Source organism: Giraffa tippelskirchi, chromosome 9, assembly GCF_054371585.1.
Source record: "Giraffa tippelskirchi isolate mGirTip1 chromosome 9, T2T-mGirTip1v1.2.pri, whole genome shotgun sequence".
Classification (NCBI taxonomy): Eukaryota; Metazoa; Chordata; class Mammalia; order Artiodactyla; family Giraffidae; genus Giraffa; species Giraffa tippelskirchi.
In genome coordinates, this window is record NC_137283.1 from 111,624,892 (window position 1) to 112,778,324 (window position 1,153,433).

At 37.8% G+C, this 1,153,433-nt stretch overlaps 3 protein-coding genes, 6 long non-coding RNA genes and 1 pseudogene across 40 annotated transcripts; 5 read left to right on the forward strand and 5 right to left on the reverse strand.

The window, feature by feature from the left end:
* Window positions 1-6,168: 6,168 nt before the first annotated feature.
* On the forward strand, window positions 6,169-54,697 carry POPDC1 (popeye domain cAMP effector 1). 7 transcript variants are annotated; one of them, XM_081529328.1, is made up of 9 exons: window positions 9,808-10,323; window positions 10,398-10,461; window positions 18,351-18,587; window positions 21,291-21,415; window positions 23,958-24,145; window positions 24,832-24,940; window positions 33,678-33,845; window positions 35,048-35,189; window positions 51,032-54,697. In XM_081529328.1, exons 3-9 carry the CDS (start codon window positions 18,362-18,364, stop codon window positions 51,154-51,156), a joined length of 1,083 nt encoding a protein of 360 aa, XP_081385454.1. In that variant the 5' UTR covers window positions 9,808-10,323; window positions 10,398-10,461; window positions 18,351-18,361; the 3' UTR covers window positions 51,157-54,697. The 7 variants fall into 7 exon arrangements, 6 of the variants coding, with proteins under 6 accessions (XP_081385455.1, XP_081385456.1, XP_081385450.1 ...); XM_081529330.1 differs by lacking the exons at window positions 9,808-10,323; window positions 10,398-10,461 and adding an exon at window positions 9,649-9,726; XM_081529324.1 differs by lacking the exon at window positions 10,398-10,461 and having other exon boundaries at window positions 9,789-10,323.
* Window positions 54,698-67,078: 12,381 nt separating this feature from the next.
* On the reverse strand, window positions 67,079-205,545 carry LIN28B (lin-28 RNA binding posttranscriptional regulator B). Of its 5 annotated transcripts, XM_081529356.1 has the most exons (6): window positions 204,991-205,545; window positions 195,995-196,043; window positions 187,774-187,961; window positions 120,097-120,281; window positions 98,049-98,090; window positions 67,079-71,918 (listed from the first exon to the last, which is right to left on the reverse strand). In XM_081529356.1, exons 2-6 carry the CDS (start codon window positions 196,026-196,028, stop codon window positions 71,558-71,560), a joined length of 810 nt encoding a protein of 269 aa, XP_081385482.1. In that variant the 5' UTR covers window positions 196,029-196,043; window positions 204,991-205,545; the 3' UTR covers window positions 67,079-71,557. The 5 variants fall into 5 exon arrangements, with proteins under 5 accessions (XP_081385482.1, XP_081385484.1, XP_081385483.1 ...); XM_081529358.1 differs by lacking the exon at window positions 98,049-98,090; XM_081529357.1 differs by lacking the exons at window positions 195,995-196,043; window positions 204,991-205,545 and adding an exon at window positions 188,271-188,390.
* LOC145520484 (uncharacterized) lies at window positions 174,154-174,902 on the forward strand. The gene is made up of 2 exons (XR_014064500.1): window positions 174,154-174,250; window positions 174,586-174,902. It is a non-coding gene; the product is annotated as an uncharacterized LOC145520484 (long non-coding RNA).
* Window positions 205,546-230,960: 25,415 nt separating the features above from the next.
* Window positions 230,961-234,717, reverse strand: LOC145521816 (eukaryotic translation initiation factor 4E-like; annotated as a pseudogene).
* Window positions 234,718-268,208: 33,491 nt separating this feature from the next.
* Window positions 268,209-390,649, forward strand: HACE1 (HECT domain and ankyrin repeat containing E3 ubiquitin protein ligase 1). Of its 20 annotated transcripts, XM_081529339.1 has the most exons (25): window positions 268,209-268,535; window positions 274,090-274,144; window positions 274,851-274,999; window positions 275,195-275,284; window positions 276,208-276,312; window positions 282,579-282,654; window positions 288,835-288,966; window positions 303,487-303,569; window positions 310,401-310,497; window positions 311,694-311,795; window positions 315,560-315,666; window positions 326,328-326,478; window positions 332,833-333,167; window positions 341,497-341,565; window positions 341,800-341,887; window positions 348,477-348,588; window positions 348,683-348,780; window positions 348,963-349,050; window positions 354,053-354,202; window positions 354,757-354,953; window positions 372,784-372,915; window positions 377,278-377,376; window positions 377,656-377,726; window positions 388,924-389,037; window positions 389,840-390,649. In XM_081529339.1, exons 3-25 carry the CDS (start codon window positions 274,971-274,973, stop codon window positions 389,940-389,942), a joined length of 2,628 nt encoding a protein of 875 aa, XP_081385465.1. In that variant the 5' UTR covers window positions 268,209-268,535; window positions 274,090-274,144; window positions 274,851-274,970; the 3' UTR covers window positions 389,943-390,649. The 20 variants fall into 20 exon arrangements, with proteins under 20 accessions (XP_081385465.1, XP_081385474.1, XP_081385472.1 ...); XM_081529348.1 differs by lacking the exon at window positions 288,835-288,966; XM_081529346.1 differs by lacking the exon at window positions 276,208-276,312.
* Window positions 390,650-414,441: 23,792 nt separating this feature from the next.
* LOC145521162 (uncharacterized) lies at window positions 414,442-897,474 on the forward strand. 3 transcript variants are annotated; one of them, XR_014065185.1, is made up of 9 exons: window positions 414,442-415,277; window positions 478,648-478,724; window positions 604,520-604,632; window positions 608,569-608,666; window positions 640,055-640,160; window positions 745,872-745,942; window positions 769,755-769,828; window positions 876,672-876,733; window positions 897,251-897,474. It is a non-coding gene; the product is annotated as an uncharacterized LOC145521162 (long non-coding RNA). The 3 variants fall into 3 exon arrangements; XR_014065184.1 differs by lacking the exons at window positions 604,520-604,632; window positions 745,872-745,942; window positions 876,672-876,733; window positions 897,251-897,474 and adding an exon at window positions 779,184-780,017; XR_014065182.1 differs by lacking the exons at window positions 414,442-415,277; window positions 604,520-604,632; window positions 608,569-608,666; ... (1 more) ...; window positions 876,672-876,733; window positions 897,251-897,474 and adding an exon at window positions 423,111-423,201 and having other exon boundaries at window positions 640,055-640,326; window positions 745,872-746,150.
* Window positions 486,057-498,229, reverse strand: LOC145521166 (uncharacterized). Its single transcript, XR_014065189.1, has 2 exons — window positions 495,789-498,229; window positions 486,057-486,888 (listed from the first exon to the last, which is right to left on the reverse strand). It is a non-coding gene; the product is annotated as an uncharacterized LOC145521166 (long non-coding RNA).
* On the reverse strand, window positions 844,502-962,011 carry LOC145521161 (uncharacterized). The gene is made up of 6 exons (XR_014065181.1): window positions 961,894-962,011; window positions 937,671-937,735; window positions 935,944-936,034; window positions 901,357-901,466; window positions 862,719-862,765; window positions 844,502-844,721 (listed from the first exon to the last, which is right to left on the reverse strand). It is a non-coding gene; the product is annotated as an uncharacterized LOC145521161 (long non-coding RNA).
* A 4,446-nt stretch (window positions 962,012-966,457) lies between these two features.
* On the reverse strand, window positions 966,458-985,574 carry LOC145521163 (uncharacterized). The gene is made up of 4 exons (XR_014065186.1): window positions 985,434-985,574; window positions 982,745-982,827; window positions 967,687-967,784; window positions 966,458-966,653 (listed from the first exon to the last, which is right to left on the reverse strand). It is a non-coding gene; the product is annotated as an uncharacterized LOC145521163 (long non-coding RNA).
* Window positions 985,575-985,663: 89 nt separating this feature from the next.
* LOC145521165 (uncharacterized) lies at window positions 985,664-1,096,332 on the forward strand. The gene is made up of 4 exons (XR_014065188.1): window positions 985,664-986,586; window positions 986,884-987,013; window positions 1,005,970-1,006,102; window positions 1,093,894-1,096,332. It is a non-coding gene; the product is annotated as an uncharacterized LOC145521165 (long non-coding RNA).
* The last annotated feature ends 57,101 nt before the right edge of the window (window positions 1,096,333-1,153,433 follow it).

Genomic DNA, 1,153,433 nt, shown 5'->3' on the forward strand with positions numbered 1-1,153,433 from the left:
ATTTCTCGTCTCTAGAAGTAAAGGTACTTACCATGGGATTCATAGACAGGCTTCAAGGGTCTGTCGTTTTCTAGAAATTCCCAAAAGGGAAAGAACAAAACACAAGAGAGGTCTTGGCAGTGTCTGTTGCCTGACTTTTGAACCTGCTCTTGTGGGAGATCTGTCTGGGAGGGATCCATTTTTGTTGTAAGAATCCAATACAGGTCAGGCCTTGAGGCTTCTTTGGGATTTGACTGTGATTTTGATATTTCTCTGACCCTCTTTTCACACTTTGGAAAAGGTCAGTTTTCATTCCAATCTCAAAGAAAGGCAATGCCAAAGAATGCTCAAACTACCACACAATTGCACTCATCTCACACGCTAGTAAAGTAATGCTTAAAATTCTCCAAGCCAGGCTTCAGCAATACGTGAACCGTGAACTTCCAGATGTTCAAGCTGGTTTTAGAAAAGGCAGAGGAACCAGAGATCAAACTGCCAACATCTGCTGGATCATCGAAAAAGCAAGAGAGTTCCAGGAAAACATCTATTTCTGCTTTATTGACTATGCCAAAGCCTTTGACTGTGTGGATCACAATAAACTGTGGAAAATTCTGAAAGAGGTGGGAATACAAGACCACCTGACCTGTCTCTTGAGAAACCTGTATGCAGGTCAGGAAGCAACAGTTAGAACTGGACATGGAACAATAGACTGGTTCCAAAAAGGAAAAGGAGTACGTCAAGGCTGTATATTGTCACCCTGCTTATTTAACTTATATGCAGAGTACACCATGAGAAACGCTGGCTGCAGGAAGCACAAGTTGGAATCAAGATTGCCGGGAGAAATATCAATAACCTCAGATATGCAGATGACACCACCCTTATAGCAGAAAGTGAAGAAGAACTAAAGAGCCTCTTGATGAAAGTGAAAGAGGAGAGTGAAAAAGTTGGCTTAAAGCTCAACATTCAGAAAACTAAGATCATGGCATCCGGTCCCATCACTTCATGGCAGATAGATGGGGAAACAGTGGAAATAGTGGCTGACTTATTTTTCTGGACTCCAAAATCACGGCAGATGGTGATTGCAGCAGTGAAATTAAAAGATGCTTACTCCTTGGAAGGAAAGTTATGATCAACCTAGACAGCATATTAAAAATCAGAGACATTACTTTGCCAACAAAGGTCCATCTAGTCAAGGCAATGGTTTTTCCAGTTGTCATGTATGGATGTGAGAGTTGGACTATAAAGAAAGCTGAGTGCCAAAGAATTGACGCTTTTGAATTGTGGTGTTGGAGAAGACTCTTGAGAGTCCCTGGACTGCAAGGAGATCCAACCAGTCCATCCTAAAGGAGATCAGTCCTGGGTGTTCATTGGAGGGACTGATGTTGAAGCTAAAACTCCAATACTTTGGCCACCTGATAGGAAGAGCTGACTCACTGGAGAAATCCCTGATGCTGGGAAGGATTGGGGGCAGGAGGAGAAGGGGATGACCGAGGATGAGATGGCTGGATGGCATCATTGACTCAATGGACATGGGTTTAGGTGGACTCTGGGAGTTGGTGATGGACAGAGAGGCCTGGCGTGCTGCTATTCACGGGGTTGCTAAGAGTCGGACATAACTGAGCGACTGAAGTGATCTGAACTTTTCACACTTTAAAAAAAAATCACTATTCTGTTATGCTTAGTTACTTACAATAAATTATTCTTTTGGAAATAACTTTCTGAGAGATTAGGAAATCCTATTAAATGCTTCATCTATGGCCTTTGTTATTTTAATATTTTAAACAAATAATTCACAAGTGCAACTCTGCTGTTTTAGAAGGAAAGTTATGTAAGGAAGAACAGACAGAGGGAGTATCAGGGGTTCAAGTTTCTGCCTAGAGTCGCTCTGTGCACATTTCTGTCGATGTCCACACAGTGAATTACTGTAACTTAGTTCTCTGAGTGCCTAGTTTCTAGAATGTGTTCTAGTACATATTTTATGAATTTGCTTCTGAAGCCAATATCTGATTTCTGGCTACTCCGAGGAAATCCCAAACCACCAGATATTTCAGCATGAGTCAAAGTCTTGCAATCTACAAATTTTGTTTGAAATCTCTAGGTCTTGTATATGCTTATGTTTCAGCTATTAAAGCAGGCAAATAACACTGAAGATGAAACTACATCTTCATTTCATATGTTCACAGACTATTTCAACCATTTCATCAGGGAATTTTGATGATGGGAATTCTAATCATTTTTATTGACTGTGTGCCATGTGCAGTGCACTATAAGTGGGGTAAAAAGGTGTACAATTAAGCTACCAAAAGATGGATGCCACACTCATTTTCTCTTATTGTATTTTTAGCCACGCTGCATGATAGGCATGTGGTTCTTAGTCCCCCGGCCAGGAACTGAACCCAGAGCCCCCGGTGTTAGAAGTGCAGAGTTTGTAACACTGGACCCCCAGGGAAGTCTGAGGCATTTTTAAAAACTTTAATTCTGAAGATTAGAATTTTCAAATAATTCTGTCAACTAAGAATAATCTTTGAAGTTTTACAAACAAGCAATTTAGGCTCAGAAAAGTTTAATAAATTATCTGAATTTACCCAGTTTACTAAATGTAAAACCATGATTCACATCCAGCTGCTAATTCCAAACACCCTACTCTTTTATAATTCACTGTCCTCTTAAAGTACTGGGTCACTTTTTTTAGTTTCAGTTAGGTTTTGTTTCTTTTAAGGGTTGAACCCTTCGGGTAAAAGCTCATTGTTCAATGAACAAAGTATAATCCAACTTTTTAGGCAGCTCCTCCCAGAATTGAGTATTAGAAATATTTAGCCACTGTTTTAACCATTTTTAAGACAGTGGGCCTTTGGGATGCAACAATGATATGAAAGATTATACCCTTTTGCTTTGTTATTTCCTGTTTTTTATTTACCCAAGATATAAAACACTTGTTCAGTGTATAACCTGAAAAAAATTAACCAAGTGAGTCAATGTAAAAAGCAGAAAACACACCTGGCTAAAATCCAAAATCATTATTGCAAAATTCAGACTTAAATTGAAGAAAGTAGAGAAAACCACTAGGCCATTCAGGTATGACCTAAATCAAATCCCTTACAATTATACAGTGACAGTGACAAATAAGATTCAAGGGATTAGATCTGATAGACAGAGAACTATGGAAGGAGGTTTGTAACACTGTACAGGAAACATTGAACAAAACCATCACAAGAAAAAGAAGTGCAAAAAGGCAAAATGGTTGCCTGACGAGGCCTTACAAATTGCTGAAAAAAGGAGAGAAATGAAAGGCAAAGGAGAAAAGGAAAGATACACCCATTTGAATGCAGAGTTCCAAAGATAGCAAGGAGAGAGAAGAAACTCTTCCTCAGTGATCAATGCAAAGAAATAGAGGGAAACAATAGAATGGGAAAGACCAGAGATCTCTTCAAGAAAATTAGAGATACCAAGGGAACATCTCATGCGAAGATGGGCTCAATAAAGGACAGAAACAGTATGGACCTAACAGAAAAGTGAAAGTGAAGTCACTCAGTCATGTCCGACTCTTTGCAACCCCATGGACTGTAGCCTACTAGGCTCCTCCATCCATGGAATTTTCCAGGTAAGAATACTAAAGCAGAAGATATTAACAACAGGCAGCAAGAATACACAGAAGAACTATACAAAAAAGATCTTCATGACCCAGATAACCATGATGGTGTGATCACTCACCTAGAGCCAGACATCCTCGAGTATGAAGTCAAGTGGGCCTTAGAAAGCATCACTACGAACAAAGCTAGTGGAGGTGATGGAATTCCAGCTGAGTTATTTCAAATCCTAAAAGATGATGCTGTTAAAGTATTGCACTTAATATGCCAACAAATCTGGAAAACTCAGCAGTGGCCACAGGACTGGAAAAGTCAGTTTTCATTCCAATCCCAAAGAAGGATAATGCCAAAGAATGTTCAAACTACTGTACAATTGCACTCATTTCATATGCTAAGCAAGGTCATGCTCAAAATCCTCCAAGCTAGGCTTCAACAGTACATGAACAAGAACTTCTGGATGTACAAGTTGGATTTAGAAAAGGCAGAGAAACCAGAGATCAAATTGCCAACATCCGTTGGATCATAGAAAAAGCAAGAGAGTTCCAGAAAAACATCTAATTCTGCTTCACTGATTATCCTAAAGTCTTTGACTGTGTGGATCACAACAAACTGTGGAAAATTCTGAAAGAGACTGGAATACTAGACCACCTTGCCTACCTCCTGAGAAACCTGTATGCAGGTCAAGAAGCAATAGTTAGAACCGAACACAGAACAACAGACTGGTTCCAAATTGGGAAAGGAGTCCGTCAAGGCTGTATATTGTCACCCTGCTTACTTAACTTACATGTATAGCAAGCACATCATGAGAAATGCTGGGCTGGATGAAGCACAAGCTGGAATCAAGACTTCGGGGAGAAATATCAATAACCTCAGATATGCAGATGACACCAGCCTAATCACAGAAAGTGAAGAGGAACTAAAGAGCCTCTTGATAATGGTGAAAGACGAGAGTGAAAAAGCTGGCTTAAAACTCAACATTCAAAAAACTAAGGCCATGGCATATGGTCCCATCACTTCATGGCATACAGATGGGGAAACAATGGAAACAGTGACAGACTTTATTTTCTTGGGCTCCAAAATCACTGCAGATGGTGACTGCAGCCATGAAATTAAAAGACGCTTGTTCCTTGGAAGAAAAGCTATGACAAATCTAGACAGCATATTTAAAAGCAGAGACGTTACTTTGCCAACAACGGTCCATACAGTCAAAGCTATGGTTTTTCCAGCAGTCCTGTATGGATGTGAGAGTTGGGCCATAAACAAGGCTGAGTGCTGAAGAACTGATGCTTTCAAATTGTGACATGGAGAAGACTCTTGAGAGTCCCTCGGACTGCAAGGATATCCAACCAGTCTATCATAAAGGAAATCAGCCCTGAATATTTACAGGAAGGACTGTTGCTGAAGCTGAAGCTCCAATACTTTGGCCAACTCATGAGAAGAGCCTACTCAATGGAAAAGACCCTGAGGCTGGGAAAGATAGCACACAGGAGAAGGGGACAACAGAGGATGAGATGGTTGGATGGCATCACCAACTCAATGGACATGAGTTTGAGCAAACTCTGGGAGTTAGTGCAGGACAGGGAAGCCTGGCATGCTGAAGTCCATGAGGTCGCAAAGAGTCAGACACGACTGAGTGACTGAACAACAACAATGCAAGATGTTAACAGTAGGGGAAACTGAGCAAGGGAGAAAGGGGTATATAAGAGCTTTCCACACTATCGGCTTGATCATCTGTGAACCTAAAACTGCTCTAACAAAACCATGTCTATTATTTTTTTAAAAAGGAAAATAAATTTGAAAACCAGTGAGGTTGGTTTTCAAACTGGTCAATGAAAGAGTTAATGTAACATTTAATGAGCTTAAGTACAGAAAGAATCTAATCAAAAGGGAACCGTCCTACACTGCTGGTGGGAATGTAAGTTGGTGCAGCCATTATGGAAAAAGCAGTATGGAGGTTCCTCAAGAAGCTAAAAATAGAGTTGCCGTATGATCCAGTAATCCCACACCTGGGCATATATCTGGATAAAAGTAATTCAAAGAGGTACATGCATCCCTATGTTCACAGCAGCACTATTTACAATAGCTAAAACCCAGAAAAAAACTAAATTTCCACAGATAGATTAATACATAAAGAAGATGTGCCATAGATCACACAATGGAATACTACTAGGCCACAAAAGGAGTGAAACTATGCCATTTGCAGCAACATGGATGGACCTAGAGATTATCATACTAAGTGAAGTCAGAAAGAGAAAGACAAATACTATATTGTATCACTTATATGTGTGATCTACAATATGACACAAATAAATTTACATATCAAATAGAAACAGACTTGCAGACATAGTGGCTGCAGGGGAGGAGCATTAGGAATGGATTGGGAGTTTGGGATTAGCAGATGCAAATTATTACATATAGACTGGATAAACCAAAAGGCCTTACTGTATAACCTAGGGAGCTATATTCAACAACCTGTAATAAACCATAATGGAAAGAACATGAAAAAGAATGTATGTGTGTGTGTGTGTGTGTGTGTGTGTATGTGTGTATAAAACTGAATCACTTTGCTGTACACCAGAAATTAACACACTGTAAATCAACTATACTTCAATAAAATAAAAACTTTATTAAATTACTTTACCAAAAAAGAAAGACTTTAATCAAATTACCATTTAATTGCTGATCAGAACTGTCTACCCCAAGACCACACCAGAAGCTACGACCCTCATGCAGTTGGGAGTAACATTTGAAAGAAAGTCTATACCAATGTAACAGAGGGCAGATAGAGGTAAGGAAGGTAATGCTACATAATTTTAAAACCAGTGACTTCCTCAGGTCTTGATTTATTTCCATGAAACTTATTCTATCTGAACTTATAAATTTCATCAAGGTTTTGTTCAAATGATAAAAGCAGATTATGATGCCCATAGAGAAATAAAGGTAGAAACAATTATTTATATCAATCCAACCTGTACTAGCCAGAGCTTTTGCAGAGGAGGCAGGTTTCCCTACATTTTGCTATTTATGCCTCATATCCTTTCATTCTACATTTCTGTGCAAGCTACCCTTCTGCATTTGTTTCCACACAGTGCTCAGAATCTTTCAATCTGATCTTTCCATGACCAACAGAAGGAGACCAGGGAGACTAGCCACTCCCAAACCTGAGTTTTCATGTCTAGAATTCTTATTTCTAATTTTATAGAGCTGGTATTCAAATATCAACAATGAGAAATTTAAAAATAAAATTATGCTTTGAATCCTTAGACAGGTTATAGTGAGGGAGATGGGTTAAATTCAGTCTGATCGTTCTGTGGAACACAGACTCCAAGAAAACAGGCTCTATCCAAGGCCAAGACTCAAGTTTGATGATATCAAATGCAGTGCTCTTTTCATAAAAGTATGCAATCGTGACATGATTGCATCGCAGACATCTTATCCTGTTAGGTAAGGAGTGAGGATGTCCTGTAACAGCTGACTCCATAACTACACCTCTGGAGTCTGCCATTCCAGTATGCAAAAGCCAGAACCTGGGCTCTCCTATTTTAGTAAGTATGTGTTTAAATTTTAACATATAATAATCATAGGAAATTTAACAGCAGCAGCAGCAGGAGGAGAGGCAGGAGAGGTTGGAAGATGAAGAGGGAAGGAAGGAGAGAGAGGGAGGGAGAAGAGGAGGAAAAAAAGAAAAATCATGTACAACTTCTGTACCCTGAGGTAAGAAATGTAAGTACTTTAACATCCTGGGTGATTTATAATGCTCTCCACACTCTTGTAACTTGCCTTTTTCTATTTAACATCTTTTTATGGGAGGCAGTATAGGCAGTGACAGAAGTTGGCAGGAACTGCATAGGTAGTGGACAGGAGCATAAACTCCAGAACTAGACTCCCTGATTCACATCATGGCCCAGCTTCTCATTAGCTGTGTGACTCTGCGCAGCCCATCCCACCTCTCTGTTACCCCAGCTTCCCATCCACAAAATGGAGATAATAATAGTAACTACTTCTTCATAGTCCATCATGAAGATTCAGTGGCTTAATATAGCTACCTACATCCACTTATAAAAGTGTCCGGCACAAAGTATACTCTATATTGAGGGGCAGTAAACTTTTTCAGTAAAGAACCAGATAGTAAAAACTTTAGGCTCCACAGGATCCTATAGTTTCTATCACCACTCCTCAATATAGCCCAAAAGCAGTCATAAATTAATGAGTTGGGTTCCAATTAAACTTTATGAAGACTGTGCTTGAATTTCATATAATTTTCACATCATGAAATATTTTTCTTTTGATGATCTCAACCATTAAAAAATGTAAAAACCATTTTAGATGGGTAGTTGGCTGGGTCTCTGGGCCAAAGTTTACTGACCCCTGTTCTGTATAATTTACAGACATTATTATGTTTCTAATATCTTTCTATGAATTATTTTTAATAGCTGCTTAGAACAATTATAAGTAATTGTCTGAATGACCTAAAATTTACTTAGTCCCCTATGATTAGAATTTAGGTTATTTCCAGTGTTCATTACTATAAGCCATTCTCCAATGATTATCCGTGCAAAATCTTTGTGCGCATTTACAATTAAATCTACATCTTAAACTGCATGTAGTGGTAGCTACCAAAATCGCTAGCAGTGAATCTAAAAAGAAACAGACTCTGAAGAAGCAGCCCTGAAAATAAATTTTGGATAGATACAGCAAATTTCAAACATGTTAGAGAAGGAGGTCTATAAGTAGAATATGTGGCCATATACACAGAACTTGATCGGTACTACATACTAAGCCTTTTATGCACATTAAATCAGTTAGTCTTCCAAACAGTCCTGAGACAGGTGCAATCGTCATCATCATCATCCCCAAGGTATAAAAGAAGAAACTGAGGCACAGAAAAGCTAAGTAACTTCCCCAAGGCCACACAGCTGGCTGGTGGTAGAGGCAGGATTCAAACCTGGTCTTTGCAGGACTCTGAGCCATGTTCTTGAAGATGTGGCACTGCTTCTCCACTGGAGACACCTGGCAAGGGTGCACACTCAAGTACTCACTTCATAATGTACCCGTGGTCTTTGGAGCATGTTTGGCACACATGAAAGACCCCACACTCTAACAATCGGCACAAATTCTGTCCGTCAATGGAACACTTGGTGCGGAAACTGTGAATGCCCAGCTAATATTCCCCTTCTGTCCTCCAACTCCTCTTACCTATTTTTCATTAATTTGTCCTGCATTTCTTACTCCAAACAGTTGTCCTCTATGAACAGTAAAGATTGATTGGAGCATACTTTCATAACCTTGCTTTTCAAATTAAGGTCCCGAATCTGCCAAGTCCACGTGGCAAATTCGTGTGGAGCTTCGCCTACAGTGGAGGCCTGGCGTTGCCACGGATATGTAAATTTCAGATCCGTACCTTCTTTCGATGGAAACAAAACAGTGGCTGGTGTCGAAGTCTCCCGCGTGGCCCCACAAGCAGCAGCAGGGCCGGCTCCCCGAGGGCGCCATCCCGCGTCCGCCACGGTGGGGACCAAACCGCCGGCTCCGCCGCCAGGCTCAGACTCCAGAGTTGCGCGCTCTCCCGGTCCTTCCGCCTTGTGCTCAGATGCGAACGACTATCCCAGAAAGGAGTTATGCGACTTTGTGGGGAAATGATTCTAGCTTTCATTTCTTCTCCTGGTTTTTCTCCCTCCTGGGACCGGACAGCTCGAGTTATCCCCATGAGGATGAACAACCTATGCCGCTGGCCCCAAGATGTTGCCCGCCCCTCACTCGTGCCCAAACAAGGGCAGAACACAGGAGAGAAGAAACCAGGAAAGAAAAAGCGGGTGTTTCAAATGGACCATACTTGTGCCGACGCAGCCGCGGAGTTGGACGAGCCGGGAGGGGAGTCCTGGCCGAAGCCGGGGACTCCGCCCGCCGGGGGGCGCCGGGACGCCGGGCGCGTGCGCGCTGCGGCCCCAACCCCAGCCGCAGCTGCCGCGATGCCTATTTTAGTCAAAGCCGCTGCGGGCGCCCGGACCCGGCACTGGCGGAGCAGCATCACAACCCGAGATCGGCTGAGGTTTTCGCGTCGCGCGCCCGTCGGGTGGCCAAGTCTGTGTCCCCCTCAGCCGCCGCTACTGCCCCAAACTTTGGCCAGCGCCGCCTGGGCTCCGCGCCAGGGACGAGCCAGGTAAGGAGCGGGAGGAACAGCTGCCTCAGGCTCCCCCAGGGCCCCCGGTTATTTGCAGGCTCGTGCTCTCTGGGCTAAATTGGGAAGTGAAAGTTGGATCCCTGCTCCGCTGGGAGCAACTTTGTCCTCCCGGGCGGTGGCTGCGGGATCTCCGTTCCCGGACCACTGGGAACCCCGCCCTCTCCTCGCTGGCCGCGCCCTCGTGGGGTTCCCTGTCCTTGGAAGCCGCCCTTCACCCGGAGTCTGGACAGCACGGTCACAGACCCTCAGATGTCAACTGCTGCCACTCGAGTCTGGCAACACCAGGGTCCTCGGGTGCCCGTTCCCGCGCTCTGCTGCCAGTAAGCCCTGGGTGAGCTCGACCTCTCCACTTCCCGCAACGTTCCCAGGGCTCCGCACCCGCGAACCTAGTACTGCTCTTCCTCACCCCCTGTAGGGCCTCCGGGTCCCGCAGCGCGCAGCCGAGCGCACCGTGTCGCCCGCCCTGGACTGCCGCTGGGAATGCGAGGTGAATCAGGGCGCTCACTGCACACCCCTTGGGCCCGAGAGCTTCGGACCAAGAACAGTTGATATGGCCTTTCCTCTTTAAGGAGCGAGGTGAGCCGGGCGCCTGGGGAGTGCAGATGGATAGGCGACCGGTGATCCACCCGAGCCCTCTCTCCCTCGTTTAGGAGGCTTTGGGAAACCGACTGTCGGCCAGACAAGTCCCAGAAACTGCTGGCTTTTGAAGCAGGAGTAAGTGCGAAAAGACTTAGTAACCTGATGCCCTTTGCCATTCCGAAAATAAACAAAGGTTCAGTTAGGATTATGGAATGAATTGAGCCAGTCTAGGAGCACAAATTTTGCTCATTGTTGTTACTTTTTACATTTCTGCAGTTTGGTAAAGGATTAAGGTTAGTTTCACCATTTAGCTACTGAGCCCCGTACACACCTATTTGAAAACCATCAGATCAACAAGACTTTACTAGAACTAGGAATTTAAGAAATTAGATTCCAAGGAACTAATAAAAGAAAGAAAATTTCTCTTGATTTAGTCAAAATTAATGTGAATGCTTATCATTTTACCAGTCTAACCTCTCTCCATTAGACCTGTGCATTCTCTGCATAAGGATAATTCAGTGTAAGCCACATGAATCCATTAGGTAGTGGTCAAAAGAAATTGAAACCGGCAAGATCCTATCAGTATTTGTTGACAGTAGATCACTGGCATTTCAAAATAGACATACAGTTAAGTATATATAGATAAATAGTAGACCTACAGATAAATAGTAGACATATAAACATACAAATAAAATGAATCATATGTTAATAACTATACAGTATATAGTATATAGACTATGCATTTTAATAAGATTTACTACATCAAAATATAAGATTAACTCACCTTTTAAAAATTCATGTTACTGTGTCCTTGGTTCTTGGGCTAGTAGATCATAGTTTTCCTGTCATTTTTCTTGACCATTAATTGGTATTTTTAGTCCCACTTGGAGAACTTTTAAAAGCCTGAAATTGAATTACAGTGGATTAGTTGGCAATGCAGGTGTAATCAGGTGGATGTGAGGGAGAATATGTATTAATTAACTGACTGTATAAATCCATTAGAGCCACAGGCTATTAAAACTTGAAAAAGTTTCAAAGACCATCTAGTCCAGTTGTCTCAATTCCCAGGAAGAAGCCCACCCAAAGAGCAGAAGTAACTTTCCCTGATTTATGTCGGCTTTCCTGGAGCTTATAGTATAGAACCTCTCAACCTCAGGAAGGCTTGGCACTCTCCTGCCTTTACTACTAGGCTTGCGGAGACTGAAAGGTGATTTCTAAAAGTGTTTGTCATTTTTGTGTACCTTGCATATGGCTTTCACCTCTGCCTCTGGCATTCTCTACAGAGACTAGGCTTGGATATACCTAGATGAATATAACATAGTCTGCCTTGTAGGGAACATAGGGTATTTTGAGGAACAAATGGGACAATGGGAATGAAAACACATTCTAAAATACAGTAAAAATGGCAGTTAATTGTAGCTTGTATGATACTAATGCATAGGCTGATGTTGACATCATGAGTGATAGAGGACATTTAATATCATTCTCCCTCTTGAAAAAATTGTGAGATTAATTCTGATTTGGTTCTTGAAAACAAACTTTGTATGAATTGAGTTAGTAAAATAATGATTCCACCATCCTAATAGGCTTATATTTTTATTGATTCAAATGTTTGGAAAGTAGAGGATTAAGAGGTACAAGCTACTGTATATAAAATAAGCTACAAGTATATATTGTCCAATAACAGAACTATAGCCAATATTTTATGATAACTATAAATGGAGTATAACCTTTAAAAATTGTGAATCACTGTATCATACACTTGTAACTTATATAATATTGTACATCAATACTTCAATTAAAAGGTAGTTGAATTTTTATGATTTCTTTCCTTTTTTGCAGCAAATCAATATCTAAGTCAACTATTTCTCATATGTATGAACTGTTTTAGAATTATGAGGCGAGATCTTTGACTTGTTTATTTTATTTACATTTGTAAATTTGTTTGTAAATTTAGGCATGTTTGTTTTTCTATCATCTTAAGAGATGTGAAATTCTTTCACATTAATGTATTAATAACATCTTTGAAAAATTACCAGCCTGATACCAATGACCTGCCTCTTAAGAAATCTGTATGCAGGTCAGGAAGCAACAGTTAAAACTGGACATGGATCAACAGGCTGTTTCCAAATAGGAAAAGGAGCACGTCAAGGCTGTATATTGTCACCTTGCTTATTTAACTTATATGCACAGTACGTCATGAGAAACGCTGGGCTGGAGGAAGCACAAGCTGGAATCAAGACTGCTGAGAGAAATATCAATAACCTCAGATATGCAGATTACACCACTCTTATGGCAGAAAGTGAAGAAGAACTAAAGAACCTCTTGATGGAAGTGAAAGAGGAGAGTGAAAAAGTTGGCTTAAAGCTCAACATTCAGAAAACTAAGATCATGGCATCCGGTCTCGTCACTTCATGGCAGATAGATGGGGAAACAGTAGAAACAGTGGCTGACTTTATTTTTCTGGGCTCCAAAATAATGGCAGATGCTGACTGCAGCAATGAAATTAAAAGATGCTTACTCCTTGGAAGGAAAGTTATGTCCAACCTAGACAGCATATTAAAAAACAGAGACATTACTTTGCCAACAAAGATCCATCTAGTCAAGGCTATGGTTTTTCCAGTGGTCATGTATGATGTGAGAGTTGGACTATAAAGAAAGCTGAGTGCCGAAGAATTGATGCTTTTGAACTGTGGTGTTGGAGAAGACTCTTGAGAGTCCCTTGTACTGCAAGGAGATGCAACCAGTCCATCCTAAAGGAGATCAGTCCTGGGTGTTCATTGGAGGGACTGATGTTGAAGCTGAAACTCCAATACTTTGGCCACCTGATGCGAAGAGCTGACTCAATGGAAAAGACCCTGATGCTGGGAAGGATAGAGGGCAGGAAGAGAAGGGGATGACCGAGGATGAGATGGCTGGATGGCATCATTGACTGGATGGGCATGGGTTTGAGTGGACTCTGGGAGTTGTTGATGGACAGAGAGGCCTGGCTTGCTGCCGTTAATGGGGTCGCTAAGAGTCGGACACGACTGAGCGACTGAACTGAACTGATACCAATGATTCTACCACCTAAAACCTTTACTTCAGTATGATGAAAAAGAAAGAAATGGAAACATATGGCTTATTGTGTGAACTTATTGGAAGGAAATTCATATTTTTAAATGAAATTTTTAACATATTTTGGGTCTCCATTTGGAATTCTTTCCGTGAAACAGAACAATTCCCTTATTCTGTAAATCTACACAGTTTTTGTCCAGGACCAATTTGTATAATTAATAATAGAATTTTTTAAGTACAAGAGAAGACTGATCATATAGTCATGAAGTAGTGCCATTTTATGTTAAGGTTTATGTAAACATGTATAAAATGTATTTTCTTTGAAATGTATTTGCTACAGATTCTAATATTAAATAGTCAAATGCATACTCATGACCCCTCCTACATATGAAGAACCTGGAAATTTGCTACTTTTCAATTTGTTAGATGCTTCTAACTAGAATTTTTATGGGAAAGAAAGTAAATGTTTAAATTAGACTGTTAAAGGAGTAAATGTTAACTCTCTCTGTATATATAAATGACTATAGTAATATAGTTATTATGTGTGTATATGTTAATGTCTTCCTCATGGACCACAGCCTTATGGCGAAGGTGCTTATGTAACTCAGTGAAGCTATTAGCCATGCTGTGCAGGGCCACTAAAGTTGACCGGTTCTATGAAAACCTACAATGCTTAGAACTAACACCAAAAAAAGATGTCCTTTTCATCATAGGGGACTAGAATACAAAAATAGGAAGTCAAGATATTTGGAATAACAGGCAAGTTTGGCCTTGGAGTACAAAATGAAGGAGGGCAAAGGTTAACAGAGTTTTGTCAAGAGAACCTGCTGGTCAGAGCGAATACCCTTTTCCAACAACCCAAGAGAGAACTCTGCACATAGACATTACAATATGGTCAATACCAAAATCAGACTGATTATGTTCTTTGCAGTCAAAGATGGAGATGCTGTATATAGTCAGCAAAAACAAGACCTGGACCTGACTGTGGCTCAGATCATTTTCTCTCTGTTGCAAAATTCAGGCTTAAGTTGAAGAAAGTAGGCAAAACCACTAGGCCATTCAGGTATGACCTAAATCAAATCCCTTATGATTATACAGTGGAAGTGACAAATAGATTCATGGGATTAGGTCTGGTAGACAGAGTGCCTGAAGAGCTATGGATGGCAGTTCCTAACACTGTATAGGAGGCAGGGACCAAAACCATCCCAAAGAAAGAGAAATGCAAGATGGCAAAGTGGTTGTCTGAGGAGACTTTTCAAATAGCTGAGGAAAGAAGAGAAGCAAAAGGCAAAGGAGAAAGGGAAAGATATACCCAACTGAATGCAGAGTTCCAGAGAATAGCAAAGCAAGATAAAAAAAAAAGCCTTAAATGAACAATGCAGAGAAATAGAGGAAAACAGAATAAGAAAGACTAGAGATCTCTTCAAGAAAATTGGAGATGTTAAGGGAACTTTTCATGCAAGTTCAGTTCAGTCATTCAGTCATGTCCAACTCTTTGCTACCCCATGGACTGCAGCTCGCCAGGCTTCCCTGTCCATACCAACACCTGCAGCTTGCTCAAACTTGTGTCCATTGAGTCGGTAATGCCATCCAACCATCTCATCCTCTGTCGTCCCCTTCTCCTCCTGCCTTCAATCTTTCCCGGTATCAGGGTCTTTGCCAGTGAGTCATTTCTTCGCATCAGGTGGCCAAAATATTGGAGTTTCAGCTTCTGCGTCAGTCCTTCCAATGAATATTCGGGACTGATTTCCTTTAGGACCGACTGGTTTGATCTCCTTGTAGTCCAAGGGACTCTCAAGAGTCTTCTCCAACACCACAGTTCAAAAGCATCAGTTCTTCGGCATTCAGTTTTCTTTATGGTCCAACTCTCACATCCATACATGACTACTGGAAAAACCACAGCTTTGACTAGATGGACCTTTGCTGGCAAAGTAATGTCTCTGCTTTTTAATATACTGTTTAGGTTGGTCATAGCTTTTCTTTCAAGGAGCAAGAGTCTTTTGATTTCATGGCTGCAGTCCAATCTGCAGTGATTTTGGAGCCCAAGAAAGTCTATCACTCTTTCCATTGTTTCTCCATCTATTTGCCATGGAGTGATGGAACCAGATGCCATGATCTTAGTCTTTTGAATGCTGAGTTTTAAGACAGCTTTTTCACTCTCCTCTTTACTTTCATCAACAGGCTTTTTAGTGCCTCTTTACTTTCTGCCATAAGGGTGGTGTCATCTGTGTATCTGAGGTTATTGATATTTCTCCCAGCAATCTTGACTCTAGCTTTCATGCAATGGTGGGCACAATAAAGGACTGAAATGGTAAGGACCTAACAGAAGCAGAAGAGATTAAAAAGAGGTGGCAAGAATACACAGAAGAACAATACAGAAAAGGTCTTAATGACTTGGATAACCACAATGGTGTGGTCACTCACCTAAAGCCAGACATCCTGGAATGTGATGTCAACTGGTTCTATATGAAGCATTATTACAAACAAAGCTAAGGGAGGTGACGGAATTTCAGCTGAGCTATTTATGATCCTAAAAGATAGTGCTGTTAAAGTGCTCTACTCAATATTTCAGCAATTTTTGGAAACTCAGCAGTGGCCATAGGACAGATAAAGGTCAGTTTTCCTTTCAATCCCAAAGAAGGGCAATGCCAAAGAATGTTTGGGCTTCCCTGGTGGCTCAGACGGTAAAGAATCCACCTGCAGTATGGGAAACCTGTGTTCAATCCCTAGGTTGGGAATATCCCTTGGAGGAGGACATGGTAACCTATTTTGGTATTCTTGTCTGGAGAATCCCCATGCACAGAGGAGCCTGGTAGGCTACAGTTCATGGGGTTGCAAAGAGTCAGACACAGCTGAGTGACTAAGCACAGCACAGCAAAGAATGTTCAAACTATTGTACAGTTGCATTCATTTCACAAGTTCACAAGGTTATACTCAAAATTCTTCAAGCTAGGCTTCAGCAGTATGTGAACCAAGAACTTCTAGATATTCAAGCTGGGTTTCAAAGTGGCAGAGGAACCAGAGAGCAAATTGCCAACATTCACTGGATCATGGAGAAAGCAAGGGAGTTCCAAAAAAACATCTACTTCTGTTTCATTGACTACGCTAAAGCCTTTGACTGCATGGATGACAACAAACTGGAAAATTCTTCAAGAGATGGGAATACCAGACCACCTTACCTGTCTCCTGAGAAACCAGTATGCAGCTGAAGAAGCAACAGTTAGAACCAGACATGTTTCAAATTTAGGAAAGGAGTACATCAAGGCTGTATATTATCACCCTGCTTATTTAACTTATATGCAAAGTACATCATGTGAAATGCCAGGCTGGATGAATCACAAGCTGGAATCAAGATTGCCAGGAGAAATATCAACAACCTCAGATATGCATATGGTATGACTCTAATGGCAGAAAATATAGAGGAACTAAAGAGCCTCATGAAGAGGGTGAAAGAAGAGAGTGAAAAAGCAGGCTTAAAACTCAACATTCAAAAAATGAACATCATGGCATCTAGTTCCATAACTTCATGGCAAATAGAGGGGGGAAAAGTGGAAGCAGTGACAGGTTTTATTTTCCTGGGCTCCAAAGTCATTGCAGATGGTGACTGCAGCCATGAAATTAAAAGACACTTGCTCCTTGGAAGGAAAGCTATCACACACCTAGACAGTGTTAAAAAAACAGAGACATCACATTGCGGACAAAGGTCCATGTAGTCAAAGCTATGGTTTTTCCAGTACTCATGTATGGATGTGAGAATTGATCCATGAAGAAGGCTGAGCACCAAAAAATTGATGATTTTGAATTGTGGTGCTGGAGAAGACTCTGGAGAGTCTCTTGGTCTGCAAGGAGATCAAACCGGTCAATCTTAAAGGAAATCAACCCTGAATATTCATTGGAAGTACTGATACTGATGCTGAAGCTCCAGTACTTTGGCTACCTGATGGGAAGTGCCAACTCACTGGAAAAGCCCCTGATGCTGGGAAAGATTGAAGACAAAAAGAGAAGGGGGCGGTAGAGGATGAGCTGGTTAGACAGCATCACTAACTCAATGGACATGAATTTGAGCAAACCCCAGAAGATAGTGGAGGACAGAGGAGACTGGAGTGCTACAGTGCAAGGGGTCACAAAGAGTCAGACATGACTTAGCAGCTGAACAACAATATGATAATATAGCACATACGTATGTATGCTATAGTGATTAAAACGGCATTAGTGGTAAAGAATCCACCTGCCAATGCAGGAGATGCAAAAAATGGAGGTTCTTTCCCTAGGTCGGTAACATTCCCGGGAGTAGGAAATGTCATGCTGCTCCCGTTTTCTTGCCTGGAAAATTCCACGGGCATAGGAGCCTGACAGGCTTCAGTCCATGGGGTTACAAAGAGTTGGACACGACTTAGCGACAAAACAACAACAAAACATCCTAAGCCTTCAAATAGTAAATAATAAGGTGTTAATTTTTCAAAGTATTCAAAAAGCCCATTTTCTAGTTATTTTTCCTGTGTTTGTATTCAGTGTCTCTAGTGGCAGCATAATAGAAAACTACACTAAATAACTTTTTAATTGCTGTGGTTTATGAATATTGGTGATTGTTTATAGGCTAGTTAAGTCCCTCCTTCCTCTCTACCCCACCAAGTATGTTTAGATACAAACATATTAATAGATAAATGTATATATATATGTATATATATAGGTATATATATCAGGGAATAGTTATGCGCCATCTTAAGCATTTTATATATTTCATCATAAAGTCAGTGAAGTACTATCATCATTAACAGATAAGAAAATGGATACATTTAATATGTGACAGAGTGGGAATTTGAACCTAAGTCTGTCTAATTCATAAGCACCAGACAAGTCTATTTACCAACTTCTAGTTCACAGAAGTAATTTTGGTATAATACCCATAGGGGTGGATGATAAGATACAGCTGTCATTTTTTGACTGTCCTTTTTTCATTTTTACAGGAATTTTCAAGATGAATTATACCACGTCCAGCCCACTGGCAGAAGCAACTGCAATAGGTTTTACACCTGAGTTAGAAAGAATCCTACCTGTGCCTTCCAATGAGACCACTTGTGAAAACTGGAGAGAGATACATCATCTAGTTTTTCATGTAGCAAACATTTTTTTCACAATTGGATTGGTTATTCCAACTACACTTCACCTTCATATGATACTTCTTAGGGGGATGTTAGCTGTAGGTAAGATACTTAACTGATATTATATAGAATTTTTCTATAACTTGCATCCAATGGGCTTTGTGTTGGGGAGGGTCTATAGCATACCAAAAATATGAGCCTTCATTAGCAAATTAACAGTACATCGAGTAAGTTAGAACATAAGCCTTCACCCTTTTGTACTTTAGATAAAACTAACAACATGTTCATATGTTGTTTAGATTTTCCAGACATCAGAAATCAATTCATGTGTAAGAGTACAAACTTTGGAGCCAGACTGTGTTATTACAATCCTGGTTCCAGCACTGGGGCAATAAGCTTTCTATACCTCAGCCTCCCCAGGTGTCAAATAAGGGTGAAAATAATACCACCTCCTGGGGGTTGAGAATTAGGTGTTTATGAGTATGTGTGTATGTGATATTTGACTTATAATAGTGCCTGGCATACAGTAAATACTCTGTAGTTTTAACTATCATTACTTGAACAGGCATTTACTTGCTGGGAGCAGTAAAGCAACACTGGGAACAAAAATAGTTGTCCAGACACAATAGTTCAAATAAAATTTTACGGGGATACTCTTAACCCTGATGAAGCAAGTTAAATTAATCCGTATGAAAATACTAAAACAAACGAATTTACCATTTTGCCAGTGATTCTGGACAAATTACTCTCTATGTGATTATGTCCCTGGTGATTCATTTATTCAGATGCATTTTTGAGCACCTGTAAAATGTCAGATAGAAAGTGAACAATGAAGTCTCTATCCTCGAGAAAGACACTCTTTTGGGGCCAGAAACAAGTGGGCATTCACATAGGACACCCCGGATGCTGTGATGCAGGTAGGCATTCCAGTGCCAGGGAGAAACGGACAGGGTGATGGGCTCAGTGGGAAAGCAGACCATGGTGCACTGCAGACACGATGAACAGGATTCCTCTGAGTGTGAGTGTGTGTGTTATCCAGGTAAAAGGAGAGGAGGGGGAGATCTAGCACATTGAAAGAGGATGAAAAGTAGCTCACTGTGCCCGAGATATACGATAACGACAAGGAAGGGTCAGAGAAAGTGCTGGAAGGATGGCTGGAAGGTAGGGCTTCCGTGGCTATTACCTCTGGGTCTGCTGCTGCTAAGTCACCTCAGTCGTGTCCGACTTTGTGCAACCCCATAGACGGCAGCCCACCAGGCTCCCCCGTCCCTGGGATTCTCCAGGCAAGAACACTGGAGTGGGTTGCCATTTCCCTCTCCAATGCATGAAAGTGAAAAGTGAAAGTGAAGTCATTCAGTCATGTCCAACTCTTAGCGACCCCATGGACTGCAACCCTCCAGGCTCCTCTGTCCATGGGATTTTCCAGGCAAGAGGACTGGAGTGGGGTGCCATTGCCTTCTAGGTCAGGTAGGGATTAGAGCAGGAGGAACAGAGTATTGAGGCAAGGAATAAAACCATACCCTATAAAAAAGCAAAAGCTAATTATGACTTTTAAGACAGAGCTTTGGAGGTAGAACTGACCAAGGGAGATCACCTAGTCCAACACTGTAGAAACGAAGCAACTGAGGACTTGGAGAAATCAAATGAATCATCCAAGGTTAAGGCCAGAGAAAACTAGCCAAACCAGGACTATAATTCAGGTTCTCCAGCTTCCCACTCAGTCCTTCCATCATGTTACCCTGTCTCCTTTAAGTAATAAGATTTTACATGTCTTCAGTATTTGCTATGTAATATTATCTAAAGAACATTAAAATTTTTACACTTTGGGTTATTATTCAGGTGCGCCACATCGTTTTGATGAAATTTTAAAATTGCAAGTGAATAACTTTTTAAAAATGGAAGATTTAGTTTTTCTGTATGTGCTGTTGATATATTTGTATTGATAACTGATATGGATAATTTTAAATTTAAAATATATACTGATTCTCCCATCACAAAACCAATCAAAAGAAACTTCAAATTTGCACAAATCTTTTGGGAAACAGTCCTTTAATGTCATCAGAATCTATAAAGCTTATTCCCTTAGCTCACTGTTGGGTCATCCACCCTAAGCAAGTAGTCACAAGAACAGATATATTTTTATATATAAAGCTGCTTTTATAAAAAATTACAGGGACTTCCCTGGTAGTGCAGTAACTAAGACTCTGCGCTCCCAATGCAAGGGGCTCGGGTTTGATCCCTGGTCAGGGAAATAGATCCTGCATGCCACAACTAAGACCTATGCAGCCAAAATAAATAATTTTTTTTTCAATTAGAGCCAAAATATTTCACCTGTCCGCCAGCAGGGAGATAGTTAAATAAATTATGGTTTATCAGTTACAATCAATAAAAACTATGTATATGAAGTGCTTTAATGAAATGAGAAAATCACTGCAATAAGTAAAGTAAGTTTTGAATTGTGGATTCATTAGGTTTGCCATCAGTTAAAAATACAGAAAAACTGTGAGTCAGTATTAACTATCAACAGTGGCTATCTTTTAAGTAGTAGAATTATGAGGTTCTGTTCTCCTTTTAAAAATGTTTTTTATACTTTACAAGTTTTCTGCAACAATATGTGGTTTGGTTTGGTTTGGTAATCAAACAAAAACCAAAATGTAACAAAGTGATATTTGACAGGTATTTCCAAGATGTGTTTGGTTTATTTTATATACAGAGAATGACAAATGTATTAAGCTACACGCTGAAGCTACAAGACAAGCTTATTAAGCTACAAGACATCTAACATGTCCACTTCATTATTCACAGGATGTGCCCTTTATGTCGTCTGGGCCACTCTCTACCGATGTGCCTTGGATATCATGATCTGGAACTCGGTGTTCCTGGGGATCAACATTTTGCATCTTTCATATCTTTTGTACAAGAAAAGACCGGTAATTACTAACGATTAATTAATAAGTAAGAGATTTTAAAGCTAATCAACTACTTTGTTCACATTTGAGAATGAACATCTAATATCCTTAAGCCCTTTAGTATCATTTTTGTGAAGATGAGACTTTTTGTGTACATATGCCTGAAAATGAAATATTTGAATATCATGAAATTTGTTCCACAAACGAGTTTTTAAAACATTTTTAATCATTAGGACAATTTAGACATTAGAGAACATGACAGTATTCTCTCTTTTTAGTCATCTAAGTTCATTATTTCTTCTGCCTATTGATATTCAAATGTCATTTGGTAATATCTTTGCCTAGTTATAAAATTAAGTGCTCATAGACAACTTTCAGGAACACACTAATGATTTACAAATAGCTCATGTTATGTTTTATGCTAGTTTTTAAATGTAATAGCTTTTTTTTTCTATGTCCAAAATACTCATTTAAGGAAATCACCGTTTTTCAGTGAGTTGTAATGAAAACAATAATATTTAACTTTTTCTTTCCCACTCCAATTTATCTTGCTGTGTTTTCTTGGTCATACCAAGAACAAATTGATGCTAACAGAAAAGGAAAATAGCATGGCCTCTAGTAATCACTCCATAGCTGTTTGTTGACTGTTGACTGTCCAAAGCACGTACAAATATTCAGGAGAGCAAAAGATAACATGCTTGCTCTAATCTTATGTTCAAGGCCAGACATGCACATAGAAAACTATTAGAAACAACAATTCACAGGAAATTACAATTTCCCTGATGCAGATTGATATGTGTAACAGACATTCCACTCGATTGTGACCTCCTCAAACATTGTAACCCACTCTGTTTTGCTTACTGTACCAGTCAGTTTTCACTACATTATGCTGTCTAACAGTCTGGAAGTCTCAGTGCCATATAACAGCAACAAGTTTTTTCTTCACTCACCTAATATATGGACTGTGGCAGCAGTGTACAGCGGTAGTTCTGTTCCGCGTGTCTTCTTCATTTCAGGGTCTCTGCTGAAGCAGCAGGTTCTATTTAGACATGCATTGTCATGGCAGAGAGAAAAATATAAGAGAACAAAAGAAACACTTATTGTTTCTTAAAACTTCTGCTCAGAAGGAGCATATATCAATTCTGCTTGCCAGAGCAACTGACATGACCAAGCCTGATGATGTGGGAGCAGGATGGGGTGAGAGGATATACGATCCTCTTTCAGGGGTGGAAGCAGCCAGTAGCTGCAAACAATAGGATCATCTACCACACTTATTGTTGTGTTCCCTGTTCCTGCCAAGCATGGCTGGCACGTAACTGGTGCTCAAGAAAACCGTTGGTAAGTGAATGCTTTCAAAGAAAGGAATTTAGAGGGCTTCATGGAAGAACTGGGACTTGAGCTAAGGCTGGCAGGATGAGCAGATTATGAATTTAAGTCAGTTTTTCAGTTCATAAGTTCATCATGCCACACTGGCTAGTGTGCATGTTGAAAGTGAGACAGATCTGTGAATTAATGAAACACTCATTACGAAAGCTCTAGAGTGGAGAAGGTAGATGATAGTAATAATAAGGACTTTAGCTTCTCTATATCAGAACTTACTAGAATCCCACGTTCAGTAGCTGTTGTTGATGTGATAATGCCACCAAGGAAGTAAATCACTCAGTATGTGCTTTTTGTTTCTTCTCGGGCTATAAGCCTATCTTTTTGAAAAATATAAATGCTAATTCTGCATTAAAATGAAACAGCAGTAAAGTGAGACTGTCAGAAAGGCTACAGTGACATCTGAGCAGCCCTGATCTCCTGGGTCTGCAGCTTCATGGCATAGCTGCCACAGATTTCATTGAGATGGATGATCACTTGAACATCAGAGTTCATTTGCATGCAGTACAGATTTCCCAGACTAATGCTGGGCACACGGATAGGCTTGACTTGGGCCTTGGATAGTCTGACAACAGAGGCGACTAAGCCATTTGAATTTTACATTCTTCACTTTGCTTTGGAATAAATACATGAGAAGTAGCAATTACAGGTAAGGATATTTGATTTCCTGTGTTAACTCACTAGATAATAATTGCACATAAGTAAAACATTTAATGCATCAATCTTCATAAATTTGTTTCCAAGTTGATTCCTAATTTATGTACTTATTTCCTTGTAATATTTCAAAGTTAGTGTAACTGCCTTCTGTGAAACAGCAATGTTCTAAAATGAAAAGCTTTTATTAATATGTTATTTATAGAAAATGCTAAGATGGGCAAGGTGAATACTGTGACCACAATCAGAACCTTCACGGTTGCTTGATAGTGCATAGAAAGAGATGTAATCAACAGTGCAGATCTTCACCATATGCTCTCAGAGTTCAGCTTAACTGCAAAAGTGCCCTTTTAGCATCTAAACTTACATCACCACTTACTCTCGGTGTCAGATTCCACTGACCAAAACATAGAAGGGTGATGGCATGTATTGCAGATCCGTTTATTCTCAAAACTCTATTGAGACCACAGTAGCTGATGTTTCGAGGTTGCTGCATTAGATGTGGCATTCGGTCACTGCTTCCTTTCAGGTAAAGATCGAAAAGGAACTCAAAAGCATCTACCGGCGATTGTTTGAACCCCTCCGTGTGTCTCCAGATTTGTTCAGAAGATTAACTGGACAGTTTTGCATGATCCAAACGTTGAAAAAGGGTGAAAGCTATGCTGTAGAGGATCTAACCTCAGTTGACGACCGTCTAAGTATTCTCCTGAAAGGAAAGTAAGTGCTCTATGGAAATCAAAATGCCTTGTCTGCCTGGAATCTTCTGGCCTCTGGGTAGGAAATGGATGAAAGGGAATGTTGCCAACTAATGGAGTAAGTGGTCATGGAGGTGAATTTTCATCTGAACAACTGCATTATAGAATGTTACAGAGTAACGTGGTAAAGTTGTGCAGGATTTATCTCAGTGAATCATGTTGCTGTCAGGATTCTTACTTGTGAATAGTTTTCACCTTTTTGGTAAGTTTAATGAGGCAGAACTGGAATAGGTTTAAATTGGGTATTAAAATTTAAGAAGCTTATGCGTGTTTCAGAGGTGACTTATTTGTTTGAATATCACAAAAATTCAACTTCTAGGAATATCAGCCTCCTGGGGAGACAGCAGTGTCTGTTCTCTCTCAGAAGTGTACCAGTTTGAAAAATGAATTATATGGTCACTCCAGCTAGACACTGATCAAATTAGACATGTCTGCTTCAATATGGACACTTTTTTCCCCTTGTTGTTAGTGAAACTTATTTTGAAACTAATACTTGTGCTTCGGGAAGTGCTTTTTAATTATGTCAGTCTCCTGTGGGATATTTAAGTTTTTACAAAATAAAAAACCCATAAGATTATGGAGATTTTAAGGCTTGTCATGTTATGTGTGAATTATTATGCATTTATTAACACTAATTTCTGTTATCAGAATGAAGGTTTCCTACCGAGGACATTTTCTGCATAACATTTACCCCTGTGCCTTTATAGATTCTCCTGAATTTAGATCAACTGAGATGCACAAAGGTGAAAAATTCCAGGTATGTTTTGGCATGATTTTTAAGAAGATTGAAATTAGTTAATGTATTACTCAAAATCCAAAGAATATGGATGGGAAAGTGGCCGTGATTTATTGAAAAAAGAGATTACCATATGGTATATATAGTATGATCCCATTTTTGCAAAAAATTTTTAAAATTATTTTTGGCAGTCCTGGGTCTTCATTGCTGCATGCGGGCTTTTGTCTAGTTGCAGAGAATGGGAGTTACTCTTCATTGCAGTGTGTAGGCTTCTCGTTGAGGTGGCTTCTCTTGTGGCAAGGGCTTAGTTGCTTTGTAGCATGTGGGATCTTCCTGAACCAGGGATCAAACCTGTGTCCCCTGCACTGGCGGGCAGATTCCTAACTACTGGACCACCAGGGAAGTTCTTTGTAAAACTGAAAGTGGTGTGTATTGGTACACAAGAAGAGGTCTAGAAAGATATACCCTGTTTTAGCCATTATGTTAACACTTATTTCTGAGTTGTAAGTTTGATATCTTTGTTTTCTTCCTTGTTTAGTTGAATTTTTATAATTTTTCCATAGAGAACATCTAATGCTTTTGTTATGAAAAAAAAGGAAAAGGTCAGTTATGGATAATCAGTGTACTTAAAACATGTAATTGGTAACTTTACTGGGGAAAAGCAGAAAACTGATTTTGCCCTAGAGAACCTACTTTGTTAATCCTCATGAAAAAAAATTAACCACTGTACTCTTTTAAATGTAATGAATATGTTTAAGAGCAAAGAATGAAGTTCTTTACAGTTAGAATAATTTGAAGTACTCAGCCTGATTCTTTTAGTAACTTTAGGAAAAAAACGCTCCATTATGTGATACTTTGTTCTGATTCTTCCTATAAATGTCCAGCTGTCCAATTTTATTCCCCTCAGTATTGTCAGGAAAGTAACCAAGAAAATGGATGAGAGTTTCCTTTAGTCTGAGCCTCTAGATAAACAGCAGTAAGGAAGTATCCTGAGAATAGGGTTTCTTACGAGCAGGAGGGTAAATGTAAATATTTAGGTGGAAAATGGAATAGAAGGGAATGCTACCACCTGATGAAGGAAAAATCAGTGTTTCTTGATGACAAAGTCTTATCAGTGAGTCTCATTTTGAGATGCCACACTCTTGGGGATGCCACATGGAGATTCAAGGGACAGACACTAGTTAAGTGGATTTACAATGGTTTCAGGCCTGTCCTGCTGCTACCCTTGCTCAGTAACACACAACGTGTTAAAGTTATGTGCATTTACTAGAGGGTCTCATATAAATTTACTACCCGGCTGCAATGCTGTCCCTAGGCTTGCTGAGCTAAAGATACAGAAGGAAAAACAGATCCTACATCCTGCCTCCTCTAACTTACACACTTCCTTGGGTTTTTCTGGGGTCAGCTCTGCACTGAGATTTATTCTTACAGTATCTTTAATCACCACCATCTATAAACTGGTCCAGGACCACTTCTTTCCTCTATCCCTCTTTTCCTCTGACCTGCTTCCAATTTCTTCCAAAGCCCAACATTTATCTGCTGCATCTATTTCTCTGTTTATAGTAGCAAGTGATTTTACACAATAACTGTTTCATAGGATCCTGAAGAGACTGGCATTTGGGGAAGGGAAGGGGACTGAACCTCCTGTGTTTCCAGTGTAGCCCTGGGACATAACATGTACTGTCTTTAACACCAGACTTCAAATTATATGTGTAATTAAATTATATGTGTAATTAAATTAACAAACAAAGAAATTTCTACCACTCATCACAGTTCTCCTGCTTCTTCAGGACAGGGGATTGGGATTTGGCAATTGAGAAATAGTCCTCATGATTGATTTGCTTCTCATGTTTTTAAAAACATGACCAAACTCAAGGTTCCCTAACCTGGTGAAAGATATTGATTCAGCCTCCCCAAGCACTAGTTAGCTTTTCTCTGCAGAGAGTCTGGTGTGGCTGATGGATCAATGGATAAAAACTACTCTGGCATCATCGAGCCTAAGTCCCATACAGTTGGAGAAGACTCCCATCAGAGTAAGCCCTCAGGAGAGATTCTGTTTTGATTGTTCACCAAATGTTCCTATTGGCGGACACTCAAGAGTAAAAATAGCTGTTGCACATCTGTGTAGGAGTATATTGCCTCTTCCTGAAGCGAGTTCCCAGATGAAAACCATCATGTGCTCCCAGGATCAGCTTTTCACTCTCTATGCTAATGGCAGAGGACACTTGAAATTGTCAGTGGCCAGACTTCTGCACCCACATACCCTTTTACCTGCTAATTTCATTTTTCTCTAACTCCCAGATAGTTATTAAGTGTTCTGACAAGGTGCTGCTTCCTTTGCATTTTTGTTTCTTTAAATTCATTCTTTGGTAGGGGTGCTAGTGAATTCAACAGTAGGATGAAAGGAGGAAAGGAAGCCAGTAGAATTGGTGACCGTCCCTTGAGATCACACAGTGAATGTTGTTCGGGAACGTGCAGTAATTAGGAAGACAGGCAGAGTGACAGAGCGGACACAGCAACTCTAAACATCCAGCTGCTCCCTTGGTGCTCTGCTAGGACTTACAGAGCCAGGCTGCTGCTGAGAACTCTTGGGAGAATCTTGAGTATCAATATCGCAAAAGGCAGAAGTAGTGTTTTGTGTCTTATTTCTTCTTTGTACAGTCATTTCATCTCCAGTGAGCTTTGCCATTTTCATTTTTCTTTTGGGTTCTACCTCCCGCTGTTGCCTTCCCATAATCGATAGCACATCCTGTGCTGTGAAGCTTGAAAAACAAACCTTTATTGACTTTAAGGGAAAAAGAATGTCTTGGAGGCAGATGTCCAGGCTCTGGTGAAATAAAGGAACACTGAGCTTTAACTGGCTTTTAAATAAAACCTTCTCTTAGTGTTAAGTAAATCTTTGGGTTAAGTTGCAAAGCAATTTAATCTGCCAGCCTTGGCTCTGCTGTGTTTTAGTGTGGACAAGAACTCAATAAAAATTAGCTGAATGGACCACTTCTGGGACATTTTCATGTGTGAAATGTTGTGCAGTACGCAAAGAAAATAATAAATTCTCCCCTGAGGACAGTCAGTCAGTCATAATGTCAGACTGCCATTTCCCATGCTAGCACATTCAGCATTTCCTTCCAACACCCTGGTTCTTGATAAGGTCTTTTCATTAAGTGAGGGTGTAGGATTGGTTTGGGACTAATCCAGCAACTTGAGTAATTGCAGCAAACCTGGTTACAAATGCTTTGTCTAATTCTCTACTTGAGAGAAATTCTTTTGTGTCTTCCAGTACTGTGTAGGCTTTTATTTCTTCTGTAAAATTCTTCACAAGAACTCAAGCATGGCATTGCTGAGATACCCTAATAATCTAAAAAGCAAGTGTATTTCATGAAAGCTTTAAGAATTCCTAGGTGCTTAAAAAAATTCCTCATTAAAGATATGTTTCACTTGGCCGCTGTGACAGGAAATCATTAAGTAAAACTGTCTACTTGACAGAAATGAAGCACTAGCTATCGAGTGAAATCATCTCAGTCATTATGCTAACTACCTGCTTCCAACTAAATGCTTGCTCTTGTGGACTTGGAAGACTCAACTTCCCAGGTGTCGCTAGTGGTTAAGAACCTTCCTGTCAATGCAAGAGACGTAAGACTCAGGTTCCATCCCTGGGTTAGGAAGATCCCCTGGAGGACGGCATGGCAATCTACTCCAGTATTCTTGCCTGGAGAATCTCATGGACAGAGGAGCCATGGGGGCTATGGTCTGAAGGGTCACAAAGAGTTGGACATAACTAAAGTGACTTAGCACGCATGCAGAGCTTATTATATGAATACTGTTACTACATTTAAATTGAATAATAGTTTAAACAGGTTTAAAGTAGTTTTCAACCATCAATAAAAAATAGTTGCCTAGTCACATGTAAATCAATTAACTTAGAATACACCCTCTCACATACACAAAGATAAACTCAAAATGGCTTAAGGACTTAAACATAAGACATAATACCATAAAACTCTTAGAAGAGAACATAGGCAAAACATTATCTGACATAAATCATACCAATGTTTTCTTAGGTCAGTCTCCCAAGGAAATAGAAATTAGAACAAAACAAACAAATGGGGCCTAATCAAATTTACAAGCTTGTGCACAGCAAAGGAAACCATCAACAAAATGAAAAGACAACCTATTGAATGGGAGAAAATATTTGCAAACGATGCAGCCGACAAGAGCTTAATTTCCAAAATATACAAATAGCTCATACAACTTGACAACAACAAAAAGCCCAATGAGAAAATGAGCAGAAGACCTAAATAGACATTTCTCCAAAGAAGAAATACAGATGGCAAATAGGCACAAGAATAGATGCTCAACGTCGCTAATTATTAGAGAAATGCAAATCAAAACTACAATGAGGTACCATCTCACACTGGTCAGAATGGCCTGGAGTGGGTGTGGAGAAAAGAGAACCCTCCTACACTGTTGGTGGGAATGTAAGTTGGTGCAGCCACCATAGAAAACAGTACAGAGGTTCCTCAGAAAACTAAATATTGAGTTACCATATGATCCAGCAATCCCCCTCCTGGGCATATGTCCATACAGAGCTGTAAGTCAAAAAGATACAAGCACCCCATTGTTCATTGCAGCACTATTCACAGTAGCTAAGACATGGAAGCAACCTAAATGTCCATCAACAGATGGATGGATCAAGATGTGGTACATACATATAATGGAATATTACTCAGTCTTAAAATAAAATGAAATAGCACCATTTGCAGCAACATAAATGGAACTAGTGATTATCAAACTAAGTAAAGTAAGTGAGAAAGTCAAAGACAAACACCATATGATGTCGCTTATGTGTGGAACCTAAAATATGGCACAAATGAACCTATCTATACAACAAACAGACTCACAGACATAGAAAACAGATTTATAGTTGCCATGGAGGAGGGAGTTAGAGAGGGGTAAAGTGAGAGTTTCAGGTTAGCAGATGTAAGGTATTAAGTATAGAATGTTTAAACAACAAGGCCCTACTGTATTGCATAGGGAACTATATTCAATATCCTTTGATAAACAATAATGGAAAGGAATATTAAAAAAGAATGTATATATGTATAACTGAATAACTTCGCTATACAGCAGAAGTTAAGTTCAGTTGCTTAGTCACATCTGACTTTGCAACCTCATGGACTGCAGCACACCAGGCCTACCTGTCCATCACCAGCTCCCGGAGTTTACTCAAACTCATGTCCATTGAGTCGGTGATGCCATCCAACCATCTCATCCTCTGTCGTCCCCTTCTCCTCCTGCCTTCAATCTTTTCCAGCATCAGGGTCTTTTCAAATGAGTCAGTTCTTCGTATCAGCTGGCAAAAGTATTGGACTTTCAGCTTCAGCATCAGTCCTTCCAGTGAATATTCAGGATTGATTTCCTTTACCATGGACTGGTTGGATCTCCCTGCTGTCCAAGGGACTCTCAAGAGTCTTCTCCAACACCACAGTTCAAAAGCATCAATTCTTCAGTGCTCAGCTTTCTTTCTAGTCCAACTCTCACATCCATACATGACTACTGGAAAAACCATAGTCTTGACTAGATGGAACTTTGTTGACAAAGTAATGTCTCTGCTTTTAAATATGCTGTCTAGGTTGGTCATAACTTTTCTTTCAAGGACCAAGTGTCTTTTAATTTCATGGCTGCAGTCACCATCTGCAGTGATTTTGGAGGCCCCCAAAATAAAGTCTGTCACTGTTTCCACTATTTCCCCATCTATTTGCCATGGAGTGATGGGACCAGATGCTATGATCTTCGTTTTCTGAATGTTGAGCTTTAAGCCAACTTTTTCACTCTCCTTTTTCACTTTCATCAAGAGGCTCTTTAGTTCTTCTTCACTTTCTGCTATAAGGGTGGTGTCATCTGCATATCTGAGGTTATTGATATTTCTCCCAGCAATCTTGATTCCAGGTTGTGCTTCATCCAGTACAGCATTTTGCTTGATGTACTCTGCATATAAGTTAAATAATCAGGGTGACAATATACAGCCTTGATGTACTCTTTTCCCAATTTGATGTCACAAGGAACATTATTCAATCTTATAATAACCTATAATGAAAAAGAATCTGAAAATGGAGATATATATGTATAAACAAATCCCTTTGTTATATACCTGAAACACTAAATCAACTAAACTTCAATTTTTAAAAATGGTTCTAAGCAAACTATAATATCATATTAAAACTATTTTTGCCTCATGGAAAACTTTAGGTTATTACAATCGTTGAAAAAATGTTAAATGCACGTGCAGTACATCACCTGTGCAATGGCTTCTTCTTTTCCTGGATGATTTCCAACTCTTCCTTTACTTCTTCCCCCACTGTGCATGAATTGTATCTTACAAAGGCATGGATGATGTCTTTGCAGAATGAAGGGACTTCAACTCTCCTAACCCTTTCTTCAATGCTTCGGGGCAGAACTGGGTCACCCTGAGTGCCTGGTGCTCACCTTCTCTAAAAATACTCCCTCCTTGAGAATATTATTCAGTCGCCTTTTATTTACATATACATCTCCCACTGTTTCTGGGAACTCCTAAGGACAGGCTTCTATGTCTTTTGATCTTATACTTCTCTTCCTATAAATCTTCTTGTTCTTGGTCATGTAGCCTTACTTATTACCAGCTTCCTCCACTAGAATGTAGGCTTTATGACACTATGTTCAGTTGTTCTTTACACAGAGGATTCTCGATGGTGAGTCAGCCTTATGCTCACTTCACCAAATGGCTTTCTCGGTGATTGTCTTGATGAATCTAGAACATATTAGACTTCCCACCTGGTGGAAAAACATGTCTGGGCTGGAAGTCAGAAGCGCTCAGTCCACTGTTCATTAACATGTGTCCATATATAAATTTTTTGGTGCTTATTTGGCATCTGGAAAATGAGGAAAAATGTTATTTGTCTTATCTCAAAGGCAGTTTTAAGGATCTGCTTACATGATAGATATAAAAGCACCTTAAATGTTTCAAAATACAATACATTCTTAAAGGAAGGGCATAATGTGTACCTAGAATTTCCTAGTCATTCTCTTCCATTTTCCCCGTCCTGTAATTTGTCAAAACACTTACTGCCACCTGAGGTTGTCACATTTCTTTATTATCAACTTCCTCCACTAATGCAAGCATCACAGGGCAAGGTCTTGTCTTTCTTGTTCACCATGATAACCTCAGTGCCTTGAACTGGGTCTGGCATAAACTACCAGCCTAACAATGTATGTTGAAAGAATAAATGAAATTTAGTGTTTTATGGAACCATAGAGCTGCTGATGCGTTTTTAAATGCCAATGTGTTTGGTTTGGCAGATTTATTATTTAATATTATTTAATATAATAAATAAGTACAGTTTTATTTTCCTGGGAACACTGACCCATCTTTTGTCGTCAAACCCTCTGATTTACTGAGGATCAGATTTCAGCCACTGACACAGGAGAGAAGCTGGGTTTTCTGTTTTCTCTCCTATAGAGAGAAAACATATCTTGTTATCTGAAATACATTTAGTTTTCTGACTAACAAAGGGTAAAGAGCTCCTTTGGAAACATTTGCTCTGAGCCCAGATATGACTTCATGTCAATTTTGAAAACTTTTATTAATCTCCCACTTGGAAAGGCATTAGGTTTAATATTAAAGATATAAAAACACTTTTTGCCTTCAGTAGTATTTGTGTTCATCTGTCAATTCCTTCATCAGTAAATCTGCACTGAGCACCACTCTGTGTTGGAAGCCAGGCAATCAGTATGAAGATGCACAGTCCCTGCCCTCAGGGTGCTCAGGAGAGAGAATGGACCACAGATGAGCTAGAGTTCAGTGATAGGCATGCCTTGTGAAGCTGATGGAAGGACCTGCATGGGAGGAAGGGCATCCTCACACTGAGCTCCTCGTTCTGGAGAGAGGATTTCTTTAAGGAATACTCGAGCTCTGCACAGTGCAATTACAATGCTCTCCCACTTTCTTATGTAATGACACTAAAGGAAAGCGTATGGTTTCCCAGTTCTGAGCTAGCTGGAGCATCTATTCGTGTGTCCGCATTGTACTACCCTTGGTAGTTCACACACAAGAAATACCTATGACAAAAGGAACAAAATAGGACCCTTACTAGCCTTGTTCATCAATGACAATCTGGATCCTAAAATCAATTCACATGAGTTCATTTTTTCATTCTCTAGTATAATAATCCAGGTATAAAGAAATATTTAGCCATATTGAACACCCAACTGGGACATCAGTCTAGTACACTCTAGCAGTACTATTGACATGGAGGCCAATCTTCTATCATCAGACCTCACAAAACGGAACAACAAAACTTGAAGACTTTATTTTCACTTAGTCTGCAGATTGCGTGCTCAGTTGCTTTGGTCATGTCCGACTTCTTGAGACCCTATGGACCATAGCCCACCAGACTCCTCTGTCCATGCGGATTCTCCAGGCAAGAATACTGGAGTGGGTTGCCATGCCCTCCTCCAGGGAATCTTCCTGACCCAGGGATTGAACCTGCATCTCTTATGTCTCCTGCACTGAAGGCGGGTTCTTTACTGTACACTGGGAAGTCCAGTGTACAGACTGTTTGATTTTAAACATAATGTTATATTTATAGAAGCTTGTGTTTATGAATCTTATTTTAACTCATATGATAAAACATTGCTATAATAATACCACTAAATTATTCCACTCTTCCCTTTCCCCAAGTTACTGACATCATAATTCATATTTTTCTTTCTGTTTCTTTGGCAGGTCACCATTATTGCAGATGATAATTGCAGATTTTTATGCTGGTCAAGAGAAAGATTAACTTACTTTCTGGAGTCAGAACCTTTTCTGTATGAAATATTTAGGTATCTTATAGGAAAAGACATTACAAACAAGCTCTACTCATTGAATGATCCCACCTTAAATGATAAAGTACGTATTTTTCCGAGTCCTTTGTTAAATACATATGTAGAGTGAGGTATCCCTCCTTTATGCAGTGTATAGTTTCCTGAATCTTCATTAACTAATCATTAATTAGTTCTATGTTAAATGAAGTGGGGATGCTTATAATTGAGACACTCTTCAGGGGATCATTTCTCAAGAATGAGGAAATACCATGCAATTATTACATTTCTCATGACCTAGTGAGGTGTCTCGGAGAAGGCAATGGCACCCCACTCCAGTACTCTTGCCTGGAAAATCCCATGGATGGAGGAGCCTGGTAGGCTACAGTCCATGGGGTCGCGAAGAGTCGGACACGACTGAGCGACTTCACTTTCACTTTTCCCTTTCATGCATTGGAGAAGGAAATGGCAACCCACTCCAGTATTCTTGCCTGGAGAATCCCAGGGACGGCGGAGCCTGGTGGGCTGCCATCTATGGGGTCGCACAGAGTCGGACACGACTGACTTAGCAGTAGTAGTGAGGTGTCTACACATGCCAGACACCTCATGTGTAGTGAGGATGTGCTGTCCTCTTCATAAACTGTCTTTCAAGGAACCTAAAGAAGATGGTAAGTGAGATGGAGGACTAAGGGTGATGTGTGTAGGCCAGGGAAGGCAGGGCAGACTGATAAATGCTGATCAACCCCAGCAAGCAGGAGCTTGGCATTTTAACCCTGTGTCTTCCAGTCTTGCACATCCTACTGATCAGGTCCCTTTCCAGAAAGCCCATAAGTGACGAGAGGTATAGGATGGAAGCCTGTGGCCATTCAGTTAGGCATTTCAGAACTGTATGGATCTTCAACAATTTGCAATTTGATATTCATTTTCCCATGTTTGCTGAGTAAGAAATTTAAATGATTACAGAAGAGAACTTGCAAAACATTGTTTCCATAAGTACTATTCCCCAGGGACTATGAGTATGGGTGTGTGCACTCTTCAAGTTATCTTGTCTAGACTGTTATCAAATTAGGTTGGTGCTTAGCATTTTTCAGATTAATAAATAGTCCAGTGAGTATATTAAATTTTTATAATGTATTTGCAGTAATAGCTTATAATAAAAAATTATAGCTACTATTTATTTGTCACTATGTACCAACAGTTCTCTATTTCAAGGAAAAGTAAATGCTACTTACAGGAAAGCTATGATCTAAGTCACATAGCTCTCAGAAATCTTAAAACTTTGCTTTACAGAAGATCAAAAAGTTGGACCGCCAGCTCAGCCTTTGCACTCAGTTGTCCATGCTGGAAATGAGGAACAGTATAGTCAGCTCCAGTGAAGACGAAGACGGCTTACACCAGTTTCTTCGGGGCACCTCCAGTGTATCCTCTCTTCGTAAGTTATCCCCACCCTGGGATTCTGATGGATGTTGCTAGAAAAGGACAAATGACAAGTTTGATCAGAAAAGTAACTTTTCAAGTTGAAATTATTTGACAACCTAAAGGTAACAATAAAAATAATCAGTTTTCCTAGTTTTCTGTATTGCCCATCAGTTAAAATCTAAATCTAGAACTCTTATTTCCATTTCAGAAGTTGTCCACTTGTTTTGCCATATACCTTTCTCAAACTATTGAGTGGAATAGTATGAAACAGTCCGTATGGATTTCTGGGCATGGTCTTCTTGTTTTCATGATTTTCATGGAAACTACACCCAGTGTTTAAAATGGTAGGAAGCAACAGCTGGAGGTTATACTGCCAGCTGGTTATCTCAGTGTAAGCACCCAGAGTTAACAGGTGATCAGTTAACAGAACTTTCCCTAAGATGAAGGAGGCCACTCAGCTCCACTGTGAGTCACCTCATTCATACTCCCACCAAAAGGCAAGTTTTTCAAGAGTCTGCTATAGCTTAGATTGCTTTTAAACACTTTAAATAGCACTAATGACACAGATGTTGAGGTTAATAAGATGAAACAGAATTATTTCAAGAGATGCTTAATGTTAATGCTTGAACTTATTTTATAATAAGAATTATTCCAATAATGGTGGTGTAAGAATGTTGAACCAATTCATGAGAAATAGCAGACAGGCAGATTCTCTCACTGCATGAACTAAAAACTATTCATCTTTGCAATCATATATAAAACCAAAGTAACTTTTAAGAACATCCGGATACACATTCAACAATCCTAAACATGTATGTAAATGATCTTGTAACTTTGGATGCTTTAGAGAAAATGGATTAAGTATTTTAAGTATTGCACAGTATTGCTGGAATTGACAAGGCCATGTAATTGGTGTAAGTGTCAAAGCACAGTCTAGGCACAGAAATGCATTTGGGCCTAAAGGAGATTTCAGAAAGAATACAAATGATAACCTGGAAATGGCTATATTTTATTCCAAAGTAACTTTTCGAAAGTACAACTGAGGTTGACCAAACTCTGAATCTACTAGCATATCAGATGTATTATCTGCCTTGTTGAAACAGTTTGGTGGTCATTAATAAGCATTTTACAATGGACCCATCTTAATTACTTGTACAGTGATTTCTAAGAAAGGCCAGCGAAAGGGGATTTACACTGAAACATTGTATGTGGTTATTTTTTCCTGTAGAACGGCTTTTTTTGTAGTCTTTATAGCTCTGCCGTATTGCTGAGGAAGCCCTGAGAACAAGCAGTATATGGGATGGCCATTCATTTTCTTAAAATCAGATTTGTTTTTCTGTAGTATTTTATTGTATAATCTAAAGCTTTTGGACATTTTGAAAGTGAAAGTGTTAGTTGCTCGTTCATGTCCGACTCTTTGTGACGCTATGGACTGTAGCCCGCCAGGCTCCTCTGTCCATGGGGATTCTCCAGGCAAGAATACTGGATTGGGTTGCCATTTCCTTCTCCAAGGGGTCTTCCCAACCCAGGTATCAAACCTGGTTCTCCTGCATTGTAGGCAAATTCTTTACCATCTGAGCCACCAGGGAAGTCCTTTGGACATTTTAACATTTTAGAAAAGAAAACCTTCTCTAGGATATGTTGTTTAAACAGAATGAGAACATGTTTTCAAGATTAACATCTGTACTATACTTGCCTCCAGAAGCCTAGATTTCCATGTATTTTGTGTATAGATCACACATCTTGTACATACAGACCTGGGTCCTTGCTCTAATAATAATTAGTTGTATGACTTGGAATAAATTGCATGACCTTTCTAATCTGACATGAGCTGTCATATCAGATTTGCAGGGCACAATTCTTGGTCTGTTTCCTTCCCTCTTCCTTATAGTGAATTGTGAGTTTAATCCAAATGGCTGTTTCTTGCATGAGTAATTGAAACTTCCATGTCTGAAGAGGCAGGCAGCCCCGGGGGACAGGGTGGCAGCTTTACTTCTCAGTTCCCTTGTTCAGGTGCACTTTGCTGTACTGAAAATGTGTACAGCCTGCTTATGTTGTTTATTTGATTATTAAATATATATTTTACCCTCAGGTTTATTATATAAGCTCTTACACGTTATGATGTAAATGCATAGAGTCACATATATGCAGTTTTGAGTGTGTGCATGTGTATGTGTGTGTGTGTGTGTGTGTGTGTGTGTGTGTGTGTGAACTGCACAGCAAATGGACATTCATCCCTGCTTAGGGGTACAAATCTGTGCCAAGCTGAGTTCGTTTGCATCTGGTTAGTATTCTTGTCTGTTATGACTAGGCAGCTTATCTGATATAATGAGTTTCTCTCAGCTCTCTTATATATTTCTTTACCTGGACATATACAAAAAGCCAATTCCATCTTCTGAGTTTCATGAAATAATCTTTTCAATCCAATCTGTATTTCGTTTCCCCTGTGAACATCTGTAGGCTTACTAACAGGATTATATGGAGAGGTGGAAAGGCAGCAGGGACCTGGAGATGAGCCTAAGAACTGTTCTGGGACCCACCAGAAGGGCTAGTGAAAAGCAGCGCCCCCACTTTGTAGATGAGTAGAATGCAGCTTAGGGAGGTTAAATAACCTGGTCAGGGCCGCTCGCCAGCCCTGAAACTAAGAAGTACTGAATTGGTTCCAAGGTCTTGCTTTGCCTTTGACCTTACAAATACCCATGCATGAGTGTAAACTTGTTTGGGAATATTCAGCCCCTGTTGCAGCCGCTGACACATCCTGACCATTGTCATACATGTTCTCATTTCATCTTCACTTACCTTCGCAAGGTAAGTGTTGTATTTCCCCTTTTTCATGGCAAGGAATATGCCATTCATCTCTTCTGGGACCTTAGTGCACAACCTCCTCCTGGCTGGGGGACCATCTCCAGGGCCCCAGCCCTCACCAGTCCTTTAAATGGCCTCTCTCCTCATCCAGCATTTTCTCATCTGTAAAATGACTGTAAAGGGATTTTATTGGGCTGTGTACTTTCAGTCTTTTAATAAAATAAAATTATCAAGTTAATATACAGTAATCAAATAATTAAAAATTTTTTTTCAATGAAAAGAACTGACCCCTTCCAACCTAACCACTCTTTAAGAGCAATTATATTGGAACAGTTTTTGTCCAAAATGCTAAATAGTGTGCTGTCATTTATTGATTTATCCTCCTAACCTTTATCTTCTAATCTAACTTACCTCACTTTTAACTTCCCTTCCCACTTCTGCTCAGTATAAAATATGACTAGTTTTTATCCCTTCATTGTTTATATTTGTAACATTAAATAATACATATAAACCTCCATTTCTTTTTCTCTCTGAAGCACTTCTAAAGGTGAGGACATTAGCTTCCTTACAGTTACTTATTTTTTCCCCTTCTACCTTCAAACTCCTGTCTCTTCTTTAACTTTTCAATAATCAAGGTTGAGAACATATTTCTATTCCTTCTTTTTTCTTATTTTTTAATTGGAGGAAAATTGCTTTACAACAATGTGTTGGTTTCTGCCATACAACAATGCAAATTAGTCAATGTTTTTTATATATATATATATATATATATATATATATCTCCCTCCTCCCTCTTGAGCTTCCCTCTCACCCCATTCCACCCCTCTAGGTTATCACAGAGCACCAGGCTGGGCTCCCTGTGTTATACAACAACTATTCTCAACAGCTATTTTACACATGGTAGTGTAGATATGTCAATGCTACTTTTTCAATTCATCCCACCCCCTCTTTCCTGCACTGTGTCCACAAGTCCATTCTCTATGTCTGCATCTCCATTCCTCCCCTGCAAATAGGTTCATCAGTACCATTTTTCTAGATTCTATATAAATATGCATTAATACACAATATTTGTTTATCTCTTTCTGACTTACTTCACTCTGTATAACACGCTCTAGGTTCATCCAACTCACTACAGCTGACTCAAATTCATTCCTTTTTATGGCTGAGTTATATTCCACTGTGTGTATGTACCACATCTTTATCCATTCATCTGTTGTTGGACATCTAAGTTGCTTTTATGTCCTGGCTATTGTAAATAGTGCTGCAGCAAACATTGGGGTACATGTGTCTTTTTGAATTGTGGTTTCTCAGGGTATATGCCCAGCAGCTGGATTGTTCCGTCATATGGTAGTTTTATTCCTAGTTTTTTTAAGGAATCTCCGTACTCTTCTCCATAGTGGCTGTATCAATTTACATTCCCACCAAAAGCTCAAGAGGGTTCCCTTTTCTCCACATCCTCTCCAGCATTTATTGTTGTAGACTTTTTGATTATGGCCATTCTGATTGGTGTGAGGTGATACCTCATTGTAGTTTTGATTTGCATTTCTCTGATAATGAGCGGTAGTGAGCATCTTTTCATGTGTTTATTGGCCATCTGTTGTCTTTGTTGGGGAAATGTCTGTTTAGGTCTTCTGCCCATTTTTTGATTGGGCTGTTTTTCTGATGTTGAGCTACATGAGCTGCTTACATATTTTGGAGATTAATCCTTTGTCAGTTGCTTCCTTTGCAATTATTTTCTCCCATTCTGAGTGTTGTCTTTTCATCTTGTTTATAGTTTCCTTTGCTGTGCAGAAGCTTTTATGCTTTTTTAATTGGAGGAAAATTGCTTCACAATGTTGTGTTGGTTTCTGAATTGTTTTTTAATGTGGTAAAATACATGTAACACACAAATTACCCATCTTATCCATTTTTTAAATGTACAGTTAAAAGGTATTAAATATGATTATTCTCTCTGCCAACTGCAGTTAGGTCTTCCTTGCTTCATCCATGGCTTGTTTTATAAAGTTTAAAGCAAATAAATAATATTGACATTACTCTCTATTCAGAATTTGATAGTGGGCTATGACTACATTGCTTTCTTTGGGTTCCAATGTCATCATGATTCCTGATCTGTTCAAAGGAGACTGTTCCTGATAAGTTCAAATGGATTCTCCTTTTGTAAAAACACAAATAAATAATGCCACTTCCTGCATTTTAATGCCATTTCCTGTAGTTTACTTCCTGCTATGCCTCTCCTTTTTCTCTCTAAAGTCTTTTTTATGCCTTGCTGTCAGGATCATCTTATTCACCAGATCCTCAGTATGTATTAGCTGCTTTTTGTTTTGGGTGAATTATTTCATTTCTTCTTAAAGTCTGAATAGTTATTTGATATTTGAGTCATGCCTTTTCCTCCTGCTTTTTGTTTTCATGGGTACCTCTAGTGGCCTCTCTTCTTCCTTACCCTTACCATTTTGGTCTCACGTCTTCATTCTCCCGGGCCATCGGTCCCACGTCCCCTCTGTCTCACACCTTCCTCTCGGAGCCCCCCGCCCTCCTACCTCACCCCAGACTGGTGATTCTCTGGCTCTGCTGCACGGCCGCCATCCTTGAACTGCCTTCCCTGCTCCTCTGAGCTTATCCACCAGCTCTGCAACCCTAAAGCTTTCTCTTTAGGGCAGGAGAGGACTCAGGCTATTCCTTGGCTACTCACACCTGTTCCCGGGCATCTCAGGGCTCCCAACCACCCATCTGAGAAGCCAGACATTGATCTGAGAACCTCCTCCTGAGAGCCACTAACCTCCTCATCCTCCCCATTTGCCATAATCTGTATCATTCTTTGCTGAGTTCCTTTAAGGAAATTAGGTCTAAAGGCATACCTACTCTTCAGCATTATTGTTCAGAAAACTTCCATCCAAACTTAGTTTCTACAACCTGAAATAATCTTATGACCTCAATGAAAAACATGTTTTTTAAATTCAACAAAGTCTTATAATATACATAAGGCAAAGGCATAAAGGGGATGATAATCCTTTTCTAGCAAAAAAGCCATTACATTTTTCCCCATCCTCATACATCAAAAAATGTATAATCTAATTAAAATTCTAAACCCCTGTAAGGTTTTTAATTACTTGTTAAAGCAGTTGGCCAGATGGTTAAACATAATAAAAGAACACTTTAAAAGGAATGAAGAAAATGTCATCAAAGTTAACAAAGGAAAGGGGAAAAACATCTTACCACAATTATACTGGAGAGTTTATAAAAGTGTCACTCCTTGTTAAAATTTCTGAAGCAGAGAGAGAAGTCACTTGACAAACTTCATATCATGGTCCTTTGCTTACTTAAAGATCAAACTTGAGGTCACTTACTCATTCTCTGGAACAAGTGTGACCTTCACTCTGGATTTAATAAGAACAACTATGTCTGTTTACTTTCTCCTGCAAGGAGAAGCCCTCAGGCCCTCATGTAATCATAAGCACACCAAAATAGAAATAAGCTCAATAAGGATAGAATTCTGTCAAAGGGCATTTCTCCTACCTAATTTTTTAGCACTTATAGCAGAGTTTGGATGGATGGTTATGTAAGATCCTCTGGGTCTGTGTATAAAAAGGCTTCCTGTGTTTAACTCGGGACTTTAAGGTACAAGGCCTGGCAGGGCAGCCTGAGCCCATCCTCTGTGGAGGCGCCTGGCTGGTTTTCCCCCGCCGGCAACAACCCTCCAGGACACAAAGTGTGTCTTCACTGCCAGCTCCTTTTCTTTTCAGCTAGGATCCAGCACAAGCTGCTGTCTAAACAGGTGTGCTGAGAAGAGACTCTGCTTCCTGGATCCAAAGCCGCCTGTGGGTATTCTCCTGTGGTCTGGCATGAGTAGAGGTGCCCACTGTTTGGTTCAGAGCTATTCCTCCGTCTTCTGCATTTGCTCAGAGCCTGTGTTTTTTAGTTTTACTCTCTTACCCTTAGGATGCCTACCTGGTGCTCCCATTCTCTTTCCCACCTAACACACCAAATTGGCACCCAGCTCAGAGTCGGTTCTGCTCTGCTGGCTGTGCGTTCCCCAGGCCTTGCTATCTATGGAAGCAAGTATATGTCTTCTTGGCAGAATTGGTTTTTTTGCTACGTGGTATACTATGAAACGTCCCCCAAGCAAAAGTAACTCTTGATGTAGCTGTTTAACAAGTTCACACCTGATAAGTCTGGATTGAAGTTCAGTCTGAGATATTTATTTACTGTAAGAATAAATTGCGTTAATTGTCAGCCAGGGTTAATTGGATGATATTGATAGCTAAAAGACAAAGATAATGCTAGTTATCTCTTCTTGATTACAATAAATATCAAAGATACAGTTAACCACTTCTGTCTCTCAACTGTGGAAGTGGCTTTAAAAGGATAAAAATCAGTTTCCTAGAAAATTTATGGAGATGGAATTATTTGCCCCTCTAGAATTTGGAATAAATGAAAAGTGAAGCATTATACAGAGGTCATGAACCTCATAGTCATGTCCTCGAGAGGCAAAAGTAATTTGAAAATGCACTTAGCTAAAGATAAGTTCAATTTCTCCCTCTGTTCTCTCCTCACGCTCTCACACTCAGGGAAGGTATTGGGCCTTCTGGGCAAAGTTCTGATGATGCATCAGTGCACTAGGTTAGTGAAAAACTGGGCAAACTTGTAGAATTATTAATGTTCAATTTTTGAAATATAACTAGTCCCCTTGAAGCAGAATATTCTTTTTTGTTGTTGTTGTTCACACTCCAAATTGGGTTTGGATTAGTGGACAAAAATGATTTCTGGCAGCATGGTGATGGCCTCTGAGTCTTTCCACTGAACCAGTGGTTCTCCTGCAGAGGGCAGAGAATACCAGGTCAGGGTCAGCGAGCTCCTTCTCCAGGAAGCTCCTGGCTGTGACTGTGGCCAATTCCCAGGTAGGGCCAGATGAATGTCATACTTGGCTCTTAGTGGTACAGAAGCCAGGCCACCTGAGGTTGAGACAAAGAGTGGGCTCTCTCTGAGACTCTGATTTCTCTCGGGGGTCAGACAGCCGGCTGGCTCTGGTGGCTTCTGGCAGCTATAAGTCAAACTTCATTCCTTTCACCTTCCAGCGCATTGGTCTGCTCAATGGAGAAAAGAGCAACAGGCACCATGGTGGGAACTGGGATGAGGGGACTTGTGGGCTCTAATGCACCACAGAGCCTGAATTCGGTCTTTTCCGTGTGGAAAAAAAAAATCATTAGCTGTCAGTCTTGCTGGGCTGTCAGCATCTCCTGCTTTACCGTGGCCAGTTCTGTTTCTCAGTGGTTCCCTCTCTGGTGGGAATGGGGTTCATCCACATCATCTCCCAGCTATTCTTCTTTCTTAGATGCCCAGGTTGTCTCTGCTTTAGCCTGAGTATAATGTAGAAATACTGATATGGATGCTGTGAGGATGAATTGCTCCTCTATTGTACAATGGAGTTTCTGAGAAGCAAGAGAGAGGCAGAAACTAGGTTTGGTTTGCTTTTATTTCCCCAACATTTAACCTAGCCTCTTGCACAGTGTAGTCCCTTGGGGGTTCTCTAGGCTGATTGCATAAAAACTCTGTAGCAGGTGACAGTACTGATGCACCTCGCTGATGCTGACTTGGAGGGACGGTACTCCTGCCTGGGCTGTAAGCACTGTCGAATCATCAGTGATATGAAAATGATTTCCCTCAAGGCACGTAGTACAGAAGATAGTGATAACGATCACTTTTTGCAGTGAGGAGTTACTGTAAACTGAGACCTGCATGCATTTGAGGGCCACTGGTGGTGCCCCACTGGCAGGACTTGGGCTTGACCCATCAGAATTCCAGTGTGGGTTGTGTGGTTTCCCCACGTCCTCAGGCTCAGCTTTCTGAAGGCCCCATGCAGAGTTTTGGCGAGGGATTTTTCTCATGTACTAAGTAGTTATCAAGGACCTAGCTACATGTGGGTACTTCAGAGAGGCTGCAGGAGAGAAAAGGCTGTGATGACAGCCCACAAGATGCCTGTTTTCTAGTAAGGGAGGGATGCAAGTACTTGTCTTTTGGTGGAAAACAGAATCTCCCCAGAGAAGGAATTAGGGAAGACTACAAATGAAGGAGGTGGGGCTTGAGGCCCACCTCCTGGAGTGGAGAGGAATTTGGTGGGTAGAGCGGAGAGTGGAGAAACCAGTTCACGAGGAGAGAAAAGCAAGAGGAGAAGAGGAACGCGCTGGTCTGGATTTGGGGCACTGAGAGTTTGCCAGAGCTTGGCTGGAAGGGAAGGGGGCCCCTGGATGTCACCCCAGGACCGGAAGTAAATCTTGCTTTACTTTTTAGTGTTACATCCTAAGACTACAGTTCTTCCTTTCTCGGGCAAATAGAGTGGGAACAGAATAAATTCTTTCACAGAATAGTGGAAAACACAATCTGCCTGCCAAAGCAGAAGATGAAAGAGATGTGGGTTCAATCTCTGGGGCGGGAAGATCCCCTGGAGTAGGGCATGGAAACCCACTCCAGCCTTCTTGACTGAGCACACATCAATGAAAAAAATGCTTCCTGTCGTATCAGTAAACAAAAGATATTGTAGTCGTCAAGTCATCTCATTACAGCCACCCTGATGGTGAGCCCTGAGGGAACTCAAGATTCAAAACAGGATGCCTGCCATGTAGCAGTCAACCACCAGAGCCACCCTGATCACACATCCTGAGGAGGCTCAGGATGAAAAAGCATAGGACGCTGGCCCCAGACAGCTGAGGTGCATGTCAAAGGAATGATTTCAGTCAGTGCAAACTCTTGCATCTTCTCATACATAGAAAAGTGCCAAATTACTTGATGTCTGGTTTTCTTTAATAGTAATCTTTAGATATTCTGACTACCTGGTCTTTGTTGCAAAAAATCCTATATATCCAGGCCCCTCCCTTCCCTCTTGGGACTAGTCTCTCAGAGACTATGTCCTGAGCTTAAGTCCTCAGTTTTGTCTGCCAAATAAAACATAGTTCTCAACTTTTAGTTGTGCATTTTTTTTTCAATTGACAATAGAGAAGCTAAAAGTTCTCCCCAAAGTTTCTCTAGGTCATTTCTAGTTGTATTGGTTCCTCTCTTCATTCTCTCTCAACAGAAAAAGACAGTGATTGGTGAGGTAGCTAAAGGGGCAGATAACATTTTGGCCCCAACATGGATAGCTACCTCAGGTTACTATAGAACCTGTAGTTCCATGCATTTGGCTTGATAGTTCTATACATTTCATTCTCTGGTTTGATAGGTGGGCTTAAAATCTACAGACCAATTCTCCCCACTTCCCCAGCCAAAATGCACCGGGCATGTTTCACGTTACGTGTATCGTACGTCCTCGTACGTCCGGATGCTCTGCGTAATTGATTTGGCATAATGCTCTTAGCCATGCTGTTTTGCTTGTTCTGAGGGTTTATCTGATTGTAGATACTCAGCCTAAGTTAATATGTCATGAGATTCAATCATACTTGAAGCTGCAAATATGATGGAAGTCATGGCTATTGTTTTTCCTAAAAAAATAATAGACAATTTTGCTGCACTCTTACATCGAGCAACACAAAACGCTATTTGAGCACAAGCCTCATTTCCTTTATTTGCTATTCCTATGAGCGATGATGAATTTTAACAAGTTTTCTAATGATTTAGGCCATTGCTCTCCTAAGACCATATTATTAAGTTAATTTACTGACTTATATTTACAAAGGGATTATGATATCCTAGGCACAGATATAAGAATTTAACAAGTTTGAGTCATGTAATCCTCTTAACAACCATATGAAATAGATGGCATTATTATGACTTCTATTTTACAGATAGAGAAATTGGGGCACAGAGAATTGAAGTAACCTCCCCAAGGTCACACAGATAGGTTACATTGCCATTTGAATAATTCTCATGCAAATTCCAGGTTATGTTTGGTATATCTGCTGTAACCTGTGTGAAAAAGGATAAAAAGAATATGTCTGAGAGATTCTCCCATGCTGTGCTCAGAGGCAGAATTGTGTTCCTAGACTATTTTAATAAAAGCTAATTTTCTACCAGTTACATCAGTAGTTGTCTCCCTGTAAACTCAGTATTTTAACTAACTGCAAATGTTTGGAAGTGAACAATTTCCATTTATATATGACAAACACACTAGCTCTGCCAAAGTCCAGCCCCGCACTGTGTAATTATGATCTTTTACGTTGAAAGATATAGCTGTGGATCATGACATCTTCCAAGATGGCAATGACTATATAGTTAACAATAAATGACAGTTACTGTATATAACTTTTTGCTTCCCCTTGTCCTCCTGAAAAAAACTCAGCCATAAAAAGGAATGAAATGTTGCTATTTGCAACAACATGAGTAGACTTGGAAGGTATTAACACCAAAGTGAAATAAGTCACACAGAGAAAGACAAACACTGTATGATATTACTTCTCTGTGGAATCTAAAAAAAATACAGTGAACTGGTAAATATAAAAAAAAGAAACAGACTTAGAGAAAACAAATTAGTGGTTACTAGTGAGGAGAGGGTAGGGGGAGGGACAGTATAGAGGTAAGGAATTAAGAGGTACAAACTTCTATGTATAAGTTACAAAGATATATTGTATAACACAGGAATATAGCTAATATTTATAATAACTATAAGTGGAATATAACATTTAAAATTGTAAATCACTATATTGTACACTTGTAACATAGTATTGTACATTGACTATACTTCAATAAAATTAACAAAAACTTTTTTTAATGTTTATGTAATGGTGTTATATGAATCTCTAACTGGAAAATGGTGATAAATGTTATATATGCCAAAGAGACTTAAGTGAAAAAAATTTATATGTAAACAAATCCTTTCTTTGATGATACTGATGTTCTAACAATGGTGACCCATTCTGAAGCTGTCAATGGAAGAAACAGAGCCCCTAAAAGTCACTTTCCCAAGTATATTTATCCTGATCTCAAAATTTGAGCTAAAATAAGCAATGTGCACTTTTTATCCAAGTGAGTAAAGTTGAAATAAATATATCTCTTCAAAAAAATGACAGCAACATTTTCCATATGCCCAGCACTGTGCCAAGCACATTCCGTGATTATTTTGTTTAATCCCCTGAACAACCCCATGAGGCAGGTCCTGTGAATGTCTCCTTTCCACAAAGATGGAAACAGGCCTAGAGAGGTTTAGTAATGGAGAACAGGTCACAGGCTAGGAAGCAGCACAGCAGGGATCTGAACCCTGGAAGCGTTTCCTGAGCCTCTGGTCTTGACCACTGTGCTCTGCACCCCCATCCCCGTGCGTGGAGTACAGAGCTGCCTCTGGCTAGGGATTAAGAGCTGATCCTGATAAATTTCTTGTTGCCTTTTTGTGTCTTCGTAAGATCCCACTACTGTTCTTTGCTATAGAGCAAGTATTTGAAAAGTCAGATTTCTCCCATTGTTCCTCCTTCATCAACCTTACACTTAGCCTGAGTTCAGGATTTGCTGATATATTGATTGCTAACTGACCTCGCCCTGCTGGAGGGCAGAGCAAGAATATAGCACAAGCCTGGGTGGGGCCAGGGGAGACCCTCACAAAGTGGAGCCTGACACAGAATGTGGGAACTATACAAGACGGAGTTTGTGTGTGCTATAATAGTAGGCACCTTGAGAAGCCTATGCACTCATTTATGATAACTTCTACTCTTACTTTTAGACAGTGTTTTTTCCTCCATCAAGCATGGTGTCCACTATAGTAGATGCTCAATTAGCATTTGGTGAATGCATGAATGAATGAAGGACAGACAGAATGAATGGGTTGTTTATTTGGTTTCTTTGATATAAGGGCTTCTGCTGCTTTTCTGGGTTATATTTGCTCCATCCAGCTCTTCCCTCCTGCAGGCCTGGATTCTCCTCCTTGCCACCCCCTTCTCTCTCTCCCTCTTCCCTGTAAGTCCAGAGAGTGACTGGACAGGTGGTGGCAAGAAATATTCTTTTGGGTGATGTTCCAGATGGTGGAGGTTCTAGTTTCAGAGTAGAACCATTCCTTAGGGAAAGGAGGAGTTAAATTCACCTTCAAGGGACTAAAATTACCATCTATGATATTAATGTAGGAACATGCATTCTGAGTCCTAAGCTGACTTTGGGGCAAACCACTGGGAACTGCATATGTTTGAGAAGCTCATACCATCCAAGCACCTGCAGTGACATCCTCTCTACATCTGTTCTCATGGACTAACAATGGCTTCTTGACTTGACTGCCTTGCAGAACATTGGTCTATAAGACATCTGGTCCATGCCAAGGTCCTTGATATTTACAGCACCATGTAGTGCTGTCTAAAATGTCCAAAAGACATTTGGTCCATGCCAAAAGGTCCCTGATATTTGGTCTTGCCCAAAATGATTTGGCATGCACAGCAATCAGAGAAGTAAAAGGGATCCAAATTGGAAAAGAAGTAAAGCTGTGACTGTCTGCTGATAACATGATACTATACATAGAAAATCCTAAAGATGCTGCCAGAAAACAATACTAGAGCTCATCAATGAATTCGGTAAAGTTGTAGGATACAAAATTAATACACAAAAATCTGTTGCACTTCTATACACTAAGAAAGAAAGATCAGAATGAGAAATTAAGAAAACAATCGCATTTACCATCACATCAAAAAGAATGAAATACCTAGGAATAAGCTTACCTAAGAAGATGAAAGACCTGTACTCTGTAAACTATTAAGATACTGATGAAAAAAATTGAAGATGACATAAACACATAGAAAGATATACTGTATTCTTGGATTAGAAGAAACGATATTGTTAAAATGACTGTACTACCCAAGGCAATCTACAGATTCAGTGCAATTCCCATCAAAATACCAATGGCATTTTCCCCAGAACTAGAACAAAGAATTTTATGGAAACACAAAAGAACCCAAGTAGGCAAAGCAAACTTAAGAAAAATGGAGCTGAAGGAATCAGTTTTTCTGACTTCACACTATATTACAAAGCTACAGTAATCAAAACAGTGCTGTACTGGTGCACACACACACACAAAAACCAGAAATATACATCAGCAGAAAAGGGTAGGAAACCCAGAAATAAACCCATTAATATGTGACAAAGGAGGCAAGACTATACAATGGAAAAGAGACCGTTTCTTCAATAAGTGGTGCTGGGAAAACTAGACAGCTACATGTAAAAGAATGAAATTAGAACATTCTCTAACATCATACATAAACTCAAAATGGATTAAAGACCTAAATTTAAGAATGAATACTATAAAACTCCCAGAGGAAAACATAGGCAGGACACTCTTTGACACAAATCACAGCAATATATTTTTGAATCCATCTGCTCCAGGGAACAAAATAAATGACTGAGACCTAATTAAACTTAAAAGCTTTTGCATAGCAAAGGAAGCTATAAACAAAATGAAAAGACAAACTAGAGAATGGGAGAAAATATTTGCAAGTGGTGCAACCAACAAAGGATTAATCTCTAAAACATATAAACAGCTCATGCACCTCAATATTAAACAAATAACTTTAAAACTGGGAAGAAGATTTCAACAGACACTTCTCCAAAGAAGATATACAGATGGCCAAAAGCCACATGAAAATTTGCTCAATATCACTAATTATTAGACAAATGAAATCAGAACTATGATGTATCATCTCACACCAGTCAGAATGGCCATGATCAAAATGTCTACAAATAATAAATGCCGGAAAGGTTGTGGAGAACAGGGAACCCTAATACACTGTTGGTGGGGATATAAATTGGTACAGTCACTATGGAAATCAGTATTTAGGTTCCTTAAACTGAAAACAGAGCTACCATATGATCCTGCAATTTCACTTTTGGGCATATATCCAAAGAATACCATAATTTGAAAAGATACATGGACCCCAGTATTCACTGCATCACTATTCACAATGGCCAAGATGAGGAAGCAATGAAATGTCCATCAACAGAGGAATGGATAAAGAAGATGTGGCACATATATACAATAGAATATTACTCAGCCATAAAAAAGAATGAATGAATGCCTTTTGCTGGGCTTTGCAGGTGGCACTAGTGGTAAAGAGCCCACCTGCCAATGCAGGAAATGTAAGAGATGCAGGTTTAATCCCTGGGTCTGGAAGAGGGCATGGCAACCCATCCCAGTATTCTTGCCTGGAGAATCCCCATGGACAGAGAAGCCTGGTGGGCTATAGCCCATAGGGTTGCAAAGAGTTAGACAAGACTGACATGACTTAGCACACACACATGCAGCAACATGGAGGGACCTAGAGATTATCATACTAAGTGAAGTAAAACAAGTATTATATGATATCACATGTGAAATCTAAAAAAAGATATAAACAAACTTACTTACAAAGCAGAAACAGACTCACAGACTTTGAAAACAAGCTTTTGATTACCAAAGGGGAAAGGTGGGGGGAGGAGGGATAAATTAGTAGTTTGGGATTAACATATACACACTCGAGCTCAGTTGCTTCAGTCATGTCTGGCTCTTTGCACCCTTTGGACTGTAGCCCACCAGCCTCCTCTGTTTGTGGGATGTTTCAGGTAAGAATACTGGAGTGGGCTGCCAGTGCCTATTCCAGGGGATCTTCCCAACTCAGGGATCAAACCTGACTCTCCTGCATTTCAGGCAGATTTTTACTTGCTGAGCCATCAAAAAACCTCTACATATACACACTACTACATACAAAATAATCAATAAGGACTACTGTATAGCACAGGGAACTTTACTCAATATTCTGTCATAACCCATATGGGAAAAGAATTTGAACTAGGGTAGATGTTATATATAACGGAGTCACTTTGCTGTACACCTGAAACATAACATTGTAAATCAGCTCCAAAATAAAAATTCAATTTAATGTTGATGTATGGCAGAAACCAACACAACATTGTAGAGCAATTATTCCCCAATTAAAAATAAATAAAAAATTTTAAATTAAATAAAAAAAAAAGAAGATGCAGTATTAGGGAAACTGCATTCCTGGTACCAGCTATAGCTTCCCAGAGAGTTTTATTTTCCAGTTGGAGTTTTTCACTGATACATCATGCCAGCATCAGGGCAGGCTGTACATTAAGTGGTTTTCCTTTCTGTGTCTTTGACAGAGGTACCATCCCCACACCAGCGAGCCTCAGCCAGGATGAAACCAATAGAAGAAGGGGTAGAAGATGACGACGACGTCTTTGAACCTGCATCTTCAAATACATTTAAAGTTCGTCAGTGGCCTTGATCCCAAGAGAGGATCCAAGTTACCAAGAGGGAAACTGTCTTGGAGAGATCCTGAAAAATACCAGCACTTTCTCACGGCTTTTAGATTTTTTTCTGCTTTCATACACCCAGCTTGGTAGAGTCTGAGGGCAGGAAAGTGAGGGAGATTCAAAAATGGGAAGGTTACCTTCTCTTTTTACTGGTCAGCTTTCAGTTTCACTGAGCCTTCTGACTAAAACGTGTGCTATTTTTGAGAGACATTTTCACAGTGTTTTCTAGATATATTATCATTTAAATTTTAAAAAATCTTAGTGCTTTGTCATTTCAAACACCTTCACTTATCTTGCCAAGTTGTTGTTTGCTTTCATCAGAGAGTTTATTCTCTGCTGTGGCAATGGGGTTGTCCATTTGATTGAGGTGGAGGGAATGTTAAAAAAAAAAAGGGGGGGGAATCTCAGGCTTTGCTCAATGGATTTTCTGGCTGGAAAATTTTAAAGAAAGATGTGACGTGACTCATGTATATTTTTCTCTCAGGCCGGATACATCATTCTACTAGAACATCTCACCTTTGTGGGCACTGTATGGATAGGTTGATAATGGACAAAGCTCGTCCGACTTTACTCACAGTACCCTGATATTACACTGTTTGGAAGTTGGGATGAACCCTAGAAGGTAACAGTGGAAGCAGTTCTGAGCTCAGGGTCGCCCTTTGGCTAAACCAGCTCAGCTGTGATGTGGAGCCATCTCGCCCCATGCTCTGCTGTAGGAAGCACATTACTTGGGGGCAGGAGGACTGCAGAGTCAAGTGGCCAAACAAGTGTCACAGAATGATGAGGCTGACAGAGCTCCCGCACTCTCTGGCTACTACTCTGATGTTCACATGGCTCCTCCAGGGGCACAGATGGCTCCTCACTGTGTGTCTGTCAGATACCAGATGCCAGGGCTGCAAACGGATACACAGCTATGAGGCAGACGGTCCACCACAAGCTCTGCCGTGATCACCCAACCTAGAGAGTGCTGTGAGGACCTTGATTCTAGATCTCTCTTTTCCACCAGTTGTGATTCCAAACACGGTGGTACTTGGAAAATTTGTTTAAATCATCAAGTGGGTCAGTGTGACTGTGACCCTTCACCAGGCCACCCATTTGGGGGAAGCCTCCCTTGAATGGTTGTGCTCCATCATGCCCCACTACCTTTATTTTGTGTACCCCAACTCTGAGTTAGTCCCATTATGTTAAATAACAAGTTCCATATGAAATTATTTTCAGGTGAGCTGAGCAAAAAGCATCTTTTGCCAAGAGATGATTTCTATGAGAGAAGATATAAAAATTAACTACTCCAGGGTGACTTCATTTTCCTAAACTCATTTTTTAAAGCCAGTTATTTTAGTAATTTCACTTGAGTCAAATTTACATGCTTGATCACTCACTGAGAAAAATTCCACCGACTGGGTATGAATAGCTTATTAACCTCACCATAGAAAGGCTGATTTCACTTTCTGCTGTAGTGGTCTTTTCTGTTTGCTAAATTAAGATTTTATTTTGGGGAAATGAAACGAAGGTTAATGAATGACTTTACCTTGACTTTAAGGCTTAAGATATAGCAGGTTGAACTCTTTCTTTCGGTGCCTGAATCAACTGTATGAAGTAATGGTGTTAATACCACTTTAACTATTGAAGTGACGCTATGTAGGCCACTGAGTTCATACATGCATAGGACTAATTTATAAAATCATTCAACAGAGTAATTAGATATTACATCCTTGTCAAAGTAGAAAGCAATTTTAGATTCTACAAAAGCCATGTTTGTAATGTTCTGTGAGTGCACAGAACCTTGAGATTTTCTTACCCTGACCCATTTTCAGACGCGTCTCACTTAGTCAACCTTAGACAGCAGAGGGGAGCATCTCTAATGACCAACCTGGATGTGTTTAGAGGTTATTTTCGGTAGTGCTGGAAAAGCACACTGTTTAAAAGCACACTGCTAAAATTAGGTGATATGAAGTCATTTACTTTTTTTTTTTGATGTGTCTGTGTGTGTCAGTGCCATCGATAACGAAGATTATAATCTCAAGATTAGGAATCTTCAAAGAGCCACTTATCTTGAATAGGAAACATAAAACTATCTGTAAATACATCCCTCTAAGGATGACAGTGAAGGAGCCAAAGCCATTGAGTAGTCCTCCCATTAGACTCGATGGCAAAGAAGCAGATAAGAAAACATAAAAGATCTCCTATGGATGATTTTTGTAGATTCATGGACACAAGTGTATCTTTGTATAACATGTAGATAAAAAACACATTTGTTGCCAAGGCGACAAATAAAATGCTTCCTGTGTTTTTTGGCCTTCAGTTAGCTGTGACCAAGGTCCAGAAAATGGCCTACAAAAATTACACTATTTTTCACCCCAAATCCACTATGTTGAAATGTAACATCAAGTTCCTTGTATGAAGCTGGAGTCAACATTTATACCAGAATGTCTGGCATTTATAATATTCTGCAAGCTCTCATAAATGTTGTATTTATAAAATAATAGCACAAACCCTATGATGTTTATAGATTTAAATTAGTAATAATGGGTGCTATATAATTATTTTTCAGTTACCTCCTTGGCTTTCTGGGATCTCTTCTGTTTCTCTGTGTAGTTCATTTCAGTTTAATCATTTTGTACCTTTGTGCTTTGCTGCCAACAGTGTGCTGTGCCCACTGGGAGACACCACCTTCTTTGCATCTGGTTCTCCTTCCACACGCCTGAAGCTTTTCTGATTTTGCAACTTGGAGCTGCCGATTCTTGCTTCCCAGGTCCTATCGTGGCCTCAAAGGCAGAGTCACTTAGATGCTAGAAAAAATATTTAGTAGAGAAAATTATGTAACTACACACTTAGCTCTGTCCGTGGTGCACCCAGGTGTCGACCTTGCCCTCTGGTGAGGATTTAATGCTAGTGTGTGTGGCACCCAGCTGAGCCCTTGGGCATGCTGGTTGGTCCAGACCCTGGGGTGCAGCTCCAAGGATTCACTGTCATTATTTTTAAAATCCATTTTCCTTGGTCATTCATAAAGCCGCTCTGCAGAAACCGTTGACTCTACCGTGTTTCCCCTCCCTTCCCTCTTTCCTAACCTGGTTTCACAACCTTTTTCTAATTATGCCCAACTAGAGTGATTAGAAATTCCCACCCACTCAATTCCTATTCCCCAGGATGTGAAGGGATAGGACTGTGCAGGGAACTCAAGGTTGTTTCACCTCACGACACATCTCATTGACACGCTGATCATTACAGGACCCTCATGACATATTGTAGGGGAAGTTTAAGAAACCCACTTTAAGTACTATTTATAGATTTTACCAATATACCTACAACCTCGTTTTAAAGTACCTGAGAATTTTGTGAATGCTTTATACAGACATAGTATTTATAGGAATTGCATTCTTTCTGCTTTTAGGTGCCATTTACATGGATATCATTTTACTTTATAATAAATTTACAGTTTGTCTGAATAGAGCTTTATAGTTTATCTTCATATTTTGTCATTTGATCAAATAAACTTCTTACTTGGAATATGTACACTTTTTAAAATTTCATTTCTCTTATATGTAGCTGGTTTGCTCTAATGCCATGCCCAGAGGTTCAGGAAAGACCCTTCGGAGGTTATGGGAATTGCTCTGGTTTAGGCAGTCTGAGCAAACTTGCACAAGGCATGCTCCTGGGTTAGCTCCACTTAGTTTTGAAGGCCTGCTATCCTGCTGCCTTTGGTCATGAAAAGGGCGGGCCACGAGGTAGTGGACAATTCTGCCTGGAGGCAGTGACTGAGAAGCCTCCAGAGTTTCAGTGTGAAGATACATATATTTCAAATTTTTAATCCACTGTATTTGAAACTTCACTTGTAGTTTCATAAGGTTCAGCAATACAAGGAGTCACATGAAGGGGACAGAACATATCCCCTGCATCTACTCTGTGGTGGGCCATCTTTCTGTTCATAAAGAAACTCATATTTGCTCCCATCACCTGTGCTCGGTGTTAAAAAGGGACTGGACAGCCCATCTCTTGGCCATTTGTAGTAGGTCCTTGACACCTAATTAACTTGCCCTGATCAGTGCCAAGACAAGACCCAGCTGGACCGGGCATCTTACACCACTAGTAAGAGAATTAATTCTCTTGCCCGATAAGCCATGTCATTTAGGCCTAATGTCTGGTTCTGAGCCCTGACTTTCAAGCTGACCCATCTTTGGGGCAGCTTCCCCTCACCTAGCTTGTGCTGTGAGACTTTAAAGAGTTTCCCATTCTGCCCACGAGGCGTTTTCTGTGGATGGGTGTGGGTACAACCCAACATGAAGTAAAATCGACAGGACTTGGTTCCAGATTTGTGGGAGCAGAGATGGTGGTGAGAGAGGAGAGTGTCAAAGAGCTCCAGCTGGAGTTGCTGCTGGTTACTCCCTGGTGAGGACCAGGTTTGAGTGGAGAGACTGTTTCTTTCATGCTGAGTTTGAGGGGCCTCTGGGACAGCAGAGAGGTGTCAAAATCTGGAACTCAGAGGAGGGGTTGGGGCTAAGGATACAGATTTCTGAGCTGAAGATGGCACCGTGAGCTTAACAGCTTCCTAATATGTAAAAAATTTTCTGTTAAAGGGTGTGTGTGTGATATGAACAAATATACTACACCAATATTTCCTTAATATGGATGGACCTAGAGATTATCATACTAACTGAAGTCAGAATGAGAAAGACAAATATATGATATTGCTTATATGTAGAGTCTAAAATACACAGATGAAATTATTTACAAGTCAGAAACAGACTCACAGACATAGAAAACAAACTGATGGTTACCAAATGGGAAAAGGGATAAGGATGGTATAAATTAGGAGTTTGGGTTTGGAGATACAAATTACTATACATAAAATAGATTAAAAAAAAAACAAAAATAAAACAAGGTCCTACTGTAAAAAAATTTTTTCCTTGCTATTTACTAAGGGCAGATATATCCCCACTGACCTTCAGGTTCTCCCAGCCTCCTTTGTCATCCTGTCACAAGATGATTCCCATCTTCCCAGCTTACAGCTAAGCTTTCTGCCCCGTTTGCCTGGTCCAGCTTCTTGGTACAGGCAGGACCCCACATTGCAGGACCGACCCCAGATCTGCTCCTGGGGAAGAAGCACCGTGGCTCAGGATTTCACCCTCTGACTTCTTGCATGACAGGCCAGCAGAAGCAAATGTGGCTTGAATGAAGCTAAACTACCTTACAGCTGAGTAAATGAAACCGCACAACCAAAACCCGACTGGTAGAGGAGGGAGCCTTCAGGGAAAAATGAGTAGCGCCATTTACCTCTTGATATTTCTCTGCAAATGCTGAAAACTTCAGAGCTGCTCCCGTTCCTTGGTGGTTATATATGATTAGGTCATTTGTGTAGAGATGGACTGAAGTGAATCCTGGAGTGCCCTTGAGAAAGTCCGGACAGGAGCCAAGTTTCAGGTCCCGGCCTCCCACGGGGGCCACGCTGCACAGAAAACAGAACAACGGTCAGCTGCTCTGAATTCATTTCTCTTTAAACGGTTTCTGTTATCTTGGAGGCCTCCCTAATGTTTTTCAGTGTGCTTACCACTATTTTCTGCTGTTCTCATCTGACCTCTTTTAACTCTTCTCTTTATTAGTACTGATACATTTTGCTATAAGAATAATTACAATATAATCTAGTAATAATAGCTGTCTATTGAGTGTGTATTATTTACCAGAGACTGCTAAAGGCATTTAAAACACACAATTTAGTATTTTCACAAAAATCCTGGAAGGTGGTTAACACAACAGAACTGAAGTTCAAATAGGCTGATTTTGCCAGAACAAACGCGCCAGTAAAAGCGCCGTGCTCCATCCCAGATCTCTCAGCCTATGGACCTGCTCACCCTGCTGCTTTCTCCAGTCCTCTTAGACAGGAAGCCTGCAGTGGCCACTACCACCTTGTTCTCAGCTTCTCACCTCAGGTTATCAAAGGAGTTTCCATGCTGAAATGAAAGACTGCAATACTTCATATTTTTTGTGCAAAAAAATATGTATTTTTCAGGGAGAGGCTTTTTTTTTTTAGAAAAATGAAAAGCCAGGATTTGATACTGACTTTAAACATAATCTATCAGCTCATGTGAAAATATAGGGTCCTAGATACATGATGTCCCAAACTGGTTTCTAATCTCTGCTGTCCATCTCCACCTCTCTTAGGTCAAAGCACCGACCTGAAAAAGGAGGCAGTGTCTTTGTCCTTAGACATGACTTCGAGGGCAGACAGATGTAGTTCTGAACATGGACTCTGACCATGTGATCTTCACCAAGTCCTTACACCTTTTAAAGCTGCTGTGTCCTTACCTGTATTCTAGAACCTTTCCAAAGGCATAGTTGGCACAAAGTACAAGTTTGTTCTCATCCCCTTTTCCCTTTGGTTGCCACGATGAATCCTTAATGATTCTGGAGTCTCAGTAACCACAGTTCTTCTAAAGAGCCAGAGAGTGGGTACCAGCAGGACCTGAAGGACAGGCAGGCTAGGGGACAGGCACCAAGGCCCCTCCTGCTCATGGCAGAAATGTCTGCAGGCCTGGGCCCAGTTCCCAGGCTGCAGTCTCTCTGGACGTCTTTGGCTGAGGCAGAGAGAGAAGCCCATCTCGACTTCCACACTTGGCCCCAGAAAGCTGGAGGCGGGGAGAGGAGGCTGTAGGCGCCTCTCGCGGGAGGTTGCTGTGAGTAGGAAATGCCAGCATTCAGTTAAATGAGGCTCTAGAGGAGGTGAAGAGATGACCATCTTCAGCTGTGGTTGTTTTGAACAAATACTTTTTGTTGAGCTCCCCACGGGGACCACGTGAGAGCCAAGAGCAGGTGCGCTGGATACGCATGGATGGAGAGCAGTTCCTCTAGATCCCAGAGAGTAAGGGTGCAAGGGGAGTTCTCAAACACTAAGGAGATGTGTATTCCTAATGCAGTTTGATTATTCAAGAATGCTAGGACCTTGGGCAGCTCACGTCTCCTAGGGGGGCCCCAGTTTTATCTGTAAAAGGAGGTGCAACCAGATGAGGGATATGCCAGTTCTGGTACTTTAATTCCCGATGTGTGGGCTTCTGAAGGGCTGCCATGAGGTCTTCTTGATCCACGTGTGCCTCGTGGGCCAAGTAACTCACAACTCTTTGTTTTGTTTTTGCTTGAGGATGATTTGGAGGGTTAGGCAAAGTCTCACCTGCTGTCTTTCTCTCCAGAGTTCCCCCATCCTTGGACTGTCCTTCACAAATGCTGTTGTCTGTGTGAAGCTGGAATAGTATTATCATGATAATGACTCGCATCACCACGCAGTCTGCGTTTCTGGTGTATCATTTAAAGTTTTCTCAAAAGTTGTCTTCAAAACAGTCAGCCTGCTGACAAATCCCTTCCAGACCTTTCCAGAATGGTGTGGATTGTGGTTTTCCTTTGGAGGGGACAGAACTGTAGAATTTTAGAGCAGGGAGGTAAATTTCACCAAGATCACCTGGAGGCCCCGATTTAAAAACCAGCTCCGGCGCAGGCGCGGTGTTCTGCCTGCCCTAAATGTCTTGCAAGTTCCGGCCTCTTATTGGTGTCTTTTGATGCTGCCCTGGGTTCTGCCCTCAGACCTCAAAGCCCTTGATGAACAGTATGTGAAGGATGCCTGGAGAAGGAAATGGCAACCCACTTCAGTATTCTTGTCTGGAGAATGCCAGGGGCAGAGAAGCCTGGCAGGCTACAGTCCATGGGGTCACAGAGTTGGACACGACCAAGTGACTAAAACACACACACACACACACACACACACACACACGATGGGGCTTCCTGGGTGGCTCAGTGGTTTAAAAAAATCTGCCTGCAATGTAGGAGCCTCAGGAGACTCTGGTTGGATCCCTGGGTCTGGAAGTTCCCTTGGAGGAAGGGACGGCAGCCCACTCTAGTATTCTTGCCTGGAAAATCCCATGGACAGGAGTCTACAGTCCATGGAGTCCCAAAGAGTCGGATATGACTGAAGCAACTTAGCACGCACACCTGAAGGACAAATTTAGGAAACATAGGACCATTGGTAATAAGAAGGCCAAGTGATTCTTGCAGGAGTGCTATAACAACAAGCTAATGAAAGCAGACAAATGCAACTATAAAAGCATGTATGGAATCTCCCTACCAGAAGAAAAACTTAATGCTGTTTGTGGTGAACAGATTGGCAAGTTGCAGGAGCTGATGCAAGAAGCCACTAAACCCAATGGGCAATTTAGTACTAGTGAGTCTAGGAAACCAAAATTTTAGTCTATACAATAAAGTTCAACAAAGGGGAAGGGGTAACAATTCACTGGACACCATCCTAGAATTTGATTCGGTATAGCTGGGGTAGAGACTGAATGCTGCAATTCTAAGTTCCCAGATGATGTTAATGCTGCTATTAAGGGGACCATTCTTTGAAGTCCCCTTAACTAGTCCAACCCCTTTATTAGCAGATGAGAAGGGTGTGGCTGAGAAAAATTGAACCCAAGAAAAACTAGAACTCAAGTATCCTTTTCCATAGTCCGACGGCTTTCAGTTAAAAAAGCAGCTTTTTTTTTTGCTCTAGATCAATAGTTCCCAAACTTTTAACGAGTTAATTAGGGAGTCAGTTAAAATCTGGCTCCAGTAACTCAATACACCTAGAAGAGTGAGTCTTAACCTTGGCAGCACATTGGAGTCAGAGATTCTGAAGTAATTTATCTGAGCATCAGGATTCTTAAAAGCTCCCCAAATAACTCAAAGGGTGTAATAAATTTGAGAAGTTTTGGTCTGGAGGAAGGTCAGAAAGCTTCACTAGCCCAGACATCCCAGGTAACTGGCTGTAGCTGCAGGCTGGTCTGTATTTCGCAGGCAAAGGTTTTCCTGATCTTACTTCCTGCTTTAGGAAACAAAAAAACACTGAAGTGTTAGTGTGAAGTTTGAAGAGTGAATACCAGAAGCATAGATGGGTCTATTTTCCTATGTATAACAATATTTATTTTTGGAACATTTAGTCTCTTTTTATTAAGACATAATTAACCTAGAACAGTATATTAATTTCAAGTGTACAACCTAATGGCTTGATATTTGTATATATTGTGAAATCATCAAAATATGTCTGATTAACATCCATCACCACACATAGTTACAAATTATTTTTCTTGTGATGAGAACTTTTAAGATTTACTCCCTTAGCAACTTTCAAATATGTAAAACACTGTTTTACTAGAGTCACCATGTTGTACGTTACATCCCCAGGACTCATTTGTAGCTGGAAGTTTGTACCTTTTGACCACTGTTGGTGTGTGATTTTGATCCTTCCAACTCCCTTACTTTCTTTGGCTCCCTATGTAACAGAGTTAGAAAAAAGCTTTCTACCTGGTTTTGGTGTTTGGGAGAAAAAAAATTAATTAGAAGCAGAATCCTGAAGTGTCTTTTCTAGTTCCAAGTCTGTGTGACCTGAGCAGTTAATGTTATCTCCCTAAGTACAATCGTACATTTCTTCGTAATACAGAAATAGTTATATCTGCCATCTTGACCTTACAAGGGTTTTGTAAGAACCAGATGTCAAAGCCCATGTAAATTATAAAACACTATAAAAGTGAAAGCTATTATTAAATTAACCAGTGACACACAAATGGAAGCTTAAAATGAAAGAAATATCTCTTCACTAAACTATGCCTGGGAATTCTGTTGGAACTTGTGTCTAATTTGTCCTTGCTCTTAGACTCCAACATTCAAACCCCAAATCCAGAAGACCTGGGTATGATAACATGAGCACTTTAACAAAATATGGTTTCTTCTCAGATATTGGGAGCATAGACAGACTTAGTAAAATGTCTAAAGTGAAAAAAACATCACCAAAGATTTAGGTAATAAAATACCAAACAAAAAATTTAAAAGTCTTATATTTCTTAAAGCTTCAAAGGTAGATGAGAATTTCTGGGATAATAATGCAACATGAGTTTTTAATTCTCTAGGGTTGTTTACCGTTTTGAAGTTTCTTATTACAAGAAAACTTAGAAATAGATAAAATACTTTGTTTGAAAAAAGTTAGCATTATCAGTATCCCTTCAGCATCATGAACTCCACAATGACAGTCTCTCTTTTGTTCATAAGAGCCTATAAAGCCATTACTTATAAGTACGCATTTTTCTAGGCAGAAATTTTCCTAGATAAGTTTATCAATCATGATCAGAAATTCAAATATGTAGTACCTGAGGTGATGCAAAGTGAGTGAAGAGCGCCCTCTGGTGGCATCATGCATACCTGAACTGTATCATGGTGGTTTAGTCGCTAAGTCTTCTCCGACTTTAAGACCCCGTGGACTGCAGCACGCCAGGCTTCTCCTGTCGGTGGGATTTCTCAGGCAAGAATACTGGAGTGGGTTGCCCTTTTTTTCTCCAGTGGATCTTTCTGACCCAAGGATCATACTTGGTCTTTAATTGCAGAATTACTATACTACTGTTCTATAGTTTCTTAAAAATCAGACTTTCATCTTTTTTTCTTTGAATAGTTTTATTTATTTTGGCTGTGCTGGATCTTTGCTGCTGTGCTGACTTTTCTCTAGTTGCAGGGAGTGGGAGCTACTCTATCTGAGATGCACAGTCTTCTTATTGCGGTGGCTTCTCTTGTTACAGAGCCATCATGGGCTCTAGGGCGGGGGCGGGGGGCTTCAATAGTTGTAGCACGTGGGCTCAATATTTGGGGCTCCAGGGCTCTAGAGCACAGGTTCAGTAGTTGTGGCACACAGGCTTAGTTGCTTTGTGGCATGTGGGAGCTTCCCAGACCAGGGATTGAACCCATGTTGCCTGCATTGGCAGGCAGATTCTTTAGCACTGAACCACCAGGGAAGCCCCAAAATTGGAATTTCATCCTAATTAGAGAGAATTTTTACACCACCGAAGGCCCATTGTACAATGGACTGTATTAGAACACACTTTTTTTTTTTTTTTTATAAATTTATTTATTTTAGTTGGGGGCTAATTACTTTACAATATTGTAATAGTTTTTGCCATACATTTATATGAATCAGCCATGGGTTTACATGTGTTCCCCTTCCTGGACCCCCCACCCACCTCCCTCCCCATCCCATCCTTCTGGATCATCCCATTGCCCCGGCCCTGAGCCCTTGTCACATGCATCGAACATGGAATGGTGTTCTGTTTCACATATGATAATATACATGTTTCAATGCTATTCTCCCAGAATGTCCCACCCTCACCTTCTCCCTCAGAGTCCATAAAATTGTTCCATGCCTCTGGGTCTCTTATTCTGTCTCGCATATAGGGTTATCGTTACCATCTTTCAAATTCCATATATATGCATTAGTATACTTAGAACACACTTTTTAATTGTTGTGTTATTAGGTTATCTTTTACAGAAGTCCTAAAGAAAATTCTAATTGAGACAGTGTTCCATTAAGAAATAATTTTTATCTTAATTTTAAAATAATTTTAATTTAATTATTAAATTAATTTATTAATTTATATATTATTTTTAATTTAATTTTATTTTAATTTTTAAAATATTTTAATTAAAAAGAAGCACTGTAGGTTGATAATATGGCACCTCCAAATGGAATCTCTTAATCTGACCCTGGTCCAGAGTTTTTTCTATTGCTTATTTGTTTTGGTTTGGTTTTGGGTTGAGTTAGGAATTGTGTTGGAACATTTAGACATTGTTGTAGGGTTTTTACGGGACTTGTTGAATCTTTCCTGGCAGGATTGGGAATACCATCTGGGATGATCCATGTGATCTAGGCAAAGACAGAATATTGGGCCAAATGACATTCTATGGTCTCTTCCAACTGTTTTGTTCTATGTTAAACTTTCCTTGGCAATCTGATACATTTCCGTTATTGCTGCGCAGTATTAACAAGTAGAAGGAAAATAAAAACCTAAGGAAATAGAATGATCTCTGCCACATCTCCAGAATGGTTCTGCAATCGCTGCTCACACTTTGGCCCCTCCTCTGTATTTTTTCCAATTTTTTACCATGAGAAAGTTTATTGTGGTTGTAATGAGATTTTATTATTATTGTTTTAAATGGATTGCCCTGAATGAGTGGCAGAAGCAAGTTTAACACAGGACCGGCAAACTAATATCTGGACTAGCTAATGAAAATTATTTGTTCAGAATTAATTTCATGAAGAAATGAAAGAATTTGAAGAGCCCATGTGAAGATAACTGTTGTGGCTTGAATACCTGAAATGACGATCTAAATGAAAGAAGTGATTATAAATAGGACTTGAAATATCTGCCATAAATACTTGAGGCCACATTCCTAGAGGAAAATGTGGAAAATAGTAAGAAAGTATCACATGTCAATAATACACATACCTGAACTAAGTCAAATGCAAATATGTTTTGCGTCTTAAATTTGAAATTGTCTTTCACTATACCTTGATTTTGCAATATTGCTGCTGCTATAATACTTAGGTGTGAGTCCAGTTTTCCTGACAAAAGAACAGAATGAACCATGTCATTGGGGTGTAAGCAAAACACTCAAGGTTGGAATTGGTACTTAAAAGAATTTTTACAAACTGGAGCAGGCAGCTCTAGATGCTAGGTGGCTCAGAAATTAGCTAACAATTGAGGCCCTTGACCTTGAAAAAAATAATTCATGTCTTCAAGAAACTTCATTAATTTTAGAAACAAAGTACACATACATGTGTCCTAAAGTCAGGAATCTTTTAAAGTGGAAATACTGTGCTAAGAAACATGCCTGATATGCAGCCTCAGAAACATTTATCATTTTTCAGGGTACCTAAGACACTTCAGAAAGTGTATGTGTGTGTGTGAGAGAGAGAGAGACAGAGAGAGGATTAGACAGAGTAACATACGATGATTTCTATACTGAAGATGGCCAAAATTACATTTGGATAACAGTAAAGGCTTTTCCTTTAAATTTCAATTGTTTCTAGAAAGCAAAACAAAGAATTCATAGAAAGAATTTTTGAGGGGAAGGAAATCAATTTCATGAAAATAACAAGAAAAAGGAGCAGGATTTAGCCACAAAATGGTAGACAGGCAAACAAGCTTTTTTTTTTTTTTTTTTAAATTTAGTAGCCTGGCAAGCAAAAGATTCATATAAAGGCTCTTGCAAAAAGCTTATTCAAGAGGTGGCTCATATGCAGTGTTCTGTGGACACAGAAGGATAGCCTAGGATTCTGGGGCTTCCTCTTATCCTGAATCCTGTTCTCTGTAAGGTTGTTGTTGTTTAGTTGCTCAGTCCTATCTGACTCTTTTGTGACCCCGTGGAATGCAGCATGCCAGGCTTCCCTATCCTTCACCATCGCCCAGAGTTTGCTCAAACTCATGTCCACTGAGTCAGTGATGCCATTCAACCATCTCATCCTCTATCGTCCCCTTCTCCTCCTGCCTTCAATCTTTCCCACCATCAGTCTTTTCCAATGAGTCAGCTTTTCACATCAGGTGGTCAAAGTATTGGATCTTCAATTTTAGCATCAGCCCTTCCAATGAATATCCGGACTAATTTCCTTTAGGATTGACTGGTTTAATCTTCTTGCAGTCCAAGAGACTCTCAGGAGTCTTCTCCAGCACCACAGTTCGAAGGCATCAATTCTTCTTTGGCGCATGACCCTTATTCCTAGGGTTCGCCCTGCTGGGATACAGACAAAAAGCTCGGGTGTTTACCAAGGCCCATCTCACTCTCTGCTACTTCAGATTCTGTCTCTCTCCAGCAAAGATGGCTGAGGAAACATACGGTAATTCCCTCAGCCTCCCAGCCAGCGGCTGCACTAGGACCGGACAAGGGTGCTGCCTCAAGCAAGGGAACCTGCCTGAGAGTGAGCACCTCCTGAAGTTTTACACTCTAGACACCTCTCTGGCCTCATCCTAGTTGTGACTCTGCCCTCAACTGCTGTTTTCTGCTGGGTCTGCAGATTGTCAATGACTTGGAAGGAATCTGTATGAAGATTTTGGGGGCTCCCTTCTTCATGAGCCCTCCTCTCTGGGATTTATCCATTTTCTGTTGCTCCGGTAGCCCTGCCTGTGTTTCCTCAGCTCAGAAAGACTGCCACCTCTGGTGTGGCCTGCCACCCTGTGTCACCTCCAAGACCTGGGAAGTGACCACAGGGGAAAAGCCTGGGGGCAAACGTGCTCACCTCTCATGCTTTTCCATTTGCAAACTTGGACACCCCTCACATGCCCGGTTGCATCAGTGGCCCTCCCCTACATTCAAAATGTTGCTTTTTAAAATGCTTTGTTTGGGACTTCCCCAGTGTTTCAGCTGTGAGACTCTGCCCTCCCAATGCAGGGGGCCCAGGTTTGATCTCTGGTCAGGGAACTAGTGGAGAAGGCAATGGCACCCCACTCCAGTACTCTTGCCTGGAAAATCCCATGGACGGAGGAGCCTGGTAGGCTGCAGGCCATGGGGTCGCTAGGAGTCGGACACGACTAAGTGACTTCACTTTTACTTTTCACTTTCCTGCATTGGAGAAGGAAACGGCAACCCACTCCAGTGTTCTTGCCTGGAGAATCCCAGGGACGGAGGAGCCTGGTGGGCTGCCATCTATGGGGTCGCACAGAGTCGGACACGACTGAAGTGACTTAGCGGCAGCAGGGAACTAGATTCCACATCCCACAACTAACACTTAGTGTAGCCAAATAAATAAATACTTAAAAAAATACTTCATTCCACCAAATTCATCCCTTTACTGGTTGATGAAACATGCACTGCTTCGACTGGATTCCGACTTTTTGTCTATTTCTTCTGTTCCAGATTCTCTTTTTTCACCCTCCCAACCCATCTTCCTGCCCCACTGAATCTCACCTCAAACCATACCTGCACCTATCAAAAATGTTGATTTTGAACAATTTTTACTTATATGACAAACATTATAAGATGTGAAGGGAAAAGTGTAAAGTTGCAAACTATATATAATCTAATTTTATATTAAAATTTTATTATTTATATTAAAATATCTGTATGTAATTTATTGAAAAAAAGACAATGAAGAATGTTAATGGTTATTTATAGGTGATAAGATTATATGTGTTTAAAAGGTTGTCCATATTTGAAATTAATAAAATTTAAATTTAGAATTAGAATTAAAATTAGAATGCAGGTGATGGGATTATATACCATTTTCTTTCAAAGTTCTCCATATTTTCTACAGTACAGCACTACTTTTATAACAAAAAGCTACTATTTTAAATAACAATCAATGAAAGTAAACATGTTGAAATGTTTACTTAATAAGCTTCTCATGAGCATTCATGATCAAGCCCTTCACATCACTCACTGCTGCACAAGAAGGTGAATATACTACATACTGCTGAACTGTACACTTAAAAATGGTTAAGATGGTAAATGATGTTATGTTTTTCACTTTTTACCATGATTAAAAGGTAAAAAGAATCCAGTAGACCACAGCGGGGAAAAAGTGAATCATCCACGTATAGACTGGAAATGAAAATCTGTGTGATAGTGAGGCTGGCCAATTTATAGAACTCAGCAGTTTTATAAAGTTGATTGTAGAGTATATCAAATCTACATTCATTGCTTAGATATTTGGTACTGGTGTCACATGTCCTTAACTGTTCTTTTCAAATACTTAAATACTTGGAAAAAAAATTGCAGGAAAAGTCTAAAATGGTTTCTCCAAAAGGGTGTGGACACTTTTGCTCCAGGCTACTTTTCCTGACCCCAGAAAGTATGTCTTGATTCCTAAGCTTGCACAGTCCATGCTGGTTGACACAGGATGATTCCTAATGAGGACAGGACCCACCTTTTCTCCTTCACTCAGGTGGAATTTATTCGCCATCTGTACTGTCACAACTAAGTTTTATATTTATAATCACTGCGATTTGAGGATATGTTAAAACTATTTAATTGATACTCATTTTGGTGTAAATACTAAGTAGCCTTTTTACCCATTCATTAAATTTAGCCACCACACAAATCATGAAAACTCTCCAACACTCATCATAAATGCCAACGTTATATGTTTTATTTTTAGTCAAGTAATTTCTTTAAACCTCAAAATATCCATAATTGACAGAATAAGACACTAGGCATGAGATGATAATATAAAATCCACGGTCTGCAGAAAGGCAAACATTACTTGTAGTCCATCGAGTTGACTGTACACAAGTGAAACGCCATTCCGACCATCTATTCCTTTTTTTGTCCTTTAAAAACATACAGTTCAAGTGTTTTTTTATTTTCACTTGTAAACAACATGAGCCAAAATGGACAATGAGGTCATCTAAAGACTACACAGGATAATTGTAAAACACTAGATAAAACACCATATTAAAGTCATATAGAAATCAGTGTTCACTTTGGTCTCTATTGTGGTTAAAGTTGTTAATACCAAAAAAGCAATACATACTAATTAAAGCCAGCTGGTGGTGGGTGCCAGTGGTTGGTAGCTGTAAGTAATTCAAGAGGTAGTCAACACCATCATTTTCAAGCTGGTTAACTCTCACACATGTGAAGCCACAGATATATTCAATGTTGCAACAGTTTCTCACTGTACAGTACTTGACCATAACTTTGCAGCTTTGCTCCAAACAGACAATTTAACAATGATTCAGAGGTCAACCTCTCACTCTAACTGAACTATGACACAGATCACACAACCACCACATCTGAAAGAGGCTGTTGACAGCGATGTAAGACAGAATTTGATGCTTGTAACAAGTTGTTCTTCCCTAAAACAAATAAATCTCATTAAGACATCTAGACAATTAAAGTCCGTGCAGCTGCACGTGTACACACTTTTCCAAATTTTATAACCAAAGGGGAAATACACATATATATTTTATGATAAACATTTCTTAGAGAAAACAGATAAATTAATTTAAATTATCTTTAAGACTTAATGAGATTTTCCATGTCCTGTATAACTCATCTTACAGTGAAAGTAACAAAGTCTATTAACACTTATGGGCTCCTATTCACAAACTACATACAACTAGCAGTAACTTGGGGCCACATTGGTGCAAAATAAAACTGGGCCAAAAAAAATATATCGGCAATAGAAACACCTTTATATTTATTTGTAGATGTACCAATGCTAATAACATGATGTTTCTTGATCTTTTCCCATACATTGCACGCCAAATTTCCAAGTTATAAGCAGGTAAAAATCTTTCTAAATCTTTCAACTGTAAAAATACATCCAAAGGCTTCTCGTAAAGACGAAAAATGCAAGTATAAAAATGTTTCTACTATAATCTGCCACGTAGCAATGAATAGCTCACAGGGCTAGGAGACCAGTCATGCATCTTTTCCTAGGAATTACATTTGTGTTGATGTGGGTGGGGAGAGGTCAAAGGGGAACTATTTCACAGACCTCCTGCCCAACCCATTGGCAACTCCAGTAAACTGATGCTTCACATAGATCCTACCCCTCAGTAGCTAGAAAGGGCATTGCACGTCCACTGTATGTTCACTCCTTGGCAGCCAGTGCTGTTAATTATGTGCCTGGACAACAATGCTGCAATCACTTGGCCTCAGGGCAGCACAGACACAGACGAAGGAGATTGGCATCTTTGATACTTTTGCCCAGCACACATACACTCATACAAGCACCCTCACTTCCTGACTTCTTCCCACTACTGACCTCTGGACAAAGCAGCTATTTCGAAGATTGGCTTGTGTGCTCTGTCTTGCTTCAGTAGAAGAGTCTATGTCTTTAAATACATGGTCACTTGAAGGAAATGCTCCGAGACTTTGCTAACTAGATGAGATGCTTCATTATTCACAAGTGTTTGTCAGAAACATGCAGTTATGAATTGCTATCTATACTCTAGATAAAAAGATTCTGTACCAGAGAATTATCAGCCACTGTAAGGCTGGAGCAGCATAAAGGTGTGCTATGCATCAACTATGAGGTAGCCTTTTGCTGTAAACAGAATATTTCACCCATGTAAATGGACACTGTGCTTACGTCAGTGATATTCACATCTGAAAGGAGTGGAGGAAGTCTCCTTGAGTAATTTTCACATGAAATTAAAAAAGGAGAGCTGATAATTGATATTTGGACATTTTGATCTATGTCAAACTCAGAGGTAGTTATTACTAACATCAGTACATAATACTTACATAAAGGTCTAAGTTATTTGGTTTGTTTTGAGTAAGCAGGACTGTAGACTATTCTGTAAAGAAACAATTATTATACGGTATGTTCCCTGAGTGAAGTTCTTTGTCCTGAGTATGTTTATGTAATAGTGATAATATTTTTATATAAAAAATAAACCCCAACTTTTCATCAAAGATAGGTTTGGTATGTGCTTAGTTCAGTCTGGTGAGATGCTGAAAAATGATTTCAAATGGCACCCATAAGGTCCACAGTTATAAAATGTTTCTTTTTTTAAATCGTGATCTCAGCTCTGAACTTTTTATATGTAAACAGGGAATGTCCAATTCTCAAGTCCATAATTTCCTATTTCTAATAAGGTCAAGGAACTTTGGTTTGAATTTTCAAAGTGACTTATTACATTTTGCATTTTTACTGTTAACCTGCTTATTATACCTGCTAAAAATTAAGCAATGCCACTTTGATTTGTCTACATAATTTAAATAAGCTTACACTCCTCACATAAGGCAAGGAAGTACTTCTCTATAGCTATTTATCACATTCAATATCGTCAAAGGTAAGCTTTGCATCACAGCATACCGAGATTTCAGTACATCCCATGGAGACTCTCACAAACACTGTCAACTCAAGCTGAATTGGGAAGGGCTGGTGGCCCAGCCCCAGGCTTGCTTGCTCTCCTTCCGCGTGGCTTGCTTGCTGAAACGGGGGCAAAACCGTACAACAAGTCTCCCTCGGCAGGACAAGTCGGGAGGGAGCAGAAACTGTTCAGCAGAACGTGTCTCATTTGAATCATGCTATTTTCTGTTTCTGATTATCTGAGCTTACACCAACAGGCTCATACAAGACTCTATTTACTGCCAATGTTCAGCCTTACTACTAATTGGTACCTTCTTGGAGATGTTCCCAGAATTCATCCATAAGATCTAGAACCAGGATGACAGCAAAATGAGTGTTTTTCATGACTGGAAGCTGAAGGGACCAATACTGTGGTTGGCCCCTAGCCATTGACACTACTCTGTCTCCATCACTGAATGCTCATCCTGAATCTCCCATATTTGTCCCTTCAGTAGCAGTCATGAGGGAATTCTCATAAGATCAACTGCATTGTATAAAAAACACTCTGCTCTCTGGTAGGAGAGGTTTGGGAACCTTTCACCCTAGGTTCATCACTCTAGTCGCCCGCCACCAAACATGATACTTTTTCATATTATTCAAGGTCATACATCATGGGCAATTGTGAGCATCCACTCAATATTCATTCTCAACCCTGGCATTTTACTATGCTGTTTTGCGTGTTTGTTTTAGAAACAAGTAACTCTCCAGGGGGAATAAAAACAGCCACCAAAAACATACACCCAACGACTGGAGTTTTCCTCCAAGGTCTTCAGTAGTAAACAAGGAGGCGCCTGCTCGAAGTGATGGTTAGAGGATTGACTCAGTCAAGGGAAGCTGCTCTCGCCACAGTCCCTCAAAAACCTCACAACAGGTTAGAGATTACAATGAGCTGGTAGCAAAATACCATTGAAAACAATCACATCACTACATTTATACATTGCCCTCCCCCTTCATTTCTCTGAATAGGCATCTAATTTACAATCAAAACATTGGAATTGAAAACACTGAAATATCGGCACAGAGATTACACATTCATTGTCTTTTCTGGTTTGTATCCCAGATTCAAAAAAGTTTAAACGGCAGTCGGAGGCATATGGAGTTAAGGTACTGCCTTGAAAAGGGGTGGGGTGGGGGGATACACTGTACAGATACCAAGAAAAAGAGGCAATCCCAAATTCGGGAGAACTGATGTTTTAAAAACTTTTAGTACCATATGACTGGCAGCTCTGAGATCTGAAGTATATCCTTTGGTTCACATAAAAGGTAAGTCTTTTTTTCCTCTAATGTAATATAAAGGGAATGGTATTTCAAGAAAAACTCCAAGGGTTATTTTCAAAACCATCTAAAAATGCTTCACTGTGGGTTTTCAATTCTTGCGGGATGTCCAGTTCTGTGAGGGAGAGTGTGTGCTTGTATCTCCATACACACATATATAAAGATAAGCCCTCTTTATATATATGTCTACATGCTAAAGAAAATCCTCCTACACACACACAGACTCAGGCTCGCTCCCTCTCACACGTGTACATACAGATAACAGCATCTCATCCTCTGAGTCACATAACACAGGACACCCTGCTCCAAGGTAATTTGCTTAGAGTGATTTGTCTGTTTAAAAAAATTCACAGTTCCTCAACAGTAGTTAAAAATCCCAGGTCAGCTGCTGTGTGTGAAATACTGTTCCCCTGAATTTGCATGAGGTAGACTTCCCAACCGGGGAGAGAAAAAGATACGTTAAAGAAGGGTTATGTCTTTTTCCTTTTTTGAACGGAAGGCCCCTTTTTGCTTTGTTCTTCCGGTGCTGCAGAGGACTTGGTGGAGGAAGCTTCTGGAGGGGACCTGCGTGGCCACTCTGAGAGCTCGGACCTCGCCTCCTGAAATGATGTACAGCCGTGCCCTCCCCCCACCTCTCGAGGGAACGTCGACGTGCACGGCTGGGGCTCCGCTTCCTGTCTTCCCTGAGAACTGGCTGGTGGCTGCACCGCAGTTTTGTGGGGGCAGTTCGCCACCATGTGCGTGATGCTCTGACAGCAATGGCACTTCTTTGGCTGAGGAGGTAGACTACATTCCTTAGCATGATGATCAAGGCCACCACAGTTGTAGCATCTGCAGCAAGAACAATGAAAAACATCTTAAGTAGGAGCAGGTATATCATAAAATATGTCAGAAATCAAAAATATGCTAAAATATAAAGACTGTCAAAGAGATCAACTGATTTCAGTATGCCTTCTCCACACACACACAAAACGTGTTGTATTAAACACAAAAGTCAATGAAAAACGAGAATCTGAAAGCATGAAAGACTAATCACTTCCACAGATAAATGACTCCTTGAGAGCTGAGTCAGGTTATTGTCAAGGAAGTTTAGTCCATTAGAGGGCAGCCGCATTCAACAAAAAACAACCAGCTAGCTTGAAAAAAAGTTTAAAAACCCAGCAGTTGACTTAAAATGCAACACCAAGTCAATCAGCAAATGGAAAAATTATAGAGCAAATTAAATTTTATGAGTTTAACAGTTCTTCGGGTGTTAATTATTTTGGCTATGGAAATTAGTTGAACTGGAGGAATTTTTTTCCCTTTGCACAAATGAGTGCAGTGAAATTTGATAAATAAAAAAGACATCTATGGTGAATATCTGGGAAATTACCAAGTAATATTAGAGCAAGATAGAAAGTGTCTGATTCAGAAGAATGCTATAAAAGAAAGCTTCTAGATACCTACGTCAGATTAATAAAGGTTGATGCTAGTTCAGGTATGGGAAAATCTTTCTGTAAGAAGTTAAGTTTTCCTTCAGGGTAAATTCTAAATTGAGATAAATATAAATCCATCTTTAATTAATCAATAAATGCACACTGGGGGCACAGCTTGTACTATGTTTGAAATTTTGACTAAGATTCTAAAAGCTGAGAAGTTATTTGGAAGATATATTTCAATCAGATTTTCTTTTAAAATTTAATATTAAAAACAATAAAACATCAAGTGGAGAAAATAAAGTTTTATATTTGTGAAGGTTTTTAATCTACTTAGTTACTTAATACAAAATTTGTTTATCTGTCTACAAATGAAATGTTTTAAGGGTTTTTGTATTCTAAATTTATTTTCCAAATACATTTATGATTCCATTAATTCTCATCATGAAATACACACAATAGGTCATTTTACAAAATGAAAGCAAAATAGGTGGTAACTCTGGGAATCAGCTTAAGATCATAATGACAAAAGAGTTAGTTATAATTAACTAGCCAGCTAGCCTGTGTGAGACTAGCAGGCTTAGTAACTTATATTACCAAGTATTTCCAAAACAAGCTACTATTAACTTACTGGGAAGTACATGTAGGATTGTTGTTACTGTTACTGTTTAGTAGCTAAGTCATGTCTGACTCTTTATGACCCCATGGACTATATATATCTAGCTCATCAGGCTCCTCTCTCTATGACATTTCCCAGGCAAGAATACTGGAGCTGGTATGCCATTTCCTTCCCCAGGGGATCTTCTCAACCCAAGGACTGAACACGCATCTCATGCATTGGCAGGCAGATTCTTTAGCACTGAGCCACCTGGAACATCTGTTAATTAACTAGATGGGAGGAATTCTTTCAAAACACATATATATATCAAATCATCACAATGTACACTTTAAAAATCTTACAGTTTTACTTGTTGACTACATGTCAATAAACTGAGGTGGGGATGGGGCTTAGAATGTTTCCCTTAGAGGGCTTTATGCCACCTTAACACTTTTTATCTTCTCTCTTAGTTTATATAACATTGCTACTTAATTCACTGGGATAGAAACTCATTGAGACAAAGGTTAGGAAACTTCGACTCGTTTTTAGCTCTACTATTCACTAACTCTCCATCTCACTTGCAAGACAGTGCTAGGACTTGACATCTCTTGATTCTCTTCCAACTTTATCTATGATCTTGGTATCTTCTCTACCTTTATAACACACAACTCAGTCTGATTTTATGACTTTTCCAAGAAATATCTGCCAGCCCTATAGTGGGCAATGGGAGGTAGAAAGGATCCAAATTTATCTAGAGTTGGAATTGGGAAGGTGGATGATGGGAAGCGAAAAAAGGATGAGGGAGACTAGTTTGCTCATAAAAGTGTTATTGAAATGAGCCAGTCCAAGCTGGGAAGAGAGACTCCTGAGACCGCAAGCATCAATAGTCTTGATCTTCTCTAATTTCATTACCATATCAATTATACAGTCTCAATTCCAGAACCTCTGGAATTGAGATTATATCATAATTATTGATCAAAAATGAAATTATTTAATAATTGTCACTCAATTGCCCCATGCAATCCTAGTGCATCCAAAGCTGTTGGCAGAGAAAATCTGTTTAACATTATTCTGTTCTACCTCCAGAATAATATATTAATTACACAATTAAACCATTTTCTGATAATTGACAAATAATCATATTGAATTTAAGGCTTTCATAGAAAAAATAAGAAAATTGAAAAATGATGTGATCATCTAGAAGGATGATAAAATAATTAAATAAATAATGGCTATTTCATCATCCTTGTTATTGCATTGCCCAAAGTACTGTCTGATCTTTCCAGAAGGTGTAAAAGACATCAGGAGACAGGACTTTTGTTGTCTTTTTTTCTAATTCTTTATTGAACACAGTTAAGAATTCAAAATTTTTTGTTTTCTGCATAATAGCAAAGAGAAAAAACTGACAAGACATTTTGCAATTGTTAGATGGAAAAAAAAATACAAATACAAAAAGACAGTAATACTGCAGACTCTAATGATGATGATGAAATTAATCATGTAAGCTAAATCTCAGATTATGAGTCTTCACATACTATATCCTAGAAATATATTTTATCAAACTCAAGAATCAATGAGTGAATAATATATGTCTATGGACAAAAAGGAAATTTGTTCCTTAGTTAATTCTTCAGGGAAGATGTCATCAAGCAATATTTTTTGATGATACATGTTTGCTAAAAGGTCATGCAACAGTATTCTTTCACCTTTTATCAAGTTTGTGCTAGGGAATTTAATTGACATGGTTGTTCATAAGTGGAAAAATGCTGAGGCACTTACTGAAAGGAGGTGAGTAGCTCGGAAATGAAAAATCTCACTGAACTGATCATTCTAATCATATTTAGGAATATATATTTTATCTTCTAAAATAAGTTACAAAATGAGTTTTTTTTTTTTTAACGTAGCAAAAACTAGGATAATGAACACCCTGCTTCTCCTTTTATCAATATTACCTTGTAAATTTTAGAATAATGGAATCACAAGATGGGCTTTTATTTTTTTCAGTAATTAACAAATACTTACGTCAGGAAAAAACAGTATCATATCTTCAAAAATTAAAGGGAAAAAATAAGAAATCACTTTTTAGAATTAAATTATCTATTACACACTTTAATAGAATAAATTAATGAAATATTACAAAGCAGATTCAATATTGTTTTGGTGGTATGTTCTCAGAGATAATGCAAAATTAAACAATAAAAATTACTCACTAATGCTTCAAATTCAGGGTCCCCAAATATAGTCTAAAATGGCATCTTTGAGAAGTATAAGCCTATTATTTATAATAATGCTTTTTCACATACTTCTCTCCTATAAGAGCAAAGTGAATTCTTAAATTTGCCCATCTATAAAATACCTTCTTTTGAATTAAACTCACTTCCTTGAGGATAACACCCACTTAGGAGCTCATTTCTGAAGAGAGAGAAAATAAGTTAAAGGCTGAGTAATAGAGCCGCTCTCCCACGGACACATCAATTTCATCAGTCACTGTGGAATGCACACTGTTATCCAATTCAGGGAGCCACTTGCCCGCTCATTTACCAAGGGCCTCATGTCAGGATTTCATTTTTTTTCAAATGAGGTCTTCCATTATATTCCATATGTACATTTACCACTACATTTATTTGGGTTCTGAAAGTTACTTTTAAGGACACTGCATCATTTTGGTTTCCTTGCATTTTGATCTGCATAGTTATCACTCCCTTAGCTTTTCAGATTCGTTCTAAGATTAGGCCAGACTGCCTTCCATGATGAAAAGACTTGCATTCAGTATATATGTGCTTAGCTTTAAAGGGGAGGAGTGGTATGTATTCTCCTTTTCTATTTAATCATTCAACGCCAATCACTCTTCCTAAGAGTGCAGATCACACCCCATTAGGAAACCACTTCCTTCCCTAGGGACTGACACCAAACTGGAACAGCTCACAAATAATACCACACCACATTCTCCATATAAAGCTCTGCATGGTACTAGTCTCCTTTGTTCACTCTCGAAACCCCTCCAAATCACCTTAATTTGAATGAATTTTATGTTATGATGCAAGCATTAAAACAAGTCCAAAAAGTGATTTTAAAAAATGAGGAGTGACACTACACAGACAGAAATCCAGTTTTGTTTGTCTAAAAATGTAACAGAAAAAAAAAATGTAGGTGCTTCTAAATATGTGAAAGTCTTAATAAGAAGATATATAGAAACTTATATTCTGAGAGCTAAGAGGAAGGCATTAAAGATAATGATACAGGCACTTCCCTGGTGATCCAGTGGCTAAGATTCCAATTCCCAGTGCAGGGGGCCTGGGTTCGATACCTGATCAGGGAACTAGATCCCACATGCTGCAACTAAGAGTTCACACTGCAGCAACTGAAGAGCCCGTGTGCTACAACTAAGACCTGGTGCAGCCAAATAAATGAATATTAAGAGAAAAAGAAGATAAGGACACAGTGATCTGTAGGCTTCAAAAGAGGAAGGAAATGTTGAGAGAACATAAGAAAGGCAGTCTCAGTGAAAGAGAACCAAGTGGGAAAAGTGCAGGCAATAGGGCAGGAAGGAGGGATAGATACAGGAAAGGAGTACATAAAAATCCCTGGAAAACAGAGATGAAAGAAAGGATGAATCAAATTTCAAAATGGGAGTATAGAGGGGTAAAGAAAAGTCAGAAAATGTGGTTCATCAACGTTTTCTAACTCTCCTCTTGATATTTTTTGGAGTCCTAGGGAGTGAATAAGCTATACCCAGTTGTGAATTTAGGTTGCTGGGAAACTTTCAGACAAAATGGGGCCTTCTGGAAGCTTGGCCTAGGAATCTGCCTCTCTTACCCTCAGAAGGTACAGGGGTGGGCAGATTGCATCTGTCACAGCAAGGCTGAACATACTGTTAAAAAAGAGTTGAAATGATCATTATAGGGATACTGAAGTTTGATTTATTAAGAGGTTACTGACTTCCCTGGTGGCTCAGATGGTAAAGCGTCTGCCTACAATGCGGGAGACCCCGGTTCAATACCTGGGTGGGAAAGGTCTCCTAGAGAAGGAAATGGCAACCCACTTCAGTATTCTTGCCTGGAAAATCCCATGGACAGAGGAGCCTGGTAGGCTACAGACCATGGGGTCGCAAAGAGTCGGACACGACTGAGCGACTTCACTTTCTACTACATTCCAGACACTGTGCAAAAGTTTTTTAATATGTATAATAAAACTGAATTCTCCCCTGAACCCTATGAAGTAGGTACTACAATATCAACATTGTATCAGGGATGCCCTGATGGTTCAGCGGTAAAGAATTGGCCTGCCAATACAGAAGACATGGGTGTGATCCCTGGTCTGGGAGGATCCCACGTGACGCAGAGCAGCTGGACCCATGCGCCACAACCATTGAGTATGTGCTCTGGAGCCTGGGAGCTGCAACTACTGAGCCCACACGCCACAAGCGAAGTCTCTGCGCTCTAGAGCCCACGCTCCACAACAAAAGAAGCCATTGCAATGAGAAGCCTGAGCACCACAACTGGAGAGAAGCCAATGTAGCAGTAAAGACCCAGCACAGACAAAAATAAATAAATGAATAAATATTACTTTAAAAACTCACAGCTTACTGCTCTTTATTAAAAAAGCAAAACAGTGTGTGGATGAGAAAACTAAGTCTCAGAGAGTATACAGAGAAGGAAATTTTAACTGAAAACAATACATTTCACTTGTATTCTCATTACATAAAAACATTATACCCAACAATACTGATGTAAATGTAATCACATGTAATCTAAAAAATACAGCGTCCTGAATTTAAAACACCAACAAACACACAGATTTGAAGTTGATTTTTCTTGAGACTTGGTTATTGTTCTGTCACTGTGCTATGAGGAAGTGAGCTTCTCTTTCCATCTATAAAATGAAAAGCAGCAACTAATCCAGGCCAGAGTTCTGACTGCCAATGCCCAGTTTTTTTCCTACTCCTCTTGTACTTTTTACTCCTCTTCTACTGTCCAAAATTTTTGTCTAAAAAAAAAAATCAGTAAAATAATTTTTCTATTCTTCTTAATCATATGTTTAAGACCATAAGTTGGAACTTCAGGTTAATAAGCTATAATCAGAGCTATTAAACTAACTCAAAGAAATTCCAGCCAAAATAAAGAAAATGAATTCCAATCACTGTAGTTGGAACTGCAGTTTCCATGTGGTAGTTCCCATTGTAGTGCCCATGCGATTGCACTGTGATATAAACAATGTATTCAGGCCTTGAAATACAAACTGCAATGAGATTCTATTGGCTAAAGCAAATATAAATTGCTCTTGGAGGAAAATGTGATAGCATAATTCAAAATATTAATATGTATCTTCTCTGAGCCAGCAACTCTAATTCTAGGAATTTGCCCCACAGGAATATTCACCGATAAGCACAATGATCTAGGTACTAAAATATTAACTACAGTGTTGTCCATACTGGTAAAAAATTGAAAAATTAAATGTTAATAATACCACCAACAAGAATAAATATTTATAGTCAAAACCAGGTAGTCTGGTTACAGAATCTTTGCTCTGTAACAGTGAGCTAGATATGTGAAAATGAGAAAGAAATTAGAACCCATATACTGAGAAACACTCTACAGATATTAAAAGGAATGAGGTAAAAGAATATTTTTTAAAATAAGGTAGATCTCTATGTACTGACATGGAAAGATCTCCAAGATAAATTAAGTGAAAAAAGCAAAACACATAATAATACATAAAAGAAGGTATGATCTCCTTTATGTTTCAAAAACACTGTATACAAGTAAATGTATACATTTTTAGATGCATAGAAAACCACTGGAAGTGGTTACATCTGGAGAGAACACATGTAAGGTAAAGGGGAACTTTCATATAAGAACTCCATAAGTTCTTTATAGTTTCTTTTTAAAATAACCAGAAAATTTACAATTATTTGTACAACTGAAAAAGGAAAAAGAGCAATTATAAAGCTGCATTTCCATTTTATAATTTGACCATTATTATTGTCAGTCATCTAACAGTTAACTTGCACATGAGCAATTCTAGGACCACCCTGGAAGCTTTTTAAAAAACATCTACGCCTGGGTCTTATTCTAGACCAATAAATCAGAATCTTTGAGGGCACACCCCAGACACCAATACTTTAAAAAAAAATTCCTTGTTGATAGTGAGCAGCTACTTGAGAACCACCGCTGCATACAAATCTGAGTTTACCACTGACAACCGTGATCAAGAGATCACCTCGTAATCCCAACCACAAGTAATGTGGTTCAAAACTGAATACTGAATATTCCCCAAACACTGTTGCAACAGTTCACTGATGCCTGGAAAGGAAGAAGGCAGGAAGGAGGAGGGGAGAGAGGAAAAAGGTTATGTATGGATCTTGTTTCTTTACTATGAACTAAAAATGATTCCCTGAAACTTCTGATTCTAACAGCACAAAAACCTACATCTTTTTATCATCACTGTGTATGTCAGTCGCTCAGTTGTATCCAACTCTTTGCAATCCCACGGACTTCAGCCCACCAGGCTCCTTGCTGTTCATGGAATTCTCCAGGGAAGAATACTGGAGTGGGTGGCCATTTCCTTCTCCAAAGGATCTTCCCAATCCAGGGATCAAACCTGGGTCTTCTGCATTGCAGGCAGATTCTTTATTGTCTGAGCCACCTGGGAAGTTTCCTGCTTATTTTGGGAGGAAAAGACTGCAAAAATCTATGGAGTCTAGGTTCCAAAGTAGTTTCTCTGTTTCTGAGGCCATTATTCAATTCTTATTTCATCCTTATGGGTTCAATGTGTATGCACCCATATCATCAAAACAGGTGATAATTTACAGCGGTTGAATCAACTGCTCCTTTCTCTAAATTTCACTATTATTACCAATTGATATTTATTGACTTCTCATAATAATTTTTAATTCTCCATTTCTGTTGCCTCCATCTATAATAATTCTCAAAACCATATAAACTTTTTTCCTATAGAGATATTCCTGGAAATATTTCTAATGGCCAAATTCTGTTGGCTATTGCATACAAAATTAATATAAACATAATAAAAAGATCTCTGCATTTTATAAAATGTTAGCCATGGAATTTTTAAAACCTCTAAAACGTAAACTACATTTTACCTAAAAGACTGCCACTGATAAAATTACTCCTGCCCATTGTGTTTTTTTAAACTTAGAGATAAATAAAATGTATAATAGATGGTATTGTTGTTCAGTTGCTAACTTGCATCTGACTCTTTGTAACCCTACGGACTGCAGCACACTAAGCTTCACTGTCCTTCACTATCTCCCAGAGTTTGCTCAAACTCATGTCCATTGAATTGGTAATGCTGTCTAATCATCTCATTCTCTGCTGTCCTCTTCTTTTGATGTCAATCTTTCCCAGCATCAGCGTCTTTTCCAATGAGTTGGCTCTTTGCATCAGGTGGCCAAAGTATTGAGGCTTCAACTTCAGCATCACTCCTTCCAATGAATATTCAGGGTTGATTTCCTTTAGGATTGACTGGTTTGATTTTCTTGTAGTCCAAGAGACTCTCAAGAGTCTTTTCCAGCACCACAATTAGAAAGTATCAATTCTTCATTGCTCAGCCTTCTTTATGATCCAACTCTCACATCTGTACATGACTACTGGAAAAATCATAGCTTTGACTAGATAGACCTTTGTCAGCAAAGTGATGTCTCTGCTTTTCAATACGCTGCCTAGGTTTGTCATAGCTTTCCTTCCAAGGAGCAAGCATCTTTTAATTTCATGGCTGCAGTCTCTGTCTGCAGTGATTTTGGAGCCCAAGAAAATAAAGTCTGACACTGTTTCCATTGTTTCCCCATCTATTTGCCATGAAGTGATGGGACCAGATGCCATGATCTTAGAGTTTTAAATGTTGAGTTTTAAGCCAGCCTTTTCACTCTCCTCTTTCACTTTCATCAAGAGGCTTTTTAGTTCCTCTTCACCTTCTGCCATAGAGGGGTATCATCTGCATATCTGGGGTTACTGATATTTCTCCCAGCAATCCTGATTCCAGCTTGTGATTCATTCAGCGTGGCATTTCGCATGATGTACTATGCATGTAAGTTAAATAAAGAGGGTGACAACATGCAGCCTTGTCATACTCCTTTCCTGATTTTGAACCAGTCCATCGTTCCATGTCCAGTTCTAACTGTTGCTTCTTGACCTGCATACAGGTTAGACCACCCTAAGGTTTGGTGTTCAATGCTATTTTTAAAAAGTGTAACTGAGTCTAACTGCCATTCAGTTCTTTCTGGTGAATAAATGCTAGATGTTTGGATGGCTCTGTATTGCCTAGTGTTAGAATGGGTCAGTCTGATGAAGACAGAACTAATGTGAACTCTAAACTCTAAAACTACTGGCAGAGGAAATGAATATGCCTCTCCCAAACCTCAGTATCCAGACAATTTACTAAAGCTGAGTTCCAAGGGTACTTTTTACTTACCAACTGCTAACCTCTTTTTACCACCTGATTCTATGATGTGCAATTATCTAGATACCTTGCCTGTCAGTGGATTCAATTGCTTACAATAACCAAGAAATCATTTTCATAAATACCTATAAAAATAGAAAAAAACTCAAACACTTAAGAATATCTATGATGATTATGACTTCATATAGATACTAAAGAAATGTATGTGAATAGTTAGCTAGATGGTAATATATACATACGTGTGTGTGTGTAAAATCTTGTTTGATGTCTTCGTCTGACTGCTTTTTGGATTGCTTATGTTTATTAGTTTTTGGACACTCTCTCTGATTAATGCCATGGTCTGTCATCTGTATCATAACACCAGCTAAAAATGTACCACAGTATCTTGACAACCAGCTAAAATATAGTAATAGCTCTATTCGCAAACCTTTCATCATCTTATAAAAACAAGAAGATAAGATGGAAAATGTGTGGGACAGACATGTGATGAATGATGGTGCAGGGTCAAGAGAAGTAGGGACAGAACATACAGCAGATTTTAAAGAGTTGAGGACATGAAAGGGGAGAGAAAAAAACCACTGGAAAAATTGGGGCAAAGGGAGCCTTTTTCATGTAAGGGCCCTTCCATCACTTATAAGCATAAGCCAGCCATTTTTGTATTTCATTCCATTATATTTAAAAGTACTTGGAGGTCATGTGGCAATTCCATGGAACAATAATTGTTTGTTGAGAATTGGCTACTTTGTACCATAACTTGAGAGGGAGCATTATAATGAATTCTAGGTCATAAGTTAAATCTGTATTTGGAATAGAAATGTTATCTCTCTTTTAGGTGGCAAACAACATGCCACACAGGTAATCTCTTCTGGCTAATGGAAAAGCTGAAAAAAACAAGGAGAAAGATAGACTCAAACATAGATAACTTACTGCTTTCCAATTTCTGGGGAAGTCAAAACAGTCATTATAAAATAGGACCCAATCTCACATGCGGTGGGCACTGTGACAGCACAGCTTGCACGATCCCATCACAGCTAAGAAGTGTCCAGGTCAGGACAACACGCAGACACACACACACAAAAGTCACTGTATTTTTGAAGTGGCAGAGTTGCAACTATCCAAACTGCTGGTTTAAATTTGTTCTAGTTGGAACCAAGGTCAATTTATCTACCATTTTTGGTCACACTGAACTTTAGGTATAAAGTGTTTTTAGAAGGTTAGTGCAGGTATTAAGGTGAAAGAAAGACATTCAATATTTATCTTGAGGTGGTTAAAATTAGGTATTTACTTTGATGAAAGAATCAGATTATAGTAATCTGCTTACAGCAATGTGAAAATGTTGGTTCATTTATCTATTACAACAGTCCTGCTGAAAACTTAAAACCCCAGTGCTGCTTGTTTTCCACCAGACCATTTCACATTCACCAGTGTCACAGGTATGACACCTGCTGTGAATAAACACTGGTTTGCCCTGAAGAAAGACAATTCCACCACTGCTTTTATGTCAACTTTTATAAATTTTTTTTTTTTTTTTTGCTCATCACATGATTTCTTTTAGGCACTGGCTCAGAAAACCAGCTTTATTTTTATGGTCGCCATATGTCACAAATCATTCTAAAGTGGTATCTTTCTCTTTATGTGTACATTGAATTTTTTATTAAACATTTGGTCCAAAGCACAAGAAATTTAAGATGGATTTCATTATGATTACTTGATAGGTGAAACAATTATTTGTTATCTAGAGAAGTAGATACAAATATAAAAACAATTTTTGAGATAATTTAAACACATACTAAAAATACTTAAAGATTAAAACACCTTAGGTACTCAAATAAGGACTGTAAAATTAAAAAGTGACTAGCTCCTATTTTGTCACACACACCTCCTCAGTTAAAGTATAAAAGGAAGAGACAGCATGAGAAATTTCAAAGGAAAGAATGATGTATAGAGGTCAAGAATCAATTTTAGTGGCATGACTGATGAACTGCACAGAATAAGGTTGGATAACAGTTCCAGATTTATGCTGGTTATTTGCAGGCTGGAAGCAAAAAAGAGGGCTGGATTAAGATGCAATCCTACTTTTAGCCAACTGAGGTATTGTTGTTGTTTTATTTAGCCAAATTGACTATTTAAAGCTTTGAAGTTACCACGGCTTAATTACCTTTGATGCCAATAATAATGTTGGTAGTGTTTGAGTTTCTATGAAGGTAGTGTTAAAACAATTCCCTATCATTACTGAATCAATATTTTTCATATTAACACTGAACTGTTGCTATATTCCTGAATTAATAAGAACTACTTGTAAGCTTTCCACATTGACAATGTTTATATGAGTCGTATTAAAATTTATTTTTAAAGGACCTATCACCCTAGAGCATGTTGCTTGGTGTGATCTACCCAAAAAGTATTCTCAGGATTAATTCATGTGAAAGATGCAAAAGAAGATTGTGCCAAACCATCTTTCATCACTACAGCTACTCAAGAATCAGAAGGAGTTAAAAATTATTCTGCTGAAATCACCAAAGAAAGGCTTCTACTGATCAATAAGTTTGATCTCCTCCTGTTCCAGCACCAGCTACTGCTGGTGCAGTAGGAAAATAATGAAGAACAGATGAGATGTAAATGACCTCTGTCCACATCTCCCTCCAGCCCAATTGGTCTTCCTGCGACTGGCTATATAATATTGCGCTTTGTCAAGAATCAGCAGTTCTTGTACCGTTTACCATGTCGGTATGTAGGTAAACGCAAACTGAACAAAGAAAATCGCTGCTATGTTCAGACAACCTTCATAAACTGTGATATTATCCCCTCTCTGTGTAGGTCTCATTCGGAAAATTAAAGCTTAAAGTCATGTAGGGCTTCCCTGGTAGCTCAGCTGGTAAAGAATCCGCCTGCAATGCAGGAGATCCCAGTTTGATTCCTGGGTTGGGAAGATCTGCTGGAGAAGGGATAGGCCACCCACTCCAGTATTCTGGCGTGGAGTAGTCCATGGGGTTGCAAGGAGTCGGACATGACTGAGTGACTTGGCTACTTCTTGTTTTCCTCCTTACTGGTTGCTGCTGCCCTTCATGTCATCTCACCTTTTTGTATGACTAAAGATTGATGGCCAAGCTGCTAAGGTATTCCTGCAGATCTTCACTGATCCCTTAAGAAATTTTGATTCCCTATTTGAGCATTTTAAGGCTGTGATTCTGTGAATACACAGCCACTATTGCTAAGAGTCGGACGCGACTGAGCAACTTCACTTTCACTTTTCACTTTCATGGATTGAAGAAGGAAATGGCAACCCACTTCACTGTTCTTGCCTGGAGAATCCCAGGGACGGGGGAGCCTGGTGGGCTGCCATCTATGGGGTCGCACAGAGTCGGACACGACTGAAGTGACTTAGCAGCAGCAGCAGCAGCAGCATTACAAAGAGAGACAACTGAGGAGCCAAGGGTGGAGGTAAAATACGAAGTATGAGAAGGGCAGATAGATCCATGGACACAGCTAAGCCAGGACTGCTTAGCCACATCCAGATACTTTAAAAACAAATATTAATTTATTTATTTGGCTGCACTGGGTCTTAGGCGTAGCATGTGGGATCTTTAGTTGCACCATGTGAACTCTTAGTTGCAGCATGTGGGATTTAGTTCCCAGACCAAGGATTGAACTCAGGCCCCCTGCACTGGGAACACGGAGACTTACGTCACTGGACGACCAGGAACATCCCCCAATACTCTTAATAAGTCTAAACCATTAGGACTAGATTCTGCCCATTAACAAATTTATGTTTGCAAATTCTATAAGCCAAACTATGGCTTGCCTTGGAAACAATTCCTTTAACATTTGAATGATACAGTTTTCATCTCCTTTGGTCATCCTTTAAATCTGGCTGATAAAATTTACATGAAGAATCTCGTTTATCTTCTCAGTGGGACAAAAGAAATAAAGCTACTGAAGAATTTCTCTATGTTTCTCTAGCAAAAAACTCTTTTTTTTTCGCTGTGCCACACAGCTTGCAGGATTTCAGTTCCCCAACTTGGGACTGAAACTGGGTCACAGCAGTAAAAGTCCAGAATCCTAACCACAAGGACACCAGGGAATTCCCTAACAAAAAAAATTCTTGAAAAATATCCTGGTAGAAGTGGTAAAAGGAGGTGACCTTCTTTGGATAATACTTGATCTTTTCACTATAAAAATGTATGTATTTCAGAGAACAAATAAACATTGAAAAATATGACAGGTGCAAGTGGCAAAATGCTATTTATCACACTGAGTGTGAAGTTCTCTTTATATGTTTTATTTTTCTAATTAATTGAATACATGTGTGCAAGTGTGCTCAATGGCTTCAGCCATGTTCGACTCTTTACAACCCCACGGACTGTAGCCCACCAGGCTCCTTGTCCATGGGATTTTCCAGGCAAGAATACTGGGGCGGGTTGCCATGCCCTCCTCCAGGGGATCTTCCTAACCTGGGGATCAAACCCCCATGTGCCTGCATCTCCTGCATTGCAGACAGATTCTTTCTTTACCCACTGAGCTACCTGGGAAGCCTGAATACAACATATGTGTAAGGAAAAAGTAGTGCTTCAGTGGAAAACTGCATTGTCTAGACCCAGCACCCACAATTATGGATTATCTGATTCTGATTCTATGGGAGTTATCTTACAGCTCTTTAAATTGCCAATAACTGCAAAGTTATTCTTGCCCACACAGCGGCAAATTCTGCCCTGTCAGGTTCAATTAACTTTCCTTTCCCATGTGGAAAAAGCTAGTGCTGCCTCTATTTGCATGCTAATCTCAATATTTCTCATCTACACATGTGTCTGTTCTTTGGATTCTCCTTTGAAAGTTTGTAACATCTTCTTGTTTCCCTCATTTGACTTTAAAAAAATGTTTAACACTTGCTTATTTTATATCTGTATGAAAGTCATGATGTCACCTTTTGCTAAAACTATCCCGTAATTCTCACACAGTAAATCTATATAGAAGCCACTGTATGAGATGCAAAGATCATTATGACATCATGATGACCTTGTTCTTTAAGCACATAAAATCTAAACGAGATTAGATACATAAATGCACAACTAACTTTAACCCTCAGGTTTTTTGTGTTGTTGTTGTTATTGTTTTGGTTGTGCTAAATCTTCATTGCTGTGCAAGGGCTTTCTCTACTTGCAGCGAGTGGGGGCTATTCTTCATTGCGGCACATGGGCATAGTTGCTCCACAGCATGTGAAATCTTCCTGGACCAGGGACTGAACCTGTGTCCCCTCCACTGGCAGGCAGATTCTTATCCACTGCATCACCAGGGAAGTCCTAACACTCAGGGTTAATGGATCCAATTTAAGTTTTTGTGTTTCTCTTCAGGGATTTTATTTTTCCTATACCTTGAAACATTTTGCTCTTTCATAATCCTGAGAAGTGTATCCAACTGTTGTAAGGAGTTGAAAAAAGTAAGAAAATTTAAATTTTTCCACAGAAGACATACAAATAGCCAACAGGTACAAGAAAAGATGCTCAATATCATTAATCAGGGAAAGCAAATTAAAACCACAATGAGATTATCACCTTACATCTGGTAGAATAGCTGTCATCAAAAAGACAAGGGATAACAAGTATAGACGAAGATGTGAAAAAAAGAGAAAGCTTGTGCACTGCTGGTGGGAATGTAAATTGGTGCAGCTATTATGGAAAACAGCATGGAGATGCTTCAAAAAATTAAAAATAGAACTACCGCAGGATCCAGCAATTCCACTCTGGGTATAGGCCTAAGGGAAACGAAATCCTTACCTTGAAAAAATATCCCACTCTAACATTATTTACAATAGCTAAGACATAGAAACAACCTAAGCATTCACTGACGGATGAATGGATAAAGAAAATGTGGTATTTTTATACACACAATGGAATATTATTTAGCCATAAGACAGATCCTGCCGTTTGCAAAAACAAGAATGAACCTCAAAGGGATTACACTAAATGTAAAAAGTCGGACATTGAAAGACAAGTACTTACACATGGAACCTAAAAAAAAAATGGTCAAACTCATAGAAAACAGAAAAGTGGTTGCCAGGTGTTGGAGGGTGGGAGAAATAGAGAGATTGGTAAAAGGATACAAAGTCTCAGCTATAAGATCTGAAGATCTAATGTCTAACATGGTGACTACAGATGATAATGCTGTATTGTATAACTGAAAAATGCCAAGAGAGTAGAACTTAAATGTTCTTACAAAGAAAAAGAATAAGAAAAATATGTGAGGTGATGGACGTGTTAATTAACTAGATGGGAAGAATTCTTTAGTAATGTATACATATATCAAATGATCACAAAGTACATTTTTAAAATCTTACAATTTTACTTGTTAACTGCTGCTAAGTCGCTTCAGTTGTGTCCGACTCTGTGCGACCCCATAGACGGCAGTCCACCAGGCTCCGCCGTCCCTGGGATTCTCCAGGCAAGAATACTGGAGTGGGTTGCCATTTCCTTCTCCAGTACATGAAAGGGAAAAGTGAAAGTGAAGTCGCTCAGTCGTGTCCAACTCTTAGCGACCCCATGGACTGTAGCCTACCAGGCTCCTCCGTCCATGGGATTTTCCAGGCAAGAGTACTGGAGTGGGGTGCCATTGCCTTCTCCTTACTTGTTAACTACACTTCAATAAAGCTAGGGTGGGGAGAGGACTTAGAATGTTTCTTTTTCAGGACTTCATGCCACTTAATGCTTTTTCTCTTCTCTCTTATTTTATATAACTTTACTATTCTCAATTCACTGTGCTGGAAACTCACTGAGACAAATATCAGGAGACTTCCACTTTTGTTTTTAGCTCTACTATTAACTAACTCTACATTACCCCCCATGCACTTGCTGGGCTTCCCAGGTGGTCCAAGTGGAAAAGAACCTGCCTGCAAAACAGGAGACATAAGAGACGCAGGTTCGGTCCCTAGGTCAGGAAAATCCCGTGGAGGAGGGCATGGCAACCCACTCCAGTATACTTGTCTGGAGAATCCCATGGACAGAGAAGCCTGGTGGGCTTCGGTCCAAAGGGTTGCAAAGAATTGGACACAACTGAAGCCACTTAGCACGCACACACATCTCCGGTGCTAGGACTTGACTTCTCTTGATTCTTTCCCAACTTAAACTGTCTATATCTCTCTACTCTCATAATGCACAACTCAGTCTGATTTAATGATACTCTCTGAGAAATATGTGCCAGACCCATAGTGGGCAATGGTAGGTAAAAGAGACTCAAATTTATCTCAAGTTGGGGTTGGGAGGGGACCAAAGGATAAGGGGGACAGTTTGCTTATAAAAGCACTACTGAGATGAGTTTATCCAAGCTGGGAGGGGAGGTACCTGAGATCAGAAGCAACTCAGAGGATGAAAAAAAGGGGTGGGGGTGGGAGGGAGGATTTTAAATACCTAGACTCAAGAGTCTCAATCTTCTCTAATTTCATAACCCTAAATATCAATTTATTTGATAATTTATTTCAGAAATTTGGAAAACTCAGCAGTGGCCACAGGACTGGAAAAGGTCAGTCTTCGTTCCAATCCCAAAGAAAGGCAATGCCAAAGAATGCTCAAACTACTGCACAATTGCACTCATCTCACATGCTAGTAAAGTAATGCTCAAAATTCTCCAAGCCAGGCTTCAGCAATACGTGAACTGTGAACTTCCAGATGTTCAAGCTGGTTTTAGAAAAGGCAGAGGAACCAGAGGTCAAATTGCCAATATCCACTGGATCATCAAAAAAGCAAGAGAGTTCCAGAAAAACATCTATTTCTGCTTTATTGACTATGCCAAAGCCTTTGACTGTGTGGATCACAATAAACTGTGGAAAATTCTGAAAGAGATGGGAATACCAGACCATCTGACCTGTCTCTTGAGAAACCTGTATGCAGGTCAGGAAGCAACAGTTAGAACTGGACATGGAACAACAGACTGGTTCCATATAGGAAAAGGAGTACGTCAAGGCTGTATATTGTCACCCTGCTTATTTAACTTATATGCAGAGTACATAATGAGAAATGCTGGGCTGGAAGAAACACAAGCTGGAATCAAGATTGCCGGGAGAAATATCAATAACCTCAGATATGTGGATGACACCACCCTTATGGCAGAAAGTGAAGAAGAACTAAAGAGCCTCTTGATGAAGGTGAAAGAGGAGAGTGAAAAAGTTGGCTTAAAGCTCAACGTTCAGAAAACTAAGATCATGGCTTCTGGTCCCATCACTTCATGGGAAATAGATGGGGAAACAGTGGAAATGTGTCAGACTTTATTTTTTTGGGCTCCAAAATCACTGCTGATGGTGATTGCAGCCATGAAATTAAAAGACGCTTACTCCTTGGAAGGAAGGTTATGGCCAACCTAGATAGCATATTTAAAAGCAGAGACATTACTTTGCCAACAAAAGTATGTCTAGTCAAGGCTATGGTTTTTCCAGTGGTCATGTATGGATGTGAGAGTTGGACGGTGAAGAAAGCTGAGCGCTGCAGAATTCATGCTTTTGAACTGTGGTGTTGGAGAAGACTCTTGAGAGTCCCTTGGACTGCAAGGAGATCCAATCAATCCATCCTAAAGGAGATCAATCCTGGGTGTTCATTGGAAGGTCTGATGTTGAAGCTGAAACTCCAATACTTTGGCCACCTCATGCGAAGGGTTGACTCATTGGAAAAGACCCTAATGCTGGGTAGGATTGGGGGCGGAAGGAGAAGGGGACGACAGAGGATGAGATGGTTGGATGGCATAACCGACTCGATGGACATGGGTTTGGGTGGACTCCGGGAGTTGGTGATGGACAGAGAGGCCTGGCATGCTGCAATTCATGGGGTCGCAAAGAGTCGGACACTACTGAGCGACTGAACTGAACTGAAATATCAGTTATACTAAATTATCACTCAACTGCCCTGGCGCAACCCTGGCATCCAGAACTGTTGGCAGAGAATCTGTTTAATATTATTCTGATCTGCCTCCAGAATAATCTATTAATTATACAATTAAATAACTTTCTGATAACTGGTAAATAACCATACTGAATTTAAAATTTTCACAGAAAATAAAGGAGAAAATTTAAAAATGATGTGATCATCTAGAGGGATGATAAAATAATGAAATAATCGCTATTTCATCATCCTTGTTATTGCATTGTCCAAAGTATTGTCCGATCTTTCCAGAAGGTATAAAAGACATCAGGAGACAGGACTTTCATTGTCTTTTTCTTTTTAACTCTTCACTGAACAGTTAAAAATTCAGAAATTTTCACCTTTTGCATAATGGTAAAGGGAATAAAACTGACAGAGTATATTTTGCAGTTGTTAGTTGAAAAAGAATACAAATACAAAAAGACAGACAGTAATACTCCAGACTGTAATGATGATGATGAAATTAATCATATAAGATAAAGCTCAGATCATGAGTTCTCGCATAATATATCCTAGAACTATATTTTAGCAAACTTATGAATCAATGAGTGAAAAATATACTTCTGTAGACAAAAAGGAAATTTGTTACTCAGTCTTTCAGGGAGGATGTCATCATGTAATATTTTTTGAAAAGACATGTTTGCTATAAGGACATGCAACAGTATTCTTTCACCTTTTATCAAGTTTGTGCTAGGGAATTTACTTGATATGGTTCATAAGTGCACAAATGATGAAGGCACTGACTGTAAGGAGATAAACAGCACAGAAGTGAAAAATCTCATTGAACTGATCATTCTAATCAGCATCTAAAATGAGAATATTTTGTTGCTACTGACTGAGGAAAATTACCACACTCTCTTCCACAAAACTATGAACCATAAAAGTTTTTAAAGCACTGTATTTTGACGATACAAGTACAAGAAGAACCAGAGGTAATAAAAAGCTGGAATTCATAGAATATATTTGAAATCTGGATCACTATTTGTAAGATGGCTATGTTCCAAGCTCATCCATGAGCAGTTACTTTCATTCAAAGGATACTGCCCATTTTGGATGTGTATATCTTTACACCAGAAAAATATGGAATAAAATTTGAGTTTGTTACATTTAAATTCTTATTAATTTCCAATTCAGTTGTTTTTCACAACATCCCTTCATTTTTGTATCTGTAAATGATTTATAAAATGATTTTTAAAATATGTTTTACAAGAGGCCACTGAACTCAGAGAGTAACTGGCGATGACTATTCTTCCTGGTATGCTGGTGGCTAATAAAATGTAGAGTTTGACAAATGGTGTAAGAGATAGAAAATGTTATATCTTTTCAAGGTTAGACATGGTCACAATTATTAGGAGCAATAAGAATGGTTTTGTAAGGGAGCTGACCTGGCTACAAGAAGTTAGTCAAAAGCTACTTAAAATAAGTAAGATTTATACAGATGGAAGAGAAAAAAAATTGGAGGATATATCTAGGAAGGCAACTGGTTAGCTTGCAAAAGCAAATGGAAACCAAGATTACTGAGCAGAATATTAAATATATTTTATAATTTAATATTTTTAAATCTTTCATCTTAAGAGTTGGAAAAAAATTGAATTTCAAAGCTGATACATGCATTGCTCATGAACACAAACTTAATAATGGACAGCCCAGGATTTCCCTCTACAACTCTAGTGATACACGATAAATCACTTAGTATCTCTGGGTTTCTGCATCCAAAATAAGTTTCATCATTTAGGAATCCTTTTATAAAGATGATAATGATTCCCACTTACTCTTCATGGTCACTGTTGGTCTCAAGTGAGATAAATATTTTAAAATGCTTTGCAAACTACAAAGCTCTATATAAACAGTAGGTACAATTTCTCTCCCTTATCTTGGACATTATATTCCTGAAGCACTTCCACTTCATTGGTGGTGAGATAATGGTAGAAGAACTGAAGTTCTCATGAGTTAGGGTAAAGAGAATGCAAAAACGAATAACAAGAGAAGCTTAAAATATCTTTCCCTTTTCAAGAATAGTGAAGAAAACAAACTAAATAGCCTAATAATAATATTTTGCTCATCTTATAATGCTCTATATTTAGTTTGCATTTACCATTCCTGGTCCACTGGGATTTTCTTTACTATCTCTTACTCTGAACTTTGAGGAGCTATTAGAAAATTTATTTGGTTTGTTGCAGATAGCAAACATTTTTTCTTGTATATAGATAATTGTTGAAATGTTCAGTATTTTTCTGATTTATATCTTGGAGTACCTAAAAATCAAATGTAGAGTAACTTTGTTTTAATAAATTCTATCAGTAATTCTATAGATGAAGAAAATTATAAAGACATTAATCTGTGTATACTGAAGTTTTATGTATGGCAAATTGGCTTACTATTTGCATATTCTAGAAACTATTTTTTTTCATCTAGCTCTTAGGATACTGTCATAATGGCATACTTTCTACCTTTCTAACATTATTTTCCTAAGTTATTCTCAGTATCTTCTTGGATTCATCAATATCTAAATGTATGCTTATCTATTATCATCTCTCCTTTGAACAGCTGATCCATTTCCTTAAGCAATTTTTTTTATGCTGATCACTCACAAATTATTTCCACTTTGATGTCTTTCTGTAATCTCAAACTCAATTCATCTCTTCAAGGCCATTTGACCCCTTGTTTCCAGATGTCTTCCAATATTGATTAATTTTCCTGTTAGTTCCTTCATTTATCACTGCATTTCACAGTGTCTACTGTCATATTAGTTGGTTGCCTCAAAGAAAAGGAAAAGGTATTATTAAAATCTATACTAACTTTTTGTCCTTTAGAAGCAAAATGGAAACATAAAGCTTACTCTTGGGTCAACTTTCCTAAACCTATAAACAGTCTTCTCAAGCACCTTGTCCATTTGGGGATAGATTTCTGGTCTTCCATCTTGATGTCATACCAAAGACTGGTCATTCTAAGTGATATTCCAGGTACATCTATCAACCCCCCTGGTCCACTCAATTACCAACCAGTGATGACCATGTTAGTATTACCTTAAATATTATAAGTGAAATAAAAATGTATTAAGTTAGTCACCCTGTATTATTTTTAATAGCATGATAAAAAATTAACAGTGAAAAGGAAAATTACTATGAGCTGCTGGAACCTGAAGGTGGAAAGAGAGAATTTAGTACCAAAAGGGCATCATTATGAAAGTGACTGAGGTATAGAGTAACTAATGTCAAAAAAAAAAAAAAAGAAATAAAGGCATGCCTTCCCACCTAACTTTACTTTCTGTACTGTCATTACTATCGTGTATTCTAGACAATATTGCAGAGGAAGAGGCACCTACTAGGTTGTCATATAACCCGAGGCAGCAGCCTCATCTCCTGGGCAAAAACTACCAACTCAGCTCAATTTCCTAATCTTTTGACAAGTCTTTTGGACTACTGACTAAACTTCAGTAATCACTACATAAGGAGTTTGCAGAGACTTCCTGGTGCTCCAATGGTTAAGAATCCACCTTCCAATGCAGGGGATTCAGGTTCAATCCCTGGTTGGGGAACTAAGATCCTACATGCTGGGGGGTAACTAAGCCTGTGTGCCAGAATGAAAGACCCCGTGTGCTGCAACTAAGACCCAATGCAGCAAAATATATCAGTAATTTTTAAAAAGGAGTTTCCAAAGAAGTTGTAATGGAAGAACTAAAAGTTATCTGTCAGCTGACATGCATTCTGGAGGTACTGCTATTCTGAAACTTGAGGAGGTGCTAAGGCTGAAGTCATGGATTTGGCAGACATCACTGAAAGGACAGATGGTAGTTTAAACTGTAGGACAGAGGTCAACCAGCAAAATGTGAAGAGTGAGAACAGATCTGCAGACAAAGTTTTTGGAGATATTTCTATTTATAATCTTCAGGTGGAAGAACCAGCGAAGTGTCTAAGAAGAAACTGTCAAAGGGGTAGCAGTGTTGACTGAAAAAAATTGCACAACCTAAAAATTGAGAGTTATGTGCAAATTTTTTTCCCGTTGACAGCAGGAAGGCAAGAAAAGAAGGGTTTCCCCAGTTAAAAATGAAAATAGTTTTGTCGTGGAGAAAATGGCCAATAAGATGAGGTATTAAAATAATAGGTTGATGAATTTAGCAATCAGGCAGTAGTGAGAAGCCTCAGATAGAAGATATTATAAAAACAAAAGAATTAAGGATCTAAAATTGAACTGCAGTGCCAGTATCAAGCTTAACTTCCTGAAAGTCAAACATGCATATCTTAGGAAGTAGAAGTCTGTCAGAGAGTGGAGAAAAACCCCTTTCCAAAGCTGCACACACTTTTTTGGAAAATCATCATAATCAAATAGAAAAGAAGGAAAAAAAAAAAAAAGAAAGAAACCACAAACACACACAAACAGGAAATTCACAAAAAGAGAAAGAAAAATGACATAAAAAATTTTAAATACACTAGCAAAAATAAAATTTTTTGAATCAACCATACCAAAAACCCCATAACGAATTATATTCCCCTCAAAGTAGCATATAAAAATACTCTGACCATACCACCAAAAACGACTAAAAATACTGGACAAAATATTTTTAAAACATCTTTTGAAATGCATTACTGATCAAGCAAGAAAATAAGGAATGCTTAGAAGTCAAAAAGGAAGCGAAAACAGGAAACCAGGGTAGTAAGTGGAGCATTGAAACACTCTCACCCTGGAGGCATCCACAGAACCCTGCAAACCTTAAGCTTTGACCTTGTAAGGGGGATGATAAAACAGAAGGGGAGGAAACAAACTCCAGGATCTGCCCGGAAGTTGGGGCTGTCAGAGGAGATCCTGTCCCAAGAGCCGGAACCCCCTCAAAACTAAACCCACAATGAAAAGATAAATGAAAAATAAATTTGCCCTGAAGAAGGGGATGGCATGGAAACTTTCCTACCCCCTCAACATGATGCTGGGAGGAAGAGAAACAAATCTCCCCTGGGAAGTGATAACCACAACCCAGACTGCAGCTCACGTGGGGATGTGGCATGAGCTGAGCATGTCTTATAAAATCGTTCCCAGTTGGTACAAGTGTCTCCAGGCAAACACAAAAAATTCCCAGAAAAAAAATATATTTTTCAAGCCAGGAGCTAAAGAATTCCTATAGGTGAAAGTCCAAGAAATATGATTGGTTAAAAAAATCATGAAAAACAAAAGGAAAATAGAGTACCATGAACCAGCCAGTAGAATCTGACCGAAAGATCTCAGTTTTGCATTGATTAAGATTCAAACTGTAAAATAAATACATTTTGATATGTTTAAAGCAATGGTTTTTATCAGGCCCATATCTACTTTTTATAATAAATATTTTTGTAATGTGCCTATTGTTTTCATGAAAGAAATTTAATATAATCTACATACACATTATGTACCATATATTTATAAATACATATATGCAAAGTATAAAACATAGGAGAAAAAGTAATTAATAGTAAAGTAATATATATTTCAATAAAAAATGCAGTAACAAAACCACACTAATGACCTAGTAAAATTGTCAGTGGATGATACTTGTTTATGAGAAATAAATCTGAACTTAAGAGAAGCCATTCTATACAAGCAAAGGAAAATGAAAAAGAAGAGGTACAGAGGAATACTAGAAAAAAAATTAGTGTGAATATACTATACACAATGAGAAAGGGAATGACCGTAATTGAAGTAACATAATGTATCAAGGCAAGTTTGAAAACAATCAACATATAAAATATGAGAAAATAACACTCTTTAAATGAGCTACACCTTATTTATAATTGCAGTATCCCATTCCCCATACTGTAACATGGTAGACAATCGTGCTGAAATACGGCAGAAAACCTACATCTTTCAACTCGACCTCATAAATTCAAGACATAAATTCAGTGTCAAGTATATAAAAAGACCTTGGACATTATGCCTTTTAACTGGTGACAAGAAATAGCTGATGAACTGGAAAATAAGATGATAATACAAGAGCTTATAGAAAAATTGTTTCTGGAGACAGTATCACAGTAGGTCTGATACACAGCCTGCAACTCCCAAATAAATAATTTCTATGTGCAATTTTTAAATCTCTATGTTATAGAAAAATTAAGATTATACAGATTCAGTAGGCTTCCGACCATGACAGACTCACTAGACTTGCTCTTCTTCAGTAAACAACTAAACAACTGAGAAAGGTATATGAGGTAACTGTTTACAGGCACTGGATGGGACAACAGGCAGTGAAAACCTGATGCTTTATGGAAAAGTAACATTCAGTGTAAGCACCATCTGGCTTCTCAAGCGGACTTGGGACTAAGTCAGAGAGACAGAACCCAGGCATAGCACAGTGATGTCAATGATCAGAAGAATTAAAGATTTGAGTTAAAGGTTTACAAAGCAGTTGAAATTGTGGAACAAGCTACTGGATAGAAGAAATCGATGCAAAAGAGCATCCCCTACCCCCATACACAGAGTGAGACTACTAAGCACAGCAGAAAGAGGCTGTTATTTGGTGGAAATATAAGCAGATACCCAAGGTCACACAGTGCTGTAAGATACAGGAGTTCTGCACAGACAAAGTAGTAAGACCGCACTGGATTCTTAATCCAGTACCTTGGGCATTCAACTGAGATCCCAGTAGCTAATACATTAGGAATAGGGGCATACCCTAGAGGAAGGGCTGCATCCTAGGACTAAACACAAAACCAAAATAGATCTACACTAAGTTAGAATAAAAATAAGGCTGGCAGAATTAAAAAAAAAACAAAAAACTAACAGTAATTCAATTGCCCAGAAGAAAACTCAACATCTTATAAAGAAGGTTAAAAACCCAGACTCCCTACAACTATCAGCAGCAACATTCTGCATTTAAAAAAAAAAAAAAAAAATTACTAGACATATAAAGAAGCAGGGGGGAAAAAAAGGCAGACAAAAGATGCTGAAAAGACCCAAATGTTGGAAATAAAAGAGCTCAACACAACTATGAGAAATATGTTCAACAACATAAAGGAAAAGAAAGACATGCCGAATTTTAAAAAATGGGGAATCTTGGCAAGAAGATAAAAAAAATAAACTGACTGGAAATTCTAGAACTTAAAATTGTATCTAAAACAAAAATTGCACTGACTGGAAATTTCAGAAAAAGAATCAGTGACTTTAAAAACAGACTGCAAAATAACATGAACTGGATTTCAGATAAAATAAAGGACTGAAAAACATGAACAGAGTGTCTGTGATATGTGAGATAATATGAAATGGTGTGTTATATATGAAAGTCGTCCTGGAAAAAAAGGAGAGAATGGAGCAGGAAAAAAAATACTTGAAGAAATAATGGCTAAAAATTTCCTAAATTTTATGAAAAACATCTTGGATCAACAGATTAAAAATGCTCAGAGAACCCCAAACATGATAAATGCAAAGAAAACATACCTTAGCACATGATACTTACTACTAAAAATCCAAATATAGAGGCAAGGGGAACAAAAGGACACATTTCACACCATGGAACAAAGAAATGAATGACATTTAATGCCCTTTCAGAACTAACGGAGGCCAGATAACAAACAACATCTTCAAAGTAGTAAGACAAAAAATATACACTTTCAATTGAGTATTTTGAATCTATTAAAAATATCCTTCACAATTGAGGATAAAATAAAGATACCTGAGAGAACTTGTGGCCAGCAGACCTCCATAAGAAGAAATGCTAAAAAAAAAAAGGAAAAAAATTTCTTCAGGCTCAAGGGAAATGCTACCACATGAAAATTTTGATCTATACAAAGAAATGAAGAGAAATGGAAATGGGCAGTGTGTACATAAACATAAAATGCTATTTTCTACTCTTACTTATTTCTAACATAAATATCAATCTAAAGCAAAAGTAATAACACTAAATTGTAGAATTTACAAGTTATATCAAAGTAAATATATGATATAATAGGACAAAGAATGACTTAATAGCACAAAGGGTGACATAGGAGGGAATGAAATTACCCTTTTGTAAGTGCTTACATTTTACAGCACATTAAACAATATACAGCAAAAAAAAAAAAAAGGGGAATGAATAAAGAGAGGAAAACAGCAAACAAATAGCATAGTTGTAGACTTACATCTAACTATATCAATAATTAGATACAAATAGTCTCAGTTCTCCAAATAAAAAGCAGATTGTCAGGTTTGATTAAAAAAAAACATGTTTTTAAAATCAGTTTTTTATTTTAAAAAATCTGGTTCTGTGTCCTTGGAGCTCTCTATTATATTTCTATTTATTAAAGAAGTTGAATTAATAATAAAAATTTTTTTAACAAGTCCAGTGGTTTTACTGGTGAATTCTATCAAACATTTCAAACATTCAAAGAAAATATCTTAAATAAATTATACAATATTACAAAATATTTTTCATTATAAGGAGGGAAACTGTTTATAAGATCTAAATAATCCTAGTATCAAAGCCTCACAAATACATTATAATAAAATAAAATTATATACTTATATACTTCATGAATACACAAATCATTAGCAAAATATTAGCAAAAAGAATCCAGCAATATAAAAAAGACTATGTATCACGACCAACTGAGGTTTATCCCAGAAATACATTATCTGTTGGTACTATCATTGAAAAATCAATTAATTGACTTAAAAGTCATATTAATAAAGGAGATAAAAACAGCTGATCATTTCAGTACATTCACAGAAAAGCACTTGAGAAAATCCAACATTCATTCACGATTAAAGATTTTCAGAAATTAGAAACAGAAGCAAACTTCCTCAAGCTGGCAAAGGATTATCACAAAATAATTAATACTGAAATATTGAACACTTTCCTTCAAAGAATGAGAAGGTAATGATGTCCATCACTCCTAAGGAGAAAAATAAAAAATAAAACCAAGAAAAAGGAAAGAAATAAAAGGCATAAAGATGGAAAAATGGTTATCTTCATTGGAGACAATATGACTGTTAACATATAAAATCCTAAGGAATCTACAAAAGATAACAGAATTAATAGATAAATACAGTACTTAAGAAATCAATTATATTTGTTATATACTAGCAGCAAACTGTAAACAAAATTTAAGGAAATCATGTATAATGGCATCCAAATACATAAAATACTCAAGAAAAAATTTAACAGAAGATATGGAAGGCTTTTAATACTAAAAACTGTAAAACATTCCTAAGAGACATAAAAGAAAGCTTAAATAAATGGTTATACATCAGATTAATGAATCCAAAAACTCAAAATGGTTAAGATATAAATTCTCACTGAATTAATCTATAGATTAAATGTAATCCCAACCAAATTTCCAGTTTACAACTTTATTTGTAATTTCTATAAAATGCAGAGGACCTTAAATATCCAAGGCAACTTTGAAAAAGATAAACAAGGTTGAAGGACTGATACCACCTGATTTCAAGAGTTACTGTAAAGATACAGTTTTCCTGACCCAAGGACTGAATCCACATCACCTGGGTCTCCTGCATTGTAGGCAGATTCTTTACCCACTGAGCCACCTGTGAAGCCCAAAGATACAGTAGGGTTCATCAATCTCAGCACTATGACATTAAGCCAGAAAATTCTTACTGTGGGGCTGTCCTATGTACTATAAGATTTTTATCAGTGTCCCTAGCCTCTAAGCACTAGATGCCAGAAGCAACCCGGCTCCTCAACTGTAACAACCAAACATGTCTCCAGGCATTGCCAAATGTCCCTGCCAGGGCAAAATCAACCCAACTCTCATATAATAAACAAGACAGGGTGATACTGGCACTAGGATGGACAACTAGGTTAGTATAAAAGAAAAGAATCCATAAACATTCTACCTTTGTGCAGCCAGTTGATTTTCAACAAAAATTGAAGTTAAACCAATGAAACAAAGAAAATCTTTATCAAGAAGACATTACTAAAATGTAGGTAGGACAATGTGTGGGTCCTCTCAGACTGTCTGACACACTGAACTCATCTAACATTCCTACACAATAGTTAACTACCCCTTCCCATTACCGACCAAAGTGGCTAAATCGCTTCAGTCGTGTCCGACTCTGTGCGACCCCATAGACGGCAGCCCACCAAGCTCCGCTGTCCCTGGGATTCTCCAGGCAAGGATACTGCAGTGGGTTTCCATTTCCTTCTCCAGTGCATGAAAGGGAAAAGTGAAAGTGAAGTCACTCAGTTGTGTCCGACTCTTAAGCAACCCCATGGACTGTAGCTTACCAGGCTCCTCCGTCCATGGGGGTTTCCAGGCAAGAGTACTGGAGTGGGGTGCCATTGCCTTGTCCTGACCAAAGTGGAGGAGATAATAAAAAAACCCTTTCCCATCACTGACTACCATTTGTAGGGAAAATAACCAAATCTCCCCCACAAATTTCCAAATATCTTCTGTGTGATAGAACTGTGCTCATAAAGAACCTCTGATCTAGAGAAATAACAAAGGACTGAAAATATGATCATGAGCAAAAGGCAAACAGATTAAAAAAATACACAGAATACCTAGAAATTTTTAAAAATGTAATTGGAACTAAAAACTAAATGGATGTTTTAAAAAGTAGATCAGAAACAGCTGAAGAGAACATTAAGGACTTCTGCTTCCAGCAACATGACCAACCAGGTTCTCTAAACAATGCACAGATTAAAAAACAAACAAACATACATACTGGGCTTGCAGAAAATAAAGGTTAACAGCCTCCCCAAATAAAAAGGTAAAGTTAGAGCAAGGAGCAGTGAGCTGTAAGCAAGCTGGAAAGGCAGAGCTTCCCTAAGGATGAATAATATTAGTGCTGTAATAGGTGACTAGACTGAGTCATAGGCCCTGCAGCACCTAACTGTCTTCTATACCAAGGCAAAGATTTTTGAAATTAGTTATAATGATCAAGGCTATGGAAAGCCATAGTTCCAGGCAGAAGCAAACACAATTCCTTCTAGAGGAAAGTTTTCTCACTTTAAGCCTGTACTATTTCCATAGATTATAATCAAACACATATGACCTTAAAATTAAAGATGATGAGACACCAGGAAATAAACCACCATGAGGTAAGGGTCAGTAGAAACAACAAACCACCAAGTTCGATTTCTAAAATACTTAAATTGTAAAGAACAGCTTATAAAATAGCTAGAGACAAAGATTATAAAGAAATAAAAGATGAAGTTATAAAAATGAATAATCAGCAAGAGACTAGCAAAAATAACCAGGTATATTTGAAAATACAAAGTTCAATAGAAATGTTAGATACCAAACCAATACTGCTGACATTTCAAACTCAGTGGAGTTATAAAACAGCACTTAGACACAGCTAAAGGTTAGATTAGTAAGCTGGAAAATAAATATGAAGAAATTGCATGGAATATAGCATAGACAAGTAAGAGTAAAAATTTAAAAGAGTTTAAGAGATATTGAGAATAGAGTAACAAGGTCTAGAGTACATCATAAACATGTGTAAGAAAGAGAGAGAGAGCATAGAGAAAATAAAGGAAAGCAATATCTGAAGAGATAATGGTTGAAAGTTTTCCAGAAGGGATGAAAAACTTGGAATATACACATTAAGGAACTATTATTTATACTAAGCAAGACAAAGAGAAATGAATCTACATCTATACATAATACACTGAAACTGTAAAAACCTAGGACGAAAAGATTTCGCAAGCAGCTAGACAGAAAAATCATCTGCAAAGAAACAGCAACTAGACTGATGCCAGATATCTTAATTACATTAATGGAAACCAAGAATCAGTATCATAATATCTTTATAATGCTGACAGAAAATATCTGTTAGTTAGAAATGCATACCCTGTGAAACTAGTTTTTAGGAATCAGAGTAAAATAAAGATATACTGAGATAAAAACAATAGAGTTTACTACAAACATGTGTACTTATGGAAAATTCCAAAAGATATATATTGAGAAAACTTATCCCAGAAGGAAAGTCAGAGATGTAAAAAAAAAAAGAGTATACAATTCATTAAGCATGTATGTAACAATGACTGATATAACATAAAAATTATAATAATGATAATTATTTATAAGGTTAAAAAATAAAAATTGAAACATAACCAAAAGGTTTGGAGGAGGTTCCTAGGCTTTACTCTAGTATTATTGTTTGATGGAAAGGAATCAAAAGCAGAAATAATACTAAACATATTTAACAACTATTACATCATAGATACTAGCCAATCAGAATGATCAATAAAATAAACAGTATGACGACTCTATCAGTGCATTACTGATGAACATCAGCCTTAGTTAAGCTGCAGACTAACTTTAGACTTTGATAACTTATGTTAAACATGGTAGAATTTCAACAGAATCATAAAAGACTAGAAATACATTGTATAACTTCTATACAACTGAGGGGGAAAGGTGAAAGAAACAAAGAGTAAATGATTGAAACTTCAATCAATGAAAGGAGAAAGGAAAACAACTTTAAAAAAAGAAAAAAATCCAAAGTGAATAGACAGCACAAAACCTATAGTAAAAATATATCAGCATTAAATGTGTACAGACTATATGTACAAGTTTAAATACTGATTGTTAGACTAGATTTAAAAATATAAAAATCAGATATATGTTTATAAGGAACATATAAAACAAATAATATAAATAGATTGAAAAGAAAGAGATGGAAGAAATTATATTAGATCTTATGTATCCCTTCCAACTGCAGATAGTGACTGCAACAATGAAATTAAAAGACGCTTGCTCCTTGGAAGAAAAGTTATGACCAACCTAAACAGCATATTAAAAAGCAGAGACATTACTTTGCCGACAAAGGTCCGTTTAATCAAAGCTGTGGTTTTTCCAGTAGTCATGTATGGATGTGAGAGTTGGACTATAAAGAAAGCTGAGCGTCAAAGAATTCATGCTTTTGAACTGTGGTGTTGGAGAAGACTCTTGAGAGTCCCTTGGACTGCAAGGAGATCCAACTAGTCCATCCTAAAGGAGATCAGCCCTGGGTGTTCATTGGAAGGACTGATGTTGAAGCTGAAACTCCAATACTTTGGCCACCTCATGCGAAGATTGACTCATTGGAAAAGACCCTGATGCTGGGAAGGATTGGGGTCAGGAAGAGAAGGGGACGACAGAGGATGAGATGGCTGGATGGCATCACCGACTCATTGGACATGAGTTTCGGTAAACTCTGGGAGTTAGTGATGGACAGGGAGGCCTGGTATGCTGCAGTCCATGGGGTTGCAAAGAGTTGGATGCGACTGAGCGACTGAACTGAACTAAACTGATCCCCCTCAAGGGGCTTCCCAGATGGCTCAGTGGTAAAGAATTCACTTGCCAATGAAGGAGACATGGGTTCTATGCCTGGTCTGGGAGGGATCCCCACATGCCACAGGGGAACTAAGCCCATGCACCTGTGCTCTAGAGCCTGTGAGCGCCAATTACTAAGCCCATGTGCCACAACTACTGATGCCTGTGCTTCTAGAAGCTCATGCTCTGCAACAACAGAAGCCACTACAATGAGGTGCCCATGCACCGCAACTTTAGAAAGTAGCCCCTAGAGAAAAAAGTTTGTTGCAACTAGAGAAAAAAGCACGCTGCATTGATGGCCCAGAAGAGTCCAAAATAAAAATAATAAATATTACACACACACGCACACACACATATATAGTAACCAAGGTTAAATAAAGTCTTAAGGTTGATTCTATAATCCAAAATGACTAGTACCCATATAAGAAGAGGAAAACACCAGGATATGAGGACATAGTGAAAAGGCACCATCTGCAAGCCAAAGACAGAGGCCTCGGAAGAAACCAAAACTGCCTTGATCTTTATACCTTGATCTTGGACTTTTAGCCTCTAGAACTGTGAGAAATAAATTATTTGAACCACCCATCTGTGTATCTGGTTATGGCAGTTTTAGCAGACCAGAACATCAGACAAATATTAACCAAAAGAAAGCTGATTTTATTGATATTCACAGTAAAAATATACTTTGAGGCAAAAATATATTCTTAGGAATAGAGGAAGATGCTACATAATGAAAAATAGTTCAATTTATAAATGCTTCTATACATACATACAAAAATGGACAAATACAGTGGGAGAAATTCACCACGTTAGATACTAATTATGTAAACCACCTGAAGAGGACATTTTGCAGTTATTTAGAGGAAATTTGAATATGGTATGGGTTTCAGTTAAGATGAAAATGTGTAACAATGGAAAATAGATTAATGACTAAAAATTATCAGGTTATGAAAGAACCATATATTTAGGCAAATATGGATATATACATATGTTGACAAACACCCACACACAGACACTGGAAATATTTACCAACCACTAGTTATATACCACACTAGGTATACAATAAGAAATAAGGAATATCAGATCCTATTCTCATGGATTTTATATGTCAAAGTAACTCCGATTGTAGGCCTTATGGCCTTCTGATCTTTCTATGACACACGCTTCTCTTAAACTTTTAAAAAAGTCCTTTGAGAGGACTGAACACAAAGCTAGAACAAAACATTCTTTAAGAATTCAATTATAACTAGGTGTCCCCTGATTATCTATTTCTTAAAAATTGAGTTATAATTGACATACAACATTATAGTAGTTTCAGGTGTATAACATAATGATTCACCATTTTATATACTGTGAAATGACAACCACAAAAGGCTGGTTAATATCTATTACAGAGTTACAAAATATTTTTCCTGTGATGAGAACTTTTAAGATTTACTCTCTTAACAACTTCCCATTATAAGTGCATTTTTTTAAATTTAGATATACCTACTTAGCCTAGATGAGTCTTACATACCTTTTACATCATTTGTAAAATACAGTCTTACATTTTATACCATGTATTGAATTTCCTAATAAAACAAAGGGGCTAAATCAACATTTCTCAGATATTTTGGTGATCTATATCTGACTTAAGAAACAAATTTTGTAAAAATTAATGGTCCTATAATTGACCTGGTAATATAAAAGCAGTGGATTTTAAAACATTAAAATCCACTTAGTATTGATCAAAATTATAACTATAAAAAATGCCAAATAGAAGGAAAACAGTTCATGAATGAAAAAATATGGAAGCTTCAGACTTTTTAAAGAGCAGTATTAGATAGCAAAGACATTGTATACTGACCATTTGGAGGCATGTGGTAAAGTTTATATATCTGAGTTCTGGCCAGGTTTTGCTCAGCATCCAACCAACCTGGCTTTGAAAAGGAGCGTGGCCATTCATGACAAGACATCAGACTTCCTTCCTGAGCCAAAAAATGAGTGATTTTTTAAAAGCACAGCTCAAGTGTTTGCCCCTGGTTTGGGAAGATGCCCTGGAGAAGGAACTGGCAACCCACTCCAGTATTCTTGCCCGGAAAATTCCATGGGCAGAGGAGCCTGTCGGGCTACAGTCCACAGGGCCACAAACAGTTGTACACGACTGAGCATACAAGTGTTTGCAGATGTGATAACTTTTTAATTTTTTAAGAAAATACAATTTAAAATGAGTGGGTAAAGAATCACTCAGTATTTAATTAAATAGACCTACCTATATAAAATATACCTAGAATAGACAAAGAAACAAACGAAGCCTTCAGTTACTCCCATAACTTTCAGTCTGTGATGGGATTATTTACCTGCTTTTCCTGTTTCTAACAGTTTAACTGCTATACATAAACAAGTACCTATAGAATTATTGTTCCCTTTATTTAAAAAAGTGTATTTATTTATTTGGCTGTGTTGTGGCACATGGGATTTTATATCTTTGTTGCAGCACGCGAGCTTCTTGGTTGTGGTATGTGGGATCTAGTTCCCTGATCAGGGATCAAAGCCAGGCCCTCTGCATTGGGGGTACAGAGTCTTAGCCACGGGACCACCAAGGAAGTCCCCTCCCTTCTGTCTTTAACAACATCTTTCTAACACACCAGAGATCCAAATTTACTTACTACATAGAGGTAAATTATTTTTAACAAATATAAAGATATTAAACTGTTGCTATTAAAGCAATATCCAATAACTGTATTAATACAATTCTTAGAGCATGAAAAAAACAGATCAGTATATAAAGTAATAGTTTACAGCTATGATCAGACTTATAACTAACTCTATTATGAAAATTTAAATTTCTATTTATAGTATTGTTCCTCAGATGTATCAATTGTAAAGCTGGGATTCCTGTACCTCAGGAATGAATAAAATGACTTGAATTCCTATCAAAATACCAGTGGGATTCTCTTGGTAGTGACGGGAAGACCTAACAAAGAGATTTAAAGTTCATCCAAGAGCTACAAGAATATTTTAGAACAGTAATAAAGGGAGATTTGTTTTCTGGGCATTAAAAGGTATTAAAAATACAGAGAAATAAAGACAACTGGATAAAGAAAAATCAAGACAAACAATAAAAAAATAGAGTCCTGAAACATACACACTAGAAATAATAATAGAAGAACTCATTATATAACAAAAGAGACTTCATAAATTAATGGAAGGAGTTCAAACAAGAGATGCTGAGTATGGGGAAATTTAGAATGAAGCTTTATTTTAGGTAAATTTTCAAATCAAATTTTAGATGAATTTAAGAGTTAAAAGAAATAAACCAGAAAAAACCGTAGATCAGTATTTATCTGATATATAAGAGACAAAGGCAGAAACAAAATGCAGGAACTCAGTAAATGAAAGAGCAATAAAATTAGATACACCAAAAATTATCAGAGATGAAGTAGAATTATTATTTGTAGGCGAAAACATTTCATACATGGGAAACCATAAATACTTTGAAAATTATTAAACACAATCAATTCTATTTAGAAAAAAAGATGATAAAAATAAAAGAAGGAAAAACTGTCACTTTTAATAGTACCCAAACACATATACAATGATAATATAATCCAGGATAGATTTTAGACGAGTTTACTTTTCTTTTATGCTAACAAAGTATTCATTTTCTCTATTTAGGTCCTGCATATTTCTTATTAAAATTTGTTGCTAAGTGTTTTCGTGTTTTGCTCCTTTGGTAAATTAAATACATTCTTCAGTAAGCAGAGGAAGATATAGCTTCTTTCCTCTGCCCTCCACCCCCCCATCTCCCTATCTCCCTTAGCAGAAGGGTCATGTTTTCAGTCTACTGACAGCTCAGAAGAGCAGAAACTATGCCTTTCACAGCTCAGAAATTTGCCTCTACTCAAGAAATGCTAAAAAGCACCTCTGTATTCTTGTTAAGGGAAGAAAAACCATGACCTGAGAAATAAACAGTAGGGAGAAAAACATACAGACAATGTAATCTGATTAAGAAACACATACCTTTAGAAAATGTACCCACTGAAATTTCCCTGAAGAAAATTTTAACCTAAACCAGTTAGTTTAGAACAGGGGGGAAAAGTCTGTCTGGAACTAAAAGCATGATTTTAAATTTAAATAGAAAGTACAGCGAAGGGAGCAAGTAACCCCTGAGAACTCAATATTCTGGAAGTTCAAGAAGGACAATCTTACAACAAAAAGTAAGACAGGAGATGGAAATGCTAAGGAAAGAAGATAGGAAACTTTAAAGGCCAATTTTGGAACTAGTGGTTGAATAAAGGGGCTCTAAAAAGAGAAAAAGGAAACAAGGAAACAAGAAAAGAAATATGTGAACAAATTACAGTAGAAAATTTCAAAAAAAAAAAAAGAAAATTTCTAAACACATAAAGAAATCGATATTTAGCACAGGCAACCCTGATTTTATCAGTGAAGGAAGTAGCATGTTTTACATCATGGCACAAGTTCCTAGTGTTGTTGAAGAACGGAAGCAAACAGTTTGCAGACCTGCTTCTCTGGATAGCACTGTTTTATGGGTATCAATTGTTTTTGCCTAACTCATCCAACATTTCTTTTCATAATAGCACTTTGGTTTTCTTTTGGAGACTTCTCTTTCCTCTACTTTAAATCCTTATGGTTTGGATGGGGCTCACCTCACTCCTCGGCTCAAGGGTAGGCAAATGACTTCTGTTTAACAAATTAGAGTCCCACATTACAGGTTAGCCATAGACTCAATCCTGGGCTTCTGCTAGAACTGCTGTTAATTCTGTCCCTCCTGGCATGTGGATTGAGCACTTCAATTCAGATGTATTTAAAGCTATCCTAATTCTTGGAATTATAAAATTATGTGTTAACACCTTTCCTCTTTTCCTCCTTAAGGAGCAACCAGTGGTTTGCAAATTTCAGAGTACATCAAAATTACCTGGAGGGTTTGTTAAAAAATAAAAGACAGATTTCTGAGGTCCACATCCTGAGGTAAATCTTGATGAGGCCTGAGAATCTGCATTTCTAAAAACATTTCCATGTAATGCTGGTACAGTGACCACTGCCTTTATGAGTTGGTTCATATTACTTACACCAGAAAGATTAGTAACCAACATATCTCCAGCCAGATGAAAAACAATGAAATAATCCTTGAAGCAAAAATGAAAGTGTTAGTCACTCAGGCGAGTCCGATGCTTTGCGACCCCATGGACTGTAGCTCACCAGGTTTCTCTCTCCATAGAACTCTCTAGGCAAGAATACCAGAGTGGGTAGCCATTCCCTTCCCCAGGGGATCTTCTTGACTCAGGTGTCAAGCCAGAGTCTCCTGCACTGCAGGAAGATTCTTTACCCTCTAAACCACCAGCAAGCAAAATGAACACTCAAATGAAAATTTTAAGTTATCTAGAAAATAATTAGAAATTTATACCAAAAACTATAAAACACAGTGAAGTTTTTGTTAAAGGAATACTTAAGTGAAATCTTTACTGTTGATAAAAATAATGACTAAAAATAAGTTAAATTCTCAACTTCAGAAAATACAAAAATACAATAAAGTTAACAAAAGCTGAAGACTTTTTACTGTAAGATCTGAAAGTAAATAAGTAGAGAAAACCAACAAAAGCAGCAGAAACTATAAATAAGATAAAAGCTAATTCCTTGAAAAGGTAAATCCTCAAGAAGCCTAAACAGGAAGAAAATAAAAATGTAAAATCCTAGAGATTATTAAAATCCAACTGTATAATGGAAGAGACTAAAAGAATTAAGAGACTCTTATTGCAACTTTATGGCTATATATACCTGTGGCACTAGTGGTAAAAAATCCATCTACCAACGCAGGAGATGCAAAAGTTGAGTTCAATCACTGGTCAGAAAGATCCCCTGTAGGAAGAAATGGCACACCACTCCAGTACTCTTGCCTGGAAAATTCCATGGGCAGAGGAGCCTGGTGAGCTACACTCTATGGGGGCACAAAGAGTTGGGTGGGACTGAGCACATGAGAAAATATAAAGGAAGTAAATAATTCCCCAGCAAAATATACCAAATTTGACCAATAGGAAGCACAAAAACCTAATAAAAAAGACTCTGAAAATTAAATTTTTTAAACTAAAAAAGGCAAAGATGTTTTGTAGCTCCATTCTATAACCTTCTAAGCTGTGGGTTCCAAGTCATTTTGATCACACACACTTATCAGTAAAATATTTTTGAATATCCATCCTAATATACATATATTTGTTTGTATTCATAAAGTAGATACATGTGAAAGTCGCTCAGTTGTGTCCGACTCTTTGCAACCCCATGCACTATACAATCCATAGAATTCTCCAGGCCAGAATACTGTAGTGGGTAGCCATTCCCTTCTCCAGGGGATCTTTCCAACCCAGGGATCGAACCCAGGTCTCCCGCATTGCAGGCGGATTCCTTACCAGCTGAGCCATGAGGGGAGCCCAAAGTAGACGCATGCTACTATACATAATAAAACAAAAAATAAAGTAAATAAAACAGTATCGTCATATTTGTTTCATGTCTGAAGAAAATCAATCTATTATCTTGTCTATCTATTAGAGTGTAGATTTTCCAGTTCGAAGACCAGTACTTTAGTTCTTGGGGTTTCCCTGATCGCTCAGTGGTAAAGAATCCACCTGCCAACCAGGAGGCCTGGGTTTGATCCTGGGTAGGGAAGTTCCCCTGAAGAAGGAAATGGCAACCCACTCCAGTATTCTTGACTGGGAAATCCCATGGACAGAAGACTGGCAGGCTATAGTCCACAGGGTCGCAAAAGTCGGACACAACCTAGTGATTAAACAACAACTTTAGTTCTTATGTATATTAAAATCCCTTACAACACAGAAATAGAAACCTCCCCAAAACATGAAATAAAGTAAACTTAATAATAAAATATGATGAGGAAAACACATTTTAAAGACCAAGTTCATGAAGACAAATAAACATTATGAAACTGAATATGTTAGCATGTCATGACTAAGATGGGTTTCTCTGCCCCCAGGAATATAAGAATTATTCAACTTCATAGACTTTGTAGATGTAATTCATTTTATCAATAACTTGAAGTAAAACATTATAGAATTATGTTAACAGATGAAGTCTTTTGATATAATCCAATGCTATTCACAATAAAGAGAAGGGAAGTAATTAAAATGATGATTACTAACTGAAAAAATTAACAGATTAAATCTGAAATTTAATACAATTAAATTTTAATTTTTAAATTAAATTTGAAATATCAATATTTTAAAAGTAATCCAGATTGATAAAGGTAGCTGTTTATTTGCTCATTTTCTGTTGAGCTTTTACTTCTTTTTGATTTGTAGTCCTTTATACATTATGGATATTAATTCTTTCACGTTACACGCATTGCAAATATCTTCTCCCACCTTTTATTGTATTTTCTGACTTGGTTTACACTGTTGGTGCTGGACTATTTTATGTCAATTTGGTTATGTGTGGTAACTATACTTCCCAGAGTCTTTTTCCTGGATGATTCCAGGTTGAATAATATTGCATGGATCACTCTGTAACTTGCTTTATTATTCAACATTATAGTGAGATTTTTAAAAAGCAATCCAGATTGATAAAGGTAGCTGGAGTCAGCCAAAAGAGAAACTGGTATCCTACAAGAAAGCAAAAATAAAGCAGAAGCCACAGTTCTTGGAAGGGTATCATGGTGAGACACAGGAGCCCACACAGGTCTGCCCGGCAGGTCCTAGTGTGTCCTCTATGGTGCTCCGTACCTAGCTTGTCTTCCCAAATTTGGTCCTGCTGACCATCAGCCTGATACCATCGCTTGTTTGCAAACCCAGAGCATGTGCATGCTCAGTGACTTAGTCATGTCCGACTCAGATCTCATGAGTTCTTTGAAAACCCAGAGAGGTTGTGGCAACACAGAGGCAGCAGATTCCACAGCTCCCCCCAGTTCCTCTGCAATACCAGATATGCTTGGCTTTTCGGATTTCCCTGAAAGCTCTGATCTGTCAATCTAGTTCAGGGCTTCTGAAGACTGGTTAGTGAATAGTTCCCTAATGTGCTGACTCTTCCCTTCCCCACCAACTCTCCCACATTTGTCTAAGTTCTAAATCTACGGGTTTTCATAACCCTTAAAGTGGTACTATCTTCCTGACTTAAATCTTTGCCAGGTAGAAGTTTTGAATTCTGAAGTAGTCAATTTAACCTTATCCCTTACAGTTTGTGTGTTCTGGGTCTTGTTTAAGAAAACTAAAATCTTTCCCAAATCTAAGAGCTGTAAAGTTTGGCTTTACACTTTTAGATCCTTAAATATCAGAATTTAAACACACAATTTCTACTTATTATGCGTTGCTTCTGGACCTTTTTTTCCCCAATAGACATTACTTTACTATTTATTTTGCTTAGAATAAAGCAGAAATCAGAAAATCAACCTAAAATTGTGATTATTTGCCACTTGGCTTCTGACCGTTTTTATCAGTCATCTTGGGAGACCTATGCAGCGCCAAATGAAACTCAGCCCACACAATGTCTTGTGGAGGGTGATGAGAACGGCACATTGTCTGCCTGGTCTGAACAGAGGTCACAGCAGGGAGAGCATCTGCTAAGATAATGTGAGTGAAGGAAACAACCATAATTGCCTCATTAAGAGATCTCTAGCCAAGTAATCACAAGAAGAAAGGAAACACCCTAAAATTAAGTTTATATATAATAAGGAAAATTTGGGGGAGAATAAAAAATGCAGGAGAATTAAGGAGACTTGGGTATTCCATTCGTTTTACTAATTTCCTTAGTCACTGTATGAATGAATGGAAACGTGGACTCAACAGTTCAGTTATTCAACTCTAGTCCTTGCCAGTTATTAGCAGGGAAGCAGAAGATGCAAATTCACAGCTGTCCAGGCTACAAACAAATGTAAAAGGGTGGTGGGAATTGCTTACTACAGACCAAAACTTAGATATTAAGATTTAAAGTTTATTTTGAAATTACAATGAAAAGCATACAATTAAAGACATAAGCAGGAAAGAGGTAAAATATAAAAGAGCAAAGTCTAGCAACAAGGGGAAAAAAAAGGAAATTGTCTCCACTTAACCAACTTCCTTTCTTCTATTTTCTATCTCTACTTTTTAAAAAGAGATTTTTCTTAAAAGTCAATAGCATATAATTACAACTAAAGCCTTGGTCACTTTAAATTATATATAACTGAACATATATTTTATTCAACATGCTGATAAAATAAAATTGTTTCACATTCAAAGCTAAGGTAAATATGTTCCCAACTTTAATTTAAATTAAGCATCTAAGTTGAATGAAAAACTAAAATGTATTGAAATTGTGACATTTCCACATTTCCTGATATTTCAAAAGATTAAGCTTTATTAATTTATGTTATAGTTAATAATATATAAATAGAATCTTGAGAATTATGATTATTAAAATTTTCTGATTCCAAAAAACACAGTAAAATTAGCTTGTTACAACCACAAGCCAGGTTTAAAATAAGCAAACTATTTGATGACTTTGATGTTTTGCACCCAAAATGTGCTGGCTAATTTTTCCATTCCATTTACCATTCCAGTCTTTAAACTGCCTTAATCTCCTGCCCTCAGATGTTGACCTTGTAAGAATAGGGGTCATAGGTCAGACTAGACAGACCTCAAAGGATCTGGACTATCAATTCATGCCTGAGAGATTTCTCTTCCACAATAGGAACCTACTAAACAGCAAATTCCTAAATCTAATCACACAAGGATCAGGGTGAAACAGTTATTTATTGGAATTTGTTGATTTACATTTTTCAAACATCTTCAGCATTTTTCTTTTTCTTTTTGGAACAGGTTCTGGGACATAATAAATATGAAAAAAAAATCACTGAAGGAACTTTTAATATAAAACAGCACCATAAACCTAGGTATAGCTTCATTATTTCTGGAAATGCTTTGTGGATTTCAAAAATATAGCACTAGAATTCCTAACTATAAAGTACCTGGAAAACTTCAAATTATACCACAGAGATAATATGAAGAGATTATTTTGCCATAGAGGTTTGGGGGGAGAGGTGTGGAGGCGAGTTACCACCAGTCAGTTTTGAGCCCCCTTGCTCTAAAGGTGAATGAGGGCATTAAATAAATATTTTTTCTTTTTAATAGACAAGTGAAAATATACAGTCCTTCAATGAGGACAAAGTAAGTAGATTAAAAACAAAAGCAAAAAAAAAAATCATTAAGACTTCAAAACCTTGCAAATTTAAAGAATTTGAAATCACAAAACCAGGACCCTGTAAAAATAACTCTTCTATCATACTGCTTTAATTTTTTTTAAAAGGCAAGGAAGATCTTCTGAACAGAGAATAATTTAGACATATATAATGAGTTTCTATTTGCATTCACCTTGTTCTGGCCATAAATGGTAATTAACACATAATGTAACATTCTAACACCATTTTAATACTGAACTATAAGGATTTTCAAATTTCATAATCAATTTGTAAGTCTAAATGAAAAACATCCTAAAAAAGATAAATTAATAAGTATTTCTAACTGAACAAATGAAAGGAATTTCCTGCACTTCCATGCCAAAAGCAGTAATACTGAACATCATAACGATTAGCCTTCTTTCTAAACAAAAAACATTTAAACTTCAACTCATGTAGAAAATCAGGAAGCTTACTCATGTGCCAGTGCAGTGATGCAAACGTATTACTGCCTGAAATAGAATAAAAGCAACACAATGTTGACATTATTTTCTAAGTTATTTTGTAAATCTCAAGTCAACATTGTTGAAAAGGAACTTGCATTATTATTATTATGAATAGCACTTCTTGGACTGTGTGGTTGGGTCAAAAGATGTGGAAGGTTCAGGAGAACAAAGAAGATAGTCACTCTGCTAGAAAAAAATCAGAATAAAAGAGGAGGTTTAAAAAAAACATAAATTAAAAAAACACAGTTTTATGTATCACTCAATGTATGTATACCTATAATATATATATGCATTTCAAATATTTTTAAAATTACACATATTTTTGTTCTTTAAGGATTAAAATCATTTAACCTACATATAGAAACTTTATCATACCACTTATTTCAGTTCACATCCTTTTTACTAATGTAACACATCCATTAATAGGAACTAAAATTTTATTATATAAAATATTTAATTCTATATTATAGGTTGACATGATTATTTCATATAAATAGGAAAGAGTGACAAAAAAATCATTCTATCTTTCCCCACAATTTTATTCTGTTAGAGGTCACTTTTTTTCCTTAGAGTAAACTGCAGCTCTTCAAAGAATAAAATGATACCAAATATAGGCCAGTTTTTGAGGAAAAGTTTTTAAATCTTTAATTAACAACAATTTTTGTTTTATCAGTAGTATAAAGAGAGCTTTTATAAGATCATTAAATCTCTTTACTCTCTGATAATGAACATAGGAAAAAAGTAAACAGCAAATCTAAATAAAAAATTATTCCATGTAAAATATCAAGAGAATATTTTAAACAAGGAGGATTTAAAATAAAACAAGTTAACATGTACTGCTATTACATAGCTGGACACTACTATCGGCATACTAAACGGCATTCAGCAGAATTAAGACAGAATTAAAAAGCAAACCCATTTTCTTCTATTAATAGTTTACTTAAAATTGATAGATTCTTTAAAATTATTTTTACTTCTTGCCACAGAACATAGATCTTCACAAAATATAACTCTACTATATGTATATACATATATAGAACAAATAAGTTCTGAGTGATGAAACCAAATTTGAATGTGTTAAACATATTAATTCTATGTAATAAAACTTTAAAGTTTTAATCTTTTAACCTGAAATGATAGAAATTAAACTTTTTAATTTAAAAACATTTCAAGAGAAAAGATATAGTTTTCAACAGATGATGTTTCAACAATTCATGTTATTCAAAGGTGAAAAATGAGCCTAGACTTCAACCTCACACCTCACACAGGGGAAAAAACTTTGTAATTAATCAAATCTGGGGTTAATCAAAGATTTTTTTTAAACATGACATAGAGTAAAAGATTGATAAATATCTTTATTAAAATTTAAAACTTTAGCTCTGTAAGAGATTGGAAATATAAACTATAAACTCAGAGGTAAAAATATCTGCAAATCATGTATCTAAGGACTTGTATCCACATTTTATATAAAGAACTCTCAAAATGCAACAATAAGAAAAGAATCCAGTAAGAAATGGGCAAAAGGTATGAACAGACACTTCACTAATGAGGATACAAGGATGACACAAAAACATAAAAGGAGCTAAATATCAGTAGCTACTCGGGAAATGGAAATTCCATGATGAAATATCACCATAGATTAGAATGCTTAAAATTCTGTAAGAAGTGCTTACAATACTTAATGCTGGTCAAGATGCAGAGCAACTGGAATGCTCATATGTTGTTGGAGGGAATTCAAAATGGTACAATCAGTTTGGAGAAAAATCTGGCAGGTTCTTATAAACTTAAACATAAACTTACAACCAGATTATCCAGCAGTCTCACTGTTAGATAAATGAAAACTTATGTTCACACAGAAACCTGTACACACATGTCTGCAGCATCTTTATTCATAATTGTCAAACTGAAACTACCTAAATGCCTTTCAATAGATAAGTGGAAAAACAGTGTTATGTTCATAAAATGGAATAAACAACAATAAACAGGAATGAACTATTTCTTCATTCCTTCATTAGCCCCCATTGTCTGTGGGGGATATTAATATATTGTAGGATCCTGAGTAAATGCCTGAAACCATGAACAACACCAAACCCTACACATAAGGTGTTTTTCTATATACACACCTATGATAAGGTTTAATTTATAAACTAGGCATGTGTGCTTAGTCGCTCAGTCCTGTCTGACCCTGCAACCCCGTGGACTGCAGCCCTCCAGGCTCCTCTCTCCATGGGGATTCTCCAGGCAAGAATACTGGAGTGGTTGCCATGTCCTTCTCCAGGTGATCTTCCCAACCCAAGAATCAAACCCAGGTCTCTCACATTGCAGGCAGATTCTTTACCTTCTGAGCCACCAGGAGATTAACAACAACTAACAAGAGAAATATTACACACACAGAAGACTTCTTCATATCATCTATTAGTAACCTTAGCATATGATTTTTTTTAAGTCAAGAACTTTCTCCTTTTCACTTAAAAGAAGCACTTCGTGGATGTTCTTTGGCAAATCCAAATTGCCTGTATCACTACTCCTCTGCTTCGAAGCCATTAATAAGTTAAAAAAAGCATTATGTGAACACAAGCACTGCAATTATCATGACAGCCAACCTAGTATATAAGATGGCTACTAAGTGACTAATGACAGTATATGCTGGACAAAGGGATGATACAGATCCCTGTAGGACAAAGAAAATGCTGCAAGATTTTATCACACTACTCAGAAGAGTACATAGTTTAAAACTTACGAATTGTTTATTTCTGGAATTTTCCATTTAATGTTTTTGACAGTTGTTGACCATGGATAACTTTCTGGGGTTTCATGAAGCCCCAGAAAGCAAAATTGCAGATAAGAGGGAAATACTGTATTGATATATTCAAAAACTTGGATAAATTTCAAAACCATTATATTGAGTATAATAAGTCAATTTCAAAAGGTTGCAAATGAACTAAGTCCAAATTAGTAGAAAGAAAATAAAGATCACTAAATAGACAATAGAAAAGATAAATGAAACTGATATTTAGAAAAGATAAAAACAGACAAAGCTTGAGCCAAACTTAAGAGAACTCAAATAAAATTGGAAACAAAAGAGAAGACATTACAACTGATACAACAGAAATACAAAGATTATAAAAGACTACCATGAGCAATTATACACAAACAAATTAAACAAATTGGCTTCCCTGGTGGCTCAGATGGTAAAGAATCCTCCTGCGAATGCAAGAGACATGGGTTTGATCCATGGGTTGGGAAGATCCTCTGGAGAAAGAAAGGGCAACCCACTCTAGTATTCTTGTCTGGGAAATCCCATGAAGAGAGGAGCCTGACGGGCTATAGCCCACGGGTTCACAAAAGAACTGGACACGACTTAGTGACTTAGCAACACCACCAAATTGAAGAAACTAAAATAAACAGATAAATTCCAAGAAACTTGCAACCTACCAAGCCTGGATCATGAAGAAAGAAAATCTAAGCATATTAGTTACTAGTAAGAATTAGTAATCAAAAGAGACTGAATCAGTAATCAAAAAATCACACCTTATCATTCCCATCAAAATAAACAATTTCTTAATAGAACACTAATATCAATTCATATGAAAGGTCCCCAAGTCTCCTCTGGCAACCACCAATCTGTTTTCTGTTTACAAGACCTTGGTTTTTGTTTTTAGATTCTATATGTAAGGGAGATTATATAGTATCTGCAAGGTAAATCGTATCATATTTTATCATATACTATTTGATCAATATGGTATTTTACTTATATGTGTATTATGTAAAAAATACACACAAACACATATATACATATGTATATTTTACAAGTTGAAACAGATATTTCCTATCTATTTGAGAAAAAAAATTAATATAGTAAGTATACAAAGAGAATGTGAGATAACAAGAAATATATTGGTCTCTGCCCCTAGTTCCTGGCACAGAGCTCCTAAAACCCTTGTAATTTTATAAGTGATAAGAACACTAGGAGTACCTCTTTTTCTGGTATCAGTTTTTGACCTCTGTTCCTGACACAGGGCTCTTGAAACTCTCGTAATTTCCTACATGATAGGAGGGTCTTCTATTTAATGAAGTGACAGACACTGAGTGGGCTCCCAGGTGGCTCATAAGTGAGGGCTGGTCACTGGAAAGACCAAGCTATGATCAGAAGCTTGGAATTTTTAACCCTATCCCAATTTTCTTGAGAGAAGTGAAAGGGGCTGAAAATCAAGTCTACGTGATGAAATCTCCATAAAATTGCAAAAGTAAAGATTCAGAGAGCTCCCAGGTTGGCATACACATCCACACTGGGAGGATGAAGCACCCAAACCCCTGGGAACAGAATCTCCTATGCTCGAGACCCTCCTCGACCTCACCCTATGTAAAATATCTCTATCTGTATCCTTTATCTGCTGTTAACGTAATCTTTAGTAAACTGGTAAATGTAAGGGTTTCTCTAAGTTCTGTGAGCCGCTGTAGCAAATTAATCAAACCTGAAGAGGGGGTCTTGGAAACCTCTGATTTATAGCTAACTCAGAAAGAAGATGCAAGGCAATCAGCATCTGAAATATGAGAGGATGGTCCTGTAGGACTGAGCCCTTAACCTGTGGGTAGATGTTGTCAGAACTGAGTTCAACTGTAGAACATCCAGCTGGATTGTGGAGAATTGCTTGGTGTGGGGAAAAACCTCCGGACATTTGGTGATCAGAAGTTAAATGTTCTGTGTAAAAGTAATGGAGACACAAAGGAGGGAAACATAACATGGAAGAACTGAGTTTTCCCCAGCATAGGAAAGAGGAAAACTGAGATTTTTTTTTTTTCTAAAGAGAGAACTTAGAAATCAACAATAATAAATGAACATCTCAGAAGAAATAAGCAAAGGACAAAGAACATGCAATTCACAGAAGAAAAAAATAAAAATGAAAATTAACCTTAGTCAAAGGAGGCACAGGAAAAAAATGAGCTGCATTTCTTAACCTATGTAATTGGAAAAAATTTAAAAGATGACATTATTCAATGAACAGTCCCACTTTTAAAGGGGTTATCCATTGACCTTATTTCTGAAGAACAGTTTGGAAATAGATATCAAAATTTTTAAGGGCATAGTCTTTGATCCAGATTTTTCAGTATTAGGTATGTATCCCTTAATGATAGAATCAGACAATTTTTTAAATGTACATACAAGCATTCTTACTACGGTGTTACTGGTAAATTAAAAATATTGGAAATAGCCTAAATTTAACAATTACATTAATTTAACAGAGCCCTGTTTAAATTTTGTTACATTCACACAGTGGGAATTTATGTAGATGATAAAGACTGACATGAAATATGTTCCACAATACAGTGTTAAGTGAAAAAAAATGCAAAATCAAAAATATTGCACATATATCATGATTCCCACCCACCTGTAGTTATTTGGTGATTTTTTTATATTTGAATTTTCAGTAGTGAATTATCTGTCAAAACAGTTAAAACAATAAGTGTATTCTCATTTGAAAAAAAACAGGTGAAGTGTTAGGACGTACTGAGGGGCACTTACCTTTGTCTATTGGGAACTTCACCTCTCTGAATAGTCTGGTGGAAATAGTGGGTAAGGGACTGCCCAGTGCCTAATGCTGAAGGCTCAGTTAAGTATATTCTGCAGAGAGTTCAAATTGCAAGATAGCCTATATTTCTGATAAATTCTATTCAAACACTCAGTGGTGGCATTTTTTTCATTGTGGCTAGATTTAATAGCATAATAAAAATATAAATCAAGATTTCAGAAATCTTTTCCAAATAAAATAAACTCACAGACTAACAAAGTAAAATGATTACCTGTCTCCCTTTGGTTTTCTTTTTTGTAGTGTCTTCCCTTTGGGTCTTCTTTCGCTTCCTAAACAGGGACTCCCACCAGGTCCTGTTACCCGTATTGATTCAAGGCCTTTGGAAGATTTTTTAAATGTGAATTCCACTGGTTCTCCTTCTTTTAGGCTTCTAAATCCTTCCATGAATAATTTGCTCTGAGAAGAGCAGAAAAGGAAGAGAGAAAAAGAGATTATGATTATTATTAATGCTTTATAAACTATCTCATAATTTTAAGATTAACATAGCAAGACATCTCCAGTTATTCATTATTAAGTATAAAATCATTTTTTTCAAGTTCAGTGAAAGGCATACCATTTAAAAGTTTCCTTTTGTAATAATGCTGGCAGTGAAAGAATAAACTCATACCATTTCATAAAGAATCTGCCTGCTTCTGCTAATGCAGGAGATGCAAGAAGGCAAGGGTTGAATCAGTGGGTTGGGGAGATTCCTTGGAGGAGGAAATTCCAACCCACTCCAGTATTCTTGCCTGGGAAATCCCATCGTCAGTGGAGCCTGGAGGGCTACAGTCCATGAGTTCGCAAAGAGACTAAAGGGGACACAGCAACTAAACAACAATCACCCTAAAGTCCACCAATGGGAAACTGATTAAATACATTATAATAAAGCTATATAATGTAATACCACTGAGTCATTAAAAGATCTACATGTGTTAATGTGGGCAAGATAAATATGTAATACTGCTGAGTAGAAAAATTAAAGGGAAGAACAGTGTATCTACCATAATATTGTCTATACAGAGAAGTTTTTAAAAGGTACATGTTTACTTATATAGTTATGGGGTCAGGAATAACTGACAGCAAATTATAAAGTCATTCTCTCCAATCTTTTTTGGGGGGAAAGTGGGGAAGCTCTTGAATACATACATTATTGTACTGTTATAGCTTTTTTTTTTTTTTTGGAATTTGAAAGATAGCTTGATTTTTTTTTTTTAATTTCCTGATTGGAAAAATGTAACTTAGGTTACAAATAATAATCGGCTCTTTCAACCTATGTGCCAATGCAAACAATACTAAATTAGTTAGATCATTCTAATTTTATTTATTTTTTTGAATTCCTTGGTGTGCATTTAACAGATCTAGTTTCAGGTACCACGTAGCAGTTCTTAAAGACTTTTTTGAATTTGGGGGAAAAAAGGAAGCCAATCTGAATATGGTAGGTAGGAGACCCTGATTCAAATCCAATTCTTTAAGTCAACAGTCATGCAACTTTGAATGAGTCAATTATCTCTTTTTTGAATTTATCTGTAAATTTAAGGAACAGTGTTCTGAGGAACAATGGTTCGGAAAAAGATTTCATGAGAAAAGGATGCTGGTAAAATAAGTTTGTGAATTGCTGCTAAATGTAGTTTCCTCTTGGTTGGATCATGTATGTGTGTATGTGTGTGCTCAGTTGCTCAGTCATGTCCAATTCTTCTCGACCCCATGGATTGTAGTCTGTCAGGCTCCTCTGTCCATGGGATTCTCCAGGCAAGAATGCTGGAGTGGGTTGCCATTTCCTCTGCCAGGTGATCTTCCCAACCCAGGGACTGAACCCAGGTCTCCCAAATCTCCAGCACTGTAGGCAGATTCTTTACTGCGGTTAGCCTATTTAAGTCTCTGATATTTCATACTCTCCTCCACCACTAAAAAATCTTGTTTAACAATGTTTAACCCAGCAAATTCTCAACCTAATTGTTCCCAGAGACCTTTCAAGAGATATAACTATAGATGACTATAGTATTATAACTATAGTATGTTAGAGAAATATTTAGAGAAATGCTGAATCAGAGAAATCTCTAACTTTCCCAAGTTATGACTCTAAAGGCAGCTAAATAATTACATATAACCAAATAATTACATGGAAAAGATAAAACCAACACTTCAAATTCCAACGCAAAAGGAGAATACTCATTGTGAAAGTAAAACGATACACAAAACAGGGTTTTTTTTGCCACTTAATTTTTTTAATTGAAGGATATTTGCTTTATAGAATTTTGTGATTTTCTGTCATACATCAACAAGAATCAGTCATAGGAACACACATGTCTCCTCCCTCCCGAAACTCCCTCCCCATCCCACTCTTTTAGGTTGTCATAGAGCCCCCAAAACAGGTTTTGTTTTTTAAACAAGTTTTTGATGCAGGTAATCTGACACTGAGAAGTTCTTCATGTGGAAGTATAATTTGCCAGCACTTTTTCTGATGCTATGTAGGAATCAGAAGAAAAAAAAATCACCACTGCCTATACACTATACGATTGTTTAAAAATTGTTTTTAGAGCTTTATATAGTATTTTTAAATCTTGTATTTTTTTCTCCTAAGCTCCCTCCTCACTAATTATAAATAGTCCTTTACTTTCATTCCCTTTCTCCCTCCCCACTCTATAAAGTGCAGATTATCAGTTCAGATGAAGTGGAGCATAGGTCAACTACTACAATTAAGAAAAGGGAGAAATAACAGTTTTAATTAGAGCTATCATATGTTCATGCTTTGTTTGCATAATCAAAATTCTGTCACTTATTTCCTCATAGTTCCTAGTATAGGGGTGCACTTGATTTGATTTCATTTTCTACTATTACAATTCTTGATACAGATCATTTGTAATTGAACTGCTTTTCCAAATCTAAAGTAAAATCCTGCTCTTACTTCTATTCGTCATGATATTCTGAAAGAAAACTTTTTTCCAGTCTATCATATACTCCCATCCTTCCCCAAATGAGCACACAAGGCAATCTGGACTCACAATAATTGACCAAAAAAAGATCCCTAAGAAACTATAATGGCTTTGCAAGAAAAGGATGAGAATTAAGAGAATATTCTATCTTTGCTATTATACCAAAATTGCTGCTACATAAGTGGGAAGGATTTGTTGAAAGATAGAGAATTAGCTCATTTTATTTCTTCAAAAAAATCAACTTCTTGCCTCAGCAATTTTTATTAAAGTTGCCTCCATTTTTCCAGTCACACTGGTTCCAATCTTACATTTATCCAATCATTTATTGAATTGCGTGCATCCTTTCTTTCACCTGCCCCAACCATTTCATTGGATTGCCACTGCCCTACTTCTGGTCCTAACTACCTTCTGCCTGGATGAGTGTAGTAGTTTCCTTATTGGTATATTTCAGCATCAGGTCTCCTTTCTTATCCTTAGCTTATTCTACACCTGTATATGTTCTTTGAATAAACTGTAGCCAGTTGGTCTCCCTGTCTCAAAAATTTACAATACTTGTCTTAAACTGTAGGTGAGACCACTCACAATGTTACCTCTAGGTATATTTTCCACTTCCTTTTCCATTACTCTAATAAAACTGGCTGACTTAGCTTCCCTGATGGCTAAGTGATAAAGAATCCACCTGCCAATGCAGGAGAAGCAGGTTTGATCCCTGGATCAGAAAGATCCCCTGGTATGAGGAAATGGCAACTCATGCCAGTATTATTGCCTAGAAAATTCCATGGACAGAGGAGCCCGGTGAGCTACAGTCCATGAGGTTGCAAAGAGTCAGACACGACTGAGCGACTGCGCACACATGCACAACTTGTACTTTCCTAAACACACTTCATTTTCTCATCTCTGTATTTCAACTTAGGCTGATGGGGGTACATTATTCTCTTTGTCGTGGCTGTCTATCAAAATCTTATTCAAGAGTGAAGTATCATACTCATATGAACCTTTATGCATTCATTCTCAATTGCCCAGGTCAGAAATTCTCTTCTCTTTCACTTAATTGATTCTTTTATCTAGTTTTTACAATATACATCTACATGATGCGGTATTTGTCTATGCCTTTATTTGCACTTTTGGATTTATCTTCTCCAGAAGTCCAGGGACATATATATCTTAGTATTTCCCAAAGGACTTAGCCTAATACCTGCAAACGGCTATCATTCAGTAAGTACTTAAAGAATCCCAGATTTAGTATCAATAAGATCGTTGATGATTATTTAGTCCAAACCTCACTTGAAAAATGAGGTGGACTGAATTATAAGGGGTTAAGTGAATTGCTCATGCCAAGTCAAATTTCTCAGCTGCTACTTCTGCTATATAAAATAACTTCTATTTTTAGTGCCAAGGTGACACCACACATGGCACCTTTGGAATAAAATGTTGATAGGATTATAATGATTCATGGTAACACGTTATTCTCTGACTCCATTCAGAGGTTTAAAGTGAAAGTGTTAGTAGCTCGGTCACTTCCAACTCTTTGGGACCCCATGGACTGGAGACTGCCAAGGCTCCTCTGTCCCTGGGATTCTCCAGGCAAGAATACTGGAGTGGGTAGCCATTCTCTTCTCCAGGGGATCTTCCCAACCCAGAGATTGAACCTGGATCTCCTGCATTGCAGGTGGATTCTTTACCATCTGAGCCACCAGGGAAGCCATTTAGAGATTAATACGGATTTATTTTTCTTATTCTTCCTTCTTCCAATATTTTGTAATCACTCTCATTGATATGCTTCACAACACATGATATTCTGCATATAAGAACCAAGAAATGCAGATTTATGTAGATTTTTATTCAATCTACATGTAAGAGTTGCTTAAGGAGAAACATTTGGTGTTTGGGCTTACACTGTCATATGTGACATCTGTTTGGACAAAATAGGCATTTATTTTTTATAGGAAGGAATCACAGTTGTTGAATAAATAAATGAACAAAGGAATGACCGGAAAAATATAGAAGCATTTAGAAGCTGCAGACATGCCTGCTAAAGATATCAGGCACTTACAAAAGGGACAGGCTGATTTTTGAATGTGCACATATTGAATTAACCATGTAACACCTCTAAGATTCCCCTTTCTCCCACTTTCCTTTATTCCACATTTTAAAATTTATCTTGGAAAAAATTATTTCAGAATTATAAAAATACTGATGCTCAATTGTCTTGCTATATTCCCTTTCCTCCTCTCAATTGTTTTTAATTGACTTTCAAAGAATGATAGAAACATGGAGTCGAATCAGAGTGGTCCAAATACTATACTTTGTTTGCCAACTATTCTACCTGCGGTTCTAGTTAGTAATGAGATTCCTTATCTCTTTTGGCATATGCGTTTTCTCTCCAACTAGACTGGGAAGGCAATGAAGTGTTGCCGCAGTTTTATATGTGATTCTCCTTAGAGAAGCGTAAACTGACTTCCAACTTAAGATGGCAGGCTGAATAAACATGTCTCATGTTACTCTTTAAAAGCCATGAAAACTAACAATAAAATCATAAAAAGAAATAAATTCACAATACGGAAGAGAATAAGAGGAGTGCCATCAAGAAATAGCAGACTTAAAGAAATTTCTGGAAATTAGAGATTGCTGACTGATCAACCAAGTTGAAGGAGCCATACCCTAGGAAAACTCATAAAAGGACCTGCAGCAGAAGTAGCAACCAGCATTCCTAACAGAACTCAAAGAGACTGTGCTGAGACACTACATATACTATGAAAACAGAAGGGTTAATGGAAAGTTTGTATTTAGACTAGAGCCCATTTAATTCTCCCATCCCTCTCCCCACCTACACATGTGAAAACAGTCAAACAATATCCCAGTGCAAATAATGTGAGACTCTTCTCTTAGGAGACTAAAGGAAATATCTGGACAACTTGTGAAATATTGGATTCTGCACACAAATCTCTATTCATTCTGACAGTTAGGAAGCTGCTGGTAAATGAGCTGTCTCCCTACCTACCCACTCAACTTTAAATCATTCCTATCCCTTGTTCTTACATGTCCCCCATTCACACATCTGAAGGGTCAACCAAGAATCTCCAAACATGCAGCATAATGAAGAAAAGCCAAGATAAATGAAGAAACAAAAGAAATTTTATCCACCATCTAATTAATATCTCCAGATATTTGAGACAATATACTATCAATAAAAGAAGAACAAAAACAATCAGAGAAATTTAAAAATACACTCAGATAGTTAAAAAAGACTGTTGAAATTGTGAGAAATAAACATTTAAAAAAATCTCTCAGCACACAGAATAAACATAAATGAATCCCCAAAATATATGAAAGAAAGGAGAAACAAAGGATGAATCCAAAAGGGCAAATATCCAAACCTTGGAGTAGGGGATCCAGGAAAAAGAATACAAAAGCTGGAGGAAGATAAACTATGAAATGGATAGTATGAGAAAATTTCCCGGAACTAAGGGGAATGCCAAGGAGAAGCTTATAGTGGGTAAGGCATATTTTATGGAATATATATCATGGAAGCATTTACACGTGAGCTACATTTTTGCATGCGTGAAGAGAGAGTAACATTTCAATGGGGAGTGAAGACAGTAACCCAAAGTGAGCTGATGGTTTAACCATGTGCTTGTACAGCAGGAATAATTAAAAGATATTTGGGGAAGGCAAGAAGCTTACTTTAAGTGTATTAGTGTGAAAAGGGTGACCAAAATGAGTCTGGAAAATGCAAGTTAAGGCTAGAAAATGGAAAATTTTGACTGATATCCTAAGCATTTTATTCTGCGTAACATAAACAATGATATTTTTCTGCTCACAAGTTGCAAGATCAAATCCGTGTTTTAAAAAATGTATAACTTTTTTGGCAATACCATGGATGTATGGAGACATGAGGAATGTATGCCAGTTACAGGTGGATACCTGTTATAAGGTTAACAGTCACAGTCTTAGCAAGAGATGGTTACAACTGAACTAAAAAAGTAAAAAAAGGAACTGGTTTTGCAAACACATTCTGAGTCATACATATCACCTGCTATAAATTATTACTTGCCCCATGTAACAAATAATTGGTAAATGGATAGTTATGTTATACGAGTAACACAAACATCTTTGCAAGACTGCTCCAAGTGTTTCATCACAGAAAAGATTATCTGTTGATAACACTGTCCACTGGAAGACAGCAACTGTAAAAATCACAATTTGGCATTTTTTAAAACCACCACTCCCTGAATAGGCCAATTAATACTGTCTTGATAGTTGGCTTATTCTAATAACAACAGACTTAAGTGATTCACTTCATTGTTAGACAGTATAATAAGAATATAATTAAAAAATCAAGTTGTAGAAGAATTTCAGTCCAATAAAGCTGGGTGATAACAGGTTTGTTAGAAAAAAATTCTTTAATATCTGATAATATTAGGTAAAAGTGCTGAAAAGTCCAATATATTGTTTCTTTCAATATTTTTATATATTTTTATAAGGCAAAGACTATTTTTTCTAAGGTATCAGTGGAAAACTAAACAATTAGTGAAGGGCAAATATGCAGTAGAGATACTACACAATATGCATGAGTAGTAGTCAAGACTCTTAAGGACTATATGCTTTTGATCTGCACGCCAAGATACTCCAAGAATCATTAAGTCTGAAGTCTGAACAATAACAACAAAAATATCATGAGACTAAGTATTAGGAGATCTGGGATCTAGCCTTAGCACAATCTTGCACAACAAAATGGACAAACTGCTTACGACTGAATGGATCATCTTCTTTTCTGTTATAGGAAACAGGTCTCTATCCTTTGTTAAAACATATTTTTTAACTTCAATGACTTCACTCTGTCCATGTGGACATAAATTAAAACGAATGAGTATATATTTTTTAGTCAAAGCTCAAATTTCCCTTCATGCTTCCTTATTATTTCCCAATTTACTAAAGAAGAGCAAGACTTTAGTTCTTAAACTTAAGTCAACTCTCTTAACAAAACAGAAGCTAAAAGAAGTATGGTGGCGCTGTAGAAGTCAATGTTTACTGAGCTTTATCTAAACAGATAAAATTCAGTTTAGCCCCAGTCAAATCATTCAATTTCACATACATAGGATTAAAAATAGTGAGTTTTATACTTTTCTTGATATTAAAATAAATCTTAACTAAGTTCCTTCACCTGATCTGTACTTCAAAACTGAGAAGGCTACACTAAAACTGACAACACTGCTAGTCCAGTGGTTAAGAATCCACCTGCCAATGCAGGGAACATGGGTTCAGTCTCTGGTCCGGGAAGATTCCTCATGCCACCTAAGTCCATGCACTGCAGTTACTGAAGACCGCATGCCCTAGAGGCCATGCTCTGAATCAAGAGCAGCCACTGCAATGAGAAACCCAAGCACTGCAATGAAGAATTGCCCCTGCTGGCTGTAACTAAAGAAAGCCCACATGCAGCAACAAATAAGTAAAAATATAAAATAAATATATATTTTTAAAGTTTTTTTAAAAGAGACATAATGGAAAGCAGGCAGAGGTTAAAGCTGGATTTGAATACTGTTTTAAATCCTAATTCTACTACTTACAACCTCACATTGCATGACCAGAGACATGTTAAAAACTCCTGTGCCTAAGTTTCTTTATCTATCAACTGGGGAAAATAATATCATCAAGAAATAAAAAACCTCTACTACTCAGTGGACATGATTTTGAGCAAACCCCAGGAGATAGTGAAGGACAGGGAAGCCTGGCATGCTATATAGTCCATAGCATCAGAAAGAGTCAGACAGGACTGAGTGAACAACACCAGTTATTATTAGATTTTAAATAATTAATGTAAAATGCCTAGAACAGTGCTTAGCAGGCTGAATAGCAGCTCAATAAATGGTTTATACTATTTCTGTAAGCATCCACTCTGCATGTGGGAGAGAGGTAAAAAAAACAAACAGGTTCAAGAGTCTATTCAAAAACAAGCACTGTCTCCACTATAGTAAAACAGCATGGTCCTGGCACAAAAACAGATATATGGATCAATGGAACAGAATAGAGAATCCAGAAATAAACCTACACACCCATGGTCAATTAATCTTGACAAAGGAGGAAAGAACATACAATGGAGAAAAGACAGTTTGTTCAGCAAGTGGTATTGAAAGAGCTGGACAGTGAATGCAAATCAATGAAGTTAGAACACATCCTCACACGATACACAACTATAAAGTCAATGTCTTAAAGACATCATAACATTCCTAGAAGGAAATATAGACAAAATATACTTTGACATTAGTCATACCAATGTTTACTTAGTCTCCTAAGACAATAAAAATAAAAGCAAAAATTAACAAATGGGATCTAATCAAATTTATTAGCTTTTGCACAGCAAAGGAAACCATAAACAAAATGAAAAGACAACTTACAAAGTGGGAGAAAATACTTGCAAAATGCAGTCGACAATGGCTTAATTTCCAAAATATACAAGAGCTCATACAACTCAATAACAAAAATACAAACAAGTCAATAAAAAAAAAAAATGGGCAGAAGACTTAAATAGACAGTTCTCCAAAAATGTAGATGACCAATAAGATATTCAACATTACTAATGATTAGAGAAATGTAAATCAAAAGTACAATGATGTACCACCTCATACCAGTCAAACAGTCATCATTAAGAAGCCTACAAATAATAAAGGCTAGAGAGGGTATGGAGAAAAGGACAGCACACTACCGTGTTGGTGGGAATGTAAATTGGTACAGCCACAGTGGAAAACAGTATGGCGGTTCCTTAAAAAAACTAAAAATACAGTTGCCATGCAATCCAGCAATCCCACTCCAGAAAAAACTCTAATGCAAAAAGATACATGCACCCCTTTATTCAAAGCAGCACTATTTGTAATAGCCAAGACATTGGAACAACCTAAATGTCCAACAACAGGTGGATAAAGAAGATGTGGTATATATATATAGAATATTAATCGGGCATAAAAAAGAATACAATAATGTCATTTGCAGCAACATGGATGGACCTAGAGATTAACTGAAGACAGATATCTTCAGATATCTTCATTAACTGAAGACAGTCAGACGAAGACAGATATCGTATGATATCACTTATATGTGGAATGTAAAATAGGACACAAATGAATTTATTTATGAAATAGAAACTCACAGACATAGAAAACAAGCTAATGGTTACCAAAAAGGAAAAAGGGTGGGGGAGGTATAAATTAGGAGTCTGGAATTAGCAGATACAAACTGCTATATATAAAATAGATAAATAAGGTCCTACCGTATAGCACATGAAACTATATTCAATACTCTGTCATAAATCATAATGGAAAAGAAAAACAAAAACACAAGTACTTTCTGAATGCTTTCATTTGATCCAACCTACCCTTACCCCGACCCCCACTTGGCAAATGTCTGCACATTACCAAGTTTCAGTTTAAACATTATCTCATCTTTAAACTTTTTCATGACATTGTTGAGCAAATACAGGTACTTTTTAACCATATATGGCATATATCACCATTTTAACACCTACCATTCTGCATTATCATGTGTTTTCTTATAAGGCTACAAACTTCCCCAAAAGAAATACCATAAATTTTCATTTATATCCCCACCCCAAAACCATTCCTGAAACACAGCAGGGGTTTAATATACATTCAAGGCAGAGGAGGACGATCAGGCTGGTAGGGAGGGAGGAAGGACAAAGTATCTGTGACTCTGTCTCTTTTAGATGAGGACACTGAGAGGTAAAATCTGATTAGTGGTAGAGCCACGACTCAAAGTTAGATCTTTTGACACCAAAAGTCCTGTATGCCACAATGCCTAATGTAACATTCTCCAGAATATTTCAACTATCCTTCAATATGAAGGTCAAAAGATTAGGCTTAGAATCTTGAAGCTACAGGCCTTTGGCAGATCTCCCTACTCAACTCATGCTCTTCTTTCATCCCTCAATTGTTTGGTTAAATACTTTAAAAAAATGTTTGCAAAACTTCCTAGCTGATACATTGAATTGTAAGAGATCCCCTGGAGGAGGGCATGGCAACCTACTCCAGTATTCTTGCCTGGAGAATTCTATGGACAAAGAAGCCTGGCAGGCTACAATTCAAAGCGTCGCAAAGAGTTGGACGTTACTGAACGATTCACACTTCACTTCATCCATATTTAATCTATGTCTATTAAGAAAAAGTGATTAATTGTATTTGTCAAGATTTTCTTTTTGTCCTAAGTTATTTTTGTTCCAGTTCTATCAAGTGCTGTGAATAATATATTTAAACAACTTCAACTATGCTGGGCTTGTCTGTTTCTCTTTATAATTCTGTCAATGTCTGATTTATACCTTTCAGAGCTCTATTACCAGATACATATTTATGATTGTTATGATTTATTGCATGAATGTATGCTAAGTCGCTCCAGTCATATCTGACTCTCTGTGAACCTATGAACTGTAGCCTTCCAGGCTCCTCTGTCCATGGGATTCTTCAGACATGAATACTGGAGTGGGTTGCCATGCCCTCCTCCATGGGATCTTCCCCACCCAGGGATCAAATCTGTGTCTCCTGCAGCTCCTAGACTTCATTACAATTAAAAATTTCTGTTCTGCAGAAGACAGCGTCAAGAAAATAAGATATGCCACAGACAGAGAAAATTATGTGCAAAAGACACATCGATAAAAGATTGTTATTCAAATATAAAAAGAACTCTGAAAACTCAACAGTAAGAAAATAAACACTGATTTAAAAATGGGCCAAAGATCTTAACAAATATCTCACTAAAAGATATACAGATAGCAAATGAACACATGAGAAGACACTCCATATCATATATCATCAGGGAAATGTAAATTAAAATGAAATATCATTATATATCTATTAGAATGCCAAAATCTGGAACACTGACAATGCCAAATGCTGTCAAGGATATTTAGCAACAAGAACTTTTATTCATTACTAGTGGGAAGACAATTTGGCAATTATTTAAAAAAACTAAACATAACTCTTACCACAAAATCCAGCAACTGCATGACATTCCTTGGTGTCTACTCAAAGAAGCTGAAAATTTATGTCTACACAAAAACCTTCACACAGATGTTTAATGAAGCTTTACTCATAACTGTCAAAACCTGGAAGCAACCAAGATGTCCCTCAGTAAGTGAATGGATAAATACAGACAATGGAACATCTAGACAACCAAATACTATCCACCATTGAAAAGAAAGCAGCTATCAAGCCATGAAAAGACATGGTAGAACTTTAAATGCATATTATTAAGTGAAAGCAGCCAATCTGAAAAGGCTGCATACTGTATGATTCCAATTACATAATTTTGTGGAAACAGTAAAAAGATCATTATTTTCCAGGGGTCTGTGGGAGCGCGGCTGATTGAACAGCTAGAACACAGAAGACTTTTAGGGCAGTGAAAACACTCTGTATGATACTATAACAATGGTATATATCATTATACATTTGACCAAACCCCTAGAATGTAAAACAACCAAGAATGAATCCTAAGGTAAATTATGGACTTTGTACTATTACAATGTGTCACAGTAACACACAGCTATAACAAATGTGTGACTCAAGCAGGAAATGTTGATAATGGGGGAGGCTAAGCATGTGTGGGAGCAGAGGGTATATAGGAAATCTCGGTAGTTTTATCTCAATTTTGCTATGAACCTAAAGCTACCTTAAAAAAACAAAGTCATAAAGGATATAACTTAAGATGTCATAAAAATAATTTTTTTAATTAAAAAAATATAGCTCTGATTTTACTCAAAGTGTGGCAGGATATTAAGTCTATGTATATTATGAAAACTTGAAGAATGTACACTTTGAGACAAGTATTTCTTAACCTGTTCTTCATCATCCCCTCATAAGAAGCCTTTTTTATTTGTCTCTCCCATGAAATTTTAATAACACAGATATACTGATTATTAACTTATGTACTGTGGCTCTTTGCAGGGCCACAAACTAATACAATATCCAGGATTTTTTTTTTTGCTCCTACCCGTAAAACCAATTTACACATTCTTGAGATACCATCCTATTCGAGAATGCAAGCCGTAGAGCAACCACTGAAAATAATGTCAAAAGGTATAATCAAAAAGTCAATGGGTGAATTAAAATAGAACTTTAAAAATATCATACCAAGACAAAAGAAGGCAGAAATAGAATATAGGTACAAAAAAAAAAACAACCAAGATAGGGTAAACAAAAATAGCATAGTGATATCTAAATCAAAGCATATAAATAATACATTATATATACATAAACTTAACACTCCAACCAAAGCACAAAGATTGATAGAATGGATAAAAAGGCAAGATCTGACTATTGGTTGTTTACAAAAGATACAGAACACACAAAAAAATGTAGAGGATGGAAAAGACATGATGTGAAAGCAATAAGCAGTAAGAAGGCTACAGCCATGTTAATAACAGTAAATGTGACTTTAAGATAGAGTAGTACCAGAAATAAAAAAGGACATTTCAAAATGAAATAACACACAACTTAACAAGAAATCAGGGCTCCCAAGGTGGTGCTAGTGGTAAAGAACATGCCTGCAATGCAGTAGACCTGGGTTCGATCTCTGGGTTGGGGAGATCCTCTGGAGCAGGGCATGGCAATCCACTCCAGTATTCTTGTCTGAAGAATCTCACGGACAGAGGAGCCTAGTAGTCTACAGTCCACAGGGACACAAAGAGTCGGACACGACTGGAGGGACTTAACATGCACACATGCAATAAATCGTAACGACCATAAATAGGTATCTGATAATAGAGCTCTGAAACATATAAATGAAACATTGACAGAATTATAAAGAGAAACAGACAAAGCTCAATCATAGTTGGAGGGTTTTTAATATGTTATTCGAAGCAATTGATAGAGCTAGAACAAAAATAACTTAGGACAAAAAGAAAATCTTAAAAAATACAATTACTCACTTTGTCCTAACAGACATAGATATAAATATGGATGGAGTCAAGTATGAGTCACTCAGTCGTGTCCAACTCTTTGCAACCACATAGACTGTAGCCTGCCAGGCTTCTTCGTCTATGCAATTCTCCAGGCAAGAATACTGGAATGGGTAGCCATTCCCTTCTCCAGGGGATATTCCCAATTCAGGAATCGATCCCAGGTCTCCTGCATTTTGGGCAGATTCTTTACCATCTGAGCCACCAGGGAAGCCCATAAATATGGATATACAGATATTAGATAGATAGATAGATAAAGATAGATCACATACACACATAAACTACAAGATACAATTCTTTACAATTCCATATGGCCCATTCACCAAAAAAGAGTCTGCATTCATTTCAGATGATCTTACAGAGTATATTCTCACATCAAAACCATTAAAATAGAAAACAATACTAATTAAGAAATAGAAAAGTAAGTAAATGTAAATATTTGTAAGTAAACAAGATACTTTTGATTAAACTGGTAAAGAAGAAATTCCCCCAAATTAGGAATATGTTTTATATGAATGATAATGAAAAATACAACACAGCAAAATTTGTAGAATGTGGTTAAAACCATCCATAGAGAAAAACTTATAGATTTAAATGCTTATATCAGAAATAAAAGAGAGGTCTCAAATCAGTGTCATAGAGTTTCACCTAAGAATCAAGGAAACAAGAAAATCCAAAGTTAGTAAATGAAAAAATACTAAGAGCATCAGTTCAGTTCAGTCACTCAGTTGTGTCCGACTCTGAGACCCCATGAATTGCAGCATGCCAGGCCTCTCTGTCCATCACCAACTCCCGAAGTCTACCCAAAGCCATGTCCATCGAGTCAGTGATGCCATCCAACCATCTCATCCTCTGTCGTCCCCTTCTCCTCTTGCCACCAATCCTACCCAGCATTAGGGTTTTTCCAATGAGTCAACTCTTCGCATGAGGTGGCCAAAGTATTGGAGTTTCAGCTTCAACATCAGTCCTTCCAATGAACACCCAGGATTGATCTCTTTTAGGATGGATTGATTGGATCTCTTTGCAGTCCAAGGGACTCTAAAGAGTCTTCTCCAACACCACAGTTCAAAAGCATCAATTCTGCGGCGCTCAGCTTTCTTCACCGTCCAACTCTCACATCCATACATGACCACTGGAAAAACCACAGCCTTGACTAGACGGACTTCTGTTGGCAAAGTAATGTCTCTGCTTTTAAATATGCTATCTAGGTTGGCCATAACCCTCCTTCCAAGGAGTAAGAGTCTTTTAATTTCATGACTGCAATCACCATCTGCAGTGATTTTGGAGCCCAAAAAATAAAGTCTGACACTGTTTCCACTGTTTCCCCATCTATTTCCCATGAAGTGACGGGATCAGATGCCATGATCTTATTTTTCTGAACGTTGAGCTTCAAGCCAACTTTTTCACTCTCCTCTTTCACTTTCATCAAGAGGTTCTTTAGTTCTTCTTCACTTTCTGCCATAAGGGTGGTGTCATCTGCATATCTGAGGTTATTGATATTTCTCCCAGCAATCTTGATTCCAGCTTGTGTTTCCTCCAGCCCAGCGTTTATCATGATGTACTCTGCATAAAAGTTAAATAAGCAGGGTGACAATATACAGCCTTGACGTACTCCTTTTCCTATTTGGAACCAGTGTGTTGGTCCATGTCCAGTTCTAACTGTTGCTTCCTGACCTGTATACAGGTTTCTCAAGAGACAGGTCAGATGGTCTGGTATTCCCATCTCTTTCAGAATTTTCCAGTTTATTGTATCCACACAGTCAAAGGCTTTGGCATAGTCAATAAAGCAGAAATAGATGTTTTTCTGGAACTCTCTTGCCTTTTCAATGAACCAGCAGATATTGCCAATTTGATCTCTGGTTCCTCTGCCTTTTCTAAAACCAGCTTGAACATCTGGAAGTTCACGGTTCACGTATTGCTGAAGCCTGGCTTGGAGAATTTTGAGCATTACTTTACTAGCATGTGAGATGAGTGCAATTGTGCGGTAGTTTGAACATTCTTTGCCATTGCCTTTCTTTGGGATTGGAACGAAAACTGACCTTTTCCAGTCCTGTGGCCACTGCTGATCTCAAAAACGATAGAATGATCTCTGTTCGTTTCCAAGGCAAAGCATTCAATATCACAGTAATCCAAGTCTATGCCCTGACCAGTAACGCCGAAGAAGCTGAAGTTGAACGGTTCTGTGAAGACCTACAAGACCTTCTAGAACTAACACCCAAAAAAGATGTCCTTTTCATTATCAGGGACTGGAATGCAAAAGTAGCAAGTCAAAAAACACCTGGCGTAACAGGCAAATTTGGCCTTGGAGTACAGAATGAAGCAAGGCAAAGGCTAACAGAGTTTTGCCAAGAGAACGCACTGGTCATAGCAAACACCCTCTTCCGACAACACAAGAGAAGAGTCTTCACATGAACATCACCAGATGGTCAATTCTGAAATCAGATTGATTATATTCTTTGCAGCCAAAGATGGAGAAGCTCTATACAGTCAGCAAAAACAAGACCGGGAGCAGACTGTGGCTCAGATCATGAACTGCTTATTGCCAAATTCAGACTTAAATTGAAGAAACTAGGGAAAACCACTAGTCCATTCAGGTATGACCTAGATCAAATCCCTTATGAGTATACAGTGGAAGTGACAAACAGATTTAAGGGACTAGACCTGATAGACAGAGTGCCTGATGAACTATGGACAGAGGTTCGTGACATTGTACAGGAGACAGGGATCAAGACCATCCCCATGGAAAAGAAATGCAAAAAAGCAAAATGGCTGTCTGAGGAGGCCTTACAGATAGCTGGGAAGAGAAGAGAAGTGAAAAGCAAAGGAGAAAAGGAAAGATATTCCCATCTGAATGCAGAGTTCCAAAGAATAGCGAGGAGAGATAAGAAAGCCTTCCTCAGCGATCAGTGCAAAGAAATAGAGGAAAACAACAGATTGGGAAAGACTAGAGATCTCTTCAAGAAAATTAGAGATACCAAAGGAACATTTCATGCAAAGATAGGCTCAATAAAGGACAGAAATGGTATGGATCTAACAGAAGCAGAAGATATTAAGAAGAGGTGGCAAGAATACACAGAAGAACTGTACAAAAAAGATCTTCATGACCCAGATAATCACGATGATGTGATCACTCACCTAGAGCCAGACATCCTGGAATGTGAAGTCAAGTGGGCCTTAGAAAGCATCACTACGAACAAAGCTAGTGGAGGTGATGGAATTCCAGTTGAGCTATTTCAAATCCTGAAAGATGATGCTGTGAAAGTGCTGCACTCGATGTGCCAGCAAATTTGGAAAACTCAGCAGTGGCCACGGGACTGGAAAAAGGTCAGTTTTCATTCCAATCCCAAAGAAAGGCAATGCCAAAGAATGTTCAAACTCATAAATCAATATAATAGGAAAAAATAGAGAAAACTAAGAAACTCAAAAGTCAGGGCTTTCAACAAAACCAGTAAACTCTTACGTAGACTAATAATAAAAATTAAGAACAAAATTACTCAAAGAAGGGACCAAAGAACTAGAGCCTACATTGAAAGAATAATAAAGGATATCATGAATAAAAGATTGCCAATAAAATTGGAGACCCAGGAAAAGAGGACAGTTCTTTGAAAAATAGGACTTAACAGTTGAAAAAGAAAATAGTAACCCAAAATAAAATAAAACTCAACAAAAATTGTCAGCAAACTAGGAACACCCCGATCCATTAAATGACATGTATGAAAAAACCTAGCAAAATCAAACTGAATAAGTATTGAACACTTTCCTTGTCAGACTGGGGCTAAGCAAGGGTGCTCACTCTCAACACCTTTATTAAAAATTGTGGTGGAAGTCCTAGCCATTGCAATAAGAAAGGGGGAGGGAGAGGTAGAAATATATTTGGTCTTCATCCCAATTTCTGACAGAGCTCCTAAAAACCTTTGATTTTATTTAAGGTGTCTTTTGTTATGTTAATAAGGTAACTTTGGGATAGCATCCTAGGGGGAGGCTGGTTACCAAGGAAACCAACTCTGTGATTAGAGGGTTGGAACTTTCACTCCCCAACCTCTCATCAACTTCTGGGGATGGGAGAAGGGCTAGAGATTGAGTTCAGTTGCCAGTGGACAATAGTTTAATCAATCATGCCTTTATATTGAAGCCTCTATAAACACCAAAATACTGAGTTCTGATAGTTTCTGGTTTGATGAACATGAAAAGGTGATGGAGAGTGGTGTGCCTGAAGAGGTCAGAGAAGATCTGTCCCTCTTCCCACACACCTTGCCCTATGAATCTCTTCCACTGAGTTGCTCCTTACTGATACTCTTCTATAATAAAACAGAAATCTAATAAGTAAAATGTTTCTCTGAGCTCTGTGAGCTGCTCTAGCAAATTAACCAAAATCAGAGAGAGGGTCATAAGAGTCTCTAATCTAACAGTCATTAGGTCAGGAGCACAAGTGACAAGGTAGACTTGCAACTGCCATCTGAAGGGGGATTGCAGTTCGAGAGGACTAAGCCTTTAATCTGTGGGATATGATGCTATCTCCAGAAAGACAGTGTCAGAATTGAGTTGAATGTAGTACACCCAGTTGGTATCACAGAATTGCTTGGTCGTGTGGTCAAAAAATCCACAAATCTAAATTGGAGCCAGAATCTTATGGAACAGTTAAAACTATCATAAATTGTTGGTAGGAGTATAAAATGGTAGGTCTACTTTGGAAAAAACTTCTGCAATTTTTAATAGACTTAAATATATGCCTGTCATATGGCCCAGTATTTCACTCCTATGTTCTTATTCAAGAGAAATGAAAACATGTCCACCCAAAGATTTGTATGCCAATGTTTATAACAGGTTTATCCACAATAGCTAAAACCTAGAAACAGTGTCAGTACACCTCAATAAAAGAACAAATAAATGAACTGTGCAATGTATATACAACAGAACAATACTGAGAAATAAAAAGAAATGAACTACTAGTGTGCACATCACAATAATTGTCAAAAACTATAAAAGGTCTTTGCAAATTAAATGCAAATTAAAAAATTAGCCTGCTAAAAAAATTTCAGATTATGGCAGAAGGCATAGTACTACAGATTCACACACAAAGTACAGTTTATTATTCAAACCAGTAGTAGTAACCAGGGACTATCTGCCCCTTTATGCTGGTTCAATAAGTCCCTATTCCTACAGGGTGATGTGAAAAAGGTCAAATAAAACTTACACACTGTGGGTTGCATTATAAGAGAGAAACACTGACCTTAGGGAACCTGAGTTTTTATAATGGGCAGTAAGCATTACCCTTTACACTGGAAGGAAATATCTGTCTCTATGTTCAAAGGCTGTTTGCTATATAAGTATGCTTGAAAATATAGCCGAGAACAAAAGAGTGTCAGTGCCTCACATATAAAACAGGCAGCAACCTAAGAAACCAAGAGAAAATTGTCTCCCAATGGTACTGAGTGAAAGTAGATCTATACAAAAAGAGTACAGAATTGACAAGGAAGGACATAAGAGATCCTTCTGGAGCAATAATAATGTTCAATGTCTTAAAAGTGGCTCAGGTTATAAAAGTGTAGTCATTTGTCAAAGTTACTGAATCATGAACTTACAGCTCATGCATTTCATTGTATATCAATTTTTACTCAAAAAAGACACTGAACTTTAGTTAATGATCTGCATGCTGAAGGATTTAGGGAGTAGTACATTGATGTTTGCAACTTCTTTTGAAACACAATAAGAAGACAGATTGATAGATCCATATTAAAAGATGTAGAGTTAAATGAAAAAACAAATTAGGAAAATGCTAACTATACAAGCTAGATATTGCATATAATGGTTTACTGTTAAAATTCTTTCAACTTTTTTGTATGTTTCAAATTTTTCATTTAAAAATATTGTAAAAATACATCTTTGATAAAGAGATACTTTGAGAGAGATGTTGCCATTCTTAAAACTGTTTTAAAGTATTAAGTTGAAATGAAAGTTACCATTATTATATTTATAAGGCATTTAATAAGACCAGTTTGTATATGGCACTATATTGGTGATCACCCTCTAATTTTAGAAAATTAAACATTCTAGTGACTTCAGCATCTGACATTTTTAGGGACTGCCCTGATGGTCCAGTGGTTAAGAATCCACCTTCCAATCTGCGTGGGACTCAGATTTGATCAGGTTGGGGAACTAAGATCGCACATGCCACAACTAGAGAAAGCACACACACTGCAATGAAGACCCAGCACAGCTCCCCCCAAAACTTCCCCCCAAATCTGCCATTTTATATTACTTGTATAATTGGAAAAGGGGAGAGGTGGATGGTGGGGAGAAAGAAAAGATGAGTAAGAAATAATGAATATAAACATGATTGGAACTGAGAATAAATGAATACAAGAACTTTGGAATGAATTAGCAGAATTATTTCCAGACTCTACATTCTGGGCTGCTGCCTGAATTTGAAAGGCAACAGGAAGGTGATTTGGACAACAGCACAGAAGAGCAAAGATCTTGAACCTGAAGAGGACAACTAAGACAGGAATACTGCTCTCCATCTTAGCACATATTCTGAGAGGAATGACATTTGGTCCTTTCCTCCAAGGCAGTTTCTGCATGGAGCTGATTTGGGTTTAAGAACAATACGCTATTCACCTTTTACTACAATGATCATTGGCAGGGATGAGTAGCAGAGAAGATGAATTAACAAGAAGCACATCCACTTTCCCTTTAGAGCTAAGGAAAAAATTAGGAAATTCTCAAGCTGCACAGACGATAACAGAAACTCCGAACTTATCCTTCTAGGTTTATCCAATGCAGAAAAAAAATCAATAACTCAGGCTTTCCACAACTCCCCTTACTTACCGCCATCAGAGGCCCTTTGAAAGAATGACTCTAAAACTTTGTTACTGAAAAAACTCTGGAGTTCAGAGAAATACTTCAGTAATTCTACAATAATTGATTTGAATTTTTATTTTTAATTATCATTTTTAAGTCTGTACAGATCTATAACTTGCAACAATCATAATATACACTTAAATTAAGTCAGTAGGATGTCTAACATATTACTCAGTGCCACTAACTTTACACATTTTGGTGGGGGGCGTGCAGATTTCAGAAGTTTCAACTAGTATCTTTCAGTGCATATATTAAAACTTGGGCTTCTGATTTAAAACAGTACAGCCTTGTATTGCTCTTTCATTAAAGCTTCTGACTTGTTCAAGGCTACTCACAAAAAAATAAGAGCAATTACTTCTAGAGAACATGTGATATATACAAATGTGGCAAGACCCAGCCATATAATGTAAACTGTCAGCTGTTCATTAGCAAGTGAACACATAATAAGCTTTGTTATGATATCTTAAGTGTTCCTCTGAGCTGAATATCAATGCGATGTGAGCTGAAAATAACTACTTTTAAAGCTAAAAAGAATTTTCTATTTCTTCCCTAAAAGTAGGACATTTAAAAATGTGTTGAAAAAGTGTATACATAAATAATATATCTGAATCACTCTACTGTACACCTGAAACTAACACAATATTGCAAATCAACTATATCTGAATAAAAAATAATAATTAAAAAATGTTGAGTCTTTAGAATTAAGGCAAAACACATTTCCATTATACTGATAACAAACTAGTCAATCGTTTCCACTATGTGAATCCAAATGTGTCTAAATCTTTCACATAAAATCATCATTTAAAGGCAAGAAAATATTATACCATTATTTCATGATAGCATATTCTGTTTTGAAAATAAAACTTGCTCAAACATATATATATATTTCAAATAATGAGGCTGAACAAAGTGTTTGTATGGTCACTGTCAAGATACAATATCATTTTCTAAAACAGAATGAAAATAAAGCGGCTAATTTATTTTTAAAGGAAATTAAACAACTTACTGGTTTGGAAAACAAAGTTATATCATTTCTTTAAAAAGTACTAAATGGAGTATTTTGGAAAACAGTCATGGACAAGGAAAAAGCTTACTGAGTTAGCATGCAGTGTTGCAATGTCCCTGGGCTTACCAAGATAACACCAGCAGTAAAATTACAACAAAGTTTTAACATAAAGCACAAAATAAATGCAAGTTCGATAAAAAAAATTTATCTAACTGAAAAGGTAGTAAAATATTTGAAGTATTTTTTTAATGACAAGATAAAATAAGAATAATATAATTTTTAACAAGATATTTTTTAAAAATACATGTTTATTTTCAACCAAGACCATTTAAGTTAACCAAGGAATCTGGTTGTTTAAAAATCCCAATTGGATGTTTATAATTCAAAAATCAAGGCAGCTGTTAAATACTGCCAGTCATTCAACACAGAAACAACAATGTCCTACCATTCTCTCAAGCGTCTGAATCTTTCTTGAAAATAATGAACTGCTTTTGAGGAAAATAGTTCCTATCTTCAATACAATATTAGTGGGTTTATTTCTACAACATTTTTTGAACACATGCATTTTCAATAAGTTGTCAGGGGTGAGTGTCACTTTGCAAGTCAAATACCCATAAACTTTGAAGCTGTAAGGGAACTTAAGACATATTGTTCTCTTTTTTATGCCTTTTCATACGAAGCTATTTCAAATTCTAAAAGATGATGCTATTAAAGTGCTACACTCAACATGCCAGCAAATTTGGAAAACTAGCAGCGGCCACAGGACTAGAAAAGGTCAATTTTCATTCCAATCCCAAAGAAAGGCAATGCCAAAGAATGTTCAAATTACCACACAATTGCACTCATTTCACATGCTCGCAAGGTAATGCTCAAAATCCTTCAAGCTAGGCTTCAACAGTACGTGAACCAAAAACTTCCAGATGTAAAGCTGGATTTAGCAAAGGCAGAGGGGAACCAGAGATCAAATTGTCAACATCTACGCATCACAGAAAAAGCAAGGGAATTCCAGAAAAACATCTACTTCTGCTTTATTGACTAAGCAAAATTAGGCTAAAGCTTATATATAGTGGAAGTGAGAAATAGATTTAAGGAACTAGATCTGATAGACAGAGTGCCTGAGGAACTATGGACTGAAGTTCATGACACTGTAGAGGAGACAGGAATCAAGACCATCCCCAAGAAAAAGAAATGCAAAAAGGCAAAATGGTTGTCTGAGGAGGCCTTACAAATAGCTGTGAAAAGAAAGGAAGTGAAAAGCAAAGGAGAAAAGGAAAGATATACCCATCTGAATGCAGAGTTCCAAAGAATAGCGAGGAGAGATAAGAAAGCCTTCCTCAGCAATCAATGCAAAGAAACACAGGAAAACAATAGAATGTGAAAGACTAGAGATCTCTTAAAGAAAATCAGAGATACCAAGGGAACATTTCATGCAAAGATGGGCTCAATAAAGGACAGAAATGGTATGGACCTAACAGAAGCAGAAGATATTAAGGAGAAGTGGCAAGAATATACAGAAGAACTGTACAAAAAAGATCTTCACAACCCAGATAATCACGATGGTGTGATCACTCACCTAGAGCCAGACATCCTGGAATGTGAAGTCAAGTGGGCCTTAGGAAGCATCACTACGAACAAAACAAGTGGAGGTGATGGAATTCCAGTTGAGCTATTTCAAATCCTGAAAGATGATGCTGTGAAAGTGCTGCACTCAAAATGCCAGCAAATATGGAAGACACAGCAGTGGCTAAAGGAACGGAAAAGGTCAGTTTTCATTCCAATCCCAAAGAAAGGCAATGCCAAAGAATGCTCAAACTATCACACAATTGCACTCATCTCACACGCTAGTAAAGTAATGCTTAAAATTCTCCAAGCCAGGCTTCAACTGAAATAGCTCAACTGGAATTCCATCACCTCCACTAGCTTTGTTCGTAGTGATGCTTTCTAAGGCCCACTTGACTTCACATTCCAGGATGTCTGGCTCTAGGTGAGTGATCACACCATTGTGATTATCTGGGTCGTGAAGATCTTTTTTGTACAGTTCTTCTGTGTATTCTTGCCACCTCTTCTTAATATCTTCTGCTTCTGTTAGGTCCATACCATTTCTGTCCTTTATTGAGCCCATCTTTGCATGAAATGTTCCCTTGGTATCTCTAATTTTCTTGAAGAGATCTCTAGTCTTTCCTATTCTATTGTTTTCCTCTGTTTCTTTGCATTGATTGCTGCAGAAGGCTTTCTTATCTCTCCTCACTATTCTATGGAACTCTGCATTCAGATGGGTATATCTTTCTTTTCTACTTTGCTTTTTGCCTCCCTTCTTTTCACAGCTATTTGTAAGGCCTCCTCAGACAGCCATTTTGCTTTTTTGCATTTCTTTTTCTTGGGGATGGTCTTGATTCCTGTCTTCTGTACAATGTCACAAACCTCCAACCATAGTTCGTCAGGCACTCTATCAGATCTAGTCCCTGACATCTACTTCTCACTTCCACTGTGTAGTCATAAGGGATTTGATTTAGGTCATACCTGATTGGTCTAGTGGTTTTCTCCAGTTTCTTCAATTTCAGTCTGAATTTGGCAATAAGAAGTTCATGATTTGATCCACAGTCAGCTACTGGTCTTGTTTTTGCTGACTGTATAGAGCTTCTCTATCTTTGGCTGCAAAGAATATAATCAATCTGATTTTGGTGTCGACCATCTGGTGATATTCATGTGTAGAGTCTTCTTTTGTGTTGTTGGAAGAGGGTTTTTGCTATGACCTGTTTGTTCTCTTGGCAGAACTCTGTTAGCCTTTGCCCTGCTTCTTTCTGTACTCCAAGGCCAAATTTGCCTGTTACTCCAGGTGTTTCTTGACTTCCTACTTTTGCATTCCAGTCCCCTATAACGAAAAGGACATCTTTTTTGGGTGTTAGTTCTAGAAAGTCTTGTAGGTCTTCATAGAACTGTTCAACTTCAGCTTCTCTGGCATTACTGGTCGGGGCATAGACTTGAATTACCATGATATTGAATGGTTTGCCTTGGAAACAAACAGAGATCATTCTGTCGTTTTTGAGACTGCATCCAATACTGCAGTTTGGACTCTTTTGTTGACTATGATGGCTACTCCATTTCTTCTAAGGGATTCCTGCCCACAGTAGTAGATATTATGGTCATCTCAGTTAAATTCACACATTCGAGTCCATCTTAGTTTGCTGATTCCTAGAATGTCGATGTTTACTCTCATCATCTCCTGTTTGACCACTTCCAATTTGCCTTGATTCATGGACCTAACATTCCAGGTTCTTATGCAATATTGCTCTTTACAGCATCGAATCTTGCTTCTATCACCTGTCCTATTCACAACTGGGTGTTGTTTTCGCTTTGGCTTCATCCCTTCATTCTTTCTTATTTCTCTACTGCATATTGGGCACCTACTGACCTGGGGAGTTCATCTTTCAGTGTTCTATCTTTTGCCTTTTCATACTGTTTATGGAGTTCTCAAGGCAAGAATACTGAAGTGGTTTGCCATTCCCTTCTCCAGTGGACCACATTCTGTCAGACCTCTCCACCATGCCCTGACCCACCTAGACAACATATTAAAAAGCAGAGACATTACTGTGCCAAGAAAGGTCCATCTAGTCAAAACTATGGTTTTTCCAGTAGTCATGTATGGATCTGAGAATTGGACTATAAAGAAAGCTGAACACTGAATAACTGATGATTTTGAACTGTGGTGTTGGAGAAGACTCGTGAGAGTCCCTTGGACAGCAAGTAGAACAAACCAGTCAATCCTAAAGGAAATCAACCCTGAATATTCAGTGGAAGGACTGATGCTGAAGATGAAGCTACAATCCTTTGGCCACCTGAGATGAAAAGCAGACTCACTGGAAAAGACCCTGATGCTAGGGAAGATTGAAGGGAAGAGGAGAAGGGGATGACAGAAGATGAGATGGTTGGATGGCTCCATCGATGCAATGGACATGAGTTTCAGCAAACTCCAGGAGATAGTGAAGGACAAGAAAGCCTAGAGTGCTGCAGTCCATGGGGTTGCAAATAGTTGGACATGACTGAGCGACTGAACAATTCTTTTTAAAAAATAATTTTATTTATTCATTTATTTTTGGCTGTGCTGGATCTTCCTTGCTGCATAGTTTTTTTCTCTAATTGTGGTGACTGGGGGCTATTCTCTAGTTGCAGTGTGTGGGCTTCTCATTGCCGTGGCTTTTCTTGTTGTGGAGCACAGGCTCTAGGTCACTCAGGCTTCAACAGTGCATGCAGCCTGTGCACTCAGTAATCACAGCCTACCAGGCTCTAGGGCATACATTCATCAGTAGTTGTGGCACATGGGCTTAGCTCTTTTGAGACATATAGAATCTTCCCAGATCAGGGGTCAAACCCACATCTCCAGCACTGGCAGGAGGATACTTTACGCCTGAGCCACCAGGGAAGCCTAGGCATCCCATTCTTGAAAGATACATCTTTTGTACAATCCATGAAAATTCAAGAGCATAAAGAAATTAAAGAACATACATAAGTGGAATACCATTGTGATAGCTGTTACAGCTATTTACAAACATTCTGGTTGTTCTCTCCCTCAGTACAAATCGTAGGCTTGCACTTCACCACTGTCTTTTAAATTAGGCATGGCCATGTGACTAGCTTTGGCCAACAAAATGTGAGTAGAAATGACTTCTGTAACTTTGGGTAGAACTTCTAAGGACTAGTGGACAATCTGCTGTATTACCTACTCCTGCCTCATCAATTGGAGAAGGAAGTTTCATGATACAGCCTCTATTAGCCTGAGTCCTGAAGTGAGGATCATGAGTACAAGATCCTGCAGACCACACTGTACATATAAGAGAAAAAGACTTTAATTGTATATGTCACTAAAAATTTGAGGTTGTCTGTTATCAAACATAGATTCTCCTATGTGATACAGAAAAAGGAATCTAGAACTGAGTTATAACCATACCCCAAACCTAAAAGTATCTGCCATTAGCTCACAGGCTGGCAAGAGAGAGAAAACAAAATTATACTAGAAGGCAATCCATGCCATGTAGTGTCAAGGCATTCAGTGAAACTGCTGCATAACAAAACATCTTGGTCATTCTTAAGAATGGACAGCCAAGAATCACCATGCTTTCAACATGGGAGAAAGAAGTCAAAGTAGGCAAACAGAAAAAAAAAGTCTGAAGAAAACATGCCAAGTAGGGAGAAGAAAGCTTTAAAAATTTGCGATTAACATCCTCAGATACATAAAAGATTATATTGCATTCATAAAACAAGTTAGGGTTCTCCTGAAAACAAGAGCTCTTAGAAATTGAATATATGATTAGACACACTGAAAATTCAACAGAAGTGTTAGACATCTGAATAAATACTCCAAAAGTGCATAAAGACAAAAAATGATGGGCAATAAGAGTGAAAAATTTTAAATACAGCATCCACCTGTAGGAATTACAGAAAGAAAGAAAGAAAAAAGGAGGCAAGGACTTTGAGAATAGTTTCAATAACAGAAGGGCATGAGTTTCCATAAGGAAATAATCAAATCATGTAAAAAATTAATTTAAAAACCTGGCGCATCACTCTGAAACCTCAGAACAACCCAGGTTGGTGAGAGGGGAATGGCCTAAAAGTTTCTAGGGAGAAAGAAAAGAAAGGTGGAGTCTCATAAAAAGGGATAAATATCGGAATGGCATCTGAATCTTAACAGCAACAACAGACACTAGAACATGACAGAAAAATATCTGCAAATATGAGGAGAAACTATTTCCATATGAATTCTATTCCTAGCCAAACTAACAGACATGTGGAGTCTTAAAACATTTACCTCCTTTTTACTCTTTCTTAGAAAGCAGTTTAAGGATGTGCTCCATCCAGACATATGATAAAAGCAAGAAAGATGATGACATGAGTTCCAGAAATAGTAAAGAGGCAAAAAATTTCACAAAATGAGTTTTTTAAAAAAAGTATAGGGACAAGAGCTATCCAGTAGATCTTCATAGAACAACAGAGTTTAGACTGGAGCAAGAGTGTGGCAAACTCCAGGAGGGATGCTCCAAGAGAAATGAAATGAAATTGGCAAATGACCTGAGATGTCTGAAGCTACAGAGCAGCTTTCCAGTTCTGTTGAATATTTTGGAGACATAGTAATGATGTATACATAAAAAATTAAGAAAAAGGAAAAAGCAATTATTAACTCTAAAAGTTGCTTTAAAAAAGGGAAAAAAATCAGTACACTGTGATTCCTATCTTAACTTTCATGCACTATAATAAAATAATACTAAATACTTCTTTAATCAAAAATTGTACTAAACTTCCTTTTTGAAGACTGAGGAGGTAAAGGTAATTTTCTGTAGCAGAAAGTCTATAGATAGTATCTAAGAAGCAAAAGAAATAATTTTCAGTAATTCCAGAAGAAACAGCTGGACAATTTTGTTTCATTTCCTCTAGAAAAAGGAAATGGGATGAGGAGGAATGGAACACAGGATTGCTTTTCCTTGTCTACCTACTAAGCCTAACAAAACTATTTCATTTTTTAACCATTTGATTTTTTAACTATTATTTTGATAAAATTAATTTTTTAAAAATCAGTGAAAGAGAGGGGGAGAAAGATGAAAACTCACCATCTCCATTACATCTTCATCCATTTATTCCTCAGGTCTTGGTAAAGTGACCTCTGCCCTGAACTCTACAAAAACTGCTCTCACTGTGAATCCAGTGGACTCTTCAATCTTCGGTCTTTATCGTATTTTGTCAGCTTTACAGCATTTGACATCAATCATTCCTTCACTGGCCTTAGCATCCAGGATCTGAAGGCCTAATTTTCTTCTTTATGCCTCTGGTCATTCCCCTTTAGTGACACCCATAAGCCCATGTTTCTTGAATTATCATAGTTCCCTGGAACCACACTGTGGCTTTCTACTCACTACATCTGCTTCCCCTGGAAGAGTTTCTATATTCCATTAATTTCAACTACTACTTATATAAATATAACTCTCATTAAAAAAAAAAAAAGGAGAATTCCAGAAAAACATCTATTTCTGCTTCACTGACTAGGCTAAGGCCTTCGACTGTGTGGATCACAACAAACTGTGAAAAATTCTTAAAGAGATGGGAATACCAGAACACCTTACTTGTCTCCTGAGAAACCTGTATGCAGGTCCAGAACCAAGTTAGAAGTGGACATGGAACAACGGACTAGTTCAAAATTGGGAAAGGAGTACATAAAGGCTGCATATTGTCACCCTGCTTATTTAACTTTTATGCAGAGTACACCATGCAAAATGCCTTGTTGGAAGAATCACAAACTTGGAATCAAGATTGCTGGGAGAAATATCAACAACCTCAGATATGCAGATGACACCACTCTAATGGCAGAAAGTGAAGAAGAACTACAGAGCCTCTTGATAAAGGTGAAAGAACAGAGTGAAAAGGCTGGCTTAAAACCCAACATTCAAAAAAATGAAGATCATGGCATCAGGTCCCATCACTTCATGGCATATAGATGGGAAAAAAGTGGAAACAATGACAGACTTTCTCTTCTTGGGTTTCAAAATCAATGCATATGGTGACTGCAGCTAGGAAATTAAAAGACTCTTGCTCCCTGGAAGAAAGGCCATGACAAACAAAAATCAGAGACATCGCTTTGCCAATAAAAGTCTATATAGTCAAAGCTATGGTTTTTCCAGCAGTCGTGTACAGATGTGATAGTTGGACCATATAGAAGGCTGAGATGCTTTTGAATTGTGGTGCTCGAGGAGACTCTGGAGAGTCACTTAGACAGCAAGGAGATCAAACCAGTCAATCCTAAAGGAAATCAACCGTGAATATACATTGGAAGGACGGATGCTGAAGCTGAAGTTCCAATCCTTTGGCCACCTGATATGAAGAGCCAACTCATTGGAAAAGACCCTGATGCTGGGAAAGACTGAAGGCAGGAGGAGAAGGGGACACTAGAAGATGAGATGGTTGGATGGTAACACTGACTCAATGGACATGAGTTTGAGCAAATTCTGGGAGATAGTGAAGCACTCTGAAGCCTGGCATGATGCAGTCTATGGGGTCACAGAGAGTCAGACATGACAGAGTGACTGCACAACAACTCCCTACTATGTCTAAAACTTAACTAATTTGTATCCTCCATGAATAATAACAGCAAATACATACAATGATTACTTACCAGGCATTATTCTAAGCATTTTACACATACTAACGCATGTGTAAATGAATCTAATGAAAGAAACAGACAGACAAAATAACCAGTCCTGCACCACAAAGCTAATCAATGGCAAAGCTACGATTTCAGACCAGGCAGTCTGGTTCCGAGGTATAGCCTCTGAGACACACACTGTGTTACCTCACCAATCACATCACTGTTTTCCTTATCCAGTGAAAAGTGACCATCATCCATTAGTTGCTTCACACAGAGACATCCATCTCCCTCAACCCCACATCAACCAGTCAGCAACTCATACTGATTTTATGTAACACTTGTAAGCATCAGCTCTTTTCCCCTCATTTTCCTAATATGAGTTTTCCTCATATCTCACTTTAACTGGAATAATAGCTTCCTACTTGGTCTCTTTGCTTTTAAGCCATTCTCCACATTGCTTCAATAATGAACATCTTAGGGGTTTGTTCCTTATCTCCTCATACTTCACAATGATGCTCACGTATCCAGTCTTGAAACTTTCAGTGCACCTCTGCAGGGTTCAGCATGAAGTTTAAACTTCTTGGTCCTTTAAATTTCTAGCCCCTGCTTGTATTCCCAGGTTTAAGTTGTACCACACTCTTCTATTCCTTTTGAATGCTTCACCTACTTACCTTGCATCCCAGTGTCCACGAGCACTCTACTCTACCCGGAATACCCTTCCATTTCTCTCTTCCCTACCTTGGCCAGGTCTTAGGTGACAACCTTCCTTTCTGTTTTATAATACCTGGCACATATGTATAATAGACTTTCCCATCTATTACTATAATAGTGTGTCTTTCCCTCTGAACTGACTGCAAGTTCCAAGAGATATCACTTCATTTCACCCATACAGCTGGAAATGGAGACAGGCAGGTTATGTAACTTGATCACAGTCACACAGTTGTTGATCAGGGGAAATGCTATCTAAATCCATATCTGCATGAGAAGGTTTTTAGGAAGTTTGTGATCAACATGTACACATTGCTATACTGAAAATGAATAACCAATAAGGACCTACTACTGTATAGTGCAGGAACTGTGCTCAATGTTATGTGGTACCCTGGGTGGATGGGGAGTTTGGGGGAGAATGGATACATGTATATGTATGGCTGACTCCCTTTGCTGTCCACCTGACAATATCATAGCATTGTTAATTGGCTGTATGCCAATACAAATTAAAGTTTTTTAAGAAAGAAAGATTTTAGGCAGAAGGAGTGAACATAATGAAAACAATATTTTAGGGTAAACTGCTAGAACTTAAGACCAACAGAGCCCTTCTCATATTCCTGGGCAGTGGTTTCTCACTGCTCTCTCCTAAGATGACTGTGAACAAGGGCAGGTTCTCTTAACAGCTTCATCAACACCTCTTTCTCTTTGCGCTACCTCTTCCATCAGGTCTTTGATCAAAATTATATCTGAGGGAACAAAGGGCCCAGAATTTAATATTATAACAAAAAGAGATATTAAAAATATTTTATTCAAACCTATAATACAGAGATAAAGAAATTAAATTGCAAATTAACTTTGGAAAATTAAATGCCTAAAGTCTTATAACTAGTTAGTGGCAAAGCTAAGACAAGATCACATTTCCTGTCTTCAAAGTTAGTGTTCTTCTTTACTACCTACATAATGCTTTTTCCCACAAGCCCAACTTTTTGTTTTACAGCTTAGTACTGTAAATCTCCATTACTGATTAACTTGAATGAAACTCTCCTATAGTAGAGTTAGCTAACTCACAAATCCACTGCCATTGTAATATACCATCAAAGTTACAAGAACAACATCTGCCCAACTCGAAAAAACACAATGGTTTCTCATCAATAAACCTACACTTTAAAAGCTACAGATAAAGCAAAATCAGTGACTGCCTCAAAACATATATCCTCTAGAGGAATGGTGCGAGAAGGCAATGGCACCCCACTCCAGTACTCTTGCCTGGAAAATCCCACGGACAGAGGAGCCTGGTAGGCTACAGTCCATGTGGTCGCTAAGAGTCGGACACAACTGAGCAAATTCACTTTCACTTTTCCCTTTCATGTACTGGAGAAGGAAATGGCAACCCACTCCAGTATTCTTGCCTGGAGAATCCCAGGGACGGTGGAGCCTGATGGGCTGCCGTCTATCAGGTCGCAAAGAGTCAGACACGACTGAAGCGACTTAGCAGCAGCAGCAGAGGAATGGTGACCAATAGAATTTTATGCAGTGATAAAAATTCTCTATATTTCAGCCATCCAACATGGTAACTGCTAACTAGCCACATGTGGCTACTGAACACTGGAAATACTGTCAGTGCAAATGGGGAACCAAATATTTGATAATTTGTACTACTTTCAATGTAAATAGCCACTCAGGTTAGTGACTGCCTTCTTTAACAGTGCAGTTTTAGAATTATGTCAGAAATCTGACAGGTACTTTACAAAGGAGGTTTGAAAATTGATCACTATACTGTTTGACTGAGGTTTCTGTTGTTGCTTCTGGCTGCACAGTGCAGCTTGTGGGTTCTTAGTTCCCTGACCAAGGATTGTACCCAAGCTTTCGGCACTGAGAGCAGAGTCGTAACCAGTCGTAACCACTGGGCCACCAGGGAATTCCCTAGATAACTATACAGTTCAGTTCTATTAATGTAAAAGAATGAACACAGGTATGACCATAAGATAGTTTATTTTGAAATTTTTTTATCAACTGCATGACCACTTTCATTTCCCAAGCAATGTATCAGATTGTGGGGTATTATTTATCATGGGAGAAAATCTTTATGGCTGGTGCAAGATAGGGCAAAAAAATGAACAAACCCTCCTCCTCTAAAAAAATCAGAGGATCTCTTCAAGTGTCCAGCCTGCTCCAATGATCACAGAAGGGTCACAAAGCCCCAGGGGATCTTCCCAGGCATGAAACAAGTTCCATAACTCTGCTCTAATTCTTTTACTGGATAAATCACTGGATATATGTACGGCAATGCCCCAGGTATGCCACAATACAATCTCTACATTATTACAAATTATTCCAAATAATCAGACAGAAAAAGATGTAATCTTAAGCGAGGGCTTCATTAATTTATGATGTGCTACGTATTTTATCCTTCCTCCCCTTCTTCTCTATTGTTTAAATACTTGCTAAAAAATCAACTTCCAGCTAGGAATATGTTCTTTTTTTATTATCAAGAAAATCTTAGAGAAGGGCTCATATATCCCTTTTATTCACAGGGATACAATATTTCTACAATTAGCTTATCATCTTTCAGTAATATTGTTTCAGTTTCCATATTTTCACTAGCATGTTTAACCCAAAATTTATATTTTCCTCTCTTCCTTATCCAATTGTTCTGAATACTTCATTGCCCTATTTAATAATTCTTCCTTTCTCTTATGCATGTCCCATTTTCCCTTAGAATCTTTGTAATTTTTAAAATTATGGAAATGAATTATCTCTTCTTGAGAAAAAGCACATCCATAGAAATGACTGGTGTCTAAATGCACCTGGATCTCTCCCAACTTTTTTTACCTAGCTTTGTGAAGGCCCACAGGATCACAGATAAGACAGTATGTGAATGCTCAAGACAATCAGTTACTACCATAAATAACTCAGGCATAAATCTTACTGACAGTGGGAAGTCTGGACCAGGAAATAATACTAAAAGAAATGCCATCTTCAAATATAAAAAACTGATTTGTGTATGTTCCAAGGACAAATGACTTATACATGTTCCAGAGGCACAGTATATGGACACTATACATTTCTATATAAGTGTGGTGCTCAATTTACTTTAAAGCAAACATAGTAACTCAGGGCCATGCCTACCAAAGACAAGTTTCAAAAATGTTTTAATGAGAATGGGCATTGAATTGACTTAGAAGATCCTCTTAATTTCCTTTCTGCATAAGATAGTGGGAATGAGTGAAGCAACAGTAGCAGCAGGTTTTAAATGTTTCTAACAGGATGAGATAAAAAAACTGAAAATCTTTAGACTTCCCTATGGTCCAGTGGCTAGGACTCTGCACTCCCAATGCAGTGGGCTGGATTCAATCCCTGGTTGGGGAGCTGAATCCTACATGCCACAACTAAGACATAGCTCAATAAATAAATATTAAAAAACAAAATGAAAATCCAAACAAAATATAAAACATATACAAACATGTCGGTACGTTCATATATTTTGACATCTACCATCTGAGAACTATTCCTGAAATTTAAGGCAATTAGTATTATAAACTGGAATTCAAGGAACAGGAATTCTTTGAAAACAAGAGAAGATATACCCATGTAGTCTGAATATAACCTTGGTCATATTACTTAAGTTCTCAGTATATAATAAGAGTATCTAAATTGAGTTATTATAAGAATTCTATGAGTTAATATATGTCAACCACTTAGAACAGTACATGGCATATAGTAGATCTTATAATTAGTTATTATTCTTGGGTAAAGAAACATTTTCTATTTTTTTTAATTTAATACATATTTTTAATCCAAGTTCTGCTTATTTCCTTTACATATTCTTTAAACTTAAACCATTTTATCAATTAAAAATAGTAATGAAAGAGAAACTCAGTTACAACATGCCATTTATTATATAAAGGTCTCATGAATAGCTAGCCAACAAGGCCAAAACTAGTTCTGACCACATGCACATTTAAATGGAAATTTGTATGTAAATTTAATAACATTTTAAAAGTATAAGTAATTGCTATTGCCTTTTTTCTTATCACAAGTAGTACCTGTAAATTTTATAAAGTTAATAAAATAAAAATTTAATTAGAACATTAATTTTATAAAAATATAAAATCTACAAATACAAAAAACAGAGTAAAAAATCACCTGAAATTCTATCATACCACTGCTATCATTAAAAAAAAAATTTTGTTACTCATCATCATTAAGCTTCCATTTTTTTCATAGGCATAGACAGATAAGAGATTTGACTTTTTTCAACACTGAATGTTACTATAACCCAATGTTTCACACTACTGTTTTTCATTCAGCAATAACATGTGGAACTTTTCATTGCATTGAACCTTTTAAAGTTGCACATGCACTACCCTTTCTTCAGACAGACTCTTATTTGAAACTTTTGTATAAAAACACTACCATATGATCCAGCAATTCCACTTCAAAGTATTTCTAAAGAAAACAAAAACACTAATTCATAAAGATACATGTACCCCTATATATACTGCAGCCTTACTGATAACAGCTAAGATATGGAAGCAACCTAAGTGCCCATCATCAGATAAATGGATAAAGAAAATGTGGTGTGTACGCACACACACACACAATGAAATAGTACTCAGCTCTAATAAAGTATAGTATCTTGCCATTTGAGACAACATACATGGACCTAGATAGTATTATGCTACGTGAAGTAAGTCAGACACGAAAGACTAATTCGGTACCATCTCCCTTACATGTGGAATCGAAAAAACAAGACAAAAAAAGCTATCAAAACAGGAACAGTCTTACAGATACAGAGAACAAAGTGCTGGTTACCACAGAGGAGAGAAGGATGAGCAAAACAGATGAGGGAGATTAAGAGGTATAAACTTCCAGTTATAACATAAATAAGCCAGCGGGAAAAAAGAGCAAAGGGAATATAGTCAACAATACTGTAATGACTTTAAGGACAGGTGGTGACTAGATGTATTGTGGTGATTATCTTGTATATAATACTGAATCACTATGTTGTACATCTGAAATAAATATAGTATTGTAAGTCAATTATACTTTAATAAAAACAAAACCAAAAACAAGTAAGACAAAGCTGATGTGGTTGAAGCAGAATGAAGTCGTGTTCTGCCTCCTCCTCTCTGAGGGTCCTCAAACTTCCTCCAAAGAAATCAAGAGAACTTCTGAACACAGTTGAACAATCTAAGTTTGAAAACATCATTTTATAAAACTGGCTACATAGTATTACATTATGTGGGTGTTCATAATTTAATTACCTAATGATGAACATTTAATGGCTTCTAATGTTTTGTTATAAAAAGTGTTAGAGGGTCGTCCCCAGCGACCCAGTGGTTAAGACTCTGCACTTCCAAAGCAGGGGACATGGGTTCAATCCCTGGTCAAGGAACTAAAATCCCCTGTGAGAAGCACTGCATAGCCAAAAATAAAAAGACCCAAAAATTGCTTCCACTAGAGGGTAAGCATCCGTGGTGGGGGAACTTTAGTCCGGGGGTGGGGGGGAACTTCAGTCCCTATTGGGGGAACTAAGATTCCACATGCCAGGTGGAATAAATAAATAAAATAAAATTTAAAAAGATCCTATGATAAAAACATTTGTGTACATCCATCTTTACAGATCTTTGACACGTATTGTCAAATTATACCCTAGAGATTGTATCAGTATGTATCTCTGCCAGAGGTAAACGAGACTGATCATTTCTCTGCAACTTTACTAACATCAAGTATGATCATTAAAATAATAATAAAAATTCGCCAAACTTTAATGCTTTAAATGCTGCTTTAAACTTAATTTTTATATATACTTTTATTAATTTCTATGTTTCTGTCCTTTGCCCATTTTTACAAGGATGCTTGCTTTTTCTTACCAAGTCAGAAGATTTCCTTATACTGCAAAGATAGTAAACTTCTGCCTCTGCATTGCAAATAGTTTTCTTATTTTGCAACTTTCCTTTTAATTTCCTAACAAGTTTCTATAAGCTTTTTAAATCTAAGTAAAAATTAAAATAGAGTTAATATGAAAAAGATTCATGGTCATGGACAATATAAAAATAATCTGGTTTATCCTATTCTATATTGATTTATGCACTTTACTTAAATGTATATGACTCCAATGTGTAACTACACTGTAGTATATGGAATTAAAATATATTTGGAATAAAAGATTTCACTCATTAAATAGCTTTCACTACTTTTATAAACAATAGGTCATCTAAATTAAAAACTGACTTTAAGTGTCCATGTCAGTGAATGATTAATAATACTGGATTCTAAGAGGAAATGAATGAGCAAGAAGAAATTAATTTTTTATACATGCAGCTGTAACATGACACAGCTGGCACATCTGGAGAGAAAAAGGCAGTTAAATATAAGTGGTGATGGTCAAAAAAGTTTTAAGTTACAAATAATTACTTGGTTATTACTATCTAGAGTTAAAATTAGATAAAGTAAATCATCTAATCCTAAACTACTTTAAGGTATGTTCATTGTTAAGTATGTTTCCAGCTAAAGTTTAACATCGAATAATCTAAATAAAATGACAAAATGTTAATTTTATATCCTTCTTTTTCTGAACTTTATGAATGTAGTCTCAGGACTTGAATTATACAATAAATTGTACTGCAGTGAACTTCAACCATTTCCAACTTCTTTACGTATTAATTTTTATAACATGAAACACTTCTTAAAATTATGATCCAGGAATTAGACATATGAACTTCAATATTCTGTTATACTATGGTTTGATTTGTATAACAGTACTATATCTAAAGTTATCCTATATATAATTAGAACAAATAAGGTGGATAACAAAACTACTCATGTTTACAGTATAAAAACATTTAAAATAATTCTCTGAACAATCAGACTTCTCCAATAATGGAAACTTCCTATCCTCAGTTTATTAGTGTGTTTAAAGAAGACAGTTTTTCAAAGGCATCTAAAGAAACCACCTTATCAAATAGGCACCAGGGAATAAATTAAGGATGAAAGGCTAGTGTTCCTTCCGATGAATACCAACACTAATGGGGATGCTAGGCATTGAAACCTGTTAAGTGTCAGCCTTCACTAACGTGCTGACACTAATTTTTATGGTATGTGAACCCAGCCACACACAGATTACAAATTTTCAGTTCAGTGTAAGTATGAATTTCTTAGCACTAGCAAATTTTATCACCATCATAATCTTCTCATTGTCACCAAATGTCAAATCTTTCAACTAAAAACACATTTTGATAATCAGGCAGAGCTTGAAATTTTCAAGGTATCTTAACAGAAATAGCATTGGTGGGTATTACTTACTTTTGTTGATACTCTATTATTTAACAAAGAAACTATGTATATAGTGTGCTCAGTTGCTCAGTCATAACTCTTTGCGACTCCATGGACTATAGCCCACCAGGCTATGTTCATGGGATTTTATAGGCGAGAATACTGGAGTGGTTGCCATGTCCACCTCCAGGAGATTTTCCCAACCCAAGGATCAAACCTGCATCTCTTGAGGCTCCTGCATTGGCAGGTGGATTCTTTACCAATAGAGCCACCTGGCAAGCTCTAGTTTAAGTTTGTCATTGTCAAAGGTTCAAAATTTTTTATTCTTCTCTTCCTTTACTCCATTTATATGTAATAGAGGCTTGTTAATTCTTCCTCTAAAATGCTTGCCATTTACTTTATATCACTGTTTTTACTGTCTCTTCCTTTTTGAGAAAACTGATAGCCTCACATAAAACTATTGGAATGATCTTCTTCAAAAAAGATAAAGATGCAGAATAAAGTCTATCATGGTGCATTGAGCAAAAACTTTTTAAAATTCAGAATACAAAATTATAACTATAAAAGCGTAAGAAAGTATAGGGACAAGTATTTTTAATAAAAAGAGTTATTTTAAGTTACAGGAAGGTGAAATGTTCATTAAAATCATTTTTAGACATTTAATAATTTCAAAAGCAATTGTATTGTCCACAAAACATTCATTTTCATCATACCATGACCTGATCTAGGATTCTACCTTAACTATATTCTAAGCTGATCATTTAAAACATTTCACCAATGGTCTCTCCTTACCCTTCCAACCCTCCTAATCTTACTTACTATCCTTACTGTACTCCAACTACAAACTTACTAGAGCAGTTCCTAACGACATCCAGCATTTATCTTTTCTACCATGCCTTTCTATCTTTTCTACCTGTGTGTGGATACCTTTCTATCTTTTCTACCTGTGTGTGGATCACAACAAACTGTGGAAAATTCTTAAAGAGATGGGAATACCAGACCACCTGACCTGCCTCCTAAGAAATCTGTATGCAGGTCAAGAAGCAACAGTTAGAACTGGACATGGAACAACAGACTGGTTCCAAATCGGGAAAGGAGTACGTCAACGCTGTATAGTGTCACCCGGCTTATTTAACTTGTATGCAGAGCACATCATGAGAAATGCTGGACTGGATGAAGCACAAGCTGGAATCAAGATTGCCAGGAGAAATATCAATAACCTCAGATGTGCAGATGACACCACACTTATGGCAGAAAGCAAACAAGAACTAAAGAGCCTCTTGAAAGTGAAAGAGGAGAGTGAAAAAGTTGGCTTAAAACTCAACATTCAGGAAACTAAGATCATGGCATCTGGTCCCATTACTTCATGGCAAATAGAAAGGGAAATAGTGGAAACAGTGACAGACTTTGATCTTTTCTGGCTCCAAAATCACTGCAGATGGTGACTGCAGCTATGAAATTAAAAGATGCTTGCTCCTTGGAAGAAAAGTTATGACCAACCTAGACAGCATATTAAAAAGCAGAGATATTACTTTGCCAACAAAGGTCTATCTAGTCAAAGCTATGGTTTTTCCAGTAGTCATGTAAGGATGTGAGAGTTGGACTATAAAGAAAGCTGAGTGCCAAAGAATTGATGCTTTTGAACTGTGGTGTTGGAGAAGCCTCTTGAGAGTCCCTTGGACTGCAAGGAGATCCAGTCAGTCCATCCTAAAGGAAATCAGTCCTGAATATTCATTGGAAGGATTCATGCTAAAGCTGAAACTCCAATACTTTGGCCACCTGATGCGAAGAACTGATTCATTGGAAAAGACCCTGGATGCTGGAAAAGATTGAAGGCAGGAGGAGAAGGGGACGACAGAGGATGAGATGGTTGGATGGCATCACTGACTCAATGGATATGAGTTTGAGTAAACTCCAGGAGTTGGTGATGGACAGGGAGGCCTGGCGTGCTGCAGTCCATGGGGTCGCAAGGAGTCAGATTGAACGACTGAACTGAACTGAACTCAACCATGCCTTTGCTAAATTCTCTTCTTCTCTTACTACTGTTATAGACTGAGAAAGATATAAGCAGCTCCCGACAGCTGGGGGCTGGCCTGTCACTCTGAGTCAGGCTCTGTGATGCTGGCTTGGTACTCATAGCTATGCTATAGTGTGCAGAGCGTAACACTGTATTCTCAACACAAATGATTTCAGAACACCAACACCAGACAAGGCCACTCTGACTTTACCTGAACAGAAACCAAAACAAGAAACAAAATGAACTTCTAGATGAAAAAATGATTAAACACTCCCTTTTTCTGGCTAATTTGTGTGCTTCCTTACCAATTCCAGTCATAGCTACACTCTGTTCTTCTTGCCTTCAAGAAAAGTATTATTAATATTAAGATACCCATCATAGAATGATTCCTTTCTTTTCACAGCATCCATTCCAGAGCAAACCCCAACTTCCTTGACCCCTTTCCCAGATCACCTAACATAAACCAAAACCTCTAATCTTTTCTAATACCCCCTTACTGAGATGCTCCAACGCTACACATGATGTACTATGTTCCTTGCTGCCTCAAGATCATATATCTAATTTTTTTTACTGTTCAGGTGTATTCTTGATGGCAGTTCAGTTCAGTTCAGTCGCTCAGTCGTGTCCGACTCTCTGCGACCCCATGAATTGCAGCACGCCAGGCCTCTCTGTCCATCACCAACTCCCGGAGTCTACCCAAACCCATGTTCATCGAGTCGGTGATGCCCTCCAACCATCTCATCCTCTGTCGTCCCCTTCTCCTCCCGCCCCCAATCCTACCCAGCATTAGGGTCTTTTCCAATGAGTCAACCCTTCGCATGAGGTGGCCAAAGTATTGGAGCTTCAGTTCAGTTCAGTTCAGTTCAGTCGCTCAGTCGTGTCCGACTCTCTGCGACCCCATGAATTGCAGCACGCCAGGCCTCTCTGTCCATCACCAACTCCCGGAGTCCACCCAAACCCATGTTCATCGAGTCGGTGATGCCCTCCAACCATCTCATCCTCTGTCGTCCCCTTCTCCTCCCGCCCCCAATCCTACCCAGCATTAGGGTCTTTTCCAATGAGTCAACCCTTCGCATGAGGTGGCCAAAGTATTGGGGCTTCAGCTTCAACATCAGACCTTCCAATGAACACCCAGGATTGATCTCTTTTAGGATGGATTGATGGCAGTTACACATATATAATTATATAATGCTTTTTACTCTTACCTTTTAATCTTGTTCAAATCACATATTAACTAAAAAGTTTCCATTATCTGAAATCAAGCTATTTTTAGTTTCAGCACATACTTATATGGGTCATATTGAATTTTATGCATTTACTGATACATTAAATGTGTTTCCACCACAAGCCAATAAACATTTGTTCCTTAAAAAAAAGAAGATAAGCTCCTTGTGATCCAAACATTTATATCTTTATTTCACTACAAAGAAGGAAGGCACAGATATGTCACTAATCCCTTTTACTAATTGATACAGCCCCAAATTCTGTTCTGGCAGTAGAAATTGACATAACCACTGTAGAAAACAATTTAGCATTTCTGAATCAAGTTGAAAACACATATACCATATGATTCAAAAGTTCTATTTTGTGATACCGTCTAGAAAAATTCTTGCACGTGTGTACTGGAAGATTTACAAGGATTGTTAAATACACTATCGTTAATAATGGCACAAAAATATTTAAACATCAATTGATAATAATGATGATAATGTGGTATAATCATAGAAGAGAATGCTATATAATACCAATTATAGACATGAGAAAATCCGTATAAGAATATGGATTAACTACAACTATATATGATGTCTTTAAATATTAAGCACAAAAATCAATTTTAAAATAGTTTTTAAAAAGCTATAATAAACAATGTCTTAAACAATTTCTAGTCTCCTTCTATTATAGTGTAACTAACAAATTAAAAAATCCTTAAAATTAAAAGTTAAGCTGACAACTACTAAACAAATTATTTCCTATAAAATAAAAATGAATAATCTAAGTCAGCACTGTCCAACAGAACTTTCTGTGATGATGAAAATGTTCTATATTTGTACTGTGCAATACAATAGCTACTAATAATATTAGCTTCTGAGCACTTGAAATGTGGCTACTGCAACAGAGAAACTAAATTTTTAATTTGAATCCATTTCAAGAGTGATTTTTTATAAGTGATTTTCTTTATAAGTGATTATCACACTAACAGCATAGACTTAAATATTTCCTTCATAGAAACATAACCTAGAAGAATAATTATTCAATGCATAAAGTATATAGTTTTAGCATCTTAATAAGTTGTTGATTTTCTTTAATAGTAAGTCTATATAAATTTATAACATTCTTTGCTCTTCAACTTTCACCATTAAATCAAACATCAGATGTTGGATAGAAAGATGTTTCATTAGAAAAAAGACATTTTACATGTTTTTCTCTAGGTCCTCCCACATCTAAAAATCTCCACCAAAACTGTATAACTACTGAAAGCACACAACTAAATTAAATTTCTATTCTCCCACCAAAAATATAATAGGAAAGTCTCTATTGTCAGAGATGAGAATACTAGCTAAGGCACTTACTACTCTATGATGTCAGTCAAGTTTATTTAACCTTCTAAGCTTCAATCTTCTCATTTTAAAATGAAATAATCTCTAACCCAGATGAATACCAAGATGAAATGAAATGAAATGAAATAATATATTTACATTACACAGTGTCTGATCCTTATTAGAAACTTCTTAATTGTGATTTGCTCTTCCCACTCCTTCCCCCTGAGTAGTACGTTTTTGCTCTCTCCAAAATAAGTAAACCATGCTATTTTTTTCTCTCCTTTCTGAGTAAAAAGACTTTTTTTCTATTGAGACATTAGTTTGCTGAATAACTTAGGAAAAACATGATATTAAACTCTATGGCATCAGAAAAGTATCCCATGTTACAGATTACACTGTTTTAATATACAGCAGTTTATGATACTAAAACAGTTCTCAAAATAATTTCTATATCAGAAAATCATAACAGACATGTAATACAGCAGTTACATGAACTCAGCAATGTTTTATAGATCACCAGAGTATAAATGTTGGGGTTAAGAAAGAAATGTGTACAACCTCTTTACAAACATGATTAAGAAAACATAAAGGAAGGACTGACTGAAAGTTTTTGGGGAATTCCCTGGCAGTCCTACAGGTTAACAGCCTGTGCTTTCACTGCTGAGGGCACAGGTTCAATCCCTGGTCAAGGAGCTAATTTCCTGGAAGTCACACAGTGTAGCCAAATGCATTAAAAATGTATTTATTTTCAATTTTTCTATGTGTATCAGTAACAGTACTAAGATTGTACTTAATAAATTTAGCTTTGTAACACTTAACAGCTCATAAAGAACATACTCTGAGTCATTATTCTTCAAATTATTTTTTAATAACTAACATATTTTATCCAAAGCTGAGCAAAATGTTTGACACATAGTAGGTATTCAATAAATACTGGATGAAAGAATAGGCCTAAGTTTTTCCATTGTATGGATATATCATAATTTAAACATATGCTGATTCTTACAGATTTTCTTCATGTCAATATTTGCGCTATTATCAATAATGAAATAAGTTCTGCCATAAGCCATTGCTTAACTATTTCCTTATAAGCCTGACTCTTCAACAAAGAATAATTTTTTACCTATTATGAGTTTCAACCTTTTTCCCTCTACCGTGGTGAAACTCCCTCTTCTTGAGAAAGCGTATTAGCTGGACTACCTGTTCAGGCACAAGAATCTATATTTTACACAACTGTATTAGGTACCTACCTTTAGGTAGGTATCTTTAACTGATTTTCTGAACCAACATTTAGATGTTAAAAATAAGTTGCCTTTTTAATTAATACATTTTAATAATTACTACTTAGACTTCAGAATTAAATGCAATCTTGTCTTCATTATTTTATAAATGTTAATACCTTCACTCCATTATTTTAAGCTGCTCATTCAAGAGATTAAATTGTTATGTATACTAAAAATTAATTTCTATTCTGAAGGAAACAGCTATTGAGTTCAGATGTAATTTTTGTGTTAACATAGCCATCATTATATTTAAGTGAGACATGATGCATTTAGTATTTACGGTAGACAGAAGTCTGTCACTCACAAACAATCATCCCTAACCCTTTAATAATTCCCTCCTTGGTGAAGGTGATGGAATATCACTCCTGTCATTATGTTACATGGTTGTAATTACAGTTACTAACAGTTGACCCTGAGTTAATCAAAAGGGAGATTACAGGGTGTGTCTTGGGCTCTATATAACCACATGAGTTTTTTCAAAAACAAAATTTTTTTTCTGGCTGGTGACAAAAGGGGAAGGCAGAGAGATTTGAAGCAGGCAAAGAATGTGACCCACCATTGCTGACATGAAGATATTAGGTCCATGAGGCCTCTAGGACTCAAGAGTGGTACCTGGCTCACAGCTGATGAGAAAATGGATTCTTCAGCTCTATAGTCACAAAAAAATATTTTGTACTAGCAATAGGAATGATCTAGACGGACAGCACTGAGATAGAGATGAGAACAAGTTGATTGATACCTTGATTTCGGCCTTGTGATAATCTGAGCACCCAGCACTAGGGAACCCGGCCACACTGAGGAGACTTCCAACCTATAGACTGTGAGCTAATAAATGGGTACTGTTTTAAGCCACTAAGTTGGTGGTAATAGAAACCTAATTCAGTATCGAAGTGGGAGGAAGGAAAAAAGGAAGAAGAGAAATATAAAAAAACGTATCCCTCATAAACAGCAGGAAGCAGTGTACAACGTAGTGCTCTCAAGGACTATCTTACAGCTCAAAAATAACAGCCCTAGAGCAATAACAGCTTTTACACAGCAACTACCTACAAATGCAGTGTGGAAGGTTAAAAAAAAGAGACTACACAAAATTTTAAGTCTTTGGAGTTTGTTTTCTACATTCTTTCTTATCTGTGAGTGCCTTTCCTCATCCATTGAAGATTACAAAATTCTTAAGACTAACAGTAACTCACTATCTTGACCAAAACAGAAAAATATTTGAGTGATCCCTGGTATGTATTCACTGCCTAATAAAAATTAGCTTCATTCGGATGCTACTTACACTATCCAGGACAGTATTTTCCTTATAGCTGTGCAGAAACTCATATGACATTTTAAATACTGCATTGCAGAAATGTAAAACATAGGGACAATGTCAATGCTTGCAAGTTGTCTTTCTTGGGGTTCTTCCTTTACTCAGAGATGATACTCCTCTTATGAACTGACAGTTAATTACAAATACATGTCCTTACGTGGCAAAATAAGAAACAGGCTATGCAGCAGCATGGCAGAGCTGGCTCATACCAGCTAAAGACAGCTCATTGTTAAATTTGTAAGAATTTCATGAAATAGTTGTTAAACACGGTCAGCATTAAAAGTTAACTTATAAAGATAAAAGTAAATAATGTGAAAAAATGGTTTAAAAATACTCAAAAGTTATTACTCCCTAATTATTTTACTACCTTTACTATTACCTACACTGTGAGGTTATTTGCATCTTCTGAATATGTACAGTGGGACTACTACATAATTGTGTGTCACTGTGCATTTCTCCCCAGTTCCACATCACTGACATCACACTGATAGCTTCAGATTGGCTATGGTGGAAGTACTGATACCATGAAAACTGGCAAGTAGTACAAATCACGGCACGATGTATTGTTTTACTGATTGTCTACACACTTAGGAAAGTGATGGAGAAAATGTTAATAATACAGATTAAATATAAGTGATTCATTTCTGTAACTGTTACACTGTAAATAGCACAAAACTGAGGAAATATTTCAAAATATTCAAAATCTGTTATCCAGTTCAGCAAAAAAGTCACAATAAAACTCAAATACACATCTTTGTCTTTGTTGTTTGACTTCTGGGTTAATTCATTAGTGTAAAAATATCACTTAACATTCATGTACGAACTATATTTGTTCATCAATTGCAAGCACAGTTTGGCTATAGATAAAAAACAGTTCAGAAAAAAAGGAAGATATTCTGTGAGAATCAATTGGCCACATGGAATTTATAATAAAAAGTATTACATATTATTATTTGTAAATTGTATTCTACATTAGTAGAACTTATATCAGTAAAACTTATAAGACACAATTTTTTTAGAAAGCCAATTATTAAACAGTTAACCACGTTACCCTATTTTTTTTTTTTTAGTGTTTACTGGTCCACAAAAGTAACAAAATTACCATCTCTGAAACAGCACCTAAATTTTTAAACCATTTTTTTCTCTGGTTGTAGAATAAAAGGTTTAGTTCATAATAGGAAAAATTTCTGGCAGTTGTAAGTGGCGAGATATTTACCAGCTGAGAGCAGGGCGGAAGTGGTGATAATCTAGTAATAGTGCTAGTGCAGTCTGAGGATAAGTGCTGCTAAGTAAGCGGTTCATTACTGGACCATGACAAGCATACAAACTGAGAAAGGATTTGCACCAAGGTGTATCATCTGCAAGAGATCAGAAATTATTAACACTGAAAAAAAAAAAAAAGCTCAGAATCACTACTCTAGGACACCTAGAGTTTGCCAGGAGAGTACACCTGATATAATCCTGTTGAGTAACGGAGGTAGCCGCCTTCAAGCAGACTCTGCTACTACTCAAAAAAAGGGAGACAACCATAAAAAAGAATGAAATTTTGCTATTGCAACAACATGTATGGACTTGGAAGGTACTATGCTAAGTGAAATAAGTTGTACAGAGAAAGACAAATACTGTACGATAGCACTTATATGTGGAATTGGGATTCCCTGGTGGCTCAGACAGTAAAGAATCTGCCCGCAATGTAGGTGATCTGGGTTCAGTTCCTGGGTCAGGAAGGTTCCCTGAAGAAGGGAATGGCTACCCACTCCAGTATTCTTGCCTGGAGAATTCCATGGACAGAGAAGCCTGGTGAGTTATAGTCCATGCGGTCAGAAAGAGTCAGACACGACTGAGCAACTCAAACACACACATGTGTGGAACTGAAAAAAATACAACAAACTAAGGAACACCAAAAAAGGAAACAGACTCACAGATACAGAGAACAAGCCAGTGGGGAGAGGGAACAGAGGAGGGGCAAGATAGGGGTAGGGAATTAAGAGGCACAAACTTATGCTTAAAATAAATAAGCTACCAGGATATTTTATACAACATAAAGAATATAGCCAACATTTATAATAACTATAAATGGAGTATAACCTTTAAAAATTGTCAATCACTATGTTATACATCTGAAACATATAATATTGTACATTAACAATTGCTCAATTTTTTAAAAGTAAAAAAAAAAAAAAAGATGCAGGAAGCCAGGTGCCACGGGCCAGAGGCCATTCCCAGAAACTGCTAGTGAAAGACAAATGTGTACCATTTTTCTTTTTATTCCACTTAATACAGAACCAATTACAACTTTCTTATAATCACCACCAACACCATTTACCAATCTTGAGCTATCTTCACTCTCCTTTAAATGCCCAAATGCATGGCTAATGTTTTAAAACCTAAATGCTCACCTGATTTTAGTTCATCTGTTAGGCTATTTTTATATGATGAACCACCTCCTTCTCCCAGCTTTAATGGATGTCCTAAATATTATTTATATGTCTGGTTTTGTAAAATAAAAATATATCATTAAAATGTTTAGAAGATGTTTAAAAGACCTTTAATTTCTTTCAATTTAAGGATAAATTATGAGCTAAAGAGAAAAGATGTTAACATTTATTGATACACAGTATTATTACACAATAATAATTATATGGTAATTATAAAAGGAAATGCAACCCACTCTAGGATTCTTGCCTGGAAAATCACATGGATATAGGAGCCTGGAGGGCCACAGTCTATGGGGGTCACAAAGAGTCAGACACAACTTAGCAACTAAACAACAAATTAATTACTATTGATTAATTCGTGACCGTGCTGCAGTCCATGGGGTCGCAAAGAGTCAGACATGACTGCGCGACTGAACTGAAATTCGTGACTGTCACCCAAGAATTTCTCAGTTTGTTCTCATGGAACCATGCCCCATGAGATGCTTCTTTAAAAGAAAAAAAAAAAAAAAGAGTACCACCAAGGTGTCAATGTTCAAGTATGTAAAATATCATAATCTGCATCTTTATCTTAGAGGCTGATAGCATACTTAAGTATAATATGGCATTGAAAAGTCATATATTAAATGAATAAACTGGCTGAACTTTGTGTAACCAAGAATTTCCCAAAAAATGAGTAAGGACTTTTTTTCCCTTTCAGGGAACACTTACCAAAACACCATAGAATACTCATTTGCAAAACATGCTTTGGAGACATCATTCAATCTCACCACTGGGCCTGAAGTCATTCAAATTAACTCCTTCCTAGGAATAGTCTTGTCTATATCTAATATCACTATGTGTAAACACCTTTATATAATGCCTAAGGAATAATCCAAATACATTTTGGTCATTTTGTAAATTTTCTCATCAGATCTTATAAACCTTATTATCAGGCTAACTGGCAGCTCAAACTTGCCCATGACCTAAAGACAAATTCTTTTAACTCTGTATCTAAGTATAATAGTACTTGACATGTTTAAAGAAATACCTCTATTAAAGAAAAAGCAATATAGTAACTCTCCCTGGTTTCTCTAGATCTCACTGCATTAGTTTCTATGACAGCATGATTTTCTTTTAAGTGCTTTGGAAGTGCTTTGCCTTGGTTTTGTAGGAAAGTCAACAAGAGTTAGGAAAGAAATGCACTCATTTTGATTTGCAATCATTCCCTTCTGAATAGGAAGCAGCATTACAAATTAAATTGTGCAAGTATTAAAATTAGCTGTAATTGTCAAGGATGTATGAATTAAATGAAATTGGCTGTGCATCCTCCAGTATAAATGAGGTAACTGAAAGCCAAGATTTAAAAGTTTATAATAAAAAGCTAAAGTGATAGATAGATAGAAGCTTGGTAGCAATGGGCAAATGATTGAAATTACAAGCTAGTTTTCTTTTGTTAAAAGCAGCTTCTCCAGTAAAGAAAAATTGATTAATCAGAGAAACTGACAAGGATCACAGGAACCTGGTCAATTTCTCTTAGCAGCCAGCTCCATGTGTTAAAGACTTTGAAGCAGAAAGACACCGATTATCAATTTCCTACAGAAGCTCTTTACACCAGGAAGAGAGAGTGGGGGTGGAAATTGAGCAAGAGGAGAAACACACACACAACACGGTGAGAGGAGCAAAATGAGTGAAAGATTTCAAAACAGCAGTATTTTAGAAGAGATGGGGAAAATAATAGCACAAAGAAAACAAAGGCTAAGGTGAATTTTAAAGTGAGAAAGAATATATCCAGGATCCTTTGTGGTGCTTTTGTTTTACTAGCTAAAATAAGATGTTCCCCCCCAAAAAAAAATAAAAATAAAAAAATAAAAAAATAAAATAAAATAAAATAAGATGTTCCTGAACCTACTGTGAAGTCCAACCTCCATTGTGATTAGCATTTATCTTGAGAATGGGCCAAATATCCAGGAGACAAGAGAAAATTTACAGCATGAAATCCATAGCAGAAACTGATAGCAACAGGCGTACCTTTGAATATATGGTAAGAACAAAATTACTGACATTAGACTAAGGATGGACATTAGATTTCTCATCATAACTGTTCCTCGTGGTTGTATTGAGAAAATGAGTAGCCTAGCCAACAATTTAAGTGCACACAATATGAAAATGTTAATCCAATCTGAGTGTAGAAGGGGAATCTCAATGATTAAAGATACATGGGTGACAGCTACCAAATACATGGATGAGCAGATAATGAATCAATTGCTGTTGAGAAACAAACATTTAACAAGGGTACAATAAAGGCTATTTCCTTTCATATTAAGTGAAAATTAATATAGGTTCCTTTAATATAGGTTTTTAATTCCTATAGTGCGAGACAGACCTAAAGTATATTTATTTGCCACTGAAAACTAGGTCAGCATGTGATCTTCTGAGAATAAAAAAGGAATATATACTTTTGTGCATCTTTGAAACCAAATTGGGAATTTCAAGTTGAGAGGGGCTCCAGGGAAGAACTCCCTATGTCATATATAAAAATTTTCAAACTCAAAATAAGGACGGTTTTTACCTTTGACTATCTGCATTAATTTTCCTGCCAAGAATGTTTTTTTACTCTTTGCTCTGTGGCCAAACATCTTCCTTTCTAAAAGAAATAAAAACTCACCTTCTCTCAACTGCACATAACACTAACAAGGTACTTAATATGCTTTAGTTATATATATATATATATTATCAAAGCTTGTACAAATTGATAAATTTTAATAACGATTCTTTCATGGAATTTTACTTAAAAAATTTAAGATATAAAATTACAGAATTTCAAATAGTATATTTTAAAATGAAGGTCATCTCTAAATGTAATTAGCAGAATTGAATTTCACATCAGCTAGAGGAAAAAAACATTAACTTGCCTATGAAACTGAAAACTAGTTAACGATTTAATAAAGACAATCTAAATTTTTATACAAAATAAATAGAACATATCAATACTTTCTAATTTAGCATGCAAAAATTAAGACATATTAATATGCCATTGATTTTTTATTGAATTTTCCCAGATGACAAAATTTTCTATATTAATTTATAAATTTATTTTCCTATTATAATTAGTTTAAAATTTCTCTAATTTAAATTGGCAGTAATTTGACAATTGAAAGTTATTTTCCCCATTTGCAAAAAAAAATTTTTTTTTCAGTAAATAGCATAAAAAAATAAATGAAAGGTATGCAGTGGTTAGCTCTGGATGGTAGGATAATGGGTGATTCTTATTATATTTTCCTTTGTCTAAATTTCCCATAGTCAACATATATGACATTTATCATCAGAATGATACAATATGACATTCTGAAAATAAAATGTTAGAATGTTTCATACTTAGCTTTCAGTTCATACTGTTATTTAAATATGAATTTACTGGTCTTATCCCAAATGTTCAGGCCCTCTAAAATCATTTAGACTAATTCTGTATAAACAAAAGACTACAGATAATAATTATGAAACGTTAGATATTTAGTAAAGCACTTAACAAAGTTATTTAATCAGAGGTTCTCAAATAGGGGCAATTTTGTCCTCCAGGGGACATTTGGCAATGATGAGAGATGTTTTTGGTTAATGCAACTGGGGAGGTGTGTTCCTGGTATCTAGTCGATAGAGGTCAGAGATACTGCTACATAGTCTATAAAGCAAAGGATAACCTCTCACAACGAAGAATTATCTGGCCCAAAAGCTCCAACTTGGCCCAAAGTGCTGAGATTGAGAAATCCTGCTGTGAATCATTAACCTCTACTCTTTATTAAGAATAATACTATATGTACCTCAAAGTATAATTAATTCAGACTTACAGACATCATCTCATATGTGTTTTTATTTTTTTCTTTTCTATCAAAATAAAACCTTTTTTAATGCACATGTGCCAATTCTCCTGAGATTGTTTTCCAGAGTTCAAATATCACTCTGGAATTTCTTAGAGATACCGTATTTTGTACCGAGTATTGTTGGTCTGTGTCCCTATTTTTTAGTGAAAACAGAAGATAAACAAAAGGTAAGGGAATAAGAGTTAGTGCATAAAAAAGGTATTTTTGTTCATCTTCTGCTCATTGTTATATCTCACATACTAGGTGTTCAATCTGTTGAATGAACTGATGGAGCTAAGTCCCAGTGAAGACTGCCTACCACCAAGTCCTCTCTGGAAAGCGATCTACTTGCAGAAGCTAACCAATGGAAGAAAGACCTCAACATCTTATCTTATGCCTGTCTAATTCCAAAGCTTCTTTCTCTGATTTGCCTAACTTTCAGGTCTTTGTTCTTTTAGGTATGAAACCTAGGTAGCTAATCAAGACTAGGTTCTGATCATTAAGATCTCAAGTACAGATGATAGGAAGTTGTGTGACATTTTGAGATTATAAAAGCAGCAACAACAATTACTGGTTGGACATGAAGGATAAAGAAGAGACATGAGTCAGAAATGACACTAACTTTTCTTAGCCAACTAAAGCACTTTGGTGAATGTTTGAGATAGGGAGAAGTGAGAAAGGCATGTCCTCCAGACTGGAAATCAGTATACATGAAAGGAACCGGTGGAAGTTTTACCCAAGGAAAAAGAATAAAGTTCAAGCTCTCCGGACTTAAATAGAGAATGAAACATGCAGGTCCGTCCCCTCCAATATACTGCAGATATTTTAGACTTAGCAATAAACTGTGGCAATAAATGCAGCACAGAATCCACCATCTTTTCTGCTAAAAAAAGAGAGTGGCAGAAGCCCCAAAATGTTCTGGGCCCACAAAAGCAGAGTTTACCATGTATAAATTGATGCATAATGAACTTGTAAGAGTGACATTAAAAGGGAAGTAAATATAAGTTGCGGAGAAGGCAATGGCACCCCACTCCAGTACTCTTGCCTGGAAAATCCCATGGACGGAGGAGCCTGGTAGGTTGCAGTCCATGGGGTCACTAAAAAGTCGGACACGACTGAGCGACTTCACTTTCACTTTTCATTTTCATGCATTAGAGAAGGAAATGGCAACCCATTCCAGTGTTCTTGCCTGGAGAATCCCAGGGACAGCGGAGCCTGGTGGGCTGCCATCTATGGGGTCTCACAGAGTCAGACACGACTGAAGCGACTTAGCAGCAGCAGCAGCAAATATAAGTTGAACACTAGGTTTTCTTAAAGAAGAGTTTACATATGTTCTCTTGAATAACATCCATATCTTTTATTCAATGGAAGATAGGGGAAATGTTCCTAATGTATTACACTTTCTTAATGTTCAAGAAATATTTTTGTGTATGAATTATGAAAAGCATTATACTGCATGAAATACAAAATTTGGTAAGACAATTCCACTCAAGAGTTTATTTATAATTTAGTGGGAGACACAACAAAACTTAACAGAAGACAATCTGTGACAAACAGAGTTTTGAAGTTTATAAGAAGTAAGCAAGCAATTCTAGCTAGAATGATGAGGAAAGTTTTCAGCAAAAGAAGGATCTGAACTTGGGGCTGGATTTTCAAAGATGGCAAGAATTTCCAAAAGCAAATGTAGGAAGGAATTTAGGGGAAAGACAGTATTGTCTGTGCCAAGAGGAAGAGGCAAAGACATACAGGCTTGTGACATGACAAAGACAACAATTTAAATAAGTATGACAAGAAAGACTGTAAAAGTAGATTCAATCAGGTCATGAAGAGTTGGAATGCCTAGCTAAAAAATCTAAATTCTATGTAAAAACAAATAGCCAATGAAGCTTTGGGGGGGGCAGGAGTACTTTAAAGAAATTCATAAATAGCAATGTTTCAGGTAAGGACCAATGGATAAACCTGTCTGATCTCTAGCTGGCCTACCCAGGCCTGAGAGTTTCATCCTCCAGCATAGTTCCACTGTGCCCTTTGCCTATTCCTTCCACCCAGCAGGCATCTGGCACTCTACCTACACAATGGCCTGCAGAGGCTCTTTCACTTCTCATCTCTGCACAAGTATGATGCGAAATGCCTTCCCAGGCTACGAAGTTCCTAGGTATTTCCACAGCAAATCTCAAATGGCCTCTTCTTTCATCAAGCTTTTCTCACTACTAAAAGCACAGGCAATGCCTTAATGCTCTTATCCTAGCACTTATCACTCTGTGGTAACCACTGGTCACACACACAACACACACATATATACACATGCCTCTAACTACAAGCTTCTTAAAGACAGGGACAGGATATTACTGATCTTTTAATCCTAACACATTGTAAAGCTAACGTTCATTTTCCCTCCTGCCTCTCTATATTCTCCCTTCCTCTGCTGGAATATTCTTTCCCTTATTCATTATCTACTAATTTTTCTACTCTCATCACAAATTTACTACCCCAAAGTAGTCATCCTGACCCTGAAACTAGGTTAGAGCCCTCACAATTATATACTCACAGGACCATGTACCTTTTCTTCAAGGCACTCATTGTGGTTTTTATTTTACTTTCATTTATGTGGTCTGATTGTCTGTCTCTGCTACTGTTTTTAAATTCGTGAAGTCAGAATTAGAATCCCTGTCTGCTTGTGGCTCACAATTGAAACTGAAGCACTTAGCATAAGATAAGCACATCAATATAAAACTAAAACAGCTAAAAATGTGGCTGGAACCCAAAGAGTCACAAGCACCGCTCTGGAGTCAACTGTGTAAATTAGCCAATTCTAAGATCATTTTTTTCATCTGTAAATATGAGACAATAATAGTAACTATCTTTCAGACTTGCAAAAATTTAATGGATATAAAACACTTAGCATGGTACCCTGCACATGCAAACACAATAAAATTACATGATACTATTATCATTCTGTTGTTATTGATGTCATAATCACTGTCATTGCTACAATACTGATTGGCTGTAGCTGAATGGTCTCTTGTGTTGGCCGAACAGAAGCCTTGATACAGGGGAGTCTGGATGATGGGAAGACAGGGTCAATGATGGTAAACTGGGATCTATCCCCAGGAAATGGTAGTAGTGGGAACTTAGCATCAGCAGTGGCTAGAACAAACCAAATACAAATGTCTGTTGATCTGGAGAGGGGCTAGACTAACAGAAAGGAATATATGATTATATTCTAACTGTCTTTTTCAAGGTATTCTACCAAAATTTTACTTAGACTCATCATTTTTACATTATTTGAAATAGGCATGAAATTTTACTTTTATATTTGCCCTTTCAGTAAACATTCAAAAATTTCAAAACATCTTTGATTTACTCTATAAAACTTAAGTATTACACAATATTATTTATTATATTATTTATTTTTATCTTTCAGACATGAACTATAACTTCCAAAATCTTCTTTAAGTTCATTGTGAGATTCCATGGCCATGCTCTTAATTTTTTCAAAGAGTCAAAAGTATGAGAGACTTAAACACATGTGGAGCTAAGAAAAGGGATTGCCCTTTAAGGTGAAGAAACGCTGGCACAAGTATCTACAGCACAAAGAAACTTGGGCCCTTCAGCAAGCTTATGCCAAAATTTACAGTGTTCACCCTACTAAATCTGCATTTCCTTACTCATCCTGAAACCAACAAAAAAAGCACTTTATGAACAATCTAAGGAAGCAAATAATTAAAACGTTTCTAGATCTATCAGTATCAGTTTATTTTCACTGTTAGCCTACTTTATGAGTCAGTCTGTGGTTTAAAAAGCCTTCTAGGCAAAAATGCGCTAGACATACAAACATTATCTTTAGATGACAACTGACACTGAGTGAAACATTTCATATATACTTTCTTTCGGAAATTTAGGAAAATACTTCAAATAATCAGTAAGTGTTGAGAAATGTTAAAATTACCTAACCACTCATGGTTTTCATTCAGAACTCACTCTCTTCTTCAAAGTAAGGAAAACCACTGGCAACACCCTTTAGCAACAGTATAAAAGATTTAATCGAAGCTAAGAAAGGAAAGTGGTGAAGGACTAAATTTGACTTTGCTAATGCCTGAAACAGAAAAAGTTGACTTCTTTTTTCATAACACCACAATATTCAGCTGTACCAAAAATGTATTCTAAATGAATGTAAAGTAAATTTGATAAACTCTAATTAATCTGTTAACCTCTTCTCAACTACATGCTTCTCCAAGGGATGATACTTCTGCTAAAGACAGACACTTTCTGCTGAGTGATTGCTTTTCCTGGTATCTCTAGAGCCAGGGCCCCAGGCTTCCTTCCCGAAGGGGGGTGGGGGAGGGGAAAAGGGAGGCGGACACTAAAGAGAGACCACTTAAGGCAGTAATAATTCCTGGTGGCACAGCAAATGATAATGTTAGGGCAGGGAATCATTTTGGAACAACATAATACTTTAATAATTGAGGTAACTTCTTTTTTCAATTTATAGCTAAAAATGGAAATCTATACATGTGTATCAAAATAATGAATTCTGTTCTGTCAAAATCTTACTCTGAAGACATTATCCTATGTCTTAGGAGATATTGAAAAAAATCGTTTGAATTTTGTAAAGCAGAATAATTGAATACATGTTCAACACTGAATCTCATAGGGAATTATGGATTACCTTCAGGAATATTAATGACTTAACAGTGACCAGATACTTTACAAATAAAGGCAGAGAATCAGGAAAAGTGGTCAAAAACTAACAAGACAACTTCCCAAAGGTTACATATTAAGACTTTTTTATATTAGAATATCTTTAAAAGAAAATACCTCAAAGAACGTGTATTGAAACAAATATCCCTGTTTACTTGGACCTTCAGATATTTCAACAATTTGAAAAATCATTTCCCATTTACTATAAAGTTTATTTTAGGAGAAAAAAGTCCAGAAATCAAGTGATTCATCAATCATATATTTACAATAACCCTCATGAAAACAAGTAGCAATATCCCAGGTGGTATTACTCCCCACAAATAAACCTTGTATTAATACTTCTGACTGAACATGAAGAGACTTAGAGTCATCTAAATTCACTTAAAAATAACATTTCTCCACACAAGTTAAAGAAAACTTTAGCAGGAGGAAAATAAATGATAAAGGGTAAAGCACCCAACTTTTCACTTTTTGATATCAAAGTTTAAAAAAAGCATGTTACACAAAAATCCTGGTAGTAATCTTTTTTTAACTAGTCTTTATTTCTTAATCTTTTATGTTAAATTCAGAGCGACACTAAGATACTAAATGGATTATTTCAACCAAAAAATGCCAGCACTGATACAAATACTTAAAAATAGATTGTTGGTGTTTTATGAATACTGTTATCCAAATGGTAAATAAAGGAGTATCACAAATTTGAAAGATTTAGTATCTTAAACCTTTTCTCAAAGGAAAATTTTGCTGGCAATTTATAAACATTAAATAAGTATCAACAAATATTTACAAGTAACATTAATGAAATAATTGGAAGTTCAAATATTCAGTTGTAAAGCACATGCAAAATAAATCACTTACTATGAATTTTAATGCCAATGAAAACATGAACTAGCACATTACTGACTTTAAACCAGATCCTGGTTATTTACAAACTGATAATCCAGTATTGTTCAACTTAAGTAGTTTTTCTACATAACTTCACAAAATTTTCATATTAAAAAAATCTTAACTAACCAAATAACTTTGGATAATAGCAAAATCATAGCATTAAATATCATTGCCTTTTTTTATCTATTAGACTATGACAAAATGTAAGAAAAAATGCTTTTATGTAAGAACGTATTTTATTGAAACACATTTTAAATAAAAATGCATACAGGATTTTAACACAGAGAAGCATTCTTCTTAGAAGTCTTAAAAATACTTATTTGCAGGGAAATATCACTCTCAAAGAACACCATATTTTAAAAATCACTGACAGGATACTTCTTTTAGAACTATTGTTTTTAAAAATATTTTATTTATTATTTGAGGATAGGTCTACTGTTTACTAAAATAGATTTTAAAAGTTTGGGAAAACAGCTTAAAAACAGATTAACATAACTTTAAAGATTAAAAATTTAATAGTAAATTGTAACATCATGACTAAATCATCAAATTGAGACTAAACATCAACGAAAATATTCTAAGAGCTGGATGGCATTTTCCAACAGCTAGCTACACTGCTTACTATTATAGAGAGGTGAGAGAGAAGAGGAGCAAAAAGAAATATACCCAATTAGTTCCTTCTTGTATTTACATGCAGTCCTGTAACACATTTCTTTTTTGCTACCAGCAAATTTTCCTTGCTAAAATCATCCCAAATACCACTCCTACTTTTTTCACACTGTGAGTTCTGAGAAATAAGCTACAGTTTAGAAACCTCAAATGATGCTACAAGATAACTGAGAGAAAAATGAGTACACTAAGCAATTACCATGATATAGATAAAAAGATCGGTATTCTTTTTTAAATCTATTTAGTTATCTTTTTGGCTTCCTAAAAAACTGCATGGATGTAAAATAAGGTATCGTTATTCAAAACAAATATTTTAGTGCATAAAACACAGGAATTAAATAAGGGGCACATTTCAATAAATATTTCACATAACCTTTGATATCTTATGTATTTTGAGATTCATTTCAACTCTGTAACTAACTAATAGGGAAGTCACATGACTTACACAATGAGAAAGAAAGAACAGTTTTCTTTCCTTTCCTTTCTACAGGAAGAAACAAAAGCTCGGTATTAGCTATCCAAGGCCAATGGGTGGGGCCTGCAAGCCAAAAAGCTGTAATGGATTGAGGTTAATCTTAATGGACGCCCACTCTAACCTTCTGAAAGCATCAAAAATGTGAAAACTGCAACCAGCACTTGCGTAAAATAACACATATTTAATGTAAATTAGGTTTTTACAACAAGAAAATTCTACGGAGACGTAATTCAGTTTATAAACAACGGTGCTGTTTTGTTGGGCTAAAAGCACCTAACTGTGATTCCCTACACAGATACACACACCATCCCCCCACTGACACACAGATACTTCACAAGCTTCTTGAATAAATAGGAGTATCCAATGTCCAGGGTGATGGGTGGTCCTGAGGTCTTGAACCAGAGCTGTATACTTTTAAGGGATGCTGAGATAAGAACAAAGTGTTTTGTGTTTGTTTAAACCTGGGTCTATATTTAAAGTCTTTACACCATTATTGATACAGTTGATAAACTTGTGCTATAATTGATTCAGGCAAATTTTAAGTGTCAGCATACATGCTAGAAATTAAGCACTTCAAAACAAAATACTTTGGGGCTTTTTATAGATCTAATTCAAATTAACTAATTTAACTTACTTAACAGTAATTACTACATTTCAAGGGTGTTAAATCTCAACCTGAGATATAATATTATCTATCATACTTTCACTACCAAGAGGATACTTTTCTGGTGTCTAATGAAATAGCATGCATTTAAACAAAATTATGTACATCAAATAAGCTGTAATGCCATGAAAAACTTCAAAAAAAGTGAAATTAACCCATGTGGATTCACAATCAAGCATCAACTATTAGGTTTATTTTCATTCTCCAGACTTTATTATAAGTCTAATATAAAGAGATTTTTTGCAGAGCAGAAAGGCAGGATTTACAAGTGGCCCAAGGAAAAGATAAGCAATGAATAGTTCTGACCCTGGCTTCTCTGGCTTGATCAAGTGGGTCTGCAACCTGAGCCAAAGGGCGCAAATTCCTCCCCATTCAAAATTCTTCAATGGCATGGGGGAGGAAACAGTGAAAGGGGCAAACATGCAAATCCAACTGCCCTGAGATTTAGTATTCAACTAAAAATTTTAATTAGAGAGCTTAAAAAAAAAAAAAGTGAGGTCAAGACTGTGATTACATTTCTGACTCATAGTTTAACCAATCTTAAAGGAGAAGCTTTTTGTTTTTTCTGTTAAAATTGAAAAAGATTTATTCATTTATCTTTTTAAATGTATGGCTTACACTTAACTGTGTTAGGTACGTGTCTCTAGTATCATTTAATCTATTTAAAGGAGTTGCCGAAAAGTGGAATTAGTTTCCAAGCACCAGTGTTGCCATATTGTAAGCAAAATGATGCGTTATAAAAATCTGAGCTTCAGAGATAAGTTGATAGAATTCCAAGCTTTACAACACATCAATGATCTATTAAGTATTTAAAGTGATAGATATAACCTGTGTTGTCACACTTCTGTTACAGACTGAATTAAAGATAAAGATAATTCATTTGAAAGAAAACATGCTAAGATTAAAAAAAATTTAGAAATTATAGTAGCTAGGAACGTTCTAGTCTCTATCAATAATTACTTAGGGAATTGCTTACAGAGCTTAAGAAATGTTCATGAACAGATGAAGGCCAAAGTACAATTAATTTGAAATTAACAAGGAGTATTTATATAATATAGAATAAAACAATAAATATTTTAGCTATTAGCAAACATACAAGATTTTAAAATATAAGCTACCTTTAAGATTAACAAAGGTAATAAATTTCAGTGGGGTTTGATTTTTAAGTGTCTTATAACGAAAATTGGTAAAAAATTAAGCATATTATTAATAGCACAATAAAATAACTTGATTCTCAGCAATACTAAAGATAGTTTAGTTTCTATACATGAAATCTGAAAACTATATAAGACTTATGAGAATGAGAATGATTGTGAGAAATCATTGCATTTAGTTCAGAAGTTTAAAAACAAACATTTTTTTTCATCATAATTATCCCCAAATTACGGGTAGAGGAGCACAATTAAACTTTGTAAAAAGAAAGTGAATAGTACATGGGAAAATGAGTCTCTGCTCCATATCATGTATGAAAAGAATGTGAATTAATTGGAAAAATCTTATTAAGAAGTTTGCTAAAAGGAAGAAAATAGGAAGAACATACAGCAAGCAATCTGGAGAGCAAAACTCTTATTAAGTCTATCACCCAATAATGCTTTACACTTAGTATGTGATCAGTTAAAAAAACAGTTGAAGAGATAAACTACTGAACCATAGGTTTTTCTTAGAGTAACCATTTTCTTAAAAGTTAGTGTTTAGATACAGCCATCTTGCCGATTTAAAACTCTAAGAATATCTATACAAAAACTCAGTTGAGAAAGAAATCCATTAAATTTCTGACAAGAAATATGAATATCAATAAGCTTAATTATGTCCTTCAGGCAAGCAGTTTATGTGTGTGAAAAAGTACCGTTAGGATAAATGAAATTAAGATGGAAGATTAGTGAAATGTATACTAATTAATCTTACTTTCACAAGCACAGAAACTACTGGTGGGGAAAAGGTCACTGGCAAGCAGAAATAAAAAACAAACAAAGAACATAAAATAAGTGTGGAATGTATTTCATAAAGGATACTGGATTGTTGTTTATAGCTAAAGACACAAAGGTAAAAGAAAACAGGGCAGTTAACTAGTTAATATGACATCAATATCATACAGGAAAACTGAGCCTTTCTTCTTCAAGGATGACTACAGATGGGCACAGGGGATCTGTTTGGGGTGATGAAATGTTCTGTATCATGACAGTGGTGGTGGTTACACAATGTGTAAAAACTCGTCTCATTTTATACTTAACTTTGGTGAACTGTATTCTATATAAATTATACCTCAAGTTGACAAGGCAAAAAAAATTGACACGAGCTTAGTATCTTTTGAAAATTCTGACAATGATTTATTTGGTGAAAGTGTTACTAAAAATACAGTGCTTGAAATAAAGACTAAAACTAAACCTGGATCATTAGAATTCTTAAATGATTTTCATGTATGCTACCTCAGTTGACCCTTACCCCATCCCTCAAAAATAGAGACTGAAGTTATTATTTCCACATTTACCCATGAGAATACTGAAGCTCCTTGGAAGCAACTAGCCAAAAGAAAGAACTCCACCAAGTGGCACAGTCAAACTCAAACCTTCCTTTCTGGTATTTTCTCCCTCACTCTACCACATGACATCTCCTTTGTAAAAATAACTATGTACAGACACTGCTGAGTCCTTATGAGTCCAGCTCTGTGTTCAATGCTTTACCTATGTAATAACATTTAATCCTCATAATAACCCTATACAAATGTGGTACGTTCTTGTCCCCTCCTTTGTAAGATACTGAAACACTGACAGGGTAACTTACTTGCCCTACAAACATAATAAACTGGGATTTGAACACTGATCTATTTGACCAGACTCTATACCATTCTATCTCATGAGGATTAAATAATTATTAATAGAGCAATAGGTATTAAATGATCACAGTAGGTCTATTGAAGACAATATTTCATATCTTCTCCTTAGCTTACACTGAAGAATATACAAACTGAATATGTATACCTGAATACACAGGTAAAACCTCACGATATAACGAACCATTAGCAGTAAAACAAAAACATCACAAAATTAAGTCCAAGTCTCAGTTTATATACTGATGTGTTAAACAATATTAAACCATATTGTATACCATAAAATTATAATGATAAGACTTATAGTTCTCTGTCATTAAAATTAAGCTATCATATTATGCAATACATGTTGTCTAATTTGACAGAGAACACATAAAAGATACCAATTTAATTTTTGACCACAAATATATACTATTGAGTTATATATCATATACATAACTTACTCAAGATTTTATCGTGGTAAAGACTAGTTTACATTTTAGTTTATTTAGCCAACACATACTTGCTAGGCAGTTTATACAACAGAGCTCTAGTCTTCAAAACCCACCAAAAGTTAGGTATTTTTATTCCAATTTATGGTTGATTATAGAAAGAAATATAAGACTAAAGCTACCAATTATCTAAAAAACTTATTTGAGACAGTATTTCTAAACTGTCAAAATTTAGATATAGGAAGGGGGGCGATCATCAGATAATCTTCTAATTTATTGCCAGATAGAAGATAAGATTAATCCTGATGTATCAAAATGCAACACAATGAAAACTTTTGTTACTCAACTGATACTCTTCAAAACGTCATTTCTACATGTACTCCCACTAATCTACAATTTGTTTTTTAACATATTACTGTTATCAATTTTTCTGATTATGAGAAAATGTTACCAAATTATTTTAGAGAAGAATACAAATAATTTGTTTCTTACAGACTGTATATTACAATGCCATACTACATACTGAACAAGTTGAACTTCCAAGGGAGAAATTTCTTAACATTAAGTTCCAAACCAAGTCTACAAAATATCATATTTAAAGTAAAAATTTTCCAGTTTCTTTCATCAGAAATATCCTTACTTTACTTATTGAGGTTATACTTGGTTTAGAAATAAAAACTACAGTACATCATATTTTTAACTAGTAAGTTTAATTCCCAATACCAATAAAACTGCTCAGTTAAGATATACAAAACTATCTGCAATAGTTATTTAATTTCTGAACAGGAAGATAATTCAAATTCAAACCCTTATTAGGGTTCCTTGGTGTCAAAAGCAACAAAATTTACAACATATTGAGGGCAGGTAACAAAACAAGTTTTTAACTTCTTAAGAAACCCAAGAACTCTGAGATGAGTTAAAGATAGGTTAAAAGATGTTCCGCTACACTTGTAAGTGGCTTGCAACTTAACATATTTGTTTAAAAAACAATTCTTCAATTTATCACCATCATTTGCTATGAATGGTCCTTTTAAAAAAGGAGAATCAAAAATAAGAGGGAAATATTTAAGAGTTACAGCAATATTGCTTAAAATGAGGAGGAAAGACAATGTCTTAATTATGTACACAATTCACATTTCATGTTTAAACCGAATGAGAATATCACTTTAGAAGTATAAAAGGTCCTGAAAATGGATCACCATTTGAAAACCAGAAGGAAAGTACCCAGTATCTTTTAAAATGATTAAAGCCTTATAAAATTTTTATTTAAATACCTTTAAATGTGACTTTATGATTAAATAAAGCATTTCACTTGGGATTCTTTCGAATTGGTCAACTGGGTAATTCATCTTGAAAATTTGGTAGTTTTAGGAACCATTTTCAAAATGTTAACATGCATAACTCACTAACAAATTAGTTATAACTGTTACATGATCACATTTTAAATTTCCAAGATTTCAATCTAAATATATGTCTTTTTTTACGGTGACATTTCTCAACAGCACCAAGGATAAAAATAATCATATGTATTCTGAGTGTGGAAAATGTTTTCATACTAAACTATAACAAAAGTGATATGGCTAATAAATTAATAATTAAATATTATGAAAAACCCTTAAACATGAGCACACTGTAGTAAATCAGCGTTCATAACTGTGTAGCTAAAAACACTGAAACATGAATTCTGTTCTACGTCAGTTGAACTGTGTATAATACTTCAATTTTTATATATTTAAATATTAGCCATCTCCAAATATTTTTACATCCTATACTGTAATAATTACTTATTTCTTCTATTTCCATTATTCTTTGAAATGTTTTTGAGCAAAGTAATAAAAGGAACAGAAAATATATAAAATCTTTGTAATATAGGCATTTGTATTCTCCATAAACATCAAACTATAAATCACAAATAGAAAGCATAAGAAGAAAACATCAATAGTTAAAAGGTAAATAAAGACTTCAGAACCAAATTAAAATACTACTGAAGACAACTAAGAGATAATAGCTAAATGATGGTCATTTTTGTAAAAAATTCTTACGTAAATTGTGAAGCAAATGAGATCTTTATGTTAAAAATTCTTTGTATCCTAGTTGATGGCTAACACTCCCAAATATATAACTCAGCAAGAAAATATTATTATGCAAATGAGCTGTAGAGAGGGTAATAAGGAGAATGGATTCTATCCTTCCTCTGGACAAAACAAAGTTCAAATGATCATTTTATCTTATTAGTTGAGATAATGACTTTAAAAAAAAAGTAAAAATCTACATAAAGAAAAAGTTACATAATAACATCAACAGGTAGTTATTGGGTAATACTGCCCTCCTTCATAAAGGATCTAGTATTTAATTACCATGTGATTCATTTAAAAATATCATCACATATTAAGTCCTATTAAAAATTACAAGTTGTCAGAGACCTTTCCAGGTAATTTAAACATGTTACTCTACAATCTAACGGTGGATGCAAATTTTTAAAAACTTTTTAATAATAATAAACTGATAAGAGTATTATTAGCACTTACATAACTGACATAACCTGAGTAGGAAGCTATACTTACAAATCTGTATTAACCATCTATAGTCTTCTTTCAGTTGAGAAACAAAATTCTGTTTTGCACTGCTTGCTTAAGTAAGAAATTCCTACAAATTTATCCTATTTACAAACTAAATCGTTATCAAAAATTTTAAGGACCATCTTAAAACAGAGAGCTACGACAAAATTCACAAATATAACATTTACACCTTTTTGTTAAGTTTTAAAAAATACTGAATGCTATCAATGTTTCACTATTAACATGTGTCAAAATACATCTATTCATTACAAATCCATAAAAATACGATTATTTAAATCACCAGTTAACATCAGGAAGTCCAATAAAGACAGTCATTTTAAACCAATGGTCACATACCATCTTCAAACAGCAGTCTCATTATATTTATCAACAAGTCTGAAGATAGAGAAAGGACAGTACATAAGTCTTAGGTTTATTTTTCAGGACTTGGTGACATTATAGAAACTAAATCAAAGTTTGGCTGTATTGTTGCCAACAAATTTTAAACAGAATTATGTAACCAAAAATGTCCAGCTCTATTTTAAGAACACATTCATATAGTCTCTTAATTTTCACAGCAACTTATTGGTTTTGATGTGCAGTTCTTTGAAGTCAATATTTTTAAAGGAGAAAAAAATATCCTGGGTTCCTTGGCATGAATTTTTAAATATTATTTTAAAGTAACTAAAATCATTTTTTTTATTTCCCTGAATATATACTCTTAAAAACATGTTTCAGAATACTTTTTTAAAACTCCAGTAACACATGTACGTCTAAACAGTCCAAAAAACTCCATTATTTCATATATTTAAAATAATAATTAGATGCCACTGCAGTTAAACATTTAAAATTCCTAATTATCTATAATGCATTTTCATTACAAAATAATATGTATATAATGGGGAGAATCTAATTTATAATTATACATAAAATCCAGTATGCTTTCAAAAATGCTCATACAGTAAAAATGGCAGCTAAGAAATAATTTTTTAAATGTCTTAAAAACTTTTATAAAATTGTTATGAAACACAACCTGATTTTGTAAAGTGATGCTCACATGATACCTGTACATATCATTATGGCCATCAAATTGTTACCTGCAGTTGCCTGGCTGAAATCAGTGGAATCCTGCCTTCCTCAAAATTATTCATGAATTATATGCAATTTATATGTTATCAATATGAGACAGAAACCCCTTCACCTAGGCATCAAAGTCAAGAAGAAACAAAACCAGAAACAACAAAGAAACTGATTCAAAATAATTTTCCCTGGAGAAAATAAATATATTTTAAAATACAAATACTGTAACCATTAAAAAATGCTCTTAAATATCACTTTTTAATTTTAAATTTGAAGATTATTACTTCCCTGTTTTTTCTTACATCACAAAAATGCTAATACTTGAGTTTTACTGACTTTCACATACTTTTTCCTAAGAATATATCCAGACTGTTCTTATGAAAAATACACATATATTTGAGACATTTTTTAATCACATACATCATTTTAATACTCTTCTTTAGTAAATACATAATGTGTAACAGAAGATTAAAGTAAGTCTAATATAAATAATCTATGTTGTACTCTAGAAACTGTTCACTATTTATATTAAAAAAACTTTTCCAGCAATACAGCATTTAATTTGGTACATATAGGAATGCTTATCAACATATAACCATGAAATAGCTTAAAATTGGATGACTCATTGTTCTAAACATTAGTATCAGTTAATAAAATGTCTAATATTTGAATATATTAAAAGGTAAACATAGAAAACCAAATTATAACAAGGTGTGATAAGACAAAGAAGAAAAGGACTATTTTTTCATTCATCTATAAAACAAATTTATGAGATTGTAAAGAACAATTTAACAACCTAAAGAAGGTTCAAAGGGGAGAAAGCCAGAGCCTGAGAGAAAATGGATTTGTCAATGATTTCAGTCATTCTGTGTAGGGAGGAGAAAAGCAGAAAATGTGGCTTCATTCTGCCATATAAAATAGGAGGCATAAAATCCAGTAGCCAGTCTGTGGACTTCTATTTATGTATTTAAACCCTGTTTCAATTCACAGATTATGCTGATCCTTCCACATGTAAACAGCCAATAATGATAGCCAGGCCTTTAGGAAAGGAAAACACACCACACAGCAAGGTCAGGAAGCTACCAAGCACAGGACAACAGATCAAAACAAAATGGTTTCGTATGTTTCTATTGTTTATATACTTAATTTGAAGATGATATTCCTTAGGGAGGAAAGGAGGTTGTAAATTATTACCAGGAACATGCAACATACTATCAATCAAAACATAATTTTTTTGCAAATAACACTAAGTATTTCCTGCATGTATCTATGTTAGTCAACCTGTAGGACTGATATCCGTGCATTCAATTCTTTTTAACTTAGATGTCAAGCTAAAATAAACCTCTTTAGTTTTAAATCCCTTTACTTCGAATAATTCATTACAGATCATTTATATTTCTCCAACTTCTTTGGATGAAATAATCAAGCTTGCAAACTTGTAGATATCTTTTTTACTATAAAGAGAAGAGTGAAAGGGGAAGACGTATCCATTTTCTTGTTTCCGGATAAAATTTTGAAAATGAGAAGAAAAGACATCGTATTTGGTATTTAAGCATCTTTTAAAATTACAACACAATATAAGCAAGGGTGGAAATTTGCCCCAAGTAGCAGACTAGTACATTTTAAACACACAAACTAGAGCCGCCACTGGCCACATGCTTTTTCAGTTCAGTCTCTTAAAGAGACAGTATCCTTGGACTCATGCCCTACACGGAGCACATTTCTAAAATGTTTGATTACCAAAAATCCTCTCCTGCACTTCTTCATCTCTATACTAGATCAACAATGTCCGACTTTATTTTACTGTGAAATCAAATTATTTTAACTTGAATCTATAAATGACTACAGGCAAATATAAAATAATTGGGGAAGCTACCGTGATTAGAGGCGTCTAAAATAAGGGTACCTTGAGATTCTTACAGTAACAAATTGGCGGGTGTATTTTTTTTAACTTAGTATGATCACCGTTTCTTAATTCATTTCCCACTCATTTCCCAGACACAAGCCACATAATGTATTGTAACCAGTAACACCGGAAGCTATTTCGCTGTGCAAAGAAGAGGGGAAATTACTGAAGTCAACCAGCACCCAGAATTGAAATTTCAAAGATTTCATTTTCTGTTTAGGAAAAGACACGCAGGAAAGAGCCCATGCACATACCCTAAAAACTGCAATCACTTGTGATTTTAAAGAAGATTTTGAAGGACACATTATTGTAAGTCAGTTGACAAAACCACAGGTCAGCTCCTCCACATAGAAAAAGGTGAAGACGGGAAGCAAAAAAACAAAACTAAACAAAAACACCACAGTCTGGCTTACTTGGTGTACAAATACATCGACTGGAATATCCAAGGGGCTTCCCTCTCGGCTTATCATGGAGATGAATCCAAATCCCATTCGCACGTTGAACCACTTGCAGTGGCCAGTTCCGTGCAAAACCTGGGATTCGTCCTCTGCCTGCTCTGGCAGCTTCCCGGGCTCTTCTCCACCACCTTTGCCTGCCCCGCCTGAGTAGAACAGGACAAAAAAGTCAGTTAGTCAGTAGTCCCAAAGAGTTCACCGAAAGGGGGCGGGGGGGGGGGGGGAACCTGCTTGGGAGTGGGGATCGGGGAGAGGAAATGGGGGGGGAAAGTAACTAAATGGTTGATTCCTTTTTTCTGCAGAAAATAAATTAAAGGGTTAAAGGGGGAAGCGGAGGAGGGAGGAAGCCACAATGTTCTATCGATCACAACTTCCACGTTTCTGTACATACGTGTACTTTTTCATTAAACTCCGTTTTTCAGCCACATATTACAGTACAGCATGCGATACTTTACTTGCATATTGCTGATTTAATACTGATCTCATTTATAAAAAGAAATTTTCAGCGAAACTAATTCTTTCCGGCATGCACGAGGAGGAAAGAAATCGTGAAGATGATTAGAACTAGTTAATGCACATGCGGCAGCATTGAATCCAGGGTTATTTGCAATGTGCATTCCCCTCCCCCCCAATAACTTTCAATTAAAGTTGGGGTGGAATGGGGGAGGGGGCAGGTGTATAAAAGTTTTCTCGGGCTCACTAACTGAAACTGCGCTTAATCACACTCAAACAATTCAAACAATAGCTCCCTGAAAGCTTTTCAAGTTGTGAATCAGTGTGGGCGGTACAAAACATTTTTGGAGATCTATAACAATAGGTTGCAGAAAGCCCCATTGCGCGACGGGGGGTGGGGGTATTGCTCAGTATTGGGGTAAAAAGGGGAAGGGGGGGACGGGCAAAGAAGGGTGGGAGAGGGGGAGGGGGAGAAGGAAGAGAGAAAATCACAGTAAAACAATAGAAAAGAAAATTAACCTTCGGCCATGTTGCCCCACGGGCCCTCTGCTCCAAACTCGAGAGATGAAAACTTTCCCTTTGGAACGGAGTGGTCTTCTGCATCAATCTAACATCTTGATTTTGTGCGATCACAAATTTAGCTCGCATGGTCTAATGTGCTTTCCCTCTTTTGATTTTTTTTCTCGTCTCTCTCCAGTTTCTGGCCCCCTGAGCACACGTGACTTTGTCAATTACATGCTTTCTTGCTACTAATTTCACCTCGGATCCTTAAGGGGCTGGCAAGAGGAAGAGATAACCAATCGCCATTTCATCTATGCTGACATCAAAATAATTTATGAATGAACACGAAAAACTCAAACATGTTATCTTAAAGACAATTTGGGACGCTTCTTTACGATAAATCAGAATGCCGATTTCTTGCTTTTACTTAAACACAATGGAGGGTCCTTGTGAATCGTCGATTTAGAGAAACGGCACAGTCATATATGTGCACACGCGTGCCTTACACACAAGCCTGTCTAAATAATCTCATTTAGGGGGGAAAAGCCATTTAAATAAAGCAACCGATGTTATGCTCCCCGCCCCCCCCGCCCCCGCCAAGAATTCAACTGATCGGTAACAACAAACCTGCTTAGGATGCAAATTTCACATTTAATTCAATTCTTAGAGGAAAATATGTAATTTACAAAGGATCTAATTGAACCTAATTACACATCCATGAAACTTTATATAATGGTAATCTACACCCACAGTAGGAGAAATGCACACAAGTACCTGATTGTGCCCTGAAATATTTTTCAAATTTAAAATAAAATCCTACCGGAAAAATCGCTATCACCTTCATGCAGTCAAACTGTGTTTAGGTTTACCGTTTCGGAACATTTTGGAGGGGGTTGGTAAGGAATTGTACTTCACAGGTTTCTCCGCCATCTCTTTCCGGGGGAGGAGATGTGATTAATGACTTCCTAAATAACAGCCCAGTTTTCCAGCCTAACATAGAGTGAACCTCAATCAGTGGCGATTGTTCCCCAAGAGCAAGGCGACGTGTGTATGGGCAGGGAGGGGGAGGGGAGCGCCAGGCAGGCGAGGTGAAGAGGAGCCAGAGAAAGAGGTGGGGGAGAAACAGCGGGCGAGGGTGGGGGGAGGGGTGAAAAAGAGGGGCCAGTGGGAGGAAAAAGGTAAATTCACATCTTATTGACTGGACCCTGACATTTTAAAAGTCCACTGCCAGTGGATACAAGAGTTGAATAAACGAAAATTTAATAACGGATTAGGCTCCTACCGTCCCTTCCACGGCCAGCCCCCCAGTTTCAAAATGCTTATCCTTTTACCTTTCAGATTGTTACAAACGATTGTTGATTACTAGATGCTGACACCAATATTGCCTACCTCATCGACTACTACAGTAAATACTATAGATCAACTGGAAATGCTTGATTTCCTTTGTAATATAAAATAACACCGGTCTTTGAAACATTTAAACGCACCACTACCCTTTCCCCCACCCCACCCCCCATTTTCTTAAACAAGCAGTTTACCAAGAAACTGTACAGATACCACTTCCCTTCGGCAAAGCTACCGAGTTTACCCTCCCCCCTCCAAACCCGCAATCCACCCCCCACCCCAACACACTCCTAACTCTTAACACTGTTTCACACAAACTAAAACGTAGGGATTCTGAGTCCAAAAGCTTTGGAAAACCCACAGAATCCACCTATTTACACCTCCTCCCCATATTAAACAATGAAATGGACAATTATACTAATTAGTTCAGATCTGAAATAAATGGATGTATATAAATAAATGTTATTTTCAGCTGTTTGTGGTAAAAGGCTCCAATGGAGACTGATGAATTTGAAAAGATTTTTCGTCTGTTTCTTTCCTTTGTTGTTTCTCAAGAAAGGGAGCAAAGCTATCTCATTTTATTTACTTTGGTGGAGAGGGGGAGATAACCATGTGCCAGCTGGTAGGGAGTAAAGAAAAAGTGTAAAAATGCAAATGATTTTGCAGGAGTTCCAAAAGCTTGAAGCTCTCAAAAAAAAAAAAAAATTGCTAACAAAACATTTACTTGGCATTACTTTATTAGAAATCAACTGATTACACTGACCTATAATGAAATAACTTTAACAATGCTAATCCAGGTTAAATGTTTTGAATAATAGGAAATAAAAAAATTAATTTAAATCAATTGTGGGGGTTTTAATATTTTGAATGAAACAATCACTTCAAAAAAATCAACATCTGGTAACAGAAATAACATGAAAAGTATTAACGCAAACTGAGGAAATGTCATTATTTATGTAAAATTATCATAAAATTCACAGGCAGTATAATTTAGTTTTGTCACTGACACATATCTATGATAACCAATATTTTACCTATGTTTGTTTTTAATCAGAAAATGGCCTAATCAGCATAAACTCAGAAACATGTAGGTAGGTTCTGAATTCTTATTTGTTCAATGTGATGAAATTCAAACCTATAAATACATAGATGAAAAGTGGGAAATACCATAAGTGAACCACACTGGATGATACGGGTTATGAGATTCAGTTTTGCCGGAATGGGGGCCTCCAGTATTAGTGGAATTAAGGTAGGGTTCACTGGACTGGTCACTGGTGTCAGAGGTTATCGACTCATTCATTTCCTGAGAGGGACATCGGCCTTTCAAGTCGTGTAGAAAGCTTTTTCCAACCGGGAACTTTGAGAAATCCTCTAACATTCATTCACAGAGAATTTAAGGCAAATGCATTTACATACCTGGGGCAGGGAGGGGGAGTGTGGAGAGTAAAAGAAAGGAGAGGAGGGGAGAGGAGAGGGAGAAGCAGGGAAGGGAATGGGTAGGGAGGGAAGAGAAAGGAGACAGTGACATAGAAAATACCAGTTTCCATTTCAGGGATATGGCACTGACTTTGAAAACAGACTCATCTTTTCCTGCTCCCTGCCCTCAATCTTTTGAGCCTAAGATCCTTGTTTAAAACTAACCATAATCTTTTTAAGCTCATAGAGTTCTTCTTTCACCTAAAATGGTCCCTGGAATCTCCTAGAATGCTTTCCAATTTGTCACCTTCCTGAAGTCTTCTGGTTTTAATTTTTTTCTCATTTCCTACTTGTTTTTAGAGCCAGAAAGACCTGTGCTTGACTCAAAACGCATGTTTTATACTTGTGGAAGCCAAATGTTTCAGTAGCTTGATTTATCATACTTCTTTCAAAATGTCTTTAAAATGAGTTCAAGTAGCTACAAAGAATCCTCAACGCACTGTGGGTAAAAAAAAAAAAAAAAATTAAGGAAATAACCTATTAAATGCCCGTTGGTTATCACAATCTAAAATTTCTACGGTTAAGAAACGAAATACAAGATTTTTTCTTTCTTTTAAAAATTCCAACAGTACAATGCAAGGAGCCGAAAAAGGTTCCAGAGCCCACTGTTGTTGTTTTCAAGTAAAAGCAATGAGTGACTTCTATACAGCTGAAACAATGCTTCGGTTCTTCTTAAAACTAGGAGGAGGGGCTGCGGCACCACGGCGAGCGGCTCCACCCGGGCTCCCCTCCCGGCAAATGAGGCCGGGGTCTGCAGCCCGCTCTACCCTCGTAGCCCGGAGCTTCACGCGCAGCCCCGCGCCCCAAGGTCGCCGAGACCCCCAGATCAGCGGATTTGCCCCTTCCCTCCACCGCCCGCCCTTGCCACTTCCTCTCCCCTTTCTCTCTCCAGTCACCTTTTCCTTTATTCACCACATCACCACCTCAGTTCTAGAAGTTGAGCCCTTCCAAAGAAGGCTGAGGATTTTTTACTAGTTAGGGTACTTTCACATTTGTCATTTTGTCCCAACCAAATGAACACCGAACAAAAGGAACCCTTGCCTCCACTGGGATGGAGGCAACGCTTGGCACAATCTGCTACCTTCGTTGCATTTCCAGACATATATCATTTATAATCTGATCTCTTCATCAGTGTGATATGTCAAAGTCTCCGCAATCAGAAAACTGAAGTTGGCGCGGGGTGGGGGGGGTATCAGAAGAAGCCAAGAAAAGAGCACCCCACCCCCTACTCCCCGACCAGGCCATGCCTAAAATGGAGCTGTCTTCAGACCCCCGGCGCCGCCGTCCTTTCGGGAAGCCACGAAAACGTCGCCGTGCGCCTTTGCAGGGTCAAGAAAAGCCGTCTGTGGGGAAGGCGGTGGGGGGCAAATGGAGTGGATGGAGACCAGGGGCGATTTTAGGGAACCCCTTCTCTGGCCGCGGCGTGAGGTTTCCCGCCCAGAAGATGCGGACCCGCACGTCGGGCAAACTGTTGCCGATCCCTCCCACTGCGTTTCAGTAAACTCCTTTACTGGCAAGTAACTTTCTTGAAATTCTTACAATACGGAGTCAAATGAAAGGAGTGCCTCTGCTGTTGATCTTACAACAGAGGCACTTTAGAATATGGGTGCTATTTGTTTTTTTTTTCCCAGAGCACAATTCCGTTCTCATTTAATTTCCTTATCTGAAAGCAAAATGTTCTGTCTTAACACAATTGTTCCGATTTGGTAATTTTTACACAGCTATATAAACCTCTTAAAATTTTTCCTTAAATATTTTAACATATTTCCCCAGGTATAATTAAATAAAATTACGGAAATAGAGAAAACGACAGCATTTTAAGTTTGCCAGACAAATTGCCTCTATAGTTCAGGCACTGAACAATGCTTGAAAACAAGCATTTGCAAACGTTCTCTTCTTTTTGGTTAGTTAAGTATTTAGAACAACAAAATTATTTCAGAAAGGGGATATTACTTTAACACCATCATTCTGTAAAAGTTTATTTTTTAAAACGAATAGCAAAAAATCAGTTAACATACTTCAAGTAAAATAAAAAAATGAAAAATTTATTATCACTCATCCCAAATATGTTCTGAACTGTGCTAAACAAACACTTGGCTATGTAATTTTAATTATGACAGCAATATGTTAGAGAAATTATTTAGTAGTAAGCATTTAGTTGCCCAGAATAGCACAAAATGAAGGTTGTGTTTTATTTGAAAAAATGAGTCCCATGTTTTTCACCTGTACTACTTGAACAGGTAGGTATGCCTCATAATTTAAAGACCTTTTTGCAATAAATACTGAGTCCACAGAAATGACACTAAATAATGTAAGCATACAATTTTTCCCCCTCTCAAAGCAATGAATGAAAGTTTATTCTTTAAAACTTAATCTCATCAAAACAAATAACTAAGAGTAGGGGCTGTTTCCTAGATATTTCCTTTAATATCTTCACTTTCGGTTTATTTGGGGGAAAAGGATAGGTAGGAGGAAAATGGAAAGGGAAAAAACAGTACAAGAGCAAAAGATGAGGCAAATGAGAAGAAATCTTCAGGCTTTAAAGATGTCTGTGTGAGAGGCAAATCTGTGGAGAAAAAGCATCCAGCTACAAACTGGAGGCCAGAGTTCTGGTCCCATTTAATGACCTTGTGACCTTGGATCATTAAGGTTCTCCAGCCCTCAGTTTCCAGGACCTTGGAGCAGTTGATATGCAAGTCTTAGGCATAAATGTAATCTCTGACAATAATCTTTCTTTTGGGGAAAGTGCAACCTCTCCCTGGCCAACCCCTTTTTAATCACAAGGAAACACAGACATGAAACTTTATTGCACTCACTTAACACATTGGTGTTAACATTACTTCCAGCAGAAGAGAAAAGGGCCTCTGGACTGCCTCCAGTTTGCCCCCTGAGGAAAACCACAATGGACAGTAAGGGGAAACTAGTTGGTAAATTAATATATTGTAGCAACTTTTCAGAATCTTCTTTTTCATGGTACTCTTTAGAGCATCACCTCTATGTCAAAGGATTCACTCTAGAAAAAAAGTGAAGTGCTGTCAAAAGACAATACCAATCAGTGGTTTCCTCACTAAATCTTTCGATCCCTACTGCTTTCCTCTCTCTACCTACAATCCTGTATTTGATAAGCTTAATACTAGAATACTATCTTTTTACTTGTACTTATAAATGCTCATGAACTCTGTCATCATAGCTGTTAAGAATTTTGATAGCATTAGTCAAGAGAAGAGCCAAGACATTTAATCCACAAGAGCAGAAGCCAGAATAATACATTATCACATGCATGAATGCTCAGGGGCTCAGTGGGTCCAACTCTTTGCAACCCCATGGACTGCAGCCCGCCAGGCTCCTCTGTTCATGGAATTTTCCAGGCAAGAAACGTGGGTTGCCATTTCCTCCTCCAGGGGATCTTTCCCACCCAGGGATCGAACCCCCATCTCCTGTGTCTTCTGCATGGCAGGTAGATTGTTTACTGCTGAGCCAAGGGGGACGCCTGGCAATACACTGTTACTAATAAAACCATTAGGGAAAGAAGAGTACTGTCAGTTTTCAGTTAGTTTCAGTAATACAAGAGAATATTTATACATCAAAAGCCTAGGTTTTAAAGTACACCTAAACAAATGAAAGGATATATATTTTTGAAGTGTAGGTTTAAGATGTTAAAAGTTCACATGACTCATTTTGTATTAATAGTATGTTAGTTGCTTAGACATGTCCACTCTTCACAGCTCCATGGACTGTAGCCCGCCAGGCTCCTCTGTACAAGGAATTCTCCAGGCAAGAATACTAAAGTGGGTAGCCATTCCCTTCTCCAGGGGAACCTTCCTGACTCAGGGATCAAACCAGGTCTCCTGCATTGCAGGAGGAACCTTTACTATCTGAGCCTCCATGGAAGCCTATTAATAATATAACGAGCAACTAATTTGATACAAACTGGTGAAAAGCAAAATAAATGGGACTTTCCTAGATTAGGAAAATTCTCTAATTTCCTGAAAAAAAAGTCTAATATATCATACTATTTATCTTATAGTAAATTATTTAAAAACAGCAGCAAGTCTCTATCGTTAATTTAACAAATACTTGTGAAAGCCACTTTTCCTACAGGACTTACAAAAATGAACAAGTCACAACTACTTTTTATTCAGGTCCATAAGCATTTAAATATTATCTATTTTGCCTGAGACAGGGAAAAAGGAATCACAGAATTCAATACTGCTAAAATTAGGAGGAAAAAGAGTTAATTAGAAGATTTTACCCTTGCAATTCTGGTGGGAGTACAGTAGAATATATGGTACCCATTTTGCCACAGTGGAGAATTTCTGAGCTGTCATATTTTCTCATATGCCTCCAGTGATCTTTTTTTAATAGATGTTAGTTAAGTAAAAATGTAATTGAAAAAAAGACTAACCTGGGGCTGATGAAACCTGGTTGAATGACCTCATTGTCTTCTGAAGAACCTAAAATCAGAGAGCTCAAGTCAGTACTACATTAATTGCTCATTTAATTGACTCTTCTTCAGCTTAATGGCTCATTAGAAAGCAGTAAAATGCTTAGGTTTTGACTCTGTGAAGTGACCTGTAAACTTTTTTTTTTTTTTTACAATTTAAGACTCACCTGGCAAAATTAGATAACCAATTGGCATAAACTTGCCTTTCATTCCAATTCAAGGACAGTAGTTTAAAAAAATGTCTAAAACCTATTAAGATGTAGTCAAAGATCCAGATTTCAGAAGCAATGCAGTTTAAAAAATTTTTAATATTTAATTTTACACTGCAATTCAAGAATCCCATTCTTTTTTAACCACAGTTAACAATGAACCCAACCCACAATATTGTGTTCCTTGATGAACTTATTTGACTATTCTCTTCAGACATCTTTTAGAAGATAAATCATGAGACTCTTTAATTGTGATACTACACCACTGATCCGGTGTCTATTACATATAAATACTTGTGGAGAAAAAATGAACTTTAATGGTGGTAAATTTAATCACTGAATAAATTTAACTAAAGCAATCTAATGTGCATTAACACAGATTTTATAAAGAAAAAAGTTCTTTTTTAAAAATGAGTAATGATTTTCAAATATATCCACTGGCAGATGTCACAGTACAGTAAAACTTGCAGTAAAGAGGTCACCCAGTAATGAAATACAGCAATTGCAACAGAAACTCCTGATGACCACTGAATTACCAGTTTTATCTTCAGGTCAGAGTTATTATGGCTTGCAAAATAGATTGGTTTGAACATGCATCCACTCACCTGCTACAAGGATGTCATTCCCCTCTTAACTAAGTTTTATACTCTGTATCTACTAAATCAATTCACAAAAAATAAATTATGTGTAAATTCTCAAGTCACAATCTCATTTTTTTCTCAAAGCAAAATGGAGGTTTTTCCAAATTCAGAGTTCTATTGAATGTTGACCCAAGATTTTTCTTACAAAGGATGACAACCCCACTGAGTAAGATTTGAAAAGAATAGAGAAAGAATGTGAACAAAAGGCACGTGAACCTCTGTACATTAAATCCTTCAGTTATCCTCTGTTTACAACCCAAATACAGAGATAATGACAGATCCTAATGTTAACAAAATTCATTATCAAAACTTACTGAAGTACTTTTCCTTTACATTGAGCCTATATTAATTTTGCACATTTGGTTTAGGTGAGGGTGTATTTAAATATTATACATAAATTTCAGCAAAACCTAGCTCATATTTTTCTAATAGCCCACAGCCCAGGCTTAATTTTCTCTGCTTATATTTACAAAAAAGTTCAAAATAACATATTCAAAAGCTGTGAAAAAAACATAGAGGAAGTGTTTGCAAAAATTATTTTTTCAAATAATTCAGGTGCAAAATTATCATAAATGATAGATCTAATAAACTAAATAGTAAATGGTATAAGAATTAGCTAAATAACATTATTCAATTCTAAGATTTCTAACTAAGAGCTTTCTGGGTTTAATGAAACCCAGTTAATCTGAATGATCAAGATGTTCAGATTTTTCACTATCCAAACTTACATGTGATGTTTTCAGTTACTGATAGTTTTAATGTTATCATCCTTTTCAAAGGAAAAGGTGGAATTATTTCACAGATATCAGTATATTCCAATGATGTTAAATAATGATTTAAAATTTTTCAAAAACAAAAGAGTTGGAAGAGAAAGCAGAATTGTTTAAATACGAATATTAAAATCTACCTATATGAACAACTATGATAGGAATGATAGATTAATGTTATATAAAATATTCATAATATTAAATGTTCATATTACTATAGGTGACTATTTTTTGAAAAGAAATAATAATGATAAATAATGAAAATAATTCTTTAATGGCAACGAAATATTCCCAAAAGAGCTTTTTGTAATTTTATACATAGGCATTTTTATTTATTATAATGCATTTATATGCCCCTTCACTAGAATAATCCCTAATTATCATTTAAATCTCCACTTAGCCTTTTTCTTACTGTTCCATATTGAGTACAATGCCTCTACCATTCAGCACTGTGCTATAGTTAACTGTAAGTGCTCAACAAGATGTTGTTCTCTCTCCCAATTTAACTCTATGCTCTATGGTGGGAAGGAGAGTGTATATTTAGCTCATCATTGTAATCCTAACATTCTTTAGTGTTTAATACATTTTTTTTTTTAATGAATCAATGACAATGAACTTCTGAACTGGGGTTGACTATCTCTAGGATGCCCTTTATGAATTAAATGGACATATAGACAAATTTTTCTTAAAAACCATCTTTTCTTCAAGAAAATGTGATACACAATCATTTGATTATTGCAAATATAAAATATGTACATATAAAGTGACTTCAATAATTTTATTTTAAATATACTATAGACTTACCAATATAAAACTGCCTAATTTAACACCATTCATTACATTCGATTTCATATTTCCTCCTAGTAAAATATGTAAAATAATATTCTCAAGTACATTACATATTGTTGTTAATCCACTATTGTAACTATTTAATGTATAGGAAAATGATTACTACTGTGCATTATACACTATAATTTATTTAAACTGACAAGCTGTTAAGCCCAGAGAATTGAGTAATAATAAATAAAATACTGCTACATATTATTGAGAACTTTATTTAAATTCAATTTACATCATGTTAGCTTTTACTTCTAATATTAATAAAATGCAACAGTTACTTTAGGTTGGCAAAAAATGGTTTAGTAATCAAGAATATTCACCATAATAAAAGCAAATTTATTTCATTATTCTCATCACCATAATTTCTCAACATCTACAAAAAGTTAACAAATTTTTGTTTCTTATCATTAGTATTTTCAAAATAATGTAAGCATAAAGTACATTATAGTTTGCTAAATATTCACTTCATGCATGGCTTATAAAAAATTACAGTCTATTTACAGTATGTCTCAATCTGTCTTTGTAAAGCAAAGTAGGCAGGAATGTGACTTTCCTTGCTTAGAAGAACAGTTAGTTGGGGGTAAAGTTTTTAAATGATTACTTAAAGTCACACTGCAAACCTAGTACAAACACCAGAGTGAACACAGTATAAACATCAGAATAAAACCTAAAGCACAGTATTTACACTTACTATAACTTAAATATAGCATATACACATATGAAATAAAACATTAGATGTGGAAGTTCAACACTGACATGAATGTGTGCGCTTTATGAAAAATATTTTCTTAAATTGTCCTGTAAAGGAATGTTTCCTGTAAAGGAATGTTTCATAGGTAGGAAATGTTTCAGTGTAATTATTTTTACAAATTAGTCAATAGACTAAATTCAAATTCCACCCAAGCAAAATCAGGGTAAATTATTGTGTAATTTAACTCAACATCCTACTGTAACTTCAGAAAAAACTGAAAATGCTATACTTTCAATTAAACACAGATACAGAAAATTTAAAGAAATAACCTATTTGAAACTGAAGTTAAGACAAATATTTACTTGTGACTTTATATAATGGTTTTCCTGTTAAAACAGGAAACCTCACTGAACTATTTTGAAATTATCTTTAGAGCATGGAAAAAAATCAATATTACTTTAGAAAATATTTCAAAATTATACTTTTTATATTTATGAAGCAAATGTTATTGTTTAGTTTATAATATATTTAAAAAACAGTTAACCTTAAATTAGAGGCTATTACTTGTCATACTGCTACTCAATCAGAGATGAATTTAACTTTCTCGACCATTTTACATATTGACATTTTATTGATTTCACATAAAATATGGGCAGCTCTAGTCTTCTCTGCAACTACTGTAGTGAAAGATAATATATTCTAGAAAATAAAAAATTTCAAAGAGTAATCATTTAAGTCAACTGGCATATTGTCAAGATTGTTTAAAGGTACCAACCATAGCACAAATAATAATTGGTAAACGCAATTCTTCAGCTTAAATGTGAATGTTGTAACACAACTAAGCCATGGCACAGTTGGGTTTGCTAATGCAAATAGTTTGTATTTTCTACCATATCAAACAACAGTTTTATATATAATAAAGCTCACAGCTAAGTCATTTGTTGAGGTCATATTGAATAGGAGAAAAAAATTAGTGGTTTTAAATTCGAAAGAGTCAAAATAATGGCAGAAGTCCCATCTTAATGAAGCCGATCACATATCCTTTGAACTTTAAGACAAAAACTTTAAAATAGCTTCATTTTTTTTTTTTTGGATAGGTAAGAAGTGGATTTATTTAGAGAAACATACTCTACAGACAGTGTGGACATCTCAGAAGGCGAGAGCAGCCCCAGGGTATGGGGCTGTCAGTTTTTATAGGAGTGGGTAATTTCAAGGGCTAATAAGTGGGAGGAGTATTCCAGCTAGCAGAGCTTCTTGATATGATAAACAAAAATTATTCTAAGTAAACCTGAATACTTCTATATAAGTACAATATTAACAGGAAAATTTTATTTGATATACATTTTAAGTTTTGATATACATTAATGATGAAAAATTTATATCACAAGAGATTAACAACTAAATGAAAACTTTTAGTGCACTTGAAATAGTTTCAATAAATACTTTATAAAGATCAAGAGATGTTTTAGAGGCTGCTTACTTTTACATCACAGCCAGTGACCAAATAGTGTAATAAATGTAATTTTTTTTAATCAGGATTTTAACTAGCAAAGGAGATTATACCAAAAACCTAATGCAAAAAAGACAAAACATAATTTATACATGTCTTCTAAAAATCTTAACCTATAAAAAAGTAAATTTTGTTTTTAACTTATACAAATTATTTAGCTGAAATGTTTTTTTAGTGCCTGAAAGAAATGTTACATAAAAGAATTGTTTGAAAAATATAGTATTTTGGCTCTCGCATTCCCAAATAAGAAATATTGATTTGAAAATTTATAAAAAATTTAAAACATGTTTTCCCACCAATAGAACTGGCCGTTCAATGCTAAGTCCTTTTTCCTATATAATTAAGCTTTTGTTCAGCCATGAAAAAACTAGAAACTGATTGCTTGAAATGAGCTGCATGCCCTTTGTCCTGGTTTGTCACCTTTGACCCTTAATTTGATGATCCTGCATGTCAACCCAGTCTATTTTTAGGAAAATAATGTCAAAGTTCTATGCTTAAAATAGTATTTTTTACTGAAATATTAAACACATTACAACATTCCTTTCAGGTAATTTCTACAATGGTTTCATATCAGTGTTCATTTCACACAATACAGAACACAATAATATTGTTAGGGGTGACAGCCTGGTGTTTATCTTGCTTCAAACAATAGAAAATCCCCACAAAATGCTAAGTCAAGATTATTATAATTTCAAATTTATATTTTTCTCTTTATTTAAAAATGCATATATTATTATTATTTCTAGTAGAACTTATTTCATGAGTCATTTAATTTTATTATTTTGGTAACCACATGTTTTGATATTGGTTTTCATAGTGCCACTTTGACAGTGATATAAACCCAAGTCAAAAATTGCAAAGATCTAATTCATACTGAAGTTTACAGTGGTGTTCCCTAGAATTGTACAGTTTTTGAGAAAACTCACTGGTCTCTTAAATTGGTTTTAAAATCTTGTCTTCGTCTGGAAGTGGCAACTTTCAAAGAAAGAGAAAACCTCTAGCACTGATCCCAATGATTTTACTGACATTACCCAAAATCAATGTTATATTAATATACTTCAGAGATGAAATTTCTCTATTATAATTTTTGGTTGATTTTAATGATTACCAAATTTCATATGGGTAAAAAGAATATATAAAAAATTATATATATGAAATATATATAATTTTTTCTTACAGTGATGATGCTATTTGAACATCTACACAATTTCTGTGTGCTGTTTCAGTCAGATTTAGCAATGGCCAACATGGCTGTCTTGGTTCAGCACTATGGTCAGCGACTTCATAGAGAGTTACCGTCAGAGAAATCCAACACAGTGTACACGTATATACTGGGTAAGTTTCTCAAACCAATATAATTCTATACTTCATATATTCCTAGATATGATCATATAAATCAATTTTAAGTATTGTAATATAAAGAATTTTTAGTTATGTATGACAAACTAGAAATTCTTTACTATGTGGTTCATCAAAAACAGTTCAAAAACAATAGTTATTTATAATCCAAACACAGTTCCTTCAAAAGGCAAGAAAATCAAGTACAGGCTCTAAAGCATTTAAACATAAAACCTCAGGAGTATTTATGACTACAGATTTTTAAAAGAAAATAATACTCTATTAAAAATTACCAAATAAGAAAACTCTTTAGTTGACCAAAATTTTGTATAGTCCCTTTCATAATCAATAGCTTAATTACTTCTGAATTGATTCATCTCTGACTCTCCATTTTCCTTTTTCTCCAATCAGTTCCACTATGGATTAAGATAAATGTTAACAGATCATTTCCTGACTTGCGCTTTCTATTAAAGTCCCCAAAATTGGCAGTTTTGAATAGCACGTTGTTTAAAGAAACATCATCACTATACCTGAAGACTGTCATGAAGATAGTTACCTGAAAACATGCATACAAGTTTTATTTATTAACTTATTTTTCTCTTAATTATGATTTGTAAATTATGATAGCAGATGTGTTATAAATACAAAAAAGTTACATGATTAGATACCAAACATTATCAAACTATTAGGTAAGATCTGCTTAATCTCTTTGTTCAGAGTAAACAGCAAAAAAAAACCCCCACTTATATCCACTATTTTTATTAAAATTCTAGTGTTTGTTTTTTTAATTTACATGTACAACACACTTTTAAGTCATTCTGAAGATTAATTTTGAATACTACCATACCAAAACTTAATCTATTTCTCTTATACAGAAGTATAGTTCACTTCATTTACCCCCATTAATACAATTTTTAATCTAAATCCTGATTAACTTCACAAATTTTTCATTGTTTCTGAAAGAAATTTGGCACAGACATGTAATAAGACACTCTACAATTTGACAAGGATTAATGGGGCTTGATCGCTGCATTATTTGGTTCCAGATCTATTGAGGAGCATCAATAAACAGTTCTAATAACCAACATGAACTACAAATTGATTCATATCCTTAAATTCTCTCGATATTTTAATATCAAGCAATGATTAGCTGATCCTATTTGTAAAATGGAAAAGTCAAATAAAGCATTTTATTCATTTTTAGTACCTTCCCCTCTCCAGCAAGTACTAGAAAGAGGCCTATGTCAATTTAATTCTTAAAGCTCTTTAGGAAATTTGGGCACACTGGACTGCCCTATTTCATACATTCAGAGAGAAAGAATAATGAGAAGCAAGAGCTGTCCCCCAAATGAACAAGGATCTATTTAATCACTAATCTAAATGGAACAGTATTACCTATTGTGTTGTTCATTTATAATATGACTTCTCTATTACATTAGTGCAAACCCATAACAGAAAAAAACTAATGGCATAAATTCCATGATAATTAAATTTGTATTTTGAGAATCACACAAATTGGCATAAATTTCCAATAGTTCAATTTAAAATTTTGAAGTTTCCTTGAAGTCCTTAAAAAATTAAACTGTGATGTTTCATAACTTATTGTTGGACTTAAAAATATGCTTTACCATCAGATGCATTTTAAAAAGCGTTATTGCAATATCACCTAATACGCTAATAATCTGAACAAAAAAACGAAAGGATTTTTTTAATCCGAGTAAAAATCATTTTGTCATACTTTTCTAAGGATGGTGTTAAATGTTTTAAATTCATTCTAACATCAGTTGTCATGTGTAATTCTAACTTCCACAATATTTTGACCAAGAAATTAAAAACTGCAATAAGACACGAGTCTATTTTCCCTTGCGTTAACAGCTATAGGGATAAAAATCCTCAATGGAGAATTTAGTTCTATGAGCAGTAATAATATTTGATAACGTTAACATCCTGTGGATGAAAACAAATCCACAGAGAGATCAGAAAGGAACTCAAAGAAACACAGGAACCTAAGATTTCAGTCTGTGTTACATGAAACAATTCAAAATGGCGGACTATTACTTACATTTAAAAAATTTCCGCAATGAGGGCACTAAATACATACTGCAAGATGTTACTCGAAAACACTCAATATTTACCAACGTGTAGTTTAAAAAAAAAAGTTTTGGGAGTACAAATCCTCGTAAGGCACCCGCGCATTCAGTGTTCCAGTCAGTAGTCAGTTACTGCTCCTGCGAATGTATCGATTCTTCTTTGGCTTTTTTCCTTTTCAAAAGCAACCTAGATCCAAGTGCGTTTTTCTCTGTTCTCCTCAAATCCTTAATTTTAATTCATGAATTTACATTACCAATCCCGAGGCAAAAAGGATCCCCGACGCCTGCGGCTACAAAGCAGCTCCGCAGCGGAGTGCGCGAAGGGCAGGAGCCGACGCCCCCTGGCGGCGCAGCCCCGCGGGCCAGGGGCGCCCGAACCGGCCGCCAGGACTCCAGCCTGCGCCGCACCATCGCGCCCGAGTGGCCCGCGCCCCCTCCCGACCCGGCCCGCCAGCTCCAGCGGCCGGGCGGCAAACCGCTACGGTGAGACCTGGCGGCCGCGTAGGCAATGCCGCGCCGGCACACAGCGCCGACCCAGCGCCTCGGAGCTGGGAGAGAAAGGTGTGAACCCGGAAGTACATCGCCTGCCCGCATCTCGGTGGGAACACGGGGGCAATAAATCAGGGCCCGCGAAGGCAGGACACCACTCCGGCTCCCGAACAGCAACTTGCTGCGAGACCTGTTACTTTCCCACTTGGCCCCGTCCTTCCCCCTCCCTGGCGCTCACGCCTCCTCCCTTCTCCCGGCTGCGCCGCACCGAGCTCCCCTCGACGTTGCTCACGTGCCAGCCCCGGGGCCGCGAGCGCCGTCGGCACCCGCGCGCACACCCAGCCCCTCGAGCACTCGCCCGGCCGCGGGGCGCGCTGCTTACCTCCGGGGCCTCATGGTCGCGTTGCTCGCTCGGGTGGAGCGGGGGAGAGGGTGTGAGTACGTGTGTGGCGTTCAGTCCGGGGACGGGGCGGAGGAAGGGGCCTGGACTCTGTCACTTCCTGAGGGAGCGCGGCGGCTGGACACCCGGGATGCGCGCGGCGGAGCCGGGGCCGCTCAGCACATTGTGAGCCGGCGAGGGGACGCGGCGCGGAGGGGCCGGGGAGCGAGGGCGGCGCTCGGCTGCCGGACTGGAATCCGCTGTCGCCGCCGCTCGGCCGCCACAGCCCGGCGGGGAGGAGGGGGCCGGGCCGGGGTGGGCGGGGGGGGGCCGCGGGGCGCGGCGGCGGCGGCGACACCAGACTGCTCGACTGGAGCCCTGCGTCAGGCGGCGGCACGCGCACACCTGCCCGCCGTCGCTCCGGGCCGCACTATTGGCTGTCCGTGCGGAGCGCGCGAGATTGAACTTTCCATTCATTCTTGGGCCTGCCGGGCGCGCGCGGCGGCGGCGGAGCTTTCCCCGGGGGCTCTCGTGGACGCGCGCTGCCCGCCCCAACCCAAAGGCGCGCCCCCGCGCGGACTGTGGGCGCGCACGGTCGCTGCCGCCGGCTCTTCGCATGGCGGTTGCGAGCGTCGGGGCCTGTCACTCGGGTCCCGCTGCGCGCTGCAGGGGCTCCTGGAGGACCCTCAGCGGGCGGTCGCTGGGCTGCACCTGGAGGGAGGCAGCAGCGAAAGTGTAAAAAGGTACCAAATAGTATCCTCAGCCCCGTATCTGCTCCTTAACCAACACACCCTCTGGAGGTACTGAGAAATAATGAATTCTTAACAGCAGTTCAGAGCAGTGAGTAACGTATCTCAGAATCTAGTGAGCATCGTAGTGTCAGAAGTTTGGTGGAACCTACTATCAGTTCTACATTGTATTTCCCAAACAACAAAATACTGAACCTCAAATTAAATACAGGCATTGTCTCACACAATGCCCAAAGATCTGTGGCCAAAAATACTGTGCTGTGTGTATCTTTGGTACTCCCAAAATAACGCTTCCTTCGCCCCTGTTATTTTCTACCTAACGACTTCATAGTTGTTTCTTGTTGAAGATTCTCTTTTCTCAGGACCAGATGCGAAGTCCTGATCAGTCATTGTCTAACCAGCTACAAAAATGACAGCCTTGTGATTTATGAATGGATATGATCAAATATAGACTATTTGGTGGAACTGATTAAAAGGATTAAATATTTCAGCCAACTAAAAACTAGATGTTTATATATAGCCAATTAAGTCAAAAAATTTAAACATGACCAATAAAGACCAGTTAGCTGGACAACCTGTAACTAAAAGGCAAGCCTCGAAACCATTCCTGTATAACGTTGATCATATATTTTCCCTTCCAGCTCCTGGTTTAGGATTATTAGGAAGCCAGTTCATCTGTCAGGGATAACCACACTTCTAGCCTGGGGTTGAAGTAAGTGCAGACAAACTGCTGCTAAGTCGCTTCAGTCGTGTCCGACTCTGTGTGACCCCATAGATGGCAGCCCACCAGGCTCCTCCGTCCCTGGGATTCTCCAGGCAAAAACACTGGAGTGGGTTGCCATTTCCTTCTCCAATGCATGAAAGTGAAAAGTGAAAGAGAAGTCGCTCAGTCGTGTCCGACTCTTTGCGATCCCATGGACTGCAGCCTACCAGGCTTCTCCATCCATGGGATTTTCCAGGCGAGAGTACTGGAGTGGGCTGCCATTGCCTTCTCCGACTAATCAGAAGCAAAATCCCATTTGACTCCCTAAGAATTTTCCAGGACGACCACCTTTGAACCATTCCCTAAATGGCTGCCCAATTTTCCACTGAGCATGTGTACAACTTGACTGACTTTAAAGTTGCCTTTTCATTGGCAAATTCATAAAGTACTTCACATTACTCATGGAGCAATACTGAGGATTCTTTTAGATACAGTTCTTAGTTTTAACCATTGTATCAATCCATTGCAATTGATTTGCTACAATGCCGCATACTTTACAGTATGATTTCAAAGATAATTTAGTGGGAAAGGATGCAGACATTGATCACTGGGAATAAAAACAGCAATTAATTATATATCATCATCTAAAAGATATGATATGCTTTGATTTAAAAGCATTATGATAAGTTTTTATTTATGAGTAGAGCTTACAAATGATACACTTACACCTACCAGGACACTTAAGGTCCCTAGGCTGCGCCTAGAGGGAGTCAGCAGCTAAGTGGAGGAGGATACCAAATAGTATCCTCAGCCCGGGTGTCTGCTCATTAACCAACAAACCCCCTGAAGATACTAGGAGATAATGAATTCCTAACGACAGTTCAGAGCAATGAGTAACGTATCTCAGAATCTAGTGAGCATAGTAGTGTCAGAAGTTTGGGGGAAGCTACTATCAGTTCTGGGTTTCCTCCCCGCCAGTACTCTTAGATGCTTTGTAAGACTTTAAGTATACTTATGTAATATCTGTTTAAACTCTTGGGAAGACTTGTAATCAGAAAACAAAAATTAAAACATTAAAATATAACCTAGACTTAGTATTCCAAACAGTCACAAAGTCATCTTTCTTTTTTATTTCAAACTAATTATTACAATGGCTCCATGCCACTGTTACAAAAATGAAAAATGAGACATTGTAATGCTTAATGTATTATTTCATATCAGGTGACAGTAAGGGGAGATAATGAACTTTGATAGACTAAGAACTTAGTAAAGAATATCTTAGCATGATTAGAAGTGGATGAAAAGCCACAAGAGAAAGTTAAAAGCAAATGAATTTATCATTTGGGCATGGCTCATGGTAATTATTAAAAGTGTGTTTTTCTACTTGGGGCTGTGGTGATAATTTGTAAGTGAGTGAGTGAAGGTCGCTCAGTGGTGTCCGACTCTTTGTGACCTCATTTACTATAGCCCGCCAGGCTCCTCTCCATGGAGTTCTCCAGACAAGAATACTGGCATAGGTAGCCATTCCATCAGCAGGGGATCTTCCAGACCCAGAGACAACCTGAGCTTGGTCTCCTGCATTGCAGGTAGATTCGTCACTGTCTGAGCCACCAGGGAAGCCTAATTTGCTTTACTTTAAAAATTATATCTGATAATTACTCCTAGGGAGCACAAGTTTGTTGTTGTTTTTTTTTTTTAACCCATGTTAATATCCTCAACACCTACAACATTGCCTGACACATAGTAAATGTGAAAGAAATGTCATTTTTTAATTAGTGCATGAGGATGCATTCTGAATATATTTTCAAGCAATAATTAACAAGACATTTAGAAAATATAGAATGCAGTGTGTTATATCTCACCTTCCCCTTTTTTAGTGACTGTAGTATATGAAAATAAATCCCAGACATCATGACATTTTACCTATGCATTAGAAGTATTGAGTGTTATCATTTTGAAAAACTAGGCTCTTTATGTCTTTATTCTCCTGCTCAAAAACAATTTCTAAAGTAGAGTTTAAGAATAATGAAAGATTAGATTTTAAAAAAAGAAGGATAAATATTGTATTTGTTTGCTGGAGCCCACTCTAATTACTTCATCTTCATTTGATCATCTGCAAAGACCCTATTTCCAAATAAAGTCACTTTCACAGTATTAAGGGTTAGGACTTCAGCAATTTTTGGAAGGGGCACAGTTCAGCCCATACGGTATTGTTGTTAGAGCTAGATGATTTTGCTTCTTAACTGATAGCTTTCTGCAGGGTACTGACTAGATCCACATGGGATTTTTTCCCTCCATTTGTTATGGTAAGAGAAATAATTCCAGTCACGAAAGCTTGTTTTAGACTGCTATATGCCTACCACAAACATAATTTATCTTCTTTTCAAAATTAAAAGTTTATAAAGCAAGCACCGTCACCCAAATTGTAAGATAAGGTATCTGCTGAACTCTCTCTCTCATATACAAAAGAGAAAAATGAAAATGGACAGGAAGCTTAACCTTCATAAACGTTATGACCAGCTTGTGCTTGCCAATAGAACTAGCAAAAATCCTAGTTTGACAGCTCTGTGTTGGCAAGACTGAGTAAAGCACTACCTTCATACCCTACTGAGGTAGTGCAAAAGGGGTACGACATTTAGAAAGGGCAATTTTGTGACGTATTTTGAAATTATAAATGTAGCCTGTGACCTAGCAATCCCTCTTTTGGAAAATTATCCTACAGATATAAATGCCCACATGGCAAATTATGTATATACCTGGGTTGAACATTCTTATCATAGCAAATAGAATGGAAATAACCTGGATCCATCGACAGAGGTCAAATAAATAAAAAGCAATGGTACGTTGATACAATGGATGGAAAATTTCTCTGTGCACTTGCATGAAAAGGACTCCAGAATACATTATTAAATATGAAAAGTCCCATGCCAGATTCCACATATACTGCCTTTTGTGTGAGAATAGAGGCGATAATATGAGTATACTGCTTATATTTGTTGTTATTTGCATATAGAAACACTGGAAAGATACTCGGGAAATCAAACTTTTGCCTTTTGGGGATGAATAGGTCAGAGTGTGTAGACTAGGGGTGGGAGCAAGACAATACATGCCTGTTTAGTAGTTTTGATATTTGAACCATGTGAATGTGTTACTTTTTTGAAAAACTTTTAGTGAAAACAGTGAAGTATGACAAGTTATCAATCCTATTTCTATGAAAACAAATGCTACTTCTATGAAAACCACTATTTAAAATCTTTCTGCTTCTTGAAAACTCATTTGTTAAAAAATATCTCCAGAAAATGAGAGAGAATGGACTAATGAAGCAAATGTAACAAAACCTTAACTGTTGAATCTTGGTATAGGCATGTGGTAGTTCATCATATTAGTCTTTCTAATATGATGTGTTTGAATATCTTCATATTTCTAAAGTTCTCTCTGTTTATATATAGGTTTTCATTCTTCTCATTTATTTATTTATGGCTGTGCTGGGTCTTCTTTGCTGTGCATGGGCTTTCTCTAGTTGCAGAGAAAGGGAGCTACTCTCTAGTTGTGGTGGGTGGACTTCTCATTGCGGTGGCTTCTCTTGTTGAGGAGCACAGGCTTAGGTGCCCTGCAGAATGTGGGATCTTCCCAGACCAGGGATCGAACACATGTCCCTTGCATTGGTAGATGGATTCTTAACCACTGGACCACCAGGGAAGTCCCTCTAACGTTCTCTTAATCATTAGGATTTAGAAAATCTCATGAGTTATGTGAAAATTGGATAAATTTCTAAAAGGTTAGAGAAATCAGATGTCACTTAAAAATTGTTAATGCCGGGCTTCCCTGGTAGCTCAGTGGTAAAGAATCCGCCTGCCAATGCAAGAGACACAGGTTCAAACCCTGGTCCAGGAAGATCCCACTTGCCACAAAGCAGGTAAGCCTATGTGCCAGAACTATTGAGCCTGTGCTCTAGAGTCCAGGAGCTGCAACTATTGAGCCCACATGCCACAACCTCTAAAGCCCATGCGCCCTAGAGCCCATGCTCTGCAACAAGAGAAGCCACCTCAATGGGAAGCCAGTGCACCACAACTAGAGAGTAGCCAGCCCCCACTCACTGCAACTAGAGAAAAGCCCACAGCAATGAAGACCCAGCACAGCCAAAAATAAATAAATATTTTTTTAATTGTTAATGCGTAAATTTCTTGGCTTTGGAAGAGTCTACCTAATTCAGAGTTTTAAGGCAGTTGACTAGAAATAACTAGTAAAGCCTCCTTTGAATGGGTAGTCTGATCAAGTAAGCCAACCAGGAGAAAAGGAATGCTTGGTTGAAAGATTACTTATTATTACAGTATCTTTCTATATGCAACCAACAGCCTTGCCAATAGTATATATCATAGTCATACACAGAACTGTAGACCCCAACTTTTTAAAATCGAACTTCCTCGTCTAGCTCCAACTTCTAAAAGAATCATTATAGTTCATTTTAGAATTTTTAATTTTAATTGTATTTTAAATTATTAGAGCTATGGTATAAAAATTGTATGTTTTACCTCATCAATGAGCATGTATCTCCTCCAGTATATGTGTGTATTTATAGCATGTATGCATACTTGTGTACTAAAACCATTACACTTTCTCTTCCTGCTCTCCTTTTCCCAGCATGTGTAATTCAGTGTTTACATTATTGACTATGATTAAGAATGTTTATATAGTTAAGATTATATAACATAATCTTATATAAGTGATATTCTTACTCTGTACTGCTTTTTTATTTCCTTGAGTTAATAATTGACTTTGTTTGCATAGCTTTCTGCATACTTATTGCTGATTAAATCCAAAACTCTATGTTCAGACCATAAAAGTATATTATGTACATTGTAAAACATGTACAAAGTAGAAATTTAAGATAATGAGGTAAAAATCAAATTTTAATTTTGTATTTTCCATTTCTCATTGGATTGTCTTCTGCACTCATTCCACTTGGAAACCACTGGATTGGAGAATCCAAGTTGGATGCCAAGGACAGTGCACAGTCCTGATCCTGCCCTGCTATTGCTTAAGGGCACAATGAAAATAGAAAAGTCCAGATTAATAGAAAATGTATCCTCCTTTCTGAGCAAACTCTGGGAAGTAGCAAAGGAGAGGGAAGCCTGGCATGCTGCAGTCTGCAGGGTCACAGAGAGTAAGCCATGACTTGGTGAACAACAATATTATCCCCATTTCTTTACTTCTGCAAAACCAAGATCCAGGATTTAATGATGTGCATCGGTAGCATCATTTTTTTGTATTACAATATAATAATAATTTAGCCCCACGGGGACAGGTGTGTTTGCTTTATTTTTTGGAGTAGGTACACAAAAGACCAGTTGTGGATTAGATCCAATAGATGAATACTTGCACCAGTTTCACCCAATTCTCCCAAGTCTTTGAGACGGGAAAGGATTTATTAATACTAGCCAGAGAAGGTCCAAAATCCAGGGTCTTGCAATATTAAAAAGGCAACTACATGTTTACCTAATAAAGTAAAAGATAAAGAGTTTGAAAAGCTTTGGCTAATTAAAAATTAGTCTTGAGGGGCTTTCCAGGTGGCTCAGTAGTAAATAATCCACCTGCCAATGCAAGGGACACAGGTTCAATCCCTGGTCTAAGAAGATCTCACATGCTGTGAAGCAACTGAGCCCACATGCCACAACTACTGAAGCCCACATGCTCCGTGTGCATATGTAATCACAGGTAGGAATTCTTTTTATGTGGCTTCTCGCACAACTTCTCCTACCTTTGCTTACTAACTAGAAAGCAAAGGTAGGCAATTTTAGTTATTTAGGGAGGGAGGGGCTTCCCTCATAGCTCAGTTGGTAAAGAATCTGCCTGCAATGCAGGAGACCTGGATTTGATTCCTGGGTCAGGAAGATCCCCTGGAGAAGGAAATGGCAATCCACTCCAGTATTCTTGCCTGGAAAATCCCATGGACAGAGGAGCCTGGCGGGCTACAGTCCATGGGGTTGCAAGAGTCAGACACGACTTAGCGACTAAACCACCACCACCACCACCAGGGAGGGAGGGGGCAATTACTTCAAACTTTATTTGAGAAAAATAGAAGGTAAATGTATCAAAATAGAATAGAGGCTTGGTGGGTGGGGGATGGTGAGTGATGGCTACTGTGGGGTAGGCAGCTGGGTTAAGGCCTTTACTTTGTTGCAAGCTTCTGGGCCCCCGAGCTGGGCACACACTTGTAAGATGACGGTGATGGTCATCTCTGCCAGTGGGGTGGCCGGTATGGGCAACGGGACAAGAATTTCCAGGATGGACACATTTGTTCTGAGTTACTTGCAGGGTGGGGGGAGTAGGGAGTGGTATGTGAGCAACACAGGTGGAGGCCCCTTTGTTAATCTTCAAAACATACCCATCTTTTTTTACATAAAATTATGATTGATTCACTAGTCACTGAATGAAAAGGTTAACGAATGACATACATATAAAGATAAATTCAGGTACTTCCATCTCTCTTCAATAATATTACTCAGAACTTCTTCTAAATATAAATTGTAAGAGGTACTAAGGCAGTATAGTTCAAGGCTCCATTGTGTAATCATCATTGAATGCAGAAAAGGAGTGCCTGGCATCATCTGCTTTTAGTTTCGTCAGAAGCACAACATATGAGACAATATATTTTAAATAATTTTTATAATGGTTTTCTTATTTTAAACTGGAAGTGCCCTTCAGACTTGTAGGTGGTGATAGCCATGAAGCTGTATCTACTCATTTTTAGAGCCCATTTTCATTTAGATTTTCCCCCAACAAAAATTCACAGAGGGGTCAAGGACTGGCCTTAAAAATAGAATTATTGAGAAAAAAAAGACATTGGATTTATTATGTTGCAACATATTTTGAAATGTCAAAAAAAGAAAAAAAGGATGCCTCAAAACTTTGCAGATTTGCACACAGCTTTTCTTGTTATTTAACTTTAGCATAGATTACATTAAACACTTGACTTTTTAAAATATAGAGTTGATGCATGAAGAATTTCAAATTGAAATCTGCCCTGGGTCATTTTCTCCTTTAGTCTTACCTTAGTAACTGAAATTGCTGTGCTTTCAGCACTACAGATCAATCTAGAAAGCTAGTGTTAAAGTACAAATTGCACTTGGTATTTAAGATAAGCATGGGAGCTTAAATTCCCTTAGTATTTAAGGTAAGCATGGGAGCATCCCTTAGTGGTAAAGAAACCACCTGCCCGAGCAGGAGCCACAGGTTTGATCACTGATCTGGGAGGATCCCACATGCCACAGAGCGACTAAGCCCATGAGCCACAACTATTGAGCCTATGTTCTAGAGCCCTGAGGCCACGTGCCACAGCTACTGAAGCCCCTGCCTCCTAGAGCCCGTGCTCTACAACAAGAGAAGCCACCGCAATGAGAAGCCTGCAGACCACAAGTAGAGAGTAGCCCGCACTCGCCACAACTAGAGAAAAGCCCAGGCAGCAATGAAGACTCAGCACAGCCAAAAATAAATAAATCAAATTATATGTAAAAAGGATAAACATGAACAAGTTAGCTCAAATTATGCAACAGAATTAAAATATTGTGATAGCCATCTTGATTCCCATGTATTAGAAACGCAGTATAACAATGGATGTTAACCTGAAGCAGGTGATAAACTAATGTTAAGCAGTCAGTAAAGCTATTCAGAAGTAAATCTAGCTGAAAACCAGAATGTATTTATTGTAAAGTGAATAGGGAGAAATTATATTGTAATTCACCACTTTTTTGTATAGTGGAAAATAACTTCTAAAACTGAAAAGACGGGGTGTGGGTAAAGAATTAACATGTATTGAATCCTAAGTGCCAGACCCTGTTCATGGACATTATCTCATTTTCATCTCATAAGAAGTCTATGAAATAAGCACAATAGTTTCCCTTTAGAGAGGAGGATTCTGAGGCTACTCAGTGTTTCTCATAGATTACCTACACCAAAACCACCCAGAGAGCTTAATAGAAGTTTAAATTCTTACATCTCAAATGAGATTCCCCTGAATCACAATTTCTGGGGCACCTTCCAGAGAACCAAAAGGCATAAAATACATAAACTCTTTTGGTGAGTGGATGTTAAAGTTATCAGTTAATCTTTTTCTGTTCATGACAAAGTTCCTTAGTGACCAGTATCTGTATCTATGATTACATTTCTATGTTATAAATGGTCAATTACTAATTTTTCAACTTGTAAATAAAGACAGTGTAATAAAGAGGAAAGAGACCAGCATTCTAGACTTGTATGTTTACCTAGTCTCAACTGAGGAAGTACAGTTGACTGTCATGAATAGCATCAAAAGCAATTGTTAGTGCCATTCTTAAACCACACTAGTAGTTATTTTAGTAATATATCCTTTTTACTTTGCTTTCCTTATTTCAGTTTTTTTCAATTTCTTATTGTATACCAGTTTTTCTTCTTCCCTTACTGTGCCTTGAGTTTGTTACTAGTTTCTGCTGACTTGATGAGGTATTGAATAACACTCCATTCTACTTTCCCAGTTCTGAACCACTTAAGATATACACAGAGAAGCAAGACAGATGGAGATTAAAAAGCTAGATTGAAAACTAGGGCTTAGATCAACAACCAATCAAGCTTCCTAATACTTCTCACCATACAGACCTTGGAATGACCCACTTACCTGGAATCACTGCTTCAAATGTCGAGCCTGGAGAGTGGGAACAGAGACAAGAAGTAGCCTCCAGCCATGCTTTTAGAAGACAGTTTCAAGTCAGGTATGGGTATTAGTACAATTATATTGAGACATGTTTAGAATATGTATGAGAAAGTATTGTGACTATGTCGCAGAGAGTTCTGCTTTTTTTTTTTTTTTTTGCTGCCATGTAGCAGAGATAGAATAGTATGGATAGAATAGTATGACACAGTCTGTGGCAATGGTGACATTAATGGTGGGGTCACTCAGCTTCAGATAAAGCCTCCTAAAGTGGTATACAGAGAGGAATAAGACTGTCCCACCCTTACAGTGAGTAAATAAAGTGAGTAAATAAAGGAGGTAGGAAGAACTTATTTCATTAGTAGAAGTAAGAAGAGTGACAAGAGCCAACATTTACCGCATGTTCACTGTGTTCTAGGCGATCATAGCACTCAGTTGGTCCTTACCACAGACAGAATCAATTTTTCTAGGTATTAAAATAATTCTTTCTGTATAAATGGGTAAACTGACACTTGTTGGGGGGAGGGGTGGGTGGTAAATAGTTTGCTCGTGGACACACAGAATAGTAGGTCCTTAAGCTAAGATTTAAACTCAGGAAAAAGAATATGCCAAGTATTATGAACACAAAACCCAGAATATAAGATGGAAAGTCGGACTTAACTGGAAAGATGTGTGAGTATGGTGGCTTTCCTCAACAGACCAGCCCCTTGCCTGGAACACTGTAGCTCTTGTTGAATTGTGTGTGTGTGAATAACCATGATGAGCTTACCCTGAGTTTGGGGGAAGGAAGTGGCAAGAGTCACATTACGTGATTTTTGATTCGAGTCTGTGTTTCCATGTTTTGCTCCTGGTCTGAAGAGAGACAGAAAGGAGAGGGTTTAACAGGCATGCTTCAGAACAGACGGAAGCCAAATCTGACAGTAAGAGAAGTGCCAAGAAATCAGGTCCCAGAGATTATGGTGGGTTCAGACATAGATAGCTAGGGCAATTAGAATATGCAAGTAATTAGCAACAGCTAATTAGTTAACAACAGACTTCCAGCTTAAGCATTGACCACATCAAGTTGCAAAGCCACTGAAATAGCTAAAGTAAAGCTTTAGAACAATGTTCCCAAAGTAGAACATTTAAATTGAAGCAGCAAACATAACTGTGAACAGGTCCAAAATACCTGAAGTGGGATATTTCTATTTTTCATAGCGGTAGCAAAGAAAATTAAAGATCATCATAGATATAAGTTAAGATTTACTCTGAAAGCTATGTGACTTGTACCTAAAAAGATGTATATCTTTTATATCATTTTGTATATTTTTTCACTTTGTATAATGAGTAACTGTGGATTCACCAAGCAAAATTACTGGAGTGGGTTGCCATGCCCTCCTCCAGGGGATCTTCCCAACCCAGGGATTGAACCCAGGTCTCCCACATTGCAGGTGGGTCCTTTACCATCTGAGCCACCGGAGAAGCCCCCAATAAAAGTTTATTAACATTAAACATTTACTTTCCAATTTGTAGAGCTAACTTCTTTAGTTTAAAGAATTGTCATAGATTCCAGCTAAGAGCCTGTGCTTCTAAATCCTAGTAGGGCAGCCCAATGCTATCTTATATGAGGAACTATAAGAAATATCTGATGGACAGGAGATGCAAGGATACAGAAAGTGACATTGCTTATTAATCTACCCATGTGAATCTCAATGCAGGTGACAGAATTTCCTTTGTTGTTTAGAAACTCAGGAGCTCTTGGAGAAAACTTTGCACCTAACAGCTAGGTCCTTGTGATAATGAAATTAGTAAAAAGGGGAGATGAAATCCCTTCAACATCTATACAGAATGAAGGTTGAGACTGATGCATCAAGCAGAGAAAACAGTTGATCACATAGCAAAAGAGACGTTCTTGCTGATCATCAGGAAGAGAATATTCCTTTCAGCCTTTTTTTTTTTTTTTGTCTGTCATTCAGGTTCAGTGAATTTTGTTTATCTGTCCTTTCCTGTTTCCATCTGTTCTTGCCCAAAGGTGCCTGTGGGAGGTGAGGTAGAGAGTATGAACACCCTGGGCCTGGTGGTATTTGCCATCATCTTTGGTGTGGCCCTGCGGAAGCTGGGCCCAGAGAGAGCTGCTCATCTACTTCTTCAGCTCCTTCAGTGATGCACCCTGGTGCTGGTCTCCTGGATCATGTGGTAAGTGGTGGAAGGAGGAAATGTACTCCTTCAAACTAGATGGCCTAGATTCAAATTCAGCGTCAACTATTCCCTGGCCGTGTGACTTCGGGCAAGTGACTTTCTACAGAGTCTACAGACTTTCTACTACCTGTTTCCTCATCTATAAGATGGGGACAGTGCTGTATTCCATGGGAGCTAAGACTGATCCCAGAACCTTCTTGATCCTACTGGAAGGTAACAAAAAGACAGCCAAGCTGTGGCCACAGCCTAGCTGTGGGCCGTCTCAGTTTTTGAGATTTCAATGTCATCAAATGTTCACCTTTGGATCGATGACCAAAAATAGTGCCTGCTTGATAGGGTTATTATGAAGATGAAATGAGTGACTGAGGCATAAGTAAGGCACTTAGAAAGTGTTTTAAATGTCTAGCACCTACTAATCATTCACTTAATGTCGGCTACGATTATTACCATTATGTATATGCTTTTGTTAAATGGCCTCAGATAAGGAGGGAAAAAAACATGCAGAGACATTCAACTTCACCCTTGCCACTTCCCTCTGCCTTGTCTCCACATGGTATCACACTCATTCTCAGGACCCATCCTGGATCAGAAGATCAGAAATCAGGAGGCGAGTGATTTCCCTGAAGGGCCAGTGATTGAGACTCCAAGCTGCCAATGCAGGGGGCGTGGGTTCGATCCCTCGTTGGGGAATAAGGATTCCCACATGCCATGTGGCACAGCCAAAAGAAAAAAAACAAGAAATCCAGAGGTAAGTTAGGGCTTCTGCATTTTTACTGAGTCTTCCCCCAGTCCAAACCTGAGCCTGGGGTAGTTGATACCTAGGAAGTTGCTGTGTGGAACTAATAGAAACTCTTGGTGGTCAGGTCAGAGCAGGCTCTGCACCTGGGCAGCCTGGCTTCTCATCCCGGTGCTGCCATTTCCCAGCTCTGTGCCCTCAGTAACAGCAAGTTACTTATCCTGCTGTTCCTCAGTTTCCTCATCTGGAAAATGGACTTGATGGTACCAGGCACAAGTGAGTTAATACACGTAAAGTTTTTAGGACAGCGTGCCTATAGTAAACAAGCTTAGCTAATGTTTGTCAAGTATTTGTATAATTTTTGGGCACATCCCATTGGCTAGAACCTGGGCATTTGGCCAAACCTAGGTGCACAGGTGGCTGGGAAATGATGCTTTTCTTCTGTTATTAAAGAGGAAAAGAGGTTTGAAGACTGGTGGCTCAAGTGGTAAAGATTCTGCCTGCCAACCCTGGGGACATGGGTTTGATCCTTGGGTTGGGAAGATCCCCTGGAGAAGGAAACAGCAACCCACTCCAGTATTCTTGCCTGGGAAATCCCAGGGACAGAGGAGCCCGGCAGGCTACAGTCCATGGGGTCACAAAGAGTCAGACATGACTTAGCAACTAAAAAATTTCACTGCTTCTATTCTGTCATCACTCTACAAATGAGCTCATCCAGTGATTTTTTTATTTTGGTTATTGTGCTTTTCAGTTTTCTATTTTCCATTTGGTTCTTTTCCTTGTATTTCTTTGCTGCAGTTTTCTGTCTTTTCATTTGTTTCAAAGGAAATCATAATTGCTTTTTGAAGCATTTTTATGATTGTTCTCTACAGTCCATGTCAGATAATTCCAATATTGGTGCACCTCAGCGTTGGCATCGTTTCTTTTTTGTCTCATTCAGCTGGTGATTTTCCTGGATGTTAGTATTACAGGCGATTTTATGTTGTATCCTGGACATTTGGGCTGTTGTGTTAGGAAATTCCAGATCCTGTTTAAATCTTTTTATTTTAGCAGGCAGTCACCCTATTTAGGTTTAGCATGCAGAACCTGGTCTACTTGTAGCCTGTGGTTTTAATGACACTTTAATGTTGAGCCTTTGTTGTGCTATTTTAGTCTGCTTGGCTCCTCTGATGCCTCTAGGGTTTCCACTCATCCCTGCTGTTGCCACCTGTGGGGATGAAAGGCACTTCCCCAGTCCCAGCCACCTGGTCTCTGGGTTCAAAAAGGAAGTCTTCAGCCCACACCAATGACAAGTTTTTCCCCTGGGCCACTTATTTTTAGAGGAGCTTCCACTCTGTCCCCATTGCCAGTGCCACTTGTCCTGCCTGCTGTTATTGGCAGGACTCTTCTTTGACTTAGAGGAAGAATGAGTCTACCTGGGCCATCGTCTGCCATCAGATCAGGGTTTAGGAGATGTGGAGTATGAATTACTTTTTATTGCTGGATCAGTTCAGTTCAGTCACTCAGTCGTGTCTGACTCTTTGTGACCCCTTGGACTGTAGCACGGCAGGCTTCCCTGTTCATTACCAATTCCTGGAGCTTGCTCAAACTCATGTCCATTGAGTTGATGATGCCACCCAACCATCTCATCCTCTGTCATCCACCTCTCCTCCTGCCTTCAATCTTTCCCAGCATCAGGGTGTTTTCCAATGAGTCAGATCTTTGCATCAAGTGGCCAAAGTATTGGAGTTTCAGCTTCAACATCAGTCCTTCCAGTGAATATTCAGGACTGACTTCCTTTAGGATGGACTGGCTGGATCTCCTTGCTGTCCAAGGGACTCTCAAGAGTCTTCTCCAACACCACAGTTCAGAAGCATCAATTCTTCAGTGGTCAGCTTTCTTTATAGTCCAACTCTCACATCCATACATGACTACTGGAAAAACCATAGCTTTGACTAGACAGACCTTTGACAGTAATGTCTCTGCTTTTTAATATGCTGTCTAGATTGGTCATAACTTTTCTTCCAAGGAGCAAGCGTCTTTTAATTTCATGCCTGCAGTCACCATCTGCAGTGATTTTGGAGCCCAAAATTTATTGCTGGGTAGGGAGGATCATGAGATACTCAGCCACTGTGATGGTCCTTTAGTCTTGGGTCCCTAGACAGTCTGCCTTTCCCTTTTCACTTTTCAGAGTCCTCTATGGTTGCTTCTTTTGTTATTTCCAGGGTTTATAGTTGTACTTGGACAGACAAACCTATAACATTTTGTCTGGACCAAAAGCCCACCAGAAAGGCTATTTTTAAAGGCAGTGTTGTCGTAAATATTCTCCAGCCAATCCTTGAAGGACCTGTAACATTCACTGAACAAATATTGTTGAGCACTTACTATGTGTCACTTACTATGTGTGACCCCATGTCCGAGGTCAGGGGCATTGGCCAAGAGGAGCTACCCCACTTCTGAGGTCAGGGGTGGCGGCAGAGAGGAGCTACCCCACGTCCGAGGTCAGGGGCGTGGCCTAGAGGAGCTACTCCCACGTTCAAGGTCAGGAAGGGTGGCTATGAGGAGATACCCCTCGTCCAAGGTAAGGAGCAGTGGCTGTGCTCTGCTGGAGCAGCCATGAAGAGGTACCCCATGTCCAAGGTAAGAGAAACCCAAGTAAGATGGTAAGTGGTGCTAGAGGGCATCAGAAGGCAGACACACTGAAACCATAATCACAGAAAACTAGCCAATTTGATCACATGGACCATAGCCTTGTCTAGCTCAATGAAACTAAGCCATGCCATGTAGGGCCACCCAAGACAGCTGGGTCATGGTGGAGAGGGCTGACAGAATGTGGTCCACTGGAGAAGGGGATGGGAAACCACTTCACTATTCTTGCTTTGATAACCCCATGAACAATATGAAAAGGCAAAATGATAGGATAATGAAAGAGGAACTCCCCAGGTCAGTAGGTGCCCAATATGCTACTGGAGATTAGTGGAGAAATAACTACAGAAAGAATGAAGGGATGGAGCCAAAGCAAAAACAATACCCAGTTGTGGATGTGACTGGTGATAGAAGCAAGGTCCGATGCTATAAAGAGCAATATTGCATAGGAACCTGGAATGTTAGGTCCATGAATCAAGGCAAATTGGAAGTGGTCAAACAGGAGATGGCAAGAGTGAATGTCGACATTCTAGGAATCAGCAAACTAAGATGGACTGGAATGGGTGAATTTAACTCAGATGACCATTGTATCTACTACTGTGGGCAGGAATCCCTTAGAAGATATGAAGTAGCCATAATGGTCAACAAAAGAGTCCAAAATGCAGTACTTAGGTGCAATCTCAAAAACGACAGAATGATCTCTGTTCATTTCCAAGGCAAACCATTCAATATCACGGTAATCCAAGCCTATGCCCCAATCAGTAATGCTGAAGAAGCTGAAGTTGAACAGTTCTATGAAGACCTACAAGACCATTTAGAACTAACACCCAAAAAAGATGTCCTTTTCATTATAGTGGACTGGAATGCAAAAGTAGGAAGTCAAGAAACACCTGGAGTAACAGGCAAATTTGGCCTTGGAGTACAAAATGAAGCAGGGCAAAGGCTAATAGAGTTCTGCCAAGAGAACGCACTGGTTATAGCAAACACCCTCTTCCAACAACACGAGAAGATACTACACATGGACATCACCAGGTGGTCAACACTGAAATCAGATTGATTATATTCTTTGCAGCCAAAGATGGAGAAGCTCTATACAGTCAGCAAAAACAAGACCAGGAGCTGACTGTGGCTCAGATCATGAACTCCTTATTGCCAAATTCAGGCTTAAATTGAAGAAACTAGGGAAAACCACTAGACCATTCAGGTATGACCTAAATCAAATCCCTTATGATTATACAGTAGAAGTGAGAAATAGATTTAAGTGACTAGATCTGAAAGAGTGCCTGATGAACTATGGACGGAGGTTCATGACATTGTACAGGAGACAGGGATCAAGACCATCTCCATGGAAAAGAAATGCAAAAAAAGCAAAATGGATGTTGGGGAGGCCTTACAAATACCCGTGAGAAGAAGGGAAGTGAAAAGCAAAGAAAAAAGGAAAGATAAACCCATTTGAATGCAGAGTTCCAGAGAATAGGAAAGAGAAATAAGAAAGCCTTCCTCAGTGATCAATGCAAAGAAATAGAGGAAAACAACAGAATGGGAAAGACTAGAGATCTCTTCGAGAAAATTAGAGATACCAAGGGAACATTTCATGCAAAGATGGGCTCAATAAAGGACAGAAATGGTATGGACCTAACAGAAGCAGAAGATATTAAGAAGAGGTGGCAAGAATACACAGAAGAACTGTACAAAAAAGATCTTCATGACCCAGATAATCACGATGGTGTGATCACTCACCTAGAGCCAGACATCCTGGAATGTGAAGTCACGTGGGCCTTTAGGAAGCATCACTACGAACAAAGCTAGTGTAAGTGATGAAATTCTGGTTGAGCTATTTCAAATCCTGAAAGATGATGCTGTGAAAGTGCTGCGCTCAATATGCCAGCAAATTTGGAAAACTTAGCAGTGGCGACAGGACTGGAAAAGGTCAGTTTTCATTACAATCCCAAAGAAAGGCAATGCCAAAGAATGCTCAAACTACTGCACAATTGCACTCATCTCACGTACTGGCAAAGTAATGCTCAAAATTCTCCAAGCCAGGCTTCAGCAATACGTGAACTGTCAACTTCCAGATGTTCAAGCTGGTTTCAGAAAAAGCAGAGGAACCTGAGATCAAATTGCCAACATCTGCTGGATCATCTAAAAAGCAAGCGAGTTCCAGAAAAACATCTATTTCAGCTTTATTGACTATGCCAAAGCCGTTGACTGTGTGGATCACAATAAACTGTGGAAAATTCTGAAAGAGATGGGAATACCAAACCACCTGACCTGCCTCTTGAGAAACCTGTATGCAGGTCAGGAAGCAACAGTTAGAACTGGACATGGAACAACAGACTGGTTCCAAATAGGAAAAGAAGTATGTCAAGGCTGCATACTGTCACCCTGCTTATTTAACTTATATGGGAGTACATCATGAGAAATGCTGGGTTGGAAGAAGTACAAGCTGGAATCAAGATTGCTGGGAGAAATATCAATAACTTCAAATATGCAGATGACACCACCCTTATGGCAGAAATTGAAGAAGAACTAAAGAGCCTGTTGATGAAAGTGAAAGAGGAGAGTGAAAAAGTTGGCTTAGAGCTCAACATTCAGAAAACTAAGATCATGGCATCTGGTCCCATCACTTCATGGGAAATAGATAGGGAAACAGTAACAGACTTTATTTTTTGGGGGCTCCAAATTCACTGCAGATGGTGACTGCAGCCATGAAATTTAAAGATGGCTACCTCTTGGAAAGAAAGTTATGACCAACCTAGACAGTATATTAAAAAGCAGAGATGTTACTTTGCCAAAGCTGAGTGCCAAAGAATTGATGCTTTTGAACTGTGGTGTTGGGAGAAGACTCTTGAGAGTCTCTTGGGCTGCAAGGAGATCCAACCAGTCCATCCTACAGGAGATCAGCCCTGGGTGTTCATTGGAAGGACTGATGTTGAAACTGAAACTCCAATACTTTGGGCACCTCATGCGAAGAGTTGACTGATTGGAAAAGACCCTGATGCTGGGAAGGATTGGGGGCAGGAGAAGAAGGGGACGACAGAGGATGAGATGGCTGGATGGCATCACCGACTCGATGGACATGAGTTTGGGTAAACTCCGGGAGTTCGTGATGGAAAGGGAGGCCTGGCGTGCTGGGATTCATGGGGTCGCAAAGAGTCGGACATGACTGAGAGACTGAACTGAACTGAACTACGTGTCAGGAAGTGTCATGGAGATAAGGAAATGAACAAAGTAGATTTGGTACCTTCCCTCATAGAGGGGACTGACTTTTCAGTAGAATGGGGAATTATTTGATAGTACAAGTTATACTTGGAGACCAAAATGGTATCACTTAGAAAGGACACTTTATTATCTCTCTGTCTTCCACTGTAGGGTCGATACAACAAAGACCAGGAGCACGTTATGGCTAGAGATGCAAAGAAGTGTGCCGACTTCAGAATGATAGTGAAAATAGTAGCCCAGAAAGCATTGCCAAGGAACAGAATCCTGCAGTGTTTACCAAAGAAGAACATGAGCTACATGGGCTGGTCAAAGGAATGGACTTGAGAGTCCCAGTCCTGATAGTAGGTAGAAGCTCAAGCCAATTCTCATCACCTCCCAGAAACACGCTGGGGAGAGATGTAGAGGATGGTTTGATTAGTCCAAGAGTTGTTTGGACAGTAATAGGAAACATGTACAGGAGACAATTAAGGCTCTGATTCACACAACTAATAAGAAGCCAAATTGGGACAAAAATATTATCTCTGATATTGAGTCATGGAACAGTGTTTTTATCTAACAACTCCCTTTGCTGTGGTGATGCTCCTACTTTCAAAATAAAGCTTTGGAGCAATTGGCCAGAAAATAAACAGTGGATTCAAAGTGTTGTGGAGATGCTCAAAATCTTTAGACTCTCAAGTTTCTTCAGGGTTCCATAAAGGCTTGAAGCTCAGGCATCCCTACTAAGCTGAACAGGTAATCTGAAAGGGGTGTCAATAATGATTAGTGTATTATGAGAGAACTGTCTGATTCAGGTTATAATATCTGTGTGTTTGTGAGCATCTGCAATATAATCACCGTCTCATAGAAACACTTGGGAGGTTATTTCAAGGGCCAATAATTGATGCCTGTGGTCTACTGAGCTGGAATAGTTTTCTTGATTATTAGGAAAATCAGAGCACATCTATAAATGCAAAAGTAGTTCCAGCATCTTCAAATATTTGAATATTTGTAAAGTCAGTTAATTCAATAAGAGGCCCTAGACCCCTTTTTCTTGAATATTTTCTTCAAATTGATAGATTTATATTGAATACAATTTTGTTGCATTCCAATAAGATTAGTGCCCTTTCTCAGCCTGTGTACCTGTTCTAATGTATTTATCTTCATTTGGAAAAATTTTTATTATTGCTATTTCTTTTTAGTCATTATTCTATCCATTTTTTTCTACAAGGTATTTTCTTTTTATTTGCACATAACCATTCCACATGTAAATTTCTGATACTAAAATTTTATTTTCTAAATAGTAAAGCTGATTAATTTTCTAAACTTTAATCTTAAAGCTATTGAAATGAAATAAGTTTAGAACAGGATAGAGGACATAATGTACCAAGTAGAATTTTCAGAGATAAGAGTTTGGTATATACTTTTCCATAGCATCAACAAAGCATTCCAATACTTTTGGTCATTTGTAGTTGTTATCAGAAGTAAATCAAGATAATCAGCTGCCCAGTGTACCCCTATTTAAAAAAATTTTTGGCCGCACCGAGTGGCTTGAAGGGTCTTAGTTCTTGGGCAAGGGATGGAACCCAGCATCCTCGGCAGTGGAAGCACAGAGTCCTAACCGTTGGACTGCTAGGGGATTCTCTGTACCCCCATTTTGAAAGTGCATGACTAAAAGCATGGGCAGTAGGAAGAAAAGCAGAGACCAAGCTGCCTGGAGCCCATTCTCTAGTTCAGATGGTCAGTTGTAATAGACCCTGTGGTCCCCCAGTTCAATTCAGTTGCTCAGTCGTGTCCAACTCTTTGCGACCCCATGAACCACAGCACGCCAGGCCTCCCTGTCCATCACCAACTCCTGGAGTTTACCCAAACTCATGTCCATTGAATCAGTGATGGCATCCAACCATCTCATCCTCTGTCGTCCCCTTCTCCTCCTGCCCTAATCTTTCCCAGCATCAGCACAAGCTTCTTCCAGCCCAGCACTTCTCATGATGTACTCTGCATATAAGTTAAATAAGCGGGGTGACAATATACAGCCTTGATGTACTCCTTTTCCTATTTGGAACCAGTCTGGTAGCTACCATTAAAAAAATTCTCCAATCTGGATTCTTGGACCTTCTCAGGTGGCTCAGCAGTAAAGAATTGCCTTCCAAGCAGGAGACATGGATTCAGGATTGGAAAGATCCCCTGAAGAAGGAAATGGCACCCCACTCCAGTATTCTTGCCTGGAAATCCCATGGACAGAGAAGCCCAGTGGGCTTCAGTCCATGGGGTCACAAAAGAGCCCAACACGACTTAGTGACTAAAAATAAAAACAACCTGGATTCTTAATCAGGGCAAGAGGGCTCTGAAGCATGAGAGAGAGAGGAGTCTTATGTTGGAAGTCAAATTTACTGCAAAGGAACAAAAATGATGGGGTGAAAAAGGATCAGGAAAGAAAGAGAGAAGGGAGGAGGGGAGGGAGGGAAATGAAGGAAAGAAGGGAAAATGAAAATGGTTAACCAATCAGTGTCACACTGACCTGATTTCTTAACTAAAGTCTTTGGGGTTTTGTTGTTGCCACTGTTATTTGTTTTTATTAAAATATAGTTGATTTACAATGTCCTGTTAATTTCAGATATACAGCACAGTCATTCATATGTATGTGTACATATGTATGCATATATGTATATGTACTCTTTTTCCAATCTTTTCCCTTATTGATTATTATAAAATCTGTAGAAGTTAGGGCTTCCTAATGGCTCAGTGGTAAAGAATCCGCCTGCCAATGCAGGAGACAAAGGTTTTATCCCTGGTCTGGTAAGATCCCACATGCATAGGGCAACTAAACCTGTGCATGACAACTACTGAACCTGTGCCCTAGAGCCTGGGAGCTGCAACTGCTGACCCAGGTGCTACAGCTACTGAAGCCCACACACCCTAAAGCTCTTGTGTGTTCTGCAACAGAAGAGGCCACCCCAATGAGAAGCCTGTTCTCTGCAACTAGAGTAGCCCAACTCTCTGCAAGAAGAGAAAAGCCTGTGCAGCAACAAAGACCCAGCACAGCCAAATAAATATTTTTTTTTTTAATATTAAGGTTAGTTCCCTGTGCTATACCCATTGTTGGTTACCCATTATATATATATAGTAGTGTGTGTATTTAACTAAATTCTTTGACTCATCCTTAAAGTAGAGAAAAAGCTAACACCCAGGGACATTCCACTGAATAAGAACAATAAAATACTCTTCACAATTTGGCATACCTGGACAGTGGTGGAGTTTCTTTTTTTAACATAAAGCCATAACACGGTGGCTTCTTTCAGCCAGAGGCTTTTAACCCCATCCACCCTTCCACCCTTAGGCAACCAGGGAGCTGGTTGATTATAGGATGCTGCTGCTGCTGCTAAGTTGCTTCAGTCGTGTCAGACTCTGTGCGACCCCATAGACAGCAGCCCACCAGGCTCCTCCATCCCTGGGATTCTCCAGGCAAGAATACTGGACTGGGTTGCCACTTCCTTCTCCATGATTATAGGATGCTGCTGCTGCTTCTAATTCACTTCAGTCATGTCCGACTCTGCGACCCCATAGACGGCAGCCCACCAGGCTCTGCCGTCCCTGGGATTCTCCAGGCAAAAACACTGGAATGGGTTGCCATTGCCTTCTCCAATGCATGAAAGTGAAAAGTGAAAGTGAAGTCGCTCAGTCTTGTCCGACTCTTTGCGACCCCATGGACTGCAGCCTACCAGGCTCCTCTGTCCCTGGGATTTTCCGGGCAAGAATACTGGAGTGGGTTGCCATTTCCTTCTCCATGACAATAGGATAAAAGGCATCACAATGAAACCTCCACCTTTGTATTCTAAGGTAGTGATTCAAAGGTCCCCAGGTGAGTAAGGACATGCATTAAGATGATTCTACCACACTATTTTTTCAGCAAATTGCAAGAAACACTGCTATGAAACCTGTGCAAAAATGCTGGAACAAAAACAGAATGGACTAGAGGATGAAGAGCACACTTTGGAAGAACAAAATTTTACAAAATTTCTTTGATTCTCAAGAAGATTAAAGAAAATAAGGACTCTAAAAGCAAGAAAAGAATGTCAAATAACCCAAATTCTATCTCTAACTCTCCATATAGTATTTACTAAAACAAGTAAACAATAGCACTCTAAGAATTTTTTTCCTCATCTTTAAAATGTAAAGGAAAACCTATGATCAAGTTGTATAGGAAAGACCTGCCGATATACATTGAACCCACTTAAATACAGAATTAAGTTCAAATATCTCTGGTAATTATACTTAGAAGGCAGAATCTAAATCTTAAAATCACTAAAAGAAAATCTTGGTGTATAATAATAATTTAACTAGTAGTCTGGGACAAAACTCTCAGAGCTTGCAAACAAAATGTTGAGGCTGGGGAAAATGGAAAGCAGGATTAATGCCTTATTTTCCTTCTCTGTCATAAGACATGCTCAATAGAAACGTTAATTCTTTGTTGTGATTTTTGCCATCTTTTTATTTTTAAGTGAGAAAAGCCTTTTTCATTTTCTTAAAACTAAATTCAGGTGATGCAACAGACTAGCTGTTTTATAGAGCCTTGCATATTGTAGAACTGTTACAGAAGAGATCTCTGAGGCTATCTATGAAAATATCTAATGGCCTAACACATTCTATTGTTTCATTTCAGACACGAGCAAAATGATGCCAGTCAGCTGAGCCAAGTGTGTACATTCCTCACTCAACCCCAGACAGCTTTATAATGGTTCATTAAGCAGCTAATTAGACTTGCAGTACTTTCAGCCAGGCTCACAGACCCCGCCCAGTCAACACACCTTTGCCATGATCCTTTCTCTTGGTGCTTCTCACTTGGTTTTGCTGTTTAGAAGTGGCGCAAGAGGGATTTTTATAATCTAGGAAAAACAAGCAAACAACTTTTGTATTTTAAACACTCTGTCGGTGCAGTGATTTTTGGTTTGTTTTGTTGACTATGCAGCAAAAGTGGTACACTAGGGAACTCAGTGATTCCATGACCTAAATCTAAAAGAAGAGACTGAAAACAGTTGGGCAGGTGCCAAAAAGCTACACAGGCAGCACGTGTGCAGGACCATAACTAGTGTGGTTCTTTTGTGAAGAACATCTTGCTCTCATGACCTGAAGGAAATCCCAGAGACATAGATTCAGACTCCACTTTTTTGATTGAGATGATCGAATATTGCTTGTGGAGAATCCTTGCACTTAGAATTTTATCCTAGTCCTGCCTTGGCAAAGTGCCAGTTTGTGAACCTCCAGGGTCTGCAAACCAGTCACTTAAAGTGAGATTTTTGTTCTTGTTTTGAGAATTGTCATATTGGATTTGTTATTTTCTAAATATAGTATTTTATGTATTTCAAGCAAACATTTTATTTATTTACCAATTATCTTTTTTCATCAATCATAATAAAGAAAAAAAAAAAAATGAAACTGACCTCAGAACCATGGGCAGGATTGCAGTTCATAAGTGCTGACATCTAGTGGTTACACTTTAATAAAGTTCTTTATTAAAGTACTTTCCAGGGAGCCTTTTCTGCTAGTTCTATCGTAAGTGATTTATTTATTTATTTTTTGTCTAAAAGATAATTCATGGCACACATTTTATTTGCACTTTTGTACATTATCTTAATATGAGTGGGACTGCTTTTCTACTTTAGCTATTTTTTAACCAAACTGAAATAACCTATGTAGTACAAAATGTTAGAATACAGCATAAAGATACAAAAACAGAGATACTAATTCTAATTGGGGCTTCCCTGATGGCTCCGTGGTAAAGAATCCACCTGCAGTACAGGAGACGCAGGGGCCTCAGATTCAAATCCCCGGGTCAGGAAGATCCTCTGGAGGAGGGCATGGCAACCCACTCCAGTGTTCTTGCCTGAAAAATCCCACAGACAGAGGAACCTGGTGGGCTACAGTCCACGGGATCACAAAGCATCAGATGTGACTGAAGTGACTGAGCACGGCAATTCTAATTAGGAATGTAATTATCATGTTATTTTTTTTATACTCCACAATTTTGTCTAGAAAATCACACAAACATAGATCACTGATTTGAAAGAAATGCATAAATTTGTAGCAAGCCTTTGTAGTTACAAAAAACAAACAAAATTACCAAAGAATGCACAGATTAATGTTTATTTCACCTTTGTGTCATATTCCTGAACGCTTCACTAATGTTACATAAGGGAAAAAGAAAAGCAAAACAAATGAAAAACTGAAATCAGAATCACTAATGTTATCAAGTAGGGAAACAAAATCTAGCAGCCATCAGCAAGAGTACAACATAGACAATTCTGTAAAAAGAAACAAAATTGCTAGAAAACTGTGTGCGTCATATTCTTCCAAACCAGCAAAATGTGCTCCTGCATACAATGGAACATAAACAGAATTGTTCTCTAGAAGGCACAGAAATGCAAATTCGTTTTTACTATTGTAGGTGAATCAAATGTATTTGTAATGGTTAGTTAAGTTATTACAGAATGGACCAGGAACAACACATTTATGGATTCTGGAGATGATGCCTACTGGAATTCTTTAAGGACAGTGGACCTAGTGATCTAGACCTAGTGAAAGTCGCTCAGTTGTGTCTGACTCTCTGTGACTCCATAGACTATACAGTCCATGGACTTCTCTAGGCCAGAATACTGAAGTAGGTAGCCTTTTCCTTCTCCACAGGATCTTCCTGACCCAGGAATCAAACTCAGGTCTCCCTCATTGCACGTAGATTCTTTACCAGCTGAGCCACAAGGGAAGCCCAAGGATACTGCAGTGGCTAGCCTATCCTTTCTCTAGCGGGTCTTCCTGACCCAGGAATCAAACTAGGGTCTCCTCATGGCAGGCAAATTCTTTACCAACTGAGCTATCAGGGAAGTCCCAGTGGACAGTGGACACTCTAGCCAAAATTTTAAAAAATATATATAAACACAGAAGTACAAGATAAAGGTAACTAAGGCTTCTCTTATTTCTTAACATCATTTTGATGGAAATCAAATTTAAATGCAGTCTAACCTGTTTTTGAAGAGGCTCTGGTTCAGCTCTCAAATCTTGATTGCTTGACACAGTCTCCTATGAGAAGACTCAGAAGGTGTCTTCTTAAACAACAAGCCTATTTTTTATGCTGGAGTTGCTCTTAGTAGCTGTGTCTGCATGGGACTGATAACCTGTCACTATCTTTACAGGAAGTTCTAACCTTTCCTTGTCTACCCTCTCTATATGTGTAACAGCATCTCTCTTTTCACACTCAAGAGTCCATATTGCTATTTTATCGGTTTTAGCTCTAACAGTAACAACAGCACCACATATATCATCACTGTTCAGTTCAGTTCAGTTCAGTCGCTCAGTCGTGTTTGACTCTTTCGCAACCCCATGGACCACAGCATGCCAGGCCTCCCTGTCCATCACCAACTCCCAGAGTTTACTCAAACTCATGTCCATTGAGTCAGTAATGCCATCCAACCATCCCATCTTCTGGTGACCCCTTCTCCTCCTGCTTTCAATCATTCCCAGCATCAGGGTCTTTTCCAATGAGTCAGTTCTTCACATCAGGTGGCCGAAGTATTGGAGTTTCAGCTTCAACATCAGTCCTTCCAATGAACACTCAGGACTGATCTCCCTTAGGATGGACTGGTTGGATCTTGCAGTCCAAGGGACTCTCAAGAGTCTTCTCCAACACCACAGTTCAAAAGCATCAATTCTTTGGCCTCAGCTTTCCTTATACTCCAACTCTCACATCCACACATGACTACTAGAAAAACCATAGCCTTGACAAGACGGACCTTTGTTGACAAAGTAATGTCTATGCTTTTTAATATACTGCCTAAGTTGGTCATAACTTTTCTTCCAAGGGGTAAGTGTCTTTTAATGTCCTGGCTGCAGTCACCATCTGCGGTAATTTTAGAGCCCCCAAAATAAAGGCAGCCACTGTTTCCACTGTTTCCCCAACTACTTGCCATGAAGTGATGGGACCAGATGCGATGATCTTAGTTTTCTGAATGTTGAGCTCTAAGCCAACTTTCTCACTCTCCTCTTTCACTTTCATCAAGAGGCTCTTTAGTTCTTTTTCACTTCCTGCCTTAAGGGTGGTGTCATCTGCATATCTGAGGTTATTGATATTTCTCTTGGCAATCTTGATTCCAGCTTGTGCTTCATCCAGCCCAGCATTTCTCATGATGTACTCTCCATATAAGTTAAATAAGCAGGGTGACAATATACAGCCTTGACGTACTCCTTTTCCTATTTGGAACCAGTCTGTTGTTCCATGTCCAGTTCTAACTGTTGCTTCTTGATGTGCATACAAGTTTCTCAAGAGACAGGTCAGGTGGTCTGGTATTCCCATCTGTTTCAGAATTTTCTACAGTTTGTTGTGGTCCACACAGTCAAAGGCTTTGGCATAGTCAATAAAGCTGAAATAGATGTTTTTCTGGAACTCTCTTGCTTTTTTGATGATCCAGCAGATGTTGGCAATTTGATCTCTGGTTCCTGTGCCATTTCTAAAACCAGCTTGAACATCTGGAAGTTGACAGTTCACGTATTGCTGAAGCCTGGCTTGCAGAATTTTGAGCATTACTTTGCCAGTACGTGAGATGAGTGCAATTGTGCAGTAGTTTGAGCATTCTTTGGCATTGCCTTTCTTTGGGATTGTAATGAAAACTGACCTTTTCCAGTCCTGTCGCCACTGCTAAGTTTTCCAAATTTGCTGGCATATTGAGCGCAGCACTTTCACAGCATCATCTTTCAGGATTTGAAATAGCTCAACCAGAATTTCATCCCTTATACTAGCTTTGTTCATAGTGATGCTTCCTAAAGGCCCACTTGACTTCACATTCCAGGATGTCTGGCTCTAGTGAGTGATCACACCATCGTGATTATCTGGGTCGTGAAATTCTTTTTTGTACAGTTCTTCTGTGTATTCTTGCCACCTCTTCTTAATATCTTCTGCTTCTGTTAGGTCCACACCATTTCTGTCCTTTATTGAGCCCATCTTTCCATGAGATGTTCCCTTGGTGTCTCTAATTTTCTGGAAGAGAACTCTAGTCTTTCCCATTCTATTGTTTTCCTCTATTCCTTTGCACTGATCACTGAGGAAGGCTTTCTTATCTCTCCTTCCTATTCTTTGGAATTCTGCATTGAAATGGGTATATCTTTCTTTTTCTCCTTTGCTTTTCACTTCCCTTCTTCTCACAGCTATTTGTAAGGTCTCCTCAGACAGCCATTTTGCTTATTTGCATTTCTTTTTCTTGGGGATGGTCTTGATCCCTTTCTCCTATACAGTGTTATGAACCTCTGTCCATAGTTCCTCAGGCACCCTGTCTATCAGATCTAGTCCCTTAAATCTATTTCTCACTTCCACTGTATAATCATAAGGTATTTGATTTAGGTCATACCTGAATGTTCTAGTGGTTTTCCCTAGTTTCTTCAACTTAAGCCTGAATTTGGCAATAAGGAGTTTATGATCTGAGCCATAGTTAGCTCCTGGGCTTGTTTTTGCTGACTGTATATAGCTTCTCCATCTTTGTTTCCAAAGATTATAATCAATCTGATTTCGGTGTTGACCATCTGGTGATGTCCATGTGTAGAGTCTTCTCTTGTGTTGTTGGAAGTGGGTGTTTGCTATGACCAGTTCGTTCTCTTGGCAGAACTCTATAAGCCTTTGCCCTGCTCATTCTGTACTCCAAGGCCAAATTTGCCTGTTACTCCAGGTGTTTCTTGACTTCCTACTTTTGCATTGCAGTCCCCTATAATGAAAAGGACATCTTTTTTGGGTGTTAGTTCTAGAAGGCCTTGTAGGTCTTCATAGAACTGTTCAACTTCAACTTGTTTAGCCTTACTGGTCAGGGCATAGGCTTGGATTACCATGATATTGAATGGTTTGTCTTGGAAACGAACAGAGATTATTCTGTTGTTTTTGAGATTGCATCCAAGTACTGCATTTTGGACTCTTGTTGACCATGATGGCTACTCCATTTCTTCTAAGGGATTCCTGCCCACAGTAGTAGATATAATGGTCATCTGAGTTAAATTCACCCATTCCAGTCCATCTTAGTTTGCTGATTCCTAGAATGTTGACGTTCACTCTTGCCATCTCCTGTTTGACCACTTCCAATTTGCCTTGATTCATGGACCTAACATTCCAGGTTCCTATGCAATATTGCTCTTTATAGCATCGGACCTTGCTTCTATCACCAGTCACATCCACAACTGAATGTTGTTTTTGCTTGAGCTCCATCCCTTCATTCTTTCTGGAATTATTTCTCCACCTATCTCCAATAGCATGTTGGCCACCTACCGACCTGGGGAGTTGATCTTTTAGTGTCCTATCTTTTTGCCTTTTCTTACTGTTCATGGGATTCTCAAGGCAAGAATACTGAAGTTGTTTGCCACTGGAGAAGGGCGTGGCAAACCACTTCAGTATTCCATTATCACTGTAGTAATCATCAAAAGATTTTTCAATAAGGCACAGCAGCATCTCTAGCCAAAAGCGATCGAGATCACTTTGTCTCTGCTGTTTGTTCACTGTAATTAGCCATCGTCCTCCTTGTTTGTTTTTCCTATCTTCACACATAGGCTCAATTCCATCCTTAAAAAGTGAATGGTCACAGCCAGGCATTAAATTACTATGCAACTGGATATGGTTGTAAGGAGCCCAAATGTCTTCAAGAACTTAGAGATCAGTTGAAGGTTTACTTGACAAGTTTTGCTTTTATCATTTTTATAAAGCTGGAGTGCCCATCTGTTCTGTAAAGGATATTTAATATAGTGTGCTGGGTTAGCAACCTCCTGATTAGATTTCTGTTTTCTTCTGTAGGCGGGGATTAGGAGTAGGGGTGGTTTCTGGTTCCATAGTCACCATCTTAGATCCCTCTCCATAATAAGTGATTTTAAAAGTACTTACTTCAAAGCATGGGTTATTGGATTTCTCCTTATAGAACTCTGCATTTCAAATGCTTTGGTTAAAAGTCAATCTAAAACTTTGAAACTAAACACAGGATTTTCAACCTTTTTTCCCCTGCAACTATGCCCTTCACAAGTATGGTGCTTTCTCTTCATAACATCCTGCTCTATGCAGTGATTTTCAGGAGGGCCATGGAGGAGAGGTGATGAGTCCTAAGGTGCAGGTAAGGAGTTTCCTGAACCTCTTGAAACTTACTAGTTTTAAGTCAGTCTTTAGTTCCTGCTTTTGCATGTGGGTAGCATTGCTGGATAGTCGTCATGCTTAAATTTGCTGGAATTTTTTGGAAGCTTAGATCTCATACTACTTTGGTGATTTAAAAAAAAAAAAAGCCACTTAGAATAAAAACATACACTTAATAGGCATGTGCCCAGACTAGCCTAGGGATACAACATGAATTATTGTGAACCTTAACACTGAGAAATCTTAAGATCTGGAAAACAAATGTGTCATAAAATAATTTCGATTTAGTATGAGAGGTAATGCAATAGAATTCCAGTAGAACTATTCAAAATCCTAAAGTATGATGCCATCAAGGTGTTGCATTCAATATGTCAGCAAATCTGGAAGACCCAGCAGTGGCCACAGAACTGGAAATGGTCAATCCTCAATTCTCATCTCAATTCCCAAGAAGGATGGTACCAAAGAATGTGCTAACCATCGGACAATCGCACTCATCTCCTGTGCTGGTAAAGTCATGCTTAAAATCTTGCATGCTAGGCTTCAGCATTATGCGAACCAAGAATCCAGATGTTCAAGCTGGGTTTAGAAAAGGAAGAGGAACCAGAGATCAAATTGCCAACATTTGCTGAATCATAGAGAAAGCTAGGGGATTCCAGAAAATCATTTACCTCTGTTTCATCAACTATGCCAAAGCCTTTGACTATGTGGATCATAATAAACTGTGGAAAGCTCTTATGGAGATGGGAATACCAGACCGTCTTACCTGTCTGCTGAGAAAGCTGTATGCGAGTCAAGAAGCAACAGTTAGAACCCTGTATGGAACAATTGATTTGTTCAAGGTTGAGAAAGGAGTACGACAGTGCTGTCTGCTGTTACCCTGTTTGTTTATACACTGAGCACATCATGAGAAATGCTGGGCTGGATGAGTTACAAGCTAGAATCAAGATAGGTGGGAGAAACATCAACAACCTCAGATATGCAGATGATACCACTCTAATGGCAGAAAGTGAAGAGGAACTAAAGAGTGTCTTTTCTTTTTTTAATAAATTTATTTATTTTAGTTGGGGGCTAATTACTTTACAATATTGTAATAGTTTTTGCCATACATTGACATCAATCAGCCATGGGTTTACATGTGTTCCCCTTCCTGGACCCCCCACCCACCTCCCTCCCCATCCCATCCCTCTGGGTCATCCCATTGCCCCAGCCCTGAGCCTTTGTCTCATGCATCGAACATGGAATGGTGTTCTGTTTCACATATGATAATATACATGTTTCAATGCTATTCTCCCAGAACGTCCCACCCTCACCTTCTCCCTCAGAGTCCATAAGATTGTTCTATGCATCTGTGTCTCTTATTCTGTCTCGCATATAGGGTTATCGTTACCATCTTTCAAATTCCATATATATGCATTAGTATACTGTATTGTTGTTTTTCTTTCTGGCTTACTTCACTCTGTATAATGGGCTCCAGTTTCATCCATCTCAGTAGAACCGATTCAAATGTATTTTTTTTAATGGCTGAGTAATATTCCATTGTGTATATGTACCACAGTTTCCTTATCCATTCTTCTGCTGATGGACATCTAGGTTGGTTCCATGTCCTGGCTATCGCAGCACTGTTTATAAAGAGCATCTTGATGAGAGTGAAGGAAGAGTGTGAAAGACCAAGCTTAAAACTAAATATTAATAAAACTAAGATCATGGCATCTGGCCCCATTACTTCATGGCAGATAGAGGGGGAAAAGGTGGAAGTAGTGATTTCCTCTTCATGGGCTCTAAAATCACAGAGGATGGTGACTACGGCCATGAAGTCAGAAGATGTTTGCTTTCTGGCAGGAAAGCTATAACAAACCTAGACTGTGTGTTGAAAAGCAGAGACATTATTCTGATGACAAAGTCCATATAGTCAAGCCTATGGTCTTCCCAGTGGTCACATACAGTTATGAGAACTGGACCATAAAGAAGACAGAGTGCTGAAGAATCGATCCCTTCGAACTGTGGTGCTGGAGAAGACTCCTGAGAGTCTCTTGGACAGCAAGGAGATCAAACCAGTCAATCCTAAAGGAAACCAACCCTGAATATTCATTGGAAGAACTGATGCTGAAGCTGAAACTCCAGTATTTTGGTCATCTGTTGTGAACAGCTGACTCATTGGAAAAGTCCCTGATGCTGGTAAAGATTGAGGGCAGAAGAAGAGGGTGTCAGAGAATGAGATGGCTGGATGGCATCACTGATGCAATGGACATGAACTTGAGCAAATCTGGGAGATGGTGAGGGACCAGGAGGCCTGATGTGCTGCAGTCCATGAGGTTGCAAAGAGTCAGATGTGACAGGATGGCTGAACAACAACAGCAAATGAGAGGTAAAACTTTTGACTGTGCAAAGCACAAAGGAGAAAATTATCTAAGAGATGGAAAATCCTTACAAAGAAGTGATCTATAAGCCAAGTTTTGAAAATTATGAATAATTAACATAGGTGACAAAATAGAGGAATTCCAGACAGGCATTTATTCATTAGCCATTCAATAAATATTTATTGAGTATCTACCATATAGTAGGTGCCTCATGGGGTATAACATGTGCAAAGGCTGGAGATATAAATGATATTTAGAGTATGTTATTGCCAAAGCAGAAAATAGAAGAAATAGAGGGAGCAGTAGGAAATGAAGGTGTGTAGTGAGGAAAGACATATCCAAATTCAAATCCCATATCCACCACACTTACTTGGTCTATAGACTTAAGTAAATAACACAAGCTCATTAAATATCAGCTCTCCCATCCATACAATGTAAGAAAGACTGTTTATTAGGTTATTGGGAAAGTTAAATGAGCTTATAGTTGTGAAAGTTCATGACATCGAATAAGGACTAAAATATTAACTATATCTATCATCTTTTGCTGAATAATAACCACAAAATATTTGTGGCCTGCAATAATTAGCATTTATTTTCATGTTCATTGAGTCTGTAGGTCAACTGGCGATCAACTGATCTAGGCTGTGGTTGGCCAGGAAGCTCTGCTTCAGGCTGTCTATTCAACCCACATATCTCATTCTGGGCTCAGGTTGCAGGGACAAAGGCAATCAGAGAATGTTCTTCTTAGAGTGATGGCAGAAGCACAAGCCCAACCATGCAAGCTCCTTTCAAGCCTCTATTCATGCTACATTCCTAACATACCTTTGGTCAAAGCAATCACATGGCTAAGTCAAAAGTCAGAGGGCAGGAAAGCATTCTCTGCCTCCATGGAAACATGACAAAGATGTGGATGTATAATACAGAGAGGAATAAGATTTGGCAGTGATTTACTTTGTTTTATATATATAAATATATATATATACACAATATATATGTGTATATATATATTTTTTATAGCAAAGGCCTTGTGTATCATCCTAAGGAGTTTGAACTTCATTCTTCAGGTAATGGGAAAACACCTGATCAAACCTGCGATTTTATTTATTTATTTTTGATATTTATTTTATTTGGCTGTGCTGGGCCTTAGTTGTGGCATGTGGGATTTTTTTTTTTTTTTCATTTTTGACTGTGCTTGGTCTTTGCTACTGCACTGGGGCTTTTCTCTAGTTGTGGCGAGCAGGGGTGATTCTCTAGTTGCAGTGTGCGGGCTTCTCATCACAGTGGCCTCTTTTGTTTTGGGCATGGACTCTAGGGCACATGGGCTTCAGTAGTTGCTGCACGTGGGGTCAGTAGTTCCAGCTTATGGGCTCCAGAGCACAGGCTCAGTAATTGTAGCCCATGGGCTTAGTTGCCCTATGCCATGTGGGATCTTCCTGGACCAGGGATTGAACTGGTGTCCCCTGCATTGCAAGGCAGACTCCCAACTGCTGAACCACCAGGGAAGCCCCCCAGGCAGGATCTTCAATCTTGGTTGCAGCACATGTGCTCTTTTAGTTGCGGCATTTGGGATGTTTAGTCTCAGCATGTGGAATCCAGTTCCCCAACCAGAAATCAAACCCTCGCCTCCTGCATTGGGAGCTCAGAGTATTAGCCACTGGACCACCAGGGAGGTCCCAAACCTGATTTTAGAACACAAGTTGCTGATGTCATGGAGAAGAGAATTGAAGACAAATATGACTAAAAGCAGAAATACCCTGACTAAATACAAATAATATGTTGTAGTAATTTCTTAAAGATGACAAAGGCCTGAGCTAGAGTGGTGCCTTGGCCTGCATTGAGACAAGAGACTCTATTGAATAAAAAGAAGAGAGTAATACAGTAGGTTATATCCTGAGGCTGAATCTCAAAGAATTTATTAATTTTATTTTATTGCTTTGTTCTTTAAAATTATTGAATAAATCTGACCAGAGCAGTTCTTCAGGCCATGGAATTTAGACTTAATAAACTAGAGGCAATCTTTAATTGCATAAAATAGTCTCCTGTTGGATGATGTAGAAAGTGAACTCAGAGGTTTACTAGAGGCAGCTTATACTGACTTGGTAAGAACCAACTGCTAAGTTATCAGGAATTTTGTGAGCCAGTTGACTTACATATTAAAAATTAAAATGTTAATTTATATTATTAAAAATTAAACTGTATAAACTTACAATGGAATATAGTGAAAATAAAGATAATTACACTGCTTCTAGTCAAGATGAAGTAACAGGAAATGGATTGACTTGTCCCAGGTAGCGCTAGTGGTAAAAAACGCACCTGCCAATGCAGGAGATGTAAAAGACGTGAGTTCAATCCCTGGGTCAGGAAGATCTCCTGGAGGAGGGCATAGCAATCCAGTATTCTTGCCTGGAGAATCCCATGGACAGAAGAGTCTGGCAGGGTCTCAAAGAATTGGACGAGACTGAAGTGACTTAGCAAACACATGAAAAACAATTTTTTTTAACTTAGACAAAATATATGAAATAGCAGTTTTCTGGACATCTGGTAACAAACGACAGTGATCCCCAATAGATGAGAAACAAATGAAAAGAAGCCTGCAAGTGGCCCCAGCTTACTGCCCTGAGAAAGGTTCCCAGCCATGGAGCAGAAGGGAGCATGCCAGCAGAGCCCAGGACTCGCTGAGCTGAGGAGACAGACCTGAGTGTCCAGGGATAGCAAGGGAGCTCCAGTTCTCAGGCCAATACCAGGGGAGAGACCTGCAGGGAGAGAGCATCTTAGAAGTCTGGATAGGGTCCCACTGGAATATTATACAAAGTACCAACCAATACATGCATGTAAGAAAATAATTTGATCCTGGAAAAACAACTATCTGAAAGGATTACAGGAAATAGTAGTCTGTGCTCACACATGATCTGAAATAGTGCCTGTTCCCACAGCTGGAAAAACTCATAATTTGGATAAAATACTCAGAAAGGCCTTGCCTTAAGGGAACATTCAAATCTAGACTAAACACTGCTCTGGCATCACCTTAAAAACCCTGAAAATTGAGGCCTGAAAGGAACAAACCATTTTCAAATAACTTAACTACATCTCAGAAAAAAGCTCAAGAAGATGTACAGAAGTACATCAATATGCTGCACTCAACAAAGTAAAATTCAGAATGTCTAACCCAAGATTATAGGATTGCAAAGAAGCAGGAAAACAGGAGCCAGAGAAAGAAAAATTAATCAATTAAAACCAACTCAGAACATACAGAGGTCGTAATTGGCAGAAAGACTATAAAACTGTTATTTATTTTTGCTGTATTCCATGTGCTCAACATTTAAGTACAAATACAGATATTAGGAAGTTGGTGAAGTTGAATACATAGCAATAGTAATAAACCCAAAGAGTAAAAAGAAAATTTTTAAATGAGCATCACTGAACTTGGAGATAGAAACAATCCAAATATCTATCAGTAGGTAGATGGATAAACAAATTATAGTATGTTCATACAATGGAATATGACTCAGCAATGAAAAGGATAAGTTATTGATACGTACAATATGGGTGAATCTCAAAATAATTAGTCTCTGAGAGAAGTATCATAATGAAAGGGTATACATTGTATGATTCTACCCATATAAAGTTCTAGAAAATCCAAATTATAGTGACAGCAGATATCAGTGATTGCCTGAGGAACAGAGTAAGGATGGGAGGGGCAAAAGGAAGGGATTACAAAAGGGTACAAGGGAAGTTTGGGGAGTGATGGATATTCTATTGATGGTTTCATGGGCACATAAATATATCAAAAGTTATCAAATTGTACACTTTACACATGTGCTTTTTATTTTATGCCAATTAGATCTCAGTTAAAAAAAAATGTCTGACCCACAGTGGTGATTGAGTAAAATTTAGCTGTATTGAACACACACACACACACAGAGATAAGAAATATTCAGAACTTATCATTTCCTAATTATTTTTCCACATTCTGTTGTCATCTATGTTCTTGGGATTACTGTTTACATCTATTGTATCAGTATGGTGACATATGATATTGTGCCACTTTTCATCTCTGCACAATTCCACATTCACTGATATCATGCCGGTAGCTTGAAATGAGTCACGGTGGGAACATATACAGCACAGAAATTGGCAAATGCTACAAATCGTGGCCACTCACTTTCCACCCCACCCCAACCCGAATTCCAAGAGCTGTAGTTAGCTAGAGATACAGGTCTAAAACCAGGTATCCTGTTCCTAAGTCCAGGGATCCTTTCACCAAACCATGCTACGCACCTCACCAGCATAACTAAAAACTGCTCAGAGACACACAGGGGAGTGGCAGACTGAAGCTGAGACTGAAAGGGCCATTTCCTCTGCCTTCCAGCCAGAGGGGCAGCTTGAGTTAACACTTTGAGGCACAAGACATTTTCTTCATTGTTTTCTCTCATTTTCACTTCTTCCCTACTCTCTTAACTCCCTTTCCACCTTCTTTTCATCTGATAAAGAAACAGATCTGCTCTCAGACAGCAGTGCCTAACAAAAAGGGATACAGTATTTATAGTGGAATTTCAGCAATCTCTGGAAATGATTTTTCTTTTAGCAAGGGTTCTTCGCAACACTTCTTGATGAAAATATATGAATATGTCAACTATATTTCTGCTCCCAAATGGGACATATAATTTAAATATGAAATTTGTGCATTTCCACAGTTTATTTGAAATCTGGATTTTACCAGAAAATCCACACATGCCAAATTTCTGTCTTCACCAGCCTGTGTGTATAACAAATAGAGTTAAATTAGTTAGTTAAATGTTAATCACTTAGTCGTGTCCAAATCTTTGTTTCCACAGGGACTGTAACCCACCAGCCTCCCCTCTCCATGGAATTCTCCAGGCAAGAGTACTGGAGGGGATGGCCATCCCTTCTCTAGGGGACCTTCCCAACCCATGGATCAAATCCAGGACTCCTGCATTGCAGGCAGTTTCTTTACCATTTGAGCCATCAGGGAAGCCCGGAGTTAAATAAGGGATCAATCAAATTTCACATTCCTGCCCCCAACTTCTATCACTGGACTTCCAGAATCCCTCTGAATTCTTAGGGCATGTTTCACATCAGCTTAGGAAGTCCTCTCAAATGCTCTGGGGTTCTGATTACCTGGTTAATGTGTTTCTCAGGAAGGGAAGCCCCTGGAAGTGTTGCCTGGCACTGTTGCCTATGCCCAGTATAAGGTAGAATCTATTGAAGGTGCCATCTTTCATTGCTTTCAGAGCTGCCAAATCTGGAGGTGCCAAAGCACCCCTGTACTTTCTAAAGTTATTGCTGGTGATGCCAAGTCATGCTGAGCTGTGAAAAGACAAGTGGAGGATACCCCTCTTCCTGGATTATCTCAAGCTGTGTTCCCCTAGCTCCTAGAGTGCCATATAATACATTCCTTGGAATTTTTGGTAACTTTTCTTTCTGGAGGGCTCCAATAAGAACAAATGGAGTGGAGTCAGGGGACAAGTATCCAAGACACAGAACTTACTGTTTCTTCCATGTTTGGCTTCAGGTATGTGATTGGGAGGGAGGGGGACTCTGCAGGTGTCGGAGATGGCAGAAGAGAAAAGAAAAGTAGGAAAACAAGATAGAAGTCTGGTCCAGACATGTCTAAATGCTGGTTTTGACTCAATAGGGCTCTGCTACATCCAATCATGTGAATAACCTTTAATTTTTCCTATCGTGGTAAAAACTGGTCTCATTTAAACTCCTTGAACTAATTCTAACCATACTGCTGAGATGTCTGGGTGGCATATACAGAGATGGTCCGTGGTTGTTTAAGGAAATTATACAAGTGTTAGATCATATTGCCCAGTAGCTTAGCTTTTGTTTTGTTTTTTTAACTAATGATCCTTCTCATTCTATCACTGAAACTGGAATTTTTGTTTTTGTGGGAGAAAAACTGAGAAGAGTGCATTGAAACGGCAGGAAGAAATGCACAATAAAGAATCTTTTCTTTCTTTCAGATAATGTTAGCATTAACTAAGGTATAGAGCCTAGCAAATGAAATCAGTTTTATAAAGAGAAAAATGAGGCTCTGAGGGATTCAATGTGTTAAATTCACAAAGTCCTATCAGGCAGAGTTGAACTAAGAGTCTGTGTTCTTCGACTCCTAAATCAGCAGCCAACCCTCTGTGTTGGCTGCTTGCTTATCACTTTATATTATCTACTCAAATCACAAAGTCCAATCTGCTGATAAATGTTATGGAGGGACATCTTTCTCCATATATATATCAATATTTTGATATTTGTTCATGATTGCAACCCATGCAGTTGCTGAGGATTTTCACGTGTACAGCCTTTACGTGGTGGGTATTTGAGAAATCATGAAAGCGTTACAGAATGGTAAAGTAAAAAGTCAAGAGATACCTGGAGTAACAGGCAAATTTCACCTTGGAATACAAAATGAAGCAGGGCAAAGGCTAACAGAGTTTTGCCAAGGAGTTGCACTGGTCATAGCAAACACGCTCTCCCAACAACACAAGAGAAGAGTCTGCACATGGACATCACCAGATGGTCAATTCTGAAATCAGATTGATTATATTCTTTGCAGCCAAAGATGGAGAAGCTCTATACAGTCAGCAAAAACAAGACCAGGAGCTGACTGTGGCTAAGATCATGAACTCCTTATTGTCAAATTCAGACATAAATTGAAGAAAGTAGGGAAAAACACCAGACCTTTCAGGTATGACCTAAATCAAATCCCTTACATTATACAGTGGAAGTGAGAAATAGATTTAAGGGATTAGATATGATAGACAGAGTGCTTGAAGAACTATGGATGGAGGTTCGTGACATTGTACAGAAGGCAGTGATCAAGATCATCCCCAAGAAAAAGAAATGCAAAAAGGCAAAATGGTTGCCTGAGGAGGCCTTATAAATAGCTGAGAAAAGAAGAGATGCTAAAGGCAAAGGAGAAAAGCAAAGATATACTCATCTGAATGCAGAGTTCCAAAGAATAGGAAGGAGAGATAAGAAAGCCTTCCTCAGTGATCAATGCAAAGAAATAGAGGAAAACAACAGAATGGGAAATACTAGAGAACTCGTCAAGAAATTTAAAGATACCAAGGGAACATTTCATGCAAAGATGGGCACAATAAAGGACAGAAATGGTATGGACCTAACAGAAGCAGAAGATATTAAGAAGAGGTGGCAAGAATACACAGAAGAACTATATGAAAAAGGTCTTCACGACCCAGATAATCATGATGGTGTGATCACTCACCTAGAGCCAGACATCTTGGAATGTGAAGTCAAGTGGGCCTTAGGAAGCATCACTACGAACAAAGCTAATGGAGGTGATGGAATTCCAGTTGAGCTCTTTCAAATCCTAAAAGATGAAGCTTTGAAAGTGCTGCATTCAATATGCCAACAAATTTGGAAAACTGAGCAGTGGCAACAGGACTGGAAAAGGTCAGTTTTCATTCCAATCCCAAAAACAGGCAATGCCAAAGAATGTTCAAACTACCACACAAATGCACTCATCTCACATGCTAGCAAAGTAATGCTCAAAATTCTCCAAGCCAGGCTTCAGTAGTACATGAACCATGAACTTCCAGATGTTCAAGTTGGATTTAGAAAAGGCAGAGAAACCAGAGATCAAATTGCCAACATCGCTGGATCATCGAAAAAGCAAGAGAGTTCCAGAAAAAAAATCTACTTCTGCTTTATTGACTACACTAAAGCCTTTGACTGTGTGGATCACAATAAATTGTGGAAAATTACTGAAGAGATGGGAATACCAGACCACCTGACCTGCCTCTGTATGCAGAGAAATCTGTATGCAGGTCAAGAAGCAGCAGTTAGAACTTGACATGGAACAATAGACAGGTTCCTAATAGAGAAAGGTGTACGTTAAGGCTGCATATTGTCACCCTGTTTATTTAACTTATATGCAGACTACATCATGCGAAATGCCGGGCTGGGTGAAGCACAAGCTGGAATCAAGATTGCTGGGAGAAATATCAATAACCTCAGATTTGCAGATGACACCACACTTATGGCAGAAAGTGAAGAAGGACTAAAGAGCCTCTTGATGAAAGTGAAAGAGGAGAGTGAAAGAGGAGAGTGAAAAAGTTGGCTTAAAGCTCAATACTCAGAAAACTAACATCATGGCATCTGGTCCAATCAGTTCATGGCAAATAGATGGGAAACAATGGAAATAGTGAGAGCCTTTATTTTGGGGGCTCCAAAATTGCTGTAGGTGGTGCCTGCAGCCATGAAATTAAAAGACGCTTGCTCCTTGGAAGAAAAGCTATGACCAACCTAGACAGCATATTAAAAAGCAGAGGCATTATTTTGCCAATAAAGGTCTGTCTAGTCAAAGTTATGTTTTTTCCAGTAGTCATGTATGGATGTGAGAGTTGGAGTATAAAGAATGCTGAGCGCTGAAGAATTGATGCTTTTGAACTGTGCTGTTGGAGAAGACTCTTGAGAGTCTCTTGGACTGGAAGGAGAGCCAACCAGTTTATCCTAAAGGAAATCAGTCCTGTATATTCATTGGAAGGACTGATGCTGAAGCTGAAACTCCAATACTTTGTCCACCTTATGCGAAGAACTGACTCACTAGAAAAGACCCTGGTGCTGGGAAAGATTGAAGGTGAGGGGAGAAGGGGACAACAGAGGATGAGGTGGTTGGATGTCATCCCTGACTCGATGGACATGAGTGTGAGTAAGCTCCGGGAGTTGGTGATGGACAGGGAAGCCTGGAGTGCTGCAGTCCATGGTGTTGCAAAGAGTCAGACACAACTGAGCGACTGAGCTGAGAGAATCTTTTGATAAATCATAAAACCCCAGGAATGCATTATTGTTAGATAGTGTGTTTTTATATCTCCTGTAATTCTCCAGAGACACATCACTTGAAAATCAAAACTCGGAGCATTTAAAATCATACTTCTAAACTTCTAAAGCTGCAGAAGCAACTGAATGATTTAATTCAGACAGGGTTTGTAGGACTTGGTTCTAATATTAGACAAATCAGTTCCCTCATCTCTTGCTGACCTATTTGTTCATCCATCCAAGTCATTACCCTAATCTCTCTATAGCTTCTGTGTTCTGTGCAGTAATTAGCACATATGGGATCCATTTGTAGCAAGCAGTGTCACAGACTGTAGCAGACAGTCTTTGATAATAACTTTAAATACAAACATTTATGAAAAACTTCCTCCCCTAAGAGGAGCAGCAGATTGATTAATTAGAAACAGTTAAGGAGTACATTGGTTCCCAGGTGGTGCTAGCCGTAAAGAACCCGCCTGCCAATGCAGGTAGATGTAAGAGACGTGGGTTCAATCCCTGGGTCAGGAATATCCCCTGGAGGAAGGCATGGGAACCCACTCCATTATTCTTGCCTGGAGAATCCCATGGACAGAGGAGCCTGGTGGGCTGCTGCCCACAGGGTCACAGAGTCAGTCACGACTGAAGACACTTAGCACACAATCAGGGTGTACCTTGGCAATGGTTGACAAGCAAGTGCAGAAGTCTCTTCACTCCAGATATGAATACAATTGCGACACTGGAAGACCTCTTCGCTACATGAATGGGTATGTCCAGTACCTTATGGGGTGGGAGGCACTGATTGCAAAAAACTAGTTAACTAGATCGCTGTGCAATAACCATTTTTACTCATCCACTCATACTCTGTTAGCTCCTTTATATATCTTTCGAAATTTTATATGAAAGCTGTATTCTGCAAAAGTGGGAACTGCGAACTAGAGAAAATATGTAAATATAATTATATGTACACATATTTTATACATTCATTATTATAGCTGTGTATATATATACATATATAGACATATATTTTATCTATTTCCTATATCAAGTACACACACCTGTACTCAGAAGGTAAACAGTCTGCCTGCAATGTGGAAGACCCAGGTTTGATCCCTGGGTCAGGAAGATCCCCTGGAGAAGGAAATGGCAACCCACTCCAGTATTCTTGCCTGGAAAATCCCATGGACAGAGGAGCCTGTGGGCTATAGTCCATGGGGTTGCAAAGGGTTGCATATGACTGAGTGAATAACACTGACTGATGATACACATACATATTTTCTCCACGTATTATAGATAGAAAGTTTCTTCTCTCGAATTGTGCTTAAATAGCTCTGCTGTGAGGAAGAATATCAAGGATAATGATACTCCACCTGAGTCTGTCTTATTAATTTACTCCTCAATCTTTGCAATAAACACTGCTATAAACGTTGCTGGTCATATGGAATGGACATATCATATTCTTTTCGAAAGGACAATGTCAAAAACAAAACATATATAGCATGGCCTTATCATTCCTTTGATAAAAAGAGTGTCCCATCTTTAGAAAGTTATTTTATATTTCCCTGGTTTTCATTGATAGGCCCTCATCCCAGTACTTTTCTTTAGGCCAAGTAACTAATCTTCTAACCTTTTTCCTGGCAGGAGTTGATAAACTATTTCCCATGGGTCAAATCTGGCTTGTTGTCTGTTTAAGAATGTTTTTTTTTTTTTTAACTTTTTAAAATTGTTGTTTAAACACTTTTTTTTTTTAGTGAAGGAGAGTATGTACTGGAGAAGAATAGGGGGCTTACAAAGGTCTAAAAATATTTACTCCATGGCCCTTTATAGATAAAATTAGTTGATCTCTATTCTAGGAGTTAGCTCCAAGCCCCTAATCATTGCATGGGCAGAATGAAAATCATAATGGTCCAGGCTTATTTCTTGATAGTCCTAGTTATTAGGCAAGACCTGACTATCTAAGATAGTAGTTTAGTTTCCTCTATATCTCTGACCAGAGAATGAGTCTCTTATCTAGAAAGTTATCCTGTAACCAACAAAGTACAAGTTTGGCAAAAGTACACATGGAGCATTGAACAAGTTTGAACACATGCACATAGTCACATCACACCAAATCCACTGAGGAGGTCAATGAACTTATGTCAATACCACATTACAGTTGCATCCATGATAATTACGCAGGTGATGTAGCAAAATAAAGTGGGTATATGGTCCTCTACTATTTTTGCTTGCTCATTTGTCAAACTCTTGAACTTCTACTTCCAGTTTCTTTCCACTTAATTGGCCAGCATTGTTAATCTCTGAGGAAAGAGTCTCTGATGATAAGCATCTTACTTCTTATACTCTTGGTTTGTTTCTTTAAGACTGCCCTTTATTTAAAATATTTAAAGGTACTTCCCTGGTGATCCAGTGGCTGGGACTCTGAGCTGGGTTGGGGAACTGGGCCCCAGTGCAGGGGGCCTGGGTTGGGGAACTGGTCCCACATGCCACAGCTAGGAGTTTGCATGCTGCAACTAAGACTCAGTGCAGCTGAGTAACTAAATAAAATTAAATATTTAAAAATATGTAATAAGAGATTATAAGGATTCTGTTTTTACCCTTAAGTAAGGGGTGATTTTCTTCTTGGATGGAAAAAGAACTTTCCCCTATATACTCCACTTACTTGTTTATTTTTCCCAGTTGTTCTGGCATCCCTTTATCTATTTTGGATAAAATCAAGACAAAAAGGTCTTCTCAACTTATATGCATGTGTACACACACACACACTTTTGTGGTTTTCTTCCTAAAGCAGGTTCATATAAAGTCATTTTTTGTCTTGAGAGAAAAAGAAGTTAAAATGAAATTCCTCACATAAGGATGGGAATAATCATGTCAGTTCTCTTCAGTTTTCCCCATTCCCCTGTTACCTCACTTTCTTTTCATTTTTTTTTTTTAATCTTCTCTGGTTCCCTGGGTTAGTGCAAAATAATCAGTAGTGAATTAAGTTATTTGCTTCCAAAATGTCAAGACCATGAGGGCTCCAGAGGACCTACGTCACAGGTGTGACCTCCAATCAGTGGCCTCCAATTAATGGTGCTCATGACTGTGAGCACTGCAAATGTTAGCTCTTATCTGTCCACACAGGATCATTGTTTAAAATGATTATCTCACTATTATTGGTATGCATTGAGTAATTTTGAATTTGAATCAACTTGAATTGAATCAGATTAAAGGGCAGGAAGACCTTACTCTCTGTGCCCTGTTGTTGGCATCTGCTTGCCTGCTCCTTCACTTCAAAGTGCTGTTTCTAGTTCTCAGGTCTGAATGCTTTCCCTTTTCTATTTTATTCAGCCTCAGCTTGTACCTCAATCCTTTTTGTCCTCAGATTTGACTTTTCCTTTCCCCAAGTGTGACTTTTGGATACCTGATATTAAGACCTTTACCATGCCTCCGCCTGGGCTCTGTGGATGCCGGATTGGCCTCTGCAGTTTTCCGCTGAACTGTGTCTGTTCTGTCACTCTGGCCACTCCTGACTGATACACAGTAAAATATGCTTTTCTGTAAAAGCAAACTATCCAAAGTAGAGATGGTGAGGGTGCACACATCCCTGTCCATGGTTCTGAATTGCCACTGTACTAAAACGCCATGGTGGTGTCGTCTTCTCAGATCTGCCTACACTCCATTTATCTTACTCTCCAGTCTGGTTCATGGTCTTAGCCTCCGAGTTCTATTCTGTCAAGCTTTGGATGTGAGCACTATTTTTAAGTTGTGAAGCACCTCTAAGAGGATGCTATGTGGAGACCCTGAAATAGTGGACTTGGCCTGTATCTGCCACCTGAGTTTATCTTCATTTGATTAAAAGATGTTTAAAACCAAAGGCAATGGCTTGAAAGAAAATGTTGTGTGTGGGTAAAACTCTTAGATCTTTCAGATCTTTTTTCCAAGTTATTTTCTTTTCCAATCCCTCTATATTACTCAACACTTTAACTGTGCCCTGCCTGGGCTCTGTGTGTCAATGTACACTGATAGGTTTATGTACATAATTATCATTTTGGTACTTTGCACAGGATTTTTATTTATTTATTTATTTATTTATTTATTTGGTACTTAATGTTAAATAAGTTTGCCCAGAGAGTTGTGAAACTCTAATAAATGACTATATCATTAATGAAAGATGATTTCAAAGCCTAATGAACACCACTGAGAATGCTGAGTTGATAAGAATCCAGATATTTATAAATTTTTTCCAATTCAGCTATAAAGCTGAAGCAAATAAGAATAGGTTATATGAGTAGAGAAAGTAAAGTTTTCATTTTAGACAAACAAATTTGGCCATAAATTGATGATCATAGAAGCTGGGCTATCAATACATAGGGGCTTCTTACATATATTCCCTCTACTTTTGTTCATGTTTGAAAGACATAAAATTTTTTAAAGTTGTTTTAGATAGTTTGAAGTATGAGATTTATGAAAAAAATTATACTACATCTATATGCTAAAATACCAGATACATATTAAAATTATTTCTGAGTGTTTCATGTAAATAGGCTTATAATTAAGTCATAGAAACAGAGCTGTTAGAAACACGGGAAATTCTATCAAGTCTGTGTCAAAGTCTGTTTAACCAATTCATGAAGTTTTTTTGTTTTGTTTTTAAACTGGTAAGATTAATACTTAATACAACTTGGGATTTTGATTAAAAACTTAAAAAATATAAAGACATGAGGAGTATAAATTTCTGCATGTTGCCTTAACTTTTCTTCTCTTGATACAACGTCTCTCCTCAGAAGTGACACCTTTATCAGGTTCGTGGTATTATCCTTGAAGATTTTTTAAAAAGTGAATTAATATCAGTGTGTAAATTTATAAATACATAGTTCTATTATACATATATGTGTTAACACATTATGCAATGTTTTCCTGACAACTGAATTTTAAACTTAACTGTGTTTGGAAGATAGTAGTAGTCATTTAGAAGGAGATCACTCCTCCATTTAAAATACCTATTTCATCTTACAACTTGGTCTGTCATCTCATTATTCTAGTGACAAGATTCTGAGCTTTGCTGGTATAGAAGAGGGAAAAAAGGATGCAATTTTAAAGATAAAAGAAAATATTTACCACCTATTATTACCACAGTCCATGTAGGTATGACTAATTGTTAGCCTGAGCTAATAAAATACCTGGCAGTATTTTATAAGAAAATACTTCTCTAGTTTTCTGAGAGTCCTGGTACTGAGCCAAAATTAGACCTCCAATCATGGTGAATTTTGCTCTGGTCCATAATTACAGCCTAACCTGCAGACTCTGACAACATTGTACTGGGTCATCCATGATCTCAGACTGCTTGTCAGTTGTTCTCTGTTAGTTTTGTTGCACATACAGTTACTGCAATTACAGCATCGAAGCACTGTCAGGGACATAAACAATTATCTAATTTGCTTAATAAGGGTGATAGCATAAAGCCACATCACATTATTGACATGTCAGTGTTTTAAAACATTACCTGCTCCCTTAAATCCAAGATTATTTTTTCCTCTTGCATTAGCAGTTTTCTTTGTGTTTTTTCCCCATTTTATTGGGATGTGATGATGTAAGTTTAAGGTGCACAGTATATTGATTTGATACATTTATAAATTGCAGAATGATTACCACTTTTCTGCCATCACATTGTTACCATTTCTTTTTTGTGGTGAGAACATCTGAGATCTACTCTGTTAGCAACATTCAAGTATATGATACCATGTTGGTAGATTTAATCACCATGCTGTATATTACATCCCCAAACTTGTTAATTTTATAACTGAAAGTTTGTACCCCTTAACCAAGATCTCTCTCCTTCTCCCCACCTTGCCGTCCTCTGGTAGCCACAATTCTACTCTCTATTTCTCTGAATTTGTCTGTTTTAGATTCCTCATATAAATGATATTATACATTATTTGTCTTTCTCAAAACCCCAATTTCTTTGCCTTTGTATAAGTTACATCACCTCAAACATCACTGAGGCAGCTCAGCAATGGTGTTATAAGGTACTGACTTTTTTTTAAGAAGAGTTTTTTTTTTTGGAGCAGGGCTGTGCTGGGTCTTTGTTGCTGTGAGTGGGCTTTCTCTAGTTGCAGCAAGTGAGGGCTACTCTTTGTTGCAGCACTAAGGCTTCTCACTGCAGTGGTTTCTCTTATTGTGGAGCAGGCTCTCGGTGCAGGCTCAGCAGTTGCAGCCCATGGGCTTAGTTGTCCCGAAGCATATGGAATCTTCCCACACCAGGGATTGAACCCATGTCTCCTGCGTTGGCAGGTGGATTCTTAACCACTGGACCACTAAGGAAGTCCAAGACATTGACTTTAAAATATATTATGATAGAATTTCTGTGTATATGAAATTGATAAAACCTGGGTAACTTTTCCTGAGGCAATGTAGCCTCTTATCAATGAGACTTGCTGCTGACAGCAAGACCACTTGACAGACTTTAAGTAGGGGAATGATATGATTAAATATTAGAAAGAGACTTGTATTATAGGAGTATGAAGATTGATTGCAAAGGGTGAGGCCTAATTCAAGTGAATCAATAGAATACTATAGCAAATATTCAAGAAGAATATCCAAGAGGAAGGGATGAATGCCTAATTGTGGCCATGATAATGGGGATAGAGATAAAAGAATAGGTACAAGAAAGGCTTAAAGGATGGGGGTGGAGGAAATGGTGAAGGGGATCAAAAGGTGCAAACTTCCAGCTATATGGTAAGTAAGCTTAGGAGATGTAATTTACATCATGGTACAGTTAATACTGCATTTTGTAGTTGAAAGTTGCTAAAAGAGTAGATCTTAAAAGTTTTCATTACAAGAAAAAAGTGTAACTAAAGTGAATAAATGTTAGCTAAACTTATGGTGGTAGCCATTTTGCAACATATACATATATCAAATCAATATGTAGTATACCCAAAACTGAAAGTATTATCAATAGTGTCTCAGTAAACCTGGAGGGGGAGAAGAAGTTCTTAAGGGGGGAGGTAGGCAGGTGCAATAGAATTGTGAGACCTATTAGATATAAAAATAAACAATTCAAAGATGATGTGTGATTTCTGGCTTATGCCTTTGGATGGATGTAGGTAAATACTGAGATAAAGAATGTGGATAGAATAACAAGATAGTGGACATTTGTTGTTTTTGTGGCTGCCCAGCAGCAGAGCTCCTTTCTTCTTGGAGGGCAACTCTCCATAAGTCTTAGCTACAGTCAGCACCCACCTCTCACCATAGAAGCTAAGTACCAGTTCTGCTGTGGCATCCAGTGTTTGTGTCAGCAGCTGGCAGTTGATCGCAGCCGCGTGGCTGTGGTGCCTGGCATTCATCAGCAGTCACATTGGATTCTTTCTGTGGAGTGATCCGGCTGCTGCCTAGATCCCCATGAAATTGCCTGCTTCCCAAGCCTGGCTGTATGCTTTCTAATGTTTTCTCCTCAGTTTAAACCAGTCAGATAAGTTTCTGATGCTTGCAATTAAGTTCTTTGATGATACTAGCAAATTTGGAGGGTAAGTGTGTAGGTCTGTAGAGAAAATATTTTTATGTTTCTCTCTAGCTAGGGCTTTCTGAACAATGTTACTGGAACTTGCTCTAGTAAGCTCTTAAAAGTGACTTACGACTAATTAGATAATAAGAGAGTTCTGGAGAGATTTACCTCAGAGAGGCATGTATTTGGAGTTGGGGATGAGGCATGTGAAAACTAGGATGTTGGAGGCATCCCTGGGCTATAAAGCTGAAGACAATAGTCTCATCTTTTCCATGAGAGCTCTATTTTCAGAGAATAGGGACAAGGACCCTTCTCCATCCCACCTGAGAATCCAGGACCCTTTCCATCCCACCTCCAAAGAGACTTTCTGAAGGAAAGGGGACAGCTACCTGATTCCTTTATATAAATGTAGTAGTAGTAGTGTTAGTTGCTCAGTCGTGTCCAACTCTTTGCGATCCCATGGACTATAGCCCGCCAGGCTCCTCTGTCCATGGAATTCTCCAGGCAAGAATATTGGAGTGGGTAGCCATTCCCTTCTCCAGGGGATCTTTCTGACCCAAAGCTTGAACCCAGGTCTTCTGCACTGCAGGCAGATTTTTTACCATTTGAGCCACCAGGGAAGACCTATGTAAATGTACTGATTGCTTTTTGTTGGTGGTGGGAACTCCTTTCCTCCAACACAATCCCTTTATTTGTAGAGTAATATCTGGCTTTTGTTGTATTACCCCAGGGGAAAGAATAGGGACTTGGGGAACCACAGGGTGGTTATTTGCTTTTTGTTAAATTTAAAAAAATTATTGGAGCATAATTGCTTTACAATGTTGTGTTAGTTTCTGCTGTATGACAAAGTTAATCAACTATATGTATACATATATATAGAGAGAGCTCCCTCTCAGAGCTCCTTTCCACCCCATTCCCTGTTCTTTTGTTTTTAAGTGAATAATAAGGATCTGTCTCTCCTTTATAAACTTTATGTATGTGTGTATGTGTGTGTATTCAGGATAATATTAACAAACAAGGAAAGAGAGGAAGAAATAGTAAATATGTTCTTGTATCTTAGAGACATCAGTGGACTGAAGATAGCAATTTTCAGATGATCATAGAATAATGACTCAGTTCAGTTCATTCACTCAGTCGTGTCCGACTCTCTGCGACCCCATGAACTGCAGCATGCCAGGCCTCTCTGTCCATCACCAACTCCCAGAGTCTACCCAAACCCATGTCCATCGAGTCAGTGATGCCATCCAACCATCTCATCCTCTGTCGTCCCCTTCTCCTCCTGCCCCCAATCCTTCCCAGCATTAGGGTCTTTTCCAATGAGTCAACTCTTCGCATGAGGTGGCCAAAGTATTGGAGTTTCAGCTTCAACATCAGTCCTTCCAATGAACACCCAGGATTGATCTCCTTTAGGATGGATTGATTGGATCTCCTTGCAGTCCAAGGGACTCTCAAGAGTCTTCTCCAACACCACAGTTCAAAAGCATCAATTCTGCGGTGCTCAGCTTTCTTCACCATCCAACTCTCACATCCATACATGACCACTGGAAAAACCATAGCCTTGACTAGACGTACTTTTGTTGGCAAAGTAATGTCTCTGCTTTTAAATATGCTATCTAGGTTGGCCATAACCTTCCTTCCAAGGAGTAAGCGTCTTTTAATTTCATAGCTGCAGTCACCATCAGCAGTGATTTTGGAGCCCCAAAAAATAAAGTCTGACACTGTTTCCACTGTTTCCCCATCTATTTCCCATGAAGTGATGGGACCAGATGCCATGATCTTAGTTTTCTGAACGTTGAGCTTCAAAGTGGTGGCAAAAGATAAGAAATGGATTAAAGTTTTACTAAGAAAAAAATTGTGCTGGTAGAGAACTGATAGTTGGAGAGAAACAGGAGCAGAGAACTAAGGGCTTACCACCTGGAGGATACACATCCTCAGGGACAGGGCCTAATCCAAGTAGTTAGGAAATTAGAATAGGAATCCTTTCCCTCCTGAACCTCATTCTTGCCAACAAGTATTTGTGTGCCTACCCTTGCCGAGTACTATGCTATTTCCTGAAGATATCAGTTCAGTTCAGTCGCTCAGTTGTGTCCGACTCTTTGCGACCCCATGAACTGCAGCACGCCAGGCCTCTCTGTCCATCATCAACTCCCGGAGTCTACCCAAACCTATGTCCATCGAGTCAGTGAAGATATAGCCATGAGCAAAAATAAACAAAGGTCCTGCCCTCACAGATCATACATTCTACTGTGGGAAGATTAAATAAACAACTCTGTGTGTCAGGCAGAAATAAATATAATGATAAAAAGTAAGATGAATGATCTCAAAAATGACAGGAGGAGTCAGATAGGTATTGTTTAAAGATAAACTGAGACATGTTAAAATTCTTAAGGGTTTATTTGAGCAAAAATTCATTCAAATTGGGCAACACTCAACTGGAAGTGGTTAGAAGTGCTCCACTAACAGGAGCTGGGGCAAGACTTTAATAGAGAAGACATGAAAGCTAAGCAAGGAAATTATATGATGGCTATAGGTTGAGTGGTTGCCTTATTTGGGAAAGCCTAGTTGGTTATTGTGATTGGCTGTTCTTAGGTTTTGTCATCTTAAAATTGAGAAACTAACAGGCTTAGTATGTGTTCAGTGAATTAAAATGTGTGTGTCTTAATTGTTTTCTGTCAAGTATTTCACCTCTCTCTTATCTCCACCACCAGCTTTCACTTGCTCTATTCTTAAAGACAAAGACAACACCTTATATTTAACCAGTGTCTCCTTCAGCATGAGACACACATTCTGCCCTTGTTCCATCTATTGAGCACATGATGAAATAGGGATTTGGAGAAATAAAGATGTGTCAGAAGGATGAAAAGCTTTCTTTTAACCTTATAGTCTGATGATATCTTCCAAAAATGTTTAAACTTATAATCAACTCAATTATAAAAAGCGGTTCAGAAAAGAATAGCTAATAGAGAAGCTATTCTATAATTATATTAGAATAGCTATCCTAGAAGAGTGCTAGCCTACTGGCACTTCTCTGAGCAACATTGTAAGTGGTTCATAGTCATGTGGGTCTCTCACTGAGAATCTGACTTCTTCCCACCCTCAATACTCCTGGGAACACCCATTCCAGAAACGAGGTATTCAGAGCCATCTAATTTGATAATAGAAAGCTTGATCTGAGCACAGGAGTGTAGAACATCTGCCCCCCCACCCCAACCCAGACTATTTCTCAGACATCCAATCTGGAGCACCCACTTCCCCTTTCATCTGCCTTCTGCCCCAGTCCCCACCAAACCTCTCTCCACATGACCCAGGAAGTATAAGTGGACCTATTGTATTGAAATTCAGAGAGAGAGAGAGAAACTAAAGATTCTATATAAATTCATTCAGAAAATGAAAAGAATTCATCCCCCTCCAACCTATTGCTCAGCTAAGAAAGTATCATTAAACATCAAAGATTTACTATATCCTATTTCTACGTCTGCGTGCTTGCATTCCCAGGTATCCACACTTTAGGTAATTGTGAAGTAAAAATAAATCCAACCATCTTTATTGTTTTTTGGCACAGATTTCCATATGAAGTGAAGCCCTGGCCTTTGTGAATGCTATTGGTATACTAAGTCACAAATGTAATTTGAAGAATAAATGCCCAAAATGTTAAAATGTAGAGGTTAAACTGGACTGTGTGATTAGGTAGGAAGAAAGGTGGGGCTCCGGGATTCTCTTGGAGCTCAATCAGTACAGAATCTGCTTGCAATGCAGGAGACCAGGGTTCAATTCCTGGGTCAGGAAGATCCCTTGGAGAAGGAAATGGCAACTCACTCCAATATTCTTGCCTGGAAAATCCCTCAGACAGAGGAGCGTGCTGAGCTACAGTCCATGGGGTCGCAAGAGTCAGACACGACTGAGCAACTAATATAACAACAAAACAGAGTGGGGCCCAGAAATCAGTGGTTAATTGACTAAGGTTAAATAAGGACTTTGGAGTTGTGGTATGTATCCAGGTGACATAAAGCTGTAAGAAAATTACTCTCCCTTGATAACATGAAATACACCATCTCCGAGGCTCAGAATAGGGACCAAATATTCTGGGCCTTGTTTCAAATGGCTAATTTGGGTGAGGAGGCAGAATCTCCCATGATGGCTATTATGGAGGGAAGGTGGGACAGCAGATTCTGTTAGATCACCTCAGCTTACTTTTTTTTTTTTAACCCCTCCACCCCACCCCTTCCCCAAGTACTCAGGTATTCAATTAATCAAGAATTCCTGGGGGTATGATAGTGCTAAAGATGAAGAATTCAAGCGACAAATGCAAGGCTGGGAAAAAAAGCAAAAACAATTAAAAGAAGAAAAAAATAAAAAATTTGGAAGAATAGATGTCAAGGTTGTGCCAAGTAAGGATGTTATTTTCCAGACACAGACATAAGGTTGAATAAATAAATCTACTTCCTCTATATAGGCCAAAATAATTTTGCATCTCTCAGCTTCTGCATTTTGAGGAACTATAATACATCTCCATGCACATGGTTTCTAAGAAAACAGCCTATTTAAATAGTTTGACCCTGTGCTTTGATCCAGGAATGAGCCATCAAGAAAAGCTGTAAAATGTGAGATCATGTTTCCCACCATGAAATGCAGAATGAAATGAGTGAAATAAGACAGATTACTGGAATTACCCCCATTTTGCAAATGATGAAAATGGAGGTTTCCAGAGGTTAAGGAAGTTTTTTCAAGGCACATGGTTAGTAGGGATAAAGCCAGGAATTCTAATCGTAGATTGTTTCCCTCTAAGACAAATCCTGGTTGCAGTAAGCACTCAGTAAACACAGACAACAATTAAAACAAGCCTGGAAAGTTTGTTTGGGAACAGATTGTGTCAGGCTTTGGATAATTTGCTTAGGAGGTTAAATTATGGAGAATAAGAACAGCTGCATAGATTCTGAGGCAGGGAGCAAAATGTTTCCAGTTGTTCTTTAAGAAGATAACTCGGATAGAGACCAGAGAACATTCTTCTAATGGTGCCTCCTTCCCTTGGGGTCCTCAAGCCATCCTTTTTATTTTATATATGCTAGCTGAAGACATGTTTCTGTCACTTGCAACTGTAAAGTCCTGATTAATAAATTTCAGTTTGTAGATGAAGAAACTTGAAACCAAACAGTTGAAATGCATCACAGGTTTTTGGTGTCAACATCAACACTATGTCTCCAAAGAGAGTTCCAGAAAAATACCTACTTCTGCTTTATTGACTATGCCAAAGCCTTTGACTGTGTGGACCACAACAAACTCTGGAAAATTCTTCAAGAGATGGGAATATGAGACACCTGAACTGCGTCTTGAGAAATCTGTATGCAGGTCAGGAAGCAATAGTTAGATCTGGACATTGGAACAACACACTGGTTCCAAATCAGGAAAGGAGTATGGCAAGGCTGTATATTGTCACCCTGCTTATTTAACTTATATGCAGAGTACATTATGAGAAATGCTGGGCTGGAGGAAGTACAAGCTGGAATCAAGATTGCAGGGAGAAGTATTAACAACCTCAGATATACAGATGACACCACCCTTATGGCAGAAAGCGAAGAAGAACTGAAGAGCCTCTTGATGAAAATGAAAGAGGAGAGTGAAAAAGTTGGCTTAAAGCTCAATACTCAGAAAACTAAGATCATGGCATCTGGTCCCATCATTTCATGGCAAATAAATGGGGAACCTGGAAACAGTGACCGACTTTATTTTTGGGGGCTCAAAAATCACTGCAGATTGTGATTGCAGCCATGAAATCAAAAGACGCTTACTCCTTGGAAGAAAAGTTATGAACAACCTGGACAGCATATTAAAAAGCAGAGACATTACTTTATCAACAAAGATCCATCGAGTGAAAGCTAGACGGTTCCAAGGCAAACCATTGAATATCACGGTAATCCAAGTCTATGCCCTGACCAGTAATGGAGAAGAAGCTGAAGTTGAACAGTTTTACGAAGACCTACAGACATTCTAGAACTAACACCCAATAAAGATGTTCTTTTCATTATAGGGGACTGGAATGCAAAAGTAGGAGGTCAAGAAACACCTGGAGTAACAGGCAAATTTGGCCTTGGAGTATAGAATGAAGCAGGGCAAAGGCTAATAGAGTTCTGCCAAGAGAACGAACTGGTCATAGCAAACACCCACTTCCAACAACACAAGAGAAGACTCTACACATGGACATCACCGATGGTTGATACCGAAATCAGACTGATTATATTCTTTGCAGCCAAAGATGGAGAAGTTCTATACAGTCAGCAAAAACAAGCCCAGGAGCTGACTATGGCTCAGATCAGAACTCCTTATTGCCAAATTCAGACTGAAATTGAAGAAAGTGGAGAAAACCACTAGACCATTCACGTATGACCCAAATCAAGTCCCTTATGACTATAGAGTAGAAGTGAGAAATAGCTTTAAGGGACTAGATTCATAGACAGAATGCCTGATGAACTATGGACGGAGGTTCGTGACATTGTACAGGAGACAAGACCATTCCCAAGAAAAAGAAATGCAAAAAAGCAAACTGGCTGTCTGAAGAGGCCTTACAAATAGCTGTGAAAAGAAGGGAAGCAAAAAGCAAAGGAGGAAAGGAATGATACACCCATTTGAATGCAGAGTTCCAAAGAATAGCCAGGAGAGATAAGAAAGCCTTCCTCAGCAATCCGTGCAAAGAAATAGAGGAAAACAATACAATGGGAAAGACTAGAGATCTCTTCAAGAAAATTAGAGATACCAAGGGAACATTTCATGCAAAGATGGGCTTAGTAAAGGACAGAAATGGTAAGGACCTAACAGAAGCAGAAGATATTAAGAAGAGGTGGCAAGAATACACAGAAGAACTGTACAAAAGAAGTCTTCACAACCCAGATAATCACGATGGTGTGATCCCTCACCTAGAGCCAGACAACCTGGAATGTGAAGTCAAGTGGGCCTTAGGAAGCATCACTACGAACAAAGCTAATGGAGGTGATGGAATTGCAGTTGAGCTATTTCAAATCCTGAAAGATGATGCTGTGAAAGTGCTGCACTCAATATGCCAGCAAATCTGGAAAACTCAGCAGTGGCCACAGGACTGGAAAAGGTCAGTTTTCATTCCAATCCCAAAGAAAGGCAATGCCAAAGAATGCTCAAACTACCACATAATTGCACTCATCTCACACGCTAGTAAAGTGATGCTCAAAATTCTCCAAGCTAGGCTTCAGCAATACGTGAACCGTGAACTTCCAGATGTTCAAGCTGGTTTTAGAATGGCAGAGGAACCAGAGATCAAATGCCAACATCCGCTGGATCATTGAAAAAGCAAGAGAGTTCCAGAAAAACATTTATTTCGGCTTTATTGACTATGCTAAAGCTGTTGACTGTGTGGATCACAACAAACTCTGGAAAATTCTGAAACAGATGGGAATACCAGACCACCTGATGTGACTCTTGAGAAACCTGTATGCATGTCAGGAAGCAACAGTTAGAACTGGACATGGAACAACAGACTCATTCCAAATAGGAAAAGGAGTACATCAAGGCTGTACATTGTCACCCTGCTTATTTAACTTATATGCAGAGTACATCATGAGAAACACTGGGCTGGAAGAAGCACAAGCTGGAATCAAGATTGCTGGGAGAAACATCAATAACCTCAGATATGCAGATGACACCACCCTTATGACAGAAAATGAAGAAGAACTAAAGAGCCTCTTGATGAAAGTAAAGAGGAGAGTGAAAAAGTTGGCTTAAAGCTCAACTTTCAGAAAACTAAGATCATGGCATCCAGTCTCATCACCCATGGCAAATAGATGGGGAAACAGTGGAAACAGCGGCTGACTTTATTTTTTTGGGCTCCAAAATCACTGCAGATGGTGATTGCAGCCATGAAATTAAAAGATGCTTACTCGTTGGAAAGAAAGTTATGACCAACCTAGACAACATATTGAAAAGCAGGGACATTACTTTGTCAACAAAGGTCCATGTAGTCAGGGCTATGGTTTTTCAGTGGTCATGTATGGATGTGAGAGTTGGAGTATAAAGAAACCTGAGGGTAGAAGAATTGATACTTTTGAACTGTGGTGTTGGAGAAGACTCTTGACAGTCCCTTGGATTGCAAGGAGATCCAACCAGTCCATCCTAAAAGAAATCAGTCCTGAATATTCATTGGAAGGACTGATGCTGAAGCTGAAACTCCGATACTTTGGCCTGACGAGAAGAACTGACTCATTGGAAAAGACCCTTATGCTGGGAAAGATTGAAGGCAGGAGGAGAAGGGGACGACAGAGCATAAGATGGTTGGATGGCATTACCGACTCAATGGACATGGGTTTGGGTGGACTCCGGGAATTGGTGATGGACAGGGAGGCCTGGCGTGCTGCGGTCCATGGAGTGGCCAAGAGTTGGACACAACTGAGCGACTGAACTGAACTGAACTGAAACTACCCTACCGTGGGAAATTAGACCTTTTAATTTTTTAACTGCACTATTTGTCTCAAAAAAAAAAAAGTGAAGAAAATAATTCTTCTTCAGTGGAAATTGAAAGTGATATTTTAGTATAATTGAAACCCACACTAATATAGGTGTGGAAAACCACCATTCAGAAGCAAGAGGCATTTATTAAATATATCTAGCATAGGATTGTTCCATGGGTGTGTGTGTTTTCAGTCACTTCAGTTGTGTCTGACTCTTTGCGGCGCTGTGGACTGTAGCCCGCCAGGCTCCTCTGTCCATTGGATTCTCCAGGCAAGGATACTGGAGAGGTTGCCATGCCCTCCTCCAGGAGACCTTCCTGAGTCAAGGATTTAACCGGGGTCTACTGCGTCTTCTGCATTGCATGTGGTTTCTTTACTGCTGAGCCAGCAGGAAAGCCTCAGGATTATCCCATACTCAAGACTCAATCTTGATAAGGTTCTTCAGATTCTGCAATCTAATGGTTTGGAGTTAGAGATCAGGAATTTGCAACTTTTGAACAGGCTTTTTCCTCTCAAAATAACTTACCCCTGACTACCACTGATATTGGAGTCATCTTTCTCTCTTACCCATCTAGTCAACTGTTCATCTAGAATCAAGATTCTGCATCCTATCAATCTACAGTACTCATGTATTTTTCCTTCACTCCTACCTTAGGTACAGTTTTGTTTCCACTCACCTGTACAATTGAAGTGGTCTCTTAAATCATTCAACTGTTACCCTTCTTTTCCACTACCATCTTATTATGTTGCTCCCTGCTGCTTGCAGAACTGGCTTCAAGTTCCTGTTCATGACCTTCAGGGCTAACTGAAAGCTGACTAACACATGTTAGCCTTAATTCTCCAAATACTCACAAGCCTCGGCTAAAAAGCTATTGATGCTTAATAAGGATCAACTGTTAATATTTGTTGTTAATCATATTTTCCTGGTTGTTTCTATTTCCCATGTGTCAACATGACCTCCTTTCAAGCATGGAATTTTCCTTCATTTTACTCCCCCCGCACATGAAGTGATGATTCTCTCCCTTACATCCCCAGGGTTTTGAGCACAAGGTAAAGGACTCTCCAGTTTGTATTTCTATCAGATTCGTGCATTTTTTTTTCCTGAAGTTGAACTCCTTGAAAGTGAAAAAAGTATTACTCTTCATTGGACTTTCACCTTGCACCTTGCATATAAATATTTGTTTGCATTGAACTGGGGACTAAGTTACTGATGATGGAATAAACTCACCAACATTTTTTTATTTAACCCAAATTGAATGTTTTAAAAAAGCAGTTATTGAAATGAGGAAAATATAAGAATAATTTTAAATATACTCAAGTTCAGTGATGCTGGTCTTCTTGGCACTGTTATTTTATTTTATTTTTTGGCAGGAAACATTATCTTTCATATTCTCTTCAGTGATCACTAAGATTATTAAACTTACTACAAAATTTGGAAAATTCTTTCATAGTAATTTCATGGAATTACTGATTTTATCTCATTATGAAAGCCAGATTTCTACAAATGTATTAATGGTTTAAATTTTAAAATTCTCAGTGTGAGTCTCATTTTGGATGTTATCTATCTCTATGCATATACTAATGCCTCACTTTGGAAGACATAGCACTGCTCTTAATAATAGCATGAACATTACAAAGCAGAAATAGAGACACAGATCTAGTGAACAAACATATGGATACCAAGGCGGGAAGCAGGGTGGTGGGATGAATTGGGAGATTGGTATTGACATATATATACACTACTATGTATAAACCAGATAGCTAATGAGAACCTACTGTATTGCACAGAGGACTCTGCTCAGTGTTCCACGGTGACCTCAATGGGAAGGAAATCCAAAAAAGAGGGGATATATGTATACACATAGCTGATTTACTTTGCTGTATGGCAGAAACTGACACAGCAGTGTAAAGGAACTCTACTTCAATAAAAAATATGTATATTAGTAGGAACTGTGAAATTTTTGCAATAGGTGTATGAAAATTTGAAACATCAAGATTATTTTAGTCATACCACAAAGCTCGTACTTTCCACAATCCCAGTTTATATGGAAATCCCATACTTTACATCTCTCCCAAGAGCTAATACATTTTTAATCCTAAACTTTATATAGGCTTGCAGTAACCTACTCCTGAGAAAGTTCTGGTGGCTTGCAATTCATATCCATGAGAAACAGCTGCTGTTTGCATATTCTTCCTTCCCAAGGTTGATAGGCACTGAGGAGAATTGGTTTTTATAGTGCTTTGAATTCGTAGTTAGATATGGATTTTTTTTTTAATGGATGAAAGCTTTTTTTTTTTTTTCAAATCGAACGATAATTGCTTTACAGTATTTTGTGGTTTCCTGTCAAACATCAACAAGAATCAGCCAGGTACACTCATGTCCCCTCCCTCCCAAACCTCCTTCTCACCTCCTTCCCCATCCCACCCTTCTAGACTGTCACAGAGCCCCTGTTTGAGTTCCCTGAGTCATATAGCAAATTCTCATTGGTTATCTATTTTACATATGGTTTTGTAAATTTCCATGTTACTCTCTCCATACATCTCACCCTCTCTGTTCTCCATTACTCCCTAGATATGGATTTTAGATGTATATCCTCAATGTTTGTGGTGTGTTATCTCAGGACACAAGAAAATAGAAATAAAATTTATTGCAGTCATATTTTTCCAGAACTAATTCTTTCCCATGTATTCAGCATATATGTTGTCTGGAAAGGAGAACATCTTCCACCCTATCCACAGTTTACTCTGTTTACATTTTCTGTGATTATGGCCATAGATATATTAGGACTTATTTTTGCCATCTTATTTTTGTGTTTTGTTTCTAGAATGGTAGTTCTTTGTTCTTTGCTTTGTTCCGCTGATTTCTTCCTGTTTTTTAATTAAATTAATTGTTTTCTTCTTTTAAATGGAGAAACTTAAGCTAGGGTATATCCAATAAAGCCAATTTTCAGGTAGGAAAAAAATCCCCCCCCAAAAAAATAAAGTTAAAACTAGGGCACAGAAAAATCTAGATTCTTATCAGTGAAATGCTTTTGATAATGGATATTATGATACAAAATATCCTTTCAAAGCTTTCATTTGATATTCTTGGTGTTGGCTTCCACCAGCAAGTGAGAATCTTAAATTCTTCAACTATAATGTATGAGGAGCTATTTGGTTTTTTTGTTGTACTAATGGGCAGTTCCTTCTTGGTATGATAAACTGTTCTGTCCAATATGGAAACCAGTAGGCCCATGTGGCTACTTAATTTAAATTAATTAATTAGACTAATTAAATATTCATATTTAACATCTAATTGCACTGGCCATATCTCAAGCACCCAGTTGCACCATTTGGTTAGTCACTACTATTCTGGACAGTGCAGATTATGGAACATGGCAGTCATTGTAGAAAGTTCTATTGGATGGACAGTGATAAGCCTATAGTGGTACTACAGTTTCATATGCCTTACAGCAGAACTGTTTGAGAGACTGCATCACATTACAGAATTCAGAACTGACAATCCACTGCTGCATTCTGTAACTGTAATTCTTCCATCATCTTCTGCTCCTGTGGTGAATAGTGACCATCATAGGGAGTGATGCTCACTATGGAGGTTACTGCGGGCTTCTGCTCTGCACATGAACTCCAGACTTGGTGCTCACAGGGCATCAGAAATGATTTATACGGAGTAACAGCTTAAGGAGTGGCAGCAATAGAGACTGAGATGCTAACATCTGGAGAGCAGTGGGGATCTTGACTTTCTGAATGGTATGAGGAAGCCAAGAAAGGCAGGGGCATTTCTAGTTGAAGCTAGGTTGCCAAGGACTGCACATGGCCTGGTCCATAGTATTTGAATTCCTTTGAAGCTCTGACGTCTTCACCTTGTTTGATTGGTTTAGGTCTCATCTGAATCAACTGGTTAGCAGGTCTGTCCTGAGCCTGTTGCATCACTGGTACACATGACTGATGGTAGCAGGTTGGAATTGATTCAGGATGGCATTGGCAGGGAACACCCAGGCCAGCCACCATCTGCCCTTGTATATCCTGGCAAGTGAGATTCTCTTATGCCTCCTGGGCCAGCCAATATATAACACCAACATACACATGCTCATTCATTGCAGGATCAGCTTTGCCTCTTTGAGGAAGGAGAAGCTGAGAAAGACCAAGTTCTTTGGTTCTCTCTTAACTCCAGCATTATTTGGACACTGGTTCTATTCAAGAAGAGAAAATTTCTCCCTTTTTGTTGTCAGTGGTGTCAGTAGGCTCTTATTCACTTGACTTGGATTGATTCTTTCATGTTTTAGATGCTTAAAATTTGTTTTTATCCTGACTTGTGCTCAACTTCTGTGTAGAGCTGACAAACATGATTTTCCCCCATGAATTTCTTTGTAGTTCATTTCTTCCACACGTTGTTGGTACTGTCGAGTTCTTTGCAGCTCCCACAATCAGCCTCTGAATCTTCCGCTGGGATCTGTGATCACCTTGATGCTTTAGCATTGTGCCAAATAAACTAAAGTTTCTTTCAGGATATCATCATCCAGTTTTAACTTTGTATCAGGTGCTGTGGTAAATACGAAAATGCAAAGCACACGATAGAGTGACAGTTTTGCCCTCACGAAATCGCCCAGCAGATAATTAAGCTACAGTTAAGTTACTTGACTCTGTGGATCACAACAAACTGTGGAAAATTCTTCAAGAGATGGGAGTACCAGGGCACCTTACCTGCCTCCTGAGAAATCTGTATGCAGGTCAAGAAGCAACAGTTAGAACTGGACCTGGAACAACAGACTGGTTCCAAATCGGGAAAGGAGTACGTTAAGGCTGCATATTGTCACCCTGCTTATTTAACTTATATGCAGAGAATTTCAGGTGAAATGCTGGGCTGGATGAAGCACAAGCTGGAATCAAGATTGCAGGGAGAAATATCAACAATCTCAGATATGCAGATGACACCACCCTTATGGAAGAACGTGAAGAAGAACTAAAGAGCCTCTTGTTGAAAGTGAAAGAGGAGAGTGAAAATGCTGGCTTAAAACTCAACATTCAGAAAACAAAGATCATGGCATCTGGTCCCATCACTTCATGGCAAATATATGGGGAAACAATGGAAACAGTGGGAGACTTTATTTTTTGGGACTCCAGAATTACTGCAGATGGTGCCTGCAGCCATGAAATTAAAAGATGCTTACTCCTTGGAAGGAAAGTTATGACCAACTTAGACAGCATGTCAAAAAGCAGAGACATTACTTTGCCAACAAAGGTCCGTCTAGTCAAAGCTATGGTTTTCCCAGTAGTCACGTATGGATGTGAGAGTTGGACAATAAAGAAAGCCGAGCGCCAAAGAATTGATGCTTTTGAACTGTGGTGTTGGAGAAGACTCTTGAGAGTCCCTTGGACTGCAAGGAGATCCAACCAGTCCATCCTAAAGGAAATCAGTCCTGAATATTCATTGGAAGAAGTGATGCTGAAGCTCCAATACTTTGGCCACCTGACTCGAAGACCTGACTCACTGGAAGAGACCCTGATGCTGGGAAAGATTGAAGGCAGGAGGAGAAAGGGACGACAGAGGATGAGATGGTTGGTTGGCATCACCAACTCGATGGACATGAGTTTGAGCAAGCTCAGGGAGTTGGTGATGGACAGGAAAGCCCGGCTTGCTGCTGTCCATGGAGTGGCAAAGGGTTGGACACGACTGAGCGACTGAACTGAATGAAGGAAAAAGTATATTCTGCGTTTGCATTTGTTTGACTTTATCATTGTTTAAATCTGACATATGAAAATGTAACATTTCCAAAGTTCATGTTATCTGGAAAACGTACCAATACGGGAATGATTGAGGATGGATTTTTTTTTTTTAAGAACAATTGTGCAAATCCCCAATCGGCTGTATAATCGGATGGACTTGAAGGGAGCTGCTTGCGTAAAACTTCGTGGAGCAGGAAAAGAGGGTGTGGGAACACCCTGGAATTTTCCCCAGGAACTTGCGGGTACGCCCAGGTTGCGCACCGCTTCCCGCACACACCGCTCTACCCCGGCGTCTGCGTGGTGGAGGCGTGGAGCCTTGGGCGCACCGAGCGTGGCTCCGCCCCGGGCGCGCGGCTCTAAACTACTGCTCCCAGAAGGCTGTGCGAGTCCGAGAGGGAAGCGGCGGCGGCCGCCGCAGGAAGGGCGAGAGCGCCGTCTTCGTCGGCGGGTGTCTCCTCAGTCGTCGGTCCGATAGCCCCCGGACGGAGGGCGCGGCCCCGAGCTTTCCCCGCAGCCCCGGGAGTTAGTCCGGGCGAGCTGGCACCACCGCCCGCGGGACGGGCGCGGGGCGGGATGTAGGGCTCCGAGCGCGGAGGCCGCGGGCGGGCTGGGGGAGCACGGAGGGCTCGCCGAGGATGGAGAGAGCGATGGAGCAGCTCAATCGCCTGACGCGCTCGCTGCGCCGCGCGCGCACCGTGGAGCTGCCCGATGGTGAGCGGGCCGCGGGCTGGGGCCGCCGGGGGCGGGGCTCGGGGAGCTGCGGCGGGTGGGGGAAACGAACCGAAAGCTGAGCAAACGCCCACATTTACTTTCCTTGGCAGGGAGGGGCCGGTCTGGGACCCTTGGCCACCTCTCGCCCCCGACCCCCGCCCCGGGCAGGTGGAGTTTGTGGGAGGGGCCCGGGCCGTGGGGGTCCTGCAGCTGGAAGAAGCAGGACTTGAAGGCAGTCTCTCCAGACTATCGGTTAGGGGTTTCGGAGAAGGAGCAGAAATATCCGGATGGCGGAGACCCGGATTCAGAAGACAGCATAGTTGTTGGCCTTTTTCCATTCGCTGCCTGGAAATGCTGGAGGGGTGGGGTAGAGAGATTTCTCCTCTCCCCAACCCAAGTAGTATCGTTTACTTGAAGATGCTGACGGTCATTAAGCGGTCTTTTCTTTTTCAACATGTAGAGCACCATTTTATTTTTACAAGAAGCAGATAAATAAAAGGATGTCAGATGTCAAACGTGTACTTGAAGTACTTGTTTGTTTACATGTGCACACTTTAATATGCATATCCACTTCATCATTTATTCATTAGACAGGTTGGGGCTACGGTGCTTCTACAAAGGAGTAGTAGGGCATGGTCCTTGTAGTTTAGTAATTTTTAGTTAAGTGTGTAAGAGTTCCTTCAGGATAGATAACACACAAGTAATAGAAGAGGTGAGAAAGCCGTTTTGTTTGCAGGCTCATGAACGGTTTAGTGGTAGTGGGTGAGAGCCCTGCTGCCTCTAAGAGGCTTTTGATTGTGTACGCGCAACTGAGAGGAAGGGTAGCAGTTATGGCTGGTGATTTGTTTTTCTTTTTAATGCATTGTGTTAGGTTATATCCGCCCCCGCCCGGAAACTTTCTTTGAATTGCTTCTGGAGCAGTGATTTTTAAGTTAGGGAAGGAGACCTTGGCACAGAATCATCAGAGAAATGTGGACTGGGGACCTAGGGATGATTTTCCTGAGAAGATTTTCCCTTGTTTCTACCTATGATTCAGAACAGCATAATTTGAGTTGACTGTTTCTGAAAAGTAAGTTTGTACTTGGTACGTTGCTAGTATAAAGTAACAGACTGAAAATAATCCTGAAGTTAGGAACAAGACTTTTGCCTTCAGCTTACTCTTTCTCTGTTTTGTTTCCACTTTGAGTCCATTTTTTAAGTGCTTACTCATTTCTCACATTCAGATTTTTTGGTGTCTGCTGCTGCGTGTGTAGTTTCATTGACAGCAATTTGTATTGCTAAGCTTAAATCTCCCCTCCTTTTTTTTTTTTAACATAAATGTGACTTAGAATACTTGGATAATATTTCCTGGTTTTAAAGGTAATATGTTTTCATTGTAGAAAATCTTGAAAGAAAGAAAAATAATCTATTATTTCTCACCCAGTAATAAACATGCCTAGTATTTTCTTGAGTTCTTTCTATTATTATTTCTTTCTCTACCAAATTAAGATCATACTGCATATAGTCTTTTGTTATACTTTTAGAAAGCACAACACTTTTTATATCTTTAAACATGCTTAATGATTTCTTAGGCTTTCATATGATAATATGTAACAAACATTGAATCTAATTTTTTATAATAGATTTTATGAGGAACAGCTTTGATTTTTAAATCTTAGTCTGCCTTTATAATTATTTCCTTAGGATTATTACATAGAAGAATATAGGTCTAATTATATCAACATTTTAAAGACTAAGTATCAATCTCTCAAGTTACTCTCTGGAACAGAAAGTTCCACTGACAGTCTGAGAGTCCCTGGACACTAGAGTAATGAAAAATAAAACTTCTGCATGTTGCTTACATTTGTTTTTCTTTGAGTATAATGAGTTTGCTCATCTTGTTTTAATTTATTTCAAAATTCTGATGAATTTTTTTGAATTCTTTGAGATTGGCTCTTTCAGGTGCATGTGTGTGTATGTGTTATATTCCAGTTACAGAAATCCAGATGGTTGTGCTTACATTTTAAGGGCTGAACAGAATTGCTGAGATCTATCTAAATTTAGGAAATAATCAAATATTTATCTTGCCTTGTTAGAACTCAGTTGTTAATCATTTGATTGGAATAAATTATTAAGGTTAGTGTTTTTAATCAGACTTCACTCTAAATTTAACTTTGTTGCATAGGATTAAAGTGCAGATATTTACTGAATTGGATACTGGGAGGACATATTTATGTCCCCTTGAGATGATGAAAACCTGAGTATTCCCACTAAGTAATGGAGTGCAGGTTATTAGGCAGGGCTAACAGGAATCTTATGAGATAGGAAGTAAGGGAAAACAATAATTTTAGGGATATAGATTCTCAGTGCACTTTAAAAAGTTGGCTTATATTGTTCATTTATGTGGAAAAAAAACTGCTGCATGTACAGTGAATGTAATTTGTTTAATAAAATAATAGAACTTGAGCCCATTGGAGTATATGCTTGAATGATGATTAGGATAATTACCAATTAAAGAAAAACATTTTATGGTTTGAGGAGAACTTGAATATAGCATAGTGAATCTGAGCTTTCTGTTCTTTGAGGTTTTCCTTTAAATAGTTTTCTGAAACTATTAATAAAAATGGCCAAAGTATCTAATAAAGTGAGAGAAAGTTTAGTCTTACCACTATTAAGTGAGGGAAAGTTTAATCTTATCACTCTGAACTTTCATTATATACTTAATTCTCAAGATTTCTTCATGAGTGTGAAGAAGGAAGCACCTGACAGCAAATTTTATTCAGTATTTTCTTAGTATTTGCTGGAGAGTCTTCCTAGCATCATAGTTGTGGTTGTATTTGTGTCTTCATACCTTTTAGTGTATGTAAGCTATATTTTTTTTAATAAGGTTAGGTGTGACTTAAAAATAAGATCTATCTATAAATTTTATCTAAATAAACACTGTAAATAAACCCATGTGAACTTATGATGTTCACTTAAAATTATGTACTATCTTATTATATAAGTTTAAATTCACAAATAAGAGTATTTCCTGTTTATGACTTTTATTATGGAGTGACTTAATTGAAATTGTCTTGATTTTTTGGGGCAAGTGTTTTATAAGAAAGAGTGTTGCCATGCTGAGAGAGGCTCAGTCCAGTGTTTTTTCAAATCCTGTTGGTGATTCCCTGATAGATAATGAGAATGATTTAGTGATTGCAGTTAGCATTTTGAAAAAATCTAAATAGAAGAGAATAAAACAGACTGTGTTGTACATGTCAAGAATAAGTACTGTATTGAAGACCTTTTGGTTATTTACGTGTAGTGTATGGAGAAGGCAATGGCACCCCACTCCAGTACTCTTGCCTGGAAAATCCCATGGACAGAAGAGCCTGGTAGGCTGCAGTCCGTGGGGTCGCGAAGAGTCAGACACGACTGAGCGACTTCACTTTCACTTTTCACTTTCATGCATTGGAGAAGGAAATGGCAACCCACTCCAGTGTTCTTGCCTGGAGAATCCCAGGGACAGCGGAGCCTGGTGGGCTTCCGTCTATGGGGTCGCACAGAGTCGGACACGACTGAAGCGATGCAGCAGCAGCAGCATGTAGTGTATACTGTGTGCACTAAAATTTTTATAATGGGGGCTTTGGAATCAGCCAGCTTTGAATTCCAGTTTAACCACTTAACGCCACCATCACATACTTATTGCTTGACTAGTGCTTCAATTTTCTCATTTGCAAAATGTTGATAATACTAATACTTACTTCATAAGGTGCCCGTGAGGATAAAAGAGATGATGCATTTGTATGTGAAGTGTTTAGAACAGTGCCTTGAAGATAATGGTTTAAAACTTGTTGGCTGTTAGTTATTAATAGGATTCCTTGGTTATTAACTTTATTTTTATAGTGAAAGAACTGTTGCATTTGCACACTGAACTTGTGAAGTTTACTGGGACTAAATTGTTCTTCATGTCCATGCTCAAAAGTAGTTAAAATAATGAACAAAAATGTGCAGAAATGGTAACTTCTGTTCTATAAATACTTAAGATATATTTCTAAATATGCTTTTTCAAGGATAATCATGATACCATTATTACAGCCAACACAACAGTAATTTTTAATTCTCATCAAATACCCAGTTCATCATATTCAGTTTTCTCCTCTCAAAAATATTATCTTACAGTTGGTTTGTTTGAATCAGTATCCAGTCATAGTCCATACCTTAATAACAATAACATTTGGTTGTCTCATCTGTTAAGAATCTTTTAGTAACTTTTATTTCTCTTTTTTTTGTAACTTTACATTTTTAAGTAATTTTAGACTTACAGAAAAGTTGCATAAATACTACTCAGTCCTTGTATACCCTTCAGCCAGCTTCCCCTCATGTTCACATCTTATGCAACCAAAGTACAGTTATCAAAACTAAGGAGTTGATATTGGTGTAATGCTATTAGTATTTAAGACGTTTATTAGAGACATTACAGACATTTATTAGAATGTCAGGAGTTTTCCTACTAATGCCTTTTTTCTATTTTAGGATCCAATCCAGGATACCACATTGCATTTAGTTGTCATGTTTCCTTAGCCTCCCTTAAACTGTGATAATTCTAATTTTTCCTCATCTTTCATGGTCTTGAGACTTTTTTAAGAGGACTGATCAGGTATTTTGTGGAATTCCCCTTAATTTGGATTTGTCTAATATTTTCCCATGAGTAGATTAAAGTTAAAGATTTTTGGCAAGAAGACTGTGAAAGTGGCATGCTCTTCTCAGTGGAAACTCAAGTGCTGTGAAATATTGATATGTATTATTTCTGGTGATGTTACCCTTTTTGAGTTGATTAAGGTGATATCTGCTGGGTTTTCCACTGTAAATTCACTATTTTTCCTTTGTAATTAGTATTTGGGGGAGATGCTTTGATATGCAAATGCTTTTTCTCAAACTTTAACTCATTAATTTTAGCACCACTATTAACTTTTTAAGGGCTAAATGGGATGTATCAGGGTGGAGTTATTGTAATAAGTTAATAAGTTATTGTAAATAACTTATTAAAAAACATGAAGCTCTAAAATTCATTGAATTGAGGAATGACCACTAGTAATATATAAAAGTAAATGCAAACACTGGCTGAAATTTATGTGTTACATGAGATCATAGATGTTACTGACTTTTAACTTCTTTTGAATCATTTCTGTGAATTCTATAAGATAACTGAAATGTAAATTAAGTAATAAGTAAAAGTAAGACTTTAATGCTGTTTTATAAAAAGTTCTAAAAATTTCTTTTTAGAAAAAGGTATTGACACAAAACAACTTATGTATATTTAATGTTTTAAATTTATTTTAGCATGTATATCTTTGATATTCATATATACTTAAGATTCCTCCAAAATACTAGTAAGTATAATCAAACATTCTACATTTTTGCAAATGGTATGTGTAATACTTCTGGTGTTTTGCACTGTTCATAATTATCTTCCACCTCTTCTCCTAGCGTTTTATTTAGAGTTAAGAAAACTTTAAAATAGTCCTAAGTATCACCCTTTGGAAAAAACAGAAGATAAATTAATTCCTTTTTCTGTTTTTTTTTTAATACTTAGATAATGAAACTGCTGTTTATACATTAATGCCAATGGTAATGGCTGATCAACACAGGTGGGTGCCTATTTCAGAAATTTATATTTTTTAAGAATAGGAATTTACCTAAATGTTGTGTATATAAACATGGACACAGAGTTTGGACATTTTGACCTGGGGCAAGTTACTTAACTCTGTTATAATTTTCTGGCTGTGAAATAAGAAACAAGATTTTCCAAGTTCTTTATCAACTATAATATTCTATGGTTAGAGATTTTCTTTAATTTTTTTTAAAATTTACATATTTTATTGAAGTATAGTTGATTTACAGTGTTGTGAAGAGATTTTCTAAATGAATAGTCAAATTAAAGTAACTATTTGCTTGTTTACTGACAGTGAAAAAAATATGGTTTCTGTTAGAGGTTACTACTGATCTTTATAGCAGAAAGTTAGGCCTGATGGACAACTTATTCCTTAATATTCTACTATTTTGATGTTCTTTTTCTTTAAATATTCTTTTTATTAATGTAGCATTGACACTTTTTTTTAATAGGGCTTGTGTGAGATACAGTTGTCTGGCTGTGTGATAAGGTGTAACTTCTAACAGACAACTCTGCTGTGGTTAGCCATTGGGTAGTTTGGTATTATGAGGAGAAAGAGACACTGTATTTTGAAACAAATTTAAAATATAAATGATTTTTTTTTTTTTTTTTGCTTTGAAATTCCTGTCTGATAGTAAAATATGTTTGTCTGATTTTTTCTTATTTGGCCAAAATTAATATAGATAGGCTCAACTTTCTGCAAAGGGAGCAGCCAGCCCTACTGTCTTTGTTTCTCAAGAATCTAGTGGGAGCTGAAGCCAACTTAGGTGTCCTCAGAGCAGGTGACATAGTCAGAGCGGCAGATGAGGAACCCTTCAGCACCAGTTTATAGGTGAGGGCAGTTGTATTTTGGATGATGCTGCACTGGCTGCTGTGCTCTGCTTAGAGAGTAGTGCCTTGTTTTTTGGCTGATGTGAGACAAAACCTTTTGAATAATTGGTAAGAGTAACACTAAAGAGCTATTAACTTGAGTTATTATGTTTTTAAAAACTTTTTTTTTTAAACATTGACTCTTCTTTTTGCATAGGTCTGTTTCTGAACTACTATCAAATTCAAAGTTTGATGTCAATTATGCATTTGGACGTGTGAAAAGAAGCTTGCTTCACATTGCAGCAAAGTAAGACTAAATATTTTGGATTAAGCTCTGGTCTAAAGTAATGATCAGTAAGCTTTGAAGCAGTGTGATTCCATAGTAGTTATGGAGAAAGATGAGAAAAGATAACTGAGTGGTTCTTTGTCTTATTGAGGCCATAGGGTGCCACGGTTGCATCATTTCTCTAGATAGCTTTTTAATTTTGGGATTGGGCTCAAGTCGTATCTGATGTTTTCACTTGTCCTAGATCAGATTAGAGGAGGTTAGGCATGGGGTTTATCTTTCCTGGATATACTTAAGAGGGTGCTACTGCTGCTGCTAAGTCGCTTCAGTCGTGTCCGACTCTGTGCGACCCCATAGATGGCAGCCCACCAGGCTCCGCTGTGCCTGGGATTCTCCAGGCAAGAATACTGGAGTGGGTTGCCATTTCCTTCTCCACTTAAGAGGGTACAGTCATCAAAATTTTACTTTTATCCTACCAATATAAGATTTTATATGCTAATCGCATGTGAAGTTGTTGGCTTTATACTTTTTTCTTAGGTGTGAGAATGATTTTTATTCACAATGTTCCAGTGTGTAACTAATCAGTTTGTTGATATCACCTTTTAAGATTTAGGTAATGCTAACTTTCCCTAAATAAAATTGATTTTTCAATGTAAATTTGGCTTCTGGAAGGCCAAAAGTTGAGAGTATTATATGATTTCTTTTATGTGCTAATACTACTTTATTTTATTTCATATGAACTTCTCAAATACTTCATAGATTTTGTAGTAGAATGTGCCATCTTGAAAGTAGAGGTTATTTACTCTTTGTGACAGGAGTTAAATTGTAGGTCAGTATGGACCTCCAAAATAATGTGTTTAATAGAGCTTTTTGTTTTTTAATTAAGCTTTGTCAACTATGGCTGTATGTTAAATGCATCTGAACTGTTTTTAATATTGTTTTAGTTGTGGATCAGTGGAATGCTTGGTTCTGCTTTTAAAGAAAGGAGCAAATCCTAACTATCAAGATATTTCGGGTTGTACACCTCTTCATTTGGCAGCTAGAAATGGGTAAATATTTTTTCTTGAGCAGCTTGAGTTGGATTATCAGTTATGACATAGGAAAGCACTCTGCCTTCATGTGGTAATTTTTTCCCCCAATATTTGCCTTGGGAAGAGGGTCTTGGATTATTATGTTATCCTTTTAAATAACTATAATAATATCAATAATTTATTAAGTTGTTCACTAATATTTTTCTTCCTAAAAATGCCTTTGTCAGAGTTTATTTTTACTTATAATGACATTTTTTGAAAAGCATAATTTTCACCTCTTTGTTCCAGTGTCCTTTTTCCTGCTAGTCTTTTGCCACGTCCAACTCCATGACTTATTTTTCAAATTGTTTAGTTGATTTTATTAATGCAATTAAAGACAGAGTAAGTAAATTTTACCTAGTTTATAATTATTTATGAATGAGCATACTAACTCCTTGTGTGCTATTTTAAACCATACTGTACTTTTTATGGATTTCTCTTTTTTTGTTGAGAATTTCAGAGTCACATCTGTATCTGCCTCTACAATATTTTTCATTTCTTAAAATTCTCTTGGACTGAGAAACCGGACTAAAATGGTTGGAATTATGTTTACAATGAAAGATGCAGGGCTTGAGGAACTTTCAGAAAACTTCTCTTTGAAAAATATTTCTATGTGTTTATTCTTTTGATTACCCTGGAAAGTATTTTTGTTGACTATTTTGAACTGAAATTCTGGATAGTTAAGGTGGCTGCCTGAGTGAGATAGATATGGGGCTAAAATTGTCCACTTCATCAGTGTGAGACCAAATTTTTTCAGACAAGGATTAAAGTGGAACCAATAAAATAAGAACAATAGTGATATCTAGGTTGGACACGAGAGAGAGGCATAGTCTTTGACCCTGTCTGGTCTGTCCCATTTCCTGACTTAGCATGTGAACCAGTTTAGTTGTCCATGTTATAAAAGCCAACGTGCTGGTTAAACAATTGGTTTTTATAATAATTGGCCACATTAGGTATGTTGTGGGGTGTCAAAGCCAAGATTAGAGGAAACAGAGTAAATATAGAGTATTGGAGTTGAAGAGAATTGGACACGACTGAGTGACTGAACAACAACAACAACAAGAGTAAATCACTGCTTCCTTTGCTGCACTGATCTCAGGTCTAGTTCCATTATCCCATGTGTGGTAGGTTAGTGACAAAGCTCTTTTTAGAAGTTACATATAAAAAGCTGTCTCAACAACTGTAAATGGAAGGACAGGTTGGCGCACAGCAGGGATAAAACGTCTACTCCTGCTGTAGTAGGGGACTTAGTCATTTAGGAGACCATTGCTTTCCCCACCCCAGCTATGTTGAAGTATAATTGGCAAATAAAATTATAAATATAGTGTACATCATGATTTTATCTATACATTGTAAAAGGATTTCTCTCATCCATCACCTCAAATACTTATCTTTTTTTTTGGTGAGACATCCAATTTGGAGACCATTTCATTTTAAAGATGAAAACATATGACATATTATTTCATCATTCATATGGCAAATCAGTCAAGAGAAAAGGAATAAGAAGAGTCCATAACCCTTACATAGCATCTAATTTGGATGCATTTCATTCCTATAAAGATTACATTTGATATTCAGTACATGACTGTTTTGTTTTTTATTTACTAAATGGGTGCCTTGTACAGCTTAGGGGCACCTTGTTCAACTTAAAAGCTACTTGTTCCTGTAGCTTTTGATGGTTTCAGAAAATGTTTTTTCGTGTGATTTCTCTACAAATTCAAATTTGTCTAGACTGAAGCAGAAGTCATAGGTGAATTCTGCCCCTTTGGCTGGTCCATCTGATTTGTGGGATTTTTTTGTTTTGTTCCCTCATCTGTCATTGTCAGAAAGGTAGAATATTTCTCTTGGCCAGCTTTAGAGTTTCTATCTTCAGCCATCAGTGCTGGGTACGTTAGTACTAATGTACTTTCTAGTAGAAGACCCCTTAAGTTGCCTCAGAGCACTTGGATGACTGGTCCCTCTGTCCTTTGGGTTACCATAAACTTATAATTGTTGCAGTATCTAGACAGGAAAGTTGTTGCTTACTGTACAATAGGGTCCAGCATTGCTAATGATTATATGAGAATTTTAAAAGAGAAGACTTAAAAATTATTGTGTATCTTTAGGTTGCATATTGGCCAGATTTGAAACATTTTTCACTATTGTTTTTTGAGCTAGATTGTGAGCTCATAAAGGGTACAGCTCATGTATTAGTTAATATTTTAGCTCCATTCTAAGCAAAAGAGCTGAGCACTTAAGGGGTCTTTTTGATTTACTGAAGGTTATGGAAAATAGCAGTGATGATTGTTAACTAGGAATAAGGATGTATTTCATAGTGCCCTGTACCTTTTGCAGTTCATTTTTGGGAGGGGGAGCATTATGTTTTGCTGCTTCTCTTCAACAAACCTCTACCCTAAACACTTCTTTGGAAACCTTTCCCTGGCACAGTCCTACCTAAGTGTTTATTTTGACAATAGGCCAGTGGTCCACATCAGGCTTCTGAATAGATTTTAGAAGTCCCACATTATGGGTGCCATCACACACACACACAGGCATAATTTAAACAATGTAATATTAATTTTAATAGGATTTTGTGGTCTGTTGCCTCACAGTTATGAAGATTTATTTCCTAAGGTTTTCATAACTGTATTTGATGAAGAAACTTTGTAAAATGTTTGAACTTTTAAGTTTACTCAGAGCTTTATTTCCTTCCATTTCTTTGATTAAAATGCTGATTTTAGTTGAATTTAACTTCATTTTAGAAAGAAAGAGTCATAGGAAGAAAAGTAATTTGTTCTCTTTTAAAAGATTTCTTCAGTTAATAACAATTATAACTATTGTGTATACAGAGGATGAGACAGTTGAATGGCATTGCTGGCTTGATGGACATGAGTTTGATCAAGCTCTGGGAGTTGGTGATGGACAGGGAAGCCTGGTGTGCTGCAGTCCATGGGGTCGCAGAGTTGGACACGACTGAGCAACTGAACCAATAGCTATTCTAAGATTGAATAATTAGTAATTAGTTAGCTATGCTTAGTACTGAGTTGATTGAAGAAATGTGATAGTGTATGAAGAAATTTATTATCAGAGTAAATAGTTATTATATTACATGTATTATGTATATTCTCTATATGCCATATATTATTATATATGTATAGCATATTTGCAAAGGGTTCCTGGACCCAATTCCAGTGTGTGTATGTGTGTATGTATGTGGGAGGGCAGTTGTAGGCTTCGTCAGACCAACAAGGAAGTCTCAAATGACAGCAGTTTCCTAAAAGTCAGATCAATTCTGACACTATGATATACCTTCAGGTAGAAACAGATTCTGTCGGTCAAGGGCTCAGTCCTATAGACCACCTTCCACTTCAGACGCCAGTTGCCAGGTCAGTTTCAAGTAGTTCTCTGACTGACTGGCTACAGATTGGAGGTTCTGCCATCTCCTTCCAACTCAGGATTCCTGTCGAGAGTTCAGGTTGTAACCAGTACTTTTGACCAACTGACTAGAAATCAGAGTTTCCCGGGATCCCTTTCTTTGGCTTGATTAATTTGCTAGAAGGGCTCATTGAACTCAGGAAAATTTGTTGGTTACTCACTAGAGTACCGATTTTTTTTTTTTTAATAAGAGAGTATTAAAGGATATGAGTCAGTAACCAAATGAAGAGATAGATACACTGGGTGAGGTCCTGAACAAAGAGATTGGGGCATGGTCGCAGGTAGAAGCATTTTGGTTTCCCTCCATGGAAGCTGTTCCTGAAAAGGACAAAAAACTGTCCTTTTGGGTCTGTGGAGACATCATTACATAGTCATTATTGACTTAAATCATTGGCTCTTAGCAGCTGATTCAACCTCTGGTTGCTATCCCCTCCCTGGAAGTAGGAGTGGGACTGAAAAGACCCTCTAATATGTGGTTGATTCTCCTGGCAACCAGCTCCCACCGTTGGGTGGGACCCAAAAGTCACCTTCCCTGAATGGTTTTCAGGAAAAGAAGCCCATTGCTCTTAATTGTTTAGGGTTTAGAACTGAGAGCCAAGAATTGTGGATTAAGACCAAAAATATAAGTATATATTCTTGCTGTAAATCACAGTATCTCAGTATTCACATTAATACTATATATATGTTGTATAACATTATACATAATATGCTATTACACATACCTTATTTTATATTTTTTATGTATGTATATAATTATTTACTTAACTAGATCATGAACTTTTTCATGCCATAAATTAAATCATATTTTCTTAATTCATTACTGAGCATAGTTAAGCATATACATAAATTGTGTATTTTATATATATATACACACATACACATATGTGCATATATATATATATAGTGTGTGTGTATCACTTTGTTTCCAAAGCATGAGTTTTTATTTAATTATTAATGAAGGAGAAATTGAGGTAAACACTGAAGAGTGAGGAAGAATGGATCAGGCTAGGAGGAAACATTGTGAGCAAAATGACATGGTTAGGCAATTCAAAAGGCAGCAACATACTTTTGTAGATATTTCTCCAAGTAAGATATACAGGTGTCCAGAACAAGAAAAGATGCTTAATATCCCTAATCAGGGAAATGCCAGTTATAAAACTATCATGAGACACCAACTCAGATTCATTAGTATGGCCATCAAAAAAAACATGACAAGTGTTGATGAGGGTGTGGAGAAATTGGACCCCTTGTGCTCTGTTGGTGGGAAAGGGAAATGGTACAGATGCTCTGGAAGCTATTTCATTGCTTCCTCAAAAATAAAAATAGAATTATACTATGATCCAGCAATTCCACTTCTGGGTATATACCCCCCAAAATTTCATGCAGAGTCTTGCAGAAATATTTGTATACTTGAACTCAAAGCAGTATTATTCACAGTAGCTAAAATAAAGAAACCTAAGCATCCATTTGCACATGAATGGATAAACTAAATGTGGTATATACATACAGTTGAATATTATTCAGCCTTGCATGAGTGCTAAGTTGCGTCAGCTGAGTTCGACTCTGAGCGACCCTGTGGATTGTAGCCTGCCAGGCTCCTCCATGCATCGGATTCTCCAGACAAGAATACTGGAGTGGGTTGCCATACCCTCCTCCAGGGGATCTTCCCAACCCAAGGATTGAACCCGCGTTTCTTACGTCTCCTGCATTGGCAGGCAGGTTCTTTACTACTAGCACCACCTGGGAAGCCTCGTAAAAGGTAGGAAATTCTGTATCCATGTTGTATACTGCAATATGGATGAGCCTTGAGGAGATCATACTAAGTGAAATAAGCCAGTCACAAAAAGACAAACTGTATGATTCCACTTCTGTGAGACATTTAGATAAAGGCAAATTGTAGAGATAAAATATAGAATAGTGGTTGCCAGGGGCTAGCAGGAGAGGCAATGGGGAGTTTCTGTTGAATGGATGCAGAGTTTCAGAGAGCTGAAAAGCGTTCTTGAGATGGATGGTGATGGTTGCACAGCAATATGAATATACTTAATATTGCTGATCAAGTGATCAAATGTTAGTCGCTCAGTCATATCTGACTCTTTGCAACCCCATGGACTATAGCCTGCCAAGCTTCTCTGTCCATGGAATTCTCCAGGCAAGAGTACTGGAATGGGTAGTCATTCCTTTCTCCAGGGGATCTTTCTGACCCAGGGATCGAACCCAGGCCTCCTGCATTGCAGGCAGATTCTTTACTGTCTGAGACATCAGGGAACCCTATTATCACTGAACTGTACACTTAAAAATGGTTAAGATGATAAATTTATTTTATGTGTATTTTACTACAGTAAAAAAGCTGAAAAAAAATTAAGTGGATAAGGAGATGGATAGATAGCCATTTTATTAATTTGTTATTTTTTACAACTCATCTTAGTATTTTAAATATTATACAATCAAGAATATAGGATGCAGCATTCATTGAGACATAATTTTACTCTATCCATTCCCCTTCCATTAGACTTATGAATGTCTTACATTTTTAATGAAGATTACTATTTCAAATATTCTGTCAACACTAGAAATTTTATAGCATTTTGAATGATGAATTTGTCCCAATGGCATTAAAACCTCATTGTGCCTTTTTTAAATCCTGTTATCTTTGAGTGATAGAAACAGTTTTGTTTCATATGCTACATTTATTTATTGAAGTATTTATTTAAATATTGCAGATACAGGTTATTTGCTATCAATATTGAGTGTAGTTAATATTTCAGTAAAATAATTTTCATTTGTTTATTTTTCTAGTAACAGTTGTCTTTACTGTCTCTTTTTCTTTTCAGGCAAAAGAAATGCATGAGTAAATTATTAGAATACAGTGCTGATGTCAACATTTGTAATAATGAAGGTCTTACTGCAGTAAGTGCTAAGAGTTTTTGTTTGAGATTTTAGAAATACTTAAAAAAATAATATCAAAAGTAATAATAATGCAAAGTGTAGTACAAATATTTCTGCAGTTATTTCTTTGTGGTAATTGAGAAGATACAGAATGATTTCAGGTACACTTCTCAGCTAATTTATGCATATTGATGTTAAGGATGAAATATTTAGACTTGACTTGGTTTGTTCTGAACTCAGCAAAATTATAAAAGTGAGGCAATAAGAATGATGTGATGTTTGTTTGGTTGTGTTGCCTATACCGTCTCCCAACTACTGTCAAAATTCGTTGCCTCTAAGAGTCCTATGAGAAAAAGGCAGAAGAATATCAGTAAGAAAAATTGAAGGCAGTGGATGAGTTTCTTCACCCAGCTGGCAGAGTCAGAGTGAGACATGTATCTTCTGTATCCATCTCAGGAAATGGGAGTGCTAATGGGTACAGGGCTTCTTTGGGGTAAATGAAAATGTTCTAAAATTGATTGTAGTGATGATTGCACAACTCTGTGAGTATACTAAAACCTATGCTTTAAATAGATGAATTGTAAGGCCTGTGAATTGCTTCGCATTTTATGTCAAACAAATATACATCTACTTTATGACATTCTTCCCCTGAAAAAAAAAAAACATTCTCTTTGTTTTTCTTTAATTTCTTTTTTCTTTTGAACTTTTTATTTTTGTATTGGGGAATAGCCAATTAACAGGGCTTCTCAGGTGGCGCAGTGGTAAAGAATCCACCTGCCAGTGCAGGTGACGCAAGAGATGCAGGTTTAATCCCTGGGTTGGGAAGATCCCCTAGAGTAGGAAATGGCAACCCACTCCAGTATGCCTGAAAGATTCTATGGACACAGGAGCCTGGTAGACTACAGTCCATAGGGCTGCAAAAAGTTGAACATGACTGAGCAACTGAACATACATACACACATAGACGATTAACAATGCTGTGATAGTTTCAGGTGAACAGCAAAGGGACTCAGGTATATATATACATGTATCCTTTCTTCCCTAAACCTCCCTCCCACCCATGCTGCCACATAACATTGAGCAGAGTTCCAAGTGCTATATAGTAAGCCCTTGTTGGCTATCCATTTTAAATACAGCATGTATACATGACCATCTCAAACTCCCTAAGTATCCCTTCCCCTTATGGCAACCATAAGTTCATTTGGTAAGTCTGAGTCTCTTTCTGTTTTGTGAATAAGTTCATTTGTATCATTTCTTTCTTAGATTTCATATATAAGGGATGTCATATGATATTTCTTTATCTGACTTACTTCACTCTGTATGGCAGCCTCTAGGCCCATCCAAGTTGGTATAAGTGGCATTATTTAATTCATTTTAATGGCTAAGTAATATTCCATTGTATATATTTACCACATCTTCTTTATCCATTCCTCTGTCAGTGGACATTTAGGTTGCTTCCTGTCTTGGCTATTGTAAACAGTGCTGCAGTGAACATTGGGATGCATGTATCCTTTTGGATCATGTTTTTCTCTGGATATATGCCCAGGAGTGGGATTGCAGGGTCATACAGTAGCTCTGTTTTTAGTTTTTAAAGGAACCTCCATACTCTTCTCCATAGTGGCTGTACCAGCTTATATTCCTGCTAACAATGTAGGTGGGTTCCTTTCTTTTCATACCCTCTCCAGCATTTATTGTTTGTGATTTTTTTTGATGATACCTGTTCTGGCTGGCATGAGGTGATACCTCATTGTAGTTTTGATTTGCAGTTCTCTAATAATTAGTGGTGTTGAACATCTTTTCGTGTGCTTATTGGCCATCTGTATGTCTTCGTTGGAGAAGTGTCTATTTAAGTCTTCTGCGTATTTTTTGAGTGGGTTTTTTGTTTCGATGCTGTTAAATGTCATAAGCTGTTTGTAAATTTTGGACACTAATCCCTATCAGTCACAAATATTTGCAAATATTTTCTCCCAATTTGTTGGCTGTCTTTTCATTTATATTCTTTGTTTGTTTGCTGTGCAGAAGCTTTTGAGTTTAAGTAGGTCCCATTTATTTATTTTTTATTTCCATTATTCTGGGAGGTAGATCAAAAAGATGTTGCTGTGATTTATGTCAGAGAGTGTTCTGCCTTTGTTTTCCTCTAGGAGTTTTATAGTGTCTGGTTTCACATTTAGATCTTTAGTAACATTCTTTTGACCTTCCTCCTCAGCTTCCAAATTTCTCACTCCACAGTCAAATTTTCTCAGTTATTTTAATAGATTTAAAAATTTTGTTTCCTTATATCTAAAGAACATGCTAGTATTACTGCTTTTTGACTTTTCAGTTTTAGGCATCACCTATTGACTTTCTGGAATATAAAGTTAAGTGTTTCTTTTTTAGCCTCACCTCCTCTTATCCCATCATGTACAAGCACATTTCCCTCACACCCATCCAGTAGAGCTGTAATTTTTGTTAGGTCATTTTTCAGTGTTTTAATTTTTTGGCAAAATAAAAACTGTTCATAGTTAGGCCAAAAAGTTTACTACAGTTGTTTTATGGGGTGGGGCAGGCGCTGTGTTTTGTGGCATGTGGGTTCTTAGTCCCATGACCAGGCATCATACCCATGTCCCCTGCACTGAGAGTGCAAAGTCTTAACCATTGGACTGCCAGGGAAGTCCCTATAATTGCTTTTCTTTCTCTCACAGCATTTTGTTTTTCATGTGATTAGTAATTGTATTTTCAAAAATGAGATACTTGTAGATTCATATGCAGTTGTAAGAAATAATACAAAGAAATCCTCTGTATATTTTGCACAGTTTTCCTCAATGGTAACATTTTATAAAACCATAGTATAATGTTATGACCAGGATATTGACAATGATATAATTTATGTTCTTCAGATTTCTCCAGTTTAACTTGTATCCACTTTTACCTGTTTATGTATGTATGTTAAGTTTTAGACAGATTTACTACCTTTGTAGATCTATGTGTCCACTACCGCAGTCAATATTCTGAGTATTTCCAACTCCAAAAAGATGTTTTTTGTTGTTCTTTTATAACCATACCTTTCCTTTCCTTCATCCTATGCCTAACCCTGGCAACCAGTGATCTGTTCTTCATTTCTAAAATTTTGTCATTTCAAGAGAATAATATAAATGGAATCATAGTAGGAATGGGCTTTTGTGTGCTCATCATATTCCATGGGGGTGGATCTTGGTTGTGTGTATTAATAATTCATTCCTCTACACTGCTGACTGGTATTCCTTGGTGTAGCTGTACCACTGTTTGTTTAACCACTCACCTGTTGAAAGACATCTGGGTTGTTTCCTGTTTGGGCCTATTGTGAATAAAACTGCCATGAACATAGTGTACAGGTTTTTGTGTGAACATAAAGGTTTCATGTTTTAGGGAGTAAAATGCTCAGGAATACAGTTGCTAGGTTGTATGGTAGTTTCATGTTTAGTTTTAAAATGCACTGGAAAGGTTTTCCAGGTTCACTGTATCATTTTATACTCCCACCTGCAACATATGAATGATCTAGTTTTCTGTCGTTCTCGCCAGCATTTGGTGTTGTCACTGTATTTTATTTTAGTCATCTTGATAGGTATGTATGTAGTGATATCTCATTGTGGTTTTAATTTGCATTTACCTAATTGCCAATGTTGAACAGCCTTTCATGTGTTTTATTTGCCATCTATATATCCTATTTTGTGAAATGAGTTCAAGTCATTTGCACATTTTCTGTTTTTTTTTTTTTGAGTTGCTAGAATTCTTTGTATTTTGGAGATAGCAAACCTTTGTCAGGTATGTGACTTACAAATATTTTCTCCCAATCTTTACTTTGCCTTTTAAAACTCTTAACTAGGTCTTTTGTAGTGTGAAAGTTTTAAATTTTGATGAAGTTCAATATACCAGTTTTTACATTTATGGATTGTGTTTTTGATGTCAAGTTTAGGAACTCTTTACCTTGCTGCAGAGTCTGAAGATTCTCTCTTATCTTTTTCAAAAAGTTTTATAATTTTACATTTTATATCTAAGCCTATGATCTGTTTTGAGCTAATATTTGTCTGTGATGCTTAAGTCAAGGCTCATTTTTTTACCTATGGATTCCAGTTACTCTCGCACTATTTGTTGTAATGACTATATACTTCCTGTGTGAAATTAGGTTTGTATCTCTCTCAAAAATGTTTAGGCATACCTGTATGGGGTTATTTCTGGGTCCTCAGTTCTGTTCCAGTGATCTATGTGCATTTGCCATTATCACACTGTCTTGATTACTCTAGCTATATAGTAAGCCTTACTGTCAGGTAGAGTAATTCCTCCCACTTCATTTTTGTCAAAATTGTGTCAGCTACTTTGGTTCTTTCACCCATCTGTATAAATTTTAGAATAAACTTGTCTATGATAAAAATCCTGCTGAGATTTTTTATTGGAATTTCATTAAGCCTATAGATCAATTTGGGGAGAATTGACATCTTTACTATGTTGAGTCTTCCAATCTATAAACACAGTATGTCTCTCGTTTATTTAAGTCTTTGATTTCTTTCATTAGAATTTTATGTTGCTCAGCGTACAGATCTTGTGCAAGTTTTAAGTGTATAGCTAGATATTTTATTTTCTTTGTAGCAATTGTAAGTAACGTTATTTTTAATTTTGATTTCTGCATGTTTCTTGATAGTACATAGAGATACAATTACTTTTTATGTGTTGATCACATATCTTGTGACCTTGCTGAACTCACTTGATTAATTCAGGAGTTTCTGGTAGACTTCTTAGGATTTTCTACATAGATAATCATATCATCTGCAAATTAATTATAGCTTTTCCTTTTCAATCCATATGTCTTTTCTGTTTCTCCCTTCATTGCAGCTCAAAATTTTGTTTTCTAAATGTGTATTGTCAATTCATTACTAGAGTTTCCCTGAACTTTGTAAGTATCCTCATAACATATGTTCACTACCTTTCATCTTGAATAGTTTTGAAGGAGTCTGTTACGGAGACTGCTGTTAGATTTAAGTCATATTGGTTGATTTCTTGGCTTGCTGTACAGTGTTATTTGGAATATCTCTTCACCATCATCCTGGAGATGCCTTTGCCATTCTCTCGTTTTGGGTTTATTTATATACATACCTTGGAGATACTTCAGGTTCTGTTCCTGACCATGTTAATAAAATGAATACTATAGTAAAATGAGTCACACAGATCTTTTGGTTTCCTAGTTCATATAAAAGTTATATGTAACTAGGAGACACTGCAGGGTGCTTGCTACCTATTCTTGAGCTTTTGAGGAATTCTGTGTTCTGAATTTTCTTTCTTGGTGTTCTCTCTTACTGGTTTAGGGGTCATCTTTCTGTTCTGACAAAACAGATAAAAGCTTCCAAAATGTATTGCTATTGTATACTCTCCTGTTCTTTATCTTAATGTGCGTATTCAGTTGCTCAGTAGTGTCCGAATCTTTGCAACCCCTTGGACTGCAGCCTGGGAGGCTGCTCTGTTCATGGGATTTTCCCAGCAAGAATACTGGAGTGGGTTGCCATTTCCTCCTCCATTATCTTAATAGATCTGTTGTTTAAGAAAAAGTACCCTTTACTGTCATTTCAGTGGTTTGGGAAGAAGTAGGAGCTGATACTTGGGTTCAAAGCTACCATTTTAAAACAAGTTGCATGAAATATTTTTTTTTAATGGAAAAAAGGCAGATGAAAAATGCATGGACAGCATAGACCAAGTTATAGCATTATCTTTGAGTTGTAGACTTCTAGGTGTTGTATATTTTTTATCCTCTCCATGTATGTTATTTATGTATGTTTTATGCATTACATGTAAAATATAGGAAATAAAGAATATGACCCCTACTGTGTTGATTACTTTTTAACTTATGTTTGTTTCTGGGGGAGGGAAAACATTCAGTACCTCTTCTCTAGAGATAAACTATACATACAGTCATGGTCATCTAAGAAGCGGAGTATTAGTGATCCTCAGTTGAGGATTTTTAATTACTTTGAACACTGAAATGCTTGATTTTGAAGTACATGACTGTGTAACCTACGTCCTGATACATATTTTCCCCCATTTAAAATATAGGAAAAAATTATATTGGCTTAAATTTTAATTTTAATCTTTGGTATGCATGTAGTGCTCACAGTTGAGAAATAATTGCATTATTTATTTGTTGTTTTTATATGAAATACTCCTGCATAAATGTTAAGTAACTAAATGACTGTACAGATACACTGGCTGGCTGTGAATGGGCGGACAGAACTACTCCATGATCTTGTACAACACGTCAGTGACGTTGATGTTGAGGATGCGATGGGGCAGACAGCGCTGCATGTGGCCTGCCAGAATGGTCACAAGACGGTAAATTAAGCCTTAAGGACTTTAAGTTGCATGTGGTTTTTTTTTTTTTTTAAACTTTGAATTCATGAAAAGTTTTTCCCTGTGCATAATTGGAAACATAAAGCAAAATCTTAAAACATTTTCTGCATCATGTGTACTTCTGATTAGTATATTCTATGTGAATAAAAGGAATAGAAAATAGTGCTTTTAAATATGTCTAATGTAATTTGGATTTCAATTTTATTTTTGATTCATAGATTTATTAGCTGTATGTTTTAAATTTTAAGTGTTAACAAATAATTTAAGTTTATAATGTTTATTCTGTTCTCAGTTTTATCAAACAACTTTTTCATTTTTTTTTTTTTTTTACCATTTCCATATTTTTACCATTAAGCCTCAAGTTTTTAGAATGTGAAGAGAGTAAGCTCCAACTTTGCTTAAATAGTTCAACTTGGGTTATCATATTTTTCTACTCCCTTGGCATATAAGTACTAGAATCACACAGCTGTTTTCTTTCTTACTTTTGATTTCTAAAATCATGCATTTGTTTTATGGCAGTACTTTACTGTTATCCCTATGTATAAACATTTGGCTTTTAAAATTGCTAATAGTTTTCTTTCTCATTAGAAGACTGCTACCTTATTTAAAGATTGTTAGCTTAAGATTTTAGATTGACTTTCTCCTTTTTATAATTTCGTATCCTGGTTACTTTCCATTTTTTCCCACATTTAACATTATGGATAATAGAATATTATTTATCTGCTAACTAAGATAAAAAACCAACTGAAAACAAAAAAACACCACCGGCATCTACAAAGATAAAAAGTTTATGTTTATTATTTTGTACACATTCTGAGTCTAATGTTTTTGTTGGGAAAATTCTTAGTGGAATCTGGATTTCTGTCTTTGCAAACACTTTTTTCCTAACCTGGGTTCAGGATGTTGGCTCCTACATACTAAGATGCTTTATGTATGACCTCAATTCACAGAATATTGCACTTCTTTAAGGTAGTGAGCTCAAAGTTGACATTGTCATATGTTTAATAAGAGTTGGATTAAAGGAGAGATATATGAATATTTTTTTCTTTCCTGGCATTTCTTTTGAACACCAGTGTTCATTATTATTCTTTTGTCTTCTATCATCTGAAAACTAGCCCAGTGTTTTCAGGATTATTCCTTTTCATTACTTTTTACTTCCTGCAAGTCAGTATTACTAAATTTAAGAAGTATTCTAGGTGGGGAAAAAAATCATCTAAAATATTCTAATCTTAACAGGCCCCAGTAAGCAATTGTTGCCTGTTAGAGTCCTGCTGGTAGCTCTTACCCAACAGAAAAGCACCTTCTTTAATATTAAACACTCTGCTGAAACAAATGAGTGGCATATCATTTACTAAGATTGTAAACTGTATCTGTTGCCCAGTAACTTGTGTAGTAAAAAACTAAATTCAGATTAGGAATTATCTACAAAAGCTAATTTTAGGTGCCTTGAGCCAGTGAAGAAGCAAAAATTACTCAGAAAACCTTGGTTCAAAACATGTGCATTACAGGGTGCATTGAAAATTTAAAATTGCCTTCTGAAGTTATTGAAGAGTAGTTAGTATAAGTATAATACACTCCATATGGTTTACAACCTAAAGCAGGTGTGGTAAAGTAAGAGAGAATTGCTCATAGTCAGATGGCCTTTGAAGAACTGTATTTTCAGATTTATAGGTGGCCTGACTTCACGGTGGTGATGGGTTTCACAGGGTGAGATTTTACAGATACAGTATAGGAGGACGAGTATAAAAAGCCCTGTTGACTTGTGGTTGGTTGTATTTGTGAATGAGGTTCCCTTCTGACATATTTGGTCCATTTTAGTTACCTGTGAGGATCATACACAAAGGGAATGTTTAGCACTATTTTCCAATTATTGTATATATTTTTAATCCTTCAATTAGGGCAAGAAGGAATCTTGAAAAATTAGTCCATGTCCTAGCCTCCAGACAGAATTCCATCTCTAAAAGTCTGTGTTGATAGTTGTGTTAATATTACCTATTGTCATAATGTATTTCTGGGACCTGTTCAAATCTTAGTGGATGAGCATATTCTTTTAAGTTGAATTTGATTTAAGGGCTGAGATGTAAGTTACTACAGGGTGTAGGGATTATTGATTTTATTTATAACTGTATATCTTCCCACAAGTTGAACAAAGTCTAAAATGCTTTGTCAAGTATCAGCAAATGAAAATGGTCTTTGTGTTGTTTCAAAGTAGTTAACTTTTGTGTAAACTCATTAAAAGGTCTTCAAAATATATGTCCATGTAGACATATACCAGTCCACATAGGTTTTAAGATTCTATTTTTAAGTTTAGAATCAATACTGTGTATTGATTATATATTTTATGGGGCTTCCCAGGAGGCTCAGTGGTAGAAAATCTACCTGCCAGTGCAAGAGACAGAGGAGATGTGGGTTGGATCCCTGGGTTGGTAAGATCCCCTGAAGTAGCAAATGGCAACCCATTCCAGTATTCTTGCCTGGAAAATTCCATGGACAGAGGAGCCTGGTGGACTGTAGTGCATGAGTTGCAAAGAGTTGGACAGGACTGAGCATGCACACATATTTTATAGAATAAAATGTAAAACTTTAGAGAGGAAAAGAAGCTCCGTTAAAAATATTTTTAAAAGCATATCAGCTCTTTTCAAATTAAAAAGGATGATATGATAAAGAAATGCTCTGAAATTTACCTTTTAATCTCATTTTAGGGAAACTCTCAAGAATGCATGAAAAGATTTTGAACTGGCTAAGAGCTCTAAAGTTTTGTAGAATTTATAATTGAATACTGTATTCTTGCTATGATGACACATAAATTATAGATTTACATTACTTTTTTTTAACAGATAAAAGATTTGAAAGAAAGATTGATTTTGTCATATTTAAGAGATCAAGTAATTTTTGACATGATTTCATATAGATGCATCTGTTTTGTTAGAGGTAATTCAACATAAGGATCTTTTCATCCTCTTGCTGGAAGGAAGTGGTTTGGTCAGTTGAAGAATACAGTATGATCATTTTTGTCCTTGTGACAAAATAGTATTATGATTTTAAACCACTTCGGTTCCGACTCTTGCGACCCCCTGGACTGCGCCAGGCTTCCCTGTCCTTCACTATCTCCTGGAGTTTGCTCAAATTCATGTCCGTTGAGTCAGTGATGCCATCTAACCATCTCATCCTCTGCTACCCTCTTTTCCTTTTGCCTTCAGTCTTACCCAGCATCAGGATCTTTTCCAGTGAGTTGACTTTTCTCATCAGGTGACCAAAGTATTGGAGCATCAGCTTTAGCATCAATCCTTCCAGTGAATGTTCAGGATTGATTTCCTTTAGGATTGACTGGTTTCATCTCCTTGCAGTCCAAGGGACTCTCAAGAATATTCTCCAGCACTGCAATTCAAAAGCATCAATTCGTGGGCACTCAGCCTTCTTTATGGTCCAACTCTCATATCCATACATAACCACTGGAAAAATCATAGCTTTGACTATATGGACCTTTGTCATCAAAGTGACATCTCTGCTTTTTAATATGCTGTCTAGGTTTGTCATGGCTTTTCTTCTAGGGAGCTTTTAATTTCATGGCTGCAGTCAAAATCTGCAGTGATTTTGGAGCCCAAGAAAGGAAAATCTATCATTGTTTCCACTTTTTCCCCTTCTGTTTGCCATGAAGTGATGGGACCAGATGCCATGATCTTAGTTTTTTGAATGTTGAGTTTAAGCCAGCTTTTTTGCTCTCTTCTTTCACCCTCATCAAAAAGCGCTTTAGTTCCTCTTTACTTTCTACCATTAGAATGGTTTCACCTGCATATCTGAGATTGTTGATATTTTTCCCTGCAATCTTGATTCTAGCCTGTGATTCATCCAGCCCAACATATCAAATGATGTACTCTGCATAGATGTTAAATAAGCAGGGTGACAATATGCAGCCTTGTCTTATGCCTTTCCCAATTTTGAACTAGTCTGTTGTTTCATATCTGGTTCTGTTGCTTCTTTACCTGCATACAGGTTTCTCAGGAGACAGGTAAGGTGGTCTGATAGTCCCATCTTTTTAAGAATTTTCCACAGTTAGCTGTGATCCACAAAGTCAAAGGCATTAGCCTAGTCAATGAAGCAGAAATAGATGTTTTTCTGGAATTACCTGACTTTCTCTATGATCCAACAGATGTTGGCAGTTTGATCTCAGGTTCCTTTACCTTTTCTAAATCCAGCCTGTACATCTGGATGTTCTCAGTTCATATACTGCTGAAGCCTACGTTGAAAGATTTTTAACATTACCTTACTAGCATGTGAAACAAATACAATTGTACAGTAGTTTGAACATTCTTTGGCATTGCAGTGAAAACTGACATTTTTCAGTCCTGTGGCCACTGCTGAGTTTCCCAAATTTGCTGACACACTGAGTGCAGCACTTTAACATCATCATCTTTCAGGATTTGAAATAGCTTATCTGGAATTCCATCGCCTCCACTAACTTTGTTTGTAGTAATGCTTCCTAAGGCCCACTTGTCTTTGCACTCCAGGATATCTGCCTCTAGATGAGTGACCACAACATTGTGGCTACCCAGGTCATTAAGACCTTTTTTGTACAGTTCTTCTGTGTATTCTTGCTACCTCTTCTTCATCTCTTCTGCTTCTGTTAGGTCCTTACTGTTTCTGTACTTTATCCTGCCCATTCTTCATTCTTGCATGAAATGTTCCCTTTCCCCAATTTTCTTGAAGAGATCTCTAGTCTTATCCATTGTATTGTTTTCCTCTATTTCTCAGCATTGTTCATTTAAGAAGGCCTTCTTACCTCTCCTTGCTATAGTCTGAAACTCTGCATTCAGTTTGATATATCTTTCCCTTTCTTCCTAGCTTTTCACTTCTCTTCATTCCTTGGCTATTGGTAAAGCCTCCTCAGACAAACATTTTGCCTTACATTTCTTTTTCTTTGGGATGATTTTGGTCACTGCCTCCTATACATTGTTCCAGTTCTCTGTCCATAGTTCTTCAGGCACTTTGTCTACCGGATGGAATCCCTTGAATCTATTTGTCATCTGCACTGTATAATCATAAGGGAGATGATTATACCTGAATGGCCTAGTGGTTTTCCCTACTTTCTTCAATTTAAGCCTGAATTTTGCAATAAGGAGCTGATGATCTGAGCCACAGTCAGCTCCAGGTCATGTTTTTACTGACTTTATAGAGCTTCTCCATCTTTGGCCACAAAGAATATAGTCAGTCTGATTTTAATATTGACCATTTTGGTGATGTCCATGTGTAGAGTTGTCTCTTGTGTTGTTGGAAAAGGGTGGTTCCTGTGACCAGTGTATTCTCTTGACCAAACTCTGTTAACATTTGCCCTGCTTCATTTTGTACTCCAAGACCAAACTTGACTATTACTCCAGGTATCTCTTGACTTCCTACCTTTGCATTCCAATCTTCTCTGATAAAAAGCACATCTTTTTGTGGTGTTAGTTCTAGAAGGTCTTGTAGATCTTCATAGAACCAGTCTACCTCAACTTCTTTGGCATCAGTGTTTGAGGCATAGACTTTAATTACTGTGATGCTGAATTGTTTGCCTTAGAAATGAGTGGAGACCATTCTGTCATTTTTTAGATTGCACCCAAGTACTGCATTTTGGACTCTTTTGTTGAATATAAGGGCTCTTCCATTTCTTCTAAGGGATTCTCGCCCACAGTAGTAGATATAGTGGTCATCTGAATTAAATTTGTCCATTCCTGTCCATTTTAGTTCACTGATTCCTAAGATGTAGATGTCCACTCTTGTCATCTCCTGCTTGACCACATCTAATTTGTTCAGTTGCTAAATCACGTCCGACTCTTTGCAACCCCATGAACTGCAGTATGCCAGGCTTCCCTGTTCTTCACTATCTCCCTGAGTTTCCTCAAACTGACGTTCATTGAGTCAGTGATGCCATCAACCATCTCGTCCTCTGGCGTCCCCTTCTCCTGCGGTCAATCTTTCCCAGCATCAGGGTCTTTTCCAATGTGTCAGCTCTTTGCCTTGATTCATAGACCTATCATTCTATGTTCCTATGCAGTAGTCTTCTTTACAGTATCAGACTTCACTTGCAACACATCTACAACAGAGCATCATTTCCACCTTGGCCCAACTACTTCATTCTTTCTGGAGCTATTAGTAATTGCCCTCTGCTTTTCCTTAGTAGCATATCAGACACCTTTTGACCTGAGCAACTCATCTTCGGGTGTCGTATCTTTTTGTCTTTTCATACTGTTCATGTGGTTCTTGAGGTTAGAATACTGGAATCGTTTCCCATTCCCTGCACCAGTGGACCATGTTTTGTCAGAACTCTTCACTATGATCCGTCTGTCTTGGGTGGCCCTGCACGGCATGGCTCTTCACTTTATTAAGTTATACCAGCCCCTTCATCAAGACAAGGCTGTGATCCATGAAGGGGAGCTATACAATACCAGAATTATTGTATTGTCTTTGGATACTGATTTCAAATAGAAAATCGTTTGAGAATTTGGTTATTCATCTGGCTTACTATATAGTCTGGCAACTTTTTTCTTCTTCTATCCTCATCTATCTCCTAAGGTATATTCTGTCTACTGGTTACATAATTAAAGAAAGTGTTGTGAACACTTTGGAAGACACTTACAAGTAATGATAGTATTGGTACTGTTATTGCCATTATTAATATTGATTATATGAATCTGTAAGAACAGTACAAGGATCACTACCTGAACTCCTTAATTCATTTACTCTTGTGCAGTAAGCTAGGCCCAGTGTGTTGTTTGATTTTTAACCTCATTTTTAGAAGTATAGCAAAAAAAACTAATATTGTCGTGAAGGTGTAGTCGCTCGGTCGTGTCCAACTCTTTGTGACCCCATGGACTGTAGCCCATCAGGCTCCTCTGTACATTGGATTCTCCAGGCAAGATATATGTATAATTGACTCCAATTTTTTTGATGATGAGTTGAACTTACCTTTTGATAACTTTTCTCATTGTCTTTGAGTCTTTAAGATTTATTGACATGTTGAATTGCCACAAATGGTTGATTACTGTTTTCCTGGAATAACTTGGAGTTAGAAACTCTGGAGAACTGTCAGTTGGTTCAGTCTCAATTTATGTAAGTCAGAGTATATAGCAGGATTAGTTTTTGGACTAATTTCAGTTCACTTAAAAAAGAAATTTTATTTTTATCAGATAAACTTTATAGTGCTAAATTTATACAGTGATATGAAGGTTCACAAGCAGTATGAAATGATAGTTGAACTATGCTTAGAGTAGATGATCTTTGATAGAACTGACTGCATTTTTTTTTTCTAAAATTGTAGGCTTGTTAAGGAACAGTTCACTTACGTTCAGTCAGCTCTCTTGAAATTTTTAGCCAGCTTGCAAGCTTTTCATCCAGAGAATTATAGGACAGCCATGCAAACTTAATTGAAAGCTTTTGCAAAAACATTAACTGAATTCAGCCTTGAGGCACAATGGTAGATGTACTTAACATTTCAGAGTGTGTTTTTAGGTTCAGAGTAATTTTATTTATTCTGATGTTAGAATTTTCCTTTCATCACTTCTGAGAAATATGAGAATATAATAGAAAGTTCTGTTACTGTGGGTTTTTTTCTAACACAACTGGATAATACTGATTTTTGCTTGATATTACATATGGATTCAGTCTCGATAGGCTTAGGTGGTCAGGTTTCTAGAGAAGACCTTATAAACCAGTCACTGATTAGTGAGTTGGCCATTTTATTTAGTATATAAGTTGTTTGTGCATTGCTGTCCTGTCATCAGAATTACTTTTAACAAGAGATGAAAGATGCTTTTTTTTTCTTTTTTGATTAACATTGCTTTAGTAATGATAATACAGCAACTCAGATTTTTACTTATGGTTTAATATTGAGTATCTGTTCCTTTTTACTTTGATCATTGTTGTTCAGAGAGTTGACATTGATAAAGTAGAGCTGCCTTGGATTTCTTGCTTTGTAATTTATCAGCTTATTGGGCACAGGTGGTCTTGGTTAGCCGCTGCCTTCAATTAAATGACTTTTGAGATTGACCCAAACATTAGGTTTGCACATTAGTTTTCCACTCAGGATGTTGTTTTATCACTTGAAAGGTCATAAAGTCTGTTGAAAGTGTAGTTTCTTTTTATGGATTTCTTGAAGGCCATATGCAAATCCGGAAAATGCTTTTCTTTCAGGATTCCTTCCCAGCAGTTTCTTACTCTGTAAGGAGGAAGACTCCCATTGTAGATTACCTAGGAATAGGAGACTAGTGTGATGTTGTTGGGAGAAGGCAATGGCACCCCACTCCAGTACTCTTGCCTGGAAAATCCCATGGACAGAGGAGCCTGGTAGGCTGCAGTCCATGGGGTTGCTAAGAGTCGGACACGACTGAGCGACTTCCCTTTCACTTTTCACTTTCCTGCATTGGAGAAGGAAATGGCAACCCGCTCCAATGTTCTTGCCTGGAGAATCCCAGAGACGGCGGAGCCTGGTGGGCTGCCGTCTATGGGGTCGCACAGAGTCGGACACGACTGAAGCGACTTAGCAGCAGCAGCAGCAGTGATGTTGTTGTTGTTGTTTTAAAGGGAAGGGGGTTGGACAGGGAATTGGAAGGTCTGAATTATTTAAAAAGCATGTTTTCCTGATGTATATTAGGTACATAAAATGATTTCAGTTCAGTGTAGTTCTTCAAATTGTTATGTTAACTTGAAACATATAGGTAATCAGCTATCAGTCACAGAAATTTATGTTACTGTACCTTTACATGTTTACCTTTAGTAAACTGTAAGCTGCTAAGCTTATTTTTGCAAGTAAATGAGAAGCCATGAAATTTTGAAAATGGGAACTTATGACAATTGTAAATTACAATGATTTTTTTGGGGGGGACTTCATGACCTGTAGTCTTTTAAACAGATGCAGTGCAGTTTTCACAGAAGTATTTGTGTGTAGGGGCTTAGGGGTGAGAAATTTGCTAAAACAAATTGAATCCAGATCTGCCATAGAGAATCCTATCAGTTTTTCTGATAACGCTAAATCACTGTCTAGCACACTACATATTTTATTTCTTATGTCCCTTTGTTTTCCATGAGAATGTAAACTTTATGAAGGCAGATGTTTGTCCATTTTGTTCATTGCTGGGGCTCTTCCATCTAAAGTGGTCCCCCCTACTAGCACATACAAACTTTGAAATTTTTGATATAAGGGGGAATGGATTATTCGAATGCAAAATCATTCCAACCAGTGTTCTTCTGCCATTTTCTTTCCATTTCTGAATGTTTGTATTTTTTTCTTTTGTAACTTTAACAGAAGTGTATACTGATAGTGCTCATTCTTATAAAGGATTGTATCTGATTTGTTTGTCACTGAAAACTCCTTGGGAATTTTAGTAGCTGAATCCAGAATTCTCTTCAATTATGTTTTGCCTTGTGCTTCTGTATAATGTAAAATCCTTAAGTAGTATTGTTTGTTCAAGAACTTTTATGTTTTTAATTTAATAAATACTCAAGAGTTTCCTCCAACTGAATTTTCCTAGTTTCAGAGTTGTTTTACCCTTCATATACATATAGGTAGTTTAACATAGACTGGAAATTAAAAAAAATCCAAACTTTTAAGTTATGTGACTTTCTTGCTCCTTTTATTATGTAATTTAATTGATAATTAAATTCTGCATTATCCATTCTCCTTCTGTTATAGAGCTTTTACAAAAAGAAATCTGTGAACATTTTTTTTAAATCACAAAGATTGATGACTTTTCACTCATTTCAGTGCTGCAAGGCAATTTTTTTTTCTTTACCTTCAAATACCTTTATGTATTTTTTTATTCTTACTCTGAGGGAAGTGGATTCTTCTCCTTGTTTGTCTTCAGGCAACATTTCATCTACATGGGATCTATTGAAGCTTTAAAAAAATATATGTTTCTTTTAATAGTTGTGTATTTTGAGGCTCTTAATTGGGATAATTTTGTTAGAAAAGCAGAAAGATTTATGAATATAAAAGAAAATGCTGGATAAGTTTTTTCTTCTTTCATAATCATTTTCCTTTCTTAAGAACAGAATTTTTAATGTATTTGTAGAATATTTACTATGTACAAGGATATGATAGAAACATAACAGTTCATATTGTGCATCATACTTTCTTGCTATGATTTGCCTGAGGTTTGTCTTACTACTTTGTAGAGGAATATGTTAGTCTAATGGCTAGTTTATTTTACTGTGAGCTCTACAGTATAAATTTTAAAAATGTAGAAATAATGTGAAAACTATTTGGATTTAGAAATGGCATTATTTAAAAACTAAAGAAATAACTTGTGTTGGTCCTTGAGCTTGACTCCTAAGTAGGTATTTATAGGGAACTATTAGATCATCTACAATTAATGTAATTTAAGAAGATATTCCCAATTAACCATAATTCTATTTATTATTCTGAATTTAGAAAAATTAGAATTTCTGTCTTTTTATAAATTGTCTAGTGGTTATGACCATGGACTTAGGTTTTAATCCCTGCTCCCCTGTTTATTTGTGTATTGGGGTGCATATTACTTGACTCCTTTGAGACTGAGTTTTCTACTTGTAAAACTGGAGAGAACAATATCAACTTCCCCACAGCATGCAGTAAATGAAATGATAAATGCTTATTAGCACAGTGTTCAAGCACATGCTAAGGTTATTTGTATTATTATATCATTATATACTTTTAACTATTATATAATTTTTATGAATACATAATATGTTTTGTTAATTACTTTATTTCAACTCCTCTCTGGTTGCTGCATCTCAATTGAATATTAATATGTGTTTTTGATGTAATTGACTTCATCTCTTCTGTGCCTTTTGAGAGATGGCTTATTGTCTATATACTTTCTGTAACAGTCAGTGAACATTATTGCTGCTATCTGTCTCACTTCAGATTTGGGATCACACAAACACAGCTTCTAGGTCAGATGTCAAAAAGGCAAAAGCCATGATCAAAAGGTTCAAGTGGGCCTTGCCTTATAAAATAATAACCTAAGTGCTTATTTTCTTATATTTGAGAGTTGTTCTTGACTACTCCTCCTGAGTTTCACAATTGTATAGCTGATAATAAAGTTTAATATAATAATGTTGCTATTACGTAGATTTTTGGATTCCTCCTGAGATAGAAGTAAATTCAAATAGCAATAATACATGAATGACTTATCTCTTAAAATATTTTTATCCAAATCTTTGTAATAAAAAATTATAGTCCCTTAAATACCCTTCTTTCTCAATTCATGATCACTAGGCAACAATTTTCGATTCTTTTAGCTTCTCTTCTTGTATCTGTTTCCACATAATATTCTTCTATTGTTCTTTCTTAATTTATGACTTTTAGGTATTACTGAATCATTTCTTGTTACAGTTAGTGAGGATTTCAATAATTTAAATCCTCTTCCCATGCCCTATCTTCCCATTTCAAAAATTATCATATTTTTGTGAGACATATTAGTCGTATATAGTTTGGTAAATATTATTTACTGCTGAGTCAAGTAGTGTAATACAATAATATTTTCTCTAGGATAACTATTAACTTTGCTCAGTTTTTGTTTTTGGTGTGTGAATCAGTTGTTGTTTAGTCACTAAGTCATGTCCAGCTCTGTGGACTGCAGCATGCCAGGCTTCCTTGTCCTTCACCATCTCCTGGACATTGTTCAGACTCATGTCCATTGTGTCGGTGATGCCATCCAACCATCTCACCCTATGTTGCCCCCTTCTCCTCCTGCTCTCAATCTTTACCAGCATCAGTGTTTTCCAGTGAGTTGGCTCTTTGCATCAGATGGTCAAGTATTGGAGCTTTAGCATTCGTCCTCCAAATGAATATTCAGGATTGATTTCCTTTAGGATTGACTGATTTGATCTTACTGTCCAGGGGACTCTCAAGAATCTTCTCCAGCACTACAGTTCAGAAGCATTGATTCTTCAGTGCTCAGCCTTCTCTGTGGTTCAATTCTAACATCTGTATGTGACTACTGGAAAAACCATAGCTTTGACTATATGGACCTTTGTTGGCAAAGTGATGTCTCTGCTTTTTAATTCACTGTCTGGGTTTGTCATAACTTTTCTTCCAAAGAGCAAACGTCTTTTAATTTTGTGGCTGTGGTCACTGTCCGCAGTGGTTTTGGAGCCCAAGAAAATAAAGTCTGCCACTGTTTCTACTTTTTCCCCATCTATTTGACATGAAGTGATGGGAACAGATGCCATGATCTTAGTTTTTTGAATATTGAGTTGTAAGCCAGCGTTTTCATCTTTAGTTCCTCTTCCCTTTCTTCCATTAGAGTGGTATCAATGTATATCTGAGGTTGTTAATATTTCTCCCTGCAATTTTGATTCTAGCCTGTGATTCATCAAGCCCAGCATTTCACATGATGTACTCTGCATATACATTAACTAAACAAGGTGACAAAGTACAGCCTTGACGTACTCCTTTCCCAGTCTTGAGCCAGTCCATTGTTCTGTGTCCGGTTCTAACTGTTGCTTCTTAACCTGCACACAGGTTTCTCAGGAGACAGGTAGGTGGCCTGGTATTCCCGTCTCTTTAATAATTTTCCACAGTTTATTGTGATCCACACAGTCAAAGGCTTTAGAGTAGTCAGTGAAGCAGAAATAGATTTTTTTTTGGAATTTTCCTTGCTCTTTCTCTGATCCAATAGATGTAAATCAGTAATTCTTCCTATATGCTCCCACAAAACCCTTCTCAGTACTGGTTTCTTCAAAGACAAAATCATTAGATAACGTCACTTCCATTGTTTTTTTCTAAATTTGAGTATTTCTTAATCTCACCTATGTTTGATCTTCAGTATTCTAGATTCCACATCTTCTATTTTGATATATTGCATTGCCTTGTTTTTGAGGAGAATATCCTCCAGTAGCTTCTTGAGAACAGATGTGTTGAAGTTAATTTTTTTGATATCTTACATAGCTAAGCATGTTTTTGATTCAAAAGCTTATATTTGAATGATAATGTGGCTGGCTGTGGAATTTTACATTGAAAGTCATTCACTTTACACTTTTGGTGGTGTTTACATTTCCATGTTGCTCTTGAAAAGTTTAATGGTAATCTGAATTCTATTAATCTCTGGAATCTTATTATCCTCAGTATTATGAAATTTTATTTTGATATGCTATGTTGTAGGTCTTTTAATGTATTAAGCTGTGCACTGGTGAGCCTTTTCAATCTAGCAGTTATGTTCTTCAGTTCTTGGAGATTTTTTTGGTATTATTTCTTGATTACTTCCTTTTGGTCTCTTGCCTCCTTTATTTCCTTTATTCTTAGTTTCTATAACATGCCTCCTTGGATTGATTGGCTAGTTTTCTCTGCTCGTTTTTCTACTAGTTTTCCTGTTTTCTTTGTCTTTTTGATTCTTGCAGAATTTTTCAACACTGTATTTCTAAGCTTCTATTGAATTTTTGAGCTTCTCAAGTGGTGCTAGTGATACAGAACCCGCATGCCACTGCAGGAGACACAAGAGACCCAAGTTCTGTCTCTGGGTTGGGAAAATCCCCTGGAGAAGGAAATGGCAACCCACTTCAGTATTCGTGCCTAGAGAACCTCATGGACAGAGGAGCCTGGTGGGCTATATATAGTCTATGGGGTCGCAAAGAGTCAGACATGACTGAAGTGGCTTCGCATGCATAATATATGTTGAATTTTCACTCTTCCATCAAATTTTTAACGTCTTATTCTCTGAATATTTTTCCCCCAGAATCTTGTTCGTGTGCCATGGATAGTATCTATTCTGTCTTAGAGTATTAGTTACTTTGAAAATTTTTTTGCTATTTTCTTTGGTTCCCTTTATTTCTTTATTTTTCTTCCTTGTTCTGTTTGTTTTTCAGGTTAGAAGCCTGCTTCAGTTCTGTCTTAAATGTTGTCTGTCCATTCATGTTTAGTTATCCTATAGACATGTGATAACGTGTACCCTAGTACACATCAGATGATTGCAGAAGTAGAGCTTAGGGGACAAGAATGTATGTGAATGACCATCAGAGAAACTGAGTTGGCATTGGCTACAGTGAACAGTAAAGGACTTCTTAGCTTTGTAATATTTTGTATTTTAATTATTACGCTGTTTGAATTTTGAGAAGGTTAGAGCTCTGGTATCTACTTTTTATTTTTAGAGGCAAAAAATTCAGATATCTAGAGCAGCACTGTCTGGTTTACTAGCCGTATGTGGCTATTTAAACTTAGTTATAATAAAATAAAATTTAAAATTCCATTCCTCAGTTGTACTGGCCACATTTCAAGTCTTTGGTACCTGCCTCATGTGTCAGTGATTTTCTGGAACCTTCCCAGGTTAACGCAATTTACATTACATTGATAATTCCACAAATACTGGGTAGTGCCTGAGGCTCGGAGCTTACCAAAAAGTGTAATTTATTCAGCCATCATTATTGTCATGTTGCTACTTTTCTTTAAAGTTTTGGGTTGTGGTAAGAACTTTCCTTATTAAATGGATTAAAATTGTCATAACTGTCTTTGTTTGACTTCTTTGCCTTTAGTTTTGTTTCTTTTCTTCCCAGACAGTGCAGTGCTTGCTGGACAGTGGTGCTGATATTAACAGACCAAATGTATCAGGAGCCACTCCACTGTACTTTGCTTGCAGGTATGATATTTTATATTGCCTGACGCCCTCATTAAAGAATGTTGCATGTGCTGTATTTCCAAACACAAACATATTTTTATATTTTCTAAAACTCTTGTTTTCCCAGAAATACTGTGCTTAGATGACATGGATAGCATTATGGTTCTTTTAATTAACTGCATGATAAAAAGTGTTTTTTACTGCTTGTGTTTTCATATGTCGTAAGTGGAAGCTTTTGATTTACTTGATTACTTAAATTTTAGGCTAATTACTTGGTAAGTAATAAGAAAGGTGTATCAATAATCCGGTAATTTCCATCATTTTCTTTATCAAGTACCAACTTAGTTTCAATAGGATAAGCTATTAAATTATGCCTTAGTTCAGAGTCATGTCTTTGCTTTCTCTAAATTTGTAACTTAAAAAAAATTCTTGAATCATTCTTATTAAATATTAAGTTATGCATTAAGTTGTTTTTACACTTTTGTCCTAGTTCATCTTCTTTAAGCATACTTTTTGTTCATTGATTCAATCATGCAATAAGCAAACATTTATTTAGCACTCACTGTGTGCCATATTATAGGCATTAGTGATACAGTAATAAATAAACCCCAGTCCTTAAGGAGCTAACAGTATAATAATTATACACATATCCCTGCCCCCCCCACCCCATACAATATGTCCAATTAGTTGCAGTTAGGAGCAGTTCACAGTACACTTGATTTTTCTTTTTGGTTTATATTATAAGAATTATAGTATTTATTTAGGCTCCCTGTTTTAGCTATAATGCTCTCCAGGAAACTCTCTTCTTTTTCATGTCATTTTACCAGAGGTTTTAAAAATTTTTTTGGTCATACTATGTTGCTTGCAGTATCTTATTTCCTTGACCAGGGATTGAACCTGGGACCTGGCGGTAAAAGAGCTGAGTCCTAACCACTGGACCTCTTAGGAATTCCTTGGAGATTTGTTTTAGATGAAACATCTGCTTTTCTCTTTGTTTAGCTTCTCTTTTAGGGTCTCTGATGTTGCTTTGATCTGACTAATTCAAATCATTAAGCCTTAAATTAGAACACAAAAACTTCTGAATCTCTAGACTTCTAGATCTTCCCTGAATCCAGGTTTTTTCTCATGTTATACTTACAATTCAATTGCTTGGCTAGAACACCAGTTCCTTTTTTAGTCTCCTGAATTTATGAATAATATCATTGATTTCCTGAAATCATATCCTATCTTGAGGGCTTATCTCTAGATCAGACCTTTCTTTGAAACTTAGATTTGAATGTCCAGTTGCTTGATTTACATCATCACTTGGAAATCTCAAAGAATCTCAACTATTGACATATCCAAAATATTGCTTCTGATTTCCTTTTTAAGCCTTTTCTCCAGTTTTTCTCATCTCAGTCATTGGAACCCATATCTTCTCAGTTGTGTAAGCCAGAAACTAGTCATTATTTTTTATTTCTCTTTCTCTCTCTCTTTGACCCTCAACTTGAAATATATTAGTAAGTTCTATAATTTCCACTTTCAGAATACGTTCTGAATCTCATCACTTCACTCCACCTTGCTAAACCACTTTAGTTAAAGTTGTAACCTCTTGTTTAAAATACTGCAATAGCTTGTTAACTGGTCTTCCTGATTCCTCTGTTGTTTCCCTACCTTCTGTTCTTTCCTCAGAAGCCACGGTGACCTTCTAAAAAATGATTTGGCTGTTATCTCTTTGTGTTTAAACCTTGTATTTAAACTGAAAAGTGCCTCTTTATTGAATTTCCATTAAAATCCAAACCCCGCCTTCTTTCCTGAAGGAGAAATTGACAACCTGCTCTAGTATTCTTGCTTGAAAAACCCCGTGAACAGAGGAGACTGGCAGGGTACAGTTCATGGGATCACAAAGAGTTGGACATGACTGAGCAACTGAGCATGCATGTACGCCTTCTTTCACGAGACCTGCATGGTCTGACCCTGCTTAGTTCACTGTGGTTCAGCCACATTGGTTCTCTTTGTGTTCCTCAAATTCAGTGGATTCTTTCCAGCAGGCTTTTCTACATGCTGTTTGTTTTGCCTGAAATGTTCTTCCATAGACTTTCTATGTGGCTGACTCCATGTGCTTCACTGTTAATTTTTAGGAAGGAATTCCTGACCAATCTAAGTAGGCCTCTCTGCATATTTCCTATCACAGCATCATGATCATTTCCTTCATAGCACTTTGTATTGTATAGTGTTTATTTACTGGTTTATAATGTGTCTCCCCTGCTAGACTGAAAGCCCAATGAAAGAAAGAATTTTGTCTTATTCATTACTTTATATTCCTTGTGTGGTACAGTGCTTTGTGCTTAGATGCTTTGTAAATGTTTTTGAATGAGTGAATCACTGTAATTACATTTTTGAAAAATATCTTATGTAAAACAATGCCATGTGTACTGGTAAAATATAGGTATATAGTATTGTACTTAACTGTGATATTCGTATAGTTAGTCTGAGCATAGGGATGTGTAAAGGAATTTTTTAGAAGTGCTTTCTGCTAGTATTATATACCCGTCATTAAGTTTTAACTTGGCAGACATTCTATTTCATTGAACAAAGATGGTTAAGCAAATGCGATTAAAATTGAAACTAGAAAATAAATTCTTTTTGTAGCAGGATGATAAATATGGAACATGGAAGATGTTTCATTTTGTAGGTGGACTTCTCATTGTATTCATGATATCTAAAGGTATACATTAAAAATTACAAATTATCCCCAATGTATTGTCTCTGATAAAAGGGAAAGGAAAGTGAGAAATAGAACAAGTTGATCTTGTAGATAAGTTACGGGGCTCTAAGATAAAAAAAGCTGAACTTAATGTAAGTTTTTATTGTTGAGAGATGTTAGTAGGTATATCATCATGTGTCTCATTCAAGGATCAGCTGAAACAGGTATTTTTTTTTTAATTAAATTGAGAAGGTATTGAAATATATAGGAGGTGGGGTTCAAATCAGCCCCAAAACTGTGCAACTTTCTTGACCTCTGAAGCTTTGTTTCTTTGTGAAATGGAAATACTGATATATACCTTGTGGAACCATAGTGCTAATTAAATGAGGTGGTTTATTTAAAGTATCCTGCAGATGATTTTACACTTAGTAGTTGGTGGATGCTCACTAAGCCCTAGCACACTTTTCCACACCCAGTGAGCACAGAGTTGTTTTGTCCTCATTCAGTTTCATTGCTCTGCAGGTTTTTCTAAGAAATTTGACTCTTATCCCATAGTACAGGCAGGCCTTTTCTTTCTTCCTTTGTATTCTATTCTAATTCTGAGCACTATTTAATAAAATAATACTTTTGTGAGTGAGTCATTTCAGATTGCTTTTGAGCTAAAATTATGACAGGAACTATCTCCTGGCTACTTTTCCTTTCTAGGTATTTTGTACGAGAATTAGGATAATTCACTAGATTTTTTTCACGTGGACTATAAGCACACATTGACTTTCTCCTTTTGCCCAAATCTTCAGGTGCCTTTGTTTTCAAGACTTTTATATGGTATCTGCAAATGCTTCAGATCCTTAAATGATTAGGTTTGTTTTGTATTCAGTCATAATACTTCCCTTTCCCTTAACTTGGTTCTTTTAATAAAAGTTTGGATGTATAGTGGTTTTCAGATAGTTTCTATAACTGCAGATAACTTTTATTTTGTTAAGGAAAGCAAGGTTTAGCTGGGGTTATATCAATTCTGTAAATTAGAGAGATTTTTATGGCATTTTGGAGGTCTGTAATAAAAGAGAGAGATAAGATTCTGAACCTGGTTTACAGCTACTACCAGGCAACTCCTTTCAGTTAGGAAGTCCACTACAAAGTAGGTACATAAAACAGTCCATAGACTCAAAATTGCAAACTTTTAGAATAGGAAAGAACCATTATTAGAAAATATAGCCTCTTTATTTCATCAGCAGTTCCAAAAAATGTTGTGATATGTGTACTATATGCACATTAGCCAAGTTTTCAAATTGTATCACTGTAAAAGCCTAAAGTTGGAGACCTGAAAGTTCTTGAGAAATCAGTTCTAAGTGCTTTAGAAATACTACAGGTTTTTTATTAGTTAAATCTTTGCCAACTTCTTAGTTGCCATAAAATACATTGGCACTTACTTGAAGGGAGTTATCTCAATCAGTATAAAAAATAAGTTGAATTGTAAAGAATAGTTATTGAGCACATGTTTGTAGTTACTTGAACTGAAAAATCTTTCATGAAGCATTTTGAGAAGTCGCTAACAGGATAATCTTTGCAATTTTTTCACATGAGTCACTTGTGACCCTAATGAGGTTATGCAGATTTTATGTACTATTAGCGATTGTTTCTTTTAACTTACTTTTGAAATGAAATGCCACCTGGTTACAGATGAGATTTTAGTGTAGTTTTGGTAATTACTCCAGCTTCATAAGAATGTCATGGTGATATATTTTCCTTGATATTAATTATTCTTGTTGCTATATGTGGTAAGAAATTAATCCTAAATAAATTATTATTCAAGATTTTTGGTTGTTATTTTTTGGTAGCTCAGTACCTTATTTAATGCTCCATTGTCAAATGAATGGCAATCTAAAATTAGAGCCCGTCATATAACTCAACAGATACATTGAGTACATGTTATAAGCCAATTGCCCTGCTTGGTGCTATGTAACAAATTATTGTCAAGAACTTTACAGTTTAGTTGGGAAGATTGCTCATCTGACCCAGGTAGTGAATAATTGTAAAAGAAGTGTCACTAAGGTCGAACAGAACAGCTTTGTAAATCTGGGGTTTTCAGAACCTTAGTGTTAGTACTAGTACTAAGTGACTTCATTCGTGTCTGACTCTTTGCGAACCTTGGGTCCTAGCAAAGAAAATCATTGTTTCCCTAAGTTAAGTAAGCTCAAGTTAGTTTCTTTTCTCATAGTCCTTATTTTTAGGTATTATACAGAATAGGACAGTGCTATTTGTAAAGTAATTGCTGTTAACTATATAATACATAATGTGTTGGCCAGCACTTCCACCTGAAATGATGCTTTGAAGACTTTTCTTAATGTAGACTAGTAAACTTAGTTTTTGTTGCTTTTGGAGGGATTGCTGATTTACTTGGTTTCTTGATTTTCTGCTTTTTTAGAGTAAATTAGATACTGTTCTTAAGTTATTTTTCATCTGTTGATATTTGTTTTAAGGAAGGTAATCAGTATTATAATAAAGTTTCAAGAGAGTGATACACCTAATATCTGCCACTAGGTTAATACTAGAATGCTGTTTTTGAAATTAATTTCAGTTAAAATTTATGCAGTGTCATTTTGTGGAAAAGAATGAGTAGGTTGTTTATCTGTTTAAGTTTCTGATAATCTGTATAGTCTTTATTTCTATGAAATAACATACCTTTTTAGGTAATGGTACTGTGGAAAGAGTATTGGTCTAGAAAACCAGAGATATGAGTTCTAGTTTCACTTGTGCTTGAGTAGTAGTTTATTTCATCCACACAATAAAATTCTTTGACCAGATAATCTTTGAAACTGTATGACTTCTTTGGGCATTTTGGAAAAGTAGCTTTAAATAATGAAACCTAGAGGCTTTGCTGGTGGCTCAGTGGTAAAGAATCTGCCTGCCAGTGCTGGAAACATGAGTTTAATCCCTGGATTGGGAAGATCCCCTGGAGCAGGGAATGGCTACCCACTCCAGTATGCTTGCCTGCAGAATTCCATGGACAGAGGAGCCTGGTGGGCTACGATCCATGGGGTCACAAAGAGTCAGACACAACTGAGTGACTAACTCTTCCACTTTCGGGGGTTTCCCTGGTGGGTCAGTGGTAAAGAATCTGCCTGCCAGTGCAGGAGACATGGGTTCGATCCCTGGTCCAGGAAGATCCCACATGCCTTGGAACAACTAAGTCCGTGTGCCACAGCTACTGAGCCTGTGCTCTAAAACCAGGGGGCTGCAATTATTGAGCCCATGTGCAGCAACTGGTGAAGCCCGAGTGCTCTAGAGCCTATGCTCCACAACAGGGGAAGCCACTGCAATGAGAAGCCCACGCACCACAACTAGAGAAAAGCCCAAACAGCAAAGGCCTAGCACAGCCAAAAACATTAAATAAATAAAAATATTAAAAAAAATCTTATTAAAAAATAATGAAATCTTGAGTCTGGGAGTTGTTACTCCCAAAACAACTTCCTTCTGGCTTAGAGTGGTTGCTATACCTACTTGAAAGAGCAATTAGAGAGAATAGGGCATGTGGATAAGAATTTGTCATTGTAGTCTTTTTGACTACATTGTAGTCTTTTCATTGTAGGTCAGATTGAATAGCTGTCAGCAGAAACCAAACTGAGTGGGTTTATAAAATGAAGGTTGGAAATTAGATAGTATTTTTGGCTAATTAATCTCCCCCCATTTATTTATTTTGATTTTTGTCTTTTCTCCTTCTTTTGTTTTTATTTTTTACCATGTATATCAGCTTCATAAAATGTACACTTGTCTTTTGTATTGAGATTCTTTTGGACTAAGAAATCTGGAAACTTGGATCTTTGTGGTGGAAAGCAGGTCAGGCTGGAATTGAGAAGAAAGTGATTGAAAGAAAAAAACAGCATAAGCCTGAGTAGCAGGAACTTATATCAAAATGTTATGAGTTATTTTAATAATATGTCCCAAGTTCAATTCTAAGATTCAGTAGGTCAGTTTCTTATCTACATGATTAAAGTATGACTTCACATTGTTAAGTTTTTCTAACTGTTGAGGTTGTAGTTCAGATCTTCCTCTCAGTGTGTCAAAATTGTCATCCTCTGTTGATTGATACTAACTGTCCATAACTTATTGAGAAAGACATAAAAATTAAAAAGATCATATGTTAACTTGGTTCTGTTTCTGTACAGTCATGGTCAGAGAGACACAGCACAGATTCTTCTATTACGAGGAGCCAAGTATCTGTCAGATAAAAATGGAGTAACCCCTCTGGATTTATGTGTACAGGTATGTTGTTAATGTATAGTCTTACTGGAGGCTACCCATTCCAGTATTCTTGGGCTTCCCTGGTGGCTCGGCTGGTAAAGAACCTGCCTGCAATGCAGGAGACCTGAGTTCGACCCCTGGGTTGGGAAGTTCCCCTGAAGAAGAAAATGGCTACCCACTCCAGTATTCTGGCCTGGAGAATTCCATGGACTGTATATGTATAGTTCACGGGGTCACAAAGAGTCGGCCATGACTGAGTGACTTTCACTTCACTTCACTTTACTTTGTAATAGAAACTGAGACAGGTAAGATCGTTTTTTTTTTTTTTCCCTCAAGTGAGAGGATGGGTGGAAAGATTTTTATGCTGTTAAAAATATGATCTTTAAAAGGAACTGTGATAGTATAAAGAAATATATATTTGCCTATACCCCAGTTACTAACACAAGAGGTTCTAAGACCCTTGGAATCTCCAGAGTAATAAGAATGTCTTTCTGTGTATTAATGAGATGACTGGTGACTAAAAGACCCTAGGTAGCTTCAGGAAAGGGACTGGTTGACAGATGAGCCATCCATGTTGTTAGAGGCAGCCTCCTCTCCCATTCCTGGGGAGGGAGTTGAGCTCGAGACTGAGTTTAGTTACCAGTGACTGATAATTTAATCATTCATGTCTGTGTAATGGAACTTTCATAAAAACCCTAAACAGTGTGGTTCTCAGAGAGCTTCTAGGTTGTTGAACACATCAAAGTGCTGAGAGGGTGGCTTACCCAGAGAGAGCACAGAAGCTCTGTGCCCCTTCCTACATACTTTGCCCTATGCATCTCTTCTATTTGCCTGTTGCTGAGTTGTAGCCTTTATAGTAAACATGTAAGTAAAGTGTTTCCCTAAGTTCTGTGAACAGTTCTAGCAAATTATCAAACCCAAGGAGTAGGTCTTGGGAGCACCTTACTTATAGGTTAGTCAAAAGTATGGGTGACATGAACTTGTGATTGGCTTTTAAATTGGGTGCACACTTGCAGGACTGACTCCCTACTGTGTAGTATGCCCTAACTCCAGGCAGTTAGCATCATAATTGAATTAAACAGTGGGACACAGAGAACTGGACAGTTGCTTGGTGTGGAAAACTCACATATTTGGTACCAAACTTATATGTAGAAGAAACAAGTTTTCCTTTAGGAATTTTGTTTTTCAACCTAGATAATTTTAAATCTTGTTTTTAGGGTGGATATGGAGAGACCTGTGAGGTGTTAATTCAGTATCACCCTAGGCTTTTCCAGACAATTGTTCAAATGACACAGAATGAAGATCTCCGAGAAAACATGGTAATATAATTGTGCTAATAGCTTGTAAATGAACAAGCTTTGTTCATAAATGGTGCATATGGCATTTTACAGATGTGTTTAGTAATTTTATTATGTAAATATTTTAATAATTTGAATTGGCTTATCTGCTTATAGGATAAGTATGAATTGCATAGTAATTAATATACATTGTGCTAATATTTGGCCCTATGAGTCTTCTTTCCTCTGTACCTTTGATCTCTTCTTAAGATAATTAGAATATTTCCCATAGGTAGAGGAAAAGAACCTAAGAAAGAATATCATGTTATGATTAGTAATCACCAGTTTACTGAGCACTGTATTTGTAATACTCTACCCTTTGAATAATTATAGAGTTTACAGACAGGTCATGGTGGAGAGGTCTGACAAAATGTGGTCCACTGGAGAAGGGAATGGCAAACCACTTCAGTATTCTTGCCTTGAGAACCCCATGAACAGTATGAAAAGGCAAAAAGATAGGACACTGACAGATGAACTCCCCAGATCAGTAGGTGCCCAATATGCTACTGGAGATCAGTGGAGAAATAACTACATAAAGAATGAAGGGATGGAGCCAAAGCAAAAACAACACCCAGTTGGGAATGAGACTGGTGATAGAAGTAAGATTCAATGCTGTAAAGATCAGTATAGCATAGGAACCTGGAATGTTAGGTCCATGAATCAGGGCAAATTGAAAGTGGTCAAACAGGAGATGACAAGAGTGAACATCGACATTCTAGGAATCAGTGAACTAAGATGGACTGGAATGGATGAATTTAACTGAGATGACAATTATATCTACTGTTGTGGTCAGGAATCCCACAGAAAAAATGGAATAGCCATCATAGTCAACAAAAGAGTCTGAACTGCAGTACTTGGATGCAATCTCAAAAACGACAGACTGATCTCTGTTCGTTTCCAAGGCAAACCATTCAATATCACGGTAATTCAAGTCTATTCCCCGACCAGTAACGTCGAAGAAGCTGAAGTTGAACAGTTCTATGAAGACCTACAAGACCTTCTAGAACTAACACCCAAAAAAGATGTCCTTTTCATTATAGGGAACTGGAATGCAAAAGTAGGAAGTCAAGAAACACCTGGAGTAACAGGCAAATTTGGCCTTGGGGTACAGAATGAAGCAGGGCAAAGGCTAACGGAGTTTTGCCAGAGACTGCATTGATCATAGCAAACACCCGCTTCCAACAACACAAGAGAAGACTCTACACATGGACGTCACCAGATGGTTGCCACTGAAATCAGATTGATTATATTCTTTGCAGCCAAAGATGGAGAAGCTCTATACAGTCAGTAAAAACAAGACCAGGAACTGACTGTGGATCAGATCATGAACTCCTTATTGCCAAATTCAGATTGAAATTGAAGAAAGTGGAGAAAACCACTAGACTACTCAGGTATGACCTAAATCAAATCCCTTATGACTATACAGTAGAAATGAGAAATAGATTTAAAGGACTAGATCTGATAGACAGAATGCCTGATGAACTATGGATGGAGGTTTGTGACATTCTGTAGGAGACAGGAATCAAGACCATCCCCAAGAAAAAGAATGCAAAAAAGCAAAATGGCTGTCTGAGGAGGCCTTACAAATAACTGTGAAAGACGGGAAGCGAAAAGCAAAGGAGAAAAGGAAAGATATACCCATTAAATGCAGCGTTCCAAAGAATAGCAAGGAGAGATAAGAAAGCCTTCCTCAGTGATCAGTGCAAAGAAATAGAGGAAAACAATAGAATGGGAAAGACTAGAGATCTTTTCAAGAAAATTAGAGATACCAATGGAACATTTCACGCAAAGATGGGCTCAATAAATTACAACAGAAATGGTAGGGACCTAACAGAAGCAGGAGATATTAAGAAGAGGTGGCAAGAATACACAGAAGAATTGTACAAAAAAGTTCTTCACAACCCAGACAATCATGATGGTGTGATCACTCACCTAGAGCCAGACCTCCTGGAATGTGAAGTCAAGTGGGCCTTAGGAAGCATCACTACAAACAAAGCTAGTGGAGGTGATGGAATTCCAGTTGAGCTATTTCAAATCCTCAAAGGTGACGTTGTGAAAGTGCTGCGCTCAATATGCCAGCAAATCTGGAAAACTCAGCAGTGGCCACAGGACTGGAAAAGGTCAGTTTTCATTCCAATCCCTAAGAAAGGCAATGCCAAAGAATGCTCAAACTACCACACAATTGCACTCATCTCACACGCTAGCAAAGTAATGCTTAAAATTTTCCAAGCCAGGCTTCAGCAGTACGTGAACCATGAACTTCCAGATGTTCAAGCTGGTTTTAGAAAACGCAGAGGGACCAGAGATCAAATTGCCAACATCTGATGGATCATTGGAAAAGCAGGAGAGTACCAGAAAAACATCTATTTCTGCTTCACTGACTATGCCAAAGCCTTTCACTGTGTGGCTCACAATAAACTGTGGAAAATTCTGAAAGAGATGGGCATACCAGACCACCTGACCTGCCTCTTGAGAAACCTGTATGCAGGTCAGGAAGCAACAGTTAGAACTGGACATGGAACAACAGACTGGTTCCAAATAGGAAAAGGAGTATGTCAAGGCTGTATATTGTCACCCTGCTTATTTAACTTACATGCAGAGTACATCATGAGAAACTGGAGGAAACTGGGCTGGAGGAAGCACAAGCTGGAATCAAGATTGCTGGGAAAAATATCAATAACCTCAGATATGCAGATGATACCACCCTTATGGCAGAAAGTGAAGAGGAACTAAAGAGCCTCTTGATGAAAGTGAAAGAGGAGAATGGAAAAGCTGGCTTAAAGCTCAACATTCAGAAAACTAAGATCATGGCATCCGGTCCCATCACTCATGGCAAATAGATGGGAAAACAGTGGAAACAGTGGCTGACATTATTTTTCTGGGCTCCAAAATCACTGCAGATGGTGACTGCAGCCATGAAATTAAAAGACGCTTACTCCTTGGAAAGAAAGTTATGACCAACCTAGACAGCATATTAAAAAACAGAGACATTACTTTGCCAACAAAGGTCCATCTAGTCAAGGCTATGGTTTTTCCAGTGGTCATGTATGGATGTGAGAGTTGGACTATAAAGAAAGCTGAGCGCCGCAGAATTGATGCTTTTGAACTGTGGTGTTGAAGAAGACTCTTGAGAGTCCTTTGGACTGCAAGAAGATCCAACCAGTCCCTCCTAAAGGAGATGAGTCCTGGGTGTTCATTGGAAGGACTGATGTTGAAGCTGAAACTCCAATACTTTGGCCACCTGATGTGAAGAGCTGACTCATTGGAAAAGACCCTGATGCTGAGAAGGATTGGGGGCAGGAGGAGAAGGGGATGACAGAGGATGAGATGGCTGGATGACATCACCGACTCAATGGACATAGGTTTGGGTGGACTCTGGCAGTCGGTGATGGACAGGGAGGCCTGGCGTGCTGCGGTTCATGGGGTCGCAAAGAGTCAGACACGACTGAGCAACTGAACAGAACTGAAGTTTTTTTAACATTTTAGAAGTTTGACATTAATTTCCATAAAAAAACTTGGTTACTTCTGTTCTATCTATTTATACTTTTTCAGTGGGTGATTTTGAACAAAGAGTTTATGTTTTCTCTGTATAAGCTTTTGATTTTTTGCAAGGCCAGATAATTGTAAAGGACTTGATTCAGCTGATTGAGCTTTGGGATACTTACCAAGCTAATAAGTACTTCATTTCTTGACAAAGTTAATTGGATTATTATGTAATTATATTTTTTTATTTGTTAAAAATTTAGTTACGGCAAGTTCTGGAGCATTTGTCTCAGCAAAGCGAAAGCCAGTATTTAAAGATTCTAACAAGCCTTGCTGAAGTTGCCACAACAAATGGTCATAAATTGCTTAGGTAAGTGTTTAAAAATATACACAAATCAATAGGCAGCAATATCTGTCAGCTTTGTGTCTTTTTTGGCTTTTCTGGGAATTGTTTATTTTGTTGATGCCTTTTGTCAGTGTTAAGATGTTCTAAAAATTTGCTGAGTTGTCATTGTTTGTTTTGTTTTAAAGGACTAGGGCAATTAACTGAGGAGACTTTAGTCTGTCTAAAGAGACTAAAATAGAGACTGACTTAAGTGGATTTGGGGTTATGTGTCTAGAATTTTATAAAATGATTGCTTAGGCTAGTCATATATGTAAAGTGTTCATAAAAAAGTATCAAGAAGGTAGTTTATGAAGCTTTAATTTACAAAACTGGGTATAGGCAGTTCAACCCAGCAGTATTCTTTATGAAAAATCAACTTCATGAAGAATCAACCTTCATGATTCTTTAGAAAGTTTTCTCCCTGAACTGTCCCCCCTCAGTTCAGTTCTTTGTTCTTTCCAGTTCTGTGGTTTTAGTGGCTCATAACTAAGTCCATGAAGTTAATGCCTTTATAATATTTTCCTGTACCTCCACTTATTTGTATATGGTTAGCTACCCCAGGTAGGACTAAATATACATTTTAAAATAGTTATTTCTTAGCTTACAGATTTGGCCCACTTGTAGTTTGGACACTTTCTTCCTTTGTAGCTTTCTTTTTACTTCAGCTTTCAATATATTGATGGTCTTAGAATAGATCATGATCTTCTCTCACTTCTATGTGCAACTGGGTTTTGTTCCTCCCAGCTTGATGCTCCTTCTGTAAATCAGCTACATTGTCAAATCCATTATGTCAGCCCTTTATTCCTGTCTTCCTTCGTACTTTTCATATACTTCAGACCAGAATCATACTCTGTACTATTTGCTTAAAACCTTCCTTACATTCATGGTCCAAGATTTCTTTCTTGGATTTATTTATTATCTTTTAAGTCTTTCTTAAATAGTCCTACTCAGTATACCATTTGCTAATTTTTCCATTATTCTCTTTTACTTTTGAGACTGCTTTAGACACTGTCGTTAAGATTCATTGAATTCCAGCTTAACATAATGCTCTCCTTTTATTAGTCGTTTCTGTTAATCCATTTATATGATGAGGACCTTCTAAGACATACTGAGTATAAGTGTGTGCTGTGGAATTAGCTGGACTCAGGTTTAAATTCAGACATCACCATTGACTGTGTGTCTCTAGCAGGTAACTTTTTGGAGTTTCTCTTCATCATCCACCTATCTAGACAATCCATATTTTTGAGTGCCTGCTGTCCACTAGGCCATCTGCTACAAAATGATGATTCAGTTCAGTTCAGTTCAGTCACTCAGTCATGTCCGACTCTCTGCGACCCCATGAATTGCAGCACGCCAGGCCTCTCTGTCCATCACCAACTCCCGGAGTCTACCCAAACCCATGTTCATTGAGTTGGTGATGCCATCCAACCATCTCATCCTCTGTCGTCCCCTTCTCCTCCCGCCCCCAATCCTACCCAGCATTAGGGTCTTTTCCAATGAGTCAACCCTTCGCATGAGGTGGCCAAAGTATTGGAGCTTCAGCTTCAACATCAGACCTTCCAATGAACACCCAGGATTGACCTCTTTTAGGATGGATTGATTGGATCTCCTTGCAGTCCAAGAAACTCTCAAGAGTCTTCTCCAACACCACAGTTCAAAAGCATCAATTCTGCGGCGCTCAGCTTTCTTCACCGTCCAACTCTCACATCCATACATGACCACTGGAAAAACCATAGTCTTGACTAGATGGACTTTTGTTGGCAAAGTAATGTCTCTGCTTTTAAACATGCTATCTAGGTTGGCCATAACCTTCCTTCCAAGTAGTAAGCATCTTTTAATTTCATAGCTGCAGTCACCATCAGCAGTGATTCTGGAGCCCAAAAAAGTAAAGTCTGACACTGTTTCCACTGTTTCCCCATCTATTTCCCACGGAGTGATGGGACCAGATGCCATGATCTTAGTTTTCTGAACGTTGAGCTTTAAGCCAACTTTTTCACTCTCCTCCTTCACCTTCATCAAGAGGCTCCTTAGTTCTTCTTCACTTTCTGCCATTAGGGTGGTGTCATCCGCATATCTGAGGTTATTGATATTTCTCCCGGCAATCTTGATTCCAGCTTGTGTTTCTTCCAGCCCAGCGTTTCTCATGATGTACTCTGCATATAAGTTAAATAAGCAGGGTGACAATATACAGCCTTGACGTACTCCTTTTCCTATTTGGAACCAGTCTGTTGTTCCATGTCCAGTTCTAACTGTTGCTTCCTGACCTGCATACAGGTTTCTCAAGAGACAGGTCAGATGGTCTGGTATTCCCATCTCTTTCAGAATTTTCCACAGTTTATTGTGATCCACACAGTCAAAGGCTTTGGCGTAGTCAATAAAGCAGAAATAGATGTTTTTCTGGAACTCTCTTGCTTTTTAGATGATCCAGCGGATATTGGCAATTTGATCGCTGGTTCCTCTGCCTTTTCTAAAACCAGCTTGAACATCTGGAAGTTCACGGTTCACGTATTGCTGAAGCCTAGCTTGGAGAATTTTGAGCATTACTTTACTAGCATGTGAAATGAGTGCAATTGTGGGGTAGTTTGAGCATTCTTTGGCATTGCCTTTCTTTGGGATTGGACCGAAGACTGACCTCTTCCAGTCCTGTGGCCACTGCTGAGTTTTCCAGATTTGGTGGCATATCGAGTGCAGCACTTTCACAGCATCACCTTTGAGGATTTGAAATAGCTCAACTGGAATTCCATCACCTCCACTAGCTTTGTTCGTAGTGATGCTTTCTAAGGCCCACTTGACTTCACATTCCAGGATGTCTGGTTCTAGGTGAGTGATCACACCATCGTGATTATCTGTGTCGTGAAGATCTTTTTTGTACAGTTCTTCTGTGTATTCTTGCCACCTCTTCTTAATATCTTCTGCTTCTGTTAGGTCCATACCATTTCTGTCCTTTATCAAGCCTATCTTTGCGTGAAATGTTCCCTTGGTATCTCTGATTTTCTTGAAGAGGTCTCTAGTCTTTCCCAATCTGTTGTTTTCCTCTATTTGTTTGCACTGATCGCTGAGGAAGGCTTTCTTATCTCTCCTTGCTATTCTTCGGAACTCTGCATTCAGATGAGAATATCTTTCCTTTTCTCCTTTGCTTTTCGCTTCTCTTCTCTTCCCAGCTATCTGTAAGGCCTCCTCAGACAGCCATTTTGCTTTTTTGCATTCTTTTCCATGGGGATTTTCTTGATCCCTGTCTGCTGTACAATGTCACGAACCTCTGTCCATAGTTCATCAGGCATTCTGTCTATCAGGTCTAGTCCCTTAAATCTATTTGTCACTTCCACTGTATAGTCATAAGGGATTTGATCTAGGTCATACCTGAATGGTCTAGTGGTTTTCCTTACTTTCTTCAAATGATGATTAACACAGCCAAAATCTCATCCTATGTTTAATTTATAGTCTAGTCAACATTTAATTTCCTTGTTGAAAAATGATAGTAAATATCTTAATGAATTGTTGTGAGAATGAAATGTTAAGATGTTGTAAGCATACTGCCAAGCATTGTGTCTGGCACATAGTAGAGATGATGATGGTGATAATGATGGTTCTTTTTTAAATTCCTCATAATATCTTTAACCTGTTTTCCTACATTAGAAAACTTATTTGTTTTTTCTGCTTAAATATTTGCCCTATTTTCCACTCTTCCTAGTAATCAGAAGCTTTTATATTTTTTGTTTCTCTGTTTTTGTTATATGTTCACCTTTAATACATATCTAAGAAGCTTCTAATAAGCTATGGAATATTCAAATACATTATTTCCTTCAAGCCTCACAGTAGCTTTGTGATGTAGGTATTATTTCTATTTTATATATAAGAAAATTGGGAGTTCAGTGATTTGCTAGCTAGAAGAACCAGGACTTATATCCTTACTAATTAATGAAGAGCAGATCCTGAGCTCCAATTTAGCTCTTAAAAATGACAGGTTTATTAGTGGAACAGGGGAAACAGGGTAATAAAAAGGGTTCCATGGCCAGAACAAGTTCTAAAACTGCTTTGCTAAACTGTACTGCCTCACCACTTACAAAGATACCTATCATATATCTTATGGAATCCGTTATTTTGGCCAGTTTGGTCTGTAAACATCTCTGTTAGAATTGATAGTGAGTATTGGTTATTAGTACTGTGTTAGAATTTGTTGTATTGGTGCTGTCTTGGCAAAACCTAGTCCTCCTCCTGTGTTTCTCCTTTACTTTGACATACTACCACTTTTCACAACATTTCAGAAACGAAGTGTATGAATTTTTATTTCTGACACCAAGCAATTCTTTGGTAGGACACTTAGGATAACAGCTGGTGTCCTACAGTTTAACTCAGTTCTGACACTGTCTACCTGGAGAAAGCATCAGATCCCATAGGTTAAGGACTCAGTCCTAGGAGACTGCCCCCCTACCTTAGATACCAGTTTCAAATAGTGGATCCCCAGATTACCCACAACTTTTGTTACCTGACTACACAGTCAGAGGTTTTCATGATCACCTGCCATTTGGATTTCTAGAACAGCTCACAGAATTCAAGGAAACACTTACTTTTGTTTACCAGTTCCCTTGTGGCTCAGCTGATGAAGAATCTGCCTGCAATGTGGGAGACCTGGGTTTGATTCCTGAGTTGGGAAGATCCCCTGGAAAAGGGAATGGCTACCCACTCCAGTATTCTGCCTGGGGAATTCCATGGATAGTACAGTCCATGGGGTTGCAAAGAGTCGGACATGGCTGAGCGACTTTCACTTTTTTCACTTTGTTAAAGGATGCTGTGACCATCTCCAGGGGATCTTCCCAAACCAGAGATCAAATCCACATCTCCTCAATTGGCAGGCAGGTTCTTTATCACCAGCGCCACCTGGGAAGCGCATAATAAAGGACACAGATGAACAACTAGATGAATAGATACATAGAATGAAGTCTAAAAGGGTCCAGAGTACAGGAGTTGCCATAGAGTTGGGGTATGTCACCCTTGCACTACGTATATGTGTGTGCACGCTTGGAAGCTTACTGAACCCCCCATATTTTTGTTTTTTATACGGAAGTCTCATCACATAGATGTGTTAATCATTAATTCCATTTGCAGCCCCTACCCTTCTTTGGAGAATGGAGATTGAAGCTGAAAATTCCAAGCTTCTAATCATTACTTAGTCTTTCTAGTAACTAGCCCCCATCTAAAAACCCAGTAATAGTTGCCTCATTACAACAAAAGATACTGGTTTCACCCAAGAAGTCCCAGGGGATTTAGGAACTCTGTGTCAGGAACTGGGGTCAAAGACCCAATGTGAGAACGAAAGATGCTCCTAGTGTACTTATCAGTTTGGAAATTGTAAGGGTTTTAGGAGCTTCATACCAGGAAAGTGGGGAGAGGGGCAAAGACAATATCTATTTTTTCTACTATCTCACAGCTACCAGGTTAGTTTCTTAAGAAGACCTCAAATACAAATCATCCCTCTCTGCCAGTTTAGTTTAATGGTACTTTTTGCAGATTGTCTTTATTTTGTTCATTTATTTGTGAATCATTTTATGTTTCTTAACTCACGATGTGATGTAATTTTGGCCATTTTAAATGAAATTTTATTTAAAATAATACAATTATGTATTATTAATTAGCAACGATTGAGATGTTCTTTAGCATACTTTGGGAAAAATGGATAGCCTTTTGTCTAACTGATATTAGGAATATTTGTTAAAGATAAATATTTAATGAGGGCCCTTTTGCACGTAGTGTTGTATTTCACTAAATAAGTGAGTTATCTTGCTTCCTATATATTTATGCTTGAAGGTGAAGATAGTTATCAGTGTGCTATCTTCGTAAAAGAGAAATCACAGCTATTTGCTAAATAAGACATTGAATGAAAGTATACTCTTATATTAACCAAAAGTAAGTAGGTTGACAGGGCTTTGAATTAGGAAATTCACAATATAAAAGTTAAATTAACTTTTTAAAAAGTTAAATTAACTTTTTAACTCTTATATTGAGACCTGGTTGCTTGGGAAGAAATTACCATTTTATGATGAGCTGGAGAAGTTTGTGATGAAGTTTGGATTCTGTGATCTTTCTGTATAATATGAAAGATATTTCACAGGTTGGAAAGCAAAAAATGACATTGTTTAGATCAGTGTCTTAGCTTGGAAGAAGTTTAAACTGGGTAAAGTAATATTCATATAATCTAATAATCTTATATTAGATTATTTCTTGTTCTTGTTCAGTCGCCAAGTCATGTCCGACTCTTTGTGACCCCATGAATTACAGCATGCCAGGCTTCCTTGTCCTTCACTATCTCCCTTAGTTTGCTCAAACTCATGTCCATTGAGTCAGTGATGCTGTCCAAACATCTCATCCTCTGTCGCCTACTTCTCTTGCCCTCACTCTTTCCCAACAAGTCTTTCCCAAGCAAGATCTTTTCCAGTGAGTCAGCTCTTCCCATCACGTGGCCCAAGTATTGTAGCTTCAGCTTCAGAACCAGTCCTTCCAATGAATATTCATGCTTTATTTCCTTTAGGATTGACTGGTTGGATATCCTTGCTATCCAAGGGACTTCCAAGAGTCTTTTTCAGCACCACAGTTCGAGAGCATCAATTCGTTGGTGCCCAGCCTTCTTTATGGTCCAACTCTCACATCTATACATGACTTATGGAAGAACCATAGCTTTGACTACAGGGACCTTTGTTGACAAAGTGATGTCTCTGCTTTTTAATACACTGTCTAGGTTTGTCATAGCTATTCTTCCAAGGAGCAAGTGTCTTTTGATTCTGTGGCTGCAGTCACCATCTGCATTGATTTTGGAGCCCAAGAGAATGAAATCTGACACTGTTTCCACATTTTCCTCATCTATTTGCCATGAAGTAATGGGACCAGATGCCGTAATCTGCATTTTTTGAATATTGAGTTTTAAGCCAGCTTTTTCATTCTTCTCTTTCACCTTCATCAGAGGCTCTTTAGTTCCTCTTCACTTTCTGCCATTAAAGTGGTATCATCTGCATGTTTGAGGTTGTTGCTATTTCTCCCAGCAATCTTGATTCCAGCTTGTGATTCATCCAGCCTGACATTTTGCATGATGTACTCTTCATGTAAGTTAAATAAACAGAGTGACAATGTACAGCCTTGATGCACTCCTTTCCCAAGTTAGAACCGGTCTGTTGTTCCATATCCAGTTTTAACAGTTCCTTCTTGTCCTTCATACAGGTTTCTCAGAAAGCAGGTAATGTGGTCTCATAGTCCCATCTCATTAAGAATATTCGTTAGTTTACTGTGATCCACACAGTCAAAGGTTTTAGCATAGTCAGTGAAGCAGAAGTAGAAGTAGTTTTTTTGGAATTCTCTTGCATTTTCTATGATCCAGTGGATGTCGGCAATTTGATCTGTGGTTCCTCTGCCTTTTTTAAATCCAGCTTGTACATCTGGAAATGCTTGGTTCACATACTGCTGAAGCCCAGCTTGAAGGATTTTGAGCATTACCTTCCTAGGATGTGAAATGAGTGGAATTGTATGGTAATTTGAACATTCTTTGGCATTGCCTTTCTTTGGGATTAAAATGAAAACTGACCTTTTCCAGTACTAGGGCTACTACTGAGTTTTACTCCAAGGCCAAACTTGCCTGTTATTCTAGGTATCTCTTGATTTCCTACTTTTGCATTCCACTTCCCTATGATGCGAAGGACATCTTTTTTTGGTTGTTCTAGAAAATCTTGTAGGTCTTCATAGAATCATTCAGTTTCATCTTCTTCAGCTTCTTCTTCAGTGGTTGGGGCATAGACATGGGTTACTGTGATGCTGAATGATTTGCCTTGGAAATGAACCGATATCATTCTGTCATTTTTGAGAGTGCAACCAACTACTGCATTTCAGACTCTTGTTGACTGTGAGGGCTACTCCATTTTTTAAAAGGGATTCTTGTGCACAGTAGTAGATATAATGGTTATTTGAGTTAAATTCGCCCATTCTCATCCATTTTAGTTCACTGATTCTTAAGATGTCAGTGTTCACTCCTGCTATCTCCTGTTTGACGACATCCTATTTATCTTGATTCATGGGCCTAACATTCCAGGTTCCTTTGCAGTATTGTTGTTTATGGCATTGGACTGTACTTTCACCACCAGAAAGAACCACAGCTGGTCATCATTTCCGCTTTGGCTCAGCATCTTCATTCTTTCTGTAGCTATTTCTCTGCTCTTCCCCAGTAGTATATTGGATACCACTGACCTGTGGAGTACATCTTTCAGTTCACATCTTTTTGCCTTTTCATATTGTTCATGGGTTTCTCAAGGCAAGAATACTGAAGTGGTTTGCCATTCTCTTCTCCAGTGGACTATGTTTTGTCAGGCCCTGTCACCCTGCTTATTTAACTTATATGCAGAGTACATCATGAGAAACGCTGGGCTGGAGGAAGCACAGGCTGAAATCAAGATTGCCGGGAGAAATAGCAATAACCTCAGATATGCAGATGACACCACCCTTACGGCAGAAAGTGAAGAAGAACTAAAGAGCCTCTTGATGAAAGTGAAAGAGGAGAGTGAGAAAGTTGGCTTAGAGCTCAACATTCAGAAAACTAAGATCATGGCATCTGGTCCCATTACTTCATGGCAAATAGATGGGGAAACAGTGGAAACAGTGGCTGACTTTATTTTTCTGGCCTCCAAAATCACTGCAGATGGTGACTGCAGCCATGAAATTAAAAGACGCTTACTCCTTGTAAGGAGAGTTATGACCAACCTACACAACATATTAAAAAGCAGAGACGTTACTTTGTCAACAGAGGTCCATCTTGTCAAGGCTTTGGTTTTTCTAGTAGTCATGTATGGATGTGAGGGTTGGAGTATAAGGAAAGCTGAGTGCCGAAGAATTGATGCTTTTGAACTGTGGTGTTGGAGAAGACTCTTGAGAGTCCCTTGGACAGCAAGGAGATGCAACCAGTCCATCCTAAAGGAGATGAGTCCTGGGTGTTCATTGGAAGGACTGATGTTGAAGCTGAAACTCCAATACTTTGGCCACCTAATGCAAAGAGCTGACTCATTTGAAAAGACCCTGTTGCTGGGAAAGATTGAGGGCAGGAGAAGAAGGGGACGACAGAGGATGCGATGGTTGGATGGCATCACCGACTCAATGGACATGGGTTTGGGTGGACTTCAGGAGTTGGTGATGGACAGGGAGGCCTGATGTGCTGTGGTTCATGGAGTCGCAAAGAGTCGGACACGACTAAGCGACTGAACTGAACTGAACTATCAGGGACATGCCTTTAGCCACTCAGCGTAGCTGGATGGCGTGCCCAGTACCCTAGTTGTCCCACTGCTGGTCCTCATTGAGTGTATAATGACTATTATTAAACTATGTTAATCATTGATGATATTCATACTTCATTGTATAAGAAAAATACTTCTTACCTTAGGATTAACTCATGAAGTTCTCTAGATCGAGTACTTAAAGCAAAGATTTATATATTTGGTAATTTCACTGAGGAAAATTGAATTCACATCTTTCTCAGAAGAATTTGAGAGTCATTAGAACTAACATTGCAATAGCTGCAACACAAGAAAAGAAAGAAATATTAGTTTTAACAACATTCCTTTTTTCCTTTGTCAGTCTCAAGAGTCTTATGTTGTAGAATTAAAAGCAACTTTGTAAAGGCAAATATGTAAAAATCCGTGCAAGTTAAATTAACGATTCCATACGCATTAGATCCACAGTTACTAAAACAAAACCTTTTGCTAATGTGTTGTAGCTATCCTAGTCAAATACAGTATGGATGGCAATAGCTGTTATATTTTACTAACACTTGTAACTGATAGTTAATTTTTATTTATTATCTTTAATAATTTTTAGAATGAAGAAGCAGCATGAATGTTGAAATTAAAGTGTCATGAAATTTTGGTTCAGTTGTCATCAGAATAGAGGCTACCCTCTAATTTTTCACTTATCAAACCAGAATACTTAGAATAGGCATTTGCTATTTCTTCATTACTAATCATTGTTTTCAGCGTTAGAAAGAAAGAAAGAAAATCGCTCAGTCGTGTCCGACCGACTCTTTGTGACCCCATGGACTGTAGCTTACCAGTCTCCTCTGTCCATGGGATTTTCCAGGCAAGGGTACTGGAGTGGGTTGCCATTTCCTTCTCAATGTTAGAAGATACCCAAAAATACCATAAAGGAAGATTTTAATGAACTGAGGAAGGTAGGGTAAGCTTTGATGATTAAAACTGTACAAAGGCAGTCATACCATTCTGCCCAAATGTTTATGCAGCTCTTTACTCTGCTTTTGTGTAACCATTGTAATACAAGATAACTTATGTTGAAGGTTTCAAAATATTCAGAGTTCTAAAGAATCAGTTTAATGTATAAATATACTGTTCTATAGTGGTGATTTTCTTCATATTTTATACTTTGATCATTGATATATTCTAGTTGCTTAAAAGCTAATAACTCATTCATATACAATCCAAATAATGTGTATTTGCTAACTTTCTGGTAAACAAAACATTCCATCCCATATCATGATAAGAAAGAAATTTTACTCATTAAATTATCAAACAGATGGTAAGTGTATTAAAAATGTTTTAAAGTAAGTATTTTAAGATGAATTTGTTTTACTTCACCTAATCTGTTCATATTTTAATTTTTATTTTCAGCATATCTAGTAATTACGATGCTCAAATGAAGAGCCTTTTAAGGATTGTGAGGATATTTTGTCATGTCTTTCGAATTGGTCCATCCTCTCCCAGTAATGGAATTGATATGGGCTACAATGGGAATAAAACTCCAAGGAGCCAGGTGTTCAAGGTCAGAAAAGTATATGATGTTGTTAGGAAGATAGATGTAAAAGAGATGAATTTGACAAAGTAAACATTCATTAATCAGAAACCTCTTGAACAGTATGTAACTTTGGTTTATACCTGTGACTGACATTTTTTAAACTAAGACCTTTCCCCTTTCTTCTGTCTAATCAGCAGCAAGTCAGTTGGTGAGCTTTCTATGTTTCTCTTACAAGTGAAATTTTAATTCCACTAGTCTTTTATTCTAAGAGTAAAGATATTTAATGTTTAAATCTAATTAAATCTACTTTAAAAAATTGGATTATAGGTCTTAAATGTAGCCATCACGATTTTTTAAAAAGAAATGTCTAATTCAGAAAGAGAGAAAACATCCAGTTTTTATTTAGGTTTTATTATCATGTGTGTTGTGTGTGTGTATGTTTTTTAAAGTAAGTTTAATTTATTAGGTTTACTAGCAATTTCTGGGATAACGTCAAGTTAAGAAACATTGAGATATTTTCTTAATGTATTTTGTATTGCTTCAGCTCTGTATCTTTTTTCCCCCATTGTGCCATCTCCTGGAAGAAGGAAGTTGTGCATCTTGTAATTCATATTTTAGCTTTTCGGTGTATCACTTCCTTTAATAGTGGTTAGAAGAGATAATTTCCTGTCTTTGTAAAATTTGAATCTGAATTATTGATCTGTTTTGTTAGTGCTGTGATAAGTGGGTTTTACTGCTCATTCATTCACATTACAAGAAGTTGTTCTTAATGTGTTTCTTGTATGACTCATGCTGTTAGTTACTAAATCTACCCGATTGATTTTTCTGCTTGTTCTTCTATTCATCTGTAATGATAGGTGAACAATCAAACCAAATATAGATATAGTCACTATAGATAAACTGAGTATAGATTATATTTATTATTGTCTTTGTTTTGTTATGATTTCAATTTGCCACGTATTGCTAATGATATCAGAAAATAATTATGTGCTAATAAGTAACCTCTTTGTAGGCAGTTAGTGCTTGATTTAAATGTTATTTTTCTACCCAGCCAGTCAGTACAGATAAAACATAGTAGAAAAAGATATCATTGTTTATTTTAGCATTTCTCTTATGAAATCCAGACTCTTTGTTTTCATTGTTATATATCAATGAAGTATATAATATATTAGTTTGGTGCAAAAGTAATTGTGGTTTTACATGGTTGCACTTTGCTGTTTGATATTGGAATAGTTTCTTAAATAAATGTGGTTATGTTATAGATGATTTTAATGCACGTTTCTCGCTTTATGTTTTTTTGCTAATGACATTACTTGCTATTTATATTTATTTTAGACTATAGAAATTATGTTAAACACAAAGTAAATTCAAGCGATTTTTTAATTTGAGTTCAAAATGGGTTGCAAAGCAGCAGAGACAACTTGCAACATCAACCATGCATTTAGCCCAGAACTGCTAATGAATGTACAGTGCAGTGGTGGTTCAAGAAGTTTTGCAAAGGAGACGAGAGCCTTGAAGATGAACATAGTGTTTGGTCATCAGAAGTTGACAATGACCAATTGAGAGCAGTCATCAAAGCTGATCCACTTAAAACTACTACTAAAAAAATTGCCAAAGAACTCAGTGTCAACCATTCTATAGTCATTCGGCATTTGAAGCAAATTGTAAAGATGAAAGAGCTCAATAAGTGGGTGCCTCATGAGCTGACCAAAAATCAAAAAAATTGTCGTTTTGAAGTGTTGTCTTCTCTTATTCTGTGCAACAGCAGTGAACCATTTCTTGATCTAATTATGACATGTGATGAAAAGTAGATTTTATATGACAACTGACGATGATCAGCTCAGTGGTTGGACCAAGAAGAAGCTCCAAAGCACTTCCCAAAGAGAAATTTGCACCAAAAAAAAGTCATGGTCACTGTTTGGTAGTCTGTGGCTGGTCTGATCCACTACAGCTTTATGAATACTGGTGAAACCATTACATCTGAGAAGTATGCTCAGCAAATCGATGAGATCCACCAAAAGCTGCAATGCCTGCAACCAGTATTGGTCGATTGAATGGCTCCAGTTCTTCTCCGTGATAGTGCCCAACCACATGTTGCATAGCCAGCACTTCAAAAGTTGAACGAATTGGACTATAAAGTTTTGCCTCATCTGCCGTGTTCACCTGACCTCTCGCCAGCCGACTACCACTTGAAGCATCTCAACAACTTTTGTAGGGAAAACACTTCCACAACCAGCTGGAGGCAGAAGATGCTTTTCAGGAGTTCATCCAAACTGGAAGCACGGGTTTTTACACTAAAGGGATTAAAAAACTTATTTCTCGTTGGCAAAAATGTGTTGATTGTAATGGTTCCTATTTTGATTAATAAAGATGTTTTTGAGCCTAGTTATAATGATTTAAAATTCATGGTCCAAAATCACAATTACATTTTCATCAACCTAATATAAAGTTCTTTACTTATATTTTATTTCATTTGTTAGTATCTTTATTTTTCTTCTTGAGGAATTTTTTTTGTGTGTCATTGACAATTGCTTTTGTTTCTGACCACTTATTTTCTCTTAAATTTTGACCTTTCTCTTTGGTAAAACATTTTTGTTACAAAACTCAATCAATTTTTTTTAAAACATTAGCAAGTGTTGCTCTTAAGGAATTAATTTCTTTCTGTCTAATTTTATGAATTAATTGTGTGGACTCTTTGGAGGATGGCAAAATGATCTGCCCTCCCACTTACAAGGATAAAAAATAGAAACTACATTGTGATCCATATATTTAATGTCTTCTGTTCATTGTGGGATGAATAAAAATCTGAACCATCTGCTGAGTTGCTACAATGTAAGATTGGAAATACCATTTTAATTTTTACCACATTTTGTCTAAGGTAGCAGTTGATCCCTACTTTCTGTTTCATTAACTAGGTACTCTAACATGTCACTTTATTGTTGGGATTAGCTAATGGGTTTTCCATTAAGAATGAGTGGGTTTATAGGCCATGTGGTTTTAGTAGGTGAAATTGTTTAACATCCTGTTATTAGTTTTCTGATTTATCTTAGAAGTACTTTAAGTTAATCTTAACACTTAGCCATTCTTTCAGTGTTAGATTTTTATCTAGAGCCTTGCAAACTTTGAAACATCTGAAGGAGAAGGTAGTTCTGGTTATTGAAGCAGGGTGAGCGTGAGGAAGACAGTTTAGGCTTCTTGAATCCTGATACACTCTTTTTTTGTGAGTGGTAAACTGTGACTATTAATGGTTTCATAGAATTATAATTGGAGAAATTTGGAAGCTGAGAAAGATTGAGAAACTTTTAACTTTAAGATCTTATCTTTTGGATTATGGCATTTGACATTATGAGGTGAGAATAGACTAACAGAATTTCGAAATACTACTGATGAATTTAAGTTAATAATGCTTTCTTGTCAAATTTGTATCTAATTTGGCACATGGATTGTGAATTTTTTTTAATTGTCCAACAAGTTTGGGATTTTTATGTTATAGCTTTGACTTGTTAATTTGAAATGTTTTGAAAATCATGTATGATTGTCAAATCATTGATGTAATAGGTAGACTATAGTTCTGTGGTGAAAATCAACTCAGTAATAAGAAATGAAGTATTATTTTCATAGTGCCAAGAAGCCTAATATTTTCCATAGCCATTGACTAATTTTTCTGTAACAGTTGTAGGCATGGGTCTGTTTATCTAGTGTTTTTATCAGTATTATTTATGAATAGATATGGTTTGCAATTATTTAATTTTTAAAATTTATTTTAATCTTTTTTGTCTGTGACTGCTACTCCAGTTAGAAATTAAAGTTATTTTCACAGCATTCTTTTTGTTATTGAGGAATGAATTTTCTGAACAAGTCTTCAAAGGGACAACTCCCTAGGTAAAAATGCTTTAAGGTTGAGATTTCATTTTAGTGCACATATAAATGGAGAAATATACAGTGAGAAAAAGAGAAAATAAAGAAAGGCCTAAGATGACTGACTACTTCTCTACTTTTTTTCCTCATTCTCTTTTAATTCTCAGCTGTGCTACTTTATTGAAAACTCTTTCTAGCTTTTCTCAGTATCGTTATTGTCACTGTCATTTTTACACAGATCAGCTTTTTTGGATATTATTTCTGGAATTATTCAGACTTCACCTTTGATTTTTGCAGGCTGTCAGCTTTTGAGAATAGGATGGTTGCAGTTCAGGCTCAGTGCTCTCATCCACACGTGAGCAGTGGGTATCGCTTCCTGCCTTAGCCTTCATCTCCATCCAGTGTGGGGATTTTCTGAGTTTTGTTACTCTCACATAGAGGACATTTATTCCTTTTGCTTGAAGCAGTTTTTCGTCACCACCTGTTCTTTCTTTGGAGGGCGTTTATTTTTTTGATGTAAAGCTAAAATAGTTTTGCTGACATGAAAAGTTCTTTTCCATGTTTTATAGCAGGGTTAATGTTTTTCTCACGAAGAGAAGCTGTAGACCCAACCTGGATCATGATTAAGACATTTTCAGTGAAGGTACCATGTTAGTATTGATGACTGCTGGTGCTTCTTGGCCTTCTTTTAAGCAGTTCAGCCATCCTTTAAGAAGTTAGGCACCCAACTCCTAAGTCTTGGAAAAGCCTTATTTGTGGGAGAGAAGGGTACTCATTTCAACCTCAGAAAATGTTTCTCAGAAATTAGTTTCTCACTTTGTGAACCTGTTTACCTAGGCTGTATTAATTAAATATATGTTGAATGAGTGAACTGTTTTTTTGTTGATGGTGGAAGGGTTTTTTCCTTCTTGCTTTTTGATTTAATATTTAAGTGAAAACTTAGGGGTGATTTAAGTGTTTGCTGATTCAATAAGTAGAATAGTCTCAAAAAGAGGATGTTCTGGGAATCTGAAGATAGGCTGAAGGTAATGGTGGTGGGATTTATTAGATAATAATTAGAAAGAATTTCTTGGCAGAACAGAACTTTAGAAAAGTTCTAAATATGGTTGTATAATCTCTTTATAATACTGGCCTTTAAAAAATAAGAATCTTTTACTTGAAATAGTTAAGGGTGGGTCTTTCAGAAGCAGATATCTAGTTTGTAGCATTCTGTGATCATAAGAATCAAAAAGTAAGGTTAATTTTTATATTCATTTGTAGGAATACAATTTATCACTCTCATTAGGAATATTGAGAATAGTGTGGGAATGAAAGACCATTTAACTACTACTTCCTCTGCCCTCCTGTGCCTTCACTGTTCATTTTTATTTGGGTTTTAAAATGTTCTAGCAGGTCTTTTTTTCCTATGAGTTTTATTGAGCTGTAAGTGTTATATAAAATGTTGAGTAACTTCAAGGTATAGTGTGATGATTTGATACAAGTATGTATTGCAAAATCTTTTAAGTTTGGTTAGCACATCCTTCACCTCACATAATCACTACTTTGTTGCTCTTGTGCTGAGAACGTTCAAGCTTTACTCTCACAGTAGCTTTTAATTGTACAATACAGTGTTGATAACTGTAGTGATCATGCTGTACATTAGATCCCCAGTAGCATGTCTTTTAATAGTAGTTGGGATTTATATTTCTCCTTCTGTTAAAAACTATTTACTAGAGATGATGTATGTATTTCATCTTCTCCAGTCCTTAGTCCTGTTGTAGCATTTGTGATCACATAATATTTTAAAGATAAATTTTCATTTGCTATTTATTTACAAAAAACATTTCATTATTCTCAAAAGGAATATTTTAGATAGTGTAGAAATAATAAACTGTTTATTCCCATTTTCTTTTTTATTAAGCTGTTAATCTTTACTTCAAATTACGGATTTGCTAGCCAATATTTGATAATTACTATTATTAGTGATGAATTGTGTGTGATTGGGTATGCCTCTGTGTGTATGTGTATTTGTAAATGCTGTGATATCTAAAATTTCTTGTCTTAAATTTTCAAAATCTCGGAGATTACATGTAAAGAAAAAGTGCAGTAAACCAAATTGTTTATTAAGTTCTTTTTGAATACTTATTTTTTAAATTGAAAAGCAACATAATTAAAAACAGTCGACACATTAATACAGTAAAGATTTTAGGGAATTGTACTCATAAAAGTAATTATGGCTTTGAAACTAGTTGAAAATTTTTAAAAGAAGGAAGATTGCTTATAAATTTTTTTGTTAGAGTTTAGTTTTCCTTTTTTTATCCCAAGGAATAAATAAATGCAAAATAAGCTTTTGCTATAAATGAATTAATTATATGACATTTATATTTTTGTTACTTAAGGCATTGCAGTCACATAAACTGGAGAAAATAGAAGTATCTAGAGTAAATATTCTCTCTTATAATATTTGTCTGAGTGGGTTTCTTTTTTTTTCCTGCAGTTTAAGAATGATGGTTTTAAAAAAAAACACTTTTCTTTTTTTCTTAGCCTCTTGAATTGCTTTGGCACTCATTAGATGAATGGCTAGTTTTAATAGCTACAGAATTGATGAAAAACAAAAAAGACTCAACGGATATCACTTCTATTTTGCTGAAACAAAAAGGCCAAGATCAAGATGGTACTTCCATTCCTCCATTTGAACCTCCAGGACCTGGGAGCTATGAAAATCTGTCCACTGGCACAGGGGAATCTAAACCAGATGCTCTTGGAGGGAAACAGGAAGCCAGTGCAGACTGTCAGGATGTTATTTCTATGACAGCTAACCGGCTAAGTGCTGTCATTCAAGCTTTTTACATGTGCTGTTCTTGTCAGATGCCTCCAGGGTAAGAAAGTTTCTGCTTATTTTGTGTGCTGATCTCTGCCTATCAGTAACCAGTGTTGTGGCTGGAGCAGCCCTTGTGGTTCTTATTATGATCGCAAGACACCCTTCAGCAATAACCATCAGGAAACCTTGGAAAAAAAAAAAAGGTTTATTACTTACAGGACCTGGAAATTACATGACACACCTGGGGCCACACAGCAAGGTTGCCAGTAGAAAGAAAGCTTGAGGGCTTGGGGTTCTGTTTTTATTGGAGTTTAAGGTAGAGGCCTGGGGTTTCGAAAAGTCACTCTTTATTGGTGAGTTTAAAACATTAAGAGTGGGAATTCAAAGCATGAGAAAACACAAATGGCTCAAATCTTCAGTTACCAAAATCAATCAAGATCTCTGAAACAAAGGAGCTTGGAGATGAGGGGTGGCTCTTTATCTAGTTGTGGACCTGGAATTGTGTTTATTGGAGATAGTCATCTTTGAAGTGGACAAAGTGGAGGCAATCTGGTATATTTTCCTGGTTTGCAGTTTGAATGTATCTGGTAATTTTTCTTAGTGGCCCATCAAGCAATAGCCACGAAGGTTGTCCATATATGAGCTGTTGTGGTTATTTCTCTGAATTTTACATCAAGTTGTCCTAATCTATCTTATATGAATTTGGAAAAGGAGCAGTTTTAGTTCTCAGTGATTCCAAGTAAGAAGGGTGGGAGAAAAATTGGAAACATTAATTTGAAGAATTTTAGCTAGATACTGGAGGAAATGAAAATTCAGTATCCAGTTTAGTTTACAGGTAGGAAAAAAACCTCAAAGACAGTTGAGAGGACTAGAATCTGATATCTACAAGGGTGTACTGTAATTTTCCATTGAAATATAGTTTTTCTCTTTACTGTTGCCCTCATTTCTATCAGAGATAATCTAAGTAAGACTAGTATGTTTGCACAGTAAATCTAGTTTTGTTAAACTTGACCTGGTAATTTATATAGTAGAGGAAGAATAGTGATTGGTCATTTAGGCTCCTTTATGTCTGCTTTGCCAGAACTTTTCATAAGGAACTTCAGATTGAACGTTTAAAAGCCTCTGGAGGCTAAGAAGCCAAGCCAACGACTCACCATCACATTTTGCCTGCAGTACCTATAGATTTGGGTGAATTCCTGTCTTCTTGAGGTCCCCAAAATATCTTGAAGTTTCTGGGCCTGCCAGGAAGTGACCTTCCTTACTTACCTGGTAACTCTGCCAGGAACCCTGTAAGCAAGGTACCAGGTTGATTTTTCCACAGTTTTATTGGCTTCATAAAATTAACACCCTTAGTTCCCTAAAGTTGTCTGGTCATATCAGAGTCTATACATTCTTCTGTCAAAGGGAGACATACCAGTCAAAACTTTGGCAGTATAACCAGTGTTTTTGATTGTATTGTGTTACAAGGAGAACAGATTGTTACTGAACTTATGCAAGTAACTATATTGCCATGAAAATAAGGATACCCAGAGAGTTTCCAAATTCTGGAGGGATCAGGTTAGGAGAAAAAATAGTTGTTTCATGTTCGTTCACAGAGGTATGCTTTACCAAATTGTTGAGTTATCGCTTGCGTAGAAGGAAAAGTTTCTGTAAGTCTGAAAAGCAAAATATTGAAGAACTAGCGGTGTTTCAAACAAAAATTCATTAAAGTTGTAATCATCCTTCATGAACTCATTAAGTCCTGTATAATTCTTGATATTGATCTTTGGTTAGCAGTGTTATGAATCTGGTTTTCCCTTAGAGCTCTATAAATGCTTACCCAGTTCAGTGGTAGGATATGAAAATTATTAGAAGCTTGTATTTGTCAGAGTCCTTTCCATGAATCTCCTTAAAGACAAAGCACCTTTGCAAAAGCATCAGAGTAAAACAATAACTGTCTGTAGTTGGGAAAAGACTTGAAAAATGCCAGTGGTTAAAGATGTGATGCGAGTTCATTGTAATGCAATTGACAGGGGAATTTGGTTATTTCCGTGACACACAACATTTTAATATGATAGCTGGAATTATGATGAATAACATTACATATCAGAGTTTTAGGAATTTCGTATTATTTCTGGAACACATATTAATAATACATATCCAGATGAGGATATTGGTAAAGGAGGTTTAACATTATTTCTTATCTGATGTTTAATGTATCAGATAAGCTTAATTATTTTAATGTCTCTCATTTTATAAGGAGAGAAAACTTATCTTTTGAGATGTTCCAGGGGCCTTTTGAAAAATCCAGAAGTTACTTCTAGATCAAAAAGACTTCGTTTAGAATTTGATTTGGGGAAGTTTGTCAAAAAATATTAAAAAGATTTTAGACACGACTAAATAGGATCACAGATCACTATGAAATGATACTTAATTATCTACCTAACCAAAGTGACAGATGATTTTAAAGGCAAATGCAGATACTTACATTGTTGTGAGCAAATCTTAACTCTTCCTATTGAGAAGACTCATTTTTTCTTAAATAATCAAATAACCTGACTAAAATAGCATGGGACTTCCCTAGTGACTCAGATGGTAGAGTCCACCTACAATGCAGGAGACCCAGGTTCAAACCCTGGGTCAGAAAGATCCCCTGGAGAAGGAAATGGCAGCCATTCCAGTATTCTTGCCTGGAGAATTCCATGGACAGAGGGGCCTGGTGGGCTACAGTCCATGGGGTCACAAAGAGTTGGATATGACTGAGTTTCACTTAATCACTTAAAGACAGCACGAAATATAGGAAATTATTTTGATAAAATACAAAATCCTTGCTTTTCTAGCCAGATTACTTAGAGGGTAAAGGAAAACCTTTTACAATCTCTTTCTCTATCAGCAGCAGACAGATGCTGCAGGAAAACTGTCCTTTTAGCAGTTGAAAAAAATTATATAAACATATTATTGATAATAAAGCTTGTTGGGAAAAAAAAAAAAAAAAACCTTAGGATAACAGTTGAACTTTAGCCAGCCTGACAGTACAAGGTAAAATCCTCTCATTCTATATCTTTCCACCTTGCTGTCTTTTCTATATCATTTTGTTCTTCATTTCCCTCTTTCCTCTTCTGAAATAACCAGCTTTACTTTAGGACAAAATTACTTAAAATTCTCTTAACAAGGGGGTGACAGGACGCGATGGTTGGATGGCATCACTGACTCAATGGGTATGCTGCTGCTGCTAAGTCACTTCAGTTGTGTCCGACATGAGTTTGAGCAAACTCCAGGAGATAGTGAAGGACAGGGAAGCATGGCATGCTGCAGTCCATGGGGTTGCAAAGAGTCGGACAGGACTTAGTGACTGAATATTAACAACCTCATACCTTTCTTATTCCAAAACACATACTACTTTCCTTGCATTCAGAGACAGTTCCTCTGTTATTTTCACTAGTTTAAATTACATATATTAATCAGAATTCTTAACCCTTCAGAACTTTACTTTCTAGTGAAAACTGAGAAGCAAGCAACTGTAAGCTGCCTGCTATATCAGCATTCTTTGTATTGGCAATTTTATGAATAAGTTTCATAATTTCTAGAAGCACATGCTTCCTTGTAGTATAATTTTTCAGTGTGGTACAAGACATGTTTACTAAGGAGAAGCAAATTTATCATTAGCCCTTCTGTAATGAAAAGCTCAAAGTGGATAAACCCATGTTCAGTATTAATGTTTTACCTTATTTGGAAATGACCCAGATATTCAATAAATTTTCCATCATTTAACTTAGCATAACTCTGAAGTTTCAAGTCACCAAAGAGATTTGGGAAACTATTTTTAAGGAGACATTCCATAAAATATGTATGGATGTGTGAGTTGGACCATAAAGAAGGCTGAGCACCGAAGAATTGATGCTTTTTAACTGTAGTGTTGGTGAAGACTCTTGGGAGTCCCTTGGACTTGGGAGTCCCTTGGACTGCAAGGAGATCAAACCAGTCAATCGTAAAGGAACTCAATCCTGAATATTCATTAGAAGGACTGATGCTGAAGCTCCAATATTTTGACCACCTGATGTGAAGAATTGACTCATTGGAAAAGACCCTGATGGCTGGGAAAGATTGAAGACAGGAGGAGAAGGGGATGACAGAGGATGAGATGGTTGGATGTCATCACTGGCTCGATGGACATGAGTTTGAGCAGGCTTTGAAAGATGGTGAAGGACAGGGATGCCTGGTGTGCTGCGGTCCATGGGGTTGCAAAGAGTTGGACATGACTGAGCGACTGAACAACAACAACAAAACATAACTATTGCTGAAAAGTTTACCTAAACTCTTATTCTACTTATATCTGTTTAAATCACTTGTTCTTAACAATTATGTTTAGATTACTCATGAAAGTCTCATGAGACATTAGGCAAAATTGGTCATCATCCCAAGTAAGTTTTCTTGCTGACAAATTTTGTAACCTAAATAACATGAACTTATTTGAATAGTAAACCCAAGTAGAATAAAAGCTACATGTCTGTATTATATCTAATATTGATAAATTTGAGACATGACTTTTAATTGAACTAATAAACAAACTACCTTTTATTTATAGAAGATTATCCCAGATCACATGGAATTGAAAAATGTTTGGTTTAGTTCTTGTATTACTAAGTTTCAGAATACTTAATTCATAGTATTTATTTTTAAGCCAATTAAATACAGCTTTTTGACAAATTAATTTTGTCAATACTATCCAGAGAGAAAAAAAGTCACTTGCATGTAATGTGTATCCATAGGCATACAGAAACATGCAGCCAGACAGAACCACCCTATAGTTTCCATTCCAAAATGTTCCCTATGAATCAGTTGAAACAATATACAACTTACTATTTTATAGACTACCTTTGAGTCCAGATTGTGTCTGGTAGATGGAACAAGTTAAGGTTACCTGCTCCTGTGACTAGAGCTTTTTACTAGCATTTGTGGAGAAAAGACTTCTAAGATTTGTATTTGTCTTTGGCAAGTTGTCCTCAGGAGAGTGTGGACGAGATTTTCAGTAAGAGAGATTTTACAACAGTTTATATTTTAAAAGGCCTCTTTCCCTCCCACTTTTTCCTTCAGTCTCTGGTGATTGTGGGCAGAGTTTTAGTTACCTTCTTGGGTATTTATGTTTCAAAGACATGATAAGACTTAACATCTTCAGGGACAGAGGAAGAATGTAAGTTTCCTCCTAGGATTCTTAGTGCCTTTTGGATGGTTTTCGTATCCCAATGAAAGGTAGTAGGGCTACCTTGTACTTAGGGAGAGTGTCCTGTAAAAATAATTTTCTGGACTCAGAGTCAAATGGGGCTTATCCAGGGTTAAAAGTGAAGAGGCAGTCAATTTGGTCACTTTGGTCATGGACATGATGAACCCGTTGGACCATGCCAGTTTTGCGCAGTAGGAGATGGGCCTCATCTTAATATTTTTCATTCACAGTGAGCCTTAGCAGTGATCACTGTGATGGAAAAGTTGGCATGGGGTCAGGCATTAAATACCCAAGTGGGGGGAGGCAGTGCCCTGGTAATGAATATTGGTGGGTCTGGGGGCCTTTTGCCTTCTCATGTCCCTTTCTTTCCTCACTCACAGCCTTGATAACCCTGTCAGCTTTTGATTTGGCAGCAGGGAAGCCTCATGAGGCATGTTTCCTAGTTCTGCCTTGTGCAGGAGAAAGTGGAAAGTGGCTCAAGATATGTATTAGACTATTGTTCTTCTTGTTCAGTCACTCAGTCTTGTCCAACTCTTTGCTACCCCATGGACTGCAACACGACAGGCTTCCATGTCCTTCACTATTTCGCAGAGTTTGCTCAGACTCGTGTCTGTTGTGTCAACGATGCCATCCAACCATCTTATCCTCTGTCAGTTAAGGAGTAGTTTTTGATCTCAGTTTCTGCTTCTTGTTTTTTTTTTCCTTTTACCTTAATCTTATGTGTTGTTACTGGAAAATTTTAGATGACAACACTGTGAGCCCCTTTGTAGGTGGCGGCTTTCCTTTCCAGGGTGTCCCAAGGGAGCATTCCAGAATGGTGGTCTGTCTCTATTAGCATCATATGCTCAGGCTCTTGGGAAAAGCCCCAGGCTTCTGAAATGTAATATAAAATTCTTAGCATATTAGTATGCATGGCATTGAATAATGCCCAGGAAGTGGCCAGGAGGTTTGTGTTTATCAAAGAGCTAGTGTACATCCTCAGGGTTCCTAGGGGGCACTGGCACCAGAGGTTTAGAATATTTTTATTTGTCCATTCATGTTTTAGCAGCTCTATACCAGGGATTGGACTCAATGTCCCATTGGGTTAGGGGACAAAGAGCAATGGTAGTGAGTGAAGTAGTGACATGGGGTCCATAGTCTTCTCTGGTGGTGCCATTGGTTTCCATCGTGAGGCTATTTTACTCTTCTAGGTTAGGAGTCGTAGTCTAGGCACAACCTACTGACTCCGTGGTTGCAGGTGGGAGTCTCCCCTCCTCACCTAAGGGAATCTTCTTGTGCCTTTAGCCAGAGCCTTTCCTCTGGTGGTGGTGATAAGTCTTGCTATCCAGTTCACTCTCTTTGGCTCTTCTTGGCCTTGAGGTATGGAGAACCCTCACACACATTAATAGTCAATTAAGGTCTTTATGATTAGTGGTCTCACCATCTCATCAGACCATATGGCCTCGATCACACTTCTCTGAGGAGATTGTTGGATTATGGCATCCATGACCTTTTGGGTTGGATGCCTCAGGCAACACACGATGGGCACCATGTAAGAGGATGTTGCAGCAAGACAGACCCTCAGCAAGTGGTACTGTTTTCCCAGATTGTGTTACTCACTTGAGTTAAGTGGTAGTAAGCAAGCTGCAGCTAACAGGCATTCCCCTTGATTTACTGCAGTGGCAAGCATGCAGTCCTGCTGACTATGTCAACTGTTTATGTGCCAGTCTCCACGTATCAATAACCAGTGTTGTAGCTGGACTAATCCTTGATTCTTATTCTGATCACAGATGTCCTTCAGCGATAACCATTGGAAACCTTTGAGGGGAGAAAGATTTATTAGTTCTAGGACCTGGAAATGACCTGGCACACCTGGAGCCACACAGCGAGGTCATTGTAGAGGGAGAGAGAAAAAGTGCACATAATATGCCTGGGGTTGAGGGTGGAGCGGCACTCGGGTTTTGAAAAGTGAAAGTCACTCAGTCGTGTCAGACTCTTTGTGACCCCATGGACCATATAGTTTTCTTCAGGCCAGAATACTGGGTGGGTGGCCGTTCCCTTCTCCAGGGGATCTTCCCAACCCAGGGATCAAACTTGGGTTTCCCATATTGCAGGCGGATTCTTTACCAGCTGAGCCACCAGGGGAGCTCAAGAACACTGGATTGGGTAGCCTATCCCTTCTCAGTGGATCGTCCCAACCTAGGAATCAAACCATGGTCACCTGCATTGCGTGCGGATTCTTTACCAGCTGAGTTATCAGGCCCTACCATGACATGAATGAATTACATCCCAAGACACTCTGTTTCTCTTTAATTATATGGTCATCATGTAATCTTCTGATTTGTCCAGGGAATCCCAAGAATAATGGAGTGGGTTGCCATGCCCTTCTACAGGGGATCTTCCTAACCCAGGGATCAAACCCACGTCTCTTGTATCTCCTGCATTGGCAGGCAGGTTCTTTACCACTAGCGCCACCTGGGAAAGGTTTTGAGGACTAACTTTTTACTGGTGAATTTAAAACGAGTGGGAATATAAAGCATGAGAAGAGTAAAAGTCAAGTGATCCAAATGGTCAGTTACCAATGTTAACCAAAATCTCTAAACACAGGAGCCTCAGTGGGAGGCATTCTGGTTCTTTATCTAATTGTGGGACTGGTACTGTGTTTATTGGAGTCTTTCAAGTGGATGCCTCACCAACCAAGCCTTAAGTCAGGTACTTGCATTAGAAAGTAGAGAAAACCCAGTATCTGATGAAGAAAAGCTGTAATTTTTTGTAATTGCAGAAATAAATAATACTTTGCTGTTTTGGTTCTATTCTAATCTTCAGGATACTCATTGAACTAATCTGGAATTAATACAGAATATTTGAGTTTTAAACACCCATATATGTTATTAACATGTAGGATGGTGAATGTTACTTTCTATAGGATCATTTAATTATATGTTGGAAACAGAGAGATACTTAAAATTTCAAGGTTTTTAAAAAGTCACTTTATATCATCTGTTAATGAAAAGTTATTTTATTATCTATATCTGAGTATGTGTATATATTTATATATTTCACATTGTAAATTGACTAGGCATGCCTCAGAGTCTATAAAGACAATCCAAACCCCATTTTCTTTTTTGATTAGAATTCAATGCATAGTCAAATTTACCATATCACCAACTTTTGTCTATGTGTTCTGATTGTTTTTTACCCTCCACAGAATGACTTCGCCCCGTTTCATTGAATTTGTCTGCAAACATGATGAAGTTTTAAAATGCTTTGTTAACAGGTAAAACTTTCTTGGTTTAATGGACTGCTCTTGTAACTTTTTCTTTCTTAACAGTTTTTATCTCAACAGAAAAATATTACTTCTGTTATTATCTAAAAAATGTTTAATGACAAGTACGAGTATAGTAGGTGTGGGTTAATATGTATTTTTATTCTATTTCAATATCTGTGTATCTAAATTTATGTGTCACTTAATGCTTCCCATTTATACAAGCAGCGCATGTTTTTCTTTTAGGAATCCCAAGATTATATTTGACCACTTTCACTTCCTTCTTGAATGTCCTGAATTGATGTCAAGATTCATGCATATCATAAAGGCACAGGTAGTGCTTTTAAAATCTCTCTTTAGCCTGTCTAAGGAAAATTAAGTTTTTAATTTGAATACTATGCAGTAGAGTAATTACTAGAGACCACCCGCTCTAAGTGAAGTGACATTACCTTATTATTTAGTATATGGAGTTACCCTAGTGTGTTACTTTTGTATGAGGAGTAAATTTAAGTAATGTGTATTGAGTGCCTACTGTGTGCAAAGATAGCCCCTTGTCACATTCCTGAATGGAACACTAATCCTGTAAGGCCGATAGTTCTTGGGGTTTTATCCCCAAATACATTTGGGAAATATAACAAATGCCTTGTTGGGGATTTATAAAGCATATCAGCAGTTTACTAAAGGTTTTGGAAGCCCTTTGGTAAATATAGTGGTTTAACTTTGTTAATCCTCCAAACTTATTTGACCTGAGAGCTTTCCTCCCCAAGGGTTCATTCCGTATATCTCATTTTTTATGAGACATGCTTGGGAAAAGCTCATTTTGCTACTTACCAGCTATGTGACTTTGAGCCTCTTTCTAACATTCTTGAGCCTTGAGATCTTCATTTACAAAAATAGAGATAATGACTCTTTAACTTCATAAAACCTCTGTTGTGAAGAATATGTTTTAAATAGTGACTGGTATATATATATTCAATAAGTGGTAGTTGTTTTGGAGATCAAAAACATATGTTCTGTCTCCAAAGGGATCTTAATTCAGCCTAGCAGGGGAGATAATAAATGTACCTGTAAACTATTGTAATTGTAGTATCAACAGTTTTACCTAGTTCTTCAGGAGTTTGAGGGAGGAAGGGCTTGCATTTGGCTGCTGTAGTCAAGGGAGATTTTAAAGAGGAGGTGGATTTTAATCTAGACTTTGAAAAACGTGCAAATTTTTGATAGGAATAAATGAGGAAGATGAACATTCTAGCCAAGATATGGGTCAGGGCAAGTAGATGGAAAAGTTGGTTAAAGCAGGAATTTTGTGTAGGTGAGGCATGAGATATAATTCTGGGAAGGTAGATTAGGGTTATATTACATGGAACCTTGATTGCCAGATTGAAGAATTTTCATTTGCTAGGCTGTCAGGAGCCACTGATAACTTTATTTCAGGAGACTAACATGATCCTGCCAAAGTTTTAGGAAATAATTTGTCTGAAATGTAGGCTAGACTAGAGGCAAAGATTTGGTTATAAGTCATAAGGTAAATGCTATAGGTGTTTTAAAATGTCTTCAGGGACAGTGATCCCTTCAAAAATTAACAAAAGCTAAGAACTAAGCCTTATAAAGGGAGAAGGCAATGGCACCCCACTCCAGTACTCTTGCCTGGAAAATCCCATGGACGGAAGAGCCTGGTAGGCTGCAGTCCATGGGGTCACTAGGAGTCGGACACGACTGAGCGACTTCACTTGCACTTTTCCCTTTCATGCACTGGAGAAGGAAATGGCAACCCACTCCAGTGTTCTTGCCTGCAGAATCCCAGGGACGGGGGAGCCTGGTGGGCTGCCGTCTATGGGGTCGGACAGAGTCTGACACAACTGAAGCGACTTAACCAGCAGCAGCAGCAGCAAGCCTTATAAAATTATATGCATGTATATAGGTCTTCTTTGGCATCTGTTTAATAATGATGATATAAAAGAGAAAGTAGTGGTAATAACTTATATTTGTTGCATGTTAACTTTAGGTCAGGTTCCATACTTTTGTTTTATATAGATTATTTTATTTTCATACCAATCATATGATATAGGTACTTATTTACGGAAGAGGTTAAATAACTTGTTTAAATCATTCAGCTGCTTAGTGGGGGAACTAGAATCTAAAAAATCTTCTCTGGTTCTTAAATTCATTTTCTTAATCTACACTATTATCCATTCTAGGGTAAATGCGATTATAGGTAAAAGAAACTTATAGTTTTTGAAAGAGGTAGTTTGCTATTTTTAATACTGTCTCTGTTTTTCACTTCCTTTTCCCTCTTCTCTTCCTGAGTGATTCATTCAAAAAGCATCTGCATTAGCTATCCACTTTCTTGACTCACAGAGGGAGTTTTGTCACCTAACCAATACAGGTGTCCACATGCATAGTGGTGGCCCAGTGAGAGGTTTTGGAGCTTGGATGTGCTAAAGGAGGGTGTATGTGTGGAAGAGGAGCTCAGCATGGAGTGTGTGAGTTGGAGCAGTATATGGAGGATGTCCATTGTGCAAGCTGGTGGTCGTTGCTCAGAGTAGTTTGACAGAACTTGAGTGAGGTAACAGAGCTTGAGTGGGGTATAGGGTGTCTATGCAGTGAGTGGTCCACATCAGTGACAGAAGATTGATTATGTATGAAGTAGGGCAGTTGACTGAATTAGTAAGGATAATGGAAGCCTAGTGTCTTACTGTTGGAGAAAAGAGTTAAAAGATGGAGGAAAACAATGAATCATGTATTGTTGAATTGGAATTGGAGATACCAGTGTGAACTTAAGAGTTTCCAATGTCGGTAGATAGATATAGCAAACCTGGGACCCACTTTTTGGCCTCTGAATACCATTCTCAGTAAACTAGGGCCTGTTGGAGAAATGGCTAATTCAGGGAAAGTGTAAGATGAGCCTGGATCATCTTATTGTGCAAGAAAGTTGTTCAAAGAATGGTGAATGATGAGGTTGTGTCAAAATGATTCAGAAGCAGCTTGAATAGACTCTAGTGACCAAATCTGGAATAATTTGAACATCAAAATAAATAATGATGGCAAAATACTGCAAATAAAATTGAAGCTTGTAAGTCTATAGTGAAAGAATTAATGAATAAATGGAAACTATGATGAAGGGCGGTATATTTTTATAATCTCAAAGTATCTCATTTTAGAATACTAATTACAAAGATTAAAAAGGAACTTTACAGTGGAAAAGCTCAGCAATGATCCCAGCACACATACCAGAGTGCCAGCACTGAGAATATGGCATCACTTCTTAGATATTGCTATGAACGATTCACACCCTGAATTTAATCATGGGAAATCATGGTGGTTGTTACTCTGTCGCTGTGTCCCATTCTCTGTGACACCATAATAATCAGACTAACTCTAATTGAAAGGCATTCTACAATATAACTGACCCACAATCTTTAAATGTAGGTCCTGAAAATTAAGAAAGCACAGAACAACTGTGCCAAATGAAAGAGACAGCTATTAATAAATACAGTTCATGAGTCATTATGCTATACAGAATATTATTTGGAACTGGGCAAAACTTGAAATGGGGTCTGAAGATTAGATATATAATATATCAGTATTAATTTCCTGATTTTGATGATTGTGAACTGCTTATGTAGATGAATTCTCTTGTTTGTAGGATATATACACTAAAGTATTTTCTAGGACTGTCCAGACACCATGTTAGCAACTTACTCACATTAGGGGGAAAAAGACACCATTGTACTATACTAAGAACCTGGAGGCTTTGACAGAAAAAAGTAAAAACAACTACCTCTGCTAAGGGATTGACTTCTTCTTCTGTTGGTGGTTTTCAGGTGGCCTGGTAGTTAAAGGGAGAGACATTTTGTATTGCTGTACAAATACTGTTAAGAGGAGCCTCTGTTATCAGTCCTGTTTTGTGAATTATTTTATGGAAATACAGGTACTCAGAAAGTTTACATACAGAAATGTGTCCTTTGGTTTTGTAGGCATATGTACATATATGTGTTGGGGAGATATTTTGATCTTAACAGGTAACTCACTAGCTTTTTGTACCTTTTAATGTTAAATTTGAATTACTTTAAACAAAAGTTGCCATATGTGTTTATTTTAAAACTGGTTTTTATTTTCTAGATAGTGGATAGAGTTTAATATTTAATCTCTTATAATGGCAAATAAGTTTACTGTCATTTAAAATACTTATTTGCAGTCATTTTAACATTGGTGTGAGTGATAAGAACAGTATCTGTTAGCATTCTCAGTTCAGTTCAGTTCAGTCACTCAGTTGTGTCCAACTCTTTGCGACCCCATGGACTGCAGCACACCAGGCTTCCCTGTCCATCACCAACTCCCAGAGCCTGCTCAAACTCATATCCATTGAGCTGGTGATGCCATCCAACCATCTCATCCTCTGTTGTCCCCTTCTCTTCCTACCTTCAATCTTTCCCAGCATCAGGGTCTTTTCCAATGAGTCAGTTCTTCGCATCAGGTGGCCAAAGTTAGGATTCTGGGAGTTGAGTATTTGCACAAATTACCTAACCTCTTGGTGCTGCATTTTTCCCTTCTGTGAAATGGGGATAATAATAATGAGTCCCTTTTTCTCAGAGTGTTATAAGGGTTATATGTGAAAATGCATGTTAAGTGCTTAAAATAGTACCTGGCTCATAGGTGCTTTAGTAAAATGTTACTTAATTTATGATTATAATAATTACTGTCTTCATTTAATCCTCAGAATTAGCCCTTCCAAGTAGGTATGATTTTCCCCATTTTACAGGTAGGAAGACTGAAAGGATTACATGTAGGAAGTTCTGAGAGGATTGGTAATTGCCCTCAGGTCACAAACCTAGTAGTGATAGATTTAGGATTTCAAAACATTGTTTATCAAAATTCAAAGCCTGTATTTAAATACATTACTTCTGTGTAATGTTTTCTCCTCTTTTACCTAGATTTTAGGAATAATCAGCGTTAAAATGTCAAGCACTTAACATTCTAGTCTGTTTACTAAAAATGAAATATACCCAGTAATGAATATAACAACAGCAACAGTTTATTCAAAATGTGGAAAACTTCTAGAAGTATGGATAAAATTATACATTTGATTTTGGAAAGGGAACATATTTTCTTATTGGAAGAACAGATATTAAAAGGCAAAAATTAATCTTGCACAAGTTATTTTATAAAAATATTTTATTAAGAACTAGCTAAAAGTGGTGTTTAAGTCTTTTGAAGCAAAACTAATATTTAGCTCAGATAAAGAAATTCACTGGTGTCCTAAAAATTGCATGAGAGAGAACCTCTTTGTGGTGGATACTGATCATATTTATCTCTTGAAACTGTTGGCTTTTGTGATATTGCAGCACCCTGATTCTCCTTTGACTTTTCTAGCTGTGTGTATCATTTGGTAATAAGCAAATTCTCATTATTGACCTGTGATCGTAAACTTCTCCATTCTTGGTGTATGTCCCTGTATCTTTAATCTGTTGCACATGAGATATTACCTTGTCTCCTATAGTATCTTCATTCATGACTCTTTCCAGTGTCTCACCTGTAGAACATTCTAGTATTCATTTCCACGCTCTTAGTAGTTATATCCCTATTAACCTTAAGTTCAGAATTTATAAGATCTCATTTGTTATCTTCACCAGTACCTTCTAGGAATTGGGGTAGATAGTGGTGGGGCAGGGGGTTTCCCCTCTAAGCTATTTCGGATGTAAAGTTCTGTCCTTAGAGACCTTCTCTTAAAGGAGTAATGTCTTTCAGATTTTCTTTACTCTTCTTTCCTACCATGACCAGGACCATATCCCTCAGTTACTAGTATTTCAGCTGCTGTGTAGATGGCCTTCCTTTATCCTGGTACTACTCTCATTTTAATTACTGCATTTACCATGCTATTTCTCTGACCAGGTACCTTCAGTGGCCATTGTGTCTTGATTTGAAGGATCCATAATTATGTCTTGATTTATTTACAAAAACTTTTTTCCTTCAATATATATAGGGTTATGCTGGTACTTCCCTGCATCTTCCAGGGGGACATGGTTTCTTTTGTGCCTTTTTTCTTGTCTCCCTTAGCCTGGTGTGCTTTCTTTCCCTCCTGCTTGAGCAGATCCTACCCACCTGTAAGTCCTGGTTCAGGCCAGTATCTCATGAAGCCTTCGTACTTCACTCATCTGCACACTCTCAAGATTCTTAGTATACTGTGATCTGTGCATTACTGTTTAGAACTTGGTATCATTATATGTGTTGTATTGTTTCAGTGTTAGTCTCATCTCTTTATACTGAACAGTTTCTGGCAATGAAATTTTTACAGCTCTTGTGTTACCTGGAGTATCCGCACATACTAGGTACTCAGTACTACTTTCTGATTAATAAAATTACAAATCACTTACAGTTTGCATATCGGGCAAATGAACGAAAGGTAGAGACTATCTTAACTGTTCACAAGATCTTATTTTTCAGTTTTTCAGGTGGAAGAAGGAAAGAAAAAAGTTTAACAAATCCCATTTTAGTTGCTGCATATGTTCGAAGGATAGAAGTTAGAATTAGGTGTAAAGATTATTTTCATGGCAAATTAAATGGACTATGCAACATAATTTTTCTGGATATGGAAATTCATTCTTACAAACCTTTTTGGGTTTAAAAGAAATTGAGTGTGTGTTCAATTATATGTCTGATATTAAATTCTTTTAATTTATCAAGTCTTTTCTGTAGATAATGCAGGGAATTAAAAGAAATACACTATCTAGGTAGTCAAAATATTTCAGTTTAGATTGGCCTTTTTGTGAATAGTAGATGAAATGTCAAAACATTATTTAGAACTAATTATAAATGTATAAGAATGATTATTTGTAGAAAGGACATTTAGAATGCTAATTAAGTAAATCTGATAGTTAAGTGACTGAAATCCTGCTAACATATTTCACTGTTATTTGTTGGGTTAGCCATTTAAAGATCGCTGTGAATGGTTCTATGAACATTTGCATTCAGGACAGCCAGACTCAGACATGGTGCACAGACCAGTGAATGAAAATGATATTCTGCTGGTTCATAGAGGTATGTTTAGAAATAAAGTGATGTGTGTATAAGGCACAAAATACTAGTTTTAGTAAATTTTAGTATGTAAAATTAACCACTGCTACATATTTAGATTCTATTTTTAGGAGTAGCTGTGAAGTTGTGTCAAAAGCGAATTGTGCAAAGCTAAAGCAAGGAATTGCTGTACGGTTCCATGGAGAAGAAGGCATGGTGGGTATACAAATAAGTGTTGTTAAAATCAGTGTCTATAAAAGATTGAAAAGCTCTTGCATAAAGTTTAATATTGGTAATGGAAGAAATTGAATGTTATTATAATTTAATGTTATTATTATTTAGATAAAATTTCACCATTATATTTCTATTGATACTTAATCTTATTTTCTTGAACTCAGGGTCAAGGTGTTGTCCGTGAGTGGTTTGATATTCTGTCTAATGAGATAGTCAATCCTGATTATGCATTGTTTACCCAGTCAGCTGATGGTAAGTTGTACAGTCGAGATGACTTTTTCTGTAACTCGTCACATTTTCAGACTACACTACTTCAGTGCCTTTTATTCTTAGACTTCTACAGTAGCCTTGTGAGCTAGGGTGGCTGTTCCCTTTTCATAGATGAGGAAATTGAAATTCAGAGTTTTTGTCTATGATAGCAGTTCATGAGTGGAACCTGACTCAGCGTAGCATTCTTTCCTCTATAAGCAGTTGGTTCTCAAATGCTTATCTCAAGTACTGTTGCTGGCCTCAAGGAAGTTTTCATCAGTTATTTGTAAAATAAAACTAAAATTTATTCAATTTAAGGTTTGTCCTTTAGTCTACTTTTCTTGAATTAAGATTTCCTTTTATAAAATGGTGCTAGTAGATGAACTTTTAAAAAAATATAAGTCTTTGTTTGGAAAAATTAAAATTTGCTAACCCTATATGAGTTTCCAACTCTTGGAAGATTTTTGATCATTAAAAACAAAGTCTAGAAGTCATGGGGAAGATTTTTGATCATTAAAAACAAAGTCTAGAAGTCATGGTATTAAATCTTAACTTATAGTATGTTTACATTACTATAGTAACTTTGTTTTCAGTCCTTTTAAAAGATTGATGTGGTAACTAAAAAGCTTTTATTTAACCATGTAATACAGATAAAAAACTCTTCCTTACTGAAATGTTGTTTGCTGCCTACAGACTTATGATTTGATATTGTAGGCTAAAGGGCTTCCCTGGTGGCTAGATGATATAGAAATCTGCCTGCAATTTGGGAGACCGGGGTTCGATTCCTGGGTGGGGAAGATCCCCTGGAGAAGGGAATGGCAACTCACTCCAGTATTCTTGCCGGAAGGATTTCATGGACAGAGGAGACTGCTGAACTGCATCCATGGGTTCCTAAGAGTCGGACACGACTAAGCGACTAACACATACACATTGTAGACTAAATGGAAGTGGTTACTACCTCATGTGTATAACATATACCTGAGAGTTTTTTAAGTTAAGACTTACATCCAAGTGAAGGTGGGATTTCAGTTTTTAAATGCTTTGTACGGTTGCTTTTATTTTCTGAAAATTTTTTCTTTCTCAGTGTTTAAATTCTTCTGTAAGGAGAGAGTGTCTTATTAATTATAGTTTCTGATTGCATTCAACCAAGCCAGCAGAAATCTCTACTGAATAAGAAGGATGACTCTAAGAGAAGCAAGTGGGGCTGGGCTTCCTGATGCAAGGCAACTGCAGGAATTCACCTGTTTCATAGGCTCCTCAAACACACTTGGTGTGTTTGAAGTTATTTAGGAATATGGGACTTGCTGCTTTAATTCTGTAACCTTTTGATTATTTTCTCTGAGATAAATTGGCATCTTTGTGATTTTTATGACAAGTTTGATAAAGACCTGGTTTAGCTATTTAGGCCTAATCTTTGAAGCAAAGTTTAGCATAAAGACATTGTATTTTAGATTTATATCTTTTCTTTCAGTTCAGTTCTGTCGCTCAGTCATGTCCGACTCTTTGCGACCCCATGAACCACAGGATGCCAGGCCTCCCTGTCCATCACCAACTGTCTGAGTCTACCCAAACCCATGTCCATTGAATCAGTGATGCCATCCAACCATCTCATCCTCTGTTGTCCCCTTCTCCTCCTGCCCTCAATCTTTCCCAGCATCAGGGTGTTTTCAAATGAGTCAGCTCTTCGCATCAGGTGGCCAAAGTATTGGAGTTTCAGCTTCAACATCAGTCCTTCCAGTGAACACCCAGGACTCATCTCCTTTAGGATGGACTGGTTGGATCTCCTTGCAGTACAAGGGACTCTCAAGAGTCTTCTCTAGCACCACAGTTCAAAAGCATCAATTCTTCAGTGCTCAGCTTTCTTTATAGTCTATCTCTCACATTCATACATGACCACTGGAAAAACCATAGCCTTGACTAGATGGACCTTTGTTGACAAAGTAATGTTTCTGCTTTTTAATATGCTGTCTAGGTTGGCATGACTTTCCTTCCAAGGAGTAAGCATCTTTTAATTTCATGACTGCAGTCACCATCTGCAGTGATTTTGGAGCCCAAAAAAATAGTCAGCCGCTGTTTCCGCTATTTCCCCATCTATTTGCCATGAAGTGATGGGACCAGATGTCATGATCTTTGTTTTCTGAATGTTGAGTTTTAAGCCAGCATTTTCACTCTTCTCTTTCACTTTCATCAACAGGCTCTTTAGTTCTTCTTCACTTTCTGCCATAAGGGTGGTATCATCTGCATATCTGAGGTTATTGCTATTTCTCCCAGCAGTCTTGATTCCAGCTTGTGCTTCCTCCAGCCCAGCATTTCTCATCATGCATAAAAGTTAAATAATAATAATTAATTATAATTTATATAAATAAATATAATTATAAATAATAATAAATGATGCATATAAGTTAAATAAGCATGGTGACAATATACAGCCTTGACGTACTCCTTTTCCTATTTGGAACCAGTCTGTTGTTCCATGTCCAGTTCTAACTGTTGCTTCCTGACCTACATACAAGTTTCTCAAGAGGCAGGTCAGGTGGTCTTTTCTTTATAGTCCCGTAGTGTGAGCTATCTCTTTATTTTCATATCTAAGAAATATGTTTGGTGTGTACTTACTCATTCTTGCTGGCTCAGTTGGTAAAGAATCCACCTGCAATGCAGAAGATCTGGGTTTGATCCCTGGGTCAGGAAGATCCCCTGGAGAAGGAAATGGCACCCTACTCCAGTATTCTTGCCTGGGAAATTTCATGGGCAGAGGAGCCTGGCAGGCTACAGTCCTTGGGGTCGCAAGAGTTGCACACAACTTAGATATTAAACCACCACCACCACTTACTCTACAGAGTTATAGCAGATATATTGTTGAAGCACATAGACTATAAAGTTTGTGACTCATCCTTTTCGTAAGCCATGTAGGTTTTCTCTTTGGGTTATATTATTAATAAGTTAAAAAGTAAATGAAACATTTTCTTGTTCTAGAAAGTTACATTTAGGATTCCCAAATATGGGAGATGCTTGGGTAGACCTAATGTATACAGTAATTTCTTTAAAATGTGCTTCTAATTAAATTAAGATGCTTACTGTAGAGCAGTAGTCATGGAGTGGAGTGGCCAATGCCTTTGGTGTGTTCTACTGAATGTCAATTCTTGTGCTGTCTTTCTTTTCGCTATGATTTTGGGCTTGTAAATGTAATATTTCTGGAGCTCAATTCCCTTATTTGAAAATGATGATTACCTGTGGTTTGTAATGTAGTGGGAAATCAGCTGATGTGTAAAAATGCTTAGTCCAATGCCTGACACATAGAAATCAGAAATAAATATTAGGAGCTATTATTACTATCCTGTGAAAATGATATTTTCTTATCGAATAGGTTTTTTCTGAGATGATGAAATGTCACAGCATTATGGATTTGAACTTAAAGCATGACATAAACTTTATATTCTATCTTAATTCATTTTCAAGTTAGAAACTTATGCATTTCCTGAAGACTTTTCCCCTTGTTTATTTCCTTTTTGTTCTTTTGATTTCTCTGTATCTATTCTTTTTGATAATTCAGATTTCCCAGAAAGTACTTAAAGAAGTTATGTACAGACTTATGAGGGGAAATAGGTAAAATTGTGGTTATTCTCAGAATATTGTTACTTTTGAAATTATTATTTGTTTGTCTTTGAAGTCTTTCTCCATCTCACAAAACTTTGCTTTGACTTTTAATACCCAATCTCACATTGTGACTGGGAATGATTCTCAAAAGGTACTTAACAGTGGCTCTTTTAAGTCATTCAGCTGTAAGCATCCATATGTGTACCTTACATTTAAGTAAACTTACTGGTCATGGTAATTTAGTCCAGTGCCAGCACTGATAAAGACCAGCGAAGCACAAAAAGTTAAAGAATGTATGCTCCTGTTGAGTAAAGTTTCACTTGTGTATCTGTCATGTCATCCAGCAAGTGAGACAGAGACCGCCCTTGCCTTGGCCCCTTTCATGTCTGTAGTCCCCAGTGCTGCGCAGGGCTTAGAGATGATGCTCATCAATGGGTATTGAATAAATTTGGCCAACAAACAAAAATGTATGCTCGATAACCAAACATTTTACTTTCCAATACTTTACTTTTCCTTTATTTATTTTTGATGTTATTTCATTAGATTTATCAGTTATTCTTTCTTTTTGCCCAGGTGCCTAGAAGAGAAGTAAATAGCATGATATTAATAAATATTTATTGAGTTTATGAGAGAATTTGTAATTTGAGGTAGTGATCACATGAAAAAATAAGAAAGGAGGATTGAGATCTTGCTGTTTAGGTTTTTCCATTGTACTGGATTTTTTTTTTGAGACCGTTTCATTGTGGTAAAATAAACATAACATAAAATTTGCCATTTTAACCATTTAGAAGTGTATACTTCACTGGCCTTAAGTACATTCATCACTATCTGTTTCCAGGCTTTGAATTGCACTCCATTGCACTAGAGTTCGGCAGTAGTAACTATTACTGATACTGTTTTAACTTTTACACCTCAGTGGTACCTATTCAAACTTGTTTATTTGTTATGATGAAAACAGTGGTACATTTAGAAATTTGAGTTATTCTCTTGCAGTGCTCTATTCTTTGAGGAACAAAATGAGGTGAATACCTGCTACACTGGGCATGTATAGATGAATGAGACAATGTCTGCCCTAATTCATAGCCTAAGTAGTTATTTCCACACTGCTTGGGAAAATGTGAACACGTGTGCACGTGTGTTTGTTTATGTGTTTCTACGATCTCTCTGACACATCTTCCAGCTACTTTCAGTGAAAAGTATTCTAAAATTTTCTCTCTGCACAGGCTTACTTTGATAAGTATGTGAAAATTGCACTGTTGAATATTCCACACAGAACGTTCTTATGGAAGTTTATGCACAGTGTAACCTTAGCTTTGCTGAACTTGTCTGTGAGCTAATAATTTACCTGAATTGAAATGATCTCTCTTATACATGATCTTAAAAATAAATTATTTTATTTTGATTTTAATAGGAACAACTTTTCAACCCAATAGCAACTCCTCTGTAAATCCTGATCACTTGAACTATTTCCGGTTTGCTGGACAGATCTTGGGATTAGCTCTGAACCATAGGCAACTGGTGAACATTTACTTCACCAGATCATTCTACAAGCACATTCTTGGTATGGCTCTATTGTTATTTCCATAGACATATATTTAAAGTGTTTTTTTAATAGTCTTTAGAGAAAGCTAAGTAGATAAGTGGTGGCAGTTGGGTGAATAATTTTAATTTTGATTGGAGATTTATTTGATTGATGTTATTTTGCTCTGCTCCTGCTATTTTGCTGTCTGCATATGTAAGGCATTTGAGGGCCTGAGAGAGAAGAAAAAATTTTTGATAAAATTTTTTTTCCCATTTTAGTATGTATATGTTTATGCTAAAAATGCATTTTAATATGAATATACTTAAGAGAATTGGCACTTTTTAAAGTTTATAATAATTTTCTGAAGAATTCTTTCAAAGAAAGGCTACATTGTAGAAATGTGGTAGTAACATAAGCTTAAATTTACAGACTTCCAAATTTAGGAATTAGCGTTCATTTAAATCATGCTGTGCATTGTATTATAATATTTTGCAGTTTTACAGAGTGTCTGTAGAGGGCAGTGTTTCACCATTAAACAGATAAGGAAAGGCAGAAACATTTAGAATGTAACTGCTGTATGTTTGCATTTTTAGGTATTCCTGTGAATTACCAAGATGTGGCATCCATTGATCCAGAATATGCTAAAAACTTGCAATGGATTTTAGATAATGATATTAGTGATTTGGGTCTAGAATTAACTTTTTCTGTTGAGACTGATGTGTTTGGAGCTATGGAAGAGGTGCCCTTGAAACCCGGGGGTGGAAGTATTCTTGTAACACAAAATAACAAAGTAAGTATTCAAATTTTTACCTTTGCCATTGTTTGTAACTTAGCCCTGATATTTTGCTAATTGCTGTAAAGTCTTGGTACTAGCTAGAAAAACTTTTACTGTTAGAGTTTTGTAACATTTATAACAGATAAAATTAAATTGACTAAACCATCAAATAAACTTCAAATTATAAAGGATCATTTCTGTGCTGTGTTAGATATCCTGAGGCAGTTTCTTAAGCAGCCTAGAGCACAGTTCAGTTGATTGTGTAAGTTGGGCATGTGCATATCAAAACGTGCCATTAGAAATACAAACTCACATCAGTATCATATTTGCACTAAATCACTGTTTCATCTTTTAAAAGTAAAATATTGAGTTCTAACACAGAAAAAATTCCAGTGTTTAAACTTTGTACACACTTTTGGGATCCAGTGTATTCTGTTAGACCTGTGAATTTGGTTTTTTTTTAACTTTATAACTTGATTATTTTTATTTATTATTATATCTCCTTTTTGTATATATATTTTTAAAAAACTTGGTGCATGTTTTAAATTACACTGTTAAAAGTTATATTACTTTAATATATAATATGGGTTTCCCTTGTGGCTCAGCTGCTAAAGAATCTGCCTGCAATGTGGGAAACCTGGGTTCAATCTCTGGGTTGGGAAGATCCCCTGGGGAAGGGAAAGGCTACCTACTCCAATATCCTGGCCTGGAGATTTCCATGGACTGTATAGTCCATGGGATCACAAAGAGTCAGACATGACTGAGTGACTTTCACTTTCACTTTTTTTTTCAATATATAATACAATTTTATGTTTTGATAAATTAGGAAATTGAGAGTCAGAAAATCTGATTTTGGAATTCCAATTCGGTCGCTTACCAGTAGCAACTAATGGTAAAACACAACTAAAACCTTTTTCCTTTCTTTTCATTGTATTTTACTTCCAAGACAGCTTCAGGATCAGCTAACTATAAAAATAATATCATTGAATCATTTTGTAGACTAAAGATTTAATATAGGTTTTTGTTTGTTTGTTTTTTTTAAAGACCAAAAGACTTGGCCATATTTTAACGTTTTTGAGCTTCAGTTTCCTATTCTGTGTAACTGGAATAATAACACCTTCCATGCAGAATTGGTACCAGCATTTTGTAAACTGAAAAACACAACCCAAACATTAGTTGTTATTGAATAGTTTTCTATAAAAATAGATTCATGGGTTTCACATATCTATAGGAATGAAGACCTAAGTTAAGCTATGTAATTTTACTTTTTGAAACTTAGATACTATACATATTAAAAAAATACATGAGTAAATTTAGTTTTGGAAAATAAAATCAGGAGCTGAGTTTTTGCACATTTATACTTAGTAAAATTTTGGTCTACCCTCTCACTTTACACATGAAGACACTGAAGTCTGAAGAATTCATGGTAAGGCTGGAGCCAAAACCCAGGTCTCCTAGTTTCAAGTCTAATGTTCTTCATCCTGTTAGCAAAATTAATCTTGAGGAAGATCTTTTAATATATTTTTAATATAATGAATATATTTAGCTCTAGAAGATTAAAATGCTATTAAAATAGCAAAATTAGATTGATGAATTTGTCAGTGAATGGAAATATTTTAAAAAATCTAGTTATTAGATTATCTGTCTCATAGTACTTTCCAAGTGGCACTAGTGCTAAAGAACCCACCTGCCAATGCAGGAGAAATAAGAGATGTAGGTTTGATCTCTGGGTTGGGGAGATACCCTGGAGGAGGGCATGACAACCCACTCCAGTGTTCTTGCCTGGAAAAATCCCATGGACGGAGGAACCTGGTGGGCTACAGTCCATTGGGTTGCAAAGAGTCAGACATGACTGAAGCGACTCAGCACACACACACTCATAGTGCATTTATTATTTTATTTTACACTGGATACTTCCTCTCAGTTAGGGGTAATAAAGTCATAGAATAGAATCTTCATTATAAGCAAGAGATTGCTTTTCATGGGAGACCCTCACAAATGACTCCTGTCTGTAAATACACTATCTGGTAGGTGGATCTGTTATTCCTCTCAGATACATTTTATATGAGGAAGTGGACAGGCTCATTAGCAATTGTGTGATAAATCGCCATATTTATACTTGTATCTCCTAACAGCGTCCCTCCCACTCTGATGTGATTTTTGCTTAGATTTTTAAAATATGTTTTTTATTAATTCTTTTGCCTTTGTATCTTTCTATTGAAATCTAGAATGAAGGAACATTTTTAATAAATAATAACAAATACAAATACACTTACATTGAGGTTATACTCTTGATCATGGTCTAGCCTGAGGCTGGAATAGTCCTATAACATTAAAAAGCTTGGAAATTTTGTTTCTAAGTTTAACACTATACTATTGACATTGTTTTGTTAATGATAGGCTAACTGCTTTTTGTTTTTAATTGGAGAATAATTGGTTTACAATGTTGTATTGGTTTCTGCCATACAACAGGGTGAATCACTCATAACTATATGTACATCCCCTTCCTCTTGAGCCTTCCTCTCACTTTGCCGACCCCTGTAGGTCATCACAGAATGCCAGGCTGGGCTCCTTGTGTTATATAGCAGCTTCCCACTAGCTGTCTATTTTACATGTGGTGGTGTATATATGTCAATGTTACTTTCCCATGATGAGCTTCGGTAGTAGAGGTAAAAGCAGGATCTCAATCACTAGTATGTTAGTTCTCAGCTTTTGTTTTTCTAATATAAACAATTGCCACAATAAATTGAGCCTTTTCATTTTCTAATATTACCAGTAAGCAATAAGCAAGCTGACTTTTTAAATTAAAAATCTTTAGAAATATCTTAAATTGATCACTGTATTTAGAATTTAATTTACAAATAAAATTTTCAAATTGTCTTCTTTAGACATGTTATTTTTTAACATACATTTCTGTCATGAACTTTTGTTATTCTAGGGTCAGCCTTTTACTTATTTATCTTTATAGATGTAAAGTTATAATTGTCACATTTGGAGTCAACTTCAGAATTTGTAAGCATATTGAATCTTAAATGACTTGCCAAGCTTGTTAGTAAGAAAAAAGTCTATGTAAGCTGATCTCCACATGGGGGAGTCATTTATTCCTGTTTTATTGAAAGGCTTTGGTAATTATAGACTGAAACCAAACAGGTAAAATACATTTGTTTAAAAAAAGTACATTAATAAATACAGGTAATATAGGGAGAACAATATATATCAGTTCCACATTTGAAATAAAATGCTCTTTTAAATTTAATTTTGTATCTGTGATTTGTTTTAAAATCTAGAGGAAAAAAAACCCCCTTCCTTTCACTTTAGAAAATGACTGAATTACCAGGGGATGAACATTTACATTTAAATGATATTTTCAGCTTTTTAAAGAAGAGCTTTTTCCTTTTCACTTTTCCTTTTCAGTTTTAAATTCTTTACCAAAGGGTATTAGGAATGAAATATTTTTGTTAGTCCTTCAGTTCTAGCTCTTAGAACTGAAGAGTTAAAGCTTTGTGGCTTTTAAGCATTAACACCTTTACCCTACTAATCATAAAGTTCATTCAGGCTAGGAGGGGAAAAAATGAGGTGAGATGGGACAGGATATCAGGGAATGTAAGAAATAGCATGGAAGTTGAGTTGCAGAGGAAAAGCATTAAGTGATCAGATAAGAGTAATGAAGGGGAGAAAGAAACGTTCTGGTCTTATAGGAAGGCACAGAGATGATAGAGCATGGTATGTTTTGGTAAGCACAGGTAGGTCAGAGTTCTAGATGTTAGCTTAGATTGCAAAGTAAATGAATGGGAGAAGATGAGGTGGAGGAAGTAGATGGGCCAAATCCTGAAAGACATTGCATCCACAATTAGAAATTTGAAAGTTACTCTGAAGGCTAGGGGATGATTGCAGATGCTGTAGAGGGCAATGACGTGATTGAATTTCTGTTTTAAAAAAATTTTTTTTTTTTTTTTAAAGAAAAACAGCACCAATCTCAGCTTGGATTGTGAACAATGAGTTGAAATGAGGCGATATTGGAGTCAGGGCAACTGATAGGTGATGGTGGAATTGGTGTTGGGGAGCATGCATAAAGGATTTTATAAGACAGTGGGAGCAGAGATAGAGAAAATGAGAACTTTTTAGGATATAGAATTTATAGAACATGGTATCCATACTAACTGTTTGGGAAGGTGAAAAAGAAGAACTGGAGGATGAGCTGCTTAGGTGAATGGGCTCCAGAATGACAAGTGGTATTGTTATCCTCCTAGCCATTAACCTCATCATAGCATTTGTATTTTCTAGTGTTAGTAATAACCACTGCCTATTAAATACTTTGTGTATATTTTATGTATTTGAGCCGTGTTCTTTGTGCATTTCTCATTTACTGTAACAGCCTTTTGAGATAATTATTTCTATTCTTTCAGTGTGGAAACAGCTTTAATAATAAAAAACGTGATATTTATTAGGTGCTTATAACGTGCTAGGCACTGTTAAAGGTGTTTTATTTGTATGAACTTAAACAATCATATGAGGTCTAGATACCCATTTCTGCAGGTGAGGAAACTGAAGCATGGCGAGGTTAAATTGCTTTCCTCCAAATCTCAGGGTAATAAATGGTGGATGTAAATCCAGACAGTCTATAAATTTCAAGCCTGAGCTTGTAACTATGACACTATATTTCTTATAAGTTAAATAACTGTCTAAGGGCTTAAAATTGGTAACTGGTAGACCCTCAGTTTAAATCAAGTTCTGTATGGTTGTGTAATTGCTGGGTTTCTTATTTACTAAGACAGTGAATATGAACAAGGTAAAAAATACAAATTTAGTATGCTTTCCAAATTTATGGTTAGCAAAGGGTAAGGATGGGGAGGGAGGAAGGGATAAATTAGGAGTTTGGGATTAACAGATAGGTACTACTATATATAAAACAGATAAACAACAAGGACCTACCATGTAGCGCAGGAAACTATACTCAATATACTGTAGTAACCTATGATGGAAAAGAATATGAAGAAGAATATATAGATATATATATACACACATATGTAACTGAATCATTTTGCTGCACATCTGAAACACCATTTTGTAAATCAACTGTTCTTCAATTTAAAAAACTTGGTATAGTTTCCTCCATTTCATTTTTATTTGGTTGTACTCAGTGTGTATGTTAACTATGCTGTGCTCAGTCGCATCTGACTTTTAGTGACCCCATGGACTGTAGTTTGCCTGGCTCCTCTGTCCATGGGGTTTCTCCGGGCAGAGATTCTGGAGTGGGTTGCCATGCCCTCCTCCAAGGGATCTTCCCAACCCAGGGATCGAACCCAGGTTTCCCACATTGCAGGTGGATTCTTTACTCTCTGAGTCACTGGGGAAGCCCAGTGTGTGTGTATACTCATTATTATATTTTATTGCTGGTTCCATTTGATTTATTTCACATACAGACACATTTGATGCCTGTACTAGTACAAAATCCAGACTTCTCTATATAGATTATTGACTTAAAGTGGATTGCTTATATGTGTCTTCAGAAAAGTATACTATGAAAGATCTTTTTATACTCTGAAAACTTTTAAAACAGTTCAGGTCTAAAGTTCTCAATATTGAGTGTATTTTTCGATTTGGGTTTTAAATTATCTTTAGTATCTTTTTGTCAACAAAGGAGAATATACTTTTCTTTGCATTTTAGTTCATATATTCTAAAAATTCACTTTCAGTTCAGTTCAGTTCAGTTGCTCAGTCGTGTCCGACTCTTTGCGACCCCATGAATTGCAGCACGCCAGGCCTCTCTGTCCATCACCAACTCCCGGAGTCTACCCAAACCCAAGTTCATCGAGTCGGTGATGCCATCCAACCATCTCATCCTCTGTCATCCCCTTCTCCTCCCGCCCCCAATCCTACCCAGCATTAGGGTCTTTTCCAATGAGTCAACCCTTCGCATGAGGTGGCCAAAGTATTGGAGTTTCAGCTTCAACATCAGACCTTCCAATGAACACCCAGGATTGATCTCTTTTAGGATGGATTGATTGGATCTCCTTGCAGTCCAAGGGACTCTCAAGAGTCTTCTCCAACACCACAGTTCAAAAGCATCAATTCTTCGGCGCTCAGCTTTCTTCACCGTCCAACTCTCACATCCATACATGACCACTGGAAAAACCATAGCCTTGACTAGACGTACTTTTGTTGGCAAAGTAATGTCTCTGCTTTTAAATATGCTATCTAGGTTGGCCATAACCTTCCTTCCAAGGAGTAGGCGTCTTTTAATTTCATGGCTGCAGTCACCATCAGCAGTGATTCTGGAGCCCAAAAAAATAAAGTCTGACACTGTTTCCACTGTTTCCGCATCTATTTCCCATGAAGTGATGGGACCAGATGCCATGATCTTAGTTTTCTGAACGTTGAGCTTTAAGCCAACTTTTTCACTCTCCTCCTTCACCTTCATCAAGAGGCTCTTTAGTTCTTCTTCACTTTCTGCCATAAGGGTGGTGTCATCTGCATATCTGAGGTTATTGATATTTCTCCCGGCAATCTTGATTCCAGCTTGTGTTTCTTCCAGCCCAGCGTTTCTCATGATATACTCTGCATATAAGTTAAATAAGCAGGGTGACAATATACAGCCTTGATGTACTCCTTTTCCTATTTGGAACCAGTCTGTTGTTCCATGCCCAGTTCTAACTGTTGCTTCCTGACCTGCATACAGGTTTCTCAAGAGACAGATCAGATGGTCTGGTATTCCCATCTCTTCCAGAATTTTCCACAGTTTATTGTGATCCACACAGTCAAAGGCTTTGGCATAGTCGATAAAGCAGAAATAGATGTTTTTCTGGAACTCTCTTGCTTTTTCGATGATCCAGCAGATATTGGCAATTTGATCTCTGGTTCCTCTGCCTTTTCTAAAACCAGCTTGAATATCTGGAAGTTCACAGTTCACATATTCCTGAAGCCTGGCTTGGAGAATTTTGAGCATTACTTTACTAGCAAGTGAGATGAGTGCAATAAAAATCACCAAATCCATGTAATGGTCATCTGAAGAATCACTATTTTCAGTGACTGAATTTGTTCCAAGGAAACTGAAGTAATAGGATATTTATCATACTATCAATCTTTATAGCTTAATTTGTGACCTTAAAAATAATATACTGGTAAAGGATAAATTATTGGAAAATGTTACATTGTTTAAATGTGCCTCTTTTTTCTTATACCTACTTATTCATGCAGAAGAAACCTGGTGTCCTTTGAGTTTTCCGTGAAGAAATTTTCAGTAAGAACTCTTACATATGATAACAATAGTAATCAAGTGGATAAGCCCAAGAAAGAAGGTTTTATTGTTAAAGGATTTATATTCAAACAGTGAATTGCATTGTACCAGTTATAATGCCATTTAAACTGTTAATTTAAAACTAAAAATAACTATTTCAAACAATTTTACGGGTATGTCCAAGTTTATCAGTTTACTTCGAGGGGGATAAGAACATCTTGCTTTCACTGTTAAAAGTTAACTATTAGTTAAGTAAGTATTATCTTTTAAGAAATAGTGAAAAAAATTTTCAAGAGGAAAAATAGCTTTTAAAAAAGGTGTCAGTTTTCAGCATTACCACTACTCCCCATAAAAAGACATAATTTAGACTCAAAGCCTGAAAAGAAGTTAAAATTTTAAGGAAGATTTCAAGGGATGATATTGTTCATTCCACACAATCAGAAGACTAGGAGATTTTAAAGCAAAATGTTTCTGTAACTACCTATGTAATTTAACTAGAATATTATGTCTGAAAGCTGAATCTCAATCTTACTGTTTTTATTTTTTTCCCTTTGCAGTTATTTTTTGCTTACTGATCTTATATCAGTTATGAGGCTCAGGGGTTGAGCTTGAACGAATTTTCTAAGGCTCTTTTTTATTGTTTTTATGATAGCTTATGGTGAACGATGTGGGATTCGTGATCTCTGAAGAAGAAGATTGAGCTTAGGGACCAGGGACCAGGCTTGATCATTCAAGAGCTTTTGTGTAGCAGAGTTTTCTTAAAGTATGAAAAGGGGCAGAGAAAGCATCTGACACAAACATCAGAAGGGAATGGAGAGTGCCCCACTCACTAGTCTTAGAAAAGGGAGTTACATACTTTTTAAATTGCTTATTACAATAAATCAAAAGAATGTCTCAAGGTTGTAAAGATCTTACTAGACACACTCCCATAATTTACATTTTAAGATAGCAGGATTAGCCAGAAGGTGTTCAGGAAGGAGAAACTGTCCTCAAGCAGGATACATTGTTGTTGTATAATCCTTACTACAGAGTTTAAGCTGAGTTGTTTGTTGTGTAATCATCAGTTCCAGTCTTAAAGGAAAAAAATATTTTATGTGGCTAAGACTAAGGAATGTAGAGGAAAAAAAAGACATTTGTCCTTTCTTCCTGGAGAATTCCAGACCCTTATCTCCGCTTCGAGAGCCCTAGACCCCTTTCTCCTCTTCAGGGACCTCAAACTTCTTATCCACCTGCCTAGGAATTGACTCTCTCATTCCCCCTTTTTCTTTAAGGAGAATTATGTTGCCAAGCGAAAGGGGCGTCATTTTTGTTCCATAACTACTTTCTGTTGTTGAGGCGCATCATCCCTTAAGTGTTGAGGCAACATATTCTTCTAACCCTCATATTGAGGGTGTCTGATCCAGAGGCCCTAAGTAATAGTTGGAGAAGGCTGTGGCACTTGTAGGAGCCTGGACAACCATTTCTAACTTAAAAGCTTTCAGATGGTTAGAAACAAACCCCATTATAGAGTTACAGGTGTAAGGCAAAATAGTCATTAAACCAAGTTAAAACATAATCAAAATTAAAAGTCACATTATGTTCATAGTTACATCAGTCCATCTTAGGATTGTTAGATGTCATCAAATCAAGAAGAGGTCACATACAATTGTTGTTGGTGAAGGTATTCGCAGAGCTGAAGAAAGTCCTTTCCTTGAAGCGGGGACACCCACTATGCAAAGCCTTTTCCTGATGAGGAGGCTGAAAAGCTGAAAGCTGAGTCACATAGTTAATTCTAAGGCTTTGGAATCTATGACAATATCTGTGCACATAAAACAGTCTGCCATAGAGACAGTCAGTCCCTTCTTCTTAGGGGCAGTTTGAGCCCTCGTTAAAGCTATGGGTCAAACTTTGAACCAACTGTCTTGTGTTTCCTGAGTTAGCTTACACAGATGCCTCTGAATAATGTCATTAGCCTTTTCAACTTTTTCTGAAGATTGGGGTTGCCAGGAACAGTGTAAATGATATTCTATTCCTCGAGCTTTTGACACCCCTTGAGTTACAGCAGCTTTAAAGGTGGAACATTGTTGCTCTGAACTTTAGAGTTTAAAATCCCACTTACGTCTTGAGAAGTCAGTAGAGTAAGATTTTGCCCATTCATTAACCTTGAGCTTTAGTGGATACTGCTTTTGATGTGAAAATAGGTGAGGGTCATTGAGCTTGATAATGACAGGAAAGCATTTTGTGCTCAACCCATAGTTTTTCCATCAGCCCATACTCTAGGATTTACATTTTTGTTCAATTAATGGGAGAGAAAGAGCAGGCTTCATATTCATGACAACAGAGGCCTGGACCTTGTTCAGTATATCCCTCCCCAGAAGGGGTGAGGGAGACCCTGGCACAATTAGAAACTCGTGAGAAAAATCGTACAGAGTCCCAGTTGCAGCTTTAAGGATGACTGAAATAATAGCATTTGGCTTGTCCTGACAGTCCCATTACAGTAGTTAATCGGGAGGAAGCGGACCAGGGGCTTCAGTGAGCACAGAGCAAATTGCCTCAGGGTCCAAAAGAAAATCGACTGATTGGCCCCCACAGTTATTAACACCCAGAGTTCCTCTGATGTAATTAGGATGGGAGCTTGTGTGGGGACCCCCGGGGCACCTTCATCCTGATTGCCTTGAGAGTCTGACCCTTGGGACCTACACCTCGGAGGGCAGTCTCTTCTCCAATATGGTCCTTTGCAGACCGGACATGGAGCCAGGGGGTGGCTTAGATGCCTAAGAGCAATCCCTCTTGAGATGCCCCTCCTTTCCACAGTAATAATAAGTCCATCCTTTTTCACCTGGGTTCCTCTGGGCATTTTTCTTAGACTGTTTCAGAGCCGATCTAACTGCCATTGTTGTGGCTTCAGTCTTTTACCTGGTTCTTTTTTTCCTCCTGTTTTCTTCCTCATATTCTCTACCATAATACATTTCCTGAGCCAGCTACAATAGTTTTTTAAAGACTGATTTAGTCCGAACACCTGTTTTCATAACTTACGGCAGATACCTGGAGCTGACTGAGTGAGAATCTATCTTTTATGATTATTCCTTTCTCTGCACTTTTGCGATCAACATCAGAAAACTTTCAGAGAGACTCCCACAGTCTATCTAGGAATTTACCAGGAGTTTCCTGCTTTCCCTTTTATATGTCAGCCAACTTAGCATAGCGTCTTAGCACATGCTCACTTGAGCCCTACAAGAATACATCTGACAAAGTGGCTATGTAATGGGAACCGCTTGGCTCCCAGGAGGGAGGAGGGCTATTTTGTGTTCCCTCTTTCCCCTTGCCTTCAAGCCATTCATCTCCAAAAGCAGTAGCTGCCCCCAAAACTTGAGCTGTAAAGTCAGGAGTCAGCATCTGTCCCAAGACATATCATCTAAGTAGTCTACCAAGACTGAGGTAACCCCTCCTAGAAGGGTGCCCTGATTCTCAACCTGTTCAATTGGGAGCCCAGGATACAGGGCCAAAGTAAGAAGACAGGAGGGAGCTGAAGGTTTCACACCCAAATCTGTACCCTTAGGACATAAATCTGGCATGTCTTGCAGAGAGATAAAGAGCAACACATATGGTACTTCTACCCACTTCCCTTATTTTCTACAGAACTTGTCTAGATGTAAAATAGTATCATAATTAAGATCCTTCAACTGGTCAGCATTCCCCATCTTCCAAAGGATACTGTAGCCATTCAGTATCACACAAGAAGATCAAGAGTGTCTTTTTTAAACACTGGGGATCAAACTTGTCCCAGTTTTTTAAGTGCATTTTAAAGGAGTGGTTCAGTAACTGTTAGCTCCCATCTGTAAGAGAGAAAAAAGCAGCATCCACACCTATGGCTTCTTTCCACCAGAGGCATCCTTCCCTCCTCTAGATGGGGGTGTAGACAGACTTTCCACTGAAACTTTCCTTCCCTGGTCAGACTTGGTCTGTCCCTTACCAACACAGGCGCCTTACTTGTCCCTTCTGGTTCTACCACTGAGGCGGGTTGGAGATACTCCAGGGGTAGACTTGATGTCATCCCAGAATGATTTAGTTCCGTACCACCAGGATCTTTGCTTGATTTGACCTTTTCTCTGATGCCACCCAGAGTGTAACAGAGTAGCTTTCCTGGAACGTTTCCCAAGCTAGTATTACTAGGGGAAGCATCCGTGTTCTGTGTACTTATGCACATGTCTGAGTACAGTCCTGACTGCAGTAGAAGTGGTGAGTTATAAAGGGAGAAACAACAACCAAGATGTCCCTTCTGAGTGTCACCATGCTAGTATATGTGATAGCAAAAGAGGTGGTGGAGGTTAGGCCAGCGAGGAAAAGCTATTTTTGTCTGCAAGCTGTTGGGCCAATCCTTCCAGTTCATTTCCACAGATTCAACAAAAGAATATCTAAGGAGTTGAGACAAAAGCCATCAGAGAGCCTCCTCTGGTCCACTAAGAGCTAATGCTACCAAAGGAAGAAGCTCGTTGCATTTCCAGTCTTACCAGATCCTCCACTTCCCAGTCTGTGTCCTCAAAAACCTCATGGTCACCAGCAGTGCTTCTATCCACATAGATTGGACTCACTTTCAGGTTGCTTGCCCCTGAGGCAGGGAGCCAAGAGAGTGACCCTAGCCTGAGAGACGTTCCCGGAGCTAGAGCTCTGCCTCACTCCCAAACATGCTCTTGTAACTTTCGGCTCCTAGCAAGGCTAGGTGCTTCCATACATAGGGTCTAAGTAAAAGTACATAGTGACAGCATGGATCACAATTCCCTTCAAAGTCTATGATCTGACAGATTAGGTTAGTAGTTCTAATTCCGCACACAATTACGAAATGGTCAAAGGGACCAGGAAAAGGTGACCAAGAAAGGTTAAGTTTGGTCCACACGCTTTGCTCATCTCTTGCCGCTCCCTTCACAGGAAGGTTGGGTGTTTCTTGACATTGGCAGATCAATATAAACCCCCCAACAAGGTTCCTCTTTGGGGGGCTGCCTTCAGTCATTACGAGGCACAGCGAGACCACAGAGCAGGGCGTGTCATTCATTCACACAAACACATCGTAGAGTTAGTAAAGTAAAGCAGAAAACGTGTATACAGAGAAAGCAGAGAGGCTAGAGCTCTGAGTGTTCTCATCTTGTCTTGAGGATCCCGGACGAGCCCCCAAGATGATAGCTTATGGTGAATGATGTAGGATTCGTGATCTCTGAAGAAGATGATTTAGCTTCGGGACCAGGCACCAGGCTTGATCATTCAAGAGCTTTTGTATAAGTGAAGTCGCTCAATCGTGTCCGACTCTTTGCGACCCCATGGACTGTAGCCTACCAGGTTCCACCATCCATGGGATTTTCCAGGCAAGAATACTGGAGTGGGTTGCCATTTCCTTCTCCAGGAGATCTTCCCAACCCAGGGATTGAACCCGAGTCTCCCACATTGTAGGCAGACGCTTTACCATCTGAACCACCAGGAAAGTCCTCTTGTATAGCAGAGTTTTATTAAAGTATGAAAAGGGGCGGAGAAAGCGTCTGACATAAACATCAGAAGGGGGACGGACAGTGCCCCACTCGCTAGTCTTAGAAAAGGGAGTTACTACTTTTTAAATTGCTTATTACAATAAATCAAAAGAATGTCTCAAGGTTGTAAAGATCTTACTAGACCCACTCCCATAATTTACATTTTAAGATAGCAGGATTAGCCAGAAGGTTTTCAGGAAGGAGAAACGTTGTATAATCCTTAATCCTTACTACAGAGTTTAAGCTGAGTTGTTTGTTGTGTAATCATCAGTTTCAGGCTTAAAGAAAAAAACATTTTCTGTGACTAAGACTAAGGAATGTAGAGAAAAGATGTTTGTGCTTTCCTCCTTAAGAATCCCAGACCCCTATATCCACTTTGAGAGCCCCAGACCCCTTCCTCCTCCTTGAGGACCTTGGATTTCTTATCAACCTACCTAGGAATTGACTCTCTCATTTGCCTGTGCTGAGACTTTCTAAGTTGAAAACTTTCTATAATCATAACTATTTCGCCAGAACAGGTACTGACTCAGATTCTTTAGTATAGTTAATTCTCCAATTTAATTCTGTGATATCTAGTATTATTTTTATGCCCTCAAAGGATTAACAAAACTCGGGTAGGAGCAAATATTACTCCTAGGATGTGCTATCTGTTGGCGATGAGATATCCCTCACCCCCAAGTTATGTCATCTCTTTAAATACCTTAGAATTAAGTGAGATTTTAGGTTTCACTTATATTTCATGTTTATTTGAGCAACTCTTTATGCCAGTGTTTTGTGGACTGATGGTCATCTACATGTTGACTGTTTCCTTAGAGCATTTAAGATAGTTGATGTAGTTACTCAGGAGCATGAAATGTGGGGGTGAGTCACTTGGCCTTTGTACGTGGTGGGACTGTAGCCAGTGTAGTATTTCTTCACAGTATGAATAGTAGAAATGTTAGTGTATAATGATAGTTGATGTTCATAGTAGTAATTGTATCATCAAGAACATGTTAATATGTGTTACTATCTTTGAGGATGTGCTCTGTAAGGAAGCAGGGAAACATTTTAGAAACAGTTGGATTTAGATTTTTTTCTATTAAACAGTTATCTTTCAGCTATCTGGAAAACTCTTACTTTACTAAACAACTCAGAAGAATTTGTGCTGGCTAGGATTTTATTATTTTACTGAGAAATAACTTAGACCAAGATTTCTCCATATTTAAATTAATATGGAGACTGGGATTTGAAGGAACTGATTTTTCACAAATTGATATCCAATAACTGAGCCAGAGCTACAAAAATAAGTGTGGGAAATAGTATATTTGTGAAAATTAAATTTTAAAACAGAATGTATGTGGAAATAATAGGAATTAATTAATAGAAAAGTGTGTACTATTCAGATAAATATGGAGTGCAGTGGCAAATTAAAATAGATAAAACTATACTTGAGCAGTTCATACTTCATAATTTGAGGTCTTGATTAATGACTCAAGTGAATAGTACCTTAAGATAATAAAAGCAAAATCTCTTGAGAGAAATATATAATTAATGAGTGGAGCAGAAAAATTTTTAGTATTTTCATTAAGCAGTTTAGTTAGAGCAGACATCAATTAAAAAATAATCATGTGTTCAGTACAAAAATCATTGCTAGTTATTATGTGTATATTTTGTTTCTTAGATTGGATCCTGTGTTTCTGTTTGATTGGCACACGTTTCTATGTCCCCCTCTCTCTAAATACCTGGATGTAACTTGTAGAATCTGATTAATTACTATTCAATGGAGAAAAACTTTTGAGTGGTTGGGAGTGGGATTTGGAGTGAGAGTAGATTGAATAGTAGATGGTAGTAGATGGTAGCTTTCCCCATGCCAGGTTACAGAAGGAGCCATGCAGGGTTGGGGAAAGCTGTGAGCAATCCATTGTGACATTTCTATAGCTCTGAGATGTATGGACAATTCATGGCTGGAGTCATGTACAACGTGCTGGCTCAGTGCCTGTGGGTATTTCTGGGAGGTTAAGGGGAACAGTGTCAGATTAATACCCGCCCAAAAAAAATTAAAGCAAGGGTCCTAAAATAGGCTTTCTCTCTCTGTGTTTAGAGCACTCATTCCTGGGAGGTGAGAACTATATACATACTGCTTTTAATTCTTGAAGTTTAACTTAGATGGGCAATTTAAAATGTATGAATAATAATGGGAACTGGCAACCCACTTCAGTATTCTTGCCTGGAGAATCCCGTGAACAGAGGAGCCGAGCCTGGTGGGCTACAGTCCATGGGGTCGCAAAGAGTCAGACATGACTCAGTGACTAACACACACACACACACACACACACACACACACACGAATAATAACAGTGATAGAGTTTATATACAGAGAGATATGGTCATTCACTTTGATCTGAGCCAAAATACATTTTTTACTGCTAGTTAAATTTTAAGTGACACTATTCTTGATGATGTATGTTTTAAATGTGTCAAAATAGCTTACTGTAACTCAGAATGTTGTTGTTTAACTCAGAATAGGCTGCACTTAAATGAGTCATTTGATCAAGTTCAAAGTGTGTTTTAATTGAATTTATTGAATGTATACATTCATCATGTTATTTGTTGAACACAAAGCGGCAGCCACATTTTTAAGAGCTGAGGGTCAGTTCAGTTCCTAAGTCACGTCTGACTGTTTGCAACCCCATGGACTGCAGCACGTCAGGCCTCCCTGTCCAACGCCAACTCCCGGAGTTTACTCAAACGCATGTCCATTGAGTCGGTGATGCCATACAACCATCTCATCCTCTGTCATCCCCTTCTCATCCTGCCCCCAATCCTTCCCAGCATCAGGGATTTCTCCAGTGAGTCAGCTCTTCGCATCAGGTGGCCAAAGTATTGGAGCTTCAGCTTCAACATCAGTCCTTCCAACGAATATTCGGGACTGATTTCCTTTAGGATGGACTGGTTGGATCTCCTTGCAGTCCAAGGGACTCTCAAGAGTCTTCTCCAACACCACAGTTCAAAAGCATCAATTCTGCAGCGCTCAGCTTTCTTCACCATCCAACTCTCACATCCATACATGACCACTGGAAAAACCATAGCCTTGACTAGACAGATCTTTGTTGGCAAAGTAATATCTCTGCTTTTTAATATGCTCTTTAGGTTGGTCATAACTTTTCTTCCAAGGAATAAGCGTCTTAATTTCATGGCTGCAATCACCATCTGCAGTGATTTTGGAGCCCAGAAAAATAAAGTCAGCCACTGTTTCCACTGTTTTCCCATCTATTTCCCATGAAGTGATGGGACCGGATGCCATGATCTTAGTTTTCTGAATGTTGAGCTTTAAGCCAACTTTTTCACTCTCCTCTTTCACTTTCATCAAGAGGCTCTTTAGTTCTTCTTCGCTTTCTGCCATAAGGGTGGTGTCATCTGCATACCTGGGGTTGTTGGTATATCTCCCGGCAATCTTGACTCCAGACTTTGCTTTATCCAGCCCAGCGTTTCTCATGGTGTACTCTGCATGTAAGTTAAATAGGCAGAGTGACAATATACAGCCTTGACGTACTCCTTTTCCTATTTGGAACTAGTCGGTTGCTCCATGTCCAGTTCTAACTGTTGCTTCCTGACCTGCATACAGATTTCCCAAGAGGCAGGTCAGGTGGTCTGGTATGCCCATCTGTTTCAGAATTTTCCACAGTTTATTGTGATCCACACAGTCAAAGCCTTTGGCATAGTCAATAAAGCAGAAATAGATGTTTTCTGGAACTCTGTTGCTTTTTCGATAATCCAGCAGATGTTGGCAATTGGATCTCTGGTTCCTCTGCTTTTTCTAAAACCAGCTTGAACATCTGGAAGTTCATGGTTCATGTATTGCTGAAGCCTGGCTTGGAAAATTTGAAGCATTACTTCACTAGCGTGTGAGATGAGTGCAATTGTGTGGTAGTTTGAGTATTCTTTGGCATTGCCTTTCTTTGGGATTGGAATGAAAACTGACGTTTTCCAGTCCTGTGGCCACTGCTAAGTTTTCCAAATTTTCTGGCATATTGAGTGCAGCACTTTCAGAGCATCATCTTTCAGGATTTGAAATAGCTCAACTGGAATTCCATCACCTCCACTAACTTTGTTCGTAGTGATGCTTCCTAAGCCCCACTTGACTTCACATTCCAGGATGTCTGGCTCTAGGTGAGTGATCACAGCATTGTGATTATCTGGGTCATGAAGATCTTTTTTGTATAGTTGTTCTGTATATTCTTACCACCTCTTCTTAATATCTTCTGCTTCTGTTAGGTCTATACCATTTCTGTCTTTTATTGTGTCCATCTTTACATGAAATGTTCCCTTGGTATCTCTTTTCTTGAAGAGATGTCTAGTCTTTTCCATTCTATAGTTTTCTTCTCTTTCTTTGCACTGATCACTGAGGAAGAGCTGAGGATATATACTGGTAAGCAAAACAGAACCCCTGCTTGCAGAGAGATTACAGTTTAATGAGACATTAAAAAAAAAAGCAGTAAGTATATGGATGGTGAGACCTGAACAAGCTGTGTTTGGGGGATAGAGTGAGGGAACAGAGGGGAAAGTGGAAGGAAATGAGATGAGAGGGTAAGGCAGAGATTGGGTCATTTGGGGCCTTATGGACTACGGAAGGAATTTGGACTTTACTCCAAGTGTCATGGGAAGCCATTGTAGGGTTTTTGAAAGGAGGGTTATGTGATCTGAATTATATATAAAATATATATCTATACACACATAGTTTAAAAAGTCACTCTGATTTGGAGAAGAAGCAATACAGAGGCAAATATGGGAGCAGTGACACCAGATTGTCTAATATCCAGGTGAGAGATGATGGCTTGAATCAATGTGCCACAAGTGGAGATGATTCCACAAGGTCTGACTGAGAATATTTTTTGAAGATAGAGCTGATAGCACTCACTGATAGAAGGTGTGAGAGAAACCTGAATGATTGACTCCTAGGATTTTGGCCTAAACAGCTAAGTGAATGATAGATTACTCTTTTGCTGAGATGTGTGAACATTGGTGCCAAATTAATTCTAAACCTTTATTTCTAAAATGAGAAATGGTCAGCAGTGTCTTAAGTATGTGAAATTAAAAAAAAAAATCATCGCAGAAACCTTTTTTTTTTTAATAGGCAGAGTACGTCCAGCTTGTCACTGAACTGCGAATGACAAGAGCCATTCAGCCTCAGATCAATGCTTTTTTACAGGGCTTTCATATGTTCATTCCACCGTCCCTCATACAACTTTTTGATGAATACGAATTGGTAAGGAAAAGCATCAGTTCTTTTGCTGTTGTAATACAACACAAAACTCCATTTGATGTAATTTAGAAATAATTTTAGTGCAAAATAATGAATGGAATAATGTAGAAGATATGGTGAACAATTAAAGTGTTCATGTTTAGGGAGTTGTAAGGTTTGTGATTGTGCTTCTCTAAAGTTTAATAACTAGGTTAGCAGTTCTTAATGAGAAGTAGAGTATAGGTGGTGGTCAACAAAAATGGAATATATTTCCAAAGTCTTCCACATGGGAGAAGATGAAGGCCAATCTTCCCAGAGGCATTATTTACATTATTTCTGAATTTTTTAATTTGGTAAAGGAAACTTCTTGTACTTCCAAAAGGAAAAATTGATAGAAGAATTTTCTTGTTATATTTATGTTATCCTCTCCAGCTTATTTCATCATATATATAAGTTAGTAATTTTCCATCTTAAGCCTGTATGGAGTCCACTGTCTTTCCTTGCCTCTAGTCTCTAATGAATGTTTGTTTTGCTTCTTTAATTTGCCTGCTTTCTACTGTGATCTAACAGTTCTGATTTTATATAATTTATGTCTGCATTTTCCCCCATTTCTTTTCCTCTCTTTTATTTTTGGTATTAAATTACTTTCAAATTCTTGAGTTGTCTAACATCTTAATAAAAATATGCAGTGTTTTAAATAGAATATAGCTGTTTTCTCAGTTTAAAAAGTATAATTTGGAATAATAAATTTTAGGTTGATGGAAAAGAATTCATTGGTTTTTATTCTGTCTCATAAGTTAGTTTCAGCCTGTGCCTTTCATTTTAATACATGAATAAGTATATTGGTGTGTACTAGTTAATTTTACATATAGCAGTATTTTGAATTTATCACTCATAGTATATCATAATATAGTAGTGAAGAAAATTTAATAAATAATGTGGAAGGCCGTGGTGACTTAGTTTCACTAAATATCAGCTTTGAGTTTTTTTGTCCCTGTTCTTAGATTTAAGATGAATGGTTTTCTTTAGCATAGGAGCATATAGTTTTTGCATACCCATAAGAGTTACTATTTTTAGTATTTGAAAATGGAGGTGTACTTACGAGTTATTAAACAGAAAATTATATTATTTTTCTGGACCAGTGTATAAAAAACAAATAGCAACAATACAGATAACTGACAAAAACTTTGCCTCATAATTTATTGATACTGATAAGTTTTATGAAACTTCTTGTTGAGTTACAGTATGCTTGAGAACAGTATAACCTAACCCTAACATGCATCATAAATGTATAGCTTGATGAATTTTCACACTGTGTACACCCATGAAACAGCATCCAGATCAAGAAACTGAGAAATCCTAACACTCTAGATCCTTCTCATGTTCTCTTCCAGTCACTTTCCCCTCATGGGTATCTACTCTGCTGATTTGTAATGATATAGGTTAGGTTATCTGTTTTTGAACCTAATGTAAACAGAATAATCACCTAAAATATGTCTGACTTCTTTAGCACAACTTTTTGTTTGTGAGAATCATTTGTATTGTTGCATGCAGTTGTAATGTGTTCATTTTCATTGCTCTATAGAACTTCATTGTGTCAGTCTCTCTCTCTCTTTTTTTTTTCCTGTCCTTTCTACTCTTGGTAAACATTTGGTGGGTACTTTTCAGTTTCAGGCTGTTTAAACTGGTGCTGCTACAAACTAGTACATGTCTTTAGGAGAACATACATATGCATTCTGTAGATTATATGTTTTGGAGTGGAATTGCTAGGATTTCGGCTGTGCATTTATTCCGTTAGAGTAGACACTAGCAAGTAGTTTTCCAAAGTAATGTGTCAGTTTACACTCCCACCAACAGGTGTGAGAGTTCTGGGTATTCTGTATCCTAGTCAGCTTTTGTTATTTTTCTGTCTTTTTTATTGTTACCATTCTGGTGTAGAGTATTGGTATTTCCTTATGATTTTAATTTGCATTTCCCTGATGATCAGTGAGATTGAGTGTATTTTATATGTTTATTGGCCATTTGTATACTCTTGTTTTTGAAGTGTTTATTCAAGTAATTTTTCTATTGCATTCTTTGTTTTTGTGTTTTTTTACACTGATTTGTAGGAGTCTTTAGGAGAAGGAAATGGCAACCCACTCCAGTATTCTTGCCTGGAGAATCCTGTGGGTAGAGGAGCCTGGTGGGCTGCTGTCCATGGGGTCACACAGAGTCAGTCACAACTGAAGTGACTAGGATGCATGCACGCATTGGAGAAGGAAATGGCAGTGGCAACCATCCCTAGATGGTTCAAATAAAGAAACTTTAATGAAGGAACTTGCAGAGGCATGGGTAGGTTAAGAATAAATAAGATATGATTGAGGCATCCAGACAATAGCAACAGGAGAAAGCCTTTATCATCCCTAGAATTGAAGACACGTGGAGGAATTACTGTGAGGAGCCCTGTGAGAGTCTGAATCACCAGGTGGTAGCTGTAGTTGAGGAGGCATAGCTACTGCACAGATGTACTGGAGGAGGGAAGAGCAGAATATACTCTCACCTGCAGACTCCTGCCTGTTTCCCAGTGATAGAACCCAATCTGAGGCCAACAGACAAGAGATCCAGTCTGCAGGGATCAGCCACTGGGGCACAGAATGTGCAAAGGAAGATGAAAAATGTATTTGGGGGTGGTAAATGGACCCTACCAGAATGCCTTCATCAGTTAAAGTATTTTATAATACTATGATCAGTCGGTTCAGTTACTCAGTTGTGTCCAACTCTTTGCAACCCCATGGACTGCAGCACGCCAGGCTTCCTTGTCCATCACCAACTCCTGGAGCTTGCTCAAACTCATGTCCATCGAGTCGGTGATGCTATCCAACCAACTTGTCCTCTGTTGTCCCCTTCTCCTGCCTTCAATCTTTCCCAGCATCAAGGTCTTTTTCTAATGGGTCAGTTCTTCTCATCAGGTGGCTAAAGTATTGACCATAGCCAAATACTTAGTAAGGAGGACTAAAAGACACCCTAGACAGGCAATTATTAAATTATTTGGTCTTAAGACCCCTTACAAGAAAAGAGTTTATGTTGGTTATAGTAATTGATACTTACTGTATTTTAAATTTGAACAGAAATGTAAAATATCTTATTGGCTCATATAAGAATAACAATTCATTACCTATTAACATAAATAAGATTTAAGAAACTAAAGCTGCATATTCCAGAATAAAACAAAAATAGTGGGAAAGTATTATTGTTTTATATCTTTCCAAATTTTATGTCTGGCTTCATAGAAGAAACTGGGTTCTCATATCTGTTTTTGCTTATAATCTGTTGTGATATGTTGTTTGACTGAAATATATAGAGAAAATTCAGCCTCAGTTGGAAAAGGGAGAACCTTGCAGACTTCTTGAATAGATCTCAAACACCGAAGATTTCTCAGATACCACCTTATATTGACCTTCGTTAATCTTTTTCAGAGCACACTCTATACTATATATACCTTATATATTTTTGAGGAGTTGCTGTAGGAGAAGTGACTTTGAACCACATTGTATCTTTCTCTGCAATAACAAAATCTGCTGTTCTGGCTTGTCAATGTTGAGCATAGGCTAGTTATTGCCTTACTTTACTGAGTAAATGCATCCAACGTTGAGACATGGTCTGATTCAGAGATGTGGACAAGCTTTTTTCATGTTCTGTTTTCACTTGAGGAATACTATGGTAAAATACTTTTGCCATTCTTAATTTCATTCTTAGTTATTTTATTGATATTTTGTTTGTTTGATGATCTTCCTGAAAAAAAGGATACCAAAAGTCATTAGTAGGAAAATTGCATTTTTTTTCACCTTATGGAAATTTGACTTTAAAGGATTGGAATTTTTTCATAATAGAGTTCTTCCTAGGCCTAAATCTGTTTTGATATTTTTAAAAATAACTTTTTATTATAACTTCTTTTTTCTAGTGAGTAGAGTTGCTTGATCTTTTTCTTTGTTTAACTCAGATTTATTTAGGCCTCTGTTGTTACTTCTATATTGAGAGTATAGTATCTTTATAAAATTTAACAAATTCATAAAATATATATAAACCAAAGAGAATAATGTTCATAAAATTGTTGCACATATAAACTTGTGGCATATGTGTTTCTATATCAACATGAAGGATTATAGCTTATGTTTTAATTAAACTGTATTAGTGTAGCAACATCTCCACATCTCACAGTATTTGCTATTATCAGTATCAAGGGTTCTCTACCATGTAGTACTTGTCATTGATAACATGCAGATACTGTCACAGAAATAAATCAGTTTTACATGGGATTAGTTTCTAATTAAGACAAATTTGCTATTTAAATGTAATCTTTTTTTCCCCCAAAGAAGATTAATGAAATATTTTTATTCTTTCCCAAAGGAGCTACTGCTTTCTGGCATGCCAGAAATTGATGTGAGTGATTGGATAAAAAATACAGAATACACAAGTGGCTATGAAAGAGAAGATCCAGTTATTCAGGTAAAATCTCTCTAGAGCTTAGAATGAAGTTAAGTTTTGCCATTTAATCTTGTAAGCTTTTCAGCACTATTGAATGAAAACCTATATTAATTAACAAAGTAAAGTTTTTCCCTAAATTCTTCTCATGGGAATTCCATGTGAAAGCTTTGTATGAAATCTTTTTTGATAGATGAGTTTCACAGAATAAAATATGCTTTATGAATACTGCATATTGCTCTGGTACTAAAAAGCCTACAATTGCTCTGAAATGTGAGTTTAGTTTTTTATTGTTGTTTTTAGTGGTTCTGGGAAGTTGTGGAAGATATTACTCCAGAGGAGAGAGTTCTTCTCTTGCAGTTTGTTACTGGCAGGTAAGAAGTGTTTTTATGATAATGTAGAAAGAATTTAATGTATTCCATTTCTGATGGATTAGAGATAAGCAACTCAAAGTAAATTATTACTCTGAATTGTCTGTTTCTCACCTCCTTTTCTATTTTTTTAGACATTAAACAAAGGGTTATTTAGGCATTAAAGTTAAAATATATAGTAGCACCCAAAATATGTTTATTTAAGGTATAAAAAATTGTTTCTGTCAGAACTGTCAACATATATATTATTTTGTAACTTGGTAGTCTTTTCAATCTGTAAGTCAATAACAGTAGCCAATAGTTGCTGCTGGGACAACACACACACAGACACACATAATACATACAATACTCATACACAGCATTTTTCCTTCAATTTTTGTCAAATTTTAATGTTTTAAGATTTGTGGCCTAAAAAATAATTTGTGATATCATACATTGAAAAGTCTATATTTGGAAACAATTAAACATCATCAGTATTAGAAAACTAAATGAGTTAAATCTCTCTTAACTTATACTTCTGAAAGATGTAAAAGAAAGGTGTGATTTTCATTCTTGATAACTTAGAATTTCATCTCTATCCTTCTATTCATGAAAATATAGTTCAGTTGTTTCATTATAAATTTGCATGGTTCTTCTAAGAAAATTGGAACATAGAAAACTAAAAGAAATAAGAAAAACCATCACTTGCCAGCAATAATCATTATAAATAATTTGATATGTTTATTTTTTACTACCTGTTTTAAAAACATAATGTGTATATCTGTATTATATATATGTAACTTAAAGTCCATTGTTTTATTTTTTAAATTTTATTTATTTGTCTGCACTGCATTTTAGTTGTGGCATGCAGGCTATTTGATTTTTGTTGCAGCATGCAGGTTCTTTAGTTGTAGCATGTGGGATCTAATTCCCCAAGCCCCCTGCATTGAGAGCGCAGTCTTTGCCATTGGACCACCAGTGAAGTTCCCACTGTTTTATTTTTAAAGTAGTTTGTAACCATTGTAGAAAATTTGGAAAATGGAGAATATAGATAGGAGAAAATGAAAATCCCATTAAGTAATTACACTGTTCATAGATAACACTATTAGTATTTTGCTGTATTTTTTCGTGTTTTAAGTATATAGTTAGAAAAATAGTTGGAGTTACAATCTATACCTAATTTTGAAGAATAAATAAAACATGAATTAGTCACAGATTGTAGACTAAAAATATGAAACAAAATCTTGTCAGTTTTTTGTTTACTTGGCTTCTTAGTGCCAAGAAATCACTACAGATTTGAGTAATTTAATAAAAAGAGTTAAAAATTATTTTTTATATGTAGGAAGGTTAGACTAAATTTTTATAAACTCATCTCTTATCTCAGGCTCTGAATGTAATTAATCTATTTTGCTTATTATTCCAGAGTTTTTCTGACATATACAAATTTTTATTTTATAAAAACATTTTTCCTCTTTTATAACTTTGGAATTTAGCAATATATTGTTTAAAATGGATTCATTTATAGATCTAATTTTTTAAATGGCTATCTATTCTTAAATCTGTTGACCTTTCAGCAGCCGTGAAGAGATACCTCACATCCAAGGTAAGAGAAACCCCCCAAGTAAGACGGTAGGCGCTAAGAGAGGGCATCAGAGAGCAGACGGACTGAAACCACAATCACAGAAAACTAGCCAGTCTGATCACATGGACCACAGCTTTGTCTAACTCAGTGAAACTAAGCCATGCAGTGTGGGGCAACCCAGGATGGATGGGTCATGGTGGAGAGGTCTGACAGAATGTGGTCCACTGGAGAAGGGAATGGCAAACCACTTCAGTATTCTCGCCTTGAGAACGCCATGCCATGAACAGTATGAAAAGGCAAAAAGATAGGACACTGAAAGATGAACTCCCCAGGTCGGAAGGTGCCCAGTGGAGATAAGTGGAGAAATAACTCCAAAAGAATGAGGGGATGGAGCCAAGCAAAAACAACACCCAATTGTGAATGTGACTGGTGACAGAAGCAAGGTCCGATGCTGTAAAGAGCAACATTGCATAGGAACCTGGAATGTCAGGTCCATGAATCAAGGCAAATTGGAAGTGGTCAAACAGGAGATGGCAGGAGTGAATGTCGACATTCTAGGAATCAGTGAACTAAAATCGACTGGAATGGGTGAATTTAATTCAGATGACCATTATATCTACGACTGTGGGCAGGTTTCCCTTAGAAGAAATGGAGTAGCCATCATAGTCAATAAAAGTCAAAGTCGAAATGCAGTACTTGGATGCAATCTCCAAAACGATAGGATTGATCTCTGTTCGTTTCCAAGGCAAGCCATTCAATATCACGGTAATCCAAGCCTATGCCCAAACCAGTAATGCTGAAGAAGCTGAAGTTGAATGGATCTGTGAAGACCTACAAGACCTTTTAGAACTAACACGCCAAAAAGATGTCCTTTTCGTTATAGGGGACTGGAATGCAAAAGTAGGAAGTCAAGAAACACCTGGAGTAACAGGCAAATTTGGCCTTGGAGTACAGAATGAAGCAGGGCAAAGAGAACACACTGGTCATAGCAAACACACTCTTCCAACAACACAAGAGAAGACTCTACACATGGACAACACCAGATGGCCAACACTGAAAACAGATTGATTATATTCTTTGCAGCCAAAGATGGAGAAGCTCTATACAGTCAGCAAAAACAAGACTGGGAGCGGACTGTGGCTCAGATCATAAATTCCTTATTGCCAAATTCAGACTTAAATTGAAGAAAGTAGGGAAAACCACAAGACCATTCAGGTATGACCTAAATCAAATCCCTTACGATTATACAGTGGAAGTGAGAAATAGATTTAAGGGACTAGATCTGATAGACAGAGGGCCTGATGAAGTAAGGACAGAGGTTTGTGACATTGTACAGGAGACAGGGATCAAGACCATCCCCAAGAAAAAGAGATGCAAAAAAGCAAAATGTCTCTCTGAGGAGGCCTTATAAATAGCTGTGAAAAGAAGAGAAGCGAAAAGCAAAGGAGAAAAGGAAAGATATACCCATTTCAATGCACACTTCCAAAGAATAGCAAGGAAGGATAAGAAAGCCTTCCTCAGCGATCAATGCAAAGAAATAGAGGAAAACAATAGAATGGGAAAGACTAGAGATCTCTTCAAGAAAATTAGAGATACCAAGGAAACATTTCATGGAAAGATGGGCTCAATAAACGAAAGAAATGGTAGGGACCTAACAGAAGCAGAAGATATTAAGAAGAGGTGGCAAGAATACACAGAAGAACTGTACAAAAAAGTTCTTCATGACCCAGATAATCACGATGGTATGATCACTCACCTAGAGCCAGACATGCTGAAATGTGAAGTCAAGTGGGCCTTAGGAAGCATCACTACAAGCTAAGCTAGTGGAGGTAATGGAATTCCAGTTGAGCTATTTCAAATCCTGAAAGATGATGCTCTGAAAGTGCTGCACTCAATATGCCAGTAAATCTGGAAAACTCGGCAGTGACCACAGGACTGGAAAGGTCAGTTTTCATTCCAATCCCAAAGAAAGGCAGTGCCAAAGACCTCAAACTAATGCACAATTGCACTCATCTCACACTCTAGTAAAGTAATACTTAAAATTCTCCAAGCCAGGCTTCAACAATATGTGAACTGTGAACTTCCAGGTGTTCAAGCTGGTTTTAGAAAAGGCAGAGGAACCAGAGATCCAATTGCCAACATCCACTGGATCATCACAAAAGCAAGAGAGTTCCAGAAAAGCATCTATTTCTGTTTTATTGACTATGCCAAAGCCTTTGACTGTGTGTATCACAATAAACTGTAGAAAATTCTGACAGAGATGGAAATACCAGACCACCTGACCTGCCTCTTGAGAAACCTGTATGCAGGTCAGAAAGCAACAGTTAGAACTGGACATGGAGCAGCAGACTGGTTCCAAATAGGAAAAGGAGTACGTCAAGGCTGTATATTGTCACCCTGCTTATTTAACTTATATGCAGAGTACACCATGAGAAACGCTGGGCTGTATAAAGCAAAGGCTGGAATCAAGATTACCGGGAGAAATACCAGTAACCCCACATATGCAGATGACACCACCCTTATGGCAGAAAGCAAAGAAGAACTAAAGAGCCTCTTGATGAAAGTGAAAGAGGAGAGTGAAAAAGTTGGCTTAAAGCTCAACATTCAGAAAACTAAGATCATAGCATCCGGTCCCATCACTTCATGGGAAATAGATGGGTAAACAGTGGAAACAGTGGCTGACTTTATTTTTCTGGGCTCCAAAATCACTGCAGATGGTGACTGCACCCATGAAATTAAAAGACACTTACTCCTTGGAAGGAAAGTTATGACCAACCTAGACATCATATTATAAAGCAGAGACATTACTTGGCTAACAAACGTCCGTCTAGTCAAGGCTATGGTTTTTCCAGTGGTCATGTATGGATGTGAGAGTTGGACTGTAAAGAAAGCTGAGCCCTGAAGAATTGATGCTTTTGAATTGTGGTGTTGGAGAAGACTCTTGAGAGTCCCTTGGACTGCAAGGAGATCCAACCAATCCATCTTAAAGGAAATCAGTCCTGAATATTCATTGGAAGAACTGATGCTGAAGCTGAAACTCCAATAATTTGGCCACCTGATGCAAAGAGCTGACTCATTGGAAAAGACCCTGATGCTGGGAAAGATTGGGGGCAGGAAGAGAAAGGGGCAACAGAGGATGAGATGGTTGGATGGCATCACCGACTCAATGGACATGAGTTTGGATAAACTTCAGGAGCTGGTGATGGACAGAGAGGCCTGGTTTGCTGCGATTCATGGGGTCACAAAGAGTCGGACAGGACTGAGCAACTGAACTGAACTGAGTGGATATTGTCCTTTATTGCTAAATATCCCTGTTGATGAATAATGCTGAACAAATAAGGAATTCGTATGCTTTTTATACTGGTAGATCAGTTTCATTATTTTTTTTTCCAGTTTGATTATTTATGGGATAAATAGGATAAACATATAGAGAAAGTTTTTAAAAGTGAAATTTTTGCATGCAGAGTATATAAATTTTTATAACTTTGAGACATTCCTCACTTAAACTTCAGAAAGATACCATTATTGACATCTGCAGGGAATGAGAGGCTCTGTTTCTTTTATTCTGTCAATGTAAGATATAATCACTTTTATTTCCATAGTTTCTTATATGTATACTGTGTGTTGGAATAGATTTCCTGTCTTTATTTTTGTACATTATTCTACCATCATTTAAACAAATTTGTTTTTTAATGTCCCTAGATATACAGATAGGGACATCTATAACTCTGCAAATATTTTTCCCAGTTTAACATTTGCCTTTTAATTTTATTAAGTTAAACATATAGATTTCCATATAGATTATAAATTTAATTTATAGAAATTCTGTAATGAAGATTCTGAATTAGGTTACAAGTTGATGATTACTTTCCTTACAGTTTTTTTTTTTTGAATATATTTCCCTACTCCCAAGATTTTGTATATTTATATGTTTTTCTACATTTTTGGGGAACATTTTTGTTTCTGTTTTTACATACCAGTTTGTAAGTCATCTGGACTTTATTTTGGTTTATGTTATAAGCCAGAGCCAGGGCTCTTTAATTTTTTTCTAAGTGGTTTATATTTAAATGCTATTTAATAAATTACTATATTTTCCTTCATGATTTGATAGGTATGAACCTTTAAAAAAATTCAGGAAATAATTATTCAAGTTCTTTAGTACTAAAATTGTTAGTTTGTCTCTGTTATAGAATAAAAAACACTTGGATTAGTGATACACAATATGTCTCCTGTGTCTATAGTCATAGTTAGCAATGCTGAAAAGAACTGCACTGTTTGCTGTTTAACTGATAGAGAAGTACAGTGGCAAATCCATTTAAACTGAGCTGAAGGATTTGGGTGAAGAGTAGAAGCCAAGGAGGCTGAGGGGAAACTAAATGGACCTAAGCTTTACCTTCAAGTTGAAAAGTCCACTTTTCAGCACTTGGTCAAAATGGAGTCCTTGTTTTGAATTTAAACAGAGTAAATCTTAAGTTTTTTTAAACTATAACGTTCCTTTTACACTAGACCCAGTTATCAATAGGTATAGTGTTTGCCCTTCTACACCAAAACTATGTACTTTTTTCCTTTTTTTGCACTTTCTGGAAAATTCTGTTTATCCTTTATATTTAGATTGTAAAATGTCTTCCTCCATATCCATTATTTAATCTAGAACAACCTTACTAAAGAGTTGTAGGAGACTAGAGTTGTGTTCTAGTTGTAGGAGCAAGAATCTGTATCAGTAACTTTAAAATATTTTTATGGTGGTTACAGTATTTTGTTTATCTACAAGACAGTCTTAAATTTCCAACTTTTGTTTCATTATCTGTTAGTAATGAATGTCAGACTATATGACTACTTTGTATAAAATAGAAATATGTCATTTTTATTAACTGTAATTTTACATTGTATAATTCAGTTGTCATAATACTCAACCAAAGACAATTTCATTTATTTTTCTCATACATGCTTAAGCTTGATGAGACATAATCTTAACTTAAGATCCACTGGTTATTCAGGTAGGGGGCCCAGTCATTGTTTATAGTTTAGAAGAAGAGTAAGATTTCAGGTATTGTTTGTGAATATCAGTTTACAGAATATTTTCAGTTTAGATGTTAAAATTGGAGGCTCACCTAATTTTTCAAAATTTATTTATATGACTGTGATATTGAAATTCTGTGCTATAATTTGTGTAAGAATCAGTGTCAAGGCTCATTTTCTCACCTGTCCTGATGAAGTGGTATATTTGTATTTAAAATCTGCCTCTATTATCTTTCATCCCTTTTTATTTTTGGTCACGTTTGTTGATTTTTTGGGGAAAGGTTAATATGCATAGATAAACTAATGTTGAATTTTATTTCACTTTATAGACATATATATTCAGGTCTTTAGATATTCTCTTGCCCTAAGTAGGAATTGCTCATATGTTAGGGTTTTGTTAGGAAGATTCAGGCATCCTTTTAACATTCACTTGAATTTCTAAGGTAAGTTTGGGCATTTCATCAATAAAGTATTTAATAGTAACCAAACTGCTTCCTAGCTAGAAAAGAAAACTGCTAGTTTTAGAGATCTGTTTCTATTGGATTGTTTTTTTTCTCTGTGAATATGTGCATATCATCTGTGATTTAAATATTAATAGAAAACCTTGGTGCATTATTCGACAGTTTTTTTAGTGTTTGTGCTAAGACATATATAACATTTAACATTTTAATCATTTTTAAATGTACAATTCTGTGTACATTCACATTGTCCTACAACCATCACTTCCATTCATCTCCTGAGCTTTTTTATTTTCCTCAGTTGAAATTGTACCCATTAAACACTAACTTTCCATTTCCCATACCCCCAGTCTCTGGCAACCACCATTCTACTTCCTGTCTATATGAGTTTGATTACTTTAGGTCCCTTATAGGTAGAATCATATGATGCCTTTTTGTGACAGGCTTATTTCACTTAGCATAATGTCCTCAAGATTCATCCATAGTGTAGCATATGTCAGAATTCCCTTCCTTTTTAGGGATGAATAGTATTCTGTTGTATGTGCTTACCACATTGTGCTTATGGATGGTTACTTATGTTGTATCCACAATTTGGCTATTGTGAGTAATGCTGTTATGAACATGGCATGTACAAATATCTCTGAGTCTCTGCTTTCTGTTCTTTTGGATATATACTATAATTCTATGCTAAATTTTTTGAGAAACTGTCATAGTGTTTTCCATAGTTGGATGCACCATTTTATATTACCCTCTGCAGTTGCATAATGGTTTCATTTTCTGCATGTCCTTTCCAAAACTGTATTTTTTCTGATGCCCTTTTTTTTTTTTAAAATAACTGTCATCTTAATACCTGTGAGGTAGTTATCGCAGTGTAGGGTTTTTTTTAACATTAAAAAAAATTTAATTTACTTATTTTGGCTTTGCTGGGTCTTCATTGCTGCACAGGCTTTTCTCTAGTTGCAAGGATCAGGAGTTACTGCTAGTTGTGGTGTGCAGGCTTCTCATTGCAGTAGCTTCTCTTGTTGTGGAGCACGAGATCTAAGGCATGCAGGCTTTAGCAGTTGTGGTGCATGTGCTCAATAGTTGCAGGTCACAGGCTCTAGAGGACAGATTCAGTAGTTGTAGCACACGGGCTTAGTTTAAGCTCCTCAGCATGTGAGATCTTCCTGGACCAGGGATCAAACCCATTGGAAGGTGTACTCTTTACCACTGAACCACCAGGGAAGCTCTCAGCCCTCAGTGTGGTTTTGATTTGCATTTCCCTAATGACAAGTGATTTTGATTGAACATCTTTTGAATGCTTATAAGCCATTTGTGTCTTTTCTTTGGAAAAATGTCTGTTTGAACCCTGTCCCTATTTTTTAAATTGGGTTTTTGTTGTTAAGTTGTAGGAGCTCTGAATATTGGGTAGGGCAAAAAGTTCATTTGGGTTTTCCCATAAGATGTTGCAGAAGAAACTGAATGTACATTTTGGCCAATTTGGTATTTTCTCAATATTGATTCCTTGTCATATTTATGATTTAAAAATATTTTCTCCTGTGGCTCACCTTTTCATTCAGTTCATGGTATCCTTTGGCACCCAAGTTTTAATTTTATCTATTTTTCTATTTATCTATTTTTCCAATTTATCTATTTTTCTTTTGTTGCCTGTGTCTTTGGTATCATATCCTAGAAACCATTACCAAATCCAGTGTCATAAAGCTTTTTCCCTGGATTTTCTTCTAAGAATTTTATAGGTTTACCTCTTCATTTAGTTCTCTGATTCATTTTGAGTTAACTGTATACGGTATAGGGTAAAGGTCTAACTTCATTTTTTTGTAGTGAATATTCAGTTTTCTCAGCACAATTTGTTGAAAGGACTGTCCTTTTTCTATTGAAAGTTCTTAACACTCCTGTCAAAAATCATTTGGCTGTATATTTGACGGTTTATTTTGAGGTTCTCCATTCTATTTCTGTCTGTCTTTATGTCGGTACACACTGTTTTGATTACTGTAGTTTTGTAGTTCAAATTTCAAAATTAGAAACTGTGAGACTTCTGACTTTGTTCACCTTTCTGTAGTCTCACTATGTTCAGGTCAGTTCAGTCACTCAGTCGTGTCCTACTCTTTGTGACCCCATAGACTGCAGCACACCAGGCTTCCCTATGCATCAACAACTCCCAGAGCTTACTGAAACCCATGTCCATAGAGTCGGTGATGCCATCCAACCATCTCATCCTCTGTTATCCCCTTCTCCTCCCTCTTTCCCAGCATCAGGATCTTTTCAAATGAGTCAGCTCTTCACATCAGGTGGCCAAAGTATTGGAGCTTCAGCTTCAGCATCAGTCCTTCCAAGAATATTCAGGACTGATTTCGTTTAGGATGGACTGGTTGGATCTTGCAGTCCAAGGAATTCTCAAGAGTCTTCTCCAACACCACAGTTCAAAAGCATCAATTCTTTGGTGCTCAGCTTTCTTTACAGTCCAACCCTCATATCCATACATGACTATTGGAAAAACCATAGCCTTGACTAGACGGACCTTTAATATGCTGTCTAGGTTGGTTATAACTTTTCTTCCAAGAAGTAAGCGTCTTTTAATTTCATGGCTGCCGGAACCATCTACACTGATTTTGGAGCCCAAGAAAATAAAGTCTGCCACTGTTTCCACTGTTTCCCTATCTATTTGCCGTGAAGTGATGGAACTGGCTGCCATGATCTTAGTTTTCTGAATGTTGAGCTTTAAGCCAACTTTTTCACTCGCCTCTTTCACTTTCATCAAGAGGCTCTTTCTTTAGCTCTTCTTTCTTCTTCGCTTTCTGCCATAAGGGTGGTGTCATCTTCATATCTGAGGTTATTGCTCTTTCTCCCGGCAATCTTGATTCCAGCTTGTGCTTCATCCAGCCCAGTATTTCTCATGATGTACTCTGCATACAAGTTAAATAAGCATAGTGACAGTATACAGCCTTGACACACTCCTTTCCCGATTTGGAACCAGTCTGTTGTTCCATGTCCAGTTCTAACTGTTGCTTCTTGACCTGCATACAGATTTCTTAAGAGGCAGGTCAGGTGGTCTGGTATTCCCACCTCTTTCAGAATTTTACAGTTTGTTGTGATCCACACAGTCAAAGGCTTTGGCCTAGTCAATAAAGCAGAAGTAGATGTTTTTCTGGAACTCTCTTGCTTTTTCACTGATCCAGCGGATGTTGGCAATTTGATCTCTGGTTCCTCTGCCTTTTCTAAATCCAGCTTGAACATCTGGAAGTTCACGGTTCATGTACTATTGAAGCCTGGCTTGGAGAATTTTGAGAATTACTTTGCTAATGTGTGAGATGAATGTAACTGTGTGGTAGTTTGAGCATTCTTTGGCATTGCCTTCTTTGGGATTGGAATAAAACTGACCTTTTCCAGTCCTGTGACCACTGCTGAGTTTTCCAAATTTGCTGGCATATTGAGTGCATCACTTTCACAGCATCATCTTTTAGGATTTGAAGTAGTTGAACTGGAATTCCATTACCTCCACTAGCTTCATTAGTATTGATGCTTCCTAAGACCCACTTAACTTCGTATTCCAGGACATCTGGCTCCAAGTAAGTGATCACACCATCGTGGTTATCTAGGTCATGAAGATCTATTTTGTATAGTTCTTCTGTGTATTCTTGCCACCTCTTCTTAATATCTTCTGCTTCAGTTAGGTCCATACCATTTCTGTACTTATTGTGCCCATCTTTACATGAAATGTTCCCTTGGTGTCTCTAATTTTCTTGAAGAGATCTTTAGTCTTTCCCATTCTATTGTTTTCCTCTGTTCTTTGCACTGATCACTGAGGAAGGCTTTCTTATCTCTCCTTGCTATTCTTTGGAACTCTGCCATCAAGTGCATTCTCATTATGTCAGGTAACATTTAAAAAAATGCAAGGTAAGTGTACAGAATTTTCTAGTTTTCCCACTGTGTAAAAGAATACAAAACAAAAACCTTTGAGCCTAGATATTTTTCACAGACAGGGAAATCATTTTGGATTACACATAAAAGTCTCTGTTGCTTGAATTAATCCAGTAAGCCATTTATTTATTCAGCAAATATTTAATGAATGTCTGCTAGATACTAGTCATTTTTATAATTCGAAATATATCTATATCAAAGATTTTTCTTGCATGATTATAACTTACTAGATATGAACTCTTAGTTCCAGGGTCCCACATGGTGGATTTGCTAATATCATGGGTGGTAGTGGATTGCAAAACTTCACAATTGCTGCTGTGCCATATACTCCAAATCTTCTACCTACTTCAAGCACATGGTATGTTAAATTGGTTTATTTAAATGCACTGTGAATTGTTCTGATTAATTTTAAATGATCAGTGGTCTGACTGCTTATTTCTTCATTGAGAGGAAAATCTCAACAGTGTTCTCTGTTCATTTTGTAATCACTGATAAATAAAGAACTATATAGTAATAGTTTCTTGCCTTCCCCTTTGTAGGTAGGGAGAATGTTTGAGGGAACTACTTACTTATATTCTGTGTGTGCATGCGTGCTAAGTTGCTTCATTTGTGTATGACTCTTTGCAACCATATGGACTGTAGCCCGCCAGGCTTCTTTGTCCATAGGATTCTCAGGCAAGAATACTGGAGTTGGTTCCTTGCTCTCCTCCAGGGGATCTTCCCAACCCAGGGACCAAACCCATGTCTCTTATGTCTCCTGCATTGGCAGGTGTGTTCTTTACCACTAGCACGACCTGGCAAGCCGCACCTATACTCTAATTGAATACATATAGTTCAAATATCACTAAAGTTACACTGTCATAAGTATCACTGAGTTACACCGTCATTTCAAACTTAATTGCCCTATTGCTTGTTTATTTTAGACTGGAGGGAACTTATTTTTGTCTAGTACATTTGCATACTAAAGGAAACTGCAGTGCAGCAGGGTTTGGTGTGGTTTTTTTTTTCCTTTTTAAATACTACTTCAGGGTTTTCCAATTTGAATGCAAATTTGAGAGGGTGGTTTTATGTTAATTTTGAGTAGTGTTTTCACTTCTAGACAAAACAATAAAATCTTTCAGAGCTTTCCTATTTATTAGTGGTATATTTTTCCTTTAAAGCATCAACATGCTCAAGTTACCTGAATACCCGAGCAAAGAAATACTCAAGGACAGGCTTCTTGTGGCACTACATTGTGGCAGCTATGGTTACACAATGGCATAATGAAGTCTGGAAAATTCATCTGACTGCTGATGCACAATTCAGAGTGGCAGAAGTAATTTAGGAAACTGTCAACAGAAAAGCAGCCCAAATGCAACCCATAGGCAGGGCTGATGTTTAAAATTCATAAAGGATCAGGTTTTCTTTTTTTCTCTCTCACTTTCCCTTTTATGTTTTCTCAGTTTGTGATACAATTAGAAAATATAAAATCACAGTAGTCTTCATTTCAAAAATGCTAATTGAAAATAATAGAAACTGTCCTTTTTCACATTTCTTTAATCTTATCCAAGAGTGTGTTAAGGCAGCATCCTATTCTACATTCCACATCTCCTATGTACCTGTTATGTTAAAAAGGTGTTCCCTTTATTTTTCTATATAATAAATTGAATCAGGACATCCAGCCTGGTATGTTCTATTGCATGTAAAGTGCCGTTTATATTTTGGAAAACTACTGTATAGAATGGGTTAATTTACATTGTGTATAATGACACAAATATGTATTTTCCCATATTGAATCTATATTGCAATGATGTTTTTTAGCTTTTCAATATTTTAATATGTAAAGTTTAGACTGATGTGACTAATAAACAGCTGATGAAATGACATCTGATTTATATATTAAAGCTTATGCTGTATTGTATGCATTATTGTCTCAAAGTTATTATGCTTTGTTTTAATTATATTTTAAATAAAATTAAAATATGATATTTTACCATGTTTCTTTTCATTACTGTTGTTTTATCTGTGAACTCTAATGTCACATTTGAAAACATAATCCAGTGTGCAGATTACAATTTAAGTATGTAATTCTTCCTTAAATTTGCTTTTTATGATTAAAATGTTGAATTCAAATGATATATACCTAATACAGAGCATTGGATTTTTAAATTTTAGGGTGGGCTAATCAGTTTTCTTTTGAAAAGATGTATTTGAATAGCTACAGCATACCTTTTAGTGGGGAAGCAGGAACACTCTGACATTCAAAAATATTAATGGAGGAATTTGTAATGTTTAGGGCCTTGCCTCTGGAAACTAAAAATAGACTATCCAGTGGCATCATTATTGGTAAAATGACTCTTATATGCATATTTTCTCATATATATGCAAATACAGCAGCCACTGTAGTTGTCACTGACAAATATAGACAATGTATATATCAATCTAGACAAAATATATATATACACATGTATATAGGCTTATATGTTGAAAGCTTTGCTAAGTTTTAAAACTTCTTTAGTACATGTTTTTGGTCCTCTTCCATTATTGTTGGTTTTTTTAAAATGTTAAGAAAACATCTTTCAACAGATTACATTAGAAACAAAGAAATCTTTTAAAATTACTAGTAGCTCTAAAATTAGGGTTCAGATGCTTTATTTACAATAAATGAAGCTAGTAGTTTTTAAAACGTTGGGTTTTGAAATTTTTGTACAAGAGGTCATTGCCTTCTACAAATAGGTTATTTAATATTATGTTTATAATTTTAGTATTTATAAACATTTATTTCTGTTTATAATCATACATTGGCTTTGTCAGGCTGGTCCTTTTGCAGGTATTTATGGAGAGGAGATAATAAAACATTTAAAATCTCATGGTTTTATATCCATGAATTTGAATATTTTTGTATAGAGCTAGCAATTTTAGAGTTTATTCTTTTATATTTTTTTTTTCTAAACTTTAAGAATTTAGTTAATATAACAAGGTTTTATATGGATTAAAAATCCTATTTAAACTAGAGGCAGCAGGTCTCTAATTTATTCTGTTGCCACAATTTTTTCTGTAAGTAGATGAATATGTTGAATGCAAGTATAAAAAAGTGATTAGAGATTTTCTTCCCCTTTGGGTAAAAGAATAGGAAAATAACTCTTACAACATGTGGTAGTTTCATATAAAGAAGAAAACAGAAAAATACAGCATTTTACAGAAATGAAACTAGAAGGCAAAGGAGCATATTGTAGGAAACTGACTGATGAAAACATCTAGGCAAGAGTAATATTGATATTATTATAATCATTATATCTATAATATGATTAATTTAAAATAAGTCTAATTAAAGTTATTTGAGAGGACAGTGACCACATAGTTAATAAAAACCCATCTTCTAATTCATCTAAAAACAAAAGGTAACATAATCTAGTGAAATCTATGCTAAGCGTAGCCAGTTGTGGTGATGTCTTTGTTGACTTTGGTGGCAGAATGATAGCTTTAAACATAGGTAATGTGTTGGAGGTTCACAGATAATTCCCACTTACACATGTGTTTTGTTTGTCATGCCAATTCTAAATGTTGAATAAATTGTCAACATTTTAAAAAATCTGGAGATTTCACTTAGAAGTCAATATTTTTGACATTTGAGAAATCAGATAATTTAACGTTGGGCAGAGATTCCCTAGAAGGCATTTGTAGTGGGCTGGGATTGAGTAAAAGTCATTTCTTGCAATGCTGAACATGCTCTCCAATTTGCCATTTTCTTACCCCAACCTGTTTCACTGTTTACCTGGACATTGATGGCATTGGAGTTTGCTTTTTTTTTTTAAATTGTGTTGATTAGAAATGTTCTCTTGGAGTATAAAGTGAAACAAATTCTTTGGAAGGCAGTTTGGCAATATCAGACTTTTAAAATGTACACAAGTCTTTGACTCAACAATTCTACATCTAAGAATTCATCTATGGAGATACTTGTACACATATATAACATATTTGTACAAGAATGTTCACTGAAGACTTGTTCATTATAGAGAAAAATGGAAATAAATATCAGTAAGGGATAACTAATTGTGTTGTATCTATACCAATAGAATATTAAGTCACATTTACAAAGAATGAAATGGATGTGTACATCTGATACGTAAATGTTTCTTAAGTTCATTAAATGAAATAAGATGTATCAAAGTGCTGTTAATATTAGTGTGCAAATACCATTATATATATATATAGGGTTATATGCAAGAAAAGTTTCTGGGCCAGAGACATGCTATATCTGGGAAAGTGTAAGATGGGATGAAGACTTTTTCACTATATAATGTTTTTATCCTGTTTGTCTAAATCAAAGTTCAGTTCAGTTCAGCTGCTCAGTCGTGTCTGACTCGTTGCGACCCCATGGACTACAGCACTCCAGGCCTCCCTGTCCATCACCAACTCCTGGAGCTTACTCAACTCATGTTCATAGAGTTGATGATGCCATCCAACCATCTCATTGTCTGTTGTCCCCTTCTCCTCCTGCCTTCAATCTTTCCCAGCATCAGGGTCTTTTCAAATGAGTCAGTTCTTTGCATCAGGTGGCCAAAGTATTAGAGTTTCAGCTTCAGCATTAGTCCTTACAATGAATATTTAGGACTGATTTCCTTTAGGATGGACTGGTTGGATCTTGCAGTCCAAGGGACTCTCAAGAGTCTTCTCCAACACCACAGTTCAAAAGCATCAATTCTTTGGTGCTCAGCCTCCTTTATAGTCCAACTCGCATATCCATACATGACTACTGGAAAAACCATAGCTTTGACTAGATGGACCTTTGGTAATGTCTCTGCTTTTTAATATGCTGTCTAGGTTGGTCATAGCTTTTCTTCCAAGGAGCAAGCATCTAAATCACAAGCCTGTGTTATTTTCTATATGATATATGTATTACATGTCCAGTACCCTAAATCAAGAGAAATCTCAGTAGTAGGTTTTATTAAATCTATAAAATGCCACAGCAATAGTGATAAGTAATATTTTAATAATCACAAAACATTTTATAAAATGATTAAAATATCCTAATTAAATTCTTTTCCTAACTAACAAAGTCAAAGAAAAGAATGCCTCCTTGCCCACAAAGCTCTGTTTCCACGTTGCCTGATAAACAGCACTGTTTATAGCGCTCTTAAATTCTATTAATTAGAAATTTATTTGAATTTACACCTCCCCACTCCAATTTTTGTTTTTTTTAAATAACAGAAGTGGTACTTATTTATTATCATAAACTATGAAAAGCATGGATTTGTGTAGACTGGAAAAAGCACTAAATTATATGGCCCAATAATTGTATTTCCTTCTAATCTTTCTCAATGCATTTTTCCCATAGTTGAGTTCATAAAGGACATAACATTTAGTATCTTTTTTATTTATTCATCATTTATATTAAGCTTTTCCTATGTTATTGCAGCTTATTTGTAAACCTTTTGAAAATGATGGCACAATGTTCTGTCATATAGATGTTTCATAATTTACTTGACCAGATCTGTAAAAAAATTAACACTTAGATTTCTAGTATCTTTTGCTTTTATAAATAAATAATAGGTGGCTTCTTTTAGCACTAGTTCTATTCCAGGAGTAAGTAACATTTTCTGAGTTATTTGTTGAAATGTTTAAGTAGAAATGTTCATCAGTTGCTCCATAGTTGTGAAATTACTGTTTGAAGGCTCAGAAAGAGGCTATTGGGACGAGAACCCTTAAGTAGGACTGATAGGATTGTTCCAAAAGCACAATTAGGGTTGTGTACCCTCCCAGAGTGTGAAAGGGTTAGAAAGAGCTAGAAGGCTATGACAAAAGTAAATTAGTTTTAATAATTGCTTACTTCCAGTCTTCTCCCCAAGAATAGGGAAGGAAATTCATCTTGTATGTGACACAAGACCCAGTCTCAGGATCTGGAACTTAAGCATTTAATGTTATATAGTTCAGCTACATCAAGGGTCACTTAACGTGCTTATGTGTTAAACTAGAAACCTAGCTTCCATTTATAAGACTTTGCAAAAATGGACTCACAGTTTTTTTGGAGTGCAACCCTTTTGTCAATTGGAGAATGTGTAATAGCTGTGTGAGTGGGCATTTAGCTAATATCAAAATTTTGGCTAATTTCACCACAAAATTTAGGCATATCCATGTGTACCTATAGTCACAATTGCTTTTTCATGTGAAACATGCTCCTCTGTTTCCTATATATTCCACAGTTGTTAGGCAACAAAACGTACTTTTAAGGTTAACAGTAGTAACATAAATCCCAACTTTGCAGTTTGATTTAAGATATTTTAATGTGGACAAGATTTCTGTTAGAATGTCTTTTGTGAAATTCTTAGGTCTTAGGTTGTGGGTACCTGACTATTGGTCTGGTGTAAATTGGCATAAATTTGTTTATTTAATTTATAATTAGTCCTTTCATTTTACAGATGAGAAAATTAGAGACTGGAGAGGTGAAGACTTCCTTAAGCCTTCATGGCTACTTAATCAAGCTAGAATTTAGAACTTAGATTTTCTAATTTTCAGTCCACTAGGTTTTCTTTTACTCCATGCTGTCTCTTTATGACATAACTGCATTATAAAAAGACTCTTAGAAAAACACCTGCAGCCTACTAATAGTCATGTAAGACAAGCCTGTTGGGAAACTATAACTTAATAAGCTGATAGTTAAGAGTGATTAATTGGACTATATTTCTTCTCTCCTACTGTGCCACAATAAGCAAGGGTGGATATTTTACCATCTCAAGATGAAAAAGAACAGATGTATTGTCAGATCGTAGATCATGGGTAGTCATTAACTTTTATTATCTTTATAAAAGTGTTCAATTTCAAGCATACTTGGTGCTTGGAAAGACATTGTGCATCTAATGTTGCAAAGCCATTAAAACCATAAACTGAGAATATAACGACTATAATGGTGTATTCGTGTGAGTGAATTGAGTCTAGCTGAGTGAAATGGAAGAGAAGTCCTAGGTGGATGCTGGTTATATGGTTAGTGGAGAAAACTTTTCAAAACAATTCAACAAATTCCCTTAAATGCCTTCTATGTATTCAGTACTGGTTTAGGGACAGTGACTAGGTCACTCCCCTCAAAGAAAATAAAATGAAGTTGGGCAGATGGAAGGCCTACTTGGCGAGGTTTTAAAACTGTGGCATGTGGCATATGATGAGGGTAAAAATCAGTTACAGAAAGTATTAGTGAAGAGAAGAAGAGATTCATATAGACTTGAGTGTCCAAGGCAGCTTTAAGCATCTGGTCAAATTGAATTGTCAAATTGCCCTCTAGATTTCGAGACAAACAAATTAATTAGCCTGTTGATTGAGCAAATAGGTGAAAACGTTAAACATGATAAACTTAGAATGAAATAAAACTAATGTGTACTAGTCACTGAGTTTTTCTAAAGTTTTTCACTACTGTATTATTAGCTTGCTCAGTTCTGTGTTCTGATTATTCATTGAGAATTCTGATCTAGTGGCTTCCTGATTTGAAGGCTCTTGTGTCTGGCTGTCTATGTTTTTCTGAGAAGAGTGGCAATATCTGACTGTTTTTGAAAAGCTTATTGTAAAGGTGGGGAAGAGTTCTTAAAGTGGTGGCTATACAGTATTCAAGTAAAATTAATATTGTCATTCAAATTCCAAATTTCTTAAACATTATGGAGGTTCCCAGAAAATTAAACATAGTTACCATATGATCCACTAGTTCCAGTTCTGAATAGTTATCTGAAGGAAATGAAAATACTTGAAAAGAAATCTGCACCTCCATGTTCTTCTGCAGCATTATTTACAATAGCCATGATATGGATGCATAAGTGTCCATAGATGGATAAATGGATAAGGAAAATGTACATGTATGAATGGAATATTCTTCAGCCATAAAAACAGAAAATCTTGCCATTTGTGACAACATGGATGGACCTTGAGGGTGCTATGCTAAGTGAAGTAAGTCAAAAAGATGAACATCATATGATCTCAATTACGTGTGGAATCTTGAGAAAAAGAAAAAGTTCTCAGAACAGATTGGTGATTGCAAGAGGTAGGAGGGTAGATAGTGGATGAAATGGGTGAAATGAGTCAAAAGGTATAAACCTAAAGTAAATAAATCATGGAAATGTAAACTATTACATTTATCACATTTAAGTATTATAATTAAGTATTACAGTAATCACAACTTGGTGATTACAGTTCATAATTACTGCATATTTGAAATTTGCTAAAAGAATCAATCTTAACACAAGAAAAGTTTTTGTAATTATGTTACAATAATATGACAGATGTTAACTAGACTTACTGTGGTGATCATTTTGCAATCTATACAAATATTGAATCGATATGTTTTACATCTGAAACTAATGTAATATGTCAATTACATCTCAGTTTTTAAAAAGGAGACTTCCCTGGTGGCTCAGATGGTAAAAGCATCTGCCTACAATACAGGAGACCTGGGTTGGGAAGATCCCTGGAGAAGGAAATGGCAACCCACTCCAGTATTCCTGCCTGGAAAATCCCATGGACAGAGGAGCCTGGTAGGCTACAGTCCATGGGGTCGCAAAGAGTCGGACACGACTGAGTGATTTCACTTTCTTTCTTTTAAAAAGATAGCTATGGACTAGAAAATGGGAATTAATAAACAACATGAAACAAACAGTTAAATATAAAATTTCATATCTTGCTTTCAAAAAAAAAAGTTGAAAATATGGGGAACATGTGGCTTGAGAGTAATTAACGAGGGGGAAACTATCCTGAGGATTTTCGATGACTACTAACTAGCTTCATAGAAGCCAATACTGTAACATGAATGAATGAATACATAGTAAGATATCAATGCATTAATAACCATATTTATTTCTTGCCAAAGAGAAGTAGTAGGCATACTGTTGTTTTCTTTTCAGGCCATATACGAAGTGTATGTCCAGGGTTTCTCAACCTTCGTACTACTGATATTTTGGATACTTCTTGTTGTAGGGGGCTGTCTTGTGCAGTGTAGGATGTTTAGCAGCATTCCCAGCCTCTACCTGTGGGCTTCCCTGATGGCTCAGTGGTAAAGAATCTGCCTGCAATGCGGGAGACACGGGTTCAATCCTTGGATCAGGAAGATACCCTGGAGAAGGAAATAGCAACCCACTCCAGTATTCTTGCCTGGAAAATCCTATGGACAGAGGAGCCTGGCAGGCTACAGTCCACGGGGTGGCAAAAGAGTCAGACGTGATATAGCAACTAAACAAAACTGGCCTCTACCCACTTTGTTGTGGTTCAGTCGCTCAGTTGTGTCTGACTCTGCAATCCCTTGGACTGCAGTATGCCAGGTTTCCCTGTCTCTCATCATCTCCCAGAGTTTGCTCAAACTCATGTCCATTGAGTTGGTGATGCCATCCAACCATCTCTTCCTCTGTTGTCCCCTTCTCCTCCTGCTTTCAGTCTTTCCCAGCATCAGGGTCTTTTCCGGTGAGTCGACTCTTCACATCAGATGGCCATAGTATTGGAGCTTCAGCTTCAGCATCAGTCCTTCCCATGAATATTCAGGGTTGATTTCCTTTAGGATTAATCATACATTAGGTATGATCTCCTTGCAGTCCAAGGGACTCTCAAGAGTCTTCTCCAACACCACAGTTTGAAAAAATCAATTCTTTTTTCTTTCTTTCACTCAGCTTTCTTTATGGTCCAACTCTCACATCCACACATTACTATTGGAAAAACCATAGCTTTGACTATACAGACCTTTGTTGGCAAACTAACGTCTCTGGCTTTTTAATATGCTGTCTAGGTTTGTCATAGCTTTTCTTCCAAGGAACAAGCGTCTCTACCCACTAAATGTCGGTAGTATCTGTCCCTGGGTCATGACATTCAAAAATGCCTGCAGACGTTGCCGATTGTCCCGTGGGAGGCAAAACTGCCTCTAGTTGAGAACCACTGAGCTGGAGATGCCTCTGCAGACAGCTACTTTCATTTTCAAGGGGCACTTGGATGTGGTGACATCTGATTCTGAGGTTGGCTCCTTTAGGGTGGGGCTGCTTTGATTCTGCTAGGCATCTGGGTGCACCACCAACCCAGGATCATTCTAAACCCTAGTCCTACCTTGACGTTTCTTTGATACCTACCACTCCAATGGTATAAATTTGGACTAGAAGCCCTAATGAAGGTCTGTTTTGTGGTTACAAATTCTTAGAAAAGGCTTTTTCCTCTGCTACTAGCACTAGAGAATGAGAAATTATTAATAGATTTTCTTATCTGTAATGGAGGAGGCAGTGGATCTATGGGTCACTGAAGTCTCCTATTAGCCTTCCCACCTTGGTCAGGCCCTGGACTTTGACTTGTGTCTCCATCCCCACAACCCTATGAAATCAAAAGCAAGGTCCTCAGGATCAGGGAACATCATGAGTGAAGATCGACTTCATGGTTCAGCTTGCCTCTCTAGGCCCACATTTTCGTTTGATTTTAGGCACCTCAGTGTTCTCTACTTTCCTGCCAGCTTGTTAGCGTGTTAAATTTTTTTTTTCCATTTGAGTTTATGTATCAATTTTGGGAGTTTTTCAGTGAGATGATAAGTTGGACTGACCATCTGTGCTGTGCTATGACCTGACATGAAAATATTTGTTATTGTTTTTAGTAAGAAAAATGAATGTAATTTCTCAGAATTCAGAAAGTCTTCCCTAATTCATCATTACTGCCACACAGTAACCGGAGCACAAGTGAGAGAATCAGTTTGCCTAGGCTAGAATCTTTTTTTTAATATTTGCTAGCTGTGTGGAAATAAATGGAGAAACAGTGGAAACAGTGTCAGACTTTATTTTTTTGGGCTCCAAAATCACTGCTGATTGTGACTGCAGCCATGAAATTAAAAGACGCTTACTCCTTGGAAGGAAGGTTATGGCCAACCTAGATAGCATATTTAAAAGCAGAGACATTACTTTGCCAACAAAAGTCCATCTAGTCAAGGCTATGGTTTTTCCAGTGGTCATGTATGGATGTGAGAGTTGGACGGTGAAGAAAGCTGAGCGCCGCAGAATTGATGCTTTTGAACTGTGGTGTTGGAGAAGACTCTTGAGAGTCCCTTGGACTGCAAGGAGATCCAATCAATCCATCCTAAAGGAGATCAGTCCTGGTTGTTCATTGGAAGGACTGATGTTGAAGCTGAAACTCCAATACTTTGGCCACCTCATGCGAAGGGTTGACTCATTGGAAAAGACCCTAATGCTGGGTAGGATTGGGGGCAGGAGAAGAAGGGGACGACAGAGGATGAGATGGTTGGATGGCATCACTGACTCGATGGACATGGGTTTGGGTAGACTCCGGGAGTTGGTGATGGACAGAGAGGCCTGGCGTGCTGCAATTCGTGGGGTCGCAAAGAGTTGGACACGACTGAGCGACTGAACTGAACTGACTGAGCTGTGTGGTCACAGGTAAGTTAATCAACCTCTTGTTGCTTCAGTCTTCTCATCAGAAGAACAGTACCTATTTAATGTAGCTACAATGAGCATTTAATAACTAACATAAAGCATTTAGAATAATGGAAAATATTAAGTGCTTGATATACATTAGTTATTTTTGGCCCTGCTGCTTGGCTTGCAGGATCTCAGTTCCTCGACTAAGGATTGAACCTGGGCCCCGGTGGTGAAAGTGCCGAGGGCCACCCACAAGGGAACTCCTTACCTCTTATTATGACCATTCTTTCATATACCTTCTAGCCAATCTACTCTTTCATTGCCCTTTAAACTACATGTCAATATTTTTCTTAAAGCTCTCTTCCAACTGTTAATAAGTGGAAGTCATTCTCAAAGAACACTTGTCCCATCACTTAGGGAGAATTTGAGAATTTTCAGCACTGCCCTCTACCAAACCCCACACATTTACTGCTGCCTCCACATCTGCTCTGTTTCCTTCTCTAAAGTGTGGAAGTGTTCTCTGTAGGGAGCAGAAGGACTGGGACAGTGCCGCCCTACTCAGGAATAGGACCCTCAACACTGCTATCTCCCCTTAACCCAGCTACTCTAGACTGACACTAGAACCAAAGCTCAAGTAACAAGATTTCCAGCATTGAGAAGACCTCAAAACTCAAGGTCATCAGATCTAGGTTTGAGTTTCAGCCCTGGGAGTTTACTAATGGTGTAAATGATGCTACCATCTCTACCGACCTCTCAGCGCTGTGATAATTAAACAAGAAAAAGTACTTAAAGATCTTGATAACTGTAAAGCCCTAAATTGGTATTATGATTATTAAGAGTTTAGGAACCATTGTTTAAAAGATAGGGAGTCATTAAAAGCACCAATGCAAACATCTTGAGGAATGGAGCACACCATTGGTAGGTGCTTGTGAGGATAGAGGGTTATTACGACATGAAGCCTGGTGGTGGTTATATCATTAAGCATGAATTGACATCACCACACACAGGAGTGTACTCCTCCACCAGACCCAAAGCAGTGATCATTAACCTATGCACAAGAGGCTAGAGTTTGTGTCTCAACACAGAGTTCTGCTGTATGTGCTTATTCCTCTAAGTACTTGTGACAGACTATGTCAAGGGTTCAGCAGCTGAGTTTCACATAGGGCAGTGTGACTCATCGGGATTATTAGGATCCTCCAGGAATAACTTCCCTGAGTAGATTGCCTTTGACAGATCAGTTTGCTTAGATTAAAAAGCAATTGCTGCTGTCTAGTCAAATTTAAACACTTTGGCTAGAAGTAACTGAACTCTAACTGTGTCCAGCCTATAGAAACACCTTGATGTGAAAATTGCATCCGCTGTAGTGAAGAGAAAACTGAGTTAGCAATACTCTGGGGTATGGTTTTGTAATAATGCGAAGGAGTGTAAATGCCAAACAAAAGTGACCCTAGGCATATGCGAGGGAGGGAACAGTACATTGCTTTTAATAGCAACTTTATCCGTGCCCAATGTACTGTGAAGGTGGTGACAGATGTGTAAGGTACTACTCTGATCACATTTGTACAACACTGACCACTGTTAGAACTGGAGTAGGAAGGACTCACGTTCTGGCTGAACAATGGAAAGTATTTTGAGATATACGCAGGCGTCTCACAATTCCCCCTTTCTGAACATACCCCAGAATTTAATAGAAGAAACAATACTATCAAGAAAAAGAAACAGTAGTATGCTAAGATTTAAATCATCTTTTAAAAAGTGAGTGGAATATCTGATTTAAGTGAAATTTAAGCCTGATGTCTGAAATTACACCCCCATCCTGCGTTCAGTTCAGCTGAGTTGCTCAGTCATGTCCGACTCTTTGCGACCCCATGAATCACAGCACGCCAGGCCTCCCTGTCCATCACCAACTCCCGGAGTTTACCCAAACTCAAGTCCATCAAGTCAGTGATGCCATCCAGCCATCTTATCCTCTGTCGTCCTCTTCTCCTCCTGCCTCCAATCCTTCCCAGCATCAGGGTCTTTTCCAATGAGTCAACTCTTCGCATGACGTGGCCAAAGTATTGGAGTTTCAGCTTCAACATCAGTCCTTCCAATGAACACCCAGGACTCATCTCCTTTAGGATGGACTGGTTGGATCTCCTTGCAGTCCAAGGGACTCTCAAGAGTCTTCTCCAACACCACAGTTCAAAAGCATCAATTCTGCGGTGCTCAGCTTTCTTTACAGTCCAACTCTCACATCCATACATGACCACTGGAAAAACCATAGCCTTGACTAGACAGACTTTGTTGGCAAAGTAATGTCTTCTGCTTTTTAATATGCTATCTAGGTTGGTCATGACTTCCTTCCCAGGAGTAAGCGTCTTTTAATTTCATGGCTGCAATCACCATCTGCAGTGATTTTGGAGCCCAGAAAAATAAAGTCAACACTGTTTCCACTGTTTCCCCATCTATTTCCCATGAAGTGATGGGACCAGATGCCATGATCTTAGTTTTCTGAATGTTGAGCTTTAATCCAACTTTTTCACTCTCCTCTCTCACTTTCATCAAGAGGCTTTTTAGTTCTTCACTTTCTGCCATAAGGGTGGTGTCATCTGCGGGGGTTTTGATATTTCTCCCGGCAATCTTGATTCCAGCTTGTGCTTCTTCCAGCCCAGCTTTTCTCATGATGTACTCTGCATATATGTTAAATAAGCAGGGTGACAATATACAACCTTAATGTACTCATTTTCCTATTTGGAACCAGTCTGTTGTCCCATGTCCAGTTCTAACTGTTGCTTCCTGACCTGCATACAGGTTTCTCAAGAGGCAGGTCAGGTGGTCTGGTATTCCCATCTCTTTCAGAATTTTCCAGTTTATTGTGGCCACACAGTCAAAGGCTTTGGCATAGTCAGTAAAGCAGAAATAGATGTTTTTCTGGAACTCTCTTGCTTTTTCGATGATCCAGCGGATGTTGGCAATTGGATCTCTGGTTCCTCTGCCTTTTCTAAAACCAGCTTGAACATCTGGAAGTTCACGGTTCACGTATTGCTAAAGCCTGGATTGGAGAATTTTGAGCATTACTTTACTAGCGTGTGAGATGAGTGCAACTGTGTGGTAGTTTGAGCATTCTTTGGCATTGTCTTTCTTTAGGATTGGGATGAAAACTGACCTTTTCCAGTCCTGTGGCCACTGCTGAGTTTTGCAAATTTGCTAGCATTTTGAGTGCAGCACTTTCACAGCATCATCTTTCAGGATTTGAAATAGCTCAACTGGAATTCCATCACCTCCACTAGCTTTGTTCATAGTGATGCTTTCTAAGGCCCACTTGACTTCACATTCCAGGATGTCTGGCTCTAGGTGAGTGATCACACCATCGTGATTATCTGGGTCGTGAAGAACTTTTTTGTACAGTTCTTCTGTGTATTCTTCCCACCTCTTCTTAATATCTTCTGTTTCTGTTAGGTCCATACCATTTCTGTCCTTTATTTTGCCCATCTTTGCATGAAATGTTCCCTTTGTATCTCTAATTTTCTTGAAGAGATCTCTGGTCTTTCCCATTCTGTTGTTTTCCTCTATTTCTTTGCATTGATCGCTGAGGAAGGCTCTCTTATCTCTCCTTGCTATTCTTTGGAACTCTGCATTCAAATGGGAATATCTTTCCTTTTCTCCTTTGCTTTTCACTTTTCTTCTTCTCACAGCTATTTGTAAGGCCTCCTCAGACAGCCATTTTGCTTTTTTGTATTTCTTTTCCATGGGGATGGTCTTGATCCCTGTCTCCTGTACAATGTCACAAACCTCCATCCATAGTTCATCAGGCACTCTGTCTATTGGATCTAGTCCCTTGAATCTATTTCTCACTTCCACTCTACAATCTTAAGGGATTTGATTTAGGTCATACGTGAATGGTCTAGTGGTTTTCCCTACTTTCTTCTATTTGGCAATAAGGAATTTATGATCTGAGCCACAGTCCGCTCCCAGTCTTGTTTTTGCTGACTGTATTAAGCACCTCCATCTTTGGCTACAAAGAATATAATCAATCTGATTTCGGTGTTGACCATCTGGTGATGTCCATGTTTAGAGTCTTCTCTTGTGCTGTTGGAAGAGGGTGTTTGCTATGACCAGTGTGTTCTCTTGGCAAAACTCTATTAGCCTTTGCCCTGCTTCATTCTGTTCTCCAAGGTTAGCTGTAGATAAAAAAAGAGGTTGAGATGACGTTAAGCTGACATCCACTCTATCTCTGGTGAATCAGCAAAACAGAGTCCTGAAACAAGTGTGAGTAAGAGGAAAGTTTCATACACACCATCCCTTTTATCAAAGCTCTCTTTTATATTTAGGCTCCTTAACTTCTTTGAATGTGGAAGGTGATGCAGAGGAGGAGGAGATGAGAAGCCTGGCTTGATGGGCTCCTGTCTACTCTCTTAGAAGTTGAAGTCCCCTGAGAGTATGATCCTCACTTGGACCTAGGCTACAGAAAGCCTTGGTTATACAGTTTCAATTTTAGTGAATTTGTAGTGGATTTTTGTCAACAAACAGCATCATTACCATATTCATCTATTAGTATCTTTTGTCGACTTGCGTGACCATCATGATGACCTGAATTTAGACCATTTTCATCATCCCAAAGAAACCCAAGTATCAGGAATCAATAACTCTACCTGCATGGAGAATAGCAAAGATCCTCACAGTACCAGTCACCAGGAAGATAAATCGAAACACTCTGCCCACTGCATCTTGGTATCCGAGTCACCGAGGGAAATACAACATAGTCAAGTACTGAATGGAGCAACAGTGTCACTCACACAGAAGAGAGGGAGCAAGATGAACTTCTGGCTAGTGCTTCCCCAGCGGAACCTGACACCCGGTAATCGGCCTACACACACCCATCTCCAGCCACATCAGAAGAACCTCAATCCCTCCCCTGTGGGATCTGAAATACTCAAAACTGGGGGTGCACCTGAGGGCCACTGAGTAGAACAAAGGACATTCAGTGAGTCTGAAACAGCCAGGCCCACACGCAGATAGCGTGAGCAGCACCAGGGAGGTGGGGAGGAGGTGGCCACGCGTTGGACGACAAGAACCAAGTAGAAGAGCAGTTCAGCAGCCGCAGCCCCAGCCCCAGCCCTGCGCGTCCAGTCCGTGCGCCACCTGGGCTTCTCCAGCTCCGAATACGCAGGCGCCCTGCGGGGAGGAGCCCCGGGAGGCCGAGTAAGTCCTGGTGCTAGCGTGGGGCCGGAAGCTTCTGGAGGCCGCGGAAAGCCCAGGGGTGGGCGACCCTCAGTGGGCGACCGCTGGTGCTGGTGCTGCAGGGCTGTAGCAGGTGCTCGGGGGGCTGCGCAGCAGCTCCTTGGCCCCCAGCCCTCTGGGCAGTGTGTTCCGGGCATCGCGGGCGTCAGAGGGGCCCTGAGCTTCATTCGTTCACAACCGGCCAGGTGCACCTCTTAACCTGAGGGGCTCCTGCGAGAGGGTGCAGTTCAGCTCCACGGCCGGCGGTCACGTGCAGGTAGGCGCCCAGTCAGTCCGCCAGCGCTGGCCCCCACACGCCAGTTGCTTGCCGAGCGCTCGGCACTCGCTGCGTCAGGCGCCAGTGGTCCGCCACCTTGTGCTCTGGTACCGTCGCCGGCTCCACCTCCTGGCTGCGGCCGGCTCCGCACCTTATGGGCCATGGCTACCCATTTCTGGTAGTCCCTCTGGAGGTGCTCTGTGCCCACGGCCTGGGGTTCTCGGCCTGGGTTTTCTCCTCTGGACTCGAAAAGGAAGCAGGCCCAGGAGTGGATGACTGTGGCATGGTCCAGTCAGAGCCTCCACCGCTATCTCTGTGGCAGGGAGGAGCCCCCCGGACTGTCAGGCCCTGGCTCCCGGACTCTCAGTCCCTGGAGGGGGCCATGGCCAGCCCGGCCCTGCTTGGCACAGGTGTGCTCCATCATGGGCAAGTCCCGGAACTAGAAGGTGTAGACCGCGATGAATACCAGCCTCGTGTAGGCCCCTCCAGCTCCCAGAATGCTTTGAGCAGCTTTCACCACAGGTGTGTAGTAGACCTGCCTGGAAGAGCGAGAGGCAGAGCCTTGCTGTGACAGAGCCTTTCCGCGACCAAATGTCTGCGAGCCGCTCCCCCCAGGCTCTGGAGAATCATCTGTGACTTCGTAGGCTCTCTGTCTGCTGCGATGATCTCAGTCGATGCATTGACAGCCTTCACCTTCTTCAGCAGCTGCTTTTGGAATAAACCAGCACAGCAGGAGCTAGAAGGTCAGAGTGTGCAGCATGGACGGCTAGGTCCAGGCAGCGGCAGTGGGTGTGCTCCAGTCCCGCCCTAGCTGCACAGGCTGAGGGACCCCGCGGTGGCCGGGTGGAGGGGCAGGTACATGGCCCACATGTAGCACAAGCCCATAAAGCAGGATGAAGAGGAAGCAGAATATGGCCGGTTGATAGGAACTGCAGCCCCGTCTGGATGTGGCAGGCTCAGGGCAGCAGCGCAAAGGTCATCCAGCCCTGGTGGGTGATGCTCCACGCCATCATGGCAATAAGGGCACACATATGTCACATGAGCTGACTCAGGTGGTGCAGTGGCGGTGTCTCTCTAGATTCAGCCAGCCTGGGACTGCTGGATGGGATGTGGCCAGACTGGTCATGCATGGTGCAGTGCGATCCTCTGTATCAGGTCCCATAGGAATGGGCATCGTATTCTGGGCGGCCTCCTCCACTTTGGCCGCATCAGCCCTGGCCTGATCCATCTCCATCACCTCCTCTTTCCCCTCCTCACCACTGGCCATGCATTTCCTCTGATCCAAGGAGCTTCAGAAGGAGGTTCAGAAGCTCAACTGTAAGACCTACTGGGCCTTGAAAGAGATCTTTAAGAGACTGCAGTTCAAGGTCATGGGTCTGGAGCAGATTAGCCTGGACAAAGAAGATCTTCAAGAGACTGCATTTCAAGGTTGTGGGTCTAGAGCAGATTAGCCTGGGCGAAGATGATGCCTCAGCTCTCTTAGACATGATCAAGTAACTAGGACTGAACTCCCACCACACAACATCTCTTTGAACAAGCACATATGTGCTGGGGCCAGCAGGCTGCTCAGGACTGGGGCAGTAGACCTGTTAAACAGTACGCAGATATCCTAAGGTGAGCTTGGCATGGGTGCGTATTAAGTTGCTTCAGTCGAGTCCAACTCTTTGCAACCCAATGGACTGGAGCCTGCTAGGCTCCTCTGGGAGGACCAAAACCTCCCTTGATCTTGATATTCTGTATGAATACAGACCATGAAAGTGGAGCCTCATGATCTTGCTGACCTTTTGCATTTCAAGTAGGAGATGTCAAAAGAGTTACCAGAGGCATAACTGACTTGTGGCAGCCAAGTATTCATAGCGATGCTGTTCTTCCATCCTTCGATGTCGGCTCTTCTTATCATTGTGAAGCACACTTCATCAACGGTCAGATTGTTCACCCTGATAGAGAATGTGAGCTGAAATTTCACCGCGGAGAGACAGGTTAGTTTCACCCTACTGTTGATATGTTGTTGCCATGGTAATTCTGATTAGTTTAAGAGGAACCACCCTGTCATTTTAAATAATTCTGGAATTCGTTTTAAGTTCAAAGATGTGTACTGAGTTTCACACTTTTGAATTCTACTTTGCTAATGCAATCTGAATGGAAAAATTTAACAAACTTTCTACAGTCATATTTTAGACACTCAGAATTTTGTTCCTGGAAAGGTTTTGGAGATTATCTGGCCCAGGAATTACACAGCAGCCACTCAATGCCAGTCAGTGCCAGTCAATTATCTCTAGACTGGACTGAGGGCCTAGTGATGCTGGATCTTCCAATTAAAAAAAAATAACAGAAATCTGGAAATTTATGGGAAATCTTCAAATTTTTAAATAGCAGCAATGAATTAAAAACTCTTAAAATTTTGTTAAAGTCAGAGACTCTGCTGTTTTAGTTTATTTGTATCCTGCTTTGTCCTCAGCTTGCTATGAATTGGTGATGGATGTAGCTAAAGAGTATAATTGAAGGAGTTCTAGAAGTTGGTCTTGCTAGACCTTAACACTGACACACACAAGAAAAAAGTTATCAGCTGTAGCCTTTTAGTATAAATTTTGGCTATTTGAAGCCAGATAGGTATTAAGAAGCTACGTCAGTGAACTTTCTTCCCTCTTTAAACTTTCACACTCGATTAGCCAGTTGCTTATGAAGTTGGATATCCAAAGACACTTTATGTTAGCCCTGGGAGTTGTCCCCTTTACTAAGCTAGAACTTGACAAAATGCTTTAAAATCAAGCATCTCTTCTCCTACTCAGTTCAAGTTTTAAGGATTGGTATCTTATGGAAGTGAAGCTCTCATAAAGAAGCATCCTGGGCACTTTGACATTCAAGGTACATGGCCTAGGACACATGACCATAGAAAATCCAGGACCATTATTCAAAGCAGTATATTTATTTATTTATTTTAAAGCAGTGTATTTAAAACTTTCAATATATTTAAAGCAATATTTGCAAGTGACTAAAGATGCATTTTAAAAACTGAGAATGGGTGCTTTTTTGGGGGGGGGAGCTAGAGATAGAATATCCCTTGTGATCTTTTTCTTCTTGCTGATAATGGGATTTGATTTTTTTGTTCAGAAAGAGCTGGCTTGAGCATTTTGTGCTCGAAAGGGTTTTGAGCTCTCTACAGATGACTGCCATAGTCCTTGGTTTCCTGATTCCTTTCTTACTTGAGATTTCCTTCCTGGGGACTTTGTCTCACAGCAGAAGAATGAAGCCTCTGGCCACAACTTGTCGCTCTGGTGTGTGATCAGCCTTTTACAAATTCCAGGGAAAGGCAAGGTGAAGTAGGCTCCTAACTTTTGTCTTTTCTACCTATAAGCATTTAGAACTAGAAGCCTTTGAACCAACATGACTGGGTGTCTAAATATGTTTTGCCAAATAAGGCAGTACTTTTATTTTTTAAAAAATTAATTAATTTATTTTAATTGGAGTATAATTACAATCTTGTGATTTTTGCCATACATTGACATGAATCAGCCATGGGTGCACATGTGTCCCACCATCCTGAACGTCCACCTACCTCCCTCCCCACCCCATCCCTCTGGGTTGTCCCAGAGCACCGGCCTTGAGTGCCCTGCTTCATGCATCGAACTTGCACTGGTTGTCTATTTTACATATGGTAATATATATGTTTCAGTGCTATTCTTTCAAATAATCCCGCTCTCACTTTTTCCCACAGAGTCCAACAGTCTGTTCTTTACATCTGTGTCTCTTTTGCTCCCTTGCATATAGAATCGTGGAACCATTTAATGGTGAAAATGAAAATCTTGAACAATCAGCCCAGGAGAATGCCTGATGCTAGAAAATTTTTAAAAATGTGATGAGACCCTCTTACTGAAAGACTGAAGTGCTTTTTCTCCCTTGTGTGTGTTGTACTCCATTTAGGCACTATCGATTTCCCCCCTTAATGAATAAGCAATTGAAGTATACATTTTATGTGCTGGTAGGTGACTATGAGATGCTTCTGAAAATTAGCCACTAGCAAGTACACGTCATGTGTGAAGCAACCTTTTTGTGGCAGCTGGACTTAGCTTAAAATTGAGAATGTCCTAAACTGGCTTTCAGGATCATAAATTAATTCCATGTGGAACCCCAGCAAACCTTTTGGTGTTAAATGGAGCATGATATTAATGTTTGAAATGTATATCACACTTGATGAGATGGCTGGCCTTTCTGATAAAAATTGAGTCCAGAGGCTAGACATCTGGTGTTGTTGTTTATGCAAAATATATTGTCAAATTTCAGCATATAAAAAAGTAATGATTGTTCTCTTTTGTTGCCATTCCTCCCAGGAGCATGTTATTGTCTGCTTGCTAGTCAAAATTATGTTAAATGACAATAATAATAATAATAATAACAGATAAGCTTCACAGGGTTTCATACCATTACCAGTTGGTTGTTCTTAGGGAATGTGACTTATGATCTCTGCTTTGTGATGCTGGAGTTTCTTTTTCACACATATAGGTGAGATCCATTCAAAGGATAAAGGAGGAGGATGTATGTTTTTCAGATGCTGGCTTCCCCTTTACCACCTGGTTTTATTTATGTAAGAAAAGAACACATTGTATTTCTTTCTCTTCTGAAAGCAATATATTCTATTTCAGTTGGCTTTCCAGTTCTAGTTAATACTTAATTTGAAGGTATGTTTATAATTTTCATCAGATTCTTAGTTTTACTTTTGTAAAATTTAAGACCTGTGACGTCAAATTATTATTATTTCTTTACCCATTAGAAGTCACCTTTATGTGTTTAATCTAAAGAAGCTTCAAAATACTTAAGCTGATGAAGATAGTATGTGTTTCGGTGGTTTAAGTCTCCATGATAATTGTTTGAGATATTCTGAATTTGAATTTAAAGAATGTAGATGTGATTTTATCTGAATATCTTATCTATTTCCCATGCTTCAGAGTGGGAAAAAGGTGCTGGTTTCCATTCATCTCTATTCTGTCTGGAAAACATTCCAACCATTCCTTTGTACGTTTGTTAAATTCTACTTATCCTTCAAGCGTTTTGGTATAGGTAGCATTCATTACTTGTTCCACAAGCTCCTTACACTGATGCCCAAGGAAAACTTTCTTTCTTGCAAATGAAAAGTGAGAGTGTTAGCTGCTCAGTCATGTTGACTCTCTGCAACCCTGTGGACTGTAGCCTGCCAGACTCCTCTGTCCATGGGATTCTCCAGGCAAGAGTACCAGAGTGGGTAGCTATTCCCTTCTCCAAGGGATCGTCCCAACCCAGGGACCGAACCCGGGTTTCCTGCTTTGCAGGCAGATTCTTTGCCATCTAAGCCATGAAGGAAGCCCCTCTTTTGTGCAGTGTTCCTTTAAATATGGAAAGTTTTAAATGGGCCACCTTGAGGCTATCCTTTCAATAGCATCTTGAAGAGACTTTCCTCACCTTGTTACTGTCAAGGAGAACTAGACCTGTGTTAAAGGAAGCAATACAAACTAATTTATATTGGTGAAAAAAAAAATCTAAACTTTAGTGGAATCACTGTATTGTTCACCAACAAAAAACGAGACTATAATTTTGAAGACCTTTTCCAGTGACTGAACTGCCATTTGACTGAATTGTCCTGGCCTCCTGTGAGTGGATCCCAACCAATAAAGTGAAATCTTTGTGTTGCTTGAGGTTATAAGTTTTTGTTCTTTGATAATGATTTAGTTCAGAGATATTTCTTTACTGTAAATTTGTCTCCACTGAAGTGCTCATAAACAGTATCTGCTTCCATTACGGGTGGAAGAACCAAGCTCTAGCATCTTGTAGAGTAAGCATATGCACTAAGAATCAATATGTGTTTTATTAGCACTGAGAGACTCATTGGATTGATTTTTTTTTTTTCTTCTTTTTACCTTTATGGGCAATTGCTATAAAAAGGTAAATTAAAAAGTTAACCATCTGCTACCTCACTTTTCATTTAAAATCTTTTTTTTGATTACTCTTTCCAGGTAATCAATGCTTTCTATTTTGCTATTATGCTGGTTAGTGAATGAAGGTGGTTTTAATTTATAGCTTTTATTTGTCTAACAGTATTGTCAGAGTCACAGTCTTTATGCATCCTATTAGTAGTCTGGAAAATATTTCTTACTGCATCGAAACAGAGCAAAATTCAATTTAGAAATATAATTTCCTGCCATGGAGACACTTGATAACAAGGTGGAGATTAATGGAACCCAGTGACAGAAACTTGATTTAAAGCAGGAGATTAATACTGCTTTATCAGCCTACACTGCAAGTGAATTGGCTCTGAAAGAAAAAAAATCTGTTTGAAGTAGCTGAGTTGTCGGCTTGGTTGGTTGGGAAAAGGTCTCTGGACATTTATTTTGTTATTGCTGAGTATTTGCTGCATGCTTGTCTATTTGACAACATAGGAAGAAATCTGCACACAATACCAGCCTTGCTTACTTTACAGTAGTAACATGTTTCTTATTATTCCTTTTGATCCCACAGGAAGTTTGAATGCTGTGGAGGTCAGCTTCTGACTTAAGGGGATTATACTCAGTAAATCATGTCAAAATTAACGAATAGAATTGCGCTGACACTCTAGTTTGGTTGGATTTAAGTAAAATGTTTAAATGGTATTTTTAATTGCAAAGCTCCTGCCCCTAAATCCCATTATAAATACGTTTCCCCCCTATCTTTTATAGAAGTCATTAATTTCCTTTCCCAACTATAAAAGTATGAATCTTCCAAAAGAATTAAGTCAAATCTGAAGATTACCCAAGGGGATGGAATGCCCACTAGAATTGTTCTGAAACAAAATTTGGAGCTTGGTGAACTGAGTACTAAAGGAAATGGGTCCAAATTTTGATTTTTAAAAAAATGTTCTTCCCAGGAAATTTTAAGTATTTGTATAGCTGGGATTAAATCTTTTGAATTTATGCTTGAGCTATATGAATTTTTAAACTTGGTATTTGCCTAACAAATCCCTCCTGAAAAATAGAAAAGAAATAGAGTCAGTTCCTTATCCAGTAGCTTCACAGAAATGGCTACATATTTTTCAAAACTTGCCTCTTTACAGAATTACTTACAGATGAATTACTTAGTAACTTTATTACTGAGGGAGAGAGATATGTTTAACAACTTTTGTTTTAACTGACTGAAAACTTGAAGAAATGAACTGATACAAATTTTTCATTAATTTTTATTAAATTCTCTAATAGAGCATTTTGCTAGAGGTCAGAATATCTAGGCTGTAGTTTAAGGTCATTTAACAACATTGTGTTCTAATGGACATTTTAAAACCACTTTTCTTAGCAAGAGAGCTGAATAGTGATAATAATATCAGCTTTACTATATCACAGGTTATTGAGAATATCAAATGAGATGATTCATGCAAAACGTTTAGATATTAAAGGAATACAGAAATATAAGCAGTTTTACTTAAAATAGTATCCGTATATGTAGACTGCTTTAAATATATTGCATTTTGTATTTTGTTGGAGGAAAATGCTTTTTCTTGTAGAGTCTACCTTAGTATTATGTTGGTGTAACTAAAGCTATCAGTATTTTTTGGAATTGACCTACTGAAGGTGGTTTAGATATTTTTAAATATGTGGAGAGTAATTACCTATAGTTTGCTTCTCTTTGGAACTAAACACTTGGAATAAATGAAGTAAAATAAATTTAAGGCCACTTAGATTTGTTCATGGTGGGCTCTCAGTACAAGTTAAAAAATATGGTAATGAATGAAGGATAGTGAAGATAGTCAGCTTGGTGAATGTGAGTTCTGAGGATGAGTTTGGTGCTTTGAGTGGCACTTTGTATGATGTCACCTCTTGTGGCCTTTTTAGGTCTTATTAGCTTGTGGACTCGGTTTGTTTGGTGCTTGCCAAAATTGCATATGTCTAAAGGGAATAGTAGACCCTGTTAAAACTTTTCTTGGCTGAAGGCACGTATGAAACTCCCAGGCTTAAGCATCTTAAAAGTGGCTACACATTCACTCAGAGGGAAAGGAGTTTCAGGAAGGAATTTAAAATCATTTTCAAGCCATAAGAATTTAACAGAGAGGACAACCTTAAAGGGTCTTTAACTTCATTGAACATGCCTGGGCTTTTTTTCCATCTTGTTTCACTGATCCAGAGAGACCTTCAGTGAATATGCCCCTTTGACCTTTACCTAGTCATCAAATTACCCTCATCCTGCTTTTTCTCTTTTTCACTTCCTTTTCCAAATGGCCTTTCTTTGGTGATGCAGTTTAAATTGTGCAGTGCCTCCTCCAGACATTGCTACTTGGATTAATTTTAATCCCCTCCATTTTGGTCTTGCTGGGACGTGACCATCAAGCGTGCTGACCTCTTGGGAGCCAGTCTGGCTTCTGCCTGGGGTTCACGGCAACCCCAGATATATACAAACATTTTATTTTCCATAGTATTGAAGATTTTGCTTCTCTTTTGTTTTTCCTTTTACATCGCCTCTTCTCTGTGTTAAGAGTGACATTTGGGAACAGGAGAACAGGTATGAAGGTTACTGACTATGACAACTGTGTGGCCCTTGAGTCCGAGTTGGCAAATCAGATTCTGGAGACACAGACAGGCTTTAATCTAACACTCAGTAAGAATACTGAACTTTCTGGAAGGGAAGACGACAAGAGACCCAACAAGGAAATACAGCATCGTCAACTCATGGGGAGGCCTGGCAGGTACCCTAGTAGCAGCTTTTTTTTTTTGGCCCCCTCACCCATGCAAGGCCAAAGTGTGAGAGCCAAGGTGTGTGGGGTCACCTTGTTACAAAGAGGCCACAGTCTCCTTCCCCCCGTCAGTCTTGTATATGGTTTTCATCAAGCCTGAGATCTGCATTCCAGCTCACAGATACCCAACCCAGGTTTTTGTTTCAAACAGTAGAGAGGGAGAGACAACTGTTCTCTATTTATCTTAACTCTGCTGTTTCCAAGGAAACAGAGCCTTTGGAGACAGAGGTCATTCTCAGGCAGGCCTGCCTCAGCCAGGCCTGGGGTTAACCCTTTGCTCGCACTTATACATGCTGCTATAGAAATGGTAGCATCACTAGATGCGATGCTAATGCCAAGCTTCAGTGTGCCAGTAGAGTGTTTTTAGTATGAACATTTACCATTGTATAGTTTCCAGGGCACTGAATAGAGACAGTCTTAGATACTCCACACTCACTGAGTGTACACTACATGTCTCACTTGATTTTAGGTACTGAGGATGCAAAAATGGACAGGACAGAGACCTGGCCACTAAACACTTCAGAATCTGGAGGGCAGTTCTCTCTGCATTTGAGTTACTACAAACCTCCAAGTTCCATGTGGAACTGAGTGCTTTTTATGGGAGCATGAAGAAAGCAACTTACTCTTCTGCCATTATTTTGTGTCTTATAGATCTTATTCAGCCTTTCCTTACAAGCATGATCATATAAAATAGTAACTGATGTTCATAATGATGATTCTGGGATGTTGTAAGGTCATAAAGTGCCCTCTGAATCACTGAAAATAGAGTTTGGAATTATCTGTAATTTATTATATTCTAGACCACAAATATTCACATCATCTTTGTATTCCTCCCTCTATATGAAGACAGTATTGTGTGTCTAAGAAGCAAAGGAGAAAGACTTGTTAAATTAAGTCTGGATAATATCACTAGGAGCATTTCACAATATTCAAGACATTAAGTTATGGAAAAATAAACAAGAGTACTCCAAATCCAAACTTATGGAGCTTATGCCTTCCAAGACTTCATATGTGCTGAAAAAGCAGAATTACTGAAAACACATTAGGTAAGTCCATTAGCTGTAGTTCTGTAATGGATTATTGACAGGGAGAGTGTTAAGGCATGTTATATCCCTACTCTTGAAACAGATATCAAGGTACATAACCACTGCCTCATACAACCTGGGTCTGGATATCACCAGCAGATGCAGTTATAAGTAGGGGAAGCCAGGGATCTAACCCAGTACTTCTGGTTTCTTTACCTAGGATACTTTGTTTGTAACATTCACTGATGGTATTCATTTATTTTCCTTATTATCTGAGTAGAAAATTAATTCATGACTCTTTTGCTAGTGAGAATCCAGGGTTAATGTTAGCTGAGAACATGTTCAATATTCAGATTTTGTTTCAACAGTTTCTGAGTTTCTACTAAATGCCAGGCACTTCCACATGAATTATCTAATTTGACTCTTACTAGAAATAAGCCTTTTATAAGCCTTTTTCAACTGAGGACATTAAATTTGAAAAAGTTGAATAACTTGACTGAGTCACACAACTGGAAAATGGGAGAGCTGGAATTTGAACCCTTGTCTTTTGAGTCAAAAGATGTTCTATTTATTATGCCACCACCAACTGTAAATTGGGAGGAAAAAAGCAAGAAAAACTTTATGGGACTATTTAGAGGTCACTAGGTAAGAAGTTGTAAAGAAGCCATAAAAACATAATATCTTTTTAGCTCCTCAAACAAAGCAAATTTAGCACATGTTCCTTGCTTTGGTAACTTCTAGGTTTTTTGCAAGTCTCAACTCAAATGTGACCAATTCAGAGACCTTCTCTTTGTTTTCTATCTCAGTGTAATGTTTGTTTTCTTTATTGCATATTTCTTAATTTTTACTTCATGTTTACCTTCTAAAAATCTACTTCTTATCTGTTTTTGCCTTGAGCTATGAGGTTGATAAAAGCATTGTCTTTCCAGTGTTTAGCATGATGACTACCATACAGCAGACCCTTAATTGATGTTTGTGGAATTAATTAATGACTATATGAAATATGACCAATGAACAGGCCCAAAATAGATGTCTGTCACCTTTCATCCTGATTAAAAATTAGAATGGGTAAAATCAGAATTGTTTAAAATTGGCTGATTGAGCACACATATTTAAACACCATTCTCTCCCCTAATCCCACTAAAATATGAGTAAAAGGTTTTATCAAACAAGGAATACATCTTCAAGGAAAAGGAGATCAGGAGAAGACAACAGCCATGAAATTTCAGATGCTGGAGAACAGGATTCTTTGCAAATGCCGAAGCAGATTTGAGAAGTCTGAACCCTCGGCCAGAGTTGGGAAAGTTAAAAAAGCATCCTGAGTAGCACTGCAAAACTCTGATAAAGCCCCCCATTGGTGTCAAATATGCCAGAAGGAGATGTGGAGGTGGGCCAAGGACAGGGGCACTGATTGAAAAATCTGGTAAGTGTTAAAGCTTCTTTCCCCAGATCCAATCTTCCTTGCTCCCTTTTGGAACAGCGCCCCCTCATCACCAAGGTTTAGCTGAGCATGTGCTACCCAGAGAGCAATGGCATTTCTTGGACTTACTTTGCAGGGAGAGATGGCTACATGAATCAGTTTTAGCTAATGGGATGTGATGGGTCAGGCTTTTGGAAAAGAAATTAATTGCCCTTCAGTTTCTCTCTCCTCTCTTCCTGTGGGCTAGAATGTAGATATCATGCTGAGTTAACCTTGGCCATGCCCATACCAATGAAGAGGACCTCCTAGGAGAAGGTGGAGCAACAGTTAGAATGCACCTGGATTTTTCTTTTTCTATTTTTTTTCTTTTTTTCTCCTCATGAAGCACAGCCTACCCACCCATGACCATCTGTCAACTTCTGAACTATTTTTTGAGATAAAAATTAAGTATCTTCCTAATAAACAAAAAAAAAGATCTTAGGACCTTCTCTCTAACTCTGCACAGCCAGATGACTGTTTCTTGCCTACGTGGCAGAATACTGGAGGTTTATTTATCCAGGACCATACCCGGGTGGTATAGTAGTAAAAAATCCACCTGCCAATGCAGGAGACGCAAAAGATGCAGATTTGATCCCTGGGTCAGGAAGATCCCTTGGAGTAGGAAATGGCAACCCACTCCAGTACTCTTGTCTGGAAAATTCCATGGACAGAAGAGCCAGGCAGGCTTCAGTGCATGGGGATTGCAGATTTGGACACAACTGAGCGACTGAGCATGTCCACACGCATACTAAAAATAGAGAGATTAAGTGAATGTTTACATACTGGTAGTGTGGTTCCAATTCCCTTTTCACTTCTCCTGTCAGTTCCCAGGTTAGAGAGTCAGGCTTTACCTATATTCAGGAAACTTGAAAGAGTCTGAAAAATCTGATCAACCCAAGAGAAAGACCTTCAACTTCTGACATTGAGTGAATGGACCTTGGCAGGTGACTACACAGAAAAGCAAAGTTGCCAAACCTCATCCAAGTATACAGAGCTTCAATAAAGTTATTAGTGAAAGATTTCTAAATGGAGGCAGACAACTAGAAATCTTCATGCCTTTTAGGAAAATGTCCATTAAGACAGACAGAGATGAAAACAACCTAAAAAAAGCATCTTGGAGGGAAAAAGCACTAGGAAAGCAATAGAAAAAGAAAATAGAACCAGAAGAAATTACTAATATAATCAGGGATGGAAGAACACACTGCAGCCATGGACCAAAAAAAATAGTGGCTATAAAAATAACATTCATAAAACAATAAGCGATCCTAAAAGTTTAAACTATGAGAGAAGAAATGAAAAGTCAGTGAAAGGGCATGAAGATAAAGTTGAAGAAATAAGCCAGAAGATAGACCAAAAAATAATATTTAAAACATTGTAGTACTGAAGGACAAGAGTTTCCAGAATCAAAGAGCCCATGGACTGGTGGGAATATCAATGTGCCAAACCACTTGAGTGTTACATGTGGAGGGGAAAGTAGGCATAAGGTAAGAGACAGTGTTTTATAAGAGGACTATTTGCCCCATTTGACCATTTAAAATATTCACATGTGTAACTTGGTTAAAAGTAACATTTTAAAGAAAGCTATTATGTTAAATTCTTTTCATAACAATAATAGCTACTGTTTACTGGGGACATTCTGTTAGTCATGAAAGTAAGTTTTTTAAGACATTCTTCTTTTTTTTTAAGTTTTTTTTTTGACTGGACCACTTTTTTAGTCTTTATTGAATTTATTACAATATTGCTTTCATTTTCTGTTTTGTTTGTTTTTATTTTAGCCAGGAGACATGTGGATCTAGCTCCCTGACAAGGGATCTAACCCACATGCCCTGCATTGGAAGGCAGAGTCTTAACCACTGGACCACCAGGGAAGTCTCAGAGACTTTATTTCTAGTTTTTATATGAACCCTGAATTATCATCATCAATTTTTATATGAACCCTGAATTAGCATCACCATGTATAGAGAGGAAAACTACCCCTCAAGAGCAGTTAAATGACTTCCAACACCACATCTGTGGCCCCAAAGCCCACTGTCTGCCCTCTAGACCTGCCTTTACTTACCTACAGTAGTTCCCCAGGACCTGCCTGGAGATAACTGTATTCCTGGCTTTATGGGAGTCCTGGGACTCAGCCTCATGTGGCTTTTCTGTGTAACGTACATTCATGATGGTGGCAGAACAGGAAGTGCTGAATTTGATCATAAGAAGTGACAACTTTGTTCTCTTCTAGCTATGGAGGCTTTTAGAAGGCTTTTCTGCTGGCCACTGCTGAGGGAGAGAGAGCCCTTGGATGCCAGAGGCCTTTCCGGTAGCATCATGTTGAGTAGAAGCAGGAGGGTGGATGACAAATGTCAATATGTGAATGAAATCTGGCTTTTGATTCTCTTATTTTGTGAGCTGGTTTCAGACTGTTAAGTTCTGTTGAGGTACCTTCCATGTAAACTAGAACTGACAGATAATAAACATATAGCTAGGGCTGTAGCAATAGAAATCGATGCACTTCAAGTTCCACATAGGAGAAAACAGTCAAGATGTCTCAAATCCTTTTAGAGTGATAAATGCAATTTACACAATAAGCAAGAAGCAATGATTGGGAATAGATGGTGTAAGATCCCATCTAGGAGATGGCCAAGAGGTGTCTGATGGGGGTGATGTTGCTAACCTTAGCAACTGTCAACAAATTGGCTCTGAAAGTTATAAACCAAAAAGACAGTAAAAACTTAGGTTCTGTGTGGCTCCCCATCACCCACATAATGGTGACAAGGTCTGGCCTGGATGGTATAGCTGGTTGCTTGTTGTAAGCAGTACTGCCTTGCTGGTCTGAGAGAAGTGGAACCAAACAACAGCTGTGTATAATCACAGAAAACATTTCAGGCCAAATACAGGCAAGAGGAGCACGTGTTTCCAGAGCACTTTCCCCAGGCTAAATTGTGTACTATACTATTTGCCATACATAATCTGAATGGCACACTCCTTTGATGGGAGACTTTGTGGGAAGCAAGATGCACTCACTGAAGTTTTATGGTGATATCTGTTATAAAATAGGCCTTGTGAATCTCCCAATCTATAAAGATTGTATATTTCAATAGTCTGATTACAGGACCTTGGGAGTGGGGACATATCTCCATTCCCCCTCCAAAGATTATACTGTTTATGCTGATCCCTCTTTCTGAAGAGGGAGTCTTGCAAGGAGGCAGGGAGATGTCTCATGGGCCGAGTCTGGTCCGTGGGACCAGTTACCAGAGCAGAGAGGCCCTGAGCAAGGCTTCATACTGCTTTCTCAAGGCCACCCTTGACCCTGGGCAAGTTTCCTATCCTTTCTGAAACTAGGTATCTTCTGTTGGAAACAGGCATGATGCTAGTCCCTACTATAGAGGACAGCTGTGAGCAGTCAGTGGGATAATGCATGTGGAGCAGGCAGCAGGGCGTGCATGCAGTCAGCACTCAAACTCTCAACTCTAAGCTCTGTTTCCTAAATCCTTGAATGGGGACAATAAAACTCTCTCCATGGAGTTTGTGGAATTAGAGCTGATGTAGGTGGAGAGTCTGACTCATGCTGAGTCCTTGATGAATGGTCACCATTCTCCCTGAGCCTTGCAAACCCCATCAGAGGTTGGAGTTGCAGAAGGATTCAGCAGTGTGATAGTTGATGCCATGAGACACACAAACCTCATGGAGATTAGTTAGGTTAATGAGATATGGTCTCTTTTTACTCTCTTTACCTCATTCAGTTAGGCTCATGGAGTTGATGCATCCCTGGCTTCTGAGGTTCCAGGTCAAGGCACCAACCCAGACAGTGACTGGATGGATGTGCCTTGTTTCCTGCATCCCCGGCCCAGTTGCCCCCCTAGACTGTCTCCCTTTCTTGTTTAATGGCTAGTAGCTAGAGAAAAGGCTTCCCTGGTGGCTCAGATGGTAAAGAATATGCCTGCAATGCAGGAGACCGGTTTCGATCCTTGGGTTGGGAAGATCCCCTGGAGAAAGGAATGGCAAATCTCTCCAGTATTCTTGCCCGGAAAATCCCATGGCCAGAGGAGCTTGGCAGGTCTACAGTCCATGGGGTCGCAAAGAGTCAGACACGATTGAGAGATTTTCACTCACTCACTGACTCAGAGAAGAGGTCTAAAGAAAGTGTCTCTACTCTTTCTTACCTGCTCCTCTCCCCTTTGCTGCATAAAAAAGATTAAGAAGGTATGATTTAAGGAATTAAATCTAGTCTGGCATATTCCAGTGTTCCAGTTAACTGTTGTTGTTTTTTTTTTAATAGCCTAAATTGTAAAGACTTAGAACATCAGCAACCATTTTATCATCTCTGACAAATTCCAATAAGGAATTTGGGGAGGGCTCAGCTGGGCAGTTCTGACTCTGGGTCTCTCATGTATTTACATCAGACAGTGGCTGGAAACGGAACTCAGGGGCCTTGAGTAGCTGGGTGCTGCCTGGCACTGTTCTCTTCATGTAGTCTCAGCACTCGCGTTCCCCTTGGTTGGGATAGTTTGGTTTCCTCATAGCATAGTGGCCTCAGGGTAAGTCAGACTGCTTATGTGGTAGCTTAGGGCTCAGGCATGCATGTTCTAGAACACCAAGTGCAAGCTGTATTGCCTTTATGACCCAGATTCAGAAGTAGGACTGGCTCTATAATTTGTGGGGCTTGGTGCAAAAGGGAAATGTGGGTCCTTTGTTCAAAAATTGCTCAGAATCTCAAGATTGTAATACCTGAGCATTAAACCAAGTGAGGGGCTTCCCAGGTAGCGCTAGTGGTAAAGAAGTCACCTGCCAGTCCAGGAGACGTAGGAGCCACGGGTTCAATTCCTGGGTCAGAAAGATTCCCTGGAGGAGGACATGGCAACACACTCCAGTGTTCTTTCCTAGAGAATGTCATGGACTGAGGAGCCTGTTGGGCTACAGTCCAAAGGGTCACAAAGAGTGAGACATGACTGAAACTACTTATTATGCACATGCAAACCAAGTGAGGGGTTCTTTTAAGCATGCTGCCCTCTATGATGTCGTATGTCCCACAACTGTGAAAGTCACATAGTGTCCCTCTCATCATATACACTTGGTGGACCCATCACTAAGGTCAACCCATCTTCAAGGGCAGGGAACTTGGAAACTCATCTTGGGATGACAAGAGTGTCAATGAATTTGCAGACTTGAATTTAAATGCTGCCTCTGCCTTTTTAGGACTTTTCTGTGTTCTGCTGATCATTCTCTTTATTCTTGTTGCATGTGTATTACCCTTTCCTTAGATGAGGGTCCTTAGTACTATTTGTAGATTTTTTTTTCAGTTTTAATTTGAGGTTAGTCAAATATAAATTTTAAATAATATGTCTTTAACAGTTGTATGAAATTATGACATTCAAATTTACTTCATGAAATGCTTCTGCCCCCACTGGAGATGGCTTGTCAGAGTTTCCTGCTTATCACTGAACTCTGGACTGGGTGGCAAGCTGCCTCTTGTGCTCTACACCTGCCAGGGAAGAGGAAGGGGTTGAATTTATTGAAGTTCTTCAAAAGGAGGAAAAACTTCTTGAGTTGGGATCAAGCTGAAATGAAAAAAAAAAAATGTATGTCCCCTGCTCTCAGTACACACACAAACACACAGACACACACATACCAAATGGCCACTCTTTGGACAAATATATGAGCGGCACCCTCTGCTTGGGTACATTGAACATCTCGGTCTGTAGCCATAGAGGGGTTTTCTATTTAACCCTCATTGTTGTTTAACTGGGCTTTCCAGGTGGTGCTAGTGGTAAAGAACTTGCCTACCAATGCAGGAGACCCGACTTTGATCTCTGAGTGGGGAAGATCCCCCGGAGAAGGGCATGACAACCCACTCCGGTATTCTTGCCTAGAGAATCTCCATGGAGAGAGGAGCCTGGTGGGCTACAGTCCACAGTCAAGACTTTCCAGGTTATTGTCTTATAGTCAGGCCACTGAGTTTCTTAATTAAAAGAAACTTACATATTAACCATCTTGTTTATGTTACTTAAAGTTTGTGCGCTGTATGTGTGTTCAGTCGCTTCAATTATGTCCAACTCTTTGTGACCCAGTGGACTGTAGTCTGCCAGTCTGTGAAATCCATGGGGTTTTCCAGGCAAGAATATAGGAGTGGGTTGCCATGCCCTCCTCCAGAGGCTCTTCCTGACTCAGGGGTCAAATCCGAATCTCCTGCGTCTTCTGCATTGCAGGCAGATTCTTTACTGCTTAGCCACCAGGGAAGCCCTTTGGCAATAAACTGTTAGATATTGTTAAGAGAGCAAGACTGAGTACAGCCCTCAGCACACAGCTGTTGTTGCTGTGCACCTGTTATCCCACACCCTATTACCAGGCAGTGATTACCACAGGACCGGCCATGGTCCTGCTCAGCCATTGGTCAGTGTCACAGCGGGCCCTGCCCACAAGCAACCAACTGTCAAAGAGTGACCATTAGTGGGGCATTCAGCCAGCTGTCAGGGGAATGGTGGTCGTGGGGTGAAGAATGAGGTAAGAGGCAGATTCTGGCCTTCCTCTACCCTGCCCCAGCATTCCAGCCCACCGGGCCTTGGGCCAGTGGATGAGTTGGGGGTGCTCAAGGAACAAACTGGGGGCTGTCTCCTGCGTGGCTCCAGAGTCCTCACCAGGGCTACCCACTAGGTGGATTGAAGCCTTGAGGCAGTGGCGAACCTCTCCCCCATCCCTGTCCCTGTGACTTAATAGCAGCAGCAGTCTGCCTGGGTTGCAGTCTGTGGGACCAACCTGCCCCCTCCCACTCACCTCCCCTGCCACCCTGGGTGGCCTAAGAAGCCTGAGGGCCAGTTGGGACCTGGGCACCTGGCTCCCTCAGCTATGACAGCTGGGCAGTGGCTGGGGACCTGGCCTTGAGGGAGCTGGCAACTGAGATCTGCCTCCTCTTCTCCAGGACCGGGAACTCAGAGGGGGAAAGTTGTGCCTTGGGACCTTGCTCTTTCTTGTCAGAGAATTAACATTCGTTTGGGAGAGATTTATAGGAACATGGTTACCCAACCATGACCTGACCTCATGAATAAAGGCTCTGACACCAAGAAGTTTGCAACAATTAACCATGTTCCTCCCTCACCCTTCTTAGAAAAGGGCTTTCCTGAAAGTTTTTTGGGAATTTGGGGTTTTTAAGGTCACCTGTCTCCTTGCATGGCCCTCAGTAAACCTTTCTCTGTTGCAAACTCTGACCTTTTGATATTTTTGGCCTCACTGTGCATTGGGTATATGAACTTCTGTATTTGGTAACAGTATCAGTTAGATATTAACTAGCATGTTTATGTCACTTTGTTTACCTGTCACCTTTATTTGTATTATTAGGTTGGTGCAAAACTAATTGTGGTTTTACGTTGTTGAACTTTGCCATTTGATATTGGAATACATTCTTACATGTGTTCCAATTATGCTATACATCATTATGTATAGCATAATGCTATGCATATAGCATACCTATACATATAGGTTATGCTATACATCATTTTAATGCTCATTTTTCACTTTTTTTGTTAATGACTTACTACTCGCTGTTTATTTTATATTTATTTTAGACTATAGAAATGATGTTAGAGAAAAAGCAAGTTCGAGTGATTTTATTTGAGTACAAAATGGGTCATAAAGCAGTGGAGACAACTCACAGCATCAACAATGCATTTGGCCTAGGAACAACTAATGAATATACAGTGCAGTGGTGGTTTAAGAAGTTTTGCAAAAGAGGTGAGAGCCTTGAAGATGAGGAGTATAGTGGCTGGCCATCGTAAGTTGACAATGACAAATTGAGAGGATCATTGAAGCTGATCCTCTTACAATTACACAAGAAGTTGCTGAAGAAATCAGCACTGACCATTCTATGGTCATTGGGCAATTTAAGCAAATTGGAAAGGTGAAAAATCTCGGTAAGTGGGTGCCTAATGAAGTGATCACAAATAAAAAAAAAATCATATTTTGAAGTGGTTTCTCTTATTCTACACAACAACAGTGAACCATTTCTTGATCAGATTGTGATGTGCAATGAAAAGTGGATTTTATATGACAACCAGAGATGACCAGCTCAGTGGTTGGACTGAGAAGAATCTTCAAAACACTTCCCAAAGCCAAACTTGCACAATAAAAAGGTCATGGTTACTGTTTGGTGGCTTGCTGCCAGTCTGATCCATTACAGCTTTCTGAATCCTGACGAAACCATTATATTTGAGAAGTATGTTCAGCAAATTGATGAGATGCACCAAAAACTGCAATGCCTACAGCCAGTGTTGGTCAACAGAAAGGGCCCAATTCTTCTCCATGACAACCCCTGACCACACCTCCCCAACCAACACTTCAAAAGTTGAACAAATTGGGCTATGAAGTTTTTGCCTCATCCACCATATTCACCTGACCTCTCTCACCAACCAGTTACCACTTCTTCAAGCATCTCGACAACTTTTTGTAGGGAAAATGCTTCCATAACCAGCAGGAGGCAGAAAATGCTTTCCAGGAGTTTGCTGAATTCTGAAACATGGATTTTTATGTTACAGGAATAAACAAGCTTTTCTTATTGGCAAAAATGTATTGATTGTAATGGTTCCTATTTTGATTAATAAAGATGTGTTTGAGCCTAGTTACAATGATTTAAAATTCATGGTCCAAAACTGCAGTTAGTTTTGTACCAACCTAAATATTACCGAGTTGGAAGCTCTCAAGAAAACCCTATAGTATTTGTCCCTCCTGATAGTTGAGAAAACTGAGATTGAAAATGTGAGTGCTTTTTGGAGGATCACTTAGCTTTCAAGACATGGAGCTGAAAACTGAACTCAGATCTTCTAATTCCAAATACTTGTGGTGCATTCACACTGCATCATGATTTTTCCCACTGAATTTCAGACTTCACTGAATTTAGTGCTTGATGAACAATGAGAGATGATATACAGTCAGTTGTTCATTATCTATGTCAACAACAAGACTTAGTGGTGCCAGCAGTGCTAAAGCACAGATTATTGCCTAATGTCTCAAGGCCTTGCTTGAACATTTTTTCTTAATATTTTGAATAGATAATATATGAACATGACTGAAAAATTCAAAAGATTTCCTGCATCCTTGATCCTACAATTGTATACATGTACCTGTATACATATATCCCTTAAACACACAAATGTGGTAGCATGCCACATGTTCTGTTCTGCACCTTGATTTATTTCTTATAATAATATTTTTATACCTTTAGATATATCTCACTCCTTTTATTGATTGCAGAATATTTCATTGTATGTGTGTACTAGCACTTATTTAACCAGTCCTCCACTGAAGGGCCTTTGATTTTTATCTGATTGTTTTCTATTACCAAAAACGTTACAATTTAATTTTCATTTACATACTTATTTGTACACATGTGTTAAGTATTTTTATATGATACATTAAGGTCAGAATAAGTGTCTGTAAAATTTTCATAGACTCTTAATTTTGATGTAAGTGGAACTTATGTGTCAAAATTTGTGCATTTAACTGATGAGCCTATTTGTAGGGCAGCAATAGAGCTTCAGGGCTTCCCAGGTGGCAGTAGTGGTAAAGAACTTGCCTGCCAATGCAGGAGACATAGGAGACCCAGTTTTGATCCCTGGGTTGGGAAGATTCCCTGGAGGACAGCATAGCATCCATTCCAGTATTCTTGTCTGGGAAATCCCATGGACAGAGGAGCCTGGCAGGGTAGAGTCTATAGGGTTGCAAAGTGTCAGGCACTACTGAAGTGACTTAACATGCACACAGTAGAGATGCAGACATAGAGAACAGACTTGTGGACACAGGAGGGGAAGGAGAAGGTGGGATGAATTGAGAGCATAATATTGATACATATACATTACCATGTGTAAAATAGATAGCCAGTGGGAATTTGCTTTTTAACACAGGGAGCTCAACCTGGTGCTCTGGGACAACCTAGAGGGGTGGGAAGAGATGGAGGTGGGAAGGAGTTTCATGAGGGACGAAACCTATGTATACCTATGGCTGATTCATGTTGATGTATCGCAGAAACCAACACAACATTGTAAAGCAATTATCCTCCAATTAAAAATAAATAAATTTAAAAAATTTGTGTATTTATAATTTTGACAAATATTCCCAAGTATCACTGTAAAGTGTTGTTGGAGGAAGTTATTGAGAGGATGTGACTGCTGGTTTTCCTGTAAGCTGGACCTTGGTAATAGCAGGCTCCTATACCCTCCCCTGCTCATGGAATGTACATTCTGCCCAGGGTTCCCATAGATGGAGCTGTTTCAAGGACACAGCCTTGAGAATAATGTGGTGTTGAGACATCTGGACAGTATGTGTGACTGAATGTGGTTAAGACCTCTGTGTAAACTTTTAAGGTTCTGGTGGGTGAATGTGAGGATCTACTCATCTTGCAGCTGCCCAATTCAAGCCTTATATGTAAGTTCCCTTGCTTATTAAACCTCCACCTACCAATCTGGAGGTTCTGCCTGCCTCTTCAGTTTCTCTTTGCCTACCCTGTATAGGGAAATTTCTGATTTCACCTGGGAACTCCTGATGTTATGAACCAACAGTTGTTTTACTTATATTCCCACCAACATTATGGAAGAGTATTTGTTTCACCTTTTCAATCTAATACACAGTTAAATTTTTGTTTATCTCCAGTCTGATAGTTAAAAAATGGAATCATAAGCAAGTTTCACTTATTTTGAGTAAGGTTGACTATCTTCTAATATACTAGGAAGTCATTTATTTGTATTTAATTTTCTGTGACTCACTGTTTTTGTCTATTTTTTCCCATTTGAGATATTGATATTTTCTTATTGATTTGTTAGAGTGTTTATATGTATTGCAAATACATTCTCCTGTGTTATTTGCAAGTGGGAAAAAGCATTTTCAGGCAGAGAGAATAGCAAGTGAAAATATCCTGAGGCAAGCAGGAAGACTAGAAAGAACAGTGAGGCTGTCTTTCTCCACTTTGTGATTTCAAGTAGAAATTAAAAATTGTTGTGTAGTCAATTCATCATTTTTATACTATAGTTTTAAGATAGTTTCAAGACCATCATAGTCTGAGATAGTAAAATTTTCTCCCATGTTTTCTTTTAGCAATTATAATGGTTTCATTTTGTATGTTGAAATCTATCCATCCATAATTTATTTTTGTGAAAGGTAAAAAAAACCAGAAATATATTTTCTGCCAGATGGCTACTCAATTTTGACAACATTTATTGGACAGTTTATCTTTCACCTATTGATTTGGAAGGATACTTTCATCATATCTTCAATGTCTGTATGTATTTGAGTCCATTTCAGAACTCTATATTCTGGTCTCTGTTCTATACTTTCAGGTGTAATACCATACTGCTTTAATTAGTATAATTTTATAGTATCTTTCCTTTTGTAGTTGGGCTTACCTTCTCATTACTGACCTTTCTCAGGATATTCTTGACTATTTTGTGAGTTTATTTTTTATTAACTTTAGAATCAGATTGTTTCATTCAAAATATTCCTGTTAGTGTCTTTATTGGGATAGCATTAAATGGACATCTTTAATATTGAGTCTTACAAGCTATTCATCTGAATTTCAAGGTGATTTTTCTTGAAGTTAACAAATGTATGAGGACAAGTATGAATAAAATTCTCATTTTATAGAGGAGAATTGAGAGGAGAATGTTTTGAGAGGTTCCAAATATCCTTATTCTTCGAAGTCACAAAAATGACAAGTGTTGAAAAGGGCCTAGGACCAGATTTTCTCCCTTACATTGTTGATCTCTTTCTATCACAGTGCACTGTCTACACATCTAACCAGTCTCATCTATCCCCTTGTGACAGGGAGAGACAGGTCCTGGAGTACACCTGTCGTGGCATACAACCATGCTCAGAAATCTGCTGTAGTAAAAATAGCTTTATGGTGGGAAAGACTTCAGTTTCTCCATGACTTTGCTGTTTCCTCCCTTGCCCCTGGAATATGCTTTCTGTACATACAGAAAAAAATTAAAGCTAATTACTTGTCTTGAAAACTAAAACTTTTGAAAATAAGTTTCCTTATTGGGATAACATTAACAAAATTCCAACTATAAACTTAGAGTGAACAAGGAATTCATCAAGCTTGATTCATTTTTGGTAAAAAAAGATTTTCTTCTAAGACAACTGTATGATCATATGTATATGATATCATTTATTTCACATTTTTCATCATCAACAAAAAATTTGAGGGCTTTATCAGTTTTCCAAGGATTCTTTATTAATCTGGTGGTATTTAAATATTTTTTTCTTTGCTATACTCAGCTGTTATTATCCCTGCTTAAAGGGTTCTGTCTCTGCTAAATTATGATTCATCAATAGCTTTGCTCGTAATTCCACCAGTTCTCAACCATAACTTTTGTTGACTTTATGAATTCATTCATCTTTTGCAAGTGTGGCTATTTACTTTGTTTTGCATTGAATTTGTACTGAGTTTTTATATAGCTTGTGATATCTAATAGTGTGAATAACCTCTCCCCCCCACCAAGGATGTTCACATCCTAATGTGTAGAACTTGTGAATGTCACCTTATATGGAAAAAGAGACTTTGCAGATATGATAAAGTTAAGGCTCTTGAGATTGTCAGAATCTTATCCTGGATTATTGGGGTGGATCTGATGCAATCACAGAGGTCATTACAAGAGGAAGGCAGGAGATCAGAGTGAGTTGTAAATGGGATGATGGAAGCAAGAGTTGGCAAGAGGCGGTTAAGCCAAGGAAAGCTCACCTCCTTGAGAAGTTAAAAGAGGCAAGGAACATATTTCCCCCAGGAACTTCCAGAAGGAAGAAGCCCTGCTAACACTTTGATATTAGCCCCTCAAGAATTATTTCAGACTTCTGATCTCCAGAATTGTAAGAAAAAATGAGTGTTGTTTTAAGGAACTTAGTTTGTAGTAATAAGAATCTGATACAGCCAGATACTAATCAAAATGCTGACCTCAGAGAGGACAATAGTGATAGATAAGGTTATGAGAATTGTGGGATAAACAGAAACCATATGTTGGTAAATATTTTAATGACTTTAGCTTCTGTAGATAGCCTGTAACTGTGGTGTATGAGTATCTCTGCATATGTACAATGAAAAACGAATATTCAAAAGGCAACCTTTTCCTCCTCCTGTTTTGTCAAGAAACAAGATTCTTCCTTGAACTACTGGATATAGTTGGGGAAATGTTTGTAGTTAAAAACTGAAGGAGCTGCAGAAGATTGATGACTGAAAACAAGAAAGAGCCTGAAACTATGAGTAATAAAGGAAAAGATGCTGACAGATTAATGAGAAAGCGCTTATTGATGCTGGTATATTTTAAGAGAGAGAATAAGAACAAGGGCAGCTCTACCAAGAAACAGAACTTGGGGGATAGAGATGAGTAAGGAGGATTTTTAGAAAGTGTTCCTGTGTTGTTCACAGTATTGTAATTTAGACCTCTGTTGCTCCTCAACCAGCTCCTCTTAATGAAAATCTTCAGCAATGATCCAGAGTTAGGCTTTTGTTTGTTTATTTTCTTAAAACAGCTCTGTAGTGAGGCTGGTTGTAAAGCAGGAGGAGGCACATCTTTATTTGGATTGCATGTTATCAAAATAAACTGTGATTGTTTTGATAATCTTACCAAAGTCTTCCAAGCCAGGTCTCTCTGATGTGTGATGTTCTAGGCTGGGACCAAGATGCCTTCAGCTCTCTGATCTTTACCATTCTGGGTAAAGCCCTCTTGTTGATTATCTTCTTAGAGGGGTCTTTGTGGCAATTTGTGCTTCCTGAGTTGTGAGCGAGACATTCAGAAAACTTTATAACCTCAGCTTTAGGCTTCTGTTTCTCATTTTCTTTGCTTTTCTGAACTTATAACAGTCAAACATCTGTCATGTTGGAATTGCTTCCTCTGGCTGCAGTTTCCTTGGCCTCTCTTGTAACTGACTGTTTGGATGAATGTTCCTCTTTGGGACAGCTCCTATGCTGTTTTGATGAGCATAGTGTGGGAATTTGAGAGTAAAGTCAACAAACTGCATACGATTGCACACAAAAGCCCATATCCTTATACTACTTCATACACCATCGACCAAAGTCTAATAATTCTGACCAGTAACAATCACTATTACAACCATATTCAGGGTTTGTGGCCCAAAGGAAATGCAGGCTACATAGCCATTTTCTACATCATGCTTGGTGAGCTTCAGCCTGAAGCACTTGGAGGCTTTTGGGCAGTTTCAATTAGGTGTCTCCTTTACTTTGTTCTCTGTCTTATCCCCAGAGAGAATCAAGGGCAGTTTTCAACACTGAAATACCCTCTCCGTGTTATTGAGCTCCTGGGCACTGCATGAAATTATCCTACGATGTGCTATGAGATTTGAATGTTTTAGTTTTATTATTGCTATTTGTTCTCTCAGTTTAAGTGTAGCTGAATAAATCACAGTTGGTCAGAGAGATCATTCAGGGGGTCCAGCTTACTGGGGATGCCCCTGCAGAGCCACATGTGTTCACGATTCCCATTCTCAGCAAAAACTCCCTCATGGGAAAGAGGGGTACCATACAAGTATTTATGATCTGAACTGATACATTCAGAGGGAACATAATAGATTTATTTTCCTTTAGGCTCTAAAAGTCCTGTGTTGTAGTACCCATATGGACTATCTTGTCTTGCCAGTGTTTCGTGAAACGTGGCCAAGTCCATAGAGCCAAGGCCTCCAGCTGGCCTGTGTAACTGAGAGGTAGGCATGTAGTTGTGGCTAGTAGATGCATCTTTTCTGGCTCTGAGGATGTAATTAAGTCCTGAGTGATTATTGAAGAGAACTAACAGCTCTGGATGTGCAAAATGAGGAACGGAGTTCTTAATATTATACAAATGAGAAGCAAGGACTTGTGTCGGCAAATTTTTGACAAAGGTGGATTAAATGGACAAACTTGAATTATCTCTTTTTAAAATGTGAATTTGGTAAGCAGAAAGAATCTGCTACAGACAATATCATTTACAAAACAAAGATGAAAATCTTACATAAAAATCTATGTTTTGCCTGGTGGCTGGCATGCTAGGATTATTTTGACAGAAAGTAAATAGCAAGGCGATCTTGAGATGTGAGAGAAAAAAATTTGGATCAATCCATGTGTTGTTCCATGAAAAGATCCAATCAATTCTGCTCCCGTTGCCAGAGGAAGAAGTTACATAGCCATGTTGAGTAAGGTTCACAAATTGCTCTCCAATCAAGAAGTAAATAATATCTAAACCCTGCAAATTGAATTTTTATTAAGAAATTTATCTCTTGTTACCCTGGGGTTTATGAAATCTTTTAGTGCTTGTGGAGGAAGGCAATATATCTCAATGTACAAAACCAGACTGATTGGGGTGAGGAATTTTAATTTTTAGGGTCAGGGACATACCTCACCTCTTAAAACAGGCTTAATGAGAAGGGAGCAGACAAATGTTGCTTTAAAAGCCATTCTAATTCTTCATGCGTTGTCCTTTATCTATATGACTACTCCTGTTGCTAGTTTCATGTACTTTACAAATTGGAATTAATGGATTTTTTGCATAAGAGTTTCAAGGTCACAATTTCTTAAATTGAGTAAATAAATAAATCCCTCTCTGTCATCGACTTGCTGAGTACTTAATATCTATATATTCATTGTTTTCTGCATTCATAATATGCCAGTACTGCTATTAGTAGAATTTGTATTTCCTGTACAGGGCTTGTTTAACTAGAAAATGTAAGTGGTAGTTCTTAACCTAACATTTTTCAAAGAAGAACAAGTGGAAATGTTTATTCTGCTCTTGCACTGCCCATTTTAAGATTCTCTTCTATATAAACAAGTGATAATGATAACAGCAATTATTAATCCATGTTGAAAATTTACTATGTGAAAGGTATATTACTATGTAGGTTCTCACTTAAGAAAGGTGTAATTTTCCTCATACTATGGTGGAAGAAACTGAGGCTCAGAGAGTTTAAGAACTTGCCTGTATAGTCAAGGATAATAAGTGTTAGAGCCAGGTTTTGGACCTGGCCTGTCAGGATAGGCTGGATTAAGCTGTATTAGGCCAAAATCTCAGTGGTTTAAAACAGCAAAGATTTATTGTTTATAACCCTTGACATCACATGTCCAATTTTTCTCTAAGGGGTTTCTGATTCATGGTTTGTTCACTCAGAGTCTAGGTAGATAACTGGACACAGTGACTGGGCAAGTGGATGGGCCAGTTGGGCATTGGTTCTTATAGCCTTCTGCCTAGAAGTGATGCATGCATGTCCTCTCATTTCATTGGCCAAAGCAATTCACTTGGCCCTGCCTTTTCACTGGGGCAGGGAAATGTGTTATCACCATGTGTACAGAAGGCAGGCAATAGGCAGTGTCAGTGGATAGCTTAATACCACATACATTCAAAAGAAACCTATGTTGGTCTTAAGTATATGTTAGCTTAAAAAAATTCCAGTATATGTTAGCTACAACTTAAAAAGGGCCCTAGATCTGTTAAGGTTCAGAAAAGATATGGCTGCTCCAGAAATTGGTCAAATTCAGTTATCAGAATTAATGACTTCCTTGTAGAAGAATTCAATGGTTTTATATTTTGTTTCCCCAAAATGGCAGTATTTATAATGATTTGTTTGTTAGCTAGATTGTGAGGAAGAGACAGATTTAAAAGTAACCAGCACAGATATGTTGAGAAAATAATTTAAAGGACAGAAAAAATTTCCTAGATTCTATGAGGGCTCCTATTTATATAATCCACAGTAAAGACCGAAAATTAGAATTTAGACTTTTAATCCAAATGGTATAGATCATCTGGTACTTTCTTCTGGGATTGTTTTTGTAAAATAAGAAGGTGTAAATTAACTCTCCAGTGTCAATTTGAGTAAGCCCTTGAGGCAAATGACAGGAAGATTAGTTAGAGAAATTTCTCTAGCAGAAGAGAGGACAGTGTTGGCTGTGCTTGGAAGCAAGAGAAATCTTACCTATCCTAAAATAAAAATTCTGTGCAGTGATGGAAATTAATAAATAGCCTGTCACACAAAAATCATCACTGTCACTTCTGTCACTCAGAAATCATCTGGAATTCGGTCTTGTAGTTTGGTCCAGAATTTGTGATTTTAACTTTGGCATTAAAATTGTGTGCTTCTTTCAACATTAGCTGAGCATGGCAACTCCACAAAGGCGTAATAGAACTACTGGAGCTCTGCACTTCTGCCTTGCCATGCTGGCCAGGGCTCTTGTGTGCTCTGTGAAAGATGCAATCACACAATCAAAGTAATATTTTCCCTGAGGTTCCCTGGGGCAGATTGGTTCTGCAATTTTCCAGTAATTGTTTGGAAAAGACAGCCCTAGATTTAGTCTTTCTCTTTACTCTTCCCCCCCACTCAATTCTCTGCACTGAGGCTCCTGGATTCTCTTTTGCCAGCCTTGCCTAAGTACCTGGGATTGGTACCTGGGATTGGGGTGGCGTGGTCTGTGTCGTTAATTATGGAGTGGAATTTAAGTGCCTCCCTAAATAGGCTCCTACTCCAGAAATCCCCTCTATTTCTGCAGGCCAGTGCCTAAAATATCTCTCCACAATTGTTATAAGGCTAAAGGATTCTCAAGCATTGGGCTTGTGGAAGGAAGAGCTGAGGTGACCTTTCCAGATGAACATACTTCTTTTGTTTTGAGTTTACAACCTGGGAGATAACTAATGTTTGTACATATAGATTTTTTTCCTTTTACTTATGAACCACAGGTGATTGCTATTGATTGCTTTTAAATATTTTCCTCCTCCATTTCACTGGTAAGAATATAGAGGCTCTGGGTTGTTGGCCAAGTCAAACAGAAAATGCTAGAATCTGGCTTTTTAGACTTCAGATCCAGTGGTCTTCTCTTATGCTGACATTTTCTTGTTAGCATCCAGCCATGAGGAGCAATAAAATGGAAGGAAGTAATAATATTCCAGTGTACTCCCATTTGAAACTCCAGTAATTCAGCAGACCTGAGCTTCCGATGAGAAGCGCTGCTTGGGGATGGAGCCCCTCTTGTGATGCGGGCTGCTGCCCTCTGCTGTCCCTGTAGCCCACCTTTACTGTTGCTTCATCTCTTCTGGATTTGATCTTGATCTTCCTAGTGCAACGTCTCTCAGCTGAGTGTGCAGCTGTTATTTGAAGGTGAGAAACCATTCTGGTTGGCACCTCGCATAAGGAAAATATCGGAGAAAATCAAGGAATGTAGGACTTGATATTTCTTCCGCAATATACTCCTGTGTGTGAATGTTCCCCTTTCTCCTGCCACATACTGAGGGCACTTTCACTATCTAATTCCCAGAATGGCCCTGGCCTTGCCTTGGCTCTGGCATTCTCCCAATTCCCTTTAAAAGAGCATAAACATTCTTCTCCAAATTATGTCTAGCAAGGCAGCAAAGGGGACCAATGCCAGAGATCTATGACACATCTAGAAGCCTGGAAGCCCTGGGAGGAATTGGGCCAGAACTCCTCGGGTCCTCGGGGAGAAAGAGGGAGAAGATCCATGACTAGGGCTCAGAAAGTCAGGTTGGATTCTGCAGGGTGGCAGTGGCAGCATGGGTCTGTGGTAGGAAGGGGCAGGTCTTCATGGAGTGTGGGTCCAAGTCCAACAGATTAGCCAAGAATACAAGGCAGGCAATTGGAAATTGAGTGAAAGTGCGCAGGGCAGGCACAGATGAGTGGTTTGGCTAGTTAAGAGCTGATTAATAAATAAAAGGCAAGAATTCTTGTTTATTTTTAAAAATAAATTTATTTAAATTGGAGGCTAATTACTTTACAGTATTGTAGCGGTTTTCCCATACATTGACATGAATCCACCACAGGTGTACATGTGTTCCCCATCCTGAACCCCCCTCCCACCTCCCTCCCCATCCCATCCCTCTGGGTCATCCCAGTGCACCAGCCCCGAGCACCCTGTCTCATGCATCGAACCTGGACTGGCAATCTGTTTCATATATGATAATATACATATTTCAATGCCATTCTCCCAAATCATCCCACCCTCGCCCTCTCCCACAGAGTCCAAAAGACTGTTCTATACATCTGTGTCTCTTTTTCTGTCTCGCATATAGGGTTAACATTACCATCTTTCTAAATTCCATATATATGCATTAGTATACTGTATTAGTATTTTCCTTTCTGACTTACTTCACTCTGTATAATAGGCTCCAGTTTCATCCACCTCATTAGAACTGATTCAAATGTATTCTTTTTAATGGCTGAGTAATATTCCATTGTGTATATATACCACAACTTGCTTATCCATTCGTCTGCTGATGGACATCTAGGTTGCTTCCATGTCCTGGCTATTATAAACAGTGCTGCGATGAACATTGGGGTACACGTGTCTCTTTCAATTCTGGTTTCCTCCCTGTGTATGCCCAGCAGTGGGATTGCTGGATCATATGGCAGTTCTATTTCCAGTTTTTTAAGGAAACTGAACACTGTTCTCCATAGTGGCTGTACTAGTTTGCATTCCCACCAGCAGTGTAAGAGGGTTCCCTTTTCTCCACACCCTCTCCAGCATTTATTGCTTGTAGACTTTTGAATAGCAGCCATTCTGACTGGTGTGAGATGGTACCTCATTGTGGTTTTGATTTGCATTTCTCTGATAATGAGTGATGTTGAGCATCTTTTCATGTGTTTGTTAGCCATCTGTATGTCTTCTTTGGAGAAATGTCTGTTTAGTTCTTTGGCCCATTTTTTGATTGGGTCATTTATTTTTCTGGAATTGAGCTTCAGGAGTTGCTTATATTTTTGAGATTAATTCTTTGTCAGTTGCTTCGTTTGCTATTATTTTCTCCCATTCTGAAGGCTGTCTTTTCACCTTGCTTATAGTTTCCTTTGTTGTGCAGAAGCTTTTAATTTTAATTAGGTCCCATTTGTTTATTTTTGCTTTTATTTCCATTACTCTGGGAGGTGGGTCATAGAAGTTCCTGCTGTGATTTATGTCAGAGAGTGTTTTGCCTATGTTTTCCTCTAGGAGTTTTATAGTTTCTGGTCTTATGGTTAGATCTTTAATCCATTTTGAGTTTGTTTTTGTGTATGGTGTTAGAAAGTGTTCTGGTTTCATTCTTTTACATGTGGTTGACCAGTTTTCCCAGCACCACTTGTTAAAGAGATTGTCTTTTCTCCGTTGTATATTCTTGCCTCGTTTGTCAAAGATAAGGTGTCCATAGGTGCGTGGATTTATCTCTAGGCTTTCTATTTTGTTCCATTGATCTATATTTCTGTCTTTGTGCTAGTACCATCAGAGAAGGCAATGGCACCCCACTCCAGTACTCTTGCCTGGAAAATCCCATGGAGGGAGGAGCCTGGTAGGCTACAGTCCATGGGGTCGCTAAGAGTCAGACACGACTGAGCAACTTCACTTCCACTTTTCCCTTTCATGCACTGGAGAAGGAAATGGCAACCCACTCCAGTATTCTTGCCTGGAGAATCCCAGGGATGGCGGAGCCTGGTGGCCTGCTGTCTATGGGGTCGCATAGAGTTGGACACGACTGAAGTGACTTAGCAGCAGCAGCAGCAGCCAGAACCATACTGTCTTGATGACTGTAGCTTTGTAGTATAGCCTGAAGTCAGGCAGGTTGATTCCTTCAGTTCCATTCTTCTTCCTCAAGATTGCTTTGGCTTTTGAGGTTTTTGTATTTCCATACAAATTGTGAAATTATTAGTTCTAGTTCTGTGAAAAATACCATTGGTAGCTTGATAGCGATTGCCTTGAATCTATAGATTGCTTTAGGTAGTATACTCATTTTCGCTGTATTGATTCTTCCAATCCATGAACATGGTATATTTATCCATCTATTTGTGTCCTCTTTGATTTCTTTCATCAGTGTTTTATAGTTTTCTATATATAGATCCTTTGTTTCTTTAGGTAGATATACTCCTGAGTATTTTATTCTTTTCTTTGCAATGGTGAATGGTATTGTTTCCTTAATTTCTCTTTCTGTTTCTCATTGTTAGTGTATAGGAATGCAAGGGATTTCTGCATGTTAATTTTATATCCTGCAACTTTAGTATATTCATTGATTAGCTCTAGCAATTTTCTAGTGGAGTCTTTTGGGTTTTCTATGTAGAGGATCATGTCATCTGCAAACAGTGAGAGTTTTCTTCTTCTTTTCCAATCTGAATTCCTTTTATTTCTTTTTCTGCTCTGATTGCTGTGGCCAAAACTTCCAAAACTATGTTGAATAGTAGTGGTGAGAGTGGGCACCCTTGTCTTGTTCCTGACTTTAGGGGAAATGCTTTCAATTTTTCACCATTGAGGATAATGTTTGCTGTGGGTTTGTCATATATAGCTTTTATTATGTTGAGATATGTTCCTTCTATTCCTGCTTTCTGGAAGGTTTTTATCATAAATGGATGTTGAATTTTGTCAAAGGCTTTCTCTGAATCTATTGAGATAATCATATGGTTTTTATCTTTCAATTTGTTAATATGGTGTATTACATTGATTGATTTGTGGATATTGAAGAATTCTTGGATCCCTGGGATAAAGCCCACTTGGTCATGATATATGATCTTTTTAATATGTTGCTGGATTCTGTTTGCTAGGATTTTGTTAAGGATTTTTGCATCTATGTTCATCAGTGACATTGGCCTGTAGTTTTCTTTTTTTTGTGGCATCTTTGTCTGGTTTTGGAATTAGGGTGATGGTGGCCTCATAGAATGAGTTTGGAAGTTTACCATCTTCTGCAATTTTCTGAAGAGTTTGAGTAGAATAGGTGTTAGCTCTTCTCTAAATTATTGGTAGAATTCAGCTGTGAAGCCGTCTGGTCCTGGGCTTTCTGGTCCTGGAATATTTCTGACTACAGTTTCAATTTCTGTGCGTGTGATGGGTCTGTCAAGATTTTCTATTTCTTCCTGGTTCAGTTTTAGAAAGTTTTACTTTTCTAAGAATTTATCCATTTCTTCCAAGTTGTCCATTTTACTGGCATATAGTTGCTGATAGTAGTCTCTTGTGATCCTTTGTATTTCTGTGTTGTCTATTGTGATTTCTCCATTTTCATTTCTAATTCTGTTGATTTGATTCTTCTCTCTTTGTTTCTTGATGAGTCTGGCTAATGGTTTGTCAATTTTATTTATCTTCTCAAAGAACCAGCTTTTAGTTTTGTTGATTTTTGTTATGGTCTGTTTTGTTTCTTTTGCATTTATTTTTGCCCTAATTTTTAAGATTTCTTTCCTTCTACTAACCCTGGGGTTTTTCATTTCTTCCTTTTCTAATTGCTTTAGGTGTATAGTTAGGTTATTTATTTGACTTTTTCCTTGTTTCTTGAGATAAGCCTGTATTGCTATGAACCTTCCCCTTAGCACTACTTTTACAGTGTCCCATAGGTTTTGGGTTGTTGTGTTTTCATTTTCATTCGTTTCTATGCATATTTTGATTAAAGGCAAGAATTCTGACATGCTAACTTGAGATTTTTGTTGCATGATTTTCTCTGGGACAATGGAAAAGTAATTATAGGATTGGCCAAAAAGTTTGTTCAGTTTTTTCCATAACATCTTAACCTGAATGGACTTTTTGGCCAAACCAGTGTATAGTAGCCTTGACCACTGTCAAAAGGAGTTGTCAATTTGCATAGTCTCTATTATACCATCTAAGGTTTGTTAATTATGATTCTCACTCTGATGAGTCTTGTAACAATTTATATAAATTACAACACCTGTCATAACATTATCTGGTGCAAATACCAGAACAAAGGTGGCAAATTCTCTTATATCAGTGGTTCTCACAGTGTGGTCCCTGGGCTAGCAGTATCAGCATCACCTGGAAATTTATTAGAAATGCAAATTTTCGGGCCCCATCCCAGACCCAGTGCATCAGAAACTGGGGGCAGAGCCCAGCAATCTGTCTTTTAACAAGCCCTCCAGATGATTGTTATGCATGCTCAAGTCTGAGCAGCACTGCCCTAGGTTATAAGTATAAATGATGAAGCTCAGATTGCTTCCACTAGGGAAGGACTATGAATGATTTGTTGGATGAAGAGGGAAAGGAATCAGAAAGACAAGGCAAAGATTTGAAAGACACATGTCTCTGCTGTGTTCTGAATGACTAAGATTGCTTGAAGTTTGACCACTGGATAAATTGGGGCAATAACAATACCATACTGCTTAAAGGTGGATTGCCAAGGTCACAAAAGGGCAAGGTGGAGAGTCAAAGAAATGATGACAGCCAGGATTGATCAGGCACGCTCTATGATTGTTTTGGGACGTGATCGTGAACCCATTGCCCTGGGTTCTGGCTCTGTGACCTTCTTTGATTTAGATGCAGTAAAATAATATCTTCCTGAAAAGGGCAAGACAAAAATTATTTAAAAGAAATTAATTTCCTCAGATAAAAAGGAGTTGACAATGTCCTCTGAAAATTTTATCTAAAAATATTTATTCAGTTTGGGGAATAATAAATGATAAAAGCATCAGAAAGCTTCTTCTTTAATCCTTTATTAAAGGTATGATTCAAACCTGCCTGACTTCAGGCTCTACTACAAAGCCACAGTCATCAAGACAGTATGGTACTGGCACAAAGATAGAAATATAGATCAATGGAACAAAATAGAAAGCCCAGAGATAAACCCACGCACATATGGACACCTTATCTTCGACAAAGGAGGCAAGAATATACGATGGAGAAAAGACAATCTCTTTAACAAGTGGTGCTGGGAAAACTGGTCAACCACTTGTAAAAGAATGAAACTAGAACACTTCCTAACACCGTACACAAAAATAAACTCAAAATGGATTAAAGATCTAACCATAAGACCAGAAACTATAAAACTCCTAGAGGAAAACATAGGCAAAACACTCTCCGACATAAATCACAGCAGGATCCTCCATGACCCACCTCCCAGAATATTGGAAATAAAAGCAAAAATAAACAAATGAGACCTAATAAAAATTAAAAGCTTTTGCACAACAAAGGAAACTATAAGCAAGGTGAAAAGACAGCCTTCAGAATGGGAGAAAATAATAGCAAACGAAGCAACAGACAATTAATCTCAAAAATATACAAGCAACTTCTGCAGCTGAATTCCAGAAAAATAAACGACCCAATCAAAAAATGGGCCAAAGAACTAAACAGACATTTCTCCAGAGAAGACATACAGATGGCTAACAAACACATGAAAAGATGCTCAACATCACTCATTATTAGAGAAATGCAAATCAAAACCACAATGAGGTATCATTTCACACCAGTCAGAATGGCTGCTATCCAAAAGTCTACAAGCAATAAATGCTGGAGAGGGTGTGGAGAAAAGGGAACCCTCTTACACTGTTGGTGGGAATGCAAACTAGTACAGCCACTATGGAGAAGAGTGTGGAGATTCCTTAAAAAACTGGGAATAGAACTGCCATATGACCCAGCAATCCCACTGCTGGGCATATACACCGAGGAAACCAGAATTGAAAGAGACGCATGTACCCCAATGTTCATCGCAGCACTGTTTACAATAGCCAGGACATGGAAGCAACCTAGATGTCCATCAGCAGACGAATGGATAAGGAAGCTGTGGTACATATACACAATGGAATATTACTCAGCCATTAAAAAAAATACATTTGAATCGGTTCTACTGAGATGGATGAAACTGGAGCCCATTATACAGAGTGAAGTAAGCCAGAAAGAAAAACAACAATACAGTATACTAATGCATATATATGGAATTTGAAAGATGGTAACGATAACCCTATATGCGAGACAGAATAAGAGACACAGATGCATAGAACAATTTTATGGACTCTGAGGGAGAAGGTGAGGGTGGGACGTTCTGGGAGAATAGCATTGAAACATGTATATTATCATATGTGAAACAGAACACCATTCCATGTTTGATACATGAGACAAGGGCTCAGGGCCGGGGCAATGGGATGACCCAGAGGGATGGGATGGGGAGGGAGGTGGGTGGGGGGTCCAGGAAGGGGAACACATGTAAACCCATGGCTGATTCATGTCAATGTATGGCAAAAGCTATTACAATATTGTAAAGTAATTAGCCCCCAACTAAAATAAATAAATTTATTAAAAAAAATAATAAAGGTATGATTCAAAAGTCTTCAATTAAAAAAGCACAAAAGGGGCATAAGCATCATCCTAGTCTTCACTGTCTAGTTCTTTCTTTCTTGAAAAGACCAGAATTTTAAAAACCATGGTGTTATATAATAAATTGCTTCTGGAGAAGTTAGTCCTTATGGCTGGAGTTCCTGAAACTGCAAAATAAGTCAGCTTGTGCCAGGGAGATGAAGGGAAACATGTTCTCAATTACTGGGCAGCTGGTATGTTTTAATTGTTTGCTTTTTATAAGCAGTAAAATAAAAGGAGTAGTCCTTAAGTATCCTTATACACTGTTAATGCAGTGCTTCCCACACTTGTCATGTATCACAATCCCCAGGGAACTTGTTAAAAATGCAGATTGCCCACCCCTTGAGGTTATGATTTAGTAGGGATATGATTTTTAACAAGCATCCAATGATTTTGGTGCAGGTGGTTTGAAGACCACACTTTTCGAAACTCTGCCCAGGGCCTACCCATAATTTATGTGCTCATTATTTGAGCATTTCTGAAAGTGACTGATGATTCACAAAAAAACAGTTTAGTGTAGGTAAAGACTTAACTGTGAGCAACACATGTTTACTCTAATAGAGCTTCATTATTTGGCATTTGGGGAAAATGAGTGTTACAAACAAAAAAAAAATTTAAAAAATTAACAGACTTTATATTTTAAAGCAGTTTAGGTTTACAGACCCTAGAGCATGTAGTACAGAGTTCCCTCTCTCCCCTGTTGAGAGTGCCCCCTCTTGTTAACATCTTACATTAGTGCAGTATATTTGTTACAACTGAACCGATATTGGTATATTATTATTAACTAAGGTCTATAGTTTACATTAGGGTTCATTTTTGTGTCATAAAGTTCTATGGGTTTTGATAAATGCATAGTCTTGTGTCCATTATTTTAACATCCTGAAGAATAGTTCCACTGATGTAAAAAAATCCTCTATGGTCCACCTATTCATCCCATTCCCACTCTTGGCAGTTGATCTTTTTATTGTCACTATAGTTTTAGCTTTTCTAGTGTGTCATATAATTGTAATCATATAGTGTGCAGACTTTTCAGACTTGTTCTTTTCACTAAGAAATATGCATTTAAGATTCTGTTATGCCTTTTAATGGCTTGACAGTGTATTTCTTCTTATTGCTGAATAAAATTCCATTGTATGGCTGTCCCACAGTTTGCTTATCCGTTCACTTTTTGGAGGCTATCTTGTTTGCTTCTAGTTTTGGGAAATTATGAATAAAGCTGCTATAAACATTTGTGGGCTGGTTTTTGTGTGGATGTAACTTTTAGCTCATTTGACTAAATACTTAACAGTGTGATTGCTGGATTGTATGATAAACTATAATTTTGTAAGGAACTGCCAAACTTTTTAAAGTGGCTGTAAAATTTTGCGTTCTTGTCAGCAATGAATGAGAATTCCTATTGTTCCACATCCATGCCATCATTTGCTATTGTTCAATTTTTTAAAAATTTTTGCCACTTTAATAGGTATGTCTTGGTATCCAAGTGATGTTTTAATTGCAATTCTCTAATGATATATGATGTTTGATGTCTTTTTATATGCTTATTTGTCATCTGTTTATCTTCTTTAGTGAGATATCTGGTTAGATCTTTTGCCTGTTTTGTGATTGGGTTGTTTTCTTATTACTGCATTTTAAGAATTCTTTGAAGGACTTTGTATATAGGTCCTTCATCATATATGTTTTATAAATATTTTATCTCAGTCTTTGGCTTGTCTTTTTATTTTATTAACAATCTCTTTTGCATAACAGAAGTTTTTGATTTTCTTGAAGTCCAATAGCCAATTTTTTCCTTCATAGATTGTGCATATATAGATATTCTATATAAAAACTCATCGCCAAACCCAAAGTCACCTGGATTTTTTTCCAATGTTATCTTCTAGAAGTTTTATAGTTTTGCAATTTACATTTAGGCCTATGATCCATTTTGAGTGTTTTTGCAAAATGTGTAAGGCCAGTGTTGAGATTCTTTTTTTTTTTTTGCATATGGATATCCAGCTGTTACAATACCATTTGTTGAAGTCTATCATTTCTCCACTGAATTGTCCTTGTTTCTTTGTCAAAGATTAGTTGACTGTATTTGTGTGAGTCTATTTTGGGGGTCTCTATTCTTTTCCATTGATTTATCTATTCTTTCACCAATACCACACTGTCTTAATCATTATTGTAGCTTTATAGTATGTCTTGAAGTCACATAGTGTCAATCCTCAGACTTTATTCATCTTCAATATTGTATTGGTTATTCTGGGTCTTTTGTCTTTGCATAGAAGGTTTAGTATTTATTTTTGTTGACACACAAAAAACTTGCTAGTTTGAAAGTTTACAGAAAAATTTTTTTACATATTAAAAAATTTAAAAATTTAAAAATTTTTACATTTAAAAAATTTATTTCCCTGGTTAGGAAAAGTCAATATTCTTAAAATATTAATTCTCACCAACTTAACCTTAACTACAAAATCACTGCAGATGGTGACTGCAGCCATGAAATTAAAAGACGCTTGCTCCTCAGAAGAAAAGCTATGACCAACCTAGAGGGCCTATTAAAAAGCAGAGACATTACTTTGCCGACAAAGGTCCATCTAGTCAAAGTTATGGTTTTTCCAGTAGTCATGTATGGATGTGAGAGTTGGACTATAAAGAAAGCTAAGCACCTAAATAAGCAAAAGAGATTGTTAATAAAATAAAAACTTGTATTGATTTTAGGTTAAGTTCAATTCAGCTCAGTTCAGTTGCTCAGTCACGTCCGACTCTTTGTGACCCCATACACTGCAGCACGTCAGGTCTCCCTCTCCATCACCAACCCCCAGAGTCTACTCAAACTCATGTCCATTGCGTTGGTGATGCCATCCGACCATCTCATCCTCTGTCGTCCCCTTCTCCTCCCACCTTCAATCTTTACCAGCATTAGGGTCTTTTTCAATGAGTCGGTTCTTCCCATCAGGTGGCCAAAGTACTGGAGTTTCAGCTTCAGCATCAGTCCTTCCAATGAATATTCAGTACTGATTTCCTTTAGGATGGACTGGTTGGATCTCCTTGCAGTCCAAGGGACTCTCAAGAGTCTTCTCCAACACCACAGTTCAAAAGCATCAACTCTTCGGTGCTTAGCTTTCTTTATAGTCCAACTCTCACATCCATACATGACTACTGGAAAAACCATAACTTTGACTAGATGGACCTTTGTCGGCAAAGTAATGTCTCTGCTTTTTAATAGGCCCTCTAGGTTGGTCATAGCTTTTCTTCTGAGGAGCAAGCATCTTTTAATTTCATGGCTGCAGTCACCATCTGCAGTGATTTTGGAGTTAAGGTTAAGTTGGTGAGAATTAATATTTTAAGAATATTGACTTTTCCTAACCAGGGAAATAAATTTTTTAATATGTAAAAAAATTTTTCTGTAAACTTTCAAACTTTGCACAATATAACACTTTCACAATAATATTAATAAAATGTAATGTTAACTTCTCTAAATTTCTAAATGTATATGAAGTAAAATTTGACATTTCCTTTATGGCTTGGGATGGTCATTATGAGTCTCATTGTGCACTGGTTGCTAATACAGTTGTATCTACTGTTTCATATTCTTTCTCTGTATTATGTATCTAAGTTATCCTTTATGGCTAATTGTTTGCATGTCTTTGTTACCAGCTGGATTGTAGGCTTCCTCAGGACCAAGATCATGTTGTGGCCATTGCTATCTCCCAAGTCTGAGAGACTCGTTATAAATGTATGTCAAGTGGACCATGACTGTCTCTAATATCCATTTCTCTCTTTTAGCTTTTACTTCTAGTCTATTGTACTAAAGAAAAACAGACAAATCAACTTCATTAAGAACTGTCTGCTTAAAAAGAATCGCTAAGGCTCTAAACAAAGTCCTTAGTACATTTTTTTGCGGGAGCTATTATGGCTTTCGGTGAAGCGCACTGCTACTGTGCTTTTTTTTTGGCTACTCCATGTGGCTTGCAGGATCTTATTAGTTCCTTTAGCAGGGTTCAAACCTGTGCCCTAGGTAGTAAAATTGCAGAACCCTAACTACTGGACCACCAGGGAATTTCTGGCTATTGTATATTTTTAAACATACAGAAAATTTGAATTCCTATGTTCTCTCCACCTAAATAAAAATAATTGTTAATATTTTTTTATAATTTCTTTTTCTCACCCTCAGTGTAGTAACACATACACACATATTAACACATGCAAACACATATGCTGTACTTTTTGAAAATTAGTAAAAGTTCCAAAATTATAAATATTTCAACATGTATCATCTAACAGTAAAGGCAATGGAAATAGTTTATTATACTTAAGGAAGTTAACAATAATCATAAACATTATTTAGTAGTCATTCGATATTTAAATTTCTCTAGTTGTTATAAGAATGTCTTTTATATAAGCCAGTCTAGGTTCCTACATTGCAATTGGCTGGTGTGTTCTGTTTTCTGATGTGATATGTTAGGTTGTACTGTGTGTCTTTGAGTAAGTTCCTTTATATCCCTGTTCAGTACAGGATGATCTGTAATATTGTTGTGAGCTCTGAGAGTCTCTGAGTCTATGATTGTAGCCACTTTAGGTCAACAATTTTGTCTTTTATCTATCTATTTATTTTGCTGCACTACCCAGCGTGTGGGATCTTAGTTCTCTGACTACAGGTTGAACTTTTGTCCTCTGCATTAGAGGCGCAGAGTCTTAACCACTGGACCACCAGGGAAATCCCTGTGTTTTATTTTTAAGTACCCATAAAAATAGGAATGTTATGAAATAATTTGATAGGAACTGAAAAGCTACCAAATGAAAAAGCAGTGTATTTGGGTCAGATTTTAAATACCAACCAAACCAGGCGAATGTCCATGGAGCTTTTCCCCCAGTTTTATTGAAAAATAATTAACATATATTACATGGAGCTTTTAAATTATTTCTTCTATGTTGAACTCAGCTGTGTGAAAATGTACCGATGGAGACTGATGTCTTTAAATACCACTGAGAACCAAGATAGGAATTGAGGTTGTATACCACTCGTTGAAACTTTTTCTGGCACAATAATATTCTTTACTATTATGACTCTGGTCAAAAAATAAAACATTTTAGACAGCTGAATTAATTCCTCATGCCAAAATAGTAATCATTTTAAAACATTTAAAAACCTTTCATTTTATAATAATTTTAGACTTTTCAAAAAATTACCCAAAATAAGAACTGTACATATTCTCCACTCAGATCCTCTAGATGTTTATATCTTGCCTAGTTGTAGTGCAATTCTCAAAATTCCTTCAAACTTTCCTTAAGGAGTTTTTCTTTTTTTTTTTAACTTAAGGAATATCTTCAGTCTCTGTTTTGGATGAAACTGTCCACTATTCTTGGACTTTAAAACTCCCGTACCCACTTTACAGACTGGAGAAGATAATTCTTTACCACATCCTCATGTTTACTTTTAAAAATTCTAACCTCATCTCCAGTTGGAGAAGGAAATGGCAACCCAGCTCAGTATTCTTGCCTAGAGAATCCCTTGAACAGAGGAGCCTGGTGGGCTGCTGTCCATAGGGTCGCACAGAGTCGTACACAGCTGAAGCGACTTAGCATGCATGCATGCATTGAAGAAGGAAATGGCAACCCACTCCAGTGTTCTTGCCTGGAGAATCCCAGGGACAGAGGAGCCTGGTGGGCTGCCATTTATGGGGTTGCACAGAGTCGGACACGACTGACGTGATTTAGCAGCAGCAGCAGCAGCAGCAGCAGCAGCATCTCCAGTATTTTTCCTTATAAGGAGCTAGAGAAACACTACAGATATGGTCGGCTGGGTTCTGAATAATTTGTCTTTGATTTAAACTTAAGGCTTTGTTCTAGAGAATTCCTCTTAGAATAGAACACAGAAATGGAAAAAAAAATATTAGTAAAGCACTTTGTGTGACAAAGTTGGCTGCAAAATCCAAAAAATGAATGTTGGTATTTTAGCTTTCCCCAGGTTACAATTTTAAAAATTTGTTATTGCCCAGAAGTGCTTAAGAGATTACAGCTGTTACACTTTTTTTAAGGTTAAAAGTTCTGAGAATAATTTTACAGTCAAACTGCTTATTTTTGTTATTTTGGAGATGAATATGTAATGTTTAAATAGTGCCAGATAGGGTTTCCTCCCTCTACCTTGAAGCTGTATAACACTGTAAGTCTTTTACATATAAGCATTTCATTTCAAAACTATATTCCAGACGAAATAAGCTTAGAATCCTCAAGCAAAATATATAAAATCTAATTGTAATTGACTTGTGTTATGTTTTATTATTAGCATAGGCCTTTCAATTGCTTTGGTTGATTTTATGAATTTTGATACTCGTCTTGATAAGCTCACATAGAGAGACATTTGGAAGTAGTTTTGGTGAAAAGATGGCTTAAAATTCAGGAATTTGAGCAGTCAGTTATATAAATTCAATGTAGATTCATATTTTATTTTTATGTGTACAATTTAATAATTTCAAATTTAATAGAATATTTCTTATATGAAGTTCACCATTATGTTCATCTTTCTTAGAGGATTAGTGAGATTAAGGGAATAGTATTAACTCAAAGCTAAGAAATTAAACTGTGAAAGCCAAAGAATCAGGCTTAGAGTGCTATAACGAAAGTCTATCCAAAAAGAAATAAATTGGGATAAGAATTAGAATACTTCCGCACATAACTCAGTTTTTCATTTTCTGTCCTTTTTAATTGGGAAAAGAGTCCTTGGTCAAAATGGACATGTTAGGCTATCAAAAGACATAATGCTATTCCTATGGCCTTAGGAATATTATTAGTGCCCCAAGGGTGTCGTAACCAGATATCACTGATAAGATTCAGTTTCTTAAACTAGATTGCCAAAGTGTAAGTATAAAACATGAGAATGAATTTAAATTTATAACTGAAGAAAGCTAAAGACTACCTGTGTAAAAATGTTAATACCAATTGAACTATGTTAAGGATGGCAGCTGGGAGCAGGAAGAAGGGGAAAACAGAATTCATCTATGTGGACAAGTTTAGATGTGTTTATCTGCTGAGTAACAGAAAATCCTGACTCAAAATGGCTTACACAATAAGGAATATTTATTATCTCACATAGCAGTAAGTCCAAATGTGAACAGCTCCAGATTTGTTGATTCAACTACTCAACAAGAGCAGGGATGTAAGTTCCCTGCATGTTTCTGTTCTGCCCTCTTGGACCTGTTGACTTAGTTCCCCACATGGTTGCAAGATGGCTGCCACAGCTCCAGGAATCATTACCAACACAGTGACATTGGGCACAGGGGGTGGTTATCCCCAACTATCTTCTTTTGTTAATAAGGAGAGCCTTTCCAAAATTTCCCACACATCACAGTATCCAGAATTGTACCTCATGTGCATATCCAAACTAATCCTTGACAATAAGAACAGGAAACCAGGCAGTGTGGAGTAGGTCTTCCTTCCTCTCCTGAGCATCACAATGTACAGAGGGGAGGAGATACCCAAACAGTGTAGGCATCTTTTTAGCAAAAGGGGAAAAGAGGACTGGATTTTGATTTCTTTTACTATAAGTAGCATCATTTTTCCGTCTCTAATCAAGCTTCAATATTTAGTATGAAGGGATTGGGATTCTTTACCAACTGAGCTATCAGGGGAGCCTGAAGGGATTGGGAGGAGCTATCAAATGAATTTACCATATATGGGCCAATGTGTTAATAAACCAATGTGTCAGAAAGACATTGAGGGAAAGAAAGTGGTAACTATCTTAGTCAATGAGTAAAAGTTCAGCTGTGCTCTGAGGGCTGAAGTGCATCAGTGCTGTGACCCACAAAAGAGCAGTTAACCTTCTTCATCCCAAATCTTTTTCAGCTATCTATAGAAGAGAATTTCTATTTTAAGGTGAAGAGACTTCTGCAGAATATCTGGCTGTGGAGTTTATGGGAAGGATTCTGAAAAAAGGATGCATTTTGTGTTATCTTAATAATATGATCTATCCCGAGGCTTGTTTGAAGTTGGCAAATAGAAGCATGTAGTTCCCAAAGAGATTTTGTGTCTATACCTATACAAGAAATGTGGAAATTTTAAACATGTTTGAAATGTAAAAATACAGTTTATAGCTTATCAAAGTATGTGGTAGATAAGAAATGTGACTGATTATTCTAATCCTTTACTTTGAAACTATGTTGCATGGCTTGGTCAGTAAATTCTCATTCTTCCACTTACTGTAACAATAAAATCATATAAATAATAATAAAAAAGCTCAGAACCCTTTACTTCATCCCCCATGTATGTGAATATAATTCTGGTTAATTGCTTGTCTGTCCCCACAAGACACTAAGCTCTCATAATGGTTTCTGAATTTTCATTTAGGATGGCCTTGGGGCTGCAATCTCTCTGAAGGGAAGGAATGTATGGAGGACTTGAAGTTTTATTTGCTCAGTACTAAAATCATTGTGAAAAATGAGAAGAATGGTAGTGAGAGTAAGCATGGGGATGCTGGTTGAGATGATGGAGTTTCAAGCACCCCTCCAACCACAATTTATTTTATGATGAGCAACTCAAAACTGGGTCTGTAGTTCACTGTCATATCCCCAGCACCAAGAAATGTGATTCTAAACACCTGTTGAATTACAGGATAACCAGAATCTGTTCCTGTTTATCAAATGTAGAAACTAACTAACTTGTCACATGAAGTAATGAGTGGTGACTTTTTATTTGTTTTCCTAATTGTAAAGCCTGTAGGAAGTGGAATGACAGATTTTTTTTTAAAAAAAATTAAACTCAAGTAGTCTAATTGTGCAGATGTGTATTCCCCCTCTCTAGCATAAATCTTCAGGTGATTTTTTTGTGTGTGTGAAAAGATTCAAAAGAAATAAATATTCTCAGTCCTGTTTATATCTGAAAATATCTCTATCTCACCCTTACATTTGATCGGATACTTTGGTGCTGAATTTTAGTCAAAGTTATCTGCTCTCAAAATTTGTGGCCATTTCTTTCCTACCTTCTAGCCTTTACTGCAACTGGTATATAAAGTGTTGGTCTTGAAATTCGTCTTCAGTCAAAGTACCCTGGAATTCAAGTAAAGAACTGTCAGAACTGATACAGTTGATAGAGACAATGGAGTCTGCAAGTTCCAAGTTCAAAATCATAGGATAAGTGCAGGCAGCAGGATTTAATGGTTATAAGCATGAACTTTGAGGTCAGACAGTCCTGAGTTTAAGCCATAGCTACCCTTGGTTTTTATTTGATGTGTTACTATGGGAAATTACTTAACCTCTAAGACTAGTTTCCTTGTGCATAAAATGTAGGAGATAACAGTGTCTATAATAGGATTGTTGTGATGAATCAACGGGAGTGCTCGCATAACCTATAGTACATAAAAAGATCTCAGTAAAACATATTTTTACTCATGATTATTGTTATAATTTGTCATAATAATGCTTATATAAATGTCTTGATTAGAGTTTATGAGGCAGCTCAATTATACAAGAAGTACATTATAAAAAATTATGAAAAAGCTAAGAACATTGAAGTGAAAATTCAAACAGCATAAATGTGAATAAAACAAAAGTGAAAAGACTTTATTATCCTACAGCCTCACCTTACTTCCCAGAGGAAGCCAATGAAAAATATTTAAAAATTAATTTTTATGTAAAATGTCTCCAAAATACTCATTAAGGTGATTTATCAACTTTAAATAGTGTCAATCGACCTATGCCATAAATATTGGTGAATTAAGTCTGCTTGCATTATTTTCTTTCTACCCTCACCACACTAGTTTCATTTGAGTTAATCATATTTTAGTTTTTCTATTGATTACTTTTGTAACTTTAAATTATTTACCTAACTCCTATTTATTGATATGATTTAGACAAAGTCTTGCTCCCTGTGATTGACATGAGCAAATTAGCATTCCTATCCTTTCCAATTCCTCTTCCCATATAACCAACTTGCAACTATCATCACATATATTACTTGTACATTGTCAAGATATATCATAGTTATATTCTGTTTGGTGATATATTTATGTCTTACATGTTGGTCTGTAGGTTGATTCTGAAAATAGAAAATCAATAGAGAGTTTTTATTTTATTCTTTTAAATATTTTTTTTAAAAACTAGGCGTGTTTGGTTTATTTATTTATTTATTTATTGGCCATATGACACATGGGATCTTAGTTCCCTAACCAAGGATTGAACCCAGGCCCCTTGCAGTGGAAGCACAGAGTCTTGACCACTGGACCACCAGGGAAGTCCCAATAAAGAGTTTTATAATACATAAATAATTTCTTTTCCAAACCAAATAGTATGATTGGACTTATGGAGAAGGTATAATTTTAATGTCACAAAACTAGTGTTGCTCATAAAAGAATGTTATAAGCACAAATCTCAGATAGACTTTTTGTTTTAACACTCTGTCATTTTTCAAGATCATGCCACTGTTTATTTGGACCTTGTTCTTTTTCATATTTGTTTCTTCTGACACTTTGCTTTTTGTATAAGAAAGACAGCCTATCCTAAGATTGTCAGCTGTTTAACCAGTTTTTCTTTAATACAGATTAACCATATTAGTGTACAAGGGAAATAAATTTTCTCAGGTTTTTACTTCTTAAACTATATCTATCTTACCCTCATGTTGATAGGATTCTTAGGTGTTGAATTTTGGATTCAGTATTATTTCCTCTGAATTTGAGGCCATTGTTTTTCTGTCTTCTAGCACTTAGTGTGACTGTTAAATCTAGTGTCATTATGTTTCTCATTCCTATGCATGAAATCTGTCTTTGTTTTATGTGGTTTGTTTCATCCTCAGGAAGGTCTTCAGATCATCAACTCCTCATTGCAAAATTCAGGCTCAAATTGAAGAAAGTAGGGAAAACCACTAGGCCATTCAGGTATGACCTATATCAAATCCCTTATGATTATACACTAGAGGTGATGAATAGATTCAAGGGATTAGATCTAGTAGACAGAGTGCCTGAAGAACTATGGATGGAGGTTTGTAACATTGTACAGGAAGTGGTGACCAAAACCATCCCCAAGAAAAAGAAATTAAAAAAGGCAAAGTGGTTGTCTGAGCAGGCCTTACAAATATCTGAGAAAAGAAGAGAAATGAAAGGCAAAGGAGAAAGAGAAAGATATACCCACTGAATGCAGAGTTCCAGAGAATAGCAAAGAGAGACAAGAAGGCTTTCTTAAGTGAACAATGCACAGAAATAGAGGAAAACAATAAAATGGGAAAGACTAGAGCTCTCTTTGAGAAAGCTAGACATACCAAGGGAGCATTTCATGCAAAGACAGGCACAATAAAGGACAAAAATGACAAAGACCTAACAGAAGCAGAAAAGATTAATAAAAGGTGGCAAGAAATACACAGAAGAACTGTACAATAAAGCTCTTAATGACCCAGATAACCACTATGGTGTGGTCACTTACTTAGAGCCAGAAACCTTGGAGTGTGAAGTCAGTTGGGCCTTAGGAAGCATTACTACAAACAAAGCTAGTGGAGATGATAGAATTCCCAGCTGGCTATTTCAAATCCTAAAAGATGATGCTGGTAAAGTGCTGCACTCATAATGCCAGCAAATTTGGAAAACTCAGCAGTGGCCACAAGACTGGAAAAGGTCAGTTTTCATTCCAATCCCAAAGAAAAGCAGTGCCGAAAAATGTTCAAATTACTGTACATTCCAGCAAGATTATCAAAATCCTTCACACTAGCTTCAGCAGTACATGAACTAAGAACTTCCAGATGTACAAGCTGGATTTAGAAAGGCAGAGAAACCAGAGATCAAGTTGCCAACATATGCTGGATCATAGAAAAAGCAAGGGAATTCCAAAAAAACATGTACTTCTGCTTCATTGACTATGCTAAAATGTTTGACTGTGTGGATCACAACAAACTGTGGAATATTCTTAATGAGATGGGAATACCAGACACATTACCTGCCTCCTGAGAAACCTGTATGCAGGACAATAAGCAACAGTTAGAACTAAACATGGAACAATGGACTGGTTCTAAATTGGGAAAGAGTACATCATGGCTATATATTGTCACTCTCGTCACCCTTGCTTATTTAATTAACTTCTATGCAGAAGTACGTCATGTGAAATTCCAGACTGAATGAATCACTAACTGGAATCAAGATTGCCTGGAGAGATACCAACAACTTCAGATATGCATATGATACCACTTTAATGGCAGAAAGTGAAGAGGAACTAAAGAGCCTCTTGATGAAGGTGAAAGAGAAGAATGAAAAAGCTGACTTAGAACTCAACATTCAAAAAACGAAGATTATGGCATCTGGTTCTATCACTTTGTGACAAATAGATGGGGAAAATGTGGAGACAGTGTCAGATTTCATTTTCTTGGTCTCCAAAATCAATGCGGATGGTGACTGTAGCCACAAAACGAAAAGCTGCTTGCTCTTTGGAATAATAGCTATGAGAAACCTAGACAGCATATTAAAAAGCAGAGACATCACTTTGCTGACAAAAGTCCAAATAATGAAAGCTATGGTTTTTCCAGTAGTCATGTATGGATGTGAGAGTTGGACCATAAAGAAGGCTGAGTGCTGAAGAATTGATGCTTCAAACTGTGGTGCTGGAGAAGACTCTTGAGAGTCCCTTGGACAACGAGATCAAACTAGTCAATCCTAAAGGAAATCAACCCTGAATATTCATTGAAAGGACTGATGTTGAAGCTGAAGCCCCAATACTTTGGCCACCTGATGCAAAGAGCCAACTCACTGGAAAAGACCCTGATACTAGGAAAGACTGAGGGCAAAAGGAGGAGGGGGCAACTTAGGATGAGATGGTTGGGTGAAATCACTGACTCAGTGGACATGAGTTTGAGAAAACTCAGGGAAATAGTGAAGGGCAGGGAAGCCTGGCATGCTGCAGGCTTATGGGGTTACAATGAGTCAGACACAACTTAGTGACTGAACAATATCAACAACTTTATCCTTGGGGCTCTTGAAATTCACTGGGATTTGTTGAAGTCTTCTGCTTGGCTGTCACTGGCACTCTCATATGAAGATTCATGTTGTTTTTAAGCTCTGGGAAATTTTCTTCAGTAATTTTAAATTTTATTTCGTTATCTTATCTCTATTTCTTTTTTCTTACTTTTTATGAGATACATATATGATCTTGAGGATTTATCCTCTATGCATCAACTTTTCTTTCATATTTTCTCTTTTTCTTTTGATTGTATAATGTGTTTGACCCTTTTATATTTGTCAATCATATTTTTAGTTTCCAAGAACAGTTTGTTTTCCATTTGCCTTTTTTTGGGAAGGAAGTGTTTATAATATCATCTTAAATATCTCTGGGAATACTAAGTGACTTTCTTTTGTATCAGGTCAGTTGTTTTCTTCGCTTGTCATGGTCCTTTTCTCTTGGATTCTTGCTGTTCCTTGGATACCATTAATGCTTGATTTTCTGCTCAGATTCATGATTAAAGAACAAAGTTCATAGATAAAGGTGGCTGCTGTGGGTTTTCTTTGTGTCATTGTGGAAAGGCACTGATTTTTGAAAGATATTTTCTTAATTGAAAAATTAATGCATACTGATACTAAAAAATTAAAAGTAAAAAAACAAAGAAAAAGAAATGAAAAGGGGTATATTCTGAAAATCATGAACCTCTTAGAAACCTTCTCAACTGTTAACCACTTTTACGTGGTGAGACTGTTTCTTTAGTCTCCTTCTAGGAAGTTTATACAGGAATGTTTATATCTATATATATTCCCCATTTTTACAATAATGGTAGTAAGTTATACATGTTGTTCTTCACTGCTTTAAAAATGATGTGTTTTGCATGTGGATATATTATTCTTTTTCATGGCTACAGAGTTTTACATTGAGCGGAAGTGCTTCCCTATTGATGGGAAGAAGTTAGATTCCATCTAATCTTTTGTATTACAAATGTTACTGCACCAAATATCCTTGTATAAACTTCTTGGGGCTTGAAAGTGAAAGTTTACTCACTCAGTTGTGTCTGACTCTTTGTGACTCCATGGACAGAAGAGCCTCCTCTGTTCATGGAATTCTCCAGGCAAGCATATTGGAGTGTGTAGCTATTCCCTTCTTGAGGGGATCTTCCCAACCTAGGGATCAAACCCAGGTCTCCTGCATTGCAGGCAAATTCTTAACCAGTAAATATTTTTAAAGGGGATATTTCTGGGTTACAAGGTATGTATATTTGAAGCATGGATTAAAAATTTTTGTTAAATTAGTTAATTTCTTATATGGATTATAGGTGTTCATTGGAGAAAAGTCCAAAGGTACAAAAAAATATTGTAAAAATTAAATCTTTTCCAACCCTTCCTTGTCTTTCTCTGACACCCTTCTCAATCTCAACCGACTTTTATCACATATAGGGGTTTGTTAGTGTGTTTGTGTGTATTGAAACCTTTGTCACGTATAGGGGTTTGTTAGTGTGTTTGTGTGCATTGAAACTTTTGTCATATATGGATGCGTGTGTCTGTGTGTGTTTCTTCTCAGGTAAATTCCTAGAAGTAAGATAGCTGAGTCAAAGATATGGGAGGCATTTCTTTTTAAAAGTGAGTAAATATTTTTTTCTGTGAAAAATATTCATATTTAATATTTTTAAATGGAGCCATTTGAGCCCTCCTTTATGTGCCATGTGTCAGGCCCTGAGAGTTACATCTTATGCTCCTTCACTCACTTCTGCTTTTCGCAACTCCACATTCCATATGGATGCCAAAGGTTTTACCAGGGATGGATATTTATCTTCACCTGTATCAGAACAGACTAGATTCTTGCAGTTTCATATACTCTCCATTCCTTCCTTCTAGCATTAGAATCCATGGTAGATGACAAATGAAATAGCATTTGGCTCATTTGGTCTCTCTTCAACACTATTGAAGGTAAATGGTGCAATCAGATGTTTGCATAACAACATAAAGAGGCCAATATTTGATGCTGGGCAACTTTCTGTGCAGAATAGTGTAATTGCTGAAATGCTGTTTGTCTTCCTACCTTTTCATTACTATCATTTTTGTTCATTTCTAGTGCCTTTTACAAGCTTTCATTTCTCCATCTGTGGACAGTCTTGGTTGAGTGTATGAGGTTTCTAGTGGCACTGATCTGCAGAGAGGCATATACCCCTTATTACAGCACTAAAAGAATCAGAACAGTGTCAAGAAAGCATAGTTTTTGCATTGAAATTTGCAAAAATGAGTAGTTTGTTTTATTAATTTTCATTGTTAGTCAGTTTAGGTGAACATTGTGGACATTTACATTGATAAATAAAGCAAGACTGGGTGGTAGAATGTTAATGGAATTTTAAAATAAGTATATGTGGGATTGGAAACCATCTGTGCCTCCCAGGAACTGTGTGACCTTGGCAAAATGAAAGTAATATCTTGTGTCTCTACTTTCTCATCTGTAAATATTCATAGGATTGTTGTGGGGATTAAAGAGATAATGTAGGCAAAGGACCTTTTCAAGTGTTATCAGTGTTATGTAAAATTATAATGTTAACATGAGACATAGAACTTATTAAAATCAACAAGATTAATTTTCATTATAATTTCCAACATTGCACATTATGCTAGGTTATTAGTTTCAGATACATTGTGTTTTCATAGTTTAATGGAAAGTATGGAAGGTCATAGGTTTTTGGATGGGGTATCTCATAATTCACATATATCTTGGCCTTAATGAATGTTGCCAGAATCCCAATAGGACCAGAGCCCAGGTGTAGTGGGGGCCAAGGTCAGAAGGACTGGTGATGATAGACTGGAAAGGGCATGGCATGCCAGCCCCAAGGAGAGTGGATCTTACTTGTTGAATATTGGAAATCTGTGAGGCTGTCACTTTGGAAGCATGATGTGGAATATAGAAAGATACCAATAGACACAACAAGAGGATGAAAAGTTCTTCAATGGCAAAGGATCCCCAGAAACATCCTCACTTGGAAAAACTACATAAGGCAGAAGTCTGTTTGGCATGGTCCCACATGGAAGGATAGGTGTCTCAAAGTTCTATAGAGGGCACTGCTGCTGCTGATTCTTTCTGTTGGTGGTGAGTTGGCCAGGAGTGAGAGGTTCACCTTTACATTCTTGGTGGGTTTTATAGCCTCCTGCCACCTGTCTGACGGTGTTGTAGACATTCGCTTGGGTCTGCTTACTTACCAGGTGCAAGAAACTGTTCCAGAAGAAGCTCAGCCCATCTCCAAGTCTTTACTCAAGAGACTGGGTTGTGGAATTGACAGAGCTGAGCAGATCTAGGCTGTAGGCCTGTCTTAGTTTATTCCTGCAGGGTGCAACAAGGGCTTGTAAGAAGTGGGAAAAACAGTTGCAGAGCACAGTGGATTGGTTAAGAAAGAGGCTGAGAGCAGGGAGAGCACTGAGGACCATTTCCATAGGTGAGGAATGAAGTAGCCATGTCTTAGGTTGGAAGGTGTAATGGGAAGGGAGATGACAGAGACAGTGTGAGAGAAGAATCAATATCAGAGGAATTAGAAGAATGAATATTAGAAAGGAGAAGCTAGAGCTAGGAGATGAGGATTATGTCAAGGCTTCACACTCAGGTGGGAGGGAAGAGGAGGAGGAGAAGATGTGGATAATGGGGAGAAGAGACGTGACAGTGTCTACCAGGAGGCTGGAAATGAAACAGGAGGTACTGGAGGGGGCACAACCTTTAAAAGAAGGACACGGCCATAGGACATGACAAAACCTGGTTAAAACCAACAACTAGGTCCAAGATGGTGGAAGATTTGATTTCCAGTAGAACTTGAGCCTCATTGTACACTCATTGTAATACATTAGCATGCTAAATGACACACCCACCAGCCTCGTGACTATTCTGAGGCCAACCATTAAAGGTCAAAAAGTGGGCAGTGGCCCAATTCCTGGAAATCCCCACCTTCTTCCCCAAAGTAACTGGAATAGTCTTCCCATTCACTGGGCTGTGAAATTACCCAGCCCATAAAAACTAACCATGCCCTGTTTCAAGGCCCTCTCACTTCAACTGTGTGCTCTCTTTCATCTTCTGTAATGGCCTGCATTCTGTGGAGTATGTTTTTCTCTGAATAGATACATTTCTTAGCTATCATTTCATCCTGGAATTCTTTTGCGAGAAAGAAAGGACCTTAAATTTACTGACACCAGAAAGGCAAAAGTTAAAAGAGCGTTCAGAATTAGAGAGACAAAGAATAAATTTGGAAGGTTTCATTTATAAGCCAAAGGGAAAAAACAGTATAATAGAAGATTCTACAAACTGTATTCCAATGAAACAATTTGCTTTCACAGAAGAGTTTGATTCAGATCATACAAGATCTAATTTGAGAGAGGATACTCAGCACCCGTGCTGGCTCCACTTTCTGTTGCCTTCCTTTAGGTCTGTGGTGCAGAAATCTTGGCACTCAGAAATCTTGGTTGAATGACTATGTGGAGCTGCAGTGTCTGGCCAACCCTGAAAGCAGCACTGTGCACAAGGTGAGACCCACCAATTTTGAGTCATCACCCACTTACTTAGACACCATGTATACCAGTGGTGTTCAACTTTGCTGTGCATAAGAATCACTTGGGGAACTTTAAAACAATCCTGAGGCCAGGGTACCCTACAGACCAAATGCATTCCCCTGCTCTGGGGATTTTAATGTGCATTCAGGGATCAGAAACACAGTCAAATATCCCCTCTGAGTGAAAAGCATTGTTGCTGCTCAAACAATATTGTCCTCTTGAACTGCCCTTGTGGAGCTGGTGGTGCAGGCATTCTTTCAGTATGAACCTGCCCATGCTGTACTACAAGGCAGTATAGAAAGACGTGGGAGGTGTGGAGGAGGTTGGGGGACTGGGGAAGAAGAAGTCAAAGAGGGAAGAGGAACCAGGGAAACACCATGGCAAGGTCACCAATAGAGGGGCCTTCAGAAGTGTGAGTGGGTCATCAGTATCTGTCACTGTCAGATGCCATGGTGATTTAGGCATGGTGAGGAGCTAGAAGAAGCCAGAGGGTGGCATTGAGTTTCAGCATATGGTGTTCGGAAGACAGTGTGTGAAACAAGTAAGGAGTAGGAGCCTGAAAAAGTGAAAGAAGTGAGTATAGACAGAGGTAATAAACTGCAGGTGCATGTGCCTCACAAATGTATTTTGAATGACCTTCACATAATTGTCCTCCAAAGCATTCAGATGTTACAAAAATAGTTTTCAACATTTATAAATTGGGAAGTTTCATATAAAGCATAATTTTTTATTTCTCAAAAAAACTGGGGGATCTGACACTAAGGGTTTGCTTCCTGTTGGCAATAATTAGTCATCTACCTTAGAAATAACTGCTTTCTTGGTTCACCACACAGTCCTGTCCCTGTGGTTATCCTTTCCACTCAGCTCATTTCTCTCATGTGCATGACCTCCCTGGCCTCTGTAGGGAAGTGAATTTGAGACTTAGACTTGATGCAAATATCTGTTAGGTGGTTTGAAAGGGAGAGGAGGAGCCCTGGGCTTCATTCATAGGTGTTGAAGAGAAAACCAAAAGCCCTGAATGGCATTCCTTGTGTTAAAGCCCATACCAAACTTAGATTTAGCACCTGAATTAGTGGCAGTTAGGACTTCCCTGGTGGCTCAGACGGTAAAGTGTCTGCCTACAATGTGGGAGAACTGGGTTTGATCCCTGAGTCAGGAAGATCCTCTGGAGAAGGAAATTGCAACCCACTCCAGTATTCTTGCCTGGAAAATCCCATGGATGGAGGAACCTGGTAGGCTACAGTCCATGGGGTCACTGAGAGTTGGACACGACTGAGCCACTTCACTTTTCCCTTCACTTTTAGTGGTAGTTTCCACCTTTCCCAGGAACAGAACCTTAGTCAGCCCACCTGGAATATTCTGATCAGCATCAAAGAGGTAATCTGTCCTGTGGGCCCTCTCTATTGCCTACCCCTGCCCCCCAAAGGAAGAAGATATAATCTGCATTATAGACCTCACCCTTCCCTCAAAAGAAGATGACCTGGCTTGAAACAGTCTTTTCTTTTCTTTTGCTAATAGCTTCTTGCCCCACCCTCCTGCCTGTAAGAACCTCTGGTTTTGTGTAGCCTTTCACTTGTAGTTCAGTTGCTCAGTCCTGTCCAACTCTTTGCGATCCCATGGACTGCTGCACGCCAGGCTTCCCTGTCCTGCACCATATTCTGGAGCTTGCTCAAACTCATGTCCTTTGAGTTGGTGATGCCATCCAACCATCTTGTCCTCTGTCATCCCTTCTCCTCCTGCCTTCAATCTTTCCTAGCATCATGGTCTTTTCTAATGAGTTGGCTCTTCACATCAGATGGCCAAAGTGTTGGAACTTTAGCTTCAGCATCAGTCCTTCCAATGACTATTCAGGTTGATTTTCCTTTAGGATGGACTGGTTGGATCTCCTTGCAGTCCAAGGGACTCTCAAGAGTCTTATCCAACACCACAGTTCAAACGCATCAATTCTTTGGCACTCAGCCTTCTTTATGGTCCAACTCTCACATACATGCATGACTACTGGAAAAACCGTAGCTTTGACTATACATATCTTTGTTGACAAAGTGATGCCTCGTTTTTAATATGCTGTCTAGGTTTGTCATAGCTTTTCTTCCAAGGGGCACTAATGCTGAAGAAGCTGAAGTTGAATGGTTCTGTGAGGACCTACAAGACCTTCTAGAACTAACACCAAAAAAAGATGTCCTTTTCATCATAGGGGACTGGAATGCAAAAGTAGGAAGTCAAGAGATACCTGGAGTAACAGACAAGTTTGGCCTTGGAGTAAAAAATGAAACAGGGCAATGGCTAACAGTTTTGCCAAGAGAATGCTCTGGTCATAACAAACACCCTCTTCCAACAACACAAGATATGACTCTACACATGGACATCATCAGATGGTCAATACTGAAATTAGATTGATTATATTCTTCACAGCCAAAGATGGAGAAGCTCTATAGAGTCAGCAAAAACAAGACGAGGAGCTGACTGTGGCTCAGATCATGAACTCCTTATTGCAAAATTCAGATTTAAATTGCAGTAGGTAGGGAAAATCACTAGGCCATTCAGGTATGACCTAAATCAAATCCCTTATGATTATACAGTGGAGGTGACAAATAGATTCAAGAGATTAGATCTGATAGACAGAGTGCTTGAAGAACTATGGACGGAGGTTTGTAACATTGTACAGGTGACCAAAACCATCCCCAAGAAAAATTCAAAAAGGCAAAATGGTTGTCTGAGGAGGCCTTACAAATAGCTAAGAAAAGAAGTGAAAGAAAAAGGAGAAAGGGAAAGATATACCCAACTGAATGCGGAGTTCCGGAGAATAGCAATGAGAGATAAGAAAGCCTTCTTACATGAACAGTGTTTAGAAATAGAGAAAAATAATAGAATGGGAAATACTAGAGATCTCTTTAAGAAAACTGGACATACCAAGGGAACGTTTCATGCAAAGATGGGCACGATAAAGGACAGAAATGGTATGGATCTAACAGAAGCAGAAGATATTAAGAAAAGGTGGCAAGAATACACAGAAGAAATACACAAAAAGATCTTAATGGCTCAGGTAACCACGATGGTGTGATCATTCACCTAGAGCCAGACATCTTGGAGTGGCAAAATGAAGTGGACCATAAGAAGCATCACTACAAACAAACCTAGTAGAGGTGATGGAATTCCCAGCTGAGCTATTTCAAATCCTAAATGATGATGCCATGAAGGTGCTGCCTGCAAATTTGGAAAACTCAGCAGTGCCCACAGGACTGGAAAAGGTCGGTTTTCAAGCCAATCCCAAAGAAAGGCAGTGCCAAAGAATGTTCAGGCTACCGCATAATTGCACTCATTTCACAGCCTTTCAGAGTGCCCTTCTGTTTACTAGATGAGATGCTTCCCAATTCATGGATGGCTGAAAAAAGCCAGTTAGATCTTTACATTTACTTGGTTGAATTTTTTTTAGCAGAGGTGAAGGGGGAGAAGTCCATGTTGAGGCTGTTGTGGGGAGTGGATAGCAGGGAATTGGAACAGGTAGAGGGGAAGGTGGAATAAAGGAAGAGCTTTTGGGGGTTAGTCTGGAATAAGAACACAGAAGTGGGAAGGAAAAAGAGGATTTTTGAAGATAGAAAATTTGGGGAGGAGAGGAAAAAATATGAGAGCCTGTTAGTCTCAGTATCACAAGTTCATCACCACTAGTTAGGTAGAGGACACAGCAGTGTGTTTGAGCAATATGGAGAAGATTTGGAGCAATCATAATAGGAATAAAGGAAAGGAATTTAAACTCAGGATGGGGAGTGGGAAACTGGCCCTGAAAAGTACTCAGTACATAAGGATTTCTGATGACTTATTTAGAAACAGCTTTTCCTTATTGATTTGAGACAATAGTTTTAAAATAGAAAATTATATTTTGTAGCTTTGGAGTCATGTTACTTTAAAACTCATCATTTTAAAATATAAAATTTCAGGGGCATTAGGGATAAGTTCCATATAAACCATTAGCATAATAAAGCATATTTACATTTTATGGTAACTCAATTATATGTTGCAAAGTTTTCTGTTCCATTGTTTTTCCAATGGTAGCACCATTTTATTAAATCATGTAAAGAAGTGGTTTAAAAGCACTTCTGCCAAAATATTCAAATGTTGTGATTCAAGCCAATATTTCTGTTTGACTGAACCCTTTCAGATAATATAAAAGCCATTTATATTTATTGAATGGAACAAATGTTTGTTTCTTAGGGAAATTTTTTTCTTTTTTTGTTATTCAGGTCTGTTTATTTTTAGAAATGGAAGGCATTATATAAGCTGAAATGGTATTGCATCAAAATTATCCTTTATCAGTTTGTTTTATACCACTTATTTTTAATTGATGCTGGCAGCTCCTAGGTTGCTCACTGGTAAATTTGTTTTGCTGACTTAAGTATTTGGGATTGTTTTATGAAGTCTGGAGAGCATTACAAATCCTGAACTTGTATTTTAGGAGGTCATGGCTTATAGAAAAGTGGGAAGGTAAAGAATAGTATTGTTTTATTGAAGACTTTATAAGTTAGGCAGAAAATAAATTTTCATATTAAGAATGTACATATCTGTGTTTTGTATACTCCTTAGAATTATGTTACATGACTTTTTGTACCATTTAATTTTCTTCAGAAGAAGGGAAAATTTTCTGTGCTTAAAAGACAGTCTTATACATTGGTTAACTGAATTATATAATGTGAGGGATGCTGAGTGTTGGGGTTTGAAGGGGTCAATCAGTTCATTACATCTCCCAGCTGAGTTTTGAATCAACTGGGAAAGAGACACAGGAAATGGACACTGAGAAAAAAAAAAAAGAAGCAAAACAGGACTAGACTTAGATACGGGGCCAAAATGGGCTTCCTATTCCCCTTTCTTCCAAGTGTAGCTGGTGAGACCTTTGTGGTGGATAGATGGTGCCTACGGAGTGCTATTTCCCTGCTATCTTCTTGAAAGACACTGGCCCAATGTACACTGAGTGAGAGGCCACTTGCCCCCTTGGATCGCTGATCTACCCAGAGGTGAAGAGTGGGCAAAGGATATCAGGCTGTCAGCGCAAATCACAGAAAATTTGCTCCTTCTCCACTAAGTGCCACACTGCACAAAGTTTTACAGTTAAGAATCATTTATCTGGGTTATTTCTTCTTTTAGTCCTGTGATTTATTGAAAATGGATTTGATAGAAAGAGAAGGACGGTTATACATAAAGTCATGAGAAGCACCATATTATGAATCAGCTACCTTTTAACGTGTTGAGAGAGGATAATGTAGCATGAGACAAGAAACTGCTTTATGTCTTTCTCCCTTCTTTCCTCCTTTTCTACTTCCCTTTCTCACTGCCACTGATGAGGCAGATATCAAATCCACGAACCTCTGTGCCTTGTGCCTAAGCCCAAAGTTCATTTCTAGACTTGAGTAATTGGGCCATGGTATAGTGAGGCTTTTACTTTTGCCTGATTAAATAGTTGCCCATAAAAAAGGACAAAGATGCTTTGTTTTTTAACTTGTGAAAAAATGGCACTTTATGAATTTGTTGCCCAAATTTTAGTTGGCAAAACATGATCTGGTGACTACACCAGGCACTCACAAATGATGCTCAGTTGAACTCAGACTTTTCTCCTATCTGATCTCCTGATTCCAGATTGTTGTTGTTTAGTCGCTAAGTCATGTCTGACTCTTTGTGACCCCATGGACTGTAGCTCACCTGGCTTCTCTGTCCATGGGATTCACAGGCAAGAATACTTGAGTGGGTTGCCATTTCCTTCTCCAGGGAATTTTCTCAACCCAGGAATTAAAACCTGCATTGGCAGGTGGATTCTTTACCTCTGTGCCACCAGGGAAGCCTGGCTTCCAGATTAGCCTCCTCTAATTCCTCTTTCACAGTTCACCAGGGAAAGCTACTAAATTATATGAAAAAGCAAGAGAAGGCTAATTACAAAGTTCAGATGGATACCTTGGGGTGGGTGTGTGGGAGTGGTCAGGGATGGAGATTGGGGAGGTCTTATGGTGCCTCAAAGGCACTGGTAGAAATTTTTAAATTGGATGTTAAGTACAAGCTCATTCATTTTTATTGATATTTTTCTACTTTTCACCAGTATTATTTATACCTTTTTATAAATATTTCATCGTTTGAAGTTATAAAACTAATTTAAATTATGAATATGAATCTTACTATTTATATTGTGCAATGCCAGTTTTCAATGCATTTAACTCAAAATGGAAGCTCCAAAATAGCATAATTTTATTTATATATTTATATGTATTTTGTTTTTAGTAGATCAGTGGAAATGTTGTATAAAATGAACTCAACTGTTTTCATTTCACTTCTTGATACTGTTACATTCTACCAATGCTCTTCAGCTTACTGATGAGTAAGGAAGAACTGAAAGGAAAGAGGATTATTGGTTTTTTTCCTTCTATGTCATCATTTTCACTGAGTTTGTCTAATAGAGGGAAGTAACTCATGTACAAAAGAATAGGATGAAGTTCTTCGATCTTGTTTTGTAAAATGCTGCTGCCGTCCTTTTGCACTGAAACTGGCTAATATGGAAAACATGGCCTCTTGGGGTTGTCATTTATTCTGTTTTAAATATAACATACTTACTTTGTACTCACTTTGAATCTCATAGAATTGTCACACACTGTAGGTCCACTGGAATGCTATGCTGATGGGCATCATAAATGCTATGCAGAAAATGAAGTTTGTATTTCTTCTGCTCATGTGCATGGTCATTGTCCCATTGGGCTTCTCTTACAAAACACAAGTTCAAAGATAAAATTATTAAGAATTTCAAAATGGCAAGTACAGAACATTAAACCAAACCTGTTTACATCTGTTGAGCACAGGGCCTTTGTGACTGAACAGGTTACACACCTGAAGAGGTATCTGCTTATAGCCTTGGTGAGGATTCTGATTGGCCCATGCTGGGTCAGGCATGGATCCCTGAACATATCCCTTGGTCCAGTATATGGATCACTCTGATTGGCCAGGCCTGGCTCACCTGTCCACAAATGGAGCCAAAAACAAGGTATTGTCAGCTTTCCCAGCTAGGAGTAGTAGGGGAATGCTTCCTCAAAAGATCCAACAATAGGCAAATAACAGATGTTAACTGTTGCTCTACATCTGTCTGGTTCACTTTCATCTCCTGCCCCTGTTTTAATCCTTAAACACCCCACGCTGTTGCCTCTGGGGCCTTTTTGTCATTCCTAAAATATCCCAGGTTCTGGCATGACTTTGCTTTTGCACGCATTCTTCTTCCTCTTGGAACATGTTTCCTCTTCTGGAAATCTTTTACTAATTCCTTAACACTCAGTTCAAATTCTCTTCCTCTGTGGAGTCTTTTCTGACTTCCTCTGGCAGAATAGTTTCTCACACCTTAAACATTTACAGTTCTGTATTTGTTTTTGAGTCACAGCACTATCACTTCTATTCCAAAGCATCTGTATTCTTGTCTACTTCTCTTCCTAGACTCTGCACTCCTTGGGAGCAGGGACTGTCTTATCCTTTTTTTCAGTGCTCAGTGTAAAGCAAATGCCTATTACATAGTAGGTCTTGGATAAGTGGTGAATAAAACACAATGAAATCTAATGTCATAAAATAATATTTTCAAGCTGCCTTCTCTGATATTAAACTGGTACCCCCAAAGGATAAATGAATCCTGTGTTTGGGATATCACTGGGAGCATAAGAGAATTTTCAGTTTCTTTTTCCTCAAGCACTGGGCTGTTTTCTGGATAAATGGAAGCATCTCCTGGTTGAAAACTCTCAGAAGAGACCAATTAAATGCAAAACTCAGGGAAGTAATATTTTTGAATTCAGATAAATTTCCCAGAGTCTTTTCCTAAGATCAAGCATGCTGTCTGGGGGTCAGTCCTTGATTACTGTCTGCTGACAGGCAGTAGACACCATTTTCCTCCTTGCTCACTGGGCAGATCAGCCTGGGGTTTTGGGAACTCAAGAGCTACATGTGTTGCGAATATGAGACTGGTCATGCATCACCTCTTATCGTGGTATTCGTCCTCACATAATTATGCTCTATTGTAGTAGCACTGGCTGGAGGTGCAGGAAACAAATGATATGACCCTGTTCTCACCTTGAGATCCCCTTTCCGGTTCCATGTATTTAGAAGCTCCATTCTAGCACATGTCAAGATGAAGGAGCTGCTGCTCAAAATTCTGCCTTTGGAAAATTTGCTCCAGGGAAGGAGCAGCCATTGGAACAATGTAGGCAATTTCCTGATGTTAGAAACAGGCTAAGCTGAAAGTCATCCGACTTAAATTCACCCATTCCAGTCTGTCTTAGTTGACTGATTCCTAGAATGTCGATGTTCACTCTTGTATTCTCCTGTTTGACCACTTCCAATTTGCCCTGATTCATGGACCTAACATTCCAGGTTCTTATGCAATATTGCTCTTTACAGCATCGAATCTTGCTTCTATCACCAGTCCCATTCCCAACTGGGTGTTGTTTTTGCTTTGGCTCCATCCCATCATTCTCTCTGTAGTTATTTCTCCACTGATCTCCAGTAGCATATTTGGCATCTACTGACCTGGGGAGTTCATCTTTCAGTGTCCTGTCTTTTTGCCTTTTCATACTGTTCATGGGGTTCTCAAGGCAAGAATACTGAAGTGGTTTGCCATTCCCGTCTCCAGTGGACCACATTCTGTCAGACCTCTCCACTATGACCTGTCCATCTTGGGTGGCCCCATGTGGCATGGCTTAGTTTCACTGAGTTAGACAAGGCTGTGGTCCATGTGATCAGATTGGCTAGTTGTCCGTGACTGTAGTTTCAGCCTGTCTTCCCCCTGATGCTCTCATAACCTCAGATATGCAGATGACACCACCCTTATGGCAGAAAGTGAAGAGGAACTAAAGAGCCTCTTGATGAAAGTGAGAGAGGAGAGTGAAAAAGTTGGCTTAAAGCTCAACATTCAGAAAACTGAGATCATGGCATCCGGTCCCATCACTTCATGGCAAAAAGATGGGGAAACTGGAAACAGTGGCTGACCTTATTTTTCTGGGCTCCAAGATCACTGCAGATGGTGATTGCAGCCATGAAATTAAAAGACGCTTACTCCTTGGAAGGAAAGTTATGACCAACCTAGACAGCATATTAAAAAGCAGAGACGTTACTTTGCCAACATAGGTCCGTCTAGTCAAGGCTATGGTTTTTCCAGTGGTCATGTATGGATGTGAGAGTTGGACTATAAAGAAAGCTGAGCGCCAAAGAATTGATGCTTTTGAACTGTGGTGTTGGAGAAGACTCTTGAGAGTCCCTTGGACTGAAAGGAGATCCAACCAGTCCATCCTAAAGGAGATCAGTCCTGGATATTCATTGGAAGGACTGATGTTGAAGCTGAAACTCCAATACTTTGGCCACGTGATGTGAAGAACTTACTCACTAGAAAAGACCCTGATGCTGGGAAAGATTGAGGGCAGGAGGAGAAGGGGGTGACAGAGGATGAGATGGCTGGATGGCATCACTGACTCGATGAACGTGGGTTTGGATGCACTCAGGGAGTTGGTGATGGACAGGGAGGCCTGGAGTGGTGTGGTTCATGGAGTCACAAAGAGTCAGACACGACTGAGCAGCTGAACTGAACTGAAGCTGAAAGTGTAGAAAGCCCTCTGGAACTTAATACATGTAATTCTTGGACTCCCAACAAGAAGGATAAATTATGGAACTAAAATACATGAGATGAAATTGGCAACAATTAAAATTATATCAAAATAAATTAAAAATCAATCAATTATTCATAAGAAAATGGTGTGAATTAGTATAAAGAAAAAAACAATAAAAAGAAATATGACCATGCAGAATTGTAAGAAGAAACCTCTATTGTCTCAATATCTCTGTTTTCTTAGCAAAATCTTGATCTATTTCTGGCCACTATACTTTAGGTTTAATCTTTAAATCTTGACTGTTCTCCAAGGAAATGAAACATATACAGATCATTTTTATGCAGTAGTACTTAAAATATTGTTTTCTCTAGATAAATCACCATACTAGCTATTATTTTCAGTTTGACATCGTGTTAAAGTTTTGAACTTGTTTTCTATTGCTCCATATTGTTGAAAACAAGCTGATAAAAGAAAACCTTAAATATAAACTGAAATGCAGTATATAATTGAGAGATTGCTGGAATTTTCAAAACATAAAAATTGAGCAAGTCACGTGTGAATACTTTTTTGTCAATTTATTGATTCCTAAAATGTTCACCATCCATCATACATATAAGAAAGCTGTAAACTATGATTAATGCACCTTGTAAGCATTATATTTGATTGGTCAGAATGCTGTATCATCATAGAAAAATTAATCACTTAAATCAATATTGAATTGAGATATATGGTTAGGATATTTAAAAACACTCTGTCTCTAATCATTATTTGGTGGTTTTTCTAATCCTGCAAGAAGATGAATGTTGTATTAGCTAATGACATCTGATTCAGGGCATCTTGTAACTAACAGCTCCCAAGGAGAGAAAGTCCACTAATGGAGGTTGTTATAAAGGGTAAAGGAAAGAATATGACACAAAAAATTAAAGGTGCCAGAAAAAATAGGTTTCAAATTGAGAGTAATGAATGTGAAGTTTTGCTCTTGCATGGCAACAATAATCTGTCACCTCCCACACCCTTCTTGGATGAAAAAAACTAATTGGCCTCAGAGATAACATCTGCTAAATGTAGTGTCAGAATAACAGGTGGTTAGAAATGTGTTAAAAAAGCACCTTAATTAAATTGATACCCATGCATTCTCAAAACTTTAAAACTTCCTATTAAATTATCACATGCATTTGAAGAAATGTGTGGCTGTTTTGTAAACTGGAGATTAAATTCAAATACATTAAAAAATTGTCATTGACTTAAATTGAGAATAAAAAACGCTCATTTTTTAGCCTTTTGGTAATTTACAACTCAAAAAAGAATTCATAACCAGAGACTTCTTTGGGGATAAACATTGAGGTGAACAATTAAATGCTCATGGGCTTTGTATATCTATGTGTATGTGGAGTGTGTGCTTGCATACTCAGTCACTTCAGTCATTTCAGACTCTTTGTGATCCTATGAACTGTAGCCTGCCAGGTTCCTCTGTCCATGGGATTCACCAGGCAAGAATACTGGAGTGGGTTGCCATGCTCTCTCAAAGGGGATCTTCCTGACCCAGGGATTGAAGTTGGGTCTCTTGAATTGCAGGTGAAGTCTTTACCACTGAGCCACTGGGAAAGCCTATATGTGGAAATAGATTTAGGAAACTAGATCTGATAGAGTCCTGGATGAACTATGAATGGAGGTTTGTGACATTGTACAGCAGACAGGAATCAAGACCATCCCCAAGCCTATACAATTAAATATTCAACATTGTTCTACCATTATTAAATTTAACATATCCATGAACACCAGAAATACAATAATGGGTTTCCACTTTTAAGTCTGGGCTCATTTAGCCTGGCCTTTTTCTTCTGGGATTCTATAATTTAAGTCACTCCTTTATTTGTACAACCCTGGCCCAGAGGTCAGGGGTGGCAGCTGCGCTTTGTTGGAGCAGCCTTGAAGAGAGACCCCGTGTCCAAGGTAAGAGAAACCCAGGTAAGATGGTGGGCACTGAGAGAGGGGATCGGGGGCAGACAGGCTGAAACTACAGTCACAGACAACTAGCCAATCTGATCACATGGACCACAGCCTTGTCTAACTCAGTGAAACTAAGCCATGCCACGTGGGGCCACCCAAGATGGACAGGTCATGGTGGAGAGGTCTGACAGAATGTGGTCCACTGGAGATGGGAATGGCAAACCACTTCAGTATTCTTGCCTTGAGAACCCCATGAACAGTATGAAAAGGCAAAAAGATAGGACACTGAAAGATGAACTCCCCAGGTCAGTAGGTGCCCAATATGCTACTGGAGATCAATGGAGAAATAACTACAGAGAGAATGAAGGGATGGAGCCAAAGCAAAAACAACACCCAGTTGGGAATGGGACTGGTGATAGAAGCAAGATTCGATGCTGTAAAGAGCAATATTGCATAGGAACCTGGAATGTTAGGTCCATGAATCAGGGCAAATTGGAAGTGGTCAAACAGGAGATGACAAGTGTGAACATCGACATTCTAAGAATCAGTGAAATAAGATGGACTGGAATGGGTGACTTTAACTCAGATGACCATTATATCTACTACTGTGGGCAGGAATCCCTTAGAAGAAATGGAGTAGCCATCATAGTCAACAAAAGAGTCCGAACTGCAGTACTTGGATGCAGTCTCAAAAACAACAAAAAGATTTCTGTTCATTTCCAAGGCAAACCATTCAATATCATGGTAATTCAAGTCTGTGCCCCGACCAGTAAAGCTGAAGAAGATGAAGTTGAAGACCTACAAGACCTTCTAGAATTAACACCCCAAAAAAGATGTCCTTTTCATTATAGGGGACTATAATGCAAAAGTAGGATATCAAGAAACACCTGGAGTAACAGGCAAATTTGGCCTTGGAGTACAGAATGAAGCAGGGCATAGGCTAATAGAGTTTTGCCAAGAGAACGCACTGGTCATAGCAAACACCTTCTTCCAACAACACAAGAGAAGACTCTACACATGGACATCACCAGATGGTTGACACCGAAATCAGATTGATTATATTCTTTGCAGCCAAAGATGGAGAAGCTCTATACAGTCAGCAAAAACAAGACTGGGAGCTGACTGTGGCTCAGATCATGAACTCCTTATTGCCAAACTCAGACTGAAATTGAAGAAAGTAGGGAAAACCAATAGACCATTCAGGTGTGACCTAAATAAAATCCCTTATGACTATACAGTAGAAGTGAGAAATAGATTTAGGAAACTAGATCTGACAGAGTCCTGGATGAACTATGAATGGAGGTTTGTGACACTGTACAGCAGACAGGAATCAAGACCATCCCCAAGAAAAAGAAATGCAAAAAATCAGAATGGCTGTCTGAGGAGCCCTTTCAAATAGCTGTGAAAAGATGGGAAGTGAAAAGCAAAGGAGAAAAGGAAAGATATCCCCTTTGAATGCAGAGTTCCAAAGAATAACAAGGAGAGATAAGAAAGCCTTCCTCAGTGAACAATGCAAAGAAATAGAGGAATACAACAAAATGGGAAAGACTAGAGATCTCTTCAAGAAAATTAGAGATATGAAGGGAACATTTCATGCAAAGATGGGCTCAATAAAGGACAGAAATGGTATGGACCTAACAGAAGCAGAAGATATTAAGAAGAGGTGGCAAGAATACACAGAAGAATTGTACAAAAAAGTTCTTCACGACCAAGACAATCACGATGGTGTGATCACTCACCTAGAGCCAGACCTCCTGGGATGTGAAGTCAAGTGGGTGTTAGAAAGCATCACTACGAACAAAGCTAGTGGAGGTGATGGAATTCCAGTTGAGCTATTGCAAATCCTGAAAGATGACGCTGTGAAAGTGCTGCACTCAATATGCCAGCAAATCTGGAAAACTCAGCAGTGGCCACAGGAATGGAAAAGGTCAGTTTTCATTCCAATCCCAAAGAAAGGCAATGCCAAAGAATGCTCAAACTACCGCACAATTGCACTCATCTCACACGCTAGTAAAGTAATGCTCAAAATTCTCCAAGCCAGGCTTTAGCAATAGGTGAACAATGAACTTCCAGATGTTCAAGCTGGTTTTAGAAAAGGCGGAGAAACCAGAGATCCAATTGCCAACATCTGCTGGATCATCAAAAAAAGCAAGAGAGTTCCAGAAAAACATCTATTTCTACCTTATTGACTATGCCGAAGGCTTTGACTGTGTGGATCACAATAAACTGTGGAAAATTCTGAAAGAGATGGGAATACCAGACCACCTGACCTGCCTCTTGAGAAACCTGTATGCAGGTCAGGAAGCAACAGTTAGAACTGGACACGGAACAACAGACTGGTTCCAAATAGGAAAAGGAGTACGTCAAGGCTGTATATTGTGACCCTGCTTATTTAATTTATATGCCGAGTACACCATGAGAAATGCTGGGCTGGAGGAAGCACAAGGTGGAATCAAGATTGTTGGGAGAAATATCAATAACCTCAGATATGCAGATGACACCACCCTTATGGCAGAAAGTGAAGAAGAACTAAAGAGCCTCTCGATGAAAGTGAAAGAGGAGAGTGGAAAAGTTGGCTTAAAGCTCAACATTCAGAAAACTAAGATCACGGCATCTGGTCCCATCACTTCATGGCAAAGAGATGGGGAAACTGGAAACAGTGGCTGACTTTATTTTTCTGGGCTCCAAAATCACTGCAGATGTTGATTGCAGCCATGAAATTAAAAGCTGCTTACTCCTTGGAAGGAACGTTATGACCAACCTAGACATTATATTAAAAAGCAGAGACATTACTTTGCCAACAAATGTCCCTCTAGTCAAGGCTATGGTTTTTCCAGTGGTCATGTATGGATGTGAAAGTTGGACTATAAAGAAAGCTGAGTGCCGAAGAATTGATGCTTTTGAGCTGTGGTGTTGGAGAAGACTCTTGAGAGTCCCTTGGACTGCAAGGAGATCCAACCAGTCCATCCTAAAGGGGATCAGTCCTGGTTGTTCATTGGAAGGACTGATGTTGAAGCTGAAACTCCAATACTTTGGCCACCTGATGCGAGGAACTTACTCACTAGAAAAGACCCTGATGCTGGGAAAGATTGAGGGCAGGAGGAGAAGGGGACGACAGAGGATGAGATGGCTGGATGACGTCCGACTCGATGGACGTGGTTTTGGGTGGACTCAGGGAGTTGGTGCTGGACAGGGAGGCCTGGCGTGCTGCGGTTCATGGGGTTGCAAAGAGTCGGACACGACTGAGTGACTGAACTGAACTGAAATGTGAGTACTTGCTTTTCTATAAGTCTGTTATGTTTCAGAAAATATGTTTAGAAGGAAGGTTGAATATCTGAATTGCACTTGGTTCTGAATGCAGAATAATGATCCCCAGAAAAAAGGCTTCTGTGCTCTACTGATTTTGCAGAAATACCTGATAAAACAAAGTTAAACATGTTTCTTCACATTCCTAGAGCCCATGATATGACTAAACTGTATTGTGGCTTTCTGAGAAGAAGATATAGTACTTAGCATTGACCTTCACTTTTGACCATGAAAACCTGGACAGAAGAATCCTTGACCATAGGATGGAAGAATGTGTTGCCAAAGTCAATTTTCCTATTTGTGCTGGTCACTTTATACCTCAGAGGAGGGTTACACCTGAACTGGGAGTGAAGAAAGTGACACCTGCCTAGTAAATAGGTCCTGGGATCCCTACATAGGAATCCAAAGTGTTTTTCCTACCATACAGGATGGGCTTTGGAAGGAATGGATGACCAAGACAGTCATCCTGAACAGCACAAGGTTAGGAATCGAAGAGGCTGGGTGAGCTGCAGGGCGACCCTTCCTCCATGCCACATTTTTTTTTTAATTTTTTAATTAATTAATTTATTGTACTTGGAGGCTAATTACTTTACAATATTGTAGTGGTTTTTACCATATATTTATATGAATCAGCCATGAGTTTACATGTGTTCCCCATCCTGAACCCCCCTCCCACCTCCCTCCCCATCCCATCCCTCTGGGTCATCCCATTGCACCAGCCCTGAGCACTTGTCTCATGCATTGAACCTGGACTGGCGTTCTGTTTCACATATGATAGTATACATGTTTCAGTGCTATTCTCTTAGATCGTCCCACCCTCACCTTCTCCCACAGAGTCCAAAAGACTGTTCTATGCACCTGTGTCTTTTTTTCTGTCTCACATATAGGGTTATCATTATCATCTTTCTAAATTCCATATATATGTGTTAGTATACTGTATTGGTGTTTTTCTTTCTGGCTTACTTCACTCTGTATAATGGCATGCCACATTCTGAGATGTTCTTTCAGCATCATAGAATTTATTCTGTATATCTACTTTCACTATGCTTTTTAAATATTAATCTATCAATAAATGATTTACACATTAGTAAATGGATGGTGAGGCAAACCTGGGCCTGATCCTAACGGGGAAACTGAAGGCCAGTTCCTGTGGTCTGAGGAGGCTGAAGAGCTGCCCTTAGAACAGTCTTTCATTTAGTTTGTGTAACTTTCATGTGCCATATACTCAGAGCTCCCTCATCTAACACATCACTCAAAATACGCTTTCAACTCCTTTTCGTTCAGTGTTACCCATTTGTATACCCTTTACTATGATCTCAAATGTTTTTACTGTGATCCTTGAATATTATTGCTACCCTTGGTGATGATATTTGTGGCAGGGATTTGTGTCATTGGGTTATCTCAAATTGCACCTCCTTACTGTGTGTGTGTGCATGCTAAGTCTCTTCAGTTGTGTCCAATGGACGGCAGCCTGCCAGGCTACACTGTCCATGGGATTCTCCAGGCAAGAATACTGGAGTGGGTTGCCACTCTCTCCTCCATGGGATCTTCCCAACCCAAGGATCAAACCTGTGTCTCTTATGTCTCCTGTATTGGCAGGCAGATTCTTTCCCACTGGGAAGCCATCTTGGACTGCAAAGGCTGGTGGTGGGAGCCAGCTGCCTCAGGTGCGATCAGTGGGGGGAAGGAGCATTATCAGTAGAGAATTTAAAAACAAGAATAAAACTAGGTCGGTCTGCTTTGTATTGTTATCATGCTCCAGTGATTTTAAACAGTGCAGTGTAATAAAAATACTCCTACTTGCAGTGGCAGGTGCCACCCCTAACCAATGCTGTTAAAAACTTGTGTTGGAGAAGCTAAGCACACTTTATTTTTATATGTTATGCTTTCCCCTCATAATCTGTCATAAGGACAATTTAAGCTCTCTTTATTGGTAAAATGGAATTATTTAAAATTAGCAATCTTATCCACAAAAATTTAAAATCAGTTTCTCATTAAGTTGCTTCTTTTTGATTACTGAAAGAAAAATGCCTAATAAGAAAAAGTGCTAGGTTTAAAACACATTAAATCCTAGGGTTTTTGTTTGTTTGTTGTAAGAGAGGAAGCATTGTATTGTTGGCTTTACTGTTTTTTAAAAAAATTATTTATTTAATTGGAGGATAATTACAATATTGTGATGGTTTTTGCCATACATCAGTATGAATTGGCCATAGATATACATGTGTCCCCTCCATTCTGAATCCCCCTGCCACCTGCCTTCCCACTCCATCCCTCCAGGCTGTCACAGAGCACCAGCTTTGGGTGCCCTGCATCATACATCAAACTTGCACTGGTTACCTAGTTTACATATGGTAATGTGTATGTTTCAATGCTATTCTCTCAAATCATCTCATTCTCTCCTTCTCCCACCATGTCCAAAAGTCTGTTCTTTACATCTATGTCTGCTTTGCTTCTCTGCATGTAGGATTGTTGGTACCATCTTTCTAGATTCCATATATATGCATTAATATATGATATTTGCCTTTCTCTTTCTGACTTCACTCTGTATAACTGCTTTACTCTTGATGCAAAGCCCTTGGTTGTCATGGTGGCTTTGAAACTGTGTAACCATTGAAACTTTGGACACAGAGTCAACTCTCCAGACCTCCAGGCCTCTCTTTTTAAAGTCAGGTTGATGCTCCTAAAAGTCATGAATGAAGGAACTAGTCAGGTAGTTCAACAACATGGTCATTTCAACTAACTATGCCAAATTAGGATAATTTTCAAAAATCTGTACTAAAGGAATAATAATTGATTATATAAATATGATAGCTTTGCTCATTTTTAGAAAAATAAATATGTGAGGTCTACTAACTCTCACATACTAACGCTGGACATTTAAAGATAGTCTCTCAAACTTCTAGAACTCTTAAAGGGGAAGAAAAAAAAATTCCTTTATGATCCAGAATTTCTGTTGCAGATGTTAGGAGGTGAAGAAAACCCAGAAATGCATAATGTCTACAGATGGTAGACACTTCATAATCAGGTTGAAATTAGCCCACAATGAGGATTTTGCTACTCTTGCTGCCTTGTTGCCTTGTCTCATTGTTTTCTTTGAGGTTTCTTCCAGGCTTCTTTCCTATCTTGAAATCCTCAAGCGTATACAAAAGCATTCAGTATTCATGATGGACATAATTGAATTTTTTCGGTCTTTACTTGGGAAATGAGTATTTTAGACATGGTTCCCAAAGATCTGTGAATGTCAGCTGCTTTTTCCAGTGATCAAAAAGACTAGATTTTCTTCATTTGTTAAAAAAAAAAAAGATTGCTTGCCTAGTCTGTGCTAACACCATTGTAGGGGCTGAGATTGAGCAGAGAGTGGGTTCTCTGCCTTCCAGGAACTTGCCTTCTCTTTATGGGAAGGCGATTGGAGAAAACAGATGGAGTCAAGATGTGCAGATGTAGTTTTTTGACTCATTTAGAGTCCTTGCATAATAATCTTTTGTTTAAACAATGAGCCCAGCAATGTGAAAGTAATGTACTTTTTGGGGTCAAAAGTTCCTACAAATATTTCCAGATGTCAATTAGACCTCATAGTTTTGGCTTAGACTGAGCAGTCTGCCTGTCTTTCAGGGAAGCTAAACTCTCTCTAGGCCTGGCCCTGGTCACTTTTCCTAAGCCAGTGCAGTCACAACTTTCATTTCATCTTATGGCAGCAGCTCTTCCCAAACCTGGCTGTGCTTCAGAATCACAGAGGAAATCACTTAAGATACTAGTTTAAAAAAAAAATCCATTCTCAGTTATAGTGTATATTTCTAGGAATGAGGGCATGTGGGACCTGAGATCTGTGGTATTCATTAAGTGCCCCCAGAAGATTCTAATTAAACCAGCTGGCACCACTTTTCAAGCCAGATTTTAGAAACTACTACCAGATTAATCGTCTTTCTAATGCAGAGACTTCTTCAACCTTTTCTTCTGAAAGCTCAGAACTTTACAGTGTAAAGTATAAGGTATTTGAGGAGTCAGTCAAACCCTTCTACTTTCTCCCTGATGCCATCAGCACTCCTGCTTCCATTTCTTTTTCCTCACAGCCTCAGGGTCCAATTCACTCTTCTCCTCAAGGTCATATCCCCTCCTCCCTTTTCCCTTGTTCTTTATTCTTTCAAAACCCAGCTCAAGCCCCACCTCTAACATGACAACGTCCCCACCTTGCTGTCCTGAGTGGCCTCTGTTTTGGACTCTCGTAGTCTTTATCATTTGGATCACTCATTCGTCAACTCTTGAAAAATTTTCTAAATGACTGGGACACATGGCATGCCATTTGTGCAATTCATTAATGACAAGCAAGTAAACAGCATTCACCAACACTCCTTAGAAATTAGTGCTGCTTGCTTGTATTTCAGGAGACATTTTGTAAATTCAGTGAAGATTTGAGCCTGTCTTTTGTCACTAAAGCCATGTTCAACGCCTGGCACATGAAATTCTATAATTATTTGTTGAACAAAGTTAGGAAAAATCCTGTGTTATTGTCTCAAATCCTTTGGTATAACTTTTTGATAACTGTCTGGTGCCTGCTGTAACGAGGGTTTGGAGCTTTGCTTTTCACTGCTGTGTTCTCATTATTTCCTTTTTAGCACACAGCGGGAGTTTAAGCTGTCCACTTGACACCAAGCCTGTCCCAGAATGAAGCTGTTTTTCATGACTTCAGAAGGCAAGTAGAGTAACCTGAATTACACTGTTGTGTAATGTGTAAACCTAGAGGTTCCTCCACGGTGAACATTCTGTCAGCTCAAAATTCTCACTCTGCTCCATGAAAGTGATCATGTTGGCTGTCTGAGCTTGTTTATTGTTGTGGGGTTTAGGGCAACTTTGAGCCTCGGACCCTACTTCACTAGAGAACTTCCATATTTCTGATTTTAATTGTGGTCGTGTTTCATAATATGCTTTATCTTCATTGCATATGATCTTTCTGATAGCTATCAGAAATAGCCCTTGTCATGTCTGAAAGTAGACATTCCGTTAATTCTCATAGTAAAACTTCAAGAGAAAAAAAAATACCTGATAAAGCAGTTGCCTGTCCGCATCTGGATTTAGAAAGCATCTTTTGCTACCAACTCTGCAGTTATAGATAATCTTTGGTAATACAAAAACTTGTGTGAATGGCAGCCAAACTTTGCTTATTTTGGCATATTTACTGGAAGCTGAAGAATGGTTCCTTGACATATTTTTACTAAACTATACAGTGAGTTGAGTACAGTTGATTCTAAATGGGCCCTTGAGATTCAGGCTGTTTTACTCTAAACGGAAAGTGGAAACCTGGGTGTTTCTACTGGCACCAAGTGAGGGCTTCATTCATTCATTTCTTCAGTGATTGTTCAGTGAGCATCTTTACAGGTCAGATCCACAGGAGGACCTGGGGTACAAAGATGAATAGGACAAGTACACCCTTATTCCATGGAAATCATAGTTTATTCAGACAGACAGACATTAAGTGGAAGATTAACTAGTAACGGTTTAGTTACTGTAGGGATAGTGGTATAAAGTAAAAACCTAGTGTAGAGTGAAAAGACATAATTAGAGCTCCCAATCTCATCTGAGGTGATGAGTTGAGAAGGAGGAGTGGGAGTTCAGAAAATGGGTGCTACTTGTATATAAAATCTTAAAAAAGTGGAAATTATCAAGGCAGAGAGAAGAGTTACCAACTCACAAATATAAAAATAATGAATGCTTATACAAATGACATTCTTATGATAAAATCTGTTATACACATCTAATCCTTTTTCATATTTGTCCTGTCACTGATACTAGGTAAGGACTTATGATCTGTAAAACCAGTTAAAATAACTATATTATGAAGGAATAGAATGCTATTCAGGAAACTTTGAAGGTCAGGAGATGAAAAAGATTGTAAATGTTTTTGAAGAGAAAATGATACTGTTTGAAGTATCACGTGAGAGTTCTAACCCATTCTACTAAACATTCATACTAAGCAGAAGACTTTTCTTTGATATATTTCTTGACATGTATGAATTATAATATATTTTAACTTTCTAGATAAAATTGTGCCTGATTGACTATCCAGTTATAAGAAAATACTTAGTATTTTGGGTGTTTAATAAAGCAGCTACTGCATTCCCCATTTGTCAAAAATAATGTAAGGAAATAAAGAAGAAAAAGCAGACAGACAGAAGATAAGATAGGCAAGAAAGTGAAAGTGTTAGTCGCTCAGTTGTGTCTGATCTTTGTGACCCCATAGGCTGTAGCCTGCCAGACTCCTCTGTCCATGGGATTCTCCAGGCAAGAATACTGGGGTGGGTTGCCATTTCCTTCTCTAGGAGATATTCCTAATCCAGGGATCGAACCTGGTTCTCCTGCATTGCAGGCGGATTCTTTACCACATGAGCCACTAGGGAAGCCCCAAGATAAGCAAGATGGGTAAATTTAACACATTATCTTATGAAAAATATGTTTAAAATTAATTAAATTATTTTTTTATTCTTCTTCAGAGAGTTAAATACTCATTTAAGAACTGGAATCATTCTATACTGACAAGAATGATAAGCATGTTGATGGGAAAAAGTCTTGACTTTTCTCTATATCTTACTTTTGGAGTCCCTGGTATTTTAGGTGAATCTAAAATGAAGTTCTCATGTGAAATCCACTTGTGTTTCCTTCCAATATTGGATACTGTGCTAGGTTTAAGGGCTAAGAAAGGAAAGAAACTAGCAGTGCAGTTTTAGGCAGATGTGGGCTGGGGCTGCAGTCACCTGAGCTAGCCCCTTGACTGATGCTACTGAATTTAATTCTAACAGCAACTTTTTTACATGTGGGAAAGCTGAGGCTCAGAGAGCTTAACTAATTTGCTGAAGTATTTGAACCAGGATTCAAACGTAGTCCAAAGCCCATTTTATTTCTTCTCAATTAAAGAAACAATGTTTTTCCCCTCAAGAGAAAGAGTGTCTGATTTTCTTTATTATTCTGGATTAGTGGTTGTCTATAAAATGCTGAGAGGTCTCATAAAGGTAAACTTACATCTGGTGTGTGGTTCAAAGGGGATTTTCTTAACTAGATGGTAAAATGTTCCTTAAAAGGGCTAAGGGTAGAAACAGAACTTGGATTGCTAATGACTTTCTTGTTCATATTTACTTTAAAGTTTTACTTTCTTTTCTTACAAATATAGAGATGTGCAATCTTGAGAGACAGAAATACATAAGAGCATAAAGGAAAAATATCCCAACATGCCACCAAAGACAATTGTTTTATTAACATTACTGTTTTCTGCTAGCCTATTTCCTGTGAAAGTGTATTCCCAGCCATATATTCATACTAAATATAAAATTTTGTGTCATTTTTCACTTAAAACTATAGTATAAGACTTTTTAATCTCTTAATAAAAACTGCTTGTAAAGCTGATTTTAATAGATGTATATTATTCCATTGTATAACTTAGAAACAAGCAAGTGATGGATCCATGTTACAAATGGATTATTATGATTCACGTTTAGGACTACTGAGGGAAAAGTAAGGTGCAACAAAATTTCATATTTTCTTTCTGTGAAAAGTCTTCTAAAAACCAATTAGTTTCCTTTACATTAAGATATTTGCCAAATGGGATAAATTCACAGTAAACTTTATAGGTCAGGGTGTACATCTTTTGTCTAGACTTTTGGAGAAAATTTTGATCAATTCTTTAAACTTTACTGTAATCTGGGCCAAGGCATTTGCTCATCTTTCCTGTGTCTGAAGATGTATTTGGTAGGAAGGCTTTTTGTCTTTTGTATTTTGGTTGGATGGGAGAAGGAAATGGCAACCCACTCCAGTATTCTTGCCTGGAGAATCCTGTGGACAGAGGAGCCTGGAGGGCTGCTGTCCATAGGGTCACACAGAGTTGGACACGACTGAAGAGACTTAGCATGCATGCATGCATCGGAGAAGGAAATGGCAACCCACTCCAGTATTCTTGCCTGGAGAATCCCAGGGACAGAGGAGCCTGGTAGGCTGCCGTCTATGGGGTTACACAGAGTCAGACACGACTGAAACGACTTAGCAGCAGCAGTAGCATTTTGGCTGGATAAAGCAAATATTTCAGCGAGTATAAAAAATAAGCCTATACCTCTTCTTGATTTTTAATCCATAAATATTTTTATCCCAGAAAACCTGAAGCATCAAGATTCAGTTCATGTACATAGTCCTACCTATAGTCTGACATTTCCTGGCTACTGAGTTAAGAGCATAGATTCTTAAATTATATAGCCTGAAGTCGAATTCGAGTCTACTACTTAGGTATTATGTGGTTTGGAGCAAGTTGCTCAACTTCTGACCTCATTTTTCTCAACTATAATGTGAACATAATATACATTACTTACTTCAGAAGGCTCCCAAGAGGATTAAGTTGATCAATATATGTAGATCATTTAAAATTGTGCCTGGTGCAGTGCAGATGGTAAATAAATGTTAGCTATTGGACAGGGAGGCCTGGCGTGTTGTAGTCCATGGGGTTGCAAATAGTTGGACACAACTGGGCGACTGAACAACAACCACAATTGTTATTATTATGCTTTCATCTCTCATTTGGTAACAAAGATTAGGTTAACTAGATCTTTGGTTAGCATGCAATTTTCACAGTAAAGCTTGGAGGTGGAATGAATTGGGAGAGTGGGATTGACATATACACACTACTAATGAGAACCTACTATATAGCTCAGGGAACTCTACCCAGTGCTAGTGGTGACCTAAATGAGAAGGAAATCCAAAAAAGAGGGGATATATATATATATGCATGCTAAATCACTTTAGTCATGTCCGACTCCTTGTGACCTGATGGACTGTAGCCCACCAGGCTCCTCTATCCATGGGATTCTCCAGGCAAGAATAAGGGGGTGGGTTGCCATGCCCCGCTCTGGGGGATCTTCCTGACTGAAGGATTGAACCCGAGTCCCTTATGTATCCTGCATTGGCAGGTGGGTTCTTAACTACCAGCGCCACCTGGGAAGCTGACATATTTGCTGTACAGTAGAAACTAATACAATATAGTAAAGCAACTACACTCCAATAAAAATTAATTAAAAAGAAAGCCTGATCCATTCTGAACTGCCTTTGAAGGCACAGCATTTAGATCCCTCAGGAAGGCTACCTGTTGTTTTAGCTCATTACCTCGCATCAGGTGTCTATTTCTAGATGTTTATTTCTGAGATTAGTCTTTCCTTCAGTTGCTAATTTGATTATTGATAATATGATTTGGGACTTTGGAACTCACTGTATGATGCTAGAAACATCCCTCACATAATGGAGCCGATTCTGCAGCTACCTCCAGCAAAATTTCTGCCTGCTCTAATCTCCACTGGGAGGGAAAGAGGAAAGCATGAACTGAGAACAGTGATTGTGCTCAACTGGTTGGAGTGAAGGCTTTGTTATGGGAAAGGTGGGATACAACTCACTGAATGTAGGTTGGCACTTAGAATGCTTGGATTCTATTCTGTACGTTATGGGGAGGGATAGATTGAAAAAAGGACATCTTTCCCAAGAACCCAGAGTATGAATCTCCCATCCATTTGTACCACAAATCCCTCAGTTCATGTGTTCTTAAATTTAATTCATTTCTTAGCTATAGAATGTCAGGGGACATCACTTTTGCATTCCCACTTAATAACCCACTTGATGCAAAGAGCTGACTCATCGGAAAAGACCCCGATGCTGGGAAAGATTGAGGGCAAGAAGAGAAGGGGGTGACAGAGGATGAGATGGTTGGGTGGTATTACTGACTCAATGGACATGAGTTTGAGCTAACTCAGGGAGATAGTGAAGTACAGGGAAGCCTAGTATGCTGCAGTACATCGGGTCACAAAGAGTTAGATGTGACTTAGCAGCTGAACAACAACAAAATAACCAAGCACCGTAATCACTGAGGAAGATATTTTTTTGGGTTGATAGTTCTTCCACAATCCTCAAGTCATCGTATTCACATGGCTTCTGCTTCCATTCCTGTAGATCTGGCCTGGACCCCAAAGATTTTGTGTGACTTTTCTATTCTTTGGGAACTAGAAAAATTGAGATTCAAATATTTTATAAGCATGATTATGAGGATTATTGTTCTTTAATCCCTTAACTGTAATAAAATTTCACTCTTATGAGTAGTTATTTGCTAGGCTATATACATACTCATACAAAAATCAATGCTCTGAATTTCCTAAGTAATCAAAATTCCTGAGTGTTTTGTCCAGAAGTAAATGGCTGCCTTAGTCTAAAAGGTTAATTCTTTTATCAATTAAAGAAATTCTCAAGCATCTTCCAGAACACAATTTTCTATGTAACAAAGTCACTGGATAATGAAGGGAAACATTTCTATTAATAATATTGTGCAGGAACTATGAGGCAATTGCAGTGAGGTTAAAAGATAAGAACAAAATGCCAGAAGGAAACTGTTAATTGAAAGGCTAATTTTTATTGTGTTTTGTAACAAATTCTGTGGAGATTTTATGTACCACCTGAGACTGCAATTAATTATACCTAGCTCTAGATTTCCACAGTTTATTCATGCCCTTATTCAAGCCCTGTTGTAGGCTTCCGTGGTGGCTCAGAGGGTAAAGAATCTGCCTACAATACAGGAGGTCTGGGTTCAATCCCTGGATCAGGAAGATCCCCTGGAGAAGGGAATGGCTACCCATTCCAGTATTCTTGTTTGGGAAATCCCATGGACAGAGGAGCCTGGCAGTCTACAGTCCATGGGGTCACAAAGTGTCAGACACGACTGAGTGACTAACACTTTCATATCCTGTTGTAATTAACTGGTTTATATCTGTCTTTTCCATTAATCTGCTGATCCTTGATACTGAGGCTGGGCTACTTATCCACTGGTCCCCTGCAGCTGACATAGACATGGTAGATAGTACTTGCTCAATAAATGTTTGATCTTTGTTGAGGAAGGGTCTGTGTTTATAAAAGTCAGGGTTAAGTAATAGACAATTGCCACCAGTCAGCAGCAGATTAAAAGAAAACAAACCTCATTACAGAGTCAGGCTTAGAAATAGTATTCTATGGCTACAAGTCAGCATCTACAGAAACTAAAAGAGACACTTGATCTATTCTCTGTAACCGAGAAGAAGATCTACCAGATACTGTTCATGAGTTATGATATGAGGCTTTTTTGGCAAAAAGTAGGTATAATTAACATCAAACATTGATAGATGACTTTTCAGTTCATCTGTGACTTAGACATAGGAGTGGATCTTAGGTAGATCAGGGCTAATTTCTTTTTGTTGCTCTTGTTCAGTCACTTAGTCATGTCTGACTTTTTGTGAACCCACGGAATATAGTACTCCAAGCTTCCCTGTCCCTTCACCATCTCCCAGAGCTTGCTCAAACTCATGTCCATCGAGTTGGTGATGCCATCCAACCATCTCATCCTTGTTGTCCCCTTCTCCTCCTGCCTTCAGCGTTTCCCAGCATCATGGTCTTTTCCAATGAATCAGGCTCTTTGCATCAGATGGCCAAAGATTTGGAGCTTCAGCTTCAGCATATGTTCTCCAGTGAATATTCAGGGTTGATTTCTTTCAGAATTGACTGGTTTGATCTCCTTGCAGTCCAAGGGACTCTCAAGAATCTTTCCAACACCACCGTTCGAAAGCATCAATTCTTTGGTGCTCAGCCTTCTTCATGGTCCAGCTCTCACATCCATACATGACTACTGGAAAAACCATAGCTATGACTAGACAGACCTTCATTGGCAAAGTGTTGTCAGTGCATTTTAATATGCTGTCTAGATTTGTCATATCTTTTCTTCCAAGGAGCAAGCTTCTTTTAATTTCATGGCTGCAGTTGCCATCTGCAGTGATTTTGGAGCCCAAGAAAATAAAGTTGCCAGGTAGCAAAGGGCTTCCCAGGTGGCACTAGTGGTAAAAAACCCACCTGCCAATACAAGAGACATAAGAGACGTGAGTTCGATCCCTGGGAAGATCCCCTGGAGGAGGAAATGGCAACCTACTCCAGTATTCTTGCCTGGAGATTCCCATGGACAGAGGAGCCTTGTGGGTTACAGTCCATAGGGTCGCAAAGAGTTGGACATGACTGAAGTGTGTCACTGAAGTGACTCATGAACTCCTTATTGCCAAATTCAGACTTAAATTGAAGAAAGTAGGGAAAACCACTAGACCATTCAGGTATGACCTAAATCAAATCCCTTATGATTATACAGTGGAAGTGACAAATAGATTTAAGGGACTAGATCTGATAGAGAGAGTGCTTGATGAACTATGAACAGAGGTTTGTGACATTGTACAGGAGACAAGAATCAAGACCATCCCCATGGAAAAGAAATGCAAAAAAGCAAAATGGCTGTCTGAGGAGGCCTTACAAATAGCTGGGAAAAGAAGAGAAGTGAAAAGCAAAGGAGAAAATGAAAGATATTCCCATCTGAATGCAGAGTTCCAAAGAATAGCAAGGAGAGATAAGAAAGCCTTCCTCAGCGATCAATGCAAAGAAATAGAGGAAAACAACAGAATGGGAAAGACTAGCGATCTCTTCAAGAAAATTAGAGATACGAAGGGAACATTTCATGCAAAGATGGGCTCAATAAAGGACAGAAATGGTATGGACCTAACAGAAGCAGAAGATATTAAGAAGAGGTGGCAAGAATACACAGAAGAACTGTACAAAAAAGATCTTCACGAACCAGATAATCATGATGGTGTGATCACTCACCTAGAGCCAGACATCTTGGAATGTGAAGTCAAGTGGGCCTTAGAAAGCATCACTACGAACAAAGCTAGTGGAGGTGATGGAATTCCAGTTGAGCTATTTCAAATCCTCAAAGATGACGCTGTGAAAGTGCTGCACTCGATATGCCAGCAAATCTGGAAAACTCAACAGTGGCTACAGGACTGGAAAAGGTCAGTTTTCATTCCAATCCCTAAGAAAGGCAATGCCAAAGAATGCTCAAACTACCGCACAATTGCGCTCATCTCACATGCTAGTAAAGTAATGCTCAAAATTCTCCAAGCCAGGCTTTAGCAATACATGAACCGTGAACTTCCAGATGTTCAAGCTGGTTTTAGAAAAGGCAGAGGAACCAGAGATCAAATTGCCAACATCTTCTGGATCATTGAAAAAGTAAGAGAGTTCCAGAAAAACATCTATTTCTGCCTTATTGACTATGCAAAAGCCTTTGACTGTGTGGATCACAATAAACTGTAGAAAATTCTGAAAGAGATGGGAATACGAGACCATCTGACCTGTCTCTTAAGAAACCTGTATGCAGGTCAGGAAGCAACAGTTAGAACTGGACATGAAACAACAGACTGTTTCCAGATAGGAAAAGGAGTACGTCAAGGCTGTATATTGTGACCCTGCTTATTTAACTTATATGCAGAGTACATCATGAGGAATGCTGGGCTGTAAGAAACACAAGGTGGAATCAAGATTGCTGGGAGAAATATCAATAACCTCAGATATGTGGATGACACCACCCTTATGACAGAAAGTGAAGAAGAACTAAAGAGCCTCTTGATGAAAGTGAAAGAGGAGAGTGAAAAAGTTGGCTTAAAGCTCAACGTTCAGAAAACTAAGATCATGGCTACTGGTCCCATCACTTCATGGGAAATAGATGGGGAAACAGTGGAAACAGTGTTGACTTTATTTTTTTGGGCTCCAAAGTCACTGCAGATGGTGATTGCAGCCATGAAATTAAAAGACACTTACTCCTTGGAAGGAAAGTTATGACCAACCTAGATAGCATATTTAAAACCAGAGACATTACTCTGCCAACAAAGGTCCGTCTAGTCAAGGCTATGGTTTTTCCAGTGGTCATGTATGGATGTGAGAGTTGGACTATAAAGAAAGCTGAGTGCCGAAGAATTGATGCTTTTGAACTGTGGTGTTGGAGAAGACTCTTGAGAGTCCCTTGGACTGCAAGATCCAACCAGTCCATCCTAAATGAGATCACTCCTGGATATTCATTGGAAGGACTGATGTTGAAGCTGAAACTCCAATACTTTGGCCACCTCATGCGAAGAGTTGACTCATTGGAAAAGACCCTAATGCTGAGAAGGATTGGGGGCAGGAGAAGGGGACGACAGAGGATGAGATGGTTGGATGGCATCACCGACTCGATGGAAATGTGTTTGGATAAGCTCCGGGAGTTGGTGATGGACAGGGAGGCCTGGCGTGCTGCGATTCATGGGGTTGGAAAAAAGTCGGGCATGACTGAGCGACTGAACTGAACTGGAAATGACTTTGCACGCACACATGCAAAGAGGCAGCAGTTGGGAGCTGAACAGCTTCAGCATTCTAGAGTCCCCTTTGTGCGCAGGATTCCTGAGTGACAGGGTAGCTCTCTGCTCTACCTGGGCTGGGGTTGGTCTGGGGAGTTCAAGTGAAAACTCACCCTCAGAAGTACTTGCTGCAGCTTACTCCGGTCATCTACTCTTTTTTTCTGACCCTTTTTTTCTGACCCAGACCATCCTTAGGTCACATCCCATCCCACAACTGATCATACATGTCTGTCTGTATCTGTGTTCTTGTTTTAGGTACAGGAAGACCATACGAAGCAATGATAGGCAAAGGAAAGGGTGCTGACTGCCCCCATGCATACTCACAGACCCCAGACTAAATTCAGTAAATGTTCTCATTTATTCCATCTCCATCACCAGCTCTAGAGTCATTTGCCACAGCTTCCTAACTATTCTCCCAAATATGTGCATGTGTTCTAAGTTGCTTCAGTCATGTCCAACTCTTTGTGACCCTATGGTCTGTAGCCCGCCAGGCTCCTGTGTCCATGTGATTCTGCAGGCAAGAATACTGGAGTGGGTTGCCATGCTCTCCTCCAGGGGATCTCTTCCCAACCCAGGGATCAAACCCAAGTCTCTTTTGTCTCTTGCATTGGCAGGTAGATTCTTTACCAGTAGCACCACCTGGGAAACTACCCCCTCCCAGATATGCTGCTGCTGCTGCTAAGTCGCTCAGTCGTGTCCGACTCTTCGGGACCCCATGGACTGCAGTCTACCAGGCTCCTCTGTCCATGGGATTTTCCAGGCAAGAGTACTGGAGTAGGGTGCCATTGCCTACTTCCCTGGTGGCTCAGAGGTTAAAGCGTCTGCCTCCAATGCAGGAGACCTGGGTTCGATCCCTGGGTCGGGAAGATCCCCTGGAGAAGGAAATGGCAACCCACTCCAGTATTCTTGCCTGGAGAATCCCATGGACGGAGGAGCCTGGTAGGCTACAGTCCATGGGGTCGCAAAGAGTCGGACACGACTGAGCGACTTCACTTATATGCAAATCATATCAGTCAGCAAGATGCAAATCTTGCAAACCTAAGATGCAAATCCGATCATGTCACCACCCCTTGCCTTCCAATGCTTAAATTCCTGAAGTTTCCTTATCTCTTAGGATAAAATCCTAAATCCTCAGCCTGGTCCCCAAGCCCCGCATGGTGTGGCACCAGGCCTCAGCTCCTACTCTGCTCTGTCTTCCTGCATTCTCTAGTCATTTTCTTTAGTGTAGCATGCTTTCTCACCACAAGACCTCTGTATATACAGCTCCTTTTCCCTCATCCATCTCCCCAGTCCTCTTTGCCTGATTAATGCCTCGTCCTTCAGCTTTCAGCTCAATTGCCTCTTCTCCAGCGAGGATTCCCCTGTTTAATTATGCTTTCATAAAACTTCCCATGCTTCCAAGCACATATCTCAGTTCGTAAGTAAACATGTATCTATGTGATTACTGGATTAGTGTTTATCTCCTCTTTAGACTCTAAATTTCATGGGTGTAGGGATCGTGTCTGTGTTTTGTGTCCTCAGTGACTAAGATAGTGACATACACACAGTAGTTGCTCCATAAATATCTCATTACTAAAAAAAAAAAAGGCAGCTATCATAACTCATACTTGCTGCTTTCCAGACACACCTCTGGAAGTTATTTATAAATCATCCAGTCATCACCACACCTGTATTAGGCACACCCACTTTTATTGTGCCCATTTTACAGTTAAGGAAACCAAGTCATAGAGAGAGAAAGAATTCTCAGATTACACCATGGCAGCCTTAGCATTTGTATTCAGTTTCCATTCTTTACATCTGTCTGCTATACTGCCTCTTGGGTGAGGAGATTTATTATCTAATCCTGACACCAAGCCTATGAAATAAGTATTATCTTCTCCATTGCATGGATAAGTAAACTGAGTCTCAGTGAGTTATGGTAACTTAACCAAGGTCATGATCCTGTTAAATGATGAAGCCAAAATCTGAATGCAAGTTCCCTAAAAATCACTGCAATTTTCTTCGCTGCAGTCTTTCTCTACAACATGTTGAATGAGAAATTTTGGCTTAGAGAAAATATCTAGAAAAGTCACTAATTATGATAATACCAAGAATGACATGTGATTTAATGAGCGCTTGCTATGTGTGCAGTGCTCTGTGATGTTCTTTAGGGGGATTCCTGCCTTGAATCTTGACAAGAATCCTGTGAAGGAGAAATACCCCAGTACTTTTAAGAGCTTGGTAAAATTGTGAAAGTCCAAGGAGCAACTATTCCTTCCCCTCCAAATCAGAAGATAGAAAGCTGCAATGGTCTGCTATTTGTGCAGCTGGATGCTGATGGCTGGATTCGCTTTTGAAGCTCACTTGAGATTACAGAGAACGAAATACCAGTAAGGGATGTTTGAGCTGGAGAAAAGCTTATGATTTATGTGTTTTCCTCTTTTCATTTAAACAGTGCAGACACTGATCAGGATGGAAACCTCACAGGGAAACCCTGGTTTGAAATGCCATTTCACTCCAGTTTCTTTAGTGTTATACAGTGTGGTTGCAAGATGTGCTGAAATGGAAATTTAGTGCTGCTGTATTCTGAGATGTATTTGCATGGTGTTTTTGTAGTCTGTGCATGTTCCTTCTGTTTATTACTAAATAAGCTCTGGTTTCATTGTTGTTGATTTAATCGAAGACTGACATACTGACATTGAAAAGATGATGTAAGACTGTATCTCAGAGTAAAACACACAGCCTAGAAACTGGAAACTCAGAAGTAAATACCAATATCTGTGAATAAAGAAGCAATTTTCAGAATTTGCTTTACATGGCTCTTAAGGAGCCTATCACATTAATATCTACGTACATTATTTCTCACTACAAAACTAGTGAATGCTCATTTAATACTTTCAGATAAGAGTGAGGTTTTACTGAGAGCTTGATTCTTCCAGAAAAGCCAACAATGACAAGGAAAAAACCCCAAGTGTAACAAATTGTTGCCTGCATTCATTACAATGCCTTTTTCCTCCTAAAGAAGGTTTCTGGTTGATGCAATCCTAGTATCAACGGAGTGATTTGCTCAGAACTGTCATTTGTGATGTTTGGCTCCAAATTATGGGCTAAAGATACGTCAGGGCATGAATAGAAGTGTCTCTTTTTGAGAAATGTTCATTCATGTTCCTTCTGTATGTGCTGTGAGTCATGCCTATCGTCCTACAGATCCTTTCTTTTCTTCCACTAACCTCTTCCCTTGGCTTCAGAATAATCTACAGAAAAATGAAATGCAACTATATTTTATATAAAAATGGTGGGAATTTTTCTTTTACTGAGTTCAAAGACTTTTCTCGGACATAAAGATTTGCTGCTCCCTGTATCTCTGGGCTTTACCTAGCTGATAAACAGCCCATGGATTTCACAAACATAACTGCATTTCCATTACCTCTCACTGACAAATTACAGCCTGCCAATGGAACTGCCATAGCAGAGAGCAGGCATTTGGTTTTAAACTGTCTTCTTTTTCTTAAATCCTTAAAACAAGGCCATGATTCTTCATATTTAGTTGAAATGGAAAATGCTCAGGCTCAGTGCACACAAGGAAATTGCAATCTCGCTCTCTGCCGCTCCCCCTTTCCTATCTCCTTTCATTTACTGTAACTCTTTACTTCACTGCAGTCCTGCAAAAGCTCTCAGGGAGCCAGAACCATGGGCTGGGGGTGAAACTACGTGCCCAGCACCGCCGCCTCTTTTAGAGCCAAACCACAGAACCTTGCTTGAGGCCATCTTTTACATTGTATTTCAATTTTATAGAGCGGCTTTTGATAGACAGAAGATAGCCACATTGCTGAGATGTGTGCAGCACGATGGCTTTATAAGAACAAAAGAAAACCCCAGAGGTTATTCAGTTACCTACTGGGCTCATCCAGTGCTCCAGTTTTGGAGGAGATGGTGGGCGAAAGAAAAGTTCTTGTTTCAATGTGTGATGGTAGATACAGGAAGCTATCTTGGCCAGGTTAACTTTCCATGAAGAAAATATTTAATAAAAGAGATAGAAGGTGCTCACTGCTCTGCTCGCTAAAGCTTTTTATCTCATCATGAAATGATATTGTATTTTGAAATAATCTGACCTGATCTCTTTTTGACAAAATGTATTTGTAAGAGATGTTTCTGCTTTGCTTGGGTTTCTAGGACCGTGGGGTGGGGTATTTTCCTGTCTGGACCCCAGAAACAAGAGGTGCCTACTTTTACACCTTCCAGGTTATCAAAGGAAGGATGTCCTGGTTCTGGGGATGTTTCCTGGAAATGGCCTTGGTGCATTTCTGTTGTCCAAGTGGCCCAGCAAATTCCTCTCACTGTGTTGTGAGGGTGTATGATTCCCACTGGGTTTAATGCAGTGGAGACCATCCATAGAGGGTTAATTGCCTAGGTGGTAGCACCTTAAGGGAGTCCTTTTACACTCTGAGCCTCAGTTTCCTCTGAATAATTGAGACAATAAAACTTACCTTCCCCTTCCCCTACAGGGCTGAGAAAATGAGATGGGGTCTTGGATGTGAGATACTTTCTAACACAGAATGAGCTCATCAGATAGAACCTGTTTTCAGTTTCATATCATTGTTGTTAAGGAGATGGATGTTCCTGTCCTTACTTGCCCCAATCTCCCTAACTGTATTTGAACCTTCTGTCTAGGCATGAAAAATTACTTCTCAAGTTCTTCCTAGCCACTATCAGAACAGTAAATAAAATATCTGGTTTGTTGTCTGCCTTTCATACTAGGTGTCAATGATAGGAGGAAGGTATTTCAATACTATATTGTTTGGTTCATTTCTGTTTCCTTGTAGTCTAGTGACAAGTGCTCAGAAAGTTCACGAATCTACTGTTTGGATCTCTTTTGTTCTTCTGCTTCCTCCTTCTGGTAGGGTCTTCCCTCTTGGGAACTATGAAGATATGGAGATATTTTGGGCAAGTGTGAGTTTTAATCTGGAAGAGTCTAATGATTTTACTTCTCACTGAAATATCCCCCAGTTCCTTTATGGTTTGATTTTCTGAACACCTACACTTCTTTTAGGAAAGTAGGCCAAATGCCCTTACTAAATCATTAGGTTTTTAAAAAAAATGCTTTAAGAAATTAAAGAGTGTTTTTATACTTGTTCATTGAAACCAGACCTCTAGCTAAAAAATGCTTGCTTGTTTCATTGCTGGCCTCTCATTTGAATTTAGTTCAAGTGAAACTTAGATTGTTTTTAGAAGCTTACAGTTAAACTCAAGTCATGAAAGCAAGAAGAAAGTGATACGAGTGCTCATTTTATTTCATTGCATGCTCAGAACTTCTAGGGACCTGTGAAATGGACTATAGTCTATAATACAGTACATTTATGATTTAATAGATTTAAAAAATAATCTTTACTAATATTACTTTGTGTTGAAATCTTAATAAAGTATACAACTTTTATGAACTGTGGAATTACTGAAATGTTTTGAAAGTTGTTCTTTATTCTCTTTCACTGATTCAGCATGATACTGCAGAGAGATTTGTGATTTTTATATTGAGTAATTAAACCTAAGATAAGATGCAGTACGCTTTAGTTGCCTCTTTGAAGGACTGCAGAGCAAAAATAAAATATTTTCAGAAAAATGATTTGGAAGAGCAAATATGAAAGCTAATATATATGTTTTGTGTGTGCATATATTTATACATACGTGTGTGTGTGCTCAGTTGCTCGGTTGTGTCTGACTATTTGTGACACCATGGACTATAGCCTGCCAGGCTCTTCTGTCCATGGAATTTTCCAGGTAAGATTACTGGAGTGGGTTGCCATTTCTTCATCCAGGGGATCTGCTTGAATCCCCATCTCCTCCTTCTCCTGCGTCAGCAGTATATTCTTTACCATTGCACCACCTGGGAAGCCCATACAAATGTACATATGTATATAAATGACATTTCACAACTTTCAATAGAGTCCTTTTTCTTTTTAATTATGAAATATTTATATAAAATAACATCTTTAATATATATCTGATGTTACTAAGTATAATATTGTATAAGCAATCCTCAATATGAATAAATCTCAAAATGTTCTTTAAAAATGAAAACTTTTATGCTCCTATGAGCTCTTGTGAGCATGGTGACAATCGCTACTTCATTTTAAATGTAAAATATGATGAAATGAGTAACATTTGGTTTGTAGCAGCCAGAAACAAGGCTTGGTAGAGTAGCTTTCTATATCGAAGGGTGAGTGGCAGGTCATCCTATTACCTGTCTGCCCACCTGAGTGCCTCCAGGCACAGAGTGGGCACAATGGCAGTGTAGTCCCTTTGTCCAGTGATCAGGTAGGATTATGAAAGCCTGGAGAGTTTCCTTAACTCAGGTTTAAGATAATAAAGGTACTGACACTGATAGAACACTTACTGTGGAATGTGAGTTGCATTCACTTACCTAGTATGGGTTTAAGTGCAAGTGTATTAAGCAAAAATATCAAACACTATACCAGGACACGGAGAAGGCAATGGCACCCCACTCCAGTATTCTTGCCTGGAAAATCCCATGGACGGAGGAGCCTGGTAGGCTACAGTCCATGGGGTCGCTAAGAGTCGGACACAACAGAGCAACTTCACTTTCACTTTTCCCTTTCATGCACTGGAGAAGGAAATGGCAACCCACTCCAGTGTTCTTGCCTGGAGAATCCCAGGGACGGCGAAACCTGATGGGTTGCCGTCTATGGGGTCGCACAGAGTCGGACACGACTGAAGCGACTTAGCAGCAGCATACCAGGACACGATATACTGGGACACTCAGTGATTCATTTCTGGCTCCTTGTGTTAGGAATTGATGACTCTTCAGTTCAGTTCAGTTCAGTTCAGTCGCTCAGTCATGTCCGACTCTTTGTGACCCATGGACCGCAGCACGCCAGGCCTCCCTGTCCATCACCAACTGCCGGAGTCCACCCAAAAACCCATGTTCATTGAGTCGGTGATGCCATCCAACCATCTCATCTTCTGTCGTCCCCTTCTCCTCCTGCCCTCAATCTTTCCCAGCATCAGGGTCTTTTCAAATGAATCAGCTCTTTGCATCAGGTGGCCAAAGTATTGGAGTTTCAGCTTCAACATTAGTGCTTCCAGTGAACTCCTTTTCCTATTTGGAACCAGTCTGTTGTTCCATGTCCAGTTCTAACTGTTGCTTCCTGACCTGCATACAGGTTTCTCAAGAGACAGGTCAGGTGGTCTGGTATTCCCATCTCTTTCAGAATTTTCCACAGTTTAATGTGAGCCACACAGTCAAAGGCTTTTGCATAGTCAATAAAGCAGAAATAGATGTTTTTCTGGAACTCTCTTGCTTTTTCGATGATCCAGCGGATGTTGGCAATTTGATCTCTGATTCCTCTGCTTTTTCTAAAACCAGCTTGAACATCTGGAAGTTCACAGTTCACATATTGCTGAAGCCTGGCTTGGAGAATTTTGAGCATTACTTTACTAGCATGTGAGATGGGTGCAATTGTGCGGTAGTTTGAGCATTCTTTGGCATTGCCTTTCTTAGGGATTGGAATGAAAACTGACCTTTTACAGACACTGATGACAGTTGACACTTAATTCATATCTCTCACCACCATGGGCTGCCGTCTGTGGGGTCGCACAGAGTTGGACATGACTGAAGCGACTTAGCAGCAGCAGCAGCACCACCATGGGAACTGTTTCTGTTCTGATCGGTTCCCATTTTTCCTGTTTGTTAGTTGTTCAGTTTCTGCATGCCCTCTTCTCTCTGAACTCTTCTGTGTTGTCCCATTATCCATTTGTGCTGGGATCAGAACCCTCCTGTTATCAGAACTCTTTTTACTAATTGCAGAGAATTTTCATTGTATTTGCAGTTACTCAAAGTGAAGATTTCATCTCTTGTGCCTCTGTCATCTGTATTGCATCTGTATTGTGGGTTGCTTTCTTTGTGAGTTGCTGCATAATGTTTGTATTTGTTATTATTTGAATATAACTTTTCTGCCATTTTCTCATTTATACATTTTTCCATTTCCATCAGGGCAGGGTCATTTTCTTGTTTACTTCTGTGCTAACATGGAGAGGAGGGTTATGGTTCCTTTGTTTTTTATTGCTAGGAAGCGTGATTTCCACATTGAGTTTGAGCTGACAGTGGATTTCTTCACTGGGCAGATACATAGACTCCCTTACACTTTGGTCTAATGAGATTTCACTATTAGTATGGGATTACCTAACATGTCTGCCGGTCACAAAGTCTTTAAAATTCTCATGAGTCATGATAGATATTAGTTTTGAATGTAAAATTTTCATGTAAATAATGGACATAGACAGGTAACTTCAATATTCTGCTCTGTTCCATGAATAATTTTCATCATATGTGCATTAAAAAGTGCTTTACTGATTTGGATAATTTCATTCTGGAAATAGCTGCTTATCTTACTTTCCTGTGATTGAAAATAGATGTTGATTTACAGAGACTTTGAAAGGTTGTGGTCTGAATGAGAATACAAATATGTTGTGCTCATGTTGGAGTCATAACCCCTTTGCCTTAGTGTGGTCTCTAGAACTATAAAATAGGCTTAATGTCAGAAGTCAATTGAGAACACATGTTCTTTGTTAATTGCATGTTTATGATTAGGTTCCAAACAAAATCTTAGAAGTTTTTCTTCTCCAATCGCCAATCTTACATTGAAATACAAAGCGTGATTTTCTTAAAAGACTTTTATTTTTAAGTAATTTTAGATCTGCAGAAGACTTGAAAAGATAGTACAGAGAATTTCTGTATACCCTTCACCCTGCTTCCCCTTGTGGTAACATCTTACGTCACCACGGTACATTTATCAAACCAAGAAATTAGCATCATTACAGTACTATTAAATCACAGAAGTTTTTGTATTTCACAAGTTCTTTTGTTCTATGAAGGAAGGATTTTAAAATCATTTTTATTTATAGAGTATAAGATTATTTTATAAAAGCTGATAAAATTATGTCTTTAAGGGATTGGACTGTCTGATGTATAATAGATATATTTTTGGGAGCTTCTCAGGAAAAGTTAATAAAGAATGTTAAATAATTTTATAAGATGAAAACATTAAAGCATTCAGCATCTTAATTTTGGTACACCAAAATCACAATTGATTATTTTGATCAATATGTTCATTATTCTGTATAACATGAATATAGTATTATTTATATGGATATTTCTTTTGAATGAATGTAATTTTGCTTTACTTAAAAGTCAGTAATGTGGATATAAGTAAATTTCTAAAACAGTCTCTCCTTTCATTCTGTAATCTTTGAATTCAGTGATTTTCTCACAAGCTTTTCCTTGTAAACATAAAGAATTTTGCACGTTATGGAGAATACTGCCAGTTTTGATGAAAGCTGGAATAATTTTTATTTTCAAGGAGTGTATAAAAAGCAATAAAAAATCTGATGAATAAAAAGATAAATACTACAAAGGTGTGTAGGCAAATAGTATAGTTCCATCAACCCTCCTATTTTTCATTTTATTTGATAGCTTAGCAAATATTAAGCTAAATAGGTAGAAGATAGAATTTTAGCCTAGCAACTTTAATACATTTGAGAAGACCATTGTCTTTGCTTCACTTTGCCCTTCTGTGCTTCTTGTGCTTGGTAAAGGCATGATACCTCAGATCTCTGACTTTTCAAACATTTTCTTTTCATAAATACCTGGGCACTAGGCTCAGTAGAGAGCTTCCCTGGTGGCTCAGATGGACAAGAATCCGCCTACAGTGCAGGAGACCTGGGTTCGATCCCTGGGTCAGGAGGATCCCCTGGAGAAGGGAACAGCTACCCACTCCAGTATTCTTGCCTGGAGAATTCCATGAATGGAGGAGTCTGGCAGGCTAAAGTCCATGGGGTCGCCAAGAATCAGACATGACTGAGTAACGCTTTTTTTCTCACAGGCTCAGTAGAACACAAAGCAGCTATGTGCAGCATTCAAACAAAAAGGGAAAAATGAATTCTAACTTAAAAAAAAAAACTTATGACTCAATATACTAGAGAGTTGGAGAAGGGCTGGGGCTTCTGATAAAATCTGAGGTTTTGCTCTTATCTTTTTTCAACAAAGCAAATAATATCTATCAGATATTATTTGATATTAAATATGAAATATTTAATTAAATATGAAATATTTAATTGTATTTAAATATTGTATTTAAAAATTGTATTTAAATAAATATTTAATAATATTTAAATATTATTTGATATTAAAATGAAATATAAGTGTGTGTGTGTGTGTGTGCGCTTCCCAAACTTTAACCCAGGAGATATGTTGTGATTATCAATAAAAAATGGATTTAAAATAGAAGTGTTGGGAGGAATTCTCAGCAGGTTGAGAGTGAGGGTTATCAGTATAAATGTAAAGGGCGTAGATTAAAAAGTATTTGCCTGAACTTCCTTTGAATCTGGTAAAGGAAATCTTAAAATTGAAACTAGATTTCTTCAACCATAAATGAGATATATCAAGGAGAAGTTTACAAGAAAAGCATTTTCCCATTGCTTTGCATTAGATTCCATTTATAAAGGTAAATTTTAAATGGAGTGGAGGAGGATCGGTGTTGTTAGGGCCAATTCTAATTTAGGTATTCCTACTTGGCACTCAGTGGTGCTACAGCAGAGTTGGACTTAAATCTATGACTATTTCCAGAATGGAAGCCTATTAAAGGGAACTGTTCAAGTTGAAAGGTTGGCACACGTATTGATTTTTATGTAGGCCAATGTTGTGGAAAGATTAAAGCCAATGTTGTGGAATAGGGGAGTTCTCTTAGGCTTTCCTCCTTTGAATTTCCCCTGTTGGACTGGTTCCCTCCATGGGAAGGCCATGGGGCAAGGGAGAAATCTTTCCAAGGTCTTTTAAATGTTTTTGTTTTGATCCTTATGTTGGAATATTCCATAGTCTGGAACTGTCTCTTTGACTTTGCAATGTCTGTTATCACTGTGCTTGCTGTGGTCAAGAAGACCTACTATGTAGCACCTTGTAGCTAATGGTCAGTGGCAGTGCTATATAAGGGCTGTCTCTTTTCATTGTTATTGTATTTATTTGGGGATTATAGGAACAACCTGTGCAGTGGTAGAGAAATTCCTTAGTTCCTCAAAGATAAGCAAAGAGAGTGTTATTCATTTAGGTATAATAAGAGCTCCTCTTTGGTTCACCCAAATAAACTTGGGTTTATATTAGAGAAACGATGATATTTAATCTAACAGTAATTCATTCAAATTACAAACTCTTAATAATCTTTATTGATTTAATTTTCTTTCTTGGTGTTAGTTGAGAGTTTATCCCTTTTTATTTGTCTCTGTATGTGGCAGAGTCAAGCTGGGAACTTCACAGAGGGGCTAACAGGAAAGAGTTGCTAAAGGAGATTGGCTGTAATACCCCATTGGCAGTGGGGGAGGAGAGAGAGCTGTGGATGTGTTTCTATTTAAATGGAGAGAGTGTCATATCCCTTGGTTACCTGAGCTTAAGAATGCCCCAAACTACCCCCAGGAAAGAAAATCATCAAGTTCCAACTAGTTGAACAAACAATCAAAATTGTAAACAACAGATCTTTGCTAGGGTTTGTTTATATCCCATGTGATATTATGGGATTATATAAAGAATGACATGGAATTTAATGGCCAACTTGTCCTTTAGCTTGTTACCTTTGCATGCAGCTTCATCATAGTCCTAACTTTCAACAGATGCTCAAGAAGGCATGGGGAAGATACAATTTTACTGTATAAGTAGGGTTGGGTGAAAGTAGAAAATGTCAAAGGGAGACAGAGCACAATCTGAGAATGCTTTCATGGTGTACATATTAGTTATCTACTGCTGTGTAACACATTACAAAACTTAGCAGCCTAATACAATCAACATCTATTATGTCTCGGTTTCTGTGTACAGGAATCCTTACATGGCTTAGCTGCAAGCTTGCACCACAGCTTCTCTCACAAGACTGCAATTAAAGTGCCGGCTGGGAATGCAATCTTGTCTGGAGACTCAACAGGGAGTTGTTGTTCAGTCGATCAGTCATGTCTGACTCTTTGCAACCACATGGAGTGCAGCACACCAGGCTTCCCCGTCCTTCACCATCTCCCAAAGTTTGCTCAAACTCATGTCCATTGAGTCGGTGATGCCATCCAACCAGCTCGTCCTAGGTCACCCCCTTCTCCTGCCTTCAATCTTTCCCAGCATCAGGGCCTTTTCTAATGAGTCAGCTCCTTGCATCAGGCTCTTTTGCATCTCCAATACATGCCTAGTATTGGAGCTTACCCTTCAGCATCAGTCCTTCCAACGAATATTCAGGGTTGATTTCTTTTAGGATTGACTGGTTTAATCTCCTTTCAGTCCAAGGGACTCTCAAGAGTCTTCTCCAACACCACAGTTCAAAAGCATCGATTCTTTGGTGTTCAGCCTTCTTTATGATCCAACTCTCACATCCATACATGACTACTGGAAAACCCACAACTTTGACTATACAGACTTTTGTCAGCAAAGTAGTGTCTCTGCTTTTTAATACACCTTCTAGGTTTGTGTGGTTGTTGGCAGGACTCAGTCTTCCCTCAGTTTCTTGCCCCATAGCCCTCTTCATAAGGCTTCTCACAGCATGGGGTCTGACTTCAGGCAGAGCCAGTAAGAGAGGGCATGTACTATGGAAGCCACGGTCTCTTTGCAACTTAATCTTGTAAGTGACATATTAACATTTCTTCTGCATCCTATTTACAGAAGTGAGTGTGTAGTTTCAACCTATACTCAGGAAAAAGGAGTGCATAAAGTCATGAATATCAGAAGGTTGGGGTCAATGAGGGTCATCTTAGAGGCTGTGCCCCACAGTTTACTATAGTTCCCATTTCAGAGGAAAATTGAACCACTGTTAGTTTATATAAATTATCTGTGTATGGATAGAAGTTACTGATTAGATGAAGAAAATGCCATTTCTGAACTAAAATTATTGTGTGGCTAAATATATTGGAGCATGCTCTGATAATTGCTTGAAATCTTTCTATCTTTTCAGGTTTCTATCCCTTTCAGTAAATATTGTTCCTTGTTTTATCCTTTACCAAGGTTGATGACCTGCTCATTAGTCTGAATCCCGTATCCCTGACCCTTTGCATCATTTTCCCATATTAAATATAATCTATTCTTGTTTTTTTTTTAAGCACAGTTTTAAAAGATGACAAATTAAAAATATGGATTAAAAAATTAAAAATTCTGACAAATTAATTCAGAATGAGGTTTTGGCAAATAATAACTTTTTAATGCCTTTACCTCTTTGAGTCATAACTGTATTTTGTCATGGAATTTCCCTATAGGCTCCTCATTCTTCAAGTTCTCAAGTCCTTAGATGTCACCTTCTCAAAATGGTCTTTCTTGACCATCCTCCTTAAGTAGTCCCCACACCCCCTCTGTTTTTTCTTCCCCTCACATCATCCAGTTTATACCTTCCTAACACTAGACCATTCAGGTATGACCTAGATCAAATCCCTTATGAGTATACAGTGGAAGTGACAAATAGATTTAAGGGACTAGACCTGATAGACAGAATGCCTGATGAACTATGGACAGAGGTTCGTGACATTGTACAGCAGACAGGGATCAAGAAAATCCCCATGGAAAAGAATGCAAAAAAGCAAAATGGCTGTCTGAGGAGGCCTTACAGATAGCTGGGAAGAGAAGAGAAGCGAAAAGCAAAGGAGAAAAGGAAAGATATTCTCATCTGAATGCAGAGTTCCAAAGAATAGCAAGGAGAGATAAGAAAGCCTTCCTCAGCGATCAGTGCAAAGAAATAGAGGAAAACAACAGATGGGGAAAGACTAGAGACCTCTTCAAGAAAATTAGAGATACCAAGGGAACATTTCACGCAAAGATAGGCTTGATAAAGGACAGAAATGGTATGGACCTAACAGAAGCAGAAGATATTAAGAAGAGGTGGCAAGAATACACAGAAGAACTGTACAAAAAAGATCTTCACGACACAGATAATCACGATGGTGTGATCACTCACCTAGAGCCAGACATCCTGGAATGTGAAGTGAAGTGGGCCTTAGAAAGCATCACTATGAACAAAGCTAGTGGAGGTGATGGAATTCCAGTTGAGCTATTTCAAATCCTCAAAGGTGATGCTGTGAAAGTGCTGCACTCGATATGCCAGCAAATTTGGAAAACTCAGCAGTGGCCACAGGACTGGAAGAGGTCAGTCTTCGTTCCAATCCCAAAGAAAGGCAATGCCAAAGAATGCTCAAACTACCGCACAATTGCACTCATCTCACATGCTAGTAAAGTAATGCTCAAAATTCTCCAAGCCAGGCTTCAGCAATACGTGAACCGTGAACTTCCAGATGTTCAAGCTGGTTTTAGAAAAGGCAGAGGAACCAGAGATCAAATTGCCAATATCCGCTGGATCATCGAAAAAGCAAGAGAGTTCCAGAAAAACATCTATTTCTTCTTTATTGACTGTGCCAAAGCCTTTGACTGTGTGGGTGACAATAAACTGTGGAAAATTCTGAAAGAGATGGGAATACCAGACCATCTGACCTGTCTCTTGAGAAACCTGTATGCAGGTCAGGAAGCAACAGTTAGAACTGGACATGGAACAACAGACTGGTTCCAGATAGGAAAAGGAGTACGTCAAGGCTGTATATTGTGACCCTGCTTATTTAACTTATATGCAGAGTACATCATGAGAAACGCTGGGCTGGAAGAAACACAAGCTGGAATCAAGATTGCCAGGAGAAATATCAATAACCTCAGATATGCGGATGACACCACCCTTATGGCAGAAAGTGAAGAAGAACTAAAGAGCCTCTTAATGAAGGTGAAGGAGGAGAGTGAAAAAGTTGGCTTAAAGCTCAACGTTCAGAAAACCAAGATCATGGCTACTGGTCCCATCACTCCATGGGAAATAGATGGGGAAACAGTGGAAACAGTGTCAGACTTTACTTTTTTGGGCTCCAGAATCACTGCTGATGGTGACTGCAGCCATGAAATTAAAAGGCGCTTACTACTTGGAAGGAAGGTTATGGCCAACCTAGATAGCATGTTTAAAAGCAGAGACATTACTTTGCCAACAAAAGTCCGTCTAGTCAAGACTATGGTTTTTCCAGTGGTCATGTATGGATGTGAGAGTTGGACGGTGAAGAAAGCTGAGCGCCGCAGAATTGATGCTTTTGAACTGTGGTGTTGGAGAAGACTCTTGAGAGTTTCTTGGATTGCAAGGAGATCCAATCAATCCATCCTAAAAGAGATCAATCCTGGGTGTTCATTGGAAGGACTGATGTTGAAGCTGAAGCTCCAATACTTTGGGCACCTCATGCGAAGGGTTGACTCATTGGAAAAGACCCTAATGCTGGGTAGGATTGGGGGCAGGAGGAGAAGGGGACGACAGAGGATGAGATGGTTGGATGGCAACACCGACTCGATGAACATGGGTTTGGGTAGACTCCGGGAGTTGGTGATGGACAGAGAGGCCTGGCGTGCTGCAATTCATGGGGTCGCAGAGAGTCGGACACGACTGAGCGACTGAACTGAACTGAACACTTCCCATTACTTGAGAGTATCCATCTCATTTCCATGTTTGAGTATTGCCTCTCTCCTATCACTAGAATTTAAGCTCAGTGTAGACATTGTCTTTTTTTAAAAAATTGATTAATTTATTTTAATTGGAAGATAATTACTTTACAATATTGTGATGGTTTTTGCCATACATCAACATGAATTAGCCACAGGTGCACATGTGTCCCCCCATCCTGAACCCCTTCCCATCTCCGTCTCCACCCCATCCTTCTGGGTTGTCCCAGAGCACCAGCTTTGAGTGCCCTGCTTCATGCATCAAACTTGCACTGGTTATCTGTTTTACATATGGTAATATACATGTTTCAGTGCTATTCTTTCAAATAATCTCACCCTCGCCTTCTCCCATAGAGTCCAAAAGTCTGTTCTTTACATCTGTGTCTCTTTTGCTGCCTTGCATTTAAGATCATTGTTACTGTCTTTCTAAATTCCATATATATGCATTAATATGCAGTATTGGTGTTTCTCTTTGTGACTTACTTCACTCTATATAAAAGGCTCCAGTTTCATCCACCCCATTAGTTCAGTTCAGTCGCTCAGTCGTGTCCGACTCTTTGCGACCCCATGAACCACAGCACACCAGGCCTCCCTGTCCATCACCAACTCCCAGAGTCCACCCAAACCCATGTCCATTGAGTCAGTGATGCCATCCAACCATCTCATCCTCTGTCGTCCCCTTCTCCTCCTGCCCTCAATCTTCCCCAGCATCAGGGTCTTTTCCAATGAGTCAGCTCTTTAGAACTGACTCAAATATGTTCCTTTTCATAGCTGAGTATTATTCCATCATGTATCTGTACCACAACTTCCTTATCCATTAGTCTGTGGATGGACATCTAGGTTTCTTCAATGTCCTAGCTATTGTGAACAGTGCTGCAGTGAATATTGGGGTACATGAGTCTCTCAGTTCTGGTTTCCTTGACATGTATGCCCAGCAGTGGGATTGCTGAGTCTTAGGCCAGTTCTATTCCCAGTTTTTTAAGGAATCTTCAAACTGTTCTCCATAGTGGCTATTCCAGTTTGCATTCCCACCAACAGTGTAAGATGGTTCTCTTTTCTCCACACCCTCTCCAGCATTTATTGTTTGTAGACTTCTTGATGGCAGCCATTCTGACTGGCGAGAGATGATACCTCATTGTGGTTTTGATTTGCATTTCTCTAATAATGAGTGGTGTCTAGCATCTTTTCGTGTGTTTATTAGCTATCTGTTTGTCTTCTTTGGAGAAGTGTCTGTTTAGTTCTTTTGCCCACTTTTTGATTGGGTTGTTCATTTTTCTGGTATTGAACTGCATGAGCTGCTTGTATATTTTGGAGATTAATTCTTTCTCAGTTGTTTCATTTGCTATTATTTTCTTGCATTCTGAAGGCTGCCTTTTCATCTTGCTTATTGTTTCCTTCATTGTGAAAAAACTTTTAAGTTTAGTTAGATCCCATTTGTTTATTTTTGTTTATATTTCCATTAGTCTGGGAGGTGGATCATGGGGGAACTTGCTGTGATTTATGTCAGAGAGTGTTCTGCCTATATTTTCCTTTAAGAGTTTTATAGTTTCTGGTCTTACATTTAGATCTTTAATCCATTTTGAGTTTATTTTTAACATTGCTTCTTTGTTTACTGTTATATCAGCAATGTGTGTGCTAAGTCACTTCTGTTGTGTCTGACTCTTTGTGACCCTATGGACTATAGCCCACCAGCTCCTCTGTCCATGGGATTCTCCAGGCAAGAATACTGGAGTGTGTTGCCATGCCCTCCTCCAGGGGATCTTCTTGACTTAGGGATTGAACTTGCATCTTCTACGGCTCTTGCATTGCAGGAAGATTCTTTACCACTGAGCCACCAGGGAAGCTCTATATCGTCAATACTTAGTTCTTATCTCATAAGAGGAACTCAAGAAATATTTGTTGAATGAATGAATATGGATTTTAGGAACCAGAGCAGGAACAGGGAGAACTGTTTTTACCCAGGCAAGCCTTTAGGTATTCCTTCCATCACACCTATCTCCTTCAACCTTGTGTTGAGTTTTTGACTCAAATAGTTCTAGAGTAGGCTGTAATGTGTTCAGTTGACAGGACTGGACCTATGAGTATGAGAATATCAGCTATAATGGGGTGTTAATAATAGCTGCTATGGTTAAGAAGGCTCATAAATGTGTACTTAGAATACCTTCTAGCCTTAAAAGCTATGAATCTATGATTCTTGTTTTGACCAAATAATTTAAAAAAAAAAGAAAGAAAATGTGAAGCTTTGGCAGAAGGAACCACTCACCTTTGTAATCCAAGTGTCTTCTGATTTTTACAGTGATGGTTCCTGCTATTAGGTATAATGACCATATTCTGGGGACCTTTGAATTATTGTGGAACAGTATAGAAAATGACAGAGAATATAAGCAAAGCTCAGGCTTCGTAGGTGGTGCTAGTGGTAAAGAACCCACCAGTCAGTGCAGGACACATAAGAGACGTGGGTTCTATCCCTGAGTTGGGAAGATCCCACAGAGGAGGGCATGGCAACCCACTCCAGTATTCTTGCCTGAAAAATCCCCATGGACAGAGAGGAGCCTGGCAGGCTACAGTCCGTAGGGTTGCAAGGAGTTGGAGTGACTGAAGTGACTTAGCATGCATGTACAAGCAAACCATAGGGAACCACATTCCAATAAATCTGTAGAGGAAAATTGCTTCAGGTTGAGATTTAAAAAAACACCTGTCGAGAATGGTCCTGCCCTGAATAGAGCATTTAAAAAAAAAAAAAAAAAATCTTATGCTTTCCTTGCTTTGGTTTCATTTTCACCCAATGTGGAGCCTGACTTGATAGTCCTGTATTGTGTTTTAATATAGCTCATGACCGTATTTCTTTTCCATTGCAGCAAAGTGAGTTGAAAGCTTGAAGGATTTCTCCTGCAATAATTCCCCAGATCTCATTCCTGGTCAGCACCGTGCAGCTCATTTCCATTAAGCAGATAGTCCTCCTTTTTCTTCTTTGCTTCCAGACTCATAATTCTGTGCTTATCTGCACTGAACTTCATTTGCATTTATTAGCTGGGTAGGTACTTGAAATGTCTAAAACCCTTTTATCTGCCTTCTTTGTTTCTCATTATTTGCTGTCTCTTCCAATTTAGTATTAACTGCAAACTTGAAATGTTTCTTCTGAAACTGTTGTTCAAATTCTTTGCATACCAATGTAGGGCCTGAAACTGATGTCTGCTGGGATCCCAGTCAGTAACCTGGTTCTGCTTTAAAAAATAACTTCTCACTTTTTACTTTCCTCGCTTGACTAACTGAGGTATGACCTGTTAATGTACATTTGTCCATATGGTGTTTTGTTGGACATTTGAACCATTGAGCCTCTCCACTATGGTAGATGGAGCTCTGAGGAGCAGCACATGACCAGGCAGGGGCTGCCTGCCCTCATGAAGTGCGCAGACTGTTTTGTGCAGAGATGTCTATGTTTTCCATACCATTTTGCCCTCTGCTCAAGCCCAACAATTTTCATGAACTTCAGTTTTTTTAGGATTTGGGCCTTCATTGAATAATATAATACAAGATGACATTCTAAAACTCAGAATTATTTTAAAAAGCCATTGTTTACTGTATTTATGTTTTCCTTTACAAAGGCCCATGGGAGAAATTACCTTCAGATTTCAGCATCAGGAATAATTCTCCTGAACCACTGATTTGTTTTTAATCATACGTTGTGATTGGAGAATATCTTCTACCCACCTTTGTGTGTTGTCTGCCAAGTAACTTGCAGGCACATTTGTAATTCACTCCCAGAAAAAAAACCAGACCTTACTGCAGACCTTTAAATACTTCTCTCACTAGGGATTTTAGCCTGTCTCTTCTCGGCTTTCATACAATAGCCTCATAATCTCTGTCATCCACCATCTAGAATTCCTTCATTAGCTGTGAGAAAACTGAAGTCTTATTCCTTTTATGTATTTTTCCAAACTGTCCAAGATCTTTCCCATAACATGACAAATTAGAAGTAAATAAATTATTTATATGAGGTTGGGGGGCTGTTTGAGGCATGGGTTTGCATCACTTCATTCTCCCCAACTGGTGTTCTGAGATGAGCCTGAACAATTCGAATAGCTGTGGGGACTTGAATAAGTCACATGCATGTGTGTATATGCTCAGTAACTCAGTTGTGTCCAACTCTTTGTGACCCCATGAACTGTAGCCTGCCAGGCTCCTCTGGCCATGAAATTTTCCAGGCAAGAATACTGGAGCAAGTGCCATGCCCTCCTCCAGGGGATCTTCCCCACCCAGGGATCAAACCAAGTTTTCTGCGTCTCCTGCATTAGCAACAGGTTCTTTGCCACTGAGCCACCTGGGAAGCCCCTTAAGAAGGGAGACTGAACAGGAAACCAGCTGTGAGGGTCTTCTGTGAAAAGGCTAAGAGAGAGGCAAAGGCAGGCTGTTAGGGCCACCAGAGGAAGATGCCAAACAAACTTCAGGAGCTGTTGAAGAGGTGGAAAGAAGGGCATGTGAATGGCATTTAGAAGAGCAGGAAGGAGTTAGTCAGGAAGGCACTTTTAATGCCTGGAAACTGCATTTGCCAACATACTAAGACATGAAAGACTAGTGCCTGTTCAGGGCAGCAGTAGTATTTTTATCTCTTTGGGTTATGGAGCAGGTGGAAAGTGAGACAGGAGGGTCCCCAGAGACTGCTTAGTGAAGGGTTGTGTGTGCTCTGCTGAGACATTTGGACCTCATTCCACAGATCACAGTGATCCACTGAGGGAGTTTAAATGATGTGAGCAGAAGTGACCAGATTTGAAATTTAGAAAGAGAGCCCTCTTATATTAGTATGGTTGATAGATTCTAGAGGTTAGATAAAAAAAATCAGGGCAGTTTTTCATCTCATCCCTAGAAACGTGTAGGAGTTACCTAGACTTCTGATGTGAATGAAGTGGTGAAGAGTGGCAGTGCCATTCACTATGAAAGAGAATGCAAGGGAGGGGCAGCTTGTAAGAGAAATGAAGTCTCTGTTGTCAACAGATCGAATCTGAAGGGCTATTAGGATACTTATGTTGGGATGATCCAGACTGTTTTAAATAATAGCCAATACTTACTGAATATGTAAGTAAAGCGCCAATTGTTTTAACTGCATTACCTCATCTAACCCTTGGGATCAGCTCTATTATCCTATTTCTAGATGAGAAAATGAAGCCTGGAAAGATTAAGTACCTTGTTTAATATCATAGAGCTGGGAAGGGGCTGAACTCCAAATCCCACTTTTAACTACAATTATGTTCTGATTGGAGCTTATGAGAGAGGTTGAGATGAACATGTACAGCTGGCATGTTATGTTCACAATGACATGGCTGAAGATGGAAGCCTTGGAAATACCAATATATTGGGGTCCAGCAGAAGAAGAGTGGCTTGTGAAGGATGCAAAAAGCAGAGGAAACGGGAAGGGAGAACATGAGGAGAGAGTGTTATATCAGGAACACTGACACCACCAGACTCTGGCAGTGTCATTGTAGGCAATCTATACATTATCTCTAAGGCTTTGCTGATTTTCTATGTGAAATGGAGATAACGTTACTATCAAAGCTTCCCTTGTGTACTCATCAAGATGCATTTGTCAAGCACTTGATCTACTGTGTGGCACATAGTAAGTGCTCAGTAAATGGTGGTGGTTTTGTTGCTAAGTCATGTCCAACTCTTGCGACCCCACGGATTGTAGCCTGCCAGGCTCCTCTGTCCATGGGATTCTCCAGGCAAGAATACTGGAGTGGGTTGCTATTTCCTTCTTTGTGTGGCACATAGTAAGTGCTCAGTAAATGGTAGCTACTGCTATTATAATGGAAAAAATTTAAGCAATGGAAGAGTTTTAAGAAAGAGTAGCCATTACTTTTAAATGCTGCAAGCAGTCATGTTAGTAAGGGAGATAGCATAACTTGTGGGATAGAAACACAGAGAGCAGAATTCAAGAGTTTTGGTAACTATGAAAACAGCAGGAAAAAATTTCCCTCAGTTATGCATCTTCTATTAATTTTACATTACGGAGAAGAAATACCTTGGTATCAGTTTTCTTCAAAATCAATCGCAGTGAATTCTGTGAATTATGAATGCCGATACAAATGAAATGAAACGTCGATCATTTATAATTACTTGAAAATAACACTGCATTGAAAAAGTGTTAAGACAGTCTCATTATGTAGAGTATTAAAACTTGCTGTACATCTATTAATCAAGCAGAGGATTTGGCAAAGGACAAAGGCAAGTATAGTTTAGGATTTAAATTATCCTTTGTTATAGGATTCCCTTCCGACTCCTTCTTCATGGTATCATTTTACAGAAGTAAGAAAGTTCAGGACCCCCCCCAAATCAAAAGAGGCATTCATATTTGAGTGACCATTTTACTCCTGATAGAGTCTTTGACATTGAACAGTTTTCTTTAACTCCTCATCACACATATTCTCATCTGTGAAAACCAAAGGATACATTTAAGATTTGTATATACAGTTTCTCAATTGGCAGATCATAGCAGCTAGTTAACAAAAATACACTGTAGGCCAAACAAGTCATATTTGTGGACAGAATTTTGTTCCCAGACCACCGATTTGAAAATATGGTTCAGACAAATTCTGAGATTTTAGTTAGAAAGGATTTAGAGAGCCCTCTGTGTGCTTAGATCATCAGGCACTCTGTCTATCAGATCTAGTCCCTTAAATCTATTTGACACTTCCACTGTATACTCATAAGGGATTTGATTTAGATCATACCTGAATGGTCTAGTGGATTTCCCTACTTTCTTCAATTTAAGTCTGAATTTGGCAACAAGGGGTTCATGATCTGAGCCACAGTCCACTCCCGGTCTTGTTTTTGCTGACTGTATAGAGCTTCTCCATCTTTGGCTGCAAAGAATATAATCAATCTGATTTTGTTGTTGACCATCTGGTGATGTCCATATGTAGAGTCTCCTCTTGTGTTGTTGGAAGAGGGTGTTTGCTATGACCAGTGTGTTCTCTTGGCAAAACTCTATTAGCCTTTGCCCTGCTTCATTCTGTACTCCAAGGCCAAATTTACCTGTTACTCCAGGTATCTTTTGACTTCCTACTTTTGCATTCCAGTCCCCTATAATGAAAAGGACATCTTTTTTGGGTGTTAGTTCTAAAAGGTCTTGTAGGTCTTCATAGAACCGTTCAACTTCAGCTTCTTCACTGTTACTGGTCGGGGCATAGACTTGGATTACCATGATTTTGAATGGTTTCCCTTGGAAATGAAGAGAGATCATTCTGTCATTTTTGAGATTGCATCCAAGTACTGCATTTTTGGCTCTTTTGTTGACCATAATACATGAACCGTGAACTTCCAGATGTTCAAGCTGGTTTTAGAAAAGGCAGAGGAACCAGAGATCCAATTGCCAACATACACTGGATCATCAAAAAAGCAAGAGAGTTCCAGAAAAACATCTATTTCTGCTTTATTGACTATGCCAAAGCCTTTGACTGTGTGGGTGACAATAAACTGTGGAAAATTCTGAAAGAGATGGGAATACCAGACCAGCTGACCTGCCTCTTGAGAAACCTGTATGCAGGTCAGGAAGCAACAGTTAGAACTGGATGTGAAACAACAGACTGGTTCCAAATAGGAAAAGGAGTGCGTCAAAGCTGTATATTGTGACCCTGCTTATTTAACTTATATGCAGAGTACATCATGAGAAACACTGGGCTGGAGGAAGCACAAGGTGGAATCAAGATTGCTGGGAGAAATATCAATAACCTCAGATATGCAGATGACACCACCCTTATGGCAGAAAGTGAAGAAGAACTAAAGAGCCTCTTGATGAAAGTGCAAGAGGAGAGTGAAAAAGTTGGCTTAAAGCTCAACGTTCAGAAAACTAAGATCATGGCATCTGGTCCCATCACTTCTTGGATCAATCCTGGGTGTTCATTGGAAGGACTGATGTTGAAGCTGAAACTCAACACTTTGGCCACCTGATGCGAAGAGCTGACTCATTGGAAAAAACCCTGATGCTGGGAAGGATTAGGGGCAGGAGGAGAAGGGGATGACAGAGGATGAGATGGTTAGATGGCATCATCAACTCGATGGGCATGGACTTGGGTAGACTCCAGGAGTTGGTGATGGACAGGGAGGCCTGGCGTGCTGTGATTCACGGGGTCTCAAAGAGTCGGACATGACTGAGCTACTGAACTGAACTGAACTGTGTGCTTAGCCTGCAAAATGATGCCAGACTTGGCATAGATAAAGGAATGTCTCTTTACATCTCTCGCTTCCACAGCCATGTCTGTGGAACTGCTACAGTTTCTTGATCAAGAGGAACAAGCAGACGTACAGCACTGAACCCAATAATCTGAAGGCCTGCAACCCTTTCGGCAATGAGGGGCTCATTCACTACAAGAAGGTGGGAGTGGAGCCAGTGACAGAAAGCAAAGCGGTCATGTTGGTGTAGTGGAGATCCAGCCAGAGCAAACTGGCCACTTCTTGAGGCGGACAACCATCAACAAGAATTTCGGGGCCACCCTTAGCAGCATCTGGCGTAAGAACAAGTGCCGCACAGATTTGTGCATGGCTGCCGTCTGCAGAGTCAGCGCTATCCAGTGCAGCTTGAAGCCTGTGATGGTGAAGAAGTGGACACCGTGCCCCCACCATATTCTCCCCCAACCCCCGCGCCGCCTCCAACCACCACAAGAGCTCCTGAGAGAATTTTTATTTTCTTCCCCAAAGAAATAAAGCTGTCAGCAGACTTTCCTCAACCAAAAAAGAAAAAAAGGGGTGGGGGGCGGTGTACTGAAGATGTTTCAGGCAAAGCTTTTTGCCTCAAGGGAGCTATAACCTCCTTGGAAAGACAAGATTTACCAATGAGAAACTTGGAATACAGAGTTCCGAAAGAAGGGCTTTCCTTATATACTTAAGAGATCTGAATCTTAGGAAGACCTAGTGAGTAGCAGAGTTGGTTCTTGACCCAGTCTTTCTGAGCCCTCCCCAAGGTATATTCCATAGATGGTGGGTTTTCTGGTGATAGTGATGCTGTTGGAAGTTCAGAGTTGAGAGAGGGGTTTGGGACTGAGATCTTCATCAAGGACATATGGGTAGAGTACTGGAGGATGAGAGGCTTAAGGGGAAAACATGGAATAAAAGCAAAAGTAATACCAAATCAAGAGTGAAGAGTAAATGTGCTGTATTAAGGTGTATCAGTTGGGATCATTCAGGTAACAGGAATCATACCACTGTTTGGCAGGGAGAATGTGCTGTAAAGGGTTACTAGGCAGGTATTAGAGAACTGAAAAGGCCTAAGAGGATAAAGAGGTATCCTAGAGGCAGTAAACACAGGAAGCAGCCATTGCCTCTGGGGTTACCGAACAAACAGAAGCTGGGATTATTAGAGTTTAGAAGTTTAGAGGAGTGGCCCCAGGAAGGCAGGACTCAAACCTCAGAAGAGCGACTGCTGCTTGTATCTCTAAGGGAGAATGATAAGTTGGCTCTGGGAGTCTTAAAAAAAAAAAGAGCAAACTGAAACTGTTATTGCAACTGAAACCAACTAATTGCTCCTTCCAGGTTAAAGAAGTCTTGAAGATGTTGACAGAAGTAGAGAGAAATAGGAAAGAACAAGATTTTTTTCCTTTCCCAGTCCTTTCCCCTAATGTCTGTTATTGGCAGAGCCCTGGTAGGAAAACAGAAATGTGATTTCTGTTCCAGTTCCAGCACCAAGTTGAGAAGGATGAGTGAGAGGCTGAAAGATAAATGCTTCTGCGTGAACAGCATATGCGGTACCATAGGGCAGCAGCAAGAAACTTGATGGAGGGAGATGCTCTTGTTGGGTGTGGGAGGAGATAAGGCTGAGGGATTGACAGGGACTGGTGATGGACAGCCCTGAATGTTGAAAAGCGATATTGAGATTTGAATTTCATGAGATACTTGTAGACTAGGAGGAAAGACAGGATTCTGAATTATGACTGCATTGTAGTCATTCACTTGTGTTCTCTTAACAAAGCCATTCTTCTGTTTAGGTGAAGAGATGGCTAGATGAATGTTGGTTTTAAGGGGATGGCTCTTTCTCAGGAGCCGCTGCGAGAAAATTGTCACAAGTTAAGTGCTGAGGCATGGGAGGAAATCTTTGGTTAGCTGAGAGACATTGCTGTAATTCACAAGGTAGAATTTAATGTCGCGCTCCCCTTATTCTGCACATTAGGATGTACAGTTTTCCGTACTAGCCTATTGGCTTCCAAATAGAGAAATTGCATCACATTCACATTTGTGTATGCTGGGCACAGAAGATTGCCTGAAACATAGTAAGTCCTGAATAAATTTTAAGTAGCTCTACCTTTGTTTTGTAAATGATAAAGTGTCTACATCAGAGTCCAGACTGTGTATCCAGGTAAGAATCAGCGAATGTGTATTTGTCATTGGTAACATAAATGGATTGGATACAATGCCATAGGCTATCAAAATGTGGCAAGTTTTGCAAACATGTCTTGTATGTCAGCTTACTAGTGATTTTTTTCTGTGTAAAAATTCTCAAATCTTAGTAGTTTATGAAAGAAATAAGGTTTTATTTTTCCTTATTTTACAGGTCAGTGGCTGTGGGTTAATGATGGTGGCTTTGCTTCATGCTTCAGCTCTGATCCAGGTTGGGGTTTAAACTTTGGTTTGCTCTACACACTGTCTTAACTCTGGGATCAAAAATAAAAGCAAAACTTTTCTATGGAACAAACCCATTCTCATGACGATGGAGAACAGCCAGACTGAGCTGAATCAAACCACAAAATCACACTGAAACATGCATCGCAGAATGTGCTGTTTGCCAAAGCAAGTCATGTAGTCAATTCATAGAGTAGAAAAGTGCCGGAGTCCCGCTCCAGCTGGTCCAGGGGTCCCCAAGACATGAACGGTGTCGGTGAAAGGAAAAGAGACAGAGAGTTTTTTTGATGGCCTAAAGACCACAATCTTTATTGCTTTAGTCTCTATTTATATAGTGCATGATCTTCTACGTAATGATTCTGACAATATTTTTCCATTTAGATCAACATCCCCTGATTCTAAGATGTGTTAAAAGTTTTTTCTTAGTCTATTGTCACATTTTGGTTACATGTTTACCCCGAAACCTATTTTTATTTTACTAAAACATAATCTATAAATCATATTATTCCATCTGCTTATTTTGTACAGCCTGCTACTACAGTGAGTACAGCATCTTGCTTCAATGACTAAAAACTACAGTGGTGGCTAAGGGCAAAGTTTTTCATAGTACAGCCATTGTCAGTGGTGGCTTGTTTACCATCTACCCGCATACCACAAGACTATTTCTGGCAGGGGGAAGTCTTTTGCAGTTTACCTAGAAACTATTTACAGTACAATTTATATATATCTTTTCCGTTTATGCTTAGATTCTCAGGGGAAAAGGCAATTGGCTTAATTTCTGTAACTTTCCCTGATACATGACCCAAGTTTTCCAGTCATCAATAACAATTTCCTCATGAGGCCAGGTCACAATAGGCTTAGGGCTTGTTTTCCAAATGATCATGGCCTTATTCCCTGGCTGAATGTTAGGGACCCACCAGTCAGGGGCCTCAGTAGGTTTAATCATTTTTGGAATGTTTCTCTGGGGCAAGGGATCATTTTTCTTTTTATTGGGCTCTCATGATCTCATCATGGAAGCCGCTACAACTCCAGCCATCAAAGAATGAAACAGAGTTAGCCACAACAAAAGCATAGAAACAGGAAGGAGGGAAGGTTCCGATCCTGGAGAGAAACTGCTTTGCAGTTTCTTCTTGAGTGGTGCCGTGACTTTGTCATCCGGCAGTAGATCCAGAACGGCTCCCAACAGAAAGAAAGAAACACAGCTAGCTACAACAGAAGCATAGAAACAGGAAGGAGTGAAGGTTCCGATCCTGGAGAGAAACGCTTTGCAGTTTCTTCTTGATTGGTGCCGTGACTTTGTCACCCGGCAGTAGTTCCAGAACGGCTCCCAACATCAAAGTATATTTGTGTCACTAGGATGGGAAGGAATTAATGTTTGTAACAAAGAATATGACCTGTCAGAGTCCTTGTGGTGGTTAATTTGATATGCCAACTTGGCTAGGCAATGCCACTTGTGTGTTTGGTCAAACACTGATCTAGATGTTTCTGTGATGGTACTTGTAGGTGTGATTTATGTTTACATCAGTTAACTATATTTTTTAGAAAATTAAATTTCTATTTTGTATTGGAGTATAGTTGATTTACAACACTCTGTTAGTTTTGGGTGTGGGCTTCCCTGGTGGCTCAGTGGTAAAGAATCTGCCTGCCAATGCAGGAGCCACAGAAGACACAAGGTTGATATCTGGGTCAGGAAGATCCCCTGGAGGAAGAAATGGCACAGAGGAGCTTGGTAGGCTGCAGTCCAGAGGGTCAAATAGAGTCAGACACGACTGAGTACGCACTCATGTTAGTTTCAGGTGTGCAGCAAAATGACTCAGTTAACTTTAAGTAAAGAAAGGAGAGTCCTCTTGTCCCCTCCATAATATGAGAGGGCTGCATTCAAGCATCCAATCAATTGAACGCTTTAAGAACAAAAATTGAAGGTTTCTCAGAGAGAGGGAATTTTGTCTCAGGACTATAATGTAGAAATCCTGCCTAAGCTTCCAACCTGCCAGTCAGCCCTATGAATTTTGGACTTGCCAGACCCCACAACTGAGGGGTCAACTGACCTCATGAAACAAATGAGCCAATTCCTTTAAAGATGTCTATCTGTCCATCTATGTATGTGTGTATGTATATGTAAATAGGTATGTCAGGCTCTGGTAAGCCTGAAGTCACAGAACAGGTCATCTGAATGCTTCAGGACCCCAGCCTGGAATCTCCTGGGAAATAAATCAGGAGATGTTCCACTGTGGGAAAGGAGGGGAGAAACTGCATCTCAGGCCGCTCCCACCAATCCAGTCTATTTCTTGAAGAAGCCAGAATGAGCTAGTCTGTCCACCCACATGCTGTGACATGGGAGTGGTCACTAGATGTTTGCAAGATGATTGTACTCTCCCATGTCTAAATCCTGATTGTTTCACAGCCAAATGACAAAATGGAACATGCTTTTCATATATATATATATAATATATATATATATAAAGGGAAAGGAAGCTATATCTATTGGTAGTATTTCTCTAATGATCCCTGATTGACACAGTTCTGCTGTTCTTATTGTGCTGTTTTTCATTGTTGTTGTTTGTTACTTTGCCTGGTATAAAGCGGAAGTGAAGTGTACAAGAATATATTTCTTGTACTAGGAGGCCTTGGGCTCCCCCGGTGCCTCGGTAGTAAAGAATCTTCCTGAGGTGCAGGAGCAACAGATTTGATCCCTGGGTCGGGAAGATCCCCTGGCAGAGGGCATGGCAACCCACTCCGGTATTCTTGCCTGGAGAATCCCCATGGACAGAGAAGCATGGCGGGCTATAGTCTGTAGGGTCACAAAGAATCGGACACGACTGAAGCTACTTAGCACGCACACACGCACGCGCTAGAAGGCCTTACTTTTAGAGAGTGAAATTCTGGTTATTAATAGAGTCAAAGGTGGAAGAAATCGACCAGAACCTTAAGTGCTGAACTGTGGTTGTGATAATTGCTGAGAGGAGGAGAGGGTGCTGTGGGAGCCTGTTGTGAGAGAGCCTGACCCCCTCCCCACCACCTGGGACGTAATGGTGAGCTGAGGTGTAAAGCTCAGGGGCTGGGGGAGCAGGAGGGATGCTTCAGGCAGAGAGAATATATGTGAAGCACTTGGGGCAACAATAAGGTGGACTTATTTTGAGGACCTGAGAAAAGGCAGGCAAAGCTAGAGGTTTAAGAGTCAAAATGGAGGGGTAAGGGATGAGGCTGAGGGGCGAGCACGGTCTTTGTCATGCTCTGTGGTCCCAGTGGAGACTGTGTATGTTTCCTATGGCAACTGGAAAGCCACTGCAGCGTGTAAGCAAAGGTGGGACGTGCTTGTTGAAGGAATGAAGGGTCATTTGAGTTACAGATATGATAACAACAATATGGGGAGACTGGAGTTTTTGATGATTCTATATAACTGTCTTAATTTTAGAGGCTTATTTATTTCCTGTAGAATATATATATATATATATATATATATATACACACACACACACATACTTATATGTATTATATAATTATTTGTTGTTTTTGGCCTGTTTACTATAAATAGAAAGTCTTACGTGAGCATAAACAGAGATCAATGATTTATAAAAAATGAGAAACAGTACCACTAATCACAAATAAGTATGAAATGTATTTATTATTAAATTTGTTAAAGAAATAATTTTAAATCATTAGGAAAATATAAGTAAAAGAAGTTTTTCTAAAGTAATGACACAGATTTTATTATTGAAAGTTGATAATACATGTAAGGATTCCTAAAAAACTTCTCCAAAGATGCACATTATTATAAATATTACAAGCCATCAAAATATCTGCCCATTGTTCATAATGGATGGTTGAATCATATATAGTTATAGCTAATCAAAAACCATTACAAATGTATTTACTGTCTTCAAACACTTCCATATTTCATTACAAATGGCCGATTGAACACTTCCACATCCATTACAGTATTATATTCCCATTCAATTTACTGGTAAGATTTCTTGGACAGCTACAATTTAATAGTAGCTATTGTGCATTATAAATATTTCATCACTCTCTTTGGTAATCCATTTCTCATTTGCTTGCCAAAACTTATGAAGTGCTTATTAAACATTGATAAATAATATTCCAGCACATGGTATGAAATATTGTTGTCTTGAAAATCAGCTTATTGGTAAACCTTGAAGTTGGTGATAATTTAATCTGCATTATCCAGTCTTTGTACTTCATTATAAGCTATGAATTTTGCTATGTCATTGGATTGGGGAAACATGAATCATTTTCAGAGAAATCTTCACCAGTTTAAACAATTTTCCTGTTTTATGGAGTCAATTATGTGTTTGCCTGTTAGTCTGTGAGGGAGAGCAAGTAGGGCAAACAGGGATCTTTTCCATCTAGAAATTTCTCAGACTTTCAGGGAGTCTTCAGACGTATTGTGCCCTCATTTCCTTATATATTTTCTTTATTTTGAGTCTCTTTCTTGTCAAGCTAGGTGTCATTCTGTTTAATATTTCCAAATTTAGTGGCTTGGATTGTTCTGCTATGAACTGAGATGTACATTTAATTGTGTGTGACAATTAGAAATTCTGGACAAGAAAAAAAAATATTCTCTTTTACAGAATGTTAGACTTGAGAGAAAATTTTAGGAACCATTTGATCTGGTAATGGTAATTTTGTGCTCCACCTACCCTCACCTTACCCTTCCATGGCAGACATTACTAACTGGACACAACAGTCCTGCGGAGCCTGGATTCAGTCTGTCTTCCAGGCTGCTACTATTTGTTGACTATTTATGGGACTTCAGGTGAAATCTATTTGCTGTCCCTAATCATGTCTGGCATTTCATTTTACAGGCAAGGAAATGAAAGCTCTTAGAAGTGAAATGATTTGGCCAAAGCCACTCATCTGGTTTGGGTCAGAGCAGGGGTTCAAGCCTAGGTCTTGTGAATCTAGTACTAGCATTTGTCTCATCACCCCCCATACAACTTTCTTGCCCTTACCTTTACCTCCCGAGGCCCTTCCAAATGGCAATCTTTATTTCCTCATCTAATTTCAGTGTAGGAGATTGAAAATATTCTCAGTGCTCTGAATTAATTATTTGAATTGTGTCATCATTTTTTTATTCCTAGGTTTGATGCTTTTCAAAGGAGGCTATAGATGAAGTATGGATAGTCAGCAATATATGTGGTAGAAAATATATTTTAGATATTAATGCATGTATCTCTAATATAAAATTATATAAAATATCAATTTTATGTTAACTACCTTTCACACTGGAGCCACTTGTCTTAGTTCCAAATTCAAATTCATTTTCTAATGAGCAACTGAAAGAAAGATTTTTTTTTAATTAGTGAAAAATTTTCAGAAAAGACAAGCATGATTGTCTTGTTTAGTAACAAGAAAAAGGATGACTGTTTTATATAATTTCTTAAAAAACTTGAGACTATAGGGAGAAAAAGTTTACTTTTTCTTTGGAGGAGGATAATAAAGGAACCAGTCTTTTTATATCTGAATAGATGTCCAGTGTGGTACCAACTTTATGGTCCTGAGAATTGTAATGGGCCTCCTATTAAAAATCATATTAACCCTCTATTGACTCTAATGACTTGTGTCTTTTGGGAGTTGGATTTCTTTCTTTATCCCATATGGGACTTATTATCCAAAGGGAAAGTTAATAAGATCTCTTCCAGACCTACTTTGCCATGAAGCCTTGTTAAATTCCAAGGCTAATAGGAAATGAATTGAGCTAATAAAAAGATACCTTAACAGTTAAAAAATCTTGGGGGAAATTTTTGAAAAGGCAATTGGCAATAGCTTTAAAGAGCAACCTTAAACATTAGCTACAGAACTCATAATGACCTGTTTTTTCTTTTTATAATTTGCTTGTCCTGATGATGTATGCACACTTCCATCTTATCTGTATTAGCTTCATGATTAACTATTTGGGATAGCATTCATGGAGTTAAGAATTTATTTGTCAGTTAGCAAAAAGTGCTGGTAATTAACTTCCTAAGACACCTCTACTGTTGGGCAAAAAATAGACACTATAAATTTATACCATGTCATACCACATGAGAGAAGCTCATCCATCCTCTGATTTCAAACAAGGTATTAGAAACAAGTTGGGTTTCTTGACAAATATAACCCAGAATTGACATTTATATAAGACCGATTCATTTTATAACAGTGATGACTCACATTGAGAAGTATGCATAGCAGGTATTTTGAGCTGACTTGGAGTGCTGATTCTTGTAATTTGACATTGTTTCCAGGGACTCTTGGAAAAGTGAAGGCTAAGTCACAGGAAGCCTAGGGACTTTTAGTCACTGTTTATGGATGCCTGGGGAGCTCAGATGAGGCAGGAATGTCATTTCTACAATTTGTTATGGGTTGGTTGGCACAAACAGCATGATAGGAATCTGAGGAAAATGAGAAAAAAGAATTTCTCATTCCTTGAACTAAAAAGTATGATGCTGCAGTTTTTTTTTTAAAGGAAACTTAACAAAAGTAAACAGCAAAATTCCACCCATATCTCTTCTCAGAAGGATTTATTCTTTAAACTCAAACAATTAAGTCAAGGTTAATGTTCTTTAAAAAGTAGTCTTTACTGGTCCATATCTGTGGCTACTGAGACTGTTTCCTGAACCTCTTTGAATAGAGTATTTTTCTCTAATTAGAGATGGCTGGAGTTTTAAGTGTCCAGCACCGACATGAAAGTGTGAGGGACACTGGATTTGAAATTAGAGGACCTTGATTCAAGCCTCAAATCTTCTATTTAGTAGTTATATATCTTTGAATGTGTCACATAACCTTCACTATCCTTAATTTTTCTTGTTTTTAAAATGGAGTCAATAATACCTGTCTTACTTATCCCATGGGGCTTCCCTGATGGCTCAGTTGGTCAAGAATCTGCCTGCAATGAGGAAGACCTGGGTTCAGTCCCTGGGTTGGGAAGATACCCTGGAGAAGGGAAAGGCTACCCACTCCAGTATTCTTACCTGGAGAACTCCATAGACTGTATAGTCCATGGGGTCACAAAGAGTCAGACACGACTGAGTGACTTTCACTTTCACTACTTATCCCATAGGGCAGCTGCCTCAGGATCTATCAAAGAAATTGGTGATCAGTAAAGAACTAGACAGTTTTAACCAGAGAGGGAGTTCCAGCTGAACTTTATTTTTATTTGAGGAAGTGTAGTGAATTTCTCTCTATCTTTTCTTCTTAATCATGTTTGTAAGACCCACTAAACTTAAAATGCTGCCATGGAGAGGACTTAGGGATCATGACATCTGAAAAGCTAAGTGAACTTGCTATTCTAGGTCTCTTCTAGGTGTGATTTCATGCATTCCTGCATGGTTCTCCAGCATTTCTTTGTTATTTATATCTCATTATAAACCATGTTTTGGATGGATCTACAAACCTAGAAGAATCCATAGTTCAGTATCTTTGGTGAAATGGATAAATTGATAGAACTCTTGTAGCAATGAAAAAGTTATATAGTAGGTATACTCTAGTTTTGATGCCAATTATGTATTACAAGCTTGCAGTCATTACCAATAACACAAGTCACAAGGAAAAGAAAACCCAAATCCCAGAATTCTCAAATGCAATCTTTGTGACACTAGACTTATTATGATAGAGGTAAGGGACTCAGCTGATTGTTTCACCCCTTCCTTTACTTATTGTTGAGCATGTATTGATGGGAGCAGTAGCAATAGCGAACAGCCCCTGCAGCAATGCCACATGCTTTTTGTTGAAAGTGTCTTAGGCAACAGGCAAGACACTGGATGTTTACACGCATTTCACATTTTTTCCTCCTAATAGCCCTGTCACATACTCCTTACAGATTCCCTGTTTTACAGATGACGGAGTGAGCTTAAAGAGGTTAAATAACTCACCAAAAGACACATGGCTGGCAAGTAGAGATGGCAGGATATGAAGCCTGGCGGATCTGACTCCAGAGTCCAAACAATTCAGATCTCTAGACTGCACTTTCAACCCCCCAAATTGTGAATATCTTTCATTTATGCTCCAAGATACTAACTTCTGGTATGACTCACTGGAATCTGAATCTTCTGCTTCTTTCATATTAATTTACTTTTTTTTTTGCCTTATTGGAATAACAGAAGGGAAATAAGAGAAAGAAGGAAGGAAGGAAAGAAGAACAGGAGAGTGAAAGAAAAAGAAAGACAACTTCACCTAGGTTAAATCAGTTTTTGAGGATTTTAGTTCTTATTTCTCAACTATATGGTGTACTTCTATTTTAAAAATTATCTGTTCTCCTTCTGTAACCAATTTGTTAATCATGTTTTGGTGACTGACTTTTAGGCACATTTCCCAGAAACCTTAAGGTAACCCTTAATAAACACTAATAAGTCTGCATGCAGAAGCAGCCTATTATTATTCATGGACAGTATTACATAGAATTAAACTTTTGGAAACTGCACCAAACACATTCAGCTAGACATGAAAGTAAGCTGAATTTCCATTTGGTTTGCTTCTTGCTGAGCCTTCAAATTATAAAGTGAAGCAAAGCCAAAAGATTAATACAATGAAAACAAAGATTGGGAAATTAAATGACACGATGCAATTTTCTGCCTCATTGGGCTGGCACCAATAATATGCAAAGGAAAGTCTGCTTAGTGTTGGTTAGCTGCTGTGTAAATGCGGGACAATCAGTCTCCTTCTCGAGGGAGACTATTTTCTTGAATCATATAGCCGTTGACTCTTCCAATTACTAGAGCCCCCATGCATAGTTCAGCTTTATCTATTTTTTTTAACTTTCTGCTCTGCCGTGGTATTATTAGTATTAGTGTTTACACAGGTACATGATTTTCATTATCTGAAATATTTTAGTGATAGCTTCTGGACATGCATAAAAGCCTGGAGCCTACTGCCACCTTCATAATTAAATAATAATAATACTTTATAAAATGGGCCTTTATGGGTAGTTGAAGGCCATAATAGTCTATCTTGAAATCACACCTACCAGAGAAACATTAGCTCATGGTTGATGGCTCACATCTGGGCTTCTATTGGCATGCCACCCATAATGTATCATTGCTGATCATTGTCAAGATTCATTCTAAAGTGATTTGGGTGATAAGAAATGGCTCTGCTGCTGCTTCTGCTGCTAAGTCGCTTCAGTCGTGTTCGACTCTTAGTGACCCCATGGACTGTAGCCTACCAGGCTTCTCCGTCCATGGGATTTTCCAGGCAAGAGTACTGGAGTAGGGTGCCATTGCCTTCTCCGAGAAATGGCTCTAAGCTACCCTTAATGCTATTTGAAATTACTTTTATCATAGTTGTATTCAAAGGGTGTTATGTCTACACTACCACAATTCTCCAGATGATTCAGACATCCTCTGGAGAATTAAATTGTTCATTAAATTTCAAATTTCCCTCTACCTCTGACAGACAGTATAAACCAGTCAACAGTAATCAATCTCCTGCAAAGGGCAAAGCACATACTTGATCAGAAGAAGGTAAAATAAAGAAGAGACTGCTGCAGGCCTCCAGCACCTTGGAGAGAGATTATTGTCTCAATGTCATTCCTGGGTCAACTGGAGACACCAAACAGAAGTTGAGAGAGTGGTCACCTCCCTACTTTCTCTAGGATCCAAAGCTTTCATTAGGATTCTTGTTCTTTTCTGCTAATTGCCAATCCTTACAAAGGGAGAAAGTGTGCAAACATGTTTGTACATATTTGTTTTCATTCTTTGTAATAATATAGGGCAAATGTTCAAAGAAAATAATATCTATTACAGAAGATAATCAAGTCTCTATCTGGTTGATGAACTTGAGTTGCTTTTTCAACTCTAGAATTTCCTATAAACATTGATTTTTAGAAGTCTATTCTAGACCTTTTTTCCCCTTCAGATTTTTCAAGAGTCCCTGGAGATACTGATTTTGAGTTTTCCATTTAAACAATCAAAATGCTTAAAAGATGTGTAAAGTTCTTTCAAATATGGCATATGGAAATCAAAGCTGCTAGGTGGTTAAGCATCCAGAAATGGGAGGAGGAAGGTTGGGATATATCAGAGGAGAGTGAAATGGTGAGAAAGGGTTGCTATTGTTGCCAAATTTTATTTTCTGTTTCCTTTTTGCTGTTTTATGAAGGTAGACATTTGAATTTTAAAATGATTAGCTTGGGATTCACTCAATTTTTGCATAAGTACATGCCTTGTTTTTCTTTTTGGTTGTTTTCTAATTTGTATCTTCAGTTCACTTCAGTCTCTCAGTCATGTCCGACTCTTTGCGACCCCATGAACCACAGCACGCCAGGCCTCCCTGTCCATCACCAACTCCCGGAGTCAACCCAAACCCATGTCCATCGAGTCGGTGATGCCATCCAACCATCTCATCCTCTGTTGTCCCCTTCTCCTCCTGCCCTCAAACTTTCCCAGCATCAAAGTCTTTTCAAATGAGTCAGCTCTTCGCATCAAGTGGCCAAAGTATTGGAGTTTCAGCTTCAACATCAGTCCTTCCAATGAACACCCAGGACTCATCTCCTTTAGGGTGGACTGGTTGGATCTCCTTGCAGTCCAAGGGACTCTCAAGAGTCTTCTCCAACACCACAGTTCAAAAGCATCAATTCTTCCGCACTCAGCTTTCTTTATAGTCCAACTCTCACACCCATACGTGACCACTGGAAAAACCATAGCCTTGACTAGACGGACCTTTGTTGGCAAAGTAATGTCTCTGCTTTTTAATGTGCTATCTATGTTGGTCATAACTTTCCTTCCAAGGAGTAAGCATCTTTTAATTTCATGGCTGCAAGTCACCATCTGTAGTGATCTTACTTCTTCCCAAATACGATTGGTATGGAGATACTCAAAACCTGCTTTGGGGCCATCTGCTTTGAGACTTTCTGATGTGGTAATTTTGAAACATGATACTAAATCCTGAAAATAATGAAGCTGAAAGGCTGAAGAGCTCATCTTGAGTCTTTGTTAAGATGTTTTTGTTTTCTTAACAGAAATAAGCCACCTTTACCCTATAAAAAGAATCTTTGTATTTTGGACAAAATTCTGAAATGAACTTAGGATCCACATTATTTTACTTGACAGAAGTTTGCTGAAATGTGTAATATCACCTTCGGACCTTGATAGAATGCACAGAGACTGAAGAATTTATTTTTGGTTAAAGTATTAAAATGAAAGTCTCGGGTTTTCCTTACTGCCTTTCTGGAAACAGTATGGCATGAATAAGTGCGTTGGTTCTGGAGTAGGACTGCCTTGATTTGCATCTGGTCTTTACCACTTATCGCTATTGATCTTAGGTGAATTACTTCACCTCTCTGTGCTTTGGTTTCTTTACATGTAGGATAATGATAATAATAGGACCTTTCTCATAAAGTTCTTGTGAGTATCAAGAGTTAATACATGTGAGCTAATACATGTAAAGTGCTTAGAAGAGCCTCTATATCTCATCCCAGATATTTTTTCCTCATCTAAAATATAATGAAGAAATTCAAGAAAAATAAAGGTTAATAAAAAGATGGTGGAAAACCCTTAATGATTAGTAACAGTTTTCCAGCTGTGAATGCTAGTTTTGATTTCCTTTATCCAATATTGCAGACTCTTGATGCTTTCATTGCCTGGTTGGAAGAAAAAGAAGAATGAAATGCAAAAGCACAATGAGCAGATTTTTTAATAGCGTGTCTTCCCAGATGATGGAGTATTACAAGTGCTTCAGTCTTCAACATAATTGATGGTTGCTGAACTTAATAATAAATGTGTTTTGGCTTTATCCAGCTTTTTGGCTCAGTTAAAGAGAAACATGATCCTTAGTGCATTGTCAAGGAAAAAAAAGCTTTATAAAATTTCAAGGGACCTGAACATTTACACAGTGGTACAAATTTCTCATAAAAAAATATTGTATCCTGAAAAGATAAGTAAAGAAAGATTTGGGGAAGTTTAACTTTCTAGAGCATATCTAACTATGCTGTTTGGCTATCTCTAAAAAGCTTTTGTATGAGACCGATGGTGGAAATTGCTATGATTTCCTTGACTTTAGCTGAATTTTTGCTAAATCATTTATCTCCAATGGTCTATAAATTGATGTGGATGTCCCTATTCTCAGCTCTGTATGATTCATTCCTATTGAAACATCTTCCTGTAATGTGTTGATTTTTCCATTTCTATGACAATGATGGAGTTTGGAGGGTTTTTTTTTTTTTTTAGGGCAAACATGTAAAATGACAGGCAGAGCATAAAAGTCTATAGGATTCATTTTTATTTAAATTAAATATATTTTGATAATGACTCTGTAAATGACATTCTGTAAAATCAACACTTGTTGTTGTCATATGGAAACATAATTTGAAGTCCAGTTTTGAGATGCCAGTGGTGGTTCAAAAAAGAGAACAGCTCCCTTTTCCCTTGATTCACACTTCATTGAGTTACAGAAACAGGAGTTAGCTCTGCCACAGCAGTAATTCTCAAGTAAACCACTCCAGAAATCACAAAGTCTGCCCACCCCAAGGTTATTTAGTCCATAAACTTTAGACTTTTACTTCACTTGGTCCATCTGACACTGAAGGGTTAAAGATGAGCTTGGGAAAATGATGGGAGTTTGGAGGCCATGTCCTCAAGCTTTTAGCATTCGTGGCAGGTTGAGTCACACCACTCTTTATTAAATGATGCATAATTCAGTGATAAATTGGTTTAGCTCTGCCTGTTACACGTCAGGCCTGAGGTTTTACAGGGGTCAGTCTAGAGGCACCATGGCAGTTTCATGTCATTAGTTTTCATTCAGTCGCAATGTGTAACCACTCTAGCACATGTCTTTCATTAGTGGGTACAATGCACGCTTTGTGTGTGAACATCCTTAGATGGTAAAAGCCAATTTAGAGCTTTCTCACCTTCCTTTTATGTCAGTAGATTCCATCAGACCCACATGTGTGTGGAAGTAAAGGTTTTTGTGGTGGGGTCAGACTCATTTCCCATTTGCATTGCATCCTGCCTGGCTGATCCAGGCTAGAAGCTTTCTCTGAAGTTAATGGGTGTTGAGCTCTGAATAAGACCGTGGTGTCAACTTGCCAAACTTCCTCCTCTCTGGAGTTCAGAAAGCTCTTGTAATCCCACTTCCTTTATAAAGCTTTCTTTTGCTAAGTGGAAGACAGTGAGTTATTTTTTTCCATTAACTCAGATATAAAACCCAGACTTTTTTTTTTTTTCTTTCTGCACATGCACCCCTTGCCTGCCCCCTACTGGTTCAAATATAGCTAGCAGTGTAAGTAGCTTTTGATAAGATTGGTGTTTGTAAAATAGCTAATTACCTGCATGTTAATTAGTCCCTCCTGGTCATATACATCAGGCATTACTATAAAGCTAGAAATGTAAACATCGTATAGACTATCTACAGTAACAGTAAACACATGGCATTTTATAAAATGGATAATCATGATTTCTGTCTCATTCAATCTCTCCACCCCTTTTTTAGAATTGTCTTTTCAGTTGAAATTGGAGAAGGAAATGGCAACCCACACCAGTACTCTTGCCTGGAAAATCCTATGGACAGAGGAGCCTGGTAGGCTACAGTCCATGGGGTCGCAAAGAGTCGGACACGACTGAGCTACTTTACTTTCTTTTTTTCAGTTGAAATTAGATTTGTTTGGGGGAGAGTAATGCAGGTACAGTAAGACAGGCTCTCTGAGCAGGTCAGTTAGTTACTCTCTGTGCTCAATGCCTGTTCCTGAATCCAGTCCAGTTGAAGGACTGTGACTTTGAATTTGGACCAACAGGGAGTCACATCTGGGCTCTATTACTTCTTACATATATGATATATGGTAATGTGATTATCTGAGCCTCTGTTTTCTTAGTTGAAAAGTGGATATCATACTGCTTCTCTCTCAGAGTTGCTGTAATGTTAAATGAGATAATATATGTAAGTATGCCCAGAGAGGTAGCTGGCATACAGCCAGCACTCATTCATTCATTCATTCATTCACTGAGTATTTTGAGAATGTGTTTATGTACCAGGCACTGTTTGAAGTATGGAAGATTCAGTAGTAAATGAAAGAGACACATACAAAATGTTTATAGTGAGATAAGGATAACACACACAGTAAATATTGTATTATAGTGGGTGTTAGAGTTAAATGCTATGGAGAAAAACAAAGTAGGGTATGGAGTATAGCATTGCTGGGTAATTCTAGTACTGTAGGATGGTCAGGAAAGTCTTCTCTGGGAAAGTGGCATTTGAGCCGGGACTTGGAAGAGATGAGTGAGTAATCCATGTGACTATGTTGAGGGGAAGCCATCCAGAAAGAGAAGTGGAGTCAGGAGTAATAGGGGATGAGGCAAGAGGGTCCATTTCCCTTAGGACTTGTAGGTCATTGTGAGGACATTGTGCATACGTGTGTGCTAAGTCACTTCAGTTGTGTCCGACTCTTCGAGACCCTGTGGACTGTAGCCCGCCAGGCTCTTCTATCCAGGGGATTTTCCAGGTAAGAATACTGGAGTGGGTTGCCATGCTCTCCTCCAGGGGATCTTCCCAACACAGGGATTGAACCTAAGGTTCTTACATCTCCTGCACTGGCATGTGAGTTCTTTACCACTAGAGCCACCTGGGAAGCCCTGTGAGGACATTGCTTTTATATAAAAAGGGAGACTAATTGAAGGGTTTTGATCAGAGGAGTGATGTAATCTGATTTAGCATCATAAGGTGAATTCTTCTGGCAACAGTCTCTGAGTTGTATGCTTGTAAGCAGTAGATTTATTTTGGAAATGTTCTTAGAAACAAAATCTCTGAGGAAGCTGTGGAGCAGGACTGGGCAGAGGAAGAAGCTGAAATACAGTATAATGGAGAGGGAGGCCTTAGATGATCCACAGGGAGTCTTGCAGCTGGCATAGCCCCCTAGTGTCATCCACAGTTAAGGAAAAGGAGTGGGACTTTTTTATTCCCACATTAATTAGCCCTTGTTTCTACCTTAAGGAAAGGCATAAACTTCACTGAGGCAACTCCTGTTGGATGAGGGCAGTTCCAAGAGGGAAGACAGTTGGCATCTGATGTTCCTGGCTGCTGGGATAGCGAGTTCCTCAGCCCTGAAGGTGGAATCTAGGTTGTGCCCTGCAGCTCTCATTGCACTTAGGTTTCATCAAGTCCCTGCTGGCTGCTCTGTGCAGCATATGCCATAGGGAGAATGGGTGAAAGGAAGATGACCAGTTAGTAGACTATTGCCAAAACCCAAGAGAGGGATGCTGGTGGCTTAGATCAGGGTGAGAGCAGTGGAGGAGATGAGAAGATACAGGCTCCTGGATACAGTTTTAATGGAACGCTGACAGAATTGGCAGATGGATTGGACGTAGGCTGTGAAAGTAAGAAAGGAGTCAAGGATAGGTCCAAGGTTTCTGGTTTGAACAACTGGAAGAAGAGATTTGTTAATAAAGGGGGTGGTGGGGAAAATTGTGAGAGAAACGTCATGGGTAAGAGGGAATCAGGAGCTCAATTTTAGATGTGTTGAGTCAGAGGTGCCTACTAGACAGCCAAGTGGGTGTGCTGAGGAGGCAATTGGATAAAAAGTTTAATCAGGAGAGCTATTTTTGGAGTCCTCTGCTTGTGCATGGTATTTAATACCGTGAAACTGGATGAGATCATTAAACGCAGTGCATATATAAGGGACGTACTGAGGCTGATCCCTGAGGTCTAACTCCCTTTGGCCACCTTTGTGGTTAGTATAATAAGTTAGTCACCTTGGAAAAAGAAGATCCTGGGCTCTCCTCCTTCCCCCAGCAACCGGTAATGGTTGTTTCACTGAGAGTCTGTGGGAAACAGAATAATGGCTCCCCAGTGAAGTCTAGGTCCTAATCCCTAGACTCTGTGAATATGGCAAAAGGAGCTTTGTGCATGTGATTAAGTAAAAGATCTTGAGATCAGAAGATTACCCCAGATTATCTAGGTGGGCCCAAATGTAATCATAAGAGTTCTTATAAAAAGAAGGCAAGGCAGTCAGAGTCAGAGAAGGAGATGTGATCACAGAAGCAGAGGTTAAGGTGATGCTCTCTGAAGATGGAGGAAGTGGCCACAGACTAGGGATGCAGGCAGCCTCTCTCAGCTGCAAAGGCAAGGAAACAGGTTTTCCCAGAGAGCTTCCAGAAGGAATGCAGTTCTGCCAACAACTCGAATTTATCCATAAAAACCTATTTGGGATGACTGATCTCCAGAACTCTAAGATAATAAATTTGTGCTGTTGTGGTAATTTGTTACAGCAGTAAAACTTTTAAGGATCTAAATTACTTATATTTTCTTATAAATGAAAATTACCTTCAGTTGTTTTTCTACCTATCTATCTATCTATCCATCTATCCATCCATCCATTTTATATCTGGTAAATAAAAATAGGCTGTATAATTGTTAAAAATTGTCCACTTCTCTAAGGTAATCTTACCACTTTCTGAACATGAAACTTATACCATATTGATTGAAGATCTTCACTCACTTTTAAATAAATTATTTCATTCCACAATTGGGATGCAGGTAGATAAATATATTTACAAACAGGGAGAAATTTCAATAGTTTATTTGATGTTTCCATTAGATACGCTTTGTGGCATTTTTATACTATCTATATATATGTGGGGAACTGCTTTGACAGATACCTAATCAACTCATGCTTGCCAACATTAATGATGTTAAAATTATAAAGTAAAATTCACAAAAATTATTTTGTTTTGCACTTCAGCTTAAACTAGTAAGAGTTAGTCTATTATGGATTGATTTTCTGCTTTTTTGCTACTGGGTGATTTTAAAACATGAAATTAATATATATCTATCTTATGCCTCTGTATTAGTAATTACAATTCCTTGCCTTCTAAGAAAATTGTAAATTTTATATTCTAAGACATTTTGAATATCAGACTCAGTAGAACAAAGTAGTTAAGAGTATAGGTTTTGGAATCAAGCAGTACTAATTCTGATTCTTTATTTTGGCCATGTACTAATTTGGGCAAGTTACTGCTCTTCTCTAAGACTCAATTTCCTTGTCTATAAAATGAGAATAATAATAGCTTCCTTACAGGATTATTCACTAAAGATTACATAAAGAAATATAGATGTATTAGTCAAGGTTTTATAGAAAAACAGAACAAGCAGGAAATATCTAGGAAGGGATGTATTATAATGAACTGGCTCATGTAATCACAGAGGCCTGGAAGTTCCCACCATCTGCCATCTGCAAGCTGGAGACCCCAGAAACCAGTGGCATTATTTAGTCCAAGTCCAAACACCTGAGAACCAGAATTCTCCACGGCAGGAGATCATGTTCCAGCTCAGCCAATCTGCCAGGAAGGGCTAAATTCTTCCTTCTCTTGCCTTTGTTTTCTGTTCAGGACCTCAGTGGTTTGAATGATGCCCACCCACATTGGTGAGGCCTGTCCACTTTACTGAGCCCACTTATTCAAATGCTACTTTTACCTTGAAACACACTCACAGACATATCCAGAAATAATGTTTAGTGAAATATCTGGACACCCAGTGGTCTAGTCAAGTTGACACATATAATTAACCATTGTAGTATGTACACCCAGTGCTTGGAATGTAGTAAGTAGTCAAGAAATGGTGGATGTGATGATAGTTATCCTCATCTGTCCTAACAGTGGAGTTAGGCAGGAGAAGCTTCAACACTTATCTGAGAATTTTTCTCGTTTATCCCCCTTGTCCTCCTTTACTTTAATAATCTGTCTATCAAGCCATCAGTATTCTGCTGCCAAAAGAATTTATAAGCCAGTTAACCCAGGTGGCTGGACACTTCTAGCAGCATAACATTGTCCTGCATGTCACTGTCAGTGCAGAAAAGAAGAGTGCATGGCCTCCGGAGGCATATTATTCATCAGCAACTTTGCCATAAAATGTGCTCTGTCTGTGAAGCATCTCTTGGCTATATTTTTATTTTACAGCACCCTGCATTGACCATTTTGCAAAATAATGATGCTCTCCTTATCAGCTCATCTGCTGCCAGTCAGTAATTTATCTGAACAGATTCTTTCAGCATCAATGTACAGTGAAAGTTCAGGTGAGGCAATGGCTGTAATAACAGTGGGCCACGGTGCTGCAGGCTGGATTTATATAGCCATTGCTTACACTGGCAAAATGGGTACTAAGCAGAGTTTACTATTTTCTGGAAGGGGGAACATCTGGAACTATGTACAAATTGTTTCTAGAAGAAAATGCATTTCTGAATTTGTGTAGAGATCTGAATTTTCATTTGGAAGCCTGGCTCGTCTGTATATTTAAACCTGTGCTTTTGTATTGTTTATGTCTTGGGAATGATGCTTCATAGAAAGGAAGCCTGGTATGTATGATCAGGTGTGTTTAGTAGTTTTGGAGAAAAAAAGTTCTATCCTAGATTATGTCTCTTCTACTTCCATCTTGTTTTCATACTGAGAGCACTGATTGCTTTCAAGACTTTCTGCAGGAGAGGTTTAATTTTTATCCCTTGACCTTGGTCCTGTTTCTAATTTAAAATGATGTTTGAAGTCATTTAGGAAGATGCTGAACACTTAAAGATCATCCTTTGCCCACTGTCCAAGAGTAAGTGCAAAGCAAGTATTTGTTTAAGTTTGTTAGAAAGCTGTAGTGTCTGCTATTTTTGGGGTGGGAGGGCAGTGGAAACTGTAGAGGGGAAAAAGGAAACATTTGGTTGTCAGTGGGGCACATTGTCACTTCCCCAAATTCCTGCATCTTCCCTCTTCAGAGGACAGTGTTAAAACCTCTGTTGCAGATATGAACTGAACTTATTTGTTGCCTCTATTTCCCCTTCCCTGTCCTGTATATTTTATGTCAGGTAACTGCTAGTTTTGAAAATTTGAGTGAGATTTTTCTACCTCAGCTTAAATATTTAAAACATTGTCAGCTGAGATTTTGCGAGGCCATGCTGGTCATTGTCACTGCTAAGAGAAGCCAAATATTTCCACATAGGAAATGTTTAGTGTCGTTCTATGTACAATGTTGAAATTATTCTTAAACCAATTCCAATAATTAATTTTATCCAAGTTTAATAGATTATAAAGCATAGGACTTTGGAATTAGATAATTCATGATTTATCACTGTGAGATTGAAAGAATGGTCTGCTACTGTGAGGCAAAGGATAGTGAGTTAAAGCACTTGCCTGTGTTTTGTTATGAATTACACAGCAACACACGTACACTGGGAGGCTGCAGTGCAGCTGCAGTGAGTGATGAAACTGGGATCCCCAAGAGACCATGTATCATGGTTGTATTTAACATCTGAATGGATGGAGTTTTCTGTATTCCAAGGAGACTCTGACATACTTCTGAAGCCCTATACGCATGATTCTTGTGGTGAAAAGAAATTTTCTAGAAATGGGAGTCTAGGGAAATAATAATTACTTCTTTATGCTGCCTAGACTTGAATGGATATTCTTCAGCAATCTTAGTTTAAATGCATAACTTGTGAGAAAGTTTCAAGGCAGCTTTTGTTCAGTTGTAATTATAATTATGTATCTGACTAGTAACTGAGGTATAAATAATTCACTTTTGAGCATTTTGTAATTAGCTGAGACATAAATACTGGGTCAAGGGTTCTACTAAGAGAGTTTCTGTTTCTGCTTTTTATTAATTTTTTCCTCTGATAAAATTAACTCTCAGCATATGTGCATGTGTAAACACAAATGCTTACATGGATAGTAGTATCTTGTGCTATGTCCAGCCTCAAAAAAGGCTAAAACATTAATGAAAGAGTAACCCTGTCATGAATCCTGTTTCCTGATGAGATAAACAATGACTCTTAATTAGAAGCTAAAATTTTTAATTAAGATGATTCTGCAGTAATTATCTCAGTTGTCTGCTTCACTGGATTTTAATGAAAAAGATTGATTAGGTATAAAACTAGTAGCATAATTGAATATTCAGGGTTGTACTGGCCACTGAGGTGAAAGTAATATGATAAAAGCCTGAAGTATGTTCCTTAACAAAGTATTTTGGGCAGTCATGTCTGGTACAGTGTCAGTAGCTTCATTTTTAAGAATAGTGTCAACATCTTAAGGTAATAACAGGTTCAGCCACAGCTGGTTCATTTACACAAAAATATTTATTGAGTATCTATTATGTGTCATCATGGTACAGTGGCATAAAACATGGTCTTTGGAATTAGATACACCTACTCAAATTCTAAGATCTCTTATTTAGCACAGTTGAGATACTTGGAAAGCTTTATATCCTCTCATCACGTCAATTGTCCTGTCTGTAAAAGTAGATGAATAATACTTCTTTATGTAGTTTGAGTTTGTAAATGTCAACACATATTTAGCTCCCATCACAGTGCTGGATACTGAGTACATATTTTATGAATAGGAGCTATTGTTACTATAATTTCTTTTGGAAAATATTCTGAAATTTTCTTTGAATCAGTAAGTAAAGGCAGTGTATAGACTCTCTCCAATTTACAAAAAACTTAAGCAAAGAGAGAAAAAAAAAAGGTGTGGATAGGCAATATTGAGGACTTAAAAGTGTGGTGATGTTAACTATCTTTGCAGCAGTAATGCACTGATGTAAGAAATCCAATAGGTAAATATTTTCAAAATCTGGAGGAAATTCTCTCTCTCTCTTTTTTGCTTGGTAAGGCACTCTTAGAAAAGCAGAGTAATTGGCTTCTAGAATTGCTTCAGGTTCTTATTTTCTTTAGAATGCATGACTCAGTGAACGAATTTCTGGATCTGTCAGGATCAATTCACATTATCTCAACCAGTCTCTGTTGGCCAAGGATACATTGTTTGCTAGGAAGTTGGTGCGAGTTAAGAAAGTGTGTGAAGTGTTGGATGAATTAATCCAACCTAGCCTTTTACTCCTAACCTTTTACTCCTGCTCTCCTTGGCACTGTGCTGTAACCCTTTGAGTTAACCGCTTACACAGACAAGAGTCAATGTAGTGCTGACCAGGGATGAGTAAAGAAAAAGTTCAGAATGATTCAGGTATATTAAGGTTAATAGCCAAGTACTTCATAGAGTGTGGAATGAGTTACAGGCAATTTGGTCCATGAGGTTGCTAAATTTCTGTGACAATGAGGTGCTAAGGCATCCTTGAATATTGACATTATGAGGATTGCATTTGAAGCCAGAGGGACCTAGATTTGAAATATAGATCCTTGATTTGCTAATGGTATAATCACGTGGAAGACACCCTTTCTACTTTCTTATCTGTATAACAGGGGTTTAGGAATCTGTATATTTAATGTCATGGGACTAAAGTGTTAATCAAATGTAACAGTGGGTTTGGAAATGACAGATCATGCTTATATTCATTCTCGTATTCATTTGTCAATTTATGGAACAACTGATATATCCAAATACTGTGCTAGGCAGTGGCATTCAAACATGAATAAGCTACACGGAGACCTTTAAGGAGTTTTCAGTCTAAGTGGGGCGATGCATAAGTCAAGAGAAAGTTACCATTTAGCATGATAAATGTTTGGCTAAAAGTATGCCTGGAATGTTTTGAAAGCCTAGAGAAGCATCTAATCCAGATTGCAGAGTTAGGGCATGCTTCCTGGAGAGACTGACACTTGACCTGAATGCTGAAGGGTAAAGACATTAGTTCAGGGAATCAAGGTAGCAAGGCCGTCTAAGGCAGAAGAGACTGTCTGAATGAATGAAGGCTTGGAGGTAGGTCTGAGAGAGCGTGGTATGTGGGGAAATGCTTTGGTAGGGATGGAACATAATGAGATTTCCCCCAGGGCAAGAAGACAGAGACAGGACTAGTGGTAGATATGAACACCTGACCGTTATTCTGAATTCTTTTAGGTATCATAAAGGGGTTTTCATCAGATGCATGAGTGATCAGGTTTATGTTTTAGGAAGATTATTGTGGTAGCATTGGAGAGGCTAGAGTAGAAAGATGAGACTGGTAAGAGGGAGAAAAGCTGAGAGATGCAGTCATTCTACAAAAATTTTAGATTAATATGTGCCTAACAGTTTATAATGTGCAGCTGGAAAAAGTCATAGAAGACACAATGCCTACATCCAGGGAACTTATAAAATACTGTATCATAGATAAAATGGCTGTGTGATAAGGGCGTGGTTAGGGCTGTCATGAATAACCCTGAAGAGAAGTGGTGAAGAGCTGAACTAGAGCTATAGCGTTGGAGGGGCCAGAGGGCATTGATTTGAAAGAGAATGAAGAGGTAACATTGGCAGGACTTGTGTGCAGACAAGTGATTAATTAGTTGTATGAATCTAGACCAGAGGATGGGAAACTTCTCCTCTTGGGCATCCAGCACTAGCCAACTCATGGTGCACATTGTCAACTGTGGCAAAATTTTATAATAATCCCACTAAATTTGAACCAGGGGTAGTTACCTGGGCATTTGTGGGCTTCTTATGCTATTAGGGAACTGCATGGAGACAAGTACTGTGTTGTTGGCCAGTTTATTTAACCTTGCCAAGCAGAAACAGTGTTTCCTGTTTTTTTGCCAAAAACAAACAAAAAGTACTGCAGTCTTAAATGAGCCACTGAGGGCTCAGTTTGTGAAGTAAAGTTGGCCTATCCCTCAGACCCAGGTCTGGTGAGACACTGGCAGAAGGCAGGAAGAACATAGAGATGATTGCAGAAGAGGAAAATCTAAGTTCCCGCCCCAACCTCATGTTCAGTTGCAGTGATGAAGAGATAGCTTCCTTTACCCTTGGCATCTTTCCCTTTTTCACTGCATGGGTATTTGGAAATTAAACAATTACCACACTCCACTCCTGCCCATTCTGCCTCTTTCTTTCCTTTCCTTTCCCCCTTTATAATAAAAGATGCTGTGGCCAGCTCATTAGTATTCTTTCACAATTGTGTATTCATTGTGATGATGGTGGTTTTGTTGTTGTTCAGTCACCAGGTCATGTCCAACTCTTTGCTACCCCATGGACTGCAGCATGCCAGGCTTACCTGTACCTCACCACCTCCCAGAGTTTGCCCAAGTTCATGTCCATTGAATTGGTGATGCCATCCATTCTTCTCATCCTCTGTTGCCCCCTTCTCCTTCTGCCTTAAATCTTTTCCAGCATCAGGGTCTTTTCTAATGAGTCGGCTCTTTGCATCAGGTGGCCAAAGTATTGGAGCTTCAGCATCAGTCCTTCCAAAGAATATTCAGGTTGATTTCCTTTAAGACTGACTGGTTTGATCCCCTTGCTGTCCATGGGACTCTCAATAGTCTTCTCCAGTACCACAATTTGAAAGCATCAAGTATTCAGCACTCTGCCTTCTTTATGGTCCAGTTCTCACATGTGTACATGACTATTGGAAAGACCATAGCCTTGACTATAAGTGATGTCTTTGATTTTTAACACCCTGTCTAGGTTTTTCATAGCTTTCCTGCCAAGAAGCAATTGCTTTCTAATTTCATGCCTGCAGTCACTATCCGCAGTGATTTTAGAGCCCAAGAAGAGAAAATCTGTCACTTTTCCACCTTTCCCCCTTTTACTTGCCATGAAGTGATGGGACTGGATGCCATAATCTTAGTTTTTTTAATATTTAGTTTTAAGCTGGCTTTTTCACTCTTGTCCTTCACCCTCATCCGGAGGCTCTTTAGTTCCTTTTCGCTTTCTGCCATTAAAGTGGTATCATCTGTCTATCTGAGGTTGTTGATATTTCTTCTAGCCATCTTGATTCCAGTTTGTAACTCATCCAGCCCAGCATTTCGCATGATGTGCTCTGCGTATAAGTTAAATAAACACAATGACAATAAACAGCCTTGTACCACCTTGTGATGGTGGTTAGGTGATCATTTAGCCTATAATTTACAGAATGATAACTAGATGTGGATTATTCCACAAGAGACCTAGAGGGTAAAGGCTATCACCTAGAGACTGAGGTTTCTAAGATTGGTGGGTGGTTTTTAAGTGACCTAACAAATATATTTTAGGATGTAGTTGCTAAACTTGACATTAGGTGGCTCTCTTGTTGAGAAATATTTGAGATTATGCATCTGATGGTTGGATTATACTAGAGAGGAGGACTCTTAAACTTTAGATGTAAGATGAAGGTTCCTTGTGCCAGGCATATTTTATATGCAACACAAAGAAAATCAAGCCATTTCAAGCCATTTCCAATGAACTAGAGAGTCCATGAGGGAATTTGGCTATAATGAGGGCAGAAACAGCCACGCTGCAAGTTTTGTCCCATCTTTTGCTTGCATGGAAGTGGGCATCTGATGACGCTGCCTATTCCGTTTTCCATTCCTGTCATTGGTATAGACTTCTTTTGAGGGAAGACCATGGTACACATCCATTATACTTATGAAGTTGTCAGCTAATGTTTTGCCTGCATAAGAGGATCATGGTAGTCATCGATATTACTATCCTAGTTGAACTTCTTTGGAATGGGTGATGATTCAGTATTTAAAATTTTGAAATATGGGAGACATGATATAGGAGACCTGCTTGGGATGGGGAGATATCAAACCCAGAAGATTTTCTATAATTTATTAGTTATGAAGCCAGTAAATTATCTTAATGTGGAATAAACAAAGACTCATAATTTGTTCATTTCTTCTCACCAAATTTTTATAAGCATTTCATAACACTTATTTTACAAAACAGAGTATCTATGTTGTGGTACTCAACAGTTAATTGTACCCTTCCTATGAAAGTGTGTGTGTGGCACTCAACAGTTAATTGTAGTCTTCTAGTACACATTGGTGGGAAAAGGCAATGGCACCCCACTCCGGTACTCTTGCCTGGAAAATCCCATGGACAGAGGAGCCTGGTAGGCTGCAGTCCATGGGGTCACGAAGAGTCAGACACGACTGAGCAACTTCACTTTCACTTTTCCCTTTCATGCATTGGAGAAGGAAATGGCAACCCACTCCAGTGTTCTTGCCTGGAGAATCCCAGGGACGGGGGAGCCTGGTGGGCTTCCGTCTATGGGGTCACACAGAGTCGGACACGACTGAAGCGACTTAGCAGCAGCAGCAGCAGTACACATTGGTAAATGGGATGGCAGATGGGAAGTGACTGTTTTACATTAGTGTCTAATTGAATTGGAGGTTTTTGTTTATTAGTATAAATGCTCACTTGTTTGTAATTATAAATCATGGAAGCACTCACAACTTTTACTAGTGTGCAGAATTAAGAGTTTATTCATAAAAATGTATCTACCATTGGAATTTTATTTCCCATTACTCTGTGAATTCTTTGAGGCAAAAAATAGTGTCTTTTTCACTATACACATAGTAGGCACTCATTATTTGTGTAGAAACAAATTACTTTAAGTGATAATAATAGTGTGTTTATCATCATAGAGTCACACTTAGGAATCTAAGAACTGATATTCAAGTTATTTCCTTGGTTTCTAGTCTATCTGTTATTACCTAGGTAGTTGGGTAATATTATGAAATACGAATTCATGCTTTTTTCATATTTGACTCTTCCTTTTTTATATCCTTCAACATTTAAACATTAGCTATACTTTAGTCAATAATATACTTTAGTTCAATATACATTATTTCTTATACTCTTCAGATCTAAATTTATAACTTCTGAGAATTTTGAATGCTTCACGGATACAACAAACATTCATGTTGTCGTTATAAGTTTTTAACATGATTTTACTAAAAATATGAACTTTACTGACTCCCTGAGTACAACTGCATAAAGTGAAAAAGTGAAAGTGTTGGTCACTCAGTCGTGTCGGACTCTTTACAACCCGAAGGACTATAGCCCGCCAGGCTCCTCTGTCCGTGGGGATTCTCCAGGCAAGAATACTGAAGTAGGTAACCATTCCTTTCTCCAGGGGATCTTCCCAACCCAAGGATGAAACCTGGGCCTCCTGCATTAAAGGCATATTCTTTACCATATCAGTAACCCCCTGAATGTAACTGCATAAAGGAGCATCTTTTAAGAGATGATTATATTTTTCTCTCATCAATCTAATCTGTAGCTAATCAGTAAGGACTATGACTAGATTTTATCATGAAAATATGTAACTAGAAAAAACCCATCAGTGAGAAATTGGAACCACAGAATATATATATACCTATATTAAAGTATAAGAACATAAATTATATACTAAGCTAGTTTCTACATGGAAGGAAATATGTACAGTAAAGATGACTATAATATTTGGAAGAAATAATTTCTGTGAACTTTCTATGCAGAAATATGATAGATTTAGGAAAATAATCAAATACCTCAGAGACAAAAAAATTATATTTTCCCCATTGTATAAAGAAAAGCAGAGACAGGTTGATTTTTTTTTCCCAGTGTTATCTTAGAAGTATATAGACTTTGGGGCTTGCTAATTGTGTTTCAGTGAGTATTCTAAAGGATTTTTTAAAAATTTAAATTATGACTTGTCTTTACTAAAGAAACATGTTTGATAAAAATTAAGCTTTTTTTTTTTGAAAAAAAACAATGTTAGCATAAATATTGGATAAAAATAATAATAAAACTGACAGAAAACAAAAACAGAACAAAAACAACTTTTCTATGAGGAGAAGAGGGCAACAGAGGATGAGATGGTTGGATGGCATCATTGACTCAATGGACATGAGCTTGAGCAAACTCGAAGATAGTGAAGAACAGGTAAGACTGGCGTACTGCAGTCCACAGTGTCACGAAGAGTCAGACATGACTGAGTGACTGAACAACAACAAATGAGTAAAAAGGAAACATCTATATTTTTATTTGTCATAATAGTAAATACCAGAGGTCTTATAAACAAAACAATAGACACAAATAAAATTAGATTATTTTGTAAACATCAAGAGATGATGTCCCATGTTTTAACAAATGATTTCAATAAGATCCTCAATAAGCCAGAGAGATACAATGAAATCATATGCTTCCTAACAGCTACTTGCAGCAGGCTTAAATGATTCTATTAATAGGACTGTCAGGTAGTATTGACAGGAAGTAAGTATCCTGGAGGCACTTCCATTTTGACAGCCCAGTAATGACTTGGAACTAATTTTAGTTTCTGTTCAGAAATAAATGAAAAGATCTTTGTAGAATGAAACCTCTCATTTTTGGGTTCCAAAGAGGGAATTGTAATGACTAGGATCAGGTTTAATGTTTAATCTTCATAGTAATTACATCAATGAGCAACATGCAGAGTAGAAGGTATTATCCTCTTCTCCTGCCAGGTTTCATAGCTCCTGGCCCATCAGGTCCATTCAATGTGAAAATAACTCAGAAAGAAAAAGTAATGATTAAACTGGAAGCCAAGTGCTTACTGAATTACTATTCAGAGGCAAGCATCTACCATCTAGGAAAGTCCTAAATCGCATAAAGTTCCAAAATTAACCCATGGGTCCTGAGAAAATGGTACAATGGCAATACCATCAGACATGTTACTCAGTGATTCAAACATTTAATTCAGCAGTTATTTAATAAGTGTTACTTTCAGGCATTGCTTTTGATATTGAGTTATATAACAGTGATCCTGATGGCCAGGGCCCTTGTCCTTACAGAGTATATAGTTTGCTGGGGGAGAAATCAAGAGTGAATAGCACTGACATAGACACACTGTTATATTTAAAATGGATAGCCAACAAGGGCCTACCGTACAGCACAGGGAACTTTGCTCAATATTATGTAACAACCTAAATGGGAAAAGAATTGGAAATAGAATAGATATACGTGTGTGTGTGTATGTGTGTGTGTGTGTGTATATATATATATATATATATATATATATATAAAACTGAATTATTTTGCTGTTAATCTGAAACTATCACAACATTGTTAATCAACTATACCCTGATATAAAATATAGAGTTAAAAAAAGAGTAAATAACAATTGTATTATAGTATATAAGAGGAAGAGCATTGAAGTGGCACCTAATCTAGCTTTGGATCTCAGAATATAAACTCATTTCTGATTAATTTTAGAAAAGCTTGAAAAAGACTTTGAAATGATTATTAAAAGAACAGAACAGTGTGAGACAAAACTAGAGTGCAATAAAATAGTGTCCTGGTAGATTCAATCCAATGTATTGGAAATAAAAATATAGTTCATGAAATTAAAATGCAATATATTGGACAGACTCTAGAAGGGACACAATCAAAGAGAAAATAGTAAACTTAAAGGTAGAACTGCTGATCCATCATTCAGTACACAGAATGAATACGGAAGAGCAGTTAAGAAATGTGAAAGATTAATTGAGAAGCTCTAATATTTATCTGAATTACAAGAAGGAAAAGAGAGAATGAAGGAAATATTAAAGAATAAATATGTGAAAGATAATTGTTAAAATTTCTAGACTATAAGATTGTCATTCACACGCTCCAAGTATAAAATGTATGAATCAAGATAAATTCACTTTTAGACATATAATGAAACTAGGTCATTAAGAATAAAGGAAAATCTTTAAAGTTATTAGGGCAGATAAATTAACTTCAGATTAACAACAATGACAGACAGCAACATTTTGCTCTGCAACCATTGATGCCAGAGAGAATGAGCTGTGCCTTCGAAATGCTGAGAGAAGATCTAAGTAAATTTAGGATTGTATAAACAAAAATCATGCAGAAGTGATGTAAAATAAAGAGAATTTGAGACGCAGAGAGTAAGAGAATTTCTTATGCACATCCACTGAATGATTGTTTTCTTTGGCAAGAAAAAAGTGAACATGGAGGAAAGACGTGGAGCATGGAAAATGAGAATGAACATTGAAATTAATGAAATATGTCGGCAAATTTAATTAATTATTAATTGCAAAAAATTCTGCCTTTGCTTAAAAAAAGATAAAAGTGAAGCTCTATATAAAAATAATAAGATGTGGAGCTGTTCAAGTGTTCCTAGGGTGCTGTACTCATTGTTTTTAACTATGAGTTGGAGAGAAATGCTACATAATTCAAGATCTTGTTAGAAAATTTTTAGTTGTTTGAATTTCAATATTCTAAAGTGAATCACCAAAATAAGAGCAATGAAATCTACAGCTTTTAATTGAACAGAAGGAAAAAACACAGGTATAAAAATAATTTAACAGGAAGCAAGTCAGTGAAGAAATGACCATGAAACAATATGATGAAAAGAAGATAAAAAGAAAACAAAATCAGATCATGGAAGTAAATCCAAATATACCAGTAATGCCATAATCACAAAACATGTTCATTGATTAAACTCATCTGTTTAGAAGTTGGATTATCAGGTTGGTTATGAAATGCATTCAGCTTTACCCTGCAAGAGAAATAGCAAAACCAAAATAAAACTGAACGGGTGAAATTGCAGGGATGTCAAAAAATGTGCAAATATGAATTAAAGAAAGCTGAGGTCCTCAAATGAGATACAGTTTAAAGTAAGAAAAAAACATATATGTATATATGTAAAGAGAAATACTACCAAATAATCTTAAAAGGAAATAATTTGCCATTGCAAAAATCAATATATATGTTTGTATATGAGAAAGCACTCTCAAATTATGTAAAGCAAGAACTAAATGAAATAACCAATAAATCCTCAATTGTAGTGAAGCTGATAGAACAAGAATATAAAAATATAAAAACAAGTAAGGTTTTGGAAGCAATGAAAAGTAAAATTAATAATCTCTCTCTGTATGTCTCTAACTCTCTATATGTATTGTATATACCTCTATGTATCTATATATCCAGTAATGAACTTAAATAACTTTTGGGTAAAAAAGAAGAAAATAATACAAAAGTTGCACAAGAATAAAACTGCAATATACAAAAATGTGTGGGATGCAGCTAAAAAGCAGTCTTTACAGATAACTTTATTAAAAAGAAGAAATTCTGAAAATGTATGATTCATGTTCCATCCCAGAAATTAGAAAAATAAAAATACAATAAATGAACATAAAAACTATACAAAGAAATAATAAAGATTGAGAGAAAAATTAGTGAAGTAAAAAAACTCCAAACACAGAGAAGATTGACATAATTCAAAACTAGTAATTTGAAATAATTCTATAATAGACTCCTAGAAAGACTGATCAATAAAAAAGAAAAAGATGCAAAGAAACATTTGAGATTTTTTTAGATAGAGTATAGAAGAAGCATATATCAATGGATGATATATGGATATAGTAAAGAGACTATATATGTACAAATAGTGTGGATTTAAAAATTATAAATGAATACTATGAATGGCTTTATGCATATATGTTTGAAGAATTAAAGGAAATAGTTAATTTTTAAGAAGAAAATTACCAAAATCAACATAAGGAGAATTAAATGGATAACTACCAAAGAAGTGTAATTAATAATCCAATTTCTTTTCCCCTAAAGACACAAAGTCCAGATGGTTTTCTGAGCTAATTTTAATTATAATCTTCAAGTAACAGAAACTTTTTTTGTATATACTTATTTAGTGACTATAGGAAGAGAAATATTTACCTAACTCATTTTTATAAGACTAGTATGTCTTTGATGGAGCTCCCTGGTGGCCCGGTGGTAAAGAATCCACCTGCCAACACAGAAGATGAGATTGGATCCCTGGGGTGGGAAGATACCCTGGAGAAGGAAATGGCAACCCACTCTAGTATTCTTGCCTGAGAAATTCCATGGACAGAAGAGCCTGTCAGGCTGAAGTCCATGGGATCGCAAAAGAGTCGGACATGACTTAGCGACTAAACAACAACAACATATCTTTGAAGCCAAAACTGAACAAAAACAATAAAAGAAATATAAATTATAGATGCAACTGTTTTTTAATCATAAATGCAAAACACAAAATGTAAAAAAATCACAACCCAGAAGTGTATAATAATTGCACCATGATAAAGTAGGATTTATCCAAGGAAGGTGAGGTTTTTCAACTCTAAAAAATGAATTGATATTATTATGCACCACATTTAAAAAATTGCTAGAACACAATCCTCCTGTTTCTGTGCATCTTGCAAACAGACAATGACTGACTTTTGTTTGGGACTTTTAAACATGTTTGTAAAGTGAACAACCTTGGAGAACAGAGATAATGTTTCTTTCTGGAGCAAAAAACAGGCATGCTTATTTTCCAGTATGATGGTGATAATGTCTCCCTTCAGAGCAGAGAGCAAGCATCATAAGATTTGGGTTCCATGAGCTCAGGGTTCCTTCCTTGGAATGCAACCTACTGCCTGTACAGGTATCTACCTGGACCCATTTGTGGTTTTCCTATGAGATCTGGAGCCAAGAGAACCTGACACAAATATGCTGATATTCATGCTGCTTGCTGTGCTATGGGTAAAACGGCCTTTTGACTCTGACCTGAGTCTCATGTCTTCTGCCAGCATCTGTGAAATTGTGGCAGGCTAACTTGTTAACCTGCAACTAAGGCTCTCAGGTGGCACAATGGTAAAGAATCTGCCCGCCAATCCAGGAGACGCAAGAGATGTGGGTTTAATCCCTGGGTTGGGAAGAATGCCCTATAGAAGGAAATGGCAACCTAATTCTGTATTCTTGCCTAGAAAATTCCATGGACAGAGGAGCCTGGTGGGCTACAGTCCATAGAGTCGCAGAGTTGGAAACTACTGAGCGACTGAACACAAGAAAGTGAAATATCACACTCTTCACAGTTCTTGACAATAGCTGCAGAAATAGCAGTTGGCAAAATTTAAAATTCATCTATGGCAAAAATTTTTGGCTAACTAGGAATCAAAAGGAACTACCTTAACCTGCTAAAGCTTATATATCAAATACCTACAGTATGTTTACTTAATAGTGAGGTTTTAGAATGAGTTCTGTTTAGGTTGAGGCCAAGACAAAGAATTCTACTATTGTTACTTCTATTTAGCTTATACTGGAGATCTTAGACAATGAAGTAAGACAAGATAAAGCAGTCAGAGGTATAAAGATTAAAAAGAAAAATAAAACTGAGATTAAAGAGAAGAAACTTAATGTACTCTATAGATAGACAAATGAAATTAATAAGAATGTTTAGCAAGTGACCCATTTGAGCAGACTTAGGTTAATATGTCTGTATTTCCTGCTAAACTCAGGAAAAGAATCATATCTTGCTCATTTGAGTACATCCAATGCCTAGTACAGTATCTTGTACATAATAGATGCTTATTAAATTGTTAAATAAATTAAATTATTAGATACATACTATATATGAAGCTATATATTCTGATATTTTCAATTTATAGATGAGGAGACTGAGACTTTGATAACTATGTTAAACTTTACATAGTCTATTATTATTAGAGGAGATTCAGATATTTTGAATTCAAGTCCATCCTTTCCATGTATCTATGTACTACCTTTGATGCTAACATGATAACTTATTTGTAAATTACAGAGGTTAATAAATATTTCATATAATCACAGCACTGATCTTACTTAAAATAAGAAATTTGCGTAGGGAACAACCTTCTTGGGGTTTCTGCTTTTCTTTTACATCCTATTTTGACAATATATTTTAGTAGGCTAAAGTATTTTCCTTTTCATTTAATGTTGATGAGTGTCACTAACTAGGTATGGTGCCTGGTGTATCCATGGAGGATACTTAATATGTTGAGTGAATACTGATATCAACATATTCTTGCCCAGATCATCCCAAGTAATTAGTTTCATGGAATGTTGGCTCCTTGGCATATTCTTACCCCTATCTCCTCATTCCTGGCACTTCCAGGAATGCTTGTCACACAGATAGGTACAGTTAGGATAAGATAACATTAATAGTTGATATATTCAATTAACAAACCTTGCTACATCCATGCCTCTGCATTTCTGATCTTGGGAATATCTGTCAGTCAACATGATGGCTAAAGGTAACAAAAGTGATTCCATTCAGACTTCCTGAGCTGCATGGACTATATCAATGTGCTTGCCTGCTTCTGGTTAGGTTTGGCCAATGTCCCCCCTACTTCCACCCCTCCCCCAGCAGTCAAGGCAGTTTATGCTCCATCCCTGTGCTGTTCAGTACAAAAGTCGCTAACCACCCATGGTTACTGAGAACTTGAAATGTGGAAGTCCAAATGTGGCGGATGTAAAATACACACAGGACTTTGAAGACTTCTGAATATAAGAATGTAAAATACCACATTAATAATATCTTTATTGATTAAATGTTGAAATGACATATTGGATTAAATAAAATGTATTAATATTATTGGAATTTATTTCACTTGTATAATTTTTTAAAATGTGGCTATTTTAGAAAGAAAATTGAATTATATTTGTGTGTCTTTTCTCTTTCTTTTTTTCCATGTCCTAAAAGAAGTATACATTTTAATGGAATAGAAACAAATAAAAACAAAATTAAAAAATCAAATTCAAATTATGCTAGATAGATTGGGTAGAACAATAATATCATGATCTATCTTAACAGAGATCCAGAGGCAACAATGGAGCAGAGGTACTATTCAAAATGATGATGGCTGAAAAAAATTCCAGAAAGATTAAGAGATACAAAAAGGCTCAACAAACCCTAAAAAGATTAACCTGTTTAGTCATTTCCACATCCTCATCTGCTGAAGCCAATAGATTATCTGCAAATTTGCTTCCATTATCTATATTTTGTCTTCATTTTCAAATACATTTTTTTGCCTCTTCAGGTAGAGGCACAGACTTACAGAACAAATGTTCAGATACCAAGGGGGAAACAGAGGGGTGGAGTTGAGTGAGAGATTGGGATTGACATATACAGCACAGGGAATCCCTGATGGATGAAGAATTAGCCTTCAATGCAGGAGACATAGAAGTGGTTTCGATCCCTGGGTCAGGAAGATGCCTTGGGGAAAGAAACCACTCCAGTATTCTTGCCTGGGAAAATCCCATGGACAAAAGAGCCTGGCAGGCTACAGTCCACAAAGAGTGCAAGGGACTGGACATGACTGAGTGACTAAATATGCACCTATATACATTACTATGAAAGAAAAGAAAGTATTAGTTGCTCAGTCATGTCCTACTCTTTGCGACCCCATGGACCATAGCCTGCCAAGCTCTTCTCTCCATGGAATTCTCCAGGCAAGAATACTGAAGTGGGTTATGATTTCTTCTCCAGGGGATCTTCCTGACCCAGGGGTCAAACCAAGGTCTCCCACATTGCAGGCAGATTATTTACTGTCTGAGACACCAGGGAAGCCCCTTTTCACTTTTGCTTTTTTCTTTTCATGTATAAAATAGCTAACTAATGAGAATGGACTGTATAGCACAGGAAACTCTGCTCGATGCTCTATGGTGACCTAAATGGGAAAAAAATCCACAACAGAGGAGATATATGTATATATAGCAGATTCAACACAAGAAATAACTCTACACATGGACATTACCAGATGGTTAATACTGAAATCAGATTGATTATATTCTTTGCAGTTGAAGATGGAGAAGCTCTATACAGTCAGCAAAAACAAAACCGGGAGCTGACTGTAGTTCAGATCATGAACTCCTTAATTGCAAAATTCAGACTTAAATTGAAGAAAGTAGGGAAAACCACTAGACCATTCAGGTATGAGCTAAATCAAACCCCTTATGATTATACAGTGGAAGTAATAAATAGATTCAAGGGATTAGATCTGATAGAGAGAGTGCCTGAAGAATTGTGGACAGGGGTTTGTGATGTCGTACTGGAGGCAGGGATCAAGACCATCCCCAAGAAAAAGAAATGCACAAAGGCAAAGTGCTTGTCTGAGGAGGCCTTACAAACAGCTGGGAAAAGAAGAGACACTAAAGGCAAAGGAGGAAAGGAAAGACATATCCATTTGGATGCAGAGTTCCAAAGAATAGTAAAGAAAGATAAGAAAGTCTTCCTCAGTGATCAGTGCAAAGACATGGAGGAAAACAATAGAATGGGAAAGACTAGAGATCCTCAAGAAAATTAGAGCTACCAAGGGAACATTTCATGCAAAAATGGGCACAAAAATGACAGAAACAGTATGGACCTAACAGAAGCAGAAGATATTAAGAAGAGGTGGCAAGAATACATATAAAAACTATGCAAAAAAGATCTTAATGACCCAGATAACCACGAGGGTGTGATCACTCACCTAGAGCCAGACATCCTGGAGTCCAAAGTCAGGTGGGCCTTAGGAAGCATCACTACGAATTAAGCTAGTGGAGGTGATGGAATTCCAGTTGCTGCTGCTGCTGCTGCTGCTAAGTCGCTTCAGTCGTGTCCAACTCTGTGCGACCCCATAGACAGCAGCCCATCAGGCTCCCCCGTCCCTGGGATTCTCCAGGCAAGAATACTGGAGTGGGTTGCCATTTCCTTCTCCAATGCACGAGAGTGAAAAGTGAAAGTGAAGTCGCTCAGTCGTGTCCGACTCTTCGCGACCCCATGGACTGCAGCCTACCAGGCTCCTCCGTCCATGGGATTTTCCAGGCAAGAGTACTGGAGTGGGGTGCCATTGCCTTCTCCGGAATTCCAGTTGAGCTATTTCAAGTCCTAAAAGATGATGATGCTGTTAAAGTGCTGCACTCAATATGCCAGCAAATTTGGAAAACTCAGCAGTGGCCACAGGACTGGAAAAACTCAGTTTCATTCCAATCCCAAAGAAAGGCAATGTCAAAGAATGTTCGAAATACCGCACAATTGCACTCATCTCAAATGCTAGCAAAGTAATGCTCAAAATTCTCCAAGCCAGGCTTCAACAGTTTGTGAACCGAGAACTTCTAGATGTTCAAGCTGTATTTAGAAAGGGCAGAGGAACCAGAGATCAAATTGCTAACATCCGTTGGATCATAGAAAAAGCAAGAGAGTTCCAGAAAAACATTACTTCTGCTTCATTGACTATGCGAAAGCCTTTGACTGTGTGGATCACAACAAACTCTGGAAAATTCTTAAAGAGATGGGAATACCAGACCACCTGACCTACCTCCTGAGAAATATGTATGCAGTTCAAGAAGCAACAGTTAGAACTGGACATGGAAAAACATACTGGTTCCAAATTGGGAAAGGAGTACATCAATGCTGCAACTTATCACCCTGCTTATTTGACTTATATGCAGAATATATCCTGAGAAATGCTGGGCTGGATGAAGCAGAAGCTAGAATGAGGATTTCTGGGAGATATATCAATATCCTCAGATATGCAGATGACACCACCCTTCTGGCAGAAAGCAAAAAGGAACTGAAGAACCTCTTGATGAAAGTGAAAGAGGAAAGTGAAAAAGCTGGCTTAAAACTGAACATTTGAAAAACAAAGATCATGGGACCCAGTTCAATCACATTATGGCAAATGTGGAAACAACAGAAACAGTGACAGACTTTATTTCCTTGGGCTCCAAAATCACTGCAGATGGTGATACAGCCAAGAAATTAAAAGATGCTTGCTCCTCGGAAGAAAAGCTATGACCAACCTAGAGGGCATATTAAAAAGCAGAGACATTATTTTGCCAACAAAGGTCTGTCTAGTCAAAGCTATGGTTTTTCCAGTAGTCATGTTTGGATGTGAGAGTTGGACTGTAAAGAAAGCTGAGCGCCGAAGAATTGATGCTTTTGAACTGTGGTGTTGGAGAAGACTCTTGAGAGTCCCTTGGACTGCAAGGAGATCCAACCAGTCCATCCTAAAGGAAATCAGTCCTGAATATTCATTGGAAGGGCTGATGCTGAAGCTGAAACTCCAATCCTTTGGCCGTCTGGTGCAAATAACTGAATCATTGGAAAAGACTCTGATGCTGGGAAAGATTGAAGGCAGGAGGAGAAGGGGATGAAAGTGGATGAGATGGTTGGATGGCATCACTGACTCGATGGACATGAGTTTGGGCAAGGTCCTGGAGTTGGTGATGAACAGGGAGGCCTGGCATGCTGCAGTCCATGGAGTCACAGAGAGTTGGACATGACTGAGCAACCGAACTGAAATGAACTGATTCACTTTGCTGTACAGCAGAAATGAACACAACATTGTAATGCAACTATATTCCAATTAAAAAAAAAAAACAAACAGCAACTAATTCTCTTTCTGTTAACAGCACTTTCCTGGGCAATTCTTCCTCTTCCTGGGCGCTTGCAATCTCAATCTTCCATAATCTCTTCAGGCCAAGGTATAGTGACAACTCTTCTGCTGTTCTGGGTTTCTGTGTTATCTTTTGTGGTTCTCTCATACCCTACCTGCTATACAAATTTTAATATTAATATTTTTGTAAATAATCTTCTTGATTTTTTTCCCAAACATTCCACTTCCTGTTGGGTCCCTGACTCAGTCAGTGGCTATCTGACACAGAAGGTTAGATGATCAAGTTAACTATGACTTTCACTTTTGACTATAGAAGTTGTTGGTATCAGAACATTGTTGATTTACTCTCATCTGACTTAAAGTGACTACAAGTGATTATAACATGAAAGCACTTTTATTATTAACAGTGTTTTATATATACTTGTGTGTATATATAGGAAAAGACCCTGATGCTGGGAACGGTTGAGGGCAAAAGGAAAAAGATATGGCAGAGGATGAGATGGTTAGACAGCATCACTAATTCAACGGACATGAATTTGAGCAAAGTCCAGGACATAGTGGAGGAAAGAGGAGACTGGTGTGCTGCCGTCCATGGGGTCACAAAGAGTCGGACGTGACTTAGTGATTGAATAACAACAAGATATATATATGTGTGTGTGTGTATGTGTGTGTGTGTATGTATGTGTATATGTATATACACACAAAAATATGTATAAATTTGTGTTCCAAAAAAATTTATTTATAAAAACTGGTGGTGGGATCCTTTAGACTTCTAATTATATATGTTGACCCTTGTTTTACTTCTTCGTAGGTGAGAAAGCTTTCTTCTTCTTTGATAAGAGGGGAAAAATGGAAGAAAATTGACATTGGCTGAGTTCATAGTATAAACTAGGCAATGTAGTCATGGCATTTGTGCTCATCATATGATTTACTCCCTACATTTTAATCCCTATGCTACAGATCAGAAAATGGAGTTACAGAAAGCTGAAATAGATTTTCCACAATCACATGTCTGGTGGGAAGCAGAATCCTCTGATTCCAAAGTGCTCTTTCTTCCTCATCATCACAGCTTTCCTTCTTTCTCATCTGCATGCTTTTTCTGGAGTCTCCGGTCAAACTTGCTTCCAATTCTACAACAACAATGACAGATAGCAGCCAAACTTCTTTTAGAGAGATGTGGTCTCTCTCTCTCTCTCATTCTTCTTTTTAATTGAAGTATAGTTGATTTATAATATTTTGTGATTCATTTATAATATTTTGTGATTCATTTATAATATTTTGTGATTCATTTATTTTTGCAGATTATATTCCATTACAGGTTATTAGAAGATAGTGAATATAATTCCCTGTGCCAAACAGTAAATCCTTGTTGCATATCTATTTTATGTACAGTAGTTTGTTCTGTTAATCTTATACTTCTGATTTGTCCTTCCCCCACTCCCTTTCTTTTTTGAAAAGTGAAAGTGAAAGTCACTCAGTTGTGTCCGAATTTTTGCAACCCCATCGACTATTCAGTCCATGAAATTTCCAGGTCAGAATACTAGAGTGGGTAGCTGTTCCCTTCTCCAGGGAATCTTCCCAACCCAGGGATCGAACCGAGGGCTCCTGCATTGCAGGTGGATTCTTTATCATCTGAACCACCAGAGAACCATCAATTTATTTTCTATGTCTGTGAGTCTGTTTTGTATATAGATTCATTTGTATTATTTTATATTCCTGTATAAGTGATATCATATAGTATTTATCTTTCTCTGTCTGACTTATTTCGCTAAGCATGATATTCTCTAGGTCCATCTGTGTAGCTGCAAATGGCTATATTTCATTCTTTTTTATAGCTGAGTAATACTCCATTGTATACATGTACCACATCTTCCTAAGCCCATTATCTGTTAATGATTACCTGGGTTGTTTCCATGTCTTGGCTCTCATAGATAATGTGCTGTGAACATTGAGGTGCGTGTATCTTTTTGAATTAGTGGATTTGTCTTTTCCAGATATATACCCAGGGATGGGACTGCTAGATCAAGTGGTAGCTCTACTTTTGTATTTTCAAGGAACCTTCATTCTGTTCTCCATTGTTGCTGTACCAATTTACATTCCCACCAACAGTGTAGGAGGGTTTCCTTTTCTCCGTACCCTCTATAGCATTATTATTTGTAGACTTTTTGATGATGCTCATTTTGACTGGTGTGAGGTGATACCTCATTGTAGTTTTGATTTTTTCTCTAATATTTAGTGATGTTGAGCATTTTTCATGTACATATTAGCCACCTATATGTCTTCTTTAGAGAAATGTCTTATCTTAGAGAGCTTGAAGAAGACATATAGCTACTAGCCGGAAAGTTCACAAAAATAAGGGAGTAAGAAGGAAGCATGGGTGGAGAGAGGAGAGTGCAGCAGCAAGAAGTCAGTCCATTGAGTGGGAGAGTTGAGAGGCTGAGTCAGAGTTTTTGAGTCACTGTCAATTGTTTCCCCATAGCCCACAGTGCTCATCTCTCCCCGTCTGTGTTCAGTGATGGCATATTGGTGGCTTGAAATTGACTTTGGAGGGAATATTTACACAAAAGCTTCAGATCAAGGCTCTTTATATTGTTGTTGTTAAAACATTTACCAGGGCACCATTGTGCAAAATGCCTAAGTAGCTAGGGACTGATGCCCCTGGGGAAGGAATGACTTCTGGAGTTCCTCCTGCTGAGTTGCCAGAGCTACTACTGTGTGCTTAGAGGATGACTAATTTCTGTGAGCTGTGTGGAAAGAGAACTGCTGGCTACCTGGGCATTATCTTCCTTACTTCAAAGCCCTGATTTCCCATTTACAGGAGCCCAAATATCTCCACTTTTACAGCCTGAAATTGCTGAACAGTTTTCATGGTGCCAAGTAACCAATTTAGCTGATATTCACACCTGTGTTGGTTGTTTGGGCATAATTTTCACCTGGGGCTCCAACCTTTTGGAAACTTAGTATGGACATATTTGTATCCTGATCGAGTTAGGAAATTCACACTTTTCTTCCTCAAGTATAAAAGTCAGCAGGGCTTTATTTTTGAACGATTAGTGTTAGCAAGGCCCTTGTTGTTTTTATTTACAACCTATGAAATAGCCTTCAGCATGTTGACATGTTCTCTGAGTTTGCTTCTGACAATTGTTACAATAGAAAAGAACAACCAAATCTGTGTGATAGTGTTGAGGATCTCATTTTTTGTTAAGAAAGCCATGCCCACTGGTCTTTGTGGGTTATAGGTTTTCTCTGCAAGGGTTCTTCCTTCTCTCTACTATTCTTGTTCCTCACTTTATTAATATGCCTGGAATCAAAAGGTGTCTTGTTCCAGGATGCCTTCTCTGATTAAGTGCAATAATTTCTTCATGACTTTTCTCTGTCTCTTTAATTCACCTCTATTCATGCTTCTCAATAGATGCATACTTAAGTGATTCTTAGGGATTTTTCATATCTACATGTTATTATTGCTCCAGTTAAATGACAGATTCCTGGGTATCAGAGAAATTGCTTTTCTCCTACTTCTTTTTAATACTAGTTTTTCTTTTTTTTGGCCAAATCCTGCGGCATGTGGGATATTAGTTCCCTGACCAGGGATCAAATCTGTGTCTCCTGCATTGGAAGCACAGATCTTAACCACTGGATCGCAAGGGAAGTCCCTCTTCTATTTCCTTTGCTACTTCTTATACTTAATGTCCTGCTGCTGCTGCTGCTAAGTGGCTTCAGTCGTGTAGACTCTGTGCAACCCCATAGACGGCAGCCCCCCAGGCTCCTCCATCCATGGGATTCTCCAGGCAAGAATACTGGAGTGGGTTGCCATTTCCTTCTCCACTTAATGTCCTATCTGAGGTTATTAAATAATTAGAAGTAAATATTTATAATAATTTTTAACATTTACTTAGTGCCTCATATAATCAAGACATGTATCCTATGCTAACTTATTAAATCCTTATGCAGTTCTTGGATACAGATATTTTAGCCCCATTTTAGAAATGAGGACACTGAAATTCAGGATAGTTAAATAATTGCTTGAAGTTTTATGGCAGATACAATTGAGTGTGTGTCAACACTGTTCTAACTTTGGGAGAAGTTCCTAGGTTGACTTTCTTCAGTTCTCTTCAAATAAAAGTGTCAAGCAGCGTCTCATGTGAAGGGGGTAATTAGGATAGAAGTCTGCAGGGTCTTGGGTCCCAGGTGACCTCATTCCCTGTTCAAGCCTTATTTGTTTCTTTTCTTACTCAGACTGGATGACACTTTGCCAGTGTTGCCCTTGGTGGAAGTGGGGGAACTGGGGGAAGTAGGGCTTCTCCTCCAGGATCTGTGCCTCAGTTGGCCCATTATGCTTTGGGTACCATCTCCTAAAGTTTATACATGCACATCTGGAGCCTGGGCCCAGCTAGTATCCTCAGTGCCATCTGAGTGGGCAACACAGGGCTATATTGGAATCTGTGTGGACCCTGGACCCCTCTTGGGGCACTCTTTGATCTTCTCTGTGCGCATGGGTTGAATTAGGAGCTCTGTGACTCTAGCCAATAAAGTTGACCCCAGGACTGGGCTGGTCCCAGGAGTGCAGCCTAGTGGGTGGATGGCTCCTACTGACTGGTATGATTTTTTTTTCATGGACTTGCCAGGATGGTGCCAACAGGCTGATTTTGAGGTGACTTTCATGTTAAAGACAGATTGACATTGTAAAGACAAATCTTTGCATACATTTGATTAGGCAATAAACAAACACATAAGTACCTCTTTTCTACCATTTTTATAAATCTTCATTGATACCTCATTATACCTCACATGGGCCTATGAATTTTGTAATGTATTTTTTAAACAAGACTTTTATATAGGCAGAGGCACCACCAAAAATATTTTCCTGGAGCTCTGTACACTTTAAGCACAGCCTTGCCCTTTAAGGCACAGCAACCTGGCTCTCCACACAATCTTGATAGAATCTAGTATTCATGGCTTCCTTTGGTCTTAGCATTTGAATTCCAAATACTTGGCTTATGCAAATTAAATTCATATAGTTTCTGAAGAGGAGGAGATAGAATTATGAAAAGGAATACTGGGAGTCAAAAATCTTACAGTGAAATGTATCATGTTGTCGAATTACAAGGTTCAAACCCGCCTGGGATGGTTACAAAGCCTGTGCTCCTTACATCTCACAACATGGATGCAAAGTTTATTCAGGGTCTATGTATAAACACATTGTTGGTCACCACTCATCACAGTTAAACTGAGGACGATGATTGCATGAGAAGAAATTGCCTATGAAGCCTTACTAGTTAGCTAGAGGATTGCTCAGTTTTTCTATCGAGAGTCTGGGGCAGTTAGCATGGACCTGCAGGGCAGTATCACCTCCTGGTTGTATTCAAGGACACAGAATCTAGGCAGTCAATGTTCAGTTGTCTGTCCCACCACTGACTTGTGATATAACTGAGCAAAATTTTGGAACCTCTCTAAATCTGTTTCCTTACCTGTGGAAGGATGATATGGGTAGAATATTTCTCTCTCGTAGGGTTGAGGTAAGGACCTATTAAGAGAAAGTACTTGTTGAGACAACTCAACCACTGGTAGAAAGTTAAATTATTTTACCTGGTATTTGTCAAAGGAGGGTTTAGTCAACATGAGGTATTCTTTTTAAGCATAGGTCTAGATCATGAGCACCTCCTTTTGGTGACATAGTCATCTTTGCAACTGAGCATTTGTCTTTGGAGTGTGTGCAGCAGATAATAAGTGTTGCTCCATAAATGAATGAACAAATCCAATGAGAAAGATGAACCATTTCTATGGGCAAGTGGGAAAGCAAACACAGAGGGTAGAATTTCTTAGCAGTAAACATGGAGTATATGAAACAACAACAAAGTCCTTTTCAATTACTGTTTTGCAAGAAATATAGGGGGGTAACAATACTGTGGAAAAGCAGGGGGGTAACAATACTGTGGAAAAGCAATCAGCAAGGTCTAAACTATAGAGAATTCTGTGGTTTGTTTAACAAATAAATTTTGAGAAGGAAAAGTGGAAACCTAGATTAAAAGATATAAGAGACCTGTTAACTTATCTCCATGTATAGCATTTGGCATGCATGTGTGCTCAATGGTGTCCAAGTCTTTGCAACCCCACGAACTGTAGACCACCAGGCCCCTCTATCTATGGAATTTTCCAGGCAAGAATATTGGAGTGAGTTGCCATTTCCTACTCTAGGGGATTTTCCCAATCCAGGGGTCGAACCCAAATCTCTAGCATCTCCTGCCTTCACAGGCAGATTCTTTACCACTGAGTCTCCAGGGAAGCCTTGTATAGAATTTATTGGGCTCTTAATTAAGACACATTTGAAAAATACGAGTCAATTGGAGAAATTTGAAAAGTAACCAAATGTTTTAGGATATTAAATAATTATTATGAATTTTAGGTGGTAATGACATGGGGTAAAAAATTTTTGAAGTACAGACTGCAACATTTGTAGATAAAATGATATTATGTCTGAGATTTTGTATAATTATCTGGAGTTTGAAGCACTGAGTGTGATATAGATAAAACTAGGAGTTAATAATTGAATAGTTGATGCCTACATTCTTTCTTCTTTGGTGTATGCTTTCCATAAACTTCCCATAATAAAAAGTAAACATAGAAATAACATGTGAGAAATAAAACAAACAAGCAAAAAGATCTATTTAAAAGAATTCAGTGGCCTTTCCATTTAGTGGTAATTATTCCTAAGGACTCTCAACAGCACTTTTGATAAAATCTTATGACTATCGTATTTCTGGAAAATAACATTATTTAAAATATTAATTTTTGTTTTTACAAAAGTGACACCTTGTTTAATATCATTCTTTTTTCTTTTTTGGTCTTGTTTAATCTCACAAGACCTCCAAAAATTGTGGGGAAGTGTAAGCGTTATTTCTTTCTTGGTCCTACTTGATTAGTCTGCACGGCCATACTGGAGACTAAGCTCAAGCAAGAACAAGAAATGGAGCATAGATTGATATCATTTCTGTACATATTTTTTTCAAATTGAATGAGCTGACAAAATTATATATTTCTTATTTTGATGTCTTCAAGGGCATCAAAAAAGAAAACCCAGTTCAGTTCAGTCGCTCAGTCGTGTCCGACTCTCCGCGACCCCATGAACTGCAGCACGCCAGGCCTCCCTGTCCATCACCAACTCCCGGAGTTTACCCAAACCCATGTTCATCGAGTCGGTGATGCCATCCGACCATCTCATCCTCTGTCGTCCCCTTCTCCTCCCGCCCCCAATCCTACCCAGCATTAGGGTCTTTTCCAATGAGTCAACCCTTCGCATGAGGTGGCCAAAGTATTGGAGTTTCAGCTTCAACATCAGACCTTCCAATGAACATCCAGGATTGATCTCTTTTAGGATGGATTGATCGGATCTCCTTGCAGTCCAAGGGACTCTTCAAGAGTCTTCTCCAACACCACACTTCAAAAGCATCAATTCTTCAGCGCTCAGCTTTCTTCACCGTCCAACTCTCACATCCATACATGACCACTGGAAAAACCATAGCCTTGACTAGACGGACTTTTGTTGGCAAAGTAATGTCTCTGCTTTTAAACATGCCATCTAGGTTGGCCATAATCTTCCTTCCAAGGAGTAAGCGTCTTTTAATTTCATGGCTGCAGTCACCATCAGCAGTGATTCTGGAGCCCAAAAAAGTAAAGTCTGACACTGTTTCCACTGTTTCCCCATCTATTTCCCATGGAGTGATGGGACCAGATGCCATGATCTTAGTTTTCTGAACGTTGAGCTTTAAGCCAATTTTTTCACTCTCCTCCTTCACCTTCATCAAGAGGCTCTTTAGTTCTTCTTCACTTTCTGCCATAAGGGTGGTGTCATCTGCATATCTGAGGTTATTGATATTTCTCCCGGCAATCTTGATTCCAGCTTGTGTTTCTTCCAGCCCAGCGTTTCTCATGATGTACTCTGCATATAAGTTAAATAAGCAGGGTGACAATATACAGCCTTGACGTACTCCTTTTCCTATTTGGAAACAGTCTGTTGTTCCATGTCCAGTTCTAACTGTTGCTTCCTGACCTGCATACAGGTTTCTCAAGAGACAGGTCAGATGGTCTGGTATTCCCATCTCTTTCAGAATTTTCCACAGTTTATTGTGATCCACACAGTCAAAGGCTTTGGCATAGTCAATAAAGCAGAAATAGATGTTTTTCTGGAACTCTCTTGCTTTTTCGATGATCCAGCGGATATTGGCAATTTGATCTCTGGTTCCTCTGCCTTTTCTAAAACCAGCTTGAACATCTGGAAGTTCACGGTTCACGTATTGCTGAAGCCTGGCTTGGAGAATTTTGAGCATTACTTTACTAGCATGTGAGATGAGCGCAATTGTGTGGTAGTTTGAGCATTCTTTGGCATTGCCTTTCTTTGGGATTGGAACAAAAACTGACTTTTTCCAGTCCTGTGGCCACTGCTGAGTTTTCCAGATTTCCTGGCATATCAAGTGCAGCACTTTCACAGCATCACCTTTGAGGATTTGAAATAGCTCAACTGGAATTCCATCACCTCCACTAGCTTTGTTCATAGTGATGCTTTCTAAGGCCCACTTGACTTCACATTCCAGGATGTCTGGCTCTAGGTGAGTGGTCACACCATCGTGATTATCTGGGTCATGAAGATCTTTTTTGTACAGTTCTTCTGTGTATTCTTGCCACCTCTTCTTAATATCTTCTGCTTCTGTTAGGTCCATACCATTTCTGTCCTTTATCGAGCCTATCTTTGCATGAAATGTTCCTTTGGTATCTCTAATTTTGTTGAAGAGTCTCTAGTCTTTCCCAATCTGTTGTTTTCCTCTATTTGTTTGCACTGATCGCTGAGGAAGGCTTTCGTATCTCTCCTTGCTATTCTTTGGAACTCTGCATTCAGATGAGAATATCTTTCCTTTTCTCCTTTGCTTTTCACTTCTCTTCTCTTCCCAGCTATCTGTAAGGCCTCTTCAGACAGCCATTTTGCTTTTTTGCATTTCTTTTCCATGGGGATTTGAACCTTAAACTCACCTCCTATCTTAAAGATAACATAAGTAAAGGAAGCAAAAAACCCGGGTAAGTTGTACTTCACAGAGGCAGAAGGATGTAAATCTGCTGTCGGGGAGACATTGGCCTGGTTAGGTTCCCATGTTCTACCCAAGGAGGCAGATGTAAATGCTTTTGTTCAAGTGCCTTCCACCTCCCTTCTTCTTCTTCTTTTTTTTGGGGGGTCTCAACATTTAGTTTTTTTAGTTTCTGAAATATAGATCAAAATACATTTTTGTTACACACCACGGTAACAAGCCTGACATTCTTTCTAGTACAGTGTGACTTAAGACAGGTACTTTAAAACTTTCTTTTTAAAAACAATACATTTTATTTTGGAGGGAAGCAGCTCATTAAAAAAGACATTGGTACACAAGTTATTATTTTTCATTATTTTAGTCTTTATGAGTGACAAACTTGGACAGCATGCCCTCTGAACTGAAAACAGACCATGAATACCTCTGCTATTATCTTGTGACCACAATCTTGTATGTGGATTTTAGTTATTAATTGTGACTCTGACTCTCCACTAGAGATTCCTATGGGAGGATTCTGCATAGAGTCCTCATTCATCTTCCTTCTTCTTGTGTACTTCTGTCATTTGCTTTATATCATTTCCATGGCCCCAGTCTTCAGATCATCCCATCGTACCACCTAAGGTTTTCTCAGAGACAGAGTGGAAAAGACCTGGGATTAAGACACGAAGTTGAGGTCTTGACCCTATCTGAAAACTCTGTAGTCTTGGGTACTTTACCTGGTCTGTGTATTCAGTTTTCTTATCTTGGGTTTAATAACTACTTCATATGATCGCTGTAGGGCATAATGACACACCTGATAAAAAAAGCCAAAAAGGGATAAGATGGAATCTCACACAAAAACATGCCGTATAAAATCCTTACCTGGAAGGTCCATTTACTATTGAAAAAAAAACTTTGGTAATTTCCTATAGTTTTAAGGAAAATAGGGACACCCTTAGAGGTTAATTATCCTGCTCAGTGTAAATAAATTATACATCTCTGAGGTACAAACAGTTTTGCTCAGATCAGAAGACTCTACCTGCTCTCTTAAAAAATAATGTTCTTAAAAATTATGAACCATAATTAAAGTTGAATTTTGCCAGAGGACCCTGGTGGAATTTAGGTCTCTTAGAAATGAATTTCCTCCTGAAATTTTAGAAAGAATAAAGATAGGTGAAAGAGGAGCTAGAAGCTCTAAATATTTAATCAAAAATATTTATGCTTTTTGTTTTCACTAGTGTTCTATAAATTTGAAGAAAGTGGTTATTTTTATTGAATTAGTTTATCTGTTTGCATATTTATATAAGGCAAAATTTTATTCAGTTATACAATTGGCAATTTTTAGCTACTAAATTTCCTTTTAATAATATCTGTCATATCCCTTATTTCATTTCATGCTGCATAAAATACAAAACTGTTTACTTTTAAATACTGAGCTTATTATTATATAAACAGTTGTCCCCCTCTGTCCGCAAGGGGATTAGATCACTGCAGATACCAGAATCTGCTGATGCTCAGGTTCCATAGTTGGCCCCCCAAATCCGTCAGTTCTGCATCCACGGATTCAACCAACCAGGGATGGTAAATGTTGTACCTGGTCCATGGTTGGCTGAATTGGCAGATGCAGAGCCCATGGAAATGTAAAGTTGACTGTAGTAAAAACCTCTTCACACAAAATTTTTTACGTAAGATCTATAAAGCTTGTTTGCATTTAAGTTTTTTAAAAATATGCCTGTTTTATTTGTACTATAGTTAATATTCCTGAAATAGTTCTCAAATTTTTTCCACTGAAATACAATACTTTGAGAAAATAAACTGAAATGCACAAGTGGCACCCTTCCCTTAGGTTTTTGTTATCGTTTGACAGAGATCAAAGCCAAGGAACAAAGGTAATTATAGGAAGTTCTGAGGACTGTTGGTGGCAGGTTCTCCTAAAAGAACCTACCAAGTCACCTAGACTGCATGTGTAGTTACTTTTGCCTTGTTTGCAACTCAAAGTTGGTGACAGTGGTCAAGGTCTCACCCATTCACTTTTAGGTTTTAGGCAAGAGAAAAGTGCATCTTGGGTTGAGTGAATGGCAAAGAAAAAAAAGGAGAAATCACACAGCGTATCCTTCACAGGATTTATGCTGTTACCAAAATTCTGTAATTGACTATGATGTTACAGCTGGTTAAAATCTTTGGTGAGAAGTCTGAATGTACAATGTGTAAATAAAGTATCTATGATCTGCACATTTGAGATGTTTTTCTTTTAGAATATTTCAAGGACCCTAGAGAAATGGTGACTGTCAGAACAATTTTCACAAGTGTTTTGAAGCATGTAGAGTATTCATTACTGCCTAAAATGATCCTTTTAGCTCTTTCTGATGATGTTGTGTTTGTCTCTTTCTTGTCACTAGAATATGAATTCTGAGAGAGTAGAGACTTATCTAGTTCTGGATCTGCTGCTGCTACTGCTGCTAAGTCGCTTCAGTCGTGTCCAACTCTGTGCGACCCCATAGATGGCAGCCCACCGGGCTCCGCCGTCCCTGGGATTCTCCAGGCAAGAATACTGGAGTGGGTTGCCATTTCCTTCTCCAGTGCATGAAAGGGAAAAGTGAAAGTGAAGTCACTCAGTCGTGTCCAACTGTTAGCGACCCCATGGACTGTAGCCTACCAGGCTCCTCCATCCATGGGATTCTCCAGGCAAGAGTACTGGAGTGGGGTGCCATTGCCTTCTCCGAGTGCTGGATCACCAGTGCCTAAAACAGGGCCTGGCTCAGTAAATATTTATTGACAAGCTGCGACTGGGGTTATTACATAATTAACATATATTGACTTAATGCTAAAGTGAGGTAGCTGTTACCCATAACACAGATACAAACAGAGGGTTAACTTAAAACCATCTACTTCCCTCATTTTTTTTTTTTTCTTTCAAATCATGGTGAACTATGGGAGTACACTCAAGAAAGTTTATAGAAAAGATTATTTTTCATGAATTATATTTGGAAAAGGAAAGTTTAGAGCCTGGAAATTTTTATAACAGATGAAAGGTGAGAAGATTTGGAAGGAAGCAGTTTTTGAGATGAATAGACAAAAAGGAAGAATATAAAGAGGAAAAAATTTCTAGGGAGGGGAAGATAAAGAGGGAAGGCCGAATGTTACTGGGACCTTACATGTGGGAAACAATGGAAAAGCAATTTTTAGAAGCACCATGTTGACCATTTAGACATGAAATTCAATTTTGATTTTGAAGGTAGTACAAAGTTAAAGGAGCATAAAAGTGTTACAGCAGGGGATTACTTTGTAGGTAATATTTGGAGCTGATTTTTAAAAGTGAGAGCAGAGAGTATGATTATCATCATAAAAAGTATGTTTCTTATATGTGAGGACCTTAACCTGCATTGCAAAGTTAGCTTATTATTTCAATCCTGGTATACTAACAAAAGCTGAAAAAATTGCTTCCACAACAAATGTGAAATGGCTGTGTTGGGGAAACCACAAGTATTAAATTCAGGAAACAGAAATTGGCTATCTTTCAATATTTCTAATGAAAAATGTAACTGTTTCTTTGCTATTTTTTCAGGCTTAATAAATCTTTACTCTAACTTCTCTTTATAGTATTTTTTTTTCACATATACTTTCCTGTGCAAGTTTTCAATTCATGTTTAAGTCCAAAAATATTTGAATTAAGTTGCTCTGGGGGATGATTTAAAGAATCAAATATATAACTTTTCTTTTTTTGGCAGTGTACTTTTTTGGCAGTGTACTATTTTGCCCTCTAATAGTTTTGTGTTATCTGTGTTTTACATTGAATTTCTATTTCATCCAAGTAATTGAGTATAAAATCTAAACCCAGAAAGAAAATCTTCAAGTGTGATAGTGTATATATTATAAATATAGTTATTTACATTGAACCAAGACGATAGGCTTTTGGTTATTCAACGTTTTCCAATATCCATCAATGCTAGCATTTAATGAGTGTCTGTAGATGAGGGCTTTGTATACATCGTTTCTAATCTTCTCAGCTGCTGCCTAAGGCAGTATCTCAGGCCTCAGTCTTTGGGTCTTTACTCTCTTCTTCCCTCCCCTAGGATTTGGATAAATTGTGGATCAGGTCACCTCTTAAATTATTATAACACTTAGAGTATAAGAATCTGGCATACTGTGCAGATTCTAAACTGAATGTTATAAATGCAAACTATTAATAGCTGTTATTGATTTAGTTACATGAACCATGCATCCTGCTAAGTGCTTATATAAATGATCTATTGAATCCGCCCTATCTAACCTGTGAGATGAAGACAAGTGATTCCCTTAAGTTCATCCAGCTGAGTCCTGAAACCTCTCCAACTTCAGATTCACTCTTTCAGTCCTAGGATAGATTGCCTTCCATCATAGCTGTTGTTCCACTTGTTCTGTTTTCTAAAGGTTCTTTCTGTCTGGTGTCATATAATGGTAGCTGAGTAGTCATATAGTCTTAGTCCTTCATGTAATAGATGAAAAACTAGCAGTCTTGAGAGGTTAAATGACTGGCCAAATGTCACCTGGAGACATCTCTCTGTGTGAAACTGAGGTTTCCTCACTTCCTGTCCTGATTCCTTCAGTCTCTGCACTGTTTTATTGTTGCTTTTTGGTTGGGAATGATGCAAAATGCTCGCAATGCTTAAGATTATCATTTTTTCCTCAAAAAAATAAATCAGCTTAAAACATACTAGCAACCAGCATTATTTGAAGACTGTTAAAGGAGGTCAACATGACTCAATTCTACATTCCAGTCAGAGGCATAGATTGAATACACAGCCAGAGGCCTTGGGGCAGGGTCTCTGCAACAGCCTCCAGAGGGCAGAAAGTGCAGGGAAATCTTCAAAATCAGAAAATATGTGCAATATTTCAACTGAATTTTAATGATATGGTAAAGGGTTATATGCAAGCGTACCAAGTCGCTTCAGTCATGTCCGACTCTTTGTGACCCTATAGACTGTAACCTGCCAGGCTCCACTGTCAATGGGATTCTCCAGGCAAGAATACTGGAGTGGGTTGCCACGGTCTCCTTTAGGGGATCTTGCCCACCTAGGGATCAAATCTGTGTCTCTCTGTCTCCTGTATTGGCAAGCAGGTTCTTTACCACTAGCGCCCCCTGGGAAGCCCCAAGGGATTATAGTTCTGTGGTGTTCTAAATTCCTGGACTGCTCCCCAGTAAAGCTTTAATGCTTGCTTCTGAATTAAGCAACCATTAAATAGTTATTATTATTATTGTTTAAAAAATATTAACTTATTTGGCTGTGCTGGGTCTTAATTGGGGCATGTGAGATCTTTAGTTGTGGCATCTGGGCTCTAATTCCTTGACCAGGGCACCCAGCATTGGGAGTGCGGAGCCTTAGCCACTGGACCACCAGGGAAGTCTCTGTATTAAACATTTTACATATACTATTTCATTTATTTAGTCATCACAAAGACCCATTTTACAGATAAGAAACTGAACCTTTAAGCGGTTAAGAAATTATCCTTACTTTGCCTTATATATGGCAGAGCTGTGATTTTTGGATAAATAAGTGAACATCTGAAGTTAGACACCTTTGGGAAAAAAATGATATAATTTTAGAAAATTACCAAGTAATTTTTATGATATCTGTATGTTATCATATTGTCTGATATAAGTACACACAGCAATCTCTTTACTCACTGCAAAGATACCAAACAAGATTACAAACTAGGAATGAGGTGGATTTTTTTTTTTATATTTTAAACAGTTCATTGTCTTTCACCTTTCAATTCTGTGAATTTTTAAAGTACATAGTTAGTAAAGAAATAAAAAATTATTTTGTGCAACCAAAGTTCAAGATAGTTTAGATGAAAATGGGAAATTGAACTATGACAAACTACAACTGAATCTTAAATGAATATGAGACGATTATAAAGCAATATTGATGCCTTGAATCCTAAGTTACATATTAAGGTCATAGTAATGGCTTAAAGTTTTATGAGCCTGCATGGTGTTAGCAACTTCATCTCTTTAATCTTAACTTTGCCTCAAGCAAAAATAAATCTTAATGTTGTAAACTGTATGGTAACATAACCGCCTTGTTCAAGAGGGATCATTTTTTTTTCTAAATGTCACTAATATCTTGCTGTGGCTTAAAAAAAATAAGAAAAAGAAAAGAAAAAGTGGTTGAAGTGGTAAATATTTCTAGTACTGAAAAGTGGATGGAAGCTTTCCTATTTTTGCTTTTGTAGTAAATTATTTTGCAATTATGGTGTATAAACAAGTTGGGCTCTATGTATAAGACCAGTTGTACACATTTAGGTCCCTTAATTGCTAGATTGCTAATTAATATTTGGCTGTTACATTTCTACATGTTGAAGAGGACGATTGGAACCAAGCAGATGCAAGGCATAGACCAGAAAAAGGCTGAATGTTCTTGGAAGAAAGTCAAGTTTGGAGAAAAATGAGGAGCATCCTGAGGTCATGGTTTACTGAAAGATATTAAGGGGCTGCTTCCTCTGAAGCTCTGCAAGGAAAGTTATAACTCAGAAGTGTCTTAGGGGTGAGAAAAAGTGGTCCTGCTTACTGTATAAAGAAAAGCAAATGTTAAATAAGCAGACTTTATTAAAGGTCTGGGTTCTTGACTTGTGATTAGAATTTGATATTTCATTTGGCCCTTGATCTGAATTACATGGTTTATAATTAGAAATATGTGTACTTTAAAAAAATACAGAATTATGTCTTTGTAGGAAAAACTCAACTATATGCATTCTAAAATTTCCCCTCATACTCTGTGTACATGCCTGAAGAAGCTCTGTGCACTGGGTCTAAGCTTTTCTGAAAAGAACATTGTAATTTACTGAGTGGCAACTGAAATTATGGGCCTAGGTGAAATTCTTCTTTTGATTACCTAGCAGGCCTTAGACCTTACAGCTTTGTGAAAATCCATACTTGTAAATGAGAGATATTTCTAATCTTTAGCTATCTCAATTGTCAATATTTTTTGGCTTCAGTTTTTTCCTCCGTAGGGGAAATTTTATTACATTTAATTTTAATTAGAATATGAATTTTTCAGGTTTTAAGTTCTTGTTTGTAGTATATAAGGAAACAGTAAGTGAAACTTGCTCAATCATGTCCGACTCTTGGCGACTCCTTGGACTGTAGCCTGCCAGGCTCCTCTGTCTGTGGAATTCTCCAGGCAAGAATACTGGAGTGGATTGCCATTTCCTTCTGCCAGGGATCTTCCCGACCCAGGGATTGAACCCAGGTCTCCTGCATTTGCACCTGGCCTCTAGCATCTAAGCCACCAAGGAAGTCAGTATCCTTTCTTTAAATTTTAAAATAAGAAAATTAAGATTAGTATTTTAGTGTTGAAGTAGTAAAGTCCACACAAAATATGAAAACAGTATTTTGTCTATGATAGTGAACTAAGAGGTTTAGTTATTTGACTGAAGAGTTTAGAAGCACCTCACACATAGTGAAATGGTAAATATCAGAGAGGGAAGCCTGAAAGAAAATGACTATGATTCATTATTAGAAGGGTAATTTTTGGGACTTTCCTAGCATTCCGTGTTTAAGACTCTGTGTTCCTAATGCATGGGGTCATGGGTTCAACCCCCTGTCGGGGAACTAAAATCCTGCATGTCGCAGGGCAAGATAAAAAAAAATCCTCTACTTGCATCATAAGAAGAGTAACCATTGCACCCTGTCTGGAGGAAGACCCTGGGAACACATCCAGTTTGGGAGAGCAAGGTCAGCAAAGCTCATAGAAAAGGGAGGTCCCAAGACCCAGAAGAAAAGTTATGACCAACCTAGACAGTGTATTAAAAAGCAGACACATTATTTTGCCAACAAAGGTCCATCTAGTCAAAGCTATGGTTTCTCCAGTAGCCATGCATGGATGTGAGAGTTGGACTGTAAAGAAAGCTGAACACCAAAGAATTGATGCTTTTGAACTGGGGTGTTGGAGAAGACTCTTGAGAGTCCCTTGGACTGCAAGGAGATCCAACCAGTCCATCCTAAAGGAAATCAGTCCTGAACATTCATTGGAAGGACTGATGCTGAAGTTGAAATTCCAATACTTTGGCCACCTGATGCGAAGAACTGACTCGTTGCAAAAGACCCTGATGCTGGGAAAGATTGAAGGCGGGAGGAGAAGGGGGCAACAGAGGATGAGATGGTTGGATGGCGTCACCGACTCAATGGACATAAGTTTGAGTAAACTCCAGGAGTTGGTGACGGACAGGGAAGCCTGGTGTGCTGCAGTCCATAGGGTGGCAAAGAGTTGGACACGACGGAATGACTGAACTGAACTGAACTGAAGACCCAGAAGTTGGCATGTCTACTTAGCAATATCCTAAGGATAGGCAGGGATAGAAGGACAGAGAACAAGATGAGCATGCATACAGGAGAGGTGCTCTGTTAAGGGGTTGTGGTCTTACAGGGACCATATGTCTTTGGAGATTAGCCATCTCCTTGTGTCGTATGTCAGTCAGAGTCCCAATGGAAAAGAATGTTTCAAGGGTACATTTTCTAAGAGACTATTATAAAGGTGTGAGTAGGATGTCAGGAATTTCAAGAGATGGTACAAATGCCCAGAGTTTGCAGTGAAATTTTCACCACTCTCTGGGTAAGAGGTAGTCAGAACCTGGAAGGAGAAAGTTCTATGTATCAAGTTGCTTGAGAAATGCAGTGACTTTCAGTTGAGGGCCCTAGCTAGAAAGAGAGGCTACATCAGGAAAGGGAACAAGGGAATAAATGCTCTAATCTCCTCCCTAGCTCCTCTAGTCTCCTCCCTCCTTCTGATTTCCTCCCTGGGCTCCCCACCAGCTAGAAGTCAGAAGTTCTATCATCTATTGAGATAATTCTTAGAGGTCACTCTATATCAGGAGGGCAAAGGGGCAAATAAAAGGTATTTAACAGAGTCACAGTATTATGATTCTGTGCACACACATCAGTTTTTAAAACAGTTCTCCCTACCCCACCCACCCCAGATTTGCTGATACCAGGAACATAATATGGGTAGAGGCTATAAGCATTCTGGCCAATGGAAAGAAATGTCTTCTCTGCATGCCTGAAAGTAGGTGGCATAATTATAAGTTTGAGAAGCATGAGTCATTTGGATGAATCTTGTCACCTCTGTAGAGCTGATAAAGCTGAAGTAGAATCATAGTAAATTTTCTAAAACTTATGACCTCTCAGGAGACTGGTTATCAGGTCTTTTCTTGGGTACACTTAAATCTTAACGTAGACTCCTTCCAACATGGAATGAAGATAAGCTTGGTAGATCTTGCTTCATAGTTTCCCTCAAAACAAGGCACATTGAACCTAATTCTATTCTGGAGTTTTTAGTGTTGTCTGATCTAGGTGGTTAATAAAGCAAATTAAAAAAGTAAATATAATAAATAATATGTATCTTTGAATTATAGTTTCCTGCATGCATAAATATGAAATTACTTCATAGATTTTCTAATGTGCCTCCAAAAATACATAAGTGAAGTGAAGTGAAGTCGCTCAGCTGTGTCCAACCCTTTGCAACCACATGGACTGTAGCCTGTCAGGTTCCTCCATCCATGGGATTTTCCAGGCAAGAATAGTGGAGTGGTTTGCCATTTCCTTCTCTAGAGGATCTTCCCAACACACGGATCGAACCTGGGCCCCCAGCACTGCAGGCAGACTCTTTAACAAACCTGAACTACCAGAGGATCTGGCCCAGAATATGCATGGAACTTGGTTATTGTGCTTTAAGTGAGACATTGAATGAAGAGCCCATTTCTTCATAAAAATGTGTTCATAACCTCGTGTTCTGTTTTAGTGACATCATTGTACATTGATAAGTTCAGAAGATCCTCAGTGCTTTGCAACTGAACTATTCACTCGGAAGTATCATTCTCCTCTCTTCCTGGTACTCCACTTTTTCTTGTCTTTGTTATAGTCTCATAGTTTTCTGGACTCTGCTCATCTTTGTCAGTTTCTTTTCTCTCTGTTGTTTAGCATCTCCATTCTGCTGTGGAGCTTATCCACTGAATTTTCAAAGTTTGGTTGCTGTATTTTTCAGTTCTAAAATTTCTTTTAGGTTCTTCCTTATACATCCTCTTTCTTTGTTGATAATTTTTATTTCTTTGCTGAAAGTTTCTGTCTTATCATTTGTTTCAAGTGTGTGTGTAATTGCTCATTGAAACATTTTTATGATGACTACTTTATAATCCTTAAATTCCATTAAGTGTTGACATTGATTGATCGCTTTCTCTCATTCAAATTGAGGTTTTCCTGATTCATGGTGTGGTGAGTGATTTTCTTTTTTTATTGTATCTTAGACATTTTAGATATTATATTTTGAGACTCTAGAGACTCTATTTAAATCTTGTATTTTAGAAGGGCTCCTCTGACAACATGCCAGTGTGGAAAGGCGTCACTGCCTCATTACTTCCAGGTGAGGTGAAAGTGTAGGCTCTCCACTTGGTTTTCCTTGACCCCTTGGGAGAGAGGAGGAATTAGGAGTTCTTCATGACTGTCGGGTTGGTGTAGAAGTTCAGATTCTACACAGGCCAACACTGGCATCACCTTAGCTGGGAGGATGAGGTGTGCCTCAGTAGCTCTCTCCATTTGGCTTCTATTGAAATTGTGAGGTGGTGACTCAGCACTACTGGAGAGTTACTTTCTTACCATCAGGTGGGGATGGAAGTCCAGGCTCCCCATGTGGCCTCCTGTGACACCGTGGAGGAGGGACCTTGTTATTACCCAATGGAGACGAAAGTCCCAGCTCCCTATCCACCCTAAAACCACCGTGACAGGGGTGTTGAGCACATTGTTAAGCCTGGTAAGGTTGGAAGCAAAGATCCCACTCAGTCTGGCTAATAGGGCTGTGGGTGGAGTTGACATTTTTTTCCGTTTTTTTTTTCCATACTCTATGGCTGAAGTAGGGCTGTTCCCTGTCTTACTAAGCCTCCCTTTTTTGATTTTTGGCTGAGAACAGTTTTGGTGGGGACCATTGGTGTTTCTGATATTCTAGCTTCTTCAACTCCAAGTCTAGCATATACAGGGCAAAAGGAAAAACACAGGAGACTCACCACTGTGTCATTGAGTCCCAGTCGACCTTCTCTTTCCTCTCTTTTAGAGACTTCTTATTTTTGTTTCATACAAAATAACCATGTTTTGTTTTTTGTTTTTTGTTTTTTTTACCTGAACTGCAGTGGGAGGAATAAAGAAAAATGCCTGATGACATTGTTTTAACCACTAGACTCATCCATGCCTAAAAGTAAGCTTGGGCTTTTCAGTTACAAAAGCCATAAATTCCCCTTTCATTTGTCAAACCATCTTGAATAGCTTTTGTGTTACTTACCACCAAGTTCCCTTGGAGTGACTGGGTCCTGGAGCACAGACCCATAACTAGTCTTCTTGCATTAGAGTAGGTGTCAGTCTTTGGAATGAACTACACCTTGGCTTCCTGTCACATGTTTTTTTTTGTTTGTTTGTTTGTTTTTTTAACAGTATCTCTTTCAACAGGGAAGATTCTAAGACCCTAAAATTACTAGTTGAAATCTAGGCTTTCCTCATCCATAAGATCACCTTCATCCCATTATGTCATAAGCCAAATAAATAAGGGTGATAGGAAATAAACATTCTACCTTAGTAGCTTGGAGTTAGGGCCTGTGCTTGCTTCTGCCATAATGACAAGAATAACCTAGGACAAGTCATTTGTTCTCTTTGTGCCTCAGTTTCTATGTCTGTAAACTAAAGGGGTGGACTCTAGATAGTGTGTAGAATTTTCTCTAGCTCTCAAGAACCTCTGTGCCTATTAATGAAAATAGAAGAAAGTGAGGCAAAGCATTTTACACTTGGTTTCCCTGTGATTTAGTGTAAAATGCCAGAAAATTAAGGTTGACATTATTTATTGTGACTTACCTGCCCTTGGAATGCAAGAAAAGGTTGTTACAGTGCTAATACAATAGAGGGTGACAATTTTCTACAGAATATACAGAATGATCACAGTAAGTAAAATAAGTAAATAGGAGATGTCTTGGCCATCTGAGGTTTCGGTGTGCTGATGGCATATGAAGTTTAAGAGCTGTCAAATACATTGATTTTTGAGTCAAAGTTTAAAAAATTATGCTAGAAACAATGTTCATTTAAATAATTTAATGCAGAGAGGAAAATGATCAAGACAGAGGGCTAGATACATGTTTCCTATGCTCTAATTACTCACAGCAATAATAACCTCAAAAATAGATTTGAAGATTTTCTTAACTTCTGTGTGATTTTTAAAAGACTTCATTTTTTAGGAAGAATTTTAGATGCCCAGCTAAATTGAGAAGAAGTACAAAGATTTCTCATGTATCCCCTTCCCCCCATAGTTACATAGCCTCTCCTATTATCAACATCCCCTATCAGAGTGGTATATTTATTATATTTGATGAACCTAAATCAATACATTATAATCAAAGTCCATAGTTTACATTAGGGTTCACTTTTGGTGTTGTACATTTCATGGGTTTGGACAAATGTATAATGACATATGCATCATTAGAGAATAATACAGAGTATTTTTGTTACCCTAAAAAATTCTCTGTTTCTTTTATTCATACCTTCTTCCCCCCACCCCCTTGCAAACTCTGGCAACCAGTGTTCTTTCGACTGTCATAGTTTTGTCTTTTCCAGAATGTCATATTGTTTGAATGATATAGTGTGTAGCAATTTTCAGATTTGCTTCTTTCTTTAGTAACATGCTTTTAAGTTTCCTCCATGTCTTTTCATGGCTTGATAGTTTATTTCTTTTTTAACACTGAAAAACATTTCATTGTCTGGATGTACCATAGTTTGTTTATCGTTCACCACCAAAGGACATTTTGGGTTGTTTCCAAGTTTTGGCAATTATAAATAAGGCTGCTATAAACATCTATATGGAGGTTTTTGTGTGGATGTGAGTTTTCAACTTATTTGAGTAAATACTAAGGAACGTGATTGTTGGATCATATGGCAAGAATATGTTTGGTTTTGTTAAAAATCGCCAAACTGTCTTCCAAAGTGGCTGGACCATCATGAATTTCTACCAGCAATGAATGAAAATTTCTGTTGTTCCACATCCTAATTGGCATTTGGTGTTGTCACTGTTCTGGATTTTGGCTGTTCTAATAGGTGTGTAGCATTTCATCATTTCCCTGGTGACATAATATGGAGCATCTTTTTCTATGCTTATTTATGATCAGTATATTTTCTTTGATGAGGTGTATATTACAGTCATTGAACCATTTTTACTTGTATTGTTTTCTTATTGTTAAGAGTTATTTGTATATTTTGGGTTAACAGGCCTTTATCAGATGTGTCTTTTGCAAATATTTTCTCCAAGGCTTGTTTTATCATACTCTTGATATGATATTCATTTGCCTATTCTCTTTGACATCAATGTGAGTCTCAACTTGTTTATGTCGTCCTCTTACATGTTTTGAATATGGACCCAGTGATGGAAAGAAACACTGGTGAAGGAATTTCAGAACACATTCTCACCCCTCTGTGTAACTCCTTAGGGCAGAGCCACGTCACTTTGAGGAGGTGTTTGCCTGTCCACGTAGCATCCTCATGTGCTGGCTGGGCCAGTGCATAATTCTGCAAACCAGTATTCAGTCTCAAGCTAGGAACTGAATTTTAGAATTTATAAGGGAATGAGTTTTATGATGTTTATTTTCCTTTTATTTCAAAGACAGTCAGAAAGAACGTTATGGAATCCATGGAATTTAAGGTGAACAAAATACACTTACTTTGAATTTGTGGCGAGTTTGAAGAGTTATTGTTGCAGTAAAACTAGTCTATCCTACTTTATAAATTAAACATTTTTGAAAGGAAGGAATTCATTTTTGAATTAAGGAAAAATAAAGCAGAAGCTTTTCCTCACCAAAATAAGCCAAGGCAGTTGTATCACACCCAGACAACTCCGGATTTTTTTCTCAGATGCTATTCCTTGTGGTTGCCCAATCTGGCTGGCAAGAAGCTCATTTCAGTTACAGAAATCTTTCAACTGAACACTCACCTGTTCCTTTCCTGTCTTGTCTACAGGAGGTCATTCAAGAGTGAATGGTGAAGACTGTTTAAAATTTGCAATAAAATCTACCCATTCAAAAGAGTTAACAATAACAATTTAATTATTTTACATTTTGGCCTTTAAAAATAAGATTGGCTTTTATGGCAATTACTGGGTTGAACAGACATATAAATGTGATGGCTAATGCAGTGAGAATTTATGTTTTAAGTTATTTTCTTCCTTAGAATTATTAATTTGAGTGACAAGATTGCTAGCATCACAATTGCCAATAGGTTTTAGAAGGAAAGGCCCAACAGAAAAAGTGCTCCAAAGTGTTCTAAAAATGTATTAAGTCCCTTTTAGCTTTATTAGAACAAGTAAGTGAATAATGTGATTTATATTTTATTATTCCTTCTCATAGAAAAGTAGGAAGTTGTGTATGAATAGGGAGCTGTTTTATTGAGAAGCATTCCAGATGAATCACAACATCCATTTCTTATTGTGATTGGATTCTTCTTTCGCTGGCCATTGTCTTCTAATGCATGGCCATTGTCTTCTCATTGTCATTACCCCCTCTGCGGTGACTTACAGCACCTCTGTCAAATCATTAAAAGTGTTTTCTTCCTATGCACAAGAAACTAAAGCAAGCATGAAGCTGGTGGTGCTAATGGAGATTTGGAATTAGTGATTTTTTTTTTTTCCCAAGAAAGTCACAGAAAGGTTATATAACTGAAATTAACTGTGTTATGTTCAAATCAATGTTCTGAGACCTTAGTAGGGCATCCAAGCTGTCTTTGATTTCAGCATTATTTGAGAGGATTTGATTTTTTAAAAATTAAATTAATAGTGAAAGAGGTATTTAGTTTGTCAAAAATGTTTTGACATCTTTGATTATTAACAGAAATGTTTATTATCACTTGAAATGGTCTCTCTTTTTTTGCAATAAATTATGAAAGAGGGATATACAGCATAGACTGTAGAGATGTTGGAAGGTGGAGGAGCACAGAGGCTAATTCAGATGAAGACAGAAAATGGACTTGGACAGTAAAGAAAAAACAAAAGTCAGCAATTGACTGTGGAAAAGGTTAGGGTCCTTTCTCCTTAACCATGTGAACTAGGACCTTGTGTGTGTGTCTGTTAGTCACTTAGTCGTGTATGACCTTTGCGACCCCATGGACTTTAGCTCGCCAGGTTCCCCTGTCCATGGAATTCTCCAGGCAAGAATACCAGAGTGGGTTGACATTCCTTTCTCCAAGAGATCTTTCTGAACCCAACTCTCCCTCATTGTAGGCAAGTTTTTTTTTTTACTGTCTGAGCCATCAGGGAAGCCCTGAATTAGGACCTTGCCAATCCTTTAATAGATCATTTGTCTCAGGAGAAGAGACTCAAGTATCAACAGTTGTGGGGAGGTCAGCGCTTCCTGGAAAGCAGAAGTGAATCCATCCTGAAGCAACAGAAAGTTTTTTAGGGGGCAGAGAGTAGGAAAAACTGGTATGATTGGAAAAGGTAGAGAGGTGATTTCGAAGCCAAGGGTAATTATATCCTGTGAGCCTTTTGAAAGAAGGAATAAAAGCACAAGTGTGTGTGGGTGATTTGAATGAATTTCCAGGTTATATTTTTTCATTATTTATGGACCTTGCTTTATGATCTATGCTCTTACTGTAGGGTGCATGTGCTGCATGATGTTTTTTATTAATTAGATATCTCCATGTAATAATGTACAGGAGACTTTGTTCAGTATCTCTGATGTGGCTAGGAATGCTGGATGTGATCACCTGGAATGTTCTAGGAATTTCCTGGGGAAGATAAATTTTGTATGGATCATGTATGAATATATTCATTTCATTTCTAAATTATACTCTATTTTCTTTCAGTAACTTCATCTCAAGCATGGAAAATAACAAGATTACCCTTTGATTTTCTTTCTTTTGGGGAAAAAATTCAAATAGGTAACTTAAATACCACAAACTTATCTTTAAAATGCTTTGGGGAAAAAATTCAAATATGTAACTTAAATACCACAAACTTATCTTTAAAATGCTTTGCAAATATATCCATTCTTGTGCTGACAACTATGACAACCTGTTACTTCATTTTCGTTAATTGTCCTTTGTATATATTAATGGAAAAAATCCTTGTCATGTTTGTTTATATAAAACGAGGAGGGGAGAGGAGTGAAGGAAAACAAATGGAAATAACATTTATTTAGTGCCTATTTGTTAGAAAAATTCATATATGTTATCTTATTTCATCTTCATGAGCACCCTAGGAGATTGGTAAAATCATCCTATTTTAAGAATGAAGAAACTCAGAATCAATGAGCTTATATAACAGGGTCGCTACTTAAGAAGAGGGATACCAAGATGACAGGGCTATTGTTTACTGCCTCTATAAAGAAACAAATGAGCTTTTAGAATGTTATGCTGAGTTCATTCAAGGAACAGAGAGTGCCTCTTGTAAGAAGGGCAGCAAACTAGAAAAAGTGTGCTAGGAAAAGTAAATGGGTGTGTGGAACTGGCCCCAGGGTTTTGGTGAGGAAGACATATATGCAGACCTGGATGCTAGTTAATGGCCCAGGAACTGATTGCTTACTTCATGCATTAGTGCTCATTTCAGTTTGTTGATAAACTATTAGGTAGAGCAATTATTCTGGCCTTGATTGTAGGTGTCGTTATTGATGAAATTGAAATTACCTTTAACCTTTGAGTTTCATTGCATATCTTCCATAGCACTGTGAGCTTATTCATGAACAGAACATATCAGATGTCTTCCTGAGTGGGCTGTGATGTACTTGAGGTGGGGTCATGTTTCATTCATCCATTGTGCCTAGATGTCTAGTCCATAGCCTGATATCTGCTAGCTGTTCAATAACTTTTTTTTTGAATAATTTAAGGTATTGTTGGTGCACACCATTTAAAAAAATAAACAAATAGTTTTAAATGAATCTAAATCAAATTCCAAATTAAAAACTTGTTAATTGCTTTTTTCTGCTTAGATATTAGCTGTGCTGTGCTGTGCTTAGTTGCTCAGTCATGTCTGACTCTTTGTGACCCCATGGACTGTATAGCCCACCAGGCTCCTCCTGGGGATTCTTCAGGCAAGAATACTGGAGTGGGTTGCCATGCCATCCTCCAGGGATCTTCCCACCCAGTGATCAAACCCAGGTCTCCCACATTGCAGACAGATTTTTTACATCTGAGCCAACAGGCAAACTCATGAATTCTGGAGTGGATAGCCTATCCCTCTTTCAGGGGATCTTCCCAACCCAGGGATGAAATCCAGGTCTCCTGCATGGCAGGCAGATTCTTTACCAGCTAAGCTACCAGGGCAGCCCCAGATATTAGCTGACACATACACATTTACTGTCAACATCCTATAATCATTGTGCAAAGTTTTTAACAAGTGAAAAGACTATTCCACAGCCCCCTCCCTTTCCTAACTCTACAGTTTAATAGCTTTTGACAAGTATATTGCATTGATTATTAGAAATGTATTTCTTTTTTCCTTCTGTTTGTTTTTAAAATTAATTTTGTGTCCCTATGATTTTCACCTTTGTTTCTAATAAGCAGTGAAAGGCTACCTCTAGAGCTAGAAAGACCTCTTTTGAATGTCTGAGTATTTTTATTACTCAACCTTTTTGATTCATATATACAAATAAAGCTGCAGAGTTTGCCTTTTTCTCATGTGCTATATTATCTTATACAATAGGTTTTAGATATAATATGTTTTTTAAAATGATGGAAAATGTTACCTGTAAATAAAGCTGGCATACTGGTATCTGAATAATACTCATTTAACTAAGTCAGATTTTGCTCTTTGGAGAAGAAAACTGGATTTAAGTTTCTTTCACAAAATCGTGCTGGAGTTTCTTTGACTTTTCTTGCTTCTAAATAGCATCAGCAATATAAAATTATATAGCTGTGCTGGGCTTCCCTCATAGCTCAGTTGGTAAAGAATCCGCCTGCATTGCAGGAGACCCTGGTTCAATTCCTGGGTGGGGAAGATCCACTGGAGAAGGGATACTCCAGTATTCTTAGGCTTCCCTTGTGGCTCAGCTGGTAAAGAATCTGCCTGCAATGCGGAGGGCCTGGGTTTGATCCCTGGGTTGAGAAGATCCCCTAGAGAAGAGAAAGGCTACCCACTCCAGTGTTCTGGCGGGGACAGTTTCTTGGACTGTATAGTTCATGGGGTCACAAAGAATCAGACACAACTGATCGCCTTTCACTTTCACTTTCTTTTGCAGGTTGATATTTTTAATATGCTAATAACCTAAAGTCATCTTTCTTTGTAATATTGATGTTTACACACTTATTACAGTTTTTTTGTAGCCAACATTTATTAAGTCATTATCATGTGCTAAGTGCTGAGGCAGGTCCATGAATTAGCTCATCATGCCAACATTAATGCAGAGAAATATGTGCTATCATTATTCCCACTCTACTAATGAAGGAACCGAAGCTTAGTGGGATTATGTTGCTTGTCCAATTTACATAGCTAGGGGATGCAGATCTAGGACCAAATCCCTGTCAACCTGGCTTCCCCGGTAGCTCAGTGGTAAAGAATCCACCTGCAATGCAGGACATGCTGGTTTGATCCCTCAGTCAGAAAGATACCCTGGAGGAGGAAATGGTGACCCACTCCAGTATTCTTGTCTTGAGAATTCCATGGACAGAGGAGCCTGGCAAGCTACAGTCCATAGGGTTGCAGAGTCAGACATGACTGAGCTCCCCCCCCCCCCACACAAACACACCATGAACCTGAATACTGTGTACTATCAATAATTCTGATAGTTACTAGGCAAGTATAGGAGAGAATTCTAATGTATTGCCATGACATTACACAGGCAATTAGATTATGATACTTAGCTCTAACGTACAGTGTGAAATTGTTCTGACTGATTCATTTTGTACTTTGAGCTTACTATTTATTTATTCATTTATAACATTGTATAGTTGTTTCCCTCCCTCCCACCGGAAATGTGGTGTCTTTGGAAGATACTGAGAAAAGAATCTTGGCTGTTGTATCAGATGAGATACTTTCAACTACAAATACATTTGTTAAAACTAGATGGCTTAAAGAATAAAGATATTTATTATTACACATAATTGGAAGCTTCCAGGTAAAGTGATTCCAATGTTGCATGACCGAGAAACTCAGTAACATCATCAGGAATCCACGTTTTTCCATCTTCCTGTTCTGTCACCCTGTGTGTTGGCACTTGTCCTCAGATAACATTGTTTCAAGAGGGAGGCAGCAGCTCCTAGCATCATTACAAACTCCAAAGGCAGAAAGGATCATTTTCTCTAGTATATTTTGTTTTACAGTATGAAAATTATTTCCCAGAAGTCTCCCAGCATATCCCCTTCATATTACTTTCCCTATTGTATCATATGACAATTTTATTTTGTTTTAAATCTTTTTTACTTTTGGTGGCTCTTCTAAAATTGAAGTATAGTTGATGTAGAATATTATATAAGATTCAAGTATGCAGAATAGTGATTCACAATTTTTAAAGGTTTTACCTCGTGGCTCAGGCAGTAAAGAATATGCCTGCAATGCAGGAGGCCTGGGTTTGACTCCTGGGTTGGGAAGGTCTCCTGGAGAAGGGAATGGCTACCCACTAATGTATTCTTGCCCAGAAAATCCCATGGACAGAGGGACCTGGCAGGCTACAATCCATGAGGTTGCAAAGAGTAGGACACGACTGAGTGACTAACACTTCACTTTCATTTCATTTATAGTTTTTATAAAATATTGGCTATATTCCTTGTGCTATATAATATATCCTGTAGCTTATTTATGTTATACATAGTATATTATGTTATACATAGTAGTTTGTTATATACTACCATATATATATATATAGCATATATAGTTTGCTATTATATATACATATATAGTATGTTACACATAGTAGTTTGTACCTCTTAATCCTCTACCTCTGGTTTGCCTCTCCTCCTTTCCCTCTCCCCATTGGTAATCACAAGTTTGTTCCCTGCATCTGTGAGTCTTTTTTTGTTGTATGTGAATACACAGTTAGCCTTAATTTTTGGCTTCAACATATAAGTGATATCATACAGTATTTAGCTTTCTCTGACTTATTTCACTTAGCATAATGCCCTCCAAGTCCATCCATGTTGTTGAAAATTGGCAAAATTTCTTTCTTTTTTAAACAGTTGAGTGCATGCATGTGTGCTTAGTTGCTCTGCTGCTGCTAAGTCGCTTCAGTCGTGTCCGACTCTGTGCGACCCCATAGACGGCAGCCCACCAGGCTCCTCCGTCCCTGGGATTTTCCAGGCAAGAACACTGGAGTGGGTTGCCATTTCCTTCTCCAGTGCATGAAAATGAAAAGTGAAAGTGAAGTCACTCAGTCGTGTCCGACTCCTCGCGACCCCATGGACTGTAGCCCACCAGTCTCCTCCATCCATGAGATTTCCCAGGCAAGAGTACTGGAGTGGGTTGCCATTGCCTTCTCCAGCTTAGTCGCTCACTTGTGTCCGATTCATTGCAACCTCATGGACTGTAGCCCACCAAGCTCCTCTGTCCATGGAGTTCTACCTGCAAGAATATTGCAGTGGGTTGCCATTTCCTCCCCCAGGGGCTCTCTCTGACCCAGGGATCAAACCTGCATCTCCTGTGGTTCCTGCATTGACAGGCAGATTCTTTACCACAGAGCCACCAAATGGTTGAGTAGTATTCCATTATATACATATAACATTTATATATGTATATGGCTTCCCTCGTGGCTCAGACAGTAAAGAATCTGCCTGCAATGAGGGAGATCTGGGTTTGATCCCTTGGTTGGGAAGATACCCTGGAGAAGGGAATGGCAACCCACTCCAGTATTCTAGCCTGGAGAATTCTATGGACAGAGGAGCCTAGCAAGCTATTGTCCATGGGGTCGTAAGGAGTTGGACATGACTGAGTGACTAACATAACACACACACACATATATATATATATACGCTACATCTTCTTTATTCATTCATCTGTTGATGGTCAGTTAGGTTGCTTTCATATCTTTTCTACTGTAAATAATATTGCTATGAACATTGGGGTATATTAATCTTTTCAAATTAATATTTTAGTTTATTTCTGGATAAGTACTGAGGAGTGGAACTACTGGGTCATATGGTAGCTGTATTTTTAATTTTTTGAGAAACCTCCATACTGTTTTCCCCAGTGGCTGCTGTGGTGGCTTCTTTACAGAGTTATTCCCTCCAAGAAAAACATGGAGTGTTCTTGGCCCCTATTCATCATGTTGAGTGCTCTCACAATTAAAACATGCTTGGAAATGTTTGCAAAAGGGCAAGCATTTGTATCTGTTTCACATATAAGAGAAAGTCAGTACGTTGATTATTTTCTTTAAAACGTCTAAGAAATTATAAGCTGGGATATTTATAAGCAGAGTCTCAAGGTAAATAAATATAGCTAAGTGTTATTATTGAATTTATCTACAAATAGGAAATTCCTGAAGACTTGACAGGCTTATGAATAAATTTATGTGTATATATGTATATATGCACATAAATACATATATACATATTTTATATGTTTTCAACTACTTTGCAAAGGACTTTTGGGGCCAGATCTATGGAAATATTCAGTGGTAGAGTATAGTTTGAAATGTTTGTGATGAATGTTAGCAAGTCATTGCTTTTTCATGGGCAATGAAGCACAAGTTTAGATTGTGTCCAGGTTGAATGCATTCCTTGGATTTTAAAATCAAAGGTTCCTGCTATCGCTTGCCATTCCATCTTCTTGGCAGCTTCACCTTTGTATCGTGATGTTTGCCTATGCTGTTCTGAAGTCTAATACCCAGTTAGAGGCAACCATGTTACTATGACTCTAGGGTTCTAAGTAGCTATTAGTGGCAGTTTGGTTACAATGAGAACCATAATAAGGATGACCAAAGATTCTGTTATCAGAAGTTGACAGTGCCTGACACATTTTGAACAAAGCCTTGGTTTTCACTTTCATTCCTGGCAAGTAATTTGTCATTGAAGTCTATGTGGATGATCTTTTGAACACATTTACCTGCAGGTCATGGGGAAAAATGATGAGTGGGGGAGATTTTACCTCTTCATGAAGTCAGGGAATAGGGATTAGTAATAGTTCCACCTAGTTTAATTTACTATTTTGTAAGTCTTGGAATTGTTGCAAGCTTTATTCTCTGTTACTACCAATACTGAGAGGTTGATGTGACAGACTGAAAAACTCAGGAAGAATCATTTAAGCAATGTGGATGTGAATTTAGTAAGATATTTTTCATCCCACAGATACCTGTCATTAAACTTTGTAGATAATACTATCTGTTGCCTGCAGAAAAGAGTGTTGAATAAGAAAAAAAGTAGCTTTTGCGTCAGAAAACTTATTGTCAGCAATAATCAATTACCTTCACAACAAACTTATGGAATTAATGCAGGATGATATACTTCAGTCACTACCTGGTACTCTGATAGAGTTTTAAACATGCTTCTGATTTAAATTATGTATTAATTGGTTCAGGCACCAAGTTTAAAGGCCTGGCTCTAATGATAAAGCCAAGTAAGCAGGCTGATTAATGAAAGGAGCTGGGAAGAATTTGCTACAGAAGCTGAAGCTCTTCATCTGGTAGCTGTAATCATCGTGATTTATTATGGGAAGCTTCTTCCATGGCCCTGAGTCATAGCTGTTATTCCTTCTGTAAGAATATGTTGACTCACATGTTTAAAAGATTATCCAGGGAAAAATGTTTATTTTAAAATTGAAAAAAGGAAAATATTATGCTCAGTTTATTATGAAATCAACAGGTGGGAAACAAAAGATGGGTTGCACAATGGTATCTGTATCTGTATTTGAAAGTTTGATTCCAAATAGAACAATAGACATTACATTGGATTACCATTGTGTATGATACTAAAATATTGAAAACATTCCATTATTCTCATAATTATGCTAAGTGTTTATTATTCTTATATTGTGAATGAGACCATAGAGAATAAAAAACACAAGAATGCTTAAAAGGAGCTCACAAAATACAAAACTGGATGGAAAGCAAGGACATCACAGTTGTTCTTGATCTAATTGTATAGAAATATAGTTTGTAATGGAAACACTTTAACTATATCTTCCTCTCCCCCTCCCAATTGCATGTTAATTTCTCTATTTCATCTTATGTAAAAACATACTTCAGCTGTATCTATAACATAACACTTTATAGTTGTGTTTGTAACATTAAATTGTCCAATGCATTTCACATTTTGGGTCAAGTGGAGGAGCTGATTGAGAGCGAGGTAAATGGTTTGGTGTGGTTTTGCCTTTGCAGCTGCCCTAACAGTACAGTTGGATTCTCTTGCACCTCTCTTGCTGGCATGCTTTCTTCTCTGGTTTGTTTCACATTAACTCTCCTTTTAGAAGACTACATTTGTCAGTGTCTTGAAAGTTCCTGTTCTGTTTTCCAACACCCAGTAGGATCGAATCCCTCTAGGCTCTGCCTTCACTAAAGCCAGCATCACTTTTAACTGGCCCTGCCAAGTTGCATTTAGCTGCCAGTCTTCATCATTCCTTTATAGTGAGGTTTGCATCATTATTTTTCTAGACAGAATGTATAAGAATTCATAATAGTGAGAGATCTGTCTCTGGGAAAATTCCATTTGAGTGAGAAAATTCCATTTGAGTGGGAAAATTCCACTTGAATGGAACATGAAATCATAAAGGCATGAATTAGAAATCCAGAGAAAGATAGAGATAGCTAAGATGCTTTGTCTTAGAAGTGGAAGAAATTTGGTGGTGGGGATGCTGCAGCTGTGGATGGTGGGGATGGACAAGTAAAAGGTGGAGACAGATGGAAAGGGACCAGTAGCCAAGCAACGTTAAAGGATGGCCAGATTGACTCACTAATAGGTATATCTAAGACTCTATTTAAACTTTTTGCATTGCTGTGATGTCAGTGTATAAGCAGAAGATCAAGAATATGTCATCTGGACAAGTTGACATCTGAATGACGTAGCTATTAAGTCTATATTTAAGGAGCATCTACAATACGCCTCCTGGTGCTAGAGGGCATCGGTGCCCTGATGAACTGTAACATAGAGCCCGCTTGCCACGCAGAGCCCGGGGCCCTCACTTAGACTGTGGGAACTCAGGTAGTCTTGCCGGAATAGGGAACGCTTGAAGGTGTTCTTGAAGAATGAGTTTGAATTAAATAGCCAGTGAAGAATGGAAAGGGTGTTCTCACCCAGACATGCAGGTGAGAGAAACAATTCTAGGCGGTTCTGTAAATCCGGAGGGTGGGGTGTAGTGACTCATTCGTGACCCAGTTCCCTTAGTCCGCTCAGGCTGGTGGGTGTGTCCTTTCGTGGCCCTTCCTCATGCACGTGGAGAGAAAGGGGGAGAGATCTCTTTCTCTTCTTACAAAGCCCCAATCTTGTCAGGTTAAAATCTCACTCTTATGACCTCGTTTACCCTTAATTACTTCTTAGAAGGCCTATGTCCAAACCTGATCACATTGGGTGTGAGGGCTTCAACATTTAAATTTTGGGGAGGACACAATTCTGTTCATAGCACCAACTATGTTGGATTTGATATACTTGCCATGAATTTTGAATTTTAAGTAAGAGGAACCTATTTTAAGGGGAATTGAATAATAATCATAATGATAACAGCAACATTATAGTGATGATTACCAAAAACTATAATAGCTGTACTTTATTGAGTTCTTCCAATGTGGCAGACACTGTTTTAACTTGTATACATGTGTTAATTTTTGATTTTTGAATCCTCCTAATAACTGTTAAGGTAAATAGTATGATTTTTTCTTAAGATATAGTTTATGTACATAATTAAAAATAAAAACATGGTCATGAGGTTAATTTGACATGTAATGTGATACCATCTGTGAGAAACACAGAAAAGGTTGATTAGTATCTATTATTTACTTCCACAAAGTTTGCATTTCCTAGTGTGTATGATATACTTAGCTTAGCAAATATTCAAAACACTTTATAAATGTTTAAACATTAGATATATTGAATTCAAAGAAATTTTACATTAGATGTCATTTTTATTACTAGATTAAGTTAAAAAGTAATATTTCAAACTACCAAAAATACATAGAACTAGTTTACGTATTTTTCAAGATTAAGTATTGTGAAGAGGAAATAAACTCTTTGCTTCAAAACTATTTAACCTTCTTTGGATGCTAGTACAGAGAATAGGCTATAAAATGCAGTGGTTAAGAGCCTAGACAGACAGACCTAAGCTCAGAGTCGTGACTTTGCACACTAAATGGTTGATTTTGGGCAAATAATATCTCCTTTGAAAGCCCTTTCCTCATCTGTTAAATGGGTCAATAATATTGATATTTGCTTCATATTTTTACTTTGAAAATGAGTAGATGAATATTTAGCATAGTGTATAGAAAATGAAAAACTGTGCTTTGTTATTTTTTATTAGAATACTCACATTTTGCCAATATTAGGCTCTTTTGTTATTACAAAGACAACAGCATGTAAACTTGCAGACAAAAATTGAGAAAGAAAATTGATTATAGTGGTTCTCTCCACAGAATATGTCCTATAAGCCGAAAGATAAAAAGTAAAAGTGACCTATTTTAGCTATTCCTTACAACACACCCAACGGTATGGATGATGATTAAATTGGCGTCTTTAGACCTCTTTAAGGCAAACAGTATTGTGATCCTGTTTTATGGATGTTGAAACTGAGCCACAGAGCCTCCCCCAGAGCCTTGGCCAAGAACCAGGTTTGAATCTAAGAAAGGCCAGGCTAATGCTGCCATTTGTTTGTTCGTTCAGAGCATATTATCTCAAGTTCTGTAACACTGCCAAGTTACAGATAGCCCTCATGGGATTTAAGAACAAACACTGGAAGTAGAGATAGTAGAAAAACAGGCAAGTGCATACGTGCATTTTAATTTGTGGTGATGAAAGCAAAATGTGGAGAATTGATTTCAAAGAAGAGTGACTAGAAGCAGGGAGGCAAGTTAGAAGATTGGGGAAGGAATACAGGTGATAGACAAATGATGAGAATTTAGACTAGAACAGAATCTCATAGCAAAGGCATGGTCAAGCAAAGGTTTGATAAGGATTTAGTGTTAGTGTTAGTTGCTCAGTTGTGTCCAACTCTTTGTGACTGCACAGATTGTAACCCACCAAGTAACCCTGTCCATGGAATTCTCCAGGCAAGAATACTTGAGTGGATTTCCACTGCCTTCTTCAGGGGATCTTCTGAACCCAGGGATTGAATCCAGGTCTCCTGCCTTGCAGGCATATTCTTTACCATCTGAGTAGAAATAAAATCTGCGAATGTCTTTAGGGGCTTCCTTTGTGGTCCTCTGAAACCCTAGGGGGCAAGACAGAACCTTGCCTGGTTCATATTTTTATTCAACTATGATATCAGCTGTGGAGCAGGAGAAAGGTTTTATATCTAGCTGAGCTCAAATGGATTATATTTTAATCAAAGCTTAACTATGTCTCCTATTTTAATTTTAAGTATATCATCTAAGTTTTATTGCTCTGTATGTGACTTCTCTTATTTAGTTTGTTTCACTTCTCTTTATTAGAGTATCCTGTATCTGTAATAAGTAGTCAAATCTTTATTGTAAAGAAAGCAAGGAGCATCTGTGTTCTAAATTCATTCTTGGGCTCATTCTTGTGAGCTCTCAGCATGTAATGTTGCATATTTTCCCAAATATAGTCAGGCTTCACTGCACATCTTGACTATAGTGATATTTTTTGGGTCCTCATGCATGTCTACCATCATTAGACCAATCATCTAAATCCTACATTCAACTAGTAAAAATTAGAAAGCATAATATTCTGAAACAAAAGGGATCCCCACTTGTCTCATAATTAATACACCTAGAAGGCCAAGAGATACAATCATGAAACAGGGCATCCTCCTGAAGAACGAAAGAGAAGAAATACAGTATGTCCTTGACTCTAAGTAGCACATGAAGTTTAATGCTTCCAAAATGGACACTGGACATGGTTCTTAAATTTGACTGTATTGCAAAATTAAAGAAACACATTCACCCCAACAACTTTGACTCCAGACTCCTACCACTTAACTGATGAATCCAGAATAATAGCTCCTCTATTTAAAATTAAAGGTTCCCTCACCAGAAGTGACAGCATGGTAACTGATTCTGTGTGTGTGTGTGTGTGTGTGTGTGTGTGAGAGAGAGAGAGAAATGGTGTGCAGAATGACACCTTTCTGACCAGCCTGCGCTGCTGGTGTCACCATTCAGTGGGATGCTTTGGAGGAGGGGCAGCAGGTGTGTGGGCACATGGTTGGTGCAGTTGTGGACCGTGTTGGGTGAGCTTTCTGCAGGACAGCTGTCCTGAAGCTCAGGAGAGGAGTTGGGGCAGAGAGAGATTTGGATATTTTCAGCTGGTTTGGGTATTAAAGCTGCATTTTGGTTGAGGTGGATGAGGACACCAGAGTAGTGTGAGGAGTACTGAGAGACCCATGTTACAAAGAGGTGGTTGGTGATTTTCCCTTGCGGTCATCCCCTTCAGAGCATGAAAGTGCACATGCTTGTGTGAAGTGAAGCAGTTGGAGTAGAACAATACAAAATCACACTGACTTAGGGTTGAATTTACAGTCTGAATTATCCCTTTGAACTCTAGGCATTTATTGTGCTTGCCAGAGAGTTTGACTATCCTTACTTTGCAGAGCTCAGTAACTCTATTGCCTGGAGTATTCGCCAATATGTGGCTGATAGTAAGGGCTTAATTACTAGTTGCTGGATAAATGCTAAAGGAGACACAGAATCAGAAAAACTATATGGCATCATTTTTATGTTGATGTTAAAAAATCATTACAAAGCAACAGATAGTAAATAATTTAATATAAATACAATTCCTATTAGCTGTAGTCAATAGAACAGTGCTAAGTGTGGGTTCTAAACTCTGACTATGTTGTATATAAATAAATATGTAATCAGAATATCAAAACATTTTAAATGAAAGATTTTAAACATTCAGTTGGAATGCAGTTTGGAATTTAAAAAATTATCTTTGTCATATTTTAAAAACTCAAACAAGGTATAGTGTGATATTTGGCATGGGGGTGTTAATGTCACATGCTGATGCCTTTTTAGACTTAGTGTTTTCTGTTCTATCACAAGGTTTCAAAAATGAGAGAAAAGTTGCCAAAGCGCTGTCTCTGTACTGCCACTACTGTCTTAGCCTCAAATTGAATTCTAAACCAGTATCCTGCTCAGATGGCTCTTCTGCAAGGATATTGGCACTCAGAAGGAACCCTCTTTTGGCCTCTGCTTTCAGTGGGTAATACCTTCTCTGGCGAAGAGAAATAACTCATAGTATAATCTACTAAGGCCCACAATTTCTTGAGCATTTCAGGCTGTCCTTTCCAAAGCATAAGGTCAGAGAATAAATCTCCACTGCAGGATGTCATGAGTGACATCAGCCAGAGCCTTTGTAAAAAAGAACTTAACATCACACAGATACACAAAAGCAGACATAAAACCTAGACGCAACCATGTATAACAATCATGTCAAGAAGGAAAAACTTAAAATATTTATGAAATAAAAGCATTTGCCTTGTGGTGACCTTAATATTAATCTCTTTTCTTTATGGGTAGATATTGCCAGCTTAAATTGAAATCTCCTTACAAAAAGAGTATATTTAAAATCTTCAAGGAATGCAGTGATTTGGAGAATTTGGGTCTATGAGGTTCTTATTCCCTTAATTCTTTGCTCAGAGAGCTTTGGGGTTCATTCATTTTCAGTGTTGGAGAACATTTCTCAGTCTGTGTGTTCCAGCCTAGGAATCTGCACATGCTCTTTGTAGAAAAAAAATACCCCAGTTAACCAGTGAATTCTAACCTTGACTTAGTCTTGCCTGAAGGACTTTGGTTTCACTTAGTTCTTCTAACTTTTTGATAAGTGAAAACAAATGAGAAAAGCTTGCAATACAACTTGCTTTGAATGGCTATATATTTTGAAACTTGCTAAGGCTGGTATAAAGAAGACAGAAAGCTAAATCAGCTCAGCTCAGTGTGACACTTATGAAGAAAGACTACTTGTACCAGAAATAAAGCTAAATTTACTTATGCCAGAAAAGCCTACCTTGGGAGCAGAGTCATAAGGGCAAAACTATTTCTGAACAGGAATGGACTATTTCTAGTATCAAAGGAACTCTCTGATATTTTCTTTAAGACTTATTTCCTCTCATAATCTTATTCAAAATAAGGTTTCAGTTTATGACAAATGTTTGAAATGTATTATATCTTTAGCTAAACTCTTCCATTAATTTAGCTGTTATGTGTGTGCTTTAATAAAATGAGAATAATTTCTTAAACCATGGGCTAGGTTGGATTTTGTTTTCATTTATAATGGTTAGCTTCATATATAATGGATACCTGACCAACAATGTTCATTTAATTTCCATTTTTGTTAATATATATGTCAGATTGGGTAACTGGATTGGCAAGAATTGGTTCATTCACAAAGAAAAGTATAACTTTTATATAAGACAGCTTCATAATGGATGAAAATATAAACTGTTGAAATTCTGCTATCTCTAAATAGTTTTAGAAAACAAGGTACCCTTTCCATTTAATTTTGTGGCTGGAATTTGAAATATTTGGAGCTTAAGAGAATGGCAGCAGCTTGAGTCGGTATTGTCAAATGAATGTACAGATGAATAACAATAGAACAATATAATGAAAGGTTTTTCCCCTCAGTTAATTCTAATATATTATAACACAAGTATGTTATTGGGAGTCTTTTCACATGTAATTAAACTATTGAGAGACAAAAAAAAATATTGCATGAACTGAAGGCCAGGGAAGGACAGATAAAAAAACACTAAATTCCACAAGCATTTTATCAGTTTACCAGTATTTTCTGATAAGAAGTTAAAAAAAAAATCTAGTGCTTAAAGGTCTGGTGAAAGACTACATATAACTGAATAAACATCTTATTAATCATGGAAGTAGCATTTTTATTTTCAAAAAGTAGTTCAAACTTTTCAAAACACACCAATAATTTCTAATACTTGAAAGATAGCCACTTTCAGCCTTTATGGTGGTTTCAGACCTGACCTACATTATTAAGTGAAGTCACACTTACTAACGGTGGATGGCACATCAGTTCACTCTTTATCTTTTCTGAATCTTTTCACAAAGTTATTTAAAGACATGTCTGTACCACCCCCAGAGTGCCAAACTGCTCTATGAATGACAATCCTTTGCCATTAAAGCTCTCTTATATAATGTAGTTACGTGTAGCAAGATACCTTGCAAAGTTAATCTTTGTAACTTTAGTACATGACCCTTTTCCTATTCTGTTGTGGGTAGAACAACATGCCCTGAAGAGAAATTGCAGAGAGCCAAAGAGAAAATTTTTGGATAATGCTTTTGAAAATCAAGACTTTTGATTTGCTAGAGATTTTGTTGAGAAAGGAAAGGGATATTTAAAATCAAAAATTCTATAACAGAATTGATGTTCTCTAGCACCCTAAGATTCACTGAGCTCTATGTGAGCTGACCTTGTAGACACCTCTTTATTAATATCCCTGGGGCCTCAGGAGAACCCTAACACTGAGAGTGAGTTCCTTGGCCCCCAGAATAGCAGCGATGGTCACGGAACCAAAAGAATCTAACACTTGTTCTTGGAAAGGATTTGAAAGTAGAGAAACTTATTCCCTTTATTAGTGTTAGCTTTTTCCTTAGCCTTCTAATTGTAGGGCAAAAACTTGATTTCAAGAAGAGCTCTTACTGTCACTGATGAAGAGGATGTCTTAACATAATAATAAAACTTCTGATTTAGGATAACAGCCTTCATTGTAAATGAGCTGCCAGCCCTAGAATATGATGACTATCATTGGTGGCCAGAGAGAAGTCATATTAGAATTGTAGACTCACAAAAGATTTCAGAGATCACTTACTTCCACATGCTACCCTACACCAGAATCCTGGCTATACCATACCTGGCATTTGTCATCTACTTTCTCCTTGAATAGCTTCACCAGTGGAGAACTCCTCATGCATATGCCAGTCTTTTTCATTGTTGACATCTCTGGTCGCTAAGAAGATTGTTGTTCTACTAAAGGTCCACTACCAGTTTCATATTTTCTGTATGGAATGAAATATAATGCATTATTGAATTGAAGGTCCAGTTTGTTATCCACCCAGAGATAGAAAATATATTTTTTGGATTTTATTGGGCATTTGCTGGAGTTCATTGCATTTTCAATATTGTATATTATTAACACCTAAAGATCTATCTGAAAATGAAGCAAAAATTATCAGTATCTTTTCAATTGATGTAGAAACTAAAGCAGAGAGAAGTTAACTTTCTCAGTATCACACAATTGATGGCACAGTTGGAGAAGGAGAGAACATTTTCAGTAGAGTGGAGGTGAAGAAGTGAGATTAAGAAAGTTTGTCTTTGAGCATCTGGTTAAGTAAGTCACAATGTGGCTACATTTTGATAATGTGGAATATGTTTACTTGAAACATTAGAATAAGTGTCTTGTAAGAAAGTCTCTTTAAATAAATTTGCTTCACCAGCAGAAATTTTTAAAAAAGAACAGGGTGTCATGTAGTTGGACTCTTTTGAAGACAGGGACCTTATCCCTGTGGCCCAAAGAAGTTTCTGAGGGTGTGATTGGCAAAGTCAACCCACAAACAGGAAAGCTATATATTTAGAGCTTGATGAAGTTCCACTGCATAGAGAGGATGAGGTGGGTTGGGCCTCTGGGTGTTTGGGAGAGGATGGGAATGCTCGAGTTCTCTTCCTGGGAGTCCTGCTCTAGCATCTTATGCAGGCGAGAGGGGAGGGGCTGTCTGTTGCCCCATCTCACTAGCAGATCTTTTGGGAAAGGGAAGAACCATTTTGTCAGCCTCTGGGATTCCCAGAAATGAGAAGAGAACAGCTTTATCCCTTCAACTGGTTCTTGTCAGATCCCCAATCTTGAGGAGGGGTTCTGGGCACAGGGCTGCTGGGATCTCAGGAGACAGTTCTGGAGGAGGAATGAGCTTTGGAGCTTTGGGATAAGGAAAGGAAAGATTTGAGGCTCAGAGGAGGTGTTGGTATAGAGCTTGCCTATGGTGCATTGCATCCTAGATAAATGTGAAGCTAGAGGTAAAGGATGTTTTGAAATGCCAAGGCCAAAGAGTCAGGAAGAAAGCAAACTGAAGGCAGGGTTAAGAGAACAGGGAAATGACCAAGCAGTCAAGTTCGGGGCGGGGTGGGGGGGGAGTGCAGAGGAAGATGTCATGAAAAATCAGAGTGTGGTTTCAGTTGATCCAATGGCCATGAAAAGTGTTCTTAAACCAGTGGTTCTCATCACTGGCACTCTTGCCCCCAAGGACACTTGGCAATATTGGGAGATACCTTTGGTTGTCATAACTGAAGGTGGGGGGACTGCAATTGTCATGTCATGGGTAGAGGCCTGGGAGGCTGCTAAAATCCTACAATGTCCTGAGCAGCCTCCCACAACCAAGAATTTTCCAACTCAAATTGGTGTCAGTAGTCCCGAGACAAGATCCCCTGCCTTAAGGACTCGGTGTGTAATGCTATAGTTAGGTTAAGGTGGAGGAATCTGTATTTCTTGCACGTCATCTTCTTTGAGGCCTCTTGCTGATTATTCTTTTCTAAACTGAACCTCACTGATGAGCTCAATTCCTTACATGGGCCTGTGACTGCAAAGATGGGTTGGACATTGTTCCACTGACATGGATGGATGTCAGTGTCATGCCAGCCAGAGAGTTCACATTGGGAGTACCTAAGTTTACTCTCTGGTTTATCTGTTTATGTCAGATTTGTTCAGCCCTCATCAGCTGGCCACTGGCTTTCCTCCTGGCTACCTAAATAACCCTTGGAGCTTTGCTTTACCTGTTTCTGAGATGACCATCTCCCTGACAGCATCAGTGCTGACACTGATCTGGCCCTGCTCCCAGAGGTGGGAATTGAGATCCCTCTACAGTTCGCTTGCCCAAGTTTGGCTAATTTCTCCTGTGGTATGCTTCAGAGTTGTACTAAGGAACAGAGCTCCAAATATGACATTTCCTGAGGACCTCCCCTCTTCTCCACATGCAAGAACTGCTTAGTAAGGTTTGTAGCTCATTTTGTCTTGCTGCAAACTCTCAAAACTCTATTTGCCCACCTTCTGATGAAATGTTGGTATTTGGACCATGCTGTGAAAATATATATATCTATATATTCTAAAAGCCTTATTGAAAAGCACTGTGGAAGATCAAAGCTTCCTGGGGAGGGAAGACACTTCCGTTTCATGAGTAGGGGAGGAAGCATCATGCAGACTGGGGAGCCAAGGGTCTGTAGCTATTGATTTGCCGATGTGAACTTTGGAAAGGGCCAGGTCAGCTGTCCTCATCTCACCAGGGAGGGGCCAGTCAATCCATAATGATCTCTTGTGTATGCAGTCAAGAATTCCTGAATTTTTTGGTTTGGTTCTTTTCTTGGAAGGAAGGAGGGGGTCCAAAGCTGAGAAAAGGTCCTCAGGGCTCTTAGGCTGAGAAGGGGGCTTGGGGGAAAAGTTAAGGTATGAAATAAAAGATTCCAGGTTTGCCATCCAAACCAACCCACAGGCAGATTTAGGGCAAGAAATCTAGTTTTGTATTTTGGGCACCTCCCCTACTTAGAATGTGTGTCAGAGAGAGAGAGAGAAAGTGCTAATTATGGAAAAATTCTAATAATGCTAAGTATACAGGGAAAGCTTTTCTTTTTACATTTAGGTTAAGACAACAACAACAACAACAACCTAGGATATCACAGGGTCCCAAAGACTAGGGCTAGATATGGTGGAGGCCCTTGTTGGGATCCTGGCAAAAGAGTGGTCTTGGTTATATCTGGACCCTTAGATGACTGTTTCCACATTTCATTCATTCCTCCCAAATTTGAGGAATTTCAACTGTGCGTTTTTATTGATCTCAATGTGCAGGAACAGATTTTCTTTTTTTCTGGTGGACCTTTGACAATGTAGAGGGAGTCAGTGTTGACAAGCTTTGACTCTGTATCTCTGCATGTGCTGGCTTTGTGCATACAGGGTACTCTAACTTATGAATAGGCTGTGTTCCAGAAGTTCATTTAATCAGGACTTTTCAACTGGACCAGCATGTTAATGGGTTTCTAGGGGTCACTGGTGTCCCTCAGAGTCTGAACAAATTTTTGCATGTATGTGCAGATCACAGACTTTCTGGCCAGAAAGTTCATTCTTTGCAAGGAATTCTGAAAGGAGGCTTTGACTCTCTGATGTTAGAAACCCTCTTTGGTAATCAACTGTTTGGAGCTTTTAATGTATAAATCAGAAATGGATTCTGTCTCAAGAAGCTTGCAGCCTAGCAAGGTTGATAAGATGTGCATATAAATAGCTGTAAAGGTCTGACAAAGTGTCTCTGGACATTCTGAGAAGAAAAGATGACTCTGAGCATCAAAACAGCTTAATGTTTTTTCACAGTGAATCAGGGTTGTACAGAATAGTAAACAAACCAGTGACTTTAAGGGAGGGAGTTAAGAGACCCACTTCTATGTGAGATGTTTGCAAGTTAGGTGTTAGTAAGCCTTTTTCTTACTGATATGAAGATAACCAAATTATATTTATAGCTACAAATACCATTTCTTCATCAAATTTGAAAAACTATGAAAAAACAGAACAAAATTTCACTGCTCTCTCCATTAGATCGTATCTGCCTCATTTGATAAGAATATATTAAAATGCAGACATTGTCCTTCATTTCTTAGCATTGTGACTGGGAATCCTCTCATAAAGTCATATTTAGACTGAGAAGTGCGGAGTTTTTGTCACAGCGTGCCTGGAACTTGGAACCAAAAGCAGAATGTTGCCCCTTCCTGCACACCCCTATCCCGTTTATTCCTGTGAACCTAGTCTGAAGTGACATTCTCTGACCACTAGATGGCACTCCTGCATAGGAGAGTCACACCCCGATTTACCAAGGGCGGGGCGGGGCTCAGCTAATCTCTCCCATCCTCTGGAAGTGATGGCCGCACTTGGTAAACGCGGTGTTGGAGGAGGCAGAAAGTCAAATGCTGCTGCTACTGCTAAGTCGCTTTAGTCGTGTCCATGTCCAACTCTGTGCGACCCCACAGACGGGCAGCCCACCAGGGTCTTCTGTCCCTGGGATTCTCCAGGCAAGAATACTGGAGTGGGTTGCCATTTCCTTCTCCAAGAAAGTCGAATAGAATCATGTAAAAGACTTTGAGGAAATCAAATCGATGATGTTTGAGGTGACAAAAAGCAGGAACTGCCTGTCTGCTTTTCACATTTACATTTTTAAAAATGTGAGTTGCCCGAGGCATGACTGTCTCTGAGCCACAGGCAAGGGAGGCAAATTAATATGCACAGCACTGAATTCTTAACTATCCCCAACACTGGCTCTTCTACGTTTCTGTTTCTCTTAGTGGGCCTTCCTGTTTCCAAGCTCCCAGGCGAAGTGGTTTCTGAAGTACATTTTTGATTCTTCAGCCCTCCTTTCCCCTGTTCCGTCCTCAAGTCCTGCTGTGTTTCCTTGAACTATCTTCTCTGTCTTCCATGTGCGCCTTTAATTTTCACAGCCATCGCCTCCATATAATTTGAAGGGTAAAATTCAATAGCCTCTTCTCCAACTCTATTCAGTGAATATTCTCTATTCTCTACTCTGTTCAGTGTTACTGTTAAACTTGTAAAATGTAGTTTAATCAGTCATCATTTATTCATTGATTAATTTTATTTACTTCAACAAATATTTCTTGAATTTTTCCTTGGTTGCTGTTCTAGACTAACAGGGCTTCCCAGGTGGCTCAGTGGGAAAGAACCTGTCTGCAGTGCAGGAGACGTGGATTTGATCCCTGGGTGGGGAAGATGCCCTGGAGGAGGGCGGGGCAGGCCCCTCCAGTATTCTTGCCTGGAGAATTCCATGGACAGAGGAACCTGGCAGGCTACAGTCCACAGGGTTGCAAAGAGTCTGGACACAACTGAGGCAACTGAGCACGCAGGCATTAGACTAAGGAGGATTCCTCAAAGATCTGTGAATGTGGGTGGGTACCTTATGCCAATTCTGTGCTCAAAAAGGGATAAGCCTGTAAAATCTCTGAGGACAGGGAGAAGGACTAACTTACTCTGTGGTGAATTGGCTTTGATGGACTCAAATTTTGATAATTGGTTTTTGAGATGGTCTTTCTAAATTTGTGATTTTCCTTCTATATTTCTAATCTATACAAATAGGCTTAAAGCTCAACATTCAGAAAACTAAGATCATGGCATCTGGTCCCATCACTTCGTGGGAAATAGATGGGGAAACAGTGTCAGACTTTATTTTGGGGGGCTCCAAAATCACTGCCAGAGAAGGCAATGGCACCCCACTCCAGTACTCTTGCCTGGAAAATCCCATGGACGGCGAAGCCTGGTAGGCTACAGTCCATGGGGTCGCTAAGAGTCGGACGACTGAGCGACTTCACTTTCACTTTTCCCTTTCATGCACTGGAGAAGGAAACGGCAACCCACTCCAGTATTCTTGCCTGGAGAATCCCAGGGACGGCGGAGCCTGGTGGACTGCCGTCTATAGGGTCGCACAGAGTCGGACACGACTGAAGCGACTTAGCAGCAGCAGCAGCAGCAAAATCACTGCAGATGGTGATTGCAGCCATGAAATTAAAAGACGCTTATTCCTTGGAAGGGAAGTTATGACTAACCTAGATAGCATATTGAAAAGCAGAGACATTACTTTGCCAACAAAGGTCTGTCTAGTCAAGGCTATGGTTTTTCCAGTGGTCATGTATGGATGTGAGAGTTGGACGGTGAAGAAAGCTGAGCGCCGAAGAATTGATGCTTTTGAACTATGGTGTTGGAGAAGACTCTTGAGAGTCCCTTGGACTGCAAGGAGATCCAACCAGTCCATCCTAAAGGAGATCAGTCCTGGGTATTCATTGGAAGGATTGATGTTGAAGCTGAAACTCCAATACTTGGGCCACCTCATGTGAAGAGTTGACTCATTGGAAAAGACCCTAATGCTGGGAAGGATTGGGGGCAGGAGGAGAAGGGGACGACAGAGGATGAGATGGCTGGATGGCATCACTAACTCGATGGACATGGGTTTGGGTAAACTCTGAGAGTTGGTGATGGACAGGGAGGCCTGACGTGCTGCGATTCATGGGGTCGCGAAGAGTCAGACACGACTGAGCGACTGAACTGAACTGATACAATAGGGGAAAGTAGGGCTGAAGAATCAAAACTGTACTTCAGAAACCACTTCGCCCGGGAGCCTGGAAACAGGAAGGCCCACCAAGAGAAAGAGAAATGTAGAAGAAGAGCCAGCGTTGGGGGTAGTTAAGAATATAATAGGTTAACATATTGTAACATAATAGGTTAACAATAAATATTTGTTGAATCACAATAAAAAAGACATGACTCCAAGCTCCTCCATAATTTTCACCATCATAATCCCAAATAGTCCAACAATATGCAAACCTTTACAAAGCAAATCTTTAAATATTTGTTGAAATTTCCTTAATAGTTCTGATGGGTCCCAAGAAAAAAATGAGTAAGAATAATTTAATAAAGATGTATGTACTTTGCTTTTTCAAATCATATCATTTTATTATGTTTGCTTCAAAATCTATTTAAACAATTATGTTTATATTTTAATCAAGTTCTATGTGTAAAGAAAGAGTAAAATTGTTGAAAGAAATATTTGGTGTACAAAACAGTGCCGTTTTCTTTCTCATAATTTTTTGCTTGAGGGGCAACCATTTTCAAATATTTTACTATTTCCTTATTTGGCTTGTAATGCTACTTAACTGATTTTTTAGTTTTAACTCCCCATTATAGAAAATGTGAAGATAGAGCTGTTTTTCATCCCTCCACCCCTATGCATACAGTATTGGGACATACATAAACATTTTTAGCTATTTATCTGAAATTCAAATTTAACTGGATGTCCTGTATTTTTATTCACTAAACCTTGCAATCATGACCCCATAGGCACACATAATAACACTTTCTGCCCCAAGCATTAAGTTTAGTTATTAATACATCTTAATTTTTGGTAGACTGCTTTTTGGTGTTTACATTCTGAGGAGTGTGCAAATACTAATAAAGCTGAACTAGAGAGTATGTAAAATATCATTCATTTTCTTTCCTAGTTTTTTTTGTTTCCTTGGCTTGAAACTTGGTTTTACATATGTTTAATTTTCTTTGTATCTACCACTAATTTACCCTCAAACTTCCCTAGCCATGTAATTATTGTCCAAATATGGTTCAAGTTTACTTCTTGAAGAAATTTCTCGTGAAGACTTCTAGTCTAATCTCAGAAGATTGTTCTCTGGACCTGGTGCATAGTTGAGATATTGGGGAACCTTTGTCCTAGGAACCCTTGCCACTGCTTTCTTGTGAGGGATTTTCTGATTTGAGGGGCCTTTGTCTTTATTTTTGTATACTACTTCATTTGATGGGGACTCCATGAGAAAGTGTACTTGAAAGGTAAATGGATTGAGATTTTGCACATGAGGAAATGAGCTTATTATACATTCACACCTTATTATCCTTCTGGAAGAATAGAATCACATGTTGCGAAGATTATTTTGATTATTTTGAAAGCATTGTGATAGTACTTTCTAGCATGTCGCTGTTGGTAGCTAAATGCTATCTTGAAATCAGATTCTGTCCTAAGTATTGTGAAATCTTACAGTGGCATGTGCTCTAGCATAGGTCTGTGTTCATTTATTTTGGATTCTTGGTGGATATCTCAGCCTCCAAACAAATTTAGGAAAAAAGTTCAAACTTAGTCAACCAGTAAATAACATTCAGAACCAATTTCCATGTGGAATGTCAACTTTTCTGCTGTTAGCTTAAAATGATCAAATTATGTATTTTTTCTTACTATTTAACACCATGCAGAAGACTTCGCTTAATAAACATAGTACTGGAGACTTCCCTGGTGGCTCAGTGGTTAAATCTTCACTACTTCCACAGGAGGGGGCACAGGTTCGATCCCTGGCCATTGAACTCTAAGATACTGCGTGCTGCACTGTGCGGCCAAAAAAGAAAAAAGTACTGAAATCATTCCTAATAAAAGTCCAAAATATTTGGAACACAAGTTACATTTTTGCCTACCATTTGCCTACATGACCCCTCATTTTAAATTTAAACTGAATTTAAAATTAAAATCTAAGTGTATAAAGCTAAAATGGTTTTGCCTTATATTAGCTCTTGTTAAACAGATATTTGATATAAAACAAACATTAACTATTACCACATATATGTTAAATACCCGAGGCACAAAATTTTCTTATTTTAAGAGCTCTAAATAAGTTTTGTGGAAATAATAATTAATATGAACTTAGAAAATGAACTTAAGCTCATTGATAGTCACCTCTTAAGTGATTTATTTTCATAGCAAATGAAAAATGACAGTTCCCAAAGTACTTTGTGCCTGCCACCTCCTCCTTACTCACTAATAGTTCTTCTGGATGTGTGCTCCCAGTGTGGCCGTGGAGGAGACACATCAGGAAAAGACAGTAGGAAAACACTCTCCAGTAGGGTGCTTTTTCTTCTGTGAGAAAAAATCTGAAGAACCTCAGAGGAATGATATATATCTTATAGCTGTCAAATGTCTAATTACAAATTGGGGGAAAATGAATGTCTAAATATTAAAAAGAACAAATTGGGGAAATCAATCATTCATTATTTTTGAGAAAATTGCTTTAGCTGCACCAACTTGATCAAAAAGAACGTATCTTTTTTCTAAAGATTAATGAATCTTTAGATGATCTCTGAATAATGTCTCCCAAAGAAAGTGAATAAACATCTATTTTTTTAGCAAGAGTGCTTTTCATTGTGTTATAAATTAGAGATTAACAATAGTTAATACCTTCATGAATAATCTATTAATATATTACCAAAAGTCTTATAACGATCAGTTTCACATATAATATGCTGCCTTTCAAAAATATATCATGTTTTGCAAAGAAACAGTTAAAAAATTTCTCGTTGCTATACAGTGCAGCATAACTGGTAGATACCTGGCAACACAATATCTTGACTCTGATGTTATGGATAAATTTTATTTTGCAAACATCTATCAAAAGATACTTTTACTATAAAATAAGAATTTTTAACATAAAACAATTTTTTTCATCTTCCTTTGTTGAAATATCTACCGGAATTTAACATTTGGTTGGAGAATTCAGGAGAGTCTATTTTAATAGAATTATCAAAGCAAAAATTAAAATAGGAATAATAATAATATTCCGATTTTTAATTTGAGAGCATTTATGAAGAATATGTGCTGGATTTTTCATATAAAAAAGCTGTTGTCTTCTCTTGGACAGATTTTGGTCCGTGCCTTTCATTTTTGAAACCGAGTTTTAGTTGAAGGTTTGGCTTTACTTTTTATTTTTTAAAAGGCAACTGACATTCCAAGCAGAATTGCTGTAGGGGACCTGAGATTCTTTTACATCACTGCACGGGAATATTTTCCATGTCACTAATCCCCAGTGGGTGCATTTCATCCACCTTAAATGAGATATTTCTAAACATTACTATTTCAACCAAAGTTATTTGATAGATTGCTATTATTTATTGATACTGTATAAGTCTTGCTGCCAACATAATCTTAATAAGTCATTACAAGTCCACTGGGTAAGCTATTTTTCCATTTCTTAAGCTCTAGTGCCTGTGCTGTATGGATTTGGCATTTAATAAATCACTGGAGGGCTAGCAAACACATTATATTTCTGTAGTTGAGACTGTCTAGACAAAAGTGCATGGAGAGATCTTTCCACTCTAAGTAGCGGGAAAGCATTTGTTTGCCACAAATTGGTTCTGAATCAATTGCTGAGAAACTTGGCGTGTCCAGGTTTACTCGGATGCAGGAGGAGGGCGAGACTACGTGCTGCATGGGGTGCTTTTCTGCCTTCTAGTTTAATTGAATAACCAAGAAGCACTGCCTAAGAAACAGCAATCCTGTGGGAAAACAGCTTAGAATTCTGCCCTTTTCAGACTCAAGAGTTATTATCCCAGTCTTTCTGTTATATGACCTTCGTTTACAAAATCTATGAAAGGTTTCTTAAGAACTAAGCAAGTGATATTATTAAGAGTGTGCAACAAGACACCAAGACACAACAATACAATGAAAAAAGAAAGGAGAAAACATGATTTGTTTTCTGAGAGACATATTATGTATGTGAACATTTATCTGTTTCCTCTGTGGAACTTGAATGTGTGTGCGTGTGTGTGTGTGTATTAGAGAGAGGTCTTCAGTGAGCCTTAATGATCCAAGATTGTGTTAGGGTTTCATTTGCCTTTTCAACTAGACCAGTACTAGTTCTCCTGCTATTCTTGGAAATCAAATTAGAATGTGATGAATTTCTAAATAATATAATTCAGCATATCCATTGACTTACCAGGCTATATTGTTGCTTCTTCTATATTTGTTCTTTTGGACTCACTGTTCTTTTTTGTTGATTATGTAGCAACCAAAGTTTTTGCTTAGAGTATCCTCCTTGATTGATTTCCTTATATTTAAGATGTTTTTGGTAAGGGAAAGAATTGTGAAATCCACTCTAGGATCATTCAGGTCTTCAGTTCAGTACAGTCACTCAGTTGTGTCTGACTCTTTGCAGCCCGATGGACTGCAGCATGCCAGGCCTCCCTGTCCATCACCAACTCCCGGTGTTTACTCAAACTCATGTCCATTGAATTGGTGATGCCATCCAACCATCTTATCCTCTGTCATCCCCTTCTCCTCTCTCCTTTAATCTTTCAGAGCATCAGAGTCTTTTCAAATGAGTCAATTCTTAGCATCAGTGCCAAAATATTGGAGTTTCAGCTTCAGCATCAGTCCTTCCGATGAATATCTAGGACTGATTTCCCTCAGGTTGAACAGGTTGGATCTCCTTGCTGTCCAAGGGACTCTCAAGAGTCTTCACCAACACCACAGTTCAAAAGCATCAATTCTTCCGTGCTCAGCTTTCTTTATAGTTCCACTATCACATCCATACCTAACTACTGGAAAAACCATAGCTTTGACTAGATGGACCTTTGTTGGCAAAGGAAAGTCTCTGTTTTTTAATATGCTGTCTAGGTTGGTCATAACTTTCCTTCCAAGGAGTAAGTGGCTTTTAATTTCATGGCTGCAGTCACTATCTGCAGTGATTTTGGAGCCCCAAAATATAAAGTCTGTCACTGTTTCCACTGTTTCCCCCACTATTTGCCACGAAGTGATGGAAATGGATGCTATGATCTTAGTTTTTTGAATGTTGAGTTTTAAGCCAGGTTTTTCATTCTCCTCTTTCACCCTCATCAAGAGGATCTTCAGTTCCTCTTTGCTTTCTGCCAGAAGGGTGATGTCACCTGAATATCTGAGGTTATTGATATTTTTCTGAGCAATATTGATTCCAGCTTGTGCTTCATCCAGCCCAGCGTTCTCATGATGTGCTCTTCATATAAGTTAAATAAGCAGGATGAAAATATATAGTCTTGACGTACTCCTTTACCTATTTGGAACCAGTCTGTTGTTCCATGTCCAGTTCTAACTGTTGCTTCCTGGCCTGCATACAAATTTCTGAAGAGGCAGGTCAGGTGGTCTGGTATTCCCATCACTTGAAGTATTTTCCACAGTTTGTTGTGATCCACAAAGTCAAAGGCTTTGGAATAGTCAGTAAAGCAGAAATAGATGTTTTTCTGGAACTCTCTTGCTTTTTCAGTGATCCAACAGATGTTGGCAATTTGATCTCTGATTCCTCTGCCTTTTCTAAATCCGGCTTGAACATCTGTAAGTTCACGGTTCACAAACTGTTTAAACCTGGCTTGGAGAATTTTGAGCATTACTTTGCTAGTGTGTGAGATGAGTGCAATTGTGCAGTAGTTTGAGTGTTCTTTGACATTGCCTTTCTTTGGGATTGGAATGAAAACTGACCTTTTCAAGGCCTGTGGCCACTGCAGAGTTTTCCAAAATGCTGGCATATTGAGTGCAGCACTTTCACAGCATCATCTTTTAGGGTTTGAAAGAGCTCAATTGGAATTCCATCACCTCCACTAGCTTTGTTCATAGTGATGCTTCCTAAGGCCCACTTGACCACTTCCAATTTGCCCTGATTCATGGACCTAAGATTCCTGGTTCCTATGCAATATTGCTCTTTACAGCATCAGACCTTGCTTCTATCACCAGTCACATCCACAACAGGATGTTGTTTTTGCTTTGGCTCCATCTCTTCAATCTTTCTGGAGTTATTTCTCCATTGATCTCCAGTAGTATTTTGGGCACCTACTGACCTGGGGTGTTCATCTTTCATCGTCCTATCTTTTTGCTTTTTCATTCTGTTCATGCGGTTCTCAAGGCAAGAATACTGAAGTGGTTTGCCATTCCCTTCTCCAGTGGACCGTATTTTGTCAGGTCTTAATGATACCAATAACATAGGCTTATATTCAGAGGCATCTGGATTACATATTTTAACCATATATTACCAGGATATTTGGCCCCTTGTAGGATTTGAGACTATTTGGTTCCATCTGTAAAAAGAAAAAGAATACTCGCCACAGATGTCCATTATTTGGGAGTTGTTCTCTCCACAGGTAACCTGTAATATGCACTGGTTAAGCTATATAAAAATTCAGTGGACTGTTTTTGTATAAATGTATTTTTTCAGTTTAAACTTTAAACTTGTGAAAGCTCTTCAAATTCTACCTTCATTTCTTCCTTTTATTTCAAGACATTTGAATGTTGAAGAAATAAATTTTTGAGCAAGTAAATAAATGGAGGCATTTGAAGGAAACAATTGGGCAGCAATAATGCTCAAATTTAAGTCCCAATTTACCCGAGGGCAAAAAAATTCTCCCATCATGGACATAGTATGTACTTCTTGGGATTTAGGTGAAAGCAGAAATCAGGTGCTTTATATCTTGTCTAGATAAATTTTTCAGTAGTGATAGAATTCTTTTCACTTCCTTTAAACAAGCTTAAATTCCAATGTTTCTTGAGATAATTATATATAGCAACTCTTGTGATTACGTTGTTTGTCTTTGATTTTAAAACAATATTCAATCCTAATTTGTAAATGATCATGTCATCTTCTAACAATGTGATTTTGTTCATAATCAAACACCCTTATGAATATGACCCCATGGACCTCTGACTGCCTATCAGAATATTTTTGTTTATAGAGTTGGCATCAGCTGGAGACAGAGTGGATGATTACAGGTTTGGAGAGATGGGCAGGTATCCAGAAGGGTCTTCTTGTATCCACATAACTACTTGACACATCTTTTCCAAAATGTTTCTCTTGGATACAGGGCCTAGATCTTCTCCTTGGAGAAAGTTTATCAGATTTCATTTCTATAACACATACAGGTTTGGGCCAGTAAGGGATCTCCGAGACTTTGGAAAAGGAAATGAGGAAAGAGGAGAAGAATTTCTGAAGGCATTATTTGGGAGGTGGAGAAAGGCAAACTGAAGTGTTAAAGGTAAAGGTCTTAGGGGAAAGTGTATAGCATTACTGATGGTTAGTTATTCATATTTAAAGCAACATTTCAGGACTTCTCTGGAGGTCCAGTGGTTAAGACTTCATCTTCCAATGTAGGCTGTGTGGGTTCAATCTCTGGTTGGGGAGCTATGATCCCACATATTGTGGCCAAGAAAACCAAAGAACATAAAACAGAAGCAGTATTGTAACAGATTCAATAAAAACTTTAAAAGTGGTCCACATTAAAAAAAATCTCTAAAAAAATCCCAAATATTTCTTGACTTATCCTATTTTGTTCACTTAGAATCCAGATTTTTCAAGGACAGAGACTTAATATTTTAAATTTATGTATACAAGATGGGATTATTAGGTTTTTATTCCTCATAATCAATAGTAAAAATCAACCTCTTCCACCACCAATATCAGTAGGTTAAACAAATTTCCTTGGTGGCTCAGAGGGTAAAGCATCTGCCTTCAACGTGGGAGACCTGGTTCTATTCCTGGTGGGGAAGATCCCCTGGAGAACAAAACGGCAACCCACTCCAGTATTCTTGCCTGGAAAACCCCATGGATGGAGAAGCCTGGTGGGCTACAGTCCATGGAGTCACAAAGAGTCAGACATGACTGATCGACTTCACTTTCACTTTCAAACAAATTTCATAATTAATTCTTAAATTTCAGTCAAGAGGGGAAAACATTGAAAAATATCTTATAACAAGAAAATATTTCTTTTAGAAATAAAATAAAAAAGAATCTTTTGGAAAAATGTTCTTTTGTCCCTCTTTTCCATATGTTTTGAGCATACGGATGCCTGGAATAAATTTAACCTGGAGGACGTACTAAAAGCCAGAGAAAAACAGAGAATTCTTATGTATGATTGACAGATCTCAAGAGTGCTAATTTAGAATGCTGATAAATAAGGATGCTTCTGTGTGTTTGGATTGCTTATCTAAATCCTTATTTAGTTGCCAGCTGAACCTGTGGACACTTTGGGCAAGTTTTGTTGGTATGTTATTTGCCTTCTTTCTTTGTCCAAAAGTATCATTGCTAAGAACATTTGGGGTGATTAAGTGTTTGGTATATTTGGATCATGTAAAGATAGCCAATTGGAAAATCCCGTGGACGGAGGAGCCTGGTAGGCTACAGTCCATGGGGTCGCTAGGAGTCGGACACGACTGAGCGACTTCACTTGCACTTTTCACTTTCATGCATTGGAGAAGGAAATGGCAACCCACTCCAGTGTTCTTGCCTGGAGAATCCCAGGGACGGCGGAGCCTGGTGGGCTGCCGTCTATGGGGTTGCACAGAGTCGGACACAACTGAAGCGACTTAGCAGCAGCAGCAGTAGCAAAGATAGTCAATTAGGAGAAATGGGGACACCTCATAACCTAATCATTTGTAGATCTCAGATAATTCTATCAACATTAACTTTCTTAAAAGAGATATTGTGTGCAATAGCTGCTGGGAATCACAAAACTACATCTCAGAAAAAGGACTTCCAAGTTTTTGACTGTAATAATAATACGGTAATAAGGGCTGACATTTTTATATCACTGCTTTGATATATACTGAGTCATTAAATCCTGATGACACTCAGATTACATATGAATTTTATCTCTACTTTATAGAGGAGGCTCAAGAAAAAGCATTTTATCCAAAGTTGCACATAATTGTGCAGAGTCATGCTTTTAACTCAGTCAGTTTGCCTCTAAAGTCTAGATGGAACCACCATGCTATAGTGCTGTAACCTGCCCAAAGAGAAAGTGACTCAAATAAAGAAGCCAAAGAAAGTATGGTAAGGGGGCATCTATCAGCCATGAAGCATAGAGAGGCATTATGTCTCTGCCGCTAAAGCTGGTAAGTGGATACCCTCAGGAACCAGGGTAGCCACACATCATTTGCTCCTATGTGTCTCTCATAGTCTCATGTCTGCATCTCTTTCTACATCTACTTTATCTGTCAGCTTTTCCTCTGTGATGCATATGGACAAAAATGGAGTTCAGTTCTGCCTGAACCCTACACTGGAATTCAAGAATTCTGAGCTCATCCCTGGTCCAGTCAACTGAAAGGGAAGTGGAGGCTATGAATGTCAGGGAGGATGCACTTCTTAGATAATGCACCATGCTAGGAAGGCAACACAATATCTACCATGCAGGGGCATATTCAAGCATTTAGGGACACCAATCTTTCCACGAGGCCCCACCACTTGGGTACTGTGGCATTACTGTTGGCTAAGTAACTCCATTTCTATTCCTCAGAACTCTTTCTACAGGAGAATTAAGTTATACATTCCTGCCCTAGTGAACTCAGCTAGGGTCATTCGATTTACTTTGACAAATGAAATGTTAGTAGAGGTGCTGTGTGGCACTTTTGAGCAGAAGGTTTAAGAGCCAGCCTGTGGTCCCCCATGTCTCTCCTCCCCTTGCCATGATGCTTGGTTGGCAAAGTCCCAGGAAGAAGGAGTAAAGGCATGATGGAGCAGGGAGGCACGTTGCCATGATGGACAGGTGGATGTGAAAAAGAAATAGACTTTTGCTATTTTAAACCATTGAAATTTTAGAGTAGTTTGTGTTCACCATTCATCCTGACTGAAACTATTATGGCCTAAGCTAAGTCATATAAAAATTATAGAAACAGTAGGTATTTAACTCCATTTAAGCAGAAATAAAGCCATTTCAGTAGAGCTTTTAATGACTACATAGATTGTAATTTTACCACATTTGAATATCAAGCTGGTGCCCACTCCATGTCCTAAGGCCCAGTCTTAGGCAAAATGGTGAAGCCAGGAAAATGATTGTTTGGTTTCTGAAATCCTCCTTCCCTTACCTCTGTGCTCTGATGCACAGAGGCCTCTACCACTGGGGGGGCACATCTAGGTTCCTTGGCCCCTGGACATCACCTTTTCTTGCTCCCAGGATGCCATGTCAAGCTCCTCTCTTCACTGTTCCCCTCTTATGTACTTTTCCCCCTCAGGTTCAGATTTCATATGTGTGTGTCTATGTTAGTTGCTCAGTCATGTCCGACTCCTTGCAACCCCATGGACTGTAGCCCGCTTGTCTCCTTTTTCCATGGATTTCTCCAGTCAAGAATATTGGAGTAGGTTGCCATTTCCTTCTCCAGGGTATTTTCCCAACCCAGGGATCAAACCTGGGTCTCCTGCATTGCAGGCAGATTATTGTCTGAGCCACCAGGGAAGCCCAGATTCCACACAGTATAAGTATTATTCAGAGTTCTCCAGAGAAATAGAATCAACTTGATAGATATAAAGGAAATGTACTATAAGAACTGGCTCATGAGGTTATGGAAGCTGAGACATCCCACAGTCTGCCATCTGCAAGCTGAAGAACCAGGAAAGCCAGTGGTGTGATGCAGTTCACAGCTGAAAGCTTGAAAACTAGGAGCTGTGATGTAAAAGGGCAGGAAAAGATGGATGTTCCAGCTCAAGAAGAAGAAATTCATGCTTCCTTCACCTTTTTTTGCTCTATTTGGGCCCCCAGTGGATAGGATGACACTCATCTACCTTGGTAAAGGCAAGTCTCCTTTACTTAGTCTACTGCATTAAATGCTAATCTCTTCCAGAAACACCCTCATAGACACATCCAGTAAAACTATGCTTTACCAGTCCTCTGGGCTTCCCTTAGCCCAGTCAAGTTGACACATAAAATCAACCAGCACAATAAGGCAAAAGTTCACTCATATTTTATTATAGCACCATCTAATAGAAATGTGCTGCATTATGTAATTTGTGTTTTTCTGTTAAAAATTCACATTAAAGGAGTAAAAAGAAATATGTAAAAGGAATTTTAATAATGTATTTTTATCAAGCACATATTCAAAGTATCATTTCTATATATAATCAAATACGTATTATTAATGAGAAGTATTTTTCATGCTTGTTTTTTTCATACTAAGTCTTTGAACTCTGGTGTGTTTTTTAGACACTTAGAGCGCAGCTCAGTTTGGACCAGTCACATGTACCTACTGTTCACAGTATTGGGCAGCACAGCTCTTTCACATCCAGTGCATTCATACGCAGGTAACAGTATGCCATTCTTCTTATTCTTCCAGGTAATATATAATAGTTTTGTAGCAGTCTTCTGGAGATTAGGCATGTGCTTTTGGTGTTTATCCAAAAGAAGTGACTTACCGTTGACTTTCTGACAGAGGAGAGAGATCTCTGCTCTAGCTATATATATAGCAGCTGGTCCTGTGGTTTGCTAGATCTTCCTGACAATGGACCTTGACTTCTACTCCTTCTGGTCCAACACTGTGACCCAGGCTCCATGTGGAAAATTAGACATAGATTGTCAGGTTTTCCTTTGGTGGATTTGTAGTCTTTGGGTGTTGTTGAAGCTACAATTTTATAAAGTCCAATTGATTTTTGATCCTGCCTGTTGAACCAAAACCTAGGAGATGGGACAGTCCAGGTCCTGGAGGGAAGTGGCTTCATAGGGGTGGACATATCAGGTTTGTAGGGAAAGTATTAATAGATGGGAGGGTTCTGTTTTTACATTGTACCTGTTCCCTAACCTTGGCCTTTGAGTTTGGAAGGTATGTTTTGTTGTACTCTTGTAATGTGAAGGGAGAGGACAATTAATAGTAATGACCTTGAGAGAGAGGGGAAAAAATCCAGTGCAGAAAACAAGATAGTGTCATGAAAAGTAAAACAAAACAGTGTTTAAAAAATTCTCTAATGGCTGCTCCAAAGCCAATTTAAACCTTTATGCAAAAGAGTAATTTAAATGATTCATGGTAAAAGTCTAGTGAATTTATCCAATCATCAGTCAGGATGCCAAAAGATGGCATTAGAAGAATTGCACATCAACGGGGAAAATCAAGTTATTTCACATAGCAACTGAGTAGTTACCCAAATTGAATAACCAAAATGAGAAAAAGTTGTGTGTTTCACAGCCATAAATTAACAATAGTGGGCTCTATTGCATTTTTAATTGGCAGCTCCTTTTCCTTCCTATCCCCAAATATGGATTTAGGAAGTATCTCTTTAACTGTCTGGGCATGTTTATAATGCTTACCATTATAAAACTGTAGAATCAAGGGAGATAAAAATGGGACCACAAGAGACAAAAGCTTTTGTGAGGATGTAAATTATATGCTTTAATGTCATTAAGCCATTAAAAATTTCAATTTCTATGTAGTTTTAAAGCCAATTTTTAAAGTCAACTACCTACCAATTAATGCAAAAATAAATGGGGCTTTTATGAGAATTAGTTTTCAGCTTTTAAGGTTTGTTTCAAATGTCAAGGATTTGTCCTAATGAATAGTGAAATCAGTGAATATTTCCCAGCAGAAAAGGAAATTTCTGAATCTGAGAAAAGTCACATGATCTTTTTTTAAAGGCAGTTGGTGTGTGATAAAGTGTTAGAAGTATTTAATATCTTCAATATTTGCTTTGAAAATTGGATAAAATCCATACCACTGATAAAACAATCTTTGTCTGGAAGCTAATTGAGTAGTGCCCTGCCGAGATTGAGGTGCTTCCTTACAGTAAACAGAAAGTTAAGACCCCAAGAATCCAGGGAATATATCTTGGTGGTATAGAGTAAGGGTTTCACTGCTTCCCGAGGCATACAGCTGCAGCCATGGTCCCCTACACACATGCCAAAGTAGCCAGAAGAGGCCTCATGTTTGGGGGAAGTTCAGTCAGTTCAGTCACTCAGTCATGTCCGACTCTTTGCGACCGCATGGACTGCATCACGCCAGGCTTCCCTGTCCATCACCAACTCCCGGAGTTTACTCAAACTCATGGCCATCAAGTTGGTAATGCCATCCAACAGTCTCATCCTCTGTTGTCCCCTTCTCCTCCCACCTTCAATCTTTTCCAGTATTAGGGTCTTTTGCAATGAGTCAGTTCTTCTCATCAGATGGCCAAAGTATTGGAGCTTCAGCTTCAGCATCAGTCCTTCCAATGACTATTCAGGACTGATTTCCTTTATAATTGACTGGTTTGATGTCCTTGCAGTCCAAGGGACTCTCAAGAGTCTTCTCCAACACCGCAGTTCAAAAGCACCCATTCTTTGGCACGCAGCTTCCATTATGGTCCAACTCTCACATCCATACTTGACTACTGGAAAAACTATAGCTTTGACTAGATGGACCTTTGTTGGCAAAGTGATGTCTCTGCTTTTTAATATGCTATCTAGGTTGGTCATAGCTTTTCTTCCAAGGAGTAAGCATCTTTTAATTTCATGGCTGCAGTCACCATCTGCAATGATTTTGGAGTCCAAGAAAATAAACTCTCTCACTGTTTCCATTGTTTTCCCCTCTATTTGCCATGAAGTGATTGGAATGGATGCCACGATCTTAGTTTTTTGAATGTTGAGTTTTAAGCCAACTTTTTCACTCTCCTCTTTCACGCTCATCAAAAGGCTCTTCAGTTCCTTTTTGCTTTCTGCCAGGAGGGTGGTGTCATCTGCATATCTGAGGTTATTGATATTTTTTTGGGCAATCTTGATTCCAGCTTGTGCTTTATCCAGCCCGGCATTTCACATGATGTACTCCGCATATAAGTTAAATACCAGAGTGACAATTAAAGGTCCTTTATTTACCTGACTCCTCAATCTGAGTTTGCAAACACCAACCATTAAGTCTCTGACCCTAGGATTCCATCTTACGAACTGCCTTTGTGTAAAGTAAAAATGGAAGTAATCCTGATTTGAAAATGTAAGAGATTTTGAATTAGCAGAAAGTGGAATGAGATCTTTTCTTGAAGCATGTGTGAATACCAACCATTAGTGGACCAAGCAAGGAACTTAAATTAGTTAAGGTGGGTGAATATCAGGCCCGGGGGGAAGTGATGGGCTGTCCAGAAAGCCTGCTCCAGCTAAGGATCATCTGCTGCTCAGGTAAGCCCATCATGGCACTGGGTTAATTTCGTAGAGAAATCAGAATTCCAGATGTTTATGTGAAATTGAATCATTTATTAATGTTGGTGTCAAATTCAAATTTAAAAACCGAACAAAGTGAAATAAAAAAACTCTTTGTGTTGACAAACAAAACCAGCCTGTGAGGCAGGTGCAGTGAGCTGGCCTTCAAATTGCAATCTCTGTTTTACCACTTTAAAAAAATCCCTATACTTAAAGAGAAAGAAAAGCTCCCTGATCACAATTTTCTTTTTGAAAAGAGTTTAGCGTCTTAAAGTAGGCCTTAATTACTCATCTGTTCTTTTTTTATACAAGCTCTGCTCAGGGTCCATTTTACTTTGGATTGAGTATTTTCTGAGCTGTGAAATGCTCTCAGAATCCTTAGTCATTTAAGTTCTGCCCTGAATGTAGATTTTATCATAAAGCTATCTTTAATTCCTTTTCCCTTAAGCTATCTCCCACGTATTTTTTAAAGCTCATCAATATAAGTGTTTGTGTCTGTCTTATTTGTTTCTCATGTTTAGAAAGGGAAAAAGATTGATTACAAGGGTCATGAAAGTAATGATGCATTTAATGAAAGCATGTATTTTATAGATAAAATAAACTTTTAAAAAATAACTTGAAGTTGGTACCCAAATTAATGGAATGAAATGACCTTCAGAAAGTAATTTCTTTATATTCAGGTCATTTCAGCCCTTTGCCTATTTTTATTTACTTTTAATTTTATTTTTTTAAATTTTGGTTTTGATGACTTTAGTTGCTCTGGTTGCTCTATAAAACTAAACATTTCTGATGAGCCTAGTAAAATTCTAAGTTTTATCATAGTTATTATATTTTAACTGTATATAATCCAAAGAACTTGTTGCTGTGCATAAATGCTTGAATACTTTCTTCATTTAAAATATATTTATTGAGTATGCAAAATAGGCTAGGCTGTGTTCTGGGCCGGAGAAGGCAATGGCAACCCACTCCAGTACTCTTCTTGCCTGGAAACTCCCATGGATGGAGGAGCCTGGTAGGCTGCAGTCCATGGGGTCGCTAGGAGTCGGACACGACTGAGTGACTTCCCTTTCACTTTTTGCTTTCGTGCATTGGAGGAGGAAATGGCAACCCACTCCAGTGTTCTTGCCTGGAGAATCCCAGGGACGGGGGAGCCTGGTGGGCTGTCGTCTATGGGGTCACAGAGAGTCGGACACGACTGAAGCGACTTAGCAGCAGCAGTGTTCTGGGCACTCAGGTCCTGTTTTCATGTAGGTTACATGATTTCATTTAGATTTCAATGTGGCAAAGCTGCTGCTGCTAAGTCGCTTCAGTCGTCTCCGACCCTGTGTGACCCCATAGACGGCAGCCCACCAGGCTCCGCCGTCCCTGGGATTCTCCAGGCAAGAATACTGGAGTGGGTTGCCATTTCCTTCTCCAGTGCATGAAAGGGAAAGTGAAAGTGAAGACGCTCAGTCGTGGCCGACTCTTAGCGACCCCATGGACTGTAGCCTACCAGGATCCTCCGTCCATGGGATTTTCCAAGCAAGAGTACTGGAGTGGGGTGCCATTGCCTTCTCCGGTGGCAAAGCTATAATAAGTAAATAGAATTGGTTTTAGTTGAAATCCAGTTGGGAAAGGGAAAGAAGTCTAGGACTTTCAAATATAGGGAATTTAACATGGGATGATTGTTGTATAGTTGTTGGAAGAGCTGGGAAGTCAAATAGGATGTCAAGGAAACCCAGAGATTAGCAACAGTAAGAAACTGTTACTACCTCAAGGCCCAGAAGGACAATGTGAAGATTCAGAGTATTCCCTGCTGGAAGCTGAAGCCCTCCAGGGGGCTGCCCTTCAGTCTCTGCCAGTGCTTGCCATCAATCAACCCTGAAGCTAGAGTGTGTGAGAGCCCAAGAAATAGAGGGGGCTGTGGGAATAGTCAGTTGAGGGATGATAGCTTTGACTTGAGATTTAAGATATCGTTTGTGACTAGTCCAATCAGTACTTCCTAATTTACTAGATGGGGAATGCAAGGGAAGGAGTAGAGTCTGAATTGATGCCTAGGTTTGGGCATCAATTTTGGTCTCAGATGGAGTTGCCATTCACTGAGATAGTGAAGCCTGGCCGAAGGAGCAGATGTGGGGCAGAGGATCAAGAGTTCTGCTTCAGACATATTAAATTTGAGATGCTCTTTAGACTTGTCAGTGAAGTTGAAGCTCAAGATGAAGTCAGAAACATCAACATATGGGAGCTCTTTTCAGCTGTGAAACTGACCATCTGAGAAAGACTACAGAAAAGGAGGCTGAGGAGCAAACCCCACTGTAATTCAGTAATTAGAAGTAAGAGAAAGGGCTTGGTAAGGATAAGTTTTTCTATAGAAGCTCAGGGAAGAAAGTGTTCTAAGGAGGCAAGGGCATTCAGCCATGTCAAATTCCACTGAGATTTCAACTAAGTTGAGGACAGGAATTCATTAATGCAAATGGCTGGAGAAAGACCTTTCTGATCATTGTGAGACCTGGTTTAGTGGAGTGATGACAAAGGAAGCCCAACTGAAATGAGTTTAGGAGAGAGGGTGAAGAAATATAAATGGTGGTTTTAAACAAGTATCACATGGAGTTTTGCAGTGAAAAGGAGTGTTTCAGATTAGAGGGGTATTTGGCACCTTAACTACTCACTGGGAGCTAGACAACAATGGGGGAAAAGCCCCCAAAATTCCAGGGGAAAATAATTTCCAACCTTGAGTTCTGTGTGGAAGCAAACCATCAATTATGTATGAAGGTAGGATGAAGATATTAGTAAATTAGTAAACCAGGACACAGTTTGACATTATTATTTAAAAACAGGGAGGTCCATATTATAATGTAGCCCAAAGAATTGGAAGTTGCTTCTCTGTGGTGTGAGACGCAGGGGGTGGGGCCACCAGGGCTACATTTTAAGCCTTTACCATCTACATGTGTATTTTATTTGTAATGAAAATATTAATTCTTAATTCTTTTCTTAAATGCCTTTAAAATATCAAGAAGTATCCTAAAGAGATATTATTGATACAATGTTTGGTTGACAGTTCTCTTGTGACACTTATTATATTTTTACCTCATTTAATTCTTTCTTATCTATTTGTCTTGCTTTCTTTATAAGACCAGAAGTTCTCAAGCTTTGGTTTTCCTGAATTGTTACTCAAAACAGTGGAAAATAACTCTTTTGTGTTATTAGGGCATTTAAAATGGAACTCTTAGTTGTTTCATTTCTATGGCATTTAGTGGGCACTCAAAGTTTATTTTTTTGTTGAATTTCACTGATTGATGATTTAAGTTGTTTTATGATATAAGGTAAAAAAAATCGCTTATAATTAGATGTCCTGATTTTCACTAAACAAGGAGATGGATGATATGTTTTAGACTCTTTGGCCCTCTCTTTCTTAACCTTGTCTAAGATGAAGGCCATCTGAGCAAACTATTTCATTTCACAGGTGAATTGATTTTGTGGTCAGGGGTGCATTTGGTAGCTAAACTTCCTGGGGCCTGTGAAAGTGCATGGTGAGTTGTGGGATGATTGTTTTATAGTAGAAGTAGTTGATTGATAATACCTGCCCTCAGCTTCTCCAGGAAAAGGTAATATTTTTCATGCTTTGTATTGTCAGACTCTACAGCTTTAATGACAAATTTGTTTGAGTGGCTGAACATATCTAATGCTCCTTCCTGAAGGCAGTGAGGTGCTGCTGGCAGGTATGTTCATGGTTATCCACGAACACAAGAATGTGCCAGTCTAAATAATATTCATATTATCTATGGGTAGGTTTTTACCATTTGGTAAAGAGTTGCACCTTTGGAAACTGCACATTTATCCATTTGCTATGTAAGCATTTGAGTCCTTTTTTTTATATGCTTGGCCCTGTGCTGACTTCTGGGATTATGGAAAAGGAAGCAAAACATGCTCACATCTATTAAAGAAAGACAAACAAACCATGTGTAAGGAGCATGATAATAGAAGCATCACAAAGAATGCTTGAAGAACATTTCTATTTCAGTGCAATAAGTCTCTAACAGTAGAATTTCAGGTTTCAGTTTCCTTATAACTAGGAAGGAAAGATAACTCTGGTAAGGGGGGGGGGGCTTCAAATCACATGTCCGTTTTTGTTACCAAAAGCAAATTGATACTTTAATCAACAATCTAAAGTACCTGAACTTCAGAAAAAGGCCATGGATATCAATCTTGAGAACTGTTTTCAGTGGCTTCACCGTAAACTTCTATTCCTCCAGAATAGACTCTCTCAGTTCTAGTACTGGGTCAAGTCCAGGCTTTAGAAACCTTCATGTATATCCTGTAATACTTTACTTCTGTGTAGAAATGCCTTCCCAGAATCCAAATTTTAACATTAAGTCTGTGACTTTTTATCAAAGATGGGCTTGAAAAACACCCAGAAGCTTCTGGGTCTTTGTAAAACTGCATTTGAGGTGTAACCATTACATTTTCTTTTTTATTCCTTTAAAAATTCTATGTGAGAAATTTATTCAGATTTCAGATTCCCATTTAGCAGGATGGTACTTGGTCTCTTGTGAATGAGTTAGTGAATGAATAAATAGTGAGTATTCTATGTGCCAGAGTCTGTGCTAGGTGCTTGACACATTATCTTATTGATTCCTCTGATAACACACTTGTATGTTACAAAATCTATTAATAAAATAAAAACTCTGGAAATCATTATGCTTCCTTTTTTACCTTTCTGCAAAAAATGTAACTCCTTTCTTAGGCTGAGTTCGTAGGCACAGTTTATACCCTCTTCCAACACTCTGTTCCCTCCCCCTTCCATATGCATCTGTATACACACACACACACACACACACACACGCACACACACACACGCACACACATATCTCTACAGCTTTTCTTACTTGACCTTATTTCCTTTTTGGAAATATTTAGAGTATAAGTGATAAAGGACTGGAGAGATTCTCGATTATACATTGCTGCCATGTATCTTTAATTCTTCTCTGCTTATTGTGATAAGGAATTGGTTTAGGAACAACTTTTTAAACCTTTCAAGGTCGTATTTTCACTATGTGTTGTTGAAACATGTAAATATCTCTGAAACCAATGCTTATGCTGTTTTTAAACATGAAGGAAATGCTATTAGTGGCCATGAGTGGTGTATGCATTATTTGCTCTTATTTCAACAATGACAGTGGTATCATACAGGCAATTAGGTTGTATTTTTTCAAACAATATTTAATTGTTTCACTCTGTCCATCTTAGAAATAGAAACAATTAGGGTGATCATGAAATATATAGATCCATTAAGTATAGCAATTTGCAAAAGGATTCCAAATTAAATTCAATCAGTTAGATCTTTTTTGCCCTCTTCATACTCAAGTCTACTGAACAGAGAAGCTGGGTTTTTGATGTGCTTTGAAGCTTTATAGTATTATTTTTCCTTCTTGTCTGAAATCTCTCCCAAATAGATTTCTTTCAGTTTTGTTTATCCAAATTTAAATATCTTAGTTCTAGAATTCTTAAAGTGCCTTACCTGGAGCAGATGGCTTCCTAAATACAAGACAAGGAAATTTCACTATACCTGCAAAACAATAAATCTACCACGGTTGGGAATGGTGTCACATTTCAGATTGAAGATAGTTTGGATCCTGAGGTGCTGTTATGAAATGTAACTCACTTTTCTCACTAGGTAGACCCTTTCATATTCTCAAAGTAAATGATGGTTCCAGCATACCTCAGTAAACCTCCAGTGAATTCACAAGAGAGATTTTACAATGCAAAGCTGAAAAATAAAAACACGGAAGAGTTTAGAGCATCTTTACCTGCAATCTGTAAGACAATTTTAAAGAACCAAAAATCCATATTAGTAGTCTTTTCAGAATTTGGGGATTTGGGATTTGGGAGTTGCTTCAAATACTTTGGTCTTTATCTTTAATCACGTTAAGTGACAAGTTTAAAAATGCAAACAATAATATTTGTCTTGAAAAATACTGTCCTGCAATTTGGGAATGCAGACAGGTAGGATGGGACTTCAGACAAAGGGGTCATCTTTTTCTGCTGGGGATTTATTTTGAAATTTGAAGTTCACAAATGCAAGCTCATGCCACAAGAGCTCCTTATGGATTTAAAATATTAGCAATTTTCAGGGCTATATAAGCCAATAAGGAAGACCTTCCAAAAAAGTTTTGGGGATTCCCTGGTGGCTCAGACGGTAAAGCTTCTACCTGCAATGTGGGAGACTCAGGTTCAATCCCTGGGTGGGGAAGATCCCCTGGAGAAGGAAATAGCAACCCATTCCAGTATTCTTGCCTAGAAAATTCCATGGATGGAGGAGCCTGGTGGGCTACAGTCCATGGGTTTGCAAAGAGTGGGACACGACTGAGCGACTTCACTTTCACTTCTTCGCTTTTCCAATCAAGTTTATCTTTGACTAGTCTGTCTCCTAGGAAAATCAAGATAACTGCTTTTCCTTTATTTTATTGGATTCAAGCAACCATGTGAGAAGCTTTGTAATCACCAAGTAAATATTGATCAGGTAATTACAGAGTAAATATTATGTTATGACACAATAAGCAGCAGATAGTTATTTCTGCCTCCTGAACTGCTATCTTCTGGTCCAGTCCTAACATTGAAAATTAAATGGTGATTATGTTTCTAGTATCTCTCAGTACTCTTTCTGAATATTCTACCTGACAGTGAAGTTGTATAGGTAGTAATGTTTTCCATGTTACTGTTATTTTATGTATCAACCAAATTTGGTTTTCTATGGGTTTTTTTTTTAAATAATGACAACTAAAATAATACTTTTTGTAATGTTTCATAATTTTTGAAAGGACTTTCACAATACCTTCTATTAGTAGCCAATAAATAGATTTTTCTTCCAGAATAAAAAGCCTAAAGTCCAGAAATACTGCCAGAGTTGTTTGTTTGTCCTGTTGAACCTGCCAGATGGGGGCTGATGCATAATTTTCCAATTCTTTGGCCAGTGTGATTTCCACTTACTCATGTTCCAGGAAATGTGTATGGATCAACCTTTGTTTATCAGGCATCGTACTAGAGGGATGATCTGCTGCAGCTTCAAATGTGGTGTTGTTTATGAGCCCAAAGGAAACAGTAGGAGAAATGGTGGGTTAGTGCCATCCTTACTGTAGGAATCTGGAGGTCAGGGCAAAACATCTGGAGTAGAGTGGAATATAGTATGGGAGGATTAGTTCACAAGATGATGTATGTCCATTGCCATTCTGATTGGCCCTGTGTCAGTAGAATTATCAACTATAAAAGAGTAACCTCCGCCAGATAGAGTGAGAAGTCTAGAAGTCTGGAGTGCAGACTTCAGCAGTATAGTCAATGATGCAGAGTCCTTCTCACTTCCAGTTCAACCATCTTTTCCAATGCTTGAAAATGTTTTGAGGACATGGACCTATCTTCCATAGACCCACATCTTCCAGCCATTGCTTATAACAATCACAGGTCAAGGAGCAGCAGACTGGGCTTTTTCATACATGCGGACCTCAGCACTGTGAGGCCCTTAGTGAAGCTAGACAGCAGGCTTCAGGCAGGAGGCCCCTCCTTCAGCAAAGTGATATTTCCCTCAATTTCTGTTTGCAGACTGCTGCCTCTACCCTGGTCCATCCCTCTCTTTTAGGATATGATCAGCAGTTGCCAATGTTTTGGATAATTTCCCTGCATCTCTTCTACCACTATCTTGGGTGCTGCCTGCTCTGCATTCAGCAGGTGACTAGTGTGACCAAATGTCTCACCACTGCATTTTAAAGGCTAGCAGGTTCCCAGCCCTCAGTGAGCTAATTTCATAATTCTCACTTCCAGTTACCAGATTCTATGTTGTTTGGAACTAAAATGGCTGTGAATGACATACATGTGACCAATGCCCTATAAAGAACTGGTCTCATACTCAAATAAAGAGAGTAAAGCAGAAGAGACAATGCTGCTGCTGCTAAGTCGCTTCAGTTGTGTCCGACTCTGTGCGACCCTATAGACAGCAGCCCACCAGGCTCCACCGTCCCTGGGATTCTCCAGGCAAGAACACTGGAGTGGGTTGCCATTTCCTTCTCCAGTGTATGAAAGGGAAAAGTGAAAGTGAAGTCGCTCAGTCATGTCCGACCCTTAGCGACCCCATGGACTATAGCTTACCAGGCTCCTCCGTCCATGGGATTTTCCAGGCAAGAGTACTGGAGTGGGGTGCCATTGCCTTCTCCAAGAACAGACAATACTGCTTCTATTTTATCAGTCAGAATCCATTCTGTAAGAGTTTCTAAGAAAGTGAGATTTAGAAGACAAAAATGGGTTAGAATGGACATTGAAAACCAAGTATCTGCCTCAAACATCAAGCATCTGAACCTCTTTCTGTGTTTCCAATTTTCTTGTGGTTCCTTGTGAAATCAGAGCTCTCTCAAATCAGAACCACCCAACCAAGACATTGAACTGAACATTAGTGATATGAGATGAGGATGGTGCAGAAGCCATTCTGGTAAGGGTGGTGGTGACAGTCATAGCAGAAATGTGGGTGATTTGTACCCATTTTCCAGAGACATCAGACAGAAGCAATGGTTCTTGCAGGCAACATCCAGGCCCTGCATTCTTGGTGTCTTCATGTGAGCTGTTGTGATTGTTACCCTAGATGGTGGCACGTGCATCCTCCTAGTATAGGTGCTTAGCACAGTTTGGGGCACTGTTCCTGCTTCCCTGGTTTCATTGTCTGGGGATTCTGGGCATTCTATGAATTCCCCATCATTGTTAACTGAACTCTGATTCTACTTAACTAGTCGGAGTTAATTCAACCTTTTGCCATGCAGCACCCTGATTGAGAAAAGGGTACAGGGTAACTTTATTGGCTGCTAGAATGTAAGAGGACCAGTGAGGACAGGGAAGAGTGAAACATGATCCTTGTTTCAAAGCCAGGTAACTACAAAAATGATTAGTGTAATTAAGTTCTAATAGGGAGTAACACGAAGCAGAAGTTGTCAAGTTGAGTGTGATTGTTGTGGGAAATATCTAGCAAGTTGGTGATGATAACTATCAAGAGCTTGTAAGAGGAGTTAGAGTTAAGTATATGAGGAACCTGAGCTAGACCAGACTCAGAAAGTTTATACTGGGTTAGAATGTTGATGAGAATAATAAAGTATACTTAGTTTAAATGATCTTCACTTTGGGTTTTTACTGAAATAGAAAATAAGCAAAGGACATATGATATCAGGGTGCAGGTAAATCAGTGGACCCAGGTCCTAGATGCTTTCTCACTTCCTTTTGGAGGTGAGTCCATAATTCAGTGGCTAATAGACTCATTATGGAAAGAGAAATCTTCCAAGTCAGAAAAGGCCAGAGCAGTATACTTCTTTTTTATACTGTTAGGCTGGTGGAGTTCTCGCGTCAGTGTGCTATGGTCTACCCACCATCGTATAAAGCCATTCTGGCTGTGCTGCAGTGATGTACTTTTGTGTCCTACTTCCTACTGCATCTTTGGGCCTAGAGCAGGCCTGGCCCTGGTCCATCTGAAAAGTCTAAGCATTTTGTTTAGCTGAAGTAAACAGATATCCTGACACTAGAAGATAAGGCTGCAGTAATCAGCTTTGAACCTTGTTGAGGCATTAAACATCCATTAATTACAAAGAGCACAAGAACCAGAGCAAAGAGCATCTCTATTAAGCTGTCAGGGTCTGTGAGTATTGGACAGCAGAAAAGAGATAGTTGCAGTGACCTTAGGGTTTAATTGTTAGGGATCATAGTTTTTCACTTTGATTCACTAGTGGCATATCTAACAGTGTTGCTTGAATTTGCTAAAGCAATACATTCTGCAGCTAAATATAATGTCACGTAGAAAACATGAACGAGGATGGCTAAGAGCATATTTTGAGTTGTCCCAACTGGGAGATGGGGTCAGCATACACATGGCAACATTGCTGGGTGAAATGTCTAGAGTCAGTAGCATAAAGCTTCCTCCTTGCATATTCTAATGATATTTGTATGCTTTCCATAGATGTTTCTTGATTTAATCCCTGGAAAATTGCTTGCCTCTTTCAGATCAGCAGAGTGAATTTGAATTAGGTTTCACATTTTGACAATGGGTATGGAGGAGCTTGGCTAATTATAGTTTGGGTCCAGAGCCAGGCTGCATTTCCCAGACTTCTTTGTAGTTAGATGTGGCTACGTGTATAAGTGATATGGGCCATTTCTAGTCCTGACCCAGGGACGCTCTCACCCATGCACCTCTGTGCTTGAGGAAGGAGCCTTCTCCCAAAATCATGCAGGAAGAAGCCTTGCTTACTGACCAAGAATATCTCTATTGGACTATAGATGAGACATAAACTTTTCTTGTATTGAGCTGCAGAGATGTTTGGGTTTATATGTTACCCTGATTAACGCAGACTGTTATAAAAGTATCAGCAATTAAAAGCTTTGTTTGTATTTACCTTGACTCTGTGAAGTTTAACCTGTGTTTAGTAAATCACCAAGCTCTAGTGACAAATCTAATTAATCACTCAAGTTCTTGTCAGAACTGTTCACGTTCTTCTTTGACTGTTAGACTCCATTTTGCTGCAAAGTCTTTTATTTTACATCTTCAGGTCTATTGTTTACTTGTGTTTAATTCTGAAATATCAAAGAGAAATATGGACTAGACAGTTAATTGGTCAAGTTAACTGCCTGCATAATGCTTTTTAATTGTGAGTTTTTTCAGGAGCTATACTCAGAGTGAAAGAAGAAACCATCCAGGGGCTTGAGTGAAGCAGATACTGTCAAAACGCTATCTTTCCACACAGCTATTATCAAATTGCATAGATCTGTCCTAAACTGACAATATATCTGTTTTGCAGATACTTTCTGAACATGTGACTTTGAACTCTGTGCTTCTTAAACTCAGTTTCAAAGAACTAAAGATAGCAGTTGATAGATTCCACTAGACAGAAGATGGGCCAACTTTTTCTGGAAACAACCAGAGAGTAAATATTTTAGGTTTTGTGGGGCAAATGGTCTCTGTTGCAACTACTCTATTCTTGAAAGCAGCAATAGACAATATGTAGACAAATGGGTGTCCTGTGCTCCAAGAATTTTCTTTCTGAAAATCAATGATGAGCTTTGTTTGTAAACACCCGTGCTAGATGTCCAAATTTTATATCTGAATTATGTCAAACCATCAAGAGTATTTCTTTGTTTCCTCTGGAATCAAGTTTACTGAGTTGTGCTTTGATCTTGTATACTCAACTTGTCCTAGGAGGCGTGGTAAGAGGCAGTTGTCTGGACTGGATATGATGTTTCTTGATCACAGGGAGCATAGTTGTCACAGGATGCAACACCTCCTTTAGGGTGATCTTCTATTCTTCTAAAAGCAGTGACTCCCCTGACTACCTGTTCCTACCTATGGACAAAGTAAATCTTAGACACTGTTATCTCTTTGCTTTGCTGGCAGAGAAAGTCAAGGAGCTGCAGCCTTCCATTATTCATATATACCATCTGAGTACTGATGCCAGCCTTGCTTTTATCTTGAGCATCTGCCATTTGCAACATGATATGTGCTGGTTTACAGGGTAGGCGTGGCCCCTGCCTGTATAGAGCACATGTTCTTTTTGACTTTATTTTCCATTATTTCTGGTTTACACAAAATACTTATTTAAAAAACATGTTCAATGAGGTACATGACATCCTCATTTGGAGTGAGGGCAGATATATATATAGGCAAACAATCTGTTTTATATGCCATAGAATGGAATAGACCCTGGTATACTACTTCCTGGTTGTGAAAGTTGTTTTTCTAGCGTTATAGACTCGTTATATTCTTGTGGCAGCTCTTCTCCTCTAAACTGTGGGTCTGAGTCTCAAAACTTTATAATCTACATAAGAAATAGTAAGGGTATGTCATCACTCTTCTATTATTCACTAGTTAAGTATTCTATTCCACCTATGTGAATGAAGAGAAAAATAAAATGGTGGGTACTGCAGCAGTGTCAGATTACTATGTAAGTTTCTAAATGCATACTCCCAGTTTCTGAAACTGGAGACTAATCTGGCATATAAATTGAGAGAAGAAAGAGTTAAGGATTACTCTAAGAGTTCTAGCTTGGCAGCTGATTAGATGATGATGACAAGATACAGTGTGTGAAAGAAGAAAATTTGGGTAGCAAAATAATGAGTTTTACTGGGACATATGAACTTCAAAGTATTTGCATGACACTCATGTGGCTATTTTGGGGCTTCCCGGGTGGCTCAGAAAGTAAAGAATCCTCTTGCAATGTAGGAGACCCAGATTTGATCCCAGGGTCCAGAAGAAGCCCTGGAGAAAGAAATGGCAATCCACTCCAGTATTCTTGTTTGGAGAATTTCATGGACAGAGAAACCTATTGGGCTACAGTCCAAGGGGTCGCAAAGAGTTGGACACAACTGAGTGACTAACACTTTTCATGTGGCTATTATCAAAGATTTAGCAGTTCTGCATATGTGTTAGAAATCAGGCTATAGATAGAAATACAGATCCCCAAATCATCAGGAATGGTTGAAGCCATGGGATACTACATGATGCTTCATTAGGAAACAGTGTGAATTGAGGATAGCAGAAGATTAAAGGTGGTATCCAAGGAATGCTGATATTTAAGAAATTGAAATGAAGAGACATTCAGAGAAGCAGGAAGACAAAGTCTTGAATATTATAGAAGTTAAAGAAAAGCATTTCCAAAAGAGAAATGCAAGAGTCTACATAAAGGTCCAGTGAGACATTCAATAAGCAGTCACTGGATTTAGATAGTGCTACACAGATAGCAGTTTCTGACAGGTATTGGGGAAAGGAAGAAACCAATTTCAGAAATTTGAGGAGTAAATGGGAGGTGAACAAATGGGGTTGGGGTAAAAAAAAAAAGCCACTTTTTCAGAAAGTTGAGCAGAAAATGTTTTTATATAATGAAGGTAAAAGTATGATATTTTTTCATGAAGAGAGGCAAAGTTATACAAAGAAAAAACAACTAGATGAGAAGACAAGAGAAAGAGCAGCATCAGGTAGTTCACATGGCAAGAAAGGAGAATAGAACCGTGGGGCCCAGGTCAGCCTTGGCAGGATGACATTGGTGCCAGTTCCCTCTGTTACTTTATGCATGGTGACATCCTCTTCTGTTGATTTGCTGGATCTTCCCTGTATGGCTGTCAGCTGATTAGTTTGTGTCCTGTCATCTTCATATTTTTGCTGAACCTAAAAATGATGTGCAGAAATAATTCTTCCTATTTAGTGTATCTTAACAGCAACTGGTGGGCTTCCCTGTTGGCTCAGTCATTAATGAATCTGCCTGCAATACAGGAGATGCAGGTTTGATTCCTGGATCAGGAAGACCTCTTAGAGAAGGAAATGGCAACCTACTCCAGTTTTCTTGCCTGAGAAATCCCATGGACAGAGGACCCTGGTGGGCTACAGTCCATAGGGTTACAAGTGTCAGACATGACTTAGTGACTAGACTACTATCACCGACAGCAACTGGTTACTCAGTTCAGTTTAATGCAGTCTCTATGAGATATCAAAAATAATCAATGTGAGACTTGGGTAGAGGCAAATAGGAGAAGGCTATAGCATCCCATTGTTTCTAACCATTTGCCTCATTTTTGGCGTGTCTATTGACAGCAGTCACAGATGAGGCCAAAGATGGAGTAGGCTTGGAGCCCATGTTGCTTTTAGGCCCTGGTTGAAGCACAGTCTTTAAATCACACTCCAAAGTACGATTACCAAATGAATTTATACATCACAAAGATGTAGGAAAGCAGAAAATTACTTTCAGAAGACAGAGCACCCTTCAGAGGAGTCTATGTTACTCCTAGGAAGCCTTCCTTCCTCAGGAAGTTGCCACTCAATTTCACCTCATTGCCTCTAGTTCCAACTTAGCTCACGTATACAGACCCCCTTTCTCTATGATGATTCCTCAAAGAATCAAAATATTGCCTTATTATTCTTTTTCGTCAGTTGGTTGAAGGGGCTATAGGTGTTAGGGGTAGACCTATTCTCCAGAGTTCATTCTGGTTTCTCGTACTTCTAAACCCATTTGATTATAATCACAAAGGGGAACACACTGATGCCCTGAAGAAAAACACTGAACAGACAGAAAGTCTTCTCCACAGTCAAACTGAGCTATCATGACTGTGCTTTTTATTTCTCCCAGGGAAGAGTAATATAATTGGTCCCTGTAATACAATAACCAGTCTGTCCATTCTTTGCTCAGGAAAATATTTATTTGAGAGCCAAGTCTCACAGAAAAAACTGGCTTTGGGATAAAGACTGGGAATAGATTAATTTCTAAATAAATCTTAATAAATACATCAATAAAATGAACACAGTAAGAGAAATAAATAACACATTTAAGAATATCTTAAGTACATTTCCATATGATAATATGCAGATGATAATTACATTAGAACACACATTGGACTGATTTTTCTCAAGCGCATCTATATGAAAAACAAACACTTGTGAATTAGAATTTCTGTCATGGACCAAGTGGGCTTTATCCCAGGAATGCAAAGTTTTTTTAACATCTGCAAATCAATCAATGTAATACACCACATTAACAAATTGAAAGAAAAAAACCATATGGTTATCTCAATAGATGCAGAAAAAGCCTTTGACAAAATTCAGCATCCATTTATGATAAAAACCCTCCAGAAAGCAGGAATAGAAGGAACATATCTCAACATAATAAAAGCTATATATGACAAACCCACAGCAAACATTATCCTCAATGGTGAAAAATTGAAAGCATTTCCCCTAAAGTCAGGAACAAGGCAAGGATGCCCACTTTCACCACTACTATTCAACATAGTTTTGGAAGTTTTGGCCACAGCAATCAGAGCTGAAAAGGAAATAAAAGGAATACAGATAGGAAAAGAAGTAAAACTCTCACTGTTTGCAGATGACATGATCCTCTACATAGAAAACCCTAAAGACTCTACTAGAAAATTACTCGAGTTAATCAATGAATATAGTAAAGTTGCAGGATATAAAATTAACACAAAGAAATCCCTTGCATTCCTATACTCCAATAATGAGAAAACAGAAAGAGAAATTAAGGAAACAATACCATTCACCATTGCAACAAAAAGAATAAAATACTTAGGAATATATCTACCTAAAGAAACAAAAGACTTATATATAGAAAACTATAAAACACTGATGAAAGAAATCAAAGAGGACACAAACAGATGGAGAAATATACCGTGTTCATGGATTGGAAGAATTAATATAGTGAAAATGAGTATACTACCCAAAGGAATCTATAGATTCAATGCAATCCCTATCAAGCTACCAATGGTATTTTTCACAGAACTAGAACAAATCATCTCACAATTTGTATGGAAATATAAGAAACCTCGTATAGCCAAAGCAATCTTGAGGAAGAAGAATGGAACTGGAGGAATCAACCTGCCTGACTTCAGGCTCTACTACAAAGCCACAGTCATCAAGACAGTATGGTACTGGCACAAAGATAGAAATATAGATCAATGGAACAAAATAGAAAGCCCAGAGATAAACCCACGCACATATGGACACCTTATCTTCGACAAAGGAGGCAAGAATATACAATGGAGAAAAGACAATCTCTTTAACAAGTGGTGCTGGGAAAACTGGTCAACCACTTGTAAAAGAATGAAACTAGAACACTTCCTAACACCATACACAAAAATAAACTCAAAATGGATTAAAGATCTAAACGTAAGACCAGAAACTATAAAACTCCTAGAGGAAAACATAGGCAAAACACTCTCCGACATAAATCACAGCAGGATCCTCCATGACCCACCTCCCAGAATATTAGAAATAAAAGCAAAAATAAACAAATGGGACCTAATTAAAATTAAAAGCTCTTGCACAACAAAGGAAACTATAAGCAAGGTGAAAAGACAGCCTTCAGAATGGGAGAAAATAATAGCAAATGAAGCAACAGACAAACAATTAATCTCAAAAATATACAAGCAACTCCTGCAGCTGAATTCCGGAAAAATAAACGACCCAATAAAAAAATGGGCCAAAGAACTAAATAGACATTTCTCCAAAGAAGAAATACAGATGGCTAACAAACACATGAAAAGATGCTCAACATCACTCATTATTAGAGAAATGCAAATCAAAACCACAATGAGGTATCATTTCACACCAGTCAGAATGGCTGCTATCCAAAAGTCTACAAGCATTAAATGCTGGAAAGGGTGTGCAGAAAAGGGAACCCTCTTACACTGTTGGTGGGAATGCAAACTAGTACAGCCACTATGGAGAACAGTGTGGAGATTGCTTAAAACCTGGGAATAGAACTGCCATATGACCCAGCAATCCCACTGCTGGGCATATACACCGAGGAAACCAGAATTGAAAGAGCCGCGTGTACCCCAATGTTCATCACAGCACTGTTTACAATAGCCAGGACATGGAAGCAACCTAGATGTCCATCAGCAGACGAATGGATAAGGAAGCTGTGGTACATATACGCAATGGAATATTACTCAGCCATTAAAAAGAATACATTTGAATCGGTTCTACTGAGATGGATGAAACTGGAGCCCATTATACAGAGTGAAGTAAGCCAGAAAGAAAAACAACAATACAGTATACTAATGCATGTATATGGAATTTGAAAGATGGTAACGATAACCCTATATGCGAGACAGAATAAGAGACACAGATGCATAGAACAATTTTATGGACTCTGAGGGAGAAGGTGAGGGTGGGACGTTCTGGGAGAATAGCATTGAAACATGTATATTATCATATGTGAAACAGAACACCATTCCTTGTTCGATGCATGAGACAAGGGCTCAGGGCCGGGGCAATGGGATGACTCAGAGGGATGGGATGGGGTGGGAGGTGGGTGGGGGGTCCAGGAAGGGGAACACATGTAAACCCATGGCTGATTCATGTCAATGTATGGCAGAAACTATTACAATATTGTAAAGTAGTTAGCCCCCAACTAAAAGAAAAAAATAAAAAAAAAATAAATGCACAATGAAGGAAAAAAAAAAAGAATTTCTGTCATGGAGTAGAAACAAGAAGTAAGAACATGTTTTCAAATATACAGTAAAAAGATCACCCGCTCCTGTAAAGACCTGACACTGACATTCATCTTAGTCCATAAAAGAGAAAATATGCTGAGGATGGGAATGCAGGAGCTATAACAATAGCTGGAGAGATGACTCTGATTCTAACGGATGGCTTGTGTGTGAATTTGGTGGGAAAGTAATTTGCAGAATTAAGACAGCAGCATTACTTTTGGGTTTTCTTATTTTAAAATGTCAACAGCTCTATGAATGGAGGGAAATTTGGGGGATTTTATTTTGCAGGAAGCCAAGGTAGTAGCTGCAGAAGTAATATAGCCAAAATGAAATGCATTAGGGAATGTGAGAGCACACACATTGGTACATTAGTCTCAGTAATTCAGCCAGTCCTGAAAAGGGTAATATCCCATCTGAATGACAGGCAAAGGAATTCAAAAGGATAACAGTCATTGTTTTTGTTGTTATTGTTGTAGTTGCTTGCCTCTCATTCTTTTTTAATAACCATATTAAGCAGAGGCAGTTTTTAAAAACTTATTTTGAATATCATTTTATGCAATTGTAAGTCTGGATGCCTTCATTCATTCATGGATTTTAAACGATGTGTTCTGTGTGACTAACAGCTTGCTCAAAGCAGAGGAAAGTAACCTGTACTTTAACTAGTGAGCCCCTTGTAAGGCATCCTTGCACATTAAGATGGAAAGATATATGAATAACACTTGATCAAATTACAAGAACTTGTATTTAAATTTAATTTTCTCTGCAAGTGCAGTTAGCATTGTTTTTTTCCCCCCACTGGTCTCTGATATACTATTTTTGAGAGAGAAAAAAAATGTTTTTGCTACCATGGCAACAATATCCTTCTCTTGCTTTCCATCACAAACCATAGTTTCTGAGCATAACTAGGAAAATTGAAATGTGGGAAGCTCAAAATGATAAGGCCAAGCATGGTAAGCATTCATCTAAATGAATATTTGTGTCATTGTTCTTGTGCTCATGGTAAGGCTGGAACTTTCAAGGTCAACATATTTGTTCATAGTTTTCACAGTGGCACTCATAAAATATTACTGCCACTTACTGGGCAACTACTCTTTTCACTAAATGTCTTATTAGCATGATTTTCCAAAGACGATAGGAAATTAACACACTCCATAATACAGTTTATTTTATTGTGTTGAGGAAATGTAATACAAAGAAAGGGCACACATTCTAGTGAATTTTAGAAAAGAAACGATCTGTTACTTGACCCAGAGTATGTGCTGGGGGAGGAAGAATTACAAAGGCTTAGAGAGAAGCTGATGGAGCTTATTCTATTATTTGTTTCAGAGGTGGCTCTGAAATGATGCTCCTCTCTGTGATGCCCTTTCAATAACAATATTCTTTTTATTTTCCTTGATCTTTCACAGCCTGTGGATATTTCAGGTTGCAAGGTAAAATATGTTCTTGCTCTGTGGCCGGCTTTTAAAATCCTCTCTAGCTCTGCTATGACACCAGATAAAAACAACAGAGCCTCTGTTGCCCTTTGGCTCTGTGTCACACCTCCTCTCTCTTCAGCTTTTCCTTAATCTTTGTCTATATTGACTTGAGATCTGAAACCTCTTTGCCTAACCCTCTTTGAATGGCAAGTCAGATTCCAACCCTGCTAGCTAGTTCTGACATGGTACTTGCCTCAAATGATTGCATTTGGAAGACATATACTGCTGGAGATAATCTTGGGGATATTGCAATGTCCTGTCCAAGTCTTTGGGATGCCATCCTACCGGAGTCTCCTGGGTTCTCTGAGTCCTACTTATCCATGGAGGAGGATAGAGAAATGTCCTTTTGGGCCATGGACTGACCTGGACCCCATGGCAGATTTGCTTTTCTAAGCAGGTGGCTGTATATTTTTTCTGTTTTGTCATGGACACATCTTACTACATGTGGCAGATTCAAGGCTGCTTCACAGAGCAAAGTGATGAACCAGGAGTAATAAACTAGAGTTTGCTTTCTTGTCCTTCTTTATACTCAAAGTTCAAAATAATAATTGTTTTACATTAGTATAATTACGTGTCCAGGGAGATGTTTGTTGATCTTAACTTGAATTGATTCTCAGTGTCAGAATTAAAGGAGTACAGGATGATGCTGGTCTGAGATTTTTGATTGTATGGCAGCAGGAACTGGCTTTTTACATGGCTGCTTTAATGGGCCTCATTAGGTCCACAGAAAAGGCTTTATAGTGTCAAAACACCCTCAGCTTTGGGTCACACCAAAGCTTTAATTGCCATTGCTGTCACTTACTGGGTATCAATCACTTTGGATAAATTATTAAGCTCCTTTAAAATGGAGTTAGAATGCTTATGCTGGGCTAATCTGAGATGCAAGGGACATAAATGTGCTTGAGCTGTATATAGCATAGAGGACATACTCATTACATTGCTTTCTTCTCTCTAATAGGACTGACTGGGTGTTGAATGGAGTTGCAAAGGATTTGTGTTGATATGCTTCTCTTCCTATTGAAGTATTCTCCAATAAAAACTTTACTTTAGCTAAGGCTGAGCCTTGCATGTAGAAGATGCTCAAATATTATCGGTTTGGTTAAAAAATTGAAACAAATTTTCTTAATTTTCACATCACAAGTACTTAGGCAGCTACGGATCTTAAAAAAAAATTAATGTGATATTAGAGCCTGAAAAAAATGAACAGGGCGGGGACCTTGAATTCCTCTTCCATTGGCTTAATAACTCTTGAGACAGCATAGAGCATGTCTGAGGATGTGAAATGGCTGGCCTATGGCACACCCAATCCATTCCTTTCAGTCTTCTAAGAATTGATGTGAGTTGCAGCCAGATCAATTTGGCTGTGGCGATTGGTATCGATTGTGTAGATGGGCAAAAAAGAATGGATTTGGCATGTCACAGAATAGTTCATTTGCCTCCTGCAGATACTGTAGTAGTTCAGGAAAAACTGCACCGTGGTGAGGATCAGGACACATGGCCTCTTCTCCTGGTCCTTTCTTATCTTCATCTTGCCCTGTGTGACCATCAGAGGCTCCCATGGAGCAGTTGAACATATTCTTGGACTCATCTTTCTCTCTCTAAAATTACTTTCTACTCGTCCTTATGAAGCCAAGCAGAACCCTCTTGCTCCCAAGTACAAAGCCCCCTCCATATCACCTGCTTCTTGTTTGTAGAAAAACTGAAATCTCCCAGGCCACCCTGAGTCACAAAAGAGCAGACTCAAGCAGTTAATGATCAGGACACTAGGGTCACAGGCTCTTTCAGTGTCCAAAGCACTTTCCTGAGTTGTTTTACAGATACTATAAATGCCACCAGAGGGACAAAGCTAACTACATGACTACCAGACTGTAGTCGTGACATAAACTGCTCCAACTTGAGCAATAATGAAACTATGGTGAGCATGATTCCAAGAACTGGCCTCAAGAGAATGGGATTAACACTATTGCTCATAATAATCTATATCCTTGTGGGCATCAATGTAATTGAAGCTTGTTCTGTTGATATATGTAAGCAGGCAGCTAAAACTATCAGCAAAGAAAGGCTACAGACCTGTGTCAGCATCTTCCACTTTAAAAATACAGTGCCCTATGTCTGCATGAAGAAGTTACAGAAGACAGACCTTTGCCTCTAATCCCATAGAAATGGTGTGATGAAGAAGAATGGAACTGGAGGAATCAACCTGCCTGACTTCAGGCTCTACTACAAAGCCACAGTCATCAAGACAGTATGGTACTGGCACAAAGATAGAAATATAGATCAATGGAACAAAATAGAAAGCCCAGAGATAAACCCATGCACCTATGGACACCTTATCTTCGACAAAGGAGGCAAGAATATACAATGGAGAAAAGACAATCTCTTTAACAAGTGGTGCTGGGAAAACTGGTCAACCACTTGTAAAAGAATGAAACTAGAACACTTCCTAACACCATACACAAAAATAAACTCAAAATGGATTAAAGATCTAAACGTAAGACCAGAAACTATAAAACTCCTAGAGGAAAACATAGGCAAAACACTCTCCGACATAAATCACAGCAGGATCCTCCATGACCCACCTCCCAGAATATTAGAAATAAAAGCAAAAATAAACAAATGGGACCTAATTAAAATTAAAAGCTCTTGCACAACAAAGGAAACTATAAGCAAGGTGAAAAGACAGCCTTCAGAATGGGAGAAAATAATAGCAAATGAAGCAACAGACAAACAATTAATCTCAAAAATATACAAGCAACTCTTGCAGCTGAATTCCAGAAAAATAAATGACCCAATCGAAAAATGGGCCAAAGAACTAAACAGACACTTCTCCAAAGAAGAAATACAGATGGCTAACAAACACATGAAAAGATGCTCAACATCACTCATTATTAGAGAAATGCAAATCAAAACCACAATGAGGTATCATTTCACACCAGTCAGAATGGCTGCTATCCAAAAGTCTATAAGCAATAAATGCTGGAGAGGGTGTGGAGAAAAGGGAACCCTCTTACACAGTTGGTGGGAATGCAAACTAGTACAGCCACTATGGAGAACAGTGTGGAGATTCCTTAAAAAACTGGGAATAGAACTGCCATATGACCCAGCAATCCCACTGCTGGGCATACACACCGAGGAAACCAGAATTGAAAGAGACACATGTACCCCAATGTTCATCGCAGCACTGTTTACAATAGCCAGGACATGGAAGCAACCTAGATGTCCATCAGCAGACGAATGGATAAGGAAGCTGTGGTACATATACGCAATGGAATATTACTCAGCCATTAAAAAAAATACATTTGAATCAGTTCTATTGAGATGGATGAAACTGGAGCCCATTATACAGAGTGAAGTAAGCCAGAAAGAAAAACAACAATACAGTATACTAATGCATATATATGGAATTTGAAAGATGGTGACGATAACCCTATATGCGAGACAGAATAAGAGACACAGATGCATAGAACAGTCTTATGGACTCTGAGGGAGAAGGTGAGGGTGGGACATTCTGAGAGAATAGCATTGAAACATGTGTATTATCATATGTGAAACAGAAGACCATTCCATGTTCGATGCATGAGACAAATGCTCAGGGCTGGGGCAATGGGATGACCCAGAGGGATGGGATGGGGTGGGAGGTGGGAGGGGGGTCCAGGAAGGGGAACACATGTAAACCCATGGCTGATTCATGTCAATGTATGGCAAAAACTACTACAATATTGTAAAGTAATTAGCCTCCAACTAAAATAAATAAATTTATTAAAAAAAAAAAAAAGAAATGGTGTGATGTCTGACAGTAGGGATTTGTAAGTGACTCTTTGTCTGCAGGAGGTCTTTAGTGTTTTCACTTTAGCAAAGCTATGTTCTAACTAACCTCTGGCCCAAGTATACCTTTCGAATCTTTTGATCATATACAATGCCTCATCTAACCTGTCGATTCTTTCCTTAAATTAAAGAAGTAGAAATGAAGAATAAGTAACTAAGAGATGACTAAGTCATTTCTCCAGCTTCCCCTACAGCAATCTCATGGACAAACTGTGTGAACAAGATGGCATCTAAAGAAAGATCATAAGGAGACAACAAATCTGCACGCAATGGAAGATGGTGACAAATCTGACCCCCTGCGTCAATAATTAACTGGGATTACTTCCCCTTTTTTCCTTTAAAGGCTTTCATAGTCAAGCAGAATCTTCTGAGTTAGTTCTGGGACACAAGTCTGCCTTCTCCCCAGGTTGCTGATCTCTTGAATGAAGCAATCTTTCTGTTCCTGCTAGCACTCATCTCTCAAGTATTGGCTTTTGAGCTCTGAGCAGCCAAACCCAAGTTTGATAATACTTAGGGGTACTATCATGTAAGTTTGATTATTTGACATTTTCTTTTACTTTCCTCTTTCCTTTGTCTGTCTTCTTTTCATTCTCCACCCCTATTCCCATTTGAATCATGGACCAATTTCATTTCTTACTTAGGACCATATCTCAAATTCTTCCCAGGCTTTTCTATAGCCTATGCCAACCTTCTTGTTTGTTATGGAAAATATTTGTTTTACTTGCAGTCCTGCTGGATACCACTGCCTGTTTTTCCTCTTTAAATGCTGCTTTGATTATTTCATTCTCTGGCTTAGAATCTTCTCCAGGTCTATGTATTCTAGCGTGTTATAGCACCTTGAAGAAACTCTCTCACTTAGGTGATGGAAAAGATGAGCATTTTACCTTCTGTACCTTCTTGGCAGTCTTGGTGTGACAAAGATAGAAAACAGTCCAACAAAATGTGTGTTCCTCCTTTGAAGCCTAGAATTTTCACTGGGAAATGACAGCTGAGGTAGGAGCTACATTTTTCCAATGGCTGCTTAAATCTGGATCTGGTCATTATATAATACTTATCAAAGCAGTGTGAGCAAAACTGGTGTGCTTGTTCTAGGCAAGGTGTTTGCTGCTGCTGCTAAGTCGCTTCATTCGTGTCCGACTCTGTGCGACCCCATAGACGGCAACTCACCAGGCTCCGCCTTCCCTGGGATTCTCCAGGCAAGAACACTGGAGTGGGTTACCATTTCCTTCTCCAATGCATGGAAGTGAAAAGTGAAAGTGAAGTCGCTCAGTCGTGTCTGATTCTGCATGACCCCATGGACTGCAGCCTACCAGGCTCCTCCGTCCATGGGATTTTCCAGGCAAGAGTACTGGAGTGGGTTGCCATTGAGAAGTGAGTAAATCTTCTCCGGATTCTTTCTGTCCATCTGTTGCCTGGATGAGAAGACTCTGAGGCCTTGGGGAACAGTGGGACTCCAAGACAGTATGACTCTAGTAACTTGAATTGCATATGGAGGAAAGACACCAAATATGAATATCAGACTGAACCATTATATGAGGAGGAAATAAATGTGATGGTTTTATACCACTGAAATTTTGGGGCTCCCTTCCACCATACCTTTACCTCTGTCTTTCCATCTTCCTAGAAAACCTTGTTCATTCTTCTCTACTAGTCTCAGTTTTATCACATTTATAGATTAAATTCAAGCTTCACTGCTGTTAAGCCTTTCTTAATGATCCCAAACCAATTTGTTTTCTCCAGTCTCTGCATTTCTTCATTGCTTATTTTCCACATTGCTAGTTGGTTCTTCTATAGTAATTATCTTTTCTTTCTTCTTACAACAGTTATAGAAATAAAGTCTACTATGTACCTATTGCTTGTAGAGCCCAAGTTGGAAAATGTATATGTCCTGTTTCCTCAAATTTAGCGTGAAGGCAACAAAAATGTATTCTACATTACTGTAGTCTTCACAGTGTCTGGTGAGCAAGGTATTAGCATTTATATTATTTTGGCTTTGTTTCTCAGAGTTGTGATTTAATTTTTTTAGAACAAATGTGCTAACTGAATCAAGCACATTGGATATCTTAATAAGAGTCTGCAATGACTCTAAGGCTATGGTGTTCAGAATCAGTGAGGGTGCTGCATCTCAGCTTGAAAAGTTTGTTTAGATCACCTCTATGATGCAGGCTGGGTAAATTGCCAGAATTTCATCTCCTGACCAGATTTCTAGGTGGATTTTACTTAAAACCTACATGGCTAGGAAACAATGTAATTTGGCACTTCTCATCTTCACTAAAAAGATTCCATTTTTTAATAACAGAAGATCCATATTTCTCCCCTGTAACTGGAGAGAGGTATCATAACATGAATAGAAAAGTTGAGCTCTTCTAACTTATACTTCTGAAATATCAATTTTTTTCTTAACTATTATTAAAAATAAAGTAGGAGGAAAGAGTCTTGAGAATGTTGAAGACTAATGCTTGTTTTGTTTTTAATTTTATGATATTTGGACACCAATGCCCTTACATCAAAATGACTAAATAATGACTCACACTTTATCTTTAATAATATCACTACTTCTTTCTTTTTTCCTTTTAATAGATTTCTGTATTTTTGCTTTTGTTGTTTGTTGACATTGAAGAATATTTTCTCTTTTAAAAAAGAACAATCTGAACTTTTGCAAATGCTAAGTATGTTAGGGAAAAAAATATTGTAATTTAATAATGCAGAGGCAGTGCCAAGTAATGTAAGACTGAACAATGATCTAGTTTGAATTTGGATGAACTACATCCACAGGTAAAGCATTCTTTATTACAGAAATGTCAGGAAGATATGTTTACAGTAAAATAGACTAATGGAGAAAGTAGAATATAAAATAAACAGCTTCAGTGTAGTATATTGGTATAAAATTCTAATAAAAATGATCAAAAAGGTGACAACCTTGATTGATGGTTACAGTGTTAGAGTCAAAAGTAAACTTTAATTTCTCATATTTTCTTTTTAATTAGGATAACAGCATCATTATGGATTGGAGAAAAGTCATTTTGTAGTGGTATGACCGAAAGAGTTTGTGATAGTATGTAATCTAATAAGGAATAGGATGTAAGAATCTTTGAAAACACATCTAACTTCATGCCTAAGAATTAGATCCATTATAAAATGAATTTTATCTATGATGCAATAAGATGTGTTCCAAACAAAAATAGGAAAATTAAATTTTGAGGAGAGCATTTTTTTTCCTGAAATATGTTGGACTCAATTTAGTTTATGGTATGCTATAATCAGAATAGTAAAATTCTCAAAATATTGTTTACAAAGAATTTATCTGGGCTGGAGCCATATTGATTAAAATTGTTTTCTGTTTAACTTGTATCAGTTAAAAATTGTTGTTGTTATTCAATCATGTCCAACTCTCTGAGACCCCATGGATGTCAGGTTTCCCTGTCCTGAAAATGTTTGCTCATTTTCATATCTATTGAGTCGGTGATGCCATCCAACTAGCTCATCCTCTGTTGTCCCCTTCTCCTCCCACCCTCAATCTTTCCCAGCATCAGGGTCTTTTCCAATGAGTCAGCTCTTTGCATCAGATGGCCAAATGATTTCCTTTAGGATTGACTGGTTTGATCTCCTTAGGAAATTAAATTTTTTAAAATAAATTACAAAACAGTTGGAGAACAATTGTTACTGAGTTTAAGAATGCCATAATTATTGCCATCAAATTATAAACTCCTAGAAAAAGGACGAGTATAGAGAGGACTATGTTCTAACTATGTTTGTTGCTGCTGGTAAGATCTGAAACATCATTGTAGTTTCAGTACAGTTCAGTTCAGTGCTGTCGCTCAGTCGTGTCCGACTCTCTGCAACCCCATGAATTGCAGCACGCCAGGCCTCCCTGTCCATCACCAACTCCCGGAGTCTACCCAAACCCATGTTCATCGAGTCAGTGATGCCATCCAACCATCTCATCCTCTGTCGTCCCCTTCTCCTCCTGCCCCCAATCCTACCCAGCATTAGGGTCTTTTCCAATGAGTCAACCCTTCGCATGAGGTGGCCAAAGTATTGGAGTTTCAGCTTCAACATCAGAACTTTCAATGAACACCCAGGATTGATCTCTTCTAGGATGGATTGATTGGATCTCCTTGCAGTCCAAGGAACTCTCAAGAGTCTTTTCCAACACCACAGTTCAAAAGCATCAATTCTGCGGCGCTCAGCTTTCTTCACCGTCCAACTCTCACATCCATACATGACCACTGGAAAAACTATAGCCTTGAGTAGACGGACTTTTGTTGACAAAGTAATGTCTCTGCTTTTAAATATGCTATCTAGGTTGGCCATAACCTTCCTTCCAAGGAGTAAGCGTCTTTTAATTTCATGGTTGCAGTCACCATCAGCAGTGATTCTGGAGCCCAAAAAAGTAAAGTCTGACACTGTTTCCACTGTTTCCCCATCTATTTCCCATGGAGTGATGGGACCAGATGCCATGATCTTAGTTTTCTGAATGTTGAGCTTTAAGCCAACTTTTTCACTCTCCTCCTTCACCTTCATCAAGAGGCTCTTCAGTTCTTCTTCACTCTCTGCCATAAAGGTGGTGTCATCCGCATATCTGAGGTTATTGATATTTCTCCCGGCAATCTTGACTCCACTTGTGTTTCTTCCAGCCCAGCGTTTCTCATGATGTACTCTGCATATAAGTTAAATAAGCAGGGTGACAATATACAACCTTAATGTACTCCTTTTCCTATTTGGAACCAGTCTGTTGTTCCATGTCCAGTTCTAACTGTTGCTTCCTGACCTGCATACGGGTTTCTCAAGAGGCAGGTCAGGTGGTCTGGTATTCCCATCTCTTTCAGAATTTTCCAGTTTATTGTGGCCACACAGTCAAAGGCTTTGGCATAGTCAGTAAAGCAGAAATAGATGTTTTTCTGGAACTCTCTTGCTTTTTCGATGATCCAGCGGATGTTGGCAATTGGATCTCTGGTTCCTCTGCCTTTTCTAAAACCAGCTTGAACATCTGGGTGTTCACGGTTCATGTATTGCTGAAGCCTGGCTTGGAGAATTTTGAGCATTACTTTACTAGCGTGTGAGATGAGTGCAATTGTGCGGTAGTTTGAGCATTCTTTGGCATTGCCTTTCTTTGGGATTAGAACGAAAACTGACCTTTTCCAGTCCTGTGGCCACTGCTGAGTTTTCCAGATTTCCTGGCATATCGAGTGCAGCACTTTCACAGCATCACCTTTGAGGATTTGAAATAGCTCAACTGGAATTCCATCACCTCCACTAGCTTTGTTTGTAGTGATGCTTTCTAAGGCCCACTTGACTTAGTGGAAAGTTATTCCTCTTGATAGAAATCAAGCTGATGCCCCTAACTGATACCTGCAACAATGAACCGATGTGCTCTGAAGGAAAAATAAAAGTTATAAATATTCAAAGCAGTATGTTGAAAATACAACTTTATTTCTTTTTATGCTTTCTGTAACTTTGTGCTAAATGGCTGCATTTGCCTCATCTTCTAATTTTTACAACCTAATTACAATATAAGGCACCCAAAGTTCTCAGAATAGAAGATTCAGTCAACTGCAGTTTTTCTTGTTGACACTCATCTCCAATACCATGCAAATGGGCCCACCATTCATTCCTGATCAGTTACTGTGCTTGTAGTTGAAATTTGCCTTTTGTTTTTGCATTCTTCAAAGGGGCTTCGCTGGTGTCTCAGTGGTAAAGAATCCACCTGCCAGTGCAGGATATGTGGGTTCAGTCTCTGGGTCAGTAAGATCCTCTGGAGAAGGAAATGTCAATGCATTCCTGTATTCTTGCCTGGGAAATCTCCCGGACAGAGGAGCCTAGAGGGCTATATAGTCCATGGGGTCGCAAAGAGTTGGACACAACTTAGCAACTAAACAACAACAATATCATTTCCCAAAGCCTCTTTTTCCTTTAAAAGTTACTTGTTTTCAAATATTATTGCTCTAGCCTTTGGATTATGGGTATAATATGACTCCTGGGATCTCAGTTAATGTGAGAAGAGCCAGTCTTAAAAACCTCAGGAATCCTATTCAGCCTGAACACAAAATTATTTCAAGAGTTAAATGTCACTAAAATATTCAACAGCAAAAACTTATTATATGGATGAGGTTTTTCAAACACTTGTATTTTTCAAACCAAATTCTGTATCAATCAGGTTTTAACCACAGAAGCAGAATTTATGTCTATCTGTATTATGTACATAAACACTATATGGATACATACTTAAAAATTTGTTTTTGTTTTTGTTACAGAGAACTGGCTTATGAATTTTTGGGTCTAGTTCAACAGTCTCTGTAAGGCTGTTGTCTTCACATCTGCTGCTGGGGCTTGACATCCACAGACGAGACAGTTAGGAAGGTGAGATCACGAGCAGGCTGGAACCCACAGGATGAACTCAAACCCTGTTTGCTCCTGTTGCTTCTGGCTTAACTGATGAGTCTGTCCTGTGGAAGCTGGGGCCCTTTGTCAGAGAGTTAATCCCAGGTACCTGGCCCAGGAGTTAAAGCCACTGAAGGAGATCCAGGTAGGTAATTTATTTTGAGCCTGGATGTTTCTGCACATCAGCCAGGTGAGTCAGCAGGTCAGCAACAACATGTGTCAGCTGCAAAATGGCTGCATCATTCCTGCTCTTCCTTCGTTAATCCAAGGAGCTCAACTGCAGAACAAGTCCCTTCATAAGGAGCTGAGAGAACAGAATGAAGAAACTGGTCCTCGATCAAATAAGGAGGAATATGAGGTTCTTAATATAAAGGAATGTAGCAGCGTGTGGTTTATGTTCTTAACATAACATTTTCTGACATATCACGATGGTATGTTTAGTATTCAGCTCACATATCTTGCATAGCTCACATGCAGCCTTCCCCTTCATTTAGAGAATGCATTTTTGCTCATTATTGTTATACCTGTTGTTCTCCTTTGAATCTCGCCTCAACATTTCATCAGTGGCTAAAGCATGTAAATTCTAGTACATTCCTATTGCCTTTGGATGGAGTTGGGTGTGAAATAGCTGACAAAAATTACAACTCGGTAGTGGAAATGGATTAACTACTAAGAAAATATTTCAGTTACCTTTTGTAATATGACTTAAATTTAGTGGCTAGTATTCAGAGAGAAAAAAGGAAGCAAATGGAATTATGAAAAGTGGATGAAATTGATTTTTTTAAGCATAAGGAATTGTGAGGAAAGACACAGCCATACTGATATAAATGCAGCTTCCAGTAAATCTCATTCCTCTTAGCCGTAATTATGAAAATCCTCTTCAGCATTTCAGTCCGTTGTGAGCTGCTTTGCTGTTTTTCACAACAGAGACAATTTCAGTTATCTTAGAAATCTGGAGCTGCCTTCAGCCTGATGCCCAGAAGACTCGCTGGTACTGTGCTCGGGGTCAATTGTTGCTTAAACTACTTTTAGAGTCTATTCAACATGACAAGCAGATCAATCTTTTCAATTCAGAAATGATGAAATTCTACATTTTAGAAAGCATTGCCTGAAAAGTATAAATTCAATAGATGTTTTTGAGGACCATTTGGTGTTTCTTTCAACTGTTTTACTTGGGCTTTTCTAAATGCAGAATACAAAACCCATTTGGATCTTTTAAACAGGCTTAGTTCTCTCAATATATACTTGTTGTTCCAGAGTAGAAGGAATAAATCTTAGAACATCATCTTGTTGTTTAACTAAGTATCGGCACTGATTTTAAGTAGTTGTGTGAAATAAGGAAATTAACATCATGGTTTTATTGATGCATTTAAAAAAAAACTTACAAATCACATGCTGAGGTATGCATAAATGAAAATGCTAGGGTAAAATGTACTACTTCTAGGCTATCACAAGAAAGATGGAAACTCACATTATTTACCATTTAGACTTACAATCAAAGAGCTTTCATACTTGAGTCTAACTAATTATATTCCAAAATAGATTGGCATAAGAGCAAATGGATCTTAGACAGAAAGTAGAAGGCAATAAATAGGCACCAGCTGGACAAATGACACCTGCAGTGTAATCAGGATTAATTTTATGTAGTTAAAACACTCATCCTACTTAACAAAAGAATTTGTGGAAATTTTTGAATTTTTTGTTATACTCCCTGAAATTGTTTTTAATTGACTTTTTTGTGGACAGACGCAGAAGATGGAAATTGAGGTATGATGCTGTGAAAAGGATGCCCCTCTATCAGTATTAAGGAGATAGACTTGGGTAGGGAGCAAAGGGTGTTGACCTGCAGTGCTGGATTGAAGGATGGCCTTGGTGAAGAAAATTCCTTTTTCTATATTTACAGGTAACATTATGTATGTTGTTGGGAAATATGAAATATTCCAACAAGAATTCCTTACTGAGGTGATCAGTGCTTTCCATCAGCACATGCTAAAATAAGGCTCAGTCCCTACCTAGTTGCTCTATTTGTCCAAATACTAAATCTGTGATTTTGGCATTGATTTTTCAAGTAAACAGTAGTTGAATGGAATAACTACGAGATAAGCAGAGAAAGATGGAAAACACCTTTGACTGAGCTACACATTGGGGACACAACAGTGAATTTCAGTTCAGTTCAGTTCAGTCGCTCAGTCGTGTCCGACTCTCTGTGACCCCATGAATTGCAGCACGCCAGGCCTCCCTGTCCATCACCAACTCCCGGAGTCTACCCAAACCCATGTTCATCGAGTCGGTGATGCCATCCAACCATCTCATCCTCTGTCGTCCCCTTCTCCTCCTGCCCCCAATCCTACCCAGCATTAGGGTCTTTTCCAATGAGTCAACCCTTCGCATGAGGTGCCCAAAGTATTGGAGCTTCAGCTTCAACATCAGACCTTCCAATGAACACCCAGGATTGATCTCTTTTAGGATGGATTGATTGGATCTCCTTGCAGTCCAAGGAACTCTCAAGAGTCTTTTCCAACACCACAGTTCAAAAGCATCAATTCTGCGGCGCTCAGCTTTCTTCACCGTCCAACTCTCACATCCATACATGACCACTGGAAAAACCATAGCCTTGAGTAGATGGACTTTTGTTGGCAAAGTAATGTCTCTGCTTTTAAACACGCTATCTAGGTTGGCCATAACCTTCCTTCCAAGGAGTAAGCGTCTTTTAATTTCATGGTTGCAGTCACCATCAGCAGTGATTCTGGAGCCCAAAAAAGTAAAGTCTGACACTGTTTCCACTGTTTCCCCATCTATTTCCCATGAAGTGATGGGACCAGATGCCATGATCTTAGTTTTCTGAATGTTGAGCTTTAAGCCAACTTTTTCACTCTCCTCCTTCACCTTCATCAAGAGGCTCTTTAGTTCTTCTTCACTTTCTGCCATAAGGGTGGTGTCATCCGCATATCTGAGGTTATTGATATTTCTCCTGGCAATCTACATTTAGGGATACATAATTTGTAACTGGACTTGGTTTTATAAACCTCTGGTTTTAACATGAGATATCTTGATTGTGAAGGCCATCAAACATTTTAATGTGTTTGATGGAAATGCTAGTGTTTGCTCTCCATTATATTTAAAGTGTGATTGGGAAAGGTTTAAATTATGTGCCTGACTGTGGAGAGATCAGAGATGCACTACAAGCTGGCTGATAACAGGAGAGCACGCACTGAAACATTTTTATACTCTGCATTTTGATTGGTTGATGATTTGGCTTCTCAGGCTGCTGAGGCTGCAAAAGGAGTGAGGAAAATGAACCCAGCTACTAAATTTTGAAACACTGAGGAGGTCAGAGAAGCTGGGGTTATTATCATCCCTCAGTGAACACATAAAGCATTAAACTTTTTTGGCCCCGTTTTTGCGACAGAGATTTTGACATGAACATAAAACAGAAGCCTCACAAATTCATGCTGCTGACAATGATTATAACACAACCAGGGAATGGTATAAATGTCAACATTTCTTGAATCAATTTGAAGATGGTGGTCTGGTAGTCCTCCACAGACACTGCAAATGATTACATTAGAATTTCTCCACTTATGATTACAATACTGGAAAAGGTGAAGGAGTTTCCATATCAGGCATGACCAAAAAAGGATTTTAAAAACACCACCAAATTCTGAGAAGTAATAGATTTTCCCCAGAATTACAAGACACATTTCTAAAACTTCCTGGAAAGTATGTCAAACAAAGCTAACAATTTCTAGAGGTTTGTATAATAACATTTAGATTCAAATTAACCTCATGGTTTTTGATGATTTAAAAATATTTTACTAAATCTTTCTGGAGCAGCTACATAAATTATTTCAAATTTTTAGTTAGCCCCTTCTTACCAATGGCTTTTGGTGAAGTTATTTTTGGTTATAGAATAATGCCTTTGTATAAAATATCCATACCTTTGTTGGTGTTTGCAAAAAAACAGATTCTTTTTAACCATGTGGTAGAACACTAAATTAATAGAAATCAGCATTTTGTGTTCAATTTGTACCAAGTAGAAATTAAATAGAACTTTTAAAAGCATGAAAAAGCAGTGAGTGTACATTATCCTACATTTAACTACACCTTAAAATTTCTTGAAAGGAAAGGAACATTTTAAATTACTCCTTGATCCTAGCGTTTATTTGAAGAGTCTAATGAACCACTAGGTGTTGCTCTAAGACAACTTCCTATAGACAAACCAGCAAATTGCTTCATGGTCTCAAGATTTCATTGGTCATTGTAATTTTCTTAAAAATGCCAAGTTTAAATCTGTCTTAGAAAATTAGCTTTAAATACTACTGTGATCATCTATTAAATGTATAATGCATGCACACATACCTCCCGTATGGCTTGTAAATGAAAATCAAATATATATATATATACACACATATATGTGTAATACCGATGGTTGTATTCATTTAACACCAAAATAATTAGTTTAAGTGTGGCAAACACAACTGCCTTTTCTGTTGACTCAAGCAGTCCCCAACAGTTCATTTGGTACACATTTCTGAACTGAGGAATTGTTTAGCATTAGAGGAATGGAACCTTTGTTTTAGCTCAGGTTTCTTACCTTATCAAGCAGCTCCCTCAAAAGGACTTTTGATCTGAGTAGTATGATACCTATTCTCTTTCCCTCTCTCCCGTATTCCCTCTCAGATTATAATCCGTAACCCATCAGGTATTCTGTGACATTTGGCACACACAGGAAATGAGTTTTCTTAGCTCACTGACATTTCTCCCATAGTTGAAAACTACTCTATACCCTGGCTTGGCATATTTAGACTGATCATTACAAAAGCCTGGATGAGAATATTAGAAATGTTGTAATATGAAAATGGAGTGAACTAGAAGAACTTCAGGGAAAATACTGAATAATACCTGGTTTCTGCACAAGAGTTTTTGTGGCTCTCTATTTTACAGGGCTCTATAGTTTTGTGAAGGAGAAAAGGACAAAAATGCTTTGGTAAACAGAACATGGATAAAGCATAAGAAATGACCAGCAACTGTCTCTTTGAAACCAAATCATTCATCGTTTCTTATCTTTTAATTTATATGAAGAGATATAAAGTATTAAACTGTAGTGAATTATCATTTTGCTTCCATTCCATTTTTTTTATAAAAGCATTTTTGGTAGGATATTTCCAAAAGATAAAAAAAATCCTCTTGATGCTATTTTTGATTCTGCATTGGCTAAGATCAACTAAAGTCAATGCATCAAGCACTCAAACTAGATTTTGCCAGGAAATAGGTGTTGATCTAATGCCTTATATATCATCAATGATTATGACAGATCACGTATTGATATAGTTTTCCTGGAAAATTATAGAAAGTTTGCAACTTCAAAAATATCAGAGCTCTAAACAATGTCATATTTTTTTTTTGTCTTGTGTATACAGTTATCCTTAAGTAAAATATTTAGACTGCATTCATATATACAAATTTTATTAATATATTTGGGCCAAATGTTCAAGGTCTTAATTATCTTGGAATTTGCCTATGTTGGATGCTTTTTAAAGACCAGAATGTTGTCACAGTGACATATTTATTAAGGAAACAGCTTTTTGGAACCAGGAAGCTTGAGTTTGAGGCCTGATTTTGTCATTTTCAAGCATATTAACCCCTGTAAAGTTTCAGTTTCTCAGCCATTAAACTGGGAAAACTTCCCTGGTGGCTCAGTTGGTGAAGAGTCTGCCTGCAATATGGGAGACCTGAATTTGATCCCTGGGTCAAGAAGATCCCCTGGAACAGGTCATGGCAATCCACTGCAGTATTCTTGCTTGGAGAATCCCACGGGCAGAGGAGCCTGGTGGGCTACAGTCCATGGGGTCACACAGAGTCAGACACGACTGAAGTGACAGCACATACACGGTACTCAAGGTGTTGTTCTAAGAATTACAAGAAATAAAACATGTTAAGGACCTGGCTTACCATGTTTCCTGCATGATGGAAAATGTCCAATAAACATTACATGAACTCTGTCCTTCTGTGTTTGTATTTGGTCTCAAAGAGATTCACAGTGTTCTCCAGAAGTGACTATCGCAAATTGCTGAAGTTTATCCCCTTTAAAGCACTGAATGCTTTTTCTGTTGTACTCTTTCATATGAAAATCTTTTGAGATATAGTGCATATTTTCAATATTTGCTGACCTGACTATAGTGAGCATGGTTTAACCATTTCTAGATGGCTCAGGACCTAAAGAATGAAGAGGAGTTATAATAGTTTTGCTTTTGTAGGGTTATCTTTAAAGCATTACTGCTCTGTGAGGGATCTTTAACTTTTCCCCAGGTAATATCATGTTGGTTTACTTTTGGGGTTCCTATATTTACTTTGCAATATTTTTCTATCTTTTCTGTGGGTTATAATTGGAAATCAGAGACAGAAGAGAAGTGAGACAATGCATATAGCACATAATATGGCCTTGGAAAACAGTTTCTCTGTTTGGGAGGCAGGAGCTGGGATGTGGTGAAAGGGATGAGATTGGTGCATAAATTCTCATCTATACCACTGCTGCTTATCAGTATTTTTTTGCTCACCTTCTGGATGTTGGCTGAGTTCTGGATGATGAAGGTTTAATAGGTGCTACTTCTGAGTCAATAATGTGTTACAGCTTTTCTTGCTGAACCAAGTGAGACTTGACATGCCATGTACTAAATGAAAAGACATTGCTATTACCTAGAAATGCTGCATCTCTATGTTAAACTCCAGTGTCCCATCCTTCATACGTAACCTCCATCATTCAACTATCTCACTTCCCTTCATCCTATCTGCCTCTTCTCAAATACTTTTGAACTTCTAGGGCTTTAACCTTTTCAATTTTTCTTCATTATCAGTTTCTTTTGTTTTTACTATCTTCTCTAGCTAGAGCAGATGACATGATCTAATTGCTTATAATTATTAATGCATTATTTTTAAAACTTGGCTCTCTTACTTATTCCCTCCATACTTTCATTTAACTCACCTAAAACATTTCAACTGTGTATCATTGCAATTGTTTTACAGCTTGGCTGTGAGCAGTGTGGAGATGGGGGCAGGGTTACAGGAACTATATAACAGATTTAGACAGTTCTACAGATTGGGGATAGTCAGAACGATAAGACCTCTGCAAGGACCATTGATTTCCTTTTAGGTTGCTAGTCATCTGCCTCTCTGTTCCCTGTAACACTGTCAGTATTTTCATTTGATTTCATATCCTTCCACGGCCTCTTCACTCCTAGCAAACCATTTCACTTTTTCCTTCCGGGCGTGTGTGTGCTCAGGTGCTCAATCATGTCCCACTCTTTGCGACCCCACGGACTGTAGCCCACCAGGCTCCTTTGTCCATGGAATTTTCCAGGCAAGAATACTGAAGTAGATTACTATTTGCTACTCCACGGTCCTTCCCAGAATAGAAGTTATTACAGACTTCTCGACTCCTTGAACACTGCCATTACCCATCTATCACCTTTCTTTCTTTTCCATGAGTTCAGTGGATGAACTATCTCTTCTCTGCCTGAAGGCATCTTTCTTCCTGTGCTCTTCCTACTATTTCTTTCTGCTCATCTCAGCCCGTCAATGGTGTACTGTCTTACTCTCTTGTCAAATCTTCTTCCCTGCTGAATCCCTAAGGAAACATTTCTTTCTCTTGGTTCCCACTGGCCAAATCTGTATAAACCTGAGCATCAAAATAAATAACGAGAGTAACCGAGTAACCTGTAGATTAAAATAAGGCCCATGAGTCCAAACGGATTTAAATAAATACATGAAAAATGAAAAAGTAGTGGAGAAAAACGTCTTCCTCACATGGCAACAAATAGAAGACAGAATTGAATTATAAAGTCACAATTTGGCAGCCACCTATTAATATTTCAGATAAGGATCATTTATGAAGGTAAAAATTAGTGTGTGAATATTTTTAGGACTAACAGGGCATTTATATAGTCTTAAAAACTTTTCCTACAAAACACTTATTAATACAGAGATGATTAGTAACTTTACAGAGGAGAAAACTGGCGACACCACCTGAGTTAGTGATCACAATTCACATCTCAGCAATGAGACACAGAGATACCTGCACTTCCTAATATGAAGTGATGAGAAGACAGCAACCTTATCTTTGTGGTTTTTCTGTAAAAAAGAAAATGCATAACATGAATCTAATCGTGAGACAACCTTAGCCAAACCAAGTTTAAAGAACTATCTACAAAAATTAGTTTTCAAAAATATCAAGGTCATTAAAGAGAAAGACTGTGGAGCTTCTAGATTAAAGGAGAGTAAAGAGACATGACACTATGTGATTCTAGATTAGAGCCTGGAATGAAATTTTTTTCTTCTTTTGCTAAAAGGACTTCAGTGAAACAACTGGAAAAAACTTTCATGAGGTCTGTTGATTAGATAGTAATATTATATTAGTATTTTTCCCCAGCTTTAATGAGATGTTATTGACATGTAACATGTACAAGTTTAAGGTGTAAAATGTGATGATTTGATACATGTATATATTGTGAAATGGTTACCACAGTAAGATTAGTTAACACTTCCATTCCTTCACATAATTATCTTCTTTTGGTAATAACATTTAAGATTTACTCTCTTAACTTTCAAATATATAATATAGTATTATTGATTATAGTCACGATTCTATACATTATATCTTCAGAATTTATTCATATTATACCTGAAAGTTTGCACCTTTTGACCAATATCTCCCTCCTTTTTCCACTCACTAGTCTTTGGCAACCACCATTCCATACTCTATTTCCATGAGTTTGGCTTTTTTAAATTCTACATATAAGTGGAAACATAGAGTATGTGTCTTTGTTTGACTTACTTCCCTTAGCATGAAGCTCTCAAGTTTATCCATGTTGTCACAAAAGGCAGAATTTCTTTTTGATGTGTGAATAATGTTTAATTCACATTTTAAAAATTCTTTCATCTGTCAGTGAATACTTAGATTGTTTCTATGTCTTACCTGTTGTGACATGGAACGTATCACATGGGTTACAGATATCTCTTCAAGGTTGCAATTTCATTTTCTTTGAATATAGGCCCAGAAGTGAGATTGCTGTGTTGTATAGTAGTTCTGTTTTTCCATGCTGTTTTACATAATGGCTATACCAGTTTAGATTCTTACCAACAGTGCATGTCCTGACCATCACTTGTTATCTCTTGTTTTTGATTATGGCCATTCCAGCAGCTGTGAAATGATACCTCATTGTGGTCTTCATTTGCCTTTCCCCAGTGATTAGAGATATTGAGTTTCCTTTCATATATGTGTTGGCAATTTCTGTCTTTTTTGGAGAAATGTCTATTCAGGCCTTTTGCCACATGAAAAGTTGGATTATTTATTTATTTTTGCTATTGAGTTTTATAAGTTCCTTGTATAGTTAGGATATTAACCCCTTATAATATATTTATATAGTTTACAAATATTTTCTCCCATTTTATAGGTTGCATTTTCACTTTGTTGATGGTTTCCTTTGCTGTGCATAAGCTTTTTAGTTTGTAATAATCCCACTTGCTTATTTTTATTCTTGATACTTGTATTTTAGGGGTCATATCCAAAAAATTATTGCCAGGAGCATTGAAAGAGCTTTTTCTGTAAGTTTTCTTCTAGTAGTTTCATAATATTGGGTCTTACATTTAAATCTTTAATTAATTTTGAATTAATTTTTGTGAGTCATGTTAAGATAGGAGTCCAGTTTCATTTATTTGTGTATGAATATCCACTTTTCCTAGCAGCATTTATTGAATAAACTATTCTTTTCTCATTAAGTAGTCTTGACTCCTTTCTCACTTATTAGTTAACTATGTATATGTGGATTTGTCTGGGCTCTTGATTCTGTTCCATTGTTCTATGTGTCTATTTTTATGCTGTTATCATACTGTTTTGATTACTGTGGCTTTGTACTATAGTTTGAAAGGAGGGAGTGTGATTCCTTAGGATTCATTCTTCTTTTCAAGATTGATTTGGCTATGTGGATTCTTGTGATTCAGTACAAATTTTACAATTGCTTTTTCCTTTTACTATGAAAAATACTACTGGAATTTTGTTAGGGATTGCATTGACTCTATACATGGCTTTGAATAGTACAGACATTTTAACAATACTAATTCCTTTGACCCATGAATAAAGGAGACCTTTTAATTTATTTTTGAATTCTTCAATTTCATTCATCTTATATTTTCAGTGTATAGATCTTTCACTGCTTGGTTAAATCTATTCCTAAGTATTATTTTTAACACTATTATAAGTAGTATTTTTTTTTTTATTTCTTGTTTCAGATAGCTTACTGTTAGTGTATAAATGCAAATGATTTTTGTGTGTTAATTTTGTACCTTCCAACTTTACTGAATTCATTTGTTAGTTCCAAGAGTTTTTTATTTTTTTTAAGGATTTTCAATGTATAAGATCATATCATCAACAAACAACTGTACCTCTTTCTGATTTGGGTGCCTTTTATTTCTTTTCCTTGCCTAATTTCTCTGGCTAGGATTTCCAGTATATGTTGAAAACAGTGATCAGAATGGGCATCATGTGTTTTGTTTCTGATCTCAGCAGAAAAGCTTTAAGCATTTCACTGTTGAGTATAATGCTAGCTGTGAGTTTGTCATATATAGTCTTTATTATGTTGAAGTACATTCTTTCTATATCAAATTTGCTGAGATTTATTTTTTTAATCAGGAATGGATGTTGAATTTTGTCAATTGTTTCTTTTCCCACGTATTTAGGTGATTAAAAGAATTTGATCCTTCATTGTATCAATGTGGTGTATCATACTTAACATGATATGTTTCTAGGAATTTATTTCTTTTAGGTTGTCAAATTCATTGGCACTCTCTGCCTTTTGATTGGATAATTTAATCCACTTACATTTAAAGTAACTATTTATAGGTAAGGCATCCCTTCCCATCACTTCATGGCAAATAGAGGGGGGCAGGGAAAGTGGAAGCTGTGATAGATTTTATTTTCTTGGGCTGAAAAATAACTGTGGACTGTGACTGTGGTCATGAAATTAAAAGATGCTTGCTCCTTGGAAGGAAAAATAACAAACATAGACAGCATGTTAAAAAGCAGAAACATCATTTTGCCGACAAAGATCTGTATATTCAAAGCTATGGTTTTTCCAGTAGTCATGTACAGATGTGAGAGCTGGACCATAAAGAAGGCTGAGCACCAAATTGATAAAACCAATCAATCCTAAAGAAAATCAATCCTGAATATTCACTAGAAGGACTGATGTTAAAGCTGAAGCTCCAATACTCTGGCCACCTGATGCAAAGAGCAAAGTCATTAGAAAAAACCCTGATGCTGGGAAAGATTGAAGGCAAAAGGAAAAGGGGACAGCAGAGGATAAGATGGTTAGGACAGCATCACCAACTCAATGAACTTGAATCTGAGCACTCTTGGAGGTAATGAAGGACAGGGGAGCCTGGTGTGCTGCAGTCCATTGGGTAGCAGCGTCAGACACAACTTAGCGACTGAGCTGAACATTACAGTAAGGACGTACTAATGATCTCTTTTTGTTTTCTGGCTAGTCTGTAGTTCTCTTGTTCTTTTCTTCTTCTTTTGCTGTCTTTCTCTGTGAATTGATGGTTTTATATAATGGTATGTTTTAATTCCCTTCTCTTTATCTTTAGTGTATTCACTATAGGTTTTGCTTTTTGGTTACCATGAGGCTTGCATAAAACATCTTATAGGTATTATAGTATGTTTAAATGTGGTAACAGCTTAACTTCAACTGCTTGCACAAATTCTACTCTCTTACTACCTACCCATTTTATGTTTTTGATGTTTTAATTTACTTCTTTTTTTTATTGCATGTACATTAACAAATTATTGAAGTTGTAGTTATTTTTAATACTTTTGTCCTTTAAACTTTTGTAGTAGAGTTGTTATTAACACACCACTGCTCTATTATAGTATTAGAGTATCCTGAATTTGACTATATATTTACTTTTATCAGTATGGTAATGACACACTATTTTCTTGTTACTAATTAGCATCCTTTCATTTAAATTTAAAGAATTTCTTATAAAGCAGATCTAGTGGTGGTAAAATACCCCAACTTTTGTTTGTTTGGGACTGTCTTTGCCTCTGTTTCATTCCTGAGAGACAACTTTGCTAGGTAAAGTGTTGTGGTTTGGAAGTTTTTTCTTTTAGCACTTTGAGTGACCTGACTCTCTCCTGACCTCCAACGTTTATGAAGGAGTCTGGTTGGTGCTGGGGTGGACCAGCTCTGATGCTCATGGTAAAGTTGGGCACTTACTTCCTTCTCCTTCTATAGGGAGGGTATCTGTCTTAAATATCTTCATGGGGCATCTGGGTAACTGGATAGGGTGAATCTATGTTTCCCTCCCTTTTCAGTGCATCTTTTCTTATTTCAGTGATTCACCTAAGTGCTTGATCCCTCACCTGGAATTCTTGGTAATTTTGAAGGTATTTTTGTGCATGGATAGTTGTTAAAGTGGTGTTTCTGGAGGAACCTGCTAGAAATTCCAATACCACCATCTTGCTGATGCCCCTCTCATCTGAGTTGTTTTACTGTTGATGTCCTGATTTTGATAATTGTACTGTTTACAGTAAAATGTTATTGCTTTTTAGTAAAATACTGAAATATTTAGAATATTGGGGTTAAAGGGGCAGCATACTCTTACATGATTCAGAAAACTTAAATATACACCCACAATAAAACAAATACAATAAGTTGTTAACATTTGGAGAATCTGGGTGAAGAATATATGGGGATACTTTGTACTATTTCTACAGCTCTTTTGGATGATTTAATTTTAGAATGGACAATTAAAAAAGAGATCACAATTTTTTAATTCTACATTTCTTTCTAGGTATTACACATTCATTATGTGTTCTCTTTATAGCCAAAAATTGCTGAGAGATTAGCCTTCACTTCTTGTATCCACCTCTTTATTTTTCTACAGCTTGGATTGTACCTCTCAGCAAGTGAAATTCCTTTCTTCAGGTGATCAGTAGTCTCCCAGTTGCAAATTCCAATGCAGCTTCTCAATGCAAATATTACTTTACCCTTAATGGTATTTACATCATTGACCTTCTTCTTGATACTTTTTTTGGGAACTACACTCCTATATCTAACTCTTAACCTGTTACCAAAGCCCTCCCACGTTCAAATGTTTCAATCTAAACATGTTCCTTTATTTCTTCCCCTTTCCTCTTTACTTGCCTTAAATGTGCCCTTCTTCCCCTCTGTTCTGGGGAACGGCACTGCAAAATACCTACTTGGATCAGAAACCAATCTGCCTTCAGTTCAGTTCAGTCACTCAGTCATGTCCTACTCTTTGTGACCCCATGGACTGCAGCACACCAGGCTTCCCTGTCCATCACCAACTCCCAGAGTTTACTCAAACTCATGTCCATTGAGTCGGTGATGCCTTCCAACCATCTCATCCTCTGTCGTCCCCTTCTCCTCCTGCCTTCAATCTTTCTGAGCATCAGGGTCTTTTCCAATGAGTCAGTTCTTCGCATTAGGTGGCCAAAGTATTGGAGTTTCAGCTTCAACATCAGTCCTTCCAATGAACACCCTGGACTGATTTCCTTTAGGATGGACTGGTTGGATCTCCTTGCTGTCCAAGGGACTCTCAAGAGTCTTCTCCAACAACACAGTTCAAAAGTATCAACTCTTCAGCACTTAGCTTTCTTTATAGTCCAACTCTCACATCCATACATGACTACTGGAAAAACCATAGCTTTGACTAGACAGACATTTGTTGGCCAGGTAATGTCTCTGCTTTTTAATATGCTATCTAGGTTGGTCATAAGTTTTCTCCAAGGAGCAAGCATCTTTTCATTTCATAGGTGCAGTCACCATCTGCAGTGATTTTGGAGCCACCCCCCCAAAGTCTGTCACTGTTTCCACTGTTTCCCCATCTATTTCCCATGAAGTGATGGGACCAGATGCCATGATCTTAGTTTTCTGAATGTTGAGTTTGAAGCCAATGTTTTCACTCTCCTCTTTCACTTTCATCAAGAGGCTCTTTAGTTCTTCACTTTCTGCCATAAGTGTGGTGTCATCTGCATATCTGAGGTTACTGATATTCCTCCCAGAAATCTTGACTCCAGCTTGTGCTTCATAAAGACCAGCATTTCTCATGATGTACACTTCATATGTGTTAAATAAGCAGGGTGACAACATACAGGCTTCACGTACTCCTTTCCTGATTTGGAACCATTCTGTTTTTCCATGTACGGTTCTAACTCTTGCTTCTTGACCTGCATACAGATTTCTCAGGAAGCAGGTCAGGTGGTCTGGTATTCCCATCTCTTTAAGAATTTTCCACAGTTTATTGCGATCCACACAGCCAAAGGCTTTGGCATAGTCAATAAAGTAGAAATAGATATTTTTCTGGAACTCTTGCTTTTTCAATAATCCAATGGATGTTGGCAATTTGAGCTCTGGTTCCTCTGCCTTTTCTAAATCCAACTTGAACATCTGAAAGTTCATAGTTCATGGTTCTTGTAAGGAGAAGCCCAGAAAGATGGTAGGAGGGGCAAAACCACGTTTAGAATCAAACCCCATACCCGCCAGGGAAGTTCAGAAGGCTCAAACAAAGCTTGTGTGCATCAGGACCCAGAGACCCCACAGGGTCTTAGACAGAACTGTGTTTTAGTGTCTCCTGAGGAGTTACAGGTCAGCAGTGGACTGCTACAGGGACAGGGGCTCTGGGCACAGTAGACTTGGGTATGGCATAAGCTCTCTTAGAGGAGGTCACTATTAACCTCACCATAGAGCTCCCAGAACTTACACAGGACTGGAGGAAACAGACTCTTGGAGGGCACAAACAAAACCTTGTGTGCACTAGGACCCAGGATAAAGGAGCAGTGACCCCACAAGAGACTGACCTAGACTTGCCCTTGAGTGTCCAGGAGTCTCCAGCAGAGGTGTGGGTTGGTGGTGGCCTGCTACAGTGTTGGGGGCACTGAGTGTAGCAGTGTGTGCATGGAACCTTTTAATGGAGGTAATCTTAATTACTTCCACCATAGTTTATTCATAACAGGGAGGGAACACAGCCTCACCCATCAACAGAAAATTGGATTAAAGATTTACTGAGCATGGCTCTGCCCATCAGAACAAGACCCAGTTTCCCCCTCAGTCAGTCTGTCCCATCAGGAAGCTTCCATAAGCCTCTTATCCTTCTCCATCAGAGGGCAGACAGACTGAAAAAAACAAGCACAGAAAATTAATCAATCTGATCACATGGACCACAGCCTTGTCTAACTCAGTTGAACTATAAGCCATACTATGTATGGCCCTACTATGTAGGGCCACCCAAGACAAATGGGTCATGGTGGAGAGTTCTGACAAAACGTGGTCCACTGGAGAAGGGAATGGCAAACCACTTCAGTATTCTTGCCTTGAGAACCGCATGAACAGTATGAAAAGGCAAAAAGATAGGACACTGAAAGATGAACTCCCCAGGTCGGTAGGTGCTCAATATACTACTGGAAATCAGTGGAGAAATAACTCCAGAAAGATTGAAGAGACAGAGTCAAAGCAAAAACAACACCCAGTTGTGGATGTGACTGGTGATAGAAGCAAGGTCCGATGCTCTAAAGAGCAATATTGCATAGGAACCTGGAATGTTAGATCCATGTATCAAGGCAAATTGGAAGTGGTCAAACAGGAGATGGCAAGAGTGAACGTCGACATTTTAGGAATCAGAAAACTAAAATGGACTGCAATGGGTGAATTTAACTCAGATGACCATTGTATCTACTACTGTGGGCAAGAATCCCTTAGAAGAAATGGAGCAGCCATCATAGTCAACAAAAGAGTCTGAAATGCAGTACTTGGATGGAATCTCAAAAACGACAGAATGATCTCTGTTCGTTTCCAAGACAAACCATTCAATATAACAGTAATCCAAGTCTATGCCCCAACCAGTAATGCTGAAGAAGCTGAAGTAGAACGGTTCTATGAAGAGTTACAAGACCTTCTAGAACTTACACCCGAAAAAGATGTTCTTTTCATTATAGGGGACTGGAATGCAAAAGTAGGAAGTGAAGAGATACTTAGAGTAACAGGAAAAATTGGCCCTGGAGTACAGAATGAAGCAGTGCAAAGGCTAACAGAGTTTTGCCAAGAAAACGCACTGGTCATAGCAAACACCCTCTTCCAACAACACAAGAGAAGACTCTACACATGGATATATCCAGATGGTCAATACCAAAATCAGATTGATTATATTCTTTGCAGCTAAAGATGGAGAAGCTCTATAGTTAGCAAAAACACAGTCTGACTGTGGCTCAGATCATGAACTCCTTTTTGCCAAATTCAGACTTAAATTGAAGAAAATAGGGAAAACCGCTAGATCATTCAGGTATGACCCAAATCACATCCTTTACGATTATACAGTGGAAGTGAGAAATAGATTCAAGGGTTAGGTCTGACAGACAGAGTGCCTGAAGAACTATGGATGGAAGTTTGTGACATCGTACAGGAGGCAGGGATCAAGACCATCCCCAAGAAAAAGAAGTGCAAAAAGGCAAAATGGTTGTCTGAGGAGGCCTTACAGATAGCTGTGAAAAGAAGAGAAGCAAAAAGCAAAGGAGAAAAGGAAAGATATACCCATTTGAATGCAGACTTCCAAAGAATAGCAAGGAGAGATAAGAAAGCCTTCCTCAGATTCATAGCAATACAGACGTACCTCAAGAAACAAGAAAAAATCAAATAAATTACCTAACTCTACACCTAAAGCAACTAGAGATGGAAGAAATGAAGAACCCCAGGGTTAACAGAAGGAAAGAAATCTTAAAAATTAGAGCAGAAATAAATGCAAAAGAAACAAAAGAGACCATAGCAAAAATCAACAAAACTAAAAGCTGGTTTTTCGAGAAGATAAACAAAATTGACAAACCATTAGCCAGACTCATCAAGAAAAAAAGGGAGAAGAATCAAATCAACAAAATTAGAAATGAAAATGGAGTGATCACAACAGACTACACAGAAATACAAAGGATCATAAGAAACTACTACCAACAGCTATATGCCAATAAAATGGACAACTTGGAAGAAATGGACAAATTCTTAGGAAAGTATAACTTTCCAAAACTGAACCAGGAAGAAATAGAAGATCTTAACAGACCCATCACAAGTACGGAAATCAAAACTGTAATCAGAAATCTTCCAGCAAACAAAAGCCCAGGGATAGACAGCTTCACAGCTGAATTCTACCAAAAATTTAGAGAAGAGCTAACACCTATCCTACTCAAACTCTTCCAGAAAATTGCAGAGGAAGGTAGACTTCCAAACTCATTCTATGAGGCCACCATCACCCTAATTCCAAAACCAGACAAAGATGCCACAAAAAAAGAAAACTACAGGCCAATATCACTGATGAACATAAATGCAAAAATCCTTAATAAAATTCTAGCAAACAGAATCCAACAACATATTAAAAAAATCATACATCATGACCAAGTGGGCTTTATCTCAGGAACGCAAGGTTTCTTTAATATCTGCAAATCAATCAATGTAATACACCACATCATCAAATTGAAAGATAAAAACCATATGATTATCTCAATAGATGCAGAAAAAGCCTTTGACAAAATTCAACATCCGTTTATGATAAAAACCCTCCAGAAAGCAGGAATAGAAGGAACATACCTCAACATAATAAAAGCTATATATGACAAACCCACGGCAAACATTATCCTCAATGGTGAAAAATTGAAAGCATTTCCCCTAAAGTCAGGAACAAGACAAGGGTGCCCACTTTCACCACTACTATTCAACATAGTTTTAGAAGTTTTAGCCACAGCAATCAGAGCTGAAAAAGAAATAAAAGGAATCCAGATAGGAAAAGAAGAATTAAAACTCTCACTGTTTGCAGATGACATGATCCTCTACATAGAAAACCCTAAAGATTCTACCAGAAAATTGCTAGAGCTAATCAATGAATATAGTAAAGTTGCAGGATATAAAATTAACACACAGAAATCCCTTGCATTCCTATACTCCAATAATGAGAAAACAGAAAGAGAAATTAAGGAAACAATACCATTCACCATTGCAACAAAAAGAATAAAATACTTAGGAATATATCTACCTAGAGAAACAAAAGGCTTTATATATAAAAAACTATAAAACACTGGTGAAAGAAATCAAAGAGGACACAAACAGATGGAGAAATATACCGTGTTCATGGATTGGAAGAATTAATACAGTGAAAATGAGTATACTACCCAAAGCAATCTATAGATTCAATGCAATCCCTATCAAGCTACCAATGGTATTTTTCACAGAACTAGAACAAATATTTTCACAATTTGTATGAAAATATAAAAAACCTCGAATAGCCAAAGCAATTTTGAGAAAGAAGAATGGAACTGGAGGAATCAACCTGCCTGACTTCAGGCTCTACTACAAAACCACAGTCATCAAGACAGTATGGTACTGGCACAAAGATAGAAATATAGATCAATGGAACAAAATAGAAAGCTCAGAGATAAATCCATGCACCTATGGACACCTAATCTTCGACAAAGGAGGCAGGAATATACAATGGAGAAAAGACAATCTCTTTTACAAGTGGTTCTGGGAAAACTGTTCAACCACTTGTAAAAGAATGGAACTAGAACACTTCCTAACACCATACACAAAAATAAACTCAAAATGGATTAAAGATCTAAACGTAAGACCAGAAACTATAAAACTCCTAGAGGAAAACATAGGCAAAATACTCTCCGATATAAACCACAGCAGGATCCTCCATGACCCACCTCCCAGAATATTAGAAATAAAAGCAAAAATAAACAAATGGGACCTAATTAAACTTAAAAGCTTTTGCACAACATAGTAAACTATAAGCAAGGTGAAAAGACAGCCTTCAGAATGGGAGAAAATAATAGCAAACGAAGCAACAGACAAACAATTAATCTCAAAAATATGCAAGCAACTCCTGCAGCTGAATTCCAGAAAAATAAACGACCCAATCAAGAAATGGGCCAAAGAACTAAACAGACATTTCTCCAAAGAAGACATACAGATGGCTAACAAACACATGAAAAGATGCTCAACATCACTCATTATTAGAGAAATGCAATCAAAACCACAATGAGGTATCATTTCACACCAGTCAGAATGGCTGCTATCCAAAAGTCTATAAGCAATAAATGCTGGAGAGGGTGTGGAGAAAAGGGAACCCTCTTACACTGCTGGTGGGAATGCAAACTAGTACAGCCACTATGGAGAACAGTGTGGAGATTGCTTAAAAAACTGGGAATAGAACTGCCATATGACCCAGCAATCCCACTGCTGGGCATACACACCGAGGAAACCAGAATTGAAAGAGACACGTGTACCCCAATGTTCATCGCAGCACTGTTTACAATAGCCAGGACATGGAAGCAACCTAGATGTCCATCAGCAGACGAATGGATAAGGAAGCTGTGGTACATATATACAATGGAATATTACTCAGCCATTAAAAAGAATACATTTTAATCAGTTCTATTGAGATGGATGAAACGAGCCCATTATACAGAGTGAAGTAAGCCAGAAAGAAAAACAACAATACAGTATACTAATGCATATATATGGAATTTGAAAGATGGTAACGATAACCCTATATGCGAGACAGAATAAGAGACACAGATGCATAGAACAGTCTTATGGACTCTGAGGGAGAAGGTGAGGGTGGGACATTCTGAGAGAATAGCATTGAAACATGTACATTATCATATGTGAAACAGAAGACCATTCCAGGTTCGATGCATGAGACAAATGCTCAAGGCTGGGGCAATGGAATGACCCAGAGGGATAGGATGGGGAGGGAGGTGGGAAGGGGGTTCAGGATGGGGAACACATGTAAACCTATGGCTGATTCATGTCAATGTATGGCAAAAACCACTACAATATTGTAAAGTAATTAGCCCCCAACTAAAATAAATTAAAAAAAAAATGTGTAATAAAAAAAAAATAAAAGAAAGCCTTCCTCAATGATCAGCGCAAAGAAATAGAGGATAACAATAGAATGGGAAAGACTAGAGATCTCGTCAAGAAAATTAGAGATACCAAGGAAATATTTCGTGCAAAGATGGGCACAATAAAGGACAGAAATGGTATGGACCTAACAGAAGCAGAAGATATTAAGAAGAGGTGGCAAGAATACACAGAAGAACTATACAAAAAAAGGTCTTCACGACTCAGATAATAATGATGGTGTGATCACTCACCTAGAGCCAGACATCCTGGAATGCAAAGTTAAGTGGGCCTTAGGAAGCATCACTACGAACAAAGCTAGTGGATGTGATGTTATTCCAGTTGAGCTATTTCAAATCCCAAAAGATGATGCTGTTCAAGTGCCACACTCAATATGCCAGCGAATTTGGAGAACCCAGCAGCAGCCACAGGACTGCAAAAGGTCAATTTTCATTCCAATCCCAAAGAAAAGCAATGTCAAAGATTGTTCAAACTACCACACAATCGCACTCATCTCACATGCTAGTAAAGTAATGCTCAAAATTCTCCAAGCCAGGCTTCAACAATATGTGAATCTGCTTTACTCTATCTTAAATCAATCACAATTCTTATAGTTCTGTAAATTTATCTCAAGTCTGTCCTTTTATCTTTATTTCCATTTTTATGTCTATTGCTTTGGTTTAAGCCTGTGTAGTTTCTTGCTTGTGTTAGTTAACTATACTACACATGTGAAATGGCAGCCCACTCTAGTACTCTTGCCTGGAAAATCCCATGGATGGAGGAGCCTGGTAGGCTACAGTCCATGGGGTCGCAAAGAGTTGGACACAACTGAGCGACTTCACTTTCACTTTCTTTCACACATGTGGGCCTCAGAGAATGTTGATTTAGGTTTCCAAATGTGTAAAATCAAGTGAGTCATCACTCTTTGTGATTTAATTTGCTCATCAGCAACATAGGCCTAATAATGTGTAATGGGAAATTTTTGGCAAGCATAGGCTGAGGCAAAGTATCAGGCAGCTCTTGTTAGCTGTGGAAGATTATGCCAAAGCTCATTGCTTCATTCCCTAAAGTCTTCTACCTTTCTAGAAGTGCAATTACCATTCTTACTCTGTACAAAGTGCATGCGGCCAGTGGGGTCAGGAGAGAGCTATAGCATATATGGATGTAAGGGGGTGAGAATATTCTGCTGGATCAGATAAAATGCCTTTCCCTGAGCACGGAGATCTACAAATGTGCTCATGTCTATCTCTTGGCATTCAGCATTCCATAAGCATGTCAACTATAGTTTTATTTACAATGATGCATAGCATAAAACAGGACCTCCTTTCTTGGAGGTCACAAGACCTCTTTCTTGGATTTTACAAAAGTAGCTCCTCTGCTTTTTTCAGTAGCTTCCTAAGGAACAAATATGTCTTGGTAGAGATTCAATAAAATCAATTAATTAGGCAAGCCTTTTAAGCCACAATGGAAACAGGAGTCAGAAGCTATGTTAATCCCCTGTCTTGGGCAGACAATGCTTAGCACTTGCTCATGTACTAAAAGCACAGTCACACAGGTCACTGTTATGTTTGCTGAAAGACTGAATGATTATTTTACTGAATGGATGCTGCAGCTCTTGTGTTGGTTTTATAGAGCTAACTTAATTGTTGCCAGTGGCAACAGCAGGTTCCATGTCAGCTACTGATGCCATTTATACTGCTGAAGCAGTCAGTGCCAGTGTTTCCATTAGAAATCTCTGTGTTTAAAAGAATACTGATTAAGTAAAGAAATAAATGGAAAGAGAGAAGCTTCACAAATTCTGAAGATATGTAGATAGGGTTGCTCCTACCTGAAAAAAGAAAGACTCTACATTAATTTGTTCTTTCATTCAGCAAGTATTTACTGAACACCTACTATGTCCTAGCTGGTGTGCATGATAGACATGGTCAGTGAAACATGTCTCAGGTCCCCTGGGGTTACAGTCTAGAGTGGAAGACAAATGATAAGTAGATGACAAGCAAATAAGTGTTTACTAATTGTGTTTAAGTATGATGAGGAAAATAAACAGATGCTGTAAAATGCTTTAACTGAATGAGGATATGGAAGTGATGTATACATATGGTTAGAGAAACCCTCTTTCAGAAAGAGAAGTTCAAACTGAAACTTGAAGGTTAAAAAGAAGTGGCTGGGCAAATTCTAGGCAGAGAGACCTGCATATCCAAAATTCCTGACAGTAGAAGTGGTCTGGAGTATTCAGAGATGTTGGCAGTCGGCTGGCTTGTTAGGGTGGATTGTTCCTTTTGGTCATCATGAATTTATATTGAAGACAACATATCCAGTTTTTTGTTCTTCTGTAGCATCATTCAGTTGCATAGGTATAGATGTGGACGAGTTAGACAACTGCATTCATTCAGTTGTTTTCTGTTTGCTTGTGAGTGTGATGCTGAAGAGTCTCAGGGAGTACAAAATATTTCAAGACAGTACATTTACAAATCAATCTTAGGACCTAACAAGAAGAAAGATGGAAGTATATACAGGTGGGATCATATAGGTAGAAAGTAAGCAGCACAGTAAAGGAGTTCATGGTCTGTAGCCAGAGACAGTATCCAGGGGGCAACTGTAAGTGTGAGTATCTGAGTGTGTGCTTATATTGGTAGCTTCATTTTCTCTAGATTTGTCTTTGTTATTCCATGGGTCCATCCGTATATTTTGTTATTGAGGATACTGACCATGTCTCACTCCCTAATACATAGCTTCATCAGAGTCTGTCTTTTCAAACCCTAAAAACTTTTTGGGAAAAAAAATCCATCTTCATTTAAATGTACTCATTTCTCTATCCCATTCTCTGGTTTTTTACCAGCTGACATGTTAGTTAACAAGAGAGACAAATTCAGTTAAATATTAATTGAGGATGATAGTTTAATTTGTTTTCCTAGGTAACACATTTGCATTTTAGCAGAAGCTTTTAAGAACAAATAGAAAAGAGTATCTAATGTATAAATTCAAGCCAAATTTAATATAGAATATTTTTTTGCCTCTGTGTCAAATCCTGGGGATAATAATTTAATTTACCTATATGTCAAATTCTGAGGATAATCATTTAATTTACTTATATGTAGGGTCAGTCTAGATATGAGAGTCATTGTTTTAAAGCTGTAACAGAAATGGAGACCTATTACTTGCTGTAGTTTGAAGTGAACTTAGAAACTTAGTATCATTTTCAACTTTTGGTGGTAAGGAAATGAGATCTAGAAAACAAAATTAGTTGCCTTATCTACTTAATTACTTCACTGGTACCCAGCAAACCCCAATCTATACCCTACCATATATGGTTTACCTACTTGCCGGGGAAATTAAAATGAAACCTTCTCAAATAGGTGAAAGAGTGTGCTACTGTAAAAGACATCCAGAGGTGAAGATTCTACCATCTCCTAAAGTACCTCATCCAATATTCAGTAACCTTTATATCAGGAAATCATCTGTTATAATCCAGCACGGGTAGTAGAAAGAACACTGGGTTTGAAATGAGGCTTGTATTGTGGTTGCAGCTGTGGTGGGCAGCCTCTTAGATGGTCCCTACTTCCTCATATTTATGCCTTTTTTGTAATTCTTTCTCCTTGAGTGTGGGCTTGACCTAGTGACTTGCTTCTGTTCTAGTGAAGAGCATAAGTGGAAGAATATCACTTCCAGCAAAAGTGAAAGAATATCACTTCCAATATAAGGTTATGAAAAGACTGGCTCTCATCTTGGGAACTCTTTGCTCACTCAGATCACTTCCTCAGGGGCAAGCCATTGTGTGCTACAGAAGCCCATGCAGCAAGGAATCAAGGCCAGCCAACAGCCACATGAGTGAATTTTGGAAGTGAATTGGACCTCTCTTCTGCATCCCCCAAACCCCTTGTCTATCTAAGTCCTCACGTGAGATTGCAATCCTGGCCAGGAGTTGAGCTAGCCTGCATTCTCATGACACACCCAGAGCCAGAGGTACCCAGACAAGTTGCAACCCTCTTCCTGATTCACCAAAACTATGAGATAAATAAATGCCTGTTGTTGGTTTAAGTAGCATACTTTTGTGCTAGTCCTAGCCTTTCTGGGTATCGGTTTCTTCACTTGTATATTTTCAACAATTGAACCAAGTGACCTTTGAGGCCACATATTGTACAGATTGCTGTTAGGTATCTGAATTCCTCATATATTACCATAAGTCGATTCTAATTCTGTCTTCAGTAGTGATGAATAATACTCAGCTATTTTTCTTCTAAAAATAAACCATCAAATATTATGGCTGTAAGGAAGCTTGTTGCTTCCCTTCCAGTCCAACATGTGAAAATAAAATAAAACCTTTGATGTTTAAGGATTTGGTTTTGTCTTATTACGTTCCAATGCTAACTTTTCTTATCACTTTAAACAATAGTTCTATGCTATTATCACCTAAATCTTATTCTTTACAAAGTCCTGCAAGAAAAGATGCATAAAAGCATGTTGTACGTATAATTTGGCAAGGGTTTTGTAATGCTTTAATTTCAAAGAAGTAAATGTCATGATTGGTTCTTATTTGGTAAAACAATTACAAAAACTCTGACTACTCTTGGTAAATTGAGAACACCAGACTTCGTATCAGAAATGTGTCTTCTATATCTATTTGAACAAGGTACATCTGACACAGGGATGATTATGTAGTCAGAAAATATTTCCTCGATATATGTAGCAAAGGTCTTTGCTGGGTATCAGTTAGATTTCCAATATGTTCTTATTGATTCATTGATCTAGGTCCCAGCATCTGTTTTCCAAACAGAACAGAAACTACTCTGTTTGCATGCTGGAGGACTGAAGCCAATTAGCCCTCAGAGAACCCTGGACTCCATTCAGTTGTGGTAGTTCTATACAGCAACTCATTAAAAATAATATGAGAGCTATATAAAACCTTCTCTGGGTATTGATGCCTGCTTCTCAATATGTTGTATTTGAATCAGAGCCCTTATTTTCTTCTTATCATAGGCTATTGCCTCTCCTGTGAAGCCAAAGAAATGTGTTTGTTTGGTTTGATTCAGTGTATGTGTGTATGGATTACGTGGCATGGTGGCTGACTTCCAAAGGAATGACTGTAATGTCCCATATTAACTTTCCACCTCTTGGGGTTCTTAAGCTACAGAAGTTAGTTAGGGGTGGAACCCACATTGTCAACAAAGATTTATAATCATCACTACCAGAATGGTCTAAAAACAGATATTTAGAAGGCTACAGTACAAAAGCAGTCTGTTTCTAAGCAGCATGTAGATTGCTCATTCTTTCCTGTCTTGAGAGTTGCCTTCTTTGTCCATATTTTTTGAAATATGTTAAGGATGCTGGGCCTTAGCCACTAAGGTTCCAAATCTCTTCAGTTATCCAAGAATGCAGTTCAGACTAACGAGTGGCAGTGAGGGGTGTGGGTGTGTGTATGTGTGTGTGTGGGGTGGGGCGTGCTGGCACTGCCCTGGGGCTGTTCCCCACTCCGTCTGCCTCACTTGTCCTTGACAGAGGCCACATACCAAGTGTGCTAACTGTGTGCTGTGATAGCTCGGCTGGCACTGACGTGACCTGTGGCTCAAGGCTCAGGGAAGACCACCAACTGCTTTCTGCTAGGTCAGTGACCAGCTGTCAGCTGGGGAGAGTCTCCTGTCACCACCAGCCACAGGGGATTCAAAGGGCTGACCTGGAGGGGAAAGGGCACAGCTTCCCGGAACTTGTCCTATTTGCATTATAAAGATAGAGAATGAGGTGACTTTGGGAGGCAGCCCTTGCCCCCAGACCTCCTGCAAACAAGCAGATGCATTTAAAGGAATGAAAGCATGGGGCAAGATAGAATTCTCCTTCGTTGTTGATTCACTGCCTGATTTTAATGCTGCTTTAAATGCAGAGGCTTTCCTCTATTAGGAAATGTGCTTTAGACTAGGGCTTAATTCTGCATCTCTTGGTGGTTTTTTTTTTTTTTTTTTGAACTTGGTCTCATGAATCCTTCAACCTGATGTGAAGTAATTTGAAAATAAGAAAATAAATAACAGGTTTCTTTGCAGGGATATAAAGTGGCTTTTAATCCTATAATGTTTTCCTCTGTCATCACCAAGCTTAGTGAAGAGAACAGTCTTAAAAACAGAAAGCTTTCAATGATTCTGCGGTGGTGGCATGTGCTGGGAGAGACTGCCTGAGAGCATCATAAAAACGAGGGAAGAGGCGCTCCATAAATATGCGGGTGGTTATTTATTACAAAATAAATTATGTATTGACATGAAGAATTACACCATAATTTTCTGTTTGAGATGGTACCAAAGTAAATTGGTTTCTATCTAAAAGGTCACAGGGAATGCTGGCTTTGTGTTCCTGTCATGACATTTGCCTTATTGGCATTCAGGAGCATTCCCTCTGCTTCATGCAATCACTGTCTCCTTTCACTGTGTTTACAGATAATCCAGAGACTTTGCAGGCCAAATGGCTTTCTGAATATGAGCCCACAAAGCATCAAATCAGACAGCCTCCTGCTTAGAGAGTTTTTAGTGCAGTTCAGCCATAAGGCAAACATCAGTAATTGCTTTAGAAGGGAAAGTGACAGGAAATTGTTCATAATTTGCCGTCACAATAATTAAGAGTGGCTAGGACTATTGCAACCACTATTTAATTTTCCCTTCTTTAAAATTAACTCTGTTATTGTCACCAACTGCTCTGTGGTGAGAGCGATTAGCACTGTTTGTCTGAGGACTTCTATTCCTAAGAACAAATCATTCACTCACCTCCGTATGGAACCCATGTTGCATTTTGATCCAATCTATTTTACATTTGCAGTGAAGACATGTGTGAGTTTGAAAAGACTGGGCCAACTGCTAAACGGTTGCTGGGTGGGCTTCACAGGCCTCTCCTGAAACATACTGTACTGCATATGGCTTAGAACGAATATCCAAATGCCTTAAACTTGGGGGAAAGAGAGGAAAAATAATAAGTGTCTTAACCATTGTTCAGTGGTTTTCATGCCTGATTTGGTAGGTAAAGGTTATCAGAAAAGTCAGCTCAAGTGTGCTTAGAAAGTTGAATGACGTCTCTCCACTCCTGTGGCAGGCATCTCATGAGGGGAAAGATTACTAGAGGCCAAAATTAGAAACCTTGTCTTTGGTAAATGAACTGATAAGTGTCGCCGTGTCCAAGCTGCCCACAGCTAGAGGGGCTAGAGCTTCCTTCCAGGGTGTCATGCTTCAAGTATCTTCTTAAGACTCCAAAGTTGCATTGCTCTCTGCGGTCTTCTCTGGCCTCAGCACAGCCTGCCTCCTATTGCACTCATCTGTGTGTTGACATCATCTCTTCTGCTGGGCCTTATGCCCTTTGAGTAGTATTTTGAATGCTCACAGTCCTTGGCAGGAAGCATACGATAGTTGCTGAATGAATATTTGTTGATGGATGAACTGAGTGATGGATGATTGATAGTCCTCACACAGAAGTAGGGGGGACGTCTCCATGGTAGACCGGGGGGCTGTTACTAACTGCACCAGCCCAGGAGCAGACTGGCTACCAAAGAGCAAATCAGACTGTATTAAAAGAAAGAGGCGCTACTTGCTCTACTGTGAGGGGCAGGTTTTGTTAAGCTCCTTATTTATTCATTCCACAGAAAGTGTTGAGTGCTTCACCTATGCTAGGCTCTGTTTTAGGCTCTTATGATTTATTGGTGAGCAAAACAATCTGTGCACTTGTGGAGTCTGTATTCTGGTGCAGGAAGTCAGACAGTTAATAAGCATAGTAAGTAAACCATGTATTATTGTAAAATGTGATACATGCCGTGAAAACAGTCAGGCAGGGTAAACAAGATTGGAGTGCTCAGGGTAGGGATGAGGCCTGGCTGGGTCTCAGTTTTAAATAAGGCCTCAGTGCAATGAAAAGCCTTGAAGTTAGTGTAAGAGTTATAATGCGGCTGCTAGAAGAGGAGCAGTCAAAGCCTAGGAGCTGCCTGAGCCAACACCCTAGGTTGGGAGTGTGCCCGGGGGTCCTGTGAGGAGCACTCCGAGGCAGGATTGGGATAAATGACACAAGCATCGTAGGAAGTGAGATCAAGAGAAAACAGAGCGCCTGATCCAGGGCTCATAGCCACTGTGAGGCCTTCGGCTTTTACTCCTGAGTGACAGAGTTAATCTAACACACTCCCTTCTTCAGGCTTGGAACTTGAGTTTCACACTTGTATCTATTTCAGCCAGTAACACTTCACATTAAACTGTTTGCATTTTCTTCCTTGCTAGATTCTTAGGTTCTAAACGCTATTTTAAAATATCCTTCTTCTCTGTATCTGGACCAGAAGAATGAATGCACATGGTAAATGCTTGGTTATTGTTTGTTGAATTGAATTATGACAACAAACAAATCATAGGAGCAGGAATTCCTGAATATTATAAAAGGAACTTGGATCACAGTTTCTGGGGCAGAGGAGTTGGTTTAAGAATGTATCATACACTTCGAGCTCTAGGTTGGTGTTTTTCTGCTGCAGTCCACTGTTTTTTCCTTTCTATGCAGTTTCCTCACCACCCTCTTATGTTTGCTCCCCCAAAGTCAGCTGCGATGCTAAATCTGACACCATCCTCCTCCCTAGGGAACCTCTGGTGGGTATGCTGCTGGTTTCATGAGCTAGGGAATGCTGGAATCCTTGGGGAGCTTTTATAAACTATCATGCCTTGACTGCCTCACAGAGCAGATGTACCAGAAGTTCTGAGGGTGGGGCTCAGGCATGGGTATATTTTAAACGCTCCCAGATGATGCTAATGTTCAGTCAGGGTAGAGAGCCACAGATCTGGAGCTCTTTCAAGACTTTAAGAGGTGGCCTACATTCCCAATGAACATTTAAGCTCCAAGAAAGGCAATCCCTCAGAGATATTGTAGGTTTGGTTCCAGAACAGTGCAATAAAGTGAATATCACAATTAGTTAAGTCACATGACTATTTTGGTTTTCCAGTGCATATAAAAGTTATGTTTATACTATATAGTAGTCTATTAAGAGTGCAATGGTATTATGTTTTTTAAAAACTACAAACTTTAATTAAAAATACTTTATCGCTAAAAATGCTATCATCTGAGCCTTTAGCAAGTCATGTTCTTTTTCAGTAGTAACATCAAAAGTCACTGATCACAGATCACCATAATAAATATAATAATAATAATGAAAATGTTTGAAATATTATAAGAATTACCAAAACGTGATACAGAGATGTGAAATGAACACACGTTGTTGGAAAATGATGTCGCTAGACTTGCTTCATGCAAGGTTGCCACAGACCTTCAATTTGTAAAAAATACAGTGCCTGTGAAGTTCAATAAAACAAGTAATGCCTAAATATAAATTTGGTCAATTTTTCAATCCCATCAATTCCTGGCAGCAGCATGGCTTTGCATCAGGGTAGCAGCTCAAGGGGGTCTTGTTAGGTGCGCATGTTTGTATGGGTGCAAGTGTGGTGGTGAGAGGGGAGGGCTTGGAAGAAGATTTCCTTTCTCTATGATAATGGACCTGTTTGTAAGTCAACCCACAATTGATACTCACAGAAGATAAATCTGGAGCTCATTCTTGGGTCTTCTCTCAGAAGAACATATGCCTGGTCTTGTCAAGGTGAACTTCCATCCTGGGAAGCAGTGGTACTGACCACTTAGCACCCCAAGTTGGCATCTGCCACTGGTTGAGTGCACATGTGCCAAGTTGCTTCATTTGTGCCCAATTCTTTGGGACCCCATGGACTGTAGCCCGCCAGGCTTCTGTCCGTGGAATTCTCCAGGCATGAATACTGGAGTGGGTTGCCATGCCCTCCTCCAGGGAATCTTCCTGACCCCGGGGTCAAACCTGGGTCTCCTGCATTGCAGGCAGATTCTTTACCATTTGAGCCCCCAGGAAAGCCCACAGTTGAGTATTCTTCCTCAGTGTTGTAGCAGATACTAATCTAAGGATTGGGAAAGCATGCCTGTGGCCTTCAACTTAGAGAATCTGTGCAGTACCCAATCACCTTGAGCTTGGGTGTCAAGTGGCAGCCACTCAGGGGTAGCTGGTCCTCAGCAGCCTGATGGTCCTGCTTTTTAACCCAGTGTGAGGCCTGGTGGTGAACATGCCAACCACGGTCATGTATACATTTTCCTCCTCACAAAATGTTAAAGTAAGCCTTTCAACATACTTGGTATGAAATCTTGTCTTCTTAATATACTCAATGTTCAGACAATTCTCATTGCCAGAGTAGGGCCATGTATTACCAGGCTTTATGAATGTGTGAAGAATTTAATTTATTTATATCTTAATTTTCCCTTTTATTTATGTGTCACTAAATACTTCTGGAGAATTTACTAGGTACCATGCTACATCATGGGAGTGCAAGGTGGCTATGGCACCCTTCCTTCAACTCACATTCTAGAAAGGAGATGAACATATAAACAGAAAGTAAGAACATAATACAGGAGTTCGTCAGTCACAGAGGGAGATAGGAGTTGATGGGACTCTTTGAGATTATGGGTGCTGTGAATTGAAAGGCAAGGAGTTGGGAGACTGCATTAAGATTTGGAGAGCAAAATTATTCCTAAAATAGAGGGAGTAGAAAGGATGGTGGTGGTGAAGTTGAGGCTGAAAGCATAGATTGGTATCAGATTGCAAAGTACTTGTGCAAAGTTACTTCCCTGGTGGCTCAGACCATAAAGAGTCTGCCTACAATGCGGGAGACCAGGGTTCAATCCCTGGGTTGGGAAGATCCCCTGCAGAAAGAAATGACAACTCACTCCAGTATTCTTGCCTAGAAAATCCAGTGGACGGAGAAACCTGGTAGGCTATAGTCCATGGGGTTGCAAAGAGTCGGACACGACTGAGACTTCACTTTCACTTTCAGGGAATTTGCACTTGATTCTGACAAATCAAGGTGGTACAAATGAAAAAAGAGAAAACTAAACTTTGTAGTCAGAAAAATATGATTAAATTCTGGCTCAGCTACTTATTAGTTATATAGTATTGTGCTAATTATTGGAAATAGTTCAGTCTCTATTTCCTCATCTATAGAAATGGATATGATAGAACCCTCTCACAGTGTTAGTTTGAAGGCTAAATGAAACAATGTTGATGAAAGTAAGGGCAGCTGTGTGGTAGGTTCTAGAGCTATGCCATTCAGTACACAAGCCACTAGTAACATGTGGTTACTAGGTAAAAGTAAATAAAAGGATTTGTTTTTGAGGTGCACAATAGCCACATGTGGCTAGTGGGTGTCATATTGGAAAGCACTGGTGTGGAACATTTCCATCATCACAGAGCATTCTATTGGGCAGTGCTACTCTGTGGAAGTTCTCCTTGCCTTCCTAGAAGCACCAGGCTCCTAACTGTTGTAGTTAATGTGTTGATAGTACAGGTTATATTGTATTATAAAAAGTAGTTTCTCTTTAACGTAAAGTTTGGAAATGGGTTCAGGTCAAGATTACGTTCCCCTCAGATGTCAATCGAGAGCTCGCACACAGCCCTGTGCTGACATGCAGCTGCTGCCCCCTCTCTTGCAGCCTGGCTGCCTTCCCTGCCTCTAGGCTTGGAATTATACTCAGTTCTCTTGGAAATGGCCAAAGGGACAAGCAAACTGCTCTGGATCTGTGATACATGTTTCCCTGGGGACTTATCCTAGGATCCAAACTGTATTCTCCATGGGATTGCCTATTGGACTGACTCATGCCGTTTCAAATATCGTCTTAATTCATCCTGTTCTCTTTAGCAAGGTTTGGTAGCACAGAACATCGGGGATGATGGGTATTTCCAGTGACAGGCAGACGCCTGCACTGTACTCTCCATTCACTTCAACTTAGGCCACTTTCCCAGAAAGAGTGTATTGACTTCCAGTTTCTACTGAACTCTGGTTTCACTTAGAGAGTTGAAGTTACAGAGCACACATCTATTTTCTACATGGAATGGTTATTTTCAGGATTAAAAAAATTTAGGAGTATTAAGAGAATGGAATGTATAAAACTTGGTTGGTAAATTGAAAGAAAAATTAAAGCTTTCCTTAATCAACTTGGGAAGATACAGTTCTTCATGACGATTGTATCATGGTACTTTATTGTCACATAATTTATTTTGTACACATAACTGACTTTTACTTGGGAAGCAAGAAAGCCCATGCAGAAATGTTAAAAAGAAGTCAAGTGAGAGACCAGCTTGGAGAAATTAAATCCATCTGTGTGTAAATATAATAAGGTGAAAGGAGTTTGGCATGTATTGAGGAGTATATGTAAATGTAGTGAGTTGCTAGAAAGGAAGTTCTCTGGGACGTGCAGTGACTTTGAGAATTCTGAAGAATTGGCAAAGATTCAGCTGGGCATGAAAGATGGTTGGGATTATGGTGAGAAATGGGGAGGGATTTCAGACAGAGGGAGGATGTGCAAAGTTGTAAAGTGGGAAAAGCACTTTTTTGTTTTTTTTTTTAGTGGGAAGTGACCGAACACTCGTGTATTATATGGAAATAAATGAGAAGTAAGTTTTGATATTGTTCAGCCCAGACTGGGTAGAAAGGAACAGACCTTGAATAATATAGGCATAATTAAGGTGTGTGTGTGTGTGTGTGTGTGTGTGTGTGTGTGTGTGTGTGTGTGTGTGTGTGTTTTAACTACATATCGAGTCAGACAACGAGCTAAAGCATTTTAAATGTACATTTAAAATTTTAATTTTCACAACAGATCAGTAAGGAAGGTAGTGCTGGTCACATTTTACAGATGAAGCAGGGTAAATTTAGAGAGCATAAGTAGCTTGTCCAAGGCCCGGCATGCCCGGCTCCTTGTGCTTGGTGCTTCCCTGGTGGCTCAGTCAGTAGAGTCTGCCTACAATGCGGGAAACTTGGGTTCAATCCCTGGGTTGGGAAGATCCCCCGGAGAAGGAAATGGAAACCCACTCCAGTATTCTTGCCTGGAGAATTCCATGGACAGAGGAGTTCGGTGGCTACAGTCCTTGGGGTCATAAAGAGTCAGACACAACTGAGTGACTAGCACTTTCACACTTTCACAAAGTGTTGGGAGACAATTCTCCATAGGGCTCCCGAACCTCTGTACATCCATCTATATTGCAGAGCCCCTGGCTGCCTCTGTTCTGAATTCACCTTTCCTGGATGTTTTCATAGCTAACAGCTTTGAAAGATAGAACTAGGGTCTCCTGGAGCAAAGGGCAGGTTTACTTATTGTCTGGTGCAATAAAAATAAATGTCTTCCTCTGGGGCAAAGGTTGAGCAGGTTTACTACCCATGATAAAAGATTTGGGTTCCCTAGGCTCAGAGTTTCTCTCCTGGACTGTGTGAGTAGGAGGCCCTTGATCCCTTCAGAGTGCCATGTGGGAACTGAGGCTTGGGGAAGTGGAGTGTTAATAGCACTTGGCTACTTAGTGCTAAATGCTCTGAGTCATATATTTGTTTTTAATTAAGTACACTTATTTATTTTTAATTACTTTCAAAAATTATTTATTTAATTTACTTGTCTTTGACCCAGAAGTTTTGGGTTTTCTTTCAACATGTATGAAACTGTGGCAGACTAACTTGTTAGCTTGCAAGAACCTAAACATCTGGTAAGTAGTGGAACAACCTTAGAGGGCTTTGAAATTCAAATATTAGGGGAAAAAGGCCTGTGCTAGAGTATTCTGAAAGGAAGAAATAGATGCTAGAAATAAAGAAACAAGGTTAGGAAAGAATATTTTGGGAGTGTGCTGCAAAGGGTGGTCAGAATATATAAAAGGTCAAAAGAGATATTAAAAGATCAAAAGAGTAATTCTGAACTTATAATGCGGAATTAATAAAGAGAGGAGGAACTTTATTCTTGGAGGAAAAGAAGCAGCTTCTTTTCTCCTTTCAGAGTTTTACTTCTCTGAAGTTAAAAGCTGGTATTTAAAAACTCTGCATAAGATCTAGAAGAGGAAGCAGATAAAACATATCAACTGGATCTCCCTTCTCCTCACCTCCTCTAAAATTTGATTAGGTTAAGCTGCTGAGGTGGTACTAGTGGTAAAGAACCCCTCACCAAAGCAGGATATGTAAGAGATGCAGTTTGATCCCTGTGTTGGGAAGATACCCTGGAGGAGGGCATGGCAACTCACTCCAGTATTTTTCCCTGGGAAATCCCATGGACAGAGAAGCTGGCAGTCTATGGACCATAGGGTTGCAAAGAATTGGACTTGACTGAACCAACTTAGCATGCATGCACGCAAGCTTTGAGAGGAACTGGGAGGTACCTGCTTACTTTTGGCATCTTTTTGTGTGTGAGGTAGTGGGGGAAGAGGAGCAACTGGCTGGAGTGGTGGCCCCACCGCTTTTGAGGCCATTTCAGACATTCTCTGGCTGGCTGCAGGCTATGTCTTTCTTCCAAGGAAAAGCTTGGTGTCATTTTGCCAGAGTGGCCCCAGAGCAGTGTGGCTTGGAACCCCTGCCTGCTAGCACCCACTCTTGCTCCAGCTAGCCTACCGTAACCACTTGGCACAAGCAGTCTACAAAGGGAATGCCTCAGTACAAGGCCACACTCAAGACTTGGGAGATGCATTGGTTTCACCTAATTCATAGGAACAAACACCATTGAACAAAATAAGGAGACAGAGGAATGTGTTCCCAAAGAAAAAATAAGAAAATAAATCCCAGAAAAAAACCTTTGTGAAGTAGAAGTAATTTACTTCATTTAGAGTTCAAAGTAATGGACATAAAAATGCTCAGTGAACTTGGGAGAAGATGGAGGAACACAGTGAGAACTTCAAGAGTTAGGAAATATAAGAGAACAAAGCAGAGCTGAAGAATATAATAATTGAAATGAAAAAATATGCTGGAGGGAATCAGCAGCAGATTAGATGTTACAGAAGAACTGAGCAGTGATCTGGAAGATAACTGCCCAATCAAAATATCAAAAAGAAAAAAGAATTTAAAGATAGGATAGTTTAAAGGATTTCTGGGACATCAGTCATACAAATTATTTCATTGTAGGGGTTCCAGAAGGAGGAGAGAGAGGGAGAAGGGGGCATAAAACATACTTGAAGAAATAATGGCTGAACCCCCCCCACCCCAATTTGAGTGAGGAAAACAAATATCCAGGTCTAGGAGGCACAAAGTCCCAAACAAGATGAACCTAAAGAGATCCACGTTGACACATATCATAGTTAAAATGGCAAAGATTAAAGAGAGAATTTTAAAGGCAGCTAGAAAAAAACAAAGAGTCATGTGCCAAGGAGCCTCTATAAAACTATGAGATGAGTTTTCAGCAGGAACTTTGCAGGCCAGAAGGGAATAGCAAGATAAACTTAAAGTGCTGAAGGAGAAACTTACAATCAAGAATACCTATCTAACAAATTTATCATTCAGAAATGAGGGAAAGATACGTTTTCCCAGAGAAGCAAAAACAAAGGAGCATATCACCATTAAACTGAACTTACAAGAAATTTTAAAGGGTCTTCTTTAAGTGTAAAAGAAAAGACCACAACTATAAATAAGAGAATATCTGAAAGAAAAACTCATTGGTAAAGGCAAACATATAGTAATTTCAAAGGATCAGCTATTTAGAAAGCTAGTATGAAAGTAAAAAGGTGAAAGTCATAAAATCAACTATAAATACAATAAGTAGTTAAGGGATACACAAAATAAAAGGATTAAAGTATACAAAAACCAAAAATGGGATGGAGAGTAAAATGTAGTGCTTTTATAATGTGTTCAAATTTAAGTGACTATCAGGTTAAAATAAACTGCTGAAATATGTGAACATTATGGTAACTTCAAACCAAAAACCTGTAATAGATACAGAAAAAAAGAGAAAGGAACCCACAAACCTTCAATTTGTAAAGAACACAGTATCTATGAAGTGCAATAAAATGAAGCACAATAAAATAAGATATGGCTGTACATTAAACTAAGAAGCTTTTGCTCAGAGAAGAAAACCATCAACAAAAATGAACAAGCAACCTACTGAAAGAGATAAGATATTTGCTAATGACGTGTCCAAGAAGTGGTTAATATTCAAAACATATAAAGAACTCATCAAACTCAATTTCAAGAAAGGGAAATAATCCAATTAAAAAAAGAGCAGAGGATCTGGATAGATATTTTTTTCGAAGGAGACATACAGAAGACCAACAGAGATGTTCAGCATCACTAATCATTAGGGAAATGCAAGTCCAAATAACAATGAGATATCACCTCACACCTGTCAGAATGGCTACTATCAAAAAGAAGTAAAAAGTATTGATAGGATGCAGCAAAAAGGAAACCCTTGTATACTTTTGGTGGGGTTGTAATTTAATTGGTACAACCACTATAGAAAACAGTATGGAGGTTCTTCAAAAATTAAAAAAAAACTACCGTGGGATTCAACAATTGCACTTCTGTGTATTTATCCCCAAAAAATGAGATTTGAAAAGATATATGCACTCCCATGTTCACTGAATCATGATTTAAATAGCCAAGAAATGGAGACAACCAAAATATCCATGAATAGGTGAATAGATGAAGAGGTGGTACACACACACACACACACTGGAATATTATTCAGCCATAAAAATAATGAAATCTTGCCATTTGTGACAATATGGACAGACCTTCAGCTCAGTTGAGTTCAGTTCAGGCACTAGGTCGTGTCCGACACTTTGTGACCCCATGGACTGCAGCATGCCAGGTTTCCCTGTTCATCACCAACTCTTGGAGGTTACTCAAACTCATGTACATTGAGTCGGTGAAGCCATCCAACCATCTCTTCCTCTGTCAGCCCCTTCTCCTCCTGCCTTCATTCTTTCCCAGGAGCAGGGTCTTTTCAAATGAGTCAGTTCTTCGCATCAGGTGGCCAAAGTATTGGAGTTTCAGCTTCAGTATCAGTCCTTCCAGTGGATATTCAGGACTGGTTTGATCTCCTTGCAGTCCAAGGGACGCCCAAGAGTCTTCTCCAACACCAAAGTTCAAAAGCATCAATTCTTTGGCACTCAGCTTTCTATATAGTCTAACCTTCACATCCATACATGACTACTGGAAAAACGATAGTTTTGACTAGATGGGCCTTTGTTGGCAAACTAATGTCTGTGCTTTTTAAATGCAGTCTAGATTTGGTCATAGCTTTTCTACCAAGGAGCAAACGTCTTTTACTTTCACAGCTGCAGTCACCATCTGCAGTGATTTTGGAGCCCAAGAAAATAAAGTCTATCACTGTTTCCATTGTTTCCCCATCTATTTGCCATGAAGTGATGGGTTCGGATGCCACGATCTTAGTTTTCTGAATGTTGAGTTTGAAGCCAACTTTTTCACTCTCCTCTTTCACTTTCATCAAGAGGCTCTTTAGTTCTTCTTTGCTTTCTGCCATGAGGGTGGTGTCATCTGCATATCTGAGGTTGTTGACATTTGTCCCTGTAGTCTTGATTCCAGCTTGTGCTTCATCCAGTCTGGCATTTCACATGATGTACTCTGTGTATAAGTTAAATAAGCAGGAAGACAATATACAACCTTGACATACTCCTTTCCCTATTTGGAACCAGCCTGTTGATCCATGTCCAGTTCTAACTATTGCTTCTTGATCTGCATACAGATTTCTCAGGAGGTAAATCAGATGGTCTGGTATTCCCATCTCTTGAAGAATTTTCCACAGTTTGTTGTGACCCACACCATCAAAGGCTTTTGCATAGTCAATAAAGCAGAAGAAGATGGTTTTATGGAACTCTCTTGCTTTTTCAATGATCCAACATATGTTGGCAATTTGATCTCTGGTTCCTCTGCCTTTTCTAAATCCAACTCATACATCTGGAAGTTCATGGTTCACATACTGTTGAAGACTGGCTTGGAGAATTTTGAGAATTACTTTGCTTGTGTTTGAGATGAGTGCAATTGTGTGGTAGTTTGAACAATCTTTGACATTGCTTTTCTTTTGGATTGGAATGAAAACTGACCTTTTCCAGGCCTATGGCCACTGCTGAGTTTTCCAGATTTGCTGGCATATTGAGTGCAGCACTTTCACAGCATCATCTTTCAGGATTTGAAATAGCTCAACTGGAATTCCATCACCTCCACTAGCTTTGTTCATAGTGATGCTTTCAAAGGCCCACTTGACTTCGTATTCCAGGATGTCTGGCTATAGGTGAGTGATCACACCATCGTGATTATCTGGGTCATGAAGACCTTTTCTGTGTAGTTCTTCTGTGTATTCTTGCCACCTCTTCTTAACATCTTCTGCTTCTCTTAGGTCCATACCATTTCTGTCCTTTATTGTGCCCATCTTTGCATGAAATGTTCCCTGGTATCTCTAATTTTCTTGAAGAGATCTCTAGTCTTTCCCATTCTGTTGTTTTCCTCTATTTCTTTGCATTGATCACTGAGGAAGGCTTTCTTATCTCTCCTTGCTATTCTTTGGAAGTCTGCATTCAAATGGGTATATCTTTCCTTTTCTCCTTTGCCTTTTGCTTCTCTTCTTTTCACAGCTATTTGTAAGGCCTTCTCAGACAACCATTTTGCCTTTTTGCATTTCTTTTTCTTGATCCCTGCCTCTTGTATGATGTCATGAACTTCGGTCCATGGTTCTTCAGGCAATTTGTCAGATCTAATCCCTTGAATCTATTTCTCACTCCCACTGTATAATCATCTGGGATTTGATTTAAGTCATACCTGAATGGCCTAGTGGTTTTCCCTACTTTCTTCAATTTAAGTCTGAATTTGGCAATAAGGAGTTCATGATCTGAGCCACAATCAGTTCCTGGTCTTGTTTTTGCTGACTGTATAGAGCTTCTCCATCTTTGGCTGCAAAGAATATAATCAGCCTGATTTCAGTATTGACCATCTGATGATGTCCACGTGTAGAGTCTTTTCTTGTGTTGTTGGAAGAGGGTGTTTGCTATGACCAGTGTGTTCTCTTGGAAAAACTGTTAGCCTTTGCAGTGCTTCATTCTGTACTCCAAGGCTAAATTTGCCCGTTACTCCCAGTATCTCTTGACTTCCTATTTTTGCATTCCAGTCCCCTATAATGAAAAGGACATCTTTTTTGGGTGTTAGTTCTAGAAGGTGTTGTAGCTCTTCATAGAACCATTCAACTTCAGCTTCTTCAGCATTACTGTTCGGGGCATAGGCTTGGTTTACTCTGTTGTTGAATGGACAGACCTAGTGGGTATTAAGGTCTTCCCTGGTGGCTCAGTAGTAAGGAATCTGCCTTTCAGTGTAGGAGACATGGATTTGATCCTTGGGTCAGGAAGATCCCCTGAATAAGGAAATGGCAACCCACTCCAGTATTCTTGCCTAGGAAATCCCATGGACAGAGAAGCCTGGCAGGCTACAGTCCATTGCATTGCAATAGATGGACATGACTTAGCAACTAAACTATCACCACCACCAGAGGGTATGGTGCTAAATGAAATAATTGAGAGAGAAAGACAAATACTGTATGATTTCACTGAGATGTGGAATCTAAAAACAAAGCAAATGAACAAATGAAACAAAACAGACTCATAGATGCAGAGAGCAAACTGTGATTGCTGGAGGTGGTTTGGGAGATGGGCTATATATGTTCAAAGGCAATATATGTGAATCTTCCAGTATAGAATAAAAAGTACTACATGGGTATATAATATACAGCATAGAGAATATAGTCAATAATAATGTGAAAACTTTATATAGTAACAGGATAACTAGACTTGTAGTGATAATTTTGTAGTGTATAAAAAATATTGAATCACTGTGTTGTATGCCCAAAGCTAATACAATATTGTAAGTCAATTATACTTCAATAAAAAGGAAAAGGAAGGAAAAGAAAATCCTGGCTCCTAAGCACTGCTGTTTTGCAAACCGCCATTGAAATTATGCTGGGTGAGTGCTTTGCACTCTTTCTCTTTTCTTGTGTTTTTAATATTAAAAGCACAAAAGGTCATCTACTGCTCTTGCAATATTACTTATTTGTTGCTGTTGTTGAGTTGCTCAGTCTTGTCCGACTCTGTGCGACTTCATGGTCTGCAGCATGCCCAGCTTCCCTGTCCTTCACCCTCTCCCAGAGCTTGCTCAAACTCATGTCCATTGAGGCAGTGATGCCATCCAACCATCTTGTTCTCTGTTGTTCCCTTCTCCTCCTGACTTCAATCTTTCCCAGCATCAGGGTCTTTTCTAATGGGCCGGCTCTTCACATAAGGTGGCCAAAGTATTGAAACTTCAGCTCAGCATCAGTCCTTCCAATGAATATTCAGGATTGATTTCCTTTAGGATTGGCTGGTTTGACCTCCTTGCAATCCAAGGGACTCTCAAGAGTCTTCTCCAACCCCCTAGTTCAAAAACATCTATTCTTTGGTGTTCAGCCTTCTTTATGGTCCACCTCTCACGTCCTTACATGACTACTGGAAAGACTATAGTTTTGACTATATGGACCTTTGTCAGGAAAGTAATGTCTTGCTTTTTAATATGCTGTCTAGGTTTGTCATAACTTTTCTTCCAAGGAGCAAGTGTCTTTTAATTTCATGGCTGCAGTCACCATCTGCAGTGATTTTGGAGCCCAAGAAAATAAAGTCTGTCACTGTTTCCATTGTTTCCCCATCTATTTGCCATGAAGTGATGGGACTGGATGCCATGATCTTAGTTTTTTGATCGTTGAGTTTTAAGCCAACTTTTTCACTCTCCTCTTTTACCTCCATCAAGAGGCTCTTTTGTTCCTCTTCCCTTTCTGCCATAAGGGTGTTGTCATCTGCATATCTGAGGTTATTGATATTTGTCCCTGTAGTCTTGATTTCAGCTGTGCTTCATCCAGTCTGGCATTCAGCATGATGTACTCTGCATATAAGTTAAATAAGCAGGGTGACAATATACAGCCTTGACATACTCCTTTCCCAATTTCAACCATCCTGTTTTAACATTTTAAATGTCACTTACAGTGGCACAATTTAAAATATTTTCCCTTTGTTTTCTTTATAATAATTTTTGGGTTTCCTAAGAAGCATTGAAAGATAAATGAAAGGAATTGTGTATCAGTTCAGTTCAGTCGCTCAGTCGTCTCCGACTCTTTGCGACCCCATGAATCGCTGCATGCCAGGCCTTCCTGTCCATCACCAACTCCTGGAGTTTACCCAAACCCATGTCCATCGCGTCGGTGATGCCATACAACCATCTCATCCTCTGTCATCCCCCTCTCCTCCTGCCCCCAGTCCTTCCCAGCATTAGGGTCTTTTCCAATAAGTCAACTCTTTGCATGAGGTGGCCCAAGTATTGGAGTTTCAGCTTCAACATCAGTCCTTCCAATGAACACCCAGGCCTGATCTCCTTTAGGATGGACTGGTTGGATCTCCTTGCAGTCCAAGGGACTCTCAAAAGTCTTCTCCAACACCACGATTCAAAAGCATCAATTCTTCGGCGCTCAGCTTTCTTCACCATGAAACTCTCACATCCATACATGACCACCGGAAAAACCATAGCCTTGACTAGACGGACCTTTGTTGGCCATGCAATGTCTCTGCTTTTAAATATGTATAAAACCCATCAATTTGTATTCATCATATGCTGGGCCCCTCTGCCTTGATCAGGAGTCAGTTCAGAAAATCTTATCAGATTATATTTTTAAAATAAGAGCATAGCATTGAAACATATATTACCATATGTAAAATTAGATAGCCAGTGGCAGTTTGCTATATGATGCAGGGAGTTCAGATCCGATGCTCTGTGACTTCCTAGAGGGGAGGTGAAAGGGATGTTCAAGAGAGAGGGGAAATACATACATTAATACCTATGGCTGATTCATGTTGATATATAGCAGAAACCAACACAATATTGTAAAGCAATTATCTGCCAATTAAAAATAAATAAATTAAATAAAAAAAAGAAACAAAAAGTGAAATCCTCCAAGAAGAAGCCAAGTCATTGGAACTCGTGAGGCATACTCGCAATGCTCAGTGTTTCGTATTCCTTATGTGAGAAGAAAATCACTTAGTTTTCTCTTTCTAAATCAGTTGCCAATGTTTGCCTAACTTTTATCATCTGCTGCACATTCCCTTATTGAGTGGCAAATTATGTGTTATCAAGATTATATTGCTGTGCTTCCCAGGAAGTCCACGGAGGCAACACTTCATGCTTCTCTGAGTGGAGCCCAGGTGATTTGGGAATGGAATGGAGTCGTATAGTGGTAAAAAAAAAATTATCTTTACAAAATGTGGCTTGATCTTAGATGATTATAGGAGTCGTAGATTAGCTGACCATAAATGTACTGTGTAGGCATGAACCACATTTTTTTCCCCTCACTCTTTATTTTTTTGTATGTATCATTTTTAACATCTCCTGAATCCATAGATAACAGGTTCTTAGGTGAAGTGCTGAGTATGTCACTGAAAGCCCAGGGGAGTTAAGTGTGCAAAGTCAGTCTGAACATACGCTGTAATGGATTTGACCTCGAAGGGCACTACAAAGAGAAATTGCAGATACCATCTGAACTGACTTGTGAAACTTGTAGTTCTGACTCCCAAGATACAAAAAGAAATGTGAGACCAAACAGATTGGAATGAACAACTCTGAGATAACAGGAATGTATATGAGTCTGATTTTGAAAATTAAATAAAGCTAAATGAAAAATGATTTATTCTCTAGCCCTTTTAAATATTCTTTCTTTCATTCCCCCCAAAATCCTTGAAGTACAGTAAATAATTTACAACACATATTATACTTTTCTTGATCACACTGATGCTCTGTTAAAATGAATATTTGATTAATATGTAAATATATATATGTAATATGAAATGACTGGAACTTTAGACTCTAAGTAGGTGACAGCACTATAGTGGTATCCTAGTTTCACTCACTAGCTAAGCAAAAAGAGTCTTAACAACAGTGATTTAGGCCAAGACTTGAATGTTTCCAATGATGGTTATCTCACTAATTTATGGTTGGTTTTTAGTGCTACAAAACATAAAATTGCAGATATTATGCAATGTTATAGCAAACATAATTTTTACTTTTTTTTTTTTTTTTTACTATTTTGCCATTTTAACACACCTTTAATAGAACATATACTTCTTCAGCTACTGAAATCAGTTTGTATATTTGCAGACCCTCAGTTACAGAAACACAAACATGTACACACAGCTCTCCATATTTGGACTGTTACTCAAATGGTGCTAGAAAATGGACTACAGAAATCATATGGATTATATAATCTCAAGTTTCTCTATTGTAATACATACAAACATAAACACACTCTATGTAATAAGAGACAATGGAAATATCAGAGCAAAAAGTCCAGGTACCACAGAATGCAGAGTTGTGTCAAATAAGGCAGAGATATATTAACCACATATATTGATTGAACTTGAGGCTACAGTGACTTTTGACTTTTTTCTTTCATTTAGAATCATTTTCTTTTTTTTTGGTAGTGGAATAGCTGAGTTTCCATGTGAAACGTTTTTGAGAACATTTGCTACCTAGAGAAATGTTGCAGCAATACGTTCTTGTAAGTGTCAGATGATGTGCTAGTGATTACGGCTGCTATGCTGAACAGTTATTTCTAAACAATGCTTGCAAAATACTCTGCTGTGTAATTCCTTGGTGTAGTTACAGACGTACTGATGTCACTCTTTAGAAAAATGTTTCTTTATCATTAACTCCCATGGTGAAGATGGAACAGATGACTTCCAAGTTGTCTTTCTTATATTGTTTTTCTCTTTTCTGCTACTTGGGTTTTTCCCTCCTGGTGTTTAAAATCTGAGACTAGTGTAAATATAAGATCTATGGTAGCTATGAGGAGCCACAGTTACTGGTATTCAGAATGTCAAGCTGTAAACCAGCAAGTTTGCATGTTTGTTCAATAATAATGTATAGCCAAAACACTGGACATGCTGTTGTTTAACACCTGAACTTGTTCTTGCTAAAATAAACAGATAAAGTAAATGGTAACCTGGAATAAAGGGAATGTTTGATATAACTGCATTCAGAAATATTCAATACTATAAGACAAACCTATTTACCACTAACATTATTTGGAGAGTCTCTGTGTTTCTCCCTCTAGTTTTGGAGACTCAGAGCAAAGAATAGACAGTATGTAGAGAAGCATCTCAAAATGATAGTTTGGGGTTTCTTTTTGCCTGTCTGAGAATAAAGCAGCTCAGTTCCAATCATTATCATGTTGGTTTTTAAAAGTGCTTTCTGCTGTTTTATGGAACACACCAAGCTGAGTGCAGCAGCCTGCGTAACGCTGTGCCATGGGGTGCAAAGTTGAAGCCATCTAGCACTCTGAATTTCCTCAGTGTGTCTCAGTGGAAGAACCCCTTGTGGTAAATGCATGTGAGCCATTCCACTGAGAAAATGCAATGTTCAATAGCTCTCTGAGTTTCTCATTTTATACCTATGGAGAAAAGACTCAGTGGCTGCCTGTAGCGTTTCATTGTGAAGTACACACAGATGGTCTAGTTCAAGGTTCTTTAAAAGGCACACAGGGGAAGAAATTATGTTTCTGCTAATTTTTCCTATATATATATATATATATATATATATATATGTAATTCTTCCTCTTTAAAATGTTTTTTTGCATAATTAGTCAAATATGATATTATTCTAATTTTAATGTAGGTAGAATACATGAAAACTGTCAATTATTCTGAAGAAACAGACATGAGGACTGCCCTATGCCAGTCACTCAAGCAATGTATATACCGTAACTTGTTGTATTTTTGTAGTCTCTTTTAGGTAAATGCTGTTTGGTTCATATCTAAGCCTATAATAACATTAGACAGAAAGTTGCAACTTGCACTATAAGCATTTTCTAAATGCTTGTTTCTGCAGACTGACTAAATTCACCCTCTTTTAAAAATTAAACTGAAGTATAGTTGATTTACAAGGTTGTGCCAATCTCTGCTGTTTAGCAAAGTGACTTCGTTTTACATATACATGCATTCTTTTTTAAATATTCTTTTCCATTGTGGCTTATTCCAGGAGATTGGATATAATTCCTTGTGCTATACAGAAGGGCCTTGGTGTTTATCCATCCTATATATAATAGTCTACCAACCCCACATGCCCAGTCCTTCCCTCTCCCTCCTCACCCTCCTTGGCAACCACAAGTCTGATCTCTTATGTCTGTGAGTCTGTTTCTGTTTTCTAGATAGATTCATTTATGCCATATTTTAGAGTCCATATATTTAGGCTGGTGAAAAAGTAATTGCTGTTTCAGACTATGAATTTTAATTCTTTATAAATAGACTCAAACACATCTTTATTAATCAAAATAGGAACCATTACAATCAACACATTTTGCCAACAAGAAATAAGTTTGTTTCTTCCTGTAGTGTAAAAATCCATGCCTCTGGATTTGATGAACTCTTGGAAAGAATTTCTGCCTCCTGCTGGTTGTGGAAGCATTTTCCCTGCAAAAAATGTTGTCAAGATGCTTGAAGAAGTGTTAGTAGTTGGCGAGAGGTAAGGTGAATATGGATGAGGCAAAATTTCATAGTACAATTCACTCAACTTTTGAAGCATTGGCTGGGCAATGTAGGATCAGACGTTGTCGTGGAAAAGAATCAGGCCAGCTTTCAGTTGACCAATGCCGGCTGCAGGTGTTGCAGTTTTTGGTGCATCTTGTCGATTTGCTGAACATACTTCTCAGATGTGATGGTTTCATTGGGATTCAGAAAGCTGTAGTGGATCAAATGGGAGCAGACCACCAAACAGTGACCATGACCTTTTTTTGGTGCAAGTTTGTCTTTAGGAAGTGCTTTGGAGCTTCTTGGTCCAGTCACTGAGCTAGCTGTCGCAGTTGTCATGTAAAATCCACCCTTCGTCATATATCACAATCCGATTGAGAAATGGTTCATTGTTATTGCCTACAATAAAAGAAGATGATACTGAAAAATGATGATTTTTTTTTTTTGATTTGTGGTCAGCTCATGAGGCACCCACTTATTGAGCCTTTTCGCCTTTCCAATTTGCTTCAAATACCAAATGACTACTATAGAATGATCACCTTCAAGTTCTTAGGAAACTTCTCCTGTAGTTTTGAGAGTATCAGCTTCAGTGATCCTCTCAATTAGTTGTCAACTTCCAATGGCCGGCCACTTTACTCCTCACTTCAAGACTCTCATCTCCTTTGTAAAACTTCTTGAACCACCACTGTACTGTATGTTTATCAGCAGTTCCTGAGCCAAAGTGTTGTTGATAGTGCGAGTGATCTCTGCTGCCTAACGACCCATTTTGAACTCGAATAAGAAAATTGCTTAAATTTGCTTTTTGTCTAGCATCATTTATCTAGTCTAAAATAAATATAAAATAACAGCAAATAATGTCATTAGCAAAAATACGTAAAGTGAGAGGTGCACATTAAAATGATGTATAACATAACCACATTTATTTAAGAGTGTATTCAATACCAAACAGCAAATTTCAACAATGCAAACCACAATTACTTTTGCACAAACCTATATATAAGTGATGTCATATGGTATTTGTCTTTCTCTTTCTGAATTAATTCACTTAATATGATAATTTAATTTACTCTCTCGAAGAAATTTATAGTGAGTACCTCATTCTGTAAAATATAAAATAGAGGAATTAGGAGCTTCTCTGGTGGCTCAGACTGTAAAGAATCTGCCTGCAATGTGGGGGACCTAGGTTTGATCCCTGGATTGGGAAAATCCCCTGAAGGAGGGCATGGCAACCCACTCCAGTATTCTTGCTTGTCAAATACCCATGGACAGAAGAGCCTGGCAGGCTAGAGTCCATGGGGTTGTAAAGAGTCGGACACAACTGTGTGACTAAGCACAGCACAGCACAGCACAGCAGAAAGATAACTATTATTTAAATAATATGTACAATATTTTTAAATCCTTCAAAATATTAGGAAAAGTCTTTGGAATAATCAGATAGCTTACATTTCATAGCATATCTGTTAAATGAACAACTATTGAATGGGAAAATGTCCCTGATTGTTTGTAAGCTGATTTTTTGGCAAATGATTTGTTTTCCTATAATTATACCTGTGTCCAGTCTTACACATTGCTTTCAGTGGATTTTTGAAATGAATTTCAAAATGAAATGTGGTAAAATGAATTTCTATTTTAATTAGGTGGAAAAATGTCCTCAGCTGGAAGCAGAGGAATTGTATGTAGATAACTAGTTCTCTCACAAGAAAAGTATGAATGGATGTACATTATAAGATATATAAGTGGAATCTTCTTCTGAATGTAAACTATGAATACTACTTGCATTACTTTCATTTGCTTGAAAATAAAATCATAACAACTAAGACTGAGGATAAAAGAGGAGAAATGAACGTACAAACATTGTAAAAGTGGGCACAGTCTTAAATGGGGAGCCCTAATTGTGGTAAAGCAAGTAATTTCACTAAGTCCATTCCTTTTAGAAAAATAAGCTTCTATTCCTTATGTAATTATTAAAATGGAAAAATAGAATAAGAAAGGTGAAAAAGGCAGGTTAGACTTTGGCCATCTATGTCAACACAAAACAAACATACTTCTTCTTGGCCTAGATTGTGTGATAAATAAGTTACTAGTTAGAGGATTGCGTGCATGCCTACTTAGTTACTTCAGTCATGTCAGACTCTTTATGACCCAGTGGACTGTAGCCCACCAGGCTCCTCTGTCCTTGGGGTTCTCCAGGCAAGAATACTGGAGTGTGTTGCCATGCCCTCCTCCAGGGGATCTTCAGGACAAAGGATCATACCTGGGTCTCTAATGTCTCCTGCACTGAAACGTGGGTTCTTGACCACTAGTGCCATCTGGGATGCCTAGTTAGAGGGATAGTTGTTTTTTTTTTTTAATTTAAAGTTATTTGTTTTTAATTGGAGAATAATTACTTTACAATATTGTGTTGGTTTCTTCCACATATCAACATAATCAGCCATAGGTATACATATGTCCCTTCCTAGAGGGATAGTTTTGAATTCACTAAACTGTTATTTTTGCATTGTTCAGACAATAAATTCTATTTAAATGGGGAATACAGATAAGTTATTACACAAAATACTTGGCAATATTTTGAAAATATATCACAAACATAAAGAGAGTAGGTTTTATCTCCTTTTGGAGAAGAATGTTCCAAAATAAAAAAATGATGAGAGTGAGATTCTTACATGGAGAAGAAATTTAACTTGAAACTCTTCTCAAGTAAAGTTTAGATTTGGGTATATTCATATGGAAATTTCCTTGATGCCAGTTGCAGAGATATTAACCACAATTTCAGTCATCATCTATGAAGTGAATGATAATATGCTAATAGATTATTTTTAGGCTAAGATTTGTTAAGAAAGAAAGACATAACACTTCAAACACTGTTGAATTGAAAAAATGTCTGTACAAAAATTGAATGATATTTGCTTAGTAAAAAGTAGAAGGTAATAGACTCAAGGAAATAAAAATAAAATAAAAATCCAGGTCACCTGAATAGGAATGAGCTTTATAGAAAAAAATTGGGTGTCAGAGTTGACAAAAAGTATTTTCTGATGTATAAATATGTTTGACTCCTTTTGGATTGACCTGATTATTAAATAAAACAATTAAATAGATTTCTGAATAGAAGTACAAATTATACTCATTATTGTGGAGCTATAGTCAGAAAAAAATTGCCAGCATATTCCTAGGTTATGTTAAGAATAGATGTGAAAAGAATAGAATGGAAAAAAATCTTTCTCAATATTAGTCAGACAGTTATTAGGATATTATTCTACATCTTGTTTTCTGTGCTTTAAAAGTTAATTCATACAAAGAAGATTAAGTTTTTAAAAGCATTCCATTGTTTAAGGTTAGAAAAGGGTCAAATGAATTGGAATGTTAAGTGATGTACAGTTTTTATGAGGTATATGTATGGTAATTGTTTCGGACACTCATACACTGAACTACTCATTAGTCAATAGCACATTTATGGAAGCCTGACACACTGGTAATTTGCCAACTATTGTATAGGATCCAGAAAAGTCTTAGCAGTTCCTGCTGTAGAAGGAATTTGTTATATAGTCATGGGCTTCCCCGGGTGGCTCAGGTGGTAAAGAATCTGCCTGCATTGCTGGAAACCTGGGTTCAATCCCTGGGTCGGGAAGATCCCCTGGAAAAGAGATGACAACCCATTCCAGTAGTCTTGCTTGGAGAATCCCATGGACAGAGGAGCCTGGCAGGCTACAGTCCATGGGGTAGCAAAGAGTCAGACACAACTGAGCAACTAACACTTTCACTTTCACCCTTTACCTCATGGAAGACCAATATAATAGGCATAGATAGTTAACAAGGCAAAATATAGCTGTGCATTATTGCATGATAAGGGCAGTTGAATTTAAGAAGGGATATCAGTGTCATTTGCAGGAGGGGACTTCTTGGAATTATGAAGATTTGCTTGAGTTTGCAAAATAAGCATGATTTAGAAAGGGCAGCAAGGCAAGAACGTTTTGTTGAGAGACACAGGCAGGGTGAGAATGAGAAAGGCAAAGGAGCAGTGGGATGGCAGGAGTGGAAAATGTTTGTGTTGGTTTCATCCTGATGTAGACACAGTTCTTAATTCTGAACACTTCATATTTGTTTCACTGGAAATCAAAACATTGTGGTGTTAGTAGAAATGTTAACGATATCGAAGTTTAAAGGAGGCAAATCCTGGTTTTAGTATTTCAGAATTGGAAATAACCTTACATACCGTGAGTCAGCTTCTTATTTTACATATTAATCTTAGAGAATTGTTAGTTGGCAATGGTGATGATCACCCACCTTGTTAGTTCTAGGATGAGGACTAACAGCCTGATATCCTGATCTAGGTTAGTGTTCTTTCTGCTAAACCCTGCTGGGCTTTCTTGTATAAAATGAAAAGAAAACTTGGATCTTGTATTTAAGGCTTCTTTGATAATTTTTGAACAAAAGTGAGGATTTTATGATTCCAAGCCTTGGAAAAAGTTTCTGATGAAATATGCAAGCAATTGCTTATCATGGGTGTTCATGCATTTGATCCATTGAGATTGCTGATGGGTGAAAGTTCCTGTATGGTTAGTGATAATCTTAATCAGTCTGAGAGCTGTCATCAGAGCAAAGAGAAATGAGTTTTAGATTTTCTTCATTGATACACATTGACCTTTTAACCCTACTGATTGACAAAGCCACCAAAAGGTACATTCTTTCCTGTATGGCTCTCGGCTTTGGCTGTGTTCCACAATTCTGTCAAGGGGGCTCTAACATTCTGCTGCAACTGCCACTTTTTGCCAGTCGACAATATGCTTGTCTGCCCATTAATGCTTCAGAAAGTGATTAATAAGCTTTCCCACCCCTCCCTGAAAAAAAGGAGGAGGTCCAAATCATTCATAAATGCACAGGGATGAAATGCCAGGTGACCTCCTCTGGTCCAGGAGCCCCATGGGCACCTACCCCCAGCTAAAATGTAGACTGAATTGGTCTCATGATTGTGGAAACCTTGCAAGTATAAAAGAAATTGCAAAATTTCATGTCACTTATTAGTGTCTGCACTTATAATTTTAATGTTATTTTTTTATAATTCAGTTTTTATTTGTGTTAATAATGTCAAACATTATACTAGGACTCATTCCCTCTTGAGCCTGTCCATCTGTTATATTGTCAGAATGACCTTCCTTGTTTCTTCTTCAGTTGTAGAAGTTTTTCCCTTGATTGAATTAAAAAAAAAGAATAAAGCAGCCTTCTGCCTTCTTTCATTTAAAGTGACTAAGGAATAACTTCAACTTCATATACATAGGTCGAGAATGGTTTTCCTCACAGCACATACCATACATTAATTGATACTTTAGGCTACCCAGGGCATCACATATGTTGTATTAAAAGCGATGAAAATGAAAGGTCATCATTGTGAAAAGACACAGAGTGAATGGATGCAGGAATAACTTTAAAAACATTTAAAATTTTTAAGAGATCAGAGTAGCCATATTTTTTAATGTCTACAAGATATTGTTTCCTTTTTAATAAGATTAAGTAGTTTGAAATCTTTTTAATACTGAACAATGTAAGAATTACTATTTTTAAAAATTCATTTCAATTGACTAAATACTTGTCTGCTTTATATTCTCAGTAGGTGTGATAATAGCCATAATTATTTAAAGTAGAAAGCAAAAACCTGTTAAATAGATGAGATGGTGTCACGTAAAAGTTTCTGATTAAGGATAAAATAGCATACATGAAAAAGCTTTTGCGATTTAAAATGTGTACATTTAACTTATGGGTATTATATGTATATAAGTTAGACTCAGTTTCAGAACATTTTTCTAATCATTCTTTTCCCCTGATGTTTTAAGACCACCTTGTAATAATTCTTCTTTGCAATGACCATATGTTCCTCCTTCTTCCTTTCATCTGCTTTTCTTCCTGTCTTTGGTATTATTTTTACCTTTTAAAACTATGAGTGTTTGTTCTCTGTGAATTGTTCTACTGCTTATGGGGTCTTTACTCTCTTACCCAACTAAGTATTATCACCAGTATCCTAAAGGATGATTTTAACTTCTTTGAGTAAGGTTGGCATGTTTAATTTAAAATTTTGTCTTTAAGATATCATTTTAAATAGGCATTTTGACTTCATTTGTGAATATCACTCAAGTGATGGGTACAGCTGGAGAAGGGGAGTATGTTTTGGTGATTTTGAACATCTCGAAAATTATATTACACATTATATGTTTAACAAAATACATTTTAGAGCTCGAAGAATAGAACTGATTTTTAGTAAAGCTGTGAAATTAGGACATCCTGGAAGTTCTGGCAATGCCAAAGAATGCTCAAACTACTGCAGAATTGCACTCATCTCACACGCTAGTAAAGTAATGCTCAAAATTCTTCAAGCCAGGCTTCAACAATATGTGAACCGTGAACTTCCAGATGTTCAAGCCGGTTTTAGAAAAGGCAGAGGAACCAGAGATCAAATTGCCAACATCCACTGGATCATCGAAAAAGCAAGAGAGTTCCAGAAAAACATCTATTTCTGCTTTACTGACTATGCCAAAGCCTTTGACTGTGTGGATCACAACAAACTATGGAAAATTCTGAAAGAGATGGGAATACCAGATCACCTGACCTGTCTCTTGAGAAACCTGTATGCAGGTCAGGAAGCAACAGTTAAAACTGGACATGGAACAACAGACTGGTTCCAAATAGGCAAAGGAATACATCAAGGCTGTATAATGTCACCCTGCTTATTTAACTTATATGCAGAGTACATCATGCGAAATGCCAGACTGGATGAAGCACAAGCTGGAATCAGGATTGCCGGGAGAAACATCAATAACCTCAGATATGCAGATGACACCACCCTTATGGCAGAAAGTGAAGAAGAACTAAAGAGCCTCTCGATGAAAGTGAAAGAGGAGAGTGAAAAAGTTGGCTTAAAGCTCAACATTCAGAAAACAAAGATCATGGCATCCGATCCCATCACTTCATGGCTGATAGATGGAGAAACAAAGGAAACAGTGTCAGACTTTATTTTCTTGGGCTCCAAGATCACTTCAGATGGTGACTGCAGCCATGAAATTAAAAGATGCTTACTTTTTGGAAGGAAAGTTATGACCATCCTAGACAGAATATTAAAAAGCAGAGACATTACTTTGCCAACAAAGGTCCATCTCATCAAGCCTATGGTTTTTCCAGTAGTCATATATGAATGTGAGAGTTGGACTATAAGGAAAGCTGAGCACCAAAGAATTAATGCTTTTGAACTGTGGTGTTGGAGAAGACTCTCGAGAGTCCCTTGGATTTTTAGCAAGTAGATTCAATCAGTCCATCATAAAGGAACTCTGTCCTGAATTTTCTTTGGAAGGACTGATATTGAAGCTGAAACTCCAATACTTTGCCACCTGATGCGAAGAGCTGACTCACTGAAAAAGACCCTGATGCTGGGAAAGATTGAAGGCAGGAGGAGAAGGGGACAACAGAGGATGAGATGGTTGAATGGCATCACCAACTCAATGGACATGAGTTTGAGTAAACTCTGGGAGTTGGTGATGGACAGGGAGGCCTGGCATGCTGCAGTGCTTTGGAGTCGCAAAGATTGGGCACGACTGAGTGACTGAACGGTACTGAACTGGAAGGTCTGGATATCAGAGGCAATTCTAGAGGCTCTGGTTTTTTTGTAACACATAGATAGTATTCACAGTGATTTTGTGTATGGTACAAACTCAGTTCTTATTACCTATCTCCCTCATTTAGGCTTGATCTTTGATCTAACTTGTAGTGGAATTAAAGATGAGAGTGCTGTCTGACTCATGTAGGAGAGTTAGTAAGGAACAACAAAGGAAATTAAATAGACATTGATTTTCATGTCAGCTCTTTGCTAACATTGTGACTATCCTACTAAATTGAGTAGTTTTATTTGTGAAGAGCTGTTGCAGTGACATTCTTTCATGCATTCTTCTAGTTGTTTATTAATGTAAAATATTTACTGTGGACTTACTATACGTCCACAATAAACTTATTGTGGACTTACTATAAATAAATCACCGTTCAAGGTGCTAGGAATACAGTACTGAAAAGGGGGACATGGTCTGACAGGACTATCCTTATTCTTGCTCCTTTGGGTTTAGATCATGAGGGCTAGGGAGATGATGAGGATTAAATTGTTACAGGGGGTCATTTTTATCCAAAACTGTGACAAATTGTATGGAACCACCCATTTAGTATGTTTGATTTATTTCACAATTTTCGTAATTATTATATTAAATTTACTTTTTTCTTGTCTGGCTACATTGTCAACCACAGATTCCTGAAACTTCAAAATAAATGTACTACAATTTAAAATTTTAATATATTATATGGAATCACATTTGAGATCATTTCTATTATATTTAGTTTATAGAGAAGAAATTGTTTTTCATTGCTGGAAAATTTACAAACAATGATGACTAAAGCGTTCGGGCAGTGGATAAAGAAAATTACTTGAATTTGTTGATGCATTTAGAATCTACTATAAGATTGCATTTTAATGATTTTTAGTTTCCCTTGAAAACTATTTTTTTTGATATTGAGTTTTAAAAAAAATTTATTTATTTATTTTAATTGGAGGCTAATTACTTTACAATATTTTAGTGTGTTTTGCCATATGTTGATATTAATCAGCCATGGTTGGACATGTGTTCCCCATCCTGAACCTCTCTCCCACCTCCTTCCCCATCCCATCCCTCAGGGTCATCCCAGTGCACCAGCCCTGAGTACCTTGTGTCATGCATCAAACCTGGACTGGCAATCTGTTTCACATATGATAATATACATGTTTCAATGCTATTCTCTCAAATCATCCCACCCTTGCCTTCTCCCCCAGAGTCCAAAAGACTGTTTTATACATCTGTGTCTCTTTTGCTGTCTTGCATATAGGGTCATCGTTACTATCTTTCTAAATTCCATATATGTGTGTTAGTATACTGTATTGGTGTTTTTCATTCTGACTCACTTCACTCTGTATAACAGGCTCCAGTTTCATCCACCTCATTAGAACTGATTCAAATGTATTCTTATTAATGGCTGAGTAATATCTCATTGTGTATATGTACCACTGCTTTCTTATCCATTCATCTGCCGATGGGCATCTAGCTATTGGACATCTATATGGACATCTAGGACATCCTGGCTATTATAAACAGTGCTGTGGTGAACATTGGGGTACATATGTCTCTTTCCATTCTGGTTTCCTCGGTGTGTATGCCCAGCAGGGGATTGCTGGGTCATATGGCAGTTCTATTTCCAGTTTTTTGAGGAATCTCCACACTGTTCTCCATAGTGGCTGTACTAGTTTGCATTCCCACCAACAGTGTAAGAGGGTTCCCTTTTATCCACACCCCCTCCAGCATTTATTGTTTGTAGGCTTTTGGATAGCAGCCATTCTGACTCGTGTGAGATGGTACCTCATTGTGGTTTTGATTTGCATTTCTCTGGTAATGAGTGATATTGAGCATCTTTTCATGTGTTTGTTAGCCATCTGTATGTCTTCTTTGGGGAAATGTCTGTTTAGTTCTTCGGCACATTTTTTAATTGGGTCATTTATTTTTCTGGCATTGAGCTGCAGGCGTTGCTTGTATATTTTTGGAATTAATTCTTTGTCCGCTGCTTTGTTTGTTATTATTTTCTCCCCATTCTGAAGGCTGTCTTTTCACCTTGTTTATAGTCTCCTTCATGGGGCAAAAGCTTTTAAGTTTAATTAGGTCCCATTTGTTTATTTTTGGTTTTATTTCCAATATTCTGGGAGGTGGGTCATAGAGGATCCTGCTGTGGTTCATGCCAGAGAGAGTTTTGCCTATGTTTTCCTCTAGGAGTTTTATAGTTTCTGGTCTTACGTTTAGATCTTTAATCCATTTTGAGTTTATTTTTGTGTATGGTGTTAGAAAGTGTTCATTCTTTTACAAGTGGTTGACCAGTTTTCCCAGAACCACTTGTTAAAGAGATTGCCTTTTTTCCATTGTATATTTTTGCTTCCTTTGTCGAAGATTAGGTGTCCATAGGTGCGTGGATTTATCTCTGGGCTATCTATTTTGTTCCATTGATCTATATTTCTGTCTTTGTGCCAGTATCATACTGTCTTGATGACTTTAGCTTTGGAGTAGAGCCTGAAGTCAGGCAGGTTGATTCCTCCAGGTCCATTCTTCCTTCTCAAGATTGCTTTGGCTTTTGAGGTTTTTCATATTTCCATACAAATTGTGAAATTATTTGTTCTAGTTCTGTGAAAAATACCGTTGGTAGCTTGATAGGGATTGCATTGAATCTATAGATTGCTTTAGGAGGTATACTACCTAAAGTGAAAATTCACTATATTGATTCTTCTGATCCATGAACATGGTATATTTCTCCATCTATTTGTGTCCTCTTTGACTTGTTTCACCAGTGTTTTATAGTTTTCTATATATAGGCCTTTTGTCTATTTAGGTAGATTTATTCCTAAATATTTTATTCTTTTCGTTGCAATGGTGAATGGAATTGTTTCCTTAATTTTTCTTTCTGTTTTCTCATTGTTAGTGTATAGGAATGCAAGGGATTTCTGTGTGTTAATTTTATATCCTGCAACTTTACTATATTCATTGATTAGCTCTAGTAATTTTCTGGTGGAGTATTTAGGGTTTTCTATGTAGAGGATCATGTCATCTGCAAACAGTGAGAGTTTTACTACTTCTTTTCAAATCCGAATTCCTTTTATTTCTTTTTCTGCTCTGATTGCTGTGGCTAAAACTTCCAAAACTATATTGAATAGTAGTGGTAAGAGTGGGCACCCTTGTCTTGTTCCTGACTTTAGGGGAAATGCGTTCAATTTTTCACCATTGAGGATAATGTTTGCTGTGGGTTTGTCTTATATAGCTTTTATTATGTTGAGGTATGTTTCTTCTATTCCTGCTTTCTGGAGGGTTTTTAATCGTAAATGGATGTTGAATTTTGTCAAATGCTTTTTCTGCATCTATTGAGATAATCGTGGCTTTTATCTTTCAATTTGTTTATGTGGTGTATTACATTGATTGATTTGCAGATATTGAAGAATCCTTGCATCCCTGGGATAAAGCCCACTTGGTCATGATGTATGATCTTTTAAATATGTTGTTGGATTCTGTTTGCTAGGATTTTGTTAAGAATTTTTGCTTCTATGTTCATCAGTGACATTGGCCTGTATTTTTCTTTTTTTGTGGCATCTTTGTCTGGTAGTGGACATGAGTTTGGGTAACCTCTGGGAGTTGATGATGGACAAGGAGGCCTGGCGTGCTGAGGTTCATGAGGTCGCAAAGAGTCGGACACGACTATGCAACTGAACTGAACTGTCTGGTTTTGGTGTTAGGGTGATGGTGGCCTCATAGAATGAGTTTGGAAGTTTACCTTCCTCTGCAATTTTCTGGAAGAGTTTGAGTAGAATAGGTGTTAGCTCTTCTCTAAATTTTTGGTAGAATTCAGCTGTGAAGCCGTCTAGCCCTGGGCTTTTGTTTGCTGCAAGATTTCTGATTACAGTTTTGATTTCTGTGCTTGTGATGGGTCTGTTAAGATTTTCTATTTCTTCCTGGTTCAGTTTTGGAAAGTTTTACTTTTGTAAGAATTTGTCCATTTCTTCCAAGTTGTCCATTTTATTGGCATATAGTTGCTGATAGTAGTCTCTTATGATCCTTTGTATTTCTGTGTTGTCTGTTGTGATTTCTCCATTTTCATTTCTAATTTTATTATTTGATTCTTCTCTCTTTGTTTTTTGATGAGTCTGGCTAATGGTTTGTCAATTTTATTTATCTTCTCAAAGAACCAGCTTTTAGTTTTGTTGATTTTTGCTATGGTCTCTTTTGTTTCTTTTGCATTTATTTCTGCCCTAATTTTTAAGATTTCTTCCCTTCTACTAGTTCTGGGGTTCTTCATTTCTTCCTTTTCTAATTGCTTAAGTATAGAGTTAGGTTATTTATTTGACTTTTTTCTTGTTTCTTGAGGTAAGCCTGTGTTGCTATGAACCTTCCCCTTAGCATTGCTTTTACAGTGTCCCATAGGTTTTGGGTTGTTGTGTTTTCATTTACATTCGTTTCTATGCATATTTTGATTTCTTCTATGATTTGTTGGTTTTTCAGAAGCATGTTGTTTAGCCTCCATATGTTGGAATTTTTAATATGTTTTTTTCCTGTAATTGACATCTAATCATACTGCATTGTGATCAGAAAAGTTGCTTGGAATGATTTCAAGTTTTTTGAATTTACCAAGACTAGATTTATGGCCCAGGATGTGATCTATCCTGAAGAAGGTTCCGTGTGCACTTGAGAAAAAGGTGAAATTCATTGTTTTGGGGTGAAATGTCCTATAGATGTCAATTAGATCTAAATGGTCCATTGTATCACTTAAAGTTTGTGTTTCCTTGCTAATTTTTTTGTTAATTCATCTATCCATAGGTGTGAGTGGGATATTAAAGTCTCCCGCTATTATTGTGTTATTGTTAATTTCCCCTTTCTTACTTGTTAGCATTTGTCTTACATATTGCAGTGCTCCTATGTTGGGTGCATATATGTTTATAATTGTTATATCTTCTTCTTGAAGTGATCCTTTGATCATTATGTAGTGTCCTTCTTTGTCTCTTTTCACAGCCTTTATTTCAAAGTCTATTTTATCTGATATGAGTATTGCTACTCCTGCTTTCTTTTGGTCCCCATTTGGGTGAAATATCTTTTTCCAGCCCTTCACTTTCAGTCTGTATGTGTCCCTTGTTTTGAGGTGGGTCTCTCGTAGACAGCATATATAGGGGTCTTGTTTTTGTATCCATCCAGCCAGGCTTTGTCTTTTGGTTGGGGCATTCAACCCATTTACATTTAAGGTAATTATTGATAAATATGATCCCGTTGCTATTTACTTTGTTGTTTTGAATTCAAGTTTCTACACCTTTTCTATGTTTCCTGTCTAGAGAAGATCCTTTAGCATTTGTTGAAGAGCTGGTTTGGTGGTGTTGAGTTCTCTCAGCTTTTGCTTGTCTGTAAAGCTTTTGATTTCTCCTTCATATTTGAATGAGATCCTTGCTGGGTACAGTAATCTGGGTTGTAGGTTTTTGTTTCATCAGTTTAAGTATGTCCTGCCAATCCCTTCTGGCCTGAAGAGTTTCTATTGAAAGATCAGTTGTTATCCTTATGGGAATCCCCTTGTGTGTTATTTGTTGTTTTTCCCTTGCTGCTTTTAATATTTGTTCTTTGTGTTTGATCTTTGCTAATTTGATTAATATGTGTCTTAGGGTGTTTTACCTTGGGTTTATGCTATTTGGGACTCTCTGGGTTTCTTGGACTTGGGTGACTATTTCCTTCCCCATTTTAGGGAAGTTTTCAACTATTATCTCCTCAAGTATTTTCTCATGGCCTTTCTTTTTGTCTTCTTCTGGGACACCTATGATTCAAATGTTGGAGCATTTGACATTGTTCCAGAGGTCTCTGAGATTGTCCTCATTTCTTTTAATTCTTTTTTCTTTTTTCCCTTTGCTTCATTTATTTCCACCATTCTATCTTCTACCTCACTTACCCTATCTTCTGCCTCAGTTATTCTACTGTTGGTTCCCTCCAGAGTGTTTTTCATCTCATTTATTGCATTATTCATTATTGATTGACTCTTTTTTATTTCTTCTAGGTCCTTGTTAAACATTTCTTGCAACTTCTCAATCCTTGTCTCCAGGCTATTTATCTGTAACTCCATTTTGTTTTCAAGATTTTGGATCATTTTTACTATCATTATTCTAAATTCTTTTTCAGGTAGACTCCCTATCTTCTCTTTTGTTTGGTTTGGTGGGCATTTATCATGTTCCTTTATCTTCTGAGTATTTCTCTGCCTTTTCATCTTGTTTAAATTACTGTGTTTTGGGTGGCCTTTCTCTATGCTAGAAGTTTGTGGTTCCTCTTTATTGTAGAGGTTCCTCCCTGTGGGTGGGGTTGGATGAGTAGCTTGTCAAGGTTTCCTGGTTAGGGAAGCTTGCGTTGGTGTTCTGGTGGGTGGAGCTAGATTTCTTCTCTCTGTAGTGCAATGAAGTGTCTGGTAGTGAGTTTTGAGATTTCTATGGGTTTGGTGTGACTTTGGGCAGCCTGTATATTAAAGCTCAGGGCTATGTTCCTGCATTACTGGAGTATTTGCATGATATGTCTTGCTCTGGAACTTGTTGGATCTTGGATGGAGCTTGGTTTCAGTGTAGGTATGGAGGCTTTTGGATGAGCTCTTATCAATAATTAATGTTTCCTGGAATCAGGATTTCTCTGTTGTTCTCAGGTTTTGGACTTAAGCCTCCTCCCTCTGGTTTTCAGTCCTATTCTTACAATAGCCTCAAGACTTCTCCATCCATACAGCACCGATGATAAAACATCTAGGTTAATGGAGAAAAAATTCTCCACAATGAGGGACACATAGAAATGTTCGCTGAGTTACATGGAGAAGAGAAGAGGGAGGAGGGAAATAGAGGTGACCAGGAGGAGAAGTGGGGGAATCAAAAGGGGAGAGAACAGTCTAGCCAGTAATCAATCCCTATGTGCTCTCCACAGCCTGGAACACCCAGAGAGGTTCACAGAGTTACATAGAGAAGAGAAGAGGGAGGAAGGAGATAGAGGTGACCAGGAGGAGAAGAGGGGATGTCAAAAGGAAAGAGACAGATCTAGCCAGTAATCAGTTCCCTAAGTGGTCTCCACAGCCCGGAATACCCAAAGAGATTCATAGAGTTGGGTAGAGAAGAGAAGGGGGAGGGAGGAGATAGAGGTGACCTAGGGGAGAAAAGGGAGAATCAAAAGGGGGAGAGGGTAATCAAGCCAGTAATCACACTCCTAAGTAAAAATGGGTACTGAAGATTGGATTCTTTTTTTTTTTCTGAAGATTGGATTCTTAAAGGTACAAAATTGATAACAAATACCAAAAAGCAAAGGTTAAAAATCTAGAGTAGAGTTTAGACTCTGAAAAATACAATATTAAAAACAAAAACAAAAACAAAACAAAATCATAAATATTATAAAAATATATATATGAAGTTTACTTTAAAAATAGGGTCTTTTTTTGCAAGGTAATAGTAGGTTATAAAAATGAAAATTAAAGGAATAATAGAGGACTTAGAAATAAGAAATGAAAAATAAAAATACTTAAAAAACTGATAATAGTTAAAATATATCTAGGAATTTCTCTGGAGCTGTTGTAGGCAGTGTGGGGTCAGTTCAGTTTCAGATAGTTCCTTGTTCCAGCTTATACTTCTCAAGATCTCTAGGCCCCTTCCAGTGTAGTCAGTGCTAACTACAGGGTTTTAATCTGTTGCACCTGTCACTTCCAAAGCGGTTCCCTCTGTTTATTTTGGCTTATTCTGTTTGCTGGTCTCTTCAGTGTCTAATTTTCGCCCTGACACAAGGCGGTGAAGGTGGTCATTTATTTAGGCTCACTTATTCAGTCGTGCTGTGGGGAGAGAGGAACACTGCAAACAAATATCACTGGTGTGTGTGGGGAGTGCTCTCAGTGTCTCAGCCACACTGGGTTTGCCCCCGCTCATGGCGTGTGTGTTTTCCCAGCCTACACTGCTTAGGCTCCAGGTTGCTCTACAGGGGAACTGTCTAAAGTAGGCCTTGGGTTGCATGCACTTCCCAGGTCTAAGCTGCCCAGGGTCAGGTTCTCAGGTACTCCACAAAGGCGCAGACTCGGTTGGGCCTGCGTTTTGTGCCCTTCCCAGGTCCGGGCAGCACAGGCGACCAGGGGCTTGGCAAGCACACTCTCCTTAGGTGCAGTGAGTCTTATCACCTCCCCCGTCCCAGCTCCTCGGTTTCCCCGGGTGTGCCGTCTCAGGTGAGCTGTGTGTCTCTTCCAGGGAGCTGATCTCTGGCTGCAACCCTCCTGGCAGATGTTATCCGTCCAGGACCCCAGGAAGACTTGGTTGGCGAGTGGGAGCCTGCTCGCAGTTTGGTGGAGGATGCCATCTCTGGGGCTGAGTTTGCACCTTTCTGGCTCTAGCTGCCACCCGCCTGCCTCCCTGCCTCCAGCGAGGGATGGGCCAGTCTGCTCGCTGGCTAGCTCTTCTCTGGTATTTGCTCAGTCCTTTGTTCTGTGAACAGGCCAGCAGTGCCTTAGGTCAGGGCTTTTCGCAGGAAAGTTCTCTCTCTTTTTTTCTCTCTCTGGCTATCCCACAGTTTGGGTTGCTATCTCACGTTAGCTCCCTCAGACTGCCCTCAGGGCATTCAGTCCTGATCCTTACCCTAAGCAATGCGACCCACCCCTCCCTGTTCAGCCCCCGCTTGCTGGTGGCGGGTGCGAGCATCTGGGCTACTTCTCTGCTGGGAATTGCTGTTAGGCATGTGATCTGTGGGTTTTATTTATTTATTTTTCCTCCCAGCTATGTTGCCCTCTGAGATTCCAAAACTCCCCATAGACTGGCCGGTGAGAAGGTTTCCTGGTGTTTGGAAACGTCTCCTCTTTTATGACTCCCTTCCCAGGACGGATCTCCGTCGCTAACTCTTTTGTCTCTCTTTTTATCTTCTATATTTTTTCCTACCTCCTTTCGAAGACAGTGGGCTACCTTTCTGGGTGCCTGGTGCCCTCTGCCAGTGTTCAGAAGTTGTTTTGTGGAATTTGCTCAGCGTTCAAATGTTCTTTCGATAAATTTGTGGGGGAGAAAGTGGTCTCCCCATCCTATTCCTCCACCATCTTAGGACTGCTGTTTCCCTCAAAAACTTTAATAATTCATTTATCTATTTGTAATTTTCCCAGCTTTATTGAGAACTAGCTTACATTTGGAGAAGGCAATGGCACCCCACTCCAGTACTCTTGCCTGGAAAATCCCATGGACGGAGGAGCCAGGTAGGCTGCAGTCCATGGGGTCACTAGGAGTCGGACACGACTGAATGACTTCACTTTCACTTTTCCCTTTCATGCACTGGAGAAGGAAATGGCAACCCACTCCAGTATTCTTGCCTAGAGAATCCCAGGGATGGTGGAGCCTGGTGGGCTGCCATCTATGGGGTCGCACAGAGTCAGACACGACTAAAGTGACTTAGCAGCAGCAGCAGCAGCTTACCTATGAAATTGTGGAAGTTTAAAGTATACAGCATGTGAGTTTGTTACAAATGTATTGCAATATGATTACCACTGCAAGGTTAGCTAACACTGCCATTGTCACATGATTACTATTTCTTTTTTATGTGAAAACATTTAAGATCTATTCTTTTAGCAACTTTCAAGTATATAATACAATATTATTGACTATAATCACAATATTGTGCATTCGATCCCCAGAACATATTCAGTTTCTAACTGGAAGTTTGTAGTCTTTGGCCAACATCTCCCCATTTCCTTTACCTTGACCCACCCCTCCAACCCCTAGCAACTACCACTTAACTTTGTTTCTACAGTTCAGCTCTTTTATTCCACATACAACTGATATTATACAGTACTTATTTTTTTTCTCTCTGACTTATTTCATGTAACATAATGCCCTCAAGGTCTATCCATGTTGTCTCAAATGACAGGATTTCCTTCTTTCTCATGGCTGAAAAAGATTTCATTATATATGTATCTATACACCACGTTTTCTTCATTCTTTCAGCCATTGATGGACACTTAGGTGATTTCCATACCTTGGATATTGTGAATAATGCTGCAGTGAACATGGGAGTGCAAACATCTCTTCAAGATCCTGTTTTCATTTCCTTGAGATATATACCCAGTAGAGGAATTGCTGGATCATGTGGTAGTTCTATTTTTAGTACCAGCTACTTCACAGAACCATCTCAGTGAATCTTAGAAATAGGACTCCAGTGAAAATGAAATAATATCTTGGGGATAGGATTTGGAATTATACTCTACTATTTAGTAAACATTTTAGATATCTTCCTTATCACTACTCAATTTTTGAACAAGAGCATTATCAATGCCATTGAATGTATCTATTTGTTACTAATGTGACTTCCTTACTTCCCTCTCAGAGGTAACTGCTCTCCTGAACTGTGTGTATATCATGTCTTTCCTATTTAAAAAAGTTTTTCTACATATATATATTTCCCCAAATAAGATATTATTCAGTTTTCTTGTTCTGAATTTTGTAAATATTGTATAACACTACATGCATTTATCTTTGACTTATCATTTTCACTGTGCCCTATTTCTAGATGCACTAAATGGAAATGTGAAGTAACTCATTCTCTTTCATAGTGCTTTGCAATGCCACTTCATAAATCATATCTGCATGTATCTAGGAGTCTGTTTCTGGGCTGTCTCATCTGTTCCATTGGGTCAAATTTTCTTTTGAAATTTCCTATACCAATACCACATTGTTGTAATTGTCCTTTACAATAGTACTGATGTCTAATAAGAGAAAGTTCCCATTTTGTGCTTCATTCTCAGGAGTATCTTGGCAGTTCTTGAGCTTTCATCTGTAAAATTTTTAGAATCAGTTTTTCAAGTTACTTGAGAAATGTTGGAACTTGATTAAAACTGTAATCACTCCAAAAATAATGTGGGTAAAAATTGGTGCTTTATAAAATTCAGTCTTCTTTGTACCAGTCATCATTCAATCAAAAAATGGAACAAGCAGGAAATATTTATTGAGAGATTTATTGCAAGGAATAGACTTACACCATTCTAGGGCTGGCTGGGTAAGTCCAAATCTCTAAGGCAGCCAGTGAGGAAGGGCAGGCAGGGATTCTTGGATGCACCAAAGCTGCTGTCCATTGAGAGAATTTCTTCTTCTTCAGGGAACTCTCAGCTTTGTTCTAAGTCCTTTCAACTGATGGAATCAGACCCATCCAGATTATTTTGGTTAATCTCCCTTACTTAAAGTTAATGAATTACAGACCTTGGAAATTACCTTCACAGCAACATCTAGATTAGTGTTTGATTGAATAACTGAGGATTGCAGACTAGTCATTTTGATACATAAAACTGACCATCACACTTGTCACAAACATGGTGAATTTCTCCATTTATTTATATTTATTTTTCCATATCTACTGCCCTTTTCTAAACTAAATTTATCTTTCCAAGTTGTTTTTAAATTTTTAAGTACTTCTTATTTTAATGATTGCATTTTCTTATTTACTGGTTTATTTTTGGCTGCCCTGGGTCTTGGCTGCTGTGCACAGGCTTTCTCTAGTAGTGGTGAGTGGTGGCTTCTCTTGTTTCAGAGCATGAGCTCTAGGTGCATGGACTTCAGTGCTTATGGCACGCAGGCTTTGTTGTTCTGTGGCATATGGAATCTTCCTGAATCAGAGATTAAAGCTGTGTTCCCTGAGTTAGCAGGTGTATTGTTAACCGCTGGACCACCAGGAAAGTCTTTGTACAAGCCTTTTTAAAAATTTACATTTTTTAACAGTAACATCTCTTCGTGTAGAGAAGTGTAATTGATTTTTCTATATGGGTCTTCTATTTATCTAACTTGTTAAATTCTCTTATTATTTCTAGTAATTTTGGGGAGATCTTTTTGGGTATTTTATGTGTATGATTATATAACTTGTGAGAATAGCAATTTTATAGCTATTCTTCCTATTCAGTGCTCATGTTTTTTAAAATCAATTTTTAAACTATGTATGATAAAATTTATTCTTTGCAGTACACAGTTCTGTGTCTTTTGGCTAATGCATGAAGTCACATTTCTACCACTACAGTCAAAATTAAGAACAGTTTCATCAGCTCCCTAAATTTCTCTGTGCCATGGTTCTGTAATCATTTTTCCTCTTTTTCACAAACCCTGGAAACCACTGGTCTGTTATTCATACCTAAATTTTGCCTTTTCAAGAATGTTGCACAAATGGGATCACATTGTGTGTGAATAGAAGTTATGTTTCTCTTAGAAGAATATCTGTGAGGGTATGTTTACCTTTATAGGAAGGTATAGGAAGCAGTCAAACATGCTCCCCAGAGTTCCAGTTATGTTTCACCTGTGTTAGCACTTGGTATTCTAAGTTTTAAAATTTATATCCTCATTCTTGACGTTTGAAAGTTTAACGTGTTCTGGATACAAGTCTTTTGTATCCAGATCCAAATAATTTGCAAATATTTTCTTCCAGTTCAAGGTTTTTCTTTCTTAACAGTGTGTTTGCAGAGCAAAATGTTTAAAATTTTCATAATGTTTACATTACTAATATTTTCTCTTTTGTTTCTTGCTTTTGGAGTAAAATCTAAGAAATCTTTGCCTAACTCAGTGTCACAAAGATTTTCTCCTGTTTTCTTCTAAATGCTTTATTGATTTACACTTTATATTTATATCTATGATATATTTTGGATTAATATTTCATACCAAATGTAAAAATATAGACTCAAATGTATTTTTTATATGTAGCTATGCACCTAATTGTTCCAGGATTGCATGTGTTTGTGTGTGTGGGCTTGCATGCATGTGTCTGTGTTTGAGAATAAATGATGAGCATGCTTGTTTCTATTAGCCAAATGGAATTTGATTCTTTTTGGTCAGGAGTTAAAAAACAGAACCTATATGTTTTATCCACCTCACAATGGAAATTTAGCAGCTCAAACACACGGGCCATAAATTCCTCTGTTAAAATAGTGTAAGGGCATACGTCTCTGATGCCCTGGCTCTTTCTGGGGAGAAGCAACAGAAGGAAATTTTATATTGAAGTAGCATAATTTTCTATTTTGTATTACCTTTTAGTAGATTGTGTGACTCTAGAATAGTTAATTATTTTAGCAAAATTTCTAGGAAAAAAAAGGTTTTTTTCTGCATATTGATCAGATGAGGCTGTCAGGTGAAGGGATCAGAGATGTAGAGTTCTTTTTTCCCTGACAGGGTGTTAGAATAAGGAAGCTCTGTGGACTGACTGCTGGATTCTACCTATGGTTTAGAGTCACACTGCACGTAAATCAGGTTTATCAATTTCCCTAAGCCTGCATCCACAGGCAAAACCTTTTCTTCTAATGTGTTTAGTGATAATTCTTTGCGTCTAGACAGTGTCACATAGTGAAGAAGAGTTATGTTACTAAGGTTCTGTTGAATTGTAGCACAGAACTTAGTGTTTTACATGTTTCTTAATTCAATTTAGCTTCACATCAGTCTGGTGGGTATGAGTATCCCATTTCCATAGTAGAGGAAACTGAAACTTAAGAGAATGAAGGGCTTGTTCACAATCACACACCTGGAAAACAAAGGAGCCAGGTATCAAACACTATAATTATGCTTTCAAAGTCTGGAGTGAAAGCCAAGAATAATTCGACCCTGTAAATCTTAAAGTCCCTTTTTCTTAACAACATTTTCATTGTTGCTGAGAAATGATCTTTTCTTGCTTTAGCGAGCTTGTTGCTTAGTCCAGAGTCCCCAGGATTGAAGTCCTTTGGCTACAGTGTTCTGGTTGGCCTGGGTGAAAGTGAACTCTTCTTTGTCCTGTTCTGGTCTGTTCTAACCATTAGAGCTGTGCTAGGCCACGGAGCCATATAGCCTTGGCACTGAAGGAATTAAAGAAAAGTAATGAACTCTCTGTCTCCATTGTAAGGAAGGAAAGGAATGGCCAAGCTGACTCCATCTTGAAAAAGACGGAAACTCCATCTTGCACTTTCAGTGAGCTTTGGACTATGTGCCTGGTAGCCATGGGGATAACGTACCCACAGCCGAACTGGACTCCTGGACTGATAAACACCAGATTCCATACCAAGATTTCCCATCGCCAAAAAGAATGTAATAATCTCCTATGTAGTTAAACACCTTTGTAATCTTTATGGCACCCATTGGTGTAGGCTACAATGTATAACCAGGTGACCCTTCTGATTATGAATCATGGCTGTAACCTGATTGTATCTCCCTTTAACACTTTCCAGGATAGGTTTAAGGGGATATGGGCTTGAACAATACACTTAAGGTACATAAGGTTTTCACAAAAGTCGGTCGGGGTCCTTGACTAAGAGAAGACTCTGCCTTGGTCCTGCCAGTGTAATAAACTGCACTCCACTATCTACATTGTCCTGAGTGAGTTTGTTTCCCAGAACGCATGGCTACAACAGTTAGACACAGAGGGATCTTCTACCTTAGAGAGTGCTACAGAGGGACAGACAAAATCAAACAACTGAAAACTGGTGCCCATTTATGCTCAGAGAGGAGGACTTGTTAGTTCAGTTCAGTCACTCAGTCGTGCCCGACTCTTTGTGACCCCATGGACTGCAGCACGCCAGGCTCCCCTGTCCATCACCAACTCCTGAAGCTTGCTCAAACTTATGTCCATTGAGTTGGTGATGCCATCCAACCATCTTATCCTCTGTCGTCCCCTTCTCTTCCTGCCTTCAATCTTTCCCAGCATCAAGGTCTTTTCCAATGAGTCAGTTCTTTGCATCAGGTGGCTAAAGTATTGGAGTTTCAGCTTCAGTATCAGGCCTTCCAGTGGATATTCAGGACTGGTTTGATCTCCTTGCAGTCCAAGGGACTCTCAAGAGTCTTCTACAATACCACAGTTCAAAAGCATAAATTCTTCGACACTCAGCTTCCCTTGTGGCTCAGCTGGTAAAGAATCCACCTGCAGTGCAGGAGACCTGGGTTGGGAAGATCCCCTGGAGTAGGGAAAGGCTACCCACTTCAGTATTCTGGTCTGGAGAATACCATGGACTGTATAGTCTATGGGATCACAAAGAGTCGGACACAGCTGAACGACTTTCACTTTCCCTTTCCCTTTCAGCTTTCTTTATAGTCCAAATCTCACATCGGTACATGACCACTGGAAAAACCATAGCTTTGACTAGATGGACCTTTGTTGGAAAACTAATGTCTCTGCTTTTTACTATGATGTCTAAGTTGGTCATAGCTTTTCTACCAAGGAGCAAACGTCTTTTACTTTCATGGCTGCAGTCACCATCTGCAGTAATTTTGCAGCCCAAGAAAATAAAGTCTGTCACTCTTTCCCCATCTATTTGCCACGAAGTGATGGGACTGGAGGCCATGATCTTAGTTTTCTGATTGTTGAGTTTGAAGCCAACTTTTTCACTCTCCTCTTTCAGTTTCATCAAGAGGCTCTTTAGTTCTTCTTCACTTTCTGCCATAAGGGTGGTGTCATCTGCATATCTGAGGTTATTGATATTTTTCCTGGCAATCTGGGTTCCAGCTTGTGCTTCATCCAGACCAGCGTTTCTCATGATGTATTCTGCATATAAGTTAAATAAGCAGGGTGACAATATACAACCTTGACGTACTCCTTTTCCTATTTGGAAGAAGTCTGTTGTTGCATGTCCAGTTCTAACTGTTGCTTCTTGACCTGCATACAGATTTTTCAAGAGGCAGATCAGGTGGTCTGGTATTCCCATCTCTTGAAGAATTTTCCCCAGTTTGTTGTGATCCACACAGTCAAAGGCTTTGGCATAGTCAATAAAGCAGAAGTAGATGTTTTTCTGGAACCTCTTGCTTTTTCAATGATCCAACATATGTTGGCAATTTGATCTCTGGTTCCTCTGCCTTTTCTAAATCCAGCTTGAACATCTGGAATTTCATGGTTCACATACTATTGAAGCCTGGCTTGGAGAATTTTGAACATTATTTTGCTAGTGTGTGAGATGAGTGTAATTGTGTTGTTGTTTGAACATTCTTTGGCATTGCCTTTATTTGAGCAATTAATTTACCTAATTTAACCTTTAAAATGTCACCTTCACTTCCAACCTCATTAATAAATATACTTTTTCTGATTTAATTTTAGAAGCTTCCATATTTACCCTCAGCCACTGCTGCCCTTTAGGGTTGAGTTGGGTTAGGGAAGGAGAAAAGAAAGCTAGCTAAAAAAGCTTTTAGAGATTATCTTTTCTTTGACTTTTACTGGCATTAACTTCCAGGATAATTTGATCTGTTAAGTATACATAAACATATTCTCCTTTGTGGAGGGTGGAATGTTAGGGTTGAGGGAGAATAGTAAATCAATGATAAGTTAATAAAACCAAACCCTATGAAGAGTATCCAGCAAAGGAAGACTTCCCATGATTAAAACAAATGATTTCAGAGGCTGTTGCTGATGGAAATGCATACCTTTTGCTTTGAAGTTAGCTGATATAAGTGACTGTGCTCTACACCTGCACTCAGCTCTCTAACACCTTGCTGGAGACCAGGGCTGCTCAAATTTTTATGTGCATTCAGATCACCTGGGAGTCTTGCTTGACTGGAAATACAATTCATCTAGCCTGGGGTGGGGCTTAGGATTGTGTGTTTCTGAGAGCTTCCAGGTGATGCTGATAGTGTCAGTCCTTAGGTCTGCATTTTTAGTAGTAAGACTGTTGAAACTTGATCCCTGAAAATACAATCTTTTAAGGACTTTATATAGAAAACATTTCCCATGTTTACATATACTATACCTATATAAAAAGAAATTTTAGGTTAAATTTTTTTTTTATGAAAGAATTAGACTGAGTATTTATATATAAGGAAGGCAAAATGAATGGTAACACTTACAAACCATGACTTAGTCCATGCTAGGTATTGTGCTAAAGATTTTACATATGTTATTCAGTTCTCACATACTGGATGAGCAATCTAAATTATCATTTACATTTGTAGATGGATAAATCAAGGTGACTCAGTAGTAAAGAATCCACCTGCCAATGTGGGAGCTGCAGGTTCAATCCCTGGGTTGGGAAGATCCCCTGGCAGAGGAAGTGGCAACCCACTCCAGGATTCTTGCCTGGAGAATCCCCATAGACAGAGGAGCCTGGTAGGCTACAGTCCATGAGGTCGCAAAGAGTTGGACATGACTTAATGACTACACTCACACAAACCAAGGTGTAAAGCAATCTTTACCTAACGCCCTGAGGCCACATAGCTAACCTTAGAGGCTGTATTCAGACTTTGGTTGTTGGGCTCTAAAACCTGTGTTGTTACTAACTGCTCTGGATAGTAGTTAAAATGATTGTTTAATGCAATCTAAAGATGGAAGGCATGCACATTACAGTCAAATGTGGATTTGAGTCCAAGTCTTCCATTTACTGCCTGTTTGACCCTGAGAAAAATCTTGCAGTTCCATTTTCTCTATTTGAAAGTGGAGATGAAATCTGCTCTGCTTTTCTCTCCACTTTGAAAGAGTGAAGATCAAATCAGATCATGATGTGATGTGTTTTGTAAAATTGCAAGATAGCACACACAGGTAGTTTTCTCTTCTTTCCAAATATTTATTATCCACTTGCATGTTAAGAACAGGCATGATGTCTTAAAAAATTAAATATTTGGCTTGGTCTCATTTGATACTTGCAGTTAGGAGAAGTTTCAAGGAAATAGGAAGTTGGCTGCAAGGTTACAGCACGGAGTGAAAATTGTATAATTCAGGGCAGTCAGTAGTTTCCTGGCCAGCCTTGGGTCTCTTCTCTTCCATTTGAAGAAGGTAGAGCAGATGATCTCTAAATTCCTTCCCAGATCTAACCTAACAGCTGAATTTTTGTATGTTTGTACATATGTATGTTTGCATTTGTCTTTTTAAAAATTTTATTTTTATTGAAGTATAGTAGAATTATAATGTGTTAATTACTGCTTAACAGCAAAGTATTAATAACTCAGTTATACACACATTCTTTTTCATATTCATTTCCAATATTAAAGGATATTGAATATAGTTCCCTGTGTTATACAGTAGGACCTTGTTTATCCATTGCATATGTACTAGTTTGCATCTGCTAATTCCAAACTCCTAATTCAACACGCTTCTGCCCCCTTCCCCTTGGCAACCACAAGTCTATTCTCTATGTCCCTGATTCTAACAGCTAGGTTTTTGCTTTTCACTTTCAGTTTACATCTTGGGAGATGTCAGGTGTCATTGCAGGATATGGATGATCATGATGATGATGATTTTGGCACGTTGCCTCTGTTTCTTTGTGAATAACTTTTCTGAGATTCTAGTAAAGGAATTTCTCTTCTTAGAGGCTGCAAGTGGTTTTCATTCTGCTGTTGCTGCTGCTGCTGCTAAGTCGCTTCAGTTGTGTCCGACTCTGTGCGACCCCATAGACGGCAGCCCACCAGGCTCCACCGTCCCTGGGATTCTCCAGGGAAGAATACTGGAGTGGATTGCCATTTCCTTCTCCAGTGCATGAAAGGGAAAAGTGAAAGTGAAGTCACTCAGTCGTGTCCGACTTTTAGTGACCCCATGGACTGTAGCCTACCAGGCTCCTCCGTCCATGGGATTTTCCAGGCAAGAGTACTGGAGTAGGGTGCCATTGCCTTCTCTGGGTTTTCATTCTAAGTACATTCAAAAGTAGGAAAGAACTTACAGAGATGATAAAATAAGGTATGCTTTGCAGGCTGGGATTTAAGGGGATTACTGGTCAGTACTCAGTATTTAAGATAGCTGGCTGTTTTAGGGAAATGTGACATGCAACCTAGTTTTAGTAGATATTACAAATCTCAGAGCCCAGGAGAAGAAGCAGGAGCAGAGTTATATGCTTTGCTCTTATGGAGTCAAGGGAAAACTGTGAACAGAATAAATTCCTGAACTCCACGGGTAAGGTGTAGAAGTGAAATTTTGCCATGACTGAGGAGACCCAGGAGCCAGACAAATGCTCCAGGAGACAAGTGAACAGCTCAGATGCCTGTAACACAGCGGGAAAAATAGAAGGGGTGTGCTTTTTACAAATAATAATACTGTTGCTGCTACTAAGTCACTTCAGTAGTGTTTGGCTGTTTGTGACCTTATGGACTGTAGCCCACCAGGCTCTTCTGTCCATGGGATTCTCTAGGCAGGAATACTGAAGTGGTTGCCAGATCCTCCTCCAGGGGATCTTCCCAACCTAGGAACTGAAGCCGAATCTCCTGCGACTCTTGCACTGCAGGAAGATTCTTTACCTCTGAGCCACTGGGGAAGCCCACAAATAATAATAAATACTATTTAATGCTTTTCAACTTATACATTGCCATTAAGGATACTGCTGCATTGCATTATTCTGACAATATTCCTTTATGTTAGAAATAGGAATCTCCATTCTGCAAGTGAAGAAATGAAGCAGTGAAGCCTTAAACAGGTTAATTTATTTACCCCTGGAGAGGAGAAACAAGAAACTCTAAATTCCAAGCATTTCCCACTATGTACTTTAGCCTCTTTTGAGTCAAAGTTATTGGAATGCATTCATTCCACGAAGCAGTAAAACTGTCTATTAAAAATTATTTTGTATATTTATTCTTCTTGTTCCAAAAATGAATTCTCTCCACTTAAATTATATTGTGTTAGCTTCAGTTCCCACAGCTGCTCTCGGAGAATTCAGAATCCCTTCCTCCCGGCATCTGTATTGCTGTCCTCCAAACTCCCACATCTGTACTGTACACTGGTCCAGGCAGTGTACGAGGAAAGAACTTTGTCTTCCTGCTTGGGGAGGAAGAAAAATCAGGTCTTCCAGAATGCTTGTGGATCTTTATAGATATTTTCCACAATGTCTGGAGTGTCCAGAGGTTAACAACGGTAAAAATGAAGTTCCTGTAGGTTGACTAAAATTTCAAATGTGTGAAAACAATATTTGCAAAGACAATAAAAGGGCAAAGACTCCATAGCTATCATAAAGGAAATCATTACCTTATTGAGGATGTAATGTTTCCTTATGCCCAAGGCAGTTTCTTTTTCATGATTTTCCACCCAACTCTAACATTTACAAGTTACTCAGATCTGTAGACTATTTTTATTCTGTCTTCTGCTTACTTGACACTCTAGCTTAAATATGGTGAAAATCAGTAGATAGATGTCTTAAAGGAGAGCTTCAAGAGTGTTAGTGTCTTATAGCAATTGTCTTTCTGCTCAAGTGACTATCACTGGATTGCCAACATCCCCAGGCTGAGGCTTCTCCACCCCCTGGGTCTACCCATGCTTCCACTCAAGAGGAAGAGTGAAGTGCCCCGGGCCCAGTCTGACCTGGATTAGGAAGCAATTTCACAGCTACAGCCTTCAATTTTCTGATCAAAAATCTCACGGTGCAAGGATTGTCTATGTTTTAATGTTGTTAAAAAGACAATCTTCTTCATATTCTAAACATTTTGAAGAGTTTAGAGAAATAACACTTCAGAAATAAACAATACAATAAAAGAGCGATGGGTACATTTTACAACTGAAGTTCTTGGGCTCAGGTGTCCTTTTATGCTCAGATACCTTTATTCTGCATTTGGTTTGTGTTCTTAGGATCAGGCGAGTATGAACTCTTCCAGGACTGTCAATTCTTGCCAGTTTTTGGCCTCTAGTTAATGCATTGGCTCATTTGCTTGCTTTTGCTTTCTCTGTCTCTATGCATTGGACTTAGCCTTCTGGGCTGCTTGCTTGCTAGGTTATTCTAAAAAGAGAAAAAGAGGCAAACAGCATAAAGTCCTATTTTTAAAAGTGGAAAACTACAAACTGAAATTAGGACCTAATGCTTCCTTGCAACATGTGTGTCTTCTTCCCCAAATACAGTATCAGTGGAAACTGGCCTCATAGTGGTAAGAAAGAAAGAAACAACAAGCACATTTTCTAAATGGTGATTTAGCTATCTATATATGCAAGATTCCTTGTAATTGTAGGGAAACCTTTGTTCTTACCCACTTCTGGTCTTCTGGAAGTAATATATTTGTGTTTGGAAACCAGTGCTTTCTTGAATATTTTATAGTAATTTTAATTGGGGAAAAAAACTGGTTTTAACTTTGATTTAATCAGTTATTTGCTTTATTGGTTTTTTCTATCTGTAAAAGAAAAATCACATCTCATCTATAACAGAACAATGTAATGTGGAAAGGAAAATTTGAATCAATTAGAAAAAGAGTGATAGGAATAACAGATAGAAATTATTATCTTAAGGTTAGTTTTGTGTGTAACTCATGATTCTGACATTGTGTATTTTACACACATAAGTGTTTTACATGTTTTGGATTGAGAAACATTCATCTTAATATATCACATAAAAACTTTCCCATTCCATAATTTCCACTTGTTAGCAGGATATATGTTTTTTAGGTTGTTATAGCAACTTTATTATATCTATTAATATACTCCAATTAATTTTAGAATGATAAAAGTTTTCATTAATCTTTGAAATGAGATACTATTAAAGTATTCCTTATAATGGCAAAACTAAACTATGGTAATGATGTCAGAATAGTACCTTCCTCTGGGGGAAAGTATGGACTGGAAAGAGACACAAGTGAACTTTCTGAATGCTAGAAATGTTCTATGTCTTGATCCAGGTGGTGGCTGCATAATGTGAGCTTATCTAAAATGTACTTGATGTTTGCATACTTTACTGTATATGTATATATATATATATCATATATATATATGTACATGTATATGTATATCTATATATATACATATCTATATATGTGTGTGTGTATCATATATCTATATGTACATGTATATGTATATGTATATCTATATATATACATATCTATATGTGTGTGTGTGTGTGTGTATATATATATATATATATACCTTTCCTTTGTGTTGGCTGAATTCCCTCAGCCAACACAAAGGAAAGGAGGAGAAAGATGTCTCTAGAGATATTACGTTTAAAAGGATGTGAAATTGTTGGCCTTAAGTAGGCAAATAATCAGCTTTGTCTGTTCTTGCTTAGTTTCTCTCTGTCACTGCAACTCCCAACCCTACAAAAACGTTTAATAGCAAAATGAAAAGGCGTCAGTTCAGTTCAGTCGCTCAGTCGTGTCTGAATCTTTGTGACTCCATGAATCGCAGCACACCAGGCCACCCTGTCCATCACCAACTCCCAGAGTTTACCTGAACCCATGTCCATTGAGTTGGTGATGCCATCCAACCATCTCATCCTCTGTCGTCCCATTCTCCTCCTGCCCCCAATCCTTCCCAGCATTAGGGTCTTTTCCAATGAGTCAACTCTTCACATGAGGCGGCCCAAGTATTGCAGTTTCAGCTTCAACATTAGTCCTTCAAATGAACACCCAGGACTGATCTCCCTTAGGATGGACTGGTTGGACCTTCTTGCAGTCCAAGGGACTCTCAAGAGTCTTCTCCAACACCACAGTTCAAAACATCAATTCTGTGGCGCTCAGCTTTCTTCACCGTCCAACTTGCACATCCATACATGACCACTGGAAAAACCATAGCCTTGACTAGACAGACCTTTGTTGGCAAAGTAATGTCTCGGCTTTTAAATATGCTGTCTAGGTTGGCCATAACCTTCCTTCCAAGGAGTAAGCGTCTTTTAATTTCATGGCTGCAATCACCATCAGCAGTGATTTTGGAGCCCAGAAAAATAAAGTCTGACACTGTTCACTGTTCCCCATCTATTTCCCATGAAGTGATGGGACCAGATGCCATGATCTTAGTTTTCTGAATGTTGAGCTTTGAGCCAACTTTTTCACTCTCCTCTTTCACTTTCATCAAGAGGCTCTTTAGTTCTTCTTCACTCTCTGCCATAAGGGTGGTGTCATCTGCATATCTGAGGTTATTGATATTTCTCCCGGCAATCTTGATTCCAGCTTGTGTTTCTTCCAGCCCAGCATTTCTCATGATGTACTCTGCATATAAGTTAAATAAGCAGGGTGACAATATACAGCCTTGACGTACTCCTTTTCCTAATTGGAACCAGTCTGTTGTTCCATGTCCAGTTCTAACTGTTGCTTCCTGACCTGCATACAGGTTTCTCAAGAGACAGGTCAGGTGATCTGGTATTTCCATCTCTTTCAGAATTTTCCACCGTTTATTGTGATCCACACAGTCAAAGGCTTTGGCATAGTCAATAAAGCAGAAATAGATGTTTTTCTGGAACTCTCTTGCTTTTTCGATGATCCAGCGGATGTTGGCAATTTGATCTCTGGTTCCTCTGCCTTTTCTAAAACCAGCTTGAACATCTGGAAGTTCATGGTTCACGTATTGCTGAAGCCTGGCTTGGAGAATTTTGAGCATTACTTTACTAGCATGTGAGATGAGTGCAATTTTGCGGTAGTTTGAGCATTCTTTGGCATTGCCTTTCTTTGGGATTAGAATGAAAACTGACCTTTTCCAGTCCTGTGGCCACTGCTGAGTTTTCCAGATTTGCTGGCATATCGAGTGCAACACTTTCACAGCATCATCTTTGAGGATTTGAAATAGCTCAGCTGAGAATATTCCCCAGTAATATGAGGAGGACCTTATACAATTTAAGTTCAAATAGGTAATAAAAAAATAATTAGATATGTATAATACTCCAAAATTGAAATAGGAAAAGGACAGGAATGAAATCTCTGAAAAGAGGGAGTTCGGTGATTGAAAAACAAATGTAAAGGATGTTTAAACTTGTTAAAAATTAAAGCACTTCATATTAGAGCAGGATTATTTTGTCTAAATTAGGAGAGACAATTGATTTTATTATTGTTAAAAAGACAATATTTTATACCTCCCATATTTTAAAAAATGTAATCTAGGAAAAAAATAACTGAGTCACATTGCTGTACACCTGAAACTGACACAATACTGTAAATCAATTCAGCTTCAATAGACATAAAAAATTTAGAGAAATATTCTTTTTAGAAACAAAATATAATAGGTACTTTGGAGTTTAATTAAAAGTAGACTCTGAGATCAGTTATCATTTCTCAAAATTTGGTATCCAATTGTACTTCTTAGTTTGATATATATAAGAGTCTTAAATTCTTATATTATAAGCTATAAATTTTATTTTATATTTTATTACAGTTGTGAGTTCCCTCTAATTATTCAGAAACCTGAAAGCTGAGGGATAGAGGATCCATTTCTCCTGAGTTACTGGGCTCAGACACTGTTTACCAGAATGCGATAACATGCCAGCTACCAAGAAGCCTTGTGAAATCAGAGTTTTCAGGGCTAAGTCCTTCTGTGAATTCTGAAAATGAAGCATTGAAATGATGTATATTGGTATATAACGTATTCCCTCAGAGAAAAAAATTCATGGTCAGCATATCCAGGGAGCTAGAGGTACCTGGAACACTTCAGGCTCAGAGATAGTAGATGTTGTTAATGGACTTGTATTCACAATAGACACATTGTCTTCTGACAATCTTTCCTGAAGTATCTTAACTGTGCATGTTCCAGAATACGGGCACAGCCTGTTCCCTCAGTCCTTTCCCCTGTTGCCCATGAGGTGAACTAATCTTTTATGAGTCTGCTGAAATACCTGGTATTTGTCTTGAAGCTTACAGAACCTTCCTTCTGGAACTGCCCCCATGGGCTCCCACCTGCCCACTCCACACAGTGCCATGGGTATTTGCATACAAGACCATGGGCATGAACCATGTGTTATTAGTGGATGGTGTGTTATTCAAATGCCAACACTTTTATTTTCATTGCCTAGAGCTGGAATAAATTAATGCATATTTATGGAATGGGTGAGAATAATTATAACCACACAGGGAGACTGTGTGGCAGAGCAGAAAGCACCTTGAAAGGATGAGACAGACTGGCTGCATATGACCTGGGAAGCCACTTCTCTTTGCACCAATTTCCATGTATTCAAATGAGGATAATAACTCCTACCAATTTAAATTATGGAAATGAAATATAGGAATTATTTGAGAGAACAGAGGTGAAACATTGGAGTTACCCGCACACAGTGGACATTTCCATCTTGTTCCTCCTACACACACACACACACAGACATTCACACAGATGTGTGTGTGTGTGTATACACGTATTATATTAATGTATATAATAATGTATATATACATAAACATTATTAAAAGGATTCAGGGTAAAAACAATCTATATATCTCGGACAGAAGGAACACTATTCCATATACTCTTTTTTATAGAGATTATTTTTACCCTGAATCCTTTTAATAACATTTAGAAGAATAGTTCAACATTAACTTACTGAAAAAATCAATTGTTATCAATTGCTTTCAGTCCATTTTGGGATGCAAAATGATTTTGGGGAGTCATCACTAATTATTTTGAAAATTCTATTTTGAATATTTGCTCCACATATACCTTTCTTACAGAACATGCTGTCATAATGCTCTTGCCAATAAGCCATTCTTCATTTTAGCATTTTCATTATGCATTCTGATTTTAACCTTGGAGATTTTTAATGGAGCTATATAAATTTGCCTCAAGATGACATGAAATATTGCTAGATCTTTTTCTATATATGTCCTTATCACCTAAGCATACATTATTTTTGGTGAAATCTAGGAATATACTACCCAAGTTAAGTCAGCTCAATACATATACTGGTGGTATACATTTTTTCAATTCTGTTTCTGGCATTGTAATTATGCTGAGTGGAAACAGTTATTATTTGTGACTGAGAATTTAGTTACTAAAGATGCTGGCTGCTTTGCTGAACCTTTGTATACTTTTTCATGGTGAAATAAGTAAGCTTATTTAAAGACTTCTCAATCTCATCAGTTCATGATAAGCTATCTTTCAACCAGGTCATAACAGTGCTTTCAGTTGAAATTTTGTTGTCAAGGTCTTATACACAGAAATGTAGTTCTTTCTGATTGCAAGATATATTCTTCTAAATGTTTCTCATTCATTTTCCCTCATCCTGCTTTTAATTTTAATTTTTATAATTAATTTTTATGAGTATAGTTGCTTTACAATGTTGTGTTAGTTTCTACTGTATAGAAAAGTGAATTAGTAAACCCTAAATAGCCATGAAATTAAAAGATGCTCCTTGAAAGAAAAACTATGACCAACCTAGACAGCATATTAAAAAGCAGAGACATTATTTTGCCAACAAAGGTCCGTCTAGTCAAAGCTATGGTTTTTTCAGTAGTCATGTATGGATGTGAGAGTTAGACTATAATGAAAGCTGAGTACCAAATAATTGATGCTTTTGAACTGTGGTGTTGGAGAAGACTCTTGAGAGTCCCTTGGACTGCAAGAAGATCCAACCAGTCCATCCTAAAGGAAATCAGTCCTAAATATTCACTGGAAGGACTGATGTTGAAGCTGAAACTCCATTACTTTGGCCATCTGATGCAAAGAACTGACTCATTGGAATAGCCCCTGATGTCGGGAAAGATTGAAGGTGGGAAGAGAAGGGGAGGACAGAGAATGAGATGGTTGGATGGCATCACTGAGTTGATAGACATGAGTTTGAGTAAGCTCCAGGAGTTGGTGATGGACAGGAAAGCCTGGCATGCTGCAGTCCATGGGGTCACAAAGAGTTGGACACGACTGGGTGACTGAACTGAACTGAATCAAGTTAAAGAACCTGTCCATCACTCCAAAAAGTTCTCTCATGTCCTTTGCAGTCCCTTCTTCCACACCTCAGGAAACCACTGATACACCTTCTGTCATTATACATTGATTTTCCATTTCAATAATTTTATATAAATAGTACCATACATATATATTCATTTTTGATCTGGATTCTTTCAATCAGCATACTTTGTGATTCATCTAGGTTACTATGTGTATCAGTAGTTCCTTCCTTTGTATGTCTGAGTGAAATCATTCTATGCACATAGCAAAATATTTATTTTAAAAATTCAATTGTAAGCATTTCTCAGGAGCTTCTTTCAATTTCCTTTTTTTTTCCAGAAATTGTATGCACTTTTATGGTAGTAAATATCTCCTTTTGTATGACTTCTGAGTCTCTACTGTTAACTTTGGCCTACATCATTGATTTTAGAATTTTATTTGAAGCTCTGTTCTTGATATCTGTTTTTTGGTTGCTTAATAGCAACCAACCTTATAATTTCCAAAATAGACTTCTTAATGGTACTTTATCCTTATTGTTGTCCATGGGAATTACATTCTTTTTGCCTGCTGCATTGAGTTGAGTTTTGTTTTTTAAGCTCTACATGTTATGTTTTTAGCCTTGTATCCATCTTTTTCTTTTCCATTCTTCCTACTATCATCTGATTTCAGGTCTTTTTGACTTCTCTCTGCATATTTCTAACCATTCTCTTCCCAGCTGTCATCTTTATTTTACTTAGGCACAGATCTCATGAGTTTTTATCCCTACACAAGAACCTCCTGCTCCTTCTTTTTTTTTTCTCCTGGAATAAGTCCTAATAATACCAATGACTAAGTAACTTCATGTCAGACACATTGCATTTGTAAGATATGGCTACAACTCTTGTTGGAGCTGTAGCAACACATTCATTAAGTCTAAGGACTAAAGCAGACATGGTAGATGGTCCTCACTTTCCTGCTTACCTTGGACCCTTATTTGGACTCTTAGGAGAGAGAAATAACAGTTTTATTTTAAGCCCCTATATTTTGAGGTGTCTATATTAGAGAAGCTCAGTCTACACCTTCACTAATACAATGTTGAAATCTTACTAATCCCAAATGTTTTCTCATCTATGAAGCTTTCATAATTACTTTAACTCAAGTAGTCTTTCAATCTCCAGTAGCACTTTGCTCTTTTCTCACTGCATTTAATACACTTTGTTTTATGGTCATTTTTATAGCCTTTCTCAGTAACTAGCTTCTAAGCTCTTTGGGAGGTATAGGAGGAGGGAAAGGCAATATGTAACCCATACGGTAGACTTTTAGGTTCACACATATGCCTTGAAATATAAAAAGTTACTAAATATTTGCTTAACTGAATTGACTCTTTAATCATTTTCTAAACAATATGGGTTCACAAGCTGAATGGATATGGGAAATAGTGAAATGATAGACCCAAGTCAGAGATCTTTCAAATAAGATTTTATATATTTATATACAACTATTCAAATTATTTATATTTGAATAATTTTTATTCAAGTTATTGTGTTAATAGTAATGCATCATATATATATATATATAGTATATAAACTTCTTTCCTTTGTGGTATCAGTCATGGATGATATATATTTGTTGAATATTTTGTCTTCTAAAATAAATTGCATTCCCATGAGTATCTTTTAATAGAAAGGTCATGGTATCAAATTGTGGATTCCACAAGAAAAGTTTTCTTCTGCAACAAAGGAATATTTTATTTGGGGGTTGCATTAAAACAGGCAGTGCGGTATAGTGGTTATAAACATGGGCTTTGCTATCAAATAGTTCTCAGTTTGGATTTTGACTTTGTCAGTGTATGACTTTAGACAAGAAACTTAACCTTTCTAAACCTATTTCCTCATCTGTAAAATTAGCAAAAGAACAGATTCTTTATAAGCTTTATAATAAACAAATGTATATGAAACAATTTTTAATGATTTTGAAGTAAATCTCAAATATTATTTTGTCAATGAATATTTCAGTATGTATTTCTTAACGATGAGCACTCTTGCCTACATAAAATGTTAGTACTCTTATCAAAGTCCCCCAAATTGATAAAAAAATTCTTGAAATCATCAAATGTCTTCTCAGAGTTAAAATTTCATATTGTCTCATGCATATGTCATTTTTAGGATTTGTTTTAAAGAAAAGTTACCAATTACATATAAAGAAAAACTACCAAATAGATAATTTACAAAAACGTTAGCTTTTTAAATATTTGTCTTCCAACGTGAATACATTATTTATTTGTATTTATGAAATGAAATAGTCTGCATCTCATTTTCTTAGTAACTTGGGTATGACAGTTCATCAAGATATGTAGTAAGTTTCCTGTCATACAGGAATTCAGTGATCCTTCCACATAGTTTTTTTCTGTTAAATAATTTAGCTGTTGTCTGCTGCATATGTGGCTTCATCATTTCTCGTCATCTCTAAAGATGACATTGTAAGATATTGTTAGCTCCTCACAACATACTTCTAGCAGTGGTAAGATTAAGGTTTGAAATGATTATCAAGAGAATGAATTACATTTTGCATTTTCTTCCTTTACCCTGAGTTTATTCCTTCCCTCTGGAAGCATGTTCTGGGCACCTATATCACCCTTACATAGTTCAGAGGTAAGCTCTGGGGTAGGGGATATATAAGTAGAAGGTATAGTCCCTTCTTAAAGCTGTCCCCTAGTTGGGGAGGATACATATATATAGGAAACGACATAAAACCAATAAAAGCATCATGCTCAAAATTGTACATGCCAAGAACAGAGTCCATGAGTTCTGATAGGGTACAGAAACCTAAAGAGATCAGAATCAGATGGGTTTAATTGAATAAGGTTTTTGGAATAGATAATCTTCAATTCAGTTTGAAGGGAGTTGATAAACATGAATTTCAGCTGAATGAAAAGGGAATTCTAGGTGAGAGGAAAGAAACAAGCAGAAACAAGAAATCGTTAGTGGGTATTGAGTTTAAAATGAATGGGACTTGAATTAATGAGTTTTTAGTGCATTGGTTTGGTGCTAACATAGAATGTATATTAAGGAAAACATAAGCCATGAAGGGATATGACTTATGCAAATTTTAAAAACCATCATTTCACTATTATAGGAGTTTTCAAATATCTGTGACTGCAGGAATTACTACTGTGTAGGTATAGATGTTCTGGAAGCAAAGATGAGGCAGGCATAATAGCCTCTAAAATGAAACAAACGCAGCATATGGGGTAACATATGGGTGCAGCATGGAGGAAGCTGACTTGGGCGTCAGTTTAAAAAACAAATTCCAATCTATGTGTGCCAGTTGGTAGCTGGTAGAATTTTCTTTACTTATCTTGGAAGTACACAGCAGTAACAGAAGCATAGACATGTTGGGTTCTGGGTGTGACTGCAATTCAAATGGAGGCCAAGAAAAAAGAAACTGCTCTGTGTATAAGGAGTTAATGATTATGATTCTAATTTATGTTTCCTATTATTTATATTTTTCCTTCTTTCATTCAACAAATATGCACTGAGTAGTTATTGGACTTCACTAATTAACTGTATTTGAGATATCAGTTCTGAAGGAAACAATGTGGAAGAAAAAGTTTGCATGCATTCATTTTTCTGGCAAAGGGGGAAGCAAAGGCATTAGGGTTTTGCAGAGACTAGTGGCTGGAAGACTTAGTCTCTGGTTGGCAGTGGCGTTGATCCTGGAGGTAGTTCTTGTAATAGACTTGATGCGATTACATTTTTGACTGGAATCCAAACTGTAGTGCATAGCCTCAGTAGAGGCCATGACCAGAGCAACACTTGCCTGAGGCTATTCTTAAAGTTTGATTTGGAGTCTGTTTCTGGAAGCTCTGGCCTGAAATCTGATTCTCCATCCCGTCTAACAATTCTGCCAGCCACTCGCTAACCTTTTTAATAAACTCCTTTTCTATCTTATTCATCAGTTAACTTCCAAATTAGGAATTCTGCATCTAGGAATTCTGATGTAAAGGAAAGAGATAAGAGTTTCAGGAAGGAGGTGCAGTCCTTTAAATGATGGTTAAAAGTGTTAATGCTCTTATGGAGGAAGAGGCCAGACAGCAAAGTCTTGAAGAGCAAATGAAGAAAGTTCAAGTAGGACAGAAGTTTCTGGAAGAAAGACATTAAAGAAAGGTTGAACATTTAAGGAGGCAGGGCTATTAGATCCAACAAGGACTGTGGGGGAGGTCCAAGGGGAAATTCTTGCAACTAGTAACATCAGAAAGAATGGGAAATTTTTCTTTCTTTTCTTTTCTCTTCCCCTCCCTGTCTTTCCATCCCTCCCTCTCTCCCTTTCCCCCTTTCTTTCTTTTTTTCTCAGAAGAATCCTGGGTGAGAGAAGAAATTGGTTGAAGATGAAGAGAAATCTCAGTCACGAGAAAGAAAAGTGGAGGAAATGCAGTAATAGGAAAGGCATGGGTATTTGCAGAATGGTTTTGGAGAGTGGTTTTGAGGGCTTGTGGGGAGAGAAAGTTTAGAAACTTGTAAGACTCTTGAGAGTCCCTTGGACTGCAAGGAGATCCAAGCAGTCCATCCTAAAGGAAATCAGTCCTGAATATTCATTGGAAGGACTGATGCTGAAGCTGAAACTCCAGTACCTTGCCACCTGATGCGAAGAGCTGACTCATTTGAAAAGACCCTGATGTTGGGAAAGATTGAGGGCAGGAGGAGAAGGGGACGACAGAGGATGAGATGGCTGGATGGCATCACTGACTCAATGGACACATGGGTTTGGTTGGACTCTGGGAGTTGGTGATGGACAGGGAGGCCTGGCATGCTGCAATTCATGGGGTCGCAAAGAGTCAGACACAACTGAGCGACTGAACTGAACTGAACTGAACTTACGGGGAAGATAATAGGAAGTTAAATGAAAATGAGTGGAAAAATTGCTGAGTGGCACATGCTATAATTGAAGTTTTGGAGTCTGACTGTAAAGCCTTAGAATTATCTAACACCCCTAAGAAGTCTTCTGGGGAGTGGGACCTGGGCAGGAGAATGATGTCCTGGTGGGGTTCACCTGTGGTGTGACATTGATGATGATCATTCAAGGGAAGGATAAAGGAGTAGAAGCAGTGTTGAATGTTTTCTGTTTCCCTGAAGTTATTTACTTTTCTCCCCCACCTTCTCTTCTTGAAGATATTAACCTATGATGTCTTAATACTCCCTCTGCTCATTTATCCAGTTTTTATCCTTTCTCTGTTCCTTACAGCCTCCTCCCTTTCACCTTGTATTATTTCTCACTGTCACATCATGATATTTTCCTTAGGCTCTTGCTGTTTTTCCTTCTCTACTATTTCAATACCTGATTCCTGTGCCATCTCCCTAAAGTTTATTTTATTTTTCTTTACCACTTTCTCTGAGTTTTATTTATTTATCTTTTGCTGTTATCTGTTTGTATACTTCACATCTTATTTCTCAAGCTTCCTGATCCTTCTGGTCTTTATCCTCTGACCTTTAATTTTCTTTTTCTTAAAAAAAATCAATTCCTTCTTTCCTTTTCTCTCCTCCTCATGTTAGCCTCTGTCTTGGCCTTTCTCCCCACTTTCCCAAGGGACTTGAGAGTCTTCATTTTCCAATGTTCTTGACTGTTTCCCACTCATTCTCCTCTAAGCTGCTTTTTAGTCTCCAAACTGATTTTATTTCTAGCTCAGCTCAACCTGGTACAATAGTACGACTAGCCAGGTAGATCACAAGTGAATTAGGACCTCTCCCTGAAAATAGAGCTGTTCAAGATCAGACATGGGGGAAGAAGCAACATAATAAAAGGAAACACATCACTCAACATGCAACACCTCCGCTATGCTGTTAAGTTCTTCCATGCTTTGGCCATGTTCAGTATTTCCAGTGGTCCTCCAGAAATCAAACTTCCTTTAGTCAAATGAATCCTATGAATCCCAAATCCTTGCTGTTTCTCATATTGTTTCTTTGCTTGGAATACTCATTTTTCTTCTCTCTTTCAGAGCTTTAGGACATTGCCTCACATGACTATTCTAGCTTTTTACTGATCTTCTTTTTTCTTTGAATTCCTATAGCATTGGATATACCAAGTAATTTAATCACATAGTATCTTATTTATTTTCTGGTGTGTACTTTACTTTGACCAATTGTAGAGGAAGCTCTGAGAATGGAGTATATATCATTTAATTCTATATTATCTACAGCATCTAGAATGGTTCTGAGTACATAGTAGGCTTTTTTGAACATTTAATATGGCTGCTGTTTTGAATTATTACCCTTATACAGCATAATTCACATTACACTTTTAAAGCCTACTTAAAATATAAATTTTGCTCTGAGATTAAATGACCAAAGGGCCTGCTATCATTTATTCCATGCGCCAATGATCTGTGCAACATTTCCTCTGGTGTCTTCCTGAGCTGGCAGGAGCCAGCCATTCATTTAAATTGGCAACAGACATGGAAATGAATTTGTGTGCTGTCTCACTTGGTAATAAAACCTAAAGTGCAGTGTAATTTGTGATGGTTTGAAGCGGTAATGCAGTTTTGGCAAGTGTGCTATATCTCTACAAAACTTACTGTTAGAAGATTTTCAAGCCAGTAGGTTATAGACTCTCCTCCTAAAAACAATTGATTAAAACTACCTCCTTCTGGACTTGGTCCAGTCCTTATTGGCAATAACTAAAGCACAGATTACATTTTTGGTTGAAGTTTTCAGCATCAGACCAAGTTGTCCTTTTTATACAGTGCTTTTTCTGATCTATTTTTTTTATCACCAGATATAATATTTCTTCTAATTTAAGAGATATAAGATAGTAAAAAGTGTATCCAATTCCAGTTGAATTTGGAATTGAAGCAGCGAGGGAAATAATCTGTGACTGAAGGAAAAAAAATGGTGGAGTAAGAGCATAAAACCTTTTCAACTCTCCAACTTTCTCTACAGAAATCATCCTTACATTCTTGGCTATGCAAATGTAAAATGACTGTATGTTAGTATGCTAGATTTGATTGCTTTTCAATAGCTGGCTCCATCTGAAAGTTTTAAACTAGGAAAGTATTTATACATGTAGTATTCTCTGATCCAAAATTTATCTCAAAAGAGAGAATTCCAAAAAAAAAATCCAAATTTATATTTATTCCTTGGTTCTAATAAAAAAATTTTGAATCAAGAATTTAAGGTTTCTCTTAAATAATTCCTAGACTTTCTATTATGTTGGTGTCCTTAGTCCTAATGATCATTCTTGAAGTGATTTATGTCTTCTGAATTGCAAACCAAGTTTGCTAGAATCCATCTTTTCCTCCTGGATAAAATATATTAGGCTCCCATGACACATTGATGTGTTCCTCAAAAAGGCTAGATTTATTAGCCACCTCTCTAGTGGTAACTTCCAGTGACAGAGTAGATCTGTTGGAAGTCTCTTCTGGGAGGTTTACCAATGAGAGCACGCAAATCTTACTTGATTTAATTGGACTCCTATAAACAGCTGTCATTGTATTTCTAAGAGACTTGCTTGATCAGGGAGTCTAAAAAGTCATAATTTTCATTAAGAGAAAGAACTTGGTCAGTGCTTTATTTTCTCCCAGTTGATGAGCTACTTTCCTGGTTTCCCACTCCAGCTTCTTTCCTGCCAATGCCCTTAACACTGTTATCCTCTCAACTGACTATTGTACCTGGCCTGCAAAACTCCAAATGCTGAGCGATCCACCCATCTTGGGTCATCCCTCCTTCCCTCTCACTGCTGGAGAAAATATGACAGTCACTTGGGTTAGTGAAAATTTAAACATTCCTACTGAAAACATCTTGACTCATGCTGTGAGCCAGAAATTATTTCTGCAATCTTTGAGCAGTGTCATCCACAGCCAACCTCACTTCCTTCCTGCCCATCTCTAAAGGACAAGTAGTCTTTCCACAAAAGCTCTTCCATCAGCTCATGCTCTACATTCTCCTCTCTCTAAGACTATATTCTTTCAATTAATTCCTTTCTCTGGTCTGTCTGCAACTGTCCCTCTACCTCTCTAGTGATTGACTTGTTGTGGCACGAGTAAGTGACTCTTGCCCATGGTAGTCAATAAACGTATTCACAAACAGTGATATTCTTGTTAGTTCACATTATATATGGTTGCATTTCCTTGTTCCCTTTGAAGTTATGTATGGCCATATGATTAGCTTTGGCTAATAACAGCTGATGAGTTTCACTGATGGCTGGAAGCTCCTAAGGCCAAGGTGATAAAGCCTCCAATTTTCTTGGCCCTCAAGTGACTGTAATAAACATACAAGCACTGGGCATGTCATATACAGGAAAACATATAACTTCAGAGTTTTGAGGTTGTTTATTACTGCACTATACCTTTATCTATCTTGACAGTTTTCCTTCTTAATAACATTCCTGAGACTCTGCTTAAATTCTCTTATACTACATTTATTCTCCCCTGAACAACTAATTTTCTTAAAAGCACTCACTCTATTAACTTTTCCCCTTCTCTTTGATTCCTTTCCTCTATTAAATATTTTCTGACTCCATCACTTTACCAGAGCTATTCTTGCTAAACCTGCAAATGATCTCTTAAATTTTGGATGTAGTGGACTGATTTTATGACCTTACTTGACCTTGTGTGGCATGTAGCCCTGTTGACCCTGAGAAACTTTTCACTTCTTATTCTTTTCCTTCAACTTTTTGCTTTTTATTTGGCCTCTGTCCTGCCATTTGCTGCTCAAACTCTCCTACTATATAGTGTTTCTCTTCCAATATTACAATATTATTCTATTTCTCACCACTTAGAAATTTGCTAATTTCTGAAACAAAAAAAATTAGAATGTTCTGTTAGAAAAACTCTTCTGGCAAGGAGATGTTTTTCTGTTTTGTTTTCCACACCATTCAGCACGCAGGATCCTTGTTCCCTGACCAGGGAAGAACTGGATACCCTGTATTGGGAGTACAGGGTCTCAACTAGTGGAGTTCAGGGAAGTCCTGGCAAGGAGTTTTTATTGGGTAAAGTGTTTATATTTGGGCATGGGACTGTGATAAGTCCCATGGTATGGATTTAAATTTCTTGCTGATTCTTCTGCCAAGCTAAGAACACAAGTAAATCTTGACCCACCACTTTTCTCATCAGAAGCATCCAAGTGGCTAGGAAGAACTTGACCCCCTTAAGAACTGATGCTAGATTTTATAGTCATGTATTTATTTTAATGCTGAAGTTCATTTTATGGTCAATCAGGTAGAACTTTCATTACATTTGGATCCAGCTAATCTAAATCAGTCCCTCTGTTTGCTTTGTGATATCCTAAATAGAAGAATTCCTTTAGGTACTGACATAGGTATTTGATCTAGGTGGATCCAAATGAGAATACCACCAGCTTTGACTCCATCGGAGCTAAATAGGTAGGCACCTTCATGACACAACAAAGCTTCAATAGGACAAATTACTTTCTGGATGTACCACAGGTCACACAAGTATGTCAGAGGTCAAATTACTCTTTCAGATACTAAGGATGCAATGACCATAATGTGAGCTTACTTGCTTTCATATCTCCATAGCAATGCATCATCAGTTACAATTTAGATAGTTAATTTCCTGAAATCAAAAGAAGAAACTCATCAATCCTTAAAACCAGCCTAAGATCCTGTTTCTTCAATCATATTCAAATTGATAGCCTTTCTAAAATGCAGAGAAAGGGGAGGAGGAGATGATTCTTATTTGTGTTGATAGACTTGGTGCCTAAGACAGGGCTTGACTGAGCTTTCAATATACAGTGGTTTAAACAAATGAATGTGGAGGCAGAATGTGGGTAGGAAATACCAACATTAGAACACAGAAGTGGAAAAGGCATTTCCCCCCCTGCAAGTGGATACAGGAACTGAGAGCTTAATGTTGGCTAATAACCAATCACATGTGTTAAGGGAACAGAATAGACTCTGGTGAGATTCTAACTAATAGTTGAAAATATTTGCTGATTCTGCCTCATGCGTAGCTTACAGTTAATGACCTCTAAACAGTCGTCTAGTATTCACTAATCTCATGATCATAATGATGAACACATAATGGTTATACATGTGGGAAATTCCCCAAGCACCCAACAGTTCTTTTGATCTTGTTTATTTAAACAAATCTATTATTATACCCTCTACACTTTCCATTGAAAATAGAATAGTGTCTATCATTTCCTCAGTGGTCCTGGAAGAATAAATGATGATGAGAGATCATTCTAAGTAAAGAAGGAAAAAAATACTTGCAAGTAAGCACCAAGAAACTGGGCTTCCCAGGTGGTGCTAGCGGTAAAAAACTGCCTGCCAATGCAGGAGACATAAGAGACATGGGTTTGATCCGTGTGTCAGGATGATCCCCTGGAGAAGGGCATGGCAACCTCCTCCAGTATTCTTACCTGGAGAATCCCATGGACAGAGGAGCCTGGTGGGCTACAGTCCACAGGGTCTCAAAGAGTTGGAGATGACTGAAGCTACTTAGCATGCATAGCATGCATGTACCGAGAGACTAACAGTGGTTGTGAGTTAGAATCACATGCAATTTTGCCCTCTATTGTCACAATCTGAATAATGTATTACTTTAAAATAATATCTTGTTTTAATAATTAGAAAAGTAAATGTATTTAAAAATCTTCCATATTGGTCCTAAACAGGGCTCCTGAATGTCACTCTCGTGGCATAGTTTTTTGCACTTTTCTACTCCTCAGGAAGTCCACTGAGCTCCCAGATGGTGGCATAAATCTGCTTTTGAAAGAGGGGAGGACTTGTTGAACTGGTTCCTCCCACAGAGAACCACTAGTTATTCTACACCATTCTGCTCTGCTGTGTGCCCAGAAGTTTTTTATTAGAACTTGCTGTTTTAGGAAAGCATTTCTTTACAGACCAGACCTTACTACTACCTTAACTGTGCAACCATAGGCCCAATGAGGGTTTATTAATCAACTCTTCCCCCACCACCTGGCTTCTTTGCACTCTGCTGGAGGCCCACAGTTGTTGTTCATGACAACCCACAGCAGAAAGATGTGGAGCTTGAAAAGTCATCCAGCTGTCCTCATAGCCATAAAAATGCTCAAAATAGAAGAATTTTAATAATAAAATTTTATTTATGGTGATAATAAAATTAATTGATTTTTTATGGTTTTGCATTTAAAAAGTTAATATTATTCATATCCACCCCTACAGAGAGCTGTTAAATATGGCCCTTCATGTAAATTGTGTCCATTAACTTCATCAGAATGTCTGTGCAAATAATCATTCATGTTGGAAAATTTCCCACCTCCATTTCAGACAAGGAGTCACTGGGTTGACCCTGAGAAACAGCCTGTGCAATTGTACAGAAATCATGACTTTTAACAAGCACCCTTTTTATAGACAGAAGAAAACTTGAATGTGTTGACAGGAGCCTGAATAGTGCCCTTGAAAGGCATGCATTTCAGAATCAGAATGCTGAGGAATCCTGTTTAAATACTTAATATGTAAATTATGTTCTCTCTGTACAACCTGTAATGACTGCTGACTCATTAATGAGCTGGTGACACTGTAAGAAATACAGGAGCCCTTTCAAAGCCATAGGTGGTAGCCGGGAGCTGATTTATGATCTAAGGCTTATCTTTCTCCATTATCTGCATCACTTGACAAGCATCCCCTTTCCCTGCTCCTCCATTGTCTCAAATCCAACACTTAAGCTCCTGGGACTTCTTTTCCTCCATGCTGCCAACAGCACCATTTGCTTCTCTGCAAAAGTATTACCCCAGCCCAGTGATCCAGAAGTCGAATCTCAGTCATTCTGCACAATAAAGATAACGGCTCCTGGCCCGGGGCCTATCTCAAAGCTTTCTAGCCCAGTTGTAAGCTGTTGAGGCTCAGATGCCTCTTCATTCAGCCGCAGTCTGCATTTGTTCAGCAACCACGGTAAACCTGGAGCAGGAGGTGCTCTGATGGCCAAACAGAACAAACAGCTTGTGGTTTTTGACAAAGCCTAGATTGCTGTGGTTTTTCATTCTTAAAAAAATTACAAACATCGCATCCTCTTCACATTCACATTTCCATCAGGCATACCTATGGGAGACCCAGGAGTCAGTTTAGCTACAATGTCATTTCGAAACTGACACTCGAGGAGGGCTTTGTTTGGCGTGTCCAGGCACCTGCTGCGGTTCTAAACCTGAGCCCCCTTTCATCTTCTTTGTTCTTTTTCAGGAGGGAATTTTCAAAAGACTAATGCAGCATTCAGTCTCATGTATACCGTATGCTCTCCTAGTTATGCAGTTTCAGCTTTGTTTTAGCATTACAGGGTTTGGATTAAATCAGAATATGAGGTGTAGCTTCAAACCACACCTCTTGGCCCTTGCTTGATTAGTTTAGCCCAGTGCCCTTGCTCAGCAGCAGGAGGTGAAGTTAGCAGCTCCAGGGAAGCACCGTTCAGGCTGACTCCCCCTTCTCCCACTTCCTCTCATTTGTATTCCAAGGCTGTTCTGAATAAGGATGCTACAAAACCCTTCTATCTGTCCACAAGTAAATAAACCTTAAAGGAAATTTTTCAGCACAGATGCAAAGTGCTTTATTGTCATGCATTTTAGGGAAATAATGGTGGTGCTTTCTTAAAGATGCATTCCCTGAGATCCTTAATGTTCCACTGGAAAACTGGAGGCTTCCTGAAGGTCCAGTAAGGTCTGGTTTTATAATTATGCTTAAATGGAGTACTGAGTAAATGGAGAGGAAGGTGCTTCTACATGGGGAAACAGGAGTGCTCGGGTTAGTGGTTCATCCTGTCCTGTGGCAGAATGGTTTCCAGCTGCACCTGCAATTTCAGGTTATTTTATTGGGAGACTCACTAACTTCTTATGGACCTCTGGTGGCAGGGGCATTATTCCACAAGCTTCTTTAGTTACTTGTTTAATTATCTTCTTCTTCAGAATGGGCCAAAAATTAGCTAAGGGATGAGAAGAGGTCAGAGTGGGCAAAATTAGAAAAAAAAAAAACAAAAAACCACAGGGTCTTTAGTCACGATGTTATGTCTTTTTTTTGTTTCAGTCACATAGCTTACCGGGAATCTTAGGGTGTTTTCTCACGACCAACAAGATCATCAGTGCAATTAATTATCCTTGAAGGCAGTGAGGTCCAAAACTATCCAAACCCCCATGCACATTTTTTTTTTAATTGGAGAAATTTCAAGTACACCCATTGAACTGCAGATTTAGATGTTCACTTGTGACTGAACTACAGTATATCCCATACATGCAAACTTTCAGGTTGTGAACTTTCAAAGATGTGGATGTGCATTTGCATGTCTAATCATTTAAGCTAGCTCATGTGTCTAGTGTACATTGTCATGTAGGTGCATCCTCTACAATTGGTTGTCTTTTATGTACTTTATAGTACTGTATAGAGTACAGTAGAACAGTATTTTTATTTCAAGCCTAGGATGTCTGGAAGCAATCCTAAAAGCAGTGGTGATATAGCTGGTACTACTGTACTTTTCAAGGTACTGTATTATACTGTAAGATTAAAAATGTCTTCTTTATTTTTTGTGTTTATTTGCTTTTTATGTATTATTTGTGTGAAAAGTATTATAAACTTATTACTGTACAGTACCATATAGATGATTGTATTAGTTTGATGTGTATTAGTGGACCGTAGCCTGCCAGGCTCCTCTGTCTGTGGGATTCTCTAGGTAAGAATACTAGAGTGGATTGCCATGCCCTCCTCTTGTGGATTTACCCAACCCAGGGATCAAACCCACGTCTCTTGCATCTCCTGCATTGCAGGTGGATTCTTTACTGTGGAATTATGGGGGAAGCCCATATTGAAGTATACCTGACACAAAAAGCTATACATATTTAATGTTATAACTCAGTGAGTTTGGGAATGGGTTCACATCCATGAAACCATCACCACCATCAAGGTTATAGACATTTTCATCATCTTCCAAAGTTTCCTCCTGCCCCCTCTTTTTGTTATTATGTCTGTGTGTGTGTGTGTGTGTGTGTGTATGTTAAGAACACTTAATATCTACACTATTAGCACATTTTAAAAATACAATATAGTATTGTTAGCTATAGGTACTATGTTGTATAGTAGATCTCAAGAACTTATTTACCTGTATGACTAAAACTTTGTATCCTTTGGCCTTCACCTCTGTAGTTTCCCCTCCCAACATCCCCTTGCAACCACCAGTCTATTTTTTGCTTCTTTGAGCTTGATTATTTTAGAATTCATACAGTATTTGTCTTTCTGTGTCTGGAATATTTCACTTAACCTACTGTCTTCCAGGTCTGTCCATGTTGTCACAAATTGCAGAATTTCTTTCTTTCTTAAGGCTGAATAATATTCCATCATGTATATGTACAATATTTTCTTCATCTATTCATCTATTGATGGACATTTAGGTTTTTCCCATATATTGGCTATTGTGAAAAATACTGAAATGAACATGGGAGTGAAAATATCCCCCTGAAAAATATAATGAGGTCCTCATTATAGTTCTTTTGTATAAATACCTAGAAGTGAGATTCCTGGGTCAAATGGTAGTTCTGTTTAATTTTTTGAGGAACTTCTTGGGCTGTTTCAACTTACATTCTCTTCAACAGTTCTATGCCAGTGTTCCCTTTTCTCTTTATTCTTGCCAATGCTTGTCATTTTTCCTCTTGTTTTGTTTTGATAGTGACCATCCTAACAGGTGTGAGGTGATACCTCATTGTGGTTTTGGTTTTTATTCCCCTGATGACTAGTGATGTCCATTAGTTTTTCATATACTATTGGCCATTTGTATGTCTTTTCTGGAGAAAGTGACTGAACTAAATCATGTGCGTGCTAAGTCACTTCAGTTGTGTCTGACTCTGTGCAACCCTATGGACTGTAGCCCGCCAGGCTCTTCTGTCCATTGGATTCTCCAGGCAAGAATACTGAAATGCGTTGCCATGACCTTCTCCAGGGGATCTTCTCAGCCCAGGGATCAAACCTGATCATAATAATTTCTAATTTCCCTTACAACCTTTCAGGTATTAAGTTTGTTAAAGGGGGGAAATGTTATCTTTACCGACACCTAAAGAGTTCATATTTTCAACTTTAAGGACAACTGCAAATATCCATGACCTATGGTATTAATTCAGCAATTTAAGAAGAATTTAACAGTTATTGAATTCCTTTTCTGCACTAGCCACTGGTCTCAAAGGTAACTGCATATGAGTAAATAAAATAGAAGACATTCCTGTTCTTGTGGAATTTAACATTTTGGTGACCACACATCAGTCTGATGAAAGCAGAAATCTGAGTCAGGCTCTGCAAAGTTCTTGTCTCTGTTGATTCATTCAATAGATGCAGAAGCAAATCTCTTTGCTTCAGTTCCTGTCCTCTCAAGACTTTTCTGTTTTCTTTTAATTATTGTGAAATGAGCAACTTTGTTGAAGAGCTATGCAGTACTGTTAGACAATCTGAGGATTCTTAAAACTGTCAAGGTGTGTTCTTTGTGAATCTGCTGAATTTGAGCCAACGCTTGACTTTTCTTTTTAAGGATAAATGTTATTTGGGGAAAACAACCTTCTAGCTTTATCCAGTAAATATTATTTTTTCAAGCATTGAATAGTTAGATATCTTCATTGCTTTTTCCCATTTACAACCTTCAAAATTCAACCTCAGACAGGCTGGCTGACTTTTCTAGTACTGAAAAGGATCTGATTCAGAGTTATTTGACAATCAGTACTACATGCAATCTCCTTACTGATTATCTGTATTTTGTGGCAAATCTTACCTTCCATATTATTATAGCTAAGCTTATTTTAGATAAGCATTGCTTTAATAGACTCTTTAAACTCGATATTCATTGTATACATTGAAGTAATTTGCTACCCAAATATTTCTTTTGAATTCTTATCTGTCTCTTTTTTCCATCCTGTTTCTCTACCTTTAATCTTGATCTCACCAGAAGTTCCATAGCAGAAATGAGATAGCATAAAGGAATGTCAGTGTAAGAGAAATGAGACTACACTAGCATATTATGGCTTGCATGCTGTGAGGGATAAGGCAGAGGAAGAAATATATTTCAGGGAAAATCAAGGGGAATAAACCAGATCATTTCCTTGTATTTTCAAAATTAAGTTTTCACAATGTGGCACCACTTGTTTTTGTATTGATTATTGTTTGTTTTGTCTCTGTTAATAGAATATAATATAGCACAAAGGAAGACACAGAGAACAAAGACCTGGATGACACTTCCACCAGTTGGGAGAATTTAATCTCAGATTCCTGTAAAAGCCTTTTATCTTTTCCCTCCCCCACCTTTTTCCCCCAAGTGACCCAATTTAATGTTACACAATCAGGTTAACTCAGCAGGAGATACGGAAGGGAGAAAAACAGATTACTGTTCTTTCAGATAGAGAGAGAAAGCCAGGAACCTAAGAGTTAAAGTTGAAAACTTGAGGGAAATTACCTTAAAGTGAGGGAAAAATTAAGGAATGTTAGAAATAAATGAAAGTCAGAACATCTACTTTTCTTTTTGGATCAAGGAAGAACACATGTCTGTTACATTTTTTGTGGTATCTACATATACAACATTTGAATTAATTACTAGTTACCCATGCTGCACTAATAACTTCAAACACAAATTGAGAGCTTACTATTTGTCACACCATACTTAGCATTTTAAATGGATTAAGGAACTAAATCCTCACACACACACACACACACACACACACACACAAAACCCTCATCCCACCTTCCATTGCAGAAGTTAGAAAAGTGAATTTAAGCAAGGTGCCCACAGCTAGAGGAGCCCACGGTATTCAACTTCTGAGCTTTGACCTTCAAAATCTTTACCATTCTTTTCCCCATTTCTATAAACCACTGTTTGCAAAGAATGATCCATGGACCTTGCCCATAAGAATTACTTAGAACTATTGCTAAAAATAACTTCCTGATATCCATCCTATGCCAACCAAATCAGAAACCATGGGAAAGTGAACCCAGAAATCCGCATTTTTTGCTAAACATATGTTTTCAAGTCTTATATAATCCAGCTTGTCGATTTTTGCTTTTGTTGCCTATGCTTTGGGGTCATATTCAAGAAAATATTACTAAATCCTACATAATAAAGATTTTCTCTTATGTTTTCTTTTAGGATTTTTAAAATTTTAGGTCTTATGTTTATGTTTATGTCTTTAATATACTTGAGTTAATTTTTACATATGGGGTAAGGACAGAGTACAGTGTCATACTGTTTGCATGTGGCTATATAGTTCTCCAACATTCACTGAAGAACCTGTTCTTTCTCCATTGTATAGCCTTGGCATTCTTGTAGAAGATCATTTGACTATATGCGTGAGGGTTTATTTTGAGTTCTCTATTCTGTTCCATTGGTCTATATGTCTATCTTTATGCCAGAACCACACTGCTTTGATTACTTTAGACGTTATAGACTTTAGAGGTTATACATGTAAAGTAATCTAAACTTTAGATGTTATAGACTATAGATGTCTGTGTGTCCCACCCCTCCAGATTCATATATTGAAGCCTTAACTGTAACTGTGACTATGTTTATCACTTGTGAGGAGTGATAGAAATCTGTAAGGGAATGACACAGATAAAGAGTGTGGAGCCCTGATATGATAGAGATGGTGTTGGAGGAGGATATTGAAAGGATATGACCACTGGTTGATCTGAGAATAGGACCCATGCAGTTGGAGGTTTCTTACCCCCTCCCCCATCTCTGAAATGTAACTTCTGCCCACTGTTCCCACAGTTGGAGCTCTTCTCTAGGACTCAGCCTAGTGGGACCCATGTTCAGCTTCTAACTTACTGAACTGTATGACAATAATTGTGTGTTGTTTTAAGCCACCAAGTTTGGGGTAGTTTGCTTACATCAGCAATAGAAGACTAATATATTATGCCTATCTCCATATTGGGAGTTTTTCTGCAAATAGGAGGACTCACATAAAGCAGTGCTCTTAATATATTGTACTTTAGAGTTTGCAAAGCACCATATGTATCCATCCACCTGTCATTTATTCAGCCAGCTGAATTTTAGTCTTCCCTACAATGATCTCTTCTAGGCTTTTAGGGAAATTAAGTGAATGAAATAGTAATTATTCTTTTTGGATACCTTGAGGTGGTTACTTTTATTCCTCTTTCTAAATGAAAATTATTGAGATTCTGTTAAATTAAGTGACTTGCCCAAGATAACACAAATAGCCTTATCAATACAAACTCAGGACCATTCCCACTAGAAACCTTAGAAAAATATCAGATTACATTTAACTGGATATCTGTTTCTGATATAAATTGAAATTCTGTTGTCATTTCCTGTCTGTTATAGTAATATAAGCAAGCCATTTATCCTTTGAACATCTATTTTTCTGTGAAATAAGAAATTAATATTTAAATGAACAATCCATGGATGAGTGAGATATGGGTAGAGCTCCTTGACATGTGTTGGAGGAAAATGTTTACAAATAAGTGCTAAGATTGTGTATATGGTATCATATCAATATTATTTTAGACATTAATATAGATATAAGGATATTCTGGGCTCTAGTGTATCACTTTTAAAGGACATGGGATTTAGCAAATAATCATTAGTAGGTTGTGCTATTGGTGTATTAAATAATGGCATACAATAGTCATACTAGCAGACAGGCTATAGTTATAAAAAATACTGACCTTAAGTATCATCTGCTTATTATCTCATTTACTGAAAAGTTATTTTGCATCATTAAAATTCTACAGATGTTTCACAGATGTCTTTGAGGATATGTTTCTGCAGCTTGTTATTAAGCTAAGTTCTATGCACTATGGCAGATTTCCATAGCATATTAATGAGAACATTATGCAATTGTAAATAATTATGTTTGGAGCAATTGAGATGAGGAGCAGAACTACTAAAATGGTTATAAAAGTCTAATTAACATTTTAACAGTAAAAAGTTTGATGCTTTGATACCAGAGGAGAATGGTCTCAGTCAGTAGATAAAATGAAGAATTCTCGAGTGGGCTTAAGAGTGGGTGAAACACTGCACTGCTATCATATTTAATGGGATATGTCAGATTTTACCACCATTTGAAAGAATGCAAATAGGGGTTACCATAGAAATTACCTTGACAGAAAACTGTACAAAATGCAACACAAACTATCCCTCAAGCAGCCTTGCAGGGGTTACTATGATGTCTAACAACAGTCTTTTCATGTAGTCTCTTGATAGTGCAGAAAAATGATAGTGTGTATGTGTGTGAATGTGCATGTGCATGTATGTGCATGTATGCGCATTATAACTTTTATAAAATTGTAAGAATATATGGAAATTCTAAAGGCAGGTATATTCATTTTCCTTTATATCATAATTGCTCTTTGACAAAGCTATAAATGCAAAATTATTTATAGCTTTAATAAAGCATCCATCATACCCAGGCTACTACAGAGACAAGGCAACCTGGGAGATGCTCATACTATTTGAATTTAATATGCTATTTTGCATTTTCATGATAATCTTCTTTTATATCTTGGCTCTGTGATATTTAAGTATTGCATTTTAGCAGCCTGGTCTTGTACCAATTAAACTAGTCGCCTTTCCAGATGCAATCTTTCAGTGGCATTGAAAAAAAGCATCCTTTTTTTAATCTTTGAAAAAACTTAGCCACACATGCTCTCCTTGAACTATTCTACAATTACAGCATAAGCTCAAATAAATCATATTTATTTCACACAATCTTTTAGTAAAATGCTATTATTAATTCCCCTGCCTATTAAAAGTTGGTGGAATAAAAAAAAAAAAAGTTGGTGGAATAGAAATATGGGGTTGTAAAAAGGAATTTAAAAAATTACTTGCTGAACCAAATTTGGGGTCATGGAATTGTTGACATAGAAATGTAAAAAAGGAATGTAATGATTATTTTAAAAGCTAAAGAGAAGAATCTGACTTTTTCCCAATTATGTATGTTTAAATTGAATGAAAATGATTTTTAATAGCATAAACATATATATTATTCAATAAACAAAACAAATAAGAATCCTAGGGTTGCACTATATGACTCATTTAGGAGACAGAAAGAGGAAAAGAAAAATGTAAATATTGAAGGTAAAAGATAGAATGGCTAATAGAGAAAAAGAGAAGTGGGTAAGAAGGGGAGTAATAGATAACAGAAAGCTTTGATCAGGAAGAGACAGGGCCAATGCAGGGAGGGAGGAAATAAAGCGCGCATAAAGGGAGGCAAAGAGCCTCTCTCTCCAGACTGCCTGGAAAATATTTTACAGATGTAAAAGAGGAGAATTTACATCCGTCAGAGGTGCTTACAAATTAGATAGAGATAATTCAGAAAAGAAATGGGTTTGTTTCTTGTCAGACTTAATAGCACTTTGTTTCTTTTTCACGTGCCACTTGTGTTAGGCCTTGGGTTTTATTGTTAGAAGTGTATCTAACAGTCTCTCCCACTGGCCTATAAACTGTTAATTCATTTTTTAATCTCTCCAGTCCAAAGCCTCTAACCACAGAGAGTTGAAAGACATAATGAAAATCAACAAAGAGAAACTGACAAACCTACAAACACAGAGAGAAGTTTAATATGCTTCTCCCTGAAACAGAACAAACAGTCAGAACTGAAGAGGCAAAGAATTGGAGATTTAAATAACCCATTGAAAGCATGATTAAAAAATATATAAAGGCTAGTGTCCAACAGAAAATAAACATGTTTCAAAGTACACAAAATTTTACTTGAGTAAGGCTGCAATGGAAATCTCAACAAATTTCAAAAATGTCAACATCATACAGGCAACATTGTCAACTACATGTAATAATATTTTAGAAATCAGAAAAGCTAAAAAAAATTTTCTTTCTGCCTGTCCTGCATGATAATTTAAGGGGGAGTATATACGTAACAAACAATTTGTATGTTAATAAGAAAATTATTTAGAAATTAGAAAACATTTAGAACTGAATAAATATTAAAACACTGTGTATCAAAACAAGATGTAGTTAAAGTGGATCTTAGGGACCAATTTGTATTCTAAATTTCTATATTGGGACAATATAAATAGTTGAAAATATAAAATCATTGTCAAAGTCAAGATAAAAGGAACGACTGAGAAAACCAAATAATTTAGAAGAAAGGAAATTAAAGAGATAAAAGCACAAGTTTATGAAATAGAAAAAAGACCACAAATAAAAATCACTAACAAAATTAAAATAATATGCTAAAAATTATATTTTATGATATTATAGGCTTTATTGAGGGATGCAAGAATGGTTCAACATTTGAAAACCCATTAAAGACATTTAACTGTAAATATTGAACTGGTTCCAAACATTTATCTCTGCTCCTGTCAAAAACATACACAAAAATGCCACTAGAAGGGAAAAAAAAGTGGGAAGTAAATGAGAGAACAGACAACATGAGGTAAGAGATGTTAGTGAAATTTTGGAAGCACAAAGCAAATGAATGAGTGTTTACTGACAGCAGACTTGGGAAAGCAGAAATTCCTCTAAGCCTGCAAACAGGAAATCCAAGGAGCAAGGCAATTCAAGAAGAAAAACCTTAAAAAAAATTCCTATAAATTAGGAGGACCTGTGAAGTCAGGAATATTGTTTCAGTGTCAATATTTAAGAAGCAAAACCACAGGTCACCTAACCTGCCCGATGCAGTGACACCCGTATTCCTCCCCTGCCACAGCAGAGGATAGCAAGTTTGCTTGTGCAGTGGCTGGACCACAGGTATTCTCCACTTTTGGGTGCAAGGCCTGGCTGTCAGACTAGGGACACTTACACAAACAGGGGGCTTCCCTGGTGGCTCAGTGGTAAAGGATCCCCCTGTAATGTAGGAGTCACAGTAGTCATGGATTTGATCCCTGAATCAGAAAGATCCTCCTGAGAAGGGCATGACAACCCACTCCAGTATTCTTGCCTGGAGAAACCCATGGACCATGAAGCCTGGTGGGCTATAGTCCATAGGGTCGCAAAGAATCAGACACGACTGAAGAGACAGAGCATGCAAGCACACATGCAAACAAAGATTAAATGTGACCGTCTCAGTCTCTCTTTCTCCTTTTTGCTCAAAGAATGCAGTCAGCTGGCTTATATCCCTCCAAGAGAAAGATGGGATTGATTTGGAGACTGGTTGTTTTGTATATGCATTTGCATGGATACCTGTGTGTGCAGGTGTATTATACACTTACTGTATGTCATACACTACTACCTAACTGAATTTTTATCTAAGAACAGACTAAGATGGAAAAGGTTGGAGCAAGAAGTCTGCAAGTTAAATATCCTTATTTATGATAAAATGCAGTATGATCTTGGCTTGTTTCCAAGGCAAACTATTCAATATCACAGTAATCCAAGTCTATGACCCAACCACTAATGACAAAGAAGCTAAAGTAGAAATGGTTCTATGAAGATCTGCAAGACTTTCTAGAATTAACACCAAAAAAGATATTGTGTTTATCATAGGGGACTGGAATGCAAAAGTAGGAAGTTAAGAGATACCTGGAGTAACAGGCAAGTTTGGCCTTGGAGTATAAGATGAAGCAAGGCAAAGGTTAACAACAGTTATGCCAACAGAACACACTGGTCATAGCAAACACCCTCTTCCAACAACACAAGAGATGACTCTACACATGGATATCACTAGACGGTCAATATCGAACTCAGATGGATTATATTCTTTGCAACCAAGGATGGAGAAACTCTTTACAGTCAGCAAAAACATGACACAGAGCTGACTGTGGCTCAGAACATCAGCTCCTAATTGCAAAATTCAGGCTCAAAGTGAAGAAAGTAGGGAAAACCACTAGGCCATTCAGTTCAGTTCAGTTCAGTCGCTCAGTCGTGTCCAACTCTTTGAGACCCCATGGACCACAGCATGCCAGGCCTCCCTGTCTGTCACCAACTCCTGGAGTTTACCCAAACCTATGTCCATTGAGTAGGTGATGCCTTCCAACCATCTAATCCTCTGTCATCCCCTTCTCCTCCTGCCTTCAATCTTTCCCAGCATCAGGGTCTTTTCAAATGAGTCAGCTCTTCGCATCAGGTAGCCGAAGTACTGGAGTTTCAGCTTCAACATCAGTCCTTCCAATGAACACTCAGGGCTGATCTCCTTTAGCATGGACTGGTTGGATCTCCTTGAAGTCCAAGGGACTCTCAAGAGTCTTCTCCAACACCACAGTTAAAAAGCATCAATTCTTTGGTGCTCAGCTTTCTTTATAGTCCAACTCTCACATTCATACATGACTACTGGAAAAACCATCGCCTTGACTAGACAGACCTTTGATGGCAAAGTAATGTCTCTGCTTTTTAATATGCTGTCTAGGTTGGTTATAACTTTTCTTCCAAGGAGTAAGCATCTTTTAATTTCATGGCTGCAGTCATGCGGTGATTTTGGAGCCCAAAAAAATAAAGTCAGCCACTGTTTCCACTGGTTCCCCATCTATCTGCCATGAAGTGATGGGACCGGATGTCATAATCTTAGTTTTCTGAATATTGAGTTTTAAGCCAACTTTTTCACTCTCCTCTTTCACTTTCATCAAGAAGCTCGTTAGTTCTTCTTCGCTTTCTGCCATAAGTGTGTCATCTGCATATCTGAGGTTATTGATATATCTCCTGGCAATTTTGATTCCAGCTTGTGCTTCATCCAGCCCAGTTTCTCATGATGTACTCTGCATGTAAGTTAAATAAGCAGGGTGACCAATATACAGCCTTGACGTACTCCTTTTCCTATTTGGAACCAGTCTGTTCCATGTCCAGTTCTAACTGTTGCTTCCTGACCTGCATACAGATTTCTCAGGAGGCAGGTCAGGTGGTCTGATAATCCCATTTCTTTCAGAATTTTCCACAGTTTATTGAGATCCACACAGTCAAAGGCTTTGGCATAGTAACTAGGCTATTCATGTATGGTCTAAATCAATTCCCTTATGATTTTGCAGTGGAGGTGACCAATAAATTCAAGGGATTAGATCTGGTAGACAGAGTGCTTAAAAAACTATGGACAGAGGTTTGTAACATTGTATAGGAGGTGGCAATCAAAACCCTCCCCAAGAAAAAGAAATGCAAAAAGGCAATGTGGTTTTCTGAGAAGGCCTTATAAATAGCTGAGAAAGGAAGAGAAGTGAAAGGCAGAGGAGAAAAGGAAAGATATGCACAACTAAATGCAGAGTTCCACAGAATGGCAAGGAGAGTGAACAGTGCAAAGTGATAGAGGAAAACAATAGAATGGGAAAGACTAGAGATCTCTTCAAGAATTGGAGATACCAAGGGAACATTTCATGCACAGGTATGGGCACAATAAAGGACAGAGAAGCAGAAGAGATTAAGAAGAAGTAGCAAGAATACACAGAATAATTATAGAAAAAAGGTCTTAATGACCTGGATAATCACAAGGGAGTGGTCACTCATCTAGAGCCAGACATCCTGGAGTGTGGGTCAAGTGGCCCTTAGGAAGCATGACTACAAACAAAGCTAGTAGAACTGGAAGTTCAGCTGAACTATTTCAAATCCTAAAAGATGATGCTCTTAAAGTGCTGCACCCAATATGCCAGCAAATTTGGAAAACTCAGTGGTGGCCACAGGACTGGAAAAGGTCCATTCTCATTCCAATCCCAAAGAAGGGAAATGCCAAAGAATGTTCAAATTACTGTACAGTTGCACTCGTTTCACATACTAGCAAGATTATGCTCAAAATTCTGCAAACTAGGCTTCAGTAGTACATGAACAGAACTTCTGGATGTATAAGCTGTATTCAGAAAGGGCAGAGGAACCAGAGATCAAATTTCCAAAATCCGCTGGATCATAGAAAAAGTAAGAGAATTCCAGAAAAACTTCTGCTTCATTGATTACGCTAAACCTTTGACTGTGTGGATCGCAACAAACTGAGGGAAATTCTTAAAGAGATGGGAATACCAGACCACCTTATCTGTCTCCTGATAAACCTGTATGCAGGTTGTGAAGCAATAGTTAGAACCAGACATGAAACAATGGACTGGTTCAAAGATGGGAAAGGAGTATGTCAAGGCTGTATATTGTCACCCAGCTTATTTAACTTACATGCAGAGTACATCATGCGAAATGCCAGGCTGGATGAAGCACAAGCTGGAATCAAGATTGCCGGGAGAAATATCAATAACCTCAGATATGCAGACGATAACATTCTAACGGTAGAAAATAAAGAGGAACTAAAGAGTTTCCTGATGAAGGTGAAAGAGGAGAGTGAAAAAGCTGGCTTAAAATTCAACATTCATAAAATGAAGATCATGGCATCTGGTCCCATCACTTTATGCAAATAATTGAGGAAAAAATGGAAACAGTGACAGATTTTCTTTTCTTTGGCTCCAAAATCACTGTAGACAGTGACTGCAGACATGAAATAAAGGATGCTTGCTTCTTGGAAGCAAAGCTATGACAAACCTAGACAGCATATTAAAAAAGCAGAATGTCACTCTGCCATCAATGGTCTGTATAGTCAAAGCTATGGCTTTTCCAGTAGTCACGTTCAGATGCAAGAGTTTGACCATAAAAAAAGCTGAATGCCGAAGAATTGATGCTTTTGAAATGTGGTGTTTGAGAAGACTTTTGAGAGTCCCTTGGACAGCAAGGAGATCAAACCAGTCAATCCTAAAGGAGATGAACCCTGAATATTCATTGGATGGACTGATGCTGAAGCTGAAGCTCCAATACTTTGGCCATCTGATGCAAAGAGAGAACTCTTTGGAAAAGATCCTGATGCTGGGAAATATTGAGGGCAGGAGAAGGAAGTGACAGAGGATGAGATGGTTGAATGGCATCACTGACTCAGTGGACATGAGTTTGAGCAAACTCAGGGAGACAGTGAAGGATAGGGAAGCCTAATGTGGTGCAGTTCACAGGGTCGAAGAGTTGGACATGGCTTTTGGCTGAACAACAACAGCATAGGAGTTAAGTAAAATGATTCTAAATGTGTGACCATTTATTCATTGATTCTTTCAACAGATAAATATTGATCAATATTACATTCAAAGTCTATAAAAATATGCCTGGCATTGCTTTTTAAAAGGATGATTGACATGATCTTAGAAGATAGGAAAAATCAAGAAGACATTGACTTTATTATCTATAGGAATTGGTTAAAAACAGGTTATGTATTTCAAGCAACTCAATGTTACTCATAACCCAATATTAGAGAGCGACACTATTTCTATTAAAGAATAATGTAGAGAGAAAAAGTATGAATTTTCATGTGGTTGTGTGGTTTTTAACAACTAAATTAGAAATTGAGTAGTTTATTCCTATATAAGGTACATTTTTTGAATCTGAAGAATTGTGCTGTGTTTTTTAGCATTAGTATCTTTTATTTATAGTAAAATAACATTGCTTACAATTCAAAGTGAGTCACAAATATAATATCATTGGCTTCTTGCAACAAATCTTGGAGGTAGTTGTGGTAAATGGCATAATTTTTATTCACAGATCTTCGAACAGTAAAAATGGCACTTTTAAGTACTGGACTTGAAATTGGAATGTGTGGCCCATGAATCAAGGTAAATTGGACGTGGTCAAACAGACAATGGCAAGAGTGAACTTTGACATTTTAAGAACCAGTGAACTAAAGTGGATGGGAATGGGCAAATTTAATTAAGATGACTATTATATCTACTTCTGTGGGCAAAAATCTCTTAGAAAAAAGTGAAGTAGCCCATATAGTCAACAAACGAGTCTGAAATACAGTACTTGTGTGAAATCTCAAAACAGTAGAATGATCTTGGTTCATTTCCAAGTCAAACCATTCAATATCACAGTAACCCAAGTCTATGCTCCAACCACTAATGCCAAAGAAGTTGAAGTTGAATGGTTCTATGAAGACCTACAAGACCTTCTAGTTCATGGGGTTGCAAAGAGTTGGACACAACTGAGTGACTGAACAACAACAACGCGCAGTAAAATTAGCAACTTTAAATATTGGGCTCGAAATTGGGGGCTTCAAGTTGGGAGTCTTGAATCTGTTACAAGAAGCACTGTGAATCTGGGTGAGCACTTGCCATGTCTGGACCTCTGCATTCTTATCTATCAGTTAAGAGGTTTAAAATTGTGTTTTTCATGGCAATCTTATGTCTATAATCTGACAAAGAAAACTTCACTAATGAGAAATTGTGCCAGTTGGTCCCCAAACTGCCACTTAAAAATGTTTTTAAAAGTTTTGAAATTCTGTAGTTATTTTATGTATTTCCCATCTTTCTTTCCTTATCTCATCTCCTACCTTTCTCTTTCTCTCTCTTTTCTTTCCTTCCTTTCTAAACATTAGATTTGATAAATCATAGGAAAAAAAGTCCCAAGAGAGAGCAGTTTCTGGTTTGGTTGATTCAGCCACTCAGTGATGACAGCATTGGGAACTTGAATTCTTGTCAAGGTTTTACTCTTCATTCCTCAACATATTGACTTGTTTGGGGCTGGCAACTCTTCTGTTTTACAAGATAACTGTGACAGTTTCATGGAAATATGAAAACATGACAATGTCCAGCAGAAGACGGGAGAGAGCTATTTCAGTGTGCTTCTTTGTATATGAAAGAAAACCAACACCACTGTGTCTCTTTCCAGACCTTCTGTGTGTCGTTGTTTCACATATTTATGCCTAATTCATTAGTGGCAAGGAAAATGGAATGATCACAAATGGATTGGACTAGTCAGAAAACAGCCCTCCCCTCTGGAGCTGGGGCTACAGCCCCTCTTTCTTGCTACATGTATCTTGAGGAACGTTTTGTCTTTTCATATGGGATTAACTTCCTCTCTTACTCTACTGCATCTGTACATGCTGATCTTTCACTTGGAAATTCCATTCTCAATTATCTGCCAGGAAAATATTCTTCTTTAAAAATACATGTTGCATGTTACTTTTGAAGGAATTATAATGATGAAGAATATAACCACATAAGTTGGTACACTGAGATATAAATGGTATTTTAGAAATTATCTTTACTATCTGAAGAAAAAATATGCTTTCAGTAAAAGCAAATTTGAGGATATGAGAGCAGTGGAAAAACAAGTCTTTGAACATCAAATAGTGCCAATAAGATATAATGGGAAGCAAATACTCTGGTTCCTTGAAGAATCTAGGTCACCAAAACATAGTATTTGCACTTACATGGAGAGAAACAAGTAGCATCAAGATTTTTGGTCAGAGGAATTCAAAGACTCAAAATTAGGTCATACAGGACACCAAAAAAACTCCTCACACTATAATGATGTGGCAATCCACAAAGGGGGATGTATCCACCCACTGCGGATACAGCAGGTGGCAATCTTAGAGGAAACCTGAGTAGAATTAAAGGAGGGAACAAAGAAAATGCTATGTATGTATTTATGTATGTATTTATTCATACCTAATTAACTATCTGAACACCTGCATACCTAGATACCTACCTACCTGAACAGGATCTACCACATCTGGGAAAGGACAGACCTCATGTTTCTTCCTCTCACCTGGCTGACAGTGTACATGAACAGACATTTACAGATTTATCCTGCTTCACTTCCTTTTTTTTTCAGATATCGTTGAAGGAGGAGTTCATTCAGTCAGCAATCTTTGTAGATTGAATTGGGATCATAGCCACTGTGACAAGTCACTACCATGACCAAACCATCTTCTCAGTTACTTGTGAGGCCCAAGAAGGTGTGAATCACCTGGCACATGAGCCAGAGGGAGGTTATTGCAGTCTTGTCCAGGCAGCCCTCTTTGGTCCTGCCCAGCCATGAATGCAGTTATCTTCTTGCTCTGTACATTCTCTGACTAGTTATTATTTTGTGTTTTGTATTGATTTTTTTTTTGCTTACATAATTTCTCCTTAATTTCCAGAAGATAGTGAATATCATGAGGCTCTAATCATTTTTTATCCCTAATCCCAAATTTTTAAGATAGTGGGTACTCAACATGTGGACTAATCTCACCACACTCCATGACTGCATTCAAGCAGCTGAATGAAGCTGGAGAAAATCATACAACCATAATGACTGGCTTCACTTTATGACCACAGACCACAGGGGGGCTTTTAGTGCTGCTCAAGAATCCAACTATAACCTTGCTTGTTATTCCCCTGAGGAAATAGAAGTCATAGAAGAGAACTTCCACATATGCCCTTTCACAATATGCCAAATTACCTGTATCCATTTACTATGCATTCCCTTATTTCACAATCGATGGGCTATCTGAGGCTCCATACCAACTTGAACACTGGATCTCACCCTCTCCTGTCAAGGGTTTTGGTCTGAAAGTGATTCATTTCTCTATATCATCAGTATTCCCCTCTGCACTGAACCTTTAACATTAGCATACAAATATGTTTTATCTTCCATGAAGAAAAATCTTCTTTTTCTCCACATTCTTCTCAAGCCACTGCATCATTTTTCTGTTCCCGTGATAGCAAAGCCCTTCCTCATAGAAAATATTGCGTCTTCTCACTGCCTCCATTTCATTTCTTTCACATTTAGATCAACTTTCTGTTGATATCACACCACTGAGAGAGCTCTTGTCAAGGTGACCCCTAACTGCTAAATAGTGTCCTCATCATGTGTGATCTACCAGTTACACTTTCCATGATCGATCATCCTTTCTTTCTTAAGGCATTCTTAGCACTAGGTTTCTGGGTCTTTGCTCTTTCTCACTTTCTGTTTCCTGGACTAGCTCTCTTATGGGTCATTCTCTCCCCAGCATAGTTAGTGAGCGCACTTCAGGCTGCGTCATGTGTCCGCTTGTCTTTGCTGGCAACATTCACCCCTCAAAATGCCTTATTCAGAGTCATGGCTCCTGTCTGAGTCGGCTTGGAGTGCTGTAACAAAATACCCGAGACTGAGTGGCTTAAACAATATGCATTTATGTTTCACAGTTCTGGAGGCTGGAAGTCCAAGATCAAGGTGCCAGCAGATTTGGTTTCTGGTGGGAGCCCTCTTCCTGGCTCTCACGTGTATCAGTGGAGAAGGAAATGGCAACCTACTCCAGTGCTCTTTCCTGAAAAGTCCCATAGACAGAGGAGACTGGAGGGCTACAGTCCACGGGGTCACAAGAGCTGAACATGATTGAGCGACTAAACTACCACCACCACCACAGGGATGAGAAAGAGGTCTGTCTTCCTTGTCTTGCAAAGACACTAATATTATCTTGGTGACTTCACCTTGACCACCTCATCTAAACTTAATTCCCTCCAAAGTCCTTGACTTCTAATATCTTCACACTGGGAGTTTGGGCTTTAATATGTGAATTTTGGTGGTACACAAACATTCAATCCATAACACACACACACATGTGTGTGTGTATGTGTGTGTGTGTGTGTATAGTTAGTCCATAATCATATATTTAACTGCTTATTTGACATCTCCAAGTGTGTTCCTGGCCTCATATTATGTATCCTTAAACTCTATGTTCTCCACTTGCCCAAGCCACATCAGATCTCTTGTGACTTTCTGAGGAGGCCAAGCAGCCTCAGCAGTAGGGACTTTCTTTTCTTTGCCTAGAATTGTCTTCTTCCACAAAAGCATGGCTTACTTTTTCCTTTACTTCAAATACGTTATTATCAGAAAGCGCTTCCTGTCAGCTCTCTGTAAAATCTGGTTCATTTTATTTCCCATGCTTTATTTTTCTTCAAAGCACCTTTCCTCACCTGCATATATTATTTTTCTTTATTATCTCTCCTCTCCACTAGTTCTTAAAAGCAAGAACTTTGGCTGTTTTGTTCACTGCTTTGTTCTGTGTCCTTTGAAAAGTGCCTAGTGCCAGATAGATGCTCAATAAATATTTGCTTAAGGAGGGAATGAGTGAAGAAAGTGTTGAATGATTGTACAGTTGATGTGTCAAGGGACTGAACATTACTGAGAAGGCAGAGCGTGGCATTGTAGAATCACCGATTTTTGCAGTTGAAAGAGAATTGAATGATCCAACTGAATTTCCTTACACTGAATATTGAGAACTTAAAACTCAAGAAGTTGAGGAAACTGGTTCTACATTAAACAGCTAGAGTCAGAAACAGTTCTATTAATTTGTCAGTACCTGAGACCCTCACTCTATTGTTCTTTTTATATATCATGCTGAGCTTTGGCTGCTGATAGTATAATTTTATTGAGGTCTCTATACTTCAGTTAAAATCTATGCATATAAATTTTTACTGACCTGAGAATGAAATATACAATAAATATATATATGATGTTTAGATTGTCTCAAACTTTGTCTTGCTGAAATACCCATCATTTTTCCTTCTTTTTTTTTTTTTGATTTACTATGTCTTAATGTCCCTAGCCCTTTCCTCTTCTCACTATATGTGCTAATATATAGTATTATATCTATTACCATAATTTATTCTGCCATTTTTATTTTGATAACTTATGGATCTGTATCTTAAATCCACATTTTCCTTTTGAGCTCTAGACTTACCTTTTAGGAATTTGTGCTCAGATGTCCAATACAAACTGAAGATGTTTCAAACTGAACCTTATCATCTCCTGCCTCTTTTACCAGGTTCTCGACCTCAACATCCCCTCCCTCTAACAATCTCACTCTTCTTCCTGTATCTTTTGAACCATGGCTGGCAGCATGATTAAGTCAGCAAAGCAATGATTAAATTGGTAAAGGAGCTTTGGGGGGATCACCCTTGAATCTTTTCTCTTGCTTTTCTCCCATTTTGAACCATTGTCAAATATGGATGTTCTTTGTTCATAAATCTCCCCTCAGTTTTTCTTTCTTTTTTCTTTCCTAAATGCCACACTCCCTGCATTAGTTTCTCATGTCTGTTTCTTTCATGACTGCATTAAGTCTCCATCTAGGATATGTTCTTCAAGTGTTCCACAGTGTTGCACATCTTTCTAAAAACCAAAACTTATTATGTCTTGATCCTTCTTAGAATTCTTTGATAGCTCCCTATTGCTTCCAGAAATAAAATATCAAGGTCTTAATATGACACAAAATACTCTTTCTGATTTGGCTCCTGCTACTTTTCCCACCCTTTCTCCTTTCCAGCTGTGTTGAAACCTGCAGGTGTCTGGTTATGCCTTGAACTCTCACCCCTTCTTGGAATTTGCTTGACTGCTCTGTCTACTTCTCCTTCTTGTAAGCTAGGAGCTATCGCTTTCAAGGAGCGTTTTCTCCCCTGGACTGTGTTTGAGTCTGTTCTTTGGTGCTCTTGTTGTGCCTCTCTGGACACTCATAATAGCATCACTGAATTTCACAGTAGGTATCAGATTACCTGTTGAACTCTTCCATTGGATTGTAAGATGCTTGTGGACTGGGCTATGTTCAAATCTTTTGCTGATTTAGTATTTAGAAGGCTGTCTGGCACATGAACAGTGATTGCAGAAAGAACTGAATGAGATGTCTTCAGAATAGCATCTTTTCCTATGTGCACTGTCATTCAGCATATTTGATGATAATGAGCATGAGAGAGCATCAGTTCACCTCTGACTTGCCTCACTTTGGCTTTGCCCCACTCTAGTGCTTCCCTGGTTTTGATCATAATTAATATGATTAAATCATAGTTGCTATTTTCATAGCACTTAAATTTTATGTAATATATAGAGATACATTTTAAAATTCAACTTCCCTCAAATAAAGAAAATTAATGAGATTATTATGATTACATTTCTACAAATGAAAGTACTGAGAAATAGGAAAATTGACTTCTCCAAGGTCATACAAGTGGAAGTAACAAATTGGGAATTTGAAACCAGTTCTTCTGGGTCTTTATTAGTGTCTAGCAAGCATCTCTCTTTGGCTCTATGTACTTTATTTACAATGTTTGAAAAGCATCATTTTGCTTCATATATTCCCAAGTTATCCAGAGAGAAAATTTCAGAGAAAAATCCTATATTGCCTTAGAGTTTAAGAGCAGAGAGAAACTGAGAATAGTTTTATAGTGATGTTTTCATTTGAAGGATGACGGGAGAAGAAAGAAGAGATGAGAGAAAAAAGGACCGTGTATAAAAGAGATTTTTTTTTTGAATATTAAGGGATGCATGTGTTCAATTTGAATATCAGACACAAAATTGTCCTGTGTACAAAAACTTGTCAGAGTTCTAAAATTTCCTTGCCATTTGTTTCCCGTTTGGTTTTCTCAAGCTTCTTACTGTTTTAGATAGAAAAATAACCTGTTACTTGAAGACAGCTTCTCTGGTGGTATTTTAGAACAATAATAAATTGAGTACCAGAAATTACATAAGAAGTCCTATTTTTATGAGACTGTTTTTAGGATAGATTTTGCAGGCTCTAACAATTATTCAAGCTTCACATCTAAATAAATATTCAAGCCTTTGATGTATTTTTAGTTGTTCAAAAGTCAACATTCTGTATTATTTCTGCATATCTTTTTCTTTATAGTTCGTGTTGCCACCAAGGACCCAATTTCTAGCCACAAGGCAGGGCAGAAGGCTTGCAGCCAGTGCTACAATCAATGCTAATGTTGCTCTTTAGCCAGCTAGAAATTGGACCTGGGTATTTCTCTGGAGTCTGAAATCCTCAGGTCATAACACTAACATCTCCCAGCACACAGCCCAATCTTATTTAACCTTGCTTCTGGGCATTGTACATTTTAAAACTATTTCACTTTCCTGAACAGGTCTCCAACTGACTTATGTTGTGAGTATGAAGTTCTTTTTTTGTGTAAAGAAAATATAGTACAAGAAACGAGCAATAAGTCAATAGGAATTAGGTGTGTGTACATACACTGAAATAAATGATGTGAAGACTTTATCTTAAATTTGTTAAAAATCAAATGGCTGATTACAAATGGATGCTATGGATAATTGAATTTCAAATGTATTTAATAACTGAAGTGGAGGTGCAGTTTCATATTTTGAAGCTTTTTGCTTTTAATTACTGGCAAATCATTGTCATTTTGGAGTAAAAATAGATTTATGGAAATCCTTATAAAATAGAAACAGCTTCAGTCCTTCTCTGTCACTATAAAAAAGGTGTGTTTGATTGTTATCTACAGCTAACTGCAGGAATAGAGTAGGTATTTATGGATCAACTGTAACAATGAATAGCTGATGAGTTTAACTCATATTTGGTGAATCAAGTCTTCTCATTGGCTCTCCCCATCAGTGTTTCTTTGTTGTGCTTATCTAGCAGTTGTAACTTTTTAAAAAATTAAGATTGAAAGAATTGGATCTTTTTTTTTTCCAAAGAAGAGTATATCAGTCTGAAAGATCATTTGGAGATATATTTCCAGGGCACCTATCTGATCCTGGTGTCTATGGTGGTGAAGGTCAGAAATCTCCAAATGTATTAGTCATATTTTGATGCAGTTCTTATCTATTAAAGAGATCCTGACTGAAGTGTAGACCAGACGTTGAATCAGACAGTATTGTTCAGTGGTTGTAGGATGGAAGTGAAAATCAGCATTCCATTTACAGGATTTACTTATTTAATAAGGATCATTTAAATCATATGCAGTGAATCTCATGGGTTTATTTGTTAAGCAATTGCTCTGGTAAACTTTCAGTGAGTGACTCCCCTTCCTTGACCACAGCAGGAGAAGCCTGACTCAAACTGAGATAGTCAGAGTCTCCTTCATACAGGAACTGAGCTGGAGAAAGGCAAGGAGGGATAGAAATGGTGGAAACAAAGTCACCTGATGGTAACATTTCCATGAATTCCTGCCACAGCAGCCTCTAGTGTTGCACAACTTCCTTCCTTAAAGCAAGAGAAATAGTCTCTTTCCATTTTAGAATTTTCTGAGAATAATTGGAGTCTGTTTCTTTTGCCTGAACTGGTTCAACCTATTTTTTTGCTTAAATAAGTTATAGAATATGGCTAATTAAGAAACTTAATTTTCACATACCAGTGAAATATTTTAACTCACAAGAGATATTAACTTGCCAAAAATTATTGCTGTGAGATACAATTACTCATAGAATTGGTGGTAAACAAATTGTGAAGAAGCTAAATTTATCCTGGAGTTTTATGTCTCATTTTTCTGGACTCTTTATTACCATCCTTCTCCTACTTGTACTCCTCAAATTTTTTTTTAAATTTTTACATTGTTTTTAATTTAATTTAATTTTTTTTTAACACCAAAGACATTTTGTATTGGGGTATAGCTGATTAACAATATTATGATAGTTTCAGGTGAACAGTGAAAGGACTCAGCCATACATGTACATGTATCCATTCTACCCCAAAAGCCCCTCCCATCCAGGTTGGCACATAACATTGAGCAGATTTCCATGTGCTCTACAATAGATTATTGTTGGTTATCCATTTTAAATATAGCAGCGTGTACATGACCTTAGCCATTGGTATAAGTGACCCTATGCCTCAAATGCCTCGCAGTTTGGGTTTATGTCTCTTGCATTGGAGTAATTACTAATGACTCCTCCCTTTACTCTCAAAAGTCCCTCAGTCTATGGTCATCTTTCTTAAATGTTTTTAATAGCCTTGATAGAAACTTCTACTATGATGAAAAGTTGAGACGATCAAGTGATCATCAAATTATTGAATTTTTCAACCATCTGTTTTTTAAAAGAAAATATAAAGACTTCATACAACTCTCTACTGAAAAAAAAAAAAACCCAAAACAAAAAAAAAGAATATGATTTAAAACTGGGCAGAAGATTTGAATACACATTTTTCTAAAGTTGACATACAGACATCAACATAAAAAGATACTCAACGTCACTAATCACCAAGGAAATGCAAATCAAAGCTGAAACATGGTATCACCTTATACTTGTTAGAATAGCTATTATGAACAAGGCAAAAAAGAGATACGAAATGCTTGTAAGGGTATGGAGAAAAGGAAACCCTTGTATACTGTTCGTAAATATGTAAATTGTGTGATCTGAAAAGCTATCCAATTATTGAAATAGCTAGAGTCATATTTTAATTGAGCTACTTTCTGATATCTGTGAAGAATTTCTTTATTCCATCGTGTGTGCGTGCTAAGTCGCTTCAGTCATGTCTGATCTTTGTGACCATGGCCATGGACTATAGCCCACCAGGCTCCTCTGTCCATGGGATTCTGCAGGCAAGAATACTGGAGTGGATTGCCATGCCCTCCTCCGGGTCATCCTATTGCAACTTCATCTTATTTCTTTTGTTGGAAAATGTTCTGCCTTAGCTTCAGTTTTAAACATGTCAATATTTTTATAGGGTCCAGTAATAGCTTATTCAGAAATAGGACTTCAACAACAACAAAAAAGAAGGTCTAGCTATCCAATCATTGAATTTTAGATATAAAATAAACTTGGAACTTTTCTTTAAAGACAGCATTTCCATAAAAATGGTACAAACTATTGCCCTTCTTTGAAAACCCATGCATTTGCTAATCTGCCAAGTAAATCTACTGTTTCTACTTGGCTTTTTAGAAGTTTTTCTGTATTAAATGCAGATAAATAGAGCACAACAGCACCTCCAAAATACTGCTCCTTAATTCTCCTGTGCAATTTTCTTTATTGCAGGTGTCTGTCTTTAAACAGATCTGATGAGCTTTATGAGGTTTTGACTTCAAAAAGGGCTCTTGAATTTTTAATCACCTTACTCAGGAACAATGTTTTCTTGGTGTGCCTTCCATTTCTCTTTTATATGGGGAAATTACGCACATTTTTACTAAGTCATCAATTCCTGCTTGAAATTCTACCCTCAGTTTCATGCATGCGTGGCTTTATAAAAGTGGGATAAGTTTTCTGTGCTTCAGGGACTGTGCAGTGAAAGCAGGATCCAACAGAGATTTGGCCATATCCAACAAATGCCTGCTGTCAGATTTTCCCTTCTCCTCCGTTTGACATGATGGAATCCCTTACAAACATGTCGATTCAGACCAGCGTGCTGCATACTAAATTATGACAGCAGTATTCACATGTTAGCATCAAAAAAAGTGGACTCATCATGTGGTATTGTTTTGAAGCGAAACCTTGGTGATGAGACAAGAAAAGAAGACTATCCATCAATTATCTCAATATTTTGAAGGCTGTAGCATAGGGTGGATGTTTGACTCTTGCTGTGGGATGGCAGGTTTGCTGCGATTTGTGTGAATTTCACTGTATGATTTTGGTTTTGATGACAGATGTTAGAGGAATAATATTCAACTTTCTGATGTGTTCTAATATCCTTGGGGTAAAATGAATCTACATAGAATTGAAGAATATTGTAGTTGTATTTGTTAATTGAAGCTGCTGTGCTTTGTACTTTATTTCGGAGCATCATGCCTGAGCAGACACAGAAGAAAAGCAATTATTTTTAGCAAATGTGAGACTGGTTTGCAGCATTGCTGGCATGCAGCAAGCCTCTAGAACACACACAGGAAAGGGAAAGTGGGGGGAGGGGGTCACAGACTGGTTTTCACTTGTAGAATATTCTTGTCATTTCTGGAAAGCAATATTGTTTTACATGTGTTTTGTTCCAACTGTTTATGCACAATAAACCAGTTTTAAATATGATGAAGTTAAGTGGACTTGTCTGTGACGATCGAAAATTCTACAAACATTCCATCATTTTTCAATTATTCAAAAACTTAGCTATTTTAAATACTTATCACAGTTGCATTGAAGAGTATACTTTCCTGTTCCACATTCAGGCTGGAAATCATTATAATAGGAGAAAACCCTTAAATATATACCCAGTGGAAGGGATCTCAATACACGTTACAGGAGAGGGATAGTCTATGGGGAGTGAACACTCAGGACCAAATGCTGAGACGACTGAAACAATGGGAAAATGTTAAAAAAAAAGCAATGGGAAATGAATTTAACAAGACATTCTTTTGTTGAAACCATTCTGAATACTACTTCAACATTAACTCTTAAATGTATTTTGTGTCACTATTTTGTAAAAACAATTTAAATGACCCTCCATTTCCTAAAGAACAATGGCTGTGTGGCACATTGCTATGCAAGGTCTTTCTCAAATAGGCTGGTGAATCTAATCCCCCAGGTAGACTCTCCTGGTCTTACCTTTGGGTTTCTACTAAAAAGCAACTGGGGTGTCTAGCCTATCCGAGAACTTCTTGCCCATCATTAATAGTAAATGCTAACATTTCTAAGTGCCAGTCATTGCACTGAATGCCTTATATGCATCATTTCTTTTATCTCTTTTAGCTCATTTAACTCATATCATGACAACACCGTGCAGCAGGTTTTATTTTCCTCATGATGAGAGTTAGATACCCAGAAGGATGGAACTTCCCTGAGGTTGCAAAGCTCAAATATAAGGCAGTCAGTCTGACTCTGGAGTTAAGAGTTATCAAGCCACTAAACTGTACTGTTTCCATTCTGCTTCAGTTTTTCTCTGCATTATCTCTGTGGGTTCTGCCTTAGACTAACCTCTTGGGCTGGCTACCTTGGCTGGTCTTTCTTTGTGACTTTCTGTTTTGCACCTGAGCCCTGTCTCATGCTAAACTTAGCTTCACATTTCCTAATCTCTAAACCACCCTACTTCCTCCAGATGCAGTCTGACCTCTACTTCCTGCTGGGGACACCCTCTCTGCCAGCATTCTGAAGAACGATTATATTAAATTACCTATGTATGATCACATGCATATACTTCTTTTTCTAAGTCTGGGAACCATCTAATCTCTGTAACCATCAGTTGATGACTTCCCCTTCTGTGGCTTTCTGAAAACAGCATTAATCTGGTTCTTTCTCATCCTCTCTAAGTTCCCTCCTTCCTTTGTTCCCTAAACTTGGACACTCTGAATGTTCTGAATATCTTTCATTGTATCTTTCCACTTTTCTCTCCATATCGTATCTTTAGAAATCTCATCCACTTCCATAGTTTGTTAATTTTGTTAGGTGGGTAATTCTCAAATCTGTACTTTCTCCCAGGACCTGTTATACAGTGCCTTGCTTTTATTTGTCCTCTGACTAGTTTTTCCACCTCAACCCTGTATTTCTGTAACCAGTCTTTCATCTCCACATGTACTTCTCTCCTATTTGCCCTAAACCTTCTCCTTTTGACGCCCCTCCCCCCCCATATTTTAAATACTCTTACATCATATAACTAGGATTCAATTTTAGTAGGATTTTATTTCTCCCTATTTTTCTTAAAATGAATGACATCAATCACAGTACTATTACTATGTACCAGATAATGCTCTAAGTTTTGCATGAATTATCTCATTTAAATTTGAAGTAGCTACTCATTGTTATTCCTCACTTTATGGACAGGGACCCAGTCAATCATACTTTCCTGTTAATTTGGTCACAAATTCTCCCTTATCCACCTTTCTGTCAATGGTATTAACAGCAATAGTTTATACTAATATAGCTCCGATTTTGCACTGGTCTTTTATCCTCTTGACCTTCTCCTCAACAGTGCCTTCTGCATACTTGCCAAGGATTATTATTCCTAAAATATTGCTTTGATAGTGCCACTTTCTGGTCCCAAGGCCTTTCATAACTTCTTTTGTTTTACATGTTGCAGTCCAAATTTTCCCCTTCATATTCACCACCTGTATTTCCACATTTATTTTTTACTGCCTTTTGCACAAAATCTGTCATCAAACTAATTTCTTCCAACATCTTTTGAATTTTCAAAGTTAGTTCTTTCCAACCTCCTGACTTTGGTTATTTGATTCCCTGAATGTGAATGCCAGTCATCTCCCTCTTCCTCACTCCTGTCTCTGTCTATAGAAATCTTATAGACTGCAAGGACTGGACTTGAATGCCATTTTGCACACTAAGCACCAAACAAAAGGGATGTCCCTTTTCTGAAATTTCATGGGACATTTGTGCCACTCACATAAAACCTATTATTGCTTTGTTTCTGGTCATTTTTCTGTGTTCTATTTTTTCCTACGAGGCTGTAAACCTCTGGGGAAGTTGTAGCTGTCACATTCACCATGTATTCCTCTTGGCATAAAGGAGATATTTTTATGGGAGGAACTGTTAGAAAATATTTGACTCTAGGACTGAATGAAGAATCTTTTATAATGTAACCATTTTCTTAGTTCTTAGTGTTTTGGGCATAGTGACTTTTTAGAATCTGATAATACTGAGAATTTTTGCCAGAAAATAGAGAACTACACATAGGAGCAAGTATTTGTATGACTCATTGCATTCCTGGATCTCCTGAAGCCAGTTCAGGTTAAGAAACTTTCAATTCCATTCATTCATGTGTTTTATGGCCTGCAGTTAGGCAGCAGCATAAGGATGGGGGTCACTCAAGCAGGGAGGGTCCCTTCACATTTCTGTGGCAAGGTTTCCAAACTATAAAAAATACTTCTGTGTCTGCCCCAATAGAATGTGAGGTAATAATAAATACATCTGGAAAGAATTTATTGGACTCAGGGTACATGGCATGTAGGGTACTACATTAGGGATAGGGAAAATTACAAAGACTGCCCCCCCAATCATTCTTACTTTCTGAGGCTATAATTTTTATATTCTAATGAGGTAGAGAATGAAGGACCTCAGTCCTGTATGTAGGGTAGAGTTGCTTACCTTATTATAAATAAAGCTCATATCCACTTCACAATTCTTTCTCCTAGGATGCTTAATGAAAAGAAGCAACAATATTGTCAGTGACTATATCAGAATTATATGTGAATGTTCCTTTTCCCTTTACCAGCAGTCCTCATCTCTGAACTCTGGAGAAAATGGTAATGATTTTGAAGAACAGATGTAGCCATCAATTCCACTAGCCCATCAATGTAGAAGGATCAGAATATCAACCAAAATTCAAGATAAGGAAAAAAAAAAGGCAGAAGAGTAGGGTGCCTGACCTTCTGTAACTCTGTGGGTGTCATTAGTGGCTGGCTACTGAGTTTATATGGGAAGTGTGGCTTTTTTTGGAATCACACGCTAGCTTCTTGGTTATAGCTCCACAGTTACTGCCTTGATGGTGATCCAAAGACTTTCTCCTTCCGTTGCTTCTTTCAACTGCTCCTGACCTTGCAAGAGAACCATATTTGAAGTTTATTTCTAATAGAAAGGATGATCCACAAAATTCAAGTGTCTATGTGAATTCATTTTAACTTCTCTTTGTAAAGGTTGAAGGTAGATAGGTTTTAGGGGAGGCAACATTGTAAGAGGGGCAGATGGAATAAATAGCTAATTAAACCAACAAGTATTAAGCACAAATGAAGGCCTACACACTAGATGTTGGTAAGCTAGAAATGAATAGGATATAATTTGTGTTTTCAAAGTAGTTAGAATCCAGAAAAAAAGGCAAGCATCTCAACATACAAGACTTTTCTAAGAGGAGTGACTAATATATTCTCTAGCCATTGTGGGAGTACAGAGAAGGAGCATCTTAACAAAATCGAATGGGTTAGGGAAGATTTTCTTACAAGAGCCACCATTGCTATTAAAATTCATATGCTAAATAGCTAACATTTGTGATGCTTTGTTGATGTTTTATAGAGGCCTATGTAGAAAGGATCCTGGTCCTCTAGACCACATTAAGTAACATAAACATACTGACTTAGATAGAATGTAAGACAACACAAGAGCAGACATGTTTACAGTAGTAAACACTTTGCTCAGAGTGTGTCTATAGCAGGTAAGTAGTTCAGTGTGTGTGTGTGTGTATGTATGTATGTGTGTTTATTCCTTACGTCTACAAATCAGTCAAAAATGAATGTTTTAATTAGTGTAAAATTTTATGATGTGATGGAAACCACTGAATGGGCTAAAGCCAATAATTCATTGCACAAAGGTCTCTGCAGCTAATTTCAGACAGGAATACCTTTTGCTCTCTGATGAACTGAAACGTATGTGAGAGTTACTATCACCTTCCAAGTCTCAGGAGCAATCTATCCCATTGTCACATCTTTCTTTTGAACCATGATATTCTGAAAAAAATTATAAGTCTTTCTTCTATTATTTCACAAAGGTTGTATTGTCAAGCCATTTCCAGGAGGTATATTTCCAAGATTTGCCTTCCTCCCTGGAATCATGAACTCTTCAGATGCTATGATAATGGACTTGAAAGTCATCTATGAGCTGGTGATTCTATTAATTTGAATAACAGGTGTTCTAATTTCTAGTTATAATGTTTTTAGTGATTGGATCTTTCCACGTTTCTCTTCCTGGCAGATGAAACATTCTAGTTAGAAAATGAACGTCTGGCTCATTCCCCAAGGAAGTAATAAGTACTTTAGAAACTTTTAATTAAAGACAGAAAATTTGGGATAACAGAGTGGGAATATATGTAATAAAATCACATAGTTTCAATTAGACTTTAGGAAAAGAACATGTCATTGATGACGTTGATTGTATTTTAGAAAAAGATTCTGTGTAAACTTATCTACAGTTTATGCATCTACATAAATATTTGACCTGCTGACCTGATCTACATTTCATTATTTGTAATTAAGTTTCAGGCATTTTTACCTTGAGAAACATAATCTGTTTATCTATATCCATTGAAATATCATCTATCTACCTATGCATCTATCAATAGCTATATCAATTATCTATGTTCTATCTATATATCTGTCTATGATACATATTATAGATAATTTTGAATATGTATACATAGATACCATTTTCTTATGTTACAGTTACTATTGAACATGCTTAAAAAAACAATATTCATTGCATATCACTTCAGTTCAGTTCAGTTCAGTCACTCACTCATGTCTGACTCTTTGCGAGCCCATCGGCTGCAGTATGCCAGGCTGTCCATCATGAACTCCAAGAGCTTACTAAAACTCATATCCATTGAGTTGGTGAGGCCATCGAACCATCTCATCCTCTGTTGTCCTCTTCTCCTCCCACCTTCAATCATTCCCAGAATCAAAGTCTTTTCAAATGAGTCAATTCCTCATATTGGGTGGACAAAGTATTGGAGTTTCAGCTTCAGCATCAGTCCATCCAATGAATATTCGAGACTGATTCCCTTTAGGATGAACTGGTTGGATCTCCTTGCAGTCCAAGGGACTCTCAAGAGTCTTCTCCAATATCACAGTTCAAAAACATCGATTGTTTGGTGCTCAGCTTTCTTTATAGTCCAACTCTCACATCCATACATGACTACTGGAAAAACCATAGCTTTGAATAGAAGGACCTTTGTTGGCAAAGTAATGCCTTTGCCTTTTAATATGCTGTCTAGGTAGGTCATAACTTTTCTTCCAAGGACCAAATGTCTTTTAATTTCATGGCTGCAGTCACCATCTGCAGTGATTTTAGAGCCCCCCGGAATAAAGTCTGTCACTGTTTCCACTGTTTCCCCATCTATTTGCCATGAAGTGATGGGACCAGATGACATGATCTTAGTTTTCTGAATGTTGAATTTTAATCCAGCTTTTTCACTCTCCTCTTTCACATTCATCAAGAGGCTCTTTAGTCCTTCTTCACTTTCTGCCATAAGGGTGGTGTCATCTGCATATCTGAGGTTATTGATATTTCTTCCTGCAATCTTGACTCCAGCTTGTGCTTCATACAGACCAGCATTTCTCATGATGTACTCTGCATATGTGTTAAATAAGCAGGGTGACAACATACAGCCTTGACGTACTCCTTTCCCGATTTGGAACCAGTCTGTTGTTCCATGTCCAGTTCTAACTGTTGCTTCTTGACCTGCATATAGATTTCTCAAGAGGCAGGTCAGGTGGTCTGGTATTCCCATCTTTTGAAGAATTTTCCAGTTTGTTGTGATCTACATAGTCAAAGGCTTTGGCATAGTCAATAAAGCAGAAGTAGATGTTTGGAACTCTTGCTTTTACGATGATCCAATGGATGTTGGCAGTTTGATCTCTGGTTTCTCTGCCTCTTATAAATCCAACTTGAACATCTGGAAGTTCAGGGTTCACATACTGCTGAAGCCTGGTATGGAGAATTTTGAGCATTACTTTACTAGCATGTGAGATGAATGCAAATGTGTGGTAGTTTGGGCATTTTTTAACATTGCCTTTCCTTGGGATTGAAATGAAAACTGACGTTTTCCAGTCCTGTGGCCACTGCTGAGTTTTTCAAATTTGCTGGCATATTGAGTGTAGCACTTTCACAGCATCATCTTTTAGGATTTGAGATAGCTCAACTGGAATAACATCACCTTCTCTAGCTTTGTTCATAGTGATGCTTCCTCAGGCCCACTTGACTTCACATTCCAGGATGTCTGGTTCTAGGTGATTGATCACACCATCATGATTATCTGGATCGTGAAGACTTTTTTTGTATAGTTCTTTTGTGTATTGTTACCACCTCTTCTTAATATATTCTGTTTCTTTTAGGTCCATACCATTTCTGTCCTTTATTGTGTCCATCTTTGCATGAAATTTTCCCTTGATATCTCTTTTTATTAAAGAGATCTCTAGTCTTTCCCATTCTATTGTTTTCCTCTATTTCTTTGCATTGATCACTGAGGAAGGCTTTCTTATCTTTCCTTCTTATTCTTTGGAACTCTGCATTCAAATGAGTACATCTTTCCTTCTCTCTTTTGCCTTTCCCTTCTCTTCTTTTCACAGCTATTTGTAAGTCCTCCTCAGACAACCATTTTGCTTTTTTGCATTTCCTTTTCTTGGGAACGGTCTTGATCCCTGCCTCCTGTACAATGTCACAAACTTCTGTCCATAGTTCTTCTGTCACTCTGTCTGTCAGATCTAGTCCCTTAAAGCTATTTCTCACTTCCACTGTATAGTCATAAGGGATTTGATTTAGGTCATACCTGAATGGTCTAATGGTTTTCCCTACTTTCTTCAATTTAAGTCTGAATTTGGCAATAAGGAGTTTATGATCTGAGTCACAGTCAGCTCCCAGTCTTGTTTTTGCTGACTGTATAGAGCTTCTTCATCTTTGGCTGCAAAGAAAATAATCAATCTAATTTTGGTATTGACCATCTGATGATGTCCATGTGTAGAGTCTTCTCTTGTGTTGTTGGAAGAGGGTGTTTTCTATGAGCAGTGCATTCTCTTGGCAAAAGTCTACTAGCCTTTGCCCTGAATTATTATAATTTCAACCACCTTATAAAAGTTAAAAGTGCATATATTAGTTATTCCACTTGTCCTTGCCCTTTTCTGCTAATTTGGGGATTTCAATTTGTGTTAAAGCTGATTAAAAAAAATGAATGAATTTACACATTCTTTTTCACACACCAAGTATTAAGAATAAAAAGATTTATTTCGAACAATATGTCCCTTGATATAAACATGTGCTAGGTCAGTTTCCTTTCTATTTTTTGAAATAGATCTAATTCAAAAGTTTTTTAGAGCAGAACATTGTACATTTGTTAGGAGTTGTGACTGATTTTCATAATACACTGATGTAGCATGTCAAATCTTAGGCTGTTAGTTAAATTCTGGGAATGAAATTAAGTTTGTCTATAGTTGGAATTTTTTCTCCTAGCAATTAAAGAAGGCTCTCCTTGTGCATTGCTTTCTTTTAGCATCACTTGGGCTTCCTTGTTGGCTCAGATGGTAAAGAATCTGCCTGCAACGTGGACGACCTGGGTTTGATCCCTGGGTTGGGGAGATCCACTGGAGAAGGGAATGGCTATCGACTCCAGTATTCTGGCCTAGAGAATTCCATGGACTGTATAGTCCATGGGGTCACAAAGAGTCGAACACAACTGAGTGAATTTCACTCTCACTTTCAAGGGTACTCTAATGTTTCTGTCAAATTCTGACATCATTTTGTTGCTTTCTGTTTTCAATCCCAATTCTGTCCTTGAAATACTTGTGCAAATTCAATGTGGAATTAAGTGTAGGAAAGAAACTATTTCAATATTCCATCCTTTATTTTTTAAGAAAAAATTTTCTCCTTGTGTTAGGATCTCCTGCCCAAAGCATGTTTTATAGAGCAATGAGTAATAGGACCTGGACAATCCTCTCTCTTAAAAAGTAAACATTTTGACCCAGCAATCCCACTGCTGGGCATATACACCGAGGAAACCAGAATTGAAAGAGACACGTGTACCCCAATGTTCATCGCAGCACTGTTTACAATAGCCAGGACATGGGAGCAACCTAGATGTCCGTCAGCAGACGAATGGATAAGGAAGCTGTGGTACATATACACAATGGAATATTACTCAGCCATTAAAAAAATACATTTGAATTGGTTCTACTGAGATGGATGAAACTGGAGCCCATTATACAGAGTGAAGTAAGCCAGAAAGAAAAAAACAATATAGTATACTAATGCATATATATGGAATTTGAAAGATGGTAACGATAACCCTATATGCGAGACAGAATAAGAGACACAGATGCATAAAACAATTTTATGGACTCTGAGGGAGAAGGTGAGGGTGGGACGTTCTGGGAGAATAGCATTGAAACATGTCTATTATCATATGTGAAACAGAACACCATTCCATGTTCGATGCATGAGACAAGGGCTCAGGGCCGGGGCAACAGGATGACCCAGAGGGATGGGATGGGGAGGTATGTGGGTGGGGGGTCCAGGAAGGGGAACACATGTAAACCCATGGCTGATTCATGTCAATGTATGGCAAAAACTATTACAATATTGTAAAGTAATTAGCCCCCAACTAAAATAAATAAATTTATTTAAAAAAAAAACAAAAAACAATGAAAAAAAAGTAAACATTTTGATATTTTCCATTTATTTCAGTTATTAAGTAAATTATGAAAGGAAATATACAAAGTGTTTTGGTTTTCTAAGGCTAGTTATGTAAGGTATATATTTGAAATACACCAAGAGGTTTAGAAGACCATAGTATTAGTACTTAAACTATCTCCCGAGAAGAATTTTAGATTTGTTCATATTGGTCAATAAAATCAATTCCTAAAAAAATATTCTTTTCTCCATGCCATCACCTTATTTTGTGCATGCTGGAGAGGGCATAAATGTAACACAGCTCAGACAGCCACAGTAGGGCAGGTAAAGTTGGTGCAATAGAACTACATGACAGAACTCTATTACAGTAAGTCATGCAATTCCAGAAATAACCTATGTGGAACATATTGCTTCTGCTACACATGTCAGAAACTGAACTTTGATTGATGTCACAGCACAAAAACATATACTAAAACTTGGTAATTACGATGACCATGTAAAAGTATGCACAGCCTTGCCAGTAGTGTCAGTGGTTCTTATAATTAACAAATGGGCAAAAGATATCAATTTGTATGCAGCTCAGGTCTTACAAATGTTTCTAGTTGCTGCCATCAACATGTACATAAGTAGGAAGGCATGATGGTCGGACAATCATCACCTCTGAGACGGGGAGGCATCCTCTGGGGAGTGATTATTTATGAATAACCATGCCACCTGAGGTGCCATATTGGTACTCTAAGAATTCATTAATGTGTGAACAGGTCTATGACATTACCACTGTCTTCAGATAACTGGAGAAACAGGACATGCACATTTTTAAAAACAATTGATTTATTTATTTTAATTGGAGGCTAATTACTTTACAACACTGCAGTGGTTTTTTGCCGTACATTGACATGAATCAGCAATGGGTGTATATGTGTCTCCCATTCTGAAACAGCCGCCACCTCCCTCCCCATCTCATCCCTCAGGGTTGTCCCAGTGCACCGGCTTTGAGTGCCCTGTTTCAGGGCATGCACATTTTATGGAAAGCTTTAAAATAAAAGAACATTTTAAGGGAATGCCAAAAGCTTACTTATAGAATAGCATCTGTTTCCATTTCACTCATCTGTTCATCATTATTATCAGTTTCTGTTTCTGTATTGTTCTATGTGGGGAGTTTGGGGAAAAGACTCATTGAGCCCATACAAGGAATGAAGTGTTGATGGCATGCAAATGATGCAAAATAAACGAACGAAAATACACACTCCAAGTCCTAATAAGGTGTACATGTTTCAGCATCAGCAGAGTAGAGTCAAAAGTGCCCCAAAAGCACAGTCAGAGCACTGGGTTCCAATTCTGCCATTAAGCTGCTTGAAACAAGCTACTTAATTTATCAGGTCTTCAGTTAATCTGTAAAATAAAGTTGCTGAGTAGCAGGTTATGATGATTCTTGTGGTAGATTCTTGCTCTAGTGTTCTCTTTAGACTGTTTTTCTCCTGAAGTTGTTTCCCTTTTCCAGAGATATCTTTCAGAAGCATCGGGGTACCAACTCATGGAAAAGTGAAAGTTGACATTAAAAAAAAAACAGATGAGAGTTATGGTTATTTTTTCAATAGTTTCATTCTGCCTACATGTACTGAGTCTGCACCTATGGTGTGTAAAATACTGTGGTAATGCAAAGAGGTTGAAGGTAGAGTCTTTGTCCAAGACATAGTTCTAGAAAATCATCAGAGAGAGAAGCATAGAATAGAATCTTTAAAATGAGGAAAGTGGAACAAGGGAGGACTGCATGGCAGAGGTTACATCCGAACTTCATCTTTTAATTGGTCAGTTATCATTACATCTGTTTAAATGTGCCATGTTTTACCTGAAGCATATCGTGTGGTCATCGGTATAGGAAACACAAGCAAGATACAGACCTGAATTTGATTTGCACCAAGTGAAATTTCAAGAAAAGTAAAATTTATTTTTAAAATATTGCCACTGATTTTCTTAGCATTTGACATTCAGATGAGACATGAATAACTTCACGCAATTTTGAATAATTCATATTTTATTGGGAAAGATACAAAATCATTTCCATTGTCTTAGTCAAATCAGGTTTATCTCACTTGAATTATTGTTCATTCATAAAATGGCCTATAATTTCTTGTTGGTAGAAACATTACTGCATCCAATAGAATATAGTTTACTATTCTCTGTCCTTTCCAAAATCATGCTCTGCTTGAAACTTTTGGTTTATGGACTTTTCCCCTCATGAGAGTACTAACCTGAATGTGTCCTGTGAAATGTCACACTGCACAAAAACTGGCTGTTCCAGCTTTCATGAAGAAGATTATATAGCCCATGGGTTCTGCTTGGCAAGTTTTTCCTCACTGTACACCTTTACTCGTGGTGAGCTCCAGAGACTGCCAACAGCTCTGCCTCTAATGGGCGTTACTACATTTCCTCAGTGACTGATTTTTATTAGTTTCAAAAGATAACAGCATATGTACACACACACGCTGATGTTTCTGAAGGGCACTGTGGTGAAAGATTAGAACGATTTTGCTTTCTTCCCGATCAAACAATGTGTCTTAGAGAGCATGGATGAATTTAGTTTTGCGTCACCAGAAAGAATAAAACCTGTTGACATTGTTACTTATCAGCTTTGTTCAATCTTAATGCCAAGGTCTGCCTGTTTGGTTAGTAAAGGCTGAGATCATGAGGTTAGATATTACATAAAATTCAGAATTTTCAGAATGTATGCTAATCCAGAAATTATTTCAAAGGGAAGAGGCAAGTAGTCCATGATTTAAGCACAGGTGTTTAATGGCCAACCATGGAGTTAGGTTCACCTCAAAACATCTACCTGGGGGACTGAAAATTAACACAGAGTATAGGACTTCGTTAAAGTGAATACCAATGAGAGAAAGCACAATTGTTAGTTGTGAGATTTGAACAAAATTAATTCAGCTACACCTGGCAAGCTGTATATCATAAAAGACTTTAGCACACATACTGGCAGCAATATAAAAGAGCAAAAGGAAATCACCAGGTCTGGCAAGATACATCACTGTTTTATCTTAGACACTGAGATCTGAGGGGTATTTCAAATCCTCAGTCATAGCTTCTATAATGACTTATTTATGCAGTTATGTCAAACAACCTAAGTATGATGTATGAAATTGCATCAGTTACATCCATGTGAAGCACAGGAAGTTTGTCTGCAAAAGTAGAGGACTTTTCTTTGCAGCCTAGAAATCTCATCTTAAATGGAAATGGCAACCCACTCCAGTGTTCTTACCTGGAGAATCCCAGGGACTGGGGAGCCTGGTGGGCTGCTGTCTATGGGGTCGCACAGAGTCGGACACGACTGAAGCGACTTAGCAGCAGCAGCACATAAGGAGCAACTTCTAATGTTATATTATTCACTCTACGAGCATATATGGTGCTTCAATGATGTACTGGATACTGTAGTAACAGACTCAGTAATAATGTGAATAAAATGCTTAAATGGTGGGCTCTTTCTTCAGACTGTTCAAGGGCTGATAAGAGGGTAATCTTAAGCATCATCCAAGTAGATGGGACATGATCTGTACAAGGAAGACAAATGATCCCCAAGCAGCACGTGCATAGCTGGTTTAAGACAGTGTTACAGTGGGTGGAAAGTCTGGAAATCACAACTGAATGGTCAGTGTAGAAGAGTTATTTAATGATGATGGAAAATCTATATGACAGAAATTTGTATAGCTTCTATTTCATAAGTTTTGTCTTCTGTTACTTTCAACATCTTGGTAAGAAAAGTTCAGCATCTTCGGGTGTAAGTATTAGAAACCTGAAACCCCAATACTCTTTTACTCAGATTAAAACAAAACAAGTTATCTCACATACTTACAAAATCCAGGGGTAGGCCTGATTGCAGCACTGATCTCTTCACATTTTGGGTGTGCTTTACAGGGGATTCAGCTTGTGCCAGACTCCACCTCGTAATAGCTCAATGAAAGAGAACATCTTTTCCCAGCAGCTCCCAGGTAAGATTTTGAGTTCCCTCTACTTAAATGTCATGTGTGCGTCCTGCTTCTCACTCTGCTCTCTTCTGCTCTCCTGCCCTCTCTTCTCACTCTATAGCTATCCCTTGGTGATCTCGTCTATGCTTAACTTCAGCCCCAATCTGCATGCTCATGACTCCCAAGTCCACTTTTGGAACTCCTGTAGTGTTCCTGAACCACAGACCTATGTGTCAAATTGCCTTCAAGAAATCTTTATGAAGTGTCTCAGAGCTTCCTAGGTATTTAGAAGGCTTTGTTGTGTAGTCTGCCATCTGCTTCATTTCAAGAACAGGTATGAGACTGTGCAAAGTGGATTTTGAGGGGAGGGATATGTATTTGTAAACTATGCAATCTGAGAGAACTGAGATTATGTCTTGCTTCTATACTTACTACACTAAACATCACTTTCATCATTTGCACATGAACACAATTTATATTGCAAGATTTTATAAAGGTTAAGTATGCAAAAGTTTCATCTGATATTGGAAATTAAGGCATGTTGATTCTGATTAATGGTGATTATTGGCATGCACTGTTAGGAAGGTTTCTGATGAAATGTCCAAGCTCTTCTGGAAAGGGACTGGTGATTGGTCAACGATATCCAATCTGAGCATGAGAAGGGGAAGAGTCAGTCCTCAGGCCTCATACTTGCTTCTCTAATAGGAACTCAAGGAATAGAAGTAACATTTTTCTGTTCAGTTGTGGTTGTTAATATCCCCATCATTCTTTATTAAAAACTTTTAATATATAATTTTCAGGTGTGCAGCATTGTAGTTTAACATCTGTATACACTACAGATTGATCACCACCACCAACCCTCACCATACAGTTGATCTGACTGACCCATTTCACCTAATTCCCAACCTTCTTCCCCTCTGGTAACTACTGACTAGTTCCCTATGTGTATGAGTTTGTTTTTGCTTTATTTTGTTCATTTGTTGGCTTTATTTTTTATTTACTTGTTTTTAATATAATTTATAATTTATTTTTTTAGTCTTTGAAAATAAAAGTTTACATTGTCTTCAGATTACAGGGTTAATCACAATCATTTGTGCCTCCCTGTCCCTTCATTTTTCCCAGAGAGAACAAATTTCAATTATTATAGCTATTTCTTTTAGTTTTTACTTCTCAGACTCTAAATAATGTGATTATAATGCTACTTATTGATCTTTATTTTTTTGTAACTATCTGTAGTGATAAAGCCTAGCCTTCTTTTACCACCATTCCAACAAACACACATACCATTTCCATCATCCTAAGTAAAAAATATTTATAGATCAATGTTTGGTATTTACATTATTATGGTTATCATTTATTATTCATTCTCTGATTACTTTGTTATTCTTATACACCTTTTTGTTTTTCATATTCAGTTGGTTTCTTTATTTGCTTTCTCAATATATGTGCTTAATTCATCCCCAACTGTACCACACGTACAACTGTCTCAGCTATTACGTTAGTATCATCTTTACTGTGATCCTGAGGATTCTTTTCACACCCCTCCTCCTTTGGATCTTCCATTTTCTGGATCCACTATCTTCTTATTCCTTGTTCATCTTTTTGGTGGAACATATCTTCTAGAAGTAATTTTTCCCCCAAAAAAGGATACATTGGAGGTAAAGTTTTTGAATACTTTTTTTTTTTTTTTATTGTTTTTGTTTAGTCACTCAGTTTTGTCCGACTCTTTGTGACCCTATGGACTGTAGCCCACCAGGCTCCTCTGTCTGTGAGACAGAGGCAAGAATACTAGAGTGGGTTGCCATTTCCTTCTCCAGGGGATCTTCCCAACCCAGAGACCTACATGTTTGAAAATATTCTTTTTTTCTACCCTCACACACGATTCATGGCTTGGCAGCAGATTCTTCTGGAAAAAGGCAGAGTTGCCACAAACCTTCTGTTTGTAAAATGTAGGATCTGTAAAGCACACTGCAATGTATCACAATAAAATGAGGTATGTCTGTACAAATATTAACTTCAATGGGTTGTGGACTTAAATGTAAAATGTTAAGATGTGAAACTTTATAGAGTAGAAAATCTTCAGAATTTAGGGAGAAGCAAAGTTTTCTTAGAATTGACACTGCAAGTATGGTTTATAAAAGGAAATAAATGATAAATTGGACTTCATCACAATGAAAAATATTTTGTTCTGCAAAGTATTCTGGTAAGAGTATAAAAGACATACTGCATACAAAGAGAAAGTGTTTGCAAATCACATATCTGACAAAGTATCTAGAATATATCAAGAACTCTCAATAGTCAGCATAAAACATCAAACTGTCTAATTAGAAAATATGTGAAAGACATAATGAGACATTTGATGAAAGATGAACATAGATGACAAATAAGCACATGAAAAGATTTCAACATCATTAGCCATTAGAAAATTGCAAATGAAAACCATGAATATCACCATATACCTTTCAGAATTGGGTATATAAATTAGGATACAAATCAGTCCTGAATATTCGTTGGAAGGACTGATGCTGAAGCTGAAACTCCAATACTATGGCCACCTGATGCGAAGAACTGACTCATTGGAAAAGACCCTGATGCTGGGAAAGATTGAGGGCAGGAGGAGAAGGGGATGACAAAGGATGACATGGTTGTATGGCATCACCAGCTCGATGGACATGAGTTTGAACAAGCTCTGGGAGTTGGTGATAGACAGGGAAGCCTGGCGAGCTGCAGTCCATAGGGTCACGAAGATTTGGACACAATTGAGCAACTGAACTGAAATGTAGAAAAGTGGCATTATGTCATCCTCCTTTAAAGAGTACCCATTTTTTTTTTCCCCTGGCTTGAAGTGAAAGCATTGTTGAATACCTTCTATCCTGTGAGGGTCTTGTTTTTGTTAGAGTTGGCTATTTGGTTTTGTCCTCAATCCTATGGAATTTTCTTTTCTCTAAAATTGATTCTTATTACTAAGCAATCATCTTTCTGGGGTCTCAAGGAATTAGTGATGTCTCAGTAACATTCCTCTAATCTGGGTGGGTTAGACCTCCCATTACTACCAGGACTGTATAACCTTGGTATATCCACTAAGCTCTCAGCCCCACACAATGTCTAGACTTTTCAGAATCCCTCCCTGGGCCATGGTCCAGCTTTAGTTAAGGATCTCTAAAGAACCTGCACAGGATTCTGGAGAAATTCTAGCTTAGCTTAGCTCCTATTCTTCTGGCAATGTGCCCTTCAAATTATAGCTTCTTTAGAATCCACACTCTCATCTCTGCTTCTTTATCTCAAATTGTCTGCCTTGGCCCCACCTCCAAGATTTGCCCCCAGGCAGAAAGCTGAGGCCAGTCTGAGGCTCAGACCATATGTTACCTTCATTTCAGAATCATAGGTTTGTATTTATTATTTCCATTGCCTAAAAACAGTTACCTCGTATACTTTGCCAAGTTATAAGCTATTTATGGGAGCAAAGTGTGTCTGAGACTGATAACTCCAGTATAGCCAGTAGGCAGTTTGGTTAGAAAATTTTACATTAATTTTCTTCTGGCCCTATTTTATATGTTTAAAATGTTAAGTCAAGTGCAATGTTTTTTTGTCACTATTGTGAGGTAAAAATCTAAACATTTCTTCTTAATTTATTGGAATAAAATCTGTCAATATACTTACTGATATTTGTTGCTTAACTTGTGTATTTAACTTTTTATATATTATGTTCTGAAGATATATAATATGCTGTATTATCTCAATTCCTTTTTTTTTCTTTTTTATCAAAAAGTTTTATTAGTCAACTGAAATTAGGTGCAAGAAATGCTTCAGTTAAAATGGAGATCGTTTCTATAAACTTTCAATGAGTCTAAACAGAGGGTTATAAATAGGAATATGTAACATATAATATGTAATCTGACCTGTAGCATTCATTCCCAAGAATGCTGTAATTGGAATATAATTTTTGATGTGTTTTTTAAACATTTCCTGCTTCTGTCATATAATTTGTTTTCAGCATGTTAGAAACACTCTTCTCATGGCCCTTGGGTTCAGTATGTGAAACTCATTCATCATTTACCAAGTTTGAGATGTAAAATCAAAAAATGCTTCTTTTCTGCCATTGATGTAGTAAATTACATCATCGGCTGATTCACTTTATTTTTTTTTCTGCTTTAGGTATAGTTTTTATTTTTATTTTTTTATTAATTTATTTTAGTTGGAGGCTAGTTACTTTACAATATTGTAGTGGTTTTTGCCATACATTGACATGAATCAGCCACAGGTTTACATGTGTTCCCCATCCTGAACCCCCCTCCCACATCCCTCCCCATCCCATCCCTCTGGGTCATCCCATTGCACCAGCCCTGAGCACTTGTCTCATGCATCGAACCTGGACTGGCGTTCTGTTTAACATATGATAGTATACATGTTTCAATGCTATTCTCTCAGATTGTCCCACCCTCACCTTCTCCCACAGAGTCCATAAGACTGTCCTATGCATCTGTGTCTCTTTTTCTGTCTTGCATATAGGGTTATCGTTCAGTTCAGTTCAGTTCAGTCGCTCAGTCGTGTCCGACTCTTTGCAACCCCATGAATTGCAGCACACCAGGCCTCTCTGTCCATCACCAGCTCCCGGAGTCTACCTAAACCCATGTCCATCGAGTCGGTGATGCTGTCCAACCATCTCATCCTCTGTTGTCCCCGTCTCCTCCTGCCCCCAATCCTACCCAGCATTAGGGTCTTTTCCAATGAGTCAACTCTTCACATGAGGTGGCCCAAGTATTGCAGTTTCAGCTTCAACATCAGTCCTTCCAATGAACACCCAGGACTGATCTCTTTTAGAATGGATTGATTGGATCTCCTTGCAGTCCAAGGGACTCTCACCAGTCTTCTCCAACACCACAGTTCAAAAGCATCAATTCTGCGGCGCTCAGCTTTCTTCACCATCCAACTCTCACATCCATACATGACCACTGGAAAAACCATAGCCTTGACTAGACGGACTTTTGTTGGCAAAGTAATGTCTCTGCTTTTAAATATGCTATCTAGGTTGGCCATAACCTTCCTTCCAAGGAGTAAGCATCTTTTAATTTCATGGCTACAATCACCATCAGCAGTGATTTTGGAGCCCAAAAAAATAAAGTCTGGCACTGTTTCCACTGTTTCCCCATCTATTTCCCACGAAGTGATGGGACCAGATGCCATGATCTTAGTTTTCTGAACGTTGAGCTTTAAGCCAACTTTTTCACTCTCCTCTTTCACTTTCATCAAGAGGCTCTTTAGTTCTTCTTCACTTTCTGCCATAAGGGTGGTGTCATCCACATATCTGAGGTTATTGATATTTCTCCCAGCAATCTTGATTCCAGCTTATGTTTCTTCCAGCCCATCGTTTCTTATGATGTACTCTGCATATAAGTTAAATAAGCAGGGTTACAATATACAGCCTTGACGTACTCCCTTTCCTATTTGGAACCAGTCTGTTGTTCCATGTCCAGTTGTAACTGTTATCGTTACCACCTGGTATAGTTACTATCTTTCAAATTCCATATATATGCATTAGTATATTGTATTGGTGTTTTTCTTTCTGGCTTACTTCACTCTGTATAATGGACTCCAGTTTCATCCATCTCAATAGAACGGATTCAAATGTATTCTTTTTAATGGCTGAGTAATATTCCATTGTGTATATGTACCACAGCTTCCTTATCCATTCGTCTGCTGATGGGCATCTAGGTTGCTTCCATGTCCTGGCTATCATAAACAGTGCTGCAATGAACATTGGGGTACACGTATTTCTTTCAATTCTCTGATATCTAGTGGTTTTATTTATTGTTGCTTTATAAGAGATTTATTGTCTGTTAATCTAAGTGTGCTATTATTACTCAACATGTAAAATCTCAGTAATATTTTGTTGTTGTTCAGTCACTAATCATGTCTGACTTTTTGGGACACAATGGACTGCAGCACACCAGGCTCCTCTGTTCTCCACTATCTCCCAGAGTTTGCTCAAATTCATGTCCATTGAGTCATTGATGCTATCTAACCATCTCCTCATCCTTTTGCCTTCCATCTTTCCCAGCATTAGGGTCTTTCCGAATGTTTGGCTGTTGATGTCAGGTGGCCAAAGTATTGGAGCATCAGCTTAAGCATCAGTCCTTCCAATAAATATTCAGCATTAATTTCCTTTAGGATTGACTGATTTAATCTCCTTGCCTGCCAAGACAGTCTTCTTGTGTCTTCTCCAGCACCACAACTCAAAAGCATCAACTCTTAGGTGCTCAGCCTTCTTTATGGTCCAGCTCTCACATCTGTACATGACTACAGTAAAACCCATAGTTTTGACTATATGGATCTTGTTGGCAAAGTGGTGTCTGCTTTTTAATATGCCATCTAGATTTGTCATAGCTTTCCTTCTAAGGAGCAAGTGTCTTTTAATTTCATGACTGCAGTCAGCAGCTGCAGTGATTTTGGAGCCCAAGAAAATAAAATCTATCACTGCTTCCAGTTTTTCCCCTTCTTGCCATGAAATGATGGTATCGGATGCCATGAACTTTGTTTTTTGAATGTTTAATGTTGAGTTTTGTGCCAGTTTTTTCACTCTTCTCTTTCACCCTCATCAAGAGGCTCTTTAGTTCCTCTTCACTTTCTGCCATTCTCTTGGTTTAGAATTATTTTATAACATTAAAGAATTCAACCCAGACATTTAGATAATATTGTTTCATGTTTAAACTAACATGAGGAAAACTGTTCTTGTTATATCTTTTCATGGACGGAATTAATTTGAGGAAAAAGAAAATATTCCTGTCTTACTTCTAGAGTTTAGAGTGGGTCTCTAAACTAGGGTCTTACTTCCTCTAGCTTAGAGAGGGTCTCTTTCACAAAGTTATTTCTATATAGACTGTTAGAGATATGTTTACTCTTTTCTTTGAGAGTACAGAAAGGACTGGGAAAGAGTAAATAAATGAAGGTGATTTACCAGTCTATTTCAAAATATCTCCCCATGGTTGTATTAAGCTGTGTATCATGTTATTTTTCACTTTATAGCAAAAGACTTTCTTATCATTAGAATAGAATGAACTTATGTGATTAGAGTCTGGCACAATTTACCAGGCAGTGGTGAGAGAATTCCTGAAATACATATGGTCACAGAGTTTTAGTTTATCAAATATGTTAATAGGTATATTTAAAACAAGTCTTTGAAGCAAACCCTCATAAAATATTCATAATGATAAAAAAATGTGATTGTCGCCATGGGAATGTGTTTACATGGTGAACATCAAGCTTTTCCAATTTACTTAAAATTTTTGTACTTTTAAGTGAAGAAGTCAACTTTGAGGATTGTCATCTCTCTTTGAACATGTATCATTGAAGACCAACATGAGATTCTATAATGTTGAAATCTTAATAAAACCTTCAGGTTAAACTCAAAACTTTTTCTGAGTCAGGTTTAATAGGATATTTATTACCCTATCTGTGTTTTGAATATTTAGAGTACTTTCTACAGAACTGCTAAAAATACATGTCTTTTAGTTCAATTCAATTCAGGGAGAACATACTTCCTTCTCGCTGTGTTTGTGTATGTTCCATAACTCATAATGACCATACCAAAACTTCATCATCTTTTTACTTATCACCAGGAAATACAAAGCTGGGCTGCCTTTAGCACTGGGTTAAAATTCATTTTAGGAAATGCTTAAAATGTCATTACCTCAGAGAAGTTATTCTGCTGAAATGAGAGAAAACAGCTTTCTGGTTACATTGCTTTTTTCCTACCTGATGTTCACATGTATTTTTCTTTCTTTGTTCATTATTTTTTGGGGGTTGGTGACCATAATCTAGTAAAATGCGTTTGGTTGGTATGTGACCTGCACTGCTAAAGTTTCTAAAACTAATGTGTATATAATTAATATCTTTACATTTTTGAAGCAAACATTCTACATTTCTTTATGGGAAAAAAGGGCAATGCTATACTTTATTGGAGAAGGAAATGGCCACCCACTCCAGTATTCTTGCCTGGACAATCCTGTGGACAGAGGAGCCTGGTGGGCTGCTGTCCATGGGGTCACTCAGAGTCAGACACGACTGAAACGACTTAGCATGCATGCACGCATTGGAGAAGGAAATGGAAACCCACTCCAGTATTCTTGCCTGGAGAATCCCAGGGACAGAGGAGCCTGGTGGGCTGCCATTTATGGGGTCGCACAGAGTCGGACACGACTAAAGCGACTTAGCAGCAGCAGCATATTTTATTAAAATTAGACAAATGGAGAGTAGATTTAGGGGATATAGATAAAGATAAAATTCCAGGATTATAATAAAAAATACATGTGTCACTTGGAACCAGATTAAATTAAATACTGGTACACAGTAGACATGGCTGAGATTAGAGTGAGAAGAATGGGATGATTCATAATAAATATAAAATAATAGTAATCATTTATTGAGCACTAATATGTCAGATACTGTGCTAAACACTAAATGTGTATTTTTTCCAAATATAATTCTCAGGTAAACCCTGTGATCTAGATACTATTATTGTTATCATATCCTTTGAATCTTAAAAAGTGACTTGCTCAAAGATAAAGTAACTTTAATAATACAGATGTCTGTAGAATATTAAGAGGGGACTAGATATGGCAGGCCATTTAGTCAAATGATAAAAATAATAATGACAACAATATCAGTCATTGTAATTGCTAATGGTTATTATGTGCTTATTATATACCTTTCACTTACTCTACAGGTATTATCCCATTTATGGTCACAATTCGTCTATGAGATAGGTGCTATTGTTCTCATTTTACAGAAAATAAAATTAACACTCTGGAAAATTATAAGACTTTGTCTTTTAAAGTATCAGCACTTTTCCCCCAAATTCTGAACCTGTTGAAAAAAAAAGTGAAGTCACTCAGTCGTGTCCGACTCTTTGCGGCCCCGTGGACTGTAGCCTACCAGGCTCCTCCGTCCATAGGATTCTCCAGGCAAGAACACTGGAGTGGGTTGCCATTTCCTTCTCCAGGGGATTTTCCTGACCCAGGGATCGAACCCGGGTCTCCCACGTTGGAGGCAGACGCTTTAACCTCTGAGCCACCAGGGAAGACGAACCTGTTGAAAAAGAAGCCAAAATGTCAGCTAGCGGAAAATCAAAATACCACATTTATGACTGACATTAGAATGTGGTTTATTTCTGTAGACAACTAACTTGCTAAGAGCAAAGCTGAGGCAAAGCTCTGCTAACCTAGGCAGGCCTCTCAAAAATGGGGTGGTGTTCTGTATGACGTGGGGCATGATGGAGCAGAGAAGCTGTGCTCTCTGCTGGTGGGTCCATTCTGGAAAGAGAAAAAAAATGCAGGTATTCAGCCTTGACACCTCACTTCTACCAACTCACTTTTCCAAACAGGTAGCCATCCCTTCCCAGGGTTAACTAAGGCAATAATGAGATCCAGAGGACAAAGATCCCTCCAGGTGGAAGGAGAGAACAAGAATGCAGAACAAATGTCTTCTCCAACTGCTCTGTGATGAAGCAGATCTTCCACCCATTGGGATAAACCAGCATATGTCAGTAAGATAATTAATACAAAGCACTTAGTAGAGTGTCTGGTACTTGGAAGCACACAATAAAAGGTGGCTATTAATATTGTTATCAATATAGAAGCTGATGTTCAGTCTTGGAGTCAGGTTTCCCTGCCCCCTGAACTCACACACTTAACCCTGTATTGCTTTCCAAGGCTTCCTCATGGGAGGGGAGTGTGTTTTCATTGTGACTGGCTGGTGATCATTTAATAGAGTAGCTTTGTCTTATACTCAATCACATAACACAGGACAATGAGAGGCAGAGATGTACAACATGCATCGACAGATTTCAGCAGCTGCATGGGGAGCCTTTGGCCCTCACTCAGTAGGAAGGAGTCTGTTTTGCAGTGGCCCAGCAGTGTTTTAGGAAACTCAGGCTTTGTTCTTTCCAAATCAGGCTTAAATAGGTCTCGAGTAAAACAAAAGTAATGGATTTTTAGCAAACTACTGCTTTGTCTGTGAACACCTTGTCAACTTCAAAGACTTGCTTCTGTGGGAACTAAACAGCTTGAGCAGAATGCTGCCAATTTACAGGATGTTTGACTACTGTTGGAGGGTCTTTGATGGCAGCAACTATTTTTTCATTAATTTGAAAGGCTCTTTTATGAGTAGCCCACAGCTTGAAGAAAAAATAAAATGAAGTGAAAAATACTTGACAAAAGTTTGTTTTTTTGTGTGGATTTCTGGGTAGTAGAGTCAGATGTTAAAGATATTTAGGTGTGTTTTTAGGTGTGTGTATGTGTGCCATTATGTATATATATAGTAGTGACTTACTCGTTAAGTCGTGTCCGACTCTTGCAACCCCATGGACTGTAACTTCCCAGGCTTCTCTATCCATGGGATTCTTCAGGCAACAATGTTTGAGTGGGTTGCCATTTCCTCTCCAGGTGATCTTCCTGACCCAGAAATCAAACCCAGGTCTCTTGCATTGCAGGCAGGTTCTTTAGCAACTGAGCCACTGAGCCACAAGTTCATACATATATGAGATAAATAAATAAATAAATAAACGAAAAAAAAATATCAGTTCAGTTGAGTCACTCAGTCATGTCCAACTCTTTGCAACCCCATGGACTGCAGCATGTCAGGCCTCCCTGTCCACCACCAAATCCCAGAGCTTGCTTAAACTCGTGTCCATTGAGTCGGTGATGCCATCCAACAATATCATCCTCTGTTGTCCCCTTCTCCTCCTGCCTTCAATCTTTCCCAGCATCAGGGTCTTTTCAAATGAGTCAGTTGTTTGCATCAGGTGGCCAAAGTATTGGAGTTTCAGCTTCAGCATAAGTCCTTCTAATGAATATTCAGGGCTGATTTCTTTTAGGATTGACTGGTTTGATCTCCTTGCTGTCCAAGGGACTCTCAAGAGTCTTCTTCAACCCCACAGTTCAAAAGCATCCATTCTTTGGAGCTCAGATTTCTTTATGGTACAACTCTCACATCCATACATGACTAGTGGAAAAACCATAGCTTTGACTAGATGGACCTTTGTTGGCAAATTAATGTCACTGCTTTTTAATATGCTGTCTAGGTTTGTCATAGGTTTTCTTCCAAGGACCAAGTGTCTTTTAATTCCATGGCTGCAGTTACAATCTGCAGTGATTTTGGAGCTCAAGAAAATAAAGTCTGTCACAGTTTCCATTGTTTCCCCATCTATTTGCCATGAAGTGATGGGACCAGATGCCATGATCTTAGTTTTTTGAAAGTTGAGTCTTAAGCCAGCCTTTTCACTCTCCTCTTTCACTTTCATCAAGAGGCTCTTTAGTCCTTCTTCACTTTCTGCCATAAGGGTGGTGTCATCTGCATATCTGAGGTAATTGATATTTCTCCCAGCAATCTTGATTCCAGTTTGTGCTTCATCCAGCTTGGCATTTCGCATATTGTACTCTGAATATGTGTTAAATAAGCAGGGTGAAAATATACAGCCTTGTCATACTCCTTTCCCAATTTGGAACCAGTCTGTTGTTCCACATCTGGTTCTAACTGTTCCTTCCTAGATAAGTATATGTATATTTGTATGTATATATGTATCTGTATTTCCTTCATTTATATATATATAGAGAGAGAGATTGGCTGGCATGGACCTCTCCAGGTCTGTTTTGTGTCTTCTACTGCTTATTAATTTTCTGGGAGCTTCCACATGTTAGGAACTGCACTGTTTGCCTGAACTATCTCATTTAAAACCTGTCCTACTCACTCCCATCATCTTGGTCTGGCACAGTGTCTCACACATTGGTAAGCATTTAGTAAGTATATTTGTTGATTGCTGAATCCATGAAGTACTAAAAATTAAATCATGAGTAAATATGAAGGTATTGCTAGTGATGTATATGTTTCTGATATTGTATAGTTTTCAATTTCCTCTCATGGTTAATTCAACAGTAAACTGTTACTGAGCATGTACTATATGACAAGTTGTACAAAAGTCTAAGGAAATAACAAAAAATTTATAACCCCTTGATTTAATGAAGTCAACTTATTGCCAGGCATGTGCCAATACTAACTGGTGAATCTTTTTTTTTTTTTAAAGTTAAAGATTTTACTTCACTAATACCTAAAATGTTGATGTTCATCTTGCCATCTCCTGTTTGAACACTTCCAATTTGCCTTGATTATTGACCTAACATTTAAGGTTCCTATGCAGTATTGTTCTTTACAACATCGTTCTTTAATTCCATCACCAGTCACATCCGCAACTGGGTGTTGCTTTCACTTTGGCTCAGCCTCTTGAATCTTTCTGGAGCTATTTCTTCACTCTTCATCAGTAGTATATTGGACACCTATGAGCCTGGGGAGTTCATCTTTCAGTTTCATATCTCTTTACCTTTTCATACTGTTCATGGGGTTCTCAAGGCATAAATACTGAAGTGGTTTGCCCTTCCCTTCTCCATTGTACCATGTTTTTTCAGAACTTTTCACCATAACCCATCTGTCTTGGGTGGCCCTACAGGGCATGACTTATAGTTTCACTGAGTTAGACAAATGTGTGATCCAAGTGATCAGTTTGGTTAGTTTTCTGTGACTGTGGTTTCCATTCTGTCTGCCCTCTGATGGATAAGGATAAGACACTTTTGGAAACTTTGTGATGGGACGGATTGGCTGTGGGGGAATCTGGGTCTTGTTCTAATGGGCAGGGCCATGCTCAGTCAGTTCAGTCACTCAGATGTGTCTGACTTTTTGTGACCCCATGGACTGGAGCATGCCAGGCTTCCCTGTCCATAACCAAATCCCAGAGCTTGTTAAACTCATGTCCATTGAGTCAGTGATGCCATCCAACCATCTTGTCCTCTGTCATTCCCTTCTCCTCCTGACTTCAACCTTTCCCAGCATCAGGGTCTTTTCTAATGGGCTGCCTCTTCACATAGGTGGCCAAAGTATCGGACTTTCAGCTTCAGCATCAGTCCTTCCAATGAATATTCAGGACTGATATCCCTTATGATTGACTGGTTTGATCTCCTTGCTGCCCAACGGACTCTCAAGAGTCTTCTCCAACCTCACAGTTCAAAAGCATCCATTCTTCAGTGCTCAGCTTTCTTTATGGTCCAACTCTCACATCCATACATGACTAGTGGAAAAACCATAGATTTGACTAGATGGACTTTGTTGGCAAAATAATGTCTCTGCTTTTTAATATGCTGTCTAGGTTTGTCATAGGTTTTCTTCCAAGGACCAAGTGTCTTTTAATTCCATGGGTGCAATCACCATCTGCAGTGATTTTGGAGCCCAAGAAAATAAATTCTGTCACTGTTTCCATTGTTTCCTCATCTATTTGCCATGAAGTGATGGGACCAGATGCCATGATCTTAGTTTTTTGAATGTTGAGTTTTAAGTCAGCTTTTTCCATTCTTCTCTTTCTCTTTCACCAAGAGGCTCTTCGGTTCCTCTTTGATTTCTGCCATAAGGGTGGTGTCATCTGCACATTTGAAGTTATTGATATTTCTCCTGGCAATCTTGATTCCAGTTTGTGCTTCATCCAGCTTGGCATTTCGTATGATGTACCCTGCATATAAGTTAAATAAGCAGGGTAACAATATACAGCCTTGATGGATTCGTTTCCAAATTCTGAACCAGTCCGTTATTTCATGTCCAGTTTTCAATGTTGCTTCTCGACCTGTATACATATTTCTCAGGAGGCAGGTAAAGTGGTCTGGTATTCCCATCTCATGAAGAATTTTCTACAGTTTTTTGTGAGCTACACAGTCAAAGGCTTTAGGATTGACTGGGACTGTCATGAGTCTTCTCCATCACCACCGTCAAAGGCGTTGACATAGTCAATAAAGCAGATGTAGATGTTTCTCTGGGTTTCTCTTGCTTTCTTGATGATCCAACAGATGTTGGCAATTTGACCTCTGGTTCCTCTGCCTTTTCTAAATCCAACTTGAACATCTGGAAGTTCTTGGTTCATGTACTATTGAAGCTTGGCTTAGAGAATTTTGAGCATTACTTTGCTACCATGTGAGATGAATGCAATAGTGCAGTAGTTTAAACATCCTTTGGCATTGCCTTTCTTGAGGATTGGAATGAAAACTGACATTTTCCACTCCTGTGGCCACTGCTGAGTTTTCCAAATTTGCTCTCATACTGAATGAAGCACTTTCACAGCATCATCTCTTAGGATTTGAAATAGCTCTACTAAAATTCCATCACCTCCACTAGCTTTGCTCGTTGTGATTCTTCCTAAGGCCGGCTTGACTTCCCATTCCAGGATGTCTGGCTCTGGGTTGGTGACTACACCATCATGGTTATCTGGGTTATGAAGATATTTTGTGTATAGTTCTTCTGTGTATTGTTGCCACCTCTTCTTAATATCTTCTGCTTCTGTTAGGTCCATACAATTTCTGTCCTTTATTGTGACCATCTTTGCATGGAATATTCCCTTGTTATCTCTAATTTTCTTGAAGAGATCTCTATTCTTTCCCATTCTATTGTTTACCTCTATTTCTTTGCATTGATCATGGAGGAAGGCTTTCTTATCTCTCCTTGGTATTCTTTGGAACTCTGCATTCAAATGGGTATATCTTTTTCTCCTTTGGCTTTTGCTTCTCTTTTTTTTCACAGCTATTTGTAAGACCTCCTCAGACAACCATTTTGCCTTTTTGCATTTTCTTTTCTTGGCGATGGTCTTGATCACTGCCTCCTGTGCAATGTCGTGAACCTCTATCCATAGTTCTTCAGTCACTATATCTATCAGATCTAATTCCTGAGTCTATTTCCCCCTTCCACTGTATAATCGTAAGGGATTTGATTTAGGTCATACCTGAATGGTCTAGTGGTTTTCCCTACTTTCTTCAATTTAAGTCTGAATTTGGCAATAAGGAGTTTATGATCTGAGCCACAGTCAGCTCCCAGTCTTGTTTTTGCTGACTGTATAGAGCTTCTCCATCTTTGGCTGCAAGGAATATAATCAATCTGGTTTTGGTATTGACCATCTGATGATGTCCATGTGTAGAGTCTTCTCCTGTGTTATTAGAAGAGTGTGTGTGCTATGACCAGTGCGTTCTCTTGGAAAAACTCTGTTAGCCTTTACCTTACTTCATTTTGTGCTCCAAGACCAAATTTGCCTGTTACTCCAGGTGTCTCTTGACTTCCTACTTTACATTCCAGTCCCCTATAATGAAAAGGATATCTTTTTTGCATGTTAGTTCTAGAAGGTCTTTTAGGTCTTCATAGAGCCATTCAAAGCTGAAGTTGAAGTTCTATGAGGGCCATGCTCAGTAAATCTTTAGTCCAATTTTATGCTGATTAGTGGGGCTGTGTTCCCTCCCTATAATTTGGCCTGAGGCCGAACTATGGTAGGTCTAATGGCTGTAATAGTGAACTCCTTCAAAAGGGCTTATGCTAGGACTGTTGTATTCAGTGCCCCTTACCCCACGACAGGCCAATGTCAATCAACGCCTCTGCCAGAGACTCCTGGACACTCCTAGGCAAGTCTTGCTCAGTCTCCTGTGGGGTCACTGCTCCCTTCTCCTGGGTCCTGGTGTGAACAAGGTTTTGTTTGTGTTCTCTAAGAGTCTATTTCCCAGTCCTGTGAAAGTTCTGTAATCAAATCCCACTGGCCTTCAAAACCAATGGCAGGTCTAGCTCTCTTGTGGGGTCCCTGGGTCCTGGTGTGCACAGGGTTTTGTTTGAGCCCCCTGAGCATCTCTGGCATGTGTGAGGTTTGATTCTAAATGTGATTTTGCTCCTGCTGCCACCTAGTTGGGGTCTCTGCTTTGCCCCTGGACTTGGGATATCTAGTTTTGATCAGATCCAACAGTCTCCTATTGATGGTTATTCAGTGGCTAGTTGCAAATTTGGAGTTTTCACAGGACAAGATGAATGCATGTCCTTCTACCTGCCATTTTGTGAACTGGCTCAACTCCAGCCCAAACTGCCCAGGAAGCAGAAGGGCACAAGGGGCCTCTGCTGGTACTATGGCTCTGGTTTCTCGTAGAGTTCAGGTGGGGGAGAGAAATCTGCTCTAGGTCCTTTTGTGTTGGTCACCAACACTGTCCATTAAATAGTCACAACCTGCTAGTGTTAGAGGGTCTCCTGTGGAGGCATGGGTCAGCAGTGGCTGGCTGTGGGAATAAGGACACTGACAGCAGCAGTCCTGGGAAGTGATCCTTGGTGCGAGTTCTCTTGGAGGTCATCAATCACTCTGCTACAGAGCCTCTGGACTCCAGGACAGGGCAAATGCTAACAGAGTTTTTCCAAGAGAATGCACTGGTCCTAGCAAATTCCCTCTTCCAGCAACACAAGAGAGCTCTACACATGGACATCACCGAAATCAGTCAATACCGAAATCAGGTTGATTATATTCTTTGCGGCCAAAGATGGAGAAGATTGATACAGTCAGCAAAAACAAGACCAGGAGCTCACTGTGGCTCAGATCATAAACTCCTTATTGCCAAATTCAGACTTAAATTGAAGGAAGTAGGGAAAATCACTAGGCCATTCGGGTATGACCTAAATCAAATCCCTTAAAATTATACAGTGGAAGTGACAAATAGATTCAAGGGATTAGATCTGATAGATATAGTGACTGAAGAACTATGGATGGATGTTTGTAACACTGTACAGGAGGCAGTGATCAAAACCATCCTCAAGAAGAAGAAATGCAAAAAGGTGAAATGGTTGTCTGAGGAGGCCTTAAAATGAGCTATGAAAAGAAAAGAAGCAAAAGACAAAGGAGAAAAGGAAAGATATACCCATTTGAATGCAGAGTTCCAAAGAATACCAAGGAGCGGTAAGAAAGCCTTCCTCAGTGATCGATGCAAAGAAATAGAGGAAAACAATAGAATGGGAAAGACTAGAGATCTCTTCAAGAAAATTAGAGATACCAAAGGAACATTTCATGCAAAGATGGTCACAATAAAGGACAGAAATTGTATGGACCTAACAGAAGCAGAAGATATTAAGAAGAGGAGACAACAATACACAGAAGAACTACACACAAAAAAACTTCATGACCAGATTACTGCGAAGGTGTGATCACTCACTTAGAGCCAGACATCCTGGAATGCAAAGACAAGTGGACCTTAGGAAGCATCACTGCAAAGCTAGTGGAGGTGGTGGAATTACAGTTGAGCTCTTTCAAATCCTAAAAGATGATGTTGTTCAAGTGCCACACTCAATATGTCAGCTAATTTGGAAAACTCAGCAGTGGCCACAGGACTTGAAAATGTCAATTTTCATTTCAATCCCCAAGAAAGGCAATGTCAAAGAATGTTCAAACTACTGCACAATTGCACTCATCTCACACACTAGCAAAGTAATTCTCAAAATTCTCCAAGCTAGGTTTCAACAGTGTGTGAACTGTGAACTTCCAGATGTTCAAGCTGGATTTAGAAAAGGCAGGGGAACCAGAGATCAAATTGTCAACATCTGCTGGATCATCAAAGAAGCAAGAGTTCCAGAAAAAACATCTACTTCTGCTTTTTTTTGACTATGCTAGAGCCTTTGTGTGGATCACAACTAACTGTGGAAAATTCTTCATGAGATGTGACTACCAGACCACCTTATCTGCCTCCTGAGAAATCTGTATGCAGGTCAGGAAGCAAGAGTTAGGACTTGACATGAAACAAGAGACTGGTTCCAAATTAAGTAAGGAGTACATCAAGGTTGTCATCCTGCTTATTTAACTTATACGCAGATTACATCATGTGAAATGCTGGACTAGATGAAGCATTGGCTGGAATCCAGATTTCAGGGAGAAATATCAATAATGTCAATATACAGATGACACCAGCCTTATGGCTGACAGCGAAGAGGAACTAAAGGAATCAGAGATCAAATTGTCAACATTTGCTGGATCATGGAAAACAGAGGGGATTCCATAAAAACATCTACTTCTGCCTATGCAGAAAGCATAGGCATTGCCTATGCTAAAGCCTTTGACTGTGTGGATCACAACAAACTGTGGAAAATTCTTTAAGAGGTGGCAATACCAGACCACCTTACCTGCCTCCTGAGAAGCCTGTATAATGGACAAGACGTAACAATTAGAACTGGACATTTAACAACACACTGGTTCAAAATTAGGGAAAGAGTATGTCAAGACTGTATATCATCATCCTGCTTATTTAACTTATACTCAAGGTAGATTCATGTGAAATGCCAGACTCCAAAGTTGTAATCAAGATTGCTGGGAGAAAGATCAACAACCTCAGATATGCAGATGATACCACTTTAATAGCAGAAGCAAAAGAGGAACTAAAGAGCCTCTTGATGGAGGTGAAAGAGTGAAAAAGCTGGCTTAAAACTCAACATTAAAAAAACTGTGATCATAGCATCCAGCCTCATGGCAAATAGATGGGGAAAAAGTGGAAACAGTGACAGATTTTATTTTCCTGGGCTTGAATATCACTCTGGATAGTGGCTGTAGCCATGAAATTAAAAGATTCTTGCTCCTTGGAAGAAAAGCTAATATGATGGACCTAGACAGCATATTAAAAAGCAGAGATATCACCTTGCCAACAAAGGTCCAAATAGTCAAAGCTATGATTTTTTCAGTAGTCTGTGTGGATGTGAGAATTGAACCATAAAGAAAGCTGAGTACTAAGAATTGATGCTTTTTGAACTATGGTGCTGTAGAAGGCTTTTGACGGTTCCTTGGACAGCAAGGGGATCAAACAAATCAATCCCAAAGGAAATCAACCCTAAATATTTTTTGGAAGGACTGATGCTGAAGCTGAAGCTCCAATACTTTGGTCACCTGATGTGAAGAACTGACTCATTAGAAAAGACCCTGATTCTGGGAAAGATTCAGGGAATGAGGGGAAGGGTATGACAGAGGATGAGATGGTTGGGTGGCATCACTGACTTGATGGACATGAGTTTAAGCAAACTCTGGGAGACTGTGAAGGGCAGGGAAGCCTGGCATGCTTCAGTTCATGGCGTCCCAAAGAGTTGGACAGGGCTTGATGATTCAACAACAGCAAAAATTTAACTGAATTATTATAGATATTCTTTAGAATTACTATACTTGTGCCGTGCTATTGTTAGTCTCTCAGTCATGTCCGAATCATTGTGACCCCATGGACTGTAGCCGGCCAGCGTCCTCTATCCATGGCTATTCTCCAGATAGGAATATTGGAGTGGGTCCCATGTCCTCCTCCAGGGGATCTTGCCAACCTAGTTATCGAACCCAGGTCTCCCGCTTTAGGTGGATTCTTTTAACATGTTATCTACCAGGGAAGCCCATTACTATGTATATGTCAACACCAAATGAATGATTTAATTAAATGTTTTAACTCCTAAATGATCAGGGGAAACTGGTGAACCCCTTGAGATTTACTAATCTTATGATTTATCTGAGGCTTTCTGTATTGAACAGATTTGAATGAGTGGCATCTCTGTGTCTGAAGTGCTGATAGTGCTGATTTTTAATGGTTCTAATTGATCATCTGGTGATGACAACGTTCTGAATCTTACTTTATTCTTCTTAGAGTTAATGAGGGCAACATCTTTCTAATTTTGCATTTAAACAATTCAGTTAAGAAACCAGCATTTGACTTTATTTTTGTAGAACATACTCCTAATCTTAGGAGAACTATTTATTATCCTTTAAGAATCTACCTAGGGTCTCTGGTGGTTCAGACAGTAAAGAATCTGCCTGCAATGCGGGAGACCTGGATTTGATCCCTAGATTGGGAAGATACCCTGCAGAAGGGAATGGCAACCCAGTGCAGTATTCTTCCCTGAAGAATTCCATGGACAGAAGAGCCTGGAGAGGTAGAGTCCATGGGGTTGCAAAGAGTTGGACATGACTGAGTGACTAACACACAATCACACATACAAGAATCTATCTCAGTGCCAGTACTGTCCACTCAACACATTGTCCCTGATCCTTAAAACATCCTGCAAAGTAGGAGTTATTATTTCAGGTTTATAGATGAGGAAAACTGGTCTCAGGAAGGAGACCTGACTAGGTCATGCCATGCAGTTAGTGAGTGAGGTGTACAGGGAACTCAAAGCAGGGCTGACTTCAAAAGCTTTGCCTTCGTCAGCTGTTGCTGCTCTTCTTCGTGATTTATGATAACATTATCAATGAATGTTTTATAACTGAATCTTCTTATTTCATTCATTTACCAGAAGCCCCTTGACTATTTATTAAAGTCCTACTCTTATTTACTAGAAATATGGTAACTAGCCCAGAGAATCAGCAAAAAATTAGATTACATCAAAAGTATCTAATCCTCAGTAAATTCAAAATAGCTAAAAATAAAGAAATGAATATTTTTAAATGTAATGGCAAAAATAGAGCACATAATAAAACATGCATATTCTAAGCAAATAATAGATGAATTCTTTTGGATTCAGCTTATTCAACTCACATATTTTTAAATAATTTATCTCTAACTTCTATAAGTAAAGCCTTTGTTCTTTGATCTTAATCCTGTTTTTCATTCATAGGAAAGTGATATTTTTATGGGCCAGTGAAGCTTATATACCGTTGAGTGACATTTAGGTACTATAGTTATTTCCATGTGAAGAGAATTAATCTCTTCAAGGAGGGGAGTCAGTTCTCTCCACGTCTGGTTCCATCCAAATATCTCCAGTTATACTTGCTGCCTGAAAGAGCACAGTCTTCAGTGCTGTTTTGAATCTTAAATATAGAAAGTTTTTCAGGAAACTTCAATGTAATAATGTGTTTTTTGAGCTACCTTTGTGTTCTGCTTTGTGACTGATAATTAACAAATATATTTTTCTATGTTTTGATTGTCACTTATATTAGAAATTAATCTTACTTGCTTCCTAGGATTATGAAAGAATTGAATGTGATAATTAGTGAGAAAGTGGTTTAAAGTTTTTACAGCTGTAAACAAAATATATATATATATATATATTAGAACATGTTCATGGAAATGGAATTGTAGTTTTTATAGTGAATGAAGTGTTTTTAGAAAAATTAAGTATTTCAGGTTGATTCTTTTTAAGTATTGATTTAATTTTTATGGTTTAATTTCATTTTTGATCTTGTCTCAGGGGATCTTTTCTGTTTTTTCTTTAATTTTTCTTTCTTTTTAATAAAGAGCTGTCTGACTTTCTTCAGGCAGTGGCCATGTGTTTGTTAAATGAACAATTTTTCTTTCTTTATCTGCCATTCTCCTTTCTTTCCTCCTCCCTGTCTTGAAGCCTTATTCCTTGGTTCCTCTGTAACAGCACAGAATAACCCTGTTACTTATGGCTAACCTGAATATAAAGCCCAATGGGGATGTTTTCAGTTTTGATTTTAGTCTTGTTTAGTCTGGCCTTTGGCAAAGGTCCATGACAGACAGCAAATTGCTCTATGGAAAAAAAAATGATAGTTTAGTGAATGATTGATAATCGGGAGTGGATTTGATCCCATGGATTTGTTTCAAATTTCCATAGTGGGGCCACTGTTCCAATTGGAATTCAGTGGCATTGAGGCTTGAGTGTCTGCTGCCGTTGGGAGTTCCTGGGATTGCTTTGTCTGTCTATTTATCTTTCTGTATCATTTTTATAACTGAATCACTAAGCTGTGTTGGAAAATTTAATGTAACTCAGGTGGTGAGATTAAAAAAATGGGAGAAGAGAAAGAGAGAAAGGAGAAAGATTCATTTGTGGTTGGTGAAAATGCCCAAAGAGACTCAAATTCAGCGTGAACCACGTTTCCTTGTTAGTATTCAGCTTTTAGATAAACGACAGCCGTAGGATGTCTGAGGCAAGAGTGGAAGGAGATGATGGAAACAGTCCTAATCATTGAAGTAAGAGACAAAAACTGTGGAATAGGCGAGTGTCCTCTGTGTCAGGAGCAGGCAAGGCTAAAATACCTGTTCCTGACTGTCAGATACATCAGGTTGCACAAATTATAGGCTTTTACTGAGAGGATTTTGGAGCAAGATTAAGGTTTTAATATGAATTCCTTCTGGTGACAATTATCAGTTTGAAGAAACTGTATTATACCTTGTAGAAAGAGGGCACCCATCTGAGGTCACTGAATGCTCAGTCTTCCAGTCCTGCTTGAACTATCCTCTGTAGCAAAATCACTGCTTGATTTAAGCAACTTAAAAAGAGGCAGGCGTTTTTAGAGAAAGATGTGGAGTTGTGCACAAGCTCTTCAGGCTTTAATCCTGTGTCTATATCATGGGAAAAAATAGCTTCCCAGAAAAAACAAACACCATTCTATTTACATCGTGCTCTTTAAAACATAATTACTTATCTTCAGTTATTCTTGAAGCAGGAGAATTTTCACATTGTTTGGTCCCCCGCCCTCTCAGAATAGATGTCAGCCCCTTTCCTTTAATTTTAGTGATTCAGTTTGTGGAATTTTTGATGCTTAACATTTGTTTCTTTGTTGTGATTATTCTATGGCTTGGAAGGTTACTTTGAATTTTATATCTTATTTCCTAATAGCTTAATAGGGTATCTGTACCTTACAAAGAGACGAATGAAATGTGTAATTTGAATGGGAAAAGGGGAAGGGTAAAAATAGGAAAAAACCGTAGCTGGTTTTTTCTTTTTTTTCTTATCATTGGAGGTACAAAAAAATGATTTGAAAGAAAAAGAAAAATAAGGAAGTAAATACTAGGCATGCTCAGAAAAAGTGTAGTCAAATGTATGTGTGTGTACATGCGTGCTTGTATGTGTGTGCATGTGTGTGAAAGAGAGATAGATAGATTGTGAGATTGGTTTAAACACAATTGGTTTCAAGAACTGCAGAATTCTATTCATCCTGTATTAAGATGTAGTTCTTCAGACTGCCTTTCTGTTTAGTTGTTTTTATTTTTCTTTTTTCTTTTCAGTTCATTTCTTATGAGCCCTTCACTGTTTGTTAGTGTTTTTCTGCACCCTTATAATAATGAGGATAATTTTTTAAAATTTAAATGTGGAATTTAAGGTGACCCAGAGAGCATTTGCTTCAGGTCTTGTGGATGAAACCTAAGCTACATTCTCCATGGAGTTTCAACATGATGCTCTGGCAGAGAAACCACTAGAAGTCAACATGCGCTGGGGACAAAGGATCTTCATGGGAAAAACCCATTTCTCAGTGGAGAGTCAGTGCTTCAAAATTTGTTCTAATATTAATGCTCAGGGCTCCGTGGTGAGGGGTAGAGATATCAGTCTGCTACATTCCTTTTCTTACCACTTCTTGTTAAGTAGAATATTGGGAACACAAAACATCTCTGTTTTGGTGTAGACATAACACAACCACCACACAGGAGTCATGGGGACATCACTCCATCGGTGGGCAGAACCCAGCGTGGTTCTGTGTGTTCAGGTGCTCCGGAGAACACAGCACAGCTATGGCACACTGATGGTCCAGGCTCCCAGAACCGATTCAGTCCTCAGATTAAAACAGCAGAGCAATGTGTTTTCAAATATTTCAAAAAATATATCTAACTGGTTATTTGGGGAAATAGTTATTTAGTCTGACAAGACTAGTACCTGGGTGCAGCAGAACAAGCACTGGAGGTGCCACCATCTGTGAGGAATATCCCTGGCACGTTTTGAAGCTCCGGGAAGCATCACCTTTGCACAGAAGTCAGCGCCCTCATCGTCATTAGAAGTTTATGATGCAGCAGCAGTTGAGACAGGACTTGGGCCAAGAAACACCCTGGAGATTCCATCTAGCTGTTGGCTTAGTACCTTGTGGAGCTAGGATGCTGTGGAGTGCCTTCTGTGTCAGAAATGTCAGGCACCAGACTGGGCTAACCTAGAACTTAAACATATTCTTAAGAGAGTGAGAGCAGGGGAGGAGGAAATCCAGATGCCCCTTGATGGTCTGGAGGGCTTGTTTCTAAACGTATGGGATCTTTCCTTGGGTTTGCTGGGATAATTGGAAGTAGGAGTGAAGTGGGGTGGCAGTTAGGGTGATATGCGTCAGGCAATAATGGGTAAGTCCTAGAGTCAAACAATATTGTATTTTTTGTAGTGTAACTTGATTTTATCCTGCCTGCCTCTTTGTTGCTTTTCTCACCTCTACCCTTCATCAGACTGGAGAGACCCAGTGAAACATATCATGTAAATATTTATCACCTGGCCCTACTTATATTTTGAGTGGGAACATGTACAAAATCACTAGCTACAGAATTAGAAAGACCCAGGAGTAAAACAACTGCTTTGAAATTACCAATTTCTTACATAAAATTCATTTTCTGCCTTTGATAACTACACTCCAGACTAAATAACTATTTCCCCAAATAACCAGTTAGATATATTTTTCAAAATATTTGAAAACACATTGCTCTGCTGTTTTAATCAAATGTAAGCATAATAGAACTGAAGAAAATCTCATTCACTATTTTTTCATCCAATGAATGTCCTAATATTCAATATTAAACCCCTTACAGACCTTCATCTCTAGGAAAAACTTGTTAATTTGATTCATATAAAGCATAAAGGTAGCTTCTTATCCTGTCCTTCAGAAGTTATAGTTTTGCTAAACCTAAACATAATATTGAAATATTCCCCTTTCACTTAAAGAAGTTCTGTAAGATAACAAAATTGTTACTTTGAGAGGCAATTATAACTTTGCCATAAAGGCCATGTAAGAATTAGCAATTATCCTCTCTGTTTTCTGGAAACAGTTTCTCATGGCAGGGGAAGAACAAATATTAGACAGGCAGTTGGACTGTTTGCTTTTTTGGCTCAAGAACAAGCGATGATATCTCACAGGAGGCTGAGCAGTGTTCACAAGCCTTCCACAGTATGATTTATTTTTATGACTTACTGACATATGTTATGGGCAGTGGAATGGGATGTCTTCTTTTTTCCCTGTGGCTTGTTAAGTATTTAAATGAGCAGACAGAACCATGCATCTCCTTCCTTCAAGAGCCCCGTGGGTCATGCTTTTTCATCTTTCTCCTTATTGAAATAGACAAGAAAGGAAATGTTTGCAAATGGGGCTTTCTTCCTAATTTAGCCAGGTTCAAGAAAGTGCTAACTTCTTTCCAAGTATTATCTCCAAATGCTTTTTGAACAGATTCATTTTCTCTGTTCAGACTTTACAAGGCTGCAGGCCATGGAAGAAGTTTGAAGCCCTCCACTTCTTCTACTTACAATTGAATACTATTGTTCACCTCTCTAGTCTATCCAAGTTATAAGTTGCTGACTTCCCTGTTCTAAAATTTTAGAATTAGAAAGAAGAAAATAAAACTACTCAGAAAAAACAAATGTCCCCAAGTGAGTCAGTGTCAATTAAAGGGACTCCTTGATGCAAATACCACATCAGCATCAATTTTGTCACTTAAGAATGTTAAGATCAGAAGCAATTACATTCAATAGCACCTTGTTTTTATGTTTCTACCCTTCATAGCCTTGGCTAGTAAGTCAGCCTGCACCATAATTTACACTGACATCTAATTTCAGCGGATCTGCAAGCAATCTAACAGAAGATGGAGGTACTAAGAGGAGAGCAGTCCAACTTTATCACTGCAGACATAAAGATTCATTATTTTTGCCAATTTCAAAAGTGAACCTTATAAATATCTATGCTTCTCCCCTCTGTTTTGCATATCTCATGACTTGAATTAATTTATGTTTTAGGCAAATGATTTCTGCTTAAAACTAGATGATTAAATACTTTAGCTGGTTACAAAAAAGCACCTAAGGATGGTAACAACTCGAGTTACAGATTTTATTTCACCTTAGAGAATGTGCTAAAGAAAGAGCAAACACTAAGACTTTTTTTTAATGTATAGTTATTCTAAGAAAGTTCTATTTTGTGGTGCACACTATTTGGAATGTCTACCCAGCTCATTGCCATTTTCCCACTCTGAGAAGGCATCCACACAAGGAGGGGGGCCTCCAGAGGCCATCCCAGGCCCTCCCTCCCTGAAACCTCTCCCTTCCTGGCTACAGTTGATTGGCAGTTGACTCAAATAAGTCTATTTAGAATCCATCCTTGAGAGCTAAAAAAGCTATTGAGACTAGGAAGAAATTTTTTTCTTTGATGGTGAGACCACTAGACAAGTGACTTGAAAACAAAAGGTTTTCTGTTACTGAATATATGGAAGGAGTGGGATGGAGTAGCTGAGGGTTTCTCAACTGTGGAGCTGTTGATACTTGGACCCAGAAAATTATTTTTGTGGGGACTATCCTGGGCATTGTAGGACATTTAACAGCTTCCTTGACATCTACCCATTAGATTCCTGTAGCATTCCACAGTTTTAACAACCAAAAGTGTCTCCAGAGATGCCTGATGTCCCAAGGGGAACAATATGACCCTGTGCCTCCGAGGACAATCATTACAGTAGAGGAAGACAAAGGAGAGAAACAGAGACTCCGGACGGCAGAGAGTTTCTTACAGACATTGTCTGGAGAGCTTTGAATTATTTTTCTTTTTTAAGCCTCAGATGTATTCCTGCCCTCCTGTCTTCCATTGTTACATTAAACAGTTGGCATAGTTTTTTTCTTTTTTATTCTTCCTAAAAATTTGAGTTGAGCTTATAATATTGGGAAACAAAAATAGTCCTGATTGATATGGTAATAGATTGTGGTAGATTAAGCTTATTTTAAAAGGCCATTTCAGAAGGAAAAGATCTATATCCTGGAAGTATCCACCAATCTTCTCTGAATTTTAGAAATAGAGGTTTTTAATAAATAAGTAAATTTAAGAAGATAGCTGTGGGTGGGTGGGGTGGAATGGGGAACAATTGCTAAATGGGCACAGAGCTTTAGTTCTACAAGATGAAAATAATTCCGTGGCTGAGTGTTGGTGATGGTAACTCAACAGTGTGGATGTACATAATGCTACAGAACCGTACATTTAATGATGTTTACGATGGTAGATTTCTGTGTTATGTGTATTTTACATGGACTATTGCCTGCCAGGCTCCTCTGTCCATGGAATTCTCCAGGCGAGAACACTAGGGCTGATAGCCATTCCCTTCTCCAGGGCATTTTCCTGACCCCTGGATCAAACCTGGGTCTCCTGCATTGCAGGTGGATGAGCCACCTGGGATGCCCAGGCAGGGGTGGGGGTGAGGGAGATGGATGGTGCTGGTGGTGGTGGAGGGAAGGCAAATTTATAAAATCATTCAAAGTCCCTTAACTCCTTAATTATTTAGACAGATTGCCAATTTTCTCAACAGAAGCCATCTTTTGCCCTTAAATTTACAGATGGAGTTGTTGATCAGACAGTAAGGCCATGATCAAATTTCTCCAACAATAAGTAAATAAAACCCCAAATTTTTAATAAAAGTGGAAAATGAAGAAAAATGAAGAAAAAATAAATACCCACCAGATTTTCCAATGAAGTTAATATTCCCTAATACACAACTGTATTAGAAATATAGGAAAGGCTTTGAGACAACTGAAATATTTTCCATGTATTCAGCTTTCAATTATAGTTACTAAATATTCTGCACTTTTATCAAGATTATTATATCCAAGGCATAAACACAGTTAAAATGATTGAAGTCTTAATAGTATAAATCTCTTCTAAACCGAGAATTCTCTGGTGCAGTATTTCTCAGGAACATTAGGTGCATAGAGTGCTCTGTTATCTCACTGAATGTTATGTCGCTGAATGGATGGAACACAGCATCTCATCTCAGGTGGTGCAGCCAAATTCTCAGTGTCACTTATTTGTTTTCATACCCACTGCCTTTTCTCATATCTATAATCTGAGGCAGCATGGTCTTTTGGTGAGATAATCTTAATTGTAAAAATCCTTGTTCATATGTGTTTTCAAAGGAGCGAATGTGTATTTTGTGAGAAAAAATAAAAGATTTCTGTTTGTAAATTTAAACAGTACATTGCATAAAAACGTGAAGAGATGTGGAGTTTGAACTTTGGTTGGATCATGAACACCTTTGAGAATCTAGGATAATCATATAATTTATCATGTAAACTTGAAAACTTTGAGAGAATAATGAATAATTATTCTGAGCAAAGAGGCAGCATAAATGAGGATTATCCCAGCCACACTGAGAGGTAGAGCCATTTTAAGAATTTCATAAAAAGTTTGGGTTCACGTCTCAGGAAAAAAAAAAAGTGCTCATGCATGAACATCACATGTTTCGCATGCATCACTTTGTAGAATTCACATCTTTATTTTAAGATCCCTGGGACCAGATACATTTGTCCAACATTTATTATTTTTATTGTTGGTCTCCTTTATCCCAGGCACTGTTTTTAAATGCTGGAGATACAGCACTGCACAAAACTCAAACATTCCTGCTCTCATGTGATTTATATTACACGGGGGTAGTCTGACTATGTGGTAGGAGAATTTTAACGATGGCCCCCCAAGATTCCCATCACCTAATGCAATCAAACTCTAAGTTAGATACTGCTGTGGAGGGACTCTGCCATTGTGATAAAGGGTTATTGTTGTTTCAGTTGCTCAGTTGTGTCTGACCCTTTCACCACCCAATGGATTGTAGCCCACCAGGCTCCTCTGTCCATGGGATTTCCCAGGTAAGAATATTGGAGTGGGTTGCCATTTCCTTCTCCAGGGGATCTTTCCAACCCAAGGACTGAACCCACTTCTCCGGCATTGGCAGATGGATTCTTTACCGCTAATTAAGGGAAGCCCCTTAATTAAGGGTAAAGGCCTTAAAATAGGGAGAGTTTCCCGATTATTTTCCCAGATTACCCAGTTGGACCCTATCTAATCACTCGAGCCTTGAGAATCAGAGAATTTCCTTCAGCTGGAGTGAAAAGAGACTTGGAAGAAGAAGACCTAAGGAGGGATGAGGCCAAAGGGTAAAGAGATTCAAAGCAGGATAAGGACTAGATCTTCTGCCTGAGCCTTTCAGTGTGAGGAAGAGGACTGAGAACGCAGGCAGCTTTTGGAAGCTGAGGCTGATAGTCAAAAAAAGAAATGGGGGCTTCAGTCTCACAACCACATTGAACTGAATTCTGCAACTAACTTTAACAAATTTGGAAGCAAATTCTAGAGTCTCTTGCTAAGAGCCCAGTCAGCTAACACTTTGATTTCAGCCTCACAAGACCTGGAACAAAGAGCCCCATTGGACTACAAAACTGTAAGGTAAGTTTCTGTTGTTTTTAAGTTATTAAGTTTGTGGTAATTTGTTGTGCTAGCAATTAAAAACTACCACAGACAATAAGCAAGAAAAACAAGCAAAATATTTGCTAGTAAATTATGAAATGCTAAGGATAAAACAAAACAAGAAAGGAAGATATTAAAAGGAAGGGAAGGCTTTCCTGAGAAGGTAACTTTTCGAGAAAAGACTTGAAGGTCTTGAGGGAGTGAGCCATGCGGCTACTACTGGGGGCAAAGAGTGTTTCATGCAGAGGGAACAGTAAGAGGAAAAGCCCTGAGCTGGGAGTAGGTTTGAGGAGTAGCAGGGAGGCTGGTATAGTTTGGCCAGAGTGAATTCAGGAAAGAGTGGAGGGGATGAGGTAGACAGTGTTGGGGCTGCTTTCTGAGTGCCATGCTGGTCGGAGCAAAGACTCTGGCATTTATTCTAAGTGGCGGAGTCATGAGAGCGTTTTGAGGAAGGGACGGGGTGCTGTGATTTGACCTGTGTGTTAGCAGAATCACTCCAGCTTCTGTGTTGAGTGCACACTGCAGGAAGGTATGGGTAGAACCAGGGGTATCAGCTAGAAGGCTACTGTAACCGTCTGAGCAAGAGATGATGTTGGTTTGGACTTAGTTCTGAGTAGTAAGGACTGGTAAGAAATAGTCATATTTAATTTTAAAGTGCAGCTGATAGGTTTCTCTGGCTGACTGTGGAGGATGTATCAATAATACCATGGTCTCCAACCTTTTCGGCAGCAGGCACCAGTTTTGTGGAAGACAATTTTTTCCATGGACTGAGGTGGGGGTGGTTCTGGGATGATTCAAACTCATTTCATTTATTGTGCACTTTAATCTAATGCCACTGCAGATCTGACAGGAGCTACAGGTCTGAGGCCTGGAGGTTGGGGACTGCTGATGTAATAAACTCTTTAATGTAATAAACTCTATAACAACCCTGGTCATAAGACAAACTCAAGATTATAGAATGTGTTGGACAAAGGTCCATCTAATCAAAGCTATGGTTTTTCCTGTAGTCATGTATGAATGTGAGAGTTGGACTATAAAGAAAGCTGAGCACCAAAGAATTGATGCTTTTGAACTGTGGTGTTGGAGAAGACTCTTGAGAGTCCCTTGGACTGCAAGGAGATCCAACTAGTCCATCCTAAAGGAGATTAATCCTGTATATTCATTGGAAGGACTGATGATGAAGCTTAAACTACAATACTTTGGCTGCCTGATGTGAAGAACTGACTTGTTGGAAAAGACCCTGATGCTGGGAAAGATTGAAGGCAGTAGGAGACAGGGATGACAGAGGTTGAGATGGTTGGATGGCATCACTGACTCAATGGACATGAGTTTCAGTAAGCTCCAGGAGTTGGTGATAGATAGGGAAGCCTGGTGTGCTGCAGTCCATGGGGTTGCAAAGAGCCAGACACGACTGAACTGAACTGATCAGTTCAACTGAAAGGGGAAATTGTCAATTTTTGTAATGCATGTAGAGTGGAGTGATTTGGTGAATTTTGTGTGCTATGCGCATGCACATGCTTCTGTAGCATTGGCGTTGTGATGTGGTTCCTGGCAGATGATCTGAGGTGCTGAAGTTTAATGGCTCTCCTGGTATTCCAAGTGTTCCTTCAGAAACGATTACACCTGTAAACTCTGAGCCCCAGTCCTGCCCCTGCTTTAAACTGCTTTAAAACCTGCATGTAGAGTGAGTGAAGAAATACAGAAGTGACCCAAACCCACAACACACAGACCAAGTTTTCAGAAGTTTGAAAACCTAATAAGAGATGGAACGTAGGAATTTGGTGAAAATGTCAACTAACATGAAACTTTTTAACCTGAAATAGTCAAGTCACAGGCATGATTTAATAACCTGACTGAGTATGTAAAACATTACAGCTCAATCAACAGCAGCAGTTCTCCAGTGCATCTACAGGAGATAACCCTGGGGATTTAGGTCAGCTAGGAGGCAGAGCTTATTTGCAGCAAAGATTATTAAATAATGGAAGGAGTGCCGGAGGAATCTTCGGAGGCATTTTTATTAAAATACCTGAGGGACAGAAATCCTAACACATTAGTAGTGCTGGAACTCTCCACAAGATGGCAATCATGGGTTGATGCCAATTTTTGTTTTCTCTTGATGAAAATATCTATAGAGTTTATACTTTGGCAGGAAAAAATAAAGAACCATGACTTATGTGTCACTGTCATATTTGTACTTTATTATCTATGGATGAGTTCTATTTCCTCAAACTTCCATCTTCACTTTTTTTTTTTTTTTTTTTTATTTTTATAAATTTATTTATTTTAGTTGGGGGCCAATCACTTCACAACATTGCAATAGTTTTTGCCATACATTGACATGAATCTGCCATGGGAGGGGGAACACATGTAAACCCATCTTCACTTTTTAAAAAAAAAAATTTATTTTTAAATATTAGTTTGTAAGGCTGATACTTGGCTACCTGATGCAAACAACTGACTCATTGGAAAAGACCCTGATGCTGGGAAAGATTGAAGGCAGGAGGAGAAGGGGATGACAGAGGATGAGATGATTGGATGGCATCACTGACTTGATGGACAAGAGTTTGAGCAAGCTGGGAGTTGGTGATGGACAGGGAAGCCTGGTGTGCTACAATCCACAGGGTCACAAAGAGTTGGACACGACTGAGCGACTGAACTGAACTGAAGGCTGAGGGAGGTATGTTGCAGTATTGGGGTGGCATATTCCTTCCTGCTTTCACATGCCAACAGGAGAACATTGATCTTCATGGGAAGCTTGATGAACAAGAAAGTTTTCACATGACTTAGAGGTCTAAGCAGTAAAATGAGGCACTGCTTAAAAATTGGTCTATAGAAGAAAGTTAGAAACCTGGCTATTTCCTCAGAGTGAAAAATTATGATTTAAGTGAAAGCATGTGGAAATAGTATGTTTTACAAAATTCTGAGTTATGATTCCTTTAAGAATAAGCATTGTCATCCTTCACATTCAAGATGAAATGCTTCCAACTTAAAATTCAAAGGAGAAAATGCTCTTTCATTTTTTTTTTAAAGGAAATTAACTGCTCTCCCCCTTGTGTAGCTGTTACAAAATTTCATGTACTGAAGGGTACTTCTTACAAATTTATTCATATATTATAACTTTATTCTCTATTTTGCCTGATGGCCACGAAAATTAAAAAGTATGTTACTGGTATATTCTATCAGTTCAGAATTTTCTCTGTCCTCCTTCCTGAAATTAGCTTCCCTGATGCCACCTTTATATTACAAAACTATCTGGTCCCTGGATTTTGTGCATGTTGCATCTCTAATGTGGACATTGATATATTTGGGCCTGGAGTATAGCCAGTCCTCCAGAGCTGGCATCCACAGGAAAGTCAGGGTTCCCTCCCATTCCCTATTCACAGGGACCAGTAGCTGCTGCTTCCTTGGCATCCCTTTGTGGCAACCACAAGGTCCATCGGGTCTTCCTGCTTATTAGTAAGCCTCTTTCTCTCAGCTAACTTCCACAATCTTTCACTGGCAGAGGAGATCCAGATTCTCTTCCAGGCTCCTTGGATAACTCCTGCGGGGCACTGGCTGCCCTGTTTGACCACAACCCCCTTCAGTGGCTCTTCTGCGACTTCCTGGCCAGCACAGGTGGGTTGCAGTGTGTTGCAGGTGACAGGTATTGAAGTCCTGCCTTTATAACCACCTCAGGACTGGAGTGTTCTTCCCTCCACACGCCTCTGTGATGATTTCTCTGCTGCCTCCGTTTCTTTATCCTTTGCTGCATAGCATAGACATCTTGACATCCATTTCAGCTACTGGCTCATCAGTTAGAAAATCCAGAAACTGTGTGTGTCAGGGGAGAGATTTAAATTAAGGTTTGCTTTAATGTATGTGAAAAATGAATCAGTGCTAATTCAGGACACTTTGGGGAAAGAAAGCATTATTGATTATAGCTAAGAGATACTTTGGGTTCAGGTTCCTCCAGTTACTAGTTGCATGACCTTTGCCAATTAAATGATGTAGTTTAATAAAATCATCACTTTGTGAGGAGTATGCATGACCTTACAGGACGTTTTCCTGTTTAATTTAAAACAATGTGTGTGGGTAAAAGTTAAATGAAGACAAAACCACTTAAAGTCTGGGTTTCCATAGTACCTGAAGGCACTTTATACACAGAGAAACTCCACATTTTGAAAGAAATATGTGAAACTTGCTCAATTTTAATTTCCTGAACACAAAAATTGTGTATATAAGTGAATTCAAGGCTCTTCCATGTTATTTTTCTTATAAAATTATTGTTATAAAAATTATGTTCAAAACAATATTGTTTTCAATACATCTGAGCATACAATTAAATACTACTTCAAGATTTTAATCAAAGAGTAAGAGAAAAGGAAATATGAATCTATTTAGGCAGAAGGAGGGAAAAATGTTACTGGAAGCAACAAATTGTTACAGATGTTACTATACATGTTGAGAGGGTTCTCAATATAAATATTGAAGTTTCCATGAATTTCATATAGTTAATAATTTACCGTAATTAAATCATATGTTGCCAATAATACTTGTGAGTAACGACCCAGGTTCGTCACACAGTATTGACTTACTATACAGTTCTTTCTTCAGGTTTAATATGTCAACTTAGGTTTCATGCCAAAGGGAAATTTCACATGTGCTTTGCAATATACTGGTTTCCAACGCACTTCCTTTCCCACTGTGCTGATGCATCGCATGTGTACTTGCCTCTGTGTGAGTGAAATGGCTTGGCAGCAGGGAGGGGAGGGCCAGCCCCCCTCCAGCCTGACGTGGGCGGCAGCTCCATAGGTTTTCACTGGAACTTGTGTAAAGTTTTAGATAGTGGCCACTGCCCGCTCAGAAGATAATTATAATAAGTGAATTCTGTCTGGAAGCCAAGGAGAGAAAAATCTATCTGGCACTGAGATGAAAGACGACGACTCTATTGTTTTACTGGCCTTGTACTGGAGTCTGTGGCAGCAGTAGGGGATGGAAATCATGTTCTCCCTCCCATGCCTTTCTGAACCCAGAACAAAGCAATTACGTTTTTAGAAGAAATCAGTTAGAGGACAACCAATTTCACTGCAAGCATCCTGGAATCCAACAGCTTTGACATGGCTCTGGTTGGAATGACATCTCTAAAACTGTCTCTCTGCTGCTCACTGTGTGACTCCTAGTGTTTACTATAATTTGGTAGCAGAAGCCATAAGACTTGGTGCTACTGTGTGCAGTCCCCTGTGGCAGGCTGCTGCCATCATAGCTGTGTGGCTGCACGGGGTAGGAAGCTGGCCTTACATGGGCTCCTTCAGGAGGTAGGTGGGGTGGGGGGAGTTGGGGAGCAGCAGCAGAGAGCGAGCAGGGAAGAAATTTCTTCACAACTGGGTAGGCAAGTGACTAAGCCCATTACTGGACTCTGATTGTCCAGTGTGTCTCTTTTGAAACAAAATTTATCATTCTTTAAGCAAAAGACTCATTTTACTAGTAAATGGGATTTTCTCTGAAAAGATGGTCTCAAGAAATAGCATATAAGTAGCCCTGAAGTAGATTCCGATGGCTTAATTAAAGCTATTGCAGTATGCAATTCCAGTGCACTGCTGTCTCGGGAGAATTGTTGCTTTGTGCTAACTGGTAGTGCAAATCACTTGTCAGGGGCAGGAATAACATGTAATATGAAAGAATTCACTCACAGTGACTTTTTATAGATTTGAATAAATATTTTTTGCTGTTTTGTTAGCAATGTATAAAATTCACATTTTAAGGACAATGGGAATCATTCAGGTATCACTATGCTAGGAACAGGCAGCTGGTATTCATGTGTTTGAAAAGTCAGCTGTTGCTTCAGTTTATATAAATTAAATCCTTTCCATATTGATTTATGATCTTGGGTTATTGCTTGGATACTCAGACTTAAAGGAATATTATTGGTTTTATAATTTAATGAAATTTTAATCAAACTTTACATTCATTGTTGCCTACTACTTTTTGATGGTTCCTTGTCTGACAAAAAGAAAAAAATTCATAATGTCAGATCAATGAAAACTCTCTGGGTCACCAGTGATATATTGCTCTTGCCTTAGTGCCTAGCTTGCTTTGTGCGAACTGCTTTTCTGCTTCTAATGTGAGATGCCACTCACATGTTACACTGTACCCTGGAGGTGAGTGTGGGCAGGGTTGGTTCTCATATCTGTGAGCAGATAATGTTTTTGCACATTCACTAACTTCTTGCCTCATGGATGGATTTAGAAAGTATGCTTGAGAATTATTTCCATTGAATGCTCAGGAAAACTGTGGTAACGTGGTGAAAATTATATGACTTACTTTACAGAAATCTAGACATTTTATGTGGCACAATGGGAAGGGAAATGAGAGAAATCCTAACAGTGTGCTTTCCTTGATGTTAGGAAGGGCCTGGGGGTTAAACAGTACTTCTCCCTACTGCTCCTCTTATATGGGAGGGCATGTTTGATAACACAATTGGAGAAAAAGCCCTAAACATTTTTTTTAAAGGAAAGAGATAAACCGTAACACTGAGTATATGTGTTTGCTCTGAGAACAGATTTTGATAAGCAGGACAGTTTAGGTAGAGAGGGGAGAGAAAGACCAGAAAAGAGAGAGAAAGAACTGATCAGGTACAAAAAAAATGTTATTTATTAACTTTGGGACTATATTTAGTAAGGAATAGTCCCCAATTCCCAAAGAGGCTGTGTACCAAAGCAGTAGGGCTTCCCTGATAGCTCAGCTGGTAAAGAAGCCTCCTGCCATGTGGGAGACCTGGGTTTGATCCCTGGGTTGGGAAGATCCCATGGAGAAGGGAAAGGCTACCCACTCCAGTATTCTGGCCTGGAGAATTCCATGGACTGTATAGTCCATGGGATTGCAAAGAGTTGGACACAACTGAGTGACTTTCACTTTTCATTTTTACCAAAGCAGTGGAAGTGAGTTGTTTGGTGTGCTTCCAGTGAAACAATATTGTATGTGATCAGGGAGAACCTCTTTGAAGAGTTGATGTTTCCATTTGGCCAAGAAGGAAGAAGTCCTTCAAAGATCAGGAGGGAAGGTACATCTTGGCACACCCACAGCCTGTGTAAACGTTGCAAGTATTGGGTTGGCCAGAAAGTTGGTTTGGATTTTTCATAGTATGTTATGGAAAAACCTGAATAAACTTTTTCACCAACCCTCAATATGAAAAATCCTGATATGCCCAGAAAGCTGAAAGGAACTTGCTGTGGTTGGGGAATGCTGATATGGAGGAGCACAGTTCAGTTCAGTTCAGTCACTCAGTCGTGCCCGACTCTCTGCGACACCATGAATTGCAGCATGCCAGGCCTCCCTGTCCATCACCAACTCCCGGAGTCTACCCAAACCCATGTTCATCGAGTCGGTGATGCCATCCAACCATCTCATCCTCTGTCATCCCCTTCTCCTCCCGCCCCCAATCCTACCCAGCATCAGGGTCTTTTCCAATGAGTCAACCCTTCGCATGAGGTGGCCAAAGTATTGGAGCTTCAGCTTCAACATCATACCCTCCAATGAACACCCAGGATTGATCTCTTTTAGGATGGATTGATTGGATCTCCTTGCAGTCCAAGGGACTCTCAAGAGTCTTCTCCAACACCACAGTTCAAAAGCATCAATTCTGCGGCGCTCAGCTTTCTTCACCGTCCAACTTGCACATCCATACATGACCACTGGAAAAACCATAGCCTTGACTAGACGGACTTTTGTTGGCAAAGTAATGTCTCTGCTTTTAAACATGCTATCTAGGTTGGCCATAACCTTCCTTCCAAGGAGTAAGCGTCTTTTAATTTCATGGCTGCAGTCACCATCAGCAGTGATTCTGGAGCCCAAAAAAGTAAAGTCTGACACTGTTTCCACTGTTTACCCATCTATTTCCCATGAAGTGATGGGACCAGATGCCACGATCTTAGTTTTCTGAACGTTGAGCTTTAAGCCAACTTTTTCACTCTCCTCCTTCACCTTCATCAAGAGGCTCTTTAGTTCTTCTTCACTTTCTGCCATAAGGGTGGTGTCATCCGCATATCTGAGGTTATTGATATTTCTCCTGGCAATCTTGATTCCAGCTTGTGTTTCTTCCAGCCCAGCGTTTCTCATGATGTACTCTGCATAGAAGTTAAATAAGCAGGGTGACAATATACAGCCTTGACGTACTCCTTTTCCTATTTGGAACCAGTCTGTTGTTCCATGTCCAGTTCTAACTGTTGCTTCCTGACCTGCATACAGGTTTCTCAAGAGACAGGTCAGATGGTCTGGTATTCCCATCTCTTTCAGAATTTTCCACAGTTTATTGTGATCCACACAGTCAAAGGCTTTGGCATAGTCAGTAAAGCAGAAATAGATGTTTTTCTGGAACTCTCTTGCTTTTTTGATGATCCAGTGGATATTGGCAATTTGATCTCTGGTTCCTCTGCCTTTTCTAAAACCAGCTTTGGTGAACCCAAAAGTGAGGCAGTGCTGGGTCATACAGGAAGTTTGAACTCTACCCTGTGCGAAATGGGTGATTTTAAGTAGAGAAATGACTTGGTCTAAGTATGTTTTGATAGGTAACTCATAATCTGAGAAAAGTCAAGTATCTATTTTAGATACAAGTTTTGCCTTGTCTACGCTATTGTGTTTGAGATCTGAATATGGGAATCTGGGCATTGTCAGTGTAAAAGTGGGATTTAATGCCATGTTAATGGATGCAGGCCATTTAGGATGAGGGGACAAGGAGAAGACAAGATGCATGAAATCAGGAGAATGTGGTCACAGAAGCCCAGAGAGCAGAGAATTTCAAGGAAAAAAAAAAAAAAGGATCTAACTGGATCCAGTTTTGAGAAGTTGAATGTCAGGGCCTTTCACTGAGTTCAACACCAAGCCATAAGCAGCCTTGCACAGAGCAGTGCCAATCATCAGAGTTGGCAGCCAGGTGAGAGTGGGCTGAAAATACATTCAGAAGTGATGAGGGTGGTTCTTCCTAGAATTATACTCAGAGGAGGGAACAGAAGGCATGTTAGCTGGGATAGGCTTGAAGTCAAGAGAAATATTTCTTTTCCTTTATTGTTTTTGTAGAACAGAGAGTGTTATAGCAAATTTATATGCTTTTTAAACTAATTGAATGGGAAGGTAGTAGCTTATGAAGTGGGAAAGAGGGGGATACTAAGAAAAAGAAAGTTAAGAAGCTGAGTATACCACTAGGGAGCCTCTGTTTCAATAGAGCCCCGTTTCTGTTGGATCAGGCAGAGATGAAATTTCTTACTGGGCACTAAGTACCTTCCAGAATCCCTAGGAGAGATTCAGATTTGGAGACTGTCTCTCTAAGGAAAGATATTCCAGGCACAATGAGGAGCTCAGTAATGAAGCCCCATGCTTCCTGTCTTAGGGCCTGGGCACACACACTCAAGCTAGGTGTCAAAGGACAGAGTTAACTTTCTCTGATCTCTTTTTGCCTTTTCATACTGTTCATGGGGTTCTCAAGGCAAGAATACTGAAGTGGTTTGCCATTCCCTTCTTCAGTGGACCATATTTTGTCAGACCTCTCCACCATGACCCGCCTGTCTTAGGTGGCCCTACATTGCATAGCTCATAGTTTCCTTGAGTTAGACAAGGCTGTGAGCCATGTGATCAGTTTGGTTAGTTTTCTATGCCTGTAGTTTTCATTCTGTCTGCCCCCTGGTGGATAAGGACAAGAGGCTTGTGGAAGATCCCTGATGGGAGGGACTGGCTGTAGGGAAATCTGGGTCTCATTCTGATGGATGGGACTATGCTCAGTAAATCTTTAATCCAATTTTCTGTCAATGGTTGGGGCTATGTTCCCTTCCTGTTGTTTGGCCTGAGGCCAGACTATGGTAGGGGTAATAGCTGTAATGGTGACCTCCTTCAAAAGGACTTATGCCAGCACTGTTGTATTAAGTGTCCCTGACCCCGCAGCAGTCCACTGTCAACTCATGCCTCCACCAGAAACTCCTGGACACTCACAGGCAAGTCTGGTTCGTCTGTTGTGGGGTCACTGCTCCTTTCTCCTGGGTCCTGGTGTGCACAGGGTTTTGTTTGTGCCCTCCAAGAGTCTGTTTCCCCAGTCCTGTGAAAGGTTGGTAATCCAATCCCACTGGCATCCAAAGTCAAATTCCCTGGAGGTTCTCAGTCCCTTTGCGGGATCCGGCAGGTTGGGAAATCTGTTGTGGGTCCTAAAACTTCCATAACAATGTGAGAAATTCTTTGGTATAAATGTTTTCCAGTCTGTGACTCATCTGCTTGGTGGCTCTGTGGTGGGGCTAATGGTGATCTCCTCCAGGAGGACTTATGTCACAAGGTGTGCCTCCCGGGTCTGCTGCAGCCCCTGTCTCCGTGGCAGGCCACTGTTGACCCGTGCCTCCACAGGAGACATGCAAACACTCAAAGTCAGGTCTGGCTCAGTCTCTGTGGGGTCTCTGGGTCCTAGTGTGCACAAGGGTTTTTTTGAGCCCTCTGAGCATCTCTGGCCAGTATGGGATTTTGATTCTAAAGGAAACCAGTCCTGAATATTCATTAGAAGGACTGATGCTAAAGCTGAAGCTCCAATACTTTGGCCACCTGATGTGAATAACTGACTCCTTAGAAAAGACCCTGATGCTGGGAAAGATTGAAGGCAGGAGGAGAAGGGGACAACAGAGGATGAGATGGTTGGATGGCATCACCAATTCCATAGACATGAGTCTGGGCAAGCTCCAGGAGTTAGTGATGTGTTGGGAAGCCTGGCGTGCTGTAGTCCATGGGATCCCAAAGAGTAGGACATGACTTAGTGACTGAACCGAACTTTCTCTGATGCCCCTGACAGCCGGATGCTTCTGCCATCAGCCTCAACAAAAATGAAACATACAGGGGTCCTGCTTCCTGTCTGCCATCTCCCAAACTGAAATAAAACTGGTTAACTTGGAGGTGACAAAGACCATGCCTAACAGAAGCCCAGGGGTGACACCACATATGAATGCTTCCTCTGCTCTGGTCACAACTGCAGTCTTCTCCCAGACACTTTGGCAGCATGATCCCTACACAGGCCTTTGCCAGAAGAACAGACATTTCTTCCTCAAGACTAGTGTTGTGAGAGAAGGCAGGACTCATAGCAAAAGTCACTTGTATGTTTCAGCAGCCAGTACTTTAGCTGGATGACATATGTTTTCTAGACTGTGTGAGGAGGACTTTAGGGGAAGACTTTTTTTCACAAAGACAGGACACAGGGGAAAAGTGCTTAGTTGTTTAGATTGAAGGCAAAAGGAGAAGATGGTGGCAGAAGATAAGATGGTTAGATAGCATTAGCAACTCAGTGGATGTGAATTTGAGCCAACTACAGGATATTAGTGGAGCTTGGCGTGCTGCTGTCCATGGGGTTGCAGAGTCAGACATGACTTAGCGACTGAACAACAAACAGAGGTTATTCATGCACAGAGTGAATGAGGTGCAATTAAAGGGCCAAGAATGAATTAGCTTTTAGAGGTGTATGTTCTCAATGGAATGTTCATTTAACACTGCTTGAAAAATTTAACTCTTTCAACACATTTAATTTATTCTTTTCTGTTTTTAGTGTTTGCCTCTGATAAACTGTTTTAGTATTCAGTAGTGTGAGACAATCCCTCACGTAATATAATGATTCAATTTCATTTATATTTATACATAATTTTTTGAAAGTCATTTTTTTGTATTACAGAAGTGAGTTAAATTAAACTTATGGCTTAAAAATGTCCCATTTTGTAAATGTTTGTGGACAATTTTGAACACAATGAAGACCTGTTTTATAGAGTCACAAATTTTGCTATTAAATCAGTGTAAGTTCTATATAGGTTTGCTTATATCAAAATAGTAAAACTAATTTTATATGGCATACTTTGATATTCTATAAAAGATTTGGTAAAATTGTGTGAAATATTCAAGCTAGACACCTGCCTTTGTTAGTGAATTTGGAGGGATGTTCTGTTATAAGGAAATGTCATAGCTCCAAGTTTTGCCATGTTTGTGGGTGGGCAAAAAAGGTTAATAGAGAAACTCTACATAATCCTCTTTTACCAAGTTCAGAGAGATAGTACCTGGCAGCAAATGGTGTCTTTAGCAGAAAGCACAAACTTGCACAATGCGAACTCTGAACAATGAAGAGTGTGGTAGGATTTAGCCAGAGATATAAGCTGCTCATGGTCAGCCAGGAAAGCAGGCAGTCAGAATATTTCAAAGCATATTGATGTGTTCATAGAACTCAACTTATTTCTACCTTATCTTTAAATGTAACCATCTGCACATACAAAAATTAACGACTTTGTACAAAAAGCAATAAGGGCCCTGAATGGACAAAGCAATACTGTAGAAAAGAGCAGTGGGTAAGAATATGTAGGCTGTTGGATCTAGGTAAGAAATTGAGACTAGATAAGCATGCAGTTGACAGATCAGAATGAATAGATATTTTTGCAAAAAGGAAAGTTTATCCTAGAAGCCATACTACAGTATTCTGTAATGTATTTATTTAACAATAGTTACTGAGCACATCTTTGCAAGGTCAACAAAACTGACCATGCCCTTGTTCTTAGGGAGTTGACATTATTGTAGGAGAAGATGAATATAAAATATTTCACATGTGATAAGAATTTTGAGAGAGAAAGCTAGCTAGTATGTATAGAATGAATATGGACTAGAGACTATAATTGGGCACACAGGAACCTGGAAGAGAGAAGAAAAATCCTCTATTACCCCGTTGAACTAATTTTCTAGTGTTGTAAAAACTTTTTATACACCCTCCTACTCCTTTCCACACACACCTCAAGAAAGTTGTAGGAGGCACGTCTTGGAGAAGATTGTATGATCTGGAATGTTTGTCAGGCACTCTCTATTCTTCTCTTTTTTGGCTTTTTTAAGGATGGCTGGTGACCTCACTGCCCAGAGGAGAATAGGAACTAAGAGAAAGTGATTCTCTTCAGGGCTGACCTGTGCGCTAAAAGGCTATTCATAGTCCTTCCAACAGAGTTAATCATTTTCCTTTCTCACTCCCCACCTCCATTCCTATCTCAGTGCTGAAATATTTGAAGAAGCACAAATGAGAGGGAAAGATAGCTAAGAAAAAAGACAGAGTGGAAGCAAAGTTTCAGATGGCTTGGTACTTCTGGGGAACTGTAAGAAGTCTAGTGTGACCAGAGATGAATTTGTTTTTTCTTATCACCTTCTGTCTCTATTATAAAATGTACTTTGAATTTTTATTTGGATGTTGAGATTTTTTCTGAATCTTTCAATTTTGAATGATATCACCTTGTTCATAATTTCCACTTTAAATATCCTTAGACATACTATGAGCAAACTTGTTGGATTTACTCATAGGAATTTTAACAAAAGGTACAGTAGTGTAGGGCTTCCCTGATGGCCCAGCAGATGAAGAATCCATCTGCATTGCAGGAGACACAGGAGGCATGTGTTCGGTCCCTCGATTGGGAAGATCCCTTGGAGGAGGAAAATGGCAATCCACTCTAGTATTCTTGCCTGAAAAGTCCCGTGGGCAGAGGAGCCTGGCAGGCTATAGTCCGAAATGTTGAAAAGAGTCCGACATGACTAAGCCCACGTACACATACACACAGTAGTTTACCTCTTTAAGTTCACTCATCAAACATACTAAATCACAGGCACTGTGCTAAATACTGTGTTCAAAGGTAAGTTAGACAAAGATGAGTTTTTCCAGTTCTTTTAAGTTGAATTCACCAAGAAAGGGCTTCCCAGATGGTACCAGAGGTAAAGAATCTGCCTGCCAATGAAGGAGACACAAGAGATGTGGGTTTGATCCCTAAGTTGGGAAGATCCCCTAGCATGAAACGGCAACACACTCCAGTATTCTTGCCTGGAAAATTCCATGGACACAGGAGACTGGCATGCTACAGTCCATGGGGCCACAAAGAATTGGATGCAACCCAATGACTGAACATACACACACATTACCAAGGAAAGCAAGTCAAATAATTAGTGTAATGGGATAATGGAATTCAACAGAATGTTATTTTAGAGGCATAGATTAGGGAATACTTAACTCCTTAACAGATATTGACCCAGTAGGAGGACTTGGGCAGGCTGTGTTTCCTGGTCTCCTGGGTCTTTGGGTTTCTGGTTGACTTTGGACAATGAGAGACACCAGGCAGAAATGGCAGGGAAAGGGGTGCGGGAGAATTCTGGTGTTATTTCTTCTCCCACACTGTACCTTAGATGGTGTATCTAGCAGCAGCTAGATCTCTTCTGGACTCCAGCTGCTACACGTCAGCCCCTTCTGTGGTCTCAGCTTCTATGTGAAATGCAGTATGGCTCCCGTCCTTACCAGGTGATTTTCTCTGTACAATCTGGTGTTGCCACCTCCCCTGTTGTGTCTCCAGCTGGAGGGGATGATAGTCTTTTTGCTATTGCTCTTCTTTGGGTTGCCTCTCCATCCCCTGTTTGACTTCTTAACTCATTACTCGGTAATGTCCTCTGTTGAAATGCCTAGAGTAGTGACTGGTAGAATCAAATGCTTTTTTAAAAGCACTTTGCCTTTCTGATGAATATGGACAATATTCTAGTTCTGAAAGGATGAACTTTCTGAGGAGGTTTTACGTTTGTCAGAGCATTTTGAGAAATTTTATTTTCATACTTTTAAAGTAATCTTCCTTATCTTTCCTTTTTTTTTAATTAGTTTGTTTTCTATTTTTTAACTTTACAATATTGTATTTGTTTTGCCATACATTGACATGAATCCACCATGGGTGTACATGTTTTCCCTTTCCAGAAGCCCCCTTCCACCTTCCTCCCCATCTTATTGCATCTTTATCAACCCTTGCTGCCCTCTCCTTGAAATGCACTATGTTACTTTCACTTACCTTTTCTGCAATACCACTTTCTACTTGTGTGTTCCACTGACACTGCCCCTATATTTATTTTAGCCACCTGGGACCTTGGTGATCTGACTCTGGCCTTTCTGGTCTCTAACTGTAGCCGTCTTTCACCTTTAGTATTCTCAGTGATGATGTTCATATTTGGCTGAAAGCTTTCCAGCTTATCTATGGATCGTAAGATTTGTACCACCAAAGTACCACTTTGTGACCCTGTAAGTAACTCAGGAAAAACTTGCCTATTGATAATCCTTAACATACAATCCATTTGGCAACCATTCTAATGACTGTCATAATGTCAAAATAGAGAGCATCTAGAGCAAGCCAGGGGAAGACTTGTGTTGGTTTTCTGGCTCTGATATGTGGCTGGCTGAACCAATACATGACACACCCAGAAGGAAAGAAAGAAAAGAATGAGAATACCTGCCCTCCCACCTCACTGAGTTGTTCAGAAAGCCAGACAATAGTTGAATAGTTTAATATTAGTCACCTGCTTGATTTAAATATGCTATTAAAATTTTTAAATTGATTCTGTAAGTTAGTGGTAATTTCAGATGAGAGAACTCAGGCTGAGAAAGGCCACATGACTTCCCCAAGGTCATATGTGGAATAATAGTGGGTATGGAACATCTAGAATTGCAACCTGTTGGCTTGCCTTCAGTGCTCATGTTCCTTCCTTCTACTTGAATGCCTTTGGATGTGAAAAGATGATTCATCAAAGTGTGTTTGGGGAAAAATTAGTGTTATGTGCTATACAAATTCTGAAGCAGAGTAGGAGTTGTTGTCATCCTTTGAATTAAGGCTGTTACATGCCAGAGAAAACCAACAGATTAATTGTTCTCTCTAAACAGCTGACATAATCAACAACCTTCTGAGCTATTTCCTTTGAGTGAAAGCATTTTATTTTTTAATAATCTTATGTTCATATCATTGTCATTGGCTATGCAGCCTTTCTTTTGGATCTTTAGCTATAGACCCTGGTGGGAGCTGGAGTCTATTTGCTCTTGAGCCCGCACACAGATGCATAGCACTGTGAACAAAGAGTGAAGTATGCAACAAAAAGTGAGAGGTGACAGTTCCCTGCAAATCAAGGTAATCTAGCTGTCGGCTGTTTGCTTTAAGAGTTCAGTGAAATACACTGGCTTAACTTTTGCTTTTGTTGTATCACAAAAAAGACACTAAGAACTTTCAAAGACATACTAAAATAGTCATTCAAATCTTTTCCATATTTTCACTGCATTCTGAGCATTTTGAAAATGTGGTGTTGCATTTTTGCCACATTTTAGCTGTCATTCTGTTTGCTCCATGTTATGTATATTTCTGTTCATTCAGTTTATAGTTTCAAACTGAAGTGTGCCACACTGATGGTGTGTAGACATTAGAAGAAATATTTTCCATTCTAGCTTCTGACATTGTTGAATTCTCATTGCATATATCTTTCTTTTTTGATTGTGCAGAGAAATGAATAAAGGTGACCTTTTTAGCACAAAATTATGAAATAGATGAAGAGTTCATCAATGTGTGCTGTCAAAAAAACCTGCCTATTTTATGGCACTAAAGAACAGCCTGCCTGTCAGTTTAGCCTTGATAAGCACACTCTGCTTATTTCTTCATTCTGCTGGGAAGAAGAGCAGCTGTAGCTTCTAGGGCTCCATAGTAAAATGTTGATTTCATCAAGATATTTATTAACTACCAATAATAATACTGCAAGTCATTTGACTACATTTCTGCTCTCCTTTTGCAATTAGATGAGAAATTTGAAAAGATTAATTATTATGATTTTCCAGTGCTATTCACCTCTAGGAATTTCATCAAAGACTTTATACCATTGTATTTTTTTATGCAGTAAGGTTCTTATGGAGCAGTGTGAAGTGGGCAGTGGAAGAGAGCTGTGTGGAAATAGGGCAGAGACAATCTAATTTCTAATTCCTTCACATTGTCCTGCATGTGCCATTGTTCCACTTAGACGGACATATCTGTACATTTTGATTTATGTTCCCAGGTGACCAAAGTAATCATGGAAGATGTAGTATCTATTGGCCAATCCTGGCTGACACGATGGCAGATCTTCTCTGGAACAGTCTATTTTCAGCTACTGCCCTGAAAATAGAGAAATGAAAAAAGGCAGCAACAACATAAAGGGTCAGGACAGAAGCAGAAGAAACTGTGAGGCATTTCTGGAGTGATTGTTCAGAAGTTAACAAAGAAGGCATTGACCAGGAGCAGATAGTAATCTAGCACAGGGTTAGCAGGCCATTTCTGTAAAGGGCCATATTGTGAAAATGTTAGGCTTTTTAGCCTTATAGCCTCTATTATAACTATTCTGCTTTATCATTTTTTGTGTGTAAAGACAGCTGTAAAAAGTACATAAATAAAATGAACCTATCTTTGTCAAGTAGCTGACTTCAAGTTTATGTTTTTGTTAAATAATTCCATACACTTAGATTCCATCTGTAAGGAGATGCGAGTGGAGAGAGTGCTGCCTGATAAACATATTTTAGTTCCCGTGAGTATTTTGAGTGGAGCTTTAGCAGCATTGTGCCATGTCCTAAATCATGGGTGACCAGGGTCCTCAGAACACTATGAAGGTTGTAGGTCTTTATTTGTAGAGCATCCTATTTATGTAACATTTATTGGTATGTAATTACTTCCTAAATGATTTTCCAACCTTTAGTCCCTCTATCTTCCTGATTTCTCAAATTATCTCCAGAGTTTGATAACTATCTGGTTTAATCTTTTTAATATCTCTTCATCAATTACAGAATAAAATATTATTTCTTTAGCCTGTCATCCAAGTCCACAACTTGAACCCAACGTGTCTTTCCAGTTTTATGTCTGGCTTCTCCCATGTCTTAAGTTCTTACTGTAAAGTGATTTTTGCCACTCCTCTGAGCACACTCTGACCTCTCCATTTCTCAGCTATTATCACCCTATCTGTCTGTGCCTTCTGCTTGGTCTAGTTCTGAAAATTCGACCTGTATCTTAGTCTCCAAAGAATGTAATAATACTACAGTGCCATATGTAAGTATGACTAATTACTAAAAATACTAGGAAACTTATCTTTGCAAATATATAAAAATTTAGGCTTCTGTTTAATAATAAAACCAGAGAGCTCCAAATTATAGCAATTTAGAGTGTCAAATTTGGCCCAATGAGCTCAGAAGGTATAATAAAGATATCATACCAATTTCTGCAAATTGCACAGTTTTTATCTGTTAACACTGTCCCAGCATGAAACCACCCCCTTGTGAGGACTATTAAGTCTCTTAAGTTGTTCAGATTGGAATGATTTAATATTACTGCTGTTTGCAGTTTAAATAATAGTAACAATAATAACATGTAGATTTAGCTATATTGAAGATCAGTAACACAAAAAGCCAGGAACACAGAGGCCTGCAATCAAATAACACTTCTTCTGCAAAATAAATCTGGGTTAATGATGAAATCTATTTTCTCTCCCCACCCTAAATTGCTTAAACATACAAAGTAATTCCCAAATAGCAAAATGTTAGCATTGAATTGGAACGTCCTTTATAACACATCCCTTCTTACTTGGCTAACCTAATTTTAATTTTGTTTTCAATCCATGTAATCACTCACTAAGAATTGCTACTGAAATCTTTATGCTAGAAATGTTTCTTTGTGGGACATTTCTCTGCCCTGAAACATGTAGTCCACAGCACAGCTAGAAGAAAGCAGTACCCATATTATATTTGTTTCCTTCTTTCAGATGTTTCTGGGAAGAATAATATCTAATTAACAGTCATTTTAAGTGAGTGAGAATTTATGTACAGGGTTTGGAATAACATATAAATACCATCGAGGATATACTCAAGATAATACACCTAGAAATATTTCCACAACATACAGTAGCCATGGGCTTCCCAGGTGGTGCTAGTGGTAGAAAACCCTCCTGCATGTGTGCTAAGCCTGCTGAAGAGACTTAGCACGCACACATGCACAGTGCCTATAATAAAACAAGAAAACAGTTCTTCCTATTTCTACATTAGTTCTGATCAATTCACCTGCTGTCGTAAAACTAAGTTTACTTTAGTGTTTTAAGATCCAAGGCCTTAGTCTGTGCACCTTCATTCCTGGAAGACCCTGGTAGCTTTGGTCAAAGGAAGCACATTGCTTTGACTCTCAAGGTTTTGGAAATGTCTTTAAGATCCACTGCCATCCCTCTGAAGCTAATAAGTACACAGATAATACCAGGGAAGCTGTGATTCTATTAATCTTTTAGCTGAATGTCATGAGTCTGTATCGTTTTACTGGCTGGACTTTATTCAAAGGTGAGAAAAATCTATTTAAAATAACGTTTTGGTTGTTCAGACAAACCAAAGAAGGTATGTTATACACTTATATTTCTGCCTAACAGAAAAAATCAAGGGCAAATTTGGAAGGAGTCAGGGAAATAAGAGATGATAAACTGTTGAGCATAATAAGTCAATAATCCTCCGGTCACTGGTGAGAAGAATTAAAGGGAAGAAAGTAGGGGCAGGGAGCACTGAAAAAAATGGCAGAACCGTAAATGAGCAGGGACAGGTGGATGGTGGGATGCCCAGTGAGGTTTAAGTATATGTTTCTTCATTACAGACAGGTCTTTTCTGATTCTTTGTGTTCAGAATCAGGGAACATCTGTGTCCCAGCTCTTGTTCCCATAACATGGTACAATTAGTCCAACTTAGCTCTGTGTTACCTCTGGCCAGTCAGCTATGGCTAAGATACAGGGTAAAATAAAATTAAAAAGATTGTCACTGACCCTTTGTGATTTGATGTGACTATATACCTGGAGATATTTCTGCCCCAATTCTACACTTAGAATAGTGACTAGCACATAGAAATAATAAGCCTTTTCTTTCCAATAATTTCCTTCATCTTGGAAATGCATGTTACTTAAGAGACAAGAATGAAACTAATAGTCATTATAACATTCTTCTTGTAGCTTTTAATTTAACCTATTAAGCATGTAGTATACTTGTAATCTTCAAGGATCTCTGGGTCTAAAAAATAGGAAGCTGTGAATGTTTCCATCAAGGACTGGTTTGAAACAAGCTCGTGGATAACTAAATAAATAGATGCAATGGCAAGAACTATAGGGAGAAATATGTTACTGTAGTTTAGTAGAGGAAAAAGAGTCATACCTATTTTATATCAATCAGAAGGCTTCATGGATGTTGTGTCATTTGAATGGAACCATGAAAGATGGTTTAGATGAAAATTAACAAAAAAATGAAAGCAAGAATTGAAAGATAGTAAACATTCTAGATAGAAGGCTAGATAGAAGGAACTGCATGAAAAACTATGTGGAAAAGAAAAGCTGTTGAATATGGGAATTCAGTAAATGATACAGATTGACTAGATCATTGGACATATAAGAATATATCGGGAAAAGATATTGGCACAAAGTTTGTTAATTAGCTTGTTCAAAACCTTGCATAGCAGGTTTTGAAATCCAAATACTTTTATTTGTGTCTGCTTGCCTTTATTTTGACCTGAAAATGGTGAAAAGATGACATCTCCTGGAGGGAGGAGTTGCAGGTATGTCAGAGAGAATCTCCTCTTGTTGAACTTATTTTTTAGCCCAGCTGTCTGCTAATATAGTAAACAAGGATAGAAGACAATAAATGTCAGCTGCTCTCGACAGACACAACACATATTATTGATCAACAGTAACCATTGACACCAGATGGAGGGTCCCTGTAAGATGTTATTGCCAGGAAACTTCAAATAGCGTATTTCTTCTTGGAAGGATATACTTGTCACTTTCTGCTGGAATATCACTTTATATAAATTAAATGGAACATAGGAAAAAAGTTTCCTCAAAGTGCAGTTTAAGAGAATACAGGGAAAAGGGAACAATCATTTGGGTATCCGAGCAACAGCAAATGAATTCCTCCTTAGAAGGAGCTGAAGGCTGTTCCCAACCTCTTAGAGAACCTGCTAAGGTTGACATTTCAGAGAAATGAGAGTGTCTTTCAACTCAGGTGTAGGAAAATCCTGTTTGATGAAAAATTCTTTCCAGAAGTCACAGTAACACTTAGATTTTGCTTTGATTCAAAGCAAAGTGAACATCTCAAGTTTCTTGAGAATGAAGATGATACAAAATAGAACACAAGAGGCCATGAAAATAGTTAATGGAGCAAGACTAAAGTGAGAGACAATTGTGATACTGGTAGAGAAAGGTCCTTTAACTTTCCCAACAAAAGTAGGCAAAAAGGACATTTCTGATTGAAATTAGGAGTATGAGGACAGTGTTTCTGTTCATTTTGGGAATCACCCAAAGGTAGTATAGGAAAACCAGAAATGACCATGTAATCTCCTTCTCCTGAGAACAAGAAATAGATGGGACTTAGACCTAAACTTGGAAGAAGAGTGGCTTAAAGTTGGGGTATAAATGAGTTAGAGGGAAGACCCAGAGAGAGGAGGCCTGCACTGAAGAGCTCAGAGTCCTAAGGGGTCTGCCTCAGGTACAAAACCATCATCTCTTTACAGCAAGAGTCTCGAGACACCAGAAGCTCCTTCCTAAGTAAATAAACCTGAAACAATCCAGTCCAGAAAAAAATTGCTTTAAAATATGAATAATACCCAAAGAGCAAGGGAAATTGATACTATGTCCAAATAATGACACCATAAAACAAAGGAGCAAAGTAATGGGAAAACACAAATAGCAAAACATCATAATAATATTGTTGCTATAAACTAAATGATGACAAGCATCCCTGGTGGCTCAGATGGTAAAGAATCTGCCTGCAATGTAAGGACACCCGAGTTTGATTCCTGGGTTGAGAAGATCCCCTAGAGGAGGGAATGGCTACCCACTCAAGTATTCTTGCCTGAAGAATTCCATGGACAAGAGGAGCCTGGAGGGCTACAGTCCATGAGGTCACAAACAGCTGGACATGATTGAGTGACTTATTTATCTATTTATAAATGATGATTGTTGATAATTCTGAACAAACATATTGTGATGAATTTTAAGGAATAATTTTGAAACAGTTTTCAATGTAAAATATGAAGAAATAAGAGCTCAGGGAAGACATGGTGAACAAACGAAGATGGAATATGGAGCTTTTAGGAAACAAAAGAAAAATAAATTACAGAAATTAAAATTATAACAATGAAGAAAAGTCACTGCTAAAAACATATTGATTTTCGTGGAGGATACTATTAAGAAGAGCAAGTGCTAGAGAGAATTTTGGATGTGGATTTTAGGCCAAAGGAGTGAATATAATCCACAATGATGACTCTAACAAGAGAACTAAGATAATGTAACAAACTCCTGTTCAAACATAATTGTAGAACATCTTTAAGAGATTAAAATTAAACATGCAGAACTGGTTAGTTATTCTAAAGTTACAAATATAAGTGAGAAATTTGTTTTTAAAAAGTGATACTAGTTGAATGAAGGAAAGATGCATATGAACTAAACTATAATATGGCATAGCAATAAAAATCAACCGAAAGTGATAAAGAAGGATAGTAGCTGATGATTATGAAGACTTGTACTGACCAATACAGTAGCCATAGTCATATGTGGTCAAAAGAGCAAGTTGCCTAATAAGGGAAATATATCCATCTGGCCTCAGACTTCCTGCTGAAAAACTGAACATTGAAGATAAATTGTCTGCAGAATGTTGGGGGAGAGGGAATGTGTGCCCCAGGAATTTTAAGAAGCCAAATGGTAGTTAAAGTATAATCAGCAAGATTTTAAAATAAAAAAGTTGGAGAATATTACTCCTAGTTTTAAAATCCAGTTAACTGTGTATGAACGTGTTTTCTTTCAGCTGCTTCAGTCACCCTCAGTGGCTGGGGATCTGTGTTTTTCTCTTACATGGCTATTCTGCTAGTTCCTCTATTAACTCTACTTCCAGTCCCTGAATTGTCTTATTTTCAAATATGTTTGCCATCCTCTTAAAAACCAATTTGCCAGCTTTCTGAGTTTGTGCATCTTGCATTTTATTAATGACATGGGCTCCTCTGTAGGGCCCTATAATAATGATTGTTTCCATGACTCTTGACACTTATTAACTCACATTTGGCTTTAATACCTAACTTTAGACTTTATCTGTCATTTTCTAGAATAAGCCTCCTTTAGCCTTGCTTCTATCTTTTTCTCAACTTCATCTATTATTCCCTGGCTCCAAAAGATGATTATTTCCTAATATAGCCTGTTCCAGGTGTATTAGCAAGTCTAAAACTTGCTTCATCTGGTTTCCAACACAGTATTAGAGAGTAGCATTATAAATGTGTTTGAAGATGATCATGGCTACTGTGAAGCTATATCTCCATCTCTGTAAGTGACTTGTCTATATTGGAATTGTTTACAAGGACAGCATTAACATTAGCATTATTATAGCCAGGTCAGTGTCTGAATAATTGAGACAGTTTCCCATAGGTGCTGCTGCTGCTGCTGCTAAGTCACTTCAGTCATGTCCGACTCTGTGTGACCCCATAGACGGCAGCCCACCGGGCTCCGCCATCCCTGGGATTCTCCAGGCAAGAATACTGGAGTGGGTTGCCATTTCCTTCTCCAGCGCATGAAAGGGAAAATTGAAAGCGAAGTCATTCAGTCGTGTCCGACTCTTAGCGACCCCATGGACTGTGGCCTACCAGGCTCCTCCATCCATGGGATTTTCCAGGCAAGAGTTTCCCATAGATGTAACATTAAATCATTGTATACAGGTGTCAGGATCACCAAAGGATAATTTATGTGCATTTGTGAATATACATTTTTTAATATTTGAAGTTATTTTTATGGGCACATTTCAAAGGTGATTGAACCCACAAATTTATCTGCCAGGAAAGGGCTCATAGCATTGATGCCATTGTTTTGAGATATGATTAGAATGTGAGTGAGAGTATGACATAGGATATTAAGCTGTGACTAAATGAACAAGGGTAGTAGGGCTATAATCTGAGCAATGAAACCAGATGTGGGTGAGGCAGTACTAGTAAGTTTTTTTAAGAATATAAATGAAAAATCAATGCATATGAAAAGGTGTTTAAAACCAGGTTTCAACATGGTGTAATTAAAATTATAAAAGCAGAAATAATATTTAGCATACTGATGTTCAGATGAAGTTTATGAACGAAACTTTGGGTATGCTAAAGAGAAAGTAGAAGGTCAGAAGTGATGACTTTCCCTTTCAAATTATGGTTCTCTCAGGACATATGCTCAGGAGTGGGATTCTAACATCATATGGTAGCTCTTTTTGAATTTTTTAAGGAAACTCCATAATATTCTCCATAGTTGTTGTACCAAGTTACATTCCCAACAATAATGTAGGAGGGTTCCCTTTCCTCCACACCCTTTCCAGCATTTATTGCTTGTAGATATTTTGATTTAGTAGACAGTTTTTCTCATTTAAAAAATTAGGCTAATACTTGGATCAAGACATGGAAGAGTACATTGATAAAACAATGGGTATAAATATTGTCATAAATATCTATAAAATAGATATTAATTCTAGTCTTAAAAATCTTTTGATAGCATATAAAGAGAACTCAGTTCTAGATAATGAGTGATTCACTAACCTACAAATGAGAGAAGAGAAGGAGACATTTCTGAAACAATTCATAGAACAATTTTTAACCTCTCTATAAACAGTGAGGGGTTGTTATACTCTGGTTCATTCTCACTTCGAGAGCCGAGAGCAGAATCTTCTAAGGAATGTCACAACAGCTTTGAAGTTGTGAAGTTAGCTCAGGTGCTGACAGGACCGTATCGATTCTGTACCCCCTCCCCAGTGATTTTTTGGCTGGGTTCAACCACATTTCAGGATTTGGAATGGATACTGTCATGGATGAGGCCTCAAAATGACACTACTGTAAACGTGCTTCTTAAGTTGAGGTCTAATTCTAATAATAAAATTTCCAGACTGCTCCCTTGTCCACATTTGTGTCTAGTATCTGTTCTAATACTTGGAGCCCTATAGTGGTTCCCTTTGCTTAGATCTCTAAGTCAATCAGCCCTATCTTTTTGTTTTTTTCTTTTCAGCAATTGAGCACTGTTTTTACTTTGCGCTCACAGTAGTTTATCAACCACTAATTAGGTTATGTAGCTAAACTTGAGATTCAGAAACCTAGAATCATGTGAAAGCATTAGAGCTGAGGAAGGATGGCAGACATACAACACAAATCCAAAAGCATTTTCTGTGCTGGGCATTATCTGTCAACATCATATGTAGTAAATCAGGTATTGGCAGAGAACTCTGACCTTCTCTGATGTTCTCTGGGCAGAGTTTCTTAGGCTTGGGTATCCCCAGGGTTGTCTGATCAATTAGGCTTTCACAATACCAGAACCTGGCACTGGTCCACTCTATTTTGGTTTTGTTTTCTTTGAAATCAAAGCCTGAAACCAGGACTTGGTTACATGGACTTTTTTGGGGGAGATGACAACAAGTAGCAAGGAGAGAGTGGGTAGAGCATGACAAGAAAAATTGGTGCATTGAAAGAGTGAAGACAGAAGGAGAAGGTGAAGACAGAGGAAGAGATAGTTGGATGGCATCACTGACTCAATGTATATGAGTTTGAGCAAGCTCTGGGAGTTGGTGATAGACAGGGAAGCCTGATGTGCTGCAGTCCATGGGTCGCAAAGAGTTGGACATGACTGATTGAACTAGAACTGGATATCACTGTTTTAGGCAAGGTTGACTTCTATTTCACCAGAACCTTGGTGAAGCAGCGAACACCTGCAAAAGATGTTTATGTGAAAAAATGGGAGTCTGGGGATTTCCACATCCATTTGTTGAGATACTCTCACTTCCTACACAGTCTTCCTTGCATTTCCAGACGGTCCTTGATCACTTTGGAATGGTTGTTTTCTGTCCTTTACTTTGGTTGGTGCATCCTCTCCAGCCTCACAGTGAGTCACAATGAGTCACAAGGAAGTCCATGCAGTAGATAAATGGCCATATTGTAAGTGCCAAAAAGTCTGAAATCAGCTCCTAGTTTTTGCATTCACTCTAATCTGTTTTTACTTTTCTGTATCATTCATGTGAATAGAAGAAAGAGAGAATGGGTATTTTAAGTCTTTGCATTCTTATAGGTCGCTTTCTTTAAGACTTCCAAGGAAATAAAAGCCAGCCTACTCTACAATCCTTAAGAATATACAGTTGCCCCATACCATTCAGTTATAGCACCACTGTCCTACCAAATGATTCTTCCTCCACTGTGATCAGTCTTAATTACTGAGATGCTACAGCCCACACTTGGTTATTACCACTAGTAATTAGTATATTTTCTTATTTGTCTGCGGGATGATTTAGATCTAGAATTCCATCCTGTCGGCCTGTTCTCCCAGGACATTCCAGGGACCAACTGCCTTAATTTGAGTTCTTTTGAAAGTAGAGGCTGAAATAAGATCTTGTGCACAGGTAGCTACTTTGAGAGGAGTATCTCCAGGAAATAGGAGTGGAAGAAAAGAGAGACAATTGAGAAAGAACAAAATCTCATTTAAAAAACTAGGTAAACTGGACTAAATCATTTTACTCAGCATCTTCTGGTAGTCAATAGAAAAAGAAAGTTAGGAATAGCTGAAAGATAGTAATCAAAAAACAGCACAAAGGAATGATAAAATTATTGTGAACTAGAATCAGAGATTTAGAAAGATGTTAAACAATAGGGATGTAATGGAAAGGAACAGTAGAACAAAACACACCACAAAGAAAAAATCTGCAAATGGTCACTTCTCTTTAAAAAGTTCTGTTATGTAGGGTAGGGAATTAGTGATTCAGGAGGAGGGGCATGGATCTGAGTAAGTGATTATTATTCTCTAGGAATAGACTTACAACCCTGCAAAGTTTAGTCTTTATGTGATTTGCTAAAGCTGTATTGGTTGACTTCCAACCTAGAAGGATATAGATCTGAGCTGAAATCAATATTATTATTTGTATCATCCACATGGATAACTGTTTTGCTATGACGTAATCTGAAATATCAAGCTATTTTATTTTTTGGAAATTTTTCTTCACAGTAGTGAAAACCTGCATGCATCTATAGCAAGTGTGCATTGTTTGTATCTCTAAGTTTACTTATCCCTAGAATTTGAGTCACTGTGGTAATAGACCCATACAGAGACAGTCCTGTTGGAACAGTAATAAAAATTCCTATCCTACCTACAGTAGCAATACTTTCACATCTGACCAGTCATTCTTGTGTCAGCAAAGGCAGTGCACAAAATTACATGTTGCTTTGTGACAACATATAAACTAGTGGCAATTTTTGAGAGCAAATGATTCAGATATTCTTCTTTTCCACGTGTGGTTTAGCAAATATGCAAGTGAGATATTAGACATGTCAAAAAGAGTTTATAAACAACAAAAATGTCAATCGGTTTTTCCATTCTGAGAGGGGAAAAAGGTGCCTGAAAATATTGGGATCACTCATCCATTTATGTTGCAATCCACAGACTCTGAAAAGGTCAGATGTTTGGTGCATTCAAATAAACAACTTACTGTTAGAAGGGTAGCTAAAGAACATATTTTAGAAAAAGATAAGTAAGTATTCTTAAAAAAACACTCAGAAATGAGGCATGTTCAGAAAAGTTCATATACTTGCACAAAGCAGCCCACACATTAGGCAGTAGGCTTGACCCTCCTGTATTCCCCTGCCCTCAGCCAAGAGGTGGGAACATAATGTATTAAAACCTAGAAGTCAGTGCTAAAATGTGTCATATCTAGTTTCATGTAAAAGAAGCTCAAAATTGGTGTCAAAATTGGTGCAGAACACACCACCAGCCCCAACCTGTGAAAAAAGGCTACACCAAAATATTGCCTGTGGACACAAGGTGGGTTTGTTTCTTTGACAATCCATGGCTTTGCTCATGAAAAATTCAACTCACAAGGTTAAACTGTTCCTCAGACATCACACAGAAATTCTGTTGTGTCTAAGTGCTTCTGTGCATGTGACGACCGTACATACATGGAGCTTAGGCTCACTGCTGTGTCTTTTCTGAAGACACCGTAGAACAACAATGACAGAGCTCAACTCCATCAGCTGCTCTGCTCTCTGAATAAGCCCACCCTCAAAGGGCATAGACTTGTAGCTGAGAATGAATGGCTGGCCCTGAAAGTAAACCTCATCATGGGGTTCTAAAAATTTATTGAGTAATTTAAGTATTATGGCACCCCACGCCAGTACTCTTGCCTGGAAAATCCCGTGGACAGAGGAGGCTGGTAGGCTGCAGTCCACGGGGTCGCTAAGAGTTGGACATGACTGAGCGACTTCACTTTCACTTTTCACTTTCATGCATTGGAGAAGGAAAAGGCAACCCACTCCAGTGTTCTTGCCTGGAGAATCCCAGGGACGGCGGAGCCTGCTGGGCTGCCGTCTATGGGGTCTCACAGAGTTGGACACGACTGAGGTGACTTAGCAGTAGCAGAATAAGTTCATGCTCTTCCAGAGAGGTTATTTTGAAAGGGCCAATACTCATTTAAGGGGATAGTGTCTGATGGATTTCCTGAAAGAAAACTCTCAGGTCTTACTCAAAGACCCTCATAAAAATGAGTGTACCAGGCTTAAATATGGTCTGACTGAGGTGAATCTGCCTTTATCTAACTTCTGCATCTCTAACTTTTATCAAGAATCTCTCATGTTGCCTGTAACATTTTCATCTGAATTCCCTGATCAGGCTCCAGACGCCATTTGAACAACAAATATGGCAGTCATATAATGGCTTTTTAAAGACTGTTATTATGTTGTCTTTGAAATACAGCCACATATGTCTTTCCCGTGATTATTTCTTTTTCTGTATAATTTGGGAATGCTTCAGATATGAATTTCTTCCCCCAAGAATGTTTTCTCATCTCTCATTCTATCTGAACTCTGTGCAATGTCAAGGGCTTACCTGAAATTCTTCATCACTCCCCACGTCAGCAAACTCAGCTGTGTCTACCTCTCAAACATCTCTCCCAGATTTGCTCTTCTCTGCCTCCATCTCCAACACTTTTGTGGAAACCACTGTCATCCTTGAACTGGCCTTCATGCTATAATCACTTCCTGTTTGTTCTTCCTGCGTCCATCCTACCACCTAGAAACACTTCTGCACATAAGCGCCCTGCTGTGTGATGCTTTTCACGTTTAGGCTAGGTCATGTTCTTCTCCTGTGTAAAACCAGTGTCTTCTCACTGCACTTGGGAATTTCCAGCTCAGGATTTCGCTCTCCTCTGTTTAGCATCATCTCAAGCCATTCTCTGGAGTTGATCATGATGACTGCAGCTGCAGTCTTCTCCTGGCTCTGGACTGACTGGTTTGCTCTGACTGGGATACATTTCCCACTGATCTTCTTGTAGCTAATACTTCTTGTCCTTCAGATACCAGATCAAATGTCATCAGTTCAGAGAGCTCCCTCCAGGTTCTCATTAATCTGTATCTCCTGTTTAAGTTGGCTACTTAGTCACTCACTGTCATATCACCAGAATTGAATTATCTAAATTACTAACTCAGATGTTTTTCTTTTGCATGTATACATTTTTTGTCTATTGCACATCTCTTCTCATTAAAATATAAGCTCTATGGGAAGCAGAGATATGACCCTTACCTCTGACTCCTCATTGACTAGAATGGTACTGACATATGGTAAATATTGAATAAATATTTGTGAAATAAATGAACAAATATCAAACACAAACCTGTCCTTGAAAACCTTGATATTTTCAGTATTTGATCTTTCTGAACTTTTGCTTCAGTCTTATTACAGTTGTATTGGTGTTCTTTCTAAACTTCAATTTTGTTTGCCCCTGTTGTTATCTTTACATGATGTATCATTTTGGGATGGTTATGAGCCTGGGGTGTTAATCATTATATTTAAGATATGTCAGCTCCTCTGTGTGACCTTGGGAAAGCACGTTAATATTTCTGAGTTTTATTTTCCAATATATAGAAACAGGCTACTAATAGTGCCTATTTCCAATGTTAAATGAGATAATAATTGTACAATGTTTGGAATTGTGTCTGGAATATAGTAAAAAGACAATACAATTATACATGTAGCTCTCTCTATAGATATGTATATGTGTTTATACACACACACACACACACATGCATATATATGTATATATATATGCAGTTATCTAGAGAGAGAAATCTTTAAACCAAGATTTTATTTTTTAGAGCAGTTTTAAGTTCACAGAAAAATCAAGGGGAAAGGCATAGAGATTTCCACATATTCCCTGCCTCCACAAATTTGTAGCCTTCTCCACTATCAATATCTTCCACCAGAGTAAAACATCTGTTGCAACTGATGAATCTGTATTTACACATCATAATCACTAAAATCCTTAGCTTACATTATGATTCACTCTTGGTTTTGCACATTCTGTGGGTTTGGACAAATGTATAATGTCATATATGCATCATTAATGTATCATGCAGAGTAGTTTCACTGTCCTGTAAATCCTCTCTGCTCTCCCTGTCCATTTCTCCCTCATACACTCCAACAACTCTGGCAACCACTGAATTTTTTTACTGTTTCCATATTTTGCCTTTTACAGATCACTTAGTTAGAATCATTCAGTATCTGGTGTTATCAGATTGGTTTATTTCACTGAGTAATATGCATTTAAGTTTCCTTCATATTTAATAGCTCATTTTTTAAATGCTGAGTAATATTTCATTGTATAGATGTACCATAGTTTATTTATTCATTCACCTACTGAAGGATATTTTGGGTTACTTCCACATTTTGAAAACTGCGAATAAAGTTGCCATTAACCTCTGTGCACAAGTTTATATGTGGACATAAGTTTTCATTTCTTTTTGTAAATGCCAAGAAGTATCCTATGATTTTTCATTTTTTTCCTGTGATAGTAATTCTTTGTAATCTTTTCATAATATATGCTATGGATTCTAAAATATTTATTACTGAGAGCACCACCATCAATTGCAAGTGGAGCAGATTTAGCAATCTGGAGACTTGGGTTAGCATTAATTAGCTGGGAAATCCTGGGACAATCATTTTATTTTTCTGGGATTATTTTTCCATCCTGTAAAGGAGTACGTCAAGGCTGTATATTGTCACCCTGCTTATTTAACTTATATGCAGAGTACATCATGCGAAATGCCAAGCTGGATGAAGCACAAGCTGGAATCAAGATTGCCGGGAGAAATAGCAATAACCTCAGATATGCAGATGACACCACCCTTATGGCAGAAAGTGAAGAAGAACTAAAGAGCCTCTAGATGAAAGTGCAAGAGGAGAGTGAAAAAGTTGGCTTAAAGCTCAACATTCAGAAAACTAAGATCATGGCATCTGGTCCCTCCCATCACTTCATGGCAAATAGATGGGGAAACAGTGGAAACAGTGAGAGACTTTATTTTTTGGGGCTCTAAAATCACTGCAGATGGTGATTGCAGCCATGAAATTAAAAGATGCTTACTCCTTGAAAGGAAACTTATGACCAACCTAGACAGCATATTAGAAAGCAGAGACATTACTTTGTCAACAAAAGTCCATCTAGTCAAGTCTATGGTTTTTCCAGTAGTCATGTATGGATGTGAGAGTTGGACTGTAAGGAAAGCTGAGCACTGAAGAATTGATGCTTTTGAACTGTGGTGTTGGAGAAGACTTTTGAGAATCCCTTGGACTGCAAGGAGATCCAACCAGTCCATCCTAAAGGAGATCAGTCCTGGGTGTTTATTGGAAAGACTGATGTTGATGATGAAACTCCAATATTTTGGCCACCTGATGAGAAAAGCTGACTCATTTGAAAAGACCCTGATGTTGGGAAAGATTGACGGCAGCAGGAGAAGGGGCTGACAGAGGATGAGATGGTTTGATGGTATCACTGAATCAATGGCATGAGTTTGAGTAAACTCTGGGAGTTGGAGATAGACCGGGAGGCCTGGTGTGCTGCAGTTCATGGGGTCGCAAAGAGTCGGACATGACTGAGTGACTGAACTGAACTGAACATGAATAAAGTCAAATCATACTTATTATAAAATTATAACTATTTTATACAATTTTAAAAAGCATTCATAAAACAAATTTAGCAAAAAACCCATTTTTCAAGCTTATTCAGAGTTCTAATTTCAATGATAGGCTTAATATAGATTCTCTAGTTGTAAGGGTTCAGCCATGAGCCAGGGTCTTCCTGGTCTCTCCTCTCCCCTCCGTCCTTTTTGCATTATGGCAGACCCCAAGCAAAACTCCAGAAGTTGTGTGTTTCTCTTTGTGTAATTTTCAATGGATATTGCTTTAGTTTTTTATTTTAATCATTAACTACAGACAGTTTAATTTTTAGTTTATTTCTATACCTACCTCATCTTTGACTACAATTCATAGCTGTAGGCTTCACAGCTGGTACAAATTTCTATTCTGTAATGTGTCACGTTGATTTATAATCATGGCATCACTCAATTCTTCAGTTAACTTGACTTTGTTCCTATTGGTTGGAACATTGGATGATAATAGCTATTCTCAAGAGTGTAGTTTCCAGTAACTGTTCTTATGGTTGAGAAATGTTATGCATAATTTAAGTCGTACATATTTATGAAAATGTTTTGTGTAGATTCACTTCACCACATGCTTGTGTGCGTGCATGCTCTGCGGCTCAGTTGTGTCTGACTCTTTGAGACCCTAGCCGGCCAGGCTCCTCTGTCCATGGGACTCTCCAGGCAAGAGTGCTGGAGTGGGTTGCCATTTCTTCCTCCAGGAAATCTTCCCAACCCAGGGACTGACCCACTTCTGCATCTTCTGAATTGACAAGTGGATTCTTTACCACTGTGCCACCTGGAAAGCCCTCACCATATTCTGTGAATATTTACAGTATCCACGACCTGCAAAATTGAGAAAATATATTTCTATGTATAATGTCCTTATGTGAGACAAATGTATGTGGATGGTTCTGGAACATGTTAAATATCTCTTACTAAGAAGGATTCCATTTTTTTAAGAAAGGTTCTTGACTTGGGAAGTTTTGATATATTTGGGATAGATACCCACTGAAAATTAATTCTGTATTTAAAGCAATCATAAAGTAACTCTTCTAGAGCAATAAGTCCTTTTAGTTTTGACATTAAAATCAATCCCTAAGTTATCTGTTGGATTGGGTTTTTATGTATCTGGTTTTCCTAAAGCAAGGTGTACACAAATATTAAATATCATTTCCTCCTTTTGCTTCTGACTTTAATTCTTCTCATATAATCAGTAGAAACTGTGACAAATGTGTCACTGTAACTGTATTATTATTTTTAATGTAGTTCTGAATTCTAATTATATTTTCCTTTGAAAAATTTTACCCTCCAGTTGTTCTATATAGTTTTTAGCTCTCTTTCACGTGGATGGGCAAAAGTAGTGGGTAAACATTTCAGGGAGACTTAATTCTCTCAGTTTCTTTTCACTTCTCCTGCTTGCAAATATGTGCTCCGTATAAGCATGTATTCCCCCCCCCCCCATCACTTGTTATTAAAGATATAAACATCCTTGTAGAGTACTGTATTCTCAGGGGAGACCAATGGAAAGATAGATCCCGGAAGCTCCAGTTGGTCTGGCCACATTGCTAACCTTGCCGTCCACCCGTGGCATGCCTGGTCTCACAACCACCCCTGCCTGCCCTCCACCATGAAGGTCATCTTCACTATGCTTTTTCCCATGTGTAAGGCAGTGCCCTACATGTCACGTGGACTCTAGACTAGGCGTGGCTTCATCAGAGTTAGTCACATTCCTATCCACTGCTCTATCCCATCAGGCTTATTCTGTCTCTTTTCTGATATTTTTCATTGCACACATACTCTGAGATAGTAGATATTTTACTTCTGTATCTCACTGTCTCCCTCCATTAGAAGGGAAGCTCTGTGTAGATGTGTATGTTGTCTATTTTGTTCATTACTTCATCTCTAGTTCCTAAAATAATAATACACAGACAACTTTGTGTTTGTTGAAAAAAAGGAATACATAAATTCCCTGCTGTGTTTTGCTCCCCTTTGTAAATTGCCCTTTTCTCTTAGGTTCTTTCGTAAGAGATTACGTGAGAGATGATGTATTAGTGAAGATAGTCGTAGCTGCTACATCAGGTAAACCTCTTAATCTCAGTAAGTTGGGACAGTAATTTATTCCTGTAAAACTTCCATAAGACGTCTAAAATGAGTGTTGATGTCATCTGGAAGCTCTGCTCCAAGCAGTAATTTGGAAATCCAGGCTGTGTCTGTGTCATTTGGCTCTGCCCTCCTGACCAGTGGCTTCCCTGGTGGCTCAGTCAGTAAAGGGTCCGCCTGCAATGCGGGAGACCTGGGTTCGATCCCTGGGTTGAGATCTCCTGGAGAAGGAAATGGCAACCCACTCCAGTATTCTTGCCTGGAGAATTCCATGGACAGAGGGAGCCTGGTGGGCTACAGTCCATGGGATCACAAAGAGTCTGACAGAACTAAGTGATTTTCACTTTCACTTTCTTTACCATGGGCTTCTGAGGTGACTGCATACCTGCATCAAAACAGCAGAAGGGAAAGACCATGAATCATGGCACACGGGCTGTTTCATCATAGGCAATATGTTTTTGGCTGGGACATGGTTTATCTTTCCCCAACCGGGAGGCTGAGAAACGCAGATATTCTGTGGGTCCCAGAGGAAGAGGAAAAAGGTTTGGTAAACAGCCAGTCTTTGGCATAAACGGGCACATCTCATTTATGGAACTTAGTAGATTAATGCTTGCCTGTGGTGTCTCAGTGTTATTCCAATGTGATTCCATCCCAAAGAGATAATGGAGGTGATGCCAAACATGGCCTCATTGGGGAACCTACACAAATTCTTCACGAAAGTCTCTTCAGTAAAGCTTTGGTGTTCTCCTCACCTCATGGACACATTTTAAAACAGTTTTTAATTTTAGGATGTCACAGTCTCAGAATCTAAATCACAACATTTTCTTGCTTTTCCCATATCCAATACCCAGAACCATTTTTGGTTTTTCTAATTTGACTTAATATGTGGCTAAGCCGTGCCAAGCATTTAATTATGAATTTTGGGAGGTGAGAGGATCCTGGACTAAATTAAACTCCTGCGTTCCCAGAGAGTAAATTCTGCTCAGTAACCAGGTTTGGGAATAGAGTCTGAGGTTTTAAGTTGTCACCCAATGTTATACCAAAACAGCCTAGATAATTACTACTTATTTCAGATGCTAAGTGGGTAGGCCAGATATCTGTACACGAGAGGAAATATTTTTAAATGACAGCTTTTTGATGACTATTAAACTATATCGAAGTAAGTTGTTAGAAAATTGTTTATTCAAACAAGTAGTTAAAAAATATTTCAGCACATTAACCATTGAAAAATAGAGAAAAGACTTCAAACAATGAAAGTCATAAATCTAGTATTTGATATACATATTTAGTGACCTAAAAATAATGATTTCCTTTAATGGCACTGGGCAGTCACATCAAAGACCGGGCTTTTCTGGAGAAACAGATTTGGTAATTCATAGAGATACCCCCTTGAGTTTTAATTCTATGTGAAAAAATGTCAATTTTGCCTTTTTATTAGGAATATATGGTGGTTCCAGATCAGAGATGTATGAGTGTAGGTGCTGGCAACCCATCTCTGTGCTCCTGCGTGCTTCCCCGAGGGTTCAAACATAAACATATCTTACTGATTTGATGGCCTGGTGACTTCAGTGAAGCCCTTCTCATGACTTGCCCCTCACATGTTTTAACAATATTTATAGACCTGGAGGATCCAGAGATGAATAAGAAGATGTTTCTCTTGCAGAAGCATGTACCCTAATGAGAGGCACACACATCACTGAGCAGCCATGATATAAACCAGAGGTTCAGATGCCTGTTCCTCCTGGTTCTGGGCTCCTGGAAAGCAGCACAGAGTCATTTTTATGTTTGTGTCCCTAGTGCCTTAGAGGGACATCAGGACAGAGAGGGGCTGCCTGCCCAGAGGGGCTGAAGAAATTATTTTATTTCTTCTAATACTTTAAAATAAAGGGGACTGCTGAAAGGGGGTGGCAATAATGAGAGGAGAAGCTGCAATTCCCAGCTTGCTGGCATTGGCTGGAATCTTCAGGCTAAAACAGGATTTTTAAACCACAGAAATGTTGATATTTGGCAGTTGAGAATTTCTTTGCTATTTAGCTGTCCTGTGCATTATAGGATGTTTAGCAGTATCCATGACTTCTACCTACTAGTTGCTGGTAGTGGGTTGTGACAAATATCTCCAGATGTTGCCAAATGTCTTTTGAGGGACAAAATTACTCCTGTTTGAGAACCACTCAACCATAAGATATAACTCTCCTCTAGGCTCTGCCTTTTACTTTCTGCATATTGATTCTATTTACTTGCTATAGGATACACTCAATTTACACCTTCACCTTAAATATTTAACAAATTTCTCATGTTAAATATTATCTGAGATAATATGGGTTATCAAGACAAAAAGTGTGTCTGCTTTGTTTTTTCTCTTTTTTAAAAGTGTGTGCGGCTTTAACTACTATCCTCGTGGTACCTCATGCCCACTATGGGGGGGTCACAATAAGAACTAGTAATGAGTGAATGAATGACGTAATTGCAAAAATAGTTGCATGTTCTTTCCTTCCCTCTATCCACAGGCTTACAGTGAGGCCTAGCATTCCTCCCATAAAGAGGTGGTCTATTTCCCCACCCTGTGAATTTGGCTTGGTCTCACGATTTGTTTTGACTAATGGGATGGTAGCAAATGGGATGCAGAAAGAGTCCTGAGATGTTCCCTCATACTGGGACCTACTCTTTTATTTCTTGGAACTCTTGAGGCCAGCCTGCTGGAGGATGAGACCATATGGAGAGACATCCCATCATTTTCAAATGTCCCAGCTAAAATCATTAGAGACCAGCCAGCCCCAGATGACTACTAACTGACCTTTGATGTGTAAATGGATCCAGCTCAATTTGCCAATCTACAGAATCATGAGCTAAAGGAATGTGTGCTGTTTTAAACTAACTTGGATGATTGCATCTTAAATATCAAAAGCTAAGAAGTGAATGTTTCTTCACGTCTTCCATTCATTGGAGCTTGAGACTTTTTGTGGAGTGGATAAGAAGTGGTGCATTAGTTTGCCAGAGCTGCCATAATGAAGTAACATAAACTAGATGGCTTAAACCAAAGAAATGTATTGTTTCACGAATCTTGAGGCTACATGTCCAAAATCAAGGTGTCGTCAGAGTTGGTTCCTTCTGAGAACTGTGAGGGAGGAATCTGTTACAGGTGTCTCCTTTGGCTTTTAGGTAATTACCTTCATCTGCACACGGCATTCTCCCTGTATGCATCTTTGTGTCTATATTTCTCTTCTTTGTAAGAACACCAAGCACATTGGATTTGAGCCCACTCTAGTGACCTCATCTTAACTAGTTACAAGTGCAACAACTTTATTTTCAAATAAGGTCACATTCAGAGGTTAGGACTTCAGCATATGAATTGGGGAAGCACAGTTCACTCCATAACAAGTGGGGATGAAGATGAGCCAAAAATGATGCCAAATTGATTCTATTGTGACTTGCATGTCTTCCTAAGTAATGGAATTTTATTAATGCTTACACATAAGACAGAGGTCCTTCAGAAATCTTTACTGGAGGTGCTGCTATCCTATATCACAATTTTATTATGAAGGACATTGAAAAGCATGAGGATTATAGTGGTAAGTGTTTCAGTAAGGAGGCTATTAAAATAATTTCAGTAAAGAACTGGGCTCATACTGGAGCCGGATAGATAAGAGACAAAGATGTTTGTGGGGCTTTATTGCTATAAATATGCTGTGGCTGCCAGTGGCCACCTGAGAGTTTATTCAGTTCTGGGCGTCACACTTCAACAGGGTGATAGGCAAAGAGGGGCACATGCAGGCGAGCATGATCAGAAGGGAAAGAGTCTTGATAACAAACCATACAGCTTAAGAAGAGAGGAAAAACGCAGTGAGGCTGATCACTGCTTTCACCTCTTTGAAGAGCTGTCATGTGGGAGAGGGATTAAATTTGGTCTTGTGTGATCCAACAGAACGAGGACCAATGAGTGTAAACAGAGGACAGACAGCTTTCAGCTATACTGCTGCTGCTGCTGCTGCTAAGTCGCTTCAGTCGTGTCCGACTCTGTGCGACCCCATAGACGGCAGCCCACCAGGCTCCACCGTCCCTGGGATTCTCCAGGCAAGAATACTGGAGTGGGTTGCCATTTCCTTCTCCAGTGCATGAAAGGGAAAAGTGAAAGTGAAGTCGCTCAGTCATATCCACTCTTAGCGACCCCATGGACTGTAGCCTACCAGGCTCCTCCGTCCATGGGATTTTCCAGGCAAGAATACTGGAGTGGGATGCCATTGCCTTCTCCATCAGCTATACTACATGAGCTGAAATTCTTCAGGCAGAGCACCCCTACGAGGTAACAGTTGGGAGATTTCTTTTGGTCCTGAGATTACAAGTTCTGCTATAGCCAGAGAGAAGAGGAACTACTTTCCCACAAGGACTTCACAAGGTGTGTGATATTATAATACATTTAGGTTAGTAAACAGCTTTCTTTTTCTGTTGCTTGCTCTGTGAATGGATTAGACCCAGACTTCAAACACTTTAAATTGTAAGGCATTATTCTAATTGTCAAGTAATCAAATGACATCAGACATTGTTTTGTGAGTTTACTGAGAGAAATGGAAATTAACCTCCACTCAAATGCACAAGATATCTAAAAGCAGTTTTATGTTTAAAATGTTAACTTCTTTTCTATTAACATTTTGCTCTTGTAGTTTGTCCAACATCATTAGCTCCTTATCATATGTTGCCTTATTTTCTAGTCATTTCAGTGTCAGAATGCATAAATTTAGTCTATTGTTACATAACACCAAAACACATAAAACTTTCCCTCTTATTGTTCTTTCTATTCTACCCAGCTAGATTTTAGCTGCTTTTGAACAAGGACCAAAGACGATATGCTTTCTTTTAACATGGCTTAGAAAAGCGTTTTCAAGTTAATTTCTTTGGTCTAATAAACATAAGAAAGATATAGCTTGAGTATGTTGTTGCTTCATCTCCCAAATTGTTTCATAAATAGAGGAAAACACCACAAGTCAGTACATTTATTAAGCTAACAAAGTAGTAAATCCGTCAATAATATTTATATAAGGTCCTCTCTCTGCCCAGGGGAGTGCTGGTACCATGGGGAATGGGGGGTGTCCTAAGATTCACTTGCTGTTGAATATTTCAGAGTCCAGCTGGGCAGGGAGAACTCAGAGATAAGAAACATTAAGTTCTCAACTGCATGGCCACATGAAGAGATTGTAATAGTAGTTGGGGATGCTTTTAAAATTAAGTTAGCTATGAAGGATGGATGGGAAGAACAGAAATACAAAGTGCAGATGAGAAGGAGAGAATTTCAAGAATGGGAATCTTTGAGAAAACACCTTGTGTTGAGTGTTGAATTGTGTCTTCCCACATCTTGGTATGTTTGAGTCCTAACCACTGATACCTGTGAATGTGAACTTATTTGGAAAAAGCATCTTTGCAAATATAATCAAGCTAAAATAATGTTAATACTGGATTAGGGTAGGTCCTAATCCAATGACTAGTGTCCCTGTAAGAAGAAGAAAATTTAGACACAGAATACCCTGTGATGATTTGATATCCAGGGCAGAGATTGCAGTGCTGTACCAACAAGCCAAGGATTATAGGAACTGCCAGAAGCTGGGAGAGAGGCATGGAGCAGATTCTCCCACATGTCCTCAAAAGGGACTAACCCTGCTTATCCCTTCACTTCAGGCTTCTGGTCTCTAGAACTCTGAGACAATAAACTTCTGTTCTGTTAAGCTACCCAATTTGTGGCCCTTTATCATGGCAGGCCTAAGAAACACATACGCTTAGAGACAGAAGAGTAAAGTACATCTAGGGGCAGAGAGGAGACCTAGGTGAATGAAACAGTAGGTGAGGGGGAGGAAGGAGCAAGACATGAGTTGAATTATGGAAAAACTTTGCAGAAATTGTAATCAGTCAATGTAGTGAATACTTTTCTATAGCAGTGACTGTAGGCCAGACATTGTTACAAATGCTTTACATAGGTTATTTCATTTAATTCTCACAACTCTTAAAGGCAAGAATTAATATTGTTCTCATCTTACAGATGAGGAAACTGAGGAACGATGATTAAATGATTTTCTCAAAGATACACAGCTAGTGAGTGATGGAGTCAGGATTAGGACCTAGAATGCTAGAACTTTTGACCTTACTTGCATTGCAAGTGATCTAAGAGGCAGGAATTATGTCTTCCTTTGGGTATAGACACAATCTGTAAACCCTTATTGTCCCTTCCTCAACATTCTTCTCTTATTAAAAATTATTTTTCTGATAAAATGTATAAAACCTTTTTCATTGGTATAGTGATTTATTCTGTAACTATCTATAAATCAGTTATTTCCTCTTAACTTATTACATTTTGCTTTCAGAACAATGACTAATAAGTATTTCCTCTCTGTGTTAGGTCACCCAGTCCTCATAATTTTGCATATTTCTTGACTCTTCTTGTCCAAAGAGTATGTTAATCGCTTCAGGAGTCATTCTTTCCCCAGCATGGTTATAATTAATTGAGAGGACAAGGCCTGGATAACGAAAGCAAAATCACTTCTTGTAGTCCATAGTAATTCCCCCCTAAGGATTTTCCCAGTGTTTCTAATTAGAGGAAAATGAGCCAGCACATTAGATACATTCAAATATGAGTGCAAAAAGTTTCTTTAAAGTGACTTAGTTTACTTCAAGTTTTAATAATATATATGTAGTTATATATAGCAATGGTTTTGTCTGCTGTCTTATGAATTTAAAGAGAAAAATCAATATGAATGTCATGGTTAATTTAGATTAAACATTGGAAAAACTGATTTTCCATAATACTTCATGAAAATATAACACACACACAAAATTAATGCTCTAAGCTAGAGGGAAAAGCCATCAAACCTAAGGATAATAGAGACAAAAATATACAATGAAAAGGGAGACAATAATGTTTTTATCAAGGAGAAAAGTAAAGGATGTTATTTATTTAAAATAAGTAGTCCCTATTTTAAAAATTATATGTGGCTTCAGAGTTAATTGAAGCTTAATACAAATATTAGACTCTCTGTTGTTTACCTTAAAGTTCAGTGTGGTGAAGCACAAGTATGTGTACACGCTCAGTTTCTTCAGTCATGTCCCACTCTTTGTGACCCCATGGACTGTAGCCTACCAGACTCCTCTTTCCATGGGATTCTCTAAGTAAGAATACTGGAGTGGGTTGCCATGCCCTCCTCCTGGAGACCTTTCCAACCCAGGGATCAAACCTGTGTTTCCTGCATCTCCTGCATTGCACATGGATTCTTTACCCACCGAGCTACCTGGGAAACCCCTAAGGAGCACATACGTGTGTGTAATTTCCAACAATTTAATTTTAATGGCTTATAGATTGCTAAGATTGTGATGATAGTATCAATAAGTCATTGATATAAAAATTCCTTTGTTTCTTAGTCAGCCTACTTTCCTTTGAGATGAGAGGAAAACCCCAGAGGTATACCCAGAGGTAAATTTTCTATACTAATTGGCATAGAAGAGTTTTAGTTGTGAAACCAGTTGTGGGCCTGCCCCATCAGTTATCCAGAGGCTGCTCCTCTGCTGGGCCATGTAAGGAGTAACTGCAATTGCCTCCTGGTGGACTAAGTACACATCACATAGGCCCAATTTTCCTGCATCTATTTCAGAAAACGGTAAAGAACAGTAGCTTACTTTTCCTCAGAAGCTTCAAAGAATGGATTCTGATCTATCATATGGCAATTTTTGGATTTATAAGAGAAAATAATCTGTTGCTAATTAACTATTTTTAAGCAACACTGATATGCACTCATTACTCATGGTTTAGTATTGGCTGCCAGTTAGCTGTAATAACAGAAAGATGGTGCTTTAAACTAGAGGATGCACTTCTTAATTTTAAGAGGTGTTGAACACATACTCCTGAAATAGGGGGAAAATTATCCTTGCCTAAATTATAGTTTCAATTAATGGTACACCTGAGAATGCAATCATGTTCATGACACTTTGGATTTGGGGGGAAGGGCATAGGTGTGGTATGTGACGGAAAACATATTCAAAGGAAGAGATCTTCATTGTATATTCTAACCGTAACATGAACTAACCAAAATGTAGGCAAATATTTCTTTATTTATTCTGCAGTGTGCTTGAATTTTTCAGTGCTTCAGTTTCTCTTTTTATGAATTTAGAGGAAAATAAAAGGATTAAATTTCATTATCTCTGAAGTTATTACTTCTGAAATCATTACCTCTTCCCTGGTGGCTCGGTCAATAAAGAATCCACCTTCAATGCAGGAGACCTGGGTTTGATCCGTGGGTCAGGAAGGTCCCCTGGAGAAGGAAATGGCAAGCCACTCCACTATCCTTGCCTGGGAAATCTCATGGACAGAGGAGCCTGGTAGGCTACAGTCCATGGGATTGCAAGAGTTGGACATGATTTGGCAAGTAAACCACTACCACCACCTCTGAAATAGTTTTCAGAAGTAAGAGTTCTTGATTCTATGAACATCTACATCATACTTTGGCCTATATTAATATGTTTTCTTCTTGTATTCATATATTTTAATAGAATGTCACCTCTTTTATAAGACTGAGCCCAAAGAATTCCCCGCTATGCAAGTCTCTTGAGCTGAAGGCTAGTCCCAGCGCTAAGACATATGTGAGCAGCCTTAGGGCTCAATGGCTAAAGCTGTCACAGCTTAGGAAGGGGACACTGGACTGGATGTAGTCAGAATTACTGTATTTTCCATTGTAACAAAACTGTCTATTTCTTGGAGCAAACATTACGGTATTATTTGCTGGAGAAAAAGGCACAAGTGCCACCTGGCCTGAGTAAGCATCTTCTAGATCTAAATTTCTGCCTTTCATTCTTTCTCCATTTCTTAGACCCCTTCACCAGAGCAGTGAAGTGATGCCCTTTGGCTGTCTGTTCCACTCTGGGGCATTGCTTTATTTTTACAAAGTACAGTTTCTTATTCAAATCTTTTTGTCAATAAGAGAAGAATTTCCCCTATGGAAAGTATAATTTTTTGTCTGTTTCTGCATTATGTGGCCTCATGATTAAGAACTCTCTGGATGTTCTAACTTAAACAGTTGCTAGCTCTACAAAGTTCTGAAACACATGAATAATATCCTTGAGTTATTTTTAAGGACAGCTCCTGATAGAGAGCAACCTGATAAATGAAATTTTCTTCTTTTTACTCCCAGTCACCAGAGAAAAAGTGACTGTAACTACAAGATGCATTCCAGACTAAGCCACGACTTCCTTAGCATCAGAACCCATTGAAAACTGCTCAGACTCTAGAATCAGCCAAGCAATGGGTGGTGATTAGTAATCTTGGCATAGTTTCAAATTGGAACTGACTCTCCTCCCCTCCCCACCCCAAAATTTTGTTTCCCATCTTGCACCATTCACACTTGAAAAACATGTTTCTGTTTAAAATTTTTTCTTTATACATTAAAACTACATCCTTTTCATATATTGAAGTTTTCCATTTTTCCTCTTGAAAAAAAAAGATGAGGTTATATAACTTGCTGTATTTAACTTGTAGTGTTTAAAGAATCTTGACTCTTCAAGAATAAAATATGTATAATGATAAGAAGGTACAATGAAATTTATCTTCCCAATGGCACTATTATCACTGCTGTTTTATTGTTTTACTAAGTCATCAGACAGTCAGTGGTGTTTAATTCTGTTCGGAGTTGAGTTTTCAATTGGCTTTCTGCTTTTCCTGCCCCTCCTTGTTTAAACTCTTTGAATGGTGATCTTTCTTTAACCCCAAGGTGCTCTTATGTAGAAAGAAACATCCTGATATCATCACAAAAGATGATTCAACCTACCACTTGCCTGAGAAATGCTATTTTAAAAGCTTTTCATTTTTTCAGCCTACCCTCTTTGATTTAGCCTCCTTTTCACCTTCAAAGTTTGTGTCTTTCTCCTCATCTGCTTCTGTGTCAGCACAGAGCTGTCACCAGAATCTGTATCATCATTCTTTTTCCCAGCCCATGTGTCTGGGTCTGACCTCTGCTTCCCTCATGTCTTGGTCTTTGTTAAGCATTTCATGATCAAATTAAATTTCATGACAGCAGCCCTCTGGTATTTAAAGAAAAAAAGTACCTGGTTAGGAGGTATATAGTTTTGAGCAACATTTCAACTTGACAGAAATCCATATATGATTTATGTAGCACGTTATTTCCCTGTGAAGAAAATAAAATCTCTTTATAATCATTAAATAATTTACCCCTACAAATGACCCTCAGAGATGGATAATGGAATCGCTGTGTTAAGAGGGCTCGTCAAAGTTCACCTGCCTTCTGTCTTTCGGGTGGGACTCCGGTGGTTGGAGAGAGAGTCCATTTTGAAACAATTCCAGGGGGGGTAGTTTCCAGAATGCTTCTTGTCAACACGCTTCAGTGTATTGTGCTAAGTTGGTCTTCAGCAAAGGAAGGCATCTTCCATGTGCCATTTTGTACTAGATGTAAATTTAGGAAATAAGGAATAAAAAGGCACACAAGTGGAACTGTGTACCATGGAATTTGATTTGTTTCTGTAGTAACTGTGACCATGAAACAGACCTTTCCCATAATTAACTGTTTTTATTATCACACAGCTCCAAAGAAAGCAAATGGGTGAAGATTTATGTGCAAGGCTGCTATCTTAGGTAAAGTAAAAAGAAAATGAAAATACCTTGGTGGACTGGCAGGGGTTCAATACCAGAAAAAGAACTGTTGCTTTCCATTGTTATCACCATCATTATTTCTGTATGTCTTTCTCCCTCCCCTCACCCCTTACCACTGCTTCTCTGAAGTCACTATCTTTCACTCTGTCCCTTGTTATTTCTTCTAGCCAGGTTCCAATTTGATATTCTTGAAATTCACCAGGAATATTTTTTTATGCTTGTTTCTGTCTGGAATGTTCTTCACCAACATCTGTCGTGGGCTTTTTCACCCTACTCAGGTTTTTTATTCAGTTGTCACTTTCTGAGTGAGGTCTTTCTTAAAAACCCCTAACCAAAATCACATTCATCCCTGCCACACATACGCATACCCCCATCCCACCCCTGGTTTAATTATTCTTTTGTAATACTTATCACAATCTAACATACCATGTAGTATACTCATTTATCATGTTAACTGTCTTTTTCTTCCCTTTAAAATGTAAACTCCACTGCAGTAGAGATTTCTGTCTGCTAGACATCTCCCTTTTAATGTTCATAATCCATTCCAGAAAAACACATGTGAAAATGTTAACTGGAAACCTATTTCCCACTATTTCAAGTGATCACTATATGTCAACCCAAGACCCATAACCAGTTTCCCAATGTGTAACTAAAACATTTATATAAAAGTAAAAAAAAAAAAATTAACATATAAGAATGTAAAACACATGAAAAAAATCATTTTCTGTGCTCCAGTCAGATAATCTAATTTTTAACAATCAGTTGCCTTATATGTGGGAACACCTCACTTTTTTGGACACATATCCCCTGGGTTGACATTCATTGTCAAAATGTCGACATGTGACTTGGATGTTTTGCAGTTGCTTTTGTAGATATAATTTGAAAGTCTTCTGCACATTTTGTGAAAAACTTATATTTGAGTTTTAGAAAAAAAAATTTCCTACATATTTTATTATAAGATATCTTCCATGAAGTTTGTATATAAAAAGTTCTACCTGGAAAATACAAACCAAGAAAACATATGAAAAGGAGGCCAAGATTTTGTTCATTGCTCATTCCATGGTTCTTAGAGCTATGTTTAGCACAGTTATATGCACAATAAATATTTTATGAATGAAGCAAGAATATTTAGTTTACTGGGCTCTGATGTCTAAACAAATGACCACAATGCAGATCCCAACTGTTGATCTGTACAAAGTCTATTTTGCAAATCTTTGGGAGACAGGATTGTGCCAGGAAGAAAGTGGACTCTAAAGGCCTAGGCTCTGCTAACCACAGCTTTGTTGATGATGACCCATGGTGCGTGACAGCCTTCTGAAATCCAATTTCTCCCTTTGTATAAAAGTATAGAGTAGGACTTCAACATGCTTAAGGACCATTGCAATTTAAGCATGTTACCATCTGTAAAATAGAAATCAAAATATTACTTCCTTGATAGGGTTTTGAGTGGACTAAATGAAGATTGTCTTTAAATCACATAGTGTAGTGCATGACATATGTTTAGTACCAACAAATAGTAGCTATTGTCATTCATTGTGTATAATCTGTGCATAATGTTCATTTAATTTCTAGTTTTGTTTTAGCTACTGTTGTGCTTGTAATGCAGTCAAGTGGTATCTTTACAGTGTTTTAGGGAAGATTATTTTTTGCCAATCCTTTACAAATAGATTGAATGTATAGGCCTGCGTTTTGTTGTTATAAGATGGTTAAATTATTTTAAAGAAGATGAAAACCTCAGACTTTGAAAAAAACTCCTATTGGACCTTCAATAGAATAATAAATGGTTTTGGTTTATTCACTTTTGTATATCTTGTCCTTCATTAGTATAAATAATTAAGCATGAACCATACAAAATTTTCAAACAAGAAAATTCTTTTATCTTGGGGCATTTCTTATTTCAAACCTACTTCCTGTATTTTACATCTCTTTTGCAGAGAGTTACTTTTATTTTTTCTCCTACCCTTCACTTTCCAAATTTAGATTTTAATTTTCTTGGGTTGGAAAAAGTATATTTCTAGGTAGGGTTTGATGAAATGAGTGCTATAACCTTTTCATACTTTATTTCAGTGAGAGATATGACAGCAGCAAAGAATAACTACATGAAGCAGAATCCCAAATCTTTTTAAAGGGATTATTTTGGAAGAATCCAAAAGGGTATGAGAATGGAGGGGAGAGGCTTGAAATTACTATACACACAAATAAGAAAGTGTTACTTTGATACTCAGGAAGCAAGGTTTTAAAATGAAAAAAAAAAAAACATTAAAAGAAAACTTAAAATTTTTCATTTATAGAAAAACACAGGGACAATTTCAAAGTTTCAGTTGCTAAGCTGTGTCCCCCCACCTCCACCCCAATGGTTTGATCACTGGGTTTGATCAACTCATCATCTGATTTCAGACTAAGGTGGTTTTCTTCAAACACTGGACTTGTTTTATGAAAGGACCAACAAATGAGCATGTGTAAAGGGAAAAGTATTCTTTACTTCCTGGAAAATATGACTGTGCTTGAGATAGTGGAGATTTATATTGTGCTAGCATTATCAAAGATCATTCTAAGGAAGAAGAAGAAGGAAGGGATAACTTAATAAATCATAAAAAACTTGAGAGTTTTGAAAGTATTGGTAACCTGGAATTGACTGTGTACCTATGTGTTTGCCAAATGTCGATATTGCCATTCTTGATACTGTACATTACTGTACAGCATTTTGAATGAAGTTCAAAGAACCATGCAAAAGTAGTGTGGACATTACTTATACTGCACCTCCCATTAATAATGAGAGAAATATGTACATTTGGGAGCACTTTAGGTGTCAAGGGTGTGGTGATTCGTTTAGCTGAGGAATTGTCACTGCTCCCTATTTCACAAATGATGGGAGAACTAGAGAGTCCCTTTGCATAGGAAGCTATCAGACATTATGTCATCTAAGGTAGAGGTTGGTGACCTATGGGCTGCAGGTCAAATATGAACTGTAACCTATTTTGACATGGCTTGTAAACTAGGATGGATTTTATCTTTTTAAGTGATTCAAGGGAAAAAAATAAACTCATAAAAGAATAATATTCCATGACCCATGAAAATTATATGAAATTCAAATTTCAACATCCAAAAGAAATTTTTACTGAATCACAGTGATGGTCATTTCTTTGTACATTATCTGTGGCTGATTTGCAGTACAGTGGCAGAGATGAGTAGTTGTGCCACAAGGAATGAATTGTCTGGTCCTCAAACTCTAAAATGTTTACTATTTGATACTTCATGGACAAAATTTGTTGATGCCTAGTTAAAGGAATACACAGTTTTTGAAATAGTCTAGGAGGTTAGGGCTTTGCTTTGCCTTAATCTGCCTATTTAGAATTCCCCAGGTGCTGAAGTTGGTTCTTGTCTTTGTCAGGAAGAATTTAAAGAGCTATAACTCAGCAAGAAATTAACCTTGCTGTTGATTTACACATCTTCTACCATGATTGTAGTAGAAGGGCTCCACCCTGCCTTGGTTTTTGTGACCAAGTCTCTATCTTTTGACTGCAGTTTGTGTACCTGGGATTCTGGTTTCATTACAGTGGGCTGGAGACCTTATCAGGGTACCCTGCTGTCATCCCTCTACCTGCCCCCACTCCTGAGCCTGCTGTTTCTTCCTTGTTCATATTGATCTTTCTTAAAACCTTAATACATCTCCTCTATTCATTATGGTGATTGCTCCATGCCACCTGCTGTCAGACTGCCCTGAATCTGCCTGCTTTCCTTGAGTTTTAGATGATTGACCTGAGGTCAGTTTTCTTAGTCATTAACTTCCTGACTTTCCTCTATCCCCAGTAGAGGGACTTTCTCAGATGACAGCTCCTAGTTCTGTGACTATAGTTCTTTAACATAAATATCCAAACCTTGTTGATGATGATTTTTTTCAGTTATAGCTGATAAATGGCTATGAGTCTTTTGGGAAAGATGGGCCTTATTGACCTTGTTGTCAAGGCCATGTGACCTGTGAGTGAGTCTGACTCCCTAGGCCAGTCCTCAGGGCAGCAGATGCAGAAGGGAAGTCTTGAAGTCTGCATTCAGTGAAAGCGCTGAAATATTGAGACCTTTTCAGATTTGGCTGTGGGCCAGAATTTTTCTTGGATGAAAAACTTGAGTGGTTTTGACCAGTCTCCCATTTGACAGGATCCATGGAGTAAGAATTACCCATAAAAAGAAAGCAGCGCAGGGACTTCCCTGGGGGCACAGTGAATAAGAGTCTGAGAATAAGAATCTGCCTGCCAATGCAGGGGTTCAATCCTGGTCTGGGAACTTGGTCTGGGAAGATTCCACATGACATGGAGCAACTAGGACTGTGAGCCATAGCTGCTGAGCCCACACACTAGAAACTGCCATTTGCGACTAGTGAGCCTGCACGCCCAGAGTCCATGCTCTGGGAGAAGCCACAACACTGAGAAGCCCACACACCACAAGGAAGAGTAGCCCCTACTCTCAGCAGCTAGAGAAAGCCAGTGCAATACAACAAAGACTCAGCGCAGCCAAAAAAATTTAAAAAAAAGGAAATCACAGATTATACCTTAAACTGCTTTCACCAAGTCAGTTTGTGGTTTTAATTAAGTAATTAAAGATAAGAAATATGTCTTTGTGCGTGCACACTGAGTCACTTCAGTCATGTCCAACTCTGTGTGACCCTGTGGACTGTAGCCTGCCCAGGCTCCTCTGTCCATGAGATTCTCCAGGCACAATTACTGGAGTGGGCTGCCATTTCCTCCTTCAGGTAATCTTTCCAACCCAGGGACTGAACTCATGTCTCTTAAGTCTCCCGCATTGGCAGGTGGGTTCTTTACCACTAGCGCCACCTGGGAAGCCCCTCTGTGCTCTGTAAACCTAATTTTTGGGACATTTCTAGTATTTTGCATGTACAGCCTCACCCTATATTTGAAGGAAGAGTTACACATACTCAAGTTTGTGCTGGGGCTCTGCCAGGGTGTGTTTGAGAAATTTCCTTCTCTAATTCAGTTTCTTATCTGTAAAGTATAACTCACTTCACTGTGAATATTAATGGAATATCACATATAAAATGAATAACACATAATAGGCACTAAGTAAATGTTAATTCTTCCTAGTAAAACTGTAATTTCCTTCATGGAACCGAGAGAAAAAAGGATATTTCTCCTCCTTATACTAATAAGCTTTCCTGGTGGCTCACATGGTAAAGAGTCTGCCTGCAATGCGGGAGACCTGGGTTTGATTCCTGAGTCACGAAGATCCCCTGGAGAAGGAAATGGCAACCCACTCCAGTATTCTTGCCTGGAAAATCCCATAGATGGAGGAGTCTGGCAGGCTACAGTCAATGGGATTGCAAAGAGTCAGATATGACTGAGCAACTTTGCTTTCTTTTAGACTAATAAAGCAAGCAATCTTCCCTTACTGGCTTTGTATAGTTGCAGTAGTGAGAAATTTACGTCATAGCCCTGAGAAGAGCTGGGAAATTTGGGATGAATGGTGAGGGTAGAAAGAAGAGAATTAGGAGCTGTGGATTCAGCTCGAGTTTTAAGTACTTGAATTTATCTATGAACCTCTTACATAAGAATGCCTCAGTTATTTAAAATAAGATTAAAAATGAAAGGAGTGGTATCTGGAGATATCTACAAGGAAAATGAATCCTGCCTTTATAATGACCTTAAAGCTCTGGCTAATGATCAAATTCAGTTGGTTAACAGATGGGTTGAATACACTCAGGTTGTGAAGAAACCAAGGGGAGTAGGTCACAAAAATACAACTATCAAAATTAGGTAATAAGCCAGAAAAAGCTGCTATTCTTTAGAGTTTAAATGGAATTAGAGGTTTTAAATGGCAATATCATCCCCATCTGAATGGCACTGTCTCTGAGTTGCTGTTGAAGCAACTTGGTGTGCATGCACAAAGCACATATTTCTTATCTTTAATTATGTAATTAAAACCACAAACTGACTTGGTGAAAGCAGTTTAAGGTACAATCTGTGATTTTCTTTTTTTTTTTTTTTAATTTTTTGGCTGTGCTGAGTCTTTGTTGTATTGCACTGGCTTTCTCTAGTTGCTGAGAGTAGGGGCTGCTCTTCCTTGTGGTGTGTGGGCTTCTCAGTGTTGTGGCTTCTCCCAGAGCATGGACTCTGGGCATGCAAGCTCAGTAGTTGTGGCTGGCAGCTTCTAGCATGTGGGCTCAGCAGTTATGGCTCACAGGCCTAGTTGCTCCATGACGTTGAACTTTCCTGGACCAGGATCGAACCCCTGCATTGGCAGGCAGATCTTATTCTCAGAGACTCTGAAGGGCTCATGCTCATGTGACACTGAAGAAGATACACACTGCACACAGGGCTTCAAAGTACCTTCATGGTTATGCATCTCTGGCCCATAACACTGGGTATTGTGGGCAAATTTCTCATTCAGTATCCTTGATGACTTTAACCTTGTTTCACCTGGAATAAGTGTCTTTCCTTAGTAAGGGTCTTTCAAACCCAGAGTTTTTAGATAAAATTTTAAAAAGTAAATCAAGTCTCTGCTATTCTTCCTTTTACACTAAATTTAGGAGTAAATTTCACTCTCACTGGAACAGTTGAGGGGGTAAACCCTTAATTTTTCAATTTGAGATTTTCAATTGCTTTTAAACAACTGATGATGATTTGGAAGTTTTAAAAGACATTTAAAAGAACTCATCTCTTTGTATGTGTGTTATGTACAAAATATCTTTTGTGTTTAAATACTGAACAGAAAAAGTGAAAATACGTATTAACGAATGATATTTAAATATTTAAGGACACATTTAAATAAACTAATGAATGGAACTCATTTTCAAAATGGAATTTAAACTGTTGATTCATCCTCTCAGCAAATTATTTAATGAATATGTACTATGAATCAAGTAATCTCTTTAAGATTTGGATATATGGAAGGGAACAGCAAATCATTTTTTAGAACAAGGCACTAATATGTTGATGAATATATAGTAGGTCAGGCAGATCTAAATGCTTTGAAGACAGCAAAAGTCCATGTAAGAGAGCAGAAGAGGTGTCTGGGGAAGGCTATGGGTTTTGTTATACAGGGTGTGCAGGGAAGGCTTCATTGATAAAAGGATGTTTCATCAGAGACTTGTACTCTGCACTGAAGATACAGAGAAACTGAGGTGAAGTGGAAGTTGTGGGTGTTTAGGTGAAGTGAAACTAACCAGGGTCACCAGTTGAGAATGCAGAGTAAAGACATTGCAATCTGTATTTCTCTGTCAGTAAAGTTATGTGTGTGAAAATCTCAAATATTCTATGTGTGAGGATACCTAGTGAAAGAATGAAATAAACACACTTTCTTTCCAATAGAGGATAAACCCATTATCTGGATAAACCCATGTCTGCAAAATTACAGAATTAATTGACAGAATTACAGTTGAAAATAGAAAATGAGCAACTTCCCTTCAGTAGCAGTACTACTCCAAGTTATGAAAGTGCTTTTTTAACTCTTAGAATAAAAAGAAAAAAAAAAAGGTACCTTGGAATCAATCAACTTAATTTGAATTAAGATTATAAATACATATAAGGTATCTGGCCATCAAACTCTGTTAAAGGAGCTCTGATTTAAGGTTGTTTCGCATGCTGTGACCAACAGTACCTCTGCTCAGTTATGCCGTATTGCTCCATCTGTGCCTTTAGGATGCTAGAATTCAGCAGAAAGGTATTATTTAATGTTGAAGAAAAGTGTTTTGACGCTGTAGCTTTAAAAGGACTATGTGTTAGGATATTATCCATGAAAAGAGTTTTCCCATAGGACAACGAGCTCTGTAAAGCAAAGAATGACCACAGGGAATAAATAGAAATTCTATAGAGCATTTTTTTTTTTCTACAGAGCATTTGAAGAGCTTTAACAAAATAACTTTTTATGTTGTAGAATATACTTCCTTCCTAAAATGTTCCAGCAAAGTCATATCCATTTATTCCTCTAGTCATCAAGGTTAGCGAATATACTTGGCTAAGAAACCAGCTGTCCTTTGGTGGCTGATTCTGTCCCCACTATGCTGCTGTTTGTTCTCCGCAGTAGGTGAGAGGTTTCATGTAAAGCAGTCTTCTAGAGAAGGAAAACAGATCCTTGAGTCTGCTTTCCTTTTCTGATTCTCTGAATTTTGTTTTCAATAGATTATTTTATCTGATACTTGGATTGTTTGATAAAACTTTTACATTCTGGGTATATTTTTAGCTTCAGAAAATACATTTATTCAGTCATGTTCAAAAGGTGGCTGTAGTGTGGTAAGCTGTCCAAGTTTCCTTTCAGCCCTAAGTAAATATGTTTGGCTTGAGACATCCACCAAACAAGTTTGCTTTTGTGTATCTACTTCCCAGATGGTGCAAAGAGGGTAGAGTGGCAAGTAGAATTATTCAAAGTGCAGTCTACTATTTGTTGTCATGTCTTGCAGATCAGTCATATTTGGGGAATTGACTAACACTGATCATAGTTGCTTGTTGAAGAGTTACTGGGAGAGATAGATGAGAAGAAAGCACTGATTAAGAGACTTTCCTGTTTATCTCATTGAGGTGACTGCCAAGAAAAGTTGGCTGTTTTTAATTACAGCTATCTCTCTATTCTAGAGCCACTGAACACTGCAGATAAGCTGTATACAATTCAACTAATCATTGAGAAGTTTGCAAATAATTGAATGTTTGCTATCCTGCAGGTAAAATGGTAATTAACATGCTTAGTCCCATCAGCATACTTGACATTATGAACACATAATCATAATCCAGGGCCAGCTATCTTTGCAATGGCAAAAATGGGACATTTTAAAACCCAACATTTATTACTTGCCTAAAAATTACTTACTTTGTGAATAAAGCTGTGGTGTTTTATATTATCTTCAGTTTTCCCTACTTTTGCTGAATATACATTCTGCAAATTGATGCTTACATAATATGAATTTTATTATATATTTCACTCAAAGTTATAATTAAAGATCTACTATCTAAAAGTAATAGCATTTATCCTGCAAAATTAGTGTAATTGTACATGATTTAATATTTAGTTTCAAACCTTACAAAACTCAGGTTAATTCAACCACATTTAAAATATAATTTTTCTTACTATTTTATATGCCTTATCTATGTATTATGTCTATATTAAGTGTAAATTGATTATTCTTCTTTGAATATTATAATCAGAGGAAAATACTTGTGATATCTTCCAAAATGCATACTTTTACTATAAAAAACAGTTGATAAATATCTCAAATTATTTCAGAGAATATTCTCTTTATATAAAATATGCACATACTATATTTCATTTCTACTGTGAAACACTACTAAATTGTACTGTGGAGAGCTAATGCTCTGAAATATCTAAGTACAAATTGATATGTAATGTGGCATGCTATGAAACATTGCTTCAAAGAAAGTTAAAACTTCAGAGGCTTCTTCAAAATAAAAATCATAAAATCTTTATTTGAAAAAGTGCTCAGAATTTTCAGACTACAAAGGATACTCTTTAGGGGCATTAACTATATTTTTGAAATCTGAGTTTTAAAAGCTGGCAGTATTTAGAAAGTGTATTTATTCTTTATGCTACCTTTTGTGAAGAAGAAAAAACTCAGCAATTTTTATTGAATGTCTTTCATAGTTTAAGTCCAGGTGATGGCCAGAAAATAAATCATATTATTATTCTACTATTTCATAAGGACCTTATTAGAACTTTAATTCTAAATCATAGTTCATTTGTATATCCACTGAAAATTCTTTATTAAGAGCGAATTGTCCCCTTATGGGAATATTTGTGAAAAGACTTTTTAGTTTCTAAGATAAAGGAGGCTACTATCACTATTTTTCTTGAAAGAGAATACTGGTCTTTTTTGGGTACTTTTAAAATATACTTAAATAATATTTATTTTAATAAATCGCTTATCAGGCTTGTTGTTGTTGTTCAATCACTCAGTCATGTCTGACTGTTTGGGACCCCATGGACTGCAGCATGCCAGGCTTCCCTGTCCCTCGCTATCTCCTGAAGTTTGCCCAAGTTCATGTCCTTTGCATTGATGATGCCATCTAGCCATCTCATCTTCTGATGGCCTGTTCTCCTGCCCTCAATCTTTCCCAGCATCAGGACATAACATTTCTTTGAAACCTATAAATCTTCTGTTAGGTGGAACATTCTCTGTGGAAAAAAGAATGTTAAGGGCCATTATTTGCCTTACCTTTGTTGAGGTGGTTCCCTGTGGACCTCTGGATACTATCTCTAGAGCATGAACACAGGAATAATTTAAGTATTTTATGATTTTTTTCTAAAGGTGTTGATTGGAATGATTTTTAAACTAAGACTATATCACTATTTGCGTATTGGAAAAGTATCCTTGAGATCATTAATATTCTCTTGTTTTTGGTTTGACTTCTTTAAATTTCCTCCGTGAGTTCCATTTGGGTCACCTTACATAATTCATACATTTTCTGTGGTATTAGTGTTCTTTTAGCTTAGATCTTTGATCATCAAGTGTGTGTTGTGTATGTATCTCTTCACAGCAACTAGCATATAGTAAATTCTTTATAAATATTGTTGAATGAATATATATTTATGATTCTATATATATAATATATATATTGCTATATATATATATATATATATATATATATATGGCTCGTGGTTTTTGTGAAGTATGTTCAATGTCCATCAAATTATATCAAACAATCTTCAAGACTGATAGCATTTCTTGTTCTGATACTTTGATATCTGGAAAAGAAGTACTACACAAGTGACATAAGGCAAAGTGGATAATTTTTCAAGCATAGTCAATAGTACTCCAGTGAATGTAATAGATCTATTAACCTGTTAATAAAATGAAATCCAATGGGATTTTTAAATGACTGAAAAGACAAGAGGGAAAGTTATCGTCTGATAGTGACAGCTGGCAAGCTTGCCTTAAATGCTTTTAGGGACAAAATTGATAACATCCACGACTGGCTACAGTTCAGGGTACCCAATTCCAGTGTGCTGTCAACCGTATATATTTACTATTGATTAACACTCTAGCTACATTCTTTTTGGACATTTTGATGTAGAGAAGTTATTTAATTTTAGGGGCAGCACCCATATAGCTTTTTTCCAGACATTTGATTAAAATATATGAAAACAGGATCAATTAATATGTTGCCATTGGTAAAGTTAATATTTTCATTAATCATAGCTTATAAATCTAAGGGACCTTTTTTGGAGTCAAAGAATATACCAATTTTATTAAAAAAGGAGGAAACCATTTGAAAATAATGTGCATGTTATTGGGCTAAATAGTGGATGAATATATACAAATAGTATGTTGCTTTCCAAGGAATATACATACATGTGGATCACATATACAGAATCAGGTGAATTCAGCATACATGTTGATGTCCATTCCAGAGATCCACCTGATGCTATATATTAGAACTTTCTTTCAAGCCTTAATGACTCCTCAAATTTCACAATATACAAAAAAACCAAGCTTAAACAAATAAGACTGTTCTCCAGTGTACATAGAAATTTGCCTCATTTATTAAAGGGGTCACATGTTTTTTCACTTGAGAAATATTTGTCGGATGCTGCTGCTGCTGTTTAATTGCTAAGTTGTGTCTGATTCTTTGTAAACTCCTGGGCTGTAGCCTGCCATGCTCCTCTGTCCATGAGATTTTCCAGGCAAGAATACTGGAGTGGGTTGCCATTTCTTTCTCCAAGGAATCTTCCTGACCCAGTAACTGAATCTGGGTCTCTTGCATTACAGGCAGATTCTTTACTGCTGAACCACCTAGAAAGTCCCCTATTTTAATGGAATATAGAATTAAAAAAATCCTATTTTTATGAGCTTACATTCTATAGAGGATTAAAAAACAAATCATAAACAGGAAAATATAGAGTCAAATGGTAATAGGTACTTTGGAGGAAAAAAATAAAGTGGGAAAAGGGGAATAGGAGCGATAAGTAACAGGGTGGCCAGGGAAAACCTCACTGGGAAGGTATCTGAGTAACAATCTAGTGAAAATGATGTTGTAAATCATGGGGGTCAAGGAGAAGAGCATTTTAGAGGAGGAAATGATAGCCTTTTGAGAATTTGAGGGCCATCAAAGACCCCAGTGTGGAATGGCAAAACTGAGCCAAGGGAATTTAGTAGGACATTGTGCCAAAGGAGTGATGGGGTTTAAGGGAAAGTGTTAAGAGCACTGTAGGCTGCTGTCAAGATAGTTGGCTTTTGCTGAGTGTGAGATTGGAAAACTGCTGGAAGGTTTTGAGCAGGGGAGTGATTTTCTATTTTGGAACTGAAAGAATCATTCTGGGCACTGTGCTCCTCAGGCTGTAGGAGCCAGAGATGGAAGCAGGGCTACAGTGAATTGGATAATGGAGCAGTGTTCAAACTAGATATACAACCTCCAAGGCTTCCTGACAGAGAAGGCAATGGCACCCCACTCCAGTACTCTTGCCTGGAAAATCCCATGGACGGAGGAGCCTGGTAGGCTGCAATACATGGGGTCGCTAAGAGTCGGACACGACTGAGTGACTTCACTTTCACTTTTCACTTTCATGCATTGGAGAAGGAAATGGCAACCCACTCCAGTGTTCTTGCCTGGAGAATCCCAGGGACGGCGGAGACTGGTGGGCTGCCGTCTATGGGGTCACACAGAGTCGGACATGACTGAAGCAACTTAGCAGCAGCAGCAGCAAGGCTGCCTGAAAATTTTATAGGGACATAGTCTTTAAAGGAGTGAATTTCCAGATCAGCTCACTGCCTGAAACTTAGCTCCCTGGTAATGAATCTGAGGTCAAGGCATTGTGCTTGCTCATCCTTCCCATCTCCCATCTGACATCTCCTTTCACTTTCAAAAGAAAGACTTTTTTTCTCATTCATTCCAGATTTTACCATGGTATATTTCCCCAGGGTGTAAAAACTTCTAGAGTGAAAAATGAAGGGACAATCTCAAATACTTGGACTTGACATCTTCACCTTTTCCATGCCTCTTCTATTGCCAGAAAAACCACCACCCCTGTGGGAGATCACTTTGAGAGCAAAAACAAAATGAGATTGAGAAAAATACCTGATTTTATCATGGCACAGATTTCTGTCTTCTGCTTTATCCATTCATCTCTTTATCTCTATATCATAGAAATTTAGATTATCATAGAAGCCCAAATTATCTGAATTTAGATTCAGAAGATTGTTTCCACATGGATCTTTATTAAAACAATTATTTAAATTGAAAAATCAAATCAGACTTTTCTGACAGAAAAAAATTTAATTGTGGGCAAACTAGTTTGATAATGAGAATTGATTTCCTAACTCCATATTTTCTTTAAAATGAATTAACTACATCTGTAGCTCTACGGCTTTGACACACATATATTTAAAACCTGTGATAAGAAATATTTTATCTAAAATTAATTCTCCAAAATCATTAGGAATATAATTTTGATTTTGTCTTTACCGTTTTTAATTGTATCTGGTAGAATAAAAAGCCTTTAACTGAAAGAGTAATAGATGCACAGAGTAGCTTTTTGGTAATTCTTTTTTTTTTGCAGTATACTGTAAAATAATTGATAATTCTTTTTCTTGCAGTATACTCACCATGAATTAGAAACCTAATGACTCCAATGATTAGACAAAACAAACAAACAAAAAACAGGTTGGAGTTTGAGTTTCTTGTGTTCATCAAAATTAAATATTTAAATTATCAGTCGATTATTAAAATTTTATTGCTAGACCACTACGGATTTTTGTAATGGAACTGGATGAAGTTCAAATAGTTTAGCAACACTGAAAAAAACCCTAAATTTCTATCCCTACCCATTTGTATGACTAGAGTGTCTCAGTATGAAAGTGAAAAATATCAAGTGAATTGCTGTTAAATGTTGTTATACAATAAATTTTCATGTATGTATATACCAACTAATTTGGGGAAAAAAGCCCCATCTATCTCATTAAGATGTACAATTCCAGTAAAATTTTATGTTTACTTAATTATGAACTATTTTAAAGCTTATTGCCTCCATAAACTGTATTCCGCTGATAACTGGAAAGATAACATAATTAAAAATATCTTTTAAAAGAATTGAGAAAAAAAAAAAAGAATTGATGATGTTATAGGCCCAGGAAATGAAAAGAAATTCAAGTTATATTTTTATTACAGAAAATTGTTAGGTGATCAATAGAACATTCTAAACCAGCACCACAAGCAAAAATGTAATTCTAACAGAATTACAAATGTGAACCATGTATTTTTAAATGTAACAAAATTTTAAAATAGGTGTGTTCATTTAAATTTCTTTTTTTAGTCCAATATATCAAAACATTATTTCAACATTATGTAATCAATAGAAAAATTATTGAGAGAATTTATACTCAGTTTTCATATTGATTTTTTGGAAATCAGTGATGTGCATTTTACCTTACAGCACTTCTTACTCTGGACTAGCTGTATCTCAAGTACTCAGTAGCCACATATTGCTCCATAATTGGCAGATGGAGTTAAATTGATATGACTTTTAGATTCCATGAGGTATATGTAAAATAAAAAAAAGTCATCCTTTACAGCAATTTAAATGCATAATGAAATTTTCAGTTGTTGACTTAGAAATGTTTAGAGGGGTATGTAAGCAAACGTGTTTGAAGACTACTTTACTGTTTTTGTTCAATGCCCAAGTTGTGTCCAGCTATTTGCAACCCCAAAGACTGCAGCACCCCAGGCTCCTCTGTCCTCCAGTATCACCAGGAGTTTGCTCAAGTCCATGTCAATTGAGTCAGTGATGCCATCCAACCATGTCATTCTCTGTTGCCCACTTCTTCTTTTGAAGACCACTAGTCTATTTCAATAATACTGCTAAGAGATGAAGGTAACTTGAGCCAGATTTTAGAACACAGTAGAATTCTCAGTTCAGTTCAGTTGCTGAGTCATGTCAGACTCTTTGAGACCCCATGGATTGCAGCATGCCAGGCCTCCTGTCCATCACCAACTCCTGGAGTTTATTCAAACTCATGTCCATTGAGTTGGTGATGCCCATCCAATCATCTCATCCTCTGTTGTCCTCTTCTCCTCCTGCCTTCCATCTTTCCCAGGATCAGGGATTTTTCAAATGAGTCAGTCTTCACATCAGGTGGCCAAAGTATTGGAGTTTCATCTTCAGCATCAGTCCTTCCAATGAATATTCAGGACCGATTTCCTTTAGTATTAACTGGTTTGAACTCCTTGCAGTCCAATGCACTCTCAAGAGTCTTCTCCAACACCAGAGTTCAAAAGCATCAATTCTTTGACACTCAGCTTTCTTTATGGTCCAAATCTCACATCCATACATGACTACTGGAAAAACCATACCTTTGACTAGACAGACCTTTATTGGAAGAGTAACGTCTCTGCTTTTTAATATGCTGTCTAGGTTTGTCATAGCTTTTCTTTGAAGCAGCAAGCATCTTTTAATTTCATGGCTGCAGTCACCATCTGCAGTGATTTTGAAACCCCCCAAAAATAAAGTCAGCCACTGTTTTCATTGTTTCCCATATATTTGTCATTAAGTGATGGGACCAGATGCCATGATCTTAGTTTTGTGAATTTTGAGTTTTAAGCCAACTTTTTCACTCTCCTCTTGCACTTTCATCAAAAGGCTCTTTAGTTCTTCTTCACTTTCTGCCATAAGGGTGGTGCCATCTGCATATCTGAGGTTATTGATATTTCCCCCGTCAATCTTGGCTCCAGCTTGTGCTTCATCCAGTCCATCATTCCTCACGATGTACTCTTCATATAAGTTAAATAAGCAGGATGACAATATACAGACTTGACATACTCCTTTCCTGATTTGGAACCAGTCTGTTGTTCCATGTCCAGTTCTAACTGTTGCTTCTTGACTTGCATCATATTTCTTAGGAGGCAGGTAAGGTGGTCTGGTATTCTCTTCCCTTGAAAAATTTTCCACAGTTTATTGTGAACCACACAGTCAAAGGCTTTGGCATAGTCAATAAAGCAGAAGTAGATGCTTTTCTGGAACTCTCTCGCTTTTTTGATGATCCAATAGGTGTTGGCAATTTGATCTCTGGTTCCTCTGCCTTTTCTAAATCCAGCTTGAACATCTGGAAGTTCACAGTTCACGTATTGCTGAAGCCTGGCTTAGAGAATTTTGAGCATTACTTTGCTAGCATGTGAGATGAGTGCAATTGTGTGGCAGTTTGAGCATTCTCTGGCATTGTGTTTTTTAGTGATTGGAATGAAAACTGACATTTTCTAGTCCTGTGGCCACTGCTGAGTTTTCCAAATTTGCTGGCGTATTGAGTGCAGCACTTTCACAGCATCATCTTTCAGGATTTGAAATAGCTCAACTGGAATTCCATCACCTCCACTAGCTTTGTTCATAGTGATGCTTCCTAAGGCCCACTTGACTTCACATTCCAGGATGTCTGGTCCTAGGTGAGTGATCACACCATCGTGATTGTCTGGGTCATGAAGACCTTTTTTGTATAGTTCTTCTATGTATTGTTGCCACCTCTTTGTAATATCTTCTGTTTCTGTTAGGTCCATATCATTTCTGTCCTTTATTGTGTCCATCTTTGCATGAAATGTTCCTTTGGTATCTCTAATTTTCTTGGAGAGATCTCTAGTCTTTCCCATTCTATTGTTTTCCTCTATTTCTTTGCATTGATCACTGAGGAAGTCTTTCTTATCTCTCCTTGGTATTCTTTGGAACTCTGCATTCAAATGGGTATATCTTTCCTTCTCTCTTTTGCCTTTCTCTTCTCTTCTTTTCACAGTTATTTGTAAGGCCTCCCCAGGCAACCATTTTGCCTTTCTTTTTCTTGGGGATGGTCTTGATCACTGCCTCCTGTACAATGTCACGAACCTTCATCTGTAGTTCTTCAGGCACTCTTTCTATCAGATCTAGTCTCTTGACTCTATTTTTCACTTCCACTGTATAATTGTAAGGAATTTGATTTAGGTCATACTCGAATGGCCTAGTGGTTTTCCATACTTTCTTCAACTTAAGTCTGAATTCTATGTATGTGTAAAAATATATTTTATTGAAGTATAATTATAGTATTTTGTTAGTTTCAGGTGTCTAGCACATTGATTAAGTTGTAGGCATAATATATATATAGATAATATATATTTCAGATTATTTTCCACTATGAGTGGAAAATATGAGTTATTACAGGGTATTGAATATGATTTCCTGTGCTATACTTTAAATCCTTGTTGCTTATCTCTTTTTATGTACAGTGGTTTTTATCTATTAATCCCATACTCCTTCTTTGGGTCTCAAATTTTTTAAGACAAAAAGATAAAAAGTGTTTTTTCTTTAACCTTGAAAGTATTGCTAGTGAATGGGTTCCTTGGGTTCTCATTAGGAACATATTATGCTAGCAGCCCATAGTATATTATGAAGATTACTTAAAAGGATAGAATCTCATGCTGTGCTTTTACCCTTAGTAGACTTCCCCAAATTATTAATTTTTAATGCCACTGAACATCTGATTGTGTTTGAGGCAAGACAGCAAGTGTCTGCAATGGTTTGCCCGGACTTCAAGTGACAATTGTGAGCATTTTCCTAATATCTTTAGGATTGTCTCCATTGTAATTGGAATTGTTTCTAAATTACAGTTTGGTGCTGAGCCTGTGTGGTGTATATATATATTTTAAACACTCAAACCCTACCACAATAAACTGGAGATGACATACACACAAGATAGTTCTCTATCCTTTTCACTTTTTGGCTTACTACAGATAGATGGCTGTTTAAATGATTTGAAGTCAGGTCTTCAACCAATTTTTTCAGGTTGAGTTCTTGTAAGTCTGAGCTACTTCTCATAGAAGCCTCTGAGGAAAGATTAGGGCAATTCCTTTCTCCTGATTTCTGTTGATCTTATACCTCCCTGTGGAATTTGCAGTCTTGGAAGAAAGATATGTCTAGAAGGTGAAAGTCTTACTTATCTTGGTGTAACTGATTTCTTAGATCCTTTCCACTGCCCTATGTGACACTTCCTTTGAAGGAGCATCAAGTCTCAATGTCTCCATGAGTCTATTCTCTTGCTTCAGGATTCTGAAGAGTCTTGTAATATTTTAAAAGAAGTCTTTGGACTTTGGAATCATGAATTATTACCATTGCTCAATTTCCTTTGATATTTATATTTATTATTTCTGCTAGGCCTTTTGCTTTGGGTGAACAGAAACTCCTGGAGCAGATTTTCTTTTATTGCTGCTGTTAGAGCATTTCAAAAATAAATGATCAAATGGTATTCATATTTCTTGAATCATTATTTCTTGTAAAGTCTATTACACTACATATAAAATAGATTGATTTTATGCCTTTGTTTGCTAGAAGTAGTCAGGGTGAAATGAATCAAATTTGATTTTTTTCCTTTGGGATGAGACTTTTATTGACATTAGTTTTATATATATATATATATATATATATATATATATATATATATATATATATATATATGCCCTAAGTTTTTGCATACTTAAAATTTTTATAAGATCTATGATGCGTTTTTTTCTCAATGTAGTAGGATCAAAATCTACTGAGTTTTCTGGGTGATTCATTCTTAGGAATTTAAATTTCAGTTTGTTTTGGGGACATTTTATTTCCATTTATCTTTATTTCCTTAACTGTCTTCACATAATTTGCTTGTTTATGCCGTGTGTGTGTTAGTCGCTCAGTCGTGTCCAACTCTATGTGACCCTATGTACTGTAGGCACCAGGCTTCTCTGCCCATGGGATTCTCCAGGCAAGAATATTGGAGTGAATTGCCATGTCCTCCTCCAGGGGCTCTTCCCGACCTGGAGATTGAAACTGGTTCTCCTGCATTGCAGGTGGATTCATCTGAGCCACAAGGAAAGCCTCGTTTATATCATACACACACATCTGCTCTAAGCATATGAATTATATACATATTATTTAGTACATATTTCTGTATATGAATGACATTTCCACTATAATCCTACAAAGTTATAGACAAATTTAAATTAATAGTTAATTTTTGAAAACTTATTAGCTGCAATCCTTGAAGATTCAAGTATGCTCCATGAAAAACAACATTGTCAAGAACCCAGAATGGGCTTGTGGGTGTTTGGTGGGAGTGAATGGTGAGAGTGAAGTGTATTTGTTCTCAAAATTATATAAAGATTGAGGACTCTAGCCAGAGTATGAATTCTTAGTTTGATGTCATAGTTTATCTGTATGAGGAAGCTGATAAATATTTGAATGTGTTGTTCTAAAATTTTCATCTTTTTAAAAATATTTTGCTTGGATGATTTGTAGATAAGAAGTTCTTATTATTCATTGCCTCCTCAGGTGTTTTGAGGCTGATCTAGAATTTCTTTAAGTTAGACTAGTGTAGAAGTGTGGTTATATTCATGCGTGATATAGTTCACAGTATTATATGAATTCTCCCAAAGTACCCAATTACTCTTATTTACTTACTTATTCCACACTGAGTGCCGGTTCTGTGTGAGGAACTTTCCTAGGAACTGGAAATAAAAATTGAAGTCGTAATGCCCACAATTAAAACACTCGATCTAGAGAAATATATCATCATATAAGTCATCTCCTACATTGCTATCACCATATTTACATAAAATAATGTAGAGATAAACCATGTTTGTGTGTGGGCTTAGTCGCTCAGTCATGTCCGACTCTTTGCGACCCCATGAACTGTAGCCCTCCAGGCTCCTTTATTCATGGGATTCTAAAGGCAAGAAATCTGGAGTGGGTAGCCATTCCCTTCTCCAGGTTATCTTCCAGACCTAGGGATCCAACTCAGGTCTTCTGCATTGCAGATGAATTTTTTACTATCTGAGCCACCAGGGAAGCCCAGATAAACTGTGTCTAGGTATGCATAAATAACTCATCAGTTTTTTTTTTTTTAGAACAAAATTATTAGTGAGCTTTGTATCCTATGTTTATTCCAATATTACTATATTTTTTGAAATTAAGAGTAGTTTATGTAATTGATTCATAAGCGTTGTAAGAAAATCAGTATCTTTATAATCATGCTTTTTTTCCCCATGGTCTGTGTTTAGAAAAACAGTCTCATGATTTATGTAATTCATCAGATTTGGATCTGAATGACTCTTAGCTGTTTTAAAAATCAGATTTACCCAGAGAGGGAGAAAGGATTTGCTTCATTTAAAGTGATTAAGAGGTAACTCAGAAAAGAATCTTCCAAAATATTTTAGGCAATGTGACATACCTCAATACCATTTCTAAAAATGCAATCTAAGAGAAAAGTCTCCAATACCTATATGCACACATGCATACATGTTGCTCCAAAATTTTCTGAAATAGCAGTCTACCATCATTTGAAACCCAATAGAATGGCCAAATCTGAACATCCTAAAGCTAGAGATACCTTCAGGGGTACTTTAAAAGGAATATCATTACAAAGGAATTTTCAGTTTCACAATTATTTTAGAAAGACCAAGGAGCATACTCTAGTCTCTGCTTATTTATCTACCTAAATATAACCTGTTATATAAAGCCCACATGTGATTCTGCTGGAGTATGTTTTAACTTGGGAAGGTTTTGATCCATTTTGTCAATTGATATAAAATTATTTTTGACCTCAGAAGAGATTGGGAGCTGAGAACTGTTTTAGCCTAGTGATCATAAGGTTCATTCCTTCCACATTTAATGTATAAAGTTGGTGCAAATGTAATTGTGGTTTTGGACCATGGATTTTAAATCATTATAAGTAGGCTCAAACACATCTTTATTAATAAAAATAGGAACCATTACAATCAACACATTTTTGCCAATGAGAAATAAGTTTGTTTATTTCTGTAGAGTAAAAATCTGTGCTTCGGGATTCGACAAACTCTTGGAAAGCATTTTATGCCTCCTGCTGGTTGTGGAAGCATTTTCCCTGTAAAAAGTTGTCGAGATGCTTGAAGAAGTGGTAGTTAATTGGCAAGAGGTCAGGTGAATATGGAGGATGAGGCAAAACTTCATAGCCCAGTTCATTCAACTTTGAAAGCATTGGTTGTGCAACATGCAGTCAGGCATTGTTATGGAGAAGAAATGAAGATATGCCTGCCAGCTGCAGGCATTGCAGTTTTTGGTGCATCTCACTGATTTGCTGAGCCTACTTCCCAGATGTAATGGTTTTGCCAGATTCAGAAAGCTATAGTGGATCAGACAGGCAGCGGACCACCAAATAGTGACCATGACATTTTTAGGTGCAAATTTGGCTTCCCTTGTGGCTCAGCTGGTAAAGAATCTGCTTGCGACGCAGAAGACCTAGATTCAATGCCTGGCTTGGGAAGATCCCCTGGAGAAGGGAAAGGCTACCCACTCCAATATTCTGGTCTTGAGAATTCCATGGACCATATAGTCCATGGCGTCACAAAGAGTTGGACACAACTGAGCGACTTTCACTTTCACTTGGCTTTGGGAAGTGCTTTGGAGCTTCTTCTTGGTCCAACTGAGTTGTTCGTTGATGGTTGTGGTATACAGTCCTCTTTGTGTCACACGTCCCACAGTCTGATTGAGAAATGATTCATCGTTGTGTAAAATAAGAGAAGACAACACTTCAAAGAAATGATTTTTTTTTTGATTTGTGGTCAGCCCATGAGGCACCCATTTATCGAGCTTTTTCACCTTTGCAATTTGCTGTAAATGTCAAACGACCATAGAATGCTTGATGTTGAGTTCATCACCAACTTCTCATGTAGTTGTAAGAGGATCAGCTTTGATGATTACTCTCAGTTGGTTGTTGTCAACTTCTGATAGCTGACCACTGTGCTCCTCATCTTCAAGGCTCTTGTTGCCTTTGCATCACTGCTTGAACCACTGCTGCACTGTACATTCATTAGCAGTTCCTGGGCAAAATGTGTTGTTGATGTTGCAAATTGTCTCCTCTGAAATACAACTCAATTTGAACTCAAATAAGAAAATTGCTCAAATTTGCTTTTTGTCTAACATCATTTTGATAGTGTAAAATAAATATAAAATAAACAGCAAGTAGTAAGTCATTAGCAAAAAATAATAAAGTGAGAAATGCACATTAGAATGCTGTACAACATAACCACATGTATTTAAGAATGTATAAGACTGAAAGCAGGAGGCGAAGGGGGCGACAGAGGATGAGATGGTTGGATGGCATCACTGACTCAATGGACATGAGTTTGAGCAAGCTCTGGAAGCTGGTGATGGATAGGGAAGCCTGGCCTGCTGCGGTCCGTAGGGTCACAAAGAGTCAGACACAACTGAGTGACTGAACTGAACTGATCCCAATATCAAACAGCAAAATTCAGCAGTGTAAAACTGCAATTACTTTTCACCAACCTAATAAAACCAGCTTTTTAAAGGTTATACATACATTATTTCTTTCAGTTTTTTCCCCTGAGTCATTGCAAATAATTTAATTATCTTTTGCTATAGAGTTGTCATTATCAAATGTTGACTTTGCCATAAAAATAGTTACATTTATGATATTTTATTTGTAAATAATAGCCAATTGCTGTTAAATTTGTTGTTATAAATTTAAAAATCAGTCAGTACTTCAGAACTCACAGATCAAATAACTGTAAACCACTGAAGGTGACATGTTTTGCAAGGATGGCATTTATTTGGAGTTATATGTTTCGGTCTGTTTACAAAACATTCTGCTCTAGGTGTTCCCAGTGGTAATTGATAGTAATATGTGTGGCTGCTTTTTAGCCCCCTCAATAACGGGATGCTTTTAAAAACATGTCTTGAGGCAGTTGTAAGCTACATTTAAGTAATTATGACATACAGAGGCTAATGGAATTTAATGACATACATACAGTGGTGAAGTCAAAGTCACAGACCACGAGTTTCTTTCTCTGAATGCTTTCAAGAAGGTTCTATTATTATATTTGAGCAACTTCTATTTTCTTCTGTGCACTAAAAACATCTCAGTGTAATTACTGTTTTGTATGCCGTCTAGGCTGGCTGTGCTTTGAGGGAGCAGACGCTATGTCTTTTTCATTGTATTTCTAGCACTTAGCACCTATACACAATCTGGGGACTGTCCCAGATAGTCCCAGAAGTGTTTGAATAAATGAATGAATGAATAGCTGACATGCATTTCAAGTCCTTTTACTTAACTATATCCTTTGCCAAAATTAGAAAAATGCAAATTCAGAACAACAAATGAAAGTACCTGGAATAGGTAAAGAACAGTTAGGGCTCTCCTCAACTGCTATTCAGATTTGCAGATAGAATTTTTCTCCAATATAATGTCTGACTAAAATTACTGATCCTGGTTTCCCTTTCTTGAGGATACTTGAGGATACAATTCAATGATAAAAATACAATTTCTAGAAGTGACAAGATTATTGCTGTTTAGTCACTCAGCTGTGTCTGACTCTTTGTGACCCCATGGACTGTAGCCCACTAGAATCCTTTGTCATGGGATTTCCCAGGCAATAATACTACAGTGGGTTATCATTTCCTTCTTGAGGGGGTATCCCCGTCCCATAGATTGAACCCACATCTCCTGCTAGGCAGGCAGATTTTTTTTTTTTTTTTTTTTTAACCACTGAGCCACCTGGGAAGACCCAGTGGTGAAAATAGTTGCTGGTATTTTGGGGCAGAAGAATATTCCAAGTGTCCCCGTCTGTCTACTTCCTCATTCTTTGTATGGATATTGGATGTTTTCTCAACCCATTTGAATGCAGAGTTCCAAAGAATACCAAGGAGAGACAAAAAAGCCTTCCTCAGTGATCAATGCAAAGAAATAGAGGAAAACAACAGAATGGGAATGATTAGAGATCTCTTCAAGAAAATTAGAGATATCAAGGGAACATTTCATGCAAAGATGGGCTCGATAAAGGACAGAAATGGTATGGACCTAACAGAAGCAGAAGATATTAAGAAGAGGTGGCAAGAATACACAGAAGAATTGTACAAAAAAGATCTTCACGACCCAGATAATAACGATGGTGTGATTACTCCCCTAGAGCCAGTCATCCTGGAATGTGAAGTCAAGTGAGCCTTAGGAAGCATCACTACGAAAAAAGCTAGTGGAGGTGATGGAATTTCAGCTGAGCTATTTCAAATCCTGAAAGATGATGCTGTGAAAGTGCAGCACTCAATATGTCAGCAAATATGGAAAACTCAGCAGTGGCCACAGGACTGGAAAAATTTAGTTTTCATCTCAGTCCCTAAAAAACGAAATGCCACAGATGCTTGAACCACCGCACAATTGCACTCATCTCACATGCTAGTAAATTAATGCTCAAAATTCTCCAAGCCAGGCTTCAGCAATACATGAACCGTGAAATTCCAGATGTTCAAGTTGGTTTTAGAAAAGGCAGAGGAACCAGAGATCAAATTGCCAACATCCGTTGGATCATCAACAAAGCAAGAGAGTTCCAAAAAAACATCTATTTCTGCTTTATTGACTATGCCAAAGCCTTTGATTGTGTGGATCACAATAAACTGTGGAAAGTTCTGAAAGAGATGGGAATACCAGACCACCTGACCTGCCTCTTGAGAAACCTATGTGCAGGCCAGGAAGCAACAGTTCGAACTGGACATGGAACAACAGACTGGTTCCAAAAGGAAAAGGAGTATGTCAAGGAAATATATTGTCACCCTGCTTATTTAACTTATATGCAGAGTACATCATGAGAAATGCTGGGCTGGAAGAAGTACAAGCTGGAATCAAGATTGCTGGGAGAAATATCAATAACCTCAGATATGCAGATGGCACCACCCTTATGGCAGAAAGTGAAGAGGAACTTAATGGACATGGATTTGGGTGGACTCTGGGAGTTGGTGATGGACAGGGAGGTCTGGCGTGTTGCGGTTCATGGGGTCGCAAAGAATCAGACATGACTGAGTGACTGAATTGAACTGAACTGATACAGACATGATTCTTTACCCTGTACCTTGAAGAAAATTCTTTGTGCCTCTCTAGGATTTCTCTATTCCCTGTCTCCTTGAAAAGATGGCTTGTATGAGTTAATCACTGTGATGCATCATTGCCCTGAATTAAGAAAAATTAGGGTTTCAAAATTTCTGAAATAGTGATTCTCAAGTTTTATCATGCATCCAAATCACCTAGAGCTCTTGTTAAATGCAGATTCTGCTTCAGTAGGGCCGGAATGTGTCTGAGGTTGTGCTCCTAACAAGCTCCTGCTGTTGCTGCTGCTAAGTCACTTCAGTTGTGTCCGACTCTGTGCTACCCCATAGTTGGCAGCCCACCAAACTCCGCTGTCCCTGGGATTCTCCAGGCAAGAATACTGGAGTGGGTTGCCATTTCCTTCTCCAGTGCATGAAAGGGAAAAGTGAAAGTGAAATTGCTCAGTTGTGTCCGACTCTTAGCGACCCCATAGACTGCAGCCTACCAGGCTCCTCCGTCCATGGGATTTTCCAGGCAAGAGTACTGGGGTGACCACATTTTGAGTGGATGCTAAAGCTACCCAAGATATTTGTGGAGTAGCAGACATGTGCAGAGTGATGCTAATGCATCTGGTTGCTGAGATTGTAAGATAATTCCCTGACAAGATAATTTGCTACTTTGGTTCTGGTGTCTTTCTATTGTCTCTTCATTTCCATTTGCTTGTGGAATCATTTTTCATAGTAGAGGTCATACACTTTAATTCAATCTGCTGTATTGATTATAGAGAGGCAATAACCTTTGTGATGTCAGGTTAGAACATGAGACCTCTGGAATATTGAAAATATAACAGCCAGTATGTATCAATTATAAATAACTACAAATAAGCTTTTATTAATTTTAAAGTATATGTTTTTATTTTTGACATGGGAATGGTTTACTTGTGTATTCAAGCTAATAATCATGGGAAATTGTTGAAATTTATTTTTTTGTAAACATGAGCTGAGCTGCCTATTTCCTTTCCTGTTTTGAAAGTAGGTATTCGTGGCTAACCTTAAATGTTACTATCAGGATTTGCTCTGAATTATGATCAAAGTCTTGTAGGGATGGAACTGTTCCCTCTTTGAAAACAAGTTTGCATTCTAGAATTCAGCTCTAATAACAACAATACAAAAATCTTCTTTGGGCCAAAATTTTAAAGGTGTCACAGAGAGTGATAAAGAATCCTTTTAACTCAATACCTAAATATTATTTTCTCCTTTGCTTTCAGATGATACCTTCTCTCTGAGTTAATTCAGGATTAGAGTTATTTTGTTTACTATAAAAAGATGTGATCTGTGGAAACAATGTTTGACATGGTGGTGTAGAGGGTATTCAATTCAGTTCAGTTCAGTTGCTCAGTCTTGTCCGACTCTTTGTGACCCCATGAATTGCAGCATGCCAGGCCTCCCTGTCCATCACCAACTCCCAGAGTCCACCCAAATCCATGTCCATTGGGTTGGTGATACCATCCAACCATCTCATCCTCTGTCGTCCCCTTCTCCTCCTGCCCTCAATCTTTCCCATCATCAGGGTCTTTTCAAATGAGTCAGCTCTCTGCATCCGGTGGCCAAAGTATTAGAGTTTCAGCTTCAACATCAGTCCCTCCAATGAACATCCAGGACTGACCTCTCTTAGGATGGACTGGTTGGATCTCTTTGTAGTCCAAGGGACTCACAAGAGCCTTCTCCAACACCACAGTTCAAAAGCATCAATTCTTTGGTGCTCAGCTTTCTTCACAGTCCAACTCTCACATCCATACATGACTACTGGAAAAACCATAGCCTTGACTAGACGGACCGTTGTTGGCTGAGTAATGTCTCTGCTTTTATTTGCCGTTAAGTGATGGGGCCAGATGCCATGATCTTAGTTTTCCGAATGTTGAGCTTTAAGACAACTTTTTCACTCTCCTCTTGCACTTTCATCAAGAAGCTCTTCAGTTCTTCTTTACTTTCTGCCATAAGGGTGGTGTCATCTGCATATCTGAGGTTATTGATATTTCTCCCAGCAGTCTTCATTCCAGCTTGTGCTTCCTCCAGCCCAGCGTTTCTCATGATGTACTCTGCATATAAGTTAAATAAGCAGGGTGACAATATACAGCCTTGACTTACTCCTTTTCCTATTTGGAACCAGTCTATTATTTCATGTCCAGTTCTAACTGTTGCTTCCTGACCTGCATACACGTTTCTCAAGAGGCAGGTCAGGTGGTCTGGTATTTCCATTTCTTTCAGAATTTTCCACAGTTTATTGTGATCCACGCAGTCAAGGCTTTGGCATAGTTGATGAAGCAGAAATAGATGGTTTTATGGAACTTTCTTGCTTTGTTGATGATCCAACGGATGTTGGCAATTTGATCTCTGGTTCCTCTGCCTTTTCTAAATCCAGCTTGAACCTCTGGAAGTTCACTGTTCTCATACTGTTGAAGCCTGGCTTGGAGAATTTTGAGCATTACTTTGCTAGCATGTGAGATGAGTGCAATTGTATGGTAGTATGAGCATTCTCTGGTATTGCGCTTTTTAGGGATTGAGATGAAAATTGACTTTTTCCAGTCCTGTGGCCACTGCTGATTTTTCCAAATTTGCTCTCATACTGAGTGCAGCACTTTCACAGCATCATCTTTTAGGATTTGAAATAGCTCAACTGGAATTCCATCACCTCCACTAGCTTTTTCATAGTGATGCTTCCTAAGGCCGACTAGACTTCACATTCCAGGATGTCTTGCTCTAGGTGAGTGTGAGTGATCACACCATCATGTTTATCTGGGTGGTGAAGATCTTTATTGTACAGTTCTTCTCTGTATTCTTGCCACCTCTTCTTAATATCTTCTGCTTCTGTTAGGTCCCTACCATTTCTGTCCTTTATTGTGTCCATCTTTGCATGAAATGTTCCCTTGATATCTCTAATTTTCTTGAAGAGATCTCTAGTCTCTCCCATTCCATTGCTGTCCTCAATTTTTTGCATTGATCACTGAGGAAGGCTTTCTTATCTCTCCTTACTATTCTTTGGAACTCTGCATTCAAATGGGTTTATCTTTCCTTTTCTCCTTTGCCTTTCACCTCTCTTCTTTTCACAGGTATTTGTAAGGCCTCCTCATACAGCCGTTTTGCTGTTTTGCATTTCTTTTTCTTGGGGATGGTCTTGCTCCCTGTCTCCTGTACAATGTCACGAACCTCTGTCCATAGTTCATCAGGTACTCTGTCTATCAGATCTTGTCCCTTAAATCTATTTCTCAGTTCTACTGTATAGTCATAAGGGATTTGATTTAAGTCATACCTGAATGGTCCAGTGGTTTTCCCCACTTTCTTCAATTGAAGTCTGAATTTGGCAATAAGGAGTTCATGATCTGAGCCACAGTCAGCTCCCGGTCTTGTTTTTGCTAGCTTCTCCCTCTTTGGCTGCAAAGGATATAATCAATCTGATTTCGGTGTTGACCATCTGGTGATGTCCATGTGTAGAAGGTATTAGTTGTACAGAATGACATGATCACACATTTTGTGAAAAGGTTAATAAAGACTGAGAAAAGTATTATCCTCCCCATGAGAGCTTATATTATCAGAGCTACATTTATTCCCCTGCAGGCAAGTGTACCAGCCTTGTGACTACATATCTTTTATCAAATACAACTAATTTCTGATATACACTGGCAGAGAATAATGATGTGACGGTAACTATGAGTTCAGGACATTTTTTGCATTTTGGTCACCTTGAGTTCTATTACTTATTCTGGTCAGAAAGGCTTAAGTACCTCAGTAGTAATGACAATAGTTAAGTCTTTTCTGGAGCATCTTTCTGGAAGATACTACCTGATAAGTATTCATGAATCAAAAAGACAAGTGGATGAATGCTCTCTAATTCATGTTTATCAAGAACAGTAATTACTACATTTTACATATCCGTTTTGGGATAATGTATGCATACATAAAAATAAACACAGTTCCAGATGAATAAATTCTTGTCAGAAGAATGATTTTAAGACTGTAAGCCAAGTGTTTTGCCTATTATTAACCAAACTACTTCATTAAGTAACAGGGAAGGAGGCACTGAAAGCACATTTTGTAAAGAGAAATGATTTCATTACAGTGAATAATTTTTCACAGTTGTCCAACTAGATCAGGAAAATAGCTTTGCATTATACCTGCAAGTATCTGTTTAGAAGAGTATAGAAAAAGCTTATATTTGCAGAAGTTTCTGTTAAGAACTGAAGTGATTGAAACTTGATTCTTTGTGTGGCACTGTGAACATCATTTCATTCTTGGTAAAGTGGTAAACTGGAAGAGTAAGCTTTTTTTTTTTTTCCTTATACAATCTTCAAACTGAAGTCACATCTCTAAACTGAACTTCACCTGTGGATCAAACTCTGTCTTTGAAGTAGTTACTGAGGCTTTTTATCCTATTCTTGGGAATGATTAATGCAGTTAGACTACTCTCCTACACCAGATTTGTTAGTGGTTTTTACATGATGGAATGGAAATTTTGAAATAAGAAGGAATAATAAGCTAGTCAACATTTTCCTGATGATTTGTTAGTGAAAAATATTTTGTTTTGTCATATACGTTGGAAAGAACATTCTACTAAAGCAGTAAACCTTCCTTCCCTTGACCTAAGAGGTATTGCTCTTTGTTTGTGGTGATATTATTGATCTAAACTTCCTCTTCCTGTGTGCATGTTGCATAAATGTTGCTTAGTCACTAAGTCTCGTCTGACTCTTTTGTAAGCTCCTCTGTCCATGGGGTTCCCCAGGCAAGAATACTGGAGTGGGTTGCCATTTCTTTCTCCAGGGAATCTTCCCAACCCAGGGATCAAACCCACAACTCCTGTATTAGCAGGTGGATTCTTTACTGTTGAGCCACCAGGGAAGCTCACATATGTGCATACAGTTCCCCAAAGCATACAGTATTTTCTTTCAGAGTTATTTTGTTTGATGGTTCTTTTATTTTTAAGCATTAGCAGTATGTCTAAGTGACCCTGAAGTGTTTTGCTCAGAAATTTGAGGCTATAGGTCTATAGAAAATTTACATGAGAACTCTCATTTATGCAATAGGACACTATTTACATGATTTAAGTGATACGCTCAGATATACTCATGAATAACAAGTTGGTGATTTGCCATTAGCTTCTCTCTTTTTATCTGCCTTTCTATATGGTCTGTTTCATTGGCAGCTGATCCATTCCCCACCCCTTTCTCCTGTGCTGCTTGCTCCAAACTTCTCACAGACATGAAGATATTTGCAGAAGGTGAAATATCAAATTGGGTAAATTACCAGTACAGGTGTAAATGGAGATGACCAAAGTGAAGGAGGGCCAGAGATGGGTGAGGAACAATCAAACAGAACCACATTGATCATGAAATATGGTGAGGGGGTGGGGAGGCATGAATCTGAAATTTAGTTGCCTTGATAAGCCCTAAAAACCAGTTTGTCAGAAAAATGATGGCTAGTTCTAGCAGAACATAATACCTTCCAAGCACAAACTTTACTAAACTTTTCACTGGGCCTCGTAGAGTTCAATGAAGGGTGAAAGGAAGGGCAGTACAGTGGTTTTTAAAAAAAAAAGGATAGACCATAAAGGCTGCTATGAAAAGCCCTTTGACATACCTGCAGCTCATGGAGTGGCAGAAGCAGGAGCAGGCAGGGATTAGCAGTGGAAGTCAGGAATTTTTAAGTAGAAGGGGGATTGAGTGCATGTGTGACATAAACTTACAGAAGGGTTTGAAACATGTGCAGCTGGGTAACATGCTGGGAGAAAAAGTGCTGAGTTGAGGGGTAAGCGGATTAGCACAGGAAAGAGGTCAGTGATGGGAACTGGAATTAATGAAGTAAAAATTATGTATCAGGTTTGGATGGGAGCATGGCAAATTCAAATCAAACTGAAATAAACACCCAAAGGTGTCTGTTATATCTAGGAGGAGGGGTGTTGGGTAAAGTAAGGGGTACAGAAAGTAATAATGGAAGCATCAAGCCCATTGAGGCATCCTGAGGAAAATGAGGCAGAGCATAAAAAAAAAAGTGTAGCCTCTGTGTAGCAAGGTAGTAGGAATGAAGAGGGAAAATAGGCCCTAATCAGTAGACTAGAATACAGGGCAAGTCATCAGTAGCTTGAATACTCTGTTTGTGCTAAAAGACTGAGAGGCGAGCCATATAGTCTGATATTTTCATGTGGGTGATGAGGGGCTCCACTCTTTCTGCGTGTCTCTGAAGCACTTGGCAGTGCAGGTTTAGTGTCTGGACCTGCCAAGCATCTTTCTGAGACATAGCCCAACATGGTACTCCCCATTAGTTCCAGGGTAGGCTGAGAGCATGTACATGACTAGTGTTCCAGGCAAGTAACTTGGATAAGTGTGGCTTGGATTGAAAGACTATATTCTACACAGGCAAAGTTATAATTTATGAATAGGTACAAATAGCTCAGTAACTATTCTAAAGTTGGAAAAATCTTTTAAAGCATTTGCTATTATTTACTATTTTCTTTTTAAATTGAAGCATAGTTGATTTACAATGTCATGTTAGTGTCAGGTGTTGGAATTTTTAGAGTGAACTCTGTTGGTTTCCTTCTATAACCCTACTTAGGTTCTAATATTAAACCATAAAAGCAGGGAATTGACGTAGATAATGAGAAGATCCAGTACCACGTGATCACTAGTCACTAAGCAGTGGACAGCTTGAGTTTCATCTTTGATTCACCAGTACTGTTTAAGTCCAGACAAGTGTTGAGATCAGCAACATCATAATTCTTATTCCATCTGAGACCTATACAAAAACCTTCACTACTAAACCTAAAACCTACTTTAGTCAAAAAATAGAAGTTATTTATAGTACAAAACAAATATCATATTTAAAATTTAATGGTTCTATATTTATGTTAGTAAAAATACAATATTAGTAAAATTTCATTATCATTAATGTAATCCAAATGAAAATTTGATAAATAATAATTTAAATTTAGGGCAGAGTTTTCACTGTTGTGAGGATGGTGAATATAAGAAATAGGTAAAGTTTGTTTTCAGTTGTTTTTCCAAACCCCTCCCTGTGCCCCCATCACCTTCCTAGGAGTGGCTAAAGATCAGAGAATGCTTTTAGGGCCTCTTTTGAAGAGAAAAGCAATCTGATCACACTATTTATATAAAGGTGTGCATGTGTGCAAAACCACTTCAGTCGTGTCCAACTCTTTGTGACCCCATGGACTGTTGCCTGCCAGGTTCCTCTGTCCGTGGGATTCTCCAGGCAAGAATACTGGAGTGGGTTGCCATGCCCTTCTCCAGGGGATCTTTCTGACCTAGGGATCGAACCCAGGTATTCTGCTCTGCAGGAAGATTCTTTACTGCTGAACCACATGGGAAGCCTCATATAATGGTGTGAGGCACTTAATTTGTTACCTTTCTGAGATATTTGTGTTTCAAAATAGGGACACAGAATGAGGGAAGTGCACAGTAAAGCCATGATTTACCAACTTGTAGAATTTCTGGCAGAAACAGTGGTGGCAGTAAGTGATAGAAGATGCATCCCTGAACAGAATTTTTCCTGGTGCCCATTAACTTCAGTTGTTATCTATTCCAATTATTTCTGAGATGAATGACAGTGCCTTGAATATCCTGAACAAAAACTGTGTCCTCCTAAGCCCCAGTCAACTTGACCTAACCCAAATGCTTCATTCTTAGCAGCAAATTAACTAATTTCCTACTGAAAAAAGATGCTGAATTATTTTTTCTCTAAGAATAACTACAATGCATCTGTGATTTTTTTATTTTCTAAAACTTTATCCTTAGCCCTATCAAGATTATTCAAGGTGTATATTTTTAAAGAAACTTAATTCAATGAAAGAAGAGAGTTTTAAAATTATATTTTGCACTGTTATTTGTAATGAAACAAATGTCTCCTATTCTTGAATTAGAATATATATTAAGAAGAATATTTTGAATATATATGTATATATACATACAGACATACACATAAATCATTTGAGAATCTTTAGTTTTCTCTAGAACTGAATAAATCAACTCTTAGAGATTTTATTCTTTGAGCAATACAGTCTCACACATATCTGGGACATATTTAGTTAATTTTATGAAAGACAAATGGTTTATTTTTAGTAAGGAGAGATCTGTCATTGAGCTACAACCTTGAAAATAGGAAGAGCAAAATAAGCTGCCCAGAATAGTTATCATCAACATTTGTATTTGGGATAATAACATGAACATTTTTACTTCGGAATATGTTGCTTTTCTACCTCCTACTCAGATATTTCTGGGCAAGCAGATAAATGGTCCATTTAAAGTCACATCACATTCAATATGGATAAGATTGAATCATGCTTGGACCAGCAGTCCAGTTTAGAGAATTCAAACTTCCATTAGGAACCCACTGAAAAGATAATAAACATTTCTACAAAGGCATATTTCTCTTGGATTGATCTGGAGAGCAAATCAATAACTCGGAGAAAAGGCAAATAGTAAGACAAGAGGTCGAAGTGATTGTCTTAAATCTATTGTGTAAATGCCTGAGGATTCAAACTGGTTTTGTTCATTTTCACAGTCCTGGTGAGACCAGATCTTGGGCCAAGTGGTAATTTTGAAACTGTTCATCCTGGGGATGAGGTGAGTTGGATTAATGAGAACAGATCAGCTCTCCTGTGGAGGGTGTGGTCACTTTGATGTTTGTGTATTGGACTTAAAAAAAAAAAGATATTATTATTTTGGTATCTGTGAAAAATAAAGGTTTCCATTCTAAAGGATGAAATAATAAACACTTTGGCTCTGTTAATTTATTCAAATGACTCTAATGATATCATCTTTGATGTCATTTGCTATTGTTCATGAACTTCTTTAATTCTGTTCTCTGAAATCAAATTACCACCAAGCAAGAGCTAAGATTATTTTGTCTAATGATTCCAGGTCTTTGTAGTACTGTTATATTGCAATTTGGTTTGTATTTATTTTTTTGTTCAAAGCTTAAGATATAAATTAAATACATAGATTTATTATTTTTTGAATTTATTTTTAATTGAAGGATAATTGCTTTATAATATTGTGTTGGCTTCTTCAAGTGGGTTGGACATGGGTAGACCTATGGCTGATTCATGTTGATGTTTGGTAGAAACCAACATAGATTTATAAATTCATATATGCCAGATAGGATTCTGAACTGGTAGACTACATAGGGTACACTTTGGCCATTTAAAAATATTTAGTTTGTTGTCATACTAAATTTTGGAAGCCTTTACTTAAAATATGATTTTCTGACTTGAATTCAAAATTGTAGCAGTATCAGCTTTCAAATTCTTCATGGTTACAATCAGCCACTCCTGGACAGCTGCTGTCTTCTGTGGTGTGGACAGTGGTACTCCACATTGCCTCAGATCCTTGCAGACCCACTTCACTATGCATGGCATATTCCTGGTCTCTGAGGGCACTTGCTACAGATGATCAGAAGCAGCTCAGATATTATCTGTTTGGTTGCATAAAATCATTCCTTTTTTTTTTTTTTAATATTTTAGAGATATTGGGACTGGGACCTTCACAACATGAATACATTCTTTATATCTGCAATAGACAGGTTCTGCCCTAGTTACTATACCATCTTCTTAATGAACAAGTCACAGTATTGGCATTCCTTTCCATTTGTTTTCTGAGCTACTGTGTAAAGTGAGAAGATTGTGCTATAAATTTTCTACTATCTTATTTGTGTATGATGAGTGTGTTGAGGGTCTCTAAGAACCTCTTTAGGTTTGGTGATATACTGGAAAGATGCAGAGGACTCAGCATATAGTCATGTACATGGCTTAGATTTATTACAAAAAAGGGTAAAAAGGGAAAAAATTAGCAAAGGGAAAATGTCATGGGACAAACCGGAGGAAACTAGGCACAAGTCTTGAAGACTCCTCTCTCCGTGTGTCACACCAGACCTGCTTAATTCCTCCAGCATTGGACTGTGACAGCACATATAGAATGTTACGTATGGGAAAGCTCATTAGAGACTTGACATCCAGGATTTGGGGGGATTGTAGGTACCCTCTGCTTAGCATGTACCCACATGAAGGAATCCTTGTATATTTTGGGTTGGAATATGAATTAGTACAGCCACAATATGGAGGAAAGTGGAAAGCAATATGGAGGCTCCTCATAAAACTAAAAATAGAGCTACTATATGATCCAACAATTCCACTTCTGGGTATACAGCTGAATAAAATTAAAACATGAATTTGAAACGACCAAATGTTCATAGGCTGCCTCCATATTTTAAATATTATAAATAATGCTGTTGAGTGTCCATTAACAGATGAATGGATAAAGAGGATTAGTATATTTACACAGTAAAATATTAGTCAACTATAAAAAAGGAAATTCTGTCATTTATAAAAATGTGGTACTATGCTTAGTGAAATAACTCAGAAAGACAAATAGCATATGTTATCATTAATGTGGAATCTAAAAAAACAAAATGAATGGATATTGCAAAACAGAAACAGACTCAAAAATATAGAGATCAACCTAGTGGTTACCAGTGGGGAGAGAGGAGTAGGGGCAAAATGGGGAAGGGGGTTAAGAGGCACAAACTACTATGTATAAAATAAATTGCAAGGATATATTGTATAGCACAGGATTGCCAATATTTACAATAACTTTAAATGGAGGGTATTCTATAAAAATATTGAATGACTATACTATACACTTGAAACTAATATAATATTGTAAATCAGTTATACCTCAGTTAAGTTTTTTTTTTTAAAAGGTAATAGAGAGCCAAGGTATATAGGGCACTAATCCATTATAGGGCTTTAGGGTTTTACTATTAAAATATGTGGAGCTATTGAAGAAGTTTAGGCAAAGAAGTGGTAAGGTTTTTGATGTATAGTAAGTACAGAAAATGCACAAATCGTAAGAGCACAAATTCCTGAATTTTCACAAAATAGGTTTACCAATTTAATCAACATTCAGATCAGGAAACATATTATTAATACCCATAATCCTTCCCATCTGCCATCTCCCAGTCACTGCTTCCTACCAAGGAAATCTCTGCCCTGACTTCTAAAACCAGATTAACTTTGTGGTAAAAAAAAAAAAAAAAAAAAAAAAAATCATAGGTTTTGTACTCTATACCTGGTATACTTCGTTTAGTATTACATTTGTGAATTGTATTTGCAGTTCCTACATTCTTATTACTGGCTACTATTCTATGATGCTATAGTTTATTATCCATTCCCCACCTGATAAACATTTGATTTGTTCCCACTTCTGACTATTATGAATAATGCTTCTTATGAACATTTTTCTACTTCTTTTGATGAGTGCATATAGGCATTTTTAAATTTCATACACACTTAGTGCTGAAATTACTGGGTCACAGAATGTGCTTTTGTTCAAATTTAGTGGATACTGCCAAGGAGTTTGCCAAAGTGATTATACCAATTTCCACATCTATTAGGAAGAATTGAATTCTAATTGTTCCATATCCTCAACAATACTAGAACTGTCTTTACTTCACATTATAGAGCGTTCTGGAGCATGGGGAGGGGAATTACACTGTGATTGTCATTTCCTTGTTGGCTAGAAATTTGAAGATGTTTCATAAGCTTAATAGTCACTTAGATATCTTCCTTTGTAAAGTACCATTCAGATCTTCTTGTCCATTTTTTCCTACAGGCTTATCTTTCCCCATATTGATTTATGAAAGTTATTTTATATTGTATTTATATATGTGGTAGGCAGATTAATGGTCTTCAGAAATATCCACATTCAGATCCATGGCGCCTATGAATATGTTACCTCTCTTAGCAAAAGGGACCTTGCAGATTTGGGTAATGAATTTGAAACAGAGTAGCCTGGATGATGGGGCTTCCCTTGAGGCTCAGCTGGTAAAGAATCCTGCAATGCTGGAGACCTGGGTTCGATCCCTTGTTTGGGAAGATTCCCCAGAAGGGAAAGGCTACTCATACCAGTACTCTGACCTGGAGAATTCTGAACAATAGATTTTGTTCTGTACAATAGAATGGGAAAGACTAGAGATATCTTCAGGAAAATTAGAGATACGAAAGGAGCATTTCATGCAAAGATGGACACAATAAAGACAGAAATGGTATGGACCTAACTGAAGCAGAAGATATTAAGAAGAGGTAGCAAGAATTCACAAAAGAATTATACAAAAAAGATTTTCATGACCCAAATAATCACGATGGTATGATCACTCACCTAGAGCCAGACATTCTGGGATGGGAAGTCAAGTGGGCCTTAGGAAACATCACTATGAACAAAGCTAGTTGAGGTGATAGAATTCCGGTTGAGCTATTTCAAATCCTAAAAGATGATGCTGTGAAAGTGCTGCACTCAGTATGAGAGCAAATTTGGAAAACTCAGCAGTGGTCACAGGACTAGAAAAGGTCAGTTTTCATTCCAATCCCAAAGAAAGGCAATGCCAAAGAATGCTCAAACTACAGCACAACTGCACTGAACTCACATGCTAGCAAAGTACTGCTCAAAGTTCTCCAAGCCAGGATTCAACAGTATGTGAACCGTGAATTTCCACGTGTTCAAGTTGGATTTAGAAAACACAGAGGAATCAATGATAAAATTGCCAACATCCGTTGGATCATCAAAAAATCAAGAGAGTTCCAGAAAAACATCTATTTCTGCTTTATCGACTATGCCAAAGCCTTTGACTGTGTGGATCACAATAAACTGTGGAAAATTCTTCAAAAGATGGGAATACCAGACCACCTCCTGAGAAATCTGTATGCAGGTCAAGAAGCAACAGTTAGAACTGGACATGGAACAACAGACTAATTCCAAGTAGGGAAAGTAGCATGTCAAGGCTGTATATTGTCACCCTGCTTATTTAACTTATATGAAGAACACATCATGAGAAACGCTGGGCTGGAGGAAGCATAAGCTGGAATCAAGATTGCTGGGAGAAATATCAATAACCTCAGATATGCAGATTACACTGCCTTTATGGCATAAAGTGAAGAAGAGCTGAAGAGCCTCTTGATGAAAGTGAAAGAGGAGAGTGAAAAAGCTGACTTAAAACTTAACATTCAGAAAACTAAGGTCATGACATCTGTTCCCATCACTTCACAGCAAATAGATGGGGAAACAGTGGAAACAGTGACAGACTTTATTATTTTGGGCTCCAAAATCACTGCAGATGATGATTGCAGCCATGAAATTAAAAGATGCTTGCTCATTGGAAGAAAAGCAATGACCAACCTAGATAGCATACTAAAAAGCAGAGACATTACTTTGCCGACAAAGGTCCATCTAGTCAAAGCTATGGTTTTTCCAGTAGTCATGTATGGATGTGAGTGTCGGACTATAAAGAAAGCTGAGTGCTGAAGAATTGATGCTTTTGAACTGTGGTGTTGGAGAAGACTCTTGAGAGTCCCTTGGACTGCAAGGAGATCCAACCAGTCAATCCTATAGGAAATCAGTCCTGAATATTCCTTGGAAGGACTGATGGTGAAGCCGAAACTCCAATACTTTGGCCACCTGATACCAAGAACTGACTCCTCAGATGATACCTTGATGTTGGGAAAGATTGAAGATGACATGATTGTGTCTTCTGTGAAGAATGATATATTCCTCTCTTCCTTTCCAATCCTTATAGCTAGGGCTTTTTCTTCACTAATAGCAGTAGCTAGAACATCAGTACAAAATTCAAATAAAGTGGTGATATCACTAGATTTAGTTTATAAAAGTTTTTTGAAATGATTATGAGAGAGATTAACTTACTTCCTTTTTATTGAGATATCTGTAAAGATTTGGGCTTCAAAATGCTAGCCTCAGAAAGAAAACAAAGAATTGGTAGATATTATTTCTTTCCTTTTTATTGTAAGGATATGTGTAAAATAGATTTTCTAACAACTGTTTAGAAGCATTCATGGGCAGAGCTAACTGTGTTTGAAGATTTCTTTGTGGAAAGGTTCTCGATAGGTTGTTTTTTTTTTTCTTTTGTTTTTTCTTGTTTTAGTAAGATGTGTTTTTCTAAATAATCTATCCTTTTAAAAAAATTTTCTAATATTTTGGCATAGAATCATGCCTAATGTCTTTCTTATTTAAACATCTACAGAATATGTAGCAATTCATTCCTGATGTTGGTAATTTGGGTTTTCTCTCACTTTCTTTTTTAAACCAATCTAAGACTTTACAGCTTTATCATTTTTAAAAAATTAGTTTTAATCTTTAACTTTTTTCCTATTACATACTTTCTTTCTGTGTCTTTTGAAAGAAGAACAACAAAAACAAAGATAGTTCCATGACAGATTGGCTGTGGAGTGTAGGAGCCAATGATGACTCTTAGGTTTCTGGCCTTTGAAATCTGATGGTTGGCATCGCAGTCAACTCAGGTAGGGAGTGCTGGAGGAAGCAGGTTTTAAGGACAAGCAAAAGTTTAGTTTTGAATAGATGAGGTTTGACATGTTAATTAAACTTTAAAAGGATTCACTGAGTAGACAATTGAGTATGCAATTCTAGAATTAGGGAAAAAAAAAAATAGAATTAGGAGACATATCTGGACTATATATGTAAATTGAGGAGTTATCCTCATAGAAATAGTATCTAAGGCCAGGAGAATAAGTGGCATAGCTAATAAATGGTATACTCTTCCACTTATAGTGGTATAAGTGTGGATGATAATCTTAGTCCTGCAGCATTCCAAAACTAGGAGATTTGTGGTAAAAGTACAAGCAAAGCAACTGGCAAGGAACAATGAGTGAAATGTTTTTGAATCCAAGTTCAGAAAGTGTATATGGAGAGAAGGAGAGGTTAAATGTGTCAAATGCTGATGCTATGCAGAGTAGAATGAAGATTGAGAGTGACCGTAGGAATTTGCAACGTGAAAATCAATGGACAACTTTACAAGTAATAGTTTTAGTGGTGAGGTAAAGGCCAAAATCCAGACCAAATGAGGGAAGAAAAAGACAAAACATGGGAAACACTGAGTACAGGAAATTTTGATGCATTTTGCTTGAAGAGAGACTAAGAAATGGGATAGCGGTGATGGGGAAAGTTGGATTACAATTTTTTTTAGATGGTAGAATGACAGAATGCTTATATGTGCAAGGAAATGATTCAGTAGAAAGAAAATGATCATTGTAATGGGAGATGGAGGGTGGAATTTGCTGGAGTCTGTTCTTGAGTTGATAAGATGACAAAGTGAAGTGAAGTGAAAGTCTCTCAGTCGTGTCTGATCCTTTGCGACCCCATGGACTATACAGTCCATGGAATTCTTCATGCCTGAATACTGGAGTGGGTAGCCTTTCCCTTCTCCAGGGGATCTTTCCAATCCAGGGATCGAACCCAGGTCTCCCACATTGCAGGCGGATTCTTTACTAGATGAGTCACCAGTGTGTTAGCCGCTCAGTCAGGTCTGGCTCTTTGCGACCCTGTGGACTGTAGCCCACTAGGCTCCTCTGTCCATGGAATTGTCTAGGAAAGAATACTGGAGTGGGTTGCCATTTCCTTCTCCAGCGGATCTTCCTGACCCAGGGATCAAACTTGGACCTCCTGCTTTGCAGGCAGATTCTTTACCAGCTGAGCTACCAGGGAAGCCCCAAGATGACAAGGGATCTCGTAATTGTCTCCTTTCTCTTGTACATCTGTCATAGTATATGGTGGAGTTCCTTATAATTGTGTCAATAATACAACTTTACTTTTAGAATACCATCATAAAAAGATTCATAATTGAAAACGTGGGGAGACATTTTTTTCAGAGGAACTTCAAGAACACTTTAAAATCTCCTTTTTCCCAGTAACATCAAACTTTAAATTATAGAATAAAGCAAAAGATAAATGAAAATAATATCTGAGCAGCAAACAAATATCAGAGGACCTTAGTGTCATTACCCAGATTATTTTACATAAACTTAAAAAACAGATTTACCAGCAATAAATCACCAGGGAAAAGTGACAGAAATCAACAGAGGAACTAGATAAAACAAATGTTGGAAAATCAGATGAGTTCTTCTAAATAAATGTAGCTTATATATGATTTAGTTAATATGTTTTATTATATTAATGTGGGGTCAGATATTAAAGGGCAAATAACTCTGTAACCCCCCAAACTAAGTTTCCATACTTTACCACAGGGATTAAAAGTACTGACCTGAAAATGTTGCTTTAATGATTTAGTTCACAAAGTTTATTTCCTGTCATTCCTGATAAATGAAACATTATGCCTGCAAACAGATAATATATCAAGACCTGACCATTTCTAACATAAATAGACAAGCATATCCCAAGGTGTGTGTTTTAAAAACACTGAAAGACAAGCATATTGGTCATAAAATGTTAGAATGTTAGAAAGATCTTTAAAGTTTTTCTAATCCTTGTTGTATTTGCTCAAAAGGGCAAAGCTCACAATATATGATAAAGGACATATTTTTATATTTTAAATCTCTACCTGTATTTCTCATCCTTTAGTTAGAAGCGCTATCTTTTAATCTATGTGTTTATCATGCTAAAATATTTTCAGGCCTTCAGTTAGCTAACATTATATGAATTTGAATTCTGAAATAAATTATTTTCCTATTATTAAGATTATTTTATGATAGTTAGAAAGAGAAACTCAAATAGCCTATGCAGAGTATGAAACATGATGCCTTAAAAAAGAAGTCCTTGGAAATTAGCTCTATTCCAGGCACTTTGAATAAGAATTTTTATTTGGAATATATATGCCAGAAGACAAAAAAACTAAATATACTTTACTGACTGAAATCAAATTAAGCTGGATCCCCAGAGAAAAAAAGCAGGTAAAAAGAAGTTATCCTTATGAGAGCTAAGTAATGTAAAACATTTTAAGAGAAATTCTGGTAGACAGATTACTTTCATAAAAGGTAATGATTGTACATAAATGCAAAGTTGTTGGTACAAATATATGGTGCTATATCGTTGTTTAGAAGGCAAAAAAATAAAGTAACCATAAAGAGGGAAAATTAAAGTAGATTTCATTCAGCTATAAAATTGATTAATACGGAAATATACATAGCAAGAAGTGATAAATGTAGGATATGTGATATAATTTTTATAAGAAATGACATGCAATATGTATATAAAAGCTTATATTTAGAAGTTTACATATAAAAATAGTTGGGTTTCCCAGGTGGCTCAATGGTAGAGAATCCAGCTACCAATACAGGAGATGCAGGAGATGCGGGTTCAATCTCTGAGTTGGAAAGATCCCCTGGAGGAGGAAATAGCACCCACTCCAGTATTCTTGCCTGGAAAATCCTATGGACATAGGAGCCTGGTGGGCTATGGTCCATGGGGTTGCAGAGTCTGACATGATTTACTGACTGAGCAACCTAAGCATACTTATGGACAATGGGGTGGGAGGAGGAAGGAGAGAGTGGGATGTATGGAGAGAGTAACATGAAAATTTACTTTACCAGAAAAACATCTATTTCTGCTTTATTGACTATGCCAAAGCCTTTGACTGTGTGGATCACAATAAACTGTGGAAAACTCTGAAAGAGATGGAAATACCAGACCATCTGACCTGTCTCTTGAGAAACCTGTATGCAGGTCAGGAAGCAACAGTTAGAATGGCACATGGAACAACAGACTGGTTCCAAATAGGAAAAGGAGTACATCAAGGCTGTATATTGTCACTCTGCTTATTTAACTTATATGCAGAGTACATCATGAAAAATGCTCGGCTGGAAGAAACACAAGCTGGAATCAAGATTACCAGAAGAAATATCAATAACCTCAGATATGCAGATGACATCACCCTTATGGCAGAAAGCAAAGAAGAACTAAAGAGCCTCTTGATGAACGTGAAAGAGGAGAGTGAAAAAGTTGGCTTAAAGCTCAACGTTCAGAAAACTAAGATCATGGCATCTGGTCCCATCACTTCATGGGAAATAATGGGCAAACAGTGGAAACAGTGTCAGACTTTATTTTGGGGGGCTCCAAAACATTGCAGATGGTGATTGCAGCCATGAAATTAAAAGATGCTTGCTCACTGGAAGGAAGGTTATGACCAACCTAGATAGCATATTTAAAAGCAGAGACATTACTTTGCCAACAAAGGTCTGTCTAGTCAAGGCTATGGTTTTTCCAGTGGTCATGTATGGATGTCAGAATTGGATGGTGAAGAAAGCTGAGTGCTGAAGAATTGATGTTTTTGAACTGTGGTGTTGGAGAAGACTCTTGAGAGTCCCTTGGACTGCAAGAAGATCCAACCAGTCCATCCTAAAGGAGATCCAACCAGTCTATCCTAAAGGAGATCAATCCTGGGTGTTCATTGGAAGGACTGATGTTGAAGCTGAAACGCCAATACTTCGGCCACCTCATGCGAAGAGTTGACTCATTGGAAAAGACCCTAATGCTGGGAAGGACTGGGGGCGGGAGGAGAAGGGGACGACAGAGGATGAGATGGTTGGATGGCATCACCGACTCGATGGACATGGGTTTGGGTAAACTCCAGGAGTTGGTGATGGACAGGGAGGCCTGGCGTGCTGCGATTCATGGGGTCGCAAAGAGTCACACACGACTGAGCGACTGAACTGAACTGAACTGAATATGTTAAATAGATAGCCAATGGGAGTTGCTGTATGACTCAAGAGACTCAAACCTGGGCTCTGTTATAACCTAGAGGGGTAGGATGGGGAGGGAGGTGGGAGGAAGGTTCAAGAGGGAGGAGGCATATGTATACCTATGGCTGATTCATGTTGATGTTGGACAGAGACCAACATAATTCTGTAAAGCAATTATCCTTCAATTAAAAAATAAATTTAAAAAATAGCAGTGATTCTTTGAGTGCTGGGAATGAGTTATTTTCATAACCTTTTATATTTCCTAAGTTTTTACCATGAGCACATACTTTTGTTTTAAAACACTTAAAATTTTTTTCAGTTGAGTATAATAATACATTTTCCTAGTAAATTTTCTCTTCTATTCATGGGGTAAATCCTCTTAGCATTTGCAGTGGATCCTTCCTTTCCTTTGTCTTTATATTGACATGCACATTAAATATGCACATGTATGTATTCTTTAATCACAAATGGATCATCTTACATATTATTCATTTGAGAATCTTACAGAATTTTTTCATATTAGTACATTTAGATCCAAGTCAATAATTTAACAGATGCTTGCTATTTTATTACTGTTAAAATTTTAAAAAGTTAGATTCTTTTTTATTTATTTTAAACCTCGCGTACTCATTTAAGGAGTGCTACTTAGCCATTAATGGGGACTTTCTAGAGGAGTTTAAAAGATCTTGAAGTTATAATGTTACAGTATCAAACAGTATAATGAGTACAGTATCGCGTACTCATTTAAGGAGTGCTACTTAGCCATTAATGGGGACTTTCCAGAGGAGTTTAAAAGATCTTGAAGTTATAATGTTACAGTATCAAATTATAACATTTAAGTTATAATGTTACTTAAAGCAGAGTAAAATAAAGCAACATCTCCACAATGAAAAAAAAAATGCAATAGAATAAGGGCAAAGAAACTACATTTAAATGTTAGTACTATGATCAAAGGTGACTCTTTTCTGTGTCAAAATGTTAAGAGCGGTGGAATTAAGAATTTTCTGTAACTTTTATAGTTTTTTGTTATCAAATTTTCTGTGATGGTCAAGTTTTACTTTGAAAATCCAGAAACATAAGGTAAAATAAATAATTTGATAACAACTTACATTCAACCTGTTATACACATTTGATTTTAAACTCTTTCAGACTTTAATTTCTAAGGGGCTAAGGATCTTTGATAAAAAGCAGGAAGTCAAATCTGGACTGATGGATCCATTGCTTTTTTAAAAAAATTTTCTCATTAAGATTTTAGTGTAGTATAAATGAAAATTCTCACTTTAAAAATTAAAGTTTCCATTTAATTTTTTAGAATAAAGATTTAGTGCACAAATACAGCCAAAAGCCAACAGAATAATAGCTTTGCCCTGTTATTTCTGTACGAAAGCACTGCAGTTACTCAGAATAGGCCAAAATGAAAAAAAAATGCAATCCTCTGAGTTCTAGACTTCACAAAAGGACCACATATTATACTATGTGCATCAATTTGATGTGCAAGTGTGCAATAAATATATACATATAAATTCCTATCTAATCGTTATAGAGTATTCATAGATCAAGCATTGCTTCTTTTAGGTTCTAAAAATATAAATTTTATTATTTTAAAACTGCTAAAATGAAGTAACAGCTGGTGGAGTATCTTGTTATTATCATAAGTATTTTTCTGACTAAGTTATTTCATGTTCACATGAATGATTTGCCTGTTGATATAATATTTAAAAAGCCTTCTTAAGTGAACAATGCCAAAATAAAATAAGGAAAGCAATAGAACTGGAAACACTAGAGATCTCTTCAAGAAAATTAGAGATACCAAGGGAATATTTCATGCAAAGATGGGCACAATAAAGGACAGAAAAGATATGGATCTAACAGAGACAGAAGATATTAAAAAGAGGTGGCAAGAATACACAGAAGAACTGTACAAAAAGGATCTTAATGACCCAGATAGCCACACTGATGTAACTTAGAGCCAAACATCCTGGAGTGTGAAGTCAAGTGGGACTTAGGAATCATTACTACTAACAAAGCTAGTGAAGGTGATAGAATTTCAGCTGAACTATTTCAAATCCTGAAAGATGATGCTGTTAAAGAGCTGTTAAAGTGCTAAATTTGGAAAACTCAACAGTAGCCACAGGACTTGAAAAGATCAGTTTTCATTCCAATCCCAAAGAAGGGCAATGTTAAAGAATGTTCAAAATACCCCACAGTTGTGCTCATTTCATAGGCTAGCAAGGAATGATCAAACTCCTTCAAGCTGGGCATCACTTGTATGTGAATCAAGAACTTCCAGATGTACAGTTTGGATTTAGAAAAGACAAAGGAACCAGAGATCAAATTGCCAACATGTGCTGGATCATAGAAAAAGCAAGTGAATTCCAGAAAAAAGCATCTATGTCTGCTTCATTGGCTAAACTAAAGCCTTTGAATATGTGGATCACAACAGAGGGAAATTCTTAAAGAGATGGGAATATCAGAACACCTTACCTATCTCCTGAGAAACCTGTATGCAGGTCAAGAAACAACAGTTAGAACTGGACATGGAAAAATGGACCGATTTAAAATTGGGAAAGGAGTACATCAAGGTTGAAAATTGTCACCCTACTTATTTAACTTATATGCAGAGTACATCATGTGAAATGCTGGGCTGGATGAAGCACAAGCTGGAATCAAGATTGCTGGGAGAAATATCAATAACCTCAGATATGCAGATGACACCACCCTAATGGCAAAAAAGGGAAGAGAAACTAAAGAGCCTCTTGATGGAGGTGAAAGAAGAGAGTGAAAAAGCTGGCTTAAAACTCAAAATTCAAAATACTAAGATCACGACATCGAATCCCATCACTTTATGACCAATAGATGGTGAAACAATGGGTACAATGACAGATTTTTATTTTCTTGGGCTCCAAAATCACTGTGGATAGTGACTGCAGGCATGAAATTAAAAGACAATAGCTCCTTGGGGAAAAGCTATGACAAACCTAGACAGTATATTAAAAAGCAGAGACATCACTTTGCCAACAAAGGTCTATATAATCAAAGCTATGGTTTTTCCAGTAGTTATATATGCATGTGAGAGCTGAACCATATAAAAGATTGCTGAAGAACTGATGGCTTCAAACTGTTGTGCTGGAGAAAACTCTTGGGTGTCCCTTGAACAGCAGGGAGATCCAACCAGTCAATCCTAAAGGTAATCTACCCTGAATATTCATTTGAAGGACTGATGATTAAACTGAAGCTCCAGTTCTTTGACTACCTGATGTGAAGAACTGACTCTTTGGAAAAGACCCTGATGCTTGGAAAGACAAAAGAGGGTAACAGAGGATATGACTGTTAGATGGCATCATCAGGTCAATGGACTTGAGACTGAGCAAACTCTGTGAGATAGTGAAGGACAGGAAAGCCTGGTGTGCTACAGTCCATGGGGTCACGAAGAGTCAGACACAACTGAGTGACTCAACAACAAATAATACTTAAAAAAAAAAAGAAAGCCCTCTGGAGTCATGCTTCCAGCAAAGATGTGAACTGACAAACTTTGTTGCAAGTTCATGGACATTATATTTAACCAAGTATAATATGATTTACACTTACATGAAATAATAATAAAATACTTTAATATGTATAAAATATTTAATATGTATAAAATCAAGGGTGATTCTGATCCACAGTCAGCTCCTAGTCTTGTTTTTCCTGACTGTATAGAGCTTCTCCATCTTTGGCTGCAAAGAATATAATCAGTCTGATTTCAGTGTTGACCATCTGGTGATGTCCATGTGTAGAGTCTTCTCTTGTGTTCTTAGAAGAAGGTGTTTGCTATGATCAGTGCGTTCTGTTCGCAAAACTCTGTTAGCCTTTGTCCTCCTTCATTCTGTACTCCAAGGCCAAATTTGCCTATTATTCCAGGTGTTTCTTGACTTCCTACTTTTGCATTCCAGTCCCCTATAATGAAAAGGACATCTTTTTGGTGTGTTAGTTCTAGAAGGTCTTGTAAGTCTTCATAGAGTGTTAAACTTCAGCTTCTTCAGCATTACTGTTCAGGACATAGACTTGAATTACCATGATATTGAATGGTTTGCCTTGAAAATGAACAGAGATCATTCTGTCGTTTTGGAAATTGCATCCAAGTACTGCATTTCGGACTCTTTTGTTGACTATGATGGCTACTCCATTTCTTCTAAGGGATTCCTGCCCACAGTAGTAGATATAATGGTCATCTGAGTTAAATTCACCCATTCCAGTCCATCTTAGTTCACTGATTCCTAGAATGTCAATGTTCACTCTTGTCATCTCCTGTTTGACCACTTCCAATTTGCCCTGATTCATGGACCTAACATTCCAGAGTCCTATGCAATATTGCTCTTTACAGCATTTAATCTTGCTTCTATCACCAATCTCATTCCCAACTGGGTGTTGTTTTTGCTTTGGCTCCATCCCTTCATTCTTTCTGTAGTTATTTCTCCACTGATCTCCAGTAGCATATTGGGCACCTACTGACCCGGGATGGAGAAGGAAATGGCAGCCCACTCCAGTATTCTTGCCTGGAGAATCCCAGGGACGGCGGAGCCTGGTGGGCTGCCGTCTATGGGGTCTCACAGAGTCGGACACGACTGAAGCGACTTAGCAGCAGCAGCAGCAGCAGCAGCAGCAACTGACCTGGGGAGTTCATCTTTCAGTGTCCTATCTTTTTGCCTTTTCATACTGTTCATGGGGTTCTCAAGGCAAGAATACTGAAGTGGTTTGCCATTCCCTTCTCCAGTGGACCGCATTCTGTCAGACCTCTCCACCATGACTCGTCCGTCTTGGGTGGACCCACACGGCGTGGCTTAGTTTCATTGAGATAGACAAGGCTGTGGTCCATGTGATCAGATTGGCATGCGATCAGATTGACTGTGGATCAGATCGTGACTCCTTATTGCCAAATTCAGACTGAAATTTGAAAAAGTGGCGAAAACCACTAGACCATTCAGGTATGACCTAAATCAAATCCCTTATGACTATACAGTAGAAGTGAGAAATAGATTTAAAGGACTAGATCTGATAGACAGAATACCTGATGAACTATGGATGGAGGTTTGTGACATTGTACAGGAGACAGAAATCAAGACCATTGCCAAGAAAAAAAAATACAAAAGAGCAAAATGGCTGTCTGAGGAGGCCTTACAAATAGCTGTGAAAAGATGGGAAGAGAAAAGGAAAGGAATAGCTATTTGAATGCAGACTTCCAAAGAATAGCAAGGAGAGATAAGAAAGCCTTCCTCAGTGATCAATGAAAAGAAATAGAGGAAAACAATAGAATGGGAAAGACTAGTGATCTTTTCAAGAAAATTAGAGATACCAAGGGAACATTTCATGCAAAGATGGGCTCAATAAAGGACAGAAATGGTGGGGACCTAACAGAAGCAGAAGATATTAAGAAGAGGTGACAAGAATACACAGAAGAATTGTACAAAAAAGTTCTTCACGACTCAGACAATCACGATGGTGTGATCACTCACCTAGAGCCAGACATCCTGGAATGCGAAGTCAAGTGGGCCTTAGGAAGCATCACGATGAACAAAGCTAGTAGAGGTGATGGAGTTCCAGTTGAGCTATTTCAAATCCTAAAAGATGATGCTGTGAAAGTGCTGCACTCAGTATGAGAGCAAATTTGGAAAACTCAGCAGTGGCCACAGGACTGGAAAAGGTCAGTTTTCATTCCAATCCCTAAAAAACACAATGCCAGAGAATGCTCAAACTACCACACAACTGCACTCATCTCACACGCTAGTAAAGTAATGCTCAAAATTCTCCAAGCCAGGCTTCATCAATATGTGAACCATGAACTTCCAGATGTTTAAGCTGGTTTTAGAATAGGCAGAGGAACCAGAGATCAAATTGCCAACATCTGCTGGATCATCAAAAAAGCAAGAGAGTACCAGAAAAACATCTATTTCTGCTTAATTGAATATGCCAAGGCCTTTGACTGTGTGGATCACAATAAACTGTGGAAAATTCTAAAAAAGATGGGAATACCAGACCACCTGCCCTGCCTCTTGAGAAACCTGTATGCAGGTCAGGAAGCAACAGTTAGAACGGCACATGGAACAACAGACTTGGAATCAAGGTTGCCAGGAGAAATATCAATAACCTCAGATATGCAGATGACACCACCCTTCTGGCAGAAAGTGAAGAACTAAAGAGTCTCTGGATGAAAGTGAAAGAGGAGAGTGAAAAAGTTGGCTTAAAGCTCAACATTCAGAAAACTAAGATCATGGCATCTGGTCCCATCACTTCATGGCAGATAGATGGGCAAACAGTGGAAACAGTGGCTGACTTTATTATTTTGGGCTCCAAAATCACTGCAGATGGTGACTGCAGCCATGAAATTAAAAGACACTTACTGCTTGGAAGGAAAGTTATGACCAACCTAGACAGCATATTAAAAAGCAGAGACATTACTTTACCAACAAAGGTCCATCTAGTCAAGGCTATGGTTTTTCCAGTGGTCATGTATGGATGAGAGAATTGGACTATAAAGAAAGCTGAGTGCCAAAGAATTGATGCTTTTGAACTGTGGTGTTGGAGAAGACTCTTGAGAGTCCCTTGGACTGCAAGGAGATCCAACCAGTCCATCCTAAAGGAGATCAGTCCTGGGTGTTCATTCGGAGGACTGATGTTTTAGCTGAAAGTCCAATACTTTGGCCACCTCATGCGAAGAGTTGACTCATTTGAAAAGACCCTGATGCTGACAAAGATTGAGGTCAGTAGGAGAAGGGGATGACAGAGGATGAGATGGTTGGATGGCATCATCGACTCAATGGACATGGGTTTGGGTAGACTCTGGGAGTTGGTGATGGACAGGGAGGCCTGGCGTGCTGCGGTTCATGGGCTCACAAAGAGTCGGACACGACTGAGTGACTGAACTGAACTGAAGGGTGATTGTAAGATGGTAGAGAAGGAAGTATCAGGAATCTGTCCTCTTCTAGATCACAGTGGCACTGTCAGAATCTGTCTTATGTAACCTCTGTGGGATACTAGGGTCTACTTAAGGTTTACAACTTTCAGGTATAGTGTTGGACAGTAAATTGCTGTTAATTTTGGTGAATTTCAGCTCTTCGTGCAGCCCATTATCCCACCCTAGCCCCATGGTAGGCAGCTGTGCATGTATGTTCCAGGACTTTGAGGGAGTCAAGTTGGGAAAAAATGGATGTTGTCCTTTAAATATCAGGAATCTGTGTGTGTCACCAGTTGGTGCTTTGACCACAGACATGCAGACAAAGAGGCAATCAGCCGTTGTTTTTGTAGCTCCTCACAATGTTGCAAGCCCCTCCCTATCTGGCTGAAGTGACTTCCAGGGGGATTTCAAGGCCTGAGACTCTTTTCTCCACTATTTTCCTCTTCTTCCCCATTTGGGAGGCAAACATTAAAAAATCAGACATTCAAATGCAACCATACCAAAGCAACTATGAGTAAAATTACGTGACAGCACATACCAAGGGAAAGTCGCCAGCTCAAAAAAAGACCTAAGAAAATCTTAAATTTATACTTTAGGCTTATCTTTGATACAGACACAATCTTCTATAACAATCAAAAAACCCCAAACAAAGAAACTATGACAAAAACAGCAAATCCTAGGGAATAGGGTGAATCTGGTCTTCACCATATTGTTAGGTTCACATGTCTAGTTTTCAGTAAAAATATATATCAGAAGGCATACACAGAAACAAAAAGTCAAATCTATTCAAAGGAAACAAAATCAACAAACTATTGCTGAAAAGACCTAATGGCAGATCTATGAAGTTTTAAAAACAATTGTTTTAAAGATACTCAAATAACTAAAGGAAGATATGAAAAAAGTGAAGAGAACTGTATGTGAATACAATGGAAATATCAGTAGAGAGATAGAAAACCTAAAAAAAAAAAGAATAAAATTCTGGAGCTAAAGTTACAATAACTGAGATGAAGTAAAATGATCACTAGAGAAATTCAAAGTCAGATTTGAGTAGACAAAAGGAAAAAAAAAATCTGCAAACTTGAAAATAGGAAAATAAAAATGATTGAATCTGAGGAGCAGAAAGAATAGTATCGAAGAAAGCCTAATGTATATAAGCTGGAATCAAGATTGCCGGGAGAAATATCAATAACCTCATATGCAGATGATACCACTCTAATGGTAGAAAGTGAAGAGGAACTAAAGACTCTCTTGATGATGGTGAAAGAGAAGAGTGAAAAAACTGGCTTGAAACTCAAATTTCAAAAAGCTAAGATCATGGCATCTGGTCCCATCACTTCATGGCAAACAGATGAGGAAAAAGTGGAAGTAGTGACAGACTTTGTTTTCTTGGACTCCAAAATCACTGTGGATGGTAACTTCAGCTATGAAATTAAAAGATTTTTGCTCCTTGGAAGGAAAGTTATAAGAAACCTAGACAGCATATTAAAAAGCATAGATATGTTACTTTACTGACAAAGGTCCATGTAGTCAAAGTTTTGGTTTTTCCAGTAGTCATGTACGGATGTGAGAGCTGGACCATAAAGAAGGCTGAGTGTTGAAGAATTGATGCTTTCAAATTGTGGTGCTGGAGAAGACTCTTGAGAGTCCCTTGGACAGCAAGGAGATCCAACCAGTGAATCCTAAAGGAAATCTACCCTGAATATTCACTGGAAGAACTGATGCTGAAGCTGAAGCTCCAATACTTTGACTACCTGATGGCAAGAGCTGACTCACTGGAAAATACCCTGATGCTGGGAAAGATTGAAGGCAGGAGGAGAAGAGAGTGACAGAGGATGAGATGGTTAGTTTCACTGACTCAGTGCAACATGAATTTGAGAAAACTCCTGGAGGTAGTGGAGGACAGAGGAGTCTGATATGCTACAGTCCACGGGTCGTAGAGTCAAAAAACGATTTAGCAACTGAGCAAGCGACCTTTGGAACACCATCAAATGGAACAATAATATACATTGTGGGATTCCTAGAAGAAGAGACAGAGGGAGGGACAGAGGAAATATTGGAACAAGAACTGAAGACTTCCCAAATTTGCTGAAAGATATGAATGTAAGCATCCAAGAAGGTCAGTGAACTCCAAGTAAGATGAACCCAGAGACTCATACAAGACACATTATAATCAGATTTGCTGCTGCTGCTGCTAAGTCGCGTCAGTCGTGTCTGACTCTGTGCGACCCCATAGACGGCAGCCCACCAGGCTCCTCCGTCCCTGGGATTCTCCAGGCAAGAATACTGGAGTGGGTTGCCATTTCCTCCTCCAGTGCATGAAAGTGAAAAGTGAAAGTGAAGTCGCTCAGTCGTGTCCGACTCTTCACGACCTCATGGGCTGCAGCCTACCAGGCTCCTCCGTCCATGGGGTTTCCCAGGCAAGAGTACTGGAGTGGGATGCCATTGCCTTCTCCTAGGAGAGACAAAATAATGAGAGGATCTTGAAAGCAACAGGAGAGAAGTGACTTGTCACATACAAGGGATCCTCTGTAAAATTATGAGCAAATTTCTCATCAGAGATTTTGGGGGCCAGAAGAAATTGACTGATATATTCATAGTGGTTAAAGAAAAAAATAAAGCACAAGCAAGCCATATCTGACAAACCATTTTCTAAAAGAGACGGAGAAAATAAGGTATTTCCAGAGAAACAAAAACTGATAGATTTCATTGCGACTAGACTGCCCTGAAGAAGTTCCTCCTTCCAGGGTGAAATGAAAGGACACTAGATAGCAACTGAAAGCCACATGAAGAAATAAAGATCTAAATAAAAGTAAATACATGAGCAATTATAAAACTAGTATAAAATTATAAAAGTTAGTATTTTATAATTTTATAAAAGCTAGTATTTTATAAAAGCTGGTATTATAAAACTCCTAGTAACAATGGTTTATAACTGTCCTGTTTGTTTTCTATACAATAAGATATTAATGCTTTTAAAAAATTACTTGTTTGTCTTTAGACTCACAGAAGATATAGTATATAAAATCAACATGCAAATCAGTTGCCCTTATATAGATCAACAGAACAATGTGAAAACAGAAATTAAAAAAATTCTATTTGTATAAACTAGCATTAAAACTGGAACGGGAAATGGCAACCCACTCCAGTAGTCTTGCCTGAAGAATCCCATGGACCGAGAAGCCTGGTAGGCTACGGTCCATGCGGTCCTGAAGAGTCGGACACGACTGAGGGACTTCACTTTCACTTTTCACTTTCATGCACTGGAGAAGGAAATGGCAACCCACTCCAGTGTTCTTGCCTGGAGAATCCCAGGGATGGAGGAGCCTGGTGGGCTGCCGTCTATGGGGTCGCACAGAGTTGGACACGGCTAAAGCGACTTAGCAGCAGCAGCAGCAACAGCAGCAGCATTAAAACAGGGTAAAATTTTTTGGCATTAGCATTACCAATGAAATGAAATGAAAACTACCAAGCATTGTTGAAAGAAATTAAAGATGTAAATAAATGGGAGTGCATCTCATGTTGATGGAATGAAAGAATATTTTTAAGCTGTCAGTACTTTCTTCATTAGTAGTGACTGAAAGTAGGTATACAAGCAGGTTTACAATTTCAGTGCAATCCCTATCAAAATCCCAATGATTTTTTTTTTTTTTGCAGAAATAGAAAAACCCATCATAAAATTCATATGGAATCTCAAGAGGCCTCAAATAGCCAAAATAATCTTGAAAATGAACAAAGCCAGAGGACTCACGCTTTCTAATTTCAAAACTTACTACAAAACTGCAGTAACTGAAACAGTATGTACTGGCATAAAGATAGAAATAGAAAATTGAATAGCATAGCACTGCCAGAAATAAATCCTGACATATATGGTCAAATGATTTGTGACAGAGATATACAGGCCATTCAAGGGGGAGAGGACAGTATTTTCAACAAATGATGCTGGGGAAAGTGTGGTATATTTGTACAATGGAATATTACTCAGTTCTTTAAAAGGAAGGAAATTCTGAGATTTACTGCAGTATGGGTAAACTTTGGAGACATGATGCTAAGTGAAAAAAATCTAGTCACAAAAAGACAAAAACTGTATAATTTCACTTGTTAAGAGTTGCTTCGATTAGTCAACTACATAGAGACTGAAATTAGAATTGTGGTTCTTAGGATTTGGGGAGAGAAGGGTATAGAGAGTTATTGTTTAATGGGTATAGAGTTTCAGTTTTACAAGACAAAGAGTTCTAGAGATGAATGGTGGTGATAGTTTCACATAACTGTGGCTGTATTTAATATCACTGAACCATTTAATAACGGTTAAGATGATAAATATATTTTACCACAATAAAAAAGTTGGGAAAAGAGATTAATCAAGAAGCACAGTAATTGCACAAAACCTCTGTGAAACTATATATAACATATAGTTATTTGTGAAACTACATATAACTATATATATATGTATATATATATATAACACATGGTACTATATACAGTTCTCAACTTGAAAATTTCCTTATCTACCTCTCTGAGAAAATGGGAAGTGAGAGCATCTTTTCACTAGAGTCAACGGAGTCAAAAAGTCTTTTTTCAGGACAACATGCTGGGTTACTGAAGGCCACCAGATAACTTTTTGAAAAATAATCTCCAGAGATGTCTCTTCTTGTTTCTCTCTTTTCTCTTGCAAAATCTCCTGAGGTGAACAGAGGCATTCAGCATCAAATTGTTCCAAACCTTAGTTACAAAAAGAAAGTCTCACTTGAGCTGTGTCTCTGTGGCACCAGTGTCTTCCCTTTACACCCTGATGTGCATGGCGATCCTGCCTTTAAAATTCAGGAAACTAGTTTGCACTGTACTTTCTATGCCTTGATCCTTATCAGGCAGCTACTTCATGGTGTCAGACTCTCAAAGCTCTGGCTTGAACGATGGCCTCAAAAGCACATAATATTTAGTGTGATCTGATCCCAAATGCAGGATTTTAGGTCTTTCAAACTTATGCACAAGTTGCCCTTTGCCATAAAATCATAGTTAGCAGTTCTCAATTTAGCATTGCCTTTTTGTTGTTAGTCATTTTTGAGGATTAAATACAAGGTTTAACTATACAACAGTGAGACTGACTTTTCAGCAGTATATCAGACCTTTTATGGCATAGAGCATATTAATAACTTTAATAGTCTCCTTTGGAAAAGATCTTTTATTTCTTTTCCAAAAAGAATGTCATTGCTTATATTTGTTTAGAGCCAATTTTCTCACTACACAAGAGCTGTGTGTTTAATACTGTGTTGAAATATTTCCTCCTTCTGCCATTAGCATCTTTCTTTTCCTTCTTTTCCTTAATTTCTCCCCTTCCTTCACTTAATTATGTAATACACCTGGACATGTAACCTTTCAGTGATTTATTTTAAAAATGCTATTGACTGCCATTCTTGCTTCGAGGCAACAGAATGGAGTGATGTCAATGGTGACACCTAAGAAATTCCTAAAAATACGATCAAACAGCATGTGGAAGAGAAATTGAACAGTCAAATATGTACTGGAAACAAGAAGTAGCCTTTCTCAGGGTACACTTAGGAACTGATTAATATCTCTGATATATGCAGTATTAAACTGCTTATAAAGTCTAAGTATTCAGGGTTTATTTGGAGAGGCAATACAAATTAATATGAATGAAATGTAGGACTCTGTTTAAATGTCCCAAATCATTCAATATAATTTTAGCACAATAGCTAAGACCTTTTGGGCTTCCTTGGTGGCTCAGTGGTAAAGAATCTGCCTGCCAATGCAGAAGATGTGAGACTGATCCCTGGATTGGGAAGATCCCCTAGAAAAGGAAATGGCAACCCCTTCTAGTATTCTTGGGGGAGAAATCCCATGGACAGAGAAACCTGGCAGGCTACAGTCCATGGGGCTACAAAAGAGTCAGACATGGCTTAGCGACTAAACAGCAACAACATAAGACCCTTCAGTCTAGCACCAATCTCCCTCTCAGTCACCATTAACCAGCCCCTGCCCATATTTGGTGCTTTAATTCCTGTAGGTCAGTTGTTCTCAACCAGGGTCAACTTTGCTTTCAATCCCAAGGAATATTTAGTGATGTTTGGAGGCATTTTTTATTTGTCACAACTTGGTTTGTGGGAGTTGCTACTGATGTGTAGTGAGTAAGGCCAGGTACATGCCAAAATGCACAGGGAAACCTTCCACAACAAAGAATTTTCCAGCCATAAGTGCCAGTAGTGCTGAAGTTGAGAAGCCCTGCTGTGGTTCTTTACCCAGATTGCATCTTAGGCACCTGCTGTGACATCCTTTCTTTTCCAAACCTCTAACCACCCATCTTAAAATTCAGCTCAAAGGACAGTATATCTTTAAAATGTTATCCCAAGTTGGTTCCTTTGTCCTATTAATATTCTCTAAGAGCGTTTTGTCATTGCTTCAGGTTTTTCCCTCATACACATTAAGTCATAACTTAATTTTTTACATTTATGTCTCCTGTACTGGGCTCCAAGCTGCTCAAGGATCAGAAAAATGTGTCTTGTTAACCTTTACAAATCCAATGCTTGGTGCTTAACATGTTTAGAGAGAGAATGGAGTAAAAATAGGTGATTGGTATTTTAAAGGCCAGCAGTGAGTTGCTGTCAAAGGTCAGTCATTTTTACTTCAGTAAATGATAACTCTTGGTAACCCCCTGCTAGCAATCTGAAGTATCATCACTGAAGATTTCTGAAAAGAGAGGATTTAAGTGTAGTTGAAGTGGAAGTCTCTCAGTTGTGTCTGACTCTTTGCGACCCCATGGACTGCAGCCTGCCAGGCTCCTCTGTCCATGGAATTCTCCAGGCAAGAATACTGGAGTGGGTTGCCATTTCCTTCTCCAATAAGTGCATAAAACTTCTGTCTATTGGGGAAAAATATCCACAACATTGTAAATCACTTATATGCCTCAATTCAAATGATACAAAAGAAAAAAAGGAAAAGGAAATGCTGACTCGTGTCCCTTCAGACATGGTGACCTAGGCTGGGGTCACATTTCTGGAACCTGAGCAGACTTGGATCCCAGGGCTAGAGTGTCTTGGATCTGAGGGTGCTAGGAAGATGTACCTGGCAATGAGCCGTTTACTGAAGGACCGGGAGAATCTCCAGCTCTGGGGGTGGGAGGAGGTCCTCCTGCAGCCAAGCCAAGCCTACTGAACCCAAAGGATGCTGGAACTTCTGGGATGGAAGAGCTTTGAAAAGTCCCCTGAGCTAAAAGACTCCTGGTGGTGGGCATGCCAACTCCAGCCTCCTTCCTTAGAGTCACCCCGCCTATAGATAACATCACCCTCCACAGAGTGGAGTTGCAGGAATTAGTATGTTTCTGGGAAATAAAGTTTAAGGGGGAAGAAATCAAGAGACACAAGTATAGTTGAAAAAGAGTTCAAAAGAACATGCTTATCTATTTGTTTAACTGTGAATACATCACTATTTTAGCATTTTTGATGGGTTATAACAGGTCAAACATATGTGGACATTGGCTAGAAAGCAAATGTTTTATCCAGTTGTGGTAGGATGTTTTCTAGTTACAAGGCACTTGACCATGACATGCCAGAATGCCTAGCTGTGAGGCCATGACTGAATTAGAGATGCCAAAGGGCTGGGCCTCTAGCACCTTGCCTGGGCTAAAGACAAAAAGAGCTCTTTTAAGAGCTGAGAAGCACAAGTTAACTGCAGTGCTTCCGATAAAGGCAGCACTTAGAGATAGATGACTTTCTAATCTGGCTATCCAGGCTATGCTGAAAACTTACCTGAATGACTTGTGTTTCAATAGCAAGTTGATACAGGGGTGGAGTAAAAGAGATTCTGAGTTTGTATAGAGTCAGTACTTCAGAGGAGGGTCACGTATATGCCTGTCTCCCTGTGGAGTGAAACACAGGCAGTTATTCTTTTCTTGACACATGAAAAGCTGCTTGAAACACAGCATTACTCTTCATTTTGTATCTTTTGGGTATATGTTTTGAACTTTCTAACCATGTGAGACTTTTTTAACATGCTATCTTTACTTTTGGAAGGAAACTTGAAGGCTTATGGGACCAAGAAGCAGTAATTACAACAGAGCATGAGTAAATAGAAGGAAGAGAAGGATTTCTAACTAGGACTGCCAAAACAGAAAAATAACTTGAAACTTGCTGAGCAAGCCCTGGGAAATTTTCCTCCTTTTTATAGTATCAAAAAAACATTCAGTTTTGCCAATTAAAAATTATTTTTCCATTTAAAAATTATTTTTTCTGAGATATAGACCTGAATATGAAAATATTTTTTTCTAAACTCGAGATTTTTTAAATTCCAGAATCAATTCAGTAAGATAGAAGGGGTAGCTTAAAAGTACCTAAAATCACAAGGAAAAAGATTTAAAATAAATGAGGAATCACAGGCAAAAATAATGTTTCTTTTTTTAAAAAAAGATGAATCAAGATGGGGGATAAAATACAGAAGACATCTAAAAATATGCTTAGTACTTCTGAATATCCAGAAGCAAATGTGAAGAGAACATGTTTTGTTACACGTACCCTGGGATCCGTAAAACAAAAATATATTTGTCTCAAACTGAGATCTGGAATGAGTTTCTTGTATATCTGCATGAAATAATAAATAAGATCCTAAACAACATCCTCATAGTGAATGCCTTGAGGGTGTCTTTGTATAGACTCTCCTCATCTGCTAAAGGCCTCAGGGCAGTTACTGCTGATGTTATCAAGTAATAAACATTACATTTTAGAGTTTCTATAGAAATGGAATCCCTAAATGTCTACTGTGGGCCCCAATGTGTTGCCTTCCCATTTCCCACCCACCCACATCCTTTCTTTTCCCTGTAATTTACATAATAGTAAGCTGATCACATCAATAATGTGTGCTTTAAAGGGATTGTGCTTATAGCAGTAATTATGTGTGCTATAAATTCTTAAAGAGATGGGAATACCAGGCAACCCGACCTGCCTCCTGAGAAATTGAGGTCAGGAAGCAACAGTTAGAACTGGACATGGAACAACAGACTAGTTCCAAATAGGAAAAGGAGTACGTCAAGGCTGTATATTGTCACCCTGCATATTTAACTTATATGCAGAGTACATCATGCAAAATGCCGGGCTGGAAGAAGCACAAGCTGGAATCAAGATTGCCAGGAGAAATATCGTTAATCTCTGATATGCAGATAGCACCACCTTTATGGCAAAAATTGAAGAAGAACTAAAGAGCCTCTTGATGAAAGTGAAAGAGGAGAGTGAAAAAAGTTGGCTTAAAGTTCAACATTCAGAAAACTAAGATTATGGCATCTGGTCCCATCGCTTCATGGCAAATAGATGGGGAAACAATGGAAACAGTGACAGACTTTATTATTTTGGGCTCCAAAATCACTGCAGATGGTAACTGCAGCCATGAAATTAAAAGACACTTGCTCTTTGGAAGAAAAGCTGTCACCAACCTAGACAACATATTAAAAAGCAGAGACATTGCTTTCCCAACAAACGTCTGTCTACTCAAAGTTGTGGTTTTTCCAGTAGTCATGTATGAATATGAGAGTTGCACTATAAAGAAAGCTGAGCACCAAAGAATTGATGCTTTTGAACTGTGGTGTTGGAGAAGACTCTTGAGAGTCGCTTCAACTGCAAGGAGATCAAACCAGTCAATCCTAAAGGAAATCAACTCCGAATATTCATTGGAAGAACTGATGCTGAAGTTGAAACTCCATTACTTTGGCCACCTGATGCAAAGAACTGACTCATTTGAAAAGACGCTGATGCTGGGATAGATTGAAGGCAGGAGGAGAAGGGGCTGACAGAGGATGAGATGGTTGGATGATATCATCGACTCCATGGACATTAGTTTGAGTAAGCTCTGCGGGTTGGTGATGGAGAGGAAAGCCTGGCGTGCTGCAGTCCTTGGGGTCAGAAAGAGTCAGACATGACTGAGTGACTGAACTGAACTGAGCAGCAATTTTATAAAGCATAGTTCTAACATTTCAGATGAGATGGTTGGATGGCATCACCGACTTGATGGACATGGGTTTGGGTAAGCTCCGGGAGTTGGTGAAGGACAAGGAGGCCTGGTGTGCTGCGATTCATGGGGTCGCAAAGAGTCAGACATGACTGAGCCACTGAACTGAACTGAACTCAACCTTTCAGCTGAATCAAGCATAGGAATCTGCTCCAAGATGGACCAAGCTGGTATTTACTCTAGACCCTATTCTTTGCCCATGATTTATTAGTTCAGCATAAGTCAAGGCTACCACTTGAGTAATCATAGTTCTTTCCCTTGTTAATTGTAATTGGAATAGGTGGAGGGAGCACAGTAGATGGAGAAGGAGGTGATAGTGATAGTTTCTTTTCTTGAGGCTAAAACTTTAAAATAAACTCATGTATAGTCAAGATTGTCAGCAAGATCCCCTGGAGGAGGGCATGACAACCCACTCTAGTACTCTTGCCTGGGAAATCCCATGGACAAAGGAGCCTGGAGGGCTACAGTCCGTAGCGTCGCAAAGAGTTGGACATGACTGAAGCGACTTAGCACGCAGACATCTTCAGCCAGACTTGTGAACTCAAGTAGCAAAAGTTGACCAGTAGATAGAGGGAGCCATAGATCAGGTATTCAGATGAAAACACATGTAAGATACAGATATGAATCTATCTCTGAGGCCTGATTTCATCCCTGATCTTGGCTTCTGTGTGATATCTCTGTTTCTTTTAGGGAATGAAAAGGAGGGTTCTGTAACTTAAATGAGTTAAAACTATTACAAATTCTCCCAGACATTTATTTTTGTTTCTCTTGAACAAGTTCGGCTTAGTTTTGCTGCAGTGGGCCAGGGTTATCCTCCATGACAGGTGCCTGGAGAGCAGCTGTTCAGTGTCAGTGAATCAGTGCCCAGAAGTTAGCTTGAAGAGTCAGTGCAGTACGGGAGAACACTGATGGCTTTTATAAAGACTGAGCTCTCTAATAAGGACATATACTTGAGAAGTATACCGCCTCAAACTTGTTTTATATACAAGTACATGTACATGTATATAAAACAAGTATAGGGTAACTTATTTATAATACTGTTTAACTTTAATTTGAAATCATATTTTAATATTCCTGCTGGGAAGTTTCAGGATCAGAAGATTAAAAGTCTTTTTTGGGCAAAGTTGAAATAGTCTATTGACTGTAGTGAAAAACTGGCTTAATATTCTCCTCTGTCCATGTCTCTATGGATATTTGTGAAATTGTGTTTTAGGTTATGATGTTGAAAGCAAAACCATGTGTTATTTCTCTTTGTGTCTTTTAGAGGTGTTTGTAGAATGTATTACAAAAAAGGATGCTCTGTAAGAATTCCTAAGTGTTTCTTTCTCAAGAATTTTCTAGAAGGTCTGGAGATGACAATAGTTTCTCTGTGGGGAGATACATAGAGGTTTTGATCCTTTTTTTTTGTAAAATCTTCAAGTATCTTCCATCACTGAAATATCTCAGAGTTTTCCCATTCAGTCCCCTCAAGCTCCCTGTTACATGGGCAGCACTAGGACCTCTTGTGTTGTTCTGCTAGGAGTTGAGTAGGGAAGACCGCTGGCCAGCACACATGACGAGGAACATGATAATGTGTCTCTGTATCATACAACCAGGGATATGATAGTGTGTTTCTGTATCAGGCTCTAGGTGAGGCAGCAAGTGGGAGCACGTGAAATTGGTCTACTTTCTATTGAAAGTAGACCATGGGTTTGGGGAGACTCCAGGAGTTTGTGATGGACAGGGAGGCCTGGCAAGCTGCGGTTCATGGGGTCTCAAAGAGTCAGACACGACTGAGTGACTGAGCTGAACTGAACTGATGCCATCCAACCATTTCACCCTCTGTCATCCCCTTCTGCTTCCGCCTTCAATCTTTCCCAGCATCAGGGTCTTTTCCAATGAGTCAGCTCTTCACATCAGGTGGCCAAAGTATTGGAGCTTCATCTTCAGCATCAGCCTTTCCAATGAATATTCAGGGTTGATTTCCCTTAGGATGGACTGGTTGGATCTCCTTGAAGTTGAAGGGACCCTCAAGAGTCTTCTCCAACACCACACTTCAAAGTCATCAATTCTTTGATGCACAGATGTTTTTATTGTCCAGTTCTCCCATCCATACATGACTGCTGGAAAAGCCATAACTTTGACTATACAAAACTTTGTCGGCAAAGTAACATCTCTGCTTTTTAATATGCTGTCTAGGTTTGGTCAAAGGGTGACCTCTTTCTCTGTGAAGCTGTTTATCAGGTATGCTTCAGACAGAATGAATACTTGCCCCTCTATTGGAACTTAGCTTGAGAAAGAGCTTATTTCTGTGAGTGTAAAATTGTATAAAATCAAGGTAGAGAATTGTCTGCTGAAATCTGTATTCTACACTTTTGTAGATTGAGAGTCTGCAGCCTTTGTTCGATTCTTCAAAATTAGCTTGAACCCTCCAGCTTCTGAGCTTCAGGCACGTTGACTGGGCAGCCTTCAAACAGGCAAAAAATGGACAAAAGCAATGCAGCCTCTTGACCTACTCTCTACAGTTCAAATTGAGTGAAGATTATTTAATGATGCCAATATTTTCCACAGCAAAGTGTACCCATAGAGTTTCCAATCTCCAGTGGCACTCTCATGCGAAATTGACTTTAACCTGAAATACCAGTGACACGTATTTAGACAAGCTTCCCCTGCTATGAGGCAAAACTCATTATGATGCAATCACTTTAATTGCGAGTATATATGGGTTATTAAGTATCAAACTGTGTGTGTTTATTGCTCATTACTATATTTAGAGGTTTAAATAGCTTTACTGCTTCAAGAGGTGGTTATAAGCTTTCAAATATTTAAAACCTAAATGACTAAACTGTTCGTTTATTCCAGGCTCATGATCTTGTTTAGAGAGGAAGAAAATACTTCTCATGTGTAAGTTTCCATCACTGAATGAATTTCAGGCACGGAGTAGAGGAGACATTGCCTGAATTAGAGTGTCAGTGGCTAGAGAGGCAATGTGGAGTTAAACTGTGGAAGCCTCAATCTGAACCATTCAGGCTAAAATAACTTTTGAGGTAAATAATGTGAGACTTTGGGCTTTACCATGAAGGGACATCTCTGTGGCTGTGACTATGAAGTGCCAGAAATCTGGCATTATCAAAATTAAATACCTGAGGCTTCTTTCCTTTTCAGGTATCTGTATTCAAGGGGAAATATGTATTAATCACAACAGCTTAATTTCTCTAACTATTAATAGTTTCTCAGATAACCTCTGTTAAAAGGGGATAAAATAATATAGAAGTGATAGACTTGCAAAAATTGTTTTAATTGAAGTAAATTAAAGCCTTTGAGAGCTAAACCAAAATATTATAAAAGTTCCTTATCAAGTCAAAACTACTGCTAAGAGCCATTCCCTGTTGTCTTTTTTAAAGATAATTAGGAGAAAGAATAATTGGAGCAAGTTTTCTTTTTTTTTCTATAACAAAAGATAACATTAATTGCAAAGTAGACACTCATTTGAAGGCATTTAAAGTTATAATTTTGAAGAATCTAAGACAAGCTTCCAGAATACGTGGAAAAATTATTAATAATCTATACCTTTCTTTGTTGAGCTGACAGTTCTGGTCATAACTATTTTATAGATACTCTTACATTATCATTATGGTCGTGGACTGAAACTTAATCTTTCTGGAAAAATTAAAACTCTGATATGTAGTTCTGTAATTAATATATAACCTTTGATTAAGTTTCTTTCAGTCCTTTTCTCTGAGATTTTTAAGGTCTTAGGCATCCATAACAGTTCTGATCCATGCCTGAAGGAAAAAGTTTGGCCCAACACCTCTCAGGGACTATTGAGTTGATGTAAGGGGCCAAGAACACACCCAAGAGAAAACTGCTACCCTTTCGAACAACCTTTACAGTGTGGTAGCTTTGCCGTGAACAGACTGTGATGAAAGAGAATTCTGCTATAGCAGGTGGTTCTGAACATTAAATCTTACTCAAATAGTTCTTCACTAAGAGTAGGTCACTCAAGATAGAATTCTAAGAGACAGTAACTCACCTGCTTGAACAATCCGCTTAACTACTGGTAAGAGTGAAATCATTTAGAAGTGTCATCAGTTACATGTTTTTCTTTTCTATTAATGTGAACTTTCACTGAAGTTTATTAGATCTTCTTTCTGTATAACACTGCATTGAGAAGCTAAATACATACAATGTGTTTCTTGCTGCTGGGACTAACCACTCCCTCCTCCAAATAAACTTCTTGACTATATAATGTTAAAAACTAAAATTCAGCTAAGTAAATTTTAAAGATCTTATTGGCTTTATTCAGTGACTCATGAATTGGACAGCATCATATCTAACAGATAGAAGCGAGCTCTGAGGATCTGTACAAAATGAAAGACTTTTCTAGGCAGGAGAGGGTAGGATGAGGAAGTGATGAGGAGAAAGTGGACTGTGGTAAAGTCACCTTCCTTTAGGGGATGTCAGAGGTTTACTGGGAAGATTTCCTCACTAAGATTGACAAGGTAATTCCAGATTGACTAAATCTTCACTCCTAGGAGAAGCTGCAACTGTAATTAAGTCTTGGTTTCATGATATGGCATTAGCAAAGTGACTCCATTTTGGGCCTCTTATCTTAATTTTTTTAAACTATTAGAATATAGCAATTCTGTAAGACAAGCTATGTTTAATTTCTATAGTCCAGAGACCATGATGCCAAAGTTACTTGATAATGATGATTACTTAATGGTGACGACCTGGTACACATCTCCTTATTGCATATTTGGACCGTTGTTTAGAAACAGTAGTTCACCAGTTGTGACCTGATGCCTAGAGGCAAGTAACCTGGAATTAAAGTCTAATGCTGACATTATTTATTCAATCATTTAATAAATATTTGCTGAATTTTTCTGATGTGTAATACATTATTTCCAAAACACTGAAAGGCACAATTCTGTCCCCAACAGGTTGACTATATATTAGGGAAGACAAAAACTGTACACAAATTACCCTAATAAAAAGTAAAATAAAAACAGCCATGATTTCAAATTATAGGGAAAACATAGATTACTGAAAAATTAGTAGGGAGAGCATTGCTGATGATAATGTAAATTAGTGCCAACTTGGGAGCAAATGTCTATCAAAATATCCAGGAATTCTTCTTGATTCAGAAATCCAACTTTTAGGAATTTGTCTTGCAGATATATTTTTCCAAGAAATTTATGTAGTGGTATTCTTTATTTTAAATTAATTTACTTATTTTAATTGGAAGATAATTACTTTAAATATTGTGATCGTTTTTGCTATACATCAACATGAATTGGCCATCAGTATGCATGTGACCTCCAACCTGATCCCAATATTCTTAATATTTATAAAAAGAATAGACAGTTGAAGGTACCTGTCTATAGACTTGCAAATGATATAATAATGGCAATTGTTAAAAACTATGAGCCACTCCCTGGCATTATGCATAAAGTCAATTTAACCATAAAAATAAGATAATTATAACTCAAAGGAAATTGTGCAAAATACCTTTGCAGTACAACTCAAAGTGTCAGTGACAAGGGAAGATTGAGGAAATGTTAAAGTTTGCAGATATGAGGTTGTGTGACAGGTAAATGAGGTGTGAGACACCGGCCTGTTTCTGGAACAGGAAAAGAACATTACAAAAAAAAGGCAAAATTCAAGTATATTCTAGAGTTAACAGAATTGTAGCTCTAGTAATTTCTTGGTTTCCATAACTGTACAATGTTTATGCAAACTGCTAATACTAGGGGATGAAGGATATAGATAAATCTCTGTAATGTTTTGGGAACTCTTCTATATACATGAGAAAACATGTACGTACTTAAAAATTAGACCTTGCTCATCCTTGTCTCTTTCCCACTGTTCTCCCCCACCGTCTTGAGGCAAAGTAGGACTGACTCTCCTGTAATTTTAAACTAATTTTGAACTCAAAACTTTACTTAAAAATAAAAAAAAAAATCTAGACTAAATCTTTTTTTTATTGCTATTTTCCATTCATATATTTTTCCCTTTAGATTTTTGATTATGTTTCAAGATCTCTGTGGGAATTGTAAGTCTTCATATAGGAAAATTTGCACTGAGATAGATAAAAGGTTTTTTAGTACATATTTCTTCTGTATTTGCAGTGACAAATCAATTCAGCAACTTGGCACATCTGCCATGTGCAATGTATTGTGCGAGGTATTAGTTAAAAACATGAAGCTCTATAGAGCAAGTTGTTCAGTCACTCGTTCACGTCTGACTCTTTGTGACCCAATGGACTGCAGCATGCCAGTCTTCTCTGTCCTTCACTATCTCCTGAAGCAAGTATAAAAAAGAGAATTTACAATCTACTCAAAACTAAATTAACCATGACCAAAAACATATTTTAAGTTATTTTTCTAATTTTTTAAATAAATATTCATGTCTTGTTTTTAAAACTACTAAGTTTCTTCAACTTGCTTTGTGCTTAGTTTCACCATGTCAGAAGATTTCATCCTTCCAGGCAATTGTTAGATTTCTTCTCTGTATCATTACCTCCTAAGCTAGTTTTCCCTCATTCTCTTGCTTAGTAGGACAGAGTGATGGGGTAACAGAAGGTGCCATTGTTCAGCATGTGGTAGTCACTCTGTATATTTGGCTTGGATAGGGAAAGGGAGGCTATTAGTTTGCATGTGTACACCTCAGTGTGCAGGGGATTCTTTGTTGTGCTTAGTTGCTCGGTTGTGTCTGACTCTTTGCAACCCCATGGATCGTAGCTCGCCAGGCTCCTCTGTCCATGGGATTATCCAGGCAAGAGTACTGGGGTGGGTTGCTATGCCTTCCTGCAGTGGATCTTCCCAACCCGGGGATCAAACCCAGGTCTCCCACTTTGCAGGTGGATTCTTTACCATCTGAGCCATCAGGGAAGCCCAAGAATACTGGAGTGGGTAACCTTGCCCTTCTCCAGAGGATTTTCCTGACCCAGGAATTGAACTGGGGTCTCCTGCATTGCAGGCAGATTTTTTAGCAATTGAGCTACCAAGGAAGCCGCAGGGGATTATGGGCATGGCTTTTTCCAGAGGGATCCTGTCCATGGTAGTGTTTCTTCAGGAAAACCTACCTTTGATCAAATGTGTCTTCAGAGTTGGTGTTTCCTCTTCAATTATTTCATTTAGATTAGCCTCACAACCTTACACCATCCCCCATTGAGTTAGGCAGTCTCTGGCCAAAAATGTGCTCTGTTTGGTTGGAGTAATGTCGGTCCGCCTAGCTTTTCAGCAAAAATTGATTGTTGAAAGTTAGAGAAATTTTAAAAGTATGACTTCCCAGCTTCTTTTGCATATCTGACAACACCAACCTCATCATCCCCATAACAAAAATCTACTAGTGCGACTGCCCGCTCCGGCTGTCACACATCCAGTCATTCCCCAATGTCTTTGTGATCCTGAGGCCCTTTACCACCTGTGATTTATCATCAAGCTTGAAGGAAAAAGAAATTATCTCATGTACCATGGTGAATGAAAAATCCTGGTGCTGTAGATTACCAGTATGCATGAGCACCCATAGAAACCCATCTCCTACACCCACTGTAACTTTTACCATGTGGTACTGGACAAATAGATGCCTGCCTTGCCCAGTGGAGGGAGAAAATGGTGATATCTTTCAAGGTGACTTCACCTCAGCATGTTCTTTTCTGCAGAGTATGCAAAAGGAAGAATCTTCCTGCACAAATCCCTCCTATTTTTTTGTTCACGATGCCATTTCATACAGTTCTATTCAGACAATAACCAACCATAATCATAGAGTGTACTAATATTATTTTGCATTAAACTGACAAAAAATTTAAACTAAGGGTTTTAGCAAAAATAAAACAAGATATTTAAAGATAAGCAAGTTAATCTTTTCAGGGAAAATAAGAATGTGAATCACTGTACCTGCCATTCTGCTCAGTAGTACTCACCCTGAAGGGAGAGATAAATCCACTATTCCCTCAGGCAGCTTCAGTTTCCTAATGTTTCTCATTGTGTTCTTATTGTGATCCTCTGAGTGTATCCTTGTGTTTTTGACCCTTCATGAAAATTCATGGAAGAAACTTAAATACCATAATATCAAGTGAAAGACGTCAAGCTGAAAAATCTGCATAGACAATTCCAACTATATGGCATTCTGCAAAAGGCAGAACTATAGAGACAGTAAAATGGTCAGTTGTTTCCATGGATTAGGGAGGGAGGAAAGTGGAGCATAGGAGATTGATAGGGCGGTAAAACTACTCTGTATGGAATTATAATGGTGGATACATGTCATTATACATTTGTCCACACCTACAGAGGTCACAACAACAAGAGTAAACCTAATATAAACTATGACTTCTGGGTAATAATGATGTGTTAATGTTGGTCCATCAATTGAAGCTGTAAACAAAAAGGACTGAGTCTTGCTCATCACCCAGTTATACAAAAGGTAAAGTAACAACCCATTGTAGTTGCCTACCAGCAGTATGACCTGGGGGGAATTCAGGATGGTAAAAAATAGGATGAAGCATTCTGTGTTTTGGATATACAGCCCCTAGATAGTTAGATGCATATCTAAGAAAGAATTTCAATGACCCCATATTCTTATATCTTCCCATACCTAGAAAAGCAATAAAATCATTAACTTGAGATATCTGTTTTTGTGATTAGCAGGAATGTTCTACCAAGGTGTATGCTAGACTTCATGTATTTCCCAGCATCAAAATTTATAGACCTACTGGTTCTTTCCCTACCTATTCAGAGCAGTCCCCTCAGAGCTTGTGAGAAACTATTTCCCAGGCTGTAGTCTTCAGTAGATTTCCTGCATAAAGCTAAACTCACTTTTCTTTCAGTCAACATAATTGTACTATGATGAAGGATGTTAATAATGAAGGAAGTTATGCATATGTACATGTAAGCAGGGTATATGTGGAAAATCTTTGTACCTTCCTCTCAATTTTTCTATGAATCTAAAACTACTATAAAAAATTCATTTTAAAAAACAACATGACAAATTGCAGAGAAAAGACTTGCACCCACATAATGTAAGATTCCATTAAATATCCCCTACAGTTTTGATATCACTGTAGTAATCATGGACATTTTCTGGGTTATTCCCATTAACCATACTAGTATCTTGCCTTTACCTTATAAGAGCCCACCAAGAGCCTTCCTATCAAGAAAGTCAGCCAAGTCCTCATTACCTTGAGTTTAATTTACCTGGTCCCTTCTTGAAAAATTCACATACTAGCTGATATTTCTGTGAATTATGTTTTCCTGCCTCTCTTTTTATCCCATCTGAATCATTGGTCTTAAAATACCATGACTCTTTGTCATTCTCATGAGAGCTTTCCTAGCTAAATTTGTATCTCACTCTTTTACTTCTTTCCTAGATCTTTCCCTCATGCAGCCTTGCCATGTAGAAGCTCCATCATTCATCTGCTTTCCTTCTTTTAAAATTGTCTTGAAAGTGCCTTGAAACAAAGAAGTCTCGTGCTGAATTTTTCAGTTAAGAACTTAGAAATAGGAGTATTTAAGAACAAATGTCGAAATTTTACGAGTCTGTGTTTTTGTTTTCATTCAGTACACCTTAAAATCTTGTGACTGTGCAAGTAAAAGATTTGCTTTAGATAGTGGTATTTAGAATCAAAAATTATAAATTACCTTCTGGTGATAAATATCAAATCCATAACCAGTAATAAAGCTATATTCCTTAATTACTTTGCTTTTACCATCTGCCAAAGAATACATTAAAGAATATAGTAAACAAAAGAGTGAGCTGTAAATCCTGAAATTCAGTGAAACATCCATAGGAATTTTCCCTTGTGATAAATGACACATTACTTCAGTGGAAGATTTGAGGTAAGGGGAAGGAAAGGAAGCTGTCAAGGAAGATTGAAAGGCAGATGTGTGATGAATACGAGGCAAACTTCAACTCTTTTTACACTTCCTTAACTTTAACTCTTGACTGGCCTATAGCATAGCACAAAACATTGATAACTTACTTTTCTGTACCTACTTGTATACATGTAAAATGGGCATTTGCATTATAATTTGTAGCATTTTGATATGGAAGTGCCTTTACTCAGGTAGTATAATGTAAAAAAATGTGACAAAATTCTATGGCAGCAACTATTGGACTTGCAATTTTTTAAATATGTATCTGAGCCTGAAAATTGTTTTCTATGCTTGGGCAGTACACTGCTTTTCCATCAAGTTGAGGCACATAGAATGTTCAAGCCGGAAGGATTTTGGAAATCATTTGGTCCAAGATTCATTTTATAGATGAGTGAGTCAAAATAGAAATTATGAAAAGTGTAAAGATGAATCAAGGGTACTTGTTAGAAGATTCAATTTGTTGTTTCACATTACTGTAGCTATTAGAGAATAAGACCAAGCTAAAAAGAAAATATTCATACAATGATAGTACTTTGGATTAAAAGGGGAAAAACATAATGAAGGCTGCAGTCATTTAAAGAAAAATCATGTTATCCATGGTCAAGTTTATTGTAATGGCATAGACACTTGCCAAGTATTATGGAGGAGGTTGGAACAACTTCTCAAACAAACAAACAAAAAGATTTCCATTCAGGTTAAGTCACTAGTCATACTGATTTCTAACAACTTAAGTTGTGGTCCATGCTATGGTTATTAGCATTAAACATCTGAATTGTAGTAACCAGGATCTATATGATGACCTTAAAGAAATTTGAAGATATGGATAATGAGTCCATCTACCTGTATATTAAGGATTTTTAATTTTAGGAACACCAAAATCCTAATCTTATGATCAATTTTAAAAGGATCATAAAATTTTAAAATGAATGTATATTTGTTTTTAGAATTAACAGTATCACAGTAATTATGATCACTAGAATTTCAATGATTATTTTATTTATATTCAAATTTTTGAATAGGAATAATTTCATATTCAAAATTTGCTGTAGTATGACATTTCAACATTGCTCATTGCTGTTGAAGCTATTTGGGTCAATTACAGAATGTGAAGTTGTTTAATAACATAGGAAAACTGGAAATGAGTGAGACACTTCATTAATAAACCTCAGAGTGAAACTTAAGTGAGGGTACATACTGATATTTGATTAGCAGAGTTAGGACATGGGAAGTCTAGTATGCATGTACATGTTTTTACAAATGTAAGAAGCTAAAAATTCCTCTAATAAATCTGAAATATGTAAGAAAACTGTATGAATTAGAAAGATAAACTTTAATAAATATATCAACTTTTAAAATCCTACGTTATTTTCAAAGGTAAGCAAGAAAAAGAAAAAAGAAAGAAAGTGAAGTTACTCAGTCGTATCAGACTCTTTGCGACCCCATAGACTATAGCCTGCCAGGCTCCTTCATCCCCGGTATTTTCCAGGCAAGAATACTGGAGTGGGTCGCCATTTCCTTCTCCAGGGGAATATTCCCAACCCAGGGATCGAATCCAGGTCTCCTGCAGGCAGACTCTTTATGGTCTGAGCCACCAGAGAATCCAGGAAAGAAAAAAAGAAATGTAAAAAGAAAGCATTTTTGAGTTTTTCAGAGTCTAAGAATTAGTACAAATAAGTGACCAAAAGGCTTGTATCATTGTGAATCATACAAAAATTTCAATACTTGGAATTTCACAAAAGGAGCTGTGTATCTGCGTGTGGAATAAAAATAAAATAACTTGAAGCAATGTACAGGTTCAGAACCTGGTTCAGCCATGTTTTAACTGTACAATAATATTAATAGATACATTACTTAAAATGTCAGCTTCAGTTTTAGGTCTTAATCATAAGGGAGAGTGTAGTGATATATATAAAATGTCTAATAGATAATCATAGCTCAGTTGGTAAAAAACATCTGCCTGCAATGCAGAAGATCTGGATTCAGTTCCTGGGTCAGGAAGATCCCCTGGAGAAGGAAATGGCAACCCATTCCAGTATTCTTGCATGGGAAATCCCATAGTCAGAGGAGCCTTGTGGGCTACAGTCCATGGGGTCGCAAGAGTCAGACACAGCTTAGTGACTAAACCACCATCAGATAATGGGTATCATTTTATGTTATCTCCTTTCTCTATAAGCTCTGAGTGTGAGAGTTACTACTGGGCACACTTTGTTTTAAGAAACTTGGGATTCACACTCTATAAGACAGTGAAGCGTCACATTTTCACAAAAATGTTATGCAAAATGATTGACATTAGGAGATTGATGAGAAAGAGGCAAGGACTGTTGTGGAAACCCTTTAGTTAAAGCTAGTGTTAGTTGCTCAGCCATGTTTGACACTTTGTGACCCCATAGACTGTGGGCTCCTCTGTCCATGGAATTCTCCAGGCAAGAATAGTGGAGTAGGTAGATATTTCCTTCTCCAGGGGATCTTCCTGACCAGGGTTTGAACGCAGGTCTCCTGTAGGTAAGCACATTCTTTACCACCTAAGCCACCAGGCTAAGGAATTAGTTAATTTATCAGGGTTAGAGACAAAAGAAAAATCAATTTAGTGTAATAAGGGTTGGAGGTTAGAAGAGATAGGATCAGGAAGGAGGGATTTTTCCTAAGTGAAGAAGGGAACATAAGAGAAAAAATATTTTAACTTTATTTTTCTAATTGAAGTATTTGTTGTTGTTCAGTCACTCAGTGGTGTCTGACTCTTTGTAACCCCAGCACATGAGGGGTTCACTGTCCTTCATTGTCTCTGGGAGTTTGCTCAAATTCATGTACATTGAGTCAGTGATACTATCTAACCATATCATCCTCTGCTGCCCCCTTCTCCTCTTGCCCTCAATCTTTCACAGCATCAGTATCTTTTCCAGTGAGTTGGCTCTTTGCATCAGGTGGCCAAAGTATTGGAACTTCAGCTTCAGCATCAGTTCTTCCAATGAATATTCCGGGTTGATTTCCTTTAGGATTGACTGGTTTGATCTCCTTGCTGTCTAAGGGACTCTCAAGTGTCTTTCCAGTGCCACAATTTAAAAGCATCAATTTTCTGGTCTTCATCCTTCTTTACGGTCCAGCTCTCACATCCATATATGACTACTGGAAAAATCATAGCTTCAATTATACTAACCTTTGTTGGCAAAGTGATGTCCCTCCTTTTGAATATACTGTCTGGGTTTGTCATAGCTTTTCTTCCAAGGAGCAAGTGTCTTTTAATTTCTTGGCTGCAGTCACCATCCACAGTAATTTTGGAACCCAAGAAAATAAATGTCACTGTTTCCACTTTTCCCCCATCTATTTGGAACAAAGTGATGGGACCAGATGCCATGATCTGATTTTTGAATATCGAGTTTTAAACCCAGCTTTTTCACTCTCCTCTTTGAACCTCATCAAGAGGCTCCTTAGTTCCTGTACACTCTCTGCCATCAGGGTGGCTTCATCTGCATATCTGAGGCTGTTAGTATTTCTCCCAGCAATCTTAATTCCAGTTTGTGAATCATCCAGCCTGTCATTTAACATGATGTTCTGTGCATATAAGTGATATAAGCAGGGTGACAATATACAGCCTTGATGTACTCCTTTCCCAATTTTGAACCAGTCTGTTGTTTCATGTCTGGTTCTAACTGTTGCTTCTTGCCCTGCCTACAGGTTTCTCAGGAGGCAGTTAAGGTGGTCTGATATTCCCATCTCTGTAAGAATTTTCCTCATTTTTCTGTGATACATAAATCAAAGGCTTTAGTGTAGTCAATTGAAGTAGAGTTGATTTACAGTGTTGTGTTAGTTTCAGGTGTATAGCAAAGTGATTCAGATATATGTATATGTATATACACACATATACATATGTATACATGTATATATATACACACACATAATTCTATGAATTTTAGTCACTCAGTTGTGTCTGATTCTTTGCACATATATATATATATACATACATATATATATATAATTTCAGATTATTTTCCCTTATCAGTTATTATGAAATAGTGAACATAGTTCTCTGTGTTAAACTGTAAGTCCTTAAGGAAAAATTTAAACATAATGGAGTTGGTTTTATAAGCTCAAGTGGTCATGCCTGGAAATTATTGCCAGCCAGCCCAACTTTGAAAACCTCTAATGAGGATCTAATCCTAAGGCAGCCAGGATGTTATATTTTAATGGTGTGGGGGACAGCAAATTATTTGCCTGTGACCAAATTATTTCACTAACTTATGACTGTTGTGTGAAAAATGTAATATAAGTTAAGGGCTCATTTCCCATGAGGAATTGTATTTTGGGGTGATGTTGATAATATTCCCTTTTATGACTTTATAGGTTATTTTGTTTCTGCTTGTATATAGTTAATGAAAGGGGCATTATATAAGTATGTGAACAAAACAAATAGAAAGGTGAAATACAGTCTAAATATTTATGCTTATATATGCCAGGAAGCATCGGTTGAGGCTGGGCTGGAGTTAGAAACAGCTGGATTTCAGCCCCTAACCTTTCACTTTTGTGATATTGGTCAAATTATTTTACAGTTTCAAGCTTCAATTTCCTCATCAGTAACACATTTCACTTGGAATGTGTGTAGCCACTTGGCACAGATCTCAACATAAACTCAACATGTAGATTAGCTCTGATCATCATTAATTATAACTGATTAAATATAAGGAAGGAAAGAAAGGGTGTAGGATGGCGAGGTAGAGAAATGGGTGGATATATGGGTAATAGAAAGAAGGAAAGGAGGGGGAGATAAGGGGAGGAGAAAATGGAAGAAAGAAAGGAAATGGATTAGGGAAGGAGAGGAAATAATTTATTAGAGCAAAATTATATTTTTGTTTGTCTTCTAATTTGGATTCTCAGCAATGGCACCCCACTCCAGTACTCTTGCCTGGAAAATCCCATGGACGGAGGAACCTGGTAGGCTGCAGTCCATGGGGTCGCGAAGAGTCGGACACGACTGAGCGACTTCACTTTCACTTTTCACTTTCATGCACTGGAGAAGGAAATGGCAACCCACTCCAGTGTTCTTGCCTGGAGAATCCCAGGGACGGCGGAGCCTGGTGGGCTGCCATCTATGGGGTCGCACAGAGTCGGACACGACTGAGGTGACTTAGCAGCAGCGGAAGATAAGTTATACATTGAATAAATAGATGGTATATGAACTAAGTATTCTTTTTCTTAAATATGATTCTTGCAAGGCAACAGTCAAATAAATATTGAGAGATTTCAGATATGCATGTCTAAAATTTAGTGCATATAGATGTTGGCCACTGGTGTATCCTGTCCATCAGCTTCTTTTAGAGGCTTTTAAATTAAATTCACTTGTAAAAGATTCAAGTAATTTATAATAGCCAGTTGAAATGTCAACTAGAACCTGAAATTAAGATTTATTTATGCACTAGTGCCAAACCTGTTGAAATACAATGTCCTTAGAAAGTGTCATTTGGGATGTTAATGTTATTAATGGTAGATCGGAAATGGGTGAAACAGATGTGATGTGAACTTGCCAATTCATTTTATTTGAAATAGAATTTGAAAAATTATAGTTTTCCTTTTTAAACATACTTTTGTACATTTCATTTTTGCTTTTATATTTTATATTTCATTCAGAAAGTCTAGAATATGTTTTATATACATTTTTTAAGGACTATGGGTTTTAGGAAAACCCGTTTGACACAAATCCAAGTCACAAAAATTTATATAACCACAAAATATTTCTCCATTGAAGTTTACCATAAACAAGGCAATAAGTAAACAGCAACTTGAGATGAAATATTTGCAACTCACAACACAAAAAGATGTTAATTTTCTCATGTTTAAAGAACTGCAGATAGGTGAGAAAGATTCTTGAAATATAATGGATAAAAAGAACCATGCATAAGACAGTAAGCAAAAAATTTATAAATGGTTTTTATTTTTAAAATGTGTAGCCTCATTTATATGAGTAATATCAGTTGAAGCTGCAATACCATTTCCTACTTTCCAGATTAGCAAAGGATTAATCTTTATAATAAACTACAGTATTGGGAAATTCTAAGGGAAGCATACATTTTCATTCAATGTAAAATGCAAGCAAAACTGAGCTGGTTTATAAGAAATACAACTGTCAATAGCATTTAGAATAAAATCATATATATCACCTTTGACCTGGCAATGCTTCTCTTAGTTTTTTCTTTTCTTCCCCCCAAGAAATGGATCTACTGACATAAAGAGCAAGTGATCCATTTACAATTCTCACTGCAGAGTTTTGGTAGTAGAAAAGTACTGGACATTCAATATCACAGTATTCCAAGTCTATGACCTGACCAGTAATGCTGAAGAAGCTGAAGTTGAACGATTCTATGAAGAACTACAAGACTTTTTAGAATTAACACCTAAAAGAGATGTCCTTTTCATTATAGGGGACTAGAATGCAAAAATAGGAAATCAAGAAACACCTGGAGTAGCAGGCAAATTAGGACTTGGAATACAGAGTGAAGCAGGGCAAAGGGTAATAGAGTTTTGCCAAGAGAACACACTGGTCATAGCAAACACCCTCTTCCAACAACACAAAAGAAGACTCTACACATGGACATCACCAGATGGTCAACCCTGAAATCAGATTGATTGTATTGTTTGCAGCCAAAGATGGAGAAGCTCTATACAGTCAGCAAAAACAAGACTGGGAGCTGACTGTGGCTCAGATCATGACCTCCTTATTGCCAAATTCATACTTAAATTGAAGAAAGTAGGGAAAACCACTAGTCCATTCAGGCATGACCTAAATCAAATTATATATTATATAATCAATATTATATATTGAAAATCAAGTCTATGGCTTAATTCAATTCAGTTTAAATGTTTTATGTAGAAATGCTTCCAAGGCAGAGCATGTTTTTCTTTTGTATCACATCAGAAAAGACCTGGTGTCATGTGATCCCTAACTATTAGTGATGCTACATTTAACCACTGGAAGATAGTGATCACCAGGTCACTTCCCTTTCTAGGTAAGTTCTTCTCTTCGTAATTAGCAGGTTATTGGTAGTGTGATACTTTTGCACCCTGTGACTATACTGTACAGCTTTTATCTAATGGATGCTTTTAGCATCCATTGATGACTCTTGCTTAGTTAGATTATTTCACTGGGTGTCACAAATAGTGATTTTCTAATTGTATCCTTTCTTCAACATTTATTAGTTTGTATTCTACTTTTTAAATAGATTTCCCTTTTTGAGAGATTTATGATCACTATAAAATTTCTTTTGTTAATGTTAGAAATTTGCATAACATCAAGGAACAGTGATCAATTGTTCAATTGTGTCTTTAATCTGCTTGCCTCTCATGTACAGTATTACATAGACTAGGTGTGAGATTTATGAGGGGAGCAAGAATACATTTCTAAAGTGATGCCTAGGTATGAGTATTCACATGAAGACTAAGCTTTAGAGAAAGATTTATTGGACAGTTTTGAATGCTAAAATATTATTGTATAAAATTCCAATGAGAGTCTGAGCTATGGTTTTCTTTGAATATTTTAAAATATATCTGTCATAACAGCCCTAGAGAGACATACTATAGGGCTATTGTGTTCTTTATTGATTGATACCTAGATATCTAAAGACTTTCTTTGAGATGGATAGAACTTAACATATGCAGAATAGTTGTAGAATATTTATATTGAGGGTTTCTTGAGTTCTAGTGAAATATATCAAAAGAAATATATCAACATGACTATCATTACATCTATCAGGTCTATCGTAAAATCTCAAATGGAAACCAGTACAACTCTAAGCTGTATTATTTGGGGAACACATTGGGCAATATGGCACAACTGAGAATGTCTTTTGAAATTTTAATATGATAGAATCCTAAACAAGTTACTGAGTTTCTTTTTAATCTTTGAGCCACTGGCTTGAAAGATATCCTAATAAAAGTTACTTTATGAACATAAATATATATAATTGAGTTATTTTTATGCTTCATTATAGAATATTCAAGAATCAATAAATAATTGTCATGAATCATGTAGAAAGGGTTAAGACTATCTGGTGATTTTTCAAAATCAAATCTGAAGATGAATTTTTTAAAACAACAATGATGATATTTTAAGGAGAATTACAGTTAGAAATGCATCTATAACCCTTAATTTAATGCATACAACAAATATTATGTGTGTACATTGGTCCTAAACTTTTTAATCTATAATTCTAAGTATGATCAAAATTGGGTAATTATACTGATGCAACTTATGATAGAAAACTAGAAGATGAAGAAAGAGGTTACACAGGAGATAGAATTAAGACTGATCTCTAAGACCAAAAAAAGTATGGTTTATTAAGGTCAACACATTATTGAAGGTTGTCTATCTTTAACATGGGTTGTAAGAGATTCACTAAAATTTATTTCTATAATCAGCATCATTTGTAGGTATGAGCCTTAAGTTCTTTTATAACTCTTAGGATGAAGATACTCAAAGACAGAAAAAGAGTAAAAATGCAATTCCAAAAGACTCTAGTGAGAGGCACAAGGCAAATCACCCCACAGTGAAGTCTAAACTACTTATATCATGAAGGACTATACACATGCTTAGCACACAAAAGATATTTTGAAAATGAGATCAAAGACAAAAAATTCCAAAGAACATAAAGAAGTTTAATGTCATGAGAAAGAATTAGCAAAACAAACAAACAAAAAAAGAAAATTATATCCTCAAGGGATTGGTCTTGGGACCTTCATGCACATCCGAATCAGTGTGTGCTCAACGTACTTTATATAAAATGGTATATAAGAGTTGGCCCTCTGTATCTGTGTGTTCCACAGCTCCCCATATGAAGGGTCTACTGATTGTACTAAAACTAAGATCATGGCATCAAGTCCCATCACTTCATGGCAAGTAGATGGGGAAACAATGGAAACAGTGAGAGACTTTATATTTTTGGGCTCCAAAATCACTGCAGATAGTGACTGCAGCCATGAAATTAAAAAGCGCTCCTTGGAAGAAAAGCTATGACCAACCTAGATAGCATATTAAAAAGCAGAGACATTACTTAGCCAACAAAGTCCGTCTAGTCAAACTATGGTTTTTCCTGTAGTCACATATGGATGTGAGAGTAGGACTATAAAGAGAGCTGATGCTTTTGAACTGTGGAGATCAAACCAGTCAATCCTAAAGGAAATCAGTCCTAAATATTCATTGGAAGGACTGGTGCTGAGGCTGAAACTCCAATGTTTTGGCCATCTGATGCAAAGAACTGACTCATTGGAAAAGACCCTGATGCTGGGAAAGATTGAGGGCAGGAGGAGAAGGGGACGACAGAGGATGAGATGGTTGGATGGCATCCCTGACTCAATGGACATGAGTTTGAGCAGGTTCTGGGATTTGGTGAAGGACAGGGAAGCCTGGAATGCTGCAGGCCATGGGGTCACAAAGAGTCGAGCACTGCTGAGCGGCTGAACTGAACTGAACTGATTATACACCCTAGAAACTGAAGAAAGCAGAAAAATCAAAATGAATCTGTTTAGATTGTTAAGGAAGTAAAAGTAGTAGAATTCACATAACAATAATAGTGAAAAATGATCACACAACAGTTTAAATACAGTCAAAGAGAAAAACAATGAATTTGAAGGTATATTTGAGGAAATCACTCAGCCCAGAGAAATGTAGAGGTTAGGACTCAGTTAGGACTCAGTTCAGTCACTCAGTCGTGTCCAACTCTTTGCGAGCCCATGAACCACAGCATGCCAGGCCTCCCTGTCAACCACCAACTCCCCGAGTTTACCCAAACTCATGTCCATTGAGTTGGTGATGCCATCCAGCCATCTCATCCTCTGTTGTCCCCTTCTCCTCCTGCCTTCAATCTTTCTCAGCATTAGGGTCTTTTCAAATAAATCAGCTCTTTGCATCAGGTGGCCAAAGCATTGGAGTTTCAGCTTCAACATCAGTCCTTCCAATGAACACCCAGGTCTGATCTCCTTTAGGATGGACTGGTTGGATCTCCTTGCAGTCCAAGGGACTCTCAAGAGTCTTCTCCAACACCACAGTTCAAAAGCATCAATTCTTCGGTGCTCAGCTTTCTTTATAGTTCACCTCTCACATCCATACATGACTACTGGAAAAACCATAGCCTTGACTAGATGGACCTTTGTTGGCAAAGTAATGTCTCTGCTTTTTAATATGCTATCTAGGTTGGTCATAACTTTCCTTCCAAGGAGTAAGTATCTTTTAATTTCATGACTGCAATCAATGTCTGCAGTTATTTTGGAGCCCCAATCAAGTCAGCCACGGTTTCCCCATCTATTTGCCATGATGTGATGGGACTGGATGCCATGATCTTAGTTTTCTAAATGTTGAGCTTTAAGCCAACTTTTTCACTCTCCTCTTTCACTCTCATCAAGAGGCTCTTCAGTTCTACTTCACTTTCTTCCATAAGGGTGGTGTCATCTGCATATCTGAGGTTATTGATATTTCTCCCAGCAATCTTGATTCCAGCTTATGCTTCTTTCAGCCCAGCATTTCTCATGATGTACTCTGCATGTAAGTTAAATAAGCAGGGTGACGATATACAGACTTGACATACTCCTTTTCCTTTTGAAACCAGTCTGTTGTTCCATGTCCAGCTCTAACTGTTGCTTCCTGACCTGCATACAGGTTTCTCAAGAAGCAGGTCAGGTGGTCTGGTATTCCCATCTCTTTCAGAATTTTCCACAGTTTATTGTGATCCACACAGTCAAAGGCTTTAGCATAGTCAATAAAGCATAAATAGATGTTTTTATGGAACTCTCTTGCTTTTTCGATGATACAGCAGTTGTTGGCAATTTGATCTCTGGTTCCTCTGCCTTTTCTAAAACCAGCTTGAACATCTGGAAGTTCACAGTTCACGTATTGCTGAAGCCTGGCTTGGAGAATTTTGAGCATTACTTTACTAGCGTGTTAGGTGAGTGCAGTTGTGTGGTAGTTTGAGCATTCTTTGGCATTGCCTTTCTTTGAGAATGTGGAGGTGAAAAATATAAAATCAAAATTAAGAGACACAGAGTAAAACAATTTCTAAAATGTGTCTGGTAGGAATCCAGGAAATAGAGAATAAGTAGACCAAGGAAAATAATATAATCTAAGTTATCAAGACTCATTATTTTCCAGAACTGCAGAAAGACATGAATATCATGATTCAATCTATATAACACCCACAGTATCTGGTCATTTCAAGTTTCTGCTTAATGCTATTCAATGGCTCTGCATTGCTCACAAATAAGTTTAATCCTTAGTATGACATATTATTAGATACCTACTCTGTCTCCTTTGATTTTCACTTCTTATCATTCCCAGAAATCATCATATAGTTAATCTATGACCAATTTCTTTCTAATTTCCTCCTGTTTATTCATGAATCCGCATTGAATAAAATTTCTTCTTCCTCACTTACTGTCATCTCATTTGACCTCCTTCAACATCTGCCAGAGCAGACTTCACTTACTTTTTCTTTAAAGCTAATTTTAGATATCATGTCCTCTGTCTACCTATTTCTATATACCACCCAGAAATATAAGTGTTCTTTTCCCTTTTTGTCTTAACCTTTGCTCATTTATGGTTGGAGAGGAAATATTTCAGTTTAAAATTTAACAGAAGAGTGGTTTGGATAAGGAAAAATGCCCTTGGTTTGAAGGCTCTGAAAAGATGATTTAAATGAAGTATAAAAAAATCTCATCAGAATTTAGGAAATCAAGGAACTGTGAAAGCACTGAAGAAATTATGCACATAGGTTATTACTAAAATTATGGTATGGGGAAGATGACTATGATTCAGTCTTCAAGTCCTTGGTAAAAGCAGGATAATAATCAGTGAAGTAAATAATGGTGATGAAGAGGAGAAAGTGGTATTTGTAGGTGAAAGCATCAAGAATAGTTTTTAATGGATGTGAAAAAGCCTTGGTATGAAAGTGGTATACATGAGAAAGAGATAATTATTCCCTCTCCTCAAAGGCTGCATTTGGGATTGGTGTTGTAGCAAAATGGGCTGTCTTGTTCTGAAGTCATCTTTAAGTGAAATGGCATTGCACATAGGGGAAAGTCACATAAAGTCAAGGTGAGAAAATGTGAGCTATACCTGTAAAAAAGATGATGAAGCAAGTGCATTCATTTCTAAATTAGGTGACATTAATCAAATTATAATCTATTCCCTTGAAAGACATAACATTATGGATGATGTAGTAAGCTCAGATATCTTCTGAATTATTGGGTGGACATGGGTTTGATTATGGCCAACAGATTCACTGAAATTGAGAAACTGCAAATCTTGAAGGAAAAATGCTGTTAAATTTTACTTCAGGATTTAGCAAGTGGATTAATGCTTCCCTGGTGGCTCAGATCATAAAGAATCTGCCTGCAGTGTGGGCAACCCAGGATTGATCCCTGGGTCGGGAAGGTCCCATGGAGAAGGGAATGACAAACCACCCCAGTATTCCTGCCTAGAGAATTCCATGGACAGATGAGCCTGGCAGGCTACAGTCCAGGGATCACAAAGAGTCAGACACTACTGAGCAACTAACACTTTTCCTCATTTGGTGGACCCAGGGTCACTTTTTTGATTTTCCTGAAACTCAGGCTAAATCACTGGGAGTCCTTTCTTTGAAATGTGCTTAAACAGATTTAGTTTTACCAAAGAGTAGTGTACAAATTTTGACCATTTTTTCTCTGTGTCTATCTGAGCAGAGAGATGGTGTGGGACAAACACTTATGTCAGGTAGCTTGGAAAGAAGACATTCAAAATATTTGAGTGGAATCACTTCCAGTGGTGGGTGTCAGTGAATCTGCCAGCCTGCTGAGTCGAAAGTGTTGAATAATTGTTGCTTGCCTAAGGCTTTTCTGGTTCTTTGGATGATAGATATTGACAGGTAAAAAGAACTTGTAAAGAATTTCCTTTTTGATTTATGGAGATCCCACATGGTGCCTGTGTATTTCTGTGTGTTTCATGGGGGTGATGTATTTCCCCTTAAGAGCTTGCTTACTGGTTTTGACTATTGTGTCACTCTCCGCAAAGATCAGTGGGTCATAGGCAATGAAAAAACTGATACTTTACTCTGAGAAGGCTGCTCATAAATGATACCCCAGTCAAAGCAGAACACAAATGAATGCATCCAAGAGGTGTGGATGAGCAATGTCTGTGGGGACATGGATCCTCAGAATCTGCCCTAACTCAAGACAGAGGAAAGCTGACCTGGGGAATAACACAGAAAACCCTTTGCTGTGATAAAACAACTTTTTCTTCTTTAGTTACCAACACAATTTTGGCAAAGCACAGATTCTACCTTTTTCTAAAGAGTCAGCAGAAAACCCCATTAGTTGTACATATTAATATCTTAATAAAACCCTAATGATCTAAGTTTTAAAGATGATATACTGACAGATGGGGGGAATAAGCTAAAATGGATATACTACTATATTTTTGTTCAGTCAAACCAGGATTTTAGAAATAAAAAGGTCAAATTTAAAAAGGTGGGAGAAAGATAAATCCATAGTGTATCTAGGGTCTGTTTACTAGAATTAATAGGGTTTAAAAAGTCTCAACGTTGGCTTCCCTGGTGGCTCTGACACTAAAGAATCTGCCTGCAAGGAAGGAGACCTGGGTTTGATCCTTGTGTCGGGCAGATCCCCTGGAGAAGGGAATGGCAACCCACTACAGTATTCCTGCCTGGAGAATTCCATGGACAGAAGAACCCAGCCATCTATATTCCATGGGGTTGTAAAGAGTTGGACACAACTGAGCGACTGACACACTTTCAACATCAAATGGTAGTGTGACCAAATAAAATAAGGTGATGTAAGTATTCCATCTCTCAATAGTTATTGAACTTTTTTTCATACTGGAATTACAAACAAAAAATGCAATCCAGAGCTATAAGGAATTCAGTCTACTTGGAGATATTTGAACATGTCTAAGTAGCATCATCTGCTTCACCATTTGGGGAAAGAAATATGATCACACACCAATAATTTTTTTTTCCAACTGATTGTGCAGTTCTCTACATGCCTTTATTCTTTCTGATTTTCAAGTATCCTGAAGTTCACGTAGGCTAAGGGGATATGTCTGAACTCTGAAATGTCATTACCTTTCTTTGGTTGCTAAAGCACAGTTTCATTGCTAATCATTATTCCTTCAGAGTTTGATGAATACTTGTCCATGTTCTGGTGATGTCTCATTGAGAGAGTCCTTGACCCAGGCTTCAGTGATGTGAACATCCTGGGGACTCAAGATGACAGCACTCTTATTCTCAAGTTCAGCTTCTGTTTCTCAGCTGACTGGGTCATCTCTGTGTGTTCTTGACTTTGGCGTTTTGCCCTGAATTGCTTGTCTGTTGTGTTGAGCCTTGGTCATTAGCCCAGACTCCTTCTTCCCTCATAGTTATTTCCCAGGAGATTTTCCTGGCAGTAGAAATAAGTCAGGACCACATCGTGCAACTACATTTTCTGAACTCTGGGTCTCCTGAGTAAGTGAGTTCTCAGGTACTCCCCCCACTCCCAATAGGCTTCTTTGTTTCTCCTGTAGATTGTCTTACTAATTCCCTCATCAAGGATGATGATTGTGGATGTATACCAAAGTCATAGAGAAATACAGCTTTCAATAACTATATTACACTCTTTACCCATGGAATGAGCACTTCCCACTTACCTTATATTTGCACTGAAGTAAAATGGTATGCTAATAATAAAATTTATTATTATTAAGTAATATTTCTGTCTGTGCCTGTGGATCTATAAGTAGCTGAATTTATTTTTCAATTCACTTTTATTTAGTGCTGGGTTGGAAGGATAGTTACTTGATATGTTCATTTTTATTTTGTTCATACTGCTTTTTATTGTTTCTCTCAAATCTCAGGATGGTATCCTGGACCTTTTGTGTTTTTTTTCTTTCTATTGGCTTTGATTTATGTAATTAATGAAAATATATTAGAATGTCCTAGAGAGAAGAAAGCATAGAGGAAAGTATTAGATTTTAGGATCAGACTTGAGTGAAAGTAGAATATCTGAAGAAACTCTGAGACTAAGAGAAGGGGTCAGAATGGCAGAAGTGATGGGTTCCTGGGGTTGGAGATCTATCCAGAGTAGATACCTAGGGCTACTTACGTGCCAGATCTTAGAGGGGTGATTTCTACGCAAGTGGGGGACATCAAACACTAAGTGTACCAGAATTATAATTCTGGGCCTGGGCTTGACTCGGAAGCCCCAGGGCTGCCCCTCTTCGAGAAAAAATCCAGCTTAGACAATGGGCATGTTGGCAGAGATAAGCATGGTCTGAAGACTACAGGACATTTCAACAAATTCCCTTGATTTAGAAGATTCCAAGTCTTTCGTTTGCAACCCTGAGAAGATTGTGATAATGTGATACTAGCCTGGCCAAGGGTGAACTTGAAGCAAATTAAATAACACTAAAAAATAAAGTAACAGGTTTTTTTTTGTATCCAGCTATTAAAATCATATTTATCACTAATTGAAGATAAACTTTTTATGGTGGGGCCTTCACAAAGGAGATAATATTTGAGGTGAATCTTAATGAATGAGTAGAATTTCATGACGTGAAAAAGAGTATAGAAGTTTGTAGGAAGAGAATGTATTCTAAAGAATGGTGTAAGAACAGAACATCTTGAAGTATCTTAGGTAATAGCAAGTGATTTAGTGTAGCCCTGTAGTGGAATGGTATGATGATAATAATAAAATTTATTATTATTAAGTGATATTTCTGTCTATACTTGTGGATCTGTAAGTAAGATCTACAAGTACAATTCACTTCTTTCTTGTAAGAAAGGCTGTGTACAGACTTTACACAGTAGGTGAAGCTTCTTCATAAATACCTAGAATATCTTTATCTAAAGGACAATAGCATCATTTTTAAGTGGGTCGTTTGTGTCATCATATATTTATTGTTCATTCATTCACTTTATTGTGCACCTTCTCTGTGGCAGGCACCATCCTAGAGGCTTGGAATTACTAAATAGAAATACTAAATAGAAACAGAGTTCCTTCTAAGATTCTAAATAGGAAGGAAGGCTATAAAAACATCACCAGTTAGATAATATAGTGTTGGATGAGATAAGTGCTACATGGTAAAATAGTGTGGGGCAAGGGCATGGGGAATAATGAGGGATGTTTTATTAGCTGTGCAAACTAAGGGAAGCCTCTCTGGAGAGAAGTAAGAGAGAAAAATCATAAGAATATCTGATGCTTCTGTTTTTGCATCAGGTTTATGCTTTTAAAGGATAAACCTGCCTATCTCAAGGAGAACTGACTGTAGATGGGTAATAGGGAGACCAATTAGGGTGTTACTGTTGTCTTCCAGGCTGAAGAGGAGGGGCAGTACAGCAAGTGGGGTAAGAGAAGTGCCCAGAGGCAGGTGAGAGGCCAGAAGGTAAAGAGCCTTTTCAGCAATATTGACAAATAGGGTTTATTCTCTGGTCTACTTCTGCAGGCAATGCAGAGTCAACTGGCCTAAGAGAACAGTAAGTTAGGCCACTACTGGCTTTTTACTGCAGTGTTTTCACTGCACATTCATACCTGTAAGCTAAGGAATTCCACCTTGGAATATGGAGTCTCTGACATTAAGTCCTGGTGCATTTATGCTTCCTGGACCAAAAGAATACTGATGCAACACTTTATTTTTCTAGACTGCTACACTGCTGAGAGTATGCTCAGCATCAGCTGCAGCAGAGGCGGAGTAAGGTCTTTTCTCCTGGTCTCTGTCCCACTGCCTAACTGGTTTTAATGTGACAACCCTCTCCAGTCTTCTCAGAAGCAAATGAGTTAAAAATATAAAGAAGAAAGTATAATTATAATCGTCACTTTTTTTTAATCTAGTAGGACACACAGTTGATGTGCTTTAGGCTTCAAGGAAGAAATCAGCAATTTTTAAAAAGCCAAATATACTGGTAAATATATTTACTAAAGCTGGTTTTTTTTCTCAAGCACCTATTCTATCCAATACAATTAACCTGAATGGATGGAATGATATAGTTCAAATCAAAATAATTTTTGAACAAAGTACCACACTTTTTATTAATTCCTAATAATTCTGCCCCCATTAAAGGTTTAGAAGAGAACAGTAGGACAGATGACAATTAGTGAAAATATTCAGAAAGGTCTCAGGAAACACAGGAAGACAGTGGGAGGGAGACAAGGGGTAAAGGGCTTTTGGAGGCAGATTGCATTGGGTGATGAGTGGGAATGTAGATTTTGAGGAGTATTCCAGAGCTAGCAGGGGTAGTTAACAGCATAGTCTCTCAGATCAGACAGTTCAGTTTAAATTCTGGCTTCAGGAGTTCCTAGCCATGGCATTTGACAAGTTACTTAAACTTGCTGTGCCTCAGTTTCTACATCAGAAAAAGGAAATAATAACTCTCAACTTTATAGAAACATTGTCAGGATCAAGTGAGATTTTATCACACAGTTCTTAATATAGAGATGGGCATGTAAGCATATTTAATATATTTTACCTATTTTTATTAGACTGGGTAGTATTTGGAGACTGGATGTGGAGTATATGGCATATATGGCAGAAAGTGAAGAAGAACTAAAGAGCCTCTTGATGAAGTTGAAGGAGGAGAGTGAAAAAGTTGGCTTAAAGCTCAACGTTCAGAAAACTAAGATCATGGCATCTGGTCCCATCACTCCATGGGAAATAGATGGGGAAACAGTGGAAACAGTGTCAGACTTTACTTTTTTGGGCTCCAGAATCACTGCTGATGGTGACTGCAGCCATGAAATTAAAAGACGCTTACTCCTTGGAAGGAAGGTTATGGCCAACCTAGATAACATGTTTAAAAGCAGAGACATTACTTTGCCAACAAAAGTCCGTCTAGTCAAGGCTATGGTTTTTCCAGTGGTCATGTGTGGATGTGACAGTTGGACGGTGAAGAAAGCTGAGCGCCGCAGAATTGATGCTTTTGAAGTGTGGTGTTGGAGAAGACTCTTGAGAGTTTCTTGGACTGCAAGGAAATCCAATCAATCCATCCTAAAAGAGATCAATCCTGGGTGTTCATTGGAAGGTTTGATGTTGAAGCTGAAACTCCAATACTTTGGCCACCTCATGCGAAGGGTTGACTCATTGGAAAAGACCCTAATGCTGGGTAGGATTGGGGGCGGGAGGAGAAGGGGACGACAGAGGATGAGATGGTTGGATGGCATCACCGACTCGATGAACATGGGTTTGGGTAGTCTCCGGGAGTTGGTGATGGACAGAGAGGCCTGGCGTGCTGCAGTTCATGGGATCGCAGAGAGTCGGACACGACTGAGCGACTGAACTGAACTGAACTGTGGAGTATAAAAATACAAAGGAATAAAAAAGAACCTTGAGTTTCTTCTTTGATCCTCTTGGTTGCTGTTTCATTACATCTTTATACCAGAAAAAATACTTAAATCAGACAGAAGTAAAAGAAGAAGTTAAAAGAAGTGGTCTTGGTTTTAAATACATTTATCTTGGGATTCACCACTTGTTGGTGCATGCATCTATAATTCATCCATTTTTACTGTTGCAATTCATTTTTACTGTTGCACTCTACGTGGATGGGCATTTGGGTACTTCGTCAGTGGCTCAGCAGGTAAAGAATCAGCCTGCAATGCGGTAGACACAGGAGACTCGGGTTTGATCCCTGGGTCAGCAAGATCCCCTGGAGAAGAATTGGCAACCCACTCCAGTTTTCTTGCCTGAAAAACCCCATGGACAGAGGAGCCTGCAGGGCTACAGTTCATGGAGTAGCAAAGAGTTGAACATGACTGTGCACCAGATACATATATACATTTCCATATATATATGGACATATGGGTCATCTTTATTCTGATATTAGGTACAGTGCTATATAAACATTCATGTTTTTGGTTCACATATGCATGGAATCTGGTTGGGTATATGCCTAGAAGTGTTTGTAAGAACTACCCAGGCAGGCGTTGTACACAGCATCTCATCTCACTCTTCTGGTCCTCTGGCTTTGCTTTCTCAGCCATATTTCAACTCTAATTCAAGTGCCTTTTATTCTCAAATGCTAAACTAGATGCATGGGAAAAGGAGATTCTAGAAAATGTAGTTGTTGGTCTCTCATTTGTGATGCAAAGAAATGAAATGTGGATAGGGATGATGCTTAATTGATAACAGACAATACAGTATGAGCATATTTTCATTTCTAGTGGTCATATGGATATTGTATTTTGTGTTGTGTTTGTTGAATTATCTTGCCAATTATTTGTTTGCTAATCTTTTTTACTTGTAGATAAAATATTTAAATATTCCAGATACAAACCTTTCATGAATGATAGGTTTTACAAATAGCTTTTCCTATTCTGCATTTTGCCTATTCTCTCTTAATGGTGTCTTTTAATGAATAGAAGTTCTTAATTTTAATGAACTGCATTTTAGAAATTCTTTCCATTATTGTTAGTGTCCATTATAAGCCTTTTAACAAATCTTTCTCTATCATTTGTCCAAACTTTTTAAAAATTGAAAATAAAAGATTCTATTTTTAGGTACGTGTCTTGTAAATAGTCTTTTGTTATTCTATTTCCCTCTTCTTCCCTGTGTAGCTTGGTATTTTTATGCTGCATTTTGACTATTATTGTCGTTGCCCCACTACAAAATACCTCCTTGACTAGTCAAAGTCTAATATAAAGAGTGCTTTTACTTTGAAAGTGCAAAAGTTCTAAAATTCTTTAACATCATTTACTGCCTGTTCAACTCATGTGTTGTGTCAAATATTGTAATTATCTATACATGTTAAAATACCACAGCATATGATCATTATTATTTCATTCAATAAATAACATTGAGATTTAACCACATATTCTTTTTACCTTTTCCTTCATTCTTCACTCCATTTGCACAGCTGTATTTCCTGGGTTGGGAAAATCCTTTGGAGAAGGAAATGGTAATGTATTCCAGTATTTTGCCTGGGCAATCTCATGGACAGAGAAGCCTGAGGGGCTACAGTCCATGGGGTTGTCAGAGTTGGACACAATTTAGCAACTAAAAACAATTTCAACCAATACTATGTTTCTTTTTTTCTGAAGTATCATCTGTGGGGTAGACTACTGATTAAAAAAAAATCTATAGGAATTTCTTTGTTTGAAATATCTTTTTTTTCCTTTTCCTTTTTGAAAGCCTTATTTTGGTATAAAATGAAAGTTGTATTTACTTCCTTTTAGTGCTTTGAAGTTACCACTTATTCATATCCATCATGCTCTAGCTTCTACTGTATCTCCTCAGAAGTCAGCTGTAAGTCTGATTGACTGACTTTCCTTTGGAGTTAATGAGTCTTTCTTGTCTGGCTTTAAAGATATCGTTTGGTTTTTGCTTTTCAGTTATTTTGCCGTGGTGTACCTAGGAATGAGTCATTTTATTTTTGCTTCTTGGTGTTCATGGCACATTTTGAAATCTGTAGCTTGAATTTAGAAATTTTGTCTATCTAGCCCTTTGAGTCTGTGGAAATTTGCTCAGAGTCAGTCACAAGTTCCACTGAGCTTCTGAGCCTCTCACCTGCCTCTTCTGGATACCTGCTCAGGTGTTCTGACCAGGCCCCTCTAGGACAGAAGCAGTGCCCACCTTTCCTTCACTGATCTGCCTTTTTCTTCCTTATTTTTCCCTGTAGTTCTTCACTGCCTTTTTATCTCTTTGAAAGGAATAAGAAATATAATCAATACAGTTTATTAAAATGCAGTATGGTAATATGAAATGAATTTTATTTGCTCTTCTAGAGAGGGGAGCATAAATAAATCATAAGCTATTTTCCTTTACAATTTTCATAAATGCATGAATATATAAGACATGAAGTCTCTGTTTCAAACTGTAGCTTTAATGTGTAAATAGACTATAAATGAGATCGATTATCCTTGAGCACTAATAATTTTCTCCTTCTGACTTTGTTTGCGCTTGTTTCTAAGTAACCTTAAGTGTATTGTAGAGTTTTTAGTGGGTATTAGGGACAATCTTTCAGTATAAGTTAATGTTTTCCCTAAGTAGGTTAGAGAAATGACACCCACTCTAACTTTGGAATTTAACTCAGATCTTAATTTAAGTCACCTTAGCATGTTGAAGTAAGTAATGGAGAGAATTCTTGAGAAAGCACCTTTTGCTAAATTTATATTTTGGTGTATCTTCAGAGGCCTGCTCCTCACACGTAGTTTACATTCAGTAGCCTTGAGTAATCTTGGTTTACATAACTTTTTTTGTAGCAAAATGAATAAAGTGGTAGTTCTAAATAAATCAGTAGAAGACTTTATAGTGATTGTGTCTCAGTTGGGGTATAGAGATGTATCTGCCATGTATTACTTCATTTGTTTGATATTCATGTTTGAGACTAATTTCAGTACTGTTGTGTTTTACCAACAGATTAGAATAAGGTCACTCATGATAAAATATAATCTAACTAATAATGATAAACATTCCTGCATTCAAGTGGCCTAAAATACTGTATTTGACTGAGCTTGACATTGTGAGGAAAGATTCTATTTTTGACATTTATTCCTACTGGAGAGTCACTTCATATAAGTCCACAAAATATTAAGGGCTTAATATTTTCTAAACTTGTTTTTCCTTCAGAATAAGTAAAACATTTGGCAGGTTTATTGAACTGTTGATACAGCCTGATGCCTCAGGGAAACTAAAATCTTTGACTGCACTAAAGTGCTTAAAAATAATGACAGTTCACATCCTTAGTCAGGGCTGGGAATGCATATCAGATAAGAAACAACCTTAAGAATGGTGCCGAATGGATGACTGAGAACCAGAGGAGTAAAAACTAGTCAACCTCAGCAACAACATACTGATTTTTAACTCTTTACCTTATGAATAAAACCATTTCTCCTAATGTACTGTTTTAATATTTTATAAACAAAAGGTGAACAATTAGAGTATTGCTTTTCATATTTATATAGCAGTTCTCTAAGAAGGATCATAAACAGACTTAGTGACATTTTTATTAATCTTCACTTAATGATTTGGGCATTCCTATAGCCTTCAAGTTAGGTTGCAAAAATAATGTTCATGTATGATATTATGAGATATTTGTAGGCAAAGTACCTATCTCATGAGTTACTGTGTTTCCAAAAATTCATTGTAGATCAGCTGTTTGAAGTTCATATCTGATATCAGGTAGAACTAAGTTCCTCTATGTATTTTGCAGATATCTCTTTTATATTAGAATTCGCTGGTTTAAATATCAGACTTTCTCTGGAAAATGAGCCAGTGAAGGCCGGTAATCGTGTCATTTTTTTCTTTGTGAGCACATTTTTTTAATATAGGAAGGGAAAGGGTATTGCTAACTCTGTTAGTGTGTCTAGGGTGGTAGGAGACAACCAGTGGGAATCTGACATGTTCTTAGCAAAAATGTTCTTATTCATTCATTAAGGATACTGTATACAGCATTTGCTTCACAGGTGACTCAGTGGTACAGAATCTGCCTGCCAAGCAGGAGACCATGGTTTTGATACCTGGATTGGGAAGATCTCATGAAGAAGGAAATGGCAACTTACTCCAGTATTCTTTCCTTGGAAATCCCAGGGACAGAAGAGCCTGGTGGTCTACAGTCTATGGTGTTGCAAAGAGTGGGATGCAACTTAGACACTAAACAACAACAACAACATAACATTCAGTTGGTGTTTAATAACTGATGAATAAATCAACTAAAGTTATATTTGTAGGTAGACCATAACAGTCTATGATAATGATCTAAATAGCATAGCACTAGGCTGATCTCTTGGTGCAGAAACTATAGAACCCTACAAAGAGGAAAAAGAAGTAGAGGAATAAAGTAATATAAGGGAACTTTCTGATCTTTTCCTGGGGACAAAGCTAGTATTATGTATTATTTTGAAATATTTGGTGCCAATCTATACAATTAGACCTTTCTTTGTTCCTCCCCCAATATCTGAGAAACATACTAGTGTTTCCAGTTAAAAATTTGACATGGCATTTTGAAACCTCCAAGGTCTATCAAACTTAAGCTGAGATTGCAAAACATGAAGAATGCAAATTCTTCTAAACTTTTAAGTTATACAGTTTGAATATTTATATGAGAGATTAAACCAATAATAAAAATTTGTTGTCAGTGTATTTTAAACAAATTTAAAAATCTACAAATGCAAATATGAGTTGATGCCATACAAATACCTTTATATTACAAACATAGGCAATAAATTATAGAGTGATATTTATTTCTTGAAAATGCAAATGAATCCATCTGGAAACTATGATGAAAATCCTAGTAATTAAATGAGAGGAAAAATTTTAGAAAGCAGTAATGATTAGAGCTTTCTAGATGAATAACGGTTGGTGCTGGATAACAAATTAAAAATAAGCTTTCAATTTTGGATAGTAGTGTTAGGTAGTTAGAATAGGAAACAGGAGTCCAGAATGGCGGTGGCTAAAAGATAAGGAAGGGAAAAGCCTGCGAAAATAGAACAAAGGAAGGTCCGAGGACCTGAGTGAATACCTCAGGTAGAACGAACAACCCTCCTGGCTAGCCCAATTTACATAAGGCCGGCCCAGAGAGAGAGAAAAAATATATATATATAAAAAGAGGAGCCAAAGGGCTGGGGGTCTCTTTCTTTCCCACGTGCTGGGGAGCTCTTTACTTCGTGTCTTTGGGTCGACATGCCCTCACAACTCGAGGATGGATTTTCCTGCTATTTTCTAAATAAAATAGAGCTAAAACACGGAGCTGTAACACTGATTTGTCTAAGAGCTGTAACACGGTCTGTCCGAGACCTGAGAGCTGTGACACGCTGAGGGCCGTCACTCCAAATCTTTGCTGTGACAAGACAGAACTGAGGAGTATACACTTGCCTGACAGTAGTAAGTGACATCCTTTGGGATGCTTATCCACAGACTGGATGTGATAAAGTTACAGATATGTCATTCTCAATATGACTGCAGGGGGTGGGCCTGAAGGTAGGTCACCCTGACTGAGAAAGTTTGGGTCATGTTTTGATCAACTGGAAGGAGATAATGGAAATAATTGTGTCTCTAAAGAACCAACTTCAGAGGAAATGTTCAAATAATAATATAGATTGAATTGCTCAGGTCAAACCAGTGAGAAATTATGGCTCTCTCTATTTCAAGATAGGCCATAAACAATAGCACCAAAAGATTTACTTAATTTTCTTTAAAAATCATGAAATATAGAAGCAGTAAGTGGCTAAGAAATACGATTTAATACCTTTTGCAAATGTAACTTACAGAAGAAGTTACAGTTACTTACTTTTGCAGAAGTAATTTACTGGTAAGTTAGTACTTTTCCTTGAGGGCACTGTAAACTTTTGTCCACTAAAATATAAAAGTAAAATTTGGCTTAGAATGATAATGTGAAATTCTTCTCCAAAAAATATGCCTTAAGATATTTGAAACTTTTTGCTTTACTTTCATTAAATTTTCATAATCATCAGCAATTAGTGTTGATAATCTGATCAATTTAATTTTCAATGGTATGTCTTTCTCTGTAATTGGCTAATCAAAATTTTAAAAGACTGACTGAAAGTTGCTCAATCGTGTCTGACTCTTTACCATAGGGACTATACAGTCCATGGAATTCTCTAGGCCAGAATACTGGCGTAGGTAGCCTTTCCCTTCCTGAGGGGATCTTCCCAACCCAGGGATCAACCACAGGTCTCCTGCATTACAGGCAGATTCTTTACCAGCTGAGCCACCAGGGAAGCCCAGGAATATTGGAGTGGGTAGCCTCTCTCTTCTCCAGTGGATCTTCCCGACCCAGGAATTGAACCGGAGTCTCCTGCATTGCAGGCAGATACTTTACCAACTGAGCTATCAGGGAAGTCCCAAAAAACTGACTGAGTTTTAGCAAAACTCTTTGTAGAAGCTTACTATTTATATCATTAACCTCTCTCCAGAGCTTCTAGTTATATTACTGTAAAAGTAGGTAGAAACTTCCATTAAAACAAAAAATATCATTTAAATTGCAATCTTTCACTTTTTAAAGATCTAAAAGATCTATGTTACTATGCAACCTTCCAAGTAGACTACTTTAGAAACCAGTTCAAGTTACTAAAACATTAAATGCATCAACCTTAATATTTATACATTTAATCCTCTAATATATGCTTTTCTAAATGAATTATGTATATAGAATACATTTTTTGGTAACATGAGTTTTTCTCTTGTTTTTATAGAATGAGATCAGATTGTAGGTAAAAATGTTTACTGAAGCTTTTAGAAAATTTCAGCTAACTGGCTTCAAAAAGCTAAAATTTGATAATTCATTCTCCTCTGTTGTCTCTTTGGGTTCCTATGTTTTCAAATTTCCATCATCACTGTCCTCACCCTAGTTGAGTGATCAAAGGCACGGATGTTTTCTACCTCTCTGAGCCTGACAACTGGTACATAGAGCTTTGTCTTTCTACACAAGTGATATGATTACTTTAAGACATTTCTAATTTAATGGAATCCTTTATTTTCTCAACAAGTTTATAGTGAAAAATATTTGTCAAGATTAATATGTGTCTCTTTTTACTTTCCTGTTTTCTCTCCTCTCATTCTGTGATACTAAATGACTATATTCAGTTTAATTATATATATAATATAGTTCTGTAATTTCTTTTATTTTTATCATGCATATTGCACTCCAAAAAATTGTCAACCTTTGCTAGTCTATTAAACTTATTGTTTGAATAATAATGCTCCTCATATCAGCCATCTCAATTTTTAGACAAGAAAGTAATTTCCTTATAAGAAGAGAACATCATGGATTTTCCTACTTAATTATTTTGTGAAAAGTATCTAGTGTGAGTTCTGAATGTTACTCTTGTATTGTATACCTATTACCATTATCAGAAATAATCTATTCAGTGTATGTTGAAAGTGCTTATTTTCAAATAGTCAGTTTCATATTGTGAAATCAAAGAAAGAATACATTCATAATGGAAACACTGGAAAGCCTTTAACTTTTAAAATGAGTTCATCTTCAATTCATAATTTAAGTCATAAAGAGGAAGATTCTAATAGAAAAGCAGTATTGGTAAAATGTATTTAAGGAAGCTTACTTAATTATTTAGTTATGCATGTCTCAAGGGAATGATAATTAAAAATAAGGTTTTTTTCAATATAAATTTATTTATTTTAGTTGGAGGCTAATTACTTTACAGTATTGTAGTGGTTTTGCCATACATTGACATGAATCCGCCACACGTGTACATGTCTTCCCCATCCTGAACCCTCCTCCCTCTTCCCTCCCCATCCCATCCCTCTGGGTCATCCTGGTGCACCAGCCCCGAGCACCCTGTATCATGCATCGAACCTGGACTGGTGATTCGTTTCACATATGATAATTTACATGCTTCAATGCTGTTCTCCCAAATCATCCCACCCTCGCCCTCTCCCACAGAGTCCAAAAGACTATTCTATACATCTGTGTCTCTTTCGCTGTCTCACATACAGGGTTATCGTTACCATCTTTCTAAATTCCTATTATACAGAGTGAAGTAAGCCAGAAAGAAAAGCACCAATACAGTATAAAAATAAGTTTTTAATTTTAGTTTGTTACCTCACAAGATTTCAAGTCACTTAGAAAAGTCTGAAGCTCTGAGAAATGTTAAGTTGAGACTAGTTAAAATAGCTGGCTATCAGAAGTTTCAAATATTTTGAAGTACACAGTGTAGTTTTAGAGACTTGTTCTGCATGCATGTGAATGAATTTTAACATTATGTATTAAGACCTCACATTTTACACTTTTACTGTTGTTTTTATACCACTTATGGTATAAACACGCTGAGGGAAGTTGTCAGATTGTAGGATTTTTTCTCCATACACAGTTCACAGTTCTTTGTACATTGTAGGAACATTTACAATACTAATGTTCTTAATAAAAACAGAATGAAGCAGCACCTTATTCTCAAAGAAAATGCCAGTGACATGGTTATTATTTTGAGAAAACAAAGTGAGGAAAAGAGGAAAACAGGAGGAAACGAGGGAAGATTTAACGCCCTGGAAACACCATAACAAAGATCAAAAACCTGCCATAATCAAACTGTTCATCACTGACAGGGATGAAAATATGTCCATTACAATGATGATTTTTCAAAGTCTTAAGACTTTTTTGGAACTTAATTGGGTGTCTTTTTAATACTTGGAACTCAAGTTGGAAAAGATTCTGAAGGAGATTAAAAAATAGTCTAGCAACCCATCAGAATTTTCCCAGACTTGTTGAAAGATAAGAATTTTGAACTTGGATTTACATGCTGTGAGTACTGGCATTCATTTGATATGACATTCTTAGTTATCTTTTTTAAAAACTGCATTTCTGGGGATTAGGCTTGGCTGTGTTTACAGAGAGAGGATGATATTACATAAAGAATTAAACATTGGATTATAAAATACATTTCTCCAGAGTTCATCTTCATGTTATGAATGTGATAAAATCATCCTTGCAGAACCCAGCCATGAGTGTTTGTTTGTTTGTTTGTTTGTTTTCCTGTAATGTAAGAGAGTCTAACCAGGTATGACCCATTTCATTGCCTCCCAGTGTCAAAACAAGGCAGTGAGAAGTGGCAATTATCCAGACCATTTATGCCTGGGACTTTTCTGTCACTTTTATATTTCGCTTTCTGAGGTCAGTCTTTCTGAGGCTGAATATGCAGCTTTCCAAAGACAATACTCAGCTTATAAAGTAAAGTATTTTTTTTCCTCTAAAATAGAGCTCTGTATTTTTACAGGAGAACCTCTGTACCCATTTACCCCTCAAGGGGTCTCCATTATTGATCACTCTTGACCTTTGCTTACCCTGGTTCCCTTGCTGTGTGGGGAGAGGGAGATGGATGTGCATACATGGCTCACCTTATTTCTCCTATCCTTTGGTATCTGGCTGCTTGCAGGGAAGATAGTTCTGACTTCTCTTGGCCATGTGGCGTATATGATATCCACATCCCTGACCTTTCAAGAGACTCCTGCTATTTTCAAGTTTGCTGTGACCAGTTTTGTAAATAAACCTCATTCAGGACTTCCTTATTAGGAAGACTATATTTTCCCTAAGCTAAGCCTTGCCCAGTGACATGGCTGACATTTTTTTTTTTTTTTTTTTAGTGAGAAACTTTAAACTTTCATTTATAAAAGAATGTGCTGATTCACAGAAGAAATCATTGCTCTTACAATGGGTCTCAATCTGGAATCCACAAATGCTACTAAGTCAACTTTAAATGTTTTAATCTGCTTTAAAGTTAAACCCAAGACACACTGTAGAAATCCACTGAGAAATGTTTTTTTAGGCTGAACACCTGTTTCCGCTTAGTCTTCAACAGAGTGTGTACATGTGAGTTTCATTTTACAATCACTGCAGTCCCCCCACTGCACCAAGATCACCTAAACTCTGTGTGTGGTATTTTGCAAATGGTCTTAGTTATACCTTAATTTAGAAGAAAAAAGGGCAACCCTGAAGGAACTCGTTCTAAGCAAGGCACAACCAGATTGATTCAGTGCAGGCTAGTGGGTCCCAAATGCCTCTTTCCAGGAGACGGTGATCTGAGGGAACAGAGTCTGGTCCAGTAAAGAGCACCCACCAAGTGCTGGGGGCATTTATATTCAGACACCCTCTGAAGTCAAACATACAGGTTTGAGGAATCCCCTGGTAGTCCAATGGTTAGGACACGGCGCTCGCACTGCCAAGGGCCAGGGTTCACATGCGGCGGAGCTACATGCGGCGGAGCTTAAAAAACAAAACACAAAAAACCCCTCCAGGTTCACTTGGGTCCTGCAGAACAGTCAAGTCCGCTCAGAAGCAGACTGTAACCCAGCAGGTAGACCTTCCCACTTGCTAACACATCCTTTCACTATGTTTTGCTTTAGGCTGTAGGCTGCTTGGATCAGTTTTCTAGTTCTTTAAATCCCACCCCAAATACAGCTTCCTTGGTGACTGAACAAATATGTGACCTTACGTATGAAGAGCTGCACACATCTCCCAACTTCAGCAGAAAAGAAAGGCAATCTGTGCCCACTTCAAGCGTGGCATTCCAATGGGAACAAAGCCAAGTGCCACTCTGCTACTCTCTTGCTCACAAGCCAGCCATGCCATTCAGACAAGAGCTGGGCTAACCCCAGGAGAGTGCCCTGTGTGAACAAGGCACCTGGAAACCATGCTAGTGCCATGGTACCCCTTTTTCCCTGAATGTCAGGATACGGTACAAAAGCGAGAGAGAGATCAGATAGTCATGAAGTGTGCTCACTGCCACAGCCGGCATACATCTTCCATTGCCGGCTGTCTCAAAGAGTGCATTCATTTTCTTGAAATATGTGACAAGCACTCTTTCATTCCACAATAAGACCATAAGCCAAATCCGGGCCACTTGCCCATTTCTGCCACCTCTTATAGCCTGTGCCCTCAAAGCCAAAGGGTGACAGGGCAACCCACTACTGGTTTTCAAGTGACAGCGGGATGGGGCACCAGGACTGGGGTCTCGGCAGGGTACGTAAGCACAACTCCCTTTGGAGCGCGTTCCGTCTGATCCCTTATAATTCCCTTTAAGAGCCCAGGGCCAGCCCCTTAAGCCTCAGAACAGATTGTTTTCCCTCAGTCGAGATGTTCAGACAGGGATAACTAACCATCACAGGCTTGGCTGACATTTTTGATGAGCATCTTTGCCTGACTCCTTTTTCTCAATTGGTTCACGTCTTGAGTGGAAAAAGCAGAAGTGTTATTCACTGGCTGTCTGAAAATCCTAACAAGTTAATCTTTACTGATATAGACTTAACTTTTAAGAAAACATGAACATCAGCCCATTAAGAAAACATCAACATAGAATCTAAGCATTTATCAATCTGGCCTTATGAAGTTTTAGCTCTTGCTAATCACTGTTCAGGTTATCAAGTGGTTATAACACTTAAATTTAATTCTCTTTCAGCTGCATGCTTCTCTTGGACTTCATGTTTTGTTATTAAAAGCTCAATTTTATTCTAACCTATGATCCACTAGGATTCTAGGTATTTTGCTTCATGCTTATTTACTTGAAAAGAATCAACTGATCAGTGAAAACTGTATTTAACCCAGCCTTTTCCTAACAATAAAGCTAGATATGATATTTAAGTTTTCTGATAGCTTACCTTCATGCTTTGAGATTTCTCAGTATTGATGCTATTTTCCTTAAATGGTAGAATTTGACTTTCTGTGCCAGCTTAGACAATGCAAGATTTTACCTTTAATATTTCTTCCCCATTCCTCAGATGTTAGTTTCATCTTTTTCAAACTCTTCTAAGACCACAATTTCTTGACTTTGAAGCCTATAACTAGTACAAATGTTTTGGCCCATTGATTAACTTTTTAAGCTAGTTATTTACTTCATAGGAAGCAGTAGTTTCAGTAGCTGTCCTTTGTCAAAGACTTGAAAAAAAGTCTTGTTCTACTTATCATTGAAAAATACATGCACTGTAAAAGGGAAAAAAATCAACACATAGAAATGCTGCTCATTAGCTTTTGCTATTTTTGACTTTCCCTGTGTCTAGGGTATCAAAAATTAACTGGAGAAAATATGTAACCCCACAGATTTTGTCTAATACAAATATATTCTGAGCTTTGTCATTTGTTCAAGAACTATCATTTGGCTATTCTTTATTCCTTGTTAACTAGTCATCACGTTGCTTGCATCAGTTCAGATATCTATCCTACTATTCAAACAACTTGCATCAATCCTCCTCCTGTTCAGTGCTGCAGTCCACCATGGGGGACAGATTTGGAAAGGGTAGGGGCTGTGCTGGCTCCCTTTGTTGCTGTACCTCTAGGCATTAACACAGAAGCTAGAGCCAATGAACACGCTCCTATTCACAGCAAAATATTTCTGTATCTTTCTTTCTTTATAAATTGCAAGTGACCCTTAGAAAACATGGATTTGAACTGCATGAGTCCATTTATATAAAGTTTTTTTTTTTTTTCTCTTTTTCCAATAAATATAGTACTTGTGAGCTTTCCTGGTGACTCAATGATAAAGAATCCACCTGCAATGCAGGAGATGCAGGTCTGATCCCTGGGTCAGGAAGATCCCCTGGAGAAGGAAATGGCAGCCCACCCCTGTATTCTTGCCTGGAAAATCCCAAGGACAGAGGAAGGAACCTGGCAGGCTACAGTCCATAGGGTCACAAAAGAATCGGGCATGACTTTAGCAACTAAACAGTATAGTACTTGTATTTTAATTTTACAGATTTTTGTTCTTTTTTTAAATTGAACTATAGTTGATTTTGAGCTTCGTAGGTGGCACAGTAATAAAGAACCCACCTGCCAATGCAGGAGATGCAAGAGACTTAGGTTTGATCCCAGGGTCAAGCAGATTCCCTGGAATAGGAAATGGCAACCCGTTCCAATACTCTTGCTTAGAAAATTCCATGGACAAAGGAGCCTAGCAGGCTACAGTCCGTGGGGTCGCAAAGAGTCAGACATGACTGAGCATACATACACACACATAGTTGATTTACAATGTTGTGTTAGTTTCATGTGTACAGCACAGTGATTCGTTACATATATTCTTTTTCAGATTCTTTTCCATTATTTGTTATTACAAAATATTGAGTATAGTTCCTTGTGCTATACAGTAGTCCTTGTTGGTTATCTATTTTATATATAGTAGTGTGTATGTTAATAGCAAACTCCTAATTTATCTTTCCCACCCCCCCCTTTACATTTTGGTAGCCATAAGTTTGTTTTCTATGTTTCTAAATTGACTAAATGTGGGGAAAAGTTTGTGTTTGATTAGAGATCACAATATGTAGAATCAGAAGCGTTAGAGTTTGAGTCCTGATTCTGTCTAAACTGTTTCACCTTCCTTCCCTTGGGTGAGAAATTTATCAATTGCTTTGTTTCTGAGGCAGAGGTAGAAGTACAGGGATTTTCAACTGTGTGTGGCATCGGCACCCTAAACTCCTGAGTTGTTCAAGAGTCAACTGTACTTACTTTCTTTTCACTTTGACAGAGGATTCTAGAACTATTCCTCCTGTATGTCAATCTTTCTTGGCTTTGCAGCCTCACTGAATTTTTACATTTTTCCATCTCTTCTCCATTAAACCTTTGCTTCTGTTTTAAAACATACTTTGATTTTTCCCAAGATTAAACCTATCTTATTCTTTTTTTTAAACTGGCACCTGTTCAATCAGATACTAAAACTATAAAATTATGTGCCAAATGCAGTAGCTTTGCATCATGTATCCCCTATACATTAGACACTACCAGACAGCATACCCCATAGTACGAGTCCTACCTTTTTGACCTTTGTGAATTAGCACAGCCCTGCTCCTCTTTCCACGCCTATATTTCTCTTCCTAGTCCTTTCTTTACTTATCATATACATTCTCAAGCCCTTTCCCTTCTTCTTGCTTTTTTAAAATAATTTTTAAATTTATTTTTGGTTATTTATTTTTGGTTGTTCTGGGTCTTTGTTGCTGTGCAGGCTTTCTCTAGTTGGAGTGAGTAGGGGCTACTCTCTAGTTGTGGTATGCAAGCTTCTCATTGCGGTGGCTTCTCTTGTTGCAGAGCACAGGCTCTAGAGTGCATGGGCTTTTGTAGGATAGGGGCTCGCTAGCTGTGGCTCCTGAGCTCTAGTGCACAGGCTCAATTGTTGTGGCACTCAGGCTTGGTTGCCCTGAAGCATGTGGGATCTTCCCAGGCCAGGGATCAAAACTCTGTCTTCTGATTGATAGGCAGATTCTTTACCACTGAGCCACCAAGGAAGCCCCTGCATTTTCTTTTAAAACCCTGATCCTTCTTATGAATTTAACTACTACCACTCTATAGATGACTTCAAATTCTGTTCAGTTCAGTCGCAAAGTCATGTCCGGCTGTTTGCGACCCCGTGAACTGCAGCATGTCTGGTTTCCCTGTCCATCACCAAACTCCTGGAGCTTGTTCAAACTCATGTCCATTGAGTCAGTGATGTCAGCCAACCATCTCATCCTCTGTTGTCCCGTTCTCCTTCCATCTTCAATCTTTCCCAACATCAGAGTCTTTTCTAATGAGTCAGTTCTTTGCATTAGAGAGCCGAAGTTTTGGAGTTTCAGCATCAGTCCTTCCAATGAATATTCAGGGCTGATTTCCTTTAGGATTGACTGGTTTTATCATTGTAGTCAAAGGGACTCTCAAGAGGCTTCTCCAACACCACAGTTCAAAAGCATCAATTCTTCAACACGCAGCTTTCTTTATAGTCCAGCTCTCATTTCCATACATGACAACTGGAAAAACCATAGCTTTGACTAGATGGATCTTTGTTGGCAAAATAATGTCTCTGCCTTTTAATATGCTGTCTAGGTTGGTCATAGCTTTTCTTCCAAGGAGCAAACATCTTTTAACTTCATGGCGGCAGTCACTATCTGCAGTGATTTTGGAGCCCTAGAAAATAAAGTCTGTCACTATTTTCATTGTTTCCGCATCTATTTGCATGAAGTGTTGGGACTGATGCCATGATATTAGTTTTTTGAATGTTGAGTTTTAAGCCAACTTTTTCACTTCCTCTTTCACTTTTATCAAGAAGATCTTTAGTTCTTTGCTTTCTGCCATAAGGATGGTGTCTTCTGCATATATGAGGTTATTGATAATTCTCCCAGGAATTTTGATTCCAGCTTGTGCTTCATTCAGTCTGGCATTTTGCATGATGTGCTCTTCATATCAGTTAAATAAGCAGGGTGATAATATACAGCCTTGATACACTGCTTTCCCAATTTGGAACCAGTCTGTTTTTCCATGTCCAGATCTAACTTGCTTCTTGACCTGCATACAGATTTCTCAGGAGGCAGGTGAGGTGGTCTGGTATTCCCATCTCTTCAACAATTTTCCACAGTTTGTTGTGATCCACACAGTCAAAGGCTTTGGCATAGTCAATAAAGCAGAAGTAGATGTTTTTCTGGAACTCTCTTGCTTCTTTGATGATCCAATGGATGTTGGCAATTTGATCTCTGGATCCGCTGTCTTTTCTAAATCCAGCTTGAACATCTGGAATTTCATAGTGCACGTACTATTGAGGCCTGGCTTGGAGAATTTTGAGCATTACTTTGCTAGTGTGTGAGATGAGTGCAATTGTGCAGCAGTTTGAACATTCTTTGGCATTGCCTTTCTTTGGGATTGGAATGAAAACTGGTCTTTTCGAGTCCTGTGGCCACTGCTGAGTTTTCCAAATTTGCTGCCATATTGAGTGCAGCACTTTCACAGCATCATCTTTTAGGATTTGAAATAGCTCAACTGGAATTGCATCACCTCCACTAGCTTTGTTCGTAGTAATGCTTCCTAAGGCCCACTTGACTCGCATTCCAGGATGTCTTGCTCTAGGTGAGTGATCACACACATCCTCAATTATGAGCTTTATTCCTGTATCTTTAATTGTATAGAACACTATTCCCATTTCCTAGGTGTTCCATGGATATTTCAACACAGTATCTACAGAAAAGTTATCTTAAAGAAAAGAAAACAAAACAAACTTCCTTTCCATATATACCTTTTTTCCTACATTATGATTTATTTTAGTAACACCATTTAAACTGTTTGGACTGTGTTTATTGCTTACATCAATATTTTTTACTTATATATCACATCAAGTTTTTAAAGCATTTTTATATGGACCAATCTAATCTTTGCAATCTATACTATGTGGCCAAGAGATCTTATTACTACACATTTCTCTGTTTTTAAGTATAGCCCTTTGCCCCCAAATGGAGTAGTTCCAGAGAGAAACTAAGTAGTTTACCAAAGATCATATGACTGGTTACAAACAAAATAAAGCTAGAGTGCTGCTTTTCAATGTATCAATATCTTTTCTGGTAAATTGCCTTATACTGCAGAACAAAGACCAACTTTAGAGTTACAAAAACCTGTGTGTTAATGATAGCTTGTGGATATGAGAATATCTTGGTCTTCAGACCTTCTGAGCCTTAGTTTTTAATTCTAACATGGGAATAAAAATAATAACTTTGCAGGAGTGCTTCAGGATTAAACATAATGTACATAAGCCATATGGCATATTATTCAATGATTCAACAGACATTTATTGAGCACCTACTATATGTCAGGCACAGTTTTAGGAACTGAAGGTAGAGCAGTCAAAAGTATACACAAAAATCCCTGCTCACTTGAGTTAATGTTCTTGTTTATAATACATGAATTGTAGCTATTTTTTACAATCATAGTTATTACATTTTGCTTCCACGGCTCTTTGTCTTTTTTCCTCATAGTCACCAAATCCATCTCTTGTGTTTCTTTGCAATATTTTCTAACTCTGTTCCTGTTACCTCTAACACCTTACAGTATGCAAGGGTACATCATAGATACCATGTACCTTTATAAATACTCCAGTGGCTGATTTTAACCAGCTTTTAAGCCCCCTTAAGGCAAGTACTATATCTTACATCAATCTCTTTCTATGCCAATGTTTTGTACTTAATATACCTTCAGTAAGTCTTACTAAAGATAAATGAGGATTGTTCTACTGTAAAACTGCTTTTCATGTAACTTAGTTACAGAAACTGACTGTATACTATGACTTAATTGCCTCATAATAAATAAATTATTTTCAGTTAGGAATAAGAAACAACCTTTGGTCTTAAAAGATGTTCCTTTTTGCACAGTATCTAAACAATTGGTTGGCAGTTTATTAAAATAAGTATAAATTCAATTTCAGTTATTCTTGATGGTAAAGTATCTGCTCTTTTTATTTTTTTATTGCTTATATTTGTAAAAACAAAACACCCCCCAACACTGTTCACTTATTTTCTAACACAGGCACAGCTTTTCTCTTCTTCCCCTCTCCCCTTCTCCATCCTTCTTCCTCCCCTTCCCCCTCTCTCAGCTTCCCCCCTTTGCCCTCTCTGCCTTCCCTTCCTCTCCCTCCTCTTCTGGGACACCCTGAGAAATTGAAATCTTCTGCTTTTACAATCTAAGAGATACTAATTTACATTGTGAATTTAACTAAAGACTCATGTGAGTAAACTTGTAAAAAAAAAACAAAATGCCAGTGAACTTCTACCTAGAGCACTTAGCCAGGAAGCTGGAGTTCTGAGTTCCCCTTCACCTCCCACCTGCACACCAAGGTCTCTTCTCTCCTTCCAGTTGTGTCCCTGCTGTGAGGCTCCCTATGGAGTGGCCTGCTGTTCTTAGGTGACCTCTGACATATACTCATCTGTTAGCTTTTAAATTTAATTCATCCAACTGTTGTCATCAGGAGCAGGTTTCCTACTGTTTTCTTATATTTTCTCTCATCTACACTTCAGTTTGCTTATTTAAACAGAGTTTAACTTCCTGTAATGTTGTCACCATAGTCTGAATGGTTGTCAGTCATTTCCCATTCTAAAATACCATATAGACTCTAGTATAATAAGCTGGAAATAAAATTTTACAACCAGGACTGTTAAAGATGTAGAGTACCATTGAAACAAATAATAAATAGGTTATTTTTAATTAACCAAACACACTTTTTGTGTAGTAAATGCACCATACAGTTACTATAGTTTTATATTCACAAAGCAGAAAATATGCTTTATGTAACAGTTTTGCTTTGGTAAATGTTGTATAAGATGATTAAAAGAATTAATTTATTTGCAGCCTGGGTAGATCCATAAAACTAAAAACACCATTGTAAAATATACTCTGAAGCAATGGGAACATGATCTGAATAAGTTTTTCTCTTGTTACTTAACCTCTACATTTAGCAGCAAATTGTTAGAAAAGTAGATAAACTGAATTGTACTTTAGGGTCAAAACTAGTGCTAAAACAACCACTTCAAAGGAGGATAATAGCAAGATAGTTTTCCATAAATATTTTTGCTTTAAAATGGGAGTACATTTCATCATTGTGCTTAAATGATAAGAGTAGAATTTCCTTTTCCCACAGGTACTTGTTTTATGTGCTCTGTATTATTTTAGATATAGAATAAAATGAATTCTTTGGAAATAAATATGATTTTGAAAGTTCTCAGACAAGCATGAAACCACAGCATGTGAAAGCAGGAAGCACAAAACTAATGGAGCAGAATTCATAGTCTGTTTTCTGTACCTCTTGAATGATGTTCTTATGAGGGCATTTTCTTCAAAGAATGTATCATAACTATAGCCAAGAGCACTACACTTACCACACAGCTGTGTGGTGTGATCTAAGAAATGCATTTGCATTGGAGACTGAAGTTTCTGAAAAGATCCCCTCCAGTATGCAGCATTCTTTATGGCAACTGCTTCTTAAAATTGTTGTTTGTGTGAGTAACATTTCAGTTTTATAATAAGACATATTTTTTAGGAGAGAAAAAGAAAAAAAGTTTCAGGCCAATTTGACATTTATCTGTGCAATTCTAGAAAACAAATGCATTTTCCTTGATTGGATGAAGGAACTCAGTGGTTCTTGGGGTTAGGGATACACTGTTTTAGAGACAGGAGGATGCATCCTTACCCCAAATGAGCCCCCAGTGGACCATCAATATCTCCTCAAATTTAATTCATCAGTATAATATAAATAGAAAAACAAATGGCCCTTAAAATATCTGTCATGTTGCAGACTGCTAGCATCCGTAACTGGTGCCATGTGGCAGTTCAATGATTAAAATGATTACAGAACAGGTGGCATTCAGCATTACCAGAGAGACCACACATCAGTCATTCAAGAAAAGGAGTCAATTAAGCTTGTCTATTAAAATGCATCACTGTCTGCAGTCTTGAGCTACTTCTAAACTATAATTTAAAGACCACATATTCTCTGGAGCTTTTAGGAATAACAAAAATAATTTTGAAATGTCCCTTTTATTACCTGTACATCATTAATGTAACAACTAAACCATCAGTCCAGTCTTCCAGATTTGTGAGTCATCATAAGACAGAGAAGCAAAGGACAGTGATCAGCCTAAATTAAATCAAAGTTTTTAGTTTAAAATCCATTTCTGTAGTTTTTTTAACTGTGAATATATATCATTTAATTGAATTCTCTTATTCAGTGGGAACTCTGATTAGTTTACTGGCCTTTAAAAACAAATTGCATGTAACAACTAACACTTTTTATGGAGAGCAGGGATGTATTTGTTAGCTCTTTCTTAATAATGATAGTGCATCTGACTTTCTGCTACTGTCCTTTTTCCAGATATAAAGTTGAGGCTGCTGCCTTGGAATTATATTCAGAAAGTGTCATACCTCAAAATTACTTGTTCACAATTCGATCCTATCCTCCCTTTCACTCTTTCTTATTTTCCTCTGGCATTCTTGGTAGTATACCTCATGTTCCAGGAAATGAGGCTTAAAACTTTGGAGTCAGACATAATTGATTGATTGACTGATTGTAACTTCTTCTTTGGATGAAGTTTCAAATTGTTAAAACATCTTCAAAGAGTACCACCTGTGTGCCAGTTGTCCAGATTCAGGTTTTTTTCAAATTTTGCCTCATTATTTTTATTATTCTCTCTCTTTTTCTTTTTTTCTTGATCATACACCTAACTTGAAACATTTTAAACTAAGCTATGTCCCTTTGCTCCAAAACACTTCCAATGTACTGTCTAACAACAAGGATGATATTGTATATCACCGGAGTATAATTAGGTATAATATGAGTGTGATATAATTATTTGATAATATAATTGTCAAAGTGAAACAAAATTAATATTGATAGAGTACTTTTATCTGATGCATATATTTTTGATGGCCCAAAATAAAATCTGGAATCTTGTGTTGCATTTAATTTCCATCTCCTCTTATCTGTTGTTATTGTTGCTGTTAGGAGGGCTATGGAAGAGATACTGATATTCCAGTATCAGTGCTCAGGAGAAGCAGTGTTCTCAGGGGACAGTGAAATTTCAGTTAGAATAAGGACAGGGAGGCCTGGCGTGCTGCAGTCCATGGGGTTGCAAAGAGTCATACACGACTGAGCAACTGAACTGAACTGAAGGAGACGAAAGAAACATTAGAGCTGCTGTGACATGAGGATTTAAGGGATTTGCTAACAATTAGCTCTGAATTTCAAAAGACAAGTGGAAGGATTTTGGGAGTTGGGAAGTGATGGCAGGTTGAGGAGGAGATATGCAGAACAATATGGGATAAGATGTGAAGAGGGCAACTTGAGTTTCTTGTGAAGAGTGACACAGAAAGGTGGAAGGGGTATAATGAGATAAGTAAATGAGGAGAGCAACCTGGTGTCTTGCCAGGAGCACGCAGACTCTAGAACTTCCACCTGGCTCCAGCAGGGGAGGCTGGACTTGGGGCAGACTGACTTCATGCTTATGAGTTCCTTCATGATTTCTCAAGACAGAGGCAGGAATGTTAAATGTATTTACTGTTTCTTCTAGCAATTCTGCTTAGGAATGGAGGATGGACTAATTTAAAAATAGTGTACTTCTTTAATTTTTATTATGACTGCTTTCTCTTTTGATTACAAAGAATATTACTGGATACTCAAAAGCAAGAAGTGCTTAAGACACCAAATAGATAATTCCTACTAATAATGACTAATGAAGAATCCCTGTGACCTTACGAATTTAAAGCCTTTTCTTACAACATATTAATTGATAAACTTTACTATTCTTTCTGTTTAAATAGAAAAGCCTTTCCTATCTAAGGACATAAAAGATTGCTCAGATTAAATAAAAGAGATTAACAGATATCAAAGGAAAGGCTGGTATTTGTTTCACAAGAAGCTTAATATAACTTATATTATAACAAGGTATAATACATAGAAAAGTATATTTAGATTCTAGAATTATAGTGAACATTTACATTTAATTACAAAATTGGTGAATAAAAAATCAGGAACTAAAAAAGAACACATGTTTAGATAAAAACTTCTAAATCTACATTTTAGGGAAATTAAGAGTTCTATCTATGTATTAATAACACTGAAGTTTACAAGATTATATCATGTATGTATTATTAGTAGGGAGTAGAATGAGGAGACAAGGATTACCTTAGGTTATATGCGTATTTTTCCTCTGTAAAATTTGTTTCACTGTGTTCATATATTACCTATTCAAACTAGACATAAAATGAGCTGCATTTGCTTAGCAGTGTACAAATCAGTTGTCTTGGTGTTTAAAATTCTCCAGTGCTGAGTATTCTATATGCCTTATTTTTGGTCATCCTCACAGTATCTCTTTAAAAATATATTGCCATTTCTATTTTTTTACAGTAGATAAAACTGAGGTTTATATAGATTGAGCAAATTGCTTAAGATCACACAGCTAAGAAGAAGAAACCAAACTCTGAATTCAGGAGTCTTTTTGTCCCTCTAAGAAGGGACTGTCAGGAGCTCAGCCAATTGGAGGAGAGAGCTGAACTATTGGGAGAAGGCAATGGCACCCCACTCCAGTACTCTTGCCTGGAAAATCCCATGGATGGAGGAGCCTGGTAGGCTATAGTCCATGGGGTCACTAAGAGTCGGACACGACTGAGTGACTTCACTTTCACTTTTCCCTTTCATGCACTGGAGAAGGAAATGGCAACCCACTCCAGTATTCTTGCCTGGAGAATCCCAGGGATGGGGGAGCCTGGTGGGCTGCCGTCTATGGGGTCACACAGAGTCAGACACGACTGAAGCGACTTAGCAGCAGCAGCAGCAGCTGAACTATTGAGGCTGTGTTTTTGTTGTTCAGCTGCAAAGTTGTGTTTAACTTTTTGTGACCCCCATACATTGCAGCATGCCAGGCTTCCTCGTCCTTCACGAGGAAGGAGTTTGCTCAACTGAGTTTGCTCAAACTGAGACCATAAGTGATGCCATCCAACCATATCCTCTCCTGCCCTCTTCTCCTCTTGCCCTCAGTCTTTCCCAGCATCAGAGTATTTTCCAATGAGTCAGCTGTTTACATCAGGTGGCCAAAGTATTAGAGCTTCTGCTTCAGCATCAGCCCTTCCAATGAATATTCAGGGTTGATTTCATTCAGAATTGCCTGGTTTGATCTCCTTGTTGTCCAAGGGACTCTCAAGAGTCTTCTCCACCACCACAATTCAAAAGCATCAATTCTTCGGTGCTTAGCCTTTTTTATAGTCCATCTCTCACATCTGTACATGATTACTGGAAAAACCACAGATTTGACTATATGGACCTTTGTTGGCAAAATGATGTCTCTCCTTTTGAATATTCTGTCTAGGTTTGTCATGGCTTTTCTTCTAAGGAGCAAGTGTCTTTTAATTTTGAGGCTGCAGTCATCGTCTGCAGTGGTTTTGGAGCCCAAGAAAATAAAATCTGTTTCCAGTTTTTCCCAGTCTATTTGCCATGAAGTGATGGGAGCAGATGCCATGATCTTAGTTTTTTGGATGTTGAGTTTTAAGCCAGATTTTTCATTCTCCTCTTTCACCCTCATCAAGAGACTCTTTATTTCCTCTTTGCTTTCTGCCATTAGAGTGGTATTATCTGCTTATCTCTGGTTGTTGATATTTCTCCTGGAAAACTTAATTCTAGTTTGTGATTTCTCCAGTCTGGCATTTCACAAGTTAAATAAACAGAGTGACACTACATAGCCTTGATGTACTCCTTTCCCAATTTTGAACCAATTCATTGTTCCTTGTCTGGTTCTAACTATTGCTTCTTGACCTGCATGCAGATTTCTCAGGACAGGTGAGGTGGTCTGGTATTCCCATCTCTGTAAGAATTTCCCACAGTTTGTTGTGATCCACAGAGTCAAAGGCTTTAGTGTAGTCAATGAAGGAGAAGTAGATTTTTTTTTTTAATTCCCTTGCTTTTTCTATGATCCCACAGATGTTGGTAATTTGCCTTCTGGTTTCTCTGCCTTTTCTAATTTCAGCTTGTACATTTGGAATTTCTCAGTTCATGTACTGGTGAAGCCTAGCTTGAAGTATTTTGAGCATTACCTTGCTATCATGTGAACTGAGTGAAATTATACAGTAGTTTGAACATTCTTTGACATTGCCTCTATTTGGGATTGGAATGAAAACTGACGTTTCCCAGTCCTGTGACCCCAGCTGAGTTTTGAGGCTAAGAAGAGCCATTAAAGCAACAAACAAAAAGCTTAAGGAGTTGAGTGCTCTATCACTTACTGCTATAGTCTAAGTAGGAGTCTGAAACTGGAGAAAATGCCAACTGCCTCTGTTACACTTCCCCATACGGAACAGCACACAGCATCCATGCATCCATTCAGGGTCAGTTGGATCAGCACAGTGTGACGGCATCTCGTTGTTGACAGAGCACAGAACAAAAGGCTCTGGAAGTTTTTTGTCTAGGGGAACTTCCAGGTGGGAGAGCTGGGAGGAGAAAAGTACTGGGTACTCAGAGTCGGACAAAGTATCTTCAAGACCTCTCCCAAAGGTCTCAAATAAAATAGACCTAGGAATGAAGGCACATGGACTAGCTAGGAAATAAAGATGTGAAACTCTTGACTGGCCAGGGGTGCTTGAGTCCACGGCAGCAGCTCCCTTCAGAGACCACAGTGCATTTGATATATACCAAATTTGGTATGGGTAGGACAGCCTTCCTCTATAAGGAATGCCAAGTAAAATCTTTGTAATTTCCTGTGGTCAGATCTGAGAAATCACACAGACTCTTCAGGGACCTCATATCCTGTACACAGAACACAGCCAGATATGAACACCTGCCCCTGTGTAATTTTTACATCTTGCCTGACTCTGCCACCTCTTTATCTAAGGCTGGTCCTTCTACCTGTTCTAAGGACTTAGGACCTATTAATTATAGCCTTTTCCTTATTTAACTGTTTTCTCTCAAAGGAATTTCAATCCTAAACATTTAAAGAGCATTAAGTATCTTTCATCTTAAAAAAGAATAGGCAAGCTGTCATCAGATGTGTTTTGCTGATGCAATTTACTGGCTGACTGTTTGTGGCTTCAGTAACCTTAAATTATTTCTTGATCTTTCTGGTACCTTCCAAGTATACAAGTTGACTGGCAATGAGACCATAAAAAATAGAACTGTGTGAAAAATGAAATAGAGTTTAAATTAAATTGAATGACAATATTTAAGGTCTTTTATACACTTTTGGTTACAAAAATGTGAACACAGTGAAAAATATGATTTATTTCCCTTTAGTAAATTTTCTGAGATTTCAGATCCAAGTTTACTACCCTCCAAATGCACTGTTAAATACCATTTGTACTCAGACTGAAACCCCCTCATTAAAGCAATCTTTGGATTTTTACCATTTATATTTATAAATCTATGTCAAAGTCTACTCATTTATTTATATATAATATATTTAATATATATATATTGTATGTATTATATATATTACTCAAATGATACTCTTTAAAATTATTTTTAAAAAATATTTGAAACATGATGTTAGGATATTTCTGAATCTTCTCACTGATGATTCCTAGTGCCCTCCATTGACTCCTTTTCCGCTAGTCCACAAAACTTTCTTTTAGTTCATTTCTTCAGAGTATTATTCCATTTTAAGTGATACTAAGTGGGAAAAGTTTTAATTGCTATTGCTGTGTTAGCTCACTAATGTGACACCTTCCAGTGACAGTTACCTGCATTATGGAAAACCTGATATTGGAAGGCTAGAGGGAGATATATCTGGTTGAGGCTACACCTCTAAATAAACATTAAAGGTGGTGGATAGAGAAGTCTTCATTCTCAGGCATAGTGGTAACATTATGAAGAGATAGAGAGAGATGACAAAGATTTGGTTGGGGGAAATTGAGACAAAGTCGGACTGAAGGATTCAATTCGAACTGTTATGCATTTCAAAGGTGGCATTCTACCTCTGAGAGTAGAAACTGGAAGTGTGGTTTTGGTTACAGCACTGACCCTTTGGTGGGGTTATTGATTTTGTGGGTCAGCATCTAGAATTAAAGAGTTCTCTCAGAGATCAATATGAACAGAGAGGAGGGGACATCCTGACAATTAACTGCTTTGAGACTGGATATTATCTAAGGGAGTCAAATAGTAAGTGTCTGTATATTGATGGTAACCTAAAGTTTAGCATACAAGTAGTACTGGTTGTTTAAAAAGTGATGTCCTTCTGTGGCAGCAAGTAAGTAGGAGGGAGAAACATCCTGTTGATTCTCACCTGGAATTCTCCTCAGCTGCTATTGTACCTTCATCCTTCACTTACTGTTTATGCTGAAAAATCCTTTCAGCTGGGAAAACTCCTTCACTTTCACAGTTTAGTACTATTACTGAAAACCATGGGGGTTTTCTTACTTCCATATTAGAATGTAAATATTTGATATGACTTCCTTTCTGGAAAGAGTCAGAACACTAGAGTTTTGAAAAAAGAATAAGATAATTTACATGGATTGGAATAGGCACAGGGAAGGAAGCTGAGTAAACTAGGGATATTTGGCTACAACAAAGTGTAAATTAGCAGATGACACAAGAGTCTTTCATACGTGCTCTCATTCATTCAGTCAGTTATTTGATAATTCACCTACAATATGAGCCAGTGGATTTATAAGAGGATTATGGAGGAATTGACTTCTTCTGTCATGAAAGCTGTACAGTGAACTAAGATTTACATTAACACTTAAAGTTGTCCTAAATGTTAGAATGTAAAGGTCAATTCAGTTCACTTCATATTCAATACCTTTTTCCCCCAGGGCCCGACAATGTGACCCAGTTAGAATACGCCTAATTTCTAACTGCTGTATTTTAGAAACAGTTTCTTTTCTGTTTTTGATTCTGATATTATACGATGCCACAATTCAGTTCTGCCCTTGATGATGAGCACTACATCTTATTGTTTTGTATTGTATTATGCTTAGTTGCTCAGCTATGTCTGACTCTTTGCGACCCCGTGGACCGTTGTCCGCCAGGCTCCTCTGTCCATAGGGATTCTCCAGGCAAGAATACTGGAGAGGGTTGCCATGCCCTCCTCCAGGGGATCTTCCCAACCGAGGGATTGGACAGGTCTCCTGCATTGCAGGTGGATTCTGTACCATCTTAGGCTACCAGGGAAGCCCGTGAATACTGGAGTGAGTAGTCTATCCTTCTCCAGGGGATATTCCTGATCCAGGAAGAGTGCGCCAAACTCAAACTTGTCTAGGGGCTCTTTATTGTTGTAAAGTTGATAGGCTGTGTGTTTAGAAACTATTAATTTTATATAGAGAGTCCTCAAATACAGTCCTTGGCCTGATATATATTTAGGGTCTAAATATATTAGGATGGGGAATCCCTGACAGTCCAGTAATTAGGACTCCAGGCTCCCACTGCAGAAGGCCCAGGTTCAATCCCTGGTTGGGGAACTAAGATCCCATAACCTGCATGGCACAGTCAAATACATACACATATGTATTAAACACACACACACACACATATACATGTATAAATACATATAAAATATATATATTAGGATGAAATAATATATTATTATGCATAGTTCTGAGACTACCTGCCAATTCACAGCTCCGTTTGGGATATGACCTCACAAAAATTGTTGAAATGATCTAGACTTCATTTAAGTCAGGGACTGAGCCCAAACCAGAAGAATGGTTCCCTGTGTGTAATATGGCCAGTTTAATCAGGTCATATTATTTTTGCATGAACAGTTCTGTTATGATAAATTGTTGCTATAATATGATAAAGTTATGGAAATACATAGGTTCATTGGAGCGAAACAGATCCCTTAAATTCAAGGCCTAATTTTTTTCAAATTTCTTTATTCTTAAAAGTTGGTGTTAAATGTTCCCTCAGTCAATTATTCCCCGCCACACTCCATTCAACCAGTTCATCCTCAGTTTACTTGCTACAATTTGCATGCTGAAGATGGAGCTTGCTAAGATAGCATTCTACCTGCTTTGTTCTTTACACAAGGTGAACACTTCAACAACAGACTTTAATAATTGGTCCCTTGGGAATGTAAATTTTAAAAAAATGATAAACTACCAAAGAAACTACAATTGTATCCTTACATTTTCCCTAAAATATAAAGTCTCCTCAACCACATTGAATATTCTCTCTTGTCTCCTGTGTCAAAATGACATCACAATTTTAAACAAGGACACTGTTTTAGATGGATTCTACAGTGGTTTCCCCTGTGAGGTAGTTAGCTAATTTAAAATAAAGTGCCTCTTATCTCTAGCACACTAAGAAACTGCCTGACATGTTAAATTTAACTCTGTTGAATGCCCATCATCAAGAGTAGGCATGTAAACAGTAAGTCACTCATTCCTGATTGCATTTTCTGTTGCTCAGCTGGCTGAACCTATTCATATTCTTGTTATTTTAACAGTTTATTTACAGCCTATATTTAAATAATTCCTTCTTCAAAACAAGTTTCTGAAGTGGATAAAAATTTGCATCTTCCTGATGTCACATTAGTTAAAGCACAGAGCAGATATATTCAGCATGTCAAAATATAGTTAATAAATGATTACTAGCTATGTGTGAACTGTTGGGGCACTTTTATTTCTTATTATAGGTAGTTGTGCTTCATCCAGCCCAGCATTTCTCATGATGTACTCTGCATATAAGTTAAATAAGCAGGGTGACAATATACAGCCTTGACATACTCATTTTCCTATTTGGAACCAGTCTGTTGTTCCATGTCCAGTTCTAACTGTTGCTTCCTGCCCTGAATACAGGTTTCTCAAGAGACAGGTCAGGTGATCTGGTATTCCCATCTCTTTAAGAATTTTTAACAGTATACTAATAAATACATATTATATAAAGGGTATAAAATAAGAGAAACACAGAGAAACTAAAATTATAAAATACCATATCTATTACTTGTGTCTTGTCTTTTAGTATATTTAAAAAACAATGGGTGAAGGTGTGTGTGGATCAAAGATAAGCTGCTGCTAGATGTTGTCAGAATGCCTTTCCTATTCCCAGAGATGGTGTTTTAATTTCTTGAATAATGTCATTAGCAAACTGCCATTTTCCAAAACTGTTGGATTATCTATGAGTGGAAGCTCATGTTGGCTTAGGCCCTGCCTTTGCTCTGAAGAAAACTTTATGGGGAGCCTCTTAGTATCATTGTAGGCAGATTTTCCTTTGATAAGCCTCCACATTCCCAGAGGATGTCTTGAGTTACAAAATCCAAATGGGAGATTTGAGACTGCATCATCAATTACATTGTTTCATCCTTTTTTTTTTTTATGAATATTTTTAGGAAACTTTGCCTGTAAATGTTTTTCTAAAAGTGGTTAATATTGGACTGTCTCTGAGAAATACTGTTTTTATGAGGGATGTGTCCATATTATAAGCCTGACCTGTCCAGGAAGGCAGAGCAACCTTATCTTTCTCTTACCTTGCCAGGATTAGAGGCTACCCAGAAGGACTCAACCAGGCTGTATATAGACTGACAACAGCTAGATGAGCACTGTCCCCTGAATGGGACATACAACCTAGTAAATAACCAAGAATGCAGAGGATTTACTGCTTATTGCAATTTTCTTTCACCCTAGTTATGTTTTTTTTTTTTTTAATTAAGTATTGACTTGAAACACAATAGAAGGAAATGAGTCTTGAATTGAAAGAGAAGGGAGCTCCCTTCAGGAGGGCCCAGTAGCATGCCAAATCCTAGAAGAAGGAGGGCATGACTAGACTTTTTTCAGAGAAATGAGAGGGTTCTGTGGATATATTTGCAGGCGAGTCTCAACAGCAAGACGACCCATGAGATGCCATGTTGGGGATGCCCTGAACAGGTGCCATGGCCAGTGACTTGTGGAAAGGGTATCTGACATCTAGTCTTGGGCTTTTGTTTTCTGCTCATTTTTGGGGGCTCCAAATCACTGTAGATGGTGACTGCCACCATGAAATTAAAAGACGCTTGCTCCTTGGAAGGAAAGCTATGACAAATTTAGACATCATATGAAAAAGCAAAGACATTATTTGCTAACAAAAGTCTGTACAGTCAAAGCTATGATTTTTTTCATTAGTCAGGTGTGGATGTGAGAGTTGGACCATAAAGAAGGCTGTGTGTGTGTTGGTCGCTCAGGCATGTCTGACCCTTTGTGACCCCATGGACTGTAGCCTGCTAGGCTCCTCTGTCCATGGGATTTTCCAGGCAAGAATACTGGAGTGGGTTGCCATTTCCTTCTCCAGGGGATCTTCCCAACCAGGGATCAAACCTGTGTATTCTGTGTCTCCTGCATTGCAGGCAGATTCTTTGCCTGCTAAGCCATCGGGGAAGCCTGAGGGCCAAAGAATTGATGCCTGTGAACTGCAGTGTTGGATAAGACTCTTGAGAGTCCCTTGGACTGTAAGGAGATCAAATCAGTCAGTCCTAAATGAAATCAACCCTGAATGTTCTTTGGAAGGACTGATGCTGAAGCTGAAGCTCCAGTACTTTGGCCACCTGATTGATGCAGAGAGCCAACTCATTAGAGAAGGCCCTGATGCTGGGAAAGATTGAAGTCAGGAGGAGAAGGGGGACAACAGAGGACAAGATGGTTGTATGGCATCACTGATTCAATGGACAGGAGTTTGAGCAAGCTCCAGGAAACGGTGAAGGACAGGGAAGCCTGGAGTCCGTGGGGTTGCAAAGACTCAGACACAACTGAGTGACTGAACAACAGCAGTAGCATACTGATAACATCTAGCCTTTCACAAAATTTGCTTAAACTTTCTGGCCTATGTTACCTGAACTTTGTGGGAACTCGAGGAGACTGTGTTCACATTTTTGGCTCATTAGATTTGAAGATGGCCTCAACAGTGCAAAGAATTGGTTACCAGGCATCAAGAAGCCAGGAGCAGTGTTCTAGAACAAAAGGTGGAATGGGATGATGAGTCTAGATTTGTGGAATATATAAGCCCTTCCCAGGGATTCTCAGAAACACTGAGTCATAAGAACACAGTGAAAGACTGCCTGCAGAAACAGAATAGGTGCTGGGTATAGTAGTTGATTATTGAATAGAAGATAGGAGGAGACCATATTGCCTTTGGTATTATCTTTAGAAGTACTAAAGCGGTTTAGTGTTTTTAGGGGTTCTTAATCTTGGATCTCCAGGGGCTCTATGGACAAGCTACATTATAATCAACACTTCATGTATGCATATATTTTCTCTTTGTGAGAAATTTATAATTCTTATTAGATTCTAAAAACACCTTAGAAGTCAAAACAAGGCACAGGTGTATCTCTGGTTACAGCAGACTAGCTTCATATGTTTTTGGAACTGTTTTTTCTTCCTTTCAATTTAACATTATATTTTAAATATTTTCCAGGTAATAATTATTATTTGAAGGCATCAATTTTGTTGGCTGCCTCATATTCTAAAATAGAGATAGATTATAATTTATTTAAGCATTATGCTGTTATTAACCAACTCATTTTCTAATTATTTGCTATTAAAAATAATGTGACTATAGCAAGCAGAATGCTAACAGTGGCCCACCAAGCCTCCCTGCCTCAATTTTTGGAACTTGTGAAGACATGAGGTGTCATCCCCAGGGCTTCGTTTTGTATATGGCACAGTTGACCTTCAGATGGGAAGATGATCCTATTCTAATCACATGCCCCCCTTTAAGAACAGAGTTTTCTTTGGCAGAACAGGAAATCGAAGAGGTGGAAAGCACAAACAAGATTCTGTGCTCTCTTGCTAGCTTTGATGCTGAACGGTGCTTTTTGCTCAGGACTGAAGGTGGCCTCTAGAAGCTGGCTGCAGGGTTTCTGTTCCTGTTCCCAACTTTAACATGAATGTTGTTTTACTGCTGAATATATTATTTAAAAGTAGACAGTTTTTAATATGATGTTAGAGTTTCCTTAAGTCTTATGCAGTGTGATCAAGACTATGACTTGGGATATCAGATTTATTCTAATAGCATCTTCTCTTGTCTATTTTTTTATGTAACATATAATGAAAAAGAAAAACTTATAGACTTCATGAGCCAAGTTTTTCTATTTATATTTTCTGAGAAAACCAAAAATTGCACAAATTTTCCCAAATATGTTATATATAGTATTTTATTTTTTAATTTGGTTTATGCTACATTGTTACAATTAAATTTTATTTTAATTTTTTTTTGTTTTAGAATTTTTAATTAGTTTATTTTCTATTTTTTAACTTTACAATATTGGATTTGTTTTGCCATACACTGAATAGCTTTAAAACTACCCATGGTGGATTCATGTCAATGTATGGCAAAACAAATACAATATTGTAAAGTTAAAAAATAGATAAATAAACTAATTAAAAAAATAAAAATATTATATCTTGCAATAGTGTAACAGTTTAGTATTTTGCAATTATCTTTTACATTTATTTCTCAATTCTGTTTCTTATTTACTATTGAATAATTTCTACTTTGAATTTTAGTATATATGAGCTTCATGAGGGTAGGGACAATCTCCATTGAGCATCACTGAATCCCCAGTGTCTACAATATGCCTGGCACCTACTATGTGGCAATGTATACTGGTTAGCTGAATGAATTAACACTTGTACTTCTTAGATTTTTAAAAAATACATCTGAGTAAAATATTCTATTAAATAGTGAAATAGTGTAAGTTAACTAAAATGACTTTGGATCTCAACACTGCTTTGGCTCTTCATGTAATCTGTTGATTAGTTGTGTGGCAGTTTTCATCATATTCTAAATATGTTATGCTTTGATTATACCTTTCACCCAGTAGTTATGTAAATTAAAACACCTCAGTCTTCAGGCATTTTGTTTAAATTTTATTAGTAATTTCAAGCTAGAGAGCATTTAGGTAAGGCACTAAATACTACAAATATTTAGCCTAATATATGATTTATTTTATAAATGTTTTATAAGTGCTTAAAAGAAATCTGTACTCTCTTTGTAGGTCATGTAATGATTTTTTCATAATAATAGGAATTCTATGGCTTAATTTTATTTCCTTCATCATTTAAGACTGAAAAATATGTTAATGTCAACTACAATAACTTTAATTCCTTCCTGACATTCTTATTATATGACTATAACATATTCATATTTTACACTATGTTGCACATACAATTTTGTGTTAAATTTTAAGTTTACAATATACTTCTTATAGGAATAAAATTACCCTATTTGCATTCATTGCTTTGAGTCTTGCATTCATATTGTCTGAAGTTAGCACTGTTATCCATACTTATTTAAAGTATTTTTAAAGCAATAGTAGTAATACAGAATTTGGTGATTACAGAATATAGACAAGTGAAATGAAAGGCAGCAGTGGCATAAGGAATGGGAAGGAAGAATTGGAAATCACAGTGGTATAGTATTATTTGAAAGTGATTAAGTTAGCTAAAAATGTATATTATAAATGCTAGGGAAACCACTAAAATGACTTTTTAAAAAGTATAATATACTCTAAGAGTTGGGATAAAAATGGTATGCAATCCTCAATGAAAATCAAAAGGCAGAAAAAAAGAAAAAGAAAAACAGAAGAAATGCAATGAATAGGAAGCAATTGTAAATATGGTAGATATTTAATCCAACTGTATCTACAATCATATAAAATACAAATAATCTAAATACAGCAATTAAAAGATGGAAATTGTCAGAATAGATAAAATGTTTCAGATCCAACTATATATTATTTAAAAGGAATTTACTTTAAAGACCAGATACATTAAAAGAGATGGCAAAGGGTGTATCATGCTAACACTAATCCAAAGAAAGTTAGAGTAGCGCTATTAATTTTAGATAAAGCAAGCTCCAGAACAAGGCAGTGTTTTAGTCACCTTTTATTCACCCCATTGATGAGGAAGGCATTCTTACTCTGGAGTTATAGAGATGGGTGAACACATAGCACCCCGCACTGAACAGATGAAGCCACAGTGTTTTATTATTATTTTTGTCTTAAGTTTATTTTTTATTTTATCTTGGAATATAATTGCTTTATAATATTGTGTTAGTTTTTGATATACAGCAAAGTGATTCAGTTATAAATGTACATATATCCATTCTTTTTCGGATTCTTTCCCATTTAGATAATTACAGAGTATTGAGTCAAGATCCCTGTGCTTACAGTGGGTCCTTGTTGATTATCTACTTTATATACAGTAGTGTGTATATGTTAATCCCGAAGTCCTAGTTTATACCAAATAGACTCACAAACTTGGAAAACAAGTTATGGTCACAGTGGTTTCTTAGTCACGTTACCCACACCCCAGGGGAGGAGGACCCGCACAGCAGGCAGGACCGCATGGGAACTGCATTGGAGAACAGAGGGGGCAGGGCCTGCGGGAGGCGGGCTTTGCAACATTAAGAGAAAAGGGTGTTTCCTGGTTCCTGTGGGAGGCTGTGTTTAGCTTCTCTGTGTAATTCCATCTACTAGCAGAGAACTGAAACCTAATGTTCAGGGTAAACTGTGCCTGGTCCCCAAGATAATGGTTGTTTGGTCAGGAGATTCTCATCTGAAGGAGCAGAATGGGGAGGGAAACTTGTCTTTAGGCCATTAGAGGCCCTCCCAATTACATTAGAAGTACATGTAATATTGGGTCTTAAATTTAGGTCTTACATCCTAGAAATATTATTAGAGGTAAAGGGGGCATAATGGGTCGATTCCCTAAGAACCCATAACAATCCTAAATGTGTATGAACTTAACACCAGAGCATCGATACTTGAAGCAAAATCTGTTAGCTGAAAAGGGAAATAGATAAATCCACAGTTAAAGATGAAGATTTCAACACCTCTCTGTCAGTCATTGATAAATCAAGCAGACAGGAAATCAGTCCTGATTTTAGACCTGAACAGCAGTAACAGTCAACTTGATCTAATTGACATCTATAGAATATTTCATCCTTTTCAGAAAGACAAAATGATAAAGGGGATAATAGATCAGTGATTTCTAGGGATTCAGTGATGGGAAAAGAATATTTTAAAAAAGTGAAATTATTCTATATGTTACTGTAGTGGTGGCTATGTGGCCCTTTGCAATTGTCTAAACTCTAGAATTTTATAAAACAAAGAATGAAGCTTAATGTGTGGGGGAAAGGAGCCACCTCGGATATTGTGGCACCCCGAATTGGGGAATGCAGAAGAATTTGCATTCATTTGTGACAGAGTAATTTACACATCTTCCTTGATTTATGATGGGTTACATCCCAATAAACCCACCCAAAGCTTTATATCTAACACACATTTAGCAGACCTAACCTACAGAACATCATAGCTTAGACTAGTCTACCTAAAACGAGCTCAGAAGACTTACATTAGCCTATACTTGGGAAAAATCATCAAACACAAAGCCTATTTTATAATGAGTTGAATATCATGTAATTTATTGAATACTGTCCTGAAAGTGAAAACCAGAATGGTTGTTTGTGTACAGCATGGTTGTAAGTGTATTGGTTGTTTACCCTCATGATCATGTTGTGGCTGCACAGTAGCTGTGGCTGCTATTGCTGCCCAGCCTCATGGGAGAGTCTTCTACAAAATATGGCTAGTCCTGGAAAAAAAATCAATATTCAAAATCTGAAGTACAGTTTTTATTGAGTGCATATCACTTTCCCACCATGATAAAGTTGATAAATTGTAAGTCAAACCATCATTTGGCTTCACTGAAGAGGATGTAAGAAAAATGAATTGACGTAAGAAATGAGTACAATCTGTGTTTTATCAATAAGAACAAAACCCAGTGGATAAAATTGAGGGTATATATGAACAATTATGAAACTACTATACAGGTTTTCTAGAATTTAGCCATGAAGGGGTACAGAGTGGTTTTTCTCACTGTTGGAATGGTAGAATGCAGATCAGCAGGCAGGAGGCCAGAATGATCCATAGGGTTATGAATTAGAGTTGGAAACATCAGTATGGCATAATGTTCATCTTTTCTAGACCCAGATCGATACATTATAGAAACAAGTGTGAAAGTAAAAGTGAAAACCATTCACTCATGTCTGACTCTTTGTGACCCCATGGACTGTAGCCTGCCAGGCCCCTCTGTTCATGGGATTCTCCAGACAATACTTACTGGAGTGGATATCCACTCCCTTCTCTAGGGGATCTTCCAGAATCAGGGATTGAAGCCAGGTCTCCCAAATTGCGGGCAGATTCTTTACCATATGAGCCACCAGGGAACCGCAGAAACATGTATAGATAAATGCATATTTCAGGATAATGTATGAGACAACCTGGTTGGATCTTGAGGGCATTGTGCTAAGTAAATTAAGTCAGAAACAGACACATAATAATCTTATTTATATGTAGAGTCCAAAGAGAAGCACAAACTCATAGAAACAGAGCAGACTTGTGGTTTGCTGTGGTGTAGGGTAGAGTGGGATGGGGTAAATGGGCAAAGGTGGTTAATGAGTGTAAAATTCTAATTATAAGATGAAGTTCTGGGCACATAATTTATAGCATTTTGACTGTAGTCAACAATGTTTTCGTTACTTGAAATTTGCTAAGAGAGGAAATCATGAAATTTCTCACCACGGAAAGAGGTAATTATGTGAGGTGATGAATATATGCTAACTTACCTTAATGTGATAACCATTTGCAATATATATATCTGAAATCTTCAAATTGTATACCTTAAAGTTGCACCACGTTGTATGTCAATTTTATCTCAATAAATCTGGGGAAAAAAAGAAAAAAAAATAACAGAAGAAAATAGGTGTAAGTTTAAAAAGAACTCTCTGTACTATCTAACTTTCCTGTAAAACAATTCTAAGAGATTTATTAAAGTATAAAAATCATATTTAAAATTTATTTGATTTTCAAGGGTGCCTATTAAATAACACTCTGATTTCCTACCAGTGTTTTGAAAAAAACATAAAACAATGGTAAGACAAGTGAAGTTATTATTTTAATTTCCGCTACTGGCTATATCCTGATATATGTATTAATGTGAGAGGAAGAATAAAGTGAACACCTAGGAATGGCAGACTTTCTCACCTAACTCTAGCTTATAGCTTGAAGCACTGCTGGAGAATTTGATGCTAATTGGATTTCCTTTGAGCGTAGGGGAAGCCATGACAGGGACTCTGGTCATTCTGACTGGACCCTTAGATTTTCCTATTTCATAGAATGAAAGAATATTCTGCCTTGCAAGCTTATAAAATTAATTTATACAAGGCCACATTAAGCCATTCAATATACGGAATCAAATATTTCCTCAGGCTAGAATAAGTTTCCTGTGTTATTTTAAAATAAGTACCTTCCTTCCATTTGTTCCTCTCTTTCTTCACTTTCTGCCATAAGGGTGGTGTCATCTACATATATAAGGTTATTGATATTTCTCCCAGCAATCTTAATTCTGGCTTGTGCTTCATTCAGCCTGGAATTTCTCAGGATGTAGTCTACATATAAATTAAATAAGCAGAATAACAATAGACAGTCTTGACGTACTCCTTCTCCAATTTGGAACCAGTCTGTTGTTCCATGTCTGCTTCTAACTGTTGCTTCTTGACCTGCATACAGATTTCTCAGGAGGCAAGTAAGGTGGTCTGGTATTCCCATCTTTAAGAATTTTCCTGTTTGTTGTGATCCACAGAGTCAAAGGCATTAGCGTAGTCAATGAAGGAGAAGTAAATGTTTTTCTGTAATTCTCTTGCTTTTTCTATGATCCAATGGAGGTTGGCAATTTGATCCCTGTTTCTTCTGCCTTTTCTAAATCTGCCTTGAACATTTGGAAGTTCTTGGTTCACATACTGTTGAAGCCTAGCTTGGAGAATTTTGAGCATTATATTGCTAGCATGTGAAATGAATGCATGATGATAATAACTCCACTAGAGACAGCCTTAATTGGAGAAGACATAAGACCTAAATGTAAATACTAAGAATACAATTTCTAGGAGAAAAATGGTGACTATTTCTTCAGCCTTAATTTTAGAGAAAAATTCCTTATATGTAACATTAAAAAATCACCAACCATTATAAAAGAAATTAATGACTTGAATTTAAAATAAAATAAGAATTTTTGTTTATTCAAAATCCTCTTTAAGGCATTCAAATACACAGACTGGGAGAAAAATATTTGTAATGCACACATCAGATGAAAAAGTTGCATCCAGAATGTATAAAGAGTACTTACAGATTAAAAAAAAAAAAGATAAATTGCTTAATTTAAACATTGAAAATAGGCAAAATATTTTACAAGACCCTTCACAAATCTCTCTCCCTCTCTCTTTATCACCAGTTAGCACAAGATAATGTGCTAATAATTAGTCATAAAGAAAATGAAAATAAACCACAAAGAAATGTGACTTTACTTTCAATAATTTGGTTAAAATTAAAATAACTGACATCAAATGATGGAGACGATTATAGCAATTGAGTCAACCATAGATTATTGATAGGAATATAAAATATTAAAGGCTTTTTGAAGAGTGCTTAGGCAGTTTTTTTATAAAAACATACAGTAAAAATTCTACTCCTGGGTTTTTACCCAAGAGAAATGAAAACATGTGACCCAAAGAGACTGATAAAATTGTTTATACATTAGCCAAAACCTGGATGCAGCCTAAATATCCATCAAAAAATAGATTAAAACTTTGTGTGTAATAATACAAGGGATTACTACTCAGAAACAATTCTTTTATAAATGTAAAAATTTATTTAAAAAAAATTAACCAAACTTGCTTAATAACTATAAATATTGTTGGATGGAAAATTACCTAGCACTAGATTGTTTATAATATGGTATTCCTCATGGTTTAGTTATAAGTACTAGCAACAACTAAATAAAAGCAAATTAAATAAAATAGAGGGTTATTTTCTCTTTATAAAAGATTTTAAATATAATAAATCCAGTCAGTCAGGAAGGGATATTGATTCCACCATGATCATGGAACTAGGTTCTTCCATCTTGTTCATCTTATTTTTCCACAGCATGGTCAAAGAGGGTTACTCAAGCTCCAGTTATTACCTCTACATTCCAGTCAGCAAAGAGGAAGATTTGAAGAAAGTAATAAATTTTCTCTTTAAGAATTCCTCCTGGAAATTTCACCTGCCATTTCCGCTTACATACCATTCTCACTAGACTCATTGGCCATAATTTAGTCACATTTAACTGCCAGGGGTAGTATTTACTTTTCTATACTTGGCAACCGTATGTTGAACTAAAGGCCAAGGGTTTTATTTATTTATTTTTTTTTTTAATAAATTTATTTATTTTAGTTGGGGTCTAATTACTTTACAATATTGTAATAGTTTTTGCCATACATTGACATGAATCAGCCATGGGTTTACATGTGTTCCCCTTCCCGGACCCCCCACCCACCTCCCTCCCCATCCCATCCTTCTGGATCATCCCATTGCCCCGACCCTGAGCCCTTGTCACATGCATCGAACATGGAATGGTGCTCTGTTTCACATACGACAATACACATGTCTCAATGCCATTCTCCCAGAACGTCCCACCCTCACCTTCTCCCTCAGAGTCCATAAAAATTGTTCCATGCATCTGTGTCTCTTATTCTGTCTCGCATATAGGGTTATCGTTACCATCTTTCAAATTCCATATATATGCATTAGTATACTGTATTGTTGTTTTAAGGAAAGGGAAAAATAATTAGAAACAACTTTAATTTCTGACACAAAGAAACATTTGAAATAGGAGTTTACAGAAATTTAAATAGTGAAAGAATGGGGAAAAATATGACCGAAAAAAAGTTGATGTAACCATAGTGAGACCACATGAAGAAGTAAAAGGAAAAAGAAAAAAAAAGGCTTTAAGAATTAAAGTGATTCTATATAATTATAGCAATGGCTCTTCAAAATATCAGTAATCAGTTCAGTTAAGTCACTCAGTCATGTTTGACTCTTTGAGACCCCTTGGACTGTAGCATGCACGCCAGGCTTCCCCATCCATCACCAACACCTGGAGCTTGCTCAAACTCATGTCCACCTAGATGGTGATGCTATCCAATCATATTATCCTCTGTTGTTCCCTTATCCTTCTACCTTCAATCTTTCCCAACATCAGGGTCTTTTCCAATGAGTCAGTTCTTCCTATCAGGTGGCTAAAATATTGGAGTTTCAGCTTCAGCATCAGTCCTTCTTATAAATATTCAGGATTGATTTCCTTTATGATTAACCGGTTTGATCTCTTTGCTGGCCAATGGACTCTCAAGAGTATTCTCCGATACCACAGTTCAAAAGCACCCATTCTTCGGTACTCAGCTTTTTTTATGGTCCAACTGTCACATGCAAGAGAGTTCCAGAAAAACATCTATTTCTGCTTTATCGACTATGCCAAAGCCTTTGACTGGGTGGATCACAATAAACTGTGGAAAATTCTGAAAGAGATGGGAATACCAGACCTTCTGACCTGTCTCTTGAGAAACCTGTATGCAGGTCAGGAAGCAACAGTTAGAACTGGACATGGAACAACAGACTGGTTCCAAATAGGAAAAGGAGTACGTCAAGGCTGTATATTGTCACCCTGCTTATTTAACTTATATGCAGAGTATATCATGAGAAACGCTGGGCTGGAAGAAACACAAGCTGGAATCAAGATTGCCGGGAGAAATATCAATAACCTCAGATATGCAGATGACACCACCCTTATGGCGGAGAGTGAAGAAGAACTAAAGAGCCTCTTGATGAAGGTGAAGGAGGAGAGTGAAAAAGTTGGCTTAAAGCTCAACGTTCAGAAAACCAAGATCATGGCATCTGGTCCCATCACTCCATGGGAAATAGATGGGGAAACAGTGGAAACAGTGTCAGACTTTACTTTTTTGGGCTCCAAAATCACTGCTGATGGTGACTGCAGCCATGAAATTAAAAGACGCTTACTCCTTGGAAGGAAGGTTATGGCCAACCTAGATAGCATATTTAAAAGCAGAGACATTACTTTGCCAACAAAAGTCCATCTAGTCAAGGCTATGGTTTTTCCAGTGGTCATGTGTGGATGTGAGAGTTGGACGGTAAAGAAAGCTGAGTGCCGCAGAATTGATGCTTTTGAACTGTGGTGTTGGAGAAGACTCTTGAGAGTCCCTTGGACTGCAAGGAGATCCAATCAATCCATCCTAAAAGAGATCAATCCTGGATGTTCATTGGAAGGTCTGATGTTGAAGCTGAAGCTCCAATACTTTGGCTACCTCATGCGAAGGGTTGACTCATTGGAAAAGACCCTAATGCTGGGTAGGATTGGGGGCGGGAGGAGAAGGGGACGACAGAGGATGAGATGGTTGGATGGCATCACCGACTCGATGAACATGGGTTTGGGTAGTCTCCGGGAGTTGGTGATGGACAGAGAGGCCTGGCGTGCTGCAGTTCATGAGGTCGCAGAGAGTCGGACACGACTGAGTGACTGAACTGAACTGTCACATGCATACATGACTAATGGAAAAACCATAGCTTTGACTATATGGACCTTTGTCGGCAAAGCAGTGTCACTGCTTTTTAAAATGCTGTCTATGTTTGTCATAGCTTTTCTTCCAAGGAGCAAGCATCTTTTAATTTCATGGCTGCAGTCACCATCTGCAGTGATTTTGGAGCCCAAGAAAATAAAGTCTGCCAGTTTTTCCATTGTTTTCCCATCCATTTGCCATGAAATGATGGGACCAGATACCATGATCTTAGTTTTTTGAACATTGAGTTTTAAGCCAACTTTTTCATTCTCCTCTTTCACTTTCATCAAGAGGCTCTTCAGTTCCTCTTCACTTTCTGCCATAAGGGTGGTGTCATCTGCATACCTGAGGTTATTGATTTTTCTCCCTGTAAGCTTTATTCCAGCTTGTTCTTCATCCAGTACAGCATTTGTCATGATGTACTCTTCATATAAGTTAAATAAGCAGGATAAGAATAGACAGTCTTGATGTACTCCTTTTCCAATTTGAAGCCAGTCTGTTGTTCCATGTCCAGTTCTAACTGTTGCTTCCTGGCCTGCATACAGATTTCTCAAGAGGCAGGTCAGATGGTCTGGTATTCCCATCACTTTAACAATTTTTCACAGTGTGTCATGATCCACACAGTCAAAGGCTTTAGTGTAGTCAATGAAGCAGATGTTTTTCTGGAATTCTCTTGCATTTTCTTTGATCCAAAAGATATTGGTAATTTGATCTCTGGTTCCTCTGCCTTTCCTAAATCCAGTTTGAAAATCTGGAAGTTCGGTTCATGTACTGTTGAAGCCTAGCTTGGAGAATTTTGAACATCACTTTGCTAGTGTGTGAGGTGAGTGAAATTGTGCAGTAGTTTGAGCATTCGTTGGCATTGCCTTTCTTTGAAATTGGAGTGAAAACTGACCTTTTCCAGTCCTGAGGCCACTGCTGAGTTTTCCAAATTTGCTGGCATATTGAGTGCAGCACTTTCACAACATCATCTTTTAGGATTTGAAATAGCTCAGCTGGAATTCCATCAGCTCCACTAGCTTTGTTCGTAGTGATGCTTCCTAAGGCCCACTTGACTTTGCATTCCAGGATGTCTGGCTCTAGGTGAGTGATCACACCATTGTGATTATCTGAGTCATGAGATCTTTTTTTTTGTATAGTTCTTGTGTGTATTCTTGGCACTTCTTCTTAATATCTTCTGCCTCTGTTAGGTCTATACCATTTCTGTCCTTTATTGTGCCCATCTTTGCAAGAAATGTTCCCTTGGTATCTCTAATTTTCTTGAAGAGATCTCTAGTCTTTCCCATTCTGTTATTTTTCTTTCTTTCTTTGTATTGATCACTGAGGAAGGCTTTCTTTTGTTTCCTTGCTACTCTTTGGTACTCTGATTTCAGATGGATGTATCTTTCCTTTTCTCCTTTGCCTTTTGCTTCTCTTCTTTTCTCAGCTGTTTGTAAGGCCTCATCAGACAACCATTTTGCCTTTTTACATTTCTTCTTTTGGGGGATGGTTTTGATTGCCCCCTCCTGTACAATGTTGCGAACCTCTGTCCATATTTCTTCCGGCACTCTATCTATCAGATCTAATCCCTTGAATCTATTTGTCACTTCCACTGTATAATCATAAGGGATTGGATTTAGGTCATACCTGAATGGTCTAGTGGTTTTCCCTACTTTTCAATTTAAGTCTGAATTTTGCAATAAGGGATTCATGATCTGAGAGCCACAGTCTGCTCCCGGTCTTGTTTTCGCTGACTGTACAGAGCTTCTTCCATCTTTGGCTGCAAAGAATATAATCAATCTGAAATTGGTATTGACCATTTGGTAAAGTCCATGTGTAGAGTTATCTTTTGTGTTGTTGGAAGAGAGTGTTTTCTATGACCAATGCATTCTCTTGGCAAAACTCTGTTAGCCTCTGCACTGCTTCATTTTGTACTCTAAGGCCAAACTTGCTGGGAAAGAAGACAGTGGTGAAAAAATGTTACTCAACATCCTTTACTGTGTCCTGGATAAAAAAAACAGAAGATCGCTAAAGAAAATAAAATGCCATAAAGGATATTGTGGATATCTGAATGTAGACTGTATGTTAGAAAACTTGTATCCATGTAAAATTTCCTGATGCAGTAATTGTGTTATGATTATATTGGTTAACCTTTTTGTTTTTAAGAGAACCAACTGAAGTATTTTTAGGAGTAAAGCCTCATGATATCTGCATATCTCTCTGTGTCTGCCACTTATGTCTCTTGAGCACTCTGACTCTCTCATTCACACACACACACACACACACACACACACACACACACACACCCTGTGATCTGCTGCTGCTGCTAAGTCGCTTCAGTCGTGTCCAACTCTGTGTGACCCCATAGACGGCAGCCCACCAGGCTCTCTCGTCCTTGGGATTCTCCAGGCAAGAACACTGGAGTGGGTTGCCATTGCCTTCTCCAATGCATGAAAGTGAAAAGTGAAAGTGAAGTCGCTCAGTCGTGTCTGACTCTTCGCGACCTCATGGACTGCAGCCTACCAGGCTTCTCTGTCCATGGGATTTTCCAGGCAAGAGTCCTGTGATCTGAGGCATGTGTAAACTGTGTCCATACTAAGCAAAGCAGGACATGTGGTCACTTCTCCGTGTAAATAATGTGCACAGATTAGCATACTTTACATTTTTACCTCTTTTCCACCATCTGGTTGTGATTTTTATGAGTGATATTTGTTGATACAATCAACTACTCAGGTGTTTTGTTTTTGTCTTCATTGTTCTAGTGCTTCTTTTGTTGAAAAAAGAAAGTCAGGTCTTCTGCCAAGGGAATCACTACAGTCTCCTGGTCTTTTTTTCTTCTTGTCTGCCTTCTCTGTAGCTCTAAGTTCCTACTTTGGTTCTTTTTTAAATCAAAAATTTCCAGACTTAATACTAATAATTTGCTCAACCAGTGTACAAACTTCTAGGCAAACATTGAGTTGAAATTCAGCCTCTCTAACCTTGGCAGCTATACTGATTATTGAAATGTTAAAATACTTTTACAATACTTAAACATCTAACAACTCAAGCTCCTATAGTCCTAGTCCTCCACTCTGGTCTCCAGAGTTGCTTCTTGTGAGACCCTTGAGTGACCCCAAGATCTATCAGCTAGAGAATTAGGGGCTGGCATAGCTGGACCACACTATGCCCTACATCTGCATCCATGCTAATTGACTGGCACCTATGCAGATATCAGTCATTGGATACTACAAAGAGCAGCTCAGAAAACAATCTTATATGTGATGACATAGAGAGATCTCTTAATGGGGTGGGAGAAGGGGAGACAAAGTATAAAGACTAGTGTTTTGCATAACTATATTCACTGTATATATACCTGAACACATATATCTTCTATACATAGTATGTTTTATAAGTCATTTTTTAATTTAATTTTTATTTTATGCTCATAGTTGATTTACAATGTTGTGTTAATTTCAAGTGTACAGCAAAGTAATTCAATTGTACATATACATTTATCCATTCTTTTTTCAGATATTTTTCCTATATAAGTTACTACAGAATAATGACTAGAGTTCCTTGTCACATACAGTAGGTCTTTGTTGCTTATTTATTTTATAAATAGTATTGTGCATATGTTCAGTAATGCCATTTGCAGCAACATGAATGAACCTAGAAATTATCAAAGTGAGATAAGTCAGAAAGAGAAAGACAAATATCGTATGATATCACTCATATGTGGAATCTAAAAATATGATACAAATGAACTTATTTACAAAATATAATCATACTCACAGAAATAGAAAATAAATGTATGGTTACCAAAGAGGAAAAGGTGGATAGGGATGGATAAATTAAGTTTGGAATTGTTAGGGATTTCTGAATGAAATTATCAATCATGGATTATATATAATTTTTGTTGGTTTCCTTTTTTATACTTTTATGTATTTAAGTAATTCAGCTCTGTAAATTTAAATGCTTAGGTGATTTTTGTTTTGTTTTTATATAAGTAAGGCAAATCTCATTTTCTGTTATGGCAAATACTTGCAAACTTTCTGTGTGTGTGTGTGTGTGTTCTATGATAGCAGAATATATCAACATAAAATTAGCTGTATTAAAATTTACTTAAATCATTGAATATTTTATTGATATGTTTTGAGAGCTGTCTTCCAAGTCTTGCACTAATAGTTACTGACTGAGAAATATATATATATATATATATATATATATATGCATTAGTGTACATATGGTATTATGTATGTTACATATAATTATATACTGAGATATAGTTGTAAGATGTATATATATATATATATAATTTATAGTTTAAAGGTATATGTGGATATATGTATGGAAACATGAAAAACTTTTAAAAATATTACTTTCTTCATACTTATGCTCAAAGACACTTACATATACTTACTTACATATACTAACTTTGTATTTAAAATTTTAAATGATTAAAAAATTTTTTAATTTGAGAACATTTCAGGTTTCATCACTGGATAAAGTTATTTGTGACTCTAAACCTTGGAAAGATTCTTAGCATTTCATTGATGAAATTTAGGGCCTAAATATTAACAATTCCATCACAAAGAGAAAAGAATCAGTTTGATCTATGAGCATCTCTCTTGCTAGAAAAAATACAAATACATTGTGGTGATAGCAGAAGAACAGTGTTGTAGAAGATAAAATTCTTTCTGAAGACAGAAATATGAAGATAGTTTTGCCTTGGAGAGCTGAACTACGTGTGAGAGAGTTTGTGCAGCTTAGAAATGAAAAGGACGGGGTAGCCCTGTACAGGGAACAGGCAGGAGGGGAAAGTCCAGTCACACATCTGAAGGCTCTCAGAGAATGTAGAGCATAAGTTGGCAATTGTTTTTTAAGATTATTTTGAATTATTTTTTATTATTTGCTTTTCCATTGTATAAACAAAACATTATGTTCTAGTTTTTCAAGAATGAACACAAGCAATGCCGAAACATTTTTTCTACAATACCTCAATAATAAAATAGTCATAGGGTAGCAACATAAACTTAAAATATTGGCATCTTTTTTCTTCAAGTAACTTATTACCTAAATAATTTGAATCAAAAGACTCTAATGATCCAAAAGATTATTGTCACCTAAGAGCCAAGGGCTTCCTTCACTTCTCTTCTCCCTCTTAGTAGCATTCATATTCCTGATCTTTGTATCATTAACATGCTCTCTTTTATGCTTTCCACAATACTTTACTCTCTGGGTTTTCTTTCTACCTCTTTGATCATCCTTCTCCTCCCTCTAACTCAAGATCACTGATTTTTTTAAAATAATCTTTAATATCTGTTCTAATAATTTAAATTGTTATTTCTCAGTTGATTATTTCTAATTTTTAATTTGCATTCCTAATATTTCACTTGTTTGTCTTTTATTTCCAGCTGTCTTAATTCAAAAGGGGTATGTTTAAAACAATTCAAAGTCCACTCTTTTCAAATAACCCAAAGACATAATCCCAAACTTTTCCATTAACAAAATGGTATCTGAAGTAAAATAGAACTGAGTTCAAACTCTGTTCTGCATCTTATGAGCTATAGGATTATAGGGAATATTTCTGTTTTCCATTCTTATATGTTTTGGAGAGAAAGGAGCTTGGGTATGTGAAACTATGTATCTGGCACATAGTAAGACCTCAATCATATTAACTGTATTCTCATTCATTTCTTGGTGTAGTAACCAGAATAATGGCCATCCAAAGATGCCTATATCCTAATCTTTGGGAACTGTTATTATGTTACCTTAAATGGCAAAAGTGATTTTCAAATTGTGATTAACTTAAAGATCTTGCTATAGAAACAGTATCCTAGATTATTTGAATGGGCCTAATATAAGAATGCTTACAAAAGGAAAAACAAATTTGTGTTTTAAAGCATAAAGTTTGTGATAATTATTACAGCAGCAGTAAGGAACTAAAACACTTGGTAATGCCATTATTTAAGTTGACTGCAACTTTCTATGTTAAGTTCTTCATTCTCCCTTATGTACTAGGTTAAATGTGTAAAAATATTTATTATTTCTTCAATCTTATTTATTTATTCTCATTCAATGCTTCATGTTTCTAGAGTATTTCAAAGATGGCATATCTGTTGTCCCTATTTCTCAGTCATCTGTTGGTTGACGAATTGTGTACACTATTGATGCTGTTAAAGTGCTGCACTCAATATGCCAGCAAATTTGGAAAACTCAGCAGTGGCCACAGGACAGGAAAATGTCTGATTTCATTCTAATTTCAAAGAAAGGCAATGCAAAAAAAATGCTCAAACAACTGCACAATTACATTCATCTCACACTCTAGCAAAGTAATGCTCAAAATTCTCCAAGCCAGGCTTAAACAGTTTGTGAACCATGAACTTCCAGATGTTCAAGGTGGATTTAAAAAAGGCAGAGGAACCAGAGATCAAATTGCCAACGTCCAGTGGATCATTGAAAAAGCAAGGGAGTTCCAGAAAAACATCTACTTCTGCTTTATTGACTATGCCAAAGCCTTTGACTGTGTGGATCACAACAAACGGGAAAATTCTTAAAGAGATGGGAATACCTGACCACCTTACTTGCCTCCTGAGAAAACTTTATGCACGTCAAGAAGCAACAGTTAGAACTGGACATGGAACAACAGACTGGTTCTAAATAGGAAAAGGAGTACATCAAGGTTGTATATTGTCACCCTGCTTATTTAACTTATATGTAGACTACATCATGAGAAATGCTGGGCTGGATGAAGCACACGATGGAATCAAGATTGCTGGGAGAATTATCAATAACCTCAGATATGCAGATGACACCACCCTTATGGTAGAAAGTGAAGAGGAACTGAAGAGCCTCTTGATGAAAGAGGAGAGTGAAAAAGTTGGGTTAAAGCTGAACATTCAGAAAACTAAGATCATGGCATCTGGTCCCATCACTTTATGGCAAACAGATGGAGAAACATTGGAAACCATGACAGACTTTATTTTTTTGGGCTCCAAAGTCACTGCAGATGGTGACTGCAGCCATGAAATTAAAGGATGCTTTCTCCTTGGAAGAAAAGTTATGACCATCCTAGATAGCATATTAAAAAGCAGGGACATTATTGCCAACAAAGGTCCATCTAGTCAAAGCTATGGTTTTTTCAATAGTCATGTATGCATGTGAGAGTTGGACTATAAAGAAAGCTTAGTGGTGAAGAATTGATGCTTTTGAACTGTGGTGTTGGAGAAGACTCTTGAGAGTCCCTCGGACTGCCAGGACATCCAACCAGTCCATCCTAAAGGAAATCAGTCCTGAATTTTCATTGGAAGAACTGATGCTGAAGCTGAAACTCCAATACTTTTCCACCTGATGTGAAGAACTTATTCATTTGAAAAGACACTGATGCTGGGAAAGAATGAAGGTGGGACAACAGAGGATAAGATGTTTGGATGGCATCACTCTTTAGACATGACTTTTAGTAAGCTCCGAGAGTTGGTGATGGACAGGGAGGCCTGGCCTGTTGCAGTCCATGGGATTGCAAAGAGTCAGACATGACTGAGTGCTAAACTGAACTGAACTGACTGATGTTTTAAAATTATTAAAATAACTTCTCACATTTATGTTTAAATTCTGACAATACCTGAGTTTCCTACCGTATGAAGTTCATCTCTGTTTTGCTTTCCCTAGTGTGAACAGATTGAGAATTTCTGGCTACCCTTCTCTCACATTAAAATTTAACTTAGGTTAAACTCATTTCTCTCCTGGCATTGTGCCCGCTCATTTCTGCCTTTCTGTCTATGCTCATGCTTTCTTCATCTCCTGGAATCTCTCTCCCTTGCTTTCTGCTCTTTACAGTTTTACTTCTCTTCATAACCAGGTAAGTCTTGCTAGCCTTGATACTCTTCATGACCTATTGCAGCAGTTAGAAATTTCCTCCTCAGAATGACCTATTAGTTTCTTACGGTTCAGCTGTTGATGGCTCTCCAACTGTTTCATATATTTTACTCTTTTCTCCACAACTTAAAATATAAGCTCTGATTTGGGGTGAGGATATATTATATTTTTAACATAATCATGTATGTTATATACATGATGCGTGTGTGCTCAGTCACTTCAGTCATGTCTGACTCTCTGCTACCCAGTGGACTGCAGCCTGGCAAGCTCTTCTGTCCATGGGGTTCTCTAGGCAAGAATTTGGAGGGGACTGCCATGCCTTCCTCTAGGAGATCTTCGTGACCCAGGGATCAAACCCGTGCCTCTTACATCTCTTGCATACTCATATCATAAAGTGACATAGAATTGTATAAATCATCATGTATTTGAAATAATTTATGATGAAAATATTATTTTAAAGTATATTAATATTGGTATTTTATTTCCTCACTATAGAAAATTTTTTAAAAAGTAATAGTTCATTCATTTGCAAATTTGCAACTGATTTACTTTGAAGGAAAATTATAATCATACAATGATTTTTTTAATTTAAATAATTGGTAATAGTACTTTTTATGATCATAGGTTTATTACATTTTCCAGATAATCACCAATATCCACAGTATATTATATTCCTACTAAGTGCATATACCAATTTCTCAGTAAGCATATTTTGTTAATCTGATCATGTTGTTCAGTTGTGTCCCACTCTTTGTGACCCTATGGACTGAAGCTTGTCAGTCTCTGCTGTCCATGGGATTTCCCAGGCAAGAATACTGAAGTAGGTTGTCATTTCCTTCTCCAGGGGATCTTCGTAACCCAGGGATCAAACCTGGGTCTCCTGCACTGCAGGTGGATTCTTTACCATCTGAGCCACCAGAGAGCCCAATATTAGGGTGTGAGCACCTGTGCTAAGTTGCTTCAGTCATGTCTGACTCTGTGACCACATAGACCGTAGCCCTCTAGGCTCCCTGGTCCATGGGATTCTCCAGGCAAGAATACTGGAGTGGGTTGCCATATATAAATGTGCCAAATATTATTTCTTGTTTTATGTAAATATACATAGATTAGTTGTGTAAAAAAAAAAAAAATGAACATGTCTCTCTACATGAGAGTTCAGTCATTGTCTGTTGATCCTCTTGTTTTATATACTTTGTCTCGTCTGGTAACTCTTATCATACTTGAAATATTTTATCTTGCCCTAAACAGGAAGTGTATGGCAATTCCCTGGTTGAAATCAAGGATTTTTTCAGTACCGTATATCCCTGGCATCAACATCACTTTCTGTAACCTTGTGTCTTCAACTCTTAAAATCTACTTGATCCTAGTTACTTAAAGAATGCTATCTCTGTGATCCTTAGGGTCAGCTTTCTGCCAGATTCTTTATTCCTTTCTTAAATCTAGGCTTGGTAATTTTATCCTATAGATATTCTTCTAGCTTTGTATCTGTGCCTCCTAAAAGCCTCAGCTTTTCATTTTACCAGTGACCAACTGAAGTTTATATTCAAGCGCTAATACTGCATTCCTCTCAAACTGTTACCATGTTGATGGATATGTGATCAGATGACAAACATCTCGCATGGACAATTTCATGCAGCCTCATTAGAACCTAGAAAACACTTGAAATGATGCTGATTAACCCAACTGTATTGCTTATTTTTCTATCCCCATTCAGGGCATGCAAATCATGTGCCAGACACTCCAAGTATCCTAGACGACTGTGTATGTTTTAGTCAAGTTGAATAATCAGAAAGGTATCTCTTTTACCTAACTCACATTTCCTTGTCTCTTCCTCATCACCCAGTATCTAAATCTACCAAAAGAAACCTTTTGAAACCATTAAATAATTAGTTTCTGCTTTATAATGTCACAAAAAATTTGTAAAATTCAGGAAGATCTCTTTAATTGGAAAATCAGTTTTGTAGAAAGGATTCTATATTTCAATGTGAAATATATCTCAAAATTATTTTAACTCTTTGAAAGTTAGCTACCATAAAATAGCTACATCAATAAATAATTATTATTGTAACAATATAGGATATCTCATAGGAATATTCCGAAAATAAAATAAGATACAGAATAACTGCCATGTTCTCATCCCGATGTCTGTGTGTACTTTTCTTTATTATATATATATGTGAATGCTTTTTTGTATATTTGTAAATTATATTTTGATGTCATTTTTTTAAATTGAGGATCAAGTGCCACTTCATCAATAATGGAAACTGATATGTGTACTGCATTCACTCACATCACAGAGCTTGTTATTGAAACAGTAGCTATACCCACATTCATGGAGCAAGTTGTATAGGTGGCTGCCAGTTGTACTTTGCAGAAAACCTTGACAGCTGTGGCTGAATATACTCACAATTCTGACCTAGCAGTTGCTTTGTAGTCTTTATAGAACGTGAAGTATTTGTACACACAAGAGCAGCATGTCTTGACAGAGTTCTGTTATAAAAGGAAGAGTGATCTTAATAAAATGCTGTTTCTACATCAATCTAGTTCCAATTCTATTAATTCTTTAGTAGGGATCCAGTTAAAACATTTAGAAATATTTATATAAAGGTATATATGAAGCAACCAATTCAGTTTTGAATATACTGTTGTTCAAAGCCAATGTGAAAATGTGAGAATTTTGAAAAAAATCCATGCTTATGATCTAATTATACTTGAGCTCATAATGGCTATGTTATATAGTGATAAAGTCTATTTTTTAATCATACTTCAGTTTCTCTATGTAGAAATCCAGCTTGGAAACTAAAATGTATGCATGCTCTGAGAGATCCTGCAGCATGTTGAGTTTGAAATAAGAACTCTGAATCCATTCAGTCTCCTATGTAATAATAATTTCACAAATGTGTGAATATGAATATCAAATAGCCATGTGGTATGAATCTCTATAAGGCATGGATCACCAGTAGAAACACCTCAAAAATGAAAAACTGAATTAAAGTTTTCTTGCCATCATGAAACTGGGAATATCACACCATGAATCCTATCTGCCTCAAAAAAGGCAGTTTTTAATAAAGAAAAGGGAGCCTATTTTTTTTCCAGTAGTTATACTGGTTTGACTTTTTAAAAATGACTAGATTGAAAGCTAGTTTTGATATCAGTCAGAGACAGCTCTAGTCATAAATCAGTTAATAGATTTTGAACAGATATTCAATAAAATAGAAAATTGTGCTTTATTCCTTCGGAGCTGCCTTTTATTTGTTTAATTCACTTTGTTGAACATCATAATTTAAGTGTAATTTGCTTTTGCAGATTATAGCTGACACCAGATTTAAGAAAAATGAATGTTCCTAACAGTTACTTATCAATACAAATTTCTCAATCAGAAAATTCAGTCTTCTGGTAAATAAGTTCATCTCACAAGTACTGGTGGTACTATGAATGGAAAATATTATCATTTTTTTCCCAGTGTAACCTTTGGGAAATAGTCTCAAAATGTAGAGGTGTGACATTTTAAAATTTAATACTGAAATGCTCATTTATTATACATAAGTTCATTAATTACTTTAATCATCAACTGTCTTTTAAAGAGCTAAAAATGTAAAATGAGGTATAGTAACAGTAGCTACGAAGCACATTTACTAAACAAAGTCTTGTGGGTTTAAGCAGGGATTTTCTGTTCTTTGAGTTCTCTCTAAAATTTGATGTTGTTATTAGTATATACTTTGGGTTTTTCAAACTTAGTTAAAAAAATCTGCAAATATAGAGTGAGATATGCGTCCCATAGGGCTTCCCAGGTGGCACTGGTGGTGAAGAAACCACCTGGCAATGAAGGAGACATGAGACATAGGTTCCATCCCTAGGTTGGGAAAATGCCCTAGAGGATGGCACAGCATCCCACTCCAGTACTCTTGCTTGGAGAATCCAAGGACAGAGAAGCCTATGGGCTACAATCCATAGAGTTGCAAGGAGTCAGACATGACTGGGGTAAATGTGCACTCATACATACACTTGTCCCTTCACTCCTAAAATAATCTTCATTTTATGACGATTTTCACAAAGTGAGAATTCATCTTTGAAAATTACTGTAATTCTCTTATATAAGCAGGGCCAATTTCATTTAGGATGCAATGACAGCAGTTGCAAATAAAAACGAATGGAGCCCTGGGAATGATTTGCTTGTTTGACATCAGTGTACATTTTGTTAGCTACCATATTGTGAATGTGATAATAACAGATAGAGCGGAGACCAATGCTCCCATCCCCTTTAAATTGACTTTGGCAATTATTCCCCTGGAATATACTGTTTATCTCTTCTCTATCCAGTATAAAAATCACATCTGTCAGGAAATTGGGACTTTTTATGCAGTGATTTTTATTGATTCATGACTGTGAGGAAGCCATAGAAATAAAAAATAGGGGAATAAAACATGGTTACACAGTAAAGTGTGAGCACTGTCTAGAGATAAAGAGAAGATTTATGTTAGCATTGACATGAAGAGGAAATATCTTTGATGTGAGTTTAGTATAAAATTATTAGCAATTTTACTGGAATGGAATATGACAACTTTTTAGCTTTTGTATTATGAATTTTTTAAGTCTATATATAATATATACATCTAGTTGAAAATACTAATGTCAAAATTAAACATTTTGGCCTTTTTAATACTTTAATTATCCTTGGATCCTTTTTCACCCATTTATCCAATTAAGTGATTTTTCCATATGTCACTGGAGGTAGTCTGGTTGCACTGTATGGGATGGGAATGAAGGGACTGTAAGCATTTTATCTTTGTGGGTCTATTACCAAATTTGGTCCTGGCACATGGTTAGCCTTAGTAAACTTTTTTTTTTATATTACTGAATGATAAAAAACACTCAAATTTGAGAAAAAATATACTTTAATAAAAATCAATTGTTATAAATAAGCCGAACATGCCTTTTGTAATTGCTACTTAGTAAATAAACTAGGGTAAACTTCAGGCTATGCATTCTAAGATCTTTTTTGACTCATTTTGACTGATTTCACTACCCAATTTTGTGCTGTTATTATTGTTTTTAGTTTAATTTTGTTCATTTATTTTTAAACTGATAAAACATACCTTAACTATTCTGCCTTACAGGTAAGAGCACTTCAGGCCCCCATCAAAAAGAAAGGGATGTCTTTTCCAAACAATTTTCAAATTCCAGCCTTCACCATTAACATTAACCAGCTTTCACCAAAATTCTATTTCATGTCATTTGTTGCTGTTCAGTTGCTCAGTTACGTGCAACTCTTTGTGACCCATGACTGCAGCACGCCAGGCTTCCCTGTCCATCACCAACTCCCAGAGCTTGCTTGAACTCATGTCTATTGAGTCGGTGATGCCATCCAACCATCTTATCCTCTGTCCTCCCTTTCTCCTCCTGCCCTCAATCTTTCCCAGCATCAGGGTCTTTTCTAATGAGTTGGCTCTTCGCATCAGGTGGTCAAAGTATTGAAGCTTCAGCATCAGTCCTTCCAGTGAATATTCAGAGTTAATTTCCTTTAGGATTGACTGGTTTGATCTCCTTGCAGCCAAGGGACTCTCAAGAGTCTTCTTCAACACCACAGATCGAAAGCATCAGTTCTTTGGCGCTCAGCCTTCTTTATGGTCCAACTCTCACATCCATACTTGACTACTGGAAAAACCATAGCTTTGACTATATGGACCTTTGTCAGCAAAACAATGTCTCTGCTTTTTAATACACTGTCTAGGTTTTTCAGAGGTTTTCTTCCAAAGAGCAAGTGTCTTTTAATTTCATGGCTGCAGTCACCATCACAGCCACTTTTTATCCAAGCCATAATGTATGGCCATGTGTGACCTCTTACCCTGCTGCTCTTAGGTCCTTCTCAGTTTCAGAATTCAGAGCCCTGCAATTCCCCTATTCTCAGGCCATACAAAATATTGTAACCTCTCCACATTTGACAAAACATATCATTGTAAGTGAGATTAGTTATGTAAACTCAAAAACATGTTAAAGCTATTTTAATTTATGGAAACTATTATAATAATCAAGTGCCCTGTCAACCTTGATTTTCTGTGCTATGGTCTGAACAAGAGAGTGATATTATGATATGATTCCTTTTTTCCATGCCTCCTCTTCATTCCTCAACCCCAACCTACCTCTTATGGCCTGGTTACCACTACTCTTACATACAAATGATTCTACTACATAAAGATTTAGTTAAAACCCCGGGGACAATGAATTCCCGTCATGCTCTTCATCCCGAATGTAAGCCTTTTGTCACCCAGCCTCTCTCAGATTCTTGTTCATTGACTCTGTCTTCTCCTCAAGGCTCAATTTTATCTAGCCCTCCTCCCTCAGTAACGTCTTCATGGTTCCTCAGGAATTCTCTTTGCATAGTATCATGTTCACATACTCTCTGAAGGGAAGTGAAGCATTATATATATATATATATATATATATATATATATATATACACACACTTATTGAAGATACACACACACACCCCTTCACTGAAGGATTATACTTCTCAGATGCTCTCCTTATCCTCTCCTTATCCTGTAGATCACACAGATGGAGACTGATCAAAGGTCTGGAAGATGACATTGGTGTTCTCCTGGATCTTCACAACTACTTTAAAGTTATTGCTCTTATTCCCTTGTGCAAAGCTCCTTTTTTTTCTGAGAGGTTCAAGGTAAGTGATTGTACCACCCTTCAAAAAAATTTCTGTGGAGGTATAATTGACATGTTATTTTCATATGACCACATGATTTGATATTCTTATGTGTTCCAAAATGATTACATTTTGTTCAGTTAACATTCATCACCATACATACTTACATTTTTCCTTGTAATGAGAAGTTTTAAGATTCACTTTCTTAGTTTTCTAATATGACATAGAGCAGTATTAACTGTAGTTACCATGTTGTATATATATCCTCATGAGGCATTTATTATAGATAGAAGTTTGTTATTTTTGACCCCTTTCACCCATTCAGCTCACACTCTAACCTCTACTTCAGGCAACTACCAATCTGTTCTATTTATAATAAGCTCAAGGGTTTTGCTTTTAAAATTCTTCAGAAAAGTGAGATCATATGCCTTTCATCTTTCTGTTTGGCATTTTTCACTTACCATATGCCCTTCATGTCTATCTGTGTTGTTGCAAACGGCAGGATTCCCTTCTTTTTATGGCCGAATAATACTTCATTGTATGTATAAACCACATATTATTTGCCCATTCCTCTCTAAAGAATACTTAAGTTGTTTGCATGTCTTGGGTATTGCAGTGAAATGCTGCAGTGAACATGGGAATGGCTATATCTTTGCAAATTTGTGTTTTCATTTTCTTCAAATGAATACCCAGAGTTGGAATTTCTGGAGTATATAGTTGTTCTATTTTTAGTTTTTTTGTGAAACCTCCATACTATTTTCCATAGTGACTGCACTAATTTATTACTACCAATAGTGTGCAAATGTTCCCTTTTTCCACAACCTCTCCAGCACTTGTTTTTTGATATCTTTTTGATAATAGCCATTCTGACAGGTGTGAATTGATATCTCATTGTGGTTTTGGTTTGCATTTCCCTGATTAGTGATGTTGAGCACCTTTGCATGTGTCTGTTAGCCATTTATATGTTTTCTTTGGAAAACATCTATTCCAATCTATTTTTTATTATTTGTTTTTGGAGTTGTATGAATTTTTAAATATATTTTGGATATTAACCTCTTATGAGGCCTATTACTAGCAAATATTTTCTCTCATTTTGTGGATTTGTCTTTTCATTTTGTTGATAGTGTCCTTTGCTATGCAGAAGCTTTTTAGTTCATATAGTCCCACTTGTTTATTTTTGCTTTTGTTGCCTTTGCTTTTGGAGTTAGATGCAAAAAACCATCCCTAAGACCAGTGTAAAAATGCTTACTGCCTTTATTTTCTGCTAGGAATTTTATGGTTTCAGGTCTTCAAGGCTTCAATCTATTTTGCAATAATTTTTGTGTACATTACAAAATAGTGGTCTAGTTTCATTCTTATGCATATATCTGTACAATTTTTGCAACACCATGTGGGTTTATTTCTGGGCCTTTTCTGTTTCATTTATCTATGTGTCTTTTTATGCCAACACACTCCTTTAATTACCCTAGCTCTATAATATAGTTTAAAATCAAGAAGCATGAGGTCTCTGGCTTTCTTCTTTCTCAAAATTGCTTTGGTTAAACAGTCTTGTATGTGGTTCCATACAAATTTTAGTATTATTTGTTCTATGTCTCTTAAAAATGCTATTGGTATTTTGACAGGGATTGCACTGAATCTGTAGATTGCTTTGAGTAGTATGAACATTTTAACAATATTAATTCTTACAATCCATATGTATAGAATATCTTTCTATTTATTTTTGCCATATTTAATTTCTTTCATCAGTGTCTTGTGGTTTTCATTGTAGGACTCTCACTTCCTTGGTTAAATTTATTCTTTTTTATGTATTTGAAAATGGGATTGTTTCTTTAATTTTTCTTCCAAATAGTTTACTGTTAGTATATATAGATGAAACTGAATTTTGTACATTGATTTAGTATCCTGCAATTCATGTATGAATTCACATCCTGGAATGTGAAGTCAAGTGGGCCTTAGAAATCATCAATACGAACAATGTTAGTGGAGGTGATGGTATTCCAGTTGAGCTCTTTCAAATCCTGAAAGATGATGCTGTGAAAGTGTTGCACTCAATATGCCAGCAAATTTGGAAAACTCAGCAGTGGCCACAGGACTGCAAAAGGTCAGTTTTCCTTCCAGTCCCAAAGAAAGGCAATGCCAAAGAATGCTTGAATTACCACACAATTGCACTCATCTCACATGCTAGTAAAGTAATGCTCAAAATTCTCCAAGCCAGGCTTCAGCAATATGTGAACCGTGAACTTCCAGATGTTCAAGCTGGTTTTAGAAAAGGCAGAGGAACCAGAGATCAAATTGCCAACATCTGCTGGATCATCGAAAAAGCAAGAGAGTTCCAGAAAAACATCTATTTCTGCTTTATTGACTATGCCAAAGCCTTTGACTGTGTGGATCACAATAAACTGTGGAAAATTCTCAAAGAGATGGGAATACCAGACCATCTGACCTGTCTCTTGAGAAACCTGTGTGCAGGTCAGGAAGCAACAGTTAGAACTGGACATGGAACAACAGACTGGTTCCAAATAGGAAAAGGAGTACATCAAGGCTGTATATTGTCACCCTACTTATTTAACTTATATGTGGTCTACATCATGAGAAACGCTGGGCTGGAAGAAATACAAGCTGGAATCAAGATTGCTGGGAGACATATCAATAACCTCAGATATGCAGATGACACCACCCTTATGGCAGAAAGTGAAGAAGAACTGAAGAGCCCCTTGATGAAAGTGAAAGAGGAGAGTGAAAAAGTTGGCTTAAAGCTCAACATTCAGAAAACTAAGATCATAGCATCTGGTCCCATCACCTTATGGGAAATAGATGGGGAAACAGTGTGAGACTTTATTTTTTTGGGCTCCAAAATCACTGCAGATGGTGACTGCAGCCATGAAATTAAAAGACGCTTACTCCTTGGAAGGAAAGTTATCACCAACCTAGATAGCATATTTAAAAGCAGAGGCATTTTTTGCCAACAAAGATCTGTCTAGTCAAGGCTATGGTTTTTCCAGTGGTCATGTATGGGTGTGAGAGTTGGACGGTGAAGAAAGCTGAGCGCCCAAGAATTGATGCTTTTGAACTGTGGTGTTGGAGAAGACTCTTGAGAGTTCCTTGGACTTCAAGAAGATCCAACCAGTCCATCCTAAAGGAGATCAGTCCTGGGTGTTCATTGGAAGGACTGATGTTGAAGCTGAAACTCCAATACTTTGGCCACTTCATGCGAAGAGTTGACTCATTGGAAAAGACCCTGATGCTGGAAACGATTGGGGGCAGGAGGAGAAGGGGATGACAGAGGATGAGATTGCTGGATGGCATCACCGACACGATGGACATGGATTTGGGTGGACTCTGGAAGTTGGTGATGGTTAGGGAGGCCTGGCATGCTGCGATTCATGGGGTCGCTAAGAGTCAGACACGCTTAGCAACTGAGCTGAACTGAATTCATGTATAGTGGACCGGACTGGACTGAATGAGCCAACATCTGTAAATGCCTCTCTGTGTGCTCAGTCAGTTAGTCAGGTCCTACTCTGTGCGACCCCATGGACTGTAGCCAGTCAGGCTCCTCTGATGAGGTGATTTTCCAGGCAAGAATACTGAAGCACGTTGCCATTTCGTACTCAAGGGGATCTTCCTGACCCAGGGGTTGAATCCATATTACTTGTGCCCCCTGCCTTGGCAGGCGGATTCATTATCACTGTGCCACCTAGGACGATAACAGTTCTTTTGATGGAGTCTTTAGGGTTTTCTATCTATAATATGCTGTCATCTGCAAATAGGGCTTTCCAGGTGGTGCTGTGGTAAGAATCCCCTTGCAAATGCAAGAGACCCAAAATGCGTGAGGCATAGGAGACTTGCATTTGATCCTTGGGAGGAGGAGCCTGGAGGCCTACAGTCTGCAGGGTCACCAAGATTCAGACATGACTGAGCACACACACACACACCTGCAAATAGTGACAGTTTCACTTCTTCCTTTTTGTTTTGGATGCTTTTTTATTTATTTTTGTTGCCTAATTGCTCTGGCTAGGACTTCCAATACTACGTTGAATGAAGGTGGTTGAGTAGATATTGCTGTCTTACTTCTGGTCTTAGAGGAAATTCTTTCAGCTTTTCATCATTGAGTATGATATTAGCTGCAGGTTTGTCATATACAGTGTTTATTGTGTTGAAGTATGTTCCCTCTATACACAATTTTTTGATGAGTTTTTAATCACAAATGGAAGACAAATTTTTGTCAAATGCTTTCTCTGCATCTACTGAGTTGATTATATAGTTTTCATGCTGCGATTCATGGGGTTGCTAAGAATCAGACACGCTGAGCGACTGAACTGAACTGAACTTTAAGGTGATATATAGTATTGATTTGCAGATGTTGAAATAGCCTTTCATTTGCGGGATAAGTCTTACTTGATTATGTTGTATGATCCTTTTAATGTGTTGTTTAATTTGGTTTGTTAATATTTTGCTGAGGATTTTTGCATCTACATTCATGAAGGATATTGGTATGTGGTTTTATTTTCTTGTGATGTTCTTACTTACCTGGCACTAGTTTCATAAAATGAATATGGAAATGTTCCCTCTTTTTCTGTTTCCAGAAGAGCTTGAGAGGAATTGGTATTATTTTTTGAATATTTGGTAGTATTCATCAGGGAAGCCAGTTGGTCCTCAGCTTTTGTTTGGGGACCAACTTTTTTTGATTACTGATTTAATTTTGTTACTGGTAATCAGTCGGTTCAGGTTTTTCTTTCTGATTTAGTCTTGGGAAATTTTATGTTTCTAGGCATTTGTCCTTGTCTCCTAGGTTGTCCAGTTTGTTGGTGTATAATTGTTTGTAGCAGTCTCTTATTACCCTTTGTGTTTCTGTTGTAATGTCTCCTCTTTCATTTCTGATTTTATTTGAGTCCTCTCTCTTTTTTACTTTGTGAGTCTAAAGGTTTGTCAATTTTGCTTATTCTTTCAGAAAACTTGTCTTAACTTCATTGATCTTTTTATTGTATTTTTCATTTCTATGTCATTTATTTCCACTCTGATCTTTATTTCCTTCCTTCTGCTAACTTTGAGCTTCATTTGTTTTACTTTTTCTAGCTCCAGAGTTATAAAGTTAGATTATTTGAGGTTTGTCTTGTTTCTTCATGTAGATATTTATCACTATGAAGTGATTTCACTGCATCCCATAAGTTTTGATGTATTGTACTTCTATTTTCATTTTTCTCAGTGTATTTTTACTTTCTCTTTTGATTAGCTGTACCATTCTTTAGCTTTTTTTCTTTCTTTTCTAACCTACAGGTAATTTTTTTACTTCTTTTAAGACTATAAGAACTTATTCTAATCTTTACTTCTGACTCAAATCTTTCAAAAATTTTAAACCTTTACTTTCTTGATTTTATTTTGATTTTTCTAAATCCAAACTCAATTTACAATCTGTAATCATGGAAAAAAAAGCTTTGCAAAGGAACATTTTAATAAGAGAACATTCTATTTTGTCTTTTATGTTAAATGAAAGTGAATCTACTGCAAAAGATGCCATTGGTGCTCTGCCTGAATCCTCCAGATAACTTTACTAAGCACACCTGACCCAGAACCTGTGAATCTTGGTCAGCAATCTGCCTCAGGCTGCCATGACTTTGTGTATGCACACAGGGAGCCCAAAAGGCTTAAAATGTTATATTCCTTTGAAGCTAGGCTTTAGCCAAAGATTTTAGACCTGAGAGCTTAAATACTTCAAGTCTCTGGCTTTGATCCAGGCTACTCTGAGGGGTTCCGTACAATATACCCAGAGCTATGCACCGTGGGATTTTGCTTGTGGAATCTTAGACTTATCTGGCTCCATTTCTTCCTGATTCCACTTACCCATTCTCTGACTGATTTTTCCTAATATACTATGTTTTCATAAATCTTCCTCTCTTTTCTGGACAACCAAAGATACCTACCAATAGTTTTAGAGGCATTTATATTAAGTATAAAATTAATAACATTGAATCATTAACCAATGACCATAGAAAATTGACATAGCTCCAAAAAGACTAGTTAAAACTGTTAATCTTAGCACAGAGACACCACTTAATCATATGGCACTCATGTCTATTGATGTATAGTCCTTTTTCTGAGGAGTCAAATTTTCTCAAGAGCTATCTTTCCCCCTTTTAACTCCTCTTAACAATTCTTGAAACACTTTAAGTGTATTTGTATGTGTGTGAAAATATTTGGTGGAGAACAAGAATATTCAGAGAAACATCTTGTGCTTACATGTTTTGGTATCTCTGCAAAAGAAAGTCTCCATAATGACCATCATTAGCTTCTTATAATTTTTAGATAAATTGACAGCTTTGGCATTCACTCAAAGGTAATGTGTTATATAACAACCGTTATTTCACAATATTTAATACTCTAAGCTGTGGGAATGCAAGAATTGTTGCAAAAATGTCACAATTTTTAGTTTGAAATGGGCTTCACCTCAACTTCTGTGCTCCTGCTCTTTTATCTTGTGCAACTAATGTGGGGAAAAGGGTGTCATTAATATTCAACTTGAGAAATTTTCACATATTTTACACCTCATAAAGCAGCATGTAGATCAAGAAACAGAACATTGCCTACCTCCCAAGGCTCCCCTCATTCTCCTTGCACTCACTGCCCCTACCAAGAGAAATATCTAGCCAAACTTTAGACAATATATATATATGTAGTCTTTGTGCATAATAGATATGGGATAATAAAGTCTGGACTATTTTTCTTAAAGTTATATATGTGATACTCATTCATACTCTTGTATGTCACTGAAATTTGTTTACTGTGTTGCTGTATAGTTTCTACTGTGTAAGTGAACACTTGGTGAACATTTGGGTTGTTTCAGTATTTTGACTACTAAAATAATGCTACTGTGGCCACAATCCAATTATGTTTTTTGGGGGCCAAGGGACATCTATATGTATAACCTTAGTAGCTTCTGCCAAATGATTTTCCAGAGTAGTTAATGCTCTCATAAACAGTTTATTCACATCCATCCCAAGTTTATTACACTATTTATCTTTTATTTCGGAGAAGGCAATGGCACCCCACTCCAGTACTCTTGCCTGGAAAATCCCATGGATGGAGGAGCCTGGTGGGGTGCAGTCCATGGGGTCGCGAAGAGTCGGACACGACTAAGTGACTTCACTTTCACTTTTCACTCTCATGCATTGGAGAAGGAAATGGCAACCCACTCCAGTGTTCTTGCCTGGAGAATCCCAGGGACGGCAGAGCCTGCTGGGCTGCCATCTATGGGGTCGCACAGAGTCGGACACGACTGAGGTGACTTAGCAGTATCTTTTATTTTAATCTCTAGATACATTTCATTGTAAATTAACTTTTATTTCCAAGATGACTAATGAATGAGTATGTTTGGATTTTCATTGACCATTTATATTTTAAAATTTTATACACATGAAATATAAATGCAAATTATTTAATGCAAATACACCTAATACACAGAGCTGGGATTCCTACATTAAGTTAGATTATAACATTTCTCTGATTATCTTAATTTTTTTCTTTTAAATAACTTTTTTTAGAAGAGCAGTTTTAGGTTCAATGTTAAATTGAGCAAAGCATAGTGTTCCCGTAAACCCACTGCCCCTACACATGTATAGCTTCCCCTACCTTCAACATCATACACCAGGGTGGTAGCATTTACGATAATAAGCAAACCTACACTGATACATCATTATCACCTGAAGTCTACAGTGTACATTAGGGTTCATTCTTGGTGTTGTACTATCACAGCACCATACAGAATAGTTTTACTGCCTTAAAAAGTCTTCTATGCTTCACCTGTTCACCCTCCTTCTTTCAGCCCTTGACAACCAATGATCTTTTTATTGTGTCCATAGTTTAGCCTTTTCCATATTATAATCTTTGATTCGTTTATTTTGATATTACATTTGAATACAATTATTTCAAATTTTAATTATAAAAGGTGGAAATGCACTCACTTCTGAGAAATTTTTACTATTAAATCCATGAAATTAATGTAACAATAAAAAATACATTGTTATTACAGTACTTAAAGCAAAATTGGTTAACATTGTAGTTGACCATGTGCATCATGGGCTCCTGATGATCAGAAACTAGTTTTCCCATGGTCCTACTATTGCAGATTCATGTAGAATTATCTTGGCAAATCATACTCACCACATTCATCGTAAGACAATTTTAACTCTAAACAGGTTGCCCATATTGTGAATGATAAGGAATCTGGGCTCCCCTGTGAATCAAAACAAAAATCCAACATTTCCTGGAGGTTTCTATTGTGCTTTTAATAATATCTCCTAAATTAATAGTGATCCTTTTATTGATAAATTGTACAACCATAAACCATAGATATCACACTGGAAGATACTTTCATTGTTTTGCTCAGTGCTGTTTTGTTCTTTTATAATCATATTATAAATTACTATGTAAAACTAGATGAAACTATATAGGTATCTCTTCCATGTGAGTTTAAATTTTGCACCTTTGTTTAGAGATGCAAAACTGAATTTATTCTTAACCAGAAACATGATCCATCTATTTCTTCTAATTCCCACATGCATTCTCTCTGATTATTACTCTCACTTTTAAATGAGGGAATTGTCACTAAGGGATTTCAAAAGTAAGCCAGCTTAAAACAAGTAGCAAGCTTGGGGCCAGGACTGGTGTCCAGGCCTGCTGACTCATTTCCTTCATCCTTACACTGCTTCCTGGACCAGAGAACTTGCGTCTTCCTCTGAGGGAAAGGAGAATGTGAATGCCTATTGGTTAAGTGATGAGCAGATACTTGCTTAGTTTTTTCAGTTAATATAGTTGACATAGGGCTTCCCTGGTGGTTCAGATGGTAAAAAATTCTGCTTGCAATGCAGAAGACCCAGGCTTGATCTCTGGGTCAGAAAAATCCCCTGGAGAAGGGAATGGCCACCGACTCGAGTATTCTTGTCTGGAGAATTCCATGGACAGAGAAGCCTGGCGAGCTACAGACCATAGGGTTGCAAAGAGTCAGACACCACTGAGCCACTAATACTACCACCACCACTACTACTACAATTGACATAAAGTAGAAACTACATGGATATCAGAATTGTTACTGCAGTTATCAAAGGTTTCTTTGTAACTCAGACTAAGATCCATTTTCATTTCTTCACCACATGATGTTGCCCATATGCTCACCAGCGGTGCAGATATGCAAGTCAAAATTATCTGACTCCAAATCAGAGGTGTGGAATAGTGTGTAAATTATTTAACTTCTCTGAATCTTAAGCACTGCATCTAAGAAAATGCACAGTTTAACAATAGTATTTCAAAGGACTGTCAAGAAGATTAAATAAGATAAATATTCAGTCTTTTTTTTTTTTTTGGTAGTCATTTGTGCCTATTAGCAACTTCCCTTCTACCTCCCAGCAAATGTTTGGATCATTTTAGCCTTCTATTCCCTGCAAAAGTAGCATATGTTATATTTTGAATACTATACAGTGGAACAATTCTCTGATCATTTTAGATGGGTATTTATGACCATTGGTAGCTCAGTCAGAAAAGAATCTGCCTGCAGTGCAGAAGACCTGGGTTCGATTGCTGGGTTGGGAAGATCCCTTGGAGAAGCAAATGGCTACCCACTCCAGTATCCTTGCCTGGAGAATCCCAGGGACAGAGGAGCCTGGTGGCTGCAGTCCATGGAGTCACAAAGAGTCGGGCACGACTGAGCAACTAACACTTTCACTTAATGACCATTACAAAATTATGGTTGGAAATGATTGGTTTGAAAAAACTGTATATTTGATAGATTCAATTAAAGCAAGAAATTAGTATTTAATGTCAACTGGATCAATAAATTAAATGATTAAGAGTCTTCAATTTTCAAGTAGTTTGATGTCATTTAGACATGTATTGGACTTCTTAGGTGGTTCTAGTCGTAAAGAACTCACTTGTCAGTGCAGGAGACATAAGAGACACAGGTTTGGTCCTTAGGTCAGGATGATGCCCTGGAGGAAGGCACTACCCACTCCAGTATTCTTGCCTGGAGAATCTGATGGACAGAGAAGCCTGGAGCGAGTCCATAGTGTTGCAAAGAGTCAGACACGTCTGCAGTGACTTAGCACACATGCAGAAATGTATCATCAAGCAATTTTCAGAAAACCTGATTCTGTACATAGACGCATACCCCAATATATACCTGAGATATTTCCCCAAAGTTAAATCACAAAGCATTTTGATACAGTTTGGAAATTCTGTGAGTCAGTGTGCTAACCAAGTAATTATGTGATTTAAAATCTCACTATGATTATGTGATACAGGCTTTAGATATTAGTCATCAATGTTACTCATTTCACTTTTGTTAAGCAGTGCAGGTAATTCCTTTTCTATTCACTGAAAACTTCTCGCCAATTATATTTTACATGTGTTGATTGTAACAGAGATGTGAAGGACTTGGTAGATTTAATTAATTCAATACTAGACTGAACTCACAAAGAATAAACAAAGTAATGTAACTAAATATTGAAGCTGGATTTGCTATTTAGATTTTCTAGGGGCTATGTTTTAATGTCTCCTTTACAGAGAGAGAACATGTTTTTATATTTTTGCAGGAACAGAACAGATTGTGTTGCTTTCTCTCGTTGATTTTTCCCTTTGGTACCTTGACTGTGTCCTTGGGAAGAGCTTGCTTTCTTTTCTCCTTGCCTGTTAGTAATAACAATCTTAAGTTCATAAAATATGGAAGGAACGTATTGTTAGAAAACACAAGAAAGGAATGAACAGAATAAAATGTATAGCAAAACTAAAACAAATGATGTTTAGATTAGTATCTAGTCATTGTGGCATCTACTGAGATATCTCTGGTTATTTCTTTAAAATGAATATCATTAAACAAAAATTTGAAATACTAATATTTAAAAAGTTGTCTTCTTTCAAGTTAAATCAGAAGTTAGAATCATCATTTATTCAATTTCTTTTAATATCATTCTTTCCTAGGAATTTGAAGAATAGACTTATAGTGTATATTTTATCCCTGTTCAGTATTTTCTCAACATTGAGAGAAAATAGCTTTGTGTATGCTATTTTAAGAAATATTGTCATTTAATAATTGCAAATTTAAATGATTATCATATTTGCATAGGGGGAAATTAGTTGACCATTCTGACCTCTATTAACCCACCAAGACAACTTAAACCTTTAATTTTAGCTGACAGTAAATCAAGATAGTGAAAAGAAAATTACATATATATTCATAGTAAAGGAATTATGATAGTGATACTTTTTCTAAAACTTTGCATTGAATATTTTAAGGTAAAAGAAATGTGCAAATCCGGGTTTCAAATTATATGTCAAAGAGCCCTAGAACCCCATTTTATAATCTCCTCATAGCAGCTGCTTTGTCTTTTACACATATATATCCTGATGAAAGTCTATTGTTCCAAAAAAAAAAAAAAATCTATTGTTCCATTAGGTAGATCACATGCTTCTTTCACTTAAAAACATTTTTCATCTTGCAAATAAAATAAAGCTCAGAAATGCAGATAGCATGTCCAAGATGCCATCAGCTCATTGACATTCCCAATGGAAGTTTACTGTTGAAATGATTTCTTAGCTAACTCTTGATATGTTCTGCAAACCATGAAAATATCATAGAAAAGTGGTCTGTGCACATCGGTGAAAGGGGAGAAATAGCCAACTGGAATTACTGTAATGATAGGTGACTGCAGGGGTTTAAAGCAGTGAAATTTTGATGTGCATGAAAATAAAATCAAATCTGACATGCACATTATTATTCCCAAATACCACTTCTTTATGAAAAATGATATCAGATCCTATTTCTAGGAATGTATAAGTGAACAGAATAGTAATTCACAGATACAGGGAATTCTTGCAACACTTATCAGGAAATGACTACTGTGGAGCTTTAAGCAATTAAGGGATTTATCTTCTAAGATGACCATTTCCTGTTCTAGTCAGACTAAACACTATAAAAATGAGGTTAGCAACATGTAGATTCATGTGTAATTGTTATGCATGGTCTCTTAAAAATATGCATTTGGCAAAGACATTACAACCTCAGTTCCTTGTAAGGACAGCAGGACTTAATGGACCAGAAAGCAGGTGTGCAATACAGAGGGAAATTGCTCTGCACAGTGCAGTACAATGGTTGGGCAAAATCATGCTTTTGTTTTTCTTTCCAGTGTCATTGTACAGCCTATTTAGATGCTTTCTATGAAATTATGTGTAATATCCATGGTCTTGGTTGTATCAGAGTGTACTATTAGTAATAAATCAAGTCACTGACAAAAGCAGTGAAATTCTTTTGTAATTGGGCTCTCCTGGTGGCTCAGTTGGTTGAGTCTGCATGAAATGAAGACTGAACTCTCGGGTTCAGTCCTGGGTTGGGGACCATCCCCTGGAGAAGGAAAAGGCAAACCACTCCAGCATTCTTGCCTAGAGAATTCCATGGACAGAGGAGCCTTGTGGGCTACAGTCCATGGGGTCACAAAGAGTTGGACACAACTGAGTGACTCACTTTCACACTTTTCTTTTGTAATGATTAATGTAAGCAGGCAGACATAATGTGTTTTATGAACTAACTATGTTATATCAAGACCTACTCTATAGTTATATATATAGTATTATATGTTTTAATGTACACTGTACTATTTCTAGTATATACATTTATAGTTTTAGGTATAGTATGTCCATTCAAAATAAATCTTCCATGCTTAGGAAAACTATGTTTCCAGAAATATAAACTTTTTTGTATTTCTATGTACCATAAATATGTAATTTCAGTTAAATTTAAGCATCTTAAATTAAGATGCTTTGGAAAATATTATTTCATTATTATAATTGCATATCCAGAGTATGACCATAGATGCATTATAACTAAGATGTGGTTTTAGTAGGTATACAATGGCAGGTGAAAATGGTATGATATAACATTATGAGACACAGTGTTAAATAACAGGTTGAAATCAGTAGCATTATTTATTATTCTGTGTTTTAATTTTGCTGGCCAATTCCAGAGAACTCTAATAATCAAAACAATACAGATTTAAACAATGCAATATTCTTTTTACAAAATAAGGTGTTTAAAATGATAACTTGTCATTAAGTGTGTGAAGAAATGGGAAAAAGGCAACCCTAACCACAGCTCCTAGGAGACTGTATCAGTACAATTTCTTTTGGAAGGAAGCTTGACAATTAAGCAAAATTGCTGAAATATTTGTATCTTTTGATTAAACTAAACTTCTAAAATTATCCTGAGAAAAAATCAAATGTATATGAATATTTAATTTCCAAATGGTAATCATCATAGTATTTATACTACAAAACTGGAAATATCCTAAGTGTTCTATGTTTGGGGAAAAGTAAAACAAATTATTACATATCTATAGAATAGATATTTTATAATCATCATACTTGTATTTTAGAGAACATTAATTATATTGGAAAATATTATTTCATATATAATGTAAACAGGAAATTTAGATGACTAGATCACCAAATTAATTTGTATATAAATAACTAGAGGGATAAATATTCATATATAAGTTAATTGGGTAGTATAATAGTACTTTTATATCATCAAATTGATTTGATGATACAGTGATAGTTACATTTAAGAAATAAAATTAATATTTTTAATTATGTTTTTCAAAATTTTCTACAGTGAATATATATAGCTTTTACAATAAGAAAGATCTTATTTAAAATTTTAAAAGTAGAAATACTTGAAATCTATAAAATTCAATTACTTTATAAATTTAATGAAAATATTACTCTCATAATTAATGTTTAAAAAGCATTTATATAGTGGTATAGAAGTTTACTGGACTGGAGAAATAGTTCATCATATTTAGGACCTGAGTTTTGGCATTATTTTATACCAGAGACAAAGGTAATTATGTTGTTGGCTAACTGGAACTGTATTCACAGTTTGTTTTAGCTGTTCCTTGTGTCCTAGAGGTTAGCCATAATATGGTGTGAGAATGTGTTTCCTAGAATTAAACATTATGTAAATAGTTTCTCCCAAAGAGTCTCTCTAGTTTTCTTTTTATGTCTAGGAGGGCAAAATTATACTCCCAAGCATAAATTTGGAAATAGTCTCATTTTCTACTCCCTATTTGGATCTCCCCTTTAGCCCAGTTTAAATATATTGTCTGTTAAAACAAACTTCCTGTGACCACAGCCTAATATATTTACAGATGATGTAATTTGATCCTCTATTGGTACTTCTTTTAAGAAATTTTATCAGAAACTACCAGGGGAAGTTGTTGCTTGTTTTCTGTGGTCACTAGCTTCCTGTTAACAACTTATTTCCTTCACACCAACAAAACAACTCTATCATTGCAGCATTCTTAGCCCAAGGGCCTTTAACAGTTTTTTCATGTTGTATGATCTGAAATATGTACCTCTTAGGTGGCAAAACGCAGAGATATGTAAGTTTTCAGTAAATAGTTGTTAATTCTTCCGTTAGTCAGTTTATACATTTTTTTCCAGTTGGCCCATTATATAATCTACATGAAGATGTGATTAAAATAACTCTGAAACAAAGAGTGAGAACAAGACAGAGGTCATGGGGGTGGGCAGGGGAGAACCCACAAACATGTATGTGAACCCAGAAATCAAGGTAAGTGGGATGTTACAGTAAATCTAGTAAATGAGTCAAGAAATTAGCAAGAGTCAAAAGTTTTGTGATCCAGGAGAGACAGTGAATAAAGTGTATTCAATTACCCAATGGGAGAAAAACACAGGGCGTTTCCCTGGTGGCTCAGATGGTAAAGAATCTGCCTACAATGCAGGAGACCAGGGTTCTATCCCTAGGTTGGGAACATCCCCTGGAGAAGGGAAAGTCTCCCCACTCCAGTATCCTTAGCTGGAGAATTTCATGGACAGAGGAGACTGGCAGGCTACAGTCCCTGAGGTCGCAGTCGGACCTGACTGAGTGACTTTCACTTCACTTCAGAGAAACATAGGAGCCTTAAGTATAAATAGATTAAGCCAGAAAACATATAAGTAGACATCTGTGACCAGAGTCTATAAACTATTTAGAGTGTTCAGAAAATTGTGAGATACCATGGGCAAAAGAAAATCGAAGGATAAAAATTCTACAAACTGTGGCTAAAAGAGCAGACAGTCCATAGGTATTTATTGTTAGAGAGCGGCAGGGAATAGATTGACTTTTTAAACAGTTGTTAAGAGGTAATGCAATTTATCTAGAATTTTGAATGTGGCCTAATTTTAAGCCACTGGACATTGGCTTAGGGAGCATTTTCCAGCCAAGTCTTGATTCTTAACATGTTCACTAAGCATGGCGAGAGCTAGTAGAGAACTGGCAGCACGGCCAAGTTTCACTCCAGTTCAGGCGCTCAGTCGTGTCCGACTCTTTGCGACCCCATGAATCGCAGCACGCCAGGCTTCCCTGTCCATCACCAACCCCCAGAGTCCACCCAAACCCAAGTCCATCGAGTCGGTGATGCCATCCAACCATCTCATCCTCTGTTGTCCCCTTCTCCTCCCGCCCCCAATCCTTCCCAGCATTAGGGTCTTTTACAATGAGTCAAGTCTTCGCATGAGGTGGCCAAAGTATTGGAGTTTCAGCTTCAACATCAATCCTTCCAATGAACACCCAGCATTGATCTCCTTTAGGATGGATTGATTGGATCTCCTTGCAGTCCAAGGGACTCTCAAGAGTCTTCTCCAACACCACAGTTCAAAAGCATCAATTCTGCGGCACTCAGCTTTCTTCACTGTCCAACTCTCACATCCATACATGACCACTGGAAAAGCCATAGCCTTGACTAGACGGACCTTTGTTGGCAAAATAATGTTTCTGCTTTTTAATATGCTTTCTAGGTTGGTCATAACTTTCCTTTCAAGCAGTAAGCGTCTTTTAATTTCATGGCTGCAGTCACCATTTGCAGTGATTTTGGAGCCCCCCCAAAATAGTCTGTCACTGTTTCCATTGTTTCCCTATCTATTTGCCATGAAATGATGGGAATGGATGCCATGATCTTAGTTTTCTGAATGTTGAGTTTTAAGCCAACTTTTTCACTCTCCTCTTTCACTTTCATCAAGAGGCTCTTCAGTTCTTCTTCACGTTCTGCCATAAGGGTGGTGTCATCTGCATATCTGAGGTTATTGATATTTCTCCCAGCTATCCTGATTCCAGCTTGTGCTTCTTCCAGCCCAGCATTTCTCATGATGTACTCTGCTTATAAGTTTCAATAAGGTGGGTGACAATATACAGCCTTGACATACTCCTTTGTCGATATGGAACCAGCGTGTTATTCCATGTCCAGTTCTAACTGTTGCTTCCTGACCTGCATACAGATTTCTCAAGAGGCAGGTCAGGTGGTCCAGTATTCCCATCTCTTTAAGAATTTGCCACAGTTTGTTGTGATCCACACAGTCAAAGGCTTTGGCTTACTCAATAACGCCGAAGTAGATGTTTTTCTGGAACTCTCTTGCTTTTTCAAAGATCCAAAGGATGTTTTGGCAAGGATGTTATGATCTCTAGTTCCTCTGCCTTTTCTAAAACCAACTTGAACATCTGGAAGTTCATGGTTCATGTACTGTTGAAGCTTGGTTTGGAGAATTTTTAGCATCACTTTGCTATGCTAGCATGTGAGATGAATGCAATTGTGCAGTAGTTTGAGCTTTCTTTGGCATTGCTTTTCTTTCGGATTGGAATGAAAACTGACCTTTTCCAGTCCTGTGGCCACTGCTGAATTTTCCAAATTTGCTGCCATATTGAGTGCAGCACTTTCACAGCATCATCTTTTAGGATTTGAAATAGCTCAACTGGAATTCCATCACCTCCACTAGCTTTGTTCATAGTGATGCTTCCTAAGGCCCACTTGACTTCGCATTCCAGGACACCTGGCTCTAGATGAGTGATCACCATCATGATTTTCTGTGTCATGATCTCTTTTGTACAGTCCTTCTGTGTTTTCTTGCCACCTCTTCTTAATATCTTCTGCTTCTGTTAAGTCCGTGCCATTTCTGTCCTTTATTGAGTCCATCTTTGCACGACATGTCCCTTTGGTATCTCTAATTTTCTTGAAGAGATCTCTAGTCTTTCCCATTCTATTGTTTTCCTCCATTTCTTTGCACTGATTACTGAGGAAGGCTTTCTTGTCTCTCTTTCTTGCTATTCTTTGGAACTCTGCATTCAAATGGGTGTATCTTTCCTTTTCTCCTTTGCTTTTTGCTTCTCTTCTTTTCACAGCTTTTTGTAAGGCCTCCTCAGACAGCCGTTTTGCTTCTTTGCTTTTCTTTTTCTTGGGGATGGTCTTGCACCCTGTCTCCTGTACAGTGTCATAAACTTCCATCCATAATTCTTCAGGCACTCTAATCAGATCTAATCCCTTGAATCTATTTCTCACTTTCACTGTATAATCGTAAGGGATTTGATTTAGGTTATACCTGAATGGTCTAGTGGTTTTCCCTACTTTCTTCAATTTAAGTCTGAATTTGGCAATAAGGAGTTCATGATCTGAGCCACAGTCAGCTCTCAGTCTTGTTTTTGCTAACTGTATATAGCTTCTCCATCTTTCACTGCAAAGAATATAATCAATCTGATTTCAGTGTTGACCATCTGGTGATGTCCATGTGTAGAGTCTTCTATTGTTGGAAGAAGGTGTTTGCTATGAGCAGTGCGTACTCTTGGAAAAACTCTATTAGCTTTTGCAGTGCTTCATTCTGTACTCCATGGCCAAATTTGCTTGTTTTTCTGATTTGCCAAGTGTTTCTTGACTTCCTACTTTTGCATTCCAGTCCCCTATAATGAAAAGGACATCTTTTTTTTGGTGTTAGTTCTAGAAGGTCTTGTAGGTCTTCATAGAACCATTCAACTTCAGATTCTTCAGCATTACTGGTCAGGGCATAGACTTGGATTACTGTGATATTGAATGGTTTGCCTTGGAAATGAATAGAGATCATTCTGTCGTTTTTTAGATTGCATCCAACTACTGCATTTTTGATTCTCAGCCGAGTTTACAAAGACATTTTTATGTCAAAGACTATAAAATTTACTTAGATGAGAATAGAAACTTAGGATCATAATACCATGTAGTTTTGAAAGATTCCTTTCTGGTTCACATGTTCTGCTTTTCCAACATTGTTAGGTAATGAAAAAAATCTGCAGTCTTTGCCTAAAAGAATTTTTGCGTGGGTAGTTTTGGAAGACTCCTTTGAGAGGCTGCCCTTAGGGAGTCTATTTCACAGTCTCATAGACTCAGCTCATTTAGGTTTTCTTTACATCTAATCAACACTTTCTTCTGTTTAATTTAACCTTAATGAAGACATTTCAACAAGTTTTTACTTTGTATCATGTAACTTTTTAATCCTAGGATTTCAGGAATTAAAGAACTTTCTGGAAGTCTAAATACATAGTACCTTTGCCTGGGACTCAAATATAAACAGACCATATGAAGAATGTGTCAAAATAATTGCATTCTGAGTGTGCTTTTTTTAACATCAGACAACTGACTAAACTTCAAAAAAGTCAAAGATATGTGTGTGTTTTTTAATCATATTTTAGTGAGACTATTATAAAAGAGAAAGATGTAAGCACTGATCAGTGTTTAGAATTGGTACATTCTTCGTCTGTTAAGCACTGGGTGATCAGTTTTGGTTTCCTGTGCCGTGTTATTGCTTCCGGATAGCTCCTACAGAAAAATCATCTGGTTCAAACCACAAGTAAATTAATTAGGGATTTCAGAAGATACTCTGGTCAGTTGCACACAAGATAGAGATGAAAGCTATAGGGAAATTACTCATATGAGGAAGAACTCACAACAGAGAACATTGAATACTATGTCACTCTCTAGTCAAGACACATCCTACCCCTTCACCTCCTCAACTGTTCTTGCACCTGTAAAACCATAGAAACGGGCATTTCTGGACTTATTTGATTGGTTCAGAGGCAGAAACCTGATCCATCTTAAGCTGAACAAATGTCTTTATAAGTTTTTTTTTTTAATATATCTATACAGAATCCGATGAAGAGTATCAGTGTTTCCCTGGTGGCTGGAAAATAAAATGTAGGATGTTGATGTCATGTGAGAAAACCAGGCTGCAGAGAAACAAATCAGACAATAAAGAGATGCTGAGGGAAGAGATAGGGAGGTAAGCCCCTTGGTTAATGATATGCTAATTAGTGTGAAAGAGATTTCTTGCTTAACCAAACTTTCATCAGGCTCCTGAAACACCTCCTAGGCTCATTTGAGCACTTATAAATCTAGTTTTAGCAAGAACCCTGCAAAGTCAGTGTAACTAGAATCTTACCCCAACCCCGGATTTCCCTGGTGGCTCAGCTGGTAAAGAATCCACCTGCAATGCAGGAGACCTGGGTTCAATCCTTGAGTTGGGAAGATCCCCTGGAAAAGGGAACAGTTATCCACTCCATTATTCTGACCTGGAGAATTCTGTGGATTGTGCAGTCCATGGAGTTACAAAAAGTCAGACACAACTGAGCAGGTTTCACTTTCACTTTCACCCTGACCCCAGTCCACACCTTTGATATCAAACCACCCTCAAAGTCTGATCAGGTTCCTCATCCTGCACAGTTCCCCAGGTGATGTCTGAGACCCCGAGTTTTCCTGTCAGAATCCTCACAGGTCTTGAGAATCTATGAGGTCTTGAAGACTTTCCCACTTGGCTGTGCTATATTCAGACATGAACTTAGTATATCTCTTCCACTGATAAATACCATTGCAATGGTCCCCATACCTATTGTGATGGTCCTAAATAAACTCTGCCTTACCATCTTTAACGTACATAGTTTAAGTGTCATATAAGACCTATCTGCATATTTTCCTTTTTTTTTTGTATTTGGATGTTTAGTTATTTCTCGGATTTTATTGGTCAATACATTTCTGTTTCCTCTAAGCTAGCTTAGTTGTTTTTTGGGGGCATCTACATTTTAAAGACTTGATAAAAATCTCAATCTCAATACCTGTTTTGTGCTTTAATTTTTTTTTTTACTTTATTGGCATATTACTGACATATAATGCCATATAAATTTGAGGTGTACAACAAAATGATTTGATATATTTATTTATTGAGAAATGATCACCACAATGCTTTTAGTTAACATCCATCAACTCACATAATTGCATTTATTTCTTGTGATGAGAATTTTTGAGATTTACTCTCTTAGCAACTTTCAAATATTAGTGCAGCATTGTGAATTATAGATACTATGCTGTATATTAAATCCCCAGAACATATAAATGAGCGTTTGTACTTTTTTGACTCCTTCACCAATTCCCCTATCACTTAACCCCTGCCTCTGGCAGCAACCAATCTGTTTCCTGTTTCTATGATTTTTTTTTAGATTCTATATGTAAGTAAGATCATACAGTATTTGTCTTTCTCTGACAAATTTCACTTAATGCCTTCAAGTTCCATTCATGTTGTTGCAAATAGCAAGATTTCCTTCTTTTTTTTAAGCTAAGTGATATATCTATATCAACATTGGTATAGATATATATTAAATCTTCTTTATTCATTCATCTGCTATTTTTTACTTCTGTTTTTGGCTATTGTGAATAATGCTGCAATGAACAGAGGAGGTGCAGGTATCTCTTTAGGATACAGATTTCATTTCATTTGGATATATATGCAGAATTGCTAGATCATGTGGTAGTTCTTTGTATTTTTAATTTTTTTAAAAAGTTTTTTGTAGTTTTGAACCAGTAGTGGCTGAACCGCTTTATATTCCCACCAACAGTGTACAAGGGTTCCCTTTCCTCCTCATGCTCATCAGCACTTGTTTTCTCTTGTCTTTTTGACAACATTTCTAAAAGGTCTGAGGTGATATCTCATTGTGCTTCTCATTTGCCTTTCCCTGATAATTACTGATGCAAGCACCTTTCTTGTTTTGTGTCTGTTGGTCATTTGAGTATCTTCTTTGGGAAAATGTCTATTCACTTTGCCTATTTTGTAATTGGATTGCTTGGATATTTTTGGCTATTGAGTTGTATAAATTCCTTATATATTTTGGAAATTAACCCCTTATCATATATGTGTGGTTTGCAAATATTCTCTCTTCCATAAATTGACTTTTTATTTTGTTGAACATTTATTTACCTGTGCAGAAGTTTTTAGTTTGATGTTGTCCCGCTTGTGTCTTTTTTATTTTGTTGTTTGTGCTTTAGGTGTTAGAACAATCTTATTATTTTGCCCTTCTGTTTTTTAAGTATGTTTCAGGTGAAATTATTCATATGTTGGTGTGGCAATGGATAGTTATACTAATAATTTGCAGTTATGTTAATAATTTGATCAATAATCAAGATATTTTGGAAGAAAGAACACAAGAGACTATCAGTAACAGACACAATAATGTATTATACAATACAAAGTAAAAAAAAAAAAACCTAAAAGAAAATGTGGATAAATTCATAACATGAGATGTGGAAGCCATAATGGTTATTTTATTTAGATTCCCTAGAGGTAGAGCTTTTAACTGCTATTTGCATGTAATTTGTTGAGAATGTGCTACCATGAATGAATGAGGGAAGACAGAGGATGCGAGATAAGAAGAAATAAGAAATGTATTTTCAGCTGAAGTCCATCCAGCTCCAGCTGAATACAATGGGGAACTTTATTTCACCTTGAGGACAAGGGACAAGCTTTTGTATTCCTCTCTGAGTCCATCATTGACTGTCCTACCACCCCCACCCCAGAGGATTGTGACCGCCCAGGTGAAACAGCTCCCAATCAGTTGAGAGCAATTCTCTTGGGAAGAAGGGCAGTTGTGAGACATGAACCATTAAAACTTACTGTAGCTGGAGGATGGATGCAGCAGATAGATAAATAGGGTCTTGCCATCTAGGCAGATAACATTTACCTACTATAATAATAAATAAATTCTTAAGGGAGATAATAAATATTTTATAAGGTTTAAAAAATAAACTTCTCCATGCCAAAATTACAACATCAAAAACTGTATACAAAATTAATAGGCAAGCAATCAACTGTGAAAAAAATTGAAAAAAATTGAAACAAAAATTGATGGTGTTATATTTAAAAGGCTCTTATTACTAAAGGAGTAAAATCAGTCTAAAAACATAATCACCCACAAAGTCAAAGAAACAAAAATAAAATTGGCCTTTTACTGTGTAATGTTTCAGTCATATTAATGGTTATAAATTTTACAAATAATAAAATAAGCATCAATGTATCTAGCACCTTGCAAACACAAGTGCTTTTTTAAAAAATTCTGTTTCCAATAACTTCCATTTTCACAATAAAAAATGAACATGAACTAGGGGTTTATTTTTGACATGAGTAGCTATTTTTTGCTAAATACTAACTGTAAAGCATTATCTTCCATGTATTTAAACTTGACACAATATTTTATTCAGCAAGATGCTTTACTTGCCCAGCATTATGTTTATCAGGTTATAGAAGTTCTCTTATACTAACGTTTCTCTTAATTAGTACAAATAGATGCTGAATTTTTAAATATCTTTTCTGTTCCCATTAATATTAGTCTTTCTTATTCATGAATGTTATGTATTGAATAAATACATTTTGTTTTTTCAAGATTTATTTATTTTATTTTTTGGCTATGATGGGTCATTGTTGCTGTGCACAGGCTTTCTCTAATAGAAGTGATTGAGAGCTAATCTTTGCAGTGCATAGGCTTACGTTTGCTAATATTAAACTAAACTTGCATTTTTAAGGAAGGCCTAGTTGCTTATGAATATTTTGTTTAGAATTTTAAAAACTATGATTTTATAATTTGAAATTCTTTTTACTCCCAGTGTTCTTCATTGGTTATACTAGGCTTATGGAATGATTCAGAATCTTATTCTCTTAATTGCATCTTTTTAAGGGGTATATATGGGGCTTGGCTGATGGCTCAGAGGGTAAAGAATTCTCTTGCAATGCAGAAGACACAGGAGACTGGGTCTTGATTCCTGTGTTGGGAAGATTCCCTGGAGGAGGAAATGGCAACTCACACCAGTATTCTTGCCTGAAAAATCTCATGGACAGAAGAGCCTGGTGGGCTATAGTCCAAAGCATCCCAAAGAATCGAACATGATGGAGCATGAGCACAACAACTTTAAAGAATTTTTATAAGAATGGAATTACTAGTTCTTAAATATAAAACCTATAAGAATATCTATATTTTTATGTGTGGATGGAAGAGGGAATTACATTTTAACTATTTTTAAGTTTATGAGCCTGTATCTAGTCAGATATTTCATTTCTTATTAAAATTTTATTGGGTATAGTTACCTTACAGTGCTGTGTTAGTTTCTGCTATGTGTGTGCATGCTAAAATGCTTCAGTTGTGTCCAACTCTGTGTGACCCTATGGACTGTAGCCTGCCAGACTCCTCTGTCCATGGGATTTTTCAGGTAAGGATAATAGAGTGGGTTGCCATGCCCTCCTCCAGGGGATCTTCCTAATTCAGGGATCAAACCCACATCTCTTACATCTCCTGCATTGGCAGGCAGGTTCTTTACCACTAGTGCCACTTTGGAAGCCCAGTTTCTGTATACAACAAAGTAAATTAGCTGTATGTACACATATATCCCTTCCCTCTTGGATCTCCATCCCACCCACCTTCATCCCACCTATGTAGGTCACCACAGAGCACTGAGTTGAGTTCCTTGTGCTATATAGCAGATTTCTACAAGCTATCTATTTAGTTTATATATCTCAATGACCCACTTCATCCCATGTGCTCTCCCAGATGTCCACATGTCTGTTTTCTATGTCTGCATCTCTATTCCTACACTGCAGATTGGTTCATCTGTACCATTTTTATAGATTCCACATGTATCTGTTAATATATGGTATTTGTATTTCTCTTTCTGACCTACTTCACTCTGTATGACAGACTCTAGGTTTATCCACATCTCTGCAAACAATCCAGTTTTGCTTGCTTTTATGGCTGAGTAATATTCCATTGTATATATGTACCACATCTTCTTTATCCATTCATCTGTTGATGTTCATTGAGTTTGTTTCCATGCCCTCAGTTCAATTCAGTTGCTCAGTCATGTCTGATGCTTTGCAACCCCATGGACTGCTGCACATCAAGACCCTGTCCATCACCAACTCCTGGAGCTTGCTGAAGCTCATGTCCATCAAGTCAGTGATGCCATCCAACCATCTCATTCTCTGTTGTCCCCTTCTCCTTCTGCTTTTAATCTGTCCCAGCATCAGGGTCTTTGCAAATGAGTCAGTTCTTTGCATCAGGTGTCCAAAGTATTGGAGTTTCAGCTTCAGCATCAGTCTTTCCAATGAATATTCAGGACTGATTTCATTTAGGATGGACTGGTTTGGTCTCCTTGCAGTCTAAGGGACTCTCAAGGGTCTTCTCCAACACCACAGATTAAAAGCATCAGTCCATGTCCTTGTTATTGTAAATAGTGCTGTAAGGAACATTGAGGTGTAAGTATCTTTTTGAATTATGCTTTTCTCAGGGCATGTGCCCAGTAGTGGGATTGCTGGGTCATATGGTAGTTCTGTTTTTAGGTTTTCAAGGAACATCCATACTGTTTTGGGCTCCCCTATTGGCTCAGATGGTAAAGAATTCACATGCAATGCAGGAGACCCAGATTCAAACCACAGGTTGGGAAGATCCCTCGGAGAAGGGAATGGCTATCCACTCCAGTATTACTGCCTGGGAAATATCATGCACAGAGGAGCCTGGTGGTCTACAGTCACTGTTTTCCATACTGGCTGTATCAATTTATTGAGTTTTGCTGTTTTGAATTGTTCTTGAAATTTTTCCATTTGTCTAACATTTCAAATTTATTTTTAAACATACATCAGAAATGTGCCTCACAAATAGCTGGGGGATTATATGTACAAAGGAGGATATGTAGGTAAAATCACTGACTGAAGGCTACTCCTGAGAATATCAACTGTCCATTGTGTCCAGCCTGTTCCACACATGCTCCAAGTAGCCCATAAAAGTCTTTGGGGAGGAAAGAGAGTGATAACTACATATAGTAAGAAACTCTGCCTGGGGATGATGAATACTGAGGAAACATATATATAGGACACTGATTGAATCTGACATGGGTGCCTAAATTATTAATTATTGTCTCCTTCCTTTTAAAAATAATTTATGGTCTAAATCATTCTATTTACTACTTCATTAAAGTTACATGTAATGAAATTTGCATATGTCTTGGCAGGTGGAGCAAGTGGTAAAGAATCTGCCTCAAATGCAGGAGATGTAAGAGATGTGGGTTTGATTCCTGGTTTGGGAAGATCCCCTGGAGAAGGGCATGGCAACCCACTCCAGTATTCCTGCCTGGGGAATCCCCTGGACAGAGGAGCCTGGTGAGATACACTCCATAGGGTCACAAAGAGTCGGACATGACTAAAAAGACTTAGCACCCACACAAAGTTGCATATGGTTGTATAGGTCATCTTTTCCTTATCATTTAACTATTTTCTAAGGACTGCTGTTAGTTTTAACTTAGGTTATTAGAAGTATATTTAAAAAATTTCCTCATTTATGTCATTTTAAAGTTTCATTGCCTTGAATATATGTGTGGATCTTGCACCCTAGTCTCTAGGAGGGGTTCAGGGAGACTGCTGAATTTGATGATGTCTTTCATGAATTCTAAAAAAAAAAAAAAATTCAGAATTATCCATGTATTCACTTCCTTGGGAAATCTATTTAGATAGCTCCAATATTCTAATTCTATGTCCCATGTTTGTCAAAGTTTTTTTCATATTTTTTTATCTCCTTGTGTTTTATGCTTAGAATATTTAAATTTTAGTTTTACTTTTTACATATATCTGACAGTTAACTAGTTCTCTCCAGTTATATTCATCTGATGTTTAAGGCCGTGTATTAAATTTTAAATTTCAGTGACTGGGCCTGTGTTCTGACCATGATGGAGGGCCTAGTATCAGACTTGTTGCAGCCATACGGCAGATCAAAATGGATGAAAGTTTTTTAGCTATTGGACAGCAGGCAATGCAGGACTGTGGATCTTGAAAAAGAACAGAAGCACATAAGAAGAAACAATCATTTTCCACCTGAAGGAAGTTACTGATCATCACACATGGAGGTGGAGGCTTAGCAGAAGTCAGTGTTCTTCATGGATTGAGAAAACAGAGATGAGATTTCAGGGTTTCTGAACCAGTTGGTATATTTGGAACACGTCTCTGGAGAAAAGGAGAAGTGCAGATAGAAAGTCCACGAAATATGTGAGGAATTTCTATAAGTCCCTGGCTAAAGTCTGGACTTAAAGTAAGATTCCATTAGGCCTAAAAAAGAGCATCTGCTGTTAAGTTGAGAGCTGAATACAGATAGCACAGTCATTCAAAACTGGGAGAGGCTGCAGGTCTAGTCAGGAAGGAGATACTTTGCAGAATAATGTTATAAAGTAAGGCTGCACCCTTTGTCTAAGCGAAAAGCAAACATAAATTAGCACATACAAATAATAAGAAAGGAATCCTGCAGGATCTACCAGCAATATAATTGCCTGATAAAACAAAACACAATCCTGACAATGAACCGTATATTAATCACAATGTTTAACACATAATCAATAATAATTAGATATACACAAAAGCAGAAAAAGTAGGATTAATGGTGAAAAATGAAAAAAGTTAACATTAACAGATTCCAAGAGGACATAATTGCATGCTAAGTTGCTTCAGTCGTGTCCAACTCTTTGCGACACTGTGGACTGTAGCCTGCCAGGTAATTTTGGCATTAAAATACAAGCGCTTTACAATGACTATTAAAAGTGTGTTCAATGACTCAAGGAAGAATAGAAACATTAGGAGTCAGATGATGGGCAATATTAGTAGAGAAATGCAAACTATAAAAAAGAATCAGATAAAAATTCTGTAATAGAAAAGTACAATATCTGAGATAGTAAATTCTTTCAATGGGTTTTGCAGATTGGAGACTGCAGAAGAAATAGTAAGCTGGAAAACAACTCAATAGAAATTGTCCAGTCTGAGAATCAGAGAGAAAAAAAACCCTGAAAATAAATGCACATAGGATCAGTAACTTGTGGAACAATATCAACCACCTAACTATTTGTAGTTGGACTCTCAGAATTAGAGGCATTTCAGAAGAATAGGAGGATGACAGTGGGTACAAAAAATTTGAAGACATAATTGCTAAAACATTTTCAAATTTGAAGTAAAAATTCAACTTACATTTTCTTTAAGTTCTGGTATCTCAAGTAGGATAACTACAAAGAAAGTCACACCTAAGCACATTATGCTGCTGCTACTGCTAAGTAGCTTCAGTTGTGTCCGACTCTGTGAGACCCCATAGATGGCAGCCCACCAGGCTCTGCTGCCTCTGGGATTCTCCAGGCAAGAACACTAGTGAAAGGTAAAAAACCAAGATTAAGAGAAAAATGTTATGAGCACCTAGAATAAAAAGCATATTACACGCAAGGCAAATACCACAAAAAGGACATTGAATCCATTATAAGAAACAACTGAATTCAGAAGACACTGAAAAATATCTTTAAATTGCTGAGGTAGTAAGTGGGTTAAAATGCAGAATTATATACCTAGCAAAGTATCCTTTAAAATGTGGGTAAAATAATGACAGGACAAATAGAAAATAAACTTAAGAATTGTACAATTAAATCTAGCCACATGAATAATCAAATTAATTTAAAATCAAACAGTTAATAAGTAAGGAACAAATCAAGACCCAACTATATACAGATGGTGTACTTTAAATATAAAGATACAAGTAGGTAGAAAATAAAATGATGAAATGATATATCAAGCAAAAGAAATTTTAAGACAAAGAATATTATCAAGGATCAAGAGGAATTTTATAATAAAAATCTCAATCAGCAAGATATAGCAATCTCAAACATGTATGCTCCTATTAGTAATGATTCAAAATGCATGATGCAAAATCTGAAATCATTAAAGAGAAAAATCATCAAATCCACATTGTAATTAGCAAATTTAAAGATATGGAAAAAATGAAAACCTCATCAGATGACTTAATTGACATTTTTAGGACATTATACACAATAACTGCAGAAAAGAACTTTAGCTAACTCATTTATTGATAGGATATTTTTAAACCTCTTACCCAACTGATAGCTCCCTTCCATTATCTGAAGAAGAATAATGTTGAAAAGAGACTAAATTTATTCTCTGTAGCTCCAAAGGACCCATAGAGGGAAGTTACATGAAGTTAGATTTCATCTCAATATGGGAAGAAATTTCAAACAACTGGGGCTGCCTAAAAGGGAGTAGGTTAGGAGGTGAGTGTTCTATCCCTGTCAGACTGGAGTTTTGTAGAAGGAACTCATGCTAGTACCTGTGGGTCAGGAAGATTTTCATCAGTACTTACTTTCCACATCTTTTTATAAAAACTCTATATGTGAGAACTTCCCAAGTTGTACTAGTGGTAGAGAACCCACCTGCCAGTGGAGGAGATATAAGAGATGTGGGTTCAATTCCTGGGTCTGGAAGATCCCCTGGAGGAGGGCATGGCAACCCACTCCAGTATTCTTGCCTAGAGAATGCCATGGACAGAGGACCCTGGTGGGCTACAGGCCATAAGGTTGCAACGAGTCAGAAACGGCTGAAGCGGCTTAGCACAGCACATATGTATGTGAAATAATATATACATTTATATGTATTTCACTTTCACTTTCCAGATATAAAATTAAATAATAGAGCTTATACTTTTCTGACACACATCCCTTTACGTCCCTTCCATCCCTACTGATGATGACTACTAGGTCACTGGGTTTCACTGGAGTTACCCAGGAGCTTTAAAAACCCTGCTGCTCATTCCCACTCTCAGAGGTGATTTGACTAGTGTGAGTGCAGCATGAGCTTGGGGAAATTTCAAAGGTCCTTAGGAATTCTGTGCAGCCAAGGCTGATAGACCCAGTTTCTCCTCAGTCAGTCTCTCCCATCAGGAAGCTTCCATAAGCCTCTTATCCTTCTCTATCAGAGGGCAGACAGACTGAAAACCACAGTCACAGAAAACCAACCAATCTAATCACATGGACCACAGCCTTGTCTAACTCAATGAAACTATGAGCCATGCTGTGTAGGGCCACCCAGGACAGACAGATCATGGTGGAGAGTTCTGACAAAACATGGTCCACTGGAGAAGGGAATGGCAAACCACTTCAATATTCTTGCTTTGAGAACCCCATGAACAGTACAAAAAGGCAAAAAGATAGGACACAGAAAGATGAACTGCTCAGGTTGGTAGGTACCCAATATGCTACTGGAGATCAGTGGAGAAATAACTCCAGAAAGAATGAAGAGATGGATACAAAGCAAAAACAGCACCCAGTTGCGGATGTGACTGGTGATGGAAACAAGGTCCAATGCTGTAAAGAGCAATATTGCATAGGAATCTGAATGTCAGGTCTATGAATCAAGGCAAATTGGAAGAGGTCAAACAGGAGATGGCAAGAGTAAACATCGACATTTTAGAAATCAGCAAACTAAAATGGACTGGAATGGGTGAATTTAACTCAGATAACCATTATATCTGCTACTGTGGGCAAGAATCCCTTAGAAGAAATGGAATAGCCATCATAGTCAACAAAAGAGTCCGAAATGCAGTACTTGAATGCAATCTCAAAAACGACAGAATGATCTCTGTTTGTTTCCAAGGCAAACCATTCAATATCACAGTCTATGCCCTGACCAGTAATGCTGAAGAAGCTGAAGTTGAATGGTTCTTTGAAGACCTACAAGACCTTCTAGAACTAAAAAAAATGTGTCCTTTTCATTATGGGAGACTGGAATGCAAAAGTAGGAAGTCAAGAAACACCTGGAGTAACAGGAAAATTTGTCCATGGAGTACAGAATGAGGCAGGGCAAAAGCTAATAGAGTTTTGCCAAGAGAACACATGGTCGTAGCAAACACCCTCTTCCAACAACAGGAGAAGACTCCAACATGGACATCACCAGATGGTCAACACCAAAATCAGATTGATTATATTCTTTGCAGTCAAAGATAGAGAAGCTCTATACAGTCAGCAAAAACAAGACTGGGAGCTGACTGTGGCTCAGATCATGAACTCCTTATTGCCAAATTCAGACTTAAACTGAAGACAGTAGGGAAAACCAGTAGACCATTCAGGTATGACCTAAATCACATCCCTTATGATTATACAAAGAAAGTGAGAAATAGATTTAAGGGACTAGATCTGATAGACAGAGTGCCTGAAGAACTATGGATGGAGGTTTGTGACATTGTACAGGAGACAGGGAGCAAGACCATCCCCATGGAAAAGAAATGCAAAAAAGCAAAATGGCTGTCTGAGGAGGCCTTACAAAGAGATGTGAAGCAAAGGAGGAAAGGAAAGATATAGCCATTTAAATGCAGAGTTCCAAAGAATAGCACTGAGAGATAAGAAAGCCTTCCTCAGTGATCAGTGCAAAGAAATAGAGGAAAACAATAGAATGGGAAAGACTAGAGATCTCTTCAAGAAAATTAGAGCTACCAAGGGAACATGTCATGCAAAGATGGACTCAATAAAGGACAGAAATGGTATGGACCTAACAGAAGCAGAATATATTAAGAAGAGGTGGCAAGAATACACAGAACAACTGTACAAAAACATCTTCATGACCCAGATAATAATGATGGTGTGATCAGACGTCCTGGAACACAAAGTCAAGTGGGCCTTAGGAGGCATCACTACTAACAAAGCTAGTGGAGGTGATGGAATTCCAGTTGAGCTATTTCAAATCCTAAAAGATGATGCTGTGAAAGTGCTGCACTCAATATGGCAGCAAATTTGGAAAACTCAGCAGTGGCCACAGGACTGGAAAAAGTCAGTTTTCATTCCAATCCCAAAGAAAGGCAATGCCAAAGAATGCTCAAACTACCACACAATTGCACTCATCTTATACGATAGTAAAATAATGCTCAAAATTCTCTAAGGAAGGCTTCAACAATACATGAACCATGAACTTCCAGATGTTCCAGCTGGTTTTAGAAAAGGCAGAGGAACCAGATATCAAATTGCCAACATCTGCTGAATTATCGGCAAAGCAAGAGAGCTTCAGAAAAACATCTATTTCTGCTCTGCTTTGACTATGCCAAAGCCTTTGACTGTGTGGATCACAATGAACTGTGGAAAATTCTGAAAGAGATGGGAATACCAGACCACCTGACCTGCCTTTTGATAAATCTGTATGCAGGCCAGGAAGCAACAGTTAGAATTGGACATGGAACCACAGACTGGTTCCAAATAGGAATATGAGTATGTCAAGGCTGCATATTGTCATCCTGCATACTTAACTTATATGCAGAGTACATTGTGAGAAACGCTGAGCTGGAGGAAGCACAAGCTGGAATCAAGATTGCTGGGAGAAATATCAATAACCTCAGATACTCAGATGACACTACCCTTATGGCAGAAAGTGAAGAAGAACTAAAGAGCCTCTTGATGAAAGTGAAAGTGGAGAGTGAAAAAGTTAGCTTAAAGTTCAACATTCAGAAAACTAAGATCATGGCATCCAATCCCATCACTTTATGGCAAATAGATGGGCAAACAGTGGAAATAGTGGGAGACTTTATTTTTTGGGCTCAGAATCACTGCAGATGGTGACAGCAGCCATGAAATTAAAAGACGCTTACTCCTTGGAAGGAAAGTTATGAACAACCTAGACCGCATATTAAAAAGCAGAGACATTACTTTGCCAACAAAGGTCTGTCTAGTCAAAGCTATGGTTTTTCCAGTAATCATGTATGGATGTAAGAGTTGGACCATTAAAAAAGCTGAGCGTTGAAGAATTGATGCTCTTGAACTGTGGTTTTGGAGAAGATTGTTGAGAGTCCCTTGGACTTCAAGGAGATACAACCAGTCCATCCTAAAGGAGATCAGTCCTGGGTGTTCATTGAAAGGACTGATGTTGAAGCTGAAGCTCCAATACTTTTGCCACCTGATGCAAACCTGATTCATTTGAAAAGATCCTGATGCTGAGAAAGTTTGAAGGCAGGTGGAGAAGGGGATGGCAGAGGAAGAGATGGTTGGATGCATCACTGACTAATTGACATGAGCTTGGGTAAACTCTGGGATTTGGTGATGGACAGGGAGGCCTGGCGTGCTGCAGTCCATGGGGTTGCAAAGAGTTGGATATGACTGAGTGACTGAAATGAACTGAACTGATGGTTGAGAGCCCCTGTTATTAGATCCTTTCTACTTGCAGTGGGGCTTCCCTTGTGGCTCAGCTGGTAAAGAATCCATCTACAATGTGGGAGACCTGGGTTCGATCCCTGGGTTAGGTAGATCCCCTGAAGACGTGAAAGGCTACCCACTCCAATATTCTGGCCTGGAGAATTCTGTGGACTGCATAGTCCTTGGGGTCACAAAGAGTCAGACACAGCTTAAAAACATTCACTCATACTTTGAAGACCACATGAGAGGTTACCAAGTTAGATTTTATACTAGACCATACATTAAATCTCAGTAATTAAATCAAATTTTGCAGAGCCTGTCCTCAGACCAGAATGGGGAAAAACATACATCTCCCTTATCATTTTTGTTCCTATTGTATCCCTGGAGAGGAAGAAATTGCTTGTGTTAGCCTTGGGACATCCCCTTCTTGATCATTTCTGGTTCTAGGGTTGGAGACATGTAAGCAAGATAAAGGAACAAGAAACATGTCTGTTAGCTGGTTATGATCTGAATTTCTTCTAATCAGTTGTTGTTGCTTTACTAGTTAACAGGGGCTTTGGATTACCAGTAACACTTGTGATCACCTGCTGGCTTTCTTGAAGGACACACCTGTGAGTTTTGGGAGAAGTCCTGAGTCAACCCACTCTCTCTTCAGTTCAGTTCAGTTGCTCAGTCGTGTCCTACTCTTTGCAACCCCGTGTACTGCCGCACTCCAGGCTTCCCTGTCCATCACCAACTCCTGGAGCTTGCTCAACCTCATGTCCATTTAGTCAGTGATGCCATCCAACCATCTCATCCTCTGTCATCCCCTTCTCCTCCTGCCTTCAATCTTTCCCAACTCTCTCTTCACTCCCTCTTTTTCAGGACATCTGGCTTGGCCCCCTGTTCTACAACCTGCTCCCAGTTATATTTACATAACTCCTTGTTACTGGATTTCCCTCAGCCAAGAGGTAGTTGCCTCAGATGGCATTCTAGCAAGATTGCTCAACCCAGTAATCTTCCACAGTACTGCTTGCTCAGGAGAAGTTTATATATTCTTGTTAGACCAAATGGTGGGCATGCAAGCTACTTCATAGGCCTCTCAGCAATTTCTTTTTTCTCTCTAAAAAATTCCTATGGCAGAAGGACAAATGCTCAAACTGAACAGAAGTCTAACTGGCTAGCTAAATTGTAATGTCCCCATCTCGTCCTCATCCCAGACAGCTTCCATTGGAATGCTGCACTCTTGATGACTCTCATTTTCCCTCTCTTTCCCTTTCTCTTTCTGTCTTCTTATACAAGCTGCAGGAAGGATGGAGGTAACTGGGATGATGGTATATATAAAACTTGCTTGTATAAGTGTATACGTAGATAAACTTGTAAGTGTATTGTATAGAAAATAGGAATATTGCACCTAAAATGTTAATATTATTTATCTCTAGGTTGAAATTATGGGAGATGTTAATTAATGTCCCGTCCTTTTGTGACCTTTGACAATTTTTATGTTGAACTTTGTTTTTTCTTTAGACAAAATTATAATTATTCTTTTTAAAAGCCTTATTAAAAAGTCAATTTAATATACCAATTTGTTCTATTCATGAAAAGCCATAACACTATACATGATAGTTCTGTAGGCTATGAAACTGAAACATAAAATAATTTACAGGATTGGAAAGTGACATCTTTAAGGTTGCAAACTCGTACTTATCCCTTTGTTAGCAATGGCTCAGAGTTTGAATGGATTATATATTTCACTGTGTCGTTCTTTTGCTTTTACTAGAAACTTGGAGAAACTTCTGGACTTTGCTCCATTCTCCTATATTTTGTAAGTTGGTCCTGTATATAATAAACCTAAGAATTCATTATGTGATCAGCATCTCAGATGCTTTACAAAGACTAGAACTTGACCTGTCAAACTGTTAACATAACAGATAAGAGAATGTAGGAGTATTTCTTATCACTAATGACAACAGATGTCCACAGTCAGGAAGGTGAGGGAGATTATGCTTCTGTTAAAGATAAATGGAATTTTGGCTTATTTTGATTGACACTAAGATTATGTGGATACAAGGAAAGTGTAACCCAGAATACTAAGGTAATTTCTTCTAAATAGTGTTTACATGAACTCCATTTTAAACATTTATATGGTATTTATATATATAATTTATACATATTACTTTTATACATAGGTACATATACATTTCCATATGTACATATACATTTGTACAAATGTAAATATACATTTAAACAAATGTACAATACATTTACACATATTATGCATATTTATACATTAAACATTTATAAGATCCTTCTCCAGTGGATATTTCTGACCCAGGAATCGAACTGGGGTCTCCTGCACTGCAGGCAGATTCTTTACCAACTGAGCTAATGAGGAAGCCCTATATGGTATCAAATTCCCTTAATATTAAGTCAGTTTCTAGGTGGCTGGATATAGTGCACTTTATTTTCTCTACACCCAGAGAGGGGTAAAATACCTTTTCTCACAGGATTTTTATGAGATTTTAATGTGATATTAGGAAAGTGAAAGTGAAGTCGCTCAGTCATGTCTGACTTTTTGCGACCCCATGGACTGTAGCCGACCAGGTTCCTCCATCCATGGGATTTTTCAGGCAAGAGTACTGGAGTGGGGTGCCATTTCCTTTTCCAGAGGATATTCCTGACCCAGGGATCGAACCCAGGTCTCCCATATTGCAGGCAGATGCTTTACCATCTGAGCCACCAGGGAAGCCTTACTGTGATATTGAATATATTTAAAAATACAGAGTACCAGAGAAGTTCAAGTGTATTTGTCATCTTAGGCTACCATAACAAAATATCATAGGTAACAATGTAAGTTTATTTTCTCACAGTTCTGGAAATGGGAAATTGAAGATCAAGATGTCACCATGGTCAGTTTCTGGTGGAAGCTCTCCCCTTGGGTTGCAAAAGGCCACCTTCTCACTGTGTGCTCGTGTGATCTTTACTTTGTGCAAGCATGAAGAAAGAGAGAGCGAGAAAGCAGAGTGTGAGCAAGGTCTCTGGTGTCTCTTCATAGAAGAGCATAATCTCTGCATGAGGGTCCCACCTCATGACTTCATCTAAAACCCTAATTACCTCCGAAGGCCCCACTTTCAAATACCTTCACACTGAGGGTAGGGTTTTTCCATATAAATTTCTTCCCCTCATCTTGTCCGTTTAGCACAACCAACCACTTCCTCAATCTTGTACAAAGGAAACTCGGAGAATTCTCTTGTGGCTTATTTTTATAGGAGGGACAGAGAAACAGATAAACATTAAGTCTAAAAGATTCAGTGTAAATATTTATCCTCATAAATTACATTTTCTGTACTTTTTCTGACCTGTCTCATTTCATTATTTTTCTCTTTAGTTTTAGTCACTTTGCTATAATTTCCTTTTTTCCTTTATCATTTTTCTTTCATATCTAATTCCCATACAGAAATTAAAGTTTTGTAGCAGGCAAAACCCTTTCAGAATAACAGAAGATCAACTAACTTGCTGAAAGTCACACTCTGTTAGAAAGTGAAAGAACTACATATAAAATAACTTTTCCTCCCTTCAAATTTAATCATTTTACAACTGAAACAGTCTGCTTTACAGAGTTGATATTTATTTAAAAATTATCACTGAGAGAGGAATATCTCAAAGTGCACATGCCCCTTAAAATAGACACACTAAAGAAAGCATATTATTATTATTGTCCTGGAATTTGAATTCTATATTAAAAATAAAATATGTAAGACATTATAACTTAGAATTAACTATGAGGTTGCTATGTATATCATTATTTATGTAAAGTGAACATAATTCCTATAGAATTAACTTCATTTTACATTATTATATAGTGATATGCTCATTTTAATTTATAAATTAGAGATAGCTATATTTCTTACTAACCAGCTAAACCACAGTGTAAAAATCATTGAATATAGGAAAGCTATTTATATATTTAAGCTAATCTACACCACAACATTTAATAGAATTTTCACTATAATTCTTAATTTTTCTGTGGTTAGAAAAGGAGATATCAGTAAATGTATTTTCTATTAATTTAATATAATGTTAAATAGTTTTTACACTTCAGACTAAAAATGTGGTTGACAATCCCTAATTGCCACACTTTAAGAAAAAGGTGATATGTCATAATCCATTCAGAAAGAGAATAGGGAAGGAGATTTGTGAGGTGTAATCAATTATCCTAAGGAAATTGTAAGCAAATTTTAGCTGTGCTTCAAATCTATTTCCAGGTCTTCCTAGGTGGCAGGATGGGTAAAGAACCTGTCTGCCAATGCAGGAGACAGAAGAGATGCAGATTCAATCCCTGGGTGGAAAAGATGCCCTGGAGTAGGAAATGCTTCCCCACCCCAAAATCCAGTCCTCTTTCCTGGGAAATTCCATAGACAGAGGAGCCTGATAGGCTACAGTCCACGGGGTCACAAAGAGTCGAAAACAACTAAACACACACACACACACACACACACACACACACACACGTACACACAAATCTATTGGCAGTCTTTATCTTGTTTTCTTCTGATTTCAAAAAAGAAGCAAGATGCACTTTCTTTATTTACCTATACAGGTGTAATATCACTCTGAAAGGGTGTATGGCAGAGTAAGAATGATTCCCTATTCCAGGCCTTTGGTTGGAGGCTGGAGGCAGAACCGGGCAGAAATTTAACTAGAATGGGAAGGAAGCTTGTCATGTATACCATTTCATATTCTCTTGTTTTGGAGTCATGTGTCCAGAGGGTTGTAAAGAGTCAGACACTACTTAAGCAACTTAGCATGCATATATGCACACATGCACAAAAACATATTTTTTCAAACAATTAGATTTGATATTAGTATAAAATCAACAAAACAACTGTTTATATGTTATTACTCATCCAGGTGGATCTGCTGACACAGTTTGCTGAGCCCAGTGTTTGTAGTTTGCTAATGCCAGTTTCTTTCTTGGCATCCATTTACTTGTCTGGCTGCCACAGACCTTGGCGAAGTTGACCTAGCTTATCTTTTACTTTGATCTAATTAGGATATGATCTTACAGATACAACATACACACATTTGATATAACAGCAGCACACAAAGTCTCAGATGCTGCATTTAGGAACTTATTAGTTTCTATAGTGGTGGCAGAACGAATTAATGTTATGAAATATTGTTGCCATTAAATATTCATTCTGTGAAGGTCCTCAAAAGTGACATCCCAGCTACTTTAATTCCCTTATTCCTTCTCAGAGACAGCTCTAGACAAGAAGTAATCTCACTGAGACAGACAAATTTGTATGGCTCTAATTTTCATATGAATTGAAAGATTAAGGAGGAGGCTTTGTGCCTGGAGTCTGTGAGACTGATAAAATTGGGCATTGCATATGTCAGGAGAAGGCACTTTATTGATGCCTAGGTTTAGAGAGAACTGAGGCTGATGCAGAGTGTACACGTATTCTAGTTTTTGTCCCTTCCCCAATGTGGAATGGCATGTTTAAAAAGTGCATGGTCTCCTTTATGAGTTGACTTCAGTAGTAAAGCAAATGCATCCTATTGCTCAATGCCAAAGAAAGAGAGGAGTTTTGAGTGTTCTGTTATGTCACAGTCCTGTGGTGAGCCCTGAAGCATAAATTGTAGACAAATCCCACAGCAGTAGTAAGGCAGACAAATTGCCTTAATGTGTTTTAAGGCATAAAAGTTAAGAGCAGATATAAGTAATAGCAAAAATTCATATGAGCTCAGGGGCAAGTTGTAGTTGGTATGGCAACTATCACTTTGAATTTTCTCACCTTTGTGTAAAGTAAAATCCTAGCTATATTCTTTCCATTAATGGAAACACATAATAAGATGCCTGGTGGATATGAGACCTGTGTAGAGACCAGCCCCTGAGTCCAAGTGGACAGAATGCTAGTAATACAGGATGAAGCAGTTATATTTTTTTTAATTAAAGATTGTGTCCCCAGGGAATAATAGGTATCAAATAGAAACTGAATAATCACAATTACCGGACTATGTTTTCTATTATATTTTTCTTAGTTATAACCACATATTCAGTCAATTTTTATTCATTTAGCAAATATTTATTAAGCAACTATTGTATACTTGATGCCATTTTAAGAACTTTTGAACAACAGTGAGCCAAAGATAGAAACACTTTTGTTCTCATGGAGCTTTCATTTTGTTGGAGTAGATGGGTTAAAAGTAAAACATAAACCATACTAAATCATCATAAATAACATGCTATAAACTATTGGGGGAGACTGAGATTTTAAATAAGTGGCTGAGGAAGGCCTTACTGGGGAGCTGATTACTGAGTAGAGAACCAAAGGAAATGAGGGAACAGCCATGTGCATATCTAGGGAAGGACAGCCCAGGAAATCCCTATACCAATGGGGACTTTCTAGTGGCTGTGTTAGGAAAAGACAGTAGTTGGGGCAGGAACTGATGCTTGAAGACCAGACAGCTTTAAGATACAAGACGCAAGATACAGCCAAGATGATTTCAGTGGAGTGAGTGAGAACGTGCAGCTATCAGATCCGGGTTTATATTTTGCTAGTTGAGTGAAAAAATGTTGATTGGTTGATTGGATACAAGTTGTAAGAGAGAGAAAGAGAGGTCAAGATGAGGCCTGGGTTTTGTTGTAGTTGTGTTGTTGCTGCTGCTGTTGCTTGTTTATTGCTTGAGGGACAAAAATAATGGAGTTTCCATTTACTTAGAGCCAAGAAATAAAGAACTGGTTTAGGTGGGACAGTGGAATATCAGCATTTCGATTTTAGAAGTAGTAGGCATGATAGACAATTAGTAATCTGATTTGAGAGGTCAAGTTGGAGATAAAATATGTAATTTTCACCATATACATTGTATTTAAAGCTGGAGGATTGGATAAGACTGACCAAGAGATCAAGATCATAAAGGATCCATAAAGGTATCAAACCAATGTCCCTGACCTCTGATTTCTAACATTGATACCCTTAGTATCATCACATGGTCACATCTGGGGCTTGAACTCACACACCATAGGATCTGCAGCTGAATTCTGACAAAATTGTTTGGCCCATTTCAGACCAACATTGTTACCCAACTATCCTGAGGGGGAGAAAGCCTGGTTTGTATCAAGCTCTTGGCTCCATCACAGTCCAGCTTCCCCATGGCATTGCTTCTTGCAATATCCACTGGCCACACACTTTGAAGGAGCCACCTCAGTGTCTCTCTATTTTATTATACTTTTAAAATTGAATTTATCATTTTTTGAAATTGCCTTTATCTATCTATCTACCGAAAGCACCAATAGTGCATAAACTCTTTGATGGGGTAGACTATATTCTGTCCACTAGCTTCTGTATTCTCTCTGCACAGGAAAATACTTGGCACATAGGAACTGGTCAGTAAGTGTTTTCTGTACAGATCACCATGTGGTCTTGTTAGGGAAGTGTGTAATTTCCTTGGTTCTGTCTCATCACCACAAATATTTGAAGCGACAGATGTTAAAGCCCTCGGACAGAACATGTTCCAGCTCTCAGACAGACCGTGTTATAGCTCTCAGACAGATCAGTGTTACAGCTCCATGTTACAGCTCAGTTTTATTTAGAAAATAAAAGGAAAATACATCCCTGAGGTGTGAGAGCATGCCGACCCAAAAGACGCGGAGAGAGGAGAGTCCTGGGCCTTTGGCTCCTCTTTCCATATATTTTTTCCTCCCCCTGGGCCTGCCCTATGTAAATTGGGCTAGCCAGGAGTGCTGTTTGACCTTCCTTTCTTCTATTTTTGCGGGCTTTTCCCTTCCTTGTCTTTTAGCTACCACCATTCTGGACTTCTTTTTCCTATTCTAACTACCTAACAGTCTGAAGGAAATCCAGTCCCTTCATAAACAGATGGGGCCAATGCCTTTGTTAGTGTTTCCTCTGTCCAGAATGCCTGCTGCTCCCTTGTTTAAATGCCCTTAAAGCTTTTCTTTCCTTTTCAATCCCTCATTTCCTCAAGAAAGCAAAGCACTGGATCATTTTAGGCTCACCCAAGAGGCCTGGCTGAGTCTCTGTCAGGCATTTCCTTGAGGCTAGCAAGTGTCAGGCCTCAAAACTTCCTCTCGGAAGACAGTAGACCTTGCCATACTGCTTCCTGCACACAGGGTATCCCTGAGTCTTTGATCTTTTGGAGAGTACCACTCAGTAAATAATGTTAACAGTGCTTCACAGAATTTGCCTCAAGCAATAGGAAGGAAAATATTATCCCTTGCAAGTTGTGAGCACAAGAGACAAGACCCTGAGTTTTCTTGTTGACAATACCTCGCCTCCTGATTTTCTTCCCTCTGTACCATCTAGTATCAGCATAAGTTTAATATTCTTAGTGTGCTGCTTGAATCATGATTGTTCCTGCTCTAAATCTTCCAGCTTCTTTGACATGTAACAAAATAGCTGTTTCTGCCATTCAGTTTTGCTCTTGTGGAAAAAAAAAATAACCTTTCTGTCTGTCTTGGTTTCCTCACATCTACAGTGTGGAAATTTTAGCACTTATTACAGGGGTGTTGTAAAGATTACATGAGTTAACACATTTAAACATTTAGAAAAATATCTGGCATACATTGTTTGTTAGTTTTGATAATAAAATGGTATTGTTGTTATGTCATAGCAACTTTCCTAAAAGGAATGAAATAATGAATAATGAAAAGAGCACAAGTCTTCAAAATCACTCAGATGTATGTTGAAATTCTAGATCCAAAACATACTAATTTTGTTATGTTAAGCAACATGCATAGTTTTTCACCAGAAAAATTGGGTCGATAACTCTTACTTTATCTAATGACTGTAAAAGTGAAAATGAAAGTCATTCAGTTGTGTCTGACTCTTTGCGACTGCATAGACTATACAGTCCATGGAATTCTCCACACCAGAATATTAGATTGGGAAGCTGTTCCCTTCTCCAGGGGATCTTCCCAACCCAGAGATCGAACCCAGGTCTCTCACACTGCAGGTGGATTATTTACCAGCTGAGCCACCAAGGTGAGATTCAATTATATCAATGCCTGCCTCATAACAGATACATAACAATGTGTAGTTTTAAAAAATGTTCTTAAAAATTTCATCATTAAAAATTCTTCTTCACAATGAAACTGAATTTGTTTTTGAGATTACATAAAAAGTATATACTTTCTGTACAAATTAAGAACTACTCATTAAAAGTCTGAGGAAGATAGTAAGAATTATCTGAAGTCCTAGCTGCCTAAGACAAACACCATTAACCCTTCACCTTTCTTGACTTTTTTATATGTGTATAAACTTGTGCACATGGGCTTTCCAGGTGGTGATAGTGGTAAAGAACCCACCTGCCAATTCAGGAGATGTAAGAGATGAAGGTTAGATCCCTGGATCATTCGGAAAGATCCTCTGGAGAAGGGAATGGCAACCCACTCCAGAATTCTTGCCTGGAGAATCCCATGGATAAAGGAGCATGGTGGGCTACAGTCTATAGGGTCACACAGAGTTGGGCATAACTGAAGAGACTTAGCATACACACATACTTACAAATATTTTATACCAAGTATTTATATCATACTTTTATTATATATACCTTTAAACATTTTATTACAGTATAATTGGCATACCAAAAGCAGAATATCTTTAAAGTATATAATTACAAAAATTAAAATATCTAGTGGTAAAATGACTGGGTCATGTCGTGAGTATGTACTTAATTTTTAAAGAAAATTTTCAAAAGTTTTTCCAAAATGTTTGTACCATTTTACATTTCCAGTTTATGAGAGTTCTAGTTCTACTCCTCTACACAGATGCTTTTAAAGTCAGCTACTTAGTCTAGCTATTCTGATGGGTATGCGCTAATTGTGGTTTTAGCTTTATTTTGCATTTCTCTACTGACCAATGATGCTGAACCTCTTTTAAGTGCTTACTTGCCATCCATATATTTTCTTCAGTGACTCCATTCAGATTTTTTTGGTCCATATTTTATTGGCTTGTGTGTTATCTTATTTGAGAACTTTTTATACATCCTGGATACAAATCCTTTACCAGACATGTGGGATGTAAATATTTTCTCAAATTTTCTGACTTCTAAATTTTTAAGCATTTTCCTCCAAAGAATGGTTCTTAGTTTTGATGAGGCCCAAAATATATCCAGTTTTTATTTTCTGGATCATTCTTTTGGTATTGTATTGTGTTTAAGAAATATTTCCACTGAATTCCACAAATACTTTCTCCTATGTTATTTTGGTAGAAGTTTTATATTTTTAGGTATTATATTTAATTCTGTGAATCATTTGAATTATTTTTCTTATAGTATGGGATCTATGAATCCCAGTGCATTTTTTGGGTATTTGGGTATCCAATTTTTCTAGCATCACTTTTTGAAAAGACAACATGTACACATCTTGTTTTCCACTGAATTATTTTTGTATCTTTGTTGAAAGTCAGCTGACCATATATGTATTGGTAGTATTGGACTGTTACTGGACTCTCCATTTTGTTCTATTATTTATCTGTCTATCTTATTGCCAAAACCATGCTGTCCTGATTATTACATTTTTATAATTTGAAGTCAGTTATGCCTCCAACTCTTCTTTTGCTAAGTTGCATTGAATATTTTAAGTCCTTTGCATGTGACTTTTAAAATCAGCATATTAATTTCCTTAAAACATGCTGCAGTTTTGATATGGATTGATTTTCACTTAAAGATTAACTAGCGAGAATTGACAATCTTATCATATTGTTGAACCTATTGTGAAATTATTTCATTTATATTTTAAAATAGATTTTAAATAAATAGATAATACCAATGACATTTGCCACAGATCTAGAACAAATGATCCTAAAGTTTGTGTGAAACCCTAAAAGACCCTGATAGCCAAAACAATCTTGAGAAAGAACAAAGCTGGAGATATCCTGCTCCTTGATTTCAAATTATATTACAAAGCTACAATAATGAAAACAGTATTGTTTTGGCATAAAAATAGACACATAGATTAATGGAATGGAATAAAGAGTGCAGAAATAAACCAGCACTTATTTGATCAATTAGTCTACAAAAAAGGGGTAAGAATATACAATTGGGAGAAGACAGACTCTTTAATATACTTGAAAACCTCTGAGCTATAGGCAAAAAATCAAAAGGGACCAATTTCTCACACCATAAACAAAGAAACTCAAAATGGATTAAATACTTAAATGTAAAGCCTAAAACCATAAAACTTCTAGGAGAAGTCATTTAAAGTATATTCTTTGACTTTGCTCTTAGCAATAATTTTTTGAATCTATCTTCTTGTGCAAGAGAAAGGCAAAAATAAACAAATGGAAATACATCAAACCAAAAAACTTCTACACAATAAAAGAAACCATTAACAAAAGAAAAGGTTGCATGCTGAATGGGGAAAAAAAAATTTACAAACCACATATACAATATAGGGTTAATATCTAAAATATGTAAAGAACTCACACAACTCAGCCAGCTTCCCAGATGGCGCTAATGATAAGGAATCCACCTATCAATGCAGGAGGCATAAGAGATGCAGGCTCAACTCCTGGGTCAGGAAGATCCCCTGGAGAAAGGCATGGCAATCCATTCCAGTATTCTTCCCTGGAGAATCCCATGGAGAGGAGCCTGGTGGGCTACAGTCCATAGGGTCACAAAGAATTGGACAGACTGAGTGACTTAGTATGCATTCAACTCAATGGAAAAAAAAAATCCAATTAAAAAGTGGACAGGGCAGAATGGCTGCTATCAAAAAGTCTACAAACAATAAATGATGGAGAGGATGTAGAGAAAAGGGAACCCTCTTACACTGTTGGTGGGAATGCAAACTATTACAGCCACTATGGAGAACAGTGTGGAGATTCCTTAAAAAACTGGAAATAGGACTGCCATACGACTCAGCAATCCCACTGCTGGGCATGCACACTGAGGAAATCAGAATTGAAAGGGACACGTGTACCTCGATGTTCATCACAGCACTGTTTAAAATAGCCAAGACATGGAAGCAACCTAGATGTCCATCGGCAGATGAAAGGATAAGAAAGCTGTGGTACATATACACAATGGAATATTACTTAGCTATTAAAAAGAATGCATTTGAATCACTTCTGATGAGGTGGATGAAACTGGAGCCTATTATACAGAGCGAAGTAAGTCAGAAAGAAAAACACCAATGCCGTATATTAATGCATATATATGGAATTTAGAAAGACAGTAATGATGACCCTATATGCAAGACAGCAAAAGAGACACAGATGTATAGAACAGACTTTTGGACTCTGTGGGAGAAGGCAAGTGTGGGATGATTTGAGAGAATAGCATTGAAACATGTATATTGTCATATGTGAAATAGATAGCCAGCCCGGGTTTGATGCATGAGACAAGGTGCTCAGGGCTGGTGCACTGGGATGACCCTGAGGGATGGGATGGGGAGGGGAGTGGGTGGGAGGGTCAGGATGGGGAACACATGTACACCCATGACTGACTCATGTGAATGTATGGCAAAAACCACCACAATATTGTAAAGTAATCAGCCTGCAATTAAAAAAAAAGTGGACAGGAGACTTGAATAGACCCTTTGCCAAAGAGGACATACAAATGGGCAACAGGCACATGAAAAGATGTTCAACATCACTAGTCATCTTGGAAATGCAAATCAGAACCACAATGAGGTATCACTTCACACCTGTCAGATGGCTATTATCAAAAAGACATAAATAACAACTGTTGGCAAGGATGTGGAGAAAAGGGAAACCTTGGGCACTTCTGGTAGAAACATAAACTGAGGCAGTCACTATGGAAAACATTATGGAATTTCCTCAAAAATTAAAAATAGAACTATCATATGATCCAGCAATTCACCTTTGGGTATTTTTACAAAGGAAACAATAACACTAATTGGAAAGGATATTTGCACCCCCCTATTACAGCTGTTGCAATAGCTAAGATGTGGAAGCAACCATAGTGTCCATCAGTAGATGAATAGGTAAAAAAGATACAAGGTACACACATATCTATACAAATACACTCACACAAGCAACCCCCTCACACACAATGGAATATTACTCAACCATTAAAAGGAATTAAATATTGCTGATTGCTACAAGTGGATGGACCTAGAGGGCATTATGCTAAGCAAAAAGAGTTAAGGGTAATTGTCATCTCCTTTAGAGTTTTACATTTGATAATCATTTTCACTTTCTCGAAACAGTCTTGTTTCTTTTGACTGTTGTTTGTATGTACTATAATGAAATTTTCATAAATTAGTATTTTATCTAAATTACCTTTCAGTAATTTTTTTTCACTAGTTGCAGCTTGATCTGGTGTCCTTTTTCATCTCTAGCTTGATGGGTTTACCAACATGTTATTTTTTTCTGCCCACTCATGACTTCCTTTGTGGCTTAAAATAGGTCTAGTTCTCTTAAGTAATGATAATCTTGAGAGTGGAGAGGGTGAGCAGACTCCCATTCTGAGGGCTGACTGTGTAGAAGCCTCAAAGAAGTTACTCTTCACCCTGGGCTTAGCTGCAATGATAGGCAGGCTCCAGCTTTAAGTGAAGAGAGTGCTTAACCCATAGTCACAGGGCCAACCACCACATGCCACGTGGCTGTCTGTGGGTCTCCAGAGATGTCTAAGTGCTCTCTGTTAGATCTGAAAAGCATGTTTGGTCCTTCCTCTTGAGCGTCTCTAAAGAATACTTTTCTGCTACATCTTCATCTTTAAAATTTTTACCCATGGACTCTTGGGTACTGTTTTCCAGATTCTCCTAAGACCAGAAAATGAAAATCTTCAGCTTCATTTTACTCTTTACCCAGATTCCAATAGACTCTGTGTCTTTGTTTCATCATAGGGAGTCCCATTTTCTTGCCCCAGCAACTCCTCTGACAAGAGCAATGTTTGATAATTACATTGCACTGGAGCTGAGAGAAGAGCTCTGCATGGAATCCAAGATTGCTGCTGTACCTTCAAGTAGATTCCACATATACTTGATGAGCACGTGTTCCTTAGAATTAACCCAAGTATTGTTGCTTTATTCCTTTACTTACGCGTGGAATGCTTCACACTCATCACTTTCCCAGTCAGTAAATGTACCAATTTCTTCTAAGTTCACCTTAAATAATATTTCTCCTTGAAATGTTCCAAGTTTGTTTTTTAGTTTTCTCCTGTGTATTTATTTATTCTATAATAGTTTCATATACAATATTCTTGCTTTCCTTTAAAACATATTTAATACAGGTTGCCCCCAGTTTAAAAATTAGGTAGAGGGCAAAGAGGGATACTAAATGTTCTGAAGTAATACCGTATGCAACAAAAACTTCTTCACTTTAAGGACTGACAGGATTTAGACAGGTATCCTCAATGTGTGTGATGAGTGGCAGGCCTGGGCTTGCATGCTGTGCAGAGCACATGCCCTGGCTCTGAGCATTCTCCAGCAGCAGCTGCTCTAGATTTCAAAGGCCAGTCTCTCTTGATCCTCCAAATTTTAAAGAGAATCTAGACATAGGAATTTTATGTGAGAATTCACAATTTAAAAAAATACTGCAACATATTTGAAGAATTTAAAGTGCTGTGCTCAGCAAATAAGTGTATCGGTGAGTGACCAGTTAACATTTTTTGATATGAAACCAGCATGGACCATAAATCTTTTCTCTTTGTGTTTCACCTCCATCCAGGCAGTAAAGCTTTTATTGATCTTCCATTGTGTGTCATCACTGTATGTTTTTACACATACTCAATTTTTCTGTCTTCTTTATTAAAAGTACATATTCCTTGATGGCAGAGATGTACTCATTCTATTACCCTTTGCATTGTCTAGTTAATGCATCCTTCACAGGATGAGCTCAATAAAATCATATTAACTCCTTTTCTCCCTCATTAAAATTACCTTTCATACATATTCAGCTAAATGCCAAGTGAAGAAGTTATATGAATAAAGTCAGTCAAAATAACACGGGAAAAAATGATAAGCTTTACCCTCAGGAGTATTTGCATGTGAAAGACTGTTGCATTAAATTCAAGTCTGTCTAGGTGATGAATAATAGAGTAAACTGGATCTGTGTTACTTCTGTGTTTCCTGTGTTCATTTCCTATGTTCATTCCTGTGTACATGCAACTGTGTGAGCTCCTAACTCTAGATTTCAAATTTATATATATATAAAAGGGTCAACTTGGTATTTTCTCTAGGAATTGAGAAGGGAACACAGGTAGCAGATGCACATTTGTTTTTGTTCTGTTTCATTCCTGTACTGTGCTGTGCTTAGTCACTCAGTCATGTCCAACTCTTTGCGACCTCATGGACTGCAGCCCGTCAGGCTCCTCTGTCCATGGGCATTCTCCGGGTAAGAATACTGGAGTGGGTTACCATGCCCTCCTCTAGGGGATTTTCCCAACCCAGGGATTGAACCCAGGCCACCTGCATTGCAGGGAGTTACTTTTTCAAATGAAGATTTTATCTGTTTAATATTTTTAGAGGAAATTGTGTTTTCAAATGTTTTTGGATTTGATAGTCATACTCTCTCTAACTACCTGGTTTTAAGTGCCTTCAGTACTTTTTACATGTAACTCAGCTTTTAAGAATACATAAAGTGATTATCATGGCAAGGGTAAAGTAAAAGTAAGGTCAAGTTTGGCATAAAGGAAAAATGTCACCAATTTAAACAATGATAATAATATTTATAATGTGGTGAGTACTTACTATGTCCTAGGAGCTAGCCAAATGATTATTAACTCATCTAATCTTTGTCAGCAACCATTTGAAAAAGTAATACATCTCAATTTTACATATGAGAAAATGAGGCATATAAGCTTAACTTGTCCAAAGATCAAGAGAGATAGCATGTGGAGGACACAAGATTCTAATCTAGTGCATCTCTCTCCAGAGGTCTCCATGAGATATATTTATTCACACACTACAGTGTCTGCCACTAAGAAGGATAAAGGGTTTTCAGTGTTAGAAGAAATGCACTGTACTAACTGACATAACATTGTTATTAAATCTAACAAGGAACGAGGCTCTTGGGTGATTATTTGAGTACAACTATTAATAAATTCATACTGAGAATGCATAGCTCATCCTCTGCAGGTGTGAAGGGGCTCCTCACCAAACAGTGGAACACAAGTCCCATAGCCTGCAATGTGACTAAGACATACTGCTCTAACTACCTATTTTATTCCAGGGAATGTAAAAAAAAAATCACATCTCTTTAGCAAATCCTTTGAGTTAGGTAAACTTTTATCTAACCAAGAATTATAAATCTCTATGAGACCCAAGGGTCACATTACTAATCCAATTAAAACTGTTCTCCTTGTCCACTGGAGAAATCAGCATTGTTCTTTATGACTGAATCCTGTTCTAACTTAACAAAGAGTTTTGGTGCTCTCATTTTATTTAAATTGTTTCCTGGGGCCTTATTCCATGGTGGTATTAATAGAACTTAGAGATTCCAGTGTCTAAACATTACACTTTTCAGAAATGGAGGAAATGAAGGGGGTGGGGTGGGGGAGGTTGACAGGTGCAGATGAAGACAACAGCCAACACGGGCAGCCTTAGAAAACAAGCTCCAGGATGTAGTTTTGAAATTTTCTCACCTTCTTTCTTTCCTTTTTTTAAACTAAAAGATTGAAATCTACAAATAAGGCTATGAGAAATGTGAAATCTGAGTTTTACTCTTATTAAATTTTGGAGTCTAGATTTCAATAACTCATAAAGAGGCTCTGAAGTGAGTGCAATAGAGATCAACAATGATCATTTCAAGTATCACCCATGAAGAAGTGCTCAGGGAGTGAGGAATTATTTAGTGTGAAACAGAGAAGATTGGGAAATAATTTAAACATTGTTCAAAGATATGAAGAAAAATTATTCATCTCCTTCCTATTGAGAGCTAACAGCAGGAAATGGGTTTTTGCTGCTATCTGAGGAATTCATGTTATTATAGAAAATAGTTTCCTCAGGCAAAAGTTTTTAGGTATTTTTTTCAGGACTGCCTGATTGAAAGAGGTTTGTGGATCTCTCTTTTCTGAAGATCTTTAAACACAAAATGTTTCCTCATCAGTTTGGTGTTTTTTAGGCATAATTCTATAAAATATGTAGGGATGAAAATGATACAATTTCCTGAATTCTTAAACCTAAAATTGGAGTCAGGATCATTTTTCTCTGTTAAATGCTTGTGGTAAATATAAGAATAAATATAACCAAATATATCATATTCTAATACTTCATATTTTGATGAAGAATATTTGCTTGCATCTATGTCCACAGAAATTTGTCTTAGAAATGTACATGTGAAAATTAAAATAATGAAATTGTATTAAACTGCTCTAAAGAAACCTCTTGATGCGTTAGGTGATATAACTTGACCTTGCAAACCTAAGAAATCCCCCCAAATATAATGAAGGCACTTCATTGTCAAAATAAAATGACTAAAATTTGATTTATGCAGCTCAAAAATGTTCCCTTCAGGGGGCCAGCCTGCCTGCTCCCTGTCTTTTCTCTGCACACATGCTCTGCTTTGGGAATTGGCATTCGATGACATCCTCAACCAAAGGCTCGTGGATGTTCTCTGAGCTGGTCCAGCTGTGGACCATGACTAGAGCTCTATCTTGACTCAGGCCGCTGGATACAGGGGATGATTCACAAGTTATGTGTCTCAGGCAGCTTTTAAAAAGCTATTGTTGGCCTGTGTTAAGGACATTTTCTTTTTCTCTGTAGCTGTGGGATAATACTTTTTAAACAAAACTTTTTAAATAGTGTGTTTACTTTTCAGTGTCATACACAAGACCCAAGACTGAGGACTTTCATTTTCCAGTTTCAAAGGCATTGAAATCTCATTGGTTAAGACAGCTAACATTATAAATTTAAGGTTTATAATAATTTGGAAAAAGGGGCTGATTGAAAATTATTTTTACTTAGCAAATCTTTCCCTTAAATTGTTCTAAATTGCAGCTTGAGCTAAATTGCAGGAGGAATGCTTAAAATACTTAAGTGAATGTATGATTTTGAAACATTTTCAGAAACACCCACATGCTTACAATTTACATGCTAGCTTGAAAGCATTTCTATTTTTTAGACTGAGTTCTTTAGCACCTCCATAGGAGTTTGTTAGCCTAGTTTGAATATTTTTCTTAAAACTAATACAACTACATTCATTTAACATCTCGCCACATCTTTTCCCATGTGGCCTGAGTTGCTAAGGTTTCATCGTATTTTTGTGTTGTCATATAATAAATATAGTTGATTGCTAAATTCGACCAGACTTTTAAAGGTCATAAAGACAACATGTTCATACACATTATTTCCTGAAATTCCCAACTTCAATGAAATTAGAGTCAAGAGCTTTTTGTTTAGACTTTCTCTGATCACATTTATTAAGTACCTGCTGCATGTTAGACATTGTGTTTGATCATGTGGGCACTAAAGGTTTTAAGGTAGATATCATTTTTGATCCCATTAAGCTTAATGGGAGATTCAGCTAATGGAAGTTAAGATAAAGGTGATCAGGGGTCTAATAGAGCATGAGAGGGGATCTTATGGGAGAAGTTCTCAGTGGTAGAAGCCACAGAATATTTCTAAAATGAGAGAGTATCTGCAGAGAATTATAAAGCATTGACAGGTGAGGATGGAAAGAGTCTACCAACCAGGAGGGATTAAATAGTCTGTGCTAAAGTCTGGTGCCTTTAGAGGATTGAAGGAAGATGAATCTGAGCAAGCTGTTGCATGGGAGAGGAAAGTATAAATAAATGAAGTTAGAGAATTAATCAGGGGTCATTGCACAAATGACCATGTTGGACCCTGTTAAACTCATACTTCATGCCATGAGTAATGAGGCATCCTTGAAATATTTACAAAGGGCAAACACATAAGTAGATTATCTTTTTTTTTTTTAATTTTTCAAAAATATTACTGTACCTAATATGTGGAAAATTGGAGGCAATAAAAATGGATCTAAAAATACTGTTAAAGGAGATTGTTGTAATGTTCTAGGCAGCTTTGGTATATTTAAATAATAACCTATAATAATATCTACAAGTTGGAGAGAAATAGAAAGGAAGTGAATCTGGTTTGTTGATTGATAGAGTACAGGGTAGTAAGGGAGAATGACAAGATGATTTTTAGGTTTTAATATATTCAGTTTTATGTAGGACTTCCCAGGTGGTGCTAGCTGTAAAGAATCTGCCTGCCAATGCAGGAGATTCAATGAAATGAGAAATTGAATATATATAGATATAGATAAATAGAGAACAGTTTGCTCTTCAAATGTGTATATAAAGCCAGAGAAAAACATACTGATGGCCCAAATCTTGAAGTCATCAGTCTAACAGTGGTCACAAAAGCCACTGAGTAGCCCACTCAGGGAGGAGAGCAATAGAGCAGACCTTAAGGGCTGTTCCATCAGAGAGATGAGATGCCTATACTTTATGCTTTAACTAGTCACGTAAAATTCACTTTTCAGCCAATAGTTTCACATCTGTGGCTTGAGAAGTGAACAATTTATAAGAAAGTGGAAAGTCAGATTTGAGCTTTTTTAAAAAGGCATTTAATAAGGAGGGATTGAGTGAAAGTCACTCAGTTTTGTCTGACTCTTTGCAAACCCACGGACTATACAGTCCATGGAATTCTCCAGGCCAGAATACTGGAGTGGGTAGCTGTTCACTTCTGCAGGGGATCTTCCTAACCCAGGGATCAAACCCAGGTCAAGTGTTCAAATTGAAGAGGAATTTTTAAATGGGAGAGACTTGAGCCATTTTTAATATCGATCAGTTCAGTTCAGTTCAGTCGCTCAGTCATGTCCGACTCTTTGCGATGCCATGAATCGCAGCACGCCAGGCCTCCCTGTCCATCACCAACTCTCGGAGTCTACACAAACCCATGTCCATCAAGTCGGTGATGCCATCCAGCCATCTCATCCCCTGTCGTCCCCTTCTCCTCCTGCCCCCAATCCTTCCCAGCATCAGGGGCTTTTCCAATGAGTTAACTCTTCGCATGAGGTGGCCAAAGTATTGGAGTTTCAGCTTCAACATCAGTCCTTCCAATGAACACCCAGGACTGATCTCCTTTAGGATGGACTGGTTGGATCTTCTTGCAGTCCAAGGGACTCTCAAGAGTCTTCTCCAATACCACAGTTCAAAAGCATCAATTCTTTGGTGCTCAGCTTTCTTCACCATCCAACTCTCACATCCATACATGACCACTGGAAAAACCATAGCCTTGACTAGATAGACCTTTGTTGGCAGAGTAATGTCTCTGCTTTTAAATATGCTATCTAGGTTGGTCATAACCTTCCTTCCAAGGAGTAAGCGTCTTTTAATTTCATGGCTGCAATCACCATCAGGAGTGATTTTGGAGCCCAAAAAAATAAAGTCTGACACTGTTTCCACTGTTTCCCCGCCTATTTCCCATGAGGTGATGGGACCAGATGCCATAATCGTAGTTTTCTGAATGTTGAGCTTTAAGCCAACTTTTTCACTCTCCACTTTCACTTTCATCAAGAGGCTCTTTAGTTCTTCTTCACGTTCTGCCATAAGGGTGGTGTCATCTGCATATCAGAGGTTATTGATATTTCTCCCGGCAATCTTGATTCCAGCTTGTGTTTCTTCCAGCCCAGTGTTTCTCATGATGTACTTTGCATGTAAGTTAAATAAGCAGGGTGACAATATACAGCCTTGATGTACTCCTTTTCCTATTTGGGACTAGTCTATTGTTCCATGTCCAGTTCTAACTGTTGCTTCCTAACCTGCACAGAGGTTTCTCAAGAGACAGGTCAGATGGTCTGGTATTCCCATCTCTTTGAGAATTTTCCACAGTTTATTGTGATCCACACAATCAAAGGCTTTGGAAAATAGAATTATCCTCTCTGTAGTAGGGAGAAAAGATGGCTTTCATCTCAGCAGGAGGAAGATAGGAAAGAATGGAGGCAGATGCTAGTGATTACCTCTTTATTAAATCCCTTCTCCCATGGCATATCTAGAGTATAACACAATATGTTAAAGCTTTTCTAAGGTGTTCTATTTTATTAATGTATTTCTTGTGTTAGTCTTGTCTATTATTCCTTCTAAGTGCCTTGAAAGTTGACAGTCACAGTTTAGAGCACCCCTGAGGCCAGGGATGTTGTTCAGGATTATCCCCCAAATAAGTGCTGAGAATTTAGGACAAAATATTTAATTGCTTTTCTTCCTTATAGAAAAAGAGAATACTAACAAATCACGAAAATGCAGCACCAACCAAAGTTTCTCTGCCATCTGCAGGCCCCCTGGCTTTTTTGCTGAAGTATATGCTGCATGGCCATTCTGAGGGAAAATGAGATATGCCCTGTAATCTGTGATTAAAATAATTCAGTTTCTTTGCTTTCTATATAGTTTGATATATAGATAAATATAAATAGATTAGTGAGAGATTGGTCTTTTTTATCCTAAATAAAGGAAGAGAGAGTTTTGTTCTGCCTCACCACTGTATCATTTCTGCCTAGCGTGAGGAATAAAAAAATGTCCCAGTCATGCTTTCATTGGTGTTTTCTGGTCTAGCTCACAAATACCCTAGTGGGGAGCTGTGGGTGACTTCTATGTTATTTACCCAACATATGTGTAAGCAAGGCGAATTTTGAGGCTCAAGATGTTTCTTGCTAAGGGCCATTCTCCACTTGAAAGGGTGGGACTAAACAGGCTGGATACTGTTGGGCAGTGCACAGATTAGTGGCTAGTGACATCTATTGACTGGGAGTGTTATCTTGATATTCCCACTTCAATTAAAAAATAAAAAGTAATAATCTAAGAACAGTTATGACCAAAGGCATCCTCAGGTTTGGCAGACACTGCTTTAGTGATAGTCAACATAGTGATGAACTTATATCATTTGTGGATAAATTTCTAAGGTATTTTTAAGATCTGGTAAGACATGTTTTTTATTAATAATTAGTGTAGAATTCTACATACAGTGTTAAGAGTCACACCAGGTCCCATGGCTGAAATATGCCAAAGCTTTTTATTTGTTTTTCTTTCAAAAATGTAATATAGTCAAATGATATATAATGACCAAATACAAAACACCTTTGAAGAAAGTATTTAATTTGTTTTTCTCCCTGCTGCCATTCTATGTCAGCATTGTGGATGACACTATTCTGTATTTTCTTTACGTCTCTGTTTTGTGTTGCATGCATAATTTTCTAAAAGTTGTGTATTTAAATGTCCGTGGAATGAGTTTCACAGTCTTTATTTGTCATTGTCTTCCCTACTGAAACTGTGCACCTTCCCTGACCTCTGGCTACCCAAGGGACAAATATAATTAGCATACATACTTCAGGTTTCCTTTTCCATCAATAGCTAATTGGTACTGGAGTTTACTTCATGACATTTAAGAGAGAGAAGAAAGACAAAGTAGCTTGAGAAAAGTTGTATTTTATTTATACCAGATGTTATTTTCCAAATCCTCCTTTTTAAATTGAAGTTGGACTATTAGAAAATGGGGTGCTGTGTACATGGATCCATCTGCACATAGACACATACTGCTCCGTGAGTGGAATCTGGCTTAAAGGTGCTGTTTGACAGCTTGTATTTGCTTACTAGTTATCCCACAGCAGGGAGATGTTTGGATCTTGAATAAGAGTTGTTTATAGACATTGTGAAAGTTGTCCATTGGCACCAAATGTGTAAACATTTAGTATTGTGCAGAGTCTGGGTACATGAGATATTATTCAGAAAATTTTCAACTAGAGCATAACTATTTCTCTGTCTGCTTCCACAAAATGATTTTTCTTCATCCTATTTTCTCTCATGCCTCAATATAGTGAAACTCAGCGTGAGTCAAAATCACGTAAGTATTCAATAACTTCTTGTCTATTCATAAGACTGTATTTCACTCTTCTCATAGACTATGTTTTCCTTTTTCCTTAAATTCTTTAAAGAAATGGATCCCACCATGATTCTTATTATTAATGTCTCTTTCTCATGACTAGGACTTGAGTTACCCACAGACATTGTACATTGGGACATGTACAATGATTCATTTAACAGAGAATTCTGGCCATACGGTTTTTTTGTGTGCCTATTTATTTCCTTTTGTTTTACTCTTTGTGAAAATTGAACAATTGCTTGTGTCCAACCCCAAAATATTGTTTCACAGGCTAATATCAGTTTGGAGAACATTGAATAATGAAGTGTGTGGATCACCCTCGGTGTTCAAAACTGCTCTCATACATCATGGTGGACTGTTCTTAAACTAGTCTTCCAGGATTCTATTAGAACATGCCACCTTACTAAAATCCTTTGCAATGAATTTGATCTATATTACCTCCTCTCCTAGTGGTGGACATATTATTTCCTGGATGCTTTTATAAAAATCTCTCGTACAGTTATTTCCCAGAAAATCTCTTTCATCTGTCTATTATAGATCTCAGCACATTTGAGCTAAGAAGACTCAGATAATCACATTTTCTATTACCACTAAAATCTTATTCTAAAAATAATTTGTGAGGATCCTTAAAATAATATATATTTATTATAAACCAATTTATATTTATTTCTTGTTGCTCCTTTTAGTACTACAATATTCAGTGGTTTTAAAAAATATTTAAGTGTTTTACCTATTTATTATCAATATCAGTTTTCTTTTTCTCTGGCCAAATTGAGTTTAATTCTTGGGAGAAGAAAAGTCATCTGGAGTTGTGCTTTTGTGCCTTGAAGAATACACAGCATTTTAATTTCTTATGAAAATATAGACTTCCCTGGTGGCTCAGATGGTAAAGCATCTACCTACAATGCGGGAGACCTGGGTTCAATCCCTGGGTTGGGAAGATCTCCTGGAGAAGGAAATGGCAATCCGCTCCAGTATTCCCTGGAAAATCCCATGGATGGAGGAACTTGGTAGGCTATAGTCCATGGGATCGCACAGAGTCAGACATGACTGAGCAACGTCACTTTTTTTTTTTTACATAGGCAAGCAAACAATGCATAAACCTTGAAATTTCCCATAAATCTGTATTTTTTTTTCAAGTCACTCAGTCATGTCTGACTCTTGGCAACCCCATGGACTATACAGTCTATGGAATTCTCCAGGCCAGAATACTGGAGTGGGTAGCCTTTCCCTTCTCCAGGGGATCTTCCCAACCCAGGGATCGAACGCAGGTCTCCCGCATTGCAGGCGTATTCTTTACCAGCTGAGCCACAAGGGAAGCCCAAGAATACTGGAGTGGGTAGCCTATCCCTTCTCCAGGGGGTCTTCCTGTCCCAGAATTGAACCGGGGTCTCCTGCATTGCAGCCGGATTCCTTACCAACTGAGCTATCAAGGGAAGCCCATAAATCTGTATACCACCAGGGAAAAATGGAAATGAGTGTTTTTTATTTCTAATTAAATTTGGTGTTCTAAGCTTCAGATTCATTCTTTCTTTTTATTTATTTATTTTATTTATCTTACAGCCATAAGTTTCCAGGTAGGGGTCCCATTACATGGCAGGAGGTCCTTGGTGTTGCTGTTCTGTCCATGATCTGTTGTGTCCCACCTAGAATCTTGAAGAATTCCACTCACTCCAATTTGGCTCTGACCACTTGTCTTTCACTGAAATGGCTCATGTTCACTCTGTTCAGCTAAATATATTTGTCAAATTTTGGATCTCATCTTATTTGATTCTTAGCAGTTGTCCCTGTCACTTACTACTTTTTTGAAACACACGTCCCTTGGCTCTTCTCATCTCTCTCTTTCTCTCTCTGACAGCTTCTAAGTGTCCTTGGCAGCTTTCATTGAACTTTAAATCTTGGTTTTTTCAAGGTTCTGTCTTAAGCTTTTGTTCTTCCTTTCTATACTCTTTCCCTTAGAGATCTCAGCTAGAACTAATGGCTTCATTTATCATTTATGGCTGATAATTCTCAAATTTAAAATCTCTATCCCAGAGCTTTTTAAAATGATCTGTGATACATTTATCCAACTGGATGTATCATAGCTACCTAAGGTTTCACAGGTCTTAAATAGAATATAGATTCTCTCTCTATCTCTGTCTATCCCTCCATCCCCCACCAAGAAGATTTTTCTCGATGATCATGAGTGGGTTCAAATTCCACCAGAAACCTGAATCATCTTTGGCTCTTTCCTCTCTATCTCCTTCCTTAGCTAATCATCACCAGGTTATCTCAATTCTGTACCTAAAATATATCCAATTCAATCCACCTCTCTCTGTTTCCAGAGTCACTTCTTTATCCTGAGCCACATGGTGTCTCACCTGAAATAATGCCATACTCTTATAACTAACATTCTTGATCCTCTTTAACTGGTTCTTTGTACTGAAGTCAGTGCAATTTCACTTGTAAAAAGCTTATCTCATCATGTCATCCTTATGTTTAAAAATTTCTTTAATGTCTGCCCACTTACACACTTGACCTATGCTGTGTTTAGTTGCTAAGTCATGTCCGACTCTTTGTGACCCCATGGACTGTAGTCTGCCAGGCTCCTCTGTCCATGAGGATTTTCCAGGCAAGAATACTGGAGTGGGTTGCCATGCCCTCTTCCCAGGGATCAGACCCAGGTCTCCCATATTGCAGGTGATTTCTTGAACATCTGAACCACCAGGGAAGACAAACTTGGCCTACAGGCCATATAAGTTCTGGCCCATGCCTCCTTTTCAGCTTTGTCTCCTACCATGCCTCATCACACTCATCTGTACAACACTGTCTTTGCTTCAGTTCCCCCCATATGACATGCTACTTCCCACTCCAGGGCCTTTCTTACATACTAATATCTTTGGCTATATGATCTCTCCCCTCTTACTTTTTAATACATTAATTTTCAGAGCTCAATTGTTACCTTCTTGTCACACCAGGTTAAATCAAGTGCCTTGTTAAATGCTCTGATTAGATCTTGTTATGGATTGACTGTTTTCAGTTTTTTCAGTTCAGTCACTCAGTCATGTCTGACTCTTTGCGACCCCATGAACCGCAGCACCCCAGGCCTCCCTGTCCATCACCAACTCCCAGAGTCTACCCAAACCCATGTCCATTGAGTCGGTGATGCCATCCAGCCATATCATCCTCTGTCGTCCCCTTCTCTTCCTGCCCCCAATCCTTCCCAGCATCAGGGTCTTTTCCAATGAGTCAACTCTTCGCATGAGGTGGCCAAAGTATTGGAGTTTCAGCTTCAACATCAGTCCTTCCAATGAACACCCAGGACTGATCTCCTTTAGGATGTACTGGTTGGATCTTCTTGCAGTGCAAGGGACTCTCAAGAGTCTTCTCCAATACCACAGTTCAAAAGCATCAATTCTTCGGCGTTCAGCTTTCTTTACCGTCCAACTCTTACATCCCTACAAGACTACTGGAAAAACCATAGCCTTGATATGTCTCCCCAAAATTCCTATGGTGAAGCCCTATGCCACAGTATGGCTATACTTGGAGATGGAACCATAATTCAAGACTTACCAAGGTCATGAAAGTAGGACCCTGATCCCAAGGGATTAGTCCCTATAAGAAGAGACACCAAAGAGAGAGCTCTCCTGTCCTCTTTCTCTCCCTCCTGGACTACCCCTGTCTCTTTCTTTGAGAATATACTGGGAAAAGGCCAGCTGAGGCCTTGGTGAGAAGATGGCCATCTGAAAGCCAGAAAGAGAGCTCTTACCAGAAACCACCATGTTGAACCTTGATCTGGGACTTCTAGCTTCCAGAAATGTAAGAAAAAATTTTCTCTGTTTTTTAAGCCACCTAGTCTATGGTGTTTTGTTATGACTACTTGAGTGGACTAATGCAAACTTGTCCTTTCTCTTTGTAGTATTCATTATGACTCTAAATTATAAGTTATTAAATTAGTCACTTTATGACTTCCTCTCCTTAAGAAATAGTAGCCTACAGGAGGCTTAGGATTGGACTTGTGTTGTTTAGCACTTGCCTCTAGTGTCTGTCTGTGTCATGGATATCCAGTAAGAAACACAGATTGAGTGAATGTCCAGGAAGTGTTGTGAAAGAGTTAACTCTTGGAAAATCAGTAGTTAGAAAAAGAGATCCCAGACAGAAGAACTTCCATCACAGGCAAAAGTAAGACACAGAAAGGATGGTAAAATAACTGATGGTAGGACAATAAAAAGTGCATTTTAATAGAACACTTTGGATATTCATCAATAGTTCTAGTCACTGCTAAAATAAGTATATAAAGTTCAAAATCCAGCATGGTTTCATCATCTGTCAGTAGTCTTTTATCCATTCCTTTATCCTCACAACTTTCCTACAAGACCTGTTACTTTGAAATAAATGTAGAGTTATCGGCAGTGACCAAATACTGCAACTTGAAGCTATGGAAACTTTAAACTATTACTTATCTGCCTGAATAATATTCTCCCACCCCCTTCTATCTGGTTGACACACTCAAATTAAGTCACTGGTTCTCAACTTTGGGACTTTGGAATAAGCTTCAGGAAATGTGAGGGCCATCTAAAATTATATGATCCTTTTGTATAAATGCACAGATAGGTATTTTTGTGAGCTAGGAAGAGAGAAATCTTAAAAGATATATGAAATAATTTGGGAATATGAAAAATAAACTCTAGGAAGAGGTAATTTTACCCCTGGTAAATTACTAATGCAGCCATTAAGGGGAAAAAAATGAGGAAACCTTTTGTCTTTCCCTAACTCATTACTCAGAGAAAGAACACTGCCTAGAGTGTAACCTGGACTTGAGGTTGTCACTATCTGCCCTCAACTCCTATTTCTACATTCTATTTATTGCCTCACTTCTTTTTGCCTTTGTAATACTAAATATTTTAAGGTATGAATTATCCATTCACTGCCTTAAGCTCTTCAAAGTAGCAAAAGTTCAGTTTTAATCAAGTAAATAAATTTCTAACTCTGAAACCAGCAGCTGAATGACAGTTATACTGCTAACCAGAAATTTTTAGTCAGTGGTAAAATACTGAATGATTCAAGTAGAAAGATATATGTCAAAACTATTATTGGAGCAATTAGATTTAAAATATAGTTATTTAATATCAAAGATTATTCAAATGCATGCATAACAGAAAAATTTACAATGATTTGACTTCTCTGGCTAAATCAGTTGTTCAAATCTCTAAGTTTTTTTTAACTTGCCATCTTTGGCTGAATTAATACCTTTAGATTATAAAGTTGAGCTAACACATAATATTATAAATTATAGTTAATACATATATGGATTTAAAACCAGTTAGCTGAACTAAATATATCCTATTATTCATTTCAAATACATAGTTATTTAACGTAATGGATGCCTAGAAATAGAAATATATTAGGCATGGAGAAAAACCCAGCCACCCATATTATCCAAACAGAGTTTTATTTCCTGTAGCAGCAACTTTAAGCACTTATCAGGTACCCATTTTCCCTTTTTCTTATTAAGGGAACAGTGGCTTTATTGGGATTAGAAGGGTGGCTAGGTAAACATTACATTTTCTCATCTCTCCTACGGGTAGGGGTGAAAAATGAGACATAAACAGTAGTAACTGGGAAGACTTTTGAGAGGATTCATTTGAAGGGAGCTGAGTCATCTAGGAGGATGGCCTCATTTTCCCTTTCTTTCTCTTCCTCCTTTGGAACACAAAAATAAGAGATGAGCCTTCAGCATCTTTCAACATTGAGATAGCCTTGTGGCTTAGATAGTAAGGAATCTGCCTGCAATGCAGAAGACCTGGGTTTGATCCCTGGGTCAGGAAGATCCCCTGGAGAAGGGAATGACAACCCATTCCAGTATTCTTACCTGGAGAATTCCATGGACAAGGAGCCTGGTGGGCTACAGACCATGGGGTTGCAGAGAGTTGGACATGACTGAATGGCTAACACTTTCACACTTTCACTGAGTAAAGAAGCCATATGCTAATGATAGATACACAGAAAAAGTGAAGGATGCTGAGGAGGGCGGTAACTGACATTGTACAATAGTCAGAGTTGACTGCTTCTCTTCAGACTTCTCTAAGGGCAAAAAACAAAGTCTTCTTAAAACTACTATTATTCTTAATTTCTACAACCAAACATAACTCATAAGTGATGCATTTGCCAATTAGGAATATTGCTCAATTGTAAAAAATCAACATGGATAGTCAAGGCAAAAGTGAATAGTGGCTACCTAAATCTGAATCTTTCACTAATCTTCCTCTAAATCCTAGAAATCAATAAGAAAAAATAAATTCGTACATTCCTATGCCTCCATCATGAGTAGAAGACAAAGAATATTATCCCAAGTTAAGAAAATAAATAATTTCTAGCCAAAACTTTCTTGAATTCATGGTGAAGCCTTAGAATAGGAAACACAAGAGAGGGAAGTTAAAATTACCCCTGTCAAGGAGAAATCCGCCACAAGTATGAACGTGGTAAGAAAGAATTTGTAGATCAAAGTATTGACTATTAGAAAGGACATAAAATAGAGGACTTGGAGGAGCAGTGTAAGTAAAGCAAGATTTTGTGGAGAGAAAATGGTAAAAAGGAAGACAAGTAGCATTTGGAGACTGAATGATAAAGGGAAAAGAACACGAGAGAAAAAAATTAAGATCTTGAAAAAGAAAAGAAACCAAGCTATTTCCTAGTAACTCCCCTAAAGCTATCTATAAAGAAACTGCATCTAATTGCATTCAAAGAAGGGGTCCCAAATTAGAATCCTTTCTTTCATGTCCAAATTTTAATCCTATTTATGAAATGCACAGGCACAAGCAACATTTATCTATACTAAGCTTCTATCAAGCAAAAAACAGAATAACAAAGATTTTCATTTCCTATAAAATTAAATATGAAAAAAAGAAACCTCTACCAATGACTCCAAACTGATTCATATATCTTCAAACCAACCATTGAGGATAAGTAAAACAAACAAACGCATGGAAAAATATTTCATCAGAAATAAACATAAAAACAGAAGTGGACAGAGAAAAAAATAAGAGTTGATTGAATTCAGAAATAAAAAGATAAAACCCTTTTCAGAAATAAAGACTCAATTACACAATGCTCAAAGGGAATATGGATTAAAATAATAATTTAGTAAGGAGCCTTGAAGTGAAATACAAAAATAACCGAGGAAATGGGAATGAGTTAAAGAAAATAAGAGGGAAAATAATTGAAATGGAAGACAGGCCAAAACTATCTAATAACCTGAGTCTCTGAAAAATATAGAGTAATGGAACCCAATTAATATTTAATACTATAATCCAAAAAAAAACTTTCCAAAAAAAAAGACCTATATATCAAGATATTGAAAGGATCCTATATTGATCTGAGATAATTTTCACTTTGTTCCATCAATCTATCGATTCTTGTGTCAATAGCACAAAATCATAACTACTATATTTTTATAATAACTGTTAATATCTGATAATATGACTACATTGTGTAGTGCTTCATTGCCTTTGCTATTTTATGCCCTTAGCATTTCCACATAAATTTTTGAATTGGCCTTTCAGTTTTCACAGTAAAACTTATTGGAGTCTTATTGGGTCTCGTTGAATCTATTCATCAACTTGGTGAGGATGGATATATTTATAATATAATATTGAGCCTTCCAAACCATGAATATGATATATCATTCTAATTTCTCTCAAAGATGTTTTGTAGTTTTCAGAAAATTATATTCAATGTCTATACTTTAAAAAATAAATATATAAAATATATTTTAAGTACTTTTCTCTTCAAAATGCAACAGATTGAGAGGCTCTGCGTTTATTATAGACAGAGCATATAATGGCAGTTAGTGAAGATAAGATAAGGGCATTCATGATCCATTTCTTCCTTGAGCATAAAATTGAAGAATTTTGAGCATCATCAAAAATGTAGACTTTTGCAATCTAAATTTTAATATATATTTCATATATATTTTAATATCTAATACCAAGCATGGTAAAAATATATAAAATATCCTATGTTCACATGTATCAGTGGATAATTTTTTGTTGTATAACTAAAATAATGTTCCATTACATCACTGATGAAATACAACACATCAAACTTTGTATTCTTATAAATGTTTTAGGAACTGTACAAGTTTCCTAGGGCTTCCTTAACAAAGGAACACAAGTTGGGCAGCATCACAGAAACTTATGTTCTCACAGTTCTGGAGGCTGGAAGTCTGAGATCAAGGTTTGCTCAGAGCTGCTTTCTTCTGAGGCCTGTAAATGAGACTCTGTTCCGTGCCTCTGTCACAGCCTCCTATGGTGTGCTGCCAGTTTTTGATATTCCTTATTTTGTAGGTGCATCACCATAACCTCTGCCTTCATATTTACAAGTCATGTTTCTTGTATGCTTGCGTGTGTCCAAATTTCCAGTTTTTTTAAAAAAACAAAAACAAAAAACCAGTAAATATTTTGAGGCCCCACTCTATCCCATTGTGGCCTCATCTTAACTCAAAGACACAATTTCTGAGGTACTAGAGGTTAGGACTTTAGAATATAAATTTGAGACGCATGCAGTTCAACCTCTAAAAATATTTTTTTCCATATTGTAAATGTTTTTGGCATGCAAATTTTTAAATATTTATTTAAAACCCCTTCTTTATACTGCATGGACTTCCCTGGTGGCTCAGACGGTAAAGCGTCTGCCTACAATGCGGGAGACCCAGGTTCAATCCCTGGGTAGAGAAGATCTCCTGGAGCAGGATATAGCAACCCACTCCAGTATTCTTGCCTGGAGAATCCCAAGGACAGAGGAGCCTGGTGGGCTACAGTCCATGGGGTCACAAAGAGTCGGACACAACTGAGTGACTTCACTCACTATCCTGCATGTGTGAGTGCTAAGTCACTTCAGTCGTGTCCGACTTTTTGTGACCCTGTGGACCATAGCCCACCAGCCTTCTCTGTCCATGGGATTCTTCAGGCAAGAATACTAGAGTGGGTTGCCTTGCCCTTCTCCAGGGGATGTTCCTGACCCAGAGATAAAGCTTGCATCTCTTACCTCTCCTGCATTGGCAGGTGAATTCTTTACCACTAGCACCACTTGGGAAGCTCTAACATGGAAAAATATCAGGAAATTCACACATCTGTCAAATGATGTTAGGAAGTACTGCTCTGTGTGATAGTGAATTGTCCTTTTTTCTCTTCAAAGTTTACATTCCCTTATAGAATAGGAATTTACTTACTTAATATCTTATTTTGCTTTACAGTTAAGTTGAATATATTGCTTTTCCTTATTAGGCAAGAAATATTGGAAGCTATGCACAATTTTATTTTTAATTTAATGCCAATGTGTCACACATAGTGAGTGTTCAATAATTATCTCTTCAATAATTGAATAAATGACTAAAGGTAATGGTTTCAAAAAAGAATTAATGAAACTTCACATTGCTATCATTGACTCTTTTTTTTTTTGATATACCATTTATTTTATTGGCGTAAACATCCTTTGTTTGAGTGGTATCATTTATTTCAAATGATGGAACAAAGGTTGTTAAGTAGATATGTAGAAATCACTGCACCTTCCACTATATTATACTCCAGGGTGAAATGTAGCATCTGCTCTACAATGAACAACATGGCACCGGAAAGATTCAATCACCCAGGAGGGACGTCAAATCTGACTGGGAGCATAGTGGCTCAGATTTAGGACGGTCAAAATATAATTACCCAAAGATAAATTTGACCAGGAAAGGAGAATTAAGCTAGTTTGCCAAGAAATTCATTGACTCTTTTGGGACAACAGTAAACTATCCCTTTATCAGTTAGTAGAGTACAAAGTGATGTGCCACATAATAACAGGGGAAAGTATTTCTAGAGATCTACATCTTATAAAAAATATTTGAGGTTGTAGATTTAGTTTTTAAAGATGGGGTTTTCTCCCATCATTCAGATTGCAAAGGGAGAGAAGTGGAAATAAATTTGTCATCCCATTTAGTTTCCAGGATGCTAAGACTGTCTTATGATCTTTTTGCAAACATTGTACTTAGGAAGTATGCAATATTTCACTTTTATATTTTTAGCAATATGCTATATCAAGCCATCACACTTATTGAAGGGAGAAGATGGACATTTTTGAAAGGGAACAGTCTCTGAGTGTGTCAGTAAAGACAAATACTTTGGTGTAGTGGTTCTTAAAATTTTACAACTAAATATTCCCAAAGCAAAGGATGATATAAATCCCAAGGGTCAATTAGGAATCAGCCAAGCAACTTTAAGGTCACAGCTTTTATATTTTCCAATTTATGAGAATTTTGTGTCATATGCCAGAATAGAGAATAATGTTTTTAATGTTAAAATATATCTTCCCAATTTTTATCAAAATGATAGTCTAGGAAGAGGCACTTATTTTGTGGATTTCAGGAAATTAATGTGTCTTTCATATTTAGTTTAAGATAGCAAGATTAGTAAAAGTCACCCCATCTTTCCTTCAAATGTCCTAACAGATGTTTTCCAGGGCTCACAGGAATAAGCACTTTGCTCACTGAGGGAGATAACAAGTGGAGTCTCACCCAGTAATTTAAGTTGTTATTTTTCATTTAAAATTTTTTGGTGAGAATTTATGGTTTATCCTGAAAAAGGGAAAATGCATGTAATTCATTTGTATTTTGTAAATATCTTCCCTAGTTGTTTCCCTATAGTTTTGTTTTTAAAGTATAGGTATTTTAACTTACTCTATTGTTAAATCATTGATTTTTTTTTTCCTCAAAGGAAAGTGTTCCTCAAAAGTTATATATATATTTAAATATTTAAAACATATACATATTTCATGTATACATATGTTAAAAGTTATATATATATTTAAATATTTAAAACATATACATATTTCATGTATACATATGTTTTGCATTACATATGTCTATGTTTTAAACATTTAAATATATATATTTATATATATATATAATATATATATATATATATACACACACATATGAGTTTGAAGTATTTAAGTATACCAACCTAGAATTCTTTTATTTCTAAAGATTGTTCCTTCATTTGTTAGTTTTTAAAGTGAGCTAGTATCACCAAGAAGCACAATGTCAATATGAGGATTAGGGGAATAATAATAGCCCCCTGGGCTGCATTTCCCTGGAGAGATCAAATAAAAAGATCTAAGTAATGAGCTTTGTCATTGATCATCCCAAAGTTTCAGTCATCCTGTCCTCTGAGGTTCCAGAACAAGAGCTGAAGAGAATATATTTAGGAGCATGTTGACTTCCTAGGAAAATTGAGAGCAAATCTTAGTCACTGGTCCCCAATCAGTTTGTGCCACTGCAATAGAACCATTTCATTTCCTTCACCTAACAGGCCCTCCAAACACCAGTCCTAACACATCTCCATAGTCTTTCTGACTCTCTCAGAAACTTCTATTCAAAATAGGTCATCCAGTACTCTCCACATAAATGTCACATTTTCCCTCTTTCATCCCACAGGTCTTACTCTTTTGGCTGATGAAGTTCCTAACCAGCTTGGAATAGCTCCTTATCTAGGTCTTTCCAATTCCACCTATCAAAAATTCAATCCTCTGTTCAAGGCAAATTTCAGAATGCTATCTCTTTCATAAAACCTTTCTCAGTATCACCAGTAAGATGAGGTCTTTACCTCTCCTAAAGCTATACACAGGTATTAATATCTGTATTACAAACTATTTTTTCACTATAATTATAATTACATTTGTGACTTTTGCATTTGTCCCTTTTTAATTGCTTAAGGTTATAGAAAAATATTTTCTAAGCTTTTCTACCTGGACACAGCAGCACGTTTTACACAATATTTGGAATTCCAGATTAAAGTGCTTGAATTAGATCCATTTACATAAAATTCTAGAAAATGCAAAACATAGTGACAGAAAATAGTTATCTGGGAATAGAGGTTGGAGGAACTCAGGAGAGAATGGGTAGAGAGAGGTGTAGCAGAAGAGATTACAGAGGGACTTAAAGATTTTAGAGACAATAGATATATTCACTATCTTAGATTTGCTGATACTTTATGGGTGTATATATAATATATACATATATACGTGTGTGTGTGAATACACACACACACATATATATCAGAATTTACCATTTAAATATCTATCATTTATTGTCAGTTTTACTTTGATAAAACTTTTATCAAACTGATATTTGTGCCACAAAGAAAAGCATGCTCTGTGAGAGATCTTTAGGATAATAAGTGAAGTCTCTTTTGGGGATAGCTATGAAGTCTAATTCTGATGGATGAGAAACAACTGAATTCATGAAATTCTGGAGAAAAGATTTACCCAGATAGAGGAAACAGCTGCAAAATTGTAAAGAACTTGGAGTATTAATGATATAAATGGAACAGGGAAAATCAGGAGTGGGAGGGTGACAAGAAATGTGGTGGGGATGGTAAGAGTTCCTCCAGGTAGAATATGGATTTTATTTGAAATAAAAGGGGAATTACTAAAGGATTTTAAGCAAGAGGTTGTGAGACATAATCCAATTTATGTATTAGAAATTTATGTATTATGTCTTTCTCTGAGATATGTGGACAATAAATGCATGTATCTCTGTGTCAAGTGGGGATAGGGGATTGAGAATGGTCAGTTTAGTTCAGTTTGGTTGCTCAGTCATGTCCGACTCTCTGCGACCCCATGGACTGCAGCATGCCAGGCCTCCCTGTCCATCATCAACTCCCAGAGCTTACACAGACTCATGTCCATCGAGTCAGTGATGCCATCCAACCATCTCATCCTCTGTCGTCCCCTTCCTCTCCCACTTTCAATCTTTCCCAGTGCCAGAGTCTTTTCTAGTGAGTCAGTTCTTTGCATCAGGTGGCCAAAGTATCGGAGTTTCAGCTTCAGCATCAGTCCTTCCAATGAATATTCAGGACTGTACTTCCTTTAGGATTGACTGGTTGGATCTCCTTGCAGTCCAAGGGACTCTCAAGAGTTTTCTCCAACACTACATTTCAAAAACACCAATTCTTTGGGGCTCAGCCTTCTTTATAGTCCAACTCTCACATCCATAAATGACTACTGGAAAAATCATAGCTTTGACTAGATGGACCTTTGTTGACAAAGTAATGTCTCTGCTTTTTAATATGCTGTCTAGGTTGATCATAGCCTTCCTTCCAAGGAGTAAGCGTCTTTTAATTTCATGGCTGCAGTCACCATCTGCAGTGATTTTGGAGCCCCCCAGAAATAAAGTCTGTCACTGTTTCCATTGTTTCCCCAACTATTTGCCATGAAATGATGGGACCAGATGCCATGATCTTAGTTTTCTGAATGTTGAGTTTTAAGCCAACTTTTTCACTCTCCTCTTTCACTTTCATCAAGAGGCTCTTTAGTTCTTCTTTGCTTTCTGCCATAAGGGTAAGAATGCTGGTGGCAATTAAAGTATTGATAGAAGCACAAAGAACAAGTGTCCCAGTGAGGTGAGAAACTGTGTGCCTGGGTTGGGATAATAGGAGTGTGGAGGGGAAACTGTGAATCAATTCTAGGTACATTTTAAAGATAGAAATCAAGGCACTTGTAAATGGTTTTAATAAGTGAGAAATCAAAGAGCAGAATAAAGCATTGTGATTAAGTTCCTGGCTAGATAAAAATAGGTCGCACTCACTGAGATGTAAAAGGCTGCAGGAGAAGTTGGGTTCTAGTGGAAAAATCAGAGTTCTGATTTGGATGTGTTATAATTCAAATGGCTGTGAAACATTCAGGCAGAGCTATAGAAGCCTCTGGGAATTACAAAGAAGGTTTAGGCTGGAGATTAACACACACACACAAAACCCCAATTTAAATTGTTTGAAGAATGTCTCTCCTTCATCTCACTGGGAATATACTCCAGGATGAGCATGGGCTTGTAGATGTGATTCTGCTGATTTGAGAACAATCTCAGTCCCTATGTACCTCTCTCAGGGCAGGCATCTTGCCAGACTTTGAGATCTTACTTGTGTAAAGATTCATGTTGTCTTTGTAATAACAGATCCTAAGTACTATCCAAATATTTTATGTGGCTATCAAAGAACAGCAATCTCTGTCAGTTTTGGGAGAATAAAAGGTGATATGTTGTTCTCTAAGGAGGTGACTTCCCAAAGATTTTTCAAGGGTAGTTTTGACTAGCAATACTTTGATTCTGATTCTCTTTCAGAAAACAAAAACAGAAACTTAAAGGGATATAAATGGATCATCAGTACATTGATATTATTCAAGGCCAAAGAAATAAATGGGATTATCCAGGAGAGAGAGAAAAGATGCCCTAAGTTTAGCTCTAGCAAATTCCATCATTCAGGAATTCCATTCAGCAAGAGGGACTAGAAACAATGACTGATCAAAAGTAGGCCAATGGGGTAGGAGTAAACCAGAGTACATAGTGTCAAAAACACAAGACAAGAAGATTATGAGAAATGATCAACTGTGCCAAATGTTGCTGAAGGTGAAATAATATGCAAAACAGACTATGTTACATTCATTTTACACCCAGTGCCCAGCACAGAACCTGGCACTCAATAAGTTTTTTTGCTTAAATGTTGTAACATCCAGTCATATACTCCATGAGCGAATATGATGAACCACGGTTTATTACTGTAGGAATTTTTATGCTGCTTGCCTTGCTGAAAAATAAGCAAATTCATGTAGATATCTATACAGCACTATATCTCAGACTACTGTGACAAAGTTTGTGGATTTGGGGAATTTTATTGCAGCATGAATTTCAGTCCAAAATAATCCAGTCACTACAATTAACTACTGAATTTTTATTAGGTTGTGACTAGTCCCTTTGCTCTGAGTGTGAGAAAACTATTTGTCAATACACATTTAAAAAAAGGGGGGGTGGAATAGAGGCATAAAGTGCAAACTTCTCAGTTTTCTAATCAGTTGGATGAGTGGTGAGGACTGACCTATGTGTTATCTAATTTCAGAAGGCTGCAAGTACAAGGCAGTATTTGCTCTAGAAATACTATTTCAAAAGTTTTGAAATTCTTGTCACTGAGATCTATTTGTAGAAATATTATTCCATTTTGAATAGTCTGGTAGGATACTAGTATATTTCAGTAATGCTGGAAAAAAAACAGGATAAATAAAGTTTCAGTTATTTAAAAATACAAACTAACAAAAAATAAAGCCCAAATTCCCCTTTATTGGCCAGGATAATTGATCTTTCTATAAGGTAATTCCTAAAGGGCATCTTCCTTCAGTATTTCTCTTGATTTATAACTTCTTTTCTATTAAATCTTTTTCGAGCAGTGCCAATCTGACTGTTGAATGATTGACAAGGTTTAAACCTTTGCTAAGACATCAGGCTCAAAGGTTCTAAGATTGTGATAGATCACAGAAAAAAGTTGTTATGAAGGAATTTAAAAATATAAACCAATAAGCTAGACCTAAGTAAGATGTAGGTTCTGTCGTTAAATTTTCTTGGTTCAGAGTAATGTTCCTTCATTCTAAGTTTGGAAGATTGGATTTTACTCTTCTTATAGAAAGTTTTATTCCTAATTTGTATTAAAATAGACATTGAATATCTAATGATATTTTTTTCATGGAGTCATATAGATTTGTTTCATGGAGCAATATAGATTTTAGTTTTCTAGTTATTTTTCATTGAATAAATTTGAAGTGTAATACTGTATAAATTTAGTGTATACAGACAGTTTCTTGTATACATTTATATATTGTAATATAATGGCTGATACAGCAATATTTATAAATTACATATTATAGCACAATGTTGTCTATATTCATTTTACTGTGCATTAGGTCTCTATGGCTTATTTACTGCTCTTACTGATGTATATTGTTAAACACCATCACTCTTAATTCCCCTGCCCTTTACCCTGGGGGGCTTCCCTGGTGGCTCAGAGGCTAAAGCGTCTGCCTGCAATGTGGAAGACCTGGGTTTGATCCCTGGGTGGGGAAGATCCCCTGGAGAAGGAAATGGCAACCCACTCCAGTATTCTTGCCTGGAGAATCCCATAAGACGGAGGAGCCTGGTGGGCTACAGTCCACAGGGTCGCAAAGAGTCGGACACAAATGAGCGACTTCACTTTCACTTTACCCTGGAGATGACCATTTTACTTCTGGGTTTTACATGTTTAACTTCTAAAAATTCTGCATGTTAGTGATACTATACAGTACTGGTCTTTTTCTTTCTGGTTTATATTGCTTAGCATAATGCACTCAAGGTCAATCATTGCTGTTAAAAATGGGTGGATATCCTCTTTTCTCATAGTTGAACAATATTCCATTGTATACATATACCTCATCTTTTTTATCCATTCACCCATTGATGGGCATTTGGGCTTTGTCCCATAGCTTGGTTATTGTGAATTATGCTCCAATGAACAAAGGAGTGCATATATATCACCAAAATCTTTTTTTCATGTTTGAGTGGTATATACCCAGAAGTGGAAATGCTGGATCATATAGTAGATCTATTTTTTAACTTTTGAGAAACTTCAACATTTCTTTCAAGGTGGTAGTACCAATTTACATTCCTACTAAGAACATATCAGGGTTCTCCTTTACCACAGCCTCAGCAGCCGTGTTGTCTCTTGTCTTCCTTATGCTAGCTATTCTGACAGATGTGAGCTGATATATCATCATGGTTTCCCCTTGCTTTTCCCTGATGATTAGTGATGTTGAGCATCTTTTCATGGGTCTGTTGGCCATTTTGAGTCATCTCTGGAAGAATGTCTTTTCAGTTCATCTGCCATTTTAAATAGAATTGTTTGTTGCTTTTTGTTGTTGTTGTTGAGTTGACTGAGTTCTTTGTGTATTTTGGATATTAGCCCCTTATTCAATATAAGGTTTGCAAAAATCCTCCCCACTCCGCTTTTGGTTGTGAAGTGTGGCGTGTAGGATCTTAGTCCATGACCAGATATTGAACCCACAGCCCCAGCCTTGCAAGCACAGAGTCTTAACCATTGGACTGCCAGGAAAGTCCCCATTCTTTCATTCTGTAGATGGTCTTTTCATATCGTTAATTGCTTTTTTTTTCCTTTTTTTTGCAGTGCAGAAGCTTTTGAATTTGATGGAGTTGCTTTTGTGGAATTTTTTTTATTACGTGCACTTTTGGAATAATGCCTCCAAATTATTGCCAAGACCAATATTGTCGAGCTTCTTCCCTGTGTTTTTCTATGAGTTTTATGGAATCAGGTCTTATGTTTAACTCTTTGATACAGTTCAAGTTAATTTTTGTGAATGGTGTGAAAAAGGGGCCCATTTTTTTTTTATTCTGTATGTATCTATCTTGCCCCCCAGCACGATTTGTTAAAATGACTATCCTTTTGCCATTGGATATTCTTGGCTCCCTTGATGAATACTAGTTAACCATATGCGCTGAGGTTTAATTCTGGGCTCACTTGCTGTTTTTATAGGGGTAGTATTGAACCTGTAGATGGTTTTGGGTAGCACAGCAATTTCAACAACATTAAGTTTTCTAATCCACAAATTTGGAGCCTCTTGATGAAAGTGAAAGAGGAGAGTGAAAAAGTTGGCTTAAAACTCAATTCAAAAAAAGAAGATCATGGCATCCAGTCCCATCACTTCATGGCAAATATGGGGAAATAATGGAAACAGTGAGAGACTTTATTTTTGGGGGCTCCAAAATTACTGCAGATGGTGACTGCAGCCATGAAATTAAAAGAGGCTTGCTCCTTGGGAAAAAAAGCTATGATCAACCTAGACAGCATATTAAAAAGCAGAGAAGTTACTTTGCCAACAAAGGTCTGTCTAGTCAAAGCTATGGTTTTTCCAGTAGTCATGTATGGATGTGAGAGTTGGACTATAAAGAGAGCTGAGCCCCAAAGAATTGATGCTTTTGAACTGTGGTGTTGGAGAAGACTCTTAAGTGTCCCTTGGACTGCAAGGAGATCCAACCAGTCAATCCTAAAGGAAATACAGTCCTGAATATTCATTGGAAGGACTGATGTTGAAGCTGAAACTCCAATACTTTGGCCACCTGATGTGAAGAACTGACTCATTTGAAAAGACCTTGATGCTGGGAAAGATTGAGGGCGGGAGGAGAAGGGTATGACGGAAGATGATATGGTTGGATGGCATTACTGACTCGATGGACATGAGTTTGTGTAAGCTCTGGGAGTTGGTGATGGACAGGGAAGCCTGGCGTGATGCAGTCCATGGGGTCACAGAAAGTTGGACATGGCTGAGCGACTGAACTGCCTGACTAAATCCACAAACAGAGATGTCTTTCAATTTGTCTGTGTCTTCTTTGATTTATTTTACAGAATTTTGTTGTTTTCATTTTACGGAATTTCCACTTCCTTGGGTAAACTTATTCTTAAGTATTTTATTGTTTTTGATGCTACAGTAAAACAGAATTGGGATGGCTTTCTCTATTTCTTTTTCAGATGCTTCATCTTTAATGTAAAGGAATACAATTGATTTTTTTTAATGTTGATTTTGTATCCTGCCACATTACTGAAATTGTTGATTTACTCCAACATGTTTTTGATGGATTCTTTGGGATTTTCCATACATAGGATCATATCATCAGTAAATAACAGTAATTTCATTTCTTCTTTTTTGATTTGCAGACCATTTTTTCATCTTGCCTAACTGCATTAGCTAAGACCTCAAGTACTATACTGAATAGAAGTGGTGAGTGTGAGCATCCTTGCGTTATTCCTGACCTTAACAGAAAGACTTTCAATTTCTCTCCTTTGTATATTATGTTGGCTGTGGGTTTGTCACATATGGCCTTTATTTTGTTGAGTTAATTTCCCTCTTTGCCAAGTTTATTGAAAGATTTCATCAAAAATGGATGTTGAATTTTGTCAAAAGCTTTTCCTGTATCTATTGTAATTATCATATGGTTTTTATTCTTCAGTTGGTTAACATGGTGTATTACATTGATTGATTTGCACATATTGAAAAATACTTGCTTCCCGGGACTAATCCTACTTGATCATGGTGTATGATCCTTTCAATGTATTGTTGGATTTGGCTTGGTACTATTTTATTGAAGATTTTTGATCTATGTTCATCAGTGATGCTGGCCTGTAATTTTCTTTTCTTGTGATATATTTGTCTGGTTTTGGTATCAGGGACCATAATACTTATGACCCTGGCCTTATAGAATGAGTTCAAAACCATTCTTTCCTCTTCAGTTTTTTGGAATATGAGAGTGGTAGGTGTTAACCATTCTCTAAGTGTTCGGTGTTCTTCAAGCTCTTGGAGGCCCATGGGCATTCCTCTTGCCTCCTGAGGGAGAAAGCAAGAAATGTTTTCCTTCTTTCCTCTTTGTCTGCATTCTTCATTTTCCCTTCTAGTTCACTCCAGTCACCATGATCTCTATTCAGAGAGAACAACTGGTCCCTCTGGCTGCTGTGTGAGTAACCAGGAACCCCCCACTCCCCAACTTTATGTTCTACCTCGTCTGCCAGAAAGATCATGCTGGGTTACTGTTGGGCTAGCCACTGCCCTTTCTGCCATTACCGTCTCTACTGCTGTCATTTCCCTTTCTCTATCACCTCATTTGTGGTTCAATCCATACACTTCTGGATGCACAAATCAGTGGATCTCCCAGGTGTATTGATATATGCTGTGCAGAGGCACTTTTTGTTGTTGTTTATGGATGTCTGATTAGTTGTAAATGAATAGAGAGAAAAAGGAAATGAATTGTGCTGCCATGATGCTGACATCACTCCCCAGATTTATATTTTTACATATATTTAAATATATTTTAGCATTATGAAGATATTAGCTTATGAAGATATTCTTTATTTTGATTAAGAATTATCTACATTACATTTAGAGAAGATAGCTGGAATAAAACTGAAAAGATTAATTTTGAAAACAACAGAATTAGTGAGACAAAGATTTTAGCCATTAAATATACTATATGATTCTAACATGACAAACTATTAGTAAGTATAATAAAAGAAAATATAAGGTGAAAAAAATTAATAGTGAAAACTATATGATACATCCATTGTTAAAAAATAAATGAATTGCCGTAACATGGAAAATTTGGTTTAAAAAAGTAACAGTTAATGCATAGATCATAAAATATTATGAAGTTGTATCACTTTAATGAAATATGTATTAATAATTGCTGAAATTCACTTTTATTTTTTCTTTAGAGGTATTGAATTACCTAGAAAATGTGAAAGTTCAGAAATAGTTTTGTTTGTTTTTTCCTAAATATGTATTCTTTATAAGCACATACAAGCTGCATTATCTGGACTGTATGCATAACGGTAGGAATTTTTAAATTGTAGGAATTTTAGCTAAAAGGAAGGATACCTAAAGTGAAGAAACTTATTTAGAACACTGAATGTATTTGAAATAGGTTTTTTCCCCCACTATTTTATCTCGCTATGTCATAAAGACTAAGATTTGTACATGGAAAAATAGACTTTTCAATGTATAAGGCCAATATTAAATAGTTCTAGAAGATAGCAGGAATTCAGTTAAACATAATAGAGAGTATCAATGTTAGATATAAGTATCATAATTTACATAGATATAAGTGTAAAGCATCTTGGATCTTCACAAATAGATAATGGTAGTACTGGGTAGCTTAATTTGGACTTGTAAGTTTAGTTGTGGTCCCCAAGGATGGTGGCCAGAAAGCCAAATCACAGTATCCACGGAGGCCTTGTGTACCTATGCTTATTTAGGACATTGGCTAAAGAATGATAGTGTTTTGTCAGCAGATTACTCTGAGGAATTGTTTTATTCTTATACAGAGTTTGGTTTCTTTAAGAAGAATGACATATACATCTGGGTTGAAGTGAAATCCTAAGCTGTGTTTAGAGATATATTTATAATATTTAACTCCTTCAGAGGTGAGGTTAAAAATGTTTGAGATGATTTTCACGGTCCCAACCTTATTAGGCTGTGGCAAAGGAAATGGAGAAGAGTGCAATTACACTAAATAAATACAAGTAGAATAAGGGGAGTAGATAAGAGATACCATTCACTGGGCAGGTGTGTCCAAGGCCTTATTAGATACACTCATGGCTGGGGGCAGATAAGCAATTCTAGATTCTGGCTCCTGCTAATTTTGAGCTTCACATGTGCTAGACTGGATTAGCATGGCTCAAACCTTGAATATCTGTTTCAGCAACTGACTAGGGCAGGGAAATTTGAGGAAACATATTATAACATGTTTAAGGACATCATATGTCTGTATCTCAGAAAGACCTAACTACACAGGAAAGATGGCAAAGCTCTAATTTCAAAGGACAGAGGGAACATAAAGACAAGGGATCCCTGCGTAGGCCTACACATGTGAGATTTTAGAGAATGTTGACTCACAAAATCTAAGTCTTCCTGAAGGAGTTAGTATAGTGTGTTCAGCGTGTAATAGGCAGGGTTAAGGGAAGCTGTTACTGTCCCATTGCTCTGTGGGTTGGTGGTAAATAAAATAGTTACTACACGAAATTGAGAAACAGCAGTACAAAGGCTCACTATCATGTTCTCCGATTCAAATTCAGAGTGCTCCCCATTGAGTTACTGCTTAGAACTTTTACTTTGCAAGTGAGGAGAGTAAGGCTTTTCTTGTCTGAATCATACAATAAATCAGAGGTTCCATAAACGTTCTACTCCTGTGCAAGAGATATCCCAGCTACATACTTTTTGTTCTAGAATTAAATTAGTTACTATAATAGTATTCCTGCTGTGTCACAAAATCAAGATTATTGTTATTTCAGGAAATATTCTGATAATATCTCATTCTTTCATCTTTCAAAAGATTCCCTGTTTGAAGCTTTTACTATGTGTTGGACAATTTATAGTATTTGATTAGGTGATGGAAATTTAGAGAAGAAAATAAATTGTGGACACTGAAGAATCCCTGTTAAAACACTTTTCCCTATACTATGTGGTGTGTAATAGCATTTGAAATCAAACCTTACTGCCTACTTAAATTATTTCACGAAAGACTACGTCACAGCAGTTATACTAATGGCAAACTTGTTTTTAAAGCTAGTAATATTAAGGCATTGTAGGAAGTGATACTGATCCTTTTTATAGTTGATAAAGTACTTTGAGAATATACCCTCACTTTCACACACTTGTCCTAAGATAATTGGTCCTTGTATGAATATACTTTGCTTTTCTGAAACCAGAGAATCATTTTCATTTTTTAAAGCTAAAAGAAATTATTTAAGGTATTTGAATGGGAAGAAAAACGGCTTACATAAGAGTAAAAATTACATCTAAATATTCTTTAAAATCTAAGCTTGGGATCTTTATGAAAATCTGTATTTCAATTTGGAGGAAATGGATGAGAATGAGACTTGAAGAAAAATTTAAGCTTAAATTTTAAAAAGCCCACATGGAAACCAAACATCAGTATCCATTATTAGAGATAGTCACCACAAGGTGACTTTCCCGTCAAAATGCCTGGGACTTCCCAGGTGGCTCCATGGTAAAGAATCTGCCTGCCAATGCTGGAGCCACAGGAGATGAGGGTTCAATCCCTGGGTCAGGAAGATCCCTCTAGAGAGGGCAATGGCAACCCACTCCAATATTCTTGCCTGGAGAATTCCATGGACAGAGGAGCCTGGTGGGCCACAGTCCATGGGGTTACAAAGAATCAGATTCATCTGAGCAACTAAGCATGCAGTACAGAAGCTGCTTTAAAGACTCAGAGAGTAAAGAAACTATACTTATGTGAGCTTTTAGTCTTAAAACAAGCATTTTAAATTTAAAAGAAAAACACGTACACGTAAGAACTTAAAATTATGGAATAAATTGGGACTATGATACTATTTTTCTATCATAAAACTCTAAATTGTTTTCCAGAGGCAAATGTCTTTTAAGAATTTCTTGTTTAACCTTCCAGAAATTATCACCACATAAGTGATTACATTTAAAAATTTCTATAAATATGACTAGAGAAGCAGAGTTCCTGTTTCTGTCCCAGGATCCCATCTAGAACACCATATTACATTTTGGTGTTGCTGTGGTCTGAATGTTTATGTGGCCCCCCATAAGATTCATCTGTTGAAATCCTAATACCTAGCATGAAGGACATATAGCCTTTGGGAGGCACTTAGTTCCTGAGAGCTGAGACCTCATAAAAGAGATCCTAGAGAGACCTCTGGCTGCTTCCTCCTGTGAGAATACAAGAAATCTGAGACATACAATAGAGCCCTCACCCAGCCGCACTGGCACACTGATCTCAGACTGCTAGCTTCCAGAATTATAAGAAATACATTTCTATTGCTCATAAGCCACCCAATCTGTGGTATTTTGTTATAGCTGCCTGAACAGACCAAGTTGGTTGTAATGTCTCCTCAGGCTTTTCTTAGATGTAAGTTTTGAAGATTTTCCTTATTTTTGATGATATTGAAAGTTATTAAGAGTGCTGGTGAGTTATTTTATAGAATGTCCCTCAACTGGGATTTGTTTGATGTTTTTCTCATGATTAGTCTGCCGTTAGCGGTATTTGGGAGAAAGACAATAGTGGTAAAGTGTCATTTCTCATCACATCATCTCAAGGATACATGCTATCAATATGACTTATAACTGTTAGTCACCTGACCAAAATAGCATTTGCCAAGTTTCTCCGCTGTAAAGTTATTCTTTTTTCTCTCATTTTTATACTCGACTCTTTGAAAGGATATCACAGTGCACACAGCCCATATTCAAAAAAGAGCGTGGAGATATGCTGCTCCTCACTGAGGACAAAGGACGTGCATAAATTATTTGGAATCCTTCTGCATGGAAGATTTGTATATCTCATTTATTTATTCAATCATTTTTATATAATTATGAAATCCTGTATATTTATATTACACTTTGGGTTCTTTTTAAAAGAAAAAATGTAAAATAAATCTATCTTGATTCAGGAAAAGAGACCACTGATAGACTAGCAGACAGTAGAGCAGAGGACAGACTCAAAAACCACCACAATATTGTAAAGTAATTAGCCTTCAATTAAAATAAATTAATTAATTAAAAAAAAAGAATGGGAGCCTGAATCAATGCCTGGAAAAACAATTTTTTAGAAGCAGAACCAAAGCTGAAATATTATTTGAAAAAAAGGTCATTAAGATAATCTCGAGATATTTTGATTTGTTAAAAACTTGACTAGGATGATATGGTCAAGACCTGATATTTTTCCCACCATATGCTTAATACTTGCTGGGTATAAGACAACTGGAATAAAGACTCTAATTCCCAGTTGACAATGTATTGATGTGCAACCATCTAACTAAACTGTGCCTACTGGGGTATAAAAAGAATTGATGCTGATGACTCCTGGGTTGTTTCCTTGATGATTATGAATGAGGATGTTCTGTGCTTAGTCACTCAGTCGTGTTTGACTCTTTACAACCCCATAAACTGTAACCTGTCAGGGTCCTCTGTCCATAAGAATTCTCCAGGCAAGAATACTGGAGTGGGTTGCCATGCCCTCCTCCATGGGATCTTCCCAACCCAGGGATCGAACCCAGGTCTCCCACAATGCAGGATTTTTTACCATCTAAGCCACCAGGAAAGCCTGAGGGTGAGGATATGGTGGAGCAATTTGGAGCCATGTTGGGGGTCAGTGTGATAGGCTGCAGTCTGGGAAAGAGTCATAAACTAGGAGGAACCTGGGTGACTGCCACTGTGAAGCCACCAAACCAAGCCTAGATAGCAGTACTTGGACTCAATATGTACCTGGTCAGGAAAAACATACCTGCATCAGCTAAGCATACAAATGCTGTTATAGTTGAGTATAATTTACCAGTTTAAAAAAGAACATTATTTTAAAATAAAGGAAGGGCAAGTAAATTGAACTGATTTACAGCTGCTTATTTAGTTTGAGTTAAAAAAAAATGAACAGAAAATTGTGCATTTCAGACTTTTTCTGCTTAAACGTTCGTGATCAGCATTTTTTTTTTTTTTCCCTCAGAGATTCTGTCTGAAAAATGCTGGAAACCCTTAAAAAATGTTATGGCTGCACAATCTTATTGAAAATCTTCTCAGGATAGTTTGTATTCCCTGATGATCCCTTTACAATTGATATTAAAACCAGAGGCTAAACCTTCACAATGACCCCTCCCAGTGCCTGGCAGGGGAATCAAGGTCCCTGTACAACTACAAAAAGCTTTACACTTTAACTTCAGCTATTTAGAAAGCTCCCAAAGTATTGGTTCTAACTAAATGATATATTCTTTCTTTTTTATTTTCTACTTATTGCAAATATCCACATTGTGTTTAAGTTAGTCTGTAAAGCTACGTTAGAAAATATATAAATAATAAAAAAAAAATGTCTAAGCAGAAATGAGGTGAATTTATTTCTACTGTTAGAGGCTGGAGAAGGATTTTGAATTATATTAGATGATACAAATGATATTTTAAGATGAGAAATTGCAGACCTAATTTTCTCAAAGTAAATGTCATTTTGAATGAATGTTTTTTTTTATCATAACAGTCTAAATATTTTTCTGTGTGCATTATTTTTTGCTAGTTTCTAAAAATTAGCATTTCATAATATGTGAATATTTGCATTATTGCTGAGAAGAGCTTTTATGATTCAAGTGGATTTAACCTAAATCTAAAATTTAACTACAAATAAGGTTGTTGTGTTGACTCATTCTTATGTGTTTCAATTAGATGGAAAACACACCAGCTGAGAGCTATCTATATATACATAAAGAAACATTAATTTGAAGATATTCCACAGTATTTAAATAGGATCCAAATCATCACAGACTTTCAATATTTTTATTTTATAGCCCTATTTGGCATAATACATATTTTTTCCATGCTGTCCAATTGTCAGGATTTAACCGTGGAAATAAAGTATCTTATTGTATTGGCTTGGAGTGTTTCCAAGCAAGTTGACATTAAATGTTGATCATTTCAAAAGCTTTGTAATTGAGAAAATCTTGAATTTTACTAAGTAAATTCATATAAAGATTTTTGTTCTCTTATCCTTCATGTGTTGTCAGTACAAAAAAAAAAAAAAGCTAATATAAAAGATCTAAGGTGATTATCTTGATTCTTAGAACTTCCAAGGCATTATTCTTCTGTACCATTACAAAAAATAGACTTTCTGTGATAGACACGAATACAATTTCCAAAAATACATTTAATTGCATAACTTAGAAGCTGGGTATGGGCAATACCTGCAGAGTGAAAAGCAATGCAGAATAATCTAATCTGCATGACCACTGAATCTTTTTTAGTCTTAAGTTATTTATCCATTATGGAATGGCAAACTACTTCAGTATTCCTGCCTTGAGAACCCCATGAACAGTATGAAAAGGCAAAAAGATAAGACACTGACAGATGAACTCCCCAGGTCAATAGGTGCCCAATATGCTACTGAAGATGATGGACACAAAGCAAAAACAACACCGAGTTGTGGATGTGACTGGTGATAGAAGCAAGGTCCGATGCTGTAAAGAGCAATATTGCATAGGAACCTGGAATGTTAGGTCTATGAATCAAGGTACATTGGAAGTGGTCAAACATGAGATGGCAAGAGTGAACATCGACATTTTAGGAATCAGTGAACTAAGATGAACTGGAATGGGTGAATTTAACTCAGATGACCATTATATCTACTACTATGGGCAAGAATCCCTTAGAAGAAATGGAGTAGCCATCATAGTCAACAAAAGAGTCCGAAATGCAGTACTTGGATGCAATCTCAAAAACGACAGAATGATCTCTGTTCATTTCCAAGGCAAACCATTCAATATAACAGTAATTCAAGTCTATGCCCAGACCAGTAATGTTGAAGAAGCTGAATTTGAATGGTTCTTTGAAGACCTACAAGACTTTCTAGAATTAACACCCCCAAAATATGTCCTTTTCATTATAGGGGACTGGAATGCAAAAGTAGGAAGTCAAGAAACACCAGGAATAATAGGCCAATTTGGCCTTGGAATACAGAATGAAGCATGGCAAAGGCTAATAGAGTTCTGCCAAGAAAATGCACTGGTCATAGCAAACACCCTCTTCCAACAACAGAAGAGAAGACTCTACACATGGACATCACCAGACGGTCAATACCAAAATCAGATTGATTATATTCTTTGTAGCCAAACATGGAGAAGCTCTATATAGTCAGCAAAAACAAGACTGGGAGCTGATTGTGACTCAGATCATGAATTCCTTATTGCCAAATTCAGACTTAAATTGAAAAAAGTAGGGAAAAACACTACACCATTCAGGTATGACCTAAATCAAATCCCTGACGATTATACAGTGGAAGTGAGAAATAGATTTAAGGGACTAGATCTGATAGAGTGTCTGATGAACTATGGATGGAGGTTCATGACATTGTACAGGAGACAGGGAGTAAGACTATTCCCAAGAAAAGGAAATGCAAAAAAGCAAAATGGCTGTCTGAGGTGGCCTTAAAAAAGCTGTGAAAAGAGAAGGCAAAAGCAAAGGAGAAAAGGAAAGATATACCCATTTGAATGCAGAGTTCCAAAGAATAGCAAGGAGAGATAAGAAAGCCTTCCTCAGTGATCAGTGCAAAGAAATAGAGGAAAACAATAGGATGGGAAAGAAAATTCGAGATACCAAGGGAAAATGTCATCCAAAAATAGGCACAATAAAGGACAAAAATGGTATGGACCTAACAGAAGCAGAAGATATTAAGAAGAGGTGGAAAGAATACACAGAAGAACTGTACAAAAAAGATCTTCTTGGCCCAGATAATCACGATGGTGTGATCACTCACCTAGAGCCAGACATCCTAGAATGTGAAGTCAAGTGGGCCTTAGGAAGCATCATTATGAACAAAGCTAGTGGACGTGATGGAATTCCAGTTGAGCTATTTCAAATCTTGAAAGGTGATGCCGTGAAAGTGCTACACTCAATATGTAAGCAAATGTGGAAAACTCAGCAGTGGCACCAAGACTGGAAAAGGTCAGTTTTCATTCCAATCCCAAAGAAAGGCCATGCCAAAGAATGCTCAAACTACCACATGATTGCACTCATCTCACATGCTTAGCAAAGAAATGCTTAAATTTTTCCAAGCCAGGCTTCAACAATACGTGAACTGTGAAGTTCCAGATGTTCAAGCTGGTTTTAGAAAAGGCAGAGGAACCAGAGATCAAATTGGCAACATCCGCTGGATCATCGAAAAAGCAAGAGAGTTCCAGAAAAACATCTATTTCTGCTTTATTGACTATGCCAAAGCCTTTGACTGTGTGGATAGAAGAAACTGGAAAATTCTTCAAGAGATGGGAATACCGGACCATCTGACTTGCCTCTTGAAAAATGTGTATGCAGGTCAAGAAGCAACAGTTAGAACTGGAAATGGAACAACAGACTGGTTCCAAAGAAAAGGAGTATGTCAAGGCTGTATATTGTCACCCTGCTTATTTAACTTATATGCCGTGTACATCATGAGAAACGCTGGGCTGAATGAAGCACAAGCTGGAATCAAGATTGCCAGGAGAAATAACAATAACCTCAAATATGCAGATGACACCACCCTTATGGCAGAAAGTGAAGAAGAGCTAAAGAGCCTCTTGATGAAAGTGAAAGAGGAGAGTGAAAAAGTTGGCTTAAAGCTCAACATTCAGAAAACTAAGATCATGGCATCTGGTCCCATCACTTCATGGCAGATAGATGGGGAAGCAGTGGAAACAGTTGCAAACTTTATTTTGGGGGGCTCCAAAATCACTGCAGATGGTGACTGCAGCCCTGAAATTAAAAGACACTTACTCCTTGGAAGGAAAGTTATGACCAACCTAGATGGCATATTAAAAAGCAGAGCCATTATTTTGCCAACAAATGTTCATCTAGTCAAGGCTATGGTATTTTCAGTAATCATGTATGGATGTGAGAGTTGGACTATAAGAAAGCTGAGCACCAAAGCAATGATGCTTTTGAACTGTGGTGTTGGAGAAGACTCTTGAGAGTCCCTTGGAGTGCAAGGAGTTCCAACCAGTCCATCCTAAAAGAGATCAGTCATAGGTGTTCATTGAAAGGACTGATGTTGAAGCTGAAACTCCAATACTTTGGCCACCTGATGCGAAAAGCTGACTCATTTGAAAAGACCCTGACAGTGGGAAAGATTGACGGCAGTAGGAGCAGAGGATGAGATGGTTGGATGGCATCACCGACTCAATGGACATGAGTTTGAGTAACCTCGGGAGTTGGTTATGGAGTGGGAGGCCTGGCGTGCTGCAGTCCTTGGGATCACAGAGTTGGACACAACTGCGCGACTAAACTGAACTGAACTCAGTTCAGTGTAATTTTTCTTAGTTTCTTTTTTATTTCTATTTTAAAAGCTTTTAAATCTGTAAGTTGTAAACAAATTCAGTGTCATTTTTTTTTTAACTCAGACAACACCAATTATTTGATTATCCTTGAGTGCCACATGCCTGCTGTGTTTGTCTGAGTTCTTTCTCAAACACAACTATCATTAGTTAGTGTATTTCTTTGTATTTCTTTGTATACATGCATACACATGTAAACATGGACATGTATAAATGTATGCTTTTTTTTTCTGGGCTTTTTAAATTAGTGAAATCATATACCATCTGTGTCATTCCAAAACTATTTTGCACTTAAATATCTGGGAGATGTTTCAATGTCCTTATATAATGATTTCATGTATTCTTTTTTCAAATCATTATATTGAGACATTGAATTTCTTCATTTAGATATATTAATATTCATATACTCATTTCTTTGTAAGATCAACATATGGTTTTCAATATTAATCTGTTATTATCATTAAAGAAATTAGCATCTTTTCTATATTTCTAGGGTGGAATTTCCCTATCAAAATGTGATGTATAAAATTAAGTTACACTGCCATATTGCACTTTAAAAGGTTGAATTCATTTCCAACTTCTCTCAGCAGTGAATAGAATATGTGCTTTTCAAATTCCAATGATACTTACCTATCTCATGGATGAAAAAGTGTATTACATTGTTCTAATATGCATAGTTCAATGGGATTTGTTTCATTCTGTATTGCTTTTGTTCTATGTTTATAAAAGTAGGTTTTTTTTCCTTTTAATTGGAAAGATTGTTTTTAAATGTTCCACAGGTAAAAGATAAGCCCAGTTTATTGCTTGTCTTTTAACTTTCTTTATGGCCATTTTGATGTGCAAAAGGTTTTCAGTTCAGTTCAGTTCAGTCGCTCAGTTGTGTTGGGCTCTTCGCGACCCCATGAATCACAGCACGCCAGGCCTCCCAGTCCATCACCAACTCCCAGAGTTTATTCAAACTCAAGTCCATCAAGTCAGTGATGCCATCCAGCCATTTCATCCCCTGTCGTCCCCTTCTCTTCCTGCCCCCAATCCTTCCCAGCATCAGGGTCTTTTCCAATGAGTCAACTCTTTGCATGAGGTGGCCAAAGTATTGGAGTTTCAGCTTCAACATCAGTTCTTCCAATGAACACCCAGGACTGATCTCCTTTAGGATGGACTGGTTGGATCTTCTTGCAGTCCAAGGGACTCTCAAGAGTCTTCTCCAACACCGCAGTTCAAAAGCATCAATTCTTTGATGGTCAGCTTTCTTTACAGTCCAACTCTCACATCCATACATGACTACTGGAAAAACCATAGCCTTGACTAAACATAACTTTGTTGGAAAAGTAGTGTCTCTGCTTTTAATATGCTATCTAGGTTGGTCATAACTTTCCTTGCAGGAGTAAGCGTCTTTTAATTTCATGGCTGCAGTCACCACTGCAGTGTTTTTGGAGCCCCCAAAAATAAAGTCTGACACTGTTTCCACTGTTTCCCCATCTATTTCCCACGAAGTGATGGGACCAGATGCCATGATCTTAGTTTTCTGAATGTTGAGGTTTAAGCCAACTTTTTCACTCTCCTCTCTCACTTTCATCAAGAGGCTCTTTAGCTCTTCTTCACTTTCTGCCAAAAGGGTGGTGTCATCTGCATATCTGAGGTTATTGATATTTCTCCCGGCAATCTTGATTCCAGCTTGTGCTCCTTCCAGCCCAGCGTTTCTCATGATGTACTCTGCATATAAGTTAAATAAGCAGGGTGACAATATACAGCCTTGATGTACTCCTTTTCCTATTTGGAACCAGTCTGTTTTTCCATGTCCTGTTCTAACTGTTGCTTCCTGACCTGCATACAGGTTTCTCAAGAGGCAGTTCAGGTGGTCTGGTATCCCCATCTCTTTCAGAATTTTCCGCAGTTTATTGAGATCTACACAGTCAAAGGCTTTGGCATAGTCAATAAAGCAGAAATAGATGTTTTTCTGGAAATCTTACTATAGTCAAATTTTCCAGTGTTTCAATTATGGCTTTTACATTTTGTCTACTCTTTTGGCATATGTATATAATTTCCTTTCATTCAATTCTCATCCTCGGGTGCTTTTTGCTAGTTTTTCCATTTAGTTCATTAATCAATCTGTGATTAAGTTTTTTCCTCATCAGAGACAAGTAAGCTTGTCTTTAATTGTTCTAGACTGAATTCTGGTTTCTGCTACAGTAGAGACTGTATTAACTTTGTATTGCTGCTGTAACAAATTACTACAAACTTAGCAGCTTAAAAGTGTGTGAAAGTATTGCCTCATAGATCTGTAAGTCAGAAATCCTGGTACAACCTTACTAAGCAGAAGACTCAACTGAGCTTTACAGGTTAAAGTCAAGTCAAGGTGTTCATAGGGTTGTATTTCTTCCTGCGAATAGTGAAGATGGAACTGCTTCCAAATTCATTCACCTTGTTGGGAAAATTCAGTTCCTTGAGGTTGCAGGGCCAAAGTTGATATTTCTTTGCTGGCTGTCAGCCGTGAGTCAGCTTCTTAAGGCCACCTAGGTTCCTTGTCATGTTGCCTCTTCCAGCCTTGACTCAGCGAGAACAGATCAAGGCCTTCTCACGATTTTGAATCTCTTCCATTTCTGCTTCTCCCATATCTCCTTTGCCTCCAGCTAGAGAAAATTCTCTGCTGTTAAAGGATAACATGATTAGACTGATTTCACCTGAATAATCCAAAATACTTTCTCTGTTGAAGATTCAAAAATGTAATCACTTCTGCAAAGTTCACCGCCCATATAATGTAAAATATTCACAGATTCTGGGGATCAGAACAGGGACAATTTTGTTTTTTATTGTTGTTCTTTATTCACTAAGTTGTGTATGACTCTTTGCAACCCCATGTATATAGCCCACCAGACTCCTCTGTCCATGAAAATTCCCAGGCAAGAATACTGGAGTGGGTTGCCATTTCCTTCTCCAGGAGATCTTCTTAACCCAGGGATTGAACTCATGTCTCCTTCATTGGCAGACAGATTCTGATCAGATTCTGTACTGCTGAGCCACCAGGAAAGCCCCATGGACACTTTTGAGAGGCCATTATTTTGCCTGCTAAAGAGGCACACTGCTCTTAAGGTGGGCACCATCTTCTTAGTTTTTCCAAATGGCTTGTGCTCTGTTTATGGATGTTTCTGATTAAAAATGACTTTAATTGATCCTTAAAACTCTTCTACTTCCATGAGGATGTCTTCTACCCTCCTATTTTCTTTTAAGGAATAGTTTTTTACAGCCCATTTACAGAACAAAAATATTTGGCAAATGATCCACTATAGTCAAAGCTATGGTCTTTCCAGTAGCCATGTACGAATGTGAGAGTTGGACCATAAAGAAAGCTGAGTGCCAAAGAATCGATGTTTTTGGATTATCGTCCTGAGTCCCTTGGAAGGCAAGGAGATCAAACTAGTCCATCTTAAAGGGAATCAACGCAGATTATTCATAGGAAGTTCTAAAGTTCCAGTACTTTGACCACCTAATGTGAACAGCTGACTCATTGGAAAAGACCCTGATGCTAGGAAGATTGCAGGCAGAGGAGAGGAGGGTGACAGAGGATGAGATGGTTGGATGGCATCACTGATTCAATGAAAATGAATTTGAGGAAACTCGGGGAGATAGTGGGAGACAGGGAGACCTGGCATGCTATGGTCCATGGTGTCTCAAAGATTCGGACACAATTTAGTGACTGAATAACAGCAAAAACATTGTGGTCCAGTTCATATCATATCTTTTTTATTATCTTCTCCTACCCTACTGATCACTGGAGCAACCTCTGGGTATATACAAAGCAATACTGAAATATATACTCTCAAGATGAGAAAAGTTTTTCTTTGTTAAAAATAACATAAAAGGAGTAAAAAAAAAATTCCAGTAGGACAAAAGTAAAGGCATTGTAATGACATACCTCACCTCACACTTCAGAGTTAAACATATTAGTTGATTATACTGAAATTGCCCATGTACATGTTCACCAATTTTATTTTAATGTGTTCTGTTTTCTTTGCACAAGTGAAGAACTGTAGCTCGTATATGTATTTATTTGTATTTTATGTTTTTCACTTGAAAATATGTCCTGAAGTTGTTTCCATGTCAGCATATACAAACAAAGCACATTTGTCATGTCTCTGGAAATTTTGATTTTCAATATACTTTTTGATAAAAAGCACATCTCACTGAATGTTTACAGCTGCTTTTTAAAAAGAAACTTGCCTGTGACTATACATCAAATAAAATAATCAAAGTTAAAAGCCACCATGAATGTGAAAGCCGTTGTACATGTAAAACATGCAAATACAACCGTACCTTCACATTGGTCATTTGTAGTAGCCCAGTGTAATTTAATATACAGGTAAAATGGGACCTTAGTTTATTATAATGTCCTTCAAAAGCCACTTAATTATTTTATTTCCTATAATTACTTTTGTAATATATTTATGAAAGAATTATTTTCACAGTTAAAAAAAGGAAATTAGTTATCAAAACCTCTTTTGTATTAGAATTTGTATTATTATTTTTAAAAAAGAAGGTATGCCAGAATTTAGTTTTCCTAGAAAACTATATATTAAAGAAATTAAGTATTAAGCAATGATTATTTAAATATTTTTTTCTCTCTTATTGTCTATAAGAGGAAGTACTTTGGTTAAAACACTTTGCAGTCAATTTCACTAACAACTAGAAAAGAGCCTGATAACATTTGTGATTTTCCAGCTGCTTCAGTCCTCAATATATGTACATCACATAAAGTACCAGCAAGTTAATCAATACGTGATCTTGTGAAAAAAAGAACAGAGAAATACCTCAGTTCAGTTCAGTTGCTCAGTCAGGTCTGACTCTTTGCGAGCCCATGGACTGCAGCACACTAGGCTTCCCTCTCCATCACCAACTCCCAGAGCTTGCTCAAAGTCAATCATGTCTGTTGAGTTGCTGATGCCTTCCAACCATCTAATCCTCCATTGTACCCTTCTCTTCCTGCCCTCAATTTTTGCCAGCATGAGGGTCTTTTCAAATGAGTCAGCTCTTCGCATCAGGTGAAGCTTGGAGTTTCAGCATCAGTCCTTCCAATGAATATCAGGACTGATTTCCTTTAGGATGACTGGTTGGATCTTGCAGTCCAAGAGTCTTCTCCAACACCACAGTTCAAAAGCATCAGTTCTTTAGCGCTCAGCTTCCTTTATAGTCCAACTCTCACATCCATACATGACTACTGAAAAACCATAGCTTTGACTAGATGAACCTTTGTTGGCAAAGTAGTGTCTCTGCTTTTTAATATGCTGTCTAGGTTGCTCATAACTTTTCTTCCAAGGAGCAAGCTTCTTTTCATTTTGTGGCTGCAGTCACCATCTGCAGTGATTTTGGAGCCCAAGAAAATAAAGCCCAAGAAATACCTACTGTTTTTCAATTTTTGTTAGAATAAAAGCAATTATTTCTTTCTCTCCATGTGTATATATTCTATTTAGTACATATATGATATCATATAAATAATATTATGTATAAGTATATATAGTAAAAGACAATATAGTATGTGTATATGTGGTATATATTTACATGTATTTACAGTGGCATGCATATACTCCCGTTTGTATATACATGAATACATGATAGCATGTACACATGTGTGTACATCTGCACACATGTGTGGGTGTACATTTATAGTATTATGTGTATACATGTATGTATAGTGGTATCTATACACACATATACTATATATGGGATATGTACATGTATTTTAGATATATTGAAGTGGTCTTCTCACTGGTATGTTAAATTTACTTCCAATAAAGGAATTAATCAATATGCAGTTGCTAGCATATTTCAGTGAATGTATATCAATGAGATGATTGGTTTTGGTACATGTATTTCTGTTTTTCTATTAATATGTATATTATAAAACACATACATACAAAGATATTTTTAAAAGATAAAATACAGATGAAAATAATATTTCTAATACATATCTTGCTGAGTGTATTACTGACCAATATACCTATCAGGGTAAGTTTTGCTATTAGATACAAAGGTATATTTTATTTATGTATTTATATTTTTCATTCCAGTTTTAGTGCTGTATAATTGACATGTAGCATTGTATAAGTTTAGGGTGTACAGCTTGATCTGACTTACACACATCATGAAATGATTACCATAGTAAGCTTAGTGAACATTTATCATCTCATATAGATACAAAGTAAAAGAAAAAATACTTCCCTTGTGATAAGAACTCTTAGAATGTACTCTCAACAATTTTGATACATAATACACAGCAATGTTAATTAACTTGATCATATTATACACAATACCTCTAGTACTTATTTATTTCATAACTGAAAGTTTACACCATTCAACAGTCTTCATCTCCACTTCTGGTGACAAATCTGATTTCTTTTTCTATGAGTTTGTTTATTTTTTGAAGTATAATTGACATACCACCACCAGTTCCTGGTTCAGAACATAATGATTAGATATTTCTATACATTACAAAATGATCACCATATTAAATCTATTTACCATCTGTCACCATACAAAGATATTACGTTATTATTGACTGTATTCCCCATACTGTACATTTCATTCCTAAGACTCATTTATTTTGTGACTGAAAGTTTGTACCTTTTAGTCTCTATTTTACTCATCTCCCATTTCCAGGCAGCCACCTGTTTGTTCTCTTTATCTATGACACTGTTTCTCTTTTATTATGTTTGTTCATTTTTTTGTTTGTTTTTTAGATTCCACATATAAGTGAAATTAGATGATATTTGTCTTTCTCTGTTTGACTTATTTCACCTGACATAATACTCTCCAGGTTCATCAATGTTTTCGCAAATGGCAAGATTTAATTATTTTTTATGACTTGATAATATTCCAATGTGTGTGTGTGTGTGTGTGTGTGTACCTCTTTATCTTTATCCATTCATCTATCAATGGACACTTAGGTTGCTTCCCTATCTTGGCTATAGTGAATAATGCTGCAATGAACATAAGTTTGCATATATCTTTCCTAGTTAGTGTTTTTGTTTTCTTTGGAAAGACACTCAGAAGTGAATTTGCTAAACTATATGGTAGTTCTATTTTTAATATTTAAAGGAACCAAAAATTGTATTTTTCTGTACTTGTATTTTACCAGTATAATTTTGTAATTGTATTTGCATTTTAAATATCATAAGACAGCTATTAAAAGATAATTTTCAAAATGATAAAATAATTGCTAGCGTACAAATATATACACATGTCAAAGGTATTTACTCACTAATTAATTATAGAAACAATAAGATTTCACATCTGGTTTGAAGGAGAAGCTGAGGGGTAAAATATATATGGGCAGTCTCTGAAAGGAATTTGAAAAAAAGGTTAATAGAGAAACTAATTTGTCTCTAGTGGTACAGAACTTATTTGCACTTTTATGGACAAGAGACACTTATTAATATATTACTAATCCTTTTCTACAATCTACATGGCTGTTATACAGCCTAATCAAAGCAATCAGAATCACAGACCTCTTTATAATCAGATAACTCTGAAGGGTTTACTAGGATAAAAAAAAAAAGCACTCCATTGAAAGGAGTAATCTCAGTAATCTTCTGCCCATTACAATATCCTCTACAATTTTTCCTAACGTAACACCTTTATTTGCTGTTAACTTCAAATTGCTTAAAATGAAGAAATATCCTAAGTTCCCATATTAAAATTCTATTAATTTAGAGTAGGGAATGATACATGAAAGCTTTATACACTGTCATTTCATTTCACTGTTTTCTTCATTTGTTCATCCAATCATATTGAAGGACCATTTTATGCCAAGTGCTGAGATAGATACAGACAATACACTGATGGGCAGTATTAACATGGTCCCTGGTCTCAGGGAGCTCTCAGTCTTATGGGGAGCCAGTCTTTAAAGAAGCTGTTCTAAGCACAAACAAAGCACAGCATTAGTAAAGTAAGTTTGATAGAGCATGAGATGTCAGAGCAAACTTCTGTAAGTTTGATAGAAACTTCTCTCTGTATCAACGGAGAGCTGAGTCCTAAAAGATGACTAGAAACTGTTAAATATGTAAAGCAGGTAGTAAGTGAGGGAGAGGAGAGAGGGTAGTTCATGAAGAAGGGATATCTTATGTAAAGTCCCTGTGATGGAGGAAATATCATAATGAAGAGATAGGCAGATGACTGGAGGTAAAATCAGCAAAAAAGGCAGGAATAAAGCCTCAGAGCTATGGTTATAGCCATAGAAAGGATTTAAGCATGAGAAGAACATGATTAGAATTGCAGTTTGGAAACATCACTCTTGCTACCTTGTGGGTTAGCAAGGGGACCAGAAGGGGACCAGAAATGATGCTGAGAGACTAGTTAAAGAGAACATTATAAAGTTTGTATGATTAAAACATTGGTGTGACTAAACAATAGGGCTACATGTAAACAGAGCCATAAAAATATGACTCAAAGAAGAGAGTCCAGATGTTTTGAAGATGTCTGTAAGAAACAGTTTGCTTTGCTCTATTTTGTTTCATGTAAGAAAAAGAAAGAAAGTGAAGTCGCTCAGTCGTGTCTAACTCTTTGCGACCCCACTGACTGTAGCCTACCAGGCTTCTCCATCCATGAGATTTTCCAGGCAAGAATACTGGAGTGGGTTGCCATTTCCTTCTCCAGGAGATCTTCCCCGGATTGAAGCCGGGTCTCCCGCGTTGTAGGCAGACGCTTTATCGTCTGACCCACCAAGGAAGTCTGTTTCATGTAAAGTGATATTTTATTTCCTGAGCAGTAATATTTCTGAAATTTTGCCAGAAATTTAGAGAACTTTAGAGAAAATGGTGCATTTCACTGAATAAACTGAATCCTTTGGGGTCTGGTTGAATTTACCATGCAGTAAATGCTGCTCAGATTAAAATATGCTTTGTAATATGTTTTTTGAAATAGTTGTTTATTAAGAATAACATTATTTTTAAACAACATTGTAATATGGACTGTTTTATATTGGTACTCTGAGGAAGCTAAACATTTATTTTGGCAATATGTATAATTTTCTTGAATTTCAAATAACAGAGAGTTTCTTTTTCTATTTTTTTTTTAAATAAATACATATCTTCTTGGAACAATTGGGTGGGTTTATTGTATAAAATTGCTTCTGTTTTAACTAATTCTCTCCCAATTTTGAACCAATACTGTATATAGGAATTAAAAATAATTTTTGAAAGTAATACTTTACATTTTTACCAAAATTGTTTACCACATTTAAAACACCTCAAATTTTCTACTGTTATTTTCATTAGATTATGTATTTTAATCATCACACGTGAGTCATAGTCATTAAGCAATTATTTATTTGTTTTAAACTGTAGCTCCAAATACTGTGTAATTTTGAGTTTATTTTGTATAGTGGTTGTATTTTGAAAGTAAAAGATTTAGGCATAAACAAATCTTAAAACCAGCTGTTATTCACCAACAAAAATGTAGCTACCAGAAAGGAATGCTAAGGGTCAAGACCCTGAGATCATTGTTATTAAGACAAGCAAAAGGCATCAATATTGTGATAAGATTCCTGCCAGACTCTTGCCTGTGAGAGAAATCATGTGAAGAATGAGGAACTTTGCTAAGACTGATCATTTTTATATCTTAAATAATCACACACACCAAAAAAAAAAAAAAAATCCAAAATATCACAGATGACTAACAGCTATATTGGGTTCTGTCATGATGTAAACTATTTAATTTGCATCTAATTTTCATCTAATCAAATATAGAAATGTCTTTTTTTCTTTATATGTTTGATTTTATCTCCTTATTCTCAGTAGGTTCAGAGAGGGTGAGTCTATAGCTTCTTAACTTTCTTTACTGTTTTCTACCCCTTTATTAATCCATCCTTATGCAAAATATATTTTCTCCTCTGATTGCCCTCATCGTTAATTGCCCTGCATTAATGTTTGCCCCTTCTGTTGACCAGCCTCTCAATTATTTATTCACACTCTATCATTGATAGAATTTGTTGTCCCTTCCCATTGTGTCAGCCTCCTCCTATAATCTTAAGAGATTGCAATCCATCAACAATTTAGTCTTCATATTCTCAGCTCTTTCATAAATCCATTATTGTCTGTCTCTGCTCTTCTCAGTGTCTCAGGGAGATTCTTAGTCCTCATCAGGAACCTCTCCAATGTTAACTCCCAGTCAGAGTGCCCTCTTCTGTAGCCACCTTTGCTTCCAAATCTCTCAGGTTCTCATTCCACTCTACATGCTATTCAACATAAAACTAACTTTATGTTAATTAATGTTGCTCTCCCTTAATGTATCACAGACAACTAGCAGCAGCCACCCTCCCCAATTATTCCCCGTTAACCTCCTTTTCCTTCTTTTCTTCTCTTTGATCATGAAGCTGCACCAGCCTCAATTCATAGATTCTTTTTTGTACCTTCATTTGACCACAAAAATCTAGTCACAAATCCCAACTTTTAGATCAGATATCTGTATTTCTGTCTCATTTATCTGGGAAGCTGAAAAATTACCTATGTTTGCAGTCTCAATTTTACTGTCAGTTTCAGACCATTCTGTCAATTCTTTTATTTGTACTTTTTCATGTTTATCTCTTATGTTCCTTAAAGTAATTCCAAAATTTCTCTACAAAAGTTTGAAACTACCTTTTTCCCATACATGTTCATTCTTAGTCTATGATCTTGGTGCCTATTTTAAGGAGAAAACTGAGGCCAACCGATGCTTTTTCTTAGCTTCCTTACTTATACTGTCTTTAAATATATCCAGTCTCTGAGTTATGGTGTTTTGGCCTGTCCAATAGTTATCCCATCCAAATAGATATTTCATTACTTTTATCATTTGCCTTTTTCCTGTCTTTTTCCCTTTATCATCCCTCTCTCTCCTATATCCTAAAATAATCTCCTCTGTTGGCTTCTCTTTGACTATAAACATGCTTGTGTCTCACATCTAAGAATAAAATACCCAAACAATACAAACAAAGTGAAGATACTCATTTTGTATCTGACAGCACCACCTGATTTTTTTTTTAACCTTCTCATACGTTTTTCCCCCAAAGAAAATCCCAAACTCACTCTCTCTCTTACTTTACTTCTCACACTATTTATGATGCACTACAATCAGGTTGCAGTTTCTGATTGTCAAATCCAATGGAGATATACTCGTTCTTATTTTAGCCTTCGCTTTGTTGAATCTTTGCGACCCAATGGACTATAGCTTGGAGAAGGCAGTGGCACCCTACTCTAGTACTCTTGCCTGGAAAATCCCATTGACAGTGGAGCCTGGTGGGCTGCAGTCCATGGGGTCGCTAAGAGTCGGACATGACTGAGCGACTTCACTTTCACTTTTCCCTTTCATGCACTGGAAAAGGAAATGGCAACCCACTCCAGTGTTCTTGCCTGGAGAATCCCAGGGACGGCGGAGCCTGGTGGGCTGCCATCTATGGGGTTGCACAGAGTCGGACACAACTGAAGCAATTTAGCAGCAGCAGCAGGACTATAACTTGCCAGGCTTCTCTGTCCATGGAATTCTCCAGGCCAGAATACTGGAGTTGGTAGCCATTTACTTCTCCAGGGGAGCTTCCTGACCAAGGGAGCAAACTCAGGTCTCCCTCATTGCAGGCAGATTCTTTACCACCTGAGCTACCAAGGAGGCCTTCAATTCAGTTCACTTAAGTAACTCAGTCATGTCCAACTCTTTGTGGCCCCATGGACAGTAGCACGCCAGGCTTCACTGTGTATCACCAACTCCTGGAGATTACTCAAACTCATGTCCATAGACTCAATGATGCCATCAAACCATCTCATCCTCGGTCATCTCCTTCTCATCCCACCTGCAATCTTTCCCAGCATCAGGGTCTTTTGCAATGAATCAGTTCTTTGCATCAGGTGGCCAGAGTATTGGAGTTTCAGCTTCAGCATCAGTCCTTCCAATGAATATTCAGGATTGATTTCCTTTTGGATGGACTGGTTTGATCTCCTTGCAGTGCAAGGGACTCTCAAGAGTCTTCTCCAATACCACAATTCAAAAGCATCAATTCTTTGACGCTCAGCTTTATTTATGGTCCAAGTCTCACATCTATACATGATTACTGGAAAAATCATAACTTTAACTAATGGGCCTTTAGTTGGCAAAATAATGTCTGTACTTTTTAATATGCTGTCTAGTTTGGTCATAGCTTTTCTTCCAAGGAGCAAGCATCTTTTAATTTCATGGCTGCTGAAACCATCTGCAATGATTTTGCAGCCCAAGAAAATAAAGTCTGTTACTGTTTCCACTGTTTCCCCATTTATTTGCCATGAAGCGATGGGACCAGATGCCATAATCTTAGTTTTCTGAATGTTGTGCTCTACACCAACTTTTTCACTCTCCTCTTTCACTTTCATCAAGAGGCTCTTTAGTTCTTCACTTTCTGCCATAAGGGTGGTGTCATCTGCATATCTGAGGTTATTGATATTTCTCCTGGAAATCTTGATTCCAACTTGTGCTTCATCCAGCCCAGCACTTCTCTGATGTACTCTGCATATAAGTTAAGTAGCAGGGTGACAATACACGCCTTGACGTACCCCTTTCCCAATTTGGAGCCAGTCTGTTGTTCCATGTCCAGTTCTAACTTTTGCTTCTTGACCTGCATACAGATTTTCAGGAGGCAGGTCGAGTAGTCTGATATTCCCATCTCTTGAAGAATTTTCCACAGCTTGTTGTGATCCACACAGTCAAAGGCTTTGGTGTAGTCAATAAAGCAGAAGTAGGTGTTTCTCTGGAACTCTCTTGCTTTTTCGATGATCCAACAGGTGTTGGCAACTTTATCTCTGGTTCCTCTGCCTTTTCTAAATCCAGCTTGAACATCTGGAATTTCACAGTTCATGTACTGTTGAAACCTAGCTTGGAGAATTTTGAACATTACTCTGCTAAGCATGTGAGATGAGTGCAATTGTCTGGTATTTTGAACATCCTTTGGCATTGCCTTTCTTTGGGATTGGAATCAAAACTGACCTTTTCCAGTCCTGTGGCCACTGCTGAGTTTTCCAAATTTTCTGGCATATTGAGTGCAGCACTATCACAGCATCATCTTTCAGGATTTGAAATAGCTCAACTAGAATTCCATCACCTCCACTAGCTTTGTTTGTAGTGATGCTTCCTAAGGTCCACCTGACTTCACATTCCAGGATGTCTGGATCTATGTGAGTGATCACACACCCACCACATTGTGGTTATCTAGGTCATCAAGATCTTTTTTAAATAGTTCCTATGTGTATTCTTGCAACCTCTTCTTAATATCTTTTGCTTCTGTTAGGTTCATACCATTTCTGTCCTTTATTGTGCCCATCTTTGGATGACATGTACCCTTGGTATCTCTAATTTTCTTGAAGAGATCTCTAGTCTTTCCCATTCTGTTGTTTTCCTCTATTTCTTTGCATTGACCACTGAGGAAGGCTTTCTTATCTCTCCTTGCTATTCTTTGGAACTCTGCATTCAGATGCTTATATCTTTCCTTTTTACCTTTGCCTTTCTCTTCTTTTCCTTTCTCAGCTATTTTTAAGTCCTCTTCAGACAACCATTTTGCATTTTACTTTAGCCTAAATGAAAGTAACTGCTCTTTTCTTTTTAGAATTTTTCACTTGCAAGCAACACATATCAACCTCAGGGAAAGATATCACACAAAAAGTTGGGAGACTTGGGAAGTAAACTCAGAAATGGACAAATATTGAGGCTACCAAATGGATTTGTGAGGTCACCACTTACAGATTGAATAAGGGTGGATATTAGTTTTTCCTGATTTTGAATCATAGAATCTTAGTGCCAAGATTCAAAGACTTGAGAAAAGAAATCCAGCTAGTCTGTTTATGTCATTGATCCTATTTTTCACTGGTCAAGTCTTGCCTGAGTCTTAGTGACCCCTTGGACTGTAGCATACCAGGCTTCCCAGTCTTTCACCATCTCATGGAGTTTCATCAAACTCATATCCATTGAATCAATGATGCCATCCCATCATTTTATCCTCTGTTTTCCTCTTCTCTTCCTGCTTTCAATCTTTCCTAGCATCAGAGTCTTTTCCAATATGTTAGCTCTTCACATCAGGTGGTCAAAGTATTGGAGCTTTAGCATCAGTCCTTCCAGTGAATAATCAGAGTTGATTTCCTTTAGGATTGACTGGTTTGAACTCCTTGCTGTCTAAGGGACTTTCAAGAATCTTCTCCAACACCACAATTTGAAAGCATCAGTTCTATGGTGCTCAGCCTTTTTTATGGTCCAACTCTCACATCTGTACATGACTACTGGAAAAACCATAGCTTACTCTATGAAACTTTGTTGGTAAAGTGATGCCTCTGTCCTGTTCTCCATGTTGGGCAGAGAAGCTAAATGCAAACAATATTCCTTAAAATTTCCATTACTTGATAGTCTACTGATTCTCTTACTTCTTTCTCTGTCTCCCACTTGCATTCTGATATTCTCATTGATTTCCTGTTTTCCCACCATAAGTGTGAATGTGACCTTGTGGCTTTGTTCTTTTCATCCTCTTAATCATCCTGTGTAATACTATTGTAGCAGTTATTGTTGTGACTTTATCTCAGTTGACTACTTTTTATTAAATCTTTTCTGTGGATAGGTATAATGCTAAGTGCTTTATAAGAACTATATGAAACTTTATGAGATTTGGGATTATAATCCACATTTTATAAAGGAGAAAACTGGGATTCATGGAGACTAAGCAATGTTTCCCAGTCTTTACTGAAATTGGAAATTCAATTCTCTAAAAGTCAGATGCTCTTAGTCATTTGTGTACTGTTAATGCCCCCAATACATTTCAAACCAAGCTTTGTCAACCACCTATTTGACCTTTCCTCTTATTCTTTGCTTTTCAGAGAGACATTTAAAATGAAATTTATCATTCTTTATTCTCCTGTTTGGTGGTTCTAATGACTACTAGATTATAAAAGTTGGTATTGTGATAATGGTGATGGGGAAGGACAATCATCATCCCTTCACTTTATGCCAATTAACAAATGGTTCCCCCTCCGTAGTTGTTACCATTGACTCTCATCATTTGCAACCAAAGTGTTACACCAGCTTCTAAATTTGGATTATTCTTGCCTCATAACCATATCCCTCAAATCTATCATCCATCCATATAGGGTGTTTATAACACTATACTAATTATGCTATTTTTCTGTTTAAAGTACTCACTTGGCTTACTGTGTCCTATAGGATAAAGTCCAAATTCCTCAGCACTGACCAGAGCTTTTTTGATTTGACCCCATTTACTTCTCCCACCTCATCTCTTAAGTCCATGTGAACTAATCCCATGCTTCTGAAATATTTAGGTGTGCATGTTGTTGTGGTTCAGTCACTAAGTAATGTCCAACTCTTTGTGACCCGATGGACTGCAGCATGCCAAGCTTCCCTATACTTCACTGTCTCCCAGAGTTTGCCCAACTCATGTCATTGAGTCCATGATGCCACCCCATCATCTTTCCCTTTGTTGCCCTTCTTCTCCTGCCCTCAATCTTTCCCAGCATCAGGGTCTTTTCCAATGAGTTGACACTTCGCATCAGGGGGCCAAAGTATTGGAGCTTCAGCATCAATCCTTTCAATGAATATTCAGTGTTTATTTCTTTTAGATTGACTGGTTTGACCTCTTTGCTGTCCAAGGGACTCTCAAAATTCTCCAGCACTACAATTCGAAACCATCAATTCTTCAGTGCTTGGCCTTCTTTATGGTCCAACTCTCACATCCATACATGATTACTGGAAAAACCATAGCTTTGACTAGATGGACCTTTGTTAGCAAAGTAATGTCTCTGCTTTTTAATATGCTGTCTAGGTTTTTCATAGTTTTTCTTCCAAGGAGCAAGCGTCTTGATGATTTTGGAGCCCAAGAAAATAAAATCTGTCACTGTTTCCACTTTTTTCCCCAATCTATTTGCCATGAAGTGATGGGACCAAATGCCATGATCTTAGTTTTTTTAATGTTGTTTTAAGCCAGCTTTTTCACTCTCCTCTTTCACCCTCATAAGATGCTATTTAGTTTGTCTTCACTTTCTGCTATTAGAATGGTATCAATTGCATAGGAACCCTCATCCCTATGACTGTAAGGAGGTAAAGCCAGTCAGTCCAAAAGGAAATCAATCCTGAATATTCATTAGAAAGACTGATGCTGAACCTGAAGCTCCAATATTTCAGCCACCTTATTCAAAGAGCTGACTCGTTAGAAAAGACCCTATCAGTAATCAGTAACTCAGAGAAACTTAGATGTATATTAGATAATGAAATTTAAGATGATGTATACTGTAATCAGAGTCATACAGAGTACATTTCAGGAAAGTAGATATGAATTGATAGGTTTGAGTGATTTCTAATTTGTTTTTACAATATAACCACATAAGCTCAAGTTTGCAAACAACTTTAAGCATTATCTAGAAATCTCTTGTAAACTAGCTCATTGTGATTACCTGAGAACATCAATTATGACATCAGTAGGTTAAGGAGAATATACATGGAATGCAAATTGCGTTACAATGTAAAGTATTCTCAATTTTTTTTCTTTACCTGATTAACTTAGGAATTGGAGCATTTCTGGACAATTTTGAAATACACACAGCTTCTTAAGTAAAATCTTTCAGGAACCAGCAGTTATGCCAGAGTCCAAGTTACACAGGAGTTACACTGTTGAGAAGAGCAGACAGCTCTCTACTTGTTTCCTGGTGTCACTGTAACAAATCAGCCCACACGTGGCAACTTTTAAAATCCAGGAGTTTGCTGTCAGAAGTTTTAAATTGGTATAACTGAGCTCAGCAGGTGTGAATTCTTCTTGGAGGCCCTAGCATGAATCCATGTCCTTGTTTTATCAGGCTTCTAGAAGCTGCCCACATTTCTTGGCTTGTGACCCCTTGCACCAGCTTCAGAGCTAGCCATGTAGTGTCTTCAAACTTTTCCAATTTCTGCTTCTATAGTCACATCTCTCTTTCTGACTCTGACTCTCCTGATCCTTTGTATTCCTCAGAAGGACTCTTAGGATTATGTTGAGTCCACCTGGATAATCAGGATAATCTCCCTACCTCAAGATCATTAATTTAATCACATTGGGAAAATCCCTCTTGCCATGTAGGGTAACATAACTTGTCCATGCTAGGATGTGAATGTCTTTGGACCCATTATTCAGACTCTCCAATAAAACTGTGATACTGGCTATCTCTTTGCTCTAAAAATGTGGAGCGCTGAAGTTGTTGTGATTGTTTAGATTGCAAAACAAGAATAATCCTTATACTTTATAGCTAGAAATGCAAGAGGATAGTATGGAACTTAAAAAGATGAGGGAGGACTAGGGATAGAGAGACAACTGTGCAAGAAGAATCTGTGAGAGAGAGTTAGCAAAACAAAAGTTGTGAGAGAACAGATAGGAAAAGATAAATTGAGCTAACACCCAATTAACTGAAGAATTCCATTATTAAGAGAAATGCATTTATAGGAGCCACAATTCAGCTGAGGCGTTACTTGTATTTAACAATTTCACAGAGGCCCTCCATGTAGAAGAACTGTAGCAACAGAAAGTGTCAGAGCTGAAAAAGACCTTCAGACTTTCTGGTATAACTTTACAAAGAATATATTGAGGTCTTCAGCTGCAAAACATTAAGAAAAGTTTCAGTTCCTTGGTACTAAATGGAGAATTTAAACCCAAATATCCTGATTTAAAGTTTGTGACTCTTGCCACATTCTCCTCTAAGAATTCTTTTCTCTCGCAGTAGGAAATAAAACTTTCTTTTCCTTAGGAAATTAAAAAAAAAATTCTGTAACAAAAAAATTTTCTGGCACTTTTCTTTCTGAGTTGTATAGAAAAATCATCTTTCTTCATTTACAGAGAAGCTTGAGCTAGATTTGGCCATGATTTTCATATCACATAATATCATCTTATATTCAAACCACTGTGTGGGTTTGAATGTACTTTGACATTTCACATAATATTGCCCTTGTTTCTAAGAATGATACTGTGGGGCTTTTAGGTAGAGCAGGGAGTTTTGTATGTACAAAGACAAGCTCATTAGAAGCAGAGTCAGGGCCAGACACCTTGGTGATTTTTGGGTTTTGTGATTTTAGTTGAATCTCTCAGCCAGTTGGTAGATTAGTGTTCTCATTTGTGGTACAATGGCAGTGCATTTTGTCCTACCAAGTAGGGAAATTATAAGAATGAAATGTATTACATGGGAACACCCTTTAATAAAAATGTTACATCCTTTGTAACAAACGCAATGTGCTGACAGTTCAAGTACTTCTAACATGAGCAAGACATAACATAACACTGGTGGGTTATACTGGATGACTGAACAAAATTTACAACTGGGTTGTTTTTCACATAAAATTTCTTGTGTGCATTTAGAGAAAACTGCATCAGTTCTTAATAAATTCAAAGTAACAAACTATATCTAGTGTTTACTGAGTTTTTACTTTGTTCCAGGCCATGTGCCTACCAATATATGCTTGTTCTTGATCACTAAATACTAAATGATCAAATCTGATCTTTGACAAACCAGATCTATGTGACACAAAACCAATGAGTTCAATTACTAACTCCCTCAGGCGCTCGAAATATTGTGCAAGGAAGAATGTGGCAGAGCAAGTGGTCTGGCACATGGTGAGCTTTCCCCACCCTGTTGGCCTGCAGCCAGTTTTCTTTGCTTGTTCTCTGTGAAGCTGTTTCAATGATAAACCAGGAAGAGCAGTTAGCTGAAGACTGTTGGCTAAATAAATGTGATGTTGACTAAAGCACTAGCTTCCATTTCAATATTTGGGCTTATTTTCCCAGACTAAGCCCTAAAATTCCTGACTGTATTAGAGTCTGAAGAGACGAAGGTCCATATGAACACTATTCTGTGTTAGGCTCTATGCTGAAGATTTCAAAATATTTCCTCCTAATATCTTTACAGTGCTTCTCTGACATAGGTACTATTATTATCCTCATTTATCTGGTGTGGGTAATGAAGCTTGGCAGGATTTAGGGTCTTGCTGAGGGTCACTCAGCTGGTAGGCATCGCGCTCACATAGTCTGACTTCATAGCTGGACATGCTTAGTCATGAAGTATCTCTACTAGTGACACGTTCCCCTAAGATGTATTAGGGGAACGAGTGCCAACTAAACCACAAGTAGTTATCTCATACATTACCATATGTGACATTTAAACTCCAGGACTTCTTCTTTCTTTAGAATTTGTAGGTTATTTCTCTGAATCTTATACTCAATGAGTTTCAAATTAAAATCCACAGAGTGAGTTGTCACCATCATTATTATTGTTATTATTTTTATAAGAGGTTAGAGGTTTTAAAAGAAATCATTAGAGGTTTTAAAAGAAAAAAAAACAAGTTTTATACTTGATTCATGAAGCAGCACAAAACTGCAATTGTAGCTATATGGAAATAGAAAAAAATAATAGATATTATTTTTCAAAGTGTTTTAATATCTGTCCAAGCTCTATTTTTCAACAATATTACCCATTACTGTCATCACTTTTAGAATTTGATTTTTAATTAGGATTTTAATAGGACATAATATATTGATTATTCAGTTCCTTATTTGAGACTCAAAAATACAGCTTAGTTCTCCTAACATTTGAGTTGAAACTTTCACAAAACCAATAGGTGCAGGAAATTTAGAAAAAAATTTCTGTAAGATGCCAAAGAAACAGGTGATTTTCAAAATTATAGAGCTGTTAGGTAAAACTACTTTCAATATCAATACATGAAAGCTATGAGAAAATATACCAAGTGTAAGTTGGTATCTTTTTTATCTTTTTTACACAGCTTGAAATGTGGGATCAGATGATTGAATATCTTTCCTTTATAGCAAAGTCATTTCTTACTATTTTGAGGTTTTGAAACTTTGATTTTTCAGGAATAACAACCAGATGAGAAATGAAGATACCAAAAAAGTAACAGTGATAATGATATAAACTTCAGTCTAGAAACATAACTTGAAAATGATAAATTTTATCCTTGAAATAATAAATTTGAAAAATAAGATCTACTACTCAAATCTCAATTTGTTGTTAACAGTGAAAAACTGGGATTGGTTCAAGGTTCAGGGATCACATCTCTGGAAAGGTAAACTTTAAATCCAGGCCTTAAATAATTCATTACAGTAAAATTCTAAAGAATATAAACTCATTATCAAAGATCACTTGTTACATAAAGAAAAAGATGACAAGAGTAAGAGTCATTTAAATAATACCTCAGCAATATCTGCAGATCCTGAAATTTTAGTCAGGGAATATAGAATATAAAATCATGTTTAGTATATTTAAAGAAATGAAGAAATATATCAATAACTAAAAATCAAGAAGCTGTAAAAATTGAAAGGGTATATTTTTAAAAGAACCAATAGAATTTTGAGAATTTACCAGAAATGCAATATGCTAGATGTTGTTTAGTCACTAAGTCATATCCGACTCTTTGCAACTCCATGGACTGCAGCATACCAGGGCTCCTTGTCCCTCACTATCCCCTGGAGTTTGCCCAAGTTCATGTCCATTGAATTAGTGATGCTATCCGACCATCTCATCCTCCTCTTCTGCCATCTTCTTTTCCTTTTTCCTTCAGTCTTTCCCAGCATCAGGGTCATTTCCAGTGAGTTAGCTCTTTGCATTAGGTGGCCAAAGAATTGGGGCTTCAGCTTCGGCATCAGTCCTTCCCATGAGTAATCATGATTGATTTTCGTTAGGACTGACTGACTGGTTTTGTCTCCTTGCTGTCCAAGAGACTCTCAAAAGTCTTCTCTACCACCACAGTTCCAAAGAATCAGTTCTTCAGCACTCAGTCTTTTTTATGGTCCAACTCTCACATCCATACATGACTACTTGAAAAACCATAGTTTGACTATGTGGACCTTTGTAGGTAAAGTGATGTCTTTGTTTTTTAATACACTGTCTAGGTTTGTCATAGCTTTCCTTCCAAGAAGCAAGTGTCTTCTAATTTCATGGCTGCAGTCATGCTAGATGGCTGTAGTTTATGCCAGATAAACAGTAATTAAACATGGATAGATAGAGAATTAGTAAACTGGTAGACATAAACATAGAATTTAAACCACAGAGTAAATGAGAGGTGGAAATTATGAAACACAATGAGATAGAAAGAGATTATTTAGTATACAACTATTTAGAGCTTTAGAAGGAGGAAAATCATGTAAAAATACAGAATATGTACTTGTAAAATCTATATCTATAGACATACAAATTGGATTTATCACAGATCTGAAAAAGTATTTTATCATTTGAAAACCTTTGTTCTTCACTATAGCAATAGACTAAAATAGAAAAGAGAAAAGGAAAAAAAACACATGATTATCACAGAAGACACCAAGTATTCACTCTAATAACAATGACAGTATATTGTTTTAATAAACTTGTAAGACAGGAAGGCCTGGCGTGCTGCAGTTCGCGGGGTCGCAAAGAGTTGGACACGACTGAGCGACTGAACTGAACTGAACTGAACATTAAATGACATAATTGTGGCAGAAACAAACCAGGGTTATTGTAATCATATTAAAAACTCTAGAAGTTACCGTTGTTGGCTTTGGCTTAGTTGTTCAAAACTGTTGGGATAAGAAACTTTGCAAGTCTCCTAGACTTTCCCTTATGTGTGAAAGGTAGTGTCTCCAACTCCAGGGAATTGAGAGGGGAGGAGTTAAAGGTTAAGAAGATGCCAGATCTTCCTTTTTGCCTAACTGCAAGCTTCTTTCTTACACAGAGACAAGCTGAGAGGGAGGGGAAGTCAAAACTTTTAATTAAATTTTGACTTTGATAATTACACATGACTAGACATTTTACACAGTGAAATGAAACTGTAACTTACAGTTTCCATTAAGTCATAGCATCTATCAGAATTTTTCACATTCTCTCTTGGGAAGTAGTAAAATCACACAGAAGATTTAAAGTGACATGGAAAGACAGAAATGAGGTGACTTTGTGTTTACTTCCACTGTTCATGCATGTTCAACATAATGATACACCACAGAGCAGTGCAAATCAGTGAACCAAAATCACATGTGTCAACATAAATGAACTCATGAACATGATAATGTCAAGTGAAAAAAAAGAGGAAGAATGAAAAATAGGTACAATGCTAGAATTCCAGAAATAGATACAATTAAAACTAGATCAGGAAAACAGCATTTAGTTGGAATATATTGTATGTGAATGGAAAGTTAACAAACTGGGAGTTTTCAGACCCAAAACTGATGTGACGCTCAGAGGTATGACATTATAGAATGGCTTCTAAAGTGAAAATGAGGAGGTTGTTTCAGCTTTACAATGATTGGTTAATTCAGTGGAGTTTCTGGATAGCAGGGACTTAGTTAAAAGTGATTATCTTATACTATCTTCAGAAGATGTCTTAAATTTATTTTATAATTATCAGAGGCATTTGCAAAAAGTAACCTTTTTTTTTCTTCATGAGATAAACTAGAGTTGGTTCTGCTTACAGGGGTTAAATAATTTTTTCTGCTCATGGAATTTTCAAGTTTTGTCTCTATTTTATATTTTATTTTAACAAAAGTATGATAGATTTTTAAAATATTTTATAGTATCAAGAACTATAATACATTTGCTTTGATGTCTATATATACATGGGAAAGGTATAGAACTATGAATGAGCCATAAACATCAAATTTGGAACACAGATTACATGAGTCACTAGAGATGTATCAGGACAAAGTACATGAGGACTTTTATATTTTAAGTTAACTTCTCTTAAACTGAGCAGTGAGTACTTTAGTACTCATAGAATAATTCTTTTTACGTATTTATTTTTTTGTTTCATAAGTCTTCTACAAGAGCAGCAAATAAATTTCCAGCTTGAAAGAATTGAGAGACTACATCTTTTAAAAATGAATTGAAGGAGAACAAGATGTCAGAGGAGTAGGTGGATGTGGAGTACATCTCTCTCCATGGATACATCAGGAATATACCTTCAGATACAGAAGTGCATGCAGAACACCAGCTGAGAGAGGACAGGAGTACCTGACCAGTGGAAAAGTATATAGAACCACACAAAACTCAGTAGGATGAAGGAAGTGGGGGAAAAACAGGAGTGTTAGTAGGACTGGCTCTGCCCTCGGAAGGTGGCGGAACTGAAGCAGGGATCCAATCCCCACATCAGGGCAACTGTCCGAGTCAGAGAAGAAACATTTAAGGTTGACAGTGAAAGAGCTGATCTGTGGCAGCCTAAATGGAAAGAGAATCAGCCAGTCCTTGCTGCAACCATACATAACTGGACAGGAACACTGGTCCACAGGAGCTGGGAGCTGGAGTTTGGGGATTGTGGAGCAGTCCTGGAGTGAGGGCTGCTGTTGACTGCAGAGAGATGGGTTGAGGGGATGTGAGGGAGGAGATCATAGTGGGAAATGCCTGTGGAGGAAAGCCAGGCAGCCATGGAAGCAAGGTGATACTGCTAAGTCACGCATGGTGGTGGGTGGAGCCATCACCATAGCCTCTCTCTCCCCACACGCCAGAATGGGCAGCTGAACAATAGAGAAGCTGGCCCATCAAGTGCCTGATGCACTGAACTGCAGAGTAGGACCCCAGTCAGTGGTACCCCTCTATGTACCTGATGAGCTGAACAATAGAGAAGGACCCCAGGCAAGGGAGCCCTCTAAGTGCCTGAACAGGCCAAGCTACAGAGAAAGACTGGTCAAAGAGGCCTTCTGAGTGCCAGCTACAAGAGGCTTAAAAAAAGACTCTGATAGGGCCACAACTCCTGTGGCAGAGGCAGACTGTGTCCCTGCACACTTGGTGCCACCAGGGTCCCCGCACGCCAAGCAGCTGCTCCAACTTCATGCTTAACTCTCACTGGGGCAGAGCTGCCACAGGCAAAAGAAGTCTTACATCACATCTATGCACTTAGGGTTGCTTCAGTCATGTCCAACTCTCTGTGACCCTGTAGACTGGCCTGCCAGGATTCTCTGTCAGGGAGGAGGGTTCTCCAGGCAAGAATACTGGGGCATATTGGTCAATAATGGTTGCCATACCCTTCTAGAGCACTATATTTTCTGCTGCCCTAGCCACCAAACCCCTGAGTACTTGGTGCTGCCAGAACCCCTGTGACCCAAGCAGCTGCACCACCTCCACACCTGGCCCTCACAGGGGCAAACCCAAGTCCTCCAGGGCAGCCTCAGGAGCAAACCCCAGTGGACGACATACATGTAGAGGTGGAAATAAAACCACAATTTAAACCCAGGGGCTGTATGGCTAAGGAGGAAGACCCAAAACCTTCCCACCAGCTGTACAAGCTACAGATTAAATCCACATGATCAACTAGGCAGACCCTGTGTCTATGGAATATATAAAAGGTCACCGAGAGCTCCCACAAAAGAAAACACACTAGTTTTGAGAGCTGTGGACATTGGAGGCAAGAAAATATAGGAGTAGGACCAGATTAGAATCTGAGCTGCCCCCACAGTAGGTCCAGAGATCAGCACAGGGTTGGAGGGCATCCTGGGGAGGTGAGGTGGACTGTGACTCTCAGTGAGGGAAAGGACTCTGACAGCAGTGATTCAAGAAAAACATTTATTATTCTTATTTTTTGACTTGTTCTATAGATTATTTTGGATTCCCCCCCCACCCTTGTTTTCCCCGTTCTTTTGTAGTTGTTGATTTCATTGACACTAAGAAATCCAATTAAGCTTTTGAGCTTTCTGTTTTTTGCTTTTTTTTTTTCTCAGTCACATTTTTTGTTGTTATAAACCTCTGCCTCTATGTTGGGCTTTTGCGGTTCTGTAAAGTTTTCCTTTTGTCTTTCTCCTTCTGTTTTTTTTTTTTTTCTTTTCTTTCTTACAATTTTAATTGTTAATTTTTTAAACCTATTATATTTTTTATACATTTATTCCTTTGTTTTCCTTTCCTACTGTTCTTTTCCACTTGTAGTTAATCTTTAACATATATAAATCTTCTTCATCTACCTCTATTTAACTTTGCATATCTATTCTTTCTTTACTTTCTTTCCCTTCCTCTCAACATATATCTTAGTTTTGTTTTCATTGCTTTATTCCCCACTTAGCACCTTGCTTTAGTTTTGTTTCCCAGTTTGTGCTTCAGTTAGTTTTGTTCTTAACTGGTAAATATAATTTTCAGTTTCCTTTGTTCACTGGGTCAGTCTACTGTACTTTATTTTTGTTGGACTGTTTTGACTTTGTTCGTGGATGTATATGTATATTTTGTATATTCTTTTATTTTAATTATTAAATGGCTAATTTTGTAACTGCCATTTGTCTGGAGTTCATCTTTGGTTTCTCATTTTTGGATATTTGTTTTAATCTCACTTAATGCCATAACAGGCCACTTGTGGAATCTTTGTTCCTGACCAGAGATCAAGCCCTGAGCCTTTGGAGTGGAAGCACTGACTCCAAGACCCTAGACCACCAGAGAACTAACCCTAGGGATTATCAAATAGTGAGAACTCACACAAAGGAAACTACTTGAATACAAAATCTGGCATTACCCAACCACTAGTAGCACCCTGTGCAGGATGCCTCATCTAAATGACAAAATGAAAACAAACCAAATCATCAGCAGACAGGATTACCAACACACTCAGTCTTGCTCATCAGAGGAAAAACAAACAAACAAACAAAAACTCAGCACAAATCTTACCCTATACGAAACTTACACAAACCACTGGACCAATCTTAGGAGGGCAGAAACCAAAAGGAAGAAAGAATTCAACCTTCTCAAGGAAAGAATTCAACTTTCCTTGAAGCCTGGGAAAAGGAGACCTCAAACACAATAAGTTTAAAAAAAAATAATTAAAAGGCAGAGAAATACTACACAAATGAAGGAACAAACTAGAAACATAGAAGTCCAAATAAATGAAGAGGAAATAGGCAAATTACCTGAAAAAGAATTCTGAATAATGTAAAGATAATCAAAAACCTTAAAAACAAAATGGAGAAAATGCAAGAATCGATTAACAAAGACCTAGAAGAGTTAAAGAACAAACATACAGAGACAAACGATGCCATTACTGCAATTAAAAATACTCTAGAAGGAATCAGTTAGCAGAATATCTGAAACAGAAGAATGAATCAGCGATCTGGAAGATAAAAGGGTAGAAATAACTTCTGAAGAGCAGAATAAAGTAAAAAGAATGAAAAGAACTGAGGCCAGTCTCAGAGACCTCTGGGACAATATCAAATGCACCAACATTTGAATTGTTAGGGTCCTAGAAGAAGAAGAGAAAAAGAAAGAGTATGAGGAAATTTTTGAAGAGATAATAGTTGAAAATTTCTCCAACATGGAAAAGGAAATAGTCAGTCAAGTCCAAGAGGTGCAAAGAGTCCCATACAGGATAAATCCAAGAAGAAACATGCCAAGACAAATATTAATGAAGCTAACAAAGACTAAACAGAAAGAAAGATATTAAAATCATCAAGGGAGAAGCAACAAGTAACATACAAGGGAAACCCCATATACTTAACAGCTGATCTTTCAACAGAAACTCTGCAGGCCTGAAAGGAATGGCAGGATACATTTAAAGTACTGAAAGGGAAAAATCTACAACCAAGATTACTGTACCTGGCAAGGATCTCATTAAAATTTGATGGATAAATAAAAAGCTTTTCAGACAAGCAAAATTTGAGAGAATTCAGTACCACCAAACCAGCTTTACAACAAATGTTAAAGGGACTTATATAGTCAAGAAATACAAGAGAAGAAGAAAGATCTACAAAATCAACCCCAGCAATTAAGAAAATGGCAATAGGAACAAATATATCAATAATTACTTTAAATGTAAATGGATTAAATGCTCCAACCAAATGACACAGACTGGCTGAATGGATACAAAAACAAGACCCATATATATGCAGTCTACAAGAAACCCACTTCAGATCTCAAGACACATATAGACTGAAAATGAAAGGATGGAAAAATATATTCCATGCAAATGGGAAGCAAAAGAAAGCTGGAGTAGCAATCCTCATATCAGACAAAATAGACCTTAAAATAAAGAATATTACAAAAGATAAGGAAGGACAATACATAATGATCAAAGGATCAATCCAAGGAGAAGACATAGGAATTGTAAATATCTATGCACCCAACATAGAAGAACCTCAATACATAAGACAAACACTAATAGACATAAAAGGAGAAATTGACAGTAATACAGTAATAGTGGGAGACTTTAACACTCCACTCACACCAATGGACAGATCATCTAAACAGAAAATTAATAAGGAAACGCAGGTCTTAAATGATGCATTAGATGAGATGGATCTCATTGATATCTTCAGGACATTCCATCCAAATGCAGAAGGATACACCTTCTTCTCAAGTGCATATGGAACATTCTCCAGGATAGACCACATCTTGGGTCACAAGTCAAACCTCAGTAAACTTAAGAAAATTGAAATTGCATCAAGCATTTTCTCCAACAACAACACTATGAGACTAGATATCAATTACAAGAAAACACCTGTAAAAAACACAAACACATGGAGATTAAACAATACATTTATAAATAACCAACAGGTTACTGAAGACATCAAAAGGAAAATAAAAAAAAAAATTCTAGAAGCAAATGACAATGAAAACACAGCAACTCAAAACCTAGGGGATGAAGCAAAGTGATCCTAAGAGAGAAGTTTACAGCAAAACAATCCTACCTCAAGAAACAAGAAAAACATCAAATAGAAAACCTAACTTTACACCTAAAACAACTGGAAAAAGAAGGAAAAAAAAACCCAAAAATTAGTAGAAGGAAAGAAATCATAAAGATCTGAGTAGAAATAAATGAAAAGGCAATAAAAGAAACAACAGTAAAGATCAATAAAACTAAAAGCTGGTTCTTTGAGAAGATCAACAGAATTGACAAACCTTTAGCCAGACTCATCAAGAAAAAACAAGAGAAGAATCAAGTCAACAAAATTAGAAATGAAAAAGGAGAGGTTACAAGAAACAATGCAGAAATACAAAGGATTATAAGAGACTATTATGAACAACGTATGGCAATAAAATAGATAACCCAGAAGAAATGGACAGATTCTTAGAAAATTTCAATCTTCCAAGACTGAACCAGGAAGAAATAGAAATTATGAACAACTCAATTATAAGCACCGAAATTGAAGCTGAGATCAAAAATATCCCAAAAAAGAAAAGCCCAGGACCAGATGGCTTCACAGGAGAAGTCTATCAAACATTTAGAGAAGAGCTAATGCCTATCCTTCTAAAACTCTTTCAAAAAATTGCAGAGGAAGGAACACTTCCAAACTCATTCAATGAGGCCACCATCACGCTAATACCAAAACCAGACAAAGACAACAAAAAAAAGAAAAATTCAGGCCAATATCACTGATGAACATAAATGCAAAAATCCTCAACAAAATTTTAGCAAACAGAATTCAGAAACACATCAAAAAGCTCATATACCGTGATCAAGTTGGGTTTATACAGGGACAAGGATTCTTCAATATACACAAATTCAGTTCAGTTCAGTTCAGTTGCTCAGTCGTGTCTGACTCTTTGCGACCCCATGAACTGCAGCACATCAGGCCTCCCTGTCCATCACCAACTCCCAGAGTTTACCCAAACTCATGTCCACTGCGTCGGTGATGCCATCCAACCAACTCATCCTCTGTCGTCCCCTTCTCCTCCTGACCTCAACCTTTCCCAGCATCGGGGTCTTTTCAAATGAGTCATCTCTTCGCATCAGGTGGCCAAAGTATTGGAGTTTCAGCTTCAACATCAGTCCTTTCAATGAACACCCAGGACTGATCTCCTTTAGGATGGACTGGTTGGATCTCTTTGCAGTCCAAGGGACTCTCAAGAGTCTTCTCCAACACCACAGTTCAAAAGCATCAATTCTTCAGTGCTCAGCTTTCTTTATAGTCCAACTCTCACATCCATACATGACTACTGGAAAAACCATAGCCTTGACTAAATGGTCCTTTGTTGGCAAAGTAATGTCTCTGCTTTTTAATATGCTATCTAGGTTGGTCATAACTTTCCTTCCAAGGAGTCTTTTAACTTCATGGCTGCAGTCACTATCTGCAGTGATTTTGGTGCCAAAAAAAGTAAAGTCAGCCACTGTTTCCACTATTTCCCCATCTATCTGCCATGAAGTGATGGGACTGGATGCCATGATCTTAGTTTTCTGAACGTTGAGCTTTAAGCCAACTTTTTCACTTGCCTCTTTCACTTTCATCAAGAGGCTTTTTAGTTCTTCTTCACTTTCTGCCATAAGGGTGGTGTCATCTGCATATCTGAGGTTATTGATATTTCTCCTGGCAATCTTGATTCCAGCTTGTCAATGTGATATACCATATTAACAAATTGAAAGATAAAAACCATATGATAATCTCAATAGATGCAGAAAAAGCCTTTGACAAAGTTCAGTACTCATTCATGATTAAAACTCTTCACAATATGGGCATAGAAGTAACTACCTCAACATAGTAAAGGCCATATATGACAAGCCTACAGCAAACATTATTCTCAAAGGTGAAAAACTGAAAGCATTAGAACTTTACACAGAAAATTATAAGACAGTAATGAAAGAAATCAAAGATGACAGAAACAGATGGAGAGATATTCCCTGTTCCTTGGTAGAAAGAATCAATACTGTGAAAATGACTATACTACCAAATGCAATCAACAGATTCAATGCGATCCCTATCAAATAACCAATGGTATTTTTCACAGAATGAGAAAAAAAATTTCATGGTTCCTGTGGAAACATAAAAGACCCCAAATGGCTAAAGCAGTCTTGAGAAAGAAAAATGTAGTTGGAGGAATCAACCTTCCTAACTTCAAAGTTAGGAACTTCCTAACTACAAAGCCACAGTCATCAAGACAGTATGGTACTGGCACAAAAACAGGAATATAGACCAGTGGAACAAGATGGAAAGCCCAGAAATAACCCATGCACCTATGGGTACCTTATTTTTGACAAAGAAGGCAAGAATATACAGTGGGGCAAAGTAGCCTCTTCAATAAATGGTGCTATGAAAACTGGACAGCTACATGTGAAAGAATGAAATTAGAACACTTAGTAACACCATACACAAACATAAACTCAAAATGGATTAAAGACCTAAACATAAGACCACAAACTATAAAACTCTTAGAGGAAAAGATAGGCAGAACATTCAATGACATAAATCAAAGTGAGATCCTCTGTGACACACCTCCAAGAGTAACGGAAATAAAGACAAAAGTAAACAAGTGGGACTTGATTAAACTTAAAAGCTTTTGCACAGCAAAGGAAACTATAAGCAAGGGGAAAAGACAACTCTCAGAATGGGAGAAAATAATAGCAAATGAAACAACTGACAAAGGATTAATTTCCAAAATATATAAGTAGCTCATACAATTCAAAACCAGAAAAACAAACAACCCAATCAAAAATTGGGAAAAGACATAAACAGACATTTCTCCAAAGATAACATACAGATGGCTAACAAACACATGAAAAGATGCTCAACATTACTCATTATTAGAGAAATTGAAATTAAAACTACAATGAGATACCACCTCACACCTGTCAGAATGACCATCATCAAAAAGTCTACAAACAATAAATGTTGGAGAGGATTTGAAGAAAAGGGAACACTCTTGCACTGTTTGTTGGTGGGAATGTGGATTGATACAGCCACTGTGGAGGATGGTATGGAGATTCCTTAAAAAACTGGGAATGGAACCACCATATGACCCAGCAATCCCACTCCTGGGCATATAACCTGAGGAAACCAAAATTGAAAGAGACACACATATCCCATTGTTCATTGCAGCACTATTTACGATAGCTAGAACATGGAAGCAACCTAGATGTCCATCAACAGATGAATGGATAAAGAAGTTGTCATACATATACACAGTGGAATATTATTCAGCCATAAAAAGGAATACATTTGAGTCAGTTCTAATGAGGTGGATGAACCTAGAACCTATTATACAGAGTGAAGTAAGTCAGAAAGAGAAAGATAAATATCATATTCTAAGGCATACATATGGAATTTAGAAAAATGGTACTGAAGAATTTATTTACAGGGCAACAGTGGAGAAACAGACATAGAGAATAGACTTATGGACATGGGGAGAGGGGAGGAGAGGGTGAGATGTATGGAAAGAGTAACATGGTAACTTATACTACCATATGTAAAATAGATAGCCAGTGGGAATTTGCTGTAGGGCTCAGGAAACTCAAACAGGGGCTCTGGATCAACCTAGAGGGATGGGATGGGGTGGGAGAAGGGAGGGGGGTACCAAAAGGAGAGGATATATGTATACCTATGGCTGACTCATGTTGAGGTTTGACAGAAAACAGCAAAATTCTATAAAGCAATTATCCTTCAAAAAATAAATTTAAAAAATGAATTGAGAGAAAATTTGCATTTATGGAAGGAAATTAGTGATAGTTAGGTGAAAAAATTAGAAAATGGAGAAATGGAGGCATTTTGAACTCCAGGGGAACAAAACAACATATAGGACAGGAAATATACTTCTAGAAAACTTCATGCCTCATCTGTGAGTAATGTTTAAATAGTAATCATAATGTAAATATTGAATACTGCTTTAACTACAATGACAACATAATCTCATTTAATGATGGATGGAGGAGAAGCGAGTGAGAGCAGAGGTGTGGAAGAATTATATTCTCATCTTCTATAATAGAAAGTCAATAGGAAATATAGAAAATGGAAAGAAATTATAGTGTAACAATATAAGCATATTACTTAAGACTTATGGGGCAAATCTCTATCTAAATAGCTAAGAAAATGTTTAATGCATGATGTAGGGTGGGGAGAATAAAAACAGAGGACTGTTGGTATTTAACAAAATCTTATAGGCTCATCTGACATTTTAAATTACATACACACGTAACTAAAAAACCAAACAAACTTTAAAATATTCAATAGATTGAATCTTGCACATTTTGCTTGCACATAAAATATTATATCTTTCAGCTCTTCACCGTTATAGAAATAGTCCGCTGCTGCTGCTAAGTCGCTTCAGTCGTGTCCGACTCTGTGTGACCCCATAGAAGGCAGCCCACCAGGCTCCCCCGTCCCTGGGATTCTCCAGGCAAGAACCCTGGAGTGGGTTGCCATTTCCTTCTCCAATGCATGAAAGTGAAAAGAGAAAGTGAAGTCGCTCAGTCCTGTCCGACTCTTCGCGACCCCATGGACTGCAGCCTACCAGGCTCCTCTGTCCATGGGATTTTCCAGGCAAGAGTACTGGAGTGGGGTGCCATTGCCTTCGTCGAGAAATAGTCTAGGGTCCACTTAAATAATATCAGACATACTGTATACACCTTCTGCCTATTGTAAACTGTTAATAATGCTGTTCTCTAGATCAAGACTTAGAGTAACTTTATAGAATAAACCTCAGGACCAGTAGAATATTTGATTCTATCATCAATGATTCTACATTATATCACATCGCCTCAATTCAAGCAGGATAACTAAAACCACAGTGGCAATTCCCAGGAAAATATATCCAGTTAGTACATTTACTTTGAGTTTTGCCAAAGACTGATTAAAATGACTGTAGAGTGTGCCTGTCAGTGATGGCTTCTGATTGCAGGGACTTGCCACCAGCTGTCCCCAGTAGCATAAGACCCAGTGGCCAGCTCAGCAGGAGGACTGAGCCCACTGATGAGAGCTCTCCTAAACTCTGAGCATCTCCTTCCTTGTCCTCCCTCAGCATCTAGAAGTTGGCAGAATATGGACGTGATATCCAACTGTTAATATACACTAGAGTGAAGCATTTACTGAAAAATTATTTGGTCTCTTAGAGCTCTACATTGCATTTGGGAGAGAAAAAAAAATTTGTATTTTAACAGTTGCATGTCACATTTTAGAAGTTTTTTTTTTTTTTTTTTTTTTCAGTGCAGGAACACCAGATGTCTGAAAACTAGGAAGGAAATGTAGAAAATGAAGCAAGGAGGTTCACAAATACTCATCTATAGGAGTTGACCAGTTCTACGGAGAAAGAGGGATTGGAGTCCCAGTAGTTACAGGCAGGCCACCATTCAGAGGTTCTGAGGATAATACAGCACGAAATCTCCCACTCTTTCTCCCAAATTAGGAGCAGGAAATGTAGGCGACTCACTGGCCATTGCAGGTGGTAAGGCGGTGAGGTGGAGAGAGAGAGAGAGATGCTCCAGAAAAGTAACTGCGAGAGGGAATCAGGTAATGGCTAATTTCAGAAAGCAAATGACCCTTTTTATTAAAGAGGTAGTGAATCTCTGCATTGTTTACAACAACATCATATCTTTGTACTGCATATTCATGGAGTGTAACACAGTGAAGAAGTTTGTTAAAATACACACTCAACCATACAAATAGGCAGCAGTCTACTTCCTTTCCACATTTTTGAAAATCAAATTACTAAAGAAATTGATCCAGTGAAATCTGGCACATCTCAGAATTATTTTAAATGCACAAGAGGTCTAAACCTCATATTTCCTAGGGCAAATAGGTACTTGAATATTAAAACATTGAGAAGAGAAGCTGATAGTCAACTCTCTAAGAGTGATTTCACCTCCACATTATTTTTAAAAGTTCACTATAATTTATATGTGCTTTTGCTAAGCATTAAGTTAGAGGTATAATATCACTTCTTTGGTTAAGTATCTGTCATAATTTCCATTAAAATAAATTTTTTTCTAGGCTAATATTTCGGAGAAGGCAATGGCACCCCACTCCAGTACTCTTGCCAGGAAAATCCCATGGACGGAGGAGCCTGGTAGGCTACAATCCATGGGGTCGCTAAGAGTCGGACACGACTGAGCGACTTCACTTTCACTTTTCCCTTTCATGCACAGGAGAAGGAATGGCAACCCACTCCAGTATTCTTGCCTGGAGAATCCCAGGGACGGTGGAGCCCGGTGGGCTGCCGTCTATGGGGTCTCACAGAGTCAGACATGACTGAAGCAACTTAGCAGCAGTGGCAGCAGGCTAATATTTAACAAGAAATTTAAGAGTACTTTTTATTTAATAACCGTGATTCATAAATTTAAACACATTTTGCTTAACAATATATTTAAAGGATGATAAAATGTAACTTCCAAATGCTTGCTTATTTTTGTGAAAATTAAGTTTGCTACATTGATAAACAAAACATGACATTCTCCAAGGGAGAGAATTAACTGTAGTAACAGAATAACTTATTTCAATTAACAGCCAAGGATATTTTGTAGTTTGAATCTTGAGCATAGCAAATTGTAGCACAGTAATAAGTACTAGTTGTTGTTGTTCAGTTGCTAAGTTGTGTCTGATTCTTTGGGACACCATGGACTGCAGCATGTCAGGCCTCCCTGTCCCTCACTAACAACCAGTGTCTGCTCAAGTTCATGTCCAATAATTGCCAGGAAGCTCCTCAAATCTCTATGCAGCTCTTTTAGCCTAAGACTGGAACATCTTTATACTAAAGAGTAACATTCTGGTTCATTTATTTTCATGTATTTGCCATTGTATTTGTGATACGATTTAAATCCTCAAGAATAACACCATCGTTTAAATTCCAAATAAGCAGAAATAATTACCATTTAAAGAAATATCATTTTATTTATATGGGGATTTTAATAGAGCAGGAGAAGTTATGATGGTTCATGCTTGTGAAATCTTGCCTGAAAATTTTAGGTGAATACAATTCTCACGAATAGTTTAGGTCTAAGTTCTGTCAACACAATAAAATATACCCATGCTGTACACACGTGCAGGCACACATATGGAAAATACTCTTTTACACAATTCAGGTAAACATTTGGCAGTTCTCTGCAACACTATTATTCTGGAGAAGAAGTCAAGGCATGTCTGCACTCATTCATTCATAAACTCTTTACTGGACAGTAATCAGTTACTACAGTAGGTGAGATAGTATACAATGATTCTACTTTAATGAAGTACGGTATCTAGTAAGAATAGACATCTTAGCATGTTTAGTCTAACAGGGATCCCAAGATTTCTCCCAAGAAGGATCTGCTTTCTTTTCCTGCTGCTGCTGCTAAGTCGCTTCAGTCGTGTCCAACTCTGTGCGACCCCATAGACGGCAGCCTACCAGGCTCCGCTGTCCTTGGGATTCTCCAGGCAAGAATACTGGAGTGGGTTGCCATTTCCTTCTCCAGTGCGTGAAAGGGAAAAGTGAAAGTGAAGTCGCTCAGTCGTGTCCGACTCTTAGCGACCCCATGGACTGTAGCCTACCAGGCTCCTCCGTCCATGGGATTTTCCAGGCAAGAGTACTGGAGTGGGGTGCCATTGCCTTCTTCTTTTCCTAGGTACCACCAAAATAAAGTGAAAAAGAGAGAGAAGTCACTATACACAATTGATACACTATGTGTTTGTATGGCTACAAAGTGTGTGTGTGTGTTTCTTTTTCAAAATCCATATCCTGAAGCGATTTCTAGTGGTGCCGTGTAATCAAGATTCCTACTAGGGAGAAAGTCAGATCTTTTCTGCTACCCAGCAACCAATAAAATCAAACTCTATTGTAATGATATTGAACAACTTTATACTACTTAAAATTTATTAACATTTGGACTTTTTGTAAATTTATGTTAACTTCATCTAGAGCACTTGAGGTCATAGCAGTCCTCCTATGTTTTTTCCTTTTTTTTCCTTTCATCTCCTTTATTTTCTACTAAATGATATACCTCTAGCACATGGAAATCACATTTTGCTCAGATGTACAGCTCAGGTATATTGCAGAGCTCTTAACACTTGCTATGTGTTACCATTTCTCTATGTGTTGGATTCTGATTGGTCACATTATCTTGACCCATACCTCATATGACTTTATATCTGTAGGGTCGTTGGAAGCCTTGCTTCAGGTACACAACTCAGAATTTGATCCTGACTTCTATTAGAGTATCACCAAGTCCTAGTCTGAAACTTCTTTTGTCCTGCAGAAGCAGTGGTAATAAAGGGAATATCCTGTCCTCTCTGTAGGCTGCTGCTGCCATCCTTTCCCAGGAGCTCTCCCTTCCATTGATTGTGGACTTTAATGTCTGCTTTTCCTAAAGTAGAGCTGAATAGGCCAAGCTGGCCGTCTAAAGTCAAGTAAGTTCCTCACTTGGCAGTGCCTCAAGCCTTGGGAAACAGCCGGAATGATGTCTACATAGGTCATCAGCAAAGCTGTTTGACTAAAATGGATTCTGGAAGGAGGGTCAGATGTGTACACTGTGTAAGACATTTCTCCTTTTATCACAATAAAGATTTTGTTTAAAAGTGATTTAATCATCATTGAGCTGCAGAAAATGTTCAATTATAGTTAATCAACTTTGGGGAATTGTACTAAAATACAGACATGGACTATATATGATAAAAATTATTTGCAATAGGGAAATAACAAAAGATACTGAATGGTATGTTCTTGGGATCCAAAATCACTGCCAATGGTGACTGCAGCCATGAAATTAAAAGACGCTTGCTCTTTGGAAGAAAAGCTATGACAAACCTAGATAGCATATTAAAAAGAGAGACATTATTTTGCCAACAAAGGTCCACATAGTCAACGCTATGGTTTTTTCAGTAGTCATGTATGATTATGAGAGTTGGACCATAAAGAAGGCTGAGCATCAAAGAGTTGATGCTTCTGAACTGTGGTGTTGGAGAAGACTCTTGAGAGTCCCTTGGCCTGCAAGGAGACCCAACTAGTCAATCCTAAGGAAATCAACCCTGAATATTCATTGGAAGGACTAATGAAAGTGAAAGTGAAAGTCATTCAGTTGTGTCCAACTCTTTGTGACCCCATGGACGATACAGTTCATGGGATTCTCCAGGCCAGGCCAGAATACTGGAGTGAGTAGGTGTTTCCTTCTCCACAGGATCTTCCCAACCCAGGGATCAAACTCAGATCTCCTGCATTGCAGGAGGATTCTTGACCAGTTGAGCCACCAGGGAAGCCCACTGATGCTGAAGCTCCAGTACTTAGCATCCAATACACTGATGCAAAGAGCTGACTCGTTAGCAAAGACCCTGATGCTGAGAAAGATTGAAGGCAGGAGGAGAAGGGGATGACAGAGCACGAGATAGTTGGATAGTATCACCAGCTCAATGGACATGGTGAAGGAAAGGGAAGCCTGACGTTCTGCAGTCCATGCAGTTGCAGAGTCAGACGTGACTGCGTGACTGAACAACAACAACAGTAAATGGTAATGAAAGTGTTAGGTAAATTGAGAGATGGCAAAACTATGCCATTTACATTTGATTATAAGCCTAATAAAAAATTTAGAAAAAACATGAAATATGCTCGAGATAGCACTAAATGACTAAGACACTCACGCAGAAAATCATTTGATAGAACCAGCCCTCCCAAGTTGGTGGTGCTTAACTTTTCCACACTTAGGAACTTGCTGGCAATATAAATACTCTCTCCTAAACACAGTATTTGGCATTTTTTAGTGATCTGATGGCTTCTGGTGGGGGAGGAGTCTCCTGGGGGCCAGAGGTTATAAATTCCAGTTTAAGAATATGGAGGAGCTTAATTTTATCTATTTCTCAGGTTCATCTGTATTTTAGAAGTGGATAGCTAGACCATAATTACTGTAAATGACTGCCTCATGAAAAGGCTATAGATATCAGATTATATCTTATTCTCCTTCCAGACAACAAACATAGCAGCAAATCCCAGAGAAACATGGAGGGAAATTTCTTCATAGCTTGTCCAGAATATAGTAGAGCTGCTTCTACTTAAACCTGGGAATTCTGATCACACCTGTCTCTGAAGGCTGAATTGAGCTCAGTTTTAGAGAAAAATTAATACTTAAAAAATTTTACATAATATTTGTTTAACACATGGCAGCATCTCTCAGGAGAATCTCACTACATATAGGTGATTAATGAGCCTCGGGCCTAACAGGAATCACATGTGGGTAAGCTTTCAATCTGGCAACACTAATTAGTATCAAAACAATCTTTATCTCTTGGTATTTGATCTATATTTCTTACCAACCCATCACACTTGATTTGCAATCTATAAATGCCAAAATGCAAATAAACAATCAGATTTTTCTTGAATATGAATATTAATAAATTTAATCTTGAAGATATAAGTGTTTTTGCAAGTTGGATGTAACTAAATAGAGTGTCCTAATATTCTACTGACAGATGCTGACTGCAGTTGGAAAGGGCGGGCGGGGTTCATCGCCTGATCTTCCAAGAATCACAGAGTCTGTGGGATTAGGATAGGATTGTCTAATGAGATCCCTGACTTCAAAAAGTCATTTACTACATTTCAAAGAGTATTTGTCTAGTAAGAATTAACAGGTAGGAGATTCTGAACTGTAACAATATTAATCCTTTGGAGAACTTCTAATCTTTTTTTTTTTTGTTCCTCATTTTAAAGCAATTCATGATCTCATAAGTAATATTTATTATTTTGCATGTTTTGTAATATGTAGTACCTTGTAAATTATCATTCATAGTCACCCATTTAGAATAAAAGACCTCAAAATACAATTCAGTGGAGAAAGTATAGTATTTTCAATATAAATGCTGGGACAATAAGCTATGCATATGAAAACAATGAATTTCAATCAATACCTTGGACCTTAGATGACAGTCTTCTCAAAACAGATCATAGACCAAAATTAATCACCTAAAAGTATAAAATTTCTAAAGAAAATACAGGGGAAAATGTTTGTGTCCTTGAATTAGGCAAGGCCTGTTTCTTAGAAACATGATGCAGAAGTGAAAATACATGATATATAAATGAAAATGTCTAAATTAGTTTTTAGCAAAATTTAGAACCTCTGCAGTTAGAACGGTGGGAGGTTCTGATGTCTTGAGGACATTGTTAAAGAGTGAAAAGCAGGCCACATTTACAAATCACATATACGATAAAAATCTTATAGAATATATAAAGAACAAAAAAGCCCAATTAAGGTAGGTAAGATAATAGATATTTCAAAAGAAGATATATAGATGGCAAATAAATACATAATGGGCTTCCCTAGTAGCTCAGTTGGTAAAGAATCTGCCTGCAATGCAGGAGACCTGGATTCAATCCCTGTGTTGGGAAGATCCCTTGGAGAAGGAAATGGCAACCCACTCCAGTATTCTTGTCTGGAGAACCCCATGGACAGAAGAGCCTGGCAAGCTACAGTCCATGGGGTCATAAGAGTCAGACACAACTTAGTGTCTAAACCACCACCAAATATATGATAAAACTATTCAACATCATTAGTTATTGAGGAAATGTGAATTAAATCCACAATGAAATACCCTACACACCTATTACAATTTTATGATGTCAGTGGCCACATTCTTTACACCCATTCATGGGACATTTACAAAAATTGACCAAGTAATAGGCCATAAATAAATTCTTAACAAAGTGTCAAAGACTTGGCTTAACATAGGTTTCCCTGATAGCTCAGTGGGTAAAGAATTCACCTACGGTGCAGGAGACACAGGAGATGTGGGTTTGATCTCTGGGTCAGGAAGATGCCCTGGAGAAGGAAATGGCAACCCACTCCAGTATTCTTGCCTAGAAAATCCCATGGACGGAGAAGCCTGACATCTGCCTGTGTGCTCAGTCATGTCCAGCTCTTTGCTAACCCATGGGTTGTAGCCTGCCAGGGTACTCTGTCCACAAGATTTTCTAGGCAAGAATTCTGGAGTAGGTTGCCATTTCCTCCTTTAGGGGATCATCCCTACCCAGGGACTGAAACCACGTTTCCTGTGTCTCCTGCATTGTAGGAGGATTCTTTATCGCTTGAGTTATCAGGGAAGTCCTTAATATAGGCATAGTGTTAGTGTTAATAAAGTTAAGGATCAATTTTAAAAGATAACTTAAAACAAATGTCTTCTAAATAGCATAACGATCAAATAAATCAGAATGGGAAAGGGAACATATTTGGGACTGAGTGACCAATGAAGAATTAGATAACGAAACTTTGGAGGTATCTAAAATAGTGACTAGAGAAGAATTTATTGCATTAAAAATATTTACAAGGGAAGAATAAAGACTTAAAGTTAATGAGCCAAGCATCTACATTTTGAAGTTAGAAAAGACAGAATGAGGCAAAATACAATGAGGACTATTTTTGTGTGCATATATGTGTATAAATTATAAAGAAATTCATGAGAATGATATGTACCAAATTAATGGTTGTGATTACTTGTGCTCACAGAGAGATGAAAAATGTTTTGGCAAGGTATTGATATATACAGTTTCACCTGTACTGGGTATTTTTATAAAATGGGTTGTGCATATGTGTGAACTTATATTTGTCTATGCTTTTTATATATATGAAATGTCTCATAACGACGTTTTAAAAACTTTGCTAATAATCTCCCTGACTCACTCATTACTAATTTACTTTCAAAAATATTTTTTTAATTTTAAAATGTCATATATCCAAATTAGTATTCTGAGTATTTTCTTATTGTTTTCTTGACTTTCAAAGGGCATCAACTTCGTTCTTTAGTACCAAATCTAGAAAATACATGAGAGGAAATGTTATAATTTTAGGAAATAAATAGTCTATTCAAGGTCTTAAAGTAACCTTTCTTATTCTTTCAATCTATTTGTTTTTTTCTGTTGTATCTGCTCTAGATCACTTCTTCTGTTCTTTATTTTTAAAAATGTAGCTTTTAAAGGGAATGATTCCTAGCAACTGTAAGACATATAAAGCACAAGTAAGTGCATATAATTGACATTGAATGATTGCAATAAATGGCTATATAAAATCCATTTTGCCATACATATTGTATAATGTGACATAAGCTATTCTTTTGTTTCTTTTCCTCCTTTTTGGACTTTAATTTTCAGTTAGTCATTGGCTTACATCTTATCCCCCACCATAATGGCAGAAATTAATGGAATAAAAGGAGTCTATTCAAAGACAAATTATCATTTGACTGATCTGCTTCAGTAAGTGCAAATTCCCTCTGCACCTATTAAAAGGTTTAGAACAGTAAAAAAAAAAAAGTGTTAGTTAACTAAAATTGTGTTTCCATTCTTAGACCATAAAACTTTCGTTCATTGCATCTGTTAAACCCTTTCGTAAATACAGTAATTTTGAAGCCTTCCAATATTGTGTGATACATATTTTGGCATTGTAGCTATTCTGGATTTCTTCCATGGTACTTTAATTTTGTGGTTCAGTGAGCAAAACTAAGATTTCTCCAGGAGGACTTGTACTTAAAACAGTCAGGGGTGTACTGCCTGATGAGACATTCAATCTTTTCCCTTGATGAGAGTGTCTGGTCAGAAAAGCCTTTTTGTTTTTGAACTCAGAAAAGGTTTTAAAGAAAATTACCACCCACATAGTAAAACGCAACCAAGGTTTTCTCAGTACTATGCACTATATAGCATTACAATCTAATACAAGTTTAGTAAAGGTTTTCAGAGGCTGTTATTTGTTATGATGAAATATACCTCTCTGTTTTCTTCATTTAACCTCTTAACCTCAGAGTAGTGTTCAGAAATTCCATGTCAGAGAGTAAGTTAACAATGACATATTTTATATTATTAAATCCTCAAAACAATCAAATGGAGTACGTCTTAGTAAATGTCATCTGCAGAGGAGAAAGGAGTGCTAGAAAAATTAGCTGATATCTCCAATGCCAAAGAGATGGTGAATGATGCCTCTGGGACTCAGAGTCATGTCTTTTTGATACCCAGATCTCAAATAAGTCAAATATTCTAATAAGACTATTTAGAATTCAATTAATCACAAATATTTATTGAGTGACATGATGGCTCAGTGGTAAAGAATCCACCTGCAATGCAGGAGGCACAGGTTCAATCCCTGGGTCAGGAAGACACCCTGGAGAAGGAAATGGCAACCACTCCAGTATTCTAGCCTGGAAAATCCTGTGGACAGAGAAGCCTGGTGAGCTACAGTCCATTGAGTCATAAAAGAACCAAACTTAGCAAGTAAACAGCAACAGCAATATTTAATATTGTCATCTATTGCACAGTTTCTGGTCAATGACTTTACCAAACCCTACCTTCCCACCAGGTTCTCATAACATGATTTATCTTATACCCTTGAATATATGAAGCCAGGTTTCTGTGGGTCATAGAGCACCCCACCTCGTCTTGCAAGCTTTGGTCCACTAAAGTTCTGACCCTCTCTCTCTTCTTGTCCTTATCTGTTCTATTCATTTAAGGAACTTCTCAAATCCTGTACCTCATCTTGAAAGACTCTTCCTTTCCTAAATGTCTGAGAAACCTGCATGCTGAGGACTGATACTGGCTAGAAGACAGTGTCATGGACCAACCCTAGGTTTGACTTCTAATTCCCCACTGTTAGGAGGAGGAAATTTTCTTCTCCCCCTATAGGTTCTTCTGGCTGGTTGAAGAATTAAATTGACAAGAGACAGCTAAAACATCACAGGAAAGTTTAATAACAAGTATACATGGGGGACCTGGAGAAGAAAATGGCAACCCACTCAAGTATTCTTGCCTGGGGAATCCAATGGACAGAGAAGGCTGGTGTACTACAGTCCATAAGGTTGCAAAGAGTCAACATATTAACTAAACAGCAACAACAATACATGTGGGACACCCAGAAAAATTGAGTAACTCACCAAAATGGCTGAATTCAGTTCAGTTCAGTTGCTTAGTCATGTCTGACTCTCTGTGACCCCATGGACTGCAGCACACCAGGATTCCATGATCATCACCAACTCCTGGAGCTTACTCAAACTCATGTCCATTGAGTCTGTGATGCCATCCAACAATCTCATCCTCTGTCATACCCTTCTCCTACTGCCTTCGATCTTTCTCAGCATCAGGGTCTTTTCCAAACAGTCACTTCTTCCCATCAGATGGCCAAAGTACTGGAGTTTCAGATTCAGCATCATTCCATCCAATGAATATTCAGGACTGATTTCCTTTAGGATAGACTGGTTGGATCTCCTTGCAGTCCAAGGGACTCTCAAGAGTCTTCTCCAACACCACAGTTTAAAAACATCAATTCTTCGGTGCTCAGCTTTCTTTATAGTCCAACTCTCACATCCATACATGACAACTGGGAAAACCATAGCTTTGACTAGACAGACCTTTCCTGGCAAAGTAATGTCTCTGCTTTTTAATATGATATGGTGGTCAGAACTTTTCTTCCAAGGAGCAAGTGTCTTTTAATTTCATGGCTGCCGTTATCATCTACAGTGATTTTGGAGCCCAAGAAAATAGTCTTTCACTGTTTCCACTGTTTCCCCATCTATTTGCCATGAAGTGATAAGATGCCATGTTCTTAGTTTTCTGAATGTTGAGTTTTAAGCAAACTTTTTCATGCTCCCCTTTCAATTTCATCAAGAGGCTCTTTAGTTCTTCTTTGCTTTCTGCCGTAAGGGTGGTGTCATCTGCATATCTGAGGTTAATGATATTTCTCCCAGCAATCTTGATTCCAGCTTGTCCTTCATCCAGCCCAGCGTTTCTCATGATGTACTCTGCATATAAGTTAAATAAGCAGGGTGACAATACACAGCCTTGATGTACTGCTTTCCCTATTTGGAGCCAGCTTGTTGTTCTATGTCCAGTTCTAACTGTTGCTTCTTGACCTGCATACAGATTTCTTGAGAAGCAGGTCGGGTAGTCTGATATTCCTGTCTCTTGAAGAATTTTCCACAGATCACACAATCAAAGGCTTTGGCATAAAGCCTTAGCAGAAGTAGATGTTTTTCTGGAACTCTCTTGCTTCTTTGATGACCCAACAGATGTTGACATTTTGATCTCTGGTTCCTCTGCCTTTTCTAAAACCAGCTTGAACATCTGGAAGTTCACAGTGCACATACTATTGATGCCTGACTTAGAGAATTTTGAGCATTACTTTGCTAGTGTGTGAGATAAGTGCAATCGTGTGGTAGTTTGAGCATTCTTTGGCATTGTCTTTCTTTGGGATTGGAATGAAAATAGACCTTTCCCTGTCCTGTGGCCACTGCTGAGTTTTCCAAATTTGCTACCATATTGAGTGCAGCACTTTCACAGCATCATCTTTTAGGATTTGAAATAGCTCAACTGGAATTCCACCACCTCCACTAGCTTTGTTCGTAGTGGGCTTCCTAAGGCCCACTTGACTTTGCATTCCAGGATGTCTGGCTCTAGGTGAGTGATTACACCATTGTGACTATCTGGGTCATGAAGATTTTTTTTGTACAGTTCTTCTGTGTTTTCTTGCCACCTCTTCTTAATATCTTCTGCTTCTGTTAGGTCCATAATATTTCTATCCTTTATTATGCCCATCTTTGCATGATGTGTTCCCTTGGTATCTCTAATTTTCTTGAGGAGATCTCTAGTCTTTCCCATTCTATTGTTTTCCTCTATTTCTTTGCATTGGTCACTGAGGAAGGCTTTCTTATCTCTCCTTGCTATTTTTTGGAACTTTTTATTCAAATGGGTATATCTTTCCTTTTCTCCTTTGCCTTTCTCTTCTCTTCTTTTCCCAGCTATTTGTAAGGCCTCCTCAAACAACCATTTTACCTTTTTGCATTTCTTTTTCTTGGAAATGGTCTTGATTCCTGCCTCCTATGTTATGAACCTCTTTCCATAGTTCTTCAGGCACTCTGTGTATCAGATCCAATCCCTTGAATCTATTTGTCACTTCTACTATGTAAAGGATTTGATTTAGGTCATACTTGAATGGTCTAGTGGCTTTCCCTACTGTCTTCAATTTAAATCTGAATTTTGCAATAAGGATTTCATGATCTGGGTCACAGTCAGCTCCTGGTCTTGTTTTTGCTGACTGTATAGAGCTTCTCCATCTTTGGATGCAAAGAATATAATCAATCTGATTTTGGTATTGACCCTATTTTGATGTCCACGTGTAGAGTCTTCTCTTGTGTTGTTATAAGCGGGTGTTGGCTATGACCAGTGAGTTCTCTTAGCAATGCTCTTAGCCTTTGCCCTGTTTCATTCTGTACTCCAAGACCAAATTTGCCTGTTACTCCAGGTATTTCTTGACTTCGTACTTTTACATTCCAGTCCCATATAATGAAAATGATATCTTTTTGGGGTATTAGTTCTAGAAGATCTTGTAGGTCTTCATAGAACCATTTAACTTCAGCTTCTTCAGCATTACTGGTTGGGGCATAGACTTTGAATACTGTGATATTGAATGGTTTACCTTGGAAATGAATGGATATCATTCTGTCATTTTTGAGATTGCATCCAAGTACTGCATTTCAGACTCTTGTTGACCATGATGGCTACTCCATTTCTTCTAAGGGATTCTTGCCCACAGTAGTAGATATAGTGATCCTCTGAGTTAAATTCACCCATTCCAGTCCATTTTAGTTCACTGATTCCTAAAATGTTGACCTTCACTCTTGCCATCTCCTGTTTGACCACTACCTGTTTGACCAAAATTGCTGAAACCCTCACCTTAACTACCATTTTCATCTGAGAACAGAAGAGGATGTTGGAGATAGTGGATTTGGAATTCAATTGGGAGGAAGGCAATTGACATGCAAATGGAAAAGCACATGTTTGATGAACATGTGTTTGCTGGACCTGCAGAGACAATGGGGCACAGAGTGGATGGTGATCTTTAGGACTTGTGTAGAACTTCCCCTACCACACTGACCCTTATTCTTTGCAGAAATCTCTGGTGATATCTCTGTTCTGGGAACAGGCTCTCTGTACAATATTTTTAGGTCAGTTAGTGAGGAGGTCTAAGAATCTTCCTGAATCTTTTGGGCCTTAATTGCTTTCAGCTTGAAATAATATGCATGGCATAGAGATTTGGGGGTGTCAATTTTGTCTCTCTGTATCACAAATTCCCAGCCCAGTTTCATATCCTTATTTTTCCTTATATAGTTCAGTTCAGTCGCTCAGTCATGTCTGACTCTTTGCGACCCCATGAATTGCAGCATGCCAGGCCTCCCTGTCCATCACCAACTCCTGGAGTTTACCCAAACCCATGTCCATCGAGTCGGTGATGCCATCCAACCATCTTATCCTCTGTTGTCCCCTTCTCCTCCTGCCCCCAATCCTTCCCAGCATTAGGGTCTTTTCCAGTGAGTCAACTCTTCGCATGAGGTGGCCAAAGTATTGGAGTTTCAGCTTCAGCATCAGTCCTTCCAATGAACACCCAGGACTGATCTCCTTTAGGATGGACTGGTTGAATCTCCTTGCAGTCCAAGGGACTCTCAAGAGTCTTCTCCAACACCACAGTTCAAAAGCCTCAGTTCTTCGGCGCTCAGCTTTCTTCACTGTCCAACTCTCACATCTATACATGACTACTGGAAAAACCATGGCCTTGACTAGATGGAGCCAATTATGGACATTTCTAAGGAATCACATGTTTATTGTCAGTTAAAAAGTGAATGTGTAGATCAGGAATCATTTCAAGAAAAAAAAAAGCTATAGTACTTCTGAACTCACCTACTGTTGACTGAAGGAAAGGAAGGACTTTGTGATTTGTCCTATTTACTTAATTAACCTTGAAGTTTTCTGATTGGCTATGAGAAAAGCAGGAAGAAAATCAGTGGGGAAAGTGTTTGCTTAGTGATAGCTAAAAATCAAAGAGGAAACAATTTTCTATTTATCTGCCAGACTAGAGAAAGTCACTCTAATTTGGGGAATAAGCCCTTATTACCTAATTAACAGATCCTACTCTAAAAAGGTTTAGGCACAGAATAAATAGAAATGCTTAACTGAACAGAATATATAGAAACAGACTCAGAAGTTTTTTAATACTTCTGAGCATCTGTTTCACCATCTATAAAATTAATGGATTGGATAATGTCATTTGCAAAGTATCTTTCTACTTACATGATTTATAATCTACACTCTGACCAGTGAAATCTCTGACAACTGGGCTCTCGGGAGGATCATTATAATGACATATTTAAGAGAATGTGTTTATGTAGATTAATGTTCATTAACTGAAAAATTGTTGTCTATCTTTGTGTCTATGTCTATATTGTCAACAGAAAGGAAAATACTCAATATGAGATCTGTGAGTTTCAGTTTATTTGGGGACCATACTGAGGACAACAGCCCAGGAGGCAGCCTATCAGTAGCTTTCAGGATCTGTTCCAAACTGTCACATATATACATATATATATATATATATATATCCTAATGGAGAAGGCAATGGCAATGGAAACCCACTCCAGTACTCTCGCCTGGAAAATCCCATGGGCGGAGGAGCCTGGTAGGCTGCAGTCCATGGGCTCGCTAGGAGTCGGACACGACTGAACGACTTCACTTTCACTTTTCACTTTCATGCATTGAAGAAGGAAATGGCAACCCACTCCAGTATTCTTGCCTGGAGAATCCCAGGGACGGGGGAGCCTAATGGGCTGCCGTCTATGGGGTCACACAGAGTCGAACACGACTGAAGCGACTTAGCAGTAGCCTATATATCCTGTGTGTGTGTCTGTGTGTTTGTGTGTGGGTGTGTGTGTAGAGAGAGAGAATTTTGACCAAAAAATACATGCAGTCAAGCATACATCTAGATAGAAGGTTATTGCTAGTCATGAGAAACAGATATCTCAGCTAATGACTTTAGTGCTTTTCTATGTATGGGAAGATGCAGACATCTGAGTTTATAATTTTTTTTTCTTGAAATATATTTAACTAAGAGTCTGTTTTCTCAAAGCTCAGAGTGTCGTATCCTGTTCTTCACCCTCAATTCCTTTTAGGGTATGCTGTAGGTCAGTGACTGCAGTGGCTAATGACTTGATCCTTATAGGTTCCATGACTTTCTAAAACAATGAATAAGGACCAGGAGGCCCTGTTGACACAATGAATATCTCTTAAGTAAATTTGTGTTATGTTACCTATAAATTAAAATCAGTATACTCAGGTCAAACTTGGTTTTATTTTGCAGAGTAACATATTGTTTCCAGAGAGCTAGTTAAAACTGTCATTTCTCTGCAGCTTCTTCCAGAATCTCATTGCTTACAGTCTGCCAGCTCAGAAGCTTACCAGATGGTGACGTTTTCCAAAGTGATCTCTCTAAGTGAGCCACACACATTTTTACTTCTCTTTGTTAACTATATAACAATAGAATACGTAGACAAATAATGACCAACTTTCACACCTGTAATGGATACTGGAGTGGGTTGCCATTTCCTTCTCCAGGGAATATTCTGGACCCAAGGATCAAACCCACGTCTCTTGCATTGGCAAGCAGATTCTTTTACCAATGAGCCACAAGAGGAGCCCATGTTGAATTATGCTTTTCATAAAATGTGAGCTTTCTTCATCACTAAATAGTGATTACATATACAGAAGAGCACAAGAGAAAACTACGAGAGGTAAGGCTTACTGAATTGTAAATCACAGAAAGGATAAGTCACATTAAGCTATGGTAGTCAGGGAAGATGACTTGGAGTCATCTTGATGACTTGAAAGTCAAGGAGGATGTGAGATGAATTGACCTTTGAATTATCTTTTGAATTTAGAAATATGAAGCATATAGAATAAGGAATTATGAACAAAGTAGGAGTGGAGAGTTATGTTTCTGGAACAAAGAATAAAATAATTTGACAATTTTATATGAGTTAAATGGATATTGCTGGAAAAATAGATTGACATTTGATGGTAGAGGATTATATTATTTATGAAATGAAGAAAATAACTTTTAAGCAATGTCTAAGTTATTCCAGGTAGGGACTTAGAAGATTGGTTTGGAATGGGAAGAAAACAGAGGAAAAGAAAATAGATGGAAAATGTGATAATCTACCTATACATGAAGTCCATCGACCTGGCCAGGCCCATAGTAGAGAAATTTTAAAAAACAGCAAAAAAATATCATGTGAAAGAGGTTTAAAAGAGGAAGAGATGTTCTGTTCACAAAAAGATATAATACAGAATGGTATGGGAGAATTAAAGTGATTGGTATATTCAGACAACGATTATGATATAAATGAAGTGTAAGAGAAGTGAGTGGAAATGAAGTTGGAAAAGGTAATCAGAGCTAAGATGCAAAAGATCTTTTTTTAAAAAACAAATTGACATTTATCTTGCATAAAATGGGAACTCAGAAAAGTTATTTTGAACAAAAGAATAGACATAAGAATAAAGCAAAGTTTTGTTTGATTGCTTGTTGTAAGGGGGCGATAGGTCAAATTTGAGCTTATTTGGGCTTCCCTGGTGGCTCAGCTGGTAAAGAATCCGCCTGCAATGCAGGAGACCTGGATTCAATCCCTGGGTTGGGACGATCCCCTGGAGAAGGGAACGGCTACCCACTCCAGTATTCTGGCCTGGAGAATTCCATGGAGTATATAGTCCATGGGGTCGTAAAGAGTCAGACACAACTGAGAAACTTTCACTCGTTTGGGTGAAGAAGTAGCAGCAGCAGTAGAGCACAAAACTAAAAGTACAAAGCCCGATCAGTGGTTGGGAGAGCATTCTGAATGGTGAACTCAAGAGAACAGAGGGATGACAAGGTTGTCAGATAAAAGAATATAATTAGAGACTTAAATATAAATGTTAAATTATGTAAAGGCAGAAGCAAGATCCAGATTATGTCCATCTGAACCATTATAGAAATATATAGAATTGAAAGCCTCTGGTGCAGAATAAGTTAAGTGAAAGTGAAAGTCGCTCAGTCATGTCTGACTCTTTGAGACCCCATGGACTATACAGTCCATGGAATTCTCTAGGCCAGAATACTGGAGTAGGTAGGCCTTTTCCTTCTCTAGAGGATCTTCCCAACCCTGGGATCGAACCCAGGTCTCCCACATTGCAGGTGGATTCTTTACCAGCTGAGCCACAAGGGAAGCCCTTGTTAAGAATAGGTTAAGGAATTATTAAATCCAGCTCATCATTGTATTATTTTTTGTTACCTACTATTATAGCACGGATGAATGATTCTCAGTGGATTGTGAACAGAATGGTTGAAAAGGGTAGCATAGACAACTGGATTTCACAGACCAAAAGATGTATGATTACAGGAAATTTGCAAAAGAATGGGCTAGAGTTGGCAACAAGGATCCAGGAGAATGTTGGATTGTATACACAGAGTATAGGAAAAGGAGGATCTTCTCTTGTAAAAGGCTTAGGAAAGTGATATCAGAAATGTGTTAGGAAGTGGACAAAGAATTCTAGCAGATGACTAAACATGTAGAGAAATTTCTTGCCAGCACACAAAATATGAAAATACTAAGTGCTCTGAATCCTTCACCCATTAAAAAAGACATTCAAAAACAATTTCAGGATGTTCATGGATCCTCTGAACACCATCCATGGACTTTAGAAGGAAGTTCAGCAGGTGAAGAGCTGAGCTAATTCAGAATAATAGTACAGGAAGAGTAAGGTGTCTAGAGGATGTGAGGACAAATACAAATTAAAAAGAGGAGGCTTAATTCTCCATGTTGAAAATAAGGAAAGATTTCTCTCCCCTCTTTCTTCTCAAATTATTTTCTTTAGAAAATTTGTACTTTCTCCTGTCTTCAAAATGTATATAAGTCGTTTTGAAGACTCGGTAGGCCTTTTGTCAGAAAGTTTGAAATGTCTTTTCATTGGGAATGTCTCTCTGGGAGGTAGGAACCACATTCTCAAAATTTTAACATTAGAGATAGCCCCCACATCTCCCACTTTCTGTAGAAGAGGGGCACTTTGCTTACCTTGCAAAATTATCTCTTGTTATAAAGATGTAAGAAGTTAGTTTTCTCCCTGGAGAATGCTGGTCAACTAACACAGATAGTCACTCCAACTGCCAGGCAAAGTTAGAAAAAACCGTACATGACAAATGGTGTTGTGAAGTCCTCTTACTTGAGGCTAGTTGTCTCTCTTGAAAACTTGTGTGCAAAGAGTTTATAGGGGAGGGAAAATAAATCTCCCCCTACTCTTCTAGATTATTGCCTGACACCCCTCCTCTAATCAAAGACAAATTAACATGGGAAAAATAAAACAGTTTATTAACATGTCTAGCTCCAGTATGTATGGGAGATACCCAGAAACATTGAGACACTTCTCAAAATGGCCCAAGACACCACCTTAAATACCATCTCAAGCTAAAGAGAAAAGATGATGTTGGGAGAAAGGAGAAGCTACTTCTGAAATGTTACTAGGGAGAATGCAATAATCAAGGGTATGTTTATTTTGATTTTATCAAAATGTAGTTGATTAAGGGTGCTGACTTAAAAAATGTATGACATGAAATGTGTGAGTTAAGTTTTATTCAGGTCAATATGAAGACTGTAGCTCAGGAGAAAGCACCTCAAATAGGTCTGAGAAACTATTCCAAAGAGGTAGGAGGGAAGGTGGAGAAGGCAACGGCACCCCACTCCAGTACTCTTGCCTGGAAAATCCCATGGACGGAGGAACCTGGTAGGCCACAGTCCATGGGGTAGCTAAGAGTCGGATATGACTGAGCGACTTCACTTTCACTTTTCCCTTTCATGCACTGGAGAAGGAAATGGCAACCCACTCCAGTGTTCTTGCCTGGAGAATCCCAGGGATGGCGGAGCCTGGTGGGCTGCCGTCTGTGGGGTCGCACAGAGGCGGACACGACTGAAGCGACTTAGCAGCAGCTGCAGCAGCAGGAGGGAAGGACAGTATATATTTCATTTTGGTAAACAGGGAATACATGCAGTTAAGCACATTTATGTTTCTAGAAAGTTTCTACTGGTCTTGTGAAGCTTCTGTTAGTCATGAGAAACAGTTGTCACCATGAAGGATCTTAGTGCTTTTTTAAATATGAGGAGACACAAGAATTGGGCTCATAAAATCAGATCCTGAGAATATCTAAATGTCTGAAGACCTCTCTGTCCCAGAGCACAGCATGCCTCATTTCTACTCTCCACCCTGAGCTCCTGGAGAGGGTGTTGGAGGTCAGCAACTGCAGCAACACAGGATTTAACCCTTGTAGAGGTAGATGGCAAGCACCCATGACAAGTGCCAATTTGTGGTTGACAAGGGTATGGTTTTAATGCAGATTTAAGTCCATGCCTTCTCTATTGATAAGACTTTCTAGAGGTTTATACATCCTTTTCTTCCTGGTACAGAGGGAGACACCCTTACAAATGAAGATCTCCCTTACAAATGTAAATGTCTATTATAAACTTCTACTTGGTTTTCAGAGCTCTTTCTTTGCTGTTTCTTAAAAATAATCAGCCTAAACTCTTTCTGCCTAAGAGATATATTTTGGGGGCATACTCTGCTCCCCTTCAAGCTATGTCTACATGGCTACTTAGAAGGTAGAGATTTCTTTCCGTTTTTGCAATCTCTTAGCAAATCGCCTGTGATGTGCATCATATTATGGTTTAATGCTTTTTCAATAATAAAAGTGTTTTCTCTCTCAACTACCTTTGTGGAGACGATTTCTGAGCTATGAAAAGATTTTATTTTTAATTATACTTCCCCTTCAAGGGTTGGGTAGGGATTGCATATCTGAGAGAGTTTAACAAAAGTCAACTTTCTAATTACAATTTGGGGTGAAACTATTACAGGAAGTCTATCACTCACAAGTGTCAGCAGTTGATTGTGACACCTACAGTTTAAGCCTAGAGAGCTGAACAAGGTGACTCAGTATTTCCTTTTTAGCTCAGAGTCTATGATTTTCTCATTCTGATTTTCTTCATGGAGTAGGACAGCTTGACTCAATTAACTTCTCTCATTTCATTCATGAATACATTTTATGGTAGTGATTCATTTATTGTTGTAGTCCTTTAATGGACCGGAACTTGGGGGTACAGAGTTGACTGATAAGAAGGAAGAAAAGAGGCTGATATTCCCTGGTTTACACAGTATGCCAATATAACTCTAGAACAAAGAGCTAGCACCGTCTACGCAGGCTCAGGGCGCCCTCGCAGAGGTCGTGAAAGCCCAGGCAAATAAGTAGACATGATGGACACCTGTGCTCCATGGAAGCAGCCTGAAATGAAGAGAGGGAGAGAGCGAGAGGGAGAGTGAGAGGGAGAGTGAGAGCGAGAGCGAGGGAGAGAGAGGGAGAGAGAAAATGAGGAAAGACACAGTGACCAGTGCTCTGGTGGAACAAAGGCCTTTATTCAACATATTGTGAGCATATATATACTCTCTTAGCAGATAGCCCTTTTTAGCAGAGATAGGGATCAAAGATCTAACAAGTCATCTAGAAAGCCAGAGGCTAGAATTTTTCTCTAGAGAGGGGGTTGTAAAAGTAACTTTACATATCAGAAAGGAGGAGACTTGCAAATGGCTGCTGTTCACCGTATGGAATTTCCATACGAATGAGATACATGAATTTCTATTATCCCCGAAAGCTGGCTTGCTAGCTCTCTGGCACCTGTATTCAGGTGCTGTTAAGGAACATAGAATTCATGCAAGACTGAAAACAGCACACAGGAAGCCTCCTGTTAAATGTATCCTGACAATTTATTACTTTTGTGTTAATACATACTACCTTTATATAGTAACAATTTTGGTCCCTAATTTATATCAAGGATTATACAGGTGATGTTTCACTGTGTGTGTGCCAGACATCAAATATAGAAGGGACAGTTTTGAAATTTGAAATTTGGTTATGATTAAACCCTCTCTCAAATATTCATCATTGCTTATGCCGATTTAAAGGAAAACACACAACATAAAAGTTGTGAGCTTAAATTTTAGTCAGGGGCCTTACTGAGGACTCTAGTCCAAGAAACCACCTCTTAGAACCTCTGAGAAAACTGTTCTAAAGATGTGTGGGAGAAGCCAGTATATATATAATTTTTGGCAAGAAAGTATGTGTAACCATGTATACATCTTGGTAAAAGATCAGTGCTAGTCACAAAGAACAGATGTATCAAGTTAATGATTTTAGTGCTTTTCCATGTATGGGAAGATGCAAGATTCTGCCTTCATAAAATCCTTCCTGAAATATACATGTAACTAACTAAGGGGCCTGTTTTTCCAAGGCACAGAGTGCCTCATTGTGTTTTTCAGTCAGTATGTCAATGACTACTGGGGCTGACTTAGCTCTTGAAGAACTGGTGGGTGAGCAACATTCTTTGTTTTAGAACTATTTTATCTTTCCTTTCAGTATTTCCTGTTTCCCCTCTCTTCTCCTGGAGTCTTTCCATCCTCTTCTAATTCGTTACCTGCCAGAAGATTGTTTATATATTTCTTATATGCACAGTTCTTTGCAAATTCACACTGGTGTCTTCATTTTCTCTTGATTAGGGTTTCAGTTTTTTTCTAACCACTATAGCCTCTGGCTTCATTCACTTTTCTTAGGAGTCCCACAGTATGCATGCTAATATTATGGCAAATACATTTCTTCTCTTTTTGTCCAGAAGCATAGTTTCTGTTTATTAGGGCTTCCTGGGTGTGTTATCCTTTGCAGCAATATTTGATAAGCTGGCACTGTGGAAAGTCTGTGCTTTAACTAAATATTTCCAGGTTTCACTAGCATCCTACCCAGATGAACCATCATTGAATCTGCATTTGTTCTTGGGCTGACAGTACTAAACAAAAAGCTCCTGCTTAATGAAATAGCTTTAAAAAAAAAATCATCTTAATTGACTCCTTTTGATATTACACAGTGGTTACATCCTCCACAAAGTATTGGAGATACGGTGATTACAAGAAGAATGGAACAAGCAATATGAACATAATGAATGAGGTATGGGAGGGACCCTGAAAGGCTTTTAGGTCAGCTCTTTTTTCTCTCAAAAAGATTCCTTGTTCATTATCAACCTCTGATTTAAGGAGGCAAAGAAACAATGGCCTCTTAACAGTGTTTGTGAGGTGACCTTTTCTGTCTTCTGTGTCTTAATAGAAAACTATAACTCCCTGGAGCTAGAATCAAAGAAACCTTGTGGAAAAAAGCAGCAAAACTCCCAGGCAGATCAGGCCTTGGACCATTATTTTCAGAAAAAAAAAAAAAAAAAAAATATATATATATATATAAACAGAAGTTTCAGAAATAACATAAAGTCAAACTTCATGAACTATTCATCATATCTGATTTAATGGGATCATTATAACTAGCATTCAGGATGTGATAATAGCATCTAACACATAGATATATTTTTTGACTGTTGAATGAATAATGATCCATGATTTGAGTTTTCCTAATGGCTCCTTAATATCAACTCTTTGGGCAAGAAAAACTAGAAGAATGTATGACATTTATTTTATATTAGCAGCAGGGAAAAATGTGCCTGTTTGTAATCAAGGTAGGTTTTTACATCGCAGCTCTAATGATTTCTCAGGAAAAAGTGGATGGTTACCAGGAATGCATCTCCAGTGTGAGTATCAAATGGCAGCATATTAGCTAGCAATGGAAGAAAAAGTACAGACACAAGGACACCACTGCTGATTTATAAAGCAAGCAAAATCTGGAGCTTTTCAAAGAATTCATCACTTAATGGAAGCTTTCACAAGCTACAAATTGATGGGCTAGGATTTTCCTTCTCTGTGCTAGAAATTATTTAGAGCAGAGAGAAGACATTTTTTTTTTCCCCCATTCTTACCCATGACTCTCCCTAAAACTACACTGTCTGTACTTTTTGGTGTGGTGTAGGAAAAGGACATTATTTCTTTTGGCGTCTAGCCTTAAGGACATTTCTAAATGAGCAATAATGTTTTAGTGTCCCTTCCTGGAAAGTTTTTCTGAGTCTCATAATATTGGATCATATTAACTAGATGACTCTATTTGTTGCTGACATCAGAGGAAACTTAATGTGCAGGAGGGCTCCGAGTGTGACAACAAACTATCAAGCTAATCCAAGACAAGAACTGACACTTCTTAGACATGGTGTATAGTGTTTAGATAGCTTGGGGTTAGTTGTATTCCACTCTCCGGCTCATATTATGAAATATGGTATCTCTTGTTTTTGACTGTTTCAGTTAAATGCTTTGGACTCCCATACTACCTCTGGTAAGAATGTTTTCTTGTCATCATTTCTCTTACAATCTTGAGTTCACAACTGCATTTTGGATTTATTATGTAAATTCACATGCTCTTGCTCCCTAATAGTTGTGATTCCATGTTTTAATATCTTCTTTCAGAGAAAAAGAATACTGCATTAGCATCTCCCTATTGGAAAGACTAAGGTGTTTTCCTCCTTGTCTCTTTCCTCTCAAAATCTTCCACATGTTTCCTGCTGTCTCCTTTCTTTCAGCTCTCATTTTCACTAGTAGTAGCCAGGAGACATATATGCTTTTTAAGTGAAATCTTCCCAGCCCCATAGTAAAGCTAATTCCATGATTACCAAGCCTTTCACATCTGCCCACCTGCAATGACCATACCAACACAGATGTAAGGAGCTGGGCTTTTGTTCAGCATTGCAATTGTGATCATTAACATTAATTTTAATCTCGACTGATTCATTTCTCTTGCCTGTGAAAAAATTATTCATGATTCTTCTCAAGTGCAGATGAGCAAATGGAGGGAAGAAATGTTGAAATTTACTCAATGGTGCTCAAAATTAGGTGAGGGCTATAGTTACCCTTGAAGATTTTTAGAAAGTACTGTGGGTCTGTTTTAACAGATGGAGCTCAGGAATTTGTGTTTTTAACAAATGCATAAGGTGCTTCAAGTGCACTGGTTACCAAACTTTCATTTGGGAACCTCTATCAAACAACAAAATTGGTTATAACCACAGAGACTATGTTATCCATATTATTTTTTAATTCACTTTATTGATTACTCTGTTACAGTTCAAAATTAGCTTTGAATCAAGAACAACAGTTCTATTTTCAGAAGTGTTAAAATGAGTTTTTCCTTAAGGCAATTTTTTTTGTCATCTAAGAAAATAAGTATAACAACATCCTTGTAGTTATGGTGGTTTTAATTTTTTTGGAAGGCTTGTTTTCTCATGCCAGGTTTCTTTTCATATTTCAAATTTTGATACCAGAAGCTAGGTGTCATATAATACACAATTCTGTCCATGACTGAATTAAATTGCTCTTTAACTTCAGGGGAATCACTATTATTTCTGAGAGGAAGAAATAACAGCAATTTTTTAAAATTAGTTTTTATTAGAGTATAATTGATTTGCAATGTTGTGCAAATTTATGCTATATAGCACAGTGATATAAATCATGCTATATATATTAAATATATGTATTATATATATATATATATATATATATATATATATATATATAACCACTTTTTTAGATTCTATTGAGTAGAGTTCCCTGGGCTATGCAGTAAGTCCTTATTAGTTATCTGTTTCATATATAGTAGTGTATATATGTCAATCCCAATTTCATAATTTATCCCCCTCCTCTTACCCCCTTGGTAACCATAGGCTTGTTGTCTGCATCTGTGACTCTCTGTTTTGTAAATAGCTCATTTGTGCCATTTTTGGATTCCACGTGTAAGCGATATCATATATTTGCCTTTGTCTGACTTAGTTCACTCAAGATGACAATCTCCAGGTCTATCCATGTCACGGCAAACGGCATCATTTTGTTCTTTTTATGGCTGAGTAATACTCCATTATAATATGTGTGTGTGTGTGTGTGTGTGTGTGTGTGTGTGTATAAACACCACATCTTCTTTATTCATTCTTCCATCAGTAGACATTTAGTTTGCTTCCAGGTTCTGGTTATTGTCAATAGTGCTACAATGAATATTGGGGTACATGTATCTTTTAAGATTATGGTTTTCTCTGGATATATGTCCAGGAGTATGATTGTTGGATCATATGATAACTCTATTTTTAGAGTTCTAAGGAACCTCCATGCTGTTCTCCATAGTGGCTGTACCAATTTATATTCCTGCTAAGTGTAGGAGGGTTCCCTTTTCTCCATACCCTCTCCAGCATTTATTGTTTGTATATTTTTTGATGACGGTAATTCTGACCCATATGGTATGAGGTGATACTCCATTGTAGTGTTGATTTGCATTTCTCTAATAATTAGTGCTTTTATACAGTCCATGAGGTTCTCAGGGTAAGTATGCTGGGGTGGTTTGCCATTCCCTCCTCCAGTGGATCACATTTTGTCAGAACTCTCTGCTCTAACCTTTCTATCTTGGGTGGCCCTACATGGCATGGCTCATAGTTTCATTGGGTTATTCAAGCCGCTTTGCCATGACAAGGGGAACAAGGACATGAACTTGGGCAAACTTTGGGAGGTGGTGAGGAACAGGGAGGGCTGATGTGCCACAGTCCATGGGGTTGCAAAAAGTCAGACATGACTGGGCAACTGAACAACAACAAATAATTAGTGGTGTTGAGAACCTTTTCATGTGCCTCTTGACCATCTGTATGTCTTCTTTGGAGAAATGTCTATTTTGAACTTCTGCCCATTTTCTGAGGGGGTTGTTTTTATTTTTATTTTTTTGATATTGTGCTTCAAGAGCTGTTTGTATAGTTTCGAGATGGATCCCTTGTCATTTGCTTTGTTTGCAAATATTTTCTCCCATTCTGTGGGTTGTCTTTTCATTTTGTTTATGGTTTCCTTTGCTGTGCAAAAGCTTTCAAGTTTAATTAGGTCTCATTTGTATATTTTTGTTTTTATTTTTATTACTGTAGGAAATGGATCAAAAAAGATCTTGCTGTAATTTATGTCAGAGTGTTCTGCCTGTGATTTCCTCTAAGAGTTTTATAGTATCTGGTCTTAAATTTAGGTCATCAATCCATTTTTGAGTTTGTTTTTGTGTGTAGAGTAACACCAATTCTCATCCAAGTAGATATGAATGCTAATACTAGAGTGAGAAGGGTTAATTATACTTCATACACTTTGATGAATATTTATTAATACTTAAAGAACAAATTTTAATCTAATTGAAAATAATATTTTCTCCTTAAGAAACTGTGTGTTAATAAGAACATTAATTCATTTGAGCAATCACATCACCCCACACACTTTTTTGAAGAAGTACACATATGTAGTCTATGAAGGAAATGCAGAAAGATTTTTTTTAACATATTATTTCTGAGAAAACATCAATAATAAGTGAATTATCTGGAGGAGATTACTCAACTTTCTTCCTCTCTGTTTTCTTTGTTATCAAGTTGCTTCCCAAGGGGCAAGGCAAAAACCATCCCTGTGTTCCCTGAGAAGTTTTATTACCTGAATAAGCCATTAAGGGAAATTGGACAAGCTTCAAGAGCATTCTCTACAAAGTTGAGTACAGTGTTCTAAAGAGGATAAATATACAACAAAATGAAGATCAGTATAGATAGATTTGGGCAAAAACTTAACATTTCAAAAATTTTTATAGAGCAACCGTATAAGAGAGAATGCTGAATTATACACTCAGAGTAAATGTTAAGTTCAACCAGTGTTGCAACAATGGCATTTATTTTGCTGACGTTATATTGGATAATGTTATCTGATGGCAAATCAGGGAGTCTGTCTAATACTATTAGTCGGTTCTTGCCAAGGTTTAAAAAAAAAAATAGCCCAGTAGCAAGGCAGGAATAGTTCTGAGTGAGTAGGGCTGACCTTGATGAATGCCTTGAGGATATTAGCCAAAGAGCTAAGGTTACAGCATGGATTTTGTGAAGTTGGGTTTTCGTCCGTTATAAAAGCAAGGATATTTGCTCTAATGTAAGTTTTCTAATCAATTTATCATAAAAATGAATTTGGTTAGAAGTCTGGACTATAATCCAAGGTTGCCTAATGTTGCATTGTTATTAAGAAAGTGAGAGTCAAGCAGGGGTGTATGTGTGCATGTGTATAAAACCTGTGTTTGTAAAGTACTTAATGAAAGTGCTGATGAAAAGTTATAATTGCTAGGAATTAGTAAGAACAGCTGGAATTACTTCTTCTCTTGCTGCTACCCAAGAGAAAAATGACCATAACAATTTACAGAAGGGAGGGTAATAAAGAAGAGAAACACCATACTAGGATAAAATAAGCATCTCCAAAAGCTACTAGTTACCCAGAAGAGGCCTCAGCATGGTGGACACTCTGTGGGTTTACCATATTTCAGAGTCTGTTTCCTGTCTTTACAAAATAAAAAGCTTGTTTATTTGCTGTTTAATTCACTGGCAATTGATTAAGTTATGTTGGATTTGTTCAACCAAACTGCAAACTCTTAACAGTCTACATAATACATGAATTACTGTGCTGATCTAATCATTTACAGTTAGAAAATGTAACTTAAGAGGAACAGCATGAAATCACAGCAAGGCTATTCTGTGTACTCTTGATGGATAGTATCACTGAGCTCGAATAGCCTATGCCATCCATCTCCATTTCAGAGATGGCTACCCTGGACTCCTGATTGTTTATATCATCCCTTCCCCTAAAAAAAGGATTATGACCATCTGAAAGTTTGACTCTTAGGTGTCTCCTTTTCTAGTTTTCTTATATATCATCTGCTTTTCTTAAGAAGATCTTATAGTGTAATGCAATATATTGTAACTGATGAGTCTGCCAATTGATGCAATATGTAATATAATGCACCTGATGAAAGTGAAAAGAAAGTGAAGTCACTCAGTCATGTCTGACTCTTTGCGACCCCGTGGACTGTAGCTTACCAGGCTCCTCCATCCATGGGATTTTCCAGGCAAGAATTCTGGAGTGGGTTGCCATTGCCTTCTCTAGGAGACTTTCCCAACCCAGGGATTGAATCCGGGTCTCCCGCATTGTAGGCAGACACTTTACCGTATGAGCCACCAGGGTGAGTGCTATTTAAAAATGTCAATATACTCATGTCCATCATAGGAATTTTATCATTTGTATATATGCGTCCAGTGTCTTCCTACTAGAGAAGAGGAAACGTGTAATCTACTACTATATGAACTTAATATTTAGTAATATTTAAAGTATTATTTTTTTAAAAAAAGCAAATTTCCATTCACAGATTTTGGTATTGTAGATTAATTAGTTAACTGTGCAGATTAAAATCAGATTACCGGGATTTGAATTCAGTTGTTGTTCCACTTTGGGCAAATTACTTCACTTCCCTAAGCCTCACTTTTTTCATCTATTAATATAAAATAAGACTAATACTTATATCTACTTCATAGGATTGTTTATAAAAAACTTAGCAAAATACCTGGCCCAGAAAAAGTGTTCAAAACATCCTAGCTACTAATACCATTTAAGGTGAATTTTTTTTTATAGATGATGAATCTCATCGGTTACATGTTCACTTGTGTTAATTTAATCAAATTTTGAATGGATAAACTTCAAATTTTCTGGATAACTTTCCCTCCTGCCCTACTCCTACTACTGCAAGGAGCACTTCCAAGAAGCACATTGAAAACCAACTATCTTGTTAAGAAATATTGGTCAAAATGAATTGGTTGCAAACCTTCAAAAAAAGCTATCTAAAATCAAAACAGGTTAGTATTAAATGGTAAAATGCTGAGATGTAGTTCTTTTTAACAAATACCTATTAAGAACCAAGCAGATGCTGATTGGTGTACTAGAAAAAGAAGGAAATAATTACATTTATTGATTGCCTACTCTAAGTCCCCTTGTGCTGGATACAGCATATATCCTCCTATTTAAGTTCTCACAATTATGCTGTGGAGGAGGTATTCTTTTATAGGTAACAGTTCAGGTTAATCCATGCTTTTACCAAAGCTAAACCTCATTGTTAGGCACTCTGGAGAAAATTTAATGAATGAAGGGTAGGCTTAAAAAACTGTCTAATATGCAATAATGTATCACCAGGCAATCTGTTTCCAAACATTAAACTCTAGCAGAGGGACACTCTAGTGAAATAAAGTCGCATATATAAAAAGACACTGGTGAGTGCTGCTTTGGTTGAAGTAGGGTTCAGTTCAGTTCAGTCGCTCAGTCATGTCTGACTCTTTGTGACCCCATGAATCGCAGCACGCCAGGCCTCCCTGTCCATCACCAACTCCCAGAGTTTACCCAAACCCATGTCTATCGAGTCGGTGATGCCATCCAATCATCTCATCCTCTGTCGTCCCTTTCTCCTCCTGCCCCCAATCCTTCCCAGCATTAGGGTCTTTTCCAATGAGTCAACTCTTCGCATGAGGTGGCCAAAGTACTGGAGTTTCAGCTTCAACATCAGTCCTTCCAATGAACACCCAGGGATGATCTCCTTTAGGATGGACTGGTTGGATCTCCTTGCAGTCCAAGGGACTCTCAAGAGTCTTCTCCAACACCACAGTTCAAAAGCATCAATTCTGCGGTGCTCAGCTTTCTTCACCGTCCAACTCTCACATCCATACACGACCAATGGAAAAACCATAGCCTTGACTAGACGAAGTAGGGTTAGTGGGCTTCAAAACCACTTTATGTGTATGTACTTCTCCTTCTACTTCACCATGGGAAGCCCTTTATTCCCCTCTGCACAGACTCCTGGGGATTCTGGAACTAGTTTCAAAATGTTATCTAGTCACTAAGTCATGTCCAACTCTTTGAGACCCCATGGACTGTAGACCACCAAGTTCCTCTGTCCATGTGATTTTCCAGGCAAGAATAATGAAGTGGGTTGCCATTTCCTATTCCAAGGGATCTTTCTGACCCAGGGATTGAACCCACATCTCTTGTACCTTCTGCCTTGGCAGGTGGATTCTTTACTATTAATGTCTCTACAAGTAGAGAGTAAGCAACAACTTACTAGTGGAGTAAGCAGCTGCTCTATCTCCTGATTAATTATATTTTTCTAGGTAAATGGATGTTGTGGTCAAGGAATTTCAATTCCATTCTGTGTCTAAGGCATGTTTCACAGCAGAAAGTAATTATGTTGACCAGTTTCTCAGATGTGGCATGTATAACATTTATATACAGAGCACATTTTATTTGGATAAAATGACGTGCTTGGAATTTTTAATTCATGAAGTCTATAAACTATTACATCATCATAACTAACAATATACCACTTGGAATGGGGGCAGAGTTTACATGGCTTGCACAGTCTCATTGAGATGACTGGATCAGGCAGGGATTAGTAAGAGGGGACATGTCAGCACAAACAAATTTTACTGAAAGTTTGAGACAGAGGTGTTGGCCTGCCTGGTAAAAGTATTAATTACATACAGACTTGCTGTTGTTGAGTCACTAAGTCGTGTCTGACTCTTTGCAACCCCATGGATTGTAGTATGCTAGGCTCCCCTGTTGTTCACTAACTCCTGTAGTTTTCTCAAATTCACGTCCATTGAGTCGGTGATGTTATCTAACCATCTTATCCTCTGCTGCCCCCTGCTTCTTTTGCCTTCAATATTTCCCAGCATCTGGTTTTTTCCAATGAGTTGGCTCTATGCATCAGGTGGCCAAAGTACTGGAGCTTCTCTGTCAGTCCTTCCAATGAATATTCAGAGTTGATTTCCTTTAGGGTTGACTGGTTTGATCTCCTTAGAGTCCAAGGTACTCTCAAGAGTCTTCTCCAACACCACAGTTCAAAAGCATCACTTCTTCAGTGCTCAGTCTTCTTTATGGTCCAACTCTCACATCCATACCTATGCCATCCATACTTATAGCTATACCTATACCTATCCATCCATCCATCTCACATCCAAAGCTATGGAAAAACCATAGCTTTGACTATATGGACATTTGTTGGCAAAATGATGTCTCTGCTTTTTAATATGTTATCTAGGTTTGTCATAGCTTTCCTTTCAAGGAGTAAGAGTCTTTTAATTTCTAGACTGCAGTCACTATCTGCAGTGATTTTGGAGCTGAAGAAAATAAAATCTGTCACTGCCTCCACTTTTTCCCCTTCTATTTGAAGGGGAAAATGAAGTGATGGGACCAGATGCCATGATATTAGTTGTTTCTAATGCTGAGTGCCCAGCCAGCTTTTTCACTCCCCTCTTTCACCCTCACCAAGAAACTCTTTAGTTCCTCTTCATTTTCTGCCATTAGAGGGGTATCATCTGCATATTTGAGGCTGTTGATATTTCTCCTGACAATCTTGATTCCAGCTTGTGATTCATCTTGCCTGGCATTTCACATGATGTACGCTACATGTAAGTTAAATAAGCAGGGTGATGATAGACAGCCTTGTTATACTCCTTTTCCAATTTTGAACCACTCAGTTGTTCCATGTCCAGTTCTGTTGCTTCTTGATCTGCATACAGGTTTCCCAGGAGGCAGGGAATGTGGTCTGGCATTCTCATCTCTTTGAGAATTTCCCACCTATTATTGTATGATATAATCAAGAGAGATAAACAAATACTATACTATGTTTTTTATTGTGTAAAATAATCCAAAGAGAGTTATGCAGTAAATCAAATGTTTTCTTATTGTGTTGCACACAATGACCTATGAATTTTTCTGTTGTATTCAGCAATATATCCCAGTTGAAATGAATATTTTTAAAATATAGCTCCAAAATCATACACTAAGGTTTCATTTATGCAATAGCAAAGTCTGAGTGCTGCTGCTGCTAAGTCGCGTCAGTCGTGTCCGACTCTTAGCGACCCCATGGACTTCAGCCTACCAGGCTCCTCCGTCCATGGGATTTTCCAGGCAAGAGTACTGGAGTGGGTTGCCATTGCCTTCTCCAAAAATCTGAGTAAATGGCAAATTTTCAGTTGCAGGCAAAAATGAAGTGAAAATGCAGTTAAATTTTACATCTCTCTTTTTGAACATAAAGATTCACCTCATGGAATAGTGTGAAGTTAGTAAAGTCAATAAAAGGTATATTTTTCTTTCTATAGAAAAGAGACAAAGTATGGGTCAAACCTCAGCAAATGAAATAAAGTATCTTGTCTATTTACTCTGAAGAGGACAGTATTGAAAACTACTTTGTTTTTGTGGTGGAGGTCCTGTAACAGCATAGATCTTAGGGACTACTTACCTAGACTAACAGAATACTGGTGTCTGGACACCAATAGCTTGTGAACCTGTTTGTCATTTGTTAAAACTTCAAAGAGATTCTCTTTTGTCAAAGTATGCTACTTCCTGATAACAGATTTTAACAAAATCACAGTCAAGTAGGTATGCACCAGGATTTACACTTAGAGTCTCTGAACCTTATATAAACTTTCCAATTATGGAAAACAATGGTCAGTGCAGAATATCAGGATGATCTGACAATCATTGTAACACAAAAAGAGGAGATACTGGATATTGACTAATCAAAGTTTAGCTGATTTTTATGTCTGGAATTTTGATAGACAACTCAAACTTTCAGTGGCAAAGTGAGAGTCTTTCTCACTGTAAGTGTGTTTCACTATCCCATTTGTTATGGTTTTTCCATCTTTCAATCTACTTACTCTCCTTACCTTTTTCTTTCCCAAGCTGACACTGTGTAAAGCCATCAGTGTACTTCCATCTCTCATAAGAAAGAAGTGAAACTGAAGTGAATGTGTCAGTTGCTCAGTCATGTCTGACTCTTTGTGACCTCATGGACTGTAGCCCATTAGGCTCTTCTCTCCATAGGATTCTCCAGGCAAATATACTGGAGTGGCTTGTCATTCCCTTCTCCAGGGGATCTTTCCAACCCAGGGATCAAACCTGGGTCTCCTGCAATGCAGGCAGATTCCTTACCATTGAGTCACCAGGGAAACCCCATAACATAAAAGTCAAATGACTGTTCTTTCCATCCTATGGCCCTTGAGTCTCATGGTCTTTTATCATTTGATTTCTCTCTCTTTTTAACCCTCACCTCCAATCATAGGTGATAAAGTCAAGCCATTGCAAGCTGCTAGGAATTGCCAGAATAGACCCTACTTTCTGACACTTCTGCCCCATTATAGATGCTGATCTTGCTCCCTGGATTGTGTCTTTACCTTTATATTTTCAGGAAACTCCTATTTATACTTAAACACACAGTTCTGATGACATCCTCAATGACACTGTCTTTTCTCTGTCTGGAACGGATTTCTTTATTTCAGTTCAGTTCAGTTGCTCAGTTGTGTCTGACTCTTTGCAACCCCATGGACTGCAGCACACCAGGCTTCCCTGTCCATCACCATTGAATCCAGCTATCGGTCATGTCCATCAAGTCAGTGTCCAACCATCTCATCCTCTGTTGTCCCCTTCTCCTCCTTCCTTCCCAACATCAGGGATTTGATTTAGGTCATACTTGAATGGTCTAGTGGTTTTCCCTACTTTCTTTAAGTCTGAATTTTGCAATAAGGAGTTCATGATCTGAGCCACAGTCAGCTCCCAGTCTTGTTTTCACTGACTGTACAGATCTTCTCCATCTTCGGTTGAAAAGAATATATTCAATCTGATTTTGTTATTGACCATCTGGTGATGTCCATGTGTAAAGTCTTCTCTTGTGCTGTTGGAAGAGGGTGTTTGCTATGACCAGTGCGTTCTCTTGGCAAAACTCTGTTAGCCTTTGCCATGCTTCATTTTGTACTCCAAGGCCAAATTTGCCTGTTACTCCAGGTATTTCTTGACTTCCTACTTTTGCATTCCAGTCCCCTATAATGAAAAGGACATCTTTTTTGGGTATTAGTTCTAGAAGGACTTTTAGGTCTTCATAGAATTGTTCTTTGGCATTAGTTGTTGGGGCATAGACTTGGATTACTGTGATATTGAACGGTTTGCCTTGGAAACGAACAGAGATGATTCGATCATTTTTGAGATTGCACCCAAGAACTGCCTTTCAGATTCTTTTGTGGACTATGATGGTTACTCTACCTCTTCTAAGGGATTCTTGCCCACAGTGGTAGATATCATGGCCATCTGAATTAAATCTGCCCATTCCAGTTCCTTTTAGTTCACTGATTGCTAAAATGTCGAAGTTCATTCTGGCCATCTCCTATTTGACCACTTCCAATTTACCTTGATTCATGAACCTAACATTCCAGGTTCATATGCAATATTGTTCTTTACAGCATCAGACTTTACTTCCATCACCAGTCACATCCACAACTAGGCATTGTTTTCGCTTTGGATCAGCCTCTTCATTCTTTCTGGAGCTATTTCTATGTACAATCATTTTAATGCTCCATCATTTTCTTTCCTTTTCTTCTAAGTTGTAAAGCTACATTACTTGCAAAGCAGTGTCTCCCTAGTATAAATTCAGATATTTTAAAAGATGCCCTACTGAAATAAACCTGAATACCAGGAGATACTTTTAAAAGACCATCATTGACTACAAATGCCACCCAAAGTCCATTTGCAGTCCTACTAAACACTCGTTATGAAATAGTTAAGGAGTAAAATATCTGTGCTGTTGTGGGCACTGTGTAATATATTAATAGTACCCATTTCTCTACCTAGTATTTATAGCATTAATGAAATTTCAAAGTATATTTTATTCTCTCTGAAAACGTAAAAGATACCTTCCACTGGCACAGTGTGATCAGAACACTGAGGCAACTGACCAGAGAAAATATAGGATACGAATAGAAAGGAAAAATAAAGCCATAGGCCAGCAAAATACAGCAACTCAATTTCTTGATACTAGATAACCAGTGGCTTCTAGCATATAGAGGACTGTAAAGTTTCTTCTCTTGCATGCAATTGATTAACCAAATGTATTTAAAATACACTTCAAACTCATGAGCCAAGAATTGGTATTTTTTCAAATAGTGATAAGGACACAAATGTAAATAATGATTTTTCTAGCAAAGGAAAACATATCATGAAACACATAGGGCAAAACAAAAAGAATAGATCAGGGTCACAGACAATATATCTGACTCAGGGCTTTCACCAGTCTTAAATTGTGAATTGGAAATTTCTATCATAATTACCCTACATAGACTTCACAGCTTATGCATTTATTTTAGTGATAGAAGAGTTCCTCAGGTAATTGTGTTCTAACCAGTTTTGTACTTGGTTTACATGCTTATTATAGATGATATACAGCAAGTCCTAAAGTGAAATGTAGGAAAAGAAGAAGCAGACCCTGAAATTAATTAAAAAACCAACAATAAACAGATCAAAACATGCTGTTTATAGACTTTGCATATAGGGGCAAGTATGTTGACAAACCTGGATGTGTTCTGAAGGTACCACTGCAAACAACATGGGCTTTTTAAGTGTTTTTAATTGAAGTACAGTTGATTTAAAATGTCATGTTAATTTCTTCCGTACAGCAAAGTAATTCAGTTATACATATATGTACATACTTTTTCACATTCTTTTCCATTATGGTGTATTACAGAACACTGAACATTGTTCCTTGTGCTATAGAGTCAGACTTTGTTGTTTATCCATCCTATATACATTGGTTTGCATCTGCCAACTACAAACTCCCGATCCATCCTTCTCCTATCTTCCCTCCCCTTTGGCAACCACAAGTCTGTTTTGTCTGTCTATGAGCCTGTTTTGTAAATAAGTTTATTTGTATCATATTTTAGATTCCATGTAGAAGTGATATCATATCAGTCAGTTCAGTCACTCAGTCGTGTTCAACTCTTTGCAAGCCCGTGGACTGCAGCATGCCAGGCTTCCCTGTCCATCAACAGCTCCTGGAGCTTGCTCAAACTCATGTCCACTGAGTCGGTGATGCCATCTAGCCATCTCATCTTCTGTCGTCCCCTTCTCCTACTGCCTTCAATCTTTCCCAGCATCAGGGTCTTTTCCAGTGAGTCAGTTATTTGCATCAGGTGGCCAAAGTATTGGAGTTTCAACTTCAGCATCAGTCCTTACAAAGAATATTCAGGACTGATTCCTTTAGGATTGACTGGTCGGATCTCCTTGAAGTCCAAGGGACTCTCAAGAGTCTTCTCCAACACCACAGTTCAAAAGCATCCATTGTTCGGCTCTCAGCTTTCTTTATAGTCCAACTCTCACATCCATACGTGACTACTGGAATGCCATTGCTTTGACTAGATGAAACTTTGTTGGCAAATTAATGTCTCTGCTTTTTAATATGCTGTCTAGGTTGGTCATAGCTTTTCTTCCAAAGAGCAAGCGTCTTTTAATTTCATGGCTACAGTCACCATCTGCAGTGATTTTGGAGCCCCCCCCGAAAAAAAAGTCTCTCACTGTTTCCATTGTTTCCCCATCTATATGCCATGACGTGACGGGACCAGATGCCAATGGTATATGGCTTGTGTCTTTCTCTGTTTGACTTGCTTCACTTAGTACGACAGTCTCTAGGTTCATCCATACAACATGGGGTTTTTTTTCATGTGCCTCTCGTTAAACCTGAGACACCAACAAAGGGTCGATGTAGTGCAGCAAAAAGTGAAAATAGTAATTTAAAAACAAGAAGTATTGTAACGTTCATAAACAGAGGTTGAAATAAATGACTAGTTTGGTGCTTATATGAACAAGCCACAGTATCTTTCAATGTTTCTGAAAGTATTTTCTATAGAACATTAGCCCATTTGAATAGATAGTCTGCTAAAAAATCTAATGGCTAAATATTTGGGAAATGATGTTGAAATTGTTTGCAAATCTTTCTAGTTTTGCTTGTGGAATCTAAAAACCTAAACTTAATCCCTCATTCAAAAAGTCCTTCATGAAGAGAGTCTTTGGTTTCCTCTGTGTCATTTTATTTCTTATAAAAACAGTTCAACTTTGAGTTCTCTTCTCCTGTGGCTTTAGAGCTTTCTGTTTTAATGAACCATTGGAAAACTTAAGCTAGTCATTTTCCCTCTTAAGTATGTTGATTATATACGGTGGCCTTAATTATCACTTTTGTGCAAATGGCTACAAAATAAAAAAGTAAAAAAAGAATCTTCTAAAACTTTAATAATATCAGTTTATTTCATAAATAAATGGAGTACCAGGCAAACTCTAATTTAACACCTCTATCTATACCCTAATTCACTTCTACTGTTTCCTTAATCCCTGATTTGCTTGTGTTGTTTTATAGTCTGAGCACAGAGATACACTTAGAGAAGCATTTGGATGAAACATGATAAGAAATAAGTTGCCATGGTATTGACCAGCCCAATCCCAGGACACCATATGAAATGCTGGAATGTAACCTTGGAAAACCCTAATGACATTCTTAATTGACCACAAACATAGTAATAAGAGGTTCTGTTTTATACATTCAGAATCTGAAGGATAGAGCCATCCTCTGTTGTGAAACAGTGGCCTTGGTTCATCAGTGTCTGTGTTATGGTGGATTCCTGAGTTTGATGAGGTGAGACTCTTTAATTTAATTCTGAGTACAGCACATTGGATCCTAATGAGCCAGGTTTTCCCTATTGCCTAATTCACTTTGTCTTTAGTTAGATGCTTAGGGAGGCTACTAAAAGTCCATTAGATTGGAATGCAAAAAAAATGGGCCCCATGTGACCTAAGAGAGATAATATACCTCACTTGTAAAGTCACAATTAAGTTTCTGACTTACTGAAAGTTAAAATGATAAAGAAGCAATAAGTATTTATTTAGTTATTATTTTTTAGAACTTAACTTTAGCTGTTTTTTTAAAATTATGAATATGAATAAAATGATATTTGTGTCTATTTGCCTATCATTGAATCAAACAAATACATTCAAGTGGATTTTCACCAAATTTGGAGGTTACTCTGAGAGTAGCCTACTTTTAAATATGTGCTGTACAGTGTACTCAATGCTTGCATAAAGATGGCAGAATAGCACATCTTTTGAAGGGCTCAGCATGCAGTAAGTGCCCAGTTTCTACTCTGTGTGTGTGTGTGTGTGTGTGTGCGCGTGCGTGCGTGCATGCTCAGTCTTGTTCAACTCTCTGCAACTCCATCTACTGTAGCCCTGCAGACTCTTCTGTCCATGGGATTTTCTAGGCAAGAATACTGGAGTGGGTTGCATTCTCCTCCTCCAGGGGATCTTCCCTTCTACTCAGTAGGTGAAAAAGCTATTTCAAAACTTCCTCCATTTTCATTTCCCACTTATTTACAGTTTGCAAAGTCAACCTGAATTCTTTTTTTTTTTTTTTTAACTAACCGCTCATTGCCCCCCTTTCCCAATCTTTTTTTGAAGTTTTTCTAATTGAGGATATGTGTGAGCAAAATCTTGCTTAACTTTTATGAAAAAGTTGTCTCCTTCGTTTATATTTTCTGCATAAGGAAGGAGTCTCAGGGCAGGATTACTGTGAAGGAAAGTGTAACAACCAGTTATCTTTTAAGTCTTACTGCCCACATTGTTTGCACCCTCATTGCCCAGCATGCATGCATCATGAACCTGATTTGTCAGAAAGAAATTCTAATTTTGGCTTATTTCTTGTTATAAAACAGAAACCTCTTGACCAGATTTGTAGTACATTGCTTGTATAACTTTTACTTATATGTGTTAACTTCTGTCTCATAATGAACTCCTGGCACAGTGACAGGAGGCAACATGGCTGTGGCTGATGAAAAAACTTCATAACCTTTATTAACATCTATTTATCCATAAAATGAAAAGTTCCACCTATGCCATCAGGCTTTTCTCAGAATTCTCGTTCACTGCATGGGTTAGAACCTTTACTAATCCTATGTTAGAACATATAAAGCTCTAGCAGTTTTCTCTAACATGGTTCTCAGCCCCCTTCATGTTTTAGAAATGTTCACTATTGTCTTGGCTTCATCTGCCAATATAATTTCCTCATTAGTTATAATATTTATAAAAACTCTGATTTTATAATTTTTGTAAAATGACAGACTGCTTGTTTTATGGCCAGGTTTCTTTCTGATGCATAAATATGTACGGTGAGCAGAAAGCCTTTCCATGTTCCTCTTGACTTTGGAATTGTACCACATATATTTTACAATTTACTGGTATTTTTTTGTTGTAGTAGTAATTTTTATAATTTAATATTATTCAAAATTTCAGTGATGTTCATCATACTAGTAGTTCATCACCCAGAAGATCCAATGCTGCCAGTTCTAAAATTATCCTGAAAAGATCATAACCCCTCAGTCTCATAAAAGTGATTATAAGTTAATAAAGTCTATACGACATAAATAGGGAGCAATTGAGTAAAGGGAAACTGGTAGAATGGAAATTACATGCCAGAAACAGTTCTAATTAAGAGCTACTTAAAAACAACCAATTAGGTAAGAGAGCTTCCTATCTGAGAGTAGAAGCCAAAGCATTTATAAACTTTCTCATCAGCTAAAAATGGAAAGGCCATTACAGCAATAAGGAAGAAACACATTTATGGAAGTGATTAAGGATCAATATGTAGAAGAAATGGTTAAGGTTAATTGCATTGATAATTTCAACCAGTAGACCCAAAGATTTTGTAACCCTGTAGTAAATGCTGTCTTTGAACTGCTTGTAGTTGGAATAACCCATAAATTAACTTAATGAATTTTCTTTCTTTTTTTCTTTTTCTTTATTTCTCTATCTTTCTTTTCCTTCCTTCCTTTCCTTTTCAGTTTGACAATATAACAGCTCTTTGATATCTATTTACTATTTGAGCACTTGATATTTTATTTCTGCAGTTGCTTTTTAGATACAACTTTCAGTCATACCTGCGAGAAAACATACCACACTAAATTTGGCATTCAAGAGCTATTCTTATCCATCTGTTTGCTTTAAAGTTGTAGAAGTTTAAGAAACTGTAACTAATTTTAACATTTTGAAAATTTAATCTTTTAATTATACTACTAGTTATATTAGTATACTGCATATGTTTGTAGGGTGTTTTAGCAAAGTTTTCAAACTCATTGCCTCACTTCATCTTCACAAGACCCCTATGGGTAAGTAGAACAGGTGTTATCACAAAAGTAAGGTACCAAGAGGAAAATTGTCTTGCCTGAAAATTCATGAGAAATTATTTATTGGGAAGACTATAATTAAAGTCTACATCTTCTTTTTTTTTTCAGAATACTTAACATTATTCTTTCATAATTTTCATACTTTATTACTCTCAACCATTTATTTTATTCAAAATAATTTGTAGAAAATTGAGCATGTGGACACATATTCCACCATCAAAGATTCACAGTAAACTTTTTTGCAAATCATTTTATTACAGAAATTTATTTCCTTAAAATATACTAGAACTAAGCATGTGTATGGGGCATGTTACTAAGTTAATTTTTGTCATGGTATTTTCTTAATGTATGAACTTCACAAAAGCAAGAACTCTGATTTTTATGTCCTCTTATAGTACCTCGTATCGATATTTGTGACTTCTAACCCATGGAACATTATTTCCTACTTTATAGTTTATTTTGTATTTATTTTACTTTGAACTCATAAAATGCTTAAAGAACCCACCATAAAGGACACATCAAACAGGAGCAATAAAACTAAAGTCCGAAAAGGAAACGTGAGTTCTAGGAATGAAAGAAATAATGTTGACAGCAACACTCAGTGTTTTCTGTTCTAAGTTGTTTATGTAAGAGACGGCATAGCTGCTGTGTTAATTATAACTTACACAGGATTTGCATATAGCCAAATTAAAAAGGAAGAAGAAAAAATAAAAAGAAAAAATGAAAGAAAAAAAGGAAAGAAGGAAAGGGAGGGATGAAAGAAGGAAGAGAGAGAAAGAAACAAAATGAGGCTATCATTTTCACAGCCTACCATATACCAGTGTACCATATACCAAGATTCACATGTAGTAATGTATTGTCCCAATAATACTGCTGGGTGAGTTCTATTAATAACCTTATTTTAAATAGGAAACAGAATGGTGAAATAACTTGCTATAGGATACAAAGCTGTAAGTGTTGACACTGGGATTCTGACTCATGAATCTGGCTCCCAAAACTACAGGATTGACTATTTATTTCAACAAGTTGTTTCTGTATAAAAAACTCTCCTTCTCAAAAGGTAGAAAGCCAACTAATTCCTCAGAGAACAATTTTCCTGGTACAACAGACTCATGCATTCATTAAGTGGGACCTTTGAACATATGGACAAAGTTCTCAATAATAGTTTATATTGAGTGCAGAAAGAATATTTTGTTTCTGTTTTTCAAAGTCATTAAAAGCATTGAAAGTCAAAATTCAAATAAGTAAATTGTTTTAAAGATTCTTTAGGTTTAATCAGAAAAAGAATAAAAGAAATAATAACTTGGCTTCTAGTTCCCCTGCTTTGATCCAGTGAGTTAGAAAAACAAACGTGTATTGATGGTGGGTGTGAGACTAGAGACATCATACAGTTTTGATTTGCTGCCTCTGAACACTAAATAGTGTGATCATCCATTATTGGCATTGTATATAGACTGAGGTTCAATTTGATCCCTGATTTTTTTCTTGGCAAGTGTGGAGAATCCTTCAGAATGCATTAAGCTTCAGTGTACTGTGCCAGCATATGTCACCTCTAGGCTAGGGTACCTGTCTTCCACCAGATAATTTCTCCACCTTGATGAATTGACATACTAAGCATTGATTGTTTAATTGATTGATTGATTGTTGTTGTTCAGTTGCTCAGTCATGACTGACTCTTTGTGACCCCATGGACTGCAGTATGCCAGGCTTCCCTGTCCTTCACCATCTCCCAGAGCTTGCTCAAACTCATGTCCATTGAATCGATTATGCCATCCGGCCATCTCATACTCTGTTGTCCCCTTGTCCTTCTGCCTTCTATCTTTCCCAGCATCAGGGTTTTTTCCAATGCGTCATCTCTTTGCATCAGATCACCAATGTATGGAGCTTCAGCTTCAGCATCAGTCCTTCCAATGAATAATTAGGGTTGATTTCCTTTAGGATAGACTGGTTGGATCTCCTTGCAGTCCAAGGGACTCTCAAGAGTCTTCTCCAGCCCCATAGTTCAAAAGCATCAATTCTTTGGTGCTCAGCCCTTTTTATTGTCCAACTCTCACATCCATATATAACTATTGGAAAGACCATAGCTTTGACTATATGGACCTTTGTTGGCAAAGTAATGTCTCTATACTTTTTTACTATGCTGTCTAGGTTTGTCATAGATTTTCTTCCAAGGAGCAAGTGTCTTTTAATTTCATGGCCACAGTCACTGTCTGCAGTGATCTTGGAGCCCAAGGAAATAAAGTCTTTCATCATGTCAACTATTTCCCCATCTATTTGCTATGTGAACTGGAATCTGTGATCTTAGTTTTCTGAATGTTGAATTTAAGCCAGATTGACGGTAGATCACATAAAGTGGCTAACCAAGAACACCTGAACATTCTCCCCAGCTTGACTAATTTTAGACAGATTTCTCCTTATGACAGACATTTGAAAGACTTCCCTGGTGACTCAGATGGTAGTAAAGAACCTGCCTTAATGCAGGAGACCTAGGTTCGATTCCTGGTTGGGGAGACTTGACTTTAGAAAATTTATTGCAGTTTATAAATCCTTTCTCGGCTCCTTTGACATGTCTGTCTTCTAAAACTGAGAAATGTTTTCCCAAGGGCCTGGAAGCTATCTCTCTGAACTGTAATCATCAATAAACATAGTGTGGCTGTCTCCCACTCTTTTTGGAAGAGTAGGGGTCAAACTCCAACTACATCAACTAATAAACATGGGTAGCCCAATGGTATTAGCCAACCTTGCCTCTAATGTCCTTCAGTAAATTTCCGTTAGCTCACCCAGTGCTTAAAAACTCTTCTGCTTTTTGTCCCAGGGAATTGAGTTCAATCTCTCTTCATTACGGCAATTGTCTTGAATAAACTCTTTCTTGCCTGTTTAATTCCATCAGTAATTATCTGTTGACACAGCTCAATTTCTTTTGAAATTTTTAAGGTCCTTTTTCCATCTTCCAGGAGAAAAGACTCAGAGGAGCTGTAGCTCAGACATAGAAAGGGCTAACTAAATCCATACGCTGGGTACTGGGCCACCACTGAATGTTTCAACCAGTGCCTCAGAAAAATCCAAGACTTGGAGAAAACTGGCCTTTGTTTCCATTAAAAATGTTATAAATGAAGTTGGACTTTAAAAACACTTTACAAGCATTTTGAGAATTTTTTCACATTTGTGTTTTAAAAAGATATATATATATATATATAATTTTTTTTTCCCCTAAACTCTAGTTTTTTCCCTCTTCTAATGTTATATTGTACCCATACTATTCTGTGGCATGTATTTGATTTCAAGGCTATTCCAAGATATTATCAGAAAGAATAAAATTATGGTTTTATATGAGGGAAATTTTCTTATATCTTTTATTGTCGTTCAGGTAAGGAACACTATAAAAGAATATTAGGATTTTTTTCAAGTTTCAAAAATCTTCTACCCTAAATGGAAAACCATAATTAGTTAATTGCAAAGACTATCATTATGTCAAATAACCTTCTCTCCTTAACTGATTATAAATTATGTTTTATCACTATTTTTTATTACTACCACTATTATTATTATTATCCTTTACTACTGATCAATGTTTCCTGTCTATTTTTTAAAAATACAAAGATGAAAATATTTAAAAACCCCTCAAATTGAAGGGCAAACAAAATCTATAAAGTTACCAACACCTTTCTATGACCTAGCACATAAAGGCACAGAAAGAAAAATACTGAATAATGTAAAATATTTCTAGATAATATTCTAAAGTAAGATAATACAATATAACAAGCTACATTCACCTGGTCAAAGAACATTCTAGTGTTCTGCTCATATAATCATACAAGTGATTTCTGCTCTGGTACCAAGTTCTAAGGATTTATTTTCGTTATTTATTCCATCTGAAGCTTATCCTTCGGCTATGGAGGTCTTTTTCCCATCTCAGATATACTTTTCCCCCATCTAGGATTATCAGTCCAGCCATCATCAGGCACTGTTCCCATCGTAGTCTCTCCTTCCCTCTTCAGCTCTTCAATGATGAAGTTGCCCCACTGCATGGTCTGTGTGAACCAGATGGAGTTGTTGTTGTTCAGTCACCTAATCATGTCTAACTCTTTATTGGAGTTGATGACCTTGCTATTACTAGCTTCCATTCTTTTCTCCCCTCTGGGCAAATACAAGCAACATGAAATAGCATCCCACAAGGCAGAGCAAGATGGAGTTAGGGCAGGGATAATTAGAGGAGAAATGTGGAGTTCAGGTTATTGAGGAACAGAAAAAAGAAACATCTCCTAATACCCTCCCAGCACTTCCTTGTGGTCATTAAATTTTCTTTCAGTGATTTTATGGGCTACATAGACTTCTACTATAAAGCTATTCCATCATTTACCTAGCCATTATATTATTGTTGGGCTTATCTTATTTTTAAACGTGATGTGGATAGAGTCACTATTGAGAAATATTAAGGTTTTCCTTAATTTCCTTTAAAATATATAAAACATATAGTAAATTAGATGAAGTGACCATTATATCTGAAGCTCTTATTTTCATACACCCTTAGAGAAATTCTGACCAGCCTGCCATATGATTGTATTAGAATCAACCATATGAAACTCTTAATAGAAATACATTTGATCCTTAAAATATCTTATGAATTCCATCTTTACTTTAAATAAAACCATTAACTATATTAGAAGTCTCTACAAAATACAGAGCTTTAAAGATTCTGGGAGAAGGGTGAGGTCTCTCAACTTCAATTTCAAGTGTTTGCCAAAGGTAAGAAGCCCTATAGCTGAAGGAAGACACATGGTCTAGTTAATTCTCTCTCTGAGTTGATTAATTTCTACCCAGGAAGTATCCTTCATGCCCCTAAGGAATCTGAAAAAGAAGGTAAAGGCAAAATAATACCACTAGCAATAGCAAAAGACAACTGGAAACTTTTTCTTTCTGCTTCTCTCTAAGTCTTAATGTTTTTCAGTCTCTTTCTGATTTACTTTCTTTTCATATATTCTGTCTTCTAACACAAAGATCAAACTGCCTTAGTTTCTTCTTGAAATAGAAAACTGACAGAAGTATTTTTGGAAAAAGTTAAAATATTTTAAAAAATAGTGTATGAAAACTTTAAAGGTAGAATGAGGTTGTGTAAGATTGGCTCAATTATTGCATGAGTTTTATATTTTACTGACATTTGAGGTAGAGAGTAAAAAGCATCACATGATACTCAGTCAGGCAAATAAATATCGATCTAGAATTTTCATCTTTTCAACCATGATGTTTGCTGAATTGGACGTATGCCCTTTTTTACAGTTTGGAACAATGCAGTTCACCTAGCCAATCCACTGAAAATTCTTTAGTTATATATATGGTTTATGCGAATAGTAATTGCCTTTGTTGATGATATTTCAATGACGGGCTCTAAATTACATATCATTCAACTTGTCAAAAGTATTTAAATCAATTATGACATAATGTCTTCAAGCACTTGACAGACTACTATTGGGAAGATCATTAGGCTAGGAACAGGCTCCATATTTGGTGGTATAGAAATTGGCCACACACAAAAAAGTAATGTTTATCAAGAAAAGTGTTCAGTTTTCTATTTTAAAGGCTGAGATGCAGACATAGGGGAGTCACTGTAATTACAGCAGTACAAATGATCTTCTCATCTTACTGAACACACCCCAGAATACATCAGTTTGGAAAAAAAAGTACTAAAAAGTTGTGTCAGTAATATATAATGTTGTGTCAGAGAGAAAGTAGAGACAAATGCTCTGCACCAGGAGTGGGTAAATCTTTTCTGGAAAGGGCTAAATAGTAAACAGTTTGGGCTTTATAGGCCATGTGGTCTCTGTAGCAGCTACTCTCCTCTTATAACTGTAGTGTGAAGACATCTGTGTTCCCATCAAGCTTTATTTATGGACACACGGATCTGAATTTCCCATGATTTTCACTTGTCACTTCCTTTAACTTTTTTCAATCCTTTTAAAATGTAAAAAACAGTCTTAGTTTGTGGGGCATAAAAAAAAGAAAAAAACAAAACAAAACAACAACAACAGCTGAAGCCAGATTTGGCCATGGGCAGTAGTTGCTGACCTATTCCAAACAATGAAACCAAATGAGAGTTTGACGAAATAGAATGGAATTCTCCAAATTAGAACATTTGCAGCAGTTTCAGTCCTCTATTTAACTCTAGGGAACAATTTCAAGTATTTAAACTTAGAATTTTAAACATCAGGTATCTGAAAAAAATGGAAATTACATTGAAAAGTAACAAACTAGGATGAAACACCCAATTGTATGAGTGATTATTTTTGTAATTAAGAAATGACAAGAACAATTACTTCCTCTCTTAAGCAACCCAGGAATCAATACACATGTCCCTAAACCTTAAATTGTCTACCTATATAAAGTGGTTAAACAAGTTAATTATTTGCTTTACTCATGTAAGTATTACTTCATGAGATTGATCTGGAAAATTTGGGCTGTGGAGTTTTTAACCATTACTCACCCATTTCCTTTGTACATATTAAAAATTAATTATTGCATTTGCCTCTATATCTGAAAAATGAAGTAATGTCAGAGCTTCTTTGTAATTAGCCTTTAAAAAAGAGGGAAAAAAAGTTACAAAATATTGATTCAATATGTATTGTTTGTTTTGTGCTGTGTGCTGTTCTAAATAGCGGGACTAGAATGGTAAATAACACTGAAGGCATAAATTTTTATTTGAACTGTGTCAAGACAGATATTAATGTAAGTGACAATAACAACACTGTTTTGAACTTCAGAAAAGACTCACATTGATTAAAAGGGTCCACTTGGACATGATTGTGTTGTTAGGTTAGCTAATATGATGAACTTATGCAGATACATAACATGAATTTCACGGTATATATATGACATTGATAAAAAATTCTACATACTTGGAGTATGGGAACAATTTGCTTACTGAGTTATAAATAGGAGGATGTTCTGCTAACATCCTTCTGGACAAATAAATGTTGTGTTGAAGGGGCTGAGACCGGTTCCATAAAAATGCATTAAAATTTTAGTGCCTGCTTGGGACATGTTTGAATTTGCCCTGCAGTATTTCAGGAGGTCATAAAAAGAAACTTTTGAAATACGATATAGAAGGCAACAAACGAAATCAAATATAAGCTTAGAGCATTGGTCATCGAAATAAAAATGAGCAAGGAAGAGGATCAAAATTGAAAATTATCTTTTGGCCTTCTCTAGGAGGAAATTCAGGGTTTTCCAGGTGGGTGGCACAGGATTATATTATATTTATGTTTTAAATCCATATTTCATTTTAAGATGATTTTCAAGGGAGAGAGAAAAGTCCTAGCATCTTAATTTCTAGTAAATGCTCCAGGTAAAAATTATCATTAAATAACTTTAGCTTATTTTTGTCTGCTTAATCTTTTTAAGAAGATTTTTGTTAGGGGTTTCCCAGGTGGCATAGTAGTAAAGAATCTGTGCGCTAGTGCAGGAGACTCAGGAGAAGTAGGTTCCATTCCTGGGTTGGGAAGATCACTTGGAGAAGGAAATGGCAACCCACTCCAGTATTCTTGCCTGGGAAATCCCATGGACACAGGAACTGATGGGCTGCAGTCCATAGGGTCGCAAAGGGCTGGACACAGTTGTGCAACTGAGCATGCACAAAAGCATGGAGAAATTGTCTTCACATAAACTGTCCCTGGTGGCAAAAAGACTGTGGGCTGCTGATCTAGCTGACAGAGCTTGTTGCTGGTAGCAATACAACCCACTTTGGTCCAGCAGTATGCAATTTGCTGATGGCAAACTCCAGACTTTAAGACAACTTCCCGTTTCTGTCATTTGTTCTGTCCCTCATCCTCCCAGGGGAAGGGAACAAGGGTAGGAAGCCTACCCCAGGAAATAAAGGTGGCAGGAGCAAATTGTGCTTAGTCTGAAGACTTTTACATTTACATTTAAAGCTGAAAACAGAATGAAAGAATGATAAATTAATAGTGTAAGATAAATTGCAAATAAATATAAAAATAAAGCTAGTCATTTTAAGAGACAGAGGTCAGTCAAAATCAGTTACTTTACTGAATTAGCAAGAAAAAGAGGTGCTTATAAAGATAACTTTTTTTTGCAACTGGTTTCCTAGAATTAGATTTTCCTATTTGGAAAAGATTTTCCCTTTCAGTAATAAAGCTTGATTAACGTGTTTTTGTGTGGGGAATGTTGAGAGGATTTTTTCTTGGGGAAAAAATTCTCATCTAGTGTTGTTTTCTGCTCTCTTTGTTCATTTATTTTTGATGTTCAAAACTAATTTCTTCCTCAACAGGCAATCTTCAGCTGGAAATATCCCTGTTGACCTCTGTCTTCGGTTCTGTGTTAAAATGTTTGTGTGCCATTTTTTAAGTTCACAAGTCTAATTTTCTCCCCAGAGGGTGTTCACAGTTTCTTCAAAGACCTTAGTGCTTATCTGTTGTTTCAGGTTTGCTTTAACAGGGTTCACACATTTTGCCTTTAAGGTCTCCCCTGGTCAGCTCAATGAGGAAAAGAAGACCCTGAATAGGGTTGCTCTGAACTGACTGCTATTAATTAGGAAGGTTGGGACACTATGCATTTCACTCCACTGTTTTTGCTACCAATAGTTTACCCAAAATCTAAATTGGAAGCAGCAGGTACCTGATCTGAAAATAAATATTTTTCCTCTTTTTGATCTCAACCTTTTTAACAGAGAGATGATAGTATTAAAAAAACAATTTATTTTTTCATGCAGTTTCTAGAATGTTATGGGCTGTGATAGGACTTTGCTGAATGAAATCACAGATGCCTGGATCCTCACAAATAAGTTTAATTTTTCAGATTTTTAATCCTGAAACAATTTCAGCTAAATTCTGTATAGTGCAGCCCCCGGTGATATTCTTTATACAATATGGATGATTAGAAAATCAATTTGAAAATAAAACAGGATTTCCAAAACATAGGTGAGACACTGACTTCCAATGCATGTATCCTTGTGACTCAGGCCTATTCTTGAGGCCAAATCCTGCCTCTGTACCCCAACACCAAATGAAATCTCAGAGACAAGAGTTCTGAGTGAAGTAGGAAAAAAAAAACAGCTGTATTGTTTTGCCAGGCAAAGGGAGATGCAGTGGGCTAAGGCCCTCAAAACTGTGTGTCTTGCCCTGCAGGGTGCTGTGAGAAGCTTTATAGCAATGGTTCAAAGAGGGCATGATCAACTCGTGGACATTCTTCTGATTGGTTGGTGGAGAGGTAATTGGGAGTCAGCATCATCAGTTCCAACCAATCTGGCGTCTAAGTGCTTGTGGACATCATGCAGTTAACTTCTCCCACCTGGTTTAGGTTTCAGTATTCATGAAACAACTCAAAGATATTGTTATGCAGGTCTCTTTAAGGGGAACCAGGACCCTACCCCAAGGCTGCGCTATTGTTTCTTAACTGTTCTTCCCTTGTCTCCCATCCCCTCTTCCATAATTATCAACTGTTTGAACCTGCCTGTTAAATTCAAGGAGGCTGAATGAGGCCTATTTCCTGTAATCAAGAGACGGGACACACAGAAAAGCATGTATGCCCAGGAGGCCCACTCTCTGAGTCATGCTCCGTTTCACTCTCTGCCTTAGAATTTCCAGGACAAGTCTTACCATGCCTATTATTCTTACCTGAGTTGTTCTTTAGTCACTAAATTGTGTCCTACTCTTTTGCATCCCCAAGGACTGTAGCCCTCTGTCCCCATGGACAGACTCCTCTGTCCATGGGATTTTCCAGACAGAAATAATGGAGTGGGTGCCAGTTCCTTCTCCAGGGGATATTCCCAACCCGCATGTGGAACCTAACCTGTGTCTCCTGCGATGATGAACAGATTCTTTACCACTGAGTCACTAGGGAAGCCCTCTTACTTGTGTAGGCCACCATATTATCTCTTGTCCAACAGAATCTAATCCCTGCAGAGCTCTCTGTAATTTTTTGAAACACTCACTTTGCTTTGAAACACTCTAACAAGTTATTCTCTATATCTCTCTCTTCTGTGAAATTCCCTTCACTTTTTTGCTCTTATCTCTTCAAACTTGGCTCTTCTCTGAGGACATTGCTTTCC

What these genes read in the sequence shown, in the direction of transcription:
- POPDC1 (XM_081529330.1), top strand. Translation starts at nt 18,362, where the DNA reads ATGAATTATACCACGTCCAGCCCACTGGCAGAAGCAACTGCAATAGGT. An exon ending in AGTATTCTCCTGAAAGGAAA is followed by an intron (nt 24,146 to 24,831) that starts GTAAGTGCTCTA and finishes TTCTGTTATCAG; the next exon opens with AATGAAGGTTTCCTACCGAG. An exon ending in ATCCCACCTTAAATGATAAA is followed by an intron (nt 33,846 to 35,047) that starts GTACGTATTTTT and finishes TTTGCTTTACAG; the next exon opens with AAGATCAAAAAGTTGGACCG.
- LIN28B (XM_081529356.1), bottom strand. Translation starts at nt 196,028, where the DNA reads ATGAGGTCATTCAACCAGGTTTCATCAGCCCCAG. An exon ending in CCAGGTTTCATCAGCCCCAG is followed by an intron (nt 187,962 to 195,994) that starts GTTAGTCTTTTT and finishes TGTTCTACTCAG; the next exon opens with GCGGGGCAGGCAAAGGTGGT. An exon ending in TCGATGTATTTGTACACCAA is followed by an intron (nt 120,282 to 187,773) that starts GTAAGCCAGACT and finishes TGCTCTTCTCAG; the next exon opens with AGCAAATTATTCATGGAAGG.
- HACE1 (XM_081529334.1), top strand. Translation starts at nt 268,460, where the DNA reads ATGGAGAGAGCGATGGAGCAGCTCAATCGCCTGACGCGCTCGCTGCGC. An exon ending in CATTTGGCAGCTAGAAATGG is followed by an intron (nt 276,313 to 282,578) that starts GTAAATATTTTT and finishes TTTTCTTTTCAG; the next exon opens with GCAAAAGAAATGCATGAGTA. An exon ending in CCACTGTACTTTGCTTGCAG is followed by an intron (nt 303,570 to 310,400) that starts GTATGATATTTT and finishes GTTTCTGTACAG; the next exon opens with TCATGGTCAGAGAGACACAG.